The sequence below is a fragment of the Suncus etruscus genome, chromosome 11, assembly GCF_024139225.1.
Source record: "Suncus etruscus isolate mSunEtr1 chromosome 11, mSunEtr1.pri.cur, whole genome shotgun sequence".
In the NCBI taxonomy this organism is placed as follows: Eukaryota; Metazoa; Chordata; class Mammalia; order Eulipotyphla; family Soricidae; genus Suncus; species Suncus etruscus.
In genome coordinates this window covers 35,352,133-36,407,132 of record NC_064858.1, presented here as the reverse complement: position 1 = coordinate 36,407,132, position 1,055,000 = coordinate 35,352,133, and the positions used below count along the sequence as shown (strand labels likewise).

General features: G+C 43.5%; 10 protein-coding genes and 7 non-coding genes across 23 annotated transcripts; 5 read left to right on the top strand and 12 right to left on the bottom strand.

Moving 5' to 3' along the window:
* Positions 1-3,964: 3,964 nt before the first annotated feature.
* On the bottom strand, positions 3,965-4,071 carry LOC126023652 (U6 spliceosomal RNA). The gene has a single exon (XR_007500756.1). It is a non-coding gene; the product is annotated as a U6 spliceosomal RNA (small nuclear RNA).
* Positions 4,072-36,943: 32,872 nt separating this feature from the next.
* Positions 36,944-38,443, bottom strand: LOC126022437 (transcription elongation factor A protein 1-like). Its single transcript, XM_049783330.1, has one exon. It carries the CDS (start codon positions 38,433-38,435, stop codon positions 37,527-37,529), a length of 909 nt encoding a protein of 302 aa, XP_049639287.1. The 5' UTR covers positions 38,436-38,443; the 3' UTR covers positions 36,944-37,526.
* Positions 38,444-63,498: 25,055 nt separating this feature from the next.
* LOC126023656 (U1 spliceosomal RNA) lies at positions 63,499-63,662 on the bottom strand. The gene has a single exon (XR_007500760.1). It is a non-coding gene; the product is annotated as a U1 spliceosomal RNA (small nuclear RNA).
* A 22,670-nt stretch (positions 63,663-86,332) lies between these two features.
* Positions 86,333-801,089, top strand: BORCS5 (BLOC-1 related complex subunit 5). Of its 2 annotated transcripts, none has more exons than XM_049783334.1 (4): positions 86,333-86,342; positions 722,579-722,723; positions 779,833-779,990; positions 800,790-801,089. In XM_049783334.1, the coding sequence occupies exons 2-4, from the start codon at positions 722,612-722,614 to the stop codon at positions 801,018-801,020; spliced, it is 501 nt and encodes a 166-aa protein (XP_049639291.1). In that variant the 5' UTR covers positions 86,333-86,342; positions 722,579-722,611; the 3' UTR covers positions 801,021-801,089. The 2 variants fall into 2 exon arrangements, with proteins under 2 accessions (XP_049639291.1, XP_049639292.1); XM_049783335.1 differs by lacking the exon at positions 86,333-86,342 and adding an exon at positions 718,763-719,067 and having other exon boundaries at positions 722,583-722,723.
* Positions 96,364-342,286, top strand: ETV6 (ETS variant transcription factor 6). The gene is given in 11 exon segments (XM_049783341.1): positions 96,364-96,629; positions 191,836-191,986; positions 279,916-280,080; positions 294,463-294,597; positions 315,911-316,441; positions 324,660-324,667; positions 329,829-329,870; positions 329,872-329,916; positions 329,918-329,965; positions 332,170-332,270; positions 341,747-342,286. Coding segments are annotated over 11 exon segments (1,365 nt in total). The 5' UTR covers positions 96,364-96,596; the 3' UTR covers positions 341,853-342,286.
* LOC126023231 (small nucleolar RNA SNORA51) lies at positions 241,738-241,872 on the bottom strand. Its single transcript, XR_007500432.1, has one exon. It is a non-coding gene; the product is annotated as a small nucleolar RNA SNORA51 (small nucleolar RNA).
* On the bottom strand, positions 295,137-295,267 carry LOC126023094 (small nucleolar RNA SNORA9). Its single transcript, XR_007500306.1, has one exon. It is a non-coding gene; the product is annotated as a small nucleolar RNA SNORA9 (small nucleolar RNA).
* Positions 327,837-327,943, bottom strand: LOC126023560 (U6 spliceosomal RNA). Its single transcript, XR_007500675.1, has one exon. It is a non-coding gene; the product is annotated as a U6 spliceosomal RNA (small nuclear RNA).
* Positions 472,240-490,847, top strand: BCL2L14 (BCL2 like 14). The gene is made up of 8 exons (XM_049783342.1): positions 472,240-472,673; positions 479,049-479,132; positions 479,764-479,812; positions 480,244-480,272; positions 482,339-482,347; positions 482,534-482,598; positions 486,356-486,622; positions 490,736-490,847. The coding sequence occupies exons 1-8, from the start codon at positions 472,244-472,246 to the stop codon at positions 490,772-490,774; spliced, it is 972 nt and encodes a 323-aa protein (XP_049639299.1). The 5' UTR covers positions 472,240-472,243; the 3' UTR covers positions 490,775-490,847.
* Positions 505,729-644,123, bottom strand: LRP6 (LDL receptor related protein 6). Its single transcript, XM_049782908.1, has 23 exons — positions 644,066-644,123; positions 622,175-622,568; positions 591,229-591,426; positions 579,952-580,148; positions 576,386-576,517; positions 573,080-573,476; positions 571,755-571,926; positions 552,184-552,400; positions 550,721-551,010; positions 548,876-549,102; positions 544,125-544,309; positions 543,228-543,554; positions 537,124-537,326; positions 534,601-534,812; positions 533,557-533,747; positions 525,412-525,621; positions 523,177-523,302; positions 519,714-519,950; positions 519,151-519,261; positions 512,769-512,999; positions 511,130-511,266; positions 510,255-510,352; positions 505,729-506,242 (listed from the first exon to the last, which is right to left on the bottom strand). Exons 1-23 carry the CDS (start codon positions 644,121-644,123, stop codon positions 505,948-505,950), a joined length of 4,845 nt encoding a protein of 1,614 aa, XP_049638865.1. The 3' UTR covers positions 505,729-505,947.
* MANSC1 (MANSC domain containing 1) lies at positions 691,848-711,122 on the bottom strand. The gene is made up of 6 exons (XM_049782907.1): positions 711,005-711,122; positions 706,671-706,985; positions 701,820-701,960; positions 695,543-695,612; positions 692,905-693,001; positions 691,848-692,809 (listed from the first exon to the last, which is right to left on the bottom strand). Exons 2-6 carry the CDS (start codon positions 706,933-706,935, stop codon positions 692,069-692,071), a joined length of 1,314 nt encoding a protein of 437 aa, XP_049638864.1. The 5' UTR covers positions 706,936-706,985; positions 711,005-711,122; the 3' UTR covers positions 691,848-692,068.
* A 10,115-nt stretch (positions 801,090-811,204) lies between the features above and the next one.
* On the bottom strand, positions 811,205-873,466 carry DUSP16 (dual specificity phosphatase 16). Of its 3 annotated transcripts, none has more exons than XM_049783312.1 (8): positions 873,167-873,466; positions 863,026-863,092; positions 830,141-830,732; positions 828,908-829,046; positions 820,925-821,088; positions 816,515-816,674; positions 813,960-814,083; positions 811,205-812,419 (listed from the first exon to the last, which is right to left on the bottom strand). In XM_049783312.1, exons 3-8 carry the CDS (start codon positions 830,366-830,368, stop codon positions 811,267-811,269), a joined length of 1,968 nt encoding a protein of 655 aa, XP_049639269.1. In that variant the 5' UTR covers positions 830,369-830,732; positions 863,026-863,092; positions 873,167-873,466; the 3' UTR covers positions 811,205-811,266. The 3 variants fall into 3 exon arrangements, with proteins under 3 accessions (XP_049639269.1, XP_049639268.1, XP_049639270.1); XM_049783311.1 differs by lacking the exon at positions 873,167-873,466 and adding an exon at positions 872,087-872,177; XM_049783313.1 differs by lacking the exons at positions 863,026-863,092; positions 873,167-873,466 and having other exon boundaries at positions 830,141-830,820.
* A 25,404-nt stretch (positions 873,467-898,870) lies between these two features.
* LOC126023365 (small nucleolar RNA U3) lies at positions 898,871-899,079 on the bottom strand. Its single transcript, XR_007500506.1, has one exon. It is a non-coding gene; the product is annotated as a small nucleolar RNA U3 (small nucleolar RNA).
* A 15,044-nt stretch (positions 899,080-914,123) lies between these two features.
* CREBL2 (cAMP responsive element binding protein like 2) lies at positions 914,124-937,258 on the top strand. 2 transcript variants are annotated; one of them, XM_049783336.1, is made up of 5 exons: positions 914,124-914,482; positions 929,176-929,373; positions 930,842-930,995; positions 931,142-931,212; positions 934,241-937,258. In XM_049783336.1, the coding sequence occupies exons 1-5, from the start codon at positions 914,468-914,470 to the stop codon at positions 934,259-934,261; spliced, it is 459 nt and encodes a 152-aa protein (XP_049639293.1). In that variant the 5' UTR covers positions 914,124-914,467; the 3' UTR covers positions 934,262-937,258. The 2 variants fall into 2 exon arrangements, with proteins under 2 accessions (XP_049639293.1, XP_049639294.1); XM_049783337.1 differs by lacking the exon at positions 931,142-931,212 and having other exon boundaries at positions 914,127-914,482.
* Positions 937,259-949,320: 12,062 nt separating this feature from the next.
* Positions 949,321-961,489, bottom strand: GPR19 (G protein-coupled receptor 19). Of its 3 annotated transcripts, none has more exons than XM_049783319.1 (3): positions 961,288-961,489; positions 951,996-952,151; positions 949,321-950,990 (listed from the first exon to the last, which is right to left on the bottom strand). In XM_049783319.1, the coding sequence occupies exon 3, from the start codon at positions 950,627-950,629 to the stop codon at positions 949,382-949,384; it is 1,248 nt and encodes a 415-aa protein (XP_049639276.1). In that variant the 5' UTR covers positions 950,630-950,990; positions 951,996-952,151; positions 961,288-961,489; the 3' UTR covers positions 949,321-949,381. The 3 variants fall into 3 exon arrangements, with proteins under 3 accessions (XP_049639276.1, XP_049639277.1, XP_049639278.1); XM_049783320.1 differs by having other exon boundaries at positions 949,321-950,651; XM_049783321.1 differs by lacking the exons at positions 951,996-952,151; positions 961,288-961,489 and adding an exon at positions 951,936-951,965.
* A 39,534-nt stretch (positions 961,490-1,001,023) lies between these two features.
* CDKN1B (cyclin dependent kinase inhibitor 1B) lies at positions 1,001,024-1,002,672 on the top strand. The gene is made up of 2 exons (XM_049783331.1): positions 1,001,024-1,001,917; positions 1,002,543-1,002,672. Exons 1-2 carry the CDS (start codon positions 1,001,452-1,001,454, stop codon positions 1,002,665-1,002,667), a joined length of 591 nt encoding a protein of 196 aa, XP_049639288.1. The 5' UTR covers positions 1,001,024-1,001,451; the 3' UTR covers positions 1,002,668-1,002,672.
* An 8,474-nt stretch (positions 1,002,673-1,011,146) lies between these two features.
* LOC126023638 (U6 spliceosomal RNA) lies at positions 1,011,147-1,011,251 on the bottom strand. Its single transcript, XR_007500744.1, has one exon. It is a non-coding gene; the product is annotated as a U6 spliceosomal RNA (small nuclear RNA).
* Between the last annotated feature and the right edge of the window lie 43,749 nt (positions 1,011,252-1,055,000).

Genomic DNA, 1,055,000 nt, shown 5'->3' with positions numbered 1-1,055,000 from the left:
CATAATCAAGTTTTATTGATGGACCATTGGTTTCTAATACTCTTTGTGGAAGAGTGACAGGGTCCTCCAAGTGTTGCTCAGAAAGCTCAGGGCCCATCTTGACTAAACTAACCAGGTTGCTGGATTAATATGGGCCTGAGGATGCACTGTGGGGGGACCCAGTTCTGAATCAGTGGTGCTTGGGGTCAAATCATTTAATTTTGGGGCCGGGAAGGTGGCGCTAGAGGTAAAGTGTCTGCCTTGCAAGCGCTAGCGTAGGACGGACCGCGGTTCGATCCCCTGGTGTCCCATATGGTCCTCCCAAGCCAGGGGCGATTTCTGAGCACATAGCCAGGAGTAACCCCTGAGCGTCACCGGGTGTGGCCCAAAAACCAAAAAAAAAAAAAATCATTTAATTTTATTCAGTGTTGGAATTGATACTCCTTTTGGAAACGATGAGGCATTCATTATGAAAGTTGAGGTCATTACATCTTCCAGCTTCCGTTTTGATGCACAGCCTCTAGGAGGGAAATCCTTAAAATAAATTTCATGAGGAAACCGATCTCGCTCATTAAGCAACACCCAACATTTCATCTTCTTGTGTCTTTCCTTTCTTCCTTTTTCCTTCTTGCCTTTCTTCCTTCCTTTCTTTCAAGAGACAATCAAAATGCAAGCTTTGGCTGGGGTATAATTATCGGTGCCACCCCAAAGTCAGCTTTTATTTATAGCCCCTCTGCTAAGTCAGCATCTGTCTTCTCCACTCTGATGTACTCTGGCTGTTCCTGAGCCAGTTTGAGTCATGTTATTTGTATGCCATTAAAATGGAGCATCTGATAGCAGCTGCTCTCTTTCTCTGGTGTTCAGATCAGGAATGGGGCCCCCTTTGTCTTCTTTTAGTCATCAGCTTTTGAATATTTACTACCTGTAATACTACAAAGAAACGAAGTTCAAACTCCAGACAGACTATAATTGAAGTGAACTGGGAAGTGAAAAGGAGAGGCTCCCAAATCAGATTGCTAAATTCTCTGAGTGGGAGAGAACTATAGAAGTGAGAGAAGAGGAATAAAGGTGTGACTAAGAACAAGGCAAGTTACAGAAGTTTACAGAGAAAATCATGAAAGTTGAATGTTTATGGATAGGGGCCGGTGAGGTGGCGCTAGAGGTAAGGTGTCTACCTTGTAAGCACTAGCCAAGGAAGGACTGCGATTCGATCCCCCGGCGTCCCATATGGTCCCCCCAAGTCAGGGGCAATTTCTGAGCGCTTAGCCAGGAGTAACCCCTGAGCATCAAATGGGTGTGGCCCAAAAATGTTTATGGATAAAAAAGCAAGATGCTTTTCACCTTGAAGCTTTCAGTGACACTTATATAATCATTTGTACAGTGCATAAGGGATGGGTTTACTCTCTTAGAAATGAAAAAAAAATTAGAAAAATGGTGCCTTTGAAAGAACCAAAAGAATGTTAGACTATTCTAGGACATTTTTAAACACTTTGATCTGAACTTGGTGTAAAATTCTATCTGCTTGCATTCTACTAAAACTGAGATTTATAGAGTTTGGTTCTGTGTCTTTATAGTCTGAATCTTTATATATATATATATATATATATATATATATATATATTGTTTTCTTTTGTTTTGGGGCCACACTCGTTGACACTCAGGGGTTACTCCTGGCTATGCACTCAGAAATCGCTACTGGCTTGGGGAGACCATATGGGATGCTGGGGGATCGAACCTTGGTCCATTCTAGGCTAGAGTGTGCAAGGCAGACGCCTTACCTCTAGCGCCACCCCTCCGGCCCCTGAATCTTTATATATATATTTGTTTGTTTGTTTGTTTTGGGCCACACCCATTTGATGCTCAGGGGTTACTCCTGGCTAAGCGCTCAGAAATCGTCCCTGGCTTGGTGGGACCATATGGGACGCTGGGGGATTGAACCGCGATCCTTCCTTGGCTAGTGCTTGCAAGGCAGACACCTTACCTCTAGCGCCACCTCACTGGCCCCAGAATCTTTATATATTTTTTTTACTTTTTATTTTATTATTCCTATAAAATAATTTTTTTTCTTTTTTTTTCTTTTTTTTTTTTTTTTTTGTGGTTTTTGGGTCACACCCGGCAGTGCTCAGGGGTTATTTCTGGCTCCATGCTCAGAAATTGCTCCTGGCAGGCACAGAGGACCATATGGGGCGCCGGAATTCGAACTGATGACCTCCTGCATGAAAGGCAAACGCCTTACCTCCATGCTATCTCTCCGGCCCCAATAATTTTTTATAATTATCTTTATTTAAACACCGTGATTACAAACATGATTATAGTTGTATGATTACAGTCATGTAAAGAAGAATCTTTATATTTTTAACAAATGAGGACACGGTCCTGAATATTCTCAATCAGGCAGAGCTATACTGCCAGCCCACTTCACCAGGTTAGCAGATTAATGAGAACTAAAGCAAACCTGATCAACTGGTGTTGAACCTGGTTGGCAAAGGGGAGTAGATCAAAGATATTGATAAAGTACCAAAGAAGATGTAGGCAACAAATCCAATCTAAATCAAAGAACTGTAAAATTGAAAATAAAATTTGTTTCAAATTAGGGGTCAATGGGGCCGGAGAGATAGCATGGAGGTAAGGCGTTTGCCTTTCATGCAGGAGGTCGTCAGTTCGAATTCCGGCGCCCCATATGGTCCTCTGTGCATGTGTTATTCCTGAGCATGGAGCCAGGAATAACCCCTGAGCACTGCCGGGTGTGACCCAAAAACCACAAAAAAAAAAAAAAATTAGGGGTCAAGAGACACAAGCTTGACCTGAGTTCAGTTCTCTTTTGTGAAGTTGAAGTCACTCGATTTGTTTATGATTCTGGGTTTTTTTCTTTTTTTTTCTATTTTTTGGTTTTCGGGCCACACCCAGCAGTGCTCAGGGGTTACTCCTGGCTGTCTGCTCAGAAATAGCTCCTGGCAGGCACAGGGGACCATATGGGACACCGGGATTCGAACCAACCACCTTTGGTCCTAGATCGGCTGCTTGCAAGGCAAACGCCGCTGTGCTATCTCTCCGGGCCCATGATTATGTTTCTTTGGGTAAAAATAAACCACTTATAACAATAAATTAAAATCATGTTGTTGTATTAAATATTAATTATAAGGTCCTTGGTGGTGCATGGAGTCTGCCTGGTGCCTGCTGACCCTTTAGGCAAGTGGGTCTGAGGGTATCAGGATAACAGCAAGAAAATTATCCACAGGGGCCCGGAGAGATAGCACAGCGGTGTTTGCCTTGCAAGCAGCCAATCCAGGACCAAAGGTGGTTGGTTCGAATCCCAGTGTCCCATATGGTCCCCCGTGCCTGCCAGGAGCTATTTCTGAGCAGACAGCCAGGAGTAACCCCTGAGCACTGCCGGGTGTGGCCCAAAAACCAAAAGAAAAAAAAAAAAAGAAAATTATCCACAGAAGTCAGATTTCAGGAAGTTTTATTTTATTTTATTTTATAAAGTTTTATTTTAGGCCCTAACCACCATGTGTGGCTCTAAACTAAACAACCTCTCTGCACCCATCTTGCATCTCGTCTCTCCATCCTTCTTCCTCTTCCTCCTCCTTCTTGCTGAACTTCCTTTTCACCTCTCCCCCAGGCCTTAATTCTCAACCACAGACCCCTCCTAGCAGTGGGCTGGTCTGACAATCAGGTAAGATAGACAGGAAGTTAAGGGAGGGGTAACACAATGTATGTGGAGGGATTTTTAGAGTATGCAAAGAATTCTGTAATTATAAGGTGGTATGAATTTTAGGTGACAATCTTCTTCACATTAAGATCAAGCCAATGATTTCTGTTAATTTCTGAAAGTAAAGGAGTCGGTCACATGAAACATACAAGTGAAGACATTTGTTAACTTGACAGCTATTCAAATGTTGATTATGGGTATATTATATATCGAAGTGTTTGAAGAGCAAGAGATTCAGTCATGAATAAGAGTAGAAAAGCATTTATTCTTTTTTTTTTTATGGAATGCTTCACAAATTTGCATGTCATCCTTGCGCAGGAACCATGCTAAGCTTCTCTGTATCATTCCAATTTTAGTATATGTGTTGCCAAAGCGAGCACAGAAGCAATTATTCTTACACATAGACTATAAATATAAATAATTATTTTGGAGGGGGTTGGGTCATACCTGGCATAGCAGGGGTACTCCTAGCTCTGCGCTCAGAAATCGTCCTGGCAGGCACAGGGGATCATATGGGATGCCGGGATTTGAACCACCATCTGTTCTGGATTGGCTGCATGCAAAGCAAATACCCTACCACTGTGCTACCTTTCCAGAACCCCCCCTTTTTTTTAATTTTTGGGTCACACCCAGCAGCGCTCAGGGGTTACTCCTGGCACTATGCTCAGAAATTACCCCTGGCAGGCAGGCACAGGGACCATATAAAATGCTGGGATTCAAACCACCACCCTTCTTCATAAAAGGCAGACACCTTACCTCCATACTATCTCTCCAACCCTCCCCCCCTTTTTTTAAAATAATACCAGAGAGCTACAGAAATTCACCTGTCAAAAATGTGAGTTTATGGCCTGGCCTAGGGTGGGGGGCCCGGACCTGGGTCACCCGAACCCCCTCTCCCCCTTTCCTCCGGATCTCCAGGTGGGTTTCTGGGAGGAGCTCATGGGGCACCCTGGGTTTTCCCCACTCCCAGGCCGGGTCTGGGGACCGGCCTAGGTTGGGCTTAAATCCCTGTCCTTCGGGCTTGGGAGGGTCTCTCTCCCTTCCTGGAGCTGGATTTGTAGCAGCACGGGCGGGCAGCTGGCAGACCTCCGTATGTGCCAGCGGCCTTTTGGCCTGGCCTAGGGTGGGGGGCCCGGACCTGGGTCACCCGAACCCCCTCTCCCCCTTTCCTCCGGATCTCCAGGTGGGTTTCTGGGAGGAGCTCATGGGGCACCCTGGGTTTCCCCACTCCCAGGCCGGGTCTGGGGACCGGCCTAGGTTGGGCTTAAATCCCTGTCCTTCGGGCTTGGGAGGGTCTCTCTCCCTTCCTGGAGCTGGATTTGTAGCAGCACGGGCGGGCAGCTGGCAGACCTCCGTATGTGCCAGCGGCCTTTTGGCCTGGCCTAGGGTGGGGGGCCCGGACCTGGGTCACCCGAACCCCCTCTCCCCCTTTCCTCCGGATCTCCAGGTGGGTTTCTGGGAGGAGCTCATGGGGCACCCTGGGTTTTCCCCACTCCCAGGCCGGCTCTAGAGGGTGGATCAGGGGGTGTAGTTTGATCTGGGGGGAGGCAAATAATTTCTCAGCTATACTCAGGCTGTCACTGGCAATTTCATACCAGTCTACATTTTGAAACCGCGCGGGGGCTAGCCCCCGCGCGATCATATGCTCCTCCCAACCATCAGTACCCCAGATTTACCCTTCTTAACTTCAGTAACACACAGCTTCAATCTCTGACCAAAGACACAGTAGATCTTACAAATCCCAGAACTATTTAGAAGGACACAAATCGAACACATATTGAACACATATATTTTTTGAATATTTTATGGTTATTTTCTTTTACTGCTGTAACTCTTTATATATTCTTCTACCATGATGTTTCTATCCACTTTTCATCTTGTCTTTTCTTTGTAAGCTGTTCAGTAAGGATTGTGGTGGAACTATCCCTCAGTTTGATGCCTATGATTGAACTATGTCATGGAAATTGCTGGTCTTGTTCCTATTGCCTCCAGATGCACCAATAACGCTTCGTGGCATTGATCCTTGTTTGCATAGACACATTAAAATGGGAAAACACTATACATACAGATTAGTTATTATCTAATAAATCTCATTACAATGTACCTTACACCCTGAATATTGATATAATGACCTGGCATAGGCCTCAGTTGAATGGGCATTCTCCATTCACGCTGGAACCAGGCAAGCTATCTACGAAACATCCAAGGTCTTTTATAGCAACAGTTGGAAGCAGTCCTCTACCAGGAAAGACACTACCGAGGGTGTGACATCGACCTCCTAATAAGACACTTCCGTTTACACTGAGAAGACGTGACAACAACAATGACCTGCGAGAAGACATGACAACAACGATGACCTGCTCTACAGGACATGGTTCTCTCTATTGCCCCTTAAGTGTGAGGTGAAATGAGAGGATGCTCTGCACCATCCTGACTGCAATATGGGATATGCAGACTCCAGGATCTTTAATACAGAAGAATGATACCAACAACAGAGACTATGTGAGGAATGGAGGTGTATTGCCACTACAGACTATGACTTGAATTGGACAAACTAGTTTGCCTGGAGCCTAGAGTCAGTCCTGTGCCAGGAAACTTCAGGGGTAGGGTCTCCATGTATTTAGACCATAATTTGTCTTTCCATGTCCCTTATGTTTTGGTGGGCCTATGCAAACAAATGCCACTTTAATATCGTTTTTTACTATGTTCTCTTGACTCCAATCCTTAAGAAAAACAACCCATTAAAACTTTTGAGGTTAACTTAAACTAGTAAGCATGTGCATGGAACTAGATAAATGTACTTTGCCCTCAATGTTTAAAGAGTTACATAAGTCTAATATCTTTAGATTATATGGTGTGCTGCTAAGAAACAATATGTACTACAACTGGGGATTTGAGGGACAAAGTAATTGTATTGTACATGGGTTCAGTTTTGTTTTTCTTAATGTTCTTTGGCTGAAAGTTCAAGGCTGGGATATCATTGATGGAACTATTGAGAATCCTGTTTATGGGTGATTGGGCTTCCACTGTAACTTTACCCTGTCCTCTTTCTTTGCATCTTTGTTGTCATAATTAAAATAATAAAAATAATTAATAAAAAAAATGTGAGTTTATTATTGAGTAAATTGTTAAATGAATAAAGTCAACTGTATAGTCCCTAGACAATAAAGTGAGAAAATCCAAACTATCAAGAATGTCTACTGGATCCCTATCCTCTACCCCCACTTTGCCCTGCACACATGCATGAGATGGTTACAAACTAGAAGGGCAAGGTTAGAAGCCAAGACTTTAAGTCAGGGTCAACATACATACATAATATGATAACATGTGTCAGAAAAAAAAAGTCAAATGATGAAAGGGAGACAAGGAGGGTCATACTTGGTGGGTTGGAAAAATGGCCCCGAAGTTCTCATTGACAAGAGAATATATGAATAAAGATCTGAGGATGAGGAAGTCATATCTGATGGAGAAGGATCCAGGAGATTTTATGTGGATTCGAAGAAAGAATGAGGGAAAGATCCTAATTTGGGAGCTTGCTGAGTTGCTTGAGAGAATTTAGAAAAATGGCAATCAGATCAGGATGATCTTCTTACAGTTCTTCAACATTTCAATTGGCATACATTACCATAATAAAACAAGCACATCTGTGACACAGCTGTCTCCCATCTACTCTGAGCTTTACATTTATTGATATTTTTTTCAGTCATCCTTTGGCTATATGGAAAATGTGCTTATATGATAATGAGTTTACCTGTTTATTGAAGAAAATAAGACACTGACAGGTAATCTGGTCAAGCAGCCTATCTTATTTAGGTTTCCCCAGAAAGCAGGGCCTGAATAAAAATACAAGTACAACCATAACTTTCTTAGAGTGGGATGATAGGAGAGCAAGAATAAGTCAGGGAAGAGGTATACTCCTCATAAGCTGACATATATCTAGCAGATATGATTGTTCATTGTCCAGGACTAGGGCAGGGAGAGGTGGACAAGGAGAAAGCTCTTTCCTGCTTTGGTTCTTCTAGGGTGGCAAATATTGAACTTAACAAGTGTAGGTGAGTAATAAAGAAAAGCCAAAACGAAGCAAAATAGGGGCCAGTGAGGTGGCGCTAGAGGTAAGGTGTCTGCATTGCAAGCGCTAGCCAAGGAAGGACCGCGGTTTGAACCCCCGGTGTCCCATATGGTCCCCCCCAAGCCATGGGCAATTTCTGAGTGCTTAGCCAGGAGTAACCCCTGAGCATCAAATGGGTGTGGCCCAAAAACCAAGAAGAAGAAGAAGAAGAAGAAGAAGAAGAAGAAGAAGAAGAAGAAGAAGAAGAAGAAGAAGAAGAAGAAGAAGAAGAAGAAGAAGAAGAAGAAGAAGGAAGAAGAAGAAGAAGAAGAAGATGATGCAGGGATAGATAGTACAAGGATTAGGGGCTTGCCTTACATACCGCAGACCAGTTCAAATCAATGATCCCCAGAGCACTGCTAGGAGTGATCACTGAGCAGAGTCTGCCCTAAACATTGCCAGTTGTGGCTTCAACACCAAATAGTGACAGTAGTAATAAAACATGTATATTGTTAGAGTCTGGAGTCAAAGGATGAGATCACCCAATAGGAACAAAGCAAAACAAAATTGTATTCCATCAGCCACAAGACCCATACAGACCAGTCAGAGCCACCTCCCAGAGCAGACAATCACGCCCAAGGTCACAAACCAGTTTATATAGGGAGGGAATAAGGGGGTTCTAGCTTTTGATGATCTTTAAAATGATTAGCTGCTGTCTAGGGTACCTATTTACCGCTCCCTTGTGTTTTTTCCAGATAGACTACCTAATATGGCAGTGTTATGGGAACTTAAGCTTGAGAAAGAGAGGTCTAACATGTTGTTTTAACATGTGGTCCTTACAAAATGGCATCCCTCCTTGTTCAGAACTCAGGACCCCACATATATTTCTTGCATGTATAAACCTAGGAGGGATTTGGTAGTAAAACTTGTACATGTGAGTGTATAACAAATGAATGAATAAATAGCAGGTGTACAATAATGCCTAAGTGGGATCTAGTAAAACAAACTCCCCTCAATAGTCTAAGTGGTATTCTCAACAATGTAAACTACAGACAAAGGATTTGTGAAAGAAGTATAGGATGCAAAGGCATTGAACAAAGGAATGTCTGCTGTGTTTGGGGATTTTTTTTTGGGGGGGCACACCTGTTTGATGCTCAGGCAGCGCTCAGAAATTGCCCATGGCTTGGGGGGACCACATGGGACGCAGGGGGATCGAACCGCGGTCCTTCCTTGGCTAGCGCTTGCAAGGCAGACATCTTACCTCTAACGCCACCTCACTGGCCCCTGTGTTCAGAAATTTAAGTGTTTCCTTTTCCACTAAGAATGAAAAGTGAGGTCAGAACTATAGTACAATGGGTAGAATGTTTGTCATGTAAGCAGCAGATCAAGTTTGATCCCCAGCATCCATTAAGATTCCCTGAGCAGTTGGGGCCAGCAAGGTGGCCCTAGAGGTAAGGTGTCTGCCTTGCAAGCGCTAGCCAAGGAAGACCGCAGTTCTATCCCCCGGCATCCCATATGGTCTCCCCAAGCCAGGGGCGATTTCTGAGCGCTTAGCTAGGAGTAACCCCTGAGCATCAAAATAGGTGTGGCCCAAAAAACCAAAAAAAAAAAAAAAAAAAAAAAAAAAAAAAAAGATTCCCTGAGCATCATCAAGAATGATTCCTGAATTCAGAGCCAGGAGTAAACCTTGAGCACCCCCCAAACAAACAAAAAATAAAAAGTGAAAACTCTTATGCAATAGCCCCATGTAATAAAGAGATTTGGTTTCCCTGGCCCAGAAGGGAGACCTCTTACAGGTGGAAATTTTGAAACAAACACATAAATGTTCCTTATAAAAAAGTGACTTCCACCCTGCTTTCAGAGACCCTCTCTTAAGAAACCATTATGCCAAAGAAAAACACTTGGAGAGACAAATGTAATTCCCACTGCTTGGTTTTGCATGACATGCTCAGCGATGTTGAATTAGTGGTCTTATTTTAGAGCTTTCTATGGGCTTTTGAAAAGACATTTTAGTGGCATCTTTCTTTTTTGTTTAGCGTTTTCTTGTTGAGGCTGTAGGTCTTTGGTACCTGTGCTCCATCTTAAGCAAAGCTTAACATCCATACAGACACAGATGGTTACATTTAGTTAGGGTCATAATGTAGGCAAAAGGCAAGATACTGACCTATAGGCCAACGTGAATAATCTCTGGCAAAGCTGTCACATTGGTGATGGGAGCAGAACCAATAGCTGGGAAACATCAGAACAGGCCTTCCCCCAAATAGCCTCTTTGGCATGTGGATTATTTTGAGCTAAAGGCAATTGAGAACCAGCAGGTGCAGGAAAAGCTGTTTACTTTCCCCTAACTACCAAAAATAGAGTATAAATTCCCCCCTTTTGTCAAGGAAATTTACATGTATAAAGGAAATTTCCATTTGTAAAGGTGTCTGATGCAAAAAAAAAAAAAAAACAAAGAGAGAGAGAGAGACAACTTTCACCATCCCAGAGACTCACATCTGCATCAGAAGACAACCTTACTTCAACAGCCCTCTTCTTTTCCTTAAACCCTGCCCACAGTTCCAAAGCACCTTTCTTCCTTAGCACAAGATAGAACATAAAACAATATTATAGGCTGAAGCAATAGCGAATAATCCCTCCAGCACCTCCAGGAATGACCCCTGAGTGCAGTCAAGAGTAACCCCTGTGCATCGCCAGGTAAGACCCCAAAACAAATAAACAAGCATGCACCAAAAATAAATAAGTAAATAAATGCTCAATTATAAGCCTTTATTTGGCTTTTTATTGATTTATAAACTTTTTTTTGTTTTGTTTTGTCTTTTTTTGTTTTGGTTTTTGGGCCACACCCGGCGGTGCTCAGGGGTTACTCCTGGTTGTCTGCTCAGAAATAGCTCCTGGCAGGCACGGGGGACCATATGGGACACCGGGATTCGAACCAACCACCATTGGTCCTGGATCGGCTGCTTGCAAGGCAAACGCCGCTGTGCTATCTCTCCGGGCCCCGATTTATAAACTTTTGTTCCTACTCAAATAATTTTTTCTCTAACTAATTTGCTTCTTATCCATTTGATTTCTTATTAGTGGTCTAACCAGTGAATCTAGAAGGGAGAAAATGATTTTCCTCTTCCTACAGTTTCAGAAATCATGAGATATCTGGTCTTTTCCTACTTGCCTCAGAGGCTTGCAGGTGAGATCCAGGACCTTTGCTAAGGCTGGCAAAAAAGAAATATTCTTGTCAAAGTCAGTCTTTCTGATTCCTGTATGCAGAGTCTCAGTGAATGAGAACAATACAACTCTCTTTGTCTTTTAAAAAGATTAGAAGAAACTAAGATTTTAAAACAAACAAACAAAACAACAACTAAGAGAGGCAGGAGTGATAGCACAGCAGGTAGGGTGTTTGCCTTGCACATAGACAACTCAGGTTTGATCCCAAGCATTCCATATGGTCTCCTGACCCTGCAAGGAGTAATTTCTTTATTTTATTTATTTCTTTATTTTTATTTCTTTATTATTATTATTATTATTATTATTTTGGTTTTTGGGGACACATCTGTTTGATGCTCAGGGGTTACTCCTGGCTAAGCGCTCAGAAATTGCCCCTGGCTTGGGGGGACCATATGGGACACCAGGGAATCGAACCGTGGTCCTTCCTTGGCTAGGGCTTGCAAGGCAGACACCTTACATCTAGCACCACCTCACTTGCCCCCATGCAAGGAGTAACTTTTTTTATTTTATTTTATTGAAACAATTACAATCAAGAGAATTCTTCATAGTTGAATTTGAGATATACTGTGAGTCAGGGCCACCACCAGTGTCAACCTCCCTCCACCAATGGACCCATGGTACATTCTATACTACCTTTTGACCCCTGACCTGCCAGTATAACAAGCTCTTTTAAGTTTAGACTGTTAAAGTTTAGGTCCCTTGATTCTATTATCATTGACTTTGATTTGGATATTTAGTTCTGTCCATATTTTTTCTCCATCAATGCATCTGAGACCAATTGGCCTCTGGCCCCCAGCCTTTCTTTATTACTTTCCTCTTAGTTTTATAGAAAAATGCAGGAATATGTGGTAAAATAAAATAATCTGTGTCCCAAGGTTCTTTTAAAAAGGAAGGAGCCCCAATTTAAAAGATAAGAGATTTTAAAAATCCAATTAAAAAAAAATGGTGTGTGTATGGCAGGTTTTTTGTTTGTTTGTCTCTTTGCATAGGCACAGCAAAATATGGGTGGAAGTAGAATGGAAAAACCTTTGGTCTAAAAACAGAGAGACCTTATCCATGAAGCATCCTGGCATAAGACCAACTATAGGCTCCAGGCATACTAATTTGTCTAATCCTAAAGTCTTTCTCTGTGGTCCCAAGGAGTAATTTCTGAGAGAAGAGCCAGGAGTAATTCTTGAGTGCCACCAGGTATGACACAAAAACAAAGAATTTTCTTTCTGTGTGTGTGTGTGTGTGTGCGTGTGTGTGTGTGTGTGTGTGTGTGTGTGTGTGTGTGTGTGTGTGTGTGTGTGTGTATGTTGGTGAGAGTGAGGGAGAGGGATACACTCAACTGTGTTCAGGGCTCACTCCTGGCTCTGTGCTCAAGGGGTCATTCCTAGTAGTACTTAGGGTACCATATGAGGTGCTGAGGATCAAAAATGGGTAAGCGGTATGCAAGGAAAATGCCTCACCACCTGGCTTGTCTCTCCTGCACGAGAATTAGTTCTTAGAATTATAATTTGTTGGGACATGAAAGAAAGCTGGGTTCTTTAGAGGCTAGACAAATAATCCAATAAACATCAGACACATGTATGAGAAGAAAAAGAGAGGTAAATTAATTAGTGACATGTCTAATAAATGATTAAAACAGAATGCCTTCAGAAACATAAAAAGTTTCTATAACACTTAATCATACCATTATTCATCATGCTATCTGTATTCAGATTTCTGCCTGTGTTTTATTATTTTTATTACTTAAAAATAATGTCTTTATTTAAGCACCGTGGTTACAAAAATGTTTGTAGCTGGGTTTCAGTCATAGAATGCAAAATACCCTTCACCATTGTAACTTTCCTACCACCAGCGTACCCCATTTCCCTCCTCCCCCACCCCTTGCCTGTGTTGGGGACAGGCATTTTATTGACTCTCTCACTATCATTGTCATCTTAGTTGTCAGTGCAGTTAGTGCTCTACTTATGCTCACTATTCTGTAAACTTTATATCATGGACTGGTCCTTCCAGTCCTCATCTCTATTGTCATCTCTATTGTACCATATTGTCTTATTTTTCTCATACTCTCCACAGATGAGTGAGGCTATTCTGTGTCTATGTCTCTCCCTCTGACTTATTTCACTCAGCTTGATAGCCTCCATGTTCATCCACGTAAAGGTAAATTTTATGGCTTCATTTTTTTTCTAAAAGCTACATAGTATTCCACTATGTAGATGTACCGGTTTCTTTAGCCACTAGTCTGATGTTGGGCACCTGGGTTTTTTTTTTTTTCAGATTCTGGAAATTGTATATAGCACTAAATGAACATAGGAGTGCAGAAAGTATGTATATTATATTATATATTATAATTTATATATTATATATATATGTATTTTATAAGTAGTGAAAGAGAGTTTCTTTCTCCCCTTATCCATGTTAGCACTAGTTGCTCTTGTTTTTAGTGATATGTGCAGATCTCTGTGGCATGAGTTAATTTGTTTTTTTTTTTTTGGTTTTTGGGCCACACCCGGCAGTGCTCAGGGGTTACTCCTGGCTGTCTGCTCAGAAATAGCTCCTGGCAGGCACGGGGGACCATATGGGACACCGGGATTCGAACCAACCACCTTTGGTCCTGGATTGGCTGCTTGCAAGGCAAACACCGCTGTGCTATCTCTCCGGGCCCGAGTTAATTTGTTAATTTGATTTGCAACTCCCTGATGATTAGTGATGTGGAAATTTTATTCATCTGCCTTTTGGACACCTATATTTCTTCTTTGAAGAAATGTCCATTTCTTCTTCCCATTTTTTGGTGGAGTTAACTGTGCTTTTATGGGTCTTTTTGTTTTGTTTTGTTTTGGATTTTGGGCCACACCCAGTGATACTCAGGGGTTACTCCTGGCTATGCACTCAGAAATTGCTCCTGGCTTGGGGGACCATATGGAACACAGGGGATCAAATCCAGGTTCGTCCTGGGCAGCCGTGTGCAAGGCAAATGCCCTACCACTGTGCTATCGCTCTGACCCCTTACATGGTTTTGTTGTTGTTAAGTTCTGTTAGTACCTTGTATATCTTATATAGAAGCCCTTTATCTGATGGGTTTTGGGTGAATCTTTTCTCCTATTCCCTGGATGGCTTTTTTTTTTTTTTTTTTTTTTGGTTTTTTGGGCCACACCCGGTGATGCTCAGGGGTTACTCCTGGCTATGTATTCAGAAGTCGCTCCTGGCTTGGGGGACCATATGGGATGCCAGGGGATCAAACCGCGATCCGTCCAAGGCTAGTGCAGGCAAGGCAGGCACCTTACCTCTAGCGCCACCACCCGGAGCCTGGATGGCCTTTTTATCCTAGTCACTTTTTTCCTTTAAAGTGCAGAAGCTAGGCCGGAGAGATGGCATGGAAGAAAGGCATTTGCCTTGCATATAGGAGGATGGTAGTTCGAGTCCCAGCATCCCATATGGTCCCCCGAGCATGCTGGGAGCGATTTCTGAGCCTAGAGCTGAGAGTGGCCCCTGAGTGCTGCCAGTTGTACCCAAAAACCAAAAAAAAAAAAAAAATGCAGAAGCTTTTCAGTTTAATGTATTCCCATTTGTTACCTTTGCTGCCACTTGTTTGGATAGTGTGTTTCTTCCTTCAAGATGCCTTTAGTCAGCTCTGCACAGACCAACATCAGTCATAGAGAATGAAGATGGAAACTCTGATGACCCAACAATGGCCAACCACCTAAGCAGTCTTTCAGAAATGGAGTTTAGAGAAGAAATATGGAGGATGCTCACAGAACTCAAAGAAAGTATAGATCAGAACACTAATAAAAATCAAGAGAATATGAAAGATAAAAATCAGAAAACTCTAACCTGAAATATCAGGTCAAATAACAGGTCTGAAAAACTCAGTAGATGAATTGAAGAACATAATGAATGAGCTTTCCAACAGGTTAAAAGAAGCTGAGGAGGGCCCGGAGAGATAGCACAGCGGCGTTTGCCTTGCAAGCAGCCGATCCAGGACTAAAGGTGGTTGGTTCAAATCCCGGTGTCCCATATGGTCCCCCGTGCCTGCCAGGAGCTATTTCTGAGCAGACAGCCAGAAGTAACCCCTGAGCATCGCTGGGTGTGGCCCAAAAACCAAAAAAAAAAAAAAAAAAAAAAAGAAGCTGAGGATAGAATTAGTGTGCTGGAAGATGAGATGCATAACAACTTTACACAGCAGAAGAGATTGGAAAAAAGCCTTAAATCAAATGATCAGACAATGGAAAAATTACTCAAAGAATATGAGCAGATGAAAATAGAAGTCTTTGATAAGCTCAACAGAAACAACTTCAGAATCATTGGAGTCCCAGAGACCCAAGAAAATCTCCAGGAAGAAACAACAGTCAAGAACATCATCACAAAGAAACTACCAGAGCTAAAGAAAACATGTGACCAAATCCTGCATGCCTGAAGAGTACCAGCTAAAAAGACCCCAGGAGAAACACCCCAAGACACATCTAGTCACAATGATAAATCCCACAAATAGAGATAGAATACTGCAAGCAGCAAGATAAAAAAGGGAAATTACGGGGCCGGGTAGGTGGCGCTGGAGGTAAGGTGTCTGCCTTGCAAGCGCTAGCCAAGGAAGGACCGCGGTTCGATCCCCCGGCGTCCCATATGGTCCCCCCCCAAGCCAGGGGCGATTTCTGAGCACATAGCCAGGAGTAACCCCTGAGCGTCAAACGGGTGTGGCCCAAAAACCAAAAAAAAAAAAAAAAGGGAAATTACATTCCAGGGAACATCCTTGAAATTTATAGCAGACCTATCACCAGAAACACTCAAGGCCAGAAGGCAGTGGTGGGATATAGTGACAAAACTCAATGAAATAAATGCTTCGCCAAGAATACTGCACCCAGCAAAACTCACTTTCATGTTTGAAGGAAGTATACATGGCTTCACAGATAAACAACAGATCAAAAACTTTACAGACTCAAAACCAGCCTTAAAAGAAAAACTGAAAGATCTATTCTAAAAACAAGACAGAACAAAAAACACACCAAACTTCTACACAAAGATGGCAATAAATCCCATGATAATTATTTCTCTCAATGTCAATGGACTAAATGCACCCGTTAAGAGGCACAGAGTGGCGAAATGGATCAAAAAACTGAAGCCAACCTTCTGCTGCCTACAAGAAACATACCTGAATAGTCAGAATAAAAATAGACTCATGGGCCCGGAGAGATAGCACAGTGGCGTTTGCCTTGCAAGCAGCCGGTCGAGGACCAAAGGTGGTTGGTTCGAATCCCAGTGTCCCATATGGTCCCCCGTGCCTGCCAGGAGCTATTTCTGAGCAGACAGCCAGGAATAACCCCTGAGCACCGCCGGGTGTGGCCCAAAAACCAAAAAATAAAAAAAAATAGACTCAAAATCAAAGGCTGGAGGAAAATTTCATTCAAGCAAACAACACCCTTAAAAAAAGTGGGGGTGGCCATCCTAATATCAGATGACACAAACTTTATACTCAGAAAAGTTGTAAGGGACAAAGATAGATATTATGTATTAATCAAAGGATATGTACAGCAGGAAGAAATTACTCTCCTAAACATATATGCACCCAATGAGGGACCAGCAAAGTATTTAATACAATTGTTGACAAATCTAGAAAAGGATATCAATAATAACACAATAATTGTGGGAGACCTCAACACAGGCTTGTCAACACTTGATAGGTCAACCAAATTGAAACCCAACAAAAATATACTACACCTGGAAAGAGAAATGGAAGAAAGAGGCCTAGTGTGTGTATATATATATATATATACATATATATATACATGTATATATATATACATGTATATATATACATGTATATATATATACATGTATATATATACATGTATATATATATATATATGACATTCCATCCTCAGAAACCTGGATACACATTCTTTTCCAAGAATGTACACGGGTCATTCTTCAGGATAGACTACATGCTGGCACATAAAACATACCTCCATAAAATCAAGAAGATAGAAATTGGGGCCGGGAAGGTGGCGCTAGAGGTAAGGTGTCTGCCTTGCAAGCGCTAGCATAGGATGGAACGCGGTTCGATCCCCCGGCGTCCCATATGGTCCCGCCAAGCCAGGGGCGATTTCTGAGCGCATAGCCAGGAGTAACCCCTGAGCATCAAACAGGTGTGGCCCAAAAACCAAAAAAAAAAAAAAAAAAAAAAAAGAAGAAGATAGAAATTTTGCAGGCTACCTTTGCTGACCACAAGGCTCTAAAGTTAGATGTGAACTACAAAGGGACACAGAAGAAAAAAAATTTAACAACTGGAAATTAAACAGTCTACTACTGAACAACCAGTGGGTCCGAGATGAAATCAAAGAAGAAATCAAAAATTTTCTGGAAACGAACAACAATGAAAACACAAACTATCAGAACCTATGGGATACAGCAAAAGTGGTACTGAGAGGAAAATTTATAGCTTTGCAAGCACACATCAGGAAGGAAGAAGGCACATACATGAATAGCTTAATGACGCAGCTTATAGAATTAGAAAATGAACAACAAAAGAAACTAAAAATAGGGAGACAGAAGGAAACAACAAAGCTGAGAGCAGAAATCAATGAAATGGAAACCCAAAAAACAATCTGAAAGATCAACAAAAGCAGAAGTTGGTTCTTTGAAAAAATAAACAAGATTGATAGACCACTGGCAAAACTCACAAAGCAAAAGAGAAAAAGAAACTTGATAATGCGTATTAGAAATGAAAAGGGGGAGATCATTACAGATACTGCAGAGATTCAAAGGGTATTCAGAGACTACTTTGAGAAACTCTACGCCACTAAATATGAGAACTTGGACGAAATGGATAAATTTCTGAACTCATATAACCTTCCATGGTTGAATAAAGAAGATGTAGCATATCTAAACACCCCCATCACTATTGAGGAAATTAAAACTGTAATCAAAAATTTGCCCAAAAACAAAATCCCAGGCCCTGATGGATTCACAAATGAATTCTTTCAAACCTTTTAAGAGGAACTACTACCAATTCTGGCCAGGCTCTTTTATAAAATCGAAAAAACAGGAACACTTCCAAATAGCTTTTATGAAGCCAACATCACCTTAATACCAAAACCAGATAGAGATGCTGCCAAAGAAGAAAATTACAGACCAATATCCCTGATGAACACAGATGCAAAGATCCTCAACAAAATCCTGGCAAACAGGATCCAGTGCCTCATCAAGAAGATCATTCACTTTGATCAAGTAGGTTTCATCCCAGGAATGCAAGGCTGGTTTAAAATCCATAAATCTATCAACATAATACACAACATAAACAACAAGAAAAATAAAAATCACATGGTCATATCAATAGATGTAGAAAAAGCATTTGATAAGGTCCAATACCCATTCTTTTTTTTTTTTTTTTTTTTTTTTTTTTGGTTTTTGGGCCACACCCGGCGGTGCTCAGGGGTTACTCCTGGCTGTCTGCTCAGAAATAGCTCCCGGCAGGCACGGGGAACCATATGGGACACCGGGATTCAAACCAACCACCTTTGTTCCTGGATCAGCTACTTGCAAGGCAAACACTGCTGTGCTATCTCTCTGGGCCCAACACCCATTCTTGATGAAAACTCTCAGCAAGATAGGAATAAAAGGAACCTTTCTCAATATAGTTAAGGCCATCTACCACAAGCCAGTGGCAAATATTATCCTCAATGGAGAAAAACTAAAAGCCTTCCCTCTAAATTCTGGTACAAGTCAAGGCTGTCCCCTCTCACCACTCCTCTTCAGCATAGTACTGGAAGTACTTGCTATAGCGATTAGGTAAGAAAAAGATATCAAGGGAATCCAGATTGGAAAGGAAGAAGTCAAGCTCTCACTGTTTGCAGATGACATGATACTCTACTTAGAAAACCCTAAAGATTCTACCAAAAAGCTTCTAGAAATAATTAGATTCATATAGCAAGGTGACAGGCTACAAAATTAACACACAAAAATCAATGGCCTTTTATACACTAATAATAATAGGGAAGAAATGGACATTAAGAGGACAATCCCATTCACATTAGTGCCACACAAACTCAAATATCTTGCAGTCAACCTGACTAAAGATGTGAAGGATCTATACAAAGAAAACTATAAAACACTGCTTCAAGAAATAAGAGAGGACACGCAGAAATGGAAACACATACCCTGCTCATGGATTGGCAGGATCAACATCATTAAAATGGCAATACTTCCAAAAGCATTGTACAGATTTAACGCAATTCCTCTAAAGATACCCATGACATTCTTCAAAGAAGTGGATCAAACACTTCTGAAATTCATTTGGTTTGTTTGTTTGTTTTTGGTTTTGGGGCCACACCCGGCGGTGCTCAGGGGTTACTCCTGGCTGTCTGCTCAGAAATATCTCCTTGCTGGCACGGGGGACTATATGGGACACCGGGATTCGAACCAACCACCTTTGATCCTGGATCGGCTGCTTACAAGGCAAACGCCGCTGTGCTATCTCTCCAGGCCCTGAAATTCATTTGGAACAATAAACAACCTCGAATAGCTAAAGCACTCCTTGGGAAAAGGAATATGAGAGACATTACTTTCCCCAATTTTTAGCTGTATTACAATTTTAAGCTGTATTACAAAGTAATAGTTATAAAAACAGCATGGTATTGGAATAAAGACAGACCCTCAGATCAGTGGAATAGGCTTGAGTACTCAGAGAATGTTCCTCAAACATATAACCACCTAGTTTTTGATAAAGGAGCAAAAAATCCTAAATGGAGCAAGGAAAGCCTATTCAACAAGTGGTGTTGGCACAACTGTTTAGCCACTTGCAAAAAAGCGAACTCAGACCTCCAGCTAACACCATGTACAAAGGTAAAATCCAAATGGATTGAAGACCTTGATATCAGATCTGAAACTATAAGGTATATAGAACAACATGTAGGTGAAACACTCCAGGACATTGAGACTAAAGTCATCTTTAAGGAGGAGACAGCACTCTCCAAACAAGTGGAAGCAGAGATAAACAGATGGGACTATATTAAGCTAAGAAGTTTCTGCATCTCAAAGGAGATAGTGCCCAGAATAAAAAGCCCACCCACTGAGTGGGAGAAATTATTCACCCAATAATCATCAGATAAAGGACTCATATCCAAAATTTATAAGGTACTGACAGAACTATACAAGAAGAAAACATCTAACCCCATCAAAAGATGGGGAGAAGAAATGAAATGAACAGACACTTTGAAAAAGAAGAAAGACAAATGGCCAAAAGGCACATGAAAAGATGCTCAACATCACTAATCGTCAGGGAGATGCAAATCAAAACTACTATGAGGTACTACCTCACGCCACTGAGATTGGCACACATCAAAAAAAAGGAAAACAAGCAGTGCTGGCGGGGATGTGGAGAGAAAGGAACTCTTTTTCACTGCTGGTGGGAATGCTGTCTAGTACAACCTTTATGGAAAGCGATATGGAGATTCCTTCACAAACTGGAAATTGAGCTTCCATACGATCCAGCTATACCATTCCTAGGAATATACCCGAGGAATACAGAAATACAATACAAAAATCCCTTCCTTACACCTATATTCATTGCAGCACTATTTACAATAGCCAGACTCTGGAAACAGCCAAGATGCCCTTCAACAGATGAGTGGCTAAAGAAACTGTAGTACATATACACAATGGAATACTATGCAGCCATCAGGAGAGATGAAGTAATGAAATTTTCCTATACATGGATGTACATGGAATCTATTATGCTGAGTGAAGTAAGTCAGAGGGAGAGAGAAAGACGCAGAATGGTTTCACTCATCTATGGGTTTTAAGAAAAATGAAAGACATTTTTAACAGCATCTCAGAGACAAGAGAAATGAGGGCTGGTAGGTGCAGCTCATGACATGAAGCTCATCACATAGAGTGATGAGTGCAGTTGGAGAGATGACTACACTGAAAACTATAATAACAATGTGAATGAATGAGGGAAGTAGAAAGCCTGTCTTGAGTACAGGTGTGGGGGGGTGGGGAGGAGGAAGATCTGGGAAATTGGTGGTGGAATGTTACACTGGTGAAGGGGGGTGTTCTTTACATGACTGTAATCATACAACTATAATCATATTTGTAATCACAGTGTTTAAATAAAGATAATTATTTTTAAAAAAGATGCCTTTAGTCTCAATGTTACAGAATGTTTTGCCAACGTTTTCTTCTATATACCTTATAGTTTTAGGTCTGATATCAAGGTCTTTTATCCATTTGAATTTGATCTTTGTGCATGGTGTTAAAGAAAAGACTGAGTTCACGTTTTGGCATGGGGCTGACCAGTTGTCTCAACACAACTTGGTGAAGAGACTTTCCTTGTTTCATTTTGTATTTATTACAAAATCTTTATCAAAGATTAATTAATTATATATCTGGGAATCATACTCTGAATACTCTGGACTATTCCAATGATCTGAGGGTCTGTGTTTATTCTAGTAGCATGCTATTTTAATTATTATTGCTTTGTAGTAAAATTTAAAGTTGGGGAAAGTGATGCTCTCTTTTTTTTGGGGGGGGGGCTACACCCAATAACGCTCAGGTGTTACTCCAGGCTATGCACTCAGAAGTCGCTCCTGGCTTGGAGGACCACAGTCCATCTAGGCTAGCGCTGGCAAGGCAGACACCTTACCTTTAGCGCCACCACGCCAGCCCTTCATTTTTTTCTTAAGGTGTGTTTTAGCTATTTCTGGGGGTTTTAGTGTTCAAAATGAACTTCAGAAATATTTGATCCACTTCTTTGAAAAATGGCATGGATATTATTCTTAGAGGGATTGCATTAAATCTGTACAATGCTTTGGGGAGTACTGTCATTTTAATGATGTTAGTGCACCCAGTTCATGAACAGGGTATGTGTATACATTTCTTTTTGTCCTCTTTTACTTATTTAAACAGTGTTTTGTAGTGTTTTTGTTTTTGTATAGGTTTTCACTTGTTCAGTTAACTCCAAGGTAATTGAGTTTCTATGACACTATTGTGAATTGAATTTTTTAAATCTCTATTTCTTATCTGTCATTATTTGTAATAAGAAGGTCATGGATTATATAATTTATGTTAATTTTGTAACCTGCCATTTTTCTATATAAATCTATTGACTCTAGAAGCTTTTTGAAGAGTCCTTAGGGTTTTCTAAATATAGTATCATGTCATCTGCAAACAGTGAGAGTTTTATTCCTTCCTTTCCTATCTGTATATCTTTTTCTTGTCTAATTGCTATGTCAAGTATTTCTGGTACTATGTCGAATAGGCATGGTGAAAGGCAGCAGCCTTGTCTTGAGCTAAATTTTAGAGGAAAAGCTTTCATTTTATCTCCATTGAGTAAGTATTTGCTATTGGCTTGTTCCTTCCATTTCCACCTTGTTGAGAGGTTTTTTTTTTTTTAATCATGAATGTCTTGAACTTTATCAAATGCTTTCTTTGCATCTATTGATATGATCATATGTTTTTTTTCTTTTGTTGATATAATGTATTACATTGGTTGATTTGTGTATGTTAAATTATCCTTGTATTTCTGGAATAAATCCTATTTGGTCATGGTGTATAACCTTGATGAGATGCTGGTCCTATTTGGTTAGATTTTATTAAGGATCTTTGCTTGTGTTCATCAGAGTTATTTGTCTGTAGTTCTTTTTTGGTATCAGGATGATGTTGGCTTCATAAAAACTATTTGGGAGTGCTTCTATTTCTTCAATTTTCTGCAAGAGTTTGAAAAGGATTGGCAGTAGATCCTCTTGAAAGGTTTGAAAGAATTCGTTAGTGAATCTATGTGGGCCTGGGCTTTTGTTTTTGGAAAGACTTTTGATTACCATTTTAATTTCCTCAATAGTAATAGGTCTGTGAAGATATGCAAAATATCTTGGTTCAAGCTTGGGAGGCTATAAGAGTCCAAGAATTTATCCATTTCTTCCAGGTTCTCTTGTTTTGGCATAGAGTTTCTCAAAGTAATCACTGATTACTCTTTGAATTTCTATGGCATCCATAGTAATCAATCCATTTGCATTTCTGATTTGAATTATTAAGTTTCTCTCTCTCTCTCCCTTTCTTTGTGAGTTTTTCTAGTAGTTTATCAATCTTGTTTATTTTTTCAGAGAACCAACTCTTACTTTCATTGTTCTTTCATATTGTTTTTCTGATTTCCAATTCATTAATTCCTGCTCACAGCTTTATTTTTTTTTTTTTTTGTGGTTTTTGGGTCACACCCGGCAGTGCTCAGGGGTTATTCCTGGCTCCAGGCTCAGAAATTGCTCCTGGCAGGCACGGGAGGACCATATATGGGACGCCGGGATTCGAACCGATGACCTCCTGTATGAGAGGCAAACGCCTTACCTCCATGCTATCTCTCCGGCCCCTCACAGCTTTATTGTTTCCTCCCTTCTGCCTAATTTTGGTTCATTTTGTTGATTACTTTTCAGCTGCTGTTACTCTGCTGGAGAGGCTTCTCAGTGAGATTTTGACTTTGCCTACCATGTTTTTCAGTCCTCTTTTTTCAGTTTGAAGTTTTCACCATGGTCCTAAAGTCACTTCATTTCCCTGCTTTGGAATAATTATTTTTCTTTCTAATCTTGTATTTCCTGTTAAGATGCCTAATTTAAAGTGACCTTCTATAGGAAAGGGATGATGCAGAGTGATCTCTTGTATGTGGGACTTAAATATACACACAGCAAGGTAGTCACAAAAGGCCAAAAGTAAGATAATAGGAGAATTGATAACCTCAGAAATGAGTTTGTGGGTAGAAGAGATGTGGTTACTGGTGATGGAGGCAATGTAGGAAGTTGTTGCATCTGAAGACATCTGAAAATAAATAAGTTTAGCTAGAATGCTGATAATGCAAGGAGAGTAGCAGAAAGAGATGATTTAAGGACCCCTAATTTGATTAAGGAAGGGAATAAATATGTAACAATTGCACTAATTTGTGGGTCATAAACAAAAATATAATATGGTAATAATTCCCTAGATAATAAAGACAAGGGCCAGGACAACCAGTGCATGGTAGGAAGCTTGCCACAAATAACAGGGGGGTGAAGTTGGGGCAGAGAAGGAACTCTATGACATGATAATTGAAAATGATCACTCTGGGGCCGGAGAGATAGCATAGAGGTAAGTCATTTGCCTCGCATGCAGAAGGTCGGTGGTTCGAATCCAGGCATCCCATATGGTCCTCCAAGCCTGCCAGGAGCATAGAGCATAGAGCCACGAGTAACCCCTGAGCGCCGCCAGGTGTGACCCAAAATTCAAAAAAAAAAAAAATGATCACTCTGGGTGCTAAAAGGAGCTAAATTGATAATGCATAATGCTCCTTCAGTAAGGAGATTGTGAACCACAGTGTCTAAAAGGAAAAAAGGAAGAGAGAGACAAAAAAATACCATAGAGGCAGGCAGGTGGGATGGTGAGAGGGAAATGGGAACCTGGGTGGTAGGAAATGTGCACTGATAAAGAGACAGATGTTGGATATCGTATGATTTAAATTTAATCATGAACAACTTTATAACTGTGTATCTCATTGGTGATTCAATTAAATAATTTATTTTACTTAAAAAAATAACTTTCCGGGGCCGGAGAGATAGCATGGAGGTAAGGCGTTTGCCTTTCATGCAGAAGGTCATCGGTTCGAATCCCGGCGTCCCATATGGTCCCCCGTGCCTGCCAGGAGCAATTTCTGAGCATGGGGCCAGGAGTAACCCCTGAGCACTGCCGGGTGTGACCCAAAAACCACAAAAAAAAAATAATAACTTTCCAAGGGCCGGAGAGATAGCATGGAGGTAGGGCATTTGCCTTGCATGCAGAAGGACGATGGTTCGAATCCCGGCATCCCATATGGTCTTAAGAGCCTGCCAGGAGTGATGTCTGAGCCCAGAACCAGGAGCAACCCCTGAGTGCTGCCAGGTGTGACCCAAAACCCAAAACCAAAAAAAAAAAAAAAAAAAACTTTCCATTATTTTCAGCAGCAGTGACAGGTGGACTAGAGAAGCATCTTTTAAAACTCATTTAGTTGGGGCTGAAGAGATAGCATGGAGGTAAGGTGTTTGCCTTGCATGCAGAAGGTAGATGGTTCGATTCCCGGCATCCCATATGGTCCCCCTTGAGCCTGCCAGGCACAACTCAATTTCTGACCATAGAGCCAGTAGTAACCCCTAAGCGCTGTCAGGTGTGACCCAAAATCCAAAAAAAAAAAAAAAAAAAAAAAAAAAAAAAACCTCATTTAGCTAAAAAATAAATAAATTCTCCTGTCTGCCATGCCCAGCCCACCAATGAACAGTATAGACATAATCCTTATTCTCAGAAAGCTGATGGGTGCTCACTCCGGCAGCTCAGACACTAAAGTCAAAGAGCTGGGCAAGCCAGTGAGGTGGGTCCCTTGGAGGAGTTTATTGGTTTTCCTAGGCTTTCCCAATTTCCCTCCTGGCTCCAAAGGGAGGGTCTAGGGGTGGGGGCTCTGATCTTTCGGCCTTCTAGCTCAGGAAGGATCTCCTTCCTTCCTGGGAGTCGGGAGGAATAGCATCACAATAGGTTCTGGCAATAGGACTTACCAGGGAAGTTTCCTTATTAAACCTGTGCATTCTGCTAGCCCCCGCGCGGAACATTATGGCAAATACATGGATATCATTGTGTTTCATTGCTTGTCATTATCTGAATGCCATCCAGGAGCTCGTTTTATTCCTTTACTCCCTCACTCCTATCTCTTGTTACCCCACATTTAACCATTTTTTCTGTACGAATGATTTTTGTTTTGGCCAAGGTAGATTACATATCTTTCACAGTAATTTTTTGAGTGGAGTCTGAAGCTTCAGCAGGCAAAGCGTCACGGCAAGGTTTCATGCTGTAGACTTTTGGGTCAAGATAAGGTGAAGATGCAGCCTCGGCTGCCCCCCACAGCTTTCTCTCTCCGTCCTCCCCATCCCCAGGGTTATTTCTGGACACCTGCTCAGGGTCCCAGCAAGTGGGTTCCGGTGAGATGCAGTTTAAAAGAGACCCCAGGCTTCCTTGCTCCTGCAAGGGGCTGGGAGGGGACTGGTGAACTTTCAACTTCCAGCAATTAGGAAGCAAAACCCTCTCGGGGAGTCGAAAGCTTCAGCAGGCAACAAGGGGAGGACATGACTCCATGTTCTCTTCGCTTGTCCAAATCACAGACCAAAGTGGTGTCTCAAAAATACCCCTCTCGGGGCCGGGCGGTGGCGCTGGAGGTAAGGTGCCTGCCTTGCCTGCGCTAGCCTAGGACGGACCGCGGTTCGATCTCCCGGCCCCCCATATGGTCCCCCAAGAAGCCAGGAGCAACTTCTGAGCGCATAGCCAGGAGTAACCCCTGAGCGTCACAGGGTGTGGCCCAAAAACCAAAAAAAAAAAAAAAATACCCCTCTCCCTCTTGACTATTTCTAAAACACAAAGGGACACGTGTATCTCCTTTGTATATCTCAGATGTATTCCCTTAACATCTACAACTCTTTTCGAACATCTTCATATAGTGACAATTTTGCCCACTGGATTTGTTATTTGATTGTTTAATTTTCCCCCTTTGAGATCTGTTATATAAGCAATACTGGTAGAAGAGTATCTCTGTATAGATTTCATGTTTGAACCAAGTTACAGGGAATGTTGGACTTTATTCGTCGGCTCCCAGATGCACCAATATCTTCTGGCATTGCTTCTATTTTGCATAGGCACATTAAAATGGGAAAATAATACATTTGCAAACAAGTTCTTATCTAATAGAGATGGGAACACATATTTGGCAATGTAATTAGGCCTTTTACCCTGAACATTGGCATAATAATTTGGCTTAGGCCTCAGAAGAATGGGCATTGCCCACACACACCTTAACAATGGATACCATCTATGGAAACAACCACAATTGTCTATAACATTACCAGGATCCAAGCCTCTACCAGGGAAGACCTACCACTGCTTTGGCATTGACTTACTCCAAAGAGTGCTCCCAATACCCAGACGACTCAGCAACAGTCTACATGCAGGGCAGATCGCTCTGCATTTAATGGTATGCTGAAACTAGAGGATGCTCCACATCAGCCTGACATCAATGAAAGAAATGCACAGAATCCAGAGTCTTTCAATATAAGAATCTGATACCAGCAATAGCTAAAGTGTGAAAAAGTTTCACCGGGACCTTGAGAATGAGTCAAGTTGGACGTACTGGTAAGCCTGGAACCCAGAGTCGGTCTTATGCCAATAAACTTCTGGGGTGAGGCCTTTTAGTAATCAGATCAAGAATTTTTTTCCATTTTCCCATTTTTCTGGACCTATGCAAACAACGGCGATTGCCACTACCACACCTTTACTATATTTTTTTTACTCTTATCCTTTAAGGAAAAAAAATACAACTAACTGAACTTAAAAACAAATAACTGTAGTAGAATGCCTGTCTCTAATACAGGTAGGGATGGGAAGGGGGGGAGGTGGTAATGTTACACTGGTGAAGGGGGGTGTTCTGGTTATGACTGTAACCCAACTATGATCATGTTACTTAAATAAAAAATATATTAAAAAAAGAAAAATAAAATTTTATGAGGGGTAAGTAATAAAGATAAAACAGATAAAAAAATAAAACAAAAACTATCATTTAGTTTTGAAAGAGCAGTACCCAAGATCAATTTTTTTCCACTATGAAGATGGAAAAAAATTGAGACCCAGAGAAACTGCTACAATCATGAATGAGTGGCCAATGCAAAAGTTAAACTCATGTCTTTTATGAGTCTAATGTCTCCTGAACAAAAGTCAACCAATTAATTGCAAACCAAAGGATTATAGTTTGTGTATTTCATTTAATTTATTCTTGAGCCTATATTGTGAAAGAAAACCAAGTGTTTTATCATCCTTTATTATATTAGTATTTATGGGGACACACTGTTTTTTTATTTTATCTTTAATGCTCTTTCTGCATTGATTTATAGATAAGCCATAGACTATGATAGATTGTCATTTTATGCTTTTATTATTCTATTCAAAATTGTTCTTTGTGGTCAACTTTGATAGATAGAGGTATACTTAAGTTTTGAGTAAATATAGCCTAGTTACTTTTGCTTTTCCACTGAATTGATGAATATTTATTTTTGCCCTTCTCTCGTATCTCTTAATCATCTTGGAAAATAAATATTCAAGGATGTTTAGAGTCATTTCTCCCAAAACCAGGGAAGAGTGAGAAGGACCTCAAAGGATTACTTTAGTTTTCAGAACATTTTGTTTTTCTTTTGTCTAATCTTTTTGAACTTTTTATTTTATATTTTTTTCTAAGAAGTTAAACATTCCTATTTTGTTCACATATAATTCTATTACTTAATTTCAGGGAGGCACTAGACACAACAAAGACACATCAAAGAGCACTTAATCAGAATGGCTGAGAATGGAGGGAGTAGAATATACCCCTACTCTCTGAGTTCTTCTTGGGCTAGTAGAGCAATCTAATCAATACCAGACAGATTAGCAAGAGAAAAGAAAATATATAATTATATATGTATGGAAAGTCTGGATAACTTTGGGTCCAAAAAGCCAATGGGCAAAATGAGAATCTATATCCAGAGTTAAATCATGCAAAGAGAAGGTGAAGCACAGATATTAGGGAGCCAGGACTCATACTAAAAATTAAATGTCCTATAATCTGAGATTCACCTGCCAAATATAGTGGCTTTTCTGAGAGGATATTTTAGGAAATATCCTAATTCTGCCCGTGATACCTGTTTTTATTTTTTTTTTTTCTTCTAGGTAATTAAGAGATCGGTACCTGTTTTTCATGAATCTTCAGGAACTTGGTAGATCTCCATTCTAGATTAGCATCTACCAAAGGGCCATAACTCAAGAAATCTGTCTTGAACATCTTGGGGAGACCTGTCCCCACAGAACCTTGAGGTCTGCATCCAGGAGTTCTGGTCACGTAAGTTATCCTGTATTTTCTGCAGATCTTCTAAGATATTTGGATCTAGGTTTCTTTATTTGAAAACTGAAGATATGAATCTAGCTGATCTCTAAAGAGCTGAATCTTTTCAATTCTCATCATCATGTGGAAGTTACAGATTCATATTTAAGGAGCTGGAGAGATAACACAACTGTAGGATGTTTTACTTGCATGTAACAATCCCCGAACAAACCTGGGTTCAATTCCCAGCATCCCATAGGTCCCCTGAGCCTGCCAGGAATGATTTATGAGTGAAGAGCCAGGAGTAACCCTTGAGTGTTTTAAGGAAAACAGATTTATATTTAAGAAAGCTGCTTCCCAGAAAATCATGCATGGAGATAATTCTGTGAAAGAGACAGTTCTGTGGGCAATGGTGTCAGTTTCACTCATTTTGATCTTTCAATTGGTCAGAGCCTGCACATTAACACCGCCACTATTTTTGAGCATTGTGAGGAATTCCTTTTTTGGAAGGGTCACACCCAGGAGTGTTCAGGGGTTACCCCTGGGTCTGTGCACAGAAATCGCTCTGGCAGACTCAGGGACCATACAGGATGACTGGAATAGAACCTGGGTCTGTCCCAGATGGGCTGTGTGCAAGGCAAAAGCCCTATCACTGTGCTGTCGCTCCAGTTCCCCAATGGTAAAGATAGTTCTTCAAAGTTAAGAACTCTAGAGCTGGCGCCTGAGCGATAACACAGCAGTAGGGCATTTGCTTTGCATGCAGCTGACCTAGGACAGACTGCAATTGGATCCCCAACCTCCAATATCATCCTCCAAGCCAGGAGCAATTTCTGAGTATATAGTATTCCCCGAGGGTCATCAGGTATGGCCCAAAAACCAAAAACCAAAAAAAAAAAAAGAAAAGAAAAGAAAAGAACCCTAGATCTGGACAGGAATTTAAGTAATCTGGGCCAGCAACCCCATTTTTTTCTACTTCTTTTACTTTTTCTACTTTTTTTTTTTTACTTTTTCTACTTTTTTTCTACAATTTTTTTTACTTTCAATTATCAAATTGTCTTGTTTGTTGTTTTTGTCACTAGTAGTAAATTTGCTTTGAACAATGCCATGAACCTTTAAATCCACTGAACTTTCCAAGTCAGATTCCTTGATTCATATGTTCTAAAAAGATTTTCTAGGATCTGTGTTGCTTGTTGACGATATACTGGTGAATAATATTGATATTTTCCTAGTATCAGGATAAAAACTTATTTTTTAAACTCTTTCGGGGCCTTACTAAAACTATGGTTTTAGTATGGTATATTGGTATATTGGTATGTGTGTATATTGTATATTGGCATACTAGGTATATGTATACTGGCATGTGTGTACATAAATTTCAGTGTTATATACAACACTTAACTTGTGCTTTTAATCTAAACATCAGCTACTAATATTGTAAACATGGTTTGTTAGCTTTTATAGGTCAGTCATGATACACTCCAGTTTTGTTTTTGTTTTTTGCTTTTTGGGCCCCATCCTGTAATGATCAGGGGTTACTCCTGGCTATGTGCTCAGAAATTGCTCCTGGCTCGGGGACCATTTGGGACACTGGGAATGGAACAAAGGTTCATCCTCGATCAGCTGCATGCAAGGCAAATACCCTACTACCGCTGTGCTATCGCTCCGGCCCCACTCTCCATTATTTTTCCCTTGCAGTTTTTCAATCCAGTCTTACATTAATAATAATGAATGATATATTTATTTTAAGTTGAAACTTGTCTTGAACAAAATCTTAAACTCAGAGCTCTTATTAACCTCAGAGTTAATAGCCTGATAACTTAGTCAGATAAACTAGTATCTTACAAATTGAGTAAATATCTTGGGCCAGAGTGGTAGTACAGCAGATAGGGCTCTTGCCTTGACCTAGATTCAATCTTCAGCATCCTATATGGGCCCCCCCCAAACACCATCAAGATTCATCTCTGAATGCAGAATAAGAAGTAACTAGCCTGATCATCACTGGGTATGATTCCCCTCCCCCCAAAAAAAACCAGTAAAACCTAATATTTTATTCAGTGGTGGAAAATTTTTAATACTTTTCTTCTAAAAATAGAAACTAGACAAGGATGTCCAATTTGACAACTTACTTTTTTGTTGGGGGGGGGAGGTCACACTCAGCAGCACTCAAGGATTACTCCTGGCTCCACGCTCAGAAATTGCTCCTGGCAGGCTCAGGGGACCATATGGGATGCTGGGATTCGAACCACCATCCTTCTGAATGCAAGGCAAATGCCTTACCTCCATGCTATCTCTCTGGCATCGACAACTTACTTTTTTTGGGGGGGGGCCACACCCGACGTTGCTCAGGGGTTACTCCTGGCTGTCTGCTCAGAAATAGCTCCTGGCAGGCACGGGGGACCATATGGGACACCGGGATTCGAACCAACCACCTTTGGTCCTGGATCGGCTGCTTGCAAGGCAAACGCTGCTGTGCTATCTCTCCGGGCCCGACAACTTACTTTTTTGTTTGTTTGTTTGTTTTGTTTTGTTTTGTTTTTTTTGGGCCACACCCGGTGATGCTCAGGGGTTACTCCTGGCTATGCTCTCAGAAGTCGCTCCTGGCTTGGGGGATCATATGGGACGCCGGGGGATCGAGACAACTTACTTTTAATCATTGTACTGAAAGTTCTTGTTAGGGCAAGTAGGCAACAAGAAGAAATAAGTCATCAAGTCATAATAGAAGAAGTGAGATTATCTTTAAGATATATTAATGTTATATTAAATATAGAAAATCCTAAATACCAAAATTTGTTGAAATAAATCAAAACTGTTAGGTTGCTGAATAGAAAGTACAAAACATGGTATTTTGTACATTACAGTATCATGAACTAATAGTGAGTTAGAGGAAAATTAATAAATCAATACTATTTATAGATAAATAAAAAAATTAAATAACTAAGAATAAATTTAATGGGGCTGAGCAATAATACCATGGATAGAGAGTTTGTCTTGCATGTGGCCAACCCTGGTTCTATCTCCAGCATCCCATATTATCCCTTTAACATCACCAGAAATAATTCCTGAATGTAGGTCAGGAGTAACCCCTGAGCATTGCCAACTAGGACCTCAAAACCAAAACCAGGGGCCGGGCGGTAGCGCTAAAGGTAAGGTGCCTGCCTTGCCTGTGCTAGCCTTAGACGGACCAAGGTTCGATCCCCCGGTGTCCCATATGGTCCCCCAAGCCAGGAGCAACTTCTGAGCACATAGCCAGGAGTAACCCCTGAGCATTACCGGTGTGGCCCAAAAACCAAAAAAAAAAAAACCAAACAAACAAAAAGAATAAATTTAACCAAGGAGGTGAAAAACCTATTTACTAAGAACTATGAAAGAAATTGAAGAAGATAGAAATTAATGGTAAGATATTATGTACTCTGTGCTGGAGAAATAGCTCTAGGTCCAAGGGCCTGCTTTGAGTGTGGGAGGCCTAGATTCATGTCCTAACAGCATACTATCCCCTGAGCACTTCTAGATGTGCCCTTCCCCTCCAAAAGACCAAGAGTAGAGGCAATATACTGCATGGATTCTAATTATATTACAAAGCTATTGTAATAAAATGACTATACTACTGGCATAGAGGAAGACAAATGGAAAAATTGACCAGAAAAAATACCCAATAAACCCATGCATATATGGTCTACTAAGTTACAACAAAAGAGCCAAGAACATACAAGGTTAAACCTTTGCCATAAACAATGCTGGAGAGGTGGAAAGATAGTTCAGAGGTTAAGGGGTTTGCCTTGTATATGGTTGACCCTGGTTTGATTTCAGGCACCCCATTTGATCCTATGTAATCCATAAACAAAGGCAGGAATAAGCACTGAATAAGTGTGGACCCCAAATAAACAAAAATAATAATGGGAAAACCATAGACAGAGAATGAATGTGGATATCAGTCTTACACCATGTACAAAAATCAACTTAGGAACTGGGGATGTAGTGCAGTTGTAGAAAGCACAGGCTTTCTAAGTGTAGAACTTTGGATTCAATACCTGACATCACAACAAAACAAAACATGAACTAAAATTATTTAAAAACATAAGCAGATGACCTACAAATTTAATCTCTTAGAAGGAGGTGGAATCCTTTAACGTCAGTCTTGACAATTAAGTTTTGGATTTGACATAAAAAAAGATATTAACAGCAAAAACAAGCAAGTAAAACTCTTCCTCTGCAGAGCAAAGGAAGCCATCAACAAAATGAAAATTATCCGGAGGAGGGAGATTTGGGACATTGGTTATGGGAATGTTGCGCTGGTGAAGGGGGGGTGTTCTTTACATGACTGAAAACCAACTACAATCCTATTTGTAATCAAGGTGTTTAAATAAAGAGCTTAATAAAAAAAAGAATAGAGGGGCCGGGCGGTGGCGCTAAAGGTAAGGTGCCTGCCTTGCCTGCGCTAGCCTTAGACGGACTGCGGTTCGATCCCCCGGTGTCCCATATGGTCTCCCAAGCCAGGAGCAACTTCTGAGCACATAGCCAGGAGTAACCCCTGAGCGTTACCGGGTGTGGCCCAAAAACCAAAAAAAAAAAAAAAAAAAAAAAAAGAATAGAATCAGAAAAAATTATTCATTCGAATGGAAGAAAATAATCACATGTCACATATCTGACACATACCAATATGAAATGGATCTAAAATACACACTAAAAAACTTGTACAATGGAACAAACAATGAATATGATTAAAACACGGCATACAGGAGAACTGACCAAATATGTGGTGAGTTCTCCCAATTTCCCTAAGGCCACAAGCTACCTGAACCTGCCCAGCAGCGCTGAAGGGAAACAGCAGTAGGGCTGACCTGAGGAGTGGTGCGACACCCCCCTGCCCTGCCGCCTGCAGCTGGATGCATATCCTCGAAAATGAACCCCATCACAACAGTAGAAAACACCACACAATGGGAAAACAACAAAGAATACTACCAGCTTAGAGAATGATGATGGTAGCTCTGTGTAGCTCTGTAGACCCAACAAGTGCCAACTACCTATAGAACCTACCTGATAAAGACTTACGAGAGGAAATCTGGAGAATGTTCAAAGAACAGAAAAACTATGGAAGCAGTAACTTTGTACAGCAGGAGCATAAAGGTAAATATTATTGTAACTATGTTAAATCAACTACAGATATGCATATAGTTTTTCTTAGGTAACTAAAAAAGCAGGTAAAGGAACACAGAGACTTCAGGAAATGGGCAAATTCTTTTTGTCTCTATGCTTTTTGTCTCTATAGTATACCGGATATCACAAATAGAAAATGAACAGGAGTGATCCCCCACCTGCACCAAGCTGGGAGTGGCCCCTTCATACCACAAGGTGTGGCCCAAACACCAGCAATAAATAAAAGCTTGAGTTTCCTTCTGGTGGGGGGATTGGACCACACCTATCTGCACCAAGGTCATCTACATGCAGGACAAGCAGATCTTAAGCCTGTACTGTACTCTCTAGGCCCAAAACAATTTGTTTGTTTGTTTGTTTACAGTTTGGAGACCACACCTGGCTGTACTCAGGGGATGTTCCCAGCAGTTCTCAGGAAACCATATGATGCAAGGAATCAAACCAGGGTCAGCTGAAAGAAGGCAAATGCCTTAACCCGTGTAGTAAGTATCTCTGCAGCCTTCAAACAGTTCCTTGAGTCCTTCCTCCTTTTAACCCAGTTAGGGGGTGGTGTGTGTGTGTGTGTGTGTGTGTGTATGTGTGTGTGTGTGTATGTGTGTATGTGTGTGTGTGTGTCTTAATTAGGACCACTAAGACTGTGGTAACACGAGGCCAGAGAAATGGCACAGCGGCAGGGCGTTTTCCTTGCATGCAGAAGGACCGTGGTTCGAATCCTGGCACCCTATATGGTCTCCCAAGCCTGCAGGGGTGATTTCTGAGCATAGAGCCAGGAGTGGCCCCTGAGCATTGACGGGTGTGACCCAAAAACAAAAACAAAAAAGATTGTGGTAACATATCTAATGATGTTGACCTTAAATAGAATCCAAGTTTCTCTAGCTCATACCAAAAGCCAGGCTGGACTTTCCTGGTCTGTGGTGACTCTTCCCTTTGGTGACTCGGAATCTGGGCTTGTTTTTTCCGTTTAGTAGCTTTGCCATCATCTAAATTTCAGTGTCATTTGCTTTACAGAAGGAAAAGAAGCATTGGAACAGAGATCCTCTTCAAGAGTCCAGCTGAGGACGACAAGCTTCCCTTCCACCCAGGAACAGGTCTCCAGACCGCATCTAGTTGCAAAGGAAATGAGGTAATAGCATGTCAGATGGGGCAATCATTTCTCAGAAATTGTATTTTCTTCACTTTTATTCTGCACCTTTATTTTTCCTCCCAGGCTTTTAAGTCTCTTGGACAGAATGCCTTGTTCTGTTTCAACAATGGGACAAGTATTCCATGCAGAGTTAATTGACAGCATCTTCTCTCTTAGTGGTACATAAACTTCATATTTTACAACCAGGAGAACCTGAAGTTAGATGAGATTTAGTGTTTGATGAGGAAAAGGGAACAATTTAGTGGCTCTGGCCCAAGCTGTCATTCTTTTCACCAGCATCCTCCTGGTCTCACTTTAAAGCCCATTGAGTTCAGAGAGAGGAAAGAGGGGAGGGAAGCTGCATCTAAAGCTCTCTTCAGCACAGTGATACACAGACCAGGAGGCAATTTGCACTTCCCATCGGAAGATGATAAAGCCAGGAAAAGATAAATCATAAGAAAAAGATGCTGGGCCTGGAGAGATAGCACAGCGGCATTAGCCTTGCAAGCAGCTGATCCAGGACCAAAGGTGGTTGGTTCAAATCCCGGTGTCCCATATGGTCCCCCATGCCTGCCAGGAGCTATTTCTGAGCAGACAGCCAGGAGTAACCCTTGAGCACTGCCGGGTGTGACCCAAAAACAAAACAAAAAAAAGATGCTAAGAAAAGAATTGGGACTGGAGAACCATCGGTGGTCAGTGTAGTAATGGATTCTGGTTTTTACATCAACATAGAATGATTTCAATTTTTTTTTAGTTTTGGGCTATACCTTGTAAGTTATTCCATAAGAAACTCATAAGTTATTTCAGCCTCTGAGCTTAGGAATTATTAATGGTGTTCTTTAGGAACCTGGTAAGCTGCATGCAAAGTAACTGTCTTGCCTTCTGTACTGTCATTCCTGTCCCTAATTTCAATATTTTTTTTTTTTTTAATAACAAGGAACTTTATTGAATTACAAATTGTAAAATGAATCACTTAATTTGAAAGTGGGACTAATTTTTACTTCATTCTTAAATTTGTTCTTTTCAAATTTTACTTCTACTTTGAAAGGACGAAAATAAAGGTTACACACATGACCCAACAGAGCAGAGACAAAATAGCCAACTCTGAACAGGGATCTTCTGTATTACATCATCTGGTATGCAATAAAAATGAAGTGGAAAAGGGAGAGATGAAACATGTAAGGCTTACACCAATGTCTTTCTGTAGGTGTGCTACAAAGTAAAGACTGAGCATGATAATGTGGACTGTCTAACTTTTAAGACTAGCACTAGATCAAGCGCAGCCTAAGGAACCTAGATGAAAACCATACCCCTTCATTCGAACCAAAGAGGCCTCTCAAACAGTAGTGAGCCTCAACTTCTACGTCAACTCAAGTGTGCTACAGGCCATAATTTCTACTTTTTCAACAACCTCCTCCACGGTATAGAAAAAAGTCGACCAACAAAACAATGGGCAAAAATATTTCCTCTCATAATCTCAATCTCCATAGAGAATGGCAATTTTAATGATATCATGGGCTATTAAAGTAGTCCTAAACTTAATCCTTGGTCAGTATAGGTTTCCAAATCCATTGCAAGGGATAAAGTGATAATAACAACTATGCTATGCTAACTTGCTAACATTTTATTCCCACCTTATATTCATGAGGGGGAAACCATTGGAAGCTTTTACTCTGTGCTGCTGCTAAGATTTATGGAACCCCATCAGCTTACAACATGTTCTGCAAAACTAAAACAGACTATAAACAAGTAAATAAGCAAAACTAAACTGATTTCAACAATGTCTTGTTGCCAAAAGTAGAATCTATCAAGAGCAAGTAGTAAACATGTACAAGAAAGTACAAGAAGTAATGATCACAGTTACAAATGCAAAATATCTAACTTATCCAGACTTATGAGCATAAAATTAAGATCATATTCTAGGTCAAATATTATATACATTTAGATAAACTGGTATTAATGGGGCACACATTTGATAAAATTTTAAATTACATTACCTTCTCATCCTTCACTATTGCGGTACATGCCAAATGGGGAAAATGGTTTCCATTTATCCACTTATGTATTAGCTGAGAAAAATAACATTTCTGCTATGTATGCCTCAGATAGTAAAAAATGCTATGGTGTTTCCTTCAAGAAGGAAAAGAAGGTGAAAAGAAATGGACGAACTTTAACTGATAAAAGTTTAGTATCAACTTACTTATGAAAAAAGGAAAAGAATGTTCTGAAACAGAGGCCATACAGTTATACAGGTTTTCTATTGGTCTGACACTACAAAGGCATTTAAGAAAGGGTGTTGTCAAAAACAAAAACTAACCCAAAAGATGTACATTACTTAAAAAATCTGATTCGCAGGAAGTTAGTTGCATCACTTAGCTTTAAAGCTAATTATAAAATCCATTTTTAATGGTCCAGAAATTTTGCCAATTCTTCCAACTCAACAGAACTTCCATCGATTTCCACATTCGTTACAGACTACAAATGTAGTCATTGGCTCATCAGCACTACGAGTTTGAACCTGCGTGTAGGTGCAGTTCTTCTTCTTACACTTGCCACAGGTGAATAAGTCCGTTTGCGTCCCTCCTGTCTTGGCCATCTGATGCTCTCTGATGGCCTCTTTGGTCAGGTTTTTCCGCATCTCCTTGAGCTCATCACTAGCCATTTCCTCTGCTGTCATTCTAGCAAATAAGTCAGGAGGAATATTCCCACACAATACATTTTTCCTTAAATTTGGGTTCTTGGCATCCTTAAGATTGGATATCCTACTTCGTACTCTATTTTTATACTTCATATCTGTATTCCTTATTTCTTGATATATAGCTTCCTCAATCTGAGATCCTAATTCGTCGTCATCAGCTCCAATAGCAATGTATTCATCTCCTGTTCGGAGAGCCGCGGCGAGCATCTCCCGACACTTTAACCGAACAGAATCAGAGGTGCTTGGTGCCCGAGGAAAGGGTGAAACGTAAGAGTCTCGAGCATTCGTCTCATCCTTTCTGCTGCTTATGTTGCCACTGGAGCTACTTTCTTCTCTTGCTTCAGGGCTATTCTGTGACGTTATTGCAGTTTCTTTTTTCTTTTCTTCACTGTCTTTATCAGTTGATGGTCCATCTAATAACTTCTTCCAGGACTTGATGAGGGACTTTGCTAAAGATGTCACTTCTTCATCTGTACTCTGCTTGCGAATGGCATTTACTGACATTCCAATTCTCGTGGACTGCAATAATTCCAGGGTCATGGGAATATTCTTAAGCTCCTTCAACAACATGCCAAGTGCCCCAGCCGCGTTCTTCTTCTGCACCATCTTGTCCATCTTCTTGGCGATGCGCACCACCTCGTCGTCCATGGCGCCGCCGGGGACGCAGCCAGACGCCCGCCCGCGCCGTCACCCCGCGCTCCCCTCTAATTTCAATATTTTTGAAAGTGGTCCACACCTAGAATTGCTCAGGGGACCTGGGACCATTCCCAGTGATGTTCAACCAGGGTGTAAGTTTTTTTTTTTTTTTTGGTTTTTGGTTTTTGGGCCACACCCGGCAGTGTTCAGGGGTTACTCCTGGCTGTCTGCTCAGAAATAGCTCCTGGCAGGCACGGGGGACCATATGGGACACCGGGATTTGAACCAACCACCTTTGGTCCTGGATCGGCTGCTTGCAAGGCAAATGCCGCTGTGCTATCTCTCCGGGCCCCAGGGTGTAAGTTTGACAGTTAAGCACAAAGCCTGGAGGAGATCCCAAACCTCCTGGGTTATATGCACTGGTGCCAGGAGGGAGACATGTGGTACCATGATTTAAACTCAGATCTTACTAGGTGCAGAGCACTTGAGCTATTGCCCTGACCTAGGCAGGCAGCAGTCTTTACCAACACATGACATGAGTCTGCCTTCCAATACTCAACATTTACTTCTTCATTGTCTGCTAATCAAATAGTTGACCAAATCTGCCTCCTTTATTTTAGTTATTTTAAGTCTGCTTACTTTAGAATTAGAGTAGCATTTTCTTCAAAGCACCAATCATAGGGTTGGAGCTAAAGTGTTTTTGCCTTGCATGCAAGCAACCCAATTTAATCTCCACACCACAAATGTTCTCCAGAGCACTACCAGAAGTGATTCTTTTGTTTGTTTGTTTGTTTTTGTTTTTGTTTTCAGACCACACCCGTTTGATGCTCAGGGGTTACTCCTGGTTAAGCACTCAGAAATTGCCCCTGGCTTGGGGGTCCATATGGGATGCCAGGGGATCGAGCCACGGTCCTTCCTTGGCTAGCACTTACAAGGCAGACACCTTACCTCTAGCACCACCTCGCCGGCCCCAGAAGTGATTCTTAAGTAGAGTCAGGTGTAAGTCCTGGATTCTGTCTAGTGTGATCTGAAAACTCTTTTAAAAAAAAAAAACTTCAGGGGGTGTTCTTTACATGACTGAAACCCAACCACAATCATGTTTGTAATCAAGGTGTTTTAACAAAATACAAAAACAAAAACAAAAACTTCCATGTGGGGCTGAAGCAATAAATAATACAGTGGATAGAGCACTTTCTTTGCATGTAGCCAACCCAAGTTTAATTCCTGGCATTCCATATGGTCTCCTGATCACTACCAGGAGTGATTCCTGAGTGTAGATTCAGGAGTACCTCCTAAGCATAGACAGATGTGGCCCCAAATAACAACAAAAATCTCTTAAAAATACCAATTTCAGGACTGGAGAGATAGCATGGAGGTAGGGCATTTGCCTTGCATGCAGAAGAATGATGGTTCTGAGAATAGAGCAGGGTAATCTCTGAGCGTTGCCGGGTGTGGCCTAAAAACCAAAAAACAAAACAAAACAAAACAAAACAAAAAAAAAACCAGAAAAACACCAATTTCAATCTGTGTTAACTAGGCAAAGTCAAAGGCAGTAAACCAGAGATCACAAAATCTACAGCCAACTCGAAATAGTCTCGTCTCCACTTAACCACCAAAGATATAACTCCTGACAGACTTAGGGAGTCTGTGTGCTGTGAGGCAGGACACCTCCTTCCATGCATGCTTCTGTCTCTGCTTTGCCTCATCTCTAAATGAATGCACTTGGTGGAAGTCCAGAAAGATGAGCAAAGGAAAACTGCTTTTAAGTCTTTGGTGGGTGTTGGGGGGAGCTATTCAGGGGAACATAGGGTGCAGGGATTGTGCCCAGACACTTGACATGCAAAGCAAGCATTCAGTCTCTAGAGATTTCTTGGGGTCCTGCTAACCAGAAATGCCACACCTGACTTCCACAGACATGCCATTGACAGAGAGGCCACTTGAGAAGTGGGAAGAACAGGGAATGCAGGCCTTTTCTGGGAGCTATTTCCAGTCACACTCAGTTCTCTGAAGGGGAAGCACAAGTGTGGGCATTCAGCCAGCCATTTCTGATAGGACACCATAGGGTGTGAGTTGTGGAGAGAAAGTCCGGTGATATTATAAGGATTCCCTTGGTGGGTACTTCCCAAATCCATATGTCACTAATCCCCAAATCTGAACCTATGTAGAGATGTATCTGTGCAATGTAGAGAAAATACCTATGACAGGGGCTGGAGCAAGAGTACAGCGAAGAGGAGTTTGCCTTATATGGGGTTGCCCCATGTTCAATTTCCAGCATACCATATGGTCCCTCACGCATCATCAGGAGTAATTTCTGAGCCAGACCCAGAATATCCAGAATATCCCCTGAGCATCGCCAGGTGTGGCTCCCCAAGAAACAAACAAAGAAACATACAACAAAAAACACACACAAAGAGAAAGAAAAGAAATTATTTATGACAGTTGCCAAAGCAATAACTCTAGTAGTGGAGCACAGATAAACTAAACCTAATTTAGTCCCTGGCAACGCATGCCCCCACCCCCAGGACTGCTGGGTGTGGCCCTGATGGTTGCTGAGTACTGAATTGTCAGGCTCATATTGCATGTCAAGCATTACAGGGAGAAATATTTTATATATCTTTATTTTATTTATATATTGATAATATTTATATAATACATATTTATTATATATAATATATTTTATATATATAACAATGAGCCAAATCTAAAACCCAAAGTGGGTGATAGTATATATGTGTGTTTGAAGGACGTGCATATCAATATTTAGGGCTCACCTCTAGTTTTGTATTCAGGGGTCACATCTGGCAGCACTCTATGGGGTGGTGTCAGGACTTGAACCATGGTTATGAACTCTCAACCATGCAAGACATGTGTCTATGCTCCTGTACTATCTATCCAGCTCACATCATATTTTTAAGCAATTATAATTAGTAGCAAGCATCATAAGTAGACACAGCATAATTTTAGTCATTTCTATAATTCAAGCACTATGTATAGTATCTTTGAAACATGATTTTATTTAAACTTCATTCCAATTATCCTTATTTTCTAGATATAGAAGTTTAAGGATGTTAAATCACTTTCTCAGTTAATGCTCATTCATCCACATAGTCACCTAAACTTAAAGCCACTATTTTTCCAACAAAAAAAATTCACTAACTCCCTATGATTTCTTGGAGAATTACTTGAGAAGAACTGAACTTTAAGGTAATGATAGTTCGTAACTATACAATAATAAAATACAAATAATTCCCTTGTTGTCAACTATTTTTTTTGTTTTGTTTTGTTTTACTTTGTTTTTTATTTATTTTTTTTTAACCCTTGGAAGCACTCAGGGGTTACTCCTAGCTCTACACTCACAAATCACTCCTGGAGGTTTGGAGCACCATATGAGATGCCGGGATTTGAACCACCATCTTTCTGCATGCAAGGCAAATGCCTTACCTCCATGCTATCTCTCTGGCCCCTCTTGTCAACTCTTGGTTAAAGACTATCAAAGGTAGGAGAGATAGTGTAGTGGTTGAGTACACAGTGGACCCCAATTTGATCTCAGACACCATATATGGTCCCTAAGTCCCACCAGGAATGAGTTGTGAGTACAGAGACAGACAGGCATAAGCATACCAAGGTGTAGCCCCAGAACAAAACAAAAAAATTTACAAGCTGATTTGCCAGTGAGTGGATTTGGCCCACAGACAGGTTTGGTTTTGTTCACGGTAACTATTTAAAAGTTATGTGCTGATAAACAGGTGATTCTGTGATACAGAGATCACAACGCGTAAGTGAACAAACCAAGACTGTGTGGCCATTGCATACTTAGACCATGTGATAGCATTATTGGGAGTACCAGCACTTATGTGATCTAGCACTGAAAATCACCAAAGGATACACAACTCTTTAAGGTGTCACCATCTACAAAAAGGAGAATTCACCTTCTTCAAAACACTATTCCTGACAACCCCTGAAAAGTCAGGTTTGGCATTTGCTAGAGAGAACCCCAGTTGGGCTGTTGAATATTACAGATTCCTCACCCTTCTTTCCCTTCTTTTTCTTCTTTCTTTCTTTGGGTCATTCCCAGAATCTGCCTGGACCCAAATGGCTACTCTGGAGCCATTGCTAACCTTGCTACACCCAGTGGTGAGGTCAGTTTTTTTTTTTTATAAGTGAGATGGGAAAATTGAGGTACCTGTACATAACCTACTATCTCTAAAAGCATTACATACCTTGGAGCTGCCTTTTCCACTCACCATACACCTTTCCCCAAAAGAAGTCTAAACATTAAGCACAGTTTGAAGGAGAGACAAAGATGTTGTCAACCAGAGATAAAGTTAGAGGTTTGTTACTGGAAGTCCAGAGTCTTTAATGGGCAGAAGGGAACAGGGAGAGCATCTATGTATAACAAGAGCAAATGGGAAGCAGATGTGATGAGCTCAGGTAAAAAAAAGAGAAAGAGCAAAGTTGGCCTCAAATTAAACTTCTGCTATAGAGATGCTTGTAATCCCAGAAAGGAGTAGAGACAGAAACCAGGGAGCTCCCTAAATAGTTCTCCAGATCAGAATTTATCAGAAAAAAATTATTAGAATTATGCAATCTTCTTTCATCAGAGGTTGATTTTTTTATTTTTTTGGTTTTTGGGGCCACACCTATTTGATGCTCAGGGGGACTCCTGGCTAAGCGCTCAGAAATTGCCCCTGGCTTGGGGGGGACCATATGGGACGCCAGGGGATCAAACCACGATCTTTCCTTGGCAGACACCTTACAACTAGCACCACCTCACTGGCCCCCAGAGGTTGATTTTTAAATGGCTCACACCCAGTAGAGTTCAAGGACAGCTTTTTTTCTGTGTTCAAAGAAACATGCATTTCTAAGGATCAAACCCAGGCCTCTTATGTTCAAAGCATGTGTACCAACCTGTTGAGCTCTCTCTCCAGTCCCATCTTTATTTATTTGTTTGTTTGTTTTGGGTTTTTAATTTGTTTGTTTTGGGGGGCCACACCTGATGACGCTAAGGGGTTACTCCTGGCTATGTGCTCAGAAAGTGCTCCTGGCTCAGGGGACCATATGGGATGCCAGGGATCGAACTGAGGTCCATCATGGGTCAGCCGCATGCAAGGTAAACGCCCACCTCGGTGCTATCTCTTCCAGCTTTACTTTATAAGGAAAAGAAAGATGTGTAAAGAAAAACAGAGGAGGGGCCGGAGAGATAGCACAGTGGCGTTTGCCTTGCAAACAGTTGACTTAGGACCTAAGGTGGTTGGTTCAAATCCCGGCATCCCATATGGTCTCCTGTGCCTGCCAGGAGCTATTTCTGAGTGGATATCCAGGAGTAACCCTTGAGCATTGCCTGGTGTGGCCCCCCACAAAAAAATAAATTAAAAAAAAGAAAAACAGAGGAGACTTCTTAGTTTATCTGAGAAATTGTTTGCATAGACCAAGCAAAACAATAATCAGGAAAAAAAAACTCAAGAATTTCAACAATAAAGTTATAGGGCACACTACCAATATATAAAAATATTGTTTCTATATGCAGCAACACACTAGCAGAAAGAGAAATTTAAAAAATAACATCATTCACACTTTATCAGAAGGATTAAAATACTTGTGAATGAATAATAAAGGAGTTAAAAATACCTATACCTAGAAAAATTATAAGATATTGTTCAGTGCCAGAGAGAAAGCACATTGGTAGGGCGTTTGCCTTGTAAGCAGCTGATCCAGGACAGACATTGGTTCGAATCCCGGCATCCCATATGGTCCCCGTACCTGCCAGGAGGAATTTCTGAGAGCAGAACCAGTAGTAACCCCTAAGGGCCACTGAATGTGACCCAAAAACAAACAAACAAACAAACAAACAAAGATATTGTTGGAGGCTGGAGCAATAGCACAGCACATAGGGTGTTTGCCTTGCATGCAGTCCACCTGGGATGGACCCGGTTCAATCCCCGGCATCCCATATGGTCCCCCAAGTCTGCATGTATTTCTGAATGCAGAGCCAGGAGTAACCTGTAAGCACTGCTTAAATAAATAAATAAAACTAAAAAGTTTTTGTTTTTGTATTGGGTTTTGGGTTTTCATGTCACACCCTGCGGCACTTAGTAATTACTCCTGGCTCTGCGCTCAGATAAGTCACTCCTAGTAGGCACAGGGAACCATATGGGATGATGGAGATTGAACCACAATCTGTTCGAATCAGCTGCATGCAAGGCAAACACCCTATCACTGTGCTATCTACCCAGCCCCTAAAAGATACTGTTAATAAGAATTGAAGGCATCAGAAGAAGTGGAAGATATTCTTTATTTATGGGTTAAAAGAATTAACATTGTTAAAAGGGCTACATTACTTCAAGCAGAATAATGATAACATAAAATTCCTACAATTCCAACCCAATGACATTTTAAATTTTAATTAAAAATGATAGTAATAGGGGGCTGGAGAGATAGCATGGAGGTAAGGTGTTTGCCTTGCATGCAGAAGGTCGGTGGTTCAAATCCCGGCATTCCACATGGTCCCCCGTGCCTGCCAGGAGTGATTTCTGAACATAGAGCAAGGAGTAACCCCTGAGCACTACCAGGTGTGACCCAAAAACCGAAAAAAAAAATGATAGTGATAGTACAATGGATAGGTCACTTGCCTTGCATACAGCCATCCTGGATTCATTTTTATCATCCCATATGGTCTCTTGAACCCACCAGGAGTAATTCTTGAGAGTAGAACTAAGAGTAATGCCTGAACATCACTGGACATGGCTTCAAACAAACACAAATAATGTGTTTATCTTGCATGCAACCAATCCTGATTTAATCCTCAACTCACATGATCACTTGAGTATAGCTGGGTACAGTCTAGAGTACCTCTTGGAAGCTTTAGGGTAGTCCAAGTAATATCACACTGCAGAGCCTAATCAACATCACCAACCTGGTCAGCCAATTATTACTAGGAGGGGTAGGATGATAATTTAGCGGGTGGAGAGTTTGCTGTATAGTCAGCAGACTGGTTCCATCCCTGGCATCCCATATGGTTCCCCAGTCACTACCAGAAGTGATTCCTGAGTGTAGAGTCAGGAGTAACTCCTAAGTATTTCTAGGTGAGACTCAAAACCAAATAAACAAAATTACCAAGTAGGGCCCCAAGGCCTCCTGAGCACTACTTTAAAACTCCTCCTCACAATGAAAGCTTTAATAATCAAAACAGTGGGGGCTGGAGAGATAACACAGCGGTAAGGCATTTGCCTTGCATGCAGAAGGTCGGTGGTTCGAATCTTGACATCCCCTATGGTCCCTCGAGCCTGCTGGGATCGATATCTGAGCGTAGAGCCAGGAATAGCCCCTGAGCGGTACTGGGTGTGACCCCCCCCAAAAAAAATCAAAACAGTGTATTGGAATAAAAACAAGTTCACAGATTAATCAAATGGAATTCAGAATTCAAAACTAAACTCACATTAGCATGGACACTTATTTGTGGCAAATAAATATAGAGCAAACAATGGATTAAGGTAAGTTTTTTTTTTTAAATAAATGGTATTGGAAAAATTGGACAGCCACTACTTGCAAAAGGATGAAACTCAGACTGTTACCTTATGCCAAACACAAAAATAAGATCAAAATGAATTGATGACTTGAATATAAAAGCTCAGAACTATGAAATCCATAGAAGACCTAAGCAATCCGCCTACTGACATTAGCCTTAGCAGTGATGTCAAATCTCATTAGAGATAGGACTCCAATGCAAAAGGAAAACAAACAAACAAATGGGACTACATCCAACTGAAACATACATGCAAATGATAGCTTTACAATGAACAATGTGGTGATACGAACCAAAAGGTAATCTGCTAAATGAGACAATATTTGTAATTCGCACTTTTAATAATGAATTAATATTCCAATTATATAAAATACTCATATAACTCAACAACAGAAAATGAAGCAACCTGATTAAAAATAGGCAGGAGATCTGAAGAGATACTTTTTTCAGATAAGCCATACAGATTGCCAAAAGGCAGGTGAATAAATGTGCATCGTATCTTATTATTTAGAAATGCGAATCTAACCACAATAAGATATCATCTCATACCAGTGAGAATGGCTGACAATTGAAAAGACAAGAAAAACAAGTGTTGGCAAAGGTGCAGAGGAAGGGAACTCTGTGACCTGTTGGTGGGTGTGCAAACTAGTATGACAACTACAAAAACTACCGTATTTTCCAGCGTATAAGACGACATTTGAAACAAAAAAAAAGTCAACCGAAAATCGGGGTCGTCTTATAGCCGAGTATATCCCGAAAAATGTTTTAATACCAATCACTGCAAGATTGCTCGGACCGCCTCTCTAACTCAGCCAATCCAAGCAGGCTTTTTATGCATGCAAATTAGACAATGTTCTGGACCCACATCTACACTGTCAAAAGCCTGCTCAGATTGGCCAGAGTCAGAGAGGACATCTATTACAGTATAACCTTTGAACCTCTGCTTGTTGTGATTGGCTCACTGTGGAAGATACAGTTGCAGCACAGGAACATTCTGTTTGATACAGCGAATATAGGCCTAAACCTATGTTTTAACTGCAAAATTAGGGAGTCGTCTTATATGCCCAGTCATCTTATACGCTGGCAAATACGGTAATACAGAGCCTGCTAAAAGAATTGAGAACAAATACCCTAAGACAAGGTTACCTCCCAAAGTGAAACCACCAATGTTCAATCCCTCTAGCCAGAAGCGATTTCTGAGCAGATGGTCAGGAATAACTCCTGTGTGTACCCAAAACCAAAAACAAAAGGGATGTTTAGAGACCAGAGAGATAATATGGCAGTATGGCCGTTGCCTTGCATGCGTCCAACCTCAAACTGATCCTGGTTCGATTTCTGGCACCCCATGTGGTCCCCTGAGCCTGCCAGGAGTGATTTCTGAGCACAGAACCAGGAGTGACCCCTGAGAACCTGAGACCCCTGAGAGCCACCAGGGTGACCCAAACCACCCCCAAAAAGATGTTTAAGTGTTTATCAGATGCTTTTTCTACAAAAAAAAAAGAAAAAGAAAGAAAGAAAAGAAAGAAAGAAAGAAAAGAAAGAAAGAAAGAAAGAAAGAAAGAAAGAAAGAAAGAAAAGAAAGAAAGAAAGAAAGAAAGAAAGAAAGAAAGAAAGAAAGAAAGAAAGAAAGAAAGAAAGAAAGAAAGAAAGAAAGAAAGAAAGAAAGAAAGAAGAAGGAAGGAAGAAGGAAGGAAGAAAGAAAGAAAGAAAGAAAGAAAAGAAAGAAGAAAGAAAGAAAGAAAGAAAGAAAGAAAGAAAGAAAGAAAGAAAGAAAGAAAGAAAGAAAGAAAGAAAGAAAGAAAGAAAGAAAGAAAGAAAGAAAGAAAGAAAGAAAGAAAGAAAGAAAGACAGAAAGAAAGAAAGACAGACACAAAGACAGAAAGAAAGAAAGAAAGAAAGAAAGAAAGAAAGACAGAAAGAAAGACAGAAAGAAAGAGAGGCCGGGCGGTGGCGCTGGAGGTAAGGTACCTGCCTTACCTGCGCTAGCCTAGGAGACGGACCGCGGTTCGATCCCCCGGCGTCCCATATGGTCCCCCAAGCCAGGAGCGACTTCTGAGCGCATAGCCAGGAGTAACCCCTGAGCGTTACCGGGTGTGGCCCAAAAACCAAAAACCAAAAAAAAAAAAAAAGAAAGAAAGAAAGAAGAGAAAGAGAAAAAGAAAAATAGCTGCAACAAGAGACTCTTCTTTAAGAGAAGGAAGACCCAGGACAAACACAACTGTGAGGCAACAAAATTCAGATATCATCATAAAGCTTGTGTGGCTTCATCATAAAGCTTGATAGCAAGATGTAACAGAAAGATATTTTAGACCCAGGCCAGGGGCTGAGATGAAGAGGAGGGATTAAGATAGAGAGTTACTAGGACTTAAAGATTTAAGAGATATCCACATTAGGGCCAGAGCAATAGCACAGCAGGTTGCACGCAGCCAACTTTGATTTGATTTCTGGCATCCCATATCGTTCCCCAAGCCTGCCAAGAATGATTTCTGAGTGTAGATCCAGGAGTAACCCCTGAGCACTGCTGGGTGTGGCTCCAAAACAAAACAAAACAAGCAAACAAAAAGAAAGAGAGCTTCATGGTTAGTAAATGAGTCACAGGCTCTGGTCTTGTCTCTGTCACTAACTGACTGGTTCATATTATTTGAACCAAAATCTTTGAATTCTTCAAGTTTCTGCTTCCCTGATAGGGCTGGGAGAAAATTGTGCTGGTTCTTTTTTTTTTTTTTTTTGGTTTTTGGGCCACACCCGGCAGTGCTCAGGGGTTATTCCTGGCTGTCTGCTCAGAAATAGCTCCTGGCATGCACGAGGGACCATATGGGACACCGGGATTCGAACCAACCACCTTTGGTCCTGGATTGGCTGCTTACAAGGCAAACGCCACTGTGCTATCTCTCCGGGCCCTGTGCTGGTTCTTAATGTTGTCTCTAGTAGGATCAATATGACAAAGAATCTGTTAGACATTCAACATCTTTTATTTTGCTTTACTCGGGGGCACAACTGCAGAGCTCAGGGGCCACACCAGGATGATGCTCCCAGTGTCATAGATAATGTGGCACTCAAATAATTGTTAGGACTGCTGTTGCCTGCTGTGATGGTAGCCTCATGTTCTAAGACCAGAAATTTAGAGAGACAGGTCTGGAAGCAAAGGCTGATGCAGGAAATAATCCACACACACTGAAGGAGGTGAAATGAGTCCAGGAATTCCAACACACCAGCCTTCTGATCCTAAGAAGCAGGTAGCTCAATGGAGGAAAGCTAGAAACACTTTTCTCAGACCCAGGATTTTTATTAGGAGGAACTAGACCATACCCTAGGGAGGGGAACAAGTGGTCTAAACACTAATTCAAGGTGCTACACTCGAAGATGTTTCCAATCAATGAGTAACAAAGTGTATGTTGAATAGGGTGGCATCCAGTTAATCCAACTACTCCCCCTAATTGACTTTATAGAAAAATGCAGAAATATGAGGTAAAACAAAGTAATTCACATCCCAAGGTTCTAAGGGTATGATCATGCTTATAATTAAAAGATAATGGAGTTGGGCCCGGAGAGATAGCACAGTGGCATTTGCCTTGCAAGCAGCTGGTCCAGGACCTAAGGTGGTTGGTTCAAATCCCGGTGTCCCATATGGTCTCCGTGCCTGCAAGGAGCTGTTTCTGAGCAGACAGCCAGGAGTAACCCCTGAGCAATGCCGGGTATGGCCCCAAAAAAAAAAAGATAATGGAGTTGGCAAAATTTTACATAGGGACAGCAAAAGTTGAAAAAAATTTGGCCTAAAAAATAGGGTGTCCCTACCCACATAGCATCCTGCCATAAGACTAACTACAGGCTCCAGGCACACTCATTTTTCTAACCCCAAAGTCTTTCTTCCAGGTCCCAGAAAGGATTTTCCTCAATCATGGTTTTTGCTGTCAAGTGTCAGTAATTGGTGATATTGTTGTTAACACATGTGCTAAGTCAAAATCAGGATGTCCTGAGGTGTGTCTTGGTTTCATCTGATCGTTATGTGGTGAGGTAGGGAAATCTGCCTTCAAAGCAAGTCATTACTGTTATCCAAGCCGTGGTCAGGTTAGCATGTGAGCCCACCCCTGGGCAAGAATATACAAAGACAGATCCAGGGCCCATCCTGGTAGAAGGTTGATTCCTGGTATAGGTGCAGAAAACCATGCCAAACCCAAAGATGAGACCCAAGATTCACTAATGATTGGCCAATGTCCAAGCGATCAAAGCCTAAGTCAAGTCACTATGGCAAATATTCAGGGTGGAAGGCTCCCTGTAACAAGAAATTACTGAGTTATCATCCCTAATGGATAATAATTCCTCTTAGTATATAATATTTTCTGATTTTAATGTGCCCACACAAAAGAAATGGTGCCACAAGATGCTATTGCGGCCTAAGGGAAAAATAATAACAAACTGAACAATTCATATAACCTAGTTTTATCAAAATCACAAAAACTCCAAGAGTACTATTTATACTATCTACTAAGAAATTTCTACTAGCAAATCTAAAGAGAATTGTAAGTAATTAAGTAAGCTGTAAGTAATTAATAAAATATACAATAAAGAATATAAATGTTAAAGAAAAACACATAAGAAGTACACAAACAAGGTATACATATCCCTTATGAATGGTCTTATGAAATGGTCTAAGGACATAAATTCTGATTACAACATCAGTCAGCAATGTAATCTTGTAGAGTCGGGGAGGGGGGATGGTTCACAACAGTCACGGATCAGGAAATGTCCTAGAGCCTAGAATCTCTCAAAAGCTGAAAACAGTCATGAGCAACAGTCTTATGGTGAAGGGAAGTAACAAAAAAGTGACCACCAAGAACACATCAGTAATAGTGGTGTGCCTGCCTTCTTCTCTAAAGATAACTCGCAGCCCAATGACTCAAGTGACTCTGACAGCATCAACAGCCAGATCAATAATATAAAACAGGAGACCTCCATGCAGGGCAAGCCACTAGAGAGGACCACAAGCAGTTGGCATGCCAATGGTGCCACCCTAGCCCCTTGCTCCATGCAGTGGGCGATCTGCAAAGGTGGCATCATCTTCTTCGGGTGGCAGAAACAGGATTCTAGCTGGAGGTGAAGGTTCGTGAGGAGTTAAGAACTGAGAGTAAAAGTATTAATTAGAGAGAAATAATAAATGAGGATGAGAGAATGAAAGAAAACAATAGAGAATAAAGGGCTAAGTACAACAGAGGGAATGACTAAGATACAAAATAAACAGATAATACAATACGAACAGGCACTAAGCAGACATAGAGGTGGCCACCATACACACACGCACACACACGCATATAGATAGCCAAAAGGATCAATCCAGAGTTGCATTTGAAAACTTGATCCAGGTAGAATGGTCATAGTGCGTTAAAATATAAAACCGACATGTCAAGTGTAAAAGTTTTCCAGTTCCTTGGAGTAATAGATGCTCATAGAGGGGAACTTTGACAAATAAATGGTTTCAAGGTTTACAATGAGCACAGAATATTCCCAAAACAATCATCATTTTGAAAACTAGAATACTAAGTAAAATGGTAATGAGCACTATAAAATACAGTCTGCACCTCGGAGTATAGTATCATATGTTTCGAACATCTGGTTCCTTTCCTCAAAGCAAACTGCTAGCAAAGGCACAAGATATAGTAAAAAAAAATTACCAAGAATTAAAAAGTAACTGCAAAAAGCATGCTCAATGATTGAGCACTGTTGCAAGAGTCCAGGGCATTCAGATATCTTAATTATCTCTGTGGAGAGAAACATTAGATCATACAAACAGGTATAATCAAATGGAAAATAAATAATTTAAAATATTTATTAAGACATTATTGTAATGAATCCAACAGAATATATTACTATAATGCAAAATTAGGACATCCAAGCTATATTTTCACAGATCTTGATGGACAAAAACATTAAAAGGTTATTATAAACGTAATAGAATATAAATTAAGACATTTTAATAATGAACACTGTAGTGAGAGTCCAGGTCTTCCAGACACATCTTGAAGCTTTTTTTTTTTTTTGGTAAAAATGTTAAAACATTATTATAGACATCTCTAAAGAATATTCAGTTAAACATCTGCTAATTTAAACAGCTGCATCTGTTGTTGCAGGTCTCTTTGAAGTATGGTAAAAATAAGCTGCTGAAGATTTTACAAATGAGTTGGAGATCTCTGAAACTTCTTTATCATTAAATTTAAACCAGCATTGTATTGCTGTATATTTACAATAGGCTGTGTAATGACCCTTTTTCCATTTTACCATAATGGTTCAAAGCAGAGTAAAAATTGCATTGCTTAGGGCAGGGGTCTCAAACTCAATTTACCTGAGGGCCACAGGAGACAAAGTCCGGGTGATCCTTGAGTGCAAAGTCAGTAGTAAGCCTTGAACACTGGGGTGTGTGACCCAAACAACTAAAACAAAACAAAACAAAAAAAGATTCCTCTAGGGCAGGGCCACAAAATGTTGTACAGAGGACCGCAAACGGCCTGCAGGCCGCGAGTTTGAAACCCCTGGCTTAGGGTGTTCTTGAGTCCATAACGTACTTTGATTAAGTCATGGTTTTCTAACAAAAAGTCCCCATAGGTCTGTAGTTTGTTCATCTTCTTTTTGTTGTTGTTGTTGTTGTTGTTCATCTTCTTGCTGTAATAGAAAAGGCATTTCAAATGTTTTGTGCCTCTGCAAAACTTGTTTTACAGCTTTTAAGTCAACAAGATGATCACTATTTTCTTTTTTTTTTTTTTGGTTTTTGGGCCACACCAGGCAGTGCTCAGGGGTTACTCCTGCCTGTCTGCTCAGAAATAGCTTCTGGCAGGCACGGGGGACCATATGAGACACCGGGATTCGAACCAACAACCTTTGGTCCTGGATCGGCTGCTTGCAAGGCAAATGCCGCTGTGCTATCTCTCCGGGCCCATTATTTTCTTCTTATGTCTATTCTGCCTATCATCTTTGTTCAAGTCCTGATGAAGACCTATATCAAGAACAGAAGTATCATATTTTTGCTCTATAAGACACACCTGAAAAATGCAAAAAAAAAAAAAAAAAGACATACCTGACCGTAAGACATATATAGTTTTTAGACGAGGAAAACAAGAAAAAAATTCTAAAGCAAATGGTGCAATATGAGATGCCATCAGGAGATAGCAGCTGGGAACAACTAGCCTGTGAGGCAAAGTATATTTACAATACACTGGTCCAGAGCTGTTTAAAAACATTTACCTAATATTTTTTATAAATCAGAAAATTAAGAGACATTTTTTAAATACTCAGTTTTCAGCTCCAGGTGGCATTGCTCCATAAGACACACGGCCATTTCTCCCATCTTTTGGGAGGGAAACGTGTGTCTTATGGTACGAAAAATACTGTAGTTCGTGTGGATCCTGTTGACTGTCTCTTGCAAACTAATCATTTATCTTTCCAATGGCAATCTTAAAGTCGTTGGGGTTGATATACCTGTATTGTCCCGCCCCAAGGCTTTTATAGTCTTGCCAAACTCTTCTGCTACTTTGCCTTTATGTCCCAATGGAATTGAGCTATTAATGTACTACTTATAATGGTTTTGGTAAAAGTAATAAGTCAAACTTGAAATATTTACAGGCATTGTAGTACTGAGTTCAGCAGGACCTAATTCCCTCATCTACAGAACTGTGATTCTGTTTTTGTTTTTGTTTTTGGGTCACACCCGGTGGTGCTCAGGGGTTAGAACTGTGATTCTGGAACTGGTCATTTCCACTCCCCATTGTCCTGCCTCATTATGTAGTGTCAGCTTATTATCCCAGTTACCTGTTGATGTCGAGTTTTTTTCCTACTCATCCTTTTGAGTAATCTGTTGGTTTTGAGGGGAGGTTTGCAGTCTTATAATGTACTTGTGTCTGAATATTTTATTTGTAAGAATCTGAGCCGGAAAGATAGCACAGCGGTGTTTGCCTTGCAAGCAGCCAATACAGGACATAAAGGTGGTTGGTTCGAATCCTGGCATTCCATATGGTCCCCCGTGCCTGCCAGGAGCTATTTCTGAGCAGATAGCCAGGAGTAACCCCTGAGTACCACTGGGTGTGGCCCAACCCCCCCACAAAGAATCCTGCTTCTGATAAGGCATGGATGGATCAGAGTTTCTTGGCAGAGTTGCCATCTGTAGAAATATAAGGATATCCTTTTCCTCAAATGAGATTACCAACAATCCATTCATTATCCATTTTTACCCAAATAGGTGAATTAATTGGGTTTTGTACCTGAATGTCTTTCTTTTGGGGTGGGTTGGATCACACCTGGCAGTGCTCAGGGGTTACTCCTGGCTATGCAGAAATCTCTCAGAAATCTCTCTTGGCTGACACTGGGGACCATATGGGATGCTGGGAATCAAACCGGGGTCTGTCCAGTGTTGGAAACATGAAAGGTAAATGCACTACTGCTGTGCTATTGCTCTGGCCCCTGAACATCTTTAAAGTGTCTTAGTTATTTCTGCAGATGTATAGGGCTTTACTTGAGGAAACTTAAGAAGTTTAGTGAAAATAATGTTAAAGATAAAATGTCCATGAGTGGTATGCTTCTTTTAATATTTTATTGATTAATTAAATAAATATTATTAATTTATAAATTATTAATTAATTATATAATTTAACACATTTTAATAATTGTGTTTTGAGGTTTCTATGAGCTCTTTCAACTATGGCTTGTCCCTGTGGATTATAGGGAGATCCAGTGATATGCTTTATTTGGCATTCTTTGCAAAGTTATGGAAAAGTTTTAAAGTTTTAGGCAGAGCCATTGTCCTTCTTTATGGATTGGAGGGTGCCTATAATAGAAAAATATTGTAGCATGAAGGTGCGAACAGCATTAGCTCATTCAGAAGCAATTGGAACTTCCCATATAAAATGAGAATATGTATTCACCACTACACAGAAATACAGCTTCTTTGGGAAGAAGGCAACATGTGTAATATCTATTTACCATAGTTTTTCTTTGTTTTTTGTTTTGTTTTGTTGGTTTTTTGGTTTTTGGGCCATACCTGGTGACACTCAGGAATTACTCCTGGCTATGAGCTCAAAAATTACTCCTGACTTGGGGGACCATATGGAACACTGGGAACTTTACCTCACCCTGAGACAAAAACCATTCATTAAAATTGCTTCATAAGGGCCCTAATATTGAAAGAAGGAACAGAAAAAGTAAAGTACTTTCTGTCTTTTGGGTGAAAGAAAATATTATAAAAAAAAGTCTAATTACTATCAAAGACCAGTTTTTTGGTACAGCTGCTGGAGAAGGTAAACCATTCTGTAACTTACCCATAGAAATCATGAACATATTAATATTCTTTTCTTTCTTTCTTTTTTTTTAGGCTAGTCAAGTGAAGCAGTGGGAGTGGAGAAGGAACAAAGACAGGAGTGGTGAACAAGTTCGAGACAAAGAGCCAAAATTTTAAACTGTGAGAGTCAGAGAGCCACACCACACAGTGACCTGCCAAAACAGACAAACACTCACACAAAAGCATATAATTTTAACACTAATATATTAAACACGTATTGCATTTTGCCATTTTGAGTGAGAGTAAAAATCCTGTTCGCCACCCCTGAACAAAGAAATATGTTGGGCCGGGCGGTGGCGCTGGAGGTAAGGTGCCTGCCTTGCCTGCGCTAACCTAGGACGGACCACGGTTCGATCCCCCGGCGTCCCATATGGTCCCCCAAGAAGCCAGGAGGAATTTCTGAGCGCATAGCCAGGAGTAACCCCTGAGCGTCACAGGGTGTGGCCCAAAAACCAAAAAAAAAACCAAAAAAAAAAAAAAAAAAGAAATATGTAACTGGCTGCCATTAATATTATTAAATCAAATAAAAGTCTCCAACTACCTATTTTTTTATTACAAATATAGGCAAGTTCCATTCAGAAAAGGATATTTCAATGTGCCCCAACCTCAGCTCTTTGTCTACTGTTTCTAAGAGTTTCTAGTTTTGTGCTATTAATGGGCTATTGGGAAATCTAGATTGGAACACTGAACTTCCAATCGATTGGGATGGTTTCTGATGCTTTAACTCAGTGGGCCCAATTTTAAAAAGGTGAAATCTCAGAACTAGTGTGCTGAAAGGGGTTTGAGTGAGGGAAGTGATATTCAGTCCTCCATTGCTAATGCAAATCATGTCCTCATGGGTTCTTTGAAACTGCAGATACGTATGCTTAAAAAACAACCTGTTGATTTTACGGTCATATGTACTTCAAAATTCTAGTCTTCTGGTGAGTGGAATCTGGAGTTAAGATACATCCTATGCCATCTAAACTATAAGAAATGTCTGCAATGCCCAAATATGTGGCCAAAACTTTTTTCTAATTACCAAGACTTTGGGTCCAGAATCAAACATTTTTTCAAACTTTCTTCCCTGAATTTCAAACATTAATATTGCATTGTCCTCTTTAAGCTTATCAGTAAAAGCTAGAAATGGATTCATAGAATCCTCAGGGTTTGTACTTCCAAACCTCCCTTTCCTGATGCATTCTGATTTGCTAAGCATACAGAAGAAAGTAATGAAATTTGAGCTATTTTTTACCTTTTATAAAGGTTCAAACTGAGGACACTGAGAAATGAACTATTATTTCCCCAACATGGTAAGAATCTATAATTCCCAGGTAAATTATGATTTATTTCTTTATATATATCTGAAAAATTTTTTATTTTCCGAAAAGTCCTCTTCCCAGGAAACCTTCCTAGATACACTATGTAGATTTTGTTGATAGCATATATTATTTGTGGATGCTATAAATCACTTTTTATTTATCACCTTTTCTTCAAACATTGGCCTTCATATGTGTCCTGACATGTGTGATGATTTACAAAATATTGCAGCAGTCTCTTCCACAGTCTATCCAAACATTGGATTTTCCTGTGTGTGTCCACTGGTGTGTAATGAGACTTGACCTTTGACCAAAGCCTCATCCACTGTCTGCAAACAGGGCTTCTTCCATGTGCAGTCCTGTAATATGTGATGTGATTTGACCTCGCACTGAAATCTCATCCACTCTCTGCAAATGTAGGGCTTCTCCCATCCTGTGGTGTTTGATAAAACTTGATCTCAGAGTAAAGCCTTGCTCATAATCCCTGCAAATATGGGGCTTCTTGCCTGTGTCATCTTGTGTGTTTTCACTACACAATCTGCAAACACAGGGCTTCTCCTGTGTTATCTCTGGTGTCTGATGAGATGCAACCTCTAAATGAAGTCTTGCCCTTTCCCTGCAAACATGGAACTTCTCTTCTGTGTCCTCTGGTGTCTAATGAGACTTGACCTCTCTTTAAAGCCGTGTCCACACTCCCTGCAAACATGGGGCTTCTCCTGTATGGCTCCTCTGATGTGTGATGAGATGTGACCTCTGACTAAAGCCATGGCCACACTCCCTGCAAACATGGGGCTTCTCCCCTGTGTGTGTTCTCTGGTGTGTGATGAGATGTGACCTCTTACTGAAGCCACAGCTACACTCCCTGCAAACATGGGGCTTCTCTCCTATGTGTGTCCTCTGCTGTGTGATGAGATTTAACCTCTCACTGAAGCCATGTTCATCCTCCTTACAAATATAAGGATTCTCCCCAATGTGGGTCTTTTAGTGTGTGATGAGACCTGACCTCGGACTGAAGCTATGCCCACACTCCTTATAAACATAGGGCATAGGGCTTCTCTCCTGTGTGTGTCCTCTGGTGTGTGATGAGATCTGACCTCTGACTGAAGCCATGCTCACACTTCCTGCAAACATGGGGCTTCTCTCCTGTGTGAGTCATTGATTTGTGATGAGATTTGATCCATTGTTGAAGCCTTGCTCAGGCTTTAGACACTTGTCTCTTTAAATTATTAGCAAGTTTATCCCTGTAACTACTCCACCTGTGTCCTTTGGATTTTCTTTCAGGCATGTGTTAATGTCTTCCTCCATTGTCATCTGCTTACTAGAGCTACCTATTTGGCTGCTAAATAGTCTAGAAAACACTGTTGAAATTCTTCTATGCCTCATTCTACTAGCCAAATGTATAGAACTTTCTTTGTGCGTTTGACTTTCAAGTATGTCATTCTTTGGTTTGTCATTATATGAATCAGAATGCTGCTGCCATTGGTTCTGATCACGTAGACAGGAATTCTCTGATTGAGGATGCTTTCTTGCAGATGTTCCCAGGAGGATCCAAGAGGGATGACTTTGTTTCACGTGATGACTGAGGAAGTTGTGATTGAAGAAGGCAAGAGAGCAGAAGGGACAAGAATGGATATCTGGCTTGAGTTCTGCGGCAAACAGGCTTTGTGGCAGCCTTCACAGGGCTCCTCCTTCTAGCTAGGAGATTAGCGCAGGCTTTACCCCAAAATACCCTATTGCCTGCAGGTGCTCGTAGGTCTCCGGCATCACATCTCTGTAGAGTTTCTTCTGAGAGACATTCAGGCATGCTCACTCCTCTGGGGAGAAGCTCATGGCCACATCAGGGAAGGTCACCAAGCCCTCGGTACAGGACGCTAGACAGTGAGACCCCATCTTCTCCAGCCTGGATTATTCCTAAAATGCAGCAGCAAAGCTAAAGTCCAAAAGACTGTGGTCACCCGCGCACAGAATGGGAGAGGGGGAGGTGCTGTGCAAGTTAGAGAAGCAGAAATCCATTCTCTGGTGAAACCATCGCCAAGCCAGGGCCCAATAATAGGACTGATCAATAGTGGACTTGGGGCGCTCGCCTGGATAGGGGTTCCCTGGCTTACGGGAATGAGCACTGAGCGCAGAGCCCAGCAAAGACCCTGAGCCACCTGGCAGTCTCCGGAGACCAACTGCGGAAACCCCCCATGGGCCCAGGGCAGGATGAGGACCCCGGGGTGGGGGGGAGAGAGAGAAGAAGAGAGAGAGAGAGAGAGAGAGAGAGAGAGAGAGAGAGACGCTCTGCCCACAGCCCCCCTCCCTCCCTCCCAAATTATGATTCCTTTGAGCATTAAATTGCTTATTCATAAAATCATCCCTAAAATCCCTGGAGACATTGGCCCTGTTATCTGATCTTGTAAGGGCATTGGGCTGTTACTATGACTATTAAACCTTCAGGGCAGATTATATTGAGGTTACAGCTTTCTGAAGTGGCGGGCATTAATGAATTTAAGCTGCAGAGTTCTCTGGGTCTGGGCTGGGAAGCTGATCTATTTATGAAAAGGTTTTTTGATTTTGAGGGGCCAAGGATTGACCCCTGACCCAAATTTCCCAAGACAGGCTGATTAAGACTTGGTCTTGAGGAGGCAGGTCCTTGAGCTGAAGCAAAAGAGGATTGCATCCTGCAGTGTTTTTGAAGATGTCCCATTTGCCACAGTTAAAGTATCTGATCTTAACTCATGTGACTTGTTTTGGACCCCTCCCCCAGTTGCCAAGGAATCTGTAAGGAACTGAAAGGTAGTCTCTTTGTTCAATAAAATCCTTTGCCATACCTTGGGCAAGCTCCAAGTGGTTTCCTCAGGTAAAAACCACTGATCTGATTCCCTGGACTTTGCATCTAAATAGCATATGTTGTTAAAGGTCTGTGATGTGTGTGTGTGTGTGTGTGTGTGTGTGTGTGTGTGATTGTAAGTGCCAGCATTTCTACAAGCATATAGAAATCCCATGACATATTCTTTCTATCTAATGGGATGTGTGTGATGATTGTAAGTGCCAGCATATCTACAAGCATGTAGAAATCCCATGACATATTCTTTCTATCTAATGGGATATAATATAGCTTGACAATATTCATTAGCATTATCAAAGGCTATGGATTTCATCAGGAGTTTTTGAAGATCCATATCTTTTATCTGCCTTTTAATCACCTTTGTCAACTTCCCCAGAAAATCTGCTATGGCTTCGTAGCTCCCAAATAATCTTAGAATAACTACCCGTGATTTTGATTTCAGAGTCAATTTTTTCCCACGCCTTCAAAGCAAGTTCCCTGACAAGTCTCAAAACAACACGGGGAGGGGCCGGGAAGGTGGCACTAGAGGTAAGGTGTCTGCCTTGCAAGCGCTAGCATAGGACGGACCACTGTTCGATCCCCCGGCGTCCCATATGGTCCCCCCAAGCCAGGGGCGATTTCTGAGCGCATAGCCAGGAGTTACTCCTGAGCGTCAAACGGGTGTGGCCCAAAAACCAAAACAAAAAAAAAAAACAAAAAACAACACGGGGTAGTCTTGCCTGTTTATTTACTTCTGTGAACTCCTCTTCTCCTATCAGCATCTCATAAGACAATGTGACCTCTGTAACCATCCTTCCAGAGTGATCTAGACTACTAATTTTTCTTTTCACTCCTTCAGAAAACCACATTTTCACTGTAAATATTGCAATGCATCCAAACATATTTTGCTACAGTGTTAAAATCCTGGTGGATCCAACACCCACCATCACTCTAGATACTAAGGAATTCAACACAAAACAGGGAAAGAAGACCACACTTCAAGCATGTTTTCTTAAACCAATCAAGATAATCCATATTTAAACCCTCATAGATTAAAGTTGATTTTTTTTATGATAGGGGGGATTTTTTCCAGATTCTGTGTTAGTACCAATTTCCCTAAAAACTAGTCATTGTGGTCCTGAAGGGGAAGACTTATTTACGATTCTGTATTAATGCCAATCTCTCTAATAAGTAGCCATTAATGGGAAAGTGGGTCAGTTCCATACTCTCTAAAGAGCTGGTTTAGTATATGAGTGGGCCATTTTTGTTTTTCTTTCCAAACCAATATCATTGGGTGTAACAATTAGAGGCTATTCTGGCCTAGTGCCAGTACAGGGCAGTGGAACACCAATCTCAGGCTTTTGGCTTGACCACATGTAATAACCAGATATATATTTTTTAGTTTTTGGATTTTGAAGTCTTTTAGGAACAGCTGAAAGAACTTCAGAAACTTTTAGTGCAAAGTTAGAATATTTAGCTTGCATTTTTTTTTTGCACCCCAATGCTTACGAACTAACTAACAAGGAAAGCCACTACCAGGACCACCAATGCATACATTATGACATCAGTATGTTTTATCTTGACTGTTGGAAGAAAAAAGGTAGCAATTTGTATGAGGAAAAGCCAGAGTTCTTCAAACCAAAAACTTTGAACCAAATAGACACAAGCTTAAATATCCAGGCCCGTGAAATCCACTCAAGAAACCACAGAATTGGGGCAGTAGAGATAGCACGGAGGTATGGCATTTGCCTTGCATGCAGAAGGTTGGTGGTTCGAATCCTGGCATCATATGGTCCCCTGAGCCTTGCAGGAGCAACTTCTTTCTTTTTTTTCCTTTCTTCCTTTCTTCTTCTTTCTTCTTTCTTTCTTTTTTCCTTCCTTCCTTCTTTCTTTTTTTCCTTCCTTCCTTCTTTCTTTCCTTCTCTTTCTTTCTTTCTTTCTTTTTTTTCTTTCTTTCTTTCTTCTTTCTTTCTTTCTTTCTGTCTTTCTTTTTCTTTCTTTCTTTCTTTCTTTCTTTCTTCTTTCTTTTCTTTCTTTGCTCTTTATTTTATTTTATAAAGACAAAGATGCAAAGAAAGAGTACAAGGTGAAGTTACAGTGGAAAGACAATCACCCATAAACAGAATTCTCAAAAGAAAATTTCTGAGCGTAGAGCCAGGAATTAACATCTCATCAATCATTGGCTGAGTTTCTGCCTCTGGCAGCAACTGTGTTGGTAGCCTCATGCTCCAAGATCAGATTTGGAGAGACATGAGTCTGGAAGCAAAGGCTGATGCAGGACATAATACACACACACTAAAGGGAGTGAAGTGGGTTCAAAAATTTCAACACTCAAGCCTTCTGCTCCTAAGAAGCAGGTAGCTCAGTGGAGAAAAGCCAGAATCGCAAGAGAGCATTTCCCTGAGACCCGGGATTTTTACTAGGAAGAACAGACCACACCCAGGGGTGGAGAACAACTGGTCTAAATACCAATCCAAGGTGCTACATTTAAAGATATTGCCAATCAATGTGTAACAAGGCATATACTGGGATGGCACCTGGTTAATCTAACAGCCTCCCCTCTCCCTTCCCCTCCCCTCCCCTCCCCTCCTCTCCTCTTCTGTCTTTTCCTCTCCTCTCCTCTCTTTTCCTCTCCTCTCCTCTCTTCCCTCTTCTTTTTTTTTTTTTTTTTTTTGGTTTTTTTTTTTTTTGGGGGGGGCCACACCCTGTGACGCTCAGGGGTTACTCCTGGCTATGAGCTCAGAAGTTGCTCCTGGCTTCTTGGGGGACCATATGGGACGCCGGGGGATCGAACCGCGGTCCGTCCTAGGCTAGCGCAGGCAAGGCAGGCACCTTACCTCCAGCGCCACCCGCCCCCCCCTCTCTTCCCTCTTCTACTTTCCTCTCTTCTCTCCTCCTTTTCCCTTCTAAACACTGTGTTTTACAATATGGTTACTGAAGGGGTATCATACATATCACTTTACCTCCTTTCAGCACCAAGTTCTTGTCCAGAGTGAATGGGACACTCAAATTCTTAAGTCTCATCTCAGACCAACTGAGTGCACTGTGTGTTACAAAGTCCCTGGGTGAGAAACTTCTAAGTTTGAAAATCAAAGGGCCCCGAGCTTATTATAACCATAAGCACTCTAATTTTAAGCAAGAGAGGAAAGAAAAAGGTGTGACTCCTGGCACTGGCAAGATTGTGTTTTAAGATATTTAATAGGAGAAGTGATTATTTGTTTCCAGTAATGCAAATGTTTGGTTAATGAGTTGCTTTAATAAAAAGTGAGACCCCTGGGGCTGAGACACAGTTCAGGAAATAAGTTACAGAAGCTGAAACCTGGTTTGAATTCCTCAGACAGCTCATGGATCTTGAATACTTCCAGAGGTCACTCCTGAGCTCTATTAGGTATGGGAAGAAGAAGGAAGAGGAGGAGGAGGAGGAGGAGAGGAGAGGAGGAGGAGGAGGAGGGAGGAAGAGGAGGAGGAGGTGGAGGAGGAAGTAGAGGAGAAAGAAGGAAGGGGAGAAGGAGGAGGAAGAGAAGGAAGGGGAGAAAAAGGAGGAAGAGAGGTGCACAGCTCAAAGAACTGAACTTTGTGTTGCTGGAGGCTCAGATCTGATTCTTCATTGCAGGATTCCCAAGCATAGAGCCAAGCACTGTTAGTTATGATCTCAAACCACTACATATAAAAAAGCAAAAATATGATAAGGAAGGCAGGAAGTATCTTAACATGGCATAAGATAAATTGAAACCAAGTTGTGAAACAGAGGTGTAAGGTAAGCACAGCACCTCTGAGGGGCAGTAATCTCCCTCCTGGGGTGCTTCTGTTTTAGGATGGGGCAGAGCACAGACCAGAAAAGGAAAAAGGTCCCTCCTGCTCAGTATTAGAATTTTATAAGGTTTTTTTTTTTCTGGAGTTCAGGGGTTCCTAAGCAATGTTTAGAAGCTGGGGCTACTCTTGGGAAAACTCAGTCTGACATTTCAAGACTTGGATCCTGTGATACAGTACTACTGCGGCCCAGCAGATCTAGGGCTGGGGGCTGGGGGCATCAGGGCCATATCTAGTGAAACTCAAAGGCAATGTAGTGCCAGGACCAAACCCAGAGTTTTGCACATACTCTTTTTTTTTTTTTTTTTTTTTTTTTACAGGGGAGAGCGTGCACGCAGTCCCCGACTACCATAAATTATGCAGTCGAGTTTCCCACATTTGGGGAAATCGCAGGGGTCAGCACGCCCGGAGTGCAATGGGCGAGCCTCACCCTGGGGAAACCATCTTCGTGATCATGGAATTGCCCCTACCAGGTAAATATGCACATACTCTTAAGCCTGGGTTCAACCCTGCCAGCACACAGTCCCTCAAGTACAAGCAGTAGCAACTTCCAGTAAAGAACAGGGATTAACCCCAAGCACCTTCAAGTGTGATCCAATCCTTCCCACTCCCAAATCAAATCTAGAAGTCTTTTTGGGAATTTGTGTCAGAGAACTCAAATGTCATATCAAGAAGCAAAACCAGGGGCCGGAGAGATAGCATGGAGGTAATCCTGGCATCCCTGTGCCTGCCAGGGGCAATTTCTGAGCATAGAGCCAGGAGAAACCCCTGAGCACTGCTGGGTGTGACCCAAAAACCAAAAAAAAAAAAAAAAAAAGCAAAACCAAAGGAAAGAAGAGGCATAAACAAACAAGCAATGTAAATTAAAAGGCCAGCCACTGAAGGCTGCCCAGAGGGAGCATTTCTTTTGATTTCCAAAGTTTCCCTTTGATGTTTACTTCCAGGGCCCTACCTGCTGCTCTTTGATTTATTTTTCTGTCTTGTGTGTTTCTCAAGTCCTGCTAACTTCTGAGTAGGAATAACCTATACTAATCAAGATGTCATCCTGACATTCATTTTGCTTTACATCATGAATTCTAGAAAGACACTGTCCTTTGTGAAAGCAGCTCCAGGTAACTAGGTAATAGGTAATAAGATATTTATACAGAGCAGAACATGTTCCAGAGTCAATCAGGAGAAGTTCAAGAATAGATCTGACTTAGTGATCTGTTTTGCATAACTGGGAGCAGTGGTAGAGAAAATGAAGTAGCAGGTGAAGTGGCAATGGAAGTGGAGTAGCAAGAGAGATGGCAAGGGAAGTGGAGGAGGAGCATCAGGCAGAATGGAGTAACAGAAGAGGTAAAGTAGCAGCAACAGTAGAATAGTAGCGGGGGTGGAGTGCCAGAAAGGTGAAAAAGCAGAGGAAATAAAAGTTGAAGAGCTCGGAGAGATAGCACAGCGGCGTTTGCCTTGCAAGCAGCCAATCCAGGACCTAAGGTGGTTGGTTCGAATCCCGGTGTCCCATATGGTCCCCCGTGCCTGCCAGGAGCTATTTCTGAGCAGACAGCCAGGAGTAACCCCTGAGCACCGCCAGGTGTGGCCCAAAAACCAAAAAAAGAAAAAAAAGAAAAAAGAAAAAAGAAAAAGAAAAGAAAAAAGTTGAAGAGCTGTGACAATATTAATACAACTGAGGACATTCTGCTACAAGAAGGATAATCTGTGGACTGGTCAGTTCAGAAGGCCTGCATTACCGGTCACCGGCTTTATGTGGCATCTTTTGCAAAATTAAAATCTTCCTTTCTGGGGCCAGAGAGATAGCATGGAGTTAAGGCATTTGACTCGCATGCAGAAGGTCGGTGATTCGAATCCCAGTGTCCCATATGGTCTCCTGAGCCTGCCAGGAGCGATTCCTGAGCATAGAGCCAGGAGTAACCCCTGAGCACTGCCAGGTGTGACCCCCCCAAAAAAAATTTTTTTTAAATCTTCCTTTCGGGCCCGGAGAGATAGCACAGTGGCATTTGCCTTGCAAGCAGCCGATCCAGGACCAAAGGTGGTTGGTTCGAATCCCAGTGTTCCATATGGTCCTCCGTGCCTGCCAGGAGCAATTTCTGAGCAGACAGCCAGGAGTAACCCCTGAGCACCGCAGGGTGTGGCCCAAAAACCAAAAAAAAAAAAAAAAAACTTCCTTTCTTTCCTCCTTCCTTTCTTCCTTCTTTCCTTCTTTCCTTTCTTCCTTTCCTTCTTCCTTCCCTCCTTCCATTCACTCCTTCCTTCCTTCCTTCCTTTGAAATTCTTCACCTCTCTACAACATTACCCCATGCTTTGTTTTTTGTTTGTTTGTTTGTTTGGGGTCACACCCAGCAGCTCTCAGGGATTACTCCTGACTCTACACTCAGAAATCAGAAATCGCTCCTGGCAGGTTCAGGGGACCATATGGGATGCCTGGAACCACCGTCCTTCTGCGTGCAAGGCAAATGCCCTACCTCTATGCTTTCTCTCCGGCCCCGCCCCATGGTTTTATGCAAAACAGATCAACTCCCCATCCAATCAGGATTCATTTTGTGTCCCCTCTTGTGTGATGGTCATCGGACTATACCAGATATAAATGGACCCACAAAAAGGGACCATAGGGAATGGAGGCTGAACTGTAGTCTATCCTTCCTCACAAAATCCCATGGCAGGGGAGCAACTTTTCTGAATTTTCACAAAGGTGCCTCTGAACTTGCCCTAACCTTGCAAGTGAACCAGCATAATATTTCTGGTACTTAAAACACTGCAGCATTCTCAGCGGAACCTCCTCTGCACCTCTTCACACATGCTGCTTGCTCCTCTGGAAAGCCCGCAGCCAGGCCAGCTCTGCAGGCTTCTCTCTGGGTGTACTGGCTGCACCCACACCCCTGGTTGCATTCTTGGTACCTCAAGCATCCTTATTTGTTCCCAGACCGGTTTCAACCAGTCATACTAGTTGTCCTAATTTGATCAAATCAGCTAAATATTGGGTGAACTGATGATACAGCATAAAAAGGGCTGGAGCAATAGTGCAGCAGGTACAGCCTGGCATATTGTCAACACAGATTCGATCCTCGACATCCCGATATGGTTCTCTGAGCCTGCTAGGAGTGATTCCTGAGTGCTAAGCCAGGAGTAACCCCTGAACATTGCCAGATGTAACTCAAAACCAAAAATTTTTAAAAAGAAATGATCCCAGTTTCTATAAAAATGAAATTCCACCTTCAACAAAGCTTGGAACGGAGTGAGCACTAGAAATAATAGGTGACCTCTTCATGGAAAGGCAGAGAGAAAGCAAAACACAAAGTCTAAGTCTGTTCTCTAAGTACTTTAGTGATTGATAACTTGAAGTCTTAGGTAGGTCCATTTTAGAAAAGAAAAGAAGGGGCCGAAGAGATAGCATAGCGGTGTTTACCTTGCAAGCAGCCAATCCAGGACCTAAGGTGGTTGGTTCAAATCCCGGTGTCCCATATGGTCCCCCATGCCTGTCAGGAGTATTTCTGAGCAGATAGCCAGGAGTAACTCCTGAGCACTGCCAGGTATGCCCCAAAAACAAAAACAAAAACAAAAATAAAAAAAAAGGAAAGAAGAGAAAAACCTCAACCTAAAACCCAACTGTATTATGAACAATCTTTTTTTTTTTTTTTTTTGGTTTTTGGACCACACTCAGCGGTGCTCAGGGGTTACTCTTGGCTGTCCGCTCAGAAATAGCTCCCAGCAGGCACGGGGGACCATATGGGACACCGGGATTCGAACCAACCACCTTTGGTCCTGGATCGGCTGCTTGCAAGGCAAACACCACTGTGCTATCTCTCCGGGCCCTTATGAACAATCTTATAACCACAGTGTTTAAATAAAATAATTAATTTTAAATTTTCTACCCATTATAACTGCTACCGCTATTGCAATCAGCTTATGGTTCCTCCACCCCAACCCCAGCACCACCAGAAGAGACCAGCACAGAACAAAGAGTTAGTCCTGAGCACTGTATAATATGATCTAAAGTTAGAATGAGGAAAAAAAAAATGCCAGCTAGAAATCATAGAGCAGAAATTTTTTTTGTGGGTTTTTTTTTGGGGGGGGTCCACACCCGGCAGTGCTCAGGGGTTATTCCTGGCTCCAGGCTCAGAAATTGCTCCTGGAGGGGCCGGGCGGTGGCGCTAAAGGTAAGGTGCCTGCCTTGCCTGCGCTAGCCTTGGACGGACCGCGGTTCGATCCCCCGGTGTCCCATATGGTCCCCCAAGCCAGGAGCGACTTCTGAGCGCGTAGCCAGGAGTAACCCCTGAGCGTTACCGGGTGTGGCCCAAAAACAAAAACAAAACAAAAAACAGAAATTGCTCCTGGCAGGCACGGGGGACCATATGGGACGCCGGGATTTGAACCAATGACCTCCTGCATCAAAGGCAAATGCCTTACCTTCATGCTATCTCTCTGGCCCCAGAGCAGAATTTTCAGTGTGATTGGTATAGTCTAATACTATAAGTTATACAGTATTACAGTTATACACTATAAACAAAATATACAAGTACACATATATCAATATGTGAAGGAAAAAAGGACTTTGCAAGGGTCTGGACTCAAGTTATGGTGCCTATGTCCAGTATGTGCAAGGACCTGAATTCAAATGTTGACATCACTGTGTGATCTCTATTAAAATAAACATTGGGGGCCCGGAGAGATAGCACAGCGGCATTTGCCCTCCAAGCAGCCAATCCAGGACCAAAGGTGGTTGGTTCGAATCCCGGTGTCCCATGTGGTCCTCTATGCCTGCCAGGAGCTATTTCTGAGCAGACAGCCAGGAGTAACCCCTGAGCACCGCCGGGTGTGGCCCAAAAACAAAAACAAAAAACAAAAAACAAACAAAAAAAAACATTGGGGCCGAAGAGATAGCATGGAGGTAAGGCATTTGCCTTGCATGCAGAAGGTCATTGGTTCAAACCCCAGCATCCCAGATGGTCTCCGGAGCCTGCCAGGGTCGATTTCTGAGCGTAGAACCAGGAGTAACCCCTGAGCGCTGCCAGGTGTGACCCAAAAACCAAAATCCAAAAATAAAATAAACATTGGCCCACTATCAAAATTCATATTTTCTCTTTAAATAAAAATTTGATTAATAAATCTGTGTGATTTTTCTTTTTTTTGGTTTATGGTTTTTGGGTCACACCTAGCAGCACTCAGGGGTTACTCCTGGCTCCATGCTCAAAAATCACTCCTGGCAGGCTCAGGGAACCATATGGGATGCCGGGATTTGAACCAATGACCTTCTGCATGTAAGGCAAATGCCTTATCTCCATGCTATCTTTCCAGCCTCCTGTATGATCTTTTTTTTTCTTTTTTTTTCTTTTTTTTTTTTTTTTTTGGTTTTTGGGTTACACCCGGCATTGCTCAGGGGTTACTCCTGGCTGTCTGCTCAGAAATAGCTCCTGGCAGGCACGGGGGACCATATGGGACACCGGAATTCGAACCAACCACCTTTGGTCCTGGATCAGCCGTTTGCAAGGCAAACGCCGCTGTGCTATCTCTCCGGGCCCTTTTTCTTTTTTTTTTTAAACCCTCCCTCTCTCCTTCTCTCCCTCTCTCCCTCCCTCCCTCTCTCCCTTCCCCTGTGTGATCTTTTAATCAATTTTTTTCCAATTAAGTAGCAGCTAACAAATCCATCCACTTAATGACATATAAAGCATCTCTAGAATTTAACTTAGTGCCTACGAGTTTATGTGTGTGTATAGTAGCTCTTCTCCTGTGCTGATGCTATCCCTTGCAACTTGAAGTGTCCTGTAGAGAACTTCCTTGGTGGTAGTTGGCATCGAAGCAATAATGTATGGTGGGAGAAAAACATCCTCAGAAACAAGATCCAGTCATTTGTTTACTGATTCAAAACATTCCAGAACTGCTCTTTTGAATCCAACATGACTTTCTGGAACACACTTTACTACAGGACACGCATTCCGTATAACTACCACAAATCAATATTTGGCACCTCTGCTGGGAATTTTGCAAAACTTGCCTTATAAATTCAAGCTGACTCCAAGACAACTGGATAGAACCAACACTGACCTTTTCTTAGGAAAGAAGATTTACAGTGAGGTTAATTATTCATAAGGGAGGAAGGAAGATGACTGGAAGAGAGTTTTATGTCATCATTTCCCAACCACAGGAACTCAAAGCATCGGCTGTACTGGGGAGAAACTCAGAAGCCAGCGGCTCACCTTTTCCTCATAGCAGAAATGTTTCCTTCCCATCAATGATCTCCTGTTCTGTTTTAGAACAACAGTGAGAAGTTCCCATGCTAGAAAGGAGAATGCTTCATGATCAGAAAGTCCAATTTTGGAGCGAGTTTCTCTTTTGTATTTTCATTTAAAGATATTTTGTTGAAATAAGATTTTACTGTAGTATTACATAATTTTACGTATGCATCAATGTGAATATGAATAGCAATAAAGAATAATTACATTTTAATGAGCTGGCCCGATATCATAGCATGGAGGACATTTGCCTAGTGTGTGGCTGACCTGGGTTCAACTCCCGGCATCCCATATAGTCCCTGAGCCTTCCAGGAGTAATTTTATTTATTTATTTATTTATTTATTTATTTATTTATTTATTTATTTGGTTTTTGGGTCACACCCAGCAGCGCTCAGGGGCTACTCCTGGCTCTATCCTCAGAAATCGCCCTGGCAGGCTCGGGGGACCATATGGGATGCCGGGATTTAAACCACCGTCCTTTTGCATGCGAAGCAAAGCCTTACCTCCATGCTATCTCTCTGGCCCTTTCAGGAGAAATTTCTGAGCACAGATCCAGGAGTAACTCCTGATAGCCATCAGCTGTGGCTTCTCACAGAAAAGAATAAATACAGTAAAAAAGTTTTAGAATTGGGCCCGGAGAGATAGCACAGCGGCGTTTGCCTTGCAAGCAGCTGATCCAGGATCAAAGGTGGTTGGTTCGAATCCCGGTGTCCCTCATGGTCTCCCATGCCTGCTAGGAGCTATTTCTGAGCAGACAGCAGACAGCCAGGAGTAACCCCTGAGCACCGCAGGGTGTGGCCCAAAAACCAAAAAAAAAAGTTTTAGAATAAAAATTCTAGCAGTAGAAATCTTTTTGTCCCTATTTTTATCTCAATAAAAGTAAACTAATATACAATAGCATTATATTATTGTTTTATACATTTATACACACATAAAAGGTTTAGTAACAAGTTCTTTCTTTTCTTTTTCTTTTTTTTTTTTTTTTTTTTTGGTTTTTGGGCCACACCCAGCGGTGCTTGGGTTATTCCTGGCTGTCTGCTCAAAAATAGCTCCTGGCAGGCACGGGGGACCATATGGGACACCGGGATTTGAACCAACCACCTTTGGTCCTGAATCGGCTGCTTGTAAGGCAAACGCCGCTGTGCTATCTCTCCAGGCGGTTTAGTAACAAGTTATGGAGATAAAACTGACATAAACTGAAGTGTGGGATTCAGTATACTGTGAGCTTCAATATGTCATTTTATTGCTTTCATTTTTGGTCTATTAATTCTAAAATTTGGAATTTAAACATGTTGGTCCTTGAACATTTTTAAGATTCTGAGTATTATTTATTTGTGTATTTTTTGTTTTGTTTTGTTTTTTGTTTTTGTTTTTGGGCCACACCCAGTGACACTCAGGGGTTACTCCTGGCTATACACTCAGAAGTCGCTCCTGGCTTGGGGGACCATATGGGACACTGGGCGATCGAACCTCGGTCCGTCCTAGGCTAGCGCTGGCAAGGCAAACACCTTACCTCTAACACCACCACACTGGCCCCCATTTGTGTATTTTTGAAATAAATAATATATTTGAAATTAATAATATCTTTATTTAGGCAGCATGATTATGAACATGTTTGTAGTTGGGTTTTAGTTATAAAAAAGATGCTCTGTATTTTTTTGTTTGTTGGTCTGGTTTGGGGTCACACCCAGTAAATAGGATGAGGGCCTAGAACCTGGGTTTGCTGTGTGCAAAACAAATGCTCACCTGCTGTGCTATTGCTTCAGCACCCCTGGGTATGTTTCTCAAGGAGAGAGCAAAGTGTGCTTGTGTGTGTGTGTGCGCTCTCGAGCACACATGTTTGTGTATGTATGAACATACACACTAATTGGATTAGACTGTGGCTAAGTCATACACTATTCCGTATGAAAGGTCCCTGGCTTCTGAAGTTCCTACTTCTAATTTTTTTTTATTTTACTATGACGCAAATACACTTCACATTCAGTACGAACTGTACTTCCCATTTTAAGTTTTGACCTCTTCCCAGACTGTGGATGAGTAGGAGACACTCCTTAGTTTGCTGGGCACAATAGCTACCTTGGCTCCCTGACAACCACGTAATTAACTCACCAATATCTACTGGATGCCAAATTCTGTGCTTTGTGTCTTCACACACCATCACATCTACAAAACGCCCATCTGTGTCTGAGGTAGTCATCACTTCATTAAACGATAGGCCTGTGCAAGATGATTTCGTTCAATGATAAGCTACTGTAAGTACTCTGAGCTCTTTGAAGCAGGGCAACCTAATGTTAGCAGGTCAAATATATTAAATTCATTTTCAAATATATTAAATTTCATTTTAACTTGCAATGATCAGATGTAACTCTACCGAAAGATAAGAAAGAATAAGAAAAATGATTTGTTGGTTTAGCAATGAGCTATTGTAAGGCTTCTCTTCAAATGGAATGAGTTCACTTATTCCATAGATTTTTTTTTTCCTTTTGTTTGTTTTTGTTTTGGGGACATACCTGGCAGTGCTCAGGACTTAATCCTGACTTTTCACTCAAGGATCTCTCCTGGCAGGGTAGGGGAATTATATGGGAGTGCCAGGGATCAAAACTCAGGTCAGCTGTTTCCAAGTCAGGCACCCTCTCCATTGTATTGTCTTTCTGGCTCCAATTGGAGTGATTTTCCTCTTCTTTTAATAAGAAAGCATTTTTGTTTGTTTGTTTGTTTTTGTTTTGAAGCCACACCCGGCAGCGCTCAGAGGTTACTCCTGGCTCTCTGTTCATGAATCGCTCCTGGCAGGCACAGGGGACCATATGGGATGTCGGGATTCGAACCACCGTTTGTCCTGAGTCGGCCGCCTGCAGGGTAAATGCCCGACTGCTGTGCTATCTCTCGGGCCCTAAGAAAGCATTTTAAATGAACTTTGTCTTTTTGTGTGTGAAAACTATTGTATCTTGCAATGAAGTCATTAAGTCATTGTCTGAGGTTTAATAAGCTATTGGTTGCTAGTTGATTTTTCTGTTAATTGTTTTGTTTCTGAATATTTAGTAGCTTCTAATCCATGTTGACATTTTAAGTTGGATGTCCTTGTTGGGATGACAATACTGAAACGTTTTGAAGAATTTTTTTTTTTGTCCTGGAATTCTAATCTCTGTGGTTGATATTGTAGCTTTTGTGGGGCATGGTTTCAGCTGCCAGGACTTCCAGAAATACTAAAAGGCAGAGTGGCGTGGGGTGGAGGTGGGGTGGGATACCCACACTCAACAAATGACTTTTTGGGGCCGGCGAGATAGCACGGAGGTAAAGTGTTTGCCTTGCATTCAGGACTGTGGTTCGAATCCCGGCATCCCATATGGTCCCCTGAGCCTGCCAAGAGCAACCACTGAGCGCTTCTGGGTGTGACCCAAAACAAACAAACAAACAAACAAAACAAAGAAGTAATTTTACTACTGGCAAAACTTTTTATCTAATATAAAGTCAGGATAAGAGGCCCCTAAAATTTCTCCTAAATGCAAAGTCTTTAATAAACTTGATATTCTTCTAGCCTTGTCCAAGTTAGGAGAAACATACTTTGGTTCTTCTTCTTCTTTTTTTTTTTTTTTTTTTGTTGTTGTTGTTTTGGGCCACACCCGTTTGATGCTCAGGGGTTACTCCTAAGTGCTCAGAAATTGCCTTGGCTTGGGGGGACCATATGGGACGCCGGGGGATCGAACCGAGGTCCTTCCTTGGCTAGCACTTGCAAGGCAGACACCTTACCTTTAGTGCCACCTCATTGGCCCCTACTTTGTTTCTTCTAAGATACTTCATGTTCTATGGCTACCAGATCTTTTTCACTATTTTAGTAATTCTCCCTAGAAGCGTGTTAATGCAGTAAATAGCCATAAGATTGTATATCCAAAATTAAAATTGGTCATTAGGAAATCTGATGCTGAAATAAGTCATCCAGAAATAGCCTCTTTTTGCTGACTCTGATATTGTCAGTAAGAATCAATTTGAAATGCATTGTTTCTAAAGAGCCAGAGAAAACTATTTCTTGAGATCTTGACTAATCACTAGTATATCAACTCATTGATCAACATTTTGCATGAATAATCCCTTATTTATACATCCAGAAAAACTAAAAAATGATTACTTTTGTGATGGATTTGGTGGTAAATCTGACATGAGCCTCTAGAAATGGTTTGATTATCTATTTATCAGTATAGTCTGAATAATCATATGTTTCAATGCTGAATTATTCCAATGCTTGAGTTGGAGGTGCCTTAAATTATTTATTCTAATTCCAAATATCTGAACTCAAAAACATAGCTGGCCCACAAATTTTCGTTTAGAAAGAAGGAACCTGGTGCCGGAGAGATAGCATGGAGGTAAAGCATTTATCTTTCATGCAGAAGGATGGTGGTTCGAATCCCGGCATCCCATATGGTCCCCTGTGTCTGCCAGGGGCAATTTCTGAGCATAGAGTCTGGAGTAACCCCTGAGCACTGTCAGGTGTGACCCAAAAACCAAAAAAAAAAAAAAAAGAAAAGAAAAGAAAAGAAAAGAAAAGAAAAGAAACAAGGAACCTGTTTGGTTTGAAGAATTAGAAAATGATTGTGGGTATCCGTGTACTTTCAAGGAAAAGAAAAAATTAGTCTTTTCTTTAGTTTGCAGAAGCAAACGGCTTCAGACTAAAGCACATATGAATTAAAAAAAATGAGATCTGGGATACAACAACTCTATGTTTCAGTGCTATCTTGTTCTCCCAAGCAGCCATGAAAATCTTTCACACCCATCTCCTCCCTAACCTCAAATACATTCAATGAGAAACAACTACGATAAACCAAATACCTTCTAAACAAAGAAAGAAAAAATGAAACATGGGAAAAAATATCAAACACCAGGGCCAGAGAGATAGCACAGTGGTAGGGCATTTGCCTTGCATGCAGCCGATCCAGGACAGATGGTGGTTTGAATTCCGGCATCCCATATGGTCCCTGCCAGGAGTGATTTCTGAGCTCATAGCCAGGAGTAACCCCTGAACACTGTGTTTGCTGTGACCCAAAAACCAAAAAAAAAAAAAAAAAATCAAGCACCATCATTCCAAGGGTGCTAAGATAATGTGTTTGACACAATAGGCTACTGTGTGCTGTGATAATAAATTAACCTCAAGCTCTTGCTGGCATGGCACAAATAGGACAGTCTTCTCTCTTCCACTGTCCTCCAGTACAGATAGGGAGGTCTCTAAGATGCACATAGACTAAAGGACTCAATATATGTGGAGCCTCCCATCATCATGTTGAACCTTGTTGTAACAAGTTGAACTAGGGCATGGAAAATTCAAGCCCACCCATTCCCAGATTTAGGCCAGAGAGTCATTTCTCTCTTCTGCCATTGCTATGACGTGATATAAACAAGTCCAGATAACTATAACCACAGTACACAAACGTGCATGTTTAGGAGTAGGTAATGTGAAAAGGTGTTTTTAAAGGTAGTGGTTTTTGTCTTATGTTTTGGTTTTTGGGCCACACCCAGTGAAGCTCAGAGGTTACTCCTGGCTATGTGCTAAGAAATTGCTCCTGGCTTGGGGGGCCACCTGGGATGCCGGGGATTGAACTGAGGTCTGTCCTGGGTCAGCTGCATGCAAGGCAAACCACCCTACTGCTGTGCAACCACTCTGGTCCTTAAATGTAGTTTTATAATGTTAAGTGATTCCATGAAAATGTTAAAACAAACAAAAGCTTATATAAATAAGCAAAAATGTTAAAACAAACAAAGAATATGTAACAGACAAATCTCAACCAAAAGAAAACTGATTGGTTGCATTTTACTTAAAATAAAAAGATAGTGCTGAAGAGATAGCATGGAGGTAGGACATTTGTCTTGCATGCAGAAGGATGATGGTTCAAATCCCGGGATCCCATATGGTCCCTGAACCTGCCAGGAGTGATTTCTGAGTGCAGAGCTAGAAGTAACCCCTGAGCGCTGTTAGGTGTGACCCAAAAACCAAAAAATAATAATAATAATAATAAGACTTTGGGGTCGGATAGGTAGTACCACGGTAGGGCATTTGCCTTGCACTCAGCCAACCCAGGACCAAAGGTGGTTCAATTCCCGGCATCCCATATGGTCCCCTGACCCTGCCAGAGGCAATTTCTGAGCACAGAGCCAGTAGTAACCCCTGAGTATCACAGGGTGTGTTCCCAAAACAAAACAAACAAACAAAAAATAGAAGTTACTAGTTTGGGCGCCGGAGAGAGGGCATGGAGGTAAGGCATTTGCCTTGCATGCAGAGGGTCGGTAGTTCGAGTCCCAGCATCCCATGTGGTCCCCTGAGCCTGCCAGGAGCGGTTTCTGAGCATAAAGCCAGGAGTGATCCCTGAGCGCTGCCAGATGTGACCTAAAAACTAAAAAAAAAAAAAAAAAAGAAGTTACTAGTTTGATCTCTAGCACCTTATCTTCCCAAGTTGCTAGATGTAGTCCTGAAAAAAGACCTAAAGACCTTTGGGTCTCCTAAACACTGCCTTGGAGGCCCAAAAATAAAGACTAAAAATTATTAAATATATTTCACAATTTTTTTGTTTGTTTTTGGGTCACACCTGGCAGTGCTCAGAGGTTATTCCTGGCTCTGCACTCAGAAATCACTCCTGGCAGGCTCGGGGAACTATAGGGGATGCCAGGAATCAAACCATCATCCTTGTGCATGCAAGGCAAATGCCCTACCTTCATGCTATCTCTCCTGCTCTCCTGTTTTAGCTTTTTATTTGTTGTGGGACACCAGGTCCAACAAGGGGAACCAAGGCTTTAGGAACAAACAATGCTGGGTGTCTTTCAGGGCCAAGGATCAAACCCAGAGCCTCATGCATGCAGGCATGTGATTGTCTACTAGAGCAGAGTTTCCCAAATTAATCTGATTCACTGCCGCCTTTTCTAAGATCTCAGCACTCTACTGGAAATCTACTTTAAGTATATTGTCCATTGTACTTGAGCAATATCCCTAGTCCCACAAATGTTTTCTGAAAAGTCTTATTAATCAAGAAGATTGAAAAAACATTCCAGGGGCCGGAGAGATAGCATGAAGGTAAGGCATTTGCCTTGCAAGCAGAAGGTCAGTGGTTCGAAACCCGGCATCCCATATGGTCCCCCGAGCCTGACAGGAGCGATTTCTGAGCTTGGAGCCAGCAGGGACCCCTGAGCGCTGCCAGGTGTGACCCCCCCCCCAAAAAAAAAGAAAACACTGCAGGCACTGGAGAGATAGTATAGCGGATAGGGTACTTGCCTTGCATTCAGCTAATCTGGGTTCAACCCCTAGCACTCTATATAGCCTCCTGTGCCCCATTAGTAGTGGTCCCTAGCTCAGAGCCAGGAGTAGGCCCTAAATATTGCTGAATGCGACTCCAAAGCAAAACAAAGCAATAAAAATCTAAACTTAAATGCACCTAGTACAAAACCATCAACCGTCTAAAGTACTGTAATATCCGTTAAGGAAGAGAGACAATATGTCTTAGAACACTTGAAATATTATTGTGGCTTTTTAAAAAGGTTAACTTTTTTTTCTTTCTGGGCCACACCTGGCTGTAGTCAAGCCTTACTCCTAGCTCTATGCTCATGGATCACTTCTTGCAGTGCTCAAGGTACCTAATGGGGTGCTAGGGATTGAACTGGAGTTGGCCATCTGTAAGCAAGTGCTCTGCCCATTGTACTTTCTATCCAACCCCAATTGTGGCTTTAAAACAACAAAAACTAAATTGTTTCTGTACATAAAATATAGGGACATAACTAAGGTGTCTTGGCAAATTTCATAATATTAGTATCAAACAATAGTCTCTTAACCTTAATGTCCTTAAGATAACAATAATAAAATAAAGAGCTAGTGTGATATTAGAATGGGCAGGGTCCCTTCCTTATATTCGATCCCTGGCACCACATATATGATATTCGAATCATTCAAAAAGTGATCCCTAAGTACAGAGCCAGGAGTAAACCCTGAATGCTGCTAGTGTGGCACAAAAATAAACAAGTAACAAAATAAAATTTGAAACTATGAAAAATTTAAAAGAAAACCAGACATTTAAATAAAGCATGTGTGGAAGGAAAAATAACAAGGGAAAATTTAGGGTACTACACAGTAACTATTAATAAAACCATTAGATATTAGACCTTGATAGATGACCAAAGATATGCAGTTTGAACATGAATAAGGGCACTAATTACAATACTCTAAAACAAATGAAACCTATTTAAACCTGCACATTTAGGTGCTTGGGAACAAAGCAATAGGTGACCTTGAGAAAATGATAAGAAATCTTGACAGAGAGAGAGAGAGAGACAGACAGACAGACAGAAAGACAGAGACAGGTGGAGATAGAGACAGAGAGACAAACAGAAAGAGACAGAGAGAAATTCAAAGGTTTGTCCTGCCTTTCCTACATGAACTGTACCAGGGAGCAAGCAATGAACTCACCTATTAGAAACACTGGCATGAGCAGACGAGCTGAAACTTGCAAGGAAGCCTAAGGGTCCAATCATACCACACTCCCAAATGAGATAGTAAAAGGCCAGGCAGCTCTTGGAGTGATTTTTGGGAATGTTTTGCCTGCATTCACTGATTAGGGACTTTAAGAGAGTGTGTTCAAGCTGGGATCCAGAGGGACCTCAATGTCTACTCATCAACAAATCTGCAATGAACTTGAGAGCAGCAGCCCCTGCTTCATGGCTATGTCTCAGACTTTGGCCAGCTGTAGTTCAGTATCACAAGGGAAAGGGATTCTGCAAAACAGCAGCACAATCCATCATTGTTTCATGTTTGTTTGTTTTCTTTTCCCCATACCTGTTGGCACTCAGGGGTTACTCCTGGCTCTGCATTCAGAAATTACTGCTATCAGGGGGCTGGAGAAATAGCATAGAGGTCGGTGGTTCGAAACCTGGTATTCTATATGGTCCCCTCAGCCTTTCAGGAGCACTTTCTGAGCATAGAGCCAGGAGTAAACCCTGAGTGCTGCTGGATGTGACCCAAAAACCAAAAACAAATAAAAAAAAATTGCTCCTGACAGGCTTGGGGAACCATACAAGATGCTGGGGATCAAACCTGGGTTGGATGCATGCATAGCAAAAGCCCTACCTGCTGTGCAATCGCTCCAGCCTCTGTTCCATGTTTTTTAGCTTGACAGCTTCACACTCTTTAAACACAGCAAAATGATGCTTCCACTGCACAAAATGTAACTACCCCTCATACTCCTCATACACCTGAAAAGCTAACTCTCTCCCTCCCCTAAGGTTGCATAACTGAGATTCATCTTTAATTGGTGCCATTTAGTTATCTTGTAACTGGAGCTCACTACTCCTTTGATAAAACTTTAAATGCAAAGAATGCAAATAAATTAATGTCTTATATTGAGGAACAGTATGAAATGGTTCTCTTCAGAAGATGGCACTGTGGGGCTGGAGAGATAGCACAGCAGGTAGGACATTTGCCTGGCACATAGCCGACCTGTGTTTGCTATTCGCATCCCATGTGGTCCCTCAAGCCTGCCAGGAGTGATTTCTTTTTTTTTTTTTTTTTTTTTGGTTTTTGGGTCACACCCGGCAGTGCTCAGGGGTTATTCCTGGCTCCAGGCTCAGAAATTGCTCCTGGCAGGCACGGGGGACCATATGGGATGCCGGGATTCGAACCGATGACCTCCTGCATGAAAGGCAAACGCCTTACCTCCATGCTATCTCTCCGGCCCGCCAGGAGTGATTTCTGAGCGCAGAGCCAGGAGTAACCTCTGAACGCTGCTGGTTGTGGCCCCAAAAATCACAAAAATTTTTTTTTAAAAAACTTTAAAATAAGATGGCACTGTTTAATGCCCACAAATTCATCTGTAGGATCTTGCACACAACAGCCCTAACTGTATAGATACTCCAATGCCAGTGGGTCTTCTAGATCAAAGGACTCCAGGGCAGAGGAGGTGGTATATAGCTTGGCCTGTTAATTATAAAACATTTTCTTTTTTCTTTATTTGGGGGGGGGGGTCACACTCGGCCTGGGTCTCAATGCAAAATGGTAACCCAATGGAGGTATGTCTTTGGTGCACGAGGGCTTGACGAAGAAAGATTTCTTCACCTTGGAAGAGGTGTCTTGACTATGCCTCATGTCAGAGGAGGCAGTCAGTCAGATAAAAGTCACCTAAACTTTTGTTAAATATATTCCTCACCTTTGCCTATTTGTTACTTTTTGCTCATCAGGTCTTTTCCCTGGGCTATTATCACCATCATAGACCATTATGATACAGTATGGGACAATGAGGCAATCAAGGCCTTTTCAGACTAGACTGTAAGAGGACTTTAGAGTTGATAAAGGCAGGAGGTGGGCAGGCAAGTATATACTTCTTGAAAGCAATCTGGGTATGAAAGATCCTAAGAAAAGAATATCATCTAGATTAAGAGTTTGTGTACTAAGATATTAAGTATTAAATCAACTCTTGCCAATAAAGAACTTCATTTGGAATAACATATGTACTTAGAATCACAGCCAGATAAGTTTACCATAGTTCAGAGTCATTCTTCAAAAGAGCATTCTATTCTATTTTTGTTTTTGTTTTTTTCTTTAGCCACACCCAATAGCACCCTGGGATTATTCCTGGATCTGTACTCAGAAATTACTCCTGACTGGCTCTGGGGACCATATAAAATGCTGGGGGTCAAACCCAGGTTTAAAAGGCAAACATCCTACCTGCTGTGCTATCACTTCAGCCTCCAGAATATTTTATTTTTTAATCATATATTCTCATTCTATAATTTGGGGAAAATGTAGAGATCCAATCTTTGGTTCAATATGTGACTTCAGCTTTGCCTTTCAGAATTGTGTTGTGACACCCTTCAGTTCACTATGAGTTGGACTGAAGGCAAACTCTACCTCCTTCCTGAAATGAATTCTTAAGTTTACTCTAACTGGCACATCAGTTACTAGGAAAATATTGCTAATTGAGTCAATATAGAGCAACAACCCAGGCATGATGATTTCTCCTCCCTCTGATAAGTAATCACAGTTGCCTAAGGGACAGGATAGGTGGCTGATTCACTGTATTTAGTGTATTCACTATATTTTTGGCAATAGCACAGAAGTCTTCCACAAGGATCTATATCTCCCTTTTATCTATCATCTATCTATCTATCTATCTATCTATCTATCTATCTATCTATCTATCTATCTATCTATCTATCTATCTATCTATCTATCTATCTGTCTGTCTGTCTACCTATCTATATACCTATCTATCTATCTATCTATCTATCTATCTATCTATCTATCTATCTATCTATCTATCTATCTATCTATTGTTTTGGGGCCACAACCGGCAGTGTTCAGAAATCACTTCCAGCAGACTCAGGGGACCAGATGAGATGCTGGAAATCAAACCCAGGTTGGCCATGTGCAAGGCAAGCGCCCTACACACTGTACTATTGCTCCAGTCCCTCTTCTATTTTTTTTTCTTTTGTTTTGGTTTTGGGCCACACCCAGTGACGCTCAGGGTTTACTCCTGGCTATGCGCTCAGAAATTGCTCCTGGCTCGGGGGACCATATAGAATGCTGGGGGGTTGAACCAAAGTCCATCCTCAGTCAGCTGCGTGCAAGGCAAATGCCTTACCACTGGGACACCATTCTGGCCCCCACCCCTCTTAATTAAAGAATACTCTTTTCTTGATCTGGACCTCATAAAGTTCGGTAATTTATTCAGAGATCTAGGTACAGCTGTTCTAGGATTCAAGTCAGAATTCTCAAACCTAGATCTAGGTCCTAGGATATTTGTGGGTGTGTCCAAGTCACATGAGATTTCAATTTTTACTGTAGGAAGATGACAAGACAGTGGTCAGTAACAAAGATCAAGTGATTTTGGTTATCACTGTAGCTCTTGAGGTCCATTATGACAGTCATGTTTCCCAGTCACTGCTCATAAGATATTAAAAAGTGTCACTTGGTGCCTGCCACTCCAATACACTACCATCCTCAGTGAATTCAGGGCATTTGGGTTAATGGTATCATTAAGAGCTGACAGAGAAAGGAAACCATAGAACTCTACAAGATCATAGTGTTTGCTTCAACACTGCATTTCTTAAGCCACAATAAAGGGAGTTTCTTCTGAACCTCCTTCCTAGGTCATTAAGGGATTGTTGAGCAGTTCTTACATCATGTAAGATCAACTGATCAACTCCCAATCTTTTGGATCTCTTCCATTTTTTGCAGCCTGAAAACGGGTGATTTTCAGGTGCTACTCATTAGGAAAAAAGAGTTCCCTAGTTTGTGTGTATGACTGGAACTGAGTAATGAGACATTGCTAAAAACAGAAATGAGTTATGAAGCCAAGATGAGAGATTTACTAGTGATTATTGATGAGCCATACTAAAACATTAAAAAATCATTTTTATTAAAGTACCAAGATTTACAATACTCTTAATCGCACTTTTCATGCATTCATTCCAATACCACACCCATTACCAAAAAGCCTGCTTCTCCCACCTGTGTCCCCAAAAACCCTTCTCTAAAGTCAGAGAGAGAGAGATAGACACAGAATAGTATCACTCATCTATGGGTTGACATTTTTGTTTGTTTTGTTTGTTTTGTTTTTGGGCCACACCCGGCGTTGCTCAGGGGTTACTCCTGGCTGTCTGCTCAGAAATAGCTCCTGGCAGGCACGGGGGACCATATGGGACACCGGGATTCGAACCAACCACCTTTGGTCCTGGATCGGCTGCTTGCAAGGCAAACACCGCTGTGCTATCTCTCCGGGCCCTAAAAGACATTTTTGTAATAATTCTCAGAGACAATAGAGATGAGGGCTGGAAGGTTCAGCTCACTACATGAAGCTCACCACAAAAAGTGATGAGTGCAGTTAGAGAAATAAGTACACTGACAACTAACATAACAATGTGAATGAATGAGAGAAGTAGAAAGCCTGTCTCAAATACAGGCAGGGTGGGGGGTAGGGATGTGGGAGATTTGGGGCATTGGTGATGGAAATATCGCACTGGTGAAGGGGGTTTTTCTTTATATGAGTGAAACCCAACTACAATCATGTTTTTAATCAAATTATATAAATAAAGACATTAATAAAGAAAAAACTGGATCCTATAATCTTTCTTCTTTTTCATTCTTTCTTTCCTCCTTTTCTTTTCTCCCTCCCTCCCTGCCTCCCTCACCTCCTTTCTTTCTTCCCTTCCCCCGCCCTCCCTTCCCCCTGCCTCCCCTCTGCCCTCCCTCCCCCCTCCCTCCCTCACCTCCTTCCTTTCTTCCCTTCCCCCTCCCTCCCCACTGTCCTCCCTCCCTCCCCACCCCTTCCCTCCCTCCTTCCCTCCCTCCCTTCCTTCCTTCCTTCCTTCCTTCCTTCCTTCCTTCCTTCCTTCCTTCCTTCCTTCCTTCCTTCCTTCCTTCCTTCCTTCCTTCCTTCCTTCCTTCCTTCCTTCCTTCCTTCCTTCCTTTGCATACCTGCCAGTGCTCAGAGATCACTCCTGACTGGACTTGGGAGACCAACCATATGTGGTGTTACAGATCAAATCTGTTTTGGTCACATGCAAGGCTATAAGGCATGTGCTCTACTCTTTAAACTACTTCTTTAGCCCCCTTTTTCTTTTTGTTCCACATATAGAAGAGTTATTTTTGTTGTTTTGTTTTTGTGGAGGTAGTAATATACACATAATACAGATAAATAAAATTGACTCTAGATTCCAAAGATTATAAATCAATAATAAGTTCATAAAGCAATTTTTTTGAAAACTGTGTATTTTTACAGGTATATACATTAAAATTTAGTATTATGAATAATTCTTTGCTAATACATTCATCATTTTACATGAAATAGATAAATACTAAAAATTTAAAATTTAGCAAGAGTAGAGGGAATGAAAAAAATTTGGAGGGTATTTGGGCCATCCCTTGAGGTGCTCAGGATTTACTTCTGGCCTTAAGCTCAGGGTTCTCTCTGGCAATGCTAACGGACTATTTGGGATGCCGAGGGATGAACCTGTGTTGGCTGCATGCTTTGCTGGCAAGCATTATGTCTGATGTACTATATCTCCAACATAGACTTTAGAAAAATTTAAGGGGGGGGCTGGAGAGATAGCATGGAGGGTAAGGAGTTTGCCTTTCATGCAGAAGGTCATCGGTTCGAATCCCGGCGTCCCATATGGTCCCCCAAGCCTGCCAGGAGCGATTTCTGAGCGTAGAGCCAGGAGTAACCCCTGAGCGGTGCCGGGTGTGACCCAAAAACCAAAAAAAAAAAAAAAAAAAAAAGAAAAATTTAAGGGGAAAATCTTCCTAGGCTTATAAAAAAATAACAGTGTGTTTTATTCTAAGAAGGGAATATTGGTTTTATGTTAGAAAATATCATGTTTAACTACTACTTACATATCTGTACTAATCCGTAAATGATTATAATATTTCTGGATGATAAAAACACCTGACCAGACATAGGGCAATGTTATAGAAATGTTAGTTTGGGGGCCGGAGAGATAGCATGGAGGTAGGGTGTTTGCCTTTCATGCAGGAGGTCATCAGTTCGAATCCCGGTGCCCCATATGGTCCCCTGTGCCTGCCAGGAGCAATTTCTGAGCCTGGAGCCAGGACTAACCCCTGAGCACTGCCGGGTGTGACCCAAAAACCACACACACACACAAAAAAAATAAAAATAAAAATAAATAAAAGAAATGTTAGTTTATTATAGAAAACATCTAAAATCTCGTGTTGAATTAATTAATTAACGATGGGGCTGGATGGCGATGGATGGAGGCCTTTGTGCTTAGGCCCCAGCCACGTGGCTTCATCCCCCATCCAGCTGGCGAGTTCCAGGCCCAGGTAATCGGCGTAATCAAGACTCACTCACAGGCAGGCTTCAGGAAGCATTAACTTTATTCATACCCTATTCACCACATGTGTGTGGCCTATCTCATAACCTTTTAAGCACTAGTTATTCTTGGCCCTGCATCTAAACTCCTTTCAGCCATCTTCCTCAGAGCGCCCAGCAGCGCAGAAAGGGCCAAGAGCCAAAAGGGCCGAATCCCCTTGGTTCCGCCTTATCTAACATTTCCCAGACCCCTCCCAGGAATGGGAGGGGCTCGCAGGTAAAGTTACACCTATTATCCGGTTCCCAAGACCCCTCCCAGAAAAGGGTGGGTCTAGGGTCTTAAATAGGTACACCCACATTTCCTCCTTTTCTTAATATTATTATGCACCAACGTAATAGAGTGAAAATTAATATACCAGCCCTTTTCAAAAACATATTTTTGCAAAATATACTTTACACCTGTAACCTAAAATTCTATTAATGCTTTTTTACCAAGCACTATTCCGGAACTTTTATGTTCCTATACTTTTAAACTATATTGGGGGAACTTCATTGTTCCTATACCTTTCCTATACACAAGTACTCCAGCATACATGCATAACATACATTTTAAAAACAGGCTAAGTACATTAAAATACACAGTAAAACATTTTGCAATAGAAAATATTAACTTTGAAAGACAACAAAACACATTTAAATCATAAAGAAAATGACTAAGACAAAGATGCAGGTGGTTAGAAATTAGATGTTAAACTGTATTACCTTCCTTTTATTTTTATTTTTTTAACCACTAACTAACTAAAAGTTATTCCATCACCAACTATGAGTAAACTATAAATTACCTGCTAAGTTCCTACACCTACTATCATAGTTTAAATGATTAATTTGTTTCACGCTGATCTCACCACGTTGATTTCACCATGTGGCTTTTGTAAATTTTTAGAGTTTAGATGCTGGTTTGTCCCACGCTGATCTCACCACGTGGCTTCTGTAAACTTTTAAAGTTCAGATGTTGGTTTGTCCCACGCTGATCTTACCACGTGGCTTCCTTCCGTAGTTCCAGGCTCCGCTGCCGGTTTGTGATCTGGAGCGTGGATTTCAGGTTTTTCGCTTTTCCGGGCAAAGCTGAGCCCAGCCGAGCCGAGCCGCTTTAGGAATAATTAGAAGCTTTTCGCCGCTTTTTTCCTCCGGGCGGCACTTTGGACGGTTTTTCTTGGCCACAGCTTTTTTGCAGAGGGCTTTTGGATGTCCAGAGTTGTAAAAGTCCAGTCCGAAGTTTTCAAAGTCGAAATCCAAATTTAAGCCGCAGGTCATTTTCAGAAAATCAGTCCACTTTAAATACAGTCTTTTTTCTCCTCCGTTTCCAATTTAAGCTTTTAATTAGTTTTCGTATAGGCCGAGGTTTTTGTTTTTTGTAACAAAGTCTCAGTTCTGGGCCTGGGCCTGGGCTGGAGGTGATGCAAGCTTTAACCTTTCTCCTTCCAGTTGCCCTTCTGCCCCTAGAAGGGGTTGCGGCCATCTTTGAACATGGCTTCACGTGGCCAAACACTTTGGGCTGACTGCATCTGAACAAAGCGAAAATCAAACAGAAGAGCAGAAATCTCACCATTTTCGCTGTTTCCTTGGGTCCAGGATTCAGGTCAAAGTTCGGAGCGCCATTTGTTGAATCTCGTAGCAAGCTCGGAACAAACAATTCTTCATTATTTAGTAGAGGACAACCATAAACACAGTGAGTGAGTGCCATACTCATTGCCAAGTGCTGAGAAGTTTGTCTTGTCTTTAAAAGTTTTCTTGAAAAACTGGTTTCAAGGTTATGAACTGCCTAAAGCTCTATATTGTTCTTCGAAATCTGAATGATAGCTGAATAGAACAGTCTGGGAATAATACTTAGAGGAGTTTGATTGTGGAGAAAGGGAAGTGGTAAATCAAAGCTGGATAGAGGATAATCTGTAAACACACAAATAGTTTGGGGAACAGGCTGGTATTTAAGATAAATGAGAGCAGGATGTCAAAATTATTTTGGGCTTTACTAAATTGATGGATGGTTGATAATGCAACGGCATTAGTGAGAAAGATGGGGAAGCCACAGAAAGCACACGGAAGTCAACAATTTGATGGCTAGCTAGGAAAATGTCGCATGAGTACTGGAAAATTCTAAAAATATATCACTGCCATTGGGGACTTATGAAAAGCAAATCATCTATCTGCTTTCCCAGAAGTCCCTCTCTGTGTTCCCATTTTGGGGGGCACAACAAAGTCTCTTGGGTGATTGAGAGGGTCGAAATAAAGTGACATTTATTTGGTAGTTGACACTGATTGTCACCTATCTTCAGTCTCACCTACTGGTGTATAGCAGCAGCTAAGCTTCCGCTGGCCCATCTTTGCCAAGTCCTCCTTCAACTTCTGAAACTCTGCACCTATACAATGAGTTCCTGACAAAAGGCTCCAGCTTGTGTAGGACATGCAGACCATAGGTCAGGAGCAAAGCAAACTGACAGTAGTTTCAGTTCATTTTCACCAGATCTAGCTCATGCTTTTAAGTTCTAACTTATTTCACCCACTTTGCTTCTATTCGTTCTTCCCAACCAACTGCCACATATACATGTTTTAGTATCTTAGTCAGCATGTGGAGAACCAATCACTATATATAGTATATCTGTGTAATGACACCCCACACACGTAATTCTGCCTTTCTGCCCGTTGATTGATGTAATTAAGGAAATATATAAAGTAGGGCAGTGATTCTCAACATTTCAAAATCATCCTCATTTGTATTCTCAAATGTTCATGTTTTCCCCCATTTCTTGTTTTCTTCATCACTTTTTTTTTTTTTTTAAGTTTCATCTGGCTATCCTCAGGAACTAGTCCCTGAAGGGTGCTTGAGGAACTGGGGATTGAACCTGGGACTCCTACTTGCAAAGCCTGTGATTCAGCCCTTGGAGCTATCTCCCCAGGTCTTCATCATTCTTTTAGACAATAAACATTAACTATTTAGATTCCTCTTCTAGTTTGAAAGTCATAAGAGATCATAATCTATTCCCTAAAATACAAAGCAAAAAAAAAATCTTTATAATTATATATATGTATACATACACATATAAATATACATATACATACATATATATATAAATAAAAAGATTAGAATTTAAAAAATGTCAGTATAGGGTTAAGGTACTTGCATGTGGTCAACCCAAGCATTGCATAAGGATCCCTGAGCACTGCTTAAAATTAATCCCTGAGGGGCTGGAGAGATAGCCTGGAGGTAGGGTGTTTGCCTTGCATGCAGAAGAAAGGTGGGTCAGATCTCGGCATCCCATATCGTCCCCTGAGCTTGCCAGGAGAAATTTCTGAGTGTAGAGTCAGGAGTGGCCCCTGAGCGCTGCCTGGTGTGACCCAAAAACCAAAAAAAAAAAAAAAATAAAAAAAAGAGTAATCTCTGAGCACAGAGTTAAAAGTAAGCCCTGAGTACTGCCTGGTGTGGCCTAAAAACAAAAACAAAAATTAGAGATTAGTACACAAAGAACGCTTTTGTATTAAGTGAACTAAATTTCAGAAAAAAGTGAAAGGAAAAGACTCCTGGTGGTTTGCAACCTAGGCTGAAGAGTAAAGGAAAGAAATTTGTCATAGGTCATTTTAGGGAGAAACCTGTGTCAACAAATTTTAATGTACATGTGGGCTGAAGAGATAGGGGAGAATTCAGAGATGACCCTGAGTATAATGTAAAACAAGTCTTCCTCCTAATTCTTTCTCACAGATACACTAACTCAGGGGCAGGACTACAGGAACATTGGCAACGAAGTACTAAGAGAACCTCTAATTCATGGCCTTTCAAGCTAAGCCTTAGTCAGTGGCCAAACACCTGCCTTACACAAATGAAGCTACAGGTTTGATTGCCAGTATCACCCACATGTACTGAATGTATACTGAAAACACTGCTATTTAGGATTCCCTATATTTCAACAAAGTGTCTAAGTACCACAATCAAGTCTGCAAGCATCGGGGCCGGGCGGTGGCGCTGGAGGTAAGGTGCCTGCCTTGCCTGCGCTAGCCTAGGACGGACCGCGGTTCGATCCCCCGGCGTCCCATATGGTCCCCCAAGAAGCCAGGAGCAACTTCTGAGCGCATAGCCAGGAGTAACCCCTGAGCGTCACAGGGTGTGGCCCAAAAACAAAAACAAAAACAAAAACAAAAACAAAAAAAAGTCTGCAAGCATCACAAGTAAGTGTGGGTTGCTTCTTTAGTCATCACAATAACATTAATAACTCTTTCTATGTATACTATTAGTATGTTAATTATATACATATATACATATATTTTAGACCTTATTTTTCTATTTTAGTTTTGGGTCATACCACTTGTACTCAGTGACTACAACTGGCTCTGTGTTGACCCTGGGAATGGAAAATGGGCTTCCATCATGCAAAGTATGCTCTGCATGCAAAGATAGTCCATTGAACCATCTCACTGGTCCTTGATTATATTTTATTTGCTCTGATTTTTTTTGCCATCTTTGGCAATGCTCAAGGATTATTCCTGCCTTTACATTCAGGGTCACTGCTGCAGGGGTTCAGGAAACTATGTGGTTCTGGGCATTGAACCATGGTTGGTAATATGCAAGATAAATGCCTTATACAATATTTTTAACCTCATACTATTATTATTTAAATGTAGAGGAAACCTTATACCCTAATATGGGAAGTGGGGTTGGAGGTTTGGGGAAGGTGGGTCTGGAAGCAATGTCGACACAGGAAATAATCCATACCAGGTTAGGGTAAAAAACAGGCTCAGGAACTTCCACCACAAGCTAACAACAAGGAGGCAAAAGGCACTGGCAGGCAGACAGGCAAGCTGTGGAACCCAAACCTTGTAAGTCTCTCTGATCCAAGGTCTTTATTGAGAAGAATAGGATCACCCCTATGGGTGGAGAACAGGTAGGGGTAAGGAGGGGGCCAATCCAGAGTCTGTCTACCCCTTCACCCCCTGCCCCAGGTGGGACAAACATATGTAAATAATTATCCTAATAGGTTACTCCAATACCTAAATATTTACAAAATGATAAGAGTACCAAGAGAATATTCTAGGCATTCAGTTAAAAACAACTGAGAGGCCAGAGAGATAGCATGGAGGTAGGGTGTTTGCCTTGCATGCAGAAGGACAGTGCTTTGAATTCAGGCATCCCATATGGTCTCCCGAGCCTGCCAGGAGTGATTTCTGAGCATAGATCCAGGAGTAACCCCTGAGCTCTGCTGGGTGAGACCCAAAAACCAAACCAAACTAAACCAAAACAAAACAAAAAACCAAAACCAACCAAACAAAAACATAACTGAAAGGGATGAGGACAGGAGAAAGATGAGAATCTTCTCTAAGGTTTGAAACTCAATAGATAAAACTCCTAAGAGCAGAAGCTCAGGATTAACTATAGGAAAAGTTCTGATCCTGCCCTCAAACTATTTACAACCCGTGATGAACTGACTGGAAACTAAACAATTTCCAATTTAGTTTCATTACAGATCTTATCACCTCATCATTAATTCTGCCACCAATATAAAAGAGTATGGCTGGCCCTATCCTGATGAAAATATAGTTAAATTCAATATCTAGTATCTTTTAGCATAAATGGTTCAAATCACAGGAAAAATATCCAAATATACAAAAAAGGCAAAAAAGATATAAGCCATGGTTGAGAATGAAAACCACCAACAGAAATGAACCAAGAAAGGGTTCAAATTAGAATTTTTCCAGAGCCTAAGCTATAGGTTGGATGTTTGCTTTGCATGTTGCCAACTCTATGCCCCAAGCACCACCAGGAGTAATCCCTAAACAGCGTCAGAAGTAGCACTTGTGCTGGGTATGACACAAAACCAAAAATCAAACAACAACAACAAAAGAATGATCCCAACATGAAAAGAATAAGAAATGACTAATAATAGAAAAGGTGGGAACTACGTGTGAAGACATTGGCAACCTCAGAAAAGTGATGGAGAGTAAAAATATGGACACGCTAAGATTAAAATAAATATAGTATCAGAAGTAAAGCATCAGAGGCCAGAGTGATATTATGGCAAGTAGGGCATTTGCTTTGCATGCAGCCAACCCAGGTTCAATCTCGGCATCCCATTGGTTTCCCTGAGCTCACCAGGAATAACTCTTCAGCCTAGCCAGGTGTGGCCCCAAACAAAACAAAAACAAACAAGAAGTAAAGCATTAAAAATAGGCTTAACAAATTCTTTTTTTTTTTTAACAAATTCTTCAGTAGAAAGTAAAATGAAAAAAAAAAAAGTGAAATAAAACCATACAAAGAATCCAACCTGAAAGAAAAGGAAATAGAAAAACATACTTGAGATCTATGGAGTAATGATATGTTGTCTGACATTTGTATCAACAGAGTAATAAATAGAGAGAAATGACAGAAAAAAACCCCAAAGATGATCATTTACTAAAACATAATGAAAGTTATCAATTTACAGGTCTAAAAATTATAGCCAATATCAAGAGGAATGATTGCAAACAAAACTACACATAGGCACATGCTGGTCAAAATTCTGAAAACCAAATTTAGCGCATAGCTCTTAAAAAACAACCAGCAAAATAGAAAGACATTGGCTAAAATGTAAACTACAAACACCTTTTTATAAAAAACAAAGGTGACATAGATAAAAAGATACCCTTAAGGCGCCAAATGGGAAAAAATGTCAAACTAAAAACTTTATATAAAAGAGGAAAAGTATCCTTCAGAGCTTATTATAAAATAAAGGCCCCCCACTTCTCTAAAAGTAAGCAGAGGCTTCCTCTCCAAAAAACGACTTTAAGAAATGCCACAAGAGGGGCCGTCCAGGTGGCGCTAGAGGTAAGATGTCTGCCTTGCAAGCTCTAGCCAAGGAAGGACTGCAGTTTGATCCCCTGGCGTCCTATATGGTCCCCTCAAGCCAGGGGCAATTATTGAGGGCTTAGCCAGAAGTAACCCCTGAGCATCAAACAGGTATGACCTGAAAAACCAAAAAAAAAAAAAAAAAAAAAAAAAGTTAAAAAAAAGAAATGCCACAAGAAGTTCTAGAGGTAAAGAGAATGAACCAGGACTATGAAAAGATATGTAAAAGCAGAAAAGGACAAATGTCTAGGCAAATTAAAAGAGGTCTATTTTTTTTAATAATTTCATGATATATACATACTTCTAATTTTTAAACTGTCCACTTATGGCAGGTTTTATGACATACAAATATAAGCAAGCATCATGAAGCATCATGAAAAATGGGAAAGAAATACATGGAATTAAGCTATTCGGTTTCTTAGGTATTCAAGATAGATTGTGATAATTAAAATGTAAAATGTAATTTCTAGAGCAACCACTACATTTAACATAATGAAGAAAAATTAGAAAGGCAATCTAGGAATTAAAATGGAAACTGGGGATAAAAACTTATATCTTCCAAATTTCAGAAAATAAAAATTAGAGGAAAAGAGGAATAGAGAAACAATGAAAAAATGAGAATGAATGAATAAAAAAACTTCCCTTATTCTGAAATTATTGAACATAGAATAGTTTCTAGAATTAGCTTTTGCTACAATTTGGTGATGTTTATAAATTAAATGTAAAACGACAAAGAAAACCAGAGCTATAAATAAGCTTATCCTGCATTTAAATCATTTTGACACAACTAAAACTATTTAAATCACAAATAATATCAAGCTGCTTCATATACTTCTCATGCTGTGGAAAGTTAAAACAAGAAGTGAAAATCTCCTGGAAACAACCAACATGTCCTTCAATAGACGAATGGCTAAAGAAACTATGGTACATATACACAAAGGAATATTATGCAGCCGTCATGAGAGATGAAGTCATGAAATTTTCCTATACATGGATGTATGTGGAATCTATCATACTGAGTGAAATAAATCAGAGGGAGAGGGATAGATGCAGAATACTCTCACTCATCTATGGGTTTTAAGAAAAATGAAAGACATTTTTGCAACAATCCTCAGAGACAAAGAGAGGAGGGCTGGAAGTTACAGCTCACTTCATGAAGCTCACCACAAAGAGTGGTGAGTGCAGTTAGAGAAATAACTGCACTGAGAACTATCATAACAATGTGAATGAATGCGGAAACTGGAAAGCCTGTCTAGAGTACAGGTGGGGGTGGGGTGGGGTGGAGGGAGATTTGGAACTTTGGTGGTGGGAATGTTGCACTGGTGAAGGAGGGGGTGTTCTTTACATGACTGAAATCTAATCACAATCATGTTTGTAATCAAGGTGTTTAAATAAAGATATTATTAAAAAAAAAAAGAAGTGAAAATCTCCATTCCAACACAACTTTACAGCATATTTTCCTGACCTGAAAACTACAATTCCAACAGTGGTTTTTAGATTTCTTTTTTTTTTTTTTTTTTTTTTGGTTTTTGGGCCACACGTGGCCTCGCTCAAGGGTTATTCCTGGCTAACTGCTGAGAAATAGCTCCTGGCAGGCATGGGGGACCATAAGGGACTCCAGAATTCAAACTAACCACCTTAGGTCCTGGGTTGGCTGCTTGCAAGGCAAATGCCGCTGTGCTATATCTCTGGCCCTGGTTTTTAAATTTCAATGCAAGTGAAAGTTTCCATATTTAAAATGCTCTTAACTGTGCCACTGAAGCACTTCTACTCAACCTTCAACTGGGCATGATTAATCTTCAATGCAATGATGTGTTGAAGAAATATCTAAAATTTATAGAATTTTAATAGAGTTGTATAAATGACTACATAGATGTATGCATTCATAGATTGATATATTTGACAGCCTCTAAGATAAAAGAATTATGGGAAATCTCATTACCCTGGAACACTATTTGCAATCACCTTTATTTTTGTGTCACACTCAGAGGTGTTGGTCTATCAGCCCAGGCCCTGCAAACAATTGCTGTTGTTATTGTTTACTTGTTTATGGGCCATACCTTATGGTGCTGGGATAGAGGGAGGTTGTACCGCAGTGCTTGGGGACCAAGTAGTTCTGGGGATTGAATCCAGGCCTTTCAGAAGCAGAGCCTGGCCTGTAAAATCATCTCTTGAATATTACAATCAACTCTGATATAAAAACACTAGGTATTGGAGTTCTAGTAAGTGTCATGCTATCTCCTCCCTAAATGTTATCTATCCTTTCTTCTCAAGATCAGACAGACCTCTATCAACATTGTTGCTTACTTTACAGTGTCCATAGAAATTTTTGGCTTTGTTTTCTTTCGTAATCTTAAGTATCTACTTAATGTCCTTGATTTCGCCTGTCTTTACTTTCAAGCCTAAAAACTTCAGCGTCCTTTACGGAAAGATTGCCAACCCCAGGATCTAAATACAGCATTTGCTAGAGTTGCTACTGCTTATCAATCATGCTTGGGAACTAGACATTCTGATGCAAACTACTACTTTCAAGAGTCTCTTGGGAGAGGGAAGGAGGAAATAGGAATGGAAGCTGACAACTCAGACCCAAGGTTAGAATTTGGGTAGCTAATATTGAGCACATATAATATATGCCAAGCACTGAAGTCTCCCAGCACTTTGTTAGAATGTCCCCGTTTAATACTCACAAGCCTATTAGGTACAACAACACTCCTCACTGTTTTAGAAAAGCAGAGTGAATTGTCATCCATCCTGTTGATAATGGGTGTAGAATTTAGTTAAGCTAAGAGACATCAGAACCAAGTTAGCAAAATCATTGGGGCCACTCTGTTGGGAACTGGGGGAGCAAGTAGAACTAAAACAGTGGGCCCCAAACAGAGGAGCATGATGGCCTGAGATCTGCTCCGGAGTACAGGGCCACTGGATGGTAAAACTGCTGAGGTCCCCTGGACTTCCATCTCAAGTGCTTTAAAACAACAACAACAACAACAACAACAACAACAACAACGCACTTCTGATTCAAAATGCTCAGATGAGTTTGTGAAATACAGCATGTGCACATTTTATTATGAGTCGAGTGGGGCGGGAAGGAAGATGGGTAGGAAAAATCTGCAGAGTGCAGAGGATCTGGGATATCTGTCCATCCACCCTCAGACACTATCTACATATTATTTCATATGCGTTTACATATATGTTGAATAAGACATACACCGACCAGGCGCACGAAACTAGACTTAGAGACGGCCTTAGCAGGGCTGAGAATGGAAAACACCACGAAATCTTGTTTCTGGTAAACAGACACCCATTGCATTTTAAGAGGTAGTAACCAGACAAACAATAAAGCTCAGACCCAAGCCCTTTTTCATAAACTCAAGTCCCTTGGACAAGCCTTAAATTCCTCGCAATTGTTTCCCAGGCAATCTAGTCCTGGGAAAATCAGTTAAGCTCAGCCGCGAACTGGGCTCCCTCGAGTGGAGGGAGTGGGTGGGTGGGTCGGGAGACAGAAAGTGTTGGGGGTGCAGGAGGAAAGCCTGGTGGTGGCGTCGGGCGACTTTGGAGTCGGGTCCCCAATTTCGGTTGGTGGCGGCTGCTATTGCTTTAAATGGGCAGAGGATTTCCAAACCGGGAGGAAGAGGGGTGCGGGGCGGGGGAAGGGAAGGAAGTCCAGGAAAAGGAACTCAACAGCCTTTGCAAACTGCCCTTCCCCAGGAATGCATGCTCCGATTGGGGGAAGCGGCGGCCACATCGCGCCTCTTCCCGGGCAAGGTTACACCCGCAAGGCCGTGTGGCTTTGTCTCCGGCGTCGCGCTCGGGCGCTCCAGCTCGCCCCGACATTTCCCGGGGGCCGCCGGCGCAGAGCTGTAACCCGAGCTCCCCATTTCCTGGTGGATTCTCTTAAAGAGGCCGCGGCCCGGACCCCGAACAAAGGCCATTGTTTTATTTCCTCCTTGGGCATTCCAAGTCCTCCTCGGAATGTCTCTCCTTGCTAGGGAAGGATAAATCTCAAGGCCTCGGCCGGGTGTTCAGGCCGGGGAGAGGGAAATAAAAATACAAACAAAAATCCAAAACAAAACAAAAAAACCTAACCCCATCGAGCCCAAACCTTGGTGCATTTCAAGAGCTCTAGAAAAAAAGGAGCTAAGAAAAGGTGGGAGGCATTGAATCAAAGCCACTGGGGTGGAATATGGGGGGGGGTCGTCTCCTGGGAAGAGTTAAGGGGATTTTTCCTTGCCCCCATTGGGAATTTTATTTATTTATTTGTTTATTTAGGAATGGATGGGTTGATCATAAAGGTGCCTTCCAAGAGTCAAGGTCTAGGCTGAGCTCAGGAAGTCCCGCGTCCCGACTTGGGGTGGGGATAGGGGGCCCTGGGGAGAGGGTCATGGGGATTTTTTCCTCGCCCACTTATTGGTATTTTATTTATTCATTTATTTAGGGGAGGTGGGTTGATCATAAAGGTGCTTTCCAAGAGCGAGGTGATGGATGGATAAATCTGGACTGAGTTCAGGAAGCCCCGCGTCCCGGCATGGAGTAGGGGGGGCTCCTGGGGAGGGGGCTAAGGGAATTTTTTTTAAATTTACTTAGGGGAGGTGGGTTCATTATAAAGGTGCTTTCCAGGAGCGAGGCGATGGATGGATAGGTCTAGGGAGGCTGAGCTCAGGAAGCCCCGGCATGGGGTGATTGGGGGGCTCCAACGGGCGATTTTCTCCGTCCCTCCGTCCCTCCCTCCCTTCCTCCAGCTCCCGGGCCGGCTGTGCTGTTTCTTGGGCCCGCGATGCTCCTCCGCTCGCTCGCGCTGTCATGTAACCCGAGCTTGTCAATTTCCTGGTGGCTCCTTTAAGAGGCCGAGCGCGGTGCTGGGAATCCGCGTCAGTTTCAGCCCTGAAACTCCCAAGATCAATGAGCAGAGAGAGAGGAGAGGGAGAGCATAGAGAGAGAGAGGGCTGGCTCACTTCTGCCTTTCAGTTTCTCTCTTCCAGGAAGGAAAACATTCGAGAGAGCCGACGAGCGAGCGGCGGGAGGCCCGGGGGGCGGGGGCGCAAGCTCGGGTGGGAGGAGAGAGAAAGAGAGAGAGAGAGAGAGAGACAGAGCAACGAGGCCGGCCCAGCAATTTGCCCCGGGTCTGGTCTTCCTTCTCTTCTCCGATCGCGCCTCGCCCTTGCAGACAGACCCCCGCCGTCTGCAGCCGCTGTTGCTGCTGCTGCTGCCGCTGCCGCTGCCGCGCTCGGGCCCGGCTCCCACGCCCCCGCCGCCCCGCGCCGCGCACCCCAACTCCGCCCCGTGCGCACGCTCGCCCGCCCGCCCGCCTGCCCGCCTGCCCGCCCGGCCGCCCGCTCGTTCGCTCCCTCGCTCGCTCCCTAGACCCCCGGGCCGGCTGAGATGCTACCGCCGCTGCTCCTGCTGCTGCAGCCGCTGCAAGAAACTTCTTAAATGACCGCGATCTGCCTGCGGGGGACCGTTTCTGGGTTGGGGCGAGGAGACGAAAGTGGAAAAAAACTGAGAACTTCCTGAGCCCTACTCGCCGGGAGACATGGCTGAGACTCCAGCTCAGTGTAGCATTAAGGTAAAAAAAATAAATAAATCAATCAATAAATAAAAAAGCTCTTTCCTCTTTCCCTCCTTCCTTTCCTTGACTTCCCTCTCTTCTTCCTCCCTTGTCGCTGTTGGGGCAACCCCGAGCTGGCTGGCTGGCTGGTTGGCTGGCAGCGGCAGACGACTCTGGCAAAACTGGGGGCCCTTGGCCGTGGCTCTCTCTGTTCGCAGCTCAATTTTTGGGGGGCGCCACGGATCGAGATGCGGCTCTTTGGTGGCGGCAGGCTGTACCCTTTGGTGTAACCTTGCTACTTACTCTACTCTCCCCAGCAGAACCCCGTCTTTGGCTGAGCTTCTCAGGCCTCCTACCCCCCCTTTCTTTTTGACAATGAAATGCCGGTTACTCTGGGTTTGAAAGAGGATCCTGAGTTGTTTCTGGAACACAAAAACATCCCCTCCACGGAATGAGTACGCTTTAAAAAAAAATAGATATATCAAAGAAAATCAACCCAGAGCTGGCCCGACTCCTGCCATGTGACTGAAATGTTAACTTTTTGTTCGGGAGGGGTGGTCGGGTTAGAGGGAGAGGAAAAAGTTGTTTTAGGGGGGCCCATTGGGGATGGAATCAGTTTTTTTTTTTTTAATTTGAAGACTTTCCGGGTCTGATCTGATAGAAATTTTTCCCTCCTCCTGTGTTGTAATTGCAAGCGTTGTCGGAGAGACGGCCCTGGTGTCAGCTTTTCCTGGGCGTTGCACAATGAATTTCTCTCTCTCTCTCTCTCTCTCTCTCTCTCTCTCTCTCTCTCTCTCTCTCCTCTCTCTTCTATCTCTCCTCTCCTCTCCCCTCTCTCCCTCCTCTCTCTCTCTCTCCCTCCTCTCTCTCTCCTCCTCTCTCTCTTTTTCTCTCCTCTCCCTCTCTCCCTCCTCTCTCTTTTCTCTCTCTCTTTCTCTCTCTCTCTCTCTCTCTCTCTCTCTCTCTCTCCCTCTCGCCCTCCTCTCTCTCTCTCTCTCTTTTCTTCTTTTTTAACCCAAGGTGAATCAAGTTAAAGAATGGTTTATTTTTTTTATTCCGATACACAAGAAAGTTGAGCAACCCCAAAGTAGAAAAACTCCCATGTGCAGGAAAAATTATCTTCAGTGACCAGGGCAAAATGACCTTCCCTGTTTGACAGTGCAGAGAGGATCTCTTTAGAGCCCAAAACACTGGACTTTTCTGGCTGTGTTTGTGAAGCTTGGTTAATGCCGGCTGGTGGATGTTTGCAAACGCAGATCTTGGCGTCTGAGTTGTGTTTGTGCATGCATGTATTTGTGTGTCTATAAATATGGTTTGTTGCTTCTGAGAAAGTTGTTGTGAACTTTGCCACCGGGAGGAGGCGGAATGATGTGATTCTTGTGCCCAGTTATTTTGCGTTTATTTATTGTGCACTTTTATTCATTTCACTGTTCCATGAGTACCCCGTTGGGAGAGCCAGCAGTAGCCCTTGAGACGCTGAAACTGCTGAAGTTTGTTTTGGGCTTGGACTCTTGGTGTTTTTTCACGAATGTCCACTGCAGAAACAATGGCTAAATATACCCATTTTCTTCTTTTGCGGGGAATTCGAGAAACTTTCCCTGTTTAACAATGCTTTTCCACTAGAATCTGGTTAGAGAAAACAGCATTTTATTATATTTGCTTACTAGGTTTTCATAAGTAGGCTCAGATTTTGCCATTTCTCATCTGGAAAGATTTTCATGGGTTTGAGGCAGTGAACTGAAAAGGTGAGTTGGGTTTGTTTTTGTCTTACAGAAGTAACCAGGGAAACTTGAGGGTAGGGTTCCTGTGTTTTGTGTCTCTCTGGCTCCAGGAATAGATGTTGATGGAGGGGATTGTCAGAGGAAAGAACTTGGGGGGGAGCCCTTCTATACTTTAAAAGTTTCATTGCTGAATCAATGACTTGATGAATCAGTCTGACATATCCTTATCCACAGGTAACTAAGTAAAATAGAGTAGAAAATCAGAGAACAGTATTTTGGTTTTTTTTTGGGGGGGGGGCACTCGTGGCGATTTTCAGGGGTTACTCCTGGCTCTGCACTCAAGAATTACTCCTGGTTGTACTGGGGTTAAGGGGTATCATATGGGATGCCATGGACTGAGCTTCATTCAGCCACAAGCAATGCAAACACCCTACCTACTATACTAGTGCTCTAGCCCCAAATGGTATTTTGTTGGATGACCCTAAATCTAATATCAGGAAAACGGGAAAGGGATAGCTATGGGGCAGTGATTTTAGGGTGTGACCCACAAAAAATAAATAAAAAGGCAAACTTTTCTGTGGTTTTTCTTGATACCTCTTCCAAAATGACTTGGGCACCACCCCCCCCTTGTGATAAGCTTATGTGGCATGTAGCCAGCAGGAGTGCTATGGACTGGCCTATGTTCTAATCTGCCATGGGAAGAGGCCATTTCCTTACACCCAGGGAACCAACCCCCGTCTGGACTCTGACGTGGAAGGAAAAGCACATCAAGAGTTTGCCTGTCGTTCCGCCACTGCCCCTTTCTGCCTGTCTCTCAATCTTTTTAGGTGCCTTTTTCTGCCTCTATTTCTCTGCAATTGAAATAGGTTTTTATATTCTTTATTAAGAAAGTGCCACCCTTATTTGAGCTTTTTTTTTTATGGGACTCTTCCTGCACAGACTTTTTGCTTAGCCTGTGGACTGGTTTGGAGCAGATAGAGGGTGGATAGAGGGTGTATATTTTCCCCTGCAGAGTTTGTTTAAGCCGTGGCTGCGGTCCAGTTCTGAGAGCTGGAGATCAAGAACTGGGATTATTCCAGGTCATCTGAAGATGTGGTCAGGACGTGTGCGGGTGTTTCAGCAAGTCCTTGGGATGTGGTGGAGTGACTACAGAAGAAGCAATGTTTGCTGGTAACCCACAAGCAAGTTCTAGGATGGTTTCTGGAGTCTTGGGAACAGCTCATTTTGTGTGCAGTTCTGAAGCTTTTAAGGATGAGCAGCTACAGCCGGACATGGGGAAGACGCTCTGCACATTGGAGGGCCTGGCCAGGGGGGCATGCGGAGGCTTCCTTACTTGTTCCTATTCCTTGCAGGCCACTGGTTAGCAGGCTGGGTTTGCCTCATCCATGGTGTGACTCTACTGGAGGGAGGACTTACTTTTTTTTTTTGTTTTGGGTCACACCCGGCAGTGCTCAGGGGTTACTCCTGGCTCTACGCTCAGAAATCGCTCCTGGCAGGCTCAGGGGACCAGATGGGATGCTAGAATTTGAACCACCGACCTTCCACATGGAAGGCAAAGGCTTTACCTCCATGCTATCTCTCTGGCCCCTGCTTTTTTTTTTTTTTTTTGGTTTTTGGGTCACACCCGGCAGCACTCTGGGGTTCCTCCTGGCTCTACGCTCAGAAATCGCTCCTGGCGGGCTGGGGGACCATATGGGATGCCGGGATTTGAACCACCAACCTTCTGCATGCAAGGCAAACACTTTACCTCCATGCTATCTGTCCCGGCCCCTCTGGCCCCTACTTTTAAACATTGCTTTACTTCTAAGCATTAGCTGTTGTGCTCTGAACAGCTTGGGTCTTTGTTGCATATGCCAGCCAGAGTGTTGTAGAGTGGCTCATATCTCTGAGTTGGAGTTTGGAAAAAAAGGCCAAAATTGCCAGTTGGGCAAGTGGTGGCAGAATTTTCAAGGCAAAAGTTTCTGACTCAGTCCACGGTTTTGCCCCCATAGAATGTTTTCGGGCTGCTGGTAGATGAGGAATGCCTGGTGAGGGCTCTGTACCCGAAGAGGTTCAGACCAGGCACAGGTTTTTCCCAGATGATCCTGGCTGGTCTACCCAAGCTCACTCAAATGATTCCTTGGCTGCTCATGGCTTCTGTACCATGCATGCACCTTTTGTGTAGACTGAGCATTTGCAATTTTTCAGTGTAAAGAGCAGAGTCACCTTCTCTCTCCCCGTTTGCAGAGGATGATCGTGGCAGCCTGAGCTGGTCACGGGAGGAAGGAAGAGGCTGTCTTTTCCATCAGCCTTCACCTTCAAGTCACCTGTTCAGCTTTAAGTTCAGCCAAGTTGCAACGGAAAGTGGTTACCGCCCCCCAGCCTGTGTCCCTCCTGGCATTGCATGCAGGTCTGCTGGGACAGCAGGATGAACCTGTTGCCTGTGCTCCATGGTCACTCAGCCCCGTGCTTCGTAGCTAAATGCAACCACTTCTGATTTGGCTGTTCACCCAAGACTCTGGGTTTTCCCCTGCTGGACTCCTTGGGTTTCTTGATGATTATCTCTGTGTCCTAGAACACTGCTTGGCATCTGGCACAGAAATGTTTCTCAGTAATGTTTGCTGATTTGAAGTGAGACATAGAACGAGGTCAGTGCCCTTCATCTCTGCCTGTTTTTTGGGAGAGCCTTAGCATCTCTGCACTGACTGGCCTGAGCACTAAGCTGATCTCACAGCATTTGGGGACATATGACATAACCCCGATGTTGGACCAGAGATAGCCAGTGGGAGGATTTGGGTGTAATACAAACTTCGTGTTTTGGAAGATGTCATTACCCTTGACCCTTATTCTTTTAACACGTTTCTTTTTCACAAGTAGCTTTTGGGTCTTAAACTAGCAAAATAATCGAGTCCAGGGCTGGAGAGATAGCATGGTGGTAAGGCGTTTGCCTTTCATGCAGAAGGTCATCAGTTTGAATCCCGGTGTCCCATATGGTCCCCCGTGCCTGCCAGGAGCAATTTCTGAGCCTGGAGCCAGGAGTAACCCCTTAGCACTGCCGGGTGTGACCCCAAAACCACACACACACACACACACACACACACACACACACTCTTGAGTCCAACACACACACACACACACACACACACACACACACTCTTGAGTCCAAGAGACTACAAATCATTGAGAGGTTTGGATTAGCAGGTTTCCAATTCCTCTAGTTTCTCAGATCATCAGCTCAGGGTCTCTAGAGACATGTAGAGGCAGAAGACTTCTGCCATCGCCTGGGCTGAGCTTCTGTTTCCGTGAAAGCACAAGAGCGCCAAGTTGTTGCTGTTCATAGTGACCGTAGACTCACACAGGCCCCCCACCTGGCACCACTCAGGCTGGCTTCCCGGTGCATCCCTATAAAAGGCCAAGGAAATTCGATACAATAGGCTGTGCTCTCTCTGGCACTTCCTCGCTTGGTCCATTTTAATCACCTGCCAGCTGGTCTGAGGGCATGGAGGTATGTGCCAAGGAAGCCAGCGTGTGTGGGGATTCTAGAAGTGGAGGGTGTTCTTTGAGATGTGAGAATAGGAAGTAGTGGGAGTGGGAAGGGGGTCAGACAGTGTGACGGGCTTGTGTCTGGCCCATAGGGTTTTTAAATGATGGAAGCAAGCGTATTCCTTACGTTGACCCTTTTATGGGTACTATGTGGTATATTCACATCATTTGGCCACACAGCTCTAGAACTTTCTCACTTTGCAACACTGAAACCGTACCCACTATACACTGATTTCCCCACTGTAGTCTTAGGTAAACCCCTTTCTACTTTCTGTTTCTATGATTTTGACTTTTTTTCAAGAACTTTTATGGGAATAGAATCATACAAGATTTGGGGGAGTTGGGTGGTAGGTTTGGGTCACACCCAGTTGTGCTTACTTAGGACTTACTCCTAGCTCTATGTTCAGAGGTCATTCATGGAGGGATTCTGGGAACCCTTGGGGTACTGTGGATAGAGCCAGGGTCTTAGCCAAAGTAGCTACATGCAAGGCAAGTGCCTCACTGCTTGTTTCTCAAGCCCCCTCCCTTCCGTTTTTAAGGGGGTAAAGGCCCCCTTTTCTCCATCCTTCCTTCCTTCCTTCCTTCCTTCCTTCCTTCCTTCCTTCCTTCCTTCCTTCCTTCCTTCCTTCCTTCCTTCCTTCCTTCCTTCCTTCCTTCCTTCTTCCCTCCCTCCCTCCCTCCCTCCCTCCTCCCTCCCTTTCTCTCTCTGTTCCTCCCTCCCTTTCTCTCTCTGTTCCTCCCTCCCTTCGTCCCTCCCTTCCTTCCTTTCTTTTTTGTCTTTTGGCCATACCCAGCAATACTTAGGGCTCACTACTGGCTGTGCACTCAGGAATCACTCATGGCATGCCAGGGATTGAATGTGGGTTGGCTGCATGCAAGGCAAACACTATACCTGCTGTACTATCTCTCTGGCCCCACAGGCCCCCTATATTAAATCTCTGTCAGAGATCTTTGGGCTCTTTTGAATTAATACCCCATGGTGGGCTGTACACAGTCCTTGAGGGGGCTCTATCTACTTTTCTCCAGAAGCAGCCAGGTTACATCTGAGTTTGTGTGGTTGGCTCCTGTTGCAGACAGCATCAATGAAAATCCAGGCAGCTGGGCCAGGAGAAGCTACTGAGCTCCTTAGTCTAAAGAAATCAATGGGGAAAATTGCCCCAGATGTAGGCATCCACAGAAGACAGAACTGAACCAGATCCCCAATTGTGCCTTTACATAAGCACCACCAGGAAGCTCAGCAGGGACCAGGGACTGAGTGGGGTAAGTGGAGGAGCAGTTTCATTTTACCACCAGTTTCTGGGGACAGCCAGTGACAGATTTTCCTCCCTGAATGTTGTTTTAGAGAGAGCCCTGGAATTTGTTTTCTGAAGAGTCCCTCCCTGCTGCTGTGTTTTTTATTGGATGCGTGGAAGAAACCAGCCTGTGTGCATTTGTGGAATGGAATGAGTTGTGCATTCACTCAGTTCCCACGCCGGAAAGGGGCCCCTTGCCTTGACACTGTCCACTGCCAGGCCCAGTGTTTGCGCCTAGAAGAGACTTCGTTAGGGAGAAGTTGGGATTTAGCTTGCTAGACAGCAGATGCATCTTTGTGGGCTTTTGAATATACCGTCCGAAACAAACTAATAAAGTGTTGCTTCCTGGGGCATTTAAGGACGGGTTTCTGAAGAGACAAAAATGACCTGGGTTGAGCATGGTCTGTGGGTTAGAAATGAGAGCTTCTGTGGCTTAAAACCAGTCCTTCAGCGGCACAAATCCATGTTTCTATCACCACAAATACATGTTTCGTGCTCTTAATCTGCCTGATGATCCTCTCTCCTCAGAGCACGAAAACACACAGCCTTCATCCACATGATCTAGAATTTGTAGAGTGGGAGTGGGTGCGGGGAGGCAGACCAAGGCAAGGCGAGAGCTTGCATTTGTTACGTGTGCACCCCCAGACACATATCTCTGACTCCCTTAGTTCCAGAGACTATGCTGAAGGAAAACTGGGCTTCCCTCATGTGTTTGGAGCATTATAAGCTCATGCAATGAAAAGTGTTGGTGTTTGTGCTTATGGTACTTCCCTGTCTCTCTTCCTCTTCCTTATCGTCTTCCTCAAGACGTGAGTATCACTGCCTGCTGGTCTTTGTGCTCCTTACTGCCACCTTCTCTACTCTTCACAATTCTCATTTTGCTCCCCATTTTACCCATGAGGAACATGAAACTGGAGAGGCTAAGCCAGGCTCCCAACATGGGCCACACATGGTAGAGGGTGCCCTTTCTGTCCCAAAAGATTCTCAGGACCCTGCTCTGCAGTGTGGCTACAGGTGCGAGGACCTCTGGGAAACAAGGAGTGGCCAATGCATTGAGAAGAGTGGTGAATTATGGGACCCTGTCCCTGAGTGACCTTCCCTCTCTCAGAGCAAGCCTTCTAGTGACAGGCAGTGACTGGCCAGGTTGTCTGTGGTCAGTCATCCCCGGTTTTCTCTGTCCTGAAGGAGTTTGGTCTTCTGCTCTTCCTGTTCTTAGGAAACTTTCTCCCTTTCTTTGCCTCTCCTCTCTTTTGGAGAGTTATTTGAGCCAGATTCTATAGTGCTCAGGGCTTTTGCTCAAGGATCACTCCTGGCTGTGCTTGGGGGACCATAATGGGTGATGGGGATTGAACCCAGGTCGACTGCGTGTAAGGCCAGCAACCAGTTCACAGTGCTCTCTCTTTCTCCAGTCCCCTCCTTCTCTGCTTCTCTCTCTTTCCTATCTACCTACCCCATCTTTTTTTTGTCTGAATGGAGAAAGGTCATGGTGAAGTCCTCTCACCTGTCCAGACTCATCCTGTCACCAATCTAGTTCTCTTCCCTTGGCTTTGTTTTTCTGGAAGGCTTTCATGCAGTCTATGATTGTCATCGCTATGTATTTTATTTGCAAAAATTATCCGTCACGTGTATCTTGAGTAATGCCTGATCATTAGGCATTCATTTTAGATTTCCAGGATCTTAGATGGATCCTGCCAACCTAGGAATCCTCTTTTTGCTTTTCCTATCCTCCTGGCCTGACCCCATTGGCCTGGTTGTAGCTTCCGGGGAAGCTTTCAGTGAGTACTGCTGATCTTCATACCTTCCTGGATCCTGAAAAGGTAGAGAGAAGGAAGGAAGCCAAGAGTTAAGGGTGGTAATCTGCAGAGAGATATAAGGAGGCATAATTCACACATCAAGAAAAAGTAGATCAGTGGCAGGTAAACTGCTGCTCATCATCACAACATTCTTGGTAGAAGTCAGAATGAGTGGGGCCGGCCGGTGGCGCTGGAGGTAAGGTGCCTGCCTTACCTGTGCTAGCCTTGGAAGGACCTCGGTTCGATCCCCCGGCATCCCATATGGTCCCCCAAGCCAGGAGCGACTTCTGAGCGCATAGCCAGGAGTAACCCCTGAACGTCACCGGGTGTGGCCCAAAAACAAAAAAACAAAAAAACAAAAAACAAACAAACAAACAAAAAAAAGAAGTCAGAATGAGTGAATCTGTCCTGAACATTTCTGGAAGGCTCGTGAATGTGGGGGAAAGTTGGACAAAAGGTCCACCTGACTTCACAAAGCTTAGCTTCAGTTTTCTGGCTTATACTTAAACTGTGTGTGTGTGTGTCTGGCTTATACTTAAACTGTGTGTGTGTGTGTATGTGTGTGTGTGTGTGTGTGTGTGTCTGTGTCTGTGTGTGTGATGGCAATGGGCACCTCTGCTTCAGACTTGAATTTGCATTTGATTCAGTCTGCTCTTGTCCTTTGGCGCTTTTCTGTAAGTGATTTCTTTAAGTGTTTATCAAAGTAGGCTTCAACACCGTCCCTGGTTGAAGGTGGGGGTACTGGAGCAATGAGGTGGGCCAGAAGGGAAGGACTAATAGTTCCTGATGTAATGGATGGTGCTCGGTCTTTATTTACTTAAGATAGATTTTCAGGGGGACCCTGAGAAGTGTCTTGTTTTGTTTTTCTGAAAAGGAGGTGGTGGGTCATATCTGCTTGGGAACGCTATCTTTGGAGGTGAGGTGAAGTGAGGTGTGGTGGACTGCAGAGGAGGGGTCCAATCTTGACTATCTGGTGGGTGAGCACAGCCACTGGGTTAGACAGATTGGAGTGTGATTCCTTCTGGGACTTGTTCATCTCTGTCCTGAACCTCATATCTCCTCTCATGGGGCAGGAGAAAGCCTAATCCTGGCCTCTGCACTGTATTTACATATTTATTTATTTAAGTCGGAACTGATTTGTTCCCCATGTTCCTCTACCTGTCTGGCTGGAAGTTGGGTGCTGGCACTTGAGGATACAGTACTGCTGGGGCCCTACGGTGCCAGGGATTGAATGAAGGTCAGCTACATCCAACCCATGTACTGATTTTTTGTTGTTGTTCTTGTTGTGGTTTTTGGGTCACACCCGGCAGTGCTCAGGGGTTATTCCTGGCTCCGTGCTCAGAAATTGCTCCTGGCAGGCACGGAGAACGATATGGGACGCCGGGATTCCAACCGATGACCTTCTGCATGAAAGGCAAACGCCTTACCTCCATGCTATCTCTCCGGCCCCAGAACCACGTACTGATTTTTAGAAACGTTTTACTCGTATCTTCCCCTGGGAAGAGTTATACTTCGTCATGCTCTGCCTCCTTCATTTTGAGTGTATAAAGGCTGGAGATGCTATTGGCCTTACTCTTGTTCAACAGCAGGTTTGAGACCTTGCTGGAGCTCAGATCCAGGCCTTCCATGCTGGCTGCTGCCCAGTGCAGTGTGCCTGTCACCACTCCATTGGTGTCTTGGATTGGGGTCTCTTTGAGCTCTGGTTTCACTTGAACCAACCTCTGCAGCAAGCACTATGAAGCTGGGCCCATTTCAGGACAAATGGCATTTGCATTTTATAGTAATGTACTCTTAGGAAATAGCTAGGAAGGTCCTGAATAAGTTTCCAGGGATGAAAGAGAAAGAAAAGAAAAAGAAACTGTAGAAAGAAAGGCCTGGAAAGGATTGAACAGGGACTTTTTTATTGGCATTATTACTCAGCACTCAAGTATTCGAACCTTTTCAAGGATCTGCTTGTTCATAAAGATGCTTCTTATTCTCGAGGATTAGGGTGAGTTTTGCAAGAGAGCATCATCTGCTCTTGAATCTGCTTCTGTGGCCAGACAGTTCCACGTCTGCAGGGCAAGCTCTGTTTGCTGGGGACCCTGGGGAGTGGGTGGGTGCCTAGGGGTAGAATTTCCATTTTTTTTTTTTTTTTTGGTTTTTGGGCCACACCCGTTTGACGCTCAGGGGTTACTCCTGGCTATGTGCTCAGAAATCGCCCCTGGCTTGGGGGGACCATATGGGACGCCGGGGGATCGAACCGCGGTCCTTCCTTGGCTAGCGCTTGCAAGGCAGGCACCTTACCTCCAGCGCCACCTACCCGGCCCCAGAATTTCCATTTTTAAGAGCTGGTACTTGGTGGCCTCAAGTCCAGCAGCATTTGAAGAAACCAGATGGTGTCTGTGGGGCTAGGAGGGAGCCTTCAGTATACATTGAGAGCCTGAGCTGTTTTTGAAGCAGCTACTACCTTCTTGCCACAGAACAACTGTTGCTGAATTTTCCTTTGTGTGAAGGTAAAATCCAGAGTGGAGAAATGGTGCATGAGCTGCCACTTCCTCCCAGACCCAGGAGGCCACTGTGGGTTCTGGGAGAAAGCTAATGAGCCAGGCTCCATGTAGGGAGAAGGCGGGGTGCGTCCATTTGGCTGTCTCTTCTGTGGATGGGCTGCGATAGGCCTGTTAACTTCAGTTTTCTGGAGCCTCCTGTGCAGAATGAGGTCAGTAACCCAGGTTTCACTCACTTCCTAGAGCTGAGTGGCTGCGTTGCCTGCCCTTCCTGGAAGAGCTGAACTGCTTCTAGAAATCAGTCCCATAATTAAAAGCACCCAATCCCCATAGAGTTGCCTGTTTGTCCCCCAAGTGACCCTTTCCCCCTAATTCTTCTGCTAGTTCCTGAGTCTAACAATAGGTTCAGGTGCAGTAACAGGAGGTGTGGGTCAGCAAAGAAATGAGGAAGAAATAGGGCAGGCTGGGGTGAGTCCTGTATGCATGACATGGGGGTAAATCCAGGCCAGAGACAATTAGTAACAGTCTTGTTCCTAGACCCATATGAATACTGGATGCTGTGCTATCTTCACTTTGGGGTGGGCCAGAGGAGGGTGCCCCAGAGGCTGGTAAAGCCGGGATTAGGGATTTGCTAAACCCTTTCTTGACTGTTGCAGTTTAAACAGGGAAGGGAAGTCTCTCCACGCTGAGCTCCTCCATTCCTCATAGGCCTTTGTCTTCACTGTTTGGCCTTGACCTTTTCCTTCAAACTCCTTCCAGGGTGACCCTCAGGACAGCTTTTCTGTATTGAAGCAGGGCTTCAAGCTGGGGAGCCTGGTGACCTTGGGGTGCCCAGAACAAAAGGGAGAGAGCTGTTTTCTGGGCACCTGTGGTGTGCTTGCCAGTCGGTACCAATTCCTGCCTCTCCGTTGGTGTAGCTGACTGGGAGAAGTGGAAAACCAGAAGGGTTTTGGTATGTTTGGTAGCTGTACTTTCCCACTTTGTTCTTGAGAACTGAGAGATTTTTTTTTTTTTGGTAGGTGGGTTTGGTACAGTAATCTCTCAAGCAGTAGTACTTGGGAGCCCAGGGCTGCCTTCTTGCAGCTCTCGGTGCAGCAGACCCTGGAGGTGCTCCTGGATCTTGGTGGTGCTCTAGGGCCTGGAGGTGTTCCCGAGGCCTGGTGCTGCTTCTGGGGCTTTATTCTGGGGAAATATTCAAGCCACCCTGTACTTAGAGCTTCCTGGGTTGGACCAACTCAGTGCTGCTCAGGGGACCATGGATCTTAGCAGGGACAATCATAGCAAGGTTGGGGGTCTTAATTCTTGTACTATCTTTTCTAACCAAAAGTTGGGGGGGGGGAATGAAAGAAAAAAAAAAAAACAACTATGCAGTGTGAGTTGATTTGACTGAGGCCTTGAGATCCAGGTCCTAATGTAGAGATCCTGACAATAGTGGCCTGTGCTGGGCTAGGCTGCAGGTCAGGGGGTCACTGTCCCTGAGCGGCTGTGGAGCTGGTCTAGTTCTTTTGGAGGTGGCCATCACACATGGCTTTATAGTCTGGGTAAGTCTCTTGACCCCATTGTGGGGACCTGAAAGAGCTGATGTGGCTAGTGACATTTCATGATCCCCTAGAAGGCCCCCAGGTCTCATTTGCGTGTTCTCTCTCTCTCTCTCTCTCTCTCTCTCTCTCTCTCTCTCTCTCTCTCTCTCTCTCTCTCTCTCTCCCCCTTTCCTTCTCCTCCCTTTCCCTCTCCCTCTCCTGCCTTTGGTGGGGCAGGGAGTTGCATGGACAGGGCACACTAGTCAGCTGGCACAGGTCAACTGGGAATCAGGCTGAGTTCAGTCTGGGGAGAATGTTGGCGGGCATGGGAAGGTCGCAGGGACAATTTCATGAATCTTTTTTGGCTGGCAAGAAGGTGCTCTTTAAAACACTAAGGCAGCAGATGAGGAATGTGTCCTAGGACTCTGTTAGGTCTCAAGCTGTTCACCTAGTGGCATATGGGGGGGGGGGTCCTGTATCTTGGCAGCAGGACACTGACAACTTCCAAACTGGATACAAGGCAGTGTCCTATGTATAGAGGTGAGCAAAGAACTGGAACTGCACTTTGGAAGGAAAGGGAAGGGGGGGTGGAGAGCTGCACAGACCCATTTCTTTCAGATCTCCTCTGCACCCCCCCAGATTACCCCAACAGTGAGGGCAGAGGTAGACCCAGGACACAGGCCTCTGTCCCTACAAGCTGAGCTGGTTCTCCTGAGAATGTGTCTTAAGACATTTGGTAAAATGCCGAGTGACATTTCTCTGGCATAGGGGATGCCCGTGGGTGCGTCCAGCCATCTAGCACGCCCGGCTTCGGGCTTGGTGGCTGCTGTCCCTTCAGCTGGTGGGTAAGGAGGGATTTCTTGTGGCCGAGGTGTGGCTGGGTGAGTCGTCGGGCCTCGAGGGGCCTTGACATCTAGATCATAGGTGACTGGGAGTTCATTGGCGCGTCCTGGTTCTGATGTGGGTGTGTGGCAGGATGAACTGGGGAGCCCAGCTTGGGTAATTCCGGTTACCCCAGCCTTGATGTATGTGCTCTCAGGCTTGGTGCCCAGTGGATTATGGGGAAGAATTTACTGCGCAGATGACACGCTCAGCACCTCAGGGGTTTATGTTTTACCCTTTGCTGGAAAGGCCTACTCTGCTCAGGTCCTGCGGCACCTGTGTTAGATTTGGGGCGTGGGGGAACTCAACCTCTGCTCTGCCCTTTGCTTGCCGGGGTGGACACGAGTGGCTTCACACTGGGTGGAAGTGCCCTAGGTGACTGACATAGCTGCCATGTTCAGATGTGGTTTCTTGGGGTCCTCAGAGGGTTAAGTTTTAAGCACCTCGAACAGAGACTTAGATGTGTGTTTTGTGGGGAACAGGGAGGTGATGGAGATCCATCCCTGATGGTTGATTCAAATTCTGCCCAGGACTCTGTGATATGGCTGCTGCTTTCTCCTTTCCATTCTGCATTATCCGGCACCTCCATCTGCATCTGTGCACTATGGCTGCCTGATTCTTTTTGTTGTTGTTTTTGTTTTGTTTTGGGGCCACACCCAGTGACACTCAGGGTTTACTCCTGGCTATGTGCTCAGAAATCGATCCTGGCTTTGGGGGACCATATGGGACGCCGGGGGATAGAACTGTGGTCCATCCTAGGCTAGTGCCAGCAAGGCAGACACCTTACCACTTGCAGCACTGCTCTGGGCCCAGCTGCCTGATTCTTGGCTTATGAGGAACAGGCATTATGGGAATCTGTCTACAGAGTGGAAGTTTACGCAGTGCCTCCTCTCCCTTCTTTTTTTATGAATAAAGCAGGTCCTTGAATCCTGCTGTCTCTTAAGGAGAAAAGGATTCTTGTATCGTTTTGTGCTGTATCCTTTTTTTCGCCTCTCCCAGGATGGTTGATCCTGCTTCTGCCCAGATCCCAGAGGTGCACCTGGGAGGTTCCTGGGTGTGTTTCACTGTCCTTTGGGAGTGACTATTAGGATGTATGTGCCCCATAGTGCGGACGCATGTCCTGCTGAGGGATGATCCCTTATGGTGTCCCTAGTTTTCAGGACAGGCTTATAGGCGGCCTCCACCCTGGTCTGGAAAGTGAGCACATGAATACTCAGTAGAAGTGTTCAGGGTTTTCTTTGGGAGGCTGCTGATGTCTTTGTGTCCAGAGAGTTTCTTTGTCTCATTTCTGTTAGCTCCGGTCAGGCTGGTTCTGTGAGTTGTCCTGTCACTGAAAACCACCATTTCCCAGAACCTGTGGGCAGCATGGAGCGAGCACTTGATGTAGATGTCAGCTCACACTCAAAGGATTGGCTTTCTGATAGGTCATAAACAGATTATTACATGACAGTTCGAGGGGCTATTAGCATGTGGGGTGTGAAAGTATCTCACCACCACCATCACCACCACCCCTCACCCAGTCTGGTTCTAGAAGGCGGTATTCATAGTGCAGCTACAAAGCAGTTTGCCTAGTGTGTGCTTAGTGGCGAGTGGATCGAAAAGATCATTTGAAATGTTTGCTCCTTTGTTAGCCTCTCCTGGCCATGCTGGGGCTGTATTCTGGTTTGTGCTTGAAGCTGGATTATATGAAGAGGTGTCTGGTCAGCCACAGAGTCTGAATCAACCTAACTTCAAAAAGCTTTAGTATGTCGGTGATAATACCCTGAGTAGATAATAGCTGCTTGAAGGATTTAGGCTTCAGAACACAGTGATGAAGGAGTGAATCACCTGCCTGTTGGCTACCTTGTACACCAGGTTCCTAAGTTCCTTTTTTAGGGGAGGTGGCACATCTGGCCTTGTTCAGGGCTTACTTACACCTGGCTCTGCTCTCAGGGTTCACTCCTGGTAGATTCAGGGGAACCCTTTGGGGGTGCTGGAGAGTAAATCTGGGTTTGTTTGCCATGTGCAAGGCAAACACCTACCTGTTGTAAATTGCTTCTGGCCCCTCAGGTTCCCAAGCATGGCACAACTTAGTGCCTCTGACATGTCTGATTTTACTCAAAATTCTTTTCCTATTAAGGTTCTACTGTTCAGCATTGGCTTGTGCCAGTTTCTGCTCCATGAAGGAGAAACCCCTTTCTGGGTATTTGGATACCACACTTCTGTTGTGTGAGCAGCTGCTGTGTTATAGAAATAAGCATCGCTTCTGCCCCTCTGAGCACATCAACTACCTGACCTGAGAAGCTCCACTATTGTTGTTTGGGGGCCATATCTGGCAGGGATCATTCCTGGCAGTGCTTAGGGATCACTTCTGGTGGTGCTCGAGGATACCAGGGATCGAACCCAGATCAGATACCCTACCCACTGTTTTTGATTTGGCCACCTGCAAGTTAGATTCTGTTGGGAGGGGCTGTTGAGCTGTCAGCTTTTCTGGATGAAGGTTTTTATGAAGAGTCTTACTCCTAAAGAGTGAGTGAACAGGATTGTCATGGGTGCGAGAGGCAGGGAGAAGAGCCTGGAAAAGGCGAGTATGAATTCTGTCAAGTCACTTCTGTCATTCTTTAAAGGCCAGCCTGAAGCTAGCATGGCCTTACAGCTATTCAGGATGGAGGAGAGCAAGGAATGACCCTTCTCTGAATCTTCCCTTCTATGGGTTCATCCACAATTGTTCCCTCAGGTGACAGGATCCTTAGCCTGGTAGCTGATTTGTCTTTTCTAGCCCTCCAACTAACCCTCCATCTCTCGCCTGCCTTTCTTCCTCATCTTGACCTCCCCTCACTTCCTTCTGGGCCCAGATGCTTCTGCTGTGCTCTTTCTCAGCTTCCTCCTTCTACTTCCCCATCCTCCCTCCTATCAACTGGAGGAATTGGTCTTTGTAGATTAAAAAGATGGTGTCATTCTCTTTCTGGCATCTGTGGTTCTGGAGGAAACCCAAGTCTTCCTCAGGGTAGGTTAGGCCCTTTTCAGTCCAGCTTTTCTAGAATCTTATCCCCCTTCTACATCATGCTAGATTCGGTACCTCCCCTTCTCCCAGACTACCTGATAAAACTCATGTGCCTACAATGTCCCCTGATCCTTTACTGCCAAAGAGCCACTTTCCAAGTCTTCTGACACTTCTCAGCCCAGCGCTCTGGGGCTCAGTGAAGATTCCTTTACTACACGCACCCCTTCCCCTTACCACCATCTCACCCCAGTTTTCAGTTTCCTGGTGTAACATCCAGGAGCAGACATCTGAGAGCAACTTTCCTATGTTCACCTTTTGGAGAGAGGAGGGCCTGTGAGTGAGTGGTGAGTCACACCTGACTCTTGTGCCAGGCCCAATGGGTGTCCAGTCCTGGGATCCATAAGAGAATTGGTGAGATAAAGACCTGTTGCAGGGTCTACTCAATTGGTGAGGGAATGACCTGCTGCAAGGTCTATTCAAGCAAGTACCCTTTGGAGATGGAAGAAGAAGAAAAGGGAGAGAGTTGTGTTTTGTGGCCACGATGAGAACCACCAGGCAGGGCTCACTTGGCTGTCTCCCCAGTATGAGGGTCTCCTGTGAGACTGAGCACGTAACAGAGAGCACTTCCACATTCTTCCCTGCCCAGCTCCCCTGGAGAGGTGGTAGATACAGGTGGAAAGGCTTGAGGCAGTTTCTCGAGGTTCTCAGTTCTCCCTTTTTGTGGCTTTTGAGCCTTCAGGAAAAGGGAGGCTCCCAGGAAGGGCCTGCTCTTTGCAGCCCTGAGGAGTCTTTCACACTGGCCTGATACCATGACCTCCTTGGAACGCTTTCAGATATGTCTCCACAGGGAAGTGTGCTTGCATTACTGTTCTTGTCGATGCTGGATGGCTCTGTCTGTGCTGTTTGTTGTTCAGGGAGCATGTTTGGGCTAAGAACAGTCTGATCAGCGTTGAAAGGTCCAGGAGATAGTATAGTGGTTAGGGTGCTAGCTTAGTATTGCCTGACTCAGGTTCTATTCCCGGCACCACATGATACCTTGAGCATTGTCACGTGTATCCCTGGAGCCCCCAGCACTATCAGGGTGGCCTGCTATCCCCAATAATGCATCTTCAGGCTCTTACAGTGAACCAGGCAGGTGGGGCCCCTGGATCCTCCTGAACATTGCTTGCGACTTTCCTCTACCCTCCCGCCCCATACAAAGAGGAAATGGTAGGGGACGAAGGAAAAGGATAGGGCCTGCTAGGAGCAGTCAGATGCTTCCCAGAGCTTGCAAAAACTCCCTTTCTTGCTGCCGCTGACCTATATCTGGCCCATGGTGGCATTGGTACCTGGAAAAGTTTTGTTTTCCTGAATCCATCCAGACTCCACAAGGATTCTGATAGTATTACCTCTCTGGTATGCCTGGCCACCACCTGGATCCTCTCTTCCTTGCCTTCCTGTGATCTTGGTATCACCTGGGCCACAAGTGACTTTGTCGGTAGGCCTCTATGTCCTCACAAAGGGTCCAGTTCTCTTGGTCTCTAAGATGGGCTCCTGGAGCACTTCTGGTGGGCAGAGCTTAGCCACTGCAAGAGCAGCCCCTGTGTGTTCCAGGGGAGCTGATAAGGCTCAGTTGGGGAGTGGGGCAACTTCTTCATCCAGACAGAAGAGTGCTGTTCTTGTCTCCTCCTATGATTGCTGCAACCTTTCCCCCACCCTCACCATTAGCTGTGGATATGACACAATTTCTGTCCTGCCTTTCACTTCCGGTCTCCCCCAGGCACTTCCTTCCCCATCTACTTCCTATTTCTCCTTTTATTCACTTCCTGTCTTTCCCTTCTGCTATTTCCTTTCTCTCTCTCTCAACCATTTCCTGGATATCCAGCCCACTTCCTCTTCTCCATTCTGCCACTTCCTCTCTCTCCCTTGGGCCTCTCCAGGAGCTTCCTGTGCCCAGAGCCTGGCCCGTAGGGTTTCTGGTTCTGACTTGACTCAGAGGGTGCTGTTGAGTTCTGTGGGGAATTCCAGGCCTGGAGTTGGTCTCAGGACTTTCAGCAGTAGGTTTCCCTTTAAGTGGCTTCAAAGCTGCCTGTACAAAGGAAGCGTACTTTCCACTTTCGTCCATGAGCTGTGGAAAGATGGAGAAGGAAAGATGGGAGACATGTGTCTACCCCCCTCTGTCTCACACTCCTGTGGAGGGGGCATACCCACCTTACCAAAACACCCTGTTCTTCTGAACCGATTTAGGACAAAGGCTCTGATAAAGCACTTCCCTGTTTTCCAAATGACAAGGCATGACTGAGACAAGGACACAGCATTCCGCCTTCTCCAATTACTTTTATTGTTGAAAATAAAAATCGCAGGAGATGGGCAAGGCTGAGAAACAGCCTTGACTCTGTGGCACCCGGGACTATGGAGAAGGGGACACTTTGTGACTGGAGCAAGGTCACCATCATCCAGGGCTTGTCTCCGAGCTTTCTTGCCTTTGTCCACCCTGGGGTTGGTATGGAGGATAAGTGTGTTTTTCTTTCTTCTGAAAAGAAGTTGTAAGGACACCTAAGCCTCCTTCAGGGCAGAACCCGATCACTAGCTGAGATCAGGAGGAACTTTCCCCTGTGGGATCAGGTTGCACAAGATCAGCCCGCCAGGTGTGCACCTCTGTTAAACAAACACACACGGCCGTCTGTGAACTGCATGTTGGACACCATGGGCCGATTCCTTGGCAAGCTGTGTCCTGGGAGATGGAAGGCAGCTGGGGGAGGGAATAAAGGGGCTCCTCAGTGAGGCCTGCTAAGGTCAGGGCTGCAGGTCCCAGCCACTCATGCTGCCCTCACTCTGGAGCAAAGTTTGTGGCCTGCCAGCACTTAACACTTTCAGAATCTTATGAAAACTTTCCCCTTCCCTGGTCTTTACTTTCACTCCCACCTTGGAGCTCAAACCGATGTGCGTCCCCCAAATATCTAAGTCCCAGCTCCCAGGAGGCTGCTTGAAAATAATACCAGACCCAGCCTTTGCCATCAAGCTTGTGTTATAAGGGACTTCAAAGCCTGGTCCGAAGGAAGTGGGGGGAGCAGGGAACATGGACTTTCGCTTTTCTCCCCCCAACCCCCCTTTTCAAAGTCCTTGTCTATGTGCCTCTTGTGCAAGAGGATAATTACCAGCCATTCCCAGCCCGGCCTGCCTGCTTCCCTTCCCTCACTGCTCTATCTCCAGCAGTGCAGTATTTCCTTCTGTCTCTATTATTAGCTCACTTCTCTTTACCATTCACTTCCTACCTCTCCCTGGCTGTTTTCATCTTCCTCCACCATATTTTTTCCCTTCACTTCAGTGAAGTTATGAGGGGAGCACTTGCCATGCTCTGTTCAGAGGAACTTCTTTTTCTTGGTTTACATGCCATGAGTGAATTTTACCTCCCATGTCCTTGTGCCTTTATTCCTAGGCCTAGGAAAGAAGATGATGCCTTCCCACAGGATACACTGAAGGAGTTCTAGTAATAGGACTGTGTTCTGCACAGGGCCATGGGCTCTTGCCCTCTCTCCTTCACCCACTATCTCCTCTCACCCTTCTCTCTGCTTTTTGTTCATTTGTCCCACTCATGGTTTACCTCCAGATTGCTGTTTTAGTAGCAAAGCAAAAATGAATCTTGGTTTGTTCAGTTTGTGGCTTTTTTCTTTCCCTTTCAATTATTTCCTAGTTTGGTTCTGCTAATATTGTTTCAGATATTATTATTGTTTTCATTAGCTGAACTTGCTAAATCACCATGCTAGTGAATCTCTGGTACTTGGCTCAAGATGGCCCCTCAGACATAGGTGAAGAAAAAAAAGTAGATTTGGGGCAGTTTTTGAGGGATTTGTAATTCCAACCAAATTTGTAATAAGTGGGAAATATTGCATATGTTTCTAGTTTGTTTGATTTTGGGGCCACACCTGGTGATGTTTGGTTATTCTTCTTGTCATAGCATTGGAGGGGTGGTGTTGTACTCTTGGGGGACTCTATGTTTGGGGGACTAAGTGGTGTCAGGGTTCTGACCTTGCATGCAAAGCAGGTGCTTCAACTCATTGAACTCTTTCAGCCCTTGGTATGTTTCTTGGTAAAGTAAAAAGTAAAGCTTGAAAGTATTGCTTTTATTTTGGTGCTTCATGTATGTACCATTCAGTTTGGATAAGGAATTTAGTTTCAGTGGGAGTTTTCTCAAATCGTGCCTTTATAGAATTATGATACTTCTTTGATTCCAACACTGAATAGTTTCTGTAAGTTAAGAATTTTAATGTTTATGATTGGTTAGTGCACAGTTATTACTGAGTTTTACTTTATTCTCAGTGGCAGAGTTTATAAAGTGTGTCGTGCTGTATTTAAGTAGTGAAACTTTTTTGAACAAGCCCTTTCTTTTCAGATTTTTTTTTTTTCTGGGGTAATCAGATTCCTTGGCCCTTTTTTAATGGTCCACGAATAAGATCTTTCTGAATAAGGATAGTTTCATTCTGCTTATGGGCATAGTCTCTGTGCTGGGAATAGAGGGAAGTAGTTGAGGGAATTCTATTTGAGTTGTACCTTACACAGGGCAAAATCATTAAAATGTTCAAAATATTCTATTAATTTTATTCATTTCTTTTGTCACTTGGCCATAATTGGCAGTGCTTGAGGGCTATTGATGGCATGGTTCTGGAAGGAGATAGGTTGTTTGGTTTCCACAGGGGGAGTGAATCTAGGGCTCCTTCCAGCAGAGAATGGGGGTCTGACCCTTAGCCATCTCTCTTGCCCAGCAAGATAATTTCAGGACTGTGAGCAGCAAAATCAGCTTTTTAAAGATAAAAATAGTAGGGCAAAGATTCAGGGGAAGAGGTTTTTAGGATATGCTTTGCAACTAAGCCAGACATACACACTAATTCCCTTTTTGCACATGAGGTGTTTTAATATGGTTGGGTGAGTAGTAGCAGTTTTATTTTAAAGTGTAACTCTTGCCTAAGCCTGACACTTTGAAACTTGCCTTGTGGAGTTTTAAAAGCATTTTTCCAGATTTGAATCATTTATAATGAAAGAGTACTAACCAATAGGAGGTTCATGTGTGCTGTTTGGAGAGGGACTGGTAAGGTACAGGGATTGGAGATGGTTCTTACTTTTCCTTGTGTGATGAGAATGAATGACCCAAAATCTTTGAGGTGCTGGTGGAGTGATCATCCCCCATTCCTCCTGGAACTCTCAATGATCCTGAAATAAAGGAGGATAGAGAACTTTGATTTTTTTTTTTTTTCAGTTCCAGCTTCCATCATGAGCCTGTGACTAGATAGCTCAGACTGGGTTGCTGGTAGGGATTTGATGGTAGAAGTGGGAAGTGGTGATGGTGATGGGTTTGACTGCAGTCTCTGATAGTATGAGGCCCTCATGGGGCTTGGCTTCTTTTTCTTCTTCATGCCTCCTGGGCTTTGTTTAGTATGTTTAGACAGCTATGGGGTGGGGGAAGGGTGATGGTGGTGGAGGTGGGATAAAGCAGCTCCCCTCAACTCCCTTATCTGTACTGGCTTATGAGCATGTGGGGGCCAAAGACCACTCATTGATGCCTTGAGTGGAGTGTCTGACTTTGGGCTGCAGTTTCAGATGAAGACACTACAACCCCCAGCCTTAAACTCCCAGCCAGTTTACTGGGTTTTTAAACCAGGAGTTGGTTTCATTTTAGGTTCTCTTTTCAGAACCACCAAAGTCATCTGAGATTATGAGGAATTGTAAATCAAACAGAACAAAACAAGATGGTGAATGAAACTGCCTTATGTTCTGTTGGGGTTCCACAGACTTCCAAGGTCATGACAACTTTTCGCTTGGGCTTACTTATTGGGATTATTATTTAATTTAGAGATTGAAAGTGGACTGGGTGGGCCCAGAGAGATAGCACAGCGCCTTTTGCCTTGCAAGCAGCCGATCCAGGACCAAAGGTGGTTGGTTCGAATCCTGGTGTCCCATATGGTCCCCGTGCCTGCCAGGAGCTATTTCTGAGCAGACAGCCAGGAGTAACCCCTGAGCACTGCCGGGTGTGGCCCAAAAACCAAAAACCAAAAACCAAAAAAAAAAAAAAAAAAAAAAAAAGAAAGAAAAAAAGAAAGTGGACTGGGTGGGAATATGTAGGAAGATATAGAACCCACCCACTGCCCTCTCCTCCACATCCACTTGGGTCTTTCTAGACTCATCCCAAGGCCTGGTGCTGGTTCTAGCCTCTTGACCATCCTGTTTCCTTCTGTGAAGGAGAGTACACCATTTATTGAGGTTTTTATTTTACAGAGCTACAGGCTCTAACTAACCCCTCTAGCCCAACCAAATCTCCTTTTGAGATTGCTTTCAATAGTGAATGCCCCAAATACTCATCTATGAAAATGCTTTTCTAGGATGAGCCCAAAGCATTTCATCCTTCAAATAAAATCTCTCTACTCGCACTTGGATTGTTACCGGGCAGATGGTAAGCAATTGAAACAGAGAGGCAAGCTGGCAAAAGGAAAAATAAAGCCACAAATATCTGTACACGAAGGTGATCGACGCTCTTGCCAAACCCCCTCCTAACTTCGTTAACGCAGCAGTGGAGCAATTAAGTTAACATGGGAACTCAGACTCATATTGCTAATACAATTGTCCTCCCTTAATGGGGTGAAACAAAGCCTGCATATCATACAAGCGGAAGTGGAGAGCCAAAGGAGAACATCAAGGAGTCCACCCAGCTCCCATTTTGGTGACAGCATTTTGGTGGTGACTGGCACCTTCTTTATTGACATAACCTTAGTACTCAGTCATTGTTGGCTCTTTTTTTATGGGGGGGGGGCACCCCCGGTGGCGCTCAGGGGTTACTCCTGGCTTGGGCCACCATATGGGATGCCAAACACCCTACCACTGTGCTACCACTCCAGCCTCTAATTCTTGGGATGAGACATTGTTTAAGGAAAGGGACCCCTCAGCTATTTTGAGCTTCTGGGGGCTAGTAATTCTGGGGGAGAGGGGAAGAAGGGGGTGACTGGCTCAGAACCCTGCAAGCCTGCTCTGTCCTGGCTTGAGGGAAGCCCTGCATGAGGAAGAGCTGGCAGCTCACTGGGAAGGGAGGCGGTGTGACGAGAGAACACCCTCTGCGCTCCCTCATTCTTGTCACCGACTGGAGAACTTTCCAGACTGTAAAATCTGGCTCTGCTCACTAACCTTGAACTTGAACATTCAGTGACAGAAGGGAGAGAGGGAGAGTGTTTGAGCTGCGGGAGCTGGGTATGCGAGGAGCTGCTGTCACAGCGGGCCATTTGTGGGCCTGCTGGTGCCAAGTTGGGGCTTGCGTGCATGGTTTTGTGTGTGTGTGTGTGTGTGTGTGTGTGTGTGTGTGTGTGAGTGTGAGAGAGAGACAGAGAGAGAGAGACAGACAGAGAGAGAGAGAGCGAGAGCGAGAGAGAGAGCGAGAGAGAGAGAGAGAGAGAGAGAGAGAGAGAGAGAGAGAGAGAGAGAGAGAGAGAGAGAAAACCATCCCAGCTGCAGAACCCCAGCTGCAGAACTCACCTCACCCTCTTTCTGTGCTGGGGAAGTTGGGAAGAGAGGGAGGCAGACTGTGAGATGAGTTTCTCTGCAGAGAAACAGCTCATGTCCCATAGTTTCCAAAGTAGCATTTGGTAGTGGCTTCTAGTGGTGAATGGGGTTCAGGAATAGAACGAGCATGAAAGTACCCCATTATGGGCTCAGGGTGCAGGAGGAAAGTTTTTATTCCTTAGTCAGGGATTAGTTAACCGAGGGAATTGGGGTGTGTATGCTGGACCATTTCTGTAATGCTCAGGGACTACCCCCAGCTTTTTCTTGGAGGATTGCTCCTGGCGGAATCTCAGGGACCATGTGATATTGGGGTTCAACTTGTAGCCTCATGTATGGAGCGTGTGCTCTGGGGTGTCTGTCTCTTTCCGACCCTCAGAGGACCATGCATTCTTGGCTTCCTTTTTGTTGTACCTTGAAACTTGGGAAGGCCTTGCCTGCCTTTTCCAGGCCAGGAACACAGCACTATCTAATATCCAGGATGGACTCCCAATGGACATGAGAAGGAAGAGGGAAGCTAGGGCTTGGCAAGTAAAAAAGCAACCTTTATTTCCTCCCAGCCTGGTGTAAGCTTCCCAGTGTTAGCACTTGGGCATGTGACTCAAGGAGGGAAAGGGCAGTGGTGATGGGAGCAGAGAGGCACATGGGTGGAAAGCCTCTGCTATTGTGCACATGCTGAGCAGGAGCAGCTCCATGTTCTGGCTTTACTTTGGTATTTGTGCCTCCAGGATTTGGTGGGACAACCATGCGTTGGGAAGCTAGCTACTTCCACTTCTTTTCCTGGGCCAGACAGGAGCTTTCTTTCATCCAATCTCCCCACATTGAGTTATGGGTTTCAAGAGGCCCTAGTTGCCCCTGTCTTGCTCAAGGGCGTAGGGCATCTGGGATTCACCTAATGAGGGTGTAGCCCCTCAGCTAAGCCTCTGTCAAGCTGGAGCATCCTTCGGAGGTACAGCTGGAACACCATTCTGCACCCACCTCGCCTCCATTCTCAGGTTTAGTAAGCATTAACTGGTTGGTGCTGAGGTAAACCTAGTGGTCCAGCCTGCAAGGGTTATTGCCAAGCAGAGCCAGAGCAGAGGGTTGTGTTTCCTTTAGATTTTCTCTGCACTCAAAGCATCTTCCATCTCCCAGGTGTGCTGACAGTCTTGTTACCCTCAAAACTGAAGAGCCACCCCATTTCTACTACAGCTTTCAATGCAAAACTAAGGGGAGCAAACAAAGTCAGTGGAGACTAGTAGCTGCAGGACTGTGTCTGAGATGCAGCCCAGTACCAAGCAGGGCAGTGTCCTGGAAAATGCATCGCCTCAACCTCAGGATGGATGTCTTTGAAGCTGCTAAGTATGCCAAATGCACCCAAAGAAAAACTTCATTAAAGCTCAGGCATGGAGCTCTATACTTCTTTTTTCTCTTTTAGACAAATACCGTTAAGTAGGAGCTCTGTGTTCCCAGGAATGACTGAATGAACATCACAATGAAGGATGTAAAATCCTTGAATGTAGTGGGCAGATTCCTGTTTCCTGGTACTGTTTCTCACCATAGCCTATGACCACTTGTACATGATGTTTCGACAGCCTGTAACTACATGTGCACATGTGTTATGATAGCCAGTAAAGATAATATGCATATCGTGGCAGTCAATGGCTCCTATTCACACATGCCACCAAAGCCCACAGCCTTGTTTGGGTGATGTCTTTGGAGGTAGAGCAGATTGGAGGGGCTGCCCTTGGGAGTGGGGTGATGGGCTCCCAGTTTTTTGGCTTCTTGTCTACTAGCTTGGGGACTCCCCCTTCTGTCCCTCTCACTGTAGTCCGTGATCCTCAGCCTTCCCCATCTGCTTGTTGCCTTCAGTCTTTCCCTTCTGCTGTTTTCCTGAAAATCTCTGTGATAGCAGCTTCTGTGTCCTGCCCAGCCCCCCGGGGCCTGCATTCTCTCTGTCCCTGTTCCTCACTCATTCTCAGCCTGTTTTTTTTTTTGCCCACTCTGACTCTGTTCTTCTTCCAGGACATCACCCTAAAAGGCTCTTCTCCTTTTCTCCTAACAAATTGCTTATTCTCTAGGAGTCTTTTCTTGGGTGCTTTGAGATTGGAGGAGACAGTCCCTCCTACCACCACCTCCACCATCCATATTGGAACTCCATGGTCTCTTTGTGGCTAGTTTCAGTCACCTGATTCCAGGCCCATGAGGTCAGTCCCTTGGTTACCCAGCCACATGCTCAAGCTGCATGAATTGGTGCTACATAAATGTTTGTTCAGTGGAGGAGTGTGGTCCTCTCTGGATTTTGTGCTTGGCTTGGAGTCCCATGCCTAACACCCGGGTCAGGTTGTCTGTCTCTCTGCAGGACTGTCTGCTGGGCACCTGCTGGATTAAATAGTCAGGCGGCTAGAACTTGGCACATGTTAAATGTACCATGGAGTTGCATACGTGGTCTAGTTGTGCATTCTGGATAATAGCTACTGGAGTGGCTGGCTTTTACGTGGAGTGTCTGCATTTTGTTATTCTCTTTGATCTTTTCTGCTCCTCTCTGCAAGGATTCTGTGACCCATAATGTTCGTTGAAGACAAGAAAAGTGATTGTAGATCAGTTCTCATTGCAGTGTGTAGAAAAGGAAAAGAAGAGAAATGGGTCTGGCCTTGTGAGAAACCCTAATTCCCTCTCCCTCTCCCTCTCTCTCCTCCTCTCTCCCTCTTCTTACTCCCAGTGTTACAAAGCAGAACTGACCTGCTAAAGAAGAACCCAAGTTGTTTCCTAGCTCTGGGCGAGATCTCAGCACAATGAAATTCTGGAAATGTGTACACACATTTGTGCATAGACATATGTGTGCACATATACACACACATTCTTTTTCTCTCACACTCAACCTCACACACACTTTTGATGGTTCTCCAGGAAGACCTGTTTCTTGTTCTTTAACTTAGCTAACAGTGATCTGAGTCCTTATCCGAGTCTATGCTTGTTTACTGGGTTGTGGCTAAATGACATGGATCCATCTCCTGATGATCTGGCATAAATAAGCTCAAGCCAAGCTATCCTGGTGTGCTGGATTCTGGCCAGACCACTCTGGTGTACACCAGGCCTCAGTCCAGGAGGCTGTGATGTGGTGGTCCCTAGTGCGTGCAATGTGCTCTGTAACCTTGGAGATGTGTCATTCTGCCTCTGTAAACTTCCACTTTTTTTTGCTGAGAAGTGCTGCGTGTGGCACCTGTGGGTGATGATAGCGAGAGCTACTTCCTTAGCTGCAAGGTTCTCCTGGATGCTGTTGATGATATTCATGCTGCATCTCCTGTTTCTAGGTGCAGATACCCCTTTCCTGTCCCCTCTAGCAGAGGGACCCCCCCCACCAACCCCTGTGGTACTGCTCTTCTTTCTCACCGTTCTTTCTTTGGTGCTCACCCTTCTGGGTGCAAAGCCATGTTGTACCCATCTCAGTAGTCCTTGGGTCCTCCTAGGGTAAAACATGCAGTCCTTGGTATCTTTGCTGTTGAATGAATGAATGATTGAATGAATAAAAGAGGGCATATGAAGGACCTTACATGTTACCCTATTAATGCCAAAAATGTTAGGCATGAAAAGAAGGTGAAATGGCCAGGGCTTAGAGACCCCCGGAGACTGGAGGCCACCTCCTTCTCTAAGGTGGTCATAGGAACTCCACTTATGGTGGAGGCCAGGACTTGCCAGGTCTGTTTTTTGAGGTCTGGGAGGAAGGGAAGCCTGCTTGGGCATATCTGCAGGTTAGTGTGGATGGGAGCATAAAAAGGGAGCTGTTTCCAGAGGGGTTGGTTCTGAGGGGTTGATTTGCTGGGGATTAGTCTGATGGGGAGCAGCCTTGGGGTGCTGAAGCATGGATAGTCTGAGTGAAGAGCAGTCTGAGAGTGGTGTTCTGAGATGAAGAAGATCTGAAAGGGAGGCACTCTGAGGGGGCTGATCTGGGGGGCTGATCTGAATGAGGCTGATTACAAGAGGGGTGATGGAGGTGCTGATTTGAAAGGGGGTACTCCAAAGAGAATGACCTGAAGAGTCTTGTCTGAGGGACAGTGACCGAGAAGGGCTCCTCTTACTGCATCCCCACCATTCAGCAGGAGGCTTTCTTCCTCTTCTTCAGGATCCTCTTCCTTCTGGAAAGACCTGTTTCTCCTCTCCTTGAAATGGAGTTGCTTGTTTTCAGCCCAGCGCATGTTGTCCTCTTTCTCCCAGAAGCAACTCCATAGGATTGGAGACAGTGTTACGTGTTCCCCATAACAACCAGCCTGTTGTGTGGAGATTAAGGGGAATACTCTTTAGGAGAAAGACCATGACCCAAAGATCATTTGTTTTTCTTCCTGGACCTCTTTGGCCCTCAGCATCTAAATCAAATAAGGCCTGAGTGAATAGCCACGCGCACAGGGCTTTATGGTGCAAGGAAATTCCTGGTGTGGGAACTGGGTGTCAGGATGGTTATGTATGAGAACGAATGTTCTTTCTTAAGTAAAGTCCTTTGTTCTTCCAACCCCCATTCACCCAGTTTCTCATTTCTGTACACTGGAGTTGTAGAGGGATCATTTTGGGGCTGCTATGAAGTTCGCCTGGTCTGAGAATTTCTCTGACCTCTAAATTAATCCCCACCCCCCCTTTTTTTTTTGGGCCACACCTTGTGGTACGCAGGGGTTACTCCTGGCTGTGCACTCAGAAATTTTTCCTGGCGATGCTCAGGATTGAACCTGGGTAGACTGTACGCAAGGTAAATGTCCTACCTCCTGTACTTTCACTCCAGCCTCCTAAATCAGTCCTTTTTGAAATAGGGCCACCATGGGGTCTGGCTATAGTCTGTCTGGTTCTTTTTTCCCCTCAGGGAAATGGTACCTTTAGGAAGTGTTTTTTTTTTTTTTTTTTTTGCTGGTGACACTTGAGTGGCTTATGTCTCAGCTAGAGATTGGCTTGTCCCTCTCTTTCTAGCCTGCTTGTCTTGGGGCCATCACAGGCCCAGCAGGGTGACCCCACTTCTGTCGGCACTCCACACCAGGACACCCCTGGGGTTTCCCTCATTCACACCTCACATCTCCCTCAAGTGTGCTGAGCTCTTCCCACCGATTTCATTTTGATTCAGCTTTATGAGTCCTTGGCTGGAAGTTGGGACTGGTGGTGTCTGTGGTTAAGACATTCTTGATTTCTGATTTCCTTGGGACACGAAGGCACATCTAGCTTTGATCAGGCTCCGAATGTGTTCTTGCCCTAGAATGCAGAAAGCAGATAGTGAAAGGGGTTTCCATTCTTTCTGGCTTATGCTCTTCCCAGAGCATTTTGGCCTCCTCTCAGGAATGATTCAGAAAATCCACCATTCCCATGAGAACCCCAGGGAAGCACATATAGAGCCTTCGAATGGAAATAAGAACCCAGCTGTTTCTGTGAGGGGTTCCCATTCATTTCAGGTGCACTAGGCTAGTGACCAGATGGCTGAGTTGACCCACACATCTTTAATACCACCACCATTCACACTTGTATTATTCCTAAATTTCTGCCTGTGGAATGTTTTCTCCCTTTGTTTTTGGCTGAGAGCTGTTCTCCTTGGAGCACTGGTGCCATTACCCACCTCATCCCCTGAAGTCCTCATGACAGGAGAGAGCATGCGTGAGTGCAGGGATTTCCTTGCAGCCAGGGATTAACACCCTCCAGACTGAAGACCTGGGAGAGGAACACTAGATAGCAGAGCAGCTTGTGAAAATGATGGACTGTCCTTGTTTTACCTCACAGCAGCAGAGCAATCGGCCTGGCAGCTAATTAGAACATCTCCCCAGTGGTGCCGCTGATCCACTTCTCCTGGCTCTTGCTGGAACACTCCTGTGGTCTCAGATGGAGGTCCCACATCAGTATTTGAGAAGGCTTTTTTGCACTTCTGCTTCCTTTCCATTTCTCAAGATCTTCCCACCTTTTGGATCCCTGGGTAGACCAGAAAGACATACATATGTGGCCTTTAATATCATACAGAGATGCTTAAGAGAGCTTCAGGTCTGGGCCACACTATGAGGACACAGGCAAAGAGCTGACCTGGTCTCTGGACATTTTGAAAATGGACTTTTCTCTGCTTCCCACTGCTTGAGATGTAATTTCTTTCTCACATGACTGGTATCCTCTCCCTCTGTGTGGATAAAAATGATCTTGTTAGGGCATCTGAGTTCCTCCAGAACTTGGTGTGACTATTGGTGTCTATCTTTTTCAATATAATTTTTGTTTGTAGCTAATAGAGAGGCATATAGAGCTCATCCTTATCTTTCTTGTATAATGCATTAATTATAATGCATTATATATTATTATATAATATATATATATATAATATTATTATATATTATATATTATAATGCATTATAATGGGGGGGTTTGTGACATTCACACAGCTGTTGACACTTTATTATTGTTATATTTTTAATTTTGGGGGGGTTGGGCCACACCCAGTGGTACTTGGGTTAGTCCTGACTATGCGCTCAGGGGTCATGCCTTGTGGTGCTCAGGAGGTTATATGGGATGCTGGTCATTGAACTGGGGTGGCAGCCTGCAAGAAAAATGCCCTTTCTGCTGTGTTATTGCTCTGACCCCCACTTAGCAAATGCTATGCTTTATTTCTAATGGGTTCCTAGTATTTCTTCTCATCTTCTTGTCCTAAACCAGCACATTTAGTGTCTTGTCTGGGATGAGGCAAACAATTGGGAGAGTATGCGATTGAAGTTAGGTAGGAAAGTTCCTAACTGGAAGAATGAAACTCATTCTCACCACTAGTGACATGTTCTATTGCCCCTTTGATTATTAGGGCTAATAATCAAATGTTCAACTAAAAGATTGCACCTTGATTAGACTTAGTAACCTCTCTTCAATATAAGATCATTTTAATTTCATATTTCACATACATAATCATAATTTGGGAGGGATGGGCATACCCAGTGGTTCTCAGGGCTTACTCCTGACTGCGCTGGGATCACGCCTGGTGGTGCTTGGGGGACCTTATGGAATGCCAGGGATTGATCCTGAGTCCACTGTGGTACAAGGCAAACTGTACTATCACTTTGACCCCTACACATCTTTTTTTATACTTCAGTGGGATATGATGTTTAAATGTCTGTTCAGTGAATGACCTCATTCTTTTGTGCTGAATTTGAGGTGGGATCAATATGGAACTATGTTGTGATTCTCCCAGACTGTACTTTCTAGATTATATATAGTTTAGAGTCACAGTACTAGGAATTCAAAAGAGAATTATGCCTTTAAGACATAGGAAGTCTGGCTTTTTTTCTATAACTCTCTCTCTCTCTCTCTCTCTCTCTCTCTCTCTCTCTCTCTCTCGCTCTCTCGTTTTTTTTTTTTTTTTTTGGTGTTTGAGTCACACCGGGCAGCGCTCAGGGGTTACTTCTGGCTCTACGCTCAGAAATCACTCCTGGCAGGCTCGGGGGACCATCTGGAATGCCGGGATTCGAACCTCCATCCTTCCGTATGCAAGGCAAACGACTTACTCTTCATGCTATCTCTCCAGGCCATACTTCTATAACTCTTTTTTTTTTTTTTTTTTTTTTGGTTTTTGGGTCACACCCGGCGGTGCTCAGGGGTTACTCCTGGCTGTCTGCTCAGAAATAGATCCTGGCAGGCACGGGGGACCATATGGGACACCAGGATTCGAACCAACCACCTTTGGTCCTGGACCAGCCGTTTGCAAGGCAAACGCCGCTGTGCTATCTCTCCGGGCCCACTTCTATAACTCTTAAGTCTCAGGGAACTGAGGGAAAACTTTGGGCCTGAGATTCCAGTTTGTTTTCCTAAAAATTTCATCAGAATATAAACTCAAACAGATAGCCCAAAGAGAATTTCCCTATGAATCATTGATGCTGCCCTCTTTATATGTTACTATTGGTTTTTATTTTGGGGGGATGCATTGAATAATACACTTCTACTTTTTTCTATACTTTTCCAAGTTTATCTGTAGTTTCTTGATTCCCGAGTTAGAAGAGGCATTCCTTTTAATGACTAGAGGAATATAAAGCCGAGAGACTGACCTTTCTTTCTATTAGCTGGTATCAGCTACCGCAGAATCGGGCCTGCATTCAGCAACTGTATATTGCCACATGGCTAATGGATAAAGATGGTCATTTGTCACAGGCATTGACAATGGAAGCAGGAGTGAGTCAGGAAGTTGGCCCTGCATGTAAAGGGCTTTAGAAACACCATGACCAATTAATTTCACTTTATTTTCTTTGTAATATTTGTACAAGATGGATGTAAACATCACATGTATTTTTGAATGTTCTTTTAGAAGGAACAGAAAAACTGCATGATAAGGGTTTTCTTTTTTTTCATGTGGTAGATAACTCCGGGCGTTGTAGATGATGTCTCCTCTTTGACATGCTTTGATTCACTGCTTAATTTGATCAGTGAGGGGGTCTCCAGTTAGCTTCAAAAACAATTCTTTTTTTAAACCTTTGATATTTTTACTTAGAAAGACTTTCATTACCCAAAGATCAAATACATATTTTGTTAAATATATATACATATATATTTATAAAACGTGTCTTGGTTTCACTTTTTCATTCAGGTTTTAAGAGACTTGGAGAAATTTGCAAATATATTTAAAAATAAAGAGATGAGCATAATAAGCTATATTTATATATATTCACTTAACTTAATTATCTATATTTGACTAATCTTGTTTTACTTATCATAAACTACCACATACAGTGACTTGCACCAGATGATGCAGGAAATTGGGTTGTTGTAAGACCTTATCTCTCTTCTTATGCTTTCTCACTCTATTATTATTTAAATTTGAGGGTGGGTGGGTAGAGATATATTGGGTACACCACTTTCCTTGCATGAAGCCAACTCAGGTTCCATCCTTGGCACCAAATATGATTCTCTTGAGTCCCCCCTCCCAGGAATGATCCTGAAGTCCTGAACACTGCTAGATATGGCCTCCCAACCAAAATTGAGGGAGGACCATACCTGGAGATGCTCAAGGGCTAATTTAATATTTTGAAGAGTAAATTCTCACATAGTTTTATCTCTAAGTACTTTAGTATGTATTTTTAACTGACTTAGAAAAATAAACACAATGTCCTTATCACACCTACAGGCTAACAGTAATTCCTTCATGGTGTCTAATATCTAGAGTCCTAGCAGAATCCTTGGGTTTTATGCACCCACTTTTGCTTTAAGTCAGGTTCATACATTTATAATGTCTGTGAGCCAGTTTTTATTGTGAGGAGAGAGACCAAATTTAAGTGAAATATAAACAATTCCTGGTAATAATGAGAACTGCTGAGAAGGAAGCAGCATTTGTGGGTAACAGGAAACAGAAATGGTGCAGGCTGAGGGCGGGGCTGTTCTGGGTTATGTGTTCAAAGGAAGAGCTGACCAGAGAGTGAGGCGATGTCCTGACAGGTGGGATGGTCAGGAAGGGGCTGACCAAAGGTAGTGCCCTGGGCCTGAGACCAGGCAGAGAAGGAGTTGGGAACAGCTGCTGGGTGGGGGAATTTGTCAGTTCCTTACAATCTGGTGGGCTGGATCTGGGAGGGTGGGGTGGTTTCAGCTAACCACACCAGCATTTTTCACAATTAATTCTGGCTTTCATTACCATCAGCTGTAATGTATCACTTTCCAATGTCTGATTTTTCAATAGTATACATTAAGAAGGAACATGTTTGACATCTCAAACACAGTTATAGAAATTGTGGCTGATTAAAAAAAAGGCAAAATACCGCATTGATCAGCTTTGTTTAATTGTCCTTGGGCATTTTATAAGAAGGGGAAAACTTTTATTTATTATTTATTTATTTATTTATCTATTTATTTATTTATTTATTTATTTATTTATTTATTTATTTATTGGGTTTTCTGGACCACACCCAGTGACATTCAGGGGTTACTCCTGGCTGTGTGCTCAGAAATCACTCCTGGCTTGGGGACCATATGGATCGAACTGCGGTCCATCCTAGGTTAGCTGCGTGCAAGGCAAATGCCCTGCTGCTAGTGCTAAGTGCTACCACTCTGTCCCCAGAAGGGGGAAATTTTTTTATAAGAAGGGAGGTGGGAAACTGGGGACATTGGTGAAAGGAAAGTCTCACACTGGTGGTAGGATTGGTTTTGGAACATTAAATGTTGGAAAAACTGCATTATAAACAACTTGGTAAATCACAGTGTTATAACAGATTTTTATTTTGAAAAAGAGAAAGTGAAAATTCAAATTATCCAAAGCCCTTCTGAAATGCACCAGTTCCAAAAGGCACAGTCTTCTCTTGCTGTATGAAGACAACCCTTATTTCTTTTCTAAATTAGTTCTTCCATTATGTTGCCTTTAGACTTACATGCTACCTTGATGGACATCTTTAAGGCCCACATATGAGAGTGATTATTCTAGATTCCCAAACTCTCCATAGTTCTGTGGGACAGTTTTCTTCTGGAGATTTCGATAACTTCCTGATTCTGGGTAAAAGAAAATGGACAACTTCTATTTTTGTGTATTTCTTCTGACTATTTAGCGCTTCTCCTTCTCTGGATAGAAGCCAACAGTACAGACAAGTTTTCATATTCAGAGGAATAGGTGGGCATTACAGGGGCAGAGATGATGGTCTTTATGATTTGGCTTTATTTTGGCCCCCTACTAGAAAAATACAGGATAGGCTTGGCTTAACCTTTTTTGTTCCAAAGATAAAATGAGCTAAATGTTCATGTCGTGGAGCAAAAGTAGATGATGCTAGCTGTTTTCTTCTCAACCAATTTAAAAGAAGCATTTGAAAGAAAGTCTTGACACAGACACAAAGAGTTTGTCAGCTTTTCTTTAGACACAGCGGCCACAGTCAGACTAAACACTGGTCGACATTTCATTTAGTCCACAGTGTAGATATTTGTTCATCCACATATTTTCCTTCTACCAAAAGGCCTTCAAGGTTAGTTTTTATCCCTGAATTTAACCCGCAGCAAAATTCCAGTGTGTTGTCACACGCAGCTTAAAATGTTATCTTTGATTTAATCCAGAAAGTTCTATCATCACTCCCCACCCCCAAAAATGTTTCTGGTATTTTCGGCTTAGTTGTGACGTCCATAAAAGCTTGTGGGTAGTTTTGTAATTTATACATATAATTTCCGCATGTATAGTCTTCATTTGTTCAACGTCAGGGCCTACAAGTTAGTTGGGGCCCCACTACTGCATTTTTTTGCCTCCCCCACAATGGGTGGGATATGAACAAATGATAGATTCAGTTTGTCTTCATGAACTTAAACAGGATATCGTGTCTTATTGCAGTCTGGAGCATCTCAATTCTTTTTCAGACCCTCAGGCTCTGACAAGGTCCTGCCTTTTAGCATGTCAGGTTCCTGGGGCACTGTGGACCCACCAGATCAGTGAGAAAGAGAGGAGGAATTTGCTTGTCTTGCATGCAGCTGAACCGGGTTTGGTCTCCAGCATTTAATATAGTCCCCCAAGCACTGCCAAAAGTGAGCACAAAGCTAGGAGTAACACCTGAGTATTGCCCCAAACAAACAGGAAAAAAAAAACCAACAACCAATAACAAGTGGAGAGGGGGGTAGAAATCTCATCCCTGAATGAGTCAAGAACACTGAGAATGAGAAATGGATTAATGTAGTGACTGAGTGCTCAGGAAGGACTCGGCTCAGTCCTACCCAGAATCAGTTGAGTATGTTAGTCTGTGCTGCTGTTGGAGAATCAATCCATGTTTATTGTGTTCCTTCACTGAGTCCTGCTTTCAAGCCTTGCAGGGAAAGAAAAGCACAGGAGCTGCATGTGGCCTCATTTAAATAGACTTAGAGAATACCAAGCTCCATGGCCCCAGACACTGGGTAAAGCACGTCAGGTGCAAATGTGGTTGAAGGGGTTGAAAGGGAGTGGAGAGCTGATTGCAGTCCAACTCGAATAACGATCTTAGTGTCAGCCGCCAACTTTATAACATGCTTATCAGATGCGCAGTACTGTGAGTTTTACAGGTGTTCCCTCCTTGAAATTGTTTGTCAGCCCAGTGAGACTGAGGCTAGTTCTACTCTGGAGCCTGCTTTAGCCATCACACTACTGAGGCCTGGCATGCTGTTTGGTCCAGGACCCTAAGAGGAGCTACTCACAGATTCTAGAATGGCCCTCGCCTCACCACCAACCATATAAGGGTGGTCTGGAAAAAGCTGGTCAAAGCAGGACATCTTTGGGAAAAAGTAGAAGCCTCCCTAGTGGGAGAAGTACTTGCATAGGGGAAGTGGAAGTGGAAGGATCAGGAATGTCTTTCAAAGGACTTGAATGTCAGAGAGATAAAGTGCAGGGGTTACGGGATTTGTCTTATTTGCAGTTGACCCCTGTCCCATCTCTGGCACTATATGTAGTTATCTGCATTCCCACAAGAAATAACCCTTGATCAGAGAACCAGAAGTCCCTAGCACCACTGGGTTCACCCCCAAAATGGCAAAGCAGGAATCCCAAACCAAAAAAAACTAAAGTGGACTTGTTCGGTCAGGCAGCTGGAGAACCCCTGAATGCGTTTCCCATTGCCACTCTGGAGAAGGGGTCCTGGAAGTCAATTGTAAGATAGGGTGACCATGAACATATTTGTTTTTCCTTTCTGCTTGTAGTTGGTGGCCAGTTTGATTTGCATTTGGCCCTTTCTCCCTGAACCTTAAGGAATCAAATCAACATCAGGCAGTGCAGGATCTTCTCAGCACCCAAGTCCATGAGCTGGTTGTTACTGACCTGTGTGAAAAGGACAAATGTTCAGACTAGTCTGGTGCCATTGCTTTCCCTCTGGGGGATCTTTTTCCTTTTCTCTGGATATAGGGCTGGAGAAATGCAAAACCACATTTCAAAGCCATCTTGGCAACTTTGGAAAATGGGATGCGCAGAGAAGCTTCCAGAATAATCACAGCCCTGGTTGTTCTGGAGGCCTTGGTTTTGGGTCCCAGGGGCTAATTAGGAGAAACCTTTGTGATCCCTCGTCCAGGCTGCATTGTATTTAGTGAGCACCATGCGGGGGAGTGACCACAGTTTTCTCCTCCATGCTGATTAATCTCGGCTTTAAGTACAGGCTCCAAAATGAAGTGTAAGTGATAGTAGTCTGAAGAAGCAATCCAAGCTGAACATTAAGTGACATGGGGCTTCTGCAAGTGTGGGAGGGGCTGGGAACAAAGGTTACTGACTACCTCTATAGCTCTTTTTAGACAAAGAAAATATGTGATTAAGAAATGTTTTGGCAAGATCTCATTGAGATTACTTACTGGGAAGGCGGCCCAGGACGCAGCCAGGCAGGAAAATGTGGGGTGTTTGCTGGGGTTGAGGGAAAAGTTTGGAAAGAATGGGAGTAGAGAGGATGTCTCGCTGGTGGGGGAAGGTCTCTTTGTTCTCTTAAGGGATCCCCACAGATGCTGAAATTGGAAGAGGAAGGGTCCTTGGTGTGAGGGACATTGGGTGGCAGTATTTAGTATTTAGTATTCCAGGACAGCCTGGAGCATTTGCTGTATTATTTGACTTCGAACATTGGCTACTCCTGTCCAGTCTTCTCCAGGAAGAAAACCTTATTGTTTATAGTCACCCTAGCATAGAAAGTTCACAGTTTTGCAAACAGGCTGGCTTAAGTACACAGAGGAAATTTGCTTTTTGCGTGCCAATATTTCACACCTTCATTTTATCAGAGAAAAAAAGAAATGGTCATGCAATAAAATTTCAGTGGGGAGTTTGATTTGAGGATGTTTGGGAAAGTGAGTGAGAGGTTTGTCATGGTTTCTATGGACCTGGACATGTTTCATGTCTTGGCTGACCTCATGTCATCCTCCTGGACAGTTTCTCACTGGGATGTCTTTCTTCGTCCCCTTCTTTCTCAGACATGTGCTGACAGTTTTCTCCTGGGTGCAGACTATCCAGGGAGATAGTCCTCTGCTGTACATCACTTCTGGAGAGAGAAGGAAAAATATGGTTTTCTTGCACATAGCAAGTCAGTTTGCCAGGCACAGCTCAGTGTTATCAGCTTGAATTTATGATGCAGTTTCTGAAGGTCAGATTCCTCAAAGAAGACATAAGTGCTGGACCTTATGTACCTTGGGGTGTGGAAGTAACATGCCCCCACCTACTAAAATGGAGGTCCCAACACAGATGGTTTTTTCCAGTTCTAAGTTCCTCCAGGAATGGAAGGATGGAAGGCATGAGGATTGCAATGAGTGGACCTGGATTGCCATGTGTTTACATGGATAGCACCACATGGCATGTGGAATGTGATGTGTGGATTGTGATGTATGAATGTGGATTGTGTTGTGTAGACGTGGGTGGTGATATTTGGATGTGGAGTGTAATTTGTGGATGTGGAATGTGATGTGAGGACATGGATGATGACATGTTTGTGTGTGTGGATGTAGACATGGAAGATGATGTTTTGTTGTGGATGGTAATGTGTGGACATGGATTGCGATATAGATTGGGCTGCAATGCCTCCTTTTCCTTGTAGGTCTCATCCCAAGTAGGCTGGTAAAATTTACTGGCAGAGGGGTGTTGTGACCTATGTTCTCTAGGGATGCTTCACCTCCCCTCAGGACACTTGCTTATTTTGCAGAGATTTTGGTTTAATATCCTTATAACTCCATTTTTTTGTTGATTTTGATATTGAACTTAATAATGTAAAGACTTGGATTAATCACCACCTCCACAGTGTATATCATCTTTGTTTTTATTTATTTGTTAATTTATTTATTTGCATTTGCTCTGGTGGTGTTCAGGAGCTACTCTTGGCTCTGCTCTTAAGAATTACTCTTGGTGGGCCCGGAGAGATAGCACAGCTGCATTTGCCTTGCCAGCAGCCGATCCAGGACCAAAGGTGGTTGGTTCAAATCCTGGTGTCCCATATGGTCCCCCGTGCCTGCCAGGAGCTATTTCTGAGCAGACAGCCAGGAGTAACCCCTGAGCATCGCTGGGTGTGGCCCAAAAACCAAAAAAAAAAAAAAAAAAAAAGAATTACTCTTGGTGACCTGGGGACTAAATGAGATGCTGGGAATTGAATACATGTCAGCCTTGTTCAAGGCAAGTGCTGACCTGCTGTCTTTATCTTTTGACTTATTTAAAGTGATTTTATAAGCAATTATAAACTCATAGTGTTCTGTGGTCTCCCATGCCATGCCACCAAGTTCTCTGTTGAGGCCCCAAGTAAAAGCCAGGATCCTAAAAAATGTTCTATATCTGTTTGGATGATGTTCCTTTCATATCTTATTCCCTTCCTAGTGTTGCTCATTATCTAAGTCCAACATGCTTTGTTTATTCCTTTACTTTCTGCAGACTTTTTTCCGCCCAAGTTTGCTCCAAAAGTGAACCACATAAAAGCATTAAACATAGACTCCACCCCAAATCTGTCTATGCAATATCTTCTAATAATAATTAGATAATTATTAATTGCAATTACCTTCTAACTTTATGAAAAGGATGTCTGATTGTATCTAGCCTTTGGGTTTTATCTTTTTTTTTTTAATCTTGGCTGCTCTTGTTCACCTTTGTCACTGCTTGTCACTAGTATATTTGCTTTGGCCTCTCTGTTGGGTTATTACACCCATCAAATTTTTTCACTTTCCCCCTAATGGGCATCCAGATTGGTGCTGTGATTTCTGCTCTGGGTGAACATGTCAGCTAGCAATACTCTGCCTATATCATTGGTGGCTATGTGCCTAAAGTCCTTATGTCTGTGACTCTGCTTTTTGAAACCAGCTGAAGGTCATGTATTGGAGGAATGCTTGTGGGAAGCAAAATGATGCTAACTTCCCAGTGATTTCTGTTTCAGTTTGATGTGAAGCAAAGCTGCCTGTACACTTGCTATGAGACAAGGCATCTTTTTCCTTATTGCTCCTCCTGCCTCTTTCCCAGTTCTACCTCGTACTTGGTTCCAGTACTCTGGGCTCACAGTCCTTTCTTTCTTTTACACAGCAGTCTTGTCATTACTGCTAGCCAACTTTGTCTATTTTCAACTCTGTGGAGACAACAATGTGTACTCTAGGAGATGAGTTTCATGTGCTTTTGTCTAACCAGGACAGTGTCTGAAGGAGATGCTCCCAAGACTTGCTGTTTTGAGAAAAGGATATATGCAACTGAAATTGCACCCAATGCAAACGGTGCATTAGGGTTTCTGCTGTGACATTTATTCGGAGGAAAGTGCTTGCTGTATATGCCCCGGTACATGTGGAATGGCAGGGGAAGTATATGGGAGCTGATCTTCAGAGATTAAGAATTTGTGCAACAGATTAGAGGGTGGATGGTGGTACTTTTGCAGGGAACTCAGTGGCATTGGAGGGCATGGCCACTCTGGAACTTGGGGGTGTGCTTAGGTGTGCGCTGCTGTGCTTAATGTGGAAAAAAGGGTGTCTCTTCAGTTTCGAGTATCATGGAAAGCACAAAGTCATTTTTTACTTGAGTCCTTTCACTGCCCTGTGGTCATCTGGCTTTGTGATACTTGATGACAGCTCTCCTCCTCCCCCTTCATAGTTTAAGAAGGGAGGTCCAACCATGTGCCCAGACTAGTGGAATGAGCCAAGTGATCTCTGCTTGTTCACCTCTTCCCTTGGACAGACCCAGTCCTCCCCCAGTCTGGATTCTGGAACAATCAGGACCATGTGGGTGGGCTTCTCCTGCAACCACACCATCTTGGAGAAGGCCAGAGGACCCAGTGGGTTGAGACTGTCTTCTGCTCTTGTCTTCCTGGCACCAGCTCTCTACTGTGGCTGATTTCCTCGCTTTGTTCTGAGGCAGTGAGAGGGCTGGTTTCCAATAAGAACGCCTGAGTATAGGGGGAAGGCAGGTGTCTCTCAGAGAAAAAGCTGGATCTTAGTGGCCTGTTCTTCCTCCCTGCCTCAGACAGCCACCTCACTCAGGCACATGCATTGAGGATGGGCACGGGGAGTCACATCAAATAAAAGTTTTATTGGAAACCAGTGGCAGAAGAGAGACATTTTCTTACTCCATGGCATAATAGATGGTGACATTTTGGATGGCTTTGGGGACGGTTTTATTTCAGTGTTTCCTTATTAGGTGACTAATTTCATTTTAATTCTCCCTCCTATTTAGCACAGTGGTTAAGAGCACATACACTTGACTGTTTCACATAAACTTGGGCCACGACAGGAGCACAAGAGGATGAGCACTGGCTTTTATGTGTAGGTGGTTCAGGTTCAGTCCCTAGTACTGTATCATCCCCCAAGACTGTTGGGAGGGACTCCAAGTCTGAGCTAGGAGAAGCCCCTGAAAGCCACCTTGTGTCAGTGTCCCTCCTGGCACCCTCCAAAGTTTCTTTTTGGGGAGACAGACAGTACTCTGTTTCTACCATCATTTTGGGGGGTTTTGGGCCACACCGGTGGTGCTCATGGGTTACTCCTGTCTTTGGCATTCAGAAGTTACTCCTGGCAAGCTTGGGGGGACCATATGGGATGCTTGGGATTGAACCTGGATTGGCCACATGCAAGGCAAATGCCCTACCTGCTGTGCTATCGCATGGTCCCTCTGCCATCTTCTTATTCTGTGACAGGCCATAGGAGTTAATGTCTGGACTCTGCTTCATCCTGACCAGTGTGTCACAAATAACTTCCCCTCCTTCCCTGGGTTGAAGGTTGTGAGGGTCACAGGTGATGTGATACAGGCGAAATATTTTACAGTAAGTGGATAGGAGTTACTTGCATTTTGGATATTCTTATTGCTTTTACAAAAAATTTGGTTCATTCTGTAATCTTTGCTACTCAGAGGGCACCTATATGCCCAGTGGCATATTACCACACTGAGTGGATTTTTTTTTGTTGTTGTTGTTGTTTTTGGGTTACACCCGGCAGTGCTCAGGGGTTACTCCTGGCTTCATGCTCAGAAATTGCTCCTGTCAGGCACGGGGTACCATATGGGATACCGGGATTCGAACCGATGGCCTTCTGCATAAAAGGCAAACGCCTTACCATGCTGTCTCTCCAGCCCCTGAGTGGATTCTTATATCAATCTATTTGAGGTTAATCAGTGTCTTATCAGAGATAAGATATTCAAAACAGGGCCCGGAGAGATAGCACAGCAGCGTTTGCCTTGCAAGCAGCCGATCCAGGACCAAAGGTGGTTGGTTCGAATCCCGGTGTCCCATATGGTCCCCCGTGTCTGCCAGGAGCTATTTCTGAGCAGACAGCCAGGAGTAACCCCTGAGCAACGCCGGGTGTGGGCCCCCCCCCAAAAAAAAAGATATTCAAAACAGAACATTTGAAATCACATGCCCCTGCCCCACCCCCTTTTCATGCTCTGATTTTCCCTGTGAAGGAAAGTTTGTTTTATATTTTTTTTGTTGATTTTTGAGTCACATCCAATGGTGCTCAGGACTTCCTTAAGGTTCTGTGCTTAGGAATCACCCCTGGCCATATTCAGGGGATGAGGGGTGGTGCCAGGGATTGACCCTGTATTGACTGCATGCAAAGCAAATTTACCTGTTGTGCTCTCTCTCTGGCTAAATTCCCTGAATTCAGCCCAGGGATGGTGTCTTTAATCCCCGCCTACTTTAATGCATGTTTGTACCCACCCACTTGAGAAGACAGGTTTCTGCTGGTGCCCGTAATAAGACACGCTCCTTTTCCATGGAAGGTTGGCTGTCCTCTTCTCTGAGTCTAGGAAAGTATGGGCCACCCCATGCTTGTTCTGTGCCAGCATGTTTTCTTTCTTTCATTTCTCTAAGATTAGACAGAGAAAATGTGGTAACTGTCATATAAAGATGTCATCTAGAGATTCTTTCTTATGTCCATGGTGGATGCCATTTGTAACTGGGGCATGGAATTTCACTGGAATCCCTGAAATGATGCTGAAGTCTGGCCTGGCGCCTGCCATGCTGTTCTATTTTTTGCACATTCTGACCCTGTGAGAATTTTTGCTGCACCTCATTATCAATGCTCGCCTCCTTCAAAAAACCCATATGTATGCATGCATGTATGCATGTCTGTGCATTTGTGTGTATTTTTAGTGTGAGGTCACATCTGGCAGTGCTCAGGGCTTACTGCCGTCCTGGCTGTGTTTGAGGGGAACTTTTGTGGTGCAAAGAATTAAACCTCGGTCAGCTTTCATGCAAGTCAAGATGCTCAACCCCAATACTATTTCTCTGTCCCCGGAAGACTGGTAGAGTCATTAGGAGACAGGAATGGACTCAGTCTGAATTGAGATCTCTCCACTTTCCTAATGAGCATTTGGAGAGTTTCAAGTAATTAAGTGGAGGGTATGTTTTGGGCTAGACAGCCAGAACAAAGAGAGTTTGTCCTTCCAAAGCACTTGGAGCCAGCCTGGCGCTTGGGAGATGCTGAGAAAGATTCTGATGTTCATTGAACATCTGTCCTCTTCACTGGACTGCAGATGGCCCAAGGGCAGGGGTGCTCCTGCGTCACGTCCTGGTGGTGAGATGAGGTGGCTTGCAGGCCCTGGCGAGGCCATGCTTGCTAAGTTGACAAGGAAATTGTCTGCACTGGATCAACAGGCTTCCTACTGGCTGTTTTCCTCAAGTGAGGGTTGAGTAATCCTCTGCATAGAATTGGGTGATGGGTGGTCACTAACTAGTCTCTCTTTTTTTTTTTTTTTTGGTTTTTGGGCCACACCCGGTAATGCTCAGGGGTTACTCCTGGCTATGCGCTCAGAAGTCGCTCCTGGCTTGGAGGACCATATGGGACACCGGGGGATCGAACCGTGGTCCGTCCAAGGCTAGCGCAGGCAAGGCAGGCACCTTACCTCTAGCGCCACCGCCCGGCCCACTAACTAGTCTCTTAACATGAGAAGAGCATAGTCATTTCTTTTGGGGTCCATGACTTGGATGGATGATTGTTGAAGATGGCCACCCAGGACAGAAATTAGGTGGGTGAGGCTGGAGGTCATAGGGCAGTGCTTCCCTGGCAACTAGCTTTGCAGAGGGTCATCTGAGCAGGCAGGAGAGAGAGAAAAGGGCAGGTGAAGTGAGTGAGATGCCCTCCCCGCTGTGCTCTGAAAACCCTGGGCCAAACATTTGAACTTTGTGGGCTTCTCACACAGTTATTCTGGTAAAATTAAAGGAAGTACTGGATGCACTCCTAAGATCTATCATCCTTTATAAACTTCCCGATTCAGGACTTAAGCCTGATTAAGAATTTAAGGACAGGGTATCTGTGGGGGTACAGAGGTCGCTGAAGGAGCCTCAAGCCTGCAACTTACTGGCATCCAGCATCCAGTTATAAGAGGGAGGGGAAAATCCCAGAGCTGGTGTGAAGAATGAACTGGGAACTGTCTTTACCGAAGGTTGCTTGCTAGGTTGCTTGTAGTTCAGGCAGTCAGGGCAGCTGGTGTAAGAGCCTTTCCCATTGTTGGGTCCCGGAAATGCTCTAATCATGCCCATAAGGTGATATATTTGGCAAGAGGACTTGGACCTTACCAAAAACCTCTTGCTCAACGTGGTTTCCAGAAAGGCCAACTAACTTAGTTTGATATTGGACAAAACCATTGGTTTGAGGAAATCTTGGAAGAAAATGGCATCTTTTCACTATGTCTCTTGAATATGGAGAAGATTTTACCATTCAAACCTCATTATCTGTACTTGGTTTCCTGTCCCACTAGTGGTAGTAAGTCAATGTGTGTGTGAGAGAGAGAGAGAGAGAGAGAGAGAGAGAGAGAGAGAGAGAGAGAGAGAGAGAGAGAGAGAGAGAGAGAGAGAGAGAGAGAGAGAGAGAGAGAGAGAGAGAGAGAGAGAGAGAGAGAGAGAAAAGAGGGAGAGGCCCTGTATGTCTCTATCTGCTTTCCCAATCTCCGCTCCAAATCTGGTTTCCTTTTGCTGCAGCATGAATGACCTCCAACTTAGTGATTTTCAATAGGCCACTTTTGTCCTGCCACAGCATTTGTGGGTAGCAAGCTGAACCTGACATTTCTTTGTTTTTTCTTCCGGGTCTCATGAGATCAGTAGAAGTATCATCTGGGCATCATTTCCCCCACATGTGGCAGCTTGCTCTCAAAGCTAGCACTGGAGTGCAGCATCATACTGTAGGTCGAGTTTCTTCTTAACATGACCTCAGTTATTCCCTTGTTGCCTTGGTAAGGAAAGACGGAAGCTAGGAAGGTCTGGATTGGCTAAGTGGAATGTCTAAATCACAGAGAAACCGGAGGCTACCTTGGGCTGAGACTACAAATGGATTAATAGCAGGAGCTGACCAAGTCTTGCCAATGGGCCAGAGACTGGGCTTGAAGTCTCAACCCGACCTCAGAGGTAGATCTATTTATTACTAAACAGTGGAACAAGAAAGGAAACTGAACATCATAGAGGTTATAGATTCCACTCCAGATTGAAAGGTAGAAAATGCTTAGGTTGAAACACAGGCAGGGATCTTGCAAGGAGCCCCTGATGACTTTCTGTGGAGGTCTTTCTGTTCAGTGGGATGCTGACTGAGTTCAGAATTCTTTATCTTCTGGATATGCCCACTTTACTGCAATGGGATCTGTATCCAGGCTGCTCCTTTCAAAGTGCATTTGTTGAAGGGAGGAACCGTGTTCTTTTCTTTTCTCCCACAGCTAGGCTTTTTCATTTTTCTCAGAACATATGGGACAGTTTCAAGGAAATCAGAATTTAGCGGGACCTTTCTATATGCGTCCCTTTTTTCTACCAATACAGCTAAAACCTCAGACGTAACCCCTTGAAAGTTGGTAGAAAACAGCTCATTAGCAGATAGAATAAAACTCATTCATTTGAATTCATTTCAAATAGGCATTGAGATGAAGCATTATGCATTTTATTGTTTCATGAAACACCAGTGATCTGGGGAAAGGCCAAATAAGTATATTTTCCCACCCTATGAAACCATTCAAGTGGCTGGCACTTCTTGAGAGATGTGTAAAATCTGATATATTAGAAACTGAAAATGTAAGGTTAAAAGCAAGTTTATAGTGTGTATATGTTTTTTCTTTATTCCTAGAACTCTGGAGGAGTTACCTGCAAGTTTCTTGACAATATGTAAGCACACAGGAAAAATAAAGCACACAAGGGGCTTGCTGATTATTATTATTATTTTTTTTACAAGTTGCAGACGGGAGCAGCTGCAAAATAAGTGAGCAAGAGGATAGAAAAATGTCATATTGGGAGCCTGGGAGATGTGGCTCAGCTGGAGAATATTGGCCTTGTATCTGCAAGCCTCTGGTTCCATCCCTGGCACTGCAAACATCAAGCAGTCACAAAATCAATGAGCAGATAAAATTCTGCAAAACTTTTTTGGGTCAGTTCTAAGCAGCCTGCTTTCTGACTGGGTGCACACATGGAGGATGACAGAGGTCTCTAAAAGTCCATTGGAATATACAGAGTCCCCACTTGTTCTCCCCTGTCTTCCTCTTTGCTTGCTATTAGGGAGAGAGAGGTTCAGCCTTTCAAGGTCATGCCCATACTTTCCTCCAGGAAGTACTTTTTCTCAGCTCATGCTGGGAACCTTTCCTGGCTCCCCTGACCTCACCACCCACATCACCACTGCATCACCCTGGAGTTGGCCCAGGGCTGTGGCTCTGCCAAGGAGGTTGCAGACTTTCTCCCCCATTCCCTTTGCTATTGCTGTTGTGACAACTGGGGCACACACACAGACTTGTCTGTGGTGTTCCCTGAGGGTCCTACACTCTTGTTGCTTGCACACATGGCTTGTGGGTTACACTTCTGGCAACCTTGTTCATGCATGCTGATCAGTGGTACTCCCAGGGACTGTCCCAGCTCTCTGGAGATGGTGCACAGTCTGTCAAAGCTTCAGGGAGCCCCAGACAGGAAAGCTGCAAGGATAGTGCTTGGTATGTGTAGGTGGTACTGGGAACTAAACTCTTAGCCTTATGATTCCATCAGGCGCTTTTGCCTCTGTGTGCCATCCCAAGCCCAGCAGGCTTTTGACAATCAACTTTGGTTTCTTGGCTACTAGCAAGAGGACTGGGGCTTCAGACCTGTTGTTTGAATGGAGGGAAGACATTTGAGGAGTGTCAAGTTCTTGTTCTTATTCTGAAAGGCAGGACTTATAGCCAGTGGTTCTAAAGCTTCCATTGTATAGTCATGTGGGCAGCCAGGAACTGAGAGTCGGAGAACAAGCTCAGATCAATTCTAGCTTCCTCCTCCTACTTCCTGCAGTTGGAATGTCTTTGGACTGAATTGTTGTCTTTCCCTTGGCCTCTTCAGAAGCAGCTATATCAAATGTCGTTTGTCAGGTTTCCCCCCCCCCCCTCCTTTTTCTTGTGTTTTTGGACCATACCTGACAGTGCTCAGAGGACCATATAGAATACTGGGTATCTGGGGCCGGAGAGGTGGCGCTAGAGGTAAGGCGTCTGCCTTGCAAGCACTAGCCAAGGAAGGACTACGGTTCCATCCCATATGGTCTCCCCAAATCAGGGGCAATTTCTGAATGCTTAGCCAGGAGTAACCCCTGAGCATCAAATGGGCGTGGCCCAAAAAACCAAAAAAAAAAAAAAAAAGAAAAAAAAAAGAATACTGGATATCTAACTGGGGTCAACCCCAAACAAGGCCTTATCTGTTATACTATCTCTCCAGCACCTAGTTTGTCATCTTGGCTTTTTGTTTGTACAAATTGATGTCTATGAGGCATCTTCTCATGTTGTGTGACCATTTCCACTATCACCAAAATTTCTCCATCTTTACAGATGGTACAGATGAAACTCTGTACCACTCAATGATTAAGCCCCTCTTCCTGCTTTCCTTTACCCTCTTCCCTGCAGCCTCTAGTAGCCAGGTTCTACTTCCGGTCTCTCAGCCTGTCTGAGCATGCTTCTGAGGTGGAGGAATCAGATGTTCTGTGTCCTTGTGTGACCCACTGTTTGCCTCCACTGTCGTGAGATTCATCCCGGTCTGGGGGAGGCGTCTGAGTTTCCCTTGATTGGAAGTCAGCCAGTGTCTATTCAAATGCTGAGGCTAGGGCTGGGAGGTAGTTCAGTAATTAGGGTGCATGTCTTGTATACACCTAACCTAGGTTCATTTTCCTGTATCACATGGCACCCCAGCTAAGAGTGTGCAGCTCTGGAGGCTGAGTATTGTTGGGTGTGGCCATGGGTATCCTCAGCACCACGTCTCAAACCTTGCACTGAACCATTGGCATAGTTGGCCGAGAAGTGCCAGTGCTCACCTCCTCCCTTTTGGGTGCTCCCTTCCTCCCTAGATAAAAAGAGAATACAAATATTATTGTGTTTATAGTTTTAGTAGCCAGCGGTCAGTTTTTCTTCCGGACCTTGTCTTGCCCCTTTCCTGGGATAAAATGTCCAACCTTCAATTCCTGAGGGGTTTTCTTGGGAAGAAAATGGGGAACTGGATGTAGGCAGGGACTGTCTGTGTGTCTGTGGGAGAACTGGGCTCCTAGGTGCACCAAGCCCTACTCAAAAGTGCTCGGGAGGTATGGCAGATTTGGCTGGTGCCAGTGCCTGAGCTTCCTGCTGAGTCCAGCCAGATGGGGTCCTCAATGTTCTGAGGTTTGAGGGGAATTGAGGAGGGAGCAGAGAGTAAGTTGTGTTGGAGTGAGGTCTGGAGTAAGGTGGAGCACATATTGAGGGCAGAGCAGGGTTGACTTTCCTTGTCAGCTTGCACTGGGGCCCTGGAAACATGAGGTTGCTGGAAGAACAACAAGGGCAGGCTCGGGGGTGGGGGATCCAAGAGTAGGGCTGGGTGGGGGCCCAGTAGGTAATGGGTGGGTCATGCCCAGACCATGTAGTTGGTCAGATGTGTTTTGAGCTTTGTGAGTTTTAGCGGAAGAGATAGGAATGGAGCCTCATGTGCAGAGCAAGAAGAGGACCCTAAGGATGTAACTTTGAGTTGAACTGAGAAGAACCTTGCTTTGCATCAGGAGGTCTCAGACTAAAGTTCTCCCAAGGTTTGGTGGCTGTGTTGTGTGCAACACAGTTTTCCGTGGATATCCCTTTCTAGTACCCTCCACATGACATTCTTACACTTCAGTGTCAGCATAGAACAATTGAGGCTTAGTCCAAGCGCCTTCGGATCATCTCCCTTGGTCACTCTAGTTGCCAGCAAGGATTGATGAGTGAAAGAGAGCCCCGATAGTTGGTACCTTCAGACTTTACTATCAGCGATGTGCAATAGGCATCATTTGAAGAAGCATCCATTCGGCTCACTCAATAGAAACATGCATGAGAACGAGTAGCTTGGATCTATCCTGGGACAGATCCAGCACGTAACCTGAGCACCATCTCCTGCCAATGAAATCATACCAGCTTGCCACACAAGTGCTCATACTAGTAGCTTGAAGTACAAAACTGGGGGGTGGTGGCTTCAGAAACCCCCCTTTTGGTGAAGGAAGATGGGTCACATCCAGGTGTGCTCAGGGATCACTCCTGACTCTGTGCTCAGGGATCCTCTGTGATGGTGGGATCCAATCAGGCTTGGCTGCATGTAAAGCAAGTCTGTGTATACTGTACCATCTCTTTGACCCCCAAATCCTTGGAACCTCTTTATCCTTCCTACCTCTGTCTTGGAGGAACATTTTGATTGTCAGCACAATCAAAGTGCTGTGACATAAGCCCTGCCCACGTAAAGTTTTTATTCCTAGTTATAAAGTGTCAGCATTTATTTCTGGGAAAGTAGAAGTGAATTCGCTCAGTGTTCGCACAGAGGGATAGATTAGGAGGGCTCCTGGCATTCACAGGCAGGAGAGGTCACAGTTCTATTCGGTTCCTGTCTGGGGAGGGGTTGGGGGGGGTACTATAGGTTTGTTGGCTACAGGCTGGATCGAGGAAAAAGAAAAGAAGAGCTCGAGTTTCCATAGTTCACATCTCAGGGAAAATAATCATTTTGCTAACCTTTGTGTCAGCTGGTTCTTTATTAGAAGATTTTTCTTCCTGTTTTAGCCTTTCCTTTCAGAGTGTTACAAATATAGAAAACTGGGAGAAGTGTGATAAAAATAATTTTAAGATGTAGAACCCGTGTTTTAAAAGAAAAGGCTAGAAGACATTTGGGGATTAACATGGGCTTACTTTTTAAAAACTGAGTCTATTTATGGGTGAGCCTTGGTATCCAAACATATATGCCCTCTTAGCTGCTCAATCCAGAGGCCAGGTTTCTCCTGTGCAGTTGGTTGATGGGATTTCCCCTGGGTCACCTGAGAGCAGGAAGTGGGAGGAAGTGTAGACTAGGTCAGAGGAGATGTGGGACCCCAGTGTTGAGGAGATCCCCTGTGACTCCTGAGGGGACACGAGATGTTTCTTCCTGGAACCTGAGAGAATTTTGGATATAGCTATCGCCCAGGTAGTTCCTTCCTGTTTTCAGATTGGGAAGTGACTTGAGCAGACATAGGTGGTTTCCCTGCTGTGCATCAATTTGTGAGGCAGAGTCACATTGCTGAGGATTTGAAGATGAAAAGGAACAGTGGTCCTGGTCACCTCAAGTATTTTCAGGTCCTCCATTTGCAGCTTTTGATGTCACTCTTGCCTCGTGTTTTCTGTACCATTAGTATAAGTTGTAGGCACTTGGTTTCCTTGGTTTTGTGGACTGTTCTGACAAGCAGAGACACTTAGTATGTGTTTACTTCTTGATTGTATTCCAGCATTATGAAAAATGCACACACATAGTAAATCCTTAAAAAGGGAGTATGGGGCCTGATAGATAGCATGGAGGTGGGGCATTTGCCTTGCATACAGAAGGATGGTGGTTCGAATCCTGGCATCCTGTATGGTCCCCCGAGCCTGCCAGGAGCAATTTCTGAGCATAGAGCCAGGAGTAACACCTGAGCGCTGCTGGGTGTGACCCCCCAAAAAAAAGTAGGGGGTAGGGGGGCTATAGTGATAGCTGGTAGGGCGCTTGCCTAGCAAGCCTTGTAGCTGACTCAGGTTCGATTCCCGGCATTCCCTATGGTTCTTCAGTGATTCCTGAGCTCAGAGGCTGGAATAAATCTTAAGCACTGCTGGGTATTACCCCACCCCCCAAATAAAGAAGGGTCAAGGAGAGCTCAGTGGTCTGGGGGTGTTACTGGCTTGGCACCTAAGATCTTCTCAGCACCACTGATGTAGCTCTGAGGTCCCCACATACCTCCAGGCATGGCTCTGGAGACACACCTCTCCCATGAGTTGCTGGGGTGGTCCTGTGCCCGAAGCTCCTCTCCGCTACCATAGAGCTGGAGCAGTATTGCATTTTTGGGCTCTAGTATTGAGCTACTGCTTGGGAACTTAAAAAGGGGGCTGTGTCAGGGGACCCTGGTACAAAGGTTTTAGGCCTTTGTTTTGCATTGTAGCTGATTACAATTGGATCCCCAGTACCACACGGTTCTCCAAGTGCTGCCAGATATGGCCCTTGGAGACTCCTAAGCACTGCCAGGATAGCTAAGGTGAGATCTCAGGACCTCAGGGCAGTGCTGTTTCCTCATGCCTGGCACTGAACACTCAGCGGGGCACTTTTTGGGAACCCCCCCAAAAAAGGAACTATTGGCCAAATTAAATTATGAAGGAAGGAATGAGGTGGCCTGGTGGGAGAAGAAGCTCTCAGAGAGCAGTTAGTGGGTGAGGACCACCTTGAGGGCTGCTGGGCTGGAGGCAGCAGGGTGGTAGAAGGAAGGAAGAGGAGGGGGGAGGAAAGTGAATTCACAGGTTCCCCCTTTTCCTGTTGGTACTGCTGCAGAATGTGCTAAACATGGGAGATGAGAGAAAGTGTGTGTGTCTTTATGAGAGACAGAGAAAACTAGAACAAGAACAAGAGTGAGCCAATGATAAGCTGAGTCCTTTATATTTTCGGCTCTGGCCTTTAGATGTTTTCTTACCTTATCTGCATGGGATAATGAAGCAATTCTGCAGCAAACTGCCTCTGTGCTTTGGATGCTTCAACGTCTTTCAGTCTCAGTAGTTAACCACCCCATCCACCCCACCCCAAAAAAAAAAAAACTTGCGTTTTGTCCTGGTGGACTGGAGTTAGACTCTAGAACACGAAACTCCATACCTTAGGATAAGAAACCTAGAACACAATGACAAAAACCAGTCATAGAAACAGAAAAGCTAAAATCCCCATTGCTAAAACAAATAGTCCCGCCCAAACCAAAGCTGATGGAACTTTTCAGGGAAATGCCTGTGCCCATGGTCCATTATCAGTGGAGAGGAAGATTGGGGTGGGGTGGAGGTCACTGCAAGCACCTCCAACCTTTGTTAGTCCACCATCTCCCTGGCTTTGTGCTTCAAGGCCCTGGAACCAGCAGGCTACATGGTCACTGCTATTTCTTGCTTTTCCACCCACAGGAGCCTAGGATTTTTTTTTCTAGAAGTGTTTGAGGCACTTCATGCAGATCTTTGGGTACTGCCCTCAAAGTTCCCCAGGGCTCCCAGATTTCTGCAGGGCCTGACTCAAAAGACTGGGAGATCCTTTGCTACGTGCAAAGGGCTAGGGATGGTGATGCTAAGATCGACATTCCTTGTGGACCTCCGTCCCCCATTCTCCCCCCCCCCCCGCCCCCCCCCCCGTGAGTGTATCCCTGCTCAGGTTGGCATGAAGCAGGCAGGGAACAACACTTTCATGTGTCAGCTCTCTTTTGCTCGTTGCTTTCACAGTCTCCTGCAAGTGGTTAGATACAGGGTAACTGGCCCCTTTAGTCAGGGTCTAGTCAGGGTCGGGATATCATGTCTTTCCCACGGTTCAGGATCCACACCAGATTCAGGTTCCAGATAGCACCTGGTTCAAGTTCAAGATCGGCTCCAGGATAGAGTCTGGGCTCAAGGTGGCACACTTCAACTCAGATGGTCCCTTTTGCCCAGTGAAGGAGGAAACTGGAGCTCTGGAAGCCTTGGGGGAAGGGGCCACCTTATCTTTGTGACTGTACTCACTTCCACTGGATATGCCCCAAGTTTTGTCAGGACCCCTAGTTTCAGTTCTTGAGACAGGGTGGGGCCAGTCTGGCTTGAAGACCAGGAAGGGATTGGGTTTCCGGTGCAGGGTCTCCTGGGAAGGGTTTGGAGTGATTGGTGGCCCTAGTGGGCCCAAGCCCTGTAAGACTTGCTTCTTGGAACTGGAGCCGCATGCCCAAGCCCACATTACTGAGAATCTGGTGTTTGGGGGGAATAGTCCCCAGTGTGGCCTCTTCTCAAGTTCTTACAGTAGATCCCAGGGTGAAATCTGGATTTGTTGGGGACATCTGAGCTGCACCTTGCTTTTGGGGAGTCCTTGTCCTTGACAGTGCAACATTTGTGCAGGCAGGAGCCAGAAGGCTCGCTCTGGTGTGTCTGAAAAGGAAGACAAACCTGTATTTTCAGAAAGGGCCTATTGTTCCCGGCAGCAGCCTCAGCCAACTTCTGGGGCTCCTTTGGCTGACTCTGAAGAAGGGATTGAAGTCAGAATGCAGATCCCCCTCTCTTACTCACCCCACCCGTCCCGCCCGCCAACCTCACTTGGAGAGAAAGTAAACAAAAGTGCCCCATTTCGAGTTCTGGAAGGTGGAGAAATGCTGTAGTGGTAGAAGAGAGAGATGATAAGGGTGTCAGGGGAAAGAGTTCTCATTTGGTGCTTTTCAAATAGGTCATCTGGAAAAATGTGCCGTCTGTGCCCCCCATCGCCATGAATCCTGGCCCCTGGCAGCCCCCAAAATTACATGAGCAGGCCCACCACACCAGCAGCTGTATAATCCTGGGGTGCAGACTTGGTGCTATGGACTGGGTTGGGGGCTGGTGGCTCATTTCTTGAGAGTCTTCTGAATGAGGGGCTGGGACGTGCTGTGGGAAGCAAACCCTTTTTCAGGGGCAGGTTTTCTTTCAGGCCTATTTTTTTTTTAGGGGTGCCCCATCTGCCAGTGGCCCTGTATGCTCTCTCTGGCCACTTCATTCTGGGATGGGGCTTTCTCACCCCAAGGATCATCGTCTACCTGGTCTGAGACCTATGGAATGATTGGATTCTAGAGGCAGGTCCCCAAAAGGTTCTTGGCTTTGGTGAAGCTCCTGATGTGGGTATTTTTGTTTTTGCCTTTTTAGTGGTAGGAGATGCCAGATTACTTCAGTGTTCTCTGGCCCCTTCTGTGGGTAAATTTTTTTTTGGGGGGGGGAAGTATATGGAGTAGGGGGTACACACTTGACATTACTTGGGGCTTTCTCCTGACTGCACTCAAGAACCATTCCTGGTGGTGCTAAGAGGACCATTTGTGGTATGGAGATTGAACTTTGGTGCAAGGCAAGCAGGTGACCTCCCTGCTGTGAAATCTCTTCTGGATTTGTATTCTGATGTCTCTGTTTTGATTCAGAGCCATTTCCCACACATTCTAAGTCCTGTTCTGGGCAATGGCTTAATGGTGTAGACTGCATACAGGTGGCATAGGGAGTTTCTGGTTCTTTCCCTGATGGAGCCCAATGTATCCTGAACTAGTCCTAATGTCCAGTTCCTGCATGAGGCTGGGCCCCCGACACCTCGATATGGTGTCCCGTCTCGGTGCTGCCTCATCTCGGTGCTTCTCTTCTGTGTTCCAGAAAGTGCCCTGAGCCTGACTTAGACGTCTGGCCTGTCTTCTCAGCACTTGCATTTAGATGCCCCTGTCACCTCCTTTCCTCCCTAGAGTTCACCAGCTTGAGACCTGATCTTCACCTGGCTCTGTCATTTTTATCTCTGGGATGAGGGTACCCCAATAGCTCTGCTTTTTCCCCAGATATTTTTACAGTGGGATAATGTGAGTCTACTATCCCTTATCCTTAGTCGCAGTATCTCAGGTGAAAGAAATGAGCGAGTTTGGAGACAAAGAATTTCCCCTCACTGCTTGTTCTTCCCAGCTCTTGACCAGACTGGATGGGTGGCTGCTGAGAGAGTAGTAGTTGGTCTGGGCACTGACCTCACATGCTATCACAACACTGGGCTTTCTTCAGGACACTTGGGGCGCCACCGTTCTGTGGGCACTACCCATCAGAGCACACCCCAGACAGGGTAGCTTTTGCTTACTGTGTTCACACACCACAGCCAGGCTTGCTACACCCACTTGGGGGCTGTTGGTGGCACATGCCCCATGGAACTGACCTTGTTGCCTTTTTGACAGCCCTCCCTGGCTTTTCTGTGCTCCCACTGACCTGGGGAGCTGATGGCGTCACCTTGAAAGCAGAAACTCAGGGACACATGAATAAGATGGCTTTTCTGCTGCTTTATTCTGTTTTTTGTGCTCCCTCCCACCTTGATTTCCAGTGCTTGAAGAGCCTGTATTCACTTTTGCAGACATTCAGCCAGCTTCAGGTGGGCAACAGAATAAGATGTAAGAAAATGCCCTGGAATGTAAAGAGCAGAGAGTAAAGGGGGCTCCAGTCTTTCTCTGAAGCCTAACTCACCCTATAGTCCCAGATAGAGCATCCTGGTGGAGCACCCCAGATGGATGGAACAGTTAGGGGAGGCTGTCCCCACTGCCCTACACCCCTTTCTTCCTTTTTTATTGCAATGATCAGAGGTCACATGCACAGTTCGGGTGCTTTCCAGGGATGGGAGAACAGGGAATGTCACATGTGCTAGCTGAAGTTGTGTTCCCTTAGTTGTGGTGTTTGGCTCAGCACTTATGGGCCACCCTGGTGATGGACCCTAAGGCTTCATGCTTTCTTTTTTTTTTGTTTTTTGGGCCACACCCGACATTGCTCAGGGGTTACTCCTGGCTGTCTACTCAGAAATAGCTCCTGGCAGGCACAGGGGACCATATGGGACACCGGGATTCGAACCAACCACCTTTGGTCCTGGATCGGCTGCTTGCAAGGCAAACGCCACTGTGCTATCTCTCCGGGCCCTGATATCAATCTTTTATCTGTGCTATCTCTCCGGGCCCAGGCTTCATGCTTTCAAGGGCTGCCCCCCATTGACTAGGGGGGATGTGTTAAGTGGCAGACTCTGCCTGGTCTGAATGTGCTTCCCTCCACCCCCTTATTTTATAGGAGATGTTTTATAACAGACTCAATAAGATAGGTGGTTGCAAAGCAGCCTGATAAAACGAAAACTTTGAACTTGCTGCCCACCGTGAGCTCTGGCATTCTGCCAGTGCCACAGCCCTGAGCATTCTTCCCACATCACCCTTGCCCTCCCACCCTTGGGGTTTGGTTTCCTTGCCTCCCCTTGCCCTGTTGTGTGCTTTGCTTATTTTTGGGAAGTGTATAGGGTTCACGTCTTTTTGGGGCTGTCGCAATGCTCCATGGTTTGGGATCTCTGAGGCATTTGTGACAGTGCAAGTCATATGGCACCTCATCAGAGACTTGGTCGAACTTTCTGAACCTTTCTGTAAAGTGTTACAGATGAGGTGAATATTTCTGCCAGCAGCCTTGCGGGTTGCATGTAGATAAGTGTGGGCAGCATCCGGTCAGCGGCAGGTCTCAACAGAATGAAAAATGGGTCCTCCCACTGTACCCCAGTCAGAGAGAATATGCTTCAGAGAACCAGGGCAGTAGGGGAGTCTGGGCTCTTGGGGGGAAAAGTGCCTGTAGCCCGCCCACCACTCCCAGCAGCCTCCCTTCATGTCCGAACCCCTGTTTCTCAAAATCAGGCTCTACTTCCCTCTCCCAGGCTCCTCGCTCTCTCTCGCTCTCTCTCGCTCTCTCTCTCTCTCGCACTCTCTCTCTCTCTCTCTCTCTCTCTCTCTCTCTCTCTCTCTTTATCTCTCTCTCTCTCTCTCTCTCACACACACACACACACACACACACACTTACACACATACACATTCTCTTACTTCTGGTAGCCAGTCGCCCTCACATGATAGCAGGGTGGGTTAGGGTGGGGTGGGGGTCTCCCCTCCTCAGGCTCATTTATCAGAGGACGGGGGAAAGATAGCAGGAGTATGTGGAAATGGGATATCAGGGATCTGAATCTGCCCTGAGCACCCGGACCCTTTCCTGGCATTTGGTTAGAAAGTAGATTAATAGGCTGCTAGAGCGTTAACACAGCAGTAGGGCTTTAGCCTTGTACATGGCCAACCCGGAACAGACCTGGGTTCGATCCCTGGCATCCCATATAGTCCCCCGAGCCTGCCAGGAGCGATTTCTGAGCACAGAAACAGGAGTAATCCCCGAGTGCCGTCAGGTGTGGCCCCCAAACCAACCTTCTCCAAAGAAAGTAGATTAATTTGATGGTAAGTTTCAAATGGGGGCTTTCTGAATTTCTTGTGACATTCTTTTGTGCCTGTATTGACAGCACCCAGTTCTGGTGCCTCAAAACTTCTCTTAGAGTCCCCTCAGCCCATTCCTTCCACGTTCCCCTCTCCCTGTGGTCCCCACCCTGGTTGTGTCAGTTCATTGGCATTAGTTATTTATATTCCACACAGGAGTGAAATATCCAGTCATCATTTTTCACTTCCGTATTTCACTTGCGACAGTGGCCTCAGGTTCTACCCATTTTGTCCCCAGAGACGCAGTGTCATCTTTTTCACTGCAGTGTAGTATCCCACGGAGGAAAGAGGTGTCAGTTCTTGATCCTGTGAATACGGGCTCAGAGAAATCCTTTCAGTTCTGGTTTCTGCCTAGTTCTGGGTTGTCCTATGGTGTTTCGTTGTGCTAAAAGCCATCTCTGAGCAGTTTCCCTTGGAGGCTGTGTGAATTTCCCCAGCCACCCTGAGAGTCCCACTTTTTTCCCCTGCCCTTGCTCTCCCACACTTGCCTTAGACTTTAAGCCTTGTCTGAACAGGAAGGTCACCTGAACACTCTAGCAGGGGTCTCAAATTCGCGGCCCACAGCCCTCCGTACAACACTTTGTGGCCCTGCCCTAGAGGAATCTTTTTTGTTTTGTTTTGTTTTAGTTGTTTGGGTCACACCCCGCAATGTTCAAGGCTTACTACTAATTTGCACTCAAGGATCACCCACACTTTGCCTCCTGCGGCCTGCAGGTAAATTGAGTTTGAGACCCCTGCTACAGCCACAACTTTTCTGTAAGATGCTGTGGCTCTGGGACCCAGGGTTCTTCTCATGAACATATGGCCTTGTGAAGAGCCACTGCAGGCTCACAAGAGTGTGGGACTGGGAAAATCTTTATTTTCCTGGAAACTTGATCTGCTTTGATAGATGCTTCCTGAAGTTTCAAGTTTCAAGTACTAAGGAGAACTGGTAGAAAGAAGTATGAGAGTGTTAGGACCTGAAGGTCGGTGGCCTCCCTTGGAACACACCAGAAAGCCATCTATGTGGCTATGTGTCTGAGCAGCTGCTCCTAGAGGTGATGGAGATGAAGTCTGATGAGACCAGATTCAGAACTCAGGACTGTGAAACTTGGCCCAAAACAAGCATTGCTGGGCTGGATGATAGTACAACAGGGTGGGGTGCTTGTCAGCTAATATATTCAGTCCCTAGCAATTGCATAGTATTCCCTGAGCTGCACTAGGAGTGATCCCAGAATGAAAAGCCAGGAGGGAAACCCTGAGCACAGCAGGGTATGAACCCCAAACAACAAAACCTCCAAAGTGTGGAGCAAGCTTCCCTTCCAGAGGTGCAAAAGGTGATTTATTTGTAGCACTTGCAGCTCCTTTTAGGCCACTAGCCGGGTATCATCAACATGGCAAGGCCCAGGTCCTTTCTCTGGGCCCCCAGCTCATGCTTATGTTGTTTCCTGGTCGTGAGTCCAGTGTTTCCGACACCAACTGGGGACTCTTTGGTGTTTTTCAACTCCTTTCCTGTCTGGTGAGAAGTGAGACAGGACCTCACTTCTTTTTTTGTATACTTGAGAGCAAAACTGCAGGGTGTGGAGATATGGAACCAGTGTGTTGGGGAAAGCACAGCTGCAGCAGGGTTGGAGGGTGCCTGTCCCAAGATGGGAGGAGCAGGGGTCACTCAGGTAAAGCAAGTCTGGTTTCTGCAAGCTTTTTCACACTCAAGTAATCCCAGGGAAGAGGGATGTTTGCATAGAACCTCATCTCAGGAGTTACCATGCTATTCTCTGGCTTTCTAAACTTTCTAAACTCCCTAAATCATTTCCCAAAGGCCAGTCATGGGGAAGGGGGGATGGTTACTGGGTGCTTTTGGGGGCACATTTCTAATGTTCAAAAATGAATCCAATCTAGACAGACACTCATCTGAACTCATGACTTATGCGTCATTTCCTTGCTTTCTCCAGCCGCATTATTTTTGAACTGGGAAGTTTCTGGATTGGCAATTTTTGGAGGAAGACTTGCTGGGTGTTTCCCAACCCCCCTATCCTTCCGTGGGCTAAATTGCATCACGGAATCACTTTTCTTTCTATTTTTTTTCCTTTCTACTTTCTGTCGCCTGTTTAGTTGAGGTTCCACAGCCAGCACTAGCTCCTTTTTGGTGTTTTTTTTTGTTTTTTTTTTTTTTTGTTGTTGTTGGGAAAACTCAACCAGGCGTCTGCAATTGTATTAATTTCCCCTCATTATTTTACAGCCTGTTGAGGCTGCTTCTGAGAAACAGTGTTTTGTTTAATCTTTAGGTTAAAACCCTGGTAAACTGGGTATTCTTCCTCACTTTCGTTGCAAACTTGAGCAAGATGGTGGCAAGCTGCAATTGCAGGCAAAGTGACACCTGGTATGCCCGGGTCCACACCAGTTCAGTGCCTCCAAGCATACTCTGACCCTCTCTCTCCTCTCTCTCTGGATTGTTTCTTCAGGTTTTCCTCTTTGCCCTGGTCCCTCAGTTTTATTTCGGGAGGAGGGAGACTCCCACATGTTGCTTGTAGGGAATCGGGGCTACCAATGATGATCCATGGCGATGCTTGGATCATTGATGTGTAGGCAGGAGAGTTCCATATTGGTGCCTGAAGATGGGGCTTTGCTCAGGAGCCTGTGGGGCAGCACCAAGCAGTGCTAGGGGCCAGGTCATGGCAGGGATTGAATTTAGGGATTGAGCTTCTGAAGACTGGACCATCTTTCTGCCTTACTCCTTCCTACTTTGACCTCTGCCTTTTTAACCCCCACCTACTTTGCTGAGACAGGGCCCTTATGTGACATCAGAGCATAGGAAGGAGGACGCAGTGAGTCCCTAATATATGGTGGACAGAGGGCAGCTTCCTGCTTGTGTTCTACTGATGGCAGCCCAGTGACTCCAACTCTCAGAGCTTCAGGCCACCAATTTCTAAAGTGGGGTGAGTGATAAGTGGCCTGATTCAGTTCTCATGAGGATTAAGTGACCTAAATGTTATGTATTAGAATTACTCTTTCAAATTTAAGCATTTAGTTTTCCAAAATGTCTTGTTTTGAGCTCCCCCACGCCTTAAGTGCCTGCACTGCCCCTTAAAATCAGGTGAATCCTTTACTCTGATTGGAATAATTTTCTCACTTCCTCCTTGTACTGATCTTGTTTATTACTTTCCTTTGCTCTTGATCAGCTGTGCCAAGCACATGCCAGCAACAAATTCAGGGCCTTCCTGCTGTTTCTGCTCATCTCTGGACAACGAACACGAGAGTTTGGGGACCCATGATGGGTCTCTGTGCATGCAGTAGGCCTGGCCCATTCCTGCACAGTTTCCAGCTGCCCCCACCCCATCCTTATAGTTAAATTTATTTTTCTTATTGTCTGTAATTCCATTGCCTTAGTTTTCTTAAGGAAAATGCAGTACTTATTGGAAAATGCATGCTTACTTTCTCTCTATACATGCCTGCTAAATCCTCAGGTTACTAACTTAGACATCCATTACAGTCACCATAGGAGCTTTATCACATCCTCATGCCACATCACACCCCAGAATTCCTGAGAGAAACATGTAGGGAAGTGGGAGTTTATAGAACTTCCCAGGTAATTTCTGTGTTTGAAGTCAGATCTGTTATTCCCATGCTTGGTTGAATCATCAGGAGAGCTTTTAAACTGTTTAATATCTTTCTAATATTACTAATAACATGGTTGGGAACCAGGTTACAAATAGGGGAATAACATCTATGTAATCTTTGGTGGGCACCCAGGCATCAGTGTTTTAAAATCTGTTCAGGTGATTCCAATATGCTTTGAGAATCTTACTGGGGAGAGCATGGTGGGAGTTTAGTCAACAGACTCAGAGTCTGATTCCACTGTTCAGTAGACTCCCAAATAACAGATAGGCCAGTGACATTTGAGATCTGCTCATTAGATGGTGAAGCAGTGACTTTTATTTGCTCTCGTCCTTGCTAGCATTCATTTGTTCCATGTACGCATTCACTAGATATTGCTGGGAGATTGATGGCATTGAGATAAAAGGAAGAAGGCTTCCTTTGGGAGCAAGGACAGGAGTAAACAGCTCTGCCCTGCCCTGCCCTGCCCAGGGCCACTATAATATGCTTTCTGCTCTCAGTCAAGAACTAAACCAACTTTGGGTTGAACTTCTGAGGAGTTGGCTAAACTTTCCAAGGTAAATGGCTGAAGCATCAGAGGTACTATGGTGATGAATTATACAACTCTCTGTTCCTGCTTCCAGCAATTTAAGCCTACATTTGATTAAAGACCTCCGGAAATGAACGAGCCAGTTAAGTCATAATCCAACAAGATTTTCATTCATAACGTACTACATGCATGATTTAACCTGGCTCAAGATTGCTGAGAAACAGAGGTGGAAGATCGTCAGCAGAGTACCCAGCAATAGACAACAGAATCAGGAGAACACATAATGGAGTGTCACAGAAGGTTCAGAGCAAGTGATCGTTGCAGTTTGGGGACAGTCTTAGCAGACTTTATCATTGGTGAGGGCAGAGGCGTTTGGGGTGGAGCTGGAGCAGCTAGAGTTTAGTTAGGGCTGGCGGTGGATGCTTAGGAAGGCAACAGGGGTGCTGGAGTTCGGTCTGTCCCAGTTGGGGTGAGATAGATTGGAGAAAGGAAGCTAGGAAGGAAAGTCAGAACCAGTTTGGGGAAGATTGTGCCTGTATTTGTGATTGAACACCGGCCAGTAGAAATTTCTGGAGTGACTAGATTGGCTAATCTTTTTTTTTTTTTTCCCTCATTCATTCTTTTTTTTAAAATATATTTTTAAGTAACATGATCATATTTGGGTTACAGTCATAACCAGAACACCCCCCTTCACCAGTGTAACATTACCCCCTTCCCCCTTCCCATCTCTCCCCTGTATTCAAGACAGGCATTCTACTACAATTGTTTTTAAGTTCAGTAAGTTGTAATTTTTTTCCTTAAAGAATAAAAGTAAAAAAAAAGTAAAGGTGTGATAGTAGCAAGAGCCGTTATTTGCATAGGTCCCGAAAAATGGGGAAAATGGAAAAAAATCCTTGACCTGATTACTAAAAAGGCCTCACCTCAGTTTATTGGCATAAGATAGACTCTGGGTTCCAGGCAAACTAGTCCATCCAACTCCAGTCATTCTCAGGGTCCCGGTGAAACTTTTTCACACTTTAGCTGTTGTTGGTATCAGATTCTTATATTTAAAGACTCTGGATTCTGTGCATTTCTTTCATCGATGTCAGGCTGATGTGGAGCATCCTCTAGTTTCAGCATAACATTAAACGTGGAGCAATCTGCCCTGCATGCAGACTGTTGCTGAGTCGTCTGGGTGTTAGGAGCACTCTTTGGAGTAAGTCACTGCCACAGCAGTGGTAGGTCTTCCCTGGTAGAGGCTTGGATCCTGGTAATGTTGAAGACAATTGTGGTTGTTTCCATAGATGGTATCCATTGTTCAGGTGTGTATGGGCGATGCCCATTCTTCTGAGGCCTGAGCCAAATCATTATGCCAATGTTCAGGGTAAAAGGCCTAATTACATTACCAAATTTGTGTCCCCATCTCTATTAGATAAGAACTTGTTTGCATATGTATTATTTTCCCATTTTAATGTGCCTATGCAAAAGGGAAGCAATGCCACAAGATATTGTTGATGCATCTGGGGGCTGACGAATAAAGTCCAACATTCCCCGTAACTTGGTACAAACATGAAATCTATACAGGGATACTCTTCTACCAGTAATGCTTATAAAACAGATCTCAAAGGGGGAAAATCAAACAATCAAATAACAAATCCAGTGGGCAAAATTGTCACTATATGAGGATATTTGAAGAGTTATAGATGTTAAGGGAATACATCTGAGATATACAAAGGAGATACACGTGACCCTTTTATGTTTTATAAATAGTCAAGAGGGAGGGGGTGTTTCCAAGACACCACTTTGGTCTGTTATTGGACAAACGAAAAGAACATGGAGCCATGTCCTCCACTTTTTGCCTGCTGAAGCTTCCAACTCCCCGAGAGGCTTTTGCTTCCTAATTGCTGGAAGTTGAGAGTTCAGCAGTCCCTTCCCAGCCCCTTGCATGAACAAGGAAACCTGGGGTCTCTTTTAAATTGCACCTCGTTGGAACCCACTTGCTGGGACCCTGAGCAGGTGTCCAGGAATAACCCTGGGACGAGGAGGAAGGAGAGAGAAGGCTGTGGGGGGTGACCGAGGCTGCATCTTCACCTTATCTTGGCCAAAAAGCCTACAGCATGAAACCTTCCTGTGACGCATTGCCTGCTGAAGCTTCAGACTCCACCCAAAAATTACTGTGAAAGATATGTAATCCACCTTGGCCAAAACAAAAATCATTAGTACAGAAAATGGTTAAATGTGTGGTAACAAGAGATGGGCATGAGAGAGTAAAGGAATAAAAGGAGCACATGAACAATGTTCAGAAAATGACTAGCAGATGAAACACAATGATATCCATATATGGTTTCGCAATGGACAGGATTAATGAGGAAACTTCTCTGATAAGTACTAATGCCCGAACCTATTGTGACCCATGTCCCGCACCCCCTTCCTAGGCCTGGTTAAAGCAGCCTTCGGCATGGCGGAGGGCTGCTAGACGCCATGCTGGCAGGACCTCCCAGCTCAGCTCCCAGGAAGGAAAGAGGTTCTTCCTGAGCCTGAAGGCCCGGAGGTCGGAGCCCCCTCCTCCAGACCCTCCCTTTGGAGATGGGAGGGAAATGGGGCAAGCCTAGGAACACCCATAGACTCCTCCAAGGGACCCACCTTGCTGGTTTGCCCCGCCATGTGGCCAGGCAAAGCCCTGGAGTACCGGAGGAAGGAGGTAGCAGGGTGCTGGGGTGTAGATTGGCTAATCTTCTGAGTATATGGCCTTGTAGCATCCTCCAGTGAGTATAGTGAGTTTTATGAGTATTATATTGGTCACTGGTGTAGTGACTATACAATTTTCTTCTTCCCTTAGATTCAGTGGATTTTTGTTTGTTTTTGAAACTGTGCCCAGCAATTTTCAGGGGTTATTCCTGGCTCTGCACTCAGGAATTACTCCTGGTTGTACTTCAGGATACCATATGCCAGGAATAGAACTGGAGTCAGCCGCATGCAAAGTAAATGCCCAGCCCCTGATGGTTAATTTTGAAGATGAGAATGAGACTATGAGAATGACACCTACGCTGTTGTGTCTACATAGAGTGTTGGGTGCATACAGGACACTCTTTCTCCTTGCAGAAATGCCATGTTCACTTATTAAGCTGAGAAAACCGCCACTTGTAGTGGCACAGTAATCTGACCTGGGTTGTTGTGGCTGGGACTAACATCCATGCCTACCCTGTCTCAACTTTGGGTCCATGCTCTCCCACCACTGACTGTGAGTCATCCTTGCCCAGGAAGACCAGACATGATTTTCCATGTTGGGTTGGGAGGTGGGAGGCAAGTTTTGTTTTATTATCATGCATTGGGAATTTAGGACAGTTGGTGTGCTTGGAATTTGGGTTAAATTATGCAGTGACTCCTGGAAATAAAGGCTTTGTGGTCTTCAAAAACTTTAGGGTCAGAGAGATAGTATAGGAGTAATGACATTTGCCTTGCACATGGCCTACACATCTATGATCTGCAGTACCACATATGGTACCTTAGAAGTGACTCTTGAGGGCTGGAGTAGTAGCGCAGTGGTAAGGTGTTTGCCTTGCACGTGGCTGATCCAGGATAGATGCAGATTCGATCCCCAGCATCCCATATGGTCCCCCGAACCAGGAGCGATTTCTGAGAGCAGAACCAGGAGCAACCCCTTAGCACTGCAGGTATGGTACCCACCCCCCACTCCCCAAATAAAAGAAGTGACCCCTGAGCACAGGAATGAGCTCTAAGCATTGCCAAGTGTGGGCTCCCTAACAACAACAGAGCTGAAATCTAGATTGGAAAAGAGGAAGAGAGCAGCTATCCCAAATCAGACTTTCTATCAGGTTTTCAATTAGGTTTTTGGTAACTACTAAAACTTTAGCAGCTCTGGTTCTGTCAACATATCAGTAGTCTGGGCATTGGGGGGTGGAGAACGTGATTGCCCTCATCCAAGAGGGTCTTGTACACACTTGCCTCTTTCTTAACCTTATGGCCACCCAGATCCAGTTCCCGAAAATGAGGGCTTGGATCTGTGGATTGAGCCCCATAGGCAAGCTCACCTTGGGGAGCAGGTGAGAAGGTTTATGTTATGGCTGGTGATGGAATTCCAGATGGGAGCAGTCGGTTCAATGTGCGGGAGTGCGGGTGCTTCTCTTCTGTCCATCTGGGAACATAGTGTTCTATGTAGCCAGGAAGAACTTCCGCTTCTACCAGTCCCTCCCATCTCCTGCAACCCTCTTCCCTCTACATCTCTAACTCTGAAATTGGGGACTAGGCAGAGGGGGACCCTATCTTTCCTCTTTCACACTGCTGCTAAGCTAGCTTGTGAGCTGTTGTGAGAGGTTTTGCCGATTTCCTTGAAGGTCACCAGGATTCGGTGCCTTGTGCTTCATTCCTGGAAATAAGTTTGGGGTCTTGAAGCTGTTGGACACATTCCTCAGCCACTTCTTCTGTCTTTTCATTGTTCATTGATTTCTTTGCTTGAAACACCTACTACCTTCCTGTCCTTTTGGTCTTTTCTGTCATTGCTCCACCTTCTTCCCTTCTGGTAACCTTAGTATTGATGTCCATTCCCTCGGCTGTATGTATGTGTGTATGTATGTATGTATTTATTTTGGGGGTTTGGGGCCACACCAGACAGTGCTCAGTGGTTACTCCTGGCTCTACACTCAGAAATTACTCCTGGCAGGGATCATATGGGATGCTGAGGATAGGATCCTGGTTGGCCATGTGGCAGACACCCTCTGTGCTATCACTCAGGTACTCCCCCAGATTTATTTTTATTTTGTCTGCTTGTTCTTCTCAATGTTTGTTTTTTGTTTTGTTTTGTTTTTGTTTTTGGGTCACACCCGGTGGTGCCCAATGATTACTCCTGGCTATCTGCTCAGAAATCACTCCTGACAGGCTCGGGGGACCATATGGGATGCCGGGATTTGAACCATCTTTGGTCTTGGGTCTGCTGCCTGCAAGGCAAACACTCTACCGCTGTGCTATCTCTTTGGCTCATGTTTTTCTTTTTTTTTTTATTGCATGTATAGGTGTTGCCATCCAGCATTTGCCTTTCTTCATATGATTTATTTTGCTTTGCATAATCTCTCCATTATGTCATAAAAGGCAAGATGTCAGCTTGCAGCTAGAGCCCATCTTTTCCCACTATCAATGGGCACCTTGATCATTTCCAGATCTTGGCAGCTGTAAGCGGTGCTGCAGTTAGCATTAGGCATTTACTTCTTTGGGTTAATGACTTCATGTCCTTTAGATAGATACCCAAGAGAGTGAGGGTTGCATCATCAGTTCCATCTATCCTGTGAGGAAGCTCCCTTTGCTTCCCACTCCCAGTGTTAGGACTCGGCATTTATGCTGTATCTTGGAGATCTGGAATAATAGGGTAGATTTTGATGCCAGAGGTTGGAGCGTCAGAGTGGTCACTGCAAGTTCTCCTGGGAGCAAGCAGTTCCTAGAGAAGGGGTCAGGTCTCCCGTCCTTCTCTGCACTCTGCACTTTCCCCTGAGACTCAATGGAAATCTTTCTCTTGCCTGTCTTGCCCTGCCCACCCTTCTCCTATCCCAGCATCCATCAGCTACACATTCTTCCTTTGCCAAGAAGTGGTCAGTTAGCCCTGCCTTCCTGAGAGGGGTCAGACCGGTGCCAAGGGTGATGCTTTGGTGGAGCCAGCCGGGTGCTTCGGTTCCTGTCTTTCAGTCTCGGTTAAGATGCACAGACAGTGCTAACTGGCCCATAAAACACTCCTGCTTCCTGCTGACTCTGCGCTTCTGTCAGAGGCTGTTCGCGGGAAGAGGAGGGATGGCAGGAAGAGGCAGGGTTCTGGGCGCTCTTGACTTGCATGAAATAGAATCACTTGCATTGAAAGGAACAGAGCTCATGGCATAATCCTGCCAAGCTACGTTGTGTAGGTACGTGAGCACAGGCTGATCAACCATTCATCTAATTGTCCTGTCTGAGCACTCAAGTAAGAGGTTCAGACTCTCAGCCTGCAGGTGATCATAAGACAGCTATTGAAGCATTCAAAAGAACAATGCTTGTTCTCTAGTTGTTTTGTGAAGACCTTGGAAAGCTTAGTTAGCTGTTCTTGGGGATCATGGGGAATTTGTTCCCTGTCATGCTCACATCCCTCACCACTGCAGTTTCCTTCCTAACCTGAAGTTCGTAGGGCCCAGACTGGCAGGGGCAAGCAGAACTCCAGCTCTGCCATCCTTACTTAATCTCATGCAAATTTCTCTCCAGCTCAAGAGAAAAGACCACATTGATTGCCAAATGCCTGCTTTGAAACCAAGCTTCTAGAAAACATGGAGGAAAAGTCAGACTTTTGTAAATGGAGAGGAAATAAGCCCCTTTACAAAGATTTGAGGCAGATTGGGGAGTTTCCAGAACTAGTGCTCTTTTTTTTTTGCTTTTGGGCCACACCTGGCAGTACTCAGGATTATGACTGGCTTTGTGTGTAGAAAATACTCCTGGGAAGCTCGGAAGTCCATATGGGATACCTGGGATTAAACCTGGGTCAGCTGTGTGCAAGGCAAACATCCTATGTGCTGTGTTATCACTCTGGCCCCAGAACTGGTATTCTTCTTTGTTTGTTTGTTTTGTTTTTGGGTCACACCCAGCAGTGCTTAGGGATTACTCCTGGCTCTTAGCTCAGAAACCACTCTTGGCAGCCTCGGGGGACCATATGGGATGCTGGGAATCAAACTGGGATCCGTCCGGAGTTGGAGATATGTAAGGCAAATATCCTACCACTGTGTTATCACTCTGGCCATGGAACTAGTACTCATGGGTAAGCAGTAGTTGGGATTTGTGCACGAGTTCTTGCTCTTTACATCAAGTAGTGAGATTGCTTGTACCAGGCACCCTGTCTCCTGTACACATGTCAATTCTGCCCTCTTCCCCAGTCATCCAACCAAAGCTGGCCTCCCATATCACAGTCCTATAGCCTCCTCCCTGTTTCATCATAACCTACTTCTGTTGTCACCAGGAGATGGCTTGAATGGCTATTTGTGGTGAAAGGGCACCGGAAGGCAACAGCACTAAATTTGGTAGCTCAGTGTCAATAAAATAACAGGTTCCTAGTTAAGAAAATACGAATAATTTCACCATGGCTGCTGCTGAGTATTGGAACGAGTGCAGCTAAAGTCTTTAGGCTCCTATACCACATGCAAGAACAATAGGCATTGTAGAATCAAGAATCAGAGTTGGTTTTTAGGCTTCCTGTCTGTGAAGGCTCTGAGCTATGACTTGAGAGAGAGGAGCCACCTCAGATAGAGATGGATAGGCCTGGAGCAGGAATACTGGTTTCTGAAGTCAAGGCCCTGCAGCACAACTTCATCTTGTGTCCGTGGGCTCACAATACACTTTTGTCATGTCTGGTCTTGCCTGGATAGGAAGCAGAGCAGTGGAGATCAGGAGGTTGAAGTGCCCTGGGTAGGTCACACTGCTAGGGTGTGTGTAGAGGTTGCAGAAAGTGGTCATGGAAGCTGCGTGTTGCCATTTGGGGTTCATGAGCTGAGGCAGTCACTGAAGTCCACTGTTTGTGATTCTGGACAAGTGGGGCCAGAAGATGGCTTTGCCCACAAAGAGTTTCTTTCAGTGACAGTGGAAACTCTAGGACTTAAAAAGCACCCAGTGTGTCTAAGTGAATTTAAGTTCCAGTGCCAAAGCATATGCTGTCCTGACTGCTCCTTGGTGGTGGTATCGGTGGAAGGGGGTGGAATGAAAAGAAACTGGTTTACTTTTTGCCACCAAGTAAACCTACAATCTCAATGGGCAGTGGGGTGCAGTAGCCCAGTCTACATGTCTTATTTCCCAGGAAGATGCTCATGTGTGTTACTGCAGAGTGTGGAACAGTGAGGGCTGCTGTAGATGACTAGAGTGGCATCGCAGCAGGGCTAGCAGGATTGTGTCTCCTGCAGCCTTGGCCCGTCTTTGCTCAGTAGGGAGGGAGGAAGACTTGGTGATGGTGGTGGGAAGCAGTGGTCACACCTGTCTACAAGTGTCAGAGCACTGAATGATGAGCTTGTCCCGGCCAGCATGGAGAGGCCTCTGGGTTCCTTATTGTGGGGTAGAGCATAGCCAGATCTGCAGAGTCTGGAAAAGGAAAAGGCTCATATGGGTGGGCAGAGGCCAGAGTGCAGCATAAAAGGAAAGCAGACGATCACACAGTTCCAATTTTTGACTTTTGCCTCCTCTGTCCCACTGGGTCACCTCCACAGCGCAGGAAGCAGTTTAGGGGTCTCAGTGTAAGGCCTTTCACTGCCATGTCTTCCTGCAACTTCATTCCTGCTCACCTGACCTCCTGGCCCACAGGAAATGACTGCTCTCTTATCTGAAGTGGGGCATCAGGCTAATGTAGTTGGGTCTGGTCTGGCCCAGACATGGAAACAGGTGGTGGTTGTGTGAGTGAAGATGGAGGAGAGAGAGAGAGCAGAGAACTGGAGTGAACAGCAGGAGGGTTCTGTGGATGCTATCTGCACGGTCACATCCGGTCTTTAGTATCATTCAAATTCACAAAGGGGAAGAGCCTCAGTTTAATCCCTGGTTCCAAGAATCTGGAAACAACCCAGATGTCTGACAACAGATGAGTGGCTAAAGAAACTGTGGTATATCTATACAACGGAATACTGTGCAGCTATTAGGAAAAAATGAAGTCATGAAATATTCTATACATGGATGGATGTGGAGACTCTCATGCTGAAAGAAATGAGTCAGAGGGAGAGAGATAAACACAGAATAGTCTCACTCATCTGTGGCATTTAAGAAAAATAAAAGACAGTGTGGTGATAATATCCAGAGACAATAGAGATGCAGCAGGAAAGACCAGCCCATGATATTGAAGCTTACCACAAAGAGTGGTGAGCACAGTTAGGGAAATAATTGCACTAACAACTACCATGACATTGATAGAGCGAGAAATAGAATGCATGTCCCGAAGATAGGCACAGGGTAGGGGAGAAGGAAAATAGGGAACACTGATGTCAGGAAAAAGTTATACTGGTTAAGGGTGGTGCACATTCGATGACTGAAACCCAACTATGAACTATTTTGTAACCATGGTGCTTAAATAAAGTATTATTATAAAAAAAAATCCCTGGCTTCATTATGTGGTCTTCTGAGCCCTTCTAGAAATGATCCTTGAGTGCAGAGCCAAGAGTAAGCTCTGAGCACTGTTGGATGTGGCCCAATACACATACATATCACGTGCACAACCACACTAATGCTCGAATGAACAGAGCAAAGAGTGAGGAGTACTTCTTAGTGACCTCAGTGACATCACTGAAGGTGAGAGAGGTCACAAAAACTTTCGTCACAGTAGAAGATTTCTGAACTGCAAAGTTTAAACTTTAATTCTGAATCATGAACGCCAGCTGTCTTCGGCAGCACTGGCCCTGCCACGATTCAAGAAGGAGCTATGGTGGGGAGAGTTTATGGAACCTCACATAGCATGAAAATTGGGTGCACATTAGGAATTAGATTAGAAGAACAAGGCCAACTGTGAAAGATGGGGTGCATGGCCTCTGGCCATGAAGTTGAGCAACAGTAGAAAGGGCAAGAATTAGAGGTGATAGAAGATAAGACTTCATTAGAATCTTGACTCCTATAAATCCTAAATCTAATTCTGGGGTTTAAATGTCCCAGACCTTATATTTCCTTTAAAACCTGAACCAAAAGACAGCACCCTCTTGTTTCAGAATTAGGCCGGATCATGTCAGCTCATCAGGTGTCAGCATCCTGGAATTTTTATGTTGGATTTCTGTAGATTTCCCCCCCCCCCCCCTCAGATCACTCGTGGCAATGCTCAGGCACCATATGTGGTACTGGGGATTAAACCAGAGTTGGCTGCATGCAATTCAAGCACCCTACCCACAGTAGTCAAGCTGTATATATACAGTTAGGTCATGGAAAGTTGAAATGGCGGAGGTGTGGTTAAAATTAAAACAGAATCTGTAGAAATGGAAGTATGTTTTCTTAGCTTTTTCACCCATGATCAAGATTGAACTGCATTTTCAGAGCTCTTGTTGAAGGCCGAGAAGGATTCACCACCAGTGGCTGCTGTAGAAATTCTAGAGTTTGAAAAAGGTACAAATTCTAGAATTTGCAGATGGGACCAGCCTTGTAAAATTAAGCTGACTGAACTCTATCCGTCAATAGGGGCAGAGAGGGGTTGGAGCATGAAGGATCACAGAATTTTCCTGTTTGCTTTTTGCCAATATTTGAGTGGCCCATCACCAGAACTACATCCTCACTTCCCCTTTCCCCTGTTTCTCTTCAGGAGAAGTGCTAATGAGCCATGAGAAGGCCCAGAGGCAAGGTGCCCTGGGGAGGACCTGCTCAAGGATTAGTTGGACTGAGTAAAGGGTTTGAATAATCTGAAATGAGCTCTTCTAGGAGAAGCTGACAGATGAAATAGAAGTGAAATGAAGGCCTGAGACCTGAAATGTTCCTTTTCAAACTTCAGTTTTAACCCACACAGATGGGTATTGGGACACTGAGAGGGAGATAACTGGCCCCAGGGGTAACCAGGGACCTTCATAGACTGGCCCTGGGTGCCCCATGGTAGTTGAAGAAGCTACATCAGCTTCAGGAAGGAAAGAACTGAGATTTCTCCCTAACCTTAAGCCTAGCACTCCCTGCACTGAGGGAAAGGGGTGACCCAGTTGCCGGATGAGTTTTCCTGAACTTCCTGAATTTTGCCTCTCTCTGGAATGAAGATGCTCTGATTCTCAAACTTCTCTTTTCTTTAAGGAAACATTTTGAAAAATACTCAGCTGGTCCTATCCCCACAGATCTCTCATTTTGTCCCAGGCTAGAACTCAGAATTTGCAAAGTTGGAAGTATGTCAGGTTTCAGGACCAGAGCTGAAGGCTTGCTTGTAGGTTTGAGAAGATGACTTTTCAACTGCTCCCTGGTTATGAGTCCTAACCTGAGGGGTCCTGGACTCTCACAACTGCTAGAATCTTTTTCCTCATGTGGGATATGGGACTGCTACTACTACTTTATGGGGTTGAGGGCTTCTCCCTCAAGAACAATTGATAAGCTTTTAGAATATTATCAGTGCTAGTGAACCAGTGATAGACACACCACCACAATGACTGGGGTAGGTGGGGGTTTATTAAGCATTTACTATATGCAGAGATGGTCTAAGAACCTTGTGGTATCATTACATTGGACATCTCTGTCCCTTCTTCTTCCCCTCTTTTCTTCCTTCCATTCTTTCGTCACTTCCTTCCCATTTGCTCTTGATTTTCATAAACAATATTGTAGCTCAGACTTTTCAGTGAGAACAAGATGCACCTTCATTGTACTCATGGACTGTAAATAGAAGTCATCGCCAATTCAAGCCACAGTTAGGGAATGTCTGAAAAAGCAGTGTGGCCAGATTGAAATGTGTGCTCACTGTCTGACCCAAGTGCAAAGCTGAGAAACCCTGAATTAAATTCCAGAGAGACTCACCCATGAGAGGGATAGAGGAGCTGGAAGACATATCCAGGACTCTAGAGTTTGTTGATTTATAAATGTGTGTGTCTCTTTTTTTTTGGGGGGGGGCACACCCGGTGACACTTAGGGGTTACTCCTGGCTATGCGCTCAGAAGTTGCTCCTGGCTTGGGGGACCATATGGGACGCCGGGGGATCGAACCGCAGTCCATCCTAGGCTAGCACTGGCAAGGCAGACACCTTAGTTCTAGCGCCATCACGCTGGCTCCAGTTATTTTTAATCTAGTCATCCAGCATCATTACACAGGGATAAAATAGGGTCCTAAATATTCAGACTTGTGGTAGAAAGTGCCACTGTGAAGTCTGAGCTCTTAAGGACAGCCCTCATCTTCCAATCACTCTTCCTTTGGGGGTACCAGCATTAGGGTGGACTTGGTTGAATGTTCACCTCAATCTTCTCCTTCAGATCAATTTGGACTTACACAGACTGGATTCTTCGAGTGTTTCTCTGTGTCCTGGCTGCTCTTTGATCAGTGGGCACTTAGGAAAGATTCTTGTTTTTCTCTCTGCTGCAGGCAAACAAACTATGGCAAGGTGGCAGTGCCAAGGGGCTGCTCTCTCAGCCATCTGGGGACAAAGCCAGCAGACTTGGCGAACCTCTGGGGAATGTGTAGGACAGGAAGTTGATCCACAGGAAATGGATCACCCCGCTGGGCTCAGTGTCACTTCTGAAATGAAGGGACAGCAAAGAATGCGGCTTGTGGGAGCCCTGAAGGCCGTGAGGGGAGATCAGCCATATCCAGAACCAGTGGTGGTTTCCTGAGGAAATGACCCCAGATATTATTGGATGTGGGAAGATGAACCCATGTGCAGAGTCCTGTTCTATAGTTGTTGCGGGTACCCCCAGGCCCAAAATGCCCCAAGGAAGTAGAGGAACAGAAGGTTCCTGTACAGTTGAGGCATTGCCAGAATTTTCCGGCACAAGACAGTTCAGAACAAATCTGCTCAGCACTGAGCTGCTGTATTCTTGAGCAAGGAAGAGAGACTTTGGTGGGCCAGAGATTGGGGATGTTCATACTGTCTGTGTTTTTGGTTGTAAATGCTTCTATGGCTCTAATCCTGCAGGCCTTCTGTTTCTATATTGAGTTCTCCTGAGTGACAGAGCTGTGGCTTTGTAGCTGTGGAAGGAACAAGCTTTAGCCTTATCACTATTTCCTGCTTGGGCAGGTCAGATCTGCTAAAGGAAGGAACCACTGCCAGGAGGCCAGGTGTGCTAGATTGTGGCCTAGAAGGGCCAGCTGCGGGTTGAACTTTGCCCAGACTTCCAGCATTTTATCTGATCTTTGGGGGTGTACTGTGGGTGTTCTCCTGGGGGCCTGTTCAAAGGTTTGTCTGTCCAGCTACAGACTCCCCCCCCCCCCATTAGGCCTAGCTAGGAGCTGTTGGGCACCACCTTGACCAGGGTGGGATTTGGTGGCCTCCTGGTGGGTCTGGGCTCCTAACTTAAGACCCAGAGCCTTGTTTCCTGGGGCACCCCTTTAGGGAAAAGGAAGTAAGATGGGAGTCAGTTTCCTTTTTGCGGTCACTGTCCTTACTGCAGGTTTGCCCAGGTCCTTCACCTTGGTAGAGGCCAACTCAGTTGAGGGGGAAAGGGGGAAGGTAGCAGCATCCTCAGAACTCTTGCTTGGATCCTATCTTGACCTTGATTGACCTCGGAAAAGAACTGTGCCCTGGGCCACGTTGTATTGATTCTTCATAAAATCTTGTTTGTCAGGATTTTTTTTTTCACTTTGCATGTCTGAAAATCATCTTTTGTAGTGGGAAGAAAAAACCTTCTTCCTGTGCTTTCAGCACATGGGTGGAAGCAGGAGGAGCTTTCCAGGGCTCTCTTTCCTGAGGTTTTTCTTTGGGTTGATTCATGAAGACTGTTCAGGAACATGTAGGTGCTGCCACGGGGCAATTTTTCTGTGCAAATAAAAAATATTATTAGGAGGGGATGGAGAGATAGCATGGAGGTAAGGCGTTTGCCTTGCATGCAGAAGGACAGTGGTGGATTCCGGTATCCCATAGGGTCCCTCGAGCCTGCCAGGAGTGATTTCTGAGCGTAGAGCCAGGAGTATTTATACACACACACACACACACACACACACACACACACACACACACACACACATATATACACATATATACACATATACATACATATATATTATTGGGGCCAGTGTGATACTACGTGGGTAGGGTGTTTGCCTTGCATGTTACTGACTGGGTTTTATCCTTGGCATATCATATGGTCCTCCAAGCACTGCTAGAAGTGATCCCTGAGCGCAGAGCCAGAGGTAAGTCCTGAGCTCTGCTGTGTGGCACCCTATACCCCAAAGTATTATTGATGGGACCCTGGGACTTGCTCCCAGCTTCCAGGGTGCATGGGGGCGATCTGGGAAGAAACCAGCAGTCATGATAGGAACATGGTGTGACTTTGACCTTCCTCTTGACAACTCTTCCTTTTAACCCTTCAGAAACTGCCCAAGAAAACCACAGCAGAGTATCAGCCAGAGGCCTGTGGAGGCCTTTGTAAGTTTAAGGCAAGAAAACTTGATCCCTTGCTGGCTTCCTGGTAGCTTGGCTTTTTAGAGGCGTCTGGAAAGAAAGGGCACAGAAAGCAGTCTGACCTGCTTGAGGAGTCTTGCATAAACAGAGGAAGTCCAGGGGCGCTCCTGGCCCTAGGTGCCCAGCTCAGAGAAGCCTATTTCTCATATGTACAAATGTGTCACTCACCAGGGCTTTTGAGAGCTCTGAGGGGCCACCACACAAAGGAAGGGCCTGAAGCTGTCATTTGTCCCTCAGGACTGAAGCTCCTAGCAGTCCCCGGAGAGAGCTGAATTCATTGCTTGTGTGTTCAGGTGAGATGGAGCAGCTACCTGAGCCAGCCATGCCTCTGGCTGGACACCTGACACTTCTTCCTGCCCTCTGTCCCCAGACCCTGCCACCTTAGCTCTTTCAACGTCATCTTCTAGGTGTAAGGAATGGGGTCAGCAACTCTCTCAGCCCGGGGATGGGCTTTTTAGGGTGTAGACGTCTGCTTATGGAGAGAAGGTGAGAGAAAGCCCATCCAGGGGACCTCTGACCAGGGCCTCCTGGAACATGAGTTGGTTTTGTTGAATTCCTACTTCCTTCTTGGGGCCTCCTTTGAGCATGCACACAGGCAGCTCTCATGAGAGAGGGGGACCCCCTGATCCAGCGCCTCCTGGGCTCCTCACCATCCTGCCCCATTCTAGACACAGCTCCCAAGTGAATTTGGTGACCCAGAAAAGGTGGAAGTGAGACTCTGAATGGGAGTGTTGCCAGAAGTGAGGGTGGAGCCATGGGCTTCTGGCACATTCTTTGCTGCTTCCCCAGAAGAGTCCGGAGTTAGCCGGGTGGGGCAGTGTTGATCAATGCATCTCTAAAGATAAAAAGAACCTACAACTTTTCTCATTCTTGGCTTCTCTGTCCCTGGTCGCTTATTTCACTAACTATAGAGTCACATCCTGGAATCGGAAAGATCGCACAGAATGAGGTGATGAGGCTTCTGTGTTAAGTATTGATCTGATTGAATTGGACAAGTCGGTAGCCCAAGTCACAAGGAGTGTGGCGTAAAAGTGAGGTGCCTGCTTGTGCTTCCTCACCATGTTTCTCTGAGAGTATGCACTCACTAAACTTGAGACGTGTTTGGAGGTTTTGAAATTCCCCACTGTGATTCTTAAGAAGAGAGAGAGGACTTTCCGCCCTCCTTCCTTCTCTTACTTTACCTCCTCAGTTGATAAGGAAAAGCAAATTTCAGAAAAACATGGGACAGAACAGGAAGTGTTGAGTGTTTTAGTCATGCTGGTGAGGTATGAAATGGCCCCGCTGCATTCTCAGATTGTTTCTTTATGGACTTAGCACTTCCTGCTTTAAGAATATCTTCCTCCCCAAGGGTGCAAGAGCCCTTTATCCTCATTAATCTTCATCCTGCGGCTTTGCTTCAAAACTCGAAATGTTACCTATCTTGAAGCTGCTGTTGGGGCAGTGAAGGCTCCCAGCTGGGCAGCTTTCTTATGCCTGAGTTCAGGAACTTTATGGCCACAGAAAGTGACCCTGCTGGGGAAGACACTTCTGTGTTTTGTTCTTCCAGGCCTTGTGTGGGGTTTTGCTTGGAAACCGCACATGCCAGGAGCTCTTGGGTTCTTTGGTGCAGGTCAGGATGCTTGGTCGTTCCATAGGCGGGCACCCTGGAGACTGGCTGTTGCCCCATGATGGGAGTGGACACAGCAGCTGCTGATGGCAAGAAACTTCTGCTGCTGGGTGAAAGATTCAGAGCACTCAGACACAGACTGGGGAAATTCATGGAATTATCTTAGGGAATGTGTCCCAAAGTAAAATTCATGATTTATTGAATTATTTTTTTAAGGGGAGAGTTCTTTACCGCAGTCTATAGTATAAAACAAAGTCAAGGCTGGAGTAGTAAATAGTACAGCAGGTAAGGTATTTGTCTTGCATGTGGTTGACCTGAGTTCTGTCTCCAGCCAGGAATAATTCCTGAGTGCAGAGCCAGGAGTAAGTCCTAAACATTGCTGGGTGAGAGGTCAAGAGCTGATTAATTCAGATTTCTGATACAAGAAGTATGATTTCAAAAACTTGTTTGGTCACAGATTTGCTAAGTAAAATACAAGGTTTCAGGGGCCAGGAGTATATGTGTCTTCTGTGCTTGAGAACCCTTCTTTTGTCTCTGGCATCACAGAACCTCCTGGAGCACAACTGAGGTAACTCTGATGCCCCCCAGCATGGCCCTATCTGAGTACTGAACCATCAGGTCCAATAGGGTCCAATTCCTGGAGTGGACCTCAGGGCCTCTGAATGAACACGATTTAGGACTCCTCTCTGTGTTCTCAAAATGAAAATGAGATTACTGGTCTTGATTTCCTGGGCTCCTTGGGCAGAAGCTTAAGTGAAGGAAGAAGGAAGGAGGAAGCAGGAAGCGTCATAGAGACCAAGCTTTGCTTTCCTCTGCCCCCGGGAGGCCTCCGTCTCCTTTCCATGCATATCTTGGCTCACACTTCCTGCCTTCCTACCCTGCTGTTCTTCTGCTGTTCAACTCTTGTGGGCTGGCCTGTTGCTATGGGTGGGGCTCACCTTTTAACCCTCCACTCCTCAGCCCTCTCTTCTGTGCCTCTAGAGGAGGACCCCAAAAAGATACTTGGGCTCTGAGCCTAAACACAATACCCTGAGTCAGAATAGCTCCTTTCATTTAAGCTATCCAACTCCAGGTTTGCACTTTGCTTTTCAGAACTTTTAAGATATTATTACCCTGTCTCTCTTCCATAAATCCTTGGACCATGTTCATTTTGGGACAGCTCCTTACTTGTTATTTTCAATAGGAAGGAGCAAAGGAGTTCAGGTTTGGCATTACCTTCAGCTTTGTTTGATCTGGGGAAACAAGGTGGATTAAAGTGGTCCCTCCTGGGTAAAACAGGAGTTTTTCCTAGCGATTCTTCAGTATAAAATAGGGAGGTTGGGGCTGACACGATTGCTCAGTGGTAAGGCGTTTTGCATTGAATATAGCTGAATTGGGATGGACCCAGATTTGATCCCCCAGCATCCCATGTGGTCCCATGAGCCTGCCAGGAGCGATTTCTGAGCACAGAGCCAGAGCGTCACTGGGTGTTGCCCAACCCCCCACCCCCCAGAAAAGAAGAAGTTTTCTTATCTGATGCATCTGGCACACAGAGACAGTTGGTGTGTTTTATTTACTCCTCCTTCCCACTCAGCCCTACCCTGTTCCCAGGCTTCCTCTTCTTTTCTGCAATTGCAGCAAAGATTCATGTTGCAGGTTAGAGGGATGGAAAGGGCTGAGAGAGTAGAACTGATTGAGTGGGGATCTCTAGGCTTTCCTAGGACAACTCAGGCCACACAGTCCTGAATATTGATGGAACCCATGGGGAAAGGAGTTTAGTGTGAGCAGTGGAATGTGTATATATATATTTGGGGGGGGGGTCACACCCGGCAGCCCTCAGGGGTTACTCCTGGCTCTGTGCTCAGAAATTGCCCCTGGCAGGCACGGGGATCCTTGTGGGATGCTGGGATTCGAACCACTGTCCTTCTGCATGGAAGGCAGACGCCTTACCTCCAGGCTATCTCTCGGCCCGGAATGTGTATATTCTTACAGTGACACAGGCACCGTCTACACTGCCACCCTCATACTAATCTGGCACTACCACATTCCAGCAAGGCTAAAAGCACTGAATGTGTGTTTAGGGGAAGCTGACCGAGTGGTGGGGATGAACTGTGGGGGAATCGCTGCTTAATAGACCATTGATGTTTCAATCTGACTCACTGGCATGTTCATTAGAAGCAGCTGCCTGTTTTCCCTTGGGCCAGGCCATGGAGAGGAGTGTTTGAGAAATTACCTGCTGGATTTTCTCCCTTAGCCAGATAGATGGATGGTGTGTTTCTTATCAGTCCACAGAGGGCCACTTCTATTACAACACCTTTGTAGAAAGCGAGTCTTTGAAATACTCCTTTCCCATCTGGGCTCCCTACTTTAGAGATGAACTTGCTAAGATGCTTGAAAGGGTTGGAAACATGAATAGAGATTTTTCTTGCCTAAGCATGTGCTAGCTGGAGCCTACCATGGAAAGAGCCCCTGAACCAGCTCAGAAGTGGCCGATACCTTACAGGTGTCTACTTGTGTGTCTTTGGGAGTGACTACCACGCTGGCACACGCACTTGGCATGGAGGTTTATTAATAAGTTTTAATATTGGGTTTTAGGGTGTTATTGCTCTCAAACTCACAACTTTTGGAGGTAGAACCAGAGCTGCCCATTTTATAGATAAAATATGGAGGCCTTGGGAGTTTAAGGAATGTGTGCACAGTTGTGCTACAAGTGTCAAAGGCAAGATTTAAAATAGAATATGCGGGCCAGGAGAGATAGCACAGCAGCGTTTACCTTGCAAGCAGCCGATCCAGGACCAAAGGTGGTTGGTTCGAATCCCGGTGTCCCATATGGTCCCCCGTGCCTGCCAGGAGCTATTTCTGAGCAGACAGCTAAGAGTATATACCTTATATACCTTATATACCACACCGCCGGGTGTGGCCCCAAAAAAACAAAATAAATGAATAAATAAATAAATAAATAAAATAAAATAAAATAGAATATGCGTGTGTGGGGGTGTGGGATGTGAGGTTCCATTGTTCTAGAGCCACTCCTCAGTATTGCCTACTGGACCATTTTTAGGATGGAATGAAGAAATAAACCTAAGGAAAAGGAGAGCGTGGTCCCTAGAGTCTATCTTTTGTGATAACAGTAAGAAATTTTTTTTTAATCTTTAAAATGTCTTTGAGGAAAGGATAGGTAGAGGGGTTGGGGTGAAGGTGTCACTGGAATGGTGATGGTGGATGCTGTGAGTTTCACAAACATAGGTGTGATGCTTGGGATTCTGTGACCTTGTTGTTGATAAAGTCAGTAAAAATGCACATATAATAACATCTTTAAATAAAATGCCATTGAGGTGGCTTTGGAAAGACCCCATTTTTATCTCCTTATAAGATTCAGCAGACCCTCTCTCATTGGCGTGAGTTTCTGCTTTTAAACGTTCTTCCGCCCTGTTCACATGTCTTGTGTTTATCTGTAGGGACTGGGGGGACTTGAACCTCTGATGCAGCCTTGGGCTTCTCAGTGTGCATGGGGAGAGGGCTAAACATGGTGGCTTTGAGGGCATGAAGGTGCTATATTCCCGAGTCCTAGGGGGTCAGGCTTGATAGAGGTGACTAAGTACTTAGCCCCTTGTCCCCCTGCAAATGTGTCCTCATCAGAATGTTCGAAGTGGTCATCAATCACTAAGGCCAGATGTACTTGGATTGAGCATCCTCTGTTTCATGTGGTAAGGAGTTTGGGGTTGTTGACATCAGCTCTGGGTTTGAGGACTGGCTTGTCACCGATCATAACATATCATATGGCTCATAACACTGCCGAGTCTCAATGCCTGGTCTTGAAGATGAGAGTTAGCACATCATGATTCTTTGATTGCTTAAAAAATTAATTGAAATAATAGGTGTTAATTATTGAGAGTTGTAACACATTTTTCTTGAGTTTTCTCTCCAGAGGTTCTCATAGTTAGTTCATCTCTTCAGAAAACAAATTACTCTGCATCCCTCCTAGAAATCTGCTTTTTTTTTTTTTTGTTTTTGCTTTTGGGGCATACCCAGCATTGTTCAGAGGTTATTCCCAGCTCCACACTGGCAGGCTCAGGACCATATTGGATGCTAGGGATGGAACCCAAGTCGGCCACATACAAGACAAATGCCCTATTTGCTGTGCTATCACTTCATCCCAAAAATCTGCTTTTTTTTTTTTTTTTTTTTTTTGGTGGTTTTTGGGTCACACCCGGCAGTACTCAGGTTTACTCCTGGCTCCATGCTCAGAAATTGCTCCTGGGAGGCACGGGGACCACATGGGATGCCGGGATTCGGATTCGAATCAATGACTTTCTGCATGAAAGGCAAACGCCTTACCTCAACCCCAAATCTGCCTTCTTGAAGAGCACAAACCCAGGCCTTCCATCTCTGTCAGTACAATGGCTTGATTTTCAGATCTGAGGAACAGAGATTTGGGCTGGCTGCTTTTTCTCAGTTCTGGCAGCTTTGTGGCAAAAAAAAAAGGGAGGGGGGAGCTCTGGAGTGTGCGCTTGGTATTGTTGGATATGGTGGTTGATTTGGGCCTGCAAGAGGACAAAAGCAGAGCAAGAATGGCTGGGGAAAGGCACTAAGGCCCTGAGGTCAATCTTAGTGGAAGATACTGTGTGTGGGGAGAGGCTGCCCTTCAGGAACCTTCTGTCTCTTTTGAAAGGTCTTTCAAGAGGACCATCCCTTACAGATCAAGTCAGTGAAAATTTGGTATTGGCATTGAAATGTACTGTAAACTAGACACAAACCCAGATGGATGTTCTGTAGATGCCCCACCTCAGGAACCCACAATCAGGAGAGGAAAATTAAGTCATTTGCGTGGTAGGAGGGAGATGGTGGGGGACCTCCCCACTGGTGCTCTGGAGGCCTCAGGGCCCTTGGGCAATTCCCCACCAACCAAGCTGGAGATTCAGTGTGAAGCTTCTGTGTATTATGGGTTCAATGGTGATGGGGGATTATCTGGGCTTCCCCTGTGGAGCTGGGGATCTCCAGGCCTCACTGGGTGAGCCTTGGGAGGGTGTACGTGATAGGGATTGAATCGGGACCACCTGCATGAAGGCAAGTGCTTCAATCCATCCTATTATCTCTTTGGCTCTGGAACATTGATTATATGTTGAAGGATGATTTTAGCTATCTATTGGGCTTACTTTTGTTGTGTTGGAGAATTGCACCAGATGGTACTCGGGGTCTGCTTTCAGTTCTGTGCTTGGGGGTCACCTCTAGGTATCCTGAGAGGACCATGTGTTACTGGGGCTCCAATCCAGGACTCTCTGCATGCAAATGTGCACTCAGCCTTTTCCACTCTCTTTCTCTGGCCCAACTGCATTACTTAAATTCATCTTGATCCACATTTCTTTTTCATAACTAGAAACTGGCTCACATTCTGTTTGGCTGCACAGTGGCAGTTAAGACAGTGCCCTGTGGAGTCCATGGGAAGTATCTGAGGTGTCTCTAAGGAAAGTTGCTGGACCCAAAAGTGTGACACACACAATTTTTCCTAATTTTCCTATGCTCTTTTCACAGGATGGGCTCCAGACACCCGAAGGTGGGAAGATGGGCTTTAAAATGATTAAGTTTCACAGAGACGATAGCTTTGCTTGCGTTAATCAGAATGATTTTCCAGCACATTTTCACCCGCTCAGAAACTGCTGACTCTCGTGAGAACAAAGAATACATTAGTACTCTGTCCTCGGTGTCTGCTCAGCCCATTCACCTTTTCTCCAGGCAGGCAGGGATGACAGCGAGCCTCCTCAAGGCTATGAGTAGTGTAACAGCTAAAGGGGAATTCCATGGGTGGAAGGAAACGCTAGCCCCTTTCTGGCTCCTATGTCAGCACTGCCAGTTTTAAGGATTCTGAGTTGTGCTTTTTGACCTTTGGGTCCAGCCTTACTCATAGGTACATCAGTTGTTGTCCGCCCTGGGTTAGAGCTGCTCATGGTCCCTACTGCACTTGGGGGCTGTTGTCCAAAGAGAATTGATGATCTCATCTAGGAGAATGAAGGCATTCTCTCAGCCCAGCTCTGTCTCAGATATAAACTCTGTTGTTTTGCTTAAAGAAAGAAGAGGGCTCCTAGAAGTGACCATGAGAGGCATGGAAATGTTCTTTCTTTTATAGGAAGTAGTGAAACTTCCACTGGCTTCCATTTTTGGAATGGAATTTTCAAGGAACGGGTCAATGAATCATTTCAGTTCTTAGATAAGCTAGCATCTCCCTTTGGGGCCACTTAGACTAGATCAAGATGGCCAAGAACTTTGAATACATGATGGGCAGGACCTGGGCACTGGATAAAAGCATCTCTTCCCTGGCTTTCAGCGAACCTGTCTTTCCCATTTTACAACAGGAAGATAGATTTCTTTCTTTCTTTGTTTTTGAGCCACACTTGGCCATCAATGTTCAGGGGCTACTCCTGGTTCTACACTCAGGAATTACTCCTCGTGGTGTTTGGGAGACCAAGTGGGATAATGGGAATTGAACCTGGGTCAGCTATGTGCAAGGCAAGTGCCTGCCCCTCTGTACTGTGTCTTTAGCCCCCAGAATTCATTCTTAAAGCATACAGAAAAAATCTTTTCTTCAGAGAGATGTCTCAGATTCCTCATCCTAGAGATAGTAAGCTTTTGGAGAATCTTTGTTTCCAGAACCTCTTGATGCTGCTTCCTTAGCTTCATCATGTTGGTCATGACAGTGGGGTTGGAGAGGAGCTGCTCTGTGGAAAAGTGGTCATCATCTCTGAGTCTGCTTTCAGGAGCCTGTTTTGGGGTAGCTGTTTGAAGATTATTTTGGTGGTAAACATTTTCCAAAGATAGGAATCTTCCAGATCGAATCTGTGTTTCTTGGTATGGGTTCCAGTTGCCTTTTTTTTTCTTTTCTTTTTGATTTCTAGTTCTGTCTCAGCCTGAGGCAACCCAGGAGTGATCTCCTATCTGTTGAGCAAAAAGGATATATGTTCAGTTTGACCAGAGTGGCTGTTAATCTTCTTTCTGATAAAAGACAGTGAAGGTGAGGTGAAAGGGTTCTTACAGGCCTGGGGAAATGGAACAGATCCCTGTAGAGGAGGACTTTGGGGACTGCATCAGCAATATGGTCATAGGGAGGTTTTGAATTTTGGTCTGCACTTCTCTGCATAGCACCTTCCTGAATTCATGTAAATCTTGCTCTGGTTTTAAGCCTTTAAAAAATGCCTTCTGTCTCTAATGAATGTTGGTGTACAGGACAGTATGTTTTAGGGGTACAGTTTCACACATCCTCAAATAGATGTTGCCATACCATAATTACCACCCAAGTACCAATAACCAGAAAACCCCTACCTCATACCCCTTGTTCCCTGTTTGCTCCCACCACTCTTATACTGGCTTTTCCATAGTCAGAATCTAAAGATTTGTTCTGGTTTGGAAATCTAGTATTTCTTAGACGCCTGTTCTATTTACGCCTGTTCTTGTTCTTGCTCTGTTTACGCCTGGCAGCTTGTAAAGATAAATCATTGGGCACGTGTTTAATTTTTAAAGATTTGAGTTCTGTGCCCCAGAAATAGGGATGGGCAAATTGTGGGTGTGACTGCTTTCTTTCCCTTTTTCTTTCTTTCCCTCTTTCTTTCTTTCTTTCTTTCTTTCTTTCTTTCTTTCTTTCTTTCTTTCTTTCTTTCTTTCTTTCTTTCTTTCTTTCTTTCTTTCTTTCTTTTCTTTCTTCTTTCTTTTCTTTCTTTCTTTCTTTCTTTCTTTTCCTTCCTTCCTTCCTTCTTCCTTCCTTCTTCCTTCCTTCTTCCTTCCTTCCTTCCTTCCTTCCTTCCTTCCTTCCTTCCTTCCTTCCTTCCTTCCTTCCTTCCTTCCTTCCTTCCTTCCTTCCTTCCTTCATTCATCCCTGCCTTCCTTCCTTCCTTCCTGACTTCCTTCTTTCGTTCTTTCTTTCTTTCTTTCTTTCTTTCCTTCAGTCTTTCATTCTTTCCCTCTCTCTCTCTCTCTCTCCCTCCCTCCCTCCCTCCCTCTCTCCCTCTCTTTCCCTCCCTCTCTCCTTTCCTTCCTTCCTTCCTTCCTTCCTTCCTTCCTTCCTTCCTTCCTTCCTTCCTTCCTTCCTTCCTTCCTTCCTTCCTTCCTTCCTTCCTTCCTTCCTTCCTTCCTTCCTTCCTTCCTTCTTCCCTCCTTCCTTCCAACAAAGTGAGCTGAATGCTGCACACAGAGGGTGCCTCTAAACTGCTGGGGCATGGGGCTGGGGCTGAGGTGAAGGGCCTGTGTAGGGGAGGCAGTGAGAACTGGAAAAGGAAGGACTGGCTAAGGTACAGTTTCTAGTCAACTCCAGGGCTGTGGAGATGTGTGGGATCTCCTTTTCCTTGGCCCAGATCTTAAGGATCTTTGACACAGAGAGTGCTGTAGTTCAGCCATCACCACCTCCCAGGTAGCTCATGCCTGCTAACTCTCTCTCCTTTGGGGAAGGAATTGAGAAGAGCCTGCTAATGGCACCCTCAATAGGACTAAATAGCAGCTCTCTCGGTTCATTACTCAGTAGCCCTGGGCAGGGACCCTGCAGATTGGCTAATTGTAATAGCCAGCCCATTAAGGGAAGAGCACTAATGGAGGAGAAAGTAGCTAATAAAGAAGGAACTTGGCCACTTGGTGGTACCCAGGATTTAAGTTGCTGGTGAGTTAAGTACCTGTTTTTCTGTCATTAGTGAGTTTAAAACGATTTGGGGAACAACCCAGCATCAAGAACCTCCCATTCCCTGACCCCTACTGCTGCTGGGATCACATTCAGAAAGAGAAGTCTAAAGGCTAAACCCCTGACCATCTCCAGATAAGGTGCCCCCCCCAGATGAAAGGAGCCACAAGCCCTTTATTACTTTTTAATTTAGTCAATGAATTATAAAATTACGTATCCTTGAGATTCAGCATAGTGTCCTAAAACCAATCTCTTCACCAGCATCCACTTCCTTTATTATTATTATTATTATTATTATTATTATTATTATTATTATTATTATTATTATTTTAATTTTAGGCACTGTAATTTGCAGTATTCTTTGTTACTATAGAGTTTCAGGGATAACCCATTACCACTTTCAAGTGACTTCTCTCACCAATACTGTAGATTTCTCTTTCCTGTCATATCTCCCTCAAGACCCCACTGGCCAGCTTCCCACTGAAGACCAGTTTTCATGTTCTTCGTCCTGTTACCTTTATGCATTTGCTATTCCCCTATCCTGTTTCTTTATATCACTATGTGAGAGCGATCATACCGTGTCAGGTGCTCTCCCTCTGACTAACTTCCCTTAGCTCGCTACTCTATCCATCCATGTAGCAGCAAATTGCATTATCTCATCATTTCTTATTCCATTGTATAAATGTACCATAGTTTCTTTCTTTCTTCATCTGTTCTTGGGCACTTAGGTTGTATTCAGAATCTGGCTTATTGTGAATAGTGCTGCAATGAACGTAGGAGTGCAGATGCCTTTTCTGTATTGTGCTTTTGGACCCTTGAGGTATAAGCCAAAGAGTTGAATTGCTGGGTCATTTGGAAGCTCAATAGCTAATTTTTTGAGGAATGTCCATTTTGTCTTCCAAAAAGGCTGGATCAGTTGACCTTCTCCTCAGCAGTGAATGAGGAGTCTCCTGTCCCCACATCTGTGCCAGCTTTGTGTTTTTTTTTTTCTTTCTTGTATCAGAACGACTCAGTTCCCTTGGCTGTCCACTTTCTCGGCATTCTGGGTGCACTGCCCCTTGATCACTGTGGTTTGAAGGCTACAGTCTGGGCACAGAGGGAATGCACGTCTTATGAGGTCATCAGCCCTGAAACCTGGCTGCCTCCACTCAGGGTTTCCCCACACACAGATTAGCCTTGTTCTCTCTCCCGGCTCCCTCTCCTGGAACCCCAGCTTGGTGAAGGAGCCCCAGCTGGAGAACCCACTTCCTCAGCTCATCAGGAGCATGCCCTCCTGGATTGGAAAGGATCTTTACAAAGCCCTTCCAGTATCCCAGTGATGGAATGTACTTAAGTTTTCAGGTGCTTGACTTGAAGACCACTTAAGATTATGTTCAGCAGGATTTAGACCCTTTCGAGGCCAGGGACACCCCAGGATAGCGGGAGGGGGTGGGTCAGTGCTAGCTCAGTGTCCTAAAGCTGTGACTTGCCAGGATGAGGAAGTCAAAAAAAGTGGTTGGGAGGTGCCTCCCTCCCTCAACTGCCGCCCAGCCAACGCACTTTCCCATCACTTAAGTTTAGGGGAAACAGGAAGTTTCGGTTGAGGTCTCCCTGTATAGTATGGGAAAGGATTCAGGTACTATGCTGCCCTGCATGGGCATCTGGGCAGCCTGAACCCTTCCATTCCCCATTCCTTCCATGTTAAGGGACTCCCCAGGCCATCATCTCTGGGCCCACTGGATTCAGAGCTTTACATTGTTCTAGTGCCTCCTTGCTAGGGGTGAGGGGCTTGCTGTGCTTTCTGGAGCTAGACTCAGTTTATTTCTGGGTGCTGCAGAGCCCTGCCCACTGTGGGCCTTTAAGCCCTTTCTTTCTTCCCAAACTCTGTTCTTAGAGGACTACGTTCAGATCATGCAATGAAGTTAACAGACGGTAATACTTTTAGGATCAGTGAGGCACACAATGAGCTATGTACTGAAACATATCTTAGCAGTCTTCAGCCCTCATAATTGGAAGCTAGGATGAACACCCTATTCTACCTCAAAGCCCACCCCCTCTATGCCCCTAAATACTGACTTCCTTTCCTGATTGGGACAGGGACTCACCTTTTCAGGTGAAATTGGAGCCTGTGTTGTGAGAAGTGTGGACATCTGTGTTGGGGCACCCCTGCACAGGGATGACACTCGTTTCTCCCCCTTCTTTCTGCTGAGTGTTATGTGGTCATTTGTGCCCTCCAGAAATCTCAGCCCCTGGGATTTTCAGAACTCTAGACAAAGTGGCCAAAGGAGAGAAGTTTTCACAGGGTGAGGACTGTTGGCCATACCTGTTCAAATGGACTTCTCTGGGGGTTCGTGATATTGGTCTCTAAACGGTGAAGATTGGGATCACGCTGGAGATTCTAGGATCTGAAGGTTGTGAGTTACAGCATCCCAGTCTGCATATTAGCAAAAGTCTTTTCTCCTAGTAGGCACTCTGGTGGCAGGAGTCCTTCACAGCAGCCAGCAAGACAAGAGCAAATTGGTGTACCCCAATGTAAGCCACACCCTGGTATACCCCAGACCCCATAGTTTCTTCTTAGTAGACTCTAAACCCTACCCCATATTCTAGCATATTCCCCAGACCCTACTCTGTATCTTTTGTTTGTTTGTTTGTTTTTTGATTTTGAGGCTATACACGGTGACTTTAAGGGGTTATTCCCGGCTAATGCACCTGGCTTGGGGGACCATATGGGGTTCCTGGGGATCGAATTGCAGTCCATCCTATGTTAGCAGCTTGCAAGGCAAACGCCCTACCGCTGTGCCACTGCTTCGGCCCCTCTACTCTGTATCTTAATATATACTCTAGAGCCTACTCTGTATCATCCTAGTATATATCCCAGGCGCAACACCATATCCTAATATATTCCCCAGACCTTAAAGTCACCTCAGAATTTAAAGTACACTCATCCAAATGCTAAGGTAGATTAAAGACCTTACATATATTCACATGTAAGTTATACCTCAAATCCCAAGGCAATACCCACACTCTCAGACCCTATCCCAGGCCCTAAAGTATACTTGTTTTCTTCTCAGAAGATGCCCAAAATGTCATAGTCTGGGACCATATGTGCAAAAGTTTTTTTAGAAAACAAGAGTGATCATTTGCATCTTTCCTCAAGTTCTTTAAGTTTCTCTCGCTGAATTTTGGAACACACATACACACAAATTTCCCATGTATTTTGTTCAAATGGAAGAAGCTGACATTAGGCAGTGTTGGTTTAGGTTCGTGAGTGTGGATGCTTGCATCTGTGATGCTGAGAGTCTGGACCACAGTACCGTTCCATTTTGGGTTTGCAGAGCTCTAGACACAGTGGCCAAAGGAGAGAAGTTTTCATATGCTGAAGACTGTGGTTTTCAGCATGGGGTTCATCGGTCATTTCCTTCCTCTGGGGAGTGGACAGTTGCTTAGTGTGGACCCAGGCCACCACCACTTTGAATTATTTTGTAGCCAGAGCATATCCTTCAATAACTATATTCTGAGCTCAGTTTCATAGGTCACATGCATAAATTCCCACAGGAGAGATTTCTACTCGGCAACCTGGAGGCATAAACATGCACTTTGCTGAAAAAACTCACAGATCAGGAAAGCAGCCTCTTCCCTCAAGATCTGCCAGTTCCCAAGGAGTCATTTTCTGCTCTTTTTGTCTGGTCTTCTTGTCTCTTCTTCTTGTCTCTTCTCACATGTCTGGGCTCTCTGGAACCAGTATGGTGATGGTTGGGAAGAAAGGGGCCTGTGCCCAGGAAATGGCCCTGGCTGCTTTTCTGTTCCCACAGTATCTGCCCTCCTCGGGATTTCCCCAGGCTCTGGCTCCTTTCCTGTGCTGGTGCTCAGGGTTGGGACGAGTTCTAGAATAGCACCCTCAGCTCAGCAGTTGGGGTGGGGATTGATTGTCTCTAGAAGCATTTGTGTGCTATCTTTGTGCAGATCCACCCCAACTTTGTTTCTGCTTTTCTTACTTCCCCAAATGCTTTGTCTTTATTTCCAGAGGGTTAGTGTTTAATTAGCAGCGAACTCTTAAATTTCTCAACTCTGCAGCCTTTTCATAGAGTTAATGGTGTAAAAACAAATGTGTTCAGTGTACTCGAGGCATCTCTGTAATTTATTGGAGCTCTATATTGGAAACTTGAAAAGGAAAGATTTTTTTATTTTTTGAGAATAAAAATCTTATTGGGAGGCAGCTGGGGAGATTAGTACAGGGGTTTTGTACCTGGCCCAGGTTTGGTCCCCAGCACTATATGATCCCAAGGCACCACTGAGGAATAGCCCAAGAGGCTCTCTGCTCAACTCAAGGTCCAGTTCTAAAGTCCCCCAAGACTGCCAAGGTGGCTTGGTGGTCCTTGACCCCACAGGACCTAAATAGCACTCAGGCTCAGCATTGAACCTCCAGAGTCGAATTGACTGAATATTGTGGTGAGTGGCCCCTTGGACCCTGAGCACCGCTTTCATGGGGATGGCACGATTTTTATTCTGTCGGGAGGAGAATCTTTTTTTGCCAATGGTACATAGTATAGGTGTATTTGTTGTACTGAGTCTCAGGTTTCTAAGTTCTTGGTTGAAAAGTGAACCTTTGAGGAAGTGGGGCTCCAAAAGAGAAGAAGGGAACTAACTCATTCTATTGAGCTTGCAGCATCCCATATGTCATATTCCATTTATTCTTAAAAGCTTTCCATACTGGTTAGTACAATTTGCATTTCATCTCTTGCCTAAAACTTTATTTTTAATATAATGGCAGAATTACAAAGTTATTCATGATTGGGTTTCTGGCATACCATGTTTCAACACCAATTCCTTTACCAGTCTATTTTCAACCTTGTTTTGTCTTCTCAGAGCTTTGACCCCATGATGCAATTCCCCTCACCCCCAAAACCCCCCCCCTTTGTAATAGGTATCACAATTGCCCTCAGTATGGCAGCTTTCCTTTTGTCAAGCCTGTAGCTGTGGATAATATGAGAGCAGTGTTTGCCTTTTGTCAGCTTCTAAATAGTGTCACCTCCTCCTGTTCTTTTCCTGGCATCCCTGGCATCCACCGGCAGCACCCCCCTTCCCCCTTGAGTGCATTGCGTCTATAGAATTTTAATTTGATTAAAGCTGTAGTTATAATCCTGGGGCTGGGGGTGGGGGAGCAGGGCAACACCACTATCATCTCTGTAAGGATAAAGTAAACCACCTCTAGTTTTCATCCTGCCGACATTTGCTTTAGAGGTGGACAGGCTAGAGGCCAATCACATCCCCTCCCTTTGTAGGCGTCAGTTCAGAGACATAGTGAGGACAATAAAGAAGTATTTTGTCTTTGAGAGATTGGTTGTTCGTCTCCCCAAACCTTGCTGTTGGACTGGCTTTGTCGGAAATGGTTACGTTCAATTTTTTTCTTCTGAACCACTGTTCCTCTCCTGAGGGCTACTCTAGGTAGTCAGTGTGGGGCTGGTATTACAGAAAAAGAAATGTACTCAGGTGAATGTTCGTAGAGAGGAGCACAAAGACAAAAAGGTTAATTCTATGTTGGGGGCATTTCTATGTAGATGTATTTTTCTCCTTGGAATGGAGCCTGTATGCCCAGCAGTGTCCTTTCTTGGATTCCTTGAGTGGCCTCTGTCATTGCCCTGGGTGATGTCAGGGGCAATCGAATAGCTGCCTCTTGATCCAGACTCTTTCCCTTCCATTACAGGCCTGCCTCTTCAGAGAACCTTTCAAGAAGGGCAGGTGATGGTAGACATAGCTCCTGTAGCCAAGTCATGAGGTAGCTCTATTTCCATATTTAGAGATGGCGGAACTGCATCCTGGAATACTACGCAGCTAGGACAAAAGATCCATTTTGCTATTTATAGGGTTCTTGAAAGGATGTGGCTGGCACTTGAGTGGTATATGCTGAGGGCAGTAATTCAAGGAGAAAGACCAATGCTGTAAGAGTTCTCTGTGGAATGTGCAGGCAAATGAGTAAGCAAAAGCCCTTGAATTCTGACAATATAAGAAAATGGAATAGAAAGGTGGGCATGATATGATAACATGGCATGTAATATGGTACAGCAACACGGCGTGGTAACATGCTATGGTAAAATGATACAATAACCTGGTGTGTAATATACATTTAAAGAAATGTGTAGCTATAGTTCTGAATGTACCGTATTTTCCGGCGTATAAGACGACCCCCTAATTTTGCAGTTAAAACATAGGTTTAGGCCTATATTCGCTGTATCAGACAGAATGTTCCTGTGCTGCATGTGTTCCTGTGCTCCTGTACCACAGTGAGCCAGTTACAACAAGCAAAGGTTCAGAGGTTATACTGTCATAGATTTTCTCTCTGACTCTGGCCAATCTGAGCAGGCTTTTGACAGTGTAGATTTGGGTCCAGAACACTGTATAATTTGCAGGCATCAAAAGCCTGCTTGGATTGGCTGAGTTAGAGAGGCGATCCAAGCAGCCTTGCAGTGATTGGTGCAGGATCGAATTGGAAAATTCGTTTTGTGGCAATATTCAGACAGTTATCGTTTAGCGGCATATTGAAACATTTTTCGGGATATACTCGGTGTATAAGACGACCCCCGATTTTTGGTTGACTTTTTTTTGTTTCAAAAGTCGTCTTATACGCCGGAAAATAACGGTATATGATATTGAAGGCCAGGTTTCCTTCATGACAAGATGGTGTTTCCTGAGTGCATTAACCTTCAAACCAGTGGAGAACCATGTCAGGGACAAGTTTCATCTTCACCTGGTCTCTGATAAGTTTCATTATAGTGTATGTATGCACTTGTGTGTTTCGGACAGAGAGCCAAAGTAAGTGTGCATGTGATCCCCAGATGCATTGTGTGTGTGTGTGTGTGTGTGTGTGTGTGTGTGTGTATGTGTGTGAGAGGGGGGTGGGAGAGAAAGGGGGAAAGGAGGGAGAAAGGGAGGGAAAAGGGGAAGAGAGAAAGAAAAGATCCTCAGAAAGGCATTCAGGACTGAGAGCAGAAGTGCTTACGCCAGGATTGTACAGATGGCAAAGGATAATTTCCTGTATCTATGTATGTACATGATAAAGGTGACCCTGCAGATTAGAGGTGATTCCCTAAGACCTCAAGGAAAACCACCTCCTTAATTGAGTTTCCCCTTGTGCTAGATGCTATGGGTCAAGCTGGGGTGCAGTGTCCTCACATGAGCTAGTTACAGGACCTTGTTTCTCCTTGATTTCAAAGAAAGTCATTTTGCTTCTCCTCACTTTCAGAGAAAGTCATCCTGTTATGAAATCCCCCCCCTCCCATTTATTTCTCGCGCTTCTAATATGCCGTTTGAAAACCTTTTGGCTGCCCAATGCTTTTTTTTTTTTTTTTTTTTTTCCACCACTGGTTTCACTTCTGCAAAAAACCCTAACAAAACAGAGAGCTATTTCTGGGAATAAAGTTAACGGTAGGTATCTGGACATAGAACAGGACCAAGGGCGAATGTTGAAACTTAAGAATTGTCTAGATCAGAAAAACAAACCCTGTTTAAATTGCTTAAAAATCTTCTCTTGGTTTTAAAGAAAAAACCCTAACCAGATTTTCTAAGTTTCTTATCTGTTTCTTTGACTCTCTCATGCCCCAGTCCCTAGCCATCACCCCCCTGTCCCCCAAAGTATTCGTTTTCATGTCAGAGTTGCTTAAAATCTGTGTGATGTTTGGTTCAAGAAAAGTGAAGTGGAAGGTTTCGTCTCTGAGTGATTTTTCAGAGGAGATCTTGATTGATAAATAAGATCTCTCTCTCTCTCTCTCTCTCTCTCATATACATACACACACACACACACACACACACACACACACGGAGCATCTTGAATGATGCAGAAATAAGATATACACACAGAGAGAACATCCCAAGTGATGCAGAAGATACACAAAAGTATGCACATCCAGAATTAAGAAAATGTAGGCATATATGTTTGAGCAGAGCTATTTCTAAATGCCCTTGTTACTGGTGGAGGCCACCTTGGGGAAGGTAGAGTTTATCCTTTTGGAAACAATAAAGATATGTATATATTCATTTCAAAGCGGAACTTCCTGCCACAAACTTTCCAGGCTCCAAGCTGAAGTGCAGCTTTTCTTTGATGAGAGGGTCGGGGGACCCCCTCCTGTTCCCCACTTCCCTTTGCACACTTGATGAACTCAACAGTGTTTAGAGCATGCTCTTGAAACTGAGTAAGCACCCTTATGTCATATTTTCATATGTAATTTTTCTCCCTCTTGGATGCCTGGTTTCTACCTTCCTAATGGCATGTTTGTGTTCACTCCCCCTCCACCCCAGCTTATTTTTGAATCTTGGATGCCCCACTTTGCATTGCCCATTTAAACCACAGAAATGAGCAGAAACTTAGGTACAGGACTGCAAAGCACTTGAGCTGGCATAGTTGATCTGAGATGCAAAGTTCGTGACTCTTCCTGTTGAAACATATAGTTGGTTCCTTGCTGTTACATGCCACTTTTTTTTTTTTGGGGGGGGGGGAGGGTCACACCCGGCAGCACACAAGGGTTACTGCTGGCCCTATGCTCAGAAATCACCCCCCGGCAGGCTCGGGGGATCATATGGGATGCCGGGATTTTAACCACCGTCCTTCTGTATGCAAGACAAATACTTTACCTCCATGCTATCTCTCTGGCCCCTACTTGTCACATTTTAACTCCAAACTAGTAATGAACCCTCCCGGCATATTCACTTATTGTAATTTTTAGGTGAAAAATTAACATGCCCATTTTTATTGCATATATATTTTGGAAACACATTTTAATATATTTTGCTAAGTGCAAGAAAGGTTTTAGGGAAGCTTAACAACTTCTAGTAAAATCACACAGATTTACTCTGGACACCACAATAACCTCTTTAAATGTTTCTCAGATATAAATAAGGGTAACGTGCAAGGTAACATGGTGTTTCTTAGATTTTTTAAGGGTTTCTTTGCTCTTTTTTTGAGATTCTATGGCTTACAATCCTCTTAATAATTATTTCTTATGCACCTAATTCTAACACCACACTCATCATCAATATACACTTGTGTAATTTATTTATTTATTATTTATTTATTTATTTATTTATTTTTGGGTTTTGGGTCACACCTGGAAGCGCTCAGAAATCACCCCTAGAAGGCACGGGGGACCATTTGGGATGCCGGGCTTCGAATCACCATCTTTCTGCATGCAGGCAAATGCCTTTCTCCATGCTATATCTCTCTGGCCCTGTGTAATTTATTGAGCCCCACCTGTTTGCATTCAAATAGGAGGTTCCCTGAAGATCTTCAGGCCCTGTCCTTGTCAGTGGACTGTCTTTGGTAGAACAGTACTTCCCTTAATTGAAGATGATCCTCTGAGCTCTGAGCTAGTTCAGAAGGGGAAAAAATATGCTCCTGAAAGGGTGGGAGGGTGAGATCAAATAAATACATGAAGATACAGAGTGATATGGCTGATCCTTCCTAGCTCTGGAGGCTAAAAGGCAGCCTGGGATTTTGTTGTTTGTTATCTAATGAGCTAAGTAGACAGAACCTGGCTTGGAGATTAATTCACTCTCGAATTTCTAAGTCTTCATTTGGGGCTGCTGTCCATGGGATTTGGAGTAGAAGCCTGGCTTTGATTTTAGGGTGGTGAAGGAGGAAACCATTTTCAGTGTGCTGGTGACACAAGTTACGTGTCTTGGGAAAAAACTTTTGAGAGAGCAGGTATTATGGCTGTTTTTCTGACTATACTAACTGCTTCCTTCCTCTTGGTTCTGTGCTTTTTTGTTTTGTTTTGTTTTTATTTGGGACCACCCCCAACAGAACTCCTGGCCTGTGCTAGGGGATTGAACCCATGTTAACTGCTTACAAAGCCAATGACTTAACTGCAGTGCTGTCTCTCGGGCCCATGTGTCTTTGCTCTTTATGCCAACAAACCTAGTTCCTAAGGAAAAATGTCCCATGTCAAATTTTTCCAACATTTGGTTCTGAGTCCCCAGTGTTAGAAACCTGAAAGACAGCTGTGTGGGGAATCTAAAGTGGAGGGTGTTTTCTGTGAAGCCTCTCTTCCCTTTTGCTTCCTTCTTGTGGGTTCCCGGTGTTCACTGTCCTTTCTGTCTTTGTGCCCAACAGCAAGAACGAGTTTCCTACTCACCTCCGGAGAGCCCGGTGTCCAGCTACGTGCCTCAAGTATCCCACTACGGCCACTCAACACCGATTCATGTCTCAGTGCCCCGAGCTCTCAGGATGGAGGAAGAGTCGATTCGCCTGCCTGCGCATCTGCGTGAGTATTTGTGCCCAGGCACAGAGGAACAGACCTACAGCCAGACCTGGGTTGGGGTGACCCACTGTGCAGGGGGAAGGGAAATAGGGATGGTGAGGGGTTTGCATGGGTGAAGCCCTGGGGTTCCATCCCCAGCATATCAACAACAATAACAACAAAACCCAACAGATGCCTTAATTGCAAAGACGGTTTTTGTGTAGTTTGAAGTAACTGCTTTGGAATCTTTCATGCTCCCCCTCCACCAGCACTTCCACCCAAATCGCTTTGAAAAGTTTGAATTTCTGGTCAGGTTCCCTGCACATTTGTTCAGTCTCTGGTTCTGATAGGCCATGCCACACTCCCTGTTCCAAAGCTGGTCATGTGCAGTAAGTAGATGGTGGTATTGTGATGTTCTAAAAAGTGGGGCTGGTACTACGAAGAGGAGTTTTTGTCACTATTGTGGATTTCCTCAGGCTCGTGGCCTTTCTCCCTGCTGTTCCTCTGAGTACTGTGGTTTCCCATCCTCACGATTGTTGAGTACTTCCTGTCCTCCTTCCACCTTTCCCTTTTGCATCCTCTCCACCAGCACTCAGCTACTCCATCTCTGCTGTGTAGTATAGCAGAAGGAACAGAGTTATGTATCTCCGTGCTGCTGGGGTGGGTCCTCAACACATCTGATACCTTCCAGTTCTTTTTCACCACTCCTGTGCTGCCACTGAATCAGAGGAGAAAATGAGACAGGGCCACCCAGGATCTGTGGCTCCCAGCCACATCTCTCGGTCCCAAAGTATGCTAGGCTCTCTGCTCTGATATGAACCCAAGGGCATGGCCTGCATTAGGGAGGAGGCTGAGGTCCCCTGGGCCCATCTTTAGTCAATTCCTCTTGATTTAAATGAGTATTGGTTGTGTTGGTTGTCTCTGGAATAATCCTTCCAGAAAAGACCAGAATTTTTTTCTTTCCCTGATTCCATCTACCAGAGTAAGACCAGAATTATTCTTTTGGTGATGGCTCAAGGTTCAGATGCCCAAAGAGGTACTGGGAGGGGGCTCTTCTCCTCAGTAAGAATGGTTGCTGAAATCTGGGCATGGCTGGGGTGCTGAGATTAGTCTGTCTGTCTGTCTGTCTGTCTGTCTGTCTGTCTGTCTGTCTGTCTGTCTGTTCGTCTGTCCGTCCGTCCCCCTCTCCCCCCCCCTCTCTCCCTCTTTCCCTCTCTCCCCTTCTCCCCTTCACCCTCTCTTCCCTTCTCCTCCCTTGGTGTCAGGGCATTCCAGTTACACAGGGCCAGGAGGTGTAGGGATAAGCTCCACTCTCATGTTTCCCCCAGGTGAACTTTGCATGGACTCCCCACTGGGAAGGTACCTCACTTGACTAGAGCATTGTCTCCACACTGGGCCTGCAGGGTAGGAGAGAAACCATGGCTGTAGAGTATAAGCTTTTCATTCAGAAACTGTCCTCAGACCAGGATACGGAACAGACTTCTGTCCTGTGCACACAGGAAAGATCCTTCAGCCTCCTCCCAGTCATTTCTTTACTGTGCAGATAGTTCTGTGAGAAGAGACCAACACTTAGCCCCCAACAAGCTGTACCTTTTCTCCTTTTATTCCTGTACCCTGAGATATAAACACACACATGACAAACGACAACCCCCAGGCCCATCCTGGCGTGCCTTGGGCTGCCTTTACATAGTATATCACTTCTTCTACCAGAAGCTACCTGGATGAAACCAGTTAACAGACTTGCAAACCTAGCTAGTAATTCTAACTAGTTTTGCTGTTAACTAGCTGTTGGCAGGTAATACTCAGCTTCCCTACTAGCCAGCATTGTGTCTGTCCAGTGTTTTCATTCCCTCCTGCCTTTGGGAAAATCATCATCTCACTGCATCAGCCTCCCCACTGGAACTGAGTCTTCCCTGCCTGCACTTTGATTCACCTGGTTAGTCAGTGCTTTCTAGGTCCTCCCAGGTGCCTCTCGAATGGTCACAGCCACTGTTGAGAATTCACTCCAGGTAGATCCTCCATGAAGTTCTTTGTGTAATTTATTTCTCACAACAGCTTATAAGGTCCATATTCTTTTTCAATTCATGTCACACGTCAGGAGCTCGGGGCTTAGAGAATACAAGTAATTTGCCAAGGGCACACTGTTTTTAGGAGACAATCAGGATTCACAGGTAGTCCTGTCTACTTCCAGAGCTCAGCTCTTAACTCTCAGACTGCCATGTTCATGAATTTTATAAATATTTGGGGATAGGTAGGTAGATGAATTCAAGATTGGCATGTAGTTATAATTTTGGTTAGTGGTCAGTCAGTTGTTGAATAGTTTGTGTATTTATGGTTAGTTAGTTATGTTGAGGAATAAATAGATGGAAATAAAAAGGAGAGATGAATGAATAGAGCAGGGGAGGAATGAATGATTGGATAGAGGGAGGGAAAAGAGAGATTAATGTTTGTGTGGATGGATTGGTGCAAAGATGGGGAAGAAGGAAGAGAGAAGGGAATAGGGAGGAAGGGCCATTTGGGTGGGGGTAGTGAATGTATGGAATGAAGGAAGGAGTGAGATAAGGGTGAAGGATAGATGAATGGATTGATGGATGATGACCAGATCCTTACATAGCTAATGGTCAGGTAAAGGACTCTAGAACATTACTTGGCCCCCTTAGACTACAGTCTTCTATTGGGTTACAGGTATAGGACAAGATGGAAAGTTTGGGTTTTTTTTGTTTTTTTTTTGGATGGGGGACAAATCCAGTGGTGTTTAGGGGTTATTTCTGGCTCTCACTCAGGGATCATTTTTTTGGAGGGGTCACACCCGGCAGTGCTCAGGGGTCACTCCTGGCTCCACGCTCAGAAATCGCTCTTGGCAGGCTCAGGGGACCATATGGGATGCCGGGATTCAAACCACCGTCCTTCTGCATGAAAGGCAAACACCTTACCACTGTGCTATCTCTCTGGCCTCAGGGATAATTTCTGGTGGGATCATGTTGGATACTGGGGATCAAACCTGGGTCAATTATGTGTGAGATAAGTGCCTTCTCAGCTGTATTATCTCTCTGGCCCCAGGATAAGATGGTTTGGCACCTATGTCTCCTGACTTTAGAGACCTTGGAAACCTCTCTGAGACCCACAGGGGGAATCTCTGTAGAACAGGCTCTAGTTGTGTGCCCTCCTTAATTGCCAAACAGCCCCCCCCCTTTCCCTAAAATATGCCCATTGTGCTGTGCTGAACAGGAGCCTGCACAGCCCTTGAAGGACAGAGGCCAAGCCACACGCTTGAAGCTGCATCCCAGCTGGGTTTCCAAACCTAAGAGCAAATAAATATTCTGACAAGGGAATTGGGTTATTGCTGTTTTAATCTGGGATTCCAGACAATTCCCGGTGGAATGCTCATGGAAAGTACGGGGAAGAATCCCAGCGCCAGGACAGCAGCAGGACATTTATGGTATTGTACGTTGAAAGCCTTTCTAGCTGCTTGTTTTAAAGAGACACTCACCATATCGGTATGTCTCAGCAGCTTCTTTTCATTGTGTTTCCCCATGCAGCTCCAGATAATGCCTTTCTCTCTGCATTTTTCTTGCTTTCTCCCTCTTTTCATTCTTTAGTCAGAAGGTTTCCTTTTCAGCTAGGAATGGGGACAGAATTCTAATACTAGACTTTTACCATCCTATCCCAGACTTGATCCAAACTACAGACATGGTGTGATGCATCAGCAAGCTCTGGCTAGGTGGAGAGTAAGGCCTGTTTCTTGGTCTTTGCCTATGAGTACAGCAGAGGGGGGGCATTGGCAGGTGGTGAGCAGGAACTTGAAGGCAAGGAAGGGGCCTCCTGACCCAGACATGGAAGCAGTAGGCTGGGGAGAATGAAGGGCCTTCCTGGGAGGCGGAGGCTGGTGCCCTTCATTGACCCAACAACAGTTCCCAGGCTCTCCTTGTTGTACCAGGAGAGCAAACCTCTATTTTATCAGGAGACTGAAGTGCTGCTTTTGTTTTTCTTCCATAAAAGGCACTGAATATTTTGTTTTAAGCTTGAGGCTGCAAGAGCTAAAGTATAGCAGTTCCAGCAGGTGATGAGAAGCTGCCAGTTCCTTTCTGTCTAGGGAGGCAGAAGCTTTTCCTTCTACCCAGAATATGTTACAAGGGCCCAGGCCCCACAAGCATGCCTAGACAAAATCACCCCTGAGTCTTTATAAGTGGAGAAGGGCTGTTGTGTAGACCCAGGGTTGCCTGGTTTCTTTGTCTCAATCAGAGCCTCCGGGTCACGGGAGAGTCTTACTGGTGGCCTGAAGACTTTTCTAAGTACATGGCAGGCTACGTTGCTATCCACTGTTGTGCCATAATATACTGGGCCTCTGGCTGTGATGCCTATGTCAAATGACATATGTTCCCGGTGTGGGACCAAATTCAAAACATGCTGAGGGCTCAGTGGTAAAGCACTTGCATGTAGGAGGCCCTGGGTTTAATTCTTGGCACCACAAAGGAAACACACACCTAAGGAAATATTAAATCACTGTTATCAAAGTAGCATGGTTTATAATCCTGTTAATATTTATGCTTCATGCAGATAGTGTCCCTGCACCACTATCTCTAGGTTCTTTCTCATTTCTCCCCGGTAGCCCTGATTCTATTGGCTGACTCTAAGCTAAAGGTTTGTTTTTGTGTTTGCATTTTTGTTTGCATTTGGGGCCACTCCTGTGGTGCTCCTGGAGCTGTCTCTCAGGCCCTAAGAGTTTGTTTTCATTGATACTGTTCATGTAGTTTGTTTTCTTTATTTACCTCCCATGAGTAAAATGATTTTGTATGTGTCTTTCCCCCTTCTGATTTACTTTGCTTACTATAACTTCCTCTAGATCTAGCCATGCTTTTGCAAAGACAACATTTCTTCTTTTCCTGTGCCTGAATACCATTCCATAGTGCGTAGGGCCCGCCTCTTCCTTGTGCATATATCTGTCCTGGGGTATTTGCACCATTTCTGGATCTTGGCAATAGCAAATGGTGCTATAGTGAACATAACTGTCTATATGTATTTTCAAATTAGTCTTTTTTTCTTCTTGGGGTTAGCTCCTAAGGAGTAGAATTACTGGATCATATGGTAAGTTCTATTTTGAATTCTTTGAGAAGTTTCCATACTGTTTTCCATAGAGGCTGAACCAATTTTCACTCCCACCAGTGGTGATGAAGGTTCTTTTTCTTTTTCCCTGCCTCCTGTGGAGTGAATTTAAATCACTAAATGTCTGTCTTGTCTCTTTTTTTTTTTTAAGCTCCTTTCTCTGTCATCCTTTCCCTTTCCTTGGCACAACCACATCCGGTCACAGGCTGACATTTTGCCTCTTGCCAGAGACTCTGGATTGCATGGAGCACCTCTGGCCTCCCTAATCCCCATGCATTGATGTTTTACAGTCGGAACCAAGGACTCATCCATCACTTTTAAGAGGGTTGTACTCCATGATGCTGTGGGTTAATAGCTGTAATAGCCGCTCAGAGGTTTCTAGAGTTAGAACACCAGAAATAGTCCCCTGGCTCCATTTTCTGTCCTGGTGCATCTTTCAAAATTCTTCCATGGCTGCTCAGAATTCTATGTGCTTCACCATTTTATTTAATGCCACCGCTGGAAGTGCTGCCTGGCTCACTGATCACTCTTTCGCTCAATGGTTCTGTGCTCTTAGCAGAATGTCCAGGTCTTAAGTGTGTCCTGTGACAGGCAGAGCTGTATCCGAACCAGGGAGGCAATGCCTCACTTTATAATTAGCCAGAGCCACTGTGTTAGGTACTTTCAAGTTATTTCTGCTCCACCAAGGAATAGACAGACATGGGGGATTTAATAGCATCCGAGTTAGTCTGCTGCTGCCTTACAAGTATATTTGCTGGCAAATCTGATCTCATTGCAGCAGGCTGCAGTCTTAGAAGTCAGCATTTGTGACTTGTTCTCTTTTATTGATGAGACAGCCAGCCTTAGAGAGATTCACTGGATCGAGTGGACACATGTAGTGTTGGGTGAGGCCAGGGTGAGTTCTGTTTCAGAAGTCACCATTTGTTTTTTAAAGAGAAGGTCAGGGCAGGCTCCTGGATTTAAAAGGAAGCAGTGGCACAGTCTGGAGGGGAGAAGGGTGAGCTGGGGAGCTCAGTGCTGGCTGTGCAGTGACTGGGGACCCTCTCTGCTGTTCCTGCAGGTTGATTTTTATTTGACCTGAGAGCCAGTTCCTAAGAGCCTTTTACTTCTATTTTTCTCCCTGTTTTTGTTGCTGCTCCTTATCTGTTAGCCTCTTTTGAACTCACGATCATTCTATCTGTAGACAGATGGGAAAACAGCCAACTGGGAAGGCCTGGATAGGTGCACTCTGGGAATGTGCCCCAACTCAGGGTCCACATTCCTGGCCTTCCATCAGAATGATATTCTGTTCACAGATTCTATTGCTTGCTTTTCGTGAGTTTCCAAATGAAAGAGCAGGATGCTAGAAAGTTCTTGTGGTGATGATTGAATGGATGGCTTAAGTGTCTAGTAGACTTGGCCCAGTGGGGTTCTCAACTCATAGGAAATTGACATAGAACATGCATCATCATGGCCTGCAGGGTCCATTAACCATCTAGAAAGATCTTGCCATTTACAAAACTGCTAGGTAGCCTCTGCAGGAGGTAGACCCAGGCCACAGCAGCTGGTGTGACCCCGCTTATCTCTTCTGTTTCCAGAGCTACAGATGAGTCTTCCTGCATCTTCCTGAAAATTGGCTTTGTTTTCTAGCTATGTCCCATCCTTTCTGGGAACATGCTTTGCTCTGGTGAGCTCTTGCCTGATGTCTACATGCCTCATTGCCATTTGTCTTGCTTCTGCAGCTTGACTGCTTGTCTGGCTTGACCCAGTCTGTCCGTCTTCTTCAGTTTGTGTTTTAGACCCTGCATGCCTTGCCCTGCATCATTGCAATGTTTCACATGGGACTGTGCTCAGCCCCACTGGCATACATCACCCATAGTCAAGATGAGGTCTGGAGACCATACAGGGCTGTCATCTGTACCTCAAGGGCATTGCCTTAACAGGCCTTGGCCTCTTGCCCTTGTTCCTGTGTCCTGACGAATGTTTTCTGGAAAGAGTATGGATGAAAACTTCCCTTTTCACAAATATTGGAGGTTTTCTGCTTTTCCAGTCTCTCTTGTGGCAGCACCAGTCCTGCTTTGGGGCTTCAGACACTCTGATGAGAACCAGTGAATGGCCCAGCCATGAGCAGTTGGGGTTCTTTGGAAGGGAAATTTCCTTTTTGGGTTGACTGTTGGAAAGAATTTCCAAGGCAGGCAGACATTAATTTTCTAGCTCTGTGCTTCCTGATAAGGAAGTAGCTTCAATAAATGCAGCTATTTATAGATGTCTTCAAATATATATGTATAAAAACCAAAGGTCTAGTGACCTTTTCTTTGACTTCAAATGTCATGCTCTGTGTTCTGTGTGCATCTAAAACATATGCTCTTCCAAAGAGGCTTTCTTCTGGAGGGGTTATCAGTTGGGGAGGTCCCTAATTTTCTTGGATTCTCCAAGAATTTCTTAGATTCTCCTGTCTAGGTTTGGAAGCTACTGGATAGATTTTGTTTTCCTAGTACCATGGGCTATTTCTGTGAGTTTAAAGATACCCAAACTATTCTAGACTAAATACTGAAAATTAACCAGCTGAGAGAGACTTTTAAAAATAAAAATGATGGGAACCAGTTAGTTCTGTACATTGAGACTCAAATAACCACAGGAAACTAGAAATGAGATTTGTATTTCTTTTGTCTCCTCCCAGCTCTTGAATTTCCCTAGCCATCAGGATCTGTGGTCTCTCTGGGTTCGCGTGTCTTAGGGTTTTGCAGATGGAGTGGGTCCTCATCCTAAGTCCTATGCTTGGTTGGCTTCACCTCTCCACCTCCCATTGTCTATGTGGCAGGTGTGAGCAGACCATCTGTGAGTGAGCCGTGAACCTCCTGCCTCCCTATCTCCAGCACACGTATTCACTCGCACAGCCCTTGCATAGATGGAGACAAGTCAAGTTTTCATCCACTTTCAGCCAGAAGTAGACTCTGATACCATCCCTAATGCCATTCAAGGGAATTTCTAGGAGCTGCAGGATGCTCACCCCAGGGGCAGTAGTACAGCAGGTACTTGCACATGGCTGACTAAGTTTGAATCCCTGAAAACCCATATGGTCAGTCCTTTGAGCCCCTCCTGGAGTGATCCCTGCGTGCAGTCAGGAGTAAGCCCTGAACAGTGCCAAAACAAAAACAATGGCGCAAAAACAAAAATGATAGAGATAGAGATGCTCATCTTGGAGTAAGATTAGAGAGGCTGAAACTAGCCTGTCTGAGGTCATGCACTGTCTGTAAATTCTTAAGATTTAGTTCTCATGCTTTGGTATTTCCAGCTTCCATCCTGGATAGTGGGACCAAACACAGTATTTTCCATATGTCTCTATTCCTCTAGACATCATGGGCAGAAATCATCCCAGAGGGGCCTCTCAGATTTCAGTGCTAGAAATTCAGCTCACAGATGTGGTTGTGGGTGATGCTCTGTAGATGTGTGCTGGATGTAGATTAGATGCCTGGAAGAAAGGCCAATCCCTCCAGACAGTTTGCAAAATGTTTGATTCCACTAATTCAGCTGGGGCCAAGCTCTCTGGAGCTCAGTGTATTAACAAAGTGGTTCACTGAGGTTTGTAAAGAGAGGCACACCATTTTTTTTTTTTTACACTGATATGGGGAGTGGGGGACGGGACAAAAAATAAATGTGCCATCTAATCTCCAATGATTACATAGTGAAATAAGTATGATCAGGGGCCGGAGAGATAGCACAGTGGAAGGGCTTTTGCCTTGCACACAGCCACCCAGGGCAGACTGTGGTTTGAATCCTGGCATCCCATATGGTCCCCCGTGCCTTCCAGGAATAACCCCTAAGTGCTGCTGGGTGTGATTCCCCCCCCCCCCAAAAAAAAAGAAGAAAGAAATATGATCATTTAGTGAGTTGGAGAATGGCGAATAACACAATCATATTTCAGGGGCATTGGGTAGTTTACTGTAAACTCTGGAAACAACAGTGGTAGGGCACGTTTGGGCACTGACTTCCAGGAGTGGCTCAGCTTTGAGATAGTTTGTTTTTTGCAGCTGAAGGATCAAACTCTGGGTCTACACAGATCCGACACACATTTCCATGGGTTTATGTTGAGCATCTGGCCCCAATGCCCAGTCCTGCAGGCCTTCCTCTTGCTGGGTGCTATGCTGAGGCCATTGTGGGAAGCGGCCTTACTTGATCACTTGCCATGTGCTACAAGCACTTTATATTTTTCTGAATAACCACTAACCCCACAAGGTAGATGATGTCTTTTCTGCTGAGGCTCAGAAATGGCAAGTCCTTGCCACTTGTTGCCTAAAGAGAAAGAGGGAGAAGCTAAAGCTTGAATGCACATCTAATTCCAAACTCACACTTATTTTTTAATTTCCCACTTGGCTTCATTGCTTCTTAAAAGTATTAGAAACTTGGGCCCGGAGAGATAGCACAGCGGCGTTTGCCTTGCAAGCAGCCGATCCAGGACCAAAGGTGGTTGGTTCGAATCCCGGTGTCCCATATGGTCCCCCGTGCCTGCCAGGAGCTGTTTCTGAGCAGGCAGCCAGGAGTAACCCCTGAGCACCGCCGGGTGTGATCCAAAAAAACTAAAAAAAAAAAAAAAAGTATTAGAAACTGATGAAAGTCACTTTCTTCTAGCTGTTGGTTGGAAGGAGAATATCTAAACCAACTGGATTTTTGTTTTCAAGAAAGACTTATATAAACTGCCAACAAAAAAGACCAAAGGAAAAAGTAAGAGATAGAAACTCACCTTGTTTACATTCATTCCTTGATGTCAACTCTTTGTCTGTGCTCAGTGCCATTCATTCTGGAGTGGTAGAAACAAAATAAGTGACATCAAGAAGTTCTTGCCTAAAAGAATTTTCCTTCTTCTTCTTCTTCTTTTTTTTTTTTTAAGTTTGAAACATTTTACTTGCAACTTAAAATTTTGTTTATCAGTACAAGGTGAAAAAACATTCCAGGAGCCCCACCTGAGATAGGGCAAGTTTAGACCCTCCCCCACTTAGATCATCCCAGCCTCCACCCTCTTTGCATGCAAACCAGAGAGGTAGAAACAGCATCCAACCCCCACCCATGACGGAGCCTCACGCAAATTTTTTTTGTTTTGTTTTTTTTTTTTGTTTTTGGGTCACATCCGGCTGAGCTCACGGGCTATTCCTGGCTCTACACTCAGAAATCGCTCCTGGCAGGCTCAGGGGACCATATGGGATGCCGAGATTTGAATAACGGACCGTCTGCATGCAAGGCAAATGCTTTACCTCCATGCTATCTCTCCGGCCCGAATTTTCCTTCTTTTTGAAAGAGTCTCTTCTTCCCAGTAAGGATGTGCTTCTGGTGCTGGGACAGGGGTATGTGGGATGCAAGGAGAGTTCATCATGGGGTAACAGATCAGAACATTTTCCTTCCTAGTGCTTTTTTGTTCATTTGACCTGTTTCCGGAAGCCTGCCTGATAGTTTCTAAAAAATGTTTTTGTTTTGGAGGCTACACCTGGCAATGCTCAGGGGTTACTCTGACTGTGTACTCAGGAATTACTTCTGATGGTCTCAGGTGACCATATGGAAAACCGAGGATGGAACCCTCGACTACATGCAAGGCAAACATCCTACCTGCAGTACTATCACTCCGACCCCCCTCACCTGACAGTTTTAAACTTGTGGGATCCACCCTTGCAGTGCTTCCATGGTAAGGCCACTCACTATCCTCTGCCAGCTGGGGTAGAGATGGAGCATGTGCTTTCCTGAGATAGAACAAGAGGGTGCCTCACATCCTCAGCTGCTCCCCACAAACCCAGCCTGCTTGTTATCCTCCTGTGGCTAGGAATTGGTTCTTACTCAGTTCTTTTCTCAGAGCTGCCCATTTGACTATAGTAACCTGCTTGTCTGTCCAGGATCCTATGGGCCACCAGCCGCCTTCATGCACTTTCTGTATTTGAAGCTTCCACCAGTGAACAGTGCACCACAGCTAGGCCAACTCTTCCCCTCCTAGCCCCATAGCACATGCACATTTAATATTGCATTAATTAACTATGGGGCCAAAAGTACAGTTGGTGAAGGCGCCAAGGCTTTCAGCTTCTAAGTCTGCGGTACTGAGCTTTCAAGTGTGTTTCCATTCACTGGGCCAGCAGAGAGAATCACCGAAACCTCCCCCATCTCCAGGACATGATCTATGCCTGGACACTTAACCAGGTAACCATCTCCTCATGGCCACTGAATATGGAAAGGAGGCAGGTTTTGAAGGGACAGAGCCAGGTGCAAACAGAGCTAAGAGTGGTATTTGTCTCTTGAACCACTACACTAACCTCAGGAGCCCTTTGTAGCGAATCTGACAGTTGCCTGTGACTTGGGACCGAGTTCTGGAGGAAGGAGACATCTTTGCCTGTCTCCCTGGTGCCCAAGACATGGACAAAAACCAAAAATAGAACAAACAAAAAACAATAAGAATAATAACAAAACCCCAAAAGAAAGTTTCTTTGATAAGGTCCAAACAAGTTTTACACTATGGTTTTTGCAGCCTGGGACAGGACAGGGCCCAAACCTGTGGTTCTATGGGCCATAGGCTGCTGTGTGAAGCTTCTACCTACCTCAGTCATAGAGTGGAGAAGGCGCTGCCTCCCTTTGTTGTTCTGTTTTCTTCTACCTTGGGTTCTCACAGGCCTGTGCTGACTCCTTTCACTTCTCCAGGTAAAGTGAAAGGCAAAGTTGTTGCCTGGGCCCCTCGCTGTTCTTATTCTGTTCCCTACATTCTTGTTCTGTTGAGCTTTCTGTGTAGGGCTCCCTCCGAGCTCAGTGTTTGATCATGGTGCAGATAGTCACCAGATCTTGTGGGTGAGGGGTTCTTTAAAGTTATTTAGGAGCACACTATAGAAATTCCCCTGTGAGAGAGCTAGTTCTCTCTTGAGACTCATCCGTTTGGTTACAGTGCTAGGAACTGAACCCAGATCTCAAGCTAGCCAGGCCTGTGCTTTGCCCACAGAGCCACACCCTGGCATGATAGTCCTGCCACTGTAATGTGGCACTATGAATCTCTTTTCAAGGGCAGCAAGGAACTGCAGTGTGAAATTTGTTGGACCTTATCAAAAGACCATTTTTTTAGGGGTTTTGTTGTTGTCTGTCCTAATTTTTTTTTTTTGAGACAACAGATAGCAATACTCAGGGATTATTCATAGCTCAGTGATTGGAGGTGGGTGAGGGTGGGAGGAAGAAACCTTGAGGTACTGAGGATAAAGCCAGGTATAGACAGCTATCTTCAAAGCCTATGCTTAGACTCCTGCACCATCTCTATAGTCTCAGAACATACTTTCTTTTACTTTTGAGGCAAAAATTAAAAAAAATCACTGTACATGAAGCCAACTGAGTGTGAGCTATGTTGTAAGAATGTGTGTATATTGGGACCAGAGAGATAGTACAGCGGTAAGACATTTGCCTTAGATGCAGAAGGACGGTGGTTTGAATCCAGCATCCCATATGGTCCCCTGAGCCTGCCAGGAGTGATTTTTGAGCATACAGCTAGGAGTAACCGCTGAGCGCTGCCGGGTGTGGAACCCCCCCCAAAAAAAAGAAAGAAAGAAAGAAAGAAAGAAAGAAAGAAAGAAAGAAAGAAAGAAAGAAAGAAAGAAAGAAAGAAAGAAAGAAAGAAAGAAAGAAAGAAAGAAAGAAAGAAAGAAAAACAATGTGTGTATATGTGTGCACATATTTTTTTGTGTTTTTTTTTTTGGTGTTATTTTTGGGGAATCACACCGGCAGCACTCAGGGGTTACTCCTGGTTCTATGCTCAGAAATCGCCCCTGGCAGACACAGGGGACCATATGGGATGCCGGGATTCAAACCACCATCCTTCTGCAGGAAAGGCAAATGCCTTACTCTATGCTATCTCTCTGGCCCCTGTGCACATATTTTAGCTATTATTTTATGTATCTGTTTCACTTTGCTTTCTTATGATTCTCAGCACCCACTGTGACCCAGGGAGAGAACTTGAGCAAGAACCTGGTCTAGTAGCATCAACTTGAAACCTATTGCTGAAAAGTGAGATTCAGAAAGTGGTTGGCTTCTAATCTTTTATTGACCAACTGGATCCAGCATGAAAGGCATAAGGTTGGCTGTGAACCAGATCAGAACTGTGTTGAGGGGGCTGTGGTGCCCAGGCCTTAAATCTCTCTCACAATGAGCGACAACAGTTCCTGAGCCACCACTGTTTAGGTCCATTCCTTTTGGACAAGGCAAACTTTCTAGTGAGCTTTGCTTTTACCAGTATCTTGGATTGAGATAATTATTTCCATCATTCCCTGGTAACTTCATGAAAACTAACCTGCAGTTTTTCTTGAATCTGTTGACATTGAAAGAGTAGTGGCCAGCATGGAGAGTGAAGAGAAGTGGTAGAATTGGAAATAAAAGTTGTAATTTTACTAGTGTCTCGCCTTCCTCAGCAGGGAGACAGAAGATTAGATAGTGCTGTTGATTTAGACAAAATATCTTGAACTTGGTCTTCCTAGACCAAGTAACAGGTTGCTTCTCTCAGTGGTCCCAGGACATTGGCAGCATCACTGGCCAATATTCCAGCTCCTCTAGCAAATGGTCAGCTGGATAATATATAGGCTTTTGCATCTCCCGGAAAGGAGCAGTGAATGTGGGTATAACTAACCTTACACCTGCAGCCATGCTCCCCAGAGTGGCGTTATACTCTCAGGGATAACTGAGGCAAGCATTAAGCCTAAAGCCAAGTCACATGGTGAATAAGGGGCTTGTCTGGCCAGATCTGAATGCTCAGGAAGATCTGGACACTTTAATGGGATAAAAGTCAGTCAGACGGGGGGTGGGGGGGATCTTACTTAGAGAGGGATCGGCTCCCGGGTGTTCGCTCTATGCTTCTGACAGCCGTGGTTTTTTTTTTTTTTTTTTTTTTTTGGGTAATACTCAGGCTTTTCTTGGGGGGAGGGCCCACATGCCTGGTGATGCTCAGGAGTTACTCCTGGCTAGGTGCTCAGAAATCACTCCTTGCTCAGGGGACTATATAGGATGCTGGGGATCGAACCCAGGTTCATCCTGGGTCAGCAGTGTAAGGCAAATTCCCTACCGCTGTGCTATAGCTCTCCGCATGTTTTAATGTCCAACTTCATAGCAGCCCTAGAAACTGAGCTTACAGCCTGTGTTCACTGAGAAAAAGGCAGGTTTTTAGGTACTTGGCCAAACCCAGGGTGGAAGGAAGGTGGTATGTGAAGGCCTTTCTCCTATCCATCTTCCTTACCGGAATGGTCAAACACCCACCTCAACTTCTTAAACTGGTGATTGTGGCCCCTGAGTCTTGGAGCTCAGGGGGGGTGGGGTGGGCATGAAAAGTTAGTCTTAAAGGTATGAGTCAGTCTCAGTCAGTGTTTTATTTGTATACCAATTTTACAAACCTGAACATGTATAAAAATGTCTCAGGTAGAAGCAGGTCTTCCATGGAAAAAGGTTTAAAGACATTCCCCCATTAGACCTGCATTTCCCAGGTGGGTAAGACCACCCTATCCCAGAGGGATGTTGAACCATGGGGGCAAAAATAGTATCCTCAGATTCAGTTGAAGGGCATTTTCTTTTCTCTTAAACAAGGTAGATTTCCTGGAGGGTGCAGAGTGATTTTATTTTTTCCTGAAATGGGGGTGGCTGGATAAGTAAGTTTAAGATCTTTACCCCACACCATTCTGTTAGAACATAAAAAATAGTGTTGGCTCCCTCTGCAAGCACCCACTAGGTGTAAATTCTCATCAGTTTTAGAAAATTAGAACAGAACTCATCAAAATGCAACAATAGATCCACTTTACAGAAAACCTGGACCCAGAAAACCACTGCTAACTAAGCCCAGGTTAATAGTTCTGACATGGTGAATTCTAGGAGGCCTTGCTAACCTGTCCTCTATCCCAGGGCACTTCTCTTTGCCAGTAGCTGGCATGTACCTGCCAAGCATGACCATACATGCCCTGTTCTGCCACCCAGAGCCTGCAAGAACCCAGGGCCATCTCTATCCTCCTTGTATCTACCCTCTCTGTGTCCTCTTGTCCCATGTTGCTGGCAAGTTCAAGACTACTCCCTCCTATGTGGGACCATCTTTGTTGTTTCCATTATAAACTTCTTTATTTCCCCCTCCATTAATAAAATGGTTGGAAATGGAAAATGAAAGCCTTCACAGTGAGCCTGGCAGTTCCTTCTAATGGCACGATGCTGGGAAGCTTCATAAATACACTCCCTGTATGATTGTCCACTTGGGCATTCCCCCACTTAATCAACCACAATGTATCAACAGTATTAGGGAAGAAGGTTCAGATATCCCCCACCCCCCTCCCCACCATGTTTTACTTAAAAACCTGACTGGGGAAGTTTGGGTGGTAGCAAACTCCACAGATCCAGCAGAGTGGTTAAAATTTGATAACAGAAATGCTTTAAGAGGTGTAATTGGTGGGGTTTTTATTTGTTTATTTTAGGGTTTTGATACCACAGCCAGCAGAGCTCAGGAGTTACTCCTGAAGGGCGTGGGGACCATATGGGATTGCTGGGGGTTGTATCTGGGTCAGTTGCATGCAAGGTAAGTGTCCTGTGTGCTGTACTATCACTATCAAATCAGCAATATTTTTTAGACCCTTCCCCCTTGTTAGAAATTCTTGGCTCTTTTTTGTCCAAGTTTCAAGTATGTGCGAGAGATGGGGCAGGAGGGGAAAGGCCAAGAATATATTCATAGGCCCTTCTTTTTACTTTTAACTCTAGCTTAGATGTTTCTATTTTGTTTGATATGTTTCTAGTTGATCTCCCTTCACACCGGATTAAAAATACAAAATAAAATTTTAAAGTGATTTGACTTTACCATACATCTTGAGTTTTAGGTGTGGTTCATTGAAAGCCCACATGGATATACAGCACACAGAGTTCAGTCCAGAAGTGGAGTTCTCTCTGACACTGTCCTGCATCCCCTTAGTCCTTATTACCCCCATTTCTGCTCTGGTAGCTTGACCTGGAAGGTATGGCCCTGGAAAGTCCCTCAAGGTGGGACACAGGAAACAAGACAGGGGCCATACTTGAGCACAAGGAGGAAGAGGTGGGCTGGGGTCAGTTCCGTGGGCTCCCACCCCCCACCGAGCTGTTTATTCCAGAAGCAACAGCAGCAGCAAAGCTAGGGCTGGTTTTAGGACTCAGCTGCCAAAGTTTCTTGAAACAGCTCTGCTCAAAGGCATATGCTGGGCTCACTTCTGAGGGAAATTTCCTTTTTGGGGAAGTTGAAGCAAAGGAATTTCCTGTGTGGGCAGACAGAGCTTCCTGACTTGAAGGCTTCTTGGAAGGGAAACAGTTTCATAATGAAATGACAAATTAAAGACATACCAGCCGGGTTCACTTCAAAACAGCTATTGAGAGTGCAGGCAAAGCCCTATTATACTCCCTCACAGAACAAAAATAAATCCCATCCTGACAGGTTTCTGTATGCTGGATTATATCCGTCCCCTCTTCCCTCGCAGCTTCTCCAATGCCCTTCCTCCCACCCCCGCCATTTGCTGCCACCGCTCTATCTTTAACCACTCACAGAGGCGCTCCCTGCCCCGCACTGCCCGGACCCAGAAACCACATCTCTGCCCCGGGGACTCCACACTGCCATTGAAGATGTCTCAGGCTCAAAGTTTAAAAAACAAAATCATAACCATTTCCACAGGACAGCCTTTAGGATCCTGTCAGTGGGAAACCCGAGTGTGGTCTGGCCTTAGAAGCTGGTCCAAGTCCCCAACTTGTTGGGAATAGGAACAGGGTGCTGGGTTGAGGGTGTTCTTCCATCTGAGTGGGTCACTTCCTCCAGTTCAGTCATTTGTAGTTTAAGAACAAGAACAAGAAGATGAATAGAAAACAAGTCTGAATATTTCACCATTTTGCATTAAATGCCAGAATTTAGAAGTTAAAATTTGACGTCTGTGTGTGTGTGTGTGTGTGAGAGAGAGAGAGAGAGAGAGAGAGAGAGAGAGAGAGAGAGAGAGAGAGAGAGAGAGAGAGAGAGAGAGAGAGAGAGAGAGAGAGAGAGAGAGAGAGAGAGAGAGAGAGAGAGAGAGAGAGAGAGAGAGACAACTAGGGTCTCATACATTCAAAGCATATGTCTAGCCATTGAATTATGTGCCCAGCCAAGATTTCTCTTTTGAGTGGACCTGGTAGGAGGGTGGCCATATCAGTCAGGGCAGAGTTAGACTGCGGCTAAGAAAGTAGAATAGCTCTCAGTTTAGAACCAAGTATCTGAGTTCCAATGCCAGCTCCAGCAATATCCATCTTACCAGATGACCTTGAACTATCCCTACTAGGTCTCGCTTCCCTCCAGAATGCCTGCAGCCCTACTTTTCACCATTGTTTCGTGTGTGTGTGTGTGTGTGTGTGTGTGTGTGTTTTGGGTCACACCTGGCAGTGCTCAGGGGAAACTCCTGGCTCCATGCTCAGAAATTGTTCCTGTGGCCCGGGAAACCATATGGGAAGCCAGATTCGAACTGATGACCTTCTGCATGAAAGGCAAACGCCTTACCTCCATGCTATCTCTCCGGCCCCACTTTTCACCATTGTTAAGAGGAAATTAGATTAGGAACATGGCAAGCCAGCACCAAACAGCTCTTGTTTAACCACTTACATACATCTTGGGGGGATAGCAATGCAGTCTTTTTTTTTTTTTTTCCTTTTTTCTTTTTTTTTTTTGGTGGTGGGGTGGTTTTTTTTTATGGTGAGTGGTGGTGGGGTGGTGGGGGGTGGTGGAAAATGGTGGGGTTTTTTTTTTTTTTTTGGTTTTTTTTTTTTTTTTTTTTTGTTTTTTGTTTTTTGGGCCACAGCCGGTGGTGCTCAGGGGTTACTCCTAGCTGTCTGCTCAGAAATAGCTCCTGGCAGGCACGGGGGACCATATGGGACACCGGGATTTGAACCAACCTCCTTAGGTCCTGGATCGGCTGCTTGCAAGGCAAACACTACTGTGCTATCTCTCCGGCCCCGCAATGCAGTCTTAAGTAGAAGCAGCATTCATAATCCATTTAGCAATTTTTTTGTTGTTGTTGTTTTTTGGGCCACACCCAGCAGTGCTCAGGAGTTACTCCTGGCTTTCTGCTCAGAAATAGCTCCTGGCAGGCACAGGGGACCATATGGGACTGTGCTATCTCTCCAGGCCCCTATTTAGCAATTTTGGGGTGGGTGAGCAACCCCTTCCTTGGATGCTCTGGGGAAAAACAGCATAGTAAAGTTAGGAGTGGCTACATGGATGGGATGCTAGGACTTGTGGTCAGGAGGTCAGGTTCCATCATAGCAATCATTTCATCACTCGACTTGAGACGAATTACTTAACTTTTATGAGCTTCAGTTGCTGACCTGTAAAACTGGAGGGAGTCAAACTCTATGGCTTGAGTAAAGCTGTGGCCCTTGTGTAATCAATTGTAAGAGGTCTCTTTCTCTCCTTTTTTTCTTTCTCTGCCTTTGGCAAGTGAGCACATTTATTCTAAAGAATAAGAAAAAAATCCGCACAGTGTCACAGACTGATGACGAAACTTGCGATCCAAAAGCTTGATATTATTTTTTAGTATATGTGCTGCCGAAGCGAGCACCAAAAGCTTGATATTTTTTAATAGCTGCTATAAACAGGAAAAAGTGGTGCTTGCCAGAAAACTCACTCTAGCAGCCGGGTTTGGGGAGTTTCTGAGCGAAGGCCGACTGGAAAATAACTAGGACTGTGGGTTGCACATGTCTCCAGGCGTTTTGGTCTGTCTTCTCCCAGCTGCTCCAGGGAACTCTCAGCATGATTCCAAATTCACGTCACTTGTTTAACGGCTTCCCATTGTGGATCTCTAGTCCACAGCAACTCCCAGAATAGAGACCACAGCATTGACGGGTCCTGCCAATTTATTTTTTATGTAAGGAGAGTGAACACGGCTCTCTCTCTGTTCCTCTTTTTTTAGTGATCAGAGTGAAGGACTCTTCCTAGTTTTCCTCAAAACTGTCTTCTCAGTGTTCGTTATTGATCTGTGAAAACCAAGATTCTGGAGTGGTTAGATACCACAGGGGTCACTGTTGCAAAACTTTGACAGCCTCAAGCATTGAGTACAAACAGCTGATGCTGGGTAGGTGTGGATGTTGGATCACTAGTGCTTCAGAAATTATCTGGGGTGTGGGAGGAGGATAGCCGATAGGATCTTCGCTTTATAGACACAGAAACTAGGACTCTGAACTATTAAGTAATTGCTGGTGGTCACCAAACTGATTAGTGGTAGAACCTGACTCCAACACACGTCTCGCCTGCATCTTTCCTGGTATCCCGGCAGTAGAGCCCAGCTGAGTGGTTTGGTGGTTATTCCGTTAACCTCAAAGCTTAGAAGCAAAGTTAACGGCAAGTCCCTGGAAAGAAAGAAAACAAAGAAGCCTAGAATCAGCACAATTGCAAATGGCCCCAAACTGGGAGCTTTCCATTATGAGAGGCCACAAACTGGCCATTTAGTGAGTAACCAATGGCCTTCCTCTCCCCTGTGGAAGAGAACTAGTTGAAGTTCATCCTATAAACTAACCTGACTGCTCCAGTCACACCTCAATAGAACAGACACTGGTGGGCCATGTGTCAGATAGGCTGGGATAGTGACCAAGGCTTAACTGCACCTGTTTTTCTTATAAATTGTCTTGGGAATGCTGTTTATGGCCCTGTGGGCTTTTTCTGAAGAAAATCCAATACTGTGTTCAGAGCAAGGATTATAGAGATGAGGAAGGTAGTAATGTGGGCTAAGAAAGCAGAAAATTAGAACATCACTCAACAAACCCAGTCTTGATTGAGTACCTACGAGGTGCATTAGATGGTAACTACAGGGCATATGTACAACACTGGGTTTAATTTTCACAGCTAGGTTTTGTTTTTCTTGAGGCCAGGTTTGAATTTTTTTTTAAAAAATGTTTCTTGGTATAAGTAAGCTTTGAGTATATGTCCTAGGTTTTATTGTTTTTTCACTCAGTTGATGGTGTCAATAATTCTGGGTTGGATCTCTCATCTACTCTCTCTGTAATTTTACTTTCATTCTGTCAAAACAATATGGACATTTAAACTTAGCATACCTTAAAGGCCTAACCATTTGAGACATTTACTTATATTTAAACCATAAATAGCATCCAGGATTAAATAATAAATCTGGTAAGAGAGGGTGATTTTGGTGATAGGTGCCTAATTAAGACCCACAGTACAGTTATCTTTTGACCTGTGTAGCAAAGCATGTGTAGGTGTTACTTTGAGTTCATAATGAGGGGGAAAATGCTCTGATTAAGAGAATGCAATTGCTCATTTAAAAAAAAAATGTTTGCATTTGTTTAAGTATTCCACTACCTCTTCTTCCATATATGGTTTCCTTTTGTCTTCCCTTTTGGGGGCGGTGAGCTTGAGCAATGAAAGGAAGAATGAGGGTACTGTGGACAGCTGTGCCAGGCGCCCTTTGCCCCACATGTCGGGAACAGGGGGCTTTACTCTTTTGGGGGGGTTAAATGAGATGAGGGATCAGGAGAGGATTGAGAACAAACTTCTGTAATGCAGTCCTGCATCCGAAGTCCTGAGGATTCTTAGATCTGTTTCTGCCTCCTGGGGCTGCAGTTCCCAGGGAAAAAATTCCTGATGAGGAAAAGGAGGAGGACCAGGAGCAGGAGGAGCTGTGGAGCTGAAGAGGTGCTGGAGGGAGCTTGAGCAGGCAGAAAAAATTCAAAAACTTTTGTGCTGAAGGCCAAGGTTTTGAAGTCACAGATGACTGTGTCCGAAGTAAACCTTTTTCTCATCTTCCATGTGCAGACACAAAGCCTGGATGCTCAGCAACAGAGCAGTGAACAGTAGGAGGGTTTTGCCATACATTGCTGCAGGCCCGGAAAACTCTCTGCAGACCATTTGGCAGACCCCTGGCTGTTGGGAGCTTCCATTGTCTCATTGTCTTCCCAGCTCCCTCAACACTCACCCCAGTACCTTCTGTACTGGGGATGGGACCCCCAGAGTGGAAGGTGCTGGCCCAGATTTAAGTCCTGAGCGCTATGCCAAGAAGGAAGCCACCTTAGTGGGTGGGCAGGTAATTCTGGGCTGGCCTCTGCCCATCTGAAAGGAAGTGGAGCTCCTTGGTTCCTGCCCACTCGGAGCCTGAGGTCTGGGCATGTCAGACATCAGCTCCTTCCCATGGCTCTGAGCAGGAAGGTCCATATCTAGCCCCTGGAAACCTGGAGAGAAACCTAATACTCTACCTCCAAAGAACCTTAAGATTTAGGAAATTAGAGAGACTGTCTAGAAAGAGGGTCTTTCTTAAGCTTCAGGTCTTTCTTAAGCACCAGAAGGGACATAGAGGAAGCCAGCCTTTTCACTTGTGGGCTGCAGAGATGGAAAATGACCATATGACACCAAGGGAGGGGCAGTTGATGACCAGATGCTTTTGGTGGCATTCACTGAGAGTAGGCAGCACAGCTTTTTGTCTCTACCACCAAAAGGTGTTTGTCACAGCGTTGTCATCAACCACTTTTGTACAGGAAATTTAGTTTCTGAAAACATGGCAGGACCTTGTTGGAATTAACATCGAATCATGCTTGAACATATCACAGCTCACTGCCATGCATCAGATACAGTATGAATAGGGCAGTGCATATGGTCACTGCATTAGGTAGTTGTTCTAGTGGGGTTTCTTTCCCACCCCAGGTTATTTCTGGTTCTTCGTCAAGTATTAATAGCTGAATCCATAATGCAAACACCCGGAGCTTTTGCTCTTTGTAAACTTTCTGCTTTAAAATCTTGAGACACCTTTTCCTCACTCCCTCCTTTTCTCTTGAGTGTTTATACTTTGAATGACTTTCCAAAATCAGTCTCCAAACACTTCAGAGCTAAATCCTAACAGAGACCAACTTTCAGCTGCTAGGGCTTGGGGTGGGGTGGGTAGAGCAACCCTTTGGGGAATCAGAATGAGATACTTGTGTGTCTGGACTGGTGGCAGGTTTGTATGTTACCAGAGTGATCTCCATGGTAACAGATCAACATGGCGTCAGTGATAGCTCTGCACTAGGGGCATTAGGTTCCCATGAGAAAGTGGATTCTCACAGCAAATAAAGGAGAAGAAATCAAGGAATTATGGAGTCATGATCCCCCTGTAAAGTTCTTCTCATGATGTTTTAGTTCGTAGAACCAACATGTTTTGTTTAGTTATTTGGGTTCCTTGGAGTAAACCAACACTCATTCTTCAGAGAACATGGGGTAGACTTTGGGATATTAAACTCACAGGAGGTTTAAATGGGTTTTATATCTAAGGACAATGTGATGTGGAGTCAGGAAAGCTGGTCTATTGCCACTATTTTGCAGATCCTTGCTTTCCAGATTTCAAATCCCTGCCAATTTTAGTCACCATTCCTGCAGTTAAACAAACAAACAAAATAAAACAACAACAACAACCCAGGATGAACTGTTGGCACAGCCAACTAAATTATACCAAGTGCCATCCCTACCCCCTTCAAAGGCATAATACGGTTGTGATCATGAGTGTAGAAATTGTCAGACATCTGAAAAGTAGAAGGTGGGATTCCTCTGTTAAGAATTAATCTCTGAATGTTATAACCCAGATCCGGGGACTAGGTCACCAATACAAGTGTTATTTTTTCAGGAACTCTATTTACAAAAAGGTTATTAGTTGGAAGAAAGCAGCAGCCATCACTTGTTTGTCTTAAACCACAAGGGAGCATTTGTGAATTCAGAAGAACAATTATGTAATTTGGTAATTTCATGAGCCTCTTCCCCGGGGAATCTTGTGACTCAGTGATCAAAGGTAGGCAAGTGAACCCAGTTTTCCAGCTAGGTCTGTGCCCAGGGCTGGCCTTGGGTACTTGCTGAAAAGAGAGACTTTGTGGCTAAGAATTCAGCATGATTGGATAGGATGATTGGGGTGATGGTTTCTATTATTTTTATTTAAAAGGGACCAGTTCTTTAACCAGATGGGTTTTTTTTTTTTTCTAAAGAATTTATTCCTGGGTTGAGGGCATATGGATAGATGATGGTACAGCGGGTAGGATGTTTGCCTTACACAAGCCAGATCCAGATTCAATCCCCAGATTCTATATGATCCCCCAAGCCCACCAGGAGTTATTTCTTTGTGCATAGCCAGGAGTAAGCCCTGAATAATGCCAGGTATGGTCCCCTTCTCCGCCTCTGCAAAAAAAAAAAAAAAAAAAAAAAAGGAAAAGAAAAAAGGAATTTATTCCTAGGACTGAGGGAGAATTAAAGCCACTCTGAGTCAAGAAGTCACTGATTGCATATTTTCACGAAGCCACCAAGGATGTGATAGTGACGAAAGTAAACCAAGCAGCTCCATTTCTTTGCCTCACTTTGTGAAATTCAAAGGAATAATGGTCATGCTTTGTTGAAACTTCCCCCTGTGCTCTTCTCCGGTCTGTTTCTAACCAAAAGAAGCCTGGAATTTTTATTTTTGTGTCACAATGTGGGAAGATCTTGAGAGTGCCCTCCTTATAACACTGCTTCCAAGATGGGTCTTAGGAGAATCCAAGAGTAGGATTTAAGGAAGAAAAATCTTAATCCTGTTTCCCTCATCGCTTTTTTTTTTTAATCTTTAGTTTACTGTGTTGCTATAAAAGGAATTTTTGTTTAATTCAGCAAGAGCTAAATGAACATTTTATGTATTTTAAAAGATATATATATACATAATTTAAAAAAGTTATTTTGCCTTAGCATCAACTGTACTGAGGCTATTTCAGTTGAAAATGGGCAAATTCTTGAGCTAGCATTAGAGTGAATAAGAGAGAGCTAGGGTTTCAGGACTCAATTTTCTTCTTGCATAATTCTAGTTCTAGAACAATAGTATTGTGTCTATTTATGTATTAATATACATTGTTGGATCTTATCTGCTAGTCTACATTCTGTGTTGGTTTGGGGGCCACCCCTGATGGGGCTCAGAGTTTCTTCCCTACTCAGTGTTTGAGGATCACTCTGACAGTGCTCTGTGAAAACAAGGTGCTGGGGATTGAGCCAGAGCCTACAGGATGCTCTCAGGCCATTGTGCTGTCTTTCAGGCCTTACATTTTTTATTTTGCTTGAAGTGAAGGCATCATTCAGAGTCATGAATGCTGTTAGAGGAGACTCTGCTCCAACCAAGCCAATTTGCATAGCACGTTTCTCCTTCTGTGGGTGGTAGGACTTTTGAAAATAAGGTTTGGAAAAGGCAGGTAAGGTAAAGGAAGTAAATAAGATATGCATTTTAATGAGCTACACAATAAAGACAGCCGAATGAGAGATAACCTGTAAGGTGTTTCTTTACACAATACTAGCAGCACCTGCCAGGACTACTGACTTTGGTCTTTGAGAAAATTTCATTCCTGGGGGATTCTGATGCATCCAATCCCAGGGTTCATATTGCAAGCTCAGTTGTGCCTGGGGTACAGATGAGGTATCTAACCTGAAAATTGCGGGGAAGGGAACATGATCAGCTATGGTCATCTGCGTCTTTCTCTTCCCCTTCCTGGGTCTTCAAGTGTCCTCATCCCTGGGGGTTGGGGAGTTGAGCTAAGACCCTGTCTTGGAAGAAGGACCCACCCAAAGGAAGAAGTTGGCCGATCTCCGAGAAAAGCAGAAAGGCACACTGTTTGCTTTGTGTTGATCTTTCATGGAAGAGTTCACTGTGTGGGGGCATCAGAGAACCTGAGACAGGTTCTCCTTGGTAGGACTTGAAGTTCACCTTGACAGAAGTATTATACTTTCGTCAGATGTTACATTTCCAATTGTGCAGATACCACCCAATTGGGCATGGGGGTGTCGTAACACACCTCTGAGAGCTAGGAGAAGCCAAGAGGCGGCTTCTTCTCCTGATCTGCCTATTAGATCCTATGGGTCCAACCCATCTTAGTGCCTGGGACACACATACCCCCAATCAAATAAACACACTTGACTGAGGTCAGGAGCACTTACTCCCACCAAAGTCTGGAACCTGCCTATCACTTATCACTTCCTCCAAAGTAACTACAGCCAACCCATGGCATTCGCTAGGTATTTGTTTTAGGATCCCCCAGCCCCAGAACTAAAATAAAACCTGGGGGACAGAGATTCCCATCACAGCATCAGCCTCTACCTTAGATGGAGCATCAACCAAAGATGAAACCCAGCATCTGCTAGAATACGGAAACACCAACATCATTTTACGTCTGTCTTTAGTTTCTTTTGCTGGCAAGGCCATTGCTCTTAGAGAGCTCTCAGGCCATGCATGAGCTCTGCCACCAAATTCTTACCAAGTACTTCCTTAGTCCTTGCTCACACCGTATTGTTTAGTGCTCTGTCTTGGTTCAGATGGTGCTCTGGGGTTCTAGAACTTTAATTGTATCTAGTCCCTCCAGCCTTTGAGCCACTCCGACGAGACAGGGTGAGGAAAGGCAGAGGGAGTAGGACCTGAGGTAAAAGTATGATCCTGTAAGTGAAACCTGTACAGAAGCATATTTAAGAGTGGAGAAGGACTTTAAAAGTGAGTTTCACTCATTGGCTGAGTAATTCCTTTTTGGAAGAGCATCCTCAGGAACCACCTTAGCTGACAGAGATTCTTATAATATTAATGAGCAGGGTGGCTGCATTCATCCATTGGGGTTAGACTGCACCAGGAAGCAACAAGAGTGTGTCTGAAATACTTTATGCCACTGAAAAGGCAGAACCTGAGCCTTTTTGCTTAAAATAATTAAAGATAGATGAAAAAAATGCAGACAAATTGTTCTTGTGGTATCTTTAAGTGAAAGTGTGGTGAGTAGAATATTTTCCCCCAGAAATGTAGTGCCCTCCTCCCAGCATCATATCATCAAAGTATTGTCCATAGGAACTTATGAAATTGTGTTCACTTCTGTTCCCTCCTGGCCTATGCTCCCAGATTTGTTGTGTTCCAGTGCAGATCTGTGCAAGATTTCCATCTCCCCCTAAAGCCACCCGGTGCCTTCCCACTGGTCCAGGACACAAGCAGGATGTTTGGGCCTGTCACTGCTGCTGCTTCCTCTGCTCTCCATTCTCCAAAGTCCTGAGCCCACTTGGTTTCCTGTACAGCTCACTCCTTTCATCTCCTCTCTCATCTTCCCCTGGATGCATCTTCTCTCTGTATGGGGCCCTCTCCTGTGCACCACCTTCTCTCCTAACTGAGCTAGATCAAGTTAACATGCAGTCACTTCTTGAACAACAATGAACAAAATTAGGGATAGAAGTACCTTCCCAACCCCCAGCGCAATTGAAAATCCTCCTATAAAGTTTAACTCTCTGAAAACTACTAACCTCCTGAGAACAGTTAACATAGTTTTGTTTTGTTCTGGTATGTGTTATATATTATGGACTATATTTGGGGGGGGGCACACCCAGTTTTGCTCTGGGGTTACTCCTAGCTATGCACTCAGAAATCGCTCCTGGCTTGGGTGAGGAACCATATGGGATGATGGGGGATGGAACTGTGGTCCATCCTAGGTCAGCCACGTGCAAGGCAAACATCCTATCACTGTGCCACCGCTCTGGCCCCAGTATGGACTGTATTTTTAATCCTAAGGTAGGCAAAATATAAGCTGATATTGCAGAAATCACAAGGAAAAGAGAAATATGATACTTTTGACTATATGGGATTTTAGGGCAGCAGGATCTATATTGGGAAAAATTCCATACATAAGTGGGTCTTCCCAGTGCAAACTTGGATTGCTCAAGGGACAACAGTACTTCATGTTTTGTTTTGTTTTGGGGTCACACCTGGCAGCACTAGGGGTTACTCCTGGCTCTATGCTCAGAAATCGCTCCTGGCAGGCTCGGGGGACCATATGGTATGCTGGGATTCGAACCACCAACCTTCTGCATGCAAGCCAAACGCCTTACCTCTATACTATCTCTCTGGCCCCATGGGACAACAGTACTTCTAGTTGATCTTTTTAGGTCTGTGTATGAGTGTCTTAGCCATGTTGGGTGCCACTGGGTCTTCCCGCTGTCTGTGTACTTCTGATCTATCCTCAATTTCATTCTCACAGTGTAGGGGTGTGGTCTCTCCTCAGTGCTGAAACACAAGCTCTAAAGAGCTGGAATAAGCAAGTAAGGGTTGATGATTGGTGCAACCGCCAACCCTGACTCCCTAAACCAGTACAAGGCCCAGCTTCCTAGCAGGTGGTTCTGAAATATTGATGCATGGGTGATGCTGTATCAGAGTACTAGAACTTCGTTCTCAGAGCAGGAATAGTAGCAAATTAGGGGCCAAAACAGACAGTGAAGGAGTGAGGTGTAGATGGTCAATCCCATTTTGATCCTTAATACCTTAGATGGTCCCCTAAGCACCACCAGGTATACCCCAAATCACATCCCCCATGAAGGGGAGGAGGAAGGAAGGAAAGAAGAGAATTCACAGGCTTCGGAGGCCCATGAGTCAGAATATCTTGAGTTTCATTGTTCGACAATGCCTGTTGTAGTTGGGAGGTTCTATGAGTTACTGCTTCTAAAGTGCCGAGCAGTACTGGGAATGGTCCCAGTTGTTCCAGGCAGGCCTTGTCCACACAGCATGAATTCCAGGGGTTGTGGAATGGCAGGGAGTTGGCAGTACAGTGGCCCATACTTTTCTTGTGTGTTCCAGAGCGAATCAGAAATAGTCAGATGTCCCAAGTGCACCTTCCATGTCCATCTGTTGTGCTCCCCCTGTGACTACAAACCATTGAGTGTCTGGACCTGCTTGACACCTGACTGGAGGAAGAGAAAGAGAACTCCCAGGATGAACCAAACAGCTATTATTTTTCCTTTCTAAAATTTACTATTCTTTCCCAGCACCTTTCAGGACTCTCAGTTGTACACTCCAGGGTTGAATTGCATAGTTTGAACACCAAGTTCTTTCTCTGCGGTCGGAGCCAATCTGTGGGTGAGTTCAGGTGAAAGGCCTGAGAGACCCAAAGACAACATTCTTCTCTCAAAATGATCAAGAGATTTCACCCTAGGGCTGCCTCCTGATTGTGGCTTGTTGAACGTTATCAGATGGGTCAAACTAGGGCTGGTGGTAGTTTTATTTTCCCAACAACCGAAAGCAGATTTCTCTGTTGGAGGCAGCTATCCGGTGGCTTTTGTCCTTCCTATCTCTGGCCTCCACATAGCTGGGAACTGGATTCATTCCACTGCTCTGTGATTTCACGAAGTTGGGCTGCAGGCAGAATGAAGATTAGGCATGTGTGTGTGTGTTTTTATATGTGTGTGTATGTGTGTGTGTGTGTTTGTGTCTCCAAAGAAATCCTCTCACAATCACCCTTTCATCATCAGACAGAAATGGGTCTGTATTCCATACCTTGTACTTTCTGTGTTTCTTGGAAGTTCCCTACAGCAACTTGGTTGGACAGGAAGTGAGCACAAAGCCCATCATCAGAACTCAGTACCAGATTTGTAGAGTTTCTATATTAAACACTTGAAATTGCTTTGGCTTTTCCCGTGATGTGTTCATTTCTGGTCTAAAATGGTTGGTGAAGGCAAGTCGTCATTCACATCAGGAAAGGGACGGATTTAGAAATCAGATGTTGAAAATGCTTTCACACCTTAGGCCTACTTACTTTTTTCGAGGGGGTTGGGGTTTGGGGGGATGCATCAAGACAGATTCCCAGATAAAAATGACAAGAGTTCCAGCAATTCAGCCTGTTGGCTGCTTGTTTATCTCTTTTCTGCCAGAAGGAAAATATGTAATACAAAGTAATACAGAGTGGAAACCTTTCCCTGGAGATGTTAAAGCAATCACTAACATCGCCACTGTGGCTCAAGGCCCTGAACATCCTGCCACTTTAAAATGCCTCATTTTTAAAGTTTTTCTATGCCGACAGATTTTTACTCAGGAAAACTGGTGTCTCCCACAGTGTTCACTGCTACCATTCAGTACATTAGGAGAATCCTTTGCGGTGATAAAAGAATAAAACAGGTTTCTGAGAAGTGAGTTATTCTATTCCGAAAGGTTTGCATGGTATGCCCAGTAATATAGCTTAAGTAAACTCATTATATAATAGCAAATAAGTGACTTTCCTTTGCAAAAGGCTTTGCCTAACATACTTTATTTCTATGTCCTAAACATGAGATTTGTTCTACCTTCAATCTTCTCTTGTGGTTACCTGAACACCTCCAACAAAAGTTTTCATTAGAAGTTGATTTTTTTTGGGCTGGAGTGATAGCACAGCGGTAGGGCATTTGCCTTGCACGCGGCAGACTTGGGACAAACTCGGGTTCGATTCCCAGCATCCCTTATGGTCCCCAAGCCTGCCAGGAGCGATTTCTGAGCACAGAGCCAGGAGTAACCCCTGAGTGCCACTTCGTGTGGCCCAAAAACAAACAAACAAATAAATAAAAGAAGTTGTTTCTTTCTTGGTCCAGGAAAAACTGAGCTGCTGAATGAAACAGGCTGAGTCATAATCTATCATGCAGTTGATTATTATAAGTGTAATTGTTATCTCCTCTAGTTTACTAGTCACAGATGCTTTTTTTGGGGGGGGGGGGTCCACACCCAGCAGTGCTCAGGGGTTACTCCTGGCTCTACACTCAGAAATCACCCCTGGCAGGCCTGGAAAGCAGACTCCTTACCTCCAGGCTATCTCTCTGGCCCACAGATGCTTTTTTTTTTTTTAAATAAACTGTCATTGTGATCCAACTTTTTGACTTGCATTAGAAGTAATTTTTAGCTTTGATTACTTGTATCTTTTCTCTTTTTTCCTCTTTTTTTTTTTTTTTTTTGGTTTTTGGGCCACACCCGTTTGACGCTCAGGGGTTATTCCTGGCTATGAGCTCAGAAATCGCCCCTGGCTTGGGGAGACCATATGGGACGCCACGCTGGGGGATCGAACCGCGGTCCGTCCTATGCTAGCGCTTGTAAGGCAGACACCTTACCTCTAGCGCCACCTTCCCGGCCCCAATAAAATTTTTTCCTCTTTCTTTCCAAAAAAAAAATATATATACATATATATGAAAGATCAGATATTCATTACAACTCATTCTGTGATCAAGCACTTTTAGGCATGCTCGTCCTTACTTGTAAGAAGGAAAAAGTCATGTCTAGATTAATTAGAGAAAGTGTTGGAAAGATTGGCATGGCTCATTGGCACCATTTTTAAAAAATATGGCAGAAACCAAGGAAAGACTGAGCAGCCCAGATCCTGGCCAAGCTTGGGTCATGGTACTGTTGGGTCATTGGAGGCAACTACTAAAAAATGACATAGTTTTTATGACACAGGTACCCCATTGATAGTTTTCACTATCTGGAGGACTCCATCACTCCCCCAGGAGCCCCAGATAAGAACATACATACTGGATTGGCCCCAGTTATGTTTTGGGGAACAAGAGAAAACATGCTACTAATTTGGGGATTCCCTGGAAGAAAAAAGGTACCGTATTTTCTGGCATATAAGACGACTTTTGAAACAAAAAAAAGTCAACCGAAAATCGGGGGTCATCTTATATGCCGAGTATATCCCGAAAAATGTTTCAATATGCCGCTAAACAAAACTAACAAAAAAAAAATCAGGCCACAGAGTTTCCAAATCTCTTTCTTGGGGACTCCCAAACAGTACTCAGGAGATCTGGGTGCCACTTCTGGCAAAACCCAGCTAACCGTGTTGGTGGTTCAGTGCTAGGATCCGTGGATGGGGTGCTGTTTGGTTCATGTAGTGGGGGAGATTAACTGATGCCACCAGGGAATTGCCAGAAAAGGTGCCTATGATAAGGGACCAATCACTGCAAGACTACTTGGACCGCCTCTCTAACTCAGCCAACCCAAGCATACTTTTTATGCATGCAAATTAGACAATGTTCTGGACCCGAATCTGCACTGTAAAAAGCTTTCTCAGATTGGCCAGAGTCAGAGAGGAAGTTTATTACAGTATAACCTTTGAACTTTTGCTTGTTGTGATTGGCTCACTGTGTTACATACAGTTGCCAGCACAGGAATATTCTGTCTGATACAGCGAATATAGGCCTAAACCTATGTTTTAACTGCAAAATTAGGGGTTGTCTTATACGCCGGAAAATACGTTAACTCAGCTGCTGAGGAGACACATAAGGAAGAAAGCTGTGAATGGCTCGAGAAGGGTTTCACTCTTATTTTCTAAATGCCCTTGAAAGTTTCTGTTCCCTATCTGTGTTCCTCATGATGCCACCCAGAACCTCAGTGGACTGTCTTCTTGGCTCCCAACTCCTGGTAAAAGCTTTGTGCAGCAGATGATGCCATCTCAATGCCTTGTTTCCGAATTCTGTTTGTGGACTGAGACCCAGGCCCTGCAGAAACCATGGCCAAGCCTGGTGGCAGAGAAAGCAGGCTCTTGCTTTGACTAGGTGGCCTCTCAGTTCCTGGGCATGTTTATGCACTTTCAAAGACCCTTTTCATAACTTTGAACACTCAGTGTGTCTGAAAGTTGTAAGGAGCTCGTAATTGTTGATTTTTCAACTTCTTATCCCATCCTGAATGACCACAATAGAGAATTCCCAAATTTATTACTGCCTCCCAGGGAAATCGACCTTCTTTCTTTCTTTTTTTGTTTTGTTTTGTTTTGGGGTCACACCTGGCAGCACTCAGGGGTTACTCCTGGCTCTATGCTCAGAAATCGTTCCTGGCAGGCTCGGGGGACCATATGGGATGCCAGGATTCAAACCACTGTCCTACATGCAAGGCAAACGCCTTACCTCCATGGTATCTCTCCAGCCCCGAAAATCGACCTTCTTTTAGCAAAAAGCAGAAAGTGCCCTGCATTGTACTTGAGTCTACTTACTGCCCCAGCTATTACTGTATTCCATCCCCAGGGAAAATATTACTTACTTTGCGGACCAGGTACTATTGCACCTGAGAACAGGGCAATGAACTGTTACTGGACAATGGTCCCCACAATATTATGTCCTTGATCACCACCCCAGTCCCCCTTTTGATGCCTTTGGATGTGAGAAGCTGCTTCTTTTCCTTTTCCCTGTGTTCAGGGGGCCACTAGCTGTAGGGAGGGAGGGAGGAGAGACAGATGCAGGGATTGAATTGAACAGCTTTCACTTATCAGGCAGGTGTTCTACTACCTGTGCCTCACTCCTGGCCCAAAGCCTCACTCTCCCACTTCTCTTTTCTTTTTGGTTTTGGGGCCATACCTGGAGGTGCTCGGGAATCACTTTGGGCAGGGTTCTGGAAGCCAAATGTGGTGCCAGGGATCAAACCCAGGTTGGCTGTGTGCAAGATAGGCACCTTAATCCCTAAAGAACCTCCTTGTCCCTTTGCTCTTCGTTTTTAGTTGCTGAGCGTGGAACTAAATAGGACCTCCTACTTCCTTTTTTTTTTTTGTTTTTGGGCCACACCCGGCAGTGCTCAGGGGTCACTCCTGGCTGTCTGCTCAGAAATAGCTCCTGGCAGGCACGGGGGACCATATGGGATGCCGGGATTCGAACCAACCACCTTTGGTCCTGGATCAGCTGCTTGCAAGGCAAACACCGCTGTGCTATCTCTCCAGGCCCCGGACCTCCTACTTTCACAGAGTTCTAGAGACAGACAGAACTTTGGAGCCAGGGGTTGGTTCAAGTCCCATTGACCAGCTGAGTAAATTTTAGGCAATTTATATCCTCTTTTTTGAAATGCTGTTTTCTCATTGGTAAACTGAGTAAAGCAATCCCTACTTTTTTGTTGGATTAAATATAATTGAGAATAGTTTACACTGAGCCAGGCAGGTCCATTGTAGAGCCTTACTAAATGTTAACTGCTCTCATTATTATTAGTCAGACAATGAAACATGATTATCTTGTCCCTTCCGGCTTCTCTCTGTCTCTTCCCACTTGGCATGAATCCTCCGGGATATTTTACCATCTTGGTCTTCTGGGCTCTCTCAGATTTATGTGGATTGGTATAAATATTGGCTGGCCTGAGGAGAATGGCAGCATTCCAGTGGATGCAGACTAACTCTTGGAGGAATACATGAACGTTAAAAAAATCAGCATGTTTTGAGGTTTATTAGCGGTATAGGATCTGTGTTATGTTCGTGTTGATCATTGCTTGCTTGTTGTATATCCAAGTCAGTTCTGACTTGTTTGTTTGTTTGTTTCAACTTCAGTGTATGCCTTTGATTTTCATTCTATTAATTTATGTTGGGTTGAGAACATTTTTATTCTGTCACCCCTCCCTAGAATAGCTTCTACTTTTACAACTGCCAGTTTCGTTGAGAACTTACTTTATGCTATGTATGCTTCTTAATTATTTAAAAGAAAAATAAAGATAGAGGCAGATTAGTGAAACAGCTCCATGACTTGCTACTACCAAATGAATTCTCCTATTTACCTAGCAGTGAGATTGAAGCTTTACAATTTACTAAGGCACTGGCATCATGTCATGGTTTATGCACCCATTATATCTGCCATAAATGGCATGCCATCATTTTTACAAACACACACAATAGTGCTACATTTCTATTTAGCCTATAAGAAAACTTCATGATATCATCCAGTTATTTGCTGAAACTAAAATGAGCTCCTAAAAAAATCTTGCCCCAATGCTCTTTCTCTTTACGGATCTATCTAGGATAAATTCAAGATGTTGTCATTAGCCTTCTCTAAAGAGGTCTTCTGTGTCAGAAATAAATAGGTGGTTAATCAATTTCTAGATTCTGGGTGTGTTCTCAAGAGATAAAGAATTTCAGTTTGGTCAAGAGTTTTAATCTGGCAAGACACCACGAACAGCTGAAATCTATTAGCATTATATTCTTTTACTCATAAAATTGCATGTGTATTTGTGTTTTCTCCTGTAGAACACATGATAATTAGTTTTGATATTTTATTTTCCATTTCAGAGTTAGCTGGAATATTCACAAATAAAATAGAAAAGATAGAGGGATTTGGGGATTGAGAAAAAATGCAGGAGATCTTTTTGTTTTTGTTTTTGGGCCACACCCAGTGATGCTCGGGCTACTCCTGGCTGTGCACTCAAAAATGGCTCCTGGCTTGGGGGACCATATGGAATGCCATATGCCTCTAAGTTTAAATAAGTCTGTCCTAGGTTAGTGCGTGCAAGGCAAACGCCCTATTGCCTATGCCACAGCTCCGGCTCTGAGATACATTTTTTTATATGAGTTTGGAGTTTATGAGGTTAGAAAGGGGTAGCTTTTCTTGGTTATTTGTTACTTTTTCATAATCTTCTTTCAAAATTATCTCTATTTTTTAGATACAATTCTAAAAGATGCATAACTAAATTATTTAGACTGTATACCACCTTAGTTTAGTTTGTTGGTGCACAGAATTATTTATGAGATAGCCTTGGGTCTGTTGAATCAAGAAATGTAATCAAGTTCTTCCAATGTGTAAGACAAATGTGAGGGGGACCATGATGTACAATAATAAGCATCATAGTGACCAGTTTTACGTTACTATTAAGATTTAGGTTTTTAAAATGCAAGCCCCAACTAAAGTCAGAGGGATTGGAGGGAATAAGAAGTATAAGGTGATATGAAGTAGATTGAATGGGCTTGGTTTAGTGATGGGTCAGAGGAGGAGAATAAGGGATGGAACAGAAGACCTTCTTATCTGTGGCACTCTTCATCAGACAGGAAAAGGAAATGAAGTCTGTGTCCTTTTCCTTCTGCTCTCCTCACCAATAATGACATAGTATATATTGTCCTTATGTGTGTATTGCCTCTTTGTCCTGCCAAGAATGTTAATCAAAGAAAAACATAGATTTCTGTTGTTTTCTTCATTACTGTGTGTCTGATACCTCATACAATGCCTGACCATAAAAAAATGCTCAATATTTGTTGAATATATTGGTCAGGAATTGGAGTTCTGTGTCCATTATCACTAACCCCACCTCTACTGTTGCACTTAGCAAAAATAGTGGTAACACTACTATTTTCCTTTCTCTCTCACCCTTTTGGGAAGATGCTGTTCATCAAGCTTCTTCTGACTTCCCTTGCAGAGTAGAAATATGTCACTAAACCATGGACTTGGTTTCTTGGCTCCTCATGAAGCAAGCAGCCCAGCATTTGGTTTGTGTCAGTCTCTGCATCTTTTTTTAGTTACGTTGCTCACGCTCTGTAGAATCCTCTAGCTTAAAGTCTTGAGTACTCTTGACATTGGAGTTAGCTGGGAACTTGAGAACCAAAAGAAGGCTATTGCCAATAGCATGCCTTCTGTGCTTGGCATCTAATTTTGGCGCCTGTGCTCACAGGTTTGATTTCGTAACTTAGCCATCGGCTACAGACAGTGACCAAGTATCCAGTAGGGAGGAGTGTTTGGAGGTACAAGATGGAAGCTCTTTTAGAGCCAAAAAATGGGTGGGGTCTTGTTTTATTTAGTTTTGTTTTTAAATAGGGCTTTATTTCCAATGTTCTGCAGATGATTCCATGCCGTGTGTATTGACTGCTACTTTGCTGCAGTAGTATGGTATCTTTTTGTCTTTGTGGTTATTGTTTATAGTTCTTTCATGCCAAGTCTTCTTTGATTTACTACATTTTTGTGCCTGAATCCCACACTAAGCAATATATTCTCACTCCCCCATACCCATATTAAGTGCCCACTTTTTTTCTAAGTCGGATAAATATAGAAAGCATGAGGAGACTGCTATTCAAAACTTCTGATAAGAAATAACTGAAAATAGCACAGATAGTTGACATACTTCCAGAGTAAAAGCAAAGAGCATGTAGTTTAGTCCCTGTAGTCTCATTGTGGAGTAAAAATAGGATTTCTGGTATCTCCGTGCTGTCCAGATATGAGTCCTCATTTTTAGAGGAGAGACTCTGATCATTGATTTTGTTGTTAATGTGTGAAATGGCAGTTGTCAGAGAAAAGCATATGGCACTGAGAGGCTTGCAGCAATTCTTTTGCAAGGGAAAGACATTGGGCCACACCCAGCAGTATTTAGATACACTTCCTGGCTCTATGCTCATTACTAACCCCAAATGGTGTGGGGGTGAGGGGAGACTGTAATGTGGTGCTGGGGATCGAACCAGGGTTGGTGGAATGCAAAGCAACTCCTGATCTCTTGTATGATCTTTCCAACCCCAGGGCAGTAGTTCTGCCCCTGCATTTGGGCATGTCACATAACGAAGAAAGTGTTGGGATATGGTAGAATCAGGTGGGCCAGTCTCAAAGACTCTTCTGCCCTGAAACGACAGTGATGCTTTGCAGACCTCCTGCCCCTTTTTTGCAGCAGTCAGGGCTAATGATGTCTCGAGAGCACGATACTCTTGGAGGGGGCTGGTTTCATCCACAAGCAGACTCCACTTTCCTCTCTTTTCCTGGGCACATGGCCCCACACTCGACCTAAAACCCTGCTTATGCCCCTGATAAGTGCTTGCTTAATCAATACTGCAATCAGTGATCAAATGCTGAAATTACCAGATAATAGAGCTGGAAGACACCCGAAGGCATTATCCCACTCTGGCCCTGAGACTTCTAAGAGTCTTAAAAAGAAGAATGGCCGTGGGCCCATGCACCAGTTTTAGAATTACCCAGGCCCCGTGGTAATTCTGTATTTGAGGACAGTACTGTCAGGTTAATGAGACTCTGGAAGCATGAGGAGGCTCGGCTTGGTCTCAAGTTATAATCAGTGTGAAAACAAATTCATTATTCTTGGTAACTACTCTTGGGTAAGCACGATCCTCTAAGAATCAACTGTTCATGCTGTTCTGCCCACACTGATAGCCACTGGCCACGTGAAGCCAGTGTGCAGGCCCCACCAGGACTCTGGGTCTCACACAGACAACATGTACCATCTCATTCCTTTTCTGTGTTGTGGGCACATTTAAATGATAATATTTTAGCTAGATTAGGTTAGATCAGATATTTTATTGGAAGTCCTGTCAGTGCTTTGTGTTATGAAAATGGAAGCATTTCAGATTCCATTATTTGGCCCATGTTGTCTTTCTGTTGCTGTCTCTGGTCTCCAGTGAACCATTGAAGGGAAGTGAGAGAGCGAGGGTGCCTCCATTTTGCATAGGAGCAAAGTGAAAACAGAGGTTAAGCCAACTGTTCAGACTCCTGCTGGAGTCGGTAGCTGAGCCAGGATAAGGGAAATAGTTCTTGGTTTTGTACCTGGAATCTCCAAATAGCTGTTCAGAATCGAAACCAAAGCAGTTTTCTAAGCAAGAGCCCTACTTGCCTCGCTCCAGTTTTGGTTTCATGCAAAAAGATACAGCAGAGAGAAAGGTAAAAAGGAAAGAATGCCAGGAGCCAGCAAGACAGCCTGGTTTGTCTTCCCCAGCTGAGGGCTTTCACACCCGGAGCCTGTTACGGGGCATTAATTGCCGGAGAAACCACAATAAGAAAGCATTTACAGGGAGTTCATTTATGCTTTTCCTCTCCATGCAGAGGGAGCCCTGTCCACAAATATCCATTAAGAGGTTACTATTGACCAAAAGTAAGTAAGTTCCTAGTCCCCAGGCAGTTCATTTGACATCACTTCCACATCCTCCCCAGTTCTGACAGGACTGGCTGTTAACATGACATCAAGTTAGTCTTTCAAGGTTTCAAAGAGTATATTTTTTTGTTAAAAATTAAACTAATAAAACCTTTAATTGACTAACAGTCTTCCCCACAATTGGAGTCTTTTTATCCCTTCCACAGCATGTAATGAATATAACAATTCTGCCTTCCAAAAGGTGGTTGGGCAATGCAATCTTGTCCTCGCACTTGAGAAAGAGTATCCTTGAAAGCAAAAGAAACAAACTGCTGTGTCCTTGGATTTTATGTCTTAGAGCAACAGTCCCACTGTCCATTGCTTCAGCCTATAGTACTAGACACCCCATGCGTAGAGTTGAAGTAGTAACCCTTATGCAGCGCTCTTTTTAAAACCTCTCCATGCCCCTTTGCTCCTCACTCCCCTGTGCACATGCCTGATTTCTGCTCACTTAGGTCTTCTGGCATTTTACCTGATGCTTTTGTCATTTATTTCTAATAATTTAGGCACATATATGCTCATGCTGCTGATTTTTCATTTGTACAAATTTTCCTTTCTCTCTTCCCACTCCCTGCCCCTAATTCTCCTTTCTCCTCCTTTACCTCTTCCTTCTTCATCTCTTCTTTCTCCCTCTCATCTTCGTCTCATCATCCTCCTTTCCTCTTCCACCTTACACATGGTCATCTCTGGTTCACTTCCTGGTACCACATATGATCTGTGAGCACCCAGCCAGGAGTTAATTCCGAGCATAGCCGGGTGGGATCCAAAAACAAGACAAAATCTCTTGGCTGTTGGTACTCCATTCTGAATCAACCACATCTCCTGATCCAAAATTCTTTAAAGTTAGTGTTCTTTCATGTTAATAGGACTCTCTCCTCTAAATAAAACTAGTTTCCCTCACTTAAACCACCCCCCCCCTCAACTCTTTGCTGTTATTTTGGAGGAATTAGGAGAAAGTAGACCTAAAATTAACTTCCTCAAACTTTGATGGATCTGACAGTCTTTAAAATATATGTGTTCTTATACATGTCAAACTAGAACTTTGTCAGTCGGACAGAGGGAAGGCATTGTCAATTGAAATGCTTACTGTGGATTGTTTTCTTACCTTTAGATAAGTACAGGCTGGTCATATGCTGGAGAATGTCTGTGTTGGTATTCTTCTGTCCTATCAATGGAAACAATTGATGTCTCCTTTGTTACAAGAAAGTGATGGAGAAACTGTGTGTAGTTCTGCTTAGGAGCAGAGAGATGGTGCAAAGGGATGGAGTGCCGACTTCACATGTGGGAGCCCTGGATTCTATCCCTAGTATTATTAGGTATGGCCCAAATGAAAACAGACCCAAAAACTCAATGGCTTAGGCTTTTGTTTTGATAATAACACCCTTTCTTTAAATTAAAAAAGTCAATATATAAGCTAATAATAAACTAATTAATGTATGTAAATCTCTTAGACTCCTGACAGGTACATATTAGATATGTATAAATTTTCTCTTATTAAAAACTTCTGCTTTTATAAGACTTAGAAATTTTCCACAAGTTTTATATCCAGTGAATCTCAAACCCAGCCACACAACAGATTCACAGGATGACCTTTTTAGAGAAAGATGTCAATTCCTTTTTCATACCCACTTAATCAGAATTTTCAACGTGTAATCCAAGTATGTTGCAAAAGTGAGCTCCAGTTTTCTGGAGAAAATGCAAGTGAGACATTTTGAGAACTTGGGACAGGCAGGATGATGTCACTGAAGGAAATTACTGTGTGGATGATAGTTTAAGGAGGAAGAAAAATGAAGCAAAGGGGCCAGCTCTCCAGCTCTTGGCATAAAGACTCAAAACTTACATACTAAAATCGCTGTTAAAACATGAATGGATGTATATTTATTAATATATAACACACATACCTATCTATGCATGTGTGTGTCTGTCTGTCTGTCCAGGAACCTGAGGCATTATACCTGACCCTCCTGCTTTATCAACCAGTTAGACCTCATGTTGCCTCGTTGTTGGTGCCATTTTCCCTTGGTTCATAGATCAGCTGTAGAGACCATCAGATCAGCTGGTAGAGAGCATGCATTAATATCTCAGTTCTCAGGCTGAAGTTTTCCAGGTGTTAGCCCAAATCAATAAGCACTTGCATTTGCACCAAATCTACTCTCTTGAGTGGGACCCAAAGAGGCTGTGAGTTGGATTCCCTTTATTTCCTTCTTGTTCAAACTCAGGTCTCATCTCCTAGAGGGGTTCATTAGCTAGAAAGCCAACACACCCCAATTTGTGCCTGCACAAAGACTGAGAAAAGGGAAGAAATAAAAAGCATTAGATTTTATTTTTGCATAAGTGATTCAGAAGACTCTAAATCAGGGGTCTCAAACTCGCGGCCCTCCGTACAACATTTTGTGGCCCGTGGCCGGCCTTCAAGTATCGCAGTATTCGCGATTATTCGCTTACTGAATAATCACAATAAAAATCGCATTAAACATTCGCATACCCTGAGAAGTTTCATTCCGAAGTTTTTCTTACTAATGTGATTTTTTTATTGTGAATATTCGGTAAGTGAAATTCCTTATGCGGCCCTGCCTCACCCCAACTTTGCCTCTTACGGCTCCCAGGTAAATTCAGTTTGAGACCCCTGCTCTAAGTGGTTATTTTATTTGAGAATTAGTAGCAACCTTTCGTTTAATACAATTTTGGGACATATAATCGCTTGAAGGATCAAATTTTATATATCTAGTTATAGAATTATCGATAGAAATCATAGATGGTGGGGCTGGAGCCATAGTATAGTGGGTAGGGTGCTTGCCATGCACGAGACTGACCTGAATTTGATTCCTGCATCCTATATGGTCCCCTGAGCACTGCAAGAAGTAATTCTTGAGTGCAAAGCTAGGAGTAAGCCCTGAGCTGAGCATCATTGAGTATGGACACACCCTTAAAAAAAAAATCATAGATGGGTATAAGGATGAAGGTGAGGGTGAAAGGAGAGATGCAAAATCTCCAAAGCACTGTTTACATCATGGATATTCTTTTTTTTTTTTTTTTTTTTTTGGTTTTTGGGTCACACCCGGCGATGCTCAGGGGTTACTCCTGGCTGTCTGCTCAGAAATAGCTCCTGGCAGGCACGGGGGACCATATGGGACACCGGGATTCGAACCAACCACCTTTGGTCCTGGATCAGCTGCTTGCAAGGCAAACGCTGCTGAGCTATCTCTCCGGGCCCTCATCATGGATATTCTTACATTATAAAAATGTGAATGCTGATTCTAAAAATAAATATTCTACTATAATCTATTTAAAAAAAAAAAAAAACTCTTGGGGCCGGCATGGTGGCGCTAGAGGTAGCCTTGCCAGCGCTAGCCTAGGACAGACTGTGGTTCGATCCCCCGGTGTCCCATATGGTCCCCCAAGCCAGGAGCAACTTCTGAGCACATAGCCAGGAGTAACCCCTGAGCGTCACCAGGTGTGGCCCAAAAAAAAAAACCCCCACAAAAACCTTTTATGTTCATATTTTTCTCTATTTATTTATTTTTTTTTATTTTTTTATTTTTTTGGTTTTTGGGTCATGCCTGGCAGTGCTCAGGGGTTACTCCTGGCACTACGCTCAGAAATCACTCCTGGCAGGCTCGGGGACTATACGGGATGCCAGGGTTCAAACCACTGTCCTTTTGCATGCAACACAAACGCCCTACCTCCATGCTATCTCTCCGGCCCTGATTTTTTTTCATTCTTATAACAACAGAGAATGGCATCCGAGCTCTGGGTTACAAAATAGTTCCCACTGTGTGTTTAATGCCAGAGCCTGTCCTAGGCATGTTATATCCACTCACATGTTTGAGCCCTTTGTGAAAGTTCTAAGTTGAGGAAGCTGTGCTGAGTGGCAAGGATGCACCAGAATGTGATGGAGCCCTTGCATTCTTTCAGCAAGGCCTGAGTTCGATCCCTGGCCCCACATGAATTCCCCTTCCCCCAGCACTGCCAGATATGACCCTAATGATCCCTGAACACCCCCTTGGAATAGCCTCTAATTTAAAAAAAAAATTAAAGTGAGGCTCAGGAGGCCAACATGCTAGTGAGTAGTGGTAGGTTCTGTGTTCAAAGCTTACCTTTTTGTGGTGCACACCTCCCCACCCAGAGCTGTTTTGTTCTGGACCGGCCAGTTAGATCGTAGGTTTGTTAAACTTAGTCGTCACCAAAAAGTCCAAGACATGCTTTGGAAAGCATTTTAGATATGTGCCAATGAGCCCCACACTCGTCTGCTCTTCTTCTTGCAGACAGTCTCACGCCAGACCAGTAGCTCTCTCGAAAGGGCTGTTGGGAGCCGTGAGGCCCTGAGAACTCAGGTCACCAGATGTGCAGCAGCAGGCTAGCCTGAGTCCAAGATGACTTCCAAAGCATGCGGAGCCTGGCTCTTCTCTCGGTGTTACTTTGTTCTGCTCTGGGAGGCAGGAAAAAGCCTTTGGTGTCAAAATCTCCAGCCCCAGCATCTTGGGGTGACACTGCGGGGTGTGCATGTGAGTTTCCATGAGTTTTACTTCTTCTGCTGGGGGTCCACTTAGGAAACAACCCTCTTCTCAGAGGCTGCAGAGAACTGGGTTCCCCAACCTGGGAAGAAGAGATAGGATTTTCTTCTCCCATTTCCTTAAAAAAAAAAAAAAAAGTTGAGATTATCTTAGAGAAATCCAGAATAAATACCACGAGAAAATGGTCCTTCTGGAAGGCAGTTTGCGCTCCCGCTGTTTGTAATTGTGAAAAGCTCAGCAACTGGGCAGCTGGATGGGGATAAATATAGCCCAGCGCTCTGACGCCCGCTGAATCCTGCTTTCTTAGAAGCACAATGGAGCTGCATGAAGTCAAGAAAGGAGCAGTAACGTCTCGTCCAGGCTGCATCAGCCTTCCTCTCTCCCTCCCTTCTCTGCACTTTTCTCCTCTTTACCTGGGCCTGCTCCCAGGACACTGAAACACCTTTGGACCTGGACACTGGCAGGACTTAAAGATAGAGAAGATGCTGCCTATAAACTGGTCCCTACCTGAGCCCGTGCCCAGAACTCTGGGCCATTCTGGTTCAGAATTGTGTGTGAACACTGCAAGATTTTCTCTCTCTATGAGCTCTGGGCGTTTTGTGTCAAGCTGTTGCCTGAGTACTCAGATATCTCATTCTCACCAGACTCAGCTGTCTAGAACTTGGGGGTTAAAAATAGCATACTGGTGCTTGATGCACAATTAAAGGAAAAGAGACTCCTGACACAAAAGGGGTCAGCTTCGGTGTTAACTCATACCTGCAGCTCTCAGGGCTCCAAGATGTTCGATCTCTTAGGGTTATCTTCCTTGCTCAGTGCTACCATGATCCATTCTTTTATGGCTGTGCAAGATAAAACTGTCACCTTGGGTTTATGGGCATCAATATTTTAGGAGCCTGGATTTTGGCAGGAGAAAGTCATTATTTTTCTTAGTGGTTCCCAGAAACGAATTGTGTCTAGTTATCTTTCTGTGCAGACAGCAAATGATATTTGTTGTTGGTGCATACATTTGTTTATTTTCTCCATGTAGCTAATCACCTTAAGCATACACCCTGCTTTAAAGTTCAGAGCATACACCCTGCTTTCCTTAATCCCTTTACCCTGTCTTCTCTAAACACAGAACCACACACCCTCTGGTAATCCCCTGTCACCTCCTACCTGATTGGCTGACACAGAGTCCACACCTTAGTCTCTACCTTACTCTCTATACTATATTTATCCCTTTCCCACCTAAAATAAATGGAATTACTCTCCCTAAGTGGCTGGTGGATGTTTCTTTGTCAATGCTCTACTCACCTGAGATCTGACCTCACTAGTCACTTCTACATCCAGTGACTCTGATCTCATCAGTGACGTCTACATTTGGGATCTGATCTTACTGGCCTCATTTACACCTGGCCTCTACTTTTATGCTAACTGCCCACAAAACTTATTGAATCGTCCTATCTACCTCAGTCTATTTGTGACTCTAGCTGACCAAACTATTTGTGATGCTATTCAACCTTATTGCTTCTACAGATGGTGAAAATAGAAATATTTTACGGGCCACAAAGGGAGGGAAGAAAACATTATAATAAGAATGTTTATAGATCAATATTTATTTGTCTCTTTCTAATAGTACCACTACATAACCCAGGAAGACCATGTATAAAGTAGCAGTAACTTTGTTAAAATAAAACACTGATCAAAGGCCACTCTTCTAAGTATTAAAGGTCATGAATTACCTAATTGTAATTGGTTTATCTGTGTGTGTTGTCTTTTGTTTATTTTGTTTGGTGGCCATCTCCACTTTGAACATATTCTTGGCTCTGCACTAGCGAAGCTCAGGGGGCCATATGGGATCCTGAATATTGAACCCTGATGGTTGCATTCTAGGCAAATAGTTGTACTGTTTGTACTATTTGTACAACAAATAGTTGGACTGTGTGTGTTGTGTTAAGTGTTTCTCTATGAGTTGAAACTAAACATTGATATTTTTTAATTTTTTTTCTTTTTGGGGGGGGGCCACACCTAGCAGCATTTGGGATTACTCTTGACTCTGTGTTCACTCCTGGCAAGTTTGGGGGACTAAGATGCCAGAGACAGAACCCAGGTCAGCCACATGCAAGGTAAACACCCTATCTGTTGTACTAGCGCTCTGGCCCCATAAATATTGATGTTTTAATACTTCTAGGATTGTCTCATTTACATTCAGCCTCATTGTGTAACATTTGTAAAAAATTAAGCTGAATATATACACCTGATAAAATTTAAACATGACTCTATGAGAGAAGGCTTTGAATGAGAAAAGGTAAGGTGCTGCCAACTCCCGTCTGCCTCCTCAGAAGACATTCTGTCTCCAGTTCTCTGACTTGGAGCTGGAGTCTCAGGAGCAGAACCTCCCACTGTTCTGGCTTTGGTGGTGCCCATGAAGGTGGGCTCCTCGCCACAAAAACCAGGCCACCACCTGAACACATAATAGAGCCAGAAAGAACATCTTGAGTACCCATCAGGCCCTGGTGCATTCATTGCCCTGAATTGGCATTGACTTTCAGGGCCTTGTAACTAAGTTGGTTTTGCCTCTTTGCTTGCACCATGCAGAGACATAACCACCCAGATGCTAGACTTCAAATGTTCTTCCCACAGCACATACACAAAGAGAATATTGTGCAGAGGGGAATGAGAACATCTGACTTGGGTCTCAGTTTCTTTTTGGTTTTTGAGGCACACCCAGCAGCCCTCAGGTGTGTTACTCCTGGGTCTGCACTCAGAAATCGCTCGTGGCGGCTCAAGAGACTATATGGGATGCCAGAAATCGAACCCAAGTTCATTCCAAGTCAGTACCATGCAAGGAAAACTCCCTACTGCTGTGCTATCACTCTTTGGTTTCTTTTTTAAAGTGAGTTAATAGTTGATGTGCCTGTACGTTTTTTTTCAGGTACAGTCTCATGAAGACCATTAAAATTTGAGACGAGGTCAGTTTTAATAACTTTGAGAATCTTAGAAAGTTATCTCACCTGTCTCTAAAGACTTAGAGAATTGGGTTTATTATTACCATAGAGCCTTCATTAGATTGTCCTCAGGATGAATTAGAACCCCAGTGTGAAATATTACCATGCCAGGCACATAGTAAAGACTGAATAAATGTTACTTTAGATCTCTTACCTGACCCAGAGTTTATAGCTCAATTTCAAAAAAATTAGAAAACAGTCACAAAGAATTTGATCTTAGAGGCCATATTCTTAAGATTTCTTTTTCTCTGCTTCAAGTGAAGCCTCCATTTTGTGCAGATAAAATGCAGAAGCTCAGCTTCCAGCTAGGTGAATATCCTACAAATAGGAGCATAGGAGTTAGAATACATTCATAAAGAGAGGAGAGACAGGCTTAGACTCTTAAATACCAAGGAAAGCACAGTCACAGCCATCTGATTCTTTTTTTGGTGGGGAGGGTCACACCGTGCAGCACTTAGGGGCTACTCCTGGCTCTATGCTCAGAAATCACTTCTGGCAGACTCGGGGGACCATATGGGATGCCGGGATTTGAACCACCGACCTTCTGCATGCGAGGCAAATGCTTTACCTCCATGCTATCTCTCCGGCCCCACCATCTGATCCTTGACCAGGGTTCTTCTCTGCTTGCTCCATGCTATTTGTCTCTGGCCCAGTTTACTTAAACCTCAGAACAACTACAAGCTGGATGGTATTCACCTTAGTCTCCAGAAAAAGATATGGATGCAGTGACCAGAGATGACTTGTCTAGTGTCATTCAACTTGAAATTTACTGTGTTGAGGATTTGAAAGGAAATCGTTATGATTCCAATGAGTGAATGAATGCCTGTCTCGAATGCAGACAGCGAGTGGGGGAGGTGGGAGGGGGGGGCATTGGTGGTGGGAATGTTGCACTAGTGAAGTGGGGTATTCTTTTTTTTTTTTTTTTTTTTTTTTTTTGGTTTTTGGTTTTTGGGTCACCCCCGGTGGTGCTCAGGGGTTACTCCTGGCTGTCTGCTCAGAAATAGCTCCTGGCAGGCACAGGGGACCATATGGGACACCGGGATTCGAACCAACCACCTTTGGTCCTGGATCAGCTGCTTGCAAGGCAAACACCGCTGTGCTATCTCTCCGGGCCTGGGGTATTCTTTTTATTTCTGAAACCCAACTACAAACATGTTTGTAATCATGGTGTATAAATAAAGATTGCTTTTTAAATCTGTGTTATTCTCTGCCCAGCAAGGAAGGAATGAGTGGAAACACCATTTGGAGTGAGAGTGGCAATCCAGTAGGCAAAGCATTTGCCTTGTACATAGCTGATCCAAGTTTGATCTCTGACAGCACATCTGGCTCCTGAGTTTGTGAGGAATGATTCCTGAGTGCAGTGCCAGGGTTGGCTACTGATGTGAGCCCCTCCAGATGTGGCTTAGAAACAAAAATGTAAATAAAAGTGTGGAAACATGAGGTATTTAATTGGTGGTCTTAGAAATAACACCTGTCCTTGGATGGTTCAGGTTGAGAACTCATCACCACCATTCATCCAATCCCCTCTTACTATCTCTTTAATCCCCCTTCCTTTCTGGTAACCACCTTTCTGCTGTCAAAATCTAAGGATTTGTTTTTGTTTTTTATTTCTTTGTGCATTTGATTATTTCTTTATATTCCACATTGGAATGAAACTATCCCATCTTTCTCCTTCTAATTCACTTCACTTAGCAAGATCTCCAGTTCCATTTGTATTGCTACAGATGAAATTTATTTCATCCTTGTTTTTAATAGTTGAGTAGTATTCCACTGTGTATAAATAGTGCACCTTCTTTATCCATTCATTGCAGATTGTTTTCATATATTGGATAATGTGAATAGTGCCACAGTGAACATTGGGATAGAGATAGACATCTTTTCAAAGTAGTGTTTTTTAGTCTTTGGATATATATTGTAGGATAAGCTCTTCAGATCAGGTTTTATTGCCTTCTTAAAGCATGTGAATGTCCTGTAATCAACAAAAGATCCTTTCTCTCCTGTAAAGAACCTAGAAAAGTGTGCTAGTGATCCAAAATAATGCTCTTCACAGGTCCAAAGCAAGTATTAAGGAAAGTTCAGATGGGGCCGGTGAGATGGCACTAGAGGTAAGGTGTCTGCCTTGCAAGCGCTAGCCAAGGAACAGACAGCGCTTCGATCCCCGGCATCCCATATGGTCCCCCCAAGCCAGGTGCAATTTCTGAGCGCATAGCCAGGAGTAACCCCTGAGCATCAAATGGGTGTGGCCCAAACCCCCCTCCCCCCAAAAAAAAGAAAAGTTCAGTTTTGGGGCCCGGAGCAATAGAACAGGTGTAAGGCATTTGTTTGCCTTGCATGCAGCCAAAACAGGACAGACCCTTTTTTGAATCCCAGCATCCCATATGGCCCCCCCCCCAAGCACAGAGCCAGGAGTAACTCCTGAGTGCTGGTGGGTGTGCCCCCCACCAAAAAAAATGTTCAGTTTTTTAAGAGGCTATTTATTTTGTTTTCTTCAAAAGTGGAAACACAGAAATAAAGGAAAATTGTTCAAGAAATTCACAGTTTTAGAACCAGGATTTTGCCCACCAGATCAAGACAATCAAGGAGAACTGAGGATCAGCTCATGGGAGGAAGGTGAAGCCAGTCTTTATTGAGTGTAGGAGAAGGGCATGGTGTTGATAGATGCCAGGACATGTGGAAACATGGACTCAGAGAGCAGATAGTAGAAGCTCAGCCACAGAAACTAGGATTCCATTATAGAACTTGTGTCATAAAGAACTGGGGATATATCCCAATATAAAGGGATCTATTATTGGCAAAGATTTTTTTTGAGGTAACAGAGAATGCTGCAAGAAGGCCAGCAGTTGGGGAGACAGTCACTGATTTTCATGAACAGGCCAAGCTTCCACTTGATAAGAGCAGAATTAGGTATAAAATTTGCATGGAGAGGAACTTCTGAAGAGGATTAATGTTCATTAAGTCATAGAACTATAGGATTAGATCCAGCATCACATTACAGTGGAAACCCAAGTAGAAGAAACAGGACTGTTGAGTGCATACCACTTGTCTTAAAGAAAATGGGCATGGTTTGAAGGAATTTCAATGGGTATTATAGAATTACAAGATGGTCAGAATGCTCATTATATAAGATTGCTTTACTATTATTATTAGCTATGAGATAGTGGTGTGATTTCATTCATTAATTTCTAGTAGAAACTAGAAAACCCCTAGTTGTTTTTAATACCGCTTGAGGATATAATTTTAGACTATTATCTTTCCCAAAAAGATCTATCAAACTCTGTTACATGCCAGGCACAATATTTGTACTGTGATTCCCAAACAAAGATGATTCTTGTCTTTTCACAGGGAAGACCAATAACTAACCAGCAAACTTCCAGTACCGTGGACCCACAGGGAAACCATGACTTAAGAAAGCTGGTCATGAAGGAATGTAAAAGTTGAGTCCAAGCATTGAAACAAACAACATTGAAAATATGTTGTTCTAGAAATAGCCAGATACTAATGACTAGAGAGAACGAAAAGACTACAAAGAGAGGCCTGAAGGGACTAGAGTGATGAGCTAAAGGATTAAAATTCACCCCCGAGGCTGTGAAAGAATATTTGAGGGGATATTATGTGCTCTTCATGTTGAAGAATCCTGTTTGGGGAAGTAGGTGAAGCTTGGACTATAGTTTGTGAACCGAAAGGCCAGCAGGGAGGGAAGATGGTGATGGCCAAAATCTCCTATCACTTCCTCTAGCTTCCAGTTCAGACATTGACAGGCTGGCCATGAGCCACCCAAGAAAAGACTCAAAATGGAAGAGGTTGACATACATTGTGTGTGTAGTGAGGAAATAAAAGATATGAAGGCACATGCATAGGAACTGATAATTAGATTTAAGGCTTAAGTCACTTTATAGGCATGCTTGCTCTCTGTGAGAAACTGTCTGACAAGAGGAGAGTTTACATACTGCTCTGAAGCTGTCTCCTCCCTTCCCTAGCCTGTATCCCTTCACTTAATCTTAAAGTAAAATTCAGGTGTGCCCAGCTTGACCTTTCTAGTCCCTGACATTTGAGATCTCAAGTCTATTTGGCCAGTATTTGTTCTTTCAAGGTATATGTGAATTCAGTGTCTCTCTTCTCCTATAAGAGATGTATCTCCCCACCCCTTCTTCAAGTCCCCCAGTGGCTTTCCCTTCAACCGTTTCTTGTTGTTCTTGCCCAAGACCCAGTATCTGCCAAAACAAATGTATGTGAGTGATAAACGCTGAGAGGAATGTCTGTTGGACCACAGGAAATTTCCTGTTCAGGAAGAGATCTTGGGAACTTCCTGTAGAGTAGTGCATTGTGGGACTTTTGGCTGCAGGCCCTTGACCACAGCTGTACTTGGGGGGGGAAGGGAGAGGAAGACAAGGAGACAACAGCCCACAGACATTTTTATGCTTGTAGCCTGAGGAGAGAATGGGCTAATGCAGGTTTAACACACATTCCTGGGGAACTTAGTTGTCTTCATGTGCTCAGCCTTTTTTATTGCCAGCCATTCTTACCATCACCACCTCAGGTGCTTCCTTCAAGTACCCCCAAACAAGCTCAGGTACATTAACCTGTGGCCTTCAGTCTTGCAGCCCTGAGTAAACCTGTGTAAAGTGTCCTGCTCTGAGCCTCTCATGAGCCCTAGCCCCTTCACAATGGCTGGTGTCTCATTTGATGATTGGATTCCACTTGGTGGAAGACAGAAAAGCAGTTCTTTAGCTGACCTCTTTGACTCCCTAAGCATCACAGAAATATTGCAGGATTGCTAGGGAAGGATGGAGGTCAGAGATCCAGTTGGTAGCGTATGTATTTTCCATGTGTTTCTCCCCCCTCACCCCCTTAACAATACAGACCAAACAAAAGGCCTGGGCTGAGGTGTATTATATAGGGTACATTTACTGTGCCTTCTCTTTCTATACAACTGGTATAAAGACACAGCCTGTGGTAAGCACTAGGAAGTCTGCAGTAAGTGTGTTTAAAACTACCCTAGAACCTGGTGCATTCTTGCCCTGATGCTAGTCAAACACACAGTCCTGATTGGTACCCTTGACCAAACTCCTCAGTGTCTAGATTGGGTCTCCTGCAAGGAGATTTGCTGTGGTGCTTTGGGAGAGAGATGATAACATGACCAGAGCTTCAAGACTAAGACAAAAACATAAAGGGTATGAGGAGGAGAGGAGTGAGTGGCCCTGGCTGTGTGTGTCACTCTGTTTCTCTTATTCTCAGCTGCTCTGTCTAACCTGGGGAATGACCCATTCCAACCCCCCAGGCAGGCATGAGCATCACTCAGCCAGTAAAAGGGGCTGAAGAACAGGAAGATGACTGCTGATTGGTTCAGAGGCATATGCCCTAGAGTCTGCCAATGAGTTCTTCCATGTGGTTTGCTTCCGAGTCACATGAATGATTTCTAGGAGCCTTCACTCTCTACTTGGGTGATTTCTGTTTAGAAGAGTATTCCAAGAGCATTTGCTTGGCCTGAGAGCCACTTTATTCTCTGCAACCTTCTCACACCACTTCATCAATACACAACCCCTCTTTGTAGAGCTCACTGTGTTGCATTTCAAGATCAAAGTCACAGCTTGGTGGCAAGTTTATATCTAACTCTATTTTTTTAACTTTGGGGATCTCTACTAGGGGCAGGGAGGTTTTACAAGTCTAAAAAGAAGCCCAGGTCATTATATGGGTCATGGAGATGACCTGCCTACCCTCTGTGCATGCCTTTCTCTGTCCTGACATTCCATAAACAAGGCTGCTCACTGCATGGGAGTGAATGAGCTGTTCTTTTCATGGGTATGTCTGCATCACCTCATGAGTGTGGCCAGAGGGAACATTAGCACATGGCTGATGACATTGAATACGCTAGATTTTAAGGGAAGGAACTTGGGGAGGCCAAGATGACACTCATACTGTATGCTGACAGGCCAAATGGTCTTGTTGTTATTGAATCTATGTGGCCATGTACTTTGGTGACCGTCTGTGTTGTCTTCTTTTGTCATTTGGCTTATATGCTCCATTGTCACAATTTTAAATTTCTGTTTTCAATGTCTTCATTTCTCAGAATCTCTCCCTTTTCTATTTTAATAAATTAGAACAAAGGCCTCTTTTTAAAAGAGATCTGTAAATGAAGGGCAATGATATTGCCCTTAATAAAAATAAGTCCTTAGAATTATCTTGTAAAAAGAGGTTCAAGACCAGGGAGGTGACTCAGTGGCAAAGCACAATGAGACCTCAGTTTAGTCCCGGGTAGGGGGCGGGGGGGGGGGGGGGGGGGAGTGGGGGAGAAAGTGTAGTTAAGGTGTTCAAGAGTATGAAACCAAATGTTCCCTGGAAAGAATTGGGGGGAGGTATTTTTGCAACAAACATTTGAGTATTTTTCTAGGTAATACTAGGCTTAGGATACCTTCTGGGATTCAACTGTGACATCATGGATTTAAAAATAAAAGCACAAATGCAGGGAAAGCAAAAAGTGGGTCTGTTCATTGAAAGGTTGTCCTTGTCCACCCCTGAGATTGTGCCTCATGTGGCTGTGAGGAGTGCCAACTCTGTGAGCAGAGAAACAAAAATTTAACTGGAAGAGAACTGAATATTTTGACCTCTCAGCTAACCTTTCTGTTTAAAGCCCTGACCTTTAGAAGAAAAAAGTCAGTGTTTTTCAGAGTTTGTTTTTTAAAAAATTGTCTAATTTAATTCAAGAGGCAACTCTGGCTGTACTCTAGAGCAATTATGCCCATTTCCTAGTTTTGGAAGCTGCCTCTGATGGTTGGGGAAATGCAGTGAATCTTGAGGTAAATTAAAAGTTTAGGCCATTCGACTCCAGATTCACCTCCTGTGCTTTTGTTGAGTTCATGGGTCACAGACAAAGATTGCTGAGTAAAATGGGAACCACAAGAACACTTCCCCTTTCTGTGGATAATACACTATGGGCCTTGGCATTGGTTAAGAATATTGTGATGCTAAGTTGACACTATCTTAGGGCTTGCAAGGTCTTCTAGCTTATCAAGCACTGGGGTGATCTGTCTTGTTTCCCATCTCAGTCCCCCTTGGTACTCATGAAGAAATGGGTTCAGAGGTGAAGATTGGCCAGCAGACCCCACATTCACATCAAGATGGTGTCTTTCAGTTCAGCCTGGAAGGTAGTGGGTAAAACTGCAGGCGAGGTAGGGGGTAAAAGCCAGCCAGCGGGTGCCAGTCAGTAAGCAATTTCCTGACATTTCCAAGGCCAGAGGAAGTCAAAGAACTTCTTTGTTCCTCCTGTTTCTTCCCATGCCATCCGCCCCTTGACCCCTCCCCGCCACACACACATACACACAGCCTTCCAGCCTGATTCATCCCCCCCCCCCTTTTGCCCACAACAGCTTCAACCGCCTCTACTGTTTGGGGTGGGTGGGGGAGATGGGTAGGGTGGGTGGTAAGCTGAGGAACTCTTTGTTTGTGCAGTAAAGGCTTCCTCACAGGAAATTTCCTGTGATGGAAATTCTGGGGAAACTTCCTGTTGGTGAGGACATTTGCAGGGGGCTGATAACATGAACCACTTAAATCTCTTAACCTCAGCTGTCCAGGAGCCTGCAGCACCCTGCCTGCCCCACTTGCTCCAAATCTGAGAGGGCAAGAATGCATTCTCAGGAGCTTACCATGAGCAGTTTTTTCCAGAAGCTGACACTACCTCTGCGATTGACAAATCCTTGCAACTCAGCTGTCATGCTTGAAGGGACTGCTTAGATTTCTAGTGACACTGCTATCTACAGGGCCATTCTCTATCCAAATGTTTGGCAGGCCCCGCTCAAAATCTGGCTGGCTCTGCTCAAAATCTGACTGGTTCATGCATTTTATTTTGGTCTTGTTTAGGGAATGTACCCAGCAGTACACCATGACTAGTCCTGGCTCTGTGCTCAGGGGTCTTTTCTGGTGAGGCTCAGATGGTGAGACCATCTGTGAGTGTCAAGGATTGAATCAGGGTTGGCAGCATGTGAGGCAAGCTCCTTACCTTCTATAACTCTCTTCACCCCATTTTAAAGACATTGCTAGAACTCCTGAATGTTAGAGGCTTATGAATTCAACAGACATTTCTTTCCCTCCCTCAATCACTTATGAATCAGGAACTTCATTAATCCCTGTCATCTACATATACTATTGACTATAACATTGGCAGTAGGATTTATTTGACATTTTTTGTAAATAGGGGAATGACTGATCACAGGGCAACTGATCTGGACCATAAGTTCACTTGCCTGTATTAGATTTGTGGCAGATTATTTTGTTATTTACTGCATTAGGGCAAAGCTGATTGCTCCTAAATCATCTCTTGGGGCTGAACTCAGCTTCATATATCTCCAGAGTTGGGAATTCTTTTAGTTCCCTTAGTAGCGCTCACCCAAGTTTATCATTGAAAGGTTTGGTCATCCATCACCTGTATTATCCCTTATAGTTGGCTAGCTGGAGATTTATTATGACTTAGGCTATCTGGTTATGTGATAACATAGTTGACCCCAGCCTCTATCTTTTCCCATATAATGGATTTATCAAAAATAACTCTCAATTGATTCAACCATTCAACCAAGTACAATACAATTCTCTCTCTGTCTCTCTGTCTCTGTCTCTCTCTCTTTCTCTCTCCCTCCCCCCGCCCACCTCAGGAAGCCCTGCTCTCAAATACCACTCCTGTCAGGCTCGGCCATCTGGGATACTGGGGATCAAACCAGGGTTTTCCTGGGTTGACCACATGCGAGGCAAATGTCCTCCTTCTGAGCTCTGACCCCCAAGTACAATTTTTGATAAGTTTCTTGATACTTGTTTTCCTGGGTTAGGGGTTAGTTGCCACCTTCTTTTCTGAGAAATGCTGTATTTGATGAATGTTTCTGCCAGTATCCTTTCCCATATTTCTGCTATAAGCTGGTAGTCTCTTTTAATTTTTTTTTATAGGACCGATCATTTAAGCATTGTTAATAAGTCAATGAACTGGGCATATCTTCAGATTGTATCCTTCACATACTGCATGAATGAATGAATGAATTGTAAAAGGGGTTTTGACTTAATTTTCAGGAAGTGTGAAAGCTGTAAGTGTTTTAGAACTAACCATAGGGATGAGAGAGATAATACAGCAGGTAGGGCCTTCCACATAACTGATCTTGGTTCAAACCCTGGTACCTTACATGGTCACTCCATGCCAGGAATGTCCTTTGGTGTAGAACCAGGAGTTAAGCCTGGAGCACTGCCCAGTGTGGTTAAAAAACAACAGCGAATATATAAGGATAAGCTGTCTTTATGAATTGAATCTGTGAATTGCACTAGCTAATTCTTGGTTATGATAGTACTTTATATTATGTACTTTTAAAGTTTGGGGGAAACTGCCTAGGGATAAGCTTCAAACATGCTGATGTAAGACCATGACTACTTTTGGAAAACTCAAAGGATTAGGCCTATTTCAATTATCTTCCCATGTGATTTACTTTCTGTTTTATGTTTTATATTATAGAATGGAATATCTGGAATACATTCACAAAGACTTGTTTGTTGACTAATTACCATATTTTGATTGCCGAAAAAGAATGACATTTTCAATTCCTTCCTGCTTTAAATAATATTGCAGTGGTATATCTATAAAGTGAACCTGTGTCTCTAGAACAAACCTACTAATATCCAGAGATATTATTATCACATCATGAGTTTCCACCGCAGAATTCTGCTAAGTAGCTTTCTCCTTGGGGGAATCTGCTTAGTTGTATTAGAAAGACTTGGGGCTTTGGCATCTCAGAGCTAATTTCATATTCTGCCTTTGCTGTTGCCCTCTTTCTTCCAGCAGATCATGTATGGGTGGTAACGGTATACTAGGAGCTCATGGGTATGTATTGATGACCAAGACTGGTATGGTCCCTGTCCTGTCACTCACAGCATATGAGGAAGACTGAGGATTACCTGTCAACTACCACCTGCCATAGTCCCTTAACCAAACCACAATCAGAGCCATCTGCTGTGCAAAACCATCAAGGTGTGCCATTGTGCTGCTGCCATGTGGAAATCTTCTGTTCTCCTGAACTAGTTAGTCCCCTCTGGTCTGGACACACACCCATACACTGGCACCTTCCCACCTTTCTGGCTTCATTCTCTGTTGCCTTTGTCCTTCTCGTTTCTCTACAGCCCAGCCTCTCTCCTCATTCTCCGAACAGTGCCACCATCATCCTACCCTGGGGCTTTTGTACTTCCTTTCCTGCATCTTTGTTATTCCTCGATACAGTACTGGAACTTTGTCTCTCCCCTTTTCCAGATGCACCTCAGTTATCACCTCTTAGAGACACTTCCTTGACCCTCAAAGTCTCCAGTGCACCTTTTTACCACCTATTCTGCCAATTCTTTTATTGGGTTGAGATTCTTGGGAGTATGTCCAAAAAGACCATCAGTTACTCACACATGCATTCACAATCCTGACCCACACACATCTGGTGAGTCCAACTGTGGTGTTGCAAATGAACACAAGTCTTTGTGGCCAGTAGACACCCTGTAGTTTCCTGCTTATAAGAAATAAAGCTGGGAAGGGATGTAAGTTGACACAGAAATCCTGTGCATTTTCCTGAGCGTTGCTTCCTCGTGGACCTGATACCTTTTCACTGAACCTGTTTCGAACAAGCCAGTGGCTTCTCAACTCTGAGAAGAAGAACTGAGCGGGGTGGGATCTGGCCCCACCATAGAGCCTTTTATTGGTAGCCACTCTTTAAAGGTACTTGGAGCCTGTCATGTGGGGTGGGGGTGGTTTGTAGGGAAAGCCAGTTTGTTCTTTATTGGTTCTGCTATGGACAGTAGGATTCAGCTAGTCAATACTGCTCTTCTGGCTACCAGTAGTACTCTATTTCTCTCTCAACTGCCAGTATTTCCTCTCTGACTCACTCTCTATACAAACCTGTATCTTTTCTTTCCCCTTTTGCATGATCTGCTGGGTCCAAAGACTGGAGCAGACCCAGTACAGTGAGAACTCTTAAATCTAGATTGAGGCCATACTCCATGGTATTTTGCAGTAGGAAAGGGATGAGTTGGCCTCAGATGTGCCCCTTCAAAAGGAAACTTAATCAATGTAGATGGGGAGATGGAAGAAAGAGAAGGCAGGATTATTTCTGGGAAGGGTGTCTAGGCCGCTTATGAACATCCAAGAGTGCAACAGAATTTGGTTTTCAAGGAAGAGGACGGTTGGTCTAGGAGATTTCTCTGGAAAACTGAGCAACATCACATAAAAATGGGTTAGGTAGGAGCCTGAGAAATAGCACAGCCATAGGGCATTTGGCTTGCAAGCAGCCAATCCAGGATGGATGGTGGTTTGAATCCTGGTGTCCCATATGGTCCCCTGTGCCTGCTAGGAGTGATTTCTGAGCATAGAGCCAGGAGTAACCCTGAATGCCGCTAGGTGTAACTCAAACCCCCCCCCAATGGGTTAGGTAGAAGCAGATGACCTCATGTGAAGTAAGACATATGAAAAATCTGGGTCCTTAATGCCAGCTAGCAGCTATGAACTTGAGACCTGGGGATCCTCACATCTGGTGAACTCTTTTTTTTTTTTTTTTTGTTTTTGGGCCACTCCCGGCAGTGCTCAGGGGTTACTCCTGGCTGTCTGCTCAGAAATAGCTCCTGGCAGGCACGGGGGACCATATGGGACACCGGCATTCGAACCAACCACCTTTGGTCCTGTATCGGCTGCTTGCAAGGCAAACGCCGCTGTGCTATCTCTCCGGGCCCTGGTGAACTCTTGACTCACTTTGTCAACCAAGCATTTTCACCCATTCCCTGCCCCCCACACTCCTACACATGAAATTCCATTGGCTTAGAGCCCTCACCTCTGTTTGCTGAATTTGTTCTTTAGGGATAACGCTAAATCACTGTACTCAGGCACTGTCATCCTGAAGTCAAGTTGAGGGATAAACTTGGAAATCAAGTAAATGAAAGGTCTGCAATAAAGGGTGTTGTTCTAGGACCTGTAAGTCTATTAAAAGGGATGTTTCCAGGTCTGGAGAGGGGCTCCAGGCATTAAAGAACTTTCCTTGAATCCAGCTGACACAGTTCTAATCATGGGCACTTTGTATGGCACCCTCAAGACCAGGAGTCACTGCTGAGCATAGATCCAGTAGTAACCTCCAAACATCAATTGGTGTAGCCTATAAACAAAAAAAGAGAAGTGGGCTTCCCATGGTTTACACCCCAGATTAAGGTTGGTTTGAGGATTGGCATGGATGTTAGAGGATAGCAATAAGTTGGTGTATCACAGAGCAGGCTGCTCTCAGTAGCTGATCCCTCAATAGTGGGGAACCTCAGGAAACAGGTACTGAAGTAAGGGGAGCAGTCTCAATCCTAAGCAGAAAAAGGTGACAATGAACATCATTTTTGTGTAGATGGGAAGGTTCTTTGTGTTAGTGTGTGCATGCATGCTCCCTCATGACTGCCCCTTCTGAGTCACAGTTGAATCGTGACATGGCATTTGTGAGCCTGCTCAGCATTTCTTCAAGGACAACAGAGACTTCTAGGAGACACTTGTGTCCCACAGAATCAGGATGATAGAATTGCTGCCAAGAACATGATCTTGGTTTTCTAGACTTTATTTGAGAGTCTGAGATTCTGATATCAATCAAGATTGCTAGAGAAGTTTAGTCAAGTTATATGCTAGTAGGTGCCCTGTGTTTATATGATGCCATTCATGTAATGACATCACTTTTCACTTCATTATTTCATTTTTGTGGTCCCAGGGCTCACTCATACTTTCATTGTAGCTTTGGGACTGGTGGGATTAACACAACCATGCTGGGACCACAGTCAGAAATGTGTGCATTTCAGGGATCAAATCTGTGAACTCATGCATGCAAGGTAGGTGTTCTGCCACAAAAGTGAAGTGACACTGAAGTATCTCTAGGCCTATGACTACCTTGCCTTTTGCTGCTGCATAAAAATGACTTGGGAGTTGTACATTGGAAAAGAAATAAACAGCTATTCCATTTTGATCATAAGGAATGCATACTCCTAAGGGGCTTGTTAATTGGGCATAATCAGAAATATGTCATGGTCATGAAAACAGTTGAACACACAATCAGAGATTCAAAGTGGCCTGGGATGTAATTGTGATTCTGGTTAGGACATTTTTCAGGGTTTCTGGGTCAGGGAAGGGTGAATTCTCAGCTATTTGTGCAGAAGGAAATCAGAAATGAATCCACATCAATTAAAAAAAACAACTTTTCATTTGGGGAGGGTAGTTGTTGCAAGGCAGATGGGACTAGAAAAGACAGTCTTCTAGTTCTGTCGCATGCAAATACCAACCAAATAACTACTTTGGGTACCCCTCACCCCCATCCGATAGGAGCACATCCTGTTTAAAGATGGGAGGAAACCTTTACCTGGACTGACCCATAGGAATCAGCTTCCTTCCCCTAGGCCCAGGATGAGCTGTGCCACACCAGAGAAGGCTGACATAAGAGCAGTGAGTGTGGGATTGAGGTCCCTAGATTCAGTTCCCTTTTGGGGGAATCATTGTAAACAGATATCAAGTCTTGCCTTGTTCAAAGAATTTATGAACTTGAGAATTTCGCCTCATTTCTTTTTCTAAAGCAGAAAAGCACCTCTTTCTCTTTCAGATCCTATAGCCCCTTACCTCAATAATCCTCAAAAATAAGCGAAATATAAAGAAACATAATGAAAACATAGAGTTCCCTGGACCAAAAATGCCCATGAGGAAGCCTCATCCTTTCTTTATAAATCACTGTTTTGTCAGCCAAATTAATTGTACTTAAATATTTGACAATGGGGGTGGTACCCATGGTTGAGTCCCAGTTCTCAGCTTGGGGAGCAAATGCATGAGGGATGGAACTGGACCTTCATGCCCTTGGTGCTCAGCTTTGAAGGAAAATTCAGATTTTTCTCCACGGTTTTGGCACATCCCTTCCATGTATCCACCACCCACAGGGCAGAAGAATGAATGTGCTGACAAGCTTAGCCCAGAAAACCGCAGTGAAGAGGGAAATAGCATGTTGTGAAGTGTTGAGAGAAAAATCAAGGAAGAGAGTGGGGTACTGAAGAAATATAAAGGAGTCAGGGAAGAGGTAGCATGATAAATGTCACTTTGAGGAATTCACTGGTAGTTGGGGTGTTAACCGTAGCTTCACTGACTCTTTAATAGGAATCTATGGTCAGTATTCAGTAAAGAATTCAGGGAAATGGGGTGAACAGGGAGAAAAGGAAATGGCAGTAAATGAAGAAAAGCTACAGAATGAATGATTATATCTCAAATAGGCTCATAGACCAGAGAATCAGAATCTTACAGCTCTAATAAAAGGGGAATGTTACAACTAATTCATAACCACTGATCTTTTCCAGACTGTGGAAATTGATCATTTCACTGTTTGTTTGTTGAGGAGGGGCACACACTTGACAATGCTCAGGGCTTACTCCTGGCTCTGCTCAGTGTTCACTTCTTATAGGGCACCCAGGACTGAACCCGGATTGGTCACATACAAGGCAAGCACCTTACCCACTGGGCTATCTCTCCAGTCTTTAGAATACACACCATTTTAACCAGTTTGTTATACATTGTTGTTTAATGAAGAACTTTCTTTCCTAAGACAGAGGATCTGCCGGGTTGAGTAGAACTAGTAGCTCTTAGCCATAGCTGGTTTCCTTCCTGCTTTCTCCCCTTGTGAAAGCAACCAGACACATGCAGTTGTCCCTTTGTCTGTCTTGCTAATATTTGCACAAAAGGGGGTTAACCCATGTGGACTTAAGGACTCTGGAGGGGACAAACCCCCACTTCTCCCCAGTGTACCCCAGTACACTGCTCCTTCCTGTACCCAATTAAGGAAGGGCTGGAAAGAGGACCAATGCCTTTTCTCTTCAGAGAACACCCCATCATTCAAATAGGTCTTCAGTGATGCAGGCAGAGCAGTATTATGGGGTATGGAACATGCAGGAATTGTGGTCATGTTCTTTTCAGGGGTCCCACAGCTCATCATCCAGCTGGCATCTGTGAGCCATGAGTTACCATTGTTATGGAAAGTGTGCAGTTAAGGTAGTCTAAGAGAAGCCACAGATCACACCCATGCACCTGCATCTCGAAGCTTGCTGGTGGGATTTTGTTTGAAACCTGGACCATTTTCAGGGTGAACCACACACATCTCTGACTTTGCTGTCAGAGGGTTAGGGGTGTAATGACAATGAACACTTACGATGGCCTTTTAATATTGTCATGGAAATAAGTTGTTTATGCTACAGGCTGGGTCTTTGCATCTTAAATTGAATGAGGAGTGGGGGCCAATAGTAAACTAATGCTTAGAACCCTTTAACCGGTGAAGTTACATGTTTGATTGATAAAGCATATAACCTGAAGTAGAAATAAAAGTTCAAGACAATATTACTATGTAAGCATTTAGGCATGAATATCTCTATATAAGGCTTTTAACTGTATCATAGTTCTTTTGTATGCTTGAGTAGAGATACAACTCCTTTACTGATAATTGCATTTCATGAAATATGGATGCACTGCATCTTGCATGAACTATTTGGGAAAATCGAAAAAAATCAAAACAAATGAAAAAGAAATGGCATGCTTCTTGGAAGGGGCATTGGGTTCACATTTACTGGTTCTGCCTTCTAAGAGACTAAAGATTATTAGCTCTTATATCCATGCTGCTTCTTGTATAGATATTTGAAAGGGCCATTGAGGGCCATGCCAGGTCCTCAAGTCCCTCTTGAACCCATCAGAAGGCAATCAGTGCTGAGCTCTCTCCCAACCAGACACCCTTGAGAAGTGCCTCAAGATCTACCTCATATTTTTGTTTACTTTGGGCGGGTGAGAGCCTTGCAGGTGTGTTTAGAAAGTCCAGGGGCTCTACTAGTGAGTCTCAGCACTCCCTAGACTGTTGACTCAATGCAGGAATCCAGGTATGAGGTGCTGCACAGCTCCCACAGTGCTAGGGATACCCACATACTCCCTTCATGACCATACCTGGCAATGCTTGAGCAGGACTATGTGGTGCTGGCACCAAACCTAGGTCTATACGGACCAGGCATGCACCCTACTCACTGTACTGTCTCCCTGCCCTCATCTTGCACTTTTAAACACCACCAGTGGGTGGAGAGATTACACAGTGAGTGAGTGGGTAGGGCTTTTTTGCCTTGCATGCAAATCTGGGTTCAGTCCCTGGCATCCCCGTATGGAGCACTGCCAGGAGTGATCCCTGAGTGCTGAACCAGGAGTAACTCCTGAGCCTCACTAGGTATGGCCCAAACACTAAACACACGGACTTTCACACAAAATAACAACCACCAGTGGTCAGAACCTTCTGTAAGGTGTCAGAAGCAGGACAATTCTTACAATCAAGCCCCAAATAAGTAGTTAGGGTTAGGGTCTGTTTCTTCTCTAATCTGACTCACCCAAGGCCATTCATTGATCGCAGAACTTCAGCCTCCACCACTGTTTTTTGTCTCCCCCTCCTTTCCACCCCCCCTTCCTTGCCTCCCTTTCATTTCAATTTCAACAAAGACTAAGAAATCCTGTTTCACCGGGAATCAAGCTATGAGCTATAAGCTTTCCAAGAAGTGGTGCCTTTCACGGTCTGTGCCCCAGGCCTTATCTGTATCTCCTCTTCTTTTTCCTTCTTCAGTGGGTCCTTTTCCAGAAAGCTCAAGCTGCCTTCCCAGTACTTCCCAGCCTGCGTTTCTGTCTTCAGCAGTTCTCTTCTTGAACGTGGGTTTTATTATTTGTTTTAAAAGAAGAAAGGGGGGGAAAGCCCATTGACAGGAAAATGGCCTGTTGAGTTCTGGGTGGTCATTTGACTTGAGCGTTAATCATTTTTAGAGCCTTTCCTGGAAGCGCTTTGTGCAGAGGGGTGGAGGCATGAGATGTCCAGATCCAGAGTACAGGTTGGGGGGTTGGAGAGCAGGCCCTGCTGAGAGCCTAGCACATGGAGAGCCTTCCACACAGAGGAGCTGAGCTCTGAGACCCAGGGAAGGGCTGGGACTAAACGAAACTGCCTGGTCTGAAGCTCGTCCATGCCCTCTCTTGCCCTTCTAGGATGCCCAGAAGCCAAGACAGGGTGTGTCCTCCGCAGCACATGTTGGAGGGCCTAGACTGCCAGGGAGCAGTTCTGGGGAAATCTTCAGCTACTGGCAGCAAAATGTCCCAAAGCTCTGAAGAGCATTGGACAGGGATGAGGCCTTTGCATAGCTTTGCACTATCCCCTCACTACTTCCTGCAGATCTTCCCTCTGTCCCCATCTCCACCCTCTCAACTGGCACCAGAGAGCTGTGACCCTGAGCCCTCTGGCTCCTTGCACTGTGTGGACCCCATTAGGTGAGGCAGAAATGGGGTGCGGAGTCTCTCAAATCAGTCTCTGCCTCCCCTCTAGCTAATCCCCATTCAGACTCCCTTTGTGTGGGTTCAGTGTTTGGTTTATCCTTTCACCCCTATCCTTGGGGAGATCCTCAAGTCCACTGTGTTGGGGCAAATGCCCTGTGTCCCTGAAACAGGTGGCTCTGAGCCTTTGGGAAAGATCCCCAATCCCACCGGGAGATTCTTTCACATCAGACACCAAACCCCACTTCCCTCCATTCAGTCCCCATCCCTGGGTCTAACAAAAGGCATCTGTGAGCTGGAGAACAGCAGGGGAGGCCTTCACAGAGCTGGAGATTTAAAGGGTTTCATTTCTTCCTGGCTGGAGGCGGCTTGGTGGCATTGTGTTAAATGCCTTTTGGAATCTGCTTCTCGCTTCTCTGCCCCACCACACAAGGCAATAGAATCTGCCCCGAAGTTGCCTGGGGAGGCTGCCCTCTCTCTTCCTGGCTTAGTGAGTTCCTCACATCCAAGCAAGCTGCTGAGCTCCTAACATACATGAGTGGAAGGGCCCAGGCTCTCTGAACACTGCAGGTTTTCTCCAGGCCTGCCCAGGGGTGGGATGGGAGTGGGGAGTGGGACAAGAATTTTTATGTTCTAGAAGAGGCAGGTAGCGAGGATCCCTCCTTCTGATCTAGAGTATTGATATCTGTAGAATGACTGACTGGCAATGCAAAGAAAGCATCCTATGAACCCCTTCCCACCCTATCACTGGCTGTCCTGCCTTTGAGGGATCCCCTCAAAGTTATTTTGTCCATGATGTCAGGCACTAGGAACTGATGCCTTAGCAGTGCTGCCAGGCTCTTGCGTTTTCAGTAAAAGAGTTAATGTGGCCATGGCTCAGAATTATGGGACCCCAGATGCTAAGGAAGTAAGCTTAACTTCTTTTTGGCTCACAGAGGACTCCTTGTCAACAGAATAGGTTGCATGTTGTAATGAAGCAGCCTGGAAAACTCTGTCCTTGGTGGCTAAGTGGTGCTTGGTTTGAGACTGTCTTCTTCTCTCCCCATTCCTCTCCTCTCCTCTCCTCTCCTCTCCTCTCCTCTCCTCTCCTCTCCTCTCCTCTCCTCTCCTCTCCTCTCCTCTCCTCTCCTCTCCTCTCCTCTCCTCTCCTCTCCTCTCCTCTCCTCTCCTCTCCTCTCCTCTCCTCTCCTCTCCTCTCCTCTCCTCTCCAATCCTCTCCTCTCCAATCCTCTCCTCTCTTCTCCTTCCTTCCTTCCTTCCTTCCTTCCTTCCTTCCTTCCCTTCCTTCCTTCCTTCCTTCCTTCCTTCCTTCCTCCCTCCCTCCCTCCCTGCCTCCTTCCCTCCCTCCCTCCCTCCCTCCCTCCCTCCCTGCCTCCTTCCCTCCCTCCCTCCCTCCTTCCTTCCTTCCTTCCTTCCTTCCTTCCTTCCTTCCTTCCTTCCTTCCTTCCTTCCTTCCTTCCTTCCTTCCTTCCTCCCCATCTTTCTCCTTCTCTCCCTCCCCTCCTTCCTCTCCTCCTAATCAATATTTCTCTTGTATATACCTATAGAGTTGCTCATTATTCCTCACTTCAGTGTCAAATGGAGAACTCTATTCCTTTGAAGAAGCCCCTTTGGTGACCACTTAGGTCCTTAGGCCCAGTGGACCACACCAAGACTAATGCAAAGCAGTACCCCTCAAAATCAAATCAAAACTCAATCATTTGGAGACACCTAGAGCCTTGGACAGCTCCTTTCCCCCCCCCCCTCCGCCCTCTAGTGCCAAGCACTTCCTCGTAAATTTGGCCTTAAGCTCACAGAGCACAAATTCTTTCCTAGAAATGATTTAGGCTCTTTTGGAAAATGTATTGATTCTTTTAGCCATCATGATCCACTTACAGTAAGACCTCTATTATCTGATTTTCTGTGAATTTGTAAAGCTATTATTATTAACGGGCATATTCTATATTTCACCCGTCGTGACAACTGATGTTTATAATGGTGACCCTGAACTTGACTAAAATTCGGAATTGCCCACTCTGGAATCAATAAAAGAGTAAATTGTATTCAAGAGGGCTTTGATGTTGTGTCTATTTCATTATATTCAGATCTTGTTTAGAGAACTCCAAATATACATCCACTGTGATTTTTGCAGAATAGCACCAATTTAGAATATGTTATCCTTTCTTGGCATTGTAAGCCAAATCTTACCTCAGAAAATTTCATGATATAGGATCCAGACGTTTGGTAATTAAATCTCAAATCAGACAAGAAAATGACATTTATGATCAGTGTTGTACTTAGAAAATGTTACCAAAAGATGGTCCACGTGTGGGATACATCACACCCCAGATGCCCCATGGTTGATCCCTGAGCTTGAAGCCTCATGCTGCATGTTCTGGGTGGTGCTGGGTAGATGGCACCCTTTGAGACTGGCAGCATTTAGTATCTGGGTCCAAGATGGCTCTTGAAGACCTTATAAAATGTGATTTGTGCATTTTCCTCTATGGTGTTGTTTTAGGTTGTGAATCAAGTGGGTCAAAACAAGGAGAAAACTTGAACCAAGACACAAAAATTGTGGGAAAGAGGTTCAATACAATCAAATGACCCCCATGAGGGAAGAGGCATGAGCAGAACACACCCCCATCCCCACACATACACACATACCACCTTTGTCTGCAGCAAAACCTACCCTGGCAGGCAGATATCAGAGGCCCTCATGGTGGGGGGTGGAAGGCTGGGCAGAGACCGAGAACCCAAACCCCTACTGTTTCTGCAGTAACTCAGAACTGGAGCTCAAAAGAGCTAAAGGAGAAGGAAGTAGAGAACTTAAGGCAATAGGAAAAGGGGGGCTGTGCTTCTGGCTCTGTGGATTCACACACAGGGTGGGAAGAAGCCAGCCCACACCTTGGAAAGGACATCTGCTCATGCTCCATTTCTTGGGACCCCATTTGGTCTCACAGCCACATGTAGGGTGGGCAATGCCTCTACAATAAGGTCAAGTGAGAAACCCCACTACCCCTCTACTCACACCTCTGCACACACCTCTGCAAACAAAGTGTCCCAGCAGGACTCAAGCCCAAAGGCCTCTCACAGCATCACACCGAGTCAGAGTCACTGCCTCCTGATGAAAGAGGGTCCCCCTTGGACATTAAAAGGACAGTCCCCCCTAATGTCTTATGATAGAAGGTAGGAGCATACTGAGAGGACCCTGTACCCTAGGGCTGACACTCAGAGTTTTGTGAACGTAGTGAGCTCCACATAACACATCTCTCACTTTTGTTGCTAGTCTGGCCACTCTCTGCACCACAGAATAAGGATGTATAGCTGGGTCCATGTTGTGTTGTTGAATCTCTCTGTACTGGGACTGATTTTGCTCTGCCACTATGGTGGGCAGCCATGAAGGATTAGATTTGCAGGAAGGTTTCCCAGGAATATTGGGGTCTCACTGAGTGATTGTACTGTGGCTTTTATTTATGTAACTTGGTAGCTCCTAGAGTTCTCAAAGCCAGTGGCTAGGACCTGAGAACCTTTCCTGTGTCTTCCTAAATGGTTCCAGGCTCATTACTCTGACTGACCCTGTCTATGTCCTGCAGGGCTTTAGACCCTTCTCATTACCAGGTACCACATTACACAATGCAGCCTCAATCTGGGGGTTTAGGCAGCACTGTCTACCCCAAAACCCCAGTGCATGGTCTTCCCTGCCTTAACAGATCTTCCCCTCAGCTCTCCTGCCACCACCCCAAAGGATCTCCCCTCCTCTACCTTTACTTTTCCTTCCCTTCCCTTCTCTTAACTCCTCCTCCTTCCCTTCCCTTCTGTCCTCCCTCTTCCCTCACCTCCTCTCCTCTCACCTCCGTACCTCTCCTCCTAGCTAGTAAGTGAGGGAGGCAAATTCAATCTCAGAAACTAGTCTAGGACCATCTCAGTATGTCCACAATCAGCCACACCAACTCTCCTTCATGGGGCATTGCTTCTCATTCATGCCAGCAAAACTGCTAAGTAACTGAGTGCCAGAAAGTGCTGGAAGCATCGGGATGGAGCAGCAATCAAAGCAAAGACCTGTTACCTTCTAGGGCAGAAAAGTACTTAAGTGAACATGAATGAGAACATAGGATAGTGTGAAGCAAAAAAAGGTGAGTTGGAGAGTGCAGAGGTGTGATGTTAGCAGGACCTTCCAGGACAGTGAGGGAAGGGAGCAGACTTAGAGACTACAAGGGAATCATAGGACAGAGTAGGGAAAGGGAGTGGATCTATGGGGAAAGCTAAATATATATATATATATATATATATATATATATATATATATATATATATATATATATATATATATATAGTATGGTAGGACCCAAAAGGTCACACTAAGAACTTTCACATGGACTGGAAGAGAATCAGACTGAGAGGTTTAGAAAGGTCTGGAGGCGCAGAAGGCAGGAAACCAGGTCCAGGCCAACAGGGAAGGTGCAGCGAAAGCTGATGGTGCCTGAGACACAGGTGGCAGCTGAAGGCTGGCAGGGGCTCTCTCTGGTTACCCCACAGGCAGAGTCTGTAAATCTGTCAGTGGATTGTGAGAGCATGAAAGCAAGTAGATCTGGTGGTCTGGGTTCAGGCACTGGGGGAGCAGTTGGCTCCTTGGAGTTGAGAAGCATACATGGGAGGGCACGCAGGGGGGCAAGGAGCGTTATTCTGCTCCTCGCCACCCTCCTGGGCCCCCAGGCTCTTCCAACTTGCCTGGCCATACCTGCTGCAAGGCTCCCAAAATGGCCTCTCAACCCTCTGCTGCTGAGCTCCAGGTGTGCCAGCCAAGCTCTCAGTCCAACTCCTTCCTGCACCCGCACTAGCTCATCACTTTGTCTTTTTATATCATCCATATCAGGCTTGATGTTTTTTGTTCAGTCTCTATGGACTCTGCATCTTTTGTCTCATGATGGGATTTCAGGGGGCAAGAGTAGACACTACTCTTATCTAGGATCCTGGTCAGAACCATTCTACCCCAGAAAAGGCCTCTCGACACCTTCCTGCCCCATCTTTCCCTCCTACGTGGGAGTTCCCCTAGGTCTGGGAGCCAGTTTTGTTGGGGTTTGCCTGCGGTATTCTGGAGTTTTTTATATGCCACCAGCTGGTGAGTGAGTCCCTCCATCTACCGGATTTACAAATGCATGTGTCATCTACCTGGCCTGTGCCTGCACAGCATGTATGATGTTGGATACATGTTTGTGTGCATGGCTGTTCGTGTGTGTCTGTGTGCATGGGTGGGTATGTTATGTATTCATGTGTGTGCGCATATGTGTCTACATGTGAGTGCTTTTGTGTGTGTGTGTATCTGTCTGTCTGTCTTCATGTGTGTGCATGTGTCTTGCATTGAGTGTGCCTGGAGATGAGGTGAATAGGTGGAGGCAAGGACCCACTGAAGGACAGAGGGGCAGACTCTTATAGCTAAAGCAGATGCTGTATTGGAGAAGGTGGGAATTCCCCTGGCACCTGGCCAGTGCGATTCTGTCACAAAGGCCATGAGACAGCAGGTGTCAGGAAGCATGTGTGTGCTTGCGTGTGTGTATATACACAGCACAGCGCCTTACCACATGCTTCCCAATTCTGGCTTGGCTCCTTCCTCTCCAGCTCCAGCACTCATTGACCTTCCACTTAGCACATCCAGGTTGGGGCATAGGAGAGAAATTGGGGTTCCAAAGCCTGGAGAGTGTTTAACCGGATGAACTGCACCAGCCAAGCATGAGGAAATCAGCACAGGGAAAGGAAAGTGTTTTTGTCAGGGGATTGCAAGTAGAGACCAGAGTAGGGTGAGAGAAGGAAAGGAGAGAGAGTCCATTTCCAGAAAAAAACTGTCCTCCTTCCTGGAAGCAGCCATGGGCATGGGGAAGGGGAAAGATTTATTCCCCTTTGTCATGGCTCAATAATTCAGCCTGAGTATTTCCAGCTGATAATGTTGCTTGCAAAGTTTCCAAGAGCTGCATTAAAACCATGATTTTTAAAAATCATCACCATGTGGTCACATCCTCCAGTGAGCTCTTTGTGGCTGGAGTGTGGGGTGGCTACACTCACAACAGGCTGCTGAGACTGCAGGCTGGGAAATTGAGCTAGCCCCCTGGGAATCTGTTCCCATGGGCACCACTGACCCTGTAATCTGGGGTCTTCTAGTGTCCCTCTTGGCTGGATGTGCTCCCCCTCGGCAGGGGGGGGTGTCTATAACTGTCACTTTGCCCCACATTTCCTTGAATTAACATTGTTCCTGGGCATGACCAGTAACCTGGCAGACCTTGGGGGTATTTGGGGTTTCAAGATGTGTGGTTGCAGGTTGTGTCCTCCTTTTGCTAGTGAATTGAAATCTAACCCCTGAAAGTCTTGTTTCCTGGAAATCATTTCCTGGAAATGCACAAGGATTGGTATCTGGGGGTCATCTGCTAGGTTCCCTCAACCTTCCACCCCCAAACTCCCTTCTGTTTGGATTTCCACTTTATATGGTTTAAGGGCAATATCCAGTGGTGCTCAAGGCATAGTCCTGGTTCTATGAGTGCTGTGAGTGCTCAGGGATCACGCATAGTAGAACTTAGAACTATATGGGATGTCAGGTCAAATTTGAGTCAGCCATGCATGTGCAAGGCAAGCACCCTATCCACTGTACTATTCCTTCAGCCCTTTTATAATTGTTGATTTATCATTAGTTGCCTCCAGTTTTTAGCCTAACACCTCTACATTCATTGAATGCTCCATGCCCCATTCCTCCCTCCTACTCTGCTCCCTTCTCAGGAGTCTAAGAGTTAGTTGGTTTTGCTGTTGGACATTTGTTTGCTGTGGTTGTTCCTATTCCATGTGTGACTGAAACTGTCATGGTGAGCTTCCATATCCTTCTCTCACTAAGCCCATACATCTTGAGCCCCATCCATTCTGAGCATAGATTCATCCTTTGTAACAACTACATAGTTTTCTATGGAGTGGAAACCTGCCTTTGTCCAGTCATCAGCCAGTGGACTGGGACAAGAGCACCATAGGGTTTTATGTGCAGAATCCCCAGGAAAGAGAAGAATAACATGGTAGCTAAAGCAGAAATCCAGGAAAAAGAACAGACCAGGTGACAGATAATAGATGAAGGGGACTTTTGATGCCCTTAGAACAAGAAAACCCCAGTTGAGCTCATAGGTATCATTTGGAAAGTGCATTTTCTGTTCTTAGGAAACAGCTGAAAGTGGGATTCCTTTTGCTGATCGCAGAGCAGTGAAAGTCTTGGGGTCCTGGACTCCAGTCCTGGTGAACACTGTTACTAACCAGCCAGGACTACTAGACACTAAGGAGCTGCCTGGTGGAGCCAGGGATAGAGCCATGATGAAGGGGACAGACATCGGGAGAAGGCCTCCCAACAGGAAGCAGAACCTGGATGTCTTCCTGTGCCGGCCACCAAGTATATAAACACATGTCAGAGTAGCCAAGAGATCTTTATGAAACTAGAGCCACTCCAGGCTCTAAAACTGCAGGGAAACCCATTTCATTTGAAATGGACATGAGGTTGGTTTCAGGGTTTGTGTTAGAGGAAAGAATTTAAGAGCAGAAAGCAGGTCTCAAGGCTGGACTTTGGAACACTTCAGAACTGTCACCTCCTGTGGCTACTATAGAAAACAAAAGTTCTTTTTTTTTTTTTTTTTTTTTTTGGTTTTCCGGGCCACACCCATTTGATGCTCAGGGGTTACTCCTGGCTAAAGGCTCAGAAATCGCCCCTGGCTTGGGGGGACCATATGGGACACCAAGGGATCGAACCGTGATCCTTTCTTGGCTAGCACTTGCAATTCAGACACCTTACCTCTAGCACCACCTCGCCAGCCCCAAAAGTTCTTTTTGAAAAGAAAAACAGGAGCTGAAAATTGGGGCTGTGGTTGGTGGCTATTAAAGAAAAAGAGATTAAAAAAAAATTGAAGAGCATGTTACAGAATTGCAGGTAAGCCCAAAAGTGCCAGCCCCAGAGCTAGTGAAGTGACTTGGTTTAAGTGTCTGCAGGACTTCAGTCTCAGTCACTGTCCTCTCTCAGCCTCTTGCCTTAACTTTCTCCTCTCTGTCCCTGGTAAGGATACTTGTCATCAGAATGACAAGAATCTTGTATGAGCTTATCTCTAGAGCCTTATCAGAATCACAAATTGTAAAGATTTCTTTTTTTCTGAACAAGGTCGCAGTCTCAAGATTCGAGAATCAGGATCTCAATCTCTTTTCTTGGAAGAGGGATCATTTCTCCAATCGAGAGTCACAATTAGTAGGTGGCTTTGCATTTTATTATATTATAAAGTAGCTAAAGGAAAACAGCATTTCCAGCAAATTTGTAACTCCTGCCCAGGAAAAGAGCTGACAGCATGCTGAATATAGGGCATTTTGTGAACTTGAGTTCATCTGGTGACCTCACCTGGTCTTCCCCCAACCTGCACCTTGACAGCCTCAGAACATTGAGTTTCCACTCTGTCCTGGATCAGTTGTCTGTGCCCGTAGTGGTGGCTGCATTCTGCTCAAGTTCAGTACTAGGCATGGAGGGACCTGTTGATAGCTCTGTGTGCAGTCCTCACATGATAGCATTCGAGGCCCTGAGTTGGATCCCCAGCAATGCCTGACCCCACCAAACCAGACAGCCAGATATTACCACCAGCAGCCCCCAGACCCCTGAGTGTTCCTTGAGTGGTGTTTAAGCCAATCTCCCTCCCCCTGCCCCAAATAACCAGAACTATAGAGGATTGAAGATGTGGTAAACAGAAGGCCTCACTCCTGGACTTGGAACATGCACATCTGTACAGCAGTCCGAACCCTTTTTCTGGCAGAAGGCAAAGTGCCTGCAAAAATCCTGAGCCAAACAGCAGCAGGCAGGAGGAAGTACATCTCTTCCATCTGCTCTGGATCTGTAGAACCCACTGTCCTTCAGACGGCTCCGTTCATTCCTTATTTCTCACTCATTTACCTCTGTTCAGTAGTCCCAGCTTGCCCTCCCCAGGCTAGCCTCAAAGTATTTGAGGGTTTAGGGCATTATATAAACTTTGGGTAGGATAGCAGAGCACAGAGGCGAGGGGTAGAATTGGACTCACATGAATGCTAACTCCAGGCTCCCCACCTGAAATGTATCTATAGCTGTAAGGCCATGTTTTCTTCAATAAAATTGAAAGATTTCTTGGGTCAAAGAGATAGTACAACAGGTAGGATGTTTGCCTACATGCCGAAATCTCAGCATCCCATATGGTTCCCTGATCCCCTCCAAGAGTAATCCCAGAACCATTAGTAAACTCTTCACACAGCTGGGTATGGCCCTAAAACAAAACAAAACAGGGGCTTCTGCCACCATCTTGGACCTTCATGCTGGTCCTACCCCAAACCCCGAGTTCCTCCCTGGTAAAGCAAGAGATCGAGGTCTTGCCTGGGGCCTTGTCTGCTGCCCTGGGGACTAGCCTTGGCTTTTTTTGACTCCCAAATGACCAGATCAAGCCCTGACCCTGGATCTTCATTACCACCACCCCCCCCCCACCCCAGCTCTAACCCAGGAAAACAACCTAGGAGAAAAGTGTAGTGCACCAAACTGGGAACACATTTCCCTGGGAAGATCCTGGAAAAGTAAACAAAGGGGCTAAGGAATGAAGAAAAGTTTTGGATGTGTTCGCAAACATGAATGCGTATACATACATACAGTTACACATGCAGGCACAGATATACACACCTCATGCATGCACGCATGTACACACACCCATACATGCCTTGTACAATCATGTTTGCGTGGAGATGCAAACATGTACACAACCACACATGCATTTATACACCCAACCACATGTGTACACTGCTCACATGCACACGCATGTATTTGTGGATTCATCTGCTTATGCTCACTTATGTACGTGTGATCCCTGTCTCAGGGATCAAACCTTGTCTTGGGGCTGGTGAGGTGGCGCTAGAGGTAAGGTGTCTGCCTTGCAAGCGCTAGCCAAGGAAAGATCTCGACCCCGGTTCAATCCCCCGGCGTCCCATATGGTCCCCAAGCCAGGGGCAATTTCTGAGCACTTAGCCAGGAGTAACCCCTGAGCAGCAAACGGGTGTGGCCCTATAAACAAAAAAACAAAACAAAACAAAAACCTTGTCAGGTCACAATTGACAAGCTTGGGATGGAGAATTGGTCCTAGCAGAGAAAGGCAGACCCAGAGACCTATGCATGCCCTCCGAACCTTACTTGGTCAGAGAAGACAAGTGGAGAGTCTCCTTTCAAGAAATTTCCAGAAAAGCCTTGTCTTAGAAGTCTTTTGAGTTGCTCAAACCCTTTCAAGCCTGTCTCTGGAGCCCAGTATATGTATTCTGTGGTGTGGTGACTTAACCTCAGAAAGCTCAATGCATCTCTCATCTTTCTGCCCCTCCAACTGTCTCAGCCTCCTTTGACACCTCCCCTCTCCCCTCTTTTCCCCACTAAGCTTCAGCTCAAGTCAGGAGTCACTTCCTCTGTGCCCCACAAAACCAGCTCAGCTCATAGTATCTGCTTTTCTAAGGTGAAGGGTTTCTTGGACCAAAGAAGATAGCTTGAAGGACTGGAGGATTTGCGGCCTTAGGTCACATCATTGCCTCCCCATGCCAAACGCCTCAATCCCCCTAGCTCTATTCCATGAGTGACCCCACCAAGCCCCTCCAAAATAAAAAAATTTGGCATTTCATGTGCATCAATATGAGTCGTTTGACAATAGTCTTTTTCTGCCGGCAGGAAGCCTGGATACTGTCTGCCCTTCTGTTCCCTGCACACTATCATTCAGCTCTCAGTTCTCTCCCCTAGTTCACCATACTATCTCTACCCCCCATTCACCCAGCATTCTGTTTCCCAGGTTATCCCAGTGTTTTTTCCTACCCCGCCATCCCACTTTAGCAGTGTTCTCTCTCCCAAAACTACTGTTTATAACAAAGCAGGTTCACAGTGATTGACCTCACTTCACAAATGCCAAGACTTGTGTTGCATCAGCAGTGATTTCTAAAATCCCTGAAGATGGGTTATCCCATGTCAAAGCATGCATGTTTTGTAAGGAAATGGCACCCCGAGTCAGCCTCATTACCCTGTCTCCCAAATTCTGGGTAAGATAAGGACACCCTTCCTGCTTCTCACTTCTCTCTTCCTCTCCCTACCCTAGTACATGGGGGAGGGAGTGAGAAGAGTGTGTGAGAGGTGAGAGAGAGAGAGAGAGAGAGAGAGAGAGAGAGAGAGAGAGAGAGAGAGAGAGAGAGAGAGAGAGAGAGAGAGAGAGAATTAAAATAAGAAAAAACGTATATGTGGGGCCCGGAGAGATAGCACAGCGGCGTTTGCCTTGCAAGCAGCCGATCCAGGACCAAAGGTGGTTGGTTCGAATCCCGGTGTCCCATATGGTCCCCCGTGCCTGCCAGGAGCTATTTCTGAGCACTGCCGGGTGTGACCCAAAAAAAAAACAAACAAAAAAAAAAACGTATATGTGTCTTCTCAAAGCTGCATTTCTTTTTTTTTTTTTTTTTTTTTTGGTTTTTGGTTTTTGGGCCACACCCGGCGTTGCTCAGGGGTTACTCCTGCTGTCTGCTCAGAAATAGCTCCTGGCAGGCACGGGGGACCATATGGGACACTGGGATTTGAACCAACCACCTTTGGTCCTGAATTGGCTGCTTGCAAGGCAAACACCACTGTGCTATCTCTCCGGGCCCAAAGCTGCATTTCATTGCCAGTTCTTGGTCAACTCCATTGGAAGACATGAGGCGGGCCTATGCACTTTGATTGTGCAGACAAACCCTTGTGTGTGTATCACGCATGGTGGGAGAGTCAGTGCTCCCAGAGTAGGCCTGAACCCCTCAGATGAAGGAGCAGAGCTTGGCTTGTCACCCCCTTACTTAGAAACAACCTAGGTTAGATGGTTGATCACTCCTTTGTGATGAAACCTTTATGTTCCTTTCAATCTGGAAAGTCCTGCATGAAGCTGTTGTTTTTTTGTTTTACCGACTCTGGGGCCACATCTCCCATGTTGCAATCTGGGGCGAGTACCCCACTTCCCTTACCCTTATCCAGACCTAGCCTCTTCCAGCCTCCCACCTTTAGAGTTTTTTCCATCTCCTAAAAGGACTATCCACAAGCCTAATCCTGTCCCTTTTGCCAGATCATTTGGGCAGTTTAGCCACACCCCATTCCAGGGTCCTTGGGCTGCTGAAGATGTGGGGCAGCTGATCTGTGAACCTCTGACACACACACCTCTAACAAACACCTCTCTCTCTCTCTCTCTCTCTCTCTCTCTCTCTCTCTCTCTCTCTCTCTCTCTCTCTCTCTCTCTCTCTCTCTCTCTCTCTCTCTCTCTCTCTCCTCTCTCTCTCTCCCCCCCCCTCCTCCTGGTTGACTGTAAATGGTCTTTCCTTTTAGATGGGAGCTTGCCCTGGGGTAGGAGCTCTGCTCTGCTCCATTTCTCTAAGGCAGAAACTGAGGATCTGGGATGTCTCAGGTCACTGAGTTTGTGGGTGATGGGATCTGCAGTGTTCAAATCAGGCCCAACTCTCAAGCCCAAAGTGTCTTATAAAATACATTGTGCCTTCACATTGCTGTGGGGTTTTGCAACTTAAAGCCAGAGAGGGGAGAGCAGGGAGCAAAGGAGAGAGAAGAGAGGAGCAGAGGAGAGAAGGAAAGCGAAGAGGCTCCAGCCAGGCCTGAAGCCTGGGATTCAGCTGGAGAGTGAGTGCAGGCATCAGGCCAGCACTGCTGTCAACAGGCCTGCAGATGAAAACCCCCCTGTGGATAAAAGGGAACTGAAGCCAGAGAAAGCTGCAAAATGAAGCGCAGGATGAAACAGAAACTAAAAAAATAATAACAATAATAATAAAAAAAAAAAAAACAGTGTGAGGGATTGCCTATTACTTTGGATCTGAGTGTCTCTGCCCCCAGGGTTTGGAGCTCTAAGACAGTCTAACCCACTCTTCAGCCATAACTGAGTGCCACCAATGAGGGTGACCTTATGGACAAGGACAGGAAGTGTTTGGAGCTTCCAATCCCCTGATGCTCCTGTTTGTGTGCTGAAAAGCATTTTCTATCAAGTTAGACATCTGAGGGAAGCAGCAGGCAGGAGCACTGAGGAGTTTGGACCCTGAGCCACCATGAGCCTAAAAGACAGTCTGCGAAGAGACAGCTCCAGGCAGGTTGAGAAGTAGCTACTTTTTTTGAGACGGGGGTCATTGTCTAAGCCCCTTGCAGAGGAAAGAGGGGCTCCTTGGGCATTGCTTTATGAACTGCTCCAGAGCCAACCTGTCCGGAGATGCTTAGTCACTGAGAGTGAATCTCTAGCTCCATGTCCCCTAGTAGTTTCATTTTCCTGGTAAAATAAAGGAAATTTCCTTTTGACCCAAGGGACTATCAGCACAGGCTCCAGAAAATCCAGGGAAAGCTCAGCACCCTCCTGGTTTCCACTGATTTTTTTGTAGCAGATTCTCTCTCCTCTGCTCCCTCTCTGGACTGTGACTTGGACAGGGTCTGATGAGTCTGAGCTTGGCTGGAAAATAGAGGCAGTCACAGGCTGCTGGGCTGGCCCAGAGTAGATTGGCCTAGGATTAGGAGTCTAAGAATTTGTCCATTTCTTCTAGGTTCTCTTATTTCGTGGCAAAAGATTCTCAGAGTAACCTCTGATTACCCTTTGAATTTCTGTAGTATCTGTTGTGACATCCCCTTTCATTTCTGATTCAATTTATTAGGGTGCATTCTCTCTCTCTCTCTCTCTCTCTCTCTCTCTCTCTCTCTCTCTCTCTCTCTCTCTCTCTCTCTCTCTCTGTCTTGCTAGTGGTTTGTTGATCTTGTAATTTTTGTTTTCTTCAAAAAAAACTAACTCTTGCTTTCATTGATCTTTTGGGTTGTTTTTTTGGGTGTCCAGTTCATTAATTTCTGCTCTAAGTTTTATCATTTCCTTCCACCTGCCTTTTTTCCGCTCGTCTTCTTGGTCATTTTCCAATTACTTAAGCTTAAATTATGTAATTTATGTAGGCCCTTTCTTCCTCATGAATGCTTGCAAAGCTATAAATTTTCCTCTTAATACCAATTTTGCTGTGGCTCACAAATTTTGATAATTTTTGTCTTGATTCTAATATGTTTCCAGGAATCTTTTGATTTCCTCTCTGACCCATGGATGGTCACCACTCAGTGGTGAGCTATTTAATATCCAGGTGTTAAAAGTTATTTCTCCAGGGACTGGAACTATAGCACAGTGGTAGTGGTTTGTCTTGCACACAACTGAGCCAGGACAGACCCGGGTTCAATCCCCAACATCCCATACGATCCCCTGAGCCTGCCAGGAGCAGTTTCTAAGCACAAAGCCAGGAATAACCCCTGAGAGCCACTGGTTGTGACCCAAAGATAAAACAAAGATATTTCTCCATTTTTGTTTTTAATTCATTTCTATTTTCAATGTATCGTAATCTGAAAAAATAGTACAGTTTCTGTCTCATGATTTTATTTTAGGGGGTATGTTTTGTGACCCAGCACATGGTTTAGAGAATGCCCCAGGCCCATTGGAGAATTTGTATTTGGCTTTTGGGAGATGAAAAAAAACCTATATATATTTACTAACCCCCTCTTCAATTTCTTCCTTTAAAGCCAGTCTAGCCTTGTTGAGCTTAAGCCTTGATTATCTATTAAGAGGTGACAGTGTTGAAGTCTCCAACTACTAACTAGTATGATGTTGCTACTGATGTCTGTCTTTGCGTCTTTAGTAGTTATTTTAAGTATTTTGCTGACCCCTCATTGGGTGCATATCTTTAGAAATGTGATTTCTCAGGGGGCCGGAGAGATAGCATGGAGGTAAGGCATTTGCCTTTCATGCAGGAGGTCATCGGTTCGAATCCCGGCGTCCCATATGGTCCCCCGTGCCTGCCAGGAGCAATTTCTGAGCCTGGAGCCAGGAATAATCCCTGAGCACTGCCGGGTGTGACCCAAAAACCACAAAAAAAAAAAAAAAAAAAAAAAGAAATGTGATTTCTTTCTAATGTACATATCCCTTGATTATTAATAAATGTCCCTCTCTATCTTTTATAACTTTTTTTTTTTTTTTTTGGTTTTTGGGCCACACCCGGCGATGCTCAGGGGTTACTCCTGGCTGTCTGCCTCAGAAATAGCTCCTGGCAGGCACGGGGGACCATATGGGACACCGGGATTCAAACCAGCCACCTTTGGTCCTGTATAGGCTGCTTGCAAGGCAAACGCCGCTGTGCTATCTCTCTGGGCCCTTTTATAACTTTTTTAAGTCTGAAGTCTGTCATCAGATAATAGGGCAGCCACCCCAAGCCTTTTAAAGGGAGTATTTGCTCTGACGATTCAAATATGTTTCTCACAGGCAGCAAAACATTGGGTTCAATTTTCTGATTTATCTTGCCACTCTGTCTCTTAGTTGGTGCCATCTTTTTATAAACATAGAGTGTGTTTGTGGGGTTTATCTTGTTGCCTTAAAGTACTACCTACAGTTCTTTTTTTTGGAGGGGGGCACACCTGTTTGATGCTCAGGGGTTACTCCTGGCCATGTACTGAGAAATTGCTCCTGGCTTGGGAGGACCATTTGGGACTCCAGGGAATCAAACCATGGTCTGTCCTAGGCTAGCACTTGCAAGGCATATGCCACCACTCCGGCCCCATCACCTACAGTTCTTTGAAGTTGGTTTGAAATCTATAAATTTTCTGAACTGTTGTTTATCTGTGAAGTTGTGTATCTTTCCTTCAAACCTGAACGAAAGTCTGGCTGGGTAATGTAGTCTTGGTGAGGCCTTCATTTTGTTCATTTTTTTTCACTATATTTCATCAGTGTCTTCAAGCCTAAAGTGTTGCTTGTGATAAATCTGCTATAAATCTAAGTTTGCTTCTTTGTATGCAAAAAGAAAAAAATCTCTTTTTGAACTTGCTGCTTTCAATATTCTATCCCTATCTATGGTTTTCATCATTGTAACTAGGATGTACCTTGGGTGTTTTGATTTGGGTTTCTTTTAACTTGTACCCTTTGGGCATATAAACTCCAGCTCTGAGAACTTCTTAGCAATGTGTCAAAGGACTTAGTTCATCATAGAGATTTTCTTTATGGTTCTCTAAGATCCCAGTGATTCTTACATTTTTTCTGTTGAATTTATCCCAAAGTTTTGTTGTCATCTGTTCATTTACTTTGAGGATTTTTTACATCTTCTCTTTATTTTAAGATTCTTTTCCAACTTCTGCTGTTGTCTGGAGGTGTTTTGCAGTTCATCATCCAGCTCACTGGTCTGTCCTCAGCAGCTGTTACTCTGCTAGTGAGGCCTTCTAGTGAGTTTTTCTACCAAGTTTTTCAGTTTTGTTACTTCTGTTTGAAGTTTTCTCATTTCTAATCTCATATCCTCTTCAACCTTTTTGGCCGTCTGTTCCATGATTTCTTTGAGTTCCTTAAACATCTCCAACATTTCTTCACTAATGTCCTTATCATACAAGCTAGCTGTGTATATAAATGTGGCTGATATTGGTTGAGTCTTCAGAACTACCATCTTCATGTACTAAACATGGAGGGGTTCTGCATTGCTTTCTCATTATGACCTTTGCAGTGTGGTATTTATGTGTTACCGTAGAGCTCTTTGACTAGAAGAAATGTGTAACCACTTTGCAGCAGTGCTTTTCTCAGAGCACACTAGCCTAGCGGTGAAAGTGTCTCTTCTGAACCTAAGAGGACCCTGAAACCAATCTGTCTGTCTGCCTCAGTTCCTTGGGACCATCTGGCCTAGGATTAGAAGCCTGTGGCTGTACTTCTGGACTGGGGCATGCCTGCTTACCAGGCACAATGTGGCAATCACTAAGTGTCATCTTTTTCAGCATGCAGTGATGTGTTTTTTACAGAAGATCAAATTTGAGTCTTCACCTGTGCAAGGCTTGTACTGTATAAGGCACATGCCCAGCCTCACACAGTAATATTTTTATTTTGTTTATTTTGGGGCCACAACAGGTAGTTCTCAGGGCTTACTCCTGGCTCTGTTCTCAAGGATCATTCCTGGGGCCCAGAGGACCATATGTGGTACCAGGGATTGAACCCAAGTCAGCAGTGTTCGAGACAAGCAACTTAATGTTTTCCCAAGCACTATTAGGACTGATCCCTAAACACAAAATTAGGAGTAAGCCCTAGCTCAGCCAGGTATGATTTTAAAAAGCAAACAACCTACCCCCCAAAAAGGGCCTAATTTTTACACTATTAAAAATATAAACAATGAAAACATTCCACCTTAAAATAATAAGAACAAGGAACATTTTCATTTTGTTTTGTTTGTTTTTTGGTTTGGGGGTCACACCCAGTGGCGCTCAGGGGTTACTCCTGGCTCTGTTTTTAGAAATCGCTTGCTTCTGGCAGGCATGGGGATCATATGGGATGACAGGATTTGAATGGCCATCTGTCTTGGATCAGTTGCGTGCAAGACAGACGCCCTACCACTGTGCTATCTCTCCAGGACCATCTTTGTGAACAAATAATTTTTCTCTATCCTAAATAATTTATTAGAGATGGGTTCTCAGAAGTTAATACTTACTAGAACTCTTAAAATATCACGAAGTTGGTTGTATGCCAGAGAGACCAATTTCTTTACCAACTATGCTGTATATTCCAGTCTGGTGAGATCGGAGTTTTCTATAATATGCATAACAGGTGCCCAAGCACCTTACTGAAGAGAGATCCTCAGAAGAGAGTTCTGCTTGAAAAAGCTACAATGTAGTGTGGAACAAGCTGCCAGAATCCTTAGGCAGCCTGTGTAAGGACAGGCTTTGGGTTGGCTACAGAAGTCGCACTTATAAGAAAATGTACCTTCACTTCTCTTCTGTCTTCCATCATGGCCAGGTTGTCAGGCTGAAACAGGTAGTCTCAGCACTGACAGGGAATTGGGGCCCAAGTAGGATGACTGGATTATAAAATTGAATCTTAGTGGCTCTAAATAAATTCCAGTCTCTTGCCCAAGCCAGTGACACCCCAAAATAGAGAATTGACCTGGGTGAAAGAAAGGCCATGGCAGTGAACTTTCAGGGAATGGAAAGAATTGGTTCACTTGTTCCTCACACTAGAAGAGAGGAAAAAAAAAAAGACTCAAAGAAGCTAAGCTGGTGGAGCTTCCAGATGAAATTGAGGACAAATTCTTCACGCATGTATGTTCTGAGATTTATGAAAGTTTTCCTCCTTTTCTTCTCCATCCTTTTCCACGAGATCACTTAAAATGTACCATCTTTTTGGTTATCCAGAAAATAATTTTATTGAATTTCAGTTACTGTTTATGACTGATCTTGGAAAATGAGTCTAGATATCAGAGTAGTTATAGGGACTGATTATAGAACACCTGTACCCAAAAAAAGCAGCTGGCCACATCGTGGTGTCCAGCTGTATAGAGAGCTGGTGGCACTAGCGTGCTCCCCTCTCAACCCACAATTCATTAGCCCATTGTCATCAACCCCATCACAGTGACATGCTTATCAATGCTGTGGATCACACAAGTGATGTTCAGATACAAAGAGAATCAAATCTGGAGAGACTCCAGTAGACTGCAGGGACGATGACAAGAGATACGCAGTGGTTACAATTGCTGGTAAACATTCATTCTTGCATTGGAGTTCCAACCACTGGCAATGCTGATGCAGGGTAGAAGTGGCTGTGAGAAAGATGGTTGAAATATTCTCCACCATAGGAAAACTATCTTTATTGTGGTTTCTTGCTTGCTTTCTTCCAAAGACCCTATTAAAAGCTCTTTGCCATCAACTCTTAATGTACACTAGCTCATTATTACCTGGGATTCAGTGGCACTTGCTTCCTGGCTGGCAGTCATTCATCCCCTTGTGCTGGAAAGGACAAGGCAAGGAAGACACAAAGAAGTCGAGTAACTTGCCTAAGGTCACATAGCAAAAATAGAGTATTCATGTAGGTGTTAGAGTCCAAACACAGTGAACATCCATCCACACAATCCATGACTTTTCTCTCTTTTTCCAGTCATGCATTTCAGATGATGACCTGGTCCAAACCCCTGATAAGTCAGCAGAAGCAGACTCATAAGAGTGAGTCACCATAGACTTTGGACCACACTCACTCAGATCAGAAGCTGGCTGTCCCCCAAGCATGGTTCTGGATTCCCTTTGTCACTTGGTGTGCCCTAGTTTCCTCTGGGAATAGTGATCATTCCTCTCATGCAGGACAGCCATGGGGATTAAATGAGTGATGTACGGCAGGCATTGAGAATGGAGTCCTGGGGCCAGCAAGGTGGCACTAGAGGTAAGGTGTCTGCCTTGCAAGTGCTAGCCAAGGAAGGACCGCGGTTCAATCCCCCAGCATCCCATATGGTCCCCCCAAGCCTGGGGCTTAGCCAGGAGTAACCCCTGAGCATCAAACGGGTGTGGCCTAAAAAAAAAAAAAGAATGGAGTCCACCAAGCAACGAGCACTTGTCCATTGGAACTGTCATTATAGGTTACAGGAGAGAAATGGGGGTCTTAAAAGTTGGGATCAAGGGACCAGATCCCCTCATACCAAGCCATGTTTTCTTTTTTTTTTTCCTTTTTTTTGGGGGGGAGGGGGGTTTGGGCCACACCCAGCGGTGCTCAGGGGTTACTCCTGGTTGTCTGCTCAGAAATAGCTCCTGGCAGGCACGGAGGACCACATGGGACACCGGGATTCGAACCAACCACCTTTGGTCCTGGGTCGGCTGTTTGCAAGACAAATGCCCACAGTGGTATCTTTCCGGCCCCCAAGCCATGTTTTCATTTACAGGCATGGCTCATTGCTTCCCAGCTGTACAATGGGAGGATGATTGTGAAGAGGTCTCTGCATCCCTGTATCTATTAGTACCAGGTGTAAAGTATAGAGAAGAAAACTGGGGCCTGGCTTTAGATCCTACATATAGGGTGAAACCAGAGAGAACCTCTGAGAGAAAGGCAGTAAGTTAGGGACTGAAACCTGCCTGTGGAAGTAGTTTGGTCTTGTCAGGATTTTGAAGGCAAAAGGCTAGTGCAGGCACATTCCAGAGCTGGTATCCAGGGCAGCTTCATGGCATCAAGTTTAAGGCAATATAAAACCTACTGTGTCAGAAGAAACCTATTTCTTTATTCTCAAGATAGCGTGGGAGCTGGGATAATTCATCTCTAGAGAGCATTCTTTCATTCACATGTATTTTTATTTGTATTTCTTCATGGGAAGCTTTATTCAAACACTGTGATTTTACAGTTTTGTTCATAAAACAGTCATTTCAGGCATTCAGAGTTACAACACCAATCCCACCACAGGTTGACCTTTCCTTTATCAATGCCCCACCTCCAGCCCACCCCCTTAGCAAGTACAAAATCATTTACTTTACACTGCTAATTACAAAATATATTTCATAGTAGTGTTACTGAACTTACTGTCTGAGGATTTGCTGAGCTCTTAGGTGCTAGCTGAGCCTATTTTCACTAATTGAGCTTGGAGGGCTTCTATACAACTTTCCCATCTAATTTCTTTTTACCTCCTGGGCTGTCAGTTTTGTGAACTTTGGGGGTACAGGATTTGTGGCTGCATGCTCCCACTGCCATATCACAAGGATGATTCAATACTTTGGAGTCTCAAGCTTACCAGGTTCAGAGCAACAGTGTCTTATCTCCAAAATTAGTCATAGGGCCAGGCTATTTAAATTTGAGCCGAAGCAAATGTGGGTGGGTGGAACACTGGGCTCTCCAGCAGGGCAGGGACTAGGCCTGCCCCATCTGTAGAAGACTCCAGTAATCTGGATCCAGAGACCAGGCCAGGTTTTGTATGGAGATGGTGGCTCTCTTTGAAATCAGCCATAGGACCCCTCATTCACACATTATCCTGGCCTCTCAGCAATTGGAGCTTTTTTATCCAGAATGTCTGAGATAGAAATGGGTGTCTAGGGGCCAGAGTGAGAGCACAGTGGTACAGCGTTTGCCTTGCAAGTGGGCAACACTGGACAGACCTGGGTTTGATTCTTGGCATCCCATATGGTTCCCTGAGCCTGCCAGGAGTGATTTCTGAGCACAGAGCCAGGAGTAACCCCTGAGCTCCGCTGAACGTGGCCCAAAAACAAAAACAAAAAAGAAATGGCTGTCTGATTAACCAGTAAAGTCATATTGTAGCTCTGAGCTTCTTTTCTCATCTCTGAAATAGCTGATTTCCCAAGGTTTGAAAGGAAAGGAAGAATGACTCTGGTGAATATGTGTGAAAACACCTTGTCAAAATGTTTGGTTTAGGATTCCCAGAGCAGGAGCATAGCTTTTCCCAGGAATTAGGTATAATAAATCACCCCAAGACATGAACCTCTTATTTAGAGCTCACTTATTTTCCGTGATTCAGAAGCTCTGTCGGGAAGTTCCAACTCTTGGGCACTATTGCCAGTAAAGAAAAGGGCAAGGGCCTAGCTGCTAGAATTCTTTAGTTTTCAGGATTGAAATGAAGTGGGAGCATCTTAACTCTGTTTCCCCCAAGGGGGTACAGAGCACACTGACACTGCCCCAGGGCACAGAGGGAGACAGGCACTGAGCCAGTCCAGAACCATGTGGTAGTCAATGGCTCAGAGGGCCAAATACCTGGTACATCTCAGAACTGATGTGAAATTTGTTGGCAGAAAAGTTGATCTGTTTTGTTTTGTTTTGTTGTTTTGGAGTCATGCTGAGCAGTGTTTAGGACTTAACTCCTGTCTCTGCACCTAGGGATCACTCCTGGCAGACCTTATTGGATTTTTGGGATCAAACTTGGGTCAGCCCCATGCAAAGCAAGCTCCTTAACCCCTATACTATCTCTCAGGTCCCTAAAAAGATCCATTTTAGTAAGTAACATAAGTGACCGCTGTGGGGGTAGCCAAACCTAGCAGTGCTCAAGACTTAATCCTAGTTCTGTGCTCCTGGCCAGACTCAGGACCATATGGGATGACAGGGATTGAACTTGGGTCCGCTACATGCAAGCAAGTGCCATACCTACTGTTCTATCACTCTAGTCCCAAAATAGTCTTTGATAGTTTTCATTAGCTTGCTCTGCACAGGAAGTAGCATCGTATGAATACAAAATAACTGTCTCTGTCTCTTCACTCTTCGGTCTTATTAACAGCTTTTTTTCTTCAGCATAGTTTAGTTGAAGTTCCAAGAGATAACAGTAGAGCAGGTTTTTTTTTTGTTTTTTTTTGTTTTTTTTGTTTTTTTTTTTTTTGTTTTTGGGGCACACCCGGCGTGCTCAGGGATTACTCTTGGCTATCTGCTCAGAAATAGCTCCTGGCAGGCACGGGGGACCATATGGGACACCGGGATTCGAACCAACCACCTTAGGTCCTGGATCGGCTGCTTGCAAGGCAAACGCCGCTGTGCTATCTCTCCGGGCCCAGTAGAGCAGGTTTTATGATCCTTCTTCCTCTTGCCCCTTTTCCTGTTAGCCAGGTGACCTCAAACCAGTGGCAGCCGGGACTCCTAAGTCAGGCAGGGCAACCTGGATTCTTGGATGACCAAAAACACAATTCTATGTACACTTTCCCTCTTCCCATTTATAAATCTCTTTCTCCTCGGACCTACAGCATTTTGGCTTTTCTTTTTTTAGTCTGTGGATGATTTAAGAAAGCCTCCAAGGATTCAAATCTTAGATAATGGGGAGAATTCCATTCACTTAGTCTTTTGTGAATCGCTAGCAATGCTAAAAAAAAAAATCAATCAATTCTGAATCTAATGGGAAAGGCTTGGATCAGCCTAGTGGAATGATAAAAGCACAGAATCTAAGACCAGACTCCCATCTCAGCTCCTTTCCTTGCTCTGGCCCATATGCCCTTGTTAAGTCCTCTTCAACATACTGCCACTGCCGTGGGAGTGGGACTGAGAGCTGTTCAGCCAGGTAATGTGGATTAAGTGCTTAGGCACATGCAAGGTGATGATGTGTAATGATTCAATGAGAGAAGCAGGGCCAGTAGGGCCAGAGTCACCTTCTGGACCAGGCTTTGTCCCGTTTACATGCAGTTAACAGCAAGATCTTAGCACCTTAGGGTTCAAGAAATGAAACTTCCTTTTCCATTATTCGAAAGTCTTTTTCTTATTATTGTGGACTTGTGATTGTTTAGTCATGAACTCACATGCTGTATTCCCCTGTATTTGCATGTTCATTCCTGCCTCCATCAGTGGTGTCCACTTTCCCCAAAGACCTTTCTCTCGTTGTGCTCATTACCCTCATGTCGTCTCCACTGTTCTTCCCAGAGCCAAAGTTTCTGGTGAGTCTGAGTGTGAGTTCTCTTGTTTTAAATGCCACTTCTTTTTTTTTTTTTTTTTTTTTTGGTTTTTGGTTTTTGGGTCACACCCGGCAGCACTCAGGGGTTCCTCCTGGCTCTACGCTTAGAAATCACTCCTGGCAGGCTCCGGGGACCATATGGGATGCCGGTATTCAAACCACCATCCTTCTGCATGCAAGGCAAACGCCTTACTTCCATGCTATCTCTCCGGCCCCTTACGTGTCACTTTTGTAGTCTTTGAGTTAGAAAGGAAAGTCAGGGTCAGAAAAATAGTAGAGCAGGTAGGGAATTTGCCGTGCATAAGGCTGACTGACCTAGGTTCTATCCCTGGCCTTCCATAAGGTCCCATGATCACCATCAGGAGTGATTCCTGAGTGCAGAGCCAGGAGAAACTCTTGATCACTGCCATGTATGACCTCCCTCCGCCCCCACTCCCCAAAAAAGGGAAGGAAAGTCAGCGTTCTTTGACATGGAACTTTGAGGTGTCTAAACCTCTTTTAACAAGGTTGGATGCCAGACATTTCTGAACTATACATATCTGAGCCTCCTCAGATCTAAAGTCTGCAGGGGTCATCGGTGTGAAATGCCACACAATTTGCATGGTTCTCCCTGGATGCTCCCTAGTTTTCTTTTAACAAGCAATCCTTCTGGATGGTTCCTGGCAATGGGGGTTTTCACATGGTGTGCTGTTTGCTCCAAAGATGGGGCTGTGGGAGAGATTAATGGGAAGTGAAAAGAGAAACTAGTTAACCGGCAGAGCTGTTGGGAGTCTGTGACTCTTCTTGTATTTAGGGAAAAGATTACTCATGAGTATTCTCTTCCAGCAGATAGAAAGAACCTCAAATTACTACTTGTGTCCCTCGCCTGCTTCTTGCCTGCCTCTCACTTCAGCAAATCTTCCACCAATACTTCAGCATTTTACTCTCGTTTCTCCTCCTGGAGGGATTCAGTTCTGTATTGCACTTGGAACCCACAATCCCAAACTGGGTCCTGCCCCGTGGGGCAGCAACAACCCTTTGAGCATCAAGCTCCTTCCTTGGCCAAGCTTGCTGACATGTCTCCTTGAGTCCCCAGGGCCTGGCTGACTCCATGCTCTCAGAGCCAAGGAGGGAAATGGAAAGTAGTCCTATTCAAAGGTGATCCCATTTGGGAAATGAGATCTCACAGACTCCTCCTGGGCATTTTGTTGTGGTTTGTTCTCAAGGTCATTGGAAAGAACAGGGGCACCTCTCACTGCTAGGTACTGGGCTCCCTGGGCATTGCCCCTGGCCATCAAGCCTTGGATCTTTTTTGGCTTATTTGAGGCTAAAGATCAGAGAACAGTGTTATTATTTTATAGAATAGAAGGTCAGAGTCTACTAGGCATGTGGCTGACCTGGTCTGCTTCTCATCTCCTCATGTCATCCAAGCATCACTGGATACCACCCTGAAGTTTTGGTTCTCCCCACTACTGCGGGATCTGAGCAGCACTGCACCTTTAGAACATGGCATTGAATCACTGGCCCAGTTGGCAGACTCACCAATGGGGCCTCTGGGCCCCCTGAGCACCACTTGGGAATCCTGAGGGGTCCTTCTGTTCTCACTTTGAGAACCTCATTCTAACCACTCAAAATGAGATATCAGAGATTTCCCACGACAACAACAAAGGGAGAATAAGAAACACTCTGAGTATGGTCACAAGTGGCAATTGAACTGCTCACTCCACCTTAGCTCATTTCTGGCCCAACTCTGAGGCCAGGACCACCCATTCCCTCCCCGCCACTGGCTGCTGGCGTTTAACTGAGTGGATTCAAAGGCAGAGTAGCTTTTTTCCTGGCCTTGCCCTCCACCCAGACTCTGGCTGGCTGGCCGGTAGTTTCCCAGAGGCCAGTGAAATTGCTCTTCCTGGAAACCATTTCAGGGAACTTCATTATCTGGCAATTCTGGAAGGTCAAGGCCAGTTCTAGAACATTCCTATTTCAAAAGGACACTGGACTATCCTCAGATCAGTTGTGATTCGGATTCCTGTGACACCCATTGGTCTTGATCTTTGTTCTGAGCCCCCCCCAAAATAAGTGTCTTTTAGGGACCCTTCTGGAGCTGGGCCTAAGGGGCAAATGAGAGGGTTTACTTTCCTCATCTTGCTTCTGAGCTACAAATTCAACTGCTGGCTCTTGGACATTTATGAAACTAGAGTTGGTTGTTTTGTTGTTGGTGATTTGGGGACTATACCTGGCTATATATTCAGGGGTCACTCCTGGTTTTGTGCTCAGAGATCACTTCAGGTGGGCTCAGGGACCATGGGATGCTGGGGATGGACCTGAGTCAGCTGCATGCAAGGCAAGAGACCTCCCTGCTGTGTTGTTTCTCCAGCCCCGAAACTCGAGTTTTAGCTAAAATTTCAGAATTAGACTTGATGGCTCTTCAGACTCAGAGACTCGACTTAGGTGGCCATTTTGAGAGATCTTTTTTTCCCTTTCTCCCAACTGTCTTAACTGACCAGCCCTTTCTTTCTGCTTGTTCTCTTTCCAACAGGCTTGCAGCCAGTTTACTGGAGCAGAGATGACGTAGCCCAGTGGATCAAGTGGGCTGAAAATGAGTTTTCTCTACGGCCCATTGATAGCAACACGTTCGAAATGAATGGCAAAGCGCTCTTGCTGCTGACCAAAGAGGACTTCCGCTACCGATCTCCTCATTCAGGTGAGAGCCGGGGCTGGACTAAGAAACCTATGAGCCAGAGGTGAGGAAAATGGCTGTGGCCCATCCCACCTCAAAACTCTCAGGTGAGCACAAGGACAGGGCTAAAGAAGTGTCTCTTGTCTCAGGGAAACTTGAATGGCAACCTCTCTATATTTGGAGGACTCTTTTATGGTTAGATGTTGCCCCACCAGGCCCTACACACTGGAACTTAAGAACCAGATAAGCCACCAGAGGAGGATAACACTGCCTGCCTTGGGCCCTGCCCCTCAGCTTTGCCGATTATTTGGAGGCATTTAAATAAGATACTCTAGTGCAAGTGATCATTGGCTCATTTGCAAACAAGTATAAGAGGGGAAAGGAAGTGAAGATGGAAGGAGACACTGAGCCTAGAAACAGGGTGAGATGCAGGGGAGGTGAGCCCAGAGGTAAGGATGGGGAAGGAGGGGGACACCCAGGAGCCCAGGCAAGTGTATTAAGAAATTCAAAAGACCTGGTGTTTTCTGTTCAGAAGAACTGAGATTGGTGAAGTCCCTTGCAGAATTCCAGGAAAATCAAGCAGGCATGTGCTTAGACTCATCAAAGTAGGGACATGAGTCAGACCAGGGGGTTCTGAGGATTCCCCAAACCCCAAAAAAATCATTTCAGGAGGGAGTGATAGGGCCTCAGGCTGGTGTTCTTTAATAGCTGTTCCCAGCTAAGGCCATTGATAAAGAAGCTTTGTGGGAAAGATTCACACCCAAGGGGACTTAAGTCTTGGGCTTGTGCCCCTTGAGGGGTCCTAGGAAGTCTCATTGGTTCTGAACCCTAATGTCACTGGCAGTGCAACCTCCTCCCCCATTTTTTTCTTTGACAAAAAGCAGAGTTCTTGCAGAAGGTTCTGGCCCGATCCCCAACTACGTCCAAACCTTGTTTACCCCTGGAGACCTGCCAGACACTAATAAACTAACCGTCATGAGGAAATGTTCCCTCTCAGGGCGAGATAAGAATATAGAACCCTTTCTCCCCACTCTCCCAGTTGCCACAAACTGTTTCTATGAGGAAATGTTCAGGGGGAAGTTTCCCCCAGAAGTGTAGACGTTACTGAAACTTGGCAGGCTTTGATCTCTGAAAAAATGTGGGTTCTTTTTAGTCTCACGCAGGCACCCAAAGGGACCTAAATCATTCCTTCATTCTTTCTGTAGTCTCAGAATAACAAAACAGTCTTGGGCATCCGTGGAACTAAGCACAAAGTTCCTTTCAATTTAATGCGAAGGGGGTGGGGAGCAACTTCCCTTTTCTGTTCCTGTGGAAATTCAAAGACCTTTCTTTTTTTTTTTTTTTTTTTTTTTTTTGCTTTTGGGCCACACCCATTTGACGCTCAGGGGTTACTCCTGGCTATGTGCTCAGAAATCGCCCCTGGCTTGTGGGGACCATATGGGACGCCAGGGGATCGAACTGCGGTCGTTCCTTGGCTAGCGCTTGTAAGGCAGACACCTTACCTCTAGCGCCACCTTCCCGGCCCCAACAATCAAAGACCTTTCAAGAAGGAAAGGTCTCAGACTCCTTAGTGCTCCAGAGAATTCTTCACAAAGTTAACCAAGGAATTCTGCAGTGTTTTGACATGATCTCACATAGAGGGTGAACAGTTTCTGCATCCTTGACCACTGCTTTGATTCCCTTCATATTTTTCACTAAGCAACCTCTCAGCCTCTCACCTAAAAAGTGAGCTTCTCTGCACAAAGCTAGATGCAAAGCCAAGCAGAAGCTTAAGTTGTATCAATGCTGGAAGGATCATGTGGCAGAGGGGACTGGAGGGTATTTTCTGAATCAGATGGAATCTGGAGGCAAGGGGGCAGTGGGCAGGCTGGTGGCAGGAGAGACTGGGCTCTTGAATGAAGCATTGGGCCCTGAGGGCTGGCTGGGGTTGGGGCAGTGGAGAGGAGGAGGAGAAGGAGGAGGAGGAGGAGGAGGAGCAGACAGTTCTAGATGAGTGGAATGGCCTTACCCCGATATATAGGATCATGGTAGAAACTCAGTTAGGTCATGCCCATCAATACAGAGGGTGCTGCAGACCAATAAGTTTCAGCCTTTTCACACTGAAAAGCCACTGCCATAGAGCACAGTTGGACATTGACAGTGGGACATCCATCTTGAGAACACTGAGCAACTCCATAGCCCGGGAACTAAAGTATGGGCTGTGGAATCTTGGGGTGAGCAGAAGTAGTCCTAGTTGGAATGCCCATTAGCTCAAGGGGCTGCTTGTGGAGACAAAATTTGAAAACTTCACAAGGTGAGCCAGAGGGCAGAATGCAGGAGTAGATGTGGGCCAGTGGATATGGAGGAGGAGTTCGGGGTCAAGGCCACACAAGCTCAATCGTTCCTTTGATTCTTTGTTCTTCCTGCTCCTCAACCCTCCCTCACGTGTCTAACTGCCTTTCAAATTTCTAGTTCTGCCACTTTCTCCAGGAAATCAGCTCTCCCTGGTTCTCATTCCTGCTTTCTAATTTCACCCTTTCTACCACCTCTCTCCTGCTCTAAACTGGAGTTACTACTGTATAAATAGACGTTCTTTGGGAGTTGGGTTAAAGTCTGGTTGTCTCAAAGTTCCCAAAAGAGAAAGGGATATCCTATACCCCACCTGGGGTGTACAGGAGAAGATGGCATGTTGATAATTCTCAGGAAATAATTAATCCACACAGAATATTGAGGAACTAGCAGGCAAGAAAAATTTACACTGCAAGCTGTTTACCCACAAGCCAGTCACTCCAACAAATGGAACCACTAACCAAGATGACAGCCTCCACTCAGCTCTCCTGCCTTCAATTTATTCAACTCCAAAATTCAAGCCCTTCCCCTACCAACTAATTGAGAGACAATAACAAATGGGAAACAAATGGGGACCACTTCAAAAGGCATCGATTTACTTAATACTGTTCTCTTTTTTGTTGGTTGGTTTTGTTTTTTGTTTGTTGGATTTGGGGCCACACCCGGTGATGCTCAGGGGTTACTCCTGGATATGCACTCAGAAATCGCTCCTGGCTTTCCTTTCCTGGCTTGGGGGACATATGGGATGCTGCGGATTGAACTGCAGTCCATTCTAGGTCAGCCAAGTGCAAGGCAAACACCCTACTTCTGCACCACTGCTCCGGCCCCTACTGTTCTCTTTTATCCCAGAGCATTCCCTAAGCCTCAGGGCACACATGTTTTCTGTAACACTGTACTAGAATATTAACTCTATCTTTCACACACACATACACACATACACACACACTCATTCACTCTCTCTCTCTCTCTCTCTCTCTCTCTCTCTCTCTCTCTCGTATATGTGATTGATTTCTGTAATCCTCTGCTGGTGTAGAAAGATATCTCTCTCTCTCTCTCCCAACACACACACACACAGTAGTACATATAACTTTTCCATGTCCATCTCCCGGAATAGAAAGTTCTCTGGGCAAGGCTTATGTCCTTTTAGACTGCCGTGTCTCCAACATTACCACACAGTACCTGGCATACATGTGGCACTGAACACTGGTAGAATAATGACCCAGTATCTTTACCTGGGCCTCATCTCTGGAGTCTGAGTTGAGAGGTTTGGATTTTATTTCACGCTGTAAGGAAAGGTCTGGATGAAGAGAGTCAGAGACTGGGACCTCCCTGAGAAACAAAGTTCCCTGTGGTGCATACTGTAGACTTTGGGAATAAAGGGGCACTACAGAGGCAGGAAAGCTAATTAGAATGCTGTAGCCTAAAGCAGGACACATAAGTGCAAACTAGATCTCTAAGCCCCAAATAACAGACATTCAGGAACAAGGAGGTTAGCCAAGATGGGAAGCTGATTTGGCAGTTGTCATTTGGACCAGACTGAACCAGAACATCCTGGAAGCCATGCCCTGCTTTGCGGACCCAGCTCTGAAACAAGAGCCATGCCAGAGCTGGGATGATAAGAGCATCATCGTTCTGTTCCTTTAGTCTCTGCTGTGTTGATGTCGCAGTAATTGAATGATGGTCCCAACAAGAAGGCCAGAGACTTAATCTGAAGGGAACACCTGCCAGTAGGGCTCCAGGAAAAGCTCGAAGACATCTGAAATTTTGGTGGTTTGAAAAGATGGACAGTCATGTGTTTGGATAGAGCTTGGGGTACTCTGCCAGGTGCTTCCTTAGAGAGAGACCAGGTTTGATTTGAAAATATTCTATATTCTTATATTCTTTTTTTTTTTTTTTTTTTTTTTTTTTTTTTTTTTTTTTTTTTTTTTTTTTTGGTTTTGGGCCACACCTGGCGGTGCTCAGGAGTTACTGGCTCTCTGCTCAGAAATAGTTCCTGGCAGGCACGGGGGACCATATGGGACGCCAGTATTTGAACCAACCACCTTAGGTCCTGAATCGGCTGATCACAAGGCAAACGCTGCTGTGCTATCTCTCCAGCCCCATATTCTTTTATTTCTCAGCACTAAATGGTGGATGAGCCAAGATCCAGGGTTTTTATCCATGGTTACATCACATCACTTCCCTGGCCAAATTGTTCTCATTTTTTAAATAGGACACTTATTTGGGACTTCTTGGGCCCTTTCAGGCCTTAACATCTCAGCCCAGTTGTAACCAAACCCAAAAGTGAACCAGTGCCTTGATTTCCTTCAATCTGTATGTCACAGAAAACTGAGAATGTCCTGATGGTTTTTACTTCTGTTGTCCCCTTCTTGCCACCAAGAGTCAGCTTTTCTCTCTTTGGTAGGAGTGGGAGTGCTGAAATAATAGCAAAGGTTTCCCAAGAAAAGTAGCTGTTGGCTTTTGTCTGGCTTCTTTTTTCTACCTAATCTCTCCCAGAATTGTGCTCTGTGTTCATGGAAATTCTCTCAGTAATGAAAGGAGAGAACAGGATTGGATGAATAAAAGTGATAGGCCAAAGGCAGCGGCCTCTCTGAACTCATTTGGCATTGCCACTGTCTCGTCCAGTTCTCACCACTAGAATAAAGCCGGAAGCATTCAGGATGCTTCACCTCCAAACAGAAGATTTTAAGAGTGAAGATAAATTAATTGACTTTTATTGGCATAATGAGAGATACAAGAGGTTCACTTCATAGCCGTTGCAGAATTAAAGGTGTCAGGTTTTTTTTTTGGTTTGGTTTTTATGTTAGGCCACACCTCACAGTGTTCAGAAGCTACTCCTGGCTCTGTGCTCAGGAGGCCAGGCAGTGCTGGAGAGCAGACCCAGAACTTCCAGTGCAAAGCATATGCTCAATCTGATAAACTCTCCCCATCCCCTTGAGAAGTTGATTTTATAAAACTTGATCTGGAAGGGATCATATTACCTACACCTTAAATTACTAGTAAACATGTTAAATGGAATGGAATAATTTCAGTTCAAAAGAGTTTTGATTACTTGACCCTTGGGACTCTGATAAACATCATTAGTAAGAAGCAATAGACATGTTATTAGTATGGATAATAACCATTATTTAGAGTTACCCATTGCAGGACATTCAGGTAGTATGATTTTAGATGGTCATTCTCTATCTGAACCAAAAAGAATTACCAGTTATTACCAGTCTAATTCCTCTTTTCTATCAGTACTTTCAAAGTTTATTCAGTAAGTAGTGTAGTGGAGATATATTATGCTAATCAGCCTTCAAGTACAGCAGAGTATCATACTTCAAGTCATTTCTTCTTTTCTAACCTCCAGAAGCTTTGCTTTAGAAACATACTCTGCTTGTGACCTTGGGCTCAAGCAAATAGCTCTTTCAAGGATCATCTGAAGTTTTGTATCCACATAAAACTGCTTGCACAAGTTGCCAGTTGATTTGTATTAAGCAGTGGCAGTTGGCTGGCTAGATTGAGTCACTATGTCAACTGGCTTTTTAGAACCAAGACTCAGATTCTGAGCATTTGCATCACCCAGGAGAATTGTAGCTTTAATAGGTGGCAGTCACACCCAGTATAGCCTTTGACTAAAGATGCCCAGAATTAGCTTTCTTCTCCTCTTGTATCTTGGAACAAATCAGAGAAGAAGAAAAACAAAAGCTTGGTTCATTCAGGAATAGAGAAGGCATTTTATTCCTTAGCATTTCACATTTGTGAAGTAGTGCAACTGTGAAGGTCGGGATAGAGAGTGGTTTTATGATCACCTGTTAGACATATAGCTGTAGTTTTTTTGGGGGGTCACACTCAGGGTTTACTCCTAGCTTTGCTCTGAGCTCAGAAGTCGCTCCTGGCAGGCACGGGGGACCATATGGAATACTGGGGTTCGAACCACTGTTTGAATCAGCTGAATACAAGGCAAACTTTCTACCACTGTGCTATCTCTTCGGCCCCATAAAGCACGTACTCATTGCATAAGACTTTTATTTTCTCAAGACCTTACATTTTCACACCTTCTTTACTGTATCTAATTAAAGTCAACTGTCCTCTAAGATTACTTTTCTAAGTGACCTAATCTTGTCTTTAATATACTGGTCATTGTTTCCTAGGCACGTTACCTTCTTTTGGAATCTCTGTCTCTAAGACATAGATATCTAGCTAAACTTCAGGTGTTTTTGCTGGAGTAACAGACACAGCTATTTTTATGGTCATAGAAGATATTCTATATTAGATAAGAAAGGTTTGGAATTTAATCTGTCTACCAAAAAATAATGCTTGGAATATTATAACCAGGGAGCCCTGTGTCAAGAGAGACCTTGTCAGACCACTAAATGGGACTCACTCCCTTATCCCATCTCAAGCTCCTTTGATGACTTCACTGTAGAATTTAGGAGGACACTGAAGAGAATGAAACCTAGAGATTCTGCCTAGAATTTAGGCAGAAAGGATTCAGAACAGCAAAGTTTCTAGAATCTCTAAAAAGTATTTTCACACAGGCATGCTTTCATTTTATTTTTATTTTTTTTGTTTATTATGCTTGGATCAAATCCAGATTTCATGCATACACTTGATCCACATCCCTGGCCCTCCTCTTTTTGTTGTTTGTATTTATGTTTCTGTCTTTGTTTTTCCACGACACCCTGCAGCATTCAGGGATTACTGCTGGCTCTGCACTCAGAAATTACTCCTTGCAGGCTCATGGGATGTTGGGAATCAGACCCAGGTCAGCGAGGCAAAAGCCCTACTCCATGTGCTATCACTTCAGCCCCTCCTTTCATTTTTTTTAAGAAGAAATGTTTAGAAGGAAACAAAATTCTCAAAAACAGGAGAGAATAAAGAAGAATCTTTAAATGTAAGAATGGTACTTCAAATCACCTCATATGACAATAAATGTAAGTCTGAAAAAAGCGAAGTTGCTCATATGGAGAAGACTCTATCAGGGGTCCTCAAACTTTTTAAACAGGGGGCCAGTTCACTGTCCCTCAGACCATTGGAGGGTCTGACTATAGTAAAAACAAAACTTATGAATGAATTCTTATGCACACTGCATATATCTTATTTTGCAATGAAGAAACAAAACAGATACAAATACAATATGTGGCCCATGGGCCATAGTTTGAGGACCACTGTGTCTAAAGCTACTGAACTGGAACAATTCTACAATGTGAGTCACCGATCTCTTCCCCAAACCACTGGTAACTCTATAGACAGCTCTGTGCCCTGACCTTAGAGAAAACAATGCATACTAAAGACTTAAAAGAGAACCAGTCCCTTCCCTGGATAATGCCATTTCTCCAGAACTATCCCAGGGAAACAATCCAATAAAAAGAATAAAGAATCCTTTAGAAAAACAATAATTATAAAAACCAGGAATGCCCAAGCCACCCCCATCACAGGCTCACTAGACAAATCAGAGCACGTGTATGTGAAGGAATTTACCATAGCTCACAGCTGTGGCCCAGTTGCTGTTATTTCTTCACTGATCGCTTCCTGACTATCTTTGCCCTTTCCAAGACAGGTAGTGCTATCAGAGAGGGCCATGCGATAGAGGTGAAAAATGGGCAGAAAGCATTTGGGGTTTTCTTTGTTTTTATTTGGGAGGTAGTAACTTGAATGAAATGGGCTCACATAGAAACGAGGAAAGTTAAGGACGGAGAGAGGCCATGTCTCTAAGCCTCAGTTACTGATTTCAGCTTGGTGAAGCAGAAGAGAGACGTTGAAGATGAGGCCACAGGGCTTTTGTTTTTGTTTTGTTGTTGGTTTGGTTTGTTTCATTTTTTGCCTGATCAACTAACTGGGTGTTTTCCTGGCCAAAAGAACAAAGCCTGGAAGACTTCCATGTTCATTGTAGGAAATGTGGGGTGCCTGTAACCCATGCAAGAAAAGATATTCAGGATAGGAAGGAAGGTGCTGAGATCGGGAAGAAAAGCCTAACCAGAGGAGCAGTAAATTCAAATACAGGAGCTAATGCAGAATTAGAACTGGGGAACCTTCTAGTAAAGGGACCTTCTGGGGAATGAGAATAGAGAAGTGGAAGGAAGTAGCGAGAATCCAAATCTATTGGGGTCACGTGAGAGGAGGAGGTAGTGATTGCTGGCGAAGAAGGTCATGGAAGGGTATGCAGGAACTCAGGACTGACTGAGGCCAGAACAAAAGCTCTAAGAGGTGGGAGGGACAGTGGTGGACAGCTCCTTGGAGAACCATAGTTTTCACAGGAGAAGGTGGGAACAGTTCCTGGGGGGACACAAAGGACAAAGAGCATGTGTATGTGCAAGACAGGAGAAACAAACAGCTTTTGTAGGAACTGGTATCAGCAGAAAATCAGCCTATGTGTATGAACCAATCATTTCTGGACTTTTGAGGCATGTCAGCTGTCATCTGTTATTGTCAAGGGCACCCTATTTGAGCACATTTCATAATACAAAAAAGAGGGTGATGCCCGTTCGTATAGTCTCATCTGATCAACAGCCCTGCCAGGTCTTAGTATTATGCTCATTCAAGACAAAAGAATATTTAAGCTGGGACTAAAGTTTAAATATCATTTGCTTAAGGACATACAACTGACATGCAGACAAACCAAGATTTAAACTTGGGACTTCCTTGCTTCAGAGCCCAGGCTCTTCTCTAAAAGTAAAGAAACTGGAAGCTCGAAAGATAGCACAGAGGAAGGGTGTTTGCCTTGCAAGCGGCCAACCCAGGACGGACGATGGTTTGAATCCCAGCATCCCACATGGTCCCCTGAACCTGCCAGGAGCGATTTTTGAGCGCATAGACAGGAGTAACCCCTGAGCACCACCAGGTGTGACCCAAACCCAACCCCCAAATAAAAATAAAGAAACTTAGGTCTATTTAAACTCTCTTATTTGCAAAAGCATGTCTTTGCTCTTGGTTTTGGGGCAACCATAAAATTGATTCAGAAGCTAATAGCACTTCTATTCCCTCTCCTTCTAGACATTTTAAACACATACAAGTTAAAGAATAGAATTTATGGTTCTGAAAATAGGCCCCTGACTTGGATGGGCATCACGGTCACCAGTAAAACATTGTATGTGTGCTTGGTTTGTGAGTTTTTATGTGTATATGTGTATACAAGTACGTATGCATGCACCCAGAAACACATCTTAGTATGATGCCTGAAGCTTGTAATTTGGGGACATAAATAGTTCTTGGCTCTTCCCAAAGGCTTGTGCCAATGGAGAGACCAGCCGCCCACACCTTCAGAGCTAAGCCTTGTTTGCACGTATCTGCAAGAATCATGAGGTTGTTTAAAGATATGCGGGAACCAAGCACTACTTTCTTGACCTTGACCTTGGTCCCATTGCATAGAGTAATAGAAGCACTTTGTCTGGTCAGAGCTGGTTACTTCTCTGGTCAGACAGACAGAGATGTGTCAGACATTCTTGAAGTGGTATCCTTCAAGCTCAGGCTAGGGGCGATCGCTTAGAAAACCCCACAGTGGCTCATGCCACTTTGTTCTCAACTGGCACATGAGTCTACATTCATTTAAAATATCCCCTCCACTCAAGACCTTTGTAGATATTGAGGCACCTGCATCTATCTGCATCTTGTATACCAAGAGACTGTTGAGGAATCTGGTCAGAGGCACTGGAGAAGGTGAAAAATGTTCTGTTTCTTTGAAAAACTGTTATGGGTGGGACCCATGTTCTCTATTTTTCCCAAAACCAAACTGAGAAGCAAGGCACATGAAACTGCAAGTGATTCCAGTTCACTCTATAAAATTGTCCCAAAGAGGCCTTCTTATGCCATGCCAGCTGCCCACCATGGGTTCTCAGCCAAAGCAGCTTCTTGGGGATAGTAAGGGGTTTTTTCTAAACACAAGTTCAAATTAGTCTGAGAAACTTTGACATACATCTTCTCTGGGGGGGAGGGGGGAAGGCGGGAGAGAGAGAGCCTGCATCCTGCACCCCAATAATACCTGTACTCTCTCTTCGGCCCCTCAGGCCAACACTCCTACACCCATAGGAGCTATACAGGAACTTGATTCTGACCAGCTTTATTCCCCTCTGAGAGGCCTTGGGTGCTGAGAAACTTTGGGGGGCGGTTGGGCCACACCTGGCAGCAGTCGGGGGTTACTCCAGGCTCTACACTCAGAAATCGCTCCTGGCAAGCTCAGGGGACCATATGGGATGCTGGGATTCGAACCACTGTCCTTCTGCATGCAAGGCAAACACCTCACCTCCATGCTATCTTTCTGGCCCCACTGAGAAACATAGATTCATACCCTCTGAGATTCATCTTACTTATCCTGCATCCCAGGGCCCTGGGTCCATGTTCCTGCCCATCAGCCTTTATACATAAAGTGGTGCTTATGTTTGTTTTCTGGCTGGGCCCCTCAAAGCTTGAGTTTTGGCTGCAGGAGCAATCAGTCTGCTTATCCTTCTGCTCCCCCCGTCCCCTTGAGCACTCAGAACCTTTGGGATTAGAGGAGGGAGGGGGTGGGTCAGAGCCTTGATGCCTATACCCACAAGCCATGGTGAGGGGTCCAAAGAGGGAATGGGCCAACAAGTTCGGTGAACCTTCTGCAGAGGGCCCCTAACCCTGCCATAATTCAGATTTTTGGGGGCCCCAAGGGAACACTCATTGCTTCACAGTCTGTGAAGCAAAGCCAGTGTCAGCACTGACCGAACCATGGTGGTCAGAACAGTCACCACCCAAGTTGACTGAGTTCTTGCTTTTTCCCCACGTGTTGATGAGTTTGTTCTGTGGTTCACGTCAATACAGCTTCTCACTGCCCTGTGAGTTGGTTCTGTGGGCATGGCCGCTTTCAGGCGGGGAAGGCCTAGTTTTACCCCGGTGAGTGCAGGTGCCCTTCCCCTTGACCACACTCTGTCCTCTCTTTCAGTGAATGCAGAGAGGAACCAGTTTGAGCTGTCAATCTCAGGAGCTCTTCTTCCACCCCACCCCTGTGTTTCTCCACCCCCAGCAGCTTCTTCACTCCAGGAGCTTATCTGTCCTCTGGAGTTTTTCTAATCCAGTGCTTCTCAATTATTTTCTGTCATGCCCTCCTAGGAAAAAGAAAACATTTTTCATGCCCCCCGTGTGACTATAAATAGTATCTTTATTTAAAAAAAAAAAAACAAAAAACAAAAAAACTTTAACCTGCAAAACAAAAATATATAAAATAATTTGAGTTGATTTTTTTTTAATCAGAGGTGATGTCTGGATTAATGGCTACAATGAGCACATTTTGCAATGCATAGGTTTTGGAAGCGGGGTTTGAAGCAGGACACAGCAACTCTCAGCTCCAGAGACATACAGAGACATAAACACGGGGCTTAGCTTGTTATGATAAGTGTTTGCTGAGGTTAAATGCGCCCCTTGTGGGGGGGGGGGCGCGTCCCACTATTTGAGGTGCACTGCTCTAATCCCAGGAGTTTGTCCATCTCCAAGAGCTTGTCCACCCCAACAGCTTCTCCATTCCTTGGAACTTGTTTGCCTTGGGCACTTCTGCCTCACCAGAGCTTGTCCATTCCCAGGGACTTCTCAATATCAACATCCAGAACTCTCCAGTGAAGGGCTTGGGGCTGCATGATATCATGCCTTAGATCCTCGCTCAGGTCCTTTAGAATCTTTTCCTTATTTCTGCCTCAGCACATTTCTGACCTCACTTTGGTCAATTTTTGTATTTTGCCTTTTTGTTCAGATGGTTGCTCAAGGTCACGGTGCAGCGTGCTGACTCTCTGCCCTGCAGCTGTCATCTCAGTGCAACCCCACCCCAACATGCCAGCCTACTTGTCCAGACCCCCCTTCTCCTTTTTAGTAATAGTAATCACAGGAACACCTTTCTCCACGCTTTCCTTGTCTATTCTGCACCTCACAGAAATAAAGAGTTCCTCAGGCCCAGGAAACAAAATTTCATGAGTGTAAGACCATGGAAATTAAGAAAGTTCAGCAAGACCTAGCAGTCAACTGGGGGGTGGGGGGGAGTGGAGAGAAACCAAGTGTTGATTAAGGACTTATTTTTGTAAGCGATTAAAATATGAATCATTAAAATAGGACTGTATTTCAGGCTCTGTTTCCTCATCTCATCAGAGACAACATTGCCATGACTACTAGGTTTGAATTAGATTTTTGAAACCATCCCAGCTCCAAAAGGCAATCGTGTGTGCCAGCGTCCTCCACTATCCAGAATGTAAAGTTAGAGGAAGGAATGATGTCCGGGCAAAGACACCAGAACACCTCAGGAAAGAAGCCAAAGTGTGCCCTGGAATCTTACTTGGCACAGATGGTGCAGGAGTTAGATTTGCAGAAAGAAATGAAAATGGAACAAATCTAGGGTTCAAAGGAGTTGGAAAATATATATGTGTGTGTGTGTGTGTGTGTGTGTGTGTGTGTGTGTGTGTGTAATATCTATAGCCCAAAATATGCAGTTAAATGAAGTTGTTAATTTAAGTATCTGTTCAAAAAAAATGGCTAAAATTAGAGACAAAAACCCATTGTTTGGTATAAGTGTTGACTGCATTCCTGTCTGTGGAAGGGCGTGGGGGGACAGTGAGAAGCCCGTGGTATTTTAAAGATTAATCACCCACCCCAAGGGGTTTTGAGGCACCCACCTGCATTTTGAACTTGGATCTTCCACAAAGGGGTGGGACAAAAGCATGACAGGTTCTTTGATAATTAAGTACTCAGTGGACATTTCAAATACCAACTGTATGGAATAGAGGCCTCTGGCTCAGACCAGCCCGTATGCAGAGGAGGCTGGCACCCCAAGTTGATTGGCTCAGAGACTTGGACCGAGGCCTAGGTATATTTTTAAAGGAAGGAAAGAGGCATCCCGGAATGTTCCAAAGCCCCCTTGTTTGGCTTTGCTTGTTAGCACCTCTGGCCGGAGCTGGCAATTTTTTTTTTCATATTTATTTCCATTCTGCCTGACATTGGAGGGCTTTCCTCTCTCAGGAAGGTTTCTAGCACTATGCTTAATGGCTTTGTTAATTCTGGGGATATTCGGAGACCCACACCAAGATGGTTGTGACGAAGATTTTTCCCAAAAATTAGAGCAGTAACTTTGGAGTACTTAGCATTTCCAATAAAATCCTAGATTTTTGTTATTGTTTTTAGTAAAGTTTAGATACCCCCCCTGAATTTCCAATAACATCTAATGCATCCAGATGTAAAGCAGTCAGTCTCAGCTCCAGACAAAAGGAAAAAGAGGGAACCTTGGTAGCTGTAAACTCATGAGCGTAATCCTGTTCAGAGGGGATTTTCTTTTTTTGTTTTGTTTTGGTTTTGGTTCTTGAGTCACACCCGGCAGCACTCAGGAGTTACTCCTGGCTCTACGCTCAAAAATTGCTCCTGGCAAGCTCGGAGGACGATATGGGATGCTGGGATTCGAACCACCTTCCTTCTACATGCAAGGCAAATGACCTACCTCCATGCTATCTCTCTGGCCTGGCTTCTTGAATTTCTTAAATTTTTTTCAGTTTTGGTTTTTGAAGCAAATCTACCAGTGCTCAGTGTCCACTCTTAGCTTAGTATTGAGATGCCACCCCTGGTGATGCACAGGGAACCATGAAATGCTGGGTGTCAGACCCACTGTTTCCTCATGCAAAGCATGTGCTTGTTCAGCCTGTTTAGCTCTCTCTCCAGCCCTTCTTTTTTTTTTTTTCTTTTGGTTTTTGGGCCATACCCAGCTGCACCCAGGGGTTACTCATGGCTCTGCACTCAGAAATCACCCCTGGCAGGCATGGGGAATGCCGGGAATCAAACCTGGATCTGTCCCAGATCGTTCATATGCAAGGCAAATACCCTACCGCTGTGCTATCTCTCCAGCCCCCTCTCCAGCCCTTCTTAAACTTTTTGTACATATAGTTAAAAAATACATATCAGTACTTTGTTCCTAAATCAAGAAAGTTTTCTAAGATGACGAAACACATGGCAGTGGCTGCATGCCAGGTGCCCTTCCTGTCCTCATGGCTCCATGAAGGCAGATGGCCTTTGCCTGTTTGGTTGTACCAGGCAATGCCAAGCTCAATAACTAGTAGTTGGTGAGAGTCTACCCACTTCTCAATTCCTCTTTCTTTATTTTCCTAGGCGATGTTCTGTATGAACTCCTTCAGCATATTCTGAAGCAGAGGAAACCTCGAATTCTTTTCCCACCGTTCTTCCACCCTGGAAATTCTCTTCACACCCAGCCAGAAGTCCTGTTGCATCAGAACCATGAAGAAGGTAAAAGGAGGGCCCTCAAACTAGACAAATGCAGGAGGTTTCCATTGGTTCTTTCATCCCTCCCTCCCTACTTTCTTGCCATGTCGTGATTAAGTGTTTGTAGGAGGTGGCCCTGGAGGAAATCTGGGAAGCGTGATGTTTATATTTGTGTTTCGCTGCCATTGTGATCTAGGTGAAAATATGAGACGGATGTGGGAATGCCAGGGTTGGCTGTAATAGTGGGCACCAAAGAGAGAACGGAAGGGAGCTTGCTTCTAGGCAGCAGGGCTGGCGTTGTGAAGGAACTGGTTCTGGAAGATTCTGTAAATCTGCTCAGCAGTGATAAAGCAGAAACTATGCCTAGCTAAGGGTAGGGGAAAACCTCAGAGGAATCAAGTATCTCATGTTGTAATATTTATTTTTTTTTATTTTTAAATTCTAATTATAATAAAAAAATCAAGGTTGGTTACAGAAGCTTTGGCTTATGGAAAGATGTACTGTAATGACAAATCACTCTGCAAAGTGATAGGTTTATAAAATAAATACATTATAAATGTTTTAATTATTTGAAATTTCTATAACCTTGCTCTGGAGGAAGCAGGGCAAGGCCTCAAACCATTTCATCTTGTTCTCGCAAGCACTGTAGGAATGCACAGGGCACCCCAGACCCAGGCATGCTGGAGGCTTGCACATGTTGTGATATTTATGTTTGTTTAATTTTTCTCCATTTTACTGTTTTTTAATTACTTGGTAGGAGTTGGACTGATAGTCTAACGGATAAGATATTTGCCTTGCATGTAGCTGACCTGGGTTCAGTCCCCAGCATCACATGTGGTCCTCTGAGTCTGCCAGGAGTAGCCCTTGGGCACAGGCAGGTGTGGCCCCCAAACAAACAAAAACTAATAATAATTACTTGGGAACACTCTATGCATTAACACTCAAGGATCCTGCAATCTTTTCTTAGAAAATAATCCAAACCTGGGGCCGGAGAGATAGCATGGAGGTTAGGTGTTTGCCTTTCATGCAGAAGGTCATCGGTTCAAATCCCGGCATCCCATATGGTCCCCCATGCCTGCCAGGAGCAATTTCTAAGCATGGAGCCAGGAGTAACCCCTGAGCACTGCAGAAACCACTGGCACAAAAAAAAAAAAAAAAAAAAAAAATTCCAAACCTATCCCCACTACATAGAGCATAAGCTAACCAAGCCCATGAGTTATCTCTGCTTCACCAACCATCTCCATTTTGATTTTTATCACATTTTTTTAGTACTGTATCCTTTTTTCTATGATGCTGGTGTGCAAGGTGTGTGCCTTACCACAGAGCCACCTCCCAGCCCCAGCCCTTTCCTTCTGGGAAACAGGAGTCCCTGGCAGTTTGCCAGCCAAGGGTAAGAAATGTTGAGGGAAGAAAAAAGACTCAAGCCCTGTAAACACTGAATAGGACCATGGATTTCCTCCTTACTGCCCACAGGTGGGTGTGTTTGGCCTGAGCATTTATTGCCCCTGCCCTTGTGCCAGTCTTCTCATGTCACCACAAAGGCCTTGGTAGAAAACAGAACCGCAGACTGGACTTGAACTGTGGCCCTCAACAGGTTTCTGGAGAAGTCAGTGTGAAGAGTGTGTGACAGTCTGCTATTGAGCATTCTTCCATTGAACAGTGGTTCACAGCCCCTTGATGTGTCCCCGACTCAGCCCATCTGTACAAGACACATATAGTAATGTGGTTGTGTAGTGTTGGTAGTGGTACCAGGATTCTTCCCAGCAGGGCTCGAGGACCACATATCTGATGGTATGAGGGATCATGCCTAGAGCCTCACATATGCAAGAAGGTGCTCTGCCATTTAAATCACATCCCCAGCCCCCACAAATAATATATCCCCCCCAAGAAGAAAGGACTCCTAAAAGTGCTCTGGCGGGGTCTGGAGGCAACTCCCGTCAATTCTCAGACAACTGGGTCAGTTAAATTCTCAGACCCAAGAACACTCTCATGCACTGGCCCTGCAATGTCAGGGACCACCAGGGTCACCCCAGTCCAAACAAGTTTGTAGTCCAAACAAGCTAAACTGGGTGCTTGTGTCACCACTACCCCAGTGATACCTTTAAACTTGAATATTATTATGACGATCCAGAATTGTCTAAAACCCTAGAGCATTTCCTTAAATTTGATCAATCTTCCTCAGGGTCTGGGCTGATGTTTTTGCAGTGTGATTTAGCAAATTAAAAAATGAGAAGGTATTTGTTTTTCTTAATTAACACTTCACAAAAGAGAGGTTGACTCCGGGCACTGGGGCTTTCTCAGTGGGTGCCCGCACTCCGCTCTGAGGATGGAGAATAAACAAGCCTTTAACGCGCACACCCTGCCTGTCTCTCGAATCCTTTCTTCTCCAGCTTTACCCTGGCTAAATTTTTTTTTTTTTTTTTTAATTTTTTTTTTATTTAAACACCTTGATTACATACATGATTGTGTTTGGGTTTCAGTCATAAAAGGAACACCACCCATCACCAGTGCAACATTCCCATCACCCAAGTCCCAAATCACCCTCCTCCCCACCCAACCCCCGCCTGTACCCTAAACAGGCTCTACATTTCCCTCATACATTCTCAATATTAGGACAGTTCAAAATGTAGTTATTTCTCTAACTAAACTCATCACTCTTTGTGGTGAGCTTCCTGAGGGTGAGCTGGAACTTCCAGCTCTTTTCTCTTTTGTGTCTGAAAATTATTATTACAAGGGTGTCTTTCATTTTTCTTAAAACCCATAGATGAGTGAGACCATTCTGCGTTTTTCTCTCTCTCTCTGACTTATTTCACTCAGCATAATAGATTCCATGTACATCCATGTATAGGAAAATTCATGACTTCATCTCTCCTGACAGCTGCATAATATTCCATTGTGTATATGTACCACAGTTTCTTTAGCCATTCATCTGTTGAAGGGCATCTTGGTTGTTTCCAGAGTCTTGCTATGGTAAATAGAGCTGCAATGAATATAGGTGTAAGGAAGGGGTTTTTGTATTGTATTTTTGTGTTCCTAGGGTATATTCCTAGGAGTGGTATAGCTGGATCGTATGGGAGCTCGATTTCCAGTTTTTGGAGGAATCTCCATATCGCTTTCCATAAAGGTTGAACTAGACAGCATTCCCACCAGCAGTGGATAAGAGTTCCTTTCTCTCCACATCCCCGCCAACACTGTTTATTCTCATTCTTTGTGATGTGTGCCATTCTCTGGGGTGTGAGGTGGTATCTCATCGTTGTTTTGATTTGCATCTCCCTGATGATTAGTGATGTGGAACATTTTTTCATGTGTCTTTTGGCCATGCGTATTTCTTCTTTGTCAAAGTGTCTGTTCATTTCTTCTCCCCATTTTTTGATGGGGTTAGATGTTTTTTTCTTGTAAAGTTCTGTCAGTGCCTTGTATATTTTGGAGATTAGCCCCTTATCTGATGGGTATTGGGTGAATAGTTTCTCCCACTCAGTGGGTGGCTCTTGTATCCTGGGCACTATTTCCTTTGAGGTGCAGAAGCTTCTCAGCTTAATATATTCCCATCTGTTAATCTCTGCTTTCACTTGCTTGGAGAGTGCAGTTTCCTCCTTGAAGATGCCTGTAATGTCCTGTAGTGTTTTGCCTATGTGCTGTTCTATATATCTTATGGTTTTGGGGCTGATATCGAGGTCTTTAATCCATTTGGATTTTACCTTTGTACATGATGTTAGCTGGGGGTCTAAGGTTTAATTTTTTGCAAGTGGCTATCCAATTGTGCAACACCACTTGTTGAAGAGGCTTTCCCTGCTCCATTTAGGATTTCCTGCTCCTTTATCAAAAATTAGATGGTTGTATCTCTGGGGAACCATTTTCTGAGTATTCAAGCCTATTCCACTGATCTGAGGACCTATCCTTATTCCAATACCATGCTGTTTTGATAACTGTTGCTTTGTAGTACAGTTTAAAGTTGGGAAAGTAATTCCTCCCATATTCTTTTTTCCCAATGATTGCTTTAGCTATTCGAGGGTGTTTATTGTTCCAAATGAATTTCAAAGTGTCTGATCCACTTCTTTGAAGAATGTCATGGGTATCTTTAGAGGGGATGGCATTAAATCTGTATAATGCCTTGGGGAGTATTGACATTTTGATGATGTTAATCCTGCCAATCCATGAGCAGGGTATGTGTTTCCATTTCCGTGTGTCCTCTCTTATTTCTTGGAGCAGAGTTTTATAGTTTTCTTTGTATAGGTCCTTCACATATTTAGTCAAGTTGATTCCAAGATATTTGAGTTTGTGTGGTACTATTGTGAATGGGGTTGTTTTCTTAATGTCCATTTCTTCTTTATTACTGTTGGTGTATAGAAAGGCCATTGATTTTTGTGTGTTAATTTTGTAGCCTGCCACCTTGCTAATTTGAGGTCTATTGTTTCTAGAAGCTTTTTGATAGAGTCTTAGGGTTTTCTAAGTAGAGTATCATGTCATCTGCAAACAGTGAGAGCTTGACTTCTTCCTTTCCTATCTGGATTCCCTTGATATCCTTTTCTTGCCTAATCGCTATAGCAAGTACTCCAGTGCTATGTTGAATAGGAGTGGTGAGAGAGGACAGCCTTGTCTTGTGCCAGAATTTAGAGGGAAGGCTTTCAGTTTTTCTCCATTGAGGATAATATTTGCCACTGGCTTGTGGTAGATGGCCTTCACTATATTGAGAAAGGTTCCCTCCATTCCCATCTTGCTGAGAGTTTTGATCAAGATGGGTGTTGGACCTTATCAAATGCTTTCTCTGCATCTATTGATATGATCATGTGGTTTTTATTTTCTTGTTATTGATGTTGTGTATTATGTTGATAGATTTACGGATGTTAAACCAGCCTTGCATTCCTGGGATGAAACCTACTTGATCGTAGTGGATGATCTTCTTAATGAGGCATTGAATCCTATTTGCCAGGATTTTGTTGAGGATCTTTGCATCTGCATTCATCAGTGATATTGGTCTGTAATTTTCTTTTTTGGTAGCGTCTCTGTCTGGTTTAGGTATCAAGGTGATGTTGGCTTCATAAAAGCTATTTGGAAGTGTTTCTGTTTGTTCAATTTCATGAAAGAGTCTTGCCAAGATTGGCAGTAGTTCCTCTTGGAAAGTTTGATAGAATTCATTAGTGAATCCATCTGGACCTGGGCTTTTGTTTTTTCGGCAGACATTGATTACTGTTTTAATTTCATCAATGGTGATGGGGGTGTTTAGATATGCTACATCCTCTTCCTTCAACCGTGGAAGATTATAAGAGTCCAAGAATTTATCCATTTCTTCCAGGTTCTCATTTTTAGTGGCGTAGAGTTTTTCAAAGTAGTTTCTGGATTACCCTTTGAATCTCTGTCATATCAGTAGTGATCTCTCCTTTTTCATTCCTGATACGAGTTATCAAGTTTCTCTCTCTCTCTTTCTTTGTTAGGTTTTGCCAGTGGTCTATCAATCTTGTTTTATTTTTTCAAAGAACCAACTTCTGCTTTCGTTGATCTTTCGGATTGTTTTTTTGAGTTTCCACTTCGTTGATTTCTGCTCTCAGCTTTGTTATTTCCTTCTGTCTTCCTGTTCTTGGGTCCTTTTGTTGAGCATTTTCTAGTTCTATTAGCTGTGTCATTAAGCTACTCAGGTAAGCTCCTTCTCCTTCCTGATGTGTGCTTGCAAAGCTATAAATTTTCCTCTCCAGTACGGCTTTTGCTGTGTCCCATAAGTTCTGAGAGTTTGTGTCTTTATTGTCATTTGTTTCCAGGAACCTTTTGATTTCCTCCTTGATTTCATCTCGGACCCACTGGTTATTGAGCATGATTGCTGTTTAACTTCCAGGTGTTAAAGTGTTTCTTCTGAGTCCCTTTGGAGTTCACAAATAATTTCAGAGCCTTGTGGTCAGCGAAGGTAGTCTGCAAAATTTCTATCCTCTTGATCTTATGGAGGTATGTTTTATGTGCCAGCATGTAGTCTATCCTGGAGAATGTCCATGTACATTGGAGAAGAAATGTGTATCCAGGTTTCTGGGGATGGAGTGTCCTATATATATCCACTAGGCCTCTTTCTTCCATTTCTTCTCCTCAGGTCTAGTATATTCTTGTTGGGTTTCAGTCTGGTTGACCTGTCCAGTGTTGACAAAGCCGTGTTTTAGGTCCCCCACAATTATTGTGTTGTTGTTGATATTATTTTTCAGATTTGTCAGCAGTTGTATTAAATATTTTGCTGGCCCCTCATTCGGTGCATATATGTTTAGGAGAGTGAATTCTTCCTGCTCTACGTACCCCTTGATTAATATAAAAATTCCGTCTTTGTCCCTTACAACCTTCCTGAGTATAAAGTTTGCATTATCTGATATTAGTATGGCCACTCCAGCTTTTTTTATGGGTGTTGTTTGCTTGGATAACTTTTCTCCAGCCTTTTATTTTGAGTCTATGTTTGTTCTGACTATTCAGGTGCGTTTCTTGTAGGCAGCAGAAGGTTGGATTGAGTTTTTTGATCCATTTGGCCACTCTGTGTCTCTTAACTGGTGCATTTAGTCCATTGACGTTGAGAGAAAGAATTGTCCTGGGATTTAACGCCATCTTTATTTCAAAATTTGGTGTGTCTTTTGGGTAGTCTTGTCTTAGATTAGGTCTTTCAGTTTTTCTCTTAAGACTGGTTTTGTGTCTGTGAAGTTTCTGAGCTGTTTTTTTGTCTGTGAAACCATGTATTCCTTCCATCAAACCGGAAAGTGAGTTTTGCTGGGTACCAGTATTCTGGGTGAAGCATTCATTTCATTCAGTCTTGTCACAATATCCCACCACTGCTTTCTGGCATTGAGCGTTTCTGGTGACAGGTCTGCTGTAAATCTCAGGGAAGCTTGCTTGAACATGATTTCCCCTTTTGATCTTGCTGTTTTCAGAATTCTGTCTCTATCTGTGGGATTTGTCATTGTGACTAGGATGTGTCTTGGGGTGGTTTTCTGGGGTCTCTTTTGGTTGGTACTCTTCGGGCATGCAGGATTTGATCACATATATTCTTTAGCTCTGGAAGTTTCTCTTTAATGATGTTCTTGACCATTGATTCTTCCTGGAAATTTTCTTCCTGGGTCTCTGGGACCTCCAATGATTCTTAAGTTGTTTCTGTGATCTTATCATAGACTTCTATTTTCGTCTGTTCCCATTCTTTGACTAATTTTTCCATTGTCTGCTCATTTGCTTTAAGTTTTTTGTCCAATCTCTCCCTGCTGTATGGAATTGTTATGTATCTCATCTTCCACAGCACCAAGTCTATTCTCAGCTTCTGATACCCTGTCCCAGAGCTTATCCATTTTGTCATTCACTTCGTTTACTGAGTTTTTCAGGCCTGTTTAGTTGACATGTTATTTCAGTTTGGAGTTTTGTCATTTCTGCCTTCATATTTTCTTGGTTCTTATTAGTGTTCTGTTCAACTCGATCCAGGTTTCTTGGGAGTCTGTTGAGCACCTTCCATATTGCTAGTCTAAAGTCCTTATCTGAGAGGTTGATTAGTTGTTCCAGTCATTATCTGGTCCTCAGAATTGTCATCTTCATTCTCTATGTCTGATGCTGGCCTGCGCTGTTTCCCCCATTGTCACATTTGTATTGTGGGTTTTTCTACGTGTTGAAGTGGTATTCATTGTCTATATGATGTAGGCAGCACACTCCTCTGGCTCCCTCCCTTTTCTGGATGGGCTGACTTGCCTCTAAGGGAGGGGAGTCCTCCGTGGATGAAGCCTCACACTGGGGTCCAAAATCTTAGGCCGCGAGCATTGTAACAGAGAAGACAGTCCAGAGAGAAATGTTTGCTTCTGTGATTATAGCGCCGTTCTTAGTGTGATTTTTCCTTCTTGTTGCAATGGAGTTCTTTCCTTAGAAAGAGTGCACGGCCAGCGTATGCTGAAGCGGAGCGGCCCGTGCTCCTCTGAGCCTCTTTTTGCCCCACTCGCAAGAGTTTTCACGCAAGAGACAGTACGACAGACATAGACAGGTCACACTCAAGTCTTTCACAGCTGAGCCCCACCTGGGCCAGTGTACTTTCGCGGATTTTTCCCGCCTGGTGTCACACACAGGGAGCAGCTTTTGCAAAGGATAGCCTGGTTTTTATGCTCTGAAGTCCCTCCCTGAAAATGGCGTCTGGGCGAGCGAGGTTTCTGAGGCTCTTTTTGCCCACTCGCAAGAGTTTCACGCAAGAGGACAGTAGACAGACATAGACAGGTCACACTCACAGTCTTTCACAGCTGAGCCCCACTGGGCCGGTGTACTTTCGCGGATTTTCCCCGCCTGGTGTCACACACAGGGAGCCCTACCCTGGCTAAATTTAGCAGCATTTCCCACCCTTTGGTCGCTCTGCTCCCCTCTTCTGCCATGTCCATTTCCGGCTACATAATAGCCACCAGCCACTGCTGACAAGAGAGGTGGGTTTACCGATGCTTGAGATTAAGGCCAGAATCATATTACCTAGCCGGCCTCTTTGAACCGAGGGTGTGTGATGAGCTGTTCTCAACCCTTTCTTGTTTTGTCTCGTGATAACAAAAAAATAATAAAAGTGAAATTCCAAATGGAATTTCTGTTCTCCTTTCATCCTTCTCCAAATGTGGTTAGAGGCAGGGAAGTGGGGTCTCTCTCTCTCTCTCTCTAGCTCCAACACACCCCCTTTCTTTTTCATGATTTGATTCTGAAGTTAGGTCTGTGCCATGATGGTCTCCTTCAGGGAGCTAATCAATAAAGTTCGTTTGTGGACCCTGTGCCCTGGGGAGATGGTGCCAGTCCAGAGGGGAAAGATAGAAATATTGGAGGCTATATGAAGACAGATTCAGGGCTGCCCCACCGTGCAGACCAGCTGCAGTAGGCCACATATTCTCCAGTAGTTATCACCAGGAACACAGTTCTCCAGGATGTGGACCTGCTCCTCCACCTAACCACACACAGTCCCTGCTTGTCAGGTGGTAGATGGAAGAGCTGTCCTGTGTCCCCAGATGCGTGGATGCCAATAGTGACCAAGGGACCATAGCACCTGTGAATGGATTTTTTTTTTGGAGGGGGGCTGTACCCAGCAGTGTGTTGGGGGTTACTCCTGGCTCTGTGCTCAGGATTCACTCCTGGCAGTGCTTGGGGACTATAAGGGGATGCAAGGTGATCAAGCCCACATCGGCCACAGGCAAGGTAAACTCCCTATCCTCTGTGAGTGAATTTTGTGTGTGTGTGTGTGTGTGTGTGTGTGTGTGTGTGTGTGTGTGTGTGTGTGTGTGTGTTGGTGTGTGTGGTGTGTTTGGTTTTGGGTCACACACCCGGCAGTGGCTCAGGGTTATTCCTGGCTCCAGGCTCAGAAATTGCTCACTGGCAGGCACGGGGGGACCATATGAGACACCGGGATTCGAACCGATGACCTCCTGCATGAAAGGCAAAAACGCTTACCTCCATGCTATCTCTCCGGCCCGTGAGTGAATTCTTAGTACCAGGGTCCTTCCCTATCCTCCCACCTCTTTTTCTTCTCCACCTCAAAGGTATGGCCAGCTCCACCCATTTGTGTCAGGGAATCCATGCTGAAGCAGGAGTGGCAACTCAGTAGGGGGGTGTGAAGGCGCAGGAAAGATCTGGGGCCTGACTAAGAAAGTCTGTAGAGTGAAATTATGCTTGAGAAAAACCTCAATCACCGTATCCAATCCCACAATCATTAGGGGCACAGGGGACCATGGGGAAAAGGATGTGGCTCAGAAAGAAATGGGACAGAATAAAGGATTATGGTGTGTTCTGCCATGAGAAGGCAGAAGGAAGGCAGAACTCAAAGCCTCCTTTCACCCCTTGGAACTTTACACCTCACAGACACAGTTCAGGTCTCCACCAAGTCCCAGAGGAGGGTTATAGTGCAGACAGATGCATCTGGTGTCATCAGGCCAGTTTTCCTGCATGGCCCATAGGCACTCAGGGTGTGGAACTCACTCCCCCCGGAGACTGAGTGGCAGTGCCAGCAGTAGGGGAAGACGGGGAAGTTCACCTCCAGGGCTTCTTTCAGGCAGGGTGCGAACAGAGGATTCAAGCTCAGCAGCCTTGGTTTTGGTGGTTTACATCCTCTCTTTCCTTATACTGTTTTAAACTTTGGGTCAGAATTCGAGAGAAGCAGCCTCAGAAAGACCCCCAGGGAGTCCTCCTCACCACCCACCAGTGCTGTCTGTCTTCTTCCTGTTCTGTACTGAAGGTCATCTGATCATTTTCAGCCCACCAAGACGTGGGTACCAGTGAAAACAGGACTCTTTTCATAAGTAGAAAGGCGGGGTGAGGTGTCAGGCAGAAAGTGTTCCAAGGGAAGGATCTCATCTAATCTAAGGTTCTAATCTTCCATCTGCCTCAACCAAAACAAGCATACAAAAGGGCTCATTCTCTGTGCCTCTGTTTCCCCAGTTATGTGGGGGGCTAGCTGAGGGTTCTCTCTTGCAGTTCCCCCAATCAGTGGTGATCCAAGGTCGGGAATTATTTGAGTAAAGTGAAGATGAGTAAGACACGGTCTCTACTTTGAAGGTTTGGGTCAACTAAATTCCAGAAAGTCATTGCAGTGTCCTCCCAGAGTCCCAGTGTCCACCAGCTGTCCTGGTACCCTGCTGCTGTCCTGGTGCCCTCCTAGTGTTTCCAGACACAGCTCAATATCTCTTCCTTGCTCATCTCTCTCCTCTGGCCTATAGCTGCTGATAGTCACTATCCATAACCTTCACTTGTTTCATGGTAAAAAGAATCTCTGCTTGATTTTTCTCTATTGGTTGTGACTCACTTCTTCGGATACCAGGAATTAGGTGGTAGTTGGATGAACACAAATAGTGAGGCTTCTCTCACCAACAGGAGACAAACTATCTCAGGAATTTCAGACCAGTACGTGAATATTAGATTGCTAAAATTGTAGTTTCCATGGGAAAAAATTTAATTGTTCCAGAATATATATTTTTGATTGTTACCAATCTTAAGTGTTAGAACTACCTAAATTCTAGGCCTGAATAATAGCATAGTATGTAGACCATTTGCCTTGCACATGGCCAATCCACATTTGATCCCCACCATCCCACATGGCTCCCGAGCACGCAGGAGCAATTCCTGAGCACAAAGCCAGGAGTAACCCCTCAGCACCACTAGGTGTAGCCCCAAAACAAAACCAAACCCAAAACAACCCCTAAAGGCTCGGTGAGCAATTCAAAACACATTACATTTGTTAAAAAAAAAAAAAAAAAAAACTGGGCCTGGAGAGATAGCACAATGGTGTTTGCCTTGCAAGCAGCCGATCCAGGTGTCCCATATGGTCCCCTGTGCCTGCCAGGAGCTATTTCTGAGCAGACAGCCAGGAGTAATCCCTGAGCACTGCCGGGTGTGACCCAAAACCAAAAACAAAAAAAAAAAAAAAACTACATCTTGCCTAGCTCCAAGTGGGGTGAGCTTTGCCTCCTGGATGTAAGCATGTCTCCAGAGAAAAAAATGCACGATCCTTATTTCTCAAGTGTCCTCAGTTCACCACCTCTTTTACTCAGTCAGCTCCAGCCTCTCCCTAAGTGGTCAAGGAGGGATTTGGAGGAGGGGTCATACCTGGTCGTGTTCAGGGCTTACTGCTGGCTCTTCACTCAGAAATCACACTTGGTGATGCTCAGGGGACCATATGGGATACTGGAAATTGAACCCAAGTTGGCCTTGTGGAAGGCAAGTGCCCAGGTCTCTCTACTGTCTCCAGTCCTTTGGGAGGGATTTTTAATCTGCCCAGGATGCAAAAGTTCACACAAGCCATGCTGATTGTGTCTGCTGTGTTATGCCCATGGGTCTCCAAGTGGTTGTAAGTGTCGATGAGAGATGTCAAGGTTGAAGTATGGTTGACCTTAGTCGATCCTTACAAGTTGGCAGTGGAAACAGGCCAGCTTGAAGGGAGAGACCAAAGCTCTGTCTGTGATCACCATAGGCAGCTCTCTGGATTTGGGAACTTTATTGAGAGGAAATAGCCCCTGCTTGAAATCTACACTCCTGCTTGAGACCACCATCCCACTTAGAGCAAAAAGGACACTGAGGTAGCAGACTTGCTCGAACCACTTGCAAGACTACTTGTAAAACCATCACCAATTCTACTCTCATTGGAATAATGGTGCTGATGGCCAGTGTCAGTTGATCCAGGGCCAGGCTCAGCATCAACTTGTGTTGTTGGTCCTTTTGTGCACAGTAGAGCTAAAGAGCTGTAAAGTGTGTGCATGTTGACTGCAGACCACTGCAGTGCTAATCCTGACCCCACATCCTCCCCAGTTGTGGGATGTTAACGTTCTTGGGGCTTGATTCCATCTGTCAGTACCTCTGGACACTGGGTGATGTAAGAAAGAATTACACTCTAGAGGGTGCCTTTAACATTGCGATTCTCAGGGACCCAGCACTCTGTGCAGGTTATTTGAGATCGTTAGTTGGTAATCTTGATTCTTTTGATAATTTAAAAAGAAAAAAAAAAGGCATGTCTGTGATCACTTTCACTGAGCAAAGGCAGTGCTATTTTGCCTGTAGTTCAGCAAACTTCAGTGACTGAGCACTGTTTGGGCAGTTCTTTATCTCCTTACTAAACAGTTCCAGTTTCCTTCTCCAGACTTTACAGCTACACATGCAAGCACCAGCTTTTTATTCTGAAATTCCTTCAAGTTAACCCGGCACCATCAGTTTAACTGGGGCACCTCAGTTGCTTTAAGATTGAGCTCTACTTGTTTCAGCTGTAACCTGTGTGCTCTTCAGGTATGCGGCTCATGGCCAGCCTTGTAGGCCAGCCTTGGGAACTTCCTGTTAGTCCTCTGCCTGTGTCCCCTCAGAGTGAACAGCTGCCCTCTAGACCTGTGTGTGTCCCCGTCAGACCTGGCAGGAGGAAGCCATGCAATCCCAGCAGAGGCTGGCCAAGCCTGATAAGAGAATCTGGGGGGCCTAATCAGCATATCTCCCTTCCCCCTACCTCATTCAGTTCTTGCCAAGCTCTGCCTCTCCCACCCCTCTTCTTCCTCCCTCTGGGGGGGGGGGGTGTCTCTGCATTAACATTTGCCCTCTGACCTTTGACCTAGGGTTGTGCTGGCTGAGATGAGAAAGCCTGCAGGCCACAGATAGTGGATTTAGTCCTCTTCTCTGCCCCTGGCTTTCTCCTGGGATGGAGAGGCCGCCCGGAACCCAGAAGTTGGCTCCTAGAACCTGAAAAATAAGTCTTTTAAGTCACCAGGAAGTCTTCCAGAAACTTCTTTTTGCCCCTACGAAGTATCATCTATGAGATTAGGAGACTGGGGCCATTTGGGTTTTGTCCCGGAAGGAAGCCTCAGCTGAGTTATCTGACTTATTTCCCATTCCCAGACTTCCCCTTATCTCTGGGACCTTTCTCCTCTTTTGAGGGGATCCACACTGGGCTAATGGATTCCTTTGAAACCTGATCCAGGTTTTTTTGCTTCTCTTCTTCCAGGCCTTCCTGGGCTTCCTTACCCTTGCCTGATTGAGCCTCTATCTCTCCCTGTCACCCATCCCACCCCCACTTGGAGTCTGCCCCTCCAGTTACCATGAAGACTTTGCCACAAAGGCCAAATGAACTCATAGAAATCCCAGGCACTTGGGGCTGGAGAGGTGGTGCTAGAGGTAAGGTGTCTGCCTTGCAAGCACTAGGCTAGGATGGACTGCGGTTCATCCCCCTCATCCTATATGGTCCTCCCAAGTCAGGGGTGCATAGCCCTGAGTGCATAGCCAGGAGTAACCTGAGCGTCAAATGGGTGTGGCCCCCCCAAAAGAAAAACAAACAAATCCCAGGCACTTACTTAGCACCAACAGGGGGGGCAATTTAACATGTTGGAGTGAATGAATGAGCAAAAATCAAGGCCTAGAGTTTGCAGAAATGCCCCATGAACCTCTCAGAAAAGGCCTAGGGGCCTTTTTTCATAGTTTGATGTCTTATCACTCACCAGCTATCCCAGTATCTATATTTTTTGTGCGTATGTGTTTCTTTTTTAAACCACACCCAGTGCTGCTCAGGAACTACTCCTAGCTTTGCTCAGGACACCTTCCTGGCATGCTCAGGGGGCCATATGGGATACCGGTGACCAAACTCAGGAAAGCTCATGCAAGGCAAGCACCCTACCCACTGGTTTTTTGCTCTGGCCCCCCAGTATCTATCTTGAGTGATACTTTTCTACAGATGAGATTTAAAATGACTAATTAAATTAACCATTTCACCCCAAGTTCCTCCCTTCCACCACACCATAACAGGGATGTGTCATATGTGTGGAGGATTGTGTTGGATGTGGTGTGTGTTTGGGTTGTGGGGAGATATTGGAGGGTGTGTGTTGGGGTGTATATGTGGTTAAGGTATGTGGGGGGGTGTATCTTATTTGTACCTATCTGTAAAGTACTTAGAAAAGGACTCTTTCTCCTCACTTTACACTCATGGCTGACATTCATGACATGAATGACATTCTACACTCAGGACATGACAGCATTCTTGGTTCAGTTCATGTTTTGTCAGCACTATATGGCTAAACTTTTTTTTTTTTTTTTTTGGCTTTTGGTTTTTGGTTTTTGGGTCACACTCGGCAGCGTTCAGGGGTTACTCCTGGTTAGAAATCGCTCAGAAATCGCTCCTGGCAGGCTCGGGGGACCATATGGGATGGCAGGATTTGAACCATCGACCTTCTGCGTGAGAGGCAAATGCCTTACCTCCATGCTATCTCTCCGGACCCATGGCTAAACATTCTTTTCACCAATTCTTTTGGGTTAGTGTTGAGTCCACCTCCCACCTCCCCAACTCCATTAGGACTTACTAATTAGTGATTTCAGCATAGACCTGAACTTCCAGAAGGTCGCATTCTAAAGTACGGGGGGGGGGGGGGTTGGGGTTTAAACATTAGAATTTGGGAGGAAGGAAAATGCAACTCATCCCTAGTGGGGGTAGAAGATGATGCACATGTCTTGGAACTCTATTTTGAGTTCTTTCTGCCACATCATCGCAAGCCTTTGATTTTTGTACACTTCTTTATATCATTTATGCTTCCCAGCAATGTTTTACAGAAATCAAACTGGAAAATGGTCCCTTCTGGAAGGAGGCAGAACATGGTCAGGGTGGTGGTGGCTGAGGCTGATGAACGTCTGTGCTGGGCTTGTGGGTTTGCAGATTTTGGATCATCCTTCACTGGATGCTTCAGGGAAAGGGTGATAATAGAAACATGGAATTTGAGAGAATTTATTCTTTGCTGTTGCTCTCTATAACCTAGAAATGTCCTAGTCAAAATTTATAAGATTTCAACCAAAGGCAGTTTGAGAGTTTGGTTTATTTGGAGGTTTACTAGTTCCTTGGGTTTTTTTTTTTTAACCACATGATAAAAGTGTGGGCCAAATTTTGATGAATTTTAAGTAGAGAGAGGAATAAATTAAGGATAGAAGACAAGAAAAGAAATCTAGTTCTTTTTTTCAATCAGCACATTTAAAATCCAAAACTGTCTTTTTGGACTGTTTAATAGTGAGAAAAGATTGTGCCTAAAAGGAAGCCTATAAAGAGAAAAGCTTGAGGACTGGAGCAGTAGTGCAGCAGGTAGGGCACTTGCCTTGCACACAGTCATTTCAGGTTCTATCCTTACCATCCCATATGCTCCCCTAAACCCATTAAGTGTGATCCCTGAGCATAGAGCCAGGAGTAAAGCCTGAGTAACTAGGTATGAACCAAAAACTTAAAAAGAATAAAACAAAGTAAAAGGTTTGGCATCAGAAAACTTTCTACCAGAATGAGTTTCCTACCTGTCCATGATATTTTTCTTCCCCAACTCTCCCTCCTTCCATGTCCACCCAACTTCTTTCTATCTGACTTCCCTTGTGCATTTCCCCAGATATGTTCCCACTTTCCAGCTGGGCAGTGCCCCAAGAACAAACCCAGACATCAAGACCAGACCAAAAAAACCTTCTTGTTTTAGACAGAAGACTCCTACATCTGGGGGATTTAATGCACCCACTGTCCACCCAGGGCATTTCCTGTGTCCGGAGCTTCTCTGCCTGCTGGCGGCTCTGGTCTTGTAAGTTTCCATGCCCTGCTGCCAACTTATAATAACAGAGGCCGCCACAGCAGGGCAATAGCATCAGCGCCCACTCCATACGTGGGTGCTTGCTTTGCAAACTGAAACAAAGCTTGGAAGGTCTCATTGCCATCCTTTCAGCCTCGACAGTAGTTGTGCCCAGACCACCAGGAGCCTGGAATTAAATCCCTCAGATTCAGTTCTCTACCATTAATGTTATCAGCTTCATCAAGTACTTCCTCTTGGAGTGGTGTCTGCAGAGAAATAAATAAATCAAGCCTCCTCCAAATCCCAGATCCTGAGTCAAAAGTTGGATTATCCAGAGCCCTGTCTCTCTCATTGTTCCAAAGATCTGGGCAGGAACAGAGAGTGAAATCTCCCCAGGACATTACATCAGTTCCTCTTTTACCCTTGGCAAGAAAGTGCTTCCTCTCATGGTCCTCGCAGACTTCCTAATTCCCTGATCACACACCCATGCACCCAGCCTTGAAGCTCAGGACTTCAAAGAGATTCTCTGGTAACCTGGCAGTGGCCGGGCCAACACTTGTGTTCCTTTTAAAATATATAAGATGGGAAATGATTTAGGAAATAAGATTTTGTTTTATACATGGATTTCATCTCCTTAAGCATTTTGAAACCTCAATAAGCTTTTATTTAAAAGCTTATTTAAAAGGGAGATATTTTGTAAGTGGCATTTAAGAGAAAAATGTATGAAACGGCAGAATCAGATGGACTTGAATAGTTGCTGACAATTGAAAAGTAAACCTTGGAGAAAAGATAAATTCAGTTTTGAGGGCAACAGATTTAAGATCTCTTTAGCTATGTAAAGAGAACTTAGGACATGCAGGATATGCATGTGCTTGGGTGTTGCCCGTGCCCATGCATTGCCCTCACCCATGCTGCCACATCTCCCCTCTTGGAATCTGTTTTTTAGGGCTCCTGTACTCTGGAGAAGCCATTGTTCTCTCTTGGCTACTTATCTTGCCTTAACTCTCACCTTACCTCCCTTATTTTCTACAAATGTGGGGGGGAGGGAGGGAGGAAGGGAGGGAGGGGGGGAGGGAGGGAGGGAGGGAAGGGAGGGAGGGAGGGGGGGGGGGAGGGAGGGAAGCTTGGCCTCATTCCCCTAGATCAGATACCTTCTGAATATTAACACTTTTGTTGATGTTAACTTCATCCATGTCCTGTGAGCTCACATTGGTGTTAGAGTTCAAGTGAGAGAGTTTGTACCTTTAATCCCAACCTTTATGCTCTGCAAGATTAAGTACTTAAAGGGAAAGTTTTTTTATGATGGGAATATTAAACTTAGAAAGAATTGGCTAATTAACTATCATATACTCATCACCAGTTTGGGTGACCGCCAACTCCAATCGATTTTTTTCTTGTGTCTTGTCCACTATCTCCTTCACATTCCAGTTTCTTTTTCTATATTTAAGCAGCTTCCAAGACATCATTTCACTCAAAAGCATATAGAGTGATTGAAAAGATGGTGGTCCTAGATAAAATCATAATCACAGAACCACCACATCACCTAATAGTTCTTCAGTATCAAAAATCTTACTAACATTCCTGTTTTTCATCTCTTATTAATGTTTTTCCAGTATATTTGAATTAGGATCAAAGCAAAGGAGTAGATATAGCAATTATCTGATGTGTCTGTAAAGTCTCTTTCAGTCTCTCGGGCTCCATCCAAATCTTCTACATGTACTTGCTGACCCTCCCATGGCATATAAAGAGAAATTAGTCTTAAGTAGCATAACTTTTTCCTGATAAAGTGATGTGTTGACACAAGTGTAAGTGGTTTTCTTAAAAATTATTTTTTATGATGAATAACAATTGTGAAAGTAAACATCTTTGCCATGAGCCTGGTCTTAGAGAGAAACTTTCTGTTCTTGATCGCTGAGTAAGAATTAAGCTATGGGTTTGTTATATATGGTCTTTGCTAAGTTGAGATAAAGCCTTCTAGTTCTATTTGATGATTGTTTTCATCACGAATGAGTATTGAATCTTGTCAGAAGTTTTCTCCACATTTCTTGATATTTTCATACGATCTTTCTTTTGTTGATGTGTTGTGTCACATTAATTGACTTGGATATGTAAATTATCCTTGTATACTTGGGATAAGTTGCATGTGTTTGTGGTCAGTGATCCTGGGGGAGAGGGGAGAAGGCTTAAACTTATTGTATTGATTGAAGTACTATGGTTTACAATACTGCCAATGGTAGTTTAACATGCATATAATACAACATCACACCATCACCCATGTACCCTCCTCTCCCTACCCAAAGTTCCCAATGCCCCAAAACTCAATTCTGTGGATCAATTTTTCCTTATGTTGCCTTTGGCCCTATGTTACTATCTTGCTGCTTATATCTTGAAGTCCCACATATGAGAAAGATATGAACAATCTTTTTGATGTATCATCGAATTCAGTTCACTAAGATTTTGTTGCCAAGGCTGATGATACATCTCATCAGAGATCTCATTAGAGAACTTAGAGAAGTTGCCTTGCATGTGTGAGGCCCTGGGTTTGATCCCTGGCAACACACACACACACACACACACACACACACAGACACACAGACACACATGATTGTATTAAAGATGTTTGTTTGTTCTGTATTCATCAAGTATGTTGGACTGTAATGTTGTGTTGTGTTGTGTTGTGTTATGTTATGTTATGTTATGTTATGTTATGTTATGTTATGTTATGTTATGTTATGTTATGTTATGTTATGTTATAGTCATTTGCCTGTGTGGCTTGACGTATAGATAGTGTTGGCCTCATTGAAGCTATTAGGAAGGATTTCTTTTTCAGTTTTGTTTAAGAGCTTGAGAGGGAGGGTAAGTAACAAGTCTGCGTTAAAGACACAGTAGATGGGGGCGGAGAGATGGTATGTAGGTAGGACGTTTGCCGAGAGTCAGTGGTTTGAATTCCGACATCCCATGTGTTCCCCCAAGCCTGCCAGGAACGATTTCTGAGTGTAGAGCCAGGAATAACCCCTGAGCACGGCCTGGTGTGACCCAAAAACCAAAAAAAAAAAAAAAAAGAAAGAAAAAAGAAAAGACACAGTAGATTTCACCAATAACCTATCTAGACAAAGACTTTTGTTTGGAGGAGGTTTTGGTTTGGTTTGAGTTTTAGTTACTATTTCAATTTGCTTACTTTTTGGTTTCCTCTTTCCTCCAGATTATTGAGAGTTTGTATAATTCCAGAATTTAATTTGTCTCAGAAGATGAATTTCTTCTAGGTTCTCCAGCTTAGTGACAAAGTTGTTTATATTTACTTGTGATCATCCATTATTTCTGATCATTCATGTATTTATGTCACTTACAACTTCCCTTCTTTTATCTCTCATCTGGTTCTGGAATTTTCTCTCATTTTCTTCATGATTCTAGCTGAGGGTTTGTCAGTCTTACTTATTCCTTTAGAAAACACCTCTTGGTTTGTAGACCTTGATCTTTATATCATTATTTCTGTTCTAATTTTTACTAGTTCCTTCCTTCTTACTTGGGTTTCATTTGTTCTTGCTTTGGTTTCTTGAGAATTGAAGTTAGATTATTAATTTGAGCTTTTTTTTCTTGTTCTCTGATGTCAGCCTGTATTGCTATAAACATCCCTCTTAGAATTGTTTTTGCTATGTCTCATAGGTTCTAACTGGGTGTGTTTTTGTTCATTCCCGGGAATCTTTTTCTTTCTTTGATTTTCTCTTCCACCCAATGTTGAGTAGTCTGGTGCCGGAGAGGAACATATGCTGGATGATCTCACTCATATATGGTATATAAAGAAAGAAAGAGAATAGACAATCACAAATGAAAACAAACTCTTGGACTCTGACTATAGAACTCAAGTTACCAAAAGGGAAGGGAAGTACACAGGGTAGTGTAAGGTGGATTAGAAGCGATTTAAGGACAGCAGTGGATGTGCTTTGGCACATTGGTGGTGGTGGTGATTTCATTAACCAAAAGAAATAAATATTAATATATTTTTTTAAGGAACAGAGGTTCAGGCACCTTACGTTCAACTGTGACCCTGATTCAATTCCTGTTGCCACATGATTCCTCTGAGCACAAACACAGATTCAGGAAGAGCCCCTACGTACTGGCAGGTGTGACCTACCTCCCCAAAGTTGGTGTGTTTTTAGGAAACTGAAAATATTTTTTTATTTAAAAATGGAAATTATGGTAGTATATTTGCTTTATGATTACTGAATGCTTTGAACAGTGCCACCCAATCAATACATAATATATATACTTGACTAATTATCATTCTTAATATTCACATCAACCCCAGAAGGCGTAGATAGAGAATAGGACAATTTGGTTATGACAAATCTATGTAGAAGAAGGAGAGCATCTGGAGAGAAATGCACAAGCACCTCGAAAACCACCAGGAAGACTTGGATCACAACAGAGAATGTGAATTCATCCTGTGGTGTTTACAAGCTTCTAGTTATTCCATGCAGTGCTGGTGCAGTGCAGACAGTCTTATCTTGGCTAGTGGTAGGAAAAAATTTTCTGGCATGTGCACATTTGGTTTAGAGCAGGGGTCTCAAACTCAATTTACCTGGGGGCGCAGGAGGCAAAGTCGGGGTGAGGCAGGGCCGCATAAGGGATTTCGCTTACCAAATATTTGCAATAAAAAAATCGCATTAGTAAGAAAAAAATTGCAAAAAAATCGCATTAAACATTTGCATACCCCGAACGGAACTGCTTGGGGTATGCAAATGTTTAATGCGATTTTTTTCTTACTAATGCAATTTTTATTGCGATTATTCAGTAAGTGAATAATCGCGAATACTGCGATATTTGAAGGCCGGCCATGGGCCACAAAATGTTGTACAGGGGGCTGCAAATGGCCCAAAAAATAAAGATGTTCTCTATCCTGTCAGGAATGTGCTACTTAGAGCCCATCACACACATCTTTGGTTCCTACCTTTAATATTTACTTTTATTTGTTTTTGATGCCACTGCTGGCACTGCTCCGAGCATACTCCTGACTCTCTAATACTCAGAGATCATTCCTGATAGGACTCAGGAAACCATATGTGTTGCTGGAGATCCCCCGACATGCAAGATACGGGCCGACCCTACTCTCTGGCCCTATCATTTACTTCTGATATAATTATATAAGCGTCCCCCCAACCATGCAGGCTTGACTATTCAGTGCTGAGGGTGAGTACAGTGCCTGGAATAGAACTGGAGACTTTGCTTTTGCCTGACATGAGCTCTGGCCACACCAGCTCCAGACTCAACTTTAAACCATGCCTCAGTTTTCTCCTGCCAGTGTCTCAGGGTCTGTGACTATCTCTCCTTCTGATCCACAGAGAATTGTCACCAGCGGCCGGTGGAGAACGTGCAGCACAACCCTCCCACCATCGAACTGTTACACCGATCACGGTCGCCCGTCACCAATCACCGGCCCTCTCCCGACCCCGAGCAGCGGCCCCTGCGCTCCCCCCTGGACAACATGATCCGGCGCCTCTCCCCAGCCGAGAGGGCCCAGGGCCCGAGGCTCCACCAGGAGAACAACCACCAGGAGTCCTACCCCCTGTCCGTGTCTCCCATGGAGAACAATCACTGCCCGCCGTCCTCGGAGTCCCACCAGAAGCCATCCAGCCCCCGGCAGGAGAGCACCCGCGTGATCCAGCTGATGCCCAGCCCCATCATGCACCCCTTGATCCTGAACCCCCGGCACTCGTTGGATTTCAAACAGTCCCGTCTGTCCGAGGACGGGCTGCACAGGGAAGGCAAGCCCATCAACCTTTCCCACCGGGAGGACCTGGCCTATATGAACCACATCATGGTCTCCGTCTCGCCACCTGAGGAGCACGCCATGCCCATTGGGAGAATAGCAGGTGAGTGAGTGCTCCCGATCCCCCCCCCAATCCCTGCTCCAACTTCACACCTTTTCCAATTAGCTGCCCTCCAAGGTTCTGCCAAGGCAAGCGAGGGCTTCTGCAGGGAGGAGGCAAACTCCCTAATGGGCCATTTAATGAGCCGCTGGGATAGAGTTAGTTAATGAGCCTCAGAAATGTTAAGCAACAAATGTCCTCCGTCCAGCCTGCAAGGAGAGCCCCATCAGAATCGGGGCTAAGCGAAAACATTTAAAATAAAAAGGTTTATGAGCATGTTAATGGCCCTGGCCAGAAGTTTCCAGCAGCTAATTAATGACCAGATGCAGCAACAGAAAGAACCTTTGTCTGTACAGACTCAGGCCTATAATTCCATCCTTGGGCCTTGCAGCCCTCACCTTGGATGGGGGTACAAGAAAGAGAAAACTGTTGAGGGTCATGTGCAAAGGAAACCACTCCCAGATTCGCTCCCCTGGTGACAAACCCAGTTGGCTTCCCTCAGAGTTGAAATGGGTGGAGACTAGGAAGAAATGTCGTGTTACCATACTTTGACCCACACTTGACACATGGAGACACTTTCCCAAAGCTGGCCCACTAACCAAGGTTCTTTTTCACTTCTTTTTTTTGTTGTTTTTTTTTGTTTTTGGGTTACACCCGGCTGCACTCAGGGCTTACTCCTGACTCTACACTCAGAATTTGCTCCTGGCAGGCTCAGGGGACCATATGGGATGTCAGGATTTGAACCATCTACCTTCTGCATGGAAGTCAAATGCCTCACTTCCATGCTATCTCTCCAGCCCCCTTTTTCACTTCTTGAACCTGCTGTGCATGAGAAAGCAGGGGACACAGCACCTTTCCCATACAGACTCTTCTCTAGGGTGGTGCTGGGGAGATAGATGTGAAACCCACTCAGATGGCAGGAAGACCACAGGGAGTCTTGCTCCCGTCATTGGTTGCGGTTACTGAGTCCTTCCTGCATTACTTCTGGAAAGCATCAGGGAAACTGGGCATTTGACTGGGGCTTTGCAAGACCCCTGACTCAGAGCTGAAGGGGATGTTGCTCTGAGGATGGATGGAGGCCACAGAGGTCACACTTGTTTAGCTATTTTTCCTTCCACAAACTGGGGCAGAAGCCCAAGACAGAGTAGTACTCAGTCATTCTGGCCACCCAGAGCCCACAGAGCATGAACTCCCTTTTGTCTGGACCTGTGATCTCATTTTTGCTCACACCATTTGTTCCTAAATTCTCCTTCGACCACAGTGAACTCCAAGGTTGCCTCAATTCTGTTGTTAGGAATGTTGAGTCAAGAAATGCCAGTGACTGGGCCTGGAGAGATAGCACAGCGGTGTTTGCCTTGCAATCAGTCAATCCAGGACCAAAGGCAGTTGGTTTGAATCCCGGTGTCCCATATGGTCCCCTGTGCCTGCCAGGAGCTATTTCTGAGCAGACAGCCAGGAGTAACCCCTGAGCACCGCCGGGTGTGGCCCAAAAACCAAAAGGAAAAAGAAAAAAAAAATGCCAGTGACAAAAAATGGGATGTCTTTGGTATGAGTACTATGGGGAAAAAATATTATCAGAGTCTAGGTTTTTATTCAGCATGATCCCTTGAGGTTGAGAGCAAGGATTGGGTGGGGACATGAGTGAAAAGAGATTAACTGTGAAATGGTTGCTGAAGGACTAGGTGAGAATTGTTTGGAGGTTCCCACCCCTGTAGCTCTCTGGGTACTTTTCTTTTTTTTTTTTTTTTTTTTGAGAAATTTTTATTTTTACCACGCAGTAATATTTTAGGTACTAGTGACATTGAATCAGGGGTATTCCCACCAACAATATTGTCCTCCATTCACCCTGTTCCCAGCATGCATCCCATATCCCCCTCCTTTGCCCCCAAGGCAGCTAGTATAAGTGGACCCCTCTGTGTCTAGCTTGTTGTAGATTGGGTTTCGATTCTGTTGTCGTTGGCTTTGGGTTTGGTGTTAAGTCTGGTCTTTCTTTATTTCTACTTGATGTTCATAGGACTGTTTGGTTTTGGTGCCCTCCCTTATTTCTCCTCCAATTTGTGAGGTAGAACAAGGTGGTTCAAGTTATGTGGTTCTGTTAGAAGGAAAGAAGAAGAAAGGGGGGGGGGGCAAAAATCTCACTTTTTAATAATAATAAAAGAAATCATAAGATTAGAAATAAAGAAGCAAAGAGCTTCAAAGTGAAGGGCTTGGGCAGAGCATGGGCGGGTCCCAAATGATGGAAGAAAGACTGGAGTGTGTATATAACGAATAATAGGAATGACCTGTCTTTGCTTTCCTGGAAAGACCCTTCTTATCTGTACATTTCCCTTCTGGTCTTGATTCTGGCAAGGTCTGACAGCTTATTGGATGTACTGCAGGTTCTTTTTAGTGATGTGTAATCAGAGGGACATTCTTGGAGGTAGCTTATTGCCCTTCGGTGCCTTTTATGTGGAAGAGCCATTTAGAAACTGCAGAGGAAGCCAAGCTCCAGAGAGTCTGGGGCACAGTAGACCTTGGGTCAAGGGTGGGGGTGGGGAAGTCCTCGAGGTCCCGTTGGATGCTGGCTGTTGCCCTGGATTCCATGTCAAAATTTGTCCACTTCCTCTGCTCCAGTACATCTCCTTGTGGACCCGAGATAAGCCTGTAGGTCAAGGTGTAAATTGTTAAAACTCACAGCATTATTTTCCCTTTATTTAACAGGTTTTATATATTTTAACATATTTGTCTCGGGTGTTTTTTTTTTTTTCCTTTTGGTTTTTGGGTCACACCTGGCAGGCAGTTCAGGGGTTACTCCTGGCTCTACACTCAGAAATCACTCCTGGCAGGCTCGGGGGACCATATGGGATGCCGGGATTCGAACCACTGTACTAATGCATTCAAGGCAAATGCCCTACCTCCATGCTATCTCTCCGGCCTGTATTTGTCTCTTTTTAATGCTATTGCTGTTTCTATCATTGTGTTCCTTAGCCTCAGTCTCTGAAGGGCGCATGTGGTCTGTCCATATGGAACCCTGTGAATATTGTACTAACAAGGTGATCTTGTACGGATGGCTGCCTCCACTTCCATAAGAAAGTACATAAAAGGGGAGTCTCTGCTTTTCTCTATGGCTCACAGGACTCAGAATTCCATGTGTGAAAAAAACCCGGATCCATCTTGGGAGGGGTGCAAGGGAAATTTCTGAATTAGTTGCTTTAGAATCCCCTAAAAGTCATTATTGAACACACTACTGGTCTATTCCAAACTTTAAAAATCTGCAGATTGATATCTGAGCTCATTTCATTCAATCCAGAGTTCCTGGGCAAGCAGAGAGGTGTGTTTTTTGGGGGGCTGAAAAGAAAGGTTTAGGGACATCAGCTGTTGAGCAAGTCCTGGTTACAGTGTTAGTCCAAGATTCTGGAGACCCAGGTCTTGTGTCCCTGACTCCTTAGGCTCTTTGGGCTCTTTGGACTCCTCACTCAGATCTTGACAAGCCCATCTGAATTCATGGAGCAGATCCCAAGCATAAGTGAATGGGCCTGAGGTGTACAAGGTGGAACATATTATTGAACTTGGGACCCAGCGGGTGCTAAGTTCATACCTCACCCTCACCCCTTCAGATTTCCTGCCTCCTGGCAAGAACTTCAATCCCCTAAGGCATCCCAGACCCACCCTTCAGCTTCTAATGCTTGGTTTCTTTGTTTGGGGGTGGGGATTGGGGAACCAATAGAAACTTGGTGGTACCTGGAATAAAACCCTGGCCTCTTGCAGGCAAAGCACACTCAGCTATTGAGTTTCCTCTCTGGCCCAGCTTTTTTTTTTTTGGTGGGGGGAGTGGGTTTGAGCCACACCCGGTGGTGCTCAGGGGTTACTCCTGGCTATCTGCTCAGAAATAGCTCCTGGCAGGCACGGGGGACCACATGGGACACCGGGATTCGAACCAACCACCTTTGGTCCTGGATTGGCTGCTTGCAAGGCAAACGCTGCTATGCTATCTCTCCAGGCCCTCTGGCCCAGCTTTTAATTGAACTCAGCAAGGATGAAAATGAAGCTGCTGCTGCTGCTCATCACACTAATGAACAGACAAGAATGTGACCTGAATGTGCATTTCCCGGTAAAGCCAAGCCATCCCAAGCAGATACAATTTGTTTGGCAGCCCAGGGTTTCTGTATAGGGATTCCTTGTTGAAGACACCATGCTGGATTCTGGACAGAAGGATTGGGAGACTATGGTTCTGAGAGGATTTGCAAGCTGGCCTGTATGTCTTCTGACTCCTGAGAGAGCCAGTCAGGGAGCCATGGAAGGCCATATGGAGGGGCTGGTTTTGCAGGGAGTGTTGATGAGCACTTTGACCAGGATCATGGCAACATGAGAGGCAAGAGGTTGATCCCAAAAAAGAACTCTGGAGGAACAGAAAGATTACAGTATTAGAAACAAGAGCCCTAGCCTGGCTAGACTCAGTACAAATCCACCACATTTCACCACTTCTTTTCTTCCTTCAATTTGTAATCATTCTGAAATTGGGAGGCTTTATTTCGTGAGAAAAAAAAGCAGGCAAAATTTGGACCACTGACATATAGTTATTTTCTACCTGGTGAAATAACTAAAATAGTCGAGGAAATTCTGTTAAGTCATTAACAGCTTAAGTACAAATACAAATTAAGTTTATTTAGATAAAAAGATGGCTTCTGGGGCCAGAGTGATAGCACAGTGGGTAGGGCATTTGCCTTGCACATGGCTGACCTGGGTTCGATCCTGAGCTGGAAGTAAAGCCTGAGTGCCACCAAGTATGTCCAAAAGGAAGAGGGGAAATGAGGGAGGAGGGAAGGAAGGAAGGGAGGGAGGGAGGGGAGAAGGAAGGAAGGAAGGAAGGGAGGGAGGGAGGGAGGGAGGGAAGGAAGGAAGGAAGGAAGGAAGGAAGGAAGGAAGGAAGGAAGGAAAGGAAGGAAGGAAGGAAGGAAGGAAGGAAGGAAGGAAGGAAGGAAGGAAGGAAGGAAGGAAGGAAAAGTGGCTTCTTTTTGTTTTTGTTTTTTTATGGGGTGGGGTGATGCACACCTATCAGTGCTCAGGGCTTATGCCTGGAAAGCCACACTGCTTTCCAGAGTGGCTACTCTATCTACTCTTTTCTGAACAGGGTGAGGGTTCCTATTGTCCAGCCTGTCCCCCATCACTGACTGTTTCTGGCCTTGGTAATAGAGGCCACCCCACCCCATTCCCTCAGCAGGGGGATTTGCAATGTCCTTGTATCCAAGTCCAGGCTGAGACACATTTTTTCACATGTTGGTGCTTACTGTGTCTTCAGAAAAGTATTTTCTGCTCAGTTTTGTTGAGGTGCGTGAGCTCTTTCTGTAGCTAGATTATTAACCCCCATTAGATACCTGATTAGCTAATAATTTCTTCCTATCATCAGGGCACCTTTTCATTGTGTGGTGGTTTCTTTATTCCCTTTGTTTCTTTTCCTTGTGTATCTCACTTACGTCAGTATATTTTTATTGCAAGCATGAACATGTGGTTTGTGAGCCTATTGCTGGCTAGGTCCTCCCAGCTTAGAAATCATAGGACAGCCATCAAATTCTCTCTCTCTCTCTCTCTCTCTCTCTCTCTCTCTCTCTCTCTCTCTCTCTCTCTCCCCTCTTTCCCCCCCCCTCTCTCTCTCTCTCTCACACACACACACACACACACACACACAGAATATGCTTTATCTTGGGGATCTCTAAAGTTGGTCATTTCTTAAGGTTACTTTTTCACAGAAGCAGCAAGATTTTCATCAGGAAGACAGGCTTTGTTGATGTTAGTCCTGAACAGAGAGGCAGGAATAAACCTTAAGCACTGACAGGTGTAACCGCTCTCTACCCCACAAAAGAAGCCACTTTTCTTTTTAAATTTTACTGAAGGAATGAGTGCTGTGGGCACAGACTCCCAACCACAGAAGATTCTGAACTTCAGCCAAAAGAAAGAAAAGCAGTCAGGGCATCCAGGATGCTGCCACCCTATACTCCCCTCCTTGACTGCCCTCTCGACTGAGGCTGTCCCTAGCGAAAACCCATGGGCACCTGAACTCAGGAGCAGGCTGGAAGGGAGAAAGAGCATGAGAACTTTGTGGCCTGCTCATTGAGTCTTCTGTGGAGCTGTGGGATACACCTGCGCCTCCATGCACACAGACATCATTTAAAAGGAGCTTTGTTTGGCAGAAAGGACAGGATTAGGCCATGTCTTGATGAGCCAGAAGAGGTCAGTTATTGTGGTTCCACCAGTTGTGTTCTTCACCACAGGTCCCTGGCTACCTCCCAAACCAGCTCTCTCTAGAGCTCTTGGCCCAGGGTCCTAATTGCAAAGGCCTAATGTTTTGGTAGAAACAGCCTCCCAGGGAGAGGTGTGGACCCTGAATCCACAGGAGTGGAACCCAGCTCTGAGCAGAGGGCCTAGAGCACCCTGGTATGAGGAGGGAGGGCAGTGCTACTCTGTGTGTGCCAGCGAGGCTATAGGCAGAGATCCAGCCATATACGTGGACTATGAGCTGCTACTCTGCAAGGCACTGGGGTGGCAGAATTGGAGTGGCCAGTACTGGAGTTTGAAGACTCCAAATTTGGAGTCATTGAAGGTCCAGGGAGGGGACAGTTTGCCCCACCAACAGTATCATCCAAATGCCTGACCTCTCAAAACCCTATACTTTCTCTGCACTACCGATTGCTTAAGACATCAGGGCAGCCTCAAAGAGTTTTAGGACAGTGTGCCAAATAAAGAGAACCACATGGAATGGGGATGAAAAATAACAGCAGTACCTAGAGGATACACTTTGGGCAAGAGAAATAGCACTTGCCTTACACACAGCTGACTCCTGTTTACTCCCCAGCATGACATAAGGTCCCCCTCAGGCACACTAGGTGTGATCCTTGAACAAAGAGCCAAAAGTAAGCCCTGAGCAGCTCCAGGTCTTGCGAAATAGAGTCCCGCCCACCACTACCAAAACCACTACCACCACTGCACACCTTTCCCCTTTCAACTAAGCTACACTCTCTTACCCTAGCAAGTCAGGCCTGGCTCCTATGGGCTTCAAGTGAGCTACAGAGACCAGCCTTAACCTGACCCTCTCCCCCACTCACAAACAGGTATATGTATTCTCTACTGTGGTCTTCCTCTCCACCACTGTGCACTTTTGACTTTTGTCTCCTGAGCATTCATGAAGTGCGCACACTGTCCATAGTAAACACCGGGGGCCAGACCAGGATGTACTGACTGTTGGCTCTAGGTAATGAGCTTTAAAATGGAGGAAACACCCCTAAAATTCAGCAGGTCACTTTCTCTGGCTGTTTTCAAGTGTGAACTTCTGACATTTTGTCTTGAAAGGGTCTGTTCGGTTGATTTTGTTGTTGTGGTGGTGGTGGTGGTGGTGGTGGTGGTGGTGGTGCCAGTGAGCAGACCCTCATCTAATACAAGACAGGCACCTCACTCTGAGCCACATCCCCTACTGCAGGAACTCTGCTTCCTGGATCTGTTTCCTGCTTCTTTTCCAAGGTGAGGGAAGTTAGAGGCATTATTGTTTTCAAATAATTTTTCAAGCCTCTTTTTCTCTCCTTTCCTTCTGGATTTCCTATTTCCCTTTTAATGCGCTTAGCTCCCTGATAAGGCCCTCGCTGTGCCTATAGATTCCTCATTTTGCACTTCTTTCTGGAGCTCTGCTTGGCTGGTTTCCTTTGCCCTAACTTGGACCTGCTTTTCTGTTCTTCCTCTTCATCTAGTGGAGCAGATGAGCTGGTGCACCCCTCCATGCAGTTGCGATATCTTGAGTTCTGTGACGTCTGTTGGGTACAGACTTTGTGTTGTCCATCTCCTTGTTGATATTCTCCATATTGTCATTCTTTTCCCATATTTGGTGAGCCACTGAATATTTTTTTAATTCTTTTTTTTTTGGGGGGGGGGGTCACACCTGGCAGCCCTCAGTGGTTATCCTTGCTCTATGCTCAGAAATCACCCCTGGCAGGCTCGGGGAGCCATATGGGATGCCAGGATTCAAACCACCGTCCTTCTGCATGCAAGGCAAACGCAGTACCTCCATGCTATCTCTCTGGCCCCTTTTTTTGAATTCTTGATCAAGTTGATCATTTGTCTCAATTTCTGCAAGTTATTTTTCTGGGGTTTTCTTTCACGTCAAGCATGTTTTTCAATCTCATTTGTTTATAGATTGCTGATATAAAGCCTCTGCTTCCAGTCGTGAAGGCATGACCATGGGTTAGTTATCAACCAGACTGCCATGTCTTGGACCCTGGTTATCTCAACTTTTTTTTTTTTTTTTTTTTTTTTTTTTTGTTTTTGGTTTTTGGGTCACATCCGGCAGTGCTCAGGGGTTATTCCTGGCTCCAGGCTCAGAAATTGCTCCTGGCAGGCACGGGGGACCATATGGGACGCTGGGATTCGAATCGATGACCTCTTGCATGAAAGGCAAACGCCTTACCTCCATGCTGTCTCTCCGGCCCCTTATCTCAACTTTTTGATCCCCAGAGCAATGGTCTATTCCTCAAGGAGGTCCAGCTATTGAGGATGTAAGGACTAGCCAATTGTTTCAGATCTGTGTGGCCCCCAAATTTAGTCACAACCCTCACTGTATTCACCAGAGCCTAGTGCCTAAGGGGTAGCCACCGTGGGAGCTGCTTATGCCACTGGCTCTGGCTGATTACAACGGATAGGGCTCTAACTGTGCTCTAAGAGGGTAGAGGTGGCATAGGTGCCACAAGGCAAGGCAACTGCCAAGATGGCATCATCCCCAGAGAATGTCTCACAGGTTCCAGCCCTCCAGCTGCCATGTTAAGATTAACAAATGATTCCCCTAACAACAGGGTGGAGCATTTTCCCATAGCAGCTGCTTCCTGCTGGTTCCTGCTGGAATGTATGTGCACTGGCTCCTTAAGAGCAGATTCTCCAGAATTCTCCAGGGTCTCCCTGTAAGCCCACTGTTTTACAAAGCTGGAGAATCTTTATGCTTCTCCAGGTCCCAAAGCTAGAGGGCCCCAATGTGAGACATAGACCCAGCACTTTTCAGGGAGAAGCTCCAAATGGGTTACCACATTCACTTGTTGGAGGAAGATCCATGTCTCAATCCATCTGCATCTTCTGATGTGACTTCTCAGTTCCCATGTGTGCTGAGCACAGTGTGTTCCAAGGACAGTGGGACACTGTCATCTAGACCCCAATCTAGACCTTGGTAATTGTTCTCATTGCTCACTAGTCTTATTAGAGACCTTAGAACGAATTTACTAAAATTCAGTCATCCACATAAAGAAATGAAGCAGCAAGGCCACTCAGCTTCTGCCTATGGTATTTAAATTCACAGAACTCTAGTCTATAGACCTTCAGGATTCCATTGGACAATCCAACAAGATCAAATTGAGCCTTCCTGAAACTTAAATGGACCATCATCTCAATCATGCTCTATTTTAGTAATTTGGCTTGCCCACTCACTGTCTCACATGGGGTAGTTTGTTACTGTAGTTTTGAGTTTTGTTGTTTTTGTCTTTTTTATTAGAAACCATGTTTGCTATGGTGTGACTGGCCCATCTTTTTACAATCTTGGCTTAATGAGTTTGTACAATGAGTCTCCGGTAAGAGACAGACGTGGGAGTGAAAATATTTCTCCTGAACCACAGGAAGGGGGGGCTTTACAATGCCTTTTAGCTGCGGATACCCAGGGTTCTGGGCCCAGCGGGAAAGACAGCAAACACGTTTTCTGCAATTGGAAAATGGCACTTCACTCCAACCAACCCCATTTATGAACTTCCTCTCAGGAGACAAAGAAAATCATGGGTATTTGTTTAAAATACCTAATTTCCTTGATAGGAGAAAGCCTTTTATTTTCAAAGAAATCCACTTAAAAATTAATGACTACCTCCGTGTTATAAAAATGTTCTTCACATGTACATTCAAGTGTTTTATTACGGGAGAAACTGGTAGATAATTTGACTTTTATGACACAGTATGAAGCATTTATACTGGTGACTAGATTTATACTGTGAGTTTGGACAGCTGTCAGTTTGGTTTTGCGTTTTTTAAATTTTGCTTTGTTTTTGTTTTGAGCCATGCTGGTGCTCAGGAGACCACTTAGGATGCCAGGAATCAAGCCCATGTTGGCTATATGCAACGAAAGTGTCCTACCCACTGTATAGCCCCCACATCTATTGGTTTTGTCAAGCTGAAAGATGACAAAGGGGTCACTGCCTTTTGTTATTGTAAATGTTAAAAGCAGAAATAATGCAGATGGCTTGAACTTGACAAGGGGGGACTCCTCTGTGGCAGACAGTTATTTTTATCATCTGTCATAATTTTTCACACACAAAAAAAAGAAAAACAAAACAATCAGTAGTGTTATAAAAACCACTTAGGTTCTGAGCTTGAAACAACTGCCTTATGCCACAGGATTCCTGTTGCTACCTCTGCTAGTGACTGAGTAATTCAAGATGTCTGTAGTGTCAGTGCATTTTTATTAGGCCAGCATTGACTCTGCAGGATTAAATGTCATTTTAAATGATCAACCAGCAGCTTGTTTCAGGTCATTTGTGAACATGGAAAGTTTATAAGGTACAAATGTTCTCAAAACTCAACAGTAAAGTCATTTCCATCGCAGTAAAGGTCAGCCCTTCACTTACAACCCAAGAGCAGATTATTTTCTAGATCTTGTTTAGTAAACAGTTTACACAAAGGTCTCAGTTTGATGTCTCAGAAAATCTACATAGTCCAGTCAGGGCTGACTTCTTACTTGGGGAAATGGTATGTTCCACATTTTACAATCATATAAGAAATAGAATGAGGAGCCAAAGTGGTGGCGCAGCTGTAGGGCATTTGTCTTGCACGAGGCTGACCTAAGGATGGACTGCAGTTCGATCCCTGACGTCCCAAAGGGTCCCCCGAGCCAGGAGCGATTTCTGAGCGCATAGCCAGGAGTAAATCCTGAATGTCACTGAGTGTGGCCCAAAAATAAAATTAAATAAATAAATAATAAATAAAAAGAAATAAAATGGTGGGGCCAAAGAGATAGCACAGCGGTAGGGCATTTGCCTTGCAAGCAGCCGATCCAGGATAGATGGTGGTTTGAATCCCAGCATCCCATATGATCCCCTGTGCCTGCCAGGAGCGATTTCTGAGCACAGAGCCAAAAGTAACCCCTGAACGTGGCCGGTGTGACCCAAAAAGCCAAAAAAAAAAAAAAAAGAAAAAAAGAAAAGAAAAAGAAAAGGAAAAGGAAAAGAAATAAAATGGACTGAGACAGGAAAGGAGAAGCACTTTCCTTTCCTTGTGTGGAATGGGACTATGATACCAGGATGTAAAGGAAAAGATGTGTGTGAAATTTTAGCTTCCAGGAAATCTTGAATTTATCGCCATGATCAGTCTATTTGCCCATTTTTATATGGTCATTTGTTTTTATTTTATTTTATTTTTTATGGAACGCTTCACGAATTTGCGTGTCATCCTTGCACAGGGGCCATGCTAATCTTCTCTGTATCTTTCCAATTTTAGTATATGTGCTGCTGAAGCGAGCACTGGTCATTTTGTTTTTAATGGTGCCAGCGATTGAAATCAAGACCTCTTACTTGGAAGGCTTATGCCAGGGGTCTCAAACTCGCAGCCTGCAGCTGGCCTTCAAATATCTTAGTATTCGCGATTATTCGCTTACTGAATAATCGCAATAAAAATTGCATTAGTAAGAAAAAAATCACATTAAACATTCGCATACCCCGAGCAGTTTCATTCGGGGTATGCAAATGTTTAATGCGATTTTTTGCGATTTTTTTCTTATTAATGCGATTTTTTTATTGCAAATATTCGGTAAGCGAATAATCACGAATACTTTGCGCCTAGCACAGACGTCATTTCCACTGCTCCTGCCCACTGTCCCTTTTTTTTTTGTGAAATCCCTTATGCGGCCCTGCCTCACCCCAACTTTGCCTCCTGCGGCCACCAGGTAAATTGAGTGTGAGACCCCTGGCTTAGGCTTTGCTACACTCCCAAGCCCCACATGGACAAAAGTTCTTTCTAAGAAACTCCAAATAACAAGCACATATTTTGTTATTGTCACCTTGGGTGACATTGTGTTTGTCTCTATAGAGAATTACATTCCCACTCCAGACAAGTAGAAAGATGTCTTCAAGCCTCTCTGGGGTGTTAATGGCCTCCTAGAGGAGGACCACAGCCCCCTTTTGTCCTTCCTCACCTGTCCCCATTGTATGTGCTATTGTTTGGTTTTGTCAGTCATTGCCAATTAGATGAATTGATGGAAAATCTAAATGTAGCTACCATTGGACAAGTAGATCAAACACTGGCCCACTCAACCTGAGTTCAGTCAGTTCTCTATTTCCCGCTCGTAATAAAAAGTAAATAAAGACTAGGGCTGGAGTGATAGCAAAGTGGTAGGGCATTTGCCTTGCATGCGGCTGACCCAGGTCAGACCTCAGTTTGAATCCCCAGCATCCCATAATGGCCCCCCAAGCGCAGGAGCGATTTCAAGACGGGAAAGCCCCACAAAAAGATTTTATTTTTCTTATAAGCTGATTCACACTGAGCACGAGCTGGATTTGCTGTCTCAGTCCTGGGGCACTGACACTCTGGGCAAACTCCTGATGCTCTAGCTCATCTGCTCTTCTGGAACATCCACCTCCACATCCCCCACTAGCCCATCTTTTGGCTCCTATTGAACAGAGGTGTGGTGGAAGAGACAAATCTAACTAGTGTATGCTGTAACCCAGGGTTCCAATTTCATATATTATGAGAACCACCTGCACAATCGGATTCATTATATAGCTGGCAAAAGAGCCCACGGGCCCTGGGTTCAGTCTGTACAACAGTCACAAGCAAGGACCAGAAAGACCATCCGTATTAAAAACTCATCACAACATTTTACACACAGAGGGGGAAAGCCTAGTCAGTGAGGGATCCTGCAGGTCATTTTAAGCTGAAGGCTAACTCCTGGCTAGAGTCATTTTCCTAGACATGTCCCATTTCATGGTCTGCTGTGGAGCAAGAAGGCCCAGATTTTCACATCATGAACAAGTGAAGTAAATCTTGCTTCAGTGATCCCTAACCATACAAAACCAGCCAATGATAGTATGCACCGCCAGCGTCCATCTGTTAAAAGACTGCTGCCTGACCAAAGACATAAGCCTTAGTTATACAAATGGAGAAAATGAATTATGGAGGGGGTGTCTCCCTAGCTCCTATCCCCTCTGTGGGGGGAGGCCCATGTCACAGATGCTCATCAAGGATCCCCCACATCCTCACTGTCTCAATGAGCCATTCCTCCTCCCTTTGAAACAGGAACTTGAACAGTGAATGCAGAATAGAGTCTTTTCTGTCACCAGTCAGAAATGTCTTGTACCACAAGACACTTTTCCAACAACATTTTCTTCCCTTTTCCTCACTATGACTGTAGACTGCTTTGGATTACGTCTATCAATTGCTGTCTGACAGCCGGATACGAAAACTTCATTCGATGGGAAGACAAAGAATCCAAAATATATACGGATAGTGGATCCCAACGGCCTGGCTCGACTGTGGGGGGAACCATAAGTAAAAGGCATCCAGATGTTGAGTTGGTGTACTCACTAGAACTGAACACCAAGTGTGTCCTGGGGGGAGGAGGGCCATTGTGGGTCTTTTGCTCCTATACCTGCCTATAACCATTGAGTTTATATTCCTCACTGAGTAAACAGTTATAAAAAGAGGGAATTTCTTCCTCTGTATTACTATGTGTTACTCCTACCATGGCTAATTAGCACAATGTGTCCAGTCTGATAGGGCTCTGTGACCAGTTGACCCTCCTGCTGACCATGGGGACTGAGCCACAGGGCAGTGCAGCTTCCGATCTGCTCACTTACACATACCCCATTTGTCAAAGCTGGTTTCTCCTGGAGAGTGAGAACATGCTGGCTCAAACATCCTCTTTAAAGGCAGCAGTACAAGAAGCCTGATGGTCCGACCATTTTTCACACTGAGCATGTAAAACTGTTAAAGTAGGTAGCTGTAAAAAGTAGATAAAACACCCTCTGTGACCATGGCCACTTAATATCATGAATAGATAAAGAAAATTTGACCTTTGTATCTAGAAACATTTTATTCATCCTTTTTTTTTAAAGAGGGTGGTCTTTACTAGGCCACCATGTGCATGAACCAGCATGAAGGAGTTTCAGTTAAATAAAGTAGACCAGTCACAGAAAGACAGGACCTAAATCCACTTCTATGGAACATCTATAAAATAATCATCTCCAGTGAGTGTGGTTTCCTTTAAGCAAGATGAGTGAGTTCTGGGGCCGGAGAGATAGCATGGAGGTAAGTACGTTTGCCTTTCATGCAGATGGTCATTGGTTCGAATCCCGGCTTCCCTTATGGTCCCCTGAGCCTCTGCCAGGAGCGATTTCGGAGTGTGGAGCCAGGAGTATCCCTGTGTGCTGCCTGGTGTAAACCAAAAAAAAAAAAATATATTTATATATGTATATATATATATATAATATACCACACACACACCACATATGATTGAGTTCTAGAAGTAATATCTCCTGTTCAATGTTCTTAGCACCAGATTTTTTTTCTATATTTATACAATTTGATTACAAACATGATTGTAGTTGGGTTTTAGTCATATAAAGAACACCATCCCTCGGTTAACCAGTTGCAACATTCCCATCACCAATGCCCAAATCTTCCACCTCCCTATACCCCCCCCCCACCCCCCGTATTTGAGACAGGCTTTCTACTTTCCTCATTCATTCACAATGTGAGTTGTCAGTTGTAGTAATTTCCTCTAATTGCATTCACCACTCTTGGGTGACTGGACCTTCCAGCCTCTCATCTCTATTGTCCTCTGAGAATTATTACAAAAAATTGTCTTTTATTTTTCTTAAAACCCATAGATGAGTGATTCTATTCTATTAGCCCCAGGTTTTGAGTAAGTCCATATCTACTTAAAGAGGAAATGAGTTCCTGAGACCCAGGCTTTCCCTTAGGCAATGAGATATCAGGCAAAACTGACCAAGCACCAGGATGGCCTCACCAGATCCACCTAGAAAGAAGGGGACAGAGGGAAGTACCACCAAGCTCTGGGCTGGCCTTTGCATGCTGATATAAGCCAGCACTTCAGCCCTGTGCTTGAGGACCACAAACACACCAGCCATCACCAAATAGGGCTGGGTCCTACTGGCAGCATGGGAGTTACTGAAAACTCCTTCTGTTTCTCCCACATGCACTTGGTCCTGTCCCCACACCTGCCATGGCCTTGCTACCTTCCACAAGAGAAATTTAAACTAAAAAAAAAAAAAAACAAAAAAAACCTCCTTCCTTAAAATGCTGTATTTGGGGCCAGAGCCTGAGCACAGAGCCAGGAGGAAGCCCTGAACATTGTCAGATGTGCTCACCCTACCCCCAAAAGAAGACATCCTAGAAACATGTTTGAGGAAGATTAGTGCAACCCCTAGCACCGGTTTCTTGCCAGTGAGGTGGGTCATGACTACTTGGGGCCAAGTGGGAGCAGAAATGGGGATGTGCCAGAGTACCTTGCAGGAAAAGAGTGCATCCCTTTTAGGGGAATCCTGGCAGCTGAGAGCCCAGAGAGTGAGCCTGGAAGGCAGGGGTGAGCAGGTCACTTTCTTAGGCTGTAGACCACCTGCCCCACTAAAAAGGGCCTTACTTTGAACAGTTCCCCCTGTGCCTTTGCTACAGTGCATTTCATTGTGTCATTGTGCTTTTTTTTTTTTCTCTCTCTCTCCTTGAACAAACAGAACAGAACAAATATGACCTATGAGAAAATGTCCCGAGCCCTGCGCCACTACTACAAACTAAACATTATCAGGAAGGAGCCCGGACAAAGGCTGCTGTTCAGGTAAGCACTTCCTCGCTGCTCTTGGGGGGGGGGGGGGGGGGGGGAATTGTATTCTTCCAGTAAGGAGGGAGTGGGAGGCTGTTGAAATCTTTTACCTTCGTCAGGCTGATTCTCCAAACCATCATCACTGCTGGTCAGATGTGAGATGCTAGGCTGTTTGACCTGAGAGGGGAAAGCCATACTTATGCCCTTTATATAGTAAAGCTGAAATTAAATCAATACAATCTGATTTACCTTTAGCATAATACAAAAATTGGTTTTATCTGTTACTAACATTCGGTGTAGATTGAGGAGAGCAACAGAGGGAACCCTGTTGGCAGTCCAGCCTGGAACGAAATTTCAGTCCTGTCAATTGCTTTCTGAACCAGTGTTTGCCAAGACCATGACCCCTTAGTGAACCATGAAATCGATTTAATGAGCCCATCACAAAGCTTTCTCGATGAAGGGGGACAAGAATTGAATGGGACAAGAGAGGAGCTGAAACTATCAGGCTTCATCACATGAAAATAAGAGTGTGGAGTCATGAAATGTTGATTTCACAGCTGTGTTTGTGAGATGAGTTTGGATGTAGAATGTGGTTTATTACAATTGCACTGAGATCAGGAAACTTTGACAGCTGCTATACTCAACCTGAAATTCCTCACAGCTAATTCTGCCCTTTCTAACCATTTAAGCTAGTGGGTTTTAAATCACTGATTTACAGTGTTGGTCTGTAGGTGTATGTAGAAAGGGATGGAAAGCACTGATTTAGTCTACCTTGTAGGCTGTGATTCCAAGCACTATTCAATAAAGGAGGAAGGATTAGATGCAGATAAAAGAGGGATTTAAAAGGACCCATCAGGACAGGTAGGAGTTACCCATTGACGTGGGTGTTCATTGACATGGTGAGACCATGTGGCGATAGAGAGAGGAGATGGGACAGGAAGGAGTTACAAATGGGACTAAAGGTGGACTTCCTTTACAAATCACACTGAATGATGGAAAGAACAGCGAAGCTGAGTCTTACATTGAGAAGGTGTGTCATCTTCATTGTGGCAAAACAGTGGAGATCTTCAAATGGAACAGAAAAAACTTCAGAAAAATACAGACAGTAGAAGCAGTTCAAGATAGTAGCGTGGGAAGACCAGGCCATATCTTCTGCCATGGGCACAAACAATCTACAACAGTGGTCTGGCACGGCACAGCAATATTTTATGGGAACAAGCACACACACAAGCCATCACGTGTAGTCAGCTCTAGCTGACTAGTTTGAGGCAAACTTCATAATGTTCACACAACAAGGAAATCTCATAATGCATTTCCTCATCTCTAAGGGAGACTTGGTGGTGAATATTTGTGTTCCCCTCCAGAGCAGAAGTGAAAACAAGGGGCCGGAGAGATAGCATGGAGGTAAGGCGTTTGCCTCTCATGCAGGAGGTCATCGGTTCGAATCCCGGCGTCCCATATATGGTCCTCCCGTGCCTGCCAGGAGCAATTTCTGAGCCTGGAGCCAGGAATAACCCCTGAGCACTGCCGGGTGTGACCCAAAAACCACAAAAAAAAAAAAAAAAAAGAAGTGAAAACAAGCTGAAGTTCCCTTCACTATGAAGGATAAAAGGGGAGAAGTAACACAGTCTCATTGGGCCCACACCTCAGCATAGTTGGTCACACACCTCATGGGGAATGTTACTAATACCAAGTGTCTGCCTGAGGACCAGGAATAGGTTCTGCCCTGGATCAGGCACCTCTAATCTTAGCGCCTACATCAGAAAAATAAGACCCCCCCCCAAAAAACAGGACTTTCAAATCTAAGAGACCTGTGCAGGGTTATGGGGAAAAGATTCTACTCTTAAATAGCACAAGTACAGACTCGTTGGCCCAGGAAGCTAATATAAAAGCTCTTTCAAAAGCACCTAGATTAATGTGTAGTAGATATGTTTGCTAATCAGAAAACCGCAGTACAAAGTCTAGGAAGGAACCTGTGGGAAATTTCCAAGGACAAAAGTTGATAAGTGCCAATACCTCCTCTGATTTCCCAGTGCTCCCAATACCTTTGCAGTCCCCTTTAGTGTTCTAACACTTAAGGACATGCCCCTAAAGATCAGCAAGCACACATGAGCATGCAAGCACACACACATATCCATCTCTCAGCCAACCCAGGGAGCTACTCACAGTTCTGCTGCAGCCCTGTTATGCCCCCAAGCCATGCCCTCCATTCCCACAGCCCCACAGTGAAACTGTCTTAGTGCTTGAGGCCACTGAGATTCATTTTGGGCCCCAAGGACCTGGAACAGTGAGAGAAATAAGCCTCAATTATTGAGGCAGCCAAGAACTATCAAGCAGAAACTGTTGAGCTCTTCACAAAGATTTGAAAGAACCAAGAATGAGAGCAAATTTAAAGGTTACTAATAAATGTTTATCTCCTGCACAAGACCATTCCATCAAGACCGGGAGACAGAGATGTTTTCACTAATATAGAAGTAGAAGCAAGCAAATAAAGAGGCAAAGAAATGTGTTTCAACTGAGAGAAGAAAATAAACTTGAAGAACAAAATTAAAAATTGGAGATAATCACCCAATAAAGATGTCAGAGTAATGATTATAAAGATGCTCATCAAACTTGGGAGAAAGTGAATAAACACAGTGAGAACTTCAACAAGGAGAGAGGTATAAGAAATTGCAGAGGGGCTGGAGAGATAGCATGGAGGTAGGATGTTTGCCTTGTATGCAGAAGGATGGTGGTTCGAATCCCGGCATCCCATATGGTCCCCCGAACCTGCCAGGAGCAGTTTCTGAGCATAGAGCCAGGAGTAACCCCTGAGTGCTGTTGGGTGTGACCTGAAAACCAAAAAAGAAAAGAAAGAAATTACAGAACCAAAGAACACAAAAAACTAGTGAAAATATTATCCAGGCTAGGAAACTGAAAAAGGAATAGGTGATCTGAGGTAAGATAGTGGAAATCTGGGCCCGGAGAGATAGCACAGCGGCGTTTGCCTTGCAAGCAGCCATCTAGGACCAAAGGTGGTTGGTTCGAATCCCGGTGTCCCATATGGTTCCCTGTGCCTGCCAGGAGTAACCCCTGAGCACCACCGGGTGTGGCCCAAAAACCAAAAAAAAAAAAAAAAGAAAAAGCTAGTGGAAATCTTTTTGGTGCAGCCCAGCCCCCCTCCACCGACAGGATCCACTCATCCACTCACTGCCCTGCTACACCCTTGCCTCAAAAAAAGACTTTGGGTTTTGGGGTTTTTGGTTGTTTGCAGGCCACACCGGCAGTGCTAAGGGGTTATTCCTGGCTCTGTGCTCAGAAGTCACTCCAGATGTGCTTGGGGGACCATGTAGAATGTCAGGGATCTAACCTGGGTCGACCATGTGCAAGGCAAATGCCTTACTCACTATACTGTTTGTCTAGCCCTGAGATTTTTATAAAAGAAGAAAACTTACTCAGCCTATGAGATAACATCCCATATGGTCTCCCGAGCCTGCCAGGGGTGATTTCTGAGCTCAGAGCCAGGAGTAACCCCTGAGCATCACCAGGTGTGGCCCAAATAAATAGATATATATTTAATAATGAATAAATAAAATTTAAATTGTAATATAAAATTAAGAAGCTAGTATAAATACTAGCTTCTTAAACTGTGGGTCACAACCAACTGTATCTAGAGACCTGTGAAAAAATATAGCCAGGCCCAGAGAGATAGCACAGCGGCTACCAAAAAAAAAAAAAAAAAAAAAAAAATATATATATATATAAATATATATATATATATTATATATATATATATATATATATATATATAGCCAAAAGTGAAAGGTGTGCCACACCAACAATTAGTTCAAATTCAAACCATGTGATGAATCCTGGGTGTTTCTGGCAACACTTTCTCTGCCCAAATTGCATATCTTGGGAGAAATGGGGTTGCAACTAGGAAAAAGAAGCCCTGAATATACAAGATACTATCTGTGAGCCCAATGGTAACTATAAAGCAAAAATATATTGCAAATACAAAAATGCTAACAAAAAAAGGAAAGCGTAACAGTAATTAAAAGTTATTAAAAGACAGGGAAGGAAAAGAAGAAAAGAAAGGAATAAATAAATGGTACTAAGTACACATTACATACACTAAATCACCTTAAGATCATAAATAAGTACTGTATTCTTAAACTAAAAGACACAAAGTGGCTGAATGGATTAAAAATTAAATGCCGGGCCTGGAGAGATAGCACAGCGGCGTTTGCCTCGCAAGCAGCGATCCAGGACCAAAGGTGGTTGGTTCAAATCCCGGTGTCCCATATGGTCCCCTGTGCCTGCCAGGAGCTATTTCTGAGCGGATAGCCAGGAGTCATCCCTGAGCAACGCCAGGTGTGGCCCAAAAACCAAAAAAAAAAAAAAAAAAAATTAAATGCCATCCATATATTACCTATAAGGAACTCACTTCTCATTGAGAAGAGATGGAAAAAGATGCTTCATGCAGCTGGAAATCAAAAGAACTTAGGGAGAGCTGTAGTATACGACATCAGAAGAAGTAAGGCTATCAGAAGACATAAATGCCAAGGATGAACATTACATAATGACTTAAGCAATCAATCCAACAAGTTATATAACACAAATATTAGCAAATCTAAAGGGAAAAGTTAAAAGCAATATAATATTAGGAGATGTTACTCTCCTACTTAGGTTGATGAATAGATCGTCTGGACCAAAAAATAATCAATAAGGAAAGAGTAGTTTAAACAGCATATTAGGCCAGATGCTTACCAAATAGTCACAAACATTTCATGCAAAAATAGCATAATACACAGAACATTCTCCAGGCTATATTATTTATTAGGCCTCAGAGCATTAAATGTTAAAATTATGTCACATATATTGTTCAACTATAATAGTACAAAACTAGAAATCAATTATGACAGAAAAGTGAACTGTTCCCTTTTAAAATGCTGTAATTTAATAAGATGCTATTGGGACAAAGGAAAAAAATGTAAAAATACCTTGAGTGACATTTATAGTAATAGAAAAACATCTCAAGAAGCCATAAAAATTTCAAATTTATACGTAAAGGAACTAGAAAAAGAAAGACCAGAGTTTGTAGAAGGAAGAAGAAAAATAAATGAAATAGAAAATTTAAGAATAGTAGGAAAGAAAAATGAAACCATGGGCTGGCTCTTTGAAATAATAAAGTTGACAAATACTTAACTAGACTCACTAAAAAAAGAAGGCTCAAATAAATAAAATTTGAAATGAAATAGAAGTTATGATTAATTTCAGAAAAATGCATAGGTTCATAAGAGATAATGAACTATTATGTACTAACTAGTTGGATATCCCAGAAGAAATGGATAAATATGCAAAAACATTAATAATCACCTAAGACTGATTTATGACTAGGATAGTCATTTATGAATAGAATATTAAGTCATTAATCAGAAACCTCCCAACACACCAAAGTCTAAGACCAGACAGTATCACTTCTATGTACAGAACTCATACTCAAAGAGCCCTATCCTCAAACTCTTCCAAAATACTGAAGAAGAGGAAATGCTTCCTTCCAAATTCATTTTAGAAGATCAGCATTACTCTGATACCAAAATCAGACAAAAATTATAGCCAACATATCTGGTGAACATATATGCAAAAATTCATAATTATTAGAAAACTGAATTTAAACAGTACCTGAAAATAAGTAAACACTATACTAGAAGCTCTAGCCAAAGCAGTTTGGCAAAACAAAGAAATAAAAGGCATCTAAATTGTAGAGGAATGAATTGCCATATTCTAACCAAGCCAGCTCCTTAGATTCATTTTTTTTCTCAAGTGAGATGTAAATCAAGCCATGAAAAATTATGGCTGCACTGGACATGCACCACAAAACTGGTCATCTGAGGAGGAAAGGGTGTACCAAGCCCACCCCCACTCCTGAAGCAACATTTGCTGCCTCCATCACCCAGAATCACTATTTCCCTGGTGGCCTCCCTCATCACTAACCCTATATGATTTTCTGCGGGGATGCCACATTTCAGATAAGCTGCTTGTAGGGCTGATATTAAGAGTTTTTTTTTTTGGTTGAGTGTAGGCACCCTCCCCCATATCTTTCTCTAAGAAAGCCTGGCACCTGTAACCATGCCCACAAACACAGTTACCATGTTCGGAAGCAGGCCTTCTTCCAGGAAGACCTGTAGCTGAGTATACGCCCCTAAAATTCATAATATTGTAGCTTTGAATTTCTGGACAACTTCATTTGCTTGATGCAAAGAAACAGCCCAGTTTAACAGAATGAGCAGCTAACAACAAGGATTTACTCATTGGTGATACAATAATTTTCACAATTAAGCTTGCTACTAGTGTACATTTTCTCTTTTATTTTTTTCTCTTTTTTTTTTTCAATAACTTTGCTTTCACTTATCTGGAAACAAGTGTATTATGATCAACTATGTCAACTATGTGATGCTTTTTTTTGGGGGGGGTCACACCCGGCAGCGCTCAGGGGTTACTCCTGGCTCTACACTCAAAAATCGCCCCTGGCAGGCTCGGGGGACCATATGGGATGCCAGGATTCGAACCATCGTCCTTCTGTATGAAAGGCCTTACCTCCATGCTATCTCTCCGGCCCCCGTGATGCATTTTTTTGTGATGCATTTTTAATTAAAGAAAAATAATAATAAAATGCAGAGGAATAAGAAAGCTATTATATTAACTAAATAATCTAGAAGAACAATTAAATCAATCCCATTTATCATTTGTACTACAAAAAAATCCTTTAGGAATAAATTTTTACAAGGAATAACTTAATCATGGAAGGAATAGGGAACTTTATGTGACTGATTACGATAATCTGTGAAATAAAATAGAAAAGGAGAACTTCATCAATATTCAGTGTTTAGAGAACTGGACTAGTAACTATATGCAAAAATTAACTCGAAATGAAACCCTAAAAATCCTAGAGAACTCCTTAACATCAGTCCTAATAATGATTTTTTTTAATTTTTGTTTCCAACACCAAGCCAACAAAAACAACCAAAAATTGAAAATACATCAAATGAAAAATCATCTGCATGTCAACAGAAACTGCCAGTCAAATGAAAAGGAAGCCTATTCAATGAGAGAAGATATTTGCAAATTATATACCTAATCGGGGCTAATAGTCAAAACATATTTTTAAAAAATGGTTAAAAACGAGCAGTGGACATAAACAGACATTTTTGCCAAACACATTCAGGTCACAAAAAGATACAGGAAAAGATATCAACTGTGCTAATCATTAGGATAATTTATACCAAAACTATAATTGACAAAGCACCTCACATCTGTCAAAAAGACAGGCAATGAGAATTGCAGGGGAGGGTATAGAAAGGGTCAATTTAGTGCGCAGATGTGAATATAAAATGGTTTGCCACTGTGGGAAACAATATCCAGGTCCCTCAAAAGGTTAAATATCAAAGTACCATATGATCCAGTAATTCCACTTCTGGGTACTTAACCAAAGAGAATGGAAACACAAATGCAGAAGCATAAATACTCCGCTGTGTTCAATGGAGTATTACTATGGTACCACCAGGAGTAAACCCTGAGCCCTGCTGGGCATGACCTACAATTCAAAACAGGAAACTGAAAAACTGGGTGTGGACTACAAAAGCTTAAGGGTGAAAGTGGAAGAAGAAGGGGATAATTTGGAGGGTCAGCTGCAGGGTATCTGTGGAGATCATTGCCTAGAGGAAATCATCAAAGATCCTCCATGTTCCACCACTTATCTGGAGCAAACAGAACAGACACTAAAAAGCATGCAGCTTAAGAAGATCAGGGGCAGAATAGAAATAGAAGTAGCTGCCATTGATGTTTTCACTGCACAAGAGGAAAGGAAAATGCTATTAGTGTGAGTGATTTGTCATTTTTTAAGGGCCCAAATGTTAAAGGCCAGACATGCCATAAAATGTTGGAATTTTGGACGGTTGTACAGTGGGTAGGAGAACACTGCTCTAGCATGTGGCCAACCTGTGTTTGATCCCCAACAACCCATATCTCCACCAGGAGCAAGCCCTGAACACTGCAGGATGTGGTCCAAAAAATAAAATAACTTTTTAATGAGGAATTCTTGGTCTACAGCCGAATGGATCATCAAATGGAGTGGTATTTAGTGAGAGTGCTCCAGAATTGTGGTGTCAGAGGAAGATTTCGGTATAGTTTGACTTCTTTAGTGGTTCTTTGGTGATAGGCCAAGCCCAAAGAGTGATTAGGACACAGCAGGCAGAGAAAGGAATATTCCAAATAAGGACAAAGAGAAGAGTTTGCAAGATGGCAACATGAACTGAGTCACAGTTTTTGTATGAAAAGGGACTAGCCTGGCTAAACCGATGTTCACACTGTAAAGAACTGGAAAAGTTTCCTGGAGTGTTGAGAGGAGTCCATTTGGCAGCCAAAGGACAGTGGTTTACATTGAACATTAGTCAACAGACACTTTGAACATGGAATGAGGAAGAGAAATGAGTGTTACATATGGTTGGTTTGTGTGTTTGGAAGCCACCCTCACTGATATCCGATAGCTAATTCTTTTTTTTTTCGTTTTGTTTTGTTTTGTTTTGTTTTTGGGCCACACCCATTTGACGCTCAGGGATTACTCCTGGCTATACGTTCAGGAATCACTCCTGGCTGGGGGGACCATATGGGACGCCCGGGGATCAAAGCAAGGTCTGTCCTACGCTAGTGCTTGCAAGGCAGACACCTTACCTCTAGCGCCACCTTCCCGGCCCCATGGTGGCTAATTCTTATAGATGCTTGAGGTCACTTGGTATTGTTCAAACGACCATGTGATCAAACCTACAACTCCTCTGAGTCATCTCTCCAACCTGAGAAATACATGGTTTAGGACAATTGTCTTTTGCCCAGGGCAGAATTCTGTAAAGGGAAAGACAACACTTTGGAGTTGTAGAGAGGACCCTCCTGACAGGGGGAGAGGAGGGTGAGGATTCTGTTCTGCACCTCAACTACCTTCCCACAGGGGACAGTGATCACTTGAAAATGAAGCCACAGAAGAGAAGATTTGCTCTCTGACTTGGTACAGAGGAAGGGGATACATTGCTAGCATTTGGGTGGATCAGTGATAACACTGAAAAAGATTCGTTTGGCCTTTCTCAGTTATAAAAGCACTCACTGCCCTATTCTCAGAACTCCTCAATTGGCTTTTGTTGTACCCTCTGGGTACCATTCAAACCTTTTATGCCAGCCCTTAGATTCTGAGCCTGGGAGGAAAAGCTCTCCTGGGTCCTGGAAAATCTGACTCTAAAAATAAGGGTTCCTTCCTCTGATCCCACATAAATGCTGGCACAGTGAGCCCCAGGGCATCAAATTTTGTAGTAGTTATATCACCTTTTTTTATGCCTCTTTTCCTAATCTAGTTGAGTTGGTGGCTTTCAGCTCTTTGAACTGATGGGGCCTTCCTTTAGGGGTCTGGTTTGAGAGGGAGAAGTAATTTATGAAAATAATAACCTCTTTTTTCTCTGACAAAGGTTCATGAAAACCCCTGATGAAATCATGAGTGGCCGGACCGATCGCCTGGAGCACCTGGAGTCCCAGGAGCTGGACGAACAGATTTACCAGGAGGATGAATGCTGAGACCCACATCTGCCACCTCTGTGCCGGGAGCCACTGCCCCCTCGGGATTGCTGGACGCGTGCTGAGTTGGAGCAGGCGAGCTGAGGAGAGGAAAAAAGAAGCCCCACTTGTCTTGCATCCCAGGAGGGACCCCAGAGCACCTTAAGACAACCCCTTCCTCCCAGCCTCTCAAGGCAGGGCTGGGTCACAGCCCAGAGGGCAGGAGCCTGGGACTTGCATTGGCCGGTTCCTTGTCACTTGGAACCTCGCCCTGGTCACTTCGCCTCCCCTCCTGCCTGTTGTTAGTTTCATGGTGTTTTGGTTTTGTTGTTTTGGGGTTTTTGTCCCCCCCCCCTTTTTTTTTTTTTAGAAAAAAGTTTTACTTTTCAACATTCATGTAGGGGAAGACATCCCAGGTTGTTTTCCTATGGAAATATATACCTATTATATATATAAATATATCTCTATTTTTTGCTAATCTCACAAAGTGCAGCAAGCCCAGCTGGTCAGGCAAAGGAATAAGAGATCAAGTTCCTCAGAGCTTGTGACAGTTATTGTTGCTGTTGGGATCTTGGCCTGGAGGAAAGTGGGAGGAGAAAAGGGGAGGAAAGTTGGGGCAAAAGATGATTCTTTTGAAAAAAGTGACCTAGAACTCTCTTCCCCTACCTCCCTTCTTTCCCTCACTCCCTTTCTCCTCTCCTCCCCTATATTTCCCTCTTTATCTCTCCTCACCCCTTCCACTTCCCTCCTCTCTCCTCTCTTTCCTCTCTTCCTTCTCTCTCCCTCTTTCCCCACCTCCTCTCAGCACAGTTCAGTGTCTTTGGCAGTATCTTGGGAATTGGTCAGCACCTAGACTGTAGTAGAAGATTGGCCCCAGGTGCTTGTGGCCAAGAAAACCCCGAATTAGGCATGGGGCCACCTAGGGCGGGAGGAAGGCCTTGCTGGCACTGAAGCCGGGAGCACTGTTGAGATGGGCAGAGAGACTCACTCCATCATCTTGGGATTGGCTTGAGAGCACTGCAAAGGGGAAAGATGAGGTCATGCAGGCCTGGTGGTCTATAAAGTAGTGAGAACCCTACTGAGGTGGGAACCAATTTCTCCAAGGCAGGTTCCATAGGTTCAGGGAGAGGGCAAGAGCATGACTATCTGGTGACCTGTGTCCTGTGTCCTTGTGACTTAGAATTGCATCCTGGCCTCTGAGGGTTCAGGTGCCTTCTAGGACCCAGGATGTTTGGTCCCAGAGTCCAGTGTAGGCTACTGAGCCTAGCAGACAGGAAGTGGATCCTCAAGTTGTTTTTTTCTTTCATGTCTATTTAGAATCCATTTGAGACTTGTTTTCAACCATATGAGAAGCCCATCTTCTTCTCAGTGAAGAAATTGCACTGAGAAGATGGGCACACTGTCTCACAGTTACTTAGATTTTGTTCCCCACTTCTTGCCATCTCAGTGACCTCTTCTAGTCTAAATTCTGAATCTAGTATGAGGAATCTTGAATCCAGAAGTTTAGGCCTGACTTGTAGAACACCCCCTTGCCTGGTTCTCTCTGCTGCTCAGCTGTCTGAGCACTTGCAGGCTCTACCCTATTTTCCTGCTTCCCCACAACACATACATACACACACGCACACAACACACGAACATATATACACACATGTGAACATTTCTGAGTTGAAGGCACAGGGACCTTACTGAAAAGTACCAAACAGGTACTTGTCCTTGGTCCCCAGAGGACAATTGTTGAGGGGCTCAGCCAACTGAACTGTGATCCCACAGGTCACAGAATGTTTATAGAGAGTGAGGCTCATGTGAGATTGAGGACATACATGATAGAGGGATGGAGTCGATATTTGTTGGGTTCCGAGAGCCACTGTGTAGGGCTAGAGAGAAAGGGCAGATTTTCACCTTCCCTGGGGACTCTCTTCTAGCCACTTCCCTGGTGAGGGCTCAGGCTCACTTCAGGGGCTCTTTACTGACCCAAAGAGTCTTTGTTTCCCCCAAGGCCTTCTACTGTGGATGAGCTAGTGACCTGGGTGCCAGTGCTCTGTCCCTGTCCAGGGAATTGACTAATAAAGGTTCCACCATCGTTCTCCCCTGCCTCTTCCCTGCCCTAAAATTCCACTCACGTGTTCTTTGAAAAGAAACCTGTGCAGCTCTGATTTGGGGTGTCAGGGGTGTGTCAGTATTTATTCTGTAGACCCTAGGGTCAACCCAGCAGGCCTGGTCGGGGAATGCAAGCTGAGTAGGGCCTAGCTACTGTCTTCCCAGGGCTACTGTCCTCCCTGAGAGCTCTAGCAGGTAGGGATTCCCACCTCAGCATTGAGTTCTGGGTGGGACCAGCCCCCTGGAACGTAGGTTATTTCCCATTCCAACCCCTTCCTGGAAGTTCTTGGTTTCCCAGGTTAGAAATGGGGCTGGGATCATGCTGGTGACAGCCAGAAACTGTTTCTGCAGTCCTGTGGGCTGTCCCCAGCACCTAGAAAAGCTCCACAGCATCTCTTGCTGTGCTGGAAGCTGAGGTTCCCACAGGTACTTTTGAAGGAAGTGGTCACACTAGCAGGCTGTGGAGATGTGATGTCTTCCCCGAGGTCATTCTGTCCCAGGGCAACTTGATCTTGACTGAGACGCCATCTCTGATGCTGCTGATCCTCTCTTGGGAGGTACAGTGAGGGAATATGGAGAGTGGTTTTGGTGAAAAGAGGAATCACAGACTAATAGATTTCCTTTTTTTCAAACTATTTCCTCCTTTTAAACCCTCTGCTGCAAAGGGTTTTGGGGGCTCCTAGGGTTTTTGTTTGTTTACTTTTTTACCCTGATTCCCTGTCCAAAGGAAAAGAATTTATTTCTATGCCTCTGATTTCCTGGATGGCTCAGAAAGTGCCCTTCCCACCTCACTCCTGGCCCTGGGGTGGATGCTGAATACATATTTGCAACATTAACTCACTTTTACAGAAAGGGAAACCAAAGCCGAATTATCAGTGAGGTCTCGGGCCTTAGTGGAAGATGATGCTAGGAGTCAGAATCCAGCCAGCCCCACATTTGACCCATTCGCAACCAGGAAGTGATAGGCAGAAAGATGGAGGAAAAAGACACGAGGAACAAAGCTCCGTTTTCTTTACCCAACTGCTGTTATTCACAGAGCTGCTTCTTCAAGCAGAAAACTGGAGGGAAAGCAGAAAACAAGGAAGGGAAAGAGAAAGGCTTTAGAAATTGGGGAAACATGGCCCCAAATCTATGGAAGCCTCATGTGATACTCTGGGCCCGTCTGCATCAACACTAAACACCTACAGACAGACTCTGACTCACATGCCAAGTGACCATTCTTGAAGATTTCTCTCTGGGACTTCGATTGCCTGCACGCCAGACTGAATCTACAATTTCTTTTCTTTTTTTTGGGAGGGGGGGTTAATTTCTAATCTGTTTTTGAGGTGTGGGGTTTATAAGGGATGAATCAAATGAATGTAATAAAAAAGGAAAAACAAAAAAAATGCCTTTTCTCAGGGCCAGTGAGTTGCAAATAATTTTTAAAAGAAAAGCCTATAATTGCATCATCTCAATAAATTTTTTATAGAAAAAAAATAAGGTCTCAAATCTCTTTAATCCCAGGGAGGCCCGTGCAATCAATATGGTGTACATTCATGTATGATAAGTATGCACACAGCTTCCCATGACAGAAAACCCCAGTTACCACACATGCTACAGATGACCTTCAGACAAGTGGCTCCAGAAAAGGCCCAGCAAACAGCTAAATTCCAAGAGGGTGGGGAAATCGCCAGAAAAAGACTAATTTGAGATAGGTCCTGTGCTATGCCAAAGGCTTTCAAGTCCCTAAAGACGAAAGTCATACCAAGAATAGGGGTCAGAGAGATAGCACAGAGGGTAAAGTACTTATGACCAGGTTATAATCCTATAACCACATAAGGAGTGATCCCTGAATACCGCCAGGTGTGGCCTAAAAACAAGTGATACCAAGAATAGGTAGGACCAGGGGCAGAGTGATGGTATAGCAGATACAGTATTGCCTTGCACACATCTGACCCTGGTTCAGTCTCCAGCACCTCAGAGTCCCCTGAGCCCTTCAAGGAGTAAGTTATGTGTGCTCCCCCAATAAAAGGGAATAGATAGAACCTTAGGTCCTCCCAGCAAAGAGGTGCTAAATTGTATTTGAGGCCATGGGTCTGAGCACAGGGGCTGAGCAGAGCCTCAGAACCTCCACAGGATTAGAAAGACCCAAAGAAACAATCAGTTAGGAGCCAGCCCCTACTCTGAGGTGTGAAACTGCCCAGCAAACAAAATCAATCAACAAGGAGTTATTATAATTTCTATATCAAGACTGCAGTCAGCCAGAACTGTCTACCTGCCCTCAGAGGGAAGCAGAGACACAGCAAGTGAAACAAAGTGCATTGCTTAGTAGCAACTTGGATACTTGGATATAGGTTGGGGAAATGCATTCTCTTTCATGACCATGAATATCTGAAATTGGGCCCTAGCTTCTCATCAGAGTACATTATCAAAAATAAGGATCTGGATGTTTCTGTCAGGTTCAAAATACTGCACAAGCTCTCATTTCTGTAACCCAGCACAAGCATTTTTGGGGAATTAGAAAAGCAATGTGTTCATTCCTACCCCTGCTCAATCCAAAATTTAGGCTGAGATGTTCAGCCATGTTTGAACAAACCATTCAGGTGATTATGATCCATGCCAACATTTGAGAGCCACTATGACCAGACATCAGACTATGAGAAAGTAGATCCTTTAAAAAAAAAAAAAGAGAGAGAGAGAATAACTGGCTAAAATTTTGCATTAATAATCATACAATGGGGCTGGAATGATAGTATTGTGGGTAGGGAGGGCACTTGCACGTAAACCAGCCCAGATTTGATCCCCAGCATCTCATATGAATGAGATCATCCCTTGAGCCCTGCCAGGAGTGATTCCTGAACTCCAAGCTAGGCATAAGCCCTGGGTAATATTGGTTGTGGTCCAAAGCAAATAATAATCATACAGCAATGGAGCATTTTTCACATACTAGACAAACTATAGAATGAGGCAAAATGGACATACAATCACCAAACCCTTTAAGCAATTGCTATAAAGATGAAAACTTTGGGGGGGGGTCATACCTGGCTGAGCTCAGGGGTTACTCCTGGCTCTGCACTCAGAAATCACTCCAGGCAGCACAGGGAACCAACCATATGGGATGCCGATATTGGAAACACCATCAGTCCTGGATCTGCTGCATGCAAGGCAAATGCCTTATCGTGCTATCTCTCTGGCCCAAGATGAAAACTCGTAACAGATAACCTGCCCTTTCAAATGAGGGTCCAGTCACTGGTCAACCACACTGGCCCTGTATAAACAGCAAAAGAGTACCTACTGACTGGCCTTGGCTATGCTACCTGGAACATTAGGTGAAGCCTGATGTCTGCTTAGTCTTAGCAGGGGACCTCTATAGGCCTAGACTCAATATGGAGCTGCTTGAAAATCACCTGGGGATCTTGGATGAGGGAGTATAGATTTGAATCCAGCCTCTTTCACGAGTCCCGAAACGACACTGGATCTGACACAAAAACAAAAATTTTTAAAGTAGAATAAAAAAGGCCAGAGACATTTTTGGGAGGGACCAGAGCAATATCACAGTGGGTGTTTGCCTTGCATGTGACCAACCCAGGTTCAATCACAAGCATCCCATATAGTTCCCCAAGCCTTCCTGAGTGCAAAGCCAGGAATAATCCCTGAGCTTCATCAGATGTGGCCCAAAAAGAAAAAAAAGAGGCTGAGATTCTGATGCCAATGCAAAGCAGAAACCAACTGTGATCCTGCTCTGGGTGCAATCTGTTCCTTCTTCGGGTCAGTAACCAGAGTAAACACCGTCACCAAAATTCTCTTCTCTGAGTGGAGGGACCACTGTTCCTAGACAGAACCCTGAAAGAGGGGCTCAGAACCAGGTGGTCAAAGCCACCTGCTTTGCCAGAGGAAACATGATCTTCCTTGAGTCACTTCTCCCTGAGCCTGTAAGAAGCACAGACCTGAGCGAACGATTCCATCTGGATGCTAACGATTCCATCACTGACCATTCAAAAGACAGCTCAGAGCTTCCTTCCAAAATACTCTTTGGGAATGGTCAAAGGAGCCAGCCAGACTCATAGTGCCATGACCCATGCAGTGCCAAAAGCAGACAGCCTGTAGCATGCCTCCCCCCAACTTGGTCATACTTTTTATTTATTTATTTTAACTTATTAGGTTTGGAGCAAACTAGGAGGTGCTCAGCTCTTACTCCTTACTCTGCACCAAGGAATCACTCCTTGTGGGCCCAGGGGACCACATGAGATGCCGTGAATCAAGCCCGATCAGCCATGTGCAAGGCAAGTGCCCGACCCACTGTATTATCTCTCGCCCAGTCACTCTGACCCAGTCCTGCAAGATTAAAAGGACATCTCTTCACCTACAAAACACCCTTATTGCTTCAGGTCTCTGACTTGGAGCCTGCTTTTACAACACTGTTCAGGTGTGTGTCTAGCAAGTAGCAAATGTTGGATTCAGTTTTCTGGTCCATCCTACCTTTGTCCTTTGATTGGTAAATTCAAAACATTGACACTGAGATCACTGATATGGAGGGAATTATTACTGTCATTTTGTGACAAGCTTTGTCTTGCCTTTTAAAAAAATTCCCTGAGTGCTTCTTGCAAAACTGGTGCTAAGTTAACAAGTTCTTTTCATTTGTTTGTTTGGCTTTGGTTTTGGGGGGTCATCCCAGCAGGGCTTACTCCTGGCTCTATACTTAGGAATCACTCCTGGCAGGCTTGGTGTAGTATATAGGGGGAAGCCCCCTATCTGCTGTACTATCTCTCTGGCCCCAGGGCTGTGAAGTTCTTAAATTGCTGCTTGCCTGTGAAATTTTATATCATTCTTTCAGATCACAATGATAATCTAGAAAGATAAAACATTCTTGGTGAGGCATTCAGTTTTTTTTTTTTAGCGATAATCTCTCCTGAGGCCAAGAACAATTCTGTGTCTCTGCAAGCAGCTTCAGGGTCTCTGAGTCTAAACACAAACACACACACACACACACGCAGGGTCTCTGAGTCTAAACACAAACACACACACACACACACACACACACACACACACACACACACACACACACACACACACACACACACACACACACACACACACACACACACACACACACACACACACACACACACTAGCTGCTCCAGACTCCCATGTCTCTGGTAGCCCCCTCTCCACGCCATTCAGAGCGCCCCCTGCTGGCGTTCCTGTGACATTTTCCAGTCCCCTTCATACACCCATAATCTGCCCACATCTGCAGACACTAAACTGATGTTGTTACTGTTGTTGTTGTTTACAAAGATGACCATTTTTATTACCCACTTTAATGACTTAATAATTTCCTAAAATTTTTACTTTTAGCAAATTATTTAACTATTTTTACATTTTATTATAACGCCATGACTTACCAAGTTGTCCACAGTACATTCATTTCAGGCATTAAATGTTCAAACACCAATCCCACCACCAGTGTGACCTTCCCTTCACCAGTGTCTCCAATTTCCCACCCACCATCATAGTGTGACCCCTTGTTGACACAAACAAATTTACTTTATATTTCTTGTTACAACACAAAGGCAAATGGAATAATCTGAACTGAGATCAACAGGGTCAATTTGAAATCATTGTTCTATTTCTCCATGGTGTCTAAGTATTTACCCGGTTGTGATTGGTGCTGGTTGACTCTTTTGCTACTTTTTAGGCTCACTATGCTTGTTAATTTTCCATGTACCTTTCCATCAGATTTCCTGTGATACTGCTGGACTGACACTACTATAAAATTTTGAGGTATTACATGGTTCAGACTTTTTAGATCAAAAGCAAATTTGGCGGCTTGGCAGTTTGTTTGAGTTTCTTGTTTGCTTTTGTTTAGGGGCTACTCCTGGCTTAGCACTTGGGAATCACTATTGTCAGGCTCCAGGGACCATGTGGAATGCTGGAGATTAAACCTGGGTCAGTCGCATGGAAGACAAGTACCACACTCTCCACCCCCATGGCTTGGCAGTTTGATAAGATTAAGTTGGGGAGCTGAGCTATTTCTGTTGGAGGGTTTAGGATGTGGTATGAGCTGCTAATGTTCATGTAGAAGGAGAAATCTGTGCCCTTATCCACCCCAATTCTGAGAATGCCACAGAGATATCAACATGGACCAAACTACCTGGGAAGAATCGGCATCAGTTATTTTCTTTTGGAGCTTGATATAGGACTGCAGGCTCTATTCTTTTCTACAACCATCCCTTTGACCTGTGTAAGTCTGTGTCTGTCTGAATAAGTATCATGACCTTCAGTGACAAAAAAATTTTAGTTATGGCCCAAAAACACCATCCATATAGGAAAAGTGACAAATCGAACTTGGTCAAAATTACATTTTTTTTTTTTACTCTTAAAAACAGCCTTAAGAGTCCCAAGAGATTGCATAATGGACTGATAATCATAGTTGGAAATGATCACTTTGGACAAGAACTGGGTGTCGAAAGTATCATGTCTGTCATAGAGGCAGAGTGGGGGTAGGGAAGGAACTAGAGACATTGGTGGTGGGAAATGTGACTGGTGAAGGAGAGAGTTTTGGAACATGGTATGACTGAAACTCATTTGTAACTCTATCTCCTGGTGATTCAATTAAAAAGTTTGTTTAAAAATTTAGAAAAACAGGGACCAGTACCATAATACAGCAGGTAAGATGCTTACCTTGTACAGGTTCATTCCCCAGCATCCCATATGATCCCTGAGTACAGAGCCTGGAGTAACTCCTTAGCATCACTGGGTGTGGGCTCCAAACAAAAATGTCTAATAAAAATGAGAAAAGTGGGGACTAGAGCTGCAGCACAGCAGGTAGGGTGCTTGCTTTGCATGTGGTCAAACCAGGTTCAATCCCTAGCACCCCATATAATTTTATAGCAATTTTTATAGTAATTTATGAGTGCATAGCCAGGAGTAAACCCTGAGCATCACAATGTACCACTCAAAAAACCAAATTCATCCTCCACAAAAAAAAAAGAATGGGAAAAGATGGACCAGAGTACAACAGGTAGGGCACTTGCCTTGCATGCAGATGACCTGATTTCATTCCCACCACATAATGGCTCCCACAGCTCTCTTAGAACAGTGCCAGAATGGGGCTGGAGCAGTGGCGCAGTGGTAGGGCATTTGCCTTGAACATGGCTGACCCAGGACAGACCTTGGTTCAATCTCCAGCATCCCATATGGTCCCTCAAGCCAGGAGTAATCCCTGAGCATCATCAGTTTGGCCCAAAATCCAAAAAAAAAAAAAAAAAAAAAAAAAAAAGAACAGTGCCAGGAGTAAATCCTGAGCACTGCTGGGTGTGGCCCTTCTCCAAAAATAGAATGGAAAAAGAGTAGGTGGAGAGAAAATTCAGAATTAAGGCATTTGCCTTGCACATGACCTACTTTTTTTATTTTTTTTTTTTTACCAATTTTATCCTCATCATCCCATGCTCCCCACCCCACCCCAAGAACCAACAGGAGTGATTCCTCAGCACAGATCCCTGAGTAAGTCCAGATCCCAGAGTAAGCACACAAGCACCTGATGTGAAGAAGGGGAAGGAGAAGGAGGAGGAAGCAGAGAAAGGATGGAAAAATAAATATGATATAGACAGGTAGACCGGAGTCAGATAGGTACAAAATAAGACATCTGTTCCATTCGTTGAACATCTCTTCACATTTTTCTCTATCTAAAACTATCTTCAGTTTCCTTTCCATTCATAGCTGCACGATTTTGGTGCTGGCATGTGCACAACACAAATGACACATCTCCGTAATAAAACCAACTGCCCTTGGGGTCCCTCTTCCTGTCATTTCTTCTGTCATCTTGGCAAGACCACTTCTCACTCACTGTTCTACAGTGTATGTTTCTCCTTCCCTTTTGTGAATTGCTAACCAAAGGCAGCCTCTTGGGAGGCAGTCTAAAGGGTTTTTTAATTAGGTAATAAATCACTCACTCTTGCATTACGTGCCTGTTTTGTCTCAGCATTTTAGTTTGTCATGCTTTAGGCAAAGCAGCATCCTTAGAAAGTGGGCGATGGGACCTGGGGGAGGGCCAGCAGGGTCAGAGGGTGACCAGCAGGGCCAGGAGCAAGACCGGTTTGGGGGTAGTTCCACATGGTGCAGGTTTTTTCCATTAAAAAATTCTACCTGGGGGCCCGGAGAGATAGCACAGCGGTGTTTGCCTTGCAAGCAGCAGATCCAGGACCAAAGGTGGTTGGTTCAAATCCCGGTGTCCATATGGTCCCCCGTGCCTGCCAGGAGCTGTTTCTGAGCAGACAGCCAGGAGTAACCCCTGAGCACCACCAGGTGTGACCCCCCCAAAAAAAAATTCTACCTGGGCTTCAATACATGACTTCTACTTTGCTGGATATATCAAGAATCCTAGACAGACACCCAAGATCAATGCTTCCAATTTTATCTTCCTTCCCATTCTAACTTCACAGGTTCAACACACCACTGGCTTGAGAACCACAGAATTGAGTGAATATGTGCAATTCAGAATGCCTGACTCCAAGTACACCCTTATTTCACCATTGTCATATGACTTTAAACAATTTGCCCAACTTCTCTGGCTCAGTTTTCTCAAATACAAATATGTGAAAATAATACTAATAGCAGCTACTAAGAAAATGGGTTGAGAGGATTGAATTCTTGCAGAGACGGGGTCTCCAAAAGATCATTCATGCTAATGGTGAACTGGTTCTATTTTTATACTTGGCTCTACCTCTACTGAGCTGCCTACTGCTGCTTTATTCAGAGCAGTCCTACTTTGATCACATTGGGATTCTCCAAAACCTTCGAGAGACCTGAGAAGCACATGGCTTGCATACTGAGACCTTGACTTTCATCCCTAGCACCAGGGGACCCAAACAGCAATCTTATCACTAGGCCTGAGCACTGGCCCATCAGTCTGAGTATCACTGGGGGTTGCCCAAATCTACCAAACACTGCTTGGAAACTCCCTCAACCCCCAAAACATGCCCAAAAAGTCTGTGTTGTTCCCTTGCAACAGTGTGAGGAAAAACCCCACCCCCAGGGGTGAGGGACAACCTGAGCCTCTCACACTTGCTGACTGATCCAGGGGTCACAGCCCACAACAGCCTATATGGGGTTGAAGGTGGGGGACTATATTTACTCGTGGCCATAAGCTCAACCTAAGGAACTACTGGCTTGACCCTCTTAGGTTTACCCAGAATATATATATATATATATATATATATATATATATATATATATATATATATTTTTTTTTTTTTTTTTTTTTTGGTTTTTGGGCCACACCCGGCAGTGCTCAGGGGTTACTCCTGGCTTCATGCTCAGAAATCGCTCCTGGCAGGCTCAGGGGACCATATGGGATGCCGGGATTCAAACCGATGACCTTCTGCATGAAAGGCAGACACCTTACCCTCCATGCTATCTCTCCGGCCCCTACCCAGAATATTTTGATCTGTTTTGTTCCAGTGCAATAGCTTTAGGAAATGTGTTGGTTTTGTTTCGTTTGAAATTGTTTTACAAGTTTCCTTGATTGGTTTTCTCTCCTTTTGAAGAAAGTCCTGGTTCAGTTCACATGTGCACAAAATAATGTCCTTCCCTGGCAGCAGAGATAGCACAAGGGTAAAGCACTGGCTTTGCATGCAACCATCATTGGTTCTATCCCTGGCACCACAGCTGTCTAAGCACTGCCAAATATGACTCCTGAGCACAGAGACAAGAGTAGTGTCTATGCACCTCTGAATGTAGACCAAAGACCCTCCTTCTCAAATAGTTCTTTGGATTCAGTTTGGGTGTTTTTTTCATTTTTTTATTTTGGAGCCACACTCATCAGTACTCAGGGTTTGCTCCTGTTAAAGTTTAGGGGGGGGGGTGCCAGTCAGCGGACCACATGCAAGGCAAGCACTCTGCCTTTGTACTCTCTCCAGGCCCTCTTTGGTTCATTTTAAAGCATATAAAGTTCAAATATGGTTTCTTGAGAGGCTTAAACTCAAAAGAGCCACATCCAGAGTCCCAAGAGTCTGGTCCAAGGAGACATGGGGTGAGATCCAGCCCTAAAACCTGCCTAACCATCTTTTAACAGTTGAACTCACCTCTGGATTAGGAAAATGAAAACTGCATAACCAGTTTGAGAATATCCCCCTTTATCTTCATCTAAAATAAGAAGAAAAATGGCATACTGGGACCCAGGCCTAATAATCACCTCTCAAGCAATTCACTTAAGGTTTGGGCCTTAGTTCCTCAGAGAATTATTTTCTTCAATGTACTGCTGGAAAGAGTCAATGAAAGACACAGGTATTGATCCTACTGCCCACATCTCAGCTCCTTTCCGTTCCTGCCCATCAAACCTGACCCACTGCAAACACACCACAAGCTACTCAGCACTGATTTCATCTGACTCTGATTCTCTTGAGTATCAAATGGGAACACCACCCAATGCCAACGACTCAGAGACAATAGAAGGGTTTGCAGCCCACCTAATAATGCCTTTGCCTCTCTGAGGCACCCCATGGCAAGACCTCGAGCAAATTTGAGAACCACCCCACTACCACATTGGAAGTCTAAACATCCTTCCTCCTCCAGCCTTGACCTGGGGGCAAAATCCTGCATATGCAATTTGCATCTGCTTGCAGCTGCTTAGTCAAATGTAGAGATAAATGCAAATCATCCAAATCATCCGGAGGATTGTAGAAGTTGCACGGGTGGGCCCGGAGAGATAGCACAGCAGCGTTTGCCTTGCAAGCAGCCGATCCAGGACCTAAGGTGGTTGGTTTGAATCCCGATGTCCCATATGGTCCCCCCGTGCCTGCCAGGAGCTATTTCTGAGCAGACAGCCAGGAGTAACCCCTGAGCACTGCCGGGTGTAGCCCAAAAACCAAAAAAAAAAAAAGAAAAGAAAAGAAAAGAAAAGAAAAGAAGTTGCACTGGTGAAGAGCAGTGTACATTCTATGACTGAAACCCAACTATGAACATTTCTGTAACCATGGTGCTTAAGTAAAGAAATTATTAGAGATAGACACAGAATAGTTTTACTTGTCTATGGGTTTTAAGAAAAACAAAAGACATTATTGTATTAATACCCAGAGACAACAGAGATGAGGGCTGGAAGGACTGGCTCTCGATGTGAAGCTCACGCACACATGGTGAGTGTAGTTAGAGAGATGACTACACTAACTATCATGACAATGGTAGAGAGTGAGAGTAGTAGAATGCCTGTCTGGATTGCAGGCAGAGGGTGGGGAAGGAAGGAGATAGGGGGCTTTGGCGGTGGGAAGGTTGCACTGATGAAGGGGGTGTGTGTTCTTTTTATGACTGAAATCCAACTACAATCGTGTGTAATCATGTGCTTAAATAAAGAAAAAAAAAGAAATTATTAAATTAAAAAGAAAAGCTGAATGTGGTAAACATCTTGGCAGGACTTTATCCCTAAATCCCAGAGGTTTTTTCCCCTAAAGGAAAACTTTGCTTTGGGTTTAGTTCACACAGATGTGCTCAGGGTCTTTATTTAATCAAATCTCCTTACTAGTGGAGCTCTCAGGCTCTCAGCCTTCTTCACTCTATCATCTTCCTACATGGCCCTAGTACATAGCACTGTGTCCAGGGGAAGCACCAGGTCATTTGGCTTTGACACATTTGCCCTAAGAATTGTCATTTCCAGTCCACACCCACCTCACGTCAGACATGTATTAGTGATGGAACTCATGTGAGACTGGAATTATACCATTGTAAAATCGTTATTCAATCTCATGTTTGAGATGTTGCTCTGGCCTCCCCTCCACTTTGTAATTCTGGATACCAACCTTGGGAAGGGTTCAGGCTTGCTGATGCACATTCCCTGTTGGGAAGTATCTAGGAACCTGTTTTGAGGGAGCGGGTCCAGACCAATCACAATCCTTGGGACTAGACCAGACCAGACAATTTCAAATGATTTTGAAACTTGCCTGCTCATTGTTTTCTGGACATAACAAGATGGAGATTCAGGTGCCCAGGAGTGCAGCTTCTGATGGATCAGCAACTGCTTCAAGTATGTGAGATTTACATGGATGGCCCCATGAAGAAGCATGGAAATAACACTACAGATTTGGGAACTTGGCTCTGAACCCCACAACAATGCAACCTGATTACAAACAACTACTCATCACATCTGAGTAGACACCTCCCTGGCTATAGTTCTGAGGTGTGTGTGTGTGTGTGTGTGTGTGTGTGTGTGTGTGTGTTTTAAGGTGTATCTTAGATCATGGAAGTGCCCTGGCACACTGCAGGTATCCAATAATCAGTGTGCATTAATTCAACTGGATGTTCTTTTTTTAGAAAGTGAGTGGATAGATAAATGTAGAGTTCTATGTCCCCAATTTATATTCCAATCATCAAATCTTAACTAATTCCTCTCTTCATAGCCTGTTTCTTTTTCTCTATTATTCAAGAGAATGATTTTTAAAAGAAGCCACTTAAATATAGGGGTTATCCGGGGCCGGAGAGATAGCATGGAGGTAAGGCGTTTGCCTTTCATGCAGAAGGTCATCGGTTCAAATCCCGGCGTCCCATATGGTCCCCCGTGCCTGCCAGGAGCAATTTCTGAGCATGGAGCCAGGAGTAACCCCTGAGCACTGCCGGGTGTGACCCAAAAACCAAAAAAAAAAAATATATAGGGGTTATCCCAGGTTTTTTATTTTTACCTCCAAGTGAACCAGTCTACTTTCCCATTAGAAATGTTTAAGGTGGATTTCTGAATCCCAGGTAAAATTCTTTTAGCCTGGGCTGATATAATAGTACAAGGATTAAGGCACTTGGCTTACAAGTGATCCCACACTTCTTATGAACCTCTCAGCACCAGGAGTGATTACTGAGCACACAGTCACAAGAAAGTCCTGAGTCCAGCCAGGTGTAATCAAAAAACAAAACACAAACAAAGCAAAAAGTCCTTTAGCTTCTGCAGTACTTAAAGAAAATGCTGATCGACTGAGAGGTATAAATCCTTACAACCTCCTGGGGAAAAGTCCCTGATTCTCAGGAAAGCTACCTAGAGGGAGGGTATGTCCATTGATCAATTCATACTGAAGGTGGGAGAGGCTGGATCCAAACTAACACCTTCTGATGCCTCTTTTCATGTTCTGTCATGCTATTCAGAGAGGATACTTCCAGTCATTGCCAGTCTTTGAGACTGATTTTTTTGTCTATTTGTTTGTTTTTTAATTTTGGGGCCACATCCGGCAGTTTGAAACAGAAAGTCAGATATGGTTCAAACATCAGGAAATCCAAAGAAGTAGCTTTTAGTAGAGGAGATAGGGAAGTAATTTGTATTTGTAATACTGCTATTGTAGCTCCAATTTCACCCCCTTTTAGGCAGTACTTCTATGTCAAAAAGACAATTCAAGCCATAGTAGCATTGGCTCTTCAAACTAGGAGGAATCTTAGATCATTCCACATCAATTGGCGCTCAAAAGAGTTGAGTGATAGACCAAAAGCACACAGCTCCCCAGTGACATAGCTTGCATAATTCTGTATGGTTCATTGGCTTTGGCACAAAGTATCGAGAAAACACAGTCAAGAAATCAAGGTATTAAAAAAGCTAAAAAAATTTTTTTCTTAAGAGTTATCACCCAACTGTATAAATATGAAGGCAAAAAGAGAAGAGGAAAACATTCTAGAAAGCACAGTACAGATATAAAAAGTGTCACACGCATATGGAGACAATTTGGTCTTTGGAAAAATAGAGTCCCAAAGGAGGGAAGGCACAATGTGCTGTCTCAGAAGGAAATGCAAACAAAAAAAGATTAAGTTTATGGGCGGCTTGAATAATAAAGTGCAGGCCACAAATATTTGATTTTTCACAAAGAAGCACAAGGAAGTGGTTTGTGTAAGAAAGAGGCAGTCTGGATACTTAGTGCTCTTTAAATGAAAAAGAAAGAAGAGGATGAATAAACTAGCTTATTAGGTGAAAGCCATCAATTTTGGATGTTCCAGTCAAGTGGCTTCCTGCAGGCTTCCCAGCAATTTATAAATACACAAGGACAGTTTCAGAAACCAGGCTCTAAACGAAGCCTGCTTTTCACTTTTGTTCCAGAAACTATTGGTAGATAAGTGCCTAAAGTCCTATAAATTTAAACAAAGTGAGATTAGTCTGACTAGATGTTTTTAACAAACATCATATCATTTTAGTTTGAGCAACTGAAGATTAAATGACAGCAGGAATGATGGTTACTAGATTCTTACTTCTTCGCTATTAACTCAGACACTGTAAAGTTCAAAATGTGTGTTGTGCCTAATCATCTGAAAAACATTAATACATAAACTTATGTAGGATTGATATAATATTCAATAAACCTAAAAGAAGCCAGGAAAGGAGAAACAGAGAATAACAGATGGGACAACTTGAAAACAAAAATTTGGACTCACTGAGCTACTAGATATTTCAACTAGAAGTATCATTTGAATGAATGGAAATGAACTAATTATTTGTTTAACAAATACCGATTAAGTTCTCACCATGTACTAGACTAAGCAATGGGAGCAGAAAGGTCTCTGAGCTCACACTGATCAAACAAACCAAGGCACTAAGCCACCTAGATACCTTCGTAAACTTCAAGAACATAGATGCCAGAATAGAGATGCCAGAATGGAGAATAACAGAGGAAAGAGAAAAATTACCTGAGATGGGAAATTCAGGAGGGAGGGAGTTCATGGGAAAGAGTTGTACAAAGGTGCTTCAGGAGGTAAAAGCTCTATAGTGTTTGTTTGTTTGTTTGTTTGTTTGTTTAAAAAAAGAATCCAAGAGGATGGAGCTCAGAGAAAGCACTCAAGGATTAATTTTATATTAAAAAAAATTGTTCAGGGGCCAGAGTGGTAGCACAGTTGTAGGGAGTTTGCCTTGCACACAGCTGATAGATGCAGGTTTAATCCCCCACCCCACCCCCAGCATCCCATATTGTCCCCCGAGGCTATCAGGAGAGATTTCTGAGCACAGAGTCAGGGGTAACCCCTGAGTGTCACAGGGTGTTCCCCCAACCCCCCCAAAAAACAATAAAATTTTCTACCAATCTTCAAGGAACACAAAATCTAATCAAATAAAATATATCAACATGATTTTAATTTTAAATGTTTTTAAATAAAAAACAAAATAAAGTTATTCACTAGCAAGGGGAAAATACATTTTAACCAGCTCAAAAAAGACTAGTATATTCTTGATACCAAAATTTCATAAGAAAGATCCAAAACTGGAACTTACAAAACAGCCTCAGTCATCAACTAGATATAAAAATCCCCAATGCAACAAATGATACCAATAACACTTAGATAGGTCCTGGGAGGTATTATGAAATAGCCCAAAGCTTTATACTTTGGAAACTAAACTAAAAAAAAAATCATAATCATTGCTTTTTCTACCATTGGAAAATTTGCATCTGACTAAGATGCAAACACATGTATAATGGCCAGCACTTAGGAGCTTTCAGAGTTTAGATTGCAGGGGAGAAAAGGTTCTATGCAAATTTACAAATAGGTAAAATTTGCCCTTTGAATTTAGTCTGTTTTTTTTTTTTTCTACCTTCAACACTTTAAATGGTTCTAAGAGTGTTCTGTTTGGAGAAAGACTTTGGGGTTGAGTGGACTACTTAAACTAATGTCTCTGAAACGAGTGGTAATACATAATTCTTTTTGTTGGTGAGTAAGGATGAATGAAACAACACATATTTGATGTCTCTATAGCCCCAGGAAAATATTAGGAGCACAATTTTGTTCTTTTTCTAGAAAGGTAAATTGTGTTCTAAGATTGCTGGTCTTTCTATAGCACAAGTAAGGACTATATCAAACTAAGAAACTTCTGTACTACAAAGGAAATCATGATGACCAAAATCAACAGAAGCCCCACTGATGGGAAAGAATATATACCCATCACTCATCTGATGAGGGTTGGTAGAATTTGACAAGAAATAAAAAAACAACCAAAACTTTGTCTGTGGCTTGTCTTTTATATCTCTTGACATCATATTTCACAGAGCCTAATCTTTCATTTTAACAAAGTCTAACTTCCCAATTCTTTCTTCCAGAGACTGTGCCTTTGGTGGTGCTTCTAAGAAGTTATCACCAAAACCAAGGTCATCCTCTGTTAGATTTCCTCCTGTGTCTCTAGAAATTCTTAACTGCACATTTTATATTCAGATATGTGATTAATTTTGATATAATTAAAATTTGTTGGGGTGTAGAGGGATCCAGCATACTCAGGAAGTCTGGGAACCACAGTTGACCATACATACTTGACCATGCTTCGCCTGGTGATACTGTATTGCTTAGGCCAAGGAGTGCTGAGGACTATTAAGGCTACACAGTGGCGCTCAAAGGGCTAAGTGGTGCCAGGCAGGTGTCAAACATAGAGCCCGGGGCATGCAAGGCGTGTGTGCCAGCCCTTTGAATTATCTCCCTGGCCCCAAGTTCAATTAATCCAAGCAAGTAAGGTCTTTATTATGATGCAGTTCACCTTCCCACCACCACTTCTTTTTCCTTGTAGTTTATATAGTTATTACTTTATTTAAGCATTGTGGTAACAAAATTTTCATGGCTGAGTTTTAGTTATAGAATGTACACCACCCTGCAACAGTGCACATTTCCCACCACCAGTGTCCCCAGCCAGTCTGACCCTCCTGCCTCTGGACTCTGGAGCAGGCATGTTACTTCTCTCTCTCTCTCTCTCTCTCTCTCTCTCTCTCTCTCTCTCTCTCTCTCTCTCTCTCTCTCTCTCATCTTTTTTTTTGTTTTTTTTTTGGTGCCGAAACCCGGGATCAATCTCTCTCCTTTTTTCACACTGTTTCGCATATTGTTAATGAGGTGGAACCATGCATGTCACTTTATTCACTCTCAGAACCCAGTTTTTATCCAGAGTGATCAGTTTCAGCTATCATTGTCACAGTGGACTGTTGACTACCCTAACTGCATTCCCCATTCTTTGTGGCGAACTTCCTACCTTGGGCTCATCCTCCTGATCCTCATCTCTATTATCTCTGAATATTATTACCATATTATCTTTTTTCCCTTATATTCTGCAAATAAGTTAGGTTATTCTATGTCTATCTCTCTTCCTTTGACTTATTTCACTCAGCAAAATAATCTCCATATCCATCCATGTATGAGCAAATTTCATGGCTTTATTTTTAACAACTGCGTAGTATTCCATTGCCAATATCACTTTTTTTGTTTTGTTTTTGTTTTTGTTTGTTTGGGTTTTTTTTTTTTTTGGTCACACCAGGCAGCTCTCAGGGGCTACTCCTGGCTCTATGCTCAGAAATTGCCTTGGGTAGGCTGGGGGAACCATATATGGGACGCCAAGATTCAAACCATGGTCCTCCTACATGCAAGGCAAATGCCTTACCTCCATGCTATCTCTCTGGCCCTGCCAATACCACTTCTTAAAAAATACTGTCTTTGCTCCTTTGTAAGTTCACCATATTTCTGTGAGTTATTTCTGGGCTTTCTAATCTGCTCCATTGATATACTTGTGCAGTGGGGGGTTTATTTGTTTTTGGCCAGTACCACTGGCACAATTACCAGACTCTTATCATAATTTTTTTTTTTTTTTGGTTTTTGGGCCACACCCGGCGGTGCTCAGGGATTACTCCTGGCTGTCTGCTCAGAAATAGCTCCTGGCAGGCACAGGGGACCATATGGGACACCGGGATTCGAACCAACCACCTTTGGTCCTTTTTGGTTTGCAAGGCAAACGCCGCTGTGCTATCTCTCCAGGCCCCTTATCATAATTCTTGAAGTTGGATTGTGTCAGTTATCAGCTTTATTGGCTTAGAATACTGTAGAATTTGATTAACATTTTGGGGTTTGAAAATTTACTTCTATTTTACTTATTTTTTGGCCCCTCTATTCAACTATTTATATACATTTTATTTATATATATTTAAATATGTATATATTTTTCTTGGTTTGGGGGATCTATGCTCAAGGATCACTCCTGACAGAGTTCTGAGGGACCATATATGGTGCCAGGGTTCTAACTAATCTTTGCTGTGTGCAAGGTAAGTGCCTTACCCACTATACTATTCTGGCTCTCTACATTTATACTTATTTTTTGATACTTAGAAATATTAACAGCTATCCTGAAACATACACACATTCATACATGCACATAACACAAGGACTCTACATTAAATACTATCTACTGCGGCCAGAGAGATAGCATGGAGGTAAGGCCTTTACCTTGCATTCAGAAGGTTGGTGGTTCAAATCCCAGCATCCCATATGGTCCCCTGAGCCTGCCAGGAGATATCTCTGAGAATAGAGCCAAGAGTAACCTCTGAGTGCTGCCAGGTATGACCCAAAAACCAAAAATAAAATAAAAATACTATTTACTTTGATGCTTTTTCTGCTACTTTTATCATCTCTTTGTGTTCTTTATCCTCTCAATTCTCTTCTTTCTTTCTTCTTCATACCCAACACTATCTAGTCAGTGGGGATACTCTGAAGTTTCCTGAGAATCATTGATTGACATTCAAGTTTTTTTTTTGGTTTTTTGGGCCACACCCGGTAACACTCAGGGGTTACTCCTGGCTATGCGCTCAGAAGTTGCTCCTGGCTTGGGGGACCATATGGGACACCGGGGGATCGAACCGCGGTCCGTCCAAGGCTAGCGCAAGCAAGGCAGGCGCACCTTACCTTTAGCACCGCCGGGGGATCGAACCGCGGTCCGTCCAAGGCTAGCGCGAGCAAGGCAGGCGCACCTTACCTTTAGCGCCACCGCCCGGCCCCGACATTCAAGTTTTAAGACAAATTGTCTAAGAGATGCTGAGATTTCGGAGTTTTCTTCAGAGTGAAGGATTCCCTTTCAGAAACTATCTAGCTTCCCAGGCTTGATCTGGACAGTTATAGTTTACAAAATCATTATCTCAAAGCTTGAGGCAATGCTGTGATACCACTACAATGAAAACAATTATATTTAGAAGGTAAAAATTAACAAAAAATTTTAAAAAATTAAAAAAAGAAGGTAAAAAATTATCTGTGTGTCAAAAACTCAACTTCTGGAATATCTTTTCTTTTCTCTTTCCCTGACTTTCTTACTTGCCTTCCCCTCTGAACACATAAAATGGCATCATGTATTTCATTATTAACATACCCAAATCAGCCTCTATTAGTGACACACAGCTCTTATAATCCCCAACTCAGACACATGCAGGTTCCCTTTCTCAGTTTCTTTGCATCTGGAGGTACAGAATGGTCTATGACTTGGAAAGAATTGCACAGTTCAGGGATTAGACTGCAGCTAATGAAAGTTGATAAGACTTGTTTGCCTAGGGGGTGGGGAGGCACTCATTTGTAGCCAAGCCAGCTCAATTGGTCCATTTTCCAACTCATCACTTTTCACCCTTCATCAAGAGCAGGCACCAAAAGACAGCTGAATTCACAAAGCCAGTATTGTCTATTGTGATTTAAAGGAGTGTGGGATTTGCTTTCTCTAACACAAGGGGGAAATGAAAGCTGATTCAACTAAGAAAAGGGCGGGCAGAGCCCAGGCCAAGGGCTCCTCACCTGGAGAGGGGATCTAGGGAAGACTGGGGCCTCCATTGTTCAGAGTCTGGGGAACTTGAGAACAGGGCTCTCATTGTTACATCCGCATTCAGCTATCAGAGAGGAGTGCTTCCTTTTTACCTATGTGCCAGAACTTCTGAGAATGTCATCGGACTATCCTGTCACATTCTCCAAGCTCCCTGGAGGGTTTAAGTAGCAGGAACATATGTGGGAATCTCATCCACCTTCACTCTAGTCTCACATTTTTGTCACTGAGCAAGGTTACTCAACATGGTAGCCCCAGCTGCTGAGTGTATTCGGTTTGTTAAAAGGGAACGGAAGTCTGCTTCAAATCAGGAAGCAGAAAGACAACAACAACAACAACAACAACAACAGTAACAACAAAAAGCAACAAAAGAAGCCCTTCTGAACTTCAAGTACAAGCAAGTGAAAGGGATTCTCAGGGAATTCAGCCCTTGCAAATCCCAGTAAAAAAAGAAAAATGCTGATTCCCTGCAAGAAGGGAAAGCCATCAAAAGAGGGTTTGTGGTCTTCAGCAACCTGACTGTGCCCAGAGTTCCTTTCAAGAAGGAAAAATGTGCTTCTCTTTTGCTTCCATGAACTCAGAATCAAGTGTTTTACTATTACGATCAAAAAGGAAGATGTGAGGCCAGAGAGATATTACAAGGAATTAAGGGCAGACAAAAATTCTATCCATGGCCCATTAGATATGATGATCCCCTCAGCAAACTGAGGAGTGATCACTGAGTCCAAATCTACGAGCACAGTTGGGTGTAGCCCCAAAACAAAAAATTGTACAGATTTAAGGATACTATCAGAACAAACATGAATTAAAATATATAATGTATACAAATTATCACACATATATGTATGTGTGTATATATACATAATAATATTATACATGCAGAAAGGATGTAGGATTATTTCAAAACACACTGTTGAATTTAACCTTTAATTTTGAGCAGCAATTAAGTCTAGAAATCTAGCAGTCTGGGCAATACTGGGATTCCATTTGTCAGTAAATAAAAATATGCTTTATACAACATTCTCCATTCTGAAATCACTCCCCCACCAGGGGTCTCAAACTCACAGCCCGAGGGGCGCAAACGGCCCTCCGTACAACGTTTTGTGGCCCTGCCCTAGAGGATCATTTTTTGTTTTGTTTTGTTTTAGTTGTTTGGGTCACACCCCCCCAATGTTCAAGGCTTACTACTGACTTTGCACTCAGGGATCACCCTGACTTTGCCTCCTGCGGCCCGCAGGTAATTTGAGTTTCAGACCTCTGCTTAGTCCACTTATAAATTTGATAGCTCTATTACTGCCTACATAAGATATCTATTTCTTACTAGCCACTTCTCTATACTAGTTAGAGTATGTCCCATCTGATCAATAAGTTTAAAATTTAGAGACCTCGAATCTTAATTTTATTTTCAAAATAAACATTTATATAAAGAAGGCATCAGTCAAAAACTTACACTATGGACAGATACTTCCTTGAGAACATTACATATTGAATATGCATACATATCTAAGGTAATATTTCTTTCTCTGCTAACACATAAGTAAGACTGTCAACTCTATTTCTGTTTCTGCTTAATGCTTTTCTTATTTGTATTCACTATAAAAGAAAAATTAAATCATAACATTTGCTTCTGGGGAACACAAAGGAAGTTACTAAAATTATAATTAAGAAATAGGGGCCAGGAGATAGTACAGGGTTTAGGATATATGCCTAGATGGTACCCAATCCAGATTCAATCCCCAGCACCACATGGTTCCCCCAAGTACCACCAGGGGAACCTAGAGGACTTCAAGCACTGTTGGCGTGATCACAGATGACCTTGGCACAGTAGGCCCAAGCATTACATCCTCAGGACATCTTCAGGTGCTGTCATTGAACCACTGACCTGGTTGGCTAAGAATTGCTGGTGCTACCCACAACATCCCAAATAGCACTTGGGAGGGAGGAAGGAAGGAAATCTAATTTCTAGTAGAAACAAATAATAGTATACCAAAGAAAAACTTTTAAAGTTATGGATAAAATTTACAAAATGTTACTAATCACACACACACACACACACACACACACACACACACAAATGAAATATTACATGTTCTTAGTCAGGATGACTCAAATTAGACAAGATTTTCCTAAACTCATCTAATAGGTCAACAAAAATTTTTTAGACAAAGGGATTCTTGGAGAATAAATATATAATATATGTCAGAATAATTTTGAGAGGGAAATAGAGAAGTTTATCCTACCAAATTTTAGCTAGGTAAAAACAGTATGGTGCTGATTAATCAATATGAAAGACTAGGGAAAAATACAAAATTAACTCAGATTCATAAAGTAATTTTTAATGTGCCAAACACTGTCAATTTGCTACTCTTTGGGGAAGATGCCATGCCCAACTTCCCCACTTTTTTCCCAGATACATAAAGCCCAATTCTACTCTGAGTGGTAATAGGCTCAGCCCCCACAGATTAATGATGATGGCACCCTGGCCCCTATGCTTTTCAGCTTCCTTACAACTTTGATGTCTATAGGTTTTGGTCAATGATACTTAAGTAGAAATTTTCTGGAGATATCTAGATTCTCAGTAAAAATAGTACCTCATCTGATACTAGGAGAACTGGTACCTCATCTCCTTAGAAAGCCTAATAATCTAGAACTCATTTTTGGGTGACAAGAGGAAGGCTGACAGAATAAACAATGCCCCTGGCATTGCTGGACAGATGAACCAGCACAGATAAATTAACATTTATCCCTTAGTATCTCACTGTGAGAAAAAGAGAAATTACTTGCTTGAGCCACTGTGTTTAGATTTTTGGTTTCTTGGAGTTCTAGGAGATGCCAAAAATGTCAGAAAAAAATCAGAAACCTTAAAGAAAAGACTGAGATATGAAATTAATTTTAGAAGCATTTTACCAAAACAATGCCAAAAATCATTTTAAATATAAAAAGACATTTCAATTGTCATCACAGTCAACGTTTTAATTTTTTTTTCGGGCCACACTCATTTGATGCTCAGGGGTTACTCCTGGCTAAGCACTCAGAAATTGCCCCTAGCTTGGGGGGACCATATGGGATGCCAGGGGATCGAACCATGGTCCTTCCTTGGCTAGCGCTTGCAAGGTAGACACCTTAACTCTAGTGCCACCTCGCCGGCCCCAGATTTAATATTTTTGATACATAAAGAACTTAATAGAGGGCTGGAGAGATAACATGGAGGTAAGGCATTTGCCTTGAATGCAGAAGGATGGTGGTTCAAATCTCAGCATCCCATATGGTCCCCCTAACCTGCCAGAGCGATTTGAGCATAGAGCCAGGAGTAACCCCTGAGTGCTGCCGGGTGTGACCCCCCCAAAAAAGAACTTAACAGAAAATAAAAACACACATATGTAGAAAATGAATATAGTAAAAAGGAAAGAAAAAAGAAAGAAAAAAGAAAGAAAGAAAGAAAGAAAGAAAGAAAGAAAAAGAAAAAAAAAAAGAAAGAAAGAAAAGAAAGAAAGAAAGAAAGAAAGAAAGAAAGAAAGAAAGAAAGAAAAAAGAAAGAAAGGAAGAAAGAAGGAAGAAGGAAGGAGAGGGAGGGAGGGAGGAGGAGGAGAGGGAGGGGGGAGAGGAAGGAAGGAAGGAAGGAAGGAAAAGGAAGGAAGGAAGGAAGGAAGAAGGAAAAGAAGAAGGAAGGAAGGAAGGAAGGAAAAGGAAGGAAGGAAAGGAAGGAAAAGAAGAAGGAAGGGAAGGAAGGAAGGAAGAAGGAAAGGAAGGAAAGGAAGGAAGAAGGAAGGAAGGAGGAAGAAGAAGAAGGAAGAAAGAAAGAAAGAAAGAAAGAAAGAAAGAAAGAAAGAAAGAAAGAAAAAAGAAAGAAAGAAAGAAAGAAAGAGAGAAAGAAAGAAAGAAAGAAAGAAAAAGAAGAAAGAAAGAAAAGGGACAGGGAAGAAGAAGAAAAAAAGAAGAGGAAAGGAAGAGGAGAAAAGAAAAAAGGGAAATAATGGGCTGAGACAGCAGGTTAGGTACTTGCTGTGTTTGTAGCTAACCTTGGCCTGATCTCCAGTAATCCCCTGAGCACCAAAAGGAGTAATCTCTGAGCACAGATCTGGGAATAAGCTCTGAACACCTTAGGGTTATGACCCAAAACCCACAAAAATAAATTAAAATGATCACTAATCATATTTCCTTATAAAAACAAAACTTTCTTAACATATACTTCTTACTAATTTGGCAGAGATTTAAACAAAGTTTGACAACACACTATTTTTGAGAAAATAGATTGTCTTTGACATTTCTATTAGAGAAAACCAGAATAACCTCTATGAAGAGCAACTTATCAAATGCCAGGGAAATTGTGAATGCCAACCCATGATTTTTATCAGTTTTTAAAAGAAATGAAAAGATTGAAAAGAATTCATATGACTATTTGCATAGAACTAGCTATTTACATGATGAAAGACGTCTAAAATAGTATGCACCTAGGAAAAAGAATGCAGACTCTCTCTATGGATAGTTGAATATTATTATTAGTAGTAGTAGTAGTAGTAGTAGTAGTAGTAGTAGTAGTAGTAGTTATTTTTGTTTGTTTTTGGGTCACACCTGGCAGCGCTCAGGAGTTACTCTTGGCTCAACGCTCAGAAATCGCTCCTGACAGGCTCAGGGGACCATATGGAATGCCCGGATTCAAACCACCAACCTTCTACATGCAAGGCAAACGCACTACCTCCATGCTATCTCTCTGGCCCCGGATAGTTGAATAATTTTCAAGCTAAATAAAAATATAGAATTTGAGGCCAGAGCGATTGCACATGCCTTGCATGTGGACAACCCAGAACAAACCCTGGTTTGATCCCTGGCATCCCATTTGGTCCCCTGAGCCTGCCAGTAGTGATGTCTGAGCACAGAGCCAGGAGTAACCCCTGAGCATTCCCGGGTGTGGCCCAAAAACAAACAAAAAAAGTATGAAATAGCGTGGTGGCGCTAGAGGTAAGGTGTCTGCCTTGCCAGTGCTAGCCTAGGATGGACCGAGGTTCGATCCCCCGGTGTCCCATATGTTCCCCCAAGCCAGGAGCAACTTCTGGGCGCATAGCCAGGAGTAACCCCTGAGCGTCACCGGGTGTGGTCCGAAAACCAAAAAAAAAAAAAAAAAGTATGAAATAAACACAATGTTTTCTTAAAATGATTAAAAAGGAGTCTACAAGAGCTGATGGGTGTCCCCATATCTTTAATTGCATATCTCCACCAAAAAGACCACATCCATTGGATCAGGCTCACAGATTCTATGAGTCAGGAATTTGGCCTGTGCCTAGGCAAGCTGGGGCAGAAGGGATCTATTTGATCACTAAATGTCTGGAATTCAAGCTATGAGGAACTGACCATACATGACCCAGTGGTTGAGGTAAGCTTCTCAAGGCTTATTCCATCCTGTCTAGCTCCTGAACTGAGCCACTAACATTTCACCAGTGTATTCACTCGTGACCTCTGCAAAGGATTGGATGTCTCATTCATTACAGAGACTTAGAACAGTCAAACCTGCAAGAAGTTCTCAGGGCTCTAGGGGGCACATATTCAAAGTTGATGTGACATAATTTGATACTAGTCTCAGAGATGGCACAGTCCAAGCACTGTGCTCTGCAGGTAAAAGGAGGCTGGAGCCTGCTCACATCCAAGGAAAAGAGAACACAGTTAACCAAGGCCTACCATCCCTTCACATGGTGATCTTTAGTGAGCACTGTTTGGTGGAGGTTTCAATGTCCCTCTTTATTGCTTGTTATTTCCTTTCCTCTAAGTCAGTTAGAGCTGTGTGGGTAGCGAAATTGTGCTGTAGGAAAAAGCAGTGCTCTCTTAAGGTTCAATTCTGCTGTGCCTCACTGCCTAAATGAGTCTGAAATGATGTCAGATTCCAAAATGTAACTATATGCATTGTCACAGCTGCTCTGTGCCCAAGGCTGCCTCCACTTCCAGGCACACAGTTAAGGAGTCCCATAAAAGGACTCCTTAGTCATCTCCAGGAACACTCACTTTGCAGAACTGTATTCACAGAGTAATATGGCTTGTATGGACCTTCTGCAGCTGGGGTGGGAGGTGGAACTCTATGGGACACATCAGGAGTTTCTATAAAGACTCAGGCTAAAGCCATCCAGGGCCAGACCTAGATTCCTGCTTTTTTGGTGGAACTTTCCTCCCTCTGTCTCTAACTTGCCTTTTATCTTCCTTCCCACCCCTGGACCTTTGGTGCACCAACTTATTTTTTTTCTCCAGCTTCCTCTTTGTGCCATTCTCAGATCCCTAGGACTAGTCCCAAAACTCATTGTGAATACAGTATGAGATGGGCAAAGAAGTGCTTCTGTATCCATTTGGTTTGGGCATCATTATATTATTAACACTTTATGCCATCATTGATCTTACAATTATCTACTACATCCTAATAACCTGCATTTTTACTCTGGTGAAAACACATCTCTTGACAGTCTCTTTCCAGTGAACTCCATTCACACGGTCATATCACCAAGAGCTATATCAAGAATAATTTCATTTGCCAAAACAAAATTTTTGTCCAACTCAACATTGAATTCCACGCCCAGCTCTGAATACTCCCACTTTTTTTTTTAATTTAAGCACCAGGGTGAGTTTCAGTCATACAATGCACACCACCCTTCATCAGTGCACATTTCCCACCACCAATGTCCCCAATTTTCCCCCTTCCTGCCTCTGGGGGGAAGATATATTTTTACTTCAAATTATCTGCAAACTTGAACAGACCTAATATTTTCTATAAGTGGCATCATCCAGGAATTGTCTTGTTTCTGTGCCTGCTTAGTTTTACTGAGCCATGTATCATCCCATATGTATCATGTCTTCCCATCCATCCTTGTAAGCTGTGTTAGAATTTCTTTCCTTCTTGAGGCTGAGGGAGATACCAGGGTTTTCACACATACCACATTTGGTTAATCTTTTAATCAGTCTATGCACTTGGGTTCTCAGCTATTTGGTGTTTTCAAACAATGGGAGAGACCTCTTCCTGCTTCTCACCTCACAAAAAAAATCCAACCACCCCTCCATTTTGGCTATTTCATGCTAGTCTGTGGATCCTGTTCTCATGCTGGGACATTTTCTGATTTGGCACCCAGTCCCTGTATCACCTCTCCTGAATGATGACTTCTGTGTCAAAGCTTTCAGGGACCTATTCCCATGTGCATACCTCCAGGCTTCTCTCTGCAAACCAAGTCCTGCTCAAAAGAACAAAACTCAATCATTCAAAAGGACAAGTGTCCATTGCCATTCTTTTTACAATAGGCAATACTGCCTAAAAGTATTCTTCTCAAATGTCCAAGGACAGAAAAGCGTATAAAGACCATGTGCTAGAAACACAATGTGATGCTACTCAGCATTAAGAAGAGGTGAAGTCTTGACACTGCAACAACATGGATGGAACTGGAGAAGATGAAGTAAGTCAGAAAAAGAAGCACAGGGGCTAAGAAGATAGCTCAAAAGGCTGGAGCCCATGCCCAAGTTCAATCCAGAGCACTATATGGATATGGGTCCAAACATCACCAGACCTAAGCGCTGACCTTTGGTGAGTTTCCAGTCTATTCGCTCCCATGAGAAGCCTTTGATTACCAGGAACAAAACCCAGTCATGCACATAAAGCTTTGACTCACCTTCCAGGGTCTCTCTTAAATGTTGATAAAAAGCTGGGATCAAAGAGATCAAAGAAAATAGCAATGTACCCATTTTACTGAGAAGCAGAGCTAAAGGCCAAATAAAACAGCAAAAAGAATTTAAGATGTTTGACTTTAAGGAGCAATACTTGGGATAGGGAAAGACTGGCATGTACAGACATAGTTTTTTGGTGTTGCTTGATTTTTAGTAGGTATGTAAACATTGGGATAAAGTCATTGAAAAATCCTTTAAAACCAGAAAATGAGCAGCACCATCAACTGAGCTCCTCAGGATGAGAGATAATTGAAGCTCTCTCAGAAAAATTCCCTTTTTTCTATCCCACACCATTAAAAAATTTTTTGTTTTGTTTTGGTTCTTGGGCCACAGCTGGTGACACTCAGGGGTTACTCCTGGATATGCACTCAGAAATCACTCCTGGCTAGGGGGACCATATGGGACAGCGGGGATAGAACCAAGGACCTTCTAGTCAGCCGTGTGCAAGGCAAATGTCCTACCGCTGTAGTATAGCTCCAGCCCCCACTACCATTAATTTATTGCTGGGACCAGGAATTTCACATCTACAATTATCCCTCCATTTTTTTCCAAATCTGCCATGACCACCAAAAGGAAGGAAGGAAGGAAGGAAGGAAGGAAGGAAGGAAGGAAGGAAGGAAGGAAGGAAGGAAGGAAGGAAGGAAGGAAGGAAGGAAGGAAGGAAGGAAGGAAGGAAGGAAGGAAGGAAGGAAGAGAAGGAGGGGGAGGGAGGGAGAGAGAGGAGAAAAGGAGAGAGAGGAGAAAAGGAAGAGAGGGAAAAAGGGAGAGAGGGAGAAAAGGAGAGAGGGAGAAAGGGAGGGAGGAGGGAGGAGGAAGGAAAGAAAGGAAGGAAGGGAGAAAGGGAAGAAAGGGAGGGAGGGAGGAGGAAGGAAAGGAAGGAAGGGAGAAAGGAAGGGAGGAAGGGAGGGAGGGAGGGCGGGAGAAAAGGAAATGAGGGAAGAAAGGCTAGCCAAGGTGTTTGCTGCTTTAGGCCCTTACAAGTGCTCTCTCATATCCTTGGAGTTCTATCCTGCTCTTTATCTGCTGGCCTCCTTCTGTCCTAAGAACGTTCTTAGCACAGTTACCTCTCTAAGGTCACCCTGTTATTCTCTACTTCATCCTCTTACTTCCTTCCATCACAACATAGTTTGATGATTTTTGATATTTTCTATCTGTTCATTTTCTTCTTTTTTATATCCTCCCAATAGAAAATTGTCTCCACGAAAGCAAGACACATGCCCTATGTCTGACACAGTACCTGTCTGAATAAATTACCTGCTTGAATAAATGTCATCCCAACTGAATGCAAATCTCAATTTGCATCTCTCTGGGCTGTCTTCCTGGCTGTACTGTTCTTCAGAGTAAGCTCGGCCAACCCAGTCAGAAATTAAAGATGTATGACAACAGATGGTCTCTAATGTGACACAGAGCCAGATCCTCGCCACACTGCTAAGACATCTCCCTTATGGGGTTGTGTGACGATTTATTTATATTGGACATAACAGAAAAATCACATACAAATTGATTCAGGGGTCAGAGGGAATACTAATTTTTAATGGGACAATAAATCCTTCTTTAGATGTCAGGTAGTAAGCCCTATCTTTTTTTTTTGTTTGTTTGTTTGTTTGTTTTGTGGTTTTTGGGTCACACCCGGCAGTGCTCAGGAGTTACTCCTGGCTCCATGCTCAGAAATTGCTCCTGGCAGGCACAGGGGACCATATGGGATGCTGGGATTCGAACTGATGACCTTCTGCATGAAAGGTAAACGCCTTATCTCCATGCTATCTCTCTGGCCCCAGTAAGCCCTATCTTGATGGACTTTGGGGAGTAAAAATTAAGTGCCAATTTTCATTTAAATCATATCAGAATGAGTGACATAACAGCTTAGTACTTAATAGTTATGATCACTATGAAAATTGTAATGATGCCAGAGAGCAGGAAATCAGATAATGAAAAGGCCTAGGCAGTAAAATATCATAAACTCTGTTCCCCAGACACTGCAGTTACATATAAACCATTGCTTCATGGTTTATGGATGATCTGCATATAGTTCAGAAGTCCTGATGACAAGGTGTTTGCACTTTGTCTGACCTGGAACAAAAGTCTAATTTTTTATCTTAAAATTTAATCCCTGACACCATTGTGACCCATCTTATCCACAACCACAGTGACTTATCTCAAATACTATCAGACACAGGCATGAAAGAAGCAGTGTGTGTTCCAATGGTGCTGAAATCTGAAATCATCTTTCATACTTAGCTTGGAACAGAGCTCAAGTCCTACTTAGAGAAAAAGGATGAATCAAGTGATTTCTCAACCTGTCTGCCAGCTCTAAAATTTAATAATTGGATGATTCACCATTGGTAGAAGGGAGTATGTTTAGGAGATAAACATGGTCATATTTACTTAGCCACTAAAGCTGATTTTTGATGTCCCAGTAAAAGGAAAGCCAAGAGAAAAAAAAAATCTTTTTTAATTGTATCAGGTATACCCACTTAATTTACTTGCTCTGATTGTAAGAAATCTGAAGAACAACAACAACAACAAAAAAAAATCTGCAGGAACCCAGAGATATTTGCTCAGTTTTATAAAAAATAAACTCACAAACCTAAAATACAAGTTCTTACAAGAAAGAATGAATGATGCTGGGAAAGGGACAAGAGAAATCAGCATATACATTTTAAGTAAAGTCTAAAATTGAGTGCAAATATTAATCTAATTTTGGAATAAAGAAATGGTGTCCCTTTTACCACTGCTTTTCAACATCATAATGGAAGTTCTATTAATGCAAATAGACAAAAAATAAAAAACATAAGAATACAGATCCAAAAGCAAGAAATAAAACTGTCTTTGTTCACTAAAGATATTTTAGTTATGTAGAAAATCTAAAAGTATCAACAAAACTTCTAAAGGTATTCAATATTCATTGCCAGGTATTGAATACAATGTTAATATTTAAATGTGTATCACTTTATATATTAAAATAATAAATAGGTGGTATTTTAAAATTTAAAAGTACAAACTTTTCTGTTTGTACTCCCAATTTAAAATTCTATAGAATAAGTCTAACAAAATACATATAAGATTTACCAGAGAAAATTTAATGAGGGGGCCGGAGAGATAGCACAACGGCATTCGCCTTGCAAGCAGCCAATCTAGAACCTAAGGTGGTTGGTTCGACTCCCAGCATCCCATATGGTCCCCCATGCCTGCCAGGAGCTATTTCTGAGCAGATAGCCAGGAGTAACCCCTGAGCACTGCCTGGTGTGGCCCAAAAACCAAAACAAAACAAAACAAAAACAAAAAAAAGAGAGAAAATTTAATGAGTAAAAGAAAAACTGAGTGAAGAGATATTTATGGATAAGAAGACTCAATATTGTCAATATGTCATTTTTTACAACTTGATCTGTAGATTCAATATAAATCCAATGAAGATAAACTGATTCTGAAATTTTAGAGAAAGGCAAGGGTCTCAAAATAAAAATATAATATTGAAGAACAAAGTCAGAAGTTACAACAAAGCTGCACTGACCAAAACAGTGTGATATTGGGGCAAAATTAACAAGACAGATCAATGAGACAAAACATAAAGCTCATAAATATATCCACAAAACTAAGCCAGCCAACCTTGGAAAAGAAGGAAAGGTGATACTATGGATCAAAGACTAATTTTTATTTGTTTGTTTGTTTGTTTGTTTTAACAAATGGTTTTGGGGTAGCTGAATACTCACATGCAAAATAAAACAAAACAAAACAACTTTGCACCACTCCCAATTCCTCCACTGGAAAACCCAGCATCCCCTGCCCATACCCTCCATCTTGTCAACAGAGAAACAGCCCAACTCCATAATTAATCTGGCAAAGAACATGATGCTGCCAAATCTTCTCCAAAGACTGGTCCAGGCTAACAGCTCAAAATAAGGACAAGTAGATTCCCCTTTCCACCTAAAGATACTGCAGTCTGACAGGCTCCTACATAGAGCCACAAGTGAACTTGGTCAAACTGCCAAGTTACCAAATCTTTCCAGCTCTGTAGCTAGCTCCTGGACCACACAGCTGCAACCACAGCCATGTGACGCCTCCAAATTTCATAGTACTGTCATTCCAGTAGGATCATAGCAAATCTGATGGGAAAGTTGCATAGAAGACCACCAAGCTCAATGAGTCTAAACAATAACACAGAAGGCTCAACTAGTACTAACTAGCCCAATAATTTCTCAAACAATGACATTAGTAACACCATTGTGAAATACAACAATTATCACAAATTGACTCTCATGTAACAAACAATTCAAAGTAAATTTGTTTGTGCCTGCAAGGGGAAGGCTAGGTTGGTGTGTGGGAAATGCAAGACATTGATGGAGAGAAGGTTACACTGGCCGTAGGATTGGTGTTGGAATGGCTAATGTCTGAAACAACTATATTGTAAGTAACTTGGTAAATCATTCTTTTAAATTCTTTTTTTTTTTTTTTGTATTTTTGTATTTTGGGCCACACCCGGTGATGCTCAGAGGTTACTCCTGGCTATGCACTCAGAAGTCACTCCTGGCTTGGGGGACCCTATGGGACACCAGGGGATTGAACCGCGGTCTGTCCTAGGCTAGCGCTGGCAAGGCAGACACCTTACCTCTAGCGCTACCACGCCGGCCCCTCTTTTAAATCCTTTTAAATCAACAAGGATAATAAAAATTTTTAAATTAGAAACAGAAACCAAAAACATTTGTTAAATGAATAACAAAATCATACTGGATAAAGAAAACCAACACAAGTCTGCTAAAACAATTGTTTTATTATACACTCTAAAAATAAAGGCAAAAAGAACTGTGTACAAACACACACAAAAAACTTTGATCTGGAAACAGATTTTACACCTTTTATAAAAATTCAGCTCAAAAAATGCCAGTTAAAATGTAAATGTAAAGCTATAAAACTCCCAGATGACACTAGAGAAGACCAAGATGACTTTAGATTTGCAAGTAACGTTTTGTAGATATCACCAAAGGAATTGATCCATGAAAGTAAGTATTGAAAATTACACTTCCCTAGACATGACTGAGGTCTCTTCAAATACCTTATTGTACCTAATATTTTCAGAATAAAGTGCTTTTATATGAGTAGCTAAAGTAGAAAAATTAAAACGATGGCCAAGTAGGTGGTTCTGTGCACAAAGACCCAGACTTCTGCCCACATGTGGGCCAATCCAAGCATTTTGCCAAACCAGGCAGAGATTAACCACTGGGCAAACCTAATCAGTCTTTAGAATATTCACCCCATTTCAAAATATTAACACCCACCCCTATTTAGACTGTTTACAAACTGCTAAGACAGATAGGAAGTTACTTCTACAATGACCTGATAGGATATTTTCTCTTCGTTGCTTCTAGGAATTTTTTTCTTTTTTCTTTTTCTTTTTAATTTTGGGTCACGCCCGTTTGCACTCAGGGGTTACTCCTGACTCTACGCTCAGAAATCACTCCTGGCAGGCTCAGGGGACCAAATGAGATGCGAGGATTTGAACCATAGTCCATCCGCATGCAAGGCAAATGCCCTACCTCTATGCTATCTCTCCAGCCCTAGGAATTTCTTTCAATAGGATGCTAACCACACTGTCAGGTGGGGGGGAATAAATTTTATATTGTATTGACTTAGCTAAACTGGAGTCATGTTTTTTTCCTGTAAGTCCTGAAAACAGCTGGTAGCTAGAGATATTTGGACACAACGCAGTATAGTTAATGAAGTAGAGGTTTCTGGGATCAAATGCTATGTAACTGGGTTACTGACAAGAGAATATAATCCAGTTCTCCTGTTCTTTTCTAAAGTGTGAAACAAAAGTACAGTTTAGGGAATAGATACAGAGGATTATTTTGTTTTCTTTTTCCTCCCTTACTCTTCATCATACTATAGCTTGTCCTGGAAACCACAATTATTTTTATAAGATAGTACAGGGGTTAAGGTGTTTGCCTTGCATGCAGCCAGCCCTAATAGGAACCCTGATACTAAATATAGTCCTTCAAGAACCCCCACAGAAATGATTTCTGAGCACCACAGGTTATGCTCCAACCCTCCACAGCCCCAACCCTCAAAGTATTAATTGGTGTCTCAACATCGCCTCCACACATGTAGGATATCCGGATAGTAAACTCCTCAGCAAAATCATGGTGCCAGAGCAATATTAAGCAAGTAGGGTACTTGCTTAGCATTTGGCTTGATCTCCAGCATCCCATATGGCTCTCTAAATATCACCAGGAATGATCCCTGAGCATAGAGCCAGATTTAAGCCTTGAGCACTGCTGCGTGTAACTCACCCACCTCCCAAATTCTCACCAAAATCTTGTAAGTCGAGTCCAACACATGAAGAGAATTATTGTCCATGAACAGTATCATTTGTCTGGAATATGAAAATGACTCAACATATACAAGGCAATTCACATAAAACATCACATCAACAAAAAGTTGCAAATCACATGAGCATATCAGCAGCTGCTGAAAAGGTTTTTGACAAGATTCAACATTCATTTATGAACAAGAAAAAAAGCACTTAAGAGATTGGGACAGAAAGAGCCTGCCTCAGCATAATAAAGCACATACATGACAAAAGCACAGCTAGCAGCATTCTCAGTGGTGAAATGCAGAATGGTCTGGAATAAGACAAGGATGGCTGCTCTCACTATCTTTATTATCAGTGTTTTTTGAACTTCTTTTTTTGTTTGTTTGTTTGTTTTTTGGGCCACTCATGGTGACACTCAGGGGTTACTCCTGGCTATGTGCTCAGAAATCGCTCCTGGCTTGGGGGACCATATGGGATGCCGGGGAATCGAACCGCTGTCCTTCCTAGGCTAGCACAAGCAAGGTAGATGCCTTACAGCTTGTGACACCACTCTGGCCCCTTGAACTTCTTTTTTTTTGGGGGGGTCACACCCGGCAGCGCTCATGGGTTACTCCTGGCTCTATGCTCAGAAATCGTCCCTGGCAGGCTCCAGGGACCATATGGGATGCCGGGATTTGAACCACCGTCCTTCTTTTTTTTTTTTTTTTTTTTTGGTTTTTGGGCCACACCCTGTGATGCTCAGGGGTTACTCCTGGCTATGCGCTCAGAAGTTGCTCCTGGCTTCTTGGGGGACCATATGGGACGCCGGGGGATCGAACCGTGGTCCGTCCTAGGCTAGCGCAGGCACCTTACCTCCAGCGCCACCGCCCGGCCCCTCGTCCTTCTGCATGAAAGGCAAACGCCTTACCTCCATGCTATCTCTCCGGCCCCTTGAACTTCTTTTTTAATTGATCAAGGTTCTGTTAACTGTGTGGCTCTCTGGGGCTCTTGTGTTCAGCAAGATCCTCACAGGACCGTATTCTCCTTTAGCTGCAGTGCTCATCAGGCATAGCAGGCTAAAATCTTAGTTGAAGCACAGGCATTATGATTTGGGGGTTCATTTGGTGTCACTGTGGTACTCACCAAGTGACACTCTTCTTCACTGAACTCTCTAGTTGCAGTGCTCATGAGGGTGCACACCCCTTTTTTGTGATGCTTATACACCACTGAGTGTAGGGGGGCTGCATATTCTTCTTAGGGCCAGGGATCACAGACTGCAGGGTTTGCAGGACCAAGCTTGGTTTGTGGGGGACACTAGGGATTTGAACTAGTGACCTTATGTTTGCAAGACAGGCGCTTTTAAGCCTCTGTGCTATTCCTCTGAGTCCTTTCTACTTGTTTCTTCAAGATAATACTGGAAATCCTAGCCAAAGCAATTAAAAGATATAAAAGGAATCCAAATTGGAAAACAAGAAGTAAAATTATTGCTATTTGTGAATGACATAATAATGTACACAGAAAACAGTGACATTCACACACACACCCTACTAGAATTAATGAGTTCAGTACAGTGGCAAAATATGAAATCAATACATGTAAATTTGTTACATTTCTGAGACTAGATAAATAGCTCAAAGGACTATTCAGCTCAAAGGGTTCTTTGTGCCAGAGCTCAGGGTTCAATCCCTGGTATCACATGAGCATTGGCAATCCCTGCATTGGTATAGCCCCCTTGCACTGGCAAGGGTGGTCCCAACATGAAATACAAAAGAAATAAAGAAATTCTATTACATTTTTTAAATTTATTTTAGTTCCTAGACCACACCCAGCAGCTCTTAGGATTATTCCTGGCTCTGCACTCAGAAATCGCTCCTGGCAGGCTCAGGGGACCATATGGGATAGCAAGGATCACACCCAGTTTGTCCCTGGTTGTCTGTGTGCAAGGCGAGCAGTCAACTGCTGTGCCATCGCTCCAGCCTCTCTTTTGCATTTCTATGTGCAACCAATGAAGTGGATGAAAGGGAAAGTATGGCAACAGTTGAATTTACAAGTACATCAAATAAAAGAAAAAAATAGGGGCCAGAGAGATAGCATGGAGGTAAGGCTTTTTGCCTTGCATGCAGAAGGTGGGTGGTTCAAATCCCGGCATCCCATATGGTCCCCCGAGCCTGCCAGGAGCGATTTCTGAGTGTAGAGCCAGGAGTAACCCCTGAGCACTGCTGGGTGTGACCCAAAAATCAAAAAAGAAAAAGAAATAAAAAAAGAAAAAATACCTGGCAATAAATCTAAATAAATCTCCATCATATGGAGGTGAGTGATCTTTACACTGAAAACTCAGAGAAATAAAAGGCACAAAGGAAAGGAAAGACGGTCCATGGAGTGGGATAATAAATGTTGTTGGAGGAACATCAGCTGTTTTCGGGGCTTATTCCTGGTTGTACACTCAACAATCACTCCCGGTGAGGCTCAGAACTATATGGGTTTCCAGAGATCAAACTGAGGCCTTCTGCATACAAGACTAGTACCCAAAGAAGTGTACAGCTTTGCTGCAAGCCCTATCAAAAAAACAGTGGCACTTTTCAAGCAACTAGAACAAACAGTTATAAAATGGAAGCCACAAACAATCCCAAATAGCCAAGAAATTCTATGAGGAAAGGAAAAGGGAAACAAGCTCCATGACCTCAAACTCTCTTATCATCAAGGAATAATTAAGAAATGTGGTACTAGAACCAAATGGGCACACAGATCAATGGAGCAGAAGAGAGACCCCAAGAGAAATTAACTCAGACACAGATATTATATCTATTATGCCCATGTTCTGACCTCGGGGTGCAGATAGAAAACAGGTGACATAATGCAGGGCCTCAATAGGAGGTGTGGAGAGATTTGTCTTGCCAGGGAACTAACTCAAAGCAAGAATAAACAACCAGGTCCACATTCAAAGAAAACACTTTTCACAGTAGAAGAAACTATCACAAAAACAGAAAAGTATGCAAGTGTTCAGGGAAAAATACCCATCATGCATCTCACCAGGGTTTCATATCCCAAACATATAAAAAAACTGATTCTTCAAGCTCATGTTCTCCCTTAAACATGTACCTTGCTTGTTTATCTCTGTGTATTTTTGCCTATTACTACTCTGGAGAAGTCCATATTCTCTCTTGAAAATACACTTATCTTTTCTCTTCCCTCACTTCTTGCTAAATAAGTTTAAATTAAAAACTATCTTGTTTTACCACAAAAGAAAAATATATATTATATACCATATTTTCCAGCTTATAAGACGACTTTTGAAGCCAAAAAAGTCAACCAAAAATCGGGGGTCGTCTTATACGCCGAGTATATTCCGAAAAATGTTTCAATATGCTGCTAAATGAAAATTGTCTGAATATTGCCACAAAACGATCCTGCACCAATCACTGCCAGGCTGCTCAGACCACCTCTCTAACTCAGCCAATCCAAGCAGGCTTTTTCTGCATGCAAATTAGGCAATGTTCTGGACCTGAATCTACACTGTTAAAAGCCTGCTCAGATTGGCCAGAGTCAGAGAGGAAGTCTATTACAGTATAACCTTTGCTTATTGGATTGGCTCACTGTGGAAGATACAGTTGCAGCACAGGAACATTCTGTCTTATACAGCAAATATAGGCCTAAACCTATGTTTTGACTGTAAAATTAGGGGGTCGTCTTATACGCCGGAAAATACGGTATATATATAAGAATTTATACAACTCATTATTGCAATACCATTAGCAAACATTCCCCACTTAAAAAAAAATAAGCAGAGGACTTCTTCAGAGAAGTCATACAGATGATCCATAGAAGCATAAGTAAATGCTTGATATCAGTTATGAACTAGAGAAATACACATCCAAACCTCAACAAGCTATCCTCTCTGATCCAGGAGACTGGGCCCTAGCAGAAATCTTGATAACCACGTTGGTGAAATTTGGAAAATAGAACCAGGCACTATTGGTGGGAATGTAAACGGTGCTGTCTCTCTGGAAAGTGCTTTGGACACTCCTTGGGTGGGAATACAAATGGAAATTTTTATATGATCCAGCAATATCTCTTCTGGGGATCCATCCAAGAGAGATAAAAACACAAACTCAAAAGGATAGCTTCACCCCTTTATTATCACAGTACTATGACAACAGCCCTACTACAGAATCAATCTCAAGGAAAAAATATATCTATACATGGTGAGTGAAGCAGCTGCAATATAGACACTCAATGTAATATTCTCTGCCATCAAAAAAGGTGATTGTGCCCTTGAACATACAAAACTACACTCCCAACAGTGAACAATGATGGCACACTGGATTATCAGAGAGAGATGCTAGGTGTTATTTTTTGCTTTGTTTTAAATGATTTTTTTTTTAAATTTCTTCCTCTCCACCTGAACAAATGCGTAAAAAGGCAATTCATCGGAAAGTATTCTGCCAGTGACTCTTTAAATTTCCACACTGCTTTTAGAAAAAGAAATATGTTTAATCTGCCACCAGGGATTCTACATGAGCCAATTCTGGCTTTGACAAAAGGATCAAGCAAGAATGTGCCATCTATGGAACCACTGGTAGCCAGGTGGAAAGTGGCATTTTTAATATGCCCTATAAAGGCCTAATAGAAAAATCACTCAGCCTATCATGATGCCGGTAACTTGTGGGTGTTAATAGTGACAGTTCATAACTCTACTGAGAATACAGCCAATTTTTGCTTATCCACAAATAGATTCTGACTCTGCCAAGTATTCACTCAGCAATCTGTTCCAGCCTTGGCTGGCACAGTGGGTCCCAGCTTGAGTGGGGTCAGGGCTGGCTAAGGAAGCATAGTATGGAGAGGCTGGGAGGAGAATGTAAAGCAGAGGGGAAGGAAATATTTACCTCAGTGTGTGGCTGGTTATAGTCAAAGGCAAAAGGATCTCCACCTGGGTCACCAAATACTGAGTGTCTGCTATGCTGGAGACACAGTACAAGCCAGCAGGCATTCAGAGAATGGCACCAGATCCCTCTGAAGCAATATTACCCTGGAGTTTATGACATAAACCATAAGCTCATCAGCAATCTCCAGGAAGAATAAATGCCCATGTGACATACACAGCCAGTAGAGAGAAAAGGAATTCTCCTCTGTTGATGTGGTAGATACATCACAAGCCTGGGATGATTCTCTAGAGAAAGAAGACAAAACAGGAGCAAAAAAATATTAAGCATCTACTAATGATCTCACTAATAGCTGTCATTTAAGGACATTCAATAAATGTCCAGTGCTTTATTGGGACTTCCTCAATTAATGTCTGCAACTGCCCTGTAATAAAATGAATTCTGATGCCACATTATGATTCCCCACGTGCAGTCCCAGAGGGTCAATGATGCCAACGTCACACAATTTGGACACAATTGAGCAGAATTTACACACAAACTGATGCAGACGTTCTGCTCTTCCTGTTGCCCAAACTAGGCTCTATCTATCCCACAGCTTTGTACACTAGAAACATGTTGTATGTTTCCTGGGTGATGATCAGCATACACTGAGGGGAAAGTCAGATGCAATAGAAGGTAAGAGACAGAAAGATGTCCAATCATGAGGTTTGGGAAACTACGGTGGAGGAATGGGGGGTGGGAGAGAAGGGAGAGGTTGTCCCTTCTTGCAGTTTTAAAACCCTTTAGGTGCCTCCATGGAATTCCACCAGGACTCCTAGACACATTTCAGTCTGAGAATGATAGGCAGCGTATGGGAGTGCTCAATGGCTGCAGGATATGCTTTGCCTGCTGGAGACACAGATTTGATCCTCAGAGCTCCATGGTCCTCTAGGCAACATCCAGAGCATCCCCAAGCACCCAGCCAGGAGTAGCCCCTGAGCATCACTGGGAAATTTTTAAAAGCTGATAAATGGCCACCAGAACCTTTGATCAGTGATACTGCACCATGAGATGCCCTGATGCCTTCATCACTTTCACAGTGAACAAATGACTCATGGGCAGAGGGCACAGCTGAGCAAAGGTAACCCCCAGTGCAGAGAGATTCCCAAGGCTCAAATGCATCTAAGTTGCATAAATATTGACAGTAGAATTCAAGAGCCAACAAATAGGTGGAAGGAACCATAGTGGCCTACTGCCATGACTTCGCTGCAAAATCTCTGCCAAGGGAAGGGTGATCCCGGGAAGGTTGGTCTTGCAGAAGGCAGGTACTAAGTGGCAGAGTTTAGCCAAGAGTGTGCACTGTGGTCTGGGGACCAGACAAGTCCTCTCCTGTATTGTGGAGAGCCTATGAGTTTTTTCTGCACCATTTTCTAGCAAACCCACGTTTACTCAGAACCATGAGCGCAGGAGATCATTGCAAAGTGGGCAGCCTATCAAGAGAGCATCAGAGGGGTGACATCAATGTCTGGATCCCTATGGGATCTCTGAGGGAGAGAGTTCCTGTGGGTACTCTCCTTTGGCCTAGGGGAGACCTGGAATTGAGGAAGCAGTTTGAGAGACAGAGTCTCTGGGGCTGTGGCACATGGGGTTGGGAGAGCATGTAGAAGAGATTCAGGTCTTGATATTGTTGGGGAGGTAATGTGGCCCATCAGAAGACACCCAGGAGTCATTGCAGCAGGAGTCAGCCAGTGCTCAGTTCTGATATTATATCAATGCATGTCTACACAAAAGCCGCTCAGTGAACCACATGGATTGAACCACGCAAATCCACAGCTCACCTTCATGAAGTTCAAACTCAGGATGCCTGCAGGAGGGCCCTCTGAAGAGAACCCCTCTGCTGAGAGCTGGTTCCTGGCTGCATCCTTATAGGGCAAAGGCTGAACTGGACAAATTCATAGGTGTTTTTACAAAGGCCTGAATGGCAAAAAGCCCAACCCTTGGGCTCTGTCTCTTCTGTGTTGTTGTTGTTGTTGTTGTTGTTGTTGTTTTAATTTTTATTGTGATCATAATGGCTTACATATCTTTCATAGTAGTATTTTAGGTACATATTAACATTGAATCAGAGGAATACCCATCACCAAATTTGTCCTCCCTCCATCCCAGTTTCCTTTCTGCAACCCATATACCCCACCATTACCCCCCAGGCTGCTGGAGTAGGTGGACCCCTCTTTGTCTAGCTTACTATTAGTGGTCATATATCTATTTGGTCTTGGTACCCTTCCTTATTTCCCCCTCTATTTAAGAGGCGGAGCTAGATAAATCGAGTTATGTGGTTTTGTTTGAAGGAAAGAAAAGCAATAGAATGGGGTACACAATAAGAAAAAATAAAAAATAAATAAAAAAAGAAGTTAAATACTTTGAAAATGGGCGGAAACCTTCTAAAGGCTTTCAACCTCAGTTTGAGAGAAGACATAAAAAAGGTAACTGAAACACCACAACAATACAGAAAGAAATATCAAATTAAATATCCAGTGAGCACTACAGCAATAAAGACAAGCACCACACAATAGTCTCGGTTCTGAAATCAAATCATGCCAGAGTGCAAAAAGAAAGAGAAAGATAAGATAAAATAAAATAGAAAATATCAACTCCAATATCTACATCAAAATAAAGACGTCAAAAAATCGATCAATCGGGCCCGGAGAGATAGCACAGCAGCGTTTGCTTGCAAGTAGCCGATCCAGGACCTAACGTGGTTGGTTCGAATCCCGGTGTCCCATATGGTCCCCCATGCCTGCCAGGAGCTATTTCTGAGCAGTTAGCCAGGAGTAAACCCTGAGCACCGTTGGGTGTGGCCCAAAAACAAACAAAAAAAATTGATCAATCAATAAATAGATGTGTGGAAAGATGATTATTTTGTGTTTTTTTTTCTTTCCCCCCCTGCAGAGGCACATTAAGTATTGGGGATATTATAGAGGGAATTCCCTTGGCCTAGGAGTTACAGAGTTTCTCCACCCCTGAAGTATACTGTCATGGGATTAACTGTAGACTCCTTGCATGATCATTTACTCTCCCCTCAGTGCTTTTGTGGTGTATGGAAGACTTCTGCTTCGTCTTGGATGGTAAAATCAGACCTCTGTATCTAGAGATCTTGGTGACAGTGCAGCTCAAGGAATGGAGCTTATGGTGGAGTCTTTCTTTGTGGTGCTTATTCAGTGTCGTTTTAATCCATCTTCTGTAATTCGTGGTCTTGGTCATTATGTTGCTCCTAGGATGGAGCCTGGGATAAAGTTTTTTGTTATGTTTCCGGAAGACCCGTTCAGTTGCAGTTGTCTCAGTCAGACCCCTGGAGTTGGAGATCTTGTTTGTTGAACAGATAGTAGACCAAAAACTAGGCTGCTGTTGTTGTTGTTGTTGTTGTTGTTGTTGTTGTTGGTCCCGGGATGCGTACTGTTGAGTCCTGGTTGTAACAACCAGTCATCTGTATATAGCGATCTTGGCTTTTGCACAGATCAAAGGGTGACATGTTTTCTGATTTTGTCTTATTGTTGGCTGATGAGGAAGGACAACTTGCTCTTAGATCAAGTTGTTCCCATTTCCTCGTTGTCACGTTATAAGTTTAGAACTGGTGCATGTTGGCATCTGAGCAGCATTATGAATGCCCTGGAAGGGATTTGGTTCCTGGAGCTATTGTGGAGAACTCTGTCATTTCTATGTCTGGGATCCAGGAGTCAAGACTGGACAGTTGGTGTCTAGTTCCCTGGTGTCTTCTTTGTTTTTACTTGACCTGCTGTGGAAGGATCCTGCTTGGTGTGGTTGGGATTATTGGAGGACTCTGGGGATACTTCATAATGTTCATATCTAGGTTCATGATGACAGAATGTTCCACATTCAGCAAAACACACCTGAGAAGATTGTTCGAACTATTTTTTTTAATTATTTTTTGTTTGAATTTCTGGCTACACCTGGAACTCCTTGGCAGGGCTGAGGGGGAGGGTGCACTCCTGGTTCTGTGGGTTCTTGCCCTATTTGTATGGGCAGAAACATGTGTGTGTGTGTGTGTGTGTGTGTGTGTATACCTGTAGGCCATCAGTAGGGAGAGCCTGATTCTTGCAATGAATCTATATATATATATATATATATATATATATATATATATATATATATATATATATATATATATATATAGATTCAGTCCACTTAGCTCCACTATTACTGGTCAAAAGAAAGAGGCTGTTTTCACAGATGAATGTCAAATTATTAGAGGCAGAGTTTCAGGAACATGGACAGAGACATGAGAGAAGACAGAGCTAGTAGGTGACCTTGGGGTCTTAGAGGTAAAACCAGAAACAGGGCCTTTGGGGCAAGACAAGTTAGAAGTTAGAGCCTGGGAGAGATCCTCGAACTTCTGAGAATAGGGAGGTCTGGCAGCCACCTGCAGAAGCTCCCCAGGTTTCAGAATTGGGAAGGGCAATGTCTTGATTTTCTTGGCACTTTGTGGTGGCCACACCAGCTGACCAGGACACTCATAATTTACTCATAGTCTCCTGCCAGGCCATATGTGACCAGGAAGAGGACACAGGAAGTAAAAGGGATACTGTTGGGGACACCTTCACATGCAGACATTGCCTTTACACTGACCTGACCTGCAGATCTCAGAGGACTGCCCTGTCCAGCTCCTTAGTGCCCAGCCACTCCTTTGCCCGTACAAGCAGCAGTCAGCCCCAGAAAGCCTTATCCAGAGTAGAGAGCCATACAAGAACCTGTCACACCTTCCTGAATCCCATTGAATTCTGGGAAAAGAAGAGGGTGAACCAGAGCAGGGCTGAGACACAAGGTGCTCAGGGAGCTGAATACCCTACACACACACACACACACACACACACACACACACACACACACACACACACACACAGAGGCATTTATCTAACAGTGTCTGCTCCAATGGATAGTGAACATGTTGTATGTTTTCAGGGTGGCAGTAAGTAAATCCTTTGCCCACAGGGATGGCTGTCAGCTGGCTGGGATGGCAGAAAAGCTGAGTTCTGGATCAGTGGAAGGAAGACTGTAGGTTCTGAAAATAGCTACAAGCAAAGCAGATCTGAGTACCCAGGTCCTCTGCTTGGGTGCCTTTTAGGAATGAAGAAATCCAATCAGCTGGAGTAGAATACTTGTGGCTGCAAATGGTGGCAATAACTGCCCCAAGCAGGAGGGCATGGCATTAAGAAGTGGGCAGTGATGTGGGCTGTCCAAAATCCTAATATTCTAGTCAAAGAGGAGCATTAGAGAGGATGGGCTCAGAATATCCCAATGCCAGAGCTTGGCTGTCTCCTGCCTGTGAGGCTGTGCAGAGATGCTCTGTGTCCATAAGCCTCTGCAAACCTGAAAGAGAGATAAACCTTCTTGTGGGTAGAGGAGATTAACAACGTCCTGAAAACTAAACTTCGCGGTCTTGAGGACTGACCAAGATAGTACTCACGAGTGTTTAGGAATTCTAGAGATGAATCAACAGCCAATACATAATAATGACGATTCAAAACTCAGAATTAAGCCACTGATCACAGAGCAGAAGCCCTGGGAGAGGTTTGAGTGAGTGAGAATTCAGACATCAAAGGAGAAGAAAGCTGTGAGGTGAGATTGATGCTTGCTCAGGCCATCTCCAGCTAATTTTTGCTTAGACCTTCCAGGGCAGTAGAACTAGGCAGCTTGTGAGGTTACATGGGCAGTTACTGGAAAAAAAAACAACAACAAGTGAACAGGGCTAGGGAGCTAGCTCAAGGAACTCAAGGCTGTGGTTGAGTCCCCCACAACAGAACTAAAACAAACAAGCAAGCAAACTTCCTTCCATAATGAAGCCAACTTCTGTTGAACTTTCTTCCATAGGACTATAGTAGGTCACATGGAACTGCTGCCTCCAGCAGTTCAAAGCTAAAGAAGAGGAACAGGTGTCCCAGATTCTCCTCAATTCTGCCTGCAAAAGTCTGAGTGTGTTTGAAAAAGTCAAGTCTCATCAGAAAGGGCTTTTACCAGCACCCCTTTATCTCTCCAGTCACTCCTCACCCAACTATGTTTGACCCAGTACACATATCATGAGCATTGGCTCCTGGCAGTGACTGTGAATAATCAATAAGCTGCAACTGCTTTTCAATGTTTGTTAGAGACAAAAAATCCACACTGTGTAGAAGTGTTTTTCAACAGGGTGGTTCATGAAGCTCAATCCAGACACTGGTCCCTCGCCTTGGCATTTGCCAGAATTATTAGTACAAAATGTCAACACTGCTCTAAGAAACAGGCAGGGGTATATTCACAGACATAAACCCCCAGGAAAAAACAGCCACGGCTGCTGACACACTGGTGGGAAGAAAGGGGATAGTGGAGTGACATTAAGCCTTTGGCCATTGGCATTGCACTGAGTGAAGCTTTGATTTGCATTGAATGAATGGGTGAGAGTAGGGGGAAGATCTTAGAAATCATACTCAAGGGCCGGGCGGTGGCGCTGGAGGTAAGGTGCCTGCCTTGCCTGCGCTAGCCTAGGACGGACCGCAGTTCGATCCCCCGGCGTCCCATATGGTCCCCCAAGAAGCCAGGAGCAACTTCTGAGCGAATAGCCAGGAGTAACCCCTGAGCGTCACAGGGTGTGGCCCAAAAACCAAAAAAAAAAAAAAGAAATCATACTCAAAACATTCCAGGAAATCTGTACTTGGAATCTTACACACACACACACACACACACACACACACAGAGAGAGAGAGAGAGAGAGAGAGAGAGAGAGAGAGAGAGAGAGAGAGAGAGAGAGAGAGAGAGATCTGTGTATCCTGTGTGGTGGTCTGCAACTGGAAGTCACAGAAGGGGAAAGTGCTTGATTACTGCATTATTGTGCACAGACCACTTGTTTCCTGTCCTCCTGCCCCTGGACAACAACTCCCTTCCAGGTCAGGGCTGGGAGTGACAGGCTGACATCTGGCATGGTGTTGTGGAAGACAGGAAGAAAGGGTGGGATCATCTGGAGAGCAAGCAGTTGGGGAAGGAGGGAGGGAAGGAGAGAGGGAAGGGAGGAAGGGAGAAAGGGAGGAAGGGAGGAAGGGAAGAAGGGAAGGAAGGAGAGGGAGGGAAGGAAGGAGGAGAAAGAGGGGGAAGAAGTTCTTTTTTATACCAGAATCACAGCTGATCTGACTATAATTCAGCACATGATTTTACCACCCATGCTTCTCTCTCTAAGACACAGTTACCCCCTGGGATTTGCTTAGGGGCATGTTGTGAAATTTTATAAACCTATAAAACACAATGTGTTTTCTTGACAAACTATATTAAAATGAACTTTTATCAGAAACAAGAATGGAATGTAACACTTGCGTTGATTGCTAGTGCTTTAGGGGGGACCACACACAGCAGTGCTCAGGGCTTACTCCTGGCTCTGTGCTCAGAAGTTGCTTCTGGAAGTTCGGGGACCATATGGGTAAAAGACATACAAAGCAAACACCCTACCCACTGTACTATCACTCTGTCCCCAGATTGCTCATGTTTTTAAAATGATTCTCCAAGTTAAAATACTCTTTCTTAATGCCATAAAGCTCATTTGTATATAAAGTTCAAATCTTTTCTTTTTCATATCAAGGGCATACAGATAAAAAATTAAAAAGTAGGGGCTGGTGAGGTGTTGCTAGAGGTAAGGTGTCTGCCTTGCAAGCGCTAACCAAGGAAAGAACCACAGTTTGATCCCCCGGCGTCCCACATGGTCCCCCCAAGCCAGGGGCAATTTCTGAGTGTGTAGCCAGGAGTAACCCCTGAGCATCAAATGGGTGTGGCCTGAAAACCTCCCCCCCAAAAATTAAAAAGTTAAGCTCTCACTATTTGCAGATGACATGATCTATACTTAGAAAATCCTAAAGACTCTAACAAAAAGCTCCTAGAAACAATAGACTCATATAGCAGAGTGACAGGCTACAAAATTAATGCACAAAGATCAATGGCCTTCTTAAACACAAATAATAAAGAGAAGAAATAGACATTAAAAAATAATCCCATTCACAATAGCACCACAAAAATTCAAATACATTGGAGTCAATTGAACTAAAGAAGTGAAGGACCTGTACAAAGAAGACCATAAAAATTGCTTCAAAAATAACACAAGGAAATAGAGACATATACCCTGTTTATGGATTGGAAGAATTAACATTATTAATATGTCAATACTTCTCAAAGCATTGTACAGATTTATTGCAATTCCTCTAAGGATATCCATGACATTCTTGAAATAAATGGATCAACTACTTCTGAAATTCCTCTGAACAAAGCCAAAACAACCCTGAGGAAAAAGATGAGAGGCATCATTTTCCCCAACTTTAAATTGTACTACAAAGCAATAACCATTAAAACAGCATGTTATTGGAATAAAGAAAGACCTTCAGATCAAAGTAATAGACTTGAATATACATACAATCAATTAATCTATGACAAAGGGGAAGAAACACAAAATGCAGCAAGGAAAGATTCTTCAACAAGTGGCTTTGGAAAAACTGGTCAGCCACATGCAAAAAAGCAAAGTCAAACCTCTATTTAACACCATTCACAAAGGATAAATCAAAATGGATTAAAGACTTGGATATCAGATCTGAAACTATAAGGTATATGGAAGAAAACATAAGCAAAACACTCCATGACATTGAAACTAAAGGCATCTTCAATGAAGAAACACCATTGTCACAATAAGTGGAAGCAGAGATAAACAGATGGGATTACATTAAACTGAGAAGCATCTGCACTTCAAAGGAAAGAGTGACTAGGGTAAAAAGGTCACCCACAGAATGGGAGAAACTAGTCACACAAAACCCATTAAATAAGGGACTAAATATCTAAGATATACAAGGTACTGACAGAACTTAACAAGAAAAAATATAACGCCATCAAAAAGTGGGGAGAAGAACAGACATTAATGGCCAAATGGCACATAAAAAATGCTCAGCATCACTAATCATCAGGGAGATGCAAATCAAAACAACACTGAGATATCATCTCATGCCACAGAGGCTGACACACATCACAAAGAACAAGAACAACCATTGCTGGTGTGAATGTGTGAACTCTCATTTACTGCTAGTTGGAATGCCTTCTAGTCCAACCTTTCTGAAAAACAATATGGATATTCCTTAACGAAAACCGGACATTGAGCTCCCATATATTCTAGGGATATATCCTAGGAACACAGAAACAATACAATAATGCCCTTTGCACTCCTATGTTCATAGCAGTGCTATGTACAATAGTCAGAATCTGGAAACAACCCATATGCCCAACAACAGATGAGTGGTTAAAGAAACTGTGATACATCTATACAATGGAATACTAGAAATATGAGCTGTTAAAAAAAGTGAAGTCACAAAATTTGCTTATACATGGATGGATTTCGAGACTATTATGTTGAGTGAAATAAGTCAGAGGGAGAGAGATAAACACAGAATAGTCTCACTCATGTGTGGTATTTAAGAAAACTAAAAGAAAGTATTATGATAATAATACACAGAAACAATAGAGATGAGGGCTGGAGGACTAGTCCATGAAAAGAAGCTTAACACAAAGAGTGGTAAGTGCAGTTCGAGAAATAGCTACACTAACAATCCATGACAATGATAGAGAGATAAATACAATGCCTGTCTGGAAGACAGACAGGAGATGGTGGAGGAGGGATCTGAGGGACAATGGTGGCAGGAAAGTTCCACTGATGAAGAGAGGTGTGCATTTTTTATGGCTAACCCCAATTACAAACATGTTTGTAACCATGCTTAAATAAAGCAATTATATAGTATAAAAAAGATCCATAAAAAGAACCATAGAGGGGCCGGAGAGATAGCATGGAGGTAAGGTGTTTGCCTTTCATGCAGGAGGTCATCGGTTCAAATCCCGGCGCCCCATATGGTCCCCTGTGCCTGCCAGGAGCAATTTCTGAGCCTGGAGCCAGAAATAACCACTGAGCACTGCCGGGTGTGACCCAAAAACCACACACACACACAAAAAAAAAAAAAGAACCATAGAAAAATAAAAAATAAAATAGCATTTTCTTTTTTAAATCTGACAAAATTTGTTTCTGATGACTGCTGCCAACTTCACCTTGATCTCCAGAAGAAGAATATGATCACTTGCCCTTCATCTGAGGGATTTCTAGACAGAAAAATCTGTCAAAAAATTGCTACCCAGGGGCCGGGAAGGTGGCGCTACAGATAAGGTGTCTGCCTTGTAAGCGCTACCAAGGAACGGACCGCGGTTCCATCCCCCGGCGTCCCATATGGTCCCCCCAAGCCAGGGGCGATTTCTGAGCACATAGCCACGAGTAACCCCTGAGCATCAAACGGGTGTGGCCCAAAAACCAAAAAAAAAAAAAAAAAAATTGCTACCCAGTTGAATAGAGCTAGAAAGAATGAATGGCTCCAATTCCTTTCCCACAGGTCTGCATGTCTAGTTTTCCTCATTGCTGACATTTGGGAAGAGACTCAGAAATTGTCTAAACGGGTCTCCCTCCTATAGTCATCCTAACAGATGGTCCCACAGCCTCTGCCGGATCAGGCTCAGAGAGGAGACAATGTGGAGATCCTTGCCAGGTCAGTGCTGGCCAGTTTAACTTGTTGGAAGATTCTCTACTGAAGTTAGTAGTGAACACAGAGTGAGACAGAGCTAAATAGGAAAGATAAGTTTATGATGGGCTCTCAGTCTCGAAAGAGCCACAAAACAGAGTCAAGCTCTATGGAAAGGTCTCTGGTTTCATGGAGATAAAGAACCTTCCAGAGCAATTCCAGCTAGATTCCAAGACTCTCCAGGGTAGGGCCTGTCTGAGATAAGAGAGCAAGTTTCCAGGGACCAGAGAAGAATCTGCTGAGCAAAAAGCACCAGTACTGCCAGAGGCAGGATGCTGGACCCCTGGGGAGGCCAGATGCCCAGCTCTGAGAGCTGTGAGGGTCTCAGTGGAGGATTCTGTCTGTCTTCAAAGCACTCTGAGCTGGGGTGGAGGGGTGGTGGTGGTGGTGGTGGTGGTGGTGTGTGTGTGAGTGAGTGTGTGTGTGAGAGTGAGTGTGTGTGTGTGTGTGTGTGTGTGTGTGTGTGTGTGTGTTTTGGCCTGGAGTAACTAAGCTGCAAAATCAACTAGAAATAGCTATTTTGCTAAAAATAGCCAAGTCCCTCCCTTCCAATGGATTCTCCAAACTCCAAAACTTCCTTGGTTGGTGCTCTGGACTCTGCCAACTCCCTTTGCTTCCCATGTCAGTGGCTCGATTCTTCATAAGTAGAGAAGAGGGAGAAGCTTGGCTCCCTGCTTCTGGGTGATCTCCTAATTACAGTGTCCATGCTCCATACCCTCCTACATCTACTTGTTAATAGCGCCTTTTATATTTTTTTATATATACGTATTTTGAATTACTGTTCTTTTTACAGATGGGGACACTACAGCTCTGTGGGGTGGGAGGAGACTTGCCAGATGTCACTAAAGTGAATGGCAGAAATTGAGACTCAAGATCTGGGAAGACACAGCAACTCTTCTCCAAATCTGTATCTGGGGAACTCACCGACACTTCCTGAATCAGACACAGGGTGCCAAGGGCTGGAGCTATCTGTGCTCACACAAAGCTCTAATGTGGTTCAAGAATTTGAAAAGTTAGGCCGGTGAGGTGGCACTAGAGGTAAGGTGTCTGCCTTGCAAGCACTAGCCAAGGAAGGACCATGGTTCGATCCCCCGGTGTCCCATATGGTCCCCCTAAGCCAGGGGCAATTTCTGAGCACTTAGCCAGGAGTAACCCCTGAGCATCAACGGGTGTGGCCCCAAAAACCGAAAAAAAAAAAAAAAGAATTTGAAAAGCAGGCTGGAGTGATAGTACAGCTAGTAGAGTGCTTGTCTTGCATGCAGCTGACCTAGGTTTGATCCCTGGCACCACATATGGTCCCCTGAATCTGCCACGAGCAATCCATGAGCACAGTCAAGTTTGACACCCCCTCCAAAAATATAACCTTTAAAAGGCTGATAAGCTAATGAGAGGCAGCCTCCTTCACCCCTATGCTCTTGGGCTACTCCCAACTTTCTCTGTCCATAGGTTAAAAGACCCCAGGGAGGCTTGAGCAATAGTACAGTGGTTAGGGTATTTGCCTTGTGTGTGGCCAGACCAGGTTCGATCCTCAGCATCCCATATGATCTATGGAGTACCGCCAGGAATGATCCCTGAATGCAGAGTACCACTGAGCATCTTGAGCACCATGGGTGTGGCCTCCCAAAGAAAGGCCTCTGGTCCATCTGGATTCCTTGGATACCTCTCTCTCTACTTAAAATGGAGTCCCAGCTCAATCAGTGCCTCAGATTTCTCATCAGCTTTTTATTTGGGGCAGAATTCTGCCTTCCCCTCACATTTCAGAGTGTTCATTCATGAAGAAGAGAAGACCTCTATTAGCCCAGCAAACCCACTGGATAGTGAGGTTTCTTCATAAGGAACCTGGGTGCCACCTTGAAGTGGCATAGTCTCCTGGGTGCCACCCTGAAGCTGAGGCTCTGTATGCCACCTGCTGTGTCACATGCCCCTAGGGAGAATGCTTGCCTTGCACTCTCAGTTCACCCTTGCAACGACCTAAGAAGCAGCTACTATTCTCAACCCTCTTTCAGTAATGGGGAAACTTAGGCACTGAAAGATGAAGGAACTAGGCTGCAGTCACTGCCAAGCTGAAGCTCTGAGGCCATGATGCAGGGCCGCCCAGTGGAGGCCTTTCTGGAACAACTTTCCTGAGGGGGAATTCTTGTTTGTCTATGGCCAAAGGCATCCAGCTTCCCATTCTCCGGACCCATCTTTTGACTCTGCACCCCTCGCCCTTGCCACCTGAGGTTCTCTCCATCTGGAACTGTGGGCTCAATCCACATATCCTCCCTACCGCCCACCTCCTCTTCTTCCCTTCATCTCCTCCCTATACCCATGCAGCAAATTGCCTCTGCCAAATGTCAGCTTCAAAGGCAGGGTTTTGTTTTGTTGTTGTTGTTGTTTAACCTTACCATCTCTGCTTGGACTTTGGTACAACTTCAAACATTGTCACCTGGTAGCTGAAAACCAGGCTGATAAAAACTTTTGGCCCAGTTGGAAGGAAGCCATTGTCCTATTTAAATCCTTAATACAGACTTTATCTGCCACAAAGGCGGCACCACTGAGAACCCCGAGGAAAACCAGAATACATTTTCTTTGCTTGTGATCTTAGGCCTGGTAGTAGAACGGATTTGGAGTCTGGTTGATATGAACTGAAAATGAAGAAGGGAGACAAAGTCACAAATACAGGAGCAAACACACCTCCTCAGAACCTGCTGGTCAGAGTTCACCAGATGGCAGCTTCAACAAAAAATGGAGGACTCCTAGGGGGAGCGATTCCTCCCCAGAATGATCAACAGCATCTTCTTGGCAAACAGGAAACTCTACCCACAGCAGAAGGAAAAAGGAAGTTTTCAGATTCCTGTTCCAAGCAGCCTCCAGAGAAGTTTATGTTTGGGAGGAAATTTTGCTGAAGAAAATTTGAACTGAAGTGATAGGTTTTCTTTGTTAGGGTTGGGGATCAAACCGCATTTAAAAAAAAAAAGGTTGGTCTGGGGCCAGAGTGATAACACATCGGTAAAGTGTTTGCCTTGCTTGCAGCCAACACAGGACGGATCCTTGTTCTAATTCAGACATCCCATATGGTCCCCTGAGCCTGCCAGGAGCGACTTCTGAGCGAAGAGCCAGGAGTAACCCCTGAGCATCCCTGGGTGTGACCCAAAAACCAAAAAAAAAAAAAAAAAAAAAAAAAAAAAAGGTTGGCCTTCATCATGCAGATCTAATCTCTAAACACCATGAAAGAAATGGACTCAACTGCACAGAGTGAGGGCAGGAGGAAGAGGCAAGCAGGGGTGTGGAGTGAACTGGACCTTGTGGAGGGCAGTAAGAAATCCTGGCCAATGAGAGAGAAGCAGAGAAGCAGAGACAAAGTCTGGCTTTGATTTTTGATTGAACTGACCATCATCCACAGGCTTTGGAGCATTTGAGCATCAGGGCAATGAAATCATCAAAGCTTAGGAATAACAGCAATCAACATTTATAAGCTTGGCTGAGGATCTTCCCAAGCCTTTTGCATGCGTTAAGTCATTCGACCTCACAGCGCTCTATAAAAAGGGGAAGCAGTCTTCTCTCTTCCCCAGTGGGGCCTGGAAGCCTTGATTTTATCCTCAAGTTCACACCTTCTGGTAGGCTGAAGACAGGAAGGTAATGCAGGCCCTCTGGGCTCAAGGATCTTCCTTTGACCAACATGATTGCCAAGAGACCATAATTTCAATAAAGTGTGTCTCCACTCTTTCTTTTTTTCTTTCTTCTTTTCTTCTTTCTTTTTTCTTTCTTTCTTTTTCTTTCTTTCTTTCTTTCTTTCTTTTTCTTTCTTTCTTTCTTTCTTTCTTTCTTTCTTTCTCTTTCTTTCTTTCTTTCTTCTCTTTCTCTTCTTTCTTTCTCTTTTTCTTTCTTTCTTCTTTCTTCTTCTTCCTTCCTTCTTTCTTTCTTCTTTCTTTCTTTCTTTCTTTCTTTCTTTCTTTCTTTCTTTCTCTCTCTCTTTCTTTCTTTCTTTCTTTTTCTTTCTTCTCTTCTCTTCTCTTTTCTTTTCTTTTTTTCTTTTTTGGAAGAAGTTTAGAAGCTCCGGTTCTGGCCTCAGTGTAGAATAGAAACCTGGGTGGAGTCCTAATTCAACAGATGGAGTAGGAAGGATTTTGAACCCTACACTTCTCTGGGGTGGTTTAAGCATTAAGCAAAATCAGGCAGGCCTCAGTAGTAGTAGGTGCTCAGTAATTTGCCACACTTAACTTACAGTCATTGCTCTCTCTCCAATTCCTGGCAGTGCCAGGGTTCACATGAGTCCATTCTCCAACCCAGCATCATTTCAGGGATTAGTATCTCAGAGAGATCCTACAGCCCTCACTTTATACTTGTGGGATAGTTGATTGAGTTCCACAGAGATGAATTTCTCTTGTCCTCTTGTATTGATGTTTGACTTATAAAATAAGCTATATTCAATGAATAGGGATAATTAAAGACATTTGAATCTATCTCCAGATGCTCTCTGTAATCAGGGTCTTTATCAGGCACACAGTGGGATGGGGTGGTGCTCAGGGGACTCTCCTAGAGATGCTGTGTGTGGTGCCAGAGAACTGCACCAGAGCTACCCAGGTATGAGCAAGACAATTGCTTTAAACCCTGCACTATCTCTCCATCCCCAAAGTCTAGCAGATTTTCTAATCATCCTTAGGTACGTGAGTCATTACCATTTGCAAAAAATTTTAGTAATTTGTAAGGTAATGCTGCCTCCAACTTCCTGTTTCCCTAAACCTCTTCTTTTGAGATGTTAATCCCACCTGAATGGTCAGACCCACTCACACCTGGGATGGGGTGTTCTGTTTTAAATAAAAAATAAAAGATGGGGCTGGAGCGAGCGATGGCACAAGCAGTAAGGCTAGCCTTGCACATGCTAGCCTAGGAAGGACCACAGCTCGATCCCCCGGCATCCTATATGGTCCCCCAAGCCAGGAGCGATTTCTGAGCACATAGCCAGGAGTAACCCCTGAACGTCACCAGATGTGGCCCAAAAATCAAAAATAAAGAATAAAAGAGGCTGGCTGGGGGGAGGCAAAGGAGGAGGAGCAAAAGGAAGATAGCAGAAAGCTTAATAGAGGAGATGTGAGGAAAATGCACATGGTGCACAGAGCCATGGAATGAAAGCAAGCTGACTCCGATGAAACTTTAACTGACTGCTTGTGAATTATTTCTCCAACACCAATACCCTTCATCAGACCCATCAGCCTAAAGGCTTAAAAACACCGTGCCTGGGATGCCCTCACCCAACCCGTAGACTTTATACTTTGTATTTTATATTTTTAATCTACAGTATTTAACATCCAAGCCACATAATAAGCAAAACTTTTATCTAAATGTGAAGGTCGCAGGGCTGGAGAGATAGCACAGCATTGGGGCAGTTGCCTTAACACAGATGAGACTCGATGCCTTTGTTCAGGGAGTCCACTTCACACACACCACCATCACCCCAGGAGTTTCTGAGGAATCTCTGGGCAGCACCTTGGCCCTTTTCCTCTTGGATTCTATCTATGGTCTGTGGATTGGGCCTCTTTCCTCTCTGCCAGTCATACCTACACAGATAGACCCCACTTCCCACTAGGAACCTCCCCATCAACTTTTCCTAGCCCACCTTGACCCTACAAAGGATACAGCTGCCCCTTATATGAACCCTCACATATACACAGTGGGGCTAAACTCAGAGGCTCACTCTGATAAGGTTCTATTTTTTGTTCTTTAGTTGTTGGGCCACATTTTGTGATGCTCAGGGATTACTTCTGGCTCTGCACTCAGAAATTACTCATGGCAATTCTCAGAGAACCTAATAGAATACTAGGGATCAAACCCATGTCATCCACATGCAGGACAACACCTTACTTGATGTACTATCATTATGCCCCTGAGGCAGATTCTTTGGCAAAGGCATGAAGATTTTGTTTTGTTTGTTTTTGTTTATGTTATTTTGAACCACACCTTGTGATGCTCAGAGCTTATTCCTGGTAAGACTCAGGAGATTATATGGGGAGTCCAGGATTGAACTCATATCAGCTATGTGCAAGGCAGGCAGCCTCCTCACAATACTATCACTCTAGTCCCCTGGATGATTTTCTTAATAATCTCATCTTTTCTCTAGCTTGTTTCCTTTTAAGACACTCACAACATAGATGTCAATCATTCTTTATGTCAGCAGTGGGGTTAGAGTTGTTGAGTTTGGGGAGGTATTGTCCAAAGTTATACTCAGGTTTATCAGCTGCTTATCTGTTTATCTTAGCTGTTTAATCATAAGGAAGGGAAGACCCTAACCCCCACATTGCTCAAGAGTCAGTAGAACAGGGAAGCACCCTAAAGTCTCATTGGGGTTAGAATAAGGAAGAAGTCCCCTCCTTCCCCTCCCCTGTGGGGGTCAGAGTTCCAAAACAATCCACACTTCTGCCTCTTCACTTAGACTTATTTGATTTATTTTATACAGGTGGGGGTGTCTGTATACCTAGCAAGACTCTGGTCCTATTAGGTCACTCCCAACTCTGTGTTCATCTTGCTCCTGGTATTATTGGGGGATCATGGAATGCTAGTGAAGCAGGTAGGCAGGCAGATGGTTAGCAGGTGCTCCCACCCCCACAATGAGTATATAATATTGTGGGGGTATATATATATATATAATAAAAGCATAGATTTAGGAATTTAAAGAAGTTATTCGTCACTAGCCCTTTATTTCCAGGACCTACTTTGGACATAGGAGCTGAGGTATGATAACACTTTTAACAGTACAAGCACAGGCTAACAATGGCTTAGGAGAAGCCTCAACCCCCTCTGAGAGAAGCTCCAGCAGGGGGGAAGGGTGGTGATAAAAACATGAAGGACCACCAAAAGTTTCACACTCCTGGACAACACCATAGAAATGGACACTTACCATGGTAGAAAGGCCCATGTGGGGGCAGCTTGGGAGAAAACCAGTATAAACTGACTTGGACAAAGGAAGAGCATGCGTGTGTGTGTGTGTGTGTGTGTGTGTGTGTATGTGTGTGTGTGTGTGTGTGTGTGTGTGTGTGCTTCCAGCCATGCTGCATGTACACACCCTGATGGGTACATGAGGCCTGTGAACATGCTGCTCACATCTCCCTTTTTGAGATGTGTACTTTCTGCATACACACACACACACACACACACACACACACACACACACACACAAACTCTCTCTTCTCTCTTTCTCTCCTTCATAATTTCTAAAAGCAGTTTCATTTACTCATCTTCTTTGAAATTATTTTCTGTGAGGGAAGATAATGGATCTGAAAGGCCTGAGTATGGTCTAATACTAACTTTCCTCTTCTGCAAAGAACAGATCCTCGCTCCAGCTTGAGTCCACCGCTCCCCGATAAATAGAGTGTTGGGGATTATCTCCTGCACTCATCAGGACATGTGGACTTCATGTATGGCTGATGACTGCCTCAAGGGGCTGGTAAGATGTAAGATCTGTACTGTACAGGGCTTCTGGCAGCCTTCCTCAGCCCCAGATCTCCTTGGGGTGGCAGAGGTGGCGAGAGTAAAAGCGGTAGTTCCTTCTCACGACTGCTGCTTCTCTCCTCCCCACTTCACATAAACCACTCAGGAACTCCCACACCCCCCTCTGCCAAAGCAAACCCTGGTCTCTTGCATGCAAAGCATGTGCTCGGCTCATTGAGCTATCTCTAGCATTCAGAGGTTGCAGATAGGTCACAATGATGCCAGCTGGCCTAGTCTCAAAATGTCTTAGCAGGTCTGGAATGGTGGGTCAGCATCCTGTTCCCTGAGAGCGACTCGGTGTCTAGAGTCCTATTCTTAGGCTTCAGGTTCGCTGCCCATCTCCTAAGCAACAAGGAGAGTTGAATTTCACATGGTGTTACCTGGGGTTTTAGAAAGAAAGAAAAAGCAATCACCCAAGTCTAGTTAATCCCATTAGCTAGATAAGGGCTTTCCTTCCAGGCTGGGACCCTGAATCTCCTCCCGGGAAGGAGCTGGGCGATCTCAGCTTGCCAGCTCCAGAAGAAGGGATAATTCCATTCTTTCCTGGAGATGTCTAACTCCAAAACACACTCATCGCCTTCTTAACTCTCCCCCAAAAAGAGCTTTATGCAAACCTCATAGGAAAAATCTAGAAGGACCCCTGGAACTGGGACCTTCTGGCTTCTCTGCTACCTGAGGCAAGAAACAGAGAAGGGTGGTGGCCTATCTTGGTCCAAAATCAGCACCAAAGAGTGGAGAACAGGAATTTGAACACATTCCTCTTGTTTGAGCTTCTGGCTGCCCAGTGATATCCTTGGAAACTGAAGCAGAAGAAACTGGATGGTGGGCTAATGGGATTGTACCCATTTCTTTTATCAGAAGCCTGAGATTTCTGACTGCCTGAGCCTTGGCTGGGTGAGGCCCGTACCAAGATCAATCTGCAAAGTCTGCCTCTTGGCTGAGTCCCACCCTCTGCACAGCCCCATCTCCACGGCATGCATAGAAACAAAGAGAAGCTGTTTGAGTAATCCCACCTTTTCCCACAAGCCGTGTTTTTAGAGGAGGTTTTTGTTTTTGTTCCCAGCAGCTAGGTAAAGCAAGCAGTTGAACTAACTTGTTCTCAGATCAATGAGTCCATTGTGCGCTTCAGGGAGCAAAAGGGCTTTTTGTTGTTGTTGTTGCTTTTTTTTTTTTTTTTCTCCTTCAGTGTTGGAATTAAACTTGGCCACAGGCTAGGAGGGGAAAAAAAGCAGATAGACAAAGCTTTTCTTTCTTTGGTTGACAATTCTGTAAAGATCTATCAGTTTCCAACTAAAATTGCTACTAAATTCCTTTTCGTTATATATGCATGTTTCTCTAACCCTCCTTTCTGCTCTCCTCCACACCCACCTCCCAGTGGAGCTCCAGAACACTCTGGAGAAGTCTTACATGCCTGGCGTCCCTTGATGATCTTGCCACTAGAAATAGATGCAAGGTTATTGGGGTTCTCTGAAACGCTGATTACAAAGGGGCAAGTCAGGCATCCGTGTTTCATGCAGGCACAGCCTCAGAGCAAAATGGCAGCATAGCCCAATCTGTTTATGTTTGAGGAGATGGCACTAGCTCGCTGCTTATTCTCCAATCCAGATGATGTGGGGAGATTCTATTCTAAGTCCTGACAATTCAAGCAGAAAGAGCCTCGCTGCAGCTGGAGAGAGAATACAGCAAGTAAAGCACTTTCCTTGGACTTGCCAACCCAGGTTGGATCCCCAACATCTCACAGGATCCCATGAGCTTTGCTAGGAGTGATTCCTGAGTGCAGTCAGGAGTAAATCCTGAGTATTATAGGGTATGGCCAAAAATAAACAAACAATAGTAAAAAAGAGGAAACTTTTTTTAAAACTGGAAAAATAGATGGAAATATAATATGGAAATAAATAAAAAATATGGAAAAATATATACAGAAAAGTAAGACTTGTGGTCAGATTATGTGGAGTCCAGCACAATAGGGCACCTGTCAAAGAGGAGAATGCACCGGGACCTGCCTTTGACCACATTAAAAATATTGAATATTTCTCCTAGTGGAGCCCACAAGAAGTGATTTCATCTCAAATAGAAGATATAAAGCAACACCACATGCTTCTTGCCGAGAGATCAACACCACTTCATTAGAAGGGCCAAAGAATCCCTTCATCTCACACTACTAGTACTTAATAGAGCTCTCATGCAATTTTGAAATCAAGTTCAGTGGGTATATTTTTCCATTATTTTTAGAAGTCCCCATCATGGTGCTCAGATCTGGGAATCCCTCTTAGGGGTTGCTGGCCATCGTCCAGTTGTTCACTGCAAGACCCTGAGGATGCGGAAATCAAAGGCCACGAGGGCTGCAGCTAGTGGTGCTCAGTGATTCAACTGGGGTCCACCTCATGCAAAGCAAGCACCTTAATTCCCTGTACTGTCTCTCCAATCCCTACCATTTTTTGTCCTTATTGAACATTTATAATAAACATTTCCTATTCTTTAAAACTCTCTGAATTATCACTGCTTTGTTTGTTTGTTTTGGCCACAATCAGCAACGTTCAGGGTTTACTCCTGGATTTTTGCTCAGGGATCACACCTGACAGGGCTTGGGAGGCCATATATGGTACCAGAAATTAAAACTGGATCTGCCATGTGCAAGGCAAATATTTCACCTGTTCATTCTCTCTCTTTTTTTTTTTTTTGGTTTTTGGGCCACATCCGGCAGTGCTCAGGGGTTACTCCTGGCTGTCTGCTCAGAAATAGCTCCTGGAAGGCACGGGGACCATATGGGACACCGGGATTCGAACCAACCACCTTTGGTCCTGGATCGGCTGCTTGCAAGGCAAACGCCGTTGTGCTATCTCTCCGGGCCCCACTGTTCATTCTTTCTGGTCCCACAATTATAATTTAAAAAAAAAAAAAAAGAGAGGGGCCAGAGAGATAGAACAGTGAACAGGGGGCTTTCTTTGCATGAGGTAGACCCAATTTTAATACCTGGTACCACATATGGTTTGCTGAGCAGGAGTGATGTGTATGGCCCTTAAAAAAATTATTAAAACAAAATTTTGAAACCTTAGCCACCACATGTTTGCATTCACCTTTAGTGAGAAGCCTTCTGGAAGAGATAAGAGAGGGAACCCGGGGCTAAAACTATAGCACAGCAGTAGGGCATTTGCCTTGCATGTGGCAGACCCAGGACGGATCTGGTTTCTATCCCCGGTGTCCCAAATGACACCCTTAGTGTCACCGGGTGTGGTCCAAAAAAAAAAAAACCAAAAACAAAAACAAAAAAATAAGAGAGGTAACCCAGGGTACTGGAGTGATACAGCATAGTGGGAAGACGTTTCCCTTGCTTGCAACTGACCCAGGACGAACTCATATGGTCCCCCAAGTCTGCCAGGAGCGACTTCTGAGCACAGAGCCAGGAGTAACCCCTGAGTACTGCCAGGTATGGCCCAAAAACAAAACAGAAAAGAACCCAGAGCACCCCAGCACCCTAGCCAAGTCTTGTTAACTTGGCTTCAAGCCCTAGCCCAGGTTTCTCTGACCACTATGCACAGACCCTGTACTGTCCTATTTCTGCATTGCGAGAGCAAGCTAAGTTAACACATGCAGAGTCTGGGTTCCCCCGAAGTGTTCCCAGTGTTATCACCACACACAGCTACCTCATGAGCACTAACAATTAAACCCAAGTTAGGAATACAAGAGGGTTCTGATCTCCTGCCCAGGCCAGAAGAGAGAAGAATCTGGATACTGTGGCCTGGGGACATCTAAACAAAACCCTAACTTCAATAACCCTCCCATTCTTGGACTAAAAGAGGCAAAGATACATCTGCTTTCCCGCCTGCTGTTCACCACCCAGACTTGTCAGCAATTGGCCTAGCTGTGTAATAGCAGAAGGATCCTATCACACAAAAATCCAGGGTCAGTGAAACTGTCTGGATTCCCTGACTTGAGAGTTTCTTGTCATGACTCACTGCTCAGGCATTAAGCTTGTGTTCTATGGGCCATTGCTCGAATGCTAGTACAGCAGCTTACAAGGAGGCGCTCAGATGACACTGAACACATGTATTATCAGGCAGGGAAAGTGACATTTGCCCTAGATGGAAAAAAAAAAAAGAGAGAGGTAGTTACTTAGTAAGAATGGGAAGTTAGGGGCTAGACCTATAGATAGCACAGCAGGTAGTGAGTTTGCCTTTTACACAGCTAACCCAGGACCAACCAGGTTTGATCTCAGGCATCCCATATGATCCTGCGAGTCTGCCAGGTGCAGAGTCAGGAATAACCTCTGAATGCCACCAGGTGTGACCTAAAAACCAAAACAAACAAACAAACAAAAAAAAGTGGGAAGTTATGTTGTTTCTACTTTTCTTTCCTAAATTTCATCCTAACATTTCTAGTTTGCTTTGTTCCTACCTATTAGGCAAAAGCAACAAGAAAGAAAGTCTTTTCTAGACAGCAATAATGCAGGCATATTTGTTTAGCAAATTCAGCCCGTATCAATCAGCTTCGGTTACTCCTGGCTCTGTGCTCAGAAATTGCCCCAGCAGGCACAGGGGATCATATGGGATGCTGGGATTCGAACCACGGTTGGTCCTGGGTCAGTCATTTGCAAGGCAAACACCCTACCACTGTGCTATCTCTCTGGCCTCTCAAATCAGCTCTTACAGTAATAAGACTGTCCTCAAAAGTTAGTGGCTTAAAACAATAGTTTCACTACATACGCATGTGTCTGCAGGACTATTGTGCAGTTCACCTGGACCAGGCAAGACAGACCCATGATTCCAGTTTTCAGAGCAATGATCAAATCTCCACTCATCAACTGATTCTTTCTGTGGCTACTTTTGGTTTTCTTCTCTGGTTTCCCAGACAATGTTGACGCCACTACAGGTGGGTCACATTGCCAAGAGGTCAGAAGCATCCACCTACAAGGAGCAAAGAAGCAACTTGTTCCCAGGAAGTGTGGAAGGCTGACCTTTTTTCACATGTAGACTCTCAGTTATGCAAAGTAACTGACAGTAAAGAATCAAGAAGCACAAAGGGAGGAGGAAGGAGATAGTGGTTGAAAATAGAAATAAAGTTCAAGTTAATTTCAACAAAACAACCCAAGACAAGAACCATTCTCCTGAGTGTCCTTTCTTGTTTTCCTAATTTCATCCTAGAGACAATAAATATTTATTGTGAGCAATAATCATTCTAGTGAGCAGAAAACATAATCAACCGTAAAGCCACTCTTCAAATTTCTGAAGGCAAGTAAAGCTTCAGAAATTGAGGTGCTAATACCTAAAACTAAAATGTGAATGATATGACTCCAGGTCAAAGCTACGTAGACTCAGAAATTTATATTTCTTTTTTTTTTTTTTTTTTGGTTTTTGGTTTTTGAGCCACACCCGGCAGTGCTCAGGGGTTACTCCTGGCTGTCTGCTCAGAAATAGCTCCAGGCAGGCACGGGGGACCATATGGGACACCGGGATTCGAACCAACCACCTTTGGTCCTGGATCGGCTGCTTGCAAGGCAAACACCGCTGTGCTATCTCTCCGGGCCCAGAAATTTATATTTCTCAACAAAAGATGACTGGATTAGCCTTCTACCAACTTTACTCAGTGCATTTAGCATATATAATTGTGAGTTTATACTAAAATGGAGTCATCATTAGGTATAGTTATTTCAGAATACTTTTTATATCAGAATAGTTTTCCATGGAGGGATAGCATGGAGGTAAAGTGTTTGTCTTGCATGCAGAAAGTCAGTGGTTTGAATCCCAGCATCCCATATGGTCCTCCGAGCCTGCCAGGAGCGATTTCTGAGCGTAGAGCCAGGAGTAACCCCAGAGCGCTGCCGGGTGTGACCTAAAAAAAAAAAAAAAACACCCAAAAAATTAGTTTTCCTACAACCAAAATATATAATTATTAAATGTTTTATGTATTTCACTTATGAGTAACCATAAATTATTTAACCAAAGCACTACTGATGGAAATTTGGTATTTTTGCCAATATTTTGGGATGACTTTTTTGTGAGCATAATAACCCACATCACTTCCAATACAATGATGGAACTTATTTTAATTTTCTGCTCTCAACCATGCAAGGAGTGCTGTTTTGGAAACTCTTTAAAAACTGGACATAAATAGAACAGTGTGGTGGTTATAGAATGTGAATAGTGAGAAAGAAAAGTGTGGTTGGGTGGTGATTAGTCATTTGTGAGTGAGCCTCTATGTATGCTGTTCATATTGATTGCAATGCTCTCAAAAGTTATCACACAGCTTGGATTTTGAATCAGTGTTCAGCACTCCTCAATTCAGAAATTTATCTCAGCCTCTTGGGTCTGCCAACAAATCTGGAGACAAAGTATGGCCAGACTCTCTGTAGTTCTCTTGGCAATCTTGCCAGCAGAATCATGTCTGAAATGGCAAAGGAGCCCATGGATACTTGTGTGTCTAGGACAGACGCGTCACCCAATGCCTCAGATCTTCTCCATCACTGATGCAGGGGAAGCAGCCCAGGCATGACTACATTGGTCAAGAATAGCTCAAAGTCAGCCTCCAGCTGGCTGATTATGAACCAAGTCAGGCATTCAAGGGAATACTTGAGGGAAATTAGCCAATCATACAACACTAGAAATGAAAGAGCTTCTGCAGTTTGACTTCCAAGAGTGATCAAGGTAATGTGACACAGTCTAAAATCTTATTGACTTGATAGCTGCTATGGAACAGGTGCCAGAATTTTCCCTCTGCCCTCAACTTGCTTTCTTGCAGATTCACTTTCTCTCCTTCACATGGTAACCCATGCAGTATGTCTGCATGGATAAGCTTTGGCTATCCAAAAGCTTGTGGTGCTGTTCAGAGACAAGAAAGCTAATTCTCCAATTCTCCAATTTACAAATCTAGTCAAATCTTCAACTCTCCTACTTGGGAATGTGGATAAGAGTCATAGAATGAACATCCCTGAACAGACCAGGGAGATTGTGTTCACTGCCCCCAGCCTTCTGTGAGCAAACGAAGCTCTCAGAGGCCTGCTATAGTCTCAACAAGCTGGTGGCAAAGTTCACTGTGTTCTGACTCCAAGATGATCCTTACTCCAGTGCCCCACACTGGTAATGATCGTATTGCCCAATTGCTTCCAGGGGATGTCAAGAAGACAAATCACTTTCTAGCTGAATGAGTCTCTAGTGCTTTGGATCAACTTGCATGTCAGTATGCCTGGTCGGTCTTGCAGACAAACTAAAACCGGGCAGAAATGGAACAGTAACCTTGGTTCAACTCTTTGACACACACTCATCCCTACTCTTCGGCTCTGTGGACATGCTGGCAGGCAAATACAAGCTGTTAGCGGGAGTTAAATCTTACCTATCAGTTAGACTAAAAGAACAGTTCAATGTAACCCTCCCCTAAACCTTACAGGAAATGAACTTTATAGGCTCTAAGGTGGTGAGAACAAAGGAACAGACGTGATCAGAAAATTTAAGATGCAGAAGAACAAAGGCAACTTTTTTTTCCTTCAACGAAAATTTGGGGGCTGAAATATATGCAAGGCTTATTTTTAGTGCCCTTTACAGATAGAAAGTCAGGCTGTTGGTTGAGAAACATAAAAATGCATTATGTATAACTTGTTTCACTCATAAAATTACCATGTTTTGTATATTGATATATTTAGACATTGGAAGATCTGAAAAAAGAGATTTTATCATTTCTTTCCTGGTTGTTTTCTTGAGCAAAAAGGAGTTGGACTTTTTTTAAGTCCTCAGTGAGGAAATTTTCAGAATTTCCAGAAACTTTTCAGATACAAGTGAAAATTTTGGAGAACATTTCTCCTAAGCTATTTTATCTTAAAGTTCACAAGTTGTCAAATACACAATGTTCCACCAAACTACTTGATCAATGCAATAGATTTGGAGCCAAACCCAAGTACATCCTGGTGACTTGAAAAATTTTGGAAAGTCCACTTTCAAGACTATATATTTCCCCTCCAATTAAATCTCTTCTATTCTCCCCACCACCTAACGCACATCTTTTAGAAATGAATCAGAAAAACCCTAATTCATCTCATGTTAAGTTAACCAGTTTCCCTCCTATTCAGGATATACTTGTTACGCACTGGTTGGTAGACCTTTAGATAGAAGCATCCTTTAGATTGGTACCGTAGACTACCAATTTTTCACCCCTGGGTGTGGTCTGGCACTTGCTAATAAATACCATGAATCTCGGGAAAAACTGCTTGTGGTTTTGGTTTTCTACCTCTGAGCTATCTACATCTTAGGAGCAGATGGCTTGTGTGTGTGAGTTCCTAAACCTGTTTTATCCCCTTAACTGTGTGTGGTGTATTTCTTGCCTTGGTACTTGCTTCCAGACTCATGTCTCTCCAGTGCCCTGGATTTGAAGCATGAGGCTTTCACTTTACTTAGCTACCAAAGTCGGGACTCTGCCTGCTACTGGTGATATGATAATTCAGTGGTTCCTTACATGGATCTCATCCTAGTGGATTTTTAAGTTAGTTTCTATTTCGTTCAAAGTTGTGACAATGAGGCCAGAGAGATAGCATGGAGGTAGGGCGTTTGCCTTGCATGCAGAAGGATGGTAGTTCGAATCCCGGCATCCCATATGGTTGGTCCCCAAAGCGATTTCTGAGCGTAGAGCCAGGAGTAACCCCTGAGTGCTGATGGGTGTGACCCAAAAACAAACAAACAAACAAAAAAGTTGTGACAGTGGTTTGGTTTTTGGTTGAGGGATCCTGGCTTTTCATCACAGAAATTGTTATCCTCTTTCTTCTTTTTTTTTTTTTTTTGGTTTTTGGGCCACACCCGGCATTGCTCAGGGGTTACTCCTGGCTGTTTGCTCAGAAATAGCTCCTGGCAGGCATGGGGGACCATATGGGACACCGGGATTTGAACCAACCACCTTTGGTCCTGGATCGGCTGCTTGCAAGGCAAACGCCGCTGTGCTATCTCTCTGGGCCCTATCCTCTTTCTTCTAACAGTCAAAATAAAACATACCGATGTAACAATTTATGCATTGGTAGCTCTGGTAGTGATTCTCCTTGTTATTATAGTTTATATGTATTGTGAAATGCAAAAAAAAAAAAAATGTGGGCTGAGTGCCTGGAGAGATAGCACAGCAGTAGGGTGTTTGTCTTGCACACAGCCAGTAAATGAACAGATGATAACTTGATTCCTGGCATCCCATATGGTCCCCTGAGTCTGCCAGGAGCAATTTCTGAGCACAGAGCCAAAAGTAACCTGTGAGCACCACTGGGTGTGACCCAAAAACCAAAAAAAAAAAAAAAAAAAAAAAGTGAACCACACTTAACACCACACCAAAAGTTTCTGAAATATTTTCAACTGTTTCTGAAGCACCCCTTTTGTTTCTAAAAGGCCTCTAAAGCTGGAAAGTAGAAATTCATTTCCAGTGATCATATGTGGTCAAGCCAAAAACCCTGAGGTTTGTATTCTGCCACCTCCCACTGGAGCTAGGCCAGAGGAGCCACTACTTGCTTCACCCACTGATACTGACTTGCTAAATGAAATAAATGCTAAAAATAGAATCATGATAGCCCATCAGATGCTGAATCAAAATATGGATCTATAAGATTATCACCCTCCTCATCACAACTCTTTAGAGAGTGTGGAACACTTCCCCCACAATGACTAATTAATTATCAGAAAGATTGGCATTAATACAGAATCAGAAATAAATCTTTCCCATCAGAAAAACAATCAACCACAATGGTTAATTCTTGGGAAAATTGGCATTAACACAAAATTAGAAGCAAATTACTCCCATTAGAAAAATAATAAAACTTTAACCTATGAGTGTTTAAATATGAAATACCTCAGTTGATTTAAAAAAGTGTGCTCAGAGTAGAATCCTCTTTCTCTGTTTTGAATTGAATTGCTTGATACCTGGAGTGATGGTGGATGTTAGACCCATCAGGATTTCAACACTATAGCTAAGACCTGCCTGCGTGTTTCCCAATATTTACATTGAAAAATGTGGGTTTCTGAAGGTGCTAAGAGTAAAATTAATAGCCTAAATCACTCTGGAAGGATGGTTGCAGGAGTCATGCTGTCCTATGAGATGCTGATGGAAGAAGGGGAGTTCACAGAAATAAATAAGCAAGCAAAACTATCATGTGCTGTTTTGGAGACTTGTCAAGAAACTTGTGTTGAAAGCTTGGAGAAAAAATGAACTAAAAAACTCAATTTAATATTTTTAAAATTTTAAGATTTTAAATTTAATTTAAAAAATTTAAGATTTTTCAGGGAGCTATGAAGCTATATGCAGTGTTATGAAGAAATTGACAGAGGCTATTCAGAAGCAGATTAAAGATATAGGTGCTCAACACTCCTGATGAAACCTTAGCCTTTGACAATGCCAGTGAAAATTGTCAGGATATATTATGTCCCATTAGGGAGAAAGATGTCATGGAATTTCTACATGCTTGTAGAAATGCTGGAACTTACATTATCCCTCTGCACTCTCCCTCCACCACTTCTCTCGCTACCACATCATATGCTATTTAGATGCAAACTCTGGGGAATCAGATTGATGGCTACCGACAGAGGACACCACCTGGACTTTTGCCACTAGTGGGTGAGACTGCCCTACATGCAGTGTTTATAACCCCTTAGGCAGACAGGTCTGATGAAGCAGGGTAGCAGAAGAGAAATAATACCGAGCCAATCAAGAAAAAATTCATTGGGGTCAGCCTGCTTTTTGCCTCATGGCCTCTCTGCCCCTACTCAAAGCCAGAACTTCTTTCTTTATTCAAACCAATTTGTAAAACCAGGAGGGGGAAGGTCTAGTAATCCATGTAGGCTTTTACATATCAAAAGAAGAGGTTACTAGGAAAAGGAAGTCAGGGAACACCTTTGTTTAGAGTTTTAGCTAGGTTCACCTTACATTTACACCTTTTCTGGTTTTTTGTTTGTTTGTTTGTTTCTGTTTTTGGGTCACACCCGGTGATGCTCAGGGGTTATTCCTGGCTGTCTGCTCAGAAATAGCTTCTGGCAGGCACGGGGGACCATATGGGACACCGGGATTCGAACCAACCACCTTTGGTCCTGGATTGGCTGCTTGCAAGGCAAACACCACTGTGCTATCTCTCTGGGCCCACCTTTTCTGTTTTAAACAAAACATAAAAAAAGATGAGAAAAGTTACAAAAGATTTGTTCTATTTTTCTTCACTAGAAGCAGGAACTTCAGAGTAGAACTCAAAGTATCAAAGTTTAAATTGTGTACATAAATCTCAAAACAATCAGCCTTTTCCATATCTTATACATATCACAAATTTTTGCAAGACTTCTCTGAACATAAACATTAGAACCTTTCTGCAGATACACTTAATTTCATAATTCTTAAACATTCTTATACCAAGCACTACAATACAAGTCTAGAACATCCAAGTTACTTTACATAAACTTCTGTAAACAAAATCACAAACTAGGTTGTGATTAGTTTAAAACAAAGTTAATTTTTTTGGAGATGACCAGGTACAGGAGGTTCTGAAAACAGCTTCTCCTCAGTTGAGCTTTGGCTGGGTTTGGATTTTCCATTTCCACCTTTTTCTCCTTCTGTGTTAGGCTGTTGAGGTAATCTGGGATGGAAAGACCTAAGTTCCAGAGCCAGAATCTGGGTGGAGGGACCTGCTCATCTTCCTGCTGCTGGTCCACTTCTAATAGAGCTTTCTCTTTGGCTTCTACCCCATTAGTGAACTCAATAAGCTTCTGCAGGTTTGGGGGGCTAAGGCCCTCTCACAAAGCACTTTTGGTAGAAGAAAGCCACCCCCTGAGGTTTACAGACAGAAAATCATGGCAAATGGATTTTAACTTTTTCCAAAGAAACCCTATTTCCATGCGGTAGTGGATAATTATTATCGATTCATATAGGGATCATCAATAACTGTTGAATGAACTAAAGTTGTTTGCACCTTCATGCTACAATGTTTATTTGTAATGGGCATTCCTCAATTCATAAAGACAGGCAATGAATGGCTCTGTCTACAACAGTAAAACTTTCAACCTTTTTGCAAAGATTGGCAAATTAAATATGCCACTGGAATCCCCTATAACCCACAGCCACCATTCTTTTTACATGGGCACATTAAAATCGGAAAATATTAGACACAAAGAGCAGTTAATTCCCATTAGGGATGAGAACTCAAAAAATTTTTTACAGGGGCCTTCCACCCTGAACATTTGCCATAGTGACTTGACTTAGGCTTTAGTCACTCAGACATTGGCCAATCACCCCTGAACCTTGGGGTCCCATCTTTGAATTCAGCACAGTTTTCTGTGCCTACACCAGAAATTGACCTTATAGCAGGATAAGTCCTGGCACTGCCTTGGCACCTACTTGCCCTACAGTGGGCTCACATGCCATCCTGACTACGACTTGAAAATCAGCAATGACTTGATATTAAGGCAGATTTCTCTGCCTCGCCACATAACAATGAGATAAAACCAGGCAATGCCTCAAGACATCCTGACTTCAAAGTAGGATATGTGCTAACACCAAGATTTCCAATTACAGAAGCCGGACAGTGACAATCATGATTGAGGAGAGCATTTCCTGGGACCATGAAGATAGACTTTAGAGTTAGACAAATTGGTATGCCTGGAGCCTGCAGTTGGTCTTATGGCAGGATGCTTCATGGGTAAGGACACCCTTTTTTTAAGGCCAAAAGTTTTTCTTTCCATTTTTCCAACTTTGCTGTACCTATGCAAAATATTGCCATTCTTTTTATTTTTTAGTCAGAGCCATCCATTTTTCTTAGAACCTTGAAATGTAAATTACTTCATTTTACCTCATATTTCTGCATTTTTCTATAAAGTCAAAAAGGGGGAGATGTTGGGTTAATCTTTTTTCATCCAATTAAGGATATGCTTGTTACTCATTGGTTGGAAGTACCTTTAGATGGAAGCATTTTTTGGATTGGTGCCTTAGACCCCCTACTTTCCACCTCAGGGTGTGGTCTAGAGCTTGCTAATAAAGAATCCCTGTGTCAGGGTAAAAACTCTTTCCTTTTTGTTTTCCCACCTCTGAACTATCTGCATCTTAGGAAATGAAGGCTTGTGTATGGAAGTTCCTGAACCTATTTAATTCCCTTAACTATGTATGTTTTATTTCCTGAATCATCATTTGCTTCCAGGCCCATGTCTCTCCAATGCCCTGGATTTGGGGCATGAAGCTTTCACTTCAATCTTTTTCACTTTTGTCCAGGAGGTCAGCAATGGCAGTCTGATCTTTGTTTTTCCCAACACTGACTGTTACATTTTATGATTTGCATTTACATAGTGCATTTACATATGCATTTACATAGATCTGATCCATTTTTGTCTTTCTCACTAGACTAGGTATTCCTTGGCTTTCTTAGTTCTATTGGTAATATCCTAAGTTTCTTTCCACTGACTATTGTCTATTTCCCAATCCTATTTGTTTATACTCCACATGTGAATGAGACCATGCAGTATTTGACTCTCATTTTTTAGCAGTCTCTTTTTAGCTCATTCTATTTAATCATAGCATAATTAAGATCTCATCTTTTCTCATAGCTAAGTAGTATTCCATTTAGTTTATATACCGGAATCCCTTTATACATGCATTTGTTGTTAGTTACTAGGATTGTTTCTAGATCTTGGCTATGGCAGAGTGTTGCTATGAATATAGGTGCTTAAAAGTAATTTTGTTTGTTTGTTTGTTTTTTTGTTTTGTTTTTGAGCCACACCCAGCTATGCTCAGGGGTTATTCCTGGCTATCTGCTCAGAAATAGCTCCTGGCAGGCACGGGGGACCATATGGGACGCCAGGAATCGAACCAACCACCTTAGGTCCTGGATCAGCTGCTTGCAAGGCAAACGCTGCTATGCTATCTCTTCGGTCCCCATAAAAATAATTTCTAATGAATGTTTTCATTTTCCACAGAGCTTGAGACAAATTGGACAATACCACCAACAGTGAAAATAAGTTTCTTGTCACTGCATCCTGCTGACACTTCTTTTGATGTTGACAACTTTTTTGATATAGGCCATTATCATAGGTGTGAGATGACATTTCATTTTCCTTTTAATTTACAATTCTCTGGTGATGAACATTTTTTCATTAGCAATTTGGATGTCCACTTTGTTTTTTGGTGTTTTGTTGGTGGTGGTAGGTGGTGGGTAATGTTGTTGTTGGGCCACACCTCTTCCTGGCTCCACACTCAGTGGCTGGCTGGGGGGCCTTAGGAAGTGCCAGGGATCAAACTCAGGTCAACCATGTGTAAGGCAAATGCCCTCCCCACTGTGTTATCACTCTGGCCCTGAAATGTCTACTTCTATATGCATGTTCAGCTTCTGTCACCATTTTTAAATGATTTTTGTTGGGGTTTTGTGGTCTTTATAGATCCTGGATACTAGCCCTTTGTCAGAGATGAGTGGAATGTTGTAACATTCTTAACCAAGGCTACTAGTTTTTCCTCCTATGGGAATATATCTTTCTTTCCCCCACTGCATCAGAATCCCTAATTTTTGACTATGAACTTTTTCTACTTTGTATATTGTTTTATTTCAAAGCAGGTGAACAATTCCATTAAACATAAAGGAAAGTAAAGAAGTGCTCATCACTGAAGGATCTGGGTCTTGGGTAAAGGCAGGGGTCAAGGCCTCTCTCAGCAGACAAAAGTTTCTAGGTTAGTTTTAAGGATTTGCATTTAGTTTAATGGAGCCAGCACCCAAGGCTTTAATTTGGGGACTTTCAGTGACATTAGCAGTTGTCTGGAACAGTCCTGGGAACCAGATTCTGTGGAAGACAGAGTATCAGCTGGCACAGAAGGCTTTCAGCAGAGGGATAGTGTAAGCACACAGACACACTCAAGGTTGGAAGGGAGAGGGGCTCTGGTTAGGACCTGACAGTTTCAGTATTTTCTCTAAAAAGTTTGTAGTTTTGCAGGTTTTTTGCTTTACCTTCATTTTTTGTTTGTTTGCTTTTGTTTTTGGATCACACCTGGTGTATGCTGAAGGGTTATGCCTGGCTCTGCACTCAGAAATCGCTCCTGGCAGACTTGGAGGACCATATGGGATGCCAGGATTTAAACCACCATCCATCTTGGATCGGCTGCATGCAAGACAAATGCCCTTCCACTGCGCTATCTCTCTGCCCCCCCCCCACCTTTTTTTTTTTTTCAGTTTTTGGGTCACACCCAGTGACTCTCCGCATTTATTCCTGGCTCTGCACTCAGAAATTGCTATTGGTGGGTAATATGGAACCATATGGGATGCTGAAAATCAAACCGGGGTCCGTCCTGGGCCAGCCATGTGCAAGATAAACATTCTACCACTATGCTATCGCTCCAGCCTCTTTACCTTAATTTTATTTTAGAGACTACAAGAATGAGGAGGGCTGTGATCATTAAGAATAGTGGCATCTTGCATCTTTTGTGCCTTTTCATTTGGGGCCTCTAAGTATCCAAATGTAAACATTTGGAATTGGACTGGCCTGGAACTAGTGTTAGACAAATAGCTGTCAACAGTAGAAAACATGCTTCTCAGTATTCTTGATAGCTAAGTATCACCATCATCTGGAAAGTTCTTGTTAGTGGAATCATAGGACAGCTTTAGGATGTCTGAGCAACTTCCTGAGATGGAATTTCTGCATTCTTCTTTATGTTCCTTTGTCCTTTACCTAGAATGGGAAGATCACCATCTTAGCCATGAGCTAAATATCACATGCAACTGAGCAGTAAAGATGGATATATCTGGGTCCCTGATATCAAGTTCTAGGAATTCAGGGTTGGAAAGGGTCCTCCACAGTCATATTGAATCCACTGTTTGGCTGAGTTTCTTCTCATTTACCACACAGGCTACATCCCTCATGCTACATCCTCAATTTGATTGTTGTAGTTTTGTGACTTAGGCAGAATCTTCTGTAATTAAACATTATCCTGTGAGGTAACCCTGATCACATCATGCTTTTCTTTGTTAGTTTCTCTATTTTATTTTATTAGGGGGGGGTTTATGCCCATTTTATTAAGAGCTTACTCCTAGTTCTATGCTCAGGTGTCACTACTGATGGCGCTCAATGATTTATGTAGTACCCAGGATTGAACCCAGTTTGGCCTTAATCCCTACATTATATCTTCTGTCCTATTTTCTTTTTTTGGGGAGGGTCATACCCAGCAATACTCAGGGGTTACTCCTGGCTCTATGCTCAGAATTCACTCCTGGCGGGCTCGGGGGACCATATGGGATGCTGGGATTCGAACCAATGACCTTCTGCATGAAAGGCAAACGCCTTACCTCCATGCTATCTCTCCGGCCCCCTATTCTGCTTTTTTATAAAAATAGCTTCAAGTCCCCCTACCTGGATAGGAGCTAAGTTGATAGAAACTATATTAGGTTGTAAAGAATGGTTATTCATATTGATACCTTATCCTACCTACCTTCCTACTGTCAAGCCACCTCTATCCAATCTAGGTAAAAAAAATTTTTTTAATCTAGGTAAATTTGAGCATTATTGATTAAATCCAAATGTGGAAAGAACAAAGCAAAGAAGAGGTTTTTACTCTCAAGCCCACTAGTGACTGACCAAAGCTCCTAGGAGAACTAAAGCAGAACCACACAAATAAATGAATGACCCGGACTGCATCAAACTTATTATAGAAATAAATGGCCACATACAGCAGGCCATGAAGCTCTTGTGTTTGCAAGCTCAAAGCCACAATATTTTATGGCAGGAATATCAGCGCTTGTATAACCTACATCATAGACTTCAACTCAAAACTCTTTCCAAAGTCTCTATAGGTCTTCTTTAGGGTGACAAACACATCAAAGTTAGGTAAATTTTTCCTTTTTTTTCTAACACTACTACATCCTTTTTTATCACCTTCGAGTCTCCAAGCACCATTTTGAATGTTCCTCTTAATCAGGTTATGTTTCTCTAATTCTACCCATTGTGTCTTATTTGTCCCTAAAATATATAGTCCCCAAAAAGACATAGTCAACTTCTAGAACTTCCTTGAGAAATATCATCTCCCATATGTATTGCCTAACCAAATCATTCAATATCACACTTCATTCAGTGGAAGATAGCATCAAGTGTTTAAGATGCCACATTCTCTCCAAACCACAGCATCTACATAATGGGAGGCACCGAGCAGTAGCTGGATATAAGACATAAATCAGTCCTGTGTTATCTCAAAATCTGGGGTGTGCTTTTCCTACCTGCCTTGGGTTGTAGGGTTCTGTGTGGGATTATATAATCATTGTGTAATCTTTCTGACGTGTCAAATACTAATTAAATGCCACATTTGTACCCCACATGAAGAGCAAGCTGTGTGAAAAGCTACCAGCAAGTTCCCACAAGTGCAGGCCACACGGGCTGTGAGTTGACTGGCAGGAAAGTTCCTGAATGCTCCAGGGCCCAGTGTCAGGGAAGGCAGATAAACAAAAAGTGCGTTTTCAGTCATTAGAATAGGAGCAATAAATGCCCTTCTGCTCAGTACTATCTAGCACATCTATTTTCTGTGCCTTTCCAAATGCTTGTCACCAAACACTATGAAAAGGGGCCCACATTTGCCTTTCTTTTCGGAGAGCCTACCCACCTGGAGTTTAGAAATGTTAATGCCATGAATACAAAATAAATTAAATTTTAAAATGAGTATAAAGAGTGTAGGAGATCGAAGCCTTGTCCCACAACATGTTGAGATATCTGTATGGGAGAGGGGTCGCCTAGGAGCCTTGCAATAATGGGTAATTTTTAAACATGTGTTTTATTGTTGTGATAGTTAAGGTCATATGGTTACAATAGTGTTCCTTGTTCATAGTTTGAATCCTTGTTGATGATGTCCTCGGTTACTACATCCTGCCATCAATGACTGATGTGCCAACGACTGTCCTGTGTCACTTCTAGTCCACCTCTTGCCCTCCCCCTTAGCAATTTCTGCCCCCAAATACTTAGTGATCTCAGTTTTATAACTCAAGGCCAAGGATTTTGTCATTGTTCCAGACTGCCTAGTCCCTCCTTTTAGTGCTCTATATACCACCGATGAGTGAGATGATTCAATATTGCTATTTCTACATCTGACTTATTTCTTTTAATATGATACCCTCCAGTTCCATTTAAATTGTAGAAAACTCTCTTACAGTGGCATAATATACCAATAATAGGTGACTGATTTTATGTTTTTTTAATTTATTGTGTTAGTTATTTTCTAGATTACATATTACTTGCTTCTTTTTGTTTGTTTATTTGGGGCCACACCCAGCAGCACTCAGGAGTTACTCCTGTCTCTGCATTCAGAAATTACTTCTAGCAGGGTTGGGGAACTATATGGGATGCTGAAGACAGAACATAGGTGGGCCCCATGCAAGGCAAATGCCCTACCCACTGTGCTATCGCTATCTGGCCCCTACTTGCTCATTTTTTTAAAGTTTAAAAGAAATAACTCTAGTAAACAATTTGGTTTAAATATCTTTTAGGGGCTGGACAGATATGCAGCAGGTAAGACACTTGCCCTGCACATGGTCAACCTAGGTTTAATCCCCGACACTCTATATTGTCCCCTGAATGCCAGCAGAAATGAATCCCTGAGCACAGAGCCAGGAGTAATCCCTAAGCATAGCCAGGTATGATCCCCTTTCAAGGAAAGACAAAGATAAAAGATAAAAAACAAATGACATTGTGAGGTAGTAAATATGTAAATCTACATATTAATGTCCAACTCCAGTCACAAGAATAGGCAAGTCACATAAAAGGACTGCAGATGACAACAATGTATGAGAAGATGTGATGTTTCACCAGCAAACAGGGAAACACAAGCCAAAGCCAAAGGAAACAGTTTTCCAGGAATTCAAGTTGACCAAAAATAGAGAAGAGTCGCCATTTTCCCAATGACCTGACCACATCACTGACCCTCTATGATTCCCTTCTAGGACACCAACCTAACCAAACTTCCAGTGTGCTGTTTTTTGTTTTTTTTTTTTGGACTGAAATCACCAGGGCTTTTGGGGTGAATGTGGACTTCTTCACTCAGTATCTTCCTTCTTCCAGGAGACTTGGCAGCTGAGTATGTGCCCCTAAAAGTCATAGTATCAGTAATAGTACTTTGAATTTCTGGGCAACTTTATTTGTTTGATGCTGTCATTCCTAAAGGAATAGCCCTATTTAACAGAATGGATAGCTAACAACAAGAGCTTACTAAACTTTCTGCCAATTGTATTAATGATTTCATTGGAGATGCAAAAATTTTCACAAATGTGTTTGCTACTGTAGTTTTTCTTTCTTTTTTAACTTTCTTTTTCTCTTCATTTTTATTTTTTCTTTTCTCCTATTATTTTTTCAATAATTTTGCTTTTACTTAATGGAAAACAAATGTATTATGTTCAACTATGTCAACTATATGCTGCATTTTCTTTAAATAAATTAAAAATATGAAAAACCTATAACATTCTGTGCTAGCAAGGATGAGAATGAACATGATAGTAATAAAATGGAAATTCCTACACTTTTTTTCGAAAGCAAACTAACAATAACTACTGAAAATTAAAATACATATAAGCTCTAATCCGGTACTTCTTTCTCCAGGAAGAGGTCTGCGTGTGTGTGTGTGTGTGTGTGTGTGTGTGTGTGTGTGTGTGTGTGTGTGTGTGTGTGTGTTTTAAAAAACTTCTTTTGGTTTTTGGGTCACACCCAGCAGTGCTCAGGGGTTACTTCTTGATTCAGTGTTCAGAAATCACTCCTGGCAGTGCTCAGAGGATCATATGGGATGCTGGAGATTGAACCCGGATCAGCCAAGTGCAAGGCAAATGTCCTCCCCAACATGCTATCACTCCAGCCCAATTTTATTTCAAGAAATTTTTCAATTGAATCACCAATGTTAATGTATCTTAATGGGGGGGGCACTGTATAAATGTTAATGTTTCTTTAAAGGGCGATTACACCCCCCCCCTTTAACAGCCAGTGGACATGCACCCCTGTAAAGGTCAACTGACCAGGTATAAAAGGAGAAAACTGGGGCGGCGACAAAAAAAAAAAAAAAGGAGTTAAAAAAAAAAAAATAAGGAGTTGGCAGCTAAGGAAGCAGTGGCCCAGGAAGATGCCAAAGAAGAGCCTGAAGGTGAGAGGTTCAGGGCCCGGGTCCCCAGTCAATCCCAGCCTAATATGCTGTTTCTCCCTGGGAACTCTTTCTCTCCTCTCTCTCTTTCTCTCCTTCTTTCTCTTTTCTCTCTCTTCTCTCTCCTCTCTCTTTCTCTCCTTTTCTCTCTCCTCTTTCTCCTCTTTCTTGCCTCTTTCCTCTCTTCTCTCTCCTTCTCTCCTCTCTCCCCTTTCTTCCTCTCTACAATGAGATACCCAGTTACTAAGTTATTCATAACTGATTTAATTAATGTACAACACCCATGCCTTCACCTGTGCACAATTCCCACCACCCAGTTTCCCTCCCACCTTCCCCCCTGCCTGGAAGAGGTCTTTTTTCCTTTTCTTTTGTTTTGCTTTGCTTTGCTTTGCTTTGCTTTGCTTTGCTTTGCTTTGGGGCCACATCACATGGTGCTCAGGGCTTACTCCTGGCTGTGTACTCAGGAATCAGTCCTACAGTTGCTTAGTCCAGGACCATATGCAATGCCAGGAATCAAATTTGGGCCAACTACATGCAATCCAAGGACCCTTCCTGCTCTACTGTCTCTCCAATTCCAAGTACAGAGACAATTTATCTCTCTGAAACTGCAATTCAGAGTCAGTGTCCTTGAGACAAGAGAATCAACATATCCTCTTCCAGTTCATTAATAGTTTGTGAGTTTCCTTGAGTAAGCTGGCTCTCAGGCTCATCTCTTAGTTTATGGCTATTTTTACTCTTTGATTTGGGGTGGGGGTCACACCTGGCTGATGCTCAGTGACTAGTCTATGAACTCTGTGCTCTGGGGTCACTCATAGCGAGATACATATGGTCTGTGCAGGACTTGGGATCAGACCCAGGTCTCTCTCATGAGAAGCATGTGCTCCAGTCCATTGAGCTATTTCTCCCTCCTCTCCAACTCAGCTCTTCTCTTGAGCTCTCTTGCAGTTGAACGTATAATATCACCCAGGGAAAACACATTCAACGTATTCTCAAATATATAAAATGGTAACATACAGCAAAGTAAGCAAAGAAATATTATATTAATCAAACAACCCAAGAAACTATAGGCTATGAGTATCCATGTGTAGGGAACAGAAAAAGATGGGGGCTGAGAGACAGCTCAAAGGGTTGGAGCATGGGGTTCATGTGTGATTATGGGCACTTCATAGTCCACTGACACCTGGAGTATTTTAAAACGGATAAAACAAAGAAAAGGAAACACATTCCTTTCTAAAATCAGAGATCATTGTATCTCTGATCAAACTCACCCAGGTTTGATCCCTAGCATCCCATTATAATTTTTCACATTTTTTACAGTATCAATTTTTTAATGTTGACTCAGATGGGACACACTCAGTGGTGCTCCGGGGTTACTCCTGGCTCTGTGCTCAGAAATCATTCCTGACAGGCACAGGGGACCATATGGGATGCTGGAATTCTAACCAACATCAGTCCTGGATTGGCCGCTTACAATGCAAATGCCCTACCACTGCTATCTCTCTGGCCCCAAGAATTCCAATTTCTTCTTTTTTCTTCTTCTTTTTTTTGAATTTTGGGGTCATACCCAGCATGGCTCAGGGGTTACTCTTGGCTCTATGCTCAGAAATCGATCCTAGCAGGCTCAGGGGACCATATGGGATGCTGGGATTCGAACCACCATCCTTCTGCATGCAAGGCAAATGCCCTACCTCCATGCTATCTCTCCAGCCCCTATTCTTCCATTCTTATACTTCAAGGGGGCTATAAACCTTGTGTAATTTTAGCCCTGCAAATCCTGGCTTACAGTGGAGTCTAAGATTGCCCCCATTCCTTTCCCTAATTCAGGGTGGATCCTTCCCCAGACAGATAGAAGCACAGTGGTGGACAGAAGCAGAGAAAGAAGAATGGGAGTTCTGCCTATCATGTTCTCCCCAAATGTCAGATTAACTGGTATTAAATCAAATGAAAAGACAGACCCAGGGGCTGCTCATTTCACCAAATCACCTACAGCTTGGCACAGATACAACCACCAGACAGAACAATCCATCTTCATTATTTGTAGCTATTTCTTTCTTTCTTTCTTTCTTTCTTTCTTTCTTTCTTTCTTTCTTTCTTTCTTTCTTTCTTTCTTTCTTCTTTCTTTTTCTTTTCTTTCTTCTTCTTTCTTTTTTCTTTCTTTCTTCTTTCTTTCTTTTTCTTTCTTCTTTCTTTCTTCTTTCTTTTTTCTTTCTTCTTTCTTCTTTCTTTCTTTCTTCTTCTTTCTTTTTTCTTTCTTTCTTTCTTTCTTTCTTTTTCTTTCTTCTTTCTTTTTCTTCTTTCTTTCTTCTTTCTTTTCTTTCTTCTTTCTTTCTTTCTTTCTTTCTTTCTTTCTTTCTTTCTTTCTTTCTTTCTTTCTTTCTTTCTTTCTTTCTTTCTTTCTTTCTTTCTTTCTTTCTTTCTTTCAAGGTTAACTAGTTAGCGAAGTAGACATGTTGTCCTGTTCTTAACTGGGAAATGCAAGTCGCTCATGTATTGAGGGTAACCTGGTCACTCTGAGGAAAGGATTCTGTAGTCTCCTTCAGAAAAGATGTTCTTTGTGTCTGGAATGAGCATGAAATGTTTACTCACTAGACAGACTAAAACTGCTCCACTTCAGAAACAGTTCTCATTTTCTTTTCTTTTCTTTTTCTTTCCTTTTTTTTTTTAATTTGCTCCTGGTCAGGGCTCAGAAATTGACTGCTTAATTAAATTCAAAATGCACAGATTGACCATAAACATGGAAAACACAAACTTACTCAAAAAAAAAAAAATCTCTTCCCTAAACTGTCATTGTAGAGTCATTGCATGGATGTTGGGAAAAAATTTTCCATGGGTCCCCGACATTCCTGACCAGACTCTTTTCAAGAATGGGAAGGAAGGCATGGTCATGACTCAACCGTGAATCACACACCCAGCATATGTAGCCCTGTATTCAAGTCCTGCACTGCTTGCCCTCCTCGCCAAAAGTTCCCCATACGTACCAGTACAGCTGGTTTTAGCCATGGGCCATCAAACACTGCCAGGCTTAAACACTGACCATCAAGCCCACACTATTCAGGCATGGCAGAATCATGAAGAAGTGACTTGAGCAAAGGTAGTTTTCCAGGAGAGCTTAAGTTTCTCATAGCATTTCATCACTTTTCAACATTTGTTTCTGGGTGTTAGTTACACCTAAGTCCTTAAACAAGCAGAGATTTTCTAAACCTGTTATTATAATCATAACCCAATATTTATTTAGTTTGCCACTTACAAAGCATATTCTCTTTAACATTTGACAACTCCAATAATCAAGATTAGAATTGCAGCATCTCGCTTGGCCCTTGTTGCAGAAGAACATTTTTGTATATTTAAGGGATAGCAGATAACAGAGGGAACTGGAGCTATAGAACAGCAGGTAGTAAGGCATTTGCCTCACACACAGTTGGCCTGGGTCAGTCCATGGCATCCTATAAGGTCCCAAACACTGCCACTCTGAACACCACTATGTGTGGCTTCAAACAACAACAAAAAAATAGCATAGAGGGGCCAGAGAGATAGCACAGTGGTAAGGCATTTGCCTTGCATGCAGCCGAATCAGGAGGGATGGTGGTTCAAATCTCAGCATCCTATATGGCCCCCCAAGCCTGCCAGGAGTGATATCTGAGTGCAGATCTAGGAGTAACCCATGAGGGCTGCTGGGTGTGACCCAAAAATCAAAACAAAAAAATTATAGCAAAGATGAAGCATTGGAACAGAGCAAGAAAAGGGTGGAGCACCAAAAAGTGGAGCATCTCCTTTTGGTGGAAGCACAGAAAAGAAAATCAGAGGACAAAGAACCCAAAGGAATGTAATAGAAGGAAGGAAAACTATTGCCTACGAGCAATGAGTGGTGACCCAAAGAGTGAGCTGAATATTTATACCCCACTCCCAATTTATAGACTGGAATTCTACTCCAAGATGGAACATTCAGAAGTGACTGAGTAATGATTGGGGACTTTATTAAAGGAAACCAGAGAATGCTATCTCGTTCAGCCTCTGTGGAAAGCAATATGAAGATCTCTTCCCATACAGTGCAGTAATACTTTTTTTTTTTTTTTGGTTTTTGGTTTTTGGGTCACACCCGGTGTGCTCAGGGGTTACTCCTGGCTGTCTGCTCAGAAATAGCTCCTGGCAGGCACGGGGGACCATATGGGACACCGGGATTCGAACCAACCACCTTTGGTCCTGGATTGGCTGTTTGTAAGGCAAACGCCGCTGTGCTATCTCTCCGGGCCCGCAGTAATACTATTTGGCATCTGTCTTCAAAACACAAAACATTAATTCAAAAGGATATATGCATGTTCATCACCACACTTAGTACAATAACTAAGATATAGAAATAACCCAAATGCTCAACTATAAATAAATGGATCAGATAGTTGTGATATAGCCACATACAATAAAATACTATATAAAATACTCGAAAAAAAAAAAAACACAAAATTTTGGGCCCGGAGAGATAGCACAGCGGCGTTTGCCTTGCAAGCAGCTGATCCAGGACCAAAGGTGATTGGTTCGAATCCCGGTGTCCCATATGGTCCCCCGTGTCTGCCAGGAACTGTTTCTGAGCAGACAGCCAGGAGTAACCCCTGAGCACTGCCGGGTGTGGCCCAAAAAACAAAACAAAACAAAAAAAAATCATGCAATTTGCTGCAATTTGGATGGAACCAGAGTGAAATCAGTCAGAAGGAAAAGGAGAGATGCAAAATGATGGGGGGGGGGGTGCAGAGAGATAGCATGGAGGTAAGGCGTTTGCCTTTCATGAAGAAGGTCATCAGTTCGAATCCCAGCGTCCTATATGGCCCCCCGTGCCTGCCAGGAGCAATTTCTGAGCATGGAGCCAGGAGTAACCACTGAGCACTGCCAGGTGTGACCCAAAAACCACACCAAAAAAAGAAAAATGATGTGGGACTTAAAGGTCCACATCTTTGTTGTTGCAAAGAAGCACAAAGGGCCAAAGGCAACGTAAGGAGAGAGAAGTGACCCACACAACTGAGATGGAGGGGGACTAGTGAGAGAGGAGACCTTTGAGGGAGGAGGCGAGTACACTGGTAAGGGTGTTAGAATTATGCGCAGGGGAAACCATCAATAGCAATATTGTAAATCACAGAGCTTCAGTCAATAAAGTTTTAAAAAAAAATAAAGGGATCCCAGAAGCTTTCTTGCCCTCCGTCCACTGTGAGGAAGGACATGCCTAGAAACCCAACTGAGGAATGCTCTCACCAATGCTGAGTACACTAGCAAACTAAACTGGCCTTGGACTTGCAGCTTGTCTTTGAGAGCAGCAGTCGTTGCTCAAGAGGGTGTTGTTTAGTCAGAGCAGCCCCCACAGTCTAAGCAGCCCAAGGCAGGAAGAAGCTGGTGCTCATGTTTGCAGCAGTGTCAGTGAATTGCAGGGAGCAGAGATCTACTAAGAAGAATGGAGCAGTGGATAAGACCATGTCCTTGCAGCCTTCCCGGGTCAAAGTCTGCGCCTTATATTGTACCCTGAGCTTCCCCAGGTGTGATCTCTGAACACACTAGGCACCCTGGGTGTGCACCAAAACAAAGACAACTAAACAAAAGTAGAACTCTCCAGGAGGACCAAGTCATTGCAACCAAGAAGACACTCTAGGATACCTGTAGGGACCTGGGCTTGTCCATGCTGTCTTAGGTGGCTGTCACTACTAGAGTCTACTTCTGTAAATGAAGCTGGATATGGCCAGTGTTTTTACAGAGGAAGAAAATGGAAATTAGTTGACTACAGAAAAATGATATGACTCCTATCTACCCTGGGGTATTCACCAGAGTTGGGGGCTGTTCAGTGTGGGGAATGAACATCTTAAGTTTCATGGGCAGAGAAGCCCCCCAACATGTACCAAGCAGGCAAGTGTGAGTGCTAATCCTCCATGTTGCCAAGAAAACTCTGTGGGAAGTAAGACAAGAAGCCATAGCAACCAGTCCAGGGTCCCTCCAACCCCCTGCCTGAGCAAGAGGGACTCTTGCACACATGTCTGTAGGGTTCCTGCCACCCATTGCCATGGCAAACCTGGATGGTGCCCTTTGGCTCATGTCAAGCCTCTCTGGGCTGCTTTATTTGATTCTACTTGGTTCCTTCCATTTTCCTTCATCACTGGTGCTATTGGCAGTGGCTCCTGCCTAGCTGTGGTGTTCACACATTTAGTGGTGATGCCCATGGGTGTCACAGCATACGGTAGTGCCCACACACTTCCCCATATGCACACAGTCCCCCACATGTTCACACACTTTCTTATGTGTTTGCACTTCCACATGTACTCACCTATGGGCTCACACAATACTCACACAATGCACTTACACAATTCCATGTGCTCTCACACTCACCACATACACACTTCCCCATGCCCACACACCTCCCCAGATGTTCACAAGATCACACACTTCTTTATGCACTTACACAAATTCCCACACGCTCACACATTTCTTTATGCACTCACACATATCCCCATATGCTTACACACCTCCCCATGCATTCATGCACTTGTCATCAGGAATGATCACTCCTAGTCATCATGCTTACACACCTGAGTTGTAGTACTCATTTGGGAGCCACACATCTTTTAGAGGTGCTCCTGGCCACAGTGTAACTGGCAGTATCAGCAATCACATGACTGCCAGGTTCAATTAGCTTACTGGATATTGTGTGGCCCTTGGTGTGTGTGTGTGTGGCATCAAGATTTGAACTTGTAACCCTGGGTTTGCCAGGCAGAAGATCTAGACCCTACATGATTTCTCCTGGTCTTGGACCAGCCTTGACCTTTCTCTCCTGTCATGGCACCTGTGGAACTGATTCTGAGCTCAGCTCTATCTCCACCCTGCAAACCTCCCCATGGCCACCAACACTGTCCATGTTCTAAATTTCTCCTTCCTCTACCTGGCTTCATCCTCCTCTAAAAACAGTCCAATCCAGTTAATGCTGCCCTCGCTACTCCTCACTACTGGACTCAGAAAACATTTCTGGCTTTCCCTGAAAATTTTGTCACACTCTGCTCACCCCAGCCTGCTAAAGATCTCAGCTACCACATCTTTTGCTTCACCAGATCTCCCCAACTCTTTCTAGGCTGCAGGAAGTCAACAATGTGATCTTAGAGCAGGTTGGATTGACCAAGATCAGAAGCTGTCATGTCCTGGGATTGCTAAAGGACTTTTGTTTTTCTTTGTCTTTTTTTTCCTTTTCCTGCTCAGCTGCTCTGGATCACCAGCTTCTTCTTCAGTGACTCTTAACTCTGACCCCCAATTGGACTCACCTTGAGAACTTCTCAAAAGATCCCAGGCCAGGGCAGGAGAAGTAGATCAGCATGTAAGACATTTGCCTTGCACATAACCAACATGGGTTCAATCCCAGCATCCTATATGGTTTTTTTGAGCACTGCCGGGAGTAATTCCTGAGTGCTGAGCCAGGAGTAAGCCTTGAGCACGGTCAGGTGTGCTCCTCCCACCCTCTCAAGAAAACTATCCCAGGTCAGTGAAACAAGAGATTCCAGAGCTGGATCTGGGCACAAGTGTTCCTCAGGCAGCACCTACTTCAACTTAAACAACTTAAACTTGAAGAGCCCGCTGGGGTTTTGCTGCAAAACCAGCACAGAAACAGCTGAAAGAGGTGGGAAGACCCCAGATGTCAGTGTACAACCTGGTCAAAAAGGTGAGAGCTGCAACAAAACCTTTGCAGAGCAACCTTCCAGAAACCTGGTCTACAGGACCAAGATTCTCAGCTCCCTGGGGCCAGGTAGGATGTTTGCTTTGCACACAGGAGACCTGAGTTTGATCCCCAGTATCCTATGTAAGCCCCTGAGTACCTTCAGGAGTAATCCTTGAGCACAGAGCCAGGAATAAGCCCTGAGCACAACCAGGTATGAAAAAAAATTCTCTGGTCTCTCCTTTCTTCCTTGCTGTACTTCCCTGCCCAGTGCTCCTCTGACATGACCCTCAGCAGGCCACCCACCACCACTATCACCACCGACCCTCATGCAGGTCTCCAGTTGGCACATCTTTCAGGACTCATTGTCACCAGTTCCTTCCCCTCATGGAGGAAATTTCATAAGGGGAACCTATTGGCCATGAAAAATTCACTGTTAGAGTCCCCAAACCCCTTACTTTTCTCTGCAGTATCAAACACCTGCTTATAATTTTCAACTCCCCCGAAGCTTGACCATGGCCAGTTGGCCTTGAGATATGAGGTGAGGGGTGTGTGTTGGTGACTAGAGCATTTTCACTTTTGCCCCTTTGGTTCCACTGTCCCCATCCTTGCAGAAAGCAGGACTCAGGGTCCCTGCATCATCCCTCTGTCTACACACATAACGGCTGGCTCCTTGAATATAGATTCCTTTTCATGAAGAGGTGAAACCCAGTACAGAATGCTGTTGATCAAGAGCAAACAAGGAGCACCCATGAGTGCATGTCCTTCTGTCCCAGTCAGCTCTCCTGGCACATTTCCAGACAGGCCCCTGGGGGCTCCTCCAGCTGGCAATGTCTGCTGCGTCACCCCTCCCACCCAACCCCCAGCCCCCAGTGCTGATGTCATGAAGGATGATGATTCTGGGCAGGCACCGGGCATGGAAGCAGATGAAATGTCTATTTTGGAGCTGCTGAAGTCGTGGGTGGACTCATGACTCATGAGCTGAGTTACTTGCACTCCGAGAGCTTTCTCTCTTCTTCTGGAAGGCGGCCTTCCCCCTGAGATGGTGGGTGAGGATGACGTTTGGGGTTTCCTCTTTCCAAGCAGCTTTGACTTGGTGCTTATGGATTGTGCTGGCTTGGGTTTTTCCAGTTTGATCCATTGTGGAGTCAGCAGGGAAAAGAAGAAACAAAGAGGGCTGTGGTAGGGCCAGTCTGAGATTCAGATACCTTGGGACTTGCCAGACCCCCAGGCATGCTGAGGGTGAGGGATGTTGTGGGGCCTTTTGACATCTGGGGTTGGCATGATGGCCATGGGAAATAAGACAAGGAGGAGGTCCTGGCATGGAGCTGCAGCACGTGAGGCACTCCAGGCCCACCCCTGCCATCAGCCCTAGTGGGGCCACTCAGGACACCCAGGTCTGGGCTTGGGCAAAGTAGGCCAGACCTTGGTGATGGTTGCCATTGTGGGCCACCTCTGCCAGTGTCCTACCTTCATGCCCTCATCCACCAGCTCATTTCATACTGTCAGCGTTGTATTAGCTTCTTTGCCAATACCTAGAAAATAAGCATCAGCCTCTCATCATTTCCTGGCAGGGCCGTCTGGCCCAGGTCTGTAGAATGTGGAATATTCCCTGGGGCACAAGCCAGAAGTCTGGAGTCTGCCAAAGCAACAAATGACCAAAAGTAGCCCTCACCCCACAATCACACCTCATATCTTACACTCTGTATTCTATACCCCACACATCACATCTCACACTTCACATGTTTGTTACATATCACATTCTTCACCTCACAGTCCACACATCACATATCATACCTCATCATATCATTCGCACCTCATACCACACATCCACATCCCATGTGTCACACATCACATTTTACATGTCACCCTCATCCCTCAATTCTACGCTCCATATTCCACAGTTCACACATCATTACCACACATCCTGCCTCACATTTCACACACCCCACCTCACAGGCCACAACTCATACCCCACACATTACACCTCACAAGCCATATCGCACCTCCACACCTCTTATCTCACTACATTCTACACTTTACAACTCACATTTCACACTATATACCTCACACAACACACTTCACACCTTATGCCCCACAATTCATACCCAATACACCATACCTCATACCCCACACCTCAGTCTTCATACCCCACATTTTACAACTCACACTTCACAATCTCCACTTGACACTTCACACCCCACACTTCACACCTGACATACATTATGTCCCAGACCCCACATTTCACACCCCAGACCCCACCTACACACCCAAGAGCATATCAGGAACATATCACAGTTGAGGGGATGCTAGTGGAGAGGAGTGGAGAAAAGGGATGCTCCCTCTAAGTCCTAAGAGATATGCCTCTCTAAAGAAACTGTGGTACATATACACAATGGAATATTATGCAGCTGTCAGGAAAGATGAAGTCATGAAATTTTTCTATACATGGATGTACATGGAATCTATTATGCTGAGTGAAATAAGTCAGAGAGAGAGAAAAATGCAGAATGGTCTCACTCATCTATGGGTTTTACGAAAAATGAAAGACATTCTTGTAATAATAATTTTCAGACACAAAAGAGAGAAGGGCTGGAAGTTACAGCTCACCTCATGAAGCTCACCACAAACAGGGATGAGTTTAGTTGGAGAAATAACTACATTTTGAACTATCCTAATAATGAGAATGTATGAGGGAAACAGAAAGCCTGTCTAGAGTACAGGCGGGGGTTGGATGGGGAGGAGGGAGATTTGGGACATTGGTGATGGGAATGTTGCACTGGTGATGGGTGGTGTTCTTTACATGACTGAAACCCAAACACAATCATGTATGTAATCAAGGTGTTTAAATAAAATATATATAAAAATAAATAAAGTTTGGTTGCTAAATTTGAAAAAAAATATAAAGATCAGAATTTTTTTTGAGTGAATATTGAGCATGGAACTGTGGTAATCAAAAAAAGAGAGAGAGAGAGAGAAAGAGAGCTGCCTCTAATTACCTCCCGTTTTCCCACTTCTTTCTGCCTCTCTGATCTAAGGAAAATGTAGGGAGGCAGGACAGAGGGACTAAATCTTAGAAATTGCAAAAATGCCCACCTCTTTGAGCCATAAACACAAAATTAAAGGGTCAGAGAGGTAGTACAGAATAGGATACATGCTTGCTTTAAATGTGGCTAGCTCCAATTCAATCACCAGTACCACCTGGACCCCTGAATACCACACCAGGAATGACCCCTGAGCACAGAGCTAAAAGTAAACCCTCAGCAGCACTGGATATAGTCCAGATACTGACCCTCCCAAGAAAAAAGAAGATTATGATATCATCATAACTTTTCGTAGGTTGCACTGAGCATTTTAAATCGAAAGGCCCTATTCTTACATGCATTGACTCAGTTACTGAGATGTGGTTGACCACAATAAAGTTTTGACTTGGAAAATATGATATTCAACTGTTATCACCAAAGCTGGAGAGATTTCCCTATACTTTTTGTGTAGGATAAGGAGTTGCAAAAGATGGAGTTCCAAAATTCCTTTGAGGGTGATGTGAGGTCAAGCATTCAGGTGTCAAGTATTGATGATAGAGCCACACTTAGAAGTCTGAAACTGGGCTGACTTCAAAGATGCACCAGAAAAGGGGGCAAATGAATTCAAGGACTTGCTCAAATGATTTCAAGGACTAAGAGGAAAGGAGAATGGAGGTTAATAGAGCTTCATGGGGAGGAAAGGGGGGCATGGAATTAAGAAATTAGATTTTAGATGGTTATGGGAGGAAGAGAGAAAGAGAGAGGGTGGGGGAAAAGAAGCATAGCGTGGTGCTAAACATGCTGAGAGAAGATACTTTCCAAAGAGCAGAGATACTTAAGTGGATAAGCCAAAAATGCTCCCAAGGAAACATTCTAGAAGGTGCATGGAAGAAGAAATGGAGAAGCAGAGAAAGAGACAGAGGTCTTGCCAATTCACTGTGGGTAAATCCCAAGCCTTGAGGTGATGGGCAGATAAAAGGAGACAAAGGAAAAGCAACATGAATAAGGCCCTCAATGCCAAACTAAATTCACAAAAACAGAACAAAGTATAATTCAAAGGTCAGAAATATAGCTTAATGGTAGAGCACGTGCCTTGCATGTGTGAGACCTTGGGTTCCACCCAGGCACCACAAAGAAAGGAAATAAAAGAATAACTCAGAGTAGAACCGTGAAATCACTACTGAAGAGGCAGCCAGAGTTACCATGGAAGGAAGGGTGGGGGAGAAAGGCCTGAGTTTAAACCGGAAATCAGCGAGTTGCTACCTGCCTGGAGCTGATTTATGGGCCAGGAAGCTGGAAAACTGGATCAGTGGGTTTTCCTTCAGACAATATAAAAAGAAGAGATGTTTATGAAAACTTTTCATAAAAAGTGGTGGCAGGCTGTGGATGTAATGAGACAGTCTCTTTCTTATAACCTGAGAGAGTTGTAAGATTCATTTCCTGAATCAGCAGCTTCCAACTTCCCCACCTTCAACCTCAAAAAGAGAAAATAAAAAAAATATATATTATATCCCCCAAAATGAAATTTGAAAGAGAAAAGCCTTGTTTAAAAAATAAAACTCGGGGGCCCGGAGAGATAGCACAGCGGCGTTTACCTTGTAAGCAGCCGATCCAAGGACCAAAGGTGGTTGGTTCGAATCCCGGTGTCCCATATGGTCCCCCGTGCCTGCCAGGAGCTATTTCTGAGCAGACAGCCAGGAGTAACCCCTGAGCACTGCTGGGTGTGGCCCAAAAACCAAAAAAAAAAAAAAAAAATAAAACTCGGAAAAAAATAAAAATAAAACTCGGGTTGGAGCGTTCGCATTTCACGCTGCTGATCCAGAACAAACCTTGGTTCAATACCCCCAGTGTCCCACAATGGTCTCCCAAGCCAGGAGGGATTTCTGAGCACATAGCCAGGAGTATCAAACAAACAAAAAAACACATACAAAGAGTGGGGAGTGCAGTTGGGGCAGAGAAGAGACCATTATGATGATAATAGTTGGAAATGATCAAGAACCGGGTGCTGAAGGAGGTAAAGTGATATGTGCATGGTATCCCTTCAGTAACAATATTGAAAACCACAGTGTCTAAAGGATAAAAGGAAGAGAGAGTCAACATGAGAGAAAAAGAGAGAGAGAGAGAGGAGAGAGAGAGAAAGAGAGAGAGAGAGAAAGAGAGAGAAAGAGAGAGAGAGAGAGAGAGAGAGAGAGAGAGAGAGAGAAAAGAAATGTCTCCAGAGGTAGGCAGGGAGGATGGAACCGGGTGCTGAAGGAGGTAAAGTGATATGTGCATGGTATCCCTTCAGTAACAATATTGAAAACCACAGTGTCTAAAGGATAAAAGGAAGAGAGAGTCAACATGAGAGAAAAAGAGAGAGAGAGAGAGGAGAGAGAGAGAGAGGAGAGAGAGAGAAAGAGAGAGAGAGAGAAAGAGAGAGAAAGAGAGAGAGAGAGAGAGAGAGAGAGAGAGAGAGAGAGAGAGAGAGAGAGAGAGAGAGAAAAGAAATGTCTCCAGAGGTAGGCAGGGAGGATGGGAAACTAGGGACATTGGTGACAGGAAATATGCACAGGTAAAGGGATGGATGTTGGACATTGTATAACTGAAACTCAGTTTTCAAAGAATAAAGAATTTATTACATTCTTTATATTTAATAAATAAATTAATTTAAAAATTAAATTACATAAATTTAAATTTATTAAATTAACGAATTTACAAAGAATAACTTTGTAACTGTATCTCACAGTAACTCAATTAAAAATATTTAACAGAATAGGACTCATTCCAAAACACTGTGCAAAGATGTGGGAGGGAGGATGAAGGGAAGGTTTTCACAGTCACAAGAAATGAGATACAAAACCAGAGTCAGTCAAGCTGGAAGGGCTCCACGAGTAGAAAGGTGCATATTTAAAGCCATATGCCAACATTGGCTCCAGGGTGACCAAAACAGAAACGGAGCCAGGAGAGCTACTGGGATTTGTGTACAATAGGCTGAGTGGAGCCTGAGATAGAAATGAGCTCCCGCAGTTAGCACAGCCGAAGTGCTAACTTCTCAAAATCTGCACATTTTGGCAGCAGTATCAGGATGAGGTACATTCCTGAATGGACAACAACAGATTAAATACAAAGAAGGTGAGATCAAGAGGAAGGCATGCCCAGGATATTTAAAGATGATACCAGGATGTGCTCCAGCAAGGAGCCCTGGAATCAAAGATTTTCAGGAGCAAACCAGAGCCCCTCAGAGACATGCAACAAAGAGAGAGATCGGAAGAAGGCAATGAAAAAGGCACAATGAGCTAACCATTATCACACCCTGCCAGAGCTTTCTAGAAGAGTGTGAACACAGGAGGAAGTGAAGCAATGAGCAAAAGTAAAGGAAGCGCAGAGAAAATACTAGCCTGAGCTAGAAAGAAAGGAGTAATGAGAAAGGCAAGAAAGTGAATTTGCAAGGCACAATGAAAATGCACAGCAAAAGAGTCTTGGTGAATTTCTTATGGAAGAAGAAAAGATAGTTGAGAAAGGGGAAGAAACCAGCTGATTCCAATAGGCCACGAAAAATAAAGAAATGAAGCTCAAGGAGCGTGTCCAGTTGTGTGGAACAAGAACTAGCCTTTGGAGTCTCTCACTGGCTCCTAGCTCATCTATTTCCAGGGGTCCATAGGAGAAAAGGGAAATGCATGAAGGACACGGATTCATATTAACATTCACGTAGAGATGTCTGTGGCCCCAACATGATGCTGAGCTCTGAAAAAGTGCAAGGATTCCCAAGAAATAGAGATAAATTCTTTTCACTCTTAAAATTGCTATCATGGAGCTGGAGTAATAGGAAAGCAGGTAGGACTCTTGTCTGCACTTGGCTGACAAGAGTTTGATCCCCAGCACATCTAGCTCTTCAACTCTTCCAGAAGTGATCTATGAGCACAGAGTCAGAGGTAAATCCTGAGCACCCAACTGACTATGGCCCCCCCAATACAAAAAATGAATAAAATATAAAATAAAAACTGTTATTGCAGGACTATTTACTGGTTAATAGGATCATCTAAGTTTCCTGGCATGAATAAATAGATGCAGAAATGGGGAGAATATTGAAAATAGGAACTTCCCCAGTAAGGTGGATGGATGGAGAAATTGAAATGTGACAATATGATGTGAGAAGAGAATCAAGTGGAAGATTAGAACAAGTGGCTGCAGGATGACGTGTCACATGTCCTGTCAGAGAAGTGGGTGGACAGAAAGTTGCACATGAGGAAGGCACAAGAGACCAGAGTCATATTCTAGAATCAGCAACTCCCTCTAGATACTCAGCTGGCCCCCAGAGAATCTCAGACTAGCTGCTGAGCCACCCAGTCCCAGGTCCCTGTACCCAAAATCAGTAGAACAATGTCCAGCTCTGATGGCTGTAGTCACGCCTGAGTCAGATGGCTGGTTTATTCCTCTCCCAGGCCAACAACGCTAACTCTGGGTGAAGAAATCAAAGCACCATCCAGGTACCAGACTCCAGATGCTGGAACGTTGGGAGAAAGGGAAGAGGAGGCCACACTCTCTTTGGCTCTAGCCTCCTGCTTTGGGGACCTTCCAGCTCAGATCACAGAAGCAGAAGCAGAAGCAAGGCAGGAAGGAAACACCAAGCCAGCAGTGCTGGGGTCCCGCATTGCAGGCCAGAGAAGAAACCCAGACATGGAGTTGGGACTCTGGAGTCTTTAGTCCCCAGCAAGCAGCAAGCAGGCAGGATGAAGAATGAGGCAGAGGATCTGTACCCTGACACTGTAGGGTCGCACCAAGGGGACACTCTGATGTTCAGTGGGCAATTTGATGAGCCTGCTGGAATCCCACTGAAAGGGGAATCCCCAAGAAAGGCTACATTCTAACCATGAGGAAAACTGGTCCTTGAGCAAACCCCACAACCAAGTCAAAGGTGACGACTCTCGAGAGTGACAAGCTGACCCACCAATCAGGAACCTGCCTTCCAGAGCAAGTCAGGCTCCAGGAGGAAGGATGAACAGTCCAGGGTGTGACCTGTTGTAAAGTTAGGCCTTGTACCAGGAACAGCAAGGCCGTGATGGTGAGGAGGCAAATGGGGCTTGCAATAAAAGTAATAAAAATACTAAGATAGGGGCCAGAGCTGTGGCACAAGCGGTAGGGCATTTGCCTTGCATGCTCTAACTAGGACAGACCGTGGTTTGATCCCCTGGCATCCCATATGGTCCCTCAAGCCAGGAGTGATTTCTGAGCGCATAGCCAGGAGTAACCCCTGAGCATCACCGGATGTGGCCCAAAAAACAAAAAAAATTAAAATACCAAGATAAATTAATAAAGCAAAACATCCTGGAGACAAAAGCAAAAACTTTTTAAAATCAACCTTTACAACAGTGGAAGGATAATAAAGATCATCCCTGAAAACTAATGTCTTAGAAGTTATAAGAGGAAACAAACTATGAACCTATTCTGAATTCTGTATAAAATGAAAGTATTTCCCAAACTGAAGGTAAAATAAAGGTATGCTTGAGTAAACAAAAGCTAAAAGAATCTATCGCTAACAACTCTTCACAGTGAAAAAATGTTAAATGTTCCCTTCAGGTCAAAAGGGAAATGATACAGATAAGACCTTTGGAGAAAATTTATAGTAACTTCTTTAAAAATTGATTGCTTCAAATATATTAAAGTGAGGATGTTGTTTTTTGGGATGCACTCAGCAGTACTCAGGGCTTGCTCCTAGCTCTGAACTCCTGGATCACTCCTGATGTGGTTCAAGAGTCATCCGGGATGTGAAGATTAGACCTGGTTGGCCACATGTAGGCAAATAACCTACCCACTGTACTATCTCTCTGGCCCCTGTTTGACTATTTAACACAAATAACAAAGCCATGCATTTCTGGTTATTTCATAAAAGTAATTCAAATAAAATCACAGAGGACGTGGAGGGCTGAAATGATAGAGCAGGCAGTAGGGGCATATGCCTTTGCACGCGCTTGACCCAGGACAGACCACGGTTCAATTCCCATCATCCTATATGGTCTCCAAAGACAGGAGCAATTTCTAAGCACATAGCTAGGAGTAACCCCTGAGTGTCACCGGTGTGGCCCAAAAACAAACAAAACTAAAAAAAATTATCACAGAGAACTGGTGAGAAGGCAAAGTAGAAGGGCTTATTTTTGCAGTATTTGATATTCACAGAAGTTCTCACTCAAGCCAGACTATATTAGCTAAAGGTGCATTTTTTCTGTAACCACGTAGATGTAACAAACAAAATGCCATAGCTTAAAAGCCTTCAAAGGGCCCAGAATTGTAGCTCAAGTATAGAGCACATGCTTTGTGCATACTAGGTTGGGTTCATCTCTAGTATCCACATGCTCCCTCCCTGCCCAACTGCTCAGGCTTTACCCTAGAGACCACCCTGAACACTACTAGGAATGACCCCAACAACAATTCAAAAAAAAATGAAGAAAATGAAATGGTATACAGATATTTAACTAATTCAAAAGGAGTCATAAGGGCTGGAAAAAATAGTTCAATGGGTTGGAACATTTTCTCTGTACAGGATGACCCAGATTTATCCTGCGCATCCCCTATGGTCCCCCAAGTAATTATTAGGAGAAACTCCTGGGTGCAAAGCCAGAAGTAACTTCTGAGTTTTGCCTGGTGTGGCCTCAAAACAAAACCCAAAAGGAGACAGAGAGGTGGCGTAGTGGAACAAAGAATTAATTGGGTAAAATGAAGACTGAAGGGGAAAATTGGTATATTGAGATGCACCCCTACTTACGGTACTAGATTTGGGGACCAGGGATATGGTCCAAGTGTAGAGCACTTGCATGTTTTAAAGCCCTTACACTTGCAAAAAACCACCAAAAAGAATAAACGATGATGATAATAATATTGTTAATAAAATAATAATAATAAAATTTCTGTTGTGAAATGTTTTTAATAACAAAGTAGAATTCCTATTATAACAGCAGTGGGTTTCAGGCAAAAGAGAAGAAATGAAAAAATCAATGTGAGAAAACAAAAATCCTAACAGGAACAGCTTCTAAATACTTAGAACTTCTCACACTGATTTTTCCAGGCCTTAGAGTTCTTCTATACTCTCCACAACCAATGGGTGCCAGGAAAGTAGCTGGAAAAGTAGTTGAGTGCAGTATCGCCCCTTGGCGAGGAATCTAAGTTCTGTCTCATTGAAGATGCTGATCCATTAAGTACTACAAGGCAAGGGTCCAAGGATGCAATGGTGGTATTGGGCCCTGCAAGGGGGTCTCAAGCGCTTCACCCAAACGGTGCTGGGGACCAAGTAATGCCAGGAATTGATACCCTCTCCAACCATTGTACTATCTCCCAATCCTTGATTTTCTAATTTTGTCACTAGGGTAACGTAAATGACAAGTGCGTTTGTGTTGATGCTTTCAGATATGTGGGTTAGTAGCCCCTCCGCCACTCCAGCCCTCCATCATTGTCCTCCTGCCCTTCTGCTCACCCCATTCCCTCACCCCGTCTCTCCACCTTAGTATAAGAAGTTCAATTGCCAGTGTCCAGGGTTTGTTTCACTGGCTATTGCACCTTCCCTTTCTTTGTCTCTCTCTATACCCTCTATGAGTAAGATCCGGCATTTGTCCTTCTCCCTCTGGCTTATTTCACTTCACATGACCCTCTAGCTCCATCCAAGTTGTAGCAAAGGCAGGATTTCAGCTTTTTTTGCACAGCTGAGTCATAGTCTATTGTGTGTTTAGTCATAACTTCTATGCTCATCTCTTGCGCATTTGGAGTCTTTCCAGATTTTAGATCTTTTAAACTGTGCAATGAACTTAGATGTGCAGATATTATTTCTATGTTCTTGTGTTCTTAGAAGGGATGCCAACAACTGGAATCACTGGCAACACGGTAGTGTGATTTATCATTTTAATCTCTCATTTCTTGAGCTGTCGCCAGACCTTTTTCCATAGCAGCTGAATAAAGTTCTTCCCGCCAATTGTAGATGAGGGTCATACTGCATCTAGCTGTTTCCCAAATTTCTGAAGTGGGCTTGCTCAATGATGTTTAGAACAAGAGTTTTGTTTTTCCTTAATTACTTTTTTCATTTCTTTGATGGTCACAATCAACAGTGCTCAGGGATCATTCTTTTGTTTGTTTGTTTTTGGGTCACACCCGGCGGTGCTCAGGGGTTACTCCTGGCTGTCTGCTCAGAAATAGCTCCTGGCAGGCACGGGGGACCATATGGGACACCGGGATTCGAACCAACCACCTTTGATCCTGGATCTGCTGCTTGCAAGGCAAACGCCGCTGTGCTATCTCTCCGGGCCCATAGGGATCATTCTTAAAGGTATTCAGAGGACTACTTGGGGAGCAAAGAATAAATGGGTAAAATCAAGAATCAAGGAAAAGATGGCACAATTTAGATGCAATTTAATGTATAGATTGGGAGGGTTGGGGATGTAGTCCAATGATAGAGAATTTGCCTTGCATGTGTGAGGCCTTTGATTCCCAGCATTACTACCTCTCCCCCAAAAAAAGACCAATTTAATTCTTTTATGAAATTTTCGGGGGAGTTATTACTTTGTTTTGTTCTGGCAGTGCTTAGGGCTTTCTACTGGCTCTATATTCAAGGATCACTCCTGGATGACTCATAGGACTATAATAGAGTGCCAGGGATTAAACCCAAATTGGTCACATGCAAGGCAAGCACCCTACTCAGTCTACTAACAAAAAGTGGAACTCTGTTATAATAAGCCCAGGTTTTAGGCAGTGGGTTTCAGACAGAAAGGAAGAAGTGCAACGGCCAATGTGGGTATATGAAAATCTAACAGAACAGCTTTTAAGTAAGACTTAGAACTTTTTGCACTGATTTTTCCATAAACACACAGTTCTTTTTTTTTTTTTTTTTTTTTTTGGTTTTTGGGTCACACCCAGCAGTGCTCAGGGGTTACTCCTGGCTCTATGCTCAGAAATCGCTCCTGGCAGGCTCAGGGGACCATATGGGATGCCAGGATTCAAACCACTATCCTTCTGCATGCAAGGCAAATGCCTCACCTCCATGCTACCTCTCCAGCTCTCCAGCCCTTTTTTTTTTTTTTTTTTTTGAGAAACACACAGTTTTGCACCACTCTGACCAACAGGCTAACAGTGCCATCTACATGAGACCATCTAGGAACATGGCTAGTACCAATAGAGCCCTCTGATGAGGAAGATGAGCTCAAGAGGCCTGGGCAATGTTTAAGGAACTATATGGGGTACTGGAGTTGAACCAGGTCAGCGGCATGCAAGGCAAGTGCCTTAACCTCTGTACCATCTCTCTGGTCCCAGATCAAGGTTTTAATGGGCAAATGAAGAGTTGAAGCAGGACTCAGGTTCAAGATAGAAATTTGTGTGTTCTCATGCATGGTGGCAGCCCTGGAAAGGGGGAACCTGATAACATCTTGTCCAAATCATCAACAGCTCTCAGCTCACAAGCACTTTCTGTCTCCAAGCCCTACGTGTGGTACTGGGAGAGCCAGCCCTATGAAACCTTTGAGAAATTCCCAGCTCAGAAGAAGAAAGAGGCACAAAAATGAATCACCCAACAGCTCCAGTTGGCTTCCTGCAGCCCTGTATAAGAAAATTAGTTAGGGGTTCAAGGCTGTAGTTCAGTAGCACAGCATGTGCCTTGCATACACAAGACTTTGGGTTTGATCCCAAGCACCACAGACTGTCATCCTGCACAAGGAAAGGTTAAAAAATGTCTTTGTTCTATATTCTATAATTTCCAATTAACAGTAGAAGTGGTATAAACACAGAGGATTCAAGGCTAGAGGTATAGCAAAACAGATAGGATGCTTGCTTTGCATGCAGCTGACCCGGGTCCAATCCCCAACATCCCAACATATGGTCTCTTAAGACTGCTAGCAGTGATTCCTGAGTGCAGAGCTGGGAGTAAGTCCTTAGCACTTCCAAGTGTGGCCCAAAACCAAAAACTTAAAAAATGTATGGAATCCACAGAGGCACTCAGCTGTGAGTGTTGGGGTGAAGGGTGTAGGAAAGACCCAGACTTAACTGTGAAGGTCAAGTGACCCCAACAGACTCTCCAGATGCGACTTCTTGGCATGAGGGTTACACTGAATAAAGGTTCAATGACCTCTTAGGGCTCCGAAAATAACTTCTGCCATCACTTTGATTCCCTGAGAAGGCAGATGGGTGACCGGCTTCAGGATCCTCTCCAGAAATTGCCCTAGTATCCAAGAAACCACCATGAAGTGGCAGCACAGAAAATTCACTACATACCACCCAAGTCCCCCCTTCTAAGTCCTAAAGCCAGCTCAGAATCGATCTCTCTTGGTTCCATGCCCTAGAACATTTATAGCCACATTGTTCTGATATGTGCCATTACATGGATTCTTTTTTCCCTACTAATTTTTTTATGTTGATCTGATTACTGGACCAGTCCAAAAAGAATCCAGAGGGGTGAGAGAATGTTTCCCCTGTGCCTGTACCTGAAGGGGCAGCAAGGTTGGGCTGGACAGGATATAACCCCAACATCCTTCAGTTCAGTTCTTGCAGGAAGTGCTCTGGTCCAAAGTTACTCTCAGACAGAGGTACTCAAGTACCCCAAAGTCTGGCCCACTGTTGATGCTCAGTATGTCAAACAAAAGCAAAAGCAACAAAACTTCCTTAAGCAGAACCTTGGGCTCTAAAACTGATCTCAACAAAGGGATTGGTTCTCTCAAGTCTTCATAGGCTTCCTGAATGGGCACCAACAGGTTGGGAGGAAAGCCCAGAATGCAAATCATGTCGGTACAATAAAATCAAGGTGATGGATAACTCAAGAGCGAGGAACAAGCAACACGCATTTGAGAGTGAAGTTCAGAAGCAGTAGCCAGGGAGAGTCAGAAAAGTTTCTGTCATGGAAGAAATATTTGAGATGAGTTTTGAAGGCTGTGTAGGAATTTGGTAGAAAGATGCAAGTTCCAACCACAGGCTGAGCAGGGACACAGAGGGTAACGGGAGAAGGAGGATAAAGGGAGAGAGAGAGAGAGGGTGAGAGAGAGAGAGAGAGAGAGAGAAAGAGAGAGAGAGAGAAAGAGAGAGAGAGAGAAAGAGAGAGAGAAGCCCCAAAGGTTCAGAGGAGAGAAAAAGTAAGGGAGAGAGAAAGAGAACAAACTGGAAATTACAAACCCTGATTTATATTTCTATTCATAGAAGTGAGATATAAAAATGCAGTAAGAGGAAGACCCTAAAACTATGGTTTCTCATCCTGGCTCACACACCAGGAACTCCTTTAAGCCCTTCGATGCCCAAACCTCATCGCTCTGAAACCCCATCAAGATCTAAGAGTTCAAACTCAAGTTAGTCATCAAGGTTTTTTCAAACTCCAAAAGTGATTCCCAGAGTGATATAATACAGCGAATCAGGCATTTACCTTGCCGTGACCAACCTGGGTTTGACACCCAGCACCACATATAGTCCTCAAACACCACCAGGAGTGATCCCTGAACACAAAGCCAGGAGTAAGCCTGAATACGGCCAGTGTGCACCCACCCAACACACACACACACACACACACACACACACACACACAGACTCCAGTGTCACAATGTCACACCCTTCCAGGACCACTAATTTCCAATGAGCTCAAGATTTGCTGCACCCTGAAAGTGGATTCTCTTGGGGCCTCTCTAGGAGAAGCCTCTCATACTGCCTCTTACCCACCATTTTTGTTTTTTGATTTGATTTACTCCTGGCCCTGCACTCAGGGGTCACTCCTAGCAGTGCACAGAGGTTTATATGGGGTTCTTGTACTCAAATCCAGTGCCCTACCCACTGTGCTATCTCTCTCTCCTACCCTGTTCTCCATTTCTGCTCTCTAAGCCAGGAGAAGAGGTATTCAGCTCTCAGGGAAATTTGAGATGGGGGGACATTTTCTGGTTTGGATCTCAGGGGCCCACTAAACCAGGGGTTCTGAAGGTGGCACCAGTCATCTGTGCTTCAGCTTGCCCACAGGTGTCTGAGATGCAGCGAAGCTAAGAAAACACTGTTCTGGAACAGCACTTTCTTCATTGCCAACAGCCAAGCACTGAACCCAGGGCAGCAGAGTTGAGTCAGCCAGGGGTCGGTCTGGAGTCCCCCCGGGGGTGGTTACAGTCAAGCATTTCCCCTGGCCGAGAAAATGAGGGCCCCAAGCTTGCGGAAAATAAAGCAGCAAAGGAAATGAGTTCCTGTATAGAAATGAAAAGTGCCCTTCCTCTCAAGGTCGAGGTCAGCCCAGCAGACCTTAGAGCGGAAAGGGCCTGATGCTCACTTGCCCTGCTGGAGACTCTGGCTCTCTGGCAGCTGGGGCTTCCTGAGCCCCAATTTACCTGCAGACTCAGTCATCCCCCATGCATTCAGCGGGTTTTCTGACTCACTATTTATTAAAGAGAGTACGTTCTTGGGTTGTTGTTTGTTCTTGTTTGTTAGTTTTGGGGGGGGGGTTGGTGGTGGTGGTGGTGGTGGTGGTGGTGGTGGTGGTGGTGTGTGTGTGTGTGTGTGTGTGTGTGTGTGTGTGTGTGTGTGTGTGTGTGTGTGTGTGTGTGTGTGTGTGTGTTTGTGTGTTTCTCCCATCTCCTCCCAGCTCAAGTATTTCCAAACTGAAGCAGTTTCCAAGCTGGTCCAACCTGAATTTTCTTTTGCCCCATGACTTCAGGAAATCAGGAAATTCCCAGGCTTGGGAAAAATGTAGCATCTGACGGCGAGGGTGTAGCGCCATCTTCTGGCATAAGATGGTCAAAATCTTTTTATCCCACCTGCGTAGAGGTAAAAGGGACAAGCCGGAGTTTTCTTTCTCTTAAGTGACCAAGCGTTTTAAATCTTGTAATTGTCTATTTTTAAGTGTTTATTATATTAAATAAATAAAATTTGGGGGCCCTAATATATGGTATAGGTGTTAAGACACTTATCTTTCATGCAGCTGACTCTAATTCCATCCCTAGAAGTTGGTAGAGTCCCCAGAACAGGCAGAAATAAGCCCTGAGCATAGCCAGATACGGTTGACTAAATGAATAAAATCTTCTCGGGTACAAATTGCTCTAATTGACAAAAAGGCATAAGAAATTTCTGGCTGTAAGGGACCAGAGCAATTGTACAGTGGGTAGGATTCAGTGGCTGATGAGGATTCAATGACACCCCATATGGTTCCCTGAATGTTCCAGGAGTGACCCTGAGCTCAGAGCCAGGAGTAATCCCAGGGCACCGCTGTATGTGGCCCAAAGAAAGGGGGGGAAGATTCTGGCTATGCACATAAGCTGCGACAAATGGCCACATCTTTGTTATGATTCCTGGTTCCTGCCACAGATGGGACTTGAGATGCCCTGGATATTGCATTGTTTTTGGTTTCACTCTGCCCGAGCACTATCTGAAGGACACGGATGGGCACAGGCAGACCAGGATATCCACCTCTGGGCTTGGCACTGCTGTGAACCTATAACCCTTAAGCAAGCAGCTTCATTCTCACTGTCTAGACTCTTCAAATTCCCCCTAGAATGCCATGATTTTATTATACTTTGGGGGAGGGAAATTCTCCCAGTGGGACTCAAGAAGACAAAAGGCTCCTCCAGAAAATCTCAGTCACAAAGACCAGGGAGTTTAATGCAAATGCCCAAAGACAGGTGATGCTGTGGCCCTGTGGTGGTGTGGGGGAAGTATCTGGGCTACTTCAGTGCTACTGGGAGCTTTCAGGTTTGTACCCACTGATGCTCATGAGACCATGCACTAGCAGGTCTCAAACCTAGATTGGACATGGACCTAACCACATCTCCTGGTCCAAATTCCATGATGGGGGAGAAAGGGCACATTGGTCATGTTCAGGGCTGAAACTCCTGACTCCACACTCAGGGTTCACTCCTGACAGTGCTCAGATGACCATATGAAATGGATCTTGGGAATCTAATTAGGGTTGGCTGTCTGAAAAGTAAGCATCTCCCCTTCTATACATCTCTCCAGCTCCCCCAAACTGCAGTATTTTAAAAGACATTTCTGAGGTCAAGGAGAGCACCCACAGGGAGGCTGTGGGATGAAAGTGCGTGCACACTGGGAGAATTCTAATTGAGGAAACATTGTCTCAGGGAACAAACATTCAAGAAATGCCAACTCTGTGCCAGGAATGTGAGAGAGAGAGAATCCTCATTAGACCTCACAATTACTTCTAAAGAAGAAAGACTAAAGAGTGACATAAGCACAGCTACATCCAGGAAAGGGTCAGCACACGAAAGTTGGACTCAGAACCAAAACTCTGTGATCACTGGGGGTGCCCCTTCCCCCAAAATAACCAAAGCCAGACTGGGGACATAGTTCATTAATAGGTCACTTGCTTTAAATATCTGATATCCCAGAAGTAATCCTTGAGAATAGATCCAAGAGCACTACTGCCTGGTCTGATCCAAAACCAAACTTTAAAAAATAAATTTAAAAAAAATTTTAAAGTAGGGGCCAGGGAGATTTAAAAATTTTTAAAAGTAGGGGCCTGGCAGTGGAGCATTTGCCTTGCATGCAGAAAGACAGTGGTTCGAATCCTGGCATCCCATACGGTCCCCCCAGTGTCTGCCAGGAGCGATTTCTGAGCATAGAGCCAGGAGTAGCACCTGAGCGCTGCCAGGTGTGACCCAAAAGCCAAAAAAATAAATAAAAAGTAGATTCATGTTTAATAACTGTGTGGTCTGGCTGACAAGCCTATAGTAGCCTGATTTGGTGGGGCCATTCATTTTAGTAATGGGAAATTTGGGTGGGTTTTTTTTTTCTTAATTTTTGAGTCACACCCGGCTACACTCAGGGGTTACTCCTGACTCTGCACTCAAAAATAGCTCCTGGCAGGCATGGGAGACCATATGGAATGCCAGGATTTGACTTCAGTTTGTCCTGGATCAGCTGCATGCAAGGCAAATGCCCTATGGCTGTACTATCTCTCCAGCACCATATTGGGAATTTTTGGTCTTGGTTTTAGTTTAGTTTGTTGATTTAGGGGAGCTGCAGTACTCAGGACTACTCCTGTCTTTGTGCTCAATGAACAGTCCTGGTGGGGCTAAGGGGATGAAATGGGGTAACAAAAATAAAAACCAAGTCAGCCACATGCAAGTCAAACATCTTCCCTGCTATTATTATCTGTTGAACCCTGAGATTATTGTTGATCTTAACAGGCTCATAAGTTCATGAGCCAACTAATTTTAGGGTTCACCTGAATCAAGGTGGGGGGAACTTGACTGTCTCTCCATTAACACTATGCAGAAGATTGGGGTTCACCCACAGCCCTTTACATCATGAAGCCAGTCATCAGATGGTCTGACTGACCCACACATCAGAAAGTCTCTTCCCTGGCTGCCTGACTTTGACCAAGGAACACAGAGCTGGCTATGTTGTGTGGTTCTCAAAACAACAAAGAAAGCCCCAGTCTTTCTATAGCGGGGGATTGGTCCTGGGGTGATCAGCGATGGTTGACAGGGAAAGGACAGCCTCCCCTTTATTTTCTCCACCCCTGCTGTCCACATCTTAACTGCAGCACCTCTCTTGATCTGGGTCAGTCATGCTTGGGGGGCAATATGGGATACCAGGGAACAAACTCTCATGTAAGGCAAATGTCCTACCTACTATGCTATCTCTCCAGCCCATAAATGTCTGGAAGCTTCTTCATCTGAATCAAGCCACCCTAACTGGTGCCTCAATTCTAGCCCTGACCCAATCTTTGCTCCATCTGCAGCCCCTTTTCTGATTCTCTTCTCCACCTCAGTCTCCCTGATTCCCACTTTCCCTGAGAGTTGGCAGATCTTAATTTCAGAGACCTATATTCAATGTCTCTAAATCCAGTGCCTCCTTCACCACAAACAGCGGATACTCACAGTAACTACACTGCCTACACTGCCCCCTGTGGTGCTTATGTGAGTGTGAGGTGGGGTCACCCACAATGCATGCTAACCCCTCAATAACTAGGAGGGTGGGGAGCAGGCTCAGAGCAACTTCTCTGAGAAGCCCCAAGTTCCAAGGTGGAACTCCCAACCTTCTTTCCCATAGAAACGCAGTTTCCACAGCAACCGTACTTCTGGCCACTGTGATTGCTCCTGAAGATTCTCTGATTCCACTACTTGAGCTTCATTATGCACCTTCAATGGGCTGTCCCGGGCTGGCCTGGGAGAAGTTGGCAACATGACAAACCTCGAGGCAAGAAGTAAAGGTGAGTCCTAAAAGGAGAGGGTCTGGATAAGAACTTCTGTGACAAATCCAGTCTGATATTCAGTGTTGTTTGGAATTGAATAATATGGGAGTTACTTTGGGAACTGTACAGTGATGGGTTGTAAAAGGCACTTACTCTGGTCTTTCTTGCTTTCTGGGAAGAAGGTCAGAGGGACAGATGCTCAGGTCCAAGTCAGAGAGCAAGAGTGTTGTGAAGCAAACTGGATAGTGTGGGGAGCTGGGGGTTGACAATGAGAGAGATTGCAATCCAAACCTTGGTATTCAGAGAGGTCTTAAAAGCAGGAGGGCCAGGAGATAACTCAATGGGTGGAGCCTGTGCTCTGCCTGTGGTAGATTCAGGAAGGATGACATGGCTTGTGTGGTTCCCCAACCTCTAAGCCCCTGAGCACTGTCAGTTGTGGTTCCAAAACCAAAACCAAAATCAAATTTCCCCCCAAGTCAAGATAGGGTGTCTGTGGACATAGTCAAGGGTCCAGGACACATGCCTTGCATGTACAAGGACCAAGTTTGATTCTTGGCTCCAAGAGTTCCCCATCTTGAACCCTCACAGCATTGCTTCATTGGCCTAAGCATCAGACCAGCAGGCCTACAGTTTCACAGTGAGAGGCCTTTTTGCCCTCTAAACACAGCTCAGAAGGACCTACCTCATAAAAAAAGAAACAAGGGGGTCAGAGTACAGACAGTCATGGCAGAGAAGAACCTGCCTAACTGAAGGCAGGAAGCTCAGAAAGGCTTAAACCAGCTTAGATGTCTGGATGGAGGAATCAAAGAGAGAAGAAAGAATGAGAATCACAACCTGAACATGAACCAGAATGACCAGAAGTGGTCCCAAAGCTGTAGTCCTGGGTGAGAATACAGAAGACTTGGAGCCAAGGAGTGACCCCCTAATCTCCCTGGTGTCACTTCCATGACCCTGAAGTTCACATTCCCCACAGAGTCTCCAGAATCAAGACCTCATGAGCATTGTTCACCATCACCATGCTCATGTTGAGTGGGAGCCCTGAGTGAATTCACTGACTTTTTCTCAGCAATCAGGGTACAAAGAAGCGTGGTTGGCAGCTCCAGCACTGAGGAACCTGGTAAAAACATGCTCAAGGTTCGACCCTGCATGTAGGTACAGCTATAGGTAAGAGAGGACCAATTCACTCAGTTTCGAGATCAAGGTTGGATTTAAGTTGGAATCTGAAGGCTCTGGACCAGCAGGAGAAGCAGGCAGGATGTATGCCATAAAGATCTAGGTTCTCAATTCCCTTGACAAAGTTTGAAATGAGGGCCCTGAACTTGTTGACTAGAACCTGTTGATAGATGCAAAAAATTTAAAATTACAGGCTCTGACCACAGGGAGTCCCAAAGAGAAAGTCCCCAGGGCTTCAATGGAACAAGGGAGGAAGTGGGAGGGAGTTGATACTCTGATACAATGTCCAGAACCATTCTGATGGTGGCCTTTTGAAACACTAGCAGTGTCCTTCTTAGAAGGACATCCTGAGATGTATTACCACTACCAATACCATCACCAACGTCACTATCTCCACCTCCTTCAACAACACATCCATCACCAACCCCACTACCAAAACCATCCCCACCTCCACCACTACCTCCCAAATCACTTCCAGCAACAACAACACTACCATCACCACCACCAATGACACCATCCTTACCTCCCCTATACCTCCCCATCACGACCTCCAACACTATCACCAATTACAGCAGCAGTGGCATCACTACCATCACATCTGTCACTACCAATTTTTAGCTGCTATTATGATCCAGGTACTTTTGGAGCACTTTTGATATAAACATATACATTGTATACCTCTTAACCTTATTAAATAAGAGGTTCACCTCTTATGTGTTAGCAGAACGAAACAGAGCCTCGGAGATGATCAATAACTTGCCTGTGTTCATAAGGCTGGTTTTATGGCAGGCCTGGGATTTGAACTCAGGCAGTCTTGGTTGCCTTGCTTTCCTTCTATAATATACACTGCTCAAGGGTGAACTGAACACAGCTTTGCAGGCATGTTCTTCCTCCCTGAAGCAAGAGTACAGTGGCAGAATCCATTTTTTTTGCATTCCCATGAACTCTGTGTAAGACAACATCAGTTTTCCTGAAGATCCCCCAGCACAGACAATTTAAACTGAGAAACCAGTTTCATGGTGCTCTGCATCATTTCCCCATCATTAGTTTGAAACATTGTGTGGTTCTCTTTCTTTGGCTTAGTAATAGGATACTAATTGGAGCAAACCGTCCTGGGAGTATTAACAGGGTCCAGATCTTGGTTCAGTTTTTTTCAGCTGGTGTCTCAGAGAGTAATGGCCCCTTCCACAGCATTAACCATCACCACTATTTCACATTAGAGAAAATGCAGTAAATACCAGTGAAGAAACCACAGTGATTGTTTAGCAAGCTATAGCACAGACTTTGTATGTGGAGACCTGAGTTCGATCCCCCACACCACCATGGTACTTTGAACATCACCAGGAGTAACCCCAAGAAGAGAGTCAGGTGTAGCCCTTGAGTACCACCAGATGTGAATCCCCAATTTTTTTAAATGGTAAAAAATCAAGAAGAATGAAGACATTTGTTCAAAGTCTCCTGGCAGGCTCGGGGGACTATATGAGATGCCAATGATAGAACCCAGGTTTGTCCTGTGTTGGCTGTGTAGCAAGTCAGCCCCTGAAGAGGTTGACTGATGGTGGGATGGAGGATGAGGCCTTTCTCTTCCAGCTCAGAGCACGCGTCTGCCACCCTGTCTAGCCGACGATTCTGAGGTGAAATGGCGGGTAAACAGCTCGCAGACAGTCAGGCTCGTGGAAATATTCGCTTTATTCGGTGGACAAGACTGAAGTCCAAAGACTCAGCTTCAGTTCCAGCCAAAAAACCCTGGCCTTCCACAGACTCTTGTTTTTATCCACCAGAATCAGGTCCCACCCAATGGTGGGATCAGATACCAACCAATGGTGGAAGCAGAATCAGGTCCTACCCTAGGGTGGGGGCAGAATGCCAGGTCACACCCTAGGGTAGGGCACAATCACCAATCAGTTTAGGGTGAGTAACATAGTAATCCCCTAAAATATTTACATACACAACAGGCTGCATGCAAGACAAAAGCCCTACCATTGTACTCTCTCCAGCCCCATGTACTAATCAAGGACAAACACAGATTGCCTTGCCCTGACTCTTGGATGTTCACCCACAATATCTCCAACATCTCCACATCATCTGTCAATGTGCCATTTCTGAGTCAACCACAATACATATCAAGCCAAATCAAGGACCCAGCTCAGAGGGAGATTATATCCACACAGGCCTGTGTGAATCTATCAATCTTGTCATAAATGTCACCCAGGCATTGGAGGGTCAGAGAAGTGGAGCTTCCTACAACCCTAGACCTATATGAGTTCAAAGAAGAGAAAGTGTTAAAGCCACAACTGGCATTTCTCACCAGAGCCCAAGACAGAACAGAGTTGTGTGTGGAGTGTTGCCCCCAGCTGTTCCCTAGGACATCTTCTGAGGCATGTCAGAGGCCTTGCTGCCTGCTCTGTCTGACCAGCAGAGATGGGGCTGGCTATGTTGAACAGCTCTCACTGCACACTGGGACTTCCCATCCCTTCACTCATCATTATGAATAAGCTAGTGGAGGATTCCAGAGAGAATCACCTCAGTAGGAGGGTTTTGAGGCCTTTCAGCTCCCTGAAAATGTCCAAATCCACCCCAGTCACCTGGCACCCCTCACAAAGGCACTGAGTCTCTCTTAGATAGGAACTTAGACTGACTAAAAACTGTGAACCATGCCTCATTCATTTCCAGCTGTCTTGCTTATCAGAGAGAGAAGCTGGCTGAGTCAGGACTAACTGATTTCTCCCTATCATTGTAAATGAATCAAAGAAGAATTTTAAAAATATTTTTGATGTGTGTGTGCTTGGGAGAGGGGGTTATTCTCAGCAGTGTTCAGGGCTAATTTCTGGATCTAAGATGACTCTTGGGTCCATGCTTGGGTCCATATGGTGGTGCTCAGGGACCATATAGGGTGCCAGGGATCAAATGGGTTGGTTATGTGTAAGACAAGTCCCTTAGCCCATTGTACTATTTTTTTGGGGGGGAGACCACACCCAGCGGCGCTCAGGGTTTACTCCTGGGCTCTGTGCTCAGAAATCGCTCCTGGCAGGTTTGGGGGACCATATGAGATGCCAATGATCAAACCTGGGTTTGTCTTGTGTTGGCTGCGTGCAAGGCAAAAGCCCTACCATTGTAGTTGTACTCTCTCTCCAGCTTTGTGTACTATCCTTTTGACTCCTAAAGGACTCTTTCTTTTGTCATCAGTATTTTCAGAAACTCAACTCAGCTTGCCACATACGCCAGGCCTTTTCAACTTCTTTGTATATGCATTTTGTCATAACCACTGATAAAGATTCTTCTGTTAGGCAAATTTTAGTCAGGCTCCAAGCCCAACTATGCCCGTCCTTGAGCACGTTGTCCGAGGGCCAAAGTTCCAGTGGAATTCTGCCAAATCAATTTAGCTGGAATCCTTCACCCTGACATCTGACCAAGTTCTTTATTCCTCATCACCCCTGCACACCCTTTCATGTCTCTCACCCTAGCCTGCCTTCAGCAACAATCCTACTCAGCTTAGTTTCACCCTCACTTTGCCCTCACATCCTTTCTTCATACTGCCTCTGCTTCCCTCCACCGGACTCCCTGACTTTGAATTCTAAACAAGGCCTACCTGCTAGGAAACCCATATATCAGTCTTTATATCAAAACGAGAACCCTGAACACTGTCATCACATTGTTATGACATGTAGATATTACATATTGATATAGAATGATATTATATAGTATGATATTTAATATATAGTATAGATTGTGATATATTGCATATGGATATCAAGAGGACATAAACATCTGTATATGTGCTTTCAAAGTGGGAGTTCACCCAAGGACTTCCCTTATCTTCCAGATCAAGTATGTTCCTTCAGCTTCTTCAGATCTCTCCCTCCCACCCTTTACCTCTTTGAAGAAAAAAATTCAGGATCAACTTCCAACTATTTATCACTGTGAAGTTGGAATCCCCAAAACCACTAGACAACTCTATTATTATTAACTCTATTTACTGCAGGCAGAAACTAAGCTACAGACTGGAAATATAACAGCTCTGCTGTATTATAGCTCACTAGCTGTAGATGTGCCAGAAGCTAGGACATAGATGGAAAATACAACCACTGGCCGAGAGATCATTTTTAGGTTGCAGCATATGTTTTGTATGTAGGAGCTCCAGGTTTCATATTCAGCGCCACATGGTTTCCCAGCACTGCTAGGAATGTCCCCCCAAAAAATAAAGCAAAAACCATAAGCACAGTCATCATGCTAGAGTATGCCTGCATCATCAATACATGTGCCAGTAATAAGCCACTGATTTAAAAAACAAAGGCCAGAGAGAACTCAACATGGTTTGTGTACCCAAGTTTGATCCTCAATACCACAGATTTTCCTCTAAGTACTGCTATGAGTAACTCATAAGCCCTACCTACCCCCTCCCCCTTAAAAAAAATAGACAGCTGATAACAGAACCTTGAGGTTTTGGGGTTTGGGTTTTGAGGGTTGTTTGTTTGTTGTTGTTACTGTTGTTTTATTTCTGGCAGGAATTTTTTAAATTCCTTGAGGTTTATTTATTTTTCTTTCTTTAGTTTCAGCTATGCTCCAGGCTTATTCCTAGTATCCTTAGAGATCATTCCAGGTGATGCTCAGGGGACCAAATACAGAGCTGGAAATCAAACCCAGGTCATCCATGTGCAAGGCAAGCTTCTTAACTCTGAACTATTGGACCTCAAAATTTTGAGATTTCTAGAAAACTCAGTCAATGAGGCAGATCAAAAAGCCTAAAGGTCCAAATGATTCCAGAAACTATGTTAAAGATCCTAATTTTTTTTTTGTTTTGTTTTTGGGCCACACCCTGTGACGCTCAGGGGTTACTCCTGGCTATGCGCTCAGAAGTTGCTCCTGGCTTCTTGGGGGGCCATATGGGACGCCGGGGGATCGAACCGTGGTCCGTCCTAGGCTAGCGCAGGCAAGGCAGGCACCTTACCTCCAGCGCCACCGCCCGGCCCCAAGATCCTAATTTTTTAAAGCTAAAATTAAACAAATTAAACAAAGCTAAAGTTCAGTTAAAAGAGTTAAAAAAAAAAAAAAAAGGGACAGGGGCTGGAGTGATAGCACAGCAGGGAGGGTGTTTGCCTTTCATACAACCAACTTGGGTTCAATCCCATATGATCTCCAAATCTGCCGGGAATGATTTAATGCAAAGCCAGAAGTAACTCCTGAGCACCACTGGTATGACCCTAAAACAAAACAAAACTAAAACAGAAAGGACAGATTTTTCTTTTTGCCTTTTTTTTTTTTTTGGCCACACCCAACAGTATGCAGGGCTTACTTCTGGCTCTGCATTCAGGAATCATGCCTGGCAGCATTTAGAAACCATACAGGGTGCTGAAGATTGAACCCTGGTCAGCTGCATGCTAGCCAAGTGCCCTACCTATTGTACTTTCTCTGCAGTTCCTGAAGTGTATTATAATCAGTAATACACTATTGCATGGGCTAAAGACTGCAGAGTAAAAGCAATTTACCTTCTACTTCTATAAAGATAATTACTACTTTTAAAAGGACAGTGAAGAGCTGGAGAGAGGGTGAGTTTCCAGTGAAGTCCATAGTGAAAAATCACAAGCAGTTGGAGGGATGGTTGAATCACGTGGGAGCTCTGGGTGGAAGACATGGTCTCCCTGAAGGTGTGGACCCAAGCAGTTCAGTTCTTCAGTAGCCTTGAGTCTTCTCAGAATCACTGCTGCCATGCCACCACCTACCTCCACAGCAACAAAAGGACAAAAAGGGAAACACAAAGAATATGTGAAATATTTTAACTTATTAATATTGGACTCTATAACATCATACAGTCAAGTATAGTCAGATAAACGATGAAATGAGTTCATCATGACTAGCAAAACTAGAAAAACAGGTCAGAATCTGTGGGTGCACAAACACTGCATTCTGGGAGAGCCGGTTTCCAGGGCTCTATGAAGGGACTGTCCAATGAGGAGCTGTCCACAAACTCTCCCCCCTTTCCTCTAAAGCAACTTGAATCTCTACAGAGTTGTAAACTAGCCGGATCAAAAGCAAACCGTAGACTCAATGACTCGCCCAAGGTTTCAGAAGGGCTACCCAGGTAGGGCTGCCCATTAAAAAAACCTTCCCATTTCTCTTTACATATAGGTCAGTGAACAGTCAAAGGCAGTGCAGAAAATCAAAGGGAGAGATGAAGAGCACAGGATTTTAGGGCACTAAGGAGGTACTCAGGTTTGGGGTTTGATTCTTGAGAACACTTCAGACTAATTGACTTACAAAACACAAACAAACAAACAAACAAACAGACTAATTGCCTAGAGGCTGGAGAGATAGCACAGTGGTGAGGGAATGTGCTTTGCACCTGGCCAACTTGATTAGATCTCCAGCACCCCAGAGGATCCCCCAAGTACCAACCAAGAGTGATCCCTAAGCATACAGCCAGATGTAAACCTTAAGCACAGCACGGGGTAACCCAAAAACCAGATTGATGCCTCGGGGCTAGAACTCATCAGGCTTTGCAAGCAGGAGACATGGATTCATTCCTCATACTACATAGCCCCCTGAACACTATCAAGAGACTCCCAGCTCAGATCCAGGAGTAACCCACAAGGGGGGCCAAAGAAACAAACAAAAAACAACAACAAAACCAAAAACTACTGGGGCTCTGCTAATTCAGGCAATTTTATTTAGCTCCCACATGTCTTAATTTCCTCCTCTGTAGAATGGGCATAATAAATACTAACAGGTATTTCTACTTCTTTGTCCCCTGTGGGCCTGAAATCATGCCAGTTTTTACTATCAAAGGCAATGTCTGAATTCTTTCTTACCATAAATCCTTACAATAAGATGAATGTTCTTTCTCCCAAAATTCTCATTGTTTCTAGTAAACTAGCCAATTTATCTCTGCCAGTAAGATTCCAGGGCAGGCACCATTTATCACAGGGAAGGGATGGGACAGATATGCAAATGAACCCAGAAGATCCAGAGACGAGGCTCCTTATATCAAACCAAAAAGACTGCGGACCCAAAGCTGTGGCAAGAGATTAAAAAAGGGCATTATGTGATTCTCAAGGAGTCATTCATCAAGAGAATATACCAAGCATCAATATTTAAGTACTCAGCAAAGACCCAAATACATAAAGTAAATATCAGCTGATTCTAAGAGAAAAATCTAGCAATCCAGTAACAATAGAGATGATCCCTGCCAGATTACAGTATGGAGTGACAGTTTGGACTGAAAATAAGAGGAATTTCCTCAATTGACACCAGTGGAGAGATTGGTGATGTGGAATACTATACACTTGAAACACAGCCATGAATAATTTTTAAAAATCAGAGTGCCTTAATAAAAAGAAAGAAAGAGGGCCAGAGCGATGGTGCAGCAGTAGGGTGTTTGCCTTGCTTGCAGCTAACCCACAACGAACCGAGGTTCGATCCCCGTGCCCCATATGATCCCCCATGCCAGGAGTGATTTCTAAGCACAAAGCCAGGAGTAACTAACCCCTGAGCGTCATCAGGTATGGCCCAAAATCAAAAGAAAAAAGAAAAAGAAAGGAAGGAAAGAAGGAAGGAAGGAAGGAAGGAAGGAAGGAAGGAAGGAAGGAAGGAAGGAAGGAAGGAAGGAAGGAAGGAAGGGAGGGAGGGAGGGAGGGAGGAAGGAAAAGGAAGGAAGGAAGAGGAAGGAAAGAAAGGGAAGGAAGGAAAAGGAAGGAAGGAAGTAGGGGGGAAGAAAAGAAGAAAAAGAAAAAAGAAAAAGAAAGAAAGCAAAAGAGAAAGAAGGTAAGAGAAAGAAAAAAGCAAAAGAGAAAGAAAGAAGGTAAGAGAAAAAAGAAAGCAAAAGAGAAAGAAGGAAGAAAAGGAAAGGAAGAAATAAGGAAAAAGAAAGCAAAAGAGAAATAAGGTAAAAGAAAGAAAAAAGAAAAAGAAAGCAAAAGAAAGAAAATAAAAGAGAAAGTAAGAGAAAGAAAGATTAAAAAGAAAGCAAAGGAGAAAGAAGGTAAAAGAGAAAGAAAAAGATAAATGAAGAAAAAAGGTAAAAGAAAGAAAAAAGCAGGGCCCGGAGAGATAGCACAGCGGCGTTTGCCTTGCAAGCAGCCGATCCAGGACCAAAGGTGGTTGGTTCGAATCCCGGTGTCCCATATGGTCCCCCGTGCCTGCCAGGAGCTATTTCTGAGCAGACAGCCAGGAGTCACCCCTGAGCACCGCTGGGTGTGGCCCAAAAAAAAAAAAAAGCAATAAGGTGAAAGAGAAAGTAAAAGAGGAAAAGAAAGAAAAAGGAAGGAAGGAAGGAAGGAAGGAAGGAAGGAAGGAAGGAAGGAAGGAAGGAAGGAAGGAAGGAAGGAAGGAAGGAAGGAAGGAAGGAAGGAAGGGAAATAAGAATGAATAAAATTTTAGGAAAGATTGTTTTTGGGGTTTTGTTTGTTTGTTTGTTTGGTTTTGGGTCACACCGGGCAGTTCTCAGGGATTACTCCTGGCTCTATGCTCAGAAATAGCTCCTGGCAAGCTCGGGGGACCACATGGGATGCGGGATTTGAACCACCGACCTTCAGCATGCAAGGCAAATGCCTTATCTCCATGCTATCTCTTCGACCCCTGTATTTTTTTTTCAGAATAACTCACTCATTTATTTGAAATAAATCAAATTAAATCATATTTTTTCTTTTCAGTCTGCCACTTATTATACATTGTCTTGAAGGAGGTTTATGCAGGCACTGGGTGACCCCTGTATTTTTTTAAATGGGAGAAGTGCCCCTGCAATCTCAAGTTCGCTGAGCCTCAAGAGGTGAAGAGACTTTCAAACTTTCTTTTAAATTGAATCATAGTGAGATAGAGTTAAAAGTTATTGATAGCTGAGTTTCAGTCATACAGTGTTCCAACACCCATTCTTCACCAAAGCTCATTTCCCTCCACCAATTTCCCTAGTTTCCCTCACATTCCTCCCCCCCCCCTTTCTTTCTTCCTCTCTCCCCTTCTCTTCCTCTCTCACCTTCTCTTGGGTACTTAAGTTGTTTCTAGATTCTGGCTAATATGAATAGTGAGTGCTGCAATGAACATAGGAGTGCAGATGCCTTTTCTGCATTGTGTTTTTGGGCCCTGGAATATATACCAGGGAGTATTATTGCTGGGTCAAATGGAGGTTCAACTTCAAATTTTTTGAGGAAAATCCATATTGTTTTTTCAAAAGGTTGCACTAGTTGACATTTCCACCAACAATGAGAGTCACTTTCTCCCAGCATCATGCCAACACTGGTTGTTCTTGTTCTTGTTGATGTGTGCCAGTCTCTGTAGTGTGAGTTGATTATCTTCTTGTTGTTTTGATTTGCATCTCCCTGATGATTAATGGTGAGAGCATTTTTTTTTTTCATGTACCTTTTTGGCCATCTATATCTCTTCTTTTAGGAAATTTCTGTTTATTTCTTCCCCAGTTTTTGATGGGGTTGGAATTTTTTTCTTGTTAAGCTCTTAGATATTAACAGCTTATCACATGGGGATTGGGTGGATACCTATGGGCAGTCTTTGTATCCTGGTCATTTGAGTTACAGATGCGTCTTTGTTTAATGTAGTCTCATTTGTTTATCTTTGCTTCCACTTGCTTGGCCGGTGGTCTATCATCCTTAAATGTCATGGAGAGTTTTGCCTATATTTTAGCTTCAATGGCATGGAGAGTTTTGCCTATATTTTCCTCTGTGTACTTTATGTTCAGGTCTGACATCACGGTATTTAATTTATTTTTATTTAGCCTTTGTGTATGATGTGTAGAGAGAGGTCTGACTTCATTAATTAGCATATAGCGAACCAGTTTTCCCAGCACCACCTGTTGAAAAGGCTTCCCTTGCTCCATTTTTTTTTTTTGCTACTTTATAAAAAATTTATTTATTATACCAGTATGCCTGGAATGTCAGGCTGTTTACTTCTATTTCACTGATCTGAAAGTTTATCTTTATTCCACTATCATGTTGTTTTAATAACTAATGTCTTGTGGTAAAGTTTAAAGTTGGGAAAAGTGAGGCCTTCCATCTTCTTTTTCCCAAGGATTATTTTAGTTATTTGTGGAAGTTTATGGGTCCAAATGAATTTTAGGAGTGTTTGATCTATTTCTTTGAAATACTTCATGGGTATCTTATAGGAATATGGGTAACTTATAGGAACTGTATTGAATCTGCATGATGCTTTGGGAAAGATTGCCATTTTAATTACATGAGCTGGAGGATGTATTTCCATTTTCTCATATTATCTTTTGTTTTTGTTTTGTTTTGTTGGGCCACACCCATGGCGCTCAGAGGTTACTCCTGACTCTGTGCTCAAAATCAGCCCTGGCAGGCACAGGGGATCAAACCTGGGTCAGCCATGTGCAAGGCAAATGCTCTACCCGCTGTGCTTTATCGCTTCTACCCCCTCTTTTATTTCTTGAAGTAGCATTTTGTAGTTTTCTTTGTATAGGTTTTTCACCCCTTTAGTTGATTCCAAAGTGCTTGATTTTCTGAGGCACAATTGTAAATGGGATTGTTTTTTAAATATTTCTTTCATTATTTGTATATAGGAAAGTCATGAATTTTTTTGCACGTTAATTTTATTGCCTATCATTTTACTTTAAAAAAATTTATTGTTGGGCTGGGAAGGTGGCGCTAGAGGTAAGGTGTCTGCCTTGCAAGCGCTAGCGTAGGACGGACCGCGGTTCGATCCCCCGGTGTCCCATATGGTCCCCCAAGCCAGGGGCGATTTCTGAGCGCATAGCCAGGAGTAACCCCTGAGCTTCAAACGGGTGTGGCCCAAAAACCAAAAAAAAAAAAAAATTTATTGTTTCAAGAGCTGGAATGGTAGCACAGCAGTAGGGTGTTTGCCTCATAATCAGCTGACTCAGGATGGACCTCAGTTCAATCCCCAGCATTCCATGTGGCCCCCCAAGCCAGCAGTGATTTCTGTTGCCACCCCCCAAATCTATTGTTTCTAGGAACATTTTTTGTAGAGTCTTTAGAATTTTCTTTCTTTTTCTTTTTTACTTTTTTTGTTTTAGTTTTTGTGCCATACTCAATGATGCTCAGGGGTTACTCCTGGCTATGCGCTCAGAAATCGCTCCTGGCTTGGGAGACCATATGGGATGCTGGGGGATGAAACAGTGGTCGGTCCTAGATCAGTTTGCTCAAGGCAAGTGCCCTACCGCTTTCACCACCGCTCTAAATATAGTATCATATCATCCATAAAGAGTGAAAGCTTGACTTCTTCCTTTCCTACCTGGATGCCCTTATATCTTTTTTTTCCTAATTGTAATGGCAAATACTTCCAGTACTATATTGAATAGAAGTTGTGAGAGTGAGCAACCTTGTCTTGTGCCTGATATTAGAAAGAAGGATTTTAGATTTTTTTCCCCCATTGAATATATTTGCTATGGGCTGTAGCTAATACCTTGATGTCATCAAAAAAGTTCCTTCAATTTCCTTTTTGTTGAGAGTTTTTATGAATGGGTACTGGATCTTATCATATGCTTCCTCTGCATCTTTATATGATCCTATGGTTTTTATTTTTTCTTTTATTGATATGGTATATTATATTGCTTATGTTAAGCCATACTTGCATCCTTGTATGAATCCTACCTGGTCATGGTGTATGATCTTTTGGATTCATTGTTGGTTTCTACTTAATAACATTTTGTTAAGGATCTTTGCATCTGTGTTCATAAAGTATAATGGCCTTTTATTCTCTCTTTTGATATAGTCTCTGTCTGCTTTTGATATCAGTAATGTTTGCTTCTTAGAAACTATTTGGGAGTGTTTCTGTTACTTCTGTTTCCTGGAAGAGCCTGAAAAGAATTGGCAATAAGTCCTCTTTAATGGTTTGAGAGAATTCACTAATGAATTCTTCTGGCCCTGAGCTTTTGTTTTGGGGAAGACTTTTGATTATCATTTCAATTTCCTCAATAGTGCTAGGTTTGTTTGGGTATTCCAAATCATTGTGATTCAATTTTGAAAGGTTATAGGGAGCCAAGAATCTATCCATTTCAACTAGTTTTTTTTTTGTTTTGTTTTTTTTTTGCTTCATTGTATATTCTCAAAGTAATCTCTGATGATCCATTGACTTTCTGTGACATTTGTTGTGATTTTCCCTCTTTTGTTTAGGATTTAATTTATTAGGATTCTCATCCTTTCTTTGTAGTCTTGCTAGTGGTTTATCAATCTTATTTATTTTTTCACTGAACCAATTTTTTTGGTTTTGGTTTTGGTTTTGGTTTTCGGGTCACACCCGGCAGTGCTCAGGGGTTACTTCTGGATCTATGCTCAGAAATTGCTCCTGGCAGGCTCAGGGGATCATATGGGATGCCAAGATTCGAACCAATGACCTGCATGAAAGGCAAAGGGCCCTACCTCCATGCTATCTCTCTGGCCCCACAGAACCAATTCTTTTTTTTTTTTTTTTTTGTGGTTTTTGGGTCACACCCGGCAGTGCTCAGGGATTATTCCTGGCTCCAGGCTCAGAAATTGTTCCTGGCAGGCACGGGGGACCATATGGGACGCCGGGATTCGAACCGATGACCTCCTGCATGAAAGGCAAACGCCTTACCTCCATGCTATCTCTCCGGCCCCACAGAACCAATTCTTGATTTCATTGATCTATTAGATTGGTTGTTGGTTTTTGTTTTTGTTTTTCTTTGAGATTCCAGTTCATTAATATAGGCTCTAAGTTTTATTATTTCCTTCTTCCTGCCTGCTTTGTGGTCCTTTAGTTGGTCATCTTTCAGTTTCTTAAGTTGTGCAGTCATGTTGTTTATATGGACCCTTTCTTCCTTTGTCATGTTTGCAAGGTTGAATTTTTGGGCCCAAAAAATAGCACAGCAATAGTGTGTTTGCCTTGCATGCAGCCAACCTGGACCAGCGCAGGTTTGATCCTTGGCATCCCATATGGTCTCCCGAGCCTGCCAGGAGTGGTTTCTGAGCATAGAGCCAGGAGTGGTTTCTGAGCATAGAGCCAGGAGTAACCACTGAGCATTGCCAAGTGTGACCCAAAAACCAAAAAAAGAAAAAGAAAAAAGAAAAGAAAATTATTTTCTCTCCAACTAAATCGTTGTTACTAGCTGGGCATTGCATTATTTCATTTGTTTCTGAACTTAAGTGACTTCAGCTATACATTGGCATCTAAACTGGTGGGTTCTGGGAATAACAGTATTAAACAAAAATGAAGTTGTCCAAGAATTCAAAGCACTATTGCTGATACTGCAGCTTTTGTTCCAGCTGCCAAGTCTTCCAGAAGTACGAGAAGGCTGGAGAGGAGCATCCAAAAGAGTCTTGGTGATATTCCCAAATACCAACAGACCAGGACTTTGGGCCAGATTGGTACTTCTGCAGAGAATCATAGAGGAGTGATGAAGCAAGGCAATTAGGCAAAGTGGCAATTATGGGCAATGGGTGCAGCAGGAGTGGCTTTGGCAGAGCGGAGACTTGGTCCTCCCTCTCTCCCAAGATTGCCAGCTTTCAACTGCATGGCCAGTGTACTCATGATTTTTCATGGCTTGGTTTATATCTCTTTTGAGAACACAGTGAATCTATGGAACTGGTCAGGTGCAGACATGGGCCTGAACTTTCCTCTTAATACTGCTTTTATTATGTCCCACAAGTTCTGGTAGCTCATATCCTCATTCTTATTTGTTTCCAGGAATCTTGATTTCCTCTCTGACTCACTGGTTGTTCAGTAATGATTTAATTTCTGGGTGTTTGTGTTGCTTCTCCATTTTTTTGTGATTAATATCTATTTTCAGTACTTCAAGGTCCTATTAGATGTAGTTGGTATGATTTCTATCATCTTGACTTTGTCAAGGTATGTTCTGTGTGCTCTATTCTGCAAAATCTCTCAGAGAATAATGTGTCTTTGGTTTATTGAGAATGAAGAGCCAGGTGTATACAATAAGCCCCTCTCTACCATTTTTTCCTTCTAAGAGAGTTAACTCCTTACTGAACTTAGTCTAGTTGATCTATTGAGAGGTGATGTTATAGTGATTTGTAGTCTCCTATTCCTATTGTGTTGCTTCCTTCAAGTCTATTAGCAGTTTAAGTATTTTACTGATCCCTCATTAAGTGCAGACATATTTATGAGTGTGAATTCTTTGTGATGTACATGCCCCTTGATCATTAAGAAATTACCTTTGCTGGGGCCGAAGAGATAGCATGGAAGTAAGGTGTTTGCCTTAAATGCAGAAGGAAAGTGATTCAAATTCTGGCATCCCATATGGTCCCTCGAGCCTGCCAGGAGCAATTTCTGAGTATAGAATCAGGAGTAACCCCAGAGTGCTACTGGGTGTGACTGAAAATCCAAAAAATAGAAATTACTTTTGCTATCTCTAATAATCTTTTTGAGCCTGAAGTCTATGTTGTCTAACACTACTATGCCACCCAAAATTCCTTTTTTTTTTTTTTTTTAAGTTTTTGGGTCACACCCGGTGGCACTCAGGGGCTAATCCTGGTTCTGCATTCAGAAATTGCCCCTGGCAGGCTCGAAGGACATATGGAATGCCGGGATTCAAACCACCATTCAACTGCATGCCAGGCCAACACCCTACCACTGTGCTATTTCTCCGGCCCCTCACCAAAGCCTTCTTGAGGGAGCTATTTGCTTGAAGAATTGTCTCCCAACCTTTGAATTTGAGTCTGTATGTGCTCTGACTGTTCAAATATGTTTTTTTTTTTTTAAGTAGTAGAGTGTTTGGTTCAATTTTCTAATCCATCCTGACACTCTGTGTCTCTTAATTGGTGTGTTGAGTCCATTGGCATTGATTATTGCCATGGAGTTTTATGCATTTTGAATAGAAATTTGGGGGGGGGGGTGAAGTTCCTGGGCTGTTGTTTATCTGTGAAATTACTCACTGTCCCCTCAAATCTGAATGAGAGTCTGTCTGGGTAAAGTATTCTTGGTAAGGCACTCATTTCATTGAGTTTGTTGTGGGTTTTTTTTTTTTCACTATATGCCACTATTATCTTAGGCCCAGATAATTTCCTTTGGCAAATGCTATAAATCTTATGTATGCTCCTTTGTGTGTAATTTCATTTTTTTTTTTTTTTTGGATTTTGGTTTTTGGGTCACTCCTGGCAGCGCTCAGAGGTCACACCTGGCTCTACACTCAGAAATTGCTCCTGGCAGGTATCCCACATGGGATACAAAGATTCAAACCACCGACCTTTTGCACGCAAGTCAAACGCCTTACCTCCATGCTATCTCTTCGGCCCGTCATTTTTTCTTTTTATCTCTTTGCTTTCAATATTCTATCTCTAGCTGTGGTTTTCTCACAACAATGACTTTGACTATTACTTCTTCATAGGGGTTTTCTTCCTGTCTCTCTGCAACCCCATAATTCTTATGTTATTTTCCTTGAATTGATCCCAAATTTCTCTTGTCATCTGTTCATTTATTTTGAAGAATTTTTTTATCTTCTATTGTTTTTTTCATCTTCCATCTGAAGGTTTTCTGCACTTTATCATCACTATTACTTCAGCAGCAAATGAGCTGATGGAACTTTCCAATGAATTTTTAATTTCATTTACCAAGATTTTCAGTTCTGACATTTCTATTTGTATTTTTCTTGTTTCTGCTCTCTTACCCTTTTGTGTTTTCTTGGCAGTAAGTTCCATTGTTTCTTTGAGCTCATTGAATATTACTACTCAGAACACCACTTCAGACAGATTAAATAGGGGGTTACTTCTGATGAGTCATTTATGGAATAAATAATGTTAAAAAAAAAGAACATTTCCAGTATTATTCACAACATCTTAGGTCTGAAAGTCATCCAATGCCTCAAAATAGATAGATAAATAATAAAATTGTGGCATATGTAGACAATGAAAATCTACTCATCGAAAACAAAAGAAGAAATCATACAGTGTACTGCTATCCGGATGAAACTGAATGATGGTGTGCTAAATGAATAAGGAGGAAAAGGACAAATATTGAATGATCTTACTCAAATGACATAAGAAATGAAGCAATCAATTAGACAACAGAAGTGAATTGAGGTTTCAGAGTAAGGTGATAATATGGAGAGGAAACAATGAAAGGGGCAAAGGACAAGAGATGAAAGGGACAAGGGGATTGTGGGGGATGTTTATTGATGTGGGTGAAGCAGTATTGCAAGTACAAAACAACTACATGAAAACTGTTGTAAATCACATTATTTCAACTTAATAAGTTAGATGTTTTTTCAGAAAGAACATTACAGATGGTGGGTTACTTTTCTCCATGATAAGAGGAATCATTTCGGTGTCCAATTCTGTATGATGAGTTTGGAGGATCACTCATAACCATCTTAGATTCTATACTATTACATAATCCAGATGTTTCAAGGGTAGAACTTGTGTTCTCACCCCCCCTCCAAAGGAAAAAAAATGTGCCCATGTGAAGAGAATGATATATTTCCTGGCTTAGCTGTGGAAATTCTCTAGTAATGCAAACATCTATCAATCATGATGGTGTGCATGCTTAATTCAGTTCATTAGACTTTGACAAAGCTTCAGTGAAAATGAGCATTTGTGTGGAAGTGACAAGATCAAGTAAAGGGGCATTAAGGTTCTTGGGGAGCCAGCTATGGGAGAGTAAATATCAGTGGTAAGGAGATTCAGGAAAGATATTGTGTGGCTTAAGATTTGTTGTTTGTTCTGCTGGGACCAGTTCTGTCTCTAGTGATTCAATAAGCATCTTAGTCTCTTTCCTGGGGAGGAAGCAAAAGCAATTTTTCTTGGTCTGCTGCTGCTAATTGCCTTTAACTCAAACTCTGTGTGTCAAAGAGGACTGACTGTTCTGGGTTAGCTGACTAAAGCCTGTCCCAGGTTGACCCTATAACAAACTATAATTCCTCTCCTCCTTTTTCCAAATGCTTCCATAGAACTCAGCATTCTATCATTGATTCCTTTCATCTCTATTCTCATTTCATTGATTTTTATCCTTGAGACTGGAATAAATATGAGGCAAAGATGAACCTCCAAATTGTGTGGTGCTTATTCTAAACTCCATTCCTCTAGTATTTCAGGTCTTTTTATTTTGTTTTGTTTTCTTGTTTTGTTTTTTGGGCCACTTCCAGCAGTGTTCATGGGTTATTCCTGACTCTGTATTCAGGAATTACTCCTAGTGTGCTAGGGTGACCATATGGAATGCCTGAGATCGAACCCAAGTCAGCCTCAAACAAAGCAAATGCCCTACCCACTATACTATCACTCCAGCCCAAGCCTTTCAGGTCTTAAGATGGGCTTGTTGTTGTTGTTGTTGTTGTTGTTGTTACTGCTGCTGCTGCTGTTGTTCTCCTCCTCTTCATATTCTTCTTCTTTGTTGTCTTCTTCCTCTTTCTCTTCTTCCTCTTTTTCTTCCTCCTCCTCCCTCTTCTTCATCTTTAGCTTCTTTGTCTTCTTCCTCTTCCTCTTCTTCCTCTTTTTTGTTCCTCCTCCTCCTTCTTCCCTTCTCTTCCTCCTCCTTCTATTCTCTCTCTCTCTCTCTCTATATATATATATAGATATAGATATAGATATATACATATATATATACATATATGGTTTATTTTTTGAGCCATGCCCCATGGTACTCAAGCCTTACTTCCAGTTCTGTGCTCAGGAATCACTCCTGGTGGTGCTTGGGGAACCATATAGGATACCCTGAATCAAATTTGGGTCATCCGTATGCAAGGCAAATACTCTACCCACCAACTATAGCTTCAGTCCTAAGTGCCTAACTGGGTTGGAGAATAGTATGTAAGTTGCTTGCCTTATCTACAACAGACCCTGGTTTGAATCCCTGACAATGATTTGGTCTCCAAAAATGATTACCCCCCCCTACTCCAAATTATATAAAGATGGAAAAACTCTCTACTTTTGCTGAGAGCTTTCTGTCCACTCATTCAAATTGGGGCAAGAGATTGTTCCCCAGGGGCCAGTAAGGTGGTGCTAGAGGTAAGGTGTCTGCCTTGCCAGCACTAGCGTAGGACAGACCTTGGTTCGATTCCCCGGCATCCCATATGGTCCCCCCCCCCAAGCCAGGGGCAATTTCTGAGCACTTAGCCAGGAGTAACCCCTGAGCATCAAATGGGTCTGGCCGAAAAACCAAAAAAAAAAAAATAAAAATAAAAAGAGAGAGATTGTTTCCTAAGACATTATTTCATTAATATAACCATTATAAGTTGGAATTCAAGATTAAGCAAATTGAAAATAAATATAAAACTGAAAATTCAAATACACTAATTAGACACCCAAGGACATTTCTTGGAAAGCGATACCAAAAAAATGAAATGACAAAAATTATATAGGGGTCACTTTAGAACAATGAAAGTATGAAATGAAAGTAGCTGCCTAGCTGAGTAATGTTTTCACTAGTAGTGCTTTCACTCACTTTCTCTTATACAGACATTAAAATTCTATGTAGGGGCTGGAGAGATAGTGCAGTGGTAGAGTGTTTGCCTAGCATGTGGCTCACCCAGGATGAACCTGGGTTCAATCCCTTGCATCTCATATGGTCCCCCAAGCCAGGAGCAATTTCTGAGCACACAATGAGGAGTAAACCCTGAGTGTTATAGGGTGTGGCCCAAAATTAAAAAAAAAATAAAGTGGTATTCAAATAGCTTACATTTTAAAACATGCAAAGGTTACAGCAGGATATGTAGCTCAGTGACAAGGCACTTGTTTTTTGTTTGTTTGTTTGTTTTTTTATTGTGAGGCCCTGGTTCTATCTCTAGCCAGGCACAAGGAATCTAAAAATGGCAAGTGGGGTCTCCATTGTTTGGTGGGTGGCTGATCCTGTTCCTAGGGATTCTTCTGTTAGTTTCTACATTACTTTCTCTGGCATCAGCTTTTTCTCTTATGCTGCACAGAACCAGAATGTGATACAGAGCAATTCAAATAAAAAAAAAATAGACTTCCTAGAATATCTGAAGAACAATTCCAAACAGAAACCATAGAGAAACATGGATGAGAGAGTCCATTTCTTGTTCCACGAAGGGGTCATTGTGACCACACAGTTCCACGGGACACCCCAATAGATGGATTACAGAGTGAGGGTGTGGCATGAAGAGAGAAAGAGAGTAGAACATACAAGGCAGCTCACTGTTGTTGTCATGGAGGAAGAAAATATACATGAAAAATAATTAAAAATGAGGCCGGAGTAACAGTGAAGCAGACACTGATGGCATTTGTTTGCATGTGCTGACCCAGGTTCAAATCTGGCATCCTAAGGTCCCAGATGGTCTCCCAAGCCCACCAGGAGTGATCTCTGAGTGCAGAGCCAGGTGTGCTTCCCCACCACCACCAAAAATAGTAGTTCACTGACTAAAGTTCACCAATTGTTTACCACATCAACTCTCATTGGTCTCTCATGAGTTTATTTGCCTAATATCTAAATGACTTGCTCCTCCCTCACTCATATGAAATAAACTTCAGTTCCTAATTTACTCTTCATACTTTTCTTCTCCTCATTCTCCCACCTTCCAGAACTTTGATCATATATGTCTCTTTCAGTTAAGAAACTGGATAGTGGGGCTGGAGAGACAGTACAGCAGAAAGGGCACTTGACCTTTTTCCATCCAATCCAAGTTCAATTCCTGGTGCCTTATATGATCCCCAGAGTTCAGGAGTGATACCTGAGCACAGAGTCAGGAGTAAGCCCTCAGAACTGCTGGCTATGGAGTAAAAAAGGAAAGAAACTGAGGCCAGAGTGATAGAACAACAGTGGGGTGTTTGCCTTACATGCTGACTACCCGGGACAAACCCAGGTTCGATCCCTGGAATCCCATATGGTCCCTCGAGCCTGCCAGGAGCAAGTACAGAGCCAGGGATAAATTCTGAGCACCGCTGGATTTACCAAGAAAAAGAATCTTGAAAGTGGTCCAAGAATTTAGGATTTAGATGCTTAATTTGAGCACCACAAACTTCAGCTCTGTCCCTGACACCGCATAAAGTCCACTGAGCACTGCTGGAAGAGAACTCTAAGCACAGAACAAGGAGTGAGCACCTTTGAGTGTGACTAAATCCTTTTACCTGCCCTATAAAAGACTGAATTTAGATCATAAATAAAACCATACCAAGCCATTTTTTTCATAGATGGGAAATTTTAGCTTTACACTGTGACAGTCTGTCTTTGGGGGCCTTTTGGTGGCCTTTGTTCTGCCACTGGGTTTGAGAGGAAACCAGTTCCATTGAGAGAAGTTGACCAGTGGAATTGGTCTCTTAAGTCTTCCAGGAGTGTGAAGGGGACATGGGGGAAGGCCAGCAAGACCAGTAAAAGGATGCCAGAACCACTGGCAGATCCTTGGCCTCTCTCTACCTAGGTGTCCTACCCTGTAAAATGGGTTTCTGCCTTCCCACCACTCAGTGAAGAGGAGAACTCAGGTAGGTACCTGGCACTGAGTAGGTGACCAGTAAGCACCAGTTCAACTGGTAACTGGCAAAAGGTGTCTCCGGAAGACGCCCACTAACTGACCTGGAGGCAGGGGGCGTGGCCTGCATGAAGGTGCGGCTCACAGAGTCCGGTTACAGGGCCAAGGTCAGTCCCGTCCCGGATAATACCAGGGCGGGGCCTAATGCGGAAGTGCCTGCTTTCCCTGACTCCCTCTTGGCCCTGAGCCTTTGGGGCTACTTAGGGAGCCTGTGTGGAGGCCCCAGCAGATACGCAGCTGAGGAGCCAGGGAGCCTTGAACTTCCTCTTGAGAGTGGGAGAGAGGGACTCAAGTGCAGGACTGCCTGGCTGCACAGGACCTGAACAGAGCCACTGACAGCTGTCAGAGCAGGGAACCAACCCCCTGAGACCCTTGACTTCATCGCCGCCTTCCTAGGAGTGCTTCTTGCTCTAACTTGGGAGACATTATCTTGGTGCTGAGATATTCTGATCAGGTAACCTCCGGGATTCCAAGCACAGGCCCAGAAACTAGATGCTGGGCTTCAAAGAGAAGGGAGAGAAGTGACTTGGCTTTCTCTTTCATTTCTCCTTGGGGACAGACAGGAGCTTTGGGACACTGCAAAGAGGACAGGGGCTGACGGAGGTGGCTCAGCTGTGGTCCTAACTGCCTGGTTCTGACTGCTCAAGCTTCTTAAGACACCCACCCCTGACCTGCTGGCTCTGAACTTGAGGGCGGCCTTTTGCACGAGTGGGTGATAAACTGTGTGTCAGGGCTCGCAGTCCCTTCCACTCTACACCAGTGACTGTGTCCTGACTCCAGATTCTCTTCATCCTTATCTTTCCCACCTCCTCTGATGACTGATCTCGGGGCTTCATACTGAGCTCAGGGGGAACCCAACTCACTTTCTGGCTGAGAAACCAGAAACCAAGTCTCCTTTTTGTCCAGCAAGAATTTTCACTCCCAACAATGTCAAATATGCATCAGCCTATGACAGTGGTCGGCAACCTTTTTTTCAACTGAGCCAAATCTCACCAAAACCACGATTGAAATTTATTTTGAGAGCCACACAGGGTGTGCACTGACAGAGGCTAGGAGCAGAGTCCTGACTCCTGGAGCGGCCGCCTGGCACACAGAAGAGCCAAATTAAAAGTGACCACTGGATGACACACCCAGTTCGGTGTGACATTTCTATCAGCAGTCAATTTTGTTCTAGATATGCGTGTCCCACACTGTGTTGAGGTTATTCTCGTGCAAAACAATGACTTCCTCTTGGTTTGAGATCCAACTTGACTGGCTGCCCTGACATGTATCAGGGAGCAGGATAATCCTCTGTTAGTTCCTGTGAAATTTAGAAAGCACATAGTGGGTGCCTGGCACTGTGCTGGATGCTGAAAGTTCTCAGCCTCGTCGCAATGTGGTTCTAGCTCACAGAGTGAAGGTAGCCCCTGCTCTCCACAAATAGCACATTCCTGGGAAATGCAAAGATGCGATCACCACTGATTGAGATGGGAACTGTTAGTGTTTCAGGACACACATACATACACACACATACACACCAATAATCACCTACTAAATCATGACAGCTAGCATGTCCCATGAGTATACAATCAAAGCAGGCATACTGGAAGAACATATACAAGCATAAAGCAATATCTGGGGAAGGAGCTTGGCTGATATCTCACCAGCTTAGGGACCTGCTTCAAACAAAACATATGCACATAGCTTTGGGTATGAAAGAGAAACCCTCAGGGCCAGTGAGATAGTATGGCAGGGAAGGTGCTTGTCTTGAACTTGACTGACCCAGGTTCGAGCCATGGTATTCCATATGGTCCACTGAGCCTGCCAGAAATGATGCTTTTTTTGTTTTTTAGGTCACACCTGGCAGTGCTCAGGAGCTACTCTATGCTCAGAAAGCACCCCTTGCAGGCACAGGGGGCCATGTGGGATGCTGGGATTCAAACCACCATCCTTCTGCATGAAAGGAAATGCCTTACCTCCATGCTATCTCTCCAGCCCCCAGAAATGATTCTTGGGCACAAAACCAGAACTAATCTCTGGGCACCACCAGGTATAGTTCCAAAACAAGGAAGAAAAGAAAGAAAGAAGGAAGGAAGGAAGGAAGGAAGGAAGGAAGGAAGGAAGGAAGGAAGGAAGGAAGGAAGGAAGGAAGGAAGGAAGGAAGGAAGGAAGGAAGGAAGGAAGGAAGGAAGGAAGAGAAGGGGGAGGGGAGGGGGAGGGGAGGGGGAGGGGAAGGGGGAGGGGGAGGGAGGAGGGCGAGGAAGGGGAAGGAAGGGAAGGAAAGGGAAGGAAAGGAAGGAAAGAAGGAAGGAAAGGAAGGAAAGGGAAGGGAAGGAAGAAAGGAAAGGAAAGAAAGGAAAGAAGGAAAGGAAAGGAAAGGAAGAAAGGAAAGAAAAGAAAGGAAAAGAAGAAAGGAAAGAAAAGAAAGGAAGGAAAAGAAAGGAAGGGAAAGAAAGAAGAAAGAAAGAGAAAGTGAAAGAAAAGAAAAGGAAAGAAACAAAGAAAAGGGAAGAAAGGAAAGAAAGGGAAGGAAGGAAAGGAAGGAAGAAAGAAGGAAAGGAAGGAAAGGAAGAAAGGATAGAAAAGAAAGGAAGGGAAAGAAAGAAAGAAAGAAAGAAAGAAAGAAAGAAAGAAAGAAAGAAAGAAAGAAAGAAAGAAAGAAAGAAAGAAAGAAAGAAAGAAAGAAAGAAGGAAGGAAGGAAGGAAGGAAGGAGGAAGGAAGGAAGGAAGGAAGGAAGGAAGGAAGGAAGGAAGGAAGGAAGGAAGGAAGGAAGGAAGGAAGGAAGGAAGGAAAGGAAAGGAAAGAAAGATAAGAAAAGAAAGAAAGAAAAGAAAGAAAAAGAAAAACTCTCAGACCAGATGCTCGTGGTCTGTCATGAAAGCCATGTGCCATCTAGCACTTTCAAACAGTGGTCGATACCTGTACCACCTTTCAGTCTTCAAAGCTTCAAGAAACCCACCTATGATACTGGAGCTATAGTGTTGCAGGCAAGGCACTTGCCTTGCATGGAGCCAACCTAGATTAAATCTCCACCATCCCATGTAGTCCCCTGAATTTGCCAGATGTGATCCCTGAGCACAGAGCCAGGTGTAAGTAAGGCCAGACAGAGCATTGCTGGGAATGCCCCTCTACCCAAAAAGAAACCCAAACCCACCCATATTCTTCTTTCTGCCCACCCTCTCAAGTACCCAAAATCCATCCAGCTACTGGAACCTCTTCTCTCTTGCAAAATATTGGACCTTGCAAGTAGCTAGGTTTCCATCTCCTACTGGTTCCAGTGGCTGTTCCCTCTCCCCGGCTCTGTAGACTTGATTTTCAGAAAGAACACTGGCTCTTCCATCCCTGGTAGCCCTCCTTTTCACTCTTTTTTTTTTCCTTCAAGCTGTGCCACACGTGTCCAGCTCATGCTCCAGACTCCCTCCCCATCGCTTCCAGGTTTGCCTGGGGGCTGCTGACTGACCATGGACTGGTGTCTTTGCAGGCCTACTATGTGCACCGCCAGCCTGAACGACCTGGAAGAGATCCCTCTGGAAGAGGATGACTCCGGGAGTGTCGAGTTCCAGATCTTGGCTTACTACGTCAAACACCACGTCTTCAAAAACCACTCTACTCTCTTCTCGCCCAAACGGCCCAGGACACGCAGCCTGGGGAAAGGACTCGGGAGTTGGGCGGCCAGCGAATCGTGGCCCTCGCTGCCGTGGGCGGCCAGACAGTCCTCGGCCCCCGAACAGACCATCAGTCTCACCAAGAAAAAGTCTTCTTGGAGAACGCTCTTCGGGGTCGCGGAAAAGGAAGAGTTCCAGAGCGCTTGTGAAGTAGATTCTGAGAGCCCCAAAGTAGAGAAGTGCCAGACTGGACCCCAGGGACAGCAGTGGACCCGGTCCCTCTCGAATGTGGAACAGCGCGTGGAACCCAAAGGTAAGCAATGGTCTCCTGCCCACCTTCTGGGTCTTTCCCTGGGCTCACATTCATGTGGGAATATGTCCATGGACCCTTGCTCCCTAAGTTAGTAGTATTAAGAATCGCTTCTCCTAAGGCTTTTGAGACCAGGAGTGACTTCTGAGTGCAGAGCCATAAGTAAGCCCTGATTATCACCAGATATTCCTTCCAAAAAAAGAAGAGAGAATCACTTTGCTGTTTTTAATTGGGGGCCATATCTTGTTCACGCGCTCAGGGCTTATTACTGGCCCTGTACTCAAGAGATCATTTCTGGCAAAGCAGGGCTAGCCACATTCAAGGCAAGTGCCTTAAAACCATGACTACCTCTCCATTCCTTGCCATGCCCATTTTTCTCCTCCAGACTGGACAGAAACCCAAGATGGCACTAAAGTAGCCCAGGAAGGATTTGCTGCACCACAGTCTCTAAATACATGTTCTGAGCCAGGGAGAAAACACCAAGGACTAAGCACATGCTTTGCATGTCAAAGGCAGGATTTGGTCCCCAGCACTGTACAGTTCCCAGAGCACCACTGGGGCAAGGTCCCTGTATACAGAGCTAGGTGAAGACCCGAACACCACCAGATGTGGGCCCCCAAACAAAAAATAATTTAAAAACACATCTGGAGACTGGAGAGATAGCATGGAGGTAGGGTGTTTGCCTTGCATGCAGAAGGACTGTGGTTCGAATCCCAGCATCCCATATGGTCCCCTGAGCCTTCCAGGAGCGATTTCTGAGCATAGAGCCAGAAGTATCCCCTGAGCGCTGCCGGTGTGATCCAGAAACCAAACAACAACAAAGCATGTCTGCTATGCAAATTGCCAGCCTCCCTCTTCATGGACCAATACAAAAGTCAGAACTCTGGACACACGAACTCAGGTCTTTGAATTTCTATCGGATTTGGGAGGACAGAGATCTCCCACACATGCAAAGTCTCTGGGTGGAAGTACTTTTCAAGATAGTAAGCAACTAAGAAGCCTGTGGGCAAGACCTTTCTTCATGGGGCTTTTCTCCGAGACTTGCCTTCTCTCTACCCAAACTTGTTTCAAGCCTCAAGACTTCTTCCCCTGCCAAGGGCTTATTTGGGGCAGCCCACACCTAGATGGGCTGGAAAGTCGGGGACTGTGTCTTTCTGGTCAGCCAACAGGTGGCAGCAGTGCTTCACTTTTTAAATGTGATGTAGAACATATCACGCTTTGAGGGGGGCCAGAATCGTGGTCCCCAGACAGCTTTCCAGTCTCCCCATCTTGTTTCGAAGGAGAAAGGGTTTGGGGATGCACAGGGTGGTTTGTGTTCACGGGTTACTCTGGTTTTGCACTCGGGAGTCACTCTGGGTGGGAATCGGGGGACCATCTTGGATGGCGGGGATAAAACCTGGGTCGGCCACATCAAGGCAAATGCCCTATATACTGTATATCGGCTCAGAACTAGCGTTGCCATCTTCAAGGAAATATCTATGCCCCGCCTGAGAATTTCAGAAGGAACACTATGGTCAGGGTTATCATACACACACACAGGCAATTGCAACCTTTCACCTAGGCCTACCTGAGACAGCAATGCTTGGGATTTGGATCTGGCTGAAGTAATGCCTGGCATAGGCATTATTTTCTTTTTGAAAATTTGAAACACCAGTTAGTTGGCCTAGTGGGGACACTAGGTCTCCTGAGTAACACTTGGGAGGCCTCCAGATTAATTGCTTATAAAAACATGTAGATAATGAAATTCTACAGGGACCAAGCTAATGGCTAAATAATATACCCTACAGATACAGCTACATGAGGACCCCTCAAAGAAAGAACTAGAAATGACCACAGGCTCCCCCTGCTAGCAAAGCTGAGGGAAGAAGCAGTTCCAGGTCCACCGCTCAAAACTCATCACACACACATACAGGCTCAGAGAAGCAGGAGGGACTGAGTACACACAGCAGTCTGAGGAGGGAGCTGAGCCAACCCCACAGCCCAACACCCAAATCCTTTTCTCCTCCTTTCTTTCCCTCCTTGTTTCCTTCCTTCAGTCTCTATCTGCCTTACCTTCCTTCCATCTTTTCTTCCTTCCATTCTTCCTTCCTTCCATCCTTCCCCTCTCTTCTGCATTCCCCTCACCCTCTTCCTTCCTCCTTCCTTCCTTCCTTCCTTCCTACCTTCCTTCCTACCTTCATCTTTCCTTTCTTTACTCTTTCTCTATTTCTTTCCTTTCTTCTCTCCTCTCCTCTTCTTCCTCCACCTCTCCCTCCTTTCTCCCTCTTTCTTTTCCCTTTCTATTTTCTTTTCTTTTCTTTTTTTTTTTTTTTTTTTGGTTTTTGGGCCACACCCGGTGACGCTCAGGGGTTACTCCTGGCTATGTGCTCAGAAGTCGCTCCTGGCTTGGGGGACCATATGGGATGCCGGGGGATCGAACCGAGGTCCGTCCAAGGCTAGTGCAGGTAAGGCAGGCACCTTACCTCTAGCGCCACTGCCTGGCCCCTCCCTTTCTATTTTCAGGGCACACCCAGCAGTGCTCAGGGGCCCATTTTGTATGTCATTGTTTGCAATGAAAGTGCTTTAACTATGTTCTCCAGACTCTGTGTCTTGGGGCTGGGAACACAGCAGCAGTATTCATGGACAACAGCAGTATTCATGGTCTCCTTCCTATACATTGCAGAGCTCAGGGACCTTGTGACCATCAAACCTTCCCACCCCTCTTGGAGCTCTCTTCCCAGCCCTTGTTGCACTTTTTGGCTTTTGATGGTGAGAAGAAAAATCCTCCTCTGATTTCTTCCCATGATCAAAAACAAGTACCAGTAAAGGTCTCTCAACAGAAGGGGCTGCCCGCCTCAGCTTTAAACTTGTGTGATCTGTCCTCCCTTCTCACTTTCCTCTCTCCTTGCTTTCTTGCCTCCATTATGTGAGTGGTTACTCAGTTGTGCTTTGGCTAAGCCCTATGAGGCCCTATGAGGGCCTCTCATTCTATTTCCATCTCGACCTAGAGAGAGCGCAGCTTAGCATGTGCCTTTCCTTTGGTTCTTTTAACCCTAGGCCATGGTTTAGCATAAACCACTATTTCCAGCACTCAGATACCATAGTTCAATGAGAACTTGGAGGTTCTGTCCCAAGACAAAAATCTCTGTTAGAGGCCTGTTAGGGGATGTAAAGACTACTTTCCAAAGCTATGCTTCAACAGTTTGCAGCATGTTATAATTAAGATTAGGTCCAACAACATATAGTAGGAAAATAGCTGTGGCTTCAATAATATAGAGATTTTTCTTCCTCTCTCATTAATATTAGTAAATTTTGGTGACCCAAACCTGGTAACTGGAACTCCATGCTCTTAATGAAATTTCCTTTCTACAATCTCCCCTCTTACATTCCAAAGTGGATGCTAGGGCTCCAGCCATCGTGACTACATTCCAAAACAGGAAGAAAGATAAGCATTGAGAAGACAAGTGTTGACTATTCTCTGGATAACTCAATCCCCCATGAGAGTGCTTTCTCAAAACTGCACCCAACTTCTTAAATTTCACAGGCCACTCCTTTACTGCAAGGAGTTTGGAATATGTTGTTTTCTCAGCTGGTCCCATTGCTACCTGTGATGTTTTAAGAGTCTGTTACTCAGAAAGAAGAGAAAATGAGTACTAAGGAAAACAGCAGCCTCTCTCATGGAAAATCTCTTCTAAATTTTTCTGCCTTTGCTTTTTCAAAGAAATGCCTTATCACACACCCTGCTTTCCTGGTCTCTTTGGTTCTGCAGTGACCTCTCTAAAAGACCCCAAAGGAGCAGGGGAGGGAGTGAAGAGATAATACAGCAAGAAGAACTCTGTCTTGCATTTGGCCAGTTCAGGTTGAATATCTGACATCTAAATACCCACAGCAGCAGCACAAGGAATAATTCCCAAGTGCAGAGCCAGAATGAGCACTCAGCATCACTGGGTACAAGACAACAGCAACAACAAAAAGACCCACAGGTTGGGCAGCCTACCTGTTTTCTGAACACCCCTTCACATATCAGATAGGTCCAACCAACTCTGACAAGAAGAAAATTGCTGGGGCCAGAGAGATAGCATGGAGATAAGGGTGTTTGCCTTGCATGCAGAAGGACGGTGGTTCAAATCCTGGCATCTCATATGGTCCCCTGAGCCTGCCAGGAGCGATTTCTGAGCGTAGAGCCAGAAGTAACCTCTGAGCGCTGCCAGGTGTGACTCCAAAACCAAAAAAAAGAAAATTGCTCCCCTTTTTTCCTTCCCAGTTTTGTAAACAGGAATATTTCTTTTCTTTTTGTTTTTTGTTTTTTTGTTTTTTGTTTTTGGGCCACACTCAGCGGTGCTCAGGGGCTACTCAGAAATCGCTCCTGTCAGGCTCGGGGCATCATATGGGATGCTGGAAATCAAACCCGGGTCTGTCCTGGGTTGGCTGTGTGCAAGGCAAACGCCCTGCAGCTGTGCTATCACTCTGGCCCTAAACAAGAAAATTCAAATGGGCCTTAGCTAAAGCTAGTTAATCTGTTTCAGAATGTGTTGATCATGTCTCAGGAGCACATTTTATCTTGCACCATCTAGTCATACCTTCCAGTCATGGAACTCAACCTCCAGGGTTCGACAGGGCACTTCCAGCCCTGCTGTTTGTCTTGCACATGGCAGGGGCTGAGGGTGGGCTGGGATGGCCTTTGGGGACTTCATGGACTAAAGCCTCATCCCCCCCATTCTTCCTAGATAACTTGACCTTACCAGCAATACCCTGCCCATTTCCTGGGAGGGGTCTTGGAAAAGGTAGATAAGGCTTTAACCAGAGGGGATTACGCCCCCTTTTTGGTCTTTTGCCTGCATGGAGGTCAAAGGGAAGATGGCTGAAAGGAGTTAAGATGCAGGGCTAGCTAAGAATGGCTGAATGCTTAAAAGGTTATGATATAGGCCACACATGTGGTGGATAGGGCATGAATAAAGTTGATGCTTCCTGAAGCCTGCCTGTGAGTGAGTTCAATACCCGTCGCTTTCCTGGACCCCAGACCCACTGGTTGATGGGGGATGAAGCCACGTGGACATGGCCTAAGAATAAAGGCCTCCATCCTTCTCAACCCAGCACAATCGTTAATTATTTAACACTACAATGGACCTTCTCCTTATGCAAGATGGACACAGACAGCTCTGCTGCTGCAATTAGAGAAGAGCCACCTACTGGCTTTCTTTCCCAGACCTGGGGCCTCAGCACAGGACAGGACTCCCAGGGAGGCAGCCTCTGGATGTGACTGGGCCCATGCATGGCCATCGGTGAGCTGTACTAAGGTGATTCCAAAATGGGAAGTCCATTTGTTTTATTAAAGTGAAAAGGAAAATGTTGGCCTATCCACGTTATGGATAGATCATCCCTTCAGTGAGTGCCCAGAAGTGGAACAAGTCTATAAAAGTGAAATGAAGTAAAGAAGTTAATGACAATCAACACTGAAACCTTTACTTCTGAACAACTCATCAACCTGGCAAAGACATCTTTGACTGTCCCATCTATGACTGCTTAGTTACTATGTGTTTTCAATAGAGGCCACCCTATTACGGAGGAGAAACACGCGCACGCGCGCACACACACACACACACACACACATATTCACACATATTCACACATGCTCATGCTCAGGGTCACACCTGGAAGTACTGGGTATGGGAGTAGTAATGCAGTGCGGGGTGTAGAACTCAGTTCCTCAAGAATGCAAGGCATGTGCTCTGCCTTGAGCCACATCCCTGGCCCAAAGCCACCCCAAACACTGCATTCCAAAATTCGGCTGTGCAATATAACTGGACCTGCATCAAGTGTCCTTGGAGGCCACATGCACTGTGGCTTCCTGGCTCCACGATGGCTCTGGGAACCTATCAGTGTTCACCAAGCATGTGATACTGCAGGCCAATGAGAGATACTTGCCTGAATGCCTGCTTGAGGCTTGAGTAATGACTGGCCTGAGAGCAAGCAGAGACAGTTCTGTCAGTGACAACCCCGAAGCCTTGTCAAACGATTGAATGCCCTTCTGTGAGGTAGGGGCCAGTTCTCCGGTGCACAAAGGGTGTCCAGAAAAAAGAAAGAATAAAAACAAAAGCCCAATGAGCATTCCCTCAAGCAAAGAACCCAGCCCTCTCTTATTGTTTCTTCCCTGGGCAAAGGAGAAGGGGGGACCCTAAGTTTGCAAGATATCAAAAAGAGGGTGCAAAGGGACTATTGTGTTGGGGTGGCAATCATTCCCCTTGTGAACTTCCCTGCCCCAGGCTCTGCCAGGCAACTGCCAGCAGTCTCCAAAGAATGGGGCCTCTCCGCCCCCCATTCGCCCCTCACTCTGGCTGGGGTTTGCCAGCAAGACTACTGTGCATACTAATGAGCCTGTTTCTTTACTTCTCTTTCCAGCTGTGGACCCCAAAGTGGTCTCGGTTGCCAAACGTGTTGCTGAGATCGTCAACTCCTGGCCACCCCTGGAAAACCAGGGACCAAGTCTCGGGTCCAAAGGGAACTTTCTGCATCAGGTGCCCGTCAACTCCTGGCCACCTCTGGAAAACCAGGGACCAAGTCTCGGGTCCAAAGGGAACTTTCTGCATCAGGTGCCCGTCAACTCCTGGCCACCTCTGGAAAACCAGGGACCAAGTCTCGGGTCCAAAGGGAACTTTCTGTATCAGGTGCCCGACATCCAGCCACAGGGAGCCAACACCAGGATCCGCTTCGTCGGTGGCGGCAAGATAGGTAATAAACCAGCCCTGATTTGGGCTGGGCATGCATCAAGGAACCCACCCCCTGCCCAACGTGGGAATCGGGGACACCGGACAAGAGGACAGGGCAGCTGGGGGGCTACACAGCTGTCTGAATTCCACTGCAGATCCAATCCACTTGTCCAAACTCACTGCTGAGTCCTAATAAAAGTCTTGGATGTAGGTGAAGTGGGAGGATAGGCACACTGGAGGTGCTCTGGCTCCTTCTCCTACTTATAGCTATCTCCCCACACTCTGGGGCAGGGACCCAGCAAGACCTCTTTCTCCAGAGTATCTGGGTCTCCCCATCTTGTGAGCCTGAAGACTGCCAAAACTGAAAGGGAGAGTTGGGGAACAAAATTAGTGAGAGGTTGAGTGAGGGTTCCGGAGGATAAAGGAGATGCCTTGGTGTGTGTGCATAAAAAAGGCGTCTCCCTTCACTGTGTGCGCTGGAGAGTGACCCCCAAAACCCAGCCATGCTCTGGGTTATGTCTGTCATGAGCAGCGCCTGCAGTGTCCCCTTTTGGGGAGGAGGGTCACACAGAGCCAGCCTCCCACTGCCCCCCCAACACAACCCAGCATCTCCCACTAGCCCATCCCTAGCCCTCTTGGGCAAATTCCTCTGCTGATCTAGGGGACAGGAGGGCCTGGTCTGTTCTAATAAGGAGGTGCACTCTCCATCCCTCACTTCTCCTGATTTCCTGAAACTACTTCCATCCTCTTGTTAGCAAGTTTTGAGGATGTGGCTCAACAGTAAAACCAAAACCTTGAGCAGGAGAGATAGTTCATTGGGTAGGATGCTTGCCTTGCACACAGAAGACCCAGGTTCAATTTCTGGCACCCCAATTTGACCCCCTGAGCAACTCCAGAAGTGAACCCAGAGCCAAAAGTAAGTCCTGTGCACAGGCCTAGAGCTCAAACAAACCCAAAAAACTACATGCAGGGGGGTCCAGAGAAAGAATACAGCAGGAAAAGTGTGGCCTTGTATGTGTGAGATCTGGGCTCCATCTCTAGCAAGCACCCCACAGACCCTCCAACCTCCACCAAAAAAAAAACAAAAGATAAGTGTTAGCAAGTTTTTAGACAAGAAAAAGCCTTCCTTCCTCCCAATATGTCCTACACATAGGTTCACAGTTGTCTGTGAGGAGGCTAGCCAGTGAGGAGGGAGAAAATTTTGCCATCTCATGCTTTCACTCACTTTTTTCTTTCTTTCTTTCTTTCTTTCTTTCTTTCTTTCTTTCTTTCTTTCTTTCTTTCTTTCTTTCTTTCTTTCTTTCTTTCTTTCTTTCTTTCTTTCTTTCTTTCTTTCTTTCTTTCTTTCTTTCTTTCTTTCTTTCTTTCTTTCTTTCTTCTTTCTTTCTTTCTTTCTTTCTTTCTTTCTCTCTCTCTTTCTTTCTTCCTTCCTTCCTACCTTCTTTCTTCTTTCTTTCTTTCTCTCTCTCTTTCTCTCTCTCTTTCTTTCTTTCTTTCTTTCTTTCTTTCTTTCTTTCTTTCTTTCTTTCTTTCTTTCTTTCTTTCTTTCTTCTTTCTTTCTTTCTTTCTTTCTTTCTCTCTCTTTCTTTCTTTCTTTCTTTCTTCCTTCCTTCCTTCCTACCTTCTTTCTTTCTTCCTTTCTCTCTCTCTTTCTCTCTCTCTCTTTCTTTCTTTCTTTCTTTCTTTCTTTCTTTCTTTCTTTCTCTCTCTCTTTCTTTCTTTCTTCCTTCCTTCCTTCCTTCCTACCTTCTTTCTTTCTTCTTTCTTTCTTTCTTTCTTTCTCTCTTTCTCTCTCTCTTTCTTTCTTTCTTCTTTCTTTCTTTCTTTCTTTCTTTCTTTCTTTCTTTCTTTCTTTCTTTCTTTCTTTCTTTCTTTCTCTCTCTCTTTCTCTTTCTCTTTCTCTCTCTTTTTCTTTCTTTCTTTCTTTTTTTTTTTTTTGGTGTTTGGGCCACACCCGGCAGTGCTCAGGGGTTACTACTGGCTGTCTGCTCAGAAATAGCTCCTGGCAGGCACGGGGGACCATATGGGACACCAGGATTCGAACCAACCACCTTTGGTCCTGGATTGGCTGCTTGCAAGGCAAATGCCACTGTGCTATCTCTCCGGGCCCTCACTCCACTTTCTTATAAAGGCATTCTATAACTAGTATGCATTTAGTGTGCTATAATAAATCCACTGTGAAAGATCATGTGAAAAAAGTGGGAGATCAAATGAGTTTAGAAATGAGGTGAAGCCCCCACCCCACCCCCAAAGCAGGCCAGGACCCAAGACATTAGACTAACTTCTTTGGAGAGAGAAGCCACAAATTTGTCTCTGCAATCTGCCTTCATCCCTTACCCTCCCACCATGTCCCCTCCCCATCAGTTGATGCTGAAACTGCAATGACTGGAGATCAGACACACACTGTTGTACTGCTGGCATGTTTTTCTATGGTGCTCAGATGGGTCACACCCTTCTGTTGAGGTGTTTGCACCCACCACGCATCTCTTCTGCCCCAACAATGACCCCAGACAGCTGATCGGCCAGGATTGAGCAATGGCTCAGTGTAAGTGGCAGTGGACCTGATCTCACAGTTCTTAGGCACTAAGGAACTCCTGACCCAGGCTCTAGACTTTCTTTTTCTGGTATTTTTTGGGAGGAGGGGTGGGGGTGAGGATGGAATCCAGAACCTCTATTTGTGAGACAGACATGTACTCTATTTCTGAGTCCCACCACCCCTCCCCTGGCCCCTCAGCTTTTTAACAGCTAATACAAATAGGGGTGTAATCCAATAGGGAATTTTGTGCTGTCCATATGGAAAAAGCCCAACATTTAGGAAATGCCTAAAGACCAGAGAGGAATGTGCCTAAATAGCCTTTGGGAACGGATCATGGGGAGCAGAACTAATGTGCCCAACATCATTCTTACTGTAAACAGAATGATGGATTTCATGGTGAGAATTGGGGGGGGGTGTAGAAGAAGGGGGAAAGAAGAGGAGGCTAGAGAACGGAGGTTCTGGGATAATATGTGCCTGATAGAAGATGCCAGGTATGATTTCACTGGCTCTGAGCACTGCAAAGCATTTACTTTTCCTTCTCAACCTCTAGCCAGACACAAGTATTATTCCTGGAAAATTTTAAGGTTTTTTTTTTCCCCCTCTTAGAAGAAATAACTGGAATTTTCTCCTGGCAGATATAGAAGACCATGCAATCACCAGAATTGTCGAGCTGTTGAAATATTCAGGGGATCAGCTGGAAAGAGAGGTAGGGGCTTCTTGAGCTAATGTATCATCTCTCTCTGTGCCTGTGCATTGAAACATGGGACACAGAGCCAGGTTTGCACCCCAGGACACAGCCTTTGTCCTGTGCAGAGGTCTGCTTCCCACTTAATCCTCAATTTTATTTCCTTTGGAGTCAAACTACTTCATGCTGGCAGCCTCTCCGAAATGAATCACTTTGGAAAACATAAGAGAACCTTCTGGAACCTTGCTAGAATTCTTTGGAAATGAAAAAAGTAACTTTGTTATTGCAAGAATAAGACACCAATAAATTAAAATGTGCTGAGTAGAATTATAAACCTCTTTCCCCATGTAACCGATTCCCCAGTGAAGCTGAGACTCATTTTCCCTGCAGCCTGGATTTTTCAGCTCACAGAGACCCCAGACCTTGAACTTTTCTAAAATCCTTTCTTAGAACTGCTAAGCTGGTCTTTCTTGTTAGTTTGGCCAGAGAGGCAAGTGGGTGTTAACTGTAAAACTTCTGGTCTCCTCTCCTAGAGTAGTGACAAGTTGTGATTTTAATCAACAAAGTAGAAGAGGGGCCAGAGCAGTGAGTAGGGCACTTGCCTTGCATGCAAGCCAACCTGGATTAAATTCCTGCCAACCTATATGTTCTCCGGAGCCCTCCAGGAGTGAACCCTGAGTGCAAAGCCAGAAATAAGCCTTAAGCACTGCTAGGTATGCCCTATCCCTCTCCATTAAAAAAGAAAAAGGAGGGGCCAGGAAGGTGGCACTAGAGGTAAGGTGTCTGCCTTGCAAGCGCTAGCATAGGACGAACCACAGTTCGATCCCCCGGCATCCCATATGGTCCCCCCAAGCCAGGGGCAATTTCTGAGCTCGTAGCCAGGAGTAACCCCTGAGCATCAAATGGGTGTGGCTCCCCCCCCAAAAAAAAAGAAAGAAAAAGAAAAAGGAAAAGGAGGGCCAGAGTGGTGGTGTATAGTTAGGGCATTTGCCTTGCATGCAACTGACCCAGGACGGACCGTGGTTTGATCACCTGATGTCCCATATGGTCCTTCGAGCCAGGAGAGATTTCTGAGTGTATAGCCAGGAGTAACCCCTGAGTGTCACCAGGTGTGACCCAAAAATCAAAAAAAAAAAAAAAAAAAAGGAAAGAAGAGAGGACTGGAGAGATGGTACAGCAGGTAGGAAACTTGCCTAGCATGCAGTCAACCCATGTTAGATACCCAGCACCTCATATGGTCACTGAACCTCTTCAGGAGTAATCCTGAAGTGATCCAGAGCCAGAAGTAATGCATGTATCCTCCAAACAAAAAAAGGATTATAATAAAAATGAACTCTTCAGGGGCTGACTTGCTACAGGTTCAGTCAATGGAACCCTGCCAAGGGTTGCTCTGAACACAGAGCCAGGAGTAGCCCCTGAGCACTGCTGGGTGTGTCTCAAATCTTCCTCCACTTCCCTAAAGGAAGTGCTAGGCTTCTGCACCTGAACATGACCAGCATTGGTGGGCTGTTCTCCCATCTGCCAACCAGGCGTGCTCTGCAGCGCCTGCAAGTAGCTGCCAAAGATGGCGCCTGGAGGTAAAGAGGGCAAGGCAGATACAGCAAAGGAGAAGCTGAAAGAGAATACGGGGCAGCCTTGGGTCAAGGGCTGATTTGGGAAGGATGAGTTTGCAGGCACCAGGATTCCAGAGAGAGCCCACAGTTCAGTGTAGACCTGGGCAACCAGTAGAGTGCTGCAGGATTCTTCCTAGCTCAGGGGTTCTGGGGTCCTCAGACTTCCTCCTTCTCACCACAATGTGCAAGAGGCTGCCCAGGCTTGGCCACTCCCTTCCCACCCTCAAATCAGTTTCTGTACTTAACACACTGCTGACAGGGAGATGTTCCTAGACAGTAACAGTGAGGACCCCCATGGGCATCCCCATAGCAGTTGAGTCCTGTGTCCCGGAGGAGGAGCAAGCTAGCCTGGGGAAGTGTTTCTTCCTGCTTGGTGGCTTTTAGAGGTCCACTAGACAATCTTAGGGAACCAGGCTCAAATTCTGGGTCCAGTCTTTGAAGAATCTCCCCAGCCCCTGAATAAGCTGTTCGTCCAGTCCTGGGATGGATACTAGCTTCAGTCTGGAGCTTAAGTCCAATTTCTTCCATGGAGTCATTGGGCTAGAGGCATCCCTGCTCATTCGTGCTTCAGGTGAGCATCGAGATGGACCCTTGAGGTTTAAGAAGTGTGTTGGTCTCCCCTGTAAGTTCCCTTTACCCACAATTGCCATAAGACACCATAACCCCAGCCGGCTGCTTCTTCCTCAAGGCCAACTAGCAGGTTTCCAAAGAGGCATCTGGTCTCTGTTCCCACACATGTATGTCTTCACACCTACAGAATTTTCCAGGGTGGCTGCACTCACCCCAGCACCCAACTGGAGGCAGAGTGTGGCTCTAAGCCCCAGAGAGGAAAAGCAGAGATGCATGTAGAGAGGGGTCAGGAATGAAATAGACTTGGAAGGGCCATGGAAAGGAGTCAAGGATTAGAGGGCAGTTAGGAAAATTTGAGGCAGTCCCAAGCAATGCCCAGCCCTGCCCCTCATTCCAGACCATTCCAAGAAATTCTCAACTATTTTAGCTGGTGTTTTAGTACTTGGGCTGAGGATGCTGGGGATGTAGTTTAAAACAGAGCACTTGCCTTTTGTGTACGTTGGCCCACAGTTTGATCCCCAGCACTGTGAAAGCTAGTAAGAATCTTGGGCTCAGGGGCTGGAGCAATAGCACAGCATTTGCCTTGCATGCTGACAACAAAGGATGGATTCCCGTTCGAATCCTGGCATCCCATACGATGGTCCCCCGCAAGCCTGCCAGGAGTGACTTCTGAGCATAGAACCAGGAATAACCCCTGAGCACTGCCGGATGTGACCCAACCCCCCACCCCCCAAAAGAAAAGAAAAGAAAAATCTTAGGCTCAATACTGAAGCTGAGTATGCAGTCAGGGGTGTAAACACAAGCAGGCTCGGGGGACCATCTGGGATTCTGGGAATCAAATCATCATCTCTCCTGGGTCAGCTGCATGCAAGGCAAATGCCCTACTGCTGTGCTATTGCTCTGGCCCCTGGAGTTCAGTCTTAGCACATACAAAGCTGAGCTATCTCCCTTATACTCCCTGACCATTGAGCTACTTCCCAGCCTGGTGAAAATTATTTTGAAGTGATTTCTATACTCTGGGGGCTGGAGTGATAGTATAGCAGGTAAGGCATTTATTTGTCTTACACACAGCCAACCCTAATTCGATCCTCTGTATCCCATATAATCCTCCAAGCCAGAAGTGATTCCCAGGAGTTAGTCCTGTGTATCAGTGGGTGTGGTCCTAAAACAAACAAAAATCCTGTATTCCAGAACCATTCTGAAAAGGGAGGCTGGGAGTGGAGGTGGTCACTATGGTATATGGTCTGCCTTTCACTGTCACAGGGAGCATCGTCAGAGATGAAAGAAAGGTGAGGGTGACTCATTTGCCCAGGATTATTCCCCATCGAGGAAGTGGAGGAGGCATGTTGGCCAAGCATCCTCTGGCCCTGTCCTTGAGGACATATCCTCTCGCAAAGCATCATGGTTACCATTTGGAGCCCAGAATAGAGGGCCTGGGGCTCAAGCACAGATGATACTTGCTCACTTGTCTACTGGCAGTGCTCAGTACAGGCTGCCGGTATAATGGACAGGAAGTATGACTAGAAAACTTCTATCCCCTCACCATCTGTTCAGCTGTCCCAGTGGCCACGCTTATGCTTCTCCTTTTTCTGCAGCTGCAGCGGGATAAGAATTTGATGCACAGCTTCCAGGACGGGCTGTCCTACTCCATTTTCAAGTCCATCACAGACCAGTTTCTCAGAGGTGTGGACACCAGAGGAGAGTCCGAGGTCCGAGCTCAGAGCTTCAAGGCTGCTCTTGCCATTGATGTCATGACCAAGCTCACGGCCTTTGACACCCACCCCATGAATCGGGTACTGGGTTTCGGAACCAAGTACCTGAAGGAGCACTTCTCGCCCTGGGTCCAGCAGCATGGCGGATGGGTAAGTGCTTTCCACTTGACGGTGGATTGGGGCAGGGCCAGAGAACAGACACAGCAGAGTAAGTCCTCAGAGCATAGCCAGGCATGATCCCTGAGTGCAGAGCCAAGATTCAGCCCTGACTGTAGGTGTAGCCTCAAAATAGTAGCTGGAGCAATAGTACAATGGTTAGTATTTGCCTTGCATATGTCCAATCTAGGTTTGACTTCTGTCACCTCATATGGTCCAATGGGCCCACAAGATGTGGTCCCTGAGCACAGAGCTAGGAATAAGCCCTGAGCACCACTGAATGTGGCCTTAAAACAAAAATTCTGATCTAGGAGATAGTAAAGCAGTTATGGCACTTGCTTGGCATGCTTCTGACCCAGCGCCTTGTGGCCAACACTGCCAGGGAGGCCCAGTTTACCTCCACCCCATCTCTACAATGCAGGGCCTGAGCAGCATTGTATCCTTGGGCCCTTGTGCCAAACTGATGGCCAAGTAGGTTGAGAATGACTTATGGGGCCAGGAGTGACTCCTGAGCACTGAGATGGGAGTAGACCATGAGCACTACTGGGCATAGCCACAAGGGGAAAAACAAACAAGTAAAAAAAAGAATCTTTCCAGGGGCCAGACCCATTGTAAAGTGGGGAAGGTGTTGGCCTTGCATGTGGCCAAATAGGGTTTGATGATCCCCAGCATCCCATATGATTCCCTGAGCATTACCAGGAGTAATTTCTGAGCGCAGAGCAAGTGTAACCCTGAGCACTGCTGAGTGTGGCCCAAAAACCACCCCCTCACCCCCGCAAGTAAAGAATCTTCTCAGAGTTCAGCGGTGAGGTGCTGGGGAGTGTTTCGAATGAGAGGGATCTGTGAAGTGATCTATGAGATCAGACAAGTTGAACAGCCAGGGATGTGTCCCCGCTGACAGAAACACATTTTCCATGCTTGTCACCATCATCAATAAATATCTGCCACACTCTCAGGGGTCCTGGGGGAGGGTGCTGCAGTCAGATGCAGCAGGAAATGAAGAGGTGCTGGAGTTTGAGATGAGATTTCAGTTCCCAATGATTCCACAGGCCCTGGGAGTGCAGTAGGGAGGAGCTGAGGGTCTCCCATACTCTGAGGCTGACAGGGTGTTGGCAGGGGGGAGGGGGGATCCTCAGAGATTGAGGGTTTGTGATTTTTTGTCATGGCCACTTTGATCCAGACTTTGACAGGGGCTCAGTGATAAAAAAAAAAGGGGGGGGGGCTGCAGTGATGTTTTCAGGCAAATGATGTTTCAAATCACCAGGCCTAGGAGGCTCCTTCACCCCACTCCCTCAGCCTCAGCAAACTCCCCACTATCAACCAGTTGCTGAGTTTGTGGGACCCTGAGGGGCAGCTTTGCTGATCTGTCTGTGCCCTGGAGCTCAGCTGCAGCTAGGGTGCTGCTGGTGGATCTGTCCACTTCTTCCTGCCCTTAGCAGTGGCAAGTGTGGCTCTGTCCCGACCTGCCCAGCATTAACAGGACCTCCAGTAGGCTGAGTTTGTTGGTGACCCCAAAGGAAAAAACAACTGATCTGCCAGAGGCAAAGTGGTCTTGAGTGGCTCCTACGAGGTCACCATCTGCCATTTCCTCCTATTTTTGATTTGGCAGCAGAAGCTCTCAACTAAGATGCCTATGTGGTGCCAAGAATCAAATCAGGATTGGCAAATGCTCCCCCACTATCTCTCCAGTTTTATCTCTGTGTTTAAAATTCAGAATACCGGGCCTGGAGAGATAGCACAGCAGCGTTAGCCTTGCAAGCAGCCGATCCAGGACCAAAAGTGGTTGGTTCAAATCCCGGTGTCCCATATGGTCCCGTGCCTGCCAGGAGCTATTTCTGAGTAGACAGCCAGGAGTAACCCCTGAGCACCGCCGGTGTGGCCCAAAAACCAAAAAAAACAAAAACAAAAAAAAAAAATTCAGAATACCTCAGTTGTGCATCAGGAGGATCAAGTCCTCTTCACTCTGCAGCTTTAGTCTTCCCAGGGCCCCTTGCAGCCCTCCTCTGACCCAGGTCCTTCCTGGTTCTTCCAGCACTACTACTGTAAACACTATAAACAGAACTCAACATTGCTGTGAATTCTGTTTCTGTGCTTTCCCAGAAAGATGCAGCATCAACTGGGTTCTCGGGACAGTTCTCACATGTCTGTTTCCTTCATCACTTGGGCAGAAATGTCAAGCCTGGTCTGTGAATAACATGGCTGTATAACCACTCTCTTTCTCTCTCTCCTCTCTGTGTGTCTCTGTCTCTCTCTCCTCTCTCTCATACCTATATTCTATACTCACACCCGCACACTCAAACTCACACATTTGCACATATTCACATACACACTAATCAGACTTAATTCAATGCAAAGTCCTTTGTTTCAAAGGATACCATTCATGAAGGAAAAAGGAGTCAGAATGGAGGTAAATGCAAATTATCTGCAATTGGAAGTATTTAGAATGTATAACTAACTCTTAAGACTCAACAGTAGGGGGCTGGAATGATAGTAAAGTGGTTAAGGTGCTTGCCTTCTATATGGCGACCAGGTTTCTATTCTGACATCCCATTTGGTCACCAGGAGTGATTCCTGAGTGCAGAGCCAGGAGTAAGCCCTGAGCACCAAACCCCACAAAAAGAAAAAAATCCTCAGCAGTAAGAGATAAATCTCCCATTTTTGAAATAAATTTTGATTTTGAAATTATTATTCTCCAGAGATCTACAGGTAGTGGGCACCAAAGAGATCCCTTTGACATAAAAACCATGGATACAAGCTACTTCCTAGCCACTAATTTGGCTAACTTTGTTTTGTTTTTTGAGGGTCACACCTGGCAATGCTCAAGCATCACTCCTGGTGATGCTCAAGGAACCTCCAATCCAGGTTGCCTATGTGCAAGGCAAATGCCCTACTCACTGTACTCTCTTCCACCCTCTGACTAATTAAGACAAGTGTAGGAAAGAATACAGGGGTTAAGGATCTTGCCTTGCATGAAGCTGACCCCAGTTTGAGCATCTACATGGTGTCTGAACACTACTAGGTATAGTCAAAACTCTTCTCAAAGAAAGAAAAAGAAAAGAACAAATATCGAAGCCAGAGAAATGGCTCATATGACTGGAGGCCCAGGTTTGCTCCCCAGCAACATACTATCCCTCAAGTATTGCTGGGAGTAGCCCCTGAGCACCAAGATTTATCCCTTTCCTGGTCTGAGGCATGCTCACAAAATCATGACTCTTGGATGGGTTTGGAGCAGAGGTAAAAGTGAGGAGAGTTAGAGAAAATCTACATTTCTTTTCTTTTCTTTTTTTGGTTTTTGGATCACACCCGGCAGTGCTCAGGGGTTACTCCTGGCTCCATGCTCAGAAATCGCTCCTGGCAGGCTCAGGGGACCATATGGGATGCTGGGATTCGAACCAATGACCTTCTGCATGAAAGGCAAATGCCTTACCTCCATGCTATCTCTCCGGCCCCAAGAATCTACATTTCCCAAGAACCATGTTGGAAAGTTGAAACCACTTCATGAAGGAGATCAAATGAGACTGAACAGGAGGGAGACAGTCGCCAGCCTCTGCCACTTCCATGGGCCCAGGTGTCCTGAGGCTGGCTGGATGTCACTAGAGTGTGGGGGAAGGAAAATTCCATGCACAAGCTTCCCAGGGAGTCAAGGGTCTCTCTGTCCTTCAGTGCATCCAGTTTTCTGATGCCATGGCAAGCCTATGAATAGGTTATGCACACATTATTTCTGACCAAACATTGTCTATGCTCAGGGTCAGAATACTCCTTTCTAACTCAGGTGTTACTCCTGACAGTGCTCAGGGGATTGAACCGCCAGGCCTTCCACATGTAAAACCTGTCCTTCAGCTCTGAACTATCTCCCTTGCTCTTTGCAGCCTTAAGTACAGCTTGTAAGAAAGCCTTTGTCCACTTAGTCTGCTCGCTTTTTGGGGAGTGGTTGGGTCCTTGATTGAAGAGTTCCTGGGAGGCCAAATCACCTTTCCAAATCTCCCTCCCACAATTAATCCCTGGGCTCCAGTAATGCCTAGAAGAGAAAGATGGGTCATGGTATGTTTTCACATCAAAACATTCAAAAGTGTACATTTACAATGATTTTTCTTCCCCCATCTCCAGGAAAAAGTCTTTGGGGTATCACAGGAGGAGGTAGACTGATTCAGCGAGGGAAGGCTGTTGATCCAGAAGACCCACAATCTGGCCTGGTTCCTGTACTGTGTCTTGGGGCCGATTGCAGTGAAATTGAAAGCACAAAGGCAGAAGAAAGGAGTATTCAAAATCCTTCCTCCTGAGGCAGCCAGAGAAGCCTGGTTGTCTCTAGTGCTCATCGAATGCAACCTCATGGCCTTTCTTGCGCACAAGCTCAGGCCCTCTGGTTGAGTGTCTGGGGAAGGCTAGAACTACCCACATAGCAATTTCCCCATTCACATGTTCGGACCAGACCATCATCCAGTCGGCAGCATTAGGTGGGTGCATTACTGACATCTGCTCACCTCCTGAGGTAGAAATCATAAATTCTGCATCTGCTTACTCTTTGGTTTCTGGACTATGTTCTTTTCAGGCCACACTTGTGATTCAGGACTTATTCCTGGCTCGATGTTCAGGGATCACTCCCAACAGGGCTCAGAGGACTATGTATAGTGCCCGGGGTTGAATGAAGCACAGCTCTGTGTGAGCTACGTACCTTAAACTCTGTGCTTGCTCTCTGGCCCTGATAGTTTAAAACTACATTTAGATGACTTGAGACTTTCTTTCAAGCCTGTTGGTGAGAGTTAGACACAGCTCAAAGAAACTTGAATTTACCTCCACATCCTGTCTCATGCATGAGCTGCTCTTTAGACTCATTTCTCTGTAAAACTCCATTGGCAGTTTCAAAACTTCCAGTTTGGCAGAAAACAGTTCACCCTACCATCATCCATGAACTCTGTGACCTCACCGTCTCCTTCTCCAGGACCCTGGGACTCATATTTGCGGCTGTATCATAATTAGTAGATGGTAAAATCCACATGTGGAAAGACCACAGTCAAAGGCATACATGAGAGTTCAAATCAATAACGCACCGTAGTGCTGAAAGTTGCCTCTTCCGTCAAAGCAGTAGTGGACTGCCTTGGTGAAATGAATACTGTTCCAAAGTGTTTTAGTGAGTAAAATAGGGCCATAATAAGTACTTAAAACACACATAAATTTTAAAAAATACTATCAAATTGGAAGCTCTTATAATTTTAGAGATCTCTAGCACCCAATAACATAGCCTGATGTAAAACAGGTGTTTAATAAGTGAATCAGTCAGGTAAATCCCGTCCTCCAGTATCTCTCCTTCACCCCTCCACCCCCTTGCACACTAAGCCCTTCATTGACACAGGAACAAGTCTGCTTCTGCCTCTGGAACCAGCACTTCTGCTATAACTTGACCATCCTGGTCTCTATCCTCCTACTGCTTGGACTTCTGAGCCTTCATGGGATAGTATCTTTCCTATTTTGCCACAAATCCGACATATTCCAGCCTACCTTGCCACTGCACCCCACTACCTGCAGAAACCTTGGTGAACCATCCTTTAATCACTGAGGAGCTGTATTTGATCCCTTTCCCTATGAGATGGTCCATCAGACCTCATGGATAGCACACCAGAGAGCTGAAGAAGCCCCAGACTTCCGGGTAGACTAAACTCTCTGGATGACAAGTGTCATCTCATTTGTTTCCCTAACGCTTGCCATATGTGGGGACCACACATGCTGTCTGTTCCCCTCGCCACATTGCTTCCACCCAGAAAGCAGACTGGATGTGTTGGGATGTGTGGTACGTGTCAGCTGGGCTGACTCCACAAGGGTTTCCAAACACCTGCCCATTCTGGCCGAGCTATAACCGCAGCTGAACTTACTCTCCTGCTTGAATAAAACTTTTAAAGGACATGTCTTAGGACTCTGGTGCATGAGGTGCTAAAGAGTGGCCCCTGAGAAGTAAAGCAACCCCATAGGATAACACTAAAATACTGCAGGGAGTGTCCAACCCCATGCTCTTTGGAGTTCCCAGAACCCACTTCCAGTGTCAGTTTGAGGCCCTTCCCTAAGAGGCAGTTCTTGGCAACAGCAGTGGGAGGGAGGATTCTGCTCCATCTAGCTGAGTCTACCAGGAGACTGTCCCAGTCCCAGGACTCCAAGAGCTGCCAGGCACCACTCAGCCCCCACCAGCGGCTGGTCCCTTGCGTCTTGCCTGCTGGCCACAGGCTCAGAACCCAGGAGCAGTTCATTTTGTGGAGCACATCTCGTAGAACTGATCCCAGTTCTTTCACCCGGACGAAAAGCAAAACTTGGAAGCCAGCTAAGAAATGGGAGAAGGAAGTTATGGAGAAAGGGGTTGCACCTTCCCCAGAGCTCAGACTACAGTCTGGAAACGCTCCTTCCTTGGCCCCTGGGGCTTCTCTAGAGATTTTACTCCTCGGACAAGAAGCACAAACTCATATATCTCAACCTAATTCCAACATTTCTCATAGTAAGCATTATCAGGGCGAGCTTGGTTATTGTAGGGGGGAGGTTGTCGGAGATTAGATCAATTGGCTGCATGCAAATACTCTACTTGCTGTACTATCTTCATTCAGTCCATGGTTAGGGTTTTTTTTCCCCCCATGATTAGGTTTTTTTTTTTTTTTTTGAAAAAAAAAAAAAAAAAGTTGGAAAGGCTGAGCATGGTTTGGGAATCTGTACATCCCTTCTCCTCTCTAACTTCTTCTCAAGTTGCTTTTTCTGGTAACCAGCCAACAGTACCAGGTGTTACTCCAAAGTTAGCCACTGAAACTCAACAAGGCTCCCCTGTAATGCTCATACTTGCTTCCAAGGCATTGGGAGTTGGGGGCCAGGATAACGACCGAAGAGCAGGGAACTAATTCTCAAAGATCACAATAACACGCTATTCTGTTAGTTCAGAACAATTGCTGGTTCTTCCGAGGAAAACCTGAAATTTATAAGGGGGAATAAACTCCCCAAAGTGCACAGAGAACAGAGCAGGATCTATTTAAATGGGTCCCGATCAAAATGTCTACATTCACTCAAGCACTGGGTGGAATACTGAGAATTTTGCCTAGGTGGAAAAAAAACAAGCGCTTGATTAAATGTACTTCTGGTAGGCCGGAGAATACAGGAGAGCTGAAAGGAATAAACTAGTATCAAGTAGCTTGTTCAGGAACAAGCTCAGAAATCTTTCTAGGATCACAAAAGCAGTTGGCACCAACAAGGTAACAATATCTGGCACTTAATAATTACAAGACATGTTTTTTTTTTTTTTTTTTTTTTTTTTGGTTTTTGGGTCACACCCGGCAGTGCTCAGGGGTTATTCCTGGCTCCAGGCTCAGAAATTGCTCCTGGCAGGCACGGGGGACCATATGGGACGCCGGGATTCGAACCGATGACCTCCTGCATGAAAGGCAAACGCTTTACCTCCATGCTATCTCTCCGGCCCCAAGACATGTTTTTTTTAAAAAAAGGCAACAAAATGAGATCCATTATAAGGACAACAAGCAAGCAGTATTAATCTACATTCCTGATAGCATTAGACAGAGAAAAACTAATGTTATTTAGAGTCCTCCAGCGTGTTGGCTTCACCTGAGCAATGAAAGAGGCCAGGCCCCAAAGGGGACTTTGGACACACTGCCAGGTGTGACCCAAGAAAATAAATAACTAAATAAAATAAAAGTGGGGCCAAAGCAATAGCATAGTGGGGAGGGTGTTTGCCTTGCATCTGGCTGACCCGGGTTTGATCTCCAGCATCCCATATGGTGGTTCCCCTGAGCACTGCCAGGAATGAAGCCAGAGTGCAGAGCTAGGAGTAACCCTGAGCACCACTGGGTTTGGCTCTCTCTGCCCCAAGTTACTGGAAGACAAGTAAATCCTTATTGGAGGTGGCAGAAATTTGAGGCACAAAGTAATATCATGGAGGAGGAACTGGCCACGGCTGTATACATCCAACATAGTCTTCAAATTTCTGGTGCTGTGTTAACCAACAGGAGCTGGAGGAGATTCAAGCTACTTCCTCATAGCTGGGATGAAGTGATGAATCTCAGCTCTGGGACCATTGGTTCCGTTGCCCCCAAGAAATCTGGCAGGGGTGAGGGCAAAAAACCCCAAAAAACAAGAAACAAGATTTCTGGCAGGTCTGGGGAGCCCAGGCTGGGATTTCTGGAAAGGCAAAACCTCATGGTGGGGAGCAGAGGAGGACCTGGATCTACTCTACAGTATAACTAATAAAAATGGCAGTGTGGTGGTGGTGGTGGGAAAACTACTATAGTTAATTCCATGTATTTCAATAAGTTGGAAGAAAGGTCAAATGCCTAAAATTATAAATGAATCAAAACAAACTTTTTTTTTTTTGTTTTTGGTTTTTGGGTCACACCCGGCAGTGCTCAGGGGCTACTTCTGGCTCTATGCTCAGAAATCGCTCCTGGCAGGCATGGGGGACCATATGGGATGCCGGGATTTGAACCATGGACCTTCTGCATGAAAGGCAAACACCTTACCTCCATGCTATCTCTCCGGCCCCAAAACAAACTTCTAGAGTAAAAAAAAAATTTTTCTAACATTAAAAAAAAAAGAAAATGGGGGCTGAAGAGATAGCACAGCGGTAAAGTGTTTGCCTTGCACGCAGTCAACCTGGACAGACTCAGGTTCGATTCCTGGCATCCCATATGGTCACCAGAGCCTGCCAGGAGAGATTTCTAAGTGCAGAGCCAGGAGTAGTCCCTGAGCTCCAAAATAAAGTGAATGAATGAATGAAGTAGCCAGTGAAATAGCTCAAAAGGCTAGAGTGCATGTAAGAGTTCAGGGTTTGATCCCTGGACATTCATATTTTCCCAAGCACCAAAAGAAATGACTCCTGAGCACTGACCTAGGGGCAAACCTTGAACATTGGTAGGTGTGGGCCAAAACCAAAAAATTCTCAAAAACATGGGTTTAGATGAATAAAAACAGGATAGTTAAAATACCACCTAGATGGGGGCAGAGCAACAGTACAGTGGGTAGGGCATTTGCCTTGCATAATGCCAACCCAGATTTGATCCCTGGCATCCATATGGACCCCAGAGCCTGTCAGGAGTAATTTCTGAGCGCACAGCCAGGAGCAAACTAAAACACCTAAGAAAAATTGAAGCCATTAATAATACACCTGGTTGTTTTTTGCTTGTTTTTGGGTTTTGGGTCACACCTAGCAATATGTAGGAATCACTCCTAGTGGGCTGGGGGAGCCATACGGATGATGGGATGAAAACTGGACTAGCCATGTGTAAGACAAGGGCAATATCGAGTATACTATAGCTCTAGCCAATAGCTATTAGTTTTGGTGTGTGTGTGTCTGTGTGTGTGTGTGTGTGTGTGTGTGTGTGTTTGTGTGACAGAGAGAGAGAGAGAGAGAGAGAGAGAGAGAGAGAGAGAGAGAGAGAGAGAGAGAGGCTCTTGCTTACATACAGTAGACTTTGATTCAGTCCCCACACCACATGGTCCCTTAACACTGCCAAGTGTGGGCCTGGAGTCCTTTGAGCACCACAGAGGGGGCTCAGGTAAATCCCTGGCACTTGCAGGGCCTATGCAGCACTGCAACCTCAGACCCTATCAATGAACTTAGTTAGGTTGAGATTTGCTGGGTGGGATCCCAGCCCCCCCCACCAAGCTAATGAAATAAAGGCATATCATAGAGAAATAAATGACAGCAAACATTTTTTGATGAGTAACACATAATCAAGATATTCAAAGTATCAAAAATAAACCGTCAAGACAGAATTATATACCCAACAAAAAATATGCATAGATGAAAACAAGACATTTTGAGATGGGGCCGTAGAGATAGCAAGGAGGTAAGATGTTTGCCTTGCATGGAGAAGGTCGGTGGTTCGAATCCTGGCATCCCATATGGTCTCCTGAGCCTGCCAGGAGCTATTTCTGAGCATCGAGCCAGGAGAAGTCCCTGAGCACTGCCGGGTGTGACCCAAAAACCAAAAAAAAAAAAAAAAAAAAAAAAAAAAAGGCCTACCTAAAAGCAATGAATTGTGGGATTTATAAAATGCAGAATGAAGTGTATGACAACAGTAGTACTAGAAGACATGGAGGTGTAATTGTTAGTGACCATACAAGACATGAAGCATAATTTCATCTAAAAATGTAAAGGCTGCAGCTAAAAACAACACATAAGAACTACAATTTTTAAGTTAATTAAAGTGAGAAAATTGAAAAAAAAATTATTTAAACTAGGCAGCTGGAGAGACAGTATAGGACTCAGGGGTCTCAAACTCGCCCTCCGTACAACATTTTGTGGCCCTGCCCTAGAGGAATCTTTTTTTATTTTTTGTTTTAGTTGTTTGGGTCACACCCCCCAATGTTCAAGGTTTACTACTGACTTTGCACTCAAGGATCACCCCGAGTTTGCCTCCTGCGGCCCGCAGGTGAATTGAGTTTGAGACCCCTGGTAGGTATTTTAAGTACTTGCCTTGCATGCACCTGTAGTTGCAACTGGGGAACTATGGTTTCCCAGAGCACTGCTAGGAATGGCCCATGAACACAACCAGAAGAACTGACTGACGTAACACTAAAAACAATTATTCAGGGCCGAAGCGATGGTACAGTGGCAGGGCATTTGCCTTGCAAGTAGCCAATCCAGGACAGATGGTGGTTCAAATCCTGGAATCCCATATAGTCCAGGAGTAACCAGAGTGCCGCTGGGTGTGACCCAAAAACCAAAAATAAAAAATAAAGGGATCAGGGTTTGATCCCTATATGAACAACATCAGGAACATGCCCTAAGCTGTGTGTACCAGGTGACCTGAAGTGGGGGGATGAGGATGGGGATGGGAGAAGAATGTGGGCTGGGACTGGATAGTACAAGAGTTAAGGTGCTTGCCTTGTATGAGGCCCTGGTTTGATAACTGGCACCACACAGTCAAGCACAGCACCATGTGGAGTAGTTGCCCGCCTCCCTGTCAGCAGAGTCAGGAGTAATTCCAGACTGACATCCTGACTAGCTCCTCAGGAAAGAAGACAAACAGGTTGGTTTATTCAGTAAAACTAATCATAAGTGAAAATGGTCTAAACATCACAAAATGCAGATTACTGGATTGCCTTTTATGTTTTTTTTTTTTGGGGGGGGCCATAACTGGTGACGTTCAGGGGTTACTTCTGACTATGTGCTCAGAAATTGCCCCTAGCCTGGGGGACCATATGGGTCGCAGAGGGATCGAACTGTTGTTGATCCTAGGTTAGCCACCTGCAAGGCAAATGCCTTACCACTTGCACCACCACTCCAGCCCCATGGATTGCCTTTTTTTTTTTTTTTTTAAGACAGGGGTTGCTATAAGTAGCCTAGAAAAACCCACTTTAAATATAAATACACTGGGGCTGGAGTGATAGCACAGTGGTAAGAGTGTTTGCCTTGCACACGGCTGCCTGGGGCAGACCTCGGTTTGATCCCCCAGAGTCCTGGTATGCCAGAAGTGATTTTTTCTGAGCACATAGCCAGGAGTAATCCTGATCATCACCCAGTGTAGCCCCAAAACCAGTATGTGTGTGTGTGTGTGTATGTATATATATGTGTGTGTGTGTGTATATATATATATATATATATATATATATATATATATATATATATATATATATATATATATATATATATATATATGCATATGTATATAAAAACACTGTCACGTCAAAGTAAAATGCTGGAATGGGCAGAATAGAGGTTAAGGAACTTGCCTTGCATGTAGATAACCCCAGTTCTATCCCCAATACTAGTACATGGTCCCTGGAGCACAGCTAAGAGCAGCCCCAGCAAGAAGGAGGCCTCTAGTAGAACTAAAGCAATAGTACAGCAAGGAGGCCTACAGCCTTCCTGTTTTCAATGTCTGGTATCCCATATGGTCCCCAAGCTAGCCAGGCATGTCCCTGAGTGGAAAGCCAGGAGTAATCCTTGAGGACCACTGGGTGTGACCCAAAAACAAATATGCCTCAAATCGTAAATAGCTCCCTTGTACTCTTTAGTATGTCTTCCAAAATACTGATCAAAAGATGATATTGCTTGGGCTGGAAAGATAGCATGGAGATAAGATGATTTGCCTTGCATTCAGAGGGACGGTGATTTGAATCCTGGCATTCCATATGGTCCCCTGAGCCTGCCAGGAATGATTTCTGAGTGTAGAGCCAGGAGTAACCCCTGAGCGCTACTGGGATTTTGGGTCATACCCAAAAACCAAAATTGCTCTATTAACATCAAGAACAATGAAAATTATGATATAACAAAAAGGGAGTTAATTTATCAACTGAACATAACTATATTTATATGCAGCTCCTGCTGTAAGACTTTTCTATTACCCCTCAGTATCACAAAATCCTCTGTACAATGAACTGAAATAATTACCTGAAATGCCTTTTCAAAGGAAGATGTCTCAGCAGCCTGATTCTCCCAGTGATAGGGTTAAAAGGGGAAGTCATGAAAAGATTTGAACTATGGCCCTAAGAAATGAATTTTTTGGTGGGGCCGGAGCAATACAATAGCACAGTGGTTGGGTGTTTGCCTTGCATGCAGCTAATCCAGGACAGAAGATGGTTCGCATCCTGGCATCCCATATGGTCCCCTAAGCCAGGAGCGATTTTTGAGTGTCGCCAGGTGTGGCCCCAAAACCAAAACCAAAAAAAAGAAATTATTGAAATGTCCTAACAGTGGGCCTACATACCCTATCAGGGGTCTCAAACTCAATTTACCTGGGGGCCGCAGGAGGCAAAGTCGGGGTGATACTTCTTTTTGGGGGTGATACTTGAGTGCAAAGTCAGTTAAGTCTTGAACAGTGGGGGGTGTGACCCAAACAACTAAAACAAAACAAAATAAAAAAAGATTCCTCTAGGGCAGGGCCACAAAATGTTGTACAGAGGGCCGTAAATGGCCCATGGGCCGCGAGTTTGAGACCCCTGGGATGATCGATTAGAAAATCATCTCAACATTCTTGCTCGTTTTACCAGTCCAAAGGAAATGCCCACATACACATACCCTTTTATTAAACAGGTCATAAGAGGGGAAAGTTTCTGTCTTTCTCTGGTAGAAATCCTTAAAAGGGCAATTTCCAGAATTTAGGAGCTTCCCTACCTTCTTTCCCTTCCCTTAAATAAAATCTTTCCTGAGTGTGGCCATTCAATCTCTGCACCCTTGTTTTCATTTTGATGGCTGAAGGACAAGACCTTGATTGAGCTCTGGAGCCCACTGTAACATGGGCTCACTGAAAACAGCAGCTGGCAGACAAACTCTTTCCTCCCTAGTATAGAATTCTGTATTTTCCTCTTCTTAAACCTCTCCCAGAGCAGTATTGTATTTTGAGATGCAAACAGTAGGTGTGTGCTTTTATGTATCTAAAACGTTTTAACAGATCACAGCAAAACATAATCAGTTGTTTTCATTCTTGCTGTAAAAAAGCAAAAGACATTTTAGTTTTTCCAGTTTTATTATAAAAATCAACATTTCATTTATTACAGCTCGGCTTATTGTAATAATCAAAAAGGGAGTTTGTACAAGGTATTTTTATACAGTTTACAATTAAAGCACTTACTTTACAAAAAAATGGGGGAAGAGTGGACAAGGGCTGACCAAATGTTGGCCATTAAAATATAAATACATCCTTGCAAAGCACCATCATACCAAAGTTCATGAACAAGAAACACCAGCAGACTTTAAGACAATGACAAAGATTAAAGCTTAAGAAAAAAATTTTAAAACACAAAGGATAAACATCTGAAAGCAGCACCAGATCCTTCACTTGCAAATAAGGCTAGTCCAGCTTAAGCTTCTTGGTTTCCTCTTGGCTCATTTAAAATTTTCATTAACCCCAGATACTTAAACATAACATTAGATGTAAGCAGATTTACTTTTATCTTCTTTGAATATTCATTTTAGGCATATTACGTGCATATAAATGCAGACATACACACATATTTCCTGCCCTGTTTAAATGTGATTAAAAGAAGAATGGACAGTAAAGTAAAAGCACGGTCTTTAATTCTTTGGTTAATTCTGGACATACCCAAATAACCAGTGAAAAATTTAAAAATTAGTTTTCACTAGATTTATAGTCTACTTTTGAGTTCAAGAAAATCACTTAAACAATTTTATCTACAAAGCATGGGGATTGTTTTAAAGCAATGGATTTGAGGATGGCTTGAGGATGCCTTCTGAGAAAGAGTAAGGTTACCTAGGCTAAAAGGAGGAAGAGATAAAAAAACTAATTTCTTTCTGAATCTCAAGAATCTACCTACCTCCTGCCCCTCACTCAGACAGAGGCTTAGTTTAATAGAATCACAACTTAAGGGAGAAAGTTAAAAAAAAAAAAGTAGGATTACATTAATATTCTGGGCTGGAGATTCACAATGTTCATAACTAAAATTTTTCAAAAAATTTTTATGACTGAGGTTCAAGTTCTCAAAAACCTTGAGAATTTCAAAAGCTGAATTTTGAGGCTATTATGAACTGGTGTCTTCCCAGAAGTCAGTACCACGTACTAATGCTTTGTAAAGTTATGTTATTTCTCTTGGCTCATTTTGGGCTTGAGGAAAAATTTTTATTCTTAAGCTTAAGAATTCTCAGAATATGCTTTAAAGAATTTTCTATTATAAATCTCTTTATGACTCAGACCACGTCTACAGTGTATGTATGGTCTCAGCTGTGGATGGTCAAACACTAGAAGCCAAATGACAGCCATGTACTGAAACCCAGACTTCAGACATCAGGCAGCTTAAGCGCTGTGTTTATCTTATGCATACTGGAGGTGTAAAAAGGGCCAAACTGTTCAAAGCCTGGTATATGTGATGGTAACCAACTCAATTCTTATGAGTGCAAACCAATGAAGTGAAAAGTTTTTCTCTGTCAAAAACAAACAGAACCCCATTATTTGAAGAGTCTAATATTCTACTGACCTAGAGGAAGGCTAACCAGAAATCCATTTCACAAACTGTTTCTAAGATTATAATCTCAGGGGCCCGGAGAGATAGCATAGTGGCGTTTGCCTTGCAAGCAGCCGATCCAGGACCAAAGGTGATTGGTTCGAATCCTGGTGTCCCACATGGTCCCCCGTACCTGCCAGGAGCTATTTCTGAGCAGACAGCCAGGAGTAACCCCTGAGCACCGCCGGGTGTGACCCAAAAAACCAAAAAAAAAGAAAAAAAAAAAGATTATAATCTCAGACAAGAGTTAAAAAAAAGAGGGGCCAGAGCAACAGCACAGCAGTAGTGTGTTTGCCGTGCATGCAGCTGACCCAGGCGTCCCATATAATCCCCTAAAGTCAGGGGTGTCATTGGGTGTGGCCCCCAAAACCCAACCCTCCCCCATAAAAGAAGAGCAGCACCTCATGTACAGAGAAGCTGACTTATTTAGGGTCTCATAAAACCTGAAAGCAAACACTATCAACTATGAATCTATTGGTCTCAATTCACTTTCATTAACAGGTTACTTAAATCAGAACTCTAATTCTACTTGAAATATTGGGTTTTTAGAGCAAAACAGAAAGATCTTCCAAGAAAAAAAAAAAAAAAGAATTTCTACCTGCATGAAAGTAGTTCTTTTTAGATCGTAATATTAAACAACTTAGTCTTAGACAAATTAACTTGGGGGAGTATTTTTAAAATAACAAACACAACCTTTAATTATAAATTTTAACTTCTCAAGGCTTCCTTCATCCACTAATTATTGGATGAGATGTACTAAGGTATTTCTAAACACTATTATCCCTTTAGAAGTTGTTCTCAGAATTACCAAAAGGTCAGTATTTATTAGTGATATATTAAATATTTCATATTAAAATGAAACATACTATTTCATAATGTGCAGGGTAAGCAAGTATTAAAGTGTAATACATCTTCATTAAAGAAATAGTAATACTGGGATAAAGAGATAGCACAGCAGGTAGGGTACTTGCCTTACTAACACAGGGTCGATCCCTAGCATCCCATATGGTCCTCTGAGCACGGTCAGAAGTGACTCCTAAGCATGCTGGGTGTACACAAAAGCAAAAAATAAAATAAAATAATAATACTGAGAAAAGTCCAACGCACAGTTTTGGGTTATTTATTTATTTTTTTTTGGCCCTTTATGAACACACTATTGTCTGACTTAAGCAGCAATATTTCTTTGGCTACTGTCCAAGTTATGAGCCGGTCTCAATGTAGACTGGTTTCCCAGGACAGTGCACAGAAAGTACTCTGTTCTCAAGTTCACTTCTTATCACTTTTACTTATCAACAGTAAGGGGCAAACTCTGAGACCTATATTCAAAATACTGACTTTCATAAAGAATCTAATGGAATTTTACTTTTTCTCCATGGATCAGAATTAGCAATACACTAAATTTAAGACTTCCCCCCAATGTGTATTGTAACAGATTCTTCATTGTCAGTTTTTCTAACTTAAGATCATTGTTTAGTAATCAAGAATGAAGAACGTTTACTTCAGCTTAACTGTCCATGTTACCCGAGGGTCTTTTTCTTTTCAGATTTTTGCCATTTCTGCCACTGAAAGGTACTCCCCTCAAATACTAAAAGATTATTTTTCAACTATCCCAGGAAGCATGATGCTAAGACTAAGCTGAACTGCCTTTAAATAATTTCAAGCAAATTGGCACACAAATTAGTATTTTTGCAAGAGGCCATTGCCATCGCAGCACAAGCACTGAACTGATAGAGAACGAGGCAAGATTCTCCTTTGTTCATTATAGTGCATGTTTCCATGTAGGAAGCCCACCAGATAAAGACATACATTAAAAAATGTAAACATAGAGAATTCTCAAATACTAAGTGATACCCAGTTATCTTTCCACCTTCATTCAAGCTTCAAGTGCTCCTAGTGTCCCAGAAAGCAACTTCAATATCCATCCCATGTTGGACTGTGAGCACTTCATTCTATCACTGTGAAGCCAGTGCTAGCCTGCCTGATGGCTCAACCACTTCTTTACAAGTTAAATGCAGTGTCTCAGATCCCTGGAGGATGTCCCCCACACTCTTAAGTATTAACCGGAAACCCTATTTTTCTCTTCAGTTAAGTTTTTAATTGCTTAAAAAATTACATCATCCGGGGCCGGAGAGATAGCATGGGGGTAAAGCGTTTGCCTTTCATGCAGGAGGTCATCGGTTCGAATCCCGGCATCCCATATGGTCCCCCGTGCCTGCCAGGAGCAATTTCTGAGCCTGGAGCCAGGGATAACCCCTGAGCACTGCCGGGTGTGACCCAAAAACCACAAAAAAAAAAAAAAAAAAAAAACAAAAAACAAAAAACAAAAAATTACATCATCCCTGCCAAAATTCTGAATCCTTTCTTTTGTTGTTTTCTCCTAGACCTTAAAATCCAGATGCCGCAGCAACACAAAATGTACAACAGAGAAAAAAGCAAACCAAAAAACCCCACCAAACTCCACATTCAATAACCGACCAATACCTGGAAAAATAAAAATTTCATTTTAAAACATTCACTTTTAGTAGAAAGTGCTGTCAAAAGAAGGAAACTAATTTCTAGCAAGGAGTCAGGCACACTAGCAGTCAGGGAAACAGATGACAAACCAGTCTTCCACGGTTTCCTCCACCTAGTCTGAACTAAGTAAGCTAAACTGCTACTCCGCATTTTCATTTACTCTGTGTTGTTTAAATCATTAAGCTCACAGTGGGATAAGAGAATATGTACATAATGGGCCGGAGAGATAGCATGGAGGTAAGGCGTTTGCCTTTCATGCAGAAGGTCATCCGTTCGAATCCCGGCGTCCCATATGGTCCCCCGTGCCTGCCAGGAGCAATTTCTGAGCATGGAGCGAGGAATAAACCCTGAGCACTGCCGGGTGTGACCCAAAAACCACGAGAAAAAAAAAAAAAAAGAATATGTATATAAATAAGGTGAATGTAAGGTTAATTTTTGGATAGTCTAAAAAGAATCTAACATTCACAGTGGGTAACAGAATGATATTCAACTCTTGTCATACATTAGAAGAGAGATGTATGGAGAAACATCATTCTGAGAATTGGCCAAGAGAACATGAAAACTTCAGGAACAGTTAATAAAGGGTAAATCTAGTGATAACAGAAAATTCTTTTTAGGGACCAGAGTGATAACACAGTGGTAGAGCATTTGCCTTGCAAGCAGCTGACCCAGGACGGACCCAGGTTCAATCCAGGTTCAATCCCGGATACCCCATATGGTCAGAGCCTGCCAGGAGTAATCCTGGAGCACCGCTGGGTATGGCCCCCAAACAAAAACAAAACACTTTTAAATAGATTGTCTCTAAAACATATTGTTTTACTAAGAAAAAAAATATATAAATGACTTCATACTGTGATTTTATATGCTGAAGGTACTGCAAGGATATGACTAATTTACAACAAAAGAAATGGCTAAATTTGTAACTCTTAAACACTGACTATATGTGTGTTGCAAAGACATTTTAATGAGAATTAAAATAATCATGAAAGTAAAGAGGAATAATAACATATCTAACTTTTGATCATTAGGCAGAAATTGCTGTCAAATTGAAGAGCTAAGCCAACTGGGGAATGAAACTAGAAGAAACATGTTAAAAAAAATTATAAAATTCTATTTACTTAATCCTCAGGTAAAAAGCTTTGAATAAATTATGGTACCTTGGCATAATGGCCTCTAAAAGCTGTTAGGGGAAGAAGAAAACACCAGAAAAGAGTTGGCTGCTTATAGAGATGGGCAGAGCAGGGCAGTGTCAGCAGGGACAGCAACAATGGATCAGGTTTTTATGAAAATCTATTTCCTCACTATATAGTTTGGATTCCTAGGGAAAACAAAGCCCTCTGTCCAAAGTTAGTGTTGACTTTTTTTTTTCTCTTCCTCTTCATGATTTCTTAAACTTGTTGGGCCCTCCAATATTAAAATGAAGGCTATTTGGCAACTTCCAAGTATCTATGGTTTGCTGCTCTGAGATGGATTTGAATTTTTTTCTTGTACTTCTTTTATTTTTGGTATCAATACTAACCAGATATTCCTGGTCAGTGATGCCTTTATTCCTGTTTCCTTGTACTCAAGTCACTTCACTGGGTTTAAGGCATGCTTTGTGTATAGTTTGCAAAAATAAAACTTTTAGTACAAATTTATTTTTATACAAATTTTTATGGCACAAGCAGCAAATCTGCTGTTTTAAGAAAATATATAAATATCCTTTTCTTCTGTACAAATATCTCCAGTATCCCTTACCCCTTTATAATTTTAACTGTACACGGTCTGCCTCGTCCTTCTCAATAGCTCCCTCCCCCCCTCCAGATCTCCAGCGAATCTGTATTTACACGTTTGCATTGAAGCCGGCAGAGGAGGAGGGCCCGTCCTCAGGAGGAGTCCGTGCAGGGTGAGGGTGGTGGCGGATAGAGGTGATGCGAGTAGCTCCTCTCCGTGTACGGGGAAGGTGGGCAGCTTTCATAGTTCTCTTCTGCTGACAAGTACTGGCTCCGGGGTGTGGGAGGTGGTGGCACAGGCTCTGAGTCATAGTTCAAGTCACTAGTGTACCCCTTGGCTGTTGCCACTGAGGTAATTCTCCTGCTGGGAGCATAGTCACTGTCACAGACATCTGTGCTGCAGGGGGTTGTAGGGGGTGCAAAGTGCCGGTAACTGTACGGCCTATAGCTGGTATGGGAAGAAAGTAGAAACAATGTTTATGAGGCAAGAGCTGACTCATCAGAAGCTACTAGAACTAAAGACAGACACAACTAAGGTTTAAATTTGCACAGACTAATTAGAAAGAACAGGACAGAAATATAGAAGTGAACACAATTTAGTCTCTTGGGTGTGCTCTTCTATCCTTGTTAAATCACTACATAGAATACAAAAAGAAATGGTTCTTTAATGGCCATCTTTGGAAAATCTCTTTTACATTTTGCACTTAATCTGCATTCGGTGGCTTTCTCACCGATTCCTAGTCTCTAAGAAATGGATCTTTATACTATGCAAACACATCAACCAACATGAAGAAACTCAGTATTATTTAACCACTCTATAATTGACCTAATCAACATTCAACAATATTTAAAGATTTCACTCCTTCTTTAAAGGTCCCAAGCCCTACCAGAAATGATCCCCAAACAGAGCTAGGAGAAAAGCCCTGAGCACAACAACATCCTGTACCTCTTAAAAAAAAAAAAAAAAAACAAAAAAAAAACAACGAATATTGTAGAAGCCAGGCAGACTTCTGGCAGGGCAGCCCCGTAGGAGCATGTTTGTGCCACTACTGTTAAAAACAGAAAAGAGAATCACTGAGGAGGGAATCTGATTTCCTACAGATAGACAAACAGATGATTGGAAGAGAAATTTCAAATGACTCATGCTAGGGGGCCAGAAGATGGTTCAGTAGCCAACCTGCCTGCCTTATACTGGATCCCTAGAGCTGCCAGAAGTGTTAAGTTCTATTCTGGGAGCTCTGTTGTGATTTGGCTACAGCAGTCAGAAATGAATCAATTCTATATAACATAAAGGATCAGTGATTTTTCTAGTATGCATTTCAGACATCTTTATTTCTTGTTCATCTACCTTTTCAAGTCATTTTTTTTTAATGGAGGTGAGACCCACAAACAGCAGTACTCAAGGCTTACTCCTGGCAGTGTTTGGGGGAACCATATGGTATATAGGAGATTGAACCCAAGTTGGTCACTGACAAGGCAAACACCCTACTACTATGCTATCACTCCAATACCATGATTTTAACTGAGGTTGCAGCATTAATAACCAAAATGGAAGTCACTGGAGACAGAGGGGAAAGTACTAGTGAAAACAAGTATTAAGTAAAGATCTCTCAGAAGAGATGCAAGCCTAGCAGCTGAAAACTCTGGGTCATGCTTGGGGAAGGGGGGGGGGGAGGAGTAATGGGGTGGGCCAAGTCCCTGTCTGGCTAAAGCCCCAGCTGCTGTATCTACACCCCACATCTGCCACCAAGCAAATGGCCCACATCATTCCTTCAAGACTAATTTTCATAGATGCTAAATGAATTATTCCAAGTATACTGATTTCGGAAAGTGAGAATACTAGATTACTCTGGAAGAAGAGAGGGTAGCCTCCCCCTGTATCTCACAGCTTCGGCTCTGTAAACACTGGCCTGGCTTTTCTGCTTCACAACTAATCTTAGAGGAGATGCATGGTGCTGAAACTCATTGGCCCAATTCTATAGATCTAAAGTTTTGAAGTGTTCAGAGCATGTGCAGCTGACAGATTTTACAATATTGACAGCCTACTAAGATCACACTAAATTAAATGGAAAAATAGCATAGAAGATAATTAAGCTCAAAAAAACTGGGACAGGAGCCAGAGCAATAGCAGATCAGTAAGGTGTTTGCCTTGCACGCATCCAACACAGGACAGACGGTGGTTTGAATCATGGCAGCCCATATGATCCCCCAAGCCTGCCAGGAGCGATTTCTGAGCACATAGCCAGGAGTAACCCATTTTCAGCCGGATGTGACCCAAAAACCAAACCAAACCAAACCAAAACAAAAAACTGGGACTAAGATGGAAGAAAGTTTGCACTGGCACTGGGATTTGGTATAGGTACAGTGAATGAAATAATTTGTATTATGAATAATTTTGTAAACCATGGTATTTTAAAAATTAAAAGAAATGCAAAAATAAACTATGTAGAAGATGCTCCCCCAATGAGTTCTGGCTTTTCTCTAAGTCCTACTTCCATTTGAAACTTTTCATACCATTTATAGTCTAAATATAATAAAGATAAGGTAAATAAGACAAAGATAATCTTATTTTTTGTTTGTTTATTTTGGGAAGCCACACCCGGCGGTGCTCAGGGGTTACTTCTAGCTCTGCACTCAAGAATCACCCCTGGCGGGCTCAGGGTATGATACAGGATGCCAGGGATCAAGCCCAGGTCAGTAGGTACAAGGCAAGCGCCCTACCCAATGTGCTATTGCTCCAGCCCATATGATCTTATTTCTTATCTATCCCTATTTGCTTTCTCATAAGGTAATGTGGCTGAAGGGGATTGGAGGTGACAAGAACAAATGTTAAAAAAGAAGTGATACAGGGCCGGGAAGGTGGCGCTAGAGGTAAGGTGTCTGCCTTGCAAGTGCTAGCGTAGGACGGACTGTGGTTCAATCCCCTGGCGTCTCATATGGTCCCCCCCAAGCCAGGGGTGATTTCTGAGCGCATAGCCAGGAGTAACCCCTGAGCATCAAATGGGTGTGGCCCAAAAACAAAAAACAAAAACAAAAACAAAAAAACAAAAAACAAAAAAAACAAAAAAAGGAAGTGATACAGAGAGCCACAAAATAACAACCCATGACCCCAAGCCATGATTCCACTTGGGGCTTGCTTTGTCCAAAAAATAGTTATATGGACTGCTGAGCAGGTTCATAAGGATTTCTTTTACTACCAATATTGATATGCTGTCATAGACATTTTTAGCTTTTTATTTTTATTCTTTTGGTTTTTGAGTCATAGCCGGCCCTGCTCAGGGGTTACTTCTGGCTCTGTGCTCAGAAATCGCTCCTGGCAGGCTTGGAGGACCATATGGGATGCCATGACTCGAATCCCTATCCTTCTGCATGCAAGGCCTTACCTCCATGCTATCTCTCCAGCCCCAGAATTTATAAGCTTTTAGCTTACTGTTCAATCAGGTGTGAAGTCGTGTTATTTCTTGGCATAACATTTAAAAGACCCAACATTTCTCATGGGAAGGTGGATGAGGGGAAGGTAACAGAATTAACAATTGTTTTTAACATTATGATTTAAACAAATGTTAAAATTGTTGACTCAAGAAACAAAAAAATGTGCTTAATTTGAAACATGGAAAATTGTTACTCTGAAAGTATCTTTATAATTTAAGAGAAATAATCAGTTCAAAGAGAAGCAGATTTGAAACCTCTACAAACTAAATTCTGAATAGAATATTATATGTAGCTTCCACTTGACTTTTATACTGGACAATAAAAACGGGATGCTAGGAAACACCTTATCATCTAGAAGATAACAGGCATTTGATCATGTGATAAACACTGGCACTAAATGCTTAGACAAGAGTTATCAGTTTGCTAACTTCCTAATGGTCTTTTAAACACAATCAGAAGGTGCAAATTAACACACTAGCAACTAATCTGCTCCAGATTCACAGATCAGCAAAGGTATAATTCCATCGTTCTAGTTTACAACTATATTTCTCTAATTTTAGTGAGCTGATTTATTTTGAAACTACATTAAGACTTCTTCAATGTAGAATTAAAGTAACAGATGGAAGCAAGAGCTGCGCTTGAACTTCTTCCAAATTTATCCTCAATACCACTGATATTTTTAGCTGTCAAAGATCCTAAGATACTATCTTACACCAAAATTCAACTCTTAAGACTATCAATAAACTTCGACCTAAATAGCTACCTATTCTTGAAATTAACTGCTCAATTTGGCAGTTTCTTAGGATACTGCCAAGCTAGGGAATTCTAGTTAATAACGAAGAGTTCTAGTTTATAACTGTGATTCTTGTAAAAAATACATAATGCCCCGAATAAAAAAAGACATGTGGCAGGGAAAATGTCAGCATTACCAAAACAAGAGACCCATTCTTTCAAGAATTCATTTAGCTTACATAGAACCTACACCTAGAATAAGCTCTTTTTTTTTTAAAACGGTGTCTGTACATTACCTGTAGGACCTATGACTGGATGGACTATTTGAAGAATAACCAAATTCCATAGTGTAATGGGATCGTTCCGTGGCTGGGGATGGAGGAGGGTTCAAAATCTAAAAGGAAAAATAATTAATAAAATAAGTCCATCCCAGATAGAGGTTACGAGACTTCTGTTCAATTTCTCTCTTCATTTGTTTCCATTTCTTTTCATTACACAACACATTCCTGGCTGAAAGAACTAACTCTGAGTACTACTTTAGAGTTGTGGCTGGCCACTCTCTGGGACACAATGTCCCCATGACTATACAGGGCCTGGTGATGAGAGAAAAATCTTTCATCAAGTGATCTGAGTTTAGCACTAATGAGTTCTGATTTTTCATACTACATTTAGAGAAAAATTAGGGGCTGAGAAATTCCAGGTATATTTCTTTTGAGAGATACTAATTAGTAGTTCAACTTTTACCTGAAATAGGCAATTAATGCCCAGTGCTTTCCAATGTGCTGGCTATTACACAGTAAATGAACTAGACAATGGATAAGTGTTAGTACAGTGGTAATAAGCAAATCCTTCTATACTAGAAGATTTTTACTTTCCTAACACTGAGTAATCATATTTAAATTGGTTAAAAATCTAAGCGCTTGGGGCCGGGCGGTGGCGCTAGAGGTAAGGTGCCTGCCTTGCCTGCGCTAGCCTAGGACGGACCGTGGTTCGATCCCCCGGTGTCCCATATGGTCCCCCAAGCCAGGAGCAACTTCTGAGCGCATAGCCAGGAGTAACCCCTGAGTGTCACCGGGTGTGGCCCAAAAACCAAAAAAAAAAAAAAAAAAAAATCTAAGCGCTTTGTTTATCTTAGTGTTAAAAGTGAGACCAACAGAAACTGATGACTTACTGCAGGAAAGTAAGTGCCTTTAGTGCTTGAAGAACTACTTGAAGATGCGCCTGTGACATGAGCCCGGTCATAGGGGGGTCCACTGCTTCCTCCCATGATACTGAGAGAGCTGATCATTGATTTACCTCGAGACATCCCTAAAAATCAATGAGGATAAAGAATGAGATGAACAAGATTAACAAAAACACATGAAATGAGTTTATTCAAGCCAAGATTCAAAAATTAAATAGTACATATAACTGGAAAACAATTCATGACCCCTTTTTCAAATAATTGAAAGCAAACACTTAACAGAGAAATTAGCTCCTATCCCTTCCCTTCCCAGGATGAAAGGTCTTCAAAAGAAAAGGTTCAAAAAACTTTATATCCTTACTAACAGAACTGAACTTTAGCAACTTTGGGAGGAACATGGTGAGAATGGTGTGGGGGATACTGGCACATTTATAGTAGGTGTGGTACATTAAGCATTCCCTGCCTAAAGCATGTTTAAAACCATGTTACTTCAATTAAAGATAAGTTTTCCACCTCTAGATGACTTGGGAAAAAGACTGTGAAGAGTGGAGCTGTAAAAGAAGAGTACAAAGTTTTTTTTTTTTGGTGGGGGGACCACACCCGGCAGTGCTCAGGGGTTACTCCTGGCTATCTGCTCAGAAATAACTGCTGGCAGGCACAGGGGACCATATGGGACGCGGGGATTCGAATCAACCACCTTAGGTCCTGGGTCGGCTGCTTGCAAGGCAAACGCCGCTGTGCTATCTCTCTGGCCCCAAGAAGAGTACATAATATATGTGTTCATAAGAAAACTAATTTTTTGTTTTTGGACCACAGCCAGCTCTGCTTAGAGCTTACTCCTGGCTCTGCTCCCAGGGATCACTCCTGGAAGAGTTTAGGGGATTATTATTGGGATTGAAAGGCAAACAAATGCTTATCCATTGTACTATCTCTCGGTTCCCCCGGAAACTATTTTAAGAGAATAAATATAATGTGTGGGAGTTTTTTTCTTTCTTCATTTATTTATACAAATGTTGGAATTACAATCACCAATGCTTAAGCAGAAATGTCAAGTGACCAATTCTCTAAATTCCACTAAGTGAAGACAGGTTTCACATCAATCATTGAATCCTGCGCAGTTTAACAATATGCCAGTTTGCAAGAATTACAACCAGAATAAATTCTTATAGGGCTTTTGCCTGGCAGCCCTTTCTCTACAGTCATTGAAACGGGCTGCTTTTCATTCAAAGCACTGGAAAGATGTGCTCCCTAGAGCAACGTGGTCTAGCTAAGTACAGAAATGCACACATATCCTCTTTAGGCTCTGTGGTAGTAAACCTGAGATAACTGGTGGTTATGATTTCTCTCACCAAGCAGCTGACTGATTCTCCTTCAGTACAGCACAATCCAAAGTGCTGAGAAAAGAGCCCATAGATTTGCACATGTATTTGCTTCACATCTCTTGGCAACTTCTACCATACCAAACATGGGAGATTTTGTGTAAAGAGAAAGTGCTAAAATGTTTTTCTTATACTTTTTAGACTCCAAATAGTCGACTCTGACATAGGTTTCAGGTAGCATTGTTCCCATAAAGGAAATGTGATTCTGGCCTAACTTCAGTTTTTGAATGGCATTAGTCTCAGCTCACCTGGAAGAGAGCCTGACAAAGAACTTGGGTGAGGCACATAACCCAGGGGCACAGAAGCTGGTCCATGGACTACATAGTCATTAGTCATAGTTTCCCCATCTCCTTTCATACGTGGACACAACATCCTTTGGCAAATAAAATATATGGTTCCAGACACAAAAATGGTGACAATCACTCCAATAACAGAACCAACTGTATTGGTGGCTTGTGGTGCTGGCTCCTCAGTTGGATCTAAAACAGAAAGTAGAACTTTTCACATAATAGAAACACAAAAAATTCACATTTGACTTTTTAACATTTTCTTTTTGGGACACCAAGGTGTGCTCAGCTGTGTGTGTGGGCCAACCTGGCAGTGTTTGGGATACTATGTTATGTCTGAGCTTAACCTGAGCCTCTGGTATGCAAAGCATGTGCTTAGTCCTTTGAGCATCTCTCTAGCTCAGAAAATTCATAAAAGCAATAAAAAAAGATTTCTATCAGAACCTGAGGCAACTGAAAAGATCTCCAATATTTTTCATTTTATAAATCTGTTTATATAATGCCTCATCTTACATGAGTAAATTATTAATAAAAATAAACTGTTCCTAAATGAAAGAAACACTATACACTGGGAAGTTTAACTATAAATTACCTTACTTTTTTGCTCTATAAAACGCACCTGATCATAAGATGCAGTTATTTTTTGGGGGAGAGGGGGGAGTCCACACCTGGTGGCACTCAGGGGTTCCTCCTGGCTCTGCACTTAGAAATTGCTCCTGGCAGGCACAAGAGACCATATGGGATGCCGGGATTCAAACCACTGTCCGTCCTGGATCTGCTGCATGCAAGGCAAAGGCCTTACCGTTGTGCCATCTCTCCGGCCCCAGATGCACATAGTTTTAAAATGCTTTCCTTCCCTGCATTCAGGCTTCAACTCCACGCAGCATTCACTCCATAAGACACAATTTTGAGGGGAAAAAGTATGTCTTATGGTATGAAAAATATGGTAATTTAAAAAGGATGTTGAGTAAATTAAGCACTCATTATGGTCTTAAATACATTTCAAAAAAGAAATGCTACAGGGGTGAAGGTATATGCTTTGAGTGCAGCCAACTCTAGTTCGATCCATGGCATAACATGAGACCTAGAGCAAGTCAAGTGGCTTGAGTAATACTTGGCAATACAGAGCAAGAAGAGCTCTGTATGCCTGGGCCCTCAGATTGAGGGACTGGCTCAGTTGGCCAATAACTGCTAGAAGAGCATCAGATCACACTAAAAAAAGGAGAAGGAAGGTCAGCAGCAAAAGAATGAAGAACAATTATCATGTTTTATTAAAAGTTCTGAGAAAAGGGACAGAGCAATGGCACAGTGGTAGGGTTTTGTGCACAGCAGACTCAGGACAGACCATGGTTCGATCTTGTGGCTTGATCCCCCAGCGTCCCATATGGTCCCAAGCCAGGAGCAATTTCTGAGCACATAGCCAGGAGTAACCCCTGAGGGTCACTGGGTGTGGTTCAAAAATCAAAAAAAAAAAAAAAAAAAAAAAGAAGTTCTGAGAAGAGCCTATAGGTTTGGCTCAGCATGAAGTAACAGTTAATGCCAGTTAACTACTTGCATTGTTTGCAAGCACACACCTCTGATTTTTATATTTGATATTACATTTGATAAATGGCATTCACTACCAGTTAAGGAGAATAAAAAGTTAGAGTTGAGCATCTGTTCTCATTTAGCAATGATTAAATACCTTCAGGGTCTAGAAGCGAGAGGGCTGGAGCTGTGACATTTGAGTACTAATATTAAAAGGTTGGGACACTAAAGGAATATATCAATGTTAGGGGTAGAAGAAAATAGCCAAAGAGTTCATCCAGTTTAAAACCTATTCTATTTAGAAGGCAAATTCTTTCATCCTAACTATCAGGCTATTAGTTTACGGTTGTAGATACCACCCCCACCCCCCAATCCACTTAAAAACACTTAAAAAAATCTGCTTAGAGGCGTGAGAGACAGTATAGCAGGTAAGGCTAAGCAAGCACACATGGTCAACCAGGTGCTCCATATGGTCTCCAGATGTCAGACAGAGGTGGACCCCAAGTGCAGAAGCAGAAGTAAGTCCAATACACCACTAGGTGTGGTCAAAAAAAAAAAAAAAGCCATTCAGTAATTTATTCCTTTCTTACTTCAGCTCTATGAACCACATAACTCCAACTGCAGGCGCTTTCGAGTTTCACCCAGCGCCTCTATTTGTCTTCACTACTTTATGAATTTGATTCATCGCTTGAGCTTTACTATCAACAATATACTGAAGAGCCCAAATCTCTTTTACGATTTACAGAGTATTACAGGCAACAATTTCCTCAGCACAAGTTATGATGTTCCAAGGGCTATTTTTTCTGTTTATTTTGGGACTTCACCCCACAGTGCTAGGGGGTCATATCCAACAGTGCTTAGGGATCCTGCAGTGCCAGAGATAGAACCCCAACTGGTTGAAGACAAAAAACAAACACTGAGTCATCTCCTCAGAACCCCAACCTATGGGCAACAATAATAATGTAACACATCTTTTGTTCTATTTCTAAAAACATTCTAAATCTCTCAATACCACCAGTGCTTCTCTTAAATTAGATCATCTTCCACCCGAATGACAATAGCTTCTTAAGTATTTTAAAATTACTAGGGGCTGGAGTAATAGCACAGTGGTAGGGCATTTGCCTTGCTTTGACCGGCCTGGGATGGACCCGAGTTCAATCTTCAGCACCCCAAATGGTCCCCAAGTGCAGAGCCAGGAACAATCCCTGAGTGCTGCTGGGTGTGGCCCCCAAAGCCAAACCACACACACAAATTACTATGAATCTATAAATCATTAGACAGAAAAACAACTTAGTGGGATGCAACTAGCATTTAAAAATAGACTGTGGGGCCGGGAAGGTGGCGCTAGAGATAAGGTGTCTGCCTTGTAAGCGCTACCAAGGAACGGACCGCGGTTCGATCCCCCGGCGTCCCATATGGTCCCCCCCAAAGCCAGGGGCGATTTCTGAGCACATAGCCAGGAGTAACCCCTGAGCGTCAAACGGGTGTGGCCCAAAAACAAAAACAAAAAATAAATAAATAAATAAATAAAAATAAAAATAGACTGTGGGGGTGGGGGGTCAAAACAGATCATGTTGGAAAGTATCTACATAATATGAGTAAATATGATTTTGAGTTTTGGTCCTGATTGCTTCACCCACATCTCTTGATGCAGTCAAAAAAATCTAAAGCAAACAAATTAACAGACTTCACAGCCTCTATTCACATCACCTCTATTGCACTTGTTTTATATTTTTTATGTTTATAGTTTTATCAGCAGTCATGCCAGTCCATAGACTTAATCAAGTTTGATTTCAATGACTCGATTTTTGTGGAAAACGGCTTAGGCTCTTTACAAGACCAAAGTTCTTGAAAATCTTTTTTTTTTTTTTTTTTTTTTTTTTTGGTTTTTGGTTTTTGGGTCACACCCGGCGGTGCTCAGGGGTTATTCCTGGCTGTCTGCTCAGAAATAGCTCCTGGCAGGCACGGGGGACCATATGGGACACCGGATTCGAACCAACCACCTTTGGTCCTGGATCGGCTGCTTGCAAGGCAAACACCGCTGTGCTATCTCTCCGGGCCCGAAAATCTTATCTATATGTTGTTTATCACTGACATCCTTCAAGATGTAGCTGATATTCTGGTAATTTCATTTACATGTAATTTTCCAAAATGTCTGTTTAGTTTGCTTAAGGGTGCTCCATTTGCCTAGGATGCAGCTTCTTCACTTGTCAACAGAATTAACACTACTCAGTGATTAATATCTAACTTCTTTTAGGGCAAGAATGCCAGGGATCAAACTCAGTGCCTCATATATATGAGGTATGTCTTCTATCAATTACTGGGCTACAGAAATAGAAATAACGCCTTGGTACTCAATTTTTTTGTTTTGTTTTGTTTTTGGGTCATACCCAACAGTGCTCAGGGGTTACTCCTGGCTCTATGCTCAGAAATTGCTTTTGGCAGGCTCGGGGGACCATTCGAAATGCTGGGATTTGAACCACCATCCTTCTGCAGGCAAGGCAAACACCTTGCTTCCATGCTCTCTCTCCGGCCCCGGTACTCAATATTAATGAATAGAAATCTCCCTTTGTGAAACCTATCTTTATTCCTACAGATTTTACTTTGATCTACTATTTGTATAGGTCTCTATGACAGCACATTTGCTACTATTTACCATAATGCTGTATCAACAGTACATATTGGCTATTTTTTATATATATCTAATCAGTTTAATATGCATACTTTTGTTTGTTTTTGGGCCACACTCGGTGACGCTCAGGGGTTACTCCTGGCTCTGGGCTCAGAAATCACTCCTATCTTTGGGGGACCATATGGGACACAGGGGATCAACCCAGGGTCAGCCGTGTGCAAGGCAAATGCCCTACCACTGTGCTATTGCTCCCGCCCCTATGCATAATTATTTTAATAAACAAATCAGAGAAAACTTTGTGGATAGGTATTATATCCTCAGCACTTACCAGATGGCGAGCAAAAGTACACATTCTAAAATCTATAACAAGCTGTCATTTTAGGTCTGTATAACATCAGCTTACAGTCACTAGGAAGATCAAGACATTTCTAAACCTAAAATCCCATTAAACCAGTTTTGCAACAGTAGCGTGACTCACACTGAATTTCATTCACAATTAAGATAATTTGAAATATGTTTTGTTAAGAACTAACTGGTCAAGTTGACAAATCAGCTTAAGAGTCTCTATGCTCGGGCCCGGAGAGATAGCACAACGGCGTTTGCCTTGCAAGCAGCCGATCCAGGACCAAAGGTGGTTGGTCGCCCATATGGTCCCCCGTGCCTTCCAGGAGCTATTTCTGAGCAGACAGCCAGGAGTAACCCCTGAGCACTGCCAGGTATGGCCCAAAAAAAAAAAAAAAAAAAAAAAAGGAGTCTCTATGCTTAAGAGTGTATGGTTGGGGCCCGGAGAGATAGCACAGTGGCGTTTGCCTTGCAAGCAGCCAATCCAGGACCTAAGGTGGTTGGTTCAAATCCCGGTGTCCCATATGGTCCCCCGTGCCTGCCAGGAGCTATTTCTGAGCAGACAGCCAGGAGTAAGCCCTGAGCACTGCCGGGTGTGGCCCAAAAACCAAAAAAAAAAAAAAAAAAAGAGTGTATGGTTGGGGCCGGAGAGATAGGTAAGGCATTTGCCTTGCTTGCAGAAGGTAGGTGGTTCAAATCCCGGCATCCCATATGGTCCCCCAAGTCTGCCAGGAGTGATTTCTAAGCAAAGAGCCAGGAGTAACCCTTGAGCGCTGCTGGGTGTGACCCCCCCCCCCAAAAAAAAAGTGTATGGTTGGCTCAGGTTATCTTATGTTTTATGTAAGATTCTTTTTTTTTTTTTTTTTTTGATTTTTGGGCCACACCCGGTAACGCTCAGGGGTTACTCCTGGCTATGCGCTCAGAAGTCGCTCCTGGCTTGGGGGACCATATGGGACGCCGGGGGATCGAACCGCGGTCCGTCTCCTAGGCTAGTGCAGGTAAGGCAGGCACCTTACCTCCAGCGCCACCGCCCGGCCCCTTGTTTTATGTAAGATTCTAAAGTCATCAAGAAATGTTCTTGTCATCTCAGGAAAAATATGACATTGTAAATAAGAACTTACATTCAGGAAACTCTTAACAATAAAGAACCCGGGGCCGGGAAGGTGGCGCTAGAGGTAAGGTGTCTGCCTTGCAAGCGCTAGCGTAGGACGGACAGTGGTTCGATCCCCCGGCATCCCATATGGTCCCCCCCAAGCCAGGGGTGATTTCTGAGCGCATAATCAGGAGTAAACCCTGAGTGTCAAATGGGTGTGGCCCAAAAACCAAAAAAAAAAAAGAACCCAAAACAAAAAATGGGGAACTTTTAGGTTTAGATAACTGATTGATTTCCACACTAAGAATATTTTTCCCTCCCTCCCTCTCTCCCTCCCTCCTTCTCTCTCTCTCTCTCTTTTTCTTTGTTTTTGGGCCACACCCAGCAGCACTCAGGTGTTACTCCTGGCTCTACGCTCAGAAATTGCTACTGGCAGGCGCAGGGGACCATATGGGATGCCAGGATTTGAACCACCATTCTTCTACAATGGAAGGCAAGCGCCTTACCTCCATGCTATCTCTCCGGCCCCACTAATAATTTCTAACTTTAGATTTGGCTAAACCACATATTTTACTTATATGAGGATGTCCAAATCCAGATTGTTATCTTTAAGAAACTATTAAAAGCAAAGTACTTTTTAAACCTGATATAATTAACACTTATATTTAATAAATATTGATTATAAATATACCTCACACATAATTGATGTCATAGTTTTTCTCTTAAAATACAAAGTTAGTCATACTTACAACAATCCAGTTCGTCTGACTTGTCACTGCAATCCACATTATTATCACATTTCTTGTGTTTTCCAATGCACTGACCATTGGCACAGCGGAACTGATCAATTAAACAAAGTACTGGAGGAAAATGCAAATAGTTTCCTTATTTTCACTAATACTCAATTCAGGCAAGAATCAAAAGTACTTCCTAAGTATAACTTAGATACAAGTCAAATTTACTGTTTTTCTTTTACTATGGCAAAAATTAGTAAAGAGAAAATAAATAATTATTTTTAATTATAATGAATAAATAAATACATTAATTTAAAGTTTATTGATAAGGACTGTTACATACAGAGTAACTAATTTTGGGCCTTATATCTCAGTTGGCTAATTTGTAACAAGGACAAGTTTCATACATGGTAAGTAAATTGAAAGAACAAAGTGATATGACCACTGTGTTTAGAGATCACAGTCAAAAGTATACTTGAAATACTCCTGATTTACCACTAAGTCAAAGCAAAACTCTAAATGTCAAAAAATATAATGCACAATAAATGATATGACGGTGTTTTAAGAACCCTGGATACCTTCACAGTTCTTCTCATCCGATTTGTCTTGGCAGTTTGCATCTCCATTGCATCGGAGGGCACCGTCAACACACTGCCCGCTGGCACACTGAAACTGGGACTCTGAGCACACGGGACAATTGAGCTCATCACTGTGGTCCTCGCATTCAGTAAATCCATCACACCGCCATGCTACAGGAATGCAGTCAATTTCCCCCGTAAAACAAGTAAACTGCTGTGGAGAACACGTGGGGGGTTCTTCAAATAAGCAAGGGGGAGGGAGTGACAAAACAGAATAGTTACACAGAGCTACAAAACACCTAAATGAAGCTCACTTAATAACAAAACATAAATAAAACAATTTATAATAGATATGTACAATTTGCAAGACTAATGATAAATATAAGGGTACTTCAAACACTTATACTACATTTATAGTAGAATGCACATGCCCTTTCACTATCTGTAAAGAGGACTATATATTGGATATAGTCAACATCACAATACAAAACTTAATTTTACCCCATTAAGCCAAATGCGTTTTTTATCTTAAGTACTATGATTTATTTAATCATTAGTCAAGCCATGATTAATTCGCTGATAAACCAATACCTTAATTTTATCCCCATTAGCTATTGTCAGCATGAATCTACACCTTTGAGACTTTAAACTGTCAATGAAGACTAGTCCTGCATAGAGAGAGTAAGTAGCTACATGCAGCTATTTAAATTCATTACATTTAATTATGTTCTCTAGCCAACAGTGGCTACATTCTTGGATAGTTGAGTTACAGAGCATGTACATTTCATGGAAGTTCAACTCAACAGCATTATATTATGATCTGAGAGAGCTTTCCAGTTCAGGGCACTTAAAATTGTTTAAAATGAACTCATTTAAAAAACTTTAAACAACCTGAATAGTAGTTGATGACTCAAAGGGCTACAGTACATGTTTTGCATAAGAATCCTAGGTTCAGTCCATAGCATCCTGAGCATCACTAGATGTGGCCCCCAAAAGATATCAAGGCTCAGAAGGGGAGAAAATAAGTCATCAGAGGTAGGTTTTCAAATCTTGGGACACCTTTCACCAACAGAATGTTCCATGCTGTACCAAAATCATGGCTCAGGGCTTGTGTCATAAAGTACGAAATCTAGTTCCCAATCTTTCTGTTCCTCCCTATGAATAGGGAGTAATAATAATGCTTATTAGCCCACAGGGTTGCTGAGAAGCCTCACTATTATTATGTACTGAAATGATTGGTCCTATATTTGGCTCACAAGTCAATAAATTTGGTATAATTATTCTAATTCAGCCCTCCTTTTGACCACCTGTTTGACCTTGCATGTTAATTAAACTCTCTGAGCCTGCTCCCGAGTATTCTTAAAAAAAAAAAAAAAAAAAAAAAAAAAAAGCATGGGGGCTGGCGAGATGGCATGGAGATAGGGCATTTGCCCTCCATGCAGAAGGATGGTGGTTCGAATCCCAGCATCCCATATGGTCCCCTGTGCCTGCCAGGAGTGATTTTTGAGCATACAGCTAGGAATAACCCCTGAGTGTTACCTGGTGTGACTCAAAAACAAAAACAAAAAGCAGATTATCTTTGTTGTGTTGAATTTTCAGGGAGGATTTGATAAGCTTATAAAATGTTGGTTAGTCTTATATCAGTTTATGGTCATGATGCTTATGCTTAGTAACTATATAAATTCAGTTATTTACTTCATTCTTCCATCATTAGAAGTTTGTCCCTTTTTATTAGGGGGGAGGGTTGGTTCACACCCGGTGGATATCAGGAGTTACTCCTGGCTCTTTGCTCAGAAGTCACTCCTGGCAGGCTTGGGGGAACCATATGGGATGATGGAATTCGAACCAGGGTCTGTCCTGTTGACTGTGTGCAAGGCAAACGCCTTAATGCTGTGCTATCACTCTTGCCCCCTGCTTTTATTTATTTATTGGGGTCTTTTTGGGGGTCACACCCAGCAGCACTCAGGGGTTACTCTTGGCTCTGCGTTCAGAAATCGTTCCTGGCAGGCATGAGGGACCATATGGGATGCTGGGATTCAAACTACTGTCCGTCCAGGATCGGTTAAATGCAAGGCAAACACCTTACCATTGTGCTATCTCTCTGCCCCCCCCCCCTTTTAAAGTGGTCTTTTTTATTTATTTATTTTTAAACTTTATTGACTGATTGGTTTTTGGGTCACACCCAGCACTGTCCAGGGGTTACTCTTGGCTCTGCACTCAGAAATCATCCCTGGCAGGCTGGGGGACCATATGAAATGCTGGGAATCAATCCAGGTCCCTGACGGGTCGGCTGCATGCAAGGCAAATGCCCTACACTGTGTTATCTCTCCAGCCAATGCTTTTATTTTTTTTAACTAAAAAATTTAAATTGGGCCCGGAGAGATAGCACAGCAGTGTTTGCCTTGCAAGCAGCCGATCCAGGACCTAAGGTGTTGGTTCGAATCCCGGTGACCCTTATGGTCCCCTGTGTCTGCCAGGAGCTATTTCTGAGCAGACAGCCAGGAGTAACCCCTGAGCACAGCCGAGTGTGGCCCATAAACAAAACAAAAAAAAATTTTTTTTAAATTGTTTAATTTTTTGCTAATTAAAGAAACACTATAGTCTCCATTAACTGAATTGAATTAGAGCAATTTCCAAGTGGAACAAGAGTTAGGAATAAGCATTAGAGTTTGATGCTACTGTATAATGCCCTAACAAATGAATATACCATGTGTTATGTATGTCTTCATAGAACTGGACTTTTTTTTTGGGGGGGGGCCACACCCTGCGTTGCTCAGGGGTTACTCCTGGCTGTCTGCTCAGAAATAGCTCCTGGCAGGCATGGGGGACCATATGGGACACCGGGATTCGAACCAACCACCTTTGGTCCTGGATCGGCTGCTTGCAAGGCAAACGCCACTGTACTATCTCTCCGGGCCCGAAACTGGACTAATTTTACTGGAAAATTATCACCAGTGATATGTTTAAAGTATCATTTTGCTATATAAATAATATATATTAAATTTAAACAAAAGATACTGCTTTTACTGGAAAAATACATAAATGGACAAAACCTAAATTTAGTCATCATTGGCAGCAGAATCAACTTGTCTATAATCACTTAGGATTTAATTTGTCTTTTGAGGGATGGGGGACATAACTGATGATACTCAAAGAGGTAGTTTGGAGACCATATATAGTTCTAGGAATCAAACCTAGGTCAGTTAAGTGCAGACAAATGCCTTACATGCTACACAACCTACCTTTCCCTGGCCCCTTACATTTTTAAAAGACTGTATTTTATTACTGGGAAAGCAATCATTTACAGAACATTTTCCAATAAGAGTACTTTCTTCTTAGATCCAAAGTCAGAATATTATTAGAACATAAGAACGTAATATTTTGAACATAATATTTCTAATTACCATGAACACAAGAACAAGATGGTGAACACTGAGACCTGCCGAGAAGATCACACACATACCTCCACATGACAACTCATCTTGCAGCAGAACCAAGTGCACAGGGCAGGAGCACCTCGTAGTGCCGTCCCCTTTCACAAGACAGATGTGTGAGCAGCCACCATTATCCTGAGCACAAGGGTGTTGTCCTACAAAAATAAAAAAAAAGAAAAAGAAAACAACAATAAAGCAAGTAAGAAAATGAAGGCCGGTTTAGGAGGAAAATAAAATCACATATTGACGGATCACCAAGGGAACCATAACACATTAACATCCTTGGTACAATCATCTAAGACTGGGAGTAGTGACTACTCTGAAAGTGTTTTCCTTTTTGGAGGGCCACACCAGGCTGTGCTCAGGGCTTATTTCTGACTTTGCATTCAAGGGTCCCCTCCTGGTGGGGCTCAAGAGAATAAATGGGGTTCTGCAAGAATTGAACAAGGTTAGCTGTGTCCAAGGCAAGTGTCTTACCCGCTGTATTAATCACAGATGTGTTCTAATAAAAATACTAGGCAAAAATGATAAGCTACTTTCAAAACTTTTCAGTGACTTAAAATATTTATAGTTTCTAATGTTGAGAGTTAAAATTTTATTCAAGAAGGAAAAACAACGCACTTATTAAGGAAAGTCTTCTCTGGGGCCTGAACAATAATACAGGGGTAGGGCATTTGCCTTGCATGTGGCTGGCCCAGGTTCAATTCCTGGCACCCCATTGATCCCCTGAGCCCACCAGGAACAATTTCTGAGTGCAGAGCAAGGAAAAACTCCTGAGCATGGCCAGGTGTGCTCAACCCCCACAAAAACTAGGTCTTCTCTAAGGTTATATATATATATATATATATATATATATATATATATATTAATTGTTTCTGGGCGACATCTGGCAGTACTTAGGGTTTACTCCTGGCTTTGAGCTAAGGAGTTTTCCTGGGGGGGTTCAGGTGACCATATGTGGTGTTGGAATTTTGTATTGGAATTTTGTATTGGAATTTTTTTTTTTATAAATAATGAGCAATGTGTATTTACTTCTACACACGTACTAAATAAAGTAGGACTATTAAAATTGAATGCAGGTAGGAGAGATAGTATATTGAATAAGGAGCTAGACTGCGCATGGCTGATCTGGGTTTGAATCCTAACAAACACCTTAGTATCTCCTAAACTCTGACCACCACAGGGTGTGGCCCAAACACATCAAGAAAGAGGTTGCATATATAGGAAAAGGTCTATACACGCTTTTAGTTTGCACTTGCTGATGAATAAGGTTAGTTCATGCAACTATATTCATGATTATATAATCTATATATATATATGCAAGGATATCATACATATGTATATATGTATGCAAGGATGTTAGGACTCTGTCTCAGCACCCCCAGTCCCTGAACACCAGTGCGAATAGCTCCTGGCTTGCCACCTCAAAAGAAATAAAAAAATAAACTATAAAATTAAATCTTTGGGTTTGGGGTTAGGATGTTGGGTGCTGGGACCACACCTAATAGTGTTCTGTGCTTTTCCTCTCCCCTTCCCCCTCTCGTTTATTTGGTCAGACACTGCAATTGTCAGGTTACTCCTGGCTCTGTCTGCATTACTCAAGGATCACTCCTGCTGCTGCTCAGGCAAACTGATGTGATACTGGAGATCAAACACAGGTTGGATATATGCAAGACAAGCATCCTACCCGCTGTACTACTGCTCCAGTCCTCTCTTGGGCTGTTCTCTTAACAAGTATTTCTGTTTTGTTGGGGCCACACTCAGCTATGTTCAGGGGTTTCCTGGCTCTGCATTCAGTAATTACTCCTGGAAGACTTGGACCACATGGGATGCTGGGGACCAAAAATGGGTCAGTCGTGTCCAAGGCAAGTGCCCTACCCTCTGTACTATCTGGCCCCTTACCTAGTATTTTTAAAGGAGCTAAAGGAGAAGTTTGGCAAGCAGAATATTTATAATATCGGAAAACTTTTGAAGATGAGCAAATCATTCTTTTCCACTACTCCTGCATCTATAAAGGAAAGATAGTTAATTTTAAAAAGCTACCAGCTAAATTTGGGGAAAAAAAAAAGAAAAACAACTTTAAAAATAATAAAATGTTAAAAAAAATGACAAAACTGTAAAGCATGCAAGAATCTTGAAGATAAAGAGTTAAGAAGCATTAAAAAAACAAACAAAAAACCAAAAGACACCAGCTTAACTTTATCAATTCTACCTGACTTCCTCATCACAGAGTCCTGTGATTAGTATTCTCTAACAGTACTTACTATACTCTTGAAGGTTCAGTTCCTTAACTGCATGGATGTCACTGAGCTGAGCGATTCGGGCCTGGACTTTGGTTCTGCTCTCTCGGCCCATCATGTCAATTTTTTCAATCATTTGTTGCTGCTTGTCAATCCAATATAGCCAGTTTTCAAACACAGTCAGTCCCACAGGTTGCAAGATATTGGAATCTTCTAATACGATACGGTTGGCACCTTAGAAAGGAAAATGTTGAAAAGGAATGATTCATATGTGTTGTCATTTAGCAACTATTTCGTGAGTATCAAGTAAGTTCTAATAGTATTGAAAAGGAACTGGTAAAATCTATCTTATGAACTAAAAGTATAAACACACACACACACACACACACACACACACACGCAACCAAAGGCAAGGTGCCCCAAACATGACACACACACACACACACCCACACGCGCGCGCGCGCACAACCAAAGGCAAGGCACCCCAAACAACATGACCAACTGAATTTGATCACTGGCACCCTATCTGATCCCCCTAGTCTACCAGGAGTGATTCTTGAGTGCAGTCAGGAGTAAGCTCTGAGCACCACTGGGTGTGGCCCCCCCCCAAAAAAAAAACCCAAAAATTTAAGCAGTTTTCAAACGTTCCTTTTTAAAAAGATAAATTTTCAAACTAGATGTTTAAAATGCTCTAAAATATAAAACATACATAAGTGGTATTTTCAGGATTGAGATGTTTGCCTTGTATGAGACTGACGCCATTTTGATCTCAGATGCTGCACATGGTCTCCTGAGCACTGCCAGGAACAGTTCTTGAGAACTCTCAAGTATGACTCAAAGCCCTGCCCTGCAAAGTATCATTTTATGGGGCTAGAGGGGTTGTACAGGAATTAAGGTAAGCTTGCCTTGCATGTGGCTGACCCCAATTTGATCCCTGGCACAAGTTTCAAGTTTCCTATAAGGACTATTAGATTGACCCTCTTGGTAGAGAGCGGAGTTGGACACATGACCCAAGTACTGTGGGATGTTCCCCTCTAAAAATCCTCTTTTGGATGAATTATGGTGGGAGCCCAAAGCTCTCGGCCTTCAGAATTTGCTGTGTATACCTGAGGCAAATACCCTATGTAGCTACACAGAAACAACTGACTCAGAGATTGCATGGTTCTAGTCTCAACCATTACAGTTCCATACACAGATCTAAAAAAATCAATATATTGTATTGCTGAACTATAAAAGAGGTCTTTTATATATACCCTAGGCCAAAATGTATACACTCAATTACTACCAGAACCATTTCTCCCTTCTTCGAGGGGGGGAAAAACATTTCCCCTTCTTTATAATAGTCCTTAAATTATCTATAAAACTTTTTTGTGGTTCACATTTAATGAGTTCAATCAACAATTTCAGTAGAAAATATTTTCATCTTTATTTATTAGTGCTATTGGTTTATAGTTATCTCTTTCTAAAGAGATATTTGGTCTTTATTCAGGGTAATTTCAACTCATAATTAGCTTGAAATTTCCTCTTCAAATTTTTTCACCATTTTGGTAAGACTGATGTGATTTAAATTTTTTAAATGTTTAATAAAATTCTGCAGTGAAGTTACTTGGTCCAGAAGCTCTCTGTGTTGAGGTGTGTATCATAGCTTCTAAAAATTTTAATATGATATGTATTCATTATTAGAATATCAAATAGAATAATTATCCTGTTCTAAAATTACCCATGTTCCACTTGTTTATCCTATTCCTCCTCAGCTCCCATCCTTAGCAACTACTAATCTCACTATGTTTAGCTTTTAGAGAATTTCACTTAGTTGAGATCTTATAATATTCCAATAAATTCCTTCAGATTGAAAATTTTCCATCTAAAACATGCATTTAGGATTTAACCTCGTATTTCCATTCTCACTAGATAATATTAATGATGTTATAATTTGGAAAAATTAATTGCAATACCAGGAGATCTTAAGTTCTCAGTTATGAAAAAAGAACAAAATGGGCCCAGAGAGATAGCACACTGGTGTTTGCCTTGCAAGCAGCCGATCCAGGACCCAAAGTGGTTGGTTTGAATCCCGGTGTCCCATATGGTCCCTTGTGCCTGCCTGGACCTATTTCTGAGCAGACAGCAGGAGTAACCCCTGAGCATCGCTGGGTGTGGCCCAAAAACAAACAAACAAACAAACAAAACAAAAAAAAAAGAATAAAGAACAAAATAATTTAAGCAAATGTTCTTGCAACTCTATTATAATGGACAGAAACTAGAAACCCTAATGGCAACTAGCAGGCAAATTCATAAGCTCTCTATAACCCTCACAACTGGATGAACTAGGTACTCATATAGTACTACACATGAAACTAGTACACATTTCAGGTGAAGCTGCACATCAAAAGCATATATTTTATTTTTCTAATTATGTAAAATTTGAAAATAATAAAAATCTAGGAATCTGGGAGTTAAATCAAATGGTATCTTAGTTTCATCCCCAACACTGCATGGAATCTCAGGCACTCCAGTGATAGGCACTCTGAGATAGGCTGGTGGGCCCCAACTCTTCTCAGCCAAAACAACACTGGAAATGGATCCCGAATAATTAATTATAGAGAGATTCACTTTCCCAAACTGCATAAGAAACAACACCATAATTTTGTCAAAGCTCATTTGATTATCTACAGAATATATGTGCATTGGAGTTTATAAATTTTAAATAAAACTTTGAAATTATAAAAAATATAACAATTTCAGTATAAAAGGAACTATTAACGATATCTATCAAAAATTGTAAGTCGCAGGGCCAGAGTGGTGGCACAGTGATAAGGCATCTGCCTTGCCCATGCTAGTCTAGAACAGACCGCGGTTCGATTCCCCGGTGTCCCATATGGTCCCTCAAGCCAGGAGTGATTTCTGAGTGCATAGCCAGGAGTAACCCCTGAGCATCACCGGGTGTGGCCCAAAAACCAAAAAAAAAAAAAAAAAAAAAAAAAGGTAAGTCACTACACTAGAAGAAATAACTTCCCATTGTTAAAATAGCCATCCTACCCAAAGCATTATATAGATTCAATGCTTTAAAGTCCCAATGCCACTCTTCAAGGATATAGAACAAATGCTATTCAGATCTGTAAGGAACTATAAGACTCCTCAGACAGCCAGAGCAATTCTGAGGAAAAAAGACAGGAGGCACTGCAATCCCTGACTGTATTGTCAAACTACAGTAAAAGAAACTGTCACCTCAAGCCCATGGTAGACTATAAACAAGTTTAATGTTCTGTCCTAAATAGCTATTTAAAATGATGGTCAAGGGTCGGAGTGATAGTACAGTGGATAGGGTGCTTGCCTTGCATGTGGCTGACCAGGGTTTGACTCCTGGCATCACATATAGTCCCCCATGTCTACCAGGAATAATACTTGACTGCACAGCCAGGAGTAAGCCCTGAGCATGGCCAGGTGTGGCCTCAAAACAAAACAAAACAAAACAAAACAAAACAAGTGATGGTAGAGCCCAAGCTCAGCCCGACAATATAGGCCCTACTTAACACTTCCAGGAGGAGCCTTGGAAGCCCCCAAGCATGGCCAGGGTCATGCATTTGTTGCTTAGGTGGGTATCATCCAGAGTAGCCCTCCTCATTGGTCTCCTATTTTTCTGTTCTTGACCTGATGAATTCATTACCTGAGGAGTGGCCCAGGGGACTAGTGAACATAGGAGCTGGAAGCACCAGATATTTTTGGACAAAGCAAACAGCGCAAGTGATTTGGTTGAGTCTGAAAAAGGAGTATGGCCTGACAGTATAAGGTAGGCATTACCAATCACCTTGCTAACCATATAGAAGATTGAAGAAATGTATTTTTAGAGACACTTTAACATAGGAGTGCTACATGACTTAAGTTTCATGTATGAGGGCCCGGAGAGATAGCACAGCGGCGTTTGCCTTGCAAGCAGCCGATCCAGGACCAAAGGTGGTTGGTTCGAATCCCGGTGTCCCATATGGTCCCCCGTGCCTGCCAGGAGCTATTTCTGAGCAGACAGCCAGGAGTAACCCCTGAGCACCGCCGGGTGTGGCCCAAAAACCAAAAAAAAAAAAAAAAAAAAGTTTCATGTATGAACTTTAAAATTATAAGGTTTTATTTTGTAGGCATTAGGGGGAGAATTCATATAGGTATTTTGATATATGGCATTAAACAGAAAAATCTTTCGTTTCCATTAAAGTCAATTTATAGTGTCCAGAGATTAAAAATTTTAAGAGGTAAATTTTAAGCAAATAAATTTAAAAACTGGGTACAGGAAGACTGAAATACAAACTTTCAGTTGTACAACAGAAAACTGTTGTAAAAAACAAAAGATTTCCAAGGATAACTCTGATAAAGTTAAACTAAAGTAGTTATAAAGGAAAACCTGACTAGATTACCTGACAGTAGTGAAAGATCAGCCTCACGGACATTGGTGCGGGACATAAGGAGATGTCACCAATGTTTCTGTAGGACCCTCAAGACAAGATAAAAACCTATCAACTTTGGGGGCGGGCGAGGTGGCGCTAGAGGTAAGGTGTCTGCCTTGCAAGCGTTAGCCAAGGATCAGGACCGCGGTTTGATCCCCTGGCGTCCCATATGGTCCCCCCCAAGCAAGGGGCAATTTTTGAGTGCTTAGTCAGGAGTAACACCTGAGCATCAAACGGGTGTGGCCCGAAAAACAAAACAAAACAAAACAAAACAAAAAAAAGTGAAAAACCTATCAATTTTGTTTTTTGTTTTGGAGTCACACCTGGCTATGCTCAGGAGAACAAATAGGGTACTGTGGGTCCAGCCCAGGTTAGCAGCCTACAAGATAAGAGCCCTACCCACAATATTATTTTTCTAATTATTTTTGATTAATTTTGATGGCAAAAAACAAAGCTATTAAAAGGGTGGGGTAAATCTTAAAAATAAAAAACAAGGGGCTGAAGAGATAGCAGTGGTAGGGCATTTGCCTTGCATGTAGAAATGGTTCAAATCTCGGCATCCCATATGGTCTCCCAAGTCTGCCGGGGGTGATTTCTGAGCGTAGAAGCCAGGAGTAGCCCCTGAGTGCTGCCGGGTGTGACCCAAAACCAACAGCAACAACAACAAAAAAACTGAAAAAAGGAAAAATGAGGACATTTATGTAATACATAGTATCTTCCTCTATAAAATAGTATCAAGATATTAATTATTAAACAGAACCTAATCTATAGATGATACTCCTGCCAGGATCGATTTCTGAGTGCAAAATCAGGAGTAACCCTGAACACTGCCAGATGTGCCCACCCCCTAAATCAAACAAACAATAAAACCTTTTTATTGGGGGGAGGGGGGAGAGTTACACCCAGAAGTACTCAAGGCTTATTACTCCTGGTGGTGCTCGGGATGCCGGAGATCGAAACCTGGAACCCTGAACAGCTAGCTACACACAAGCCAAGCATCCAGATTGCACTAGCCCTCTAATTTTTCACCTGTGCAAGGTATGTACTCTAGTCCTTTAAGCCATGTCCCAGAGTACATTCTACTTTTCAAAAGAAGGAAAGAAAAAGGAAAGAAGGAAAGGGAAGGGAAAAAGGAAAGAATATAAATTGAAAGGTGAAAAATTACCTTCAATATTTGATACTAGTAACTATATCAAGACAATATAAGAGGTACCTAAGAACACAATACTTTTGAGATTTTATTTAATTATAAATCTAATAAACAAAAATGCAAATGCTCTAATTTTTCTTAACCTTTTACTGTGCTAATTTTCCAACCCTCTCAATTTATATTTTCACATTTCTCAAGAAAAATACAAACATATAGGAATCAAAGCAATAGTGCAATAGTACACTGGGTAAGGTTCTTGCCTTGCATGCAGTGCAAGCATACATATATATCAGGGGTCTCAAACTCAATTTACCTGGGGGCCGCAAGAGGCAAAGTCAGGGTTAGGCAGGGCTGCATAAGGGATTTTGCTTACCAAATATTCGCAATAAAAAAAAAATCACATTAGTAAGAAAAAAATATTGCATTAAACATTTGCATACCCCTAACGGAACTGCTCGAAGTATGCAAATGTTTAATGCGATTTTTTCTTACTAATGTGATTTTCATTGCGATTATTCGGTAAGTGAATAATCACGAATACTGTGATATTTGAAGGCCGGCCGCGGGCCATAAAATGTTGTAGGAAGGGCCGCAAACGGCCCGCAGGCCGTGAGTTTGAGACCCCTGATATATATAGTATATATTTTGAGATATTTTTATACTAGTAAATAAAATGATCTACATACAACTGTAATGTAGCATAGTTAAGTAATATACAGTTTCTACACATTAGTTTTAAATTTTTAACAAAACTAGATTGGGAGAGGGGTGTCTCCTGAGCAGTGTGCATGGGGGAGAGCGTCTGAGAGTGGGGGCTGGGGCCTACTCTTGATAGCACTGAGTCAATAGGACCAAATGGCTAAATACTAGGGTACAAGGATGTGGTGCAGTGGGTCACCAGGATCATGCTCAAGGGGCACTAAGGCCACACCCCATGATGTTTGAGGACCTCCAGGGTTATACCTGACAATATTTGGGGGGCAAGTGGTACAAACAAGACTTGGACACTTAAAAGTATGCAACCCTAAATTTACCCTGTGCTACCTCCACAGCCCTAGATAACATTATTATGCAACTAAACTTAAAAAATAATCATCCTTCTACATCAGTGTACAAGCCTACCTTATTAAAAAAAAAAAAGAAAAAAAAGAAAATCTCTAGTGGTCAAAGAGACAGTAGAATGGAAAAGGCATTTGCCTTCTTCTATACATGTGACTAGGGTTAGATCTCCAAAACCATCAGGAGTGATCAATAAGCAGAGCAAGAAGCCCTGACCCAAGCAAAGTTGGGTGTGTCCCTCAAATGACAAACAGAAAAAAATCCTGTAATATTTACTTGATATATAATTCTTTGTGATAGAATACACAAGAAACACTCAGTAAATACTCTTGCACAACAGTGTCTGTAATTTTATATTAGAGCTAACTCATATAAAAGGAAAGTTTATGACAATGTGTTCTTTTTAAAAGATCTACCAATGTCGACCAAAGTGCAAGAGAGCCTGCCATTTTATACCAAACCAGGCACTGTTGGATGCTAACTTACACCTTTTTTCCACTTCTCTAGACATTGATGTCTACTTCAAATTCACGTTCCAAATAGCTAGTAAGAACAGAGATTATTTGGTCATCAAAAATTGAAGGAAGAGGGATGAATTATGATTGTAGAGGACTCAGAGAATGAGAGTAAAAAGTATACTGAAACATACTACTGATATAATCAGGTCAAAGGCCAAGAATGTACAAGAATGTAAATATCTTCTGAGCTTAACTGTGTGTTTGTGAAAGGCAAATACCAATCGACTTAAGTAAAAAACTAAACTTTCTTCCCTACAGTTATGAGACTAACCTGGAAGGTATTTTGAGTATAGTAGTAACATGAGGAGAAACTATGCTTCAAAAAAAAAAAAAATGTTTTTTTTTTTTTTTTTCTTTTAAAAAAGAAGTATATAAACTTCAATGGAGGAAAAATCAGCAAGTTTTTCAGAGGCTAAAATTCAGGCCAAAGTAGAAGAGAACAAAAATCAAATTAGAAAAGAATTAGGAAAAGACACTGGAAATATATTACTTAAACAGAGTCAAATCAAGAAATTGGCAAGTTATTTGATAAGTAGTAGTAAATATTTTAAAGGCTAAAGAAACTGTGCTTTCCAACTAATGTGATGCTGCATTTCACAAACAAAATCATAGAAAAAAACAGATAAAGCACAAGACTAAGGAGATAACAGTTTAAAAGGCTGAAGTGGATACAGTAAATCATGAGTTTGATTCTTAGCACATAATCCAGAGAAATCTCAGAGCACTGAGTCAAAAGCAGTTCCTGAACACTGCTGGGTGTGGCGAAAAATAAAAACAACCAAATCATAATAAAATGAAAAAAAGATTACAAATGTTGTGTCTGAGACAGTTCAGTAGGTTAAGCATATATAAAGCACACTTTGCATATAGGAGGCCCTGGTATGAACCCCAGAACTGCATGGATCTGAGCCTAGCCAGATATGGCAAAAAGAAAAGCAACAATAAAATACAAGTGTTAGTGATAAATTATCTCAATATCTCAAATCAAAATAGGAAAACACATCTTACATACCTGAAAGATCACTACTTTCAATTCGCCGGAGGTCTGAATCAGCCCAAAAGAGTTTACCCAATCTGCTATCCAGGGCTAAAGCAATTGGTTTACTTAAACCACTAAAAAAGAGGACCTCACGCTCTGTTCCATCCAAAGCAGCTCGTTCAATTTTGGGAGACCTTTCCTGAAGATTAGTAAAATACATATACCTGGAGATAGGAAAAAACAGTAAGTTGATCACATACAAAATGAAAATATTCTTTTTCTAAAAAATAATATCTTTATTTAAGCACAATGATGAGAATATTCTTAAGACAAAAAGGAAGTGGAATAATAGTTTTAAAGTTCATGTTTTTTGAAAGGTTGTGGGGTATGTTTATTGCTTTAATAGCAGTGATGAAAGTACACAGATGTTCTCAGGGATCTAACTTATATGGATTAGCAAAAAATCTGCATGATTAAAACATTAGACACGGGGCCGGAGAGATAGCATGGAGGTAAGGCGTTTGCCTTTCATGCAGGAGGTCATCGGTTCGAATCCCGGCGCCCCATATGGTCCCCTGTGCCTGCCAGGAGCAATTTCTGAGCCTGGAGCCAGGAATAACCCCTGAGCACTGCCAGGTGTGACCCAAAAACCAAAAAAAAAAAAAAAAAAAAAAAACATTAGACACATGCATGCCTATGTCTGTATGATGAATAAGTTAAATCAAAGAGAAATAACCAGAGCAACATGGACACAATTAAAAAAAAAATCTTTCTCTACTTAACTCACTTTATGGATAAAAATAAGTCATATGAATAATTACTTATATTTAATGCCTATGCTACATAACTCTTTTAAAATAAGTCATTTTCCATGCTAAATTCCTTAGCATTCATTCAGAAGCAAATATGTAGTTTATTAAATGCAAAGCTCTGTAACAAACAAAAATAAAGTTTTTAACATAAAGGAACCTAAAGTCTAGTAGAAAAATATATGAGAGAGAAACAAGTCTAAGATGTAGCCAGAAAAAACTAACTACAGAGGTAGGATCCTAAATTGGAGCTGCTTCAGTAACATACCCTTTCTCTGGATTCACCACAATGGCCCGAGGTCTGTCTTGTTCCCCTTTGAGCACCACTCCAATTGATCTCCCGTCTAATCTTGTTACATTAATCACATTGGTAGCCTCACAAGTCCAGTAGATGTAGCGGCTATAAATGTCGATGCTGAGATCATAGGGCTGTATTTCTAGGTTCTGATTTGGAACTGAGCTCACAACCACTGTAAAGCCCTGGGGGGGGGGGGGGGAGAAAATCAGAAAATCAAACTTAATGTCAGTCACTGTGACCACACATCTAAGGTCAAATCTCAGGAAATGTTTTACCAATTAGTTTTTTTTTTTCTTCAAAAAAACCCAAATGTGCTTCTTTATTAACAAGCATTTCAAAATGTTTTTTTGTTGTTATGACACATAGCAGAGAGCTGATGCCATAATAATTGTTCTAAAAATCTGATTGTGTAGGGGCCAGAGAGATAGCATATCGGTAGAATATTTGCCTTGTACGCAGCCGATCCAGGATAGATGGTGGTTTGAATTACGGCACCCCATATAGTCCCCCATGCCTGCCAGAAGTGATTTCTAATCACAGAGCCAGGAGTAACTCCTGAGCATTGCTGGTGTGACCCAAAAACCGATCCCCCCCAATCTGATTGTGCATTTATCAGAGATGGGAGCAAAAGTGGTAGATGTCTCCAGTAAATGGACATAATCAGCGCTAGAACCACACCCTAGATTACTTTAAGCACTAGTTCACCTACAGGAGAAAATCTGCATCTGCAAACGCCTCTACTAGGGAAGGCATTTGAGCAACATATGGAGTAGGAATTCAAAACCAGAGTCCAAGGATGCGGCAAAACATCCCACAATGTATATATTAGCAATTTATTAAAAAAAAAAAACAACACACAAACAACAACCAGTACTCAGCCCCAAAGTGTCCACTGTACTTAGGTTAACAAACTCTGCTCTTAGATCTGAGAGATGTCTCATTGCACTGAGCACTTGCTTTGCAGGGGCCAGGTCTTGGTTTGATCTCTGGCGCTGCAACATTCTCCAAGCACTGCCAGGAAGGACGACCCCAGAGCCCAGATAGGAAACAGCACCAAAGCAATGCTGGTATGGGTGTGGTAAAACCCAAAAAAAGAGGAATGAAAAAAGAACCACAATTCTAGCGCAAGTAGTAATTAGTCAAAACTACATATTATATCAATCATGTCTTTTTCTCTAATCTTCCTATCTACTAAAAAATTTTTTGTAAAGCCATGCAAAATGAAAGGCTCTGTTCATGTTTTATCTGAATAAGTTATACTTACTTTCCCAGAATCTCTAAGGTAGCATCTTCCTTACTGATACTATCACATTTGTTTGCTGGGTCCTTGACTATATAATTACTGCTATGATTACTATCTACTAGTTATCACATTACTTAGTCTAAGGTGCATCTGTCATTTATCTCTATAACCTCACCTGTAATGATTCCTCAGCAACCTGAAATCCATTATCTCCTGGTCCTTTTTCTATGTGAGGACATATCAAATATAATAATCTAATCTTTTTAAGTACATTTAAAAAATCCAACACTGCCACAAAACCAAAGAATAATAAATTAACATATTCTACACATTTGCTTGCATAGGAAAGCTTATTAAAATAAAATATTCATGTATTTATTCCATGAGGATTCAACCAGTTACCTGCTTTAAACTTTAGTGAGATTGTGTTGTGCACTCCCTCTCCACTGAAACTTGAAATAGAAGTTCAATAGCAGTATAATTATTGAGTCCCTACTAGAAAACAGGTAACTAGCTATGTCCTTTATAATCCTACCAGTAGGAAGTTCCTTAGAATTGTAGGGTAAAAAAAAAAAAAAAAAAAAGAGGTGCCAGAGCACAGCAGTTGCCTTGCACGCAGCCAATACAGGACGAACCCTGGTTCGAATCCTGGCATCCCATGTAGTCCCCCGAGCCTGCCAGGAGTGATTTCTGAGCACAGAGCCAGGAGTAACCCGAGCGCTGCCGGTGTGACCCAAAAACAAAAACAAACAAAAAGAATTGTAGAACAGCTGTTATGAGGCAAGGTCTACCTTATTTCTAAGCTTCCAATAGTCTAAACAAATAGAATAAGACTAAGTTATATATATGGTTGTAGTGACAAAGTTATTACCAATATATGAACATATGCTACTGTTAACCTAATTTAGATCATATTTACATTACAACAGCATTTCAAAACAACATAATAGCTTTATTAAAAAACTACTTTAAGATCATTTGAAAAAAAGGGAGCTACTAGATCAATAATTTGTTTCTAGGCATAAGAAATTAATTTGGGGGGCTAGAGAAATAGGACAGTGGTAGGGCATTTGCCTTGCACTTGGCTGCCTTGGATGGACCCGGATTCCATCCCTGGTATCCCATATGGTCCCCCAAACCTGCCAGAAGTGATTTCTGAGTGTAGAGCTAGGAGTAACCTGAGCACCACCAGGTATGGCCCAAAACAAAACTAAACTAAAAATTCATTTTGAACTGGGTCCTGAAATTACCTGGCTGCCATCTTCTTGTGCCTTTCGAATCACATTTTGTCGTGAGTCTATCCAATAGAGCTGTTTGTCCAATGGGTCATAGTCAATGGCTCGGACATTCCGAAGACTGTGGATAGGAAGGATGATGTCAGGGCTTTGCTGTTCATCAATCACCATGCGGTTGATGGCACTCTTCTGACTGAAGAGTAAGAAAGTAGTTGGAGCTAAAAGAAAAAGTAAATAAGAAACACAATGACTCCAAGTCCTAGCAGTGATGGCTAACCTTTTTGAGCCCGAGTGCCCAAACTGCCACACAATGCCCGGTCCTCCCAGTGGCCAGTCTGGCCATGTTGCCAGATGAGCTGCAAAGCAGACTGCAGCACACTCACCTCCCACAGTGCCGCATATCTTAATTGCGCACCCCTTCCCGCGTGCCACCGCTGGCACACGTGCCATAGGTTCACCATCGTGGTCCTAGAGCATTCAAATACTGGTCAGGCTGCTCACTGTATCTCATACAAAGCAGAGATATTGAGGACAAAATCCTTTGATTTGCCCCCAAATACTCCTTTCAAGGTTATATTAATCAGCACACTAGTAACCAATCTGGCTATGGTTCTACCCAAGGTATAGCTATCTAACCACTTTTCCCTACTGGGTCCACAGAAATAGCACAACTTTTATAAAAAAAATTCAAAATCTTATGTCTGGACATATGGCTCAAGAAGTAACACACATTCATAACTCTCCTAGGCCCTGCATCTACTTCCCAGCACCACAAAACCCCCAAGCAATCCTGGGGGTGACCTTGGTAGCCCACATAGCCTAACAAGTAGCCTATTCCCAGCACTGTTAAGTGTAGCCTCTAGGAAAAAAGAGACAATTTCTCCTTGTCTACCATGTGAATACTTTGGCTATCCCATAAACTATTCTCAGTGATGGCAGGAAGCTGAAAATCTCGATAGGTCAAAGGCGAAACTAGAGACTGTTTGAGTTTCTGTTTTCTATCTAGACACTTGATCTTGAATGAGTCACTGGACCTCTGCGGGGTCAAAGTTTGCTCAACTCCAACACATGGTTACCACTATCTGATCCCATATGTTAAGCTACACTAAGATTTTCCTATGTAAGTAAAAAGTACTTAAACAGCTTTAAAGGATTGGAAAGACAAATAGTAGATATTTAGACAAATGGTACATAAGCTTCACATGCAGAGGCTCCAAGGTTTATACATAGTTCATGGTCGCTGAACACAAGTGAACATAAACCTGGTGACCCACAATACTACTGGCCCAAGCATTAAAACTTTACAGAGCAGGGCGAAGAGATTGCATGGAGGTAAGGCATTTGTCTTGCATGCAGAAAGACAGTAGTTCGGATCTCGGCAACCCATATAGTCCCCTGAGCCTGCCAGGAGTGATTTCTGAGCATAGAGCCAGGAGTACCCCAGGAGTAACCCAAAAACAAAACAAAACCAAAAAACGAACTTTACAGAGCAAGGCTAAATATCAGAAGGAGAGGCCAATGAACTCTGCACAGTTCTGTGAATGACCTCCATCTCAAAATTGTGGGGTCTGGGATATGACCCAGTTGTAAAAAATACATGCCTTTTATACATGAGACCTGGGTATGGTACCTGGTCAAAAAAATTTGTAAGGCAGTATGTAAAAATAAAAATAACTTTCTTGGGCCAGAGAGGTAGCACAATGGTAGGGCTTTTGCCTTGCATGCAGCCAATTCAGGACGCATGGTGGTTTGTATCCTGGCATCCCATATGGCCCCTCCTGTGCCTGCCAGGAGCAATTTCTGAGTGCAGAGCCAGAAGTAACCTGAGAAACCCCCCCCCCCCGCATGACCCAAAAACCAAAAAAACAAAAACAAACAAACAAACAAAAAACACTTTCTTGATCTATTTATTATTTTGGCTACCCTGGCAGTGTTCAGGGGATCATATGGGATCCTGGGGATTAGGCCATATATGGTGTTAAGAGATCAAGCCAAAGTTGGCCACATGCAGGGCAAACACCCTATCCACTATACCAGTGATGGCTAACCCTTTTGAGCCTGAGTGCCCAAACTCAAGTAATTTCCTCAAAAGTGCCAGCATGACAATTCGATCTTAATAACAAAATTTTAGTATCCAAAAACTATACGGCATGTGCTGCATATCTTAATTGCGAACCTTCCCGCATGCCAGCTGCAAGGCCTTCGCGTGCCACCACTGGCACACGTGCCATAGGTTCGCCATTGCGGCTATACTATCTCTCTCACTGGCCCCCAAAATAATTTCAAAATTTTATTATCAGAAAGAGACAAAGTTGTTAAACTCTCATGGACTGCAGATACAGGTTTTATGTGGCATTGTTTATGTGAGAAAGCGATAAGGAGAATGAGCTAGAACAATTATCTACTCAAAACTAATACTTTATCTCTAACCCTCATAACATAACATAATTTCTATTTCTATTTTCACCAAAAACATGTGTTCTGATGTTAAGCTGATGCCCTAAATCTATGAAGTGGGGAAATATAATAGGAACATTTCCTTTTGCCAACTATTAGTTTCTATATATCTAGCCCAACTTTTTTGTTTTGGGCTATATCTGCTGTGCTACAAAGCTCACTCCTGCTGGGACAAAGGGGACCAATACAGGGTACCAGGAATCAAACTCAGTCACATGCAAGGCAAGTGTCTTAGTCATTATCTTTCTGACCCTTACCTAGTCAATTTTAGTGAAGTAAAATGTCAATATTTGATAACACTACTGACAATAACACTAAAAGGGACCGGAGATATAACATGGCATTTGCCTTGCATGCAGAAGGATGGTGGTGCGTATCCCGGCATCCCATATGGTCCTCGAGCCTGCCAGGAGCGATTTCTGAGCGTAGAGTCAGGAGTAACCCCTGATCGCTGCCAGGTATGACCCAAAACCAAAAAACAAACAAACAAACAAAACAAAAAAAGCAACAACACTAAAAATAATTAAATGATAGATAAAAAGGTTCATAACTGGAGCTGGAAAGCTAGTATAACATAAGGTACTTGCCTTGCCATGTGCCCAACCCTAGATCAAATCTAACTCCCTATTGGATCTCCCAAATCCACCTGGAAACAGAAGTGATCCCTAAGTACAGAGCCACAAGTAGATCTTGAACACAGTGAGATGTGATTCCTAAACAAAACTAAAAACCAAACCAAACCAAAATTCATAATCATATTCTATTATTTTTATGTTATCAATCTTTTAAATCCCATAAAACTTTGTCACCAGAGAATAAAAATATAAACGGCCATGCACAAACTCATTGCTTTATATCCCAATAATTCCAATTCTTTACAAGTTATAATCCCTAGTTGAATTTAGAGTAATTTGCACCCAAATGTTGTATTGAGTTAAACCTAAAAAAAAACTTACTGGTACCATAAAAATACCCTGCTAAACACAACATGAAGTTCTGCTTTAAGTTATTCATTTGCTTAAAGTCCATACCTAGGCTTGCCAGACTTAGAAATTACTTCAATAACTACCAGAACTCTCTAACCTGGAGTCCAGCAAATAGTCCAACTTTTGGAAATTTTACTTTATTAGTCAAAGATAGATTTAGCTCCTTAATTATGTCTTAAACTTAACTTCTCTTTGAGTTGGTTTTAAATTTCAATAATTCTATATTGCTGTCCTAAAAATGTTGACTAAGACAAGCCAAAGGAGGTTCTAAATGCTTATTTCAAAATGCTTATAAACATCAATAGTTAGAATCAAAGGTCCCAATACTTTTAAGCTGAGTACACTGAAGTTTTCATTTATTTAAAAGTCTAGACTTAAAAACTGAATATATATATATATTTTTAATGTAAAGCATCCTATCTAGTTTATATAACCACATTCTCTTCATCTCCTGCAGAACAGTGCTTTAAAAAGAATCAACAAGCTGTCCTGGACTGCAGGGATAGTACAGGTGGCAGGATGGTTGCCTGCATGCAGTCAACCCTGGCTCAATTACTGGCATTGGGGGGTAGGTATTCCCTAATCACTATCAGGAGAAGTATCTGAGTGCATAGTCAGGAGTGTGCCCTAAGCATCACCTGGTAACCTAACACCCCCTACAACCTGACAAGATGATGAGCACAACAGGAAAAAGATTTACAAATAAGGAGCACTAGTAATGTTAGGATGAAACGATGTAATTTTAAAGAGGGTAGAGTATGTCTTACTGTATCAAATCACAAGCAAATATTTAGAGGTAAAGTATGTCTATAAAATTTTGCAGAAAGAACACTAATAGAAGAAATAAGCAGTTGATAGTCCTGAGGTAGGAGTAAATGGCACATCTAAACAGCAGTGAGACTCAGATGGTTGTGATGAAGAATGAACAAAAGGAGTCCAAGACCAGCTAAGGCATGTGCCTTGAATGTAGATTCAGGGTTTAATTCCTGGCACCACATATGGTCCTCAGAACACCATCAAGATTGATTGGAGTGCAGAGCCAGGAATAGCCCTGAATTCTGCCAGGTGAGGCCAATAAAAAAATGCATGGGAGATAATAGCAAAGGCTGAGGTTAAAAAGAAAGAAGGGTGGGAGACTGGGGGTAAGGCTTGGGTTACAGATCATGAAAGAACTTGTATGCCACTACAAGTACTAGGTTCTTGCTTGCTGAAATAGTCACTGTAAGATTTTGGACAGTAAAATAAATGATCTGTTCTAGCTTCTGGATAAATAATAAATTAAATCATAAATCAAGATTAAATTGCAATGTTTGAAAACTTTCTAAGGACAGTAATTCTGTGTTAAAACTTTTCTTTAATCTGTTTTGGATTTTGCCTAATATCCTTACATTAATATTAAGTAGCATGTGTTTAAAAAGTGCACACACACACGCACACACACACAAAGTGCACAAAAGGTACTCTCTTGAAGCACTGCTCTCTATTACTGAAAGGTATGAAGAGAGATACCAAGGACACTCAGCACTGATTTCTCAACCTTTACTCACCAGCTAACATGAGGGTATGAACACCTAAAACAACAATGACCTCAAAAGCTTTTTACATCTTGTCTCTACTTGCTATCAGTTATTAATCTCATTTTCTCCTTCCATTCAAAGTCAGACTTCTTGAAAGAGATGCCTGTATATAGCACTTGTTCATTCCTCCATTTACCTTTTGATCTACTCAACCTTTCACCACGACACCTTCCACCAAAAATTCAACAGGAAGTCTCATATTACTCAACCACTCAGCAGTTATTCAACAGTTCATTTTTGAAACAATTCTACCTTCCCTCATCTGGCTTCAGTATCCATTAGCATTTCCTCTTTAACCAGAATTCCTTAAGTTAAGATCCTTCGGTTCTTTACCTGAATACCAAGGGTCCCTAGAACCACTGGGGAGTCCGCTTCAAAAAAACTTCAGTTTGTTCTCTCCATCCTCTAAGATACTAGTCTTCATATATACATGAGTCATAACTGACGTTTATAATTAAACCATTTTATTATTTTGTTTTTATTGATATGAATTCATTACTTAAAAAAAGTCAAATATATTATAGCTCCCTCCCACCCAATAATAAATAAAAAAAATCTGAATTCATGACTGGATGGGAGATCTGGTAGGTGTGGCCCCCATGTCCAGGGTACTTGTGTGCTAATTTCCTTTCTAGCCATTGTTTTGTACTGGATTTTATTTCCTTGTCTGCACTTTCAGCCTGGTCTCTTATATACCTAAATGTTTTAGCTTTAGTATATTGTATCAAGTTCAAAAGACAAGGAGGCTGAATTTCAGAGCTCTCTTTGCTGTACTACTTTTTCTAAATGATGCAAAATATGAGTTCTGTACATATAGCATGCATGTGAGACTATGTCTTCAATGAAGTACACAAATTTTTGTACTAGATTTTAATGCCCAAGGGTACATGATACGATTTTTCTATAGCATCAACTATAGACATAAATCGAGTAACCAAAAAACCCTGCATATTATTTTACTGTAATACTTTCTCTTTCATAAAGGATGAACTCTAAAGTTCAACCTTTTAATTCTAGAAAGAGCACAAACTATCTGGTTTTTCAAATCCTAGTTTTCCTTCAAGTTTCACAGTCTCTTTTTGGGAGAAATGCAGCTTACCGCTACAAGTCCTGTTGTCAGCATTAAGAGAGTAGTGGGCGGGGCATCCACAAACAAAACCTCCAACTGGCACTGCCAAGCAGAGGTGGGAGCAGTGCCCATTGCTGGAAGCACATTCATTCCATCCTGCCTGTCTAGAGGAATGAAAGACGAGGATGTCCATCACATAATCCAAATGGCCCTGAATGATGGTGCGGTTTTGGCCACTGGTTTTGTTGGCACGCTCAATGCTGCGTCGGCTCCAATCCGTCCAGTAGATGTAATCTTGGTACTGAGTTAAGCCAAAAGGATGAGGCAAATCATCTGCTATAACTTCACGGTTGAGTCCTATTTATGGAAAGGCAGTTAGAAAGGGGGATGAAATATGTAAGCATGTAAGAGCAGCATAGCCAAAAAGCAATGGAAAAAAAGGAAAAGAAATCCAAAATATATAAAACATGAAATTAAATTTGTTGCTAGCTTGAAACAATTCACATGAATAATTCTGAATTAAAGGAGTTCTCAGAAACCAATTCATTTGCAATCAAAACCCATCAGACATATCTTATTACTGTTAGTCACTGAGTCTGAACCTCTACAAATGGTTTACTTTGATTTTGGTATATTTTTTTAATCCAGAGTTTATAGTTCAACTGTTTTTTCTTTGTATAAAAAGAAAGTAATGTATACATTGTATATTACTATCAAAGAGTCACTTCAAGACTATCTAGGGAGTTATTACTAACTCTGTTACCCAATAATAATAAAATTTCTCAAACAGAAACCTGTGAGTCCAATTTCCTGGCTTACTAAGGACCTTATACTCATATTTTTATCTAGCCAGTGGTGAATGATAGGTTTTGTTTGTATATAGAAAAAAATGATACACCATGTTTGGATAAAAAAAGTACAGCTTACCAAGCATATTTGAAGATTCTATTAAGTTGGTATCTAGGTCTGTCCAATAAAGTCTCCTTTTAGCATAATCAATAGTTAGGCCATTTGCTCGCCCCACATTTGGAACCAGTGTGGTTCGTTCACTTCCATCCATAGCAGCTCTGTCTATCTTAGGTTTTCCACCCCATTCAGTCCAATACATAAATCTGTATTCAAAACAATGAATAAATAGTATTTTACTTTTAATTTCCTGGGGAGTAGTCATATTCATGCATAGCTATAAAATTTTTTGAATAAATAAAAATTTTTTTCTGAAGAAAACACAATTATTAAGGCTAGACAAAAAAGACAGTTATATGATTTTTTTTTTCTATTTTAGCACCCTTAATTGTTTCATAGCACAAAGAGGAAATGAATCAGCTTTTCTTAGTTTTTACAACGATTTCATTCCATCCAAAACTTAGGATTTAGGAATAAGTCAAATATGTTCTTATTGCAGCACTTGCATTTATAAAACTTAATACTCAGAACAAAAAATATTAAAAAAAAGCACTGGTCTCAGAATGTTGTTCATTGTTGAATATGCTTATATATTTCTCAAACATAGAATTGGAGCTTTAAATTTTTTATTTTACTAATTTTTTTACAATTAACTTGTTTTTTGGGTCACACTAGTTGTGTTCAGGCCTAGTCCTGGCCCTGGCAGTGTTTGGAGGATGAATGTGGTGACAGGGATTCAAACCAGGCATGATGAGATAAAAATCACGTATTTCTGTACTCCATTTTTTCTTTTTTTGTAATTTTATTTTTTCTATTCATTAATTGATTTTTATTTATTTTTAATATCTTTATTAAAACATCTTGATTACAAATATGATTGTGATTAGGTTTCAGTCATATAAAGAACACCCCCCCCCCTTCACCAGTGCAACATTCCCACCACCAATGCCCCAAATCTCCCTCCACCCTACCCCAACCCCACCTGTACTCCAGACAGGCTTTCCAGTTCCCTCATTCATTCACATGATTATGGTAGTTCTCTGTGTAGTTATTTCTCTAACTGCACTCACCACTCTTTGTGGTGAGCTTCATGAAGTGAGCTGGAAGTTCCAGCCCTTCTCTCATTGTCTCAGGATTGTTGCAAAAATGACTTATTTTTCTTAAAACCCCCACTTTTTCAATTTTAAAATTACTTTTCAACTTGTCTAACCAACTCTTCCCAAGTTACAAGAGTACATTAAAGATAAAAATAACTTTAAAAAAAATTAAAGCAGTTTTTTTTAAAGGCCAAATACCAAGAAAAGTTATTTAATTACAGTTCAAGGGAATATACTATAAGAGAAATAACTTTGTAATATGTCTACTGCGTAGGAATATACTTCAACTCCTATGAAATTTTTTAAATAAAGAATATTCTTTTGCTATTCAAATTTTTTACTTTACTAAACCCAAGAGCAGCCCAACAGTATAAGCTTTTTATAGATGAGGAGACCAAAATATTCAAGAAAATGTGAGGAATTTGATCTGATTTCTTCAAACTAATCATAATGGCAGTTCTAAAACCAGAATCAACTCCATAAGCCAGTTCTTAACATGTAAGAACATTCATTTATAGGCCTGTCAGCTAGCTCATGGCTGACTAACAAGCAGTATGTGAGGAGCTGGAGCAATAGCACAGCAGTAGGGCCTTTGCCTTACATGTGTCCAACCCAGTTTCGATTCTCGGTATCCCATATGGTCCCCCAAGTCTGACAAGAATGAACACAGAGCCAGGAGTAACCTCTAAGTGCTTCTGGGTGTGGCCCCAAAACAAACAAAAAGAAGAAGCAATGTATGAAACATACTTTTCTGAAAGTTCTAGTTGGTCTCAGGCTTTGTTTGCATTTGTACTTTCCAGCAGACAAGCACGGGTAGACCCATAAGCGCCAGAGAAACAACTGTGAGATTTATCTCACAGTTGTCAGCAGCCCAGAAGAGAGTCCTTAGTCTTGCTGAATACTAAAATATCGGTCTGCTAATTCATACTTAAAGATCATCAGGATCAAACACAAGGCAGCATAAAGAAGCTCTTACTGATGTGTATGCCATTCTAATCAGATAGTGAGTTTGTCAATCAGGGAATTTGATTCAAATATACTGGGTCTTTTTGTTTGTTTTGTTTTTTTGGGGTTTTTTGGGGGGCTATACCTGGTAATGCTCAGGGATTACTCCTATGCGCTCAGAAATCGCTCCTGGCTTGGGGGCCATATGGGACGCTGGGGGATTGAACTGTGGTCCGTCTTAGGTTAGCATGTGCAAGGCAGACACCCTACCGCTTGTGCCACCCCTCTGGCCCCCAAATATACTGTTTTTAATTGCAGATACGGAAATACTGCTAGCTTGCATCCTCACATTATATTACTGAGTTAATTCTAACAGATTTGGAATCTGGTATAATTTGGGAGAAGGTACAAGGAAATACAGACTGGATACCTTAAAAAATGCTATTTAGTTAGTATATAAATATAACTAATACTTTTTTTTTTTTTAACCCGGCAGTGCTCAGGGGTTACTCCTGGCTGTCTGATCAGAAATAGCTCCTGGCAGGCACGGGGGACCATATGGGACACCGGGATTTGAACCAACCACCTTTGGTCCTGGATCGGCTGCTTGCAAGGCAAAAGCCGCTGTGCTATCTCTCCGGGCCCTTAACTAATACTTTTTATGGGTCCACAGTGTTAACTGGAGTAGAGGAGTTTGGGCTATCCCTGACCATGCTCATGTTGGCAGTTTCTGGGAGACCATATGTATAGCTGTGTATAGCTGGGATTAAATCATATACATATGGTCTCCCAGAAACTGCCAACATGAGCATGGTCAGGGATAGCCCAAACTCCTCTACTCCAGTTAACACGGTGGACCCATAAAAAGTATTAGTTATATTTATATACTAACTAAATAGCATTTTTTAAGGTATCCAGTCTGTATTTCCTTGTACCTTCTCCCAAATTATATCAGATTAAATCATGATCAACTGAACACAGGAGCTACTTTGCTCATACTTTGTACTTTTCTCTACCCAATGTTAAAAATTCAAGAGTAAAGAGTAAAGTATTATTGATGATTATTAGTAAAGTCTCAACTAATGGCCTTAAAATAGTCTATCACTTTGCCCTTGGTTATCTGAAATAAACTGCCATTATCAACAATATAGTAACTACGCAGAGCTGGAAGTCTCATGACCAACTGACTACAAGTTGGTGGAAACAAATCACTATCAATGCTCTTGCTCTTCAACTGGGAAGGCAACAATACCTAAGACAACTAAGAGTTGCCCTGAACAATATGTTTGTGCTCGAAATCAGAACCCATTTTAGCAGCCATAAAACAAAGGGCTTTGGCAAGATTGACTAATTCTTGGATTATACAAATAAAAGTGAATCCAACATAACTGACAAATTATGGTCTGGATGAGAAGTAAAAAGAAAGGAACCCACGGGCCCGGAGAGATAGCACAGCAGCGTTTGCCTTGCAAGCAGCCGATCCAGGACCAAAGGTGGTTGGTTCGAATCCCTGTGTCCCATATGGTCCCTCGTGCCTGCCAGGAGCTATTTCTGAGCAGACAGCCAGGAGTAGCCCCTGAGCACCACCGGGTGTGGCCCAAAAAACAAATAAACAAACAAAAAAACAAAAAACAAAAGAAAGAAACCCACAAACAGTATGAGAAAAGCCAGATGTCGGGGCTGGAGAGATAGCATGTGTTTGCCTTTCATGCAGAAGGTCATTGGTTCAAATTCCGGCATCCCATATGGTCCCCCAAGCCTGCCAGGAGTGATTTCTGAGCGTGGAGCCAGGAGTACCCCTGAGCACTGCCGGGTGTGACCCAAAAAAAAACACCCAAAAAAAACCCCAAAACAAAACAAAACAAAACAAAAGCCAGATGTCAAAACTGGTGCTGGCAAAAAAGGAGTCAAGATTCTATAGTCAATCTGTGGCACCTGTGCAGATTTTTCGTAAGGATTAATAAATCTTAAATAAAACCTTTTTGTTTATCAGGGTGAGATTTAAAATTTTCTGGAAATGCTATAACATTTGTTTACTATTATTTGGGGGGGGGCACACCCAGTGTCACTCAAGGTTACTCCTGGCTCTGCTTTCAGAAATCGCTCCCAGCAGGCTGGGGGAGGGGAGGAGGGACACACGGACCACCACATCATATGGGATTCTGGGGATTGAACCAAGGTCCATCCCAGGTCGGCAGAGTGCAAGGCAAATACTCTACCACTGTGCTCTAGCACCCAAAATTAGTTTACCATTAAAGCAAATTTATACTGTTGCTCATGTTCATATTTCTTTTTTTTTTTCCTTTTTTTTTTTTTTTTTTTTTTTGGTTTTTGTTTTTTTGTTTTTGGGTCACACCTGGCAGCGCTCAGGGGTTACTCCTGGCTCTACACTCAGAAATCGCTCCTGGCAGGCCCGGGAGATTATATGGGATGCGGAACTTGAACCACTGTCCTTCTGTATGCAAGGCAAACGCCTTACCTCCATGCTATCTCTCCGGTCCCTCATGTTCATATTTCTAATTAAGCATTTGGTAAAAAACTGGGCTTGGTAGGGGAAAAGAAGAAATAAAATAGATAACCTACCTGTACTATCTGTGATTAAATCTGTTAGATTCCTAATAAGCATTACTGAAGACCACAAAATATAAACCCAAACTCAGCCATGTTCGATAGAGTTGCAAACAAAACACAACACAACACAACAAAACAAAACAAAACAAAGTTACTTACCCTTCAGCAGGATCCAGAGCAAGAGCTCTCGGACTATCAAGGTCTTTCCACACCAGAACCTGTCTGTGTTGGCCATCCAGCTTTGACACTTCAATGCGGTTCGTTCCTGTGTCTGCCCAATACAAGTTCTTCCCAAGCCAATCCACTGCCATGCCTTCTGGGTAATCTAAGCCAAATTCAACCACGTGCTCCAGGGCACTGCCATTCATAAAGGCTCTGCTGATGGTCTGCAAAAGAAAGATGGATAACTAAGTCAGACAGTACAAAACATTATGCACCAAGAATATATGATTTGGTTTTTGCTGGAGTGGGAGGATCTAGAATTTTGTATTATAACAAAATTCACAGATATGAACAAAAAAGACATGTCAAACTCTAATATACAATTATGAATTTATTTTATTGCCACTTTAGGAAGAAAAATGTTACCTTTATAAGAACCAAAAATTCATTCTAGCAGGATAGTACAATGACTTTCCTTTTAAAGTTTATTATTAATAGGGGTCGAAGTAAGAGATGAGCGAGTAGGGCATTTTTCTTACATGCGGGTAACTCTGGTATTCCCCGAGCCTTCCAGGAGTAATTTCTGAGCACAGAGCCAAGAGTAATGCCTGAGCACTGCCGAGTGTGGCCCAAAAACAAACAAACAAAAAACCAAAACAAAGTTTATGTTTAATAAAGTGAAAAGATATAAAACTTGAAAAATTTGAAAATTTGTCACATTACTGTGAATCTTGAAATTTCAACAACCTTTGACCTTAGAATTATTGCTGAGGGCTGGAGAGACAGCACAGCGGTAGGGCATTTGTCTTCCATGCAGCCAATTCAGGACGAACAATGGTTCAAATCCTGGTGTCCCACATGGTCCCCACCCCCAGGTGCCTACCAGGAGCAATTTCTGAGCGCAGAGCCAGGAGTAACCCCTGAGCACAGTTGGGTATGACCCAAAAACAAAAACAAAAATTACTGCTGAGCTTTGAATCTTCCAAATTTAAAACACCATAATTTAATGTCAATAACAGAGTAGTGCTACTTCCCTTATCTGTGTACATATGGTGCTGGTGAAGCCCAGGCCCTCATACATGCAAGACATGTTCTCCATTACTGAGTAACATTCCCAGTCAAATATAATTCTTATTATTTTGTTTACGTATGCTTTTTCATCTAATTTCCACGAGTGCTCTCTAGGAGACATCATTTTCAATTTGAAGATGAGGAAACTTAGGTCACATAGTAAAAAGGCAAGATTGCTTATTTGTTCACTGTTCTCATTTAATAAGTTTTATTAAAGACCATAAAAATCCAACATTGGCTCTTATATCCCATGGTTCCTACTTTTTAGACAAAACTTCAACAAATCCAAAATACTCTGGAAGGAGGAAAAATTATTCTCTAGATTTTCATGTCAGAAGTTCCTACTCCTTACTGACTCAATGTGTTTTAGCATTTATCTTCAGAAAAGATTAAATAAAAGTATGTTATGAGTTATAATTGGCAGCTTTTACATCAGGCCCACAATATTGCTGAAAATGATTTAAGAATCAAGCTAGGTCATTTCTGTGAAACATACAACTACACGTTCAGCTAACTACAGAATATATTACTATCTACAAGGGAAACAAAACAGGAGATTAAAATTTTTTTACAGACTTCTAACATTTAAGCAAAATACCTTATACTGAATAGCATTTGATAAAATACTGCATGGACCTTTCCCTTGATATAAAATGGTAACGTTGAGTTTTAGGCTTATTAAGTAACAAGGCAAGTTGATAATATAACATTTCAGAGATTCTAGACACTCTCCTTTTAACTGCCTAGTTAGAATCTTCCTATTCTGCTAACCTTGAGTGATATATCAGTCCAGTAAATTCGGTTGTCTGTCACATCAAAATCCAAAGCAGAAGCTTCTTTGACACCAGTGAGAGGAATGGCCACATTATTATTGTTAGTTTCCAAAGAAATTCGTCTGATATCTGCTCTCCGTGAAAACAAAAGGAAAGCCTCTGGGACAATGCAGGTCTTCATGTCGCTAATGAGTTCAAAGCCAATGGGGCAAGCACAGCGAAGGCCCTGAGGTCTGTAGAGGCAAAGGTGGCTACAACCCCCATTTTCCTCAGCACAGGGATTGGAACCTAAAAAGATAAATTAATTATAAATGGGCATAGGAGACCAAATACCAAACAGGGACACAATCAACACACTTGCACTTTAATGTAATTAGACAGGGGGTAGAAAAGATAGAAGGTAAGGTGCTTGTTTGCCTTGCACTTTGCCAACCTGAGTTAAATCAATCTCTACTAGCCCATATGGTCCCTGGAGAACACCACAAAAAGTGAGTGATTCCCGACTGCAGATAGGAACACAGCAGATGTGGCCCTAAACTAAATTATGTTTTTGCTTGACAAAGACCTCCCCAGTCTGGTTTCAGATCTAGTATCACACTGTGAGAATTGGCAGGGAAAAGAAGTATCACCTTTGACCCAGGGTGGCAGGAGCATGGCAAAGAACATAGAAGTTGGTCCAGAGTGCACTGTGGCCACCAGGTTTCCATAAATAAGTGGACATTATAAGTGACCTCTAGGGGTGGGTGTGAAGGTAGGGACCACCAAGCTGAGGCGTTATGAACTCACGCAAATCAGTGAGTGTATGCTCACATGTGTATACTCACATGCATACTCATACTAAGCTTAAGATATGTTGTTTTTATACAACAGGACTAAATTCTTCTGAAGAGGTGGTGGCATGCACAAGAGCTTAGCTCTTCAATCAAAAACTTAAGACCAGAGGAAGGTTAACTTTTTTGTTTTATTTTGGTCACACCTAGCAGTGCTCAGGGGCTACTCCTGGCTCTACGCTCAGAAATCGCTCCTGGTAGGCTTAGGGGACCATATGGGATGCCGGGATTTGAACCACCTTCCATTCTTCTGCATGCAAGGCAAACACCCTATTTCCATGATATCTCTCTGGCCCTGAAGGTCAACATTTTAAATGCCCATTCTGAGTGATTAGTGTGATAATATGGCAGGCAGGGTGTTTGCCTTGCATGAGGACTACCTGGGTTTGATTCCCCCACATCCCATATGGTCTACAACCAAGCACCGTCAGGAGTGCTAAGCAAAGAGTAAGCCCTGAGCTCGGATGGCTGTGGCTCGAGCCGAAATAAAATGTTCATTTCTGATTTTTAAAGGATTAGCAGATTTCTATACCCACAAAATATTGATTTACATTGCTGTTTTACAAGTTGCTAGCTATTTCTCTTTTCTCAAACCTGGCTTGCATCTCTTTAAGATTTTGGAGTCACTTACCAATGATTCTATGAACATTCGTCGCTTTGAGGCCCATGAGGTCAGGAAGCTGATCTATGATGATTTCCCTCTCTGCACTTCGTTTATGTACTCTTTCGATGCTCCGTCTCTGCCAATCAGTCCAGTAAACATAGTCTCCCAACAGAGTAAACCCAAATATGTGAGGAATTTTGTCTTCTACTAGTACTCTTCTCCCAGTGCCATCAGTATTCATGACCTTCAAGTTTAAATTTAAAGAGAAGAAAAAGGGTGCATATAGATTCTTCATAGGCACACAAAAGACAAATTCAAATGTCCAGTGCATTAAAATCAAAGTGTAATTTTAATTGTTCCTATTGTTAACACTTTTACAAAATAACATGCTAATTTAATAAGAATTACTGTACTCACACAATGTGTTTATATTTTACTTCTGTATCCCCAATTACTCTTTCCTCTAAAAATTCTGAAAATACTAGATTTACTATTTATCTCTATTAAATATGTAAAAATTAAAAATATAAATACTTTAAGTTGCACATTTGTTTTCCAACATGATAATAGTATATATTTTGTTTTATAATACTTTTTTTTTAACGAATAATTTGTGTAAGGTCACAAAGCATAGTAGTTTTCTAGGGCTCCTTCCACTTAGTGTATTTTTAATTATCTTGCTTTTGTTTATGTTAAAACACATATATGGATATACATAAACATACAAACATTCTCTCTGAATGACATACCAAAAAAATCACCAAAGGACTTGGAGTTTATGATATCCTCTACAACTTTTTATAATATTCAATAAGATAAACACTCTTTGCAACTACCACAGCAACATTAGACCATTCTGCTACTCATTAGAAACATCAGCATCAAGCTCTCCTAGAAGTGGGAAAGGAGTCCTTGCTTCCTGAAACTGAGCAACAGGCACCATCTTCTGTTCTAAATGATAGATTTCCTAAAGCACCAATTTCTAGTCACTAAGAGGTATCATTTCTATAATTGTTTTCATTCTTTTGGGGGGGAAGTTCTCCATAGCAGTATTCAAAGGGTTATGGGGCCACTCCCAGTAGATACTCAATTGGTGTAATCTTAGGCCAAGAGATGTGGTGCTCATTCCATGTGATGCAAGGGGGGGCAATATGGCTATAGCCAAGAGCTACTCAAGAGGTTTTGTGCTATAGGCATTACACTGAGGGCTTTGAGGATCTTGCATGTACTTCACTCCTTTAAGCTACACCTCTAGCTCCATTCTATCATTTAAAATGGCCTATATGCCAAATTATCTTTAGAAAAGTCACGTGGTGGGGCTGGAGAGATAGCATGGAGGTAAGGCGTTTGCCTTTCATGCAAGAGGTCATCGGTTCGAATCCCAGCATCCCATATGGTCCCCCGTGCCTGCCAGGAGCAATTTCTGAGCATGGAGCCAGGAGTAACCCCTGAGCACTGCCGGGTGTGACCCAAAAAACCACAAAAAAAAAAAAAAAAAGTCACGTGGTGCTAAAAACATAAATACAGGGGCCATAGAGATAGAACAGTGGGTAAGGCATTTGTTTCCACATGACTGTCCTGGGTTTGATCCTGGTATCTTATAAGTTCCCTGAGCACCACCAGGTGTAATTCCTGAGTATAGAGCCAGAAGTAATCCAAAGTACTGCTGGGTATGGGCCCTCACCAAGAACATCAATAACATAAAAAAAAAAATCTTATACACACGTTGGGGACTGTGACTTGTTTGAGGCCATTTTGCTGTTCTTTCCGCCATAGTCCAGCCTTTTACCTAAAGGCTACATGCAGTCTTGCTGTAAGTTTTTGAGCTAAAGAGAAAGGAATGTGCAGCTGCAGGATATAATTAACTCTAGCCCAGAGGAGAGCAATACTGTCCGGTACCGTTATCAGAAACAAGGCCCCACTCCTTAAGACCACATTCCGGAGTGAACTAGGCTGTTATCAATAAGTGTATGCTACATTGTCTGTTCAAGATCACTGAGGCAAGCACATCTTGCACCACCTCCTGATAGTCAAGCAATTAGGAATGCAGCTAGAAGGTCACTAGAAATTTCCATAGAAACAGCACGTTCATCATAACTTGAAGGTCATCCAGCCCCCTAGCCCACTGCCCACTTCCTTATTTAGAGCATGATTTACTTTCTTTGTTCCTTGAAGCCTGAAATATATCCTTGCCTTGTATGGGCCTTCGCGCCAAAAAGTATGACTGACATCACCTTTGTACTGCCCCCTTCTCCTTCACTATAAAAGAAGGAGCTGTATCCCAATAAACGCCTTTGAGCAGTGAGACATTGCCTTGGGTCGTTATTATTAACCTCTCTCAGATTTTTTACAGGTGTGGTTGTTCTTCTACTCAGCAAAATAGAAGTGCGGTTGTCTGAGAAGCCTTCCCAGCTAATTCCTGCTGGCCGGGCCCCCCTGGGGGGCTTCAGGACCCCGCACCGGGTGTGACCCAAAAAACCACAAAAAAAAAAAAAAAAGAAAAAGAAAAAAAAAAAAAAGAAAAGTCACGTGGTGCTAAAAACATAAATACAGGGGCCATAGAGATAGAACAGTGGGTAAGGCATTTGTTTCCACATGACTGTCCTGGGTTTGATCCTGGTATCTTATAAGTTCCCTGAGCACCACCAGGTGTAATTCCTGAGTATAGAGCCAGAAGTAATCCAAAGTACTGCTGGGTATGGGCCCTCACCAAGAACATCAATAACATAAAAAAAAAAATCTTATACACACAAAGAATATCTGTCCTGTCCTCCATCCCCCACCCAAAATGCTATGATGAAATTTTTTCTATTTGTTTATTCTGTAGGGGCCACACCCAGTAATGCTCAGGTTACTACTAGCTCTGCATTCAGGAAATACTCCTGGCTATACTCATGGGATCATATGGGATATTGAGAATCAAACCCAGGTCAGGGGCTGCATGAAAAGCAAATGCCCTGTGCAATGTACTATCTATCACTCTACCAGTGGTCCTCAAACTATGGCCCGTGGGCCACATATTGTATTTGTATCTGTTTTGTTTCTTCATTGCAAAATAAGATATATGTAGTGTACATAAGAATTCGTTCATAAGTTTTGTTTTTACTATAGTCAGACCCTCCAATGGTCTGAGGGACAGTGAACTGGCCCCCTGTTTAAAAAGTTTGAGGACCCCTGCTAGCCCCTATTGATGTAATCTTACATCTTCCATGTAATATAATTACATCTATCATGTAATCTTTCATCAAGTGTTAATGGTTTTGCCCATAGAACTAGTAAGACGTATTTTATGTATGTATAGCAATGTATGTGATGTATGTATAGCAATCAAATGTTATCTCTCCTCAAATTTGCTTGCCTTCTGTGGATGGCCAAACTACTTAAAAAGCAAAATTGTCCCCATTATTTACCTATTTAATTTGCAAATGTCCACAAATAACTGACTTAAAGGTAATGGAAGAGAAATTAAACAACTGTTAATCTTCTGCTCATAACTGATTTTTAAAAAATTTTCTAAGAAACAATAAATCTATTTAAAATAGACTTGGTGGAACTGCAGGTTTTGACTATAGAACTGAACTTATACTGGGAGAGAGAGGTAGGAGTCCCTGTACACTGGTGGAGCAAAGTCTCTCTGGTAATAAATGCAGCATGGAAATGATATAGGCAGGGCAAGTGTGACTAATAGTAAATTCCTGGACCTAAATAAAAATGGTTTAAAAATATAAAACTGATTTGGCAGGGAACTGGGGGAGGGGTAGTGCTGGGGGATCTAAACCAAAGCTTCATACATGTTAGGCACACATGAGCTACCAATGACATCCTGAAATTTTAAAAAATTATTATTATATTTTGTTTGTTTGGGGGGGGCCACACACAGTGATGCTCAGGGTTTACTCCTGGCTCAGAGTTCAGAAATTGCTCTGGCTTGGGGGACCATATGGGATGCCGGGGAATGAACCTGCATCTGTCCAGGGTCAGCTGTGTGCAAGGCAAAAACGCCCTACTACTATGCTGCCACTCTGGCCCCGAAAAATACTTGTTCTTAAAAGTAAAGTACATAACACCAACTCATTGCTCTTCATTTCATTGATTGCTCGCTCGATAGTTCCCTCCCTCCCTCCTCCTACTTTCAAACTTGGATAGGACAGCTTCCAAAGTTTCTTGGGTTCTTCAAAAGACCAGAGAAAAAAAAGCTCAACCGGAGAGATAGCATGGAGGTAAGGCCTTTCATGCAGGAGGTCACAGGTTCGAATCCCAGCGTCCCATATGGTCCCCCGTGCCTGCCAGGAACAATTTCTGAGCCTGGAGCCAGGAATAATCTCTGAGCCCTGCCGGGTGTGACCCAAAAACCACAAAAAAAAAAAAAAAAAAAAAAAAAAAAAGCTCAACAGGCTAAAGTGCATGTTTATATAGAAGAGACCCAAATTTGATTCCCAGCACATGATTTCCTGAACACCAATGGATAAGATTCAAAGCAAAAAAAAAAAAAAAAAAAAAAAAAACACCCAAGCAAGAAACAAAATAACCATTCACATCTAGACTTCTACTATTATCATATATAGGAAAGTTGCAAATACATTAAATTTTCATGAAAAGCTTTCCATAAATTATAGCAGAATTCTGAAGTATGTCTCAGGAAAATTTATTGTTCCACATCAAAAAAATGGCAAATTTAACAGTTAATGAAGGGGAGTTCATCATCCTATTGGAGAGCATCTAAAATGGATTACTAGGTACTATTTTCTTACAAGTTTTCCTGATTTCATTTTATTCTATTTAGTTTTTAGCTAAAATAACTAATGTTGTTTTATACTTGAGATACATCCAGGTCAGCATTCATCTTTTTAAAGATAAAATTTTAAATTGTATTTCAAAAATATTATAGGAAAAACCAACTCATTCCTCTTTCAGCAATGACATCATTTTGCAGCATTTAAATCATTTTGACAAAAAAATGGGGCCAGAGAGACAGCATGGAGGTAAGGCGTTTGCCTTTCATGCAGGAGGTCATCGATTCAAATTCCTATGTCCCACATGGTCCCCCATGCTTGCCAGGAGCAATTTCTGAGCCTGGGGCCAGGAATAACCCCTGAGCACTGCCGGGTGTGATCCAAAAAACCACAAAAAAAAATCATTTTGACAAAAAATAATTAGCATACTATAAATATGAATAATGGATGACAAACTAAAAATAACAATTAGAAAAATAATTAAAGCACAATTCTAAGATAGCTTCTGAGTAAAGATAATTTCGACCTTCTATTTAGTTTTCACTGTTTTACTCATAAATCATATATACCTTTCATCTTTCTATTCATGAAAATTTTCCATGATTAGTAAGCAATTTTGTTTCAGAAACAGATATAGTGTTAGATTTCAAATAAAACCTTTATTCTCCCACTGATTAAAAAACACTACTATTTTTCTAAATCCCAGGAACTAGTAGAAAACAACTGACATGGCTTATTCCCATTTTCAATGTCAATTTTTCTTTTCTTTTCTTTTTCTTTCTTTTTTTTTTTTGATTTTGTTTTTGAGGGCCACACCTTTCTGGTGTGGACGAACAAACCCAGGTCAGGCACAAGCAAGGCAAAGCAAGGTGACTTTCTTCACTGTACTTTTCTCTTCAGTCCCCTCCAATCTCAATTATATTTGTATGCTTTAGCTACTAAGATATACAGTAACTAAACACTAAACAGAAAAGGCAAGTTTGCCTACAGCTAATTAGGAAATGCTTCAGGAAACAGGAGTTAGAACCCATTTTAAAGTATTAGAAAACTGCAGCCCAAGAGAACAGGAAAAGATTTTTCAGAATAAAATAAACAATACAAAGACAAACAAGGAACCCTTGGTTGACTGGCTTTGAAAGAAAAGCTTTTAGACAAAAAGAACACAAAGTAATGCAAAGGGGTGAGAAAGATACCACCCTAGGCAGGTACAAATTTTTGAAATAATGAGAACTATAGAAACTAGGTTCCTGAAAGCACTTTAGGAGAATGAAAAAATAAGTTACTTTTTGAAGAAACACTGGTGGGACCCAGAGAGGAACAGAGGAGAGGAGGATGGGAGAGAGGGAGGGAGGAAAAAGGCAGGCAGGCAGGCCCAGAAAGAGTTCAAAGGACACATACGTATTTTGCAGGGGTCGGCCCAAGCTGTTACCAGCAACCACATGTACTCTAATTACAGAGCCAGGAGTACCGTGAGCATCGCAGAATGTAGTACATAAACAAAAGTTTACTTTAATAATGTATTTACTCCATTATTACTTTAACAGTAATCAATGTTAAAAATGTTCTAAGGGCCGGAGAGATAGCACAGCGGTAGGGTAATTTGCCTTGCACATGGCCAGCCAAGGATAGACCTGGGTTTGATCCCCAGCATCCCATATGGTCCCCTGAGCCTGCCAGGAGTGATTTCTGAGCTCAGAGCCAGGATTAATCCCTGTGCACCACTGGGTGTGACCCAAAAACAAAACAACAAAAAAAATTTTTTTCTAAGATCTTGTTTTCAACAGTAAGCTTACTAGGGGGTAGAAAGGAACACAGAGTCCATGGTGGAGGGAAGCAGATACCTGGACAGAGGGTGTGGTATTTACACAGTTCATATATGACATCCTACTAGTAACAGTTTGTAAACTACACTCCCCCCATCCGCCAAATTTTTTTAAGATTCCTCTTTTTCATTCTACACAGTAATCTATAAATCAAGCAATAACAAATCCCACTACAACATTGTGTCCCAAAGCCCAATTTTGGTACTGGCTACAGCACAAAGAATGTAGAAAATCAGATTTTCATGATGGTGACTAAACATAGCCTGTAACAAAATTTCACTCAATTTTTTTCTTTATTCCTTTTTTTTTTGGTCTTGGAGTCATACCTGGCAGTGCTCAGGGGTTACTCCTGGCTCTACTCTCAGAAATAGCCCCCCGGCAGGCTCAGGGGACCATAAGGGATGCCGAGACTCAAACCACTGTCCTGCATGCAAGGCAAACGCCTTACCTCCATGCTATCTCCCGGGCCCTACTCTTTTTTTTCCAGACTGGATCTCTGTACCCTTTGAACTTGACACCTTCATGGTTGTCCTTTACTTATCAATCCAGTAAATTCCCAAATTGTTATATGTCTTCCTTTCCTTCTTGATTATACAATATGTAATTGAATAGTGGTTAAAATTATTTCAAAATTATGTATTTTATTTTATTTTATTATTTTATTTTTTGGCTTTTGGGTCACACCCGGCAGTGTTCAGGGGTTACTCCTGGCTCCATGCTCAGAAAATAATCGCCCCTGGCAGGCTCGGGGACCATATGGGATGCCAGGATTCGAACCACTGTCCTTTCGCATGAAAGGCAAACACCTTACCTCCATGCTATCTTTCCGGCCCCAAAATTATGTATTTTAATAATCCGTTAAGACTCTACTTTTCGGGCCCAGAGAGATAGCACAGCGGCGTTTGCCTTGCAAGCAGCCGATCCAGGACCAAAGCTGGTTGGTTCGAATCCCGGTGCCCCTTATGGTCCCCCTGCCTGCCAGGAGCTATTTCTGAGCAGACAGCCAGGAATAACCCTTGACTAGCGCCGGGTGTGGCCCAAAAAACAAACAAACAAACAAAAGGCTCTACTTTTCATTATCTTAAATTACACTGGCAAATTTACATTTCAAAACCTGAGCAGAAAATTAAAGAACAAAGGTTCAATTCTTTTATTTCTTTCAGGTTAACTCAAAATAAAAGTACTAAAATTAAAATGTGTCCTATTGGGGCCAGAGAGATAGCATGGAGTAAGGTGTTTGCCTTGCATGCAGAAGGACGGGGGTTCGAATCCCAGCATCCCATATGGTCTCCCAAGCCTGCCAGGAGCGATTTCTGAGCATAGAGCCAGGAAGAACCCCTGAGCGCTGCTGGGTGTGACCCAAAAACCAAAAAATAAAATAATAAATAAATAAATAAATAAATAAATAAATAAATAAATAAATAATAAAAAGTGTCCTAAGAGAATCCATATCTGCCATCTCATCTCTTTAGTTCTCCCCAATAGGAACATTTGGGGGGGGGGGCGTTTGTGTATTGGGGGCCCCACTTAGCTCAGGGTTTATTCTTGGTAGTGCTTTTAAGACCATATTTGCTTCCAGGGATAAAATTCACCCACATGTAAGATCAGTGTCTCAATCTCTATAGTATGGTATCTCTCCAGTCCCTATAGCATTCTAGATTGAACAGGTACTATAATTTGTTGAGCTGTGTGTGTGTGATTTGTGAGATATTTCAGTATGTTATTCCTGTTTGTCTGAAATCTTTCGTAATGAAAAAAAAAAAAAGGAGAGCAGGGAAAAAGAGAACACTTACATGATTACTATTATTAATAGTATTAATACAATATCAATTTTGTCAGTTACATAAAAAGCAATTATAAAGATAATCCAGGGAGTCAGATAAGTAATTTAAACAAAATATGATGAGACTTCATAGCTAAAGTATTAAATGTGTTCCCTTTTATGCAGTATCTAGTTATTATTTTCTAAAAATTGTTTGCCTCAATTAGAAGACTGTCTGTTCCCTAAAGACTTTCTCTCCTACAACTGACATAAATGCTTTCTTCAGAACAGAAGTCACACAACAAAACAAAAACATATTCCTTTGTCTCGACAACAACAAAAATAGCATTATTAAGAATTTTATACCCTGGGGCCGGTGAGGTGGCACTAGAGGTAAGGTGTCTGCCTTGCAAGCGCTAGCCAAGGAAAGACCGCGGTTGGATCCCCCGGCCTTCCATATGGTCCCCCCAAGCCAGGGGCAATTTCTGAGCGCTTAGCCAGGAGTAACCCTTGAGCATCAAACGGGTGTGGCCCCCCCCAAGAAAAAGATTTAAAAAAAAAGAATTCTATACCCAACAAATAACAGTATTGAACAGGTTATTGCATTTGGAAATAAAATTTTAAGCTTCTTACGTTTAAAATACCAACACAGACCTCAGTGAAAAGCTTACTTGTTCATTCTGAATTCAGAACAAAAGAACTGTTTTAGGTTATTCCAAAAGATAATCTTTATGCTTTCAGAGTTAGGCCAACACTAATTAAATTTCCTGGCAACTCTTAAGGATATGCTTCATTGTATTACCTCATAGTGGTTTTAATTAGTTAAACTGAAATTAGGCTTCTGTCACTTATAAAACTACCTCCCTGCATGAATGAGTTACAGTGGCTTCAGCTTCTTCAACCACATTGTGGTATGTAATAATTTAACATTCTTCTACAAACCACACTGAGAATATAGGTTACAACAGGAAATATATTCGCGTTAACCAGAACATTAACTCCACAGAAAAAAGGCAATGGCAAACCTTCCAGACATCACATGTAATTTTTTGAATTGTATCAGCTTATTAAATGTCAGGATAGGATTACCCAAGAAATCTTGAAGTGCAGCCAATTTACTGCCATAAGTTTCTGCTATGGAACTTCACTTGTTCAGCTATGTCCAAAATTAGATGATAACAAGACAACCAGGCACCTAACCTAAAATGAGCTGTGTTAGAAATGCTGTACAAGTCAAAAAAGAGAAACTCCAGATTAATTGGGGGGGGGTTGGGCCACACATGGCTATGTTCAGGAATCACTTATGGCAAAGCTCAGGGAACTTATATGAGATACCAGAGACTGAACCCAATAGACTGTGTGCAAGGCAAGCACCCTACCTGCTACCTATCCTACCCTGTGCTGCTCAGGTCCTAAGAAACTCAAATTATGTCACTAAAAGTTTCATGCAATGTTCCAACCAATAATCCTCTCCCACCCAAAAAAGTAGTGAATAAAGTTTATAAATGACACAATAAGATTGAAGTTGAGTGAAATACTTTATAGAATGAGTATCATTTCACAAAAAATGGCATTGGGGGTGTCTGGGCGATGTTGAGTGAGTATGGAGTAAGTCATTTGCATGCAGCATACCCAGATTCAACCCCCAGCATCCCGTGTGGTCCACTGACAAGGAGTACCTGACAAAGAGATGGTATGGACCCAGGAGAAGCAAAAGGATGACAAGAACTTGCTGAGAGCAATAAGCAATACAGTCAATATTCCAAGCTTTTCATGGTATTAATACATGTAATAAATGCAAAAAAATAATTTAATATGATGGAAATTAAAATATCTCAGTTACACTAGATTAACTATTTGTGAAAAGTCAAAATTAGAATTTGATTACTATGCTCTTTTATAGAGCTAAGAATTATTACTGCTACAATAAACAAAATCTAAACTATTCAGGGAATTGTAAAATTGAGAGATTTAGCTCTCAGATAACAATTTTTGAACATTATCTTTTAAATTTTTTATTTATTTATGTTTGGGGACAGAACCAGGTGGTACTCAGATCTTACTCCTGGTAGAGTTCAGGAATCTATATAGGTGTCAGGGTTTGAACCCAGGTCAGCCGCGTGCAAGGCAAGTACCCTACCCACTGTACTATCTATCACTTTGATCCTTTAAAATACAATCTTTAACAAATGAATTGTTCAATCACTACTCCTCTCCTTGGAGAAAAGATTCCAGTCCTGAAGCAAAGAAAATGTAAAATAAGGCTGAAAATACTGTCGTTTCAAAAAGTGCTTTAAATATGAGGACTTCTCAAAAGTTTAAAACTGAATTAACAGTCAGAAGATGATCAACAGAACTAGAGCACATGCTTTGAATGATGATTTAATCCCAGTACCTGTTCTTCCAAGAACGGCTAAGTAATGACTCCTAAACACATCAGGAACACTTCCATGCACTGCTAGGCATGGAACAAAACTCAATAACACCACCAAAAATATAAATAATATAGAATTATCATATTCAGAACTTCAAATTCTGGGTACATATACAAAGAAACTGAAAACAGAATCTTAAAGACCTTTTTATTTATCAACATTGATGATCAAGAGAAAGAATCATCCTAAATGTCCACCCATAGAAGCATGGATAAAAGGAAATGTGGAACAACCCAGGACACAATACTAATCGATACTAACCAAAATACTAATACTTTAAAGAAGGGGCCCTTGCTGTGTAAGACAGTATAGGTAAACCAGAAGATACGGTTTCAATCTTACTGAAACAAGCCAGTTAGAAAAATACAAAAACACAATAGGACATTAGTCTACTTTACACAAGGTATATAAAGTAACAAAGTAAAATGCAAAAAACAATAACAGAGTAAAATGCTTGCCAGGAGTTGGAACAAGAAGGAAAGCTGGTTTACAGGTACAGAATCTTGTTATTTTTGTTTGTTTTTAAATTTATTTATTTATTTGGTTTTTGGGTCACACCCAGCAGCGCTCAGGGGTTACTCCTGGCTCTATACTCAGAAATCACTCCTGGCAGGCTCGGGGGACCATATGAGATGCCACGTCCTTCTGCATGCAAGACAAATGCCTTACCTCCATGCTATCTCTCCGCCCCCAGAGTCTCTTTTTGTAACATGAAAAAATTTATACATATTTGTTTCTACAATAGTAGGTATATAATGTACAGTGTACTTAAAATGAGTATGATGGCAATTTATGTCATGTTTGCTCTTTTAACCATAATTTAAAATAAGGTGAATTGTACTTTTGTGTCCTAGGATATATCCCTAGGAGAGGGTATAGCTGGATCATATGGGAGCTCAATTTGCAGTTTTGTGAAGAATCTCCATATTGTTTTCCATAAAGGCTGAACTAGACGGCATTCCCACCAGCAGTGAATAAGAGTTCCTTTCCTCCACATCCTCGCCATCACTGATTGTTCGTGCTCCTTGTGAGTAATGTGTGCCATTCTCTGTGGTGGGAGATGATACCTCATTGTTATTTTGATTTGCATCTCCCTGATGATTAGTGATGTGGAGCACTTTTTCATGTGTCTTTTTGGCCATTTGTAGTTTCTTTGAATAATACAATTCAAAAATCCCTTCCTCATACCTCATCATTGCAGCACAACTTAAAATAGCCAGACCCTGGAAACAACCAAGGTACCCTTCAACAGATGAATGGCTAAAGAAACTGTGGTACATATACACAATGGAATATTATGCAGCCATCAGGAGAGCTGAAGTCATGAAATTTTCCTATACATGGATGTACATGGAATCTATTATGCTGAGTGAAGTAAGTCAGAGGGAGAGAGACACAAATAGTCTCACTCATCTATGGGTTTTAATAAAAATTAAAGACATTATTGTAATAAGGCCCAGAGACAATAGAGTTAAGGACTGGAAGGACAGGCTCACAATTTGAAGCTCACCAAAAAGAGTGGTGAATGCTGTTAGGGAAATAGCTACACTAACAACCAGCGTGACAATGTTAAAGAATGAGAGAAGTACAATGCCAGTTTCAAAAACAGGGGGGACACACACATTGGTGGTAGGAATGTTGCATTAGTGAAGGGGGTGTTCTGTTTATGACTGAAACCGAACTATAAGCATGCTTGCAATTGTGGTGCTTAAATATTTTATTAAAAAAATTCCAACAAAACAAATAGATTAATATTAATCTATTGCTAAAATTAAATAAATAAGGTGAAAGCATGTGAAAGGACAAAGGAATCAACTCAAAAGTCTTCCTCATGTTAACTACGAGGAAATTTTTGCAACAATCTGAGAGTGAACAGAATAAAATAAATATCTATGCTGATACATATAAATAAACAGAGAAGAATGTCTTTCCTTATTAAAGATTTCCATCAAAACAATTGAGATACCTGCAGCCAGAGAGATAGCACAGCAAGTAGGGCACTTGCCTTACAGGTGTCTGATGCAAATTCAACCCCCCAGCATTCCATATAGTTCTCCAAGCCTACCAGGAGTTATATTTGAGTTATATTTGAGCCTACCAGGAGTTATATTTGAGCACATGACCAAAAATCAACCCAAGTGCCACAGGGTATATCCCAAAAAACGAAACAGAGACAAACAGAAACCACAGCTACCATTTTATGAAATGGGAAAAGTTTTTTTAATTCAAATAACCCTTTGAAAAGCCCATGAAACAGGTTTACTAATAAAATCTGCTATGGCACAGAAGTCTTTTTTCTATATTCCACCCCCAAAACTTTAAAAGGAGGAGGCTGGCCTCTCTTCTCAAGGTAGGACTTTAAAATCTACACTTTAAGGCCAGAGAGGACAATGTAGGCGTTAAGGGGCTTGCCTTCCACAAGCCCAACATGGTTCCAATCCATATGACCCCCTAGGCACCACCAGGAGTGATCCCTGAGATAAATCTGGGAGTAAGCCCTGGGTACAGTCAAACTGTACTAAAAACCAAAAACAAATTCAAATCAAATATGAAATAAAATCAGTACTTAAGGAATATATAATCAAGGAAATTAAAAAGCTAATTTTGAAATCCTAAGAGTGAAATGAAACGTCTCTGTACATACAGGATCCAGACAATTCAGTGGTGCAAAGCACTAGCCTGGCATAACGAAGGCCTCTAGGGTGAATCCTGGTGCACTAACCTATGCCAACTGAAGTGGTCCCAGCAGCCCTACTGCCTGGGGAATACCAGCAAGGGGAGGAAAAAAAAATCTCTGCACCTTTAAAATGGTCTTATATGAAAACGTGAAAAGAAAAAGCAAGAGCAGAATATCTGAAAAAATAACTCAGGAGCAAGTTCAAACTTGGTCATTAAGTGCTTTAGAAAATACCAACATGCACAGGACTATCCTCGTTTACATAGATAAAACTAAACTAACTCCTAAGTGAGGCAAGCACCTTGTTTGGTGAAGCTTTAGGGTTTGTTGGGGCAGTTCAGAAAGTATGACTACACCTATCATCAAGTGAGTTTCTTCATTATATATGTAAAGTAGTTTTTTTAAGAGCCGACAGAGCAGAGTAGATAATAAGACAAGGCAGCATATAATTGGGTGATGGACTCCAGCTACTGTAGATTATAATAAGTTAAATAATGCTGCTAGAACTATACATCAGCAAGACAACTTTCAAATAGGAGGTGTGAAAATACACAAACAAGATGATACACTAGAACTATATAATGTTTACTATTTAGTGATTATGGGCCTCAAACCTAGAAATTCTGTTGTGCTAAAGGATTTAATAAGGAATTTTACTAATATTATTTTGGTATTATAATATGTGGGAATATACATTTTCGCATATGTATAGTGGGATAATACAATTTAAATGAAAGGTCAAGCATATAGTGCTAATGTGAGTGAGGTTGCATTGTAAGGCATTGGTTTCAGTTCTAGCACCAAAAAAAAGTAAAAATGAGCAAAGATATTTAAGTTTGTTGACTTTAAATTTTCTCTAAATTTGAAAACTGAAAGTAGAATCAATTTTAACAAATGAGAAATGAGGAGCTGGAGAGATAGCACAGCGGCAAGGCGTTTGCCTTGCATGTGGAAGGTTGCTGGTTCAAATCTCGGCATCCCATATGGACCCCCCGAGCCTGCCAGGGGTGATTTCTGAGAGTAGAGCCAGGAATAACCCCTGAGCATTGCCGAGTGTAGACCCCCCCCCCCAAAAAAAGAAATGAGAAATGTTATCAACTGGCAAAGGCCATACCTTTGACCAGGGGTGGTGAACAGGATTTTTACCCTCACTCGAAATGGCAAAATGCACTATTTTTTAATATATTATTGTTAAAATTATATGCTTTTGTGTGAGTGTTTGTCTGTTTTGGCAGGTCACTGCGTGGTGTGGCTCTCTGACTCTCAGTTTAAAATTTTGGCTTTTTGCGTTGAACTTGTTCGCCACCCCTGCCTTTGACAGTAAATCTGGGAGTTGAGGGAGTATGCGCTAATTTTTATTTATTGTTGTTTTAAAACTTGCACCCAGCAGTGCTCAAGGAATCGTGAAGTATCAAGAACGGAACCCAGGTTATCTTGTATGCAAAAGCATAAGCCCTGACCTTTGAGCCATCTGCCCATCCCTATTAGACTTTTTTTATTTTTTATTTATTTATTTTTTTGGTTTCTGAGTCACACCCAGCAGTGTTCAGGGGTTACTTCTGGCTCTATGCTCAGAAATCGCTCCTGGCAGGCTCAGGGGGACCATATGAGATGCTGGGATTCGAACCACCGACCTTCTTCATGCAAGGCAAATGCCTTACCTTCATGCTATCTCTCCAGCCCCCCCATTAGAATTTTTAAGGATGTAATCTTACAAACAACAAGAAAAAAATCCTAGAGGTCCTCCTGTGTCTTTAAAATACACAGTGATGATAAATAAAGATATTACTTTAACCCCTGAGCACTGCCATGTGTGACCTCAAAACAAACAATAAATAGATCTAACTACTGAGGAAGCGAATTTCTTTACTAGAGTATTGATAAAGAAGAGGCAGCTTTTTTTTCTTTTTTTCTTTTTGGGCCACACCTGGTGACACTCAGGTGTTACTCCTGGCAATGCACTCAGAAATGTCTCCTGGCTTGGAGGACCATATGGGACGCAGGGGTGGGGGGGTCTAACTGTGGTCCGTCCTAGGTTAGCATGTGCAAAGCCAACGCCTTATCACTTGCGTCACCGCTCGGGCCCGATGAAGAGGCAGCTTTTATACAATACTGTAACCTTACAATTTTAGGCTAAGAATATGAAACAGATCATTTACTAAATGCCAAGTTTTCAGCATACATCTTACCACAATACTTGCTATTCAAAATTTCTTGGTATTCAAGGTTCTAATAATCTCTTTCTATTGTCCCCAAAAGTTGTGGCTAGTATAATTAGATTTGGGTCAAACTACCTATGGAAATGACATTCTCTAATAAAACTTACAGTGAGAGAGATCGAAAGCAGATTTACAAGTGTGTGAAGGATTTAGGAAACTACCTCTTTTTGCCCTTAACTATCAGGTGCTGCTGTCTTTGTCAGCACAATCTCAAAAGCAGAGAAATAAAACCTACAAGTGAAAGAATTGGAAGAAATTTTAGCAGGACAATATATTTTCACTAAACTGGTAATTAAAATCATATTCATTTCTGTCCATCCATTGAACTGATATAAAACAAGTAGTCTCAAAAAAATACAAATTTAATAGTCCATTCAGGGGTAGGGATGTAGCTCAGTAATAGAGTACTTGTTTTGCATGTGGGACCCAATGAGTTTAATTCTTGGTAACAAAAATAAAATAAAATGGAAAAAATATACAAAATTTTTCCCAACAGGAAGTGCTCTGAAAACTTAAAAAATAAATTATAGGATACATCTTTGCTGTAACATTTCAGCCCTCAGCACAAAAGAGGTTTTTTTGGTAATGAAAATTTACAAAGAAATATAATGATGCCGTCAACACAAAATGTGCTCTCTCTACTAAAAGGTCATATAAAACAGAAACAAAGTCTTGTTCAAATGTTCCCCATATGAGAAAAAAAATAAAAATAATCCTCTCTGCTAAAGTTTTAGTATTTATTAATGGGACGCTAAACAACAGCCCAGAACCAGCAACTGGGCGAGGGAGCCCAACGAAGACAAGTACTAGAAGCTTGTTTGCAAAAGGTGATGCAAGGATTTCAGTTTATGCACATGTATCTTTTGAGCAAATCTACAAATAACAGGTCCACTATCAGCTGATAAGTAGGAGAGATATATCGTCATAGATACATTCTTAAACTAAATACAACTAGTATTGACTTTAGTTTTTATTTTGGGGGGACTCAGACCACACTCAGCTGTGCTGAGGGATTGAACATGGATTGACCCTATGCCAGGTAAACCACCTATACTGGCCAGTCTTTTTCAAAAATATAGTGTTATCAGCAATTCACTGTAACTCATTTCCTCCTTTGCAAAAACTGATCAAAAGCCTCTAATTAATCTATTATTTCTGAAACTACAAAAATAAGAATATATGGGGCCGGCGCAGTGGCGCTAGAGGTAAGGTGTAGCCTTGCAAGCGCTAGCCTAGGAAGGACCGCAGTTCGATCCCCCAGCGTCCCATATGGTCCACCCAAGCCAGGAGCGACTTCTGAACGCATAGCCAAGAGTAACCCCTGAGCATCACCAGGTGTGGCCCAAAAACCAAACCCCCCCCCCCAAAAAAAAAAAAAAAAAGAACATAAGCATGAAATCCAAAGCTCTCCAAAACCTTTTTTGAGTTTTACTTACGTAAACCCTGTGCAATAAATATTCAAAGTTCTCCCCTGAGAAACACCCAAAACACAAGACCTTATTATTATACCTTATATCACTACACAGAAATTTAACAAATAACTATCTTTCTTCTTACGTGCACAATAAATCCATATAGAGTAATCCAAATTTCAAGGTTTTCTACTTTAAAGACTTCCTTTTAGAAGATGCCTAAGTCTTCCAAAAGAGGATATGGTTACCATAAGGATAATTTGATATTTTCTTGCAGTCCCAAGAAAAGCAGTACTTGTCATTTTAGGGCATAAAAATACTGGAAAGCTTCTTTTGGAGGATGGAAACAGAAGGAAGTATATGACTAGAGTAGAATCAGTTCCCAGGAACAACTTCTCAATAACAAGGGGTAACAAAAAAGTCTTAGAAAAATAAGCACCCTTAAAACTATTAGCTTCCCCAAAGTTTTAAACGTTACTAAAATTTTACTATATATCATCAAATAAACAAAAAGGCCACTGCTGGTGATGACAATTGCCATAAATCACCTCTCCTCTGGAAAAGAAATGAACAATTTTCCTCCTTTAACTATGCGATATTGACTCAGATGAAAATCTGTGTTCTTTTCTGAACTTAGTTACCTAAGATAATAAATAATAATGTCTGCTCCCCTTATTTTCCAGATGCGTCTACTCTATGAGAACAAAACGATGGCACTAATGTTCAATTAGGAATACTTAATCAGAATCTCCCGGGGAATTAATCAGAGTTCTTGTGCATAATTTAGTAGAAGTAGGTCTAAGGATGTATGGACCACTACATAAAAAAAGAGAAGCAAATGAGGCTGGAGAGATAGCATGGAGGTAAGGTGTTTGCCTTGCATTCAGGAGAATGGTGGTTCGAATCCCGGCATCCCATATGGTCCCCTGAGCCTGCCAGGAGCAATTTCTGAGCATAGAGCCAGGAGTAACCCCTGAGTGCTGCCGGGTGTGACCCAAAGACTAAAAACAAACAAACAAAAAAAAAAACAAAAAAGGGGGGGGGGAAGCAAAGAAGAAAATGTGTCCGTGTATGCCTCTAAATGACAGATAAGGTCAGAATGAATACTAGTCTTGAGATCTGCTGTACTCGCTGCAAACTGACAAATCCTACAAAAGCAATCATCCTGTGTTCTTACAGAATGTAATTCTTTTCATTCTTAAACACTGTCATTTAGAACCTCCCTTAGATGTTATTTCTAACTGAAGCCTTCCTAAATCATTTGTATTCTGAATAATTCTTGTAAAGTGCTAAAAAATTCCCAGTTAAAAGCAGTGTTTTGTTCTGCTGTTTTAATAGGACTGATGATCAGCAGTGCTCAAATTTTAGACAATTTTCACATACACAGCTGAAGAAAAAGACACATTAAGAACTGACTGGAAATAGGTACGTAATTTATTCCCACGCTGACCCATAGTCTATTTTAAAAAAAGTAAACCAACACTCTTTGTCTCATTAGCACTACATTCTAAATATTGAAGAATCTTCAATTTAATGAAAAGGAGGGGCACACTAAAACAATAACTTGCAGTTATTACTTGCAGTAAAATCTATGCAAAATTTTCTATTAATGGAAACCAGCTGCAAGGGAAAAAAATGTGATTTTCTGAGTCTGGAATACTAATGGGTTTGTCTTATTCCAAGTTTCCATTCTGAAAGGAAGGCCCTTTAATACATTATCCTTTCTAAAAAGTCCCTAAGAAATCTATGAATTACTTTCCAAAAATAACAATTCTATAACCTTTATTATTTATTGATTTAAAAAATATATGCTGAGGTTTTTAAGAATCATTCAAAGCTATTCCTTTTATGAAAAGCTGTATATACTTGCCTACCCCTCCATAAATTTGAGGTGGAAACTTAAGTATGTGATCCTTAAATTTGCTAGCAGAATTTAATTCACAGTTGTGAAATTAGCATAATCAGTATCAAAGACGTCTACTAAGTTATGAAACACTGATAAAAATGTTTACCACTTGCTGCTGCTACCATAACTCTTCTAATCACCAGTTAAATTCTCTCACTTAAAAAAATTTGATCTCAGGATTTGGTTGACTGATCTTTTCTCCCACATAGTTGACAAATTAACATTTTCTAGTATAAAGGATACTTGAAGCTTACAAAATGTTTTAAGTTAACATTACCTCAATTACAGAAAAATAAATTAAAACATTTTAATAGTTTATTTGCACGTATATTAACATAAGCACTTTGCTCCCTCAACACTAATAACACACGTATGCATGCACGCTTTATATTCTTATGACTACAACCTATACGATTATAGATTTTATATAGTATCTGATTTGTTCAAAAAGTATCTGTAGGAAACATAGGCAGTGGATTTATATATAGTCCATAGACTCCTGAAAGTTGATTAAAATTTTTACGAAAGATACACCTGTACCCTAGACAATTTTAAGATAATATGCCATTAAATTATCACCAAAGTTAACACTATCATTAACTAGTTTTAAAATAAAAATACAAGAAAATACCTCAATTTTGTCTGTTTTGGCATCTCCCCAGTATATTTTGCCTTCATCATAATCCAAGGCCAAGCCATTTGGCCAACCAAGAGAAGTGTTAACCAACACTACTCGATCAGAACCATCCAAAGCTGCTCGCTCAATTTTCGGGATTTCTCCCCAGTCAGTCCAATACATGTATCTATAGAGGTATACAGAAAATAAGCTAAACACATAATAAATTGTAATTTCCACATATTCTAAATATGATCTACCTTTCCTATTAAAATAGTATCAATAACTTAGTACCACAAAATATTTTTAGAAGTGACTTATGAATACTACCAACTTATTTAAGACATTATATAGAGAGAATTCTTTTATATATAGAATATATATTTATAGAATTCACTATAAAAGAAGCTTGCAGGAAAAATTTCAGGTCAGCATATTTTGGAACTGAATCTAAATATGACTTCCAATAGTGCAAACCATTTTTTTTTTTTTTTTTTTGGTTTTTGGGCCACACCCTGTGCCGCTCAGGAGTTACTCCTGGCTATGCGCTCAGAAGTTGCTCCTGGCTTCTTGGGGGACCATATGGGACACCGGGGGATCGAACCGCAGTCCGTCCTAGGCTAGCGCAGACAAGGCAGGCACCTTACCTCCAGCGCCACCGCCCGGCCCGTGCGAACCATTTTTAACCATACTTTTTTCATAATATTCTGTGATCCTTTGTATGAAGTCTTCTCTTTTTCTAGATGACTGCTATCTCTGACACAAAAAGTTATCCCAGTAACTTATTCAGCTAACAAACTGAACTTCCAAATTAACTTCTAATAATGCTAATTCTCAGAGTAACAAATAATATTGCTGAAACTTAGCTTTATTCCACAGCACTGTGGTCAGGAGGTTTGGTTTTAAAATAAAAATAAGCCTAGAAGTACAGCTACAAAGCCTGTAAAATTTTTGAAAATCTTGTATCTGGATAAATATATGGTAAGATTTAGAATTTGCTATACCTCATTCCAAAAATAATGAAAATGGGTGAAAATATTCTATGGGAAAGAGTCTTGAAAACTATCTCTTTCCACATTTTTCAATCTCATGATGCAAGCTTAGCAAAATCTGCAGCCAACACCCAAAGTCAGCAAGCACAGACTTATTTTAGAAAGAAAAAATATGCGTAACGTTCATGGAAAAACTAAAATTTACCCAATCACTATATTCTAAAACTGAACAGTTATTAAAGAACTACTGACAAAAAAAAAAAATATACTTCATATTGTTTTTGTCTATTTCTAGAGATCTATACATAGAAAAACCAAGAGAACTTTTCTATCAGCACAGTGGCTTACCCAATCATAGGATCTAACACAATAGCCCGGGGTTCCTCTAAGTCTTCTGAAATCAAGATCTTCCTCATAGTCCCATTGAGTCTTGTTACTTCTATTCGATCAGTGCCAGTGTCTGTCCAATAAAGATTTCGGGCAACCCAGTCAACAGCAATACCATCAGGATGAGCAATCTGAGCAGTGACCACAAATTGACTTCCAGATCCATCTATGAATGAACGGCGTATGGCCCTCACTTCATCATCAGTCCAGTAGATATACCCTTCTACAGGATCATAATCTATGGCAATGGCATGACGAATATCTTCTAACTGTAGAACAATATCTGTGAAATCAGGTGTATCCAAGGAAATGCGTCTCAAGTCTGTCCTTCGGGCTAACAGCAGCAATTCAGTGGCACCTACAAGAAGAAATGTGAAATAATAAGGGGAAAAAAATGAAACACACAAGCAAAATTTAACCACTCTAAATAAAGAATGCAGCACTTCAGAAACTGAAAATGAGTTAAAAAAAAAAAAGTCACAGGGTGGGGGCTTGAGAGATAGCACAGCAGTAGGGCATTTGCCTTGCAAGCAGCGGATCCAGGATGGATGGTGGTTTGAAACCCGGCATCCCTTATGGTCCCTCATGCCTGCCAGGAGCAATTTCAGAGCGCAGAGCCAGGAGTTACACTGAGCACCACCGGGTATGACCTCAACCCCCACCAAAAGTCACAGGGTGATGAGAGATACTCAAAGGGGTATCTTTTCATACTTTGCTCACAGGAGTTCCAGGTTTGAGTGGTCCCCTAAACAATGCCAAGAAGCTATCCCCAAGAACTAAACAGTGTAGCTCCCAAATCAAAACTCGAATCAGAGGTCGGAGCATAGCACATTGGTAGGGCATCTGCCTTGCATGCATCCAACCCTGGACAGACCCTGATTCAATTCTCGGTATCCCATATGGTCCCCCAAGCCTGCCAAGAGCGATTTCTGGGTGCAGAGCCAGTAATAACACCAAGCGCCACCAGGTGTGACCCAAACCCTCACTCCCACAAAATCAAACCAAAAGATACTAAGAGTCTATTTATGAAAGAAATGGAAAGTAATGTTCTGTAATAGAACAAGTGAGCTATGAGGTCAAACCAGATTGGTTGGGCCCTAAAAATCAAGTCTTGATTTACTCTGGATTAACTCATGACTAATCTTTCAATTAAAGGTATAATGATGAATAACAACATGGTGATCAAGAAGCTGAATAGCTGAATATTAAAGAAAAAAGTAGAGGCTGGAGTAATAGCAAAATGATAGGGTATTTATTTGCCTTGCACACAGATGACCCAGGATGGACCCGGGTTCAACACCCCCGCATCATGAACATTTAAAAACTCATATTTGTGATCAATTAAAACACCCACGAATGAAGTTAATGTTAAGCCCAGTCTTTGACTTGATTCTTAGTATTTTTATCTTACCAGCCCTCCCAGCCCACCTCAAAAACACCCAACTGCACAGCTATTATGAAAGCAACCAAACTGATGGCTGAAAAAGATTTAAAAAAATGTTTTTGAAAGAAGAAGTCCAAAAGAAAATACTGGCATATAAATCTCAAGCACTAATCTGAAATTTAAAAAAGGGGGCGGTATATAAAACTTCTCACCATGATTTTCTTGCTTCTTGGCTCTAGGACTTCTTTGTCTAGGACTAAGTATAAATCATTTACATCTTGGGGGTAATGTATCCCTAAGCAAGCATTATATAGGAATAACGTGAAACAACTTACCTCTTCTTATATGTACTACTTAAGGAGTCAGCCCAAAATTATGCAAACAAACAAGTGAAGCTATTAAGCTAAACAAGATGATTAAAACAGAGCCCTTAAATCTACAAAAGTCAAAAATTCGGGACCAGAGTGTTAGCACAGTGGTAGGGCATTTGCCTTTCACACTGCGACCCAGGACGACCTGGGTTCAATTCCTGGTATCCCATATAGGTCCCAAAGCCTGCCAGGAGTGATTTCTGAGCACAGAGCCAAAAGTAACCCCTGAAAGCCATCGGATGTGGTCCAAAAAAAAACAAAACAAAACAAAAAGTCAAAAATTCAAAATACTAAACATGTTCATTTCCACTGTTGTAAGAGAGCAGACAGATCACTATTGCTAAAATCAATCCTCTGGTTTAAAGTCAGGCTACATTTTAAACAAAAAAACAACTTTACAAAAACCTTTTATTTTTAAATTGAATCCAAATTATTGCCTTTTTTCTTTTATTGCCATGGAAACCATCTGAAAAGAGTCAGCCAGCTTCACCTCTGACTCCAAGGATAATTTATCAATGCTGAGTCATGACAAATATTCTATATACAGACTCAATACCATCTTTCTGATTCCCTGACCCCCTTGTCAGAACTCTAATAATCTTTAAAATAAAGTCTTCTCCTTTTCAGGGTTAGAGAAAGAAGCCACAGCTAAATATAATTTTTTTACCAGGTCTTGCTGATATTTAAATAAGATAGAGATCCATAATGCCAAGAATAGAGAGTAACATTCTAAGAAGGAAAAAGAGGATTCATAGAGATATAAAATAGAGATATAACACTTGTCTTGCATTCAGGTAATCTGGGTTCGATCTGCAGCGTGGAATGCAGCCCCAGACAAGCCCAGCAAAGAATGCTATTTGAGCATAGAGTAAGGAGGAAGAAGACAAGGAGGTGAAACAACTAATATATTCCCAAATTAGAACCCCCTTGAAATCAGAAAACTCCTCAAATATGCATGCTCCCTACAGAAAATTAACAAGGACAAGAAGCAATGTAATTGTTGAATATAGAAAGAGTTCATTACTATATAAAAATACATTCCTAACAAGAAGTGATACAGATAAATAAAATATCATCTAATTGATTTTATAAAAACAGTATGCTAAAATTTTAAAGTTCTGGGGGCTGAAGCGATAGCACAGCAGCAGAGTGTTGGCCTTGCAAACAGCCGACCCAGGACAAACCTGGTTCGATTCCTGGCATCCTATATGGTCCCACAAGCATGCCAAGAGCAATTTCTGAGCGTAGAGCCTGGTGTAACCCCCTAAGTGCCTCTAGGTGTGGCCCCAAAAATAAGATAAAATAAAAATTTCAGTACTGAAATAATTTAAGAAATATTTCAGCGATAGCACATAAATGTATATGTATATATGTATCCTTGAATGAGGACTGTGAAATTAACTAATTCTCAAAGTACTTCCAAAACTATTGAACTTATAGAGAAGTGAAATACAGAGTAAGGAATCCTAATTGCTATTTAAATAGTTTCCTACTTGGATAGCATCTTCTTACCGTCTTTGCAAGTTTTTCCGTTCTCCAGAAGTTTGACCCCCGTTGGACAAGCACATTGATAGAAAGGCTTGACTGGAGACATCAAACACAAGTGGGAACAACCACCATTATCAGTTCCACATGGATTTGTAGCTGGCAAATATAAATCACACTGATTAATACCAACGGCTATGAATTACCTCCTTACTCAATACACAAAGGTTAATAATCATAACATGAGTATCTGTGATAAACTAAATTATTACCAACTGTCATTCAGGTGTTTAACTACCAAATCATCTGCAAAGAAGGGAATTAGTAGGGATTTACTCAATATTTTGTAAACGAAGTGTAAAACTCAAGAAATAAAGTAGGAGATTTCTGTCCTTTAAAGAAGAAAAAAAGGGCTAGAGTGATAGTACAGCAAGTAAAGCATTTGCCTTCAACATGGCTGACCAGTGTTCAATTCTTGGTACCCCACATGATCCCCTGAGCACTGCGCCAGGGGTAGTTCCTGAGTGCAGAGCTGCAGGTAACCCTGGAGCATTCCCAGATGTAGTCCAAAAATTAAGAAAGGAAGGGGGCTGGAATGATAGCAAACGGCAGGGTGTTTGCCTTGCATGCAGCTGATCGAGGACGGACCCAGGTTTGATTCTCAGCATCCTATATTGTCCTCCGAGCTGGCCAGGAGCGATTTCTGAGGCCAGCCAGGAGTAACCCCTGAGCACCGTCAAGTGTGGCCCAAAAACCAAAAATAGGAAGGAAGGAAGGAAGGAAGGAAGGAAGGAAGGAAGGAAGGAAGGAAGGAAGGAAGGAAGGAAGGAAGGAAGGAAGGAAGGAAGGAAGGAAGGAAGGAAGGAAGGAAGGAAGGAAGAAAAAGAAGAAGAGAGGGAGGAAGGGAAAGGAATGAAGACTCTGGTTGGTATGCCATACAAAACAAACTAAAATAAATAAATAAATAAATAATACAAATAATAAAGCCAGCGCAATGGCGCTAGAGGTAAGGTGTCTGCCTTGCCAGCGCTAGCCTAGGACAGACTGCGGTTTGATCCCCCATCGTCCCATATGGTCCCCCCCCCCAAGCCAGGAGTGACTTCTGAGCGCAGAGCCAGGAGTAACCTCTGAGGGTCACCGGGTGTGGCCCAAAAACAAACAAACAAAAAAAATACAGATAAACAGAAAACAAATTAAGAAAAAACTTCAAGGAGGATGAGAATATAACAGAGGTTTTGAAAGAAAAAAATAGTAATTTTTTCTTTTTTTTTTTTTTGGTTTTTGAGCCACACCCGGCGGTGCTCAGGGGTTACTCCTGGCTGTCTGCTCAGAAATAGCTCCTGGCAGGCATGGGGGACCATATGGGACACCGGGATTCGAACCAACCACCTTTGGTCCTGAGTCGGCTGCTTGCAAGGCAAACACCGCTGTGCTATCTCTCGGGGCCCGTAAATTTTAGCATAGTAAGTCTATGATTGACCAGAGAGATAATATGGGTGGAAGGTGCTTGCTTTTTCCACACTGCTAATCCTGTTCAATCTTTAGCACACATATGGTCTCCCAAGCACTTCCATGAGTCTACCCTGTCTCTGAGCACAGGGCCAGGAGTGAGCCCTGAGCATGCCAGGTATAGCTAAAATACAAAACAATTATATAAACACTTAAGAATCAAGTTTTGTACACCAAAGTCTGTACACTGGGCAAGATAATAAAATACACAGTGTAAATGGAGTTGTCTGTTGATGAACAGGACTAAAGCTGAATGAGTACAAAGAAAGAATAGCTGAGGTTACTGAAAGTCAAGGAAAGCAGTAAGAATGTTGAAAAATTACCTTGAAATGAATATGGAAACGATAAGACAAAATGGATTAAAAGAGAGAAATTGAAGATATAAAAAGATATAAAAGAAAAAAATTAAACAGAGGGGCAGAGCAGCAATACAGCAAGTAGGGCATTATTGTCTTGCACATAACTGGCTCAGTTTTAAGCCCTCCCTCCCACCCTCTCTCTCTCTACCTCTCTCTTTTTGATTTTTCGTTTTCGGTCACACCCGGCAGCACTCAGGGGTTTCTCCTGGCTCTGTGTTCAAAAATCGCTCCTGGCAGGCACAGGGGATATTTTTATGGGATTCGAACCACCTTTGGTCCTGGGTCGGCCGCTTGCTAGGCAAACACTGAGCTATCTCTCCAGCACCAAGCCTTTGCTTTATGTATCATACATAAATCCCAAAGTACAGCCAAAAGTATCCCTAAATACAGTAAGGAGTAAGCCCTGAACACAGCCAGCTTTGGCATCCCCCAATCTCTCCAATAAGAGAATAACACATCTAACTGCAGATATAGTGAAAGATGAATATTCAATAGTAAATTTAAATTTTTTAAAAGAAAAGAAACAAAAACCCAAAATTCCTTAACGTGAGAATAAATATTTTATGTAAGAATAAAGTAGGGCCTGGAGAGATAGCACAGCGGTGTTTGCCTTGCAAGCAGCCGACCCAGGACCAAAGGTGGTTGGTTCGAATCCCGGTGTCCCATATGGTCCCCTGTGCCTGCCAGGAGCTATTTCTGAGCAGACAGCCAGGAGTAACCCCTGAGCACCTCTGGGTGTGGCCCAAAAACAAAACAAAAAAACAAACAAACAAAAAAAAAAGAATAAAGTAAATATTTTCTCTCACAATAGTAACTCATACATAATTTTTTTTCAGAGCCAGTCAAATTGAGCAGTGGGGGGGTTATATACCAATTTTTGTGATACTAACGTTAATAAGTTCTGATAAACCACTGCCATTGGACCAGCCACATAATTATTTTTATAGACATATGATCACCAGATTCCAATATATTATTATCAATATTTGACTACCTTACTACTCCAAATGGAAGGATACACAGCAATGCATAACCTAACATCTTTTTATTTTTTGGCTATAGACTGCAATCTAAAATACTCTCAAACACATGCCAAAATTTTATTTACACATAAGTGCCAAACACTTAACATTCTTGACTCATGTTAAATCTAATTCTAGTACTCTCTTATAAGAAGCTGTGGTCAGCAAACACAGCCCAAGACACTGTAAAGGTTGACCAAAAATAAAAGCAAAACTGTGGGTGGGGGGCAGGATGAAGTAAAGAAAGTTTAGTAAAACTAAAGTAATGCATAGTAAAGTTTAGGAAGGTATTTTATTCAGTCAATTGAAATATTTCAATTCTGCAGCTAGATTAACAATGGTTTTCATTCAAGAAAAGTATTAGTTTTCTTAATACAGACATTAGAAATTTTATGAATAAGAAATTCATTTTCTATAAAAATATTAGTGTATATAATTAACACTTTCTCATTTTATTTTCTTCTCTACCTTCATAATACCAGCCCCAAACAAAGGAATAAAATGGTCTCCAATGATAGCTATCAAGCTACAAGTTTATCAGGCAGTTGTTCAAATAAAATTTATTTTTATATTTTCCCTATTTTTTAATTCTCTCCTACAACCTTTAAAGATGTCCTCCCTCCGCCTGTCCCTCTCTAAAGTCAAATATCAAAATAGCTACAAACTCATTCCAACTTGGAATTTTAAAATCGAGATCACTTACCATTTGGCTGCCTCTGTTGGCTGAAGGCATGTATATCCATGGGAGAGAAGATGTTAGAATGGATTTCACGCAGACCCTCGCCAGTGTACTTGTTGCAAGCCAAAATGGAGTGAGTATTCCAGTCAGTCCAGTACAGTGTGTCCTCAAATAATGTCAGCGCGAAAGGATGTGGAAGGGAACCTTTAACAACTGCTTGCCTATTAACACAAAGAGAAAAATATAAACATTTTCAAAGTTTTTGCTAAAACTTCCTATTTTAAAATATATTTATAATACATAAATATCTTTATCATACATAAATATCAAGTAACAAAATTTCAAGTCCAAAGCACAATGAAAATTAATCTCATGGTAAATTAATATATATTTTTCATGGTCTCTAAAACCCCAACCACAAACTTCTTCTAACTTGGCATCGGGTCCCAGCATCACTACAAGTTAACAAAAAGAAGGCCCAACTATTAACACTGTTGTTATCCCATCTCTGGACTCCTATTTTCTATCCTTTTAAGTAGTTCATGTTTTCTAAGGGAGACAAGGAAACACAAAGAAAAATTCCAGGGTTTACACAGTTGGAACTAGTAAGCTGATTAAAATCAGCAATGTTTCTTCCTTTCTTGATAGAAGAACAAAGCACTTGAACCTCCTTTTTCCATCACTTCTTCTGGTTTCAATAATTGAGAATAAAAACATCCACCAGGCTAAAAATGCCCTGCAAATCCCAACCTCATTCTAGCAAATAATCACTTCACAAATGGTTTTCTGTTAGAAGTCTATCAGCACAAGGAACCCTACACTGGCATAGTGTTTTCCTGAGACAAAGCAGATACAAAATTTCACAAGTGACTCAGATGATTTAAAAAATAAAAATAGTTGCAGGTCACTCAATAGGCTATGATCAAGTCTTGCACACAGAAGACACTTTAGCTCCAGGACTCCACAAAACCACATGCTCCCCTGAGAACTTTGAGACAGAACCCCTTGCTGGAAGCTGCCACTAAATACTGTATGATGTGGTCCCCAGACCCAGAAAAAAACGAAAATAAATGAATCCAGTCAATTTTTTTAAAATCAATAACAAGACACAGAGCTTAGAGAAACATGGAGACATATAATTAGTAAATAATGTTTTGAAACAAAGTATCAAAAAAAGTAATAGCCTTTTTTACTTTATTAATGATTATTTTCATAAATAGTCCAAGAAGGAAAAAGAGAATCAGAAAGTTGAAAGGATAATATAATATTATTAAGTCCTTCCTTGAGGCTAAGAATAGGCTATTAAATTCAAAAAAAGTAAAATCATTTCTAAGTAGAATTAGTATCTACTGCTAGAAATAAAATGTGAATTCATTTATTTGTTTTTTATGACTACCCTTCCTATTCCCTTCAATTTGTTTCTGTGCTGACTGGGGAGGTGAGAGGGTCCCACCAACTTGGCAGTAGTAATCACTAGACTCTCACATGTAGTTACAATGCTCACCTGGGGTCAGACAACTGGTGGTAGTGTGTGCACACTTTTGTTTGAGCTGGCAGTTACACATTTAAATGGCAATGTTGACCCAAAGCTCCAGTGTACCAGAGAACACACTGTTCTTTGTGGCACCAGATCACATTGCCCCAATCAAATCTGAAGGTCTCACAAAGACAGGGCAGACACTCTACTACTGTACTATTTATTCTCCAGGCCTACAATCTAAGGTATACTGAACAATTCTAAATACATTAAAATTTGTATACTCTGTGTGGCTAATTTTAGATAGTAATATCAATAAAAAATTTAAAGACTATATATTAGAGAAACATAACTACATACCAGATAAACTATATATGTTAGAACCTTGTACCTATTTTTTTTTTTGTGGTTTTTTTTTTTTTGGGTCACACCCGGCAGTGCTCAGGGGTTATTCCTGGCTCCAGGCTCAGAAATTGCTCCTGGCAGGCACGGGAGGACCATATATGGGACGCCGGGATTCGAACCGATGACCTCCTGCATGAGAGGCAAACGCCTTACCTCCATGCTATCTCTCCGGCCCCAACCTTGTACCTATTTTGCCAGCCTCCCACTAGTTTTCTGCTTACATTGTTAATTCTCTCTTCCCTAAAATTATTTTTCAACTTCATTTCCCAAAAAGAAGTGGTATGAAAATAAGTACAAAAATACTTTTAAAATGAGTACTAATATTCATTACAAAATAATTGTTATTTATAGGAATGTTAGTAGTTGATATCCAATATAAAAATAAGCCCTACAGTTCAGACCAAAATTCACATGACAAGACATAAAAATCATTCTGCAGTTACCAAGTAATGCTGAAAAATAATTTTTAGGGGCCGGGCGGTGGCGCTAGAGGTAAGGTGCCTGCCTTGCCTGCACTAGCCTTGGATGGACCTCGGTTCTATCCCCCGGGCGTCCCATATGGTCCCCCAAGCCAGGAGCGACTTCTGAGCGCATAGCCAGGAGTAACCCCTGAGCGTCACGGGTGTGGCCCAAAAACAAAAGAAACCAAACAAACAAACAAAAAGAAATAATTTTTAAAAAATATGCAGTACTTCATGAACCTTCTTAAAGAATTGTAAATCACAGTCTGGAATGTAGCTCAGTGATAGATTGCATAACCTTACATGTATGAAGCCATGGGTTTGACTCTAACAACTAAGCAGAAAAAAGAAAAAATAATGGAGAATGGGAATGGAGAGGAAACAATAATCACAATTGCCACTGTGACTCTGTGATACTGTGTATTAATCTCCAATACAACATGGTCTTCCAAGCATCTCATAATATAGTACTGGAAGTGACTCCCCACAGCAAGTGTGGCCAGGTCAATCCCTGACACTGAGGGCCGCCCACCCAGCACCTGGTCCTATGGACCTATCCTTAGACTGCTGACCTGATTGGCTGAGAACTGTCTGGAGGGGATAGATCTTTCACACACACCCTATCAATTACATAATCAAATCCTGGGGGATATGAAATGGGGAATCCTAAACCTACAAAATTCTTCAAATGTTATTAAATAGTTAAAATTCAGGCATTAAAAAATAATCTCCCTCTCTACAATATTGGCTTATAATATATTGATGATACACCAGATCTGGTTTTAAATGATATGTATTTATATGACTTTTGCAAGCTTTGTTTTACCCATCTGCACATTGAAGAGAATGATTAACCTCCAAATGAAGATTAAGTGACAATATATGAAAAAGCACTTAGCACCATACTAGATGCTTAACAAATGTCAAACAATTCCTCAATTTTAGGATATATTTTTTCTTTTCTTTTGGTTTTTGTGCTATACCTATCAGTGCTCTGGCCTTTTTCCTGATTCTGCACTATGGGATCACTCCGGCAGGGTTTGGGGAATGATATGGGGTCCCAAAGACTAAATGGGGTTGGCCATGTGCAAGGTAAGTGCTCCAGCCCTAAGATATAGTTTTCAATGATTTATTATTTCTGAAATGTATAAATAGGTCACATTTTATAAATAAAATGAATATTCTGTGTAGTAGTTTTTTTATTTTTTATTCTTAAGTATTTAGTTATTTATTTATTTTTAATATCTTTATTTAGGCACCATGGTTACAAACAAGTTTGTAGTTGGGTTTCAGTAACAAAAAGTACACCTCCCTTCACCAGTATAACCTTCCTGCTACCAATCCCCCCAAATCTTCCTTATCCCCCACTTCCTGCCTGTCTTTGAGACAGAAATTATTTCTCTCACTCATTATCATTGTCATGATAGTTGGTATAGCTATTTCTCTAAGTGCACACACCAATCTTTGTGGTAAGCTCCATATCATGGGCTGGTCCTTCCACTCCTCATCTCTATCGTCTCTAAGTATTATTAGTATATATGTAGTAACATTTTTAATTGATTAAAAATCCTAGCATCAATAGTTTATTAGAAGTTAATAATACAAGCTAACCTATTTATAGTCCCAGACTTCATATAATATATATGCACAATTAGGTAGACAAAGTAGACTCTTTGTGAATGTTTGATAAGATTATATCTTCATCTTGGGGCCGGAGAGATAGCACAGCGGTGTTTGCCTTACAAGCAGCCGACCCAGGACCTAAGATGGTTGGTTCGAATCACCAGCGTCCCATATGGTCCCCCATGCCTGCCAGGAGCTATTTCTGAGCAGAAAGCCAGGAGTAACCCCTGAGCACCGTCGGGTGTGGCCCAACCCCCCCCCCAAAAAAGATTATATCTTGATCTTAAGTATATAATTAATAGAACTGAAAGAAAAGCATCAAGAAGGCCATCGGTCATTTTTATCAGTTTTTGGTGATTTGTCAAGCCAATGATATCTTATTCCTAATATTGGAAATAACGATACATAGTCCTAACTTGTTGACCAGGGATATCAACAACAAAATCAGCAGGCAGAATCAAATTTCAGCTCTTCAATGGTAAGCAACAATAATAAAGGGGACTTAAAAAGGTGTGGGGGGGGGGGGAAGAATCTGTAGCATGGAGACCAAAGAAACTGAGGCCTTCAAGATGCTATAATTTAGTACTAATGACCTTGGAGCAGCATTTTCTTCTTATGTCTGTCCTTTTCTGCCACTTCGACTGGCACCCACCCTCTCCTCGAGCTCCCCAATGCCATGCACACTTGTGACCTTTGACTCCAAACCTGGCAGGTGCCTCTTTTAAAGTTCTGGACCAATTGGACTTATCACACCTATATGTATTTTCTGCTCTTAGCTACTTACCAGAAAGCTGGGCACTGTCCACCTCAGAAATCCTCAATTGTGTACAGAATAAATCTTGCCGAAACTTGTGGCAAAGCAGTAATGTCACAATTCTGACATATGGACCTAATCATGGAAGGGCGCTTCCCCACATCTCAGTATTTTAATATACCAAAGGCAACAGAACTTTTCAAAAACCTTCAGTGTGCTTTCACAAGACAACAGAAAAACTAGGTCACAAAACCAACATGGACAACATTCACAACAAAGCCACGTGAAAAAGCAGTCCAAAAAAAGGATGGAAACTGGTACCAGCACTTCAGCATTAGGAGTCAGAAACAAAATTATTTGGTAGAAATAGAAAGAAAACACATCCAAACACTGCTAGAGTGACAATGGTGGCCCCCAACCATCACTGCATTGTTCTTGGGAATGTCCCCTGTTCAAAAGAGTAAATACACAAGACAGACAAAAATGGGAACCCTGGTAAACAAATCTGAGACAGCTGCCAGAGAGTTCTGGTCACTCCAGGGTGAATGAATACAATGAATCCATAGTTAGGAATGAAAGAGTTATCACACCTTAATCCTCTGTAAATTCCCCAAACTGACTTCCAGGGCTTTCTTCCAGATAAAGTCCCACACTGAAGATAAATTACATAGAGCAGAATGAAAAGTGAGAAAGTTAAGTACAGAGAGACAAACGGAAAAATAAGGTATGTATAAAAGTAGAAGCAAACAACGCCAGAAATTTTCAGAAAGCAAAAAGCCAAATTTCTTATACGCACATTCTGTAAAGTTAGAAGGCTAATTATAAATTCTGCCTTCTTCTATAAACCAAAGGAAACAATTCCACATAAAAATAAGAGGGCCAGAGAGATAGCACAGTGGTAAGGCGTTTGCCTTGCAAAGTGGCTGACCCAGGACCAATGATGGTTCAAATCCCAGCATCCCGTATGGTTCCCTGTGCCTGCCAGGAGCTATTTCTGAGCAGAGAGCTAGGAATAACCCCTGAGCACTGCTGGGTGTGGCCAAAACCACCACCACCCCCCAAAAAAGAAAGAAAACAAATATATTGCTAAATGTCATTACAAAGCTGATATTAAAACGAATTATAAATAGGATAATAGTATTTTTACAAACAGTAAATGTATATAACATATGGAGTTAGCACTAAAAAAACTCTAACAGATTTCAAAAATACCTACAACATGTTAAGATAACATACTAGCCATTAAAAATAACACAAATTAATTATCTAAAACTGAGGTGATAGAACCAACGAAAAGAATTACAAAAGAATCACTGTTGGTGTCACAGAGAGATGACAGCAGTAGAGTGCTTTTGTCTTGCTCACAGCTAATGGATTTCCAGCACCATAAATTGCACCACCACCACCACCACCACCTCCACCCCCGCCCTGCCAGGAATGATTCTCTGAGCATAGAGCCAGATGTAAGCCCAGAGCATGGCCAAGTGTGATCCCAAAATCAAAACAAAAGAAAAATCATCTTTAAAGCAAATTATAAAGTAGAAATGACAAGAGAGAAAACACTAACCAAAGAAATAGAAGGTCTTTCATGAAATCTGGGTTTGATCCCTAATAAAGTAGAAAATAAAGAAAATGGGACTGGGAAACAACTCAAAGAGCCAGAGTGCTTGTGTTGCCTGCAGGGGTCCCAGGTTCAATCTCCAGCACACTTCAGCCCTCTCAGTACTGCTGGAGGAGATTCCCATCAATACCAAGCCAAGAGTAGTCCCTGCGTACCACCAAATGGGGCTCAAAAAAAAAAAAAAAAAAAAAGGAGCCGAAAACAATTAAAAAAAAAATAGAGGGGCCAAAGTGATAGCATAGCAGTAGGGCATTTGCCTTGCACAAAGCCAACCAGGGACTGACCAGAGTTCAATCCCCAGGATCGCATATGGTCCCCCAAAGCCTGCCAGGAGCAATTTCTGAGTGTAGAGCCAAGAGCAGAGTAACCCCTGAGCACTGTCTGATGTTCCCCAAGAGGGAGAGGAGAGGGGAGGGGAGGACAGGACAGGGGAGGAGAAGAGAGGACAGGACAGGGGAGGACAGGACAGGGGAGGAGAAGAGAGGGGAGGGGAGGGGAGAGGGAGAGGGAGAGGGAGAGGGAGAGGGAGAGGGAGAGGGAGAGGGAGAGGGAGAGGGAGAGGGAGAGGGAGAGGGAGAGGGAGAGGGAGAGGAGAGGGAATAGATACAAAAAGTGAAAAGTATCTTCAAGATTTTTATTTGTTAAATAACTTGAAGGTTGGGGCCGAGTGGTGGCGCAAGCGGTAAGACATTTGTCTGCCTTGCCGCACTAGCCTGGTACAGACTGCGATTCGATCCCCCAGTGTCCCATATGGTCCCTCAAGCCAGAAGCGATTTCTGAGTACATAGCCAGGAGTAACCCCTGAGCGTCACCAGGTGTGGCCCAAAATAACAAACAAACAAAAAATTAAGAACAGTAATAGTCATAGAAAGTGGGTTTAAAACTCAAAAAAAAAAAAAAAAAACTTGTAAAAGAAGTTGAAATGATAGCAGAGTAAACATGTGTTATATAGGAGGGAATACAGTATTGTTAACTTAAGAAGGATACTATCAAAAAGCCAAAAAAAAGGGGAAGGGGTGTCAGACTCGGGCTGGGAAATGGCTCAGCAGCAGAGTCCATGTCATGTATATAAAGTCATGGTTTTGATCACTGTCAAAGGAAAGAAGAAGCTCAGACATAATTCTCAACCAAGTAGTATTAAAAACTCATGACCCAAATGCCAATTATCCCAAGAATGGAGGGTTGGTTTAACTAAAACCAAATTAATGCAATACAATCATAATTTTTTAATCACATAATGATCTTAATAGATGCAATTAAACCATTGAACAAAATTCAAATTAGTAAAAAGCAGTGAAATTAGAAGCAAATTTCTTCAAGCTAAAACATCGTCTCTACAAAACACCAACAGCTAAGATCATGCTCGATCACCATTAAGGGAATGCTTAAATATACCGTATTTTCCGGCGTATAAGACGACCCCCTAATTTTGCAGTTAAAACATAGGTTTAGGCCTATATTCGCTGTATCAGACAGAAAGTTCCTGTACTGCAACTCTATGTACCACAGTGAGCCAATCACAACAAGCAGAGGTTCAAAGGTTATACTGTAATAGACTTCCTCTCTGACTCTGGCCAATCTGAGTAGGCTTTTTACAGTGTAGATTCGGGTCCAGAACATTGTCTAATTTGCATGCATAAAAAGCCTGCTTGAATTGGCTGAGTTAGAGAGGCGGCCCAAGCAGCCTTGCAGTGATTGGTGCAGGATCGAGTTGGAAAATTCGTTTTGTGGCAATATTCAGACAATTTTCGTTTAGCGGCATATTGAAACATTTTTCGGGATATACTCGGCATATAAGACAAACCCCAATTTTCAGCTGACTTTTTTTTTGTTTCGAAAGTCATCTTATACGCCGAAAAATACGGTACTATTTTTATACATGCTATAGCCTTGTGAACTTAGCTAACTTTTTCCCTATTACAATTCATTAAATTATAGAAAACTATTTTCTTTGATTCATTCTTACTACCCTGCCTTTATTGCATGCATTTCAAAGAAAGTTGTGTACTTTTCTAAAAATTGGGATCAATTCCATTACAATATGAAAATAACCTGGTCTAAACTTACATTTCTAGAAGAGAAAAGCAAGTAATTTTTAAAACTCATTCTACAGCTTCACTTTGATTCCCATCACACAGAGTGGGAAGGTAGAATCTGAAACAACTAGAAATAGCTGCTTATCCATATGGGCCCTTTTGCCTGTATATTCTGAGCTCAGGAGTGAACCCTGACAGTTGTGATGCAAAGGGACTCATGCTAGATTTGGTAACATGCAAGGTAAACACCATACTTCCTAGGGTGTTCCCCCCACCACACCCCCTGTGGGTTTTTCTCTCCTTTCCTCCTGTATGTTTCTGGTAGCACAAAGTCTGCTGATAAAGTAAACCTATTTATTCTCTAACACCACTTGGGTTCAATCATATCTAGCTTTAATTACATTTTTAATTCTCTGTCTAAATTGCACACTCATGCCAGGTATTATTGCCACACCTGTGTCCAATAAATCTTGAGAAAGAACTAGATTCCCTAGTACAGATAAGACTTCTTTCCTATTCTACCTTCTTATAATTCTCATTTCCAGCCATTATACTTAATATTTGCTTATTTGGGTAAAACTCTTTAACCTGATTTTGGGAGAAGCAATTTCTTCACAAGTCGAGTATTTCACCAACTATGTTTGTTTTCCCGGGACCAAGTGGTCTCCTAGAATTCAGGTGAACAAAGATGGCTGATCACACCATTCAATCAGTCTAGAACACCTTTCAATTTTATTGAGGCCTTCAAGGCTTCTGGGAGGTGATTGGTTGCAATCTTTGTCTAAGTCTCTAATGATATAAAAGTTTCCCTGTGTTCATAGTACATGGCTTCACTAACCATTAACTTGATAATGAACATAAAATTTTATCTCCTGAGATTGCTCAGCTGAGCTGATGCAGTCCCATTTAGCCAAAGCTCCCTAGACTTTATCATAATAGATTTCTGTGAACCTAAACATAATAAACCCGTGCAAAGATGGACTCAACAGCACTTATTCATTAAAAGAACAACTGGATGGGGGGGAGTCAAAAAGGAGAATCTATCCTCTCCTGAATTCCCTATTTCAATACTAGCATATCCATCAAACCAGCTGTCAAAAGCAGAAACCTAGGTCTCAGTTCTAAGACACTTTGGGGAAGAAACAAGTAGCTTTGTTGCTAAAGTGAGGAAAAGTGTGAAAGGTAAGAAAAAGTGGACATCTGTCTACAATGAGATACAAGAATTAGACTGTTTAAATGCTAGCTTTTTATTTTTTATCATTTTGTTGCCACACCTGTTTGGAGTTTGCACTTGGAAGTGTTCAGCAAATTGAACTCAGAACAAAAATCCTAATTAAACTTTTAGTTGCATTAACTAAATGGGGAAAACGTATGCACAAAAATCTGTCAGTAGATTCTGAATGCAAAACAATAAAAAATTAATTCAAAATAAACCCTATAGCAAGTCCAAGAGACTCTGGCAGATCTTATTTGTGCTATTTGCTCAGCAAGTGGGGAAAGTTTCAAAAGACCTGGTTAAATCAGCAATGAAGTGCTTAGCTTTAGGGGAAGATATGAGAAAGCAGAGGAACCCCAATGCCTTTCTTAAAATGGTAAAAATCTGGGGCTGGCGAGGTGGCGCTAGAGGTAAGGTGTCTGCCTTACAAGCGCTAGCCAAGGAAGGACCGAGGTTCGATCCCCCAGCGTCCCATATGGTCGCCCCAAGCCAGGGACAATTTCTGAGTGCTTAGCCAGGAGCGACCCCTGAACATCAAATGGGTGTGGCCCAAAAAATTTTTTTTAAAAATGGTAAAAATCTGTATGATTTGGTTCACACCTAATTCTCAGACACACCTTGAGCAACTTCAGCCCTTTTCCTTTACTTGCTCAATTATGAAATAATAATAAAAAAAATTAAGGACCTTAACCTGACTCTAGAGTAATAATTTCCAGAGAAAGGTTTTATTTTTTTCCTCCTAACTTTAAATTTTCATTACTTTTCTTCAGTTTATCTAGGTAGATATAAAGAGCCTACACACTATTAAGCAGTTATAAAATGCAATTTGGCAGTTCTTTACATCATAAATAGAACTGGACTGTGTCAAATTAAGCATAAGTTAGAGGGAGAAAAAAAGACAAATAAATGATCTCCCTCTAGGCTATGGTATATCTCATCTATGGCAAAAAAAGGTAATCAAATGATGTTTTATTTGTACCAATGATGACAAATCCTTGGCCCAGAATTACAAAACTACATTCAAAGAAAATGCAATGGGATTTCTTCAAATAAAATTAAAAATATACTAATTATTATCAAAAACACAGTGAGGGGCAGGAGTGACAGTATAGCAAGTATGATGATTCCTGGCATCCATGAGCACTCCAGGAGTAATTTCTGAGTGTGGAGCCAGAGTAACCCCTGTTTATGTTTTGTGTCACACCTGGTGGTGCTCAGGGGTTACTCCTGGCTCTGTGCTCAGAAGTTGCCCCTGGCAGGCTCAGGGGATCATATGGGGTGCCGGGATTTGTACCGAGATCCACCCTGTGTTGGCCTTGTGCAAGGCAAACATCTTACTGCTGTGCTATCGCTCTGGCCCCTAGCAAGATTTAAAAAAAAAAAAAAAAGACATTATAAGGAATAAACAGTCTACTATTTTTATATTTTGTCATTTATCCTGAGCAAGATCAATGAAAAGGCACTGAAAAGCCACTGTTTTATTTTTCAAAAAGAACAAACTGCAAGTCTACTATTCTCTTTGACATTTAGTCCAATACATTTTTTCTTACTAAAATCAGACTTTATAGCTTTATTACTCTACCAAGACATCACAGAGTTTAAAGTTTAGAAATAAATTTATAAAGCTGAGGACTCAGCAGAATACATGCCCTTCTGAAGTTCAAGTCCTAGCATCACAATAATATACTAATTTGTAAATTAAACTTACCGATTTGTTCCATCTAAATTCGATTTGTGGATGAAATTAAGTTTTGCGTCTGCCCAATAAAGCTTCCGTTCCTCATAATCCAAAGTCAATCCATTTGGCCAGTAAATTTCAGTGTTTATTATAATGAAACGACTTGAACCATCCATTCCAGCACGTTCTATCTTTGGCACTTCTCCCCAGTCTGTCCAGTACATGAACCTAGAAATCATATAAATAAAACCCATGACATGCAAGTCAACAGCCAAACATTTTGTCATTATTGCTGTTTTTGTTTGCCTTTCTGTTTTTAGGGACAGGGGACATATGAGATGCCGGGATTCGAACCACCATCCATCTTGAATCAGCTGCGAGTAAAGCAAACGCCCTATCCCTGTGCTATGTCTCCAGCACCATTATTACTGTTTATAATAACTGTCTTATAAAAACACTAAAACCCATAGAAATCATTACCAAAAATTTAGTAACTTACCTTTTGCCGCTACCATGGCAATTAAAGATATTATAAAAACATGAAATCAAAATTTCTTGGGGAAAAAGAATATGAATTTTATCTCAATGTAACACCCCACAGATTACTGATTAACAAGAGAAAATAGCAACTTTAAGAAAAGGGCTGGGAAGCTCATATCTGACTCAAGTGACAGAACACATTTATGAAGGTCTAGATTTGATCCTAGATTTGATTTAGATTTAATCCTAAATTCGACATTCTCCCTCCCCAACCAGGACTGCCAGCTATGGATCTGGTGGTTTCTACTCTATCAGGATTAGTATACTTCAAAGGTAAGAAACACTAGGATTTGGCGACAAAATAAATATTATTTCAAGACGAGTAGAAGATAGTACAGTGGGTAGGATATTTGCCTTCTAAGCAGTCAACCTGAGGTCAAACACCTGGCACCACATATGACCCCCTTTACACTGCCACAAGTGATCCCTAGCACCAGTGGATATAAAATGCCCTCTAGTATTTGGTTTACAAATAGCACTATAGGAGCCCGGAGAGATAGAACAGTGGTGTTTGCCTTGCAAGCAGCCAATCCAGGACCAAAGGTGGTTGGTTGGAATCCCGGTGTCCCATATGGTCCCCCGTGCCTGCCAGGAGCTATTTCAGAGCAGACAGCCAGGAGTAACCCCTGGGCACCGCCGAGTGTGGCCCAAAAACCAAAAAAAAAAAAAAAAAATCTCAGAAACTTCCCTTAGAACAATTTTACTACTTTAATTATTGTGCCACTGAAGTAACATTGTATACTCATATAAGCTTCAGGTATGAATCAACATGTGGTCCCTTTTGCTCCAAATTAAGAACACCCTCACTCCCCACCAAAACATTTCAAAAATTATAGTTAAAATTCAATAAAGAGCCAGGGAGCAAGCTTACAGGGTTGGTGAATAAGGGTCTGAGTCTGACCCCATTGAAGTATGTTCCCTGCTCATAACTAGGTGTGACCTGGAAGCCCACAGCATCTCTGGATCCAAGCACCTAACCAACAGGCTTCACAATGCCAGACAACTTTTGTTACAAGGTGCCGCTCTATATTACTGCTGGGGAGACCATCCCTAAAAAAGTAAGAATTCAATGAAGAAATTACAGTACACTGGAGAATGGAGAGGGGTGAGGTAGAGTACAGTGAGTAAGATCTTTGCCTTGCATTTGGCCAACCCGAGCTTGATCCCCAGCATCCCACCTGGATTACCATGTGCTGCCAAGAGTTATTCCTGAGTACAAGAGCCAAGAGTAACCCTTTAGTATTGCCAGATATAACCCAAAAACTAAAATAAGTAAGTAAGTAAATAAAAGTAGGTAAACTGAAACAAAGCAAAAACTTAAAGGCATAAGGGTATAAGTAATAAAATGACAGATAAAACTACACTCAACATTAAATCATAAACCGATTAAGGATTCCAACCAAAAGGAAATGCCAGAGAACACAGCAACGGATATTTAAGAAGAAAACCTGAGAGATCTTTGGATAGAAAAAATTATCTCTGGATCGAAAGTAATACCTGAATAGAAGACAAGTATTTATATGTATCAAATTAAATACATAGCTATTTTAAAGTGTTCAACCAAATGCCTTCTAGTGGTGTGAACACTGTGTTTACACACCCACAGTAACAACTGTCTTTTTATCTTAACTATTCAATCACAAGTTGCACAATGTATAGACAAGTCCTAACAATGGAAATGCTAAGCTTATAAAATACAGTGATTTATGATTAGACTCCACTGACAAGAATAAAGAAATAAATGGAACTATGTCAAATAATACAAGTTTTGAGGTCAGAGCAATAGAACAGTAGGTAGGGCATCTACTACACACACGATCAACCCAGGTTCAATCCTTGGCATACCATATGGTCCTCTGATCACTGCTAGGAGTAGTTTCTGAGTACTGACACAGGAGTAATCCCTGAACATCAGGCCCAAAAACAAACCCAAAAATGTTTAAAAAATTAAAAAGTAATGTTTTATGTGAAAAGAAATTTAGATTAAACTTAAAAGATTATCCTTACAAATAGGAGGGAAAATTGCATATAGCACCTCAGATAAAGGGCTAGCATCCAAAATAAAGCCATCACAAAAAACAATGTTTTAAAACTGGGGCCAGAGCAATAGCACAGTGGTAGGACATTTGCCTTGCATGCAGCCAACCCAGGACAGACCCCAGTTTGATTCCCAGCATCCCATATGGTCCCTTGAGTCTGCCAGGAGCAACCCGAGTGCTGCTGGATGTGACCCCCCAAAACCAAAAATAAATAAATAAATAAATAAATAAATAAATAAATAAATAAATAAATAAATAAAACTAATAAGCCCATCAATGAAAGTTGTAACAAATGAATTAAGCTCAAAAAGAATTTTAGTAATGGAGTACTTATTTGTCACTTTTGTCAAAGCTAACAGACAACTTATAATTCAACCTAAAGAAGTATCAATCAAGTTGGATCAACACAGTGGCTTGGCACAGGACTTAAACTCCTTCCATCCTTTTGTTGGAGAAGTGCAGCACAGTTAAGTACTGACAAACACCTCAAGTTTGTAACACATAGAACTTTGAGTTAATTTTTAGTTATTGTATGTTCAGAAACCTTTTACTGTGGTCAAATTTTTGTGACGCTTACATTTAATTATGGGTCGCATATTAGAAGTTATAAGACTCAGCTTAGAAGTTATGGCTCAGAGCACCTACTTTGCAATGGTCACCAAGTTCGAATGCCACAAACATATTGCAAACTCAGCAGCTATACTACTTGAAACAAACAGCACACACATGCACACACATACACACACAGCAATCAAATGTGTGAGCATAACAAAAAAGGGTCCACACACACACACACACACAGCAATCAAATGTGTGAGCATAACAAAAAGGGGTCCAAGACTTCCCTCCCACAAACAAAAAGATGTGCAAGCACACCACAACAACCACAAGCACCCTTTGGCAAATAGGAGTATGAGCATTGCAATAACCTCCAGGTAAACACTTCAACCATAACCATAGACTCAACTAAGAGTGTGAGCCCTGCAAGCACAGCTATTGAAGAAGTAAAGACACAGTAAGCACTGCAAACAGCTAAGTAAGCACTCAAGCAATGCTTCCAGATATGCAATGCCTGGAACACAGTCGCAGATGTGTTCACCACAGCCAGGCATCTATGCAAGCCCTGATGATTCAAGAGAGGGCAGAGGAGGTTAATACAAAACAAGTCATGTAACTTCAATAAAGTTACATGAAGACTTTTAACTACCAAGATGTTTGAGATGAAATCCAATCAAGAATTCAGATTTATGGGTGAGACAGGTATTTGGCAGCATTTGGGGTTTATGACCACTCCTGATTCAGGGGTCACTGGGGATATATCCAGTAATGGTGGTGGGAAATTTTAGAATTCTTAAATAAAGCAATGTTTCTATTTTGTCAACTGTTTAAAATTTAAAGTAACAGGTATTTATAAATACAAAGTATTTCCATTTAACTTTTAAATTAAAAACTCGCTACAAATTTAATAAAGAAGCACAGGAAGAGAAAAAGAGTATTTTAAAAGTTTCCAAGATATTATTTAATCATTTTACATATACCGAGCACCTATTGAAAGCTAAACATCACATTAAAAGCTAAACATGTTTGACTACATGTTTGAATACAAAAATAAGCAGACTAAACTATTTTCCTTATGAAACATTAAAATCAGGTAATGATTCAGAAGTGCAGCAAGAGTGATGAATAAGGTGCTACGAGAGAACACTGGAGTAACAATTAAACACCAATGAAGGTAACAGTTGTCAATAAAAGACACCAAGGAAGGGGGGGGCCGCTGGAGAGATAGCATAGAAGTAGGGCATTTCACCTTACATGCAGAAGGTCGGTAGTTCGAATCCCAGCATCCCATATGGTCCACCGAGCCTGCCAGGAGCGATTTCTGAGCATAGAGCCAGGAGTAACCCTTGAGTGCTGATGGGTGTGACCCAAAAAACAAACAAACAAACAAAAAGACACCAAGGGAAGGTAACTTTTAATCTGAGCAGTTGCACCTGCTTCTTAGTCCATCATTTATGTTTTACAACAGAAATCATGTCCTTAAAAGAACGAGTTGAGGAGCCAAAGTGATGGCGCAGTGGTAGGGGGTTTGCCTTGCATGCTGCTGACCCAGGATGGACCGCAGTTGGATCCCCTTGGTGTTCCATATGGTCCTCCAAGACAGGAGCAATTCCTGAGCATAATGCCAAACGTAACCACTGAGCGTCATCAGGCGTGGCCCAAAAGACGACAAAAAAAAAAAAAAAAAAAAAAAGAACGAGTTGAATTTCATATTTTTCTTCTACCTTGCTCCAGTTACAAGCTGTTTGCTACTATTCCTTGAATGTGCATTGGCAATGGAGTGTAACACAGTGTTCCTACAGACTAAAAATAATGATCCATTTCCAGGCCTCATATCTCTGGCCAAAAACTGCTAGGCTCTAAGCTCCTCCTCACCAGTCTCATAAAATTGAATACTCTTTCTCAGTGCTCCACTGTACAGATTTTTATAGCACTACCTATATTCCCTTTAATTCAAAACTAGTTCATATCTAATAAATCTTGATAATAAGCCTCGACATTTTACAACTAGGTCACCTCTGAGAGCGTACTTTTATAATCCATTCTCAAACCAAGCTTTTACTACTTTAAAGAAAATTGGGAGGGGGGAGACTGGAGAGATAGCACAGAGGTAGGGCATTTGTCTTGCATGCAGGAAGATAGTGGTTCGAATCCTAGCATCCCATATGGTCCCCCGAGCCTTCCAGGAGCGATTTCTTAGCGTAGAGCCAAGAGTAACCTAAGTACTGGCATGGCAGATGTGACTCAAAAACAAAGAAAGAAAACTTATGTTTTAAAATTTTTATTTCAGTGCTTTCTTTTTTTTTTTTTTTTTTGGTTTTTTGGGCCACACCCGACATTGCTCAGGGGTTACTCCTGGCTGTCTGCTCAGAAATAGCTCCTGGCAGGCACGGGGGACCATATGGGACACCGGGATTCGAACTAACCACCTTTGGTCCTGGATCAGCTGCTTGCAAGGCAAACGCTGCTGTGCTATCTCTCCCGACACTATTTCAGTGCTTTCTAAGGGTTTCAATGACCTTGTGACACACGGAAGAGCTATTATTTGTGAAGAGAAATAAGCCTTTGTCATTTCCCTTGAGTATTCTCATTGTTTCTCTCGGGTTCACCTTTCCACGTTTCACTGAACTCTGCCATGATGATACAGCTGCAAATTCTCAAGAATCTGTCATTGTGGACATCACAAGGTGTTAATCCTGTACAGCAACTTCTTTATGAAAGAATGGAGTTGAAAATCCCATCTTAGCAGGGATAATTTTTAAGTGTTTCATCACACTTCATTAATTCTTTCAGAATTATAAAGGTAAAAAATAAAATATAAAGATTCCTATGATGACATGAGGTATATAAATCCTCTAAGCATTCATTCACAGAATGTTCCACAGTGACCCATTTACAAATTAGGGGGTTAGCCAACATTTTACCTATACTTTCCTATATTTAAAGAATCTTAAGTAGAATCACAGGCTGAAAATACAAACAATAGGCCATTGCTTTCCAATCTTTCCTTATATTTGGGACAGGGTCAGATCTGAGTTCTGACAATTGGGAAAAAAGGGAGGTAGGGGGAAAAGTAGAGCCAAAAGCAGAAACAACAGCATGAAAAGGAATAATTCAATCAAGTGAGGCTACAAGCCAACCCCCCAGTAACGATAGCTAATTTGATCCTGTTCTTTAATCCAGTTTGTAAGGCAAGTACTGGCAGCAATTTCAGGAGACTATATGTGAATGAGAAAGCAAACAACTTATGAGCCTGCCCCCTAAGAGACATACCTTAAGTGAACATGTACTGTGCTGCTTGCTAGCATGGGACCAGTGATAATAGCAAATTCCACAGCAGGTGCTTCTACTACTTAAGAAACTTGAAGAATAATATAACAGAACCCAGACATTCTTTATAAGAATTATTTGAGGGTACTAAGTATTGAATTTAGAGCCTCATATTGCAGGTAAGTGCTCTGCCATTAAGTAAATATTTTCTATATAAGAAAAGGGGACTTCAAGGATTCCAAGCACTTTAATTATCCATATCATCTTTCTAGTCCAAGGAACCATCATGTTTTAAACAAAATTGTATTATTTAAAAAAACAATAGATTATTCTGAGTTTTCAACAGGAAAAAAATCACTGTATTTCTCTATATTTGATGTGTTTGTTTTGTTTTTGTCACACCCAAAGACACTCAGGAATTACTCTTGGCTCTGCGCTCAGAAATTACTCTGGGCAGGCTCAGGAGACCATATGTGATGTGGGGATCAAAACCTGGGTCAGACACATGCAAGGCAAACTTGCTTTACTACTTGCTGTACTATCAATACAGCTTTATTTATTTATTTATTTATTTTATTTATTTTACATTCATCAAAATAAAAAGCCATTACTCATCTTTTCATTTCAACATGGAATAATAAATCTAAGGTTTAAAGAATGTCTATGGGAAAAGAAAATGTCTTTGGGGTTAGAAAAACTGAAGTAGAATAATAATTATATTGAGAAGGTTAATAAGGAGATAAAATGCACTATGAATTCATAAATAAGCAAAGTAAGGTTAAAATTCTTGAGTGCACCCTCAAAGAATGTGTACAATCTGAATACAAATAGCAGGAAAAAATGAGTGAAAAATAGAATAAATATGAAAGAAATTAAGAGACAAGACATGAAAAGAAATGGGCAAGACAGGGCCGGAGAGATAGCATGAAGGTAGGGCATTTGCCTTTCATGCAGAAGGATGGTGGTTCGAATCCCAGCATCCCATATGGTACGTCGAGCCTGCCAGGAGCGATTTTTGAGTGAAGAGCCAGGAGTAATCCCTGAACACTGCCCGGTGTGGCCCAAAAACAAAAAACAAACAAACAAACAAGAAATGGGCAAGACAAACCGCACAAAGATGTCAAAAATGAATACAAGAAGGAGGTAAACTGAAAAGTGGTAAAGTACTATGTATGAAACCATATCATCAACAGTACTGTAAACGACAGTGTGTGTGTGTGTGTGTGTGTGTGTGTGTGTATACACACCAGGTCCGCTGCATAAAAGGCAAATGCCCTACTGCTGTGCTATCACTCCGGCCCCATTTATATTAGCTTTATTTGTGTGTGTGTGTGTGTGTGTGTGTGTGTGTGTGTGTGTGTGTGTGTGTGTGTGTGTGTGTGTGTGTGTGTGTGTGTGTGTGTGGTTTTTGGGTCACACCCGGCAGTGCTCAGGACTTATTCCTGGCTCCAGACTCAGAAATTGCTCCTGGGAGGCCGGAATTCCAACCGATGACCTCCTGCATGAAAGGCAAACGCCTTACCTCCATGCTATCTCTCCGGCCCCTATATTAGCTTTTTATGTGACATATTCTATCTAGTTTTTAAAGTTTCACGTTTAGTTTCATGTAAAATGTTTTTGAATCTTATTCTTTATCTTGTGAGGACAGGGAACAAAGATGGATTTTATTTTTTCATAAAAACATTTTAAAGCATCTTGTCAGATTTTATATTCATTAGCTATAATAAAGTTATTTTAAAGGAAAAATATTTGAGGAAAAGTTGTGTTTGATTATATTCATTGAAGTACATGGTCTATTAGGTAGTCACTTGTTTCTTTTTATTTTATTTCATTTGTTTTTGGGGGGGGGGCCTTGGGGATCGAACCTGGGTCTGTCCTAGGTTGGCAGCACACAAGGCAAATGCCCTACCTCTGTGCTATCACTCCAGCCCCATGTCACTTATTTCTACTATTAGAAGATCATAGCATTTCCCTCTTTGTTAGTCTACCAAATTTGTATTAATATTGTTGTTATTTTAAGGAATTTAGTTTTGGTTTCATTGTTTTTTTTTCTTTTTAAAGTTTCCTCCTTTTAATTGCAATACATTTTCTGTTATTTCTTTTTTTTTCTCATTTTTAATTGGTTTTTGGGCCATACCCTGTGATGCTCAGAGGTTACTCTGTAACTACTGTAACTGTGCACTCAGAAATCGCTCCTGACTGGGCCAGTGCGGTTTTACTCTGGACTTTGTGTTCAGGGGATTACAACTGGTGGCCCCCCAAAATTAATATAAATAAACTGACAAATTCTTACAATAAGGAAAATTTAAGGCCTAAAGGACTGAATTGTTTCATTTCCAAATATTTCAATTAATTACACAAATCAGTCTTGAAAATAGGAAGAAGTAAGCATCAATTACATTCTCTAAAGTCAGCAATGGCCTTGATTCAAAAACCTAAAACTGGGCCAGTAATTCATTTGCCTTTAATCTGTTTGTTATAATAATATGAAGTAAATTTGTATATACTTTTATTTTATTATTTGTATGCAAGGAGGCAGACTATGGTGGTAGATGGGACACTAAAGACACTGGTGAAGAGTAGGTCACACTGATGGTGAAACTGATATTTAAATATTTAATGCCTGAAACAACTGTATTATGAACAATGTGGTAGATCTTTTTATTTATTTTCATTTTATTTATTTATTTAAAGAAAATGTATGATGTATCACACAGTAGACATAGTTGATCATAATACATTTGTTTCCAGATAAGTGAAAGCAGTTATTTTAAAAAGTTAAGAAAAAATAAAAAATAAAATGGAACGGAAAAAAGGAGAAAGAATGTAAGGGAAAAAAAGTACAGTAGCAAGCTCATTTGTGAAAATTATTGCAATGTATGATTATTATTCCAATGAAGTCATTAATATAATAGCAGAAAGTTTAATCATTTTAAATGAATTTCTTTTGCTCCTTGGAACTCATTTTTGTTGTATTGTTCTGCGGCCAGTGCTCAGGGCTTATTCCTGGTTCTGCACCAAGGGATCATTTCTGGTGGGACTCAGGGAGGGGGCTATGAGATGCCAGGGATCTACCCTGGGTTGGCTGTCTGCAAGGCAAATGTCTGACCAACTGTACTACTGCTCCAATCCTATCGCTTTCTTCATCAACAAAACTACTACCAACATTTACTTGGAACATTTCCCCAAAGGCTTTAGCTGCCAAAAGAAGTGATAAGAAAGAACCTTAAAGACAAATGTTATTTTCCAAACACAACAGCAAAATGAATACACTCTACTTAAGTTTTCTCCATAGCAGACATACATCACTACCACCATCCACGTTTCAGGGCGAGTTGTCTTCAAGGAGCTCAGAAAAATTTAAGGTAATGTGTCCTAAAGAACCAGCACTCAAGTATGCTGCACTGACCCAACAAGGAGTAAATACTCTGCTCAGAAGATATTATAAGGGATTTGATATAGGGCCAGAGAGATAGCACAATGGCAGGGCATTTGCCTTGCAGGCAGCTGATCCAGGACGGAAATCCCAGCTTCCCACATAGTTCCCCATGCCTGCCAGGAGCAATTTCTGAGGGTAGAGCCAGGTGCAACGCCGCCTCCTGGTATGACCCAAAAACCAAAGGGGGGTGGATTTGATATGGGGCAGACCTTAACAGAAGCTGATCTCATTGGGCATTTCATTTTGCCCAAACTCTTTTTTGTTTTGTTTTGTTTTGGTTTGGTTTGGTTTGATTTTTGGGTCACACCTGGCAGTTCAGGGTTATTCCTGGCTCTGTGCTCAGAAATCACTTTTGACAAGCAGCGGAGACCATATGGGATGCTAGGATTGGAACCACCGTCCATCCTGGATCGGCTGCATGCAAGGCAAACACCCTACCACTGTGCTATCTCTCCAGCCCGCCATTCCAAATTCTTCTGTCTACATTAAGAGATAAGAAAATATCTGAAGTGGGGAAAGTAGACATCCGTTGGATTTGTCCTCCAAAATCAGACTGAGAGCCACAGGGATAGGTCAATGATTAGAGATATGTTTGGCATGCACAAGCCCTGTATAGATCCCAGGAATCTCATGGTACTCCTGAGAACTGTCCATGCAGTGACAGTCCTCCACACAATTGGGAGGTCCCAAAACAAACAAAAATGAAGTCACACAAAGTATATTCTGTATCCAAAGTAGATAACAAATGTCTATTGTGTCTCTTCTAGCCATGATGTTCTGAGGACTATAATTTGGGCCAATTGAGTATATTTTAGCACTGAGAAAGGATTACCAATCTGTATTCCCTCATTCATAGTACAAGCACAATGCTAGACAAAACTAATTTACTAGGCCCGAGAGATAGTGTGGAGGTAGAGCATTGCCTTGCATGCAGAAGGACAATGGTTCGAATCCCGGCATCCCATATGGTTCCCCGAGCCTGCATGGAGTGATTTCTGAGCGTAGAGCCAGGAGAATCCCTGAGAGCTGCCAGATGTGATCCAAAAACAAAAACAAACAAAAAAAACTAATATACTTATTATGCCCTCAAATATGTGTAAACCAGACATGGCACAAATAAATGCATGCTTTTTACTTAAAGATAAGTTAATGGAATAAAAATAACATATTGCTAGCAGAATAGAGATCTCAAGATGCAGGGGGAAAGAAAATTTCCCAAAAAACAGCATTCCCAAGAAACTCTATGAAGCCAGACAGTATAAAAAGAAAGGTTGCCTGTCTTGCATGCAGTCAACTCCAGTTTGATCCCTAGCACCAAATATGGTCAGCTAAGTACTGCCAAGAGTCACTTGAGCACAAACCCAGGTGTAGCTCCTGAGCACTGATAGGTATGCCCCTCTTAATAAAAATATTTTTTCCAAATAAAGAGTATTTTGTTTGGCACCGAAGCTAAAAATCTCTCCTTAATCCTAAAAATTGACTGAAGTAATCACCTTAATTACAACTTCATTTTATTTTAAACTCTTGCCAAAAATTAAAGAAAAAGTTGAGTATACATATTAAGGAGTAGGCTTCATTTGGTTGTTCTGTGTTGTTTCAAAGGTTACCTAGTTTAGAGAACTATGGTTACCTAAAAGCACTTAATTTAACCTCATAAATTCAACTACCTCTATTATATATCATCACTCCAGTGTTTTAAAAATCAGCATCAAGGGCTGGAGGGGGGGGGGGTGGAGAATTCAGGTGCTTGTCTTGCATGCAGCCAAACTGTTTAGTCTCTGGCATCACATCCAGTCCCCCAAGCACCACCAAGAAAGATTCTTTAGCAGAGTCAAGTGTAGGTCCTGAGCACAACCCAAAAAGGAGGAGGAAAGACAAAAGGCTTTAGGAGGTGGGAAAAATTTTAGCTCAATGGGTTGAGAGCAAGCTTCCCATGCAGGAGGCCTAAGTTCAGTATCTAGTAGGTTCCATCTCCCAACACCACCAGGAGCAACCTGTCTCTTCTGAGCTCAAAGCCTAGGGCAACCCCAAGTACCTCAAGGTACAGCCCCAAACTTTGTCAGCTTCATGGTGGTAGATGCATGCCTCCAAGGCCTTGAGTGTATGTGAGTCTCAGGTTCAAGCTACAACACTGAAAGTAAGCCTAGCATTGCCCAAAGCAACTGCAGCACCAGCAGAGGTCCTCAGCTCTGCATCCTGTGGCTCAAAATCAAAACAAGTATCAGATTAAGCCAATTTCAGTATTGCTTAGGGCACTCACTATTTGATAATTATCTTCACATCATCTCAAAAGCAAAGCGAAAGGCTTATATAGGAGCCATCTCTCTATAGCAACAATTACCAACTCTCCAATTATGTAGTTTAGTTGACCTCCAATTTATTTTGGCTTTGAATTAAGACAGGATCAACTTATTAACTTAATATTCAATGATTATAGCTCCACTTTGCAATAATATGAACATCTGTAATTCATAAAAAATCATGAAACCTCAACCATGTTGTTGAATACTGCTTTATTAGTTTCCATACAAATGTAATTTTATTGTTGTATCTGGCCTCATATCCATTTGAAATGCATTCTGGAAAATATACCTTTTTTTTGGCTTTTAGTTTTTGGGCCATATCCTGTGACACTCAGGGATGACTCCTGGCTATGTGCTCAGAAATCGCTCTTGGCTTGAGGACCATATGTGACTCGATCAAACCAAGGTCCGTTCTGGGGCAGCCACGTACAAGGCAAACACCCTACCTACCACTGTATTATCGCTCCGGCCCTGGAAAATATACTTCTAAATTGAGCAGGGGGTAGAAGACAGAAGTCATTTTAGTTTAAAAAAAATATTTAAATGATAATTCAAGGTGTCAAACTTCCTTAGTCAGGAAAGTAAAATTATCTCAACAAATAATCAGTAAATTTCTGAAACTGGGAATGTAAAAATATCAACTAATAATCATGGTAGGTGCCAATCATTTATTCACATTTTAGACAAATTTATTATGTCATATTGTAAACGTGTTATTTCAACATTAAGCAAGATTAATTATTTTTCCAAACACAATCCCTAGTCTACTATTTATATACTCAAGTAAATCTAGTTTCCACTAACTATAAAAATACTCCACAATATTCAGTTTTAATAAATCTAAACTGAAATAAATTCCTACCCTTTATTACATACAAAAGTGACTAATTAAGGCAACATTTGAAACAGTGTCCAGGGAAAGAGCAATACAGAGGTGGGACTCTTGCCTTGCAGGTGGCTGACCCAGGTTCCATCTCGGGGATCCCCTAAGGTTCCCCAAGCCCACCAGGAGTGACTCCTAAATGCAGAGTCAGGAATAACCACTGAACACCATTGGTATGGCCCAAAACACACACACACACACACACACACACACACACACACAAATAAAATTGTATCAAGATACATAATAGAACACAAATCATTATTTTGTTTGTTTTTATTTCAATTTTATAAATCATTCTTTGTTGTTTTTTTGTTTGTTTTGTGGGTCATACCCAGCAGCGCTCAGGGGTTACTCCTGGCTCTACGTTCAGAAATCGCTCCTGGCAGGTTCGGGGGACCATATGGGATGCTGGGATTGGAACCACTATTCTTCTGTATACAAGACAAATGCCCTACCTCCATGCTATCTCACTGGCCCCATATAAATCATTCTTGATTCTTGAAGCTGCATATATAATCCTACCCAACAAAGCCAGTAAGACATATTAAAACATACAAATTATGCTCAATAGTCATATATGGTCGTCTCCAATAATTTTTAAAATAAAATTTGTAATTTCTTTTTTTTATTGCTTCAGACTAAAATATTGAAATTATTTAAGTTTAATTTATGATAAAATTAAAATGCCTTTACTTGGTACATAGCCTGTGTAATACAATTGGTCTTTCCTACATGTTGAAACAGTCTTTTTTTTAATTTCTTTTTTTTTATTGTAAGAATTTATGCAAGAGACAAAATTGATTAACATAATGAGGTAAACTAACATAACATAATATAGTGACATAACATAACATATAATATAATTGATATAATAATACATATAAGACAAAGAAAGTTTCTGATTAAAAACACAATTTTTTTCCATAATGGCTTACATACCCTTCCCAGTAGTATTTTAGGTACATATTAACATTGAATCAGGGGAATACCCATCACCAACTATGTTCTCCCCCCATTCCAGGTCCCTTTCTACAACCCATATACCCCACCATCACCTCCCGAGCTGCTAGAGTAGGTGGACCCCTCTTTGTCTGGCTTACTATTAGTAATCACATATCTGTTTGGTCCCGAAACCTGCCCTTGTTTCCCCCTCTATTTAAGAGGCAGAGCTAGAAAAATCGAGGTATGTGGTTTTGTTTAAAGGAAAGAAAAGCAATAGATATGGGTACAAAATAAGAGGGGGAAAAAAAGAGAGAAGTCAAAAGTCAAATACGCTGAAAATGGGCAGAGTCCCTCTAGAGGCTTCCAACCTCAGTTTGAGAGAGGATGTGAAAAAGGTAATTGAAATACCACAACAATACAGAAAAAAATATCGAATTAAATAACTGGTGAGCACTATAGCAGTAAAGACAGGCACCACACAATAGTCTTGGTTCTGAAATCAAATCATGATCGAGTGCAAAAAGAAAGAGAAAGACAAGGCAAAATAAAATAAAATAATATTGGAGACATCAACCATAATCTCCACACCAAAATAAAGACGTCAAAAAAAATCGATCAATCAATCAATAAACATGTGGAAAAATTGTTTTGTGCTTTTTTTTTCTCCTTTTCTTTATCCCCCTGCATAGGCACAGTAACTATTGGGGATACAGTAGAGGGAATTCCCTTAACCTAGGAGATACAGGGTTTCTCCACCCCTGAAGTATACTATCATGGGATTAACTCTATAGACTCCTTGCATGATCATTTACTCTCCCTTTGCTGCTTTCATGGTGTGTGGAAGACTTCTGCTTTGTCTTGGATGGTAAAATTTGTGATTTCTATTTCTGATTACTTGGTTTCTTTTTTGGTTTGTTTTTTTTTGTTTGTTTGTTTGTTTGTGTTGCGGTCACACCTGGCAGTGCTCAGGGGTTAGTTCTGGCTCTATGCTCGGAAATCGCTCCTGGCAGGCTCGGGTGACCATATGGGATGCCAGAATTGGAACCACCGTCCTTCTGTATGCAAGGCAAACAAACGCCTTACCTCCATGTTATCTCTCCAGCCCCTAATTACTTGGTTTCTAAATAACAACAAAATCTCTTTTGGGGGGGAGAATTTGGACCACACCCAGCAGTACTCAGGGGTTACTCCTGGCTCTGTGCTCAGAAATCGATCCTGGCAGGCTCAGGGAACCAACCATATGGGATGCTGGGGATCAACCCAGGTCCGTCCAGAGTCGGCCACATACAAGGCAAACACCCTACCACTGTGCTATCGCTCCAACCCCAACAAAAATCTCTTTTTAAAAAACACCTAATAGGGCCCGGAGAGATAGCACAGCGGTGTTTGCCTTGCAAGCAGCCGATCCAGGACCAAAGGTGGTTGGTTCGAATCCCGGTGTCCCATATGGTCCCCATGCCTGCCAGGAGCTATTTCTGAGCACTGCCGGGTGTGGCCCAAAAACAAACAAACAAACAAACCAAAATAAAACCCTAATATAGCCATTTATTAAAATAGCATTTTTAATATGTTATTTTGGGACCATGTCTGAAGTGGTCCAGGCTTAATCCCAGTGATGCTGAGTCTATGCAGTGCTGGGAATTGAACCCTAGCCTTCTGCATGCAAAAGTATGTTCAATTCATTGAGTGCCTGATCTTTCCACACCTTTTTATTTGCTTATAATTGCTATAGTTTCACAGTACCCTACCCCAAGAAGTGTTAAGTTGAAATCTTAGTATCTCAAAAAACGGCCAGCGAGGTGGCGCTAGAGACTGCCTTGCAAGCGCTAGCCAAGGATCAGGACCAAGGTTCGATCCCCCATGTCCCATATGGTCCCCCCAAGCCAGGGGCGATTTCTGAGCACTTAGCCAGTAGTAACCCCTGAGCATCTAATGGGTGTGGCCCGAAAAACCAAAAAAAATAAAAATAAAAAAAGGCCCGGAGAGATAGCACAGCAGCGTTTGCCTTGCAAGCAGCCGATCCAGGACCAAAGGTGGTTGGTTCGAATCCTTGTGTCCCATGTGGTCCCCTGCTGGGAGCTATTTCTGAGCAGACAACCAGGAGTCACCCCTGAGAACCGCCAGGTGTGGCCCAAAAACAAAAAACAAAAAACAAAAAAAAAATAAAAAATCTCAAAAAACGGTAATATCAGAAGATAAGGTCAACAGAAAGTACTTAGTCATGAAAGCAGTCATCATAAATGGAATTAGTGTCCTTATTAAAGTAGCTCTGGCAAGAGTTCAGAGTGATAATTTAGTAAATAGTATCTCTTTCACATGGCCGACCAGGGTTCAATCCCTGGCACCTTATATGGCTCCCTGAACCACAATGGGAATGATCCCTGAGTGCAGATGCTTAAGTAAGCCCTGAGCATTCCAGGTGTGTCCGAAAACAAAAAATAATAATGAAAAACATTTCTAACAACACCCACAGCTCTAATAAAATCTTCACCATGCAAGGGGACCATGCTGACACTTGGATCTTGGTCTTCATAGACCCCAGAACAGTAAATTCCTGTTGTTATAATGGATTTCTCAGTACATATTTTGTTGAGGCAACTCAAATAGACAGAGAAATACTCAAAAATAAAAACATACTTAATACTCCTCTTTAAGTGTACAGCTGAGATCATGAAAGGGAAAATTTTAGAGCTCCAAAAATGATCAAGGAAGTAAAAGCAATAAATGCTTGATTCTACATCTAGTGGATCTCAGAAACTAAGGGACTTCTGTTTCAATGGCAAAGCAAAGAGGAAGAGAAAGCCTTGACACACAAGCAGCTCTGTGTTAGAAATAAGATTCTTGCACAAAGCACAGACCCTCAGGGACCAATGAAGTAGAAAAATTTGCCGCTGGCAGCAGAAAACAAAGAAACGTTTATTTCTTGGACTAGACTCTGTAGAGGTGGAGGGGGGGCGGGGAAATCACCAAAAGATTCTAAACACAAGACTGCCCTCACATAGGTTGAGATTGTTAATTCAGTCCATCTACAAAATTCAGGGACTCCCTCCCAAGTCCAAACGTTTGAAAAATGATTTCTGCTCAAAGGTGTTACTGAGGGGATGCTCATTTGTAAAACTTCACACACAGGTTTGCACATTGCAGAGTTACACTCAGTTTAAAAATGAAAAATAGGGGCCAGCATGGTGGCACTAGAGGTAAGGTGTCTGCCTTGCCAGTGCCAGCCTAGCACGGACCGATCCCCGGCGTCCCATATGGTCCCCCAAGCCAGGAGCAGCTTCTGAGCGTATAGCCAGGAGTAACCCCTGAGCGTCACCGAGTGTGGCCCCAAAACCCATTTGACACTCAGGGGTAACTCCTGGCTATGCACTCAGAAATCGCCCCTGGCTTGGGGGGGACCATATGGGATTGGGGGGGGGGGGGAGGGAAGGATCGAACTGCTTTCAGTCCTAGGCTAGCACTTGCAAGGCAGACACCTTACCTCCAGCAGCACTTACTTCTCTGGCCCCTTTATGCTATACTTTCAAAGTAATTAAATTTGGAAAATACAATCCCCCAAAATGGCTTCACCAAAATAATGTGCATGAGGAAGTCACCAAATATAGCAACAAAAATATCAGCAAAGGGAGCTGGAGAGATAGCATGGAGGTAATGGAGGTAAGGCGTTTGCCTTGCATGTAGAAGGACTGCGGTTCAAATCCAGGCATCCCATATGGTCCCCTGAGCCTGCCAGGAGCGATTTCTGAGCGTAGAGCCAGGAGTGACCCCAGAGTGCTGCTGGGTGTGACCCAAAAAACAAAAACAAACAAACAAAAAAATCAGCTAAGGTCTGGTCTTCTCTTTATCTTGGTCAAAAATATCTTCAGCCAAAAATAAAGGCCTGAGGGAATTGGTGAAGGGTTAAGTACTCAAAAACTGTGGGACTAAAGATTCATCTGTTCTCTATACAGAAATGTAAACCAAGCTGTGAAAAATTATGGGTACAACAGCCACATAGCTGAAAACTGGTTATCTACAGAGAAGAGGAAGGGCCAAGTGCCCACCCTGCCAAAGCTATACCTGCCGCATCCATCTCCTACAACTGCCACTTTGCCAAAGGCCCTGCTTCAGCACTCACCTAGGGCTCTCTACAGAGAGACCAAAATGACCAATACTCCAGGTATGCCACTATTTGGGTTGAGATCACCAGGACTTATTTTTGGAGTGTGTGTACTCTCCTCCAACCTTCTCATACTTCCAGAAACTCTGGCAGCCATAAACACACCTCACAACACTGAAATATCAACCGGAAATAGTGCTTGGAAGTCACTCACGGCTGCAACAACTCCTTTTTTGTCTAATACTGTCATCCCCATAGGGGCACAACAATTTAGATTCCAAGGGATATCTGAAGCCACCTAATATTCAGAAACAAATGAAGAAATAGAATGGTCTCCTATCAGCAAAAGCTTATTAACCCTCTGAAAATGACTTACTGACCTCATTGCAAAATATAATAATTTTTAAAATTTTATAAACTAAATAACACCACAAGGCAGAGCTTCTTATTCTTGTTATCCAGAGAAAGAAACTGATGCACTAAGAGTTAGTGTGCTTTTAAGTAAATGAAAGAAAAGTGCATATACCGTGGCAGCCTTGCTCCTAATTTGTCTTCTTATTTGTCCTACCTGCCACTGGCTAGAAGAGGTAATATGGATCATTTCTATGCATTTTTTTTAGCAACTGAAAACTACAGTGAATATAGTAAAATATGGATGTGAGATAAAAATGTCTAATAAAAATTCTAAGACTAAAACAATCATGAAGAACTTTTTAACTTTGTATCTCACAGTGACTCAATGAATAAAATATTTTTTCAAAAAAGGGGGGGCAGAGATAGCATGGAGGTAGGGCATTTGCCTTGCATGCAGAAGAACAGTGGTTCGAATCTGGCATCCATATGGTCCCCTGAGCCTGCCTGGAGTGATTTCTGAGCACAAAGCCAGGAGTAACCCCTGAGCACTGCCGAGTGTGACCCAAAAAACAAAAAACAAAAAAAAAGTTGTGGTTTTATTATTATTTTTTTTAATTGTAAAGGCATTTGGTTTGGAAAATTCTTAGACTCCCTACCCAATCTAGGATTTAATAGCTGGAAAATGACATCCCACATTTACTATCATTCAAAACTCCAAGTTGTTTAAAATTCAAAGCAAATCCAATATGGAACTTTAGATTTTAAGATAACTATCTACTTCTTGTACAAAAGCCATATACATGGCAATTATCTCAGATTTAAAAAGAAAACTATACACTTTTAAACTATAGCACATTTCAGTATCTAATGAAGGAAAGAAATGTGTGGTTCAAGGAGATAGAATGAAAAAAAACTGATGTCAGGAAGATAGATCAAAGGCTAGAGCACTTGTTTTGCATGCCACAGGATTGGGTTCAATTACTACCACTTCATGATCCTCTATCAAAGAGAAGAAACAAGCTAGGAATAATCTTTAAGCACTGCCAGGTAAATGTAGCTCCCACCCTACCACCCCCCAAAAAAAAGCAGAACAAAACAGGTAAAGTCGAGTAAGTTAAAGTAGAGTTTACTTAGAGTTTAACTCACTCACAGCTTAACTATTGCAACATAAGTATTTAATCAATTATTTAATCAATCAGCCCCTTCAATTAAGAGGGACTGAAAATAAGTGACATAAAACATAAACCACATATTAAAAACTCAATTTTAGTGGTAAATTATTACTAGATGTAAAAGAACTCAATACTAGCCAGTGTATAAAAGGCTTTATGAAATAAAATAAGCAAAGCCCTACAATGTATGAAATAAAATTCCTTGATTTTATTGATTAATATAGTCATACTGGAGCATGACAATTTACATTAAATAATTAAAATATTTTATTCCCTTGATTTATATCCAAGTAGTAAAACAAAACAAAAAAACCCTATAATTTAGTTTTATTGGATCAGTGCATTTTCTAACACAATTTGCATTATTTCTAGATAATAGTTCCAAAAGACGTAACTCCAAATATAAGTAAATCTTAACAATCTACCTGAAAGTTATTGGTTGTATTTTCCACTTTCATACAAAAAAGAAGACATACTTTTAAAAGTACTTTTCAGTTTATATATAGTGGAACTGCAAAAAAGATGGTTGTTTTGTTTTGTGTTTTGGGCAATGCTCAAAAAGCTTTGGTCTTGGAAGTGTTCAGGGGTTCCTCCTGTCTCTCCACTCAGGAATCACTCCTAGCAGACTGGGGAACCAGACAGGATGCCAGGTCAGCTGTATGCAAGACAAACTTCTTACCCACAGTACCATCACTCCAGACCCTATTGGGTTATAGACAATTGTTAACTTTGTATTTCAAAATGTGTAGGTTTTGACCACACCTAGTGTGCTCAAGGCTTATCTTGGCTCGGTGCTCAAAAATCAATTCTGGTAGTGTTTAAAGAACCACACACTGTACCGAATTCAAATTGAGTAGGCTTTGTGCAAAGCAAGCACCTTAACCCCTGTACCAGACAACTCCACTCCAGACTTGAAACTTTTTGTTGCTCTTTTTCAGGGGGGAAGGGGGCAAGCCCAGCAATGCTCAGGAGTTACTCCTGGTTCAGCACTCAGGAATTATTCCAGGCAGTGTTAGAGGACCATACTCTGGAAGCGGGAATAAAACCCAGGTCAGCTGCATGCAAGGCAAGTGACCTAACTGCAGTACTATGGCTCTGGCTTGAAACTTTTTTTCTATAATAATTTCTTTATTTGAACACCGTGATTGAAATTTTTAACTAGTTTTAGAAGACTTTGAAATTCAAGTGTTGAGCCAGAGTGATCACACACACACACACACACACACACACACACACACACACACGAGTAACGCCTGAGAGTCACAGGGTGTAGCCAAAAAAAGCAAAAAAAAAAAAAAAAAGGAAGTTCAGAGTTCACACATACATGGCAACAGCACAGCAATCAGGCACTTGCCATGCATGCTGTGGACCTGGGTTCCATATCCAGCACCACATATGGTCCTCAGAGCTGTGCCAGAAATAAACCCTGAGCACACAGGAGTAAGCCCTGATCGTAGCCGAGTATAGCCTAAAAACAAACAAAAAAAGTTAAAGTGTGATGATATATGCAGTATATATATACAAATATATGCTGTATATATATATACAGTAAGAACAATAAAAAATGTTAGGGAGAATCTGTTCTACAAAAACACAATTCCATGTGTGACATATCTATACCACTAATTGAATGTATCATTACAAAATTAATTTGCTTTTGTCTGGGGGCCTCATCTGGTGGTACTCAGGGCTTACACTTCTGGCTTTGCTTATACTCAGGGATCACTCCTAGGGGGATTGGGATACCCATATGGGAGGTGCTAAGGATATACCCAAGTCAGAAGTGCGGGGCAAGCTGTACCGCAGGCTTATAAAAAGAAAACGAAGTCCAGTTGTCAAAATGTATTTACTGAATACTTACTATTGTGTGACAAACACTCTGGGTCCTTTGATATAATACCAGACAGAGTAGAAGAAAATATGTTTAAAGATACTCAACTGTGACAATTACAAGAAAAGAACACATCATTATTTTTCAACTGAGCTAACTAGGACTGAAAGTTTTTTCTCTAAAGAAATTTTGATGATCTAAAATGTATTTTTTCATTTATAAATTAAATTGATAATCTAAAATGTATTTTAATTTATATCAATCAAAACCATCCAGTATAAATTCAGATTAAATCAATTCTAACAATTATTCAAAATGACTTTTTTTTTTGGTTTTTGGGCCACAACCGGCGGTGCTCAGGGGTTACTCCTGGCTGTCTGCTCAGAAATAGCTCCTGGCAGGCACGGGGGACCATATGGGACACCGGGATTCGAACCAACCACCTTTGGTCCTGGATCGGCTGCTTGCAAGGCAAATGCCGCTGTGCTATCTCTCCGGGCCCCCAAATGACTTTCAATTAAAATAGCTCCTTTACAAACAAAAAACTTTAGAATTGTTTTATCTTAACCTGCAAGGTTCATATACAACATATAATTAATATAATCATGATGAGATAGATAAGGAATTCCACTATTAAGAGCAGCCACAAAGTTACTCTAAAGGAAAGACACTGCTTTCTGTGACTAAGGTCATTCATTTATGGAGCTTGCATGCATATGCAACTTCTTTATTATTCTAAAATCTACAATGCCGGTTTCTCAAGAGGGAGAAAATTTTCAGGCAAATAGAGGCCAAATTTAGAGAGGGAAATGAAAATCTTCCTTCAATCTAGGCTAAATGGACTAATTACACAAAGAACTCCATACACAGTAAAGCACACAGATGTCTGTACTGGTTCCCAGGGCTAGAACAATACTAGTCATTCAAAAGCGTTCCTTTTACATAAGCTGATGTGAGACAGCTCAGTCAGCACTTCTGAACCTCATAACCAGGATTTGGGAGCGCTGATAAAGTCTACATTTATTCTCAGCACTATTTTCTCTCTTTTTTTTTTTTTTTAGGGTTTTTCGGGCCACACACGTTTGATGCTCAGGGGTTACTCCTGGCTAAGCACTCAGAAATCACCCCTGGCTTGGGAGGGCCATATGGGACACCGGGGGATTGAACCGAGGTCCTTCCCTGGCTAGTGCTTGCAAGGCAGACACCTTACCTCTAGCGACACCTCGCCAGCCCCGTATTCTCAGCACTATTTTCATGTACTTTTTCTCTAGAGTAAATTTTATCTCCCCCAACCCACCAAAAAAAAAAAAAAAGGTAAATCTGAAAAATCATCTCTTGAAAAATATATTCAATCTAAAGTTATTTTCTATTAAAACCAGAATCATTAATGTGAACAAAAATCAACACCAAAGGATTGATAGAATATATTTTCAAGTTTAGCATATAGCCTGAAATATATACTATCATAATTTTTTGTTTGTTTTTTGGGCCACACCAGGGATTACTCCTGGCTTTGTGCTCAAAAATCACTCCTGACAGGCTCAGGGGACCATATGGGATGCTGGGGATGGAACCCGGATCCATCCTGGGTTGCAACATGCAAGGCAAACTGCCCTACCACTGTGCTATATCACTCCCCATCATATTAAAGACTAAGTGTGGCTCATTTGCCTACCTCGATTCTTTTTCTAGCTGTATGGCTTTAAAACTGCCTCCCTACTTGTTTGCAGTCCCCAGTTTTGTAGCAGCAGCAACAGCCAAATAGGAGGAAAATAAGCCTGGGCAGAAAATTACTTCTCAAAAATTATAAGATATTTTCAGAGAAAATCTCATCAAAGTTAAGGAAAATGGTTAACCCTGACACATATATACACATATATACTCTCACTTTCTCTCTCTTCCTCTCCCTTTCTCCCCTTTCAGGACACATTATAAATAGGAATAGGGGCCAGCAATGTAACTCGGTGCTAAAAAAGACATTCCCTCCAAGTATAAGGTCTTATATCCTCTACAAACAAAATAAATAAATAATAACAACAATAACTACTTCACTATAGGTATTTAATCAAACTTTTAATCTTCAGGAAAACTACAATTAATCCTCATTGAACCATTCCTTGGAAGCTTAAGTAACACTACTTTATACCTTCAAGGCATATTTTTATTGATTCTACAAACAACTTTCTTTAGCAACTAAGTCAGTTAAATCCTCACTTCCAAAACTAAGTATCCTGAATGAGTTAAAGCCATAGGGGCGGGCCCGGAGAGATAGCACAGTGGCATTTGCCTTGCAAGCAAGGACCTAAGGTGGTTGGTTCGAATCCCAGTGTCCCATATGGTCCCCCGTGCCTGCCAGGAGCTATTTCTGAGCCAGGAGTCACCCCTGAGCATCGCCGGGTGTGGCCCAAAAACCAAAAAAAAAAAAAAAAAGCCATAGGGGCCAGAGCCAAAGTGATAGTGCAGATAGTGCACTTGCCTTGCACAAAGTCAATCTGATGTTGATCCCCAGCACCCCATTTGGTCATCCAAGCCCCACCAGGAGTAAACTCTGAGTACTGCTGAGTACTTTTAACTATATGACAAATTTCTTGAGATACTTATCAATCTGTCCCTGGATATAAAGTGTATTCATTTGATTTTGATGTTGAGGAGCGAAACAGGTAGTGCTGGTGGTGGAGGAGGCAGCACAGTTCAGATGGGAGGCATCACTTTCATCAATGTCAAACTCTATTACAAAGCAGTAGTAATTAAAACAGCATGGTTTTGGAGTAAAAACAGAATTTCGGATCAGTAGACACCAGAAGGAAGTGTGCAAGCCAGGGCAGGGTATGTTTGTTTTCTTTTATTTTGGGGGTGGGGTTCGGGCCACAGCCGGCAGTGCTCAGGGGTTACTGCTGGCTCTGCACTCAGAAATTGCTCCTGGTAGGCTCAGGAGACCATATAGGATGCAGGGAATGGAACCGGGTAGGTCCCAGGTCAGCTGCATGCAAGGCAAATTGTGCTATGGCTCCAGCCCTATGTATTTTTTTTTATGTTATGGAACACTAGTGCCACAATTTCCCTGATTCTTTTTGAAATTAAAATTCTTTTGAAAATAGAATGCATAATTGCAATTAAAATATGGAGAGGGGGGCCAGAGCTATAGCACAGCAGTAGGGCGTATGGTGACTGACCCAGGATGGACCCCCAATATCCCATATGGTCCCCTAAGCCAGGAGTAATTTCAACACAGCCAGGAGTAACTCCTAAGTGTCACCAGATGTGGCCCAACAACCAAAAAGAAGAAAGAAAAGGGAAAGAAATGAATTTTTCATGAATGAGGTATGTCACCAGGTGATACTGAAAAGTGTTCTCACTTGTTTTTGGGAAACACAAATCAAATCAATAATGGGACCTCAAGCTGAAGAGATACTACAGGAAGTCACGTGGTTACGCAGGTTCTATTCCCCTGCATCATATATGGTCCCCCAAACACTGCCAAATGTGGCCCCCCCCCAAAAAAAAAAAAAAAACAGCAATGAAGCAATGAGCAATTATCTCAATGAAAATGGCAGAGATCAGAAAAGACCAAAAAAAAAAAATCAGTGTTGGTGGGGATGGTAGAGATGTGATGGAAAAGGAACTCTCATTCACTGTTAATGGTAATATAACCTGGTTCACCTTTGCGGAAAACAAAATAGCTATTTCTTAAAACATTAAGAATAAACTTTCTTAAGACTTTGGTGTCGTTTCTTTTCTTTGCTTTTTTTTTTTTTTTTTTTTTTTTGGTTTTTGGGTCACAACCGGAAGCGCTCAGGGGTTACTCCTGGCTCTATGTTCAGAAATAGCTCCTGGCAGACTCAGGGGACCATATGGGATGCCAGGATTCGAATCACTGTCCTTCTGTATGCAAGGCAAACGCCTTACCTCCATGCTATCTCTCCAGCCCCCTGATGTCATTTCTTAACATCCAGCTCAAGAATACAAAAACATTCATTCAAAAAGGTATATGTGCGGCCGGAGAGATAGCATGGAAGTAAGGCGTTTGCCTTTCATGCAGAAGGTCATCAGTTTGAATCCCAGCGTCCCATATGGTCCCCTGAGCCTGCCAGGAGTGATTTCTGAGCATAGAGCCAGGAGTAACCCCTGAGCGCTGCCAGGTGTGACCCAAAAAGATATATGAAGGACCAGAGCAACAGCACAGCGGTAAAGCATTTGCCTTGCACTCAACTAACCCAGGACAGACATGGGTTCAATCCCAGGTATCCAATCCCCGAAGCATACCAGAAGTGATTTTTGAAAGCAGAGTCAAGAGTAAATCCTGAGCATCACTAGGTGTGGCCCAAAAACCAACTCCTCTCACAAAGAAGGTTTATGTACACTTAGGTTCATGCACTACTTAACATGCTTAAGTTCATACACTTGCAGCACTAAGTACACAGCCAGAAACTGTGGCATACGTATACAATGAGTAATGGTCTACGTAGGTTGAAGATGAAATCTTGCAGTTCAGTTCACTGCAATTTGGATCAAACTAGAGGGAATCACGTTAAGAGAAATAAGCCAGAGGGAGAAGTACAAATACCAGATGGTCTCATCTGTGGAATACAGAAAAACAACAAATAAAGGAACAGACATCAAATGAGGACAAATTCTTGCTCAGCATTTATTGCAAAACTCAATTACCAAACAGTCTGAAGTAAGGCAGACTCAGAATGTGTGTGTGAGTGTTATGTGTAAGAGATAAACTAAAGATCAGATAGGCACAGTGAGTGAATGGTCTTGGGCACTTGGTGACAATACTTTAACTTTGCTTATCAAAGCCATGGAACCCAGGGGTTAGAGTGATAATAATGCAGGAAGGACACCTGCATTGCACGTGGCTGATGCCCAGCACCCCACAGTGTCAAGCCTCACCAGGAGTGGTTCCTGAGTGCAGAGCCAGGAGTAAGCCCAGAGCACTGCCATGTGTGTTTCCCTCCCTCCCCCCGAAAAAAAAAGAGAAAGATTTCTTTTACTTATTGTAGTTTAGATAATACGACAATGACAGTTTATATAGACCTATAATGGCAATTTTTTTTGGGGGGTCACACCTGGCAGCACTCAGGGGTTACTCCTGACTCTGTGCTCAGAAATCGCTCCTGGCAGGCTGGAGGACCATATGGGATGCCGGGATTCAAACCATCGTCCTTCTGCATGCAAGGCAAAACATCCTACCTCCATGCTATCACTCTGGCCCCTACAATGGTAATTTTAAATGAAATAAGCCTCATTCTACATTGAAAAATAATTAGATCCTGAATAGTAGTATTTTTAGTTCAGTTCCTTAATTATAATCATCTCATAGAAATGATCAAGATACTGTTTCAAAATTTTGGTAATCTAGTAACTTTATTAACCCATCCTCAAGAGATCTTGTAGTCCTTCTAATTTCCTCCAGTTTTCCCTCTCTACACGCATACTATATAAAACAAAATTTAAGCAAAGAAAAGTTATGTTGTTTTTGTTGTTTTTTTTTTTGTTTTTTTGGTTTTTGGGTCACACCCGGCATTGCTCAGGGGTTACTCCTGGCTGTCTGCTCAGAAATAGCTCCTGGCAGGCACGGGGGACCATGTGGGACACCGGGATTCGAACCAACCACCTTTGGTCCTGGATCTGCCGTTTGCAAGGCAAACGCCGCTGTGCTATCTCTCCGGGCCCGAAAAGTTATGTTTTTTTAAGTTTTCTATCCTGAAATGAGATAGTAAATCCTAAAAGTCATTCCTCAGCTTTCCCCATAAGTACAAAAGTAGAGCTCTAAGCATACTGACCACTTTATAGAAACTTATATCCTGTACTGTTAAAAGAGCTCAACCGAGTGAGGAGTACTGGCCACAGGAACACAACAATCTTTTCACCAAAGTATTTACACCATAAATTATCACTGACAGTAACAAATTTCTGATTCCTGTCTAAATGGAAATAACCTCAAACATTTCACTACTCCCTGACACTTAGATTGTGTTGAGAAGAGTAAAATCTCCAGTTCTCAAAAAGTTCCCAACAATCAAATTCTTCAATCAGTTTTATGCAAAACAACACCTGAGACATCCTTTCTCAGGCCACTGTCCTTCCAACCCCTAGAGCCACTGTATTATTTTCTTAAAGCTTTATTAAAAGCACCCTCTGATTTTACCAGATACTTAATATCCCTCTTTAAAAAAAAAAAGGCACATTTTGGGCTGAAACAATTGGTTAAGGGCACTTTTTCTTGCACACAGGCAACCTGGGTTCAATCCCTGGTACCACACAAGTCTGCAGAGTCTTACCAGGAGTGACTTCTGAGTGCAGAGCCAGGAATAAATAATGAACTCTTCCAAGTGTGCCCCCAAAACCAAAAATAAATAAATAATAAATAAAAGTAAAGTTCTTTAAAGGCACATTTAAGTAAAATGTGCCTGTTAATGTGCCACTTAAATAAAATTTAAATAAATAAATTAATAAAAGTAAAGTTCTTTAACGGCACATTTCATAGTACATAAAAAAATCTAGGAACCAAGAGAGATATATCTATGAGCCTGTAGCAAATGTTTTGCCTGTGGGGGAAATCAGAGTTCAATCCCCTGCACTACACTGTTTTCCAAACGTGGCTGGAGGAATACCAAAGCACCAAGCCAAGAGTAGCCCCTCAGTCCTACAGGATGTAGCAAAAAATAAAAGAATAAAATAAAATAAAATAAAAAGAATAAAAAAATATATTGTGTGCAATATATACGTGTGCCACCTTCTAGAATTTCTTTACCTAAAATTTCTTTCACAAGTATCACTTTATCTGTTACAGTCAGATAAATTTCTTCTTTTTCCTACAAGACGGCAACTTTTTAAACCTTTGTCACCCAAATAAAACCTAATAGAAAAACAAAGAAGCACACACAAATCTTGCTTTCATTTTCCTCAAACTTATTATCTATTAATACTTTTCCATTTATAAAAGATTTAAAGCCTTTCAACAGACTTAAAAATCATACTTGGAAAGAAACAAAGCATTAAAATTGTTATTAAGGTTCATATAGATTTTAACCAATTGTTAATAACCCACTTTACCTCTGGCTCTGGCATGACAGTATATTCAATTGGAAAATACCAAGGAATGATATGGAACAGGGGTCTCAAACTCAATTTACCTGGGGGCCACAGGAGGCAAAGTTGGGGTGATCCTTGAGTGCAAAGTCAGTAGTAAGCCTTAAACATTGAGGGGTGTGACCCAAACAACTAAAAAAAAAAAGATTACTCTAGGGCAGGGCCACAAGGCCACAAACAGCCCTCGGGCAGCGAGTTTGAGACCCCTGGAAGAGAGTAGGATGGAGATCCAGCCATAGATGTAGTGACACAACTCACAATATGGAAATACATTTTACATTTAATGTTTTACATTCCCCTTTCCTTATAAAAAAAAATCATAGAATAAACATGGTTAGCAAAAAAAGAACATAATTGATTCTTCCCAGGTAGGCTAAATCTGGGCAGACAACTCTAGTGCCTTCTTTGAATGAGACAAGAAGATTTTAAACCTTTAAACCTGAAAGGATAGCAGGCAGCCTGCAGCCACACCTGACACCATAAGACAGAAACAGTCCAGCTCCACAATTAAACCTTATTAAGCCACCAAACCAAATTGTTCCAGATCAATAAACTCTGGATCACAAAACTTCATAGCAGTATAACACCTCAAAATGTCACAGTAGTGTCAGCCCAGCAGGATTGAAGAGAATCTATGGTAAAGTTGCACAGAAAAACACCAAGCTCGGTGAACCTAAACAGTAACACAAAAGGCTCAACTAGCAACAACCACAGCCCAGAAAATCCTTAAACACTGACTTTAGTAACACCATAAGAGATATAATAATAATTACAAATTGACTCTCAGTGATCTAAGTTTTGATAATTCCATTTGCCTTTGTGTTGTAACAAACAAAATGAGATAAATTTGTTTGTGCATGCAAAGAATACAAAGAAGTAGCTGGGGTGGTGGGTGAGGGAAAATCACATTGGTGGTGAGACTGGTGTTTGAACAGTCAATGCCTGAACAACTGTATTATGAGCAACTAAGTAAACCATGGTGTTATAATAAAAAGGAATGTTAAAAAATTCTAGTTAGAAATAATTAGCGGGGCCGGAGAGATAGCATGGAGGTAAGCCGTTTGCCTTTCATGCAGGAGGTCATCGGTTCGAATCCCGGCGCCCCATATGGTCCCCCGTGCCTGCCAGGAGCAATTTCTGAGCCTGGAGCCAGGAATAACCCCTGAGCACTGCCGGGTGTGACCCAAAAACCAAAAAAATAAATAAATAATTAGCAACTTTTATTTTCCACACAACTCTAACATTAAAAATTTCAAAGTTTCACACTAATATTATGTAATAATCGCATATGTAATAAAAAATTTTAAATCTAGATTTTTACACTGTCTTAAAATATCAAATATTAACTCAGTCTTCATTCATCCTCTGCCTTCTAATTATAGTTTCACAATTATGACAAATAAGAGCAGTCAAAAGGGACTGGAGAGATAGCATAGAGGTGGGGCGTTTTGCCTTGCTTGCAGGATGGTGGTTCGAATACCAGCAACCCATATGGTTCCCCAAGGCTGCCAAGGGCAATTTCTGAGCACAGAGGAACCTCAGAATGCTGCCCGGTATGACACAAAAACAAATAAAAAAGAAAGAAAAGAAAAAAAAGAAAAACTACAGATAAGGGGTATCCTTGGGGAACCATATGGGTTGCTGGTATTCGAACCACCATCCTGCAAGCAAGGCAAAACACCCCACCTCCATGCTATCTTATTTTATCTTATTTTTATCTTAGTTTAAGAAAAATTAACTTTTTACATTCAAATCTACTTAAAAATAAAAACCTTGGGCCCGGAGAGATAGCACAGTGGCGTTTGCCTTGCAAGCAGCCGATCCAGGACCAAAGGTGGTTGGTTCGAATCCCGGTGTCCCATGTGGTCCCCCGTGCCTGCCAGGAGCTATTTCTGAGCAGACAGCCAGGAGAACCCCTGAGCACCGCCAGGTGTGGGCCAAAAACCAAAAAATAAAAAAATAAAATAAAAACCTTAAGTCTTTTGAACATAAATCAGGGCTGGAGAGATAACTCAACAGGCTGAATGTATCTTTTGGACGTTAGAGGTTAATTCCTGGTACCATGCACTGAGTACTAGAAAGAGCAATTTCCACAGTGAAAAGATGCCCGAGTAGCTGGAACATTGGTAGAGTGAGAGGGTAGGGCACTTGCCCTACACACAGTAGACCCACTTTGATCCCCACCATCTTTTATTGTCCCCTAAGCACCTCTAGGAGAAATTCCTTAGTGCAGATCCAAGAATAAGCCTTGAGTACTTCTAGTATGGCCCCAAAACAAATAAACAAACAAACAAAAAAAAGCAATAGCAGCCACCCCTGAGCATTGCCAGATGCTGGCAACACAAAATCTAAGATTTGGCCTTTGGATCTTTTTCTCTTAAGGGTATGTAGTAGTGGGGATAAAAAGGAAAAAGAAACATCTTTAAACATTAAATTAAAACTTACCCACTTGAAGGATCTAAGGCAATAGCTCTGGGTTGATCCAACTCTTGCCAAAATAAAACTTTTCGTAAAGATCCATCTAAATTAGAGACTTCAATCCGATTAGTTTCAGAATCCGTCCAATATAATTTTTCTCCAAGCCAATCACATGCCAGTCCATCAGGGGACAATAATCCAGAAACTACAACATTCTGAACACTCTCAGTTTTGTTAAACTCTGTTCGTTTAATGGCTTCTTCGCTGACATCACTCCAATATATCAAGCCATGACCAAACACAAAGTCCACAGCAGCTGCATCCTCCAAACCTCCAACTACAATCGTAGCATTCTCTTTGCCATTTGTAGCATCAACCAATCGCAAGTCCCGTCTGTTTGCATAAAGCAACAAAGGGGCCGCTAGAACAAAAAAGAAAAGTAGTTAAGTAAAAAGGAAATAATTGTAACAGTTCTGAGATAAACTGAGTTTCAATCACATTCCTGAGTAAATACCAAAAAGTAAAAGTAATCGGTCTGTACTTAAAATATTTTTACAAATTGTTTTTGCAGCATTTTCAAAACAAAGTTCCAAGAAGAGGTATTAACAGTCTATCAGTACAGTCTGTTTTTGTAAAAAAAAAAAAAAAAAAATTGGTCAGATAACATTAAAAAGTGACACTATCAAGAGGAGAAAACCAGAATGCTCATCATCAGAAGCAGAAATGGAAATGGCACAATCACTTAAGAAAATAATTTGACAGTTTCTTAAAAGACAATCTACCATAGAATCCAGCAATTCAATTCCCAGAATTCACTAAAGAGATAAAAGCATGTCAATACACTTATACATAAAGATAATCACAATGTCTTTAATAACTAAACTGGAAAAAAACATTTTCATATAAAAATTGTATATAAAACTGTATAAAATTAAAACATAATTATAAATTATGATAGCAGCTTAGTAACTGAAGATGAAAATCATGAAAAAACAAAAAAGCAAGTATTATAACAGTGTAAGATTCTGGTAAATGATGACTATATTATATAATCAGGGTAAGGGTATAAGCAATGTCAAAACTTAATTTCATTGTTTACAATTTATTTACTACTTATCAATAACACAATGAAAGAGTCTGACAGACAATTCTTAAAAAGCTTAATTCTTTTTATTATTTACCCATTTTTATTACTTTATTAATGACTTCCCAATACTAAATATAAAGTCTAGTCTAAAGAAGTAATATTTAGGGCCTGGAGAGAGAGCACAGCGGCGTTTGCCTTGCAAGCAGCCGATCCAGGACTAAAGGTGGTTGGTTCAAATCCCGGTGTCCCATATGGTCCCCCGTGTCTACCAGGAGCTATTTCTGAGCAGACAGCCAGGAGTAACCCCTGAGCACCGCCGGGTGTGGCTCAAAAACAAAAAAAAAAAAAGAAGTAATATTTAACTTTGGCTATTAGGACTAAAGTAGAATCTTATATATACATATACATATAGTTTGTTTTTAAGTATCTAATGCAAGCTACTTTTACTTTCCTCAAAAGAAATAATGTAGAACACAGCTTTTTGAGATACAGAAATGTTCTCACCTCTATACAATTTAGTAAATACTGACTACATTTGCAAGCATTTAAAATGAAGGTAACAGGGATCGAAGCAATAGCACAGTGGTAGGGCATTTGCCTTGCACACAGCTGATTCAGGACGGACCTCGGTTTGATCCCCAGAATCCCATATGGTCCCCGAAGCCAGGAACGATTTCTGAGCGACCCCTGAGCACCACCGTGTGTGGCCCCAAAACCACAAATAAGTAAAAAAAAAAAAAAAAAGTACATAAATAAATAAGTAAATAAATAAAATAAAATGAAGGTAACAAGAGCCAGAGTGTTAACAGCATTTGCATGCAGTCGACCAGGGTTCAATCCCCAGGATCTCATATGGTCCCAAGAGCTTGCCAAGAGTAATTTCTGGGGGCCCGGAGAGATAGCACAGTGGTGTTTGCCTTGCAAGCAGCCGATCCAGGACCAAAGGTGGTTGGTTCGAATCCCGGTGTCCCATATGGTCCCCCGTGCCTGCTAGGAGCTATTTCTGAGCAGACAGCCAGGAGTAACCCCTGAGCACCGCCGGGTGTGGCCCAAAAACCAAAAAAAAAAAAAAAAAAAGAGTAATTTCTGAGTACAGAGACAAAAATAACCCTTGGACACTGCCAAATGTGCCCCCCCCCAAAAAAAGCTACTGTGATTGAAAAATTAAACTTTAAATTTTATTTCATTATAATTTAAATTAAAGACAAATGATTGTATTGAATAGCACCTATATATAGTGGCAGAAATAAAGAGAAAACATGTCCAGCGTTATGATACAATAATGTACATAATGTTCCCTCACAATTTCTTTTTTTTTTTTTTTTTTTTTTGGTTTTTTGGTTTTTGGGGCCACACCCGGCGGCACTCAGGGGTTACTCCTGGCTATCTGCTCAGATATAGCTCCTGGCAGGCACGGGGGACCATATGGGACACCGGGATTCGAACCAACCACCTTAGGTCCTGGATCGGCTGCTTGCAAGGCAAACACCATTGTGCTATCTCTCCGGGCCCTCCCTCACAATTTTAAGACAAAAAATTATCATCCAAGCCAAAACGATAGTACAGCAGGTAGGGTGCTTGCCTTCCAAATGCGGCCGACCTGGGTTTGATCACAGGCATCTCATATGGTCACCCAAGCACAGCCAGAATTAATTCCTGAGTGCAGAATGGGGACTTATACCTAAACATAGCCAGGTGTGATCCCAAAAAAAAATTAAAAAAATAAAAAAGCAATTATCCAAAACATAAAAGATATTTGCCTTGCACATGGCTGACCCAAGTTCAATCACTAGCTTCACATATGGTCCCCTGAACCCTGTTAAGAATGGCCTCTGGGTGCTGAGCAAGGAATAAGCCCTAATCAAACACTTCTAGGTGTGGCCCTCCCCCAAAATAATGTTTTTAAATAAAGTAACCACTCCTCGTTTTCTCTAAGACATTATTTAACTCACAGTGCTCGAAAAAGTGTAAAGAAAAAGTCATCTCTAAATCAGTTTAAGTATAACATAAACAGCTCTTTTAAGTGTAAGTCCAACTTTTTTAAGTAAAAAAAAAATGGAGTCTGGAGAGGAACTCAATGAGCTAAACTGAAGTTTCACATGGGAAAGACCCAAGTTTGATCCCTGGCACCAAACACATGATCACCCCAACACCCCAGGTTAAACTGCTTGTAGACCATAAGCACCATGAGGTACAAATAAATACATGTCTAAATAATATAGAGCTAGCTAGAAAATAAGTAAGCTTTCTGTATTCTATCTGCTGCTTTTTCTTGCAAATTACACTGAGCTATGTGTAAGTCCTGAGCATCACCCAGTGTGGCCCTCCCCCCAAAAAAATTTTGTCCCTCTTCCCATAGCAAACAGCAAATTTCACCTATTCTCACTTCAGGTCTTTACACATCAAACTGATGTTGTATCAGTCCCATACATGTCCAATGTATCATTCTACTAAGAAGATACCTTATATAGACCAATTGCAAAAATTATAGAAAAGGTCCCTAATAATCAAGAATACCAGAAAGAGGGAAGGGGGAAGAGATAATTAAAAATAAACAAATAAATAAATAAATAAAATAAAAGAATACCAAACTAAAGGTAAGAGTCTAAGGATTATGCTCAAGCTTTGCAAACAAAAACAAGTGGCATGGGGCCGTGCCAGTAGGGTGCTTGCCTTGTACGCACGCAGCAGATCCAGGACCGACCTTGGTTCGATCCCCGGCATCCCATATGGTCCCACGAGCCAGGAGCGATTTCTGAACGCAGAGCCAGGAGTAACCCCTTATTATAACAGGGTGTGAACCCCCCCCCAAAAAAAAGAAAAAAAAAAAAAAAAAGAAACCACTGGCTATTCCATGGCATCATAAGCAATGAAACAGGGGTACACAATGCTAAATGTTGCACAGAACTAAGAACTAGGTCTCAAACTTAAAATTTTAAATCAAGAATGATAATAATCTAATACAGCAAGCACCTTTATTTATGATACTCTCTGTAAAACCATCATGTATATATCCAATACATAGAGTATTACTTAACATCAAATATCTTTTATGACTTTCAAATCAAACATTAAAATTTCTACTAAATATCTGGTATACCCACTTCAAGAATCTTCCTGATCAGTTACAGTCTCTCTAGTCTTCTAAGTACAAAAATGTGAGGGAGAAAGTTAGGGTAGGAAACAAGTTAATTTCTTTTACATTAGCAGTACTGGTAATAGCTGATAATCTCTAAAGGACTGCATGTAACTTTCACACTAATAAAAGGAAATATAAGACTTTGTCCTCTCCAATCACACTGAGTATTTTCTACCCATATTGTCACTAATATATATTCAACAGTATACAGAATATAGTTTCTTAAAGGTATAATTTAATCTATAATTATTTTAATCTATTAAAGATATACATCAGATAGGGGCAAGGGATGGTTCTCAGTGGCAAAGTACTTGCATGTATGAAACAAAGTTTACACAAAAGTCCTAGCTACACAAAGACAAACACAGAGACACATGCTCATGAATGACATCTGCTAACTTCTATTTATTCCATTCTCCCAGAGATTCTTAAGAGGAGAAAAGCCATAATAAAACTTTTTAAATGCGGAAAGAAAAAAAAAGAGAGAAAAGCCATTTTCTTGCGTAATTTTAGGATACAGATCTTGCCATAACAATCCCTTATCAAAATAATCTTTCCATAAAATATCTAAGCAGAAATTTGTTTTTTGACATTTATATTGTGATGGGAATTGGTCTTCATCTGTGAGTCCACACCATCCCATCTCAATGAAATTTTGTGAGTCATTCAAACTTTGCTCTGGAGAGATCTTTCTTTAAAATAAACTTTTTGTTTTGTTTTGTTTTGTTTTGTTTTGTTGGGCCACACCCGAAGGTACTCAGGGGTTACTCCTGGCTATGTGCTCAAAAATAGCTCCTGGCAGGCACAGGGAACCATATGGGACGCTGGGATTCGAACCAACCACCTTAGGTCCTGTGTCAGCTGCTTGCAAGGCAAACACAGCGGTGCTATCTCTCGGCCCCTGAAATAAACTCTTAAGCCAGTGCTCAACACAATTTGTCTGTTGAAACATGTATTAATTACTCTCCTATTTTCAAAAAAATGTTTTTCTTTGGCTCTTGGTTGTACCCTAACTGTTGTCTGGGAATGTTCCCAGCTTTTCTGAGGTCTCTTCTATTTTCTCTTTGACTCCTCAGTGGGGATTACACAAGGGAATAAATATCCTTGGCTCCTCCTGAGAAATAATTCTCTTTAGCTCTGATTCAATTATCCAATTAGAAGGGTAATTCTCTTTTGGGAAGCCTCCTTCCTTTCCCTCAAAATGCATACTTCATCATTAAAGCACTAATTCAATTCCCTACTTGCAATTCAAATATGGTAAAGTTTTACTTTAAAATTCTCCTTAGCCGGGGCCGGGCGGTGGCGCTAAAGGTAAGGTGCCTGCCTTACCTGCGCTAGCCTAGGACAGACCGCGGTTTCCCATATGGTCCCCCAAGCCAGGAGCGACTTCTAAGCGCATAGCCAGGAATAACCCCTGAGCGTCACCGGGTGTGGCCCAAAAACAAAAAAAAAAAAAAAAACTTCTCCTTAGCCAACTTGGAATAGCCCAAAACTGGCTATTTCTCCCTTTCTGAGAAGGAGATCATACAGGAGTTTTGGTACTTGCCTCGCATACAGCTGACCCATTTAATTCCCTGCAACTCATATGGTCCCCAAGCCACCAAGCCGAGCACTACCCAATGTGGCCCTCTCCCAAAAAAAGACCCTCTTCCTATAGCTATCTGCCTTTCACACTTCAAATTATCTTTTAGGACTCATGAGTCTTATTAATCTAATCTCCTTTAGTACCTAAATCTCTTTCACCCCTCTCTTGACATTTCCTTTCCATTCCAACCTTTCTAATCCCTGTTGTCACTGACTTTGAGATTCCCTTTTCCCCACTACGGAGACTCAGGAAATGCTCAAGAACCTATGAAAGATGAATTAAAACAGAAAAAAAATCTTTTGCAGATTCATAAGAACTTTGGAGACAAGTCACATTGTCTTTGATCTCTCATCCAAAACCTAGTCCAATCTCCATACAACTACTCATCAAGGTAAAGAGATTCTTATGGTTTCCGCAATTATTAGTAGACTTCAGCACTTATATTGAGCAGGTACTCTCCAGTGGCCCCTAACTGCTGGAACATATCCTGGGAAAAATGTAATGGTAAGGGTTTAAGAGCATATGCAAAGAACCCTGGACTCAACGCACAGCAACTGAAGCAGCACACTGAGAAACAGCCTTCCAAGCACCATCTTATGCAGCACCCAAAAAAAAGCTTAATAAATGTACTTTTGATTACGTCTATAAGAGATGTACAAGACATGTCATTTTGTTGGTTTTATATTTAATTTTGTTTTTGATATTTTTATTGATCTAGTAAAGTTTTCTCTACTGGGGCTGGAGAGATAGCATGGACGTAGCGTATTTGCCTTGCATACAGAAGGACGGTGGTTCGAATCCCGGCATCCCATATGGTCCCCCAAGTCTGCCAGGAGTGATTTCTGAGCGTAGAGCCAGGAGAAATCCCTGAGTGCTGCAGGGTGTGACCCAAAAAGCAAAAAAAAAAGTTTTCTCTACTGAGTTATTTGGCTAAATTACTGACACTTGTATCAAGTAAAACATAGTGTACATTTTTATTCAACTTCCCTATGTTCTTACTGAATTTTAACAGGCTTACTGATAAAACTACCATAAACAGATGTGACATTACATTTATATTTATTCAAATTACATCATTCTGACAAACTTTATTTCAACAGTCAGTAAGTTTTATAGTAAGTCTATTTAAAGGTAGTTTCCAAAGTGTATTTTGGAACTTAAAGCCTTAGTCATATGGGGGCTGGAGCAATAGCACAGCAGTAGGACATTTGCCTTGAATGCTGCCAAGCCAGGACGGACCAGGGTTCAACCCCCAGAATCCCATATGGTCCCCCGAGCCTGCCAGGAGCAATTTCTGAGCAGAGCCAGGAGTAACCCCTGAGCACTGCTAGGTGTGGCCCAAAAATCAAAAAATAAAAAAATTTAGGGGCCGGAGAGATAGCATGGAGGTAAGGAGTTCGCCTTGCATGTAGAAGGACGGTGGTTCGAATCCCGGTATCCCATATGGTCCCCTGAGCCTGCCAGGAGTGATTTCTGAGCGTAGAGCAATGAGTAACCCCTGAGTGCTGCCAGGTGTGACCCAAAAACCAAAAAAATAAAAAAGAAAAAGAAAAAAGAAAAAAATTAGTCATATACAATGGTAATTATTAGACATTCATTAAATACCTAAGTTATTTCTAGGTGAGACAGAACCTGCCTTCTCTTAAGCTGTGGTTTTAATACAAGGCTTCTCAAAATTTGACAACAGTGAAAAATTTCACAATGTGCAATGACCAAAACTTAATTCAAAAATCAACATAATGAGAGGCAAAAGCGATAGCACAGTGGTAGGGCATTTGCCTTGCACACAGTTGACCCAGGACAAACCTGGGTTGGATCCTCAGCATCCCATATGATCCCCTGAGCCTGCCAAGAGCAATTTCAGAGCGCATAGCCAGGAGTAACCCGAGAATCACCAGGTGTGGCCCAAACCCCCCCCACAAAAAAAATCAACATAGTGAAACCAAGATCACAAAAAAGGTTTTAGTCCCTGATAATTTTAAAATATTTGTTCCGTGAAAAAGGCTTTGTCAAATATTAGTCTTTACTTTTCTGACAGTTCAAAGAGATCTAAACAAAAATTTTTTATTGTAGAAAACATGCTACTCATAGATTTAAAAATACAATACAGGGGCCAGAGAGATAGTACACCAGGTATGACATTTGCCTTGCATGCAGTAGACCCAGGTTCAATCCCCTTCACCACATATAGTCCACCTCGAAGTACCAGGAATGATCCCTGAGTGCAGAGCCAGAACACAGCCAGATGTGGCCCCAAAACAAACAAAAAAATTTGTTCATTCTCTTGTGTTACAAATTCTATACAACAAAAAACAAAAATTGTATCTATATAAGAGGATAAAGTTGACAATCTTAAAGGCTTTCAAATAGAACAAGCTCAACATTCTGTGTAACACCTGCCTAACTTGTCTGCTATCTGTCTCTCCACTCCATAGCCTTAACCTATTTACACAGATCAGTCCCTGACCCTAAACTTATCTCAGGAGAGATTCTCAACTCCAGCCTTGATCTCTCTCAATCCTTCCTTATAATCAGATCAAAACAATCTCCAGTAGAACTTGTCTTAGTGAGTCCCACTGCCCTCAGTGTATAAAGTGTCAGCTCCTTACAGGGCATTGGGAACCCCCTATTCCCAGCAGTCTTTCTTGTCCTTTTCTTACCTGCCACTCCCAATTAGAGCCTCGCATCTTAAACTACGGGGTGAAACTGAATGTTAAGGATCTCAAAATATCTGACAATAGCAAAAAGTTTTTGAATGTGTAAAGACCAAAAAATAATTCAAAATCAAAATAGTGAGGTGTTTCTAAGGTTTCTCAGGTGAATTTCTTCAACTACTGGTTGGCTCTTAAAGAAACATTATATATAGCAGGGGTCTCAAACTCGCGGCCTACGGGCCATTTGCGGCCCTCAGTACAACATTTTGTGGCTCTGCCCTAGAGGAATCTTTTTTGTTTTGTTTTGTTTTAGTTGTTTGGGTCACACACCCCAATGTTCAAAGCTTACTACTGACTTTGCACTCAACGATCACCCTGACTTTGCCTCCTGCAGCCCCCAGGTAAATTGAGTTTGAGACCCCTGATATATAGTTTGGAGGGGATTGACTTTTTGCCCTTTCACCAAGAGGCAAAGATTCTATCTTTACTGTGCTGCAGGTTGACTCTATCATGCCTTGATTACTTTTAGAAACAAGTTTTCTTATTTCTTTTTTTTTTTTTTTGTGTTTGGGCCACACCCGGCAGTGCTCAGGGGTTACTCCTGGCTGTCTGCTCAGAAATAGCTCCTGGCAGGCACGGGGGACCATATGGGACACCGGGATTCGAACCAACCACCTTTGGTCCTGGATCGGCTGCTTGCAAGGCAAACGCCCTGTGCTATCTCTCCGGGCCCTTATTTCTTAAAATGCTATGATTTGTTATCATGTTATCTATGCCAAAATAGACAACTGGTTAAATATAACCAGTTGTTAGATTACACCTTATTTTAGCCAAAACAAAGATCATCCCTGGTTCCTTTGAATCAATTTTTTTTGGGGGGGTAGGTCACACCCAGCGGCACTGAGAGGTTACTCCTGGCAAGCTTGGGGGACCATATGGGATACCGGGAATCGAACCACTATCCGTCTTAGATCGGCTGCGTGCAAGGCAAACGCCCTGCCACTGTGCTATCTCTCCGGCCCTGTATCTATTTTTTTACAACTAGGTTTTCCCCAAAACAGAGATTGTAAACATGTAAACCTGGGCAAGACTGGCTCAGGAAAGCCTGAGCTGCTTATCCTTATTCTGTCCTTACTCCCCACCTGGGGGTGATCTTTGTATTCAATAAAAACTACAGTTCTAGCAGTTCACTCTGGATATGAGGTAGAAGACTGCCAGACTACACGTGTTTCACTCTCATTCTGGTTTGGATTATTTCATGTGTAACCCTGGCTTCAGACTCATTCACCTGGGGTTGGAGATATGATACATGGAGTGATTTTACAACCAACTAATGTCTGATTTTTTTTTCCTCAGTAATTCATGAACCTATTTAATCTTCTGATGGGCCACAAGATAGCTCCAGTGATAGAGCACATGCTTTAAGGTCCAAGGCCCTGTGTTTGAACCCCAGCACAGCCAGTCAACTCCGGTAGCCCCCACAACAACAAATAAAAAATAGTAATACAAACTTCCTAAAAACTTCTGACACTGTCTTTTCAAAGACAAATCCTAAATGTCTCCTGTACATGCTTTTTTTGGAACCTCCCTAAGAAGTGCTTACAAATCAACTACAGGCTAGAATGTTTTCAACAAAAACTGCTGAGGTCAGAGCTCTATATTACAGGTTCTCAAAGGCACCTCAGACCCCAATTCAATTCCTAAGCATTGCTGAGTGTGGAGGGGAAAAAGGACTATTAAAAACCAGGAGAGGGGGCCGGGCGGTGGCGCTGGAGGTAAGGTGCCTGCCTTGCCTACGCTAGCCTAGGACGGACCGCGGTTCGATCCCCCGGCGTCCCATATGGTCCCCCAAGAAGCCAGGAGCAACTTCTGAGCGCATAGCCAGGAGTAACCCCTGAGCGTCACAGGGTGTGGCCCAAAAACCAAAAAAAAAAACCAAAAAAAAAAACAGGGAGAGGAGACAGTTTAATAGTGCATGCCTAGTATGTAGGAGCCAGGACTTTATCCAGGCTGTTGACCTAAAACTAAAACTAAAATAAGCTGTTGGGAAAAAGATAGAGATGGAAAGATATACAGCAGGTAAGTTTCAGGTCTTGTAAATGGCTGAACTGGTTTCTATCCCTAAACCCTCTATATGATTGATCTCCACAGCCCACCAATAGTGATATTGAGTGCAGAGGCTGGAGCAAGTGGGGAGCAGTGGGCAAGGGGGAGAGAAAACATTGGAGGGAGGGAAGGAGAAAGAAGGAGGAAAGGAGGGAAGGTGGGAGGAAGGGAGGACCAGTAAAGGAGGGAAGGTGGGAGGAAGGGAGGACCAGTACTCTTGGGCACAGGCTCTGAAAGGCATCACATAAATCAGCTCAAGACCAAATCAACAGACTGAGTTGGGATTTTGAAAAAATTACTTTTTTTTTTAAAGAATGCTAAAAAAAAAAAAAATGCTAACATAAAAACCAGAACAAGAAATAGGACTAAAGGGTGATTATAAGTTTTGTTTAATATATCCCCAATGGATTATATTTGACTACAGTGATAGCACAGCAGATAAGCCTTGCATGCAGCCAATAAGAGCTCAATCCCTGGCATCTTGTATTTCCCCCAAGCTCACCAAAAGTGATACCTGAATGCAGAGCCAGGAGTGCCTGGGGTACCACAAAGTGTATCCCCAAAGGAATATAAATAACTAAGTAAAATATCACCAATTCTGGAGTCAGGGAAATAGCACAGGGCTAGGAACACAAGCTTTGCATGCACAGAACTCCAGTTCAGTTCTTGGCACCACATAACACCCACCACCAGGTCCAAGCAGTACTGTATTACCATATTCTTGTACTAAACTTTCCAACCTAATCAGTCAAACATCACCAGGAGTGGCCTCTGGGCCCCCTAACCACTGCGAGCGAGCGAGAGAGAGAGAGAGAGAGAGAGAGAGAGAGAGAGAGAGAGAGGGGAGAGAGAGAGAGAGAGAGGAGAGAGACACAAATGTATAGCTATATAAAATAACCAATACTTGTGCATTCTAATGTTTTAATGTTCTATTTTCTGGCTATAAAGAACTCCCTTCTCTTAAGCTACCTACAATTCACCCACAATTTAAGTAGTCTAAACTTCTGTAAGTTAAAAAATTTTTTTTTTTTGTGGTTTTTGGGTCACACCCAGCAGTGCTCAGGGGTTACTCCTGGCTCCATGCTCAGAAATTGCTCCTGGCAGGCACGGGGGACCATATGGGACGCTGGGATTCGAACCGATGACCTCTTGCATGAAAGGCAAATGCCTTACCTCCATGCTATCTCTCCAGCCCCAAGTAAGTTAAAAAAATTTAATGTTGGGCTATTGACAGTACAGCAGGTACCTTGAACATAGGCAACCAGGATCAATCTCTGACATCTCCTGTAGTCCCCCAAATCCACCAGAAGAGATATCTGAGTGCAGAGTCAGGAGTAACCCCAGAGCATGGGTGTGTGTGGCCAAAAACAAAAACAAAAGAATTTTTTTGTTTTGTTTTTAGATTTTTGGTTTTTGGGCCACACCCAGTGATGCTCGGGGTTACTCCTGGCTACCTGCTCAGAATCGCCCCTGGCATGGAGGACCATATGGGATATTGGGGAATGGAAATGCGGTCCGTCCTAGGTTAGAGCACACAAGGCAGATGCCTTACCGCTTGCACCACCACCGCTCAGGTCCCAACAAAAACAAAAATTTTATGACATTTTCCCCCTGCCTGATTCCTCCATAATCCAAACCTACCTTGAAGTATTCTTATTTTCATGCCAATATGAACTCAGTAAGTCCACCCTCAAATTGGGAACACTGATTTCACCCGAAAGCAATATTTCAAGTAGCACTTTTTTCAAATAGTATGCTTTTAATGAGAGATAACTAGACTCTTAATGAGCTATACTTGAACCAAAATGTAGTTCTGAGCTATATTTGAGCCAAAATGTAGTTCTGTGGCAGGGCACTGGCCTTGAATGTGCAAGACCCTGGGTTTTATCTCTGGCACTGAAAATAAGAACTACTGACTTCATGGAGCCAATGTTTGCAATCCTCTGTAAGTATGAAATGTAATTTTCAAAGTTCCTGGTCTATAGGTGAAGTACAGATGCTGGTCCAGAATCCAAGATATCTCTGGAACCTCAGAAATTCACCCAAAACTTATCAGTACTAGAAGTGAAACTTGATGTGTTCTAGACTTCATAACCAAAGAGACCTTTAAAAGTCCAATCAGAGTAATTCCTTATACTACTTCCAGCAAATGGGACTGGAGTGATAGCACAGCAGGTAGGTCATCTGCCTTGTATGCAGCAGACCTAGTTTGATCCCAGCAGCCCATATGGTCCCTCCCAAGTCTGACAGGAGTAGTTTTTGAGCACAGAGCAGAAGTAAACCTTGGGCAAAGCTGAGTGTGCTCCGGGGAAGAAGGGGGGACTCAACACAAAAGAATTTTCGGTCCAGAGCTATAGTATAGCAAGGAGGATGTTTGCTTGCATGTGGACAACTTGGGCTTGATCCCTGGCTTCCCATATGGTACCCCAACCTGCCAGGAGTACCCCTACGATCTGCCTAATGTGGCCAAAAAAAAAATTCCAACAAAGAAAAATTTACTTACATAATTTTACTTACTTAATAGAGCGAAATTTAATGAAACTGACTGCATAATGACTTAACTCCATCCTATTCTGAGCAGAGTATTTGTGCACTCAAATTCGCATTCGGAAATCCCACTTCCCCCACCTATTGTGACTATCCAATCATGACTCACTTCACAACAGGAATATGCTAAGAAATCAGTTAGGCAATTTTGTCATTGCATGAATGTATTAACAGCAGGATTTGTTTCTGTTTTGCTTAGGGATCATGATGAACAAAACGTAATTAAATCAAGCACAAAAGAAAATGACGCTATCAAGATACAGCAAATACAGGATGTGCCTGCTGCCAGCATAAAATGCTGTGACATTATGACAGTTACAAAATCATGAAATAATAGGAATTTGGGTGACATCCTAATGAAATGTTGATTCCCTCACTGACAAATGTCTTTATGTAGCACATAACTATATTTAAAAGTGGGGCCTAGGCCAGAGAGATAAACAGTACAGTGGATAGGGCACTTGCCTTGCAGGCAAGCTGACCTGGGGATTTCCAGGTTCCCATATGGTCCCCTAGCACTACCAAAAGCAATTCCTGATTACTGCCAGGTGTGGCAAAAATCCAAAACAAACGAACAAAAAAAAAAAAAAGTGGGGCCTTTACCAGGTAACTGAACAGATGAAGTCATGAGAAAGAAGTCCTTGTGAGCAGGTATTTTATTTTTTGTTTTTGTTTTTGGTTCACACCCTGTGACGCTCAAGGATTACTCCTGGCTCTGTGCTCAGAAATCACTCCTGGCTTGGGGGAACATATGGGAAGCCGGGGATCAATCGAGGTCCGTCCTGGGTCAGCCACATGCAAGGCAAACGCTCTACTGCTGTGCTATCGCTCAGACCCCATGAATGGGTATTTTAACAAGAAAAACCATAACATGGCTAACAGGTACATGAAAAGATATTCAACATCATTAATCATCAGGAAAATGAAACGCACAAGCTACCACCAGCCCTATCCTTAGAATAGCATTTATCAAAAAAGAAAAGAGGGCCAAAGTGATAGCAGAGCGATAGGGTGTTCGCCTGGCGCACAGCCAACCAAGGACAGACTCAGGAGTGAGTTCTGATTACAAAACCAGGAGTAATCCCCTGAACACCCAAAAACCAAAAAGACTGAAAAAAGAAATCACAAATGTTGACAAGAACATTAAGGTAGAGCCCTGCACACTATTGATTGACAGAAACACAAACTGGCACAGCCAAATAGAGAGAAGGCACCTCAAAAAATTAAAAGCAGAACTATCACATGGTACAATTCTATGTTCTATTGAGAGATATTTAAGTTGTTTCTATCACTCAACCACTATAAATGTGATGAACTTGGAGATAAAAGTATCTAAAATCATTTTGTTTCCTTTAGATCTATACCTAGAAGTAAAAATAAATACCCATTCAGACCTTCTGCCCATTTTCTAATCAGAATATCAGTTAGTTTTTTTCTCATCTGTTTTGTGGTCATACCCAGAGGTGCTAAGGGGACTATATGCACTGCCAAGACTGTCCTGGAGTCAGCAGTATGCAAGACATGTCCCTTAACCCCTATACTATCTCTCCAACCCCTAAAATTATCATATTTTCTTGCTATTGATCTATATGACTTTACTTTGGGATATTTATTAACCCCTTAATGTGGTTTGCAAATGTTTCCCACATTCATTATTTTCATTTTGATATGGCTTTCTTTGTAGTGCAAAAGCTTTTTAGTTACCATATTTGTGGTCCCACTTGCTTATATTTGCTTTTATGACAGCTTTTTGGTGTCAAATTAGGTATTTCCCAATATCATATTGTTTTGATTACTTTGGAAAAATAATTTAAATATAGCTTTGAAATAGTTTAAAATTCACAAAGCAGGGCCCGGAGAGCTAGCACAGCGGCGTTTGCCTCGCAAGCAGCCGATCCAGGACCAAAGGTGGTTGGTTTGAATCCTGATGTCCCACATGGTCCCCAGTGACTGCCAGGAGCTATTTCTGAGCAGACAGCCAGGAGTAATCCCTGAGTACCGCCAGGTGTGGCCCAAACACACACAAAAAAAAAAAAAAAAAAAAAAAATCACAAAGCATAAAGTTTCCAGCTTTTTTTCAAGATTGCATTTACTATTGAGGACTTTTATGATTCTACAAAATTTAAGGGTTCTCCTAGAGGTTCTAATTCTACAACAAATGCCATTTGAATTTTTCTAAGACTGCTATAAATCTGTACACTGCTTCAGATAGTATAAACACTTAGACCACTTAAGACAATACCAATTCTTTGTCTTATGAGTTTTCATTATAGTTTTCTCATCCTTGCTTAAACATATACAGCAGCAGTCAGCTCTTTTTGAAACAAGTATAAATCAAACTTTTTTTTTTTTGGTGCTAAGTATCTAACCTAGGATCCTGTGCACATAAAAAAGCTACATTCCTAGTTCCACTGATTTCTTTCTTAATTTCTCTAACAATTCATTATTAAAACTAATCTTTAGACTGATTTTTGCATTTTACAACATTACTTAATAAGTTCTAACAATTATTTTGGTGGAATCTTTAGTGTTGCCAAATAAGTCATCTACAAATACTGAGTTTTTTTTATTTTTCTGTCATTGCTTTCGTCAAATGCTTTCCTTCAACTACTGAGATGATAGGCTTTTTAATCCTTCACTGAATTGATGCTATCAGTCACACCCTGATTTAAAGACTTGACCATCAGCATCCCAGGTAAAATCCCACTTGACCATAGATTTTAATTATTACTAAATTCTTTTTTTTGTAATGTCCTTTTTAATTTGGATATCAGTGTAAGAACACCCTTATAAAATTAGTTGATACAAATATTCCCTCCTTTTTTTTTCCAGAAGAATTTGGGGAGGACTGTAATAATTCTCTCGAAATGACTAGTAAATCACAGTAGTATAATCTGTTCCTGAACTTTCATTTACAAGGCTTCCTGGTGACTATTTTCTAAAAAAAAAATAAATAAGAACATGTCTACTATTAAACATGTTCATCTCTATACTTTTATTTTTGCACTGAATTTTTAAATTTTTGGTTTTAGTTACACCCAGAAATGTTATGCCATACACCTACCCAGTCTGTTATACCTTAGAAGGGTCAGGGAGGTAAGTGGGGTGACTCCTGGCTCTGCACTCAGGAATTACTATTCTCTCTCCCTCTCCCCATCCACTACTGTGGTTTGCAATACTGTTAGTGAAGGGGATCATGAATATCACTTTATTTCCTTCCGACACCCAATTCTTGTCTAGAATAAACATTTCCAACTTTCACTGTCAGTGGTCCCTTCTCTAACCTAGCTACGCTCCCCCACTATTTGTGGCACGCTTTCTACTATGGACTGGCCCTTGTAACTATTGTCTTTGGATATTATTACCGAAATATATATATATATTTGTTGTTGTTGTTGCAATACTTCTCAGACTTCTCTGCCCACCACCTTCTTTTCAGACAAAATATTATTTGACACCCTTCTGGAAATATATCTTTTTTTAAGCAAACAAACAGAAATTGATTCCAAGAATATCTGCTCCCTCCTAAGACCCCCATTGTCCAGAGCCCTGAAGGGGTACAGCCATCTACTTTGGGAAGAACTGATTTCTAGGGTGAAATATGCTTAGTAATATTGGTCACCTTTGGGGCCGGAGAGATAGCATGGAGGTAAGGTGTTTGCCTTGCATGCAGAAGGCCAGTAGTTCGAATCCCGGCATCCCATATGGTCCCCTGAGCCTGCCAGGAGCAATTTCTGAGTGTAGAACCAGGAGTAACCCCTGAGCATTGCCAGGTGTGACTCAAAAATCAAAAAAATAAATAAATAAAAATATTGGTCACCTTGCTTATAAAAAACAAAACCTGAGAAAATTAGAAGTATTTCAAGGAATTTGTTAAAAGTGTAATAGCGTTCAAGAATTTCAAAAAAATCAGAGGCTTGAGAGATTAACTGAATGAGCTAAGCTTATGCTTTGCATTCTGGAGGCCCAGGTTAGCCACCAGGAACCACCTAGTCCTCTAAGCATGTCAGGGAGTGGGTTGTGAGTAAACTCCACAGTTATGGCCAAGAAAAATAAAGTTTAGAAATCAATAACCTAGGGGCTGGAGAGATGGCACAGAGGTAGGGCACTTGCCTTGCATGTGGCTGACCTAGGACAGACCGCTCTCCTGGGACCCCCATATAGTCCCATATGGTCCCCAAAGCCAGGAGCAATTTCTGAATGCTAACCCCTAAGCGTCACCGGGTGTGGCCCACCCCTCCAAAAAAAAAGAAGTCAATAACCTAAAATTTTGATAACTTAAGACAGTATCTGGGACTTTCACGTTTTATTGATCTGTCCTAAACATTCACATTTACTTATATGTTAACTTTACCATCTTAATACCCACCATTTATTCAAAGTCTATGATTGACCATGCACTGTTATATTCCTTATAAACATTACATCATCAATTCTCACAAAAATCTTTTAAGGGATTATCCCTCCTAGCAGGATAAGAAATTAAGGCTAAGTACTTAAAGTGGTAGAAAAGCTGAATTTGTCCACAAAGCCTATATTTTTCAGCTACAGTACCCCTCTTTATAATCTCTGAATGTTTTAATACCATGATGAAATGAATTTTTTTCTTCAGCAGTTACTCATGAACTAAACAAAACTATTACTTGTGCTGTTTTTCTAACATGTTTCAAATTATAATTGCACACACAAAAAAATTTTACAGTGTACATGACTAAAAGTATAATAAAAACCCTATAGTATATATAAAACCCTCTAATAAAAGCAAAAAAAAAAAATTTGGGGGCTGGAGAGATAATACAGCTTGTTTTGCACACAGTCAACCTGGATTCCATCTCCAGTATCTACTATGTTCCTCCAGGCTCCACAGGAATGATTACTGAGCCTAAAGCCAAGTAAGCCCTCTGTCCTATCTCTACAAACCCAGGTGTAGGTACTTGATCAAGTTATAATCTCTCTGAATCTGAATTTCCCACTTGCAAATGATCCAAATCTGTTTCTACCTTTAAGAATTCACATTGGGAGTGGGGGGGGGGGGGGCCGGAGAGATAGCATGGAGGTAAGGCGTTTGCCTTTCATGCAGAAGGTCATCAGTTCGAATCCAAATACAGCTTCCCATATGGTCCCGAGCCTGCCAGGAGCGATTTTTGAGCGTGGAGCCAGGAGTAACCTGAGCACTGCCGGGTGAGACCCAAAAAACACAAAAAAAAAAAAAAAAAAGAATTCACGATGGGACCAGTGATACTACAACAGGTTGGGCACTTGCCCTGCATACAGCCAAATCAGATTCTATCCCCGGCATCCCATATAGTCCCCCAGAGTACCAAAAGGAGTGATCGCCAAGTACAGGGACAGGAGTAACCCTGAACACTGTCACAAATCCATGGTACACAGAGAGTGCCTTGCATGCTGTGGACCAGGATTAGACACTCAGCACTGCCTTATTCTTTTTTATTAAGACTATTTAGTGATTGATTGATTGTTTGGTTGTTGGGGCACAACCAGCGGTGCTCAGGAATTATTCCAGGCTCTACATTCAGAAATCACCCCTGGTAGGCTGGGGACCATATGAGTGCCGAAAATCGAACTGGATCCCTCCAGGGTCCACCGCATGCAAGGCAAATGTCCTACCTACCTCTGTGCTACCTAGTTCTCTCCTCTCCGGCCCCTCTTTTTTTGTTTGTTTGTTTGGTTGGTTTTTGTTTTGTTTTGGGGCTATAACCAGCGGCACTCAAGGGTTACTCCTGGCTCTGTGCTCAGAATCGCACCTGGCAGGCTTGGGGACCATATGGGATGCTGGGAATCAAGCCCAGGTTCGTCTGGGTCAGCCGCATGCAAGTCAAATGCCCTACCTCTGTGCTATCTCTCCAGCCCCTGCCTTATTCTTAAGAGCCAGGAATGTGATTTCTAAACACCAACAGGTGTAACCCCCCAAAATAAAAATATAATAAATCACCCACATTTGAAGTTAAGCCTACTATCAAACATTAAAACATGCCTCGGGGCCGGAGAGATAGCATGGAGGTAAGGCGTTTGCCTCTCATGCAGGAGGTCATCGGTTCGAATCCCGGCGTCCCATATATGGTCCTCCCGTGCCTGCCAGGAGCAATTTCTGAGCCTGGAGCCAGGAATAACCCCTGAGCACTGCCGGGTGTGACCCAAAAACCACACACAAAAAAAAAAAAAAAAAACATGCCTCAATGGGCTAGGAACATAATTTGATTGCAGGAGTCCTGGATTCAATCCCTGCACTGCCCCAAAGTTCAGAATAGCCCCAAAGTACTATTAGGTATGGCCCAAACACATAAAAAAAAATTTTTTTAACTTAGTTTAAAAATAAAAAATAGTTGCAAGGAACATTCAATATGTTCATGAAGACAAACAAATTAGATTGATATTACCCACATATTATAAAGTAAAGTAGGGTCCAAAAAAATTTACTAACTAGATAAAAATCACTAAGTTATTAAATTTAATTTGGACTTAAAACTCAATATTTTACTGTTAAAATCCTAAATGTTTCCATTACACTTCGACATTCAACATGCTAGAGACCAGGTGATGAAAGCTTTAGTCATACTGATTGAAAAGGACCACAGGGCAGTGTAAATACAAACTCTCTGTAAATACGAACTCTCTCGTTACCCCCATTTTCGAACTGTCAAAAGCACCACACCTTCAGTAAGGAAAACTGATTTGGGGGTGGAGGGGTTTCACAACTGGTAGTGCTCAAGCATTATTCTTGGTTCTGTATTCAGAAGTATTCCTGACAGGTTTGGGGAACCATAAGGAATAGAGGGATTGCTATCGCTCGGTCCCCAGGAAAACTGATTTTAATGCAACAAGTTCACCACATTTTACTCCCTGGGTCCAACTAGTATTAGTTATAACATTAACTAATACTACTGTTATAAAAGAAACTGAAATTATCAAGGAGTGAAAAGAATCTAAATAAAAACATTTCACATGAAATGCATTTTTATTCAAATAGGCACACACAATTAAGTTCCATAAATTCAAATTCACTTTCTATCAGTATTATGCTACATTTAATGACAGCTCCACTTCTGCAAAAATGCCAGTGAGCAATCAGAGCTCTTAGGTTTCCTTACAAAATACTATTCTCCAAACTTTATTTCAAGTGTGACTCTTCCAAACTGCAGTAATAAATAAAAAGACTGCTGCTCAAATTTGGTGTTAAAAATAAACGGCATTTACATCCCAGCCTGTCCCTCCAAAAAAGTACAACTGGATAATCAGAAGCTTGCTGGGTTATGGACTTAGATTTTTTTCTAAGTCAGTGAACCAATCCCCTATTTGTTTGCTCTCTGAACCTGCGTCCTATAATACTTAACATAGCATTATGTCAAATAGAATCATTTCCCCCAACTCCAGCAAAATTTCCCTTCCACAGGGGAGTATAGTATCATAAAACAAGCATAAGCTTATTAAAACCTCCAGTACATTCGGTTGCATTAAACTTCGCCAAGAAAAATTAAATGTACACTATCTTGCTGGCGTTTACATGTGGAAATCGTTAGAATATGCTTATAGTGAGTAGTAATTATTAAAGTGTAAGTAGATATAACTTGCCAATGCAAGCAAAAAAAAAAAAATAAGTCTCCCCAAAAAAAGTCCATCACTCTCCTCCAAAATAAACACAAAGACAGAGAAGTGGCCTATCAGTCACCTGTGACTATCAGTTCGTTTGGGAGACTTGAACAAAAAGTCCAGCGGGTCAAAGCAGTGGTTCATAGTCTCGTACGGCTGAAGAGGGGCCAGACATGGGTGAAAAACAAAAACTGACCGTGAACACGCGTGGGGACTGAAACAGAACCCCAAGACTTTGCATGGCCGCGCGCCCTCCGGGTTCCATTCGTCTGCAGGACGACCCACTTCCACTTCCACGCCAAGTTTTCGGTACCGGGGAAAGAACCCAGAGGCGCGGCAGCTTGGCGTGACAGCTTGGGGGGGGGGGGGGAACCGGTGCCAAAAAGCCCCGCGAGGCCCGGGACCAAGACCTTGGGCAGTAGCTGCTCCCAGCCCGGTAACACCCGGTGTCCAAATGGGGGGCTCCTCCACCCAGTGTTGGGGGGCCCGAGTTGGGATTCCAGCTCGGCACCAAATGCACCGCGCCCGGGGCCCACAGCAACTCCCCAAAAGCTCCGAAGTCAGGGGCCACTGAGTGCAGTGCGCGTACGGGCCTGGGGTTCGGGTCCAGGAGGAAACAAAACCTGGGGCGACCTCTCACCTCCCAGTCTTACCCGTTGAGCTTATTTTTTATGCCAGCACGCTGTCCCCCATTAAGGGAGCGTGGATCCCCCGACAAGAAAACCCACTCTGGGGGAGATTAGCTTCACACGGTCTGCAAAAAAAAAGGGGGGTGCCAAAAAAATAAAGGGGGGGTCCTCTCCAAGTGCACCTACCGAGCCGCCTCGTGAAAGCCTCCAAGCAGCTTGCAATATTGGGGTGCTAGCACACTCCCAAATCTGAAGGTTGGGGTGCATAGGGTTCGAGCCAGACTTGCCTTTAGTCGCTGCGACAACACTTGGGGGGGGGCTCCCCTTTATTTTCTATTTTTTCCAGGGCCCGTGTTCTGTGTCCTGGAGGAGGCGCCAGGGTCCCCCCACTTTTTCCCCCCCGACACCCCACCACCACCCCAGGGCCTGGCCTTTGGCTCCGCTTGGCCTTCTGCCTTCTCCCGCTCCCCTCCCCCGCCCAGCGGGCCGGCGCCCCAAACAAGGCCACCGCCTCCCCCTTGCAGCCCGCACCCCCAAAAGCAACTTTCCCGGCCGCGGCCCACCTCTGAGGAGCGTGCACAAGCTGCAGGCCAGGAGGCTCCTCAGCACGGGGGCCCCCATCTTTCCCCACCGCGCGCCGGCCCGGCCCGGCCCGGCCTGGCCTAGCCTGGCCTGGGGGGCGTCGCGTCGCAGGCGCTCAGCGAAGAGCCGCGGCCGCCAGCAGCAGCTCTGGGGCAGGCGAGGAGCCGGGCCGCCCGGTGTGCACGCTCATGGCGGCCCCGCGCGCGGCCCGGAGCAAGAAGCAGCAGCAGCAGCGAGGGAGAGACAAGACGAGAGTCGACCCGCGGGGCACGTCAAGGCTCCGCGCGCGCCGTCGCAGCCGCAGCCGCCGCCGCCGCCGTGGCCCGGGCTTCCATGCTGCTGCTCTGGCCCCCGCGCAGCTCCTCATTCAACCTCAGCCTCTTCCTCTCTCGCAGCGGCGGCGGCGCGGCGCGCAGGGATACGGCTGGGGAGCCGCGTCGCCACTCCGCCGCCGCCGGTCCGGGTCTCCTTGCGCGAGGCCGAGCCTTTCCCCCCACACACACACACCCCTCCCTCTTCTCCTCCTCCTCCTCCGCCCGAAAGCGTGGGGGAGGGGGAGTCTAGCGCACGCGACCAGGCTGGAAGCTCCGCCCTCCGCGCTCCCCCCCCCCCGCCCGCCCGGCGCTGCATTCCAAAGGGATTCTTTTTCTCCCCGGCACGGCCGCGGCTGCACTCACAGCGGAGGCGTGAAGAGACGACGTCGCTGATTGGCCCCGAGCTGGCCTGGTCGGGACTACTTTCTGCGGCTCGGCCCGGCCCAGTCCCGACCGACCGACCGACGTCGTCGTTTCAGTTCTTTGTGCGGACGGCGGACGGCCGGGCCAGGTGTGCGGGACTTGGAGGCTCGGTCTCACCCAGACACACACCTAGGCCCGGAGGTTGAGGGAGGATGGATGGTGCAGTGGCAGTCTGCCACACGTTTGGGAAAAGATCTTTCGTTCTCCAGAGGAGAAATTGAGTTTTGTTTTTTTGGGTTTTTTGCTTTTTTTTTTTTAATTTTTAAGGAAAATGAAAAACAAAAGCCACTGGCTTTTTTTTTTTTTTAATTGGGTCTCAGTAATCACTGTCTGGCTGAAACTCAATCCTGAAAATATTTGTAAACATGCTCAATCCAGAAAATATTTGTAAATATGATCAGCCTGAAAATATTTGTAAACATGGTGCTTAAATAAAGTGATCAAGTTACAATTGAAAAAGATGCCCTTAGACTTGAGGGACAAAGTAATTGTGCATGGGTTTTGTTTTTTTTTTATTTTTCTTAATGCTCTTAAGCTTAAAGTTCAAAATTAAGATGTCAGTAAGGGGGTTTCTGCTGAGAATTCTGTTTATGGGTGATTGTCTTCCCACTTTAACTTTACCTTGTCCTCTTTTTTTGCATCTTTGATCTCAATAAAAATAAAAAATAAATAAATAGATGCCCCTAAATTTAATGTTTGTCATAATTCCGTGGTGTAAATATATCTCCCTGGGCTGATCAAGAAGGGATATCAAATGTAGCATTGAAAAGAAATGTAAAATAAAATTTTGGGTCTTGTGTAAGAGGTTAAAATGGCCTTCCAAATTGATTTTTTTTTTTTGATTCCCCAAAACTACAGACAGGCCCCCTTTTTCCTCCCCCCCCCCCCTTCTCCTCAAACTAAAGAGTTCCACACAGAGGACATCAGATTCCAAATTGAATGCGTCAGCACCTAAGACAGAGCAAGGGGATCCCTTTAGCCAGAACTGCATGTGGGCTTTTCCTCCAAGTGTTTTAAGATTTTATCTTTCTGCTATGAAAGAGCCTGTGCTGGGCTCGGTGAGGGATAGATTCCCCAGGATTTTGGGGGGTTCTGCTGCTGCTGCCCAGGCTCTGAGAGACCGGGAGTAATGGTCCCTTGGCCGCTGGCGTCCAGGAGGGCCCCAAAAGGAACCTTCAGGTGCTTGCCTTCAGGCTGGTTCCACGGGCTCACGGGGGGGGGGGGGGGGGGGGACACCTAGGGGAGGAAATGGAACTGTTTCTGGGAGGCTGTTCATATCCCAACGACTGAGTAGTCAAGTGCCTGCACAGAAATTATCAGATTTGACACTTAAAACTTCCCTGAGGCTGGGTCTGCGGCTCTACTCAGTTCAGCTCAGCTCTGAGTGCTTTGCATACTTGGTGTACAAAGAAGGGAGAAAGGAACCTCTGGGTTCAATGACTCACCTAAGGCCACTGAACTAGCAAATTGCAAGCAAAGGTCGTGTGTGTGTGTGTGTGTGTGTGTGTGTGTGTGTGTGTGTGTGTGTGTGTGTGTGTGTGTGAAGGCCATTGAACCAGTAAATTGCAAGCAAAGGTCAGGGTGGGTGGGTGTGGATGTGTGTACACCTTTGGAGCCAGTTGCGGGGTTTGTGTGTGTGTCCAAAGCAATGGTATAGATTGAGGATATTGCACTTGTCCTGCACAGGCCGACCCAGTTTCAATCCCTGGCATCCATATGGTCCATTTCCCCACCCCACCCCCCAAACCACTAGGAGTGATCCCTGCGTACAGAGCTAGTAGTAAGCTCAGAGCACAGACACGTGTAGCCCTAAAACAAAACTTAAAAACCAACCTGATAACTGAGGGCCAAGAAGGACCGGAGGGCATGATTTGCATGTGGGAGTCCCTGGGATCCTTACCCAGCTCTGCAGGATACCCAAGTCAACACTGCTGGAGCAGCAGCATCACATCATCACAGGATGATGTGAAATAAACAGGTTTCTCAGAGCCATCTTTTTTTTTTTTCCTTTTTGGCACCGGTCAGGGGTTACTCCTATCTCTATGCTCAGAAATCACTCCTGGCAGGCTCAGGGGACCATATGGGATGCCAGGATTCGAATCACTGACCTTCTGCATGCAAGACAAACACTTTATTTACCTCCATGCTATCTCTCCAGCCCCTCAGAGTCATCTTTTTCAACAATAGTGTTGAGCAAGGTTTTCCCTCCTTCAGATCTGGGCCTCCTTCACACCTCCTTCTTATGTGCCTCCCCTTTTATTCTAGTCTTTGCTGACCTCAGTGTCTCCATTTACATGATTCTCACCTGTGCTCCCACTGTGGAATATCTGGGGGACCCACAGGTGGCCATATGTCCCCTGATTAAAAAGCTCTGGTGTTGTTTTTTTTATCACTGTGAGGGGTAGAGACTGTGGAATGCAGAGAAGGAACCATAAACTCTGGAAGAAGAGCTAGATTGATCTGAACCCTAGAACCTAAACCTACTTCTTTGAGTAAGGGTGTATTCAAACACAAGCCTTGGTGTTTTCACCTGGGAAACAGAGATTAAACCTCCTTCTGCTTATGCCAGAAATAAGGTATGATTTAATAACTGCTCAATATAGAAAAGGCAACTTATTGTTCCAGCACTTCTCTCCTTCCAGGCGATGGTTTCATAACAGCCTGGGATCCATGGGGAATCACATAAGAAGGCCAATTACATGCTCAAAATGTGTTTGCAGGATTGTTTATAACTGAAGAGTGATAACCTTAAAGCTACAGTAAATTTACCTTTAGCATCCTTTCCCTTTATAGGTCTCTCTCAAGGCTGGAAAAGCAATAAGGAAGCCCTAGCAATGTTCACATGGTTCTCTTTGCAAAAGATTATTTTGTATTATCTTTCTGAAAACATTACTCTAGATGATATAAATTTCAAGCCCCATAAAAACTGAGCCTGTTTTTATTATTGATAAAGCAAATTGGCTACAATCTAATTCTTGGGGATATCAACCCAGGCGGAGGGAATATTATACAATACTAAGAAATGATAATTTGGAGTGGGGAATTGAGCAATATTGATAGAATATTTTGCAATTAAAAACATGTGAAAGTTAGGCTTGAGCGATACTAACAATGGGTAGGGCATTTGCCTTTTTTTTAAATTATCTTTATTTAAACACCATGATTACAAATATGATTGTAGTTGTCTGATTACAATCATGTAAAGAACACCCCCCTTCACCAGTACAAGATTCCCACCACTAATTTCCCAGATCTCCCTCCTCCCCACCCCACCCACACCTGTACTCGAGACAGGCTTTCTATTTCCCTCATTCATTCACATTGTTATGATAGTTTTCAGTGTAGTTATTTCTCTAACTGCACTCATCACTCTATGTGGTGAGCTTCATGTCATGAGCTGCACCTACATGGGTAGATGGGGGGAAATAAGGGTTGGAACTGAGGCAGGAAAAGATTAGAAATGGGGCCCAGGGAGATAGCACAGCGGTGTTTGCCTTGCAAGCAGCCGATCCAGCACCAAAGGTGGTTGGTTCGAATCCCGGTGTCCCATATGGTCCCCCGTGCCTGCCAGGAGCTATTTCTGAGCAGACAGCCAGGAGTCACCCCTGAGCACTGCCAGGTGTAGCCCAAAAACCAAAAAAAAAAAAAAAAAGATTAGAAATGAGCTTGCTTTGTAGGGCAGTATTAAGGTCACAATACAAGATGGATATTATGCATATATAAACTATATGCATACAATACTATCAATAGGAGACCAAGGAGAAAAAATTTCCAGTGAATGTCCCAACATAAACCGGTACTAGAACTGCCCGCCCTCCTCCCAAAGCGCATTCCCATTAGTGTAGGGAGAGGTAGGAGGAAAGCCTGATGACCCCTATAGAGTCCACCTAGACCGGCACCCAGGGAAGGCCTGGAGTCCAGGGGAGAAAGAAGGGGATGGCTGGGGGCCTGCCAAGCATCCCAGCACTCCCCAGGCTAGGGAGAAGGCCTCCAGCATGGGGCCTCCCCAAACCTGGGCATTTGCCTTACACATGGCTAATCCAACTTCACATATCCAACATTGTTCCCCTGAACACAGCCAAGTATAATTCCTGAGCTCAGAACAAGGAGTAAGCCCTGAGCTGTGTGATAACAAAAACAAAAATGTGAAAGTGTATATATTTTTATTATAGTTCTGCAAAACATAAATTATATACACATCTATTAACAGACACCTCAAACATTTTCAAATAGAACTACCAGAAGAATCCAGCAATTCTACAAATGGGAGTTTATCCAAAATAAAACACTAATTCAAAAATATTTGTGTACCATTGTTCATTGCACCATTATTTAGCAAGTAATTTAGTTTCCACCAGCAAATGAAGAACAAAACATGCAAACACACGCACAAATATTACTCAGTGATAAAAAGGATAGAAATAAGGCTAGTGACAAGGCTGAAAAGTAAGACACATGCATATGTAAAAGCCTTAGAGTTCCAGCCAGTATTGCCAAAACTAATAAAATAAAAATAAATTTTAAGGAGCCAGAGTGATAGCACAGCAGTAGGGCATTTGCCTTGCATGCGGCAGACCCAGGATGGACCCTGATTTGATCCTTGGCATCTCATATGGTCCCCCAAGCCTGCCAGAAGCAATTTCTGAACACAGAGCAGGGAGTAATTCCTGAGCGCCACCGGGTGTGGCCACAAAACCCAAAATAAATAAATAAACTTAAAAAGAACATCATTTATAACAAGGTTGAAACTTGTGGACATTATGAAAACTTGTGAAATTACATAATACAGTAAAATGAACCTTATGTGATCACACTTATATGTGAAATGTAACAGAAACAAATAACTGAATTAAGAATAAGGGAGGTAGCCAGAAGCAGGGAACTTTAGGGAAACAATGGATGATTCCATTGGAATCCAAAAGATTCCAATTCCCGATTATAAAATAGTGTCATGGAGACCTAATACAAAGAGTATAGCTAAGAATTATAACTAATAATACTAAGTTGCATACTTTAGAGTTGCTAAGAGAATAAATTATAAAAATTTTCATCACCAAAACTAATTTTATGTGACTGAAAGTAACCAGACTTATTGGGATGATAATTTTGTAATGTATACTTTATAACCTACTATGTCAATTTTATCTCAGTGAAAAAAATTTAAAACATAAACATGGAACTAAGAGATAATACAGGTCTTTTGTTTTGTTTTGTTTTTTGGGCCACACCCGTTTGATGCTCAGGGGTTACTCCTGGCTATGCACTCAGAAATCACTCCTGGCTTGGGGGGACCATATGGGACGCCGCAGTTTGTCTTACGCTAGTGCTTGCAAGGCAGACACCTTACCTCTAGCGCCACCTTGCCGGCCCCGATAATACAGGTCTTAAAACAAATGTCTTGCATGCTACTGATCCCAGTTTGATCCCTGGCACCACATGGTGCCCTGAGTGTCACTAGATGCAGCCCTGGTGTTCCTCAGAAAACAGATTCCTGCCACCCTCCATATTACCAAAGAGGCTCAGACAATCCCTGAGACTTCAAGGCCTGAGCATATACTATAGGCCCCATGGACTGAGACTCACCAAGAGGCCTCCTGAGTACCTTTTAAAGAAACCCAAAACGGTCTGGAGTGATAGCTCAGAGGCTGACCCAGGACTCACCCTGGTTTGATTCCTGGCATTCCATATTCCCCAAGCCTGCCAGGAGCAATTTCTGAGTGCAGTAACCCCGAAGCGTCGCTGGGCATGACCCAAAAACACCAACAAAGATTTAAAAACCATATACATATGGGCCAGAGAAATAGCACAGTGGTAAGGCCTTCGATGCGGTCAACCCCGGACAGACACCAGTTCGATGTCCAGCATCCCATATGGTCCCCTGAGCCTGCAGGGGCGACTTCTGAGCACAGAGCCAGGATTAACCCCTGAGTGCCACCAGGTATGACCCAAACCTCCCTCCCCCCCAAAAAAAACCCATACATTTATAGATACGTTTGTTTTGGAATTAAAGAATGCTTAGTTGAAAACTAATAGCTAGAAGCCAGAGAGATGTACAGTGGGTAGTGCATTTGCCTTGCATGCAGCCAACTCAGTTTGATTCCCAACACCACTTATGGTCCCCTTTCATTTTGTTGTTTTTGTTATTGTTGCTGGTGCCGAACTGGGGGTCTTGCAGTCCTTTTTTTTTTTTTTTTTTTTGTTTTTGGGCCACACTCGTTTGATGCTCAGGGGTTACTCCTGGCTAAGTGCTCAGAACTTGCCCCTGGCTTGGGGGGACCATATGGGTTGCCGGGGGATAGAACTGCGATCCTTCCTTGGCTAGCGCTTGCAAGGCAGACACCTTACCTCCAGCGCCATCTCGCCGGCCCCTTGCAGTCCATTTTTAGCCACACAGGCACACATGCTTTCTAGGAGCCTCCCTTGGTTGAGGGACACAAGTCATAGTTGAAGTGCTGACCAGAGAACCCTGTGTTCACTCACATGTACTGTCCAGCATACTCTCTGACCATAAAAGTCATGCATATTTTTGTTAGCATGCTCTCTCTCCAGTTGACTCTCCTTCCTTTGTGTGGTCCTTACACACACCTGATTGCAGTGTGGCCAGAAATGATGAAATGGTGCCCAGGATTACAGAAAGCAGAGACACCAGGCCATAAGTTGGAGATTCCTGAACTTTGTCTGCCAAACAAATGTGTGAGGTCTTTTCTGATGAGAAGCAATAATAGAGACAGGGCTAGACACATGAGAGAGTTATTGGAAAGTGTGATGGCATGACCCTTCCCTCTGGGCAGTCATGCCCTTGTTGAAACACCCATAGCTACATCAAAAGAGGGTACAAAGGGTCAGCAAACAAGACATATAGCGGCTTCACTTGGAGCACCTGCTGTAGGGATCAGTCAACTGTTATGTCTGCAGGACACCCTACTAGCCCAATGGAGGGTTTCATGTGGTGAACAACTAAGACCTCCTGCTGAGTTGGGAATTAGAATTTACCAGAATCTTAGTAGAGAGAGTTGCCCAAATTACAAGCCAAAAGACCTTGAGCACAATAAAATAAATCCTAAGGAAAGTACACTAATATTCAGTAACATACCAAAGACTTCAGCATGCCCAAGAACAGAAAAAGGAATTGAAAACAGTGATTCTAATGAGGGAGTGCAAAAGAATTTATGCCCAAAGACGTAATTCTGAGGATCCAAGAAAAACCTAAAAATTCATGAATGAAGAGCACCAAAAGTATTCACTGTAATAAATAGACTTGGACATTCTGCTCATTAAGTTCACCCAAGCCAATGAGAAGTTATTTTTCCCTTTAACTGTACACATTTCTCACCATTATATGGACTTCTACTTTGAGTGCTAGACTGGAATGAACAAAAAGAACAAAATATGTCCAGTGGTGAGAGAGATTTCTCCTGCCTATGTGCTCAGGGGTCACTCTTGGTGATGCTCAAGGGACCATATGTGGTACAGGGAATTGATCTGGGCCAGCCTGTAATCACCTTCCTGCTGTACTATCTCTCCTGCTCCTGTCTCTCACTTCTTCAGAGAAAAGACCTCACAGAAGTATCACTTTTCATCCTGGAAGCATACGCAATTGCACAAGCCCTGTGGAAGCCACCCCTGTTGTTCTTTCCTCTGAACTGAGATCTGGGATGGAAGGGATATTTGTGCACATCCTCTGGTCTAGATCTTTGGTCTGAACAGCCAAGAACTAAGGAATTTCAGAGAAGGGGAGCTCTTCTCACCCCTTTCACCCATAATGCCAATGACATCTAGTTGAGTCTTAGAAATAGATTTCCTAGGAACCAGAGCAATAGTACAATGGGTAGGATATTAGCCTTGCACACAGTCTACGCAGGTTTGATCCGCCACATCTTATGGTCCCCTGAGCACCATCAGGAATGATTCTTGAATGCAGAGTCGGGAGTCACCCCAGAGTATCGCTGGTTGTGGCCCCCAAAACAAATAAACAACAACAAAATATCAGGATCACAATGAGCCACAGGGGACAAATAATTAAAATGTTTTCATGATAGTAAACTATAACCACCCATCAAATAAGTAGGAAAGCATGAATATGAAGAGTCACAAATAAATTTATACATTTCAAAGCTTGCGAAGGAATGGAGTGTTGCATGGTTTTCAGAGGTTCTGGAATATGCCTTCCAGAATATACTCCGCAAAGTCCAATTTCAGCAAGGAATCAAAGAGAACATCACTCTTAACGGGAGACATGGAAATCATCAGTCCTGGATAAAAGAAAAGCAGTGGTGTCGAGGGAAGACCTACACATATTGAGCCTGAATCTAGGCATCAGCAACTACACAGTAAGGCACAAGTTACAAAATAGCTGGCCTATCATTCCAGCAGAAAAACAAACCAATTCCTCTACTAAGCTCCAAAAGCAAACGATGGCCATTGTATTTTCCCAGATAGTATTGTCAGCTCTTCTCTCTGTGGCATTTTTAGACTAGGTGGGATTCCCTTTTCTGCATCAACTACAACAGCCCGGCTCCACGACTTGACTTTATCAAACTGCCAAATCACCAAATTTGTTCCAGATCTATAGATTCTGGACCATGTAACACCTCAAAAATTTCATAATAGGGGGCCGGGCGGTGGCGCTAAAGGTAAGGTGTCTGCCTTGCCAGCGCTAGCCTAGGACGGACCGCGGTTCGATCCCCCGGCGTCCCATATGGTCCCCCAAGCCAGGAGCGACTTCTGAGCGCATAGCCAGGAGTAACCCCTGAGCGTCAAACGGGTGTGGCCCAAAAACCAAAAAAAAAAAAAAAAAAAATTTCATAATAGTGAGGCCGCTGAGGTGCTGCTAGAGGTAAGGTGTCTGCCTTGCAAGGGCTAGCCAAGGAAGGACCGCAGTTCGATCCCCTGGCAACCCATATGGTCCCCCCAAGCCAGGGGCAATTTCTGAGCACTTAGCCAGGAGTAACCCCGAGCATCAAACGAGCATGGCCCAAAAAATCAAAAAAAAAATTTCATAGTAGTATCACCAAAAACTTGATGGGAAATATATGTAAATATTACATATAAACTTAAGAAGCTCGGTGAGTCTAAACAGTAACAACCACAGCTCAGTAAATTCTTAGACACTGACTTTATTAAGACTATGGAATGATCTAACAATAATTCCAAACTTAACCTTTTGATATAAGTTTTGATCATTCATTTGCCTTTGTGTTGTAACAAACAATATGAAGTAAATTTGTGCCTGCAAAAGGGAAGGCTAGAGTGGTAGGTGAGAAATTGAGGACAGTATGAAGGGATAGTCACAAAGGTGGTGAATTGGTGTTTGAAAATTAATGTCCAAGATGACTTATTGTGAACAACTTGGTAAATCCTGGTGTTATAATAATTTTTTTTTTTAAATAGCTGGCCTGACTTCTTCAAAGGATCAGGTTCACATCCTTCCATGTGGCCATGGCCATCTCTTTCAGTCTCTTTCAACCAAGTATGTGACCCCCAACTAAGCATAATTGAGAACAACAAAGGAAGAGGGGACATGTGTCAAGATCATAAAAGGCTAGGAAATACCAAGGAAGGTATTACTCCAGAATAAGGGGGACTGAAGTTCTCAACTAGAGCCCCAGGCTGAAAGCATGTGATGGAAACCATGGGCAAGACTGGCATGTAACCTGCAGATAAGAGAGATGTCATGGGCCAAGAAGAGAGATCAAGGAAGCCAGGGCACAGGTTTTACATGTGGGAGACCCAGAACCAAACCTAGGCACCTCCATGTCCTCCAACAACACTGTGGCCCCAAAACTGACAAATGAATATCCTTGTGAATTTTGGGGGGCACACCTGGAAGTGATCGGGGTTACTTCTGATTCTGTCCTCAGGAATCACTCCTGGCAGGTTCAAGGAACCATACAGTTGATAGGGATCAAACCCAGGTTGACCTTATGCAAGACTAGCTCCCTACCCACTATTCTATCACTCTGGCCCAACATCATTGTGAATTTTTATTTAGTGGTGGCATTGAGACTATGTGGGGTCTGTCTTTTTTGTAGTAAATTATGCTGAAAATAATTGAGGGTGTGTGGGAAATGAGATCTGTGATTATTCTCAAATGTTTTAGAGACAAAACGTCCTTTGTACTGTTCTTGTCTTTAAAAAAAATTGTGCATATTTCGAAATAAAATAAAAGTACATATGCTCTTTGAAAGATAAATGTGTCATAAACACAGAGTTTTATTATTTAACTCCAGAGAGCCCTTTAACATTTTTTTAAAACTTGTTGAGTAACTGCCCTCTCTCTTTTCCCTTCCTGTCCAAGAGCTCCACAGTTCATTCACAAAACTGAATGGAATCTCAACATTTAAATACCTAATTGCTTTCTTTCATCTCTGGCACAAATGATCTGGATTTCCCCCACATATATGAGTCATCTGATAACAAATTTCCCAGCTTAAATAGGTTTAAAATTGCACTATTAGTATGAATTGTACCTCAGATTCAGGATTTATGGCAATAGTGTGGTTTGAGCATTCACATACTTTCTCAGTGTCAACATTTTTCTTTCTTGTTTGTAAAAAGTTTTTTTGAGGCTGAGAAGTTCTTATTATAGCTCTGTGTTTGGGAGGCCCCCGTTTCCCACTTCTCACTCTCAGATCCCCTCAGGTGTTTTTAGCTTTACTCTGAAATGTAAAACAATGCCTGCTTCCACTATTTTTCTCAGCGAAAGAAATAAAAGAAATATGCAATTGCAGTTTGGAAGGGCATAAATAAAGCATGATCTGGCCATCCCCATTTACCTGAATCCTGACATGGCTGAGCAAGGACAGAGGGAGATCTACTGACCCAGAAGCACTTTGTTTTTCACTAGTGCCAGAATCTATTTGATTTGGAAACATGCAAACCAAATTGTGAGCTTAGAAATAAAAAAAGTAATAAAATGGGGCTGGAGAGATAGCACAGCGGTGTTTGCCTTGTAAGCAGCCGACCGAGGACCTAAGGTGGTTGGTTTGAATCCCGGCATCCCATATGGTCCCCCATGTCTGCCAGGAGCTGTTTCTGAGCAGATAAGCAGGAGTAACCCCTGAGCACTGCCAGGTGTGGCCCCTAAAACCAAACCAAAACAAAAAAAAGTAATAAAATAAAATTGTCCTACCTAAATGTACTTCATCTCAGGGCCAGTGAGATAGTTCCAAGGTAACCCTTAGAATTGTGGAGGCTCTGAATTTAATCCCCAACACCACATGGTTTCTAACACTGCCAGAAACAAAATCTGAGCACCACTGGATGTGGCCTCCAAATCAAAACCAAAGAAATAAACAAAATATACTTTAGCTGAAAATGTTTAACCAGGGCCTAAGAAATAGTACAGGGGCTAAATTCTTGCCTTGCATATGGCCAACCCTGGTTCCCTCTCCAGCACCACATATATATGGTTCCCATAATCACAGAAGTGATCCCTGAATGTAAAGCCTGGAGTAAGCTTTGAATACTACTGGATGTTGCCCCTCCCCACTCTGAGATTTTTTTAAATGCTAAAAACCGATTCCCTAGATTAGAAGTGGTTATGACCCTTTGAGATCCCCAGGATATTCCAGGGAGCCACAGGTGAAAGTCACATCAATTGGAGACCAAGGCATGAGAGGGGTTCAATGGATAGATCATAGTGGGGCTGCAGGAAGGAAACAAGGTTAGAATGGGGTCACAGTAGGGAAAAGGTTAAGAAACATTGAACTAGAGGATTCTCAGGAGTTGGGAGAAGCAGTGAATCTGCACACTTCTCCAGGCCTTTGGTAAAGTCTGGAATGTGTCAGATTCTTCAAATCAAGGAAGGGGTCAGAGCAATCGTATAGCGGATAAAGCTCTTGCCTTCCACTCAGCCGACCAGAATTAGATCCCTGGCATCCTATATGGTTCCTCAAGTTTGCCAGGTGTGATTCCTGAGTGCAGATTCCTGATCCAGGAGTAAGCCCTGAGCACTTCCAGATGTGGCCCAAGAACAAAAGTTAAACAAAAATAGGTCTTCCTTGGAGATAGGTTTTCTATTTCACTTACTACCATTATCATGATAGTTGTTGGTGTTGTTATTTCTCTAACTGTGTTCACCAATCTATGGTAAGCCTCATGTCATGGGCTGGTCCATTCAAACCTCATCTCTATTGTCTCTGGGTATTATTGCCATACTATTTTGTTGTTGTTGTTGTTTTTGTTTTTGGATTTTGGGTCACACCCGGCAGCGCTCAGGGGTTACTCCTGGCTCTACACTCAGAAATTGCTCCTGGCAGGCTCGGGGGACCATATGGGTTGCCGGGATTCAAACCACTGTTCTTCTGCATGCTACATAAATGCCCTACCTCCATGCTATTTCTCCAGCCCAATCATACTATCTTTTAATTTTCTTAAATCCCACAGATAAGTGAGACTATTCTGTGTCTATCTCTCTCCCTCTGGCTCATTTCACTCAGCATAATAATTTCCATGTCCATCCATGTATAGGAAAATTTCATGACTTCATTTTTTCCTGACAGCTGCCTAGTATTCCATTGTGCATATGTACCCCAGTTTCTTTAGCCACTTATCAGTTGTTGGACATCTGAGTTGTTTCCAGATTCTGGAAATAGAGTTACAATGAACATAGGCATGCAGAGGGCCTTTTTAAATTGTGTTTCTGTGTTCCTAGGGTATATCCATAGAGTGGTATAGCTGAATCATATGGGAGTTCAGTTTCCAGTTTTTTTGAGGAATCTCATGTTGTTTTCCAGAAAAGTTAGACTACATGGTATTTTCACCAGCAGTGAATGAGAGTTTCTTTCTCCCTACATCCCCACTAGCACTGGTTGTTTTTGTTATTTGTGATGTGTGCCTCTTTCTGTGGCATGAGATGGTGGTACCTCATTGTTGTTTTGATTTGCATCTCACAATGATTAGTGAAGTGGAGCATTTTCTCATGTGCCTTTTGGCCATCTGTTTTTCTTCTTTGAGGAATTGTCTATCCATTTCTTCTCTCCATTTTTCCATGGGGTTAGATTTTTGTTCTTGTTAAGTTCTATCAGTACATTGTATATCTTAGATGTTAGCCTTTATCTGATGGGAAATGGGTGAATAGTTTCTCCCATTCCGTGGGTGGCCTTTGTATTCTAGTCCTGTTTCCTTTGAAGTGCAGAAGCTTCTCAGTTTAATGTAGTCCCATTTGTTTATCTCTGCTTCCACTTGTTTGGACAGTGGTATTTCTTCTTTGAAGATGCCTTTAGTCTCAATGTCATAGAGTGTTTTACCTACATGTTCTTCTATATAAGTACCTTATGGTTCCAGGTCTAATACCAACGTCTTTAATCCATTTGGATTTGACCGTTGTGCATGGTATTAAATGGATGTCCAAGTCTGCTTTTTTGCATGTGACTGACCAGTTGACTCAACTTGTTGAAGAGGCTTTCCTTGGTCCATTTTGCATTTATTGCCCCTTTATCAAAGATTAATTGATTTTATGTTTAGGGAACATTCTCTGAATACTCAAGTTTATTCCATTGATCTGAGGGTCTGCCTTTGAGTCCAATACCATGCTGTTTTAATGACTATTGCTTTGTAATATAGTTGGGGAAAGTAATGCCTTCCATCTTCTTTTTTTATGTTTTTTTTTTGTTTCTTTTTTGGGGGTCATATCTGATGATGCTCAGGGGTTACTCCTAGATATACACTCAGAAATTTCTCCTGGCTTGGGGGAGCACATGGGGCACTGGAAGATCAAACCACAGTCTGTCCTAGGCTAGCATACATAGGTTAGATGCCTTATGGCTTGTGCTACTGCTCTGGCCCCATTCCATCTTTTTTTTTTCCTTAGGGTTGCAGGGTTAGGGGAGGAGAAAGACAGGGGCATGGGTGGGGAAGATTGCACTGGTGAAGGGAGGGGTTTACTTTTTTGTTATTGAATTTCAATTACAAACATGTTTGTAATCATGGTGCTTAAATAAGTATTTAACTAAAAAATGTAAATCCCACCCCCCCCAAATAGGTTTTCCAGTTAAGAGCAGGAGAAGCAGAGCTTTAAATAATAAATGGGGTTAGGGCAATAGTATCATGGGTAGGGCTCTAACCCTGTACATGGCTGACCAAAATTCAATTCATGGCACCACACCTATCATATATAGGTGCACCAGAAGTGCACCAGAAGTGATCTCTGAGTGCAGGGCCAAAAGTAACCTCTGATCACTAGCAGGTATGGTTCAACAACAAAAACAAACACTAAAAAATTAAACTCAGTTTAAAAAAATAATCAAACTCTGACTTTACACAAAAAATTCATAAAGATGCAGATTTGCAGGATAACTTTCTATATGACGACCCTTTAGGATATTTCCAAGAGGCACTTTTGCATTTTCCCATGACTCTATTTTTATCAACTTATGAGTAGAAGCCAGGAATGTTGCTAAACAGTCACAAGACCGTTCCCCACAATACAAAACAATCACAAGACAGTTCCGCACAATAAAGAAGTATTAGTGTCAGCATTGAGAAACCCGCCCCCAGAATGTAGAGGAGCGACAACCAGGAAGAGAAATAAAACAAAACGTAAAGTAAGACAAAACTTGAAAGAGGAACACATCATTAAATTAGGGATCTTGCACAGATTTAGAAATCAACCAAATTTTAGGCTTTTGACACCTGTTTCATGACCTGTTAGACCTTGAGTGAGTGGCAATATGGCCCAGTTTGAGTTTCACCTTAGTCGTATATTGTCATCCATTAACTTACTGAGCATCTCTTGAGCCTCTTCAGTGGGTCAGACAGAGAAGAGACTGAAATGGAAAGCTTTGCCTTCCCTGGAGTAGAACCTTCAAATAAATAATTCGAACACGAAAGGAGGGAAAGATCTGGATTGCAAGGCAGCCCAAAGCCAGCATGCTTTGCATGTGGGAGTCACAACTGAGCATCACTGGGTGTGAGCCTTGAGCAGCCTGCTGCTGGGTGTGGCTCCCAAAACAAGACAAACATCCAAAGACAGAGGAAGAGCTATAAGGTCAAGTAAGAGATTCTTAGGGACATTTTTTGTTTGATTTTGGGACAAACACCCTGGGTCTGTGCTCAGGGATTACTCCTGGAGGGGCTTGGAGGATTATATGGGGTGTCAGGGATCAGATCCATCTAGGCTACATGCAAGGCCCCACCTGCTGTATTATCTTACAAGCCCCAAAGGAACCTTTCTTTTTTGGCTTTTGGGTCACATCTGCAGTTGCTCAGAGGTTCCTCTGTGATCAAAACTGAAGGCACCATATAGTGCCAGGCCTGGGCTCCAGATATCCGGCATGCAAAACATGTGCTCAGCCCATTGAGCCATCTCTTGGGCCTTCACCAGCACCTTCTGCTTTTTTGTTTTGCTTTGTTTTTGTTTTTGGGTCACAGTTAGTGGCTCTCAGGGTTACTCCTGGCTCTAAGATCAGATACCAGGGATTGAACCCAGGTCATCTGTGTGCAAGGTAAATGTCTTACCCACTATACTATGGCTCCAGCCCACCTCCTGCTTATCTTGACTATCCTCAGTTTTCATCTCCATTGAGTAATACTTTCGTCTCTCAAAATAAAAAGTGGTCAGTAAGCCAAAATATATGTGCCAGGCACTGTTATGGGTTAGTTTTATGAAACCTATGTTCACTTTAGTAGAGAAATGGTACAGGAGGGAAGGCACTTGCTTGATTGTGGCTGTGATGTGTAGTTTAAATCCCAGGTACAAACTATGGTACCCTGAGAGCAACCAGAAGTCACTCCTAGGCACCATTAGATGTGGTCCACACCACCATCCCAATAAATAAATAATATATTCATTCTTCATATCCTCAGGACTGCCCAGGGTGGTACCCATGGTTAGCTTCACCCTACATACACATGTAGCTCTTGATGGACAACAAGTTCAGGCCACAGCCATTGGAACCCCGAACATCAGTGCTCTTCGCAATCCACCCACATCACTTGCTTAGGCCATTCCAAAGATCTGAGAGAACAGGGCTACACTGGATGTCATGTCCTCAAACTTTTTTTTTTTTTTTTTTTTTTTTTGGTTTTTGGGTCACACCCAGCAGTGCTCAGGAGTTACTCCTGGCTGTCTGCTCAGAAATAGCTCCTGGCAGGCACGGGGGACCATATGGGACACCGGGATTCGAACCAACCATCTTTGGTCCTGGATCGGCTGCTTGCAAGGCAAACACCTCTGTGCTATCACTCCGGGCCCCACGTCCTCAAACTTTTTAAACAGGGGGCCAGTTCACTGTCCATCAGACTGTTGAAGGGCCAGATTATAGTAAAAACAAAAATTATGAACAAATTTCTATGCACACTGCATATATCTTATTTAGAAGTGAAGAAACAAAATGGGAATAAATACAATATGAAGACCCCTTAGCATTCCACACTCTCTCTTGAGCAAGAAAAGTACGGGGTCACAAGGCCAGTTTTGGACGTGTGTAGCCATGCAGACTTCTTCTTCTTTTTTGATTTTTGGGTCACAACCGGTGACGCTCAGGGGTTACTCCTGGCTATGTGCTCAGAAATCGCTCCTGGGTTGGGGGACCATATGGGATGACGGGGGATAGAACCGCAGTCTGTCCTAGGCTAGCTCTGGCAAGGCAAACGCCTTACCCCTTGTGCCACCACTCTGGCCCCAATGCAGACTTCTTGGAGGCAGGCAAAAAGGATGTGGCCTGCAGGCCCGGCCTCGGACAGATCCTTAAACCCTCCCGAAGGTTTGTTGTTGTTGTTGTTGTTTGTTTTGTTGGGTTTTTTTGGAGGGGCCACACATGGTGACGCTCAGAGTTTACTCCTGGCTATACGCTCAGAAATCACTCCTGGCTTGGGGGACCATATGGGATGCCAGAGATCAAACGGAGGTCTGTCCTGGGTCAGCCACTTGCAAGGCAAATGCCCTACCACTGACTGCGCTATTGCTCTGCCCCCCTCCCCTAGGTTTTTTTTTTTTTTTTTTTTTTTTTACCACCAGGGCAGTTCTGCAGTCAAACCAAGACCCCCTATCAAGTCCTTTTAAAAGGAAGGCAGTATCTGAGCCCTGTTTGTAAAGGAGGAGGATCAAGGAAAGAGCCAGCACAGACAAGGTGCCAGACACATCACCCATAACTGTAACTGAAGTGAAGTTTATGAGAGCAAAGCACTGAAGAGAACTTGAGGAGGAAAATCAGGATGGAAGCAGGAGAACAAATTTTGTCCCTTGGACAAAAAGTAAATATTAAAAGGCCATAAACTTGGGGTCAGGAAGAAAGTACAAAATTTTAGTTATTTGCTTTGCCTGCCACTGACATTGCACATGCAATGCAAAAATGACCTCTGAGCTGGAATAAGCCCTGCCTAGGTCCAAGAGGTGAGACTCCGAGAGAGGGAATGAGAGCTTGACAACAGGCTAGGGAAGTCTGTATGGAAAATACAGCAAGTTTATTAGAGCAAACTCTGCTACTTATCTCATATCAATACACAGTTAATAATTGCAGATGCAGCGAAACTTACGGATATATACCAGCCTCAGCAATCTAATATTATATCATCTTTGGTAATCTTGCTTCCTCAAATGGAAAAAAAAAATGGATGTGGCCTTGACAGAGCAGCCTTCCCTTTAGGCCCCCGCAAGGGTTTTTGCCACCAGGGCAGTTCTCCAGTCATGCCAAGGTTCCCTACCAAGTCCTAAAAAGCTCTCAAAGTAGGAGGCTGTCTGAGCCAGCTCCCCACATAGCCCCATAATCTTAAATAAATAAATGAATAGCCATAAACTGGCCAGAGAGATAGTATAAGGATTCAATTGGTTGGTTGATGGGGCTGGAGTGATAGAACAGCAGGTAGGATGTTTGCTTTGTACATAGCCAATCCAAGTTTGATGCCCAGCACCCCACATGATTCCCTGAATCTCCCAGGCATAATTACTGAGTATTGAACCAGGAGTAACCCCGGAGCATTGCTGGGTATAATGGAAAAAAATTAAAAGTTGGTTGGTTGCATCCTAATTCTAATTCCAAATGATTTGATGCCTAATTCCAAATGGTCTCCCCAGCACCTCCAAGGGTCACTCCTTTAGGAATAGCCATTGAGCACTACAAGGTGTGACCCAACACCATTGCTTTAGTACCAGTTTAACCCCAAAAAGCTATAAACAAACACAGACCAGTTTGGGATTACGGTGAGAGAAACACTAAGAACCATATTTTGGCATCAATCTCTAACATTCCTTCTGTCCTTATGCCCCCTTGTTCCTTTACTTGATTACTAGAGTTTATTTTACTGAGAGAACATAATTTCCAATTATGTTAGTAAAAATGAATATATAAATACAGCTTCACTTCATTCCCAGAGAGCCAACATCCCACCACCATTGCCTTTAGGTGTTTTCTCACTCAACTCCACAGACAGGCTTTTCAGGGCCCATCATCATTGGACATTATCTATTCTTTACTGTGTTTTTTCATAACACACAGGACAATGATTGTTTGGTATTTGTCCTTCACCTTTGACTCACTTGCTCAGTATGACGCCCCCCCGCCCCAGTTCCATCCAAGCGAGACTTCTTGGTCTTTTTAATCGTCTTTTACCTGGTTTGACTGTTCAGACAGGGAAGAATAAGGATGAGAATGAGGAGCAAGAAAAGGAGGCAATGAAGGAGGAGAAAGGGAAGAAAAAAGCTTGATGACAAGGAAGAGGAGGAGAAAGAGAACCAGGAGAAGAAAATGTGGACTGCCAGAAAGTCTGCCCCAAGTCACCACCTGCGCCTGGTCGCAGACATCCAGGAGCAGTTAATGATGCATCAGACTGAGGAGCAGCAGGAAGCACTATGAGGCCTCTCAAACCAGAATGCCACTCCCTGCATTGATGTGGTCAGATGCATTTGGAGTGAGATAGTGGTCCTGCTACTAGACTCAGAGGGTTTTTTTTTTTAATAGTTTACCAAGCTTTTTTTTACATGCATGCTGCTATTTGATCATCAAAACAGGTAAAGGAGGCAGGTATTATCCCATTTCACAGATGTGGACACTGCAGCTCACTAAGCAGCCATGAGTAATTGGGAGCCATGGTCTCATGGTCTCTCCCTTCCTCTTTCACAATGTCTCCTTATATGTGATTTCTGGGGTGTTGGTTTTGTAATTTGGGTGCCACACCCACAGATGCTCAGGGATGACTCCCAGCTTGGTTGGTACTTGGGGAAATGGCTCCTGGTGGTGTGAAAGAACCATCTGGTGCCTTGGGTAGAATCTGGGACCCAGGGCCTGGAGAGATAGCACAGAGGTGTTGCCTTGCAAGCAGCCGATCCAGGACCAAAGGTGGTTGGTTCGAATCCCGGTGTCCCATATGGTCCCCCGTGCCTGCCAGGAGCTATTTCTGAGCAGACAGCCAGGAGTAACCCCTGAGCGCAGCCGGGTGTGACCCAAAAAAAACCAAAAAAAAAAAAAAAAGAATCTGGGACCCTGACTGTAAAACATATCCTCTGGACCACTGAGCTCTCTCCCTAGTATGTATATGTTTTAATTCCCAGCTTGGAAGGGAGAGCCAAAGTCAGGAGACTGGACTGTGCTTTCCCTTTTCTTGTAGAGGACTAGCCCTGGGGCCTCTCCTTGCTAACACAGCTCTCTTAAGACATTTCCCCTCTGTCCTGTCCCCTTTACCTATTCTTAAATCCCAGGACACTATGAGAATTTGACCTTTTGGCTTCTGTCCTACTAGAACTAATCGTCCTGGTCAGCCAGAACTGAAGAATAGCAGACATTCCATGCAACAACCAGATGTCTCCAACTCTTAGTGTCAGAAGACTATGTGTGTTAGGGAATCAAACCTGGGCCTTTTCACTTAAAGCAAACTGTCCTTAAACAACTTCCCATCCCCAGCTAAGCTACGTGGTCAGGCAGCCTATGTCTTCCATTCCTGCTGTCCAACTTGTGGACTTTCCAACTCTGACTTCTGCCAGGCACTCCTGGTTCTATTCTTTGTTTCTTTTATTCATTTCATTGTTCAAACACACACACACACACACACACACTTCTCCACTTTCCTTGGTCCTGCTTCCTATTTTCTATTTAGGACTTTGATTTAAAGTTCAGGCATTGATTTCTGTCCAAAGACCTTGCCTCCTTTTAATGGTCTTTCTTTGTTTCCAATAACCCACTACAGACCTTTGTCCTACTCCGGATCTTCACTAAAGTTATTTGTACCTTGAACTTTCTTTTGTAGGATGTTCAAATCTTTTTTATTGATGTTTCTGTTTTGGGGACACACCCCAAAACAGGCCTTACTCCTGTGCTCTGCATTCTAGAGTCATTCCTGGCAGTGCTGGGGGTGCCCTATGGAGTGCCAAGTATTGAAGCCATGTTGGCTGTATGTAAGGCAAGTGTCCTACCTGCTATACTATCACTCCAACCCCTGGTGAAGTGAGGGCTGAAAGCCAGAACTGAAGAGAAACATAGGTACCACGCTGCACACCTTGATTCACTTATGTTAGTTCACCTAAGCCACAGCGGGAGTGACTGATATGAGTAATGGATAACATGTGGGAGAATGTTTCTTGACAAGAAAAACTCAAAGCCAGTTCACTATGAATAATGTGGGGTTAGGGATGCCCACCTTCCCCACCAAAAATCCATGTTAACATGGGTTTTGTTTGTTTTCTTTTTTCTTTTGGGTCAGACCCAGCAGCACTCTGGGGGCAATGTAGTGCCAGAGATTGAACTTGGGTCTCCTGAAAATAAAACAAGTACTCCAGTCCTTGGAGCTATTTTCCCCATCCACTATGAATAACTTTTGTTTTGTTTTATTTTTGGGTCACACTCAAAAACCTCAGGGGGTTACTCCTTGGCTCTGGACTCAGAAGTCACTCCTGGCAGGCTCAGGGAACTATATGGGATGCTGGGAATCGAACCGGGGTCTGGTGGGATTGACTGCGTGCAAGACAAACGCCCTACTGATGTGCTATCTCTCCAGCCCCACTGTGAATAATTTTTAATACTCCCAAAACAGTTTCAGTCATGTATGGGAATCTGAGGGGGGCTTGGTTTCAGACTCTATCAGATATCAAAATCTGGGGGTGCTCAGATCTTCCCCATCAGCCTTTTGTATTTGTGGGTCCACGATCGATGGCTCCATTGATGGACATTGGGGTTGGTTCAATCTAGGAATAAAACTTTATACACACATACAGGGCTGTAGAGATAGCAAGTAAGGCGCTTTGCCTTGCATGCAAACAGCCTGAGGTCAATCACTACAATTCCTTTTGGGGATGATCCTGAGCACAGAGGCAAGAGTAGGTCCCGAGAACTACCAGGTGTGGGCCCCAAAACAAAAAGTTCATAGTTCAACATTATTCTTTTTTTTTGGTGGGGGGGCCACACCCGGCGGTACTCAGGGGCTACTCCTGGCTGTCTGCTCAGAAATAGCTCCTGGGGGGGCCGGGCGGTGGCGCTAAAGGTAAGGTGCCTGCCTTGCCTGCGCTAGCCTCGGACGGACCGCGGTTCGATCCCCCGGCGTCCCATATGGTCCCCCAAGCCAGGAGCGACTTCTGAGCGCATAGCCAGGAGTAACCCCTGAGCATTACCGGGTGTGGCCCAAAAACCAAAAAAAAAAAAAAAAAAAAAAAAGAAATAGCTCCTGGCAGGCACGGGGGACCATATGGGACACTGGGATTCGAACCAACCACCTTTGGTCCTGGATCGGCTGCTGGCAAGGCAAACACCGCTGTGCTATCTCTCTGGGCCCAGTTCACTGTTATTCATGATGAAGAGATAACTTAATGAGCTTACCGTACACTTTTTATGCAAGAGGCCTGGGTTCCATCTCTGGCATCAGATGGTCCCTTGACCATCATCAAAAATGTTCCAGAGGAATCGCCTCTGAGCACCACTAGTTGTGATTCAAACTACATTCCTCAGAAAAAAAAGAAATCCATGTTTTCAAGGGTCACCTGAGGCTCTCAGCAGGAATGTGATCCACTGACCCATTCCCTGGCACTGTGGCTCTCAAACCTGAGCTTGCACCTGAATTACCTGCAGAGCCCATGACTCAGACTTAGCAGGTGCTCAGGGCAGCCTGAGAACCAGCAATTGTCACCTCTCTCAAGCAGTGCCTGCCCTATCCCTCACCCCCTCACCCTCTCCTGCCATTGGCTGTCCATTTACCAAAGCAACCTCATTCCCAGAGACACAAGACTGACCTCTTGCCTTGTCAGTGATGTTTCTCATTCATCTGCAGCCTCGTATCCCCATGACAATCTCAGATCTGGGGCTTGGATGTAGAAATGAAAATGTTGTCCCTTAAGTCTGGTGATGAAGAGTTCTGAATTCACTTAAAAAAAAAAAAGCTTTTTTTTTTTTTCATTTTTATTGAGGAACCATAATAGACAGTATTGTTAACAAGGCTTCCATGCATATATTGTCCCAACACTACACCCACCACCCGAGTGCCCACTCCTCTTCACTACTACCCCAAGGACTCCTTTTATCCTCGTAACACCCTCCCTACTCCCAGGTAAGCTCAGTTCTGCAGATCTACTACCCAGTCTATTGTCTTTGGCCATTTGTTACTCCCCATGTTTATTTTTGTTTGTTTGGTTTTGGTTTATGAGCCACACCTGGCAGGCCTCAGGGTTACTCCTGGCTCTGCTCTTGATGCTACTCAGAGGATCATATGGGATACCAGGGATTGAACCCAAGTCAAGCTCTCTGGCCCTCATTTTTTCTTTTCTATCCTCTTCTCCTTCCTTTTTTCTTCCTTCCCTTCTTCCTTCTTTTCTTCCTTTCCTCCCTCCCTCTTTACTTCCCTCCTTCCTTCCCTCCATCTTCCCTTTCCTCCTTCCCTCCTTCCTTCTTTCCTCCTTCCTTCCCTTCTTCCTTCCTTTCTTCCTTCCCTCCCTCCTTCCTTCCTTCTTTCCTTCTTTCCTTCCCTCCTTCCTTCTCTCACTCCCTCCCTTTCTCCCTCCTCTCTTATTTCTCCCTGTTTCTCTCCCTCTCTTTCTTCCTTCCTTCCTTCCTCCCTCCCTCCCTCCCTTCTTTCCTTCCTTCCTTCCCTCTTCCCTTCCCTCTTTTTCCCTCCTTCCTTCTCCCTCTCTCATTTCCTCCCTCCTTTCTTCTTCCCCCTCTGTCTCTCTCCCTTTCTCCTTCCTTCCTCCCTCCCTTCCTCCCTCCCTTCCTCCCTCCCTTATTTCCTCTCTTCCTTTCCTCCCTCCCTTATTTCCTCTCTTCCTTTCCTCCCTCCCTTTCTCCCTTATTTCCTCTCTTCCTTTCCTCCCTCCCTTTCTCCCTCCCTTATTTCCTCTCTTCCTTTCCTCCCTCCCTTTCTCCCTTATTTCCTCTCTTCCTCTCCTCCCTCCCTCTTTCCTTCCTTTCCTCTTTTCTTCCCTCCTTCCTTCCCTCCTTCCCTCCTTCCTTTCTCCCCTCCTACTTTCCTTCCTTCCCTCCTTCCTTCCTTTTTTACTTTCTTCCCCCTTCCCTCCTTTTTCCCTGCCTCCCTTTCCTTCCTTTCTTCTTTCTCCCTTTGTCTCTCTCCCTCTCTCCTTCCATCCTCCCTCCCTTCTTCCTTCCTTCCCTACTCCCTTTCCTCTTTCCTTCCTTCCCTCCTTCCTTCTCACCTTCCCTCCCTTTTCCCTCCTTTCTTTTCCCCCTCTGTCTCTCTTCCTCTCTCCTTCCTTCCTTTCTTCCTTCCTTCCTCCCTTTCTTGCTCTACCCTCCTTCCTTCCTTTCTACCTTCTTTCCTTCCTTTTTTCTTTTTCTTTTTCTTTTTTAGGGGGGGCTACACAGGTGGCACTCAGGGGTTACTCCTGGCTCTGCACTCAGGAATCCCTTCTAGCAGTCATGGAGACCATATAAAATGTGGGGGATCGAACCTGGGTCAGCCCATGCAAGGTAAATACCATACCTGCTGCACTATCCTTCTGCTTTCTTTTTCTTTCTTGATTGCTTTTTTCTTTATTTCTCTCTCTTTCTTCCCTTTTTCCTTCTTTCTTTATCTCTTTCTTTTCCTTTTCTATGAATATAATCATAATGATTTTTGACTCAGAATACTTATTAATTTATTGCTTAATTTCCAAGTGTTTGAATTTTCCAAGTTTTTGTGATTAATTCCCATTTCAGTACTGAGCTCAGAGAAGTGAATTGATCCAATTTCTGTCTTGATATTTTTATAGCTATATGTAGTGTGACCCTTTGTGTGGTCTACATGGTTCTTACTTGGGGCATGTCCCAAGTAAGAATGTGTGCTCACCTTTCAGGGGTGGTGGTAAGCTATATCTGTTTGTTAGGCACATTTCTTCTTTAAGGCCAGTGTTTCCTTGTTGAATTTCTGCCTAGTTGACATATTCAGAAATAATAGTCATGCTACAGTCTCCTACTACTATCAGTATCTCCCTTCCTGTCTATTAGCAGTTGTTAAAACATTCCAATGGTTGAAAAACTCAGGTTTTCAATCTGTACATACCTAATGTATTCTCCTGCACTTCCCCTTTATTGTATCTCCTTTATTTGGTGTGAAGCAAGATAGTTTTGGGGTTTTTTTTGTTTGTTTGTTTTAGTTTTTGGGTCATACCCGGCGGTGCTCAGGGGTTACTCCTGGCTGTCTGCTCAGAAATAGCTCCTAGAAGGCACAGGGGACTATATGGGACACCGGGATTCGAACCAACCACCTTAGGTCCTGGATCGGCTGCTTGCAAGGCAAACGCCGCTGTGCTATCTCTCTGGGCCCGCAAGATAGTTTTTATAAAATAAAACATACTTAGAAAGATGTGAGGGGAGATAAAGAGTTAACACATAGGCTTCTCTAGAGTGGAAAAGGGAAGAAAGACATAGAAAGAAGCAAATGAGTTCTGTGTTCGAGGGAGAACGCTGATTTGAAGGAGCAAGCCTTTATGCCCAATTTTGACCCAAGGTCACATGTGAAGCCTATATATCTATTTCTATATAATATAAATATATAATATATAAATTATATAATATATATAAATGTGCTCCAGGAGGTGGTACATTTCAGTTGCAGGCTCACACACTCTTGACCATGGTGCCAGGATGCTGTACAATGATGCCTTCAGTACCACACTTGGCCCAAAAGCAATACTCCTTTGCCAAAGAACTATTTCCAGGGCTTCTCTTGATGCCTCTTTATTTCATATATAGTTTTTGGCTATCCTCTGAGGACCATCATGTGCTGGACACCAAAACTGGCCATCTTGCATTCCTTCAGCCTCTTGAGCTCTCTCATCAGCCCCCTTGATGCCTTTTTAAAACATTTTTATTGAGTATTATGAAATACAGAATTTAAAAGTTATTCATGGTTGAGTTTCAATCATAAAATGTTTCCAACAAACATCCCTTCACCAGTGTTCATTTCCTTCCACCAGTTTCTTATGAATTCACTCATACTACTCATCTCTCCAATGTAACTTACTATGAGTTCCCTGTTCAGTATGTACCCTATTTCCTGAGTACTGAGTGTGGAGAGTATTTTCAATTAACTTATACATAAATTTTGTGCAAAAATCAAAATGGGTGCAGAGTAGAGAGGTAACACAATCAATAAGACACCTGCCTTGTAGGTAGCCTGACTGGGCCCAATCCTGGCACCACATATGATTTGTTTTTTTGCAACACCCAATGGCGCTCAAGGTTACTCCTGGCTCTGTGCTCAGTAATCACTTCTGGCAGACTAGGGGGACTATATGGGATGTTGAAGATAGAAACCTTATCTGCTGTGCTATCACTCCAGCCCTCCATATGATCTTCTAAGGATCACCAATACTGATCCCTGAGCAGAGAGTCAGGAGTAAACCTGACTACTGCCAGGTATGTTCCCCCCAAAAGAATGCATGACAACATACAATATGAGAAACTGGGATCCTCTTCATGGTTCTACATATATATAATCTTTCTTTACCATGACAATTTATTCTACTCCTCTGTCAAATATCCCCTGCATAAAGGAAATGTGTGGCCCTAAATTCTTGGGGAGGGGCTGGAGGAACTATATGGGATGTGGGGTAGAACCCAGGTCAGGTACATACAAGGTAAGCACCCTACCCACTATGCTTATATTTTGTTTGTTCTGTTTTGTTTTGCTGCCACATCCTGCAGTACTTAGAAATTACTCTTGGCTCTGAACTCAGGAATTACTCCCGGTGGTGCGCAGGAGGACATACAGAATGTTGGGGATCAAACCCAGGTTGATTAGCTGCATGTAAGTAAGGCAAATACCCTTACCTACTGCATAGCTCCAGGGCTCCCATGTACCCCTCCTTCCCCCCACCATTGCTCCAGACACTTGAATTCTTTTTTTTTTTTTTTTTTTTTTTGGTTTTTGGGTCACACCTGACAGCGCTCAGGGGGACCATATGGGATGCTGGGATTCAAACCACTGTCCTTCTGCATGCAAGGCAAACACCCTACCTCCATCCTATCTCTCTGGCCCCAGACACTTGAATTCTGAGAAGTATCCTCAGTAGAATAAATTGATGTCTCTAAATTTACTGTAAATATGAACTTCCATTAAAGTGAGAAAAAAAATTTCCACATTCTCCTTAGGAAAAACAATTCTTAGTAGTGAAAATAATGTCAATGCCCAAGCAGATAAGTTAATAAGCATCAAGGTTCCCCCATTCTCCACCACTCCAGGGTGAATATCTGAGCTTCCTTCATTAACTTTGAAGTGTCTGTTAACATCTGCAGACATCCTAAGGGATATTGGCACAAAATAAATAGATTCATGCTATTTTTAACTCCACTGGGGGAGGTAAAGAAAGCAAGGAACAATTAGGTTTCTCTAGGTAAAAGCAGGAAGAGAAACATTCTTCATTTCCATCTAGGCAAAAGCAAAAAGAAATTTCCCCAACCTCCTTCAAAGCCCCCCCCCCAAATGTAAATTCCAATGCCACTCCTCCCGAGTATATGTAATAGACACTCAGGTACAAAATATCTAGGTACATGTGACCTTGAAAGAAAATATTTTTTCCTCTTTTACTATTGAGTTTTAAGCTCTTTAAGCCAGGCCACTCCTGGCTCAGGGTTAGGGGGGGGGGTCACGCCTGTGCCTGACAGTGCTCAGGGGACCATGTGCTGGGGCCAGTGCTCCTCTGTGTTGAAATGTCTCTCTGGTACCAAAGCTACTTTCCTCTTTAACTGATCCTCTGTGGATGACTGCAGTTATTTTTAACAGAGGAAAAACAAAAATTTAAAAAGGAGGTGCTAGAGGTCAGTACTCAGTTAACACCCACCGAGTGCAGTGCTGGATGGAACTGGCTCAGACCTTTGCTACTTAGACTGGGGTCCAAGAGTCTCAGCTTTAACCCAGACTACAGTCAGAATGTACATTTCAGTAAGACTCCGCCCCCTTTACCCGAACTGCCCCCATGTGACTCAAAACACACCAACATTTGAGACCACTGCAGATTAAGTAGGGATTTGTTACTTTATGTAGCAAGAAGACTAGAAGTGTGGAGATAGATAATTCCCAAGTTAGTTAATTTGCAAAATAGTGTTGAAAACCAGGTAGGTGGGGCAGGAGAGATAGCATGGAGGTAAGGTGTTTGCCTTTCATGCAGAAGGACAGTGGTTCGAATCCCGGTATCCCATATGGTCCCCCTGCCAGGGGCGATTTCTGAGCATAGAGTCAGGAGTAACCCTAAGTACTGCCGGGTGTGGCCCAAAAACAAAAACAAACAAACAAGCAAATTATTTGCTTTGACCTTTACAATGTGTTCATGACTTTGTCCTCCCTCAAACCTAGCTCTTCCATATTTATTACATATTCCATGTAATAAAATGGTTGTCAAGCATCACAATATACATACAAACTACACACAGAGGCAGGATAAAAGTCTCTTTTTATCTCCCTTTGTTCCTCCCTCCTTTTCTCTCTTCCTTGCTCCTTTCCTCCCCATCTCTCCTGCCTTTCATCCCTCCTTCCTCCTTCCCTCCCTCCCTTCCTTCTTCCCTTCCTCCTTTTTCCTTCCCTGCCTCCCTACCTCCTTCCCTCTCTCCTTCCCTTGTTCCCTCCTTCCTTCCATCCCTTCTTTCTTTCCTCCTTCCTTCCTTCCTTCCTTCCTTCCTTCCTTCCTTCCTTCCTTCCTTCCTTCCTTCCTTCGATCCTTCCTTCCTCCCTCTTTCTGTGGTTTTTGGTTCATAATCTTCTGTGTTCAGGTTTACTTCTTGGCAGGGAGCCCATATGATACTGGGGATCAAACATGGGTTGCCGCATGCAAAGTTTGTACACGTTGTACAATCTCCCCAGCCCTCCTTCTTTTAGAGGGGGGCACACCTGGTGGCACACTCAGAAATTGCTCCTGGCAAGCCAGGGGACCATATGGGATTCCAGGAATAGAACCTGAGTTGGTAAAAGCCAGGTTAGCCTCGTGCAAAACAAATATCCTACTTGCTGTGACATCCCTCCGGCCCCAGCAGTCTATTTCTCTCTCTCTCTCTCTCTCTCTCTCTCTCTCTCTCTCTCTCTCTCTCTCTCTCTCTCTCTCTCTCTCTCTGTGTGTGTGTGTGTGTGTGTGAGAGAGAGAGACACCCTGCGGTGCTCAAGGGTTACTCCTGGCTCTGTGCTCAGAAATTGCTCCTGACAGGCTCTGGGGGCCATATGGGATGCCAGGAATCAAACTGGGGCTTGTCTGGGGTTGGCCGTGTGCAAGGCAAACACCTTGCTGCTGTGCTATTGCTCCAGCTCCAAGCCTTTTCTTTTTTTTTTTTTTTTGGTTTTTGGGCCACACCCGGTGACGCTCAGGGGTTACTCCTGGCTATGCGCTCAGAAGTCGCTCCTGGCTTGGGGGACCATATGGGACGCCGGGGGATCGAACCGCGGTCCGTCTCCTAGGCTAGCGCAGGTAAGGCAGGCACCTTACCTCGAGCGCCACCGCCCGGCCCCTCCAAGCCTTTTCTAAAGGCAAAAATAAATAAATAAATAAATAAATAAATAAATAAATAAATAAATAAATAAATAAATAGTTTTCCTAAGAGTCGGGGCTGGAGAAACAGTACAGGGGATAAAACACTTGCCTTGCATGTGGCAGACCTCAATTTGATTCCTGATACTACTTATGGTCTTCCAACACTTCTAGGAGTGAGCACAGAGCCAGGAGAAAGACCTGAGCACAGTTTAGAAATGAGCACAGAGCCAAGAGTAAGCCATGAGTATAACTAGATGTCACACACACACACACACACACACACACACACACACACACACACACACACACACATTCCCACCAGCAAGAGTCCCCAGTTCTCCAGACTTTTTTAGTCAAAACAACTATAGACTTTACTAGTTGTTACTAGTCACAAGCAAAGAGATTATTAGTTTGATGAAAATCAATCTTCTTCTGAAGCTAAGAAAAGGCTCTTCCCATGGACTGTGGTCCAAGTTAGGGTTCTATTACTAGAAGTATTCATCTCTTTAGGGTAAATACTAATCAGATATATTACAGGAAAGAAAAGTAACAGTAGGGGGAACAAGAGAAGGCCCAGGATCATACAGAAAATATGTATGTTCCTGACATAGAACTTTCTCTATAAACCATTGACTATGAAGAGCAAAGGACTCAGGAGCTCTGACCTTGTCTCAGTCTAACCCCTGCTGTGCAAATAAATGTTCCAGAGCTGTGTGAAGAGGCACTGCTGGCATTGTTCAAGACCGGTGAGGGCCAGGGATGGAACCCGGGGCTGCAGCCTGCAAAGCACATACTCCAGCCATTTGATACATCTCTCTGCCCCCACATTTGACTTTTTTTTTTTTTTAATTTTGACTACACTCAGAACTGCTCAAGGGCAAATCCTGGCAGTACCCAGGGGACTATATGCTGTGTTGGGATTTGAATCTCATGCAAGACAAGTGCCTTAATTTCTTTACTCTCTTGAGTCTCCACATTTAACTTTTAACTCTTCCAAACTCCTCTCTCTCGATACCGGCAGGATCTCTGGTCTCAGGCGACCTCTTCTTTAATACAAGCCACAGAAAGCAAGACATTCACAGGTAGGTATGTTGTGCAAATGCCAACTGTCCATCCATCATGTCAGTCAATGTGGAAGAAGTATACAGACCGCTGACCCTGGTGACCATGAAGCTTAGGATAAAGGGGGGAGGATAGTTAAAGAGAGAACGGATGAAGGGAAAGTAAAAGTGTTTTGTCCAAACCATTTAGAAAACTTGAGACTAAAAAGTGAGAGTGAGTCTTGGAAAGTGGCTCCATCTGGGGAAAGTGCTTTTGTCCACAAAGTTGTTGAAGGAAAAAGGGACATTAAATAGTGAAAGAGCAGAAGTCTGTGTGGGCTAGAAAATAGGAGTCAGAGAGTATCTCTAATTCCTGATGCTTAGGAGAAAGAAGCAGCAGATCCGCTCTTGGAAACAAATAAAAGAGCAGCTTGAAGGACCAGATCTAATACAAATAAGGAAAAATATTGGGCACTCTAAGTTATTTTTAGCTTGATTTGAATTTTACTAGCTTCTGCTTCTTTTCCCAGAACTTTCCAGAAAAAACATCTCTGCCATCTATTTTCATAGCTCGTGGGGCCTGTGTTAAATCAAGGTCCTGGGCCAAACCCTCACTGCAAGTAAGTGTGCCAGAGGTCTGGCTCCCTCAGGGCCGCTCTCTCCTCCAGCTTCTGAGAACCTAACAGCTTCCCAATTTCTTTTCCACTCATATGACCTTGTGGGCCTCAGGTCAACAGAATGGACAGGAAAGTGCAGTGGGAAGCTTCTAGATGATGTCGCCCATAAAGATAGGAGCCTGAGTTTGAGAGATAGCACAGGAGGAAAGGGGAAAGGCACTGATCTTGTACACTAGTTCCAACCCTTGTATAGTCCTGAGCACAAAGCCAGGAAGAGCCCTTGAGTCTCAAAAGACAAACATGCCCTCCAAACATGGAGAGACCATATAATGGATATGGCATTTACCTTGCATGCAGCTAAACCAGGGTTTTTTGTTTGTTTGTTTTTGTTTTTTTGGGCCACACCCATTTGATGCTCAGGGGTTACTCCTGGCTAAGCGCTCAGAAATTTTCCCTGGCTTGGGGGGACCATATGGGACGCCGGAGGATCGAACCGCAGTCCTTCCTTGGCTAGTGCTTGCAAGGCAGACACCTTACCTCTAGCGCCACCTCTCCGGCCCCCTAAATCAGGTTTGATCCCTGGTATCCCTTATGGTACCCTGAGTACTGCCAGAAATAATTCCTAAGTGCAGAGCCAGGAATAAACCCTGTACATCACTGGGTATGCTACCCCCCACACCCCAAAAAAAACAAAAACCAAACAGCTAAAACATACTCCCAGTGACCACTCACAAAGACAGAGAGCTGGACCAGTCCCTCCTACATGAAGCTTGGAGGGCCACATGGAGGTCAGGCTTCTTGGTTGAGGTAGGGCAGTTGTACCCAGCTTGCCTGGATCCTGGAGTTTGGTTTTTCTCTGGAGTTGGAGGTGAACTTCCATCTGATTCAAAGTTCTTGGGTATCCATGACCAGTCTGGGCCTCACCAAACTGGAGAAGCTACAATTCTTCAAGATTGGCTTGACCCAATCAAGTCCTAGTTCCAGGGACTGTGAAGACAGTACAACAGGTAGGGCACTTGCCTTAAATGCAGCTAAAGAGGATCTATGGTATCCCATATGTCCCCTGAGCCCCACCAAGAGTGAGCCTTAGACGACCGGTGACTGACTGGGTTTTCAATCCCAGTATCCCATATGATCCCCTGTGCCGCCAGGAGTGATTTCTGAGTGCAGAGCCAGGTGTGGCCTCCCCCCAAAAACAAAAACAAAAACCTTTAAATTAAAAGAGTGATCCTTGAGCAAAGAGCCAGGAGTAAATCTTGAGCATGCTGAGTGTGGCTCCCCCAAAGCAAAACAAAAAGTGCCAGAGAGATAGCACAGGGATTAAGTCACTTGCATTGCATCCTTCTGACCCTAGTTTGAATCCCCAGCACCACATATGGTCCTCCAAGTACCACCAGTAGTCTTTCCTGAGTACAGAACTAAGAGTGTCCCCTGATCACAATCAGGTAATCAGGTGTGTCTCCCCTCCTCCCCCCAGTCTCCCCCAACCAGAAAAATAACGGTGCAAAAACAAAACAGAACAAAAAAAAAACAAAAACGAAAAACCTATGATAGGGCTTCTTACTTTGGCAGCGCTGTCCTTTGAAACCAGATAATTCCTTGTTATAGAGAAACTTTCCTATAGGATATTAGGAGCAGCCTTGCTATCCACCCAGTCCTGGTAGCATTGCTGACTATCCCCTGAAAGCAGTAAGAGGGGCAAAAACTCTGGCTGGGGTCACTGCTCTTAAAAGGGACCAATACTGCCCTTTTTTTGGGGGGGTCACACCCAGTGGTGCTCAGGGTTACTACTGGCAGGCTCAGGGGACCATATGGCAAATGCCTTACCGCTGGCCCCCAATACTGCCTTTTTCTTGTTTCTTTTCTCTGCTTTTTTGCTTGCTCAGATGGCAGTTTCCTTTGCAGTAAGATCATGGCCCAGAGCTCTCACTGTACCCACTGAGGTGCCCTTGCACCACCAAAAATCAAAACAAAACAAATCACTGTGTGGATAGAAATATTGGCTTTATGGGGGGAGGGGAAGACATACTGACTTTATTGTGTACAGTCCTGGAATGAAAGCTAAACTCTTAAACTAGGCTTCCAATTACCCTTCACCAAAAAAAAATTATCTGCTAGTCTCATGTACCAACTCATTTCCACATGCCCACTCATGGTCTCAGGACTGTTGATTTCTCCCTCTTCTAATTTCATTCCCTTTCCCTTCCTTCTCCCTTCCCTTTGTAGCTGTTATGATAACTGTTAGTACACTCTTGGCAGGCACATACTTGCTTTGCATATCCTTGGTCAGGGGCTACTCCTGGTGAACTTGGGGGAGAATATAGGATACTGAGGATTGAGCATATATTGGGTGTAGAGCCTACTACTGTACTCTCACTTTGGCCTTGTATGTACTATTCTTTCTGCCTGAAGTACCATTCTCTACTATAATTTGTGAGAAACAGCCAATAGATTTTCCAAAATTCACCTTGAAAAATTGCTCCATTTCTTTGTTTCACAGGCCTATATTTCCAAGGAAAATGAACTTCTTTGTCAGAATCACATGTGGCTCAGTTTGTTGGGAGCATGTGGAAACTACCCTGGAGCTCCAATTCATAACACAATGCCTGGTACGTGTTTGGGAAATGAATAGGTGAAATGAGGATGGCTGTCACAGTGGTACTTCCAGGGACCATCAATAGGAACTGTCATTTGAGGGGCTAGGGATTTGCTCAAAGGCCTGGAGCACATGCTTAGCATGTCAGAGGTTAGAATCCTGGAACTGCATGTCCCTAAACATTCCCAGGTAGGGCCCTGAAGTAAAAAAATATAACTAAAATAAAGAATTCACCAATGCAGATGTGGACTTTGTAGTTTTTTGAGAGCCCGTCTGACCATGCTCAAGGCTTATTCCTAGCTCTGGGCTCAGGGATCACTGCTGGCAGAGTTTGGAGAACTATGTGGGGCACCAGAAATCAAACCCAGGTCAGAAATGAGCAAAGTAAAACCCTATGTGCTGTATTGTAGAATCCTGCTGTACTGTAGAAACCTGCTGTACTGTGTGTGTGTGTGTGTGTGTGTGTGTGTGTGTGTGTGTGTGTGTGTGTGTGTCTGTTTGGGGCACACCTGGCAGTGCTCAGGGGTTACTCCTGGCTCTGTGCTCAGAAACTACTCCTGGCAAGATCAGGGAGCCTTATGGGATGCTGGGGATTGAACTCAGGTCAGCTGTGCACAAGACAAACATCCTACCTTCTGTGCTATTGCTCCAACCCCTATTTAAAAAAATTAAAAAATATATCTCAGAATGTTACCTCTGCATGAATATTACTACATGAATAATCACTTTTAATATAGATACACCTGAAGGACTTGCAAGTGCAAAAAAGGACCTAGGATGAGAAGATATTCTGCTCTGCTGAAAGACAGATGTTCTCAGGGGTTCCTGAGGAGTTTGCTCCTTCTGGCCCACTGAATTGCTCCTATCTGCTCACCAGAACCAATGGGAAAATTAAAAACAGTAATGAAGTCCTGGTGCCAGTTGAATCTGTCTTTGCTCAAGAAGGTGAAAGGTGATGGACACACCCAGTAGTATTCAGAGGACCATTGGTGGTGCCGGGTATGAAACCAGGGCTGGCTGCATGTAAGGCAAATGCATAACCTCCTGTATTATCTCAGTGCCTGGCTGGTAGAGCCCCACTCATAAACAGCTGCAGATCCTGAGTCTGAAGGGGGTATCTGTTTCAGCAACGGGGTCCTACTCCATCATCCACTGCAATGCAAGCATGGCCCTGGGGTCAGTACTACCAAGTCTAAGAGGAACCAGAGGAAGTGTCCCCAGCTCTGTCCCTTTCCATCCCCCATGCTAGTCCAAAAAAAATAAGACAGGCTTACCAGAAGCAGCCAAGGGATGCCAGGCAAGGACAAAATGAAAAATGGTTATTATAGTCAGTATAATTGTGTCCAGGGCTTTAAGTTCATGCACTGGGCCTGAACAGCAATTACTAGCTGCCTTGGTCTTATTTTAGTTCAGGTCTGCGGTGGGGTTGAGCTAGAACCTGAAAGTAAACAAGGCTGGCAATGCAGAATCCAATGCATGGAGCAGACAAAGGTGCTGGCTAGCTTCCTTAGCTCTGAGTGAAGGAGTCCTCCTCCTTATTTTCCTCTTCTTTTTTTATTTTTATTTTTTGGCTTTTGGGTCACACCTGGCAGTGCTCAGGGGTTACTCCTGGCTCTACGCTCAGAAATTGCTCCCGGCAGATTCGGGGGACCATATGGGATGCCAGGGATTCGAACCACGAACCTTCTGCATGCAAGGCAAATGCCTTACCTCCATGCTATCTCTCCAGCCCCCTTATTTTCCTCTTAAGGTAATATCTTACTCTATTGGCAATTAAAAGTTAAATATCTATAATCCTCTCCCCTGGGGGGTGGAGTTGCAGCCCTGCTGTATAATGGAAGACCAATTGGATTAAGATATGATGCATTATCTAGAGGCGTCATTCTGCTTCTTCAGTGTAGATGCCTGCTATATGTCAATGTGGTGATTTGAGATTCATTGGAGGGCCTCACTCAGTACATCCTGCTCTGCCAGAGATGGGCCTAGAAGCAGGAAAGGCTCACCATGGAATCTCTGGAATTGTGGAATCTGCGTGGAATTCCACAGAATCTGTGGAATCTATAGGAATTGCAGGAATTTATAGGCTGCCTGCTTAGTGAAGGGCAATGAAAGAGCTACTCAGGACTTTGAGTTCTGGGGCCATCTGCTCTTGCTGCTTTAGAGGAAACATGCATCTAGCGTGGTGTTCAATCAAGAGTTTCTACATTGGGGGGCCGGGGTGATTGTGCAGTGGATAGGGCACTTGCCTTGCAAGAAGCCAACCTGAGTTTGATCCCTGGCACATCTTTGGTTCCCCAAGCACTGCTCTGAATGACCCCTGAGTTTAGAGCCAGTAGTAATCCCTGAGCACTGCCGGGTGTACCCCACAAAAAAAGAATTTCAACATTGGAGGCCAGAATGATAGTATATCAAGTAAGGTGCTTGTCTTGCACAAGGCTGACCCAGGTTTGATTCTCGGCATCCCTTATGGTCCCCCAAGCCTGCCAGAAATGATCCTTGAGTGCAGAGCCAGGAGTAACCTTTGGGCACCACTGGGATGTGGCCAAAAAATAAACCAAGAAAACAAATCAAAAAAGAATTTTTACATTGGGGATAGAGTGATAGTACAGTACATAGGCTGTTTGCCTTGATTGGGGTGGGCCAGGGTTTGATTCCTGACACTCTATATGGTTTTCTGAGCATCACCAGCAGTGACTCATGCATGTAGACTCAAAGTAAGCCCTGAGCACCACTGGATGTGCCCTCCATACTAAAAAAAAAAAAAAAAAAGCATAAATGAATTTCTACTACATGAGGCCAATGAGATAGTTCAAAGAGCATATGCGTTGGAGGCAGGAGTCCAACATTCAATTTCTGGCATCTTATGGTCTCCTGAGTACCCAGTTGGGAGTAATCCCTGAAATAGCCAGAAGTAGGCCCTGAATATTACTGGGTGGTCAGTGGACCCAAATGAACAAACAAACAAAAATAAAGAATGTCCAGGCTCTGTCCATTTGTCAAAATTTCTCTGAGATTGCCAATGGTCTTGGTACATCCAACTCTCACTGAACCAGGACAGTGTAAACAAGGACATACTGTACTATGGCTGTGAGACACTATTCTTGGGCTGAGTGCTGGATCTCTCCTCTGCCAGGGTCTCTGTTTTCTCTCGCTGACCCTGGGAGTGAGACATTCATCCCAGAGAACTCAGTTGAGGTGGCCTGAGCCAGGTCTTACAGATTTGTCTTGAAAACTTGGGTCCTCCATTTTATGCCTAACCCATTGATTTAGGGGACCGTAACTCTTGTTCTTTTGTCACCTGCCATCACCACCTGGGACCATAGTCTACCTCTGACCCAGGATTCTTAGCTCTTTCCCAACCATTGCTGCTATTCGCCTGCTCTAGTTAGGTGTCCTCTCTGATCTGCTGGGGCTCACTGGCAGGAAAGATCCTCTCTTTCCTTTCTCAGGTTCACCTTTTGGTCAGAATTCAAGTTCTTCTCCCTGCACTCCTGTCCAGGTCAAACCCAGGCCACATGCACACAAGGCTTGTATGTGGCTGCTGAGCCAAAGCCTTGGCCCTGAGCTGTAAGTCTGTTTGAGATATTAGCCACTTTTTCATCATCTTTTTTATTTCTGTGGAGGGGGAAGGGTTTCCCAAGGGATGCTAGATCCTGTGGGACCATCCCATCATTCTTGGGAGCCTCCAGGGCTGTATGTGGCAATGCTCAGTGGGGGCTTGTGGGGGCCAAGATGGGGCCCAGGCCAGACTTGTAATAGTTCTGATCCCTAAGTGCTGTACTATTTCCCTGCTGTGATACATTTTTATATGATTTGCCAACATTCCTCTCCCCCTCGGTAGAGTGCCTTTGTGTTTGCTGAATTTCTTTGTCATGCAGCTCCTCTGTGGTTTGATATATGCCACCCACCTGCTTATGTTTCTTTCTCACCTGGGCTTTTAGGTCTTCATAGTGAAAGATTATTGAGAAGACCAATATGAAGGAGGGTACAGACACATACACACACACACACACACACACACACACACACACACACACACACACATACACAGAGCCAGGCTTGTTCTTCAGAGTTCTATAGCTTTGGATCTTAAACTTAAGTCAGTACTGCACATTCTGACTGGATTTTGTGCTAGTTTTATGAGAAAGGCCCAATTTTCTTCTTCTGCATATGGATCTGAAGACTCTCCTTTCCCTGTTGTTTTCATGCCACTTCTGTTTAAAAAAAAACTCCTATATAATTTTAAGACTCTTAAAATATATTCTCTAATACAGACAGCTTTACTTTATTAATGTACTCTGAATTATTTCTTAGGTTGACACTATTTACAATTGTGTGCAAGTTAAACATGATGCATTGATTGTGATGATTTTGTTTTCTGTCCTCAAAACAGAACCCTAGATGTAGAATAATTGGGACAAAGAGTGAAACTATCTAAAGCATTAAGATGTATTACGTATGTGTGTGGCAAATCATATATATACTAGATATTACATGTTATATGTATGTGATATATAACATATGTAGATTAAGAGGTTTTATCCGCCAAGTTCCTTTAGATTCATCAATTTCATTGATGATCTAAAGAAATATTGCTTATATTGGCATGTATATACCAATATATAAAATATTAAAAAATATGTTTTATTGTTTTAGGAATTGAAAGTGAGAAAGTTGGGAGCAGGAAGATTAATAAGCTGGAACACAGGCTTTGTATGAAGAGGCCCAGGTTCAAATCCTGGAACTTCATGGTCCCCCAGATCATCCACTAGGAGTAATCCTGACACAGCTGAGAATCGCCTCTGACCACCCACTGGGAGTGTCCCCACCCACAAATAAAATAGAGTTCTTTATTTTAGTCCTGTTCTTTAGGTTCCTTTAACAAACATGAAGTTGTTCAGCCTTACAACTAAATGGTGAGATAGGCTGACAGATGGTAACTCTCAGTTGTGAAGAAAGAAACTCTCAGAGGTGAAGAAAGAACTGGGAAGACCTCAGTCTTGTCTCAAGCCAGTCTTGGGTGTATGTGTGTGTGTGTGGGGGGGGAAGCAGAGAAGTGGAGGTGAGCTGGTGTGTGTGATACCTGTGGTGTGTGATATGCATGTAATATATATGGTATATATGTGCATATGGTCTATGTATGATGTGATATTCATGTGATGTGTGGTGGGGTATGTTATGGAATATGTGTGTATATGTGTGGTAGTACTATGAGGATATGTGTGTGCAGAGTGTTTGTATGTGTGTGTGTGATTGTGGTGTGCGATGTGTGCATATAGGCTATGTGGTGTTTGTATGATGTTGTGTGACTATGTGATACATATGGTGGTTTGTTATGTGTGTGAGTGGTGGTAAAGTGTGTGGGGGGGTGTTATGTGTAGTGGTAGTGTGACGCATATAAGTGTGTAGCACACGAGTGCCCTTCCTCTTGCCCTTGTCCAGCCCTGTGTCCACTTACCCAGTAGCCTCTAAGCCCAGCTCCAGAAAGGCCTGGAAGGAACTCTGGGAGCTCTTGGGCAGTCCTGGTTGTCTCCAGTGGGCTCACATACACAGACAGTAGCCAAGCCCTAAATGACGGCCCTCACCCCAACTTCTGTCCTCACCAGCATGGGCAGCCAGGCCTCGTGGCTTCCAACCAAGTCCTCTTCCTCCCCTCTCTTTCCAACCAGTCAGTGTTGAAAAAGCCAAATATGCGCCTGCAGTCCTCCATTATGGGTGCAAGGCCTCTAGAAGCTCACCAGTGCCATATCCGGAAGCCCCTGCCCCTCTCCCTGCCTGTGTCTGCAGGCTGCTCGAATGAATAGCCTCTGTGCTCATTTGGCTGCTCTTCGTTTGTTTCCACACCACGGGATGAATAATGAAGAGATTCTCCCGCCAAGTTAGGAAAAAGGCCTTCGTTATTCCAGGCCTGTCAAATGCCTCGCCGCCCTGTCAGGAGGCCTTGTAAACACCCTGAGAGGGAAGGACACCCCCATTTTCCAAGCTGAGGAAATGGTGGAGCCTGGAGAGCAAGTGGCCTGCCCAGATCTGCTGATCCCCAAGGCCCTCTCCCACCCCCAGTCTGTCTGGGGGGGTGGCTGCTGGTCCCCTTAGAGCAGAGTAGGCCAGGTCCTATTCGGGGAATCATTTCCATTTTAAAGTCCTGGAAAGGCTGGGCTGGAGGGAATATTAAGCAGTAGATCACATTTCAGCCTGGCCGGCGCGAAAGTTTTGTTTTTAGTTTGTTTTTCTAAGTTTTCGTGGCCAACATATGGGCTCCATTAACTTTACTATGTAGCACAATTTTTAAGATCATTTCTTTTCCAAAATATTTTTCACCGTAATTGAACATTTGAAAGTTGAGCACATCAGCCCCTCAGCACTGGATCCTTGCTTGGCTCAAAGTGGGGCCTTTCTCCCTCTCCTGCAGCGGGAGGGAGAGGTCATAAATCCAGTTGGGGGGGGTGTGTGGGCTGTTCTGTTATTGTGGCGGACTGCTGTGAGGGGGTGGGGGGCTAATGTAACCCTGCACAGCTGGACAAAGTTCTCTGCATGCCAGAAGTTTCCTTTAAAAAAGATAAGAAGTCTTAAGACTGAAGGAGGGGGTGGGAGAACAGAGATAAGCACGACTCCGGGATGAGAAGCCTAGGCCCAAATCTTTAGGGGGTTCCTTGGAATCTGCAAAAGGTGGGGCAGCCACAGCACTTGCTCTGTGAGTTCCTATACCAGATTAGCTCCACATGGAACTCCCCATCCTGACCTGCAGCATTGTCCCAGGTTGTCTCACACACACACACACACACACACACACACACACACACACACACACACACACACCGGCCCGTAGATACCTTCATGCCAGGTGGTGTCATGGCCTACTTCGACCACACAGATGGTCCATCTGCCCTAGGCTGGAATTTCCTGACCCACCTTCTTGAACAAACTCTCCTGCTTATGCGCCAGAGCCTGTTTTCTACTTTCTCCTTGCAGATTTGTTGGGTTTTGTGTTTTGTTCTGGAGGGGGATATTTTGGGGGTTCCATCAGGTGGTATTCAGGGACTATTCCTGGCTCTGTCTTCAGTACTAATCCCCGGTAGTATTCAGGAGATCTTGTACAGTGCCAGGAAATGAACTGGGGTTTGCATGAAAGACCAGTATCTGGTCTCCTGGACCACCTTTGCTGTTGAAGCTTCTGTCCTAGAAGGCTGCTGAGGTGTGTGTGTTGGGGGCCATGTTGGCGCTGTGCAAGGGCATCCTTCTGCCTCCACAGGGTGAGGTGGACTAAGGTATCTGGGAGATCTTGAGAAGTCTCAGAAAAGGATGCTGGAAGGGTACAAGGTGTTGAGGTGTGAGGGGTACTAGAAAAGAGGGGGGAAGAAGGACAGCAGCTTGACCCATAGAAAGTGTTCCTTTTCTAATTTTGCTCCTTCTCATCTGGCTGTCCTGTGACTTTCCTTCAGCCCAAGAAAGGAAGTCCAGATCTGTGAGGCCAGAAGTCTAAATCCTGAATCTAAGCTGTTTCCTGAGCCCTTAGTCAAGGCTGGAATCATCTCTGAGGCAAAGGCCAGGTCTTTACTAGGCTGAGTTGAGAAGTCCATTTCTTTTTTTTTTTTTTTTTTTTTGGTTTTTGGGTCACACCCAGCGGTGCTCAGGGGTTACTTCTGGCTGTCTGCTCAGAAATAGCTCCTGGCAGGTACGGGGGACCATATGGGACACCGGGATTCAAACCAACCATCTTTGGTCCTGGATCGGCTGCTTGCAAGGCAAACGCCGCTGTGCTATTTCTCCGGGCCCTGAGAAGTCCTTTTCTTATCTTTTATTGCACTGTCATTAGAACTGGATGAAAGAGAGAAAAAAAATAAAATAGGTGTGATTTCCAGCCACAGGTGGCAGAAAAGGACCCAGGTAGAAAGAAAGTTTACAGTCTACGTGATAGCACAGCAGGTAGGGCACTTGCCTTGAATGCAATTGACCCGAGTTTGATCCATAACACCCATATGGTCCCCCAATTTAGTCAGGAGTGGTCTTGAGTGCTGGGTCAGGAATAAGCCCTGAGCATCACTAGTGTGCCCCCAAAACAAAAGACAAGAAATGAAAACACAACCAAAAATTGCACCTTTTTAGGTCCTCGATCCTGCCTGCAGACTAAATAAACTATATGACGCCAGCCTGAAGGAGAGAGAGAAATCAGCCCAAAATGCTTATCTAGAACTCCTCCGCACATGGTCTTCGTTAAACTAAACGTATACACTTCATCACTGAGCACCTGGAACGTGTCCCATTCTCCTAAAAAATGCATCTAAGTGGGGTCTTGGATGGATTTTTCCTTCATGATATAGAAGCACTGGAGGCCTCTCTGGGCCCCAGCAATTGCACAAGGCTAGAAGGAACCTGCTTCGACAGGCAGCATGGGAAATAAATGCACATGGGACAGCGAGGGGCGGTTCTGCTCTGCTCCAGGCCAGGGCTGAGTTGGGACGAACTGCGCCTGGGCTCTGTGTGTGTACGCATGCAGATCGTGCAGGGGCACGTGAGGACCTGGTTTATGAGCTAATGAGCGAATGCAGATTCAGTCTGTGTGAATAGCTGTCCCAGTGTGTGTGGATCATGTGTGTTTGTCCGGTTCATGTCTGAGAATGATATATGCAGGTCTGGTCTGCAGTGCATGTGCAAATTTAGTCTGTGAGCATGCATGGATCCTTTGTGTGTGAGCATGTACAGATCTGATCTGTGAGCACGTACAGGTATGTGTGGGTCTGTTTTGTGGGAACATGTGTGTATTTGATCTGTGTGAGCATGTAGGGATCATTCATACATGTGTTTGCCTATGTGCAGATCTGGTCAGTGTAACCATGGTGGATGGGGCCCAGGGATCTTGTAGAAGAAGACTGGCCCTGATGTAAATCAAGCCTCACAGAGAAACGAGGAGGGCGAGTGGCTCTCCTGGGGAGTGTGCGGAGGCGGGTGGAGGTGATACTCGAGCTGCCTTGAAGGAGGCGTGGACAGTTGCCAAGTGGAGAAAGCAAGAGCTTTCCACACGGGGGGATGGAAGCAGCAGTGCTCAAGAATGTGTCTGGCTCATGTGAGAAACAGTAATATGGGGGTGTACCCCTGAGAGCTTGGGTGGGGGGAGGACTGAAAAGGACCATTAGGTGAGGCCAGACGTGAGGAGCCTTGTTATGTGACTCTGTGGGAATCACCCCAGGGCTGAGAGGGCCACATAGGCAATGCCTGCTCTGTTGTGTGTGGTGCTTTAAGGGGACAGGAAATTATGGGGAGACAGATGCCACGTAGGGTGTGTGTCAGGGAGAGCCAACAAGAGGTAGGGTGGAAGACTTGACTTGGAGAAGTGTTTGTTTCCCCATCTTTATGGAGGCACCGTGATTTCCAATCCTGTTCACGAGTTTCATGCATTCCTTGCACCACACTATCAACAGAGTTTCACATGGCTCTGCCATGTCTGAAAAGACCCTCCCTCCCAAACACTCCCTCCCCCACCCCAAAATCATATCTGTAAACAACTCTTCAGTTTGGTTGTCTTTGGCCATTTATTGCTCCCATACTGTGTCTTTCTATCCCAGAAATGAGACTATTCTATATCTGTCCCCTTCATCTGTCTTCACTCATCATGACACTCTCTAGTCCTATCCATGTAGCTAAAAATGGAAAATTGCACGATTTCTTCCTTCCTCACAGCTGCATAATATTCCAGTGTGTATATATACCGCAACATTTTTGCCCTTTTCTGGCAGTGCTCAGGGTTTACCCCTGGCTCTATATTTAGGCATCATTTCTGGCAGTGCTCAATGGACCATATATTTTGGCAGATATTAAACCTAGGTTGGCTGTATGCAAGATAAAAAAGCCTTACTCACAGAACTCTCTTTTCTGGCCTTTTACCAAAACTTCCTGATCCATTTATCTGTAGTTGGGTACTTGGATTGTTTCCATATTTTGGCTATTGTATTAAGGGCTAGTTAACAGGGATATGCATATATCCTTTTAGTTACATTTTTGTGCTTCGGGGATAGATATAAGAAGTGGTATTGCTGGGTTAAATGGGAGTTCTATTATTAATCTTTTGAGAAATCTTCATGTTATTTTCTTTTTTTGTTTTTTGTTTGTTTGTTTTTGGGTTACACCCGGCAGCACTCAAGGGTTACTCCTGGCTCTATGCTCAGAAATCACCCCCTGGCAGGCACAGGGGACCATATGGGATGCCGGGATTCGAACCACCGTCCTTCTGCATGAAAGGCAAACTCCTTACCTCCGTGCTATCTCTATGGCCCCTCGTGTTACTTTCTAAGAGGTTGGAGCAGATGGCATTCATTCCTTTGTTTGTTTGTTTGTTTGTTTCACTGAGCAAAACTAAAAGTGGGCAGTTCTAGGGTGAGTACCTAGGTTTCATCAAATCTTCAGAGATGAAACACTTTCATGTCCTACTCTACCATGTGTGTAGAACCTCTCCTCATGGCCACAAAAAGGCTGCAGTAGCTCCAGGCAGCATCTCAACCAGGAAATAGAGGGATGGGGGCTAAGAGGGCTTTCTTGCTTGAGCAGCCCATTTGTGAGAAGGCCATGGGGCCATGCTTTCTTAGAAGACCCAGTAGGCTTTCTTCCTGCTAGAATTGGGTCATATCTTCATCCCTATCAGCAAGACGAGCTGGGAAGAAGGAGCCGACACTTCCCGCCCAGATAAATGAAGTAGAAGTGCTGGAAAACTGATCGCCTGTTACAGGCTGGAGCCAAGAGTTTTATGTGGCTGCCTCACTCACTCAGGCCAGGGCTGACTGAGCAGTGAGAATGAAGTTGTGCTCAACCTCAGGGCAAGTGTTGAGTGACAAGGAGAGAGATGTTAGGACAGGAGGACCTTCCTAGTCTCATGAGTTTCAAACTATTACTGTATTTCACTTCAGAATTTTCATCAATGCATAATTGTTGCATCTTGTATTTAAGTAATATCAAGTTATTAAGAGAGGTGCTTTGATTTGTTTTGGGGCCACACCCAACAGCACTCAAGGGTTACTCCTGCCTTTGCAATTTTGAATCAATCCTGGTGTTGCTTGGGGGATTATATAGGATGCCAGGGTTTGGACCCAGGTCTGCTGTGTGCAAAGCAAACAACCTACCTGCTCTGGCCCTAGAGAGGGCTTTGGGTCACTCCCAGTACTGTGTTTAAGAGTCACTCCCCAGCAATGATTAACTGGGGTTAATCACAGGCAATGCAAAAGACTTAAAACCCTTGTAGGTTCCTCCAGCCCCTTAGCACAAGTGGAGGGGAAATGTTCACATTATGGTCACATCCTACTAGTCTGCTAAATAGTTACTCCTGCCTTTGCAATTTTGAATCAATCCTGGTGTTGCTTGGGGGATTATATAGGATGCCAGGGTTTGGACCCAGGTCTGCTGTGTGCAAAGCAAACAACCTACCTGCTCTGGCCCTAGAGAGGGCTTTGGGTCACTCCCAGTACTGTGTTTAAGAGTCACTCCCCAGCAATGATTAACTGGGGTTAATCACAGGCAATGCAAAAGACTTAAAACCCTTGTAGGTTCCTCCAGCCCCTTAGCACAAGTGGAGGGGAAATGTTCACATTATGGTCACATTCTACTAGTCTGCTAAATAGGGGGGTGAGAAAAAAAAAAAGCATAAAATTTGCACTAATTATATGGAGAAATGCCAGAAACAAATGGGTTAGTCATTCAATTCACCATGTCCACGTTCCATGAAAGCTCATGCTAGCATCTCCTCTCTCTTCCTCCCTGATACCCCTGACTGCAGTATCAGCCCTGGGGAACAGGGAGGGATTGCTGGGGCAAAGTTCTCATCCCCAAACCCTACCCCACAGCCATAGGCAGACACGAGCATCTTGGCTCTGAACTCCAGCCTCCACCTCCCAGCCCCACTGCACACCAGATTTCTCTGTGGCAAGGGAGACAGCCAGCACCAGGTGGGCACATTGCTTCCAGAGATCCAGCACCAGGTCTAGAAACAGCCCCAGATTAACAATGAGGTTAAAACTTCACATTTCGAGGCACTAAGCTGATTCTGGCCTCCAGGTGGATAGTCAATAAATACTTGTTAAATTCAATTGACACAGGGTTTTCTTTATTCACTCTTCTTAAAGCTTATGTACCTTAGAGATTGGTGCCCTGCTGGTAAGTAGGACATATATGAAGAGTGATATTTTCAATAGCCCATATGTCCTCTTAGTGAGCTTTATGAGTCCAGTATAATGTGGGGGAGGTGGATAAGGGGTCCCAGGATCGAGGTGAGATGGAGGAAGAGGAGGGGTGAGGAAAGAAGAAGAAAAAAAAAAAAAAAAAACCTGGGGCCCGGAGAGATAGCACAGCGGCGTTTGCCTTGCAAGCAGCCGATCCAGATCCAGGACCAAAGGTGGTTGGTTTGAATCCCGGTGTCCCATATGGTCCCCTGCGCCTGCCAGGAACTATTTCTGAGCAGACAGCCAGGAGTAACCCCTGAGCACCGCCGGGTGTGGCCCAAAAACAAAAAACAAAAACAAACAAACAAAAAAAAACCCTGTTTCTTTAGTTTTTTCCCCTCCAATTTCACTTTCTTGCTATTCTTGCTAACCCGCTGCTGCCCTCTCGTGTTCATAGTGTGGAAGTGCTCATCCCAATTGGGTTCTAAGTATTTAACTGTCCCAAAGTTCCAAAAGTTGCTGTTAGTTTTGTAGATAAACTAAGTGAAGTCTAAACGTTGCATCTTGTATTTAAGTAATATCAACAGTTCTTAAGAGGGGCGCTTTGTTTTTTTTTTTTTAGTTTTAGTTTTATTTGTTTGTTTTTTGGGTCATACCTGGCAGCTGCTCAGGTGGTGCCAAAAGGACCCAAGGTACCACTCCGAATTCTTCCTCATCCCTCCGAAACTTATTTGGAAAACGCTTTTTAAAGCATTTCTCAGGAAATTTCATACATAATAAAAGTTATGACACAATAATTTGAGGTTGAGGCTGGAGAGATAGCACGGAGTTAGGGCGTTTGCCTTGCATGCATAAGGAAGGTGGTTCGAATCCCGGCATCTCATGTGGTCCCCCGAGCCTGCCAGGAGCGATTTCTGAGCATAGAGCCAGGAGTAACCCCTGAGCACTGCTGGGTGTGACCCAAAAAAACAAAACAAAAAAAAAGTGCAAAATAAAGGTAACATCAAATGTTAGACAAGTGTAGACAAAGATTTATAAAAAAAATTTAAAAATAAAGAAACAAAAACAAAAAAAGGGGCCAGAGAGATAGCATGGAGGTAATGCGTTTGCCTTTCATGCAGAAGGACGGTGTTTTGAATCCCGGCATCCCATATGGTCCCCTGAGCCTGCCAGGAGTGATTTCTGAGCACAGAACCAGGGCCAGGAGTAACCCCTGAGCGCTGCCAGGTGTGACCCTAAAAAACAAAAAACAAAACAAAAAAAATTAAAAACATTTCTCTATTTTTAACGTAAAATTTAGGAATTATACTCTCCCACCCCACCCTGCCCTAAACAGCTAACTAGAACAGACCCAAAGTAGATTTGGCTACTTATCAGAATGCCTTATCAATTCACATAGGCTTAATATTCTCTACATTTTCCCCCAAATACCTCTTTGCTCATGGACAGGAAATGTGGGGGAAGGGTATCATTTTAACTAAAAATACATATTTTCATCATTTAATCATTGTGCTGGTGAGGTTAAGTGAAAAGTTGTCCAGTTTCATATGTCATTTACAAGAACACTATTGAGTAACAAAAGATTTATTCAAATACTTAATTCAAGAGAAATACATCTGGAATAAGTTTTATTGCAATTCATATAAAAAGGAAAGTGAATCTATTAGAACTAATGTCAAAAATAATAGATTTTATCTGGAACCAGAATGTTAACAAACCGAAGCCTAAAAGCCCACACCATCTTTCTTTGCAAAGAATTGATGCATTTCCAATTTACAATGGCAATACACCTTGATTAGTCCAGAGAGTTTTGTTTTCTGCAGATTTTATTTCCATACTATTTTCCTGAGGCAGATCACTGATAGGGGAACTCACTTGGCATATTTCCCGAATGTTTTAAAAGTTGAACTCATAATAGTCAGTAGGCAGCTGGAACTAGGTGGTTGGGTGCTAGGGGCTAAGTGAATCTGGAGCCATCCAGAGACACTTAGATGTCCACATAGATGCCATTGATCAAGTAGTCAAGTCTTGAATAGCGTTTCCGGTGGAGGGATTCTAAGAACTTTCTCCCCATGAGGAAGAGGCCTATGGCCAGGAAGAGAACCCCAAAGATCAGGCTGCTTATAAGAAGACACTTTTCCAATAGGAGCCTGTTTAGGAAAAAAGCAGCCAACTGGTGATCAGTTTCCTGAGAAGTGGTTTTGTTCACAAGGGCAGAGTCAAGACTGGATGAAGGAAGAGTCACAGGCTTGTGGGATACACCTATTTTTAGAGTTAAGCTGGAAGTTTCTCGAAAGGGCACTGTTTGGGGGGTGCCCTTCAAACCTGTGGCTGTTTGAGAGGAGGTTGATGGAACTGTTGTCGTTGTCTTTGCTATTGCTGTAGTTGTGGTTGTGGTTGTGGTCATCATGGTCGTGCTGACTAAGTGTGAAGTCACAGATTCTCCCCAAAGAGTGGCCAAGAGGCCTGTGAGAGACTCAGGAGGGTCTGTGGTCACAAGCCTAGCTCTGGTCACCACCTGTGGCTGAGTCATAGAAGGTGTCCCTGAAGCCGCAGGCTGCTGAGTGGTAGAGATGGGAAACCTCAGAATAGCTGTGGCTGTGGGCGAGGAGAGTGTGGTGCCATTTTCAAGCACCAGTGGAGCTGCTTTTTGTTCTGAGGAAAAGTGTGAAGTTGGGGAATGAGTGTCCCCATCAGATCCTGGGGGAATGGGTGTATCCATCAGATCCTAGGCTGACTGTGCCTATCTTGAGTAGCTTCTCTAAGTGACTGGAGGATCCTGATCTCTGAGACAGTGTAGATCCCCCTAAGTCTTCAGAGGGCTTCAAGGATCCTCTCGGGGTCAGGGTTGAGGAGGGGACTTCCTGGAACGTAGGCTGGACGTCGACAACTCAGTTGCAAGCCAAAGAAGATGGCGTCTCTGCAGACACAAAAGAAAAAGGGAGATTGAGCTGGTTGAGTCAGCAGTCACACAGTAATGATTCTGGATGTATTCATGGAAAACTGAGGTAAATGGAAAGTAGACAGAGTGATAAATCCAGGTTGGAGGGCGAGGAAGAGAGATGCAGAGAGAGAAGAACAGGCTTGGGTGCTCAGAGGCAGCAGAGGGTGGAGAATGTAAATAGGCTGGCCCTCAAGTCTGTCTCCCCAATGCACTGAAGTCCCTTGGGACTCAACCAAGCATCCCAAGTCAGGACAAGAAACTGCTTTTCTCAATAGTACAGAAGCAGAAATTTTGCCAGAGAAAATATTTCACCCAAAAACTGAATCAGCAGGAGATTAATAGCTATATTTCTAGGTAAGATCAGATATTTTTGTTTGTTTGTTTGTTTGTTTTGGGGCCACACCCGGTAATGCTCAGGGGTTACTCCTGGCTATGCGCTCAGAAATCGCTCCTGGCTCAGGGGACCATTTGAGATGCTGAGGATTGAACGGAGGTCTGTCATGGGTCAGGTGTGTGTAAGGCAAATGCCCTACTGTTGTGCTATCACTCTGGCCCCAGGATCAGATTTTTTTTTTTTTTTTTTGGTTTTTGGGCCACACCCCATGGTGCTCAGGAGTTACTCCTGGCTGTCTGCTCAGAAATAGCTCCTGGCAGGCACGGGGGACCATATGGGACACCGGGATTCGAACCAACCTCCTTTGGTCCTGGATCGGCTGCTTGCAAGGCAAACACTGCTGTGCTATCTCTCTGGGCCCAGGATCAGATATTTTTAAAAAGAACAGGGGCTGGAGAGATAGCTTGGAGGTAAGGTGTTTGCCTTGCATGCAGAAAGACCATGGTTTGAATCCTGGCATCCCATATGGTCCCCTGAGCCTGCCAGGAATGACTTCTGAGCATAGAGTCAGGAGTAACCCCTGAGCACTGAGCCGGGTATGACCCAAAAAACAAAAAAAAAAAAAAAGAGGGCCGGAGAGATAGCATGGAGGTAAGGCATTTGCCTTGCAATCAGAAGGTCGGTGGTTCAAATCCCGGCATCTTATATGGTCCCCGAGCCTGCCAGGAGCGATTTTTGAGCATAGAGCCAGGAGTAACCCCTGAGCGCTGCCAGGTGTGACCCAAAAACCAAAAAAAACAAAAAAAAAAAAACATGTACAGGACTCCAGCTGGAGAGATGGTCCAGGAGGAAAAGTATATGCCTTGCATGAAGTTGCAGAGGCCATAGCACTGGTCGAACGTCTGGCAACCACATACTGCCTGGGGTAATTTCTGAGCAGAATCAGGAACAGTCCTTGAGCACTGCTTAGTGTGACCCAAAAAGGAAAAAGAAAGAGGGACAGAAAAATAATAGTACAGTAGGCAGGGCATTTGCTTTACATGCAGCCACCCCCATTTCAATCCCTGGAACCCCATATGGTTCCCCGATCCTTGCCAGGAGTAAACTCTGAGTGCAGAGCCCAGAATAAGCACTGAGAACAACCAGGTGTAGTCCCCAAGACAAATAAATTAAAAGAACGGACTTAATATCTTTCATTAAAAAAAAAAAGATGTAGGCCCGGAGAGATAGCACAGCGGTGTTTGCCTTTCAATCAGCCGATCCAGGACCTAAGGTGGTTGGTTCGAATCCCAGTGTCCCATATGGTCCCCGGTGCCTGCCAGGAGCTATTTCTGAGTAGACAGCCAGGAGTAACCCCTGGGCACTGCCGGGTGTGGCCCAAAAACCAAAAAAAAAAAAAAAAAAGTTGTAGCCAAGGTTTAAGCATGTGCAGAATAAGCAGGACCTGATGCTACTGTGAGACTAGCCAAGGAAGGTGCTTTCTTTCCCAAGAAGGTGACTTTTTTTTTTTTTTTTGGTTTTTGGTTTTTGGTTTCTGGGTTAAACCCGGCAGCACTCAGGGGTTACTCCTGGTCCTACACTCAGAAATCGCTCTGCATGCAAAGCATGCAAGGCCTTACCTCCATGCTATCTCTCCGGCCCCAGAAGGCGACTTCTAAATAAAGCAAACTACAGGCCAGATCTGTTCTTTCTTCTTTCTGTTTGGACCCAACCTGGCAGTACTTAGGGACCACTCATGGCCACTACTTAGGAGTCCCTTCTCACGGTGCTTACGGGACCCATATGATACTGGGGACAGAACCCAGGCTGCCTACATGCAAAGTATGTACCCCAGCTACCCTCACTTTTTAAGGCCACACAGTGGTGTTAAGGGTCTACTCTTAGCTCAGGGCTTGGGAGTCAGCTGAACACCCTGTCAGTGTTCAGGATCAAACCTGGGACTCTGGCATGCAAAGTGCATGCTCCAGTCTACTAAGCTAGTTCTCCAACCTACTCTGTCTGATTCTTTGATCTTACCCAGCCCCTGGCTTCAGCTTGGTTTTCGGGGGTGGGAACTGAATTCAGGCCTTATAGAAGCAAAAACTACATCTACCACTGAGCTCATTCCCAGCCCTCAGCTGGCCCTGTTTCTTGCTAAATTTCCTTTGGCAAAGGTCCTAGAAGCATGCAGGGCTCCACCATACCTGCTGTTCATTCCAGCCTTGCTGTTAGCCATTGGGGTGCGGTGTTTTCTCTGGGTCATACTGAGTGGACCTGAGGAGGCTGGGAGTCAGCCCTGTGCTTGCAAGTCTTCTCGGAGCTACATTTTAGAGTGACTTCACTAGACAAAAGATGGAGGGACTGACACTTTAAACACCAGGCTCCTGATTTACTCTATTGTTTGGGTAGGGGGGTACCCACACCAGTGATGCTCAGGTGTTATTCCTGATTTGTGGTGGTGTCAAGGAGGAGAATGACATACGCTATGTTGCAGGAAGGAAGGAAGGAAGGAAGGAAGGAAGGAAGGAAGGAAGGAAGGAAGGAAGGAAGGAAGGAAGGAAGGAAGGAAGGAAGGAAGGAAGGAAGGAAGGAGGGAGGGAGGGGGGAGGGAGGAGGGAGGGAGGGAGGGAAGAAGGAAGGAAGGAAGGAAGGAAGGAAGGAAGAAGAAAGGAAGGAAGGAAGAAGAAAGGAAGGAAGGAAGGAAGAAGAAAGAAAGAAAGAAAGAAAGAAAGAAAGAAAGAAAGAAAAGAAAGAAAGAAAGAAAGAAAAGAAAGAAAGAAAGAAAGAAAAAAGAAAGAGAAAGAAAGAAAGAAAGAAAAGAAGAAGAAAGAAAGAAAGAAAAAAGAAGAAAGAAAGAAGAAAGAAAGAAAGAGGGGGCCGGGCTGGGGTGGCGCTAAAGGTAAGGTGCCTGCCTTGCCTGAAGCTAGCCTTGGACGGACCGCGGTTCGATCCCCGGTGTCCCATATGGTCCCCCAAGCCAGGAGCAACTTCTGAGTGCATAGCCAGGAGTAACCCCTGAGCGTTACCGGGTGTGGCCCAAAAAAAACCAAAAAAAGAAGAAAGAAAGAAAGAAAGAAAGAAAGAAAGAAAGAAAGAAAGAAAGAAAGAAAGAAAGAAAGAAAGAAAGAAAGAAAAGAAAGAAAGAAGAAAGAAAGAAAGAAAGAAAGAAAGAAAGAAAGAGAAAGAAAGAAAGAAAGAAAGAAAGAGAAAGAAAGAAAGAAAGAAAGAAAGAAAAAGAAAGAAAGAAAGAAAGAAAGAAAGAAAGAAAGAAAGAAAGAAAGAAAAAGAAAGAGGAGGGAGGAAGGGAGAGAGGGAGAGGGGAGGAAGGGAGGGAGGAAGGAAGGAAGGAAGGAAGGAAGGGAAGAAGGAAGGAAGGAATGAGGAAGGAAGGAAGGAAGGAAGGAAGGAAGGAAGGAAGGAAGGAAGGAAGGAAGGAAGGAAGGAAGGAATGGTAAGGGGGCAGGGAGAAAGAAGGAGGGAGGGAGAGAAGTTATTTTTTTGGTTTTTGGGTCACACCTGGCAGCGCTCAGGGGTTACTCCTGGCTCTTTGCTCAGAAATCGCTCCTGGTAGGCTCAGGGGACCATATGGGATGCCGGGATTCAAACCACTGTCCCTCTGCATTCAAGGCAAACGGCTCTACCTCCATGCTATCTCTCTGGCCTGATAAATATTAACTAGTGAGAGGAAGTGGAGTTTCCTGGGAAGACTGTGGAACAGATAGCCTTCCTTTTTTGATTTCCCACAAAATAGGAGGAGAGGGACTTATTTTTATAGGGTAATCACCAATCAGACAATATAAAGAATCAAAATTGGAAGTTGCCAGTCCCACCAAGTACTTATGTGTCCCTGCCTGCTCTGAGTCGAGAGCTCCCTCTGCCGGCTGCCTCAGGAACTATCTGATTCGAGTTCCACTTCGCGCAAAGATGTATGCAGATGACAAATCAGTTCTTTTTATGACTGAAACCCAACTACAAACATGTTTGTAATCATGGTGTTTAAATAAATATATTATTTAGGGGCCGGAGAGATAGCACATAGGCGTTTGCCTTGCAAGCAGCAGACCTAGGACCTAAGGTGGTTGATTTGAATCTCGGCGTCCCATATGGTCCCCTGTACCTGCCAGGAGCTATTTCTGAGCAGACAGCCAGGAGTAACCCCTGAGCACTGCTGGGTGTGGCCCCAAAACAAAAAATAAACAAAAATTATTTAAAAAACAAATTAGTTTTCTTCCCACTTCTACTGGAAAGACTCTACCACAGATAGCCTCTTTCACACTTGCATTATAAAAATCAACAATGTTACAGAGGTATTTTAATTATGAAGAGATATATCATTCTAGAGAAATTTCATTATAAAACAAATTTATCTATAAATCCTTTTCACATTCCAACAGTAATCAACATTTCTGTGTAAAGTTAAATTTTTTCATATATTTGAAAAAATGTGTATTTTCTCCTAAAGTTTAATTTCATTCCTGCTGGGGCCGGAAAGATAGCACAGAAGTAGGGCATTTCCTTTGCATGCAGCCTACCCAGGATGAATCTGGGTTTGATTCCCGGCATCCCATATGGTCCCTCAAACCAGGAGCGATTTCTGAGCGCAGAGCCAGGAGTAACCCCTGAGCACAGCTGGGTGTGGCCCAAAAACAAAAAAACAAATAACAAAAAAAAATTATTCCTGCACCTTAAATTTTTATTTAAATGTTTGCAGTATATCTTTGTTTTATGTTTTTGGGTCACACCTGACCATACTTAGGGGTTACTCTTGGCTCTGTATTCAGGAATCATTTGTGGTAAGCTCCTGGGACCATATGGAATGGCAGGGACTAAACCCAGGTCAGCCATAAGCAAGGCAAATGCCCTACCAATTGTTCTATCTCTCTAGTTCAGTATATTCCCTTGTGGATCCATTCTATTTTACTTCCCAAAAACTTGTTGGCAACTTGATATTTATACTGCTTCAAAATTTTCACTTAAAATATATATATATATATTGTTTGGAGTTAGGAGGCTGGGGCCACATCCAGCAGTACTCAGGGCTCATTCCTGATGATACTTCTGAAAACCTTTGCCAGGGATCAAACCAGGATCAACTACATGAAAGGCAAGAAGAGCCTTAACCCCTGTACTGTCTCGACAGCCCCTTTACTGATTATTTTATTTTACTGGGTGGAGGAATCTCACCCAGGTGCTTGGGGACCACCTGAGCCATAGCTAGCGATGCAGAATTCCCACTGCCTTAGTGCAAAACACCCCTTCCATGGCTTACAAAGATCTGTGTGGCCTCCCCACCTGTCTTATTCTTACTCCTTCACTACTGCTCCAGTGGTTCTGGAGTCAGGCAGCTGGGAGTGGACTGTTGGTTTTCAAACATTCCAAATCATTTGGCAGCAGGATATTAGAACCTCTGCTTCATGGAAGTTCTTTCTACAGTCTTCTGACACCTGGGTCCTATTGTTCATATCTTAGTTTAGGGGGTTTGCTTGTATTTTGGGCCACATCGGCTGTACTCAGAGCTTACTCCTGGCTCTGCACTTAAGAGATCACTCTGGCAGGGCAGGGGAGACCAAATGTAGTGCCGGGGATTGAACCCAGGTCAGCTACATGCAAGGCAAGTGATACCCTCTGGACTAACACTCCAACTCCTGTGGGGCTACTTCTTAAAGCTGTTTCCAAGGATGGGTGGGTGGGTATGTGAAACAATGGCAAAGCACAGGTGCCTTGCATATGTGAGGTCCTTGGATTTTGTTTGTTTGTTTTCTGTTTTTTGTTTTTTGGGCCACACACACTGACACTCAGGGGTTACTCCTGGCTATGCACTCAGAAATTGCTCCTGGCTTGAGGGACCCTATGGGATGCTGGAGGATGGAACTGCAGTCCATCCTAAGCTAGTGCTGGCAAGGCAGATGCCTTACTGCTTTGTACCATAGTTCTGGCCCCGAAGCCCTGGGTTTTATTCCCTGAGCCCCAACTTAGAGGGTGAGGGGCTAATTACAAAGCCTCAGCTTAGTTATCTTCATAAAACTGTCACTATTTGGGCCGGGAAGGTGGCGCTAGAGATAAGGTGTCTGCCTTGTAAGCTCTACCAAGGAACGGACCACGGTTCGATCCCCCGGCGTCCCATATGGTCCCCCCAAGCCAGGGGCGATTTCTGAGCACATAGCCAGGAGTAACCCCTGAGCGTCAAACGGGTGTGGCCCAAAAACCAAAAAAAAAAAAATATTTGTTGGGGCCGGAGAGATAGCATGGAGGTAAGGCGTTTGCCTTTCATGCAGGAGGTCATCGGTTCGAATCCCGGCGCCCCATATGGTCCCCTGTGCCTGCCAGGAGCAATTTCTGAGCCTGGAGCCAGGAATAACCCCTGAGCACTGCCAGGTGTGACCCAAAAACCAAAAAAAAAAAAAAAAAAAAAAAAAATTGTCACTATTTTTCTTGATTTATTATATTTATTGTGTTTTTTTCCTAAAGCCTATGTTCCTGAAGAAAGAAGATTGTTTTTTCATGGCTAGTATATATTTTTGCCTTTTAGAGGGTAAAAAAGTGCTGTCAGATAGAAGCAAAATTATGTTTTTATTTAAATAAACATATAAAAAATAATATGAATAAATAAACAAGAGTATAAAAAAGCTTTATAAAACTTAAAGGAAACTTGACACTGGAAGCATTTAATCTTGAAAAATTAACAAGCCAATTATGCTGGGAATGAGGCTTAAAGGCAAAACATCTACCTTGCACATGTGGCCCAGATTTGATCCCCAATGTCACATGATTCCCTGAGCACTGCCAAGATCAACCCCTGATCCCTTAGCACAGTGGGTGTGGCTCAAACACCAAGAGAAATATTATCAAGCTAAAAATCTCACCAAGAACTTCTGGGTTGTTTATCTTCTATGTTCTGTATAAAATATCCTGGGTATATAAATTTTATTTCCAATGCATTATCCAGATTTGGCTCGTGATAACTTCAATGGGTCTTTAATTTCTTTCCAGCTTTAGATAATAAAACCAGTGAATTCATCCCAGTCACCCTGGAAACCTGGACTCTTATTCCAGTCCTGATGATATGGGTCTAGTGAGCTGTCAAACAGGTTTTCCACAGGGACACAAAGTTGACCCCTGGCATTGCTCTCTAAACACTGAGCATGATCCTTGCAGTAACTCAGCCATCTGAAGTCCCAGTGCCACCACAAAGCGTGTGTTGAGCCGCACTACTCCCAGGTGTGACCCAGGCAAAAAGTGTGTTATAGTGGAGCCGGAGAGATAGCATGGAGGTAAGGTGTTTGCCTTTCATACAAAAGGACAGTGGTTCAAATCCCGGCATCCCATATGGTCCCCCATACCTGCCAGGGGCGATTTCTGGGAGTAGCCCTTGAGCGCTGCTAGGTGTGACCCAAAAAACCAAAAAAAAAAAAAAAAGTGTGTTATACTCCAGGCCTGGCATCAACTATAAAGAGAACAAATCTGAAATAAATTCTTTACATGAAAGATCTGTGTATGTTTTACATTAGAAAAGCAAAATTCAATGCCCTCATTCAAGTCTTTCACAGCAAAAAAACAAAACAAACAAAAACAAATTTAAAAAAAGGTTTGATTTCATACATTTCATTCATTCATGTATGGAAAGTGTTGAGTCACACCTAAAGGTGCTCAGGGATCACTCCTAACAGGGTTCAGGGGACTATATGGGGTCCTGGGGATTGAACTGGGTTGGCCACATGCAAGACAAGTGCCTTCACTCCTTAATCTCCTGTCCCTAATAAACTTAACTTTATTTACTGGGGTCACTCCCAGTAATGCTTGAGAACCCCTACGGCCCATACTGCATAGAGTTTATGTGTATGTATGTGTCAGGAGAAGGCATGTAGCCAGTATTAGAGATCAGACTCAGTCAGGGTTTCTCAGAAGAAGGCATGTGGGGGCTGGAGTGATAATATGACAGAGAGGGTCTTACTTTGAATGCAGCTGATCCAGGTTCAATCCATGGCACCTCATATAGTCCCCTAAACCCATCAGGAATGATCCCTGAATACAGAGTTAGGAGTAAGCCCCGAGCACCACTGAACGTGGCCCAGAAACAAATAAAAAACATAAGGTTTGTGTTCTATCACTTCAGTCATGTCCCTGGCCAATACACTGAACTTTTGGAATTTTTTTTGAAGGGTATTTCTTTTTTCTTTTTTAGGTTTTTGGGCCACACCTGGTGATGCTCAGGGGTTACTCCTGGCTCTGTACTCAGAAATCACTCCTGGCTTGGGGGACTATATGGGACATTGATATGGGATATCGAACCCAGGTCTGCCCTGGGCAGCCACATGCAAGGCAAACGCCCTACTGTGTTATCACTCTGGCCCTGGAAGGGTATTTCTTATATTTGTGAGCCCTCTGGGTAGCTTTCTTGAGACTCTTGCAGAGACCACTTTTTCTAGCCCGTATCCTCCCTTTATCACCATCACAAGAGAAAAAGGGGTGCAATTTTGTTACCTTCAATTATCCTGTAAGTCATAAGTCCCTTTGCTGGCTTTAGTGGACAGGCTTCCTCACTGGGACAGAAAAACAGGTAGCAGTTGGGTTGGTAGATGGTTTTCCGGGTGTCGAAGATCATCAAGTTACAGGCTTTGTCCCCTGCAAGGTAAGGTTTCGTAAGCATCATTCTGAAACATGATTTTCTTTTCTTTTTTTTTTTTTTTTTTTATAAAAGTATTTTATTGAGGGCCCGGAGAGATAGCACAGCGGCATTTGACTTGCAAGCAGCCGATCCAGGACCAAAGGTGATTGGTTCGAATTCCAGTGTCCCATATGGGTCCGTCGTCCCCCCCCCCCCCCCGTGCCTGCCAGGAGCTATTTCTGAGCAGACAGCCAGGAGTAACCCCTGAGCAACGCTGGGTGTGCCCCCCCCCCCAAAAAAAAAGTATTTTATTGAAACCATTGTGATTTACAAAGCTCTTCATAGTTGGGTTTCAGACATACAATGTTTCAGGGCCAGTCCCACCACCACTATCAATCTCCCAAACCATGTTCCCAGAGTCCATCCCATAGCACCATCACCTGTCCCCAGCCTAGCCAGCACTACAGGCCCCTTTTAAGTTTTAGTTGTTAAAGTTTGGATCTCATGATTTTATTGTTGTTGCCTTTGGACTGGATATTTACTTCTGTCCTTCCTTTCTTTTTTTTTTTTTTTGTTTTTTTTTTTTTTTTTTTTTTTTTTTTTTTTTTTTTGGGCCACACCTGGCAGCACTCAGGGGTTACTCCTGACTATATGCTCATAAATCACCCCTGGCTCAGGGAACCATATGGGATGCTGGGGATCGAACCTGCATCCATCTTGGGTCAGCCGCATGCAAGGCAAATGCCCTATCACTGTGCTACCACTCTGGCCCAGTTTCGTCCTTTTTAAATACCACCAATGCATCTGAGACCACTTGGCTCCTGATCCTCATCATTTGATATTTGTGTTTCTCCTCCTCTACTCAATTTCTTTCCTTTTCATCACTATATGCTATACTAGACTGTGAAACACAATTTCTAAAGAGAATCAGGGCCAGAAAAACATCAGTACTGGTACCCAACACACAGACTTTGACTGGTCTGCTGATGCCAAACCATTTCCTTTCCTTTAGTTTGGTCATTTAAAGCAATGAAAAGATATTGAGTCCAGGAGCTGGAGTGATAATACAGTGAGTAGGCCATATGTCTTGCATGCAGCTGACCTGGGTTTGATCCCTGGCATTTATATGGTCTCTCAAGCACTGCCAGGAGTTACCCCTGAGCATGATAGGGGTTATAATAAATAACCAAAGCCAAAATAAATAAATAAATAAATAAATAAAGGCACTGAATTAAAAATTAGAATGAAGACAATTTGAGCAAAAAAATGGGGGGGGGGTTTGGGCCACACCTGGTGATGCTCAGGGGTTGCTCCTGGCTATGTTCCTGGCTTGGGGGACCATATGGGATGCCAGAGTATCAATCACAGTCCATCCTAGGTTAGTGAGTGCAAGGCACGTGCCCTACCGCTTGCACCACCGCTCCGGCCCTGCCACTAGGACACTCTCAATTTGGGCAATTTCTTAAATAGGGTTTTTTTTTTTAATAGTACAGGTCATTCTTTAGAAATTGGTCTTCCGGGCCCGGAGAGATAGCACAGCGGTGTTTGCCTTGCAAGCAGCCGATCCAGGACCAAAGGTGGTTGGTTGGAATCCCGGTGTCCCATATGGTCCCCCGTGCCTGCCAGGAGCTATTTCTGAGCAGACAGCCAGGAGTAACCCCTGAGCACCGCCAGGTGTGACCCAAAAACCAAAAAAAAAAAAAAAAAAAGAAAGAAAGAAATTGGTCTTTCATTTGCTGAGATCCCACCAATAGCTACATAAAAAGACTAACTTTGCAGTCTTTAGCAGTTCACAATTAAGTTGGCCCTTTTTATGAGGGAATGAAGAGAGAGTGGGAGACAGTGGGATACACCCAGTGGTCTAGTGGTTGCTCAGAGGTTATTCCCAGTAGGTGCTCAAGGGTACTCCTGGTAGTGCTCAGAGTCCATGCTGTATGCTGACAGGGATAGAAACCAGATCTCCTGAGGCTGGAGAGATAGTATGGAGGTAGGGTGTTTGCCTTGCATGCAGAAGGATGGTGGTTCAAATCTCAGCATCCCATATGCTCTCCTGAGCCTGCCAGGAGCAATTTCTGAGCATAGAGCCAGGAGTAACCCCTGAGCACTGCCAGGTGTGACCCAAAAACCAGAAACCAGGTCTCTTGGAGGCAAGTCTCCTGGAGGCAAATCATGTGCTCAAACCATTGAGCTCTCTTTCTCTCTCTGTGGCCCTTAATAGATACCACATTGCTCCATAAGCTTATGAATAAGTGAAGTCCTCTTAGCCTAGACCATCCCTCACTTCTATCCCTCACTACTTCCTCTAGGCTGTGATGGTAAAGTCCTATTCTTTGCTTGATCATGAATTTATTTATCTATTTTTTGTTTGGGGGGTCATATCCAGTGGTGTGCAGGGTTACTCACAGGGTTTTTTTTTTTTTGGTTTTTGGGCCACACCCTGTGACGCTCAGGGGTTACTCCTGGCTATGCGCTCAGAAGTTGCTCCTGGCTTCTTGGGGGACCATATGGGACGCCGGGGGATCGAACCGCGGTCTGTCCTAGGCTAGCAGGCAAGGCAGGCACCTTACCTCCAGCGCCACCGCCCGGCCCCGACTGAGGATCACTTTTAATGAGCATGGGGTACCATATCAATCTTGAGTCAGCCACCCACAAGGCAAGCACCCTACTTACTGCTATATCTCTTCAGTCCATTGATCAGGAATTTATTCACACCCCACCCCACACCTACCCAGGACCCTGTAATGGTTGAGAGCTCAAGACTTAGGTTTCCCTTTTCATTTATAGAGTCACAAATTGAAAAAAATTATAATTATTTCAAAGGGCTCTCTCTTTTCTCTCTCCTTTCTTTCTTCTCTCTCTCTCTATTTTCTCTCTCTGGGAGGGGGAGGAAAAAAAGGCTTTTGGTCACAGCTGGAGGTGTTCAGGAGCTACTCCTGACTGTGTGTTCAGGAGTGACATCCCCTCAGGCATTGGGATAATATGTGGCACTGGGGATTTGAACCTGGGTCACTGGGATGCCTTAATTCCTATCTCTCCAGCTTGCTATTCTCTTTTTTTGTTTGTTTGTTTGTTTTTGGGTCACACCCCGAAATGCTCAGGGGTTACTCCTGGCTCTATGCTCAGAAATCGCTCCTGGCAGACTCGGGGGACCATATGGAATGCCGGGATTCGAACCACCGACTTTCTGCATGCAAGGCAAATGCATTATCTCCATGCTATCTCTCCGCCCCGCTATTCTCATCTTCACCTTTCAGTTCTGAATGTGGTGAGTCCCTCGTGGCCTGTGATACACTGACTTAACTTTTCAGGGAAGAGTGTCTGCTACTTCAAAATCAAACATTAAGTCCTGAACAACAGTACAGTGGCTGAAGTGCTTGCCTTCCAGACAGCCAAATGGGTTTGATCCCCAGCACTGCATATGGTCCCTAGAGTTCATCAGGATTGATCCCAGAAGCACAGGCCAGGAGTAAACCTTGAGCATTGCTGGGTATGGTCCAAAAACAAAAACAAAAATCAAATGCTAGGCTGGAGAGATGGTACAGGAGTTATGTCCCTTGCCTTGAATATAACCTGTCCTAGTTTGATCCCCAGCACCACATATGGCTCCCTGAGCGCTGCCAGGAGTGATCCTGAGGACAGAGCCAGGAGGAAGCCTTGAGCACCTCCCTTCAATCAAATGCTAATTTCTGTTCTTTTATATCTTCTATTTCAGAGGATACACCTGGCTGGACTCTGATATAAAAAGAATGAGCGCCAGTCCTTTGAGTCATCTGATTTTCTGTCAGGTTTCATTTCCAAAATTGGCACATATTGCTCATTTTCTCAGAGATGAAATACAAAAGAAAATCACTCTATATTTCCATTACCCATGATGATGGCAACTAAGCATATGAAGGGAGATTTTGTGTCTTCGCTTTAGGGAGAGGAGAGTATATGTGTGAAACAATCCTCCATGAATTTTGTGCCCTCATTTTTTGGTTTTGTTTGGCTTTGGTCTTTGGGCTACATCTGGTGGTACTCAGAGGTTACTCCTGGCTCCGTGTTCAGAAATCACTCCTGGCAGGCTTGGGGAACCATAGGGATGCCAGGGATCAAACCCAGGTTAGTCGCATGCAAGGCAAATGTCCTATCCACTGTGCTATTACTCTTGCCCCAGCCTTTTCCTTTTTTTTTTTTATCCTATAGACAATCACTGATAGGAACTATTTAGTCACAACCAACCCCAGTTCCTTATATTCTAAAAAAGATGCTCAGACGCTGCGGGATAGCTCAGTGACTTAAGGCAATTTCCTTTTGAGAGCAAGGTCTTGAGTTTGATCCCTGGTGCCTCCTACATGCTTCAAGTACACTCCTAGCCATTGATCTCACGAGCTCTGCCATAGTCTCAAGTCCAACACAGCCAGGTATGTGTGAGCATTTCAGCTATAGATTGTGAAAGCACCAGGTGGTATGGGGTCCCTGATCTTTAAGACAACCAGGATGGGGCAGTGCCTGAGAGATGTCTCAAAGGGCAGGAGCACAAGCTTTGCAAATGTGAAGCCCTGAGTTTGATCCCTGGTACCACATGATCTCCAAAGCACTCTCTGAGAGTGATTTGCAAGCTCTGAGCTGGGAGTTGCCTCTGAGCCTCACTAGACGTGTCCCAAACAAGACAACAAAACCAAACCAAAATGAAGGGGTTATGGGAAAATGCCTGGATTAAAGGTGACATCAAGATCATGACTTACCTGAGATGTTTTTGGCCGAACAGCAAGAATTGATGCAATCTTGTTGCGTTGGGGTGTGTGTGGGCTCATTGCCCCGGATCCCCCTGGACAGTGAGGACTGGATGTCGATGACCATATTCTCCAAGCTCTTGGTGGGGCAGTGCAGGCTGGCGGAAAGCCTCAGAGCTAGGAAACCAACCAAGACAATGGTATATGTTCGGCTGCAGCCTCCTCTGAGTAATATTGGAAGTACCATTTTGTGGTCACAGGTAAAGACAATCCTCATCCACACCTTGTTTTGCTTCTGGACAATTGTGCAGATGTTGGACTATTTCGCTGCAGAATAAAAATAGGGAACCCACTGTGAGATTTGCTTGTTTCCTCCTTGTCTTGTTTTTGGGTCACACCTGGTGATAATGCTCAAGGCTTATTTCTGGTTCTGTGCTCAGGGTTCATTCATGGCAGTGCATGGGGAACTGAACAGGATGCTGGGATCAAACCCAGGTTGGCCAAATACAAGGCAAATACTCTCAGCCATTGTGCCATCACTCCAGTTCAATGGTGCCCTCTTTTATGTTTGTTTATTTGTTGTTGTTGTTGCTATTATTATTATTATTCTTGGTTTTGGGGTCACACCCAGTGGTGCTCAAGGATTACTCCTGGCTCTGTACTCATAAATCACTCCTGGTAGGCTTGGGGGCCATATGGGATGCTGGGATGTGAACGACTGTCTGTTTTGGATCTATTCCATGTAAGGCAAACACCCTACTGCTGTGCTATCACTCTGGCCCTACTTGTTGTTATTTTGAAGACATACTCAGGAGTAGTTGGGACTTGCTTCTGACTCTGCACTCAGGAATCACTCCTGGCAGGGATCAGGGGTGACATTTGGGATGCTGGAGACTGAATGCACATGCAAGACCAGTGCCTTAACACCTATACTATCTCTCTGACCCAGTGTCTTCTCTATGTGAGAGTAACTTTCTGATGTATGTTTTCAATTTTTAAATTAATCCTTGGGCCCGAAGAGATAGCACAGCAGCATTTGCATTGCAAGCAGCCAATCCAGGACCAAAGGTGGTTGGTTCAAATCCCAGTGTCCCATATGGTCCCCTGTGCCTGCCAGGAGCTATTTCTGAGCAGACAGCCAGGAGTAACCCCTGAGCACCGCCGGGTGTGGCCCAAAGAACTAAACAAACAAACAAACAAACAAAAAGAGTTTAGATCAAGAGCAAATGGGGCTGGCGAGGTGGCGCTAGAGGTAAGGTGTCTGCCTTGCAAGTGCTAGCCAAGGAAAGGACCATGGTTCGATCCCCTGGCGTCCCATATGGTCCCCCCAAGCCAGGGGCAATTTCTGAGCGTGTAGCCAGGAGTAACTCCTGAGCATCAAAAAGGTGTGGCCTGAAAAAACAAAAACAACAAATTAATTCTTAAGAATTTAATTCTGTAACCATTGTAAATGGATTTTTTTTTTTTTTTTTGGTTTTTGGGTTACACCCGGCAGCGCTCAGGGGTTATTCCTGTTTCTATGCTCAGAAATCGCTCCTGGCAGGCACAGGGGACCGACCATATGGGATGCCAGGATTTGAACCACCGTCCTTCTGCATGAAAGGCAAACACCTTACCTCCATGCTATCTCTCCAGCCCCAGTAAATGGATCATTTTTGAAAAAAATTTTCCCTCTTAATGCAATGTATATCTTATTTTAAGGAGGCCAATAACCTCAGTCTGCTGTTTTTTGTTTTTTGTTTTTTTTTAATAAAGCAAAGCTATATTCTGTAATGCTCAGGGTTAATTCTTGTCTCTGTGTTCAGAGATCACTCCTGGGGGTGCTCCAGGGACCATATGCAGTGCTGGGGATCAAACTAGGGCCATCTGCATGCCAGGTAAGCACCCTACTCTCTGTACTATCTCTTCACCCCCTCCAATAGTTTCCTGTTTCATTTCATTTGTTTTGGGCCCACACATGGCAGTGTGTGGGAGCTACTCTGTGTGTAGGGATTATTCCTGCGAGTGCTCAGGGGACCATGTGGTGCTGGGATCAAATCCATGGGGTTTTCATGTAAAGCCGAGGCTTCAGCTGTTTGAGCCATCTCCTAGACACTCTAGCCTTACTATAAAATTATATACAATAATCAAGATTGTAATATAGGTGAAAGAATAGGCCAACAGGATGTAACAGAAAGACCAGCAATAGATGCACACAAGATTCTCTGACAAAGGAGTAAAAGTTTGGGGCCGGAGAGATAGCATGGAGGTAAAGCATTTGCCTTGTAATCAGAAGGTCGGTGGTTCTAATCCCGGCATCCCATATGGTTCCCTGAACCTGCCAGGAGTGATTTCAGAGCGTAGAGCCAGGAGGAACCCCTGAGCACTGCTGGGTGTGACCCCCCCACCCCCCCAAAAAAGGAGTAAAGGCAATTCCATGGAAAAAAGAGTCTTCTAAAAAATGGCACTGGAACAAGTGGGCATCCATAGAAAAGCCAAAAAAAGTCCAACTAATAAAACAATAAATCTAACTTCAGATCTTAACCCTGCAATGAAAGATAACTAAATATGGATAATAGACTTATTGTAAAATGTAAAAACTCTAAGACTCCTAGAATATAAAATGAGAGGAGGGTCAGAGAGATAATATAGAAAGTAAAGCACTTGCATTGTTTCCCTGGCTCAAATCCCTGGCAATATATTGTCCCCTAAGAACTGAAGAGTGATTCTGAACACAGTCGACCCGGGTTCAATCCCCAAAATCGAATATAGTCTAGAGAGCTCTCCAGGAGTGGTCCCTGAGTGCAGATCCAGGAGTAAGCCCTAAGCACTGTCATTGTGGCCCTCAAACCAAACCAAACCCAAAAGATCAACAACACCAGGTGGATAAGGAATTTTCACAGTCTTTCTGCAAACTCGGGCAAAGAAACCTGAGCTAGAGGGCGGGAGCTCTGCTTTCCTTTTCTTCCTCAGGGGGACCTGGGAGTTCTGAAGTGTTTGTTCAGTGAAAGAGAAAAACTGCATCACAATAGGCAGACTGTTTCTTCCCATATAGGATTAGTTAGATCTCCAAGGTCCCGTAGACAGTGGTAAGAGGCTGCAGGTGTGAGGGAGGGTAAACACCTGCGTTTTTCTGCTAGTTAAATTCCTTACACCTGCTGTATGAAATGTTTGAAAGCCTTTTATTCTGAGAATAATGCCTTTAATTCAAAGCATAAGCTCACCTAATTGGCCGACCTCTATTAGTGGATGCGAATGCACACGACACATGCATATGCCACAGCACTGGGCAACTAGTAGTAGGTTCCAGAACAAACTCAGTGGGGGCTGAGACAGTACAGTGGTTAGAGCAATTGCCTGGCATGCAGCCCACCCGGATTCGATATCCGACACGGATATGCAACATATGGTCCCTCAAAGCACCTCCAGGAATGATCCCTGCGCACTACTGCTGTGTCCCCTAAATCAATCAACCCAAGCAATACCAAGAGAGGAATTTGGGCCCGGAGAGATAGCACAGCAGTGTTTGCCTTGTAAGCAGCCGATCCAGGACCAAAGATGGTTGGTTCGAATCCTGATGTCCCATATGGTCCCCCGTGCCTGCCAGGAGCTATTTCTGAGCAGACAGCTAGGAGTAACCAAAAAACTACTGTGCTTTCACAGTAATTTTTTTTAGTACATAGTAACATTGGATCAGGGAAATTACAAAAATTTTTAAAAAATTACAAAAATTACAAATCTTTATTTGTAATCCACTTTGGTAAAAAGAAGAAGAAGAAGAAGAAGAAGAAGAAGAAGAAAAAGAAGAAGAAGAAGAAGAAGAAGAAGAAGAAGAAGAAGAAGAGAAGAAGAAAGAAGAAGAGAAGAAGAAGAAGAAGAAGAAGAAGAGAAGAAGAAGAAGAAGAAGAAGAAGAAGAAGAAGAAGAAGAAGAAGAAGAAGAAGAAGAGAAGAAGAAGAAGAAGAAGAAGAAGAAGAAGAAGAAGAAGAGAAGAAGAAGAAGAAGAAGAAGAAGAAGAAGAAAAGAAGAGAAGAAGAAGAAGAAGAAGAAGAAGAGAAGAAGAAGAAGAAGAGAAGAAGAGAAGAAGAAGAAGAAGAAGAAGAAGAAGAAGAGAAGAAGAACATATATGCAGCTCCCCAAACTACTCTTGCCTCTTCTGAGGCCTGCATGGGGGCGGTGACACTGTGACAGCTGTCGCCTTGCCTGCCTAGATCCTCTCTCTGGGTGCTCCCCAAGTGCCACCAAGACCCAGGCAGCACCAGGCTTAGTCCCACGGGATCCTGGGGACTTCGGGTAGGGCGGAGGCTCCGCAGGCGGGCTGCCGGGTGGGGAAGAGAAACCTGGGCGGGATCAGAAGGTTGCACATACCTGGGTGGCCCGGGGAGCCGCGGTCCCGGGGGTGGCGGAGCTCCGAGCGGGTCCGGCTGCGGGCTGCTGGTTGCTGGGCTTGTTCCTGCTTCCGCCACCGCGGGCGTCGGTCGGCCGGTGCGGGGGATGGGGAGTCGCTTTCCTGCCCTGCAACCCGGAGCTGTTTCCCAGCCACTTCGAGTTCTCTCCACGCCCTGATCTTTCCTCATTTAGGGCCTTTGAGATATTGCAAACGCAAAGCATGTGCCTAGCACACAGAAGATCCCCCTGAGTTCATGCCAGATAACCTCATGGCTTCCAAACCTGCAGCATCCTTGATTGAGTGTGGACCTTCTTCCCCCAGCACCTCTGGGGCCAAAGAGATAGAAAAGATGGTGGGTAGGGCTCTTGCCTTGAGCATAGCAATCCCAGATAATTCCCTGGCACCGCATATAAGCCTCCAACACTGTTAGGGGTGATCTCTGAAATCAAAATCAGAAATAAATACTGAACACAGCCAAGTGCAGCAACAAAACAAAATATTAAGGAGGTAAGACAGGGATTAAGCATCTCACAGAACACGAGACACTCCAGACTCCCGGGGTCACTCCTGGGCACAGAGATAGAGGACCCCCTGACCACCCCACCTAATGAGAAGCTGACCCCAAACTTAAAAACGAAGAAAATTTTATGTAGATCAGTCCAGAGGAAGGGTGTTTATTTATTAACAAGGATAATAAGGAAAAAAAAAACCCTGAGTTACCATTTACATTAAAATGTATACCTAATATTTAGTATAGTACCTAGGATGTATGATGTACTGTCAATATTTAATTAAAACCTATTTGCTTGTTGAATGAAAAACGTCAGACATAATTTGTATGAGTTTCAGTCATTACTCAATCCACACCCATCTCTAAATACACAAATGCACTTCCAAATACACATTCATAAACCATTGTGGCTTGTCAAGTGATTTTGGTGTTTTGTTTGTTTGTTTGATTTTGTTTGATTTTAGGACCACACCCAGTAGTGCTCAGGGCTTACTCCTGGCTCAGCTCTTCGGTGTCACTTCTGGTGGTGCTGGGGGACCAGATGGAATGTTGGGAATCAAACTTAAGTGCCTTGCCCTTCAGTATTATCACTGTGGCCAAAATGATTTAGTTTTGGTAGCACCCGCACATTGGCTTTCAAACCTATAACCCACTACAATTGTGGATGACAGTCAACAGTTATACTAGTTTTGTTTTTTGTTTTGTTTTTTTGGTTTTTGGGTCACACCCGGCGGTGCTCAGGGGTTACTCCTGGCTGTCTGCTCAGAAATAGCTCCTGGCAGGCACGGGGGACCATGTGGGACACCGGGATTCGAACCAACCACCTTTGGTCCTGGATCAGCTGCTTGCAAGGCAAATGCCGCTGTGCTATCTCTCTGGGCCCAGTTATACTAGTTTTAACAAAACTTATAGGGAAGCCTGTTGGCAGAAAATGCCTTTGAATAATGTTGCCTTGTGTGAAAGTTACTCCACTAGTTTTAGCCAGAGGATAAGCTTACCTTGCATATGATAATATTGTGAAAACTTGCTTTGAGAGAACTAGTTACCAAAGAAAAGGAAAAATGATTTTCCATTGGAATGAATATTCTAATGTGACAAGACAAAAGACAGATGTTTATCTCAGCTGTTAGCTCCAGACTTGAGATGTGACCCACAAAGACAGGGGGGAGACATCAGTAATGCAAAAGCAAGGGAGTTTATTCAGTTACAGCATGCTGGAGGCACACCTCTCCCAGGTGGTGACCATCCAGATGGGATTTCCAAGCCCTTTTATAGGGCTGCTGGGGCTTCAGTCTAGGGGCAAAGCTATAGGTTCTTGTTACATGATACATCAGCTAGTTTTAAACTGGCTGACTAGAAGTAGTAGAGAAGGGTCTCGGGTGCCCACTTGGTGTGCAGTTACATAAGGTTTATTGCCCGCAAGCCCCTGGGTGTTGCTAGTTTATCTAATTGTCCTGGTACGTGCCCTCAAAGTTCCTGGAACTGGCTGTTCTGGCCTAGTCCCTTCTGCCACCTATCTGAAGCAGTAATGGCAGTCCTTATGTCTAAAGCAAAGTACAGTTACAGAAGTGAAACAGTAGCAGTTAATTCTAAACCTACAGTCCCTTCTAACACTCACCTTTATTTGAGGGTTCACATTTTTGGGGTTCCTTCTTGGAGGAGTATCTGCTACATTCCAAGGAGATTTTGTCAGGAAATGTGGAATCTATTTTGATACATTGAACCTAGTGTCCTTGAAATGATGCCTTGGTTTGTTGGGTATTTTTTTGTTTGCTTCTTTTCAGTCTAGTCAGTGAATTGAGGACACTGTTTTTGGTCTTGTTTTCTTTTCTTTTCTTTTCTTAGATTTTGGATTACACCTGGTGGTACTCAGGCTTTACCCTGAGTTCTTTACCCTGGTTCTATACTCAGGGATTTTTTCCTGGCTGGGCTCAGGGGACCTCATGTTGTGCTAAGAATTGAATCTGGGCTGACAAGTGTCTTACCTACTGCACTACCCATCTGACCCTGAGTTTCGAAAGCATTTCATTTTATTTAAAAATCATGTAATCATGTGTTAAGCACCTGTAGGGGGGATTAAAGTCCAATAAGACTTGGTCTCTACCTTCAAGGCTTCATTAGCTCATAGGGGGAGATAAGCACATGAACAGCTGTGTATTTTGGGGGTGGTTGGGTCATAGCTGACAGTACTCAGGGGTTACTCCTGGCTCTGTGCTTCAGAAATTGCTCCTGGGTTGTTCAAGTGTGAGGAGAGTGATCTACTTGCTGTATTATGTGTCCAGACTCTCAATAGTTGTGTAAAAAGTAAGTAATCTACTATAACATGCAAAATAAGGGGACAGAGAAGAGAGATCAATAATTGAAATTTCTTAGAGATTGTCCATACTTAATTATTTGGGTGAGGGCTTAGGGACTACACTTGGAAGTACCCAGGGACTATTCCTGGTTCTGTGTTCAGAGGTCACTTTAGTTGTACTATGTAGTGCTGGTGATCCAAATGGAATTGCACACTTGCAAGATAAGCTTAAGATGCTTTTCTGTAGTATCAGCATATGCCCTTGTAGTATCTCTCCAGCTCTTCAATCATTTTTTTAAACTTCAGTTTTCGGAGACTGAGTAATAGCACAGCGGTAGGGAGTCTGCCTTGCATGTGGCCAACCCAGGCTGGACCTGGGTTTGATCCCTGGTATCCCATTTGGCCCCCTTAGCCTGCCAGGAGCGATTTCTGAGCATAGAGTCAGGAGTAACCCCTAGGCAGGTTGTGGCCCAAAAACTAAACACACAAACAAACAAACAAAAACAAAAAAAAACTAAACTATAAAAAATCCCCAACATTTCTCTTTTAGAGCAGTTTCATTTTCACAGCAAACAGAAGACAGCACAGCACATTCGAACCAATGACCTTCTGCATGAAAAGCAAATGCCTTACCTCCATGCTATCTCTCCGGCCCCGGTTTTTATTTTTTTAATATTTTCTATCTTTATACTTCTGCTTTTTTAGAGTATATATATATTTATATATATATAATAGTATATATAAAAGTATATAGTGTAGGGGCCGGAGAGATAGCATGGAGGTAAGGCGTTTGCTTTTCATGCAGAAGGTCATTGGTTCGAATCCCGGCATCCCATATGGTCCCCTGTGCCTGCCAGGAGCAATTTCTGAGCATGGAGCCAGGAATAACCCCTGAGCACTGCTGTGTGACCCAAAAACCACACACACACACAAAAAGTATATAGTGTATATAATGGTATAATATTAGGCTGCCCTTTCAGAGTAGCTTCCTTTACTGAGAATAGTGGTCCCCTTGGTTTCTCTTTCTGAGATCTCAGTTACCCAGTGTCAGCTATAGTATTGGAATAAAGACAGATTCTCAGATTAGTGGAATAGACTTGAGTATTCAGAGAATGTTTCCCAGACATACAATCAACTATCTTTGATAAAGGAACAATAAATGCAAGATGGAGCAAAGAAAGCCTCTTCAACAAGTGGTTAGCCACTTGCAAAAAAGCGAATCAGACCCCCATCTAACACCATGTACAAAGGTCAAATCCAAATGGATTAAAGACCTTGATATCAGGCCTGAAATCATAAGGTATATAGAACAACACGTAGATTAAACACTCCATGATATTGAGACTAAAGCATATTCAAGGAGGAAACAGCACACTTAAAACAAGTGGAAGCAGAGATAAATAGATGGGAATATATTAAGCCGAGAAGCTTCTGCACCTCAAAGGAAATAGTGCCTAGGATACAAAAGCCACCCACTGAATGGTATTCACCCAATACGCATCAGATAAGGGGCTCATATAAAAAATATACAAGATACTGACAAAACTTAACAAGAAAAAAATCTAACCTCATCAAAAAATGCAGAGAAGAAATGAACAATTTCTCAAAGAAGAAATAGAAATGGCCAAAAGGCACATGAAAAAATGTTCTACATCACTAATCATCAGGGAGATGCAAATCAAAACAACAATGAGGTACCATCTCATACCACAGAGACTGGCACACATCACAAAGAACAATTAGTGCTGGTGGGGATGTGGGGAGAAAGGGACTCTCATTCACTGCTGGTGGGAATGCCATCTAGTTCCACCCTTATGGAAAACAATATGGAGATTCCTCAGAGCTGGAAATTGAGCTCCCATATGAACCAGCTATACCACCTTAGGGATATACTCTGGGAACACTAAAACACAATACAAAATCCCTTTCTCACTCCTATATTCATTGCAGCGCTATTTACAATAGCCAGAATTTGGAAACAACCGAGATGTCCTTCAACAGATGAATGGCTAAAGAAACTGAGGTACATATACACAATGGAATATTATGCAGCTGTCAGGAGAGATAAAGTTATGAAATTTTCCTATACATGGATGTACATGGAATCTATTATGCTGAGTGAAATAAGTCAGAGGGAGAGAGACACACAGATAATAGTGTCTCTCATCTAAGAGCTTTAAGAAAAATTAAGGACATTATTGTAATAATGCCCAGAGACAATAGAGATGTGGACCAAAAGGACTGGCTCACAATATGAAGTTCACCACCAAGAGTGGTGAGTGCAGTTAGGGAAATAACTACACTAAGAACTATCATGACAATCTTAATAAGTGAGAGAATTAGAATGCCTGTCTAGAATACAGGCAGGGGTTGGGAAGGGGGGTGGTCATTGGTGGTGGAAATTTTGCACTGGTGAAGGGGAGTGTTTTGTTTGTTACTGAAACCCAACTACAATCATGCTTGTAATCATGGTGCTTAAATAAAGATTATACATGTGTATGTGTGTGTGTGTGTGTATATAAGGAATATACAAGCCACACTTTCTATGACTATAATGTAGAGAAAATGAAGAGATTTCAAAAGATAACAAAAAAAGAAGAAAGGAAGAAGAAGAAGAAGAAGAAGAAGAAGAAGAAGAAGAAGAAGAAGAAGAAGAAGAAGAAGAAGAAGAAGAAGAAGAAGAAGAAGAAGATGAAGTCGCTCCTGGCAGGCTCAGGAGGACCATAGGGGATGCCAGGATTCAAACCGGGGTCCGTCCTGTGTTGGCCGAATGCAGGGAAAAACACCTTACGGATGTGCTATCACTCCAACCCTGTATTGCAATACACAGTTAATGGTTCTTTTCACCTTTTCTGGACTGATGGTGATATTATGATATTAAGCTAAAAATATGGAGTCTGCTGAAATTGCAAAGTGCTTTCATTTTGGACCAAAGAATTGCACTTTGGAGGACAAAGAATTACAAGTTGGAATATATAATGTAGGTAAAAAGATGTAGGTAAAAACCTCAAACATGTTTGAAGTATTTTGTTTTGTATTGAGGCTATACCCAATGATGCTCAGGGACTGTTCTCAGCTGGGTACTGGACTAGGGGTTTCACTCCTAGAGGTGTTCTGTGGAGCATTTAGTGCTGGGATCTGAACCCAGTTTCCAGTATGCAAAGCAGGGTTTACTCCTAGTTTTATTCCCAGTGCTCAGGGATTACCCCTGATGAATAGGGGGACTGTATGGGGTGCTGGGGATTGATAATGGGTCCTACATGCAAGACACTTCAGTCCCCCCCAGTTGGGACTTTAATGGGAAAGAGTTAAGTAATAGATAAATAGTTTTTTTTTTAATGATTTAATTAGTGTTAACAAGCTTACGCTCATCTTGGCTCTATATAATTGGTACTCTGGCAAAAAGCCCACACTCACAGTCCTGTGATTAGGTTGGCCATTTTCCTGCTGGTTTCCCAAACAACCATTGGTGAAATAATTGCCATTTGGCCCAGTTCACAGGTCTGACCCATTTTAAACAAAACAGCCAAGTTGCTTTTTTTCATCTCTGACCTGATATTAAAATTGACTTTGTGGCTGGTTCTTAAAAAAAATTTGACTTCGCTTACATCATCTTTCACAGTGGATTTTAGGAGACAAGACCTGAGGCGATGTGTTTTTCCAAGAATTTAAAGAAATGAGGTGAGGGCCCGGAGAGATAGCACAGCAGCGTTTGCCTTGCAAGCAGCCGATCCAGGACCAAAGGTGGTTGGTTCGAATCCCGGTGTCCCATATGGTCCCCTGAGCCTGCCAGAAACTATTTCTGAGCAGACAGCCAGGAGTAACCCTTGAGCAACACTGGGTGTGGCCCAAAAACCAAAAAAAAAAAAAAAAAAAGAAATGAGGTAGTCCTGAACAGGGCATGAGGATAGAAAAAAAATTCTTGCTTGGGAGCTGGAAAGGAAAGAAAATAGGAGTTTGGCTTCCAGACAGTTATGGATCCCCATTCGTTCTGACACTCTTCTTTTATCCAAGTGCTATGCAGGATTTATAATTCACAGTATAAACAAATAACAAACATTAGATACCTTAAATGAATATACTTTTTAAATTTTTATTTATTTATTTTGGTTTTTGGGTCATACCTGGCAGTGCTCAGGGGTTCCTCCTGGCTCTATGCTCAGAAATCACTCCTGGCGGGCTTGGGGGACCATATAGGATGACAGAATTTGAACCACCGACCTTCTGCATGCAAGGCCAACGCCTTACCTCCATATATGTTAATTTTATCTGCTACACCCTTACACACACACACACACACACACACACACACAACGGACTTACTACCACTAGGGACAGGAAACCAAGTACAGATAATGGGATACACACACACACACACACACACACACACACACACACACACACACACACACACACACACACACACACACACACACACACACACACACACACCCTTCCCTTTCCCCTTCCCCTTCCCTTCCCCTCCTTCTCCTTCCCCTTCCCTCCCCTTCCCCTTCCCTTCCCCTCTCCTTCCCCTTCCCTTCCCCTTCCCCTTCTCCTTCCCCTTCCCCTTCTCCTTCCCCTTCCCCTTCCCCTTCCCCTTCCCCTTCTCCTACCCCTTCCCCTTCCCCTTCCCTAACAGACAAAATTTCCACTATTAACCTAAAGTGCCTGCTAACTGGACAAATCCTTTAAGAGACCTCACTTAAAGGAGACATCGTCCTAACAGCAGGAAACAGTTGACCCTTAGGGCGCTCTGGGCTCGTGGCTCCTTTAAGACCGCAGGCGCAAAAGTCCCGCCCTCCCGCCCTCTCGGGGGCCGGGGCGGGCCCTTTCACCCGGAACTGACTGCGCGCGCAGCCGGCGCCGCCCCTCGACGTCCCGGAAGGAGCGAGCCGGCGGCGCATGAGCAAGTGAGTGGCAGCGGCGCCGCCCGGCGGCCGCAGGCGCGCTCGGAGCCCGGGGTCCCCCGAGGAGGGCTGCTGAGCTCGGTGCATGCATGCACCGCGTCGCGCCTTGCAGCTAGGCGCATCCGTTCCCCCAGCAGGGCCTCCCCCATCCCGGGCGTGGGCCGCGGAGCTTCCCCGGCCCGGCTCCATGTAGCTTCTTCCTTCCCCTGCCCGGCCTCTGCCCCGCCGCCCGCGTCGCCTCCGCTGCCCGATCTGCCGCACCTGCCATGGGGAGCGAGCAGAGCTCCGAGGCCGAGAGCCGACCCAACGATCTGAACTCCTCAGGTCGGTGCCCGCACTCGCTCCATCTTCCTCCCACCGGCCTGGCCTCGCCTCCCCGCCTAGGACTGGGCAAACTGGCGCGTACCCCAAAGCCCCCCTTTTTATATTAATATCTTTATTTAAACACTTCTGATTCCAAATAGGATTGTAGTTGGGTTTCAGTTATGCCCAGAACAACCCCCTTCACCGGTGCAACCTTTTCACAACCACCGATGTCCCAAATCTCCTGATGGTTAATTTCTCTTTTTATCTTCCTAAAAGCAAAAATAGATGAAAAATAGAAAACCAAAAAAAAAATGCAGTCCGATGGAAGCCAGAGCTGGTGATGCCAGGCGGATCCCAGCCTGTGTCTCCTTGGCCCATCATTTTGCAAAGCAAGCTGTTCCTCCTGCCAGCTGCTGCCCTCATCTTCCAGGCAGCCTTCTTGATCTGTGGCTTAAGCTCTCTTGTCTCACCTGGCTGCATTGGTGACACAATATGGGGTGGCTCTGAGACAGAACCTCTCAGGTTTCTTCTTCTTCTTCAAAGGGTCTTTGCAAAGGGTTTTTGGGTGAACACTAAGCATGGACATTTGCTGGTTGAGATTGTGCTTGCATGCAAGACCCTGGAAACTGCTTGAGAAAGGGTCATCTCAGCTCCTTTACTAAGACTATTATAGAAGTTACCCAGTAGGGAAGGATCTGGGATTTCATTTCATTCCCACCCCTCATTTCACCCTCACACATATTTAAAGATTTCGTTCAGCATCTGTGGGAGGAATGAGAGAATGAGTGTGCCAGGACTACAGGGAGCACTCCATAAATAATCCGTTCAATCTCCGCTGAGGATCAATTGGCCTTGGATAATTTCTGGGGTTCCTAATGCTGATTGGACTCCCATCTAGAGCATCATAGAACCTTTCAGTTCCTAGTAGGGTCTGTAATTCAGGAATGTGAAGCTGAGAACAGTGGGAGTATTCCCTTCTGAAGTGTGTCTGTAGGGCGTTCAAAATTGCATGCTGGGGGCTTGCTTGCATCGTCTTTTCATGGTGAGCTGCAGTTACTAGCTTGCCTTCATTTCCTGGAAAACCCAGAATGTGTATTTGTTGTTACAATGCAGCCCTTGTTACCTTATACTGCTTTGTCTCTGTCAGCCCAGAAGCACTTTATTTTGTTACTGATTTATTTTTTTTTCAGGACTGGGTTTCAAATCCAGGTGTCACACAAGCAAGGCAGATTCCCTACCACTCAGATACACCATCAGCTCCCAAAGCATTATTTTGAAAGAGGAAGTGATATGCTTATTCACCTGCTAATTGCATAGGCCTAATATTGTAGCTTGCTTACCAGTTCTAGTCAACAGCGTGGGTTAGAATTTAACTGCTTCCCTATGCCACATACTTGATGTGCATTTACATTTTCTCCTTCATATAGCCCATTTGACAGCTAGAACTCAGTGAAGTCCATTTCTCCTCTGAGGCCTAGGCTGTAAGGTATCACTTTATGTGTAGTGGAAAGTTTCTGGTTTGAGATTGGTCAGGAGATAGGTAGATTCCCAGAGCAGTTAGGAAACAATTCTTGGAAGATTGAGGAGATTTTGAGAAACCTGTGGAAGGCCTCAGAAGGCAGACAGGCCACCACTGTGGTCCTGGGTCAGCATGGGGTGAGCTGACAATGACTGTCTCTAGGCTTTGAAACTCTGAATTTTATTGTTTTGTCCATTTGTTTTTATTTTAGGGTGCTGGAAAGAGAACCTCACATTTATTTTTACTTTTAGAGCCATACCTGGTGATGCTCAGGGTTTGCTCTTGGCTCTGCACTCGAGTGTCACTCCTGATGGAGCTTAGGGGACCATATTGGGTGCTGGAGATCAAATCAGAGTAGGCCTGATGCCTTACCTCTGTGATATCTCTTTGACTCTTACTTATTTTGATGTCTGTATTTGACGTGTACTTTAACCTTAGAGATATATCTCAGACCTGTAAGTTCCTATTGACCTCAGTTAGGAAGAGATTTGGGAAGAGAAGGACAGAATGTCTTACACTGGGAATCCTTTTTTTTTTTTTACTTTTTTTTTTTTTTTATTGATTGATTGGTTGGTTGGTTGTTGGGCCATACCCATTGGTGCACAGGGGCTACTCCTGGCTCTGCACTCAGAATTCGCTGCTGACAGGCTGGGGGACCATATGGGATGCCTGGGGATCGAACCTCGTCCTTCCGGGTCGGCCACATGCAAGGCAAGCTCCTCATTGCTATGCTATCTCTCTGGCCCCTAGACTGGGAATCCTTACAATTGTGTTTACTTCCAAATAGCTCCCTTCTCTGATGGGACCTCAAATTTATCTGCCTTTCCTGCATTCCTCAGCTTTTTTTCTTTTTGGTTTTTGGGTCACACCCGGCGGTGCTCAGGGGTTATTCCTGGCTCTATGTAGGCTCGGGGGACCATATGGGATGCCGGGATTCGAAACACCTACCTTCTGCATGCAAGGCAAACACCTTACCTCCATGCTCTTTCTGGCCTCGTTTCCTCTGCTTTTCTAAGCTTTGCCTCCACCTATAAAGCTCTGTTTCTGTTCTTCTTTGATCAGTACCTGTCAATTTTTTTCTTTTTTTCTGATTCCAAATGCTATTTTTTAATTAATGTATTTATTTAAACACCATGATTACAAATACGTTTGTAGTTGGGTTTTAGTCAAAAAAACGTACACCCCCCCTTCCCCAGTGCAACCTTCCTACTACCAATGCCCTTATCTCCTTAAGGTTGACAAGGCAGGCTCAGAAATTGACCTATCATTTAAGGCCGAGGACCAGGTTTTCCCAACTCAAGGCTTGTTCCTAGCTCAGGGATCACTTCTGGCAGCTTCAGGGAGACTAGATATGGTGGCAACAATCAAACCCAGGTCAGTTGTGTACAAGACTAGCACACTATCCATTGTACTATCTCTTCTGGCTCTATCAAACATTCTTGGCTTGATAACTTTGTGGCCCAGGGCTGGCCCATGTATACGAGATTTCTGTTTCTAGCACTTTTGACCTGGAATAAGTCACAGCTCGATTTTGCACTGTCATTTCTCATTGGTAAAATAGCAGGACTGAAGAAGGAAGAATCCAACACAATCTGCCCAGGTTTTTGTTACCTGAATAATTATTTGAATTTACAAAAGTAGTTTTCTTATATGTTATGGACTTCTGTAATGCTTAAAGTTTTTTGGTTGTTGGCTTTGTTTTTGGCCACTGCCTTTGGTGCATAGGAACTACTTCTGGTTGTCAGTATGATCCAGTCTCAGGACATTGTTTGAGGGTTTTATTGTTCCTGTTGTTTCATTTTTGGGTCACACTAGCCATGCTTGGGCTGCTCTAGGCTGTGTAGTTGGGATCACTCATGACCTGAGTGTTCCTAGTACTGTGCCAGGCCTGGGTTTGATCCAAGGTGTCTGCAAGTATTTTGATGCCCTAATATTAACATACTAAATAGCCCATATTTGAGTTTTGAAGCAGCTAACATTCAACTGCTGAGCTGTGCCCTTTTTCCCTACCCAGTGGCCCCTTCTGCAAAGCACAGAGCCAAGATGGATGATATTGTGGTGGTAGCTCAGGGCTCCCAGGCCTCAAGGAACGTCAGCAATGATCCTGATGTCATCAAGTTGCAAGAGATTCCAACTTTTCAACCACTTCTGAAAGGTAAGGACTTGTTGACTTTGTCTACTCCGAACTTCTAGGGAAGATTTGCAGGACCCTAGCTCCTCCCCAGATAGCCACACGCTGGCTGGGCTCCCTCACCTCCTTTGAGTCTGCTTCAATGAGGTGTTCAAAGTCTTCTGCAATGGCCCTGCTTAGAACTACATCTTTTTTCCCTGCCTGCCTTTCTCCGTAGCACTTCATCACCAGTGACAGCACAGTTTACTATGACTGCCTGTGTTTCTTGGCTAATATGTCAGCGCCCTTCTGCAAGACCTTCAGTCTTCTGTGCACTGCTGAATACTCAGTGCTTAAAATAGATTAGTTTAATGTAGAGATTGAGTGAATGAAAAGCATGGTGTTGGAGTTGACCTTAACCTGATATATTTCTAAGAAAAGATTCCATTCTTATTTGGTCAGGACAACAGAGTCACTAGTCACTACATCAAGAAAATCTTCATGGCTGCTGATACACTTATAATTTATCCTTTTGGGATTCATAGATTGTATTTTTTCCCCCCCGCTAGTTTTTCTCCACTAGTGCTAGGGGTCTGACCCAGGGCCTTGCCCATTCAAAGCAGGCACCTCTACCACAGAATTCCAACCTCTGGCCCACCTGAGCGCAGTTTAATAGAGTCGATAAAATAGTAGCTTTCCCAAGTTGCCTGAATGAGTTAGCCACCCTTTAAAATGAATTTTATAAATGATTTTGTTTTCCTATTAACTATTGTGGTTTATGTAATTATAAAAAAAATCTCTTTGTCTCCCTCTCCTCCGAAGATTAGAAGGATAAATGAGCATAAGGCTATGGAACAATCTAATATAAAATGTCTATATATAGATAATTATGTGTATTAAAAAGTTCTACCCACTACCCACTCTACACTTAAAAAACACACACACACATACACAGACACACACCAATCCTTTAAAATGTTTTTTTTCCACATCTGGCAATGCTCAATGGTTATTTTTGGCTCTACACTCAGGAATTGCTCAGGGTACCATATTGGATGCTGGTGATCAAACACAGGTTGATCGCATGCAAGGCAATGCAAGTGCCCTACCTGCTGTACTTACTCCAGCCCCACAGTCCCTTTAATTTTACAGCATTAAGTATGTTGGAATAATTTAGTTGAGATTAAACAGCTGGCATATAGGTGGATAAAGTTGAACATTTATGTCACTGATGTCAAATTCTATTCCAGTTATGTTACTTCCCACCATTTTCTTAAAAAGTGGGTGGTGCTTTATTTATTAGAGTATTTTGGTGAGTCTATACCAAGTGGTGTTCAGAGGCTAACTCTGACACTTTGTGCTATCCACCCAGGCCTCAGTGGTGCTGTGTAGATGACCCACTTGCTTTCCCTTTCATACCAGCACTTGACAAACCTTTTTCCCATTGTCCACAGTCCATGGTGTTAGTCTTTGGTAAAGTTTTCTTCTTTTTTTTTTTTTTTTGGTAAAGTTTTCTTGACTTTTGTTATTTTGAAAAGTGTTTGACTTTTTCCTCAGAAGTCAGTGTCCTTGAAATGTTCATTTCCACATGTTCGTGTTCACTAGACAAAAAGACATAGCCCTTTTTTGAGAGACTTAGAAGGGAACTAATCTCGGTTTTCATCCTCCTCCTTACGGCTTTGACATTACTTCCAGTGAATCACAGTTTCCCCTCTGTTCTTTCTCCCCACAAATCCTTTAGAACTAATTGGAGTTCCTTCTTTAGGGAAATTCTGGGAACAAGCAAAATTAAAATAGCCCATAGAACTGGAGAGATGGTATAGTGGGGAAGATTCTTTCATGCATTCAGCTGACTTGGGTTTAATCCCTGGTACCTCATCTAGTCCCTCAAACCTGCCAAGAAGTAAGTCCTAACTACTGCTGGGTGAGACCCAAAAAACTCATCTAGAACCTCCTGCATTTTTTTTTTAATTTATTATTTGGTTTTCAGGCCATACCTAGCAGTGCTCAGGGGTTATTCCTGGCTCTGCATTTGATGACTGATAGAAGTTGGGGGTCTATCTGGGGTGCTGGGGATTGAACCTAGGTTGGTGATATGCAAGGCAAGTATCTTGTCTGCTACACCATTGCTCAGGCCCCAAACCCCAGAATGTTATACTTTTCAGATGAATATTTTCATTTTAGGTATTTGAAATTATTTGATGATGCCAAATTGACTATTGGAAGAAGAATTTAGGAGAAGACTGTTTTTAAAGGGAAGCTAACCTTGTATTTAACATCATCTCCGGACACTCTGAGAGTGAGTGTGTTCTAAGTGTAGTTTGCTAGACCTGATGGAATAGATGCCTGTTTTTTTCCAGGGACCTGGCCATCAACTGACAGTTGCCTTTTTTTTTTTTTTTTTTTTGATTTTTTGGAACCTGAAAGAGGTGTGAGAGAGAGACAACTCTCTCACAGAGCAGGTTGCTGTGAAGAGATCAGGGGCCTGTCAAGGAAAGGAGAAGATGCATTGGGCAAGTATAGCCTGAGAATAGGGCTGGTGACACCTGGCCATGGCCTACTCAAGCCAGACTGTGGGAACAGGAACAACAAAGGCCGGGAATATTGCAGTAGATGCTTATGTTTCATGCATATGAAGGAAAGAGCTTGGTGATTCAACAAGATAGGCAAAAGGAATGACTGGGTTGAAATAATAATGAGTATCATTAGATAACTAAAACTTAAGGTCTAGAGCTATAGTTCAATGGGTAGGGCACTTGCTTTGCACACAGCTGACTTAGGTTCAATCCCTGACATCACATATGGTCTCCAGAAACCACCAGGAATGATCTCTGAGAGAAGAGCTAGGCTTAGACCAGAGCACATCGAGGTGTGTCCCTAAACTCAAAAATAAATAAGAATAAAATATAGGTCATCCTTGTATGAAAGCCATTATTCTTTTCATTACACAGATGAAAACATTGAGAGTTTTAATCCACTACCTAAGTCACTTAGCTCTAAGCAGTTCCCCATCTTAATAGGGCCTGGTGGACATTGAGGTTTTCTTTTCTTTTTTTTTTTTTAATTTTTAAAAATTTTTTATTGTGACCAAAGTGCATTACAAATCTTTCACTGCATCATTTATGGTACATAGTGACAATGAATGAGGGGCATTCCCACCACCAGTGCTGTCCTCCCTCCGCCCCTGTTCCCAGTATGCATCCCATATCTCCTTCCTCTACCCCCCAGAATGCTAGTGCAACTGGTCTCCACTTTACAGCTTGTTGTAGATTGAGCATCCATTCCACCATCATTGGAGATAAAAAGGATAAGAAAAAGGAGAAAAAAATTTGATGACAACTACCAAAAAAAGAAAGAGAAGAGAAAAAATAATGGAAGAAAAAATGGACCCGGCAAATAAAAATAAAAGTAAATCTCTAAATAATAACCACAGGAGTGACAAAGAAAGAGAAAAGTGGAAGAAAAAGAGAAGGAAAATAAAGTCAAAAACTAACAAAACAAAACAAGAAAAAGTATGGGTGCTGGAGTGGCAGGGTTTGGCGTTCCCTCCACTTTTTTTTTTTTTTTTTTTTTGCATAGGCACAGTAAGCATTGGGGAAGAAAGTGAATTCTCGTGGCCTAAGAGATTCAGGGTTTCTCCATCCTTGATGTATACCATCATGGGATCAACCCCTGGCTCCATATATACTCATTACCTCATCCCAAAGGCTTTTTTGTGATGGCAGGAAAGTTTCTTCTCAGTTGTGTGTGAGAAAATCAAGCACTGTAGCTAGCGATCTTGGTATTTGTGCTGGTTATAGGTCAGGGTCTAGGATAGAGTCTCTAGGTTCTAGAATCTAGACGCAGTGGTCCTCAAACTATGGCCCACGGGCCACATACTGTATTTGTATCTGTTTTGTTTCTTCATTGCAAAATAAAATATATGCAGTGTGCATAAGAATTCGTTCATAAGTTTTGTTTTACTAGAGTCAGACCCTCCAATGGTCTGAGGGACAGTGAACTGGACCCCTGTTTAAAAAGTTTGAGGACCCCTGAGAGGTTCCTATCCATCGTTGTTGTTGTGTTCAGTTTTCTGTAACACTTGCTCCCTGTTTTCGTTCAGTCCCTAAGCCGAAGCCTAGGATATTATGGATCCAAAGGTTCTGCTCAGTCTCTGTTGTTCAAGTTGGACCTCTGCAATAAGACATCTTGTTGTTGTTGTTGTTGTTGTTGTTGTTTTTTATGTGTCCTGGGCCACAGCCTAGGGTAGGGTTTTCCTTATTAGTCCCAAGGTAGGTTCTGTTCAGTCACGGTTGTCAAAGTCAGTTATCTGTTGTTGGTGCTCTTATTTTTCACAGTTCAAAGAACAGTATCTCCTCTGATTTCCATTTAGTGTTAGGTGATGTGATAGTTCAGCCTGGTCTTAGGTCAAGTTTTCCTTTCCTCGTTGTCATATCAAAACTGGCACAGTTGGTGCCAGAGTAGTGTTATAAATCTTCCAATGGAGCTTAGTTCCTGGTGGTGTTGCCCAGAGCTGTATCATTTCTATGTCAGGGATCTGGGGTTTGGGATTGGATTAACACTGTCCAATCTCCAGGGGACCATGTTGTATCCACATGACACATGTTCAGGATGGGAGGCACCCTTCTGCTATAAAAAGTGAGTTCTTATGCCTAGAAGATAAGATCTTGTTTCTGTGTCTATGGTTTCCCCTTTTTTTACTGTGCCCATACAAAAACATGGTGTCATACTGTGTTGCTGGTGCTATTCTGGGTAAGAATGACAGGCTGTACACACAGTCTCTGTTGTCTGGTTTTGTTCTGAGCTTTTATCCCAGTCAAGGCTTTTTGTACCAAGCAGCACCAAAATGGTAAGGATAGAGAAAAAATGTATATATTAAAATAGAACAATAAATAAAACTTAGTTAAAAAGAAAAGGTATTCGAATAGAACAAGTGGTGGAGGAGGCTACCTGTATATTTAGAAATACACATCTTAAGATGTATTGTTATGGGCCTGGAGAGATAGCACAGCGGCGTTTGCCTTGCAAGCAGCCGATCCAGGACCAAAGGTGGTTGGTTCGAATCCCGGTGTCCCATATGGTCCCCCGTGCCTGCCAGGAGCTATTTCTGAGCAGACAGCCAGGAGTAACCCCTGAGCACCGCCGGGTGTGGCTCAAAAACAAACAAACAAAAAAAAGTATTGTTATACAGGTATTGAGCTTCTGCAGGCAATATAAGACTCCCAATTAGGTCTTTTGATATATTCTTGTGGGGAGTAAAAGCCAAGGTACTAACAATGATGAGATACCACCTCACACCACAGAGATTGGTGCACATCACAAAGAATGAGAACAATCAGTGCTGGCGGGGATGTGGAGAGAAAGGAACTCTTATCCGCTGCTGGTGGGAATGCCATCTAGTCCAACCTCTATGGAAAGCGATATGAAGATTCCTCCAAAATCTGGAAATTGAGCTCCCATTCGACCCAGCTATTTCACTCCTTAGGGATATCTTAGGGATATACCCTAAGAACACAAGAACACAATACAAAAACCCCTTCCTCACACCTATATTTATTGCAGCACTATTCACAATAGCCAGGCTCTGGAAACAACCAAGATGCCCTTCAACAGACGAATGGCTAAAGAAACTGTGGTACATATACACAGTGGAATATTATGCAGCCGTCAGGAAAGATGAAGTCATGAAATTTTCCTATACATGGATGTACATGGAATCTATCATGCTGAGTGAAATAAGTCAGAGGGAGAGAGAGAGAGAGACACACACCCACAGAATAGTCTCACTCATCTATGGGTTTTAAGAAAAATAAAAGTCATTTTTGCAGCAATCCTCAGAGACAATGAGAGGAGGGCTTGAACTTCCAGCTCACTTCATGAAGCTCACCACAAAGAGTGGTGAGTGCAGTTATAGAAATAACTACACAGAGAACTACCATAATCATGTGAATGAATGAGGGAACTGGAAAGCCTGTCTAGAGTACAGGTGGGGGTGGGGTGGGATGGAGGGAGATTTGGGACATTGGTGGTGGGAATGTTGCACTGGTGAAGGGGGTGTTCTTTACATGACTGAAACATAATCACAATCATATATGTAATCAAGATGTTTATATAAAGAAAAAAAGTTTCAAATAAAAAAGCCAAGGTACTTTTCGATTCACAGGCCTTGGAATTGAGTTTGAGAGATGCTTTGCTGCATGCAGTACGAGACCATATAGTGTCTTTGAGCTGGGGTTTTGCTGAGGCTGATTCCTGTATCGTGCAACAGTCCACGATTTGGTGGGGGTGAGACGGGCCATCAAGCATGAATCAGCAGGCGTGCTAGTTGTAGTTCTTTGCCGAGGCATGAGAATGGGGACCCAGAGGGTGTCTTTCACTGAGGAACTGGAAGGTGGTCTGTTGGGGCAGGAGGCCAATCTTGGTGCCTACTGAGTTAGGAACTGAGGGTAAAGAGGGTTAAATTAGGGGAAGACAACGGATCAGGATTGGGAGATGAGGGGATAGAAGAGACACAGGGGTAGGGGAGAGGCAATACATGACTAATGTGCAGAGAATGAGACTTGCTTTCAATTTTCATAGAGCTCACTCCAGGGGTCTATGGATTGGAACAGGAAGTAGGGTATGTGGTGGGGGTTTGGGGTTTTAGGTGCAGGATTTGTCTTGAAGACTCCCCTTGGGTTTTGTTTTGTTTTGTTCTTGGAATCGGGGATTGAACCAAGGGCCTAACACATGCAAGGTAAGTGCTCTTCTGCTGAGCCACATCCTGGCTGAACCTACTGCATTGACATTGTTCTGCCTGGTAATTTAGAACCCTGCCTTTGAGTTCTGCCTCTCGGGCAGCTGTGGAGGGCCCTCATTGCTGTTGCCCTTATATTCTAATCTCTTTCTCTTTTATTTTTGCCCCTTTGCTGCTTTCAGGATGAGGTTATTTCATAAAGAAGTAAAAAGGCCACACAGTGAAGGCTGTACCCCCCAGATTTTATTTCAGAAAGCTTTTATTCAAGTTAATGACAGTTTACTCCTTCAGAACAATATATTCAAGTATTACTCAGAGTTTGCTATTGTTCCATAATGTCATATGATGTAATGCCAATGCTGGTGGGTGATCTGCAGAGGCAGTGGCTAGGCGAGTTTGGGGCTCTTGGTAAGACTGAGGTCATGTTTGCATTTTTAACAAGCAAGCAGATTCTTTCTTTGGTCTTAACCCTTTTGGATAAATAGACCAAGAGTATAATTTTTACTGTGTCCTAAGTAAGTCAAGAGAATTTCTGTGTTATTTTATTTTTTGGAAGGGCTAACATTTTTCGAATTAGGGATTTCTTTTGAAATGTAAAGCAGCTAATTAAAAAAAAATTAGTACCAGTAAATGCCCATAACCACACAGAAGGAAAATGTAGATTTGATGCAATTGAATTCCAAACTCTAGACTTTTAATGTCGCTCCCTTATTTTCTTTTTTTTGATTTCCACTATTTTTGGTTTTTCTATAGAAATAAAGTATTCAATAGTAATGCTGTATTGACTTATATGTATATTATAAGAGTGATCGCTCCTGGAGTTGAAATCTCTGCATATATGCAGAGGCATGGGTGTTTGTGCATGCCATAGCATTCTTTGTGACTGCCCTATGGTTTTGTTACTGACCTTGGATACAACATGAGATTGTCTTGTTGCCTAAGGACTGGTATGTCCTTACGAACAAGGAAGGTCAAATGTACACAGTGTAACTACAAGGGAGGAACACTAAGCAGCTGTGTGGAAGGTTCCTTGTTGGTTTGTTCATATGAATATGGTATTTGCAGTAGCAAAAATTTGTTTCCTTTTTGGTTTTTGGGCATTACCTGGCTTTGTGCTTAGGGCCACACCTGAGTCCACACAGGGAACTGTGTGAGACACTTGGAAATTGAATTGGGGGGGGGGGAGTTTAGAGGAGTGGGGGGGGGGGAGGCTTTTGTGTGCAGAGCAGGAGTCCTTCTCTCTAGTTGAACTCTTTCCCCAGCCATCTTGTTCAGTTTTCTTAGGAACTTTTTGTTCTTTGGATTATATTTTTAAGGCCATACTGTGAGACTCTGAAAAATGTTATTTTACACTTTCTTTTACAGAGAGTGTTTGTTTCCTTTGGTTTTTGCTCTGAGTTATTCTTGCCTATGCTCAAGAATTGCTACTTGCAAGCTTGGGTGACCATGTGGGATGCTGGGGATTGAATCTGGGTCTATTGTGAGTAAGGCAAATACCCTACCCACTACACTATTGTTCCAGCCCCACGATTGGTATTTCTTGACTGAATAAATCTAGCAGTGGTGGATGCCAGCTATTGATTTGCTGCTTTTATCATTTCTTCTACATTATATTGGTTTTATAGAATGAACTAATTTCTGTTACTCATCTGGTATTCTTTCTTCTAGGCATACCTGGAAAAAATTTTAAAATATTTTGAGCCAGTGGTGCTCAGGGCTTACTTTTGACTCGGTGCTCAGGGATCTCTCTTGGTGGTGCTTGAGGGGTTGTATGTTGTGCTTGGGATTAAACCCAGGTCAGCCATATGCAAAACAAGTGCCCTAACCACTGTATAATCTCTGTGGCCTATATAGGTGATTTTTAGATGGATGTTTTTCAGAAATTGGCCTGTTGCTTTCCTGAGTTCTTTCTCCAGCCCTGCAGAGGTTCAACTCAAGCCTTGCTGCTTGTCATGTGATGGTGCTTTCTCCTGTGGAGTTAGCATGTCTCTTAGGGTCCCCCTAATTCTACATTCTTGCTCTAACTCATGACTCAAAAACTCTGACTCAAAAACCAAAGAGCCGGTCTGATTGTATCACCCAGGACAGAGCAGAAGTCTCCCAAACACCACAAAAGCACCACCGGGAGAGTAAATGATCCTGAACAGAGTCTATAGTTAATCCCATGACAGTATACTCCAAGGATGGAGAAACCCCATATCTCTTAGGCCAAGTGAATTCCTTTTCGAATGACCCCAATATTTACTGTGCCAGGGCAGGAGGGAAAAAAAAAAAGAACAAAAAGCACAAAACATTGTTTATTTTTTATATATTATTTTTAATCGTCATTTATTATTATTATCATTTTTATTTACCTCTATATTTTTGGTCAGTTTCTCTGTTTGGGGGTGGTTATTGAAGTTGTTGTCCCCAGTTATACTTATTTTTTTCTCTTCTTTTCTTTTCTTTCTTTATGTGCTATGCCATGTTTCTTGTTTCAAGACCATGGCGTTTTTTTTCTTTCTTTCTTTCTTTTTTCTTTTCTTTTTTTTTTTTTTTTGTGGTGCTTATCGTTATTGTTGGAGTCCTCACTGGATATTTGACACTTCTTTTAGTACTGGTGGAGTGTTTCACCTTCTTTTTCTCCTTCGTCTCTCAAACCGATGATGAGAGCCTCTAGAAGAATTCCGCCCATTTTCGGCATATTAGACTTTTACCCCAGTTTATTACTTTTTTTTTTTTTTTTTTTTTTTGGTTTTTGGTTTTTGGGTCACACCCGGTGACACTCAGGGGTTACTCCTGGCTATGTGCTCAGAAGTTGCTCCTGGATTGGGAGACCATATGGGACTCCGGGGATTGAACTGCGGTCCGTCCTAGGCTAGCGCTGGCAAGGCAAACACCTTACCTCTAGTGCCACCGCACCGACAGTTTATTACTTTTGTCTTCTTCAAACAAAACCACGCAACTTGAACTAGCTAGTCCTGCCTCCCAGTTAGAGGGGGAAATAAGGGAGGCACCAAGACCAAACAGGTTCAAGACTACTAAGTAGTAGGCTAGATACAGAGGGGATCACATATTCTAGCAGCCCTGGGGGGTGAGGGAAGAGGATATGGGAGGTAGGACAAAAACGAAGGTGTAGGGAGGACAGTTTGGTGATGGAAATCCCCCCTGATTTTATGTAAATATGTACCTAAAATATTATTGTCAACAATATGTAAGCCACTATGATCAAAATAAAAATTATATTAAAAAAAACCCAACAAAAAAACAAAACCAAAGAGCCAGAGAGCTCTTCATAAGCATCATTCCTTGGTCTGTGTCCTAGAAACTGCCAATCAGCCTCAGCTGGGGAAAAAATAAGGCTCACTTGCATTCTATCACCAAGGATAAAAGTCCTTGAATGCTGACGTACCATTGCTAGGAGGCACAGAAACAGTTAACCTTGGTAGGCAGAAATAGAAATTCTCCACTCCCTGAAGCACTTTTTATTTAATTAAATTTTTAATTGCTGGGCCGGGAAGGTGGTGCTAGAGGTAAGGTGTCTGCCTTACAAGCGCTAGCCAAGGAACGGACCGCGGTTCGATCCCCCGACGTCCCATATGGTTCCCCCAAGCCAGGGGCGATTTCTGAGCACATAGCCAGGAGTAACCCCTGAGCCTCAAACGGGTGTGGCCAAAAAAAAAATTTTTTTTTAATTGCTTATTTTTTAAAACACTGTGGTTTATATAGTTGCTCATAATACAGTTGTTTCTGCCATTCTATGTTCCAACACCAATGTTGGTGTTACCACAATGTTACCAGTGTAACATTTCGCTACCATTGTTTTTGGTTTCTCCACCCATCCCCAAGCCTGCACCCGTGACAGGCATGAAATAATTTTGTTCATATTGCTGTTTACAACTAGTGGTAATGGAGTTATTGACAAAAAGAACTTCAGCAAAGAAAATTTTTTGTTTCTTTTTGGACCACACCTGACAGTGCTCAGGGGTTACTCCTGGCTCTGCCTCAGAAATCACTCCTACCAGGCTTAGGGGACTATATGGAATCTTGGCAATTGAACCCGGGTTAGCCACGTGCAAGGCAAACTACAAAAGAAAATTTGTGAAAATTGTTATATCTCACAACAGGATCATTAAGACATTGTCCGATGATTTACTAAGCTGTTTGTTTCTGTGTTATTGGTTTTGTTTGTTGACCTATGTGGCTTCTATATTACTTTGATCTAGTTTGGTGTGTTCTTACTGTGGTGTTCATTGTTGAAAAATTTGGAGGTGTTGTGTGGCTGCATATGTTGCTATTTAGTCCAGGAATTCCAGGTTCTGTGGTTGACATGGTAGCCCCTGTGGTGTGTGACTGTGGCTGTCAGGGCTCCAGAAGTATGAGAGGCCAGGGTGGGAGAAATAAAGGGAGAGGTTGCCTACATTCACTCCAAGAGAACTCCAGAGTTCTCAGACCATTAAGCAGTATACCTGGAGTTCAGGTCAATTAGGTGTCTCTGCAGAGATCAGTGGTTAAAGCAGTGAAGTCGGGCCATTGGTGAGGTGGCATTGTGATGTGTGTGGTTGCTGAGGCTTTAACAAGGTCAAGGACTTAGCCCACTCCTCCTCCTGAGTGTGCTCCAGTTTTCAGCCATGAGGCTGGTATACCTGTGATTTTTCAAGGCTTGGTTTACATCTCTTTCTATAATAAAATGAGTCTATGGTACTGGCTGATGAGCCAACATAGTGCTGGCTCCTGAAATGCTTTTTAATCCTTTTTTGGGGGGCAGATCTGATTACCATTTTTTTCCTTTTCCATGGGCCATTCATTTCTGCAGTGTTTTGGTAAACACCAGCCAAGTGTCTGGTTGCATTCCTGAGGATGGAATTAACAGAATCTAAGACACAGTTTCTCTCCATTTGGAGCTTGTAGTTTTCTAATTCTTCATAGTACGGTATGAGTAATTCTGTCCATATGCTTACATGAGCATGTATGGAGGAGAGAATAATTTACTTGACCTGGAAATTTGGGGCAGCTTCATGGAAAAAAAAAAGGCTTTGAGGGATGCTTAGGAGCTAGTCATGTAGAGACAACAGCACTGCTAGAATATTCATGGTTTTATGAACTTTTTGTATAGACAAAAAAAGATGTAATTAAGATGCTCAAATAATTCTTACCCATTATTATATCTGAGCCATACTGCTTTGATTTTCTTTTTCTCAGCTCATATAACCATCCTTGTGCTAGTTAAATTCTGATTTTTGAATCAAGTTGAATTATTTTAAGTCAAATTAAATTATCATGTCAGATTGCATGTTAAATAGTTTATGTACTCATTTTTTTTGTCTCTTTAAACTTTTAATGTGTGTTGTGAATTAAACAAAATATACATGGTTTACATTAGCTCATGTTCAAGGATATAGCATTGTAAATGATTATTTCCTGCCTGAACCAACCAATGTCTCTTAGAATATGACAGGAAAGACAAATGTGTATATTTCTCTTTAAGGCTCTGGTTTGCCAATAATATCTGTTGAGTGACAGCCCAAACACAATCCAAGGCTGAGTAGTCTAAAATTCTCTCAGTCATCTTTAATTTTTTCTACTTTTCCAAAGATCACATGTAAATGTGCTTCTATTTTTAAATATTTCAGACCAAGAAGTTTTCTTTGGAAAGCTGAGGCTTTAAAGTGTTCCCAGAATTAAAAAAATTCCATTCCCACCCACCTCCAAGTTGGAGAGATTCATTTGCTGCAAATTTTACTGCATTTGTATTTTGTTTGTTTTGGGGTCACACCTTATGTTGTTCAGATGGCTCTGTACTCCGGAATCACTCATGGTGATGCTTGGAGGGGCCATTTGGGGTCTTGGGTGTTGAACCTGGGTCAGTCTCCTGTAAGGAAAACACCCTACCCACTTTACTATCTCTCCAGCCCTATATTTGTATTTTTGAGTTTATTTTTTTCACTCTCAGACATCAGTGGAAGCAATGTCTGCCTTTAATTTAATTAAATTAATTATTAACTTATTTTGGGGGGGGGGCCACACTGGTGATGCTCAGGCGTTACTCCTGACTATGCGCTCAGAAATTGCTCCTGGCTTGGGGGACCATATGGGACGCGGGGGGGGGATGGAACCGAAGTCTGTCCTAGGCTAGTGCCTTACCGCTCTGGCCACTACTACGATCCCTTTCTTTTATTTTTAAAATTTGTTATTATTGGGCCGGAGAGACAGCATGAAGAAAGGGCATTTACCTTTCATACAGAAGGATGTTGGTTCAAATCCCAGCATCCCATATGGTCCCCCGAGCCTGCCAGGAATGATTTCTGAGCTTAGATCCAGGAGCAACCCCTGAGCTCAGCCGGGTGTGACCCAAAAAACAAAAAAATTTTTTTTGTTATTATTATTTTCAGTTACAAACAGATTTGCTTCATAGTGTTTGTACGATACAAAGGCAAATGGAATTAGTAAAACTTAGATTAGGGGCCAGAGAGATAGCATGTTAGTAGGGCATTTGCCTTGCATGCAGAAGGATGGTGGTTCGAATCCCGGCATCCCATATGGTCCCCTGAGCCTGCCAAAAGCGATATCTGAGCGTAGAGCCAGGAGTAACCCCTGGGTGCTGCCGGTGTAAACGCCCCCCCCCCAAAAAAAAACCCAAAACCTTAGATTAACAAGTGTCAATTCAAAATAATTGTTGTATCTCTTCATGGTGTTATTGAAGTTAGTATCTATGGATTTAGTAAATCCATAGATTTACTATGGCTGTGATAGATGCTAGTTGAGCCTTCTATGTTACTCTTTAGGCTCACTGATCTTGGTAGATTTCTATGTAACTTTCCCATCATATTTCCTGTGATACTGCTGGACTGACATGACTATAAAATATTGAGGTTTGTGGTCTAGGATCTTTAGAACTAAAGCAACTTTGGTGGCTTGGATGTTTGATAAGGTTAAGTTGTGGAGCAGGGCCATTTCTGTTGGAGAATATAGGGTGTTGTGTTGGGCTGCTGTAGTTCATGCAGAAAAGGGAATCTGCCCCACCGCTTTCTGAGAATGCCACAGAGGTATCATTCAGGACCAGACTATCTGGGAAATATTGGCCATTATTTTCTTTTGGAGCTTGGTGGAGGAATTGTGCATTTCTCTGCTGGGAAGATGGAATTAATGGGTGGGGCTGCTGGGTTTTCAGGTTGTGGGGTGGGTTAGGAGTGGGGCAGGGAAGGCACTCTACCCAATCCCATTCTGAAAAGAAAGTCCCAGAGTTTTCAGCCCTGTAGTCTGATCTCACAGAATGGTGCCATTCTATATGTGAATTTATTTATAGTTATTGAAGTCCTACTGTTCATCAAAGCAACTAGATTGTAGCTGGGAATGTAGTTTAGCAGTGGAATAGCATAGCATTGTATATGGCCCTAGGATTAATCTGTGACACTGGAAAAAGTAATAATAAAAGAAACTGCCAACTAAGGCCCTCAAATTCCGAATCTCTCACAATCTAGTGAGGACAACTACATTTTTTTTTTTTGGTTTTTGGGCCACATCCGGTGGTGCTCAGGGGTTACTCCTGACTATCTGCTCAGAACTAGCTCCTGGCAGGCACGGGGGACCATATGGGACACCAGGATTTGAGCCAACCACCTTAGGTCTTGGATTCACTGCTTGCAAGGCAAACACTGCTGTGCTATCTCTCCGGCCCCAGACAACTACATTTTTTAACAGATCATTGTGATTGAACATGTGACTTTATTATTAAAAAAATATCATCCTTTAGGTAAACTTAATGGGAAAATTTACATATCTGAGAAGGATGGCAAAGGATGACAATGGGAAGAACTTATATTAGTGACCTTAATACTAGTTATTTACAACATTTTATTGTGCAAGAGCCAGAGAGATAGCACAGCAGTAGGGCGTATGCCTTTCAAGCAGCTGACCCAGGACCAACGGTGGTTTGAATCACAGTATCCCACATGGTCTCCCGTGCCTGCCAGGAGCTATTTCTGAGCACAGAGCCAGGAATAGCCCCTGAGCGCTGCTGAGTATGGCCCCCCCCAAAAAAAAATTATTGTGCAGAAGAAGCTGCTGAAGAGGGGGCCGGAGAGATTGCACAGTGGGTAGGGTATTTGTCTGCATGTAACTAACCCATATAGTCAGGAGTGCTTACTAAGTGCAGAGCTGGGAGTAAGTCCTGAACACAGCCAGGTGTGGCCCCTAAAGAATAAAACAAAAATAAAAAAAAAAGCAAAGAAGTTGTTGGTGAAACATTTTTAAAATATTGGTTTTAGGGGCCAGGTCATCAGACTACTTCCCATTTTTGTCCTGGGTGCTCTCCCTTTAATCCCTTCAGACTTGAATTGAGGGAAATGTCACTCTCAGGCTTGGAGAGGAGAGAGCTTAGGTGCTAGGAGGGCAGATCTGCACCGAAGGCCTCTGAAAAGATCTGGATGTGGCCCTGTCAGGCTATGAGCACTGCTGCCCTGAGCAGTTCTGCATAGCTGGGCCAAACATTGCTGGGCATGGCCTCTGGACCTCCTTTCTACTCTTGGGACCCTGTCCCCCTTCTAATGACTAGTTTTAGTAAATCTTACTCATGATTCATATTTACCAGCCTCAAGAAGGGAAAAAGTGGGAAATACCATAGAGACGTGTTAACAGTTTTGAAGGCTAAACGGTCATGAAAACATTCTTTAATGCTGATAAATACCATAGTTCTTCTCATATTTTGCCCTTTTTTTCTCCCCTAAGATGGCCTCCCTTTAATGCAGTGTAGCCTGCGTCAATTTGTAACACCACTGTCACCACTAGGTGTCACTGGATTAAAAGCGTTGGTAAGTAGTTTGAAAGGGCTGAGACTTGTTGGGGGTGTTCGTAAAAGATATTTTGTCTAACTAAGTTTGCTTCATAGCATCTGAAGTTCCTAGCCTACCAGATCACAGCTTGCTTTGAGCACAAGCTTGTTGAAAAATATACCTGTCCTATGACATAGTTGTAATATATCACAAATTATTTTATTGTCTTTCAGGCCAGAAAAGTGGGGTTGGGGGGAGTGGCCCCAAAAACATGTTCTGTTCAATTTCAGTAACTTTAAAGTTTTTGGAGAGTGCATGGCTATTTTTAATCTACCACAGAATTGAAAAAATTATTTATCATACCAAAATTTTCCATAAAGTTGGGATCATGTCTTAATCACCTGTTTCTTTAGGTCTTTTTTGTTTTTGTTTTTATTTTGTTTGGTTTTAGTTTTAGTTTTTGAGTCACACCTGGCAGCGCTCAGGGGTTACTCCTGGCTGTACGCTCAGAAATCACTCCTGGCGGGCTCGGGGGACCATATGAGATGCCAGGATTCGAACCATCGTCCTTCCGCATGAAAGGCAAATGCTTTACCTCCACGCTATCTCTCTGGCCCCTGATTTAAAAATTTTTATGTTTTAAAGTTTATTCAAAAATCACTTCCACTTAAGTGATATATATAGCATAGATCCAGAGAGATAGTACTGCTGGCCAGGCACTTATCTTTTATACTGTTGACCTGGATTTGGTCCCTGGCACCCTGTATAGTTGCCCATGTGTGGCCCCAAAACTTATATATTTATCTGTATGTGCATGCGTGCGTGCATGTATGTGTGTGTATGTAATAACATCCTGACCTAGTGATTCTTGTTGATAATAATACTAATAGAAAACAATTTATATATATATATATATATATATATAGATAGATAGATAGATAGATAGATAGATAGATAGATACACTCTGATTGTATTCTTTATAAGATCCAAAATTAGGAGACCCGAGTGATAGTACAGAAGATAGGGTATTTGCCTTGCGTGCAGCTGACCCAGCTTTGATCCCTGGCATTCCATATGGTCCCCAAGCCTGCTAGGAGTGATTCTGAGTACAAAGCTAGGAGTAAGCTCTGAGCACTCCTCGATATGCCTTCCCCATCCCAAATAAAGGAGTGCTGTTATAGAGAGCATGTAGTTGGGCCTTATTCTGTTTGTGTGTGTGTGTGTGTGTGTGTGTGTATGTGTGTGTTGTTTTATGGGACAACCTAGTGGTGTTCAGGGAATGCTCTCAACTCAGTGTCCAGTGGTCTCTCCTATAGTGCTCTTTAGACTGTTGAGTGCTAAGGATTGGGCTTGTGGCTTCTGCATGCACATTAGGCCCTCCAGCCCTGTGAGCTGCTTTCCTGACTCTCTTTACTCTGACTTTTCCAGACAACCTATGCTGAGGTATTTTTTCCCTCTATTTTTTCCTGACTGCCTAGTTTAGTATTAATAAATATTTCTACCACACTTTTAAAAATATTTTATATATATTTAAAATTTTTAAAACATATTTTTACACACAATTCTTCTGCTTTTTAAATTGTAATTCTTGAATTTGTTTTCTTTGTGGCTTCTTAGATGTTGGAATTGGGAATTTGAATATGAATTTAACATCTACTTCAAATTAATATAGACCAACTTCTGTTAAAATATTAAAAATTGCTCCAGTGTAGCTCTGTTCTTTTGCTCTTGAGCTATTGTAATATGTAATATTGATACAAGGCATGTGTTAAGTGTAAGTGTATTAAGATATTTATTATACATCTCTCTCTCTCTTTTTTTTTTTTTTTTTTGTGGTTTTTGGGTCACACCCGGCAGTGCTCAGGGGTTATTCCTGGCTCCAGGCTCAGAAATTGCTCCTGGCAGGCACGGGGGACCATATGGGACGTTGGGATTCAAACCGATGGCCTTCTGCATGAAAGGCAAACACCTTACCTTCATGCTATCTCTCCGGCCCCTGTTATACATCTCTTAAAGTATATTCATACATATATATATGAATGTGTTATAAATACCAAAGTACAGTGTCATGGTTATTGCTTTAAAAAATCAGGGACCAGGGGCCGATGAGGTGGCGCTAAAGGTAAGGTTCTTTTAGCCTTGCAAGCACTAGCCAAGGATCAGGACTGCGGTTCGATCCCCCGGTGTCCCATATGGTCCTCCAAGCCAGGGGCGATTTCTGAATGCTTAACCAGGAGTAGTAACCCCTGAGCATCAAATGGGTGTGGCCCGAAAAACCAAAAAAAAAAAAAAATCAGGGATCAGGGGTCGGAGAGGTGGTGCTAGAGGTAAGGTGTCTGCCTTGCAAGCGCTAGCGTAGGACGGACCTTGGTTCGATCCCCCAGTGTCCCATATGGTCCCCCCAAGCCAGGAGCGATTTCTGAGTGCAAAGCCAGGAGTAACTGCTGAGTGTCAAATGGGTGTGGCCCAAAAACCAAAAAAAAAAAAAAAATCAGGGACTGAAGAGATAGTACAGCATATAAGGCACTTGCTTTACAGGGCCGTCTGCAAGGCAAGTACCCTACAAATGGGCAGGTGCACACACACATCTTTCAAGGAAGTTCAGAGAAGAAATGAGTAAAAATATATTTCTAGAATTTTCTCGATGAACCCACATAGTTACTATTTCTGGTGTTCCTCATTTCTTCTTGTGGCTTTGAGTCTCCCACTGGTGTTACTTCAGCCCAATGAGACATTCTTTATGGATTTTTGTATTTTAAGTCCACCAGGAATGGATCTTCTCTGTTTCTGTTGAATTGGGAACATATTTTACATTCATTTGAGGGATGCTTGTTCAGGATGTGGAATTTTGGGGAGATTTCCCCCAGCACAGGCACACCACACAACTCTCTGCTAGCTTGCTGTGTTTCAAAGAATTTTACTTTCTCTTGGTGTTTTCACAATTTTCTCTTTGACTCTGACTTTCAGTAGTTTCTTATATATATATTCGTTGATGACCTCTTTGTACTTGCCCTATTGGGCCCATGGAAATTCTTGATTGTGGGGATTAATATTTCTCACCACACTTGGTGAGCTTCTCTATTCTCCTTGCATGTTGCCATCTTCTTTTTGTAATCCTTGACCTGACTGATATGATTTCACAGATATCGAAAGCTCTGTTTTTTTTTTTTTTTTGGTTTTTGGGCCACACCCGGTGACGCTCAGGGGTTACTCCTGGCTATGCGCTCAGAAGTCGCTCCTGGCTTGGGGGACCATATGGGACGCCGGGGGATCGAACCGCGGTCCGTCTCCTAGGCTAGCGCAGGTAAGGCAGGCACCTTACCTCGAGCGCCACCGCCCGGCCCCAAGCTCTGTTTTTTTTAAGCTCTGTTTTTTTTTTTTATTGTTTTTTCCCACTGTTCTTTATATGGATCATTTATTTATTTATTTATTTATTTATTTATTTATTTATTTATTTATTTATTTATTTATTTATTTATTTTTGGGTAACACCCGGCAGTGCTCAGGGGTTACTCCTGGCTCTGTGTTCAGAAATCGCTCCTGGCAGGCTCGGGGGACCATATGAGATGCTGGGATTTGAACCACCTCCCTTTGCACGCAAAGCTCCATGCCATCTCTCCGGCCCCTATGTGAATCATTTTTATTTCCATAGAAATCAGCTGTTTTCCAAATTGGTCATTATTTCTCCTTTTATCTCAAAGTTGCTATTGAGCTACACTGGTGAAGTTTTCATTTCTGCAATTGTACTTTACGGTTCAGGGTTTCTGTTTCCTTACTACTAACATTCTCTATATGTAGAGTCACTGTCCCCCTTCTTTTCCTGATTTATTTCCTATAACCTCCCTTTTATTCCTGTGAACTTATACATAGTAAAATTTCTCTTCTCTCTTTCTGGTATTGGGGATACTCAGCCTGCCTCTATGGACTGTTTTACCCTTGACCATGAGTCACACACCCTCCCAATTTCTTTGAATGTCTTCTGATTGTTGAAAACTGGACATTCTAGATTACATTGTAGACTATTTTGATTCTGATTTTCCCAAGATCTCAGTGGAGTGTTGGGGAGTCCTCTAATGCTACACCTGGGGTCAGGCACAATATTCCATTAACCAGGCTGATTAATTGAATGCTGACATAAGGCTACATGGTGCTGCTTAGGATTAGTGATGCTCGTGGCCACTAGGCCACAACCAGTGATGCCCCAAGAATCATGTGATGTTGGTGATCCAATTTAGATTCCTCTACATGCACCCCTGTAAACATGCTCACTCCCCTCAACCCAACCCTGAGCTATCTCCTTGGCCTTGGGGTTTTTGTTTTTCAAATGTTTAAGTTTACTTAATTTTTGGGGGGAGGGAGAGCTATCTAATGGTGTTTGGGTACTGTTTTCAGCTCAGTGTTCATTATAACCCCCCACAGTTCTCCAGGGACCACAAGGTGCTGGGATTGAACGTAGGACTCCTGCTTTCAAAGCATGTACTCTAATCTCTGGATCTGTCTCTCTGATCCAGTATTTTTGGGGTAGCATTTTGGGCCACACCAGCAGTGATCAAGGATATCCCTGGCTTGTGCTCAGGAAAGACTGATCCCTGGAAATGCTCAGGGGACTATATGCAGCACTGGAGATCTAAGCAGAGTGGGGCTGCAGGCAATGCAATTGCCTTATTCCTGTATAGACTCTCTGGCTCCAAGATACATTTCTTTTAAAATTAAGGAATATTTGAGAGTTAAAAATAACAGTCTTAAGTATATTGAGTATATTTTTGATAAGCATATTTCTTGTGAAATAATCATCCCCCCAAATAAAGCTAATTAATGGTTGTTTATTTGCAGCATACTTGTTAAACCTGTAAAATCTTGGGCTGGAATTGGGAGATAGGGTGTTTGTCTTACATATGGCCAACCTAGGTTTGATCACTGGCGTCTCATGTGGTCCCGTGAGCCGGTTAGGAGTGCTTCCCGAGTGCAGAACCAGGAGTTAACCCTGTGCACAGCCAGGTGTGACCCAAAAGCAACTCCCTACAGAATTGCACAATTTCTTTTCTGTGAGTTGCCCCCCCTCCATTGATGTCTCTTTTTTTGTTTGGTTTTTGTTTTTATTTTTGGGCTATACCCGACAGTGCTTGGGTTACTCCTGGCTCTGTGTTCAGAAATTATTCCTGGCAGGCTTGGGGGACCATATAGGATGCTGAGGATGGAACCTGGGTCAGCTGCTTTCAAGACAAACGGCTTTCGTGTGTACTGTGCTATTGCTCTGGCCCCTCTGCTTGTTTTTTAAAACTCCAATTTAACTTTTTTTTTTTTCTTGTTTGTTTGTTTTGCCACACCCAATGATGCTTAAGACTTATTCCTGGCTCTGTGCTCAGAGATGACTCCTGGCAGATTCAGGGAACTACACGGGCTGCTAGAGATTGGATTCAGGTTTACCATGTGCAAGGCAAACGCCTCCTCCCTGTACTACCACTCCATCCTCTCATTTATTTTTGTGTCTGCTTTCTTCAGGGTTGTCCTGTGTCTTTCTGACTCCTGAGTGAGCCAGTGACTGAGCAGATATTTCACAGTAGGTCCCAGTAGGTAAGAGCATCTTCAGTCTCAGTCTCTCCTATCCTTGTCTTTCTGCTGGCTTTTTACTGCTCTCTTGGCACTCACACAGCCTTTGCAACAGCCAGGAGCATAGGGCTGACTGTGCACTCTGAGCTCCTCGCTGCAAAGGCACTAGGGCAGCATTAGCCAGGAACAAACTTGCCCCAACCATGACCACTCCCTCTTACTGGAGATTTGGCCCTTCCCACTTGCCTGTCTCTGAGCTAGTCAATCCACTGCCTTTCACAGATGGCATGGGTGTTGCCCTCTGCTCCAACCCAAGTGAGCTGCCTCTTGCTACAGCAGAAAAGCTACTGATTGTCATAACCTGCCTTGTCCTGGCACAGTGTTTTTTCCCAGTGGAATGGGAGGAACAGGGAAGTGCCAGAAGAGACTGCCACACATTCACATTTTCTAGGCAAATACCTTTTTAGGCAGGGTCCGCCTCTGGCTACTTTCTCAAACCTTCAAGTAGTGGCGTTGATGAATGTTGTTCAAATTTTGTTGCTTTTTTGTGGAAAGAATTTGTTGATCACGTAACTATACCAAGAAGTCCTGTCGGGCTCATCCTTTCAGTTCTGCTTTGTGTTCAAATGAATTTTTTTACAGGCAGAGTATAGGGGAGTCATGTTGAAATCTCTTTGAAATATCGTTAGCTTTTTTACATTTTGTATAATTTTAGTATGGATTAAACCCTTTCAAATGGCTGTTAATATTTGTTTCAGTTATTCTTTATTCCTTCCCCTCCTCATTATTTTCTGCTTTATCCTTACGTACTTTTTAGAACTCACTTTTTGTCACCCCTATTGCATATTGTTTAAATCTTAAAAGCTTACATATTTTAGAGGGGGCACAATTGGCAGTGCTCATGTGTTACTCCTGGCTCTGCACTCAGAAATTACTTCTGGCAGGCTCAGGGAACCATATGGGATGTCAGGAATTGAACTTCGGTTGGCTGCGTGCAAGGCAAACGCCCTATTAGCTGTGCTATTGCTCCAGTTCTTACAAGTATTTTTATGATTGTCCTTAGGCAATACCTATATTTAGCTACACATTGTACAGGATTTTTATCAGAAGACACATTTTCTACTTCAACTTTCTTATCATATTTTGTGCTGTTATTGTCATGAATTTGTATTTTACATTTGTCTTTAACCCACAATACTTGGCTCTTTTGCCTTAGACCACTGTGGGAGATTTTTTTTCCCCTTAGGACCGGAGAGTGGGGATAGTAGATTCTTCCGGCCATCATTTTAGTCTCAGCTACACAGTACAGTGGCTCATGAAAGCAGCCAGAGATGGTAGAAACAAGAGTGGATATTTCTGTATTCCATTTCACTTTTCTTACAGGAACAGGAAATGGCTGAGATTTGGCCTTTGCCCTATGTTTTTACCCCTACATTAGACAAACAGTTGTTTAAGTGACAGAAAGAGACAAAACTAGTTTTATTTCAATCAGTTTTAGAAATTTCTTTATATAGGTTCTAGTTTCTGTTTCATATGATAGCTACTTTGTTCAGTTTTTGTGGTCTGAGAGTCTGTGTGTGTGTGTGTGTATGTTTGTATTCATGCATGTATTTGTGTGCACACAAATACAGTGATTGAATGTAGTGCCTCTACATGTGAGGCATGTGGTCTATCTATTACCAGGCTACATCCTGGGACCCTGTTTTAAACTGTTTTAAAAGATAAATTTTACTCTTTTTTGGTGGGGGAGTTGGTGCCACACCAGGCAGTGCTCAGTGTCCACAAATTGTCCTGCTAGGCTTGGGGGGGCCATATGGGATGCTGGGGATTGAATCAAGATGAGCCGTGTGTGAGAAACACTGTACCTGCTGTGCTATCACTATGGTTCCTTACCATTTTTTTAATGGATTTCTTTGAGGGGCTCATACCCCCAAAGTGCTCAGGGCTTTACTTTTTGTTCTCCTCTGGTATTCCTCCTGGTGATGCTGTGAGGAACATATGAGATGTGGGGAATCAAACCAGGGTTGGCTGCATGAAAGGCCAAGTGCCTTCCCACTGTGCCCTCTCTGGTCCTGGGGGTGGGTGGGATTCTTGCCATACTCAGTGGTGCTCAGGATCTCTTTCAGGGGTCACTCCAGGTGGTGCTGGGAGTGAACAGATATCAGTCATGCAAGGCAGATGCTTAATCCCTGTATTGTCTTACTTTAAGGTTTTCTCTCCCTGTGCTATTGGGATCATTATAAAACTAGAGACATCTTTTTTTTTTTTTTTTTTTTTTTTTGAGATGTCTTAACATAGCAGTTCTATAGTCCTCTTTATTTCTAGGCATTATCTAAGATTTGATTTCTCAAAATGAAAACATTGCTTATTCTGACCACAAAAAAGAAAGTACGCTCCTATAAAAATGGAAGAAGACACCATTTCCTTTTATAATGTGATTTTGTGTCTTGAGACCTCTCATCTGAAACCTGAATGTTTTTCACTTGGCTTTTAATGGGTGTGACTCCAAGGAGCCAGCACAGAGTTCCGGGTGCAAATTGCATCTTTCACCTTGCTCTGCTGATTTTTGTACAGCTCAGCTTGAAGTTTTGTTGGCTCTGCATGCGGTTGAGTCAGATTGACTCATCTGAAGCCCAAAGTTGTTTTCACTTGCACTGATGTTAAGCCACACCTCCCTCACCCTGTATTTTCCAAATTTCTTTTGTCCCTCCAGTGCAAGACTTTATTTTATCCATGGTTCAGTGTCAATGGTAGCCTGTGTTTCTGCTTGTTGAGGCTTATTTTGAACTGCCATAGTTAGCATCCTGTACTTGTTTTTGTGGTGTTGGAAATCAAATTCAGGGCCTCGAACAGGCAGGGCAAGTGCTCCGCTGTTGAGCTGCATTCCTGGCCTGATTAACATACTCCAAGTGACCTCACTCAAATCACTGGAAAATGTTCAACAGGATGGAACCCGTATCAGAGGGCTAGAGGAGAGCTCGTGGGATTTCATAGTCAGCAGACATAGAACACGCACCTTTTGTTAAGGTTATCTCCCCTAAGGTAGGCCGTTTGCCTTATATGCAGAAGGATGGTGGTTCAAATCCCAGCATCCCATATGGTCCCCTGAGCCTGCCAGGAGCAATTTCTGAGCGTGGAGCTAGGAGGAATCCCTGAGCGCTGCTGGGTGTGACCCCCTCAAAAACAAACAAACAAACAAAAAAAGATTACCTCCCCTAAATTTCAGATTGAGATGGATGCCTTTTACATGTCTGTACAGAGAGGCAGTGTTTCTTGCTGTAAAATGTTCAGACATTCTTTTTGATATATTTATTAGCACCATGTTTTATTATGTTTATCATGAATGCAATATTAATGATATATATGTCTAAATGTCTATATTGTATAAATGTCCTTTATTGGATTTTGGGTCACACCTGGGTTGTGCTCAGGGCTTGCTTTTGGCTCTGTATTCAGGTATCATTCCTGGTGGTGCTCAGAGGACCGTATTGGGTGCCAGGGATTGAGCCAGATTGCCCTGTACATGTTAAGCACTCTACCCACTATACTGTCAATCCAGACCCATTGAATACTTATTTTTACAGAAGAACTTATTTTACATGTTGGTGTTTTTATGAGACCTATAAAGCATGTTGTGGACAAAATTACCCAAACATTACCATATTTGACATAAAAATCATCATTGTTAGAATGGGAGAGATAATATAGGGATTAAGGTTTGCATGTGACTGACCCTGGTTTGATCTGTCATACTGCATACCTGAGCACATAAGGTGTGGCCCAAACCTGTACCCCCAAATCATATAGTTGAGGGAGAATATAATTCTTAGGCCTGATACAAAACCTAAATATGCTAGTAGTGTCATGGATGCTGTTAATTACAGTGTATGACAGCAAAGAGGAGTTGCTAGCCAGAGTGTTAATAACCAAAAGCAAACCAAGAATTTCTGTAACTAAATAAGATAGAATACATTTGATTGAGACAGTCTGCTATTTTCTTTTGATGTGGTCATTGGGCAGTAGGAGATAAATATATTAGTAAATTTACTGTCAGGTAATGTCCCATAGCATTGCAACAAGGAAAAATAGGATAAAGCTGGGAGAACTCTGAAGAGGAATCCATACTCATAAAGGGCACATTAAGAAAAGACCAGAGGGATCCAGAGCAATGGCGCAGGTGGTAGGGCAATTTGCCATGCACGCTCTAATCTAGGATGGGCTGCGGTTTGATTCCCTAGCATCCCATATGGTCCCCCAAACCAGGGGTGATTTCTGAGTGCATAGCCAGGAGTAACCCCTGAGTGTCACCGGATGTAGCCCCAAAATAAAACAAAAAAAACCCAACCAAACAAAAAAGACAAGAGGGGCCAGAGCAATAGCACAAAGCAATAGCACAGGGTAGGGCATTTGTCTTGCATGCAGCCAACTCAGTTTTTATGCCTGGCATTTCATATTGTCTCCTGAGCTCGCCAGGAATAATTCTTGAGTCAGAGTCAGATGTAACCCCTGAGCACAGGTGTAGCCCAAAAACTTAAAAAAAAAAAAAAAAAAAAGGCTGGGGAGAATCTGGTAGAATCTGGTGTGGGGATCAGAGTAGGGCAAACACAACTAGTCTTGGAGTCACATAAGCTTTCTCTTTCTGCTGTTTCTTCCCTGTCCTGCCAGTGTACTTGGATGAAATTAGGGCAACCCCACACATAAAAAACTTTAGGTTGTAGTAAAAAAATATTTCCAGACATGAGCTTAGTTTCCTTAACTCAGATAACTAAGTCACTCTTTTAGTAAGGTGAAGTCAGTCTTTCCTGCTTTGCAGTCAGTTATCAAGAAGCTATAATTCTTTACTCTGGTTCTCTTTTAGTCCTACTTTTGCTTTGGTAATATGCACTGACTTTTAAAAGCCTTCCAACTTGGGGTAAGGTCACAAGTTATTTATACACATACTATGGGTTCAGATATTAATGCCTTTTTTGTTGTTCTTTTTTTTTTTTTTTGAGAATTTATACCCAGTGGTGCTCAGGGCTTACTCCTGGTGATGCTCAGGAATTGAGTGCAGTACCAGAGGTTAAACCTGTGTTGACCACATGTAAGGCAAACACCTTATCTGCTTCTTATACTATTTCTCTGTCCCAGAGATTAATGTTCTCTGGCAATAGTTTTGTCCTGGGTTCATACAAGTAATGAGTTTTATTATTTTGATACTTTATGCCATACTGGCTATGCTCAGGAAAGTATATACATGTCAGGATCAAACCAGGGTTGTGTTTGTAGCCACATGCTAGGCTAGGCAAGTGCCTTAACCTAAATGTTTATCTCTCTTGCCCCAAATTAATGATTTTTTTGGTTTTATTTTTGCCCTTGGTGATGGTACCCAGCTTACTCCTGGCTCTGCTGGGGGTGGGGTGGGGTGGGGGTTACTCCTGTTGGTGCTTGGGGGACCGTAATATGGGGTATTGAGGATTAACTTGGAACTACAAGGCAAGCAGCCTATATTTGCTGTATTATCACTCCCTTCAATTAATACCAAAAAATGTTGTTTTACTTTAGGAAAATTGATTTATAATATTGTTAATGGTAAGGTTTAATGTATCTCATATTCCAATACTATGCCTTAGTCTTTCTAATTAGCTTTGCATACCTCTGCCAGAATCTCATCTCCTCCCCTCCTACTTCTTAGACCTCACACTTCCAAGATGTGTGCTCAGCTGATTTCTTGCCTCTGAATCTTGTTTTAGCTGAGCTCAAGTTGTGAGATTCCTCCTTAGAATATTTGGTTGTTTGTACCGCCTGCCACATTGAGGTCTGAGCTCCCTTTTTGACAGGACTGAAAAATCTCAAGTCTTTACACCTCATCTCCTCCTCCTAACTGCCCCTCTTATTTCTAGACCCCATTGAACTACTTTTTCTTGGCCATCCCAGGCCTTAGTTGATGCTATGCTCTCTGAAGACCATTTTTCTTCATTGTGGTCCACTAAAAGCCTGTCCATACTTTCCAGTTTGGATGGCTCATTCATCCAAACATTAGCAACCGTGGTGTGTATTCAAGCAGGCAGACCTTGGAGAAAAACAGACTCTCTTTTCTTTGGGAATTTTCAGGCTAAGGGTTCACCCCATTTGACTGTAAGTTGTTTTCTAACCAACCCTCTCATCTTTTTTGGCCTTCTGTAAATGGAGATGATCCATCTTCACACAAACCATGATGATGGAAAAGAAAAGTGTGAGATATTTGAAGTCATTTCTGTGTCTTATGTGGACAACATTCCCAAATGCTCTCATTTTAAAAGTATGTGTCCTGAATGTGGAAAGGAGCCAATGTAACCAGAGATTGATCACAAGGCATAATATGAAGCTGAATGAGCAATCCGGATCTCTCAAGGCTTGGATGAGAAGAGGCTTCTGAGTGAGGATCAGTGGAAACACTGAGAGTTATGTCATGAGCTAAAGTAGCAGTAAGTGGATATTGTCAGCTTCTCAAGTCCACTGGGGCCATTTTCATGTTTAACAGAGCAGAACCATTTTCATGTTTAACCTCTCTTTCGGTATTTAATAATACTGAAAAGGAAGGAGGGAAAGTGGGAGAGAGACAGATAGAGAGAGAGAGGGAGAGAGACAGAGAGAGAAAGAGGGAGAGAGAGAAAGTAGGCAGGGGTGGGAGTGGTGTGGTAAGTGGGTAAAAGGGAAACCGGGGATTTTGGTGGTGGGAAATGTGCACTGGTGAGGGGTGTTGTACATTGTATTACTGAAACTCAATCATGAATAACGTTGTAACTGAAAAATAAACAACAGTTGTATTATGAATAACCTTGTAAACCACAGTGTTTAAATAAAGTAATTTAAAAAATATCTCTTGATTCTGTATTTTCTGACAAAAGAAGAAAGATAACTGGAAATGATAGAATAAAAGTTGCTAAAATCCCAGACTGAAGAGGCATTGTGAATGCTGTTAGATCAAAGTACCTTGTTTTCTGGTGTTAGTTCTTTCACTCTATTCTCTTCCCTTCTTCCCACGATCTTGTAGATGAAGTTCTTGAGCCACTGTTTCTTAATAAATTGGAGAGATAGAAGAGATGACAGAAGTTTAGACATAGGAAAAAACAAACAAACAGCTCTAGGCCTTGGGATTTGCCTAGTGATAGGGCTTTTAGCTGGCATGTGCAAGGCCTTGAGATTGATTCACAGTATTTTCAGGTGTCTTTTAGCTTTCCCCACACCACTGTTGTGGGGAGTGTAAGTAAGTAAGTAAAAAGGGAGGGTGTGGGAGAGGGAACCATTTTGTAAAGATGATGTGGGCCTGACACACGGGCTATGAATTCTGATTCTGCTGTGTGTTGTCAGTTGTGATCTTTGGCACCACAAGTATATAACCCCCAACAAGAACACCACCAACCTGCAGCACTGGACATTGAAATGATGAAAACAAAGGGAAGGGGAATAGGGAAAATAGAGTGGATAACTCTAAAATGTATGTCACAGACCTGAGTGATAGTAAGTACAGCAGAAAGTACAGTGCTTTCTTTACATGGGCTGACCCAAGTTTGAACCCTGGTACCCCATATGGTCCTGTAAGCCTCTCAGAAGTTATCCCTGAGTTTAGAGCCAGGAGTAAGCCCTGGGCACCTCTGAGTGTGGCCTGCCACATTCCCCTCGACCCCCAAATCAATCAACAAACAATCAGTTGATTAGGACAGGAAGTGGAAAATGGTCTCAGCAGCAATTCCTTGAAGAGTTTATAGATATGAGGATCAGAAAAAGAATGCCAGAGTCTTTCTTGGACACAAAATTGGACTCCGGCCACAGTGTGTGTCCTGTAGTATGTGTGAGATCTTTATAAACACCGTCTCCCCATAGAGGGAGCTGACATTCAACACACACACACACACACACACACACACACACACACACACACACACACACACACACACACACACACAAGAGAATATAAAACCAGAAATGAGAAACATACAGAAATTATATAACTGGGCCTGGAGAGATAGCACAGCGGCGTTTGCCTTGCAAGCAGCCGATCCAGGACCAAAGGTGGTTGGTTCGAATCCCTGTGTCCCATATGGTCCCCCGTGCCTGCCAGGAGCTATTCCTTTTTTTTTTTTTTTTTGGTTTTGGGGCCACACCCGGCGATGCTCTGGGGTTACCCTGGCTGTCTGCTCAGAAATAGCTCCTGGCAGGCACGGAGGACCATATGGAACACTGGGATTCGAACCAACCACCTTTGGTCCTGGATCGGCTGCTTGCAAGGCAAACACCGCTGTGCTATCTCTCCAGGCCCCCAGGAGCTATTTCTGAGCAGACAGCCAGGAGTATCCCCTGAGCACTGCCGGGTGTGGCCCCAAAACCAAAAAAAAAAAAAAAAAGAAAAGAAAAAGAAATGATAGAACTGAAAAACTTGGTAAGGAAAATGAAAAATAAAACAGAGTAATGGCTGTTGAGGACAGAATTAGTGAGCCCCAAGTGAGGTACAGAAAACCTTCAGAGAACAGCAGAAGATGGGGGGAAAAGCCTCAAAATAAAGGAACAGCTGACGAGAATTCAAGAGGAACTTAATCATCAGTGTCCGAGAGGACCAGGAAGATAACTGATGAAGCAACAGTCAAAGACATAATTTCTGAGAAATTTCTAGAGCTGGGGAATGATGTACCAGATTCAAGAAGTCTGATGGGTACCAGCTAAAAGAGGTCTAAATAAAAATACTCCCAGACACATATAATCAGAATAATGAAAACCATTGATAGCAATAAAATACAGAAAACAGGACCAAAGAAGGAGATTATATACAAAGAGCATCCTTAAATCTTACCACAAAAGCCCTCTGTGCCCAAAGACAATGGTGAGATATAGTTAAAAAAAAAATGAATACAAATCCCACAAATGCACCAGACTTGCAGAAATATGGCACAAAATTCCATGACAATAATCTTTCTCGCAGGATGGATTAGACAATTGATCCCAATATTCTACTGCCTGCAAGAAACACATTTGAATAATTAAAGCAAACACAGATTCATAGTCAAAGGTTGGGAGACAATTCTTTTTTCTTTTGGGGGTCACACCTGGCAGCGCTCAAGGGTTACTCCTGGCTCTATGCTCAGAAATTGCTCCTGGCAGCCTCAGGGGACCTTATGGGATGCTGGGATTTGAACCACCAACCTTCTGCATGCAAGACTAATGTTTTTCCTCCATGCTATCTCTCCAGCCCCTGGGAGATGATTCTTTAAGCAAACAATTCATTCAAAAAGGCTGGGGTGCCATACTAATATCAGATGACCTATACTTCAGGCCGAAAAAAGTTATACGAGTTACTGAAGGTCATTACTTAATAATAAAGGGATATATACGTCAGGAAGAACTTAACACTTTTTGTTGTTGATTTTGGTTTTTGAGCCACACCTGGCAGCACTCAGGGTTACTCCTGGCTCTGTGCTCAGCTATTACTTCTAACAGGCTTAGGGAACTATATGGAATGCTTAGGATCAAACCTAGGTCAGCTATGTGCAAGGCAAATGCATTATCCACTGTGCTATTGCTCTGGCCTTCGAACTCACACTTTTAAACGTATGTCTACCAAAAGAGGGACCAGAAAAATACTTAAAATAACTGCTAATATTCTTGAAGAAAGACATTGATAGCAACATAATAGTAGCTGGAGGCGACTGCTTTGTCACTTCTCAGTAGATCAGCTAAGCTAAAGCTCAGCAGGAAATACAGTTTGAAGAAAGAAATGCAAGAGAGGGTGTTTGTGTGTATACATATATGTGTATACATATATACATATACATACATATATATATATATCTTCATCCCTTCAAAGCTGAATATACATGAGACATTCTCCATTATAGACCATACACTCTGGGACACAAAATATACCTCCACAAAGTCAAGAAAATAAAAATCATGCAAACTGGGACCAGAGTGATAGGACAGTGGACAATACATAGTGCATTACTGAACAACTAGAGAGATTAGAGAGGAAATTAGAAGACTCCTGGAAATAAATGAGAATGAGAGTAGGACTTACCAGAACTTGTGGGACATAGAAGTAGTGTTGATAGGAAAGTTTATAGCTATGCAAGCATTCATCAGGAAGGAAGAAAGGACCCACATAAATAACTTGACTGAACAACTTAAGAAACTGGAAAATGACCAACTAAAGGAGCCCAGAGCAGTCTTGAAAAGGAAATAATAAAACTTAGAGCAGAAATTAATTAACTAGGATAAAAATAGTCCAAAAGATTAATGAAGGGCCCGGAGAGATAGAACAACAGTGTTTGCCCAGGACCAAAAGTGGTTGGTTTGAATCCCGGTGTCCCATATGGTCCCCTATGCCTGCCAGGAGCTATTTCTGAGCAGATAGCCAGGAGTAACCCCTGAGCACTGCCGGGTGTGACCCAAAAACCAAAAAAAAAAAAAAAATTAATGAAACCAAGAGCTAGTTCTTTGAAAAATAAACAGGATTACTAAACCACTAGCAAGGCAAATGAAGAGAGAGAACCATTATAAACATCAGAAATGGTGGTAGTTGTCACAATAAATAACTCAGAAATTCAAAGGATCATCAGAGATTTTGAGAATCTTTATGCCACGAAATAAGAGGACCTAAAAGAAATGGATAAATTCTTTTTTTGGTGATAATTCAAATTTTCTTTTTCTTTTTTTTTTTTTTTTTTTTGTGTTTTTTTTTGGGTCACACCCGGCAGTGCTCAGGGGTTATTCCTGGCTCCAGGCTCAGAAATTGCTCCTGGCAGGCACAGGGGACCATATGGGACGCCAGGCTCAGAAATTGCTCCTGGCAGGCACAGGGGACCATATGGGACGCCGGGATTCGAACCGATGACCTCCTGCATGAAAGGCAAATGCTTTACCCCCATGCTATCTCTCTGGCCCCTGAATTTTCTTTTTTTTTTAATTGTTATTTTAACCAAAGTGGATTACACATCTTTCACAACAATTTTTTAGGTACATAGTGACATTGAATCAAGGTCATTTCCACCACCAATGTTGTCCTCCCTCCACCCCTGTTCCCAGCATGCATCTTATATCCCCCTGCTTTACCCCCTGGGTTGCTAGTATAAGTGGTCCCCTCTGTATCTAGCATGTTGTAGATTGGGTGTCGATTCTGTTCGTTGGCTTTGGATTTGGTGTTTAAGTCTCATCATTTTGGGGGGGGGGGTTTGGGCCACACCCGGCATTGCTCAGGGGTTACTCCTGGCTGTCTGCTCAGAAATAGCTCCTGGCAGGCACAGGGGACCATATGGGACACCGGGATTCAAACCAACCACCTTTGGTCCTGGATGGGCTGCTTGCAAGCCAAACGCTGCTGTGCTATCTCTCCGGCCCCAGTCTCATTATTTTTTAATTTCTACTTAATGTTCATATGACTGTCTGGTCTTGGTACCCTCCATTATTTCCCCTCAGTTTGTGAGGCGAAACAAGATGGTTCAAATTAATGTGGTTCTGTTTGAAGGAAAGAGAAAACAAATAAAATAAAATGGGGCAAAAAGCAAAAAAGCAAAAAATGGGAGGAGTCCTTCTAGAGGCTACTAATATCAATTTAAGAGAAGAAAGGAAAAAAGGAAGAAAAACATAACAATACTAAAAAAAAAAATAAATCAAACAAAAAATTCAAAAAGCACCACAGCAATAGACACCAACCACACAATAGCCACGATCCTGAAATAAAAACAAACAAAAAAAAAAGCACACACAAAAAAGAAAACCCACAGAAGAAAAACAAGCAACAAATAACAACAATAACAAAACCAAAAACAAAAGTTAATTTGTGCATTTGTGCTTCTCTTTTTTTTCTTGCATAGGCACAGTAAATATTGGGGAGACTGGACTTGGGCAATTATCATTTTTTGTTTTTGTTTTTTGGGCACAACCCACCAGTGCTCAGGTATTGTGGTTCTGCGCTAAGAAATTACTCCTAGCAGACTTGGGGGATATATGAGATGCCAGGGATCAAACCCTGTTTGCCCATTTGCAAGGAAAATGCTGTTCCCTATTGTTCTTGCCCCAGACCATTATCATTTTAACTTTTTTTTTTTTTTTTTGGTTTTTGGGTCACACCCGGCAGTGCTCAGGGGTTATTTCTGGCTCCAGGCTCAGAAATTGCTCCTGGCAGGCACAGGGGACCATATGGGGCTCCGGGATTCGAACCGATGACCTCCTGCATGAAAGGCAAGCGCCTTACCTCCATGCTATCTCTCTGGCCCCCATTTTAACTTTTTTTTACATGTTCAGTTTTTTTTTTAAGATACTTAATGACAGTGTCTCACATTATTGACATAGTTGATCATAGAACATTAGTTTCTAGATAAGTGAAAGAAAGCAAAGTTATTGAAAAAAATAGAAAATATAAAAAAATAAAATGGGGGGCTTTCTCGACCTTTTTGCAAACCTGAAAAAAAATGGAATAGAAGAAAAAAAGAAAGCAAAAAAGAAAAAAACAGTAGCAGCATATTTGTGAAAATTATTGCATCTCCAGTGAAGTCATTAATAAAGTGGCAAAAGGCTCAGTAATCCCTTATTGTTAGCTGTCCATTCTGTTAAATTGGCGTGTTCCTTTAGGGATGGCAGCATCAAACAAATGAAGTTGTCCAGAAATTCAAAGTACTATTTACTGATACTGCAACTTTGTTTGTTTGTTTGTTTGTTTTTGGGCCACACCCCAGCATTGCTCAGGGGTTACTCCTGGCTGTCTGCTCAGAAATAGCTCCTGGCAGGCACAGGGGACCATATGGGACACCGGGATTCGAACCAACCACCTTTGGTCCTGGATCGGCTGCTTGCTAGGCAAACACCGCTGTGCTATCTCTCCGGGTCTGTACTGCAACTTTTAAGAGCAAGTACTCAGCTGCCAGGCCTCCTGTAAGAAGGGAGGATTAGAGTGCCCACACGTGCTCAAAAAATGCCTTGGTGATCTCAGCCCCCAAACCGTCATACCCGAAGGGTGGTCAGGTCGGTTTCCCCCGAAGGGAGTCATAAAGTGTCACTGATGAGGCAGGGTCATCATGAAATGGTGAGTGTGGGTGACAGAGTCAGTAGATGCGGCTTTGGCAGGGTGAGGGCTTGGCCTACCTTTTCCTCCAGATATGAACAGCTTTCTGTTGTGTGGGCTGGTGTAGTCATAATTTTTCACGACTTGGTTTATGTCTCATTTGAAAAAAGAGTGATTTATGGAGCTGGCCTGGTTCAAACATGGCAACTGTGTTGGTGGGTGTCTCTCATTTTCACTTTGTAAAATTTGTTTTGGATTTGGGACCATACCTGATAGTGCTATTCTGGCTCAGTGCTTTGGGGTCGGGATTGTGCAGTGCTGGGGATTGAACCTGGAACTCCATCAATATGGGACTATGTATACTATATGGGACTACATATAAAGCTATCTCTTCAGCCCTTTTTTAAATATTACAAATATATATATATGTTTTATTCCTAAATATTTGTTAGTACCTCAGAACAGAAGCTTTGGTTGCTTGACTTGATTTTTTTATACTTTTTATATACATCAGGTTTGATGTTTACTTTGTTTTGGGGGCATGTTTAGTGAGCCATACCAGGTTTTACTCCTGACTCTGTGCTCCAGGATCTTTTCTGGCAGTTCTCAGAGAACTACGTGATGGGTCAGTTGCATGCAAGGGTAAGCACCTTATTCTTGTACTATCTACCTAATATTTATTTTAGTTTTTTGTCATCTTCTTCACTGATCATAAGTAACAGCCATCTCCTAATTTGCTGGTCACAGCTTGGAAATCAAAATAAAACTTATTAGGTGGGGGCCAGAGCAATAGTACAGCAGGTAGGGCTCTTGCCTTGCCACACGGCCAGCCAGGGTTCTATATCTGGCATTCCATATGATTTCCCAAGCCATCCAGGAATAATTCCTGAGCACAGCCAGGAATAACCCCTGATTACTACCAGGTGTGGTCTCCAAACAAAACAAAACAAAAAATAGGCCTTTAGGGGGTGGCTTAAGGGCTTTCCACGTCTGAAATCCGTTCGCATTAATGCATGGAACTGACAATGAGTATTTGCACCTATCTTGTAAGACCTTTTTATTTTTCTCCAATTCTTGGCTGTCTGCAAGTTGACATTATTTAATAAATGAGATGCAACCAATGTGCCAAGTAAGTAGGACTTACTCTTGAAGAGCCACACAGCATATACGCAAGCAAAGCATCACAACTGACTTAATATGTAGATGATTTGCAATTGTGCTGGTTTGCAGTACTGTGTCAGTTTAGTGGGATGGGCCCACACCTCTTTGGATGTGTGATACCCCCCATCTGTTGGACCTCTTCAGATGTGTGTCATCTATTGGACCCACTGTGAGAACCCAGATCTGCAGGCAGCTTCCCAGGGTTTTGTCTGTTCCTGTGCTTTGTCTATTTATAGCTCACATGTGAGTGAGATCATCTGTTATTTGTCTTTTGCCGATGGACACACTTCATTTAGCAGGACCTTCTTCCACTCCATCCACATTGTCACAGATGTAAAGAACTTATCTGGTCTCAGAGCTGAGTAGCATTCTCCTGTGTCCTTGTACAGAGGCCAGAGTTTCAGAAGCAGGTGATTGCATTTTATAGTAGCTAATCTTTCTCATGTTTCATGCGCTGCACCCGGGACTGTTCACACAGGATCTTTGCTGTTCTTCACAGATGATCTTACAACAGAGGGATTAGTATCCTTTTCACTTTAGCATACTGAAGGATGCTGAACTGAGCATGAGTGTACAGGCAGCTCGTTTCACTGTTACAGAGTTTAAAAGTCGGTTCTTTCCACTTCTTTGATCTCCCATGCTGGAGAGCTGGACCTTAGTCCTCCAGTTCAGCTCTACAGGGGAGAGAGTCTTCAGCTGCAGTCAGAAGACAGCCTGGTTTTGGTAGTATGAACCACCTGGGTCAGAAGGTGTGTGGGAAGGAATGAAATCCTGGTGAGAAGCCAGTGAGTGCAGAGCGGGCCTCTGGGAACTACTATAGTAGATGGTGTCCCAGCATCTCCCCCAAGGAGAGGAAGATAAGAAAATCTTGAAAGGGAAGGATTTCAAGGTGAAGCTATCAGAAGTAATTATATATATATATATACATACACACATATATATATACACATGCACACACACACACACATATATATATATATTTTTTTTATTTATTTTTTTTTTAACTTGTGTTTGGTTTCAGGCCTACCCAGTAGTGCTCAGGGGTTACTCCTGGAGAACCATATGGGATGCTGAGGATTGAATCCAGGTCAGCTCAGGTAGACAGATGCCCTGCCCACTGTTCTATCCCTCTGACCCTTCAATTATTTTGTGTGTGTATGTGTGTGTGTGTGTGTGTGTGTGTGTGTGCGTGTGTGTGTGTGCGTGCATCTCCTCAGTGATCTCCCTGTTGATTCTTGGAGCACCCAGGGGTCCGCTCCTGGTGGTATTACCTTGTTGTGTGGACCTCATTGTTCCATGCTTAAGCCCAGGAATAGGTGCTATATGTGGTCAGCCATGCTGGGTGGGGCACCCAGGGCCACATGTGGTGTTGTTGTTGTTAAGGCCACCAGGGTCACATGTAATGGTGCTCAGGAGAACAGTCAGCATCAGGTATTCAACCAGGGACCTTCATCCTGCAAGACTTGTCTTCTAGAAGGTCCTTTGAACTGGTGCCTTGGTTCATGACTGTTTGAAAGCTGCCTTGCGGGTGATTGGTATATCTGTGATCAGAGATGGGTAAACAAATTAGGGGACTACTGTCTCTTTTTAGCAATGAGTTGATGGGAGTTTGGCAGCAATCTTCAAGGAGGATGTAATGGGGCAGGACTCCAGGTGAGAACAGAGACAAGTGACAGTGGCTGTGAGGAGCCAAAGGATGGGAGATGCTCCAACTGTGAAGGAGAATACCTCTGAAGCAGGTGTGAGAAGGTGCCATGACAGAGGAACAGGTGTCCTAACCTTGTGTAGTTTTCCTGGCCCATTGTGCACAGTGGATGTGGACTCATGATCATGGCAAATGTCTCTCCATTGACATGTTTAAACTCAAAAGTGATGTGTTTTTTTTTGGGGGGGGAGGTTTGGGCCACACCCAGTGATACTCAGGGGTTCCTCCTGGCTATGTGCTCAGAAATCGCTCCTGGCCTGGGGGACCATATGGGACGCTGGGGTATTGAACCGCAGTCCATCCTAGGTTAGTGCCTTACCGCTTGCACCACTGCTCTGGTCCCTGTTTGTTTTGTTTTGTTCTTTTCTTGTTTTTGTTTTTGTTTTTGTCAGAGGTGATGTTTTATAAAGGTCAAGTAAGATACTTTGTGTGGGGTTATGGCTTCATATTATTTATCATTCATGCCAGGAACCAATTATTTCTCTTAGTCTGTGTCTTTAAATCAAGAGTGAATGTTAACATGAACTCCTGGTACTGTTGTTGGAAATTATTGCCCTCAGTTAGAAACATGTAATCTTTATGTTGATAAAATAATGTTCTTAACTAAGCATGCCTTTCTGGAACACTAACTTAAAAAGCACCCATCATATTTTTTGAAAACCAAATAAGCATGTGGGTGGGATGAAGTCACCTGAATAATTTCCCATAATTACACCCTTAAAGGCCCTTTCCTTTGTTTCTTTCTGCCTAACTGAAATCTCTTGCATGCACACCTTGCCACACTCGCAGCCACACACCATTCCTAGTACACACACAACAGCCCACATCCCCCACACTCATGACCACACACCATGCCTTCCACACACTCCCACCCCACACCATACACACCCCACTATACATTCTACACACACCACTTTCACTAACATAACATTCTATACACCGCCCCCAGCTCCCACACTCACCACCACACACCATACTTACCGCATATACCTACCACATTCCACATGTCTCTTATGTGCATTAGGTTCTTTGGAACCATCTTTTTTGTTTGCTTGCTTGCTTGCTTGTTTGTTTCCGGCCACATCCAGTGGTACTCAGGACTGATTCCTGGCTATATGGTCCAAGGATCACTCCTGGCAGGGTTCAGGGGACACAAGAGATGCCAGGGATGGAACTCAGGTTGGTTGTGTGCAAGTCAATTTCCCTACCAGCTGTACCATCCCTCCAGTCCCACCAATGCCGCCTCTGTCAGCAGATGTTAGAATTAAAATTGGGCCTCATTCCCGGTTATCAAATCACAGTCACAGCTAACATTAGTTACAGCTAATGTTCCCTGTAGGAAAGCAAACTGGGGACTTCACCACTGAGAAAGGTGGTGAAGGCGACTTCAGGTGGGTAAAGGGGTTCCTAGCACAGCTCTGTATTTCTGTCCCCGTTGGATATGCTCTATCGATACCAGCATCCATATTTCAAATGAGCCAATGAAAAATAGTGCCAAAGTTGAGTTTATTTTATATGCAAAGTAAAAAAGGTTGACTTTTCAAAGTTATTGAGGGCTAGAAATGAGAAGGGAGTGGTATGACCTGTTTTATTCCCTTTTGCCTGAGTAACATAAATTTCTCACTTTGACTAGATTGGGGCTGGTATTTTCTTCTCTGTCAGAGCTCCTGGAATACTGAAAATGATATTGCCTTTGTCCAGGGAAGTTAAAATGATCAAGGTTTGTTTCCCTTGCCCTCCTGAAGCCATTGGAAAAGATCTGCAGGTACCTGTAGATTACGCCTCAGGGCCCAGAAATACCATGTTCCTAGGTCATTTGTTTCAAAAGGCACAGTCAACCGTCCAGAACAACTGACAGGAAAAACAAACGCAGCTAAGAATCTTGTTGCTTCAAAATGAGCAAACATTGGGGAGAGCTGGTTTTCTCTGGACATCACTAAATAAGAATGAGTTGATGTCACACTTGGCAGTAAACTACTCTGAGATTTCCCCCTCCCCCCCTGTACAAATAGTACAGCATGTTGGGGAGCAGGGATCTCAGGCAAAGGGCACAGAATTCTGAGGACAAAATGAACTGGTGGAGGAACAGGCACCCTAGTTACTACAAAAGGATGGTGTTGGAAAAGTCATGTTTGTTTTGTCAGCAAGACTCTGGGGTGTAACCTGAGGTGATGTAGGGGGGCTGTGATAGCACTTTCCACTTTCCCTCAGTGGGTGCTCGGGCTGACTCCCCACAGGGGGCTGTTCTTGGTTCCCTGCAGAAACACTGGTGAAACTATCCTCAGTTACAGTGACAGCAGACTTCAAGCTGGGCATTTCAGCTCGACTTTCTTGGGCCCAGGAGGGGCTCCCCTACTCCCCTTCCCTGAAATCTTGGTTGGAGTTTGGGATGACCTGATGGCTGCTTGTCAGATTATCCAAGCAGTGAGCTAGAGTAGCCGTGTTACTGGTGCAAGGGGGTGGCTGCTGGACTCAACCTCCTGGAAGCTGAGCTGAACATTGGGTGCCACCTCTTCTTTTCAGCAAATACAATGTGCATAAGGTCCACTTCTTCAGTTCTCACCCCTGAGGCCCCCTCCCCACCTCCTACAAGCTCCAAGAGGGACAGAGATCAGTCACATGGCTTGATAAGGTTCTTAGAGCCTCTCTTTTCTAGTTTTCTTTTTGGAGAAGAATCTTTGAAAGTTTTAAGATTTTATGCATTTATGATATGATGTAGATTTCCTTTAGAATCAATTGTATTTTAAAAAGAACGAAAAGAAAAGAAAACTCAGTTGAAAAAATCGATGTCTGGAAGAAGACAGGGTGGAAAGGTTCTTTTCTGGCTCAGGGTATAATCCCAGGTCTTGTCCTGGAGGTGGCAGAACTGCTGCAGGAGCAGAGGTGGGTACTTGAAAGGGAACTTGGGGACAGACCCAGACTCTGCAGGAGCAGAGGTGGGTACTTGAAAGGGAACTTGGGGACAGACCCAGACCCAAGGGAACGGTTTGGCTTGTCCACCGAGGATTAAGGTGTTGGTAAACTCTCAGGGAAGGTATTTCCCGGTTGTGGTGGTGGAAATGGGCCCCAGACCCTGCTGAGTGAAGTGCTGAACTGGTGAGATCCAGGCCTGGCTGTAACTGGAGTCTGGGGATTTTGCCCTCCACAGCACACGGGTCCCTGGAACCTTCCAGTGTGCAGCCTGCTGGGTCTTCTCAGCCTCCAGCACAACTTTCCTAGACATTTGGCGCTGACTCACTCACCAGAGGTGTCATACTTTTCCACCCCTTAGACTTTCTGAAAACAGCCCAGGGCTTTATAACAAATGCTGAGCATAATATTAGCCAAACTTTAGTGTTAATAAAGAAGCCAGTGAAAAGTAACTAAGATATACAGAGGGAAATTTTAAGAAACTGAGAAAAATAAACCAAACCCTACTTTATTTTACTATCAGTGATGGCCCAACTCATAACCCTAGTTTTGTACCAAGGGCTTGTGCACTGGAACACCTCCCCCACCTTGTCGGTAGGTGTTGAGGACATTAATTTGCAGACGGATCACTGTGCTTAGCTTGTTTATGTCATAGGCACTGAGCCCTACAACAATCTGGCATGTCTCTGTCTTTTTTGCAGGTGAATGAACCAGCTCCAGCTTAAAAAAAAAAAAAAAGAAAAATGTGAGCTCCTCCACCCCTCAATCAGAACAACACTGGGGAAATGAGAGGAAGGGTAGATCTAAAGTAAATGTTACAGAGGCTGGAGTGATAGCACAGCAGGTAGAGCATTTGCCTTGCGTGCAGCCGACCCAGGTTTAATTCCTGGCATCCCATATAGTGTAACTGGCCTAGTTGGCAGAGAACCACCAATGGGGCACCCAGGTCTCCTGATCAAGAGTTGGGAGCTTCTTGCCCCCCCCCCCAATTTAATAAAAATAAAGTAAATGTGGCCAAATATTTAAAGCTGCTAATGTTAGGGTGTTGGCTACTGTTACTCACCTGCAGTACTTGCAGTACTTTGTGCTGCTTTGGTCATGGTGCTTACATATGACTAGGGGTCACACATGTGGTTTTGGGGCTCACGGGGGTCACTGTTGTGCTCACACGCAGGCTTGGTGGCACTCACTCTTCTTTTTAGTGGCTGTGTGTGGAGGTGGTGCTGCTCCCCTGCTTGTCGCTCCACTTGCATGCACCTGACTGTGTGGGCCAAGTCGCTCGTGGAACTGAGACCATGGCAGAGAGCTGCTGGGTTGGTCCTACCAGACACTGAACAGACAGGCGCTGAGCCCTGTGGTATTTTGGCAGGTCTGTTTTTTGCTTCCAGAAGGAAATCCTTTCAAACCTACTGAAAACTCCCTTCTCAGTCTTTAGACCTTCCTTAATATGTCATCTCTCTTCCAAGGAAATGTTGGTCTGACTTTGCTCTTCATTCCACTAATGCAGGTTAAAAAGGTTTTTTTTTTTTTCCTTTGTATGACTTGACTTTTTACTATGTATTTATCTGCCTCAAAACAATACATTTTTGACTTTGGATGAATTGCAGCCTGCTTGTACGCATTACTCATCTATTTTTGTAATTTTCTTTCTTTTCTTGGTGGATCGCTTGTGAAAGTGGGGCCAGAGAGCACAGCAGGTAGGGCATTTGCCTTACATGTGCCCAACCCAGGTTTGATCCCTGGCATCCCATATGGTCTCCAACCACTGCCAGAAGTGATTCCTGAGTGCAGAGATGGGAGTAGGCCCTGAGAATTTCAGGGTATACTCCCCAAACAAACCAAAACAAAAGGTTGCCAGAGGCTGGTGGTAGCACAAGCTTGAGTGTTCTCTAGAATCTGTACAGTGGATCAAGAAAGGCATTGCTGATTGTCACGCACATGTTTTCTAGTTACCAGAGACAGCTCATAGGCTCTCCAAAGTGTTGCTACTGATTACTGTCTTCACTAGCCCCTTCTGAGTCTTCCTGTTGGTCCCATCCACAATAAAACTACTCATTCACTGCCTGCCGTCTAGTTCAGCCTTTATAGAAAACAATATGGAGGTTCCTAAAAAAAAAAAAAAAAAAAAAAGGAAATTGAGCTCCTGTATGATCCAGCTATACCACACTCAGGGATATACCCTAGGAACACAACAATACAATTCAAAAATCCCTTCCTCACACCTATATTCATTGCAGTCTATTGACAATAGCCAGAATCTGGAAACAACCCAGATGCCTGACAACAGATGAATGGCTAAAGAAACTGGTATGTACACACAATGGAATACTTTGCAACCATTAGGAAAAATGAAGTCATGAAATGTTCCTATATGTGGATGGACATGGAAACTATTATGTTGAGTGAAATAAGACAGAGGGAGAGAGATAGACACAGAATAGACTCACTCATCTGTGGGATTTAAGAAAAATAAAGATAGTATGTTAATAATACCCAGAGACAATAGAGATGAGGGCTGGACAGATTGGCCCATGATATGAAGCTTACCACAAAGAGTGGCGAGTGAGAGCAGTTAGAGAAATAACTACTAGCAGCATGACAATAAAATAACTAACAACTAGCATGACAATGGTAATGAGTGAGAGAAGTAGAATGTCTGTCTCTCCAATACAGGCAGGGGGTGGGGAAGGAGGGATATGGGAACATTGATGGTGGGAAGGTTGCACTGGTGAAGGGAGGTCTTCTTTTTATGACTGAAACTGAACTACAAACACGTTTGTAATCATGGTGCTTAAATAAAGATATTATTAAAACTTTTTTTTTGTTTGTTTTTGTTCACACCCAGCAGCACTCAGGGGTTATTCCTGGCTCTGCACTCAGAAATCGCTCCTGGCTGGCACAGGGGACCATATGGGATGCCGGGATTTAAACCATCATCTGTCCTGGATCGATTGCGTGCAAGGCAAATGCTATCTCTCTGGCCCTAATTATTATTAAATATTTAAACAACAACAACTGGAGATCGTCTCAGCTGCTTCTGGTTTAATGATTCATTTAAAGATAGTGCTGTTCTTAGACTCCCCTCCAATACAATGTCAGGTGCAAGCTTGTATTTGTTGTTGTTATTTTTTTTTTTTTATTGTTTTAATACTATTTTTAAAGCAAGGTCCCAATTTTTTTAAGCCCATTTCCTCCCACTTCCCATCCTTTGAGAAAAAAGTTACTCAATGCTCCCCTAGAAATCTGCATTCTTTTTTTTTGTTTGTTTGTTTTTTGGGGTCACACCGGTCTATGATCAGGGGTTACTCCTGACTCTGGGCTCAGAAATTGCTTCTGGCAGGCTCGTGGACCATATGGGATGCCAGGAATTGAACCCAGGTTGACCATGTGCAAGGCAAATGCCCTAGCCACACTGTACTATAGCTCCGGCCCTGAAATCTGCCTTCTTTAACAAACTGAATGAGCCCTCAATTATACCTGAACATACTACCTGGAGCTCAGTGCCCCTTAATTCTGAAAACCATACTAGCTCTACACTCAGGCAAGCTCAGCGGGGCCATATAGGATGCCAGGGGTCATATATAAGGCAGATACCCTACCCACTATACCATCCCACTAGCCCTGAGAATGACTGTTTTTAAGGGGTTGTTTTCAATGTCAGAGTTCCTATGGTCAAGATATAATAGCACTAACACCTTTTGCTCATATTTGTTCACTTAGATAATATTTTATGGGTATGATCATAAAGTGAAGATAATACATATATAAATAATTCGGAAAAATTAGAAAAACATTAAAAAATTTACCACCTAGACATAGTTTGCTATTGCTAACATTTTCCTGTTTATTTCCTACTACTTTAGCACACACATGATTCTTTACAATTAGAATCATGTTGAAGTTATAATTTTATTTTGGGGAGGTTTCTTTGACCCATATCCTGTGGTGCTCAAGAGTTATTCCAGACTCTTTGCTTTGGAATCATATATGGTGGTGCTCTGGGACCATTTGTGGTAGTAAGGATTCAAACAGGGATGGCTGTAAGCAAGACAAGCACTGTAGCCCCTGCACTAGCTCTGCAGCCCCTGAATTTGTCATTTTCTATCACAGTTTCACTTAGACTTAGATTGTGGCATTCCTCAAGTCATTGAATATTATTTGAAAATACCATTTGCTTGCTCTAGCAAGGCTAAAAAAAAATAGAAAAAAAAACATTTTAGTAAGTATATAACATTTCTTTGTATATATATATGTTGTATAATTATTCTCATCTTGGGAGGACATTTTTAGTATTTAGATAATATTGCAGTTAACTATTTTGAGATGTAATTCTAGGGACAGGCAGCAAATATTTATGGATTTAGAGGAAAACTCAACTTGTTTTGGGGCAGGGAAAGAGATAGTTGTCCTGAGACCCCAATTGAAACTCATATTGTGACTAATCTGCCTTCAATCTGAATCAGATCTGTCAAGGACATCTTGAGAAGGTGACTCTTCAACTGCCACAAACAACAGGTTGTAGTGTTTGAGAATGATAGGAACTTACAACTGGAAAAGTCTTGTCCAGCCTTCTTTTTGTAGAGCTCCTGGATTGGGTATATTTTTCAGTCTATCCCATCAAATTGGACCTCTTGCCATGGCTTCAAAATAGCAAATCCAAGTAGTTCATTCACTGCCATGCAAGGCAATCTGTTGTCTGTTTTTGTTTATTTTTGTTCTTGGGTCACACCTGGCAATATTCAGCAGTAACTCCTGGCTCTGCATTTAGGAATCAATCCTGATAGTGCAAGGGAATCAGAGGAGTGCTAGGGGTTGAACCTGTGTCAGCTGAGGGCCAAGGCAAGTGCCCTACACACTGTACTATCTCACTGTCTCCCAATTTGTTGCCTTTTTTTAAAAAAGAAAAAAACAGCTTTGATTAATTGTCTATGGTTTTCACTTAAACCCAAGTTTGATTCCTTGTAAATTTTCATTATTTAATCTGCTTTTCAGATTGAATTTGAAAGCCTCTCTAAATATAATTCTGGGGAAATGTTCCTTCTATGTATTTATCTTCTAGTTTCTCTTATAATCTACACATAAACAAACATTTTGGGACCAGAGAGAATATACAGGAGTTAAAGTACTTTTCTGGTATGGAACTGATCCCAGGCACCACTAGGAATGACCCCTGAGCACTCCTGGGTGAGGGCCCCTTGGCTGTCCTCCCAAAAAAACCCCATGTTTGACCTACTTTTAATTCTGTTCCTTTAAAATACAACTTAGCTTTGTCTTGTTTTTATAGTAGTGAAAAGTATGTGAACATAAGTAATATAAGATTTATACATTTTTATTTAAAATATTTAATTAAGGAGCAATAGCACAGCAATAGGCGTTTGCCTTGCACTCAGTCAACCCAGGACAGATCCCGGTTCAATTCCCAGCATCCCATATGGTCCCTCAAGCCTGCCAGCAGAAATTTCTGAGTGCAGAGCCAGGAGTAACGCCTGAGCTCTGCCATGTGTGACCCAACCTTTCCCCCCAAAACATTTAATTAAGAATATTTTTACGGGGCCGGCAAGGTGGCACTAGAGGTAAGGTATCTGCCTTGCAAGCACTAGCCAAGGAAAGATCGCGACCGTGGTTCGATACCCCAGCTTCCCATATGGTCACCTCAAGCCAGGGGCAATTTCTGAGCGCTTAGCCAGGAGTAACCCCTGAGCATCAAATAGGTGTGGCCCAAGAAACCAAAAAAAAAAAAAAAGAATATTTTTATTTGACCGGAGAGATAGCATGGAGGTAAGGCGTTTGCCTTTCATGCAGAAGGTTGATGGTTCGAATCCTGGCATCCCATATGGTCCCCTGAGCCTGCCAGGAGAGATTTCTGAGCATAGAGCCAGGAGTAACCTCTTGAGTGCTGCCAGGTGTGACCCAAAAATAAAAAAAATAAAATTTTTTTTTTATTTGGGGCCAGAGGACAGTGATAGGGTGTTTGCCCTAAATGCAAAAGGATGGTGGTTCAAATCTCGGCATCCTATATGGTCCCCCGAGCCTGCCAGGAGCAATTTCTGAGCATGGAGCCAGGAGTAACCCCTGAGTGCTGCCAGTGTGACCCAAAAACAAAACGAAACAAAAAAAATTGTTATCTTTTGGACCATACTGGACAGTGATCAGAGCTTACTCCTAGCTCTGTGCTCATGGATCAGTCTAGGTGAGGCTCAGCACCAAATGGGATGCCAGGGATTGAACCTAGGTTGGCTAAGTATAAGGCAGCACCTTATTTGTTATCTCTCCAGCTCAAAGCTTTTTTGTATTCTTTTTTTTCTTTTGGTTTTTGGGTCACACCCGGCAGTGCTCAGGGGTTCCTCCTGGCTCTACACTCAGAAATCGTTCCTGGCAGGCTTGGGGGACCATATGGGATGCCGGGATTCGAACCACCGTCCTTCTGCATGCAAGGCAAACACCTTCCATGCTATCTCTCTGGCCCTGCTTTTTTTTATTCTTATGCTTAGTGGATAGAAAAGTTTCAAAATATAGGTACTATTTATTTTGTTATTCTTAGAAGTTGTATATAAGCAATGGTGGTAGTATATTTATTTATTAAACTTTTTGATATATAGATTAAATATATTTCTCCTTCCCTCCCATCCTCTCCTTCCATGCTTCCTTTTTACCCCTGAGCTACATCTCTAATCATCTTCTTTAATACATAGACCCTCCTTAATCCTTATACCACTTTGAAGGGTGGATATTTTTCTCAGGCATATTAAGATCTTGAGGCTCAGAAAAGTTAAAGCTACTGAAGTTGAGGTTAGATTTTAAACTCGGGCCTAATTATAAAGCTTGCTTAAACTCAGGTCTGATTCTAAAGCTGCATAGTGAGCATGGACTCAGGCCACACCTGGATGTTCTCAGGCCCTCTTCCTGGCTTAGTTCTCTAAAGTGACCCCTGGCATGTTTGGGGGCTCATGTGGTGCCCGCATTGAATTGAATGGAGCCAGCAGGATACAAAGCAAGCTCTTTAAGCCTTCCTAACATGCTTCTATTAATTCCTTCTGTAATTTCATCATAAAACCAAATATTCTTGTTCAGAAGTTGCTGCTGGCTATGTCTCTGTGCTGTCCCCCTTTCCATCTACTCTGCTATTGACTGCTCTGTGACAGTTCCAGTTCTTTTCTGGCATGTCAAAGATAACCTTCCTAGACATGTCCACCTCTCCCTGGTCCCCCCTGGGGCACCTGCCTTCTTCTGAGGAAAATGAAGAACAAAATTAGAAAAGAGTAACAAGTATTACATCCCAGGGGAGCTCCCCAGTAGTATCAGCAATGTAAATTGTGTTCCAGAACAGAAGATGTTTTCACAGCTGTGTGCTTTAGGGATAGTGGGGAAAGTTTGAATTTTTATAAATGTGGGTATCTACGGTAAAGGCTGAGGTGTCACTCACATACTTAATGGACTCAGTGTGGAAGCCTGTTTCCCCAACCCTGATGATAGGCATCTTGGTATTTATGGGCACATTGGGATTTAGATAAGTTATCTCCATGAACTTGTGGTCAGCAGTTAGGGAACCAAGGAATAAACTTGCTGAGATATGAGTTAATTACCCAGATCAATCAAGTTTTGAATGAGTGATGATGGATATAGTATGTGTGTTTTTTTTATGTAGTTGCTAGGAGAAAGAAGCAAAGTTTAATCCTTGTTTTTGCTGATCTTTGGTATCACTTTTATCTTGTAGTTCCATATAATTGCCTTCCTGAATTTTCAAAAGGCTGCAGTCAAGTGATTTATAGATAAGGCCTCATTCACTCCTTGCTTGAGAAGAGTTCCAATCTTCAAATAGGGTGACGTAAGTTTACTTTAGAAACAAATGAGTTCATTTCTTTGGAGAGATATGAACAGAATGTGTGCTCTGGTGAGAGATAAATTTATATCTGAACTTTGCTTGGAGGAAACAGAATGGGTAGCTGGGCACTTGAGCCTTTAAAAATTAGGGCTCTTCAACCATGACCTAAGGGGGGGATCAGTAATGGGTTTGTGGAACTCACCCAATGATGAATATTCCTCAAAATATGAAGCAATAAACCTTTGTGGAGAAATTACATTATATATGTGCCTTGGTTCTTTCAGAGATAAAAATTAAAATCCATTATTCCTTTGCCCAAGACCTCACCAGATAATTAGGGATCTCACTAATGAGACACAAAAAAGAATGTAGTATGGTATGGGTCGAAGTAGAAGATGATTTTGGGGCTGGAGCAATATCACAGCGGTAAGGTGTTTGCCTTGCATGCGGCTGATCCAGGACGTACCTCAGTTCAGTCCCTGATGTCCCATATGGTCCCCCAAGCCAGGAGCGATTTCTGAGCGCATAGCCAGGAATAACCCCTGAGCATCACTGGTTGTGGCCCAAAAACAAAAACAAAAATAATGATCCTGCCACCAGAGTGCAGTCCATAAAGGGGAAGATCTGTGTGTGAGCAGAGGCTGAGGAGAGAGCTCAGAGGCCAGGGACACAGGCTTTGTATGGTTGATCCCTGGCTCCTGCATTATACCTGCCATCCATCACTGTCAGGGTGGACCCAGAGACCCTCTGTCCTTCTGAGCCCAAACACTGAACCGTTGGCTGGCGTGGCTGAATGTTACCTAGGGTAACCCAAAGGCCCTTTGAGCACTTCCTGACACTTACTGGGTCTCTCCACCCCACCCAAAAGGTTTCGTTATAAATGAGCTATGTTGCTGCTTGAGAACATTTTGATTTCAGAGTATAACGAAGTATCAAATAAGCACTACTCCCATAGGCACAAGTTAGAAGGAATATGATATTTTAATTGATCCCTGAATTAATTCCTAAATCGATAAATTTCAATAATTGGGAAGTCCAGGGTCTAATGGTTTGGATACTGCATTCTCTCCTGTTAGTTACATTAATTCACTAAAAATTATTAACTTACAATTTTTTTTCCTATTAATTCCAACAGTTTCATCACTGTTATGACTATTATCATGATTATTACTATATTTTACCTATTTAATATACTGGACAACAAAATCTGCCTCCTAAGGTTGTCCTGACAGTTAAATCAGAAACTGACTGACTTAGCACAGTGCTTGGCTGAAGCAATGTCATCAGTAATATTAGATGTTGAATTTTACACTCTTGGAATGTAAAATGCTTTATGTTGTATTGCCGTGTAGTTACATATTAGTAAATAGGATTCTCATTTAATCTCATGTTTCTGACTGACAGAAGCCGATAAGACATCATTTGAAGAATGGTGGAAAGCTTACAGAAAAACTCTTGAATTAGGGACTGGGAGAGGTAGATCAGTGATAGAGTATGTGCCTTGGATGTGTAACACGCTGAATTCAATCCCCAGCACTGCAAAAAAAAAGGTGGAGTGGGGAGATCAGAGGGTAGAGTGTTTGCCTTGCATGCAGCTGACCCAGAGTAAAGCCCTGATAACACCCCACCTGGTCCCCTGAGCATCAGATATAATTCCTGAGCTCAGAGCCAGGAGTAAGCCCAGGGCATCGTTGGGTGTGACCCAAAAACAAAATAGAAAAAAAGAGCCAGTAGGACGAGTTTCAGAGGCTGCCTTGTCCAAGTCAGAATCACCCGCCACTTCTGCCTCAGGTGGTCACTTCTGCAACCACAGCTTGCCATTCCTATACTATAGATGCTAGCTGGCAGTGGAACCACACTTTGTTCCTGTCTCTGCTTTGCTTGCTGCCTCAGAAACACTCTCTAGAAACAACTGTTGCCAGGGAATGAAGCTCATGGAAAGGCCATTTCTGGCTCCTTTGCTCCCTAGCTAGAATCTGGGGTGGTATGTAGTTGATGGAGCTGTTCTCATGTGCTGCTACTGTAGCTACAAGCAGGTAAGAAAAATAGCTCTTACTGGACTGGAGAGATAGCATGGAGGTAATGCATTTGCCTTGCATGCAGAAGGTCGGTGGTTTGAATCCTGGCATCCCATATGGTCCCCCGAGCCTGCCAGGAGCAATTTCTGAGTGTAGAGCCAGGAGTAACCCCTGAGTGTTGCCGGGTGTGACCCCAAAACCAAAACCAAAAAAAAAAAAAAAAAAAAGAATAGCTCTTAGGTCTAATTCTAGGAAGGAATCCTTTGTATTTTCTGGTAGTTGTCTATATATAGGGTAGATCTTGAGGGTGTTTTGGTTGTTTTTTTTTTTTTTTAATTTTATTGGTTTTGGGGTCACTCCCAGCAGCACTCTAGGGTTACACCTGACGTTCTGCTCAGAAATCGCTCCTGACTGGCTCAGGGGACCATATGGGATGCTGGGAATAGAATCGAGGTCCATCCATGGTTGGCACGTGCAAGGCAAATGCCCTACCTCTGTGCTACTGCTCTGGCCCCAAGATTGTTTTTCTGATTGTAGACGTCATGTGTGGGAAAATATGACTTTTTTTCCCTGAAACTGATCTTGTTCAAAATTAGAAACACACTGGCGAAATGACCGTTGCATTTGAGACTAATGAAGAGAGTTCACTGGGCCCTCATTAGGACAGTTTTGCCCGTGTCCACACTCCTTTGTTAATTTCTCATTTCCCACTGGAATTCTGGGTATAGTTTTTCAGAGAACCAGGAATCAGACCTCGAAGAAGGGCAACCCTTTGAGAAAGTCCTGTTATTCAGACTTCTCTTTCTTATTCTTTCACTTGTTTTTATTTAAAGCGAATCAGATTTATCTTCTTGAAAACCGAAAAAAAAAAGTTTCCAGTATGACTGTTGCTGACTCTATAACCCCCTTTACTCCCCAGCCCATACATCTCCTTTTGGGTTGAGTCTTAGTGTGGTTGGCAGACATTGTGTGTGTGTATGGGTTGAGTCTTAGTGTGGTTGGCAGACATTGTGTGTGTGTATACTTCTAACTCCCATGAATAGAATAGTGTGAAATATGACTTCAAAAAGGACATGTTCCATTCTTCGGGAGACCAATGTTGCTCTTATTGCCTAGTCAGAGGGTGCCAGGTCCCCTTGTTTCTTGACTGGTTTTTATTCTTCTATCCAAGAGGGCACTGTAGGCTTTCTCTGTCTTCCACAGAGAGGCTAGTTCAAAGGCTGGGGCATCAGAGTCCAAGTGTTTTTATTAGACCACGTTTCTCTTCACTTTTGAATTTGAATGTTCTTTCTGAAAACTGTTCAGAATTTTCATTTCTCAATCTTTTATTTTTTAATTTTTTGGTTTTTTAGGCCACACCCAGTGGCGCTCAGGGGTTTCTTCTGACTCTGTGCTCAGAAGTTGCTCCTGGCAGGCTCTGGGGACCATATGGGATGCTGGGTATCAAAGCCGGGTCAGTCCCAGGTCGGCTGCATACAAGGCAAACACATTACCACCATGCTATTGCTCTGACCCCATCGTATCTCAATCTTGTTTCCTTGCTGTGGCCTCCACAGTCCTTACCTGTTGCCTTTCTAGTCTTATGTCATGGCTCTGTTTATGTAATCTTTTTTGAACCTGTGGTCCCCTTGGAATGACCATGTGGCCCCAGCTGAGAAGTCCTAATCTTGTTTGTCTACTCGGGTCTGAACATTTGTCACACATCTTCCCTTTCTCTGCCTGTAAACTGAGCCAGGGATTATGTGTTTTTTTTTGTTTTGTTTTTTTTTTTTTTTTGGGGGGGCCACACCCAGCGGTGCTCAGGGGTTACTCCTGGCTATCTGCTCAGAAATAGCTCCTGGCAAGCACGGGGGACCATATGGGACACCGGGATTCGAACTAACCACCTTTGGTCCTGGATCGGCTGCTTGCAAGGCAAATGCCGCTGTGCTATCTCTTCGGGCCCGGGATTATATTTTTGAACCTGGAAATTGTTAACAGAGAATCAGGATTTTGGCATTTTGCTCAATTCTTTGGAAGAAAAGAAAGAGTAGAGGAAATGGTGAAACGTGAGGGCAGTTTTTAACAGTGGATAGGAGGAGGGCAGATCAGTGCTTCCTCTGTGAATACCAAGACCCTTTTGGTCACAGCAACGTCTTCTCTTTTCTATATGCCATAAGCCAGGTTGGTGGCCATGACCAGATACTTGAACCTGGCTTGATGAAGGAACTTCCAGTCTGCCATAGATTCCTAAGTGTCTCTTTACCTCTCCGAGTCACTAGAGGGCAAGCGTGGAGGGAACTGATGCTTATCAGGAACTCACAGTTGTCAGACTTGCCACTGACCAAGGTGGCTATTATCTTAATTATACATAGAAGAAAATTGACACTGTACGTTGTCCAGTCACATCACTAGATAATATGGCTCAATTCTGCTGTTTTGAAGCTTCCTGTCTGAGTCTGTCAAAGCTACTGCAACCCAATTTCGTCAGCTGAAGATTTGGTCTGATGACCTCATAGTTACTAAAAGAGCTGGAATGTGAACCAGAGCTGTGCTGTTACACTGTTTGGCCTGAACCTAGGAAGACAAAACAGAGACCAGTCCCACCCAGTGACCAGAATGGGATTAGGAAAATTCTCTCCAGGGTCTCTGTGAGGCCAGTGACCTACCACAACAAGCAAATAAGATTCATACACAAGATTTGTGGCTTAATCTAACTTCTACTTTGCTTAGATAAGGGTTAGAAATGCAGGTGTGTGGGGCCAGAGTAATAGCACATGGTAGGGCATTTGCCTTGCATGCGGCAGACCCAAGTCTGCCAGAAGCCATTTTTGAGCGCAGAGCCAGGAGTAACCCCTGAGCACTGCCCGGTGTGCCCCCCTCCCCAAAACAATCAAACAAAAAAAGCAGTTGTGTGTCTTGAATAAATGGGCTGAAATTGTATAAATTGTGTGCCTACTCCATGCTTAGGGTTCCATGCTTAGGGTTTGCTTGCATACCTCAGCACTAAGTCTTAATAAATCTATCCTTATTTTTTTAAATTTTTAATTTTTTTGGTGTTTGGGTCACACACGGCAGCACTCAGGGGTTACTCCTGGCTCTATGCTCAGAAATCACTCCTGGCAGGCTCGGGAGACCATATGAGATGCCAGACTTTGAACCACCGACTTTCTGCCCTTCATGCTACCTCTCTAGCCCCAAATCTATCCTTTTTGTTTTGTTTTGTTTTTGTTTTTGGGTCACACCAGGCAGCGCTCGGGTTTCCCCTGGCTCTATGCTCAGAAATCACCCTTGGCAAGCACAGGGGACCATATGGGATGCCGGGATTCGAACCACTGTCCTTCTGCATGAAAGGCAAATGCCTTACCTCCATGCTATCCCCAAATCTATCCTTATTTAAAAAAAGAAGGAACTTCCATTGTTTCCTACAGGAAATAACTTCCAGGTGGATTTGGAATCCAAGGGTGAGTGTTTGGGTGATGAGCAGAGTTGGTTGATAAAGATTCAGCAGAGGCCTGGCCAAGATTGAGAGAGGCTAACTGGGCAGACAGGGGCAAAGGACTATATACACCCATTTAAATGCTACTCCTGTACGTTTAGAATGATCACAGTTCTAAGTCCAAGCCAACAGAGCTTGTAAAAGGTGGAACTGTTTATCTGTGTACCCATACCCAGCTCTTCTCTCCACTCTTCTTTCAGAAGATATTAGAAGATTTCATTGTCCAAATGAGAAAGGCATTCCGGAGCTGTGAGAAGGATGGGAGACTTGGTTTTCATTAAGTGCCCAGTCTTCTTTTTTTCTCCATCTTGCTTCTATGATCTGGCAGAATTCCTGGCAGATTTTTGGATTCCTTCTGGCTAAAGAATAACATTCTGATAATTTAATTAGTACCTGGGCTTTATTTGTCAATAAAGAGGAGAGGCAAGTATAATTATGATTGATAAAGTGTCATTTTCTTGACTTGGAAGTTGCTGAGGCAACTTAATTTTTAACCTCATAGGGTGCCTCTAGCCCTGGCAGCTTCAGGGGTTGATTCCCAAGAAGTTCCCAGGAGGCCTGTGTTGGAGAGCCAAATGATTAGATGCTTGAGCTCCACAATATGGTGCTTGGACCATTGGTGTCACTCAGGCAGTGCTTTTGGAGGCCATAAGGGCTATATCTGAGGGCATCCTGTGGTCCTGGGGATCCCATGCTCCAGGCTTCGTACATTCTAGGATGTGCCCCAGCTCTTTGAACTGTGTTCCATCCCTGGCAGCTCTCTTGCCAGTTCTGCCCTACTCCCTTTCAGAGGACGAGTCAAGGTTTTTTTTTTTTGTTTGTTTTTGTGAACTGGATGTAGGTTCTGGGCCCTGCGCTGGAGCTCACTCTGGCAGCTTGGGGTCACCCTGTAGCCTTTTCTCCTTCCCAATCTTCAGCAAGGCTACCAACAGTCTGTAGGTGCAGAAACTTTTCTGTGCATTCCATTATAGCACCAACAGAAATTTGGGAATTGGGACCACCAGCCTGACGTCAATGTAGGATGCGCAGATTCCAGGATCTTTAATACAGAAACCTGATGCCAACAATAGGACTGCGTGAAAAATAAAACTGTATTGGCATTACAGACAATGACTTGGATTGAATAAACTAGTTTGCCTGGAGCCTAGAGTTGGTCTTATGCCAGGAAACTTCAGGGGTAGGGTCTCCTTGTATTTAGACCAAGGCTATTCCTTTCTATGACCCCCATATTTTGGTGGGCCTATACAAACAATATTTGCCACTCTATTTTACTGTGCCCTTTTGAATAACCCAAAAAAAACCTCTTAAACTTTTGATGTTAACTTAAACTAATATGTATGTGCATGAATATATAAAAATACTATGCCTTCAAAGTTAAGGAGTCACATAAATCTCATGACTTTACGTTGCTTTGTGTACTGCTAAGAAATGTTATAATGTACTACAATCTGGGGACTTGTGGACAAAGTAATTATACATGGGTTCTGCCTTATTTTTCTTAATTTTTTTTGACTGTAAGTTCAATATTTAGGCAGCAAGGGGATTTCTTCTGAGAACTCTGTTTATGGGCGATTGTTCTTTCACTGTAACTTTACCTTGTCCTCTTTGCATCATTGTTCTCATAATTAAAAAAAATTTTAGTTGTGGAAACAATTAGTTCAATAAATTATTGCTTAATTTGTTAATGCATTACCAAAAAAAAAAAAAAAAGAAAATATGTGTTCATGGGGTGGAGCAGTGGTGCAGCGGGTAAGGCATTAGCCTTGCACGCAGCTGACAAAGGATGGACCGCGGTTCAATCCCCTAGCATCCCATATGGTCCCCCAAGCCAAGAGCAATTTCTGAGCGCATAGCCAGGAATAACCCCTGAGCATCACAGGGTGTGGCCCCAAAACAAACAAACAAACAAACAAAAAAGAAAATATGCATTCACATTGTAAAACAAAACAATTTTAAATTTTGACCCTGGAAAGTCTTCTTCCTTCCCCTAGTTGTCCATCTAACACAATGTGCCTTTCAGATATTTTTCTTTGTTCTTTTTTTGGGGGGGTGGGGCACACCCAAAAACGTTTGGCTCTGCACTCAGAAATTGCTCCTGGCAGGCTTAGGAAACCATATGTGATGTCAGGAATCGAACCTGGGCCTTTCCCAGGTTGGCTGCATCCAAGGCAAATGCTGTACCACAGTGCTCTCTCTCCAGTCCCTCAGAATTTCTTGATGTGAACATGAGTAGATATGCATCTTCTATTGTGCCTTCCCGTCTTTTGACATAGCAGCACACTCTACACTCTTCTGGGGCCTTTTATTCATTAAGTAACACAGAGAATTTCCCACTGAGTACATGTAGTAATTCCTTATGTCACCACTGATGAGTGTACTTGGGTTTATATTAACATTGTCCCTGTGATGGACATTGAGGCATTTGTCAGCTATACCATGATAGCTGCTGCTAGAACATGACTATACGTCTACACCAGTCATTATTTGAGTGCACTATGTGTGTAAATCCCAGGACCTGATATCAAAGCATCTGAGGCTCATTGCACTTGTGCTTGTGAGATCTTTGGCAGTTTCTTCTTTATGGAACTAATTACTGTCAAGCACACATCATCAAAAAACAAACAATGGGACCAGAGAGATAGCATGCCATAGAGGTAAGGCGTTTCTCTTGCATACAGAAGGTTGGTGGTTTGAATCTTGGCATCCCATATGGTCCCCTGAGCCTGTCAGGAGCGATTTCTGTGCATAAAGCCAGGAGTAACCCCTGAGTGCTGCTGGGTGTGACCCAAAAACCAAAAAAAAAAAAAAAAACCAAAAAAAACAAAAACAAAAAACAATAAGGGGCCGGAGAAATAGCATGAAAGTAGGGCATTTGCCTTGCATACAGAAGGACGGTAGTTCAAATTTCGATATCCCAATTTCGATGGTCCCCTGAGCCTGCCAGGAGCGATTTCTGAGCATAGAGCCAGGGGTTACCCCTGGGAACTGCCGGGTGTGACCCAAAACAAAACAAAACAAAAACAACAAAAACCCAAACAATAAGAAGAATGGGGTGTCTGGTGTGTTAGCTGACTTCTGTTCACATTGAATATTTGTTTTTATTTTGGGGCCATATCTCATCATGTTCCCTCCTTCCTTCCTCCCTCCCTCCCTCCCTCCCTTCCTTCCTTCCTTCTTGCCACACCTGGCAGTGCTCAGGGTTAATCTTGGCTTTGCTGCCAGGAATTTTTCATGGCAGGCTCTGGGGACCATATGGGATGCCAGGGATTGAACCTGGGTCAGCCACGTGCAAGGCAAATGCCCTACATGCTGTGCTATCACTCTGAACATTTTACTTCATTTTCCCAATTTTCTTAGTCACAATGGTGATAATGATAATAGAACCAGTAGCATTAAACAGGACTGACTAAATAATTCTCCAAAGTTTTCAATCAAGAAGGGAGTTGTATTCCTAATACCCTAAGCAGCATTTTAATATTAGGAAATCTTTTTTTGTTTGTTTTTGGGCCATACCCTGTGATGTTCAGGGGTGATGTTCCTGGCTATGCACTCAGAAATCGCTCCTGGCTTGGGAGATCATATGGGACACCAGGGGTTCAAACCTGAGAAATCACTCCTGGCTTGGGGGACCATATGGGACACCAGGGGATTGAACCATGGTTTATCCTAGCTTATCCATGTACAAGGCAAACACCCACTGCTCCGACTCCTAGGAAAACTTAGCATCTCTGAATCTGAGCTCCTTATCTGTAAAAATGGAATGAATAATATTTTACTTTCCAGGGCAGATATGAACGTTATGAATAATGCACATAGAGCAGTTTTCCAAGTGCTTGACACAGAAAATAGAGGCGCCATCAGCTACTAGCTGCTCTAGCTGCTCTGCTAGCTGGTCATAATGGCAAAAGATGCAGCTGTCTCAAGGAAGATGTGTTTCATGCGCCTTTGTTCTCAGATATGTCGATGACCCTTTCCATCTCCTCTGATTTCCTCCTCCTTTCTGTTTTGAAGGGTTATTGAGTGGCCAGACCTCACCGACAAACACCAAGTTGGAGAAGCTGGATTCCCAGCAGGTGCTGCAGCTCTGTCTCCGGTACCAAGATCACCTCCACCAGTGTGCAGAGGCCGTGGCTTTCGACCAGAACGCGCTGGTGAAACGAATCAAAGAGGTAACGTTTCAGAGGTCACTTGGGTGCTGAAAATTGCTGTCGCTTCTCTCCTTCATTCCACACTGCTAGTGACCTCAGCCTGTGGGAAGGCGTCATTGTCTACATTGGGGTGTTAGTTTCCATTGCGTTGGGGATGTTGCAGCAGAAGGAATGATGAGGAAGAAGCATTCAGGGAACAGGACTGATCTGGAATTGGAACAAGCCCACGTTCACCACTTCCTTGCTTGGGAGTTACTCTCTTGTCCGATTCTAGGTTTCCTCCTCAGCAAAACAGGGCCAGTAGTAGTAACTGCCCCATTCCTGCCCCACCAAAAGATTTGGGAGTACATTGCTCCGAGTGCTGGCTCCTGTTAGTGTGTATGTAAAGCAGCTCTTTTGATTGGCTCCTCCTCACCTTCTGTTTTCCGGGTGACTTCTGGTAGGAAACTTGCATTTTCTCTCCTGATTGGTTTGCATTCTTTAATAGAAGAGCCTTGGCTTCTCCCTCAATTACCTTTTTCACAGTGTTAGTCCACTGTGTTAGTTCAGTGACTCTCATTGGGTATATGGAAATGACAATGCTTATTTACCCACAAGTGCTTTTTGTGAGGAAAAAGGCCCTTCAATGCAGGTGAAAGTGCTTAATTGAGGGCCCGGAGAGATAGCACAGCAGCGTTTGCCTTGCAAGCAGCCGATCCAGGACCAAAGGTGGTTGGTTCGAATTCCGGTGTCCCATATGGTCCCCCGTGCCTGCCAGGAGCTATTTCTGAGCAGACAGCCAGGAGTAACCCCTGAGTAACGCCGGGTGTGACCCAAAAACCAAAAAAAAAAAAACCAAAAACAAAAAACAAAACAAAAAAAAACAAACAAAAAAAGAAAGTGCTTAATTGCTGATGATCAGGGGCAGGCAAATGTTGAGTAAGTATTTGTAACAGTAAGTAGTAGGTGCTTGTTCCGATCACTTAAACATACCATTGACCAGGCTGCTATTTGGCATAACTCAGGGGACACCATGGTGTAAGTAGGTACCTTGTCTAAAGTTTATAATTAAGGAGGGATTTATAGTCCCAATGGTTTAAAGTAGCATCTACTAAAGAAAAGGTCGGGAATTCTCATGGAGAAACCACTTATGGGGGACTGTAGTGATAGTTTGGCAGGTAAGGTGCTAGCTTTGCACATGACTGACTTGGGTTTGATCCTTCGAACCCTGTATCGTTCTCAGAGCCATGATTGGAATGATCCTGAGTATTGTCAGCAGGTATTACACACAAACCCTGACCTTTGCTTGCAATTTACTAGTTCAGTAGCATACATTCCTCTCCTCTCCCTCTCCCTCTCTCTCTCTCTCTCTCTCTCTCTCTCTCTCTCTCTCTCTCTCTCTCTCTCTCCTCTCTCTTCTCTCTCTCTCTCTCTCTCTCACACCTTGAGCTACAATGATGGTACTATGGGTAGGATGATTGCCTTTTGTGTAACGGACCTAGGTTCTATCCATATGGCCTTCTAAGGTCCCCAGAAGTGATCTCTGAACACAGAGTAGGAGTCAGCCTTGAGCACCACAATGAAAAAAAAAAAAACAATGAATAAAAAAAAAGAAAACATTTATGGGAATGACATTTCCTGGAGTAATTTGGTGAAAGCCCTAATATTGATCCAGGTCCAAAGATGGAGAGAAGGAAGCAGACCAGCACAGGGATGTTAATCAGTGCTGATCAGTTACCAATTCTCTGCAGGTAGAGCATGTCCGTGACATTGCAGAGTGCCCGTTAGCTCTGGCTGCAGACTGGCATGTTCCAGCTTCTCCAGGGCTCAGTGCTTCCCTAGTGCACACTGTGTCAGTCTCTTTCTTTTCTTGGAGGCTAAGCATGGGCTGTTAGGGCTGGAGTGAGGCTCAACAGCACATTCCTCATCAGAGCTTGTGTGAGGCTTTGAATTTGATTTTTGGCACCACAGAAACAAAAGGAAGAGTAAATATACCTTGTTACATTCTTGCCTGTCTTCTCCTGATAGTGTCAGCTTGTTTTATTGCATCATGGTCCTGGTCCTAAACATAAGCTAAACATTAGAATTACTTGTTTTTTGTTTTTTTTGTTTTGTTTTGTTTTGTTTTGTTTTGTTTTGGAGCACTTCCCTGCAGTGCTCGAAAGCCTAGGGGTCTCTCCTGGAGATATTCTGGCTGTGTGGATCTGCCAGTCCTCAAACATGAGGCTGTAGTGCTGTTCAGGCCCATCTAAGCTGGGGTCATCAGTGTTGGGGGGCCTCTGATATCAGAGATGAAATTTTGGTCCTTATGCAAGACATGCTCTCCAATCCTTTGAGTTGTCTTTGGTATCATTTGGGTTTTTTTAATTGTCTTTGTTATTTTGTTTATGGGCCACACTCAGCAGTGCTCAGGGCTTATTCTTGACTCTCTGCTAAGGATCACTCCTGGAGGTGTTCAGGTGACCATACGGGGTGCCGGAGACAGAACCCCAGTTGGCTGTGTGTAAAGCAATTGCACTACCCACTCTACCATCTTTCAAGACCTATCAAGTTGGGTTTAAACATTGTTTTTATTGGGGCTGGAGAGATAGCATGGCAGTAGGACATTTGCCTTGCACGCAGCTCATTTGAACAGATGGTGGTTCAAATCCCGGCATCCCATATGGTCCCCTGTGCCAGCCAGGAGCGATTTCTAAGCACAGAGCCAGGAGTAATCCCTGAGTGCCAGCAGGTGTGACCCAAAAACCAAAAAATATTGTTTTTCTTAATATAAGTGTTGGAATGATAGTATAGCAAGTAGGGCACTTGTCACATCCACCATCAAAGTGCCTAGATCCCCTCACCACTACCTGTCGAACTCCCTCCCCCCCATTGTGGCCTCATTGTTCTTTGTGTTAATACTCTCTTCACGCCAGCAAGTGTAGAGGGGCTGTGATTCACTAGTTTAATAAGGTTATATTTGGGTACTAGCTCAGTGAGGGGAGTCACAGGATTATTTTTTTAAAATTAATGTTTGTTATTAGTAGATATGTATACCTGTTTTGGTTTGGGGACCACTTGCCATAGTGTCTAGGGGCTCCTGGTGCTGGGCTTGGGGGATCATGCATTACTGGACACTGAACTGGGCCTTCTACAGTCAGACCATCTGCCCAAGGCATAGTTGATGGCCCTAGCCTGATTTTATATATTTGAGAGATCATAAAATTTTCTTGAGTCAAAGAGGTGGCGAGTGGAAAAAAATTTAAGCAACCTTGATTTAGAGTACTACTTTTCTAAATAAGTATACTAAATTAGTCCCTTTGATCCACAGTCATCCTTTTTGGATTAGGAGGTTGGGACAGAAAGAAAGAACTCACCTTTTTCAGTCCTGAGTGCCTGTCAGAAGGTCTTTGCTGGTGCAAAGGACAGGATTTTTACACTCATGCAAATAAGTGGTGCAAACCAGCTTGGCCTCACTGCTAGGGGGCCTTGTCCTGGGATCTATCCAGCTTTATTCACACCTACTTACTTCCCACTTTCCCCACTGGTCTGTTTTGCAGCATATTCTTGGTGTTTAATTTCATTCAGAAGCTTTTGGTTTGCTCTTCAAGCCCATGTTCTCTGTGGGACTTGCCTGTTTGTGCTCTTTGCTTGATTTTTCTACTCTGGAGAACATCATGTCCTCTCTTGAACACATACTTTCTCTCTTTCTCTTCCATTACATCTTTCATTTAATAAAAACTATCTTGCTTCACTGAAAACTACATGTTGGAGGGTGTGGCTTTGAAAGTGAAGGTTCTGGCACTGCAGAGATGGTGTGAAGGGCTGAGCATCAGCTTTGCATGGGAGTCCTGGGTTTGATCCCTGATACCACTTGATCCCCTGAGCACTACTGGAATAAACCTTGCACATTTAGCTGGAAGTAACCCCTGAGTACTGCCAGTTATGTACCACCAAAAAAAGGGTAAAGGACTTTTATATAAATGTTTGCATTTGAATTAATTTTTTAGATTTAGGAAAAAGTCAGAAAAATAATTCTGAGAGTTCTTTCTTACAGGTCCTTTCGATGTTTTCTAAGTGAGCATCTCACAAAACCTTACTTGGTACAGGAATTCAAATTAGACAGTTACCATGGTTACCAGACACTTAACCATCATGAATCCAGGAGATCTTTATGAATTCATAGTCCATTAGTACAGAACTTTTTCCCCAAAGCACAGTGCAATATTCCCCTCAAAGCTAACAGGTTTAGTAATACCTTAATTTGGGTGGGAGAGGTTAAAATACTTCAAACTAGTCAGATCTAAAACTTGGGAAAGTGTGTTCTTTTTTGGGGGGAGGGACCACACCCAGTGCTTAGGGGCTACTTCTGCCAGGATCGGAGGACCACATGGGATTCCGGGCATCGAACCCTGGTTCATTCCAGGTTGGCAATGGGAAAGGCAAACACCCTACTGCTGTGCTATTATTCCGGCCCCAGTGTGGCATTCTAAATGAATTTTGTTGGAATTGGTGTTAAGAAAGGTGCTCTGCAGACTGAGGTGAAGATTGTGTTTGAGGAGCTTTGGGAGTCACTCTGAATAGTTGGTTGTGACCCAGGACTGTTGTCCATTGGGGACCAGCTGATAGTACCAGCTGCACCTCAGGTGTTAGTTCCAATGGAAGAGGCTTAGGACTTCCCCAATGCCACGCTCTCTCTACTCCTGAGAAGCACACCCCTCTGTGCTTTCTTCATACCTCAGGGTTGGAATGAGTCACTTCCAGATTAGCGAAGCAGAGGATGTCGTTCTGATCAAACAGCGGCTCTCGGATATTATTCCAGATGTTTCCTGGGGATTCGGTTGTAAGTGCGAGGAAGTCACATAATGCTCTATGTGTTGAAACCAAGCAAGTTAATAACTACAGAGCATGTGTGTTAGTGGAAGTGTAGAGCCCAGATCAGCCAGAGACCCATAAAGTCAGACTGATTGTGATCGCTTAATTTGGGCTCAAAAGGAAACAGGGCTATAACTGTTTCTGAGTCAGAGAAAAGCAAGCAGGGACTCGGCGAAGCTTTCCTGTTACTAAATTTGGATGGGGCCCCTGGATGGAAAGTTTGTCTTACAGATGTGAACGCTGGACAGAGGAGCCCAGGGAGATTCCACCATCAGCCTCTCGAATTGTGTCGGCCGGCCTCTGGTGTCCTGGCCCTGGAAACACTGTTTTCCCATGTCCTTGTGTGCTGAGATCCCGTGCAGCCCAGGAGACCCAAGCTTGAGGGATATAGTACTCTTTTCAGGTGGGCGAGGAGAGAAGAGTCCCCAAGCATTTCTAGCACAAGTTCTGTACCAATGAGGCTGGGAGAGGCAAACTTATTTAAACCTTAGTATGCAAGGAAAACTAGGTTCTAGGGAACAGATGAAGAGGAACAGGGAGGAGAACATTGACTACAGAGAAGTGATAGTATGAACAAAAGTAATTTCAAGATTTACAGAACGACTTTGGCTCCAAGAAATTTTTCCTGAACAAAGGACCATAGTTGGGTCCAACACATAGCTCAGCAGTGGGACACTGCCTCACATATTGAGACCTGGAGCTCCATGCCCAGCACCTCAAAAAACAACCACCAAATTAAAGTGAAAGCACCTTCATGAGCTGCTCCAGTGACCTCTGTTTTCAACAAAAATTGAACCCTACTGGGAGCTGGAGTGATAATATAGTGAGATGGAGTGCTTGCCTTGCACACAGCCCAGTCTGGGTTCCATCTCTGGTACCACATATGGTTCTCAGCCCCACTAGGAGTAATTCCTGAGTGCAGAGTCAGGAGTAAGACCTGAGAAACACTGGGTATGGGCCTCCCCCACCCTCCAAAATAGAATAGCATTCACTTCAGAGAAGTTCCTGTGAGGGCTAATGAACACTAATGTATTCATTAGTATATGAATTAATTATATGAATATGTATTTGGGCTCTTTACATTACATACATTACATTCTAATGTATCTGAGCTCACCTCTGCCATATAAACACTGTAGCATTAGCTCTTATTTTTGTTCGTTTGCTTGTCCTGGGCCTCATCTGCTGAGGCTCAGAGATGACCCAGCTTGGGAGCTGCTTCAGGTGGTGTTGGGGGGTCAAACCTAGGCTTCCCACATGCAAAGCATGTGAGCTCTCTTCTTGTTCTTTTGTTTGTATTTAAAAATATATTTTTGGGGGTCACACCCTGTGATGCTCAGAATTACTCCTGTTCTGCACTCAAGAATTACTTTGGGGGCCTGAGCAGTGGTGCAAGCAGTAAGGCATTTGCCTTGTGTGCGCTAGCCTAGGACGGACCATGGTTCGATCCCCTGGCGTCCCATATGGTCCCCCAAGCCAGGAGTAATGCATAACCAGGAATAACCCCTGAGTGTCACCGGTGTAGCCCAAACCACTCCCCCCCCCAAATACTGATAGTCAGTCTCAGGGTATCATAAAGGGTGCTAGAGATTGAACCTGGGTTGCTGCATGCAAGGCAACACTCTACCCACAGTATTATGGCCTGGGTCCCTTTTGTTTGTGACTTTAATATAAATAATGGCCAGAAAGAACAGCTTCCTGAAGTGGCACAGGTGAAAGTACTTCATGCAATAACATTTCCATATTGGTGTTTTCAGCTCTGCTTCAATACCCCTTCAAACCCTGCTTGATTTCTTTCATGCCATAAAGATGTGACTTTGCACATTTTTGCCCTCATTGTAGCTGCTTATTCTGCTCAGTGACTGAAGGTGTCAAGTGGGAAAGATGGGGCATCAGAAACACAAGAGGGGTCGGCAGTGATGACTGATCCTCACATGTCTCTCACCTTTCTAGCTGTGCATTTGTGCATTTGTGGTGGCAGGCAGCTCTGGGGATGGGTGGGTGTATGTGTCTCATCTCTCATTGAAATCTGGGTTAATGGAAAGTTTGATAGAAGAAATGAATTGGCCTTTTCTGGGTACAGATGCCTCTCACTGGGGTGTGGAATGTGTTCTGGGGGCTACTATACAGCCTTCAAGGACATTAGGGGCATTTGAACTGTGCCTGATCACTACCTGGATTTTGTCTTCAATTCCTTGGGATCAGTATATTCAGATCGTGATATCTTCTCACTGAGACAAAGCCTGGTTAGGGTTCTGTGGGCTCCACATTTTCAGTTTTAACCTCCTTTGAAAACACCTATAAGAAGGCTTGAATGGAGAGTCACAGGAGCAGTTAAAGAGTAGTAAACCATTGAGAGCCATGGGGTTATAATGAGGCCCCAGGTTGCTCTCAGGCACTGCACAAAACCTCCATCTAAGACACTTTGATCCTTGCTAATGCCTGAGCTCGTGCCCACCTTCCTGGTCTTATTCTCCTTGAAGACTGCTTAGGGACCTCTGAGTGCTCCTCTGGACTCTCCCTTGCCACCAGCATATGTCCTCTTTCTCGCTCCCCATCTTCAGCTGGGGTGCAAAGAAGTGAGCTCTGGGTCCTGGGTCTGTGCACACAGCACAGCTGGGTCAGCAGTGGAGTTTTTCATGGGACCAGACCTGCCCTGTGTTTCTGTACTTTGTTTCCTCCCCAGAGTGAGAGAAATTGGGGCTCCCTAGAGAGCCTCAGGGCTGACCTGCACTCATATCCCTCTCCTTGGCAGGTTGTAGTCCCAAACCTGGGAATAAGCACCAGTGGCCAGTGAACCAGTAGGGGTGGTCCTTCCTGTGGCTCTTTCTGTGACCCCATCAGATGTTATATATGGAATGTAAGTGCAAACTACATATTTTCCTTGGGCTTTGAATCTGCTAGAACTCTGAGTTCAAGGCCTGTCAAGAGAGCTGCAGGGTCCCTCTCTTACATTGGGGTGACTTGTGGGGACTCACAATAGAGTGGCATATTGCTCTCTTCTGTCCTTTAGGCAACCTTTTTCTTCCATCTGAAGTATAGCTGGTCCTTGGCAGGACAGGAAACACAGATGGACTTAGCCTGCGCTGTCTGGCTATGCGGTACACGACTTCCTCAGGCCTGGCCTCACGCTTCCTCTACACCAGCCCTGGCCTGCCAAAAGACAGAATGCCTGGAAGAAGGCCCAGTTGACTTTATTCCTCGCCTGTTGTAGTTCTTGGCGAGGCCTGAGCAAAAGCCCTGCTATTTGACTGTTCCGGTATTTCACCCCTTTTGAGTGCTGGATGCAGACATACGAACATGTGTGAACAGCAACCCCATTTTGCTCCAGTTCCTCCCTTCCCGTTCCCAGTGTGCCCCATACATAGGGATTCTGTTACACAGGGCCCAGGCCTTGCTCTCTGCCTGGGCCAGCAGGAGTGCCTGTGAGGGGCACTGGAGGGATTCAGGCTGGGTGCCAGGGGGTGATAGTCTGGCACACCATGTAGCGACGGGAAGCTGGCTTGTGTCCTGGAGTTGGAGACCATGAAGTTAGAGCGTAGTCATGGGGACAATAGCACTTGGTCAAGCGAGAACACAAAATGACTCAAAGGCAGTAGAAGGGGGTTTCTCGCTCATGCTTTGGCCAGTGGGTGACTGTTGAGTTCAGGGCTCCCCGCTATCTTGTGACTACCATGCCCAAGGGCCACTTTGCTGCTGGCATGAGTGTCATAGGGGAAGGAGAGTGGGTAGCATAGATGGAAGTTTGGAGGGAATGGGGACACGGCACTCCTGGCAGTGCTCAGGGGTCTTTTCTGACAGTAGTTAAGGGACCCTATGGGATGGTAGGGACAGAACCCAGGTCAGCCACATGCAAGACATGTGACTTCCCCAATATCTTAGATTCTTATGGGCAAAACCCTAAAGTGTCATACCTCACTCTGGCTGGCAGCAGCCTTTTCTAAGGAGTCTAGGAGCTGGAGTTAGTGTGTACTCTGTCATATACAGCTTGGACCTTCTGTATCTTCCTTTTATTAGGGAAAGGGTACTCCCTTTCCTTAGAAAGGTACTTAGAGGTCTAGAGCCAATCCTAGTGAGGCTTGAGTCTGGGAGGTGCTGGAGACTAAGCAGGGCAATGAGGAAATCAAACCCAGGGTCTTTCACATGGAAGGAACGTGGTCTGCCATGTGATCATCAGTCCTTGCCTCTTGGTGTCATCTTTGACCTTACATGCCTGAAAAATGCCAGTGTTGGACTGGAGAGGTCGGAACTTGCCTTAAATGCTACCAACCCAATTCAATTCCTGGTCTTCAAACCAGAGGGGCCACTGGGTGGTGCCAGGGACTGTGATTCTGTTTCAAGATTCAGAAAGGTAGCGCTGGAGTCTGGCAAATTCCACCTGGTTTAAATCCTGCTCCGTAAAAATCAGCCATGTGAGGAAAACACTCAGAGTTCCAACATTAATGAAAGCAAAAACAACCTAACCAGTTCTCAGCATTGTTGAGGCATATGACTTCAGCTTTGCTAAATATAGTTGAGAAAATGGGAGACGGAACTGAGGCGTTTCCTTGTGGTTGGCTTTAAGTAAAGAGAACATCAGTGTGGTGTGGGCAAAACCTGTTTCTTCCTAGTTTCCTTTTCTATGTTGACGTCCTTGGGCTCCATCTGTTCCTTTTACTCCTCACACATGGACCTTCCAGGGCTGTCCCTTGGCTGCAGGCGGCATCTCTTGCTTTTGCACGTGCTCGACTCCCTTACTGCCCCTGGGTTCCCACTTGGCTTGGTACTAGGCTCTGGCCTCCTGGGGAACAATCCCTGAGGGAGTGAGCCCTGACCCTGGCAGGAAAGTCAGAGGTCACATGCTGCCTAGTCCTGCATGCTGAGAATAAACACGTGGAGGCAAATAGAGGCTGTTTGTCTGAGGGATAGTATCTGAGGTCCAGGGGTCCAGGAAGGCCTTCTTGGAAAGCTACCTGAAATCTTCAGATCTTCTGACTGCTACAGTACCTAAAAGTTACCCCCTAAATTCTTTTTTTGTTTGTTTGTTTGTTTGTTTGTTTGTTTTGTTTTTTGTTTTTTTGGGCCACACCCGGCATTGCTCAGGGGTTACTCCTGGCTGTCTGCTCAGAAATAGCTCCTGGCAGGCACGGGGGACCATATGGGACACCGGGATTCGAACCAATCACCCTTGGTCCTGGATCGGCTGCTTGCAAGGCAAACACCGCTGTGCCATCTCTCCGGGCCCCCCCTAAATTCTTTTAAGGTCACTTACAGGGTGTGTAGGTACATAGGGGACCATCTGGTGCTGGCATCCACTTCTGGGGTTTCTGCCTAATAAAGCATGTGCCCTGGCCCTCTTCTAATCTATGCCTCAGGCTTCAGTACTTTCCTTGCCATGTTGGTTTTCCTGGTCCCCATTAGATCTTTTCTTTGTCTTTCTTTTTCTTTCTTTCTTTCTTTCTTTCTTTCATTCTTTTCTTCTTTCTTTCTTTCTTCTTTCTTTCTTTCTTTCTTTCTTTCTTTCTTTCTTTCTTCTTTCTTTCTTTCTTTCTTGCTTTCTTTTCTTTTCTTTCTTTCTCTTTCTTTTCTTTCTTTCTCTTTCTTTCTTTCTCTTTCTTTCTTTCTTTCTCTTTCATTCTTTCTTTCTTTCTTTCTTCTTTCTTTCTTTTCTTTCTTCTTTCTTTCTTTCTTTCTTTTCTCTTTCTTTCTTTTCCTCTCTTCCTTCCTTCCTTCTTCCTTCCTTCCCTCCCCTCTTCCTTCCTTCTTTTCTTCCTTTCTTTCTTTCTTTCTTTCTTTCTTTCTTTCTTTCTTTCTTTCTTTCTTTCTTTCTTTCTTTCTTTCTTTCTTTCTTTCTTTCTTTCTTTCTTTCTTTCTTTCTTTCTTTCTTTTCTTCTCTCTCCCTCCCTCTCTCCTTCCTTCCTTCCATTCCTTTTCTTTCTTTCTTTTTTTTTTGGGCCACACCCATTGACACTCAGGTTACTCCTGGCTATGTGCTCAGAAATCGCTCCTGGCTTGGGGGACCATATGGGACACCAGGGGGTCAACCCACAGTCTGTCCTAGGCTAGTGCATGCAAGGCAAATAAATGCCTTACTGCTGTCCCACCGCTCCGGCTCCTCTTTCCTTTTTTTTTTTTTTTTTTTTTTTTACAATTATTTTATTTAAGCACCATATATACAAAGTTGTTTATGATTGAGTTTCAGCCATGGATTGTACACCAGCCTTCACACTTCACAAGTGTACTTTTCCAGCCAACATAGTCATTTTACATCTCTCTCTCTCTCTCTCTCTCTCTCTCTCTCTCTCTCTCTCCTTTTTGGACTTGTCCATTTCTTTTTGGTTTTGGGGTCACACCTGGCTGTGCTCAGGGGTTACTCCTGGCTCTATGCTCAGAAATCACTCCTGGTAGGCTCAGGGGAGCATATGGGATGCCGGGATTCAAACCACTGTCCTTCTGCATGAAAGGCAAATGCCTTACCTCCATGCTATCTCTGGCCCCAGGCTTGCCCATTTTTTTTTTTTGTGGTATTTGGGTCACACCCGGCAGTGCTTAGGGGTTTTTCCTGGCTCCATGCTCAGAAATTGCTCCTGGCATGCACAGGGGACCATATGGGACGCCGGGATTCGAACCGATGACCTTCTGCATGAAAGGTAAATGCCTTACCTCCATGCTATCTCTCCGGCCCCATGGCTTGCCCATTTTTAAAGCTGCCCTTTACAGCTGTCAGCACACTTGGAAACCACTTGCCATCTTCCAGGTGACAATCCTTCCTGTTTGGTGGGTGGCTGGAGTTGGCCGAACACTGTGTGAGAAAGGTCCAAGGGAAGAGAGGCATGTGCAAGCATGACAGAATAGAGTGGAGGTAGCTACTTTGTAGAGATTGGCCAGTGCCTGGCTGTGCATTTGAGGAAGCTAGAGGCCTTCTGAAGTGCTTGTGTGCCCCAAACTGAGGAATGGGAACTGTAGATTTTGGACCACACCTGGCTGTTACTCCTGGTTCTTGGAAACTATGTGTGGTGCAAAGTATTGAACACAGGTCAGCTGCATGTAAAGCAAGCACTTAACTCATTTTGCTATTGTTCTGGTCCCCAGGACTGGGTGTTCTGGCGGTGAGCTTTATATCTTTATTTATTTAATTTTTTTTTTTTGATTTTTGGGTCACACCTGGCAGTGCTCAGGGGTTACTTCTGGCTCTATGCTCAGAAATCACTCCTGGTAGGCTCAGGGGAGCATATGGGATGCCGGGATTCAAACCACCGTCCTTCTGCATGCAAGGCAAACACCTTTCCTCCATGCTATCTCTCCGGCCCCAACCATGAGCTTTAAATGCACCCTGACCCCCTACTCCTGAACTCAACACTGTGCCCTCTGGGGCCATATGGAGCCAGGGATGGGATCCAGGGCCCCCACTGTCTGCCTTGTGCTCTGCCATTGGAACCACATTTGGGCACCAGTGCTGAAAGGTCTGGAACTTTCCTTTCTCCCTAGGCCCCAGACATCACCCGGCAACCAGTAAAAAGACAGTGGGGTGTGTTGGGCAAGTTGCTTAGTTGTAACCGAAACCCAGTGATGCAATTCACATTCTTGAGGTCCTGCTATCTCTTAATTTTCTGGAAAATCCAAATAAAATGTGTTCTTTTACTGAGATCTTCCACTGCCTCATTTGAACAAAAGAAACCGGGGCACTTCAGAATGTCCATTATGTGGCAATAGATGCCACTGAGCCTGTGGGGTAATTCATGAAAGCACTGGTCACAGCCTGCCCATTGTCTGCTGGTCCTTGCATAACAGGAAATAGCCGTGGACTAGGGAGCTGCAGTGGGTGCAGATGGCTCCAGAAGGAAGCAGCAGTGGACAGTTGTCTCTGGTGTCCTCCTGATCACAGATCTTGGGTCACCTCAGCGGGTGCTGTTTTGTGAGCCTGGATGTGTTTGAGTGGGGCCATATCATTTGATTTCGTCATTCATGAACTACAGGCTTCTGTTTTCATTGGGGCTAAGGTGGTGTTCCCATAAAACTGGGTTTTAGACCCGTTTTCACTGTTCATTTCCTTTGATGAGGTAGACTAGACAGAGGTCCTAGCATGGGATAGTTGACTCTGAGGCCTACACCTAGCTCTGGCAGGCCCTGTTGTGAGGGGTCTTCTTTCCCAGGGCATGGTCCCTTCCATGGACAGGGGCATCCTAGTCAAATGTCATTCCAGTCATGAGAGCACCAGCAGGCTGAGCTGTTCTTGGTCCTGTCTGCCTGCAGCCTTCTTACTGTGTTTGCTGAGTTTGTTTTTCTGAAATCTGAGATGAAAGTGTTCGCTCAATTGCCCTTGAAACTGGAAAAGTTGATTTTGAATATGTTGCTTGCTATGAGCCATGCCAGTGAAGGGCGTGGGCATGGCACGGGATGGAGTAGGCATGGCGTGGGAATGATGTGGCTCTGGAGGGAAGCAGGTGATGTACAGGTGTGAGTTCAGGTGTGCGTTCTGGACATACCTGGGTGACCTCAGGTCCACTGTATTGCTAAGAGAAGCCAATCGCCCAGGGGACCCAGAGAAGGAGGCAGCGGGTAGATCCACAGGTGAAAAACTCGTGCTTTCTCCTCTCGAGGAGCTGCTGGTGACTGTGACCCAGCATTCCATCACGTTGAAGTCATTTGTCAACTGTACACCTGGGTCATCCTCATGAGGTACAGATGCTCCTCTCTTAACGACCTACCTGTTTAGCGACAGCTCGCACTTCCAACCATCTCTTCACCGTTATTTTATTTTATATGTCCTTTTTCCATCTTGTACACTCAGCAGTACAGTACTGTGGTTTTTGGTGCTTTAATGTACCTACTTTACTAACTTCATGTTCTGTAATACATTGCAGTACAGCGTATAAATTACACAACCTATGCAAATTAAAACAAGTGGAAGTTGGGGCCAGAGAGATAGCATGGAGGTAAGGTGTTTGCCTTTCATGCAGCAGGTCATGGTTTGAATCCCGGCATCCCATATGGTCCCCGTGCCTGCCAGAAGCAATTTCTGAGCATGGAGCCAGGAGTAACCCCTGAGCACTGCCAGGTGTGACCAAAAAAAAAAAAAAAAAGTGGAAGTTTTCAGTTTGATCTTTCTCATTATTTTACTTATTCAGATTTCTGTGTTGTCATATACTGTACATATACTGTACAACAGTATACAGTACATGCAGTTCCTCACTTAATGACCAATTCACTTAACGACCAAGTTTTTTGAAACGGAACTTGGTCATTAAGTGAGGAGGAGTATCTGCATATACAAAGTACCAAAAGTGTCTCCCAAGAATGGACTTCAGTGATTTTTTTTTTTTTTAGCTTGCCAGAAAGTGCTTCCTCAGAGGGAAAGGTGTGGCATGTGAGGCTTGGGTAAGAATTCCTAGAAGCTGCCATTGCTCCCTATGTGCTTTGGGACTCAGGCTGCCTCAACATGCTCCACAAACTGACTGCAGGCAGCCAGCCCAGGCTGGCTGAAGCAGGTGTCCATCTTGCGACTCTTGTGCAGGAGTAAGGCAGCCAGGACAGTGGTACAGGGAGTTTTCTGCTCTTCTGGAGACCAGGGAAGCAGAATGTCTGGTCGACCTGGTAAAGTGGATTCTAGTCTACTGCTCTCTAACCTTTGTAACCTGCCCGCATTTCCGTTAGCTGTCCAGAGAGAATGTGTGATAGAATGGAAGATAGAGAAGGGGTTAGATGGGGCCACACTGTAGGAGCAGCGGCCATGGCACTCTACAGAGATGATGGAAACAGAAGTCAGAGTCCACTTGTGGAGCTGCTGCCTGGATACAGGCCCTCACAATGGAGGGGTATCTTCAGGAGGTGTGGGGCAGGGAGTGGGGCTGGGTGGTGTGATGGGTGTTGCTTACAATATTGTAAACCACAGTTCTGAAGATATAAAGAAACATTCTAGATTTAGAGAGGGGGAAAATGCTTCCTGTCAGCAAGGTTGTGACTGCATTGCTGGAGGGATGGAGAGGGAGTTGCCGTTTGTATAGTTGGCCTGGGTTCAATCCCCAATACCAACCACATATGGTCCCTTCAGCTATACCAGGAGTGATTTCCTGAGCACAGAGTCTGGAGTAAGCCCTGAGCACTGCCCGATGTGGCCCAAAACAAACCAAGAAGAATGCACTGTTGAGCCAGGAAGATGGCTCAAAGGGCTGGAGCACTTGCTATGCCTGCGGGAGGCCCAGATTCGGTCCCCAGCACCTCATGGTCTTCTAATCACTGACTGGTGTAGCCCAACAAACCAGCGAGATTACACAGCCACAGTAGGTCAATGCAAGAAAAAGTGGTAGTTGAGAACTTGAATTTTGAGTCACCTGTGGCTTCTGTTTTGGGCAAGTTGGTACACAATGATGCCAGTGTGATCCAGGCTTTTATGAACCTAACTTTTTGCCTTGGATGATGACAGTGAACTGAACTTTCCTCATTCTTTGTGGCTACAAAATATCCCCTAGCCTTGCTTTGTTTCAGGACCATTTCTACAGGGCCCAGCTGGGCCAAGAGACAGGCTTATTGTGTTCTTTGTGAACTCAGGACATCTAGCAAAGGCAGCCTGGGTCCAGACTCAGGAGGGACCTTGAGCTTAGGTCGGGCCTATGAATTCTGCTGTGGGGTGGAAGAAGGAAGTAAAGGCTCTTAGGTTTGTTATCTTAAATTGAGAAAGATCACACACCCTTTTATAGTGCACAATTCAGTGGATTTGAGTATATTGACAGAGTTGTGCAACCAGCACCTGTAACTTTGAAACAATTACCCCTCCCAAAGCGCCCCTGTCCAAATGAGCAGTCACTTCCATCCTCTCAACACTGGCAGCTGCTAATTAACTTTCAGTCTCCAGAAGATCTGGGCATTTCATGGAAATAGAATCAGAAATTTGTCCTCCTGTGTCTGCTCCCTTCTGTTTAATGTTCCCAGGGATTAACCATGTTAAACCCCGCATCAGTGTATCCTTCACTTCTGTGTCTGGGCATATGGGGTTGCCTGCACTTTGGGCTACTGATGCAGAGTGATGTTGCAATGAACATTGTGTATAAGTTCTGCATGATCCTAGATTTTATGTCTTGGGTATATACCCAAGAGTAAAAGTACAATGTTGCACATGAACTTTCTACTTAATTTTTGAAGGAACTGCCAATTGGTTTTTCAGAGTGGCTCCATTTTACATCCCCATCAAATAATAGGTGAGGGTTCCTGTGTCTCCAGGTTTTGTCCCCTTATACCAGCCATCCCAGTGTGACTGTAAGGGCATCTCTTTGTGGCTTTGGTGACTCATTCCCCATTGACTGTTCTTGATCATTTGCATGGGTTGAACACCTGTTTGTGCATCTTTGGAGAAATGCTCTGGGGACAGTTGCTAATTGCTCAGGAATTGGGAAGATAAATTGTTCTTCGATGCAGGACAGGTGAAAGGATGAAGCTTTATGTAAAAAAATCAACGTGGTGTGATTTTTTTTTGAATGTGTCAAATAATTTAGAATGTCTTCATTATGTCTCATCACCACAGAACTAGACCTCCAATTGTATTTGGTGGAATTTATTGTAAAAAAATAGCTTTACATTTTTTCTGTTTTTTTTTTTTTTTTCTTTTGGGGGAGTGAGTTTGAGGCCACACATAGCTCTATTCTGGGGGTTGTTCCCAACATTGTTCCATGAGCCATCTGGTGTTTGGGATTGGACTAATGTCAGATGTATGCAGGGCAAGTGTCTCAACCCCTTGCTATCTCTCTGGCCCAAATTGACTCTTTTTAAAAAAGCTCTGTTCACTGTCATCTAGTTCAGTGGAATCCAATGTGCTTTTACATCTGCGAACCATTCGTGGCTAGACAAAGGGGACTTTCTGGGATTTTGGGGACTTGAACTACGGTGGACCACATGCAAAGCAAGTGCCCTACCCCTATCTTGTCTTTCCTACCTGCCCCCTCCCTTTAATCTTTTGTTTTGGGGCCACACCTAGTGATGTTCAGGGGTTCCTCTTGGCTCTCTGCAGGCTTGGGGGACCATATGAGAAGCCAGGGATCAAACCCTGGATGGCCACGTGCAAGGTAAATGCTCTCTTCACTGTGCTCCAGCCCCATCCTCCATTTATTCATTTGTTTGGGGGCCATACCTGGTGATACTCAGGGGTTACTCCTGGCTCTGTGCTCAGAAGTACTCCTAGCAGTGCTTTGGGAACCATCTGGGATACTGGGGATCAAGCCTGGGTCAGGTGTGTGTAAGACAAGCACCTACTCACTGTATTATCTCTCTGGCTTCCATTTATCCATTTTTTGGGGGGGGTCCACACTGGGCAGCGCTCAGGGATTACTCCTGGCTCAAGGCTCAGAAATCACTCCTGGCAGGCTCAGGGGACCACATGGGATGCTGGGATTCGAACCACCGACCTTCTGCCTGAAATTCGAACATTTATCCATTTTTATCGTAACTAGCGAAACTTCATTAGGAAGGTCAGGATTATATCTCAGTGCCACTCATTCCATTTTGGAGCTCAGCAAAAAGCTCATCCTTAGAGAAAGAGAGCTGGGTTTAGGATGTGAGTAGAGGAACAGAGAGCCCTAGTTAGCTGGCTTGCACCCACACAGCTCCTTCTCTTCACCCCAGTTCCTAAAATGCCCTCCTCAGGAAGTAGCAAAGTACTATTTCTTGAGACTTTGACCTTGAGACTTGAGACTTCCGTTAATTGAGAGAGCTCATACTAAAAGCTGGAAACTGTGGAACTTAAAAATAAAAAAGTAAACTTTAGTCTCTAAGCCCTGTATTTTTTTTTTTTCTTTAGCTTCTCATAGAAAGCTCAGGGACAGAAAGAGCCACAGTCTCATCCTTATAGATTTAGTTTGATTAGCTGTGGGCCTCCATTCACCTGCTAAACTTGTTTTCCTCCATTTTATGTCTAATCCACGATTGTGAATGCAAAAGCTGCACAGTAGAGTTATGAAGTTCTTACTGCTACAACATATGTCTTTGCTTGTTTTGACCATACCTGGTAGTGTTCAGGGCTTATTCCTAGCTTTGTTTTAAGGGATTACTTTTTTTTTTTTTTTGGTTACACCCGGCAGAGCTCAGGGGTTACTCCTGGCTCTATGCTCAGAAATCACTCCTGGCAGGCACAGGGACCATATGGGATGCCGGGATTCGAACCACCATCCTTCTGCATGAAAGGCAAATGCCTTACCTCCATGCTATCTCTCCAGCCCCCAGGGATTACTCTTGATGGGGTTTGGGAGACCATATGGGGTGCCAGGGATTGAACCTGGGTTAGTTAACATATAAGACGAGTGCCACTCTGGTCCCTTTCATCACTTATCTTTCTATCTTAAAATTATAAACCTTTGGCCATGTCAGTGCCATTTTAAATACATTATCTTAACTATGACACATTTTAAAATAAATTAAAAATGTTAGACTTTTGTAAAGTACATTGCTACTTGAAAAGATAATATTTATGAGGGCCAGAGAGATAGTATAGCAGGTAAGGTGTTTGCCTGGCACGAGGTTGACCTGGGTTCTATCCACAGCATTACACATGGTCCCTTGAGCCTGGAGTGATTCTTGAGTGCTGAGCACTTCAGGGTATGCCCACCCCCCAAGAAAAGATGACTTTATCTGGAAACTTTATATTGAAAAATTCTTGAAGCAGTACTCTAGTGGAACAGATATCATTTACTAAAGTTATGATTCTTTCAAAATATATTTAAAGAATGATTTATTTATTTTTTGTTTTGTTTTGTTTTGAATCACACCCAATAGGCAAGTGCCCTATGTAGTGTGCTATTGTTCCAGTCCTGAGAATCATTTATTTATAAGGGGGCTACACATGGTGGTGCTCAGTATTCATTCCTGACTCTATGCTTAGAGGTCACTTCTCATGATATTTATTTATTTATTTATTTATTTATTTATTTATTTATTTATTTATTTTGGGTTTGGGCCACACCCAGCGGTGCTCAGGGGTTACTCCTGGCTGTCTGCTCAAAAATAGCTCCTGGCAGGCACGGGGGACCATATGGGATGCTGGGATTTGGATCAACCATCTTAGGTCCTGGATCCGCTGCTTGTAAGGCAAACGCCGCTGTGCTATCTCTCCGGCCCCAGATGCTTGTTGAAGGATCATGTGAGTTACTGGGATTTAAACTCGGGTTGGACCAGCACCTTAACTCGTTTACTTCAACAGCCCTCTCAGAATTGTTCTTGAAGAAAAACATGTTACCATCTTAGAAAGCATCGAACAGTGGTCATACACATTCTTGTGGCTATACCACGTAGACCAAAGCCATGGACGATGTGTAGGTAAATTACAAGCAGTTACTATGTCCTGTGAAATACTTGTTAAGCATCTTTGGCACGAGTAGTGTGATTTTCTGGTAAGATGTCAGGAGCAGAGATTCAGAACAGAAATAAAACGTGTCAGCAAAAAGCAGAGTGGTGGATTGTCTCAGGGCTTGCATAAGCCAAGCCTCGGAGACTGTTAACCGTGATAGACAGACACCAGGTATGATAAGGCTTGAACAAGGCCACATTGTGTCTGTGTAGACAACTTCCACCTCACTTCTTATCTGCCCTTCTTGACTGAATTTCTCACCTGGTGCTCTCATTTTTTTGTTTTTGTTTTTTTGGTCACACCCAGTTGACACTTAAGCCTTACTTCTGGCTATGTGCTCAGAAATTACTCCTGGCTTGGGGGACCATATGGAACGCTGGGGGGTCGATCCTAGGTTAGTGTGTGCAAGGCAAGCGCCCTACCACTTGCACCACTGCTCCAGCTCCATGGCGCTCTCATTTTTGTGTGAAACTGTTTCAAGCCATTCTGTTTCTGTTCACTTGCTTCTAAGTACTGTGTTCTATACTTGATCTCATCATCCTACATAGCAGCCCTAGAAGGCAGGTGCTGTTGTGAGTCCCAGTTAAAGAGTGACAGAGCTAAGCTCAGAGGTTGAGCGATTGATTTGAGATCACAAAGGTAGATAGTGCAGAAAAGATTTTGAGCCTGTCCCCTCAGCTGCTGCTATTCTCATCTATATGTCTGTAGAGTGGCCCAGGCAGCTGGACTTGGCCTGTGTGGGCTTTGTGCCTGTTGTGGATATTCTTGCCATCCGAGAAGTGCCCAAAGACTGGGTCCGGAATGGCTTCAGATGGTTAACCAGGTCACTCCTGGCCTGGAGGGGCAGGCAACATCTGAGAAGGGGCTCTGGCTAGACCACAGACTTGAGCTCTGAAGAGCTGAAACCAGGACTGTGAAAGTACCCCAATACCCCAGGCTCTGAGAAGTGGGGAAGCAGATCCACTGAGGTCTATGAACAGGCACACCCTCTGTGGCACACCTGTTTCTCAGTGGGCAGCTAAATTGGTTCAGAGATCCAATTTCACCTGAGTTCCCACACCACAGGGCCTGCCCTATCAGAATCAGACTTTTCATAGAATCATGCAGTCTGGTTGCATGCAGCCTGGTTCCTCAGGCTTTGCATGGAATCACCAGCCTGGTTGCCTGAGAATCAACTGTGGGACCCTCAGAGCCTCACTTAGGATACCACTCAACTCATCCCCTCAACAAGAATGATCTGTTCAGGCTGCAGAGGGCTTGTCTGATGGCCAAGCCCAGGATTGTTGCCAGTATAGACAGATGGGGTAGACTTCAGGGTCTCGGCAGGGGATAACAGCTCCCACCATCGCCCCCACTAGAGCTGCACTTTACTGCCTTGATCCCTTGCACTTCCTGCAAAGCAAATGCTCCTCTTAGGTCATTTCCAGGAAAAGCCCACTCAGCACACATGAAATCTACCTTTAACCAAATAAGCAGAAAGTATCCCACCCTCCCTCTGTTGCACTTAAGACTTCCCCAGCCCCCAGATCATCCCATCATCTCAGGGTGCCCCTCAGAGATGCAGCGCTAGAGTGTCTACTTGGCACGTGAGCCCCATGCCACATGCTGGCCACCCAGTCCCGCTCAGAGACTGGGGCCCAGCCAGGGTTGATGCGTCTCTCTTCTGCCTCCTTCCGCAGATGGATCAGTATGTAGAAAGCCTCTTCAGCTTCATGCAGGAGCGCCAGAAGCGCTACGCCAAGTACGCGGAGCAGATGCAGAAGGTGAACGAGATGTCCACCATCCTGCGCCGCATCCAGATGGGCATTGACCAGACGGTGCCGCTGCTGGAGAGACTCAACAGCATGTTGCCGGAGGGCGAGCGCCTGGAGCCTTTCAGCATGAAACCCGAGCGGGCGCTCAAGCTTTAGGGAGCACGGCGGTCCATCCACCAGGCTGTGTGCAGGAGGCAGGACTGGGCTAGAGCAACCCCCGGAACTCTCTGCGGATACTGTGTGTGTCGGGCTGGCTTTGCCCATCCCTGTCTTTGCTGCCTTTGCCCCCTGCAGAAGGAAGCAGCCCAGTTTTCAGTGGTAGTGGAACCTGGGCAAAGTTGGGAATTTTCTGCAGCGTCCCAGACCTGGATGGGGATGGATTTTTAACTGGAGAGCAGCAGATCCTGCCTCATCTAGTGTGTGGCATGGAAATAGGCAGGGAAGGGGAGGGGGGCAACTTTGCTGCAGAGTCCCCCTCCACAGGTACTCTGAGGGTGGCTTGTAATCATAAAGAGCCCATTGGACCCAAGTCTTTGTGGTGCTGTCTGTTGCTTTGTTTCTCTGCAACCTCATCCATCCCATTAGGCCTACCTGCCTGTCTGTCTTGTGGTGTCCATTGGTTATCATCAGACACTGCAGGTTCCATTTCCGTCCCTCATCACCAGGTACCTCCCTGGCGGTTGCTGCTCTCCTGATATGTGGACAGGTATCATTGCAAGACACCAGCCTTTGTAATGAGCTCGGATCCAGCATCTACATTATTAGCTCCTTTAGCCTGTAGCTTTGCCACAAGCCACAGAAGATACATCCAGTGGTTTTACTTGGCTTGACCCTGTTGGATGTATAGGTGCTGGCCCAGTGACTTGACACTGGTGGGAGAGAAGAGCTGCTGTGAGTTTTTAGCGATGTTGAGAAAATGTAGGATTCAGGTTACCACGGAAGTGCTTAGTGCCATTCCGCGTGCCATGAATGTTTCCTGGGGGAAGACTGAAGCAGAGAAGTGGAGGGAGGACTAGGGGAGGTAGGCAGGCCACACTCAGAGTTGGGAACCAAGAAATTCTCAGGAGTTGGAATTTCAATGTGGAGCCCCATCTAGCTTCCTGAATTTCTTCGAACCTCAGTGAAGCAAGTATTTATTTATTTATTTATTTATTTATTTATTATATTATATTATTTATTTATTTATTTATTTATTTATTTATTTATTTATTTATTTATTTTGGTTTTTGGGCCACACCCGGCGATGCTCAGGGGTTACTCCTGGCTGTCTGCTCAGAAATAGCTCCTGGCAGGCACAGGGGACCATATGGGACACCGGGATTCGAACCAACCATCTTTGGTCCTGGATCGGCTGCTTGCAAGGCAAACACCACTGTGCTATCTCTCCAGGCCCAAGTATTTATTTTTAACGGAAGAATAATTGACATTATACCAGTTTCAGGTGGACAGCATCACAGTTTGATATCTGCTGTTGTGTGAAATAATACAGTAAGTCTGTTTCTCATCTAGTCTTTGCTATTTTTCAAATTGCCAATAAAATCACAAGGAGATAGCTCAAAGGGCTAAGCAATGCTTTGCATGTGAAATGCCCAGGTTCAGTCCCCAGCACTGCATGATCCCATTGGCACTGCAAGCAGTGACCCCCTAAGCACACAGCTAGGAGTAGCTCCTGAGCAATGTTGGGTGTAGTTCCCAAATTCCCAAATTAAAAAGCCAGTGGACCCCATGTGGCACAGTGGGGTCTCTCCAATATGTGTTCCCTGGATTTCTTTTGCAACTGTACATTTATAACTCTTGGTTCCCCTTCACCCATTTCTCCTAGGCCCCAGCCCTTTTCTTCCAGTAATTTCTAATTTATGTATCTTATGAGTTTTTTCCCCCAAGGTTCTCTATATAAAGGAAATCATATGGTATTTATCTCTCTATTTCACTCATACTACACCAAATAGCATGGCTTCATTTTTCATAGCTGTATAGTATTCTACCACAGGCTTGTGTATTATGGTTTTCACACGCTTAGTTGCTTGGGGTTGCATACTTGGTTTCAGTGCTTGTACACATGTAGTTGTGATACACCAGCAGTCACACACTTTGTGTTGCCAGGGATTCAATACAGCAGGACTGCTCAGCATATGTGGGGTGGTGCTGGAGATTGTCTCGTGCTTAAGTTCTTCCACCATACTATCCCAAGTCTTTGCCCTGCTTGGTCTTGTAACCCCTATGCTAGCTTTGTCCCCCATCTTTTTCTTTATTTACTTCTGCCAGAAAGGGCCTTTTCACTACCTAGTACAATTTATTTTCAGCTTGCAGCAGTCCTTTAGTATTTCTTGTAAGACCAGTTTGGTGGTGATAAACTCTTCTAGCTTTAGTCTATGGGAAACTCTCCTTCATTTTCTCCTTCATTTCTTTAGGGACAAAGTGCTTGGTTGGAAGGTTGTTCTCTCCCTTCAGCATTCTGAATATGCTCTGACTCTGACTTCACATTCCTGCTAAAAATCGGCAGATTTCACAGGGTTCTCTTGTATATCACATGTTGCTTTCTCTCCCACTGCTTCAGTGAGTTTCGACAGCTGCAGTGCGTTGTGCCTGGGTGCGGATCTCTTTGGTTTATCTCCTTAGGAAATATCTGTCCTGGTTGTCGGTTTCCTGCAGATTGGGAAACTTTCTGCCATTATTTCTCCAGCTAAGTTTTCTACCCCTCTGCTCTTCTGTTGGGCCACCTCAGATGCAAATGCCACTCTGCTTTATGTTATCTTCATCTGTCATAAGTGAATTTCATATTTTAGGGACCGTTTTTCCTTTGTGCTGCTTATATTTGGGTCAAAACGTTCTTGTTCTTAACGCTCAGGAACCTACCTATTCTTCTGCTGTTTCCGAGTCTGCTGTTGAATCCCTCCATTGTGTTTTCCAGGTTGATCATCGTATCTTCAATGTCATAACTTGTTTACTCTAGGGCTTTTTTGCTCTCTTCCGCACCCTTCAGTTCAAGTTGGGTGACTATATTCATAACCATCATTTTGAATCCTTTGTCAGGGAGTTTGCTTTTCTCGATGTCATGAAGGTCTCTCTTCTCTGATTTTACCTTGTTCTGTCTAGAAATCATTCTGGTTCCCTCATCATTCTCAGCTGTTTAAGGGCAGACAGACTCCGTTCCCAGTGTAGAATCAGAGACCTTGTGTGAAAGAGGAATCTGTCTGGGACCTGTGTGGTGTCTGGTTTATCGTTTTTTTTGTCCCCCCCCCCCAATTTTAATTACAACACTATGTTTACCAAGTTGTTAATAATACAGTAGTTTAAGGCACTTAATGTTCAAACCTGTCCCACTTCCAGTGTGCCCTTCCCTCACCAGTGTCCCCAGTCTCCTACCCCACTACCTTAGCCTGCCCTCCTGCAGCTACAAACAAATTTACTTCATGTTGTTTGTTACAACATAAAGGAAAATGGCATTTTCAAGACTTAGATCAATATGGGTCAGTTCAAAATGATTATTGTATCTCTTCATGGTGTTACTAAAGCTAGTGTTTAAGAATTTACTGGGCTGGGGCCGGGTAGGTGGCGCTGGAGGTAAAGTGTCTGCCTTGCAAGCGCTAGCCAAGGAAGGACCGCGGTTCGATCCCCCGGCGTCCCATATGGTCCCCCCAAGCCAGGGGCGATTTCTGAGCACATAGCCAGGAGTAACCCCTGAGCGTCAAACGGGTATGGCCAAAAAAAAAAAAAGAATTTACTGGGCTGTGGTTGGAGCTTGTTGAACCTCTAAGATCCTGTTTAGGCTCACTGAACTTGGTAGATTACTGTGTAACTTTTTTGTAAGATTTCCTGTGAAACTTCTGTGCTGATAGTACTATAAAATATTGAGGAATGCGGTATAGGATTTATATATCTAAAACAAATTTGGCATGTTGGCAGTTTGATAAGGCTAAGTTGCAGAGCCAGGCCATTTCTGTCAGAGGATATAGGGTGTGGCATTGGGCTGTTGTAGTTCATACCGAAAGGGGAAGCTGCCCGTGGCCCCCTTCTGCATATGCCACAGAGGCATCAGTCTGGACCAGACTACTTGTATCAGCAGCCATTATTCTTTTTGAGCTTGGTGCAGGAATACGGCCATTTTTCTCTTGGGAAGGTGGTGGGTGAGGACTTGTCTAGTTTATTTTTGGGGAGTCCTTCTAGCACCAAGCTCAGGTCACTCTGGGTCCAGATCAAATATCTGCGTCCTTGCAGACCACAGATACGTCCCCTCTTGGTCTCAGAATAGACTTTATGGGCCATACGGAATGCTGGATATTGAACCCAGGTCAGCCACGTGCAAGGCAAGCGCCCTACCCACTGTATTCACTCCAGCTCCTCTTAATTTTATTTTTATTTCAACTGACTGAAAAGTCATAAATACAACACAGGAAAAACCCTGTTTCTTTTGACAGGTAATGGTTTTTTGTTTTGGGGCCACACGCGCATTGCTCAAGGTTGGTCCTGGTAGAGGATGGGGGGAAACCATGGCTCTAGCATGCAAAGTCTGTGCTCCAGTCCTTTGGGCCACTTATGGCTTTGCCCCTTTAATGACATGACCATCTTGTCCCCTGGCGGCATTTTGGGTTTTTTCAGAACCCAGTTTTGAACACAGGAATGTGCTTGTAGCTTTCAAAGAATGCAGGTTGTCTGTAGAGCTATAAATATAGACCAGGGCATGATGCCATTCTCCTTGCTGTGCTTGATTCAGTTTCCAAATGAATGAAAGCACAGCACAAATTGAACAAGATGCTGACAAAGCCAGTGAGGACACCTTCTGCCAGCTCATCTTCAGCCAACTTTCTTCTCATAAGTTAGACAAGACGTAGTGGTTATTCAGCTTTGGGTCCTCAGGATGTATGGCCTCTTAATACTGGGTGGAAGAGGGCAGTCGATAGCTTCCCTACTTCCTGAATTTAGATGATTTAATATTTATGGCGTGCAGTGGTTTTGCAATGTTCTCCACTTGGCTAAGCTGAATCATTTCCCAGAATTCCCTTCCCTGTTCAAGCTATTGGTTATTGTTGGCCATGAGGGAAATTTGCGTGCAATTTGTTGGTAGAGTTGGGCCCTGGCTGGAGTTTTCAGTTTACTCTCTGGCAGGTCATTTAATCTGGCTGCGCCTCAGTTTCCAGCTCTGTCCAGCCTGAGCTGGCCGGTTTCCAGGGCTTAGATTCCAAGGCTGCAAGTCCAGTGACTCCTCAGCTTTTTTTGAGAAAAAAACATTTCTGGGTATTTCTCTGTTTTTTTTTTGTTTTTGTTTTTTTTTTTATTTATTTTTTTTTGGGGCCACACCCTGTGACACTCAGGGGTTACTCCTGGCTATGCGCTCAGAAGTTGCTCCTGGCTTCTTGGGGGACCATATGGGACACCGGGGGATCGAACCGCGGTCCGTCCTAGGCTAGCGCAGGCAAGGCAGGCACCTTACCTCCAGCGCCACCGCCCGGCCCCTATTTCTCTGTTTTTTAATCTCCTACCTACTGAACTCCAAAGTGTTGCTGTTTGCAAGTTCACGTAGCTGAGTTCCCTGGGATCTGACTGCTTGTGTGGAGAGCAGTTCGCGGTGACATTTCAGGGCAAAGCCAGGCATCGTCAGTAAGTTAAATGGACACGTGTGCAAATGTCAGAGTGAGGAAAACTTTTCTTCCCTGTTGCTAGGCTCTGTGGTCAAACCCTGCAGTGTGCAGGATGACGTGGAGGGCTCTTTGCTTTTTGGGTGTAAAATATCTGAATGTGAGAGAAGTTGGTTTGTGCTTCTGTTCCGTAAGTTACCTTACCTTCCCATCTATTCCACGGGCACCAAATACTATTGATGAAGAACCAATTCCAGGCTCATCCCAGGTGCCGCCTCTCCCAGTCCAGTACTTCTGCCACAGAAGAGACGTCATCAGCTGTAAATGCATGTGCTTGAAACCCCCAAATCCAAACTCAGAGGGTAGCTAATTCTTCCAGGTCTACCGAGTGTGTCCCGTGGGTCATTGGCACTAGGCATGGGGACTTTATTCAGGGTGTCAGTAGATAGCCAGGCTCGGTGGCCCTGGGAAACTCATTCACTTCACACCTCAGGGCAGAGTTTGATCTTGCTGTGATCTTCCCTCGCAAGCGAGGCATGGTTTGTTCTAACTTCTCTCAAGTTCATTCATGGGACGCAGTTGTTGAAACTCTTCGTTTCAGCCGAGGCAGAGCGCCACAGACCAGCGATGAAGCAACTGTCTCCAAGTCTCCCTGCGGCCTGTGACCCGGCTCCTCTGAGTCCACATTCCACTTTCTCCCCGGGGACCACATTTCCAACTGACCTAGTGTTTTAGCTGCAGCCAAAGGAATGAAGCTTCTATTTTTATATAAACCTAATTTGATGTGTATGCACATAAAGTGCAACAATACGATTGGCTTATAAACATCTAAGAAGGTGATGGAATTTTCCAGTTGATTTCGCAACACCTTGAAGATATAAGCGTGTGTAATTATGGCCTCCCAGGAAGAGGGGGGCCCACTGCAGGCTAGGAATAATAACTTGCTCCTCTCTTCTTGTTATAGATGCAGAATAGCTAACATTCACAGAAAAGCACAGAGGAAAAACTGTTTACTAGACTTCAGACATTCCTGCTTAGAAAAACAAAAACAGGGAGGATTGAAAATAAAATTTTATGCCAGAGGTTTTGTGGGTAAGCAGTTTTTTTGTGCACTAGTCCATATGCAAACCAAGCCTTTAGATCATTTCCTGGACACTGGGATCCATTCCAACTTAACTCTTTACTTTTGTAATGTAGAAGCCTTTGTCCAGTGTTGCTGGTCAGGGCCCATGAGTCCAGGCTTCAGGAGGCCCCTTACCTGGCTGCAGAGAGTTGGAAGTGGCTTATTCTCAGGTCAGGCCTTCATAAGACCTGTCTACTCTGCAGTCTCACGGGGGCATCTGTTCCCTCCTGCCCTTTTCCAGCCATGGAGCTAGGACTAGGCCACCCCCTTCACCACTGCTTTACAATCCCCATTCCATTTTTCTGCAAGGCTCAAGCCACATCGGCACCTGGTCACACCTCTAATCCAACCCTCCTGCCTTTTCTCAAGTCTAACTGAAACTCGGCAGCTTTCCACACTGCTGTTTGGAGTACCCAACAGTCCCTGGGATTCTTAATATTTGTCTGCTGGGACAAATTTTATACCTTTAGTGTATGATTCTTTTTGTTAAAGGTAGGGACCTGGGAGCCACTCACCCAGATACTTGACCACTCAGTCCAAGTATTTGGAGCCTCTATGGCTGTACCCAGTAGTAGCCCAAAGGGACCCTGGATGCTGGGACTGAGCTCATGGCCTCAGGCACATGCCCCCTGATCTATTTCCCCAGTTCCTAATTGTTTCTTGTTTAGGAGCTATACCAGGAGATGCTTGGGTTACTTCTAGCTCTACTCAAGAAATCACTCCTGGTGGTGACCTGACCTATCTCCCCAGCCCCTGGTTCTTAATTCTTGATTATTCAAATGATGAAACTGTTTCTAGTCTTCTAAGTCCATTCCAGAGCCACTTATAAGCAATCAGGGTCTTTAAGGTACACTTGATAGCAATGGAGAACACATCTTGGAAGACGAGTTAGATCTTGGGGGTGAGGCCTAGGCAGACTTCATCTCATTGTAAGTGGTCAGTGTGCACTCACGTTGATAAACACAGGGCAGTATTGTATTTTCTTATGAATTAATAACACTTTTTCTCTAAATATATAGTATATATGGATCAGAGACTTATTACAGTGTGTAAGGTGCTTACCTTTAACCTGGCTAAGACAGGTTCAATCCCGGGCACCCACATAGGGTACCTAAGCCAGCCAGGAGTGATCTCTTAGTGAGAGAAGGAAGCCCTGAGTACTGCTAAGCGTGGTTAAAAAAAATTACCCTAGTATGCAAGAATAATGCATGAAATGTCTTTATGGATATTTTTATCATCAACAGATCATCATCGGCTATGGTTTTGGAGTTGAATCCTAGGCACAGCGCTTGGTGCTCTGACACTCAAGTTGGTCAGGGTCTGCTGCATTTCCCTCAGGCTACTTCCAAAACCTTCTGCAGTGCTTGGGGTAAAGGCCAAAGGTGTGTCTTGTGTCGCCCCATGCCAGCTCTAGGCTTGGCAGATATTGCCCAAGTGCTTTCTCCTGCAGTGCGTCCAGTACACTTGGAAGTGGTGATATGTGTGAGGGACCCCTGTCATGAGACACTGCCTCCTGTCCCCTTTCACAACCCGAATGCTGCTGGGCCCGCCATGGACACAGCTACAAAGAGGGGGCCTTTCTCAAACTTACGTATAAACAGGTACCAGTTTTGATTTTATTTCATCATATGAACATACATGACACATCAGATGAGAACTGCACAATTAAACCTTCCTCCAAAGAACAACATACAAAACATTTATCCAGCCTTACCACCTGACCTAACCATTTCCCAGCATTTCTCACCTGGAAGTCTGGCTGTGCTTTCTGGGGTGGTGAGAACCTCCTCTCTGCTCCCAGCAGTGTGCACCTCATGCCCACCATCCACCTGGCTCCCAGCTGGCCTCTTGGGGCTGGTTTGGATTCCAAGAGCCACTTCCTTGACGAGTAACCAAGGACTAAAGGTGTTAGGATGATGGCCGAATCCCAGTTCTAGGACAGAGCCAAGAGGGATACACAATGGTGGGCCCCCCATCCCTCCTGACAGAGGCCCTCAGAGCTCTGATGTTCACAGCACAAAAGGGGCAGAACAGCTATGACTGCCCTCTCTGTGAATAGTGGGCTGGGACCTGTCTGGCACAGCCAGAATCGCTGGGTGAGACCTCATGAATGTCTGATGGACTGAAAGTGGCATGAAGGAGCTCAGGTCCGAGTCTGGCCTTCTCCCCAGAGTTGAGCCTCTCCTGCCCTCACCTTGTGCCCACATCCTGGGAAGCTCTTGTGTGGCCACAGGAAATGGTTAAATCACCTCCTCACTAAAGTACTGTCCATGTCTCAAAAGTAAAATAAACCTGAGATATGAGTCAGCGACTGGCTAAACGCACAGCATGCACAGGAAGAACCACCCCTCCACCCCAACAAACTGCCGATGTGAGGTGAAGGTTTCCACACGGAAACCCACTAAAGCATTGCCCTGTTCAAGGTCATGGGAGCAGTAATGGGAGATGCTGGTGCCAGCTCCCATGTCAGTGCCAGCAGAGCAAGACCAGAGAGCGCAGGTCCCAGCATTTCATCTTCTGGAACCTTGTGGGGTAATATGCTGGCTGTGGCTTGCCACCCTGCTCCCCCAATTCCAAATGCAACCAGCTCCTTGCCTTCCTGTTCTGTGTCTCTGGAATGTCCCTTTCTCACTATATGTCTCCTGGGCCTGAGAGTGAGATGGATCAATCTGTATGTCTGAGCAGACGACAGAAGAGATGTTTTCATCACCTGCCCCGGGGGAAGCCAGGTCACGCCACTCAATAGTTGAACATTTGTCCCTCTTTCTTCAAATGTTCTTTCTACCCAGGGTTTTTTTGCAGGAAGACAGAAATGGGAGTCACCTGCTCAGGCCAAGAAACTCCAGGAATGGCGGCTCTGCTCTCCTCCATGGAAACCCACGACTGGCTTGAACCCTAAAGCCTATCTTTTTCATAAACATCAACAGGATTCCGAACAAATGCTCAGATTTAGAGAAGGAGGTTGTCTGCCTGAGCACTACAACCCATTAGCTTAAAACCATTTGGCTAAACTGATGCCTAGATAGTCCCTCTTCTCTCACTTTGTAAGGTGGGAAAAAAGGAGAAATAAAGGAATGAGCCCATGATGGCCCAACCGAAAGGTGTGGGGAGGCTATCTGAATTGGTCTGAGAGTGTCACGAGCTCTGACCTATTCAGGATGCCTAGAAGGCAGGTAGTGGGCACAGGAGTGGCACGAACCCCAATATTTGAGGTACTGGGTCTGCTCTTAAGTAGAACCTGGCAAGGCCCCCACGTGATCTGTCTGGCAGAGTGAGGTGCCCTTCACCCAGAAGCCTTGTGCGTGGAATTGTGCTATCCCTATCAGGGCCTCCCACCGACCCACAAACTGGCTCAGTGTCAGCGCTAAGTGTCAGGGAAAGGGCAGGGCAGAGACGAGCGTCTTAGATCTGTGTGGCATGACAAGGAGGCCGCAGAAGACACAGTCTGTCCTCCAATGCTGAGTAACCGATCTGGTTGGTGAGAAGAGGGCATACACAGCCTTGCTTACAGTTGAGGAGGCGGGGGACCCAGCTTCTGCCTTCCACTTCTGCTCCGAGACACGCCAGCTGCCCCGAGGGCTACTGTGCAGCCCCCAGCTTTCTCGCCTAGACCACAGCTCCGTTTCCCAAAGACACATACGTATGTACACATATATATATTTCAGATTTACAGGGACTAGTATTTGGGAGCGGCACCACCCGCTCAGGAGACTTCGATGATTTCCATGCTGCCTGAGAAGCTCGACTGGCTGCCCACCTTGCCCAGCTCCTCCCGCGCCCGGTTCTCCGACAGGAGCCCCTCGCCAAACTCCATCTGGCAGCTCCGGCGCTTGAACTGCTTCTCAAAGGGGCTCTCCTCATGCCAGCTACGCCGGGAGTCAGCACGGTCACTGGGCTTGTGCCGCCGGCGCACAGACAGGCCTTGCTCGCCGCAGGTGGGCAGCTGGCTGCAGCTGTAGGCCGAGGAGCCGTAGATGGTCGAGGCCGAGTAGAAGTGAGAGGACTCGGTGGCAAAATACCAGCTGTTGGTCAGAGAGGCAGTGGAGGTGTGGGGGGCCAAGATGTCCGAGTGCCAGCCCTTGAGGCCCAGGCCGGCGGCGGCAGATTTGGTGAGATGCTGCTGGCTGGTGGACAGGCCGAAGAGGAAGTTGGTGTGATAATTGTCCTCCACACTGCCGCTCCGGTGCAGGGGGGACGGGAGGGACCTTGGGGGGGCTCGAGGAGGGTGCAGCCGCTGCTGGCTCTGGCTCTCAGGGGGCCGGGCAGGCTGTGGCTGTGGGGGGCCGTTGGCCTGCTCCTTGTCCGGGCTGCTCTCGGGGCTCTGCTCGGAGACTTCCTCCACCGGGGAGAACTGGCAAAGCTTGCTGGTCCCGTCCAGCGTCGTGGAGGGTTTGTAGTAGTCCAGGGCCTCTTCAGAGGAGAGTGCGTGCAGTGAGGCCGCCACGCTGGCCGAGTACGAGACAGACTTGATGTCCAGTGAGAAAGAGCGCTTGAGCTTATTGCTGTCTTCCAGCTTGTCCGAGGGCAGGTGCAGCCCATTGAGCGCCTGCAACAGGGGTCCGTCCTCTGGCAGGCCGTGCTGGGTGCTGGGCACACCTGCGGGGGGCCCAGGCCGTTGCCCTGAGGCCTCTGAGGTAGCAGAGTGGGCACAGGAGGAGCCAAGGGGCACCTCACTCTTCAGTCCACCCTCCGCGGCGGCAGGACCGGGCTCGCTTGACTTCTCCAGGTGCAGCAGCTTCAGTTTGCTCTTCAGTCCTGGCGCACCAGTCTGGCTCTTAATCTTCTTCTCGTAGTCCAGGAGCTGGCCCAGGAAATTAAAGTTTGGCGATATCGTGGGTCTCTTCTCTTTCACAAATCTGGAGAGGGAGGGAGAAGCACCTTGAATCACACACTCGAAGAATATTAAGTAGCTGCAGGAGACAGGGAATTCTGAGATAGTGCCCAGATGCCTTGCAGAGATTATTGGTCTACTAGAATTCTGCAGCAGGAGACCAGCCCCAAAATGTACAAGGAAGTGGGTCAGGACCACCAAAACGCCAGTTTCGGGGGTTACCTGTTTGCAAAAACCCTGGCTGAGGGCTAGCCAGTCCTTTCCCTTCACCCTTTAAATAATGACATGCAGCTCCGTGGCTGAGTGCTGGCTTTGCAGGTAGGAGGAGGAGGACTGGGCTTGATCCCCATAAGCAGTATCTGAGCATCACCACAAGCAGCTCCCAAATCAAAATAAACATAGACCAAAAAGCATCAAAGCTACACTCTAGCATCATTCCTCTGAACGGACACACAGAGCCACCATTCCAGTGTGGTCTCGTGTGCCAGTGGGACTTCAGCAACTCAACCTTGGAGCACAAGCCTGCTGGATGGGTGTCTGTCCCCATCACATGGGTCTGGCCCCAAGTCCTCAGGCCTTTGCCTCCCACAACTACCACTACTACACTTCAGCAGTTGGTCTGTTTCCTCTAGGGGCCAGTGTTGTGACCACCATGGTAAAGAAAGATCTGCCAGGGGAACAAGACTGATCCCTGGCCACCTGGGACGAGTCCTCAGAGGAGACTCAAGGTGGTAGATGACAGGCCCAATGGAAGAACAAGTCTCAGGGCCTCGGTAAAACGTGGGGGCTGGGGTGTGCCCCTCCTGATTCCACTGGGGAAAATAAGAGCCTGAGAATGTGGAGCAGGGTCACCAGGCTAGCCCAGATGGGGATTGAATCAGAGTCCATGGCACAGTTACCACATATCCCAGATCCTCCTCCCACCCCTCTTCCTCAAGCCAGAAGCTGTTTGGGTCTGTTCTCTCATGTGGGAATTGGGCCCCGTGGGCACCAAACCTGGACCAACATTGGAGCCTCACCTGCCCCGTGGAGACAAGACCCCCTTCCTTGACATAGCACATAGGGGACATGGACACAATCCCACCCCAGACTTCGTTATTATTTGACTGACTTGTTTATTATCTGGGAAGGAGTAAAGGGATGCTAAATGTGCAGTCCAGCCCACACTCTGCACAACAGAAGAGGGTGGTGAGGAGACACATCTCTTTCTTTTTTTGGGGGGGGGAACATACTTGGCAGTACTCAGAGGTTATAACTGGCTCTACGCTCAGAAATCGCTCCTGACAGGCTTGGGGGACCATATGGGATGCCGGGATTCGAACCAATGGCCTTCTGCATGAAAGGCAAATGCCTTACCTCCGTGCTATCTCTCCAGCCCCAACAATTCTCTTGTAAATGGTCCTGAACACTGAGTGGAGGTTCTCTACAGAGGTGGTGTTGGCCCTTCTCCCATAGGGGAAGGAGCACCGAGTACTGAGCTCTGAGGCCCGCTCTAGTCTCAGAGCTTGGCTGGCCTACATCTCCCCATGTCTACTCGGGGACAGCCCCCACCCTGTCAGGCTCACCTGTAGGCCTCGTCCAGGGACATGTCCATCCTCTTCATGATGTAGGCGATGGCGATGGTGGCAGAGCGGGAGATGCCGGCCAGGCAGTGCACTAGCACACAGCCATTGGAGGCCTTGGCCTTCTCTGCAAAATAAGGCCAAAGAGGGTCACCAAGAGTAGAGCTGTCCCCCGGGAGACCTCATTCCTCCTTTCCCTCCCAGTCTTTCACCCCATCCCACTCTCCTTTTTTTTCACCTCATCACATCCCCAGCACTCACATTTATTATTTCAGCAACATCCAATGACAGCACTAAAGGACTCAAATCAGATGCCTTCCTTCCCTTTCCTACCATTTCCCATTTTTCTTTAGGTGACTTTTCTGTGTGCCACCAGCTGGCTCAACTTTCTTTACCAAATGACTGCACAGACTATTCCTTCCTGCTGGTCACTTTAGTAAGGACCAAAGGAACTTTCCTCCTCAGCTATGGGAGAAGCTGGACATCACCTTACTCATACTAAATACTGGTTCTTCCACTGAGCCCCAGCCCCAGCCTGAATGGACAGCCTTCACTTCCCTAAGGGTTCCTGCCTGTCTGGTGAACAGTAACAGCTTCATAGACAGTGAATTTTATACAGTGCTGTGTAGGACTCAATTTTCCATAGAGAGAAGGAGTGAGTGAGTGAGGGGAGGGGGGATGAAGAAAGAGGAGAGAGAGAGAGAGAGAGAGAGAGAGAGAGAGAGAGAGAGAGAGAGAGAGAGAGAGAGAGAGAGAGAGAGAGAGAGAGAGAACATTTACCAACTCTCAAGAGCACAACCAGGAAATCCTCTCTGGCAACTGCTACCACAGGGCACTCCCATTCCACCACCGGCCATGTAATAAATATACCAGATTTCAATGTTTCACAAACCAAACACTAAGATCAAGCAAGCAAGCCGAAATGCTGCTGATATTTATATGGAGTTATAAAATCCACAAACAGCCAAGCAATCCTAGGAAAATGATGGGGGACATCTCTTACCCTAACTTTATACTATACTATGAAACTATAATCAAGACAGTTGAACTGGAATACAGAGACTCTTGAACCAGTGGAATAAATCTGAAAGCCCAGAGAGGAAATCCTCAAGAATACAATTAACCTTCACAAAGCAAAGGAGAAAAGAACATGAAATGCACAAATTCAACTCAGAAAATGGATTAAGAATCTTGGTATCAAATCTGAATCCATAAATTATTCTGAGGAAAATATAGAACACTTCATGACTCTGAATCTAGAGATACAGGATTTGATGCCAATAGTCAAGCAAGCAGAAGCAAAGATAAACAAATGGGACTATATAAAACTAAGATGTTTCTCTGTATTACAAAAGAATGATCAGAATAAGAAGACAGTCCATAGATTTAGAGAAAGTCTTTGCCCACCACTCATCTAGTAAAAGGTTAATAACCAAGATATAAAAACTCTTCAACAAAACAACTCTATCAAAAAATGATGAAAAGAGATGAACATGACTGTCTCCAAAGAAGACACAGAGGGTCAATGACTATAAAAAAGAATTTTAGATTTTTAATCGCTGATTAAGTTGGAAATGCCAATCAAAACCACAGTAAGATAAAAGCTCACACCAGTGAGTTTGTCGCACATCACAAAGAACATAAACAGCCAGTGTTGGTAACAGATGCTGGGAGAGGGACCCCATCCACCACTGCTGGGAACGTGAACTGCCACAACAAACCCCTCTGTGGGCTAGAAATAGTGCCCTGGGGTCTCATGGCGTTAAGGAAGGTTAAGGGTTATGGTCCCAGAGACCTAGAGTCAAACAAGTAAAGTATGATCAGTGATGACCTTTCCATGCATATTTAACCAACTCAGAATACTAGGTTTCCTTCACATGAATTAAATAAAAGTGGCAAGATGGCAACAACATAGTCGTATGAGTAGAAAACTGTGGGCTGAGACAGAGCTGTGCAGTTCTCTCTCATGCTGGCTTTAGACACCCCCCAACCTAAAACACTCTTTTACCACACTGACTTGGAATGCGCCTTTCACCTTAAAAAGGATCGTCCGGATGTGCGATGGGAATATGAACCAGGATTCTCATTGTGTGTGTGTGTGTGTGTGTGTGTGTGTGTGTGTGTGTGTGTGTGTCTCTGTCTGTCTGTCTGTCTGTCTGTCTGTCTGTCTGTCTGTCTGTCTGTTTCACAGGTCCTGCATGGCCTCTGGGGAAACCAGAGTGGTGCAGAATCCATTTGAGGCAGCCACAGTTCCCAAGTATCTATTGTGAGAGATGAAAAAGTGCCTAAAACATTTTGCCCCTGGGTTTAAGAGGTTGTCGAACACTTGCAGATACAGAACCACAGGCTCCCCCTGCTCTACCTGCGCAGAGTAACTGAATCCCAGGCCAGTCTCTCAGGGATGGCAACACACACAGATGTCACCTCAACCATTTCCAGGTTTTTAAAATGTCAGGTGTAGATATCTCCTGGCTAAAAGGGAAAGGGGGGGAGCAGAGGGGCCCTGCCTCTGCCCAAGATGATACAGGGCCATACCACAGATGACCCAATGCACTTACCGATGAAATCGACTGATTTGTCCAGCCAGGGCAAAATTTTCTCACAGAAGCTGTCATTCACAGGCACACGCAGGAAATGAGAGTCAGGGATGAAATCAGGCTTTGGGCAGGTACTGCTGGCATTGAGCACGTAGCCGATCCCGTTCTGCTGCATCAGGTCCTGCAGAGGAAAGGGGCTGTTCAGTGGCTGCTCATGGAGGCGCCACCACAAGGAGGGACATTTGATCAATGACAACAGTGACCTGTTCCTTGGCCTAATCAGAGTTTATTCCTCCAGTGAGATCTGGGCGTGCTAGTTACAGTGTTATGCTCCATACAGTGGCATTGAGATTTACAGCAGATACCGTGTAAGAACAAAAGAGGAGGTTTAAAATAGAGCAGCTGACAAAGCACTTGAGAACTGGTCTTCAGCAGGAAGCTTTGCCACCGGGGGCAGGGAATGGGGCAGGGCAGGGAATACCACAGTGACATGCATGACGCCCTACCAGTAAGGGCATGGTGAACCAGAGCCTAAAGGGAAAAGAAGGTGAGAGACAGGCTCAGGATGGGGTGGGGTGGGAGGGAAGCTGGGGACTGGTGGAGGGAAGTGGGCACTAAACGAAGGGATTGGAGTCGGAACATTGTATGCCCAAAACTCAAATATATAATTTTGTAATTCAATGTTTTTTTTTAATTTTGTAATTCAGTTGGTTTTGTTTTATTTTTTATTTTTTAATAAAACAGTGCTGCTGAAGATCACCATCAACTCTCTTACTGCCATTAATAGAAAGAGATAGAACAGATGGAGAGATCACACAGGAGTTTCTGTGACAGGACTCCAGAATATGTACACACACTAGAACATTTTATCCCCAAAACCAACATGCTGCACATTTTCTGAGATACCGTTCCTTGGCATTCTCTTCCCCCTACAAAGCCTGAGGCTCAGATTAAATATTTCTATTCATCATGCCCTCTGCATGCTGAGGACTCTCCTTAAATTTTCAATACCTTGGCAGCAAGAAACAGGGAGAGGGTCAGTCTCTACTCTACTCTTGGACATTCCAAATGCCAAAAAAACAACACACACTTTTCCAACCTTGCTTGCCCCTAATTCTTGTTTCCACTCTGTCAGCCCCAAACTGGTTTTTGGTCATCTTGTACAACTAGATGCACAAACTGAAAACAGGTTCCATTTCTGGATTCTGTTTCATACTCGTGACCCTCCATCCTAACAGCAGCCCAATCCTCAAGGTCCCTGGCTCCTCTCGCTACTCCAAAGTTGGCCTTCTCCACCAGGCACTCTGACCTGTTCTGACTCCAATCCTGCTTTGTGCTTCCATGCACAGGTATCCCCAGAACTAGCATCCCACAGCCCCATGTGCAGCCTGTGTTTATTCAGAGGATTCCTCCTGCTGGAAGTTTTGAGGGTTGAGCTTAGCTGGGGCATTACTTGTTTTTGTGCCTTATACAAGTTTCATGGTTGTACTCCATTGAACCCTGCCTACCGCTTTCCAGACACCCCTTCTCCCCCCACCCTTCAGTTCATCAGTCCTCACAGCGCAAGGAAATGTTCTAAGCCTGAAATCACTCTTCTAAGCAAAGCGGGTGCTTGGGGTGCGTCACAAACCTTTTCCAGCTGCCTAAAAGACAACTGCTACTTCTCTTCCTGCTTCACCTCTGAAACATGCAAACCCCCTCTCCCTTCATTTACCACACTTGGCCCAGTGTTTTGTTTTAATGTGCAAAGCTGACCTGACTGACACATCATGTATGCATCCGTCTCTCAGCTGTGAGGACAATGTTGAGGAATAGCTCTTGGAACTACACGAGCAGCTCAGAGTGAGCCTGAAGCACCATCTTGTGATAGTCTCGTCTACCATTAGCCCAAAAATCAGGCCACAGAGGTCCTAAGGGTGTTCATAAGGGCTTTTCCATTTGTTTGCTTATTTGTTTTGGGGCCACACCTGGCACTGCTCAGGGATTACTCCTGGCTCCGCACTCAGGAATCACTTGTGCTGATGATGTTCAGGGGACCAGATGGGATGCTGAGTATTGAACCCAGATAGGATATGTGCAAGGCAAATGCCTTACCCACTGTACTACCTCTCAGATCCAAGCTTTTCCATTTTTGTCCATAAAGGTCACATCTACCTTTCTGCACTGAGCGGTTTCACTGTCACTGCTCCACCTCAGGAGCCCCTGTCACCCAGGCTAGAAAGCCTGAAGTCCTGACACCTAATGCCTCCCCCCTAGCTAAGTCCAGTTGTGGCTTTTTTCCTCACTGGATTCGCTGACCCGAGTTCATAATCAATTCAAAATCCCAAGGCATCTATCAAATGCAGCTCCTATTTCTTTAAAGAAGAGCAAGAACTTGGGAAACGGCGGTGGTCCAGAATCCTTGGAGATTATGACTGTCCCCTAACTATTTCACACTTGCCTCACTCCCACTAGTTTAGATTTAAAAAAAAAAAAAAAAAAGTAGAGCCATTTGTTTTTATGGAATCTTACAATCAAGTTAGGTCACAGAAAAACAATTCTATTCCTCATTCCTATTTGATGGGTGCATGGAATATCTTCATTACTGCGCTCAAGTCTAACAAGAACTGGCCTGCCTCCTCGTGAACACTCTGCCCTGGACTTGGAGACTCTAGGGTGGCTCTAGGTGCAGAGAGAATATGGCAAAGGGTCCACATTTATCCTAAAGTTTCATACAACTTTTTTTTTTTACTTGCTTTTCTGATACTTTCTTTGGCCATAATGATTGGGGGCACACCTAGCAGCCTTTGGGGTCATGCAGAACTGGGGTGTGAATGAGCCGTCTCCAGTCCAGCTCCTGATGCTTTTCAGAGACTGTTTTAAGAGGCCGAGAGGACAGCTTAGCCAGTGTCTCTGGAGGACAGGGAGGGAGATATAATGGGGAAGGATGGGTCTGCCTGTTTTACAGAATAACCTCACTGTATTCACAGGGCATCAGCGACCTTCCTCTAATTCACAGAGACATGTGCAAGATTCATTCAATTCAGCTTCAGTGAGGTGTGTAAAATGTGTACAACCCAACAAACAGTGCTCGATCTATCATCAAACCACGTTTGCATGCTCCTGGAAAGTGGCCGTGCTGTGCTGCCAAGTGGAGCTCAGCTCTGTGCGAAGACACTTTCACAGAGAGAAAGTCATCGACACCACCTTCACGTTCTCTAAAGGCCAGGGAGAGCTCCAGGGTCTGAGCACAAAAGGCCAGAGTTTTCTTCCCAGCTATACATGGTTCCCCAAAAATCATCTGTAGTGAACCTGAGCACAGAGCCAGGAGTAGGCGCTGAACACAAGGTGTTGTCCAAACCAAAACAGCAAAGGTGGGAGGAGGACCCTGATTTCAATATGCAATTAAGTAAACATTCAAAAAGACTTGTTTTTTAACAAAAAAAATTATTTTTATGAACCTTTCTTCCTTCCTTTCTCCCTCCCTCCCTCCTTCTCTCCCACCCACAACCCACTGGTGCTCAGGGATTGTTCCTGGCTCTGCACTCAGACACCACTCCTGACAGGCTCGGGAGATCATATTCGATGCCAGGGATCAAACTGGGTCCATCCTGGGTTGGGCGCATGCAAAGCTAATAGCCCACTGCTGTGCTATCACTCTGGCCCCATATGAAGGTTTTCATTCATTACTTTTTTCTCTCATAAACCATGGTGCTCTCCTCTGGAGGAACTGGACAAATTTCCAGCCATGGCTTCTCTGTGGCTGCACAGAGCCTGCTTGCTGCTCCTGGGGGCCGGGACTTAGGAGAGGAGTGTGTAGCACTAGTTTTCTAGCACCACTGAGTGTCCCATCCTCACAGGGACACCTGTGTAGGCCCCTTGCCTACACAGGCCACACACTCTGTGTGGTCCATGTCCATGCCAGTAAAAGCCCACATTTATCTCTCAAAGACCATGCCAACCTCTGGCCGCATCCTATTTATCCAGTGATCACTATGCCTACTGCCCCCAGCTGCCCCTCCAGCCAGAAGGCCTGAGGCGGCCCTTCCTCAGACCCTTGGTGGGGTGTGGCAGTCAGCGGGAACATTTCTACTTCCTACTTCATGTTTGTATCCCTGAGAGTTCCCAAAGACTGTGACACCACAGGGGACACACACCCCCTCCCCACCCCCAGCCCAGGAAACCCTATAGAACTTGGGAAGAGCTATCACATTCTATGTGTCCTGGGCCCAGCGAGGACCAGCCAAAGTATCAACAGTTTAGGTTTCCTGTGCTAAGTGGGGAGACTGTGCAAAGGGCAGGAGCCCCAAGTTCAAACTCTGGTTCCCAGAACTGCTGGGTGAAGCCCTGGCAGCCCCCCTGAGCACTTCTAGGGGAGTCATGTGGTGAGAGGTGGTGGATTTCCTTTCTAGAGTGAAGTGTTGGGGTGTCTAGGAGATAGTCAGCACCCACCTTGTTGAGGACGTCTCGCTGGCAGCCGAGATAAAGATTGGGGAGGATGCGGGTAGGCCCAATGTTGGCCACAGGTAAGCAAGGCTGAGAGATGCAGGTGGGCACCAGGGCGGATTTCCCCTCGCAGAGGCCAGGAAAGCAGCGGGAGAACTCTGCGAAGCCACCTGTGGAGAAATAGCAGCGTCAGCTCAGCACAGAGAGTGGGGAACTCAGGACCCCTCCAAGGAAATGGCTCGGGAAAGAACAACCTGCCAGCAGAGACAACTGTAGTTGAAGGAATTTTCTGGGCTTTTTTCTTCGTGTTATTTTTCCTGCTCTGACCCTCACCAAGTTCATGCAAAGGCATCTGATTTACATCCAACCTTCAAGTAAATGTTCTTGGAAAGAAGAGAAAGCATCCAGTCCATGTGAATTCCATCCTCAATTTGTAATCATCCTTAGACATAGTCACAGAATTACTCAGCATAGACTACAGCATCAATCTCAGTCTGGACCCCTTGCCAGCATTATTCATCCTTTACAACTGCTCTGATGGGGTTGTTACTATGCCCATTTCCAGAGAAGAAAACAGGTTCAGGATGACTTGGGCAGAGACGGTGCTCCCAAAGATGCCATATGGGTTTCTGTCCACCCTCGAGGCTGTGGGACAGAGAGGATCCTACCCTCTCCAGCTATCCTCTGACAGAGCAGTTTCCTAGTGAAGGAAGAATCCTACTCCCCCCAAAAGAGAGCTAGGAGGGAGGACGAGGGCCCACAGGTTGCACCCTCATAACAACTTCCAGGGGTCAGCTCTATTCTCCTTGCTGAGGACATCATGAGTCACTTTAAGGTGGGGCTTTATCTGCAAGGCTGGTTCCAGAAGGTTCTAAGACAAACACAACTAAATCAGAGGAAGAGACCATGATCGGTCTCAAAAACAAACCACAAAGTAAAACACCATAGCAAGTACTCAGACTCCAGGGGACCAGAGAACATGCTTCCAGCAGCCTCGAAATGGTTAACTAATGGCTGACTAAAGTCAGTGTGTGAGGCAAATGTCTGTCTGCCAGAAATGTCCAAACCTGGGCTCCTGGTCACCTCCAGACCCAGAGCAGCAGCCGGAGTACATGTCCCCGATGGTAATCTCTGACCAGGGAGTTCCGCTCCACTGCCATCCTCCCTCCTTCACTGACAGCTTTTTCCACTCACTGACCTTTCATTCATGGCTGCACTCGAGTGACCCGGCTTCGGTGCATTAATGAGCAACAGATGAGATGCTGCCTGATTTCCCCGAAGCCTTGGAAGACTGTGTGGCCTTACCAGCGAGTCAGTGTTAAAAAATCGAATGTGCCTCTTCCGCTTATCAGCGAGCATCGGTAAGAAGGAACAACAATCCATTTAGGTCATCCACAGGGTCATCTTACAGCTCAGCCATCCTGCCCCTGGCCCAGCGCCCAATGGGACTCTGGTACCAAAAGACATGACGTCACTGTATCCCCTTCCTTTGTTCACTGTCAATGCCTCCTGAAAAACTGATAAGCAGCTTGAAGAAGCTTTAAAGAGCTTTTGAAAACTGGTTCAAGAATCCTGACTCGCCCATTCCTTCTTTGCCTGGAGTCTCTGTGGTGGCTGTCAGGGACTGGTATACGTAGCTTTGCTACCTCTGCACACCCAAATCCAAGGATGGAGGCACCTGCTGGAGGTGTGGTAGCCAGGAGGTGGATACAGAAGCCAGATCAGTGCCCCCTGAGTTCACCACACTGCAGTGCCCAAGCCAGACAGCCAGTCTGTCCTGCTCAAGTCCACAGCTGGCTGCCTATTTATTCCCCATGAGCCCCACGAATAGTATGTGGATCTCACCTCCTAAGCACAGTGCCTGATCATTGAGAAAACCTGGGACCAACTTGAAAGCATTTATCACTTCTCTAGCAACTATCCTCCTTCAGTCATAGAAATTCCCTTCCTCAGCACAACCCCTTCAAGGCGACACTTCTGGGAGGGAGATGGGGGTTTTGACTTTGAGCCATGGCTCCCCCAGGAAGAGACAAGGCCTCTCACAGCTCTGGTCAAATCATCCAGATGCCCTCACTCCCTCACTTCTCCTCCGTTGCAGGGGTCTCTTCCTTTGGAGGAAAGAGCATTTCCGTGGAAACAAAAGCACTTTATTAGAGCTTAGTAATAGCTTCAAAATTTCTGTTCTAAAATTTTTGGTTTTGCAGCCACATCCAGCAGTGCTCAAAGGTTACTTCTGTCTCTGCACATAGGAATTACTCCTGGCACAGGGCTCAGGGGAACAAATGGATACCAGGAATTGAATCTGGGTTGGCCACATGCAAGGCAAGCATCCTCCCCACTGTACTATCTCTGTAGCTCCTATGTCCTAAATTCTAAAACTGGGTTCCTTTCAACTTCAGATCAAGCCAGGGATAAATACTTGAAAGATGGTTTCCTGCAGGGTTTATGCAGGGTGGAGGTGAGGCACTTCACCTCTGACCCTTGAGTCTTAACAAGTAGCAACAGGGATAGCTTTACCGTGGCCAAAGACAAAGAATCAGTCAATGGCAACTGTCCCCACCATGTGAACAGCCTCCACACTGAGCTATAGAAACTGGACTTATACCCAGCTGTACTTTATGAAAGACATGCTACTTAAGTCACGTGCAAATTTGACTTGTTAAATCATTTTCACCATGCATAGAATGTCATAGTTTTAGGATATAGCTCTTATACAGTTTTATCTGTTATAAAACAGAGATTCCACGTAGGACATAAATTTAATCCATCTTCCGCTTTCTTCAGAATATTGATGTGGGATTTTAGGTGTCCACCTACACAATGAGAGAGCAGCTCTCTCCAAACGTGGGTTTTATTACTCCACAGAACAGACAACATGATATTAAACACGCAAGAGCTGGAGAGCTCACAGTCCATGCACAAGGCCTTCCCTGGTTTGATCTGGCATCACAAGGTCCCCCAAGCACTGCCACATGCAGTCCTGGTTGCCCCCAAGCTCCACTACACCCTTTGGCTAAAGCATTAAAACAATGCTTGTTAGCCAAGAATTGTGGGAGGGTCCCAGTGTCTCTTGGGAAAACCACCACCTCTCAACATGGAAGTGCTAAAATGTGCACTTCACAGTAAAGTACCCTCTTAAGAATAATCATGTCATGCTTCTGTCTGAAGTCACTGGTACAACTTTATTCTCTGCCACTGGATCAAGTATGGTTACAGTTCTACCAAGGCCAGTGGACTGGGCATGAGGGCAGTGGCACGTGGTTAGCTGTAATGGAGAGACAAACAAGGACAGTGCAGCCATCTTCCCACAGGAAGTGAACACAAATGTGTAACTTGTATTCCCAGGTGAATAGGTTGCTCTGGGCAAACCAAGCCACATGGTTTGAGCAGTCATTCTTGCACCCATTTTGCTTTTTGGGCCACACCCGGTGATGCTCAGGGGTTACTCCTGGCTATGTGCTCAGAAATTGCTCCTGGCTTGGGGGACCATATGGGACACGGGATCGAACCGCAGTCCATCCTAGGTTAACATGTGCAAGGCAAACACCCTAGTGCTTGCCCCACTGCTGCAGCCTCAAGTAAGACTTAATGTATATCATCAGCTATTCATTGTGACAGGGAAGGAGTCTCTGTTCTTCTTCTTCTTCTTTTTTTTGGTTTTGGTTTTTTGGAACACACCTGGCAGCACTCAGGGATTACTCCTGGCTCTATGCTCAGAAATCGCTCCTGGCACACTTGATGCTGGGATTCGAACCACCAACCTTCTGCATGAAAGGCAAACACCTTACCTCCATGCTACCTCTCCAGCCCCATGGACCCATTATTCTTACAGGTGGCCTCTGGCTATATCCTAGGTAGCCAACCTCTCCCATGGAACTCACTGAGCAGCATGGAAATGAAAGAACCCACACTTTTAGAGCATTGATTTTTGCTTTATTTCCCTTCTTGCTGCCTGTATCAGACCACACAATTTGCTATGATGCCAGGCAGGGGTCCCCAAAAAAGTGTAGCTGGGATCAAACTGCGGCTGAGAAGGGACCAGGGAACAAACTTATGGCCGTTGTGCAGTCCCAGGGCCTTAAAGTACAGATTCAGAACTCTGATCCCTCTGCTCCACAACTGTCAGCATCAGTCTGAGAAGAAAGTCCAGTGCAGGCAAGTAGCCTACATCCAACCTGTCCTTAAAGCATCAGAGGATATGTCTCACACGCCTTTGCGATCACCTCTGTCTTTAGTACAGTGCTTGGCACATAATCAGAAGTCAATAATGTTAGTTGACTCCTTCCCTGTCACAATGAATAGCTGATGATATACATTAAGTCTTACTTGAGGCTGCAGCAGTGGGGCAAGCACTAGGGCGTTTGCCTTGCACATGCTAACCTAGGACGGACCGCGGTTCGATCCCCTGGTGTCCCATATGGTCCCCCAAGCCAGGAGCAATTTCTGAGCACATAGCCAGGAGTAACCCCTGAGCATCACCGGGTGTGGCCCAAAAACCAAAAAAAAAAAAAAAAGTCTTACTTAGTTTGTATTCAAAAGGATTTGTTGATTTCATTCAAAGCTGAAAACTGTTAACATGAGTGGGGCCCCCAAAATCTGCTTCCTATTCCTAGACCACAATGCTTCAGAGTTTCAGGGGGAGAGAAAGGCCCCAAAAACATGCTTTCCCAATGCTGAAAGAAAAAAGGTAGAAACGTACTGTACAGCTTTAGTCATCTCCATGCCAGAGATGCCTCAAGCTTCTACAGTGTGGGGAGAACCTTCCTTGAAGGGGACAATTGATGGCCCTCATGTCCAGGACTCTGTAATGGCTGAGCCTTGTGTGTGCTTGATGGCTTAGGGGTGCTTTTCTGAGGAAACCAACAGCCAAGATCAGGGGAAATGGCTGCCCACTGTGTCTTCCTGAGCCTCAGATGGTTCACAAGCAAATGACATGATCAACAAGTCACGAACAGAAGGAGGATGAGCCTGGTCTCCAGAGAGTGATTCTTTGGAGTCAAACATGGGGAACTTGCAGCTGTCCTTGAGTCACCAAAAATTCTTGTCTCAGGCCTTTCACAGAGAAAGGCCTTGTGGGGTCTCTCAGAGCAGCAGCTTGCTTTGGTGGGTCCCACTTAGTAAGTCCAGGCAGACGGCAGCTTCAGAGGAAGGAAAGTTGGTTACCTGTTCCCGCCGAGACCCACAACCAGAGACCAATGGGCTGCATGTCTGAAGGTCAGGGATGGAGCCTATCCTGTGAGCAGGTTGTAGAATGAGGTGAGGGGCCTGCAGGGGCCAGCACAGTGGCCCTCTCTGCTCTGGTCTTGTGGGTCAATCCTTCGCCAAATGACTGGGCAAATAACAAAAGCAGCATGTGGCCAATGCAGTGATAAGCAGGGGAACAACTTTGCTTAGTAGTAAAAAGTGGCTTGACAGGCACCTGAGGTTCTCCAGAGCCTAGGAGAGAAGAGGGGGCAGGATGCTCCGGCAAAGGAGTGAGTGAAGGCCCAAGAGTCACTGCTGCTGGTGCAAAGTAACTGGACAAGAGACAAGCAAAAGGCCACATTAGACTTCAAGCAACATCCAGGGCTTTCAGAGAGGAAAGTGGGAGCCTGCTGCTGCTGGGCCTGTGAATCAGGGAGAGTGTCAGTTATTCTAGGAGCTGGATGCAGAGTCACGGCTGTGCTGCAGCCTCATGTCCATGCCATGCTATGCCTCCAGCCATTAGCCCAGACCTGTGCAATTTTGCCTAAGGTACAGGCTTTGAGAAGAAGTGGGAGAGGTAGGCAGCGTGGAACTCATCAGCTTGCACTCCCCCACGAGTGTTCAATATACCATGAGGGGCTGGTCATGGAGCTCAAAACAGAGTTGGAGGCCTTTAAGAACTGTTGCACCATGAGTATCATTGAGCTCCAGATGGGGAGAATCCTTCACAGTTGGAGTACACTTCATGGAAATGCAGAACCAGATGGTACAGAACTGCTCTTCCAGCCATTTCTTGAGCCACTGGGACCAAGTGCCCTAGGTGAGAATGTCAGTCACCACTGCTACTGCCAATGGTTCTGCTGGTGGTAGGGGCTGTGAAGCTGCCAGAATGTGTGGCATCACCTAAGCTGTGAGAAAGTCCAGTTTGCACAGTCAGAAATCTTGTTAAGAACTATCCCAGGTGCAGGGGAGCCCAGAAACAAACTGGTTTGTGTGATTAGGAAGCCGCTGACCATGGCCATGGTCTGCTTCCTTGCATTTAGCCAGACAAACTTACTTCCCAGAGAGCAGAGGCTTTCGAATGGCTGGGAAGACTCGTAACCAAAAAGTTCTTCGTTTTCAGGTAATCTGACTATTCAGACACTGAAAGGCAATTTAGAGTCCAAAGCAAACCATCCATTGAAAGAAATAGAAGCTTCCAGAGCATGGATGGGGTCATAGAGACATCCTGGTGCCACCTCAAGAGAATATAGGTGTGGGACACATCCTATCCCTCAGGACACTGTGACTCAGGGTCATCACTGTCCCCGGGGCTGTCCAACTCTTCAGAAGGGAGACCTTTATTCCCTCCAACCAACCAACTGGGATCTCAGCAATGCTCCTGTGTGATGGGGTGGCGAGGCCCAACATGAAAGCACCAAGGAGAACCTTGCCTTGAGGCCAGCGTTGAACCCAAGTTCCCCTTAGGAAAAGCGTCTCCCACATGAACTCAGCAGGTTGTCACTCCACCATGAAGTATGTCTTGGGAGACACTGGCCCCACAGGAAGATTGTGAGGGAGGTAAAGAGCCTCAGTGTGGCCCCAACCACATCCATCAGAGATGTGGGACTGTGTCAGATTGTCATATCTTATAATGACAGTCCCAGCAAAAGGTGGTGCCTGGCACCAAAAACAGAACCTGTGGATTCTGGAAATCGTGCTGACAGGCTGGCAGGCCAGGGCAGGAGAACATATGGCCTGCCTACAAGACAGGGTGGCAATGCCAGAAACTGCCCTGGATCTTAGAACCCAAGTGAAAGTGGATGAGAGATTTGGAGACATGGGAATCTCACTGTCCCTGTGCCAGAGGGGCCAGCACCAATCACCTACAATGCCCTACGTGTACTTCTAGCCCCCAGTTTTCAGCAATACCAAATTCACCATACACCAGCTTTGCATAATCACCCTGTTTAAAGGCAGACAGGCTTTAAAGGACCACAACTCAGTGGTAAAGTTCACTATGCTTTGTGACACCGGGCTCCCTGAGCCCAGAGTCGAGGAGCACAAGAGGTTCAGAGACAGCTGTGGGATAGGGACAAGGGCTGTGAGGATGCACACGCTGATTCGAAATTCCATGAGCTGGATCTCCCACCCATTCTCTTCAGACTTGAGTCAGCCTTTGCCTTCACTTAGGCTTTCGAAAATCCTCTGGTGGCTTGGTGTTTGCAAGCTAAAATTGTGTTGCATTGTGTAAAGACAGAACAATAGCACAAGCTCGCTTTAACAGAGTCCCCCTCATAGGGCAAGCAGCATTTCCACGGTCTCCCTCTCTGCTTGCTTATGTTGTCCAAGAATGGAGAGAGAATTCTGGGCAGCCACTTCAATGGGAAACGTTTTACAGGTGTTTGACACTGTGATATCAATAGGCTTTGTGTCAAGCGGGACAAGCAGGAAGCGGGGGCAGAGATGGATGGAATTTGAGGTTCTCAGCGCAAAGGTGAGTGGGAAAATTCCCCTGCGGCACAGCTGGCTTTGCCATGATATAAATGGGCAAGCAAGACACCCTGGTTTGCAGGCAGAGGTAACAAAGATGAAGTAGGGAGGCATTTGAACAGAATCAGAAATGCACCAGTCCACGTGGAAGAATGACAAGATGCAAGTTAAGCAGGAAAGTGACGTCAACCAGAAGCTATAAATAAACCACTTGAGACCATAAACTCCAGGTTGGGGTGCCCTCCTGGACTCTGCCCACAGGGAGAAAGCAAGCGCTGACTCATGGGGCTTCGAGGCTGACGTGGCCAGTACTTCCCGCCCCCAGGCCCTTACCCGCAAGCAGGTGCACCGAGCTGAAGCTCTTCTCCAGTTTCCCCAGGAGGACGGTGAGGAAGCAGTCGGGGGCCAGCGAGGCCACATCCTGCGAGCTCTGGTCATAAACCACGACCCTCTGAGTGCAGTCCACATCCACCTGTGGGCGAGGAGGAGGCCGTGAGGAGGGCAGGGCCAAGACAATCCCGGGAATCAGAGCAAACAACACTTCCTGCTTCCTTTAGCGACTGGCAAAGGCGAGAGAAGTGAGTACATCACTCAGGCATTGAGGTGTAGAAACCAACCTTTAAAGGGCCAATGCTGAGGTTTACTCTATAGACAAGAGCCCAACCTGGTTTTCTTTTCTGTTCTGCTCTTTTTTTTTTTTTTGGGTCACAGCTGGTTCTACTCAGTGTTTACTCCAGGCTCTGTACATGGAGATCACTCCTGACTGGACCATATGTGGTACTGGGGATCGAACCTGCGTCAGCTGCATGCAAGGCCAATGCTTTACGGGCTGTGCTATCTTTCAATCCTTAACACTAAGAGGGTGAGGATCCCCCCATGAACAAGATACACATACACAATAACAACAACGTAATGCAAAATGCAAAAAACATTTATAGCGGTCTCTTCCTAATTAAAAAAAAATCGGTATTTAATCAAATTAATAAATTGACGTTCTCCCTGAGAAAAAGAAATTGCCTTTATGATCAGTTATCCACAGATATCTTCCATTCCCCCAGAAGCAATTGTTTCTTTTCGGTAAAAGTGTAGGCATACAACAAGGCATTAACATGCTAATTATAGCAACTCATGTTCCTATATTTATCAGTTTCGGAGTGAATCATTTTAGCAAACCATCAATGGGAAAACACAACACTTGGCCCAACTGAACAGGTAACCATTTTAGAAATGTTCTTGGGGGCTGGAGAGATAGCATGGAGGCAAGGCGTTTGCCTTGCATGTAGAAGGATGGTGGTTCGCATCCCGGCATCCCATGTGGTCCCCTGAGCCTGTCAGGAGCAATTTCTGAGTGTAGAGCCAAGGGTAAGCCCTGAGCGGCGCCGGGTGTGACCCAAACACCAAAAACCAAAAAAAGAAAAAGAAGAAATGTTCTTAAAGGTGACAATATGCTTAACAGCATCGTTTCTCAGGTATCAAAAACTCTCAGCCTGAAAACAGCAACCCCAATTTCCTCAAATCACTCCCCACCCCTGTGGTTCCACAGGGAAATCCCGTGTGCGCACTTGCCTTCTGCTTGGCCGAGTGCTGGATGAGCTCCGTGATCAGCACTTTGTCCTGCTGCAACCTCCGCTTCATCAGCTTGGAGCAGTTGATATTAATGGCTTCCAGAATGTGCGATGTATTGTATTCCACAAACGGCCGGCTATCAATGAGCAGCACTTTTTCCGCCCCACTTTCCAGCAGAGCCACCAACCTCTCAGTAACAATTTGTGTCCCAATCATCTCCTGGGCCATGGCAACAATCGCTCTGTTTTTCCCACCTCCTCCTTTAATTGGCCACGATGATGTAATGCGGGTGCGCTCACAGGCTCAGCCGCTCCATTGTACTAGCCATGGATGAGGTCAGCCTGGTGCGGACTGGCGAAAGGAGAGTTAAACCCATTTCAGCAAAGCCTCCAAGTGAATGTCTCTTTCTCTTTGCCCTTCGTTGATGCGCTCTTGCAGAAAACTCCGTCCACAAAGCAACCCCTCACACTGGATTCATAAAGAGATGACTGCACTCTCCAAGCCACAACAAAAGATGCTTTGGGGCAGCCGGGGCATTACATCACTCTACCTTTGCTCCCTTGCTCCAACAGTTCGCCTTGGTCTGCAGACCCTACATGGAAAGAGGAAGAGACAGAACACAAAACCTGGGGTCAGGAAATGAAAAGGCAACAGACCAGAGCCGGGTGGGACTCATAATATTTACTCGATTAATCTAATTCCATCCTCGACGCACTGTTTTGCTGAACAAACAGAAAGGACAAACTGGTGTGGCTTCAGGAAAAAATAAACTAACGACTGATTATGTGTTTGCCTGCAAAATAGGAAAATTCCAAGACAGATATGTCAAGGTCTGTCATCCATGAATGACAACCACCTGTGGCCCAAGAGTAAACTTGTGGCTTGAAAGGAAATGAGCAGAAAAGAGATGCGCCCAGGAGTTGTGTTTTGTAGGCCTTCCTCATGCAAGGTATATGCCTGATCACAGAGATCACAGCACCAGTGCTGGAAATATCATCATCCCAAAAAGGCCCCCTCCTTGTCTCCAAAGTGACAGGGAAAAACATAAATGAGCCCATATTATGGACACAAAAACTCTCTTCTGATAGATGAGGAATCACTGAAATGGTGGGAGCATGAGAGCAAGTGCAGGGAACACAACCCTACGTACATGTATACACACACACACACACACACACACACACATACACCTGCACACCACAGCACACATAGCAGCCCCTTATATAGCCCTAGCACAGAAGAGAGAAGAGGCCAAAAACTGGACAGTTGATCTACTCTGAGTCTATCTAGTTCAGTGTTTTCCAACTGTCTCCAACATGGCCCCCTTCTGGCCTTGGGGATCCCTCCTTTCCCTCCTGAGTCCCTCACCCCATCCTCCCAATTTTACACAAGCCTCCTACTACACTTCACATCATTTTTATTTGTGGTCTCCCTGGGGAGCTCTATTCCAGGGACCCATATGGCCCTCCGACACAGAAATGCAGCATCCTTACAACAGAAACCGTCACTGTTGTCCCTTCTGGCCACGTCTAAGGCCTCGTTTTAGACCAGTTTGTGCCTCCAAAGACTGACCTCATGTGGACCTTCCTCCATGTTCTTGTCCCCTATTTCCATGTGTCTACAAGAAAGAAATTTTCTTGCTCTGGGGTCAGAGCAATAGTCCAGTAGGTAGGACATTTTTCTTGCGTGCAGCCGACCCAGATTCAATCCCCAGCATCCCTGAACACAGCTAGGAAAGATTGGAGTAGAGCCAGGAGTAATCCCTGAGCAATGCTGAGTGTAGCCTAAAAACAAAAAGGGAAATTTCCTGCTCTGTAGAGCTAAATATCTGTGGCCAGCATTCATGGGGATAATCCACTTGTTTCCTCAGTGTGGAAACCTGGATGGTACTTTCACACTTCACCTACCCAGTCCCACATCTGAGTCTGACCCAGATAACCAGCCACATGGTGAGGAAGTAAAGAGCATGATGGAGAAGCAGCCTAATGGCTAATGGGTTCCACAACTCTTAGCAGCTTTCCGGATATGGTTCCTCTCCAGCCAACTAAAGAAAGGGACAGGAGCAAAGCCACCAGGCCCTGGAAAGAGGAATAAAGAACCTATGCCTCAGCTGCCCATAGCAGCCATTTCCTGGGATTCCAAGCCCTTCTGTGCAGAGCCCAAGCACACAGTGTCAGAAGGTCCCTGAGCAATCATGAGGCATACCCACACAGGCAGGCAGGCCCCGTGGGTCAGGCTATCTTTCTATTCTCATGCTCTCAAATCCCAGAGATCTCATTAACTATGTGGTTCACGTGTAGCTTGGATCCATGACTACCTCGAGGTACATCATCTGTCTTCAGTTAAGACCCTAGTGTACTGGCCCGGTGCCACAGCACTGACTCCATCCAGAGTGCTAACGACAAAGTCCAGCTATGTGCCATGCTGTGCTCACACGGTCTGATGCCCCAAGCAGGGGGTGACCCCGTTTCCTCTCAAGACCTGTTCACATAATACAGCTGACCAGGAAGAATGACGCAGCTCGTTTGGGAGAGTGGACACCTGAGAACAGGTGCAAACTGATCCCAGCAGTGGCCCTGGGGCTCCGAGCCTGATTGGCTCCTCTGGGTGATAAAATCCGGTGGTACAAAGCAGTTATCTGGGTTAGCAGATCAAGGGACAAAGGCAGGGAGAAGCCTGCAAACACACACAGTGAACTGGAAACTTCTCATCTTTGCTTTCCTGGGAGCAAATCTCAGAGGTGCAACCCTGAAGTTCTTCCCTGGGGCAGAAAAGAAGGCCCTTCCCTCAGGAGCCAAGTTCTCCGGGTGCAGATACCAATGACCTTTCCCCCACCACAGCAGGATCCAGCCAGAGACCTGAACATGGAATGAGCTCCCAGCAACTGTGTGAGCAGATAAGAATGACTCAGGCCCATCCATCTGTCCATCTAGACGAGGAGAGCCTGGGTTCCACTTCTGGCCAAATGATGATTTTCTTAGCCCCAAATTCATATGCTCCAACAAGGGTGGAGGGTGGCAGGTTAGCACCAAGAAAGCCTGAAATATCCTTTCTTCCAGCCAGATTGGTACCCCCTGAAACAGATCTGTTGCCTTGGAGCCTCGTTTCCAAAATCTTTTCCATCCTGTTGGACTTCAACAGTGACATTATGTTTGATTGATGACAAGGGCCCTGAGCTTTCTAAACTTTCCCCTCAATATCTCTAAGAATTATTAGAACCACAAAGATCTAAGTTCACATAAGAAACCCAGGACAGGTTAGCTTTGTTTTTTGTCGGCCTGTTTTGGGGAGTGATCCCCCAAGCAGGGTTCAGGCAACCCAAGGGTCTCTCCTGGCTGTATGGGATAGATGCTCAATACTAGACCGAATGATTTTTTCAGTTTGTTCAGATTGTTCATATAGAATAGTTGTTCAGATATGGTAGTGCTGGGGTTACCAGGCTACCTTCAGTGGGGGTGAGGTGGGGACAAAGGGTGCCAGGACCACACTTGCGACCTAGCAGATATCTGCTCCAGCTCTTTATACCAGGCTCTTTATAACAAGTCCTCTTAATTTAAAAAAAAAATTTGGGGGGCCGAAGAGATAGCATGGAGGTAAGGCGTTTGCCTTTCATGCAGGAGGTCACCGGTTCGAATCCCGGTGTCCAATATAGTCCCCCGTGCTCCGTACCAGGAGCAATATGAGCCTGGAGCCAGGAATAACCCCTGAGCACTGCCTGGTGTGACCCAAAAACCACAAAAAAAATTTTTTTTTGGTTTATTTCCTTTCATTTTTATTAAGCAATATATTCAATGGTTCAAAAATCTAAGACATATAAAATGCATATGTAATATGAAGATCTATGGCTCACTGAAAGTCATTTTACCTCAGTATGGTACAAAAATTTGTGTAGCTAACCAAGTCCCACAAACACACTGAAAGGAAAGCAGAAATGACCCTGGAACTGTTTCCACCCTCACTGCCATCTGCCTCAAGAACCACCCCCTCAAGAACCTCAGTTCATGGTTCCTCCTGTTTTTTCCAAAGATGCATTTTCTCTAAGGATAGAACAAACATAGTGGTCACTCTGGACCAGGCCTAGGTGCTACAAGGAGATAAGGTGACACTCAGGATACACTATCAGTAACCAACAGTAGGGTAAACCACAGCACCTAAAAGAACGAAGAGAAAATAGTGTCTGTCATCGAGGCAGGGCAGGGGGTAAAAGGGAAACTGAAGACACTGGTGGAAGCATTGGTGTTGGGATACTTTACATCTGAAATCCAGTCATGAATAACCTTAACTGTAATTCATGGTGATTCATTAAAAACATTAAAAAAAAAAAAAGAACAAACACAGGCAGTCCTTCCTTTCCCTTCTCTGTTCAGACAGTTCCATAATTTGGACACTGTTTTGTATCTGGTTTGTTTGCTTTTAGTAAAAATGTACTCCAACTTGATTTTTCCACATTTAGTTAGAATGTGACACAGTCTATATATTATATATATATATATATATATATATATATATGTGCGCGTGCACACACACACACACACACACACACACACACACACACACAAAACTGTGGGTCTTTGATACATGCCCTTTAGAGAGTCTAAATGCAGCATGCAGGCAGAGAACACTTCCTGGGCCACCAGTATGAGATCTATGCAACGGAGTCAAAGAGCAATAGTCAAGATGGACCAGAACAGCAGGTAAGCCATGAAGCCAACCTGAGTTCAATCCCATCATCCTATATAGTCCCCTGAGAGAGAGAGAGAGAGAGAGAGAGAGAGAGAGAGAGAGAGAGAGAGAGAGAGAGAGAGAGAGAGAGAGAGAGAGAGAGAGAGAGAGAGCAATTGGTAAGAGGATGTGAAGGTTTTTCAAACCCTATTAAGTGAATATCCTCTGGGATTGCTGAGTGAGTAGAAATGTAAAACATGATATTGCACTTTCATGAATTACCTTCTTTTGGTTTTTGTTTGCTTTTCTTTTGGTTTTTGGGCCACACCCAGCAGTGCTCAGGGTTTACTCCTGGCTCTGCACTCAGGAATTACTCCTGGGGGTGCTCAAAGAACCATATGGTATACAAGGGATTAAACCTGGGTGGGCTGTGTAGAAGGCAAATACCCTAGCCACTATACTATCACTGTCCCAGGAATTACCTTCTAATGTACATCCCGAAGTCAGTATGTCAGTGTTTATCATAATAAAAGCTAATAACTGTCATTTGGGCTACCAAACATTTTCAATGTACCCCAACTGTCAGAAATAAAGGATTTAAAATATGTTATCTACAAAGGATAAGTGAGAGGCCAAAGCAACATTGATATTCAAGTCTGGAAACAGAACGGGCCAATCCCATCAATGACATTTAAGGAATGCTTTACATTTCTGCTGATAAGTCATGCCTTATATTTTGTGATTTTTGACATTAATGAAAGCTGATATGAATTTCCTTTCTTTAATGTATACTTTTTCTTTCTGGCTTATGTACAGCTTTATGTTTTCTAATCCAGTAACTCACAAAAATGAATTTATATGACTGCCTATATGAAGAGCTGAGCAGAATCTAGATACTTCAGGTGGCCCGCTCTGCAGCAGGATGTCCATCTGTCCATCTGCCTATTTGTCCATCTGTCCAACACACCCATTTGTGCTGGAGAATATATGAGATGCTTTCAATATGGGGAAACAAGTGCAGTTTTTTGGGATTTGCTTTGGGTTTCCTGGGGTGTGAGGGATATCGCCACTCCCAGTGATTCCTGCCAACCAAGTCAGACAATTAAGTGATGGGACCAGGAGATACGGAACTGCCTGAAAACCTCCAGGGTGACACCCAATGATGCAAGAGACCACAAGATGATGGGGCACATGCAAGGCAACCTCCCACCTCTATTTTCTCTTCAGTCCCCTGTGCAGTGCCTTCAAGAAAAGAAAAGTGGGCCCGGAGAAAGAGCACAGCGGCGTTTGCCTTGCAAGCAGCCGATCCAGGACCAAAGGTGGCTGGTTCAAATCCCGGTGTCCCATATGGTCCCCCGTGCCTGCCAGGAGCTATTTCTGAGCAGACAGCCAGGAGTAACCCCTGAGCACTGCCGGGTGAGACCCAAAAACAAACAAAAAAAAAGAAAAGAAAAGCATAAAATCCATCTGATAGGAACCACGATTTGCCATCAGGGCAATTGGGAAGAAGAAAAGCATTCAGCAGCCTTTAATTCTAATTTAAAATTTAAAAATTTTAAATTCTACCCAATACCCATCAGATAAGGGGCTAATATCTAAGATATACTAGGTACTGACAGAATTTAGCAAGAAAAAAAAATCTAACTCAATCAAAAAATGGGGAGAAGAAATGAAAAATTTCTCAAAGAAGAAATACTAATGTCCAAAAGGCACATGAGAAAATGCTCCACATTACTAATCGTCAGGGAGATGCAAATCAAAACAATGAGGTGCCATCTCACATCACAGAGACTGGCACGCATCACAAAGAATAAGACAATCAGTGCTGGCAGGGATGTGGGGAGAAAGAAACTTTTATTTACTGCTGGTGAGAATGCTGTTTAAGCCAGCTTTATGGAAAAAAAAAATGTGGAGCTTCCTCAAAACACTGGAAATTGAGCTCCCATATGATCCAGCTATACCATTCCTAGGGATATACCCTAGAAACACAAAAACCAACACAAGAATACCTTCTGCACACCTATATTCACTGCAGCTCTATTTACAATAGCCAGAATCTGAACACAATCCAGATGCCCAACAACGGATGAGTGGCTAAGGAAACTGTGGTACATATACACAATGGAATATTATGCAGCTGTCAGGAGAGATAAAGTCATGAAATTTTCCTATACATGAATGGACATGGAAACTATTATGCTGAGTAAAATAAGCCAGACGGAGAGAGATAGATGCAGAATAGTCTCACTCATCTATGGGTTTTAAGAAAAAGACATTATTGTAATAATACCCAGAAACAATAGAGATTAGGGCTGAAAGGACCAGCCCAAATAAGAAGATTACCACAAAGAGTGGTGAGTACAGTTAGAGAAATAACTACACTAACAACTATCATGACGATGGTAGTGAGTGAGAGAATGTCTGTCTCAAATGCAGATAGGGGGTAGGGAAGAAGAGAGATAGTGGGCACTGGTTGTGGGAAGGTTGCACTGGTGAAGGGGATATTCCTTTTTAATCACTGAAACCCAATTACAAACATGTTTGTAATCATGGTGCTTAAATAAAGATATTATTTAAAAAAATAAATAAAATTAAAAAATTCTAATTTTATTCTTGCAGTCTTTAAGAAAAGGGGTGAAAGTGATGATGACTATAATAGACAATTCCATGAAAGCTCCTCTTTTTAGGTGAGGCGATCTTTACTTCATGAGCTTATCCTAGCATGGAATGGGGGTACAGTCCCCAGAGAAAAGATGAGCCTCCCTTTCCCACAGAGTTCTCCTGGGAGATATCCACCAGCAACCACAGCTCCAGGTCCCTTTCTCAGAGGCCCCAGCATAGAGAAGGCCCAGACACAGGGAATATCCCCTTTCACCCAGAAATGCTCCCGGAGGAAGAGGGACCATCATGAGGGTACTGGAGGTGTTAGAAAGCACACGGCCTTGTTTGTCTGAGCTGGGGCTCAAGTTCAAACACTCGGGGAATTTTTAGTAAGGATAAAAAGCAGGTGAGAAGTTTACTTTCATTAAGCATCAGCTGGTCTTAAATGTTTTCCTTCACATAAAACAGAAAAAAATAGGCAACAAGATACCCCAAATGGCATTTCTACAGAGGAGGAAACGTGCGTGTTCAATGATGGCAAAACAGGAGCCCAAGGGGAAGGGCAACTGAGAAGTTTGAGGCTAGGCCACTTCCCCTGTTGGCTGTCCCAAGGCTTGAAAGAGATGAGTGAAAAGAAATCCAGCAGAAACCCAGAAGAACCCCCAGTCCCCTGCAAGAACAAGAAAGTCATATATGCCTCTTGGGGCCTAGTTCCATCCACCTGATTTTTTGGCCCTGAATCAAGGTCACACATTTTGACAAGAGGTGATGCCAGGGCAGACTGCTTGAAGCACAAGCAGTAAACAGGGCATTCTAGTCTCCTCTCCTCACTAGGAGCAGACTCCTGGAAACTTTTCCACACATTATTTCTCATGGCCTTAGGCATACAGGTGACAAGATATACAAACCAAAGAGTAACTGATAATCATGCATTTATTTTAAGAAGTATTTTCTCCAAAACTGTTGGACCCCATGTTAAGATGCTCTACCTCAGAGTATTAATGACAGAGCCTGTCCACAGCTCGGCTCCCTTCTTGGCTAGAGGAGCCACAAGAGACTGGAGGAGCATCATAGAAAGGCTGGCCCTTTGCTTTGCCTGGACCATGTCTGCTCAAGAACCCTGGTGTGCTCAGATGCACCCGGGTCTCTTCCCAAAGCTGCTACCTTTCCAGCTCAAGCTTCCTGCCTCACTAGCCCAACCCAACTCTCTTATACACAACTCAAGGTTCCCATTTGGAGCTGTACAGCAGATAGAGCACTTGCCTTGCACCCATCTTTGATTTTTCGGGTTTGATTTGCACCCAGGTTTGATTCTTAGCATCCAATATGAGCACCGCCAAGAGTAATTCCCATGTGCAGAGTCAGGAGTAACCCCTGAGCACTGCCAGGTGTGGCTCAAATCCCCCATCCCCAGAAAAAAAAAGGAAAATCGGGGCTGGAGAGATAGCATGGAGGTAAGGTGTTTGCCTTGCATACAAAAGGACAGTGGTTCAAATCCTGGCATCCCAGATGGTCCCTTGAGCCTGCCAGGGGTGATTTCTAAGCATAGAGCCAGGAGTAACCCCTGAGCACTGCTGGGTGTGACCCAGCAAAAAAGAGGAAAATGGTTTCAGGAGCTCTCCTTGTCAAGAAGTGTAAGAAACGGGGCCGGGTAGGTGGCGCTGGAGGTAAGGTGTCTGCCTTGCAAGCGCTAGCCAAGGAAGGACCGCGGTTCGATCCCCCCGGCGTCCCATATGGTCCCCCCCAAGCCAGGGGCGATTTCTGAGCACATAGCCAGGAGTAACCCCTGAGCGTCAACGGGTGTGGCCCAAAAACCAAAAAAAAAAAAAAAAAAAAAGTGTAAGAAACACCTAAAGCTAGGGCTTATATGACAGGATTCAGGAGTGTTCACATTAAGTCTAAATTTTCCATATACCCTCAGCCCAACCCCAACCCAAACCAAAACAGAAAAATTCCACATGAAAATAAAAGCATATTTTCGTGTCCCAGAGCTTAGTTGCTAAAGATACAAAAGCTATGTATACAGCTAGACAAACAGAAAATGCAATCTAAGGGGGCCGGGAGAGGGACACCTCTAACTCAATTTCCCCCTAGATGGGCAGAAATTTCCAGACATGCAGTGAAAAACAGCTAGAAAGTATCCCAAACCTCCTCCATGCCATGGGAACCTGCACATGAGTTTTTCAGAACAATATTTGGGGAATGATGTCTAATTGGAACCTCTCAATATCAAAGTAAGTGAAACTAGAAAATCTCCTGAAGAGAATTTCAAAATGGCTTAGAGGATATTTCAAAGTGAGTTTCAAGAAATCACTTCACCTTTCCATTCAAACCTACATGGACATGGAGGAAATGCTAGGAGGTGTGGGGGTCCCTCACATATCAGAAGCCCACATGTATCAGGGGTCCAAGCGAGGAGGGAAAGAGATTAGGTTCCTTGAAGAAAAGAGAAACAGAACCTCAAAGAGCACACACACATACACACACACACACTACATGCATGCGAGCATATATACTACACACACGTGTACAAATATAAGATAGACAAAGTTGAACATCCTGATAGTTTCATTGGACAATTAGCAGTAACAATTATAATATTCTTTTCAATTCTTAGAAAGCACAAAAATGTCTTATAAGTACCCTGACCTACATGGCCCCAAGGCTGCACCCGCTGCCTGCGCCCTCCTTACATCTGTCAGAAATGTGGGGTCCAAAGACCACCAGAGAAAAATGTCAAAATACAAGTGTTTTGGCTTCACGCAATCTTCGAAAGAATCCCTTCAATTGCGATAATGTTGGAGAGGGAGGAATAAGTGAGAAAAAATTCTTCGAGGCCAGCATTACTCAGGAAGATTGCAGCATCCCAGAGATTCTCAGTCATGGCTGACTGAGGGGCTTGAGACTGCAACACTGGGAATCCCTGGGTCATGCTGGTCACACAAGTAGTGCATTGGGAGTCTCCGAGCTGTCTCTGCAATGCCTGGGGCATCATGTGGTGTTAGGGAGTGAGTGGGTTTGGTGGCAAGTAGACATGGGCCTTAAACCCTGTCCTCTAAACCCAAGAGAAAGAAAATTTATCAAAACAAATTATTTTTGGAAGTGCCGGGGATTGAATTGAGGGCCTAGAACAGCCAAGATGAGTGCTCTATGACAGAATGTCAACTTCGGCCTCCAAAATTAATTTTCTGCTGAGACAGCTCACCACACTGGACTAAATGTTTTCCACATCCGAGATCCAGGAAAGATCCTCAGCACCACATAGTCCCCAGAGCACTGAGGGTTGATCCCTAAGCGGAACTGGGAGTAACCTCCAAGCGTGTAGCCAGAGAATAATGATGTTGGGGAGAGGCCTTGAGCCACTTCCAGTCATGCTCAAGGCTATTCCTGGCTCCACTCAGGGATCACTCCTGGGGGAGAGATCAGGGGAGGTTAATGTAGGCTGCCAGAGCTTGAACCTTTGTCAGCTACATGCAGGCAAGCACCCTAACCTTCTACACTATCACATTCTGGTCCCCAAAACATTTCAGTAGGTCCATGGGCCAGGGATTATGGCAGAGCAATGCCTGTTTGCGGTCTGTGTTCGCATTCCCAGGACCCAAACCAAGAAATAAAATGGGTTAGCTAGAGGCAAAAGGTTTTATCTGTAAACAAAGGGTTAACAGCTGGTTTTCTTTCTTTTTTTTTCTTTTTTTCTTTTTTTCACACCCAGCAGCTCTCAGCGATTCCTCCTGGCTCAACGCTCAGAAATCACTCCTGGCAGGCTCGGGGGACCATATGGAATGCTGGGATTTGAACTACCACCCTTCTGCATGCAAGGCAAATGCCCTACCTCCATGCTATTTCTCTGGCCCCTGGCTTTCCTTTTTTTTTAATATATATATATATATATATATATATAATATATATATATATAATATATATAATATATATAATGAATCTACTCCCTAATACTCTTAAAATGTATTTCAGTTTATGTTTCTAAAATAAGCTTAAAGTACCAACAGTGAGACCCAGTGTGATTCTGACTCCTCTCCCTGGAAAAGTGTAAATTCCTTAAACAAAGTCAATACAGAAGCCCCCATTGGTTCAGCTCCTGAATGGACACATATAACAGGGCTTAAATATTCATGGCCTTCGGGCCTGAACCACACCTGCTTCCAAGGCCCTGGGGCTGAAAATAACTCTGGGGACTGGAGGAGAAAAAGGATGAGCGAGGCCCAGAGGAGTAGCTGGTGCTGCTCAGCTCCACAAGGTGAAAATCAGACGCTACTGAACTGCAGCCACAAGTCCGTCCCCAGTACTTTCTCTCTGAGCCCAGCTCCTCCATCTTAGGTGCACCCCAACAAAGACACCACTCACTGGAAGCCAGACAAGTGAGACTCATGGAGTTTCATTGGTTTGTCTTTTAAACTGGACCAGGAAACCTAGTTCCTAACTGCAGCATCTCTCCAGAGAATCAGTAAGATCGAGCAAGAGTCAATTGGACAGAGGGAGACATGAACACGGAACAGGCGGCTGACTGAGCCTGGAGACCAAGTGCCTCAGATCTTAGCAGGCAGCCATTCCTGTCCCGAGAGTCAGGGCCACCTCATCAGCGCCATTCATGTAAAAAGTTTACAGCTGCAGGCCTGTGGATGGTTTGGAAGAGGGAGCCTGCCGTAGTCTGGTCTCAGCATCTCCCCACATGCCAACTGTGTGATCCCCAGTGCCACACTCAAGTATGAGAGCCCTGCAGCAAGCAGCACAATCAGGATTGTGGAAGAGTGAGTCTATAACCCTCAAATAGTGCTGGGGAGGGGATGCAAAGGACTGAAGCATAAGCTTTATAGCTTTTCATGAGGGAGCCCGACAATTCCCCCAATATAAGTAAAGCATATAGCCTGTAAATCTGCCAGCATATAGAACACAGAAATAAAGACAGTTAACTCCTGGGCAATGAACTGCCTGGCCATGCCCCAAGACAGTGTTTTAGCAGTGGGGGATTTCCAGATTTCCAAGGTTAGCCCTGAACATCGCCTTCCCCATGTCTGGCAGCCCCCAGCCAGCCTTCTCTAGAGCAGTGTTACTTTTGCAAACAGTGAATAAATAGGAGGGGGTTGGACAAAGCAGTGGCCATGCCCCAGGCCACAGGGATTTTAAGTAGCTCCTTGTACTAGACTTTGTGCTAATTTATCTCCCTGTGGCTGTTTCTTTGATGCTGATTTATCTCCCTGCAGCTCTGGGTGCTAATTTAGTGGTGTCAGGAAGTGTGCCAGAGGTAAGAGGGCTCAGTCTGGGTACAACAAGGACATCAGAGATTGGCCAAGCACGCCAGTGGTTCCCATGCTCCTATCCATGCCTAGAGTCATTGTCCTGCTACCTCCCTTTCTCCACCCACCCCTACCCCCCAGTCCAGCTCATCTAACTTCAGTTTCCATGACCTTATTTGTTCTCAGGGACCTCTTAACTTTGCTGCAGGATATATTCTTAAGTTCCTCCCAGCTGAGGTTGAGCCCCATCATTCAGCCACTCTGCCAGGGCAGATGCTGGGATCCAAGAGAGAGGTCAGCTGTGGTCGGTGTCCTCAGTCACCCAAGAACCTGGGTCACTCTACTGCCTTTCAAATCCTTTGCTGATTTGTTACTGTAAAACAGTTATGGGGAAAGGCGGGAAGGAGTAAAGAAAAAGGGTTTCCACTTTGGCATTTTATACATGGTTATACTGAGTCAAGATTATCAAGTAAAAAAAATTACTAATTCGTTATCTTGAATTTTTGTTTTGACCCAGTGATGCTCAGGGGTAATTCCTGACTCTACCCTCAGGGATCGCTCCTGGCAGGCTCAGGGGACTTATGGGATACTGAAGATCAAACCCAGGTTGGCTGTGTGCAAGATAAGTGACCTACATATAGTACTATGTCTCCAGTCCCACAATACCTTATATTTTCACTGAACCTTGATTATCCCAAGGACCTAGCTACAATAGGTAAAAGCTCCATCCACCTCAGTGCAAGACACAAACTCTTAATGTTTTCCTGCTCAATTGTTTAAAGGACAACCTTTCTATCATCAAGTGTCTAAAGTCTCAGAAGTGGGGTAGTTGGATTTTCTGGGAGAAGAATCCCTTACATTGGGCAGTGTTTGAGAGTCTTACCATGTACCATGTCCTTACTCCCCATCCAGAGTATAAACCCAACCCAGGGCATCATCAAGAGAAGGAGAGACAACAAAGTGGAAACTCAACAGCTCCCAGAAACTCTAAAAGCTACTTTCCAACAGCATTTCTGACACTATCAGAATAGCAGGCCAGGAGGCAGTGTGCACTAACCCACAGGGTACGTACGGAGCACCTAGGACATGGGAGGCAGAGAATTGGATCCCATGGAAGTCAACCAGGGCAGTTTCCATTTGCTGCCTGTGTCCTCTGTTGCTGCTTTGTCCAGAGGGTGCTCTGTTCACAGCCCTTGGCACTGCCCTGGTTGCTGCTCCCTTGATAACTCCCAAATAGTGCCGAGTTGAGCACACCACCCACACACATGAGCCCCTCCTGGCCATCAAAGCTTCCAATTCCCATCCTGAAAATGACCATCCTGACCCTGGTTTCAGCTCAACCACCTTGAGTTTCCAAGCCAACAGGAAGCACCATGAGCAGGAGGCAAGAGCACCAAGATGAAGGAAGAGCTGAAAAATGTCACTCGGATAAGTCTAAAGAGATGCTGTACCAGCACACATACAAGTGCCATTGGACACGTTCTGGGAAAGGATGATACAAGGAAACAAGCCAACGAGACCTTGGAGGAAGGGCAGGTGCGGACCAAGGAGAAGATCTTCCTGAGAGCTGAAAAAAAGGGCAGAAATGGCAGTGGGGTCGCTAGGGAAGTGCCTGCAGTTCTACTACCATATAAATCTTGTACATTTCCCAGACAGAGCATGAGGCTTCAGGAGACAGATCCAATGTGGCCTTACTCACACACACACACACACACACACACACACACACACACACACACACACACACGAGGCCCCAAAATTGATCACCTGTACTGGGCATAGCTCTGGTGGCCCTGACACACAGGTTGGGTATTGTCCAAGACTGAAAGCTCCCCCCTCTCCAAAAATTATTCCCATAAGGACATTACTAGAAAAATTTCAACCTGGTTATGTCTCTGGACAGAACTCAGCAGAGAGTGGACAGTGGGGACTGACCCCATCTATAAGCAGGGTGTGATGGTCTGAGGAGCAGTACTGCCAAGATTGCAGACTCTCAAAGCTGATGGAGAGGAGAGATCTGAGAGATGGTGATGCTCTAAATACAGAGCAGCTACCTGGTGTCTGAAAAGATACATCATCTCAGAAAACCCACGAGAAATGGATGGCAGGGCCCTGTGGAAATAGCACGAGTATGTCCCAGTGTCCCTACCCACAGGGATGCTGCAAGTGTCCAACCCTGTTCAGACAACAGGAGCAGACATAGGCACAGCACAGGGGTTTAAGCACACAGATCATTCCAATCTCCATGCCCAAAAGTAAACCCCATGAACAGCGGGCCACTGGGGGGCTGACTTCTCCCTGCCTGTTTCCCAGCTCTTTCCAAACAACTCTGTACAAATGTGGACTCAGAAGACTTCTACAACAGAAAACTGAAGTCCACATGCGTTTTCAATCAGCCACAGGCCACAGGGCAAGTCATGTTCATGCTTTAGAGAAGAAAGAGAAGTCAAGAGATTAGAGTTTCTCCCTGCCCTCACCACAAACACAGCTTTGAGGCCAGAGAGATGGCACATTGGATAAGGTGCCTGCCTCACAAGTGACTGTCCCAGGTTCGATCCTCAGCATCCTATATGATTCTCTGAGTACCATCAGGAGCGATTCCTGAGTGCAGAGTCTGGAGTAATCCCTAAACATGAACAGGAGCAGGCAAAAAACAAACAGGAAATAAAAAAGGAAGGAAGGAAGGAAGGAAGGAAGGAAGGAAGGAAGGAAGGAAGGAAGGAAAAAAGGAAGGAAGGAAGGAAGGAAGGAAGGAAGGAAGGAAGGAAGGAGGGAGGGAGGGAGGGAAGGAGGGAGGGAGGGAGGGAGGGAGGGAGGGAAGGAGGGAAGGAGGGAAGGAGGGAAGGAGGGAGGGAGGGAAGGAGGGAGGGAGGGAAGGAGGGAGGGAAGGAAGGAGGGAGGGAAGGAAGAAGGGAGGGAAGGAGGGAGGGAAGGAGGAGAAAAGACAAAAGAAAGATGGCTTCTCTAAGAATAACTAGCCTAAGTAAATTTTCAAGTAGCATGAGATTCACCCAACAGTGGCTCAGTAATGTGAAGCCCTGGAATCAGTTACTGATGTCATTACACACCCTGGCTGCAGTAATTCAACAGTGGAGTGCATATGTGTAGGTTGGTAACTGAAGATGTTCCTTTTCTAAATCCAACCTATGTATCTATGTTCCCAGTTTCAACATAAGGCAAAAGGATCACCAGACACAATAGGCTTATCACAAGTGAGATTGTGTCATGAAACTGACATAGACTTGTCCATTACATCCAACTGACATATGTCAAACCCAGATTAAAACCAGTGACTTACATTCCCAAACAGCTCAACACACCTAAAATATAGCCTATGGGGGGCCAGAGAGATAGCATGGAGGTAAGGCGTTTGCCTTGCATGCAGAAGGATGGTGGCTCAAATCCCAGCATTCCATATGGCTCCCCAGAGCCTGCCAGGAGCAATTTCTGAGCATGGAGCCAGGAGTAACCCCTGAGCACCGCAGGGTGTGACCCAAAAAGCAAAATAATAATAATAATAATAATCAATAAAAAATAAAAATAAAATAAAATAAAATATAGCCTATGGTTTAGAAGAATGATGGTCACAAAACTCCCCTGTTTAATCCTTCTCTTGGAGGTTCAAATGTAGCCCACCATTACCTGCCATTTTAGCATTTAAACATTTACAGCACTAAATATGGAAAGACCTTCTAAGTGAATACAAGAGAGTAAAGGATCTATGTTCTTCTGTGAATAGTGCTCATTTCTCTGAATTCTGTATCTGTGGACATTAGCTCATTTGCAAAATCCAAGACTAAAAAATGCAAAGGGGAGAGGACACCTGTTCACTTACTGAGCACCTACTATGCTTCATTTGCTCTGGTAAAACTTCCCAGCTCCATCTAATCACAAGAATCACACAAGAATCAGACAGAGATGTCCACTGATGAGGATAGATCCTTAGGGTCCACTGTGGAAGCTGCATTTGTTTAGGGGTGAGAGGTGGTTCAAGCAACACACTGCAGCACTCAGACACTCCTCCTGGGTTGCTCCTGGTGCTTGGAGAACCATTCAGGATGGAACCAGAATCTTACACATGCAAAGCCTGTACTCAGTCCTCTGTGCTATCTCCCCAGCTCTGACACTGCCTTTTTAACAAGGGTAAAGGATCAGGCAAGTTTGAAACACTGTCATGAAGACATCTTTGCTTTTTTTGACATTCATATTCAATGAGTTGTCAAGAAAGATTCTCTCTCTCTCTCTCTCTCTCTCTCTCTCTCTCTCTCTCTCTCTCTCTCTCTCTCTCTCTCTCTCTCTCTCTCTCTCTCTCTCCCCACCCCACTTTTCCCCCTCCCCTCCCTCACTCTAAATAATCTGAGCTGAGGAATTGGCAGGGATAAGCCAGGAGATGAGCTGGCCTTCACAGAAAGGCGCACCCTCAGCCACATTCCTCAACAGAGACTAAGGACTGTTGGAAGAAAGACGGAACTTCACAGAGGCCTCTCAGCCCTCTAAGGCTCACCCAAAACATGTCACAGGTTTGATTACGTTCCTGACAGGCGCAGGAAGTAGGAGCTTCCGGATGAGAAATAACACTCCACATGTTGCTGCGAAAAGTGGCACCAGCAGAATGCCGGCTGCCAGACATGACAAGTACACGGCCAGGTGTGCAGTGGAGGAGAGAGACAATGACAGATACGTGTGGCAAAAGGAGAGCCTGTAAGAGAAGCCTTGAGGGAAGAAAGAAAGTCACTGAACATTAGCCTACAGAGGGGTCTTCCACTAACACAGTACTGCTGGGCTCAGGTTGCATCTTCCACAATGGCCTGATGCACCAGACCCAAAAGACAGAGTCCAGAAGAGGGGCCCTGGACCAGCATTTTAACAAACAGATTTTAACAAACAAACATTTTAACAAACAGATGACAGTGGATAGCCACTCAATTTGGCTTTCCTCTTGTTGTTGTTGCACTTTTGGGGGGTTGGAGGGGAACACCTGGTGCTCAGGTCACATCTGGCAGTGCTGAGGAATGGATCAATCTGGCTCTGAGCTCTCGGATCATTTCTAGTGAGGCCATAAGGGTACTGGAGATCAAACCCAGGTCAGTGGGATACAAGGTCAGAACTCAGTCCTTTAGACTATCCTTCTAGCTCCAAGGACAGCCACTTTTAAGGTACTTTTAAGGGTTGAAAGAAAGAAGAGGGACAGTGTGGTGGTGACACCAGAGTGTCAGAACTCACACCACACAGTTATGTTTTACAGCATGTGCTGGGTTTCTAACTCTATTATCATGGAAGAAACCAAGATCTCATCACAACAGGTAAAATTCCAATAAGCAATGGGGCTAGAGCAAAAAACACCAGGTAGGACATTTGCTTTGTACACAGCCAACCCGGATTTGGTCACCAGCATCCCATATGAATTATAAGAGGAGTGATCCTTGAACACAGAATGTGAAGTAAGCCCTGAGCATTGCAGGGTTTGGTTCCCCCCACCCCCCAAAAAAAAGAACGATATGCTGACACACCAAGCCCCATTAGTATAGTAGTTTTGGCCAGAGGAATCTAGTGCCTGATCTTTTCTTCCACTCTGTTTTATTTAGACTTCAATGTGTTCAGAAAAAATATATATATCTAGATGCTGGGAGAGGATTAGACAGAGCTGAAAGCTGACCTGCATGATGTAATTAAATAATGTCACCTGGAAGCTTCTGGTACTGAGAGACATTCCTATTATGCAGGTGTGCTCTTCTCTCCTTCCTCTCATCCGATCCAGGGAACATCATTTAATAAAATGATGTAATCGAGATCTGGGCCTCCAGCCAGACAAGCCACATTCCATCAGCTAAGGGGCATCACTGCTCTTCTCAAGGATATGCCTGCTGTTACTAAAAAAAAAACAGAAGCTAACAAAAGGCAGCATTCAGCTAAAAAGTATAATGAATAAGGAGATTGCCTTGCACACTGCTGACCCTGGGTTTGATCCCTAGCAGCTCATATGGTCCTGAGCCTGCAAAGAGTGACCTGAGTACAGAGCCAATAGTAAAGCCTGAGTATTTTCTGAATGTGGTCCTATATAAAACCAAACCAAAAAGGTGATATTCAATCAAAATTGGGAGTTTTTGTTCATAATCTACCTTATGACCATGTAACCAAAAATACAAAAGTGCTTCCTCAGTGGTCTCCTTTGAAAGCAAGTCTACCTTGAGGCTGGCTCACTCTCGCACTCAAGGATTCTGGACTTCTTTTTTGTACAAGGATCTGCTCAGCCCCTCTGGAGCACAGTTTAAGAAGGGATCATAAATATGGATATGGATATCTGCAGGCTGTTCGGAAAATGAAGTCATGAGATTTGCTTATATATGGATGGATATGGAGAGTATCACGTTGAGTGAAATTAATCAGAGGGAGAGGGACAGAGATAGTATGATCACACTCATTTTTAGGATATACAAAAAAAATAATAATATGGTAGTAATATCCAAAAACAATAGAGATGAGGAACAGGAAGACAAGTCCATAATAGGAAGCTTGTCACAAATAGTGCAGGAGTGCAATTAGGACAGAGAAGGGAGCACTATGACAATGATAACTGGAAATGATCACTCTGGACAGGAACTGGGTGCTGAAAGGAGATAAAGTGAAATGCATGATACATCTTCAATAACAATAGTGCTAACCAAAGTCTAAAAGAAAATAAAGGAAGAGAAAGAGAAAGAGAGAGAAGTAAAATGTCTGCCAAAGTGCCAGGCAGAGGGGGAGGGTTGAAGGGTAACTAGAGACACTGGTAGTGGAAAATGTGTACTGGTACATTGTATGTTATGTGTTGTACACTGTATGATTGAAACTCAATCATGAACAACTTTGCAACCACGGTGTTTAAATAAATAAAATAACTCGACTTGAAATTTTAAAAAATAATTATAATAAAGAAATTCTTGAAAAAAAAAAAAGGGAATTCTTGAGGAAATGCCTGGCAGTGGAAAGGAAGGAGGCAAGTAGTACCATTAAAATCCCTTTGCTGGAGCCCTCAGTACCTTAGAGTATGAAACAATCTCTCTTCCTGACCATCCATCCAATGGAGCCACAGAAAATCCTGCACTACTACTCTGGCCCCTGATCCACCTTCTTATTACTTAGTTTTTTACTATCTTACCTTGGATCTGAGCTCCTCACCAGATACAAAATCTGCTTGTATTTTCTTTTTTCTTTTTTTTTTTTTTTTTTGGTTTTTGGGCCATACCCGGCAGTGCTCAGGGGTTACTCCTGGCTGTCTGCTCAGAAATAGCTCCTGGCAGGCACGGGGGACCATATGGGACACCGGGATTCGAACCAACCACCTTTGGTCCTGGATCGGCTGCTTGCAAGGCAAACGCCGCTGTGCTATCTCTCCGGGCCCTTGTATTTTCATTTTGACAATAGCTTCTCCCACATAACTAAAAACCTTACAGATTCCACTGCATTGGTACATGTCCTTAGAGTTATTTATAAGGATAGTGCCTTTTAGTCTCTTAACTGTGTTTTGGCAGAAGACTGTTTTTCCAGAGTTAGAATTTGCCCTGTGGATGACTCTAAACTTCTTTGGTTTAATGGCTAGATTATCATCCAGGATTTCATCACTTTTTTTTTTCAGTGCCAGGATTGTACTCAGGACTTCACCTGGAAAACTCTATGTCCCACAGCAGAGACACCTCAGTCCAGTCCCACAATTCTGTCAGATTCTTCTTTCTCCACTGACTCCACTGACTCCACTGAACCATCAACAACCCAGCAACACAATACCCAAGAAGAACAAAGTGGGAGTGACTGACATTACCTACCTCCTAGATTTCCCATAAAGCGACAGTGATGGAGTCAGTGTAAAAGAACAGGTCAAAGAACAGGCACACAGATCAATAAACCAGAGCAGGGAGCCTAGAAACAGACCTATAGAAACAGTCAACTGACATCTGACAAAGAAGCAAAGGTTCTAATTTGAGGCAAAACAGTCTCTTCACCAAATCTAAATTGTTGCTGGCATCCTAACTCATTTGAAATTTCAAATGACAAAAACAAAATCAATATAAAGACTTACAAGCTAAAAATATTAAGAAAATACGATTCACAAAATTAACTCAAAACAGACACATCAAATCAGCAATGAGGTATCACCTCCTACCAGCAAGAATGGCCGGAAACAGGAAATGCTGGCAGGAACGTGGCAACAACAGAAAAAGGAACTTTCCTTAACTGCTAGTGGGACCGTTGCTTTGCATCAGCCTCTAGAAAAAAGGCTGGAGACTTCTCAAAATGTTAAGAAAAAAAGCTTCCCTTTGACCCTGCAAGTCATCCCTCAAACAAAAACATTCTGAAATGATACAAGCATGCTTGTGTTCATTCCAGAACTATTTATAATAGCCAAAATTTGAAAACAAGCCTAAGAACTCAACAACTAGATGAGTTGGTGAACAAATCAGTGTGTGTGGTTGTGTGTATGTGTGTGTGTGTAGACACATACACGTTTACACACACACACACACAGTGGAATACTACTCAGCTGTGAGAAAAGGTGAAATCATGAAGTTCACTGCCACTTGGATGGAACTGAGAGTGTCAGACTAAGTGAAGTGAGTCAGGAAAAAAAAAAAAAGATAAGCACCAGATGATCTCATTCGTTTGCAAAGTATGAGGAAACAAAGCAAGGGGTTAGACAACTGCCAATGGAAACAACCCTGAGATAAGGTCAGCAAACCTCTGACCTAAGGAGAGTGCGGGGAATCCTGGGATAATGGTGCAGGGGTTCGGGTACTCTGGTGGAGATTGTGAGGCAGCAACACTGCATATATAAAAGTAATATTTAACACTGTTTAAATTAAATTTAATTAAATTACTAGTTAAAATTTTGGGAGGAAAATAAAGACAACAGACAGTGTAAAATACAAATCTTAAAGCTCCTTGAACATTTCATTAGCAGAGAATCTGAATGGTCTTGGATCTGGTAATGACTTTTTAGATACCACAATAAAGACAAGAATCAAAGAACTGATAAGCAAGTCATTATAAAGTTTAAAAATGTCTGCTCTGCAGACACAGTCAAGAGTATGAAAAAAAAAAAAAAGAAAGAAAGCACAGATGGAAGGAAACAAATGCAAAAGACCTGCCTTATGAAGTAGCAAAGAACTCACACAATGCAACAATAACAAAGCAACCTGAGTCAAAAATGGACCAAAGAACTTGACAATTTCACCAAATATACAGGTGGCAAGTAAGAATTGATTCTCCTGAACTCACAGGAAGTGCAAACATGTGAGCGCTGCACACCACTGAATGGCCCAAGCCAGAACCAACATCACCAGAGGCTAAAGGGAGCGTGAGTGGCATTTGGCAGTTACTGGTAAAAGTAAACACTTTCTTACCATAAGGTACGGAAATCCTATGCAAACAGTTAAAAATTCAGGTACAGGGGGCCAGAGAGATAGCATGGCGGTAGGGCGTTTGCCTTCCATGCAGAAGGAAGGTGGTTTGAATCCCAGCATCCCATGTGGTCCCCCGAGCCTGCCAGGAGCAATTTCTGAGCATAGAGCCAGGAGTAACCCCTGAGCACTGCTGGGTATGACCCAAAAAAACAAAAACAAAAACAAAATTTAGATACATGTAAACACCTACACACTTGGAGCTAGAGGGATATATTACAGAACAGAGTGCTAGCCTTGCACACAGATAGTCTGGGCTTGATCCCCAGTCCACGCTATGGTCCCTTGCGCCTCACCAAGAGTAAGTCCTGAGCAGCTCCAGGTATGGCCCCCAAACAAAAAACCCAAACAAACAAACAAAAAAACCTACACATGGATGTTTTATAGCAAAGTTATTGTTAAGAGCTAAAATTTAAAAGCAGTTAAGGTATATTTACTTTATCATATCACACAATGGAGTGTGATTCTGTGCTAAAAAGATATGAACTATCAAGTCTGTAAAACACACACAACAGGCAAGTTATATCTATATCATAAATATAAATGAAATAAGCCACTCTGAAAAGACTGTGATCTATGATCCCACCCATATGATGTTCTGAAAAACGTCAAATTACAGTCAGTAAAATATTCAGTCATTATGAGTTGAGAGAAGAGAAGGATGAAGGCAAAGTTCAGAGGGTTTTTTTTGTTTTTGTTTTTTGTTTTTGGGCCACACCCGGTGGTGCTCAGGGGTTACTCCTGGCTGTCTGCTCAGAAATAGCTCCTGGCAGGCATGGGGGACCATATGGGACACCGGGATTCGAACCAACCACCTTAGGTCCTGGATCGGCTGCTTGCAAGGCAAACACCGCTGTGCTATCTCTCCGGGCCCAGTTTAGAGTATTTTTAAGGTAGTAAAATAACTGACACCATAATAATAGTCAATAAGTCATTATATACATTTGCCCAAACCCAAGAGAACCCTAATATAAACTAGGGACTTTAGGTGAAGAATGATGTGTCAAATTAGGTGATTCATTATCAAGTGCAGCACTTCTGGAAGTTGATGGATCTTGGGGAGGTTAGACATGCATGGAGTAACAGGTATACACGAAATCTTGTGACTTCCATATAATTTGACTGTCACCTACTTCAGCTCGCAAAGATCTTTTCAAAAAACAACAAAACCTAGGGAATGGAGAAATAAGCTCAAAGCCCAGGAACTCTAGGTTCCAGCCAGAATACAGCATGGTTCCTGAGCACCAGGAGTGAGCCCCTGAGTCAAAGCCAGCAGTAACCCCAAGCATTTCTAAATGTGGTCTGACTCCCAGTCCTGCAAAAAAACTACCCCAAGAAAAATACTGACACCTCACAATCACTAGGATTGTTGCTATCAACAAAACAGAACAGAACCCAACAGTAAGGCTATTCCATGGGAAATTAAACTTAACCTTAAAAATTAAAAAAAAAAAAAATAAAGACTATGTGATTACTATGTGATTCAGCAACCCCATTTCTGGGTATACAAAGTTCCTAAGAGCCTAGATAAAACACCTTCTGCGTGCAAGTATCATAATGCTACAACTACATGTTTAATTCTTGAATATGATTTATGATCTAGGTTAAGAATGACCAATGGGGGAGGGAGGCCCAGGAATGTAACTTAATGACAGAGCACATAACTTGGCATATATTAGGTTAGAACCCTAGTACACACCAGTACCCTACCCCTTCCAGTGGTCCTCAAACTACAGCCCACGGGTCACATACTGTATTTGTTCCTGTTTTGCTTCTTCACTTCAAAATAAGATATATGCACCATGCATAGGAATTTGTTCATAGTTTTTGTTTTCACTATAGTCCAGCCCTACAACGGTCAGCGGGACAGTGAACTGGCCTCCTGTTTAAAAAGTTTGAGGACCACTGCTTTATCCCCTCCCTCATACATACAAAAAGCATAAATATTAACCAAAGACAGCTTTGAACATTTTGTCCATTGCCCACAATATAACCCTCAAGAGTTCATGACTTGCTTCAGGCAATAATGGGGATCACAGTGTTGGCTTTCAAGTGACTTTATTCCTTGTACTATGTCTTTGGACTAACTTTCCACCACATGGATGTCTGAAGCTGCCTCATTCTCTGCATAAATCCATTAGTTAAATAGTTTAACCCTCTGAAGGTTAGTATTTTGGCAAAAGAGCTTAGGAATCATCCATCAAGACCTGGCAGGGAGCCAGAAAGATAACACATTAGATAGGGTACCTGCCTTGCACACAGCTGATCTGGGTTCAATCCCCAGCATCCCATAAGGTCCCCCCTGAGCACCACCAGGAGTGTGTAATCCCTAAGTACAGAGTCAGGAGTAACCCTTGAGCATTGCCCAAAACAAACAAGCAAGCAAAAAAGATCTGGCAATATAGTACAAATCAATATAGATGGCACAGATGGCCAAGGTCTTGTAGGTCCTACACTGCTAGCAACTCATGCATGCTGGTTCACTGCACACACACCTCACCCATTCCAACAGGGTTTGCTGACCTTTGCTTGTTTACTGAATTACCTCATAGGTTAGCTTAAGAACAGGCTGGATAGCAGTACCCCACAAAAACAGCATATAGTGGGGCAGGACAATAGCACAGTGGGTAGGGTGTTTGTCTTGCACACAGACCTGATCCCCACAGCCCATATGGTCCCCCTTAGTCCTAAGTGCAGAGCCAGAAGTAAGACTTGAAGATGGCCAAGTATGGCCCCCAAACAAACAAAAGACAGTATCTAATGCCATATAATTAAAACACTCCTTAAAGATAGGCCATCTGTTTTATAGTATCTATCAGTGGCAAAAAATTTAAACCTGTTCAGTAGTTGATATTTAAAGTAGATTCTAAGCCTACCATAGCACCACAATCACATTACTTCTTTGTTTTTATTATAACCATGCTATGTCTAGCCACTTAAAAGTTATGGACTGGTTGGGGCCAGCACAATAAATAGTACAATGAGTAGGGTGTTTGGCACGCAGCTGACCCAAGTTTGATCCCCAGCATCCCATATAGTCACCAGATCCCATTCAGAGTAATTCCTGAGCACAGAGCCACGAGTAACTTCTGTGGCCCAAAAAAGAAAAACAAAAAGTTACGGACTGGAAATATAGAGGGCATTTCCTCAAAGCTCGCATGAACACAAAAACAGAACTCCTATCAGAGAAATAAAGGTTCACTGAATCTAGACTGGCTGCTTCATTTGCTCTATGTATTTAAAAAACAAATACACTTCCAATGAACTTTGGCTTCTATTTCCTCATGTTCGTGAGTAGATTTAGAAAAACAACTGTTGACTATCTCCAAGGCAAAGTACAAACTCTACCTCACTCACACATACCCAGGGAAGGTCTCAGGTCTGCAGCAGAAAAAGACCTTCAGGCCTGAATTTGGAGCAAATTTATTAACAAAATGACAAGATTCAGTTAGAAAACCAAAAAGTGGACATTGGGAATTAACTAGAAATAATTTCTCAGTCTAGAGGTCAGAGACAGTTTTAAGACATCGAAAGCATTTAGCTCATGGGAAGAAGTGGAATTTTAGAACATAAGATAATACTGTTATTGAGTATCATGAAGATCAGCCCTGCTCTTACAGAAGGGAGCAAAAAAAGTGAATGTTTATTCAATCTCTTCATAAGAAGAGGACATCCTCCTTTTGGTCTGATATTTTGGGGAGTGTGAGGCACACCCAGAGTGCTCAGGGTTAACTCCTGGCTCTGTGCTCAAAGATCACTTCCAGCGAGAGGATCACCCTTCCAGGGGACCATGTGTGGTGGGGAGATCAAAACCAGGTCAGCAAGATGCAAAACAAGCACATTAACACTTTCCCTAATTCTTAAGCCCCTCACTCCACTTTTATATACCCATATTCTCACACACCTGGGCTGGAAGAGGTTCCAAGTTGTTGGTTCATATTTTTTTAAAAGGCAAATAATCTGATTTAAGAATGAGCAAAAAATTAATTAAGATTCTTCTCCAGAGATGATGTGCAAATGGTCAACAAGTCTATGAAAATATGCTCAGGATAAATCATCAAAACCACAGCGAGGGGCCGAAGTGGTAGTGCAAGTGGTAAGGCGTCTGCCCGGCCCGTGCTAGCCTAGGATGAACCGCAGTTCAATCCCCTGGCGTCCCATATGGTCCCCCAAGCCAGGTGTGATTTCTGAGTGCATAGCCAGGTGCACTTTGTGGCAGTGGCTGTCACAAAGTGTAGAATTGATATGTTGGCAGCATTAAAATGGTACAGTGCATAGCCCCAAAACAAACAAACAAACAAAAAATACCCACAGTGAGCTATCACCTCACTGCCCAGAAGATTGGCTGCAACCAGTTCAATGATCTGAATTCAGGGATTATTCCCAGCCAGGCTCGAGATCTTAAGTGGAACCAGGGATCAAATCTGGGTCGACAGCATACAAGGCAGGTGCCTTACCTACGGTACTACCACTTCAGCCCAAAAAATTAAAAAAAAAAAATTTAAAAAGGGCCAGAGTGATAGAGCAGCAGTAAGGCATTTGCCTTGCATGCAGCTGACCCAGAATGAACCTGGGTTAGATCCTCAGCATCTCATATGGTCCCCCAGGCCAGGAGAGATTTCTGAGCACATAGCCAGGAGTAACCCTGAGCATGACAGGGTGTGGCCCAAAAATTAAAAAAACAAAACAAAACAAAAAACTAAAGTGCCTAATTAAGGGTGGGCAAGGTAACTGTGGAGAAACATTCACTCTATTGACAGGTGGTATGTAATACAGTGCATCCTTACGGGAAACAGTGGGGTGACACCTCACAAAACTAAAAACTGCAATAAACCCTGGACGATCCAGTTGCTCCACAGAGAGGGCACACTGGAAGTAAATACTGGATCTCTAAGAAATATTTGTACATCAGGTTCAGAGCAGCATTATGAAAAAGCAATCCGAATATCCATGAGTGAATAAACAAGACATGACCACATATGACAGCTATAAGGTCTTTCTCAGAATGGAATGGAAACCAGAGAGCATTTCCCTCCCAAGAGTGAAAGGGTTCAGCCCTGCCACTAAAAACAAAAGCATTTTTTAAGTTGAAGATGACAGGCCAGAGATGGTACAGCAGCCAGCTTGAGTTCCATCCCCGGCATCCTCTATGATCCCTGGAGCACTACCTTCGAGCAGAATCAGGGAGTAACTCCTGAACACCAACACTCAGAAAGCAAAAAAAGGAAAAAGGCTCCAAGAAGTGCCCTGAACAGTCTTCCTTCACCAGAAGCAGCCTGAAGAAGCCAACTCACCGCACACTGCTCCAAGAACCAGGCAAGAAAGGGAAAAGAACAGGAGAAGACACAGGGCCTCAGGTTGATCTTTAATCTGAGCCTCAGCCTAGGAGCATAGGCATCAGTTGTGCTGGCCCCAGCTGACCTCCGAGGACCACAAATACAGAGTCACGACATTTGTCTCCACCATGAAGGGCTGATAGTCCAAAGAAGCTGGTAGCAAGGACCAACTCAACTCTGTTTTCAGTTGTCATCAACTATTTGTTCCTACCCATGCCAATGACACCACTGGCTCAAGGATGGAGTTTTCGGGAGACCGGAAAGATAGCATGGAGGTAAGGCATTTGCCTTGCATGCAGAAGGTCAGTGGTTCGAATCCCAGTATCCCATATGGTCCCTTGGGCCTGCCAGGAGCGATTTCTGAGCATAGAGCCAGGAGTAACCCCTGAGTGCTGCTGGATGTGACCCAAAAACCAAAAAAAAAAAAAAAAAGAATGGAGTTTTACAGAAGAGAGTCAACTAAGCTCTAGAGTCAAAGTACTTGTTAAGGAATAAGGCTGGTTTTATAATAAAAATCGCCGTGTTCACAATAAATATTATTTATACCCATACACACACACCTGACCCTTGTAGAAAGAGGCTTTTTCCTGCCAAGTGGCTGCCACCCTTGGTGCTGGAAATCCCCTCACCTCCATCCTGTACCATTTTAATGCTGCCAACATATCAGTTCTACACTTTGTGACAGCCACTGCCACAGAAGCAACCAGAAGCCACCCCACAGGCCACTCACTCACCAGAAATACTGCCTGACTTTGCCTTTCTGTTGGGACTCGAGGCGAGAAAAGGGGGTTTCCACTGCCCATGTTTTTATTGTTGGTTATAAAACCTAGAAGCTATAAAATCATGCTTTCTGGCGATTTACACTAGCAAAGCTCTTAGCCATTCATAATGGAAAAGAAAAAAGAAAAAAAGCTTTAATTACAAACTTCAAAGGGTTTTACAGTAGAAAGGATAGTTTCTGATATTTCAGTTCTGTGATTACAAAATTGAGGCCCTACCTTAAGCTATTTGTTTGTTTTTATGATTGTTTTGTTTGTGTTTATGATTTGGGGGCCACATCTAGAGGCACTCAGGGGCTACTCCTGTTTCTGTGCTAAGATATTACTCCTGGCAGGTTTGGGGGACCATATGAAAACCTGGGGATTGAACCCAGGTCAGTTGCAAGTAAGGCAAACACCCTACCTGCTGTGCTATTGCTCCAGCTCTACCTTACGCCATTTAAAGTGGTAGTTTAATATAGATACACACTTGAATCTTAAAAGCACATCCCAAATTACAGGTGCCTTAGTTATACCACAGTTAATGATTAGCCCTAGGAAACCTCAGTACTTACAAATCATCAATAAAATTCAGTGGGATCTATCTATATGATTCCTGATGAATAGATTAATACTTTATTTGGGCTAATTTATAATAGCCTCTTTTACAGGCCTAGTAACTTGATTTATGACTCATTAGATTTGTAAATTGAATTTTCAATTCGCTGTAGATGAATTCATCTAACCATGATGAGATTTTTATGAGCAGACCCACATCTCCCTCTGTGAAATGAGAACATCAAAGGTTCTCCCTCACTCCAGGTTAGTTGCCACCATGCGCAAGGCGAATACTTGCCGTTTCTCTCTTGGCCCGGCTTGGCTTCCTGGCTTTTGGATCTTTGGGCCGCATGGAGCCCAAAGGGAAGATGGCTAACAGGAGATAAGATGCAGGGCTAGCAAAATATAGCTGTGCTTGAAAGGTTAACATAGGCCACACACCTGTGGTGGCAAGGGCATGAATAAAGATGATTCTTCCTGATGGCTGCGTGTGAGTGAGTAATTTCACCTGGGCCTGGAACTCGCCGGCTGCATGGAGGTTGCAAAGCCATGTGGGCTGGATGGCATCCTCCACCATCCAGCCCCATCGTTAATTATTTAATGCAACATTTTCTCTATGGTAAGGAAGCAGCAGGAACACTGCTAATACATAAGAACAAATGCCAGGGGCTGGGCATGAGGCTCAATTGGTACAGTACATGCCTTGCAATTGTGAGGCCCTGGTTTGATCCCCAGCACTGCCAGGGCATTGAGCAATGAAAAAAATAAAAGTCCAAGAATAAAAGGGGGATTTTTCTGACAAGTTTTCCACAATAGAGTTTTAAAATAACTTTTCTTGTTGAGAGAGAGCATTTTCTCAAAACACTGCACAGTGGGTATTCTGATTCTATATACATATAGGATCAACTATGACACTGCTTCCCTTGGAAAATACATATGCAATTACATTCCCATTTTCAAAGAAAACATGGGCAGAATCAATAGAGTAACCACCAAAAATCTAATTTTAGCTTTGACCATCTATACCATTAAGGTCCTTACTTAAGATAAAACCCAGTTAGCAAGCTGACTAAATATCATGCATATTTTATAGGCTGAAGAGATAATATAGGGCTTAAGACACTTGCCTTGCAGATGACAGATGCTGGTTTTAACCCCAGCACATCTGAGTACTGCCAGGTATGACCCCAAAACCAACAACAACAACAAAAATTGGGTGGGGGGGGTCACACCCGGCAGTGCTTAGGAGTTACTCCTGGCTCCATGCTCAGAAATCACTCTTGGCAAGCATGGGGAACCATATGAGATGCCGGGATTTGAACTGATACCTTCTGCATGAAAGGCAAATGCCTTACCTCCATGCTATCTCTCCAGCCTAACAACAAAATTTTTCTACCCTATCTCTAATCTTACCTTTTCAATTAAAAAAAAATTGTATGGTACATTGTATGATTAAAACTCAACCATCAACAACTTTTAACTCTGCATCTCACAGTGATTCAATTAAAAACATTTGTTAAGCAATAAAAAGGCATAAACTAGTCAAAAAAGAAACAGGGAAAATAAGAGGGAAGACAAGACTTATGGGGCTGGAAGTTCCCTCTGCAATTATTAACACAATATTCTCAGGTCGCAATTGAGAAACTGAGGCCTGCTCATAAATGAGCTCCACAGTTATGTGGGGTCAACAGACACAGTTGTGTATGAAGGACAGTCCTGGGTTCCCAAGACTCTTTGTGCCTGTTTGTCTGCCCATTTGTGACACAGACAGATAGATACCTAACAGTCAGCTCTGCCCCTGCTCTTTGCCAACAGAAGTCCCATTTTCTGGGCAGCCCCCACTGGAATACAGGCCTACCCTGTTGTCTCTCCTGTGTGCAGAGCAGCCTCGTGTGACAATTCAAGCACATGACAATTCTGAGAGAGGGAAGCTTCTGGGAAAGATGACTGTCAAGTAAGCATAGGAGGAAGGAGTACTTGCTTTGTCCCCTTCCTGCTTGTCTTGAAAATGGATGATAGTCATAGCTGAGGCAGCCATTTTGTGATCTGGAGGCAGTGAGTGAACACTAAAAAGTTGGCAAAGTCAAAAGAGAATATGGGGCCTTTAGGCAGAGCTGAGCAGCTGACCAGTCCAGAGGCTACTTGCTTTGGCTCCTCTTAATTGCACAAAAACAAGTCTCTCCTGGCTGAAAGCTCTGTTGGCGGTTTTCTGTTAACAACACCTAGAAGCAGTCCTGACGTTTTAGAAAAACTTTCTTTTGGCAAGCTAAGAGTTCCTAAGCAATCTCATTCACACTACAAACATCCATTTTGCTATGTACATTATATGCAGCTCAAAGTACCAGGTTTCTACTTCTCCTGCATAGGTAAGAGACCAACAAAATTATAGCTACAGTGCCTTTATTTTATTTTAAAGCAGTTTATTTATTTATTAATTGATTGGTTTGGGGGCCACACCTGGTGTTGCCCAGGGGTCACTCCTGTCTCTGTGCTCAGAAATCACTCCTGGCCGGGGCCAGAGAGATAGCATGGAGGTAAGGCGTTTGCCTTTCATACAGAAGGCCATCAGTTCGAATTCCGGCATCCCATATGGTCTCCCAAGCCTGCCAGGAGCAATTTCTGAGCGTGAAGCCTGGAGTAAACCCTGAGCGCTGGTGGATGTGACCCAAAAAGGAACGGAAGGAAGGAAGGAAGGACGGAAGGACGGCAGGACGGAAGGAAGGAAGGAAGGACGGAAGGAAGGAAGGAGGGAGGGAGGGAGGGAGGGAGGGGAGGGAGGGAGGGAGGGAGGGAGGGAGGGGGAGGGAGGGAGGGAGGAGGAGGAAGGAAGGAAGGAAGGAAGGAAGGAAGGAAGGAAGGAAGGAAGGAAGGAAGGAAGGAAGGAAGGAAGGAAGGAAGGAAGGAAGGAAGGAAGGAAGGAAGGAAGGAAGGAAGGAAGGAAATCACTCCTGGCAAGCTCCAGGGACCTTACTGCTTTACTGCTGTGCTATCTCTCCGGCTCCTACAGTGCCTTTATTAACTCTATCTAGGACCCTGTTGGTATCCGGGGCACTGATTGCTGCTTTGGAAAAATCTCTTCACTCACATGTTAGAATTTGGTGATCAGAATACTATAAGTTAGCATTTTTCCTTTCTTTGTCATTTGGGCAAAAAAAATGACTGAGTCCTCTTGACATTTAAGCATAGATATATCTACATGTGTATAAATAAACATACACATATGCATGAGTGTACACTCAATGCTTTTTCATTTATTTATTTATTTATTTATTTATTTATTTATTTTAGGGGCCACATCTGGTGACGCTCAGGGGTTACTCCTGGCTATACTCTCAGAAATCGCCCGACATGGGGGACCATATGGGATGACGGAGAATTGAACCACGGTTTGTCCTAGGCTAGCGCATGCAAGGCAAACGCTTTATACCCTGCACCACAGCTCCTGTTCCAATGCTTTTTCATTTTAAAATGAGACCAGTGCCAGAGCAATAGTACAGGAGGCATCGCACTTGCCTTACATGTTGCTGAACCCAGATTGGCATGACATATGGTTTAACAGGCACTGCCAGAAAAGACCCCTGAACACAGAGCCAGGAATAAGCATTAACACTGCAAGGTATGGCCCAAAAATAAAACAGAAAAAAAGAGAGAGAGCAAATGCTCCTTTTTGTTAGGTATACAAGAGCATTTATGATTTTGTATGGCTAGTAAATATACAATTATAATACACCCCTGACAGCCCATGAAACATGGTCTTAGACTTCTGTGCTTTTAGACTTTACTTAGCTACCAAGTTTAAGGTAGAAACATTCGACTAACTCTGTATGTCCTCAGCACTTCTACGTTCCTACCAATATGAACCCCTGGTCTTACCTATTAAATTTCCAAAGCCTCGTTATCATCTAGTGAACTTATTGAGAGGTTAGAGAATGTCTGCAACATTGTCGAGCTGTGCTTTTTGAAAGCAAAAATGGCTGCCAAATTAGAAATGAAAAACTCTGGCTGTATCAGCCAGTCAACTTTCAGGGTGCAAAAGCTGGAATGAAGCACTCAGTAGCTGAGAGAGTAATAAAGCTTAGTAGAGCTGGCACCTGCTGCAAAGTCAATAAAAGGAATCACAGGAGTTCTTTGGCCCAATGATATAAAGTTTCATCAAACTGAAGCGCATGATACAAACATGCACTTTGGTTTGATGAAAAAAAGGCTCCAAGTCAAGGCCTCCCCTGAAGTGATGGATTTTTGATATACAAACACAAATCTGTAGACATGCATGGCAAAACTTACTGTTTTGTTTTTAGTATTCCAGTATCTGCGCCAACTAATCATGGAAGGTCTTCTTTAATGTGAATGCCTGGCAAACAAATACAAATGCATTACTTGGTATTAAATGACTTTTTTGCATCTCTCAATTTATCCAAATCATCACTGTGGTGCCTGCTGAGTATACAAAGGCAACACTGGTGCAAACTGCTGTTGTTTTATTTTTTTATTTGTTTGTTTGAGGATCACACTCAGCAATGCTCAGGGGTTACTCCTGGCTCTCTGTGCTCAGCAATCACTCCTGGCGATGTTCATGGAACCATAAGGGATGCCAGAGACAGAATTAATTAAACTGGGTCAACTGTGGGCAAGGCAAATGCCCTGTCCCCTGTGCTATTGTTCTGCCTGCAACTGCTGTTGCTTTAAAAGAATCAAGGCTGGGGTACAAAGCTATGCTCATACTGATTCTATTCTTTGCTGCTAGACATTTTTTCCCCAAAAGTCTGTTTCAGTGTTGGGAGGAAGCTTAAAGGGCTGGAGCCCAGGCCTCGCATGCTCCAGTGCTCCAGCTAAGTTTGATCTCAACATACCCCTCACAACTAGGGAGGCCAGAGGCCATACCACCACCATACCAGCTGAAAAATAAGTAAATAAAAAGTCAGTTTCACTTAACAAAGCCCAGAATGAAACAATAAAAATGATCAACTTTCTTAAAATCAGCTTTTATGAACGTGGCCATCTTCATGCCAAGTGCAAGGCAATTCAAATATATTTGAATATACCAAATATTGGTGCTCTTGCCTAGAGGCCAATGCTTTAACATATAGGCTCCAGTCCATGTCTTGAGCTGAGCAGCAGACAACACTCTCCTATATCACTTAGGTATCCAGGCTCCCAATCCCCTCAGTGGTGAACTCTCAAGTATTCTGACTTAAATATTGGAAAACAGTTTTCTAACATAAAAAGATTGTGCCTGATGCTTATAGGGAAAAAGGTGATGGACCGTATCTATTGCCAAAGATCAAATATGAACTTCTAGGAGAGCAAAAATCCCAAATTTTAGAGAACTTAGAACCCGACACCAAGATCTTGACTACTTCTTGTTCTTGGGGGTTTTTGAAGAAGATGAATGGTCATAAGAATCGATGTGGTTTAATCAGAACATTGGGTAAACAGATGCCTTCAGGTTTGAAAGATTTGCCTAACTTCAGTAAATCATCCTTTTTCAAATGACCCATGCATAACATTACAAAAGCACACAAAGGTCAAAGTGTGAGACGGGTCAATAGATTTTATTATGTTCCAGAGAGAGCCTGAAAAGCTCATCCATAGGGCCTGAAATCTCACAGTGCAACAATCCTTTAAGAGTCTCTCACTTGGGGCCGGAGAGATAGCATGGAGGTAAGGCGTTTGCCTTTCATGCAGGAGGTCATCGGTTTGAATCCCGGCGCCCCATATGGTCCCCTGTGCCTGCCAGGAGCAATTTCTGAGCCTGGAGCCAGGAATAACCCCTGAGCACTGCCAGGTGTGACCCAAAAACCAAAAAAAAAAAAAAAAAAAAAAAAGAGTCTCTCACTTGTTGGGGATGAAGACATAGCCAGACAGAGAGCACGAGGGTTAAGGCAAATGTCTCGCATGCAGCTTAGCCTGATTCAATTCCCAACTCTACACTGTCTCTCAAGCAGTGTCAAATGAGGACCTAGAGGTGCCCAAGCATGAGAATCCAAACAGTGCTGCACCCTTGGGCCTCAGGATTATCTGGCTGAGAATCACAGGAACCCACTCCACCTCCCCAGGGCCTTCTGAAAGCCTCTTGAGAGGTTAAAAAAAATCACTTGGTTCTAAAGTAATGAATATTCAATTATGCACAGATTACACACACACACATATGCATATAAAAATACTCCACACTTGAGTGCAGCATATTCAAGAGAATGGTAGCAACAGGAACAATGGCCTGCCTTTGCTTCTCACCACATATTTCTGCTCAGAAATATGTTACATCAATCTCAGTAAATGAATTCGAAACTGAAGTATTTCTCAGTTTTATTGTCCATTTTACTTTCACATTTAGATAGATATATAAACAAAAGTTCTTAGGGGTCCTCGATTTTTAACAGTATAAAGATGCTCCAATACTAAAATGTTTAAGAACTGCTGGTTTAAGGGACAGAGAGATAGCACAGCAGGTAGCACACTTGCCTTGCATGCAGCTGGCCCAGATTCAATCCCCAAATCCCATATGCTCCCCCAAGCACCAATACCAGTGATTCTTGAACCAGGAGTCACCCCGAGTATCACCAGTCTGATCCTCAAAATGCCAATGTACCCATCACCTAGCTTCAACAAATATTAAAATCTTATTAATATTATTCCTGGTGATGTTCAGGGACCATATGAGATACTGGGAGAATCAAACCCAGGTTGGTCTCTCTGGCCCCTCATGGTTATAATTCTTAAATATAGTCTAACCCAGTCCTACATTCTGATTTCCTACGTGTTGTTTTTTGTTCACCTATATCATCAATGCAGATACATTTTTGACTGAACATTGGAAATTTTGCCAAAGGAAAAAGAGCAAATAATAACAATCTCCCTTTTTGGGAGTGGGGGGGGGGTCCCCAGAAACACTCATGAGGCTTGGGAATCCCTCCTTCAACTCTTAGTCAGACACATAGGGGTTCAATGTAAGGGCCCTACAGTGCTGAAAATTATCCAGGCCACAATGCAATGATTTGGGGGCCCATATGCAGAGCTGGAGATCAGAGGGTCAGCTACATGTAAGACTGGTGCCTCAATCCTTGGCCTCTTTCCAGCCCATAAATACCCGGTTTTATCTATCATGAACAGTTTAGGAAGTAAAGTCAAAAGAAATCTTCCTGAAGAATATTTCTTCCCCACCAAATAACAAATAAAAATGAGCAAAAGAAACTCAGTGTGTGTGTGTGTGTGTGTGTGTGTGTGTGTGTGTGTGTGTGTGTGTGTGTGTGTGTGTGTGTGTGTGTATACTAAAGGCATCAACAACAGGGGTCAACAAGAACAGAAAGTAAAATGCTTGCCTTGCATATAGACGACCTCAGTTCGATCCCTTATTGTTCCCCACCAGAACTGTCAAGTGTGATCCCTGAGCACAGAGCCCAACAGTAAGCCCTGAATAAGAATCGGTGTGAAAACAACAACAAAAACAGCAACAACTGGGGCCAGAGAGATAGTACACCAGGACCTAAAGTGGTTGGTTCGAATCCCTGCATCCCATATGGTCCCCTGTGCCTGCCAGAGGCAAGTTCTGAGCACAGAGCCAGGAGTAACCCCTGAGCGCTGCTGGGTGAGGCCCAAAAACCAAAAAAAACCAAAACAAAACAAAAACAAAAACAAACAAACAAAAAAACAGCAACAACAAATTTTGAAGAGGGTACAGAGGAAAAGAAACCCAATAAACTATTGGTGGGAATGTAAATTGGCATAATCCTTTGGAAAAGTCATAGAGCTTCCTTGCAAAGCTGAGGCTAGCTTTAGCTACCTTCTAAACCAACATTCCTATTTTGGGGTATCACTGCAAGACTATGACAGTATTAAAACAAATATTATTTATATCCCCCTAGTGTTATTACAGTATTATTTACAATAGCAATAGAATTGCCCATGGATACTGATGAAGATATGGGATATTTATACAGCTAAAAAAAAAAAACAACGTAAAATTTTGTTTTTCCCAATATAAGGGAAGGTGTTCAGGGGAATTAGGTGAAGCAAAGTCACAAGGGAAAATGGCAAGTATTTGCTAATTTTCCTTAGGTGCGCATTACAAGAATATAAATTAGTGAACAGACTTAATTTAAAAAAATAAACCAGTGGACAGTAACAACCAAGAAGTCACCAGAGTTGAAGGTGGCATGCAAAGAGACTGCCACATAGAAGTGACAGGCACAGACCACACACCAGCACCCAGCTGCTCAAGAAGGGAAAGAGAGAGGAGATGACCAGCTGCCATATTGCAAGGAATGAGGTCAGGTCAGCTCAGGGCTTGGCAGCAAGGCGAGGTCAGATCCAATCCTGGAGCATGCACCCAGCTCAAACTAGTCAGGGTGTCAAGCTGCTTTCTGCTTCCAACTCAAATCTCAAAACACAATACTGCAGGCTGAAGAGATAGCCCCCTATAAGAAATAACAGTCATGGGGAGTAATTCCATTTATTCTGCAATTATTTATCAAAATTCCTTAAATATATATGTGTATGTGTGTGTGTGTCTATATATATATATATATATATATATATATATACTTCTCTACTCATGTCTTCCTCCATTTAATCTGAATGAGAAAACATAGATAATTCCTACTTATGGCTTTGTTATATTCCATTGTAATTTATGGCTCCTGTTTCTGAAAATGCAGCTTGCCCGATCCATCACCAGACACCAAAACAAATGTGAGTGCTAGTGTCCTTCCCAAGAGCTGTTCAAGAGAACAGGTCACACTTTCCCACAGATTCTAGCATTTATAGTTACAATCTTTTTTCACATGCAATCTTGGGTTTTGAAGGAAATCAAGGGGACAGTAGAGCAACTTTTAAGGGGTTACCTCCAGCAGTACTGGGGAGGGAGCGTGCGGTGTCCAGGAGCAAACCCACATGAACAGTTGTTTCTCATAGGTTCATCCCAAGTGAGCCAAACATACTGAGATGAAAACTGATTAGAGGCAAATAAGAAAACATTCATGATCTTTGGTTGGGGCCAGGGCAATAGTACAACAGGTAGTTGTACTTGCAAAGCAAGTGCCCAACCTGGTTTTGATCCCTGGCACCTTCTATGGTTCCCCCGCAAGCCTACCAGGATCTGAGTGCAGAGTCAGGAATAAACCGTGAGCACTGCCAGGTGTGGCCAAAAACTAAACAAACAAAAACCAAGAGCTTTGATTCTACATACATACATATTTCATAAAAACCCCTTAGGGAATACTTTGCCTCAAGTTCACCTAACAATCTTTTTTTTTTTTTTAAGACGAAAAAGGAAGGAACCTACTTCTTAAAGAAAGTTTGAAAAGGGGCAGATGAGACAGCTTTGATGGGCTAAGCGCAAACTTTGCATGCGGGAGGGCTGGGTGTGATCCCTGGCAACACATGATCTTCCCAGCTCAAAGCTGGGAGAAGTCCCCCAAGCAAGGAGCCAGGTGTAGCCCTGAGCACCACTGGGTGTGGTTTTCCTCCATAAAAGGGGTTAAAAAAAAGAAAGAAAGAAAAAGAAAGCTTGAGAAGCATTTCATAAACAAGTTCAGGAACATGAAATAACCGCCGGGAATTTTCTAGTCTCTACTATAAAGGCCATCCTACTATACAGGTGCTGCTGTCAAACGGCTGCCCCTGGCAGTCAGCTGTAGGTAAAGTTTCCCCCCTTCACAAACAGAAAACACCCCAAGTTTGAAAGTCTGTTTTCCTCTACACTGCTTTTAGATCTAAGAAAGCCGAAGGAGCACAAACTGTTCTAGGCACCCTCACCTCACTTCCAGCCCCATGTGAAGAAGCCTGACAAGGCAGCATCTCAACTCCTAGTTTCCCTACAGTGCAATCAAGCTCGCTGATACATATCTTGCAGCTTCTGTTTTCTGCACTCTCCAAAAGGCACCAGCAAAACAAAGTGTCCTTGAATCCTAGCTTCCCTTCAAAGCACTGCTCTGACACTGTTCCTGAAGGAGAATTAATTAACCTCAGAATATAACTCAATGCATCCCATTACAAAATCAAAATCGTGAGCTTCTTGGCCAATAGAAGAATAGCAAAGTGCTACTGAGTAAAAAGGTCCAAGCGTGCATGCTTCTCCCTAAAGAACATTCGTGTCTTAAAACACAAAAACCTGGGACCAGAGAGATAGCATGGAGGATGAGCATTTGCCTTGCATGCTGAAGAACGGTGGTTTGAATCCCGGCATCCCATATGGTCCCCTGAGCCTGCCAGGAGTGATTTCTGAGTGTAGAGTCAGGAATAAACCCTGAGCACTGCCAGATGTGACACCACAAAACAAAACAAAACAAAACAAAAACAAAAACAATCAAAACACACAAAAACCAGTTAAAGATAACATCAATTCCAATGTGCATTCCACTTCGAACTGACATGGACTGCAAAAAAATATTAAAAGGCTCTATCGTTTACAATATTCTACAGGATCTCACTGGCAGTTCTGCCCAGAAACGGGCTTTCTCACTTCCTTGACAATATAATAGTAACTATAGACTATTATTATTATTATATAGTCTATATAGACTATTCTTTCCCCCATTGGTTCTGTATCTCTTCTTGCATGTACACTTGTCAATGTACTCCCTTTGGAGTGGAAATTCCATAGGGTCAAATGCTGATCTTCTATGCTATACCTTTTCCTAAGAGCAACAGAATATAGAAGACTCCAAGTAAATTTGCTGAGTGAAGACGTGGGAAGGGCCACTCGCTTTGGGTTCCACTTCCTTCCCTTCTTTCATCATTCTTAAAAGGCAAAGGTCAAATTCTACTCTAGGAAGACTGAAATCCTCAATATCCCTTTCTCTATCGCCTTCATATGAGGTTGGCACTTTCCAGCAGTCTAACTGCAGTTTGGCTTTGCATCACCCTTAAAATTCTGATCATCTATCTCCCCTTACAAAGGGCACAGTCCCAGGTTTTAACGTCCAATCTTCACCTCCAAACATCCAGCACCTCTAGTCACTGTTCTGTATGACCTACTGCTACCTATAGTCAATCCAGAATTCAATGTAGTTAATGCTTTCAACGATTCATAATCGAATGCCTTCTTTTCCAATACCTCAATTGACATTGCATTGGGTTCTCTCTACCTTAAATTCATCTTCATCTTTGGCAATTTCAAGTTTTAGATTCTCCTGTGATTAAGACACGTGATTTATTTTACTCACCATCACCCTTATTCCACAACATTAACTCTTTTGTGTAACAAAATGTCGTATGACCATTCAGTGAGATCTATGAGCTATCTCACCCTGCTCAAGAAGTTCATTACCCTCTTCTCGCAGCTGCTGAGATATTAATTAGGATATTTCTTCTTTTCACTCCTTCCTTTCATGCCAAGCTGTATCTCATTACCTTCTGTTCTGATCATACCCCTGGCAAGATTTCATTATTTCTTTGTACCTGTCCTCTTTGGTAATCTGTCTTAGATCCTTCTTTTGGAGCCACTCCTGTTTCCTCCATTTATTTGATTAAAATTTGAACTCCCTTTCCCATTCTATGCATGAAAAAGGTCTCTTCTTTCAAATCTAAACTGCTTCTTTAAATCCAGCCAACTTCTATGAGCTTCATCTCTTCCCCACAGCCAAAGCCTAATCCTCGGGGCCATGAAATGTTCTAAATAACAACCATGCACATTATAAGACCATCAAAAAAGTGTTTACTTTAGGCTCTGGACTATATATCATGTGACTTAGGGCAAGATGCACATGGTGGGGGTTGGAGCAGGGCTGGAACCCAGAACTTCATACAAGAGACACATGAACTTAGCTTACCGCTGAACTGTATCCTGGGCCAACATTTACTTTCTTAATTACGCTTCTGCTAGGTTGACTGCATAACACTTTTTTTTATGATAGCAGATACTGGTCTCGGTTTTAAATTTTGATGCAGTGGAATTATTTTTAAAAAACCAACCAAGCATCAATGGTGGTTTTCCCTTACAAGCCTTTTAACTACATTTGAGCTTTTTCTATGGTTGAGATCTGTTCTAAAATCTGGGTTGTTTCCCTGATTAATGTCCTCTGGTTTCGAAGAAATTCTGATTCCAACCTGTTCACCCTATTTAAATGACTTTTTCCATTCAAAGAGCCTTTTACTGGCGCATGAAGAGCATTATTTTTTAAAAGGTTAAAGGTCCCCAAACCACAAAAACCCTGTTTCGTGCTGTTTTAAAATACTTGCTTGCGTATCTAGGGCATTTGACAATGTAATTCAAAGGAATCAAACTTCATAGAGTATCTGGCTTAAGTAGGAAACTTGAAAATTGGACAGATATGTAAATCAATCAAAAACCCAAAAGCCAAAAATTCTATAGGAGTCAAACCCCAGGACAGCATGTGTAGAAAAAAAGCACCAAAACTAACTCATCAACCTGGCTCTTCTCCTGAGCCCAGATCCCCTCTCAGATAGTTCCTTCATGCCAACCTCCATCCGCCTCAGTGCCACAGCTTGAAATGTGTCTGAGGACACACAGAGCCAACAGATCTTTGCCTCCCTCCTCAGCTGTCATTACGTTCCTGGCCAGCGAACCTTTATCCTCATTTTTCACATGACTATTTTTACTTTCTAGTCACTCATACTTCATATGTGATGGCAGGGTGAGTGCCCCCACCACCCCACCTTCTACTTTCCTACACACTATTTACCACATCAGCAGGATTAATTACACATAAATTCATAAGTTTTCCCCTCCCAGGTGATAAGCAAAATTTCTCCTACCTCCAAATCAACATTTGGGTTATTTAGCCCAAATTTTTACAAGAGAAGTCAAATGTTAACTAGAGGGTAGAACAATGAATAGTAACTAACCTCTTTCTCAGTCCTAAATCCCACAACTTCATTTACAACAAACAGAACTTGTATTCATGGAGCCTCGCGACATTGTCTGTAAAATAACTACATGAACCATAATGTCTCCTTTTCCACTGACTTGAGGTGCAGTTCCCCTCCTCCCCCAAATAAAACACAACCCTTCAACTCTTAAAAAGGATGATGCTCACCCCTGGCTGGCTTTGCAAGGAGATTCCCATCATTTGAAAAACTAAGAATCCTTTTTTAAAATTTCCCTTTTTAAGAAATCTTTTTTTCTGGAAAAGTTCAGAAATAGCACGAAACTTTTCAGGAGCCATCTGTCACTTGGAGGGCCAGTCCAGTTTCCTCTGCCCCCTCAGAAAATAAGACAGAAAGATGCATTTCTCCGACCATCTAAGTTCCCCCAGAGAGTCACAAGGTTTTCCCTGAAAGGGGAAGAAAGAAAGAAAAAAATGGAGAAAAAAAAGAAGGGAAAGAAAGGAGATAAAAACAGAAAGGAAGCTGAAGAAATAGGCAAGAGAAAAGCCAAGAAACGTACCTGGCTCCTGTCCTAAACAGGTCTGATAGGTTTGGTTCCCTTGTCAGAGCAAAGTATTTATTTCTAATCTTTGAAAGCTGAAATGGCAGCCGGAATCCTAAATAAATTAAAATAATAATAATAAATAATGAAAACTTCACAAGCGTTTTTAAAACTGCAGCACCTTAAAACTCACTTCCCCTTGGTGCCAAGGGACAGCCGCGGCAAATGCGCTTATGCAACAGGTTTTTCCTCTCCGCTTGATTCCTCACCGTGGCCAGGCAGGGAGCGCAGTTCTAACCGGGTCCCTAGACCCGGCTCGGACCCGGGGGGCGGCCCTCCGGGACGTCCCTGCAACGTCCGGAGCGCCGGGACCGCGCCGGATCCATTCATTGCATTGCAACCAGGTCCGCGTCTTTGCAAGCGGGAGAGCTGGGAGACCGGCTTGTGGGGGGGGAGAGGTGGGCTTAGGAGTTTCTCTGCAAAAATCAAACCCAGTCTTGCAAAAGAAAAAAATAAAAAACTGACTTAAAAAAGACGGTAAAAGAAAACGTATCCCACACACCCTGGGGTTCTACGAAAACACCCCAAAAAAACGATGCACACACAGCCACGGGGGGCCTGCCTGGGCTTTCTTTGCCTTCCTCCCTCCTGGGTGCGGAGAGACATTCATTAAGTCAACCCGGGGGTACCCGGATCCACCAGCACCCCCAAACTAACCCGGGCGAGCTCGGTGTAACTTGGGGCTCGCGGGGCACCGCCAGGCCCACTTGGCAAGCGTGTTAAGGGAACAGGCGCGCCTGCAAAGTGAGGGAGCAGCTTGGCCCGCGAACCCCCCGAGTCTTGCCGGGTCTATGCCCCCCCAGACCTCGCACACCCCTCACTCTTCCTCCTCGTCTTCCTCTTCCACCACCCCCTCTTCCCAAAAGCTCCTCCGGCGGCTCCGGACCGCGCTCACTCCCGACGGTGGCCCCGGCCGCGGGTGCGGCACGGCCCGGCCAGGAGCGCAGAGTCGGGGCGCGCGGCCCTGGAGCGTTCCATGCGGCCGCCTCCTTTTACCCTCTTAGACCCGCACCCGCCATGCCACCCTCGGCCACTTACTCGGGGAGGGGGGCTGCCGGCCTCCAGGCTCCCCGATTGCCGGTGAAGGGGGTCCCCAACCCGATTCACGTCCGTCTGTCCGTCCGTCCGTCCCGGAGCGTGTCCTCCTGGGCCGCGCTCTCCCGCTCGCGCGCGCGCGTGGGGCGCCCCGGACGGAGCCGCTTGGCCAAACTTTCTTCTGCGCTTTTTCTCTTCCACCACCAACACCCCCCCCCCGACACACAGCACGCACCCCAATCCAACCCAACCCAAGCCAGAGCCAGCCGGGGTGCAAAAAAAGCTAAATTAAAAAAAAAAATTTAAAAACAACGTGGAGATGGGGGGTGCGCAAAGGCCTTGGAGAGGGCAAGAGGGGTGTCGAAGGGGAAAGAGTTCCCCCCCCCGAGGGGATCCGGGGTGGTGGGTGGGTGGGTGGGTGGTGGATGGGTTGGGGTGCGGCGGCGGGGTGGGGGGCGGGGGCGAGCCCCGAGTTCCGAGTCTTCGCTCGGTTCAGGAAAAAACTTCAAGCGGCCGATGAGGTCATCGGTTTAAAAATAAAGAGATGGCGTCACTTGAAACCAATCCCAGTGAATGAACTCACTCAGCGGAGAGGAGCCCCGGGGAAAGGAGGAGACGGGCTGAGGAGGGCAGGGCAGGGCAGGGCGAGGGGCGGTGGGCGGTGGGCGGTGGGCGCGGGGCGCAGCCTCCAATGCCCCGGAGCAAGGCCCGGCCCGGCCCCCTCCTGGTGCACCCCGATCCGACACTCTCTCTGTGGCCCGGCAGGTTCGGTGGAGGCGGTGCGGGGAGGAGCCCCTGGGCCGGCCGGAGGAGGCGGCCCTGAGCGTGGCCTCGTCCTTTTTCCACGCCCCAATCGGCTCCCGAACCCCCTACCCAGGTCCCCGACCCCATGCCCTGGTAGGTAGGTAGGGATCTGGGGGGCCCGATCATCCTTGGGGGGGCGGTGAGGGGAAGGGGACCCTCTGCAGCTGCCTCCCTAGCTCCTGAACGTGCACACAATGATCCCAGCGGCTCACACACTTATTCGCCTTTGAAAAGTCCTGACAGACAGATTCCCTAAGGCCCTGGGTCTCCAGAAAAAAAAATGGCAGATACTTATAAAAATAAATAAATAAATAAATAAAAATAAAAGACACTCAGCATTCAGCTGGGCCTGTGGAATCCTCACCCCACATCTTCACTCAATAGAGCCTGGTCCCCAACCTTTCTTTCTTCCTTCCTTCCTTCCCTTCCCTTCCCTTCCCTTCCCTTCCCTTCCCTTCCCTTCCCTTCCCTTCCCTTCCCTTCCCTTCCCTGAGTTGTCTTTTTCTTGACCCAGTTTCCCAGTGCAAGTGACCCCAAGCCTCTTTAAAGATGGTTTCTGCAGCAAGCCACACCGAATCTTTTCAATCAGACCTTTGGAGAGGTGTCACCCCCTTGGTAATTTCACTACACAATTTAGTGCCTTTTTTTTTTCTCTCTCTCTCTCTCCTTTTTGGACTATTTACATACTGGAGACCTAAAGGTGGTGACAAACCAGAACTTCGAATCCCTCTGTAGCATAATCGAAGTTTTATGGGCTGGTGTCTTGGGAGCACTTGAGCATGAAGCTCCTCTGAGAAATACTCACGTGGAACCCCCCATAATAGAGATGTGATTCATAATGGAAAAAGCCCACAGCCATGGTAGGTACCACTCTAGGGGCCAGAAAGGGGATGGGTAGGAATCTTCTAGAGTAAAATATTCCATTTTTCATATGCTGCCTTTGGGGGGAGGGTGTCTTGTGAGACTATCCTTATGGGTTGAAGGGGCTTTATAGTGTTTAGTTGACACAAGAATTGAAAAGCAGGTTTAGGGGTTCAAGGGGGGGGGTGACAAAATATCTCTGAGACAGCAGTTTTGCCTTAACTCCTACCACTAAAGTTATTCCTGACAACACCTAAGCTTACTCTTGGGGTCAGCCTGTGGTGACTTCCGGCCCAGTGTTGAGGGGAAGAAAGGACCCGCCCTGCACCTTTAGGGGCCGGAAGTGGAACCCCAAGAGGCCCTTAGGTGTAGGGCTGACCTTCAGCCTCTGCCTTTGACCTCCGGAGCGTTCGGCGGAGGGGAAGATCTCTCGCCCTCCGCGCTCGGCCCTCTGCTGGCCAGTATGTGTTACTGCATGCGGCCCTGCTGGGTGTCCCTGGGCTCTGCAAACTCCCGTCTAAAAAAACCCTCCAGTCCCAGCCCTGCTGCTGGTTGAAACCTGGTTGAAAGGTGTCGTTGGTAAAACCTTGTCTCGAATCCTCTGAGTTGGAGGAGTGAAAAGATTTTAGGGAACCCTGCCTAGAGGAGGAGCAGGATCAATGTCGGTGGCCCCGGAAACCTTTCAAACTGGCAAATCCTGAAACTTCTGCAGTTTCTTCGTTTAGTCAACAATGACGTTGGAATGGAAATTCCCCTGAGTCTGGGACTATGGTAACCTTCCCTGAGTAGAGCATCTAATGACTGGAATAAAATTAATTAAACCTAAATTAAGTTCACGACTGAGAAATTAAGCTGGGTAAGAGATTAAGGGGACAATCAATGGAGGCAGGAATCTTAGTCTGGATGGGCTTTGACCTTCGTTAGTATCAGTCCTTGAGTGGATTTTCGAAAGTAGAGCTTGTAGAACTTTAATGGATCAGACATTATGTGGATATAAGGGACTACTTGTTTGCTAGTAGCAAAACTGTGGGTCCGTAGCAATGGGAATGGGATTAAGTTAAACAGAATTGGAGGTGTGCGATTAAGGTGCCTGTCAGGAGAAATGATTTGTTTCTAATGCTGCAGATTAAACCTGAACAAGTTTACTCAAAAGTCTTATTTTGCCTTCTCATTCTACTACAAGAATATCTGTACATGTTAACAACCAAAATGTAAACACAAACTGAAGATATGCGATATGCAAATTACTCCAAAGATCAAGCCCTATTTAGATATTAATCTAACAAAATGTAACCAGGATCTGTATCGTGAAAATTATGAAATTATTGATGAAAGAATTTAAAAAGATTGAAAAAATGAGAGCAGCTTCCTCTATTATTAGATTAGAAGACTCAGCATAGTAAATCTATCCATTATTTCCAAATTGAGCCTTTGATAGGTTTTATTCTATCTCTGGTTAAATTGTGACCATCCCATCAGTCAGTACTCAGCAGTTGTTGAGCCTACTACAAGTCTATGCCCAGCACTATGCTGAGGATTCTGGGATGACAACTTCAGATAAGAGACACAAGGTCCTTTTCCTGGCAGAGTTGACATTCTAGTGGGGGGAGGACACAATAAGTAAATTCATATAAGCAATGACCCTATGTGACATGATAGGCTTCTCCAGGGAACAGTCTGATGGAGGACTATGTGGTTAGGGCACACCTGAGGAAGGGACATTAGAGTGGAGGCCAACAACATGACAATGCTAGGAGATTTACTGTGAACCAGTGAACCTGGACAACTTGCAGGGATAGGCACTCCAGAACAAAAGGGCAGATACTGGGTTCACATATAAAATGTGAATGAGAATGGACAGGAGTCAGAACCCACGGGACTTCATCATTCAGAGAAAAGGCTTGGCCCACCTGTCCTAGGAGAGTCATGCTGTTTCACATCTGATCTGATTTATGAAGAGAATATTTTCAAGGAAGGAACTATAGTACTGGAAGGAAGAAAATATAGAAAGATCGTACAAGTGTGGTGCCTGCCTTGCAGGTGGCCAACCAAGGTTTGATCCTCAGCTCCCCATATGTTCTCCCCACCGCCAGGTACAGTCAGAAGTGATCTCAATGACAGAAATTAGTTCTAAGCTTATATGGGTGTGGCCCATACTCTCCCCACCCAGCCTTCTTTCCTTTGAAGGTTGAGCCTCAAACCCAGGGCTTCAAACAAACAAGGCAAAAAAAAAAAAAAATATATATATATATATATATATAATAAACTATATCCCCATTGCCAATACTAGGTTTGAGGAAAAAAAACTATTGGAATGATATAATTACATTTAGCCTCTCTCTTTTTAACAGAAAGGGATAGTTAATCCCCAAGGTTCTCTTTTAATGTCACCAAATCAAAGATTCATATCCTAGGTTTCATAGATTGCCAGAAAATATGTAATGGGCTTCAGGGTTTACACTAAATGTTATGTACATATTCATAAATCTAACCATCCATATATATGCATATATGTAAGTATATATATTTAACATGTTTTCTATGAATGTTTTTCCAGCTCTAACTTTTAACATCTTTCCAAACGATTTCATCTTCTGTCTCTCTCACACACTCTCTCGTTCTGTCCCTCTCTCACACACACAAAGGCTGACTTCATAGTTAAATCATGACTGTGCTTTTCGGATGACAGGTTTTACTGCTATTGTCCTCAGCTCTTAGCAGCATACAAATAAGTCACAGTTCTGTAGAAAAGCAAGCTCTGCCTCCCAAAGGTGATGTATGCTGGAGGAAGGCAGTATTCCAGCAGAGGAGGCAGGAAGAGTCCCTGTGTCAGCTGCTGAAGGAACTTAATGGAGGAAAAAATGTTACAAATGTAATGTGAGAACTAGAAGATTCCTCAGCCATGACCACATATCACCCCACTCACTTTACACAGAAGAAAGGAAAGGTTTCTTAACCAGAGAGGTTAAGTGGCTTGCCCAAGACTACAAATAAAAGCTTTATTGGGATTAGAAACTACTCTCCTAACTCTCACTATAGTGCTCCAGTGTCCTTGCCTAAAGGTTTATCAAGAACTTGAAGCAACTATAGCACTGAATGAATAAGTATCAAATATTTGATTCCACTTGATTCATGTAAGCATGTTCATTAATAAGGAATTGGGGGAAAAACAGAGAGTAAAGAAATTCAAAAACATACAAAGTCCAAGAGAAAAACAAAAAGCTGGGTCAGGGCAAGAGATATACTTAAAAGTGCTTGCCTTGCACACAGCTAACCCTGGTTAAATACCCAGCACCCTGCCGGAGAGATAGCATGGAGGTAAGACGTTTGCCTTTCATGCAGAAGTACAGTGGTTCGAATCCCGGCATCCCATATGGTCCCCCGAGCCTGCCAGGAGTGATTTCTGAGCATAGAGCCAGGAGTAACCCCTGAGCGCGGCCGGGTGTGACCCAAAAACCAAATAAATAAATAAATACTCAGCACCCCATATGATTCCCCCTAGCCCACTGGGAGTAATCCCTGAGCACAGGGTACGGAGTAAGCCCTGAATACTGCCAGATGTCGCCCCCAGTAAAAGAAAAAAATCTGGGTCAAGTAAAGATATGTAGCCAAGAACAAGGACACAGTAATAACCATCAGTTATCAGCAAAGAACTCTTCTTTCTGGGGCAAATTGATACAAGAATGCAATAAGTTATAAAGGCAAGATGCTTTTTTATTTATCAGTTCAAAAATGAATAATCCCAGAATTGGGTCAAGAGTGTGAAAAAGTGTTCCCTCCCTCCCTCCCTCCCTCTCTTCCTCCCTCCCTCCCTCCCTCCCTCCTTCCCTTCCTTCCTTCCTTCCTTCCTTCCTTCCTTCCTTCCTTCCTTCCTTCCTTCCTTCCTTCCTCCCTCCCTCCCTCCCTCCCTCACTCCCTCCCTCCCTTCCTCCCTCTTGGGGGGTGGCACACCTGGCTTACTCCTAGCCTTAAATTCAAATCAGCTATCAGCAGGCAAGCATCTTAACCCTTGTGTTCTCTCTCCAGTCCCAAAGGTCTAATGATTTTTAATTGGTTCCTCCATCTTCCAGCTACATATGTCTCAGTAGGTTCAGTTTTAAAATCTTCAGTGGCTTTCTGGATGAACAATTACAACCCTTGATGACAAGTTTCATATGTATTAAGTATAAACATTTACCCTTAGGAACAATCAAGATATTCAAACCCAATAACAAAATAATTTTTATTAAAAAATACAACTTGTGGGGGCAGAGAGATAGCACAGTGGTAGGGCATTTGCCTTGCACGCTGCTGACCCAGGACAGATGATGGTTCGAATCCCAGCATCTCATATGTCCCCCCACCCCCACCCCCGTGCCTGCAAGGGATTTCTGAGCAAAGAGCCAGGAGTAACCCCTGAGCACTGCTGGGTGTAACCCCCCCAAAAAACAAAACAAAACAAAACAAAAAGACTTGACTTCCTGATTTTCTGCATGAGGCTGTTGAAAAATACTTTTTAAAAGGTGTAACTGCCAATGTTCAGGGTAAAAGGCCTAATTACATTACCAAATTTGTGTTCCCATCTCTATTAGATAAGAACTTGTTTGCATATGTATTATTTTCCCATTTTAATGTGCCTACGCAAAAGATACTGTTGGTGCATCTGGGGGCTGAAGAATAAAGTCCAACATTTCCTGTAACTTGGTATAAATGTGAAATCTATACAGAGTTACTCTTATACCAGTAATGCTTATAAAACAGATCTCACAGGGGAAAATCAAACAATCAAATAACTAATCTAGTGGGAAAAATTGTCACTATATGAGGATATTCGAAAAGAGTTATAGATGTTAAGGGAATACATCTGAGATATACAAAAGAGATACATGTGACCCACAATAGCTAAAGTGTGAAAAAGTTTCGCCGGGACCTTGAGAATGACTGGAGTTGGATAGACTGGTATGCCTGGAACCCAGAGTCTGTCTTATGCCAATAAACTTCTGTGGTGAGGCCTTTTTGTAATCAGGTCAAGGATTTTTTTACTCTTATCCTTTAAGGAAAAAAATACAACTTACTGAACTTAAAAACAAATTACTGTAGTAGAATGCCTGTCTCGAATACAGGCAGGGGATGGGAAGGGGGGAGGTTTATGTTGCACTGGTGAAGGGGGGTGTTCTGGTTATGATTGTAACCCAAATATGATCATGTTACTTAAATAAAAATATATATTTAAAAAATATTTAAAAAGGTGTAACTGGTTATTTTTTAATGTATTGAAGAAAAAAGAGCTGGTCCTCTTGAATCATTGCATTTTAAGAAAATCTTCAACTACTTCTATGAGGAAAATAGAAATTAGGAACTTATTCCTATGCAAAGTTTCTTCCCACATGGGGAGTTCCTTCTCCTTTCTCCTCTACTTTTTTTTTGTTTTGTTTTGTTTTTGTTTTTGTTTTTGGGTCACACCTGGCGGTGCTCAGGGATTATTCCTGGCTCCATGCTCAGAAATTGCTCCTGGCAGGCATGGGGGACCATATGGGACGCCGGGATTCGAACTGATGACCTTCTGCATGAAAGGCAAACGCCTTACCTCCATGCTATTTCTTCGGCCCCTCTCCTCTACTTTCTATTAAACTTTTCTACCTTCTGAATCTAAGAACCTTTTAAAAAAAAAAGAAATTAAGGGCTGGAAAGATAGTACAGTGGGTAAAACACTTGCATTGCACACAGCTAACCTGAATTTGAGCCCTGTAATTCATATATCCTCTGAACACAGCCAGGTATAAATTCAGGTCAGGAGTAAGACCTAAGTATCTACAGGTGTGGCCCCAAAACAGCCTCCCCCAAATATTATAAATTAGGTTGAATTAGAAAACAATCTCGGGGCCTGCGAGGTGGCGCTAGAGGTAAGGTGTCTGCCTTGCAAGCGCTAGCCAAGGAAGGACCACGGTTCGATCCCCCGGCATCCCATATGGTCCCCCCCAAGCCAGGGGTAATTTCTGAGCACTTAGCCAGGAGTAACCCCTGAGCATCAAAAACAAGTGTGGCCTGAAGAAAAAAAAAAACAGAAACAAAGAAAACAATCTCACCACATTAAACCAAATAGTTCTTTTGTACAAAGTATATCTTTGAGTATGGTGTTTATCCTTCCTACCAGCCCAATGATTTCAATACTATTACTTAAACCTTTATAGTTTTACTGTGGAGAACATGATAACTAAGAAAGTCTGGGAGTAAGTGTCAAGATTTGTAAGGAGAAAAATCACTAAGGTCTCAAACCCAAATTTCCCCACATAAGACCCAACCAAGTTTTCTCACAGAACTTTTTTAGCAGATAAGCAAGACCACAAAAGAGAAGTGATTCAAAATCAAATTAAAAGGCTGGAGAGGGGCCACAGGGATAGCACAGAGGTAGGGCATTTGTCTTGTGCACAGCCAATCCAGGACGGGTGGTAGTTCGAAACCCAGCATCCCATATGGTTCTTTGTGCCTGCCGGGAGCAATTTCTGAGTGCAGAGCTAGGAGTAATCCCTGAGCACCATCTGGTGTGACCCCAAAACCAAAACCAAATAAAAAATAAAAAGGCTGGAGAGATAGTAAAGCAGGTAGAGTATTTGACTTGCTAACGAAGATTCAGTCTCTGGTATTCCATATTGGTTCCCCAAGTTCCTCTAGGAGTTAACTCTGAGTACTGTCGGGTATGGCCCTCATATAAAGTGAAGAAAACAAAAACCCAAAAGATCACATAAAAGACCACATCCCTAACTTAGATTGTATTCCTGTGGTTATGGTAAATCTATTCAGATCTATGCTCCAAATATTGGGAAAACATGGGTACTGCCCAAGACACAAGACATAAGAGACACGAGGGACACAAGAGTCAGCCAGCTACAATTTCCAGCTCAACCGCATACCAGCTGCATGATCGAAGAGAAACCTAGTTTCCTCACCTGTAAAGATGCAGGTAATTCAGACCAGTTTCCCAGCTTGCTGTAAGGTGCTAGTGAAGGAAGAGGAAAGCAACATGAATAGTGAGTTTACAGGTCACCATACATACGACACACCAAGTCCTTCCCTCTGAGGAAAAGCCATATGTAGGGATGACTTAGGACTGACTACACTGAATTGGGATATTAGAAGAGAATGAGGGAAACTCATTCCAAGTAGGAAAATACACAGTTGGAGACATAGCAAAGAAAAGGTGTTTAAAATAGTTTAACTGAAGCAGAACATTTGTATTGAATAGTGTATAATAAGGCTGGAAAGCAGTTTGTGGCCAGATTACATAGGGCCCCTGCCAAAGAATTTAGCTTTTATATTATAAGTAGCAGAGAATTCTGGAAAATGTGGTTTCTTTTTAAAATTATGTTTTCTTGGCCTTATGTTCTCTTATGAAGCAATACATGGTCATTATTATAAGTCTGTAAGAAATGTATGATGAAGAAAATATGAATCATTTATTCAATGGGCTACGTTTTGAAGAGATACAAATCTTATTTTCATATTGTTGGGTGGTATTTTGATCCAGTGATTCTTTTAATGTGTACATAGGTTATTTTGATTCTAGTAATAAATACATGGAAAACACTAAGCACATTTTATGTGACGATTGTTTTTAGATTAATGTTTCTAAAAATAAGATTACATATTTGGCATGGTGAGATGACTATTGAAGAGAACTCCTGAATGTTGAAACAAATCAAGTTTGAGCTACATGTTTAGAGGTCACCATGATTGCTGACATTTTCCTTTTGCTTTTCCTATAGTTACTTGATTTTCCAAAATAAATTATGTCACCAACATACTGCCAAGGATACACTCTGGAAATATATTGGTGGATCATTTCCAGTTAAAGGTTTGAATTTATAAATTGATGGAATAAATGTGGGACTTGCTGAGATTGGAGCGAAAGTACACTGGGTAGGATGCTTTCTTTACATGCAGCTGACCTAGGTTTGATACCCAGAATTCCATGGTTCCCCGAGCTGCCATGACTGATTCCTGAACAGAGCCAGAAATAAGCCCTGAGCTTATTAGGTTTGGCACAAAACACACACACACACACACACACACACACACACACACACACACACACACACACAATCTGGGGCAGCTTATTGGAAGTATCTTCTGAAGGGGTGCATGGAACAAAGGAGACCATGTTGGACTTTGGTGTCAGTTTGGATGCCCACAGCCAATACTGATACCATTTGGGTGGACTTGGAAAGAAATTAACAGATACAAGCACTAATACAAAGAGAGAATTGATAGGACTTGGTGACTCAGGAGCTGGGGAGGTGAGAATGATTAATGAAAGATGATGCTAAGGTGTCACCTCTAGAAATTTGCATATGCTTTCATTTCCTGGTCTCTGAAATGGGGTTGATACTTGGACCTTGCTCAGAGGATTGTTCTGAGATTAAACCAATGACGTCTCCCAAGTTTCTCACAATGGCTGGAATGTATTCTCAGTAAGGGTGAGTTGTTATTGTGATTGTAGTTGTTGACTCCAGATTGGTTAATAGCAAATTTCTTAGAAGAAATGGGAACATCAAGGTGGAGGTCTGACAGTGGCAAGGGGTGTGGGGTTGAACTAAATTTTAGACCAGATAAATTTTGGTCTTAGAGTAGAAATAGTAAATTAAAAATGTTCAGCAAGAAGCTAATGCTTGCCTGTAGTTTTGGACGAAGTGTACCTTCATCCTGAATCAAAGAAGATGCAAAGAATGTATTCCCACAACAAAGTACCACCTGCCTTTCAGCCCCCAACCTTCACTTAACTATTAGAAATGACCCCAACTAATAAATTGTTTTCCCTTGGGTAGGCTTCCTAGCTGAACGGGCTCTTCATATCAAAGAAACCAGATCTCTTGAATCGTGAATCTTCCACTTAATTTTGTCTGATTTCAAATTAACTCTCTGAAATTAACCCTCAGAACTGCAATTTTCTCACTCACAAATTGGAAAAGTATAAAACATCTATCTCTTATGGCCAATAAGAGAATGAAATGGTGAACCTCTTTTTTTTTTTAATTTTTGGGCCACACCCAGAGTTGTTCAGGGGTTATTCCTGGCTCTGCACTCAGAAATCACTCTTGGCAGGTTTCGGGAACCATATGGGATGCCAGCAATTGAATCCTGGTCAGTCCTGGGTTGACCTAGTAAAAGGCATATAACTTACCTGCTGTGCTATCACTCCAACCCCATGAACCCCTTCTAAAACTCCAGCTGTGATATGAAATACGGTACGAATTCCAATTATGATTCCTCAGGCCCTCTTGCCTAGAGGTTAGGAGTTATATGATATTTCTTTCCATTGCATCTGATGTTGAGCATGAGAAGGCCTTTCTGCTGAACACTTGCCATTTTGCCTCCTTAACTTAGATCTCAGACTCTTTGGTAACTTACTTTCTGATTGTGTGAAACCCAAGAACTCAAGAGCAGCATCTTTAGATCAAAATTATGTGTCTATTTTTGTTTGGGGAGACTTTTTATATCATGTTTCTATTGCTGCTATTAAAAATCTTATCATAGGGGCTGAAGAGATAGTACAGTACAGCAGGTAAAGCACTTGCCTTGCACATGACCTAGCTGAGTTTAGGGGATCACAAAGGGTGCCAAATATCAAACCCAAGTTGGCCACATGAAAAACAAATGATCACTGAGTAGAGAGTTAGGAGTTAACCTGAGCACAGTCAGGTGTGACCAAAATAAAACAAAACAAACACCACAAAATTTCAGAGAAGTTGAACTTTTTTTTCTTATAGTTCTAGAGTTTCAAAGTCTACACAATGTCTTTCCTGTGACTTCAGGGGAGGGCCCATTTTCTTCCTCCTTTCTATTTCTACAGACTGTCCATATGCCTTGGCTCATGGCCCCTTCCTCATCTTTAAAGTTATCAACAGTAGGCTTAGTTCTTCTCTTCTAGAGATAGGTATAACCAACCCTTTCTCTAAGTCTCCTCTATCCCTTCTTCTCCTAATCAGGACAGTCTACATGAGGATAAGTAAAAGTCTGCTGATAAGCAACATTTGCAGCATTTATTCCTCTTTTTAACTGGACAATGCCCACATCATATAGGTAGTGAACATCTTCATAGACTCTGAGGAATTGTATGTAGACAGTTTTGAGGGATTGTCATTCTATCTATCACAAAGAAAATTTCAGGGTGGTTTTCTCTTGTTCTGTTCCTCTGACTTATAAGAAGGATGCTCCCATAGGTAGTCACTCTAAGGTACTTTGCACAAAGATATTTCTTCTAGTCTAATCTTTGTTCTGCTCATGCTTAACTAAACATTTTATTTTATTTATATTTTGGGGAGGTTTAGTTTGGGGCCACACCTGATGGTTCTCAGGGCTTATTCCTGGCTCTGAGCTCAGGGATGACTCCTAGATACTTCTGGGGAATCTTATGGGATGTCAGGGATAGTACCTGGGTCAGCCACATTCAAGGTAAATGTCCCACCTGCTGAACTATTGCTCTAGAGACTCTAATTAAACTTTAAAAAAGAAGTAACGATCTTGGTGAATTTTCTCCAGAGTGAGAAAATTTCAATAATTCATTTTTTTCAATGATATAAGCATCCAGCGCATTTCTAAGACACATGCACTGCTCCCATCTGCCATGATCATTACCAATACATTTATTTCTAACAACACCTCAATAGAACTGTTTCCATTTCTGCTCCCAGCCATGATTAATGGACAACAGAAATGGCCCTAAAAAGACAGGTGGGAACTACTATCAGGTTGCAAAGCAGAGCACATAAATATATCAGAGCCTGGAATATTTTTAATTTTCTTTTTTTAGGGAGCAAAGGCCATCAGTCCTAATTTAGAAATATTGTGCACACAAATACTATTGTTAGAAATGAGTAAAACACAAACACCTATGTATTTCATTCTGAAATTATGTATTCCTGCCTTTTGAGGTCTTTTATCTTGAAGGCATAAAAAAGAGCTCAAAATAAATTCACACACACACACACACACACACACACACACACACACACACACACACACCTGCCCCCAGTAAAAGCCCTTACTATTTTTTTTCACATGATTGCTGATCATTTTCTAGAGAGACTTAGTTTTAAAAGATGAAGGAATGAGGTGACTTGAAAACCAGGAGAGCCTAGAACTAGAACTAGCCTAGGACTTTTGGATCCTTTAGAGAAGAAAAGGAGACTCAACAGTACTGAGAATCTCTATTGACAAGCAGCATATTCACATACAGAACCTCTCTTCGTTCCCACAACATAGCCTGATATGTCCCCACTTATCCTAAATGAGATCTTTTACAATATTTTACATTAAATGTTTAACAAAAATTTTTAATCACCATGATTTATATAATATTCATATTGAATTTCAGATGTACAATGTTCCAGTACCAATCCCACTACCAGTGACAACATTCCCAGTTTTTTTTTTGGGGGGGAGGGCTACACCCAGTGGTACTCAGGCTCTGCATTCAGGGATCACTCCTGGTGGCATTCACAGCACTCCTGAGTGTGTTAGAGACTGAATTTGGGTCAGCCATGGGCAAGGTAAGCAACCTACTGACTAATATAAAATCTGGCTTTATTTCCCTCACAGTTTAAATGAGGAAATTGAGAATCTAAAATGGAGACTGTCATACCACATCTAAAATATGGCAGTGTTAGGATCAGAGTCTCCAGTTCAGTCTGGCCCAAAGTCCATATAGACATTCTCCTCCACCCTAAAAAAGCTCTTCCTTGAGCCCTTAGTTTCTTGCACAAAATAAAGGAGTTGAATGAGACCATCTCTGATGTCACTCCTAAGGCACCAGGGAGGGAGTTGACAATGGCACATTATCTTTCTCCCCCAAGAGAGAAAGCCCTGGGGTTTCATGTCCTCACTATAGGCTCCTGATTACCCAACAGGAAAGGAGGCTGGCCCTATACATGTTGGGGTTTCCCATTGCCTCTAATTTAGTAAAAGCAAGTCTTGAAGCCAGAGAGATAATATAGGGATTGGGGTACTACTTTGTACAGAGCCGACCTAGGTTTGATCCTTGAAACTCCATATGGTGCCCTGAGTCCACTGGGAGTAAGCCCTATGCACAGAGCCATATCACTGAGCATATCATTGCTGAGTGAGAAGTAGGAGGAGAAGAAACAATAAAGAAGAAAAATTTAAAAAAGGAGGAGGAGAGAGAGGAGGAGGAGGAGGAAGGAGTGTGAAGGAGGAAGAAAGAGGAGGAAGAGGAGAAAGGAGGAGGAGGAGGAAGAAAAAGTAGAAGGAAGAAGAAAGGAGGAGAAAGAGGAAGAAGAACAACAGCCACAACAAGAACAAGAGCAAGAAGAACAAGAACACGAAAGAATTTCTCTTCTGTTGAGTGGCTTTTTATGAACTGACATTTCATGAAAACTATATGGTTGAGAATCTTGGTGTGTACTACATTGATTTATATTGATTTGAGAAACTGGAAAGGTACAGGAAAAATGTCTAGGAGTATGTATGTATTCTCAAGAACCTAAAAATAAGTAGGGGGCACAACTAATACTGAGTCTTCCTAAGACAATGGCGTACAAGGCAGGACTCTTTTCTGTGGTTCAGACAATGTGGCCCCCTGGGCATGCTGAAACAGGAAATGTCCACGGAGGCTGCAGTATTTAGGGGAGGCAGTGTGAGAACTGGGGCAAAGACAAGGCTCTTTCTTTGGCATTCTAGAGCAGTCTTTTCTTGCCCTTCTTTGTCATTATGAAATCCTGAGATGAACCTTTCACATAGTTCAAACATTCTATGCTTTGGAGTCTGCGGTGATGTCCTTCCATATCACGTCATCTTAATGACACTTCATCTTTATTGGCACAAATAGGAGGGGCCAAACCTCACTAGTATGCAAACAGTATCATGGAGACTTGCTTCAAGCCATGGGAAGTTTTATGCAAAACCAGTTTCTCAATAGAGCAAATGTTGTGTAAAGGCAAAGAACCTTGAGAAACTAGTTAAAGGCAAAACCTGTCACTGCAAGAACCAGATTTGAATGGGAACATTATCTTGTATCAGTGATGGTCAGCCTCTAGCCCCCCACCTGCAAGACCATGAGACCATATAATGAAGTAACAACAAAACAAAGCAAAAACAAGTAGCAAAAACACCTTATTCTCAAAGTCTTCTCATCTTCATCTGTCCACCCTCACAGGCCACTCTATTGATATTAACTTAAGTCTCAGAGCTGGAGAGACAGAACAGCAGGTAAGGTACCTGTCTGCTCACAGCATATCTAGGTTCAGTCTCTGGATACTCCTCAAGTCCTCCAAGCACTGCCAGGAGGGACCCTGAGTGTAGTCGGAAGTAAACCCTGAGTAATACTGGAGTGAAGCATCACAACCAATTAATATCACTGAACTTTGTAAATCACAGTGCCTTAACTTTTTTTCCTTCCTTCCTTCCTTCCTTCCTTCCTTCCTTCCTTCCTTCCTTCCTTCCTTCCTTCCTTCCTTCCTTCCTTCCTTCCTTCCTTCCTTCCTTCCTTCCTTCCTTCCTTCCTTCCTTCCTTCCTTTTTCTTTCTTTCTTTCTTTCTTTCTTTCTTTCTTTCTTTCTTTCTTTCTTTCTTTCTTTCTTTCTTTTCTTTCTTTCTTTCTTTCTTTCTTTCTTTCTTTCTTTCTTTCTTTCTTTCTTTCTTTCTTTCTTTGTCTTTCTTTGTCTTTCTTTCTGTCTGTCTTTTTTCTTTCCTTTCTCTCTCTTTCTTTCTTTCTCTCTCTTTCTGTCTCTCTTTCTCTCTCTCTTTCTCTCTTCCTTCCTTCCTTCCTTTCTTTTCTTCTTTCTTTCTTTTTTTTTTTTTTTTTTTGGTTTTTGGGCCACACCCGGTGACGCTCAGAGGTTACTCCTGGCTATGCACTCAGAAGTCGCTCCTGGCTTGGGGGACCATATGGGACACCGGGGGATCGAACCACGGTCCGTCCAAGGCTAGCGCAGGTAAGGCAGGCACCTTACCTCCAGCGCCACCGCCCGGCCCCTCTTCTTTCTTTCTTTCTTTTTCTTTCTTTCTTTCTTTCTTTCTTTCTTTCTTTCTTTCTTTCTTTCTTTCTTTCTTTCTTTCTTTCTTTCTTTCTTTCTTTCTTTCTTTCTTTCTTTCTTTCTTTCTTTCTTTCTTTCTTTCTTTCTTTCTTTCTTTCTTTCTTTTCTCTCTCTTTCTCTCTTTCTCTCTTTCTCTTTCTTTCTTTCTTTCTTTTTCCTTCTTCCTTCCTTCCTTCCTTTTCTTCCTTCCTTCCTTTCTTTCTTTCTTTTTTTTCTTTCTTTCTTTTTTTTCTTTTTTTCTTTCTTTCTTTCTTTCTTTCTTTCTTTCTTTCTTTCTTTCTTTCTCTCTCTTTCTTTCTCTCTCCTTTCTTTCTTTCTTTCTCTTCTTTCTTTCTTTCTTCTTTCTTTCTTTCCTTTCTTTCTTTCTTACTTTCTTTCCTTATCCTTTCTTTCTTTCTTTCTTTCATTTCTTTCTTTCTTCTTTCTTTCTTTCTTTCTTTCTTCTTTCTTTCTTCTTTCTTCTTTTGGGTTTTTTTGGGCCACACTCGTTTGATGCTCAGGGGTTACTCCTGGTTAGAGCGCTCAGAAATTGCCCCTGGCTTGGGGGGGACCATATGGAACTCGGGGGATAGAACCACAGTTCTTCCTTGGCTAGCGCTTGCAAGGCAGACAGACACTTACCTCTAGTGCCACCTCTCCCGCCCCAACTTTTTTTTTTTTTAAGAAACTAGAGGTCTGAAAAATTCTTCTGTCCATCTCAGATGTGTCATCCAAGAGAGGAACTTTTTGGTCCCTCATATCAACTGGGACCCTCCAGGCTGCTGGTGCCACCATCATACAATGGAAAAATTCCTCCAGAATTTTGGGCCCTTCCTCATCCTCTCACTGCTCTGTTTCTATTTCTCCAAATTCCCCCTAAAATATAACCTGAAAATACAACCCGTAGAGTGAATGTGACTTGAGATGGTAGTAGATTAAACATTTACTGTAGTCATGATATATCCAGAAACAATATTAAATCAAGAAATAGTTTCCCAAGCAGATGCTAAGTCAGTGGTAACCAGCTCAGTAAGGCAAGGAATTATTAACTATGATAGTAATTAAGTAAGTTTCATGGACCTAAAATAAGAGTATGTAAATTAGACAGGTAGATAAAAGTCATGAGAGAACATTCTCGAAAAGAGGAAGACCATAACCTAAGGCAGAAAAAGTAGAAGATTTATTCATGGAAAGCCGAGCCAGTCTGCCTATCTGGAGAAAGGGTGGCACAGGAATGCACAGCAGTAATTAGTGAGGAATGAGATCATACAGATAAGGTGGGCCCATCAACAAGCTGAGCCAATATGTTGTATGCGCTGCTAAGCTATGCTGCATTACACTCCACCTCTTGACATAAGAGCTTACGCTGTTGGAGCTTGCAATGTGCCCAAGTGAGTATAGTTGCTCAGCACTTACACACATTCTCTCATGTAACTGTCAAGATAGTCCTCTGTGGTATGCAATGCTAAGATCTCTACTTTAAGGAAGATCAAAGGATGAGGAAGACCTAGCCCAAAAGTGGACGCATCTTGTGCCAGATCACATAGTTCCTGAGTAGGAAAACCTGAATTCGAAGCAAGGAAGGAAGGAGTTCAAAATGTGGAGTTCAGGCATCATATGTTTCACCTCTGAAATCCTCATGAAGACCCTTATGATAGAGGAGTTGTTCTCTTCCTTTGCTCTTGGGGATCTAATGCCCTACGAGTTGGCCAATTGCCCAGGTCGTCCCTGCTGAGCAGAGTGGGGATCTGAAAGCAGCTTCCTGAATCCACGTTACCTCTTGTGATAAAGACATTTAAAATGGATCAAACTGGTGGAAACTGGACTGCCAGGAAAGTGCCAAAAGCCCTCATGATGACATTAAGAAAGACTTTTCAGCTTTGAACAGGCATGAGTTGTTTCATGAGTCTCGGATTTGGTCAGGCATAGGCCTGGCATAGGAAGCCGACTCTGGAAGATGCACTTGAGCATGAGAACTCAGGGCAGGTAAGGACTTAGATATGGGAATGATAGGAAGGAGGGAGGAAATTGATCAATATTTGAAAGAAATGCAGAATGAGGGCAAGGAAAGGAGATTAAATCTAAGGTGACTTTGTCTTCTGTCCAAAGACTCATGGATAGAGACTGAGAGATTCAAAAACACCTTCATTTGAGAAGGGGGTTTGCAGATTAAAAATATGTTCCACAGAACAATGACTGGAACCATGACATGTCGGAAATGACAGGTGAACGGGACAGGGATATGAGCTTGGAGTTTAGGTAAAGATTGGGCTGTCCCCCTGAATAGGCCAGACTCAAAAGGGACAGAAAAGCAGGATCTCAGGGGAAATAGGCATTTAGAGTGAAATAAACCAAGGGCAGCAGGGAACAAAAATGTAGTCCAACAGCAAAAAAGTAGGCCCAAGGGCAAGTCACAGGTCTGGACAAGCTCCGAAGGCCAAAGCAGAGATCTAATCCATAGGAGAGCACACAATTACAGTTCCCCGAATCAAGGGAATGACCATTGAATATTTGTCTGTCTGACCTCTGGTATTTGAGGGGTTTCTCTAATTGCAGGAGCCAAAGCCATTTTAACTAAAGGGACTCTGTAGTCTGGCTGTGAAGAATGTTCCAGAAGCTCACTACTAGGGAACACCTATCTATTCAGCACAGAGAAAGAAATGAAACATGAAAAAGATCTTTCTACTAATGGTAAATTTTATGTTAGGGATTTTTTGTTTGTTTGGTCAAATTTTTTTTAAAAAGAAAGGTTTAGGGCTAGAGTGACAGCACAGTGGCTAAGGTGTTCATTTTGTCTAACCAGGTTTGATCCATAGCACCCATATAGTCCACCAAGGCCTACCAGAAATGATCCCTGAGAGCAGAGAGCAGTTGTAAACCCTGTGTACTGCCAGAGTAGGAAAGGAAGGAAGGAAGGAAGGAAGGAAGGAAGGAAGGAAGGAAGGAAGGAAGGAAGGAAGGAAGGAAGAGAAGGAAGGAGGGAGGGAGGAAAAAAGGAGGGAGGGAGGGGAGGGGAGGAAGGGAAGGAAGGGAGGGAGGGAGAGAGGGAGGGAGGAAGGAAGGAAGGAAGGAAGGAAGGAAGGAGAAGGAAGGAAGGAAAGGAAGGAAGGAAGGAAGGAAAGAAGGAAAACTTTTCTCTGAAAAGATATATATAGAGCCCTCAAAAATCTCCCAAGTTCAGCATCTCCTGGACTTACGTTTCTGTCCAAGTCTGGATTTCCTTGCCCAAGTTGATGGTGTGCTGCTGAGGGACAGGAAGGTATTTCTAAGCATAGAATGCTGAGCTCTGCCACGTGGAAGAGAGTCAGTTGTGGCCCATTGGCAGTAGAAACACCCTCTTCTGGCCTTTCTGCTCTCTGTGCCCTTTTTCCAGAACCTTGAGGATGTGATCCATCAGGCCATAGCCCCACCCTCTCTGAGCTCTTGGACCTGGTAGAAATGAAGAAAGCGAGACCAGAGCAGCTCAGCCAATATCTGGGAGGGACTTAGCTGAAAAAAGGAAGCTGGCAGAGCTGGGATGTCAGTTCTTGCTTCTGACCTTGCGTATTGCCTGGGCTTCTGAGAAAGGCTTTACCAGAGACCATCTCCAAACTCATAGAGATCCTTTTCTGACTCCAGAACATGCATTAAGCAGGCTGGCTAAAGGCACTGCCACACTCTGAAGTAGGTAGGTATGGTTGCTCCTCATTTTACAAGCAAGAGGACTGGGACCTGGTGTTTCTGAGAGTACTACCCTAGGGCATACACCTGGTTAGCTGTAGAACAGAGGAGACAGTGAAGACAGACTTCAAACTCAGTTGCTGGACAGAGACACCCCAGCTGCAACATTGGCTGCTCTGTTTCCATGAAATTTGACATTCTCCAAGTTTGATCTGCTTTTCGGTGTGTGTGTTATGTGTGTGTGTGTGTGTGTGTGTTTAATTTTATTGGGGAGGGTGTTGGAGAGGACTTGAGCCACATCAGGCACTCTCAGGGATTATTCTTGCTTCTTGGGGGATCATGAGTTGCTGGGGATTGAACCTGGATTGGCTGCATGCAATTAAGTACCTTATGCACTGTACTAGTGTTCTGGTCCCCTTCCATGTTTTAAAAAGATATTTAAAAGGCCAGATCAGAAATCTAAAAGCAAATGTTAGCAACAGGGGTGGTATGCGTATTGGGGAAGGATGGGAGGAGGAGAGGACCTCTCTGGTTTAAACTATCTCTGACTTCCTGCCTTACTGTACCCAAAGCTTAACTCTAAACTCTTCCTCAATCCAGTGGAGGGAGCAGAGCCCAGTCCTGTGGCTTTCCTAATCCTTTCCGTCATTACCCCCAAACTGACCTCAATCTCTGCTCTGAAATCCTTGATTACCCATGTCAACAGCAGCTGGTTTGCTTGGGTGGGGTCACCAAGGCTTTTGGCAAGACAGAAGAATGACAGTCTAGCTCATCATGAACATATTTATCAGGCAAACTTCAGGAAAAACTGGTTGCTCAAGCTTGCCTCTGCAAGACAAATACTTTTGTGTCAAGTAAGATATGAAATAGATGTACGCAAGCAGGCTCATTGCCACACTCATGGGGGAGGTAGCTGCGGGTCAGTCAGCACCCACCCAGATAAGGATTTCCCTTCACTCTGGGGCTCTTTCCAGCTAGAAAGTTAAACAGGAGAACAAGTTATCACTTTTTATCAGGCCTGTAGACCTTTCTGATCTTTACTATGTCCATTTCCTGAAAATGGAGCAATTCATGGTTTTGGATTTTCAAGTCCTAAGTCAAGGAACCATAAAATTGTACAGCTATTTGGGCCTGGGAAAGCCCATCCCAGCCCTAAATCTGCAGGTGAGGAAATGGGACTTTACCATCATTAGGGACTTGTATGCCTCTTAACCAGCCAGATCACACTTCATTATACGCCAGATATATGCATAAGCCATTATATGCATTCTATGCAATCCAAAGCACTGTGTGGGAAATAGGTGAAGACTTTGCTAATAAAACATTTTTTGCCATGTACAAACTGGATTCTATTTAATGGTTAAATAGCTGATAAAACTTTTTCTTTGGAAACTCTTCTTCTGGTTTTGTAAGTCCTTGAGAAGGGTAAATGAATTTTGCCCCCTTGTATAGGAAGGAGCTTTGGAAAGCCTCTTCCACCACAGGTAGGAAACTTTCCCCAGCTTTTCTGCTTCTAGAACCAGCATGCCTATCTGTAGGGATGCTGGGAAGATGTCACTCTTCATGCTATAGATCTCGGAATTCCTTTTATGCCCAGTTAGATGCACCGTTTAATAGTTTATCTTTCATTATCCATAAGAGCTGGAAAAGTCGAGACTTTTAAGAATGGGGAGGAAAGGATTGCCTAATCTCCTTCATCTTTAAAATAATATGAGTTATATGCAAAAAGAGAACTGAATGAAGTATTTGTGGTGGCTTTATGTATTGGAAAAAGTTAGAAACCTAAGTTTACCACCCCTACCCCATTGTTTTCTTACCTTCATTTCTCAGAACAGCTAACATTTATCCAGTATTAGTGAGGTGTGGAAGGAAGGCAGGAAGGGGGGGGAGAGGAAGTGGGAAGGGAAGTGAGAGAGGGAAGTTAAGGGGAGAGAAAGGGGAGGGAGGGAAAATGGAAGGAAGGAAGGAGGAAGGAAGGAAGGAAGGAAGGAAGGAAGGAAGGAAGGAAGGAAGGAAGGAAGGACGAAAGAAAGAAAAGAAAGAAAGAAAGAAAGAAAGAAAGAAAGAAAGAAAGAAAGAAAGAAGAAGAAAGAAGAAAGGAAGAAAGAAAGAAAGAAGGAAGAAGAAAGAAAGAAAAGAAAGAAAGGAAAGAAGAAAGAAAGGAAGAAAGAAAGAGAAGGAAGGAAGGAAAGAGGAAGAAAAGAAGGAAGTTTGGTTGATTGTGTGAAATAATCTTTAGTTCTTATGAAAATTGGGCAAGGTTTAAGAAATATCTTTTTTGTTGTTGTTTTTTTTTTTTGGGTCACACCCGGTGGTGCTCAGGGGTTACTCCTGGCTGTCTGCTCAGAAATAGCTCCTCGCAGGAATATCATACCCATATGGACAACTAATTCGATACCTAACCCCACCTTTGGTCCTGGATCGGCTGCTTAAGGCAAACGCCGCTGTGCTATTTCTCGGGCCCCAAGAAATATCTTGTAGGTAAAGTTACCATCAGAGCTGTCCAGTTTTATTCTTCTCTCCCATCAATCATGAAGATTTCTGAAGGAATCATGACCCTGGCAAGGAACAAGAGTGGATTTCAGAGCACAGAAACTAAGATTTGGCAGTGATCGATCTTTTCTGAGGAGGTCATTTTCTTTTTTTTTTTTTGTTTGTTTGTTTTTTGTTTTGTTTTTGTTTCTGGGCCACACCCGGCAGTGCTCCTGGCTGTCTGCTCAGAAATAGCTCCTGGCAGGCATGGGGACCATATGGGACACCGGGATTCGAACCAACCACCTTTGGTCCTGGATGGGATGCTTGCAAGGCAAACGCTGTTGTGCTATCTCTCCGGGCCCTGAGGAGGTCATTTTCATTGCTGCCAGTTGAGAGCCTCTGTTTAGAGCAGTTTAGAACAGTTTAAAGCACATTAACTCTCAAGCTAAACTGCTGATTCGGTCTTCAATCCATATCTCCTCTCACTTCCCTAGAGCTGCTTCTGTCATTGCTTCCCAAGACAATTCCAAAAATGTTCTTACGACTTTAGTTCAATCTTAATACAGATTGATACTAAATCTTAATCTAAACAAACCTCAATCTGATCTGCAGTGCTACCAGGATGCTATTTCTAAAAAATAAATCCACTATGACTTTCAGTCATGCTTAAGATACTAGGCGGAGACTTCTTGTTAGTTCTAGAACCAGTATGATGAACCAGTTCTCATTAATTAGGCTAATTTCCAAATTCCTCCTGTTATTTTTGGAATAGTCAACCATCACCACCCCTTATATTTATATTTGGGGCTCTCCCATTTACCACATATCATTCAGCATCTTTAAAAACCTTCATTCAACTGGGGCCGGAGAGATAGCATTTGCCTTGAATGCAGAAGGACGGTGGTTTGAATCCCAGGATCCCATATGGTCCTCCCGAGCCTGCCAGGAGTGAATTTCTGAGTGTAGAGTCAGGAGTAACCCCTGAGCACTGCCGGATGTGACCCAAAAACCAAAATAAAATAAAAATAAAATAAAATAAATAAAATAAAAACCTTCAACTACTTGTAAGATAAAACCCAAACAATTGTCCCTGTAGTACAGGGTCCCAAAAACACTTCATCCTGGAGTCCTAACACTAAACTCTGGCCCCATTGGCAGAGAAATTCTAGGAGCGACCCTAAGACCCTCCTGAGCACTACTAGGGCCCTCTTCCTTTCAAAATATACACTTTTGATTATGGCATATAAGACTGTCCCAGAGCACAGCTATACCCAACTTCTCCACCACCATTTCTGCCACACTTAACCTGGCCTTCAACACTGCAAATATATAGTACTTGATTCTTTGTAGCTCCAATTTTTGGTCTCACCTCTTCCTGCCTTTGCGGGTCCTCTTCCCTCTGCCTGGAATGTGGAATGCCCTTCTATCCTCTTTTCTGCCTTTGTGTCTATTTGAGTCGTATTCTAAATGAGACCTCTGCCGCTCCTTCTTAGAAAAATTTCCATGACTCATAACATACCCCAATTCAGAAATCATTTAGTCCAGTCTCTAGCCCAATTCAGGAAACTTCTTTCAGGCGTCCATACAGGTTCCTACAGAAGAGGTCATGATTTCACAAGGTAAATGACCTTAGACCAAGTGCTGGTCATTCAGGGGCATTTCTCATTTCATGAGTGAGTTTAGCTCATCCTGTGTTCCCAGCTTGTCCGTGGTAACTAGTATCCACCTGAAGCCTCTTGGTGAATAGAGAGTTAGACCTTGAGATCCTGAGTGAGAAATCCTTTTAGGACTGGCCTGCTGAGGTGATAGCCTGGGATTGTCAAATCCTGTGTGGGAAAGGACAGGGGTCAGGGGGAGAGAAAGGACAGTGCTTTCCACAAGTTGTCAGTCATTTCCTTCTGGTTGTAATGTCAGAACTTCCTAGCTTTGTACTTTTGGAACTCCTGTATGTGAGCTATTTCAAGAGACATTTAGAAATCCCTGTGAACTTCAAGAAAGAGAGGTCTGAGTTGGAGAGGACATATCTTGGGAGGATCCCAGACAGGTTAGGATTCCTCTCCACTAACTTAATAACTCCAGTTATTAAGATTTCTAATGTGTCTTTAGTGTTCTGCGGTAAATCTCTCTACGTCCAAGTCTGAAAAGCTGAATCTCAGATTAGATAACAAAGATGGGAACTACTGTTCAAGAAGAAAAGAGGGTGAAACAAGACAGACTCTGGTAGGTTTCAGCATGGGGTGAAAGGCAGGATGGACACGAACACTTCCTCCACATCTGGCCTGGCCTTGTGTTCTCCATTCTCAACAGGCACTGCTGCTTTTGTGTATTTTACAGGGCTTGGTTTCAACAGGGATCAAGTAAATGCTGGAACATTTTCAAGTAGTTTTCAACCACATATTTATTTGGAGGGAAGCACAAGAAAGCATTGGAATATATACGAACAAATCAGAAAACCAGTTATGAATAAAAAAAATATTTCCATGAACAATGTTGTTTACCCTGAAAATATACAAATGGTACCAGCTATAAAGAACCATTAAATGACCTCATCAGCCATTATTACTCCATTTCAACAGAACACACAAATGAATTTTATATTGCACTTGAGCATAGATCATTTGAAAGCATAAATATGACACTCAAGTAGGGGAAGGGGTAAAGTTCTAGTTAACTTTAAATTTTTTGGGGGGGCCCGGAGAGATAGCACAGCAGCATTTGCCTTGCAAGCAGCCGATCCAGGACCAAAGGTGGTTGGTTCGAGTCCTGGTGTCCTATATGGTCCCCCGTGCCTGCCAGGAGCTATTTCTGAGCAGACAGCCAGGAGTAACCCCTGAGCATCGCTGGGTGTGGCCCAAAAACAAAAACAAAATAAATTTTTTTCTTTCATTTTATTTTATTAAAATTTTTCTTTTGAGGACTGGGAATGTAGTTCAGCATAGAACAAGTGTGTTGCTTGTGTAAGGCCCTGGGTTCAGTCCCCAGAATTGCAAAACTAAAAAAGGTTTATTTAAAAGTTAAAAGTCTCTATTTTTAACAAAAACAAAAATCAAAATATGAGGCACATTTCAGGGGCAAAAACAACAGGCCAGAAGGTAAGGCAGTTACTTGCCTGCCTTGCATTTATGTATCTGACCTCCATTTGATCCTGACACTGCATATAGTCCCCAGCACCTCAAGGGATCACTTCAGGGTCACTCCTGAATGCAAAACCAGGAGTATCCCTAAGCACATTCAAGTAAACAACCAAAAAATTTTTTTTGAATTAATTAATTAAAAAAAATCTTATTCTTTTGCCATTTCTGCTCTTTAGAAGTCACATTTTCTTGTGCAGCACCAGCCACATTCCTGACAGAATGGGGAATGTCTGAGTAAACAGTGTTGGCTATATTGGATGTCTGGTTAACAAAATGCCTTTAATTCTGGAAAAGTGCTAACTCCTTCCAGGGCCACAGAGATAGTATAATGAGTAAGGCATTTGCCTGGGCATACTGCTGACCCGAGTTCCATCCCAGACATCCCATTTGGTCCTCTAAACCAAATAATCAATTCCTAGTTATTTACAGGTAATTATCCCTTGAGTACCATCAAGTATACTCTTACCAACCAAACAGCAAACAACAACAACAAACAAAACAAAACAAAAACACAACCTCAATATTGATGTTAACTACTAGTTTCCATATGAGTCCATTCACAGAGATTTTATTTATTTACTTTGGTTTTTGTTTGTTTGTTTTGAGGCCACACCTGACTGTGCTCAAGTCTTACTCCTGACCTTGTGATCAGAGATCACTGTTCGTGGTGGGTGACCAGGGAACCGTATGAAGTGTCAGGAATTAAACCTACATCAGGCATGTGCAAAGCAAGACCCCTACACATTGTACTATCTCTCTAGCCTGAAAATCACTCAGACTTCTTCTTCTCCCTCTTAATCCTCTAAAAAAAGAAAAGAAGGATCATCAATGGTAAAATACAGTTGCAAAAATAACATTTAGAGCCAGCTTCACATTCCAAAGAGGTTGCTCTGAATCCTCCTCATACTTTCAAGGTGATCTACACAATCAGAGACACTTTCTCTAGTAATTAATTGTAGAGTGATCCTGAGGGACTGGAGAGATAGTTAAGCATGTTGGGTAATTGCCTTGCATGTGGCTGCCCAAATTCAATCCCTGGCAACCCAGATGCCTCCTGGAACACTGCCAGGAGTAATTCCTGAGTGCAGAAGTAATCCCTAAGTACTGCCAGGTGTAGGAAGAAGAAAGAAAGAGGAAGGAAGGAAGGAAGGAAGGAAGGAAGGAAGGGAAGGAAGGAAGGAAGGAAGGAAGGAAGGAAGGAAGGAAGGAAGGAAGGAAGGAAGGAAGGAAGGAAGGAAGGAAGGAAGGAAGGAAGGAAGGAAGGAAGAAGGAAGAAGAAAGAAAGAAAGAAAGAAAGAAAGAAGAAGAAAGAAAGAAAGAAAGAAAGAAAGAAAGAAAGAAAGAAGAAAGAAAGAAAGAAAGAAAGAAAGAAAGAAAGAAAGAAAGAAAGAAAGAAAGAAAGAGGGGCCGGGAAGGTGGCACTACAGGTTAGGTGTCTGCCTTGCAAGCGGATGGACCGCGGTTCGATCCCCCGGGTGTCCCATATGGTCCTCCCAACGCCAGGGGTGATTTCTGAGCACATAGCCAGGAGTAACCCCTGAGCGTCAAACGGGTGTGGGCCCAAAAACCAAAAAAAAAGAAAGAAAGAAGAAAGAAAGAAAGAAAGAGAAAGAAAGAAAGAAAGAAAGAGAAGAAAGAAGAGAAAGAAAGAAAGAAAGAAAGAAAGAAAGAAAGAAAGAAAGAAAGAAAGAAAGAAAGAAAGAAAGAAAGAAAGAAAGAAAGAAAAAGAAAGAGAAGGAAGAAAGAAAGAAAAAGAAAGAGAAGGAAGGAAGAAAGGTAGGAAGGAAGGAAAGAGAAAGAAGGAAGAAAGTAAGAAAGAAGGAAGAAAGTAAGAAAGAAAAGAGAAAGAGAAGGAAGAAAGAAATGAGGAGGGGGAGAAAAAAAAAGGAAGAAAGAAGCAGGGTCCAGAGAGATAGCATGGAGGTAAGGCGTTTTGCCTTGCATACAGAAGGATGGTGGTTTTGAATCCCCGCATCCCATATGGTCCCCCATGCCTGCCAGGGGCGATTTCTGAGAGTAGAACCAGGAGTAAACCCCTGAGTGCTATGGGGGTGTGACAAAAGAAAGAAAGAAAGAAAGAAAGAAAGAAAGAAAGAGAAGAAAGAAAGAAAGAGAAGAAAGAAAGAAAGAAGAAAGAAAGAAAGAAAGATAGAAAGAAAGAAGAAGAAAGAAAGAAAGAAGAAAGAAAGAAAGAAAGAAAGAAAGAAAGAAAGAAAGAAAGAAAGAGAGAAGAAAGAAAGAAAGAAAAGAAAGAAAGAAGAAAGAAAGAAAGAAAGGAAAGAAAGGAAAGAAAGAAAGAAAGGAAAGAAAGAAAGAAAGAAAAGAAAGAAAGAAAAGAATGAAAGAAAGAAAGAAAAGAAAGAAAGAAAGAAAGAAAGAAAGAAAGAAAGAAAGAAAGAAAGAGGGAGGAAGGGAGGGAGGGAGGGAGTAAGAAAGAAAGACAAGAATAATCCTAGGTCCATAAAAAAAGTTAATCATAAAAATGAGATCATGAAAGTACTAAAACTTTCAAAATTAAAAAATTTACAATCTTGTAATGGTCAAGGCCTTTATCTAGCTGATGATATAAAGTCCTGTGCTGCACAGCTGAAGGGACTCCAAGGATGTAGAACTGCATTTGTTCTTTGTGACAAGCAAGTCAAACAAGCGACATTGCGTCCTCTGCTACCAGCTCTGCATTGACCCTAGTGAGGGTCTTGAAGCCTCTGTCTGAACGTCAACTGTGCTGCTGTGGGAGGTGTTTCTGGGAAAGGTTAACACACATGGGGCCCACTAGGATGTCATTTGCTTCTTGGCAGTGCATTTCGAAGCCCAAATGTATCTTTCTTTACATAGATAGCATTTCTCCAAACAAGCTTAGCTTTCTTTGGCAAATGATTAGCAGCGACATTGCTCATCGGCATATCCTATAACACTGTCAATTTGTGGATAGGGTCCCAGGTAAAAATACCCAGGAATCGGGGTCTGAGCACATAGGGTAGGGCTTTGCCCTGCAGTTAGCCAACCAGGATTCGATCCCCTGCATCCTTTATTGTCCCCCGAGTCTGCCAGGAGTGATTTCTTTTTTTTTTTTTTTTTTTGGTTTTTGGGCCACACCCAGTAACGCTCAGGGGTTACTCCTGGCTATGCGCTCAGAAGTTGCTCCTGGCTTGGGGGACCATATGGGACACCGGGGGATCGAACCGCGGTCCGTCCAAGGCTAGCGCAGGCAAGGCAGGCACCTTACCTTTAGCGCCACCGCCCGGCCCGCCAGGAGTGATTTCTGAGCACAGAACCAGGAGTAACCCCTAAGTGCAACCCCCCCAAAAACATCTTCTCTCAGCTGCATGACTTTCTAAGGAACATTCAGGAGTGAGCTCTAGGGAGGCAGCAACCTTGAAAAATGCCCAAGGGGAACAAAGTCCAGTCCCAGATTCCTGGCACTGCAAACCACCTCCTTCTAGTTCAGTGATAACACCTGAGAAGGCAAGCTGTCTAGCAGGGTACCTCTGCATGGTTGGACTAGTCAGGAGATGGCTGAGCTGACCCCTGGAGAATCTGCTTCCTCACCCTGGCCTAAAGGACATGTAGTCTGGCTGGACCTGAGTCCTCAGCAGTGGCTGGGAGAGCGGGACTACCTGCTGTACAAGTAGGAACCAGGGAGAGAAGAAGCAAGCATAAGAGAAGGAATAGGGAGTCTGCTGTTCAAATGTTGGGGAAGTGAGCAGGCCAACAAAGCTAGAGCCCTTGGGGTCAGCAGTGTGGTGGGAGAGTGGGCCCACGGCCAGAGTTCACAGTGAAGAGGAGAAGCAGGACCAGGCAGTGACAGCCAGCAGGGGTCTGGGCCTCACCACAGCCAAACTGGCCGGCAGACAAGCCACCCCCTGGACTCAGAGAAGCACACCAGACGGCCTGGACTTGAGCGAGACTGAACTGGAGACTGTCTGAAAGGCAGAGGCTCCCCCACCTCTCCCTGGATCTGTGGGTCTTCAAAGAGAAAGCAGGCCAGAGCCCAAGAGCCCAGCATGTGAAACAAGGGAAAGGGCCCAGGAAGAGAAGGTGCTGGGGATGAGGGTGGGGGAACTCAGGCCATGGTGCCCAAGACCTCAGAAAGAGGTGAACAACCACCCCTTGCCTGAGCATCAGCAGCACCGTACCATCTTGAACCGGCAGCCTCCCAGCTCAGGGAGTTGTTGAGAGGAAGGCAGCCTCAGGAGCACAAAATGACTTTCTCCTCCATTCAGAAAAAATGGCCCAAGATAGAGGCAGTGCCTAGCTGGTCCAAAACAGCTGAGGGGACAGTGACCATCTGTGCTCTAGCCACCCAGGCAGTAGGGTCCAGCAACCTGAGTCTTTGGCATTCAACATAGTGAGGGCAGTAGGAGTGCTTGGGATACTGTGGCCTCAGGTCTTTATGGCTTCAAACTCCCCCTGCTGCTGTGTTGTAAATGGATTGCAGTGGCTAAATAGCTCATAAAAGGGTCTCTTACTTCCACTAACTCTGTCCTGTTAGGGAAGCGAGGTGGCATTGTAGAGATTGGAAAGGTGAGGGGGAGAGGCATAGTATGGGGGCATGTGGAAATAAGTGCAGGCTCTACCTCTAGATTAGTCCATTGCCAGACTACCATAGTCCCAGCAAAATGTCCCAGAAAGTGCCAGGCTGCTTAAAGCTGAAACAAGTAAAAAAGTTGGGGCCAGAGCAATGGGACAGTAGGGGGGTATTTGCCTTGCACATGGTCAACTGGGGTTCCATCACTGGCATCCCATATGGTCTCCTGAGGAATAACTTCTGAGTACAGAGCCAGAAGTAACTCCTGAACACCGCAGGGTGTGGCCCCTCCCCCCTAAAAAAAACCCCCAAGAAGTGAAAAGTCAAGGATTATTTGGTCTAGATTAAAACCCAAACCAACAAGCAAAGCAAAGTAATGAGTCCGCCTTAGCTCAGAGAGAGGAGAAAGTGTTGAAACGGAAGTGCTTCCCCCTTCTGTCTAGGAGAAGATATTTTTAAAAACAGTACCAGGTCTGGAGAGGTAAGGCAAATGCTTGCATGCTAACAACTCCAGTTCCATTCTTGTCACCACATATGGTCCCTCAAGCACCACCAGGAGTGATTTCTGAGAGAAGAGGAGTCCCTGAGTACCACAGAAAGAGGCCCAATCCTCTAATCACCCACTTTTTACCTTGGATAGATTGAGGCTAAGAAATGAGCAAGGTGGGAAATCTAAAGTCCATAAATAATGGGGATAGATTGTAGCAACATAGATTTGCTTATTAAATTCAAATTAAAAGATATTCTTTGAAAGTTCTTTGAGATAGGGGCCAGAGAGATAGCATGGAGGTAAGGTGATTGTCTTGCATGCAGAAGGATAGTGGTTTGAATCCCGGCATCCCATATGGTTCCCTGAGCCTGCCAGGAGCAATTTCTGAGCATAGACCCAGGAGGAACTCCTGAGCATTGCCAGGTGTGACCCCCCAAAAAAGTTCTTTGAGATAATTTTAGAGTGTATGTGTATATGTGTTGTGCATTTAAGCCAGGATCTCACACATGGTGGGCAAGTGTGGTGCTGCTGTGCTATATATCTGGTCCCTAAATTATGTATTTTTAAAGGATTAGTTCATAGAGCAAGCAAAAAAAAATCAACAAATATTTTTTGAGGAACAGAGGGAATAAATGATAGAGAGAATTGGTTACTCCACAGAATTATACCAACTCATTTTGAAGAGAATTAGAGAGGACAACTACACATTCTGCTGGAGGTTGCTGTCACCAACAGAAATTCCACTAGTGCTATCGGTCAAGATTCCATGTGGCAGTACCTCCATTCTTAGATGATATTGCTACAAACTATTTGGGTTAACTCTCAGTGATATGACTACTTAGTTACTTTAAGTTTATCGCACAAAATATTAGATGTTATACTGTAGTGACTAAGGAATAATAATGGTAACTATCTGCATGCAGGTATAAATATTTTTGAAAATGATTCTACTCATAATCAAAAAGGTTTAAAGATATATTTGGGAGGGACTGGAATGATGTACAGCAGATAAGGCAATTAACCTTGCATGTAGCCAATTTAAGTTTGATATCCTATATCCCATATTGTCCTCTGAATTCCACCAAGAGTGACCCCTGAGAGCAGAGTAAGCCCAGAGCACAGCTGGTGTGTCCCCTCAAAAAACCAAGGATATATGTAGGAATAGAATGCTTCACATATGCAAAGGAATTGAAAACAGGCTTTTAAAATGAGCTTAAAAAGAAAAAATGAAGACATCTGATATTAAGTAGAAAAATCAGATTCTTCATAAACTTCCAAAGCATTCTATGTCTGTCCCCCTCCCTCTGACTCATTTCACTCAGCATGATTCTCTCTATGTTTATGCATGATAAGCAAACTTTATGACATAGAATGATCACACTCATTTGCAGGGTATGACCCCCCCCAAAAAAAAAGCTAACAACAACAACAAAAAGAAAATGGTTACTCTATATAAGAACTGAGTGCTAAAGGAGGTGAAATGATATACATGATACCCCTTTACTGTTACTAACAGTATTGCAAACTACAGTGCTTAAAAGGAGAGAGAGAAAGAGAGAGAGAGAAAGAGAGAGAAAGAGAGAGAGAGAGACCCAGAGAAAGTAACTGTCATAAAAGTGGGGGGAAATAAACCCTTGTTAAGGGGTGAGTATTGGAACACTTATGACTGAAACTCAATCATCAACAATTATAACTGTCTATCTTATGGTGATTCAATTAAAAAAGTATTTCAAAGCACAAACTCCAGGAAGGTGATCCGGCAGCCCAAGCGGACAGAGCCTACAGAGAGAGTGGCCCACTCTCCTCAGTTCTTCATTGTCCAGGTACATGGATTATGGGCAAGTCTAGCATGTCCAGTGCCTGCTGACCAGAGGTTTTCAATCTTCCTTTCCGTGCCCCGCTGTATTCAGCACTCCTGGCTCTGGCCCAGGGATCACTCTTGGCAATGCTTGGGGATTGTCACTTGCATGCAAGGCCAGCCCTTTCCCTGCTGTATTGGTCCTGCTCTGCAACCTTTTTACATCTGTAAGCCCCACTAAAGTATGGAGTGGTAGTTGAGGAATGCTGGCCTCACTGCTGGGAACAAACAGTTAGAGCTAGCTTAGGCACTGCCTGCAGATGTGATGTTCCCCAGCCAGGGCACCTGAAACCTAATCCTGAAACCACCAGATGCACAAGCTGCCCACTTGGGTATTTGTTTCTGGTGGATCTAAAACAAGTCTTCAACTTTAGATGAGTTGACAGCATAACACAACTTGGACTGGGCAGTTGTTCCAAAAACTACCTTTAAAGAGGCTTCTTTTGGGGCTGGAGCAGTGGCACAAGCAGTAAGGCATCTGCCTTGCCTGCGCTAGCCTAGGACGAATCGCAGTTTGATCCCCCGGTGTCCCATATGGTCCCCCAAGTCAGGAACGATTTCTGAGCGCATAGCCAGGAGTAACCCCTGAGCGTCACTAGGTGTGGCCCAAAAAACAACAAAAAATATTTTAAAGCAATGCCAAAAAGAAAAAATTAAAGATTTTACATCTAACAATAGAAGGACTATAATTAATCAGGGAACATCACTCAGATTTATGTTCTCATGTATTTATTGTTTTAAGATTTTAAAAATATCTTTTTTTGTTTGTTTTGGTTTTTGGGGTTTTTTGGACTCACACCGGAGCACTCAGGAGTTACTCCTGGCAGGCTCTGGGGACCATACAGGATGTCAGGATTCTAACCACCGTTCTTCTGCATGCAAGAGAAATGCCCTAACTCCATGCTATCTCTCCAACCTGTTGTGTATGTAAATATTTTAGGGGATTATTATGTTACTGACCCTACCCTGATCAGTAATTGTGCCCTACCCTAGGGTGTGACTTGGCATTCTGCCCCCACCCTAGGCTGGTACCTGATTCTGCTTCCACCATTGGGTGATATCTGATCCCACCATTGGGTGGTACCTGATTCTGGGGGATAAAAACAAGGGTCTGTGGAAGGTGAGAGGCTTTTGGCTGGAACTTATGCTGAATCTTTGGATGTCAGTCTTGTCCACCAAATAAAGCTAATATTTCCACAAGCCTGACTGTCTGCGAGCTGTTTACCCGCATTTTCATCTCAGAACCGTTGGCTAGACAGGGTGGAAGACACGTGCTCTGAGCTGGAGGGGAAAGACCTCATTCTCCATCCCTCCATCAGTCAACCTCTTCAGGGGCTGACTTGCAACACATTCCTTTAAAAATATCTTTTTTTTTTTTTTTTTTTTTGTGGTTTTTGGGTCACACCCGGCAGTGCTCAGGGGTTACTCCTGGCTCCATGCTCAGAAATTGCTCCTGGCAGGCACAGGGGACCATATGGGACGCTGGGATTCGAACCGATGACCTCTTGCATGAAAGGCAAACGCTTTACCTCCATGCTATCTCTCCAGCCCCTAAAAATATCTTGATAGTTATCTATAACCATCTGATATATCCCAATAGTAAATTTTCTATTGCATTGCATGTTTTCTCTTTAGGTAAAGAAAGAATGGAAGCATATTTTAGATTTTGGCTTAAAGCGGTTTATAAAAATCATCCATAACTCTTCTGTAACTCTGAAAACTGATAGGTTATCTAGGTTATCCTTCATTTTTTATTGAGAAAGATTTAATAAATTAGATCATAAATGAAAAGGGATAATGTACAAGTGATATAATAACTATAATAGATTAGTATGCACAATTTTATATAACTAAATTGAATCATCCAGAGAAAATAAACATAGTTTTAGAATCTCACAGTCAATCAAGACTTAATGGAAAAAATAGCAAAAAACACCAACAGACATATTCAAGAACGGAAATTAAAACTAAACAAAAACAAAAGTGCAATTCCAGATGGTTTTACTAGTGGTTTCTTAAAGGTTTAGAGTCAAAGGAACACTGTAAAAACAGTGTTAGAGTGGCAATTATCGTTTGCATAGACCCACCAAACTATGGGGGACATGGAAAGGAAAAACCTTGGCCTAAATACAAGGAGACCCTACCCCTGAAGTTTCCTGACATAAGACCACTTCTAGACTCCAGACAAACTAGTTTGTCCAATCCAGGTCATTGTCTGTAGTGCCAATACAGTTTTATTTTTAGGTTATCCTCTGGATAACCCAGGAGTCCAGTGTTTGGTGCTTTGCCCCTACCAGGTCAGTGACTGGTGAAAGGGAAACTGCTTTTCAAAAGGCCTCTGAGCTTCATCTTCCAGTTGAGCTTTTCCTTTTCCCTCCCTACCACCAGCCACTGTAAACTTAGATTACTTCAATTGGAGTCACTTGACTAATGTGTCTGTCCTCTAAGTGTCTGCAGGGTGAACCTATGAAGACGAGGGGAACAGAGACACCTGGTTACTTTCCTTCCTCATCTCCTTGCTCTCTGCCCGAGCCTCAGAAGTACCTTAGAAATAAGTCTACTTACTGTGCTGTAAAGACTTAATATATCACCCCAGCTACCACTTTTACCTGAAGCTTGCCCCCATCTTATGGCACCTATCCTTCAAAACCACATATTCCCTTTTTATCTCCCCAGCAAACTCTCTATAAAAGCAATTTTGGGGTACAACTAAGAGATGAAATAAATCACACTCACATTCAAGTGTAAATGACTGAGTGATGATTATTAAGCTAGCCTTAGCAAAGAGAAGTTCAGTTGTATGCAGTCTCCTTGGACAAAGTATTGCATTTTCTAATAGTTCCCTTAGAAGAAAGCCATATTCTAACTGTGTAAGGATCAATTATGTATGGCTGAGGATCATCTTTTCTGTAGAAATGACTATTTTTTGTTTGTTTTGTAGGCCACATCAGGCTGCACACAGGGTTACTCCTGGCTCTGTCCTCAGAAATCTCTCCTGGCAGTCTTGGGGGACCATATGGGATGCCGGGAACCAAATCCAGGTTCATCCTGGGTCAGCTGCGCTAAAGGCAAATGCCCAACCACTGTGCTAACTCTAGAAATGACTAAAACTACATTAAGAAAAAGCTGAGTGCTGAATTCGAGGAGCTTTAATTGTTGATGAAGGGGGAAATGTGAGGGTAAGTTTGGACACGGACATGGGAGGATTTACTTCCTGGAGCTTTCTTTTCTCTTCCCTTTTGTTTATTTTTTTGATTGTGTCACCTTTCTCTTCTTGGTTAACAAACAAGCTTGAGTCTTGGCCTTATTTATTTTGCTTCTGTTGATAAGTTGGAGGCTGAAAATGGGCTTACCAGAAAATGTGCCTTGAAGCTCTACCCTCTGGTCTTGCTATGCCATGCTGGGCTGAGGAAATAGGTGCCATCTCATGTGCCACCATGACATAGTTGCCTGAGTAGGCCAAAGGCAGGCAGGCATTTTGCAAAATAAAAAAAAAAGTTTCTAAAACAGAAACAGATTTTTGAAACGGAATATTTCAGAGCCTCATGAAAATAAGCTAATCTGTTCGGAAAGCAAAAGTACAGAAGGGCACTTATCTATCAAATAAATTGGGAGGGGCAAAAAATAGCATACAAAACAAAATATGACTAATGCTTCCACAGTGAGTTCACCTCAAGTATTTCATGAATTTCACATGACCCACCCACTTTTTCTCTGTACCTCTGAAGTCGACCATATCAGCAGCAATAATAGTCTGTTGTTCAAGGACCGGATTTACATATCAACGTAGCCCAGGCATTCCTGAGTGTAGAATATGGTACTGTTCCCCAGCTGTGTGGTTTCCACAGTATGGTTAATTTTTGCGCCCTTACCCGTCTCACTTAATCTCATGCCACCCCCTACCTCTCTTCAATCAGTGGTTTGTTTGTCCTTGAATAGTTTTTTTTTTTTCTTTCCTTTCCTTGTTCATCTCTTCATCGTATTGTGAAGGAACCAAATATGGTTGTCCATTTACAACCCTGTTGTGTTTTAACATTTTTTTTATCCCTAAGCAGCAAAAGATTAATTCTGCAAAGCCCAGTCAGTGACAAAGTAATCAGGGCTGGTCATTTGCCGGAAGACTTGGGTGGGTGGGTGGGTGGGTGGGATATCATCTTCCCTGTGTGCCTTGTGTGTGCAAAGGTGAGACAAGTTAACCTGGTTCTTATCATGGCTACCTTTGTTTCTCTATTAGTGAATTTGGTTTTGGGATCACCTGGCAGTGCTTAGGGCTTACTTCTAACTCTGCACTCAGGGTGACTCCTGTTGGAGATCAGAGGACTATATGGGGTGTCAGGAACTGAATCTGGGCCTGCAGTGTGCATGGCAAGTACCCTTTTCACTGTACTATTGCTTTGGCTCCTGAGACTTGTTCTTTTATCATTGCTCTTTCTGGATTAGAGATGGGTCTAGCAAAAAGCATTGCATGCCAGACTGAATCCAACCATTTTTCATTCCTAGTAAAAGTTTGGAAAGGATAAAGTTTTAAATTTTTAGACTCTTGTGTGTCAAACTTAATGGAGAGCCAGATAAAGCCCAAAAAGGCTATTTTAATGAGCTTCCTCTCCCTTGGATGTTCCCCAAAGTGTATGCGCCAAGTTGACCCATGTGGCCCAGGAGTAACATGATCATCTTGGCTTTGTTTAGACGTCTATGTTCTCTCAGCAGGGCAGTAAAGAAAACGAGAGAGACAGACAGACAGACAGACAGACAGACAGACACACGGTATGGAAGGTACACAGATCTGCTAAAGAACTTGCCACATGAAACTCAGCAGAGCTGAAAACAGAAGAAACTCACTGGAGGGCAGGTCCACAGTGCCTCTTCACAGGGTGTTGGAAATCAGATGGAAAGTGAATATACTCATGCATATTCGGGTGGTGGTGGTGGTGGTGGAGGAGGAGGAGGAGGAGGAGGAGGAGGAGGAGGAGGAGGAGGAGGAGGAGGAGGAGGAGGAGGAGGAGGAGGAGGAAATTAAATGCATTTTTTGAAAAGGAATTGCATGCTGTGGAGGTTCTTTTTCTATAAAAGAGAAGACTGCAAACCATGACTCTAAAGTATGCCTAGCATCCCGAAAGCATAATCTTCTTCTAAGCTTCCTTCCCCTCCTTTCCCAAAAATGCACTGAGGGCATCTGCTTCTTGAGGAACTGGCCAGCTCTTCTGCTCTCCCACTCTGAACAGCCCTCTGGCTGCCCCTTCTCATCTCAGTCACATTGAATTTGATCTCTAATCATTTTTGCTGCATGCCTTGTGTAGTAATTTTTCTTAGTCGCCTGTGTGTGCATTTTTCTTCATGGATCATAAAGACTTTAGGATTCATATTTACAGAAGTTAATACCCATCATCGTCTCTCTTCACTGCCTGTTAACAATTCTGACTGATTTTTAATCCAGTGTGAAACATGTGAGTGCACAAAGCTTCATCTTTAGACTTTTATCCCTTTTCAAAGACTTGTTTTATAATGGGATGCAGATTTATCCTTATGAGGTTTATTTTTGTTTTGTTTTGTTTTGTTTAGTTGGGGGTTTGCATTCAGCAGTGCTCAGAGTTTTCTCTGCCTCTGTGCTCAGAGATCTCTCCTGGAGGTAGTCAACGAACCAGATGCAATGCCAGGAATTGAACCAGGGTTAGACATGGGCAAGGCATGCTCCTTAACACTTGTTCTATTCCTTCAGCCCAAAGATTTATTTTTTTCTTTATTTTTTTCTTTTTTTATTTTAAAGATTTATTTATTTATTTATTTATTTATTTATTTATTTATTTATTTATTTTTTGGTTTTTGGGCCACACCCTGTGACGCTCAGGGGTTACTCCTGGCTATGCGCTCAGAAGTTGCTCCTGGCTTCTTGGGGGACCATATGGGACGCCGGGGGATCGAACCGCGGTCCATCCTAGGCTAGCGCAGGCAAGGCAGGCACCTTACCTCGAGCGCCACCGCCCGGCCCCTAAAGATTTATTTTTTTAAGCTAAGATGCAAAAATCTTCTAAAACAATTCCACTTTCCAAAACAAGTATTGACATTTTAGCTAAATTCTCTTTGAATTAATGTAGTACTATTGTAAGCACACAGAAGTACAAATAAGATAGCATAGCAGACACTCCATTAGCAGACTGAATGGCGTTGCTTTATCTCTGTTTGTATCGTGTGTGTGTGTGTGTGTGTGTGTGTGTGTGTGTGTGTGTGTTTTGTCAGGGATCAATTTACCACTGAGTTACAACTCTGCCCTACTTACTTCATCTCTTTATTGTTTGCAAAAATTTGTTTTGTTTTGTTTGGGACCATGTTCAGCAGTGCTCAGGGTTTACTCCTGACTCAGTGCTCATGGAGTACTCTTGTCAGGGCTCAGGAACTATAGGTGGTGCTGAAGACCAATTCCCATCAATGAATACAAGACAAGCATCCTGCTCTCTGTATTATCTCTGCAGCCCTATTTCACTGCTTTAAGAAATGAAAAGTACAGAAATATTCCACGCTCTCCTTATCCCCTTCCTCTACCTCCTTAAAGACATCCACCTTCCTAAAACTGCCATGTAGGCTTCCTTGCTTGCATATAGATTTCCATTTCATGGTTCAAAGGTTCTCAGTGATTTTTCTTAATTAGCACTAGGAGTGTGTATACTGCTGCCCGACCTGGGGTATAGAAAAGTCATTCTAGAAGGCAGGGAGAGCACTTTCAGTTGGGTTCTTGGAAGAGCAGCAAAGAAACAATTCAGGGGAAAGGCCTTTCCACCTCAAAGAAGAGACTTGGCAGCAGTAAGGGTAGAATGAGGAAGGCCACATTGAGGTCATGCAGGAGACAATAAAGGGTTGAAAGATTTGGGGGGTGTCAACACAAAATGGTACGAGAACAGGAAGATCAAATGAGCGTAAACTAGCACTAGAATTAGGCATCGTTGATCATCAGAACATATGTGTCTGGGCATTTCTCAGGTCCTGGAAAAGCATGTTCTAGGTCTGAGTGCCTTGGTTGGGGTCCTTCAGTAGCAATGTCAGTATGTCAGACCTGCACCCAACTATACAACCTGACTAAGTGGTTTTTACTTGAAGAATTAACCTGCTTTAGTATCTCTTAGCCTGAGAACAGGGTGATTCAACTTTCCTATTATTACTCTTTCTCAATTGGCAATTGCCAGAAAAACTAGAAGATACCTAGTCAGATAGATGAGTTTTATATAAACCTGGGTGACTTTGAAGGGGTAAAAAAAAACAAAAACAAAAAGGGCCCGGAGAGATAGCACAGCGGCGTTTGCCTTGCAAGCAGCCGATCCAGGACCAAAGGTGGTTGGTTCAAATCCTGGTGTCCCATATGGTCCACCGTGCCTGCCAGGAGCTATTTCTGAGCAGACAGCCAGGAGTCACCCCTGAGCACTGCCGGGTGTGGCCCAAAATCCAAAACAAACAAACAAAAAAAAAAAACTTAAATATCACAATAGGCATAACCTTTCGTACTAAAATGGTGTTAGTTTATGTGAAGCACAAATGTGTGTCCTGTATATATATTTCAAAATCTGGTAAGTCTATTTTTTACTGTGGGGGAGGGGGCTGGAGACCATATGTGGGGTGGAGGCTCACTCTCAGGTCAGGTGACTGCAAGGTAAGGCCATTACTATACCATTGTTCTGGGCTTCTAAAGCCTAGGAAGGCTAGCTTGAGAGTTTGGGAAGGGTTTATTTTAGCAAAGCTTGTCAAGCAGGGGCAAGATTAAGCTCCCAAAAAGAGCAGAGATGAATATGGCATCTTTGTTAAGTTCTCAAGGCCGAATCCAGGCTAAAACCAGCGCAGACTACTTTTGCATAATCAAGAAAATGGAAAGACACTCGTTTTTCAATGGCTTTATTGGAGCAACAATTCATACACCATGTAATCCACTCGCCGAGTATGGCCTTTTTCAGTTTATTCATGTTCTTGTGCCAAATTCATGTTCCGGTACATTCATCACTTTGTGAAGAAACACAGCACCCAGGATAAACCGCCTTCTCAGCCGCATGTCTGTTTTCTGCACCCTGCCCTGCAGGTCCCCAACTTTGACCCCTGGCACTCCCGGACGCACTTATTTTGTCACTTGAGATATAGTCGACTCATTCCATTAGGAGAAATGGGAGCTAGGGGCTGGAGCCGTGGCGCAAGCGGTAAGGCATCTGCACTAGCCTAGGATGGACCTGGGTTCGATCCCCAGCCTCCCATATGGTCCCCCAAGGCAGAATTGATTTCTGAGCGAGCATAGCCAGGGGCTAACCCCTGAAGGTCACCAGGTGTGGCCCAAAAACTAAAAGAAAAGAAAAGAAAAGTAATGGGAGCTCCCAGACCTGATCCCTTGATTGCATCTATCACATGGCATCACGCGTTTCCTCCAGCCTCTGGCTGCAAATTCCTACCAGACCCCAAGGTTCAGTAGGTTATTTCTGCTTTTCTGATTGTTCGAGTTAATGCCACGATGAGAAAGCACTGATGTGTGTTCAGATCCCCCAAATGACAGATGCTTTCACCCCAGCAGAAACCGCTTTGGAAAAGAACGGCCAAATTGTTTTGCCAAAAGCCGCACCATTTTGACATTCTGGGCTGTTTCCTCTGGTCTATTCTCAGGTTCCCCACCTACCCTGCCCTCATCTCCAGAGTACTTATTTATTTGTTTTTGGGTTTTGGATCCCACCCGGCGGCGCTCAGGGGTTACTCCTGGCTCTGCGCTCAGAAATCGCTCCTGGCAGGCTCGGGGGATCACATGGGATGCCGGGATTCGAACCACTGTCCGCCCTAGGTCCGCAGCATGCAAGGCAAACGCGCTACCTCTCCGGCCCCTTCGAGTCCCAAAACCTTCCCCTCCGGGCTCTGACACTGACAGCCGCCGGCTGGACCAGTTTTGCCTCTCGCCTGGCCACGCCTCCCTTATGGCCACTCCTCCCTCCTGGCCACGCCCCCGCAGCGCGGACTAGGCCGGACCGGGGTGGGGGGGTAAAACCAGACGCGCAGCCGAGGCCGTATGGACATTGTAGTTTTCTTCGATGTCAGCCGTGTAGAGCTCGCGAGGAGAATAAACTACAATTCCCAGCAGGCCGCGGGGCTACGGCAGCCGCGGGGGCCCATTCCGCGTGCCACGCCCCCCGCCCACCTCGGCCGTTCCGGGCCGCTCTCCAGAGCGTCTGTAAACATAGCCCGAGACGAGACTGTCATGGAGGGGGAGGAGGAGGCGGCGGCGGCGGCCCAGGGAGGCGTTCGGGGCCGCCTCCAGGGTCCGCTGTGCCACTCCTGAAGGGTCACCCCCGCGTCCCCGCGTTGACTGTGGCATCAGGGAAAAAACCAACTGTTAGGCGAGAGGAGGCGGCAGGCAGGACCATATCTCCCCCCTCCTTCCTTCCCCCGGGGCGGGGGCCGGGCCGGGCCGGGCTAGGCCTGTGACCCGGGGGCGGGCAGGGGGAGGGCGCGCCCGGCCAGGCCTGCCCGCCTGCCGAGATGGATGACAGCAAGGTAAGTCTTGGGGTTCGCACGCGCCTGCTTCGCTCTAGTAAGTGCGGGGGTCCCCGCCGCTCACCCCTGTCCCGAGACTCCGTGCCAGCACCCCAAGAAACACCTGCCTTAGTTAAGACATCCCTGCGCCTCTCCAGCTCCAGCCCGAGCCCAGTGGTACCCAGCTGGAATTCGGGGAACACCCCCAGGCTATGTTTCTCCTCTTCCCGAAGGGGCCCAGTCCTTTGGGAAATTGCACCCCACTTTCTTCTAATCCCCAGGGTGAGCCTGCCTGTTTGGCTGCTTTTCCAGGTCGTGCAAACTGCATTCACTCCTAGTTTTGCCTGCCCCAGAGTGTGAAGAACCCACTGACTTTTATTTATTTTTTATTATTATTATTATTTTTTAACTTCTGGCCTTGTCAGTTCCCAGCCCTTTCCCGAGTTGGAGATGTTGTTAGCGAATGTCCCCCCAACCCCTCAAAAATAACCCCCGATCTCTCTTCCCCCAGTCATCCTCTACTTTCTCTCTCTCTCTCTCTCTCTCTCTCTCTCTCTCTCTCTCTCTCTCTCTCTCTCTCTCTCTCTCTCTCTCTCCCCTCCTCTCTTTCTCCTCTCTCTCCTCTCTCTCCTCTCTCTCTCCCTCTCCTCTCTCTCCCTCCTCTCTCTCTCCTCTCTCTCTCTCTCTCCTCCCTCTCTCTCTGTCTCTCTCTCTGTCTCTCTCTGTCTCTCTCTCTCTCTCTCTCTCTCTCTCTCTCTCTCTCTGTCTCTCTCTCTCTCTCTCTCTCTCTCTCTCCTCTCTCTCTCTCCCCCCCCTTACTCAATGCCCCATTCATATCAGTTCACTCCCCCTCTCGGAGCTCTTTTCCTGTAGTTGGTTTGGAACACTCTGCTAAGCTCCTGTTGCTATTCATTCGTCCAGAATGTGGAATCTAACCTCGCTAAGAAAGACGTCTCTCAGCAGTCAATTTCTACTTGTTCACAAGCCTACTTACTTAGTGGCTAATAACCCCAACTCCAACCCCAGACCTCTCTCCTGGTCCAAATCACTATCCTTATTGTTGATAAGGTAGCAATGTCTGTTTGGGAGTTAATTGAGACCTTATATATATATATATATATATATATATATATATATATATATAAAACCTGCCATTATAACAATCACATGAGTGATCTTTATATGAGTATATTATATTTATATATAATGAGTATAGGGATAAATTACTGATTTTAGGATGCCTAAAAAATGGAAGCTTTTAAAAGAATTAGACGTCTAGAATTTTTAGTTTTTTAAAGAAGAAATCACTCCTTTCCTGTCCTTTCTAGAGAGTTTACTTTCAATAATTTCTGACAGGGACCCTTAGGGAACCCTCTTTCTTATTCTAAGTTCCTTTCCCTTCCACCTGATAAGTAGTAACTCTTCCAGAAAAAATAAAGGAAATAATTTTCCATACTAGAGGCCCAGTTTGACTTTCAGTCTTGGGTTTTAAAATTAAATCTGAATACATTATCACCATTACTTTTCTCCATAAAATAATGACCTGGCTGTTTAAGGATGCTAAAATATATTTTTTCCTTCATTTTTGAGACTTTTTCAAATGTTTGCCTTTCATATCTTTGAAACATTAAGCAAGTTTTTCAGACTTTAGTATAATCTCAAGCCCACCCAAATATGTAAGATTTGGTTGGGTTATTTGGCTTCCACATAAAATCACATAGGGATTATTTCTAAAATGAGCAAACTATAGTGGAGGGGACTATCAGAAGTTACTTGCTTGGCTAAAGCGATGACGTTCAACTGGGGTGATAGGCTGACCATACTTTCTAACAGGCTGGGAAGGTATTAGCAAAGTGAAGTCATATGTCTTGGAGGTTTGTTGCTTTTATGAGTGTTTAGAAACCAGCAGTCTCTTAAACCTTAATGATTATGAACCAGAAAATGTTTCCGTTGTCTCTGGATGGCTAATGCTTCTTTGAAATATCCTACTTTCACTTTGAGCTCTTGTCATCGTTGTTGTAGATGAGTAATATTTAAATGCCAGGGACAGTGAGACCAAGCTTTCTTCCTCTGGCAGGTGTTGGAAAAGAGCCCCGGAGAAGCCCTTTGCCCGCTCAAGAGTCCTGCTTTCTCTGTGTTCTAGCTCTTACTTCCCCCACAAATTTCTTTTTGTGTCCCTGATCCCTACATCCTCACAAACAAAACACAGTTTTTCCCTTAAGTCGTGTTTGGGTGCGGGTGCCAGTTTCCATTTTTCCTCTAAGAAGAAAGGTGGAGTTTGGGGACTGTGCCCAGGAGCACATCAAGGATAACAAACTGGCAGCAAGGCCAGAGTAACAGGAAGAGGGAAGGTAGGCTAAGCAACAGTTAGAGGCAGCACTGGAATGAGCAGCTCAGGAAATATGACTACGTGAAGCCTGCTTTTCCATAAGAAGCACATTTTGAATTGTTTTCTTAGGGGTAAGAATGGGTAGGCCAAGAACTTTCCAAATTGTGCCTTCTGGCTTTTTGGGGGTAAAAGGACCTGTTTGCATGGTCTCCACATGAGCCTGGTTGGTTGTCTGCCCGATGCAGTGTTGAGTATGAGTGGAGGTTGGCAGGACTGAATGGTGTCAGAGCTGCACAAAGATTGCCCTAGTGTGAGAGGTTGGGGCAATTGTGCAGATAGAAGAGCAAAGGCTTCACTTGTGCACTGTCTGGTCCCAGCTCAGTTGCTGCTGCTGCATTTTTGTCCTCCCCAACTCCATTGGGTGTGGCCCCTACTAAAAAAAAATTGCCTGATGTGTTTGGCCTTTATTAATCAGCAGGCTCCACTAAGTAAACTATCCAGAGTATACAGCCAAGAAAAAATGGGAAGAACTGGAGCAAGAGGGAGAAGGAGCACCTGAAAGCCAGCCTGGCAGACTAATGACAAAACTCAAATGCTGACCAGCAGGCCTCTGTGAGGGCTGACAGGGAAGCTACATCTTTGGTTTAGATGAGGATTGCAGATCATATTTATATAGCTTCAAGATCAGAGTCTAACACTTTCACACCTGGTGGGTGAAACCACCTGCCCTGGGGGCTCTAGAATGATCCAGGGGAGCATAACTAGCAACTTCACATGCTTTGGAGGGACACCTTGTCTTTGTTTACTGTAAGAAGATAGATTTCTAGGATGCATTGACTGTTTTTATGAAAAGGATCAATGGGCTACATGAGTTGAATGTTCAGAAACATCGTTTTCATGGTCTTTTATGGTCTTGTATTTAGTAGAGACTTCCTGGTCCTAGGCATAGTGCAGTAGGTGCCTAAGACTCTCATTTTAATGTTTCACTCTCTTCCAGTGGTCTTCAGCCCTTGGAGCACAGGTACACAGGTTCAGAGCCACCAATTTTGCAGCTAGGTCTGCCCTGCTCATACACTTAACTCTGCCTCTAGGTGGGATAGGCGCAGAGATATTGCATCAGTGATCTCAAACTCTATCCTTAATGGTTACATTTTGTGAGCATCTGAGGAAAGAATTTCAAAGAGGGAAAGTGGGTGCTACTTCCCCCCAAACCCAAAAGGGGTCAAGTGCAATGAGTAATGAAAAAAACAGGCACTGGTCTTGGAAAACTGGAGTTTGTTTAGGAATCTAGGAGGAGGCAATGACAGGAAGCTGAAAGACATAGAGACTATCTTACATAGATATACAGAGAATAGGGATATGACTTGGTGGAATAGCCCATTTTGGCATGTGTGAGGCCCTGAGTTCCAACCCCTGGAACTCCCCCAAAATTTCTATTTCACTGTATTGTCAGTAATAACTTTGAAGGGGGCCTGCCAACTTTATTGTCTCTTCATTTTCTTTCTCATGATCTCCTTTATGGGTATCCCCTAGCAAAATTGGCAGAAAGGTAAGCAGCAGGAAGACGTGATTAGATTTTTTTCTGCAGATTTGGAAAAGAAAAAGAAAAAGACCCTCAGCCACAGCTGTGAGGACACAGGGACCCCAGCACTGAATGAAAGTGCAGCTGTTTGTTTTGTCTTGTGGTCAAGAGCAGTGGCTGGCAGCTCCCTAGTTCTCTGAATTTCTCTAATCAATGTACAGATCTTTGGCTTTATGTCAGGAAGAACACAATACAGGCGCTCTGCACATCTTCTTGGGGGGCAGATGCTGTAATAATCTTCTTTGTTTAATGACCTAAGAAACTTTTATGATTTGTTCTAAGAATTAGAGCATAGAATTTAAATTGTACAAAGGGGTTTAATCAGCAGTTCTTAATCAATTGTTCAGGTTTCTTGTCCAATTTTAGCAGGTGTTTTTTCAACCTCTGTAAGTTGTTACTGGTGATAACAGTTTAGATATATTTCTTAATATTATTTTTCTTGTTTTGTTTTCTTTTTTGGTTTGTGGGTCCCACACAGTTGGGCAAGGGGCTCACTCCTGGATCTGTGGTGCCAGATCCAACTTACCTCAACCATGTGCAAGGCAAATGCCCAATTCACTGTACTAACTTTCCAACCCCACTGGATACTCTTACAGTTGCAAAGTAGAAAATATGGTTTCTTTCCCTAAGAGACTCACTTCTTCATTGCTTGAAGAAGATTAAAATGAAATACATGAAGCCACCAAAACAATAACAACAATACAACAAATTTGTGTTAGCAGTTATGTATTATATAAATGTAAAGAAAAATGATTATGGGCAGAGTAAATATTGTTGGAAGAGAGAGGACTGGAGTTGATGGTTCCTATTTCAGGAAGCATAGTGTTTGCCAATAGGGCCGGGTGGGGCAGGTGAGCACTGGAGAAATATGACATAGGCAAGAGTGCAGGGAGTGGACAGATATCCTGGCAGCTGGAGGGTGTCTTCTGGGAATGACAAATAGTGACATGACATACTGGATGAGATGGTAACCCCTAGAAAGATTTCCCCTTCCTGATTCCTGGAAACAAATGATATTGCCTTATATGAGTGATAGTCACTGTGAAAGAATGAAGTCTTATCTGAGGAGGAGTTTATCCTGGATGATCTAGAGGGGACCCTAAATCCAAGTGTTTTCATGAGTGCTGCAAAAGGGACTAGAATGATAGCACAGCGGTAAGGCGTTTGCCTTGCAAGCAGCCAATACAGGACGGACCCCAGTTCAAATTCCACCATCCCATATGGTCCTCCAAGCCTGCCAGGAGCGATTTCTGAGCACAGAGCCAGGAGTAATCCCTGAGCGCTACCAGGTATGACCCCAAAACTAAAAAAAGTGAGGGGACTCTAATAATAGCAGGATGGTAATAATACCACCAGAGCAGAAACTGGGGGCATAAAATTTTAGTCTAAGACTGAACCATGTGCTGGAAGAGGCAGTAGGATACTTCCGTGACAATTATTCCAGCTGCCATGAGAAAGGAGCACAGGGGTTCTGGTGACTACTGAAAGCAGAGCTGAAGCAGAGGGCTCTTCTGAGCTGGGCGTTAGACAAAGTCCTCCCTCACTTCCTCCCTCCCTTCCTTTTTCTTTTTTCCACACATGGTGGTACTCAGGGGTTACTCCTGGCTCTGTACTCAGGAATCATTCCTGGTAGTGCTCTGGGGACCACATGGAGTGCTGGGGATCACACCACACCCAGGTTGGTTGTGTGTGAGACAAGTGCCCTATCCACTGTATTAGTGCTTCAGCTCCAACAGTTTATTCTTTCTAAAATTGCTAAAATAATACTCTCCTACATTGGAAAAAAGAAAAGAAAAGCTCAATTAAAAAAAAAAGCCAGAGGGCCCGGAGAGATATCACAGTGGCGTTTGCCTTGCAAGCAGCCGATCCAGGACCAAAGGTGGTTGGTTCGAATCCCGGTGTCCCATATGGTCCCCCGTGCCTGCCAGGAGCTATTTCTGTGCAGACAGCCAGGAGTAACCCCTGAGCATCGCCAGGTGTGGCCCAAAAACCCCAAAAAAAAAAAAAAAAAAAAAAAAAGCCAGAAAGAAAAGTTACTTTTGTAACTTAAAAAAAAAATTGGCAGGAGGACATATCTGACTATGCTCTTGGTTCTGCACTCAGGACCACTCTTGGTGGTGCTTAGGGGACCAGATGGGATTTCAGAGATCAAACCTGACAGCCAGGCAAACACCCTACCTGATCTGACGTATGATCTTTCTGACTCCACTTTGGTGACTCTTGGTCAGATGAATAGACCAGGGAAGTGGTGAAAAAAGTGCAAGGTAGGGGAGAGCGATTGGGGGAGCCTGATGCAATAGTCCAGAGCCCTGACCAATGGAGAGAGAGGGAAACTGTACAGAGGACCTTACAATGGAAAGGTTTGTTAGCTGTCCTAACAAGGACTTCCAGAAGCCAAATGGACTGGCCCAAGTAAAACGACACAGGGTATTAATAGCAGTAAACCTAGAGCATTTACCACTTTGCAACCTTTTTTGGGGAAGTGACTCTGGTTTATGACCCCTTCTGAGGTACTTCAGGGACAGTGATGGTTTAATTTCTTTGTTACTAGCTGCTGTGGATGCAAGTCAGAGGAAGACCTAAATTCTGCCATTTAAACCTGTGAATAAAAAAGTCACACTATGACCCTGAATAGGGAATCCACTGATCCCTGGCTCTTCCTGCTGGCTGTGTTGACTTCATGTCTGCCACTTTGACTAGTCCAGCTCATGAACCACAAGGGCCCTTTGTTTTGGTCCTCAAATCCCTAGTCTCTGGTGTTTGGGACACAGTAGGTATTTAATCAATAGGTGTGGAATAGGGCTTCTCCTTTTCACCAGAAGAGGTGAGGACACTGGTTTTAGCCTTTTTGAAATGGTGTGAAGTGACAAGTGATGCTGTGAAGCTCAGACTGCCTAGGTGACTGTTCTCTTTCTCTTATGGCCCCCACCCCTGACTTAGCCCCAAATCCAGGTCTTGGTTGTTTGTTTCTCAAAAACTGGGAAGGAACATGGTCCAGGAATAGAATTTCCTCTGGATATGGGTGCCTTGCTGATTTTCCAAAGGCCCAAATGGGCCCACAGCCAAAATGAGCAGAACCCATGTGTAGGGAAGCACGCTCAGCTCCATACAGCCCTTTGTAGATTTGTTTTATTCTGCTTCTCTTTGTAATGGTTAAATTTACATTTAGAAATCTTAGGTTAAATCCAGGAATTGTTGATGTTGTTAAATGTCTTGGGTCTAGGAAGCTGGCTCAGTAGCTGAGCACAAGGCTTTCTTTCCCCTGACTCCATGCTCAGAGATCACTCCTAGTGATCCTTAGGGAACCATATGATGTTGCTGGGGATCAAACCAGGATCAACCACAGGCAAAGCAAGAGCCTAAGCCTCTATCCTATCTCTTCAGCCCTCATAGAGTCCTTTATTTTTTTTTTGGTTTTTCGGCCACACCCATTTGATGCTCAGGGGTTACTCCAGGCTAAGCGCTCAGAAATTGCCCCTGGCTTGGGGGGACCATATGGGACGCCGGGGGATCGAACTGTCCTTTCTTGGCTAGCGCTTGCAAGGCAGACACCTTACCTCTAGCGCCACCTCGCCGGCCCCTCATAGAGTCCTTTAATGAGTCATCTGGTTGTTGAACCTAGAGGTTCCATGTCTGAGCTATTGTAAGCAATATTGCTTTGAACATAGAGACGCAGATACCCCCTTTTTTTGTTAGTGTTTTTATATCCTTTGGAGAAATCCCTAACATGGCTATTGCTAGGGTTATAATTATCATTAGGGAAATATATAAGTTTTTTTTAAAGGAATCTACTGTGTTTCTTAGTGGCTGCAGTGATTCACACTTCTGTCCACTGTACACTCCAGCCTTACCAATATTTATTGTTTCCACTCTTTTGAATACAAGTGTGATCTGAAGTCATTATAGTTTTGATTTATATTTCCTTGATTTTTTAAGTGATGTTGAGTATTTATTCATACGTCTGTATACCATCTGTATATCTTCATTAGAGGTGTGTCTTTTCAGGTGTTTTGCCTTTTTTTTTGTTTGTTTGGTTTTGGGTTGTGGGGCTCATCTGGCAGTGTTCAGGACTCATTCCTGTAGTACTGGGATCATATGGGTTTCTGGGATTGAACAGAGGTTGGCCTCATGTGAGGCAAATGTCTTAACCTCTGTACTAGCTCTCCAGCACTCTTGGCCATTTTTTTTTTATAATTGCTTAGCTTGAAACATATTTTTTTATTTTTTAAAAATTAAGGTGAGATGGCAGGACCAGAGCGGTGGCACAAACGGTGGGGCATTTGCCTTGCACACGCTAACTTGGGATGGACCGCGGTTTGATCCCCTGACATCCCAAATGGTCCCCTAAGCCAGGAGCGATTTCTGAGCGCAGAGCCAGGAGTAACACCTGAGCATCACTGGCTGTGGCCCAAAAACCAAAAAAAAAAAAAAAAAAAATTACAGTGAGATGAGGCCGTAGTGATAGTACAGTGGTAGGGCATTTGCCTTGCACACGACCAATCTGGATGGACCTGGATTCAGTTCCCTGCATCCCATATGGTTTCCCAAGCCTGCCAGGAGCAATTTGTGAGTGCAGAGCTAGGAGTAACCCCTGTTCCCCACTGGGTATAGCCCACCCCCCCCAAAGTAAGCCTTTTATTTTTGTTAAGCCTTACTTTTATTTTTGTTTTTTTCATTTTTAGAATATCTTTATTTAAACACCATGGTTACAAACATGTTAAAACTCCTTACTTTAGATATCATCCCTTTATTGGATTATATTATATATGTTATATATTACATATATAATATATCATGTAACATACTATGTAATTATATAATATATTATATAATTATATAATATATAATTATAATATAATTATATTATGTGCAAATAATCTCCTAATTGCTAGGCCTCCCTTTTGGAATGGTAGGAGTTTCTTTTTTGCATAAGGCTTTGGTTTTGTTTCTTTGCTAGAGGATGCCCAGTTTTCGCAGCACCATGTTCTACCCACCTGCACTCACCAGCCACCCACAACACCATTTATGGGCAAGGCTGCCCTTTTTCTCTTTCAACTTTTGTAGCATTTTATTGAAAATCACTGTAAAGGCATATTTTTGGCTTTCTCAGTTCTTTTTCATTGAGCTCTATGTCCCAGTATCACACTACCTTGATTTCTGTAGCTTTCTAATGTTAGGTTTTTGTTTTGTCTTTTAGTTCACACACAGGAATTCTTAGGAGTTATTCTTGGTGGTACTTAGGTGACTATATGGGATGCCAGGGATTGAATCAGGGTTGGCCATGTGAAAGGCAACACCCTACCTACTGTACTATCACTCTTACTCCTCTAATATATTTTGAAATCAGAAGTTGTGAGCTGTCAAACTCCGCCTCCACCTTCGCCCGAGATTGTTTATTATTCTTTGTTTTTCCTTATGAATTCTAAAATTTTCTTGTTGGTTTTGTAAAATTAAATCTGGGATATTACTAGGGATTGTGTTGAATGGATAGGTGAATTTGGAGAGCATTTGCAAGTTCTAGACACTAACAGGTAGGCTTTTTGTTCGTTGGTCTTCCATTTCTTGCAGTGATGTCCTGTAGTTTTCAGTGCACAGTGCTGGTATTCTTTTGTTAAATTTACTCATAAATACCTCATTCTTTCAGATGCTGTTCTAAATGCAATATTTTCAGATCATTCAGATTGTATAGAATAGAAATATAACATTGTTGTTCCTTGGTTTCTTCTTGGAATCTATCCATTTCATCTCAGTTTTCTAGTTTCTGGGCAAACAACTTAATTTTCTTTTCCTAGTTTCTATAAATAGAAAGTTCATTGTTTTATTTAAATCTTCATTCTTTTTAATAGAGGTGTTTATTGCTTCTTCTGAGCACTGCTTCAGCACTAAGAGTAAACCCTAGCACTGCTGGGTGTGGACCAAATAAAAAGAAGAGGGGCCGAGAGATAGCACAGCTGGTAGGGCATTTGCCTTGCAAGTGGCCAACCCAGGACCAATGGTTGTTCAAATCCCAGCATCTCATACAGTTCCCTATGCCTGCCAGAAGCAATTTCTGAGCCAGGAGTAACCTCTGAGTGCCGCCAGGTGTGCCCCCCCCCCCCCCCAAATACAAAAAACAAAAGGAAAGAAAAGAAAAGAACTGCACTTATTTGGGGAGGGCACTCCCACTATTGCTCAGGGCTTACTCTTGGGTCTGTGCTGAGGGATCGTTCCTGGTGGGGCTCAGGTAGGCCACATACAAGGCAAGCACCCTGCCCTCTGTAGTATGGCTCTGGCCCCCAAAATTATACTTTTCTAAAGACCCATTTTAATTTTCATGTGGTGGATTTGAAGAAATAGCTCAAAAGGCTGAATGTATGCTCTACATGCAATAAACCTGGGTCGAATTTCTGATACTTTATGGTCCCCTGAGCCCTACCAGGAGTGGCCCAACTCCCCCATCCCCACTTCAAGTAAACAAATTTTCGTGCGGTTCTATGTCAATAGAAATCAAATTTTAAATAAAAAAATAATTTGGAGATTATTTTCTTATGTGGAATTTGTGTTGGTACCATATGTCAGTACTTCTTATTTTCAGAATATCAGTATATCTTATTTTGGGGCCATTGAGCAGTGCCCGGGATCTTATGGGACAGTGTTGTGCTGGGCTTGAACTCTGGCTTCTTGCACTCAAAGCTCGTGCACCGGCCCTTTGATCTATGTCTCCAATCCGATATCTGTATTTCCATATCACCACATTTACATGCTTCCCCACAGAAGATACAGGAAAGAGCAAAAGGCCAATGTGATTATCACCGAGTATGTGAAAACTTTGTGAAACAGTTGCTGAGAATGACTCTTTGACCCAGAGATATTTAAGGAATTTGTGAGTTTCATTTCAGTTTCTGGTTCCCAGTTTCTACTGAACTTCCCCTATCCATCACCCAATTTTTATGTATTTATGAAATTTGTTTGTGAAAACGACTTGTGGACTAGCCTACATGTGTATGCTACCTTCTTCCTTACAGAGTAGTCATAAGCTTACAATAATCCTAGGATCTGACTTGAATCAAAGCTGGCACACTAATCAGATGGTTGCTAGCTCAAAAAGCAAACAGTTCAGAGGAAATTAAGCTAGAGAAGTGGTGTTACATAGTTTCCAGTGTCATTTTATAGGATGACATGAAGGCAAGAAATCTTGCTTCGCTCACTGTGCCTTATTTAAATATTTTGCTACCATAAAGAGAAAGCGAAGAGTTTATGACTTTTCTGATTTTATGACTGTTCAGTTTATTTTAAAAATTAGTGAAGTCTGTGAAGGACACTGTGTTCTCACTGGCTTCTTGAAGTCACAGCACCATAATTAATTAAATGCAGCAATAGGAAGGAACTGTCTCAGAGTGCTGTTTGATCTGTGTCTCACTCTGCAGCATGAAGAATATGTGCAGTTACTTCAGATTTCACTAACAACAGACTACAAATATACTGCTTTTTAAAAACTGTAGTAAGGGCTAGAGAGGTACTTCAGCAGGTAGAGCATTTGCCTAACCATCTCAGGTTCAATCCCTGGTATCCCATAAATTTCTCGGGGCAGAAAGATAGCATAGATATAAGGCATTTGCCTTTCGAATCCGGGCACCCATATGGTCTCCTTTGCCTGCCAGGGGCAAATTCAGAGCATAGAGCCAGGAGTAGCCCCTGAGTGCCGCCGGGTGTGACCCAAAAACCAAAAAAAAAAAAAAAAAAATTCTCTTAAACACTGCCACGGGCCACCCCTAAGAGCAGAGACGTCACCCCTGAGTACTGCTGATGTTGCTCAACTCCCACCCCCCAAATAAAAACTGAATAGCTAGTTTTCTTTATACAACTGATGTGATCCATATGTTATTTAAATTTTAGCCTGCAGTAGTATGTGGATCTACTGACTATTCTTTTTTTTTTTTTTTTTGGTTTTTGGACCACACCCGGCGGTGCTCAGGGGTTACTCCTGGCTGTCTGCTCAGAAATAGCTCCTGGCAGGCACGGGGGACCATATGGGACACCGGGATTCGAACCAACCACCTTTGGTCCTGGATCGGCTGCTTGCAAGGCAAACACCGCTGTGCTATCTCTCCGGGCCCGGAACATCTGGCTTTTAAGGGAAGATGGGCGGCAGTCTCTGCCTCCTTTCAGAGCCGTGCTTAGCAGAGATAGCATCTTCCTCAGTCACTTACTGATCTTCCTGACCTGGTACCAAGACTCAGCCTTGCTCTCTCCTCAGGTCCAGGGCATCATTCATGAGTGCATTTGGAAAACAAAGGAATGAGTGCGTTTGGAAAACGAAGGCATCTCCTTGTAGTCTTCTTACCTGGAAAGGCACCTACATTTTCCCCAGTGGTTTGACAGTGTTTGGATTTCACATCTTTCCTTTGATTTAGAATTGCTTAATAACCTCAATAGTAATCTAATAATGCCTTTTTTAAATGACATCTTTCATTTTGGAGGCCAGTTTTCAGGAGGAATAGGAGCATATTTGAGAAACAAAGTGGATAACAATCATATTGCTGGAGAATGTAAAGAGTAATATAGCATGCTAGATTCAGCATTTCCTACAGCTCTGGCCTTCTGTTCCTCTTTTTTTTGGGAAAAAAAATAAATCAGCAATGACCCAGGCCATTTTTAAAAGAACAGTTGCATCCCTCAAAGACCCTTAAGTTTAAGGGGTTGAAGAAATAGTACAGCAGTAGGGCGTTTGCCTTGCACACAGCCAACCCAGGATGAATGCTGGTTTGAATCCTGACATCCCATACGGTCCTCCAACCCTGCCAGGGGCGATTTCTGAGTGTAAAGCCAAGAGTAACCTCTGAGTGCCACCAAATGTGACCCCAAAACAAAAAAATACTCCAGGGGCTGGAGAGATAGCATGGAGGTAAGGCGTTTGCCTTTCATGCAAGAGGTCATCGGTTCGAATCCCAGCGTCCCATATGGTCCCCCGTGCCTGCCAGGAGCAATTTCTGAGCATGGAGCCAGGAGTAACCCCTGAGCACTGCCGGGTGTGACCCAAAAAAAAATACTCCAGAGTGACCCCACTTTGGGAAATACTACTCCAGAGTAATAAGGCACTAGCATATGTCTGTTAAAAAAAAAGGCTCCAAAGTATGTTCCCCAAAATTTTGTTACTTTTCAGAGTGACTAAAGAACATTTAGTTAATGTATAAGTTCAGGTTCATGTATTTAAAATTTCATCAGCTTTACTCACATTATATGAGAGTTTGGGGAAATTCCAAAACAAAACAACAAAGAAGATTAATTTCCTTTGCCAGTTACCCTGTGCCGACACAGGCAAAAGAATAACAGGGCAACTGATAACATGTCTCATGATCCAGGTGGAACCCTGCTAAGACAACCAGAGTTATATTTACAGGCTTTTGAAAGCAGGAGATTTTCCAGAAGATTCTGGGACTTCCTGTGTGTTCTTTTGGGCTCTACAGGTTTGAGGAAAGAATTTACAACCAGATTTCTCTCTCTCTCTTTCTCTTTCTCTCTCTCTCTCCTCTCATATATATATATATATATATATATATATATATATATATATATATATATATATATATATATATATATATATATTTGGCTTTTGGGTCACACCTGGCGGTGCTCAGAGGTTACTCCTGGCTCTATGCTCAGAAATCATTTCTGGTAGGCTAGGGGGCCAAGGATGGAACCCAGTCGATCCTACCTGCTGTGCTATTATTCCATCCCCTTTTATATTGTTTATAACCTTAAGCATTTAAGATTCTCATTGATGTGGTTTTTGTGCTATTTGGGTGCCCAGTGGCTACTCCCAGCAGGGTGCTTGAGTGTTTGCTCCCGATGGTGATCAGGGTGGTGCTTTGGAGACCATGCAGTGCTTAGTTTCTGGGATGCCCACATGTAGAGCATGCACTCCAGACCTTTGAGCTATCTGCCCAGCCCATCACTGGCCTTTTATAAACATCTTTCTTCTATGTGTTTTCTCTGGCATTGAAATCACACTGAACTTAAAATTCGGAGTATTGCTTGTTTTTGCTTGTCATTTTATCAGAATTTTCTCAAGCCAATAAAAATACATCATCAACAAAATAGCACAGGTAATTTTTGGAAACCAAGTATATATGGTTTCATAACACCTTCTATTAAATTATTTAAGGTTTATTATGGAAGATATAAAAATTTATTTCTTCTCATCTTCATAGCAATCAAAATATCAGAAAATGTGGGTAGGGCACTTTCCTTGCACGCTGCCAACCCAGGTCCAATCCCCAGCCTCCCTTATGGTTCCTGTATTGAGCCTGCCAGGATTGAATCCTGAGTGCAGAGTCACACACCAGGTGTGACTCCTTCCCACCAAAAAAAGTGTCAGTAAAAGAAATGACAGGAGCTGTGGATGTGACTCAGTAGGTTATAAATGAGGCCCTGAGTCGAATTCACAGTACAATATGAGCCCCAGAGCATGACTGGGGAAGGCCCTTACAAAACAACAGCAAATTTATGAAGCACAGCCTGGCATAGTATTGTGCTACTTTATTGGGGGGGGGGTGCTCAGGGGTTACTCCTGGATCTGCTCTCAGAAATTTCTCCTGACAGGCTCAGAGGATTGTATGGATGCCAGAGATCAAACCCAGGTTGGTCACTTGTAAGGCAAAAATGTCTTACCCTGCTGTACTGTTGCTCCAGCTTCTGGCATTGTGCTCCTTAGCTCAATAAACTTCACGTATTTAATTTTATCAATATTTTCTTCACTAACTTGCATCCATAATCACTAGTATCCATACCTAAAAAGCAAAACAACGTTGTTTCTTGCTAAAGGTGGTTGGAGGCAAAGTGAAGAAGCCTGGTAAACGTGGGCGGAAGCCGGCCAAGATTGACTTGAAGGCTAAGCTTGAGAGGAGTCGGCAGAGTGCAAGAGAGTGCCGGGCCAGAAAGAAACTCAGATATCAGTATCTGGAAGAGCTGGTGTCCAGTCGGGAGACAGCCATCTGTGGTCTCAGAGAGGAACTGGAAATGGTAAGCCAGACCCCAGCATGCGGGTTACAGGACTGCAGTAAAGCTTAAGGGACTAGAATGGGCCCAGGGTAAAACACAAGCATCTGTGTGACCCCAAGTTTGTTTCTGGGTGCTGTAGAAATATATAATAAAACATGAAGCCCATTTGTAGGAGCCAGTTTACAAACATGGGAATGAATCTGAATGGCTTAGCCAAGATTTAAACACACATACATTTTATTTCACATGGCTAGTAGGAGCAGAATGTACACAATGCTATCCTTAGAAATTGTTCACCAGAGGGCTGAACAGACTCATCTGGTCACATAGCCAGGCTAAGGATTGTTGGGAATGGCCCGGCCACTGCTGAGGAGGCCTTCCCCAACCCCCTGAGATAAATAACACTACATGATATTATTTTGTATAACTATTATGTATAATGAATATATTATATAGCACATCTTATTAGCATATTTACAAATGAAAAAAGTAGTATATAATAGTATTTATTGAATGATAGCACTTGGGGCCGGAGAGATAGCATGGAGATAAGGCGTTTGCCTTTCATGCAGAAGGTCATCGGTTCGAATCCCGTCGTCCCATATGGTCCCCCAAGCCTGCCAGGAGCAATTTCTGAGCATGGATCCAGGAGTAACCCCTGAGCACTGCTGGGTGTGACCTAAAAACTACAAAAAAAAAAAAAAAAAAAGAATGATAACACTTGTATTTATTTAAATATTGATTTGACATGTTTTATTAAGTTCTTCACTCAGATTTTGGGGATTGACTATATAGCATTGTAGAGGACAAAGTAAAAGAGAATTGAAACTTCACTACTATGAGCTCAGGGAGGAGGTATAAATAAGGTGGTAGAGAGAAGACATGATTATTACAGAACTGAGACAGGCCACCTCAGATTTTTCAGCCACAATGAGAGATATAGCTATAAAGTTGTTCATGATTGTTTCAGTCATATAATGTACAACACCCTTCACCAGTGCACCATTCTGCAAGCAATGTCCTTACTTTCCTTCCTGCCTTTCCCTCATCCCTACCCTCAACCTGCCTCTGTGGTATAGAATATTCATTAGGTGTTTTCCTCCCTATTCTGAAAGCTTGGAAGCCTGACCTCAGATCTCAGGTACCTGGAAGATGTGCAGTGGAGAGAGGGGTCCCAGCAGGTGTCTCATAGGGAGCTCTATCTAGTATAAAGATTCCCCAGAGTACCCACTAGTCTCTAACTAGTCAGAGTTTCCTTAACTTTTCTTTTTTTTGTTTGTTTTTTTTTTGTTTGTTTGTTTTTGGGTCACACCCCGAGGCAGCACTCAGGGGTTCCTCCTGGCTCTATGCTCAGAAATCACTCCTGGCAGGCTCAGGGGACCATATGGGATGCCAGGATTCAAACCGCCATCCTTCTGCGTCTAAGGCAAGCGCCTTACCGCTGTGCTATCTCTCTGGCTCCTCCTTAACTTTCTGTTGCATGTTCTAGTACAAACAGTGGTGCACGGCCATGGACCAAGGAAAAATCCCTTCTGAAATCAAGGCCCTGCTCACTTTCGAGGAACAGACCAAACCTCAGCAGAGCGTCGTTGTCGTCAGCAGACACACAAAAGCCGGGAAGACAGATGCGCACAGCAATTCTTGTGAGTACAAACTGGGGGGGGGGGTTTGAGCTGTGAGAAGGGAGGTGGTCTGTTAACTGACCCCTTTCCTTGGGGTGTTTTCTTTGGGGAGGTGAAGGGGTGTTTGAGCCACTCCCTGCAGGGCTAACTCCTGGCTCTGTGCTCAGGGATCACTCCTGGTGGGGCTCAGGGGACTCTACAGGATGCCGGGATGGAACCAGGGTCGGCCGTGTGCAAGGTGAGCACTTGAATCCATGTACTCTCTCGTGGGCCCAGTGTGTCTTCAGTACAGCGAATGTTACTGTCTCTATGAAATGACTTTAAGAAATCAAATACATCACTTGATTTGTATTTGATGTATTTGATGCATCAAAGCTGATTTTCAGGGACACACACATGAGATGTCTTCACATTTGCAATGTTATTTCAATAAAATGAAATTACAGTTGAAAATGAAGCAGTATTCCAAACATTGAAATGCCTTTTATTTGGGGGTCTCTGAAGAGCCACTGATCAATGCACCCAAAGTCTGTAAGTAGATAATCCATAAGTCAGATTGATTTTCTAGTTGCTATTACTAATATTCTTGATTTGTATTTTTATGTAAATCTTACAAAGACTTTGATTCCATTCACTTTCATTTGTCCTAAGTATTCCTCCAGTTTTTGTGCTAAGAAATTACATGTCATAATTAGATCCTTGGCAAAAGGACTGGTCAGAGCTGCAGGGTCCCTGAGCTTCCCAGGCAAATCTGTCCTCCCTGGAGGCTGTTCTGTTCAATACTGTAAAGACACTTTCTTCATGCCTGAGGTGAAATTCATGTATCATTTTAGGGGCCTAAGAGATGGTACAGAGGTTAAGATGCTTGCCTTGCACCCACTAGCTCTGATTAAACCCTAGTTTCTATATAAGATCCAGTAGGCACTGCCAGGGTCCATTCAGACAGGGATTGAAGCTGAGCACTGCTGGCTATGGCCCCAAAACAAGATAACAAAAAAAAATTAACTATTTTAAAATAACAATTCAGAAACATTTGGTGCATTCACAGTGTACCACCTCCCTCTCTTTGATTCTCAGAGTCTTCATTTTCTACCAGACTTTGACAGTCCTACACTGCTTTCAGGGATCAGTCAACTTTCTGCCCTGATTTCTTTCACCCAACTTTATGTTTCCAGAGTTCAGCTTGCTACACTCAGGATGTATTTATGCATATACTTCCTATTCCTGTTATGGCTGCCTATTCTCTATCATATATATATATATATATATACATATATATACATATATACCTCAATTTGTTGATACACTTATCTGTCAGTGAATACTTCTTATCTTTTAGCTGTTAGAAATTCTGCTATTGTCAATGTGTTGGTGACAGATATTTCTTCAGTGCCTGCTTTTAGTTCTTTTGGGTTTATACTGAGTAGAATTGCAGGTCTTAGGGGAGCTCTGTGTTGAACATTGATGAATACCACAAATTCTTTCTGGGATATCTGAAGCCCACCATGTTGCCAACGTACCACATTACCAAAACAGGAGGCATCTGTCTTGTTTCTCCTCCCATCTACACACTCTCTCTCTCTCTCTCTTGGTTTTGTTTTGTTTTGTTTTGTGGCCATATTCCGCAGTGCTCAGAGCTGACTCTGCACTCAGAAATCAATCCTGGCAAGGCTCAGGGGACTATATGGGATGCTGGGAATTGATCCCGGTCAACTGTATGCAAGGCAAGTGCACTACCCGCTGTATTTTCTCTCTAGCCCCTCTTACTTTTCTTGTACAGTACCACTTTTCTAGTGGGGATGGAGTGGCTTTGATTGGCTTTTCCTAGTTGCCAGTGATGTGGCACTTCTTCCTTTTTTTTTTTTTTTTGTGGTCATTTTTAAATCTTTTTAGTGTCTGTCTAAATGTCTTGCTCATGTTGTAAGCCAGAAGTTCCCAAACTTATTTGATTTACTTCCCCGTCCCCCTATTTTCAGAAAACAAACCACACAGTGCCCCCCAAAAACTGTTATTTAAAGGAACAAACAGAATAATATAAAATAGAACAGCCTCCAGTTGTACCTGAAGCTACTGCTGCCTTCCTTTATCTATCTCTTTGTCTCTTTAGTGAACCCCCAAACAGATGCTGGCAGTGGTCTTCCCACTTTGGATCAACTTTTTTTTGTGTGTGTGTGTGGTTTTTGGGTCACACCTGGCAGCTCAGGGGTTACTCCTGGCTCTATGCTCAGAAATTGCTCCTGACAGGCTCCGGAGACCATATGAGATGCTGGGATTCGAACCACTGACCTTCTGCATGCAGGCAAAACGCCTTACCTCCATGCTATCTCTCTGGCCCCTGGATTGTTTCTTTTAATTGTTGAATTTTAAGTTATATATTTTAGGTTTGTTATGATTTTATTTTTGTTTTGGTGCCACACCCAAGTGCTCAGGGGTTACTCCTGGCTCTGTGTTCAGGAATTACTCCTGGCTGTGTTTGGGAGACCATTTGGGATGCCGGGATTGAACCCGGCTTCATGCAAAACAAACAACCCTACCTGCTTTACTACTGCTCTGGCCCCATAGATGTGTTATCACATTTTCCCCATTCAAATAGGTCATCTTCATTCTGTTCTTTTTCGTTTTGTGTATGTGTTTGTTTGCTTGTTTGTTTTTGCCTTTTTTCCCCTCGAGTTTATTTTGGAACCACTCCTGTTTCTAGGTGCTCAGGACTTGATTCCTGATTCTACTCAGGGATCACTTATGGCAGGGCTCAGAGGACTTCGTGGGGTTTCAGGAATCAAACCTGGGTCAGCTGTGTGCAAGGCACATGCCCAGACTGCTGTACTGTTGCTCTGGCTCCAATGTCTTCACTCTTTTGATAGGATTCTTTGATTCACACACACACAACTTATTAAAAGGTTTATTCTATGCTTACTTTTTAAAAATAAGATAATATATGCCTACGCTCATTTGAACTGATGAGAAAAGCCAAACCTGTTTGATTTTCATCTCTTCAGTATTTAAGAATAGTCTCTCCATAGATAACTAAAACAGGAGACAGAATATATGCTTTAAAAAACACATTAACTCAACTTCATTGGACTTTCTTGGCTTTAAAAACATTGTCAGAGGCAAGGAGATGGTTCAAAAGAGTGGAGTGGGTGTGTGCATCATGGGCCAGGCTTGAGATTGATCCTAGCACCTCAGGCCCTAACTGCCAGGTAAGACCCTTTTGGCCCCCAGCAAACAAAGACATTCTCATGTTGGGAGATTTGGTGTGTTTTCAGGGTGAAGAGCGTGGACACTGATGAGGTGGTGACCTGAGTCGGCCCTGATTCTTCCGGATGAATGGACAAGATCATGCTTGCTGGCTCCTCTCACTCCCTGCTGCTCAGCCTCATCTCTGTCGACCTGCAGTTTCTACCAGAATGTGTGGCCCAGATAGATCTCAGAGGAGTTGGCTTGAACTTCCAACTCTTAGAAAACTGACAAACATTCAGAGCTGTTGTAGTGGCATTTAATGTTGCAGGGCTTGAAGACACAAGAGTAGAAAGAAATGGTGAAGACCGTGTTTTTGCACCTTAACTCCACTTTGCTTTCTTGGTTAATTTATATTCCTTCCATGTAGTCAATGTGATTGTACATGTATGTGTGTGGAGGGCCACCTCCTTCCATGTGTTTGATTGCCCTTAAAAAGAAATATCAACTGGCTGACAACCGACTCTTTAGTTCTCAGCCTTCATGGACCTAATCTTTTTCCTTTGCGTTTACTTGAGTAATGTTTATTTTCTGCATGAACCATGATTTCTCCGGTGAGCCATTCCAGCATAAGCTGTGAATATGTATTTCAAATATATACATTTCTATTTTTATAATCCATGATATGCCTGTTTATAAAAAAAATACATGTTAACAGATCCATCAGGAAAGCCCTTCAGACAGCCTCTAGCTAAAACTTCTGTTGCTGTCTTCTCAAACAATCTAAAAGTCTGCCAAGGCCTAAGCCATACTTCTAGAATAGTTTGGCACATTTAATTTTTAAGCAGGAAGTCACCTTTAATGCATTTCAGCAGCACACGGCACCTTGCTGACCCTGAGTCGGATGTCTGCCTGAGTTTCTGGTGTATGTCTTGGTAATAATGTCTGTAGCAGACAGAAGTGAATGTTTGCACACATTTCCTTGTGTGCTTAACTAGTGTAGAATTTTTCTCTAGAAAATAGGATGAATCTAGCTGCTGAGATTGAGTTTCTGCCTGTAGAGTCTGGAACCAAATGAGGATTAAATTGCTGCTGGACCTGGACTGGCTGCAACTAGAACAGAATGCAGGGCTCCTTTGCTGCCTAGTGGGCGCCTGCTTCCCATAGCACATGTTTTACAGCAGAAGAAATCCCTGTAGGGTCTGCATTCCTGTGCCTGCTGCACCCCCAAGAGGGAAGGGAGCCATGGGGTTCGCAGGACAGGGCAGGTCTTTATAACTCCTGTCACTCAACCAGGAGGCTGGCGGGAAACAGGGCACATGATAGGGTCCATACAGACAGACCCTACGCCTTCCTTTCCCCACCCAGCACTCCAACCCTCTCCTCTTTCTTGGGAGTTACGTCAGTTGTGTTCTCTTTGGCTGCTCAATGTAATTGTTCTTTGGGAGGATGAAGCAAACCTTTGGCTTTCAAACAATGAGTGTTCTGTTCTAAACTGGCAGTCTAAGAGGAGGCTGGGAGGTGGAACATGAGAGGGACCACAGTTGTGATGACAGGTACTTCCCCTTCTCTCCGCTGGGCCAGGCATTTGGGTGAAGCGCCTCGGCCTGTGTCCCCCCAGCTCTCTCAGCTTGGCCTGTAAACTCAGCTCTTGTCCAGTCTCACGTGACTACTAATAAACCACTAGCCCAGACTGTTAGGTGTCTCTGTGTTTGGGGGTACTGGGTTTCAAGAGTATTTAATGTCTTTTTTTTTTTAGGATTACAAATACAGATAGATTAAAGATTGTGGATATTCAGGCTTTCAGAATGTAAGTGTTGTACAATATAGTGTTCAAGATTGTAATGGGTGTGTTTTGCCTTTTGGCCTACTAAAATGTATATCTTTATTTTTGCAAAACAACTTAAGACTTTTACTCTGTACTCTCTGTCCAGCATCTTTTGAATTCCCCCCCAGAGTTGTTTTCAAACCCAACATTCCAAAATGAATGTGGCTCGCCAACGGAATGTCTCTGCTGCACATGGTCTTTCTTCTCTGGTCATAGTGTTTGACTCCAGGATCCTTTGAGTTCTTCCCCCACCCACCCCTACCCACCCACACCGTTATATCTTTGTAAGAACAACAATGACTTTGTCCTCAGGCAGAGGATGTGTTATTTTGAGTGAAATTAAATTATAGTTGATGGTAGTTTGTTCCAAAAAGCCATTTGCTCATTATTTTGGAATGAATTAAACCAAGGGACAGTTCCTTGGTCTCGGAAAAGGACCGTTTGGAATGCTTTGGGCATTGTGCTGGCCACGTGCTTTGGCCACTTGAAGCCTATTAATGAACGTCACTGGTTCAAACAGTTGGAGCCCGTCTCTCCCTTGCAGTGAAAGAGAAGTGAGTCGAAACCCTCCTCTCTTCTCCCTGGTGGGCTTCATCCCCATGGATCCGTGCTGTTTCGCTCACTCTCTTGAGTAAACAGCAATGTTTTCTTTTTCTTTTTCTTTTTTTTTTTTACCCCCCAAAGAATGGTATGGGGGGAAACTATAATTGTGTATTTAGACCGCAACATTGTGTTACTAAGTTAGCATAGACCTGCTGTATATTAAAGAACTGAATCTAACAGGAAATAAGTTTGACCAAGTCAGGTTTTAGGATATAATTGAAAAATTTGAAGTTGTTTTCCTATTTTATCTCAAATCTTTATGTATCTAAATTAAATCTGTCTTACTGCAGCAAATGTATATCACTGTTTAACAGCTAATTGACAGTATTTATCATCATCTAGCGTTTTCGCTTACCTTGGAATTATAAGCAAATTGATTTAGCTCATTACAAAAAGTACAGATTTAAACTAGACTTACTTTAGTTCAAATGAGGGCAAAGAAAAAGAGAATTAAAAAAAAGAAGTGTTCTATTTCATAAGAAATCAGTTGTGGGGGTGGGCAAGAACAAAAGAAATCAGTTGCATATTTTATCAGTTACATACTTAGTTTTATAAGACGGGAAGGTCACTAATAATCCACATGGTATTTGGGGGGGGGCATTGAAGGAAATTTTCTTTATGTGAAGAGCATTGTATAATTATATTTTTATGAGAATAAAATATCTTCACCAGAGAGCTGTCCAGTTGTCAGTTTCACAATCCTGAACGTCTGTAGCATGGGGTATTGTAAGGAGTGTGAGGTTGGTCTGAAGTCTGTTTTTTGAGTCACCTTGAATTATTTAAGCTAATCTTCATCTTACTCAAGAAGAAGTGGAGAGGGGCCGGAGAGATAGCATGGAGATAAGGCGTTTGCCTTTCATGCAGGAGGTCATCGGTTTGAATCCAGGCATCCCATATGGTCCCCCCGTGCCTGCCAGGAGCAATTTCTGAGCCTGGAGCCAGGAATAACCCCTGAGCACTGCCGGGTATGACCGGAAAAAAAAAAAAAAAAAAAAAGAAGAGGTGGAGAATAATTTACAGTTATTGGCAGACTAATTAGGTGTTCTAAGAAACTATTCTTAAATTACCTCATAAGGATACTTGTGGAATCTTTACATCCTGTAACAGAATAGTAACAATAACAGTATAATTGAAGTCTCAATCTCTCTCTCCCTCTCTCTCTCTCCCCCTCTCCCTCCCTCTCTCTCCTCTCTCCTTTCAAAGCAAAATAGCCGTCTAGTAATTAGGCTCATTTGAAGAGCAATTAATATCCCAAAGGGAACTTTCCTATATTCTGCATCAAGTCAGCTACTAAGACACTGGGTTTTCTTCTTTTCTTCCCTGATGCCGTTCACGTGACTTGGACAGGTCACAAGCCAGAGTGTCCTGGAGCTGCAGAAAGGCCCCCAATAGAGAGGAACAGAACATTCCACTGCAGGCTTCAGCACTTGCACGGGCACTTGCAGAGAGGGTTCTTCCTCAGAGTATTCTTCCAGATGACTCCCTGCTTCCTCCCTGGGGACCTTTATAAAAGTTCTGAAACTAGGATTGCCTCTTCAGGGAAAGACAGCTGGGGGTGATATCTCTTCCCTACCCACCTAGACCCCCAGAAGGCTGATGGATTCAGATTATCAGTCAGAGGAGCTCAGCAGGTCTTCATATAACATTTTATTAACACAAGAAAAAATAAACTATAGAGGGTTAGGGAGGTGTTCTAGTGAAGACACCTAGCATGTGTGAGACCCTGAATCCTGTTCCTGGCCTCCACATGGCCTCCAAGAATTTACAGGCCTATTTCAAAAGAAAAGAAAAAAGAAAAGAGACTCAATTCCAGCCAGGGCTTCTTTCTGGAACCCACCACTCTCCAGACAGACAGCTGCTGGTTTTCTTTCTTATTCCCTCCAGACACACCCTGGATTTACAAAGGACCCTTTAACTCTAGGCAGCTTGAAGATGTCGCTGTGAGATAATGTCACAGGGCAAATGACACTTATGAATGAGGGACTTTAATGGGCTGCAGGGAAATAGGCTACCCTGTAGAAAATAGGGTCCACCCACATCTATTGACACCTGAAGGCCAGGTCCAGAGTTGGAGCAGACATAATTCAGAGCCCATGGTGTGGTGACTCAGGCCCAGACCTAGCTGGGCTGGACTTGAACGGTGAATTCCAGCTATCAAACCATTTTGACCCTAAAGCTAAGAAGACAATTTCGGCAGGTAATTTTTCCTTTTACCCAGCAAAACCTAGTCCAGTCCTGCCTTGTCTCAGCATTCCTTCTGTGAAAGGAAGGCCTAGCTGACAAGCTCAGGCTATCTCAGAACCAAATGTACCAAGAGACCACAGCCTGAGCCCTCAGTGGGTTTCGATTCCTGCCTGCGGACCCCAACCCACAGTTGTGAGTTAGATGGAGCCTGGAAATGGGTTACTACAGAATCTGGAAAACAGAGTTTGAATTATTGCTTCTGTTGTTCTACGGAAGGTAAATGGTTTCTTTTTATTTGAATATAAAGTCTACAAAGAAAAAGAATATATTCCTTAGCTACAAATGATCCTCAAATCTGGCCGTTTACAACAATAATTCTCTACATACATTTGGTGCTGAGGATCAAAGCCTCATGCAAATGAGGAACATGCTAACACTGAGCTCCAACCCAGCCAAAGATACAATCTCTTTTCTTTTTTTGGGGGTGGGGGGTGTTTCACCCAGCTGTTCTCAGAATTTATTTAGGGATGGGGCTCTGGAGACCAGATGTGGTAGGTGCTGGGGTTGAACTGAGAATTAAGCTGTATGTAAGGCAAGCACCTTACTTGCTGCATGACCCCTCCAGCTCCAAATGTCTTTTTAAACCTTTGTTTCTGTGGCTGCAGAATCTGGACACAGCTTTTGGACACTGAGTCCTCAAACTCCTACTGTCCTCAAACTCATAGAGCTGTGCCAAGGTGTCACTCATGCCCAGGTCCTCATATGAAGGCTCAGCTGTGGCAGGGCTGCTTGAGCAGGTCAAGCTCATTTCATTCTCCAGGGGCTCTGCATCCAGGTCCAGATCCTGCTAGGCTGCTGGCAGAGGCCACCTTCAGCTCCTGAGGCTGGAGAACTCAGGCTTGTCTCCAAAGGCCCAGGAAGAGGCTTGTAGCAAATAAAAATGCTGACCTCTGTGGCATGTTGGTCCATTGTCCTCCTGTCCTGCTTATGCTTGACGGTGGGGCAGTGGAAAGCAGGAGACAGACAGGAATTGCTAAACATTTTACAAGTTGAGGGGGAGTGGAGAGGTCAGGCCATACATGATTATGCTCAGAGCTTATTTCCTGCTTGGTGCTTAGAGGTCACTTACAGTGGTGCTTGGAGGCCATGTTATATCAGGGTTATTGGGTATTGAACCCAGTTTGGTTGTATACAAGATAAACACCTACTGTACTGTTTATTTGTTTACTTAGTTTTTTGTTTTTTTTGTTTTTTTGGTTTTTTTTTTTTTGGTTTTTCGGGCCATGCTCAGGGGTTACTCCTGGCTACGCGCTCAGAAATTGCTCCTGGCTTGGGGGGACCATATGGGACGCCGGGGGATCGAACCGTGGTCCTTTCCTTAGCTAGCGCTTGCAAGGCAAACACCTTACCTCTAGCGCCACCTCGCCGGCCCCAAAATTTTTTTTGAACTTAGGGCTTTTTTTTTTTTTGGTTTTTGGGCCCCACCGGTTTGATGCTTAGGGGTTACTCCTGGCTAAGCACTCAGAAATTGTCCCTGGCTTGGGGGACCATATGGGATGCCGGGGGATCGAACCGCAGTCCTTCCTTGGCTAGCGCTTGCAAGGCAGACACCTTACCTCTAGCGCCACCTTCCTGGCCCTGTTTACTTAGTTTTTAAAAAATTAAAAATAGCGGGGTCGGAGAGATAGCATGGAAGTAGGGCATTTGCCTTGCATGCAGAAGGACGGTGGTTGGAATCCCAGCATCCCATATGGTCCCCTGAGCCTGCTAGGAGTGATTTCTGAGCATAGACCCAGAAGTGACCCCTGAGCGCTGCCGGGTGTGACCCAAAAACCAAATAAATAAATAAATAAAAATAAATAAAAATAAGGGCCAGAGCAATAGCTCAATGGGTAGGGCATTTGCTTTGCATGCTGCTAGCCCAGGTTTGATTCTCGACATCCCATATAGTCCCCTCAGCTTGCCAGAGCGATTTTTGAGTGCAGCATCCCTGAGCACCACCCAGTATGGCCCCCCTCAAAGAAATTTAAAATAGGGCTAGCGGGCCCGGAGAGATAGCACAGCGGTGTTTTCCTTGCAAGCAGCCGATCCAGGACCGAAGGTGGTTGGTTCGAATCCCGGTGTCCCATATGGTCCCCCGTGCCTGCCAGGAGCTATTTCTGAGCAGACAGCCAGGAGTAACCCCTGAGCATCGCTGGGTGTGGCCCCCCCCCCCCAAAAAAAAAGAAAAGAAAATAGGGCTAGCAGAGTTGCTTGGTGGGCAGGAGCATATGCACAGTGTGCAGCAAGCCTGAGCTGGATCCCTATCAGATATTGTTCCTATGTTCCACAGGAACTAACTCCTGAGCACCAAGTTATTACCAAGCACTGTTGGGTGTGGTCCAGAAAACAAAAATAAAAATTCTGAAAGCCTTCGGATATAGGGTCTGGAGAGATAGCACAACAGTAGGGTGCTTGCCTTGCACGCAGTCGATCCAGGATGGATGGTGGTTCAAATCCCAGCATCCCATGTGGTTCCCCCCACCCTCTGTGCCTGCGCCTACCAGGAGCAATTTCTGAGCTCAGAACCAGGAGTACCCACCCCTGAGTGCTGCTGGGTGTAACACAAAAATAAAAAAACCAAAAACCAAAACCTATGAATATAAAAGCTTGGTTGTGAATATATATTACACCCTTTAAAATACAAGAATATATGATGCAAACTGTTTAGTGATATCTTTTTTTTGGGGGGGGGGGGTTCACACCCGGCAGCGCTCAGGGGATACTCCTGGCTCCATGCTCAGAAATTGCTCCTGGCAGACACAGGGGACCATATGTGATGTCAGGATTCGAACCAATGACCTTCTGCATGAAAGGCAAATGCCTTACCTCCATGCTATCTCTCCGGCCCCCCTTTTTTTGGTTTTTGGGTCACATCCGGCAGTGCTCAGGGGTTACTCCTGGCTCTATGCTCAGAAATCACCCCTGGCAGGCACAGGAGCCCATATGGAATGCCGGGATTTGAACCACCATCCTTCTGCATGAAAGGCAAACGCCTTACCTCCATGCTATCTCTCCAGCCCCTATTTCCTTGTTCACTATATGTCATTTTTTTTTTAGGGGACCTGCTATACTCGAGGGATGTTTAGGAGGCCGAGGGCTCACCCAGGGCCATTTGTGGCCCAGCTGTGTGGGCTTGATGCTGCTGCTCAGGCCTAGTCATGCTTGGGGGTTGCCAGGTTCAACCTGAAGGTACTCAGACTCACTAGGGCAGTGCTCAGAGAACCCTGCAGTACACAGCCTGAACTCAGGGTCATAGTAGGCAAGTCATGAGCTTAAAACTATTCTGAATCCTCTCCTTGGCCCATTATAGAGCCCTTCCCAAGATACTCTTCAATGATTACATAATACTTCAACATAAGACTATATCAGTTGATTTATTTAGCCTCTAATTTGGTGGCCACTTCTCTCCAACCTTTTGTTCTTAAGATAATGGTGCAATAAACATGCATCTTGGCACACATAAACTAACATAGCTTATGACAAAATCGGACCCTGTTGGATGGCTTGCTGCATGTATCTGAGCTTTAGCTATCTAGCAAGATTTATACTTCAGTCAAGGAATGATTTCTCGGGGCTGGAGAGACAGCATGGAGGAGGTAAGGCATTTGCTTTTCATGCAGGACGGTGGTTCAAATCACGGCATCCCAATGGTCCCCCGTGCCTTCCAGGGGCAATTTCTGAGCATAGAGCCAGGAGTAACCTCTGAGCACTGCTGGGTGTGATCCAAAAACAAACAAACAAATAAATAAATAAAAGGAGTGATTACTCAGGCAGCGTTTCTTAGCTGCAGCCATATAGCCCCTTTCTGGCATCCAGGATATTCCAAGGTGAGCACTGCATCAATGGGGGTTACAGCATAAGACAGGGAGCCAATCAGTAGGACAAGAGGGTGTCCATAGGAAGAAAAAAGATTAGAAGACACCGCAGGTGAAAGGAGAGAAGCTGGAGTAGAGAGTACAGGGCCTTCCATGTGTCTGACACCAGTTGGAATCCTTGACACCACATAAGGCCCCCAACACTACCAAGAGGATCTTGAGCACAAAGCCAGGAGTAAGCACCTGTTGGCTTTGGCCCCCCCCCCAAAAAAAAGGTTGATTAACATTGAAGTCTGTGATGAGTCCTTTGTCCTTTGAATTTGAAATTATTTCATACTCAGGTATGGCTGGCTCAGAACTCTGTTTAATCTAAGTGAATCCATACTTCCTGAGTCCCTGGTTAGGGCATGTTGTTTACATTTTATTGCTAGTTTCTCATTTGTCCCCAAGGCCTCTTCTGCCCCACCATGGTTTGTTTCTTTTGGTGGGGGACATCAGTTTGTGCTCAGAGCTTATTCCTGGATCTGCACTCAGGGATCATTCCTGGCAGTGCTTGGAGATGATGAAGTGCTGGAGATCAAACTCTGGTCCACTGCATGCAAGGCAAGGGGCACTATCACTTCAGCCTCCACTCCACCCTCTTAGCTCCTTTCCCTGCTACAAACTCCAGGAAGGTGATTGGGCAGCCCAAGCGGACAGAGCCTACAGAGAGTGGCCTACTCTTCTCAGCTCTTCATTGTCCAGGTACATGGATAATGTCCAGTGCCTGCTGACCAGAGGTTTTCAATCTTCCCTTCCGCACCCAGCTGTATTCAGCACTCCTGGCTCTGGCCCAGGGATCACTCTTGGCAATGCTTGGGGATTGTCACTTGCATGCAGGGCCAGCCCTTTCCCTGCTGTATTGGTCCTGCTCTGCAACCTTTTTACACCTGTAGGCTCCACCAGAGTATGGAGTGGTAGTTGAGGAATGCTGGCCTCACTGCTGGGAACAAACAGTTAGAGCTAGCTTAGGCACTGCCTGCAGATGTGATGCTCCCCAGCCTGGGCACCTGAAACTTAATCCTGAAATCACCAGATACACAAGCTGCCCACTTGGGTACTTGTTTCTGGTGGACCTAAAACAAGTCTTCAACTTTAGATGAGTTGACAGCATAACACAACTTGGACTAAGCAGTTGTTCCAAAACTACCTTTAAAGAGGCTTCTTATGGGGCTGGAGCAGTGGCACAAGCAGTAAGGCATCTGCCTTGCCTGCGCTAGCCTAGGACGAATCGCAGTTTGATCCCCCGGTGTCCCATATGGTCCCCCAAACCAGGAGTGATTTCTGAGCACATAGCCAGGAATAACCCCTGAGCATCAATGGGTGTGGCCCCAAAACAAAAACAAACAAAAAAGAGGCTTCTTAGCTTACTCTCCAAGTCCTTGTTCTCCTTTGACTTTGACTTGTCTCTTTGCTTGCTTGTGTTTTCCACTCACGAGAAACTCGTGTTCTCTCTTTCTCCCCCTCATATCTTTCTAAATAAATTTCACTCAATAAAAACTACCTTGGGGCCGGAGAGATAGCATGGAGGTAGGACATTTGCCTTGCATGCAGAAGGATGGTGGTTCGAATCGCGGCATCCCATATGGTCCCCCGAGGCTGCCAGGAGTGATTTCTGAGCACAGAGACAGGAGTGACTCCTGAGCACTGGCAGGTGTGACCCCCCCTCCGAAAAAACCCACCTACCTTGTTTCACTACAAAAACAATATAATAAAATCAAGAGGCTCCTTCTGAGAAAGAATCACGCAGAACTTCTGAAAAAAAAAAAAAAAAAGGCAATCGGGTCAGCCACAAAAAGGAGAGAATGGCCCATTGGGAAGGGCTCCTTTCTGAGGCAAGTTTACAGAAAGATCGGTAATAAATGTCACTGCTTACCCGCCACGAGCAGAGACCATTTATTCTCATAGAAACCACTGAGAAAGACTGATCCTATTCACAATGCAATAAGCAAAGTTGCAGAAATTAGGGAGAGGACACCCAGAAAGTGTGGGTGGCGCTACCACCAGTTTGGTGGTCTGATAGGGTTCCCCCCTAGGGGCGGGGGTGGGATGACACCATTTGTAAAATAGGTTTAAAAATAATATTTTGACTAGTCATTTTGAGTCTGTAAAGGGTATTATTTGGGGATTGCCTCTGATGTGTGACTGCTTTGTGTTCTGACTGATTGATTGGTTAATCTACAGCTGCTTCTGGCGAGCAGCTCTCACTGGTTGCTAAGAGACGAGGCCTGCTGAATTCGCCCCAAAACCCAGCAAACCGACTTGCGGCGACTGCCACTAGCACAGCGCCACCCAGCGGCCATCCTGACAAACAGCGTTAACCAGGCGGCTTCTGGCCTATAGATGAAGTCAGGGCAGGTTCCTGGGTGCAACATTCCAAGCCTTCTGCACACAGCCTTTTCCTCCAATGAATGAATCGTCCCCCAGCAAGCAGAATGACCAAGCCCAGCAAATGCTTGACTTGTAGGTAGATGGCATTTTAATCCACCTGTCATTTGACCTTTCTAGGCCTCCTTTTCTTCCTCTGAACAATGAGGGATGGGGGTTTAAACTCCCAATGTTCCTTCTGTCCTACATCTCACTCTGTTCCTTTGACATCTGTTCATAGAAGCACCTCAGAGCTGAGCCTGGTCAAGGAGCTCCACCAGACCCTGGTTATATTCCTTCAAAATGAGTTCCATTTTCCCAAATCATACAGACTTTTATGTATTAGAAGTATGTACGAGGAGAGATAGTACAGTGGGAAGGGTGCTTGCCTTGCATGCAGCAACATGAGTTAGATCCCTGGCATTCCCTATGGTCCCTTGAGCCCACCAGGAGTGATTCTGGACCACAGAGCCAGGAGTAACCCCTGAGCACTGCCAGGTGTGGCCTAAAAACAAATCCAAAATGTAAGCATGAACACCAGTGTGTGCATATGTGTATGCATGTAAGTACATGTGAGATGAACATTAGATAGAGACATTCTCCAGAGCACAGTTTGTTGGTAAGAATGTGCCAAACCTTTTCACATGAAACCACATAACCCAGCTCTGCAACTGACCTCAAATATGAGCATCTGAATCTTCTCAGGTAGGACTAGACCCTGGGCTGAAAACTGGAGTATTTTTAGAATAGGGATTGGCATAGTCCCCTCACCTTACACATGCACTCACCACTGGAAAATCCAGCAGCCTCAGTCCACATTCATCTTCCCTGTAGAAAAATGACCTGGGGGCCGAAGAGATAGCATAGAGGTAAGGCATTTGCCTTGCATGCAGAAGGTCAGTGGTTCAAATCCCGGCATCCCATATGGTCCCCTGAGCCTGCCAGGAGCGATTTCTGATCCTAGAGCCAGGAGTAACCCCTGAGCACTGCCGGGAGTGACCCAAAAGCCAAAGCCAAACGCAAAAAAAAAAAAAAAAAAAAAAAAAAAGACCTGGTTCCTCTACCAAGCTCCAAGAAAATAATGGCTACAGATATTTTCAGGTAGTCTGGTCCAGGGTGGTATGACTGGAATTCTCAGAATGGGTGGGGGCAGATAACCCGTTCTGTATGAACCACAGTAGCCTAGTGCCAGACCCAATGCCTACTGAAAGAAAAGGCCTAGCTCTACAACTTAAACTTAACAAACTGCCAAGCCAGCCATGCAACACCTCAAAATTTCATGGTAGCATACATAACCTCCTCCACACTAAGATCACAGGAAATCTGATGGGAAAGTTACAGAGAAATCTACCGAGCTCAATGAGCCAAAAAAAAATAAAAAGGCTCAAGTAGCACCAACCACAGCCCAGTAAATCCTTAGACACTGACCTTAGAAACACCATGAAGAGATATAGTGATTATTTCAAATTGACCCTTGTTGCTCTAACTTTGTTAATTCCATCTTTGTGTTGTAACAAACAATCTGAAGTAAATTTATGTTTGCAAGGAGGCAGGCTTAGAAAGTGGAGAGAAATTGGGGACACTGGTGGTGAAATTGGTGTTTAAAGATTTAATGCCTTATATGACTGTATTATGAACAACTTGGTAAATCTGTATTATGATAAAAAAAATTTAAAAAAGAATGTGCCAGAGAACTGAATTTCCATGAACACTGCGGATGCGTACCAACACAGATATGTTGAAAACAGAGTTTATCCATCCATTTTTCTAAGAGTTTAAACTAAAACCTAAATGTAGGGGCCGGTGTGATAGCACAGCAATAGGGTGTTTGCTTTGCACATGACCAGGGACGGACCCAGGTTCAATCCTCTGCATCCCAGATGGTTCCCAAACTCTGCCAGGAGTGATTTCTGAGTGCAGAGCCAGAAGTAACCCCTAAGCGCCACTGGGTATGGCCCAACCCTCATATAATATAAAAAATAAAACGTAAATATGTATAAAGTATATACATCTATGCATGCATACATCATTATGTACTTTTTTACACTCTGACAATTTCATATCCCATAAAAAGGGAAAAGAATTGCAGGGGTGGAACCAGAGTGATAATACAGCAGTAGGGTGTTTGCCTTGCACGCTACTGATCGGGACAAACCCAGGTTCAATTCCTGGCATCCCATAAGGTCCTCTGAGTCTGCCAGGAGAGATTTCTGAGTGCAGAGCCAGGCATAACCCCTGAACGCCACCAGCTATGAGGTAAAAATCAAACCCCCCCCCAAATTTGCAGGGGTCTTAGGGTCTTATCTATTCTTTTTTTTTTGGGGGGGGTCATACCTGGCAGTGCTCAGGGGTTACTCCTGGCTCTATAGACAGACGTTCAGAAATCGCCCCTGGCAGGCACGGGGGACCATATGGGGTGCCGGGACGTCTGCAAGGAAGGTAAATGCTTTACCTTTGTGCTATCTTGCCGGCCCAAGGGTCTTTCTTATCTATTCTTTAAAAACAACTCTGCATCACAAAATTCAAGAAAAGGGGCTGGAGCGATAGCAGAGCAGTAGGGCACTTGCCTTGCATGCGGTCAACCTGAGATGAACCTGGGTTCAATTTCTGGCATCTCATATGGTCCCTGTGTCTGCCAGGAGCAATTTCTGAGCATAGAGTCAGGAGTAACCCTGAGTGCCACTGGGTGTGACCAAAAACAACTAACAACAACAACAACAACAAAAACCCCAAAAACAAACAAAAAAAATAAAATTCAAGAGTAAGTTCCAGGTAGGGTGAGGGAGATGGACATGAGTAAAGGTGGTGTGGGGGGGTGTATATTAGAGAGAGAGAGAAAGAGAGAGAGAGAGAGAGAGAGAGAGAGAGAGAGAGAGAGAGAGAGAGAGAGAGAGAGAGAGAGAGAGAGAGAGAGAGAGAGAGAGAGAAGAGATTAGGGAAATCAGAATAGGCAAATCTATACATCCTTACAGCTTTCCCAAAGAAAATCTGATTAAAATTAAATTTCAGGAGCCAGAGATATGGCTTAAGTGATTAGGGCATATGCAGAAGCTGAGTCCCAGAATTGCATGATTCCTTAGCACCACCAGACACAGCTCCAAAACAAAACCCAGAAATTCAATTACAGAAGACTAATGCCTAGTCATGTCCAGAATATTCCAACATGTGGAATGCTTTCCATAGAAGACCTAAACAGTGGGAATGGAAAAACATACTCACAGGGCCAGAGAGATAGTACAGCAAGTAAGGCATTTACTTGCCTTGCATGTAGCCAACCTGGGTTTGATCCCAGTTACTTTATATGGTTCTCTGAGCACCATCAGGAATGCAAGCAAGAGGTAACCCCTGAACAGCACTGAGTATATTCCCCCCCACTGCAAAAACAAACAAAAAAAATTCACTGGAACCTGGATAGTGCAATGCAGTGGTAAGGGCCATGCCTGGCATGTGCCATGTCTGGGTTGTATTCTCAGCACCACAAGGTCCCCAAGCGTTGTTCACTGGATGCTAGATGGTCCTAAGAACTGTAAGGGAGACCTGGGTATCCTCATCATGCAGGGCCTGAGCAGCACCAGACTTTTGGGCCCTTCACCAACCTCTGGCCAGGTTGGGTCAGTGGGAACCTAAGGTCTCCTGAGTAGCACTTGGGACCCAGCTGCTCAAAATTAAAACCCAAAACAAATTTATATATATACCATTGATTTCCTAGAAGTAGCTGGTAGGGGGCTGGAGTGATAGCATGGAGGTAAGGCGTTTGCCTTTCATGCAGGAGGTCATTGGTTCGAATCCCGGCATCCGATATGGTCCCCCGTGCCTGCCAGGAGCAATTTCTGAGCCTGGAGCCAGGAATAACCCTTGAGCACTGCCGAGTGTGACTCAAAAACCACACACACACAAAAAAAAGTAGCTTGGTAGAAGATCTGCAAGTCTCTGGAATGTATGGCCAAGGGACTTCACTTTGAATAGAAACATACAGTGCTAAGGAGTAAGAAGGGGGGGGGAGTCCGCCCCCCAAGAAAACCAAACCAAAACCCCAAAAAACTAGGTCGAGTCACTAATCAGACTCTGTGTTTGGCTTGTGTTTTTCTGACCTAGTGGCAAATCCACAATAGGAAAGCATTCTCTCTTTTCTGCAAGAAACAATGAAATGGCTGTTGACTAGACCTCCAGGGGAATCCTTCCCCGAAAACTAAAAAGCAGCTCACATAAAACCCACAAAGCTAAAAATCAATACATGAAGGCATCTTACAACAAACATCTCCCTGGGTTGATTGAATAAACAGCTTCAGTCTTTATACTTAAAGCATTTTAATCTCTGGCACATTAACAATGATTGAAAGAATTCTGAGAACTTAGACAAAAGTATTTGGCGGATTTGAGTTAATAGGCCAAGCCAGTTTTTTTTCCTTGGCTTCTCGGTCAAATGAATCATAGATGGAGTCTTTGGTTATAATTTTGGCCATGGGAGGGATTTCTGAAATGCCCACATAGTTCTTTTTGGCCATTCTGGAACTGGTTGTAATAGTATAGGCATTGCTTCGGTAGCATTTCATCGAGGACATGCAAAATGTCTCCTTCATTCCTCGCCTGAAATTGGCATTATAAATGGAATATAAAGTCGGTTTTGAGGCTGATGAACTAAATGATATCCACGTGATCGTTGTGAAAACCAGGGAACTCTTCTGATAGTCCTGTTCGTGGGGGTGCCACAGCTGGGCAATATGGAAAGGCAGCCAGGAGAGCAAAAACAGCAGGTTTAAGATGAGGAACATTTTGATTGTTTTCACCTTTGTCCTCGGGACAATGTTCATCGTCCTTCTCACAGTGCGGCCATCGGCGCCTATTCTCCAGATGTACTTGACAACCTTCTGGTAAAACAGGATGATGAGAACAGTTGGGATTACATAGCCCACCAGGAAGTGGAGGATGGTATAGGCAGTACCTTCCCATGAGGAAGGGAAGAAATAGTTGCAATGGTGGTCCCAGTTGGAGCCATAGAAAAAGAACACGGGGCTCACAAAGGCAGCCTCAAAGATCCACGAGGCGGCAATCATCTTCTTGGCCTTTTCTCGGGACACCTTGAAGCTCAGTGGATAGACGATGGTGTAGAAACGGTCAATGCAAATGGACAGGAGCACGTAGATTTGCACGCCTGGTGTGAGGTACTGGAAGTAGCGCACAACTTTGCACATGGCACTGCCCAGGCTCCACCGGCCTGTGGCAAACTGGAGGAGGACGAAGGGTGTGCTGGCTACACTGATGAGCAGATCAGCACATGCCATGGATACCACAAAGTAGTTGGTGGTAGACTGCGTCCTCCGGCTCCGGTGGATGACCAAGCAAACCAGGGAGTTGCCAAAGATGGAGAAGAACCACAGGGTCCCAAAGAAAACACTGGCAGTAACTACTTCCCCAGGCTGTAGGTGGGGCTGTGTGTCGGTCCCATTGCCCCCCCAGCTTGGCTCTTCCTGAAGCACCCCCAGGTCCTGGCTCGCCAGGGGCATAGCGGGCTCCGTGCAGCTGTGGTTGGGGAGGGGCCCCAAGAGCGTGGGAAGAACCCGAGGCAGTTGGCGGGTATCCATCCTGTGAGTAAAAACCATACTCACTTTTCCCCAATTAGTTCTGGATAAAAGAAGAACAAGACCTCCTGTTACAAGAATGTTTACGCCATAAGCTCCGAAGGCTCATGGTCTTAGCTAACCCTTAGACTGGCTGTCATCTGCCAGCAAGTGAGGAAAAACCCATCAAGGTGCAGAAAAAACTGCCTCCATTTCTCCGATCAGGAGCTGTTTTAGTAGATGTCAGTTCAGGTTTCTGACTCAGTCGAATGTGGTCTACTGGTCCCACCACGCAGCAGGGAACAGAGATTAGGGACCTCAGCTCTGGTGATAGAAAAGCTGTTGGGATTCTGGGCGAGCATGCGAGAAGGTACTTGAATATCCTGACACTGATGTCACAAGGCTAGATAAGGAATGGGCAGATGAAAAGATATACGTAAGAATTCATACTCATATATTCATACAAAGGTTCACACACATTCACATTTGCGTTCTCTCTTTCTCTTACACACACACACACACACACACACACACACACACAGTTTTGGAACCAGTAATAGGAATCTGTGGCTGCAGACTGGCCAGTCTGGAAGGGGCTCTGTCCTGACCACTGGAGACTTTCCAGGACAGAAGCATTATGGAAGCAAGTGAAGTGACCATAACATTTGGGCTTGGGCCAGAAGAGGCTCCAAGTTTAAGGGCATTGCAAAGGGTTTGCCTTTTCCAAAAGCTTTTCTATGTGTGAATGGTTCCATGCTTCTGGTTTATGTTTCTCCAATTGCATGCTGACTGAGAACATACTGGACACCCTCCAAAGAATGTGACCAGAAAACAAGAAATTTGAGTCATTCTGAAAGCTAATATAACAAATATATTTGTTCCTCAGAAACATTTTTTTAAAGTTGTGATCCTTTCATGTAAAAAAATATGATAAAATTTAGTCTATTTTAGTCCTGATGTAAGAAAACTGAACAAATTTTTACCCGTGCAAAAATTGTGAAATTGTGGGGGAACTGATTTAGTCTGATTGGAATGGAGGAACTCTGGTCACGAAGGGATGGCTGGGGCTCAACATGCTCCAAACCAGTGAAGCTGTGAGAGCAGTTGCATATGCCATGACCTGGTAGTTCCCTCTGGCACAGGAGGTGACAGATCAGCCATAGACTTTGCCATAGACTTTGAGGGGAAAGTCTGAGTGTTGGGGGGGGGGGGCCTTATGTAACTACATCTGACCAGGAAATGTTTCCGGAGTTTCAGAATGAAAGTAAAGACTCTCTGTGACCCACTTTTCCCTGAGAGTTCTGTGTGACCCAGTGATGACATGAGTGTCATAAAATGTTGGCCTCACCTGCAAACCACTGTGCTTGGGCCCAGAGTCCCCAGTGTGCTCAGTGCCAGTGCAAGTTACCTTTAAGGGTTTGGGCCATGAGGCTGCCTCACTTCCTCAAAGGAATGGACACTAGAGAGGCATTTCCACTGCAGGGAGACCTCTGCTCATGGCAGGCAAGGAACAGTTGGAAGAACAGAAACCAAGCTTGCCAGGGATGCCATCAGGATACAGAGTCTGAAAACAGGAGAGAAGAGCCAGCATTAGCACCAGCCTAGAAATGGACCCTCCTTCACAACCAAAACCATCTTCCACCTCATCTGTGCCCAAACCACAAAAAAACGTTCACTGTGTTTTCATTCTGAGAGCAAATATAAAAGAGGAAAAAATTTCCCAAACGGCAAAGAAGCTCCTTTGGGGACTTTGGGGGACTCCTGCAGCCTCACGGGAGTTTCTGGCCCAAAGTTCACATGCCTAGAAACCTATGAAGATCTCAGGGCCTCATGACAGCCAACGACCTGGAACTGCTTGCCGCTCCTCACCCCTCTGCTATCAGTATCCACACGTGTGTCACTGGCTCTTTAGCCTGCAGCCTGACACTTGCAAGTGAAGAATTTCAGGAGAGATTTCCTGGGGAAGGAGAGGCGCTCTCACTCTTCCCAATACTCAAGCATTCAACAACTCTGGGCCACCAAGAAGCAGCGTGAGATAGTAATGCCAAGGGAAAACTAGGAGGAGAGACATTACTGGAAAATAGCGGAAAGGGTAAAAGGGCAGTCTGCTATATTAGGAATAAATTATATAAACACAACCGGGAGGGAAGGGGCAGATGAACATACAACAGACCTTGGGTTGCAGGGAGCAAAGGACAGGTGGGGAAGTAGAGCTGAGGGTGCAAAGAATTCAGACTTCGTGAGGAAGACCAGAGTGGGGGAAAAATCCCCAGCCAATGGGGACAGAGATTGTGGAATGAGTTTGGAAGTACCCGTCCAAATTTTATCTTTGTGGACCCCTTTTCATACGTTTCCTTTTCCTTTGTGGACCCGTTTCTTGTAGACTAGCCACCATGAGTCTATATTTCCTTTGGTTTATTTTGGTTTGGGACCACACCGAGCAGTGCTCAGGGCTTACTCCTGGCTCTGCACTCAGGGATCACTCATGGAGAGGCTTGGGGGACCAAATGGGATGCCAGGGATCAAACCCTGGTCAGTCGCTTATAAGACAAGAGCCTAACCCACTGTACAATCCTTCCAGCCCAGGTCTGGCTTCTTTATGCCCCAGCTATAAAACCGATTTCAGCTGTTCCCATGGTTACACTAGAGGCTGGATCTCCTCATTCATTCTGCGCATGTGGCCAGAAGTCGGGCTGGAACATCCATGTCCATAAGGGGCTGGGGACCCGGCTTAGTGATTGGTTAGTCCTGGGCTGTCACCTTCTAATTTCAATGGCTCTTAAGCTCAACAACAACAGTGGGTGCAGAAATAGGGAGCTTCAAAAAATCACATGGATGCTCAGATCTACCAATAGGCTTAGACTCTCACTCACTGGCCTGGAGTATGGCCAGACACTGGGAAACTTCAGGGTTCTCCGGGGATTCTAACATGCAGCCAAGACTGGGACTCTAACTACTAGACAATTCCCACCCTGATTCTCTCTCCTCTGCATATCTGTGATGGTAGGAGGCTTGTCCTGTGCTCACTTGGCAGCTCTTTACATTAGTAAATGATCATTGAGATTATTTACCGGGCTAAATCTGGAAGGGGAGGGAACAAAAACGCAAGATACTGGCCAATGCAGCTCTGCCAGGAGGTTCTTAGGGAGTGAAGCATTGGTGAAGTGGACATAGGGCAACCAGGATTGCAGAGAAGAGCAGAGTAGAGAGATTGAAATCAGCAGTTCGACAGCCCAAGTATCACAGAGGGAGTGAAGGTGTCCTCAGATAGGTCTGAGGACCCCCTGCCATTCAGAAAACGTAACCTGCCATTTTAGATGCCAAAATGAAATTGTGGGAAGTTCTCCCCTGCTCTTTTTTTTTTTTTTTTTTTTTGGTTTTGGTTTATTTTGGGGACCTGGATATGCTCAGGGTCACACCTGGTAGGGCTTGGGAGACCAATAAATGATGCTAGAGATTGGATTTGGGCTGGTTGCAAGCCAGGAAAAGCACCTGCCCTGAATGTTCACTTTCTTCATTTGGTTAGAAGTTCCTTGAGGAATTTTTACCAAATTACCTAAGACAAGCTGTTGGTGTTTTCTTTGGGTTAAAAATGAACCACTTAGGGCCCAGAGAGATAGCACAGCACTGTTTGCCTTGCAAGCAGCCGATCCAGGACCAAAGGTGGTTGGTTCAAATCCCGGTGTCCCATATGGTCCCCCGTGCCTGCCAGGAGCTATTTCTGAGCAGACAGCCAGGAGTAACCCCTGGGCACCGCCGGGTGTGGCCCAAAAACCAAAAAAAAAAAAAAAAAAAAGAACCACTTAACCATATCCACACTACCTTGAACAATGAAATTGTACTAAAATATCCAGACTTTGAAATGGTAGAAGAAAAAAAAAGGCTCCTTGAGGATATATAGATCTTTGCCTCTATATTCCCTCAGGCACAGATATAACAATAAAGGTTTATTGAATAAAAGAAGGGGAGAAAGGACACACAGAACAATAGTACAGCGTGTAGGACTTTTCCCGGTCAAGCAGGGTTTGATCCCTGGCATCCCATATGGTCTCCTGAACCTGCCAGAAGTAATTTCTGAGTATTGCTAGGTGTGGCCTGCTCAAACAAACAAAAAAGCAACATACAGATGTGTTAGTAAAAATAATGTAATATTAGTTAAAATGAAGGTAAAGTGGGCCGGAACAATAGCACACAGGTACGGTGTTTGCTTTGCAAGTGGCTGACCACTTAGGTCCTTGGCATCTCAGATGGTCCTAAGGCCACTAGAAGTGATTTCTGAGCATAGAGCCAGTAGTAATCTGTGGACTGCTGGATGTGGCCCAAAGACCAATAAAAGAAAAAGAGGGGGTCAGAGAGATAGCATGGAGGTAGGGCATTTGCCTTTCAAGCAGAAGGATGGTGGTTCGAATCCTGGCATCCCATATGGTCCCCCAAGCCTGCCAAGAGCCATTTCTGAGTGTAGAGCCAGGAGTAATGCCTGAGTGCTGCTGGATGTGACCCAAAAACCAAAAGAAAAAAAAAAAAAAGAGATGACACTTATTTTAAATCTCTCACTTATTAGGTACATTTTATCAAAACCCCACAAAGGCACTCCTGTTAGCTACCAAATAAAATACACTGATGCTCTATTCAGTTGGAAAGCAACCACCCCAGGATGGCCACCCTCTGAACTCAGAGCTGGGCCCCAAGGCTCTGGAAGATAGAGAGCAGGGTCAAACTCAGAGGGTCACAATAGCCACCAGGGAGAGTTCCTTCTAGGTACCACAAATGCACAAATATAAAGTTATACCCACACAGCTCAGAGTCTTCCCAAAAGTACATCTCTGTTCAATATGCTAGCTAAGAAATATATGTCAAAGAGAATGTTTTGGGTGAAATCTCTCCCACATCAAACACATGGAGGCTATGTCCAGTCAACCAACTGGTCTGAGGAAATAACCCTTCTGAATTGAGGAGCTGAGAACAACGGAAATTCAAGGCTTATTGCTCCACCTGTATCTGGACCTGGTCCCACATTCTCAACATATACTTTCCAATTCTAATGCTAATTGCTTCCCTGCGGATGATGTAGTCAGACAATTAAGGACTGATCTTGCCTCTGTCACCCACTAACTGGTGGGCCCAGGGGACAAATCATCAAACCTTCTTGAGCTCCAGTTCTGCTATTTGTAAAATGAGAAGAATTAGATCTTATCATGTGAGTGACACATGACATAATATAAAAAAAAAAAAAAACACAGGACCAGGGTCACTCAGGAAGGGTCATCGTGTAATTTCAGAAAACACTTCAGTGTCGAGCACCATGACAAGTGCTTCCAAAAATGAATTTCTTTATTCCTGTCAGTCCCCCCATGTCCCAGGACAAGCAGATATTACTAAACGTATGACACAGGAAAGGGAAACTGTTGATGACCATTGCTTAGGCTCCTCAAGTAATCACTAGTCCTGGGGTGGACCTGAAATTCTTTGCAGTGAAAATATCTATTCTAGGGTTAAAGATAGTGCAGTAGGGAAAGCACTTGTCTTCCATGTTGGCAGACCCTAATTCAAATCTCCAGCCTTGTATTTTTGTCAGGAGTGATTCCTGAGTATAGATCCAGGAGTAAGCTCTGAACATTGCTAGATGTGGCCCAACAACACCACCACCCTCTGTCCCTTACAAAAAACCTATATTCTGGGGGTCAGGGAGGAAAGAAAAGCAGAAGTGTACCTGGAGGGACTAAGAGTCCAAGGGAATCCACTTCCACTGTCGGGAGGCAAAGGCAGGGAGTAGGGTAGGGTTGTGTGGGTGTAGGGGGGATCTGGCATGCTCCATGAGGTTCTTGACAGCCCCAGGGTGCTTCAGCAGCCCCTGAGGCAGTTTCAAAGCAGCTTCTCCGACAGCTGACTTTCTACCCCATCAGGCAGGGAAAGGCCAGATTCCTAACACTCATCAATAGTTGCAAGTTACAGCTGGCAGAGAAAAGGAGAAAGGATTCCTTCAGAAATAAGTATTAACCATGTGCATGGGGGTTAGTATGAACTCTGATTTTCAACACTGGATCAGTTTTTGGCTTTAGATCCATACCTGACAGTGCTTACTTCTGGCTCTATGCTCAGGGATCATTCTTGGTAGTACTTAGGGGACCATTTCAAAGACTGAAATCATTATGCCCTGTACTCCCTCTCTGGCCCACCCTGATACCTAATTTAATAGCAAGTAACTATTACCACATATCCTTTGTTTGGGATCCAAGAACTGGACACTATGGAGAAATAAGAACAACATACTATCCCATACAAGTATACCTGAATAATATAATCTGGAAACCTAAGTATGTCTGTTTCAGAAAACAGGAAAAGGGAGGGAGAGAGGAAGCAGAATGGCTTCTCCACTGATTAATGGTCAAGTGCTAGAAACCTTCTGTGACAGGCCAAGGGCCAGGATTCAATCATGTTGCGCAAAAATGGGCTGTTTGGGACACAGATCAGTGGTGGAGAGCTTGCCTTGAATGTGTCAGGCCCTGGATCTGATCCTGGATGCCAGGATACAAATCTAGTAAGGAACATTTTTCTAGAAGTAACTTATTTCCTGTCATTTATAAAGCCATCAACTTCCAGGTAGGTTGCAGACTCTGCCCTCACATCTGAAGGTGTTTCCTTTTTCAGAATCAGAATTAAACTTAGCATTTTCTATAAAAAGAGTCTGCTTTTAACCGGGCAGCAGTTAAAAGGGTCTGCTCTGAGCCAGATTCAAAGGTCACTGTGTCTCCAGTGCCCATGCAACAGTGTCTAAGACACCCTGTCACAAGCAGAGAAGGATATTAATGACATTAGGTAGGCTGAAGCCAGGGAAAAACCTAAATATTCTATACTCAAGAAGACAAGTCCTAACAAGCCAGAACGTCAGCTCCAAACTGAGAAACCTTCTCCAAAGCCAAGCTGCTTGGGTTTCAAGTCACTCATTCCTGATGTAGACTTTGGTGAGCCACTTAACTGTGTTTCACAAGTAAAATGAAGATAATGAGAGCATCCACTTCACTGCTTTTATGAGAACAAAATAAATGACAAGACCAAAACAAAGGGGCTGGGAGGTTAAGTGGAGAGAGTTAGAGTGCACTCCCAGCTATTTTTGAGGGGACCCCCAAGGATAGCCCCCTGAGGGCCTAAAAGTAAATTGACCAGACTATGGGATCCTCATGTACTGTACCCTGCCTGAGGGGCACATGGTATCCCCAGGCCTCTGGGCTTTTACACCAGGCCTCTCTGGGCATATGCCATGTCTTTGGCTCCTAGAAATGCTGAGCTGTGCTCTACTCCACTCCTGCCTCTCCTAAAACAAAGGCCCTCCCGTAAGAGCCTGTGCATCCATGGACAGGATCCGGGTTCCTTTCTCATCCTCTCCTAGCCATCATCTTTTTCTCTCCTCATGTGGCTAGGCCACTCCTTGGAGAGCCCTCTCAACTTCCTCTCCCAGTTCCATCTTCTTTGTCCTTACCCTGACAGTAGGGAGCACACTTGCCCTGTGCACCAAAAGGCCTCTTGTCTGTGTATGTATACAAGGGGAGCACAGCACACAGCCGCCTCCAGCTGCTCTGGCCTCCAGCAGGGCCTTCTTCACAGCACTCAGCAGTTAACACTGGAGCTAGAGGAGGGAGCTGCCATGATCCCCAAACTCCTCCTTCCTCTTCCTCCTGACACTATCAGACAAGAGGACAGAAAAGGCTGAGTTGAGCACATGAGCCCGCTAGAAGACAAAGACCTACATGCAGGTCCACGCTACCAGGTTTAGGGGTAGACAGTTACTCTAAACCCAAAGATGAATCCTATAGAAAGAAAACCCATGGGCCCATGAGTTCTTGGCATGTTGTACTGGGGCTGGAGCTCTCTGGCAGATTATATGAGTTCCTACTGTGGCAGGAAAAAACCTCAAGACCCATTCTACTCCAGTGTCTCAAAGTGGGGAGAGTGTGTCAAGCACAAAAATGGTACAGACTAAGACTGTAAGACATACACAACATAACAGAATAACCTTTGGGGTGGTCAGCGTACAGATCACAGGTCAGATCAATCAGGTCTGGGTTTGCCCCCAGCACCAAAATATGTGTGTGCATCCATAGATGACAATATTGGGGCAGAGTCTGTGTGTGGAAGTGTGGGATGCTGATGCCCGTAGGGGAAGAGGGTACAATGCCAGATACTCCCAAATACAAGCCATGTGCTCTACTGTAAAGCCACAGCCCTTGCACTCTGGCTACTTTAGAAATTCTTGTTTGTTCTACTTTAGCACCAGCCTGCAGAGCAGACACAGACTTCAAGGAGCATCCTGACAGTTGCCAAGTTCTTTCCTCCCATTTATCAACTTTCTATGAACTTACTCCTCCATATAAACACAGGCAACAATAGGAAATAAACATGGACCCCAAACTGGTTTACAGCAGAATGTTGCCAGAGACCTAGAAACTTACATCCTTTCACTAAAAGTTACCAATAAATCAGGTCCAGGGTCTAGTGACAGAAATTCAAAAATGGACGTCACTATGCCCACTTCAGATAATGATAAGATGTCAAAGTACCCCCTGTCCGGGCAGATCACAGCACAGATCAAAGGTTCAGTATAGAAGGAAACACAAATTGCTCTTCCAAGCACTTTTCAACTCCCCCCAATTCATGCAGTAGTATACAGCAAAGGTAGATCAGCGACGAGTTAACTGAAAACCAAACCACAGCATGCCTCAATGATACCCCAAAGGGAAACGCTTTTGTAAAGAACCTCACAAATTCTAGATTTCTGTCCCTAATCTTCCTTTTGCATCTTTGATCTGTGGCTTCTACTTTTCCCACAGCTTACAGGAATGAGATCATCATCTTTAATTGTCAAAAGCCAGAGAGGAAAACTACACAGATCAAAGGGAGGAAATTCTCCTAGTTTAAAAACTTCTACAAGTAACAAACAAAAACTTCCTCCTTTTCCCTTAAAAAAATGTTTGAGGGAGGGCATGCCTGACAATTACTACAGGTTCTAAACTCAGGAATTACTCCTGGCTGCCTTGGGGGACCAACTGGGATGCCAAGATCAAATCTGGGTCAGTCACATGCAAGGCATCCTACCCACTATCACTCTGGCCCCTGAAATAATTTTTATTTATTTTTAAACTTTATTTATTAATTGGTTGATTGATTTTTTTGGGGGCCATACCAGCAGTTTTCAGGGGTTACTCCTGGCTCTGTACTCAGAAATTGCGCCTGGCAGGCTGGGGACCATATGGGATGCCGGGAATCGAACTGGGTCCCTCTTGGGTCGGCTGCATGCATGCAAGACAAACGATCTACCGCTATGCTATCTCTTTCTGAAATAACTTTTAAAGAGAGCTCTTTGTTTATTTTTTGATACACAAATATTATTTAAAATAATTGGGGCTGGAGCACAGCAGTAGAGCATTTACCTTGCAAGTAGCTGACCTAGAATAGTTCACTGTCCAATCCCTAAGCATCCTATAATGTCCCCCAAGCTGGGAGTGTTTCTGAGTGCATAGCCAGGAGTAGCCCCTGAGTGTCACTGGTGTGGCCCAAAAACAAAAACAAAACAAGCATAGTTTTGATAATGTTTGATAATGTTTCATTCAAAAATTTAAAACTTTTTAAACTACTTTATTTTAAAAATGTGTATTTTAAAGACAATATGCTTAGTCTGGTCTTATTACAAAGTTCTGAGGATGGAAGGATGTTTCTAGGTGTGATTTGAAAACAAAAAAAAGCAACTGTGATGTACTCCTAGATTTCTTTTTTCCCTTTAGACATCCTGCAGTCACCACAGTAACTGGGTTCAAGTTTCCAAGGTCCCAATCTGTTTCTATTACCTAGCTGCTGACTTTGAGAAAGTTCCCCCACTTCTCTGTGCCTTTATCTCTGAACTGTAGGTGAATGATACCTCCCTCAGGTTAGTACAGAGATCAAATGATCATTCTTAGAACTCACACGACTTATACCTTACATATGACTGACTCATAAGAGTTGTTTTGTCCTTAGAATTACACCTTGCATACTGCAAGAACATTACCTGTATAATTAAATCAAAATGACATAATTTTTGTTTGCCAGTTTTCAGACTTGGTGCTGGGTATCAAAGGGCCAAGGCAGCCAACTTTTACCTTGAATCTGGGTAGATCCTTTAAGAACTTCCTGGAGGTGGGCCTGTAAAATATGGACCTCGGGGGTGGCCTGTCTGTCATCAGAGCTAGAAAGCTCACAGAACTCCCAGGATAAGGCAGTTCAGAGGGAAGGCATCACACAGTGCCAAGAACAGCCCTGCTCATTTCTGTTCCCCCAGAACATGAGCATGAAAGCAGCTGTGGGATGGGGGGGGGGGAGGGAACAGAAAGAATTTGATTGCAGGGACAAAATGAAATCGAGTCAGTTTCCATGTAATATTGCCTCTCTCCTCTTTCCAGAATTCAAAGGGGAAAACAATTGTTTTCATCAATGAGAGCTTTGCTATTAATGACTAACATAGACTTTCTCTTCAGTAGATACTGACTCTGATACATGATGCATTTCACAGAACTACCTAGCCATATTTTCTGGTCCTTGAACCAATCTACAGCCTCTTCCCAGCATCCAAACCGTCAAGCAACCAACCAACAAACAAATAAAATCCTCAGATTGCCTGGGGAAAGATCTGCTCAGGGCTAGGCCGCGCGTTACAGCCGGTGCTCACATACCTTCATCAGGACTGGCTTTCAGAGCCAGCCTCCGCAGGGCTTCGTGGCCAGTAAGAGCTGGGGAATAGGGGTTCGGAGAATGCCATAAACCAGCAGGAAGGAGATGGAACACATTCATATCTGTCCTCTGTTTTCCTCTCGGCTCACAGTCTGCTTCCTGGTAGGGAGACAAGATGACGTTTCACAGGGTCCACGGTTAAACCATCTTCCTGCCCCCAGCCCCACTCTCCCCTGCCCCTCCCTTCTCCTTCCCAGGACTCAGGAATGTGTCACATGGGATATGGATCATGTGGCTCCAGGGGGGAACGTGGCCATCTTCACTCCCCCCTCCACCACATTTCCTCTCCGAGCAAGGCAGCAGAAATCTCCAGCCTGATTGGCTCCGACCAGAATCTCCATAAGAAACAGGGAGTCAACTCTCCCAAACCTCCCGCCTTCTCCATTTGCTCCCCCTTTACTCCCCCCTCCAACTTCCCCACCCCTACCCCCAGGCAGATTTGATCCAGGGCATTCAGAGCCGCAGGTAGGAGAGGGGAATGTGCTTTCTCCCCGGGCACGTTCTCTCTCCTTACCCACCATTAACATAGCAAGATCACCTCATCTCCCTCAGGAGCTTCCTTGGCCAATCTAGGACAAAAGGGTGTTCAGCACCATGGACAGCCCCCCCCAAGACATTTGTCGCTTTTATAATCTAGTACATTACAATTTTTTTTAAAAAAAGCATTCATTTTCTTATAAACCGTACCAAATATTTAAGAACAGACTTCCACTAGTATCCAACTGCTGTGACCCTATACATAAAATGATAATTTTGGGGCCGGAGAGATAGCATGGAGGTAAGGCATTTGCCTTGCATGCAGAAGGACGGTGGTTCAAATCCCGGCATCCTATATGGTCCCCAGAGCCTGCCAGGAGTGATTTCTGAGCGTAGAGTCAGGAGTAACCCCTGAGCGCTGCCGGGTGTGACCCAAAAACCAAAAACCAAAAACCAAAAAAAAAAAAAAAAAAAAGATAATTTCATAGTTAAACTCCAAGCCACCTCTCTCCCCCCCACACACACCCTCCCTACTCCATCCCACTCCTTTAATACTATTTGGGTTTTTTGTCGTTGTTGTTTTGAGGAGGAAGGACTTTTACTATATGCCCATAGCTAGTCACAATGACAGGCAAAAACCACAGGAGTGGGGAGGGCAGGCCTAAGCCCTGCCCCAGCCTACAGCAGGGCAGAGTGCAGAGTGGGTAAGAGTGGGAGCAGTTGGCTGCAGGGGGAGGGGCAGTCCCCTCTGCTGACGTCCCAGTTGCCATGGTGCGAGGTAACTGCTGAAGGGGAAGATTTCTTTCAGAAATGGTCACCATGGAACCCTGCCGACTACAGAAAGAAAGAGAGGGACAGGCCAGCCACGGAGAATGTTCAGCGTTTTCAGAGCCAATAGAACCTCCATTCCAGAACAGTCAGGGGACCCCCAAAATTAAAATGATCAGAGGAATTTGCATGAGTGTTCCAATGGTAACTCCCTCCATCCTCCACTGGGAGTGAAATGTCAGTGCCCAGAGGCTGGGCAAGGGACATTCTGAGAAGGTGGACAGAGCATAGGCTTTACTCCTCTCTTGGACAGTGATTTCTGGGAAGCCTTTAATTTACTCTGTTTAGGGAACTCTTTAGAACCACCCTTGACAGCTGCCACCAGAAACAATCTACATACCTTCACAGGCGATCCAGATTTTTATTCAATTATCTTCAAGATAATTGGGTTATTCAATTATCTTGAGTTATAATAATCAATTAGGTTATTCAATAATCATTTGGGTTATTCAATTACATTCAAGAAATGCCTATTTGACTGATAAGGTCATTTCAATGACTTCCCAACAGGAATCTTAACTATTAATTCGACTCATAAAGTTCCCAACTGCCAGTAATGATTCCTGAATGCAGAGGAGTAACCCCCTGAGCACTTCTGGGTGTGGCCCCTCAAAAGTTCAAAGACCACTGATTGTTCCTAATTAAAACTCTTAACCTGGCAAGATCAAGTTTTATTTTGCAAGAAGGAAATGCTAACTTGAAATGCATAGAAATCATACTCTATAAGGAAAGAGGTGTCATACAGCTGGAATAGGATTTCAAGAAACTGAAGCTTACCAGCCACAATGAAGATGTATTTGTGTCTTTTATTTTAGAAAAATCAGGTTGGTTCTAGTATTTAGAATGTAAGACTCATTGAGACATTCAACTTTAAAATGCCTTCAGAAAATGTATTTATCAAGAAAATTGAATATATTTGAAGAAAATTTTAGAGAGCCATTAAGCCGATGACTTAAGCAACAACAATAATAAAAGTCTTAGTAATAGCAACAACAAAAACAGTTAACCAAATATATTACAGATCTCTAATATATGATCACTTAAAATTTCACTTATGAGGTGAATAGAGGGATCAACAGGCAGGTTTTGAAAGTGGCCCACTCCAGTTTGATCCCCTGAACTGCAGAGGTCCATTAAACAAGTCCAGGGGTCATTTCAGAGCAGAAACACAACTAGCCCATAAGCACTGGCAGGTGTAGTCCCAACCTCCATCCTACAAATCCTATTAGACTGAGAAATTAGACACTATTGTAATATACCTGTTTTAAAAATTGATAAAAAGGCTTAGTAAATAGGCCCCATATCATATAGTAGTCAATGTAGAAGCTGGTTTTAGACCCACCTAATCTGACTCCAAAGTAGACATGTTCTTCTGTAATAGTCTTCATCATAAATAAGACTAGTCTACAATAACTGGTTGGAGTTGGAGAGGATGGAGAGACATTACAGTAAGACTCTTGCCTTGTACATGGTCAACGCAGGTTAAATCTCCTCTGCATCCCATATGGTTCTCCTAGCTCACCAGGAATGATTTCTTTTTTTTTTTTTTTTTTTTTTTTTTTGGTTTTTGGGTCACACCCGGCAGTGCTCAGGGGTTATTCCTGGCTCCATGCTCAGAAATTGCTCCTGGCAAGCATGGGAGACCATATGGGACGCTGGGATTTGAACCGATGACCTCCTGCATGAAAGGCAAACACTTTACCTCCATGCTATCTCTCCGGCCCCACCAGGAATGATTTCTAATAACACAGAGTCAGGAGCAACCCTTGAACACTGCCAGGTGTTCCCCCTCAAATAATACATTGGTCAATCTAATCTTGTCATTCACTACTATGACCCTTTGACAAGAGAAATCACAAAGACTATTTCAAATTCTCTCTTTCTTTCACATATACCAGATTACTCCTTTCAGGATTACTTTATTCATAGTTGTAGCTTAATAAAGTGAATATAATTTAAGAGGAAATTATAATTTAGAATACTCAGGATAGCTATAAAATATGTCATATACCAATTCCATTTAAAAAATATTGTTGGTAATCATTAAACTTATTTCTAACCATTTGGAAAAAGATAGATAGCTGTCTTTTATTCAAAATATATAATTCATTCAATTTTATTCAAAATATACAATACTTGATTAACTTTAGTAATATATAAAAAAGTATTAATATGATGATTTTCTCCTCTGCTGAGAGTACCAATGTGCCTTGGGTACAAGGAGTTTGCTGTTTAGAAAGTACCAAAGGAAGGGAAAGAACGAAGAGTTATTTAGCTTCTAAAACCAAAACAGGAGAGTGTGGGTGACAACCAGGCTTGAAATTTAGACTTCCATATTGAAAGTCATTGTCAAAGTTTCCTTATTATTGCCTTCACTTGTCATAAGCTGAGTGCAGAGTATCGGTTCAGTATATTCAAAAGTGTGACCAGGTCTTCAGACTAGGGAAAACAAAAACTTTCCAAGGAGCCCACATGCACTATGAGTTTTACGGGCACTAATTTCAAATCATGGGCACCCATTAGTGTGCTTCCTAAGAGCTTCCACTCAAGTGGCTTCAAGTGCTCCGCTGGATCTGGGTTCCCACTTCACTGTTTTTTTTGTTTTGTTTTGTTTTGTTTTGTTTTTATTTTTTTTACCTTAGAAAGATGAAACTCGCTTGTGCTTACCTCAAATCCTATAATAACAGATTATAAAAGATCTTGGGAACCGAGCAATTAATGGAAGTCTTGGGTAGTACTGAAATATATATCAGGACTCCAAAATTTAGGTAACAAATTCTTTAAAAAAAAATGGAGCTTGGGGCCAGAGAGATAGCAAGGAGGTAAGGCGTTTGCCTTACATGTAGAAGGATGGTGCTTCGAATCCTGGCATCCCATATGGTCCCCCGAGCCTGTCAGGAGCCATTTCTGAGCATAGAGTCAGGAGTAACCCCTGAGCACTGCTGGGTGTGTCCCCAAAACCAAAACAAAAACCAAAACAAAACCTGAAGCTGGAGACTGGAGTGATAGCACAGCGGTAGGGCATTTGCCTTGCATGAGGCTGACCTGGGACACACCTGGGTTCGATTCCCAGCATCCCAATATGGTCTCCCAAGCCTGCCAGGAGCGATTTCTGAGCGTAGAGCCAAGAATAGCCTGAGTGCTACAGGATGTGGCCCAGAAAACAAAACAAACAAATAAACAAACCCAAAAACCTGGAGTTAGGGCAGAAGTGATGGTACAGCAGGTAGGAATATTGCCTTGCATGTGGCCAACCTGAGTTCAATTGTTAGCATCCCATATGTTGCCTTGAGCACTGCCATGAGTGACCCCTGAGCCAGGAGTAAGCCCTAAGCACTGTCAGGTGTGGCAAAACAAACAAAACACCACAAAACCAAAAACTAAAAAGTAAATCAGGAACATGGACCAGGGAGGGACAGGGGTCAGGAGCTCATCCTGTTCAGGACCTGAGTGTATGGTCCCTAAAGACCACTGGCTATGGCCTTGATAGCACTTCCACCTACCCTATTCTGTAAGAGTGGGTGACACTATTTAAAAAAAAAAAAAAAAAAAAAGGCAACAGGAAACCCTGTTTGGCTTCTCTGGGCCATTATTCCATAGTCCTCCTCTTGGATGATCTCTGACCTGAGACAAGAAAGGACCCACCATTATTCCAGGATACTAGCCCCTGAAGGCCACACTGATTCAACCCACAAAGTCCCTTCCACCCAATAAGGTTCTAGGAAGTGGTTCTCTCTTACTGGCCCTTCTGCCTACCATGAGTTACTCCATGCTGAGAGAGGCTTGGAGCCAGGTGTCTCGGCCTCTGTTCCTCTGTGCATACCCCTGCTTAGCCCTCTTATTTCTCATCCCCTACACTTTCATTTCAAAGACTTTCAAAGAGTAACCCCACCACAGCTGCCCTTGAACGTGGGCCCAACAGGAAATTGCTTCTAATGAATCAAAGGGGAACAAAGGATTCCATGTACCCTCTAAGGCATGATCAAAAGCAGGATCATTTCTGCTGGCTCTCTTTCTCTCTCTCTCTCTCTCAGATGACGCATTTGGGGAGAGCTGGCCCTCATGGCATAAAGACACTTGAGCTCCTTTTGAAGGAGCCCAGAGTCCCCTGAAGGAGCTCAGTCCCCTCACTAACTCACACCTACTAGAACCAGGTGAGCCAACCATCTTGGTGGCAGGTTCTGTGGCTTGAGTGTAGTAAACACTGTGGCTTGGTCAACACCATGACAATTTTTTGTGAGACCTCCAGGCCAGCACTGCTGAGCAAACAACTTCCCAGTTACTGACACACAGAATTGGAGTTTGTTATTCTTTTAGGTTTATAAGTCTCAAAGTACTTGTTATTCAGTAATAACAATATACAGGTACAAACTATAGGCAAAATATGAACTCTACTTTTATTTGTTTGATTTTTTATTTGGATTCATTACCTGCTGCCCTATAAAAAGCCCAGGGTGAGTGTCTTCCCTGTTATAACACTCTAGTCTCAAGAGTTCTACTCTTTGTTCTACTTTTTGTTGGCTTACTGGAGCTGTACTCAGTTACATAAGTGTCCTTGGTTTCCACGTGTGTTCTTTATGTGGGAGTCTGTGATTGCATTAGGCCAAGAACATTAAGATGCCATATAAACCCTGCTTGAGAACATTTCCTGATAGGTGACTGCTGGGAGCCATTTTCCTTAGGCTCCACAAAGCCAAACCACAGGTTGAAGCTGCGCTCAGAACTTTACCCCTCCCCCGACTACATCAAAAGACTTAAAGGGGATACCTACATCCCCTTTGAAAATTTCTTTAGATGTAATCCTTTAATAGGCATAACCTTAATTGAATATCTTCTTATGTAGTGGCAATTTCCCCCCACTCTTGGGATCTGTTTAGTATGGAATTCTAGAATTCTAGTAGATAACCCTCTGTTTAGAGCTCATGACAGAAATAGGTTAAGGGGATTGTTGGGCTTGTTACCTTGGTCCCTATAAACACCAGTAATTCGTTGTGGCATTGCTCCTCTCTACTAATAGACACATTAAAATGGGAAAAATTTACATATGCAAACAAGTTCTTATCAAATAGAAATAGGAACACACAAATTTTATGCTGCAGTGGGGCCTTACACCCTGAACACTTGGGAATAGTGACTTGGCTTAGACTTCAGTAGATCAGACATTGACCATTCACCTCTGTACCATGGATACCATCTGTGGAAACAAACATGGTTTTCTACACCATCACCAGGAATAAAAAACACTATCAAGGAAGACCCTACTACTGCCATGGCACTGACTTACTCCAAAGAGGGTCCTTACAACACCCTGACAACTTGGTAACAGCAACAGTCTGCTTTTTAGGAGAAGATTCTCTGCATTGCTACCTAACGGTGAAATAAAACCAGAAGATGCTATACATCACAGGACTTCAACATAGGATCTGTACAGAAACCAAAATCTATAACTACAGAAACCTGACAGCAACAACAATGATGGTGAAGAGCTCTTACTGAGACCATTGAGAATGACTCTGGGGTTGCCTAGAGCCTGGAGTCAGTCTTATGCCAGAATACTTCATGGGTAAGGTCTCCCTGTTTATAGGCCAAAGGATTTTCCTTTCAATTTCACCTATATTTTGCTGTACCTATGCAAACAATAACTGCCACACACACACACACACACACACACACACACACACACACATTATTTTTAGTGTATTTTTGTATCTCCTAGCTTAATAAAAAGTTGGGGGAGCTTACTAAACCCTATGCTATTGTAATAATGGCTTACTAAAGATACAATAATTTTCATGTAAATACTTGCTAATGAACTTTTCTTTTTTTCCATATTATTATTTTATTATCTTTTTCAATTTTATATTTTCTTTCTATTATTTATTTATTGGGCCACACCCGGTGATGCTCAGGGATTACTCCTGGCTATGCGCTCAGAAATCGCTCCTGGCTTGGGGGACCATATGGGACGCTGGGGGATTAAACCGAGGTCCGAGGTCCGTCCTAGGAAAGCCACTTACAAGGCAAATGCCCTACTGCTGTGCCACAGCTCCAGCCCCAATCTATTTTTTAATAACTTCGCTTTCTGTCATCCTGAAACAAATGTATTATGATCAGTTATGACAACTATGTGATATTTTCTTTAAATAAATTAATTTAAAAAAAGATTAAGGATCTTATATATTAAAAAATAAATAAATAAAAAGATGTTATATAAACATGTCACCTGAGAAGGGAAAGGCATCTGAGAAAGAAGTTCAAATATTATTAAGATTCAGTAACTGTGGGCCCGGAGAGATAGCACAGCGGTGTTCTCCTTGCAAGCAGCTGATCCAGGACCAAAGGTGGTTGGTTCGAATCCCGGTGTCCCATATGGCCCCCCGTGCCTGCCAGGAGCTATTTCTGAGCAGACAGCCAGGAGTAACCCCTGAGCACCGATGGGTATGGCCCAAAAGCCAAAAAAAAAAAAAAAGATTCAGTAACTGTAGGGAGCTCAAAACAGGAAATGGGGGGTTAGGCTAACAGGACTGAAACAGAAGATAAGAAAGTTGTCAGAGGCAGAGACTCCATCTGTCTCTCTCTTTTTTTTTTTTTTTTTTTTTTGGTTTTTGGGTCACACCTGGCAACGCTCCACTCAAGGGTTATTCCTGGCTCTATGCTCAGAAATCGCTCCTGGCAGGCTGGGGGGGGGGGGGGTCTATATGGGATGCCGGGATTCAAACCACCGTCCTTCTGCATGCAAGGCAAACACCCTATCTTTGTGCTATCTCTCCAGCCCCCTCCATCTGTCTCTTTTTTTTTTTTTTTTTTTTTTTTTGGTTTTTGGGTCACACCCGGCAGTGCTCAGGGGTTATTCCTGGCTCCAGGCTCAGAAATTGCTCCTGGCAGGCACGGGGGACCATATGGGGCGCTGGGATTCGAACCGATGATCTCCTATATGAAAGGCAAACGCCTTACCTCCATGCTATCTCTCCCGCCCCCCTCCATCTGTCTCTTGAGGCTCCTCAGCTCTGCTTCTGTTCCCCAATTTCATTAGCTGCAAGCATCTGCTTCTCTTATTTGCTTCTGTTTTATATTACTACTCCCAGGGGCACCCTAAATGAACAGCCTAAGCTATGAAATGTAGATGTCTATTATGGGGGGAAGAGGTTGGAGGGTCATACTATGCTGTATGAACTTGGGTTACAAGGAATATGAGGTACCTGGAATTGAATCCAGATTCTCATGTGCGAGGCAAGCACCCTACTCGTTCTGGTCTGAAATGTACATGTCTTACAAGTTCAATGCTCCTACCTAAATAGCTAGATTCAAATGGAAATAAAAACAGCTCAAAAAAGCCTCAGCACATATCTTGAGCACCCTGAAAAAGCCCCTAATACATAAGGGCTGGAGACAGCTCAAAGAGATGAGTGCATGTTTTGCAATGGGAGATTGAGGTTCAATCCCAAATCCAGTTTGTTCCCCCAAGTACGGCCAGGTATGGCCCTTACAGAACCGGAAGTAGGCCTTGATCACTGTTATGTGATATCCCATCTCCTTCCCCTCCAAAAATAAACCAACAAATAAACAAATAACACCATAAACAGAGATACCAGTTTGGGGATATCTCAAAGGAGTAATGCCTGGCATGGTCAAGATTCTGAGTTCAATCTCAGGTACCACAAAGATCCAGAGCACTAAAATCACCAGAAGGGTTCCAGATGGGTTCCAGATCCCATGCACTCACTTCTGGAAAGAGTCACATAAAAGTAATAAATAAATAAATAAACTACCACATAATTGGGTCAGAGATAGTGCAGCACATAGATACTATAACACATAAGGTTGCCTTGCATATCCCCAATCGATTTTGATCCCCAGCGCTACAAGTGGTCCCCCAAGCACCACTAGGAGTGATCCCTGAGCACAGAGCCAGGAACAGCTCCTGAGCACAATTGGGTATATCCAGACACCAGCCCCAACCCCAACCCAAAAAAAGACAAAAAACCTAGCACATGATCCAATTATACCACTCTGGGTACCCATTCCAGGACAGAAAATAAATCCGTTATCCTGAAGAGAAACCTATACTGCTATGCTCAAGACTCACTACATCATTATAAGAATCAGAAGTTAGAAATGGCCTGATTAGGGCCTGGAGAGATAGCACAGTGGCGTTTGCCTTGGAAGTAGCCGATCCAGGACCAAAGGTGGTTGGTTCGAATCCCGGTGTCCTATATGGTCCCCTGTGCCTGCCAGGAGCTATTTCTGAGCAGACAGCCAGGAGTAACCCCTGAGCACTGCTGGGTGTGGCCCAAAAACCAAAAAAAAAAAAAAAAAGAAATGGCCTGATTACCAGTGGATAAATGAATAAAGACAATGTGCTTCTTCTACACAATGTTATTTTTAACGTTCTGGTGCTAAATGGATGACGAAAATGTGATTCCCCTCATACACACCCACACCCCAGTGGATAATATGCATGAAGATTTCTGAACACAGAAAAACATATACTATTGGGGCTGGAGAAATAGCATGGAGGCAAGGCATTTGCCTTTCATGCAGAAGGACGGTGGTTCGAATCCCAGCATCCCATATGGTCCCCTGTGCCTGCCAGGGCAATTTCTGAGCATAGAGCCAGGAATAACCCCTGAGCGCTGTCGAGTGTGACCCAAAAACATGGAAAAAAAAAAAAAAGATCTCTCTTATATGCATGATCTAAAAAAGAAATTTATAATAACAAATAGCAAGTAGATGGTTGCCTGGGTTTGGGTGGGGAAGTTTAAAAAAAAATTAAGTATACTGACCAATGATACAACATACAGTAAGTGACTTACTCCTGAGTCTCTCACTTCACACATATTTGTCTATGCTTATATCAGAGCTAATAGATCTTCACAGGGAAGAATAGCATCCAGTTCCTTTTTCTGTTTGTTTTTGTTTTGGGATTACACCCAGGGGTTACTCCTGGCTATGTACTCAGAAATTGCTCCTAGCTGGGTCAGGGGACCATATGGGGTGCTGGGATTCAAATCACCATCTGTCCTGGCTCACCTGTGTGCAAGGCAAACGCCCTACCATTGTACTATCTCTCATCCCACCCATCCAGGTCTTTCTTAAGACCTTTGGGAACCTAGAAAACAAAGGAGGTGCTGAATGAGTGTTCCTGCACATGTAAAGAAACTGACTTTAGGAAGGAACTTAAAGCAAGTATACTTGTATTTTATTTTCCACTGCCCCAGAGAAAACTCTCTGTAATCAGGTCCATCTCCCAACCCCCATGAAAATACACCATTCTGGGCCAGAGAGATAGCATGGAGGCAGGGCATTTCCCTTGCATGCCATATGGTCCCCTGAGCCTGCCAGGAGTGATTTCTGAATGTAGAACCAGGAGTAACCCCTGAGCACTGCCAGGTGTGACCCCAAAACCAAAAACAAACAAACAAACAAAAAATACACCATTCTTTCCATTGGTTGTATTTTGTTTAGAGGTGTCATTCAGTCCCTTCTCCTGAGTAAGAAAATGTGCCAGTAAAATTGCGGTTTGGCACCAGTTCCTCTGGTACTATGCTCTACAGTGAGAGACAAAAAGAAAAAGTTCTATGCTCAGAAATCATTCAACAGTACCTCATTTGACTTATAGGCTTATCCTGCAAAGCTGTTAACCTGATTTATTTTTGTTTCTTGGGAGCTACACATAGTTCTTTTTAGGACTTACTCCTCTGCTTACTTCCTATGCTCAGAGACTGTCCTGATGGGTATATAGAGGAATCATACCCGAGCTGGCCACTTGCAAAGCAAGCATCTTACCCTCTCTAATATGTCTCAGCCTAGGTCAACCTTATTATAAAGAACTGAAGCTCCTAAAGCGGGGGTGGGGAACAGGATTTTTACCCTCACTCAACATGGCAAAATGCAATATGTGTTTAATATATTATTGTTAAAATTACATGCTTTTTTTTTTTTTTTTTTTGGTTTTTGGGCCACACCCAGCGGTGCTCAGGGGTTACTCCTGGCTGTCTGCTCAGAAATAGCTCCTGGCAGGCAAGGGGAACCATATGGGACACCGGGATTCGAACCAACCACCTTTGGTCCTGGATCGGCTGCTTGCAAGGCAAACGCCGCTGTGCTATCTCTCCGGGCCCAAAATTATATGCTTTTGTGTGAGTGTTTGTCTGTTTTGGCAGGTTACTGCGTGGTGTGGCTCTCTGACTCTCACAGTTTAAAATTTTGGTTCTTTGTGTCGAACTTGTTCATCACCCCTGTCCTAAAGTATGATTACCACCCACCCCATGCTTTGACACCTTATTGGCAATGTACTCCCTCTCAAACTTAAGTGACCACACTCTAGAATCGAAGATACCCTGGTTTCAATCCAGAAATTCTATTCTATCCCACCCATGAAGTTTTCCTTCCACATTTTCCTGCCCCTCCAAAAAAAAAAAAATTCCACACAACAACAGGCTGCCTAAAGGAAGCAAAGTGTCCCAGAAGGGCTTCATAGAGGACCCCCATACCTAGATCCATTCTGTACATTTAATACCTAAATCTTTCATCATTGCTGGCTTAAATATTCTAGCTTCCTAGATTTAATCGTCCTTTGTGGACCTAGTAACAGTCCTCTGCTCTCTTTCGCAGCCAGTATACAAATTATATATATATATATCAGGCTGCACAGGAGTGCTGCACATAGCATGATAGGTTCTAAGATCTGAGGAACTGGCAGGTCCAGGCTGATGCTTTGGTAGGCATCAGAGGTTCTACTTAAGAAAGTTTAGTAGCCAAATGCCACCATTTCCCTTCCAGAACTCTATCAACATCCTGGCTTCGGGATGTGGCTGCTGGGAGAGGACTGGGCCAAGAGCACTTCCAAGGACAGTGGTACTTTTCTGCTGCTGGCCCCAATCCAGTGCTTGTGCAGAGGTCCCTAGAGTCCTGAGTTCCACCCCACCCCACTCTCAACCTTGTGCAAGACTTCTCCCAAGCCTAGTTTCCACTCTCTTAAGATGCTCCCAGACTTCTCCTTACCCATCAGGGGCACAAACAGTGCACTAGGCCTCTGGTCCTGCACTGCATGAGTTGTCTCCAGTGTCACCTCTGCAGGGGCCGCAGTCTTCATTTACTCCTCAGATTTCCACCTTGATTCACAACATCCCCGTGCTTTCCGGGGGAGCAGGAGGGACGTTTTCCTGGTCATCAGTTTTATTACTTTTGGTCGCTCAACCTCCTTATGAGGAACTCTCAGTCAACACCCGCACGCTCACAACCCGCACAACACACGGAGCTCATCAGACTCAGAAGGTCAAGAAGGAGGAACGCTTGCACAAGTGTGTGGAGTCGTGACTGAAAGATCTCTGACCCAGGCTGGGCCTAAACCCAAGGCAATAAGGCCGGACGGATTTTTCCGCAGGACTGAACGTGAAATTCACACCGCCCAGTGACAGCTTTGAAATTGGCGCGAAAATAAAGGGGGGGGGGGGAAACCCAACCTGCTCGGCGCATGCGCACACGCACCCGAGAGTTTGGCTTTTCACGCGCCAACAAATCTCGCGAGATTTTGGGAGAACGCATCAAGGGAACATGGCGCTCGAGACCTTTACCGTCCCACCCCTTTTTACATCTGACTCCATCCTCTGTTCCCATCTGGAAGGATTTCGTGCTAGAGTCAAAATAATAAACAAAAAATAATCGCGAATCCGCGGCAAGAACGAATAGAGCTCGTATTTGGGAGCTGACTCGCCAGCAGCCGTTCTTGGGGCTAAGGGAAAAATAAATACTCGTAGGCCTTTCATGGCCGGCCCCTGAGGCCCCGTGATTTCTTTCCAGTCAAAGCCAGAAAATTTTTTCGTAAATGGAAGAAGCCAAGCAGTGGGTCGCGATAGGACTCGGAATTTGGCTTTGGCCACTCGGCCTGAGAGTTGGCGGCGGCGCGGCAGTGCGCATGCGCAGATGTTTGTTTATGGAACTGGTCGCCTTGGGCCGCTTCCTCGCCCGCCCACCCTTCGATGCTTTAGGACTGGGGTGGGGGGTTTACTAACAGGGCCGATGAGGTGTTAAGTCAAAAACCAGCCAGGGTGGTTGGAAAGTCCACACTAGCTCTCTGGGCTCTGTCCGATCTGTGGTGGACGATCTTTCTGAGTGAGCCCTTGATGATAGCACCGCCCCTCTATTCGACTCGTAAACTAGGACGACGAAGCCAGCTAAGTATGCAGGATGTAAGGCACCTGTTACAGATGCAAATAAATAAACCCTGAGCCTGATGCCAGCTTTGTGCGAGCAAACAAACCTCGAGCAACGTATGCTAGCTTTTGAAACGAAGTCAAAGAGCAACCACGCACAATTTGAGTCTAAAAAAGAGGCTTGTCTTTGCTTTGGGAGTCTGAAAAAGCCATAGCCAGTAGACAAAAGTTTTATAAACATAGGTTTGAAGTTTTCTCAAAGTCCTTTTCAGATGATTCAGAAGTGTTGATGCTTCTGAAAAATACCAGAAGAGCTGGTGACCCTCAGGGTTCAGGTGGGGCTGGATCCGATTGGAAACAAGGGCAAGGTGATTTTCTTTAAAAGATCTTTATGTGGGGCCGGGCGGTGGCGCTGGAGGTAAGGTGCCTGCCTTGCCTGCGCTAGCCTAGGACGGACCGCGGTTCGATCCCCCGGCGTCCCATATGGTCCCCCAAGAAGCCAGGAGCAACTTCTGAGCGCATAGCCAGGAGTAACCCCTGAGCGTCACAGGGTGTGGCCCAAAAACCAAAAAAAAAAAAAAAAGATCTTTATGTAAGGATTTCTAATTGTGCATTTTCGTGTGCTCAAAAACATTTTTAAAAATTGATCTGCGTCTTTTTTCTCAGTATGGATGTTAAATCCGGCCATTTTGTTGGACCCTGTTTCCTGGGTTTTCAATGATGGAGATGAAATTTAAAGCAAATTTCTACTGAGGAAGAGGATAATTTTTAGGTATCACGAGGTACAGAAAATATCTCTGTGCTGATGGGCCAAGTTTGCTCTTTTCTTTTTTCCTTCTCCAAACAAAAGGCTTTATTTCTTAACATCCTATTCTGCAGCTTCTTTGGGCTTTTTAGCCCAGATGCTGTAGAGCTAGGGTGTTAGCTTGGGCGTTGTAGAAGCCTTGAATTTATTCTGTGATGATCCTAGCCTTCTTGTAGATGTTGTGGATGAGCATGACAATGGGCCAGGATCTGATGGTTCTAAAGATGTTCAGTTCATTCAAAGAGTTTTTCCTAAAGAAAAAAACAACAACTTTGTAAACATAGATATATAGCATTTGGATTTCTTAAGCTCAATTTAGATACTTAGCATTTTGTGTTTGGGCTACACCCATGGTGCTTAGGGTGGTAGGACTGGCTTATTCCTGACTCATGCTTGTTTACCATATGGGATGCCAGGTATCAAATCTGCTTGTAGAGCAAGTGCATTACCTGCTGTACCTATTTCCAGTCCTGCCCCCCTACTTTTTTTAAACCACTCCTGGCAGCACTCAGGGTTGGACACTGCAGTACTAGGGACTGAACCCTAAGCTTCATCTTGAGCCCTAACACAGTTCTGAATTTGCAACTTTAGACTTTGTATAGAATTAGTAACTTTAGAGATGCTCCTGACTCTGTTCAAGTCACTCCTGGTGGTGATTAGTAGACCATATGTGGTGTCAGGATCAAACTGGGATTGACCATATGCAAGACAAGGGCCTTAATAATCCTTGTAATAGTTCCACAGTCTTTTAAAAAAATTTTTAATCTTTAAAAATTTTTTATTTTGGGGCCACACCTAGTGACGCTCAGGGGTTACTCCTGGCTATGTGCTCAGAAATCGCTCCTGGCTTGGGGGACCATATGAGACATCAGGGGATAGAACCGCTGTCTGTCCTAGGTCAGATGCATGCAAGGCAAACACCTTACTGCTGTGCCACTGCCTCAGGCCTCGTCTTTCAAATCTTTTTTTTTTTTGGGGGGGGGGTCACACCTGGCTGCGCTCAGGGATTCTCCTGGCTCTATGCTCAGAAATTGCTCCTGGCAGGCTGGGGGGACCATATGGGATGCAGGGATTTGAACCAGTCCTTCTGCATGCAAGGCAAATGCCCTGCCTCCATGCTATTTCTCCGTAGTGGTCTTTCAAATCTTATAAGAAAACTTGTGGGGGAGGGAAGACAGATAGAGGAAGTAAGGCCTTGCATTTATATGCTTTGACCCACTAACTTCTGCATATGTTCCCTGAGCACTAATAAGAGCACTGTCAAGGTTTATACCTGAGCACAGAACCAGTAATAACTCCTCGGCATCAGAGATATGAGCTCCCCCACCAAAGAAAACTTTGTAGAAAGTGATGATGTGACCCTCACACATCTGGGTAGCACTTGCCTTACATGTGTGAGGCCCTGGGTTTGAAACATAGCACTGCTAGAGCTAGCCTGAATGCATAGTGTGCATGCAGAAAGCCAAGGTTTGATCCCTGGCAACACAGTTCTCCTCAGCATCACTGATGTGTCCCCCAAAACAAAAAAGTATGAAAACGGTACCAAGATTGGAAGTGATCCCGTCATGTGGACCCAGAGAAGAGCACAAAAGCATAGAGCACCTGCCTCATTACTGAATGGTCACAAATTCAAATCCACAGTATACTATGTGTGCCATATGCAGTCCTGTCCTCCATCACTATCGTGGCAAACTATTTCTGGTCACACTACAAACACACAAAACACCATAGAAAAGGGTTGTGAGGCCAGAGAGACAGAACTGGGGTTAAGTTGCTTACGTTACATATTGCCAATGCTAGCTTAATCCCTGGCACCAGTTAGTTCCCTGAGCATAACTGGATCTCCAGTCACAGCTGGAGTGTCTCAGATAAGCTCTGGCTCTGCAGGGCCTGATCGGCATTGCATCCTCAGGTCCTTTCATTGAGCTGCAATCATGGTAGATTGGAAGACACAGCTAAAAAAATGTATGGTGCCATGTTCAGGAAGTGTGATCCTTGATGAGTATATGAGGGAGCACCACAGTGACTAGGTGCCTCAACTAGGAAAGCAAGGCCTGGCAAGAGCCATAGCAGGCTTCAGTGAGCACTGCAGCTGAGTATCTGAGCTCCCCACCTACAGTGTGACCTCTGGTGAACAACATAGCTTGGCATATGTGCAGCCCCAGTTACTGTGACAACACTGCAGAGAACAGAGTTTATTTTTGTTTGTTTGTTTGTTTTGGGTCAAACCCGACAGTGCTCAGGGGTTACTCCTGTTCTACATTCAGAAATCACTCCTGGCAGGCTCGGGGGACCATATGGAATGCTGGGATTCGAACCACCGACCTTCTGTATGCAAGGCAAAATGCCCTATCTCTCCAGCCCCGAGAATAGAGTTTAAAGAAAAATATTTCTATAAAGCTTTATGAGTTCATAAAAAAAAAGGTAAATTTATAAAAACTAATAAAATCTTGTTCCATTTTCTAGAACAGAGATTCCCAAACTAATTTGGCTTCTTACTCCTTTTCAGTAGAGATCATCTCTCAGTGCCCCACCTGAAAAATCTACCTTTATTATGCAGGTGGCTTCCAGTGTAGTACCAGAGCCACTGCCTTCCCCTGGATCCTTCAGTGTCCCCCAGGGGGCGGTAGTGCCCATTTTTGGAAACAATGGGAAGCAGGCTTATTTGATAAAACAGTTTTAAGGTGTGGTAAATACAAGTTTCCTAAGCAAGTTCTCAACTGAATTTTTTTTTTTCAGACAATAGAAATGTAGGTAAGGTAAAATGATTCCATGTCTTCTTGATGATTAAGACTGGTTCATGAAGATAGCTTACTTTATCAGAACAACCAACAGCTGTGGAAAAAAAATACTTTTTTTTTTTGATTGGGGAATTAATAACCAACAGTTTTCAGGGACTACCTATTGATCTGTGCCCAGGGGTTGCTCCAGCATTGCTCAGGAACAAACCAAGGTTAGCAGTGTACAAATCAAATGCCTTAATTTGGACCTACAAATTATTTTTATTGAACACTGTGGGGTGAAACTCAATGAAATTAGGTTTGAAAATCAAATGAACAGTTGGTTACAAACAATCCTTTGAGAAATAACACATTTCTTTTTTCTTTTTCTTTTTTTTGTTTGTTTGTTTTGTTTTGGGTCACACCCGGCAGTGCCTCAGGGGTTACTCCTTGGCTCTATGCTCAGAAATCTATCCTGGCAGGCTCCGGGGAGCATATGGGATGCCAGGATTTGTCCTTCTGCATCTAAGGCGAAACGCCTTACCACTGTGCTATCTCTCCGGCCCCATATTTCTTTATAATATAATGAAAATGATAGTGTCATGATAACTGGTCAAATAACATCTCATCTTTGTTCAATAAAAATAAATAATTTGCTGAACAAAAGAAATTCATGGATTGTTAGCCCTCCTATTTATCACAAGACTCATGAAATATATTTACCAAAATACCCACAGTTGACACTTTAAAAAGTTATCCATAGTATTTCTTGGAGCTTTTTAGGCATATTCTCCTATGAATACTTTGCAAAGCAGTGAAAAATGACTATGAGTTCTAACCACAGATTTATGTGAAACTGGATTCTTGAATTACCATGACATGAAATTGAGGAACAATGAATTTGATATATATTCACCATTAGCCTGAACTAGTTGACTTGTATAATTGTACATAGTAACTCGGTATGGAGCTAACTTTAAGTTTGGGGTGGGGGGTTTGGGCCACATCTGGTAGTACTTAGGCCTTACTCCTGGATATGTTTTTAGGTATCACTCCCTGGCAGTGCCTGGGGGGACCATATGTGGTGCTGGGGATTAAGCCTGAGTAGGTTGCATGCAAAGCAAGTTCCTTACTTTATGTACCATCTCCCAAATCCCTTAACTTTTTTTTTTTTTTTTTTTTTTTGGTTTTGGGTCACACCCGGCAGTGCTCAGGGGTTACTCCTGGCTCTACACTCAGAAATTGCGCCTGGCAGGCTCAGGGGACCATATGGAATGCTGAGATTTGAACCATTGTCTTTCTTCATGCAAAGCAAACACACTACCTCCATATCTATCTCTCCGGCCCCATCCCTTAATATTTTTGAAGTTTTAAACATTATTAGTCAAATTGCAGTGTTTATATATGAAATTTTTAAATAAAGAGGAAACTTCAAAGATATTTTGTTGTTGCTTCTAGTCCTGCATTTTGGTGGGGGTTAATGGAGCCAGACCTGCTGTTGCTCAGGGACTACTACTGGCTCAGGTACTCAGTGGTTGCTCCTATTATTACTCAAATAGTTCATATGATGCTGGGAATCAAACTCATGTATATCCCATGTATATGAAGCATCTACTCTAGACCATTGAGTTGTCTCCTCACCTCACGCTGTACTCTTCTGTACTCTCCTTATATTTAAAGAAAAAATGTTTCAGTCGAATGGGAAAGAGTCAGTATAGGGTTGAGGATGGGGAGGAATGGAAAGAAAAGAAAACTCTGCTTATGATTATTAAGCAGTGCCTATTGGGGAACTTCTATGCTCAGGTACTCTTTCTTCACTTGAAACTTCCATCCCACCATCCTTGTACTCCCCATTTTTCTTTGTACTCCCCATTTTGTCTTGGCTGGCTTCTTCATACCATCTACATCTCTGTTGGGAAATCCACCTTTATGTTCTGCCATCCTCACTGCATTACAGTCTTCTGTCTTAGTCGCAGATTGCTGCCATATTCCAAATTCATGTTCTCATGTGAAACATTCCTTAGAGAAAAGCAGGACTAAAAGCAAACCAACAACACAACTTTCTCCTGGTGTCCTCTTCTTATATGGGCAAAAAAGTTTTTTCCTGATGACTTACTAGACTTTCCAATATGTCTCAGTGCTCAAATTTGCAACATATGACTCCTCTTCACCATGAGAAAGACTATGAAATATATACAGAAGGGCCCTGAAAGATAGCACAGCAGTGTTTGCCTTGCAAGCAGCCGACGCAGGAGCTAAGGTGATTGGTTTGAATCCCGGTGTCCCATATGGTCCCCCGTGCCTGCCAGAAGCTATTTCTGAGCAGACAGCCAGGAGTAACCCCTGAGCATCGCCAGGTGTGACCCAAAAACCAAAATAAAAAAGATATTCAGAAGATACCAGAATGTTCTTTAAAATGGTGCACTAAAGTTAACAGGACCAATGGAAAATAAAGGGTTAGGAGCAGACCACATACAACTTATGCAACTTTCTGCAGAGGCCTGTAAAAGTTACTCTGCTAATAAATGTTGGCACAGTCCTTCACTAGTACAGCAGCCAATCATAGTGTAAAAGTGAAATCCAATATGGTTGCCGCTAGCCATGTGGAAATCTATTTCCTTTCTTTTCTTTTCTTTTTTTTTTTTTTTTTTTTTGGTTTTTGGGCCACATCCGGTGATGCTCAGACATTACTCCTGGCTATGCACTCAGAAATTGCTCCTGGGGGCTGAGAGATAGCATAGAAATAAGGTGTTTGCCTTGTGTCCAGAAGGACGGTGGTTCTAATCCCAGCATCCCATATGGTCCCCTGTGCCTGCCAGGGGCAATTTTTGAGTGTAGAGCCAGGAATAGCCCCTGAGCACTGCCAGGTGTGACCCAAAAACCAAAAAAAAAAAAAAAAAAAAAAAAAAAGAAAAGAAAAAAGAGAAAAAAAAAAAGAAATCGCTCCTGACTTGGGGGACCATATGGGACACGGGGGATTGAACTGCTCATGAGTCAACCGCATGCCAAGGCAAATGCCCTACTGCTGAGCCACCACTCTGACCCCAGTTTCCTTTATTTTCCTTTTTGGGGGGGGTTTGGGTCTCATCCGGCAGCACTCAGGGATTATTCCTGGCTCCACGCTCAGAAATCGCCCCTGGCAAGCATGGGGGACCATATGGGATGCCGTCCTTCTGCGTCTAAGGCAAACGCCTTACCGATGTGCTATCTCTCCGGCCCCTTCCTTTATTAATGTGGCACTAGAAAACTTTTAAACTGCATCTGTGTTTCATAATCTATTGAACAATGCTGCATTAGAACCTTTCGATCTCTTCCTCCTTTATAAAAATTCTGGAGGGCATTTTCCTCTAATTCAAACCAGTTTCATCAAAGTTAAAAACTAGACTCTGGGAGACCGGAGAGATAGCATGGAGGTAAGGCATTTGCCTTGCATGCAGAAGGTCGGTGGTTCGAATCCCGGCATCCCATATGGTTCCCTGAGCCTGCGAGGAGCAATTTCTGAGCCTCGAGCCAGGAGGAACCCCTGAACGCTGTCCCCAAAACCAAACCAAACCAAACCAAACAACAACAAAACAAAACAGAACGACTGGCTTAGTCATCTCTTTTTATCATTGTTTTGTGGTTTGTTTTGGGGTCACACTCAGCAATGCTCAGGAGTTGCTCCTAACTCTTCAGGAATTATCCCTGGTGGTGCTTGGGGACCATATAGGATGCTGGAAATTTAACTTGGGTAGGCCACATGCAAAGCAAATTCTCTATCTACTGTACAATTGCTCTGACCCCTGGGTTTAGCCATCTTGACCAATAAATTCTGCCCATTCCACTATACAGAGGAGAAAACTATTCCATACTTCATTCTCTGTGAAGGTCCCCAATACAGAGGAGAAAATTATGCCATGCTTCATTTATACTGTGAAGGTTCACATAATCATATAAAATCTAAAGTTTCTCAGGACCAGAACAATAGCACCGTGGTAGAGTGTTTGCCTTGCACGTGGCTGACCCAGGACGGACCTCGGTTCAATCCCCTGGCAATCTGTATGATCCCCCAAGCCAGGAGCGATAACTGAGCACATTGCCAGGAGTAACCCCTGAGTATCAACAGGTGTGGGCCCCCCCAAATATCTAAAGTTTCTCTAGGTAAACAAATACCTTCTGCTTGAATGAAAGGAAGGCACTCCCAAACAATCTTCCCAAAGTCTCTATATTACTGATTTAAAAAAATGTTTATTGAAGCCAGAGAGATGCCATGGAGATAAGGTGTTTGCCTTTCATGCAGAAGATCATTGGTTCTAATCCCAGCATTCCATATGGTCCCCCCGAGCCTTCTAGGAGCGATTTCTGAGCGTGGAGCCAGGAGTAACTTCTGAGCACTGCCGGGTGTGACCCAAGAACCAAAAAACAAAAAAGTTATTATGGGCCAGAGGGATAGTATAATAGGGTAATGTTCTTCCATTGTCTGTGGCTGAGGTCTGCTCTCTCACAACACCCCAATACTCCCTAAATCCTGCCAGGAGTAATCCCTGAGCAGAGAACCAGGAGTAGGCCCTGAACACTGTTGGGTTGGCCCCAAAACTTAAAAAATTTTAATTGTGAGAAAGCTTATACCTGAGTATTTCAAACAAAATATTCTGGGAAGTAATGAATTGTCCAGATTAATATAATCTAAATTATATTAATATTTTTTTCATTTATTGATTATTTTTGAAAATAATGATCATCTGTTATATAAGGCTTTCAGAAACTGAAAAGATAGTACAGCAAGTAGAACACTTGCCTGGGTTTGATTCCAGCAACTAATGTGGTCCCTCAAGTCCCAGCAGGAGTGGTCCGTGAATACAGGATTAAATACTGAGCACCACCAGGTATGGCACCAAACAAAAACAAACAAAAGATAGCTTTCACTGTTGAAGGCAGGGCTTACAGTAAGCAGAAGAAAGAGAGGTTATTTCCATATTCTTAAAGGATTGGTATAGCATATAGGCTATAATGAATAACAACAGATAAATAATGTATCTAGTTACTAGTAAACATTTTATAATTTTCCCTGATTAACTCTCATTGTTAATCCATCGAATGTTAATTCATTTAATTAATGAGTTAATTGATTTAATTAATTTAAATTAATTTAATTCATTAAATGCAGTCATAAAATTAATTGATTTGGCACTGAGAGACAGTGAGCGTTAGGGCACATGCCTAGTATGAGCTGGACCAGGTACCATATGGTCCTCTAAATTCCCTGAACACATCCTGGAGGCCCCCTGTGTCACTAGAGTAGTCTGAGTATTCTTAGAATTACAGGGCCCAGCATCACATGATCAAATCAAGAGCACTTGATTTGAACAGTCACCCCAGTTGGGCTAGAATCACAAGTAAGGAACCCGTCGGCTGCTAGAGCACCACTTGGGAGACCCTCCTCCACCATAGTGCACTGAGTTCTTAAAACTCATTTCAAGAAGGGGCTGGAGGGATAGCATGGAGGTAAGGCATTTGCCTTGCATGCAGAAAGTCAATGGTTCAAATCCTGGCATCCTATATGGTCCCTTGAGCTTGCCAGGAGCGATTTCTGAGCATAAAGCCAGGAGTATCCCCTGAGAGCTGCTGGGTGTGACCCAAAAACCAAAAACAAACAAACAAAAAACCCAACTCATTTCAAGGGCCAGAGAGATGGAGCAGGGATTAATATCTGGCACAAGACAAGGTTACTCCCTCTTGCCACTTCTGTTCAACATAGTGCTATAGAAATCAGGCAAGAAGGAGCTGGAGCGGTGGCACAGCGGTAGGGCATTTCCTTGCATGTGCTGACCTAGGACGGACTGTGGTTCAATCCCTCGGCATCCCATATGGTCCCCTGAGCCAGAAGTGATTTCTGAGTGCATAGCCAGGAGTTACCCCTGAGCGTCACCAGGTGTGCCCCCCCAAAAAAGAAATCAGGCAAGAATAAGATAACAAGGGCATCCAGATAGGAAAGGAAGAAGTCAAACTCTCACTGTTTGCAGATGACATGATACTATATTTAGAAAATCCTAAAGACCTACCAAAAAGCTTCTAGAAACAATATATTTGTATAATAAAGTAGCAGGCTACACAATTAGCACTCAAAAAACTATGGTCTTTTTAAAAACAATAATATCATTATTTCATCACCATGATTACAAATGTGTTTGTAGTTGGGTTTCAGTTATAAAAAAAGAACATTCCCCCTTCACCAGTCCAACCTTCCCACCACATCTCCCTCCTCCCCCACCCCCTGCCTGTATTTGAGACAGACATTCTATTTATCTCACTATCATTGTCATGATAGTTGCTAGTGTAGTTATTTCTCTAACTGCACTCACCAACTCTTTGTGGTAAGCTCCATATTGTGGGCCGGGCTTCCAGCCCTCATATCTATTGTCCATGGCATTTTTTATATACAAATTATATACAAATAATGAAAGTGAAGAGACATTAAAAAACACATCCCATTCACAATTGTGCCTCAGAAAATCAAGTAACTTGGAGTCAACTAAAGAGTTATACAAAGAAAACTTGAAAGCACTGCTTCAATAAGTAAGAGGACACAAGAAAATGGAAACATATCTTGCTTATAGATTGGGAGGATTAACATAATTAAAATGGAAATATTCGGGGCCGGGTAGGTGGCGCTGGAGGTAAGGTGTCTGCCTTGCAAGCGCTAGCCAAGGAAGGACCGTGGTTCGATCCCCCGGCGTCCCATATGGTCCCTCCGAGCCAGGGGCGATTTCTGAGCACATAGCCAGGAGTAACCCCTGAGCGGCAAACGGGTGTGGCCCAAAAACCAAAAAAAAAAAAAAAAATGGAAATATTCCCCAAAGCATAATACAGATTTAATGCAATACCTCTAAGGATACCCATGACATTTTTCAAAGAAGTGGATCAAACATTCCTGAAATTTATTTAGAACAACAAATGCTCACTAATAGCTAAATCAATCCTTGGGAAAAAGAAGATGGGAGGCATCACTTTCCCCAACTTTAAATTGTACTATAAAGCAATAGCTATTAAAATAGCATAGTATTGGAACAAAGATAGACCCTCAGATCAGTGTATAGACTTGAGCATTATGAGTCTGACCCTAAGTTACTCAACCAATTAATCTTTGATAGAGGGGCAACAAATATAAGATGAAGCAAGGAAAACCTCTTCAACAAGTGGTGCTGGGAAGACTGGTCAATTACATGCAAAAAAAAAAATATATATATATATAAACTCAGCCATATCTTTTACACCATGCACAAAGCTCAATTCAAAATGGATTAAAGACGTTGTTATCAGACCTGAAACCATAAGGTACATAGAGGAAAGCATAGGCAAAATACTCCATGGCATTGAGACTAAAGGCATCTATCTACAAGTAGAAAACACCACTGTACAGCAAGTGGAAACAGAGACAAAGGACTGGGACTACATTAAACTGAGAAGCTTCTGCACTTCAAAGGAAATGGTAATTAGGATAAGAAATCATTCACCCAATACCGTTCTGATAAAGGACTAATATCTAAGATATGTAAGGTACTGACAGAACTGAACAAGAAAAAAATATAACCCTATAAAAAATGAGAAGAAATGGACAGGCATTTCCTTGAAAAAAGAAGAAATACAGATGGCCAAAAGGCACATGAAAAAATGTTCTACATCTCACCAGTCATCAGGGAGATGCAAATTAAAACAACAAGGTATCCTCTCACACCACAGAGACTATCACACATCACAAAGAACAAGAATGACCAGTGCTGGCATGGATGTGGGAAGAAAGGGACTCTTGTCCACTGCTGGTGAGAATGCCAGCTAGTCCAGCTTTCTGGAAAACAATATGGATATTCCTTAAAGAACAGATAATTGAGATTTCTTATGGACTAGTAATACCTAGGGATATACCCTAGGAACACAAGAACTCAATTAAAAAAAAATGCCTTGGGCCCGGAGAGATAGCACAGCGGCGTTTGCCTTGCAAGCAGCCGATCCAGGACCAAAGGTGGTTGGTTCGAATCCCGGTGTCCCATATGGTCCCTCGTGCCTGCCAGGAGCTATTTCTGAACAGATAACCAGGAGTAACCCCTGAGCACCGCCGGGTGTGGCCCAAAAACCAAAAAAAAAAAAAAAAAAGCCTTTTGGGGCAAGAGAGATAGCATGGATGTTGGGCATTTGCCTTGCATGCAGAAAGATGATGGTTCAAATCCCGGCATCCCATATGGGCCCCCGAGCTTGCCAGGAGCGATTTCTGAGCACATAGCCAGGAGTAACCCCTGAGCATCAATGGGTGTGGCCCAAAACACAAAACAAAACAAAAATGCCTTCTGCACTCCTATGTTCATCGCAGCACTATTTATAATATAACCACTATTTATAATACCTGGAAGCAATCCAGGTACCCAGCAACAGATAATGGCTAAAGGAACTATGGTATATATACACAAAAAATACTATGCAGCCATTAGGAAAAATGAAGTCATGAAATTTGTTTATATATGGAAGGACATGGAGAGTATTATGCTGAGTGAAATGAGTCAGTTGGAGGAAGAGGGATAAACATAATCTCATTCATCTGTGGTATATAAGAAAAATAAAAAAGACAGTGTGGGGGGCTGGAGTGATAGCACAGCTAGGGAGTTTGCCTTTCACACAACCGATCCTGGACGAACCCAGTTTAAATCCCAGCATCCCATGTGGTCCCCCCCCACCCCTCCGAGCCTGCCAGGAACGATTTCTGAGTGCAGAGCCAGGAGTAATCCCTGAGTGCTGCCGATGTGACCCAAAAACAAAACAAACAAACAAACAAAAACCAACAACAGAAAGTGTGGGGTTGATATCTAGAGACAATAGAGATGAGGATTAGGAGAATCTGTCCATGGTAGGAAACTTGCCACAAAGGGCGGAGAGTGCAGTTACAGAAGAGAAGGGTCTAATATGGCACCCCTTCATTAGCAGTAGTGCAAATCCCAATGTTAAGGAATGAGAGAGGGGGGGGGGGAGGGGAGAGAAAGAGGAGAGAGAGATGAGAGAGAGAGAGAGAGAGAGAGAGAGAGAGAGAGAGAGAGAGAGAGAGAGAGAGAGAGAGAGAGAGAGAGAGAGAGAGAATGCTTGCCCCAGAAGCAGGTGGGGATGGGTGAGAGGGAAACTGTTGACTTTGGTGGAAATGGGCACTGATGAAGGTTGTTATACATTGTATGACTGTAATTCAGTCATGAACAACTTTATCTGTGGGAAAAAATTGTAAGTATGAACAACCTTCTAACCATGGTGTTTAAATTTAAAAAGTATATTAAAAACAAACAAACAAAAAGGGGCCGGATCGGTGGCACAAACGGTAAAGCGCTTCTTTTTGGCCCTCAAAAAACCAAAAACCAAAAACCCCAATAACACAGAAGGCTCAGCTAGCAACAAAAAGCTCAGTAAATCCTCACACAATGACTTTATTGTGAAAGATGGCAATTACTAACAATAGCATCATTAATTACAACAATAACATTATTGTGAGATATAACAATTTTTAAAAATGTGTTTACAGAATTATTTTTTTTAACTATTCCACTTACCATTTTGCTCTAACAAGCTACATAAAAAAATTATTTTGTGCCTGCCAAGGTGGGGCAGGCTTGGTGGGGCGGTGGGAGGGAAACTGGAGACATGATAAAGAGATGGTCACACTGATGGTAGGATTAGTGTTGCAACATTGAATGCCCAAGAAACAACTGTATTATGAACAACTCTGTAAGCCACAGTGTTTAAATAAAGTTAAAAAAAGAAAGAAAATTACTTAGAAGCAAAACCAACTATCCCTTTTAGTTAATCAGTACCCAATGCACCTAGATTATCTAATTTGTTTCTGTTTGGTTTTTGGTTTGTTTTGTTTAGTTTTGGGAAGGGGTTACTCCCAATGAGACTCAGGGCTCGCTCCTGGCTTCGTACTCTGGGATCACTCCTGGTGGTGCTCTGGATACCATATAGGGTGCCAGGATTGAACTGGGGTTCCCCAGCACGCAAGGCAAGTGTCCTGCTCTCTTTCTCTGCCACTAATTTGTTTCCATTCTTGTAGGATGTTTAGTTCCCCAGGGAAAAAGTACTGAGAACTTGCTTCATTGTCTTTGTTACTCACTTGTCTCTATAACTTCAGACACATTTAGTTTAGGATTATAAAACTCACAGAATGCCTGACACATTGTAGATCACCAATAGATAAGTACAAGAATGAATCAATGGGCCCGGAGAGATAGCACAGCTGCGTTTGCCTTGCAAGCAGCTGATCTAGGACCAAAGGTGGTTGGTTCGAATCTCGGTGTCCCATATGGTCCCCCGTGCCTGCCAGGAGCTATTTCTGAGCAGACATCCAGGAGTAACCCCTGAGCACCGCCGGGTGTGGCCCAAAAACCAAAATAAATAAATAAAAATAAAAAATAATAAAATAAAAAAAATGAATCAAATAGAGCTTTGGCTAGTCACCGCACAGAGTGAGTAAATGCATGCTATTACTGCTCATGAATAATATCTGTAAATCAGTTATTTATTTACTTTTGGCTTTTGGGCCACAAGAGGCTGAGTTACTCCTGGTTCAGTTTTCCCAGTGGTGTTCAGAGGGCCACTCAAGATTGGGGATAGAATCAGGGCTGTTGGGGAGGGAGACATAGCATGGAGGTTGGGTGTTTGTCTTGCATACAAAAGGACAGTGGTTTGAATCCTGGCATCCTATATGGTCCCCCGAGCCTACCAGGAGCGATTTCTGAGCATAGAGCCAGGATTAACTCCTGAGCGCTGCCAGGTGTGATCCAAAAACCCAACCTCCCCCCCCTCAAAAAAAAAAAAAAAAAAAAAAGAATCGGGGCTGCTGCATGCAAAGCTGCGCTCCAGCCCTTGAAGCCAGGAGAATAGCTGCTATTTAAGTTGCGCCAAAGGCTGAGTACGACTATAGTTGCTGGTATTGGAAGATTTGAACATGGAGAATAGTCTCCTTTATTACTTTGAGTCAGGTGAGGATTGCCTGAGCCTGTGTGTGCATAAGAGAATCTTAGCCACCACACTGCCTGAGAACATGAAAAGCTGAGCCCATGGGGCCTTGAAAGGTTACACGTAGATCTTGAGAGATAACACAGCATGTAGGTGCTTGTTTTGTATGGTTTGATCCCTAGTGTACCATATGGTTTCCCCAAGCCTGCCAAAAGTGATCCTTAAGTGCAGAGCCAAGAGTGAACCTGAGTGTAGAGAGTATTCAAATGTACAGGTGAATGTACTTACTCACAACCCCAACTCTAACAAATAAGAAAAGAAAAAAGAAAAAAGGTGACATGTAAATAGGATCAGATGTTACCTGGAGGGAATGTAAGGAGTTCTGAGCAGTTTTTCCAAGACTGTGGACTATCATTCTAGCCCTTCATGTCCCTGCAGGTCTTCTCTCCACAGCTATCACCTTTTCATTTCCCATTCTGGTTCTTCCTGGCTTCTGAATGCAAACTCTTGAAAAAGAGTGTAAGTCTGGATTAGTTGTCAGTCATCTTTCTCCCTTAGGACAGAGGTGCCTATGCCAGGAGGCATTACAAGTCACAGCTCTTGGTCAGGCCACACATATTCTTAAGGACCATGCTGTGGATGGAAGGTTCCTTGACTACCCTGTTTACAGCCTTTTACAGAAAACACTAGCTCTCTCTCTCTCTCTCTCTCTCTCTCTCTCTCTCTCTCTCTCTCTCTCTCTCTCTCTCTCTCTCTCTCTCTCTCTCTCTCTCTCTCTCTCTCTCTCTCTCTCTCTCTCTCCCTCCCTCCCTCCCTCCCTCCCTCCCTCCCTCCTTCCCTCCCTCCCTCCCTCTCCTCACACACACTGGAACTGTATTGAGGGGTACTCCCAATGACTTTGCATTCATTTTGTTTTAGAAAAATTGACATTTCTCTAATTGAAGAATGCCTCAAAAAAGTCTAGTTTGTGAATTTTATATCTGAAATTCAGTAGCAGATGTCAAAGAGAGTGTATGTGGGAGTAGGGGTAGGAAAAACTTCCTGGTTTGGGAGTTTTTTGTTTTGTTTTTGTCTTTGGGCCACATCTAACAGTGATCAGATACTGCTGATCATTACTTCTAACTCAGGAATTATTCCTGGTGGTGCTTGGGGGACCATATGAGGTGCGGGGGGGTGGGGGTTGTTGTTTAAATATAAATGAATGAGTCCTAGTGTTGGTAGGGGGATGGTGAGGCCTTTCTTGGCTCGGGCCTGGCACCTGCAGCCCCTATGTTTGGGGGGGGGGGGTGTCCTGTAAGTTGCAGGGTGGCTGCGGAGAAATTCACAAAGCAGATGAAGTTTCAGGAAAAATCCAGCTTTCTTACAAGGCCCTAGCTACCATGTGCCACATGGCTTCTAAGCTAAGCAGCCTCTTTCCTGCAGCTCATTGTCCATCCTAGCTCATTCGGCTCTCTCCCTCCCTCTCCCCCCCAAGCCTCTCTATTATCCTCAGTCCCAAACAACTGCCCCTCCCAGGTGTGGGTGGGATTGACCATCCAGGCAAGATTAGCATATGGAATTGGGGGAAGGGAAACCGGGGTTGACAAACACTCTACCTATTGTAACTCTCGCTCAGGCCCCAGGGAGCAGATTTCTACTAGGTTTAGGTTTTTTTTTTTGTTTTTTTTTTGTTTTTTTTTTTTTTTTTGGTTTTTGGGCCACACCCGGCGGTGCTCAGGGGTTACTCCTGGCTGTCTGCTCAGAAATAGCTCCTGGCAGGTACGGGGGACCATATGGGACACCGGGATTCGAACCAACCACCTTTGGTCCTGGATCGGCTGCTTGCAAGGCAAACGCGCTGTGCTATCTCTCCGGGCCCTAGATTTAGGTTTTTATGTTGACTTTGTTGTTGTGAGTGAGAAGTTTCCTTCCATCTTTATTTCCATTTTATGATTTATTAAGGGTTGTACTTCTTACTTTGACAATGATTAAAATACTTTACTATTAATACATACTTGGAAATAATGAGGCCTGGATTTCATTCACAGTACTGAAAAATATTGGTGGAGAGGCTTTCAAGGGGAATACATCAGGCAATGCTTAGGGTTTAAACTCAGAGATTACACATGGTGGTAATGCAGAGGACCATATACAGTGCCTGGGATTGAACTGGGTTGGCTGTGGCTAGGCAGATGCCTTACTAGCTGTACCCTGAACACATTTTTAGACACTGTAATTATTAAATTGTTACATTAAGATTATTATATAAGTAGGGCCAGGCAGTGGCGCTGAAGGCAAGGTGCCTGCCTTGCCTGCGCTAGCCTTGGACGGACCGCGGTTCGATCCACCGGTGTCCCATATAGTCCCCCAAGCCAGGAGCAACTTCTGAGCACATAGCCAGGAGTAACCCCTGAGCGTTACCGGTTGTGGCCCAAAAACCCAAAAAAAAAAAAAAAGATTATTATATAAGTATTGTATCAAATTGGGATTACAACTCCCCACCAAATACAAAAATAAAGTTTGAAAAAAAGAAATGCTAAAACAAATATATGTACAATCTAAATGTATACAAATATTTACATGAGGTATATAGAAATTGAGAAAAGAGATCACAAGTAGGGTTGTTGTTTGGGATATTTGCAGGCCTGGGTTTGTGATTCTAGTCCTGAGCTATTCTCCCATGCTGTGTTTTTTGGGGGGTACAAAATACCCCCACATTGCAGCCACACCCAGAAATGCTCAGGAACCATTCATGATGAATTCAAGGAACCATATAGGATTCTTGAGATCAAATCCAAGTCTGATGCATGTAAGGCAAGCACTTTAACCTCTGTATTATTTCTCACCTACTCTCAGGCTATGTAAGTAACACAGCAAGTCAACTGCATCTGTGTTGCACTCAAGCTCTGGATTGTCAGTCCTCTCCTGTTCTTATGTGGCCACAAAAGGCCAAAGCTTTTGGAGTTTTCTGTTTCTTCAATTAGGAAGGGAAGAAAAGCTTCACTGATATGGTTTCTGTCAGAAAGTCACATCCTGTGTAAAGGACATATTGCAAATTGCATTTGACACAGGAAACTGCATTGGTCCCCTGAGACTGAAAGATCCTCAACACATTGTTCAGATTTGATTTGGTGAAGAAAGCCACTATACCCGAGCCAGTAAAGTCTTCTTGAAACTCTAATATTAAACCCTTTAAAGTGCTAAGAATTTATCATAAAGTCTTATAATCTCTCTATTTTTTTTGTTAGTTTTTGTTTTTGTGATGACATGCAAGACTTTCTCCTGGGCTCTGTATTCAGAGAGAAGGTAGGTGAGGCACAAGGGATCATGTGGGATGGTGAGGATCAAATTTGGGTCAGCTGCATGGAAGGCAAGTGTACTGCTGCTCCTTACATTGTTTTTCTTTTCTTTTTTTTTGTTTTTGTTTTTGTTTTTTTTTTGGGCCACACCCATTTGATGCTCAGGAGTTACTCCCGGCTAAGTGCTCAGAAATTGTCCCTGGCTTGGGGAGACCATATGGGACGCTGGGGGATCGAACCATGGTCTTTCCTTGACTAGCACTTGCAAGGCAAGACACCTTACCTCTACCGCCACCTCGCTGGCCCCTTACACTGTTTTTCTGCTAAGTCTTTTATGGTGGAAAGAGAACAGACCAACATTAGCCAACTGAAATAGACTCTAATTCTGCATTAATTAACGAACTAACTCTAGACACTAATTCTGCATTAATTTTCTTAGCAGTCTCTGAATGTGGTTACTTGTGAAGAGATTAGGGGAATTTGTGGACAAGACCATTTGTATGGAAGTAAAGAAAAGCTATTGAAGGAAGCAGTGTGGACTCATAGGAGGAGTCAGGTGGAAAATCTTCTATAATGATGCTCCACCCACAGCCAGCAGGGTGTCTAGCTCTCCCACCTGGTCTGCTCTCAGACCAGTGGTCTGATTTTATATATTTACTTTTTATTATTTGAGGGGCCTCCCATGTAATTAGGGCCTTGGACCCTGGGTAGGTAACTTGGTTTCATAATCCCCCTGCTCTATGTGTGGGTGCGATGCCTAAACACACATTCTGCCCACTGAGTTGGACAGAAGCACCTACCTGCTTTTCTTTTATTTCAGTTTCCTCTTTCAGTCTTTCCACATTGGACCACATGATTTTTATCAACATCCCCAGTGATCTCCAGACCCAAATTTAGGTCTCTGTTCAATGCTTTTTGTCAGAGTCCTTGTCTATATATACTGCATCCACCTTCATTACTCTTGCATCCTCAACTATTTTATTTTTCCCTTTGGCACTTACAATCACATTCATGCTATGTTGCTGTATTTGTGTATTGTCTGTTTTCATTCTGGAAGGCAGGGACTTAGGGCAAGCTTTGTTTCAGTGGGGTCCTCAGAGAGTTTGGCATCTGGAACCAGCTCATTAAAATTTTAATGAATGAAGGAATGAACACATTTTCAAGGGAAAAATTATGCAGAGAGTGGTCAGGAGCAGAAACAAGACAGTTTCCAGGTTTATTTATTTTTTGGGTGGAGGGACACATTTGCATAAGCTGAAGACAACAATCAGAATGGAGCCAGTCTTTTATTTCTGTGTGTTCTGTATGTTCTTATTGTCCAATAATAGAATGTCGTCAAAAATGGTGACTTGGGAGGGAATATATTTATTATTCTAAACTCCATATTCACGTCACAGAAGTAGTTTGTTTAGGTTCCCAGGGTGGAAATAAACTCATGTATGTGGTTAGGCAACCATGTTTTGAAACTTTATTTCCTGTATTTATGACCAGAAATACTGGAGAACCTACATTTGCTCAGGGCACTATACTGGAAAAGGAAAATTGTCGTCTAAGTTTAAGTGCTTAGTGAGGTTTATTTGTTCTTTAAATAATGGCCAGATTGGGCCAGAGAAGATAGTACAGTGTATAAGGTGCTTGCATGCAGGTAAGAGAGATACCTGAGCATAGAGCCAAGAGTAATCCCTGAATATGGCCAGGTGTGGCCCCAAAGCTAACAAAAACAACAAACAAACAAATAATGACCACATATGTTTTATAACCTTCTGGAATCCATTTTCTTTCAAAGATACCATTTTTCTCTTTTTCTAGGAATTTAAACTGCATTTTCTCCAGATCTTTTTACTGATATTTCATGTACAGGGGATAGATCAAGAAAGCCTTGGTGATAATCATTTGTAAATTCCCCAAGTTACAGGCTCTTCTAGAAGAGCCATCCTAGTAGACTGTAGACAGGCTCAGAGAGCCCACACCAGACTCTCAGGGCCTTCTTTGCATTTTTGTAGTTCTAGATAGCTTGGTCTTTCCTATCTCAGTCTTCATCTGCCAATGAGGATAATAGCATTGTCTTGCAACTGTGGTTTTATGAAGGTGAACTGTGACCCCCCGAAAAGTTTCCTTCAAATACAGCTTTGTGTTTGTTGCAGGTGTCTTGGGCTCAGTTGAGAGAAACCTGTAAGCAGTCTGGAGTCCAGGGGAAGTGGTTTTAAACATAACAGAGGCTGATGCACACATCTCATAAGCAGGTAGTGAGACCTCAGGGGCTCCATAATCAAGGGGTTTGGATTACTGAGGCCTGGGCTCTTTTTTCCCCGTTAGAGGAGTCCTTTGCTGCCTCCTCAGAGCTACAATCCTTACAGCACCTCTACCAGCATGGATCTAATTTTTTCTTCTCACATCTACCTTACCTTATTTATCTCAAACTGATTGTCTCTGTGTTTGTAGGTGTTTCAGTGCCACACCTGGCAGTGTTCAGGGCTTACTGCTGACTCTTTGCTCAGCGATCACTCCTTACAGGGCTGCAGGGTCATATGGGTTTCTGGAGATTAAAACCACATCAGTTGTGTTTAGAGCAAATAATTTACCTGCTGGACAAGCACCCTAGCCTAACAGTCTTTGGACTAAAATTTTTGAGCTTTGGCCCAACTTTTCAGAACTCTGGTTAGCCAAGTTTGAGTCACAACAGCACCTTCCTTTCCTCAAACCTACCGGAGGAAAGGGACATCCTTGCCACATCCCCTTTTGCGTCCAAGTTGGAGAGGCCAAGAGAGCAGGTTCTCAGAGAGGGGAAACTGGGACAGGGAAGAAACAATGGCAGGTACAGTGGGTAGGGCACAAACTTGCTTACATGTGGCCAAGCTGGGTTCAAGCCCCAGTACCCCATATGGTCCTGTGAGCCAAACAGTAGTAAGCTCTGAGCATCACTGAGTGTGGCCCCAAATTTAAAAATAAAAACAAACAACAACAAAAATCATGGAAGAAGGCCCCACATGAGTGTCCTAGAATCCTGAGATCACTTTTCTTGTATGCTCTTGTTTCCTCCCTGTCTTTCTTCTCTCCGGGTCTGTGGATGAAATCCTCTTTTTTTGGGGGGGGGGCACACCTGTTTGATGCTCAGGGGTTACTCCTGGCTAAGTGCTCAGAAATCGCCCCTAGCTTGGGGGAACCATATGGGACGCCAGGGATCGAATCTCGGTCCTTCCTTGGCTAGGGCTTGCAAGGCAAACACCTTACCTCTAGCGCTACCTCACCAGCTCCAGTGGATGAAATCTTGCGGAAGTACACCTGTGAACATGATCAGGTCCATTCCTGTCTTCTATGTGGTCTCTCTTGCCCTCTGGGGGACATACACTCTTTTTTTTCTGGGCTCCAATTATTTTCAGTGCACATACTAATTACAGTAATCCAAATTAAATTTTAATGCTCTTTGGCAGCATTGTAGACTGAACGCTACAGCAACTGTAGACTGAAATTGAGGCCTCATACAGGAAAGCTAGGTCCTTGAGCCCTGAGCCATATCCCTAGCTGCTAAACTAAAAATTTTGGGGGGGATGAGGGTCACACCTAGTGGTGCTCAGGGTTATTCTTAGCTCTGCACTCAGAAATTTCTCCTGGCAGGCATAGGGGACCATATGGGATGCCAGGCTTTGAACCACCATTTATCCTGGATTGGCTGCATGCAAAGCAAACACCCTACTGCTATGCTATTGCTCCGGGTCCACTAAACTAAATCTTAATCTGCCCTACCCTCCTCCTCCCACACAATTCCTCTTTTTATCAGTTTGGATGAACTGCAAACGGCTCTAATACATGGATGGAAAGTGAAATGGACCAACTTAACATTTTTTCTCTGTAGTCAAGTTAGGGAGGCAAGGGTCACTTGCAGAGATGTAGGCCACTGTGCTCTGGCATCAGCAGTGGTGGCAAAGTTCCCCAGAGTGTTCAGCCCTAGGAGGAGTAGGAAAGGGCAGAAGAGCAAGAATCAGGGGCCACATCTTATGCTGGGAAGATTTTGCTTCTACATACAGTAAAATATTTGATCGTATTCCATGGCCATGTTTAACCTTCAACAGGAATCTGGGCAGTTTGGTGCAGCTAAATGGCTGAGGACTTTTATAACTATTAGGAAGGGAAATAAGCAATCCCAGCTATAGTCCCTGGGCTGCCACTCTTTCTGACATGAATTTTCACTGCCTCGCTGGAGCCCAGAAACTTCCTGGTCTCCCTACCTCTCCCCAGACTCTCCTCAGTCCTCACTTCCTGAGCAGCCTCAGTTCATTCCTGACCTTCCTCTTTCTTCTGCACAGCCCTGCTGCAGGAGCTTAGTAACTTTTTCTGGAATTTCCAATGTCAGCCTCTTAGTGCTTCCACCCTTGACAAGGCCACTTCAGAACACAAATCTCTAATGGTTCAGATCAGGGCAGATCCTTGGACCTCTCTCCGCATCTCAAGATAACTGATCACCTCCAAGACAGTCGACCTCACCTCCAACCACCTACAGCTCTGTCTCTTTTCCTCTCTTACCCACACCTGCCCCACTGCCACTTCTGGGCTCTGTACTCTAGTGGGCTGCCTGCCCAGCTGTTCGTTACCTCTGTCTCTGGACACTGTCTTTGACTCACCCATCCCAGGACCTCCATTTTCAGGGATCCCTGCCCCAGTCCTCCAACAGGCCCAGGGCCCTGGGATATTTTTTCTAGGTGGCTGTTTTGGAACATAATGGCGTCACTCTCCTCTTCAAAGGTCTCACCAGTCCCTGACACATGTGAATGCACTGAGTTTTATTTTATCCCCTCTCATCCCAGGACCCCTTGCTACATCCTAAACTTGACCTAATCTCACTCCCCTAGGCTGACTCCTAACTCAGCCTATCTCCTTCTCCAGGAAGTCTTCCTCTTTGGGCATCTTTCATCTTTCTACCTCTGCAGCTCTTCGTGCACTTGCTGGTTCCTCAAGACACAAGACACCTCCAGAGGCAAAGACTGGCCACTAGGCACCCTTTACCAATGCTCCACTAAAACGTTGGGCACATCATACTGGGGTGATCCTAAAGCTGAGCCCCTCCTCACACCCTAAAGGTCAAGGAGGACCTTTTCAGACCTGCATGCAAGGTCTGATGGGATTCTACTGTCCTAGGCTGCTTCCAACACACCAGAGCTGGGTAGCAGGAGTGGGTGGGGGTACCTTAGCCTGAATTCCTCCTGAGGTTTAGATGTCTCCAGATGTGAAAAGGGAGCCCTTCTCTCCCAAGGCTGCTTTCTGGAGCCTCTTATTAGCATCTCTCCTCTCTCCCTTTTTTCTTCCCCCTGCTTGTTATTCTTGTAAAACATGAATCATCTCTTTACATTGTATATATCTTATATTTATTACTGTGTTTATTTTGTCTCCCCTCTCCCTATGGGCCTGTAAGTTTCACCCACGTTTAAATCTGTTTACTTCTGCGTCCCCAGTTATGGATTATTGACGCTCCCCTTCCCCCGCCTCTATATTTGGTGAAAAGACTCTCAAATTAATAAATGATGCTCAGTGGTTTATCTGTGAAACTGAAACTGAGTGAAAGCTGCCTCATAGTAAACAGCTCCAGGAGGGTTTCCAACTCTGACGGCAGGAGGAACCCGAGTTGGGGACATCTTTGCCTAAGCCTTTGGGACTTTGGGGATGGGAGAGGGTGTTCAGCGTCCAGCAGGCGACTCCCCCTTGTACCCCACTAGAACACTGGGCTCTTACGCAGGTGTGTTGGCTCCTCTCTCGGGTGTGTCTAGAGCGTTGGACTCTAGTGTCTAGTGGCATTCGCAGCTTTCGGAAGGAAAGTGGCAGAGGGGACAGAAAGCAGTCACGCCCCCCAGTCTGGGTATTGGGGAAGCAAGGTCCATCTTAGAGCTCGGCAGAAGGGGAACTGGGTGCCTTTCCCTCTTGCTCCTCCCTCCGCCCCTCCCCCGACCAGGCTCCACCTCGCAGCCGCGGTCAACCCTAAACTTCGAAACTACGGTCGCTCGCCTCCAACTCTTTTTTTGGGGGGGGTGGTGGTGGTGGTGGGTATTTGCTCGATGCTCCCCGATCTCCCTCCCAGCCCCGACTTTGCACACTTGATCGCCACCCCCGGCTGCCGCCTGCAACGCGGGACAGCCCGCCTCTGCCTGAAACAAAACACTTGAACTGGGGCGAGGCTGCTGTCAACACAGCCCGCCGCTGGCAGCCCCGCGTCTTAAGGTGGCATGACTGTGTCCGGGTTCGTTTTCCAGAGTCACAAAGCCACACACAGTGGGTGAGGGTTCCTACCTTGGAGCTGCAGAAGGGGTTTCACTTTGTGCTTGCGTATGGAATACACTTAAGAGGCTGATGTGACGAAAAGAAAATCAAACACTATATTTTTTATATTATTATTATTATACAGCAAAAGCAAAGAAGAGCTCCCCCTCAACCTGGGTGGCAGACCGGGTATTCATGCCTGTGAAGATATGCCGCCAGATAGCACAGAAATTCCTAGGTAGTCCAGCAAGGATATAAAAACAAAATTTGGACAATGACCTCACACCAGTGATAGGGTACAAATGATGGTCTGGAAGTCTCTCCTCACACCCTCGCCGTTACCTCGTCTTCAGCTCAGACTTGGCATGGAGTGAGACCTGGGACACAGCTTCCCTTTGGGCTCGCAGGCATTTTTCTCCTTTGGGAATCTGCATTTTAGTCGAAGGAGGGGAGAGTCACACCAAAGGGCAGTGACAGCTGCCAGTGGGCCCCAGCGACCCCAGGACACATGCAGGAAGCAGCTGCACCAGGCAGGGGGCATTTTGAATTAGACGGGAGAGAGCAGGGCCCCTAGCTCAAGGCACAGGTGTTTCTAGACAAAAGCACAAGCCAGCTGGGGCCACCAGGAAGGAAAGGGACCACCAAAGGACGAGCTTGACAATTCCAAGGCCTGAGTCCTGGCTCGGCTACACACTGGCCCTGAGTCCCTCAACAGGAAACATCCCTAGTTTGCTTCTTGGTCAAAAAAGAGAGAGTGGGCTCAGTGGGCCAAACCCCCTCCTCCAGCTGTTTGCAAAGGTCTGAGGAGAGTGCCCCTGCCCCGCACAGTGGACAAATTACAGAACGGACGCCTAGGCAGCAGCTGGGTGTAAGGACACACTACTCAGAACTGTTAGAAGTAAAGGCCATTCTTGGCAGTCCAAAGGATGGACTCTGGCCCAACCAACATTATAAGGGGCAAGAACTGGGGAAAGACCCAGTGAGCAGTCTCGGCCAGAACAGCTCTGTCTTTTCAGTTTCAAGCCCTAGGACCCGGCCCAAGACCACAAAGATTCTAGGTACAAAGCGGGAATCCTGGTTTCAGGTTACACAGAGTTGCGGTGGTTAGATAAATCGCCGGACTTGGAGACTCTTTTTCACTCTCTAGGCCTCAGAATCTTGGAGAGGCAGCCGCTAGGAAGCCTGGATGTTATTCTGGGTGGAGTTGGGGGGAAAATCTGTGGCCTTGATATTGGGCAGTAGGGCGCAGGTAGAGGAACCGGCTACAACCTCGGGCAAAGAGGAAATCTGTGGAGGACTTGAGTTCCCACGCTCACCCCCAAAGGCCTTCGGAGAAGCCACTGGGCGGGGGTGGGGGTGTCACTTCGCAAGCTGAAAACTCCTCGACTGAAGACCAGATTACGAGGGACTCGAGCGAGCAGGGACTCGAGCTTTTTCCTTCTGTAGCTTCAAATGGATTTCTAGGAAGGGAAGAGCTAGGGAGCGGCTTAGCTCCCAAGCGCTGCACCGAGTGCGCTCGGGTCTAAGATTTATAGAAAGTTCGCCTGGGCTTCTCTGGGAGGAGAACCTGCCTCTCTCTCTTTCTCTCTCTCTCCCCTGGACAGAGACACTTGTAGATTATGGGTGAACCAACCACCGCGCACTCCCGCTGCGGCACCCTCGTAGGGTGACTCCTCGCCCTCTGTCGCCGCCACTGCAGTGCGCGAGGTGGGGACCAGCACCCCCAAAGCCCCTCTCCCCAATCTCCTGTCCAAAAGCTGCCGCCCACCGGCTTCGGGATCGAGAAGACAGACCCCAGGGAGCGTCCCCTGGTCCCCTTGGGTTTCCCCCAACTCCGCGGGAGACGCGCAGGAGGCAGGAGGCGCAGAGAACCCAAAGCGCTGGCCCCTCCCCGGCTTCCCGGCCGTTTGGGGCTAGTTTGTTTGTTTGTCTTATTCTTTTTAATTTCTCCGAGGGCCAGCCGGAGCAGGTTTGCTTGGTAGCCGGGGGGTGGGGTGTGTGGGGAGAGTGGGGGGTGGCCCTGCAGCCATCACGCGACCAGTCAATCCCCTGGTGGCGGTGCGCGGAGAGGCGGCGAGGCGGCGGCCAGGCGCGGGGGCCACCTTAAGGCCGGGCTGGGCGGCTCCCTGCGCGGCGACCAATGGATCTCGGGCTCTGTTTAAATAGACTCGCGGTGTCAATCATTTTCTTCGTCGTCAGCCTCCCCTGCACCGCCATATTGGCTACTTAAAAACAGGGGGATCGCCTTTTCGGGGTGCTCTCCTTTTGCCCTCCCCGCGGCCGCACGCGCGCGCGCTCCGGACTCTCTTGACGCACGCCAGGTTGGCCAGAGCCGCGGGGGTCGTGGGAGCCGCGGGCCCGCTCGCCCGTCCGTCTGTCCGCCCGCCCGTCCGTCCATTTGCTCCGCCGGGGGCCTCGGCCCTGCCGGGGCTCCCCCCTACTCCCCATCGTCCCTGCCTGCCTGCCCGCGGAACCCTACGTGCGCGCCGGGTTGGGTTGGGTTGGGTAGGGTAGCGCCGGCCCCCCGCGAGCGCCGCGGGCTGCGCGTCGGGCGTTGCATTTTGTTTTGTTGGGTTTTGTTTTTCGGAGCGCGCGCCGCGCCGCGCCGAGCCGAATCGAGAGCGGGAGCAGGATGACCCATGTGCGGGTATCGAACGGGAGCCCGAGCCTGGAGCGGATGGACGCCAGGCCGGCCGAGTACCCCAAGCCGTCGGCCTGCCGAAATCTCTTCGGGCCGGTCAACCACGACGAGCTGAGCCGCGACTTGGAGAAGCACTGCCGGGACCTGGAGGAGGCGAGCCAGCGCAAGTGGAACTTCGATTTCCACAACCACCAGCCCCTGGAGGGCAAGTACGAGTGGCAGGAGGTGGACAAGGGCAGCTTGCCCGAGTTCTACTACCGACCCCCGCGCCCTCCGAAAGGCGCCTGCAAGGGGCCGGCCCCGGAGAGTCAGGGTGTCAGCGGCCACCGCCCCGCGGTGCCACTCACGGGGTCCCAGGTCAACGCGGAGGACACGCATTTAGGGGAGCAGAAGAACGATGCTGCGGACAACCAGACCGGCCTCCAGGATCAGCCCAGAAAGCGACCTGCGGCGGAAGGTAGGGGACCCCCCCCCCACTTCTCCCAAGCACTTCTCCCAAGCTCAATGCCTATCCTGGTCCTCCCTCCCTTTCTGTGTCTGTTTATCCATCAGGCTGTCTGTCCAGGCCACGGGCTGCCTTCTGCAGCGCGGAGTTTGTTAGATTCAGCTGAGAGTGTTGGCGGGGCGGGGATGGGGGGGGTGATTAGTGAAACTTTCCTTGTTTGTCGGGTTTGCAACGCCCTCCGACCTGCGCCGCCTGTTTATGATTTTTTGGAGTCGGAAGCCTGAGATTGTGTTATCTGATAATTGCTCTAAAATGGAAAAACATCACGGACCCACCCCGCCAGGCGCAGGTCCCAGGCGTAGCGTAGATCGCTGACAAGGTTGGGGTGCTTATCAGCTGAGAGGGGGGGAGCCCTCTCCCTCTCCACCCGCTCCCTGGGCTTTTTAGAATGCGCCCTCAGTTCTGGGCACCCCACCTCTGCTGCAACCCCCCTAAAGGTCACTCAGGCACCACGGGTCACGACTGTGGGTGGACGCGGTGGGTCGGGGGGCGCCCTGCTAAGTGGGCCGGCTTGTGTCAGCCCTTTGTGCCTGGGTTGCTTGCTTGCGTGTGTGTGCTCATTCCTTCTCGCCCTCAGATTCCAGTGCTCAAAACAAAAGAGCCAACAGAACAGAAGAAAATGTTTCCTCCGACGGTTCCCCCAACGCTGGCTCCGTGGAGCAGACGCCCAGGAAGCCGGGCCTGCGGAGACATCAGACGTAAAGCCATGGTGGGTCCTTGCTTGGTCCCGACTTGGTTTTCCCTTGAAATCTGACGTGAGGGCAAGTGCCCCTTCCTAGGTTCCCAGGAGTGCTGGGAATTGGAACCCTCTCCCCATGGGAATCAGGTAGCCCCACATTTCCTGAGGCCAATTCTGAAGGTGACAACAGACAGGAAGAGTTGAAGGGGAAATTTAGTGGTAGTTGGCCACTTTTGGGAGGGAAGATTTGGGACAACTGTCCCCTCTTTGGAGGATCAAATGGTTTTAAAAGTGAAAGGAAGGTAGTTTGAATTGTTTTATCTTTTTTTTTTTATGTTTCGAAACTGTTCCTTTTCTTGTTTACTGAGAAGTTAGTGGATGTGAAGGGAACTGGTGTTATTATTTTTTTTTTTATTGTAAGCCAAAAAGGAAAAACTCAAAAGTACTCAAGTTCCTCTTCTATTTCTCTGCCCTGAAGTTGTAAAGCAGAAGTAAAATTTACTCTGCCAGTGTAAGTAAGCAATCCAGGAACACGTCAGCATGTGTATGCTAATCTCTGTATAACAGGATGATTTGGATATTTGTAGGGGAAATGGAGAGTAGATATCAGTGCTGACCAGGGCTGGCCTGTATAAGGGAAGTTGAGACTTTTCCATTACTACAGTCTGATCAACACGCAGAGCTAATTTGAATAATTCACCTCCCCAATACAGACACACTTTCTATGGATTGGCTCTCTCGAAAGATCAAACCTATGGATAGTAGTAATTTGTAAACATCTTAAAGAGTTGGGCTGTCCCCGAATAAATATACTCATCACTAACGCAGAAAAAAAAATCTTAATAGATGTTGACATTGCTTTTTAAATCCTCATTAACATAAGAAACAGCAATTAAGTGGGGATTCAAGTTTGATTTTTTTAAAAAATCATTTCCTATACAGGATTTATTCACATTAACTGATATTTTCTAGAAATAATCCAAAGCAACATTCTAAAATCTGTATTTTAGTGGTTATGAAGTGGGGAAATATTTTGTGACTTGAGGCCTTAACGCATTAGATTAGCCACAGTGGAGTGAATCAAGACGTTCATTCTGATCTGGCTCCATTCTGTCACATTGGCATTTGTTGGTCTATATAGTCAGTTCAGAGACTATTCAGAATGGGAGTCAAGAGTTTCTCAGTAGCACTCGGCATACATTCTATAAATGACTTAAGAAAGCAGAATGTTTTGGGGGGGAGAAAAAGGGGAAAAAAAAAAAGAAAGATTTTTAGAAGGCCTGTTATGTTTCTAGTTTTCAGATTTGAACATATAAGTGTAATTGTTTCTCAATTTTCCTATCTCCATGCCTACTCACAGTCTCCAGTTCTCACACTCCCAATTCTCTAGACCAAGTTTCTTAGCCTTTACATTATTAACATTTGGGACCGCATACTTTTTTTTTTGTCGTGGGGTTGGCCTGCATACTGTTGAATGCTTGACACTATCCCTAGCCTCTTCATCGAGACACCTCCCAGTGCGACAACCAAAAATGTCTCCAAATATTGCCAAATGTCCCCAGGGATGCACAGTTGTCCGTTGTAGATGAAAGTGCAAGGACTGAGCTCGGGAGGGAAGCTGGGTGGAGAGATGGTGCAAGGAACAACTTCCAGTAGGTAGATTCTTTTCCTCTGCACTGGTTTTGGGGCTCAGACAAAGTTTGTCACCCTTATTGGGGAAGGTAGGTGAGTTAGTGTTTTTTTTTTTTTTTTCTCCTAATTCTTGCTTTGTTTCTTTTGCAGAACTAAGGGTCTGTTTCCTTGTTCATCAGCTCCATCACTGCTTGATGAAGCAAGGAAGATGAAAAAAAATTAAAATACGTTGCTGACTCCATGGAATGGACATCCTGTATAAGCACTGAATAGCAACAACATAACACTAAAATGTTAGGCGTTCTTAAATGACCTGCCTCTAAAAGCATTGGATATAGCATTGTGCATCTAGATGTTTCTTACTTGCTTCATTGTACTACCTGTGTATATAGTTTTTACCTTTTATGTAGCACCTAAACTTCAGGGAGGGAGGGAGGGCGGGCAGGGAGGGCTTTGGAAATTGGCATGGGGTGGGATGTCCAGAAGAGGCTTGCTTTGATATATAGCAAAGAGAAAATGCATAGTGTATTTGTGTAAAAAGCGGTTTTGGGGAAGGGTTTGAATTGTTTTCTTTAAAGATGTAATGTTTCTTTTTGGTGATACTGATACTGGATTCAAAACTCATCCAAATTTCAGTATACATTTACAAAACATAGGTCTCAGTTGGGAGCTCTGAAGATTCCGTTATACAACAATAAAAGCTTTTTTTTTTTTTTTAAATGAAAGAAAAGAAAAACTTTTTCAGTGTTTCTCTTGACCCCCTGCCCCCATTCTTTCTTCATGTTGGAAATTACCAGTTAATTATTCATCTGTTAAGAAAATTACTCCAGGTGATTCTAAACAAAAAAAAACCTGGGGTGTATCTGAAGACCTGAATTCTCAGAACTAACCATCCAGTTTTTTACAATTTGTTGAGAAAACATGTTTTCTTTCACTTTGGGCTGTGTAGACACTCAAGATAATTCTAGATCAGTGGCATTTTTTTTTAAAGATCTATAAGTAATTTCATTTAAAAAATTGAAATGATTTTTAATTGAAAGCGTATCATTTGATTTGTTAATTTGCCCAAAGGAAAATGGTGTTTTTAAAGGAAAAATGCATGGAGGACCAGCACACTGGTAGGGAAAGGGGGATTGAATACTACATCTTTAAACAGTATTTTTACATTTCCTGTGTATGTTTATAAAACGACCCATTTGAAGTGTACCTGTGTACATAACTCTGTAAAGACACTGAAAAATTATACTAACTTATTTATGTTAAGAGATTTTTTTAATCTAGACAATATACAAGCCAAAGTGGCATGTTTTGTGCATTTGTAAATGCTGTGTTGGGTAGAATAGGTTTTTTTTTCCCCACTTCTTTTTCTGTTAAATAATATGGCTATGCTTAAAAGATTGCATACTGAGCCAAGTATAATTTTTTTGTAATGTGTGAAAAAGACTTCAATTATGGTTATACATCAAACAATCAATAAAGAAAACTTCATAGCTATTCACTGAGCTGTAGCATGCTTTGTCCTTTACTAAGCTGGAGGCAATGACTAGTCATATTTACACAAATACAATAGACAGTGGCAAATATCTGGAAAAGTCAGTCCCACAGCACACGCTGTTTATATGGGCCCGGCTGTAATCATCACTATTTCCACTTAGTTTTCTACGGACGCATGATGCTGTAGAGGTAGGAAAACATTCACATAAAGAAGATTGTCAAAATCGCTAGGCATTCAAATATTTACATCTTCTAGGATATGAATGTGTCAGAAACAAAATTTCTTGGGTAAGTGTAGTCTAATCACAGTTTGGCAAGATTGAAAATGAAAGTAACTCGGTTGACTTCTCCAAACTCTGGATTCACACATGCAAAGTCGTGAAGAAATTACACAAATCACAATATCTAATGTACACTTCTTGTCCAAAACTGGTGTGTAAACCACGATAGGAGAGAACACATATGCAAAAAAGAGCAAAAAAAAAAAAAAAAACCCAAGTTAACAAAACACTTTAAAACTGATCATCACATAAATGCCTTCATGTCCCAGTTTCCTGGTTATCTACACAACTGAAAACTGGTGTATCTACTAAATCTGAGGGTTTGGGGGTGCCCATATCCACAGAGTAGAGATTTTGATTTCACTTAAAAATGTAATTGACACTTTAATGTCATATTTACTAAAAATGATTTCTGTAATTTCATATTGTCAAAAATGGTACAGATAGAGGACTCAGTTACTTTTTCTAGGAATCTGTGAATAACTGAATACTAAAAATGTATTTTTGGGGGCTAAATCGCTTCTCTTAAAATATTTGATTTAAAAATTATTTGATTTACCTGATTTCACTCCTAATAGTTTCTGACAAGATAAGTTGTTAATTGATTGTGTGTGTGTGTGTGTGTGTGTGTTGTGTGTCTTTGGTAGTTTGAACTACATCTTTCAAGTTGGTACTGTTTTAATTAAAATTTAAACTTTTAAGAAATGATTCTATTACAAACAGGCGCATACAGGTTTGTTTGCCCCCCTCCCCTCCCGCCCACTTCCAGGGAGAAAGCAAGAAAAACTATTAAAAATGGGGTAGAAGGAGAGGAGAGTCGGGGAACAAAGTTGAAGTTTCTCCAAGCCCAAAGGGACCTTCCAAAAAGTGTCTCTAGCGGAGAAAAAGAAAAAACAATTCTCTTCCTTGCTGCAGGTACCCCGTCTTCCCTTCCCCAAAGAGGCGTCATTCACGGTTTTGGAGATCGCGTTTTCAGAACTTGCACGCAGAGCACGTTCCCCAGAACGAAGCTTCCCACCCCGGGGGGTCGAATCTCCCCAAAGAGGGGCGCCCCTAACCCCACCGTTCCGGTCGCCAACCCACCCGGAGAACCGGACCAGCCGCGCGCGGGAGATGAGTTTGCCCGCGCCAGTCTCGCCCGGGGCGCCCCGGGGGCCAGCTGCATGGTCCCGCGTTCTCCCGCAGCGGCGGTTGCGGGATCCTGGGGGAGCGAAGAACCTCTGCACTCGAAGACCAGCGGGTCTCGGCCCTAGGCTGCGCCCGCCCCGCTTGCTGCGCGCCCTTCCCGTGCTCCGAGCGCCCGAGGCCGTGCCGGGCGGTTGCGCCCCAAGGCCCGCGCAGCCGGACGGGGCGGTTTCTCCAAAACTTTCCTCCCTGATTTTTTTTCCTCCCCCCTCTTCTGAACTAAACTAGAAGCAAAAGTCCCCTTTTCCTTTCCCCCCAAATAGAGGCACTCCCACCAGTACCGTGCCCATTCCAGGGCGGTTGGAGTATAGGAAAGGGGAGAACTTTGCGGGCCCGCGGACCCCCGGGGACAGCGGCGCACTTCCACTCCTCCCCCGGGCTCCAATGACCCGCAACCCCGCGCATTTCGAAAGCGCTCCCCGCTCGCCAGCGGTTCAGGAGGGCCAAGAGGCACGCGCGACCAAGGCCCAGCGCCACCACCGCTCGCCGGCGGGATACCCGCCTCTTCCCAGACGCTTTGCTTGGTCCCCATCGCATCCCCGGACGCCTAGCGCGGGAAACGCGGGCCGGGAAGGACCAGGGCGTCGTGGGTGCAGGCAGGCAGGGTTGAGGAGCCCCCCCACCCCGAGATCCCCTGGAAGGGTGGAGCGGAGTGCGCGACTTTCCAGGGCCCGGGGCGCACACCATCCTGACCGCGCCTAGCGACCTTTCCGGAGGGAGGCCTGGAATCGCCATTTCATCTCCATCCTCGTTCGCTTTGACATTTGCCCTGCTGCCCAAGCTGCCTGGGTTCTTGAGGATGCTTTCAAAAACGCCTCTAAGATTTCTGATCGGTTCTACAGAGGATGATTTTTTAATAATTAATGTATCATTTGGCATCGCCTTCACCTGAGCCACACCCCACACTCGCCCCAGACCTTGGTCTTAAAAGTTTGCAAACGTGAAAGAGGCCCACGATCCAAAGACACCATTCCCCCAACTCCCAGGAGGATGTGGAGAAGAAAATTTAGGGTTAGAGATCTCAGCTCAAGTTGGGGGGTGGGGTTGGGTGGGGTCAGCCGAAAGGAGGTAGAAGAGAAGAGAAAGTAGATTGATTGACACGTAATATCCAACTGGCCGGGCATCGTTGTACCTGGCCCCATTGTCTCGAGTGGGGAACACCCCTTAGAATAGACTGCAATTAAAAAATATTTTTAAAAAATATTTAAAAAAATCAGTGAGTGCTGGGCGCGAAACTTCAACGCTCCGAGCAGCTGAGGACAGGCTCGGCCAAGGCGGGGCGCAGGGGATTGCATCATCGCTGCTCCCCCTTGCAGAAAATGGGCTCCGGAGCGCGGCCACCATCTTAGCGCTCGGGGCCCGCGCGCGCGCGCCTTCCCGGGGACTGCGGGGACTTCGCGGCGTTCCAGCTCTCTTCTGCAAACAGCTTCCCCCCCCCACCCCTTTCCCGGGGAAAAAAACCAGCGCCCGCCCCGCGCCCCGCCCGCCTTTTGTGTGCGTGCGCCGGGAAAGTGGGTGCGCGCCCGAGGCCCCCCTCTCCCCGCCCTGCTGCCAACTGGATTGGCATTGGCTGCGCCCACTGACCCCCTGCTCCGGGTCCGTGGAAGATTTAAGGTGGATCCGAGAGCTTTAGCAACATGTAGGGGGGAGGAAATTTGGGGCAAGGGGAGAGGAAATTAAAAAGAAACCAAACCAACCCCCCCAAAAAAAAACCCTCTACAACTCCAACTCCCCCCAAAACTCAGGCCCAAAGAGTTGTTGTTTTTTTCTTCTCGAATTCACAGTCCCCCACGCCCAGCCCGCCGTGCCCGCCTCCTCCCGTCCTCTTCTTCTTCTTCTTCTTCTTCTCATTGGTCCGCGCTTGGAGTTTGAATTTTTATTTTTTTTTTTTTCCTGGCCCGGGTGGTGGTGGCTTGTTTTGTTATGAAAAATCTAAGATCGTATGACCCAATCGGATTTGGCGGCTCGAGGTGGGGTGTCACCGCTGTTTTTTTGGCGGAGGACGAAGGAAGAAGGGGTTTGTTTGGTTGTTGGATTTTTGGTTTTTCCAAATTTTTTTTTCCTTCCAAGTCCGAGGGCAGCCCGCGGCCGCGGGGTAGACGCCCAGAACTGACTGGGTCGAGGGCGGGGTGTTGTGTAGGGAACGTAAAGGGATGGTCCGGGTGCGCCTGGGGCGCTGGTGGGGATCTCGGCTGGGGAACACGCGTTCTCCTCCCTAGCTTTGGAAAGGTGGAATTGGAGACGGCGGGAGCGCGAAGGGCTCCCAGCAGCAGAAACATTCCACTCCCCCAGAAAGAAAGAATAAACAGGAGAAATGCAAATAAAGCCAAGACGTTTTCTGGCACCAGCCAGTCGGAACTATCAACAACTTTCAGGCAATCGGTGTTATTTTTCCCCTCTGATTTTATTTTTTTATTTTTTAATAAAAGTTTCATTTGCTTCTGGATCCTTGAGTTCATTTGAACAGGAAAAAAATTGCAAACAAACTAGCCTGGGAATAAACTTTTTAAAGTTTGGTTTCGAGGATTGATAATAAATTTTTGGCAAGCTGTCCTTTAAGGTTTAGAACGTTGTCATTTGTAACATTGTTCTGGGAGAAGTAGTTCTAATTCATTATATTCCTTGACTTTTCTGTGGAAACAAAAAAAAAAAAAAAAAAACAAACTCTTAGGTTTATAATAATTCAAATGTTTCCCGAACCACTCCCTTCAGATTAGTGAAGTTAGTTGTTAACTGTTTTGACTCTGCCTTTTGTTGCAAATGTCCTCCCCCAGCCTTCGGACTAGAATTTCCTGACCTTTTTTTTTTTTCTTGTTCTTTTTTTAGTATGAAAATCTCGCCTCCTGCTCTCACCGTTAACTAGTTTGCTTATGCACTGAATCATTTCTCTTAAGAAGACCCCGAAGGTAGTGTCTGGATATTGCAGAGAGCTATCAGGGTTCTGTAGGACAAAGTGCCTCTCCATCCTGTTCCAAACCTTTGAGAGTCTGTTGTTTTCCATCTTGGAACTTCGTTTCTCCACTATAAATTATTCACATCATCATTTTCTAGAGTCTACCTGTCCAAAACATGAGAGCCAACAGCTACCTGTGGCTGTTAAGTGCTTGCATGGGGCTGACTGTGAATCTGAGAATTAGTAAGACCAGAGAATATCAGGCATTATTTTCAAGTTGCATTTTGGATATTGGGTTAAATAAAATGTATCCTTCAATATAACTACCTCTGCTTCTATTCTTGGTTTTAGTTATCAGGCAATTTTACTTACAGATGTGATTTGCATTATATACATGTAAATATATTTTTATTATTGTTTTGGGGGTCACAGCTGGTGGTATTTGGGGCCTTTCCCTACTCCAGGTTCTAGAATCTGTGGTGATGCTCCAGAAATCATGAACCCAGGGCCTCTGTCTCTAAAGCAATAAAGCAATGCTCTAGCCCTTTGAGCCATATTCTCATTCCCTGGTTTTTGGGTCTTTTAGTTTTATTTATTTATTTTTTATTTTTTTTTGGTTTTTGGGTCACACCCGGCAACGCTCAGGGGTTATTCCTGGCTTAACGCTCAGAAATCGCCCCTGGCAGGCTCGGGGGACCATATGGGATGCAGGGATTTGAACCACCATCCTTCCGCATGCAAGGCCTTACCGCTGTGCTATCTCTCTGGCCCGGGACTTTTAGTTTTAGACCGCCCCTGGTGGTGCTTAGGGCTTACTCCTGGATCTGGGCTCAGAGATCACTTCCCAAAGAGCTCTGGGTAACCAAATAGGGTACCTGGGATTGAACCCAGATGGGCTGCTTGCAAGGCAAGTTCCTTCACTATCTCTCTGGCCTCCCTTTACTCCCCCCCCCACCCCCACCCCATGAAGAATTTTCCTAACTTCATTTGCTCTCCTCTTTAAATATGGATTTATTTTTAAATATGGAACGCTTCACGAATTTGCGTGTCATCCTTGCGCAGGGGCCAAGCTAATCCTCTCTATCGTTCCAATTTTAGTATATATGCTGCCGAAGCGAGCACTAAATATGGATTTTAAATTAATCTATTTAATTGCAAATATAAATCCTATTGATTTTTAGAAAAAGTTAGTTTTTGCTTTCACACTATACACCAGGACAAATTCCTGAAAATAAATTCCTAAGAAGTCAAGTATAAAAGAGAAGGGGAAGCGGGGTGGGGTGGGGTTTCAAAATAAATAAATAAATAAAATAAATTTAAGAAAAAAGAAACTGAAAAAAGCAACTGATGAGTAGGATAATGTATATACAGCAGTTATTAGATTATGTGGCATAAAATAGGTGATATTATCATATATTTGTAAAGGAGGGACTGGAGAGATAGTACAATGGATAGGGTTTGCACGTGGCTGACCCTGATTCAGTCCTCAGCACCTCGTATGGTCTCCTAAACTAGGAGTGATCTCTGAGTGCAGAGCGAGGAGTAAACCCAAACACAGTCAGCCAGGTGTGGTCTAAAAATAAAACAAGAAAGAAACAAGAAATGAAAAACCAAACAATTCAAACCAATCTAACAGAACCTTCAAGTTCTTACTTAAATTCTCAAGCTGGAATTCTATTAACCTTGTTCATATGTTTTCCCCTTCTTTTTGTGCGAAGATTGACACCAGGCTCATCCATGTTATCTACTTGGAGCCAAATCCAAGGTTCCACTTGTTTTTTTTTTTTTTTTTGGTTTTTGTTTTTTTTTTTTTTTTTGTTTTTGGGCCACACCCAGCAGTGCTCAGGGGTTACTCCTGGTTGTCTGCTCAGAAATAGCTCCTGGCAGGCATGGGGGACCATATGGGACACCGGGATTCGAACCAACCACCTTTGGTCCTAGATAGGCTGCTTGCAAGGCAAACACCGTTGTGCTATCTCTCCGGGCCCTTGTTTTTGTTTGTTTGTATGTTTTGCTTTTTGGGTCACATCTGGTGGTACTCAGGGCTTACTCCTGGCTCTGTGCCATACCTGCTGTACTATTATTCTGGCCCCAGAAAAAATCATGAAGGAATTCCAAATTTGAAAAATAAAATGAGTTTTGTAGTTAACTTTATAATAGAGCCTTATATTACTTTTATATAAAAATGGCTCGATATGGGGCCGGAGAGATAGCATGGAGGTAAGGTGTTTGCCTTTCATGCAGAAGGTCCGTGGTTCAAATCCCGGCGTCCCATATGGTCCCCCGTGCCTGCCAGGAGCGATTTCTGAGCATAGAGCCAGGAGTAACCCCTGAGCACTGCCGGGTGTGACCCAAAAACCAAAAAAAAAAAAAAAAAAAAATGGCTCGATATGGAATAAGTTTCTCTTTGTCTCATACAATCTTTCTTCTCAGGTTTTCTTTATTTTTCTGCCTCTAGTTTCAGGTATTGTTGACTATCTGAACATATTCATTATGAGGAGTGTGTGTTTCAGTATATGCTTTTGCTTCCAGGGCACCGGAGGGAGGTATAAATATCTGCATTTGCTCGGGGATATCTTAACAAACCATGGAAAATTGAGCCTATTCCATCCTCCTGCCACATGGGATCTTGCTGGTAACATTATCCCAAACCTCACATTCCTTGATCTTTGGCATCTGGCACACCCAGGGATTCCGCCTGGAATTCAACAGATTAGCTCCTGCTGTACTTTCATAGACTCATTACTTAGGACCTATTGCGGGTAGATCATTTTCAATCAAGTCAGCAGCCCAGTTTTGAGCTGTCTCTCTACTAGAGACTGACCTGGGGGCAAACCTGAGAAACCCCGAATCCCCATGTGGCAGAGCCTGGACTCTAGTCTTCATTTTAGAGAAGAGAAAATCCTAATTCCTGATTTCCTGTCAAAGGTGGGAGGAAGTGAAGCAGAATGATCCACGGAGTCCTCCTGATTTAGAAATGCCAGGATTCATGTTTTCAGAACATTCCATCCCTGTAGATCAGGTTATTTTCCAGGGAAACTCAGCTTCCTGATTCAGGCCGTATAGGCACAGGAGTGGCAGGAAGAAGATACTGTGATTGTGTCAACTGAACTGTGACTATTTATCATGTCAGGAGGAAAAAACCATGTGGAGGTGCCCTGAGTGGTTGTTTGAGGGGGACTCACCCTTGCTTCACAGTTGCTTGACTGACTACTCTAGGGGCAGGGCCAGAGTGCCAGAGTGCATTGGCCTTGAGCCAGACAGACAGGAGCAGCGGGTACAGAAACAGCTGGAGAAGCAGAGAGAGAAAGTATTGCTCTCACGTGTGCTGGGGATACTGGGTGTGTTCAGCTGAGACAAATTAAGAAGGCATTTATGGGCTCCAACAGGTGGGGGGGGCTGCCATACACAGGTGTTCCGCTGAGGCTGGAATCCAGACCATTTCACCCCAAATAAATACACCTTTAAGAACACCATCCCCTCATGATAAGCTCTATAGACTAGTTCTCAGATTCTGTTACCTTTGGGCATTCTGTTGCTCCCAGAATCTGAGAGGTCCTTCTGCATCTGTTCCTGGTCCTGCTGACTCATTCTTGTTCCTTTCACTTCATTCCAAATAGCAGTGAGTTGCAGGATTTTATCTTTTCTTTTCTCTTTGTTTCTGTTTGGGCCACACCTGGCCACAAGGGTACTTAGGATTTACACCTGGTTCTGTGATCAGGGATCACTCTTGGTGGCTTGAGGGACCATATGAAGTGTTGGGGATTGAATCCAGTCAGCTGTGTGCAAGGCAAGTGCTTTTCCCTTCGTACCATAGCTCTAGCCTCCTCCCCTTCTTCTCTCCCTTCCCTTCTTCTTTCTCCTTTCCCTTTCCCTCCCCTCTCCTTTCTTCTCCTTCTCCTCTCCTCTCCTCTCTTTTTTCCTTATACATGCCCAGTGATGTTCATGGCATACTTACTTCAGAATCTAAGTTTAGGGATCACTCTTTTTTTTTTTTTGGGCCACACCCGTTTGATGCTCATGGGTTACTCCTGGCTAAGTTCTCAGAAATAGTCCCTGGTTTGGGGGGACCATATGGGACGCCGGGGGATCGAACTGCGGTCCTTCCTTGGCTAGCGCTTGCAAGGCAGACACCTTACCTCTAGCGCCACCTCGCCGGCCCCTAGGGATCATTCTTGACAGGGCCCTGGGAAACTATATGAGGCTCCAAGGATTGAATCTGGGTTGGCCCATGCAAGAAGCACCCTGGCCACTGAATAATCACTCTGGTCCAGTGACTTCATCTTTTCTCATAACCAAGTAGTATTTCATTATGTGGAGGCACATTTACCTACCAGTAACAGTATTGTAAAAAAATAAATAATAATAATAATAATAATAATAATAATAATAATAATAATAATAAAGTAGGGGCCGGAGAGGTGGCGCTAGAGGTAAGGTGTCTGCCTTGCAAGCGTTAGCCAAGGAAGGACCACGGTTTGATCCCCCGGCATCCCATATGGTCCCCCCAAGCCAGGGGCAATTTCTGAGCGTTTAGCTGGGAGTAATCCCTGAGCATCAAACGGGTGTGGCCTCCCCCCAAAAAACAAACAAAAAAAATAATAAAGTAAAGTTGCTTCCTTGGTGAAGGGAAGCACATAAGCACCTCCTCTTCTCTGCAATGTGTGTGTGGGGATGGTGGTTTGTTTCAAGTGAACTGGGGTGGCTTTGCCCTGTGGGATATAGGGGCAATAAGAGGGGGTGGTGGGGTGACATTCCTCTCAGGAAAGGCACTTAAACTGAGACAGCCTGAGCAGAAGTTCCCTGGCAGAGCCCAAATCAGGGAGGGTCTGGGAGGAAGTGGTAGGAAGAGGTGCTGAAAATGGGGCAAAGTCATGGGGTACTGTGACTCCTTCAATTCTAGGACATTTCTGGTATGAATGGATTTTAAAGTCTCATTGGGGAGTCTGGGCTTTTCTTCAAGAGCAATGGGGAAGCCATCGGATAATTGAAGGTTGTGACTTGAGCAGATTCCATTCAACTAATTTATTTCCTTGGGGGCTGGTGTGACGGTGCAACATGTAGGGTGTTTGCCTTGCACATGGCCGACTTGGGTTTGATTCCTGGCAAAACATATGGTCCCTAGACCCCAGTCAGAAGTAATTCCTGAGCACCAGGAATAAACCTTGAGCACAGCCAAGTGTGGCCCAAGAGCCAAAAAAACAAAACAAGCAAACAGAAAAACTCATTTATCAACTCATTTATAATTCATTCTATCCAAATTGAATCAAAACCCCTATTCTCATGCTGGAAAATTCCAGCCAGATGTGGGAAGGAAAATTCTGGCCTTTTTCATCCAAGACACATGTGAAGGAAGTGAGAGGGCAGGGAGAGAGCTCAGTGTGTTGAGCGAATGCTTTGCATGCAAAAGGGTGGAGAGGAGCCTTAGTGCTGCAGGGTCCTTTGAGCACTGTGGCAATAAGCCCTCAGCACTGAGCTGAGAATAGTATTGGAACATTTTGAGGTGTGGCCCAATATGATAACTTTTTTTTTTGGGGGGGGGACACACCCGATGGTGCTCAGGGGTTACTCCTGGCTATCTGCTCAGAAATAGCTCCTGGCAGGCACGGGGGACCATCTGGGACACCGGGATTCGAACCAACCACCTTTGGTCCTGGATCGGCTGCTTGCAAGGCAAACGCTGCTGTGCTATCTCTCCAGGTGATATGATAACTTTTAAAGGATAAAAAGATTTGAGGGGCCTGAGCAGTGGTGCAAGCAGTAGGACATTTGCCGTGCACGTGCTAACCTAGGATGGACCGTGGTTCTATTCCCCAGCTTCTCATATGGTCGCCCAAGCCAGGAGCGATTTCTAAGCGCATAGCCAGGAGTAACCTCTGAGCGTTACCAGGCGTGGCCCCCAAACAAAACAAAACAAAAAATAAACAAACATAAACAAGAAAAAAGATTTGAGAATGTAGGGTGTTTGAAGGAAAGGAACTTGTAGTTTTTGCATGTCAGAGCTGGCACTGGTTGGTCATCACGGGTACTTTGCAGGTTTTCTGGTGGATCCAGACTTAGGCCAAGCGGTGGAGGGGGCAGGCCTCCCAGCCCACCCTACTTCGTTATACACAGTGGATGTTCCCTCTTGTTACAGTTGGTGCCTGTTATTTTAAGGGCCTGTCCTGTCTTGCCTTTGGCTACTACCATTGGCATGAGTTCTGTATGCAAACACTTGCTTTAGGTGATACAAAATGATTTTCTTTATTTTGTTTCTATTTGGGGTCCAGACCTGACTGCTCAGAGATTACTCTTGGCTTTGTCCTCAGGAATCAATCTTGGTGGTACTCAGGGGACCATATTGGCTATTGGGTATCAAACCTGGATGGGCCACATGCAAGGCAAGTACCCTTTCCACTGTACAATCACTCTGACTCCAGAATCTATTCTTCTAGTACTTCAGTGCTTCAGTCTAGCATCTTTCAATGCTTATATACATTTTGGTCAAATGGTTCATTCTATGTTTGGTTTTGGAAAGAGACTTTGCAGGAGGAACATTTTAAAAGGTTTTATTTTTATTTATTTTAAAATTGTGTTTAATTGAAGATCAGTGAAAGAGAGACCTCTGCTGGCTAAAGGGGTATAAAGGAGTCGCTAGTGTCCAGACCCCACAACTGTGTAGCTCTCAGGCATATTCAGGTGTAGCACATTCAGTGCTCACAGCTGGCTCGTTTCCTGGGCTCTCAGCTCTGCTCCTTTTGCAGTGAAGCCAAGTGACACACGATTCCCGGCTCCAATCATTCTCGTTGCTGTTTCACTTTTGAGGGAAAGTGAGACTGGCATATTTCTTGCACATCAAAGCTCTAATATCAGCCCTGAACAAAGCCAGACCTGAGCCACCTCCTGCGGCTTATCTTCTCTGTTTCCTTTCTCTTTCTGCCCTCCATCTCCCTGCTCCAGTTGGAGCAGATAACACAGATAATTTAGGGAGAGCACAGCTGGGGTAGTGCCAGGAGGTACTCATGACTTATCTCTGGCACCTTCTCCTTCTCAAGGTTGGAACCGTGTGCCTGAGCTGAGCAGAGCAGTGGATTTCTGTGGACGGGAGCTGTTCAACTTGGGAATAAAATACACAATATTACAGTGGGATTTGAGGCCCGGGGAGAGGAAGCTCAAAAGTGCAGAGGGTAAGTCTCAATGTTCTCCTGAGGCCTGTGTTTACCAACAATGGTGATGAGTGTCCATGCTGTTCTGAGCACCTCTCAGACTTCAATCCTGCTTCTTGCTTTCACCCCTTCTTCACAATCTGAGGAACAATTTTTTTTTTTTGTTGTTGGGGAGAGAGAGAGGAAAGATCTAAGTGAGGAACATCAAGTAAACTGGGCTGGGGAGAGGGCTCAAAGGATTAGAGCACGAAGTGCATGGGAGCCCTGGGTTCCATCCCTAGCCTTGCCTACTTTTGGTCCCCCCCAAAAAACAAAAACAAAACAAAACAGAATTAGCACAAAGGCTATGGCAAAATCATCAATGTGTGTGTTGGCTGCTTCGTTTGGATTTTTTTTCCACTCAGGAAAATGCCAGAACTCCCACACAAGTCAAAAGGTCTTCCTGTGCCTTCCAGAGCAAATCCCAAACGTCCTTTTAACATCACACTCCAGCCTTTGCCTTGGGGAGCAAAGCAGCTGAGCCTCACTCAGTGGCCCCCATTTCCTGTCCGCCATGTTGAACCAACTTGTGTTCAAGTATTTGTTTCATGCCTTTGGCTAACTACCTCCTCAGGACTGGCTAACAAGTGAACTGAGTATCAAGGAATGATTATGTTGGAATATTGTTAGTACTGTCAAGGACCAGAAATTATTGGCTCTGGACTTCTTGAAGAAATCTGAGGCTCAAAGAAATGGTCAGCTGCCTAAATACCCTGCTCCTATGGGCTACTGAGGTGAGACTAAATTCTGTGGTTTTGGATGTGGTACTTCTGGTTTGGCTATACTAGCCTTGGTCTGCAATGGGCAAGAGTTGGTTTTCACTTGTGTTTTCTGACCTTCTGCTCACCCCCTTTCCTGAGGCCTCCATTCCTGCAGGCTACACACACAGGCTTCGAGTCTAGGGATGCAGTGGCCTAGAGCAAGCTTTGTCTCCTCCTCTCTAATTCCTCTCTAATTCTCTTGGGACCTTATTAGGGCAATTACAAAGTTTTAGACTCACATTAACCCCAGGATGTTTAAACATTTAACCCTTTTCTAAAATGCTGAATGATTTGGTCTTTTCCCCTCCCTCCCTCCCTCCTTTCTTGTCTTTCTCCCTCCCTCTTTTCTTCTCTTTCTCCCTCCCTCCTTTCTTCTCTTTCTCCCTCCCCTCCTTTCTTCTCTTTCTCCTCTCCTCCTCCCTCCCTCCCTCCTCCTTCCTTCCTTCCTTCCTTCCTTCCTTTCCTTCCTTCCTCTTCTCCTTCTCTTCCTTCTCTTCCTTCCTTCCTTCCTTCCTTCCTTCCTTCCTTCCTTCCTTCCTTCCTTCCTTCCTTCCTTTGTCCGAAGTAGTGTTTGGGAGGCTACTTAAACCCCTATATTATCTCTCTGGCTCCTGTTTCTTCCTTTTATTTTTTGTGGGGATGGGTAATCTAGTCCAAGTTCTCACCTATGCAAGGCAAGTGTTCTATCACTGAGCTGTGCCATTCTGAGTCCTGATCTTGGCAATCTGTGTTGTGTAATAGTGCCAAGTATATTTTATATTACTATATATTTTCATATGTCAAAACTTGTGCTGTGCTATCTCTCCAGGCCCGAAAAAGTTTCTTAATTCTGGAAATTTCAGACACTGGCAAACTTCAAAGTACAGATTTTATATCATCTGCGCTTTGAGGTTGCTCTTGGCTGGCATAGAATCTGGGTCATCTGTATATAAAGCCAGTGCCTTAGCCCTGTACTAGCTAAACTATAGATATTTTATTTTAGGTCTCTAAATTCTAGGTCCCTAAATTGTAGATCTCTAAATTGTAGATATTTTATTTTCTATTAATTTATTTTGCTACATCTGGGGATTCTCAAGGCTTACATTTGGCTCTGTGCTCAAGGGTAACTAGTAGTAAGGCTCTAGAGACCATGTGTAATGCCGGGGAAAACCTGCTTAGATGTAGTATGCCAGGCAGTGTGCTACCCAGTCTTTTAAAAAGTAGATATTTTGGGCCCGGAGAGATAGCACAGCGGCGTTTGCCTTGCAAGCAGCCGATCCAGGACCAAAGGTGGTTGGTTCGAATCCCGGTGTCCCATATGGTCCCCCATGCCTGCCAGGAACTATTTCTGAGCAGACAGCCAGGAGTAACCCCTGAGCACCGCTGGGTGTGGCCCAAAAACCAAAAAAAAAAAAAAGTAGATATTTTAAAACACAATATCTGGTTGGAGAGATAGAATAGTGAATAAGGTGTTTGCAGTTGCACAGGGCCAATCTGATTTTTGATTCCTGGTACCTTATATAGTTCCCCGAGTCCTAGTAGAAGTAATCCCTGAGCACAGAGCCATGAGTTATCACTGAGCTCTGCCAAGTGTGGTCCCCCCAAAAGAAAACCAATCAGACAAAATTCACAATGCACAGAACTGATGTGCCTTTAGATGAGGCAGCTATAGATCATCACCTAGGAGAGTGCCCTGGATGATGCAACCCTGACAGTATTTAAAACGCAGTTTGACATCTGCCAGTCTGGGCCTTTCTGGCTGCCTGAAAGGTGGGTGAGACACAAGGCAACCCGAGGAGGTGGCCTTTGTCCGTGAGCATAGAGGGGGCCATTGTGGGGCCCCAGCACAGGAACCTGAAGAGTTGCCTCACCAGCTCAGCTTTGCTTATCTCCAGAATGCCTTGAAAGCAAAGAAAAAAAAATAAACGTTTATCTTGTTAAAACCACTATTATTTCTGAGCTCTCTTACTAGCTGCCAAATGCAAATCTTAACTGATAGAGAAGTCCTTGAGCGTTTTGGAGCCAGAGACCCATTCTGGTTGGGACCTCTAGGGAGACAGGGTCTGGGAAGGGGGTGTTCAGGGCCGCAGAGAGATAAAGGTGGCTTGGCAGGTGGGGGAGTCTTTGAATGGGGGAGAATACATGCATTGCATAGGGTCATTGATTTGGTTTTTTTCCCAGGACACCTCTGCTAAACTGCTATTAGATGCTGGCTGTTTAAACAAGCTCCTGTGTTGTTACCCAGTCATTTGCATTCTGCTATTGTCTGGAGGCCTGAAAGCTGGGGAGATGGAGAAGATGGGGACTCTTTGTGTCTTCAAAAGAAGCCAGCGGAAAGCTGGGACAGGAAAAGAGTATCAGTGTCACAGTCAAGTGAAGTGATTATGTGCAGACATTTGTAAGGAAAGGAGCTTTAGCAGCAGTTGATGGTCAAATCAAGATACAATTGAAAAGTATCCTTTCCTGGATGGTAATAGTAAGCAAGACTTAAAAAAAATATGCCTTGGCGTGACTGGCAGGGTAAGGATGATTTCATAAGCTATACATTCCTGAAAGAAGTGGGGAGGGGATGGCAGTGTGTTTTATTGCCTTTCTGGAAGCTTCAGGGAATCGTACTGAATCACACTGCATCTCGAGGCTGAGAAGGTTATTTCATGCTCTCAAAGACATTTTAATTATCATTTATGTAGGATATACAGTATGATCATATCATCATAATATAGCATAGCTTTCGTCTGAGTTAGATGGACTCACTTATGATCCCAATCTCTGTTTTCGTAAAACTGGATTGTTGGAACTCAAGATCCATCCCCAACCAGCTGGCAGATCTTCTTAGAAGCCTGGAGGAGAATGCAAATGGTATGCTCCCTAAAGAGAGTGGCCTTCAGCCTGTTCCTGCCCACACAAGGAAAGGAGAAGGTAGCAGAAATTGCGTGTTCTTTATGAGCTCTGCTACCCTTGCCACACATTAAAAAAAAAAAATCAGAAAAAATAATCACAGAAACACCCTCTGAACAGTAGGGTACAGCCTGGGCAATTGTCACAAAATCCCTATTTTAATCACCACAATTTTAGTGGTCTCCAGTGATTGTTTCAAGTTTTTAATGAAGCAGATTCTAAATATTAAATTTAGATTTGCACCCTCCCCTGAAATGAGTTTTTGGACTAAATATAATGAAGTCTGAAACTACCTGAACACCCAACATCTGATTAGCAGATATTTACAGTTAAAGATGTAATAATGGGGGGCTGGAGAGATAGCATGGAGGTAAGGCATTTGCCTTGCATGCAGGTCGGTGGTTTGAATCCTGGCATCCCATATGGTCCCCCGAGCCTGCCAGGAGTGATTTCTGAGCATAGAGCCAGGAGTAACCCCTGAGCGCTGCTGGGTGTGACTCAAACCCCCCCCCCCCAAAAAAAAAAGAAGTAACAATAGGGAGTATGGGCACTGTGTTCAGAAGATGATAAGCCACTTAGTTGCGGGGTCTTGCCTGTGCTCCTGATGACAATGCTGAGAACAAGCTGTATGGAGGAGGAACAGCCTTGGCCTGTTCTCAGTCACATGCCATGGTGGAACAAATGCTCCTGTGCAGGTCCTGTTCCCTCTCCTCTTGAGTTCTGAGGCCACCCTGTGTTCCTGGCCAATCATCTCACTGAGAACAAGGACAAAGCACTGAACTTGACACCTGATCTCACATCAGTTTCTTTCCCCCTTTTGCCAGATTGGAAAGCTGCATGGTGATGAAAATACTTCTGAGCAGCAGTATCTTGCCATGTATGGAAAAACGATACCCCGATCCTGAATAATTGTTTCATTAAGAGCAAGAACTAAAGCCCTTTCAAAACTCTGGAATGACTAAAGGAAAATCTCGGTGCCTCTCTTGAGGCTAGATGAAAAACAGTCACCTTTCTTCACAGTGGCTTAGAGCCATATAGTATAGCAGGTAAAGTGCTTGCTTAGCAAATGGTTGACCGGGGTTTGATCCCTGGCACTATAGAGGGAATCCCTCCAGGAGTCCCTCCATGAGTGATCCCTGAGCACAAACCAGGAATAAGAGCTGAGCACAGCAGAATGTTCTCCCAAACCAAACCAAACCAAACCAATACAGTGATTTTGGGCCAAAGACAGTGGGTGCTACTTTTTTTTTTTTTGGGGGGGGGGAGGCATACTCAGTGCTTAGGGCTTATTCTTTTTTTTTTTTTTTTTTTTTTGGTTTTTGGGCCACACCCAGCGGTGCTCAGGGGATACTCCTGGCTGTCTGCTCAGAAATAGCTCCTGGCAGGCACAGGGAACCATATGGGACACCGGGATTCGAACCAACCACCTTTGGTCCTGGATCGGCTGCTTGCAAGGCAAACACCACTGTGCTATCTCTCTGGGCCCAGGGCTTATTCTTGACTCTGAGCTCAGGGACCACTCCGAGCAGGCTATATGGGGGACTATATGGGGTTCCGGGGTTCAAACCCAGGTCTGCCCTGTGTAAGGCAAGTGCCCTGTCTGCTGGATTATTCCTCTGGTCCCACGGATGCTACTTGAGTTTGGATTCCCAGACACTTTGGAGGACAGGCTTCCCCCATGTACACAGCAGTTTGGAAAACCTGATTAAGAGAAGTGGATTATTTCATGCTCAGAGTGGTTCCTTGAAGTCAGAGGAATCTTTAGAATATGATTTGCTTTCACTCCTTTGCTTTTTATCTTTATAGATTTGGGGTGTGTGTGTGTGTCTCAAAGGTCCTCTTCTTGCCAGGAAACTGAAAAGGTCCTGATCAAAGTATTTGCAGAATTCCACATGAAAGTCTTTCTTTCATGGAAGACTCCAAAGCAGCATTGCTTATCACTAACAGACAAACCCGAAGAGGATTTATTTCTCTTTACTCTGAAAGCCTCCAAGTGCAGAGTCAGCACAGCCCGTCTGGTTTGCCTTGTTTTAGGGGACACTCATATGAGGTTTAGCCCACTTACAGGAAAATTCTGAGCTACGTGGGGATTTCCAGGGACACACTGGGTACAGATGCTGGAAATCAAATTTGGGTGCCTGTTGCATTGCAAGTCAAATGCCTTGAGCCCCTCCCTTCCCATCTCCCTGTTCGAAGCATAAGTTTTGGGACACCTCAGGTGACCTTTGTATCCATATGGGTTTCAAGCAGCTTGTTGCTGTCAGGGTGTTCTGGGTGCTGGTGAATTTTTCCTAGTACCTCCCTTTCTGGGAGTGTGATTTGCATTTCAGTGCTTGTGGCAGGTCTCAGTCGATGGGGAGTGTTCCAGATGCCAGAATACTCATTGTTGCATCTCTCCTTTACTCCATTTCCACTTCGATCTCTACTCACAGATTGCATTTGTGGGGACAAAGAAATAGGACAGTGGGGGAGTTAAGGCATTAAAGTTGCATGCAGCAGACGCAAGCACTGCATGGGGAGTCAGAACAGGGAGCCAGATATGGTCCCCAAACAAAACAAGCAATGAAGTGCATTGACTAAATGTGTTAGTATTGCAGACTCTCACCTCATGCCTCATGGGTCAGGAAGGAGATGTAGTTGGTACTCTGGGGAGATGTAGTTAGGCAAGGAGACAGGTGCTATTTGTCAACTTCTCTGTCTCTTTAGAAAGGTCATTTTTCTGTGCCATCAAAGTGCAATTTGGGAGTTTTCGCCTCCATCTGTTTTCTAGTTCCTATTTTTGGGGCAACTCTGTAGAGCAGAGTTAAGCTAGGATGAACTCTTTGCTTGGGAATGGAGGATGACTTTAGCTTGGGGAGTGGGAAGAATGTTGGATCTACTAGGTTGGAATCTTGGGGCAAATTCCTCCCTGGGGTTTTTGACTTGAGCTACCACCAACTAGTTGGTTGTGTCCCTACTTTTGTGCAAGAGAGCTATGCCTCCACCCCACCCAAAGCATATGAGGAACATTGATAATTTCCTCATGATGTGGTTATGTTGAACACTAAAAATAGGGGCCTGAAAATTCCTTTAAAGCTTAAAATGTGTACGGCAGAGAGATAATACAGATGTTATGGCACTTACGTTCCACAAGACAAGTTTGATTTGTCTTTGATCCCCAGCACTAAAAGGTTTCCTGAACCCTGAACACAGAACAAGAATAAGCCCTGAGCACTATGGGTATAGCCCAAAACTATCCTTCAAGTCCATGCCCCTGAAAAAGCCCAACTTTGATTTGGGTTTAGAGAGATCAGGGATTAAGGCACTTGCTTTCCATGTGGCTGACCCCAATTTGGTTCCTTGTACCACATAAGGACTCCCCCAGAACCTTCCAGGAATGACTCCTGAACACAGGACCAGGAGTAATCCTTGAGAATCACTGGGTATGACCCACACCTCCAAAAATCACGAGCCCCCAAACTTAAAATGTGTGAAAATGGTGACTATGGAACAGACCTCCAGATGTTGGCTGTGATTAAGAGGGTGGCAAATTAATTCTGTGCCTAACTGGAGGAAGCTGATCCTATGAGCAACTGGTCATATTGAGACATAACCCAGAGTCTACTGCACGCATCTGTGTCCTCCTGACACGTTATAACATCTTCACCTCAGTGTGTTCATGTTTCCATCCCTTGTTGCAGCGGAACTTGGTGTTTGTTTTCCTAGCTGATTCTCTTTTGAGTGAATATTGGCTACACATTGTTCTTTGCTTCAGGAACCTGAGAACATTTCAGAGCCCAGGGCATGTTGTAATAGGACTTAATTATCTCAGGAAACAAGACCCAGCTTGGAAGAATGGCCATGTTCCTTCAAGACTGGAGTGAGACCTACTCTCGAAGGCTAATGCCCCGTTCACAAGCCCAACACGTTTTGTTTTTATTTTGGGGCCATACCTGGATATGCTCAGGAATACTCCTACAAGAACTCAGGAGATCATATGGGGTGCCCAGGATCAAATATATGTTGACTGTGTGCAAGACCAGTGCCTTACCTGCTGTACTATTACTCTGGACCCCCAAGTCTAATACATGTTAAGTAAATGTTCAGCCCTTGGTAGTTCTGATAGAACTAACAATCATACTTGCCAGAACCTCATTCTGTGGTCATCCTTGCCAAGTCATTAAGATAATTGAGCTAAGATAATTGAATGACCATATGGGTCTTACACCTGGTGTGAGACAGAAGGGCCTAGAGTTTCTGTAAAGATGTACATTTGTACTGTGGCCAAGAAGTATCTGGAAAGGAATTATGTACCTGCCAGTTTGTTTTCTTCCTTCCTTCCTTCCTTCCTTCCTTCCTTCCTTCCTTCCTTCCTTCTTCCTTCCTTCCTTCCTTCCTTCCTTCCTTCCTTCCTTCCTTCCTTCCTTCCTTCTTTCCCTCATTTCTTCCTTCATTCCTTCCTTTGTCCCTTTATTCCTTTGTTCATTCTTCCCTTTCTTCCTATAAAAATGTATTGAGGGGTCAGAGATAATACAGGGGTTAAGGAACTTTCCTTATACGTTGTTGACTGTAAAATCACCCCAACATGACAGATTTCCAACCCTGGGGGTGAACGAGTCTGAAATTCAGGGTTGCACATGAAATAATCCAAACCAGACTGAGGGTGAAACACGTATAGTTGACAGTCTTCTACCTCATATGAAGAGCTAGTTGCCTACTAGAATGGTCAATTTTATTGAATTCAGCGACCACCCCAGGTAGGGGAGTAAAGGCAGAGTATGTACAGATAGCTCAGAGTATCCTGAGCCAGTCATACCAGGTATACGTGTAAGACAATCTCTATTTTGGGGTAAAACTAAGTTGTAAACAAACAGATGCAAAGAAGCCAGTGATGATCTTTGTTTTTGGTAATATAAGATATAACCTAATAACTGTCTCTTTATTTTATTTTATTTTATTTTTTTTTTCGGGCTTCATCCATTTGATGCTCAGGGGTTACTCTTGGCTAAGTGCTCAGAAATTGCCTCTGGCTTGGGGGGAACCATATGGGCACAAGGGGTCGAACCGTGGTCCTTCCTTGGCTAGCGCTTGCAAGGCTAGCACCACCTCGCCCGTCCCATTTATTTATTTATTTATTTATTTATTTATTTATTTATTTATTTATTTATTTTTGGTTTTTGGGTCACACCTGGCAGCGCTCAGGGGTTACTCCTGGTTCTAGGTTCAGAAATTGCTCCTAGCAGGGTCTAAGGACCATACGGGGATGCCAGGATTCGAACCAACCGTCCTTCTGCATGCAAGGCAAACACCCTTACTTCTATGCTATCTCTCCAGCCCAAAACTGCCTCTTTAAATGCTCATAATCAGGTTGTTGAAAATCTATTGCAGCAATTATAAGCACTTTTGCAAAAATTTTCTGAGCCAATTTTTATCACGTACTTAAGAGCCCCACTTTGGCCTCCCAGGTTTGATGGCTAAAGGGAATAAAACTGCTGATTGTCTGGCCATGACGATATTTAAGTCACCTGCAGAACAACATGCAGCACTACATACAAATGCCCATTGTTTGCATGTCAACTATCATATTCCATGCAGACAGGCCAGAGAAATAGTTGATACATGTACAATTTGCATGCCCTTGAATAAAGAACACACGTTAGCAGGGGCTAAACCCCTGAGGATTACAGACAAATGTATTGTGGCAAATGGATATTACACATGTTGGCTTTTCCCCAAAAAAACCTATTCTCATGTGGTGGTGGATACATATTCCCATTTCAATGGGGAGTTCTTCCTGACTTCTGAATAAGCTAAGCAGTTGGTACCTTCACGGTATGATGTTTTTCTGTTTATGAGCATCCCCCAATCCATAAGATGGACAATGGCTTGGCCCTACATCAGAAAAACTTTTCAATCGTTTTGTAAATAATGGCAAATCAAACATATCATTGGCATTTTCTATAATCTTCAGGACAAGCCATAGTTGAAAGAGCTCACAGAACTCTCAAAACTCAACTATTAAAATATAGAAAAAGAAGATTGCCACCCACAGACATTTTATCCTTAACATTATTTTCACTAAATGTCTTAAATTTACCCCAAGGAGAACCCTATACTACTGCAAAAAGACACTTAATTTTTTTGTTTGTTTGTTTTTGGGCCACACCTCGCAGTGCTCAGGAGTTACTACTGGCTCTGTGCTCAGAAATTGCTCCTGGCAGGCTTGGGGGATTATATGAGATTGCCGGGGATTGAACCTGGATTTGTCCTGGTTTGTCATGCATGCAGGCAAATGCCCTACCGCCGTGCTATTACTCTGGCCCCACAAAGACACTTTAAAGAAGATGTTCAGGTACAAAAATAATTAATTCACCTAATGGGTAAAAAATGGATAATGAATGTTGTGTGATAATCTCATTAAAAAAAAGATATGCTTAATGTTTCTACAGATGCAACCATGCCAAGAAACTCTGGGTCACGCTACACCTTGTCAGAAGCAGGATTTTCACAAATGAAAAATTTAGACACAAATGTATAATAAAAGTGTAAACCTCCCCTCAGAACCAACATAGATCACTCAAAAGGATGATATCAAGAAACAAACTCTGATTTCAACAGGTAACTGGGACAATAAATGACACCACACAACGAGGCAGAAACTATTGGGAGTGGAAATAACCAGTTCCAAGAATCTCGATTCTGTAATGAGCGAACTGGTCCTGCTTTCACTGGACTTCATAATTTAAGAAACACTTGTTACATGAACTCATTGTGACAATGCCTGTTAATATTCCCAGTTTGACTGATTACTTTTACCCAAACCATTATAAGGAAGACATTAACAGGTCAAATCTATTGAGACATAAAGGCAATGTGGCAGAAGAGTTTGGTAAGATTATAAAAGCCTTGTGGAAAGGATAACAAATGTATATCAACTCAAAAGACTTTTAAATGACCATTGGCAAGATAAATGATCAGTTTGAAGGAGACAATCAACAGGATGGACATGAACTACTTCTATTCTTAATGGAGGCACTTCAGGATTTGAACAAAATTAGTAGACAGTATAGACATATGGAGGAAAATAGTGGTCATATTCTTGACTCAAAAACTTTAAAACAAGCTTGGCAGAGACACAAGCAGTTTAATGAGTCTATTATTGCTACACTCTTTCAAGGCCAGCTAAAATCCACAACTCAGTGCCTCATCTGCCACCACAAATCTAGGCACCGAAGATCTTTACTAATTTTTCCTTGCCTTTGACATCCAAAGATAAATGCATATTGCAAGGTTTCCTTAAAGTGTTTTTCAGAGAAGAACTGAAAGACAATAATAGGGCTTACTGCAGCTATTGCAACAGATTCCTTAAAAAGGACAGAAAATCGGGCCCGGAGAGATAGCACAGCGGTGTTTGCCTTGCAAACAGCCGATCCAGGACCAAAGGTGGTTGGTTCAAATCCCGGTGTTCCATATGGTCCCCCGTGCCTGCCAGGAGCTATTTCTGAGCAGACAACCAGGAGTAACCCCTGAGCACCGCCGGTTGTGGCCCAAAAACCAAAAAAAAAAAAAAAGGACAGAAAATAAAAAATTACCTCCTGTGCTTTTAATACACTTGAAATGTTTTTTTCTATGAAAGCAAGAAGATGAACAAAGTGTAGACTTATGGGGACTTTCCTTTAGAAAACCTGGACATTATCACAATATCATGTGGGATTCTAAGACTATCTGAACAATACAATTTATTCTGTTTTGAAACCATATTGGTGAATTGGAAAAGGGTCATTGCACAACATATTGATAAAATATAGCAAGGCATTAGTTAAATTTGATGATTAAGAAGTTTCAGAAGAAGGCCTGACTATATATGCCTGTTTTCTACCTCCCCTCCTTCCCCTCCCTCCCTCCCTCCTTCCCTTCTTCCCCTCCTCCCTCCTTCCTCCCTCCTCTCCTCCTTCCCTTCCTTTTCTCTCCCTCCTTCTTCATTCCCATCCTCCCTTCCTTCCTCCCTCCTTTTCTTCCTTTCTTTCTCCCTCCCTCCTCTCCTTCCCACCCTCCTCCTCCCTCCCCTCCTCCCTCCTTACCTTCCTTCCTTACCTTCCTTCGTCCTTCCTTCCTTCCTTACCTTCCTTCCTTCCTTCCTTCCTTCCTTTCCTTCCTTGCCTTCCTTCCTTCCTCCTATCCTTCCTTCCTTCCTTCCTCCTCCCTCTTCTCCTCTCCTCTCTTCTCCTCTCCCCTCCCTCCCCTTTTCTCCTCTCTCTCTCTCCAAAAAAAAAAAAAGAAGTTTCAGAAATCTCCAACTCATCTGTAAAATCTTCAGCTTATATTCTTTTTATATGCTCAAAGAGACCTGTTTCAATGGATACAGCTATTTAAATTAGCAGATGTCTAACTGAATACCTTTTATAGATGTTTATAATAACATTCAAATATTTTTTTATCAACAGGAGACTAGCTGCAGGATGGTTTGGAAGACTTAGACTCCCATTAGAGTGCTTATTATCAAAATGTTTTAGTATCCTAATTTCTATTCTATTGTGTTTATAATAATTTTTTTTTTTGGTTTTTGGGCCACACCCTGTGACGCTCAGGGGTTACTCCTGGCTATGCGCTCAGAAGTTGCTCCTGGCTTCTTGGGGGACCATATGGGACGCCGGGGGATCAAACCTCGGTCCGTCCTAGGCTAGCGCAGGCAAGGCAGGCACCTTACCTCCAGCGCCACCGCCCGGCCCCATATAATAATTTTTAATGTTTTTGTTCATGGTAATCTGTGGTTAGTTTGGATGTCCTAGTTTCATGATACAAGTAATATATTACATTGGATTCCTAATACAGTGCTCATTATGACAGTGTTTTAACAAATATTTTGAATTTTTTTCATTTGATTACACCTGCTTGTATGATTTAATGTATTTTTCCACAACGATCCTTGGATAAGACATCTAAGTGCCCTGAAATCTTGTTACAGTGCTCAGTCACTGAGTATGTGTTATTTACAAATCACTTTTTTTTTTTTTGGCTTTTGGGCCACACCCGGCGGTGCTCAGGGGTTGTTCCTGGCTATCTGCTCAGAAATAGCTCCTGGCAGGCACGGGGGACCATATGGGACACCTGGATTCGAACCAACCACCTTAGGTCCTGCATCGGCTGCTTGCAGGGCAAACACCGCTGTGCTATATCTCTGGCCCCTACAATTCACTTTTTTTTTTTTTTTGGTTTTTGGGTCACACCCAGCAGTGCTCAGGGGTTATTCCTGGCTCCAGGCTCAGAAATTGCTCCTGGCAAGCATGGCGGGACCATATGGGACGCCGGGGATTCGAACGATGACCTCCTGCATGAAAGGCAAACGCCTTACCTCCATGCTATCTCTCCGGCCCCCTACTACAATTTCACTTTTAATTATTGCTAGTTTTTATTATATCTTAAGCCTTTATTCTCAATTAGCTTTCAGGAAAGGAACATAGATGTTCAAAACCTAGAATTCTTATTCTGAGATGCAGATTCCTTCTACAGGGCTCATTACCATATTACCTAATATTCTAGACTTGATCATCATGATTGTTTTGGGAATGTTTGGTGCTCATTCTAGACCTTGAAGTTTTATTTTCAGCAATGTTCCCTCCTTCAGTGCTGAGTACTCTAAGCAACTGGAAAATTTTTACAGCTGACATGCCAGCTTCATATTTAAAAGCACTTTGACCCATTTCATCTGGGTTAATTTTCCAAATGTAACCTTTGGATGTATCCTTTTGTCCATCTATGAGTGTATTATGAATGTGAATGTGGTGGCCACTTCTATGTTTGTTTAATATCCGTCTGTACTTTATGTAATGTTGGTTTTTGTGGTATCTCAGCCTTTCCCTCTATTGTACTTAGTTCTCTATTTTTCATTGTTTTTTCTTATTCCCCCAATTCTGATTTATTAAATCTCCCTAGTTAACTTTTTTTTTTTTTTTTTTGGTTTTTGGGCCACACCCGGCCACTCTCCAGTGTTCCTCCTGGCTCTATGCTCAGAAATCACTCCTGGCAGGCTCAGGGGACCATATGGGAGGCTGGGATTTGAACCACCGACCTTCTGCATGAAAGTCAAACACCTTACCTCCATGCTATCTCTTTGGCCCCCTAGTTAACTTTTTACCTTTAGTTATTAACTTCTCATTAACCCCCCTTCATACATGCTGGTGGGAATACCCACCTCGACGAGTTTGGCTCCTGTATCCATCAATGGAAGAAGACGATGCCACCTTTACAAACTGCCCACTGCTTTGACAGTAGGGTTTGGGAGGCACCATTGGCATGTAAACTGTTCATGGTCCTCTCCAGTGGCTTGTCATGCATGAAGATCTGCTGTTCTATATCATTGCTCTGGTAGCTGATGCTGTTGGAATCCCTCAAGTCATTGAGCTGTGAGTCATTCTCAGCAGGCACACTGCTATTGCTGATGTGTTCTCAGCAATTGCCTTTTTTGTCACTTCATTTCGCCATAAGACTGTTGCTCGCAACTGTTTCGGTTTTTGGGAGATCCTTGGCTCTAGGACATTTCCGAATCTGTGACTGCTACAAACCATTTTCTCAGACTCCAAAAGACTACTCTGCCAACTAAAGTTATGATCTGGAATTTTATGCTCATCAGACAATTTCTTAAGACTTATAAGGGATATGTATATATCCTTGTATACTTCTTAAGTGTATTTCTTTTTTTTTTTTTTTGGTTTTTGGGCCACACCCGGTGACGCTCAGGGGTTACTCCTGGCTATGCGCTCAGAAGTCGCTCCTGGCTTGGGGGACCATATGGGAAACCGGGGGATCGAACCACGGTCCATCCAAGGCTAGCGCAGGCAAGGCAGGCACCTTACCTCTAGCGCCACCGCCCGGCTCCCTTAAGTGTATTTCTTTAACATTATATTTTCTTTTTTTTTTAAATAGATTTTGAACTTTTTATTTTTGGATTTTTTTTGGGGGGGAGCACACCCGTTTGATGCTCAGGGGTTACTCCTGGCTAAGTGCTCAGAAATTGCCCCTGGCTTGGGGGGACATTATGAGATGCCAGGGGATCAAACCGCTATCCTTTCTTGGCTAGCACTTGCAAGGCAGACACCTTACCTCTAGCGCCACCTCTCCAGACCCTATTTATTGTATATTTTATTATGTAATTATAGCTTTCCCCCTTTTTCTTTAAATTTGCTATTAGAAAAAAAGTTTAAAAGATAGTATATATACTACCCTTAGAGTTTTTTTTTTGTTTGTTTTTGGGTCACACCCGGCAGTGTCCAGGGGTTACTCCTGGCTCTATGCTCAGAAATCACTCCTGGCAGGCTCGGGGGACCATATGGGATGCCAGGATGCCAGGATTCGAACCAACGTTCTTCTGCATGAAAGGCAAATGCTTTACCTCCATGCTATCTCTCCGGCCCCACCCTTAGAGTTTTATGTTATTTATAGAACTAGGTTATTGAGATTGTTTGGTTTGTTATTATTTTCCCCTTAGGCCCCAATAGTGGTATAGTTTTTTATGCATGGGTGCATTAAAATTGGAAAATGTTAGAATACAAAGAGGAGTTATTATCCACTAAGGATGAGAACTCAGTAATTTCTGGTTACAGGGGTTCTTCCACTCTGAATGTTTGCCATAGTGACTTGACTTAGGCTTTAGTTGTTCTCAGCATCAAAAAAATTTTTGGAGTTGTTTGGAAGAGACTTCCCTCCTACAGGACACTCTTACAGAGGATAAGTCCAAAGATACTTTCCAGATCATCATATTGATTTGATCTTCTCATCATTACATTGGCCAAGCCTGGGTATCTCTGATATAATGGAAACCATAAAGGAAAATCGGAAGTCTTCTAAGAATGACTGGAACTGCCTTGGCACATACTTGCCCTGGGGTGCATGCTAACCTGATTACGGCATGGAAATTAGCAATGGCATGTTCTGTAGGCAGGGATATCTGCCACATAATGGTGTGGTGAGGTGAGGTGAAACCAGGAGATGCCTCAGGACATCCTGAATTTGACAGAGGTTATGTGCTAATACCAATATTTCTGATTACTGAAACTTGACAGCAAAAACTGTGATTGAGGAAAATGCTTCCTGGGACCTTGAAGAAAGACTTTGTGGAGCTAGACAAATTAATGTGCCTGGAGTCTGCAGTTGGTCTTATGGTATGAGCTTCATGGGTAGGGACACCCCGATTTTTAGGTCTACAGTGCTTTCTTTCTATTTTTCAAATGTTTGCTGCACGTATGAAAAAATTATGCCATCCCTTTTATTCTTTAGGATCCTTTAGATCCTTAGAAAATTCACTTTCCCGTGGGATATGTATTACTTTATTTTACCTCAGATTTCTGCATTTTTTTCTTATAAAGTCAATTAGGGAGAGATATGGGATTAATCAGATCACATCCCACTCAAAATGCGCCTTGCTACTCACTGATTGGAAACATCATTGAATGTATACCTTGGATTGGTGCTTAGACCACCTAATACCACCTCTGGGTGTGGTCTGTTTCTTTCTAATAAATACCTTGGGTTTCAAAAAAAAACGTTCTCTTGCTTTTCCAGACTTCACACTGAGCTTTCTGCTTCTTTTTTCTTTTCTTTTTTTTTTTTTTTTAGCTTTCTGCTTCTTAGGAGCTAAAGGCTTTCTTTTTTTTTTTTTTTGGTTTGTGGGTCACACCCGGCACCACTCAGAGGTTACTCCTGGCTCTAGGCTCAGAAATTGCTCTTGGCAGGCACAGGGGACCATATGGGATGCCGGGATTCAAACCACCATCCTTCTGCATGCAAGGCAAATGCCTTACTTCCATGCTATCTCTCCGGCCCCAGGAGCTAAAGGCTTTCATGTTGGAATTCCTGAACCTGTTTCTTCTTCTTTAGTGTGTGTGTGTGTGTGTGTGTGTGTGTGTGTGTGTGTGTGTGTATGTGTGTGTGTGTGTGTGTGTGTGTGTGTGTGTGTATTATTTCTTATATTGACATTGGCTTCCGGGCCTGTATCTCTCCAGTGTCCTGGCTTTGGAACCTGAGGCCTAATCCTAGCAGTTGATCCATGTTCAATCCCCAGAACTGCATAGGGTCCCCTGAGCACAGATCCAGGAGTAAACCCAGAGCCCAGAAGGTGTGGCCTCGAAACAATCAAACAAAAAGGATTGAGCCCTTACAATGCTCTTAGCATTAGGTCAAGTTCTCAAGGCATGCACAGGTCTGTATGTCTCACGGCACAATGAGTGCATGTAAAGAGCACAATGTGAAGAGTCTGTTGTGACCTCAAGTCTGGAAGCAGAGATAGGAATTTTCCAGGCTCAAATATAGGAAGCAAGCAGAAATAGGATGGCTGTCCACTAGACTGAATAGAACACCTCTGAAGGCAGCAAGGCAGTAAGAGCCTGAGTCTGGCTGGGAAGCACCAGACTGCCCTTCACAGTCTGGACTTCACCAGGCCACACCTCTGAATGCACACCTGGTTTCCACCATAGCCATCTGCTAAAACCCTGTTTTGAGGAGGCCAATGGATTTCCTGTCTCAGTGGCACTCCAGAGGCTGGCAGAAAGAACAGCTGGGTCCATTCTCACAGAGACATGAGTAAGTCTTTGGCCCTGAAGCACCATCAGATGCTGAAGTCCATGGAGCCACTCTTACTCTTGTGTGGGGCACACAGGCGACTGTTTACAGTAGAGCCTAGACATGGCACATGTAAAACTCTGGGCACAAGCTCCCTTTCTGTGGCAGAGTTTCTTGTTCTGGCATGTCCAGCTGGATTTCCAGAATCATATTAAGCTCTTTTGCTTCATGTGATTCCTCCTCTTTGCTCTGGCATGGAAGCTCCCCTCTTCTGGCAGCCACAATAGAACAGTCCTCACTTAGCAGAGTGGCAGCTGGGCCAGTTTAACGTGGGTTGGAAAGGACACTTGGAAAAATGAAGTGCAAAAAAGTGGGAGGTCTGAGTTCTGAGAAACCCAGATAGATCAACACTACTGGTCCCAGGCACCCCAGTGTCTGGCTTGCTTGACTTTTCTGGAAGCAGTCCAAAGCACACACTCAGGGAGAGATGGCAGGTGACTTTGGCTTGCAAGCTTTCTTGTGGCCACAGAAACTTTTCTTAGACATCAGACACTTGGCCTAGCTCTTTCTTCCCTCTCTGGTCTACTCTGTGGTCAGCTTTATAGTAGCAAGGCCCCACTCTCTTATGCACACAGCTTCTCCTCTCTGTCTGCATGACTAACTCCACCTCGGGGGGGGGGGGTGCTTCTTGCAGGAGCTGGAATAATATGAGCTGGAGAGGGCAAAGACATGCTGGTATCAGCTTTTTGCTCTGTAAAACTGAAATTCAAAAGTAGAAAATAGTTTGTTCTCTTCAGAAGAAAGGAAAGGGAACAATAATGTGCTGAGTAGTTAAATCAGAGAAAGCTGTTGATCAATAGGGAAGTTAGCTGAGAAGGAGAGACTATGGGATGAGAGTGAAGATGTGACAATTCAAAGATATATATTTGACCACACATGATAGGGGTGTCTGATAAAATGCGGTGATGTCACATTGCCCCTCAGGTTTAATGAATAATCTTCAGGTGTCCTGGTGACTTTGAGGCCCGGGCTTCCTGTTTAGCTAACTAGCGCCTACATAATAAAAATCCTCCATTACCATATCCATCCAGGGGTGAACAGTTTTGGGTTTGATGTTTAATCAAAGCTCAATCTTCATTCAAGAGGAAACCATCTTCTCCTGACTGACTACAAATAATCCTACAGCATTAACATTCTAGACAGTCCCATGACTTCAATCCTAGATAGAAAGTGCATAACCACTTTCGTGTCATTCTCTTTGCAAAAGCCAATCACACAGTCAACCCCTACGCTCTGAAATTTAAGGATCTATGCTTGCTCTTGAGTGAGACAAACTGTTCAGTCTTACGGCAAAAGGAGAAAATCGAGGGAGGATTGCAAATAAGGATGGGTTATTTATTTTTTGGGGTTATTTATTTGGGATTGAATCTGGGATCTCCCACATGGAAAGCAAGTGCTCTATTTCAGAGCACCTTCTCAAAGTCATCCAATCCCATGTGGTACAAGTGGGAAGAAAGTCTCTAGACTTTCTTCTAGTTACTTGTAACCATTCCTTGACCGTCCTTGTGACCAAATGGGAGACAGGGAATATGGCTGATAATGACAACAGACCTGTTCCCTTGGAGTGAGTCAGAAATGTTTTCCCCAAAGAAGCAGCTTCCGGTATGAAGAAAAAGCAGTACCCTGAAGGAGACTTGGGCATCCTTCCAGAAGGGACATGTGTGCACCATTTCTACTGCCCCAGCTCTCCCACACCCAAAATGGACAAACCCAAAAGCATACTGGGTGAAACTAAAGTTCCAAATGCTCAACCCATTCTGGGCCCCTTTCCTCTATGTAATCCAATCCACATACGGTCTGTTTTAGGGCAGACTGAGCCCTATCTTACCCCACACTGACTACCCAAAGAAACAAGTAGACTTTGGGTCTGGTTCTGCAATTTGCTGTTAGGAAACTCTTTGAAATCATCTGTATTCTGCCACTCTTCCCTTTATCACCAAAGAACTATTTCTTTTTCCTTTCCTTGATCTAGTTTTTTATTTGTTTTGGGGCCATACCCTATGGTGCTCAGGGCTTACTCCTGGCTCTGTGCTCAAGGATCATTCTTGGCATAGCTCTGAAGACCAGTTAGATTGCCAGGGATTAAACCGAGCTTGGGTATGTGCAAGACAAGCTATTTGCCTGCTGTGTTATCATTCCACACCCTGATCTCAGTCCTTAATTTGTTTGGAACTGAGAGAAGGTGGAAAGGTGGCTGCTGTGTCACACTGCACCATCAACAGTGCCTGGGAGTTGAGAGGGAAGAAACCGCAGGGTTGGGGAGAAGTGAACAAACAGTAGCAGAGTGGGGTTGCTGCTGGGGGCAAGATTGGCTGTAATACTGGGGTCTTGCTTCCCTAAATACAGGACATTTTGATCTGGGCAGGGTGTATATATGAGCCAGTTTCTTTTTTTTAAATAGGGTCCTACTAGGCTTTTAACAGTTATGGCCTGTGAGGAAATGAAGATCTTGAAAAAAGCTTTTCTGAGGATATGAAAGATTCCTGGCTCAGTCAGGGCTTTGAGAGGAGTGTGGCCAGGTCTGGCAGGCTGAGGAGGTCTCGTTGAACTAAGAGAGCTGATGCAGGATTCTATGATGTGGAGAAAAAAGTTTTTTCTCTTTAGCTATTGAGAAAGTGGAAGAATACTTTGAGGGAGTGGGAGAATACTTGCTTTTTTGTTTGTTTGTTTTGTTTTGTTTTTGTTTTTGGGTCACACTGGCGGTGCTCAGAGGTTACTCCTGGCTCTATGCTCAGAAATCACTCATGGCAGGCTCGGTCACGGGGTACCATATGGGATGCCGGGATTCAAACCACCATCCATCCTGGAGCTGCTGAGTGCAAGGCAAATACTCTACCACTGTGCCTCCATACTTGCTGTTTTTAATCTGCGGGACTACTGGGTTCTCTCTGGGCCATAGAGCATTAGCCAGAGATTAATTTTCAATGTATGAGTGCTGGGTCTATGTGGGTAATAGAAGCAAACAGCTTTGATTTTGTTTTGAACCATCTTCAAGAGCAAAAGAGGGAAGAGGGGATGGCTGAGATCTGAGCTTGTGTGGCTCAAGACTCACTCCCTCGGGGCCGGAGAGATAGCATGGCGGCGGTAGGGCATTTGCTTTTCATGCAGAAGGTCATCAGTTCAAATCCCGGAGTCCCATGTGGTCCCCCGTGCCTGCCAGGAGCAATTTCTGAGCCTGAAGCCAGGAATAACCCCTGAGCACTGCCGGGTGTGACCCGAAAGCCACAAAAAAAAAAAAAAAAAAAAAAAAAGAAAGACACCCTTGTAATAATAATTTTCAGACACAAAAGAGAAAAGAGCTGGAAGTTCCAGCTCACCTCAGGAAGCTCACCACAAAGAGTGATGAGTTTAGTTAGAGAAATAACTACATTTTGAACTGTCCTAATAACGAGAATGTATGAGGAAAATGGAGAGCCTGTCTAGAGTACAGGCGGGGGTCGGGCGGGGAGGAGGGAGACTTGGGACATTGGTGATGGGAATGTTGCACTGGTGATGGGTGGTGTTCTTTACATGACTGAAACCCAAACACAATCATGTATGTAATCAAGGTGTTTAAATAAATTAAAAAAAAAAGACTCACTCCCTCGATAAAGTGATATGCATGATTCCCCTTCAGTAACAGTATTGCAAACCACAGTGTCTAAAAAAAAAAGGAGAGACAGTCAGAGACAGAGATACAGAGATATGTGTGCCACAGAGGTTGGCAGGGATGAGGGCAGAGGGAGAACAGGAGGGAAATTGGGGACTTTGGTGATGGCACTGGCAAAGGGTGTTGCACATTATATCACTAAAACCCAATCATGAACAACTTCTAAAAATAATTACTTTATTTAAACACTGAGGTTACAAAGTTTTTCATAACACAGTTGAGTTTTTCTCCCCACAGATAACAAAGTTGTTCATGACAATAAGGAAAAACTTTGTAATTGTGCTATTATGGTGATTCAATTAAATAATTTATTTATAGAAAAATAAAAATAAAAAACTGAAGAAAGAAAAGAAGAACTTCCTCCCTCAATTTGCCCTCATGGCTGCCAGAAAAGTGTTGGGGGTATTGAACTTTGACGGAGAATCCCTTTGGTAAGATGCCACCAAGAAGGCTACTGGGAATAAAGGTCCCAGCTAGTTAAGAATGGTGGGGAGAGGAGGTTCTGTTACCAGAAGGAGCACCCCTCCACTGTAGCAAGCCCAGTGAGGAAGAGTATCCTTTAAAGGGTGGACACAAGCTGAAAAGTTTTCGTCTTTGGTCACTGGAAAGAGCCTTGCTTTAAATCAGATCTGGTGATGGGGCTGTGGACTTGTGTTTTAAAGTGTTGCAAGAAAGTCTCATGGTGGGAGTGGAGAAGTAGGACCAGGTAAACTAGTGAATTGACTGGGCACGTCTAGGCTAACAGATAAGGCATGGCTGGGGATGGGAGGTAGAAGCAGGTAAGAGGAAGTCCCCAGCCAGGCAATACTCTCTTTTCTCCTTCACCCACACTCAGATAGATGGCAGGATGGCAGAGATTCTTACCCATGTGCATATGGTTGTGGCTGGAGACCAAGTGAAGCCAAGAGAACAAGGAGCCACTGGGGGTAAGGCTTTAGTAAGGCCAAGAGATGTGTTTATAGAGAAGTAAGGGGACATAGATAACAGACTCCAGTTGCATATTCCAGACCACAAGTGGGTACACTGGATAGGGGACGGCATAGGGACAAGACCAGACTGAATATGGGAAGAGGGTGTAGGGACAGGACTTGGATGTCATAATCTGGACTTGGCATTAGGGATTAAGACTAATGACATTGTACAAGGGTAAAAGATGGTTTGAGGAGGGACCCAAACCCATCTGCTTCAACTACATAAAACTTAAATATCTTTTGTTTTGTTTTGTTTTGAGGCCACACCCGGTGATGCTCAGGGGTTACTCCTGGTTATGAGCTCAGAAATTGCTCCTGGCTTGGGGGACCAAAAGAAATGCTGGGGGATTAACCGCGGTTCATCCTAGGCTAGCACATGCAAGGAAGACACCACTCCAGCCCCCAAAACTTAAATTTCTTAAGCATTTTGTACACGACTTTCATATAATCTTAAGAACACACAGTTTAGGAATAAATCCACTTTCACAGCAAGAAAGGCAATGCCCTTTAGTGCTCTTTTCTGGGGCAAGTGGCAGTTCTTGGGGGGTAGTGAGAGGAGGTTACAGACACACCAGTATGTTATTAGGGTGAGAAGATACATCAGGGGTTTCTGCAGATTTGGCTTAACTCACACCTGCAGACTGGCTTTTACTAAAGCTAAGTTCTCTACTGCTCCCTGTGACAGCCCAAGGAATTGCTCCGATATGAAAATTGGCTGCTAAGATGCCTTCAAGGAATGAGCTGGTTTTCTGGTTCTTGTGGGAAAGAGAGCTCTTGTATTATGGACCATGGCACATTATGTCAATGGTATAAAATCCACAGACTTTGGCTAATGAATCTGTGGTTTATGTACAAAGTGGGCCCTATTCAATAATGAGCAAAAATGGCATTTTGCAGCCTACTACAGCTTGAATGGAAGCAAGGGTGCCATGCTAACTTCAGTGAGTCAGAAAGTAAAAGTTAATTACTGGATAAACTGGCGCAAAGTCAGAGTAAAAAGAAATAAAATGAGATTAGACAATCCCCAATGAAAACAAATCCAGAGACATGATTAATGGAGCTGGGAACTGAGGAAATTATGAGGGGGAAGGTGGAGCCTCCAGGACACTGGGGGGGAGGGATTGGTGCATCAACTCTGCAACAGAAAAACAACTCCTGTATTGTTGTAAACTATGATGCTACAGGAGAAGGAATTATTGAAAGAAAAAATGTCTACTGGGCAGGTAGTGTTACTATTCTCTAATTGGGAGGTACTATTAGAAATGTCTTCTTTATGATAACCTCATTAAATACAGTCTTTAAAACCTTCTTAGTGGAGTCAGAGAGGCATAAGAATTTGGGAAAGATAATCATCGCATACTATAGAGACTGGCACATATCACAAAGAACAGAACAATTCGTGCTAATGTGGATGCTGGAATAAAGGGGCTCTTACTCATTGCTGGTCAGAAAGTAGACTGGTCCAACCTTTATGAAAAATAATATAGATAATCCTCAAAAGACTCGAAATTAAGCTTCCATAGGATACAGCAACACCACTCCTGAAAATATACCCTAGTAGCCACCAAAACACAATGCAGAAAAGCTTTCTGTATTCCTATATTCATTGCTGCACTATTCACAATAGCCAGAATCTGGAAACAACCCAAGTGACCAAGAACAGATGAGTCGATAAAGAAACCATGACACATCTACACAATGGAATACTATGCAGATATTAGGGAAAATGAAGTTATAAAATTTCCTCAGACATGGATGGATATGGAGAGTCATGCTGAATGAAATAAGTCAGAGGAAGAGGGATAGATAGAATAATCACACTCATTTATATGATAGAAAAAGATAGTAAAGATAGTATGGTATTAATATCTGGAAACAATAGGGACTAGGGCCAGGAGGACTAGTCCATAATAAGAAGCTTGCCACAAATAGCAGGATTGTGAAGTTAAGGCAGAGAAGGGATCACTATGACAATAATAGTTGGTTTTGGGGTCTAACCTGGTGGCGCTCAGGGGTTACTACTGGCCCTGTGCTCAAAAATTGCTCCTGGCAGGCTCAGGGGATCACATGGGATGCCAGGATTTGAACAACCATCTGTCTTGGATTGGCTGCGTGCAAGGCAAATGCCCTAGTGCTGTGCTATATCTCTGGCCCGACAATGATAGTTGGAAATGATCACTCTGGACAAGAACTGGGTGTTGAAAGGAGATAAAGTGATATGCATGATATCCCTTTAGCAGCAATATTGCAAACCACTGTAAAAGAATAGAGAGAAGAAGAAGAAGAAGAAGAAGAAGAAGAAGAAGAAGAAGAAGAAGAAGAAGAAGAAGAAGAAGAAGAAGAAAAGAAGAAGAATGTCTGCTCAAAAGGCAGGCAAGGGAGAGGGCAGGAGGGAAAATGTGTACTGGTGAAGGACATTGTACATTGTATGATTGAAACTCAATCATGAACAAAAAAAAAAAAGAAAAAAGAACCCAACTATATTATGAATAATCATGTAACTGCAATGTTTAAATAAAATAATTAAAAAGTTTGGGGAAGGTACTTTTTTTTTGGTCACACCCATTGGTGCTCAGGGGTTAATATTGGCTCTGTGCTCAGAAATAACTCCTGGCAGGCTCAGGGGACCGTATGGGATGCCAGGAATTCAACTCGAGTCTGTCCTGGGTCAGCAGCCTGCAAGGTAAATGCCTTACCACTGTGCTATCGCGATGGCCTCAGGAAGATAATTTTTGGATTTTAATTGCTTTGAATGATGAAGCTACCAAATAAGCTAAATTATTTTTTCTAGCCTTATTTAAACTCTGTAGTTTACACAATTGTTCATAATGTTTTGGGCATTTACTGTTCCAACACTAATCTCACTAGCAGTATGACTTTCCTTCCATCATAATGTCATAATGTTATCCCCAGTCCCCCCCCCCCCATTCCCAAGCCTGCTTCCTTGGAAGGCACAAAATAATTTATATTATTGTTATAATAAAATGGTAAATGGAATTATAAAAATAAGTAATTAAATTTGTGAAGCACAGAGGATTCTAGACATGGAGCTGGAAGAGGGGAAGGAGAAGTCAGGAAAGGAAAGGACTGGCACAGCTGCTCTAGGTTTTAGAGATTCATGATGGGCTCTTTATTCATGAGCTTTTGTTTCCCTCTGATCCTGTTTCATGTAGGAGATCCGCTTTCAGTTTTTAAGTAGCTTCAGTGAACAATCCTCATGGACTCAGGAATTATCTTCAAATTTCTTTTTTTTAAACTTTCCTTTTTTTAAACGTTATGCCCCTCTATATATTTAGCAATTTTCAGGGGATAATCCTGGCTTTATGCTCAGGGATCATTTCTAGGGGATAATTCTGGCTTTATGCTCAGGGATCACTTCTAGGTGATTGGGGGATAATATGGGGTGCTGGGGTTGAAACTTAGGTTGGCCATGAGCAAAGCAAATGCTCTATTCACTATACTGTCTTTCTGGGCTCCCTTTCTTTGAACTATAATATTATATGGATTTAAAAATACTAATATATTGGGCCCGAGAGATAGCACAGCGGCGTTTGCCTTGCAAGCAGCCGATCCAGGACCAAAGGTGGTTGGTTCGAATCCCGGTGTCCCATATGGTCCCCCGTGCCTGCCAGGAGCTATTTCTGAGCAGACAGCCAGGAGTAACCCCTGAGCACCGCCGGGTGTGGCCCAAAAGCCAAAAACCAAAAAAACTAATATATTAAATTTATTTAATAGAGTTTACTTTTGGCCATGCTGAGAGGCCAGATGTTCAGGGGTACCAGAGCTGTATCTAGTGGTGATATGGTACCGAAGGTAGACTCAGAGGCTTCAAACATGCCAGGCATGTATTCTACCACTTGAATCATCTCCTTGGCTCAGTATCTCATGATTTTTATTTCACTCAATTTTCATCAATTTCCCTAGAATAGGGTGGTATGTTACTACTTTGTCCTATGTCTCTTCTTATACTCAACTCAGGCTGAGCTAGAGGGTAAATTTAAGATAAGTGATTTGCTGAAAATGATATGATCTCCTCTTCCAGCTTCTCTACATGATGAGAAAGAAAAATGACGCAAATCACGAGGATATGGGGAACAGAAAGTATGACCAACCTCATAGGGCAGAGGATCCCATGATAGAAAGAGACCACAGAGGAAGTGGGGACAGTGGCTCATTGCTGCTAAGTGTGGGAGATGTCACCAGTCCTCCTTGTCCCCAGGCTTGCCTGGCTGCTAGCTTCAGGAGGAAACATAGAGGGAACCAATTCATGGTCAAACAGAGGAAGATCTAGAGCAGGGGTCTTCAAACTACGACCCGAGGGCCACATATTGTATTTATTCCCATTTTGTTTCTTCACCTCTAAATAAGATATATGCAGTGTGCATAGAAATTCGTTCATAATTTTTGTTTTTACTATAATCTGGCCCTCCAACAGTCTGAAGGACAATGAACTGGTCCCGTGTTTAAAAAGTTTGAGGACCCCTGATCTAGAGGGTCTAATCCTTGCTCACCATTGTTTATCTCTGCTTTCAGTCAGACAGGGCTATGTCCTGTGAAGAAAAATATAGGAAGAACTGATGCAAAGGAAGATAAGGCAGTGCCCACCCCCATGTCTGATAATACATAGGAGGGGTTGTAACCCCTACAGCAGAACCCAATGAATGAGTCACCTGTCACTTACCATCCCACCTCTCTAACATGCAAAGAAAACTGATGTCACATAAATTTAACTAAAGATAGCCACTAGGAGATTGAGAGAAAAGTCAGGAATGACCAGACTTAAAAGAATGCCAGAAAGAAATGTGATGAGAAACTTAAGAGAATGTCAAGTGTCAATCTAAAAAGATGGAGTCAAGCTGGAAGTGATGCTGGAGAGATAATGGGGAAAGAGACAGGACTTGGAATGTTGCTGGAGATCTAAGATGTTGCCATGAAATTCCTTTTGAGAAAGAAACCTCAGCTTACCTAGAAAGGGAAAAACCTCCTTTGGTCCTCATTAGAGCAAACCATAGCTCTTGTTATGAAAAAATGATGAGGTGCATTAACAAATTGGGGATAAATGAGCACTCCCTTGTATAAAGAAGACATATAGAAGCCATTAGACATATGGAAAAGTGCCCATCATTATAGTCTGCCAGGGAAATGCAAGTCAACATGATGAGATACCACCTCACACCAGAGAGAATGGTCTTTTCAAAAAATCTAAAACCAACCAGTGTTGGCTGAGGAGGTTGTGAAAAAGAGCCTCATTCATTATCGGTGGGAATGATGCTGCATGGTTCGGCCACTGTGGAAAACAGTAGTTTTTCCATACAGCTTAGCAGTTCTACTCCTTGGCATCTATTCCAAAAATACAAATAATGGTAAGTTGAAAGATAAATGTTCACCTAGAGTCATTTACAATGGCTAAGATCTGGAAACAACCCAAATGTTCAACAGTAGATGAGTCGATGCAGAAGTTTTGGTCTATATCACAACAACTTAACATTAGAGAGGGTGACATTTTGCCTTTTGTCACAACTTGGATATGAACTAGATGGAATCATGTTAAGCAAATGAATCATGGAGAGAAGCACTCATATAGGGTATATAGAGAAGCAAACCAAAGGAATTGACAGTAAAGATAAAATAAAAAACAACCCTTGGACTTTGATTAGACTGTGGGTAGCCAAGTGATAAGCGGGCAACAGGGGGATAGAGAGGAAAATTAAAATGACAAGGATTGGGGGCTGGAGAGATAGCATGGAGGTAAGGTGTTTGCCTTGCATGCAGAAGGACAGTGGTTCGAATCCCGGCATCCCATATGGTCCCCTGAGCTAGCCAGGAGCGATTTCTGAGCCATGAGTAACACCTGAGTGCTACCAGGTGTGGCCCAAAAAAACAAAACAAAACCAAAAATGACAAGGATTGTAGTGGACGGTCTTGGGCACTTTGGTGATAGGAGAGGGGCAGTAACTGTACATCAAAACTATAAACAATACCATTATAGCCAAGTCGTTTTAATTTCCAAAAAAAAAAAAAGAAAGAAAAGAAAAGAAAAAGAAAAGTTAGTAGCCCAAATCTAAAATACACACATAGCACCTCAATAAAATTTCTGTAGGGGTCAGAGAGATAATTCAGGGATTAAAATATCTGCCTTAGCATCTTCAAGGAGGAAACTGCACTCTCCAAGCAAGTGAAAGCAGAGATTAACAGATGGGACTATATTAAGCTGAGAAACTTCTGCACCTCAAAGGAAATAGCGCCCAGGATACAAGAGCCACCCACTGACTGAGTGGGAGAAACTATTCACCCAATACCCATCAGATAAGGGACTAATCTCCAAAATATACAAGGCACTGACAGAACTTTATAAGAAAAAAACATCTAATCTCATCAAAAAATGGGGAGAAGAAATGGACAGACACTTTGACAAAAAAAAAAAAAATGATACAGGGCCTGGAGAAATAGCACAGTGGCGTTTGCCTTGCAAGCAGCCGATCCAGGACCAATGGTGGTTGGTTCGAATCCCAGTGTACCATATGGTTCCCCGTGCCTGCCAGGAGCTATTTCTGAGCAGACAGCCAGGAGTAACCCCTGAGCAAAGCCAGGTGTGGCCCAAAAAACAACAACAACAACAACAACAACAACAACAACAACAACAAAAGAGAAATACAAATGGCCAAAAAGACACATGAAAAAATGCTTCACATCACTAATCATCAGGGAGATGCAAATCAAAACAACTATGAGGTACCACCTCACACCACAGAGATTGGCACACATCACAAAGAATGAGAAAAAACAGTGTTGGCTGGGATGTGGAGAGAAAGGAACTCTTATCCACTGCTGGTGGGAATGCCGTCTAGTTCAACCTTTATGGAAAGCGATACGGAGATTCCTCCAAAAACTGGAAATCGAGCTCCCATACGATCCAGCTATACCACTCCTAGGAATATACCCTAGGAACACAAAAATACAATACAAAAATCCCTTCCTTACACCTATATTCATTGCAGCACTATTTACCATAGCAAGACTCTGGAAACAACCAAGATACCCTTCAACAGACGAATGACTAAAGAAACTGTGGTATTGGGGCCAGAGAGATAGCATAGAGGTAAGGTGTTTGCCTTTCATGCATAAGGTCATTGGTTCAAATCCCGGCATTCCATATGGTTCCCCTAGTCTTCCAGGAGCAGTTTCTGAGCGTGGAGCCAGAAGTAACACCTGAGCACTACCGGATATAACTCCCCCCCCCCAAAAAAAGAAGCTGTGGTACATATACACAATGGAATATTATGCAGCTGTCAGGAGAGATGAAGTCATGAAATTTTCCTATATATGGTTGTACATGGAATCTATTATGCTGAGTAAAATAAGCCAGAGAGAGAGAGAAAGAGAGAGAAAGACAGAGAATGGTCTCACTCATCTATGGATTTTAAGAAAAATGAAAGACATTCTTGCAATAACTTTCAGACACAAAAGAGAGAAGGGCTGGAAGTTACAGCCCACCTCATGAAGCTCACCACAAACATTTCGAACTATCCTAATAATGAGAATGTATGAAGGAAATAGAAAGCCTGTCTAGAGTACAGGCGGGGGTTGGGTGGGGAGCAGGGAGACTTGGGACATTGGTGATGGGAATGTTGCACTGGTGATGGGTGGTGTTCTTTACGACTGAAACCCAAACAACACAATCATGTATGTAATCAAGGTGTTTAAATAAAAAATATATTAAAAATATCTGCCTTAGGGGCAAGCAGTGGGGCATCTGCCTTGCATGTGCTAACCTAGGGTGGACTGTGGTTTGATCCTCCAGTGTCCCATATGGTCCCCCAAAGCCAGGAGCGATTTCTGAGCACATAGCCAGGAGTAACCCCTGAGCATCATCGGGTGTGACCCAAATCCACCCCCCCCAAAAAAAAGATATCTGCCTTCTAAGTGGCCAACCCCTGTTTGAATCACAACATCACACCATCCTTGAGTATCACTTGGAGGCCCTGGAGGCCATCAAGCACCACTGGGTGCATTATGAATCAGTTTGCTTTGCTTTTGTTTTTTTGGGCCATACTCAGCAGTGCTCAGGGCTTACTCCTGCTTTGTGTTTAAGGAATCATTTTTGGCAGTTCTTGGAGGACCATTTGTAGTGCTAGATGTTGAACTAGGGTTTGCAAAAGCCTCTGGTCCATAATAAACATTTTTTATTTATTTTTATTTTTTTCATGATAAACATTTTTTTGGAAACAAAGTTAGGTATGATATATATTTTTAAAAAAGTTAACAGAGGACACTGAAGCAACAACTGTGACCTACAGATTTATACTACAGGGCCTACGCATCGAACATGTTCAAGCAAACTAACATGCCCTTGCTCTTTTATCCTCTCTCCTCATTACTTCATACTTTTGTTGTTGTTGTTGTTGTTCGATTGTTGGTTTGTTTTGTTTTTCCTTTTCTCTCTTCTTGTCTCCATCTTCTTCTATCTTCTCCTCCTCATTATCATCAATTTAATCCATGTCAAATAAAAACCACACAGTTACCTCCTCTATAGGAAAGGAAAGCTGACATATCGGGTGCTGCAGACAATACTGCAAAGGGTAAACACCTATATAGATAGACCTCACTAACACAATGGTTAGTACTCGAGACACGAAACCTATACATATCCAAAAGTTGATCTATTAGTTTCTTTTCCTTACAAGTACTATACTTACCTATCTTTCTATACTCAGCGCATCCCTTGCCCTCCCCACCTCTCTTCATTAATATATATCTAAGCTAACTTCAATATGTTTATATGTGGCAGGAGCACACAGAGATAGGAATCCTCCTTAAGAGACAAACCTAAATTACAAACAACCCATACCTATACCCTATATAACCCCTCCTATGTACTATTTTCTCTTCCCCCTTCAGGAATCCATATCCCTTCACCCCTCAATCCCATTCCCGATATCCCCACCATATTATAACTCTTCACCCTCAGTTCTTAATCCATTAGGCATCAAGATTGACCTCCCTACCCCAACAAACCAATACTCAGTACCCAAGTGAAGAGATACCCACTCAAACTCACACCTCATTCTCAGCAAGAAAATACAACCAACACCCCGACTGACTCATGCAGTGTGGCCCTCCTAATCACCTCTCCCTAATGTGGACTGTGGCTTGATACCGAACCTAGCTCCAAAAGGACCCCCACTGCAAGAATTCTACCCAAGACCTCCCTGCCTGGAGCCCACACCCCACAAGGAAATCTCAAAAGACAATGGGGAAGCCTATACTTTCATCATAAGTATAAGACCTATATAACACTACCTCTTATCCTGTTTTTCCCCAAATGTAATCTCCTGTATCACTTTCTCCTTTTTTCTTTGTATTTTTTGTTTGTTTGTTTTGTTTTTATTTGTTTTGTTTTAGTTTTTGTGTTTTGATTTGATTTGTTTTTTCTTCTTTTGGGTCACACCTGGTGGCGCTCGGAGGTCGCCCCTGCTGGGCATGGGGGACCATGTGGGATGCCGGGATTTGAGCCACCATCCTTCTGCAGGAAGGACAGATGCCTTGTCTTCATACTATCTCTCCCGGCCCCACTTTATTCCTTTAATTACGTCTTTTATTTAATTTTTTTAAAAGAAACTTTTTTCTTTAGATATGTGTGAGCATATATATTTTTAGTTTTTTTTCATGTGTCTGTTTTCTTCTCTCTCCATCCCCAAATCCACCAGCAATATAATGTAGCACCACTTCTTCCTGCAAAGGCATATTAAAAAAAGGGGAAATTTTACATGTAAAAACAAGCTCTTATCTACTAGGGATAAGAACTCATACTTTTTTTTTTTTTTTTTACAACACAGGGGCATCTCCCACCTTGAACATATGTCATGTGGAACCAACTTAGACCCCAGGGAATTAGGCACTGACCGTCCAGCCTTGACTCCTGGATCCCAGACATAGAAACGACAGAGTTCTCCACAACAGCTCCAGGAACCAAATCCCCTCCAGGGCATCCATAATGCTGCTCTGACACCAACATGCGCCAGTTCTAAATTGATAACCTGGCAACGAGGAAATGGGAACAACTTGATCTAAGAGCAAATTGCCCTTCCTCACCAACCAATGATAAGACAAAATCAGAAGACATGTCACCTTTTGATCTGTGCAAAAACCAAAATCGCTATCTACAGTTGACTGGTTGTTACAACCAGGACTGGACAGTACACATCCCAGGACCACCACCACCACCACCACCAGCAACAACAAAAGCTCAAGCCTAGCTTTTGGTCTATGATCTGTTCAACAAACAAGATCTCCAATTCCAGAGGTCTGACTGAGACAATTGCAACTGAATGGGTCTTCCGGAAACACAATGAAAGACTCTATCCCAGACTCCATCCTAGGAGCAGCATAATGACCAAGACCACCAACTTACAGAAGATGAATTAAAATGACACTGAAGAAGCAGAACTGCTAGAACCACAAAGAAAGACTTCATCATAAGCTCCATTCCTTGAGCTGTACAGACACCAAAATCTCTAGATACAGAGGTCTGATTTTACCATCCGAGACGAAGCAGACGTCTTCCATACACTACAAAAGCACCGAGGGGAGAGTAAATGATCATGCATGGAGTCTATAGTTAATCCCATGACAGTATACTTCAGAGGTGGAGAAACCCTGTATCTCCTAGGCCAAGGGAATTCCCTCTATAATGTCCCCAATAGTTACTGTGCCTATGCAGGGGGGAAAAGAAAACAAAAAACCCCAAATAACCATTTTATCCACATATATATTTATTTATTGATTGTTTTTTTTGACTTCTTTATTTTGGTGTAGATATTGAAGTTGATGTCTCCAATTTTATTTTATTTTCTCTTTCTCTTTCTTTTTGCACTCCGGCATGGTTTGATTTCAGGACTATTGTGTGGTGCTTGTCTTTATTACTGTAGTGCTCACTGGATATTTAATTTGATATTTCTTTCTGTATTGTTGTGGTGTTTCAATTACCTTTTTCCTGTCCTCTCTCAAACTGAGGTTGAAAGCCTCAAGGATTCCGCCCATTTTCAGCTTATTTGATTTATTTTTACCCCATTCTAGTGCTTTTCTTTCCTTCAAACAAAACCACATAACTTGAACTATCTAGTTCCGCCTCTCAAATAGAGGGGGAAACAAGGGAGGGTACCAGGACCCAACAGATATATGATCACTAATAGTAAGCTAGACAAAGAAAGGACCACCTACTCTAGCAGCCCCGGGGGGTGATGGTGGGGGATATGGGTTGCAGGAAGGGAACCTAAAATACTACTGTGAAAGATATGTAAGCCAATATGATCAAAATAAAAATTAAAAAAAAAGTTAACAGAGGAGGCGAAGCGGTGACACAAACGGTAGGGTGTTTGCTTTGCATGCGCTAACCTAGGACTGACCACGGTTTGATCCCCCCGGTGTCCCATATGGTCCCTTAATGAGCGATTTCTGAATGCATAGCCAGGAGTAACCCCTGAGTGTCACCGGGTGTGGCCCAAAAACAAACAAACAAAAAGTTAATAAAGGGGCCGGAGCGATGGCGCAGCGGTAGGGTGTTTGCCTTTCATGTGGCTGACCCAGGGCACACCGCAGTTTGATCCCCCAGCGTCCCATTTTGTTCTCCAAGTCAGGGGCGATTTCTGAGTGCATAGCCAGGAGTAACCCCTAAGCGTCACTGGGTGTGCCCCCACCCAAAAAAGTTAACAAAGTAAGGATATTAGAGCTTTTTGCAAACTTTACTGTATGATCAAAGATATAGAAAAGTCTCATATACACGTAAGAATCAACTAGAGGTCATGGAATTCATGATCACTGAAACAAATTTAATAGAAGGGAAAACGTAATGTTCTGAATATACAAGAAGACAGAGAGAGAGAGAGAGAGAGAGAGAGAGAGAGAGAGAGAGAGAGAGAGAGAGAGAGAGAGAGAGAGAGAGCTCTGTAAAGTCTCCTAGAACATAGTCTCCAAATTGGAATGTGTAAAGAAAGAAATGTAAGAGATAGAGATAGGTTTATAATTTTTATCTAATAAGAGTTACAGAAACAGCAATTAGAGAACACAGAAGCTGAAAATACCTTTAAATAGATCATTTCCACATGATGTTTCTGACTCATGAGAGTGTTTTGAAGTCAGTTCTGTGAGGCAGAATCTTCCAGTAAATTACTCAAACAAGGTTTGTTTCTGCAAATTGAAAGGGCCCACAAAGCTATGAAGAATAAAATTTGTGAATAGAAAATAGGTGATCCTATAAAATCTCTAGAGCAAACAGCTAACGGGCTTACTAAGGAAAGAGAATCAAATAATGGACTTCTCATAAGCAATGATATATCATGACATTTATAAAAAGGATTCTTTCATTATCAATGGATATAACTTTTTTTTTGGGGGGGGCACACTTTGCTCTGCTCACTGCTTACTCTTGGCAGTGCTCACGGGACCATATGGAGTGCCAGGGATCAAACCTGGGTCAGCCGTATGCAGAGCAAGCACTCTACCTACTGTACTATCACTTTGGCTCAAAAAACGTAACTTTTGACTTAGGGTTTTATTAGGTCCAACCAAAGAGAAGAAAAAGGTAGGGCAATTTTTCCTAATAGATTTTCATCTCGAACATGAAGTTATTACTGTTAATATATTGTGGATATTAGTGTATGGATGGAAGGTCAAATAATGAGGAACAGAAAATGGGAAATGTGAAAATGTGATGAAAAACCAAATCATCTGTAAAATGTAGTTTATCTAAAACACTCAGAAGTGTAGGGAAAGGTTATCATTCTAGCATTAACATTGGAACAGCCAGTGATATATATAACTAGACCCCTTGCTCATACCTCATACCCAAAATGAGTTCTAGAGAAAGATCTAAAGGGAAAGTTTTGTTTTGGGCCATATCTGGGAATGCTCAGGTATTACTCCTGGCTCTGCAGTCAGGAATTATTCTTGGAAGTGTTTGGAGGATCACATGAGGTGCTTGGGATCAAACCTGGGTTGGCAGCACGCAAGGCAAGTGCCCTACCTACTGTCCTATCTCTCTCTCTTTTTTTTTTTTTTTGGCCCATGGGCCCCTATATTTAAATATGTTTTTATTTGCTTTTGTTTGGGGCCACTTGCAGTGGTGCTCAGGTTTACTCCTGACTCTGTGCTCAGGGATCACTTCTGGTGGGCTTGGGTGACCACATGGGGCCATTGAGATTGAACAATGGTCAACTGCATGCCAGGCAAGTGCCTGCTATATTATCTCTCTGGCCCCTATTTTTGTCTGTTTTATAAGGACCTCTTCAGTGGTGCTCAGCTCTGAGCAGCTCCATATCTTCTGCCTGACATCAAACTAGTTTAACTTGGGAGCAGCCCCCAAGCACCACAGAGTGTAGCCCCAAACCAAAATCATATGTTAAAAATGTGTCAATAGAAAACTGAGTAGGCAAGTTAGATAAATTAATTAATAAAAAGGACTATCCAAAAGAATTTATGAGCAGATTATACCTAAAATTTTCAGCTGTGCATTCAGAATGGGGAGGACTTTCTTAAAGATATTGAGTGAAGATTCAGTGAGCAATACATCCAGCAAGCTATTAAATATACAATATTGAAAGCCAGCAAAAGAATGCTACCATGTGGGTTGAGGATGTCTGCAGAGTTATTAAATTATAACAAATGCAAAAAAGGAAAAGCACAGAATATAAAAACTAGAGGGAAGGGGAAGAATATACCTTCTAAGAAAAAAATCCATAGAAGAAAAGGACTTAAATCAGACAATTACAACCTTAATCAAACATATAAAACCATATGTGATTTTATAAACAAATAATTTTTTTGAGGGGGCCCACAACTGGCAGGACTCAAGGGTTATTTCTGGCTCTGCTGAGGAATCACTCCTGGCTGTGCTCAGGATTGGGATGTCGGGATCAAACCAGGTCAGGTACATGCAAAGCAAATGCCCTACCAGCTATCATTATGGCCCCATAATAAATATTCTTTTCAAAAACATGTAAAATGGGCTGTAGTGATAGTATTAGGGTAAGGCACTTCCTTTGAATGAGGCCAACCTGGGTTTGAATCCTGACACTGCATAGGGTCCCCTAAACCCAGAAGTTATCCCTGAGCAAAGTCAGAGATAAACCTTGAGCATAGTTGGAAGTGTCCCCCAAACAAAATTCTTCAAACAATAAGTAAACAAATAAAAATATGTAAGACAGCCACAAAAGTTGAGTGTATGGAAGGTCAGTTTTCCAGGCTGTCTCCCTTGGTAACAGAGTCAGACACAGGCTATAGCCCAGATCCAGCACTGTCGCCTGACTCCCGCCTGGGGCTTGAAATTCCTTTTAGCTTACCCCAATCATGAAATGCACAAATATAATTTTCTAAACATAGCACAACACCAAAATGTCCAGGAAGCCGGAATTTGGACAATAAAAAAAGTCCTAGCAGTCTGGGGATGTACTGAGTAGTTGAGCACATTCTTTGTATGGGTAAGGTCCTTAGTTCAATATTAGATTTTGGGAAGTGATTACAATGCAATATGCTTAGAAACAGAAGATAAAAAGAACCATACCATATTTATATGTGTAAAAGTGAAAATGACAATTAAAGAGTTTATAACACATTTGGGGTCAGAGAGATAGTACAGTGGATAGGTACTGGTCTTTTTTAATTTTTATTATTTTTTTTGGGGGGGGGTCATATCCGGCAGTGCTCAGGGGTTACTCCTGGCTCCATGCTCAGAAATCTCTCCTGTCAGGCTCAGGGGACCATATGGGATGCCGAGATTCGAACCAATGACCTTCTGCATGCAAGGCAAATGCCTTACCTCCATGCTATTTCTCTGGCCCCTCTTTTTTCAATTTTTAATTTGTAAGGAATTTTATTTATTGTATTGTATTTTTTTTATTTTTTGGGTCACATCTTGTGGCACTCGGGTTACACCTGGCTCTGCACTTAGAAATCGCTCCTGGCAGGCACGGGGACCATATGGGATGCCAGGATTTGAACCACCAGCCGTCCAGGATTGGCTGTGTGCAAGGCAAACTTTGCTCAACCACTATGCTATCTCTCTGGCCCAATTTATTTATTTTTAAAATAATTTTATTGAGACCAATGTGAATTACAAATCTTTCACAGTTATATTTAAGGTACATAGTGACAGTGAATCAGGTCATTCCACCACCAGTGTTGACCTCCCTCTGCTCCTATTCCCAGCATGCTTCCTCTTAGCACCCTTAGCCCCCTGGACTGCTAGTGTAACAAGTCCCTTTTTGTGTATAGCTTGTTGTAGTTTTGGCCCCTTGATTCTATTGTTCTTGACTTTGGGTTGGGTGTTTAGGACTGATCATTTTCTATTTCTACTCAATGTTCATGAGACTGCTTGCCCTGGTACCATCCATTCCCCCCCACCCACTCAATATATGAGGCAGAACAAGCTGATTCATGTTCTATGATTCTTTTGGAAAAAAAATAGTGGGGAGGAGTCCCTGTGTAGAAGCTATGGATTTAAATCTAACAGGAGAAAGAAATTTGGGTGACTCAAATTTGGCCTTGACTCTTTGTATACTTGATCATCATTAGAAGTGATCCCTGAGCACAGAACCAGGCATAAGTCCTGAGTAACCCAGTTGTAGCCCAAACAAAAACAAAACAAAAATTATATGGATAAAAATAAAGTAAAAATTGAAGTTACAAATTATTAGTATTGGATAAAAGGCCTTTAAAATTATGGAATAGAACAAATAGAAGAAAATGTCTTTTTTCAATGCACTTTTACAGAAACAAGAAAGGTTGGAAAAATAAATCTTGGATTTTTTAAAATTTTTTATTTTTGCTTTTGAGTCACACCT

Coding starts and splice junctions, on each gene's coding strand:
- LOC126022437 (XM_049783330.1), bottom strand. CDS start 38,435: ATGGACGACGAGGTGGTGCGCATCGCCAAGAAGATGGACAAGATGGTG.
- BCL2L14 (XM_049783342.1), top strand. CDS start 472,244: ATGTGCACCGCCAGCCTGAACGACCTGGAAGAGATCCCTCTGGAAGAG. Junction 479,813..480,243: donor TGTGTGTGCATAAAAAAGGC/GTCTCCCTTCAC, acceptor TGACCCCCTGAG/CAACTCCAGAAGTGAACCCA. Junction 482,599..486,355: donor GGGATCAGCTGGAAAGAGAG/GTAGGGGCTTCT, acceptor CTTTTTCTGCAG/CTGCAGCGGGATAAGAATTT.
- LRP6 (XM_049782908.1), bottom strand. CDS start 644,123: ATGGGGGCCCCCGTGCTGAGGAGCCTCCTGGCCTGCAGCTTGTGCACG. Junction 552,401..571,754: donor CCAAAACAGACAAAATTGAG/GTATTTTCTTGT, acceptor TTAAACTTGAAG/GTCATGAATACTGATGGCAC. Junction 511,267..512,768: donor TTTGTCAGGCTCTCTTCCAG/GTGAGCTGAGAC, acceptor ATTGATTTTTAG/GGATGTCTCGAGGTAAATCA.
- MANSC1 (XM_049782907.1), bottom strand. CDS start 706,935: ATGAGGATTGTCTTTACCTGTGACCACAAAATGGTACTTCCAATATTA. Junction 701,961..706,670: donor TTCGGCCAAAAACATCTCAG/GTAAGTCATGAT, acceptor CTTACCTTGCAG/GGGACAAAGCCTGTAACTTG. Junction 692,810..692,904: donor ACCCCGAGAGGATCCTTGAA/GCCCTCTGAAGA, acceptor CAGTCAGCCTAG/GATCTGATGGATACACCCAT.
- BORCS5 (XM_049783335.1), top strand. CDS start 719,010: ATGGGGAGCGAGCAGAGCTCCGAGGCCGAGAGCCGACCCAACGATCTG. Junction 719,068..722,582: donor CAACGATCTGAACTCCTCAG/GTCGGTGCCCGC, acceptor TTCCCTACCCAG/TGGCCCCTTCTGCAAAGCAC. Junction 779,991..800,789: donor TGGTGAAACGAATCAAAGAG/GTAACGTTTCAG, acceptor CTCCTTCCGCAG/ATGGATCAGTATGTAGAAAG.
- DUSP16 (XM_049783312.1), bottom strand. CDS start 830,368: ATGGCCCAGGAGATGATTGGGACACAAATTGTTACTGAGAGGTTGGTG. Junction 829,047..830,140: donor AGCACTCGGCCAAGCAGAAG/GCAAGTGCGCAC, acceptor CCTCGCCCACAG/GTGGATGTGGACTGCACTCA. Junction 816,675..820,924: donor AGCGAGACGTCCTCAACAAG/GTGGGTGCTGAC, acceptor TTTCCTCTGCAG/GACCTGATGCAGCAGAACGG.
- CREBL2 (XM_049783336.1), top strand. Junction 929,374..930,841: donor TCAGAGAGGAACTGGAAATG/GTAAGCCAGACC, acceptor TGCATGTTCTAG/TACAAACAGTGGTGCACGGC. Junction 931,213..934,240: donor CAGGGTCGGCCGTGTGCAAG/GTGAGCACTTGA, acceptor GTGTGTTTTCAG/GGTGAAGAGCGTGGACACTG.
- GPR19 (XM_049783319.1), bottom strand. CDS start 950,629: ATGGTTTTTACTCACAGGATGGATACCCGCCAACTGCCTCGGGTTCTT.
- CDKN1B (XM_049783331.1), top strand. CDS start 1,001,452: ATGACCCATGTGCGGGTATCGAACGGGAGCCCGAGCCTGGAGCGGATG. Junction 1,001,918..1,002,542: donor AAAGCGACCTGCGGCGGAAG/GTAGGGGACCCC, acceptor TCTCGCCCTCAG/ATTCCAGTGCTCAAAACAAA.